The following is a 1,153,433-nucleotide window of genomic DNA, read 5'->3' as shown; positions in this document are numbered from 1 at the left end:
GGCACTGGCAGGCTAAAATGGAGAGGCTCAAAATTTGCAGACTCTGCTGCTCCCCTCAGCAAATGCAATTTACATCTCTGCCTCCCATAGACCTCTCCTTGATTCAATGGCCAGAGCCATCAAAGCACAACTGTTCCTTCCAGTGGACGCAAAATTGGGATGAGCTTCTCTTATATGGATGCTGACCAGGCACATGGATCACTGAAGATGGAAAGAGAGAAGAAGCCCGTCTCCCACTCTGCCAAGCCCCAAGGACCACCAGGCTCTCTGTCTTCCTGTAGAAAGGGGTCATTCGCCCATGCAAAGTTCCACAGTCTGCTCTAGTGGAAATTGACAGTATACATATTTCATAGGTTGCTGACAGTAAGTTGTAATAAATAAAGACGAAAAAAAGCAAAAGCCCAGTCCCCTGAGTCACTTTTGGGAAGTAGCAGATAGGCAGTAATTGGACAGCATTTAGATGGTGGAAGTAGTTGTCATCTTGGAGACCCCATAGCCCAGACCTTGTTTTAAGAATTTTACAAATTTTGGTTTTTCTTTTTATTTGAGGGCTACCCTGAATAGTACTCAGGACTAGTCCTGTCTCTGTGCTCAGAGATCACTCTTGGAAGAGTTCAGGAAATCACATGGGATGCTAGGGATTGAACCCAGGTTGGCTATGTGCAAGACAGTGTCTTTTTTTACTGTACTCTCTCTGGTCCTGAATTTGACATACTTAAATGCAAGGCACTGACAAAACCCCTGTGATTTGGATAAAGTCATTGAGGTACAAAGATAGTTTGCAATTCACCCAGAGTAATAAACTATGAAGTCTCAGAGATTGAAATCATACTATCAGGGCTAGAGAGCTAGTACAGTGAGTAAGTCAATTGCCTTGCATACGGTCAACCCAGGTTTAATCTCTAGCACCCCATATGACTCTGGAGTAATGCCAGGAGTGATAGCTGAGTAGAGTCAGGAGTAATCCCTGAGCACCATACAAATTGACACAAAAATATCACCCCCCCAAACACAGAAAGAATGATCATACTATTATTTCTCAAAAAAAATCTTCTTCAACTTATGATACAGGTGTAGCACTGCATTGTCCTCCCACTGTTCATTGATTTTACTCCAGTGGGCCCAGTAACATCTCCATTGTGAGACTTGTTGTTACTGTGTTTGGCATATTGAATACGTCACGGGGAGTTTGCCAGGCTTTGCCATGCGGGAGAGATAGGTAAAGTGCGGTAGCTTGTTGGGCTCTCCAAGAGGGATGGAAGAATCGAACCTGGATCGGCCTGGCTGGCCACGTGCAAGGCAAACGCCCTACCGCTGTGCTACAGGTGTATCTTAATGAATCTAATTTAAGTTTAAAATATCATAAGCAATAGAAAGCATAAGGAAGAAGAAATGGTCAAAGTCATCATATATGGAGGTTTTTGTCCATAGAATAGAGCTTTATGCAGGGGTGGAGGGTTGGGAGGGTCCTTGGGACATGGGTGGAGGGAAGCTGGTGATGGGTGTAGTGTTGGAATGATGTATGCATAAAAAGTATAATTAGCAGTAGGGTAAATCCCAGTACAAATGGTAAAAAAATTAAGTATCACAAGTCCAAAAAATACATTTAATGTATCTAACCTACTGAACATCATTGTTTCATATTGTGTGGCTTAAATGTGCAGAGAACACTTACATTAGACCACAGTTGGGCAAAATCATTCAACACAAGGCCAGTTTATAATAAAATGTTGAATGGTCTATGCAATTTATTGAGTATTATTGAAAGAGGAAAACAGACCAGCTGCGTGGTTTCTCACCACTAATGTCCACTTGCAAAAGTGCCTTCAGTCTAAACAATGTTTGCATAAAACTCATTGCCAGATTATGGGGATGCTACAGCCACAGAATCATCAACCTCATTCCCTCCTGATAAGCTCAAGAAAAGATGATAGAACACACTAAGCCAGAGGTCAAGAAACAATTCCAAGTATCGCTCTACTGAATACTTATTGCACCATGGTAAGGTCCAGAAACTCAGTAAATCAAGCCATCTAAGCTGGGAACCGTTTGTACAGTTAAACAATGTGTCAAAAACTGGTTTATGACACAACTTTCACTTTCTTCTACTCAAGTTCATTCCATATACAATGTTTGCAAAGAGCTTTCACAAACATCAGCGTCTTTAAACCTATACATATCACCTCAGTTAATGGCTACAGATAACAGTAATGGTCTACATTATTATTCCACTCTAAGATAAAACTGAAGGTCAGATATGGCAGAAAAGTGACTTGTCCTAGACTTACAAGTACAGCTTAGGGAGGGCAAAGCACCAGCTCAGTAATATACAGCTACCAGGTGGTCTGGGGGAGAACTGAATCCATATTTCAGACACCGAGGCCACCATCTACAGCTCTACTTCAATGGCAAAATGCACATTAAAATTTTAATGAATAAAAAAACATATTTTCCCTGAAGTTTTAGCTTTTCAGGCATGAAATTATATCATAATATTTTTTAAAGTGCCATTAACAGCTTAATAAGGCAAACTTGAAAGTTTTTAATGGTAAGACTTTCTATTAGCCAGGTTCTTTTATATTGTTGCTCTTATTCATCATAAAAAATGCCTCAATGTGGCCTTGTCCACTATACACTTAACTCCAGAAACATTCCAAAGACATTTTCCAAAGTATATTACTTGTATCCATGAAATTAGTTTTGTTTTGGTACCTTTTAAAATATATGGTATTTATTCACTTTTGCTAAGATCTTTTCAAATCAAAGTTTGGAAAATTTGTGACTTTTGCACTAACTTCTCAAAATCCCTACAGCAATCTTAGTTTCAGATTTCTGTCTGATGGGGTTCCGCCAAATTCCAGCTCTGGTGAATTCAATACCATGTGAAAATGAGCAGCAGGTAGTAGGAAGATGGACGCCATTTGTATTTTCCAAAGCTCCTTCTCCGATTTTCTTCTGGGATCTTCACTCTTGCTCTTTAGTGCTCATGCCAACCGGCTGTGGTCTGTCTTTAGGCTTGCGCTCTTCTTGCTCTACCCTAAAACTATTTCTCAACACCCGTCTATGTTTCTCCCTTTCTGTACTTCTCTTAAGTACAGCTTCTCTTTTTGTGATTATTGTAGGCCCATTACTCGAAATCTCAATGCAGACCCTTCCCCCAAACAAATAATTTATTTCTGAAGTTTTGAAGCTTATTTCAAAGCAAACAGTTAATACATCACGGCTCTCTGCTCCTGATGTCTCTACTGAAATTAAAACACACACACACACACACACACACATACACACACACACACACACACACACACACACACACCCTTGGGTATGATATCTTAATGGATTGAAACACATGCTTTGCATCCAGGAGGCCTATGTTCAATTTACCACATAGCATCATTCCCCTGAGCATTGCCTGGAGCAATCCTGGAGCACTGAATCAAAACTATCCACAGTGTACTACCAGGTGTACCCCAAAACAACCAGTTCCAAAGTCCACGTTTTGAAGACATACAGGAATTTTTCTCCTTATGATCCAATGAGCACAACTCAGAGACTTAAACATATTATCATCCACCCATATTCCTGACCTCTTCTAGTACTATCTATCACATTAGCTAAGCCATTTGATTTTGATTATTATACAAAATGTGTACCACCAATGCAAACACATACTCTCACGGTAATTACTGCCAGATGGAAAAATTTGCCAAATGGATCAGGCAACGATATATAGTCAAGGCATCATTGTTTGTGTGACACAGAGAGAGAGAGAGAGAGAGAGAGAGAGAGAGAGAGAGAGAGAGAGAGAGAGAGAGAGAGAGAGGAGAGAGAGCTGGCTCCCAAAATGACATACATTTTTGAGAGTTCTGTGAAATAAGCAATTCTATTCAAGCAACGCATTTTGCTCTGATTTGCAAAGTGACTGTCCAGATAACCCCAGTAGAGCTCTCACCACACTGCACATTAATGATTGCATCTTCCTCAATATGCTTTGAAGTCTTTCAATCCAAAAACCACCTAGAACTGAGATAACGATTTAAGATATTGGGGAAAATGAGTGACATTGGCTAGTTCCTTTAGCGACTTACCATTCTCACTGCCCATTCCATACCTGACTACTTGCTCTCACCTGACATCAACATACCCCTAGCATCTCCGTTAAATGTCGCATTTCCCCACACACTCTCCTAGGGGCATTTCTGTCCAACACATCTCTCTGGATCCTGTGGCCAAGCCATTCCACATCTCTCCTCACCCCAAACCTAAGGTTCATGAGTGGTTCAGACCTCCTTGTTCTTGCACTCAAGATGCCCCTTACTGGCTCTGGGGCTTCGTCATGCTGGATTCCAGTCTGAACTTGGGGTATCCCAAATGCTGCCATTTCCACATATCCATGCACACATTCCTCCATATCCTTTCTCCTATAGTGTTCTTCCTTCCTCCCCTCACGGTCCTCTGCACGTCTATCCTCGGAATTCACTTACAACTCCCCAGAACTTGGGTTTGAATTTGATGTAGTGCATTTCTATCACTGTTGCAAGACATATTGGTCTGTGCATCTGACTGCTCAATTAGTAAGTGGGTCTGTCCTGTGGGTCTCCACTGCCCTGAGGTGCACAACTAGCACAATGCTTCAAACATGGAAAAGGCTAAAAATAACAGAATAAAATGGAAGGGGGAATGAAGTGTGGAGAGAAGGAAGAAAGAAAAATATTATTGAATTTATAACCTGCTATCCAAGCGCCTTAAGTGGTGTTCTACAGAATTAGAACTGGAAATCAAGAGTTCTTAAGATATACATCCGGCTCACTGACTGATCTTACTAAATTCAACAAGCATACTTGACCTCCTAGTTCCATGAAAGGTATGATTACTCATATTCTCTTCATGCACAAAGTATTCAATATGCTATCAATTAGACAAAAGAGGGTGTGAAACACTGATATCCTTTACCCAACAATGTCTTATTGGCCTAAGTGATAGTACAGCAGGTAGGGTGCTTGCCTTGCATTCAGCTGCTCTGGGTTCAATCCTGGGCATCCCATACGGTCCCCAGAGTCCTCCAAAACTGACTGCAGAGCCAGGAGTAAACCCTGAGCATCTCCAGGTATGGCCCAAAATAAAAATGAAAAATAAACACAAAAACAAAATGCCTTAATTGTGGGCTCTGTGTGCAAGCCTTTTGCCCAGCCTCAATTTTCCACACCCTGCTCTGAGTTCCAGTGTGGGAAAGAGCCCTCCCTCTCCAGTTCAGCACCTGACACTCACCACCATGGATTTCTGAGACAGAGAGCAGCAGTACAAAGGGAGATGGAAGCATGTCTGAGGTGGGATGAGAGTGGGGAAGGGGAGCACAGGAGTCCGAGAGGCAACAGAAAGCTACTCCTGTCTGGAACGGGGTCCACAGACTTCCACACGGTGGACCAGGAAAATCCCAAGATGCCAGACCACTAGGTGGTTTTTCCAGAACTGCAGTGCTCGAGTCCCAACCCTGTCCCTCTGCCAATAAAATTATAAGTGAAGGTGACCCCACCAACACATAGACATAAATATCACAAATACACACACACACACACACACACACACACACATACAAGGCCTCATGTCTATGGAAAGGTTTGGGTTATTTTTCTTCTTGTTCTTCTTTTAGTGTTTGATAGAGAGCAAGGGGCTGGCCCAAAAGCATTGGACCAAAAGGAAGCAGACCAGATCAGCCTAATCCAAGCACATAAATGCTACTGACTAGCCCTGCTCATTCATAATGATCGGCTGAATGTGCTATGGCTCTTTTCCATGAGCTTACCTTCCTTTCTCCTTCCCACCCTACCTTTTCACTCCTGCTAACAAATGCAATAAATAATAAATTAGGCTGGAAAGACAGTACAGTGGGTAGGGAAATTACCTTGCATGTAGCCAACCCTGGTTCAGTCCCCAGCACGGCATATGGTACCCTGAGGAGTACCAGGACTGACCCCTGAGTATGTCCCACACTCCCCCTCCCCAGAAAAAATAATAATAAGGTAAGAATTTAAGCAAGAATGCCACCAGCAATGACAGAAATAATGAATAACTCCAGAGAGTTCATGACATGCCAAGCACAGACTCGGTCTAATAGTCTACTGCACTTAGTTCCCACACCATCTCTCAGAGCTAAGTTTTAGAACCCATCTCTTTCTCTCCACATGAGAAAATTGAGGCTTAGAAACCACTAGTTTACCACCAGTATATGACAAAGACAAGATCTGAAACTAGTTGAGGCAGAAGCAATAATCCTGCATTAAGTCCCAATGAGTTGCATGCAACAGAGCTGGGTTCAATCCTTGGCACCCCGTACGATCGTGCAAGACCCACCAGGAATGAACCCTGAGCACAGAGTCAGGATTAAATCCTAATCACATCTAAGATGTAGTCTCCAAAGCTAAGCCTCCAGAAAAGAAAAAAAACTGAACCTGGGATAGTCTGACAGCAGGCGTTCTCAATAAAGTTGTCCTAGAATTGCCCAAACTCTCTCTCTGTTTGAAAGAGCTCTTCAAATCCAGAGGAGGCTTTATACTACAGACCAAATGCCTTGTCACTGCCCCAGAGAGAGCCTGTGATATCTTTTTGAAGATTGAAATAACTCTCTGAAGCCCTTGAGGATACTTTAAATACTTTAACCAGCACAAACAAATTCATTCATTCCAGTTCTGGTTCTTGGAACCTGGGTCACCTCAGGATATTTGCTCATCCCTGGCCCCAATGAACACCTTAAGGAAGAGGTAAAATACTAGTGGGGCACCCACTGACGGAGCTGTGAGGCTGAGGCACTTGCTCTATGCTCACATGCTTCTGGAGTCCTGCATTTAGACCCTAGCACTGCTTGGTCCCTGAGGCACAAGGGGTGGCCCCCACCCCCTGCACTCGCCTGGGATTGGAGTCTCCTTCCACCAGAGGTTCACTGGGTATAGCCAGACAACATATTCAGATCTGTCTCAGAGCTCATACAGGGGGATTTATCTGCACAATGGTATAAGTTAGTTTCCATCCCTTCAAAAAATTCTATTGAATACATTAGTCTATGGAGATGCCATGGACCACAGCACTACTAAACAGACAATGAATAATCAATTCAGATCATTTCCTAAGTGAGCATCGAAGTTGAGAAGTTATAAGAAACTTTTAAATTATAGCAATATTACATAAATATAGTAAGCACAGATCTCTCCAAACATATATGGGTATATTACATATAAAAATGCAATATAAAAACTATATATACCCTTGCTCTTGATGCCTCTTCTCCTTCCTAACATCCCTTCACATACACACACAGCCTCTCACATACACAGTCACACGTTCATACACATACACTCAGTCACGCACTGTTACACACACATACACACTCATTCATACCCACACTCATACTCACACCTGACTCATAGTCACACACACTGACTCACATGTAGTCACGTACATTCACATACATTCACACACACTGACGCACACATACATATGTCCACAATTACACACATACTGACTCACATATGGTCACATTCACACACCCACTCACACACACCCGCTCACACATACTCACATACTCAGACATACACCCACTTGATATAGTTATCCACTCAACAGACACCTGTTCATACACTACTACTCACATATAGTTACACATATACACACCCACTCACACATTCACTCATACACACACTCACAAACATCCACAGGCTCATACATATGCAGTCACACACCCCACAGAATATTCTCCCTCATTCTCTGGACAAGTGTTTGACATGTATCCAACACTTGTTCAGATAATAAATATCTATTCTCTAGATAGGACATGAGGATTTCATAGAGATAGTAGCCCCAGAGAAGTGACGATGTTGGTAGCTTCTGTGTTGGGTGACAGAGGTTTCTGTGATGTGAAGGTGGAGGACGGCAGACAAAGTCTCCTCTGTGCTCACCACTTGCTCAGCCCCGAATAGGTGGAGCCCTCCTTCTAACACCGAATTTCACGTTGCTTTTTATGAGCACAGGGTCCATTTCTACATTGCACCTCTGGATTTAAAAGAGGAAATTTAAACCTCAGAATAATGTTTTCTGCTGAACAAAATGTATGCCAAACTAAGCTCTGACCAACTTCTGGTTTTCTGAGCAGCGGCCTCCAAAGTTTTCTCAAGTTTCCAGGATTGGGCTGGACTCATGGGCTGTGCCTCCTAGAATAGAGGTAGACAGGGTGGGGAAGGGTCACTTCTCAGGGGTGTGTGTGTGTGTGTGTGTGTGTGTGTGTGTGTGTGGCGGGAGGGGCGGGGAGTGAGGGGCAAAGAGCCCAACAATTGCTTCCACTCCATTCTCTGGGGCTGTTGCTGGCTCCATCAGAGTCACTAGAGGCACCCGGAAGCTTTTCTCCCTTAAGTGTTAAGAGAGACAGGAAGAAGGATTTCCAGCATGATTGGGGTAGATAATGCCTGGTTCTGCTCCCTGAGAACATTCTTTAAAATGGGTGAAGCCCCACTTTGCTCTTGCCAGGCTCTTGCTTGGACACTGTGACAACACCAGCAGTGGCCCCAAACTGAAAACTAAAATAAAAATAGAGCACTGCAGGGTCAGAGAGATAGTATAGTGGGTAGGGCACTTGCCTTGCACACAGCAGACCTGGTCCATCCAGAGAACCCCATTTGGTTCTCAGAGCCCTGCCAGGAGTGAGCCCTAAATACAGAGCCAAGTGTCAGTCCTGAGAATTGCCAGGTATGGCCCCCAAACTAAAACCAAACCAACCAAGCAGTGCAAACTCAATTGCTCGCCCTCCCCAAATTTTAGCACCAAGGTCCCACTTTCCATTGCCTCTCTGGAATCAAGGAACTGAAAAACTTTTTGTCTCCCAGCAACACCCTGACCCTCACACACACACACACACACACACACACACACACACACACACACACACCTTTTAAACAAGATCCATCACCAGCTAACACACAAGTTTTTCTTGGACCACAGCTGGTTCTGGCAACACGCTCAGGTCTATGCAGATGAGGATAAATGAGGATAAAATTATTCAGGTCTGTTTGCCGTGGCCATTACGCCCACTGTCATCCTCAAAATTCCCATAGAAATGAGCTCACTGCACCTTTGAAACATTTCTGAACTCAAAGGCTTAAAAACCAGGTCAAGTTGATTTTGAGGGGTTTTAATTCTGTAATCATTTGCCGAACCCTAAGCGATGTTCTTTCCTAACTGAAACAGTTCATGTCTTTTTTAGCATATGTTGAGGTTAGCTATTTTTTTTCTTTTTTCAACATATGTTAGGAAATAAGACACCAACTTAGACTCAGCCTTTGGTACCTTTCTACCAAAAGACTGGACCGACACCATCTAAATATTTTTAGATATTTTCTTTTTGCAAAGTCCTGACTGAGGACTATTACATACCCTTTCACTGTACATACACAAAACTAGCTCACAACTAAAGCTCCCTGCAGGTCAAATGAAATAACGGGATTTTCCTTTCATATAATGTGATTAGCAAATGTTAGCTAACTCAGCTTTGTAAAGATTCAAAGGGAAGGGGAAAAAAAAAGTAACCCAAGCAGTGACAAATATTTGAATACTGGACCATCTTTCTGTTTTCTTTGCTTTTTGGTATCTCTAGACAAAAAGCCTGTTTTTGTCTAGAGTTGCAGGCATGCACTCTGGAGTCCATTCAGCTTTGCTGTTGACCAAGGGAGACACTCCCAAGATACTCAAATGTGGGACTCTCAGTCTCTCATCTGCTAATTAAAGGAGGAACCCTCCTCAGGTTTGTCCTATGTAAAGATTAACTTCCAGCAATGCTCACCAGTTCTGAGCATCGCTGGGTGTGGCCCAAAAGACAAAAAAGAAAAAAAATAGACATACAAATACACTACATTTATAAATAAAAGACTCCAAACTAAAACCCAAAACTTTTCTCAATGGCCCTTCTAATAAAAAAAAAAAAAGCATTATTTATAACAGCAACACGAAGACAAAATAGAGCACTCCACTCAGCTTTCTTTTTTGGAGCAGCAATACGGAAAACCCAATACATTTCTGGAGGGCTCCTGGGCCATCAGAAGAGGTTCTCAGGGGACCGTGCAATGTCATCCAATGGTCTTGGAGCCCCCCACATGCAAAGAACTAGCTCAGTCCTTTGAGTTATCTCCCCATCTAAAGAATTTTATGTCTGTTCCTGCAGCCGTCTTGGTCTTCAGAAGCTGATCATCATTAATGCAAACGTTCACCTTCACTCATTTATCATTTTGCAATATTTACCTCATCTCTTGTTGTGAACATCTGGGTAGCTTAAACCCAGATGGCTTGGCTTTCACCTAAACAGAGGTGACTCCTTCACCAGCTCCATGGAGGAAGCTGACTGCATAACAATCTCTCGCTCAGGTCTTTGCGGGTTACCGTTTTCCTATATTTCCATCAGGGCTTGGGTAGGCGAAGCATTGACTCAAGGGCTGACAAAGGTGACTAACACATAACACACCCTTGGGCTTAATTTTCAACCCAGAAATTCTTATTCTTTTAACTTAACCTGCCCCATATATTACTTTGGGGATCTTATTATTAATTACTGAACTAGAATAAATCAAGACACGTTATTTTTTGAAACTGAGTAGCCACCACTAGCATTAACAATGGAGCCTATGGCCCAGTTCCTTTCTAAATTCTGCTTCCAAGTCAGAAGGCTGAAGACTGCTTCTGAGAGCGGAGTTTATAACCAGCAAAGAAATTCAAGATCACTTCTTGTTATCTTGGTTAGTCCTCACCACTGGGCCTTCCCCTCTCTTTCTCTTTCCCCTTGTCCCTGATCTTTAGACCTGAATGTCATCTCACCCATTGGATTCACATAACTGTACTTGGGAGGTGTGTGCAGTTTTGTATTGACTGATGGTAATCCTTGAGGCCTGTTCATATGATCACACTTAAGGGATTCACCTTGCCTGAACCGCGATGGACCCCACAGATCAGATGGGCAACACTCACCAAGCAGACGCACATTATACAAGGGTTGTCGGTGATAAAGGGAATCTGGAGAACTTCACCTTCATTTTCACATTTTGCGACAGAACCTGAAGTCAGGAATCAAAGTTTGAATTGAAACTTAACTCACTGGCATGATCACAAAGTTTGTTTTTGCTGACCATCCTTTCAGCAGCAATGACCCAAATTTTAGAAATACTTAATGAGCTTTAAAATTTCTAACTCACCGAGTCAAACTGCCCCCCCCCCCCAGAAAAAAAAAAGAAAATTAGGTAATTGTATTCTTAGGACTCTGATGGAGATATATTTTCTGCTCTCCAATGATTTGATGAATACTCTTCTTTTAAGAAGGTGTTTTAGTTAAACACACAACCACGCGTAAAATATTGAAGTCGGTCACTCTGGCTGATCTTAGATGAGAGTCTGAATCGGAGGTTCAGGACTGTCCTGATGAACAGGCCTCTATAGGCATGAACCTCACTTAGTGGCGGGTGGAAATCACTTTTTAAACACAAGCGTCTTTGCTCTTACGGACGGACTCAATATTTCCTTTTTGCACCAGGTGTCAGTAAAGCCTGTCCTTCAAAACAGCAGCTGAGGTCTTCACCTGCCTGACAACATATCATTATGATATCTCGCCACTATTGCCCTTTTAACATATGATAATCTATTTAAATGCTAGATCTGGAGGGCAGCCGCGGGTGCATTTTTAAAAAGCACACTCCCGGCGCGAAAGGTAGAGGAAAGAGCGAGAGAAGAGCGTGCTCCCAAAAGGATGCATTTCTTCCCCGTCAATTTGCAAGGAGGAGGCAAGATTAGAGCAAGGTTGGGGGAAGACATTAAAAATAAATCAGGGGATTTGTACAATCCAACTAGGATCTCCACATTAGTGTCTGGGGTCCCCACCGCCCGCCCGGCGCTCAATCACCACCGCGCAGCCCGCAGCCAGGATACCCGGGATACCCGGGACACTACGGACCCCCGGCCCCAGGTGCTCCCTAGCTGTGCCCCCGGCCCCGCCGCGCCTCCTCCCAGGTACCGGGGCCCGGGGAGTTGCTCCAGCCCTGCCTACCTGTCAGGAAGGAAGACGCCAGGGACACCGGCACCCCGGAGAAACTGAGCAGCAGCAGGACGCAGCAGGTCGCCGCGGTCCGAGCCCCGACGCCGCACGAGCCGCGCATCGTCGCCTGGAGGCGTCCCGGGCGCCGGCAGGTCCGCGCCGCCGCTCGCAGTCCGGGTCGGGCTCCGGGCGGGCGCGGAGACGGGGCGCGGGGGCGCGGCGGGGGCGGGCGCGGGGGCGGGGTGCGGGCCCGGAGGAGGGTCCTGAGCCCGCGCCTCCAATGCGGCTTTGCTCTCTGTCGGGAGTCGCTCGCCGCCACCAGCTGCGAGCCGGAGAAGGAAGGAGGTGTCGCCACCGCCGCGTCCCCGCCCGCTCCACCGCCTGCGGCGCGGCCGGACGCACGCGAGGGGGCGCGGGGCTGGGGACGCGGCCCCCGGCAGCGGCGGAAACGGGTGTCGGCGCTTCTCCAGGTGGCCGCGCCTGGGAAAAGCGCCTCCGGCCGGGTGCGAGGGGCACCCCAACACCCCGAGGCTCTGCTCCGCTCCCGGCGCGAGGCGGGGCGGGTAGGCGCGGGGCGCGGGGTACGGAGCGGGTGGCCGGCGGGGTGAAGCTGCTGGCGCTGCCGGGCCCGGAGCTGCGCGGCCGACTCCTCCCTCCGGCCCGGGCGGGGCGCGGCCGCACTGACCGCTCGGCCCCCGCGGCTGCGAGCCCCAGCCCCGCTGCGCCCCCGCAGTGCGCGCCCCGGCTGGCCGCACCCCGCGCCCGAGCTCCGAGGATGCGCTGCGGCGGTCGGGGACGCGGGGCAGGACTGGGCGCAGGGTAGAGACGGGGCTGGAACGGGGCGCGAGGCAAGGACCCGGGGCAGAGACCCGACGCAGAGTAGGGATGGGACTGGGATGGGGCGCGGGGCTGGGACGGGGCGCAGGGTAGGGACTGGGCTGGGACGGGCTGAGACGGAGCGCTGGGCAGGGACCCGCGAGCAAAGACAAGCTCCGAGCAGGGATGGGGCGCTGTGCGCACCGTACTGACCTAGCCGGGACACTGCAAGGACCGGGCTTGGCGGGTAACAGGCGCGGAGCGCGCAGAGGAGCCAGACGCTGGCTCGCCTGTCTTGGGACTCTCCGTGGCGCCCGCTGCCCTCTTATGGAGACGGAGTCGCTCCCCTGTCCCGCCCGAGGGGCCCGGCGGACACGGCGCGGCGGGGCGCACCTCCCGGCGTCCCAGGGCCGCGCAGGCTGTGCGCAGCGCACACCCGCAGCTTTGAGAGGCGATTCGCCTGCTCGCCCGCGTCGCATCCGTCTGTGTCCCCGCGGGTAAGGGCTCTGATAGTTTGTTTTCACTTTCATCCGGTGGCTCAGATGCTGCATTTAATTCACGCGGCATCGCCAACCTCCCTGGTCGCTTCTGGAGCTGACGGGAGCGCGTTGCTCAGACATTTAAAAAAAAAAAGAGATAGGAAAGTGGTCGGTATTCAGAGATTAAGGCGCCTGCCTTGCGTGTAGTAGACCCGGGTTCAATTCCCGGCACCACTTAGGGTCCCCTGAGCACTGTCAGGAGTGACACCTCTGCATCAATGAGTGCGCCCCAAAAATAAGTAAAAAGAGAAGAAAGATGATCGCTGAGTACTTAAGTCTCTCCTGCCGACAAAGAACAGCCGTGGCCAGAAAACTTCTTCAAAATCCGGCTCTGCTGTGTGTGACCCCTAAGGAATCACGTAGTCCGGTAAAGAGAGGACGCAGATATAGTCACCATCGCAGAAGCCTGCCTCAGTTCTCAAACCTAAAAACAACGGGGAGAGACAGCACAACCTGAGTTCAATCCCCGGCAGTACAGAGGCCCCAAGCACCGAGGGAGGGTGGCCCAAAATCCAAAGGGATATAAAAGGTAGACATCCCGACTGGCCAGGTGTGTGATTTGCGTGCAGGAGGCCTGGTCTGGTGGGAGCACTGCGTCAGGATCACCCCACCCCACCCTTGAGCACAGTGCCACTATTGCACTGATGTGGGCCCCAAACCCAAGAAACAAAATACCAGCTTTTACTGCTTGTAGGTGCAAACAGTTAAAACTGCTGTGTGCTCTATGAAATAGATGCTCACTGGTTACTTAGATATATTTTAAATGCTGTCTCTTAATTACTGAAGACAGTGACAGGGAAGGGGAAGGACTTCCGTTGCCCCAGACATGACTGGACATAGAGGACAATGAACTTCCAAGTGAGCTTGAGTAACTGTGGTATGAGGTTCCTGGCACACACCCTATAGCCTGTATTTTGCAAATGGAACCACTCATGGTGGCAGTAGCATTTCTCTGGTCAGAGGCCTGGTGCTTTGCACACTGGTTCCAGGTGTAAAGCCACATGGGAGGTGTTTCTGACTGCCTGGAAGCTTGTCAGTGAGAAAGAGGGAGGGAACCCTTGACTCTAATTGCCCTTCTTCCTCTGGGTTCCAATATACTGTTTCCAGGGCTTCCCCTTGCTACACAAACAATCCCTACCTTTCAAAGAGCACTTCACTCCAGGGCACCTTAGTGCCACAGTCCCACTTTCCCCCTTCCTCCCTTCAAGGGACAAGATATCAGCTGTCCATTGGTGGTCCGTTACTGTCTACCACAGTCAAGCTATTCTGGCACAGAGAAAAAGCAATATGCACCGAAGGCACAAAGATTTGCTTTCCACTAGTTGGTCTATTTGAGGGCCACACCTGGCAGTGCTCAGGGCTTACTCCAGGTTCTGTGTTCAGAGATCATGCACAAAGGCTTGGGTACCATTTGTGATGGGGGAAATTGGACATCGGGTTAGCTGCATGCAAGTCAAGAGCCTTATCCCCTGTACTATCTCTCTGACACCACTTTCACATTTAAAATAAGTGACAGTACCACCGAAATCCCCAGAGACACTTGATTGAAACCAGAAAGAGAACAAACTCTGTTCAGCTCTGCTTCTCACATGTGTCAGTTGGCACCTCCACTGCCACCAAAGTACACCCGCCCCTCCCCTGCTGACCTCGTGTCATTTCAAGTCCACTTGCTCCTTCCCCAGCACACAATCCTCACCACTTGGTAGCCTTCATTCTGTAATCAAAGCTAAGGATTTGTTAACATTGGATACTGCCCCATTCACTGACCTCGTTTTCTTTATATTCTACACATGAGAGAGAACATCTGGTATGTGCCACCCCCCGAACATATTTTCTTTAATATAGCCATCTCTCTCTCTCTCTCTCTCTCTCTCTCTCTCTCACACACACACACACACACACACACCACGTTGTCGCCAAAGGTCAAAGTCCATCTTTCCTTATGGCTAAGTAGTACTCCACTGTGCATATATCTCACAATTTCTTTATTCACTCATCTGTTGCTGAGCACTTGAGATTGTCCAAGCCTTATTATTGTATTATCATTGCAATGATAATTATTCCTGCAATGGTCAGTGGATATTTCTCTCCATATTAATCACAGTGTTCATGGGGTAGATGCCAAGTATCGAAATCACCGAGTCACATGGTAATTCTTACTTTATTTTTTTGAGAAGTCTCTATATTATTTTCCAGAGAAGCTGAGCCAGGTAGCATTCCACCAACAATGAATGAGGGTTTCTTTTTCATTACATTTCAGCCAACCCTGGTTGTTTCCAGTGTTTCTGATCTATGCCATTCTCACTGATATGAGGTGATATCGCCTTGAAATTTCATTTGGTCATCACCAGTGCTGAATACTTTATAAAGACCATTTATTTAACACAGTCTGTTCCATTCATAGCTAGACAAAGCACTACTTATCTTCTTTAAAGTGAAATACATAACCTGTCAGACTAACAGGCAGACAGACCTGTCGTAGGAGGAATTCTCTTCATTTCCTTGAAAAACTATGATGTTGAATCTGTGCTGGAAACCCAACTAAACATACAGGAAAATGTGGATTTTTAAGTCTCCAGGTCACCTCAAGAGAAATCATATCAAACCACCTTCGTAAAAATGTAAATAAATCAAGCCCTTCCAAACTACAGCCAAGTAAAAGGACTGTGAAACTACCCATGAGGGAGGGTTGAAAGGAGTCTATAAATTTATGAAGGTTTTGCTTTATAAAACGCACCAGACTAGGCATTTTAGACTTGATAAGGATAAGGGATGGTGCTACCAAGAAGCTGAGAAGCCAGTAACTGAGATAAAGCAAGTTTATAAATGAATGTCGTGCAAGGTTGAAAGTGAATGTCAGCGGAGTAGATAAAGTAGCTTGCCCTGCAAGCTGAAAGGCAGTAGAGATTAAGCTTCAGAAGGAGGTGGCACGGCACAAGAAGGAGCCTTGAACACAGGCAAGTTTTAGGAGGAGGAAGGGCTGTCCAGGACAGCAGGGTGACAGCAGGAGGTCACATGATTCATTAACAGCAGGGAGAAGGCATTCACTTGACTCTATCTGTTGGCTGGGCAGGAGTCGTGGGGAGGGTTGGAGATAATCGGGGATGGATGGGCTGCAATGACAGGCTCCACCCTGATGATAAAGAGGAAGGCAGCCAGAGAGGACCTTCAAAGTGTCCAGTTCTGTCAAACAGCTACACCACCTTTCTTTACCCTGGGAAACATTTCTGCAGATGTAATCTGCGGTGTGCACATGAAGTCTTTATGCGCAAATGCTAGAGAATGCCACTTCCAGTTAGATCTGTTTGAAAGGGTGATGCTGTATTTTTCATCCTCTAAGTTATGGCTGAAGACCTTCTTGGGAGAAAGTGAAAATGTTTGCATTTTTTTGTTGAATTCTTTGGTTTTGTCATCACACTGGGCAGTGCTCAGAGGTCTTTCCTGGGGGGTCACCCCAATATGATCATGCAATATCAGATTGAATCCAGCCCTTAGTATGCAAAGCATGCACTAGAGCCCATTGAGCTATCCTTCTAGCCTAAAAATCCCATTTTTAAACCATTGAAAAAATAATAATGAATGAAACTGGTGATTTTAGAGTTCATACTGATGGGTGTAGCCCCAAACCCCTTCAATAATAATAAGAAGAATAGTAATAATTCTGAGGGATAAGATGTAAATGACTTGCCCATAACCATAACCCATTTAAGTATAAGTCTTGGTCTTAGTCATAGCACTCTTTGTAACAAGTATAATCTTGTAATGAAAACCTGCCTTCTTGAGTCATAAGAATTATGGGTAACTATCACCAAATGTTTTAAATATGATACAAATTAAAGTTGCAGATTTGGCAAAATAGGTACTTATATCTAATGAACTGAACTGGCACCAATGATGTAAGTAGATATGGGGCAGAGAGATCATATAGTAGGTAAGTTAGAGCATTTCCCACTGCTGGATGTGCCCCAGGGAAACAAACAGAAAGCAGGTAGGGTACTTGCCAACCCTGGCTTGATTCCTGGCATCACATACGATCCCTTGAGCACCACCAGAGGTGAGCTGTGAGCACTGTCAGTGTGGCCCCAAAACCAAAAACCAATTTTTGTAATTTAAAAGCAACTAAAACTTTGCTCACCAAATGAACAATGAAAATTTATTTGGGTATTTCTAAGCCAAAATGCCAAAGTTCTGTACTTCTGGACTGAGCTGCTTAACTTCTGGTCTTTCAGATTGGGCTAGAGACCACTGAAGATAAAGAGGAAGTCCTAGATTCTTCCCAAGGATCCTATAGTCCTTCTAAAATAGCAGCGGCTCCAAAATGACTTTGGAGAAAATGGATAAGAAAGGAGAATGTGACGAGAAAGGCATCATTTCAATGATATTTATCTATTTTGCTTAAATAAGCACTATTAAAACTGAATTAGTGAGTCATTGCTCTCATGCCTCCTAACTTATTTTCTTTATTATTTGTAACCTTAAGGCTCTTTTCCTTACTCACTAAAAAAAGTTTGCCCATTTCCAAAACAAGACATTTCAATAAAGATGGTAGAACCAGCACCTTTTTAGATATGATTGTATCAAAATAACAAAATAATTTATTCAAAATTTGAATCAATATTAGAAAATATAACCCCCCTTTCATGCATACTCTGACCAAACCCTAGTCTCCAAGGAAATGATAATGTTATGCTATGAGTTAGGGTGTGAGGTTTACCTGATGTGCAAAACACAAGTCGAAACAACAAAGCTGGGTGCCACAAATTCTCCAGTTTACAATGGAGACACGACAGTTATTTTACAAAGATTTTTTTTTAATTCCCATCATTTGGGGTCAGAGAAATAGTGCAGTAGGTAGAACATTTGTCTTACATGTGGCTGACCTGGGTTCCATCCCTGGTACCTTAAAGGGTCCCCCTGAGCCCACCAGAAGTGATCCCTGAACCAGGAGTAAGTACTAAGGTATGTCCCCAAAACAAAACACACAAACAAAAAATTCTAATCATCTAATATATATGTTTATGTGCTGATTGATTTTCGAGGTTCACTGAATAAACAATCTCTTTATGTTGGAGTTCTCAAAATCCAATACCCATTTGGCTCCAGAGCTAAATAGGCAAGTTCACATCAGTGTTTTGATACAGGTTCCTTCTAAGTTCCATAAGAAGACACTTCCCAAACCAATCCCACAACTGCCGGGCACAGGAGATGTGCAGCCTTATCTGTCTCTCCAAAATGGGAGGTAGCTGAGAGAATGTCTCAGGGGCTGAGCATCCTCCAACCAGATCCTCCATCTTCCAGTAGGCATGCGTCACACCCACCAACTTCCCCCCAGCACCGTGTAATTCCATCAACGGCCAAGACCCAGAGATTATAAAACCCAGCTCCCAGAAGTCCATGGCTGCATTTGCAGCTGTGCAACATCTTATTATCTCATTCAATGGCGACCACAAAGCAGAGACATTGGCTAAGCTAATGCCTTATTTCTGTTATTTAGAGTCTATTAACTAGAAGACTAAGCTGGTCTCCTTCAGAGTCAGATTTGACAGAGCAGAGAAAATCACCAGCCACTCAGAGCCATCACTCACTATATCTAGAGACTTTGAGTCCTGCACTGGTTGGACTCTAAGAGGAGGAATACTTCTGAAACGCAAGTGAGTGTGGTGGAGATTCTGAGAGCCCCTTGGATACTCCCCACAACTCATTCTCCTTTTCCAGATGAGCCCATGACTGACTTTTGGTCTGAGGAATAAAAGTGGAAAGTGTCTCTGAAGCTAAGGCCATGCTCGCTTTCCCAGCAACAGCCACCATATCAAATGGAAAGACTTGGGGCAGAAAATTTCAGGGACGTGGCAGAGTCAGAGAGCAAAGTAAACTTGGGGCTGACTATCTCTGATTTTTCACAATAGAAAATGAAAAGCAGTAATCTCCCCAGTTGCAGATCTCACTGGTGTCTTTGAGTTTATTCCCCCACCCCCACCTTCCCTTCCCTCTGTTGATGTTGCAGAGACCAGAAGCGTCTGACATGCTTTACTGTGTTGCCTGTGTTCTCTGTGCCTACAAGTTAGAGCCCCACTGTCTGACTGCAATCCTGCATCTCATAGGTCTGTGAGCCCTCAGCTTGAAGCTCATATCCAGCCACAGTGCTCAGATGTGCAAACACTGCAATAAAAGCCTTAGCGAACTCTGAAATGAAAATGATGTGTGAGCACCAAGCCAGGAATGCAACCCTTGCCCAAAACACATGTGGAGCTCCCGAGACAGAGAGCAGCCCCCAATAACAACAAGGCTGTGTGTGCAAGCGCCAGAATACTTGGTGAGCACCATGGCCAGCTCTCAGAGGTTCAGAGTCCTGGTCATTGCAACAATGCCACCAACAGACGGAAGGGGAAGGTGCTGGAGAAGGTGCTTAACATGTTACCAGAAAAAAAAATATATGATTCCCTGAGTATCACCAGGAATGATTCATGAGCACAGAGCCAGGAGTAAACCCTGGAAACAGTGAGTGTGCTCCCCAAACTAATAATAATAATGAAAACAATCTAAACATTTTGGGGGTATTTTTTAGTATTTTATCCATTGTGGCAGAGCCTCCTGCCCCCGCACCTGGCTGTCCTCCCTGGAGTCCCTTGGAAGGGGGGCAGGTTGAGTTTCCCTCCCCGCCCCAAGCAGAGCCCCAGCAGAGCCCCAAACCCCTCCGGAACCAGCCACAACCATGCAGAGACCATTCTCCACATGCATGAAGATACCAGCAGAGGAACAAAGGCGTGCGGGTCCTGGGGCTGAGATCTCCAAGCCTACTCGGATAGGGGCTGAGCATCCTCCAACCAGATCCTCCATCTTCCAGTAGGCATGGGTCACACCCACCAACTTCCCCCCAGCACCGTGTAATTCCATCAACGGCCAAGACCCAGAAACTATAAAACCCAGCTCCCAGAAGTGCATGGCTGCATTTGCAGCTGTGCGACATCTTATTATCTCATTCTTGCTTTGACAACCTGGCAGGCTACCAAGTGTAGCCTGCCCACGCAGCAGAGTCTGGCATACTCCCCGTGGCATACCCAATATGCCAAATACCAGTAACAGTGATGGGTCTCATTCTCCTAATCCTGAAAGAGCCTTGAATGTGGCACTTTTTATAATCTCAGGGCTAGGACGAAGGAGACGTTACTGATGCCTGCTCGAGGCAATAGATGAACAACAGGATGATCATGATTTATCCATTGTAATGGTAATTACAATGTAATGGTTGACCCCAAAATAAGAAATATAAGTAAACAGGATAAGACATTGTTGTTTCTTATCACAGTGACTGGCTTTATACTAGGTAATTTACATAGATTACTTTTTCCTTTTCTTTTCTTTTACAAATCATTTTTGAGCAACAGGTAGAACACTTTCCTTGCACTCGGATGACCTGAGTTCGTTCCCCAGAACCCCACATGGTCCCCTAAACCCTGCTAGAGTGATCCCTCAGCACAGAGTCACAAGTAAGCCCTGAACACAGAGCCAGAAGTAACCCTGAACACTGATAGAAATAAATAAATACATAATTATTTTGAGGTCATAACTTTTAATGATTTTGACTTGGTGTATTTTAGTACAGCATTATAATCCAATATCTGTATATATTACATTGTGATCACCTACACTTGAAAACACACACACACCCCTCCTTCTCCTCTTTACATTAAATATGAGTAAAATGATAAGGTATTTATATTTATTTGTCTGGCTTATTTCATTGTACACAATACCCTCATATACATCCATTTATTCATAAAGTATATATATATATATAGTCTTATTTTCTGTTTGAACAAAATGAAATGTAAAAGTTAAGTGAATTATCCAAGCTCAGGTAATAGGTACTTTAGTAGTTTAAAACCAGAATCTAGGTAAGTGGATGACTATAGTTCTTTTATTATTAAGCTTGTGAATGACTTTGCCATTACCATTCTTTGGTGGCATCATTTGTAATAACTATATAGTATTCCATTATGAAAGTGCTATATCCTTTTAAGTAATCTCCCTTCTAAGAGTTTTTTTTTCCCTTGCGGGTGGAGTGGTCACACACCTGTTTGTGCTCAGAACTTCCTCCTGGCTCTGTACTCAGGAATCACTCCTGGTGGTGCTCAGGGAACCATATGTGGTAGCAGGAATCAAACTTGTGTTGGACACGTACAAGGTTAGAACCTTAACCTCTGTACACTCTCTCTCTCTCTCCCTCCCTCCCCCCCCACCCCCCCGCTTCTGGCCCCTTCTAAATTATCTTTAAGGCCCTCCCGTTGATCATCGATTTGCTCGAGCGGGCCCAGTAATGTCTCCATTGGAGACTTTGTTGTTACTGTGTTTGGCATATCGAATACGTCACGGGGAGCTTGCCAGGCTCTGCCGTACGGGCGAGATACTCTCAGTGGCTTGCCAGGCTCTCCAAGAGGGGCGGAGGAATCGAACTCGGGTCGGCCATGTTGGCTGCGTGCAAGGCAAACGCCCTACCGCTGTGTTAAGTTATCTTTACCTCAAAAATAAAATGCTTCAGTGAACATCCGTTTACTACTCATATCTATTTATTTAAGGACAAATTAATTCATTGGCAGAGCAAAGCATGTGCATTAAGGCTTTTGATTCACATTTCTAAAACATTCCAAGATAAATTTCCCCTTTGGTCTCAAAAACATTATTCTCAACTGATACTTGCTTAGATAGAGAGAAAGTCTTTAGGAGCTGTAAGCAATTTCTCAAAGCTCATAGATGTTTGTAAATGCAGAGAATAGACAATTAGCTTAAAAACAGCTTGTTAAAAATAAAACACATCCCACTGACTTTCTAGAATGCCTGATTATGTGGTATAAATATTTATTTAAGGAAAGCTTAAAACAAACGATAGTGACTTACTAGACCACCATTAACTTCCCAGCATATTAGCAAGTGTCAATGAACTAGAAGATAATGATCAGTCCAGGGTTTCCCTTAATCTCTTCCCAAAAGTAGTGTCTTCAGTTTGAATTCCCAGTAGCTTTTTCTTGCCCAGTCATGTTTTCTAGTGTTCCCATCAGAAAGACGGGAATTATCCATTGGGCAACTTTGTCTTGTGCCCCATCTTAGAGGGAAAGTTTTTAGTTTTTCCCCCATTGAGAATGATACTTGCTGTGGGCTTGTGGTAGATGGCGATGACTATCTTGAGGAAAGTTCCTTTAATGCCCATTTTGCAGACAGTTTTCATCATGAAAGGATTCTGTCAAATGCTTTGTCAAATGCTTTCTCTCCATATATTGATATGATCATATGATTGGTGGAGGGATGGGTGTTTGATCATTGTGTGATTGTAACCCAAACATGAAAGCTTGTAACTATCTCACAGTGATTCAATAAAATTTAAAAAAAAAAGAAAAGAAAAGAAAAAAGAAAGACGGGAATTGGGGTTGGGGAGATAGCACAGTGGTTAAGCAAGCAAGAGCCTGCTGCCCGCTAAAACCCTGTATTTCCTTGCATGTGCCAACCCATGCTGGATCCCCAACAATAACAGATGACCCCCCGAGCACTGCCAAGGTGACCCCAGAGAGAGGTGAGTATAGCCCCTGAATAGAGCTGGGGGTGAACCCAACATTTACCCCTCAAAAAGATAGGAGTTATGTTAATGAATAATCACAGCAACTCTCAAAGCCAGCAGAAGACAAAAATGAAAGTGCCCAGTACCCTAGCATGCTGCTGACCTAGGTTTGATTTTTGTCACTTTAAATGGTTTTGTGAGTCCTGTCAGAGTAAGCCCTGAGAACAGTGGGTGGCAAGTTCATTGAAACTATCTATCCCTTGTAGCCTAACATTTCTGTAGCCTGTTAGCAATGAAATTAGTTCACGGTCATGATGGCGTGAACAAAACTAATTTCATTAATGCAGTAGGGTATGCTTTGAAACAGTCAATGACATCTACCTCTTGGCATTCTATAGATGTGAGATGAGCTTTGGAAGTTTCCATTTCCTCCATTTAGAAAGGAAATAATATCACCTCTGCCTATTTGTCAGCATTGGATATGGAAACCTTTCATAATGTAACTACATTTTATTTATTTATATTTTGGTTTGGGTCCCTCCCAGCTCAAGGCTTACTCCTGGCTCTGTGTTCAGGGATCACTCCTGGTGTTGCTCAGGGGACTAAATGGAATATAGGGAATCAATCCCGGGTCTGCCACTTGGAAAGCAAGCACCCTGCTCACTGCACTGTCAATCTGGCCCAAAATACTACATTTATTCAAAGGTAAAAAAAGGTCCTCCCGTTGATCATCGATTTGCTCGAGCGGGCCCAGTAGCATCTCCATTGGAGACTTTGTTGTTACTGTGTTTGGCATATCGAATACATCACGGGGAGCTCTGCCGTGCGGGTGAGATACTCTCAGTAGCTTGCCGGACTCTCCGAGGGGGGCGGAGGAATCGAACTCGGGTTGGCCATGTTGGCTGCATGCAAGGCAAACGCCCTACCGCTGTGCTATCACTCCAGTAAAGGCCCTCCCGTTGATCATCGATTTGCTTGAGCGGGCCCAGTAACGTCTCCATTGGAGACTTTGTTGTTACTGTGTTTGGCATATCGAATACATCACAGGGAGCTTGCCAGACTCTGCCATGCGGGCTGGATTGATAGCACAGCAGTAGGGCATTTGCCTTGCATGCAGCCAACATGGCCGACCTGAGTTCGATTCCTCTGTCCCCCTCGAAGAGCCCGGCAAGCTACCGAGAGTATCTCGCCTGCACGGCAGAGCCTGGCAAGCTCCCCGTGACATATTCGATATGCCAAACACAGTAACAACAAAGTCTCCAATGGAGACGTTACTGGGCCTGCTCAAGCAACAGAAGATTAGAGAATTTCAAAAGCATCTAGTTTGACTTTGCTACCAACATTTCTTCTGAGATGCTGGTTTTTTTTTCCCCCAGAAAATCCAGCACCTTCTTTTGGAAATATTTCGCAAGCTATGTGCTTTTATTAATTTCTGTCAATCAAAATCCCATAATCCCCCCACCCACCACTTAAAGCAAACAGGGAGACCATGTGGCCCAAACAGGACCTGTTATAATTTCCCATAGCCTCTCACAACATTGATCCTGACTTCACTGAATTTTTCTCTTAGCTTGAAGCATGTCATATAAATGCCCAAAATACTTGCCAGCTAACAGAGATACTAATGACAGGAATAATATGCAAAATTGATCAAGCAACATCTTAATCATACAGCATCTGCTCAACCTAGAGGACTAAAGCTACAGGTACAGATGTTTTAAGTTTAAAAGAGTGATGACAAAGAAGGAGAGACCGGTTTTGCAGGAACCCTGAGATATCACAGCACAAAGATATCCACAGTAGATGTCACAGATACTGTCGGTCCCCCACCCCCCCACCCCCACTCTGGAGCCTCTCCTTATCTTCACGATCCTTGTCAGTCTTTGCTCAGCAAACCCCAAGGCCATTCAAAGTAGTAAATCCACAGTTATTGAAAAACATATCAGGCACTTTGTTCCCCCTGCAGTCACCATACTTAATTTCATTTTCTTCCCAAGAACGTTGTCATAAATTTCCATGACACTAATTCAAAACACTGTATTATCTGAGACTTATAAGGCAGTCATTTAAACGTATGTATTTTGTGTGTGCAAATAAGGAAGAACCCAACACCTTGACTAAACGTTTTCACTGCCGTGGAGGGGGGAAAATCAATTCTAAGTGGAGGAGAATCTAATCTTTGCATTTCTCTTCTCCAGTGAGGTTTGTGATGAAAATAACTCTGGGTGTTGGCTGTTGTCGTTTTGATAGAGGCTTTTAAGTGGACCCCAGACAAAACAAACAAGTAAATGGCCTTCTATTTGTGGGTGACTTTTTTCTTAACTGCTATAAATAGCTTCTCCTTTGGGCATTGTAATAGGTGTGTGCTCAATAGCACATGTCAATGTTTTAATTTTTGCCCTTTTCACATCTGTAGAAGGTGATAAGGGGGAGGTTAAATGAACTCTTAGGTCACGGTGAAAGAAGAAGCTGCTTGGTTTTCAGGGGGCCACAGATTCTAATGTTCCCTTCCCGGCAGTCAGTTCCCGGCTGGCAAACGTGTTAGCTTAAAAAAACTGGCAAAGTGGAAAGCTGAATTTTGACAAGGATTCCTTTATTAGTATATTTTATTACTTTTCCTTAAGGTTTGGAAAATAATTCTTACTGTACCTGAATTTGTTTTTTTCTATAGATGAAATGCCTTTAAGTTACCTTTCTAAGGATAAACATTGTATGATCCAGTCAGGGTGAAGAAATACTAAGTGCTTTAGATAAAATATATGTTTCCTCCAAACATTAGGAAACCAAAGGATATAGTTAATATGTAAGCAGTTAAGTTGCTATTTTGATCATTCGAAGGAAGTTCATGATGCTCAAGATCCCTGAAACTCAAAGTATGGTTGGTCCACCTGTATTATCTGATCTCCTTGAAGCTTGTTAGTGATGCAGAGTCCATCCCAGAATTCCTGAGTCAGAATCTACATTTTAACAAGGTCTCTGAGACCAAGAATATGTGCTGAGGTTTGAATAAGTACAAATAAGTTCACTGGGTCCAAGAAATAGTATAGCTAGTAAGGTGCTTGCCTTGAACTCAGCTGACTAGGTACCATCCAAGGCATCACATTTGGTCCCCTGAGTACCAATACAACTGATCCTTGAGTACAGAGCCAGGAGTAAGTCCTGAGCACCTCTGGGTGTTGGGAGAGAGAGACAGACAAAGAAGACAGGAAGAGAGAGAGTGAGAGATAGAGAGAGAATACCTTATTTACAAAGATCACAATAGAAAAAAGGCTCACTGAAATAAGTGAAATTTCTGCTATCGCATCTTCATTTGAGGACCCAGGTTTTCAAAATCCTAACTCAAGATAAGTAGCATTTGACATATGTAAACAAAAGCCCTCTATGACTGTTGATTATGTGTGTTTTCATACATGGTGAAGGAGAGAAATAATTTGTGGGATGCTGTGTTATGGCTTACATTAATTTTGGACGAAGCAACCGGATTACTTAATTTACTTTATAATGGAGATAATGACCCTGATGCTTCCTGCATGTGGGTTAAAGGCATTAACACCCTCAGCTTCTAACTCAACCCCTGGTGTGTATCTCCGCATTAGTGTGACGCTTGCATACTGCTGTATGGAGCTCTGTCTTGCTTTATTTCCCACTGTCAGAAATCACACTTAGTTCATACTGCAGAACTGTTATGCTTAGGAGCATCAGAAGCCTGCAGGGAAGTGGGGAGAAGCAGACCGGCACGGTCGGCGCGCTATGCCCCGCATAACCTGTAGGTGGCAGCACTGGGGCCGCGCTCAGCAATCTAGGCGCTGAACAAGGATAACTGCTTGCACCCAAATATTCCCAACTACCTGCCTCTGCTGAACTTTTCTCCACGTATCTATATTTGTGCAGCTCCTCTGACAGAGTGAGACTGAACTTAAACTCAGAAAACTAACCTTGAGTGAATTCCCTGACCCCACATATCCTGCTCTCCAGTCTGGAAAGTGTGGGTAGGCGCACACACACACACACACACACACACACACACACACACACACACACACACGCACGCACGCACACGACACACACGCCACACAAACTCACGTGTTGAAAATATGCACACTCGCACATGCATCCACACAAACACATACACAATTACCTCCTGCTAGGAGCAGATAACAGTGCTTCTAAACCCCTATGTGGAAAATGTTTTGCACAACTCTAAGAATTCAGAGCACCGTTACTCCTCAAATCTCCAGAAATAGACTCTTGTAAATAGTGTTGTCAGCAGCTTACCCAGAATCAGATTAGGGTTCAAATCCAGGCAGCCTGGTATTGTATTGTTTTTAATACCACATTGAGCTGCCACTCCAGCGAAGGCTGTACAAGACATTTTAATCTGCAAACTAAAGTTGGCACAGGAAGGCAATGGGCCTCAACCTTCTGGAAGCCTCCTTAGCTGAAGATACTAACTCTGCTCATGACTAAGCCATGGATGCGTTTTGCAGTGACTGAGTTTGCGCTTCTGCCGTCCACTAGGAAGGGAGAGAAGTGAGGGTCTGGGAGACGAGGGAGCTCATTCAAAAATGCATGGGGAGGGCTGTAGACAGAGAAAGGAAAGGCTCTTACAAGCACTGGACCGTATCCCCAGCATCACATATACATATGCCCCCGCTGCCCTCCACCCCACTAGCGTTGCCAGAAGTGGTCTCTGAGCATGGAGGGGAAGACAGAAGACAGGCACCCCCTCTAAGCAATGCCAACACCTAGCCAATGCTGATGTCTGTGTGTTCTGTGTCCTATTGCATGGACAGGAAGTCTGTCTGCCCTCCTCTAAATGGCGTCAGAGTGGGCAAAAATGCTTTCTCTTAGGCACTTTGCTTCAATGTTTTGCTGTTGTTGTCTGCGTTTTGTTCAATGCTTGAGATTTGGACTCAGGGATTCATACAGGGAAGACAAGTGCTCAAACCACTGATATACCTCCCCACCTCCCCTCTTTCAATGGGCTTTGGAATTCAGTAGACCTGGACACGTAACTTCAACAATGATAAAAGTACCTCCTTGCCTCTCTGTAGACTTACTGTGGACTCTCTTCTGTTGTGGGCTGCTGCAGGAGCGGCTGTGTGTGCAGATACTGATGGGGAAGCGTTTGCTGGCGATGCAGTAGCTCTCCCTATTCTTTCCACTTCCAGTCTTCCAGCTGGCCCACACAGAAAGATGCCACTTCCTGCCTCAGTGAAAGTATTTCTTAGCTCTACAGCAGAGCTTTGCTCACAGGTTTCACTGGATCCCGGTGACTGGTGTAGCACAGAGCTCTGCTCTGCTCACTCTTCGTACAGGCTGTGCCTGATTTCTGGTTTTCCTCGCCACACATTTGCTGCTTCTACTATCAAGGTCTGAACTGCACAATCCTTAACCACTAACCACATGTGACCATTGAAATTAAAGCTTAATCCCAAATCCTCTACTCTGCAATCTAGCCATAAGCTTGTGTTAGACTGAGATGACAGGCAGCTCTCCTCAGCACAGGAACTGTTGAATGTGAATGTTCTTTTCTGCAGGGCATGCACAAACCCTACCCATCCTCAAGGACCAACCCAAATGTCTCAGATGAGAGACTTTCGTCAACCCCCCCCACCCCCCCAGCTGCAGTTTAATGTTCTCTAAGCAGCAGAGACCCTGCTGGCCATCAACTACAGTGGGCCTCTTTGTCCCCAGCCACATACCACTCGTATAAAGCAGCTTTTTGGCCTCAGAGTCAAGTGTGGTAGCTGTGAGCCTGAAAGCTGGATCCCAGGATGGTATGATCAGTCTGTGGGATTCACATCTGCTGAGAACCTGCTGTGTGACAGGCACCCTGTGGAGATTTGACATCATCTTATGTGCCCTCTTGCTATGCACAAAGTGGATATTATTTATTATTGTCCTTATTATCACTTGGTTTGAGGTCCACACCCAGCAGTACTCAGCGCTTAACTTGTGGCTGTGCACTCAGGGGTCACTCTTAGTAGACTTGAGGGACTACTCTATGGGGTGCTGGGGAGCAAACCCAGGTTGACTACATGCCAGGTAAGCACCCTACCTGCTGTACTACTTCTCCAGTCCCAGGATAGTATTGCTATTATTAATTTTTTGGTTGGCTGCACCAATTTTTGGTGGTGCTCAGGGACCAATCTTGGCTCAGTATTCAGAGGTCACTCCTGACAGAAGGTCATTCTTGATAGTGCTCTCAGGTGCCTGGAGATGATGTTGGCTCTGTCTTAAGTATAAAAAAATGCTGAATACAGTATAGTTATGTAACTTGCCCAGGATCACCAAGTGACATTCAAATCAAATTCAGAATCCAGGAGAAAAACATTGTGCATAGTGTGTGTGAGGTCTTGTACACGCGGGGAACAGGAAAAAAAGGAACATGAAACAGTGAAAAAGCAAAAAGTCTGAGGCTGGAGAGATAGTGCAAAAGGTAAAGCTGCAGCAATTAGATTTGATCTCTGGTACCATGTCAGGTCCTCTGAGCCCCACCAAGAGTAATCCCTGAGCACAAAGCCAGGAATAAACCCTGAGCACCATCAGATGTGGGCCCCAAACCAAACCAACTAACAACCAACCAAACAACTTATTTTATTATCTTTTCAGTGGTGTCTTAAAATGTTTTGAGAGTTAAGGCAGAACAATAGGACATGATATTATTCGTAATAAAAATGATCACATACTGGCAGTTTCCTATGACTGCCTATTATTTTCACTGAAAATTCAACATTTTATTAATGTTATCCATTAATTTTATCCATTATGTTGTCAATGTTTATTCAGTAGAAACAATGGGTATTTAACATCTGTCCCAAATTTGGCAAAATTCAAGTCTCAGAGCTTTAAATGCTTCCCACCTACCCTGCCAAACATATCTGGGGTCCAAAGGTGACATTCTGAGGCTGGAGTGACAGTACAGTGTAAAGGGCATTTGCCTTGCACAAGACCCACCCTGGCACCCCATATGATCCTTCAAGCCCCACCAGGAGTCATCTCTGAGTGCAGAGCCAGGATTGAGTCTTAGCACAACAGACTGTAGCCCCAAATCAAAAACCAAAAGAAAACAAAACAGTCACATTTTGCCTGTGACTTCACCTGAACTTGGAAACAGGGTTCCAGGGAACTTGCTGGTCAGAAACTAGGAGAATTCAGAAAGATATGAGTTGAGATATAAAATTTCCTCGAGGACTTTGAGAGGCTGCCCCAGGTACCTCTTTTAAAGGGCATTAATATTTCGAAGGAGAGTCCTAGGGGATAGGGCAGGCTGGGTAGTTTAGAAGGGAGGAAGCTGAAAATGAGAGTCAGGACAGCCAGGGGGCTGCTGACAGCTGAGTCAGTCAGTCAACTGGGCTTCTTAGTCACTTGGCTTTTATTCTAGACTTTTCTGCAGGGGAGGGATTCTATAGGCGTGCTCTGCCAGCCACCATGTTCAACATGGCCCTTTTGTTAAGGTTTCACAGAGATAAAATGATTCTTACCTAAGGATTCTGCTTCTGGACCATGTCATCCTTTGCTAGACACCATCTAAGTCTGAATGTGCCATAAGCTAGAGACCCTGATACAGAAGCAGTGAGGTGTTCAGTGACCAGTGTGTTTTGTAAAGGGAGAGAATCCTGTTATGCTGGTGTGTTTATATGAATTCTTATGTCTAAGCCAGAGTCTAGTACCTCACACATTTCCCTCTGTGTTATACAGAGTCCATAGTGTAATGGATACCTTTAAACAATTTCTATATGCCTTGAAATGTTAATAGGCCCTATCACAGACAAAAATGAAAGTGAAGGAAAGTTTACCTTTATAAACATGAATGGTCTACGTGTGCTTCTGTATAAACAAGTTTCGTTTCACCCACAAAACTGACACACTTTAAGATTTCAGTGTACACAGAAATTTTAAATTAATGTCTGATATTTATTTTAGTTATCTTTACCAAAGGACTTTGAAGTCTTGTAAGAAAGAGCTCCATAGGTTCAAATCAGTTTGTTTAGAGACAAATTACCCTTGAAATGTTGAAATAATGTTTCTGGTCATTACATTTAATATTTTTAAAACCTTTGTGGCCACATTATCTCATCTTTGGAATTTTCTAAAAATCTAGAGATAACAATAGTATTTAAAGTATTTCTATTACATTTTTTTCTCGTATTCAATAGGAATATTTGTCCTTGGGTTTTTAAAATGATCACAAGCGATCCCAGAGCAGCCTTGTTCAGTCAAGCCAGACCTGTAGCCAAAGAACAGGTCATGTTGGCCTTTACATGCTGGGATGGGTCTGTAATGAAAATATCAAAGAACTCACTTCTTTAGAAAATGTGGATAAAAAGATGGCCTCACAATATAGGGAGGAGAAGGAAAGAGGTAGAATGAAGGGGAAGGGAAGAAGAGATAAATGAAAAGCAATAGGGGGCAGGAGTCAGGGGGATTCAGGCACATGGGTGGTGTTAGGACTGATAGAGCTTAATGTCTGAACTACAGAGTCAACAACACTGAAATCCCAAGACCCAAACTTTAATAACCAAAGTTAAACAGTGCCTGTCAAGATGGCAGACAGGGCCTGGGGTGGGGGGAGGAGAGGGACCCTAGACACGAATGGAGGGAGATTGATACTTGAGGTAGGAGCACAAATGGAACATTCTATGATGAAACCCCAATGATAAATAACTCTGTAACTCATGTTTAAATAAAGCAAAATTTGGGAAAAAATAAAACAAAAGTTTTAAAGAAAGAAAATGTAAATAAAGAAGACAGTAGTGTGTGTGTGTGTGTGTGTGTGTGTGTGTGTGTGTGTGTGTGTGTGATTTCTGACTCCAAATATCTTAAAATGCAAGAGAATGCTTAAAATATAGTAAATAGTTAAAAATAATATTGATGGGGGCTGGGATAAGAGAGACAAAAAAAATAACCTCTGAATTTCAGAGAGATGAAAGAAATGAATTCCAGGAGGCAGGATTTGGCTGTACAGCCTTGGCTTGACTGCCACGGCTTAAGCCTCCTGACTCCTGGGCCTGCCCCCACCCAGGGCCCTTGGGCCCTCACTTTTCTTTCAGGCTCTGACTAAGGTTGGGCCATGTTTGAAACCATTGAGCAACAAGAGATTGCTGGGAAGGTCAGGCCACAAATAAGAGTGACATGGGCCAGAAATCTTGGTGAAGCAGCCACCTCTGATACCTCCTCACATGCTTCCAATATGAGAACTTACTCCTGTGGCCAGAAGAAGATGGGGAGCCGGGAAATGAGTTTGGGGAAACGATAAAACTTAAGAAGAAATTGCCCAGCCCTGAAATAGCATGAAGACATGACAATCACTCCCCATTTGGAATGCAAATCCTAACGTCTTGGAGATGGAGAAACTGAGGCAAACCAGCCAGAGAAGGATGCACTCCCTCAGAAAAGAAGCAGCTAGGGGAGACCCAAGAAGTCATGATAAGACTATGAAAGGCAATAATAAATAATTCTGTAATTTTACAGTACTAAATTAAAGCAAATAAAATAATAATTTTAAATATGCCAATAAACATACAAACATTATTTTTTTAAAAAAAAGATTATGAGAGGACTATCAAGAGTTAACTTTAGTGTTTGCAAACTTTAGTGTTTGCAGAAACTCCAGGCTAGGAAAATTGGGAGATTGTGGGATACATCTCTCTCTCTCTCTCTCTCTCTCTCTCTCTCTCTCTCTCTCGCTCACTCTCTCACTCTCTCACTCACTCACTCACTCACTCTACTCTCTGGCTCTCACTCTTGCTTTCTCGCCCTCACATTACTCTAATTGACTTTCTTTAAATAAAACTCCTATACTTCACTGTTTGCTTCCTGAATTTTTTTCTGACTGAGCCGAGAACTGACTTTCTTTTACTACAGAACAACTCCTCACTCCAGCCTGAGTCCATGACTCCTGAGAACTGTCCTAAATGGTCATGGGAACCCCTTCCTGCACTATGCAGGTCAAATGAACTTCAAGTGCAGCTTCACAGCTACCTCATGGAGCTGGAGGGATGGATGGAAGGGCCAGTGCCCTGTAGATGCTTGGGTCAAACTGCTGCCAGCTTAGGCCCCTGGCAGGCCTTACTCCCAGGGTAGGTGGCCTTTGCAGAGGTGAAAGCACTGTTTTCTCAAGCCTACTTCCTTCGCTTCCCCACTGCTCTTCTCTTCTGCTGCAGAGGAGACTGATACCTGTTAAAGGGGGAGGGACAATCCTTTAGGAATCATTTCATCTTTCTGCTCTAAAGCTGCGGATAGAGTCTAGTGTAAAAAAGAAGGTAGCAGGGCTAGAGAGTATGAGGTTACCTTGCACGACACTTCTGCAGAAGACAGTGGTTTGTATACTGACACCCCTTGGTACTCCAGCAGTACCAGGTGTGGCTCCTGAGCACCACCTGGAATGCCCTGATTCCAGTCCAAAGGTTGACTGAATCACTTTGGGGTTACAGGGGCCAACTTCTAAGTGCCTTCTTTCTATTTGCTGCAACTGCATTCACTGTGACTATTGTGTGTATGGAATTTAGATGCAGAACCAGCAGATACAAACCTCCAGGGACTGGAGCCCAGCAGATGAATCCTTCCTGGATGCTCAAGGATAACCATGAGATGGTTAAAAGTGATGAGTGATCCCAGTATCCCTCCCAACCCCTATCCCCCCCATCCCACCCTGCCTCTGTGACAGGGCATTCCCCTTTGTGCTTTCTCTCCTTTTGGGTGTTGTGGTTTGCAAAAGAGGCATTGAGTGGCAATCATGTTTGGTCTATAGTCTACTTTCAGCATGCTTCTCCCATCCTGGGAGGATCCTCCCAACACCCTTTATTTGGTGCTCCCTTCTCTATCTGAGCTGCCTTGGGAAATGGGCACTGGTGGAGGGATGGATATTTGATCATTGTATAATTGAAACCCAAGCACAAAATTTGTAAGTCTACAACAGTACCTCATGGTGTCTCACTAATAAAAATTTAAAAAAAAACTGATGAGTGAGTTTTTGTTTGTGTCTTTGTTTGGGCGGCCACTGTCAGCTGAGCTCAGGGACTATATTTGTCTATGTGCTTTGGGATTGCTTACGGGATTGAACCTGGGCCTCCTACATGCAAAGCCTGTGCTTAGTTGAGCTTTCTGTCTGGTGCCTGTGCTTAGGTTGGGTCGGGGTGTGAGTGGAGTGGAGGGTGGGGGTATACTCAGTAGATTCAAGGGCCCCACAGCAATTCTTGGTCAACTGGGCTATTTGTTAAGAACCAAGACCTGAGGATGTGATAGCACTTGGGACTTTGTAGTGCCAGGAATACCTGGACCTCCAAAACTATGCCCAGTGACTTCAGGGTTGCACCTGGTGAAAGTGGGGGTCGAGAGGGCATGTGGTACAGGAAATTGAACCTATGACTGCAGATGCCAGGCATGTGCCCTAACCTCTCTACTGGCTCTTGGCCCCATTCTTTGAGAACTGAATGGGGACAATATCCTCAACTCTCAAGTCAGTTTTTAAAAATTAATTTTTATTGAAGCACCGTGATTTACAAAGTTGTGCATAGTAGAGTTGTTTTAGGCATATGATATTCCAACACCACCACTGTTTTTGAGCTTGCACACCAGGAGAATTTTATACGATATCAGTGTGGACAAAGTTCACAAATGAACAAACCTCCCAAGTTTTGCCTTTATTAAAGGTAAGAAGATCTATCTGCAAATGCAGATAATGACAGGGCGGGTGCCACTGGCCAGCTGTGATGTCACACAGCCCCTTCTGTCACTTAGGGAACCCCTCATGACCCTGAACACAAGTCACTGTACATATCGATCATGATCACAATCATCCTGTCGTTCGTCGATTGCCTCGAGCAGGTACCAGTAATGTCTCCTTCTTCCTAGACCTGAGATTTTAAAAGAGCCATATTCAATGCTTTTTCAGGGCTAGGAGAATGAGACCTATCATTGTTACTGATATTTAGCATATTGAGTACGACACGACACGGGGAAGTTTGCCAGACTCTGCCATGCGGGCAGGATACTTTTGCTAGCCTGCCGGGTTCTCCAAAGTAAAAACGAGATAATATAAGATGTCTTCCGGGAGCAGGGTTTTATAGTCTCCGGGTCTTGGTCGTTGATGGGACCACCTGGCGCTGGCGGCAGCTGGTGGGTATGACACCTACCTACTGGAAGATGGGGGATCTGGGTGGAGAAGGCCCAGTCCCAATCCGAACAGGCTTGGAGATCTCAGCCCCGGGACCCACATGCCTGGGTTCCTCTGCTGGTTCCTTCATGCATGAGGCTTGTCTGGACATGTGGAGAGTGGTCTCAGCATGGCTGTGGCTGGTTCTGGAGGTCTTTGGCTGATGGGGCTCTGCTCGGGGCAGGGAGGGAAACTCATATCACCTGTATATATCACCTTTAGTTATGCTCTAAATTCTGAATATTCTAGGGCTTATTTTGGAAATGAGAGTGTGTACTTGGTTCTTGGGGTCTTCCTGTGACTTTCTCCTTTTTTAAAATTTATTTTTGGATCACACCTGGCGATGCACAGGGGTCACCCCTGGCTCGTGCACTCAGGCATTAATCCTGGCGGTGCTCGGGGGACCATATAGGATGCCAGGAATCAAACCTGGGTTGGCTGCATGCAAGGCAAATGCCCTACCCACTGTGCTATCACTCCAGCCCCATGACTTTCTCCTTTAAATTTAACTAGATTATAACTCAAGACCTTAACCATTGGCATAGTCTTAATCAAGAAAAGGGTAATGCTGTGACAATGCTTTTAAAATAAAATAAGGGCAAAGAGATGGTATATGTGTAGGGAACTTACCTTGCATGGGGTCAACCTGGGTTTTATCCCTGGCACTGTGTATGGTATCCATGAGCCCCACTATGAGTGATCCCTGAGCACCGAGCCAGGAGTAAACCATTGATGGGAATGGGGATAGTACAATAGGTATTGTTTGACTCAGGCACCACAGACCATCCCTGGGATCAGCTCTCGAGAGCCCAAGTACTTTGAAGGTGACCTTCCTGGTACCACAGGGCTCAAGCAACACCATGTCCTCCTGAGTGCCCCTTGCATTAACAGGGGTAATGTCCTGTTGACTGGAAATCACAGTAAGACCCCATCCTCCCAAGAACCTCTTGGGAGAATTCCCTGCCCTCCACACAACACACACACACACACACACACACACACACACACACACAAACTATTTAATGATGCAATAAAAGCACACAGTCATCTTCATTTCATGGCATAAACCATTATAAAACATGCAAATTGTTTCTGTGTTCTGTGGTCGATCTTACACTGAGACTTTCATATGTACCAGTACATATTTGGTGCTGGAGGTAAAAAATAAGCCAAAAGAGAGAATATTTCAGCTCTTAGAGGACTTATATTGTAATTGGGAGAAATATAAATAGACACAAAGAAGTAAATTATATATATATTAAAGTGATCTACTACAAAAAATAAGGCAGATGTAAAAATAAAAAGAAGAAAAGGAGTATTTTAAGCAGGATGATGGTGAAGGAAAAGCAAGAAGAATGTACTCCAGTCAAGCTCTGAAGGAGAAAGACAGAAGTCAGCTGAAGACACACAAAGGTCAGGGCAGGAAAGGCTTGTTTGGGGAATAGCAGTAAGGGAAGAGGGAGAAAAGTGAGAAAGAAACCAAAAATATAGAAGCAGTTAAAGTTCAGGAGGAAAAGAAAAAGACAGAGATAGTAGGAATTCAGTTATGCATGAAGAGGTAGACCCCTGTCCAAACTGAGTAAGAAGGAAAGTGCCTGGGTCCGGAGAGATAGTATAGCAGGTACGGTACTTGCTTTGCATACTGCTGACCCAGTTTCAAACCCTGGACCTTATATGGTTCCCTAAGAACTGCCAGGAATGATCCCTGAATGCAGAGCCAGGAGTAAGCCCTGAGCACAGCTAGGGGTAGCCCAAAAACAGAAACAAAAAGGAAGAAAAGTGGCCCCCAAATTTGGAAACTGAACAGGATTGTTCTGGGTGCTCGAGTGAAGGCACAAAGCTTCTGGAATGAAACTGGAGACCAGAAGAAGAGTCCCAGTTCTGCAAATAGAGGTGAGCATCTCCTTGACCCATGGCTGGTAGTGGAGGTGGTGAAAAATGGCTGGAGAATAGGTTTACATGAAGAGCAGAGCTAACAAAATTTGCTTCAGGGCAACTATAAACAACAACAGGAACTCAAAAGAAATGACAGTGTCTCAACTCCTCCTATCTTTCCACTAACTCAAATGCTGTCTGTCTCCCTCACAGCTTGGGTAGAAATAATCCCCGCTGGGAGACTGGGACTGGCATTCTATAATTTGCCACTAGTAAGTGCAGGAGACATTAGTCTATGAGTGCTGAAACTTTATCAGCCTACCAGGCTGGGTAGAGTTCAGGAATAAATCCTGTTTGATTTCAGGTATTACTAAATAATAAACAACTAAAGCAAAATCTCTTAGTCTCTTGTCTTTAGTCTCTGCTTATGGGCTTAAAAGGGTTGTTAACTAAGAAAGAATGCGTTAGCACCAGGTCATCCTAATGAATTTTGTGCTGAGAAAATGAGAGATCTCCTACCAGGCACTAATATAGGAGACATTAGCTCATCTAATTCTTTGAAGAATTTTAACAACCCCTGAAATCCCAGCCAAAGTGGTTCATCTCAGCCACTTTCACAAAAAGCCCGTGGCTGCTCCTGGGGTGTGGTGAATGCAGCATGAACTGCAGAAAGGGCTCTGAAGTTGATGGGAAGTTTGGGCCCAGCGGGCAGAATAGAGTGACTAGTATCTGCCCCCAAATGGGAGTGCACCCGGGAGGCAGGAGGAGCTGTCAGCTGTAAGTGAAGGATGGAGAAGGGGCTGGCAATGGGGGATGGGGTGGCGAGAATCTAGTCAGGGTAGGTAGCCAGCAAGACTAAAATCTCTGTCATAGCCACTTCAGCCCTCAGTGTCCTGGGAATACAGCAGAGACGGCAGCCACACAGCCTGGCATGAGTGCTCAGAAGAGGACTTAGATTGTCCCCACCAGCTGATATTCCCTTCACTACAGAACAATGTACAACTTAGTGGCATAACATGACTTTATGATGCTCACAGAGCCCATGTGTCAGGAATTGTGACAGTTTAGTAGGAATCACTTGTCTTTGTTGCAAGGTGACTGGGGCTTCAGCCGAGAAGACAGAGACAAGGAGTAGGAGAGTGACTCGAAAGCTGTGGGTAGGCGTCACCGGAAAACTCTCATACACAATGAGTGCAGGTGAATCTGTTGGTTGGGACCTGATTTAGAGCTCTGTAAGAATCAGATTTTTGTGTTTTGGGGGGCCACACCTGGTGATATATAAGGGGGGGACTCCTGGCCCAGTGCTTGGAAGTGTCCAGTGCTTGGAAGTGACTCCTAGTGGTGCTGAGGGGTCCAATCTTGGGCTGCTGTGTAGATATCATGTGTTCCAGACTACTGAGCTATCTCTTAGTTGGACATCTTTTTTCCTCTTGGTTTGGGGATCATGTTGTGGGGCTATTCCCAGTGGTGCTTGGGGGAGAACATGCAGCGCCAAGGATGGGAGTCCAGGCTTCAGCACACAGTGCTCACTGTCCCTTGGAGCTATTTACGGCACTCGGGTGGAAATGGGTTCCTTACTAAGAGGACTCTGAAGGGGATCAGTTCAGCAAGCAGGCTGACAGGCGGACAGGTGGACAGGCAGACAGGTGGACAGGCAGACAGCTGGATGCTCCATCAATTTCTCCATCAGTTTTCTCACCCAGTCTTAACATTTGTGTTGGCACACTGAGGCATTGTATTGTTTATAAGCAAGTTGCAAGGTGACAACAAATGATTACTGGGTCCCATAGGATAAGTATCAAGGACTCCAAGTCTGTGTCTTTGTTTTAAACCACCCCCAACCCCGTTTTTCCAAATCCCCCTCCCTCCCCCCACAGGTATTTAAATTATCTTTCCCCTTGCTTGTCTTTGAGAGCATCTGATTTTGCTGTTGGTCCTTCCTCTTGCACCGGGCTCATTCCCCTTCCTGCTGGAGCCTTATACAGAGGGTCTTCCTCCCACCATGCCACAATGAGAATTCCAGATGACACACATTCTCAGCCACCTGACTTTGTGGCATAGCCTCTCTGTATGTCTGTTTCAGTTTCTGCATTTTTCTGTTATGAGAGGGATGTTCTCTGGCAGAGAGAAGCCCCTGAGGAAGTGTAAACTGACCTCAGTTTAACCTGTTCAGTACAAACGATTTTATTCTCTATGTGCCTTATTGTCCTGACTCCTGGTCTCATCTCAGACAAACCATAAGCTCCTTTGTGGCATTGGCAGTCCCTTCATCTCCCTCGGTTTTGTCACTTGACCGTAGCACCTATTACTGTATATATGTGACAGGAGTTTCTATCTTGCACCAGCAGACCAGGTTCTTGCGAGCGTCCATTCCCATCTCTGTCCAGTTTTTGCCTGGACTGCACTTCTCGCATTTCTTTTCTGCTCCTACTGTGGCTCACTGAAGTGAACAAACAAATTTCACTCTACTTGGAGACCCAGAACTTTCTCTCTTTAACTCCCTCTCATAGGTATCGCCCGTCATGAACTCTTCCCCAATTCTCCACTCTGAAAATTCAAAGGGCAGACCTTTTGGTGGGGCTTGTGGAGAGCTCACAGATTTTCCAAAGGTAGATGGTGAGAAGCTGTCAGCAGGAGAGCCCAGGCTAGGGGAGGGCGGGCGGCCCCAACATCCCAGCAGGGGCATTGCCTGCAGGTCTGGGTAAATACCTTCCCCAGGCCTGACTCCAGCCCCCTGGTGGGGAGGCTGACACCCGCAGGCCAGCGGGGAAAACCCCTCAGACTGCAACTGTTACTCAATTTCCAGCCTTTGTAGTGGAGGGAGCAGAGGGCTGGGGTTTGCCAAAGCCCCAAATTTTCTCACTCAGGGCCAAACTGAGCATAGCGTGACAGTAGCTGTCGGGTGTGACTTCCTCCCAAGGGTAGGGAAGTCCTCAAAAACTCTCCCCCTGGTGGGGGTTAGCCTTAAGTGATCCCAGCCGTCCCCATGGTGTCTCTGCCCAAATACCCATCTCAGCCACAAACATGCTCTTTGGCAGCCCAGCAAAAATCGTTCACCCGAGCAACTCTTAGTCACAATCCCCCCCTTACCCGTGTTTTTTTTTCAGTGGAGAGAGAAATTGCTTATTGGTGAAGAGAATCATAACTATAGTTTTGGTGTTTATGTTCTTGACCAAGAAAGACAATAACCCCTGGTAAAGACTGTTTAGAGAATAGAACGGGCTTCCTTTACTGTTCCCCTCTGCCTCCTTTCAGGACCACCATGGGCTCCAAGGGTTCTTGGTCTTTTTGTTTTGCATTTGTGATCTGTTTGGGGGACATACCCGGTGGTGCCAAATGCTGGCTTGCAGCCGTGTGCTCTGAGAATACTCCTGGAGTACTTGAGGTCAGCCACGTGCAAGGCAAGCATTTTAACCTGTGGATCATTTCTCCGGTTCCTCATGATCTTTTTCCTCACCTGACCCCTCAAGTCTGAACTAACGTAGCACTGTAGCACTGTCCTCCCCTTGTTCATCGATTTGCTTGAATGGGCACCAGTGACGTCTCCATTGTGAGACTTGTTGTTATTGTTTTGGCATATCGAATATACCACGAGGAGCTTGCCAGGCTCTGCCGTGCAGGCGGGATACTCTTGGTAGCTTGCTGGGCTCTCCGAGAGGGATGGAGGAATCAGGAACCAGGGTTGGCTGCATGGAAGGCAAACTCCCTACCTGCTGTGCTATCGCTCCAATCTGCTCATCTACCTATGCCTTCAAAAAGCACTTAATAAAGCATCTATTTTGTACTTATGTATACACACACACACATATATATATATATATATGCAGGCCTGAAAACATGAAGATAAAGCAGGAGCCTCAGGTCAGGATTTTCTTCTGTGTGTGCTTTGGTGGGAGGAGGGTGAGATGCCCAAATGTCATCATGTGTTCAAATGCTGTTGGAGTGCCAGAGTGTACAGCCACACAGAAGAACCAACAACTTCTGCTGATGCATTAGCAAAGGGCGAATGGATGTGTTCCCTGAGGGAGAGGCAGCAAGGAGCAAAGTACAAACAAGTATGATGCAACACAACCTTCTGAAGGGCCATGGATCACTGGGTGCAAGGAAGGTTCAGCTGGAAATGTAGCTCCCTCTTCCTCTAAGGCTGGAATCCAATGTGCTAAGGAATTTGGGCTTTTCTCCAATCTTCAGAAGAGCCGCTCTTCCAAATTAGAGCAGGTGGCAGTCAACTTTTTGACAGGCAGATTTGGAAGCCTGGTCTGGGATTTCCTCAGTTTCCCCTATCTACGAGATGTGAAAATGATGACTTCTCCAAGGCCTTGCGTGGCCTGGATGAACTACATACAAAGTGTAATGTGGCTTCCACCTTCCATCTGCTTTATTGGTTCAAGAGTGAAAATGTTCATTTCTTTTTATGAGACACATGGGCTTGGTGATTTTTTATTATTAAAAAATGAAATTCTTGAGGAAAATTCAAAACTTTGGTTTCACAGCTTACTACAATATTAAGTTTGGACTCTGTCTTTCAGGCGAAGCCAGAAACTGATCCTCGCTGAATGACAGGGAACTACGTGGGATTCTTTGGAAACAAAAAGGAATGAGAGCAACACTTCCCCTACTGTTCCCTAGCAAGTTCCATGAAAACACTTTGCTTCACTTGACTGTTTTTTAAGGAGTTGACAACCAAGGAATGAGCTGGCCAAATTGGTAATGTAGGACTTAGAGTGTTTGTTTCAACCTAGTATAACGGTTTGATAAATGAGAAAATGAGAAGAGAGAACATTCCTGATTTTCCGCCTCCTTCTTCTCCTGATCTTACTTTTTATCCTCAGATGCCAAAGAACTGGGCCCAACCTTAGGGTTTTGCCCACGCTGACTTGTTCTGAATTGGCCTTTGTGCTGGAAGCAAGGGGTAAGAGTAAGATTATGTATGGATGTGGTAGCAGGATCTATCCAAAGTGGAAGAAAGATGGGGCCTTGGAATGAAATGAACTCAATTGAGGGGTTGATTATGTTAGTCTTAAATTGGACTCGAAACAGCTCTTACTTCAGGAACATCTGTACTACTTGCTTACAATGGGTTATCTGAGGCTCCACCTCAGACTTACTGAGTAGAATCTTTGCCAGTATAATAAAAAATTATTTTGTTTGTTGTTTGATTCCTGGACCACATCTGGTGGTGTTCAGGAATCACCCTGGACAGTGCTCTAGGGACCATAAGTGGTAAAGAGGATCCAAGTGAGGGCTGACATATGCAAGACATGTGTATAAACCATTGTGCTATCTCTTTGGCCCATCACTCTGCATTCTTGACAAGGGCCTTTGGTAAAATGAGATCATTACGATGAGAGGACTAAGTCCCAACTCTGAGCTCAGACAACAAAAATTTCCCACTCAGGCCTTGCAACTCACTACTACAGTCTCTCTGGAATGCCTTAATTGTCTTCAGCTTGATGAGGGACTCTCAACACCTGTCTGTATCAGTAAGACATAGTTTGCTGCACTGGACAAAATTCTCTGTAATTTCTGTTATAGATGCACATCATACTCTCCCATAACCAGAATTCTGGAAAGGGCAACCCTAAGGGCAGACGGCGTATAGCACTGCATCTTTGCATTGCTCTTTACCTTTTCTCTGAGCTTGCAAATAGCAACAAAACCCAATCCACCAAATTTTCATGCTGAAGTCTCAAGAAGAAAGGAGAGGCCAGAGAAATAGTATAGAGGGCAAGTAAGGCGATGATCTTGCACACAACCAAGGTGACTTTGATTCCCGGTACCACATATGGTCTTTCAAGCCCTGCCAGGAGTGATCCCTGACCACAGGTGGGGATTCTCCCCCCACAAAAGAGAGGATGCTGGAGGTCAGGCACTTTCCCTGCATATGGCCAACCTAGGTGTGATCCCTGGTACTCTTTATCACCCCACTCCACCCCAGCTCCTTCAAGAGTAATCCCTCAGCAATGAACCACAGATAAGCCTTGAGCACTGCCAGGTGAGGGTGGGGCGGGCGGGGGGCCAAGAAACAAAATGATAAAGAAAAAAGAAGGACTTATGGTAGACTCCCCAAAGAAGACATTCTGATATTCTATACTAACTAGGGAATTCACGACCATAATAGACTTCCTTTGGGTCATTGTCACAGATCTGAATATCTTTACTACCTGAATAAACTCGGTTCAGTGATCAGAACTTGGAGGCATGACTGTGGACCAGGTATATTCTTTCTCCTGGACAAAAAAAAATCCATGTCTTTCTGTGTTATTTTGTTGTGTTCATGAAAAAGTCGTTATTTGTACTAGTCTAACACTTCTACTCCATCTATATTGCATTGCGTGTACATCATTGTTGCCATTGCTATAAGATGATTCAGACTTTCTTGAGCACAGGTAAACAGGTAACAAAGAATGAGAGGCCTGGACACTTGGATCTTCACTGAGCATGCACTCTCTGCTTGACTGGGCTAGCAGTGGGCGTGGCTTGTCTTTGTGGGAAGTGTTTTTGTCTGGGGGATAACAAGAATGAAAGTCCAAACAGTCCGGATCCAGGGAATCATTCCTCCTCATCTCTACCCGGGAAAGATGGAGCACAGACGAGAAGATCAAGGGAGTGGTTTAGTGGATAAACTGGAGAAAGAACGTTCTTGGCAGCTTTCTTGGGGAGTTAGCGAGATGCTATATAAACTGTTCGCCAACAGCTCAGAGAGAAGCCCCCAGCAAGCACAGTCCTGCCAAATGACCCAGACCTTTGCCTGGGCTTCCCAGTCATGCCACCCTGGACTTGTCAGGAAATTTGTGATAATTCTTTTTATTGACTCTCTCTATTGATTTTGTCTATGGCAAAAATATACTGCAGACACATTAAGTAGCTATTATAGGCAAATTGTCTTTTAATGAATTGTACCAACAGACTGGATTTTATATTTAACCCTGACTGGGACTGTGTGTGTGTGTGATGTTTTTTGTGTGTGTGTGTGTGTGTGTGTGTGTGTATGTTCAGTCATTGAAAGATCATAGAGGGACAGGATTATGGTAGTGAAGCCAAGCTGACATTTGGCCATGGAAATTTTCCTGGGTACTGCTGAAGTAGCCAAAGATCTACCCACACAGAAGTGGCCAATGAGTACTCATCAGAAGATGAAACAGAACATCATAAACATCACACAAATATCAGTCCTGTGACTCAAAGATGTGCAAGTTTAGCGGTTTCTCCAAACTTTCAATCATTGCCAATTAGTCTTCATATTTCAAAACACCAGCAAAAAATTGAGAATCATGTTGGATGAACTTGCTGCCTCACCCCACGCCATCAATCGAGGTTATTGTTTCTTAGACACTGGAGGAATGTAAGAAGTCATGCCTTGTTAGAGAGTGTTTCTTCCTCATTCATGTGACTATCTGGTTTTGTTTACTGAGGAAAAAAAAGTCAACTATGTGTGTGTACGCACATATGTGTACAAGTCTGTGTACAGTGCTGCATTCTGGCAAAACTCTATCCAAAAAAATTCTTTGGAAATTAAATCTAATATGCCAATTATCCACCAGCAGGAAAGTTTTCTGCTGTTGTCATATCCCTAAGGAGGGCCTGAATTGAAGGTGTCACTTTGTGGTAGGTTAGCAGATATTTAAAAGATACTCTGTTACCAGAAGAAAGACTTTGTTATTATTTTATAGTGTCATGGACAAAAGTCATAATAAAAAAATGCTAATGTTATTTTTGTTGGGAATTTTTTTGCCAGATCCTTGAAAACTGTAGTATTAACAATTTGGCAGAAAATGGCTATGTTTTTTACATTAATTAATTATGACTGCAGACAATGAATAGAAATTAATGTCCCAATTGTTCTTGAGTTTGGGTTTTAAAGCTGGTCACATGATAAACCAACTCTTTCCTTGCACAATATATGGGAAACTGACTGGTCCTTCCCATTTTCACTGCCCCACATTCCTAACTCCTTCCGGTGAAAATTCAAGTGAGGTCTCCTCAGAGGTTGCTGCTTCAACCTCATGCATCAACACAGTTAATTGTACCTTAGACTTAGAGCATTGGTTTATCTCGTTCTTCCCTTCAGACTATATGAAGTCTCTCCCTAAAACTTTAGCCTTTAGCACCAGTTTTGCAGCAACTATTATGCACAGACTCCCTGTTTTCCATCCAGTAGGGGAAGGAAAGAAGAACAGAAAATAATACTCTCCTCTTCGCATGAAAATCATTCCTGTCTGTATGTCTGAGTCAGCAGTTTTGTTCTTGCTGCATAACACTTGCAAGGAAGCATCATGGACTCATCAGTGATGTGTCTTACTAGATTCTTCTCTGTAAGTGGAGAGGATGAGAACAAGTGAACTGACAGAAGTGAGAAAGTCTACATCTGGTGAACAATCAATACTATCTGATATAATAAAAAGTGTCTGACACAGAATCTTACTCAGTGCTTGCTACAATCCTGTGAAATAAGTATAACGCTTGTTTAAAGAGAAATGCAGGCTAAGATATATTTAAAAAAAGTACCCAAGTTTATGCAGTGACTCATAGTGGAGTCTGGGTTGGAATTAAAGCATGATCAATGAAGGAAACTCAGGGCCTTCACCTTATCCCCCTATTGCCTTCTGTAGTCTAAATATTAAGGGACTGTGCTTCTAATATTTTTTCATAAACATTGATATCATTGTTGTCAGAGGAAGTAACACTATATACTAGAAATATGGCTACAATATAGGGTAAATGGTATGACTGCGACTATAAGAAATAAAGGTAAATAAGATGATAGTGATAAATTCAGTTTTTTTTTACTGCTTTCACTTATCTATTGCTGCACCTCAAGAGTTAATGGTTTTAAATAACTATTGCAATATATGTAAAGAAGTGTTTGTTATATTTATAATTAAATCCACAGCTATCTACCATATAATTCACAAAATTGTATTGACATTTCTTGCTATATGGCCAACCCACACAGTAAATAATAAATTTTTACATTCATACCTTTTACTATTGTATTTAAATTTATACTTGGAGACTGAGATTTAATAAATGATGGGTTGACCAAACCTAATGGCTAAGGTCCTATCAAACAGATAGGACTAAATGAGCAAGGACAAGGTAGCAAGAATGTAAAGGTAAGGTAAAGGCCCTCCCGTTGATCGTCGATTTGCTCGAGCGGGCCCAGTAACGTCTCCATTGGAGACTTTGTTGTTACTGTGTCTGGCATATCGAATACTCTCGGTAGCTTGCCGGGCTCTCCGAGAGGGGCGGAGGAATCGAACTCGGGTCGGCCATGTTGGTCGCTTGTAAGGCGAACGCCCTACCCGCTGTGCTATCGCTCCAGCCCTTAAGGTAAAGGCCCTCCCATCGATCGTCGATTTGCTCGAGCGGGCCCAGTAACGTCTCCATTGGAGACTTTATTGTTACTGTGTTTGGCATATCAAATACTCTCGGTAGCTTGCCGGGCTCTCCGAGAGGGGCGGAGGAATCGAACTCGGGTCGGCCATGTTGGCCGCTTGTAAGGCGAACGCCCTACCTGCTGTGCTATCGCTCCAGTGGGAGCAAGAATGTATAATAAAGAATACTTAAAATTTTTCTAAAACTTTTCCAATTTGGTGTCTGATTAAAGGATAGAAAGCAAAAGTTTGTATTCAAGACTAAGAAGTTGAATTTAGTTCTTGGGCAATATGACATAATAAAAGTCTTTGAGTAAAGGAAAGTGATTGGTAATAACCATAGTTATTTAATGTTGCTTAAACAAATTGGTGGCTTGACTAAGGAATCAGTTTAATCAATGATTTATTACAACAAATATAAATACTGGGAACACGCAGAAACCATTTTTTCTTTGTAAGGAGCTCATACATTCATTTGCTGTAAAACTTCCTAATTACAGAGTGAACTAAGTTAACTTGATTTTAAACCACTATATCATTCTATGAAAAATTTGGGGGCTCACCCAACAGTGCTCAGAGTTTGCTTTGTGCTTTGTGCTCAGGTATCACTCCTAGTAGTGCTTGGGGATATGGGATGCTAGGGTTCGAATCTGGATTGGCCACGTGAAAGGCAATCACCCTACCTTCTGTATAACCACTTCAACCCCACTATATAATTCTTTTTGATTATTTTTTCAGACTCTCTAAGACCAAAAAAGCATATAGCAGACTCTTCATCCTTGGAATCACACCATTCCCTGAATGCCACTAGAAGTAATTCCCAGCACAGAGCCATGATTAGCCTCAGAGCAATCATGAGTGCAATCCCAAACAAACAAAACAAAAGAATAAAGGAAAATATCAAGAGATATATAGTTCACATAATTCTCAGCAACAACATAACAAGTATATGACCAAATTATGCTTCATCAAGGAGCAACTATTAACAGCATACAAAAATATGTTTTAGAATCTACTCCTATAAGCCAAGGGAAGTATCAAATACAATCTTCAGACTCCTTGTCATATTGCTTTCTTTAAGGTTCCATTTGAGACAGCATAGCAATAGCTCTATCAAAGCCAGCAAGAAGGGAGAGATTGGAATAGGAAGAGAGAGAGGGAGGGAGAAAGAGAGAGAGAAAGAGAGAGAGAGAGAGAGAGAGAGGAGAGAGAGCACAAGGGAAATAAAAGTCATGTTCTTTTATTAGCTAGTCTTAGAAGTGACATCTCATACCTCATCCCACACACTCAACAGGAGGGAATTGAAAGGGTTGCTGGGAAGAGGCCTAACAACGCCTTGTATCAATTTTTGTGGGGATATCGATGAGAGCCTTTCAAATGTCACCAGCTGACAGCTCTTTTGTTTGAAACATGGGATAGACCCAGCTCCCATAGCTGCTGCCATGTTGACTCACCCACTGGCCCTGCTCTTTAGACTCATGAACTAAATCTCTGAGGAGATGCAAGCCAACCAGCTGAAGTTCATGGATACACTGAGCCCCCAGCTGAAAACTTCAGGGTGCCCTTGGGACAGGACAGGCCGAGTCCCCGCCCTGCTGAAGCCCCAGCAGCTGCACCCACACCCCACTGCTGCTGCTGCCACGCCAAGGGCCTACTCTACGGCTTCACTAAGAATCTCTGAAGATTCATCCCAGTTCTACAGATCCTGAAGTTTCTGGAGTGCATTGTACCACCAAATTCCACAGTACTGAAATTCCAGCAGAAGCACACCACATTAGATGCTAAAATAACATCGAAGCCAGCTAAACTCAACAAACAAAACCAGTAATAGAGAAAGCTCAGCTAGCTTTAAATAGCTTAGTTCATCTTCAGAGAAAGACTGAAGGGTCCAGTGGTGAGATATAACAATTTTCACAAATTTTCTTTACTGAAGTATGTTTGATATTTCCCTTAGTCATTTGATTGTAAAAAGCAGTCTACAACAAATTATTGTGTGGCTGAAAAGGGGGCAGGCTTGGGGGAGTTTGGGAAAACCGGGACAACACTGAAGGGAAGGTCAGACTGGTGATGGGATTGGTGCTGAAACATCAAAAGCCCATAACAACTGTACTATGAGCAACATTGTAAACCATGGAGTAGAAATAAATTTTTAAAAAAGGTAAAAGAAACTAACCCAAGTTGGGATTTGGAAGAAAATGAACACACTTATCCCCTTAAATCCCCATAGAAAAGTTATAAAGTTGGTTACATTCTTTTTTTTTTTTTTCCTTCTAAGTGATCAGGAAGTGCTGAGCCCTACTGGTAATTCTTGGCCAACCAGATAGCAATTTAATAATTTAATGCAAGATCCTCGGACATGATTCTGCTCAGGCTCTGTAGTACTGATGCCAGCCGGGATGCACTCAGGGGACCCTGTAGGAGTGGGAAATCAAACTCATGCCCAAACCAACCACTGCCTCTGTTGCAGACATTTTAACAGTCACTGCTGCCCTCTTTATCCAAGACCCCATACCATCTTAAAAACAGATTTTAATTGAAAGTATTTTATTTTTTAGTAAAATTTTCCTATGATCATTGAACTTTTGTTCAATTTATCCATTTTAGACACCTAAGACAGGACTTAGGAATCAACAAGCCCAACCCTTGAAAAGTTGGACATTTTTATGACTACGCAAGGGTTAAACCCTTTACAAGATGCACACAAATGTACCACACAAAGGTACCACATATTTGTCAAGGTGACCTAAGCTGCATCTGGGGAAAGAAAATTAATATTGAGGTGATTTTTTGTAAAAACTCAATGAAAATGTTTTAGTCTACCTTGTGTAGAGCAGGACAGAAAACAGCAGGGTTATTTCAGCTGAAACACACAACTTTCTATTTGGTATCAAAAAATATAAAATATAAATAGAATTTAATAAAAAGAAAAATACACTTATTTGGGATGCAGATTTTAAAATTTACCATAAAATTGATTCCTTCTCTTGTGTGGCTTGGTTAATGTAGTGATCACGTTTACATAGATGAGCTTTCACAGAAATCTCCTAGCAGCCTGTGTTAGAAAGGGTGGAAGCAGAGAGGATAATGGGCTCCTATCCCCACGCCAGATTAACTTTCTTGGAAACACAGGACATGTTGTTATCCATTGCTTTTATTCAAATATGAGTTGGATTGAAAATCGTTCTTGGGGTACACAAACCACAGAAGGCTTTTGGATGGAACACAATTTCCAAAAATTAAATGATTCCAATCTTGCAATGTTTAAATTGGATTCAGGTTCTGATAAAAGCCATTTTTCTTTAGTTTGGTAATTGCAAGTTCAAATCCAAAGTGGGCAGGGTGCAAACTCTTTCATGTAGCCACAAAGAGCCAAAGCTGAAAAATATCTTATGAATAAGACAATGTCCACTCAATTTTATTGGTAAACATATATAATGAATTTATTTGTTTATTTTTTTTGGGGGGGGTTACACCCAGAGGTGCTGAGGGCTTACTCCTGGCTCTGTGCTCAGGGATCACTCCTGCCTTGTCTCAGGCTATCACAAGCTGTGTGGGGGATTGAATTCCAGGTAAGCTGTGTGCTAGGCCAGCATGCGCTTTACCCGATGTATAAGCCCTCCATGCCCCGCCTCTGTCATTTAATTTGAACAATAACAATAACCTTGTAAAATGAAGCACAAAGAAGTTTATTCCAGTCATGTTTAGAAAAAATATCAATGTCACATAACTAGCAATTTATTGCACATTTTTATTTGTTTTGATATGATTGACAATGTTTTGGTAAATGTCAGATCAACTGTTGACTAAAAACCATGTTGGTTTTTCACATAAATAATTTTTTTTTCATTTTCTACTGATAACCTTATGAGGTCAAGGCATTCCCTGGGCTTAAAGTTTGTTCCAATGAGAAACAATGAGGCTTGTATGGAGCTATTCATTGTGAGGTATAAATAACCAGAATTCCAGATAAGAAAATTATATCTACAACTTAATTTTATTATTTTTAAATTGTCGGGTTTTTTTCCCTTTAACAAGTCAGCTAACGGTGGATTGCTGGAAATCCCTGCACATTTTATCATGCCTGGGTCAGCAAGATATTCTTGGCTTCAGAGACATCGATGTTGAAAATTGAACATCTGGCCTCTCTTCCCATTTCCTTCCCCACGTCCCACCACCAACTCCCCGCTAAGTAAAGAGCATTTTCTCCATTGCTTTTTTGGCTTGAATAATGTTCAAAACTTGAATTTTCTGTATATTGAATTATGTTATATTATGTCATGTCATATTACATTTGTTTGTAGTGCTGATTTAATAGTCTTTCCATTTCTTAAAAGTTCTAGCACTTCCATTTTGGGTTGTTCTTTTTTTGTTGGGGATCGTGTGTTAGGGTGACATACCCAGCAGTGCTCAGGAGATGCTCTAGCTCTCTGCTCAAGGTTTGCCCCCAGGACCACGCAGTGCCCTGATATGTTGAACCTAGGCTACCTACATGCAAAGAATGTGCTCAGTCCTTAGGTCTGTCTCTTTAGGCTCTGATGTTTTGGCTTTGTAAAACTCCTGAAACAAGGACAATAGTCATTTTGATGAATTGGATTAAATAATGGTGAAAATAGTTATGTTGTGACCCAACACTAGCAACCAATTTATTTTCTTTGGCTGGTCGTGGGTGTTCTTTAAGTCGACCCAATGGAAACATTGCTTTTCTGATGCTCTGGACCTTAAGTTAGGGAAGTTCTAGAACTGGATGCAACTGCAGGGTATATGTGAAATACATATTTTCCTTTCTTGCTTTTATTTCCTTTTATGCACTTTTTAGTAAAGTAAAATTATTTTTGTTAAAATAAATTTGCTTAGAAAATTGTGAGAGAAGAGAAAGGTATATATGTTCAAGAGAGAATACAGTCTTCTTTCTTATTGAAAGGAATTTAGAGAGTTGTTAGGAGAGAGCAAAAGAAAGTGAAGAAATAGATACATGTTCACATGTTTAAGAGAGAACACAGGCTTCTCCGGAGAAGACTTTTTATTGTCTTAAATCAATTTCTTAAATTATCTATAAAACTAATATTTTTAGAATTTATCTGTTAATATTTCAAGAACTATTTAAGTCCTGCAGTGCCCAGGGCTTGCTCCTTGTTTTACCGTATGTGGTGCTGGGTATCAAACCAGGTCAGCTACATGCAAGGCAAGCTCCTTACATACTGTACTATCTTTCTGGCCCAAGAACTCAGTTTCTAAACCAAGCATATAGGTGACTTCAAACAAGGACCCCAGTTCCCTTATTGCCAATTTTTATGTCACAAGACTGATGTTGCTGGGTAAAGCTGAGGAAATAAACTGGAAAACACCTCCAAAATGTGCGTGCAGATATTGTTTGACTTATATATGGTGATCCTAATTTTGTTCATTGGAAAAAAGTCTTTGTTTTCTTCATTATATTGAAAGATCATTGACAATTCTTCCCTCAAATGAAGATACCTCTGTGTTTTGTGTAATCCTCAGAGACTACTCCTGGCTCTGTATGGAGGGTCACATTCAGCAGTGACTGGGGAGGAATGTGGTGCTGAAAATTGAACCTGAATCTCCTGCATGCGAAAATGTGCTTCATCTTGTCCATTTTCTCTATTTTTTTTTATTTCCAGTGTGCCAGTCACCACCTGTTCAGCTATCTCTCTGGCCAGGAAGAAACCTTTGAAAAGCAAAACTTGAATTGTACATTGTGTCCTCATTCTCTAGCAATATACTTGTGGCAGCTGGAAAATTCCACACTGGATCTGGGGTTTTTGTGGTGAATAGTAACTGAATAGTTGATCAAGAAGCAAACTTCCTTCAGACTGTTGCAGGGTTGTAAGACATAAACAGACCCTTAGTAGAATTCATTTGTGCTGTTTCATTTTACAATAGGGATGAGAATAGAAATTATGCCTTATAAAAAGGAACTGGCCTTAAACTATAAGAAATGCTGTAGAATTTTTAAGGAACAAGGACATGTATCATGGGGCTAAGAATTCCCATGTGGTTACCAGCTTCTAAAATTTGTCTCATGATTTCTAAGTGTTTGGCATAAATTTAAGGGATTTTCTTCCATTCAATGTGTTAATGGTTAGATTGAGGTCACACTTACACACCTTCTTCATATTTATGAGCAATTAAATGATGCGCTAACAAGAAACGTGACTTTATTTACAGCACCAATAAAAAATTGGCAATATTTTAACTTTTACTATAATTTTTTTATGTTTACTAAACTAGCTTTTAAAACAAACTGTCTTTGTAGTCAAGTCAAGGTCTCTGGAACTTCTTGGTGAGTATATATTAAATATTTTACTTTTCTTTTCCTCTGATACAGCAAGAAGTTCATCCAAATAGGACCACACTTCCACTACATAAATCATTCAGAAGATCTGGTAACTTTCCATGTGATTCAGTTAAATCCTTTAAATCCCATAGGAGAATTTACTTGCTTTTGGCATATTTCACCATATTAGGAGGAAAATCAGTCTCCAGAGATATGGTGGTTAATGAGAATAGGCTAAAAGCAAATGTCCTAAAATCAGTTTTGTGAGCTTAGGCATTTTCAGATGGTGTTAAGCTTGGTAAGAGGTTCTGAGACAGTTTCCTGTCTGAGTTCTCAATACCACCTTTCTAGGCACCCCACAATGCCTTTTTGAGGACCTTTCCTTCCATGATTAAGAAGATAAGACAAATGCAGCTCCAAGGTAACACATTGAACTAAATTCATTGACACCAAGCTGAAAAACACATTTCATCTATTGGCAGTATTCATGGGTGACAAGGTGGGGGGGGGGGGTGCTGTGCAGGGAGGGAGAGAGAGAGACAGAGACAGAGAGAGCAGCGAGGAGAGACAAAGTAGAGTGTTTGGAGGGAAGAAGAAAGCAGGAATTTTCTGGGTACTGCAAAAGTTGTGGAGACAGACCGAGTGTTCCCATGTCTCGAGCACATCCCCAGTTCTCATATGCTCTCAGTGCTTACTCTGAGTGGAAGTGGAATTTCACTGTATCAAGAAGTTGGTGGTTGATATTTTAGGAGTAATGCATGCCCATCCACTGAATTTTGAGCAAAAGCCTTTTATATCTTCTGCTTCTTTAAGTTTCATTTTGAAAGCATGAGCTCCCAATACCTAGGAGTCCTGGGCCCCCAATAGGACTTCAGTATATATGCAGAGATGTTAAGTTCATCAGACACATTTTGTTTAAAGCTCTGTTTCTTGCAGTAAATGGAATGAAAAGAGAGAGGAGACAAAGTTAGAAACTGAACATCATCTGTTATAAATTCTACTCCTGCCACAATGAAAACAAGTATTTCCTCTAAAAAACATCACCAGTTCAAATCAATAAGTGATACATGATACAACTATTTCTAAATTCAATGAATTTGAGGGTAAATCAAAGAGATGGTCTTAGGATTCTCTGCTGACAGTCTAACCTCTCTACCATCTCCCTCCCCCAGCATCAGACTGCTCATTAGTCATCCCCACCACAGGATGGTTTTCAACATCTGTCTTTGTCAACTGGAGAACAGAGGATGGAAGGAAGGAAGGAAGGAAACAAAAGGGGGAATTTTCATATTGTTGCCTCTTATTCTGTCCCCACTAGTACTCTCAGTACTTTCTGACCACCTTCCCTTTATTTGTGCCAATTCCCATCATAGAAAATGTACCAGGAAAGAGCTACTGAATTAAAAATAAAATTCTACACATGTGCTTGAAATTCAATAAACCTGTCAGAGAGAAGAAAAGCACGATACTCAGTATAACCTGAAAGAAATGTGGGCTTTTAAACGCTTCCACCTAGATTAGACCTGTTCTCCCCTTCCCCAGACTTCCAATGAATTTATTTTTTTCATTAAATTTTAAAAAGATTGTCTCAAAGTCTGTATTTTAAATGTTTACTTAGATGAGAAGTGAGGTTTCTTGAGGAAGAGAGGAGTATAGAGACCAAAGAATATGATTGGACCTTCAGCTTCCATGGAAAGGATATATAGTAAAACGTAGCACAGCTCCATCTCAAATCTGATTCCAGGACTCCAAACTTAGCCAGAGTGACTCTTTCTGAAGTCAGCACTCATGTCAGCCACACCCTACACTCCAACTTCAGTGCTCACGGAACCAGGGTTAATCTTCCTCCCAGCCTCCCACTTAACATCTTTGTTGAAATTATGGTACTCAAGCAAAGATTCCCCAGCAGATCATCTCGCCCTTCATTAACTGGAAAAAATAAAGAGCCCTATAGTGAAAGAGGGGGAACTTTGCACAGAAATGTTGCAGATGCTAGGGCTAGTTTGAGATCACACGTTCCTGTACATTTTCCTTCCAGAGTCAATGGGTCACAATATACAGGGAAACCCAGAGTGCCACAGCCAGAGGTGACTCCTATGAAGTCTGTGGATGGGTACTAAAATTTGTCCCAACTGGAACATAAGAGAAACAAAGCAAGGGGTGGCAAGGCACTGGGAAGCAACAACTGGTACATTTAACACTGCCTGGAAGACAGAGCTCAGTGTGGTCATGCTGATGGTGCCACTGCCATATTCCAGTTGCTGCTTCTCTTCTCAAGGTAGTAACCAATGATGACATCTGGGCTGTCACTGCCTTTCCTATGAAACGTTAGTGTCAGTCTGCCCCCTACTTTTCTACTACCTTCTTCTTCTTGCTGCCATAGGCCGCAGGAGGAGGAGTTTACTGACATTTCCTTTCTTTTCACTTGGTTACCATGGCAACACGGGAAGCTGGCATGTGTCTTGTACTCATTTTTGGTGACTCATTTTCATGATTTTAATCATGAAGACCTAGCTTGAAGACCTAGTCACCTGTTACTTCCACCCCCGCTTAGGACTGTTCCCTCCAGGAAGGCAAAGACCAGAAAGGCAAAGGTGTGGGTTCAAAGCACTTACAGGCTGGGAAACAACCTTGGTGGGACTCAGCTCCTGACTTCTGCCACATAGGTGGGAAATCTTCTTCAGTCAGATGTACCAGAAGGAGATATTGAGCTGAAGATACAAGTTGAACTGATGTAGCACTCAAACTCCCAGGAATAAATGCAAAAATTTGTGAAGCAACCTAGAAAAGAAGCATTTAACAATCTAGGACCTAATTTCAGCAGAAGAACAGCTACATCTTTATTTCTGGGGACATGAAATTGTAAATGGCGTGCCTGAGCTTATCCAGAGGCATAAAGGCAAATAGACTATTTGTACTTAATCTCAGTTATCACTAGCTAGTGGGTCAGGAGAAAACTCTTGGCTTTCAGGCACAGACAGGCAGCTATAGTAGCCCATGGATAGCCTCTGTGTAAAAATTAATTGCACTGACAGAATTGGTGGAAAACTCTGCAACTCTAATGGGGGGACTTCAAGACTATTGTGCAACTGATAGTGAAATTAAAAATAATAAATAATAATCTCTAGCAATTAAAGACAATTGCATTTATAAACAATTGACAGCAGGACACACCAAACAGGGAGGATATGTAAGAAAAAGTAAGCAGAGAAGATGGAAGTGTCAGTTGCCATTTTATTTTTAATTTCTACAAAAATTAAAAATTTTTGTAGAAATTTTGTCTCTTCCTTCTCTGTCAGATGAAGATTCTAGTGCTTGCAGCAGAGAATGGGGTGGGTGGGGAGGGGATAAAAAAGAGCCATTGCCTGCATGGTACACAGAGTTGACCCAGAGTTAGTCTATTCAATATGCCCCATGTAGGTTTCTCTTGGCTCTATCAACCCTGGTCAACTCCACAGAACCTGAGTGTGATTATTTCTCCATTTCTAAAAACTACAAAGACCTTTATACTTGTAGGAGATACTCAGCAAATATTTGTACACTGTGAAAGTAGGAACAGCACCTCAGGGGAAGTACAACACTCCACAAAAGTCAGAATCAACATTCAATCAAGATTGGACAGAGAACTCACCGTAGCATGTCAAAAACCTAGATTTGATAATAACAGGGGCATGAGTTTTGATGTGGGGTAAAGTAATCCTTGGTATATAGTAAAAATATTGGCTAAATTACCTTTCCCAAGTTTAGGGATAGACCCCAGAAAGGATCTTCTGACTGGCATTCAGAGCATTGTACATCAAAATCTCAAACCAGTAGTCTGACTTAAGACCAGTGAAAATGAAAATGAAAATGTACAATAGGTCTAAAGCACTTTGTTGCCAGCACATCTTTACATTCTTAAATATGACTGTGGTTCTGAGAAGATAGCACAGGGACTAATTCTTGCGTGAAATGCTGACTGGTTCCTGTCATACAACCCCTGGCCCAGTTTGCCAAGACTCATGGGCATGGCACCAAGCTCCCTGAGCACCATTAGGGATACCCCTCCAAAATGAAAATTTCAATGAAAATAATTACATTTAGTCTTTAAGGAGCTTCAGTTTATGTGAGAGCTAGCTGGTAATATTAAAGACTGAGACAGAACATTCAAAAATATTCATTACTTGACTTAAACTATATATTCACAATAAGTTTTGGAAAAAGTTACACATTTTTAATAATTATTATATTTTTCTATAATAAAATAATGAGAATCTGGCATTATTTTTTACAATTGCATATTTCTTTAATGTATGCCTAATAAAATAACTGACTTCTTTCGACTTCTGCTTTCATTGCATAGTACTGTTATCTAGGTTAAGAAATGTAAAGAGGGGGGCTGGAGTGGTAGCACAGAGGGTAGGGCATTTGCCTTGTACGCGGGTTCAATTCCCAGCATCCCATATGGTTCCCTAAGCACCACCAGGAGTAATTCCTGAGTACAAAGCCAGGATATAACCCCAGTGCATTGCTGGGTGTGACTCACCCCCCCCCCCCCCGCAAAAAAAATGTAGAGTGTCTGTAGTGAGCTATAACACAGCAGGTAGGGTGTTTGCCTTGCATGCGGCTGACCTGGGTTCGATTCCCAGCATCCTATATGGTCCCCCAAGCACTGCCAGGAGTAATTCCTGAGTGCATGAGACAAGAGTAACCCCTGTGCATCACTGTGTGTAACCCAAAAAGAAAAAAATGTAAAGGAAATACAGCCTCACACAATTATGTAACAGGAAAAACAGGAAACATTTTTATAACAGTTACAGAAAATTTTAGATATTTTTATTTTCTGGCAACCAAAATTCTACAAGTGTTAGTTTTTCCTTTTGGGGGGTGGGGTGGAGTGAGGTTTGGGTCCTCACCATGTACTATTCAGGGGCTATTACTGACTATATTTACAGGAGTCACCAATGACAGTGCTAAAGGGACCATATGTGATACCCAGGATCCAATAGGAGTTGGCAGGATGCAAGGCAAATGCCTTACTTCCTGCATCTCTCCAGCCCAAGTGGTAGTTTCTCAAAGGTTTGCTTCAGTGTAGGATCTGATGTCATGTAACTGAACATTTTCTACTCTATTACATTGAATTAATGGACTAACTTGCATTTAGACCATTTCTTTTATTTGCCAATGATAGAAGTATTTTGTTGACACAGAAATTTAAATTTTGACACTTCTGATTTTTTTTTTGTTTTGGTGCCATGCTCAGTACTGCTCAGGACTAACTCCTAGATCTGTGTTCGATGGAACACTTCTGGTGGGCTTCAGGCTTACCTAAACCAGGGATAGAATCTGAGTCAATGTATGCAAGGCAAATGCCCTTACCTACCACCCTCTATACTATGGCTCCAGCCCTGTACAATATTTTTAAATTGCACTTATTTATAAACCGAATCTGATCAGAAAAATGTTGAAAAGCTCTAAAATTGAGAAAAAAATTAAAGTTTCCTGTAACTTAATTTTCAGTGGAGAGTTCAAATTTGTCTAGCTCCTCCAGTTCTTGTTCTAGTTTCACAGTCAATAACACTAGAGTGGTGTGTCCCTGACATTCCCAGGCTGGGCCAAGGACCCTCCTGCTACAGCCTTCTTTTCTGGTCCCTCAAATATACTTTCCAGGTTCTCTTTCCTTCCTTGTGTCTAATGACCCTTTGGGTACTTCAGAACAGAATTATCTTCTGTCTCTTTGTGTACAGTGCATGAAATATACACAATGCTCAATGAAGGAGAGACTGAGCAAGCTCCTAGGAGTGCTGAATGCAATGACTATGAAGTCTATCTCTCATCCTAGACAGGAGATTCAGGAGATTTTGTTTTAAGGTAAACAGAAATTCCATGTATGATTAAAAAGGTAAACAAATTAAAAGAGAATGGCTTTCATTTACACAATGGAGTACTACGTAGCTGTTAGAAAAGATGTTGTTATTGTTACCGTGTCTGGCATATTGAATACGTCATGGGGAGCTTGCCAGGCTCTGCCGTGCGGGCGAGATACTCTCAGTAGCTTGCCGGGCTCTCCGAGAGGGGCGGAGGAATCGAACTCGGGTCGGCCATGTCGGTTGCGTGCAAGGCAAACGCCCTACCGCTGTGCTATCGCTCCAGAAAAGATGAAGTCATAAAATTTACATACAAGTGGTACTACATGTAAAGTATCATGTTAAGCGAAATGAGTCAGAAAGAGAGGGATATAGAACAAATGATTGCCACCCATTGCCTCTTTTGCAAATCACAACACCCAAAAGGAGAGAGAGAGCAAAAGGGAATGCCCTGCCACAGAGGCAGGGTGGGATGGGATGGGGGGGGGATCGGGGGTGGGAGGGATACTGGGATCCGTGGTGGTGGGAAATGGGCACTGGTGGAAGGATAAGTATTTGATCATTGTATAATAGAAACCCAAGCACAAAAATTTGTAAGTCTACAACTGTACTCATGGTGTCTCACTACTAAAAATTTAAAAAAATGAAAAAATTAAAAGTAAAAAAAAGAAAGAGAGGGATAGACATAGAAAGATTGCATTCATCTGGAGAACATAAAGTAACAAAATAGGAGATTAACACCCAAAGTAGCCAAGATTAGTACCAGGAGGTTTGCTCCATGGCTTGGAGTAGCCACACATGCTAGGGGAAAAGGGAGCTCAGATAGAGAAGGGAGCACCAAATAAAGGGTGTTGGGAGGATCCTCCCAGGATGGGAGATGCATGCTGAAAGTAGTCTATAGACCAAACATGATTGCCACTCAATGCCTCTTTTGCAAACCACAACACCCAAAAGGAGTGAGAGAACAAAAGGGAATGATGAGCACATGCTTTGTTTAATACTCAGCATCACATGGTTCACCAAGTTTGCAGAGCACAGAACTAGGAGCAACCCTTGAGCGTCACATGTATGGTCCTCAAACCAAAAGAAAACGCACAGAATTCATTGGAGAAACTGCTAAAGACCCTGGGGAAAAACAAAAATTTCATTAGTTTTTTTGGTTTTGTTTTGGGGCCACACCTTGGCTTAGTGCTCTGGGGTCACTCCTGGGATGCCAGTGGGGACTATGGAGGGCTCCTGCAGGCTAAGAATGAGCTCAACCCACTGAGCTCTCTGGCCCTATTTTTAATTTCTTTACAAACATAAGCAATCGAGCAGAAATGCAGAGTTGCTGCTCTAAGAAACAGATAGTGACTAAGCTTCTTAATATTCTTTTAGAATTCCATATTTAGCACTATTTGATCACCTTTATCTTTTATGAACAATTTTAAACACTTACATAGATGCCTGTTTTATATTAGTTTATATATTTACGTGACATATTTGAAAGTATAAGTACTGAACCATATTGTGAATTTTATTCCGTAATATTTTTCATCAAACTAAATTTTCCTGAGTTCAATTATTCAGATCTAAATTGTAAAAGAAGTTATTTTTACATTGATTTATTTTAATAAAAACCAACAAGGAGCATTTTAATCTCTGGAATACTTCTAAGAAGCTCCGTATTGAGTATGGGGAAAAGTGTCAGCCACAGAGGCAGAGGGAGGGGTGTGATATCAGGGTGATACTAAAGACATTGGTGGTAGAAAATGTGCACTTGTGGTGGGATGGTTGTTTGATCATTGTATGACTAAAACTTATACATGAAAGATTTGTAATTGTATCTCACAGTGATTCAATTAATGAAAAAGAAGCACTCTTTTAAAAAAAATTTTATTAGTGAAACACCAGGAGGTACAGTTGTAGACTTACACATTTTTGTGCTTGGGTTTCGATTATACAATGATCAAATACCCATACCTCCACCAGTGCCCATTTTCCACCACCATGGATCCCAGTATCCCTCCCACCCCCAACACCCCCATCCCACCCTGCCTCTGTGGCAGGGCATTCCCATTTGTTTTCTCTCTCATTTTGAGTGTTGTGGTCTGCAAAAAGAGGCATTGAGTGGCAATCATGTTCGGTCTATAGTCTACTTTCAACATGCTTCTTTCATCCTGGGAGGATCCTCCCAACACCCTTTATTTGGTGCTCCCTTCTCTATCTGAGCTGCCCTTTCCCCTAGAATGCCCGAGCTGGCCTCTAAGCCATGGAATAATCCTCCTGGTATTGATCTCAGCTATTCTTGGGTATTAATCTCCTATTTTGTTACTTTATGTCCCTCAGATGAATGCTATCTTTTTATGTCTATTCCTCTCTATCTGACTCATTTCACTTAGAATGATACTGTCCATGTAGTACCACTTGTTTGTAAATTTCATGACTTCATCTTTTCTAACAGCTACATAGTACTCCATTGTGTAGATGTACCAAAGTTTCTTTAACCAGTTATCTGTTCTTGGGCACTCAGGCTTTTTCCAGATTCTGGCTATTGTAAAGAGTGGTGCAATGACAAACAAAAAGAAGCACTCTATTTATGGTGAATTTTTTAAATGATATTTGATACTATGACCAAGAGCTGGCTTCTCAATCAATTATATAACACTGATTTTACCTATTATCTACTGCAATGGATTATATGAGTTATAAAACAGCTTTATAGCTTGCAATATTTAGCCAAACTACAACAAAATTACTCTTAGATACTACAAGCTTATCCTACTTTGGATCAGAAAGGCCTAATACAAGATGTTAGAGTGTAGTAAAGCTTTGAAGGATAATCAAGATTTGCTATTGGGAGAAGGAATAGAGATGGCTTTTGTAGCTGCTTTGCTCTATAGTTTTGCTTTGAGGCCATTATATTAGTGCCCAGAAATTACCCCAGACTCTGCACTCAGGAATCACTCCTGAAAAGCTTAGGGTACCGTATGGGATGTCGGAGATGAGTCTGGGTTGGCTGTATGTAAGGAAAGGGACTTACCTGCTGTGCTATCTCTCTGACCCTAGTTTTGGGTTTTGTTTATATTGGGGTGGCAGAGCCTGTGGTTTTCAGACTATTCCTGATCTGTTCTTAGGAATCACCCCTGGCTAATACTTGCTGGACCTTATGTGGTGCCAGGAACAAATAAGGGTCACATTGTTAGGCAAATTCTTTTATCACCTGTATTATTTCTCTGGTCCCTGATCTGAAGTTTGACACAACCATTTAGGAAACTTGTGTGATCTTACCTTCTAGCATAGCCTAGATTTAGCCTAGTTTCATTCTAGTTTGTGATTTTTCAAAAAAATTCTTTATTTTATTTATTTATTTATTTTTTATTAGTGAAACACCATGAGGTACAGTTGTAGACTTACAGATTTTTGTGCTTGGGTTTCTGTTGTACAATGATTGAGTACCCATCTCTCCACCAGTGCCCATTTTCCACCACCACTGATCCCAGTACCCCTCCCACCCCCCTTATCCACCCATCCCACCCTGCCTCTGTGGCATGGCACTCCCTTTTGTTCTCTCTCTCCTTTTGAGTCCTGTGGCCTGCAAAATAGGCATCGAGTGGCAACATGTTCAGTCTAGAGTCCAGTCTCAGCATGCTTCTCCCATCCTAGAGGGATCCTTCCAATACCCCCCATTTGGTGCTCCCTTCTACATCTGGGCTGCCTTTACCCAGAGTGTGAAGCTGGCCTTCAAGCCATGGAGTAAACCTCCTGGTATTTTTCTCAGCTATTCTTGGGTGTTAGTCTCCTATTTTGTTACTTTATGTTCCCCAGATGAATGCAATCTTTCTATGTCTATCCCTTTCTTTCTGACTCATTTCGCTTAGCATGTTTCAAAAAAATTCTAAATATTAAAAATTTGTTTTTGGTTTGGGGGCCACACCCGGTGATGCTCAGGGGTTACTCCTGGCTCTGTACTCGGGAATTACTCCCAGTGGGACTCTGGATGCTATATGGGATGTTGGGGACGGAAACCCGGTCAGCTGTGTGCAATGCAAACGCCCTGCCCTCTGTACCAGCCACCATCTTTGTCAATATTTTAATCTGGATTTCTCTAATACAGAGAATTTTTCTCAGCTGAAAAGCAGTCTTTGAATCAAATGTCATTAAAACATTGTACTTTCATCTAATTTTGTATCACAAATTTCAAATTTTTCAATTTCAATTTAATCCTTTAGAAATATTTTTAAACCAGAGTGACTTCTTTTAAAATTAAGATTTTATGTGCCTGAGCCAGAGAGAGTAGAGTAGGTAAGGTCCTTGCTTCCAGATGGCTGACCTTGGCTCAACCCCCAGACACTGTATATGGTCCTCTGAGCACTGCCAGTGCTCATTCCCGAGCACAGAGCCAGCAATACTTTCAGTGTACTGCTGGGTGTGACCCTAACTTACCCTGACCAAAAAAATTTATAAGATTTCATGGGACATATTTTTCTTCATTTCTTTTTGAGTCCTATTCAGCAGTCTTTGGTGGCTACTCCTACTTTTCAAAAATTTATTATATTAAAGCACCATTATTTACAAACTTATTCATAATTGAATAGCAATGTTCCGGCACCCATTCAACCACCAGTCCCAACTTCCTTCATCAGATTCCCTCCCATACCCTTCTCCACAACGCCCAGGCGGCTGCACCTAGACAGGCACATATTTTAATTTGTCTGTTCTAGTTTGGATCTCACGATTTTTGTGTTGTTGATTCTGTGGTTTGGATATTTAGTTCTATCATTCCTTTGTAGCATATGCCTGAATCTCCGTGACTCCTGCCACACCCCTCATCTGCCCTTGCTCCTCTGTCTCTTCTTTCCCCAAGCCCCACTTGATTTCTTTCCTACTCTCTCATATATTCAAGGGCCAAGGGCGATCTATGATTCCCCTTAAAAACCATTTAAGCTATAATTTTTCTCTCTGCACTCAGGAATTACCCCTGGCAGTGCTCAGGGGACCATATGGGATCCTGGGAATCGAACCCAGGTCAGCTGCGTGCAATGCAAACACCCTACCAGCTGTGCTATTGCTCCAGCCCCTGTTTTACACATTTCAAATTTGAATTTCTGTGGTTTATACTACTCCTAATAATTATTTTGAATGCATATATTTCCCAACACCATTTCCATCACCAATGTACCCACCTCCCTCCCCTCAGGACTCCAATTCTCCTCTTTCTCATATCCCTACTCCACCAATTTAATTTTGTAGCTCCCCCATTGTGTTGTCTTTGGACCTTTGTTTCTAATTTGCTGTGTATCTCTTAAATTCCACGTATGTAATCATTCTCTATCCTCTTCCTTCTGACTTACTTCACTCAGCATGATATCCTCTATTTCCATCCATGTTTCTGCAAATTGCATGACTTTATTCTCTTAGAGCTGCATAATATTCCATTGTGTGTACATATGCATACATATATGCGTATATATCTATTTCATGACCCATAAATACCACTTCTGTCATCTACCCTCTACACACATAAAAAAGAATTTGAATGGGGCTGGAGCTATAGTATGGCTGGTAGGGAGTTTGCCTTGCATGCAACTGACCCAGGTTCGATTCCCAGCATCCCATATGGTTCCTCGAGCACCGCCAGGAGTAATTCCTGAATGCAAAGCCAGGAGTAACCCTGTGCATCACCGGGTGTGACCCAAAAAGAAAAAATAATTTGGCTGGAGCGATAGCACAGCGGGTAGGGCGTTCGCCTTACAAGCGGCCAACATGGCCGACCCGAGTTCGATTCCTCCGCCCCTCTCGGAGAGCCCGGCAAGCTACCGAGAGTATTCGATATGCCAGACACAGTAACAACAAAGTCTCCAATGGAGACGTTACTGGGCCCGCTCAAGCAAATCGACGATCAACGGGAGGGTCTTTATATATATGTATATATATGTATATATATAGATATATAGATATATGGATACACACACACACACCTATGCCCATCACTGCACTTAGTGCAATAGCCAAGATATGGAAAAAAGAGGTTTGCTATGTAGACCCCCTTTTATTGCAGTTGTAATGACTGGTGGTCTTATATGCTTGGCTGTAGTGTGCTGAAATGAGCACACTTTGTTGTGGTACCAGAGTCCCAAATGCTATCGCCATAGGACTACAGTCAGCATGTGTGAATTGATACAAGGATCAAACTATAAGCCTCATGTGGGCGAGGCAGGTGCTTTTTCCAGTGAGCTGTCCTTGAGCGCCTATGCCACTCATCTGTAACTGAATAGTTCCCATTATATGTTGAATACTGTCTAAGTGCTGGGAAAACACAATAAATGAGACAGTTACACATTCCTGCATCCAGGGAATTTAATATTGAATCATTAGTCAGGGTTTTGTTTTGTTATTGTCTAGAAAACACTTTTGAGTCATCATCTCTGCCTTTGTGGGCTTTATTTTTGAAACCACATTTTCTAACTGGTCCAATGTTTCTGTGTTCAGTTTTTCAGATTTATTTTTTTTAAAAGAAGACTTGCTTCTTCTGTTAGGCTTTATTTGTCTATTTATTTAATCTGTAACTTGTCATGTGCAATTTTAACTATTGACAGTTTTATTCCATGTTGAGTTTTCTGACCACGTCTAATTATTTTCTTTCACTAATTCAGGCAACATTGCTGTGGCAAGCATGGTGTGTGTGACTAGAGGCAGGTTTTCATTTACCACGTGCACCTCTAGCCATTGTCAGTGTTATTTTGCGTTGAATTTTTCTGCCTAGCCCAAAGTTTTCCAGCAACTGTGTTAAAATGCCCTTTGGGTCAAATTTGTGGGTTTAAAATTACAGAGCAGAAAATATTATTGCTGATTGAAATGATGTGGTAACAATTGCAATTCAAGACTTTATATGTTGAAAGAAACGGCATGAGAAGATATGAAAACTCTTTGTTCTTTAAACTAGAGCTTCCTACACTTGCAAGATTCTGTGAATTAATGGGGATGAGTGGAGTGGGGGATGCAGATTCACACTCAATGGGCCTAAAACCCTGCTTTTCCAAAATGTTCCCATGTGAGTATCTTATTCTTGATCCACAGGCTGAATGGCAAAAACTTTGCTTATACTTTGCTGGTCTAGTAGTCCGGGTTTGGACCTCTTGCTGTCTTCTAATCTTGCGATCACTTAATGTCTGAAACTTCTTTTAATTTGTAAATTGGGAAGCTGAGATGCTTTCTTATCTAACAGGTTTGTTGACATGATAAAGTGAAAGGAAGCAGTAAAATGTTTAGCTCGGTCCTAGATCCTGCTCTGCGTATGTTGAAGTATATGATTAGTTGATTGTAAAGCACACAGCAGGTTCCAGAAATAAGTGGGAAGTGGTCAGTATGGCAGAGACTCAGAGTATGGTGGTCCTTGGGTTGGGAATATTTGGGAGCTTCTGAAAATGTGCTATCTTTGAGTTGCTGAGTAAAGATCAGCATTTCAACAAGATCCTGGAGAACTGGGTGCATTACAATAGCACCAGCAACTCTGCTGTTTGAAGAACTTAAAGAAAGGAGGCAAGGTGCAAGTCTGGAAAGGTCTCCCGGTGATAATAAAGGGCCCCCTCACCCATGGGGCACCTCAGACCTTCATCGAAAAACTGTGTGTAGAATAATGAGTAGAATAAATTATTAATTAATAGGGGTGGACCCCTATTCTTAGCCCCAATATGCATATGCATGCTCATACACATATGCATGCATGCGTGTACACACACACACACATGCATGCACCCACACATGCACACCCACATACATGCACACACACAAATACATGCACATCAGATGCAGTGAACCAATGAGATGCCCTTTAATAGAGCCCTGGTTCATTTAGAAATTCTGTCTGCATGTTTCTTTTGGCAAGGCTTTAACAGCAGATTCAAGATCTCAGAATCGACTATTTGCTACGATGGCAAGAGATCATGCAGAGTCATTGAAGAACTTTAAAGGAAATACACAACATTGAAAGGACTCAAGAGTGCCTGGCCCCAGGTAAGCAATCAATAATTAGAAAACAGTCATTTCTACCAAGCCTAGAAGTCTCTGCCATCACTGTCTTTATGCAGTGGGTAGAGGAGAAAACTTTGGAAAAAACTCAGAAAATTATTCACACTTGCGGGTGTTATAGTGTCCTTTGTGGTATAGTCATGGTCTGTACACTGTTGCTCCTGAGCTGATTTAGTGAGGGAGGAGAAAGAGCTTCTCAGGCAAGAGTCAACAGGTTAAAAGAAATGGACAAATAATACCCTTTTGAAAGCAAACACAAGACCTTAAAGCAACTCTATGTTTGCTTTCAAGAGTACATTATTTGTTTTGCTTTTAAGGCCACCCCTGCCTGTGCTCAGGGACTACTCCTGGTTTTGTGCTCAGTGATCACTCCTGGTGGGGCTCAAAGAACCATACATAGTGCTGGGGATTGAACCTAGGTCTACCATGTTCAAGGAAAGTACCTTAGCATTATACTATCTCTGTCCCCAAGAAGTTTTTTTTTTTTAATATAGACACGTGCTTTTAGAAGAGGCGGTTTTAGGACTTGTGGACCCCAGAATTAATGAATACCTGTGGTAATATTATCACTTGGGATGATAATATCATAATGTTAATGCTGTGAGCTGGAGCACCATCTTCTCTGAAAAACCTAAACAAAGTGAAGATTAGGCTTTTGGGGAAGGCCAAGAGGAAGTTTCGCTTTTAGAGTTTGGAGGCAGGATATGGGAGGAGAACTCTTGTCTTTAACTTTGCTAAAGGAGCTTTCCTAGAGAATTGCTGCTTCCAATTTCTTTGGTTGGGTTTCAAAATAATGGGTAGAATAAATACTTTAAAAAATGTCTTAGGGAATATGGTGCAGCCAGAAGGTCAACCTATACCTGTGGGGTGAGTGCATCAGCAGCCTGATGGTGCCTTCAGGCTTCCTGATACCCCCAAACTGCCACTGTAACTTTGGCCAGGCCCCAACAACTTGGGGCCAAATATACCAAGAAATTAAATGGCCAAAAATTAGGTATGTGGGAGCCATGCCTACAAACCACCTCTGACTCAGCTATACAAGCTTATTTATTGACCTTATTTAAGAGATCCATAGATAAATCTCAAAAGAGATCAAAAGCTGCAGTTAATCTCGAACCCGCACATGGCTGAAGAGACCAGGGTAAATCGGAGGGGTGGGTTGACCTGGTGGCCTGTCCAAGCAGAGCCCCTGGCAGCCACTTGCTACCTCAATCCAAAATCGGTTCCATACCTTGGGCCTGACTCCACTGTCTCAAGACGGGCCTCACCAAGATAGAATCTGCTGAAATTTTGGATATTCAGGTTTTGTGACTGAAATCTCCAGTCTTTATCAGGGTCAGTATGGACTACCTTCTCCACCTCCCTGTACTTCTGGAAGCCTTGGCAGTCACATCCACACCCCAAAGCTGCCAACAAATTGAAAAACTACTCCAGCCTTACCTAGCACAGCCGGTAGGGCGTTTGCCTTACAAGCGGCCAACATGGCCGACCTGAGTTCGATTCCTCCGCCCCTCTCGGAGAGCCTGGCAAGCTACTGAGAGTATTCGATATGCCAGACACAGTAACAACAAAGTCTCCAATGGAGACGTTACTGGGTCCGCTCGAGCAAATCGACGATCAACAGGAGGGCCTTTACCTTTACCTTTTTCTGAACAAACACCATGACCTGTTAGCACCTGTATTGCAAACCATAATGCACAAAAGGAAAAGGAGGGAGAGATCAAGAAGGAAAGTACCTCCCACAGAGGAGGGTTGGGGTGGGGGTGGGGGGTTGGGGGATCACGGTGGAGAAATGGGGGACATTGTTGGTAGGAGATATACACTGGTGTAGGGATGGGTGCTGGACCACTGTATGACTGAAACCCATTTATAAACAGCTTTGTAATGGTCTATCTCACAGATATGCAATCAAAAAAAATTTAAAGTAATGTGAAGTTCATGCCCACTTCAATCAGCTTAATCAATGTCTGAATAAAAAGCAGTACTCCTACATTCCCGCACAGCAGAGCCTGGCAAGCTCCCCATGATGTATTCGATATGCCAAACACAGTAACAACAAAGTCTCCAATGGAGACGTTACTGGGCCCGCTTGAGCAAATCGATGAACAACGGGAGGACAGTGACAGTGACTCCTACATTATTATTATTTTTTTTCTTTGCTGGTAATATAGTAGAGGACGGAAGACACTTGCCTTCCCTTGCAGGTGGGTGGGACAGCTGCAAACATGGTGTGAATCCCCAGCACCACATACGGTCCTCCCAAGCACTCTCCAGCCCATGCTACCTTGCTAGGGGAGCAGAGTTCAGTGAGGGAGGCCTATGTGTCTTGGGGTTCTGTGTTTGCTCCCCAGGATCACAGATCATCATAAGCCCAGAGCAGAGAAGCTTTTGAAAGCTGAGAAGCAATTTTTGTCTTTATCTGGGTCTTGGCCTGGGCCCTTTTCTTAACCAAAGAAAAACCACTGTTCTCCCTTCTTATGACATAGAATAATACTCTGACTTTTCCTTCTGTTTTATCTGTTTCATTTATTTATTCTTCAGGGGTTTGGTAACTATATGCAGCACTGCTGGTGCTCAGTGGCTATATATCCGTGTCCTGAGCTCAGGGATAACTCCTGGTGGCACTCAGGGTGACCATGTCTTGCTGGAGTTAGCTAAATGCAAGGCAAGCACCTTCACTCCTGGATTCTCTCTTCAGTCCATCCTTTTTCTTGCTCTGAACTACTTTTTAAATGAACACTTTTCCTTCTCTTTGTGCTTATTGTCATGGGTTTACAGCATGGAAGTCTCAGATGGCAGAGCTGCCAGGTGGTCAGCACTGGAGTCCTGGACTCACAACTACACAAATTCCAGGCAACCCATCTACACCTCAGCTGCCTAAACTCTGGGCGACTGCCCCTATGAGATCACATGACTGAATGTGAGGGCTGCAAACATTCTGCTTTAAAACATATTTCTAATTTATTATCTTAAATCTTTATTTGGGGTGGATTGGAAGTGCTTGGGTGACTCCTGGCTCTGTGTTCCCCCTCCCTAACCTCCCCTCCCCTCTACTTCCCTGTATTCCCTTCCCCTCCCCTCCCCTCCGCTTCTGTTTCTTTCTCTCCCCTTCTCTTTCCTTTTCTTTATTTTTCAGGGTCCTTTAAAGTGGTGTTCAGGAGGTCTGGAGATCTGACTGATGATTCTCAGCTATCTGGGATGGTGGTTCAGTGAGGGACCATTGATGTTCCTACCCCTGGTGCTGAGGATGCCTGGGCGACCCATGCGATGCTTCTGGCCTCCAGGATGACACTTGGCCTTGAGGCCCCAAGTGTGATACTCAGGGGATCATGTGGTGCTGGGGATAGGATTGGGTTAGGCACAGGCTTTAATGTAGGATAATACAACTAGACAGGCACTCTAAGTGCTTCAGTTGCTCCTGGTCCCTCATTTTATGTTCTGATATCAAGTGAAAATTTCTCAGGTGAAAGAGCTTCAGAAAAATAAAAAGCTTTAAGCAGCCTTAAAGTCAAAGTTTTGCTTCATTCCTCTGGACCCAATTCAGAAAAATTTTGTTTGGGAATAAGGTACAGGTGAGAATTCATCGATGAACTCTCTACCTGAGAAACTCATCTTTTCTCTCTCTGGGACAGTGAAAATGAGGCCACCCTTCTTGTTCCATGTCTTCCCCCTTGGGGTCCCAGGTCTCCACATCAGATAAGAGTTATCTTGTGTGAACTCTTGGTCTTTTTCAGGTCTCACTTGCTTGACTCGGGAACTCACAACCTTGTAAATTCTCCAGCTATAATATTGTTTTTGGTTTGGGGGCCACAATCAGCAGTGCCCATGGCTTACAACTGGCTCTGTGCCATGAAATCACTACTGGCAGTGCTTGGAGGAACATATGCGGTGCCCGGGGTCAGGGCAAATCTCTTACCTACTGTTCTATTGCTTCGCCTCATCAAGCCAGAGATGACAGCACCTATGGGTATATGTTGTCCATGGTGAGGGCAGGGGTAGTGTAAAGCCAAAGGGAGGAGACAACCCCAGCAGAACCCATCAGACACACTCCACTGAGAGCTGAGATACTAGCAACATCCCTGGGATAGAGGCTCAACTTGGAGAGGATTAGTAGGAAGCCCGAAGGCCTGGCGCTGAAGATGATTGCTTTGCACTGGATGACCTGAGTGAACTTTTGCAATAGGAGTGCCAGACTTTTGCACATGAGGGAACTGTTGCTACATTTTCCTGGTCTTTAGCTCCAGAGCCAGGCCTGGCTCTGAAGTGTGTGTACTCCTGCTTCCAAGTGCCCAGCTCCTAAATGTAGCCCCTAGTGCTCACTGGGTGATTCAGAAACCAAACCGTTCAATCACTGCCAAGAACCTAAGTGTGTTGAGGTTTAACACTCCTCCTTAGTAAAAAGCATTTGGAATGCATTAATTTTTATTTTTATAAATACACAGAAATCTATACACTGTATCAAGCTATCCACTTCATGTACTCTCTGGTGTGATATATATAGTTGAACTGTCATCTGATTCTAGAAATATTAATGTGAAAATATTCAATATGCCATATATTGAAATACAATCAAATGTTGGTGTCTTCTTGACAGAGCAACTAGAGAGAGAAGAGGGAGTGTAGGGAACAGAGCTCTGGACTACAACATGTGACTTTGAGACAGGCAGCCATTTCACCACACTGTATGATGTATTTGCAACAGGAGACTCTTCCTTACTGTTCCTTGAACACCCATTGTAACAAAGCTCATCATTAATTTACTTTCAAAATGTGCTACCAACAGACTTTGCAGGAAAATATCGTTCAAATAATGAAGACTGAATAATGGTCATTGAAAGTTACCTTGGCTTAGGAATGGTTACTTTGGGACACAGATGTGTTTCCCAGGGTGGTAGAAAGGACTCTGGGGTGAATGGAAGGATCATGTGGGGTTCAGATGGGTCTGTAGGGAGCAACTCCCCGTGATGCCTCAGTCCTCCAGTAAGCATTTACAGAGCTCTGGGAGTGGCTTTGAGGGTCTCTGGCACAAATAGACCCCCTCTCTTGGCATGGACAACTCAATGACAGTGGGAGGAGGTGCCTGGGGACTAAGAGCACCTCACACCCCAAGGCAGTTAACACAACTGACAGTAACACGCTCTTCCCTACGCCAAGGGGGACCAAGTCTTTAGCAAGTACCGCCATCCCTGACTTAGTGCTTAGCCTTAAATGCACATCCCTCTGGCTCTGGGAGCCCTCCAGCATCTGGTCACTGGCTGTTGCTGGTTTTGGGCTGCTTTAAAACAGCGGCCCTTAAAACCATGACTGAAAATCTCCATTCAATTTTATTGTGAATGAAAATGGTTTTGTACTTGGGCATATGTAAGTCCTTCTATACAGAAAGATTTCAAATTCCTTTCCAAATGAGGGAGGCTGGACATAACCACTTCTCTCCAAGGAGAAGGTACATGAGGACTCTTATATGGCCTTGAAGCACTGGGTGCAAGCTGTCTCTGTGTTGGTGAGTTGGACATTGAAATGATATATCCTTGAAAAGCATGAGTGGGGCTGAAAGGATAGCACAGAGGGTAGGGCATTTGCCTTGCACGCAGCTGACTCTGGTTCGATTCCCAGTATCCCATATGGTCCCCCAAGCACCTCCAGGAGTAATTGCTGAGTGAAGAGCCTGAAGTAACCCCTAGGCATTGCCAGGTGTGACCCAAAAAGAAAAAAAAAGCATGAGTAACCGTATTGTAACTCATCGCATCTGAATAAAATGTGGTTTTAAAAACATTAATTATTTTAACCTTGTGTGAAAACCTTAAAATGGACAAGGGAAACAGTCATACTGACTCCTGGCAGACCTATTTTGGCCACCTTGTTGATTTTTCAGTTCAAGGGACTTTCAGACTTGGAGCCTTGCTATCTGTGAGGGATTATCCCTCTGAGGATTAGCTGATCACTAGATAGAAACAACTTGCTGTAAGCAGACTTTTCAATGCCAAACAGTCAATTCGGAATCTGTCAATACTCTCACTTATCAGGGTTCCACACTTGGACCACCCAAGGCCAGGCATCAAGCAGAGAGACACTCACACATTCCCTAAACAGATCAAACCAACTGATCTTTCTTTTCCATCCCCCATTTTGGGTCACACCTGGTTCAGAGGTTACTCCTGCTCTGCACTCAGAAATTACTGCTGGGGATGCACAGGGGACCATAGGGGATTCCAGAGATAGAATCTGGGTCAGTTGTTTGCCAGGCAAGCACCTTATCCACCATACCTGGCATACTAGTGCTCTGCCCCTCAGATCAACTGATCTTAAGTCTTGACCATGCTGTGTCCACTTGTTATGTAGAAACCTCAGTGGAAGCTCCTGCCCACAGATCTGCCCTGTCCACCTGCCTCCAAGTCAACCCTGGTGCTTCTCTACGTTACACCTCAACACCCTTTGGAGGGACATGAGCCCTCCTCTTGGGAACCCTGAGTAACAGTTTTTCAATGACAATTATCTCTCAGTCCATATCTAAAATTATTTTTAAAAAAATTTTAATTGAATCACTGTGAGCTACAGTTACAAAAATTTTTGAGTTTCAGTCATACGATGATCAAACAACCATCCCTCCACCAGTGCACATTTTCCACTACCAATCTCCCCAGTATCCCTCCCTCCCCTGTCCCACCCCTCCCCCTACCTCTGTGACAGACAATTTTCCTCCTGCTCTCTCTACGTATGAGTATTGTGGTTTGAAATACAGATAATGAGAGGCCATCCTGTTTGGTCCTTTATATACTTTATGTTCTTTCAGCACACATCTCCCATCCTGAGGAATCCCTTCAACCATCATTGACTCCTCTCTATTACAGCTGCCTTCTCCCACACGTCATAAGGTAGGCTTCCAACTAGGGAGCAAACTTCCTGGTCCTTTTCTCTACCATCCTTGGGTGTTAGTCTCATATTATAATATTTTATATTCCAAAATGAATGCAGTCATACAATGTCTGTCCCTCTTTTTTCTGACTAATTTCACTTAGCATGTCTATCTAAAATTCTTACTAAATAGGCTTTTAAAATATTTTAATACACTTATTTGCTTAGACTGGACAGTTCTGGATGCCTTCTCCAGTCTATTTTCAGTTATTTATTCTTTCATTCCTCCAGTGGCCCCATTATCTTGTTCCCCAGTTTTTGACCTCAGTGCCTTTGCCTCCCTCCACCCCACCCCATTACTCTGTCTCAGAGTTGCTGTATCTCTGTAGTTCTTGGGTCAGCCTTCTACACCTCTCAAGGGTTCCTTGGTCCTTCATTCCCTTCCTCTTTCTTCCTTCCTATCTCCTCCTTCCCTCCCTCCCTCTCTCTCTCTCTTTCTCTCTTTCTTTCTTTCTTTCTTTCTTTCTCTTTCTCTCTCTCTTTCTTTCTTTCTCTCTCTCTTTCTTTCTCTCTCCTTCCTTCTTTCTTTCTCTTTCTTTCTTTCTTTCTTTCTTTCTTTCTTTCTTTCTTTCGTTCTTTCCTTCTTCCCATATATGGTGGCACTCAGGGATTACTTACTCCTGACTCTGCACTGAGGAATCACTCCTGGAGTGCTGGGGACCATACAGGGTGCTAGTAATCAAGCCTAGTTCGACTGTGTACAAGGCAAGCACCTTACTCATTGTACGATCTTCAGTCCCCTGAAAATACCCCATTCAAGAATGCTGGTTTTACATGAATTGATAAACAAAATATTTCTCTCCTTCCTTCCCCAAACAGTCCCTTTCAGGTGGTCTCATTTCCTTGATAAAATTATCTCTGTGCCATGCAAACAAGCAAAGAGATCCTTGCCTGCTCCAGTTCAGGCTCCTTTTTTCAGGAGGATAAGCTAGGAGTTTCACACACATTTACAACTTTGTTTCAGGGCTGAGGAGTTGGCATAAAGGATGAGCATGTGCCTTGTCCAAGTAAAGCTTTGAGTTCAGATTCTGGCACTGTATGACTCCACTGGCACTATGTTGTATAACCCCAGTGACCATATCACCATTGCTCCAGAGCACTCAATTGTCACTTGTGTACTGCTGGCTTAACAGAACTGGGTAAGGCCCCAAGGCCCTGAGACAGCTGAAGAGAAACCCCCCATAAGGCCCGGGTTTCAGATTCAGTTTTATAAAAGCCAAATGTATATAGGGATCAGAAGGTTTTCTCCCAGGAAACTTGAAGTCCATAGGAAGGTGTTGATTTTTAAAATACATGCTGCTTCCTGTGTTAACACCCTCGAGAGATTATTTTCTCATTTCCTAATGCCAAGTTGTATGAGAAGACTGGTGAAAAGCTGTGGTGACATCCACACACAAAGTTCTTCTCCTCTATGTTTTTATAGCTCATGACCCACCCTCCCCCCAACATCGCTGCCATTTTCTCTATGAAACTGTATCTGAGGTAGAGGTACTGTTCAAATCATAGTACACAACCGAATCATGTACAAGAGAAAGAGAAGAAAAGAAAGAACTGGGCCAGAAAGCTAGTATAGCAGATAAGGTGCTTGTTTTGCAGGTGGTCAAGATCAATTTTATGCCTGGTACCACATATGGTTCCCTGAGCACTACCAGGAGTGATACTTGAGTACAAAGCCAGGGTTAATCCCTAAGCACAGTCAGGTATGGCCTAAAACCTAAAATAAAAATGAAATTGATAATAAAATAACATAATAGTAGACTAATACCTAAGGACAGTAGAGATAAGGGCCAGGAGGAGCATCCCATGACTTGGAAGCTGATCTTATGTGCTAGGGGAAAAGACAGCTGGGGTAGAGAAGGGACCACTAAGTAAATGATGGTTGGAGGGCTTGCTCAGGATGGTAGATGTGTGCTGATTGGAGACTACGGATCAAACACGATGGCTGCTTGGCAACTGTATTGCAAACCATAACACCAAGAAGGAGAGAAAGAGTAAGAGGGAATGTGTCTGCCACAGATGTGGCAGGGGGGAGGGGGAGGTTGGGAGGGATACTGGAAACATTGGTGATGGAGAATGGGCACAGGTGGAGGGATGGGTATTCAAACATTTTATGACCAAAAAATAATCATGCAAGTTTGTAAGTCTGTAACTTTATCTCACAGTGATTCATTAAAATAAGAGAAAGAAAGAAAGAAAGAAAGAAAGAAAGAAAGAAAGAAAGAGAAAAAGAAATAAAGATTTAAAATTCATATAGAAAACAGGAGTTAACTTCATCACTTGTTCTATCTTCTGTTGGTGAAAATTGGATATAGAGTGGAAGATTCCAGGCCCAGCTGGCATGTGTCTAATGTTTAGATTTGACATTTCTGGAAAATAATTGTGCCACTATTTCTTTGTTTCACCTTCAGTCTTAGAACCTTAGAAACCCAATACTTCAAATCATCTGCATACTCTTGTGTTCCCTCTTTCCTCAGTGCCCAGGCTCAGATTACAATCTCCCAGGGAATCGTCCATGTCTTTACTAAAAGGTGTTGCTAATGTGGTAAACCAAAAAGAAAATAGAATCAATGTCACTCATAAAGAACCCTCCAGTAGAATTGAACAAGCACTGATGCATGAGTATCACATGAATATCACAGCTTCTTTCTTGCTGAAGTAGAAAACATTCAGTCCAAGGCTGTGCTCTATGTAGGCTCCCAAGGGTCTAGGCCAGCACTAATCTTGACTGATCAAGTGGGAACTCACTTGATAATGCTTCCAGGATGCCTTCCCTTCCTTCCTTCCCTTCCTGGTTTCCTCACTCCTCTACCAGTGCTCCTTGGGATCATCCCTGGGGGATCCTTGTCTTAGACTCTCTCACAAGAGCCCAGAATAATTGTTAAGAGAGAAATTCTTTCTCTACATGCTTTTCCTTTTGGAATAAGATGTGAAGATGGATGGAGTCATTCACAAATGGAGAAGTTATGATGCATTTCCCAATAGGCCAAATATTCTGCCTATGAAACAACGCCCAGCTCATTTCTGAGTTATTCTACAACTATAGAACAGTGCAAATAATGGGAAAAACCCAAGCTCTAGAGACAGGGTGTGCCCCAGTCCTAACACCTGTAGAGGGTGCCTTTCAAAATTATTTATCATGCAAGTCTGTAAGTCTGTAACTTTATATCATGGTGATTCATTAAAAATAAAATAAAAATGTCATTTGTACTATACTTTCTAATGTTCATTGCAGCACTGTTTACAATAGCCAGAATCTAGAAAAAAATCTGAGTGTCCGAGAATAGATGACTGATTAAAGAAACTTTGGTACATCTACACAATGGAATACTATGCAGTTGTTAGAAAAAATGAAGTGTTAAAATTTGCATATAGGTGTATTAACATGGAAAGTATCATGCTAAGTGAAATGAGTCAGAGAGGGACAGACATAGAAAGATTGCACTCATCTGTTAAAAATAAAGTAACAAAATGGGAGACTGTCTCCTAAGAATAGTAGAGATAAGGACCAGGATGATTGCCTTACAGCTTAGAAGCTGGCATCACATTCTGGGGGAAGAGGCAGCTCAGATAGAGAAGGGACCACCAAGTAAAGGGTGCAAGGAGGGCCTGCTCAGGATAGGAGATGCGTGCTGAAAGCAGATTATAGACCGAACATGATGGCCACTCAATACCTCTGTTTCAAGCCACAACACCAAAAGGAGAGATAGAGCAAAAGGGAATGTCTTGCCACAGAGGCGGGGTGGGGGGGGGGGGGACGAGTTGGAGGTGGTGAGAGGGATACTGGGATCATTGGTGGTGGAGAATAGGCACTGGGGTAGGGATGGGTACTTGATCATTGTATTACTGAAATACAAGTACGAAAGTTTGTAAGTTGGTAACTGTATCTCATGGTGATTCATTAATAAAAAATCATAAATAAATAAAAGAAAAATAAATTGATAAAATTTAAATTAATAAATTTAAAATTTTGAAGATAACGTTTGTGCCTACCTTAAAGGGCTCAATGATATCATTTATGCAAAGAATTCAATACTCTGATGCAAAGCAATAAATCTCAACCCCTCTCATTGACCTTTTAGTTTCAGATTAAATAATGCTATAATAGTAAAACCTCACCTGACCTGAGATTGAGTCTCTCTTATACATTCTCACAAACCCCTGTCCCTTGCCCATCTTAACCCTGGTCACTATGTATATCAGTGACATGCAGAATGCATGTCCTCCCTGGTGAAGTGTCTATAAGCACCTCCTTGTCTGCTGTTGCATTGACACTTTACATATGTGTGTATATGAGTTTGTGTTTGTGTACATTTATATATCTACATTAGTTTCCAACAGCTACAAATCAGATCACTGAAGCATCAAAATACTTTTTCCTTACCAGTCAGAATCCAAATCAAAGTTTCAGCAGGGCCAGCAAAGGAGACTGTCCTTCCTGGTGAAGGTGGACACAGTCATGTGGGAGTAGAATCTCACAGACCAGTATGACAGTTGAATCCTCACACCACTCCTCAATGCCAACCTCCGGTCACCCTAGGAAGGAGCATTGCTATGGTGAAAGTGTTGTCCTGGGCAGGAGAGAGAGGGAGCAGACTCAAGAGGGATGTCCCTGGGATGATGGGGTGTAGAGCTTGGCCTGCTGTCACATTTCTTTCTCTTTGTTTCAGACAGAATTAAAGGACACGATGAGTACGTACCTGAGGCATGGGTGCAGACACTTTCAAGGGGGCAAGTCTCACAATGAATTTAAGGAAAGCTTTCTTCATTTTTTAAAGAAATGAACTAAGGTGACAAATATATATATACATATATATGTACACACATATATAATAGGACACAGGATCATGAGTGTGGCAGTGACAAATCATGCATTTAAGGCTACATGCTTGCACATCCATGGCATGTATCATTAGCACCTAAGTACACTGCCAAGACTTAACATTATTTTGGACTTAATGAGGAGGAAAGTGCAATTAGGCCAGGATTCCGTTTCCTGAGTATATTCCACCAACTGTCTGGAACTGGTTTTCCAAAGTCTTCTCTTCATCAGGGAGTTGGTAACCACAGGTCCATGAGTTGAGACACACAAGAACCTTTAGCTTTTCATTCGAAGTGAGATAGGCCTATTTGTTGCTTCCAGTCATTTTCTCACACTGCCTGACTTGCAACAGAAAGGCTTCTGCCCTCCTGCTTCACTCACTTCAGTCTCCCAGCAGTTGTACATGGGGACACTGCTAAAGGTGTGTGAACTGTGTGAACACTAGGACCCTACCGAGTGTAGGCACTAGTCAAACTACACCCGAGATCCGCTTGACCTGTTCAGCATGGAACTGTCCCCTCAACACCCATGTTTAGGAGAGCCATGGCCTCAGACAGGGTTGAGGGTTTTCTCTTTACAGGAAAAACAAAGTGAGTCCTGACCTTTGCCCAGGTTTCCAAGTTTGCCATCTATTTATGCAAAACGGAAGATCTGGGGAAGACAATGAGTGAAACCAAAAGTTTTATTTAAGGATGGGGTTGGAGGATTCTAAAGTAGAATACACAGCAACACAGTTTGTTTTTCAAAGCTGTTATTGTTTGTTTTCTATTCTATTCCATTCCATTCCATTCCATTCTATTCTATTCTATTCTATTCTATTCTATTCTATTCTATTCTATCCTATCCTATCCTATCCTATTCTATTCTTTGTTTTTCTATTCATAAGGGGTCTCATGCATACACCAATCTTATCCCGCTGTCTTCACCAGAGCGTCTGTTTCCTTTATCACTGTCCCAGAGTTCCTTCATCCCCTCCATCCCATGTTCTTAGTAAGCTCAGTTCTGTAGACCCATTCTCAGATTCTGTTTTCTTCGACCATTTGTCACTCTCTTACTGTGTCTCCTTATGTCCCACAGGTGTGCAAGGTCTGTCTGTATCTCAGAAGTTTTATGTATAGACTCCCCCTGGCATAAGGGTCTGCCAGGGCATTGTCCAGGTGAAAGGATTCTGAGCACTCTTGACCTTCTGCATCCAGAGTCTTATCAGGCTTCAGTTTCCCACTTGTCTCCTGAGCTGGTGCAATCACTGGCTGTGGGTTGAGTCCTTAGTCTTCCAGGTTGGCCCCTCAGGCTGGTTTAAGTCTCAGTTGGGTAGTGGAAATTCAAGAGCCTGGAACAGTGGCAGGACCAGGCAGTATTTCAGCTCATATCTTGATTTTATTTCTTCCTCAAACTCCTAGTCATGTCCCCTGAATATCTGCCTACCTCATCTACTTCCTTCTGGTACAAATCCTTCCAGAAATATCTCTGTCAGGTTCCTGCCAGCCCCCAAAATTCCCCCAGAGAGACAATGGCCCTTTTCACTTTTGAGCGAGCACAGTCTCTTTCAGAATATCAGAGCACTGAGAAGAAGTTTTCCACCATGACTTTTCTCTAAAGAAATCCTAGCTTTTGACTTGCCCCACCTTTTGTTATGAAACAGGAGGAGGTTTGGGAGTCAGATCCCTCCAGTTTCCCTTTCCTCTCTATATAATATTTATTGCAAGCTCTTTGGCCAAAAAAACGGCACTCAAGAAGATCTAAGAGTAGAATTCAACTTATTATTGCCAAAATTACCCTGGGTCACACCACCCTTGATGTCTTCACACTGTCTAGGACATAAACTGAAACTCAGCTTTGATTTCCTTACCAGCTGCTGTAGGCAGCTCCTCCAGAGATGAGGTGCAGCTTTTAAGGGATGCACCACGACTCAGAAATGTCCCTTTGACATTGCGCACTGTTTGAGTGGGGCCAGTCATCTGAAGGTCATGGAGGGGTGTGGTTCTTCCCCATCTCAGAAAAGAGGAAAGGCAAGACCAGAAAAAGCAAGGTCTGTGCCCTGGCTGCAGCCCACCTCCAAGCACACCGCCCATCACCGCCCAGCTCCAGATGGTAACTATTTTCATGTCTTCCCAGCTTGGTTTGGCACAGAACAGTGTCAGCACCCTCCCCGCCCCCAACCACTATAATTAGATTGTTTAGGGTCAGTTCCTGTCATTGGCTTCTTGTTCTGGTTCTCCAGAGGCCCGACTTTGGTGCCCTGATTTCCTGGGCTGAGAGCACACAGACTGTGCCTGCATTTTCATTGTGAAGATTTGTCTTCCTGATCACAACCATGGAGCTGGAAACATGTCCCCTACTGCATAAAAGTAAAGTAAAATCCTTCCTTATCCTACCATGCAGACAGAAATAGTTACCATTCGAGGTGACTCTCCCAGGCTTTTAAGCAACCTATTTTGAAGATATTTCCCTTTGTTCTCTCTTGATCCTTGCAATCTTAAGATAGTATGAACAATAGGTCTTGGTGACACTCCAAAAGAACTGTCGCCAGTTTGTTAAGTGGGGTTTTCTCCAGAGCCACAGTGTAATGCTTGACAAGAAAGCACCATGCTCAGCATGAGCTGGCCTCGTATGATCAGGAAGAGCATGAAGAGGTATACTTTCACAAACAGGTATGTCCACTTGCTTGGCATACCCACTCCATTGCGGTGACCTTGGGCAAGTTACAAAACTCCTTCAGCCCATAGTAGAGCACAGAATCTTTAGCCAAGAACTAAGCAAACAGTTCAAAATATGAATACTGGGGCTGGAGAGATAATACAAAGTTTTGGGCACTTGTCTTGCATGTGACCAACCCAGGTTCAGTTCGCAAACACTCCTTATGGTCTCCTGAACACCACCAGAAGTAACCCCTGAGCATCACTGGGTGTGGCATCCCCCAAATACCCAAATACCTTTAATATCTTTCTCCTCGTAATGGTGCTGGAGTGCACCTTATGACTTAAATCACATCTTCTGGTGCAGGTTTTATCACAGGGAATAAAAGTGAAATCACATGGTAATTACTGGTTATATTAGTCTACTTAGGCTATAACCACAAAAAAAACACACTGGGTGGCTTAAGTCATAGACATTGATTTCTCATAGTTTTGAAGTCTGGAGGTCTAAGATCAAGATTTTGACTGATTCCATGTCTGGTGAGAGTCTTTTCCTGGTATGTAGAGTATTTTCATTATGTCCTTCCATGACAGGAGAGGATAGAGGGAGAGCACCAGCTTGCTGCTCTTTCTTCTTTATAATTTTTTTTTTAAGTTTGGCGTGGCTCCTCCCCAGCTAGCTTGAGAGCTCTGGGGTTTGTCCGGTGACCCTGGCTGAGAAGTGTAGGCTGTCTCTTATAAGGACATAAATCACTATCAGATCCCAATCTCACCCTCATGGCATGATCAAACACCAAGAGCTGCCATGAGCACTGTCTATACATATAGTCACAAAGGGGTCTGTCTTCGACAATGGCATGGTAGTGGGGAGACAGCTCAATACAGGTACAAGCACTAACGAATGCTAGCAAAAAAAGGATGCTGAAGCCAAACCTTGCTTCTGTGGAGAAAAGTAAGATGGTAAGATGGTGTGAGGTTGGACAGAGCTGAGAAGAAAGAGTCCAGGGTGCTTGTCTCCATTGTAAGGAGGGAGGCACAGTGAGGCAGCTTCTCCAGGAACCCAAGGTCATCTCCTAGGTCCAAACTAGTGCCTTTCTGTGGCCCTGTTCAAGGCTGGAAGGGAAGGCACCCTATCTGGAGAATCCTCCTTGGACTTCTGGAATCCCCTAGTTGAGAAGCACTGTTTAGAGCAGTGTCCCACAATGGGTGATACCACCCCTGTTGGGGGACATTGGAATGAGCCTGGTGAGGGTAGTAAGGGGGGGGGGCTTCTGGGACAATGCAAGACGCCCATGGTGCTTGTTTGTTTGAATAAATCACTTAATTACTTAATCACTTAACTTCCCGTTAGTCATCGATTTGCTCGAGCGGGCGCCAGTAATGTCTCCATTTGTCCCTGTCGCGTGCTAGTGTAGCCCAATGGCATCTGTTCACTCCAGGAACATGAAGGGCCTCAAACCGATCGTTCATGATCTTGACGAAGAAGTCTGACCATCTGGTAGGTGGGCGGCCACGCGGTCTCTTGACATCCCGTGGAATCCAATCAGTAACAGCTCTAGTCCAACAGTCATCTTTAAATCTCATTACGTGACCAGCCCATCTGATTTTCGACACCTTGGCAAATGAGACAGCGTCCCTGATCCTTGATCGTCGACGGCTGTCAGAACTCCGGATTCGTTCTCTAAGAAAGATTTACAGGGAAGCAGTGAGTTTTTTTTCCTTTCCTGAAGAAGGGGAAGTAGGATAAACATTTGGGAAGTTGTACAAAGTTCAGAGGCAGAACTGATATCAACTACTTAATTTTTAAATTTTTGAAATATCCTGGCAAGGTCCCTGTGACATATTCGATATACCAAACACAGACAACAAGACTCATAATGGGGACGTTACTGGGCCCGCTCGAGCAAATCGATGAAAAATGGGAGGACATTGCTACAGTGCTACAGAAATATTTAAATATTTATTGATTGTGGTTCTGTGATTTGCAAGTTTGTTAATGATACTTTCCCTTGCCCTGCTATGAACTGTGTTCACTTTACTTGATCACTTGATATCCGTTACTCATCAATTTGCTCAAGCGGGCACCAGTAACATCTCCATTCATCCCTGTTGCATGCTAGCATAGCCCAATGGCATCTGCTCGTTCTAGGAACACAAAGAGCCTCAAACCGATTGCTCAGGATCTTGATGAAGAAGTCTGACCATCTCGTAGTTGGGCAGCCACGTGAGCTTTTGACGACCTGTGGAATCCAGTCGGTAATGGCTCTAGTCCAGTGGTCATCTCTAAATCTCATTACATGTCCAGCCTATCTGATTTTCAATGCCTTGGCAAACGAGACAGTGGCCCTGATTCTTGAGCATTGATGGAGGTCGGAACTCCCAATTCTTTATCTCATTTGAGTGAAACATGATACTCAAAGCATATCTCTTTTGATACCTCTTTGAGAGACCTGAATAGCTTTCTCATCCTGTTGTTGTAGGGCCCAGGTCTCAGAGGCATCTGTTAATGCAGGAAGAACAGTGGAATCGAAGAGATGTGCTCAGAGCTGGAGGTTCTTTATTCTCTTAGTTATTTCTTCAACGCTCTTGAAGAAGTTCCAAGCTACTCTCTTCCTCCTGTGCAACTCAGGTGCCTGGTCATTTGTCATGTTGACTTCTCGACCTAGGTACACAATAACTGTTGCATTCAGAGATGGTCATTCTGTTGAGAGCGACTGGAATGTCAGGAACAAGACTGTTTCTCATGAACATTGTCTTTGTGAGATTCAGCTGTAATCTGACCTTTACACATTCACAGTCAAAGTCGGTCAGCATTTGTGCCACTTGGCTGATGTTTGGTGTTATTAGAATGATGTCATCAGCAAAGCGGATGCCGACCATCTATCTTCACTCCCATTTCTTCCCATTCTAGTCTCGTATGATGTTCTCGAGGGTGGCACTGAAGAGTTTCGGTGAAATAGTATTACCCTGTCGAACCCTTCTCTTGACATCAATGATCATTTATTTGTAGAATGGTGAGATCCTGGTAGTGAATTCATAATATAGCTCACGGAGGATCCTGGTGTATTGAGTTTGAGTGCCCTGATTGGCTAGTGCTTCTTCAATGACCGCTTCTGTCTCAACACAATCAAGGGCTTCTTGAAATCAATGAACGTTAGACAGAGCAAAATCTTGAACTCCCAAGAAACCTCAATAAGCTTGGTTATAGTGTGGATATGGTCGATGGTGCTGAATCCTTTTTGGAACCTGGTTTGCTCACATGGTTGTCCTTCATTTAGTGTTCTGCCAATCCTATTCAGGATGACTCGAGTGAACAGCTTGTAGATGACAGACAATAGATAGGTTGGGCGATAGTTGTCAATGTCGTGGATGTCTCTCTTCTTGTATAGTAGTACAGTCCTGCTGGTTTTCCACTGGGATGGAACCTTGCATTCAGACAGGTAGTGTGTGAAGAGCCAAGCCAGTGATGGTACGTTCTTCAGGTGTTCAGATCTGACCTTGTCTGGGCCAGGTGCTTTTGGTTTCTTTACTGACAAGATGGCATGTCGGATTTCGGAAGGGAGAACATTGGGAACAAGATGAACTGTGTTAAAAAGTCAAAACACACCTCCCCTGCATCCATCTATGATATCTGAATCGATTCCTTCATCCTCATTGAGGAAGACAGGGATTCATTCTAATTTCATGGGCAAGCATAATACACCCGGAGTCATCCATTCTCTGCCCCTTACTTTTCCTTTCAAGAGGTCCAGATACATCACATCTTCCAGGGCTCATCTGCTGTTCCTTCTTCATACTGTGTTCAGGAGAGTTTAATTTCCTGAGAACTTCCCCAATGTGAAAAGAGCAGAAGTACTTGTCTCGTGGTACCTCATGCCTCGCTTAATCAGTGGTGCCTAGCTTCCAGATTCTGCAGACAAAGATGATGTCCTAAGAAACTTCTTGTTAATTTTGACCCTGCTGTCTCAGAAGTGGGGACATTGTAAGTGACAAATATAAATAGTATTATCTATTTCTCTGCTAGCATTGGAAGTCCTTTCCATGCAGAAATTTGGCAATGTTAGAATGGGGTGTAGTGAAATGTTATACTGTACTTAATCCTGGCAAGTTACCAAGAGTATCCCACCCACATGACAGAGTCTGGCAAGCTCCCCATGATGATATGCCAAAAACAGTAACAACAAGTCTCATAATGGAGATATTACTAGTGCCTGCTTGAGCAAATCGATGAACAATGGGAGGACAGTACTACAGTGCTACTTAATTTTACTTCACCTATAGGTTATAGAATGTCAGCTGGAGCCCCCATTTTTGGATTAGACTTTTGGAATCTTTGTGCTCTTCTTTTTACCCATGTCCACATTGGCTCTATTCTGCATTGTAGCTTATTTTATCACTTTACTTCCTCTTGTCTTCTTGTATCTTTTAGTGACACATTCATTGGCAACCTCTAAGAGATGAATGGGTGATAGCCAAGGAACTGTGGTCAGAGTCGGAAGACATGGTGGGATGCAGGAAGAGCGCTAGTCCGGTTTCTATGTAAACGCACCTCAAACCTTGCTTCACCTCTGGCCTGAAATAATGTATGTTGAATCAATTAACTTTACCGCATTTGTAAGTGAGAGGAGAATATGGGCTCCTTCAGGAGAGGAACAGTTCATCTTTCACCTTTATCTCCTTTGGGCCTGGCACAATGTCTGCCCCAGACATGGGCTTTGATAATTTCCTCTTGGATTTGTTAATATTGACTGCTGATATAGTTAATCACCTTGAATAAAATATCTTTTCCTTCTGATCTCAGAACTAGTTCAGGAGAAGAATGTCCAAACAATTGTGATTGGGACATGTCCCACCACCATCCCAGTTGCACATTTCTCTGTTATATTCTCAGAAATAACAAGATCCAAGGATGACAGGGCTTAGAGCAGGAGGCAGCCAAGTACCATTAAAAGAGCAAAGGTTGACCGACGCTTCCCCCCCTAATTGAGACTTCTTCCTCCTACTCTCTCTCCTGCAAGTGGACTGATTCACACAACATAAATGCATGTTCATAATAATCTCCATCTGTGGACTGACTTGTATCACAAAGTAGTGGTCATTTGGTAAACTTCTTATCTTGGCACTCTATACTATTTTAAAGTGTATACTTAAATTCAGCAAAGGAAAATAAGATAGTTTGATATTGTCAATGCAAAGAGTCACAGTAATTTCCTGAAAACCTTAGGAAATCTCAGGAAATTTGGAGGTGGAGAACTTAAAAAAAAGATAAAATATGAGATTCTGGATTCCAGAGGTATCTCTAACCAACATTCCCACTGACTCATATCCTGAAACTGGATCAACTCTTAACCTTCTTCAACCAAATCATTGAGTTGATAAAATCCAGGAGAGTTTGAGAGCTTTTGTTTTTTGAAAAGAGATATGAAAGAACAAAGATTAACCTTGCCACCTGATTTTTTTCTTACCTTCAATGCCTAACCTAAACAGTAACACCAGCTCTTACTAACTTAAAAAGAAATAAGTCGAAAGATATGTTTTGAAGAAAATTGGGAGTATTCATAAAATAAGAGGGCTGCAGAAGAACTGGGTTTGGACAATGGGAGAAGCCAAAAGTTCTCCAAAGTTCAGAATAATTTAAAACCCCAGATATGGTTAGGTGCCAGATCTGAAGAGCACATGCTTGGCCTTTAGGAGATCTACTTGACTCTTGAACGTGGTAGTGAGAAGCATAGAAGAAAAATCTGAACTTTTAATTCCATAATGTGAGGCAAAGTCTTGGAATTATTCTTATGCTAACCCCCACACAAAGGAGAATTCCCCAAAGATGGGAAGACTGGAATGCCTGTAGGAAAATCAGGAGGTTTGATCATTAGAAGCCAAAAAAAAGAAATACCGACTTGAACATCCTGTGGAATGGCAGCACTCCTCTTTTCTCTGGATCCAACGTGGTGCATGCTGTCAACTTAGTTTAAAATATGCATATTTAATTTTTTTCTGAACTTGGACAATATTTTTCAAAACCCTCTTCCTGATGAAGGACTTTGATTTAGTTTCTTAGAGACAGGCCTTTTCTTCCTTTCCAACTTGATTTTCCTTTTCACCAAATCAAGCTTTCACATTATTTTTATTATTGCTATCAAAATTAGAATTGATATCAAAAGTATGTCATAGGTAGACAATGCAGTGCAATTGGTAGGGTGATTCCTTTGCATGTGGCAGACACAAGTTCGATCCCAGGCACTTCATATGGTCCCCTGAGCAGGCCCAGAGTAATTCCCAAGCCTGGAAACAGCTTTGAGCACTATCAGATGTGGCCCAAACTACCCCCACACACACCCCAAGAAGAAATTATGTCCCTCTTAATGGCTCTTTTAATCTTTCTCATCCCCTTCTGTCATCACACATGTGAGAAAAAAATGTGTCATAGAACAACATTCCAAAAGAAAAGAGACTGGCCATTAAGGCAGCAAGAAATTTCCAGGAAAGGGTAGAAGAAGAATTACTCAAAAAGATAACAAAGAAAATAGTGTAAAATAAAAATAGGCAGTCAGACCCATTGTCCTTCTCTTTAGGAAGAGAGTATAAAATGACGCACCATAGCCATGCTGCTGAATCCCATGCCAGGTTGTTTCATTGGGGGCACCCTGGAGGGGGGAGGGGGAGGCCCTCCACGACCCAAGGGACCCAGCCCTGGCAGCTGAAAACCTCCAGAACTCAACTACTGCCATGCTCACAGCCGCTATCCACACACTCGAGGCCGAGTCTCACCCACAAGTGAACTTTGTCCTGGACCATGTGGCCGCAAACATGTTATACCTCACACCACTAATATTCCAAGAGAAGCACTCCATATTTGGTGGGGTTTTCTAGTAGAAGGCAACCAATCTTAGAGGAAAATACATTTTTACAGATCACTTGATCACTTGACTTCCCATTAATCATCGATTTGCTCGAGCGGACGCCAGTAACGTCTCCATTTCTCCCTGTCGCGTGCTAGTGTAGCCCAATGGCGTCTGTTCATTCTAGGAACACGAAGAGCCTCAAACTGATTGTTCATGGTCTTGAAGAAGTCTGACCATCTGGTAGGTGGGTGGCCACGCGGTCTTTTGACATCCCGTGGAATCCAGTCGGTAACGGCTCTAGTCCAGCGGTCATCTTTAAATCTCATTACGTGACCAGCCCATCTGATTTTTTGATGCCTTGGCAAATGAGACAGCGTCCCTGATTCTTGATTATCAACAAAGGTCAGAACTCCGGATTCTTTCTCTCATTTGAGTGAAACATGATATTCCAAGCACAGCTCTTTCAATTCCTCTTTGGGAGACCGGAATAGCGTTCTCATCGTGTTTGCATAGGGCCCAGGTCTCTGAGGCATATGTTAATGCAGGAAGAACAGTGGAATCAAAGAGCTGTGCCGGGAGCTGGAGGTTCTTTGTCTTCTTAGCTATTTCTTCGACGCTCTTGAAGGCGTTCCAAGCCTTATAAGGGTGATTAGAGGCCGCCCCAAAAGCCTGTATCCCTCTCGGAGAGCCTGGCAAGCTACCGAGAGTATTTCGCCTGCCTCGCAAGCTATCCGTTGTGTATTCGATATGCCAAAACCAGTAATTTTTACAGATATATATATGTATACTGTATACTGTATACTGTTCTCCCGTTGTTCATCGATTTGCTCGAGCTGGCCCAGTAAAGTCTCCATTGTGACAATTGTTTGGCATATCGAATATATCACAGGTAGCTTGCCAGGCTTTGCCGTGCGGGCAAAATACTTTCGGTAGCTTGCTGGGATCTCCAAGAGGGGTGGAGGAATTGAACCCAGCTCGGCCGGGTTGGCTGCATGCAAGGCAAACGCACTACTGCTGTGCAATAGCTCCAGCCCCATATATATATATATATATATATATATATATATATATAAACCCACAAGGCTTAACCTTCAACAACATGTTAGTAACCTCTTACAGAATGGCTTTTGGGTGAAATACAACAATCTTCACATGCTCCCCTAAGAAACTTTCTTGGATCACTTTCAGTGGTTTATTCATAACAAACAATACAAAATGAAATATTTTGATTCTGTTTTGGGACAGGGGTTTGGGTTTGGGATGGAAACATTCAAAATATCATGGTGGGAGGATGTAATGGTTGTGATATTGGTGTTCAAATATTAAATGTAATCAAATATTATGAACTACTTTATAAAAATAAAATAAAATAAAATGAATAGGAAGTCAGGGCTCAGAGAGTTAGAATAAGGGTAAGGCTTTTGCCTTGAATGTTGCTAACACCAGCTCAATTCCTGGAACTGTATACAAACCCTCAACATTTCCAGGAGTGATCCCAAATCACAGAGGCCGGAATAGCCCCTGAGCACTGCCAGATAAGTCCCAGACCCTGCCAAAAAAGAGATTATAGAATAGCTATATATGAATGGTAGTCTACTATATGCCAGGGATATGATGTACTTATGAAACTGTTAACACCAGATCATTAATAATACCAAACACAACCATGTTTATAGATTGAGGTGACTGAATACATGAGTGGAATGAATGAGAATGATGTTAAGCAGATTCAGAGGACAGTAATCAGATGTTTTCAGGGCCCACATGCCTGGCTGAATCTGTTGACCATGTCCCCAAACAAATTTGAAGAATATTTCACGACTTTCCTGCTCTTGTCTCTGATGCCTCCCAGAACTTGCATTGCTTTTATAAATCTTAGATAAGTTGGTTCTGTGTTTTGTGTGTGTGTGTGTGTGTGTGTGTGTGTGCGCGCGGGGGGGGGGGGGGGGGGCTGGAGTGATAGCACAGCGGATAGGGCGTTTTTGCCTTCCATGCAGTCGACCCAGTTTTGATTCCTCCAGTCTCACAATGGAGATATTACTGGTGCCTGCTTGAGAAAATCGATGAACAACAGTAGGACAGTGCTACAGTGCTATGTTTTGGGGATATGCTTTTACCCTGGAATCCAGCTAATTATTTTTTCTTTTGTTTTTTAAAAATTTTATTGAATCACCGTGAGATTCAGCTAATTATTTAAAATCACACTCTACCAGGCCATATGTGTCTCATTTGTCTCCTGAGACAGGTGCCACACCAGATAAGATTTTTCCCTTTTCCATTCCAGACGTCCAGCTGAAATATAACTTGCTTCTGTATTCACCTTGATTCCTGTGATCAACCTTATAGTATCACTAACCACAATATGCTATAGTAACTTTCCCCCCACAAAGTCATGAGCTTAGAGTTCAGAAACCAGATCACTGGCATATATGTAGTAGCAGCAAACAAATGGTCATAGACTAAAAATGAAAATGAAGCTGCAATGATGTTCTCTGGACTTTGGGTTTGGATTGTCTTCATATTGCATAAGGGCAAGTTCACAATGGAACTCTTCTGTTCTGCCTTCCTCCAGTTTTTTCAGCATTTTGTGTTTGTGGGATGCATCAAATACAATCCTATCAAGGGACAGTACAATAGGACCATGTCTTGTCTACAGCCAGAAATTTTTATAAATGTTGCTCTGAACAGGGATCTAAAAGATGCATAAGTAGCCTTAACAGTTTCTTCTTCCTAGGGCAAGGAGCTCAAGTTTCTTTGTGTGGTTAAAACACAGGTCTTTTTGTATTTCCTTCAACTTAAACAGTAATTCAGTTAACTAGAACACCTCATTCTCTGAGTATTCTGATTTATCAAGGTTTTATTGTCCCGTTCTTGGACAGAATTTCCCCTCTGACATCTGCTGCAATTTTATGATCTTCATAAAGCAGTGCACAGCTTTTATGGAGGAAACCTAATTATAATAACTTACTTTTGTATATGGTTAAAGAGGATCTTCTGACAATAATCTACAATAAGGCAATGAAGGTGCTAATATCCGTATTTTATCTATGATTAAACGAAGTCTTACATGTCTACATATGCCTAGGTTCACAAGTTTGGTATAAGATTCCCAACCATTCATTCAGCAAATATATGTCAAGCACCTCCTGAGTGCCAAGAGCAGTGCTGGATTTGGGGATGCAATTATGAACCAGATGGACACTCTCCTCCCTTTCCCAGAATGTGTCTGACTCTGTGTTTTGTGATTTTCCACATTGCTTTTTGGAACCCCACCTCACCCACACCCCTGTATCCAAAGAGACTATCTGTGCCTCTTAATCCATGTGGAGGTGGTGTGTAAGAGTCAAAAGCGAGTCTTTTGGCTTGCTGGAAACACTGCACTTATCCCCCAGATCTTGAATTGACCTTCAAGAAATCTGAAATCTGAACATCCAAAATTCAATGTGCTGAGTTTAAAAAGTTGGATATAAGATGACTCACATGCCAACCAAATCAACTATCAACATTGATTTTTAAACTAGATCTTCAAAATAGTTTCTGAAAATTTCTAAAGGAATAGCTTCTGATTTAAAATTTGGATGCTGCCAACGAATGATTCTTTGAAAAGTGTCATTCAGATCCCCAACTGACAAATTCACTTATTGGTTCAGTTCTGTAACATAATTATTTTTTCTTTAAAGTGTGAAAAATTCTAAAGAACTTTGATTTTTTAATGTCACCTAATTTTGTTTGAAGAATGTCTTAATAAATGACTTAAGCTCCAAGTAGTTACTTTTATACAGAAAGAACAGGCATGACTGCAGAGACGATACTCGTATCACAGCCCCTAGAACTATTGGGTCAGAAATTAAGAAGCAACCAAGGAATTCAAATCTTAAAAAGAGAAAGGAAGGAAGAAATTTAAAAGGTTTAGATTAAATTAGCAGTCTACCTATATGCCAGAGTCAGCCTCCCGAAAATAGAATGGGGAGTGATTTCTCTTGTTCCATCTCAAATGGCTCTATAAATTGGATTTCAAGCCTTTTGGGGGAGTGGAGAGAATGTGAATAGAGCATAGAAGATGGGAAAGAATGGGAAAAGACTTAATAGAAGAGGAAAGATTTTTTAGATAAGCCTTCAAAGAAAGTTGACTTTCAGATGGACGGAACTAGCACTGCCAGACTAAGATATCAACTTGACAAAGGACAGAAGCATAACCAGAGTTTCTACGGAGAAAGCCCACAGCTTCTGCACTTATTAAAGTTGGCTTTCTCATCTTTTGTGATCTTCTTTTCCGCAAGTGAGGCCTCAGTTCTTGGCACTGCTTCCCTTCAAATCATCTGTCTTGGTCTGTCCTCTTCAGTTCACAACCCGAGTTTCAATGGCCCTTTTAAAACCTCAGGTACCCAGAGTGCGCAGACACTCTCAGCAGCGGTCACTCTAAGCCTGGCTATGCAACCTCACCAAGTAATGGCACCATAACTCAGTGCATGTAGCTTCATCTCCTGCTGACTTAATGTGCTGACTCCATTAGAACAGCCTGTTCTCTGGGTTTCCTCATGTGTAACTATGCTGGGAAGGAGGGGGAATTATTGGCTTAGCTCCCTTTGAAATTTCTTTTCCTTCTCTCATGATATCATTTTAAGCACAGTAATTGTCCTCCTCCTGGCTGCAAGCCTTTTGTCCCCTTTCCTCCTAGTCAGAACATTCTCTTAATATCTTGCAAAACCTAACAGAATTCAAGGAACAGGAGGTTCTGACCTGCCTTCCAGGGACAACTTCACGGCCAGGACTTTTGGTTCCCTTCATCCAAAATCCATCAAGAAATGATGGTCTTAGTCCCAATGGCCGATGAGAAAATGACACCTCCATGATAGTCTTGATGACAGATGAGAGACTCAAGAAGACCAACCTAAGCTAGAGCTGGAGCTTTGAGTCACAGAAAGTGTCTGATCCTGTTTGTCATTATAGGACTGGAGCGATAGCACAGCAGGCAGGGCGCTTGCCTTGCACATGGCAGACCAGGGTTCTATTCCTTCCTCCCTTTCAAAGAGCTCAGCAAGCTACCAAGAGTATCCCGCCTGCATGGCAGAGCCTGGTAAGCTCCCCATGGCATATTCAATATGCCAAAAACAGTAACAACATGTCTCACAATGGAGACATTACTGGTGCCTTCTTGAGCAAATCGATGAACAATGGGAGGACAATGCTACAGTGTGGACCATATGCTGGTCTCTCTGCTTCTGTTAAAATGCCTCCCAGGGCTTGAAAAGATAGCACAGCACTTAGGGTACTTGTCTTGCACATAACTAATCTCAGTTCAGTTCCAAGAACCCCATATGATTTCCTGAGCTCTGCCAAAGTGATTCCTGAGATCAGAGTCAGGAGTGAGCACTGAATATCTGCTGAGTATGGCCACAAAACAAACAAGCAAAAAAACAAAAAGCCTCTGTATGGCTCAAGGCCACTTTCCACAGGCTTGGACAAGCCTCACTCATGAGGGAACCTGCAGAAAAACCCAGGTATGTGGAACTCATGAATGAAATTCCCAATCTTTCTCAGAGAGGGACTGGGCCTCCTCCCCCATCTCCCAAGTTTACCTGTAACTTGGCAGTCACACTCACAAACTGCCTCAGGCTCCATATAAACTCATCAATGACCAAGATCCAGAGACTCAGAAAAAAAAGCTCCCGGAAGAGAGTGACGTAGGCCTCACCCATGAGTGAATCTGCTGTATAATCGTATTCTAAATTTCAGAATTCCTGAAGTGACCACTCATAATCTACTCCACTGATGTACCAAGAGTAGCACATATTTATTTGGGTTTTATATACATGTTTGTAATCTCTTATACAAGGGCTTAATGGCTCAAGGATGAAATATTTGCTCTTGGCGTGGTGGGAAGTTGCATGGTTGTGTTATTGATGTTTGAATATTAAATGCTATGAATTATTGTGAACAACTTTATAAAAATAAAAAAGCCTCTCTATGAACAAAAGGGAATGCCATGCCACAGAGGCAGGGAGGGGTGGGGGATGGGGGTGGGAGGTATACTGGGACCCGTGGTGGTGGAAAATGGGCACTGGTGGAGGGATGGGTATTTGATCATTGTATAATTGAAATCAAATCACAACAACTTGTAAGTGTACAACTGTACCTCATGGTGTTTCACTAATAAAATTTTTTTAAAAAGCCCCTCTACAAATTCTCAACTTTTATTGGAAACAAAAATATTTAAGTGCATACATACAAGTTAGCCACCAATTGCATAAGCAAAGTCATTGACTCTCCTTTCTTTCAGGTTGTATAAATTTGATGAGATTTCTTGGGAAATAAGACTGCCATGTGTCTGAAGTCTCAGGATTGAAAACACAGGCAAGCGGGCAATACACTGTACACATGAGTGTGCTGCCCCATTTGTCAGATACTTCTTGTAAATAATGTCTTTAGGAGTTCGGGAAGTGTGCACTAGCTCTGTGATTTGGACAGACAAAAAGTTTCCCCCAGAATGTCGATTTTAGAATGAGTTCCAGTGACAAGTTCACTACTTTAACTAGGCTCTTCCAGAATAGTCAGTCAATGATCATGAGTCTTTAATACAGCTGCCACTCTGAAGGAGGACGACAAAGGAGAACAAATCTGAGCTTGTCACTTGGAAAGTAATTCACTTTAGTAGGTGGTCTTGAAATCTTTGAAATGCTGACTTTACAATGACCCACAGAAACGAAATGTCAATAGAATTAAGTTGCAAGAGATAGAAAGCTGTCCCCACAGCCCATAGCGTGATCAGATCAGGATTCATTTGGGAATCCAGAGCACATGCTATTCTTGGCCAAGAGGTGAGAGGTACTGAACAGGGGTTGACCTTCCTGCTAGATCTTGCTGCCTTTCTTTCCTTGGAAAGATCTCACATTGCCTCAGAAATCCAGCATTCGTACAATACACCAAACTTTAATTTTTACTTAAGGGGGCCATAGGTCAGATTTTCTGCTTAGAAACTCAAGAAGGAAGGAAAATGTTCTTACATGAACCTCAAAAGAACTCTAAAGAACCTGTTTCCCCACTAGATAGAGCATATTCACACACAGAACCCCAGACTACTGACATATACCTGCACTTCAGGTAATTATTCTCTCAGACTCCTGAGCTTCTCACCCCTTTGACTGTAAGTGTGTATGCATGAGCACATCCACAGTGAGTGTGAAAACTTCTTTCTGCATGTTCATGTACACATCAACAACTTAAGGCTTAATTTTCCAGAAACCCAATCCATGTTTCACTTGAAATTTTTTTTCTGCATGATTGTAAAAGGAGTGCATGTAACTTCACAGATAGATGCCGCACTATCCATTGGTTTGTGCATGAGAGCATGAAAAAATGATGAAAATTCCCAGGACTCAATGCCCACCTTTGATATCCAGAAGTGTTTTGTATGTGGCAGAGGGTGATTACCACACTGATGGTAAATGGGCTTATTTGAAAACTTTATGGGAAACATTTTGATTTTCCTTTTCAAGACAGAGATTTGGAAATTTAATAGCCTCCTACCTAGTAGGGAAAAAATAGCACATGTTGGCACAATTTAGTTTTAGAGAAAGGTCAAAAAAAGTCAGTAAAGGAACATATTAGCCATATATTTTTGTATCCCCAGCTTGTTCCTGAGAGAATTTATCATGGAAGAGAAGCAAAGCCACTAGGATCGCAGGAACTTTCACCTCAATCCCCTGAAGCCCAAAGAGAAAAGCCAAACTCCCACTGGGACCCACGTTTCTCCAACTTTGTCTGCACCATTCCCTAAGACTGAGCAAAAGTTCAAGGAAACCAGAAAGAAAACAAGCCCGTCAAGATTTTCTGTGTTGGAGTTAACTTTGTGTGTAGACTTGGGGACCGCCAGGCATGGAGGAACGTTTCCTAGCCCCCAAGGTCCCCTCTCTAAGGAGGCAAGTGCCAGTCTCCGCGGAGCGAGTGAGCCTTGCCCCGTGCAGAGCTTTCCACAGCACGAACCTTTGCGTCTGGCAGGAACTTCTTACAGCAGCAAAAGGGCTGAGGCTCCAAGAACTGGGTATGAGCAGAAAAGGCCGGAACCTGGGGCTACCCCAGCCAGAAGGAGTTACTCTAGTCATTAATCCGGGGCGCTCCTGGGTCCTCTGTTGCCAAGAAACACACAGGGAAACTCCAAACTAAACTCAGACCTGCCCAATTCTGCAGGGTTCCTCTGAGAGGGCCATTGCGGGCTGGCTGGCCATGCCAGGCCACTTGGCTTCATCCTTCTGAGAGCCTCTTGGCTTTGCCATCAGCGGGACTTCATGCAGTCTCAGCAATTAATTAGCAATTAATCAATTCGAGTTTGCCGCTGTCCCAGACTGAGACACTCTGTGCAGCTGGGTTCACGGGCTTTGGCCTTACCACCAGGGTTAAATTCCTCTCCAACGTGCTATTCCTGCCTTTTTTGGTTTTACTTTTCTCCCAGGGAACTTTATCCTCTACTCACGACAGGATCTTGCCCGTCTCCCTACCTGAAGCATGTGTTTTAGGAACTCAAAGAAAAGGGGAGGGAACAGAACCTTCCGTGGGATCTGTGCAAAATTCTTTTGGAAATGAGTCCGTGGAGCTGAAAGATGCTTGTTTTGATTCGCTACTTCTCTTCCAGTTATTTATGCCCTATTCTAGTTCAAAATCTTTTCGACCACCAGAGGGGCTGTAACCCATTACTGCTAAGAAAACTGGACAATTCGCAAGCAGATTTCTGTATTTTTTTAGTTAGGCATGCAAATATAACTTACTCCCTCTCTTTCTTCCCTTTCCCCCTCTCCTTATCTTGTTTCTTGGGTTTGAAGCCTTAGATTGAAGGTGCCCTCGGATATTTTTAATCAATTATTTTCTAAAATAGGGGGTCATGGTTTAAATTAGTGTTAACATTATTGTTTTAGATTATAATGCTACTATATCATCCCTAGCCCAGAGTAGGGGTAATACCCTACACCATTAGCCCAAGGACTTTTCCTTCTCTCAGTAACCAGTTCTCTTGGCAATTTTCAGAAAATATTTACTCCTGAGGACATCAACCTTTTTCTGTGAAGTTGTACTTTATAATTGGGAAGTAATAAAGTCTTTTGCTACCAGTCAACTGATGTTGGAACAGAAAAATATAGCATATGCAGTGTGAAAAAAATGCATGTGAGTGTATTTTAGTAGAATTTCATTTATAAAAATTAGGTGCAGCTAGACCTGCCCTAGGAGAAGTCCTTAAATCTAATGTTTTCCTTTACTTCTCCTTTACTCCTTCCTTCCTTTTTCCTTCCTTCCTTCCTTCCTTCCTTCCTTCCTTCCTTCCTTCCTTCCCTCCCTCCCTCCCTCCCTCCCTCCCTCCCTTCCTCTTTCTTTCTTCCTTCCTTTCTTTCTTTCTTTCTTTCTTTCTTTCTTTCTTTCTTTCTTTCTTTCTTTCTTCCTCAGTAAAGCAAAAACATCTCGTAAAAGTCACATACAAGAACATGTGGCTAAAAAATGAGGGAAATGGCAGTAAAAATTGATTTTAGACTCCCTATATAAAGCTTTTATTCTGAGAACTATATTCTATAGTGAGAATTACCTAAGATTCTAGTCTTCTGTGATTGGCTAACAACCACCAAATACCCACTGGAAAAGCATTTTTATTATTTTTGACATAAAATAGTGCTATAAATACTGGCTTCTTCAACCTTGACTGGGATTTGGTGCATTTGCTGACTTCAAGGTAGGCAGAAGCAGGTCTAGTTATAGTTTCTATGTGGATCTGTTAGTTTTAGTCTGTAGCCCCATGTTACAGACTCAAATTTGATGATAAACTTGTCATCTATTTCCCAAAATTTACTTTTGGCCATAAGAGAAGGTCAGAGGCAACTGGTAGAAACATGCACAAACCAAGCTCTACCATTGGAAAAATAACTCCATTCAAGTCATGTTGAAAAAAGTTAATTTACCCTGCTTGAGAATAGGTGAAACACTATTTGGAAGATATCACAGTGAAGCAGAAACTATCTCTCCTGTTGGATCCTTGTTGTGTTCACTAGAATAAAATTGTGTTGGACAGCACATATTTACGTAGTCCAGAAACTCGATTTTCAAACCTGGGAAACATTGAGAGTTACCCTGAGAGCCTTTGCTCAAGTTAAACACTGAGAGACCATGCAAATTTATTGTCTGTATTGGCATACTTCTACAAGTAAAATTGAGTTCTATTATTAATTTAATTAGTGCATCCTGTCCAAAAGTCTGAAAATAGCCAGACTGATGGGGTTGTGGTGAAAAAGAAGCCCTCATCCACTGTTGGTGGGAATATTCTCTGGTTCAGTCTCTATGAATATATCTCAAAAAAAAAAACAGGAAGACCATGGGTCTGGAGCTATAATACAATGGGTAAGGCACTTGCCTTGCTTGTAACTGACCTTAGTTTGATCCCAGCATCTCAAATGGTGCCCTATGTACCACCAGGAGCAATTCCTGAGTGCAGAGTCAGGAGTAAACTCTGAGAACTGTTACATATGGCCCACCAACCAAACAATAGGTATATCAGCAATACTGATTCTTGACATTTATGCCTCCCAAAACAAAAAACATTAATTTGAAAGGATATATGTACACCTATGTCTATGATCACACATTGTTCTGGATAGAAGATGTGTGCTGAAAGTAGATAAATGACCAAACATGATGGCCTCTCAGTATCTGCATTGCAAACCATAATGCCAAAACATAGAGAGAGAGAAAGAAAGAGAGAGAGAGAGAGAGAGAGAGAGAGAGAAATTGTCTGCCATCGAGGCAGGGGAGGGGAGGGGTCGGGTGGGGCGATACTGGGACATTGGTGATGGAAAATGTACACTGTTGGAGGATGAGTATTTGATCATTGTATAAGTAAAATTCAAACATGAAAGGGGTGTTTCAAGGTAATTCAATTTAAAAAATGAAATGATAGACAAGATAAAGAAAGAGGTTTTACAGAAAAGGAACTCTTATTTAACTACTTGGATTTAGAGTAAGAGCTAATATTTGGGACTCCTTTCCATGTGCCTGCCAAATGGCCAAGCACCTTACATATTCAACCCTCCCAGAAACTGGAACTGGAATTAATAGTATCCCAAATTTAATATGAGGAAGATGAAATGATGGACATAACCAAAATATGGATCAAGAAGCTGGGTATATACGAATAATAGAATACTATGCAGCACTAAGAAAGAATGAAATCACACAACTTGAATGTAACTATAGGATATATGCTAAATGAAGTCAAAAAGAAAGGGATAGACCCAGAATGACATTGGGGTTAGAGTGATAATACAATGAATAGGGAATTTGTCTTGCACATGGCCAAGAAAGTAAGAGTAATTTTGTCTTGCACATAGCCAAGAGAGTAAGCCCTGAGCACCTCCAAGTGTGGACACACACACTCACACACACACTCATACACATGCACACACAAACACACACACACACATTGATTATTCTCATATGTGGGGCTCATGGAAGGTAGCAAAAAAGCCCTCTTCCCCAAACCCAAACCTGTCAACGAGAGAATTGATCCACATAATTGAGTTTGGGAGTGTTAAGAGAGAAGGATATTGGGCATCCTCCAGAGAGGGAAGTGGCTACACTGGTGATGGGTGTGGTTAGAATTATGTGCATAATACTGTAAATACTATTAATAGTACTGTAGACCACAATATCTCAATAAATAATTTTAAATTATAGTTTTGGGGCATAATAGGAAAAGTCTGGGATGGGGTCTTAGGCCACTCAAGTTGTACAATATGATTACTGGCCCATAGATACCTAATAATTTTGTTTTCCCTTTCTTACTTTTCCCTTAAGATCATTATTTTTTAATTTTTTAATAAGATCAATATTGTTTCCCTTAAGTTCAGTATTTTTTCTGCATGTAACTATTTCCAATCACTCACTGGTCAGTGAAATCCCTTTGTCAGCTCTATATTACTTCCCCTCATGTTCCTCTCTGAATCTTGTAGAAAACCAGCACTGTGTGAAGAAAACCAAGTTCACCCTTGCCATAATCTCTTTGCCTTGCCAGCTTCCCAATGACACCACTGAGAAGGGCAGAGGGTAGCAGGGGTGCGGGCCCCAAAGGAGATGGCATTTACCATTCTTCCAGGAGCACAGGTGGTAATTCGAAACAACAGCATTTCCATTCGGTAATGGGAAATATTGTGCTGTGAATGCGACATTTATGAAAGCAGGAGAACTGAATGCCTTGGATGGGGTGGAGTGTTGGGTGGGGGTTTCTGATCAGTTCACCCTTGTACACTACATGAACTCACTTAGAAATAATAAAGCCTCTATGCTCTCTCAGGCTTGTATTTGCCTTAAATTCAGGCCCACCAAATTGTGCCAAATTATGTGTTGTTCAACTTGGACTGCTCCGAGAACACTAAACTCATTTTGCAAGTTAACTGTGCTATATTTATAAGATTTTAGTGTTACAACTGGGAGTTATCAACAGAGAAAGGGAAATAAACAGATAATGTTTTAAAAGTCAAAACTACAGTCATTTTTAACTCAAGCTTGAATCAAATTTCATTTTGAGTTCCTGTGTGACATTGACACACATGTACACATATGTGACTCACATATACTATATTAGAATATGTAAATAAACAGGACTAAAATGGAAATCATACATTGTATTTCTAAATTTTGCATCTACTTTTACTTTCAACCCATATAATCATTCTTTTTTTTAAAAAAAAAGCAATGTAATGTTTTATTTAGGTGATTTTATCTTTCTGACCATCAAAATGCTTTTTCATATATCATTCATCTCTCACTAGATATCCCTTAATGAAATCTAGCACGTAATTACATAAATTAATTTTCTTGATTCCATATAGAACCCTTTTCTGGGTTTTTGTGGGGGGGGTTACACCTGGTGATGCACAGGGGTTACTCCTGGTTCTGCACTCAGGAATTATCCCTGGCGGTGCTCAGGGGACCATATGGGATGCTGGGAATCAAACAAAAATATGGAATGCTTCACGAATTTGCGTGTCATCCTTGCGCAGGAGCCATGCTAATCTTCTCTGTATCGTTCCAATTTTAGTATATGTGCTGCCAAAGCGAGCACCATATAATCATTCTTATACATGAAAATGTAATTAAGTATTTCTATTTCGTATCAGCTATTTTATCTGGATGAATGAAAATACTAATAAAATTCTTCTAATGTGATATCTTTTCAATTAAAAAATAATTTTTTTAAAAAACCTCTTTATCCCTCTGATCTCCTCAACAATAGGCAAGAAGGCACACACACTAATTGAGGTGGTTAGGAGGAGTCTGGAGTGTAGATATAAATCCAACTCTTCCATTTCCTGCAATGTGATATTGGTGTAGTTCCTTGACCCCTTTAAGTTTCATCTTCCTCATATTAAATTTGGGATACTATTAATTCCAGCTCCAGTTTCTGGGAGGGTTGAATATGTAAGGTGCTTGGCCATTTGGCAGGCACATGGAAAGGAGTCCCAAATATTAGCTCTTACTCTAAATCCAAGTAGTTAAATAAGAGTTCCTTTTCTGTAAAACCTCTTTCTTTATCTTTTTGTGAAATAAAAAGAATAAAAATAAATAAAAATATTTATTGTCATGATTATTTATTTCCTTCCTGCATGCCTTTATTTTTACCATATATATTAATTTTTCCTCCCTTACAAATAAAAAATGTTAATTATAATTTATTACACAAAGTATAATATTTTATATCCACATATACAAAGAATAAATGTCTCCTTCTCTGTCTTCAAGAATTCTTTCCTGCAGCAAACCCATCCCTGCTACTGTGCCTTACTTGGCACTTATGAACAACCTTACTTAGCTTCACAGTCAATGTGGCAGTAATACCTTTACCAGCTACAGTGAAGACTTCTGCAAACATCTGAAATTGCACATTCTTTTAGTTTTTGACAACGAATCTTTATTATATGCTTAATAAAAACTTGACAGAATAAATCAATATAAGAAATGACATGTAGATTTTAGGAAGTCAGCATTTTGTACTCTAAAAACAAATCTCACCTTGAGGACCTTGTGATGCCTCAGTGGTAGAGCACGGCTTTGAGTCTGATTCACAGGGCCATCCTAGATGCTCCTTGTACCACTCCATATGCCAAACTTGGCAGCAGCACTGCTGTTTCGGATCTTTCAAAACCACAACTTTATATTATTACTCTTAATGGAGGGGTGGGCCACAGTCTGCAGTGTTCAGGACTTACTTCTTGACTCAACACTCAGGGATTACTCCTGGTGGGGCTTGGAGGACCATATGGGGTGCCGGGGATCAAATCTACGTAGGGCATGTGCAAGACAAATGCCCTGTCTGCTGTATTATTGTCTATCCCCGAAGTTGCAACTTAAAAATAAACAAAATTTCCATGAAGAACCACTTGTATGCAAATTTCATGACTTCATCTACATGGAAAGTATCATGCTAGGTGAAATGAGTCAGAAAGAGAGGGACAGACATAGAAAGATCACACTCATCTGGAAAATATAAAGTAAAAGAATGGGAGATGAACACCCAAGTATAGTTGAGATAAGTACCAGGAGGCCTGCTCCATGGCTTGGAAGTCAGCAGCGCATGCTGCGGGAAAAGGCAGCTCAGATCGAGCAGGGAACAAAGGTGTTTGGAGGATTTGCTAGGGATGCGAGATGCGTGCTGAAAGTAGACTATAGACCGAACATGATGGCCACTCAATACCTCTATTGCAAACTCTAAAGGAAAGAGAGAGCAAAATGGAGTGCCCTGCCACAGAGGTGGAGCAGGGTGGGTGGAGGATGGGGTGGGAGGGTGGGAGGGCTACTGAGTTCATTGGTGGTGGAGAATGGGCACTGGTGGAGGGAAGGGTACTTGATCATTGAAACCCAAGCACAAAAGTTTGTAAGTCTACAACTGTACCTCATGGTGTCTCACTAATTAAAATAAATAAATAAATAAAGTCAAAGCTATACTTTAAAAAACAAAACAAAAAACTGTCAAGCATGTCACAATCAGGTATGCAAAAAAATGTAAATACCTTAGCCTGCTGTGTACCCACCAGCAAGTCCCCATCTAAGTGAAACCTCCAGCGACCCCAATGATACATTTAAACAAGGAAAGGTAAGGGGAAATATGGGGGTATGGTGCTCCCAACAGGTCATTCTGTACCTGTGAGGCGAGTGCATCAGCAGCCTGATGGCAACGTCAGACTTTCAGATACCCCAAAATTGCTGCTGTGCCTTTGGCCAGACCCAAAAAACTTGGGGCAAAGGTATCAAGAAAGTAAATGGCCAAAAGTTAGGTATGTGGGAGACACACCCACAAACCACCTCTGGCTCAGCTATATAATTGGAGGCACGGCCTCTCTGGTTCCTGATCGAACTGCTTAATGGCCATGATCCCAGAGACTCAGAAACGAATCTCGGAACCCAAAGGCTTTTGGCAGAAATGCATCCTGTTACTGCAATAGGTTACTGGTGTTGGGCCACTCCAGGTGGGAATAGGTTTCGTGCCTTGGCCTGTTCCCCTTGACAGCCCGGTGACCACCATCCTCCAGAGGCCACTGGACAGTCAGGTTTGGGCCTGCAGTGACGAGACATGCGGGGCCTCACCAGATGGGAATGGAACCGGTCCTTTTCTCCCCATCCCAGCGAGACCCTGAGTTGCCACCTACAAATGGCTTCTCTGCTCCTGATCAAGCTGATTAACGGCCATGATCCCAGACACTCAGAAACAAATCTCGAAACTCAGAGGCTTTTGGCAGCAATGCATCTGGACTGCATACAAGGTGGCTGCCGCCTCAAAGCTTATTGGAAAGCCAGGTATGAGCCAGTGGTGACAGGGCAACTGCAGTTTCATGGGAAGGGGGGCAGTACCGGCTTGTCCTTCATGCCCTATCAAGGTCACAAGTTGCCTCCAACAAGTGGCTCTCCGGCACGGCCATGGCTCCAGAGGCAGAAGGACTTAATCCAGAGTTCAGCAGCTTTCGGCAGAGAAGTGAACGTACCATGCGTTAAACTACAGCACCATGCCTCCCTGGGAGGGATAGGGTGTTGCTCCCTTCTGCCTTCCCCACCCCCCACCCCAGCAGCAAGGTGGCCACAGCCTCAGAGCTTATAGGAAAGCCAGGTATGAGCTGGCGGTGACAGGGCAGTCTCATGGGAAGTGGGGTTGCACCAGTTCATCCTTCACGCCCTATCGAGGTCACAATTTGCCCCCCATGAGCGGCTCTCTGGCAGAGCCATAACACCAGACACACAGAAACCAATCTCGTAATTATCTGGCTCTTTGCAGAAATCCAAAATTGCGAGGCCGCTGTTGCAGCCATGTGAGATTATATGATTCTCATAACCAGCTATAGAAAACAAAGTATTTCACAATGCCTTTTCAGCAGTTCTGACTGTTGGAGGTGACCGGGAAATGCTATACAATAATGGTGCATCTTTTGTTGAAATAATGAATGTAGAAAAGAGTTAAGTGAAAATTATCTGCCTCACAGGCATTGGGAAGGGTGGGAGGGGGATTTATTGGGGTTCTTGGTGGTGAAAAATGAGTACTGGTGAAGGGAGAGGTGTTTGATCATTGTATGCCAAGACTTAAACCTGAAAGCTTTGTAACTTTTCCCACAGTGATACAATAAATAAATATAAGAAATAAAAAGGTAAGGGAAAATAAAATTTAAAAAAATAAAATAAAAATTACACACTGAATGTCAAGCACCGTCAATCACCCAATTTCACGTGCCATGCAAACAGAAGCAAAAATAAATGAAAGCTTCAAGTTAAGAAGCTCTGTACTGCAAAAGAAATGATGGCTAAATAAGAATACAAACGGAGAGAAAATATTTTCCACCACTCATCTGATGAAGGTTTAATGTCTAGCATATATAAAGCACTTATAAATCTTAGCAACAAAAGAACAAACAACCTATTAAAAAAGAAGAGTTAGACAGACTTTTTTTTTAAAAAAAAAAAGACACACAGCTAATAGATACATCAAAAAAATGCATCTTCACCTTCATCAAGTGCATTCTTATTATCAGGACATACAAATGAAGATAACAATGAGATAATCACCTCACACCAATGTGACTGGCACATAGAGGAAAAAAGAGAGCAAAACCAACCAATGTTAGCATGGATGTGGGGAAAAATGAACCCTCATTTACTATTGGTGGAAACATAAATGGGTTCAACCTTTTTTGGAAAATAATGTGGTCATTCTCAAAAAAACCCTAAGAATTGATCTTCCATACAACCAAGGAATTCCTCTTCTTGGTATCTACCCCAAGAACACAAAAATACTATTTTGAAAAGACTTTTGTGTTCCTATGTTCATTGCAACATTATTCACAATAGCCAAGATCTAGAAACAATCCAAGTACACAAGAATGGATGAGTGGGTAAAGAAACTGTGGTTATATCCACAATGAAATAATGCTAAACTTGAGATAAAAGAAGAGGAGATTAAACAATGTAATTTGTCGATGTATAAAATGCGCTGGAGGACGTCATGCTGAAAGAAGTCAGACAGAATGAGAGTGACAGATACAGAATGATCTTTCTCATATATGGGATATAAGGAAGCATGGTAATGCAACAACAAATCGCAAAAGGCAACAGAAATTGAGAATTGGTCTATGGACTGAGCTTAACTGAGGGAAAAGAGAGGGTGGGTAGGTCTGGACAGGTGCTTGGGACATTGGTAGAGAGAAGGGCAGTCTAGTGGTGGGTGTGGTGTTGGAACAGTATATATATAAAATTCTATTATTAACTGTGTCACAAACCACAATACCCCAATAAAAAAGGGAGGGAAATCATAATAAACACCAAAGGCCTTAATTTATAGTGACTTAGAGCCGGATTTTCTTTCCATTTTTGGTTTTGGGGCTCACATCTGGTAATACTCAGGAATAACTCCTTGCGGGTGGGAGGGGCATATGAGATGCAAGAAACTGAACTCAGGTCTACACATGCAGGGCGAACACCCTATCTGCTATAATATGGCTTTGGCCCCCTATAGTAGGCTTTCTTATCCTTAAAATATACAAAATGCTATTAGTCATAAAAACGATGTTGAGGGTTGGTATTAATATTTCTTTTGGCCCACTTCTTATTGAAGAATTGCTAGAGAATTTTGTTAAATCAGAAATCAATTTTTATAAAATGTTATATTTAGTTATCAGAGTAAATCAATCTCAAAGGCAGAAGACTTTGAGTTTAATCTTTCCTTTGCTAAATTTCCAAAGGATGAAGTCCATCAAACGATTTAATAGCATATACTAACCCATGAAATAAAATGTGTTAGAGATTCAAATGGATCTCCATTTTATAAATATGTATATTAAGTCATATCCTTTAAAACAGAATTTGTCACTAAGGCCAAATAATTTGCTGTGTTCATAGAGGAACTTGATAATGTCTCAGCATTGCCTGAATGTCTGAGACATATGCTACCCATCAGACCCCCCAAAATGTACAAATGCATCTGTTTTTACTCAGAACCCCTTTACATCTTTAAGGGGTGAGCATAACTGAAAAGTCACAAGGAATAAAATGATGGCTGTAATGTACACAGTGCTAATCACTTAATCCACTCTCGAGTGCCTGCACTGTCAGGGCCAAGGATGATAATGCTGACAATAACACACACTGTCTGTGGGAGCTGTCACTGCCGCCCGCATCCCTGAGTGCTATTTGTCAATACCAGAGGGATTACAGAGAGACAAATCACACAACTGAGTAACATTTGTGTCCAACATGGATCCAGTTTCCTTGTTTGTCAGTGAGTGCTGATGGATCCAGGAAGATGGTGATGACATGCATTGGGCTCTCCCCAGGCAGATGTAATGGAATTTCTATTCCAGCACAAAGTAATAGGCACACGAGGCCAGTGAGGACAGTTCAGCAGACCTGGTCTCCAGCACAGCGGGCTCACTTAACTCAAACTTTACCAGAAAAGTCCCACCATGGGTGAAATCCAGCAGTAGAAGCTTCTAAACCATGCTAATAAACCAAAAACTAAAAGCTACTGCAGTGCTATTTGGGCTACCATTCCAGGGCCTTCCTCTACTCGGCCTGACAAGCAGTTTGAGAAACACACAGGGATGGGGTGAGATTAAGGGAAGTTGTAGAGTGCTCGTTATTCCTGCAGCTTCCAGTCATCACTGGCAGGAGAGGTCGAAGCCCCGCAACTGGTTAAAGTGTTGCCGAGCTTTGGCTGCAGATATCCAGTTAGGTGTGGTGGCAAGGTTGGCTCATGTTTACTTCAAAGTTCATCATCGCAAGCACAAGTTATGCTTTCACACACCTTCACCAAAATCTCCATCCCAATTCAGTTGACATTTGAAAAGAAAATGATGGGGTTAGTTGGTCAATCTTCATTCTTCAGTGGGGGATGTATAATCATGTCTAGAATGACTGGGAGACAGTTAAAGATGATCTGGTTCATACAACCTTGGTGATTTTCTTTTCTTTTTCATTTTTGTTTTGTTTTTGGACCATACCCAGCAATGCTACAGGCTTACTTCTGGCTTTGCCCTCAGCAGTCATGCTGGCAGGCTCAGGAGCCCATACAAGATGTCAGGGGTTGAACCTGGGTTGACCGCATGCAAGGCAAACACACTACTTACTGTACCATACTTCCGATCCCATGGTGATACTATTTTTAACTTTCATATTTTCTGTTTACCTAATACTTATTCATTTATTTTAATCACAATAATTCACAATATTGTCAATGATAGTGTTTTGTGCATGCACCAGAGTGCCTGTTTCCCTGCAACATTGTCTCAGGACCCCTACTAAAGTGCTGTCCCCCCTACCAGCCTCTTTCTCTGCCATAGTAATTTCAGTTCTGTAGACCAGTTTTTAATATTCTGTTGCTTTAGGTCAGTTACAATATGTGTTTGTTTATATCCCTCACATGAGAGAGATCATTCTGCATCTGTCTCTTTCCTTCTGACAACGCTCAGCATGATACCCCCCAGTTCCATCGATTTAGACAAATTGCATGATTTTGTATTTTCTTATAGCCAATTAGTATTCTGCTGTGTATATATACCTTAGTTTCTTTATCCAGCCAACTGTTCTTGGACACTTGAGTTGTTTCCAGATTTTGGCTATTGTGAACAATGCTGCAATGAACATAGGAGCACAAATGTTGTTGCAGAATAGAGGTTTGGGCCTTGGGGCCAAGAAGTAGAATTGCTGAAGTGCATAGAAACTCAATTCTTAGCTTTCTGAGAAGTGTTTATATTGTTTTCCAAAAGGGTTGAATCAGGTGTAATTCCCGCCAGTGGTGAATGACGGTGCCTTTCCCTCACATCCGTGCCAACACTGGCTGCTTTCACTCTTTTTGATGTGTGCCAATCTCACTGGTTTGAGGTGCAATCTCATTGCTGTTTTGATCTTCATTTCCCTGATGATCAGTAGTGCAGAGCATTTTTTTTTCACACAGCTACTGGCTAATCTCACTTCCTCGAAGCTAGCATTGATGTACACATTTTCATTTCTGGTGTGATAGACAATTCCCTACCAAGCAGCACGTTTCATACTAAACACATTTCATGTGTCCCGACCTCTAAAAAACCCCCTAGCAGGTCCTACCATTTAAGTACTGGGAACAAACAGCAAGGTGGATATTCAGCCCCCTGTGCCTGAAGTCCACAGCTCGCCTCCTGCTCTCTGAAGACTGTGTTCTCCTTGCTCCAAAGTGACTGCAGAGCAGTGCCATGTGGAGAAGGATTTTAAGAAGCCAGGACCTAGAGGACATACAGAGTCCCATGTGGCCTTTTATCTTGCTGGAGTCCCTGAGAACCTTCTTGCAGACTCTGAGGGAGTGGGGAGGGGCTGGTGTGGGACAGAAGCCCTACTGGCCTCAGGTATTGTATGGGAAATGCATGCATGTTTCAACCCCAGGGCCTTTGCACATATTGTTTATGTTTCGTGGAATACCAAAATTTCTCCAGCCTTAGAATTTCTTGTTTATTCAAATCTCTGTTCATACTTAGGTTCCCTGAGAGACCCTTCCTGCACAACTTATCTCAATACCCTTCCTGAACACAGTATCTCAGTACCTTCAGAGAGCATCACTTTTAATCCTCAATTTACCCACTGTTTTCCTTCCACTGTGATTTTATAATTTCATTGTGTTTTACTTATTGTGTATTTCTCTGTCTAGCTTTAAGTTCTATGAAAGTAGAGGTCTTGTTGTGTTTATTGCTTTAGTGCTAGTTGCTACATTTATGCTTGGTACTTAGAGTTATTCCATAAATATCTGCTGAACAAATAATAGCATTCCTCCTAACATATTGTGCTGGAACTACAAGGGGCCTTTTAAACTATTAGCTCATCCTTTCATTTTTATACTTGAGATTGAGCTTTTGGAATAAGAAATAACTTACCCAAGAATACTTGACTAGAAAATAGTCAAGTGACTGGCTTGGGGAAAAAAAAACCAGGTCAAATGTGAAGTGAAATAATAGTTCTGAGAAAACAGAAAGGAAGTAAAAGAAATAAAGAGAGAGAAAGAGAGAGGAAAAGAGAGAAGGAAAGAAGGAAGTAGGAAGGGAAGGAAGGAATGAAGGAGGGGGGGTAGGATGGAGGGTAGGAAGGAAGGAAGGAAGGAAAAAAGGAAGGAAAAAAGAAGGGAAGATTTCATCCTTGGAACCCCTTTTGGTTCCCCAAACTCTGGCAGGAGTGATCCCTGAGCACTGTGGAGTGTGGCCTAAATATCAAAACAAAAAGAATGATCAGAATCCCCGAGGAACAAAACAAAAAGTATGAGAAAGAGTCATTTGTCATTAAAATCATTGAATCATTACTGAGAAGTTCTCAGAGCTAAAGAGTGCAAGCACCCAAATTCGAGTCCCAAATAGGACCAGTCAAAAGAGATCTGAGATCCAAATAACAAATGTTTTTGTGTGTGTGCCATAGCTAGAAGTACCCAGGGGCTACTCTTGCCTCTGTACTGGAGGGGAGTGGATATCATTTCTTTGGGACCTCACTACATGAGGTCTATGCAGTGCTAGGAATTGAACCTGCTCTCCAATGTTCAAAAACTATGCTCAACCGATTGAACTGTTCCTCTCATCTTCAAATCTAACTTTTTTCCATATAACAAAATGAGGTAGTAATGAGATATGATTATTTTCAATCTTTGTCATAATTTCTTATTTATCCTCATAACAACCATTGAAGTAGATACTATTGTGGGAGTTGAAAGCACTTTTAGAGTTTGTTGAAGAAAAAAACCAAGGCTTAGCCACAGAATGGGAAGTTTTAGGACAAGAGGCAGCTGAACAAACAATGATTGATTCAGATTTTTCTATTTATTCCAACAATTGCCAACACCTTCTATATGTTACCTAAGAGAGGGAATGATGTTAGACTAAGTTTTTCTGCTCCTACTCCACCACTCTGCATTCACTTTGCACACACACAGGTGAGGTGGGAACTGCTTTCTGTTGACCAATGGGTGACAAATCAGTGTCAGGATATCCGACTTTCTGCTCTAGAGTTATCGAAGGGGCATTCTGGTGCTGAGCAGGTAGCGGATTTGGAGTAGACTTTCAGCCCCATGAGCATATCACCTTGACAGTCCAAAAACAAAGCTCTGTTTTCTCCCTGGCAATGTAGGAATTGTGCTAGCTACCACAGAGAATTATTACAAGGCTCATTGAAATTGCATATGTGAAAGCATCTCCTCCCACCCAATCCTGCCACCCGGTTCTGAGCTGGCATGTAGTGAGAAACCTAAAATAAATAAAAGGTATTAGCTGTTACTACAGAGAAGCTAATCCTCAACCGACAAGGTTCACACTGTCCCTGGCAGGGACTGCAGATTTTATCGCAAACCTCTGGCAGCCGTGCCTAATATAACTCTGGCCACTCGTGTGCATTTGTTAAAGGATACTACCCAGGCCCAAAGCAGAGGCCCCACATTAAAACAGTTATTATAGTGGGTCACTGGGGTTCTTTTTTCCCTTGGCAACAATGAAACTACATTAACAAGCATTCACCAAGGCAAAGCATAGGCAAGGAACTTTAGAACTTTGCAAAAATAATAAATTCTTAAAGAGATATACTGCCTCACAGGCCCACCTTTGGGGATTCTGGCCTTTTCGCACATGCTGGGCAGCTGGAGCGTGCTGAGCAACCCTATACACATCCATCCTTGCGGTGCTGGAGGAATCGCAGATGCCTGAAGACTCTGTTAGCTAAAGATGCCTTGACTATCAATCCTCACTTCCTGCTCACTTCCTCCCTGTGTCCTCTAACTCCCTAAACTGCCTGAATCTGATATTCTGTGACCTTCTCCAGCCACACAAACTTGAAAGCCAAGCTGATAAATCAATGAACAGAGCTGACAATAAGTTCAACCCTATTCTTTGGATCACAGGATCAAACCACTCAGACAGAGAGACCATCAAGAAGAACCAAGAGGGTTATTAGCCCCAAACTCAAGCTGGAAGCAAGCAATCCTTCTAAAACACACCATGAGTTGGAGAAGCAAAGACCACAGGAATAACGATGGTGAACTGGTGGCTAATCAGTTTTACCAAGGGTATACCTTCAATATGTGATGCATTCAGAGCACATATTCTCAAAGGTCGTCCGGCCAACCCTTTCAAGTAGAAGAGTCAATCATAAAGTAATTTCATTGACTGAGTAATGAACCCTCCCAAATCAGACCACACCCTCTTTGGAATAACTGTAATACAGATAACCTTCAGAAGAAGTGGTGATTATCGGAAGGATAAACAACAACTGACCCTTGGAGGAGTATAAGTACCATGGACAAGTTCATAGCAGAAGAGATGTATTTCAGGAACCAAAAAAAGCTAACATGACTCTAATAAAGGGCAAGTGTGTAGAAGCTAGTAGATCATGCAGAGGACTTTGTTTTGATTCTCAGACAGGGGAGGGGGGCTTTTTAAGAGGGTATTGTGTGTGTGTGTGTGTGTGTGTGTGTGTGTGTATTGAACCTAATATATACATGTTCTCAGGTCTCAGCGTCTATCTATGTCCACAGGACACCCACACAATCAAACATTTGCTCCAGTCCTACTGCCTACATATAAGGCTCCACCATGAACTTAGATGTCTAACTATAACCCTGCCATTTTCCCTGATTCCATTTACCACTTATAGAATCAAGTGAAATACCATATCTCTAAAAATGGACTCTGACTTCCACAGAAAGTATATCCATACATGAAAGACAAGAGGGAAACAACAAATCAATTCTTTTTCCCCACTTGACTTGGTTACATTTGGACCCTGTGTTTCCATATGACTTTTCTGGAGATACCAGTTGATGAAGCTATGATTATTTTCTCTTTGCAAAGCTGTATTTAATCTCAAAATCACATCATCACCTCATATTTCCCCCTTCCTTTCATGGCTCACTTCTCTTCTATCTGGTTTATTGCCCCTACCTCCAGCTAAGCAGTAGAGCTTGGGTTTGGCCTCTGCTTTGTGTTCATCAGAAACTGCATGTGGAATCTGTGTTTCTGTATATCTTCTGTGGCTATGTGTGTGTACTTGGTGGACAGTGGACGTCTTTTGTGAGGGAAGGAGAGGTTGGAATCATGACAAAGTCACATTTGTGCTTTGAAAAACCTGGCTGCATGTGAGTGGAAAGGGAGCCAGAGGCTCTGGTAGCAGTTTAAACAAAGGTGATGGTTAGTTGGTGTCCTGATCATCTCTTCATTGTTAGTTGTCTTAAGACATAGAAACCACCGTTAGAGATTTACTCCTTCAGGTTAGATACTTGAACCCTGTAACTGTACAAGTGCTACAGATTTTCCTAGCATCATGTTTGCTTTCATTTGGAAAATTTAGCTTGCAAGTAGTCATCTTAAACCATGTTGCTTGTGGTAAAATGTATTAATATAGGTAAATATAGCTATCTTTAATGAGGAAAGTGAGTTTCTAGTTCTCTTCTTCCAGGCAGTTTATGTACACTAGTATAAATATAACTGAATAACCTTTACTTCTTGATTAAGCTCAAGCTCATTGAGCTGTATTACTAATTCTGTATCCAAGAAACCCCTTGCTAACTCTATTTGCATGCTAGTTGCTATTAATTTTTTTGCTTTGCTTAGCATGTTGAATCATGCTTTTGTCCTGACTGAATTACGGACAAATTGCCTTTGATTATTCCATGCTTAAGGAGCATGTTAATAGTGGGGTTCAGAAAGCAGATGGTTATGGCTCAAATCCTGGCTGATTAGGTATATGATTTAAGATTGGGTCACTCCCTTACTGTCTGTCTTTAAGTGCTACATGTGAGATATATTAAGTCTGTATCTGTTCCTCTGCTTATGATTGACAACTCAGAATGATACCCTCTAGTTCCATCCATGTCAAGGGGATTTTCAGGGTTTGTCCCTTTTCATTGCTGCATAGTATTACGTTATGTGTATGCACCAGAACTTCTTGATTCATTCACATTTAGTTTGTCATTGTGTTGTTTCCACGTCTTGGTTGACATATTAAGAACTGAAATGAAAACTTATTGCATATGTCCTTTTAAATTAATCTTTTTATGTTTGGGGAATGGATACTAAGAAGTGGTATTGCTAGACTACATAGTAATTCCAGTCCTATTTTTAAGAAATATTCATATTGATTTCCATATAGGTTTAGCCAGAAGACATTTCCCCAACAGTGAGTGAGAGTTCCTTTCTCACTACAATCTGTCAATACTGGTTTTTTCCTGACTTTTTTTTTATGATTTTTTTTCCCTTTATTTTATTTTATTTTTTTAAAGTTGTAGATTTACAATTTTTTGTGCTTTGGTTTCAATTATACAATGATCAGATACCCATCCCTCCACCAGTGCCCAATTTCCACCACCATGGATAATATCCCTCCCACCCCCATCCCCCCATCCCCCCTGTCTCTGTGGCAGGGCAATCCCCTGTGTTCTCTTACTCTCCTTTTGGGTGTTGTGGTCTGCAAAAGAGGCATTGAGTGGCAAACATGTTCAGTCCATAGTCTACTTTCGACATGCATCTCCCCTCCTGGGAGGATCCTCCAAACATACTTTATTTGGTGCTCCCTTCTCTATCTGAACTGCCCTTTCCTCTAGGATACCCGGCTGGCCTCTAAGTTATGGAGTAATCCTCCTGGTGCTGATCTCAGCTATTCTTGGGTATTAATCTCATACTTTGTTACTTTATATCCCCCAGATGAATGCAATCTTTCTATGTCTATCCCTCTCTTTCTGACTCATTTCGCTTAGCATGATACTTTCCATATTGTACCACTTGTATGTAAAGTTCATGACTTCATCTTTTCTAAGAGCTACATAGTACTCCATTGTGTAGATGTACCAAAGTTTCTTTAACCAGTCATCTGTTCTTGGGCATTCAGGTTTCTTCCAGTTTCTGGCTATTGTAAAGAGTGCTGCAATGAACAAACAAGTGCAGATGTCACTTCGACTACACATTTTTGCCTCTCTGGGATATATTCCCAGGAGTGGTATTGCTGGGTCAAATGGGAGCTCAATTTCTAATTTTTTGAGCATCGTCCATACTGTTTTCCAGAAGGGCTGAACTAGTGGACATTCCCACCAACAGTGAAGGAGTGTCCCTTTCTCGCCACATCCACGCCAGCATCGGTTGCTTTTGTTCTTTTGAATGTGGGCCAGTCTCTGAGGTGTGAGATGGTATCTCATTGTGGTTTTAATCTGCATCTCCCTGATGATTAATGATGTAGAGCATTTTCTCATGTGCTTTTTTGCCATTCGGATTTCTTCTTTGAGAAAGTTTCTGTTCATTTCATTGGCCCATTTTTGGATGGGGTTGGATGTTTTCTTCTTGTGGAGTTTAACCAGTATTTTGTATATCCTGGATATCAACCCCTTGTCAGATGTGTATTCGGTGAATATCCTTTCCCATTCTGTATACTGTCTTTGTATTTTGATCACTGTTTCTTTGGAGGTGCAGAAGCTTCTTAGTTTAAGATAGTCCCATTTATCTATCTCTGTTTTCACTTGCTCGGCCAGTGGCGTGGCATCTTTGAAGATACCATTAGCTTCAATGTCATGGAGGGTTTTGCCAACTTTATCTTCAATGTACCTTATGGTTTCTGGTCTGATGTTGAGGTCTTTAATCCATTTTGATCTTACTTTTGTACATGGTGTTAGGCAGAGTTCTGAGCCTATTTTTTTGCATGTAGCCGTCCAGTGATGCCAACACAATTTATTAAAGAGGCTTTCCTTACTCCACTTCACATTACTTGCACCTTTATCAAAGATTAGATGAGCATATGATTGAGGAGAGATGTCAGTGTATTCAACCCTGTTCCATTGGTCTGCAGTTCTGCCTTTGTTCCAGTACCATGCTGTTTTAATTATTACTGCTTTGTAGTACAGTTTGAAGTTCGGGAGGTTGATTCCTCCCATTTTCTTTTTCCCAAGAATTGCTTTAGCTATTCGTGGGGGCTTATTGTTCCATATAAATTTCAAGAGTGTTTGCTCCATTTCTTTGAAGAATGTCATGGGTATCCTTATAGGGATTGCATTGAATTTATACAATGCTTTCGGTAGTATTGCCATTTTGACAATGTTAAGTCTCCCGACCCATGAGCAGGGGATATCTTTCCATTTCCTCATGTCCTCTTTTATTTCCTGAAGTAGCGTTTTGTAGTTTTCTTTGTACAGGTCCTTTACTTCCTTAGTTAAGCTGATTCCTAGGTACTTGATTTTCTGGGGCACAATTGTGAACGGGATTGTTTTTTTCATGTTGCTTTCTTCTCTCTCACTGTTTGCGTATAGGAAAGCCATGGACTTTTGGGTATTGATTTTATAACCTGCAACTTTACTATACGAGTCTATTGTTTCTAGGAGTTTTTTGGTGGAGGTTATTGGGTTCTCTAAGTAGAGTATCATATCATCTGCGAATAGTGAGAGCTTGATTTCTTCCTTTCCTACCTGAATGCCCTTAATATCTTTTTCTTGCCTAATCGCTATTGCAAGTACTTCCAGTACTATATTGAACAGCAGTGGAGAGAGTGGGCATCCCTGTCTCGTCCCTGATTTTAGAGGGAAGGCTCTCAGTTTTTCCCCATTGAGGATGATACTTGCTGTAGGCTTGAGGTAGATGGCTTTAATTATGTTGAGGAAGGTCCCCTCTATACCCATTTTGGCTAGGGTTTTCATCATAAAGGGGTGCTGGATCTTATCAAATGCTTTCTCTGCATCTATTGATATGATCATATGCTTTTTATCTTTTCTTTTGTTGATATGGTGGATTATGTTGATTGATTTCCGAATGTTAAACCATCCTTGCATCCCTGGGATGAATCCTACTTGGTCATGGTGTATGATCTTTTTGATGAGTAGTTGGATTCTATTTGCTAGTAGTTTGTTGAGGATCTTTGCATCTGTGTTCATCAGGGATATTGGCCTGTAATTCTCTTTCTTTGTGGTATCTCTGTCTGCTTTTGGTATCAGTGTGATATTTGCTTCGTAGAAACTGTTCGGAAGTGTTTTTGATATTTCAATTTCGTGGAAAAGCTTAAAGAGCATCGGGAGTAAGTCCTCTTTAAAGATTTGGAAGAATTCATTAGTGAATCCATCCGGGCCAGGACTTTTGTGCTTGGGGAGACTTTTTATTACCATTTCAATTTCCTTGATGGTGATAGGTCTGTTCAGGTATTCCAGGTCTTCTTGATTCAGCCTTGGGAGTCTGTAGGAGTCTAGGAATTTATCCATTTCCTCGAGGTTTTGATGTTCCGTGGCATAAAGCTTCTCAAAGTACTCCCTGAGGATCCTCTGAATTTCTGTGGTTTCTGTTGTAATGACCCCCTTTTCATTTCTGATTCGGTTTATTAGGGTTTTCTCTCTCCCTTTCTTTGTGAGTTTTGCTAGAGGCTTATCGATCTTGTTAATTTTCTCAAAGAACCAGCTTTTGGTTTCATTGATCTTTCGGATTGTTTTTTGGGTTTCCATCTCGTTAATCTCTGCTCTGAGTTTTATTATTTCCTTTCTCCTGTTCGGGTTGTGCTCCTTTTTTTGGTCCTTCTCCAAGCTCTTAAGCTGTGAGGTTAGGTTACTTATGTGTGCTCGCTCCACCTTCCTGAGGAATGCTTGTAGAGCTATAAACTTTCCTCTTAACACAGCCTTTGCTGTGTCCCATAAGTTTTGGTAACTCGTGTTCTCATTTTCATTCGTTTATAGGAATCTTTTGATTTCCTCTTTGATTTCCTGTCTAATCCACTCGTTGTTCAATAGTGCACTGTTTAATTTCCAGGTGTTTGATTTAGTTTTCTGTTTTTGTGTGTGATTTACTTCTAATTTCAGCGCATTATGGTCTGAGAAGATTGTTGATACAATCTCTACCTTCTTAATTTTATGGAGGCATGTTTTGTGGCTCAGCATGTGGTCTATCTTGGAGAATGTTCCATGTACGCTTGAGAAGAATGTGCATTCAGCTTTTCGTGGATGAAGTGTCCTGTATATATCTACTAAGTCCCTTTCTTCCATTGTTTCCCTCAAATGAAGTATGTCCTTGCTAAGCTTGAGTCTGGTTGATCTATCAAGAGGTGACAAAGCAGTGTTGAAGTCTCCCACTAGTATTGTGTTGCTATTGATGTCTTTTTCCAAATCTATGAGTAGTTGTTTTAAGTACTTTGCTGGTCTCTCATTAGGTGCATATCCATTTATTTTTGTAAGTTCTTCCTGTTGTACAGATCCTCTGATCAATAAGAAATGGCCTTCACTGTCTCTTATGACCTTCCTCACTCTGAAATCGATGTGGTCTGATATTAGGATGGCTACCCCAGCTTTTTTATGGGAGCTGTTTGCCTGTAGGATTGTTTTCCAGCCTTTGACTCTGAGTCTGTGTTTGCTTTGACTATTGAGATGCGTTTCTTGCAGGCAGCAGAATGTTGGGTTCAATTTTCTAATCCATCCTGCCACTCTATGTCTTTTAATTGGTGCGTTTAGCCCATTGACATTGAGAGAGATTATTGTTATGGGATTTTGTCCCATTGTTCTGTTAAAGTTTGGTGTATTTGAGGGGCCTTTCTTGCCTTAAAGTAGCCCATTTAGTTGTTCTTGTAACCATGGTTTTGAGTCTATGAAGTTCCTGAGCTGTTGTTTGTCTGTGAAACTGTGTGTTGTTCCTTCTATTGTGAATGAGAGTCTTGCTGGGAAAAGTATTTTTGGGGAGGCATTTATTTCATTGATTTTTTTTACTATGTCCCACCACTGTTTTCGGGCCATGAGGGTTTCATCAGAAAAATCAGCTGTGAATTTTAAGGATGCTCCTTTGTAAGAGATTTCTTTCTTCGATCTTGCTGCTTTCAGAATTTTGTCTCTGTCTAAGGTTTTGGTCATTTTGATCAGAATGTGTCTTGGGGTATTTTTATTCGGATTTCTTCTAGCTGGTACCCTTCGGGCCTCCTGAATGTGGTCACAAGTTTTCTTCAACTCTGGAAATGTTGTAGCAATGATTTCTTTGACAGTTTCTTCTTCATCGAGGTTTTCTTCCTTTCCCTCTGGGACTCCAATAATTCTTATGTTACCCCTCTTGGCTTCATCACGACCTTCTCTTGCCATCTGTTCCCGAATTGTGAGTCTCTTTTCCATTTTCTGCTCTTTTCTGGATAGTCTCTGAACTTCATCTTCGAGCTCACTGATTCTGTTCTCAGCCGCTCTTACTCTGCTGCTGAGGCCTTCCACTGAGCTTTTCAATTCGCCTACGAGATTTTTCAGGTCTGACATTTCTGATTGCATTTTCCTCATTTCTGCCTTCAGATCCTCTTGTCTTTTATTGGCATTGTTTTCCATTGTTTCTTTTAATTCCCTAAGCATCCTAAGTAGCTCCCTTCTGAATTCCTTGTCAGAGAGGTTGTCTAACACTACAGTACTGTTGGTGTCATCTGGGCTAGACTCTTCAATATGAAAGTTTGGTGGGCTTTTGCGTTGCTTTACCATTGTGAGAGGTGTGGTTTAGTCCTTCACGTTCACTGTTACTATTCTGCTTGATATGCAGTGTGAGTTAAGATAGGCTTATGAGTTATTGGGTACTGTGTTTCTAGTGGCTGAGCTAAAATAGAGAAGTTTCCATCTAAGAAGTTAGCTTATGGTTCCTATGGCATATGTAGTGGGAAAATATTTTGCGGCCGCATCAGCGGCCGCGGCTCCGGAAAGAGTCCCGCGCACTGGGCGAGGAGTTGGGAAGGTCTCCTGTTTGGAATTGGAGCCGTTCAGCTTTGTTGCCCAGAGCTGGGCCTCTGTGCCCGTCCCACGCAGATCAGGGGTTGAAAACCGGCTGTCTAGGGGCTGTTTCTAGCTGCGCGTGCCCAGAAACGGACCCAGGCCCTTGGGGGTGGGCTGTACCTGTTGGAATTGGAGCCGTTCAGCTTTGTTGCCCAGAGCTGGGCCTCTGTGCCCGTCCCACGCAGATCAGGGGTTGAAAACCGGCTGTCTAGGGGCTGTTTCTAGCTGCGCGTGCCCAGAAAGGGACCCAGGCCCTTGGGGGCGGGCTGTACCTGTTGGAATTGGAGCCGTTCAGCTTTGTTGCCCAGAGCTGGGCCTCTGTGCCCGTCCCACGCAGATCAGGGGTTGAAAACCGGCTGTCTTTTTTTTTTTTATATATAATTTATCAGGGGTTGAAAACCGGCTGGGTTTTTTTTTTATATAATTTATTTCTTTATTGAATCACTGTGGGAAAAGTTACAGAGCTTTTCGTTTAGGTCTCAGTCATGTAAATATCAAACACATTTCCCTTTACCAATACTTATTTTTAACCGCGAACCCCAATAGAACCCCACCTCCCACCCCTCCCAATTCCTGTGAGGCAGATGAGTTCTAGTTAATACTCTATCTACTCTGACTAGATACATTGTTTCAATAGAAGATGCACAATTATTGTTTAGAGTTTACAACCCCCCTCCCCCCAATCAGACATGCTGAAACAGCATTGTGAAATGATTTGCTTTCTACAGCTTGGTTTAAGAATAAAATGATGTCGCGCGGCCGCAATAGCGGCCGCGCGGTTTTGAATTTCTGCTATTTTACTTATTAACCCTGGATAAAAGGTAAAGGCCCTCCCGTTGATCGTCGATTTGGTCGAGCGGGCCCAGTAACATCTCCATTGGAGACTTTGTTGTTACTGTGTCTGGCATATCGAATACTCTCGGTAGCTTGCCAGGCTCTCCGAGAGGGGCGGAGGAATTGAACTCGGGTCGGCCATGTTGGCTGCGTGCAAGGCAAACGCCCTACCCACTGTGCTATCGCTCCAGCCCATTAACCCTGGAAGAATTTATATTAAAAGTTAGATAGTTAAGAGATTGGTTTCTGTGCTCTGGAGTCGTGGTCGTGCAGGAGAGCCGCTCGTGGGGGGCAGCTGGCAACCTCGGTCGGGCGTGAAGGACAGCCCATTACGCCCCCCTTCCCATGAGGTCCCTGCCGCCCCCACCCCCGGCTCAAACCTGCTGTCCACAAGGCTCCCGTGTGGCCGCCATCTTTCTTTCCAGAGAGGATTGGGCGAATGGAGCAACACCCTTTCCCCTCCAGGCAGGCATGCTGGTGCGGTTTAACACATAGTCCATTTGCTTTTCTGCTCCAAGCAGGTGGCTCTCTGTGCTAAGTACTTGTGCCTCCGGGGCCGTGGCCGTGCCGGAGAGCCGCTCGTGGGGGGCAGCTGGCGACCTCGGTCAGGCATGAAGGATGGCGCATTACGCCCCCCTTCCCATGAGGTCCCTGCTGCCCCCACCCCCGGCTCAAACCTGCTGTCCACAAGGCTCCCGTTTGATGTGTGCCATTCTCACTGTTGTGACGATGATAGTTCATTGTTATTTTTGTTTGCATTTCCCCAATCATAATTGATGATGGGTGTTTTATCATATGACTAGTGACCATCTATATGTGCTCTTTGGGAAAGTGTGCTCATTTCTTCTCCCCATGTTTGGGTGAAGTTGGATTATTTTTGTTGTTGTTGTTGAGCTTTGTGAGTGCTTTATAGATCTTGGATATCATTCCTTCTTCTGAGGTATTCTGTGTAAATATTTTCTACCATTCATAACTGACCCATTTATTACTCACTGCAGTGAGAAATGGCAAGTAAGCAATGGTAAAGAAAAACACTGAGGCTCAGAGAGACATCTCCTACAAGGTAACTTTGCCTTCCTTAGGGCATCTCACATTGACTACCAGTTCTTGTAGGGGGAGGGTTGGCCCGGGGAAGAAAGATGAAAATTTTTAAAACTTGAATAATATTTCTAGGGAATCTTACCATTAATACACAAAAATAACACCACTTCCATTTTTACTCCCCAAAACACTCCCATATGACCTTTTTCCCATCTAGAAAAGAAAGACTGACTCAAAGAAGATAGAAATAGTTATTTGTATCCTGAACTACAATGAGCCTTCTCTTATTTTTGAGATGTCACCTGAATAACATCTACTCAGGATGATTCAAAGAAATGTTTAGGAAGGGAAAGCCCTTTTTCAATACAAGATGTCATTCATATATATAAATAAAAGTACTACAGAAGCATATGAAAAGATGCTTCTCATTAGTCACCTGGGAAATATAAATTAAGACTACAGTAGCATTCTATAAACTACCTAGCAGATGGACTAAACAAAAAAGATAGACAACGAATCAAAGTGAGGATTTAAAACAATTGGAATTCCCAAATCCATCTCTCTGAGTGCAGATTTACACAACCACTTCAGAAAACTGGCAGCAGCTCCAAATCTGATTATACGCACACTCTCAGGTCCAACAATTTTACTCCTAAGTACACACTGAACAAAAATGCTTACATATGTGTACCAAATAACAAGTGCGGGAATTTTCAAAATAGAATTATTCATAATAACTCCAAACTGGAAGCAACCCAAATGCCCATCAACAGTAGAATGGAGAAATAAAGCATATGGTGCATGATGAGATGTACTAAGTATCAGTGAAAAAAATCACTGCTACACGCAATAGCATGGCTGGATTCCCTAAGGACAAAATGGAGCAGAGGAAGCCAGATGTCAAAGACTGCACAGTTCTATTTATAACAGGTCCACCAATGATTAAAACTAGCCTTGTTTTGTTAAGAGGGATAATGATCCTCTTTTGAGATGAAAGAAAAGTGAAAACTGGTGTGGGCAAGAAGATGTTCTAGTTTTTTACCTGTGTGTGAACTAAATCACTATCGTGGACTAAATGTTGTCCCAGGAAAGAGATTCACTCAAACCTAAGAATATAATCTCATTGGGAAAAAAGAGACTGTGAAGATGTAATTCATGGAAGGGCCTAGGATTAGGTCACCCAGGATTAGATGTGTCAGAGTTCTTACAAGAGGTGGAAAAGTAGACACAGTGTGTGTCTGTAGTGATATCTTAACAGCCTGGAGCATATGCCTTGTGTGCAGGAGGCCTGGGTTTGAGTCCCAAAACATTTGGTTCCCTGAGCACCACCATTAAGCTCCAAGCTTGGAGTAGCCCCTGAGCACCAACAGTATCTTCTTGGATCTGTGGTGGTGGGAAATGTGCATTGGTGGAGGGATGGGTGTTTGATCATTGTATAATCGAAACCCAAGCACAAAAATGTGTAAGTCTACAACTGTACCTCATGGTGCCTCACTATTGAAAAATAAATAAATATAATAAAAAAATAAAGGCACAGAATGGAGGTGATTTATCTTGTTTTCAGGTTCTGGCTATCGTGATTAGCGCTTCAATAAACGTAGGAGTGCACATGCCTTTTCTGAATAGAGTTTTTGGGCCCTTGCAGAAGATGCCAGAAAGTGGAATTACTGGATCATTTGGGAGCTCAATTCCTGTTCTCTTGAAAGTGTCTGTATTCTTTTCCAAATAGACTGGAACAGTCGAAATTCCCACCAACAGTGAAATGGGGTCTCCCTTTCCCCCACATCACCACTGTTTTTGTTTCTGATGTATACAGTCTCAGCGGTGTGAGGGGATATATCATTACTGTTTCAATTTGCATTTCTCTGATGATAAGTGATATAGAGAACTTTTAAATAAACATTTTGTCCTTCTATATATCTTTTTTGAGGAAGCTTTGTCCATCTCACCCTCATCCACATGCACCTCCCACCCCCACCCCACACACATCTTTTAACAAGATGGTTGGATTTATTCTTGTAAAGTTTCATCAGTACTTTATATATCTTGGATATTAATCTTTTATCGGATGAGTAGTGAGAAATTCTTTCCCAGTCCATAGGGTATCTCTTGATTCTGATCATTGTTTCTTATACAGTGCAGTAACTTCTTAGATTAGTATAGTCCGATTTGTTTATCTTTGCTTCTGTTTTCTTGACTAATGGCATTAAATCATTGGAGATACCTCTGTACTCTATGTCGTAAAAATAAACAAAACCTTAAAGTGAACATTCAATGTACTTCTCTGGAGGAACGTGCTTTCAGAAGTGAAAAGTGATTCTTGTGATAAAGCAAAAAAGAAAATCTTGACTGAACTGAGTTCTACTGTTGGGTGAGAGATAGAATTTGTAAGCAAGCTGGATTTTTTTTGCTGAGATTTCCAAGAAGAGTTGTGAAAGATCCAACACAGTCTCAACTTCATTCCTAAAGTAAAATATGTGAAGAAAGAAGTAAATTGAGAGAGACAGCAGAGTGTTGTTGATTTTCAAGGTCCTTGGCCTAGTCTTATAGCAACAGAAGCTAGCATCAGAGAGCTAATGTAGTATGTGATGTGTGCTCATTTAATTATTATAGTGAAACTGGCACTTACAAGTCCTATGTTGTATATAAAACACCACTTTACAAGCATACTTACAAGTAGATGTTGTATGTCAAAGCTTTTAGGAGCAATTGAAACAGTTTGCAATGGAAAAATTAGAGAAGAGATAAGCAAAAATAAAATGCAAAGTTATTCATATTTGGGGATCAGGGTATAGGCTTTGCATATGTGGGGCCCTGCTTAGATTCCAGGCACAAAGTGGTCCCTGAATACTTCCCACTAACCTGATGCTTCCCAATTGCCAAGGTTGTGGCCTTGGTAGTTCCCAGCCAGCACTCAGTTCTCAAGGAGCAACACGTTCTCAGGCCTCACACTGAACTTCTGGCCAGCTGAAGAAAATCTCTGCCTTGTACAATGGATAGGATGCTCGACTTGCATGTAGTCGACCTATGTTTAATTCCCCAGCATCCCATAAAGCCCTCTGAGCACTGTCAGGAGTAATTTCTGAGTGCAGAGCCAGAAGTAACCCCTGAGTATCACCAGGTGTAGCCCAAAAACCAAAACAACAAAAAGGAAAAAAACTCCTCTTCCTGTGATTTAATTTATATGGAAATAGATTTCTATCATGTACTTTCACCAAATGCTATCTGTCACATATCCTTATCTATTGGTTTGGTTTGTTTACCTTGACACTGCTCTCATTGGCAGAAATATTTCCAATAAATATGTTTCCAAGATTGTTTTCAAGGGCTAAAAAGATGGTAATGGTAACTGACTTACTGGTTGACTCAAATAAACAGTACTATCATTATTTTTAGATGATTCTTAAAGTTCTTTATAAAGATTTTTTATTTGATCTTGTGATCATTCTAAGGGTGGGTAATGCCACAAACGACCAATAAAATAGTTCTAATTTGGTTCAAATTTGCACAGTTTAGGGAAGTGATTTCAGTTTTAAATAGTCAAAAGAGAGAAAATGTGCCAGTTTTAATAGAGCTGTCCAGGAAAGGAAGGACTAGTCGGCGCCTGTGGCAGTGCTCCCAGGCATCTGTGGTGAGACCATGGTTTATCTCCATGGCAGCCTGTGTGTGCCCAATTCCCAACACAGATCAAATGAGCGAGTCAGGAATATTCTAGGGTTATTGGCATTCAATGTGATTTTCACCTTTGTCAATGATTTCCACATCTGAATCATTCTGTGACACATGATTTTATTCCAATGTGGTGCTTTCACATCTTTCCCATGCCGTTTTGAGTTGCTATGAGCCTATCATCTGAGCTAACCCAGAGAGCTCTCAAGGTGGAAATCTTACTCTGATAACAGAGATGAGAGGGTGTTCAGGACTTGTGCTCTGGCCGTAGCCCATCACTATTAAGGGGAGACTAACACAGCAGCTGGTAGGAAGATGCTGAAGTCAGTCTTTCTCTGTTAACTTTTTAATTTCACTCTTTTCTAGTGTGTGATCTTGGCAGTGATACTTGGTCACTTGGAACTTTATTGGTCCTATCCACAAAATGATAACACCCTTTTAAAAAGATTTGTACCACAGTTTGTTGTTCAGGGGTCTCTCCAGCCATTGCTTCAGGGCGCTACAGTGTGAACCTGGGATTCTGCATGCAAAGCACGTGTTACAATCCTTTGAGCTATCACCCTGCCAGGACTGATTGTTTTTAAACTAATTATTAAATTAGACTGAGATGTGTGCTAAACTCAGAGCACATGGAGTTGGAGGGATGCTACAGCATAGGAGAGATTGTGCGGTATAGGAGAAAGTGTTTCCGTGCCCTGCATGTGCCCTACTCAGGTTGAATCCTGCGAGCCCCATTTGGTCCCCCAGATTTGTAACTGTAGCTCATGGTGATTAAATTAAAATAAATAAATAAATAAAAGAAAGAAAATTAGAAAAATGCTAAATTCATTTCAATTTATTTTTTCATCTTGGTGAGATTTTTATGGTGAGATGTATGTTAGATATATTTTGCACAAAAATATATGTATGGTGTATGATTGATGCATCACTGACATTGTCACTAATGATGGCTCTGAAACCTCTACAAATAGTGAAGAGCAACTATAAACAAGGCTATCTATCTGGTTTATCTGGAAGAATCTTTGCACCACAGCCTCTATGTATCAGGAGAAAACCCACTTGTGGGTCAGCTGTGATGTGCTCCATTATGCCAGGTCTTTCAACGATCTCACCCCCAAATAAGTCATATCATTCCTATTGCTTCTATTCCTGTGGCTGAAATAGAAACAATGGGATTTAAGGAGGTCCTGTAATTTTTCTAAGGTCAAATCAAATGGGCAAATATCTAAATCAAGGTCTGAAGCCAAAACTCTTTAACCATGCCGCAAATGAAGCTCAAGGGGGTAAAAGAAGAAATAAGATGGCTGGGATTTATAGAAAATAAATGAACCACTATAAAAACAACTACTATGACCTTTAAAGGGAGGGGAATGAGCCAGCTGAGTTAGTTAGGAGAACACTTTTACAATGAACACATTTATCCTCTTGTTTTTCAGGTTGTCGTCAAACAAGAGAACAAAGGGTCAGTCCAAGTCCATGGCAGGTATATTTAGAAGAAAAAAAAAGAATAAAGAAAACATTTCTTGCTAGCCAGCATGGAGTCATTCTAAGGAATTCCATAGCATGAAATGTTGCAGAGTCAAATATCAGAGCGATAGTTTGTAAAGGCGTTTTGGTTGATTTAATGACCAACAACAATACTGGCTCTTGACTGAGCTGAGCTTAGAATAACTAAATTGCTTGCTTCAAGCTTTAGCCAATTTCTGCAAAGGTCAAAGAGACAGTTTTATTCCTTTTCCTACTCTTGCCATCTGTCACAAAACCCCAGGATTGGGGACACTCTTGTTTTCTGGAACTCCCAAGTTCTTCACATGGCTTGTATGTCAACTGACAACTTGTCTCACAAAGCAGAAAATCTCTGCTTGCAGAAGTAGCTGATCCAGACATTGAAGGGTTACCCGGTTCAAATCCCCAGCCACAAAGTGAAAACAGAGCAGGGGCTTTGTTTATTGATTTGCCTAGGACCCTCTGACTGGCAAAGGAAGAAAAAAATAGCCCCACACAAAATAAATGTTCGATTTCTTTTATGTAAACAAGATTGAGACCTACTTGGCTGTATAAAGCAATTCTTTGCATGTAAAGCAAAAAAGAGCTTCCCTGAGAAGGAAGGAACCCAAGTTCTGCTCAACTCCCCCTCTACATCCCCTTCCCGCAGTCATTTACAGAAACCACTGCTTCTCTGACAGTGAATGTCTTATTCAGGGTCCTTGTGCAGGGTCACCACTGGCAATGAATTCACTCCTACCCAACTGCCCCATCCAGAATGTTTTCTGACCAAGATAAAGACTAGTGTCTACACTGAAAGTCAGTTACACTGCAAATTATCTCCATAGAAAAGGAAAAACGTCTATCCCCAAATCTCAGTCTCTTATTTATTTCTGTGGGGCTCATCCCAGAAACTCTTTCTTGTGAGTTTAGAAGTGGACTAAAGGGAACAAAAAGAAAACATTCTTTTTTGTCTAATACTCAGATGGTGGATGGCATTTTGAATGTGTACCACTGAACAAGGGCTTCCAACATTTAGAACACCATTAGGGACGAAGGACATTAACCTTAAGTCCTTTTCCATCTTTATTCATGTCAAACTCCTAGTGGCTTAAGCCAAACATTGACCAACGTGGGTCATATGATGCAACCTTCATTTGCCAATGTATCTATACATAGGAATATTTGAAAGAAAACAGAAATTCAACTGGAATTTTACCCAAATTCAAGGCAAAACAGAAAGGAAGACACTCCAATTTCAGAAGACTTGATTTCCTAGAGAAAAGCAAGGCTGCTCTGATTTTTATACAGGTCCTGTTTAAGGCTGCATTCAGCATAAAGTCTGGAGAAAGGGCTCTGGAATGCTTTGTCCCCATAATGGTCTAGTGATGCAAGGGGGCTGGCACCAGGTATTTGGGGCTAGAATATTTGCCCTGTGTCTAAAACTTCAAATGTTTGAACATTTTTCATAAGCTCATGAAATCCCCACATTTACTGAATTGCGCAGTGAAGGCAAGGAAACATTGTTTTTTTTTTAAAAAAGAATTCTTATACCTAACTCACTGACATATCTCCCACTGAGAACCCAAATCCCATGAGGAAGGTGCTGAGAGCATACTAGTTTCTACTGATTGATGGTGCAGACCTGGGAATGCTTTTCCTGCATTTATTTATCCAGCTTAACACAAATCCTCCCTGAGAACACCTGGAGTGTGTGTGAGAGTCAAACTGAGACCTGTTGGTTTCAGAGCCATCATTCCCTCCTGCTCACTCATGGTACTATCCCTTTTTAGAAACATCCCAGCAGTGAGAAGATCTGTTGTTATAGGGGTGGGAGAGAGGTACACATTCTCTCATTCTTATCTTGTCCTTCCCAGCATTCTTGGTGTTACAGGGAGAGCTCTCTGAGGTGGAAAGAGGTGCTAGAAAGAATGATGAGCAATATTTAAAGTCATATGTGGATTCCTGGCACCCCAAATATAAGGGTTCTAGGTCTTTAGCAAACTTGTGACCACTCAACTTCCCTATACTTCCCTGACTCACACTGTGATTATCCTAATAAAATAAACAGTTCAAGTTAATCATCAGAAATGTTCATTGCTTTCTTGCTCACAGAGCGATATTTCTTATAGCCAGCCTCATTCCACAAAGGATTTGAGGTGGAATGACTTCATACTCAGAGGCCCAGAAGACACTCCTTATTATGGTTATTATCTTGACTAAATAGAGAATCTAAAAACACATGGGACCAATGCAAGGAAGGGATCACCACTAGCATGTCAACAGGCCCCACCTACTTGGTAGAAAATGCCCTGGTGGTTAGAATGTTCTGTTTTGACATTTTTGTCCCAGTACACACTGTATCTACCACAGATGGGTACTTCCTTTCATTCACTGTCATGTCTATGTTAACCACAGGTGGCATTTATCTGCAAGACCACAGTTATTCAAGGATACCAGAGGTTAAGCATGAGGGAGCATGGACATGACAGGAGAAAGGACCACTACCAAAAGACATTTTGTATCCTCCTATTTCTTTCTTTCTTAATATATTTTTTTTAAAAGTCTCTATTGAGGTACCATCATTTACAATGCTGCTAATGAAAGTTTCCTCATACATCATTCCAACACCACATTTACCACCAGAGTGCCTCCTAGAATCTACCTATTTCTTATCAAAAATCACTAATCTCTGGGCCGAAATAAATGAAAGTGAATTAGAGTTTTAGACTCTTTAAAATAGATTTTATTTGTCAGAACATTTAAGAGATTCACAGTAAAACTGAGCACTAAGTTTCTGAGTACAGGTTTCCCCTGCACCCCCAAAGGCAGTTTTCCTCCATCAACATCCTTCTAGAGTGAAGCCTTTGCTGAACCAGTGAATGTGTGGTGACCACCAAAATCCTCCAGAGACCAGAGTTTATATTAGGGTTCATGCATGGTGTTGTACATTCCCTGTATTTTGACAAATGTATAATGATATATATTTACCATTACAGCTTCATATGGGATAATTTCACACTTTAAAAATTCCAGTTGGGGCCATGGATATAGTATAGGATTTAGGGTGTATGCCTTGCATGCAACCAACCGCAATTTGATCCCCAGCACCACATGGTCCACAAACATTTTCAGGTGCAACCCTGAAGGTCCCTGAGCTTATCAGTGTGGCCTATCCTGGCACCTCTGAGCAGCACCACAGTCTCAATCCCTGGTATTAAACCACCAGACAGGTTGGACTAAAAATCTCCAGGTCGTCCCCCTGAGTACAGCTTGTGAGCTCCTGTCCACCAGAAGCAAAAACCCAACTGCAAGCTACCTTCTTCCTCTTCCTCTCCACTAACTCCTGACAGTCTCGATCATTTTCTTGTCTCTAAAATTTTGTTTTTTTCTCAAATGTGAGATTTTAAATCACACAGGATACAGATTTTTCAGATCTGCTCCTTTCATTTAGTAAAATGCATTCATACTCCTTCATGTGTTTTCTTAACTTGATGGCGCATTTCTTTTTGGCATTGAAAAATATTCTTGTTTAGAGATGTACCTCAGTTTCTTTATCCATTCACCTACTGATGAATATATTAACTGTTTCCAAATTCTGGTATTTGCTAATACACATTTGTGTCAAGTTTTGTGAATGTGTGTGCATATGTGTGAATACATAAATGTCCAGTTTACCTGAGTAAATGCCCAGGCACGATTCCTGAATTTTTTGGTTAAGGGTGTATTTAACTTTGTGAAAAATTGCTAACCTGTCTTCCATAGTGATTGTCCCATTTTGTATTCCTGCCAGCCATGGATGAGAATTTTGGACACTTCATATGCTCACCAGAATTTAATATTTTGGGCTTTGGGTCATTCTGATGGCAAATAATGCCATTTTATTGTGATTTTAGCCTGCATCATATTACTTTTTTCCACTTCAAAGTCATCCAATGATGCAAAATCAATTAACCAAAATACATTCATAATTAATGATCAAATACATCCTCTCACCCAAGGACCATATTAATGCCATGTTAGAATAAGAAATGTCTATTCCTTATTCAGTTTCACAGCACTGTAGCCCTGCATTCATCGATTTGCTCGAGCAGGCACCAGTAATATCTCCATTGTGAGACTTGTTGTTACTGTTTTTGGCAAAACAAATATGCCACAGGGAGCTTGCCAGCTCTGCCATGCGGGTAGGATACTCTCGGTAGCTTGCTGGACTCTCTGAGAGGAAGGGAGGAATAGAACCTGGGTCGGCCATGTGCAAGCAAGTGCCCTACCCACTGTGCTATTGCTCCAGCCCCAGTTTCACAGGCCAAAACCAAAATAAAACAAATCTGAAAGTTCATCAATGTTGGTTTCTTCACTCATAGGTTCAGAGGTAAGGCCCAGGTGCCTGGTATGGAGCTGAGGAGTAAAGGATCTGCTCTGTAGGTATGAGGTTATAAATTGGATCCCCAGCAATACCCACACCACCAAGTACAATCCCAGAAGCACAACCACTGCTTCCTAGGCCCTGCTTCCTAGGCCCTTCAGAATTGTGCAATCTCCTATGCACTGGAGCTAGTGTAGGAGTATCTCAACTAAGTGTGTAACCACTGAGTTTCAAGACAATAACAGAAGCGATGGGAAGGGAAGGGAGTGGTTGTGGGAGGCAAGGCCTGAATTTGTGGTAATGCCTATCTTTCCCAAGAGCCCTACTCTGCCCACTGCCATCCCAGTGCAGAGGGAACTTGAACTCAGACTGATGGAGGGCCCACTTGGTGCTGACTAGGCCTTAGACAGTCACAGCTTTAAGTATTTCTCTCATTTAATTCTTATCCCAAAATGACACTAAAAATTATATTTCAGACCCAAAATGTGATAGAAGATAGTGAAGTTAGAAAAATGTGGTTATTCCTGTCCTTTGACATTTTGGTTGCTGGATCATGAGGAAACATCAGGAATAGCTGCTCTATGGAATGGGAAGGGTTGTTGAGAGAATGAATGTGAGCCATTGCAGGGAGCACTCTGGAAGGCACGGATTTAGAAGGTCCGAGTCTAGAAGGATTGAAGTATGTCGGCCTGTACAATCATATCAGTCAGCACCAACTGTGAGAGCCCTTGATAGTGTTTTCTGACTAATTCATGAAGTGGTGGACCAAGAAGTAAAGAATAATTTGTGTCACAGATATTGACTTGGATAGTTGGGTGGTGATGTAATTTAACAGGAAAGATTGCAAGAAAAGTGATTTGAAGGAGGACCTCAGAATTCTAGGGCCCTTCAGTTAGTACATGGTAGAATATCACTTGTCCTGCGATTTCAGAAACAGCTTGTGAGCATAAAATTGCAAAGAATTTTAAGACTTTATCCCTGGCCTCCAACCTCAATGCAGTCAAGTTATGTAGAGAATGAGAAAAAACTGAGAAGCAGAATTTGAAGGTTTTTCTAAATATCTTCATTTTCTATAGCTTTATTGACCAATTAAACAATCACAGAAATCAATACTACATTACAAATTGTGAAGCTAAAAGATCCCAATGGCAAGTATAGCCTTAGATGAAGTTAAGCTAGAATGGATAAAAATAACACATTAATTGTCCCAAAGAGGAGCGGAGGAACACGACCTTATAGTCTGCAACATCTGGTTACCCTGGTATGGTCAAAAATTAGAGGCAAGACCTTTTCTCTTGGCATCTGCTTCCCCAGCTTTTCTTAGTTTCTGTGGTAGGAAGGGAGGGAACCTGGTCTAGTGCTGTGTGTCCTAGGATTGTGGCTGTGCAGCAAACCTGAGGAGTGGCCTTGGAAAAAAATGGAACTTTATTAAATAGTGAGTCACCAGTGGTCTGTCCTTATACAGTGGTCTGTGTATGCGAGGAGGGACATATACTACAGCACAAGATTTCAACTGAAAATATAGACAAGATTAAAACAAGGGAAGTATCCTCTCTTTCAGGAGAGGACTTTAATCTCCCCAGAGTGTCTTCTGAAGAACCAGCCTGGCATTGTATAAAATGCATCATGCACATGGGCCTTAAGTGAACCCAGGAAGTTCCATCTATGTGTACAGACATAGGGTGGTAGGGAAAAGTGTTGACTATTAGAAGTGAGGTAGGAAAGGTTTTTTCTACAGAGAGAAGAGAATATTGGCTTAATTAGGGGCAAGGAATAACCTTAGAGATACTTAGAAGGAAGTACATTCGAGAGAACACTTTACGTATCTGTAATATATAGAATAGTGGATGAGGAAATGTATTGTAGTAAACGGGGGATTCCCAGATCACCTTTGACCCCAGTGTTTAGAGCAGAGAAGGACAGAGAAGAAAATAAATCAAGGGACAGAAAAAAGAGACAGAAAGTAAAGCATGGACCGGCAGCAGGGCTTCAGTTATATTGGTGATGTGGGAGAGTTGTATAGCCATATATCCAAAACACAAACTGACCAACACTGAAAATATGGAATCTAAGCTGCAACCACTAAAATTTTGTTTTTTTAAATTTTTTTTTATTTTATAAAGGTGTTCACAATGTTTGATTACATTTAATATTCAAACACCAATCCCACCACCATTACACCTTCCCAACATAATTTGGATGTTTCCATTCTGAACCCCAACCCCTGCCCCAAAGCAGAACTGAAATGATATATTTTGCTTTGTTTGTCTTATCCGCACAGCAAAGTCTGGCAAGCTACCCATGATGTATTTGATATGCCAAACACAGTAACACATCTCACAATGTTACTGGGCCCGCTCGAGCAAATTGATGAACAAGGGGAGGACAGTGTTATGAAAAAACACTGAAAATGCTCTAAAAAAGTTTCCTTAGAGCAAAGAGTGTGAAGATTGTTGTATTTCAACGAGGGGCCATTAAGTCCTTCTCCAGAAGATCACTAACAAGTTGTTAAAGGTTGAGCTTTGCATGCTTACATATATATATATATATATATATATATATATATATATATATATAAAGGTAAAAAGGCCCTCCCGTTGATCATCGATTTGCTCGAGCGGGCCCAGTAACATCTCCATTGGAGACTTTGTTGTTACTGTGTCTGGCATATCAAATACTCTCAGTAGCTTGCCAGGTTCTCCGAGAGGGGCGGAGGAATCGAATTCGGGTCGGCCATGTTGGCTGCGTGCAAGGCAAACGCCCTACCCGCTGTGCTATCGCTCCAGCCCATATATATATATATATATATATATATATATATATATATGTAAAAATAAATTTTCCTCTAAGATTGGTTGCCTCCTACTTTGAATCCCATCAAATGTGGTGTGGTACTTGGAGTATGGGTAGGGTGTGTGGTATGAAGTGTCCATGCAGTCCAGGAATAGGTTCACTCTGTGCGATGCTTAGCCCGAGCAAGTGGAGAGTGGCCGTCAGCATGGCAGTGGTTGAGTTCTGGAGGTTTTTAGCTGCTGGGGTTGTGTCCCTTGGGGCAGGGAGGGGTCTCACCAGCCCCCCTCGGTGTGCCCCAAATGAAACAGCCTGGCCCAGGGTCTGGTGGCATTGTTATGATGAGTGTAATGTTACTCTCCCAACCGTTAAAATTTTGTAATGTGCCTGTCAAGTTGACAGGGAGGGATTGCGGGGAGGGAGGGGGGGGAATCTGGGAACACTGTGGAGAGAAGCTAACACTGGTGGTGAGACTGGTGTTGAAATATTATATGCCTAAAACTCAACTATCAATCACTTAGTAAAGCATAGTTCTTTAATTAAGTTTAAAAATTATAAAAATATAATTAAAAATTTATCTTTAAGGGGGAGAGTGATAGTACAGTGGTTAGATTGTTTGCCTCACACACAGCTAGCCTGGTTTCGATCCCTGACACTCCATATGGTTCCCTGAGCTCCACCGGAAGTAATCCTTGAGCAAAGAACCTGACCAAATAAGCCTTGAGCACTGCCAAACGTGACCTAAAAACAAACAAAACAAAAAGTATCACCTTCAATGTTTTAATACTATTGCCTTACTTGCTAAATCACCTAAATGAAATAGATGCAGAATAGTCTCTCTCCATATCAGATGCTAATAAAACCACACTCTAGCCACTAGAGCTCACCTAGAGATCACTCACTCAGAAAAGCACAGACTCAGTCACATCCAGGCCTTCAATACATTCCTAAACCCATACATTAATTTGGAAGAAAGCTCTGTGCTCATCTTGTGCAAAGAAGGGTTCCTGGGCTGAGTTCTGGAGGCCAGACCAGACACAGGCAGAAGCACCTGACAGACATGCTAGCCTCCCCTGAGAGCATGCAAAGGAGGAGCACAAAGGTTGCCCTCCTAAGGGCTCAAAGCACCATGTAGCCCAGCAGGTCTTGGTACCAGTGTCCCAAGTGGCAGGTCAGGGATAGGGAATATTCTCCTGGCCCCACTCTGCAGCCAGTGTAACATCGCAACCACCTCTCCACATTCAAAATGAGTGGGGCTGGGCAGGAAACACAAAGGTGACACTCTTCTTAAAGTCACTGATCCCCCTCAGCGCTGTCCTTTGGGGTGACTGTGGGATGAGAACGCGGGTAGGTATCAGCCCTGGGAGCCCATTCTCCCGCAGGAATGGTGAGGACTTTTCAATGCTGGCTCTTGTGATTCTGGTGTTTGACCAGCACAGATAAAGACACCAACCACCCAGCTTCCTGTCAGGGACAAGAAGTCCCCCACAAAACAGGGACAGGGAGATGCAGTTCAGATTTGTCAGCACTCATGCAGGAAGGAATCATTAAAGTGTGGGTGCCAGGTCGTCTGGTTCCAATTTCAGGCTGGTTCCCACTGTACCCTGCTCCAGTGGCAGCAATACAGTCTGCAGACCCTTCTTTAAGGAGAAAATTTCCTGGCGCACCCCCTCCCCAGGCATGGGCTGTGAAGGGAAAGCTGATTTAGGTGACTCTAGGGTCCTGTGAACTCTAGCACCCCTGACACTTAAATGTGCCTTGTGAAGCAGAGAGAGCATAAAGCAGCTTTAGAGGAGAAAGCAGCTTGGATTGCCCACGTTTGGTTTATCTCTGAGTGAGCTGCCTTGGCTTTCCCATTTCCAGCAGTGGATCAGACTTACCATTTGCTGCTCTCCACGCCCCTGGGAGAATCATTTTATAACTCACTAAATATATGTGTATAAAAACAACAAAGCTTGATGATAATGCCCTGAGAAAAAGCAGAGAATCAAGTCTTTTTTGCCAAATGACCAAGGTTATCGCTTCTCTCTGAAAGTATTGCTGTGAAGTGGCTGGTCACTCACTGTAGGCTAAGCTGAAAAATTCAACCCAAGATCGGGGAGAGGCAGGGTACAGACTCCGGCAATCACCAGCACCGGGAGGCAGGATGGTGCCAGGAGGTAAAGATTCAAATTCAGTGTGGAGGCCCCTTTTAATTCATTGCAGGCAGCATGTTAGAATTTAGGAAGAAAGACCGCTAAGATATAATCCTTGACCTTAGAGCTCCTGGCTTTGTCTGGAAATCTTTGACTTTTTATCATAACACACATGACTAATGGCTTTCATATCCCTGCACACCACAGCGAGTGACCTGAGTTACATTCTGCAACACTCTTGCTCACTCTCTCCTGGTCTCTCACTTAATGTTCAAGTATGAAAAGCAGAGCCAGCCCTGAGGAGAACCTTGGCTTTCTTTAATTCATAATAAAGACAAAAATGTTAGAAAATGTTTGTACTTGGTGATTAGAAATGAGTGGCTTGCAGCCACCACCAACCAATCCACTGAGTGGCAGCACCTTGTCCGTTGCAGGATCCCAAGAGACAGGGTCTTCAGGAACTCGGCTTCAAATTCCAGATGCTACATGTCCTGCCCTATCAGCCAGGACCTGCACACTACACAGGGTGCTGTCCACCTAGTTCGCTGTGAACTTGAGGCCCCCTGCAGTTGTGTGATTCACGAGCCTGCCCACACTGTACTTTGAAACCAGCCTGGAAGCCACTAGAAACCCTCTTTGACTAGGCTAAGTTGTCTACCCACAACCTTCCCCCTAGCTAAGAGACAATGTTCTCTACACTTTGTGGCGGAAGAGATGAGAAAAGCAGGAAGGCTTTTTCATGTTTTTCCTTCCAATAGAAATTAACTAGCTCTACTCCCAAGTCTTCAGAGCCCAGGTTTTATCAAGGGGGAAATGACCAAAGAATGCAAAAATGCTCCAGTTTTAGTATATGTGCTGCCAAAAAGCAAGGGGCCGGGGCTGGAGGGATAGCACAGAAGGTAGGGCGTTTGCCCTGCATGTGGCCGACCCGGATTCAATTCCCAGCATCCCATATGGTCCCCTGAGCACCGCCAGGAGTAATTCCTGAGTGCACGAGCCAGGAGTAACCCCTGTGCATCACTGGGTGTGACCCAAAAAAGCAAAAAAAAAAAAAATCCGGGGACAGGAAGGGGCAGACAGGCAGAAGAAAAATAAGGGGACAATAGTGGTGAGAAATATGCACTGGTGAAGGGATGGATGTTTGAACATTGAATGACTGAAACTCAATCCTGAACAACTTTATAACTGTGAATCTCATAGTGATTCAATTTAAAAAGTCTTTAAAAATGCAAAGTGCTTGTAGGTGTTGGAGATCTGACGCAGGGGCAGTGCCAATGGCAATACTAGAGACACCCCAGCTCCCACTCACAGGTCTGTGCTCTTGGGACTGCAGGTCCAGTGGCAGCAGGAAGTCAAGAAGCTGAAAGGGAGGCCAATGGCTCAGCTTTGTTTGGTGGGGGTAAGCCTCTCCTTTGCCCTGCTCTAAGTCAGCATGTGAAGATCTGCATGGGCACATTGGGTCCTGGTGTGCAAATGCCTCTACATTGGTCCAGATGCTCTGGCACCTCCTTACAATCTCCTCATCAACGTTTCCAAAGGAAAAGAGTTATGAGAAATGTTCCTGCTTCCCTGAGTACACACTTCCAGCAGGCCAGATATCACGGCTGCTTCTCTTCCTCCTGCCGAGCTACTCTGGAGTTATTTCAAGATGGAAGCAAAGGAAAGATGGATTCGTTCTGTCAACAGGGAGTCCTAAAGCCCTGCCAGTCACTGAGCAAAGAAACGGTGTGCCTGCCTTGGGTGGCTGATAAGGGAAGCGCACACAGGGTAAACTTCAGCCCTGCCAGCTGATAAAGCTCCAGTGCAGTCATTGCTGCTTTCTGGAGGCAAATACTGTAGGCTTTGTTCCTTTACCAGGCGGTTACCTTCAGGCCCAGGGCTACAATTCTGAGTTGCTGCTGATGCTAGGCTCCAATGCTGAGACCAAAGGACAGCCAAAAATGTCTTCTGGGACAATTTTCTTGTTGAGTGTGAGCACTAGTTGCCACCCAAATTCAACTTTTAATGTCCCAAATGGTCTCCCATCTCCTGGCTCTCTCCCCCTGGTTACCACCTCATAAACTTCTCTTTGTTTTTCAGCCACACCCAATGGTATTCAGGGTTTACTTCTGGTTCTGTACTCAGGAATAGCTGCTGGTGGTAGAGATGCTTGGGGTACCATATTGACTGCTGGTGCTAGAATCTGGGTTGGCCATATGCAGGGCAAGTGCCTTACCCACTATACTATATCTCCAGATAACCCACTATACTATCTCTCCAGATATTAACTCTCTCATTTTGATTCTTTTTATTGTTGTTGTTTGTTTGGACTGGGTTTTTTTTGGGGGGGGGAGAGGGGAGTGCACAACAGCAGTGTTCAGGGCATACTCCTGGCACTGTGCTCAGGAATCCTGACAGGGCTCCAAGGACTATATGGGATACTGGGGGTTGAAACCAGGTCTGATGCCTACAAAGTAAGCACCTTACCCACTGCAATATCTCTCAAGCCCTTATTTTGATTCATTTTAAGGTACAGAATGTGATTAGTAAATATTGAACTCTTACTGCAGATTTCACATAAGCGGCAATACTCAAGTGTGTACTCATTTTCACATGCATCGTCTCTTTGAATCTTCACAACATTTTGGAATGACATGCATAAAATTTCATATAGGAAGAAATCGAGAGACTATGGGGTAAAGTACCCTTTTGTAGGTCACAGGTAATAGGTGGGGGCCCTGGGCTTTGTACCTAGGCCACTGGGTCTGATTTTAAAGCAGATCGTTCTGCATGCTCGTCTCCCTTCTCCCTTCATGGGCTATGGAAAGAGGCCATACTGAGAGAAGTTCATGATTTACAAAACCTTTGGAAGCTATGCTTGGATTTTAGGTCTGGAGAAGTGTAAGCTGTGTATGACAACACAATGAAATAATAATCACAACACTAATAATAATGACTCCTTTGGGAAGTTCCTTTTATCTCTGCTCATCCCCCTTCGAAACATTGTCCACTTTTCTCATTCCTCTCTTATCTTAGTTAATTGAGCCCTAGTTTACTTTTTCTGGCTCCCAGAAAGACCCCCTCAGCTAAAAAGGCCTCCCAGAGGTCTTTCTCTTCGCCATTAGCCAGTCACTGTTTCTCACTGTTGAGTTTCTGCCTGGAAGGTGAAGGAAGCAACTCCAAATGCAAGTGATTAGTTTGCGAGGAGCTTCAACCCAGTGTCTTGGTCACTTATAAAGGCAAACAGATGGCTGCTTCATGGGCAGCTCTCTGTCATTTTCCATCACTGAAAAAGTGAAAGTCTCAATAACTAGTTGCTTCTAAAGAGTGAGATGTTAACTTCTGTGGGGATATTTTGACAGATATATGAGGCCAGTTACTGAATGCCGAGAGCAGCCCAGCCAGTCTAGGAACAGTCTAACCGTGGCAACACACACACTGCTCAGTGCTGTCTTCAGAAAAATACTGACAAATCATTTAACCATGTGATGATTTACAAATGAGATGTGCCATGCCCGTGCCATTTCTTTAAGAAGCATTCCCTCTTGTTGCGAAGTAAAAGTCCAGAGGCAAAATGCGGTGCTGCACCAAACACTTTGTGAGAGCTGGTGTCAAAGACAGCAATTTTGAGTTTGATTTAATTACATTTCTCCAGTGGCCATTATTTTTAACAGGCACAAAACATTGCATTTGTATTAGTGACTGTTGATCTCCTTAGAATTTAAAAGGGCTGGAGCGATAGCACAGCGGTAGGGCGTTTGCCTTGCACGCAGCCAACATGGCCGACCCGAGTTCGATTCCTTCGCCCCTCTCGGAGAGCCCAGCAAGCTACCGAGAGTATCTCGCCCGCACGGCAGAGCCTGGCAAGCTCCCCGTGACGTATTCGATATGCCAAACACAGTAACAACAAAGTCTCCAATGGAGATGTTACTGGGCCCGCTCGAGCAAATCCACGAACAATGGGAGGGCCTTTACTTACTTACTTACTTACTTATTTATGAGTATATTCATTCAATGAACAGTTCACTGAACATCTATTGCATGCTTGCAAGACACAAAGGATTGACAAGATAATCAGAGTTTGCTGCCCCTTGGGAGTGACACACATTGTATCAGAGAGGAATGGCTAGGTTATGCACCTTTCACACACAACCCCCAGTGAGTTCAGGCCCTTGTTCATGTTACCTACTCCTTGTGGAATGGCAGGAGCCACAATGTGGTATCACAAATGTGACAAACGTCACAAATATGACTTTCAACACTGCCAGTCACCATAAAGGTAAAAGGTAAAGGCCCTCCCGTTGATCGTCGATTTGCTCGAGCGGGCCCAGTAACGTCTCCATTGGAGACTTTGTTGTTACTGTGTTTGGCATATCGAATACTCTTGGTAGCTTGCTGGGCTCTCCGATAGCTGGGGCTCTCTGATGGGCTGGTGCGATAGCACAGCGGTAGGGCGTTCGCCTTACAAGCGGCCAACATGGCTGACCCGAGTTCGATTCCTTCGCCCCTCTCGGAGAGCGGAGCGCCCCTCTCGGAGAGCCCGGCAAGCTACCGAGAGTATTCGATATGCCAAACACAGTAACAACAAAGTCTCCAATGGAGACGTTACTGGGCCTGCTCGAGCAAATCGACCATCAACGGGAGGGCCAGTCACCATATTTGAAAAAAAAAACAAGATATCTTGAGATTCTTGCACACAAAATTAAATGCTCCATACTAGAATAACACCTCTTCCTCTTTTCCTCTCTCAATTCATGTCCAGAAACAATTATTGGTCCCATTCACACATAAGGTGCATTTCCTTCAAACATAAGGAAACCAGGATGGGCAATTTTCTCTTATACTAGACAGAGAAATATCCCCCAAACATTTGGAGAATAGTTCAAATGAAGAATACCACACACATTAGTAGAAAATTGTCCTATTATGCCAATAATTATACTTGTGAGAAGTTAAGCATATAATATTAAGCAATAATTATAGAAGAGATAATGGTGGGGGGTGGGCTAGGGAATGGAGAGCCAAGAGCTCTATGCTAGAGAAAGGCATAGAGGTGGAAAGAGGGAACAACCTGCTAACAAAGCTCCTGGAGTAATTACAAAGGATTATTTTAGAGGGAGCATTGCATTTAGAAGAAGGGAGTGGTATTTTTCTAGGAAGCAAGAACAGACTCATTCTAAGACAGCTTTGCAATGGCAGAGTCCATGCAAACACCTTTCACTGGATAGGAGTTGAGGGAAAGTCCTTGTGACCAAAACCCTGAATCTGGAAAGGAGAGGTGCCTTTCTTGGAGACTCCCCTATAGATAACAGGAAGAGTAAAAGGGGTTACACTCTAGGGAAGCATTATGCAGAGGAGCGTCCAGAGTCTGTTACAAAGATGGCAGAGGGGAAACGAGGCTGGGAAACTGTAGCGGAGAGGGATCCTGTTAGGGATCTGTGGCCGTAACAGCCAAAAGAGTATCATGGCCAGACACTACCTAAGTAGAGACTTAAGTGGCCTTTCTGTGGAAGAATCATTAATTATAATTAAAAATATCAGTATTTCTAATTAAATGGGAGGTGGGAGGCTGATGATGGCAAGAAAATGTTTCAAGACCTCTTAAAAGCTGCGCGCTTATGAAACGTGGCAAATGCTGACACAAGTCTCTGAGACTGGGACAACAGCAGGAAGCAGAGGTTCTGATGAGCTCAGATTTAGTGAGTTGAATTGGGGTGCCTGTTTAGAATGAACAAGAAGACATCCTGGGAAATATGGGCCCAGGAATATAACTCTATTGCATGACACAAATTTAGGGCCCATGCCATCGATGTAGTTGATAGCTAAATCCTGTAAACACCGAATCTCATAGAGAACACTGAAAGAAAATGAAAGTAAAGAGAAACATTCTGAAGTAATCATTTTTGCCACACATAAGTGTATGTGTGTGTGTGTGTGTGTGTGTCTGTGTCTGTGTGTGTGTGTGTGTTCTGTAATAAAATTTTAGGGGCAAAAAAATTTGGAAATGTCTCCTCCATCCACATACCCTAAAACAAAGAAATATCTAATATTTTGGTTAGCATTTTACCTCCATGGAAGCAAAAAATACTTGCTTATGGAAATGTTAATAATTTAGAAACAAATGTATATTTTTCAGTCAGCACTGATTTGATGTTTAACCTGAGGAAAGAATTTTGAAGCTGAATTTTTAATGACAATTATAAGTAATCAATGCTATTTTTCAAGTGGTTAATCAAGTTTCTGAAAATTTGGGTGGCCAGCCACATGAATTTTCATTAAAGTGTTTTTTTTAAATTTTTAATTTAATTGGCCTAAGTCAGCAATCAAGGTTTCCATGTTAATATGTAATGTATAGGGCAGCGAGTACACTAGCTCTCACCAGCTCCAAAAAAGATCGTCCAGAAGGCTAGAGGGAGAAATCTGAACTCTCATTGTCAATGTTCCAAGAGATAAACAGAGCATGATAAGTCATTCTGAGGCAACGGGCTAGGGGTTTTAAATAAATCATATTAATATGTGAATAAGACAAGCATTATTCTCTTCTATGAAAATTTCATAGAGCTTTTGTTTTTGCCAAGTAGAAAGGTGACTGCTAGGCTGTGTGCCTGGGGAAAACATCCTCAACTTTCTGGTCTGCTCTCACCCATGTGCTGGGGCACATCTATTTTCTAAGCTGCTAATCCTGACTCAATGAGTTCATTTCTGATGGTTTCTGGTGGCAAGTTATTTCCTATGGTCTGGAAAAAAATTTTTCTGACATGCAGGCTATCCAAGAACTGCTAACAATCCACACGTTTACAGGAAATGAGTTAAGAAAAGACAGGTTTCTGAGAAAGTGTTTCTTTCCCTCACTCTCTTCCTTCCCTTCCTTCCTTCCTTCCTTCCTTCCTTCCTTCCTTCCTTCCTTCCTCCCTCCCTCCCTCCCTCACTCACTCCCTCCCTCTTTTCATCCCTCCCTCCCTTTCCTCCCTCAATCCCTCCCTCCCTTCCATCCCTCCCTCTTTGCCTCCCTCCCTCCTGCCTACATTCCTTCCTCCCTCCCTCCCTCTTTCTTTCTTTCTTTCTTTCTTTCTTTCTTTCTTTCTTTCTTTCTTTTCTTCTTTCTTTCCTTCTTTCCTCTTTTGGATGAGTATATTTGGGTCACATCTATTGGTGCTCAAAAACTTTTCCTGACTTCATGTTCAGGAGTCCGTATGTGGTTCCAAGGATCAAACTCAGGTCAGCCACATGCAAGGCAATGGGCTTACCTCTATAATATCTGTTCATCCATGAAACAGCTGTTTTTAAGTTTAATTTTTTGTCTAAGTCCTAAGATTGCAGAAGGATTCAAGCTAATGTTCTATTCTGCTACATGTACCTCTATTCAATGAAGTGTGTCTATCTTTGAAAAGTATGCACACACTTCTCTCTTTTTATAATTAGTGTTCTGAAAAGTAGTCATTTCAAAATTTCTGAATTTGATTCTCATTAAAAAATACATACAAAAGTTGAATAGATAGTTCAGCAGGAGGTAAGACACTTGTTTTGCACTCAACTGATCCAGGTTCAATCCCTAGCACTGCATATCATCCCTTGAGCACTTCCATGAATGACCCCTAAGTACCACTGGGGTACTTAGTGGGTAAGTGCCCCCTTCCAAAAAGAAAATATGTTCAGGGATTGGAGAGATAGTACAGCGGGTAGTGTTCTTGCCTTGCACACAGATAACCCAAATTCAGTCCCTGGCATCCCATATGATCCCCCCAAACTGACAGGATGATCTGTGAGCACAGAGCCAGAAGTAAGCCCTGACCACTGCTGGTGTGCCCCCAAACAGAAAATAAAATAAGTTTAGATATTCAAACTTTTTTCATAAAATCATATTTCCCTTACAGTTTGTTATACAAATTGCTTTATCAGTTCTACTTCGTTTAAATAAATCTTCCTGTATCTTTTTAAATAATGCATGACCCACTAACTAATTTGACCCAGTTTGACAAATACTGCTAGAGAATATCTTTCCCCAAAATATACACTAAAATATACATTAATAAAATCAAATATTGTTAATGATGCTTGATGGTCTCCATAGAAACTATTGAACCTCAAAATAGTCTGTTCATGTATATATCTCCCATTTCACATAATTGAACAGACTCTATGGAGTCCCAATTCCTTGGGAACTTCGTTGCTTTTGACTTACCTTTCATCACCAACAGGTTTATCCTTCTTGGGTTTTATCATCACAGAAAAATTTGTTTCCTTTTTTTTGACTTAATTGGAATAAGAGGTACTTGACTTGGATGACCCTAGACTAAAGCTGCCCCAAAGAACTTTTGTGTGAACGGAAAAACTCAATTTTTGATTCTCTACTGGAGGTCAGCGATCCCAAGGGCTTGTGAGTGTTTGAGATGTGTCTACTGTAGCTGAGGAACTGAATTAAAAAAAAAATAGGAGCTTTAGACAATGCTGACCTATTAGCTCAAAATTCCAAAGGTCAAAAGTTCAAAATTGGTCACACAGGGCTAAAAGTGAGGTGTCAGGGAGCTGGCTTGCCTCAGAGGCTTCAGGAGAGAATCTATTTCCTCTTTTCCAGATTCTAAAAGCTTTGACTAAAAGGCCCCTGTCCCTCACTTTATGGACCCTGGTCAGAGTTCACACCACCGCTTCTCTGGGCCTCCCTTTCTCTGTCACTTACAAGAATATTTGTGATTCCATGGATGACCACTGGGGTTATCCCAGATTATCTCCCCACTGCAAAGTCCTCAGCTCAAACATATCTGCTAAACCCCTTGACATGTCACTTATTCACACCTGCAGGGGCAGCACATAGACATGCCTGAGGCTATACGTCTGCTACCACAGCAGTCTTGCTCCTGAGCACTCAGCAGGCACAACTCCAAGTCCCCAGGCAGATGTCTTGGGACTTAAAACCTGATCTCCAGGCTTCAGGAAAGTGAAGCTCCCTTTCCATATACTCATCAACAGCAACATTACCTTTGCCTTCTTTTACTCCATGGCTTGGAGGCCAGCCACACATGCTAGGGGAAAAGGGAGCTCAGATAGAAAAGGAAACACCAAATAAAGGGTGTTGGGAGGATCCTCCCAGGATGGGAGAAGCATGCTGAAAGTAGACTATAGACCAAACATGATTGTCACCGACTGTCTCTTTTGCAAACCACAACACCCAATAAGAGAGAGAGAGAACAAAAGGGAATGCCTTGCCACAGAGGCGGGGTGGGATGGGGGAAATGGGGAGTGGGAGGGATACTGGGATTCGTGATGGTGGGAAATGGGCACTGTGGAGGGATGGGCATTTGATCATTGTATAATTGAAACCCAAGCACAAAAATTTGTAAGTCTACAACTGTACCTCATGATGTCTCCTAACAAAAATTTTAAAAAAATAATTTAAATATTCAAAAATAAACTTTCCAAAAACATTAATAAAAAACACTCACCACACTTCCTTGAATCTCTTCCATCTTTCATCCTGCCTCCCACCTAGTTTCCTTAAGCAACCTTAGTTCTGTTGTCAAAGTTCACTAGTTTATTTTTATTTTGTTTTGTTTACTCATAAATTGTATTTCTTCACATTTCACACAAGAGGAAAACACCAATACTTGTTTTTTACCCTCTGATTTCTTTTATTCACATGATACCTTCATAACTCTCTTCATTTTTCTACAAATGGAGATAATTTTTTAAAAATTCCTCTTATTAGGGGGTATGGTGCAGCCAGCAGGTCAATCTGTACCTGTGAGGCAAGTGCATCAGCAGCCTGATGGTGCCTTCAGACTTTCAGATACCCCAAAATTGCTGCTGTGCCTTTGGCCAGACCCCAAAAACTTGGGGCAAAGTTTACCAATAAAGTAAACTGCCAAAAGTTAGCTATGTGGGAAACACACCCACAAACCACCTCTGGCTCAGCTATATAATTGGAGGCATGGCCTCTATGGTCCCTGATTGAACTGCTTAATGGCCATGGTCCCAGAGACTCAAAAACAAATCTCGAAATGCAGCAGCTTTTGGCAGAAATGCATCCAGTCCCTGCAGTAGGTTACCGGTGCTGGGCCAACCCAGGTGGGAATAGGTTTTGTCCTCTCCTCCCCACCCCAAGGAGACCCCCAAGTCATCACCCACAAATGGCCTCTCTGTCTCGTGATCAAGCTGCTTAACGGCCATGATCCCAGAGACTCAGAAACAAATCTCGAAACCCAGTGGCTTTTGGCAGAAATGTGTCTGGACCACGCAGTAGGTTACTGTCACCAGGTCACCCCAGGGGGGAAAGGGTGTTGTCCCTCTCTGCCTGCTCCCCTTGGTGGCTTGGTGGCCGCCATCCTCCAGAGTCCATTGGACAATCAGGCTTGGTCCCGTAGTGATGAAACATGTTGGGCCTCACTGGATGGGGGTGGAGCCGGTCCTTTCCTCCCCACCCCAACGAGACCCCAAGTCATCACCCACGAACGGCCTTTCTGGCTCCTGATCAAGCTGCTTAACAGCCATGATCCCAGAGACTATTAGCAAATCTCGGAACCCAGCAGGTTTTGGCAGAAATCCCTCCAGATTTAAGTGTTAAAATTTCAGAATTTCAAAATTGCACAACCACTACTGCAGCCACGTGACATCAGATGTTATTCATAACCATCAATAGAAAACAAATTGTCTACTGTTGCCTTTTCAGCAGATCTGAGTGTTGGGGTAAATTCTCAAATAATGGTGGGTCTGGTGTCAAAATATTGAATGTGATCAAAGTAGAGAGAGTAATGTGGAAATCATCTGCCCCACAGCTAGGAGGAGGGTGTGGGATGGGATTATACTGGAGTTGTTGGGAGTGGAGAATGGGCACTGGTGAAGGTATAGGTGTTTCATTGTATGACCGAGACTTAGACCCAAAGGCTTTGTAACTGCTCTCATGGTGATTCAATAAATAAAATCATAAAAAATGAAAAAAAAAGTAAGGTGGAGTTGATGCACAATTCAATCAGCTAATTAGTGGCTGAATAAATAGCAGTACTCCTTCATAAAAGCAATTCCTCTTATTAGGTAATTGAGTAACCATTATGCACAGTAGGACTGAGTGATACATTATGTCTTTACACTGCATTTTCTTTACTCAGTTATTTATTGATAGATAGTTGGGTTGTGTTCACAACTGTAAAGTAAAAGGCACTCCCGTTGATCATTGATTTGCTCGAGCGGGCCCAGTAATGTCTCCATTAGAGACTTTGTTGTTACTGTGTGTGGCATATTGAATACGTCACGGGGAGCTTGCCAGGCTCTGCCGTGCAGGCGAGATACTCTCGGTAGCTTGCCGGGCTCTCCGAGAGGGGCGGAGGAATCAAACTCGGGTTGGCCATGTTGGCTGCGTGCAAGGCAAACGCCCTACCACTATCTATCGCTCCAGCCCAACATAAATTAATAATACCTCAGTAAACATTGAGATGCATATAATTTAAACTTTTTTAAGTTCATTTTTTTTGTTATTTTGGGACCATATTCAGAAATGCCCAGGATCCGCACATGGCTCTGTGTTGGGGGCCTACACCTGGTAGGCTCAGAGGACCAAACGCTGCTTCAGGAAACAAAAGAGGACACTAGGAAATGGAAAAATATCCCCTGTTCATGGATCAGGAGAATTAACATTGTCAAAATGGCAATACTTCCCAAAGCACTGTACAAATTCAATGTGATCCCTATTATGATACCCATGTCATTCTTCAAAGAAATGGAGTAAACACTCCTGAAATTTATATGGAATAATAAGCCCCCACAAATAGCTAAAGCAATTCTTGGGAAAAAGAAAATGGGAGGAATCAACCTCCCTAACTTCAAACTCTACTACAAAGCAGTAATAATTAAAACAGCATGGTACTAGAACAAAGGCAGAGCTGCAGATCTATGGAACAGGGTTGAATATACTGACATCTCCTCTCAAACGTATGATCATCTAATCTTTGATAAAGGAGCAAGAAATGTGAAGTGGAGCAAGGAAAGCCTTTTTAACAAATGGTGCTGGCAAAACTGGACAGCTACATGCAAAAAAACTGGGCTCAGATCTCTGCCTAACGTCATGTTCAAAAGTAAGATCAAAATGGATTAAAAACTTCAACATCAGACAGGAATCCATAAGGTTCATTGAAGACAAAGTTGTCAAAACCCTCCATGACATTGAAGCTAATGGTATCTTCAAAGATGTCACACCGCTGGCCAAGGAAGTGAAAACAGAGATAGACAAATGGGACTATCTTAAACTAAGAAGCTTTTGCACCTCAAAAGAAACAGTGACCAAAATACAAAGATAGTCTACAGAATGGGAAAAGATATTCTTCAAATACACATGGACAAGGGGTTGATATCAAGGATATACAAAATACTGGTTGAACTCCATAAGAAAAAAACACCCAACCCCATAAAAAATGGGGCGACAAATGAACAGAAACTTTCTCAAAGAAGAAATCAGAATAGCTAAAAGGCACATGAGAAAATGCTCTACATCATTGATCATCAGGGAGATGCAGATTAAAACAACAATGAGATATCATTTTACACCACAGAGATTGGCCCACATCCAAAAGAACAAAAGCAAACTGTGTTGGCGCAGATGTGGCGAGAAAGGGACCTTCCTTCACTGCAAGTGGTAATTCCGACTGGTTCAGCCCTTTTGGAAAACAGTAAACAGTATGGACAATTCTCCAAAAATTAGAAATTGAGCTCCCATTTGACCCAGCAATACCACTCCTGGGAATATACCCCGGAGAGGCAAAATAGTATAGTCAAAGCGACATCTACACTTGTTTGTTTATTGCAGCACTGTTTACAATAGCTAGAATCTGGAAAAAACCAGAGTGTCCGAGAACAGATGACTTGTTAAAGGAACTTTGGTACATCTACACAATGGAGTACTATGTAGCTGTTAGAAAAAAAAGAAGTCATGAAATTTACATACAAGTGGTACTACATGGAAAGTATCATGCTAAACGAAATGAGTCAGAAAGAGAGGGACAGACATAGAAAGATTGCATTTATCTGGGGAATATAAAGTAACAAAATAAGAGACTAACACCCAAGAATAACTGTGATAAATACCAGGAGGTTCACTCCATGGCTTGGAGGCCAGCCGCACACTCTATGGGTAAAGGCAGCTCAGATAGAGAAGGGAGCACCAAATAAAGGGTGCTAGGAAGATCAGCCCAGGATAGGAAATGCATGCTGAAAGTAGACTATAGACCGAACATGATTGCCACCCAACGTCTCTTCTGCAAACCACAGCACCCAACAGGAGAGAGAGAACAACAGGGAGTGCCCTGCCACAGAGACAGGGTGGGATGGGGTGATGAGGGGGGAGGGACACTGGGATTGATAGGGGTGGAGAATGGGCACTGGTGGTGAGTTGGGTACTTGATCATTGTATAACTGAAACCCAAGCACAAAAATTTGTAAGTCTACAACTGTACCTCATGGTGTTTCACTAATTAAAAAAAATAGAAATGAAAAAAAAAGTGCCGAGATTCATACCAGGATCATGGCAACAGCTGCACTCTAGGTAAGAGCTATCCTTGTTTTATCTCATAGCCTTTGTATTCTCTGTTCAGCCCCTGCAGATGATTTTTTGAATTAGTGTTTTCATAATCTTCAAAAATATACCAAGAATTTTGATAGCTGGATTAGGGAGTTAGAGTTTTGCTTCTTTTTTTTTTCTTTTTGGGTCACACCTGTTAATGCACAGGGGTTACTCCTGGCTCTGCACTCAGGAATTACTCCTGGCAGTGCTCAGGAAACCATATGGGATGCTGGGAATCGAACCTGGGTTGACTGCATGTAAGGCAAACACCCTACCCACTGTGCTATCACTCCAGCCCCAATTTTTTGTTTCTTAAGGAGGCTCCATATCAATTTATATTCTTACCAACGATCTACAGGGGATTCTTTTCTTAACATCTATGTCAATATTTGTTAGTATTCATTCAGTATAAGCCATTCTCAGCAGTGTGAGGTGCTCACACATTGTGGCCTTGATATGTATCTCCATCATAGTAAAGATTACCTTTTCATCTGTTTGCTGATCATCTAAATGTCCTCTCTGGAAAGGTGTTATTCAGGTCTATTTGCTTTGCATTTGAATATTTTTGTTCTTGTATTTTTCTTCAGTTGTGTAATGGTTTGGTATGTATGTCTTTCTTTTTTAATCTTCTTTCTTTTTGTGTGTTTTTTGCTTTTGTTTTGGGGTCACACTCAGATGTGATTAGAATTTACTCCTGACTAAGCCCTCAGGGATCACTTTTGGCAGTCCTTAGGGGACAATATAGTGTCATGGCTCAAACCCAGTTCAGATGCATGCAAAGCAAGAGCCCTATCCACTGTACTATCTCTCCAGCCCCTATTAAGTTTTTGTTATTGAAATAACTGTTGTTTCCATGACTGCATATTATAAGTGTACAATTCTATACCTCTTCAGAGTATGTTACCATAAGACAATCACCACAAGAGTAGCAATACTTTTCACCATAGCCCTCCCAGCTTCCACTCCCTTTCTCTTCCCATTGCCCCCCTTCTGGAAACCACAGCTCTGCAATAGTTCACAGATTTGTTTCCACGGTTTTTGTCTGTGCTGCACTTTGTATCCTACATTCTACTTTTGAGTGCGGTCATCCAGTGTTGGTCTTTTTCCTTCTTAGTTATTTCATTTATCATGACATCCTTCAGCTCCAACTGTGTTGCTGCAAAAGACAAGATTTCACTCTTTTTAATGATTGAGACATTTTTATCATATTTGGACATATATCCAGTATGAATGAATTTTTACTCAATTTTGCATTTTTTATTCTTCTGCTCTTGGGCACATGAGTTGTCTCCAGATCTTCACAACTATAAACATCACTACCAATAACATGCTTGTGCATATCTCTTTTTGAATGAATGTTTTGGTGTCTTAGAATAGACTTCTGAGAGTGAAATTGCTGGATGGCACAGTAGATATATTTTATATATTTTGAGTATTCTCCATAATATTTGCTTTAGAGACTGGACCAATCTATATTCCACCAACAATTTTATCTCTCCCATTGCTTGTTTTTGGTCTTTGACATAGGCAGTTCTCACAAATGTGAGTCTGTATTCATTTTCATTTCATTATCCTGACAATAAGTTGTTTTGTTTTGTTTTTCATGTGCTGTGGGCTGGAAGGTGGGTGGGGACTTGGAGAAGGATAATTTGTAAATCTTTCCTATAGTGTCTGCTCAGCTCTTTTGCTCCCCATTTTAAAAAATGAGGTTATGGTTTTCTTATTGCTGCCTTTGATTCATATATGTCTTGAGATTCATATAGTCTTGGTGTAAGCTCCCCCTATTTTTACTGTGAAAAATATGTGAATATTTTTATCCTATGCAGTAAGATGCTTTTTTTTGTTTTAATGGTAGTTTTTTATTGTAAGAAGCTTTTTAGATGTGCAAGTGAAAAAACAATTAAAATTAATAAAACAATAAAGTCATGGAGATAGAGTAAATATACAAAACTCTTTCATTTCTATATGTAAACCATGAAGTAGAGATAAATAAACAAAATTTCACTTACAATCACATTTATAAAAATCAAGTAGATATGGAAAAGTTTAACAAAGAGGTTAAAGATTGTATATTAAAAATTATGTCAGTGTATTAATTTTTTAAAAGATTTGGAAAGATACTTAATATTCACACATCAAAAATTATGTCATTGTATTGAAATAAAAAAGATGTGGGAAGATATTTCATGTTTGTTTATTTAAAGGATTAACATCACAATAATAACTGTCCTACCCAAAGCATTGAATAGATTCAGTGCAATTCCTACTAAATTCCAAATAATGTTTTTCAAGGAAATAGAACAAAATTACTGAACTTTGTCATGAGCTGTGGAAGATCACAAAAAAACAAAGTAACGTGGATAATAAATAATGGGAAGCACCGTGATACCCAGCTTCAAAATATACTACAAATATTGCAATCAAAATATTCTACAAATATTGAAACAATATTGCACTGGAATAAAAATATGGCATAGTATTTTATTGAAATAAAAATATATAGACCACAGGGATGGAGTGATAGTACAGAGAGTAGGGCACTTGCCTTGCCTTACTCTCTGTACCATGAGGTCAACCCAGGTTTGATCCCCAACATCCCATATATTCCTCCAAGCATTACTAGGAGTAATTTCCTTAGTGTATAGCCAGGAGTAACCCTGAGCATTGTTGCTGTGTGTCATATATATATATATATATATATATAATCAAATGAATGAAATTGGATTGAAAGTACAGAATTAAATCATCACATAAAGAAAGAGTTAAATTGTGATAAATCAACAGCACAAAATGGAGAAAAGAAAATTAAGTGGTGCTGGAAAACTAACCACATGCAAAAGAAAGAAACTGGATCACAATCTTACAATTTATACAGGAGTTAACTCAAAATGGATTAAGATTTGTATACTAAATCTAGAACTGTTAATATATTCTGGAAGCCTCTAAACAGAACACTCTAATATACTGACTTCTATGATTCATTCAGTGGGTTGATTTCAATGCTGTAGAAAACAAAGCAAAAACAAAACGAACCCAATTAAAAAAAAACACACGGTTATGTAAGGTTTTTAATAACTTGGATATTAATCACTTAGTGTATTTATATATATGATATGCAAATATTTTATTTTTCTCTAGCACAGAAACAAAGAGGAAAGTAACTAGCAGATAGAAAAAAAGAAACAGTGGAGCATGCAACAGAAAGGTAGAAGGATACCATAGCGTTATACAACTAATAGAAAGCAGAAAACATCAGAAAGAGAAGAGAGCTAAGAGTTCCCTCTCGATAAGATAGAATGAGAAGGTTTTGAAGGATAAACTGACTTAATCTATCAGACCACCATTGTTTGTATTTGGGGACAGAATCTAAGGAATTAAGAGGAAAGAGATGGTGACAGCAATCTAAGATTTATCCTTTGAAAATTCAGCTCTTGAGGAAAAGTGATGGCAAATTGGAAACTAGAGAGGAAGCAGGTGTAAGGAAAGGCTTCTCGAAGAGAGAACTTTAAGTAAGCTGATTTTACACATGAGTCAATAGGCTCCGGCATAAAGACATTTTCGAGATTTTGAATTGTTTATAAATTTCTGAGATGATTTTGTTGCCTCCTTTGGAACATCCACCACTACAAGGGATTAAAGGGCTGATGATTCTGGAATCTATGCACAAGTTAAATGACACATTCCTTCTAACAGCCAAAATAGTTTTCTCGACAGGGCTTTCCATAGATCTTCATACAAAAAGCGTCATATCCTTTGAATTCGAGTGTGAAAATAGTCACGACAAAGTCATTACAGTACTACTGAAGTCATTATCTGGAGTGCCTGTCTCCTCCCCACCCCCACACAGAATCTCCCTTTCTCCTAAACTGAGAAAGTTTACTCCCACACTCACCTTTCTGGGACCCAGGGTTCCAACCTACAGGAATGTGCTTCTTTTACTAGCCTTTGAACCATGAATTCATCATTTGATTACAGATGGCTTTACCTTAGAGACAAGGGAGTAGAAGTTAAAAACTTCCAGGCTTATACTATAAATCATGGATTTATGCCACTGGTTCTTAATTGGGGTATATCTATAGTGCCCCTCAAGGGACCACTTTCAGTTGTCACATTAGAGGGGGAATGTCACTGTGTCTGGTGTGTAAGGGTCAGCGACACTGATAAACTTCCTCTCATGTACCAGACAGCCTATAAGAAAGGATTGTCCAGCACCAAGTGTTAATATTCTATCCTATGTGCTCAGAGCACCTGCTGTGTTAGACAAGGTTGAATATATTAATTTGTACTAAGAACAAAACAGATATTCATTCTTGCTGATGTAAGTGATGGTCTTTCCAGTTGCAGGTATTTTGTTCTCCTGTCCCAAATCCATCCCCCTCTGCCTGTTTCCTAACTAACCCTACATGTAGTCCAGAAAACCATTTATTATAGTTCACAAAGGGTGATTAAAGTGTGGGTTTGGTGGGCATGTAAACTAGATTGTCCCTATAAAGCTAAAGGACTGAAACGTGGTACTAACAAATGTTCAACCATTATATTTTGAAGAAAAAATTATATGCATGCATATGCATGCATAATTATAGTCATATATGTGTGTACGTTTATTTGAATTTTTATTATATGGCAGATGATATATTACAATAGACAAATAAGTATAGAATATATATATTTTTGCTTTTTTATGATCACACCCAGCAATACACAGGGCTTACTCCTGGCTCATGCCCTTAGAAATTACTCCTAGCGATGCTCTGGGGATTGTAGGGGATGCTAAGAATCAAACCTGGGTTGGCTGCGTGCAAGGCAAACTCTCTACCTGCTGTGCTATCTCTCCAGCCCCACCCAGCATATAATATTTTTTAAATTTAATGGCTCACCGTGAGATGCAGTTACAGACTTACAAACTTTCATGACTGTGTTCCAGTCAAACAATGTTCAAGTACCCATCCCTCCACCAGTGCCCATTATTCACCACCAATGTTCCACTATCTCTCCCCCAACCCCCACCCCTTCACACCCCCTGCCTCTGTGGCAGACACATTCCCTCTTACTCTCTCTGTCCTTTTGGGTGTTAAGGTTTGCAATACTGGTATCAAGCGGCCATCATGTTTGGGCCACAGTCTATTTTTAGCACGCATCTACTAACCCGAGAGATTGGTCCAACCAACATTTACTTAATGCTCCTCTCTCCATCCTAACTAATTTTCTCCAGCACATGAGATTAACTTCCAAGCCGTGAGGTAACCCTCCTGACCCTTCTTTCTACTGTCCTTAGGTGTTAGTCTCCTATTATGTTACTTTATATTTCACAAATAAATGCAGTCATTCTATGTCTGACCCTCTATTTCTAACTCATTTCATTAGCAAGATACTTTCCATGTTGATCTACTTATATTAAAATTTCATTATTTTATTTTTTCTAACAGCTGCATAGTATTCCACTGTGTAGACATACCAAAGTTTCTTTAACCAGTCATCTGCTCTTGGGCACTCGAGTTATTTTCAGATTCTGATTATTGTAAATAGTGCTGCCATACATATACAAGTGTAGATGTCATTTCTACTGTACTTTTTTGCATCTCCAGAATATATTCCCAGAAGTGGCATTGCTGGGTCAAATGGGAGCTTGATTTCTATTTTTTTGAGAAACGTCCATATTGTTTTCCAAAAGAGCTGGACCAGTCGGCATTCCCACCCACATCCACTCCAGCACTGGTTATTTTTGTTCTTTTTGATGTGTACCAGTCTCTATGGTATGAGGTGATATCTCATAGTTGTTTTGATCTGAATCTCCCTGATGTTTAGTGATGTTGAGCATTTTTTTCATGTGACTTTTGGCCATTCGGATTTCTTCTTTGAGAAAGCTTCTGTTCATTTTATCACCCTATTTTCTGATGGGATTGAATGTTTTCTTCTTGTAGAGTTCAACCAGTGCCTTGTATATCCTTGATATTAACCCCTTATTGGAGGGGTATTGGGTGAATATCTTTTTCCCATTCAGCATAGAATATTTTTGATGGGAGTTCCACAGAGCTGATTGATTTTCATCAAAAACTCTTACTGGTTTTTGCTGTATTTTAATTTTATTTTATTTTGGCAGACATTCTAAGACCAGTCCAGCATTACTTGGCCCATGGGTAATTCAATATTCATGCCTGGATGAGATGCTGCTCCTCTCCTCTGGTGCTGAAAGCCATTATAGTCAAACCTAGTAATGCTGGCTAAAAGTGGGGGCAGTCAGTGCCAGACATCAAACCTGAGGTCTCTTGCACTTGACACAAGTACACTAGCTCTCTGAACTGTCTCCCTGGCTCTTGTCATTCTTCTGCTGTAGTGAGTCTATGGTTACAATTGACATTGGAGTGTAAGTTTGACTTCAATTTTGGTATCTATGTGTTTATGCTAATAAATTAATAAAGGCATACAATCAGAACTTGAGCTATTTGTCAATGATGTGAGTAACTGATCTGTTGAATAGGATATTACTGAAAGACTGTAAGTCACCAGTTTCAGAACAATGCTTCCTGAAGTTTAATCTGTTTTGCTGTGTTTTTTTTTTCACTTTCACATTACTCTCTCAAGTTTAGATTATCAAAGAACACTTGATCACATCACAACCTGATTCAAGGGTGGATTCATTCCCATAGTCCAAATAGTCATTTCCTGTCTAATTTCAAGCCATCCATGTGGGACTAGGCAGAAAAGTGAAGCAAGATACTGTTCTATTTTCTTTTGGTTTTGAGTCCACACCTGATGGCATGAAAGCATCACTTCTGGCCCTGTGCTCAGAGATCACTTCTGACAGTGCTTGGGTTATATGTGGTTCCAGGGATCAAACCCATGTCAGCTGCAATCAAAGCAAGTACCTTTACCTGTTGTACTATCTATCTCTTAAGACCGGCAGTGCAAAGTTTTATAGTATCATCATCATTATGGAAGTTTACACAAACCATGTCAAGGGAATTAATCATAGCATAAAGCTGTTAGATATCTATAGAGAAATAAGTTTTGAGTATCATTTTGCTTTTAATAGTTTCTTTTCCTCTTCTACTGGGTGTGAAAGAGCAAGCAGGGAATCTGTGATTCCCAGTGGCAGTCGTCATAACCAGGAGAAACTCTAGTCTTTGTTTGAGGTCAGTGGTAAGAAAGCAGAGGCAAAATGGACAGGAAAAAAGAACCAAGTCTTTGATGCTATTACTCGGTCATCAAACTGTGCCTGAAACTCCACCACCCATCAGCTCGTGCAAAATAGTGCCTCTTCTTGGGTAACCCATTTTAATTTAGTTGTAGTTTCATGATGTTTATAACCAAGATGATGCCAACCAGGATAGTTTTTTGGGATTATTTTGTTTTGAAGGAATTAATTGCTGAATAAAAATTATCATCTCTAGGTACAGAAATTTGTTCTGTTAAAAGTTGGGGAGAGAAGTTTTAGACAGACTCAACTTACATCTATATTCTTTATTCTTTTTCCTGCCTTTCTATCCATGCCATAGTTCTTTTGAGACTCAATTCATGGGCAGGAATATTACTGCCTAGGGTAATTTCTGAGTCTAGAGCTAGGAGTAAGCCTGAACAACAAAGGGTGTGTATCCAATACACAAACAATACAAATAATCAACAACAACAACAAAAGAATTCAATTCACTCAGCAACTGAATTGAAGAGTTTTCTGACTTCTTGATTTTTTTCCACCTTAGTATCCCACAAAAAGTAGATTTTCTTTTTTTTTTTTGGTGCCCTTGCATGTATATTAGTGCACTGTGTTGCATTTTTTAATGTGCCTATACGATTCTCTGCTCTATCATTATTTTCTATACCTCTAGTTCCCAGTACATAGAAAGTTCTCAATAAGAAGGCTATGGACACAAAATGTATATTATAGCCCTGGCCCTGAGTGTGATTACACTTGGAAATAGGACTTTTAAAGAGGTAATTAAAGTTAAAAGATCTTAAAGGTGGGGCCATAGTAAAGTTTGATTCTTTAATCAGAGAAAGAGTTAATCTTTCTGCCTTGTTAATTAGAGAAGCCATACATTTGTACAAAGGCCAATGAGGACACTGCAAGAAGGGGGCTGCTGTGTGCAGGCCACAGGAAGACCAGGAAGAAACAAACTTGCTGACACCTTGGTGCTGGATTTTCAAGCTCTAAAATTGTGAGAAATTAACCTTTAGCTTAAGACTTCCAGTCTGTAGTATTTGGCTATAGGAGCCTCAGGTTTGAATGAATAAATGTATGAATAACGAAGGGTGTCCTTTTAGAAAGATATTTCAAGGACTGGGAATATGGCTCAGGGATAGATAAAGCAAATACTTTTCACCCTTGTATATGTGAGGCTCTGAGTTCAATCCTGACATGGACGAGAGAGAGAGAGAGAGAGAGAGAGAGAGAGAGAGAGACAGAGACAGAGAGAGAGAGACAGAGAGAGAGAGACAGAGAGGCAGGGAGGGAGAGCGAGAGAGAGAAAGAAAAGGAGAGAGACAGAGAATACATATTTATTAATCTTATCTTTTGCTATTAAGCAGTATTGGCTTTCACAATGTTAAGAATATGATTTCACCCAAACTTTGACAAATTAATTTAATTTAATTTTGGCTTTAATAAATGGGGAAGAAAGAAGCAAAAGAGCATATATCTCTGCCATGGAAAACAAAAAGATATTTTCTCCATAAGCATACTGATATCTCTAATTTTTGAGGGTCTTTTTCTCCCTTTTTACATTTGGTTTAGACAGAGAATGATGAACCCAGTAGAGACCCGGGAACTATACACAAAAAGGAAATATGACCAAGGAAAGGGGTTGCTTTCATCTCCCATGAAAGCAGTGCTGTTTTTGTTGATACATATGGAAAAAATCAGACCCAATTATACATTGTTATTTGGCCCTGAGGTTGAAGCCTCACTACAGGCTTTTTCTTTTCTTTTACAGAAAGAGCACTGCAGTCCATCAGGCTCCTGTCTCTGTCCCCAGCAAAATCCATCCCTGGAGCGATGGACTGAGAGGTGTCTACATCATGGCTAGGATGGGTTTTACATGTCAAGAACATTTCCTGTCTGTTGACTCCCAGGAAAAGAACTGGACTGGTTCAGGATCCCTGTAGGCAACCATGTACTGCTCAACACAAACAGATTGGGAACATTGGCTTAGCACCTCTTCTTGACTGCAGGGAACCCCCAAATCTAAATTCTCATATCACCAGTTGCTGACATCACATGGATTTTCAGATGATCATAACCATTCCTTTTTTTCTGACTCTTGGCTTTAATTGTGGATGGTTTTTTTTTGGGAGGGGGTTGTTTTGTTTTGTTTTTCAGCTATTTTATCTTTTCTTTGCGGTCACAGAGCTGGGGAAGACACTCTTGGTTTGGGGACTTGCTGGAGATCACAGAATTGTAGTGACATCTGGGATCATGCCAGCAGTAAAGGAGCTCACACTCTGCAATGTGGGATGGTGATGGGGATTGAACTCGCAGACACACACACACACACACACACTCACACATGCACACGCACAATGGGTGGTCTGTTGGAGCCACATTTCCAGGGCAGAATATTAGGGTTGTGGATGATATTCCTTCGATCTGCTCTTGCCTAACTTTCTCTGTGATCTTGAGCAAGTTTCTGCCATTTTATTTATTTTTTTATTTTTTTCCCTTTATTTTATTTTATTTTTTTTAAAGTTGTGGATTTACAATTTTTGGTGCTTTGGTTTCAATTATACAATGATCAGATACCCATCCCTCCACCAGTGCCCATTTTCCACCACCATGGATAATATCCCTCCCACCCCCATCCCCCCATCCCCCCTGTCTCTGTGGCAGGGCAATCCCCTGTGTTCTCTCTCTCCTTTTGGGTGTTGTGGTCTGCAAAAGAGGCATTGAGTGGCAAACATGTTCAGTCCATAGTCTACTTTCGACATGCATCTCCCCTCCTGGGAGGATCCTCCAAACATCCTTTATTTGGTGCTCCCTTCTCTATCTGAACTGCCCTTTCCTCTAGGATACCCGGCTGGCCTCTAAGTTATGGAGTAATCCTCCTGGTGCTGATCTCAGCTATTCTTGGGTATTAATCTCATACTTTGTTACTTTATATCCCCCAGATGAATGCAATCTTTCTATGTCTATCCCTCTCTTTCTGACTCATTTCGCTTAGCATGATACTTTCCATATTGTACCACTTGTATGTAAAGTTCATGACTTCGTCTTTTCTAAGAGCTACATAGTACTCCATTGTGTAGATGTACCAAAGTTTCTTTAACCAGTCATCTGTTCTTGGGCATTCAGGTTTCTTCCAGTTTCTGGCTATTGTAAAGAGTGCTGCAATGAACAAACAAGTGCAGATGTCACTTCGACTATACATTTTTGCCTCTCTGGGATATATTCCCAGGAGTGGTATTGCTGGGTCAAATGGGATCTCAATTTCTAATTTTTTGAGAATCGTCCATACTGTTTTCCAGAAGGGCTGAACCAGTGGACATTCCCACCAACAGTGAAGGAGTGTCCCTTTCTCGCCACATCCACGCCAGCATCGGTTGCTTTTGTTCTTTTGAATGTGGGCCAGTCTCTGAGGTGTGAGATGGTATCTCATTGTGGTTTTGATCTGCATCTCCCTGATGATTAATGATGTAGAGCATTTTCTCATGTGCTTTTTTGCCATTCGGATTTCTTCTTTGAGAAAGTTTCTGTTCATTTCATTGCCCCATTTTTGGATGGGGTTGGATGTTTTCTTCTTGTGGAGTTTAACCAGTATTTTGTATATCCTGGATATCAACCCCTTGTCAGATGTGTATTTGGCGAATATCCTTTCCCATTCTGTAGACCGTCTTTGTATTTTGGTCACTGTTTCTTTGGAGGTGCAGAAGCTTCTTAGTTTAAGATAGTCCCATTTATCTATCTCTGTTTTCACTTGCTCGGCCAGTGGCGTGGCATCTTTGAAGATACCATTAGCTTCAATGTCATGGAGGGTTTTGCCAACTTTATCTTCAATGTACCTTATGGTTTCTGGTCTGATGTTGAGGTCTTTAATCCATTTTGATCTTACTTTTGTACATGGTGTTAGGCAGAGTTCTGAGCCTATTTTTTTGCATGTAGCCGTCCAGTGATGCCAACACAATTTATTAAAGAGGCTTTCCTTACTCCACTTCACATTACTTGCACCTTTATCAAAGATTAGATGAGCATATGATTGAGGAGAGATCTCAGTGTATTCAACCCTGTTCCATTGGTCTGCAGTTCTGCCTTTTCTGCCATTTTAAGACCCTCAGTCTTCCCATCTGTGGAACAAAGAGTTTAGGTAATGTTATATTCAAGGTCCTCTCCAGTCTAAATCAACTCCTGTGCCATCCTTTTTGTAGCACTTACTACATACGACTGTTTAAAGTAATTGAAGAAAATCTAAAATGAAGTTCCTCAGCCTCACCTGGCACACTTAAGATACTATGAAGACCACATCAGTCAGACAGCAAAAAACTGTTTCATCATTGCAGAAAGAGGCACTGATCAACTGGCACAACTGTTCCCATTTTATCTTGACTACAAAGAACTTCATAACAAAGGCTGTGTGCTGAATAGTCCCTTCGTGTGTATGTGTCTTTCAAAGCTGCATATTGAACATTGAAGCATCTAACATAAGTGAGAGCGTAATTATTGTGCTTACCTCATCAGACGAGGATCGAGATATTTGGGGGCTGGTGGGAGGGCTTGGGGCCATGCTCAGCAGTGCCTGGTGGCTACTTCCTGAACTGTATTTGGGGATCATGCTCAGGGGTGCTCAAAAGACTGTGTCCACAGGGGATTATACCAGGGTCCACAACATTTAAAACAAGAGCTGGTGGCAGTGCTGCAATCTATGTTAATAAACTGCATTCAAGAATGAACTGCTGGGGCTGGAGCAATAGCACAGCAGGTAGGGCGTTTGCCTTGCATGCAGCCAACATGGCCAACACAGGTTCTATTCCCAGCATCCCATATGGTCCCCCGAGCACCGCCAGGAGTAATTCCTGAGTGCATGAGCCAGGAGTAACCCCTGAGCATCGCTGGGTGTGACCCAAAAAGCAAAAAAAAAAAAAAAAAAATTAAAAAAAAAAGAATGAACTGCTGATGGTACATGCCCATATCAGTGCCTTTACCCCTGTAAAATATGGCCAGCATCAAGATTTAAAAGGATTATAGGATCATGATGTTAGTAACTAAATGTCATCTCCATCCCAGGGCTCACCTCCTCACATGGCAGTAAGTCACAAACACAGGTAACCCAGCAAGGCCCCACCAGCCATGGCCATGTAGGCCTGACCCATTAGGTGCTGAAGCAGAGACTCTGGGCTCGGCCTAGACATTAACTTGGCAAACCTTCGCTGTGTGGCCAGGACAAGTTATTCGGTGTCTCTAGGAAACTCCTCCCATCCTTGTCAAGTTGGGGTGATAGCAGCGTCCCAGCACCAGTGATGGGAGTGAGAGCAGATGAGAGTAGGTGCTCCCTTAGAGCTAGCCGGCCATGGCGAGCACTGCCACTGCCCGAGGTCCCAGAGCTCTCTGTCCATGCCTCTGAAAGGAAAGAGGCACCTCTTCACCTGGAGCATTCCAGGTGCCATAGCCACCTAAGCTCCAGAGGCTGTGAACGCCCCAGTGCATCACAAACTTCTTGGAACTGTTCTCACAGGTCATTGACCCTGGGCAAGTTTTGCTCTCTCGATTATTTCATCCATCTTTCATCCCAGGAACCCGCTGGGAGCCTGTTTCAAAAAGGACAGACACCAGCAGGTACCAGAGCCTGTGGGTGAGGGCTGAAAAGAGACGGGTATTCCTACCAACTGGGATCCGTCTACATTCCAAGCACTTGCTGGGAATGAAGAGCCTGCACATGCAGTTCTTCAATACCCCTTCCTCATCTCCCCCGTGGTGTTCTACAAAGAGCAGGATTTACCCCAATGGGTACAGTAATGGGGGCCAGGCTACAAAGACCAACTAAACAAGAGGATAGGGGCTACCAGGACACAGGCCTGACACCCCTGACACCCCATACCCTGCCCACCCTCTGCTGGGTCCAGCTATGCACCAAGACAGCAAGGAAGGAGCTAGTGGCCAGGTTGCATTTTTCCAGAGTAGGAAAGAAACTGGGGTCACATACTAGGGGTCTTCGTGGCAAAAAATGAGGTGCTTCTGCTACTATGCACAGCTACCAAGCTCCGTGGCACCTAAGGTGGAGTCATCAGCATTACCAAAGGATAGATTCTCTCTGTGGATTCCTCCTTAATCAGCAGTCAGAGCCTATGCACCCTCATGCTCAGACACTTGTTCCTTCCTTTACTTATTTTACTAAAAGTAAAAAGTAAAAGTAAAAGACTATTAGACTTTACTCATTAGACTTAGCTCTGGGTCTTAGGATGGATCTGAATATGCGAAATCAATCCCCTGTTCTGAGAACATCACATTAGCAGGGGGAGTGGACAGTATAAAAGGAAAATCTGGGACAGCAGGGCAGGTATTAGAACTGTATCTATGACAGTCTCAGGGGCAGCAGAGGTCCAAGGACCTGAGATGGGACTCTGTGGATAAATGAAATTTTTGTGGTGCTGAAGTAGAAAAGCTGATGTTGAAGGAAAGCCCTGTCAGGGGCTATCCTAATGTTTTTGAGGCATGTGGAGAACCATTGTAGAGTTCGAGAGATGTATGTTGCATTTAGGGAGAAGTATAAAATGACTGAACAGGTATTTTCATGAAGTCTCTCTGGCTTGTCTACTGACAAGACAGTTGAGGATGGAAACAAGGAAAGCAATTCAGGGGGAGCGATAGCACAGCGGGTAGGGCGTTCACCTTACAAGCGGTCAACATGGCCGACCCGAGTTCGATTCCTCCGCCCCTCTCGGAGAGCCCGGCAAGCTACCGAGAGTATTCAATATGCCAGACACAGTAACAACAAAGTCTCCAATGGAGACGTTACTGGGCCCGCTCGAGCAAATCGATGATCAATGGGAGGGCCTTTACCTTACCTTTACCTTATGATTATTCAAATGACCAGTGATGGAGCTTGTTAACTTACATCCCTGAAAGTTCCTGATGCACAGTGGACATGAAGTCAGGGTTAAAAGAAAGGAGACAAAGGAGACAAGGAAGTGTACCAGCAACTTGTACTCTTTAACCATATGGTCAAGCCAAATTTGCCCCCTCTTTCAGTAACTTTTGGCATTTAAGAGCTTTTCTCAGGTAATTGTCAGAGTCTGTGTGTGTGTGTGTATGTGTTAGTTTTTGGTGTACATCCAAGTGTCCTTAGGGCTTACTTATGTGCTCAGAGATTATTCCTGAAGGCTCAAGGGACCATACGGGGTGCCAGGGATTAAACATGGGTTTTCTGTGCACAAGACAAGTGTCTTACCTGCTATACTAACTCTCTGGCCCTTATATTATCTGCTCTTGCTCTAATTTCCACCTGTGTCTTCAAGTAGGATCACTAGGACCACTCAGTTTCCATCTCTTTGGATCAAATTTCCCCACTAAGTATCTTTTCCGTCTCCAAAGTGGTAAGAATCCCCTGTAATGGACTCAAAAAGACATCTCTTAGAAGGTATTGCTGGGTCAAGACCATCCTGAGCACCCAGAAAACTTAAAAAAATCCCTACAGAACAAAACTTTGTCCTGAGAATCAGGACAAGAGATGTGGAATGACAGATCATCTAAATGCCAAGTGTGGACAATAGATGCCATTCTTCCTGGAGTTCTTAGGAGACACTCTGGCCACCATGTAGAAGACCCTTTTTGTTTAATTTCTCTCCTTCCCACAGTGAGCACTGTCATTCAATGAAAGCATTTAGAGGAAACTGTCTCCACAGGCCTGATCCCTTTCTTTGAAAACATAATGACGCTCAAGAATGACAGCAATGTAAATCACCAGAATCATTAGGCAGAATCTTGATGAATTAAAATTACATCAGGTTAAGATTAGGTCAACTGCCTTGAAGGGAGCCAGATCGCCTGGGTTTGTGGACTTTCAGCCTCTCAAAAACAAATATTATCAGAGCTCACTGTCTTTGTCTTAGAAGCATGGGCAGACAGTTCCTGATAAGAGCATCCTTGTCTGGAAAGGAACAAATTACTCTGCAGCTCAGTCACAAGACTCCTTCATTAACCATCCCACAGAGACAAATCACTCTGCAAATGATGGTAGGACTGATCCTGTACATCTCTTAAGCTTGGCTGGTTCTGCTCCATTCAGCCTAGCACATGGGAAAGGAGGACACTGCCCCGGAAGTCCAACTAGCCTGTGAGAACAGCTGTATTCATTCACTAAGCAAAGCCCAGGAAAATTGAAATGCCCCCAGGGAGGGGGGAAATCCTATATATGAGATAGACCCACCATGTCTCAGGTCTAGGGAAAGCCTGAGAGATTCTGGTGCCTGAAATAAATGACAGGAAAAATATGTCAGATATGCAGTTCAGGCATAAATCATGAGCAAAAACATACACGACTACAAGATTCCAGAATAATGGGAGGAGAAGAAGGACAATCTAGATAACGATTGAATACAATATTCAAGGCTGAGAGCAAGTGGTTTGTACTCAGGTTTATTTTAGTGTGTCAGGAGTGAGTTGCTCTGAGAAACTTATGATATATGTCTTTCCTCCTCCATTGAATTTCCTCCTCCATTGAATTTCCTCCTCCCAGTACCTCCATTGAACACAAAGTCAAACTTACCTTAGGGAGATCAGAAGTTGGTTCCTTTGAGAAAAGAGGCTCAATCTCAGGTCTGAGGTCTCTGTGGGACAGAGAGCCTAGCCAAGAGGAAGAATGCTGGTTAGGCTAGGACACCCGTTGAAGTAAAAATCTCACACTCCACTTCTTCTTCCACCTTCATCATTCACAAATAGGTCTTTTTTTCATCGAAGGAATTTACAAAGTTATTCATAATTGAGTTTCAGATGTACAATGTTCCAACACCAGTCTCTTCACCAGTGTCCACTTCCTTCCACCAATGTCCCTGAATTCCCCTGAATTGCCTTCCTCTACGTATGGCACTTTGTTTTCTTTTGAGCACTGGGGTTTACAATACTGTTATTGATAAGGTTTCATGTAGTATACTTTATCCCCCCCTTGCACACTGTCCCACTGACCACTTCACCATTATCATAGTATTCTCCTCCCTGTCCAATCCTTCACCCACCCCACAACAAAATGTGTCCTACTGAAAACCAGTTCTCATGTTCTTCATTTCTATTGCTTTTAAGTATCTTTTTATTCCTCTACTATGTTTTTAATGTTTATATCTCACACAGGAAAGAGATCATTCTGTGCCTGCCCCTCTCCCTCTGACTAAATTTGAACATAATTCTCTCCAGATTCATCTATGCAGCAGCAAATTGCATGATTTAATCTTTTCTTCAGCTGAGTAGATTCCATTGTTGTATGTATCATAGCTTCTTTATCCAGTCATCTGTTCTTGGGCACTTGGGTTGTTTCCAGATTTTGACAAGTGGATCTTTTGATTTATGTGATTTGTACCTCTTGTCTTTCAGTTTCACTTTCTCTTGGGTAAATGCACAAGTTGGATGCCTGGCTCCTGGAGTCAAACCACTGAGTTTCCACTCATACCACCGCTGCCACTTATTAGTTGAATAATCTCAGGGAAGGTGCTTGGTCTGCCCATTCTCTTGTCAGTAAAACAGTAATAACAACAAAGCAAACAAGTTGACTATGAACTTCCATGTAAACGAGTTAGCTATCATGTAATATTTTCAGAATTTAATTAAGAATAATTAGAGATAAGGAGAAGAAAGTAATAAATGAGAGTTTATTTTGTATAATACACAAAACATAAGCCTAGTGAAATCCCTAGTTCTAGAGTAATCAAAAGTTGATCTAAAAAATATAACAACTACATTTCAAAGCAACCTATTTTCATTTAGGGGAAATTTCTCTACAAAATTGTTAAGACAATATGGTTTGAGGTGGGTAATGATACAAAGGATCCAGTTGACAAAGTTTCCAAAATAGAGACAAGTAATCCATGTCAAGGATGCAGAACAATCTAGATAAGGCTTATGTTCAATCTCTGGATATGGCCATTCCTTGCTGTTCTTTCTAAGGAATCCTCTTGGTCCATCATCTGGAAGATGGGACATAAGCGACAGGAATCAGCCATTTCAAAAACTGGGAGACACAGGATGCAAAGCAATTCATATACTACACAATTCTTAAAGCTCTTTAGAATCTTAATGGCTCAAGGAAGTATCCCCATGTTACAGATGGGGACTCTAGGGCTCAGAAAAGGAGGGAAAGCATGTACTCATGAAGGCAGAAAAACTGGCATCGCATCATTGGTTTTGATAAAGTGGGAGTGGAAAGGTGAGTACCAGGTGAACTAGTAAACTTAATTGGACACTTTTAATCTAGCCTGCTGAAAGGCTATCCAATCAAAATAGATATTGGGATGGCTGAGAGTGGAAGACAGCCACAGATAAAAGGAAGCCCTCTTTATTTGAGAGAGGCCATCTCTTTCTCTTTGTCCCTTCAGCTATGCCTAGATAGATGGCAGGATAGAGGGGATCTCACTCACAAGCATGTGCTCAGAGAGGACAGGGGACCACTAGGGTACAGTTCTAAAGAGCTACAGGCTACAGAGTTGCAAGCCCCAACAAGAGGACAGGGGTTCAGCTGCAGATTTCCAACTAGGAAAGTGGACACTGGATGAATGGAGCATGGATGGGTGACTAATTCAGGTAATTGTACACTGGAAGTGAGAAGACATTGAGGGACAGGACTTAGGACATAGTGCACTTGACTAGGCATTGAGGGACAGAATAAGTGATGCCATATATGGGTAAAAGGATAGACCTGGCCATTGGGGAAGGACCTGGACACATTGACTGAAGCTACACCAAGTACTAACTTCTAAAGCTTCTGTGTTTTATATACAAATCTTTCATACAATTCTCAAGAACCCAGGAGCTCAGGAATAAATCCACTTTCATGCTAACAGTCTGACTTCCGAGCATCAGAGGTCAACGGGCATACCCCCTTGGGGAGAGAGATCAGTTCATCCAAGCTGCCCATTAACAAGCCAGATGGTGATGGTGGTGAAGGGACCTTGCTCCCTCTCTCCCTGGGCCCTCCCTGCCCCCATCTGCAACCTTCCAATGCAGTCACCCTAGGGCATTTTTCTGAGAGGCAATTTGAGGTTTCAGTATCCCAGAATGTCAAGTTGCCAAGCAGGAAAGAAAGCCAGTTTTAACAATGCATCTCATTTTTCATCTAATTAGTATCAACACACTTAGGGATGTTAAGGGTGAAGTCGGACTTGTCAGCTGCTGGCAAACATAGGCCCATCAGTGGGAACCTCATCCAGGCCTAAAAGGAGGGGGAGGGGGCATTTTCCCAGATGAGGGCTGTTGTTCTTTGCTGGGTGATTGACAAAACACGATCCCTTCTCTTCTCTGTCTATGTTTCAGGGAGCATCTGGCAATGCCTAGACCAAGCCTGACCTCCAGTCCCGTGATTGTAGTGATTTCTAACACCTAAGAGGCCTGGCTCGGGGTGGGGGGGGGGGAAATGAAGCGACCCCCTTTATTTGGCTGGGGAATAGAAGCTGCATTATATCAACTGTCCACCACTATGGATTCTCCCTCCTCTATTTACAAAATGGAAACAGATGAATTCAATCAAGCCTAAGCCCCCCGAATTATGGCTTCCTTTCTACCTTGTGGTAAAGGAGTTTATACATAATTGGCACATGATTTTCTCCAGTGGTTTCAAGTTGTTCCCAAACGTAAAAAGGAACCTTTCAGTTTGGGAATGAGATGATTTTGTTTCAAGCCAATCCATCATGCCTTCCAAAGGCAGTGAGGGTGGGTCAGCTGAGTGAAACCAGGAAAGTAGCCGGCTGGGCGGATGGAGGCTGGGAATGGGTCAGTGAGGAGGGGCAGCTGTGACCCTTCTGGGGAGTGAGACTGTCACCATTGGACTGGAAACCCCAGACTCCGCTCCCTCCCCTGTCCACAGACTGCTGGATGGAGTGACCAGGCAATCCAGAAGTCAGTGCTTTCCCCCTTCCAGGTCAAGGTCAGCCAACACCCCAAGACTCCACCTTCAATAGACTGCAGATCAAAACCCCCCTCCGCCAGCAAAAGCCAATTTACATAATTGGCTGGCACCAAACAGCCACGGAGTCACCAGTCAGCTATGTTTACGCAAATCTCTAATGAAAGTCAGCACAGAAAACAAGGAAAGACCACTTTACACTTGGCTTTTAAAAGCTGGGTTTGGAGCTGAAGAGGTTTTCCTAAATTACTATTAACAAAATCAACAGGTTAATATGCTTGCAGGGCTTCATCCAAATGGGGCACCTAGATAATGATCCTATTACATTGAGGTAAACAAAAGGGGGATTGTGCTCACCCCAGGGTTAGGAGGCATCTTAAAAGCTCTTTCATATTTATTTTCCACAATTTAGCAAGCCCAAAAGGGAAACATTCAACTTCTTTTAGAGAGGATTGCTTACATGTTGTGGAAACATCAGGTCACTCCAGGTTCTCGGGGCATTAAAGATTCATTTAGGAGTATTGCCCAGATCACAGGCATTGGTGGTTCATCCTGCAAGCTCTCTGAGGAGATGGCGGATACAAATTTGGGATGAGATGTGAACCACTCAGTGAGAGAAAACATCTGTCACAACCTGTTCTGAGTTTCAATTTGGGGGTCAAGAGGCTTTGGTTATCAAGAATGTCAGATACAAGACTAAGAAACCCTAAAGGGATGATTCAGGGTGATGCAAGTTAATCAGTGATTTCCTTCCTGAATAAGGTGGAGCTAGGATCTCAGTGCAGAGAGAGAGAGAGAGAGAGAGAGAAAGAGAGAGAGAGAGAGAGAGAGAGAGAGAGAGAGAGAGAGAGAGAGAGAGAGAGAGAGAGCAGGAATCTGGAGCTAAGCGTGCTTTGTGTGCCTTTGACTATGGAAGCCAAAGGGCAAGTTCTGGATGTGCTCTAGAAAATATACAGAATATCGCCAAACCCAGAGCCGAGACCATCAACTCATTTGGAGCCACTGGAAAGGAAGTGTTGGAGGCACAACTGAGTTTAGAGACAGTGAATTGCCTCCCACAGCTCACAAAAAGTCCAGTAACAACTCTTTGTGAAACCTGTGCTAAGCAAAGGCTCTGTGTTGGCTCCCAGTAAGCCTCCCCATATCACCTTCTTTTGCAACTTCATCCCCGTGAGTATGGACTAACCCCAGTCCCCAGACTCTAGATAAGAGACTGAAAAAAAAAGCAATGGGATGTCATTTCCTAGATGAAGTTACGATAAAAGAGAATAAAACTAGAGAGAAACTAAAGCTGTAAAGTCCAGCTGGCAGTCTGGGAAAAGAAATCTTGGTGTAGAAATTAGCTTTATTTTGATACAAGTAGGTCAAGTGGAAATTTCTGGCCAAGGAGCAGATTGGCAGGTAGTAGGAAGATGGAAAATGACTACGGAACACTAGGGATGAGGGTTCAGGAGGTTCTTGCTGGAGGCAGGCCAGTGTGATAAGACAGAAAAGGTTGGGGGTGAAGGCTTTGATCAGATCAGAGTGTTTCCAGACACCAAAGGCAGGGGAATCCTGATTCAGCAGGAATATTGCTAACACTGGAATAAGCAGGCCAAGGATAGAGTCCAGAGTTAAGGCTGGAAGGATTTGGCACTAGAGTTTGCTTAAGGGGAGAATCTTTTAGCACAAAGAGATGTGACTTGTCTCACATACCCTTCCTGCTTTTTCGAATAGAATTTAGTTGCCATGTTAGAGTTGCTCTAGAAAGAGGTTCAAGGAAATAAGGAAAACTTCCAGCTGACACAAAGCAAAGGACTGAAACTTTCAGTCCAATTTGCTTCTAAGAGTAGAGTTCTGATAAGAAGCCCGTGATTGAGTTTAGGAATGGATCTTCCTTCAATCTGAAAATGAAATTATAGCCCTAAGGCATGATGACACATTAATGAGAGTTCTTGAAGCACCTGCCTAGCTGGGTCACACCCTCCCTAAAGAAACTGAGAAAATAAATTATATTTTAAGCATATAAGTTTGAGGGTTAGTTTTCTGTACAGTAAAACAAACACTAATAAAGGGCTTTTGTGGCCACATCTGGGGAGGAGGGATTAAAGGTGCTCTTAGATATTAGAACTTGAGTCCCATATTCAGTGCATGTAGGTACCAAAGACAGGGGATTCTGATTCATCAGGATTATTGCTAACACTGGAACGGTGGCTGACACTGCCTGCATTGCTTGTAGACTCTAAGGAGAAGAAGTCCTGCATTAGCTCACCATCATCAGGCATCAACAAAGCATACCAGCCACAGCAATTATCGAGCAAAAGGAACAGAAAGGAAAACCTGCCAGAACATTCTCCATTCCCTCCAGATAAAGTTTTATGACCGAAAGAACAGAATTCATGCCCAAGATAATAAGTAAATGGAAGAGATGCCTAGGGTTTACAAAGTGTTTTATATCTATGATGTCATCTAACCCCCACAAGCATCCTGAAAGTTTCTTCTTGGAACTTGGATCATTTGGAAAGTTTGGTGTAGGAGCACAACTCCTCACATTCTCAAGTCAGAAGAATGAGCTTTCTCTGTCTGAGGAGACTGTCTCTGATCAAGCGCACAGCTTTAGATGAAAAAAAGGAACCCCCTGCCTAGTCAGCCAGATGGGCTGCAAGCATTCCAGTCAATGTGCAGAAGGAAACTCTCTAAGAGGTTTACTCTGATATCTATTCTTTTAAGCAGAGGTTAACTCCAATTTGGATGAGGGTTAACTCCAATTTGGATGAGGACATTAAAATTTGCAGAGCTCCTCTGGGTTGCAGAGTTAAGGCATGGTACTTTTGAAAAATAAGACCAAGCCCTACATCATAGCCTTTGGCTTTTCCTCATCCCAAAGATTTGTCAACTCTTTAGCATTCAGGTCTAAGGTTGCCTTAAGCATTTCCTCCCAAATCTCAACAAGAAATAACCAAACTAGGAGAAAGAGAATCTCGGAAAGAGAATTTTGTTTTTGGAATTATCTCATTCCCTCTGATGTAAGTGATAAAAATGGATGAGAATGGCCCTCTTCCTTCATCCAGGTTTAGTTGAAGTCAATGTTTTCCTTTATTTTTCAATTACAGCCATCACTTGCATTCTTGATAATGGAGCAACTCTGTTTCTTTTCTCCAGTGCTGTTCATTGCCATAGTGCAAAGCAGGTGATACCCTGACTGCTTTATAGCCTAACCAGCCTTGGATTTGTGCCTTCGCCAAAGACTAAAGTTATCAAAGCCAAGATCTAGACCCGCCACTGGCTATTTTCACATCCCACAATGCCACCCCATATATTCAAGCATGAATCATTTCTTAAGTAGCATAGAAGGTCTTCTTCCAAGGATCACCTGGCTATCATTCATCTCAGCAACCTGAACTCCTACTTCTTCCTGTCTCCTAGTTTATGTTACAATGATGTTAGAAGGGTGTCTACAATGTGAGAAATGCTTTGTCACATTTAGACATGCCACCAACCCCTCTCGGTGACCTTTTCGTAAATCTTCCTTCATCTCTAAGATCTAGGCACCCCTGCTTATTCTTCTCTGCTGACCTTCCTTTTAATGCCTAGTAAAGTTGTTACTTGCTCCTGCTCCCATGATTCTCAGGGCAACTCTCCATCATCCACTGACATCATATTCTGGCATCATTATCTCTGTGTGTCTGCCTCCTACACCCACTACACTCACTGGGTTTAAATTCTGAGGGCAAAACCTATAGGAGTGACACAGTCTGAGAATGGGTTTTTCTATCCCACATTAATAACCAGGTAGTGTGCTCCCCCTCAAGATGCAAAGACAAAGGAGTGGGTTCCCAGCTTAGATAGCTCACTAGCTTTGGAGACAGACACAGACATGCTTGTTTGCTCTCACCTCAGAGCATATGGCCACACAACTATCCCCAAGTGGTGCATGTGCATGCACACACACACATGCACACACACACACCAATTTTTCTGAATTCCAACCAAGTACATTTGTGGAAGGAGTATCAGAAGCTTGGTAAGAACATCATTTTAGCAGAAATAGAGAAGTGGGTGCTTCTAGGAACATTAACACCATCTAATGATCCAGCATCAGAGGGGCAAATCACAATTGACATTCCTAGTATTTTTATTCCTTTTGAGGGAAATGAGGTCTTTTTTAGCTTTATACTTGTTTGTTTTGTTTTCATTTTGGGGCCACACCCAGTGGTTCTGAGAGTTTACTTGTGGCTCTGCTCTCAGGAATCACTCCTGGTGCTGAGGACCAGAGATCAAACCTGGCAAGCCCCATACCTGCTGTACTATCCTCCTGGCCCCTGTAATGGGGTCTTCTCACTGTCACTGTCCTCCCATTGTTCATCAATTTGCTTGAGCAGGCCCAGTAACGTCTCCATTGTCACGATTGTTACTGTGTTCAGCATATAGGATACGTCACGGGCAGCTTGCCAGGCTTTGCCATGCAGGCAAGAAAGATACTCTTGGTAGCTTTCTGAGCTCTCCGAAAGGGGTGGAGGAATTGAACTCAGGTCAGTCATGTTGGCCACTTGCAAGGTAAACACCCTACCCTCTGTGCTATTGTTCCAGCCCAGGGTCTTCTCAAGTCAAGTTAATTTGAGAAATGTCAAGTAGCAATACTCTAAAAACTCTGAACAGCATTGAAGCTTTTAAAAAGCATATCAATGCCTTTGGTCTAATATTCTCAAAATGCACTTGTTCAGACACCATTCAGCAACATGCCTCTTTCCATCCATAGTGTTCTCATTCTGAGGCTAAAGAGAGATTGCAGTTGGTAAGACTCTCACCTTGCATGTGGCCAATTGGGTTTATTTCCCTGCACCACTTATGGTCTAGCAAGCACTACAGGAGTGATCTCTGAGCACAGAGCCAAGAGTAAACCCTGATCTATCACAGGCCTTTGATAGGGTTCAAATATGGTTTGAACCATGGGAACACCTGCAAGGGTGATTAGAGGCCGCCCTAAAAGCCTCTATACCTCTCAGAGAGCCTGGCAAGGTACCAAGAATATCCAGCCCACACAGCAGAGCCTGGCAAGCTATCGGTGACATATTCCATACACAAAAACCAGTAAACACAATGGGTCTCATTTCCCTGAACCTGAAAGAGCCACCAAAATGGCAGCATTAAGAAGGATGAGGAAGGAGAGGCTGATAAAATCTCAAGGTCGAACTAGGCTGCCAAAAGGAAGAAAAACAAAAATGACTGTCTGAACTTTCAACGCATGTATGCTGGCATCAGATGCATCCATCGAGGACCTGATGGTGCAAGCGTGAAAGATAAAGTACGACATCATTGGTCTGACAGAGACAAGAAGGCATCAATCACATCATGCCATTTTCGACACTGGAGAAGAACTCCTCCTTGGAACATGCGACAAAAGAGACATCTGTGGTATCAGTGTCCTTGTCAACAAGAACTTGGCCAGGAGCATTGATTCATTCAAATGCCTAACAACACATATCAGATGATTACACTTGAATAGATGTGACTCACTGCTGGCAGTTTCTATCTACATTGTCTACACACCAACATCCAATTATGATGAAGGAGAAATTTAGAAGTTCTACATGGAGCTGGAGAAGTTCTATAAAGAAGACCATACCTTCTACAAGATCATTGTGGGTGATTTTAATGCCAAAATAGAACTGAGAAGATCAGCTGAAGAACTCCACATCAGGACCCATGGCCTAGAATTGAATGAACAGGGTGAGAGATTGTCTGAGTTCATCATGTCGACCAAGACCATCCATGGTAACTCACAGTTCCAGAAGGCTGAATCTAAACGTTGGACATGGGAGTATTCTGGTGGACAGTTCCAAAACGAAACTGACCACATCATATTCAATTGACGGTTTTGCCTGACTAATGTCACTTTTGTCCCAAAATTCCAAATGAGATCAGACCACCGTCTCCTTCATGCAAAATTCTACTTCACAAACCAGGGAGAAAGGGCTGCAAAGTTTAAGAAGAGAACTCCCAGAATGACCACCAACTGGGACCTCTTTGGCACTATTGCTGCAACATGGGAAGACGCTGTCATTGACAACATTGAGGAGGAATACGATCAACTGGTTCAGCACCTCCATGATTGTGCGAGGAACGCCAAGAGAGAGATAGCCACAAAAAAATGCCTGTCTTTGAAAACTCTTGAGCTCATTCACCAATGTGGCTTAGCATGAGCCTCAGACAACCTCAAGTGAACATCCAAGCTTGCACAGCAGTGCAGAGAAGCGATCAAGGAAGACCTCAAAGGGAGAAGTGCAGCAGTGCTGTCTGATGTGGAAGAAGCCTGGAAAAGCATTCGCAATGCTTTCCTGTCCTTCGCCAACTACAAGACCAAGATGACTGTCCTCCAACATCCTGATGGATCTATCACATCTTCCAGAAGGGCAATGGAGAAGAATATTCATGACTTTTACTCGAATGTTTTCGATAGCCATGTCCACCTGCCCACATTCCAAATTCTGCAGGATGGATATGTCGTTCCCAACGTTTTCCCTTCCGAAATCTGACACGCCATTTCATCGGTAAAGAAGCAAACAGCACCTGGCCCAGAAAAGGTCAGACCCAAACACCTGAAAAACTTGCCATCAGTACTCATCAATACACTGGCTTGGCTCTTCACACTCTACCTGTCTGAATACAAGATTCTGTCACAATGGAAAACCAGCAGGACTGTGGTTTTGTACTACTGTACAAGAAGAGAGACATCCATGACATTGGCAACTATCATCCGATCTGCTTGTTGTCTGTTGTCTACAAGCTCTTCACTTGAGTCATCCTGAATAGGATTGACAGAACACTAGATGAAGGACAACCATTAGAGCAAGCTGGGTTCCGAAAAAGATTAAGCACCATCGACCATATCCACAAGAAAACCAAGTTCATTAAGGTTTCTTGGGCGTTCAAGATGCCACTTTGTCTAAAGTTCGTTGATTTAAAGAAGGCCTTTGATTCTGTTTAGACTGAAGCGGTCATTGAAGAAGCCCTAGCCAAACAGGGCATTCAAACTCAATACGTCAGGATCCTCCATGAGCTGTTACAGATTCACTACCAGGATCTCACCATTCTACAAGGAATTGATCATCCATGTCAAGAGAGGGGTTTGGCAGGGTGAAACCATTTCAAGGAAACTCTTCAGCACCACCCTTGAGAACGTCATGCGATGACTGGAATGAGAAGGAATGTGAAGGAATGGGAGTAAGATAGATGATTGGCAACTACACCACCTCCGCTTCACTGATGAAATCGTTCTCATAACACCAAACATTAGCCAAGCAGCACAAATGCTGACCAACTTCGACTGCGAGTGTGGAAAGGTCAGACTAGAGCTGAATCTCACGAAGATAATGTTTATGAGAAAGGATCTTGTTCCTGAGGTTCCATTTGCTCTCAATGGAACGAACAACTCTGAATGCAACAGTTATGTGTACCTAAGTCGAGAAGTCAACATGATGAATGACCTGGCACCTGAGTTGTGCAGGAGTAAGAGTGCGGCTTGGAACGCCTTTAAGAGCGTTGAAGAAATAGCTAAGAGGACGAAGAACCTCCAGCTCCAGGCACATCTCTTCGAATCCACTGTTCTACCTGCATTAACATATGCCTCAGAGACCTGGGCCCTATGAAAACAGGATGAGAACGCTATTCAGGTCTCCAAAAGAGGAATCATAAGAACTATGCTTGGAGTATTCACTTCACTCAAATGAGAGGAAGAATCCAGAGTTCTAACCACCATTGACGATCAACAATCAAGGACGCTGTCTAATTTGCCAAGGCGTCAAAAATCAGTTGGGCTGGACATGTAATGAGATTTGGAGACAGCCGCTGGACAAGAGCCATTACCAACTGGATTCCACAGGATGTCAAAAGATCGTGTGGCTGCCCACCTACGAGATGGTCAGACTTTTTCATCAATACCCTGAACGATCAGTTTGAGGCTCTTCATCTTCCTAGAATGAGCAGACGCCATTGGGCTACACTAGCACGCGAGAGGGACGAATGGAGATATTACTGGCGCCCGCTCGAGCAAATTGATGAATAACGGGATGTCAAGTAATCAAGTGATCACAGCTGGTGTGTCTCTGAGACCAAAACCAATGAACTTAACAACAACAACAACAACAAAACAGTGTTGTCATCTAAGGACACTTGCAGTAAGACCAGGTTAGTGGCATTGTACATAAGTGATTGACTAAAGAACTAAGCTGGCTTGGTTTGAGTATCTGCTTTACTTTGTTCTAGCAAAGTGGCCCAACATGCTCTGAACCCAAATTTTCTCACTGTCTACCAAAATGGACAGTAATAGTCCTGATGTGACTTGTCACAGAACCAAAGAGAGATCCCCTAAATAAGCCACTTGTTACTCATTAAATACCTAACAGTCCATTAATCTCCTCCAGTTGCCATTATTACTTTATTTTTTTCTTTAGTCAAGTAAAAATATATGGCCTTAAAACCATTGTCAAAGAAGCAAATGCTAGTGACATGCTGACTTGCCATCTAAAACACCAAACTAACGGCAAGTTTTCCTTTTGATTTAGTTGCCTAAAATAATAATTTTACTGCAGGCATACCTTCAAACCATCCTGAGAAAACTGACTAATCTTTATTTTCAAATAATGTCTTCTTTTGTGTCAGGGATCTTGGAAGACCAGAACACAGATAATAAAACAGGATGTGGTGGTGCCCCTATGTCGTTCAGTTATAAATTATCTAGCCCCCATGAGAGTATTGGAACTGCTATTCAGTACACACAGTAGACACAACCTCCATTTTGTTTATCTTCCTTTAATAATAATGCATCTGATGCTTCATCTACAATAAAAATATCCGACAAGTTTTAAAAAACAAAAGTAATAATACACTTTATAGATGTGCTTAGCCATGAGATAATGGTGCTTCTCAGTTCATCAATGTCACACCCCACCTTAAGCTGGCTGTTATAATGCAAGCCTTGTTATGTGGTGGAGCCCTGAGATATTATTCAGAGGACGTTTATAATAACAAAGCATTACCATAATAAATACTGGTCACAAGAGTTTTCTATAGAAGAGACGTGGCAACTCTTGCTCACATTCCCTACTCTTTATTTAGGATTGAATTTCCCCTTTCTAAATCAAAGATTCTGAATCCTAAGTACTCTAAACCTTGAAATTGATACCCTTTTTTGGAAAGAAAAATTAGATCTGAACTGTCAGAAGGAGTTATCAAACTGACATGAAGCAAATCAGATGACTTGGGTGCAAGAGGTTTTCTTTAGTTCAGCTGTCAGGAATATATTGAAGTGTCTTATCTCCCCCCAAAGTCCCGAAGTCAGTGTCCCAGAACAGGCAAGCCAAAATTGTTTTAAGAAAAAATAAAGGCACAAAGACTTCTTAGGGCATTCACATTTAAAATGCTCCCTTAAGCCCACACCTTGAACCAGTAAGAAATAAGAATCCAGGAGGGTGGTAGGAATATGAAAGAAAAAACTATTTATCCCAAAGATCAACTCTTGTTGAAAAAGTTTCTAAAGAGACCAGGGTTGTTTAATTATTCTACCCTATTACCCTCTCAAATATTCTTTGAAAACCTGGGTTGGGATTTAGAGTCTAGAAATTTAATTATTATGCTTAATTTTTTGAGGGTCACTTGATAGAATATTATTTGATCCTCTGCTTTGATCAAACCCTTTCTCCTCTGCTTTCTATAAAACCTTTCAGGGACTAGAGAGAAAGTATAGCAGGCAGGGTTCTGGCCTTTCATGTGGCTGATCTGGGTTCAACCCCTGGCACCACATATGACCCCACACAAAGACCACCCACCAAGAATGATCCTTGTGTGCAGAGTCAGGAGTAAGCCCTGGATATCCCTGGCTGTGGTACCCAAACCAATAAATAATATAAATAAATAAATAAATAAATAAAAATCTCTTCATCACCCAGTTCTGATCATGTCTCTTGAGCCAGTTGAGAAATCACCATATGAAAGTCTTTCAGATCTTTAAAACGAGAAAAGCAGCAGACATAAGTGTGTAGTTAAATCATGTGGAAGGAAAGGGTGTTGCCCCATTCGCCCTCTCCTCTCTGGAAAGAAAGATGGCGGCCGCATGGGAGCCTTGTGGACAGCAAGTATGAGCCAGGGGTGTGGGGGCGACTAAAACCTCATGGGAAGGGGGGCGTTCCGGTCCGTCCTTCACGCCCTACTGAGGCCACCAGTGGCCCCCACGAGTGGCTCTCCAGCACGGCCACAGCCCCAGAAGCACAAGGACTTAATGCAGAACCCAGCAGCTTGGAGCAGAAAAGTGAACGGACTATGCGTTAATCCAGGCCATCATGTCTGTCCGGAAGGGGAAAGGGTGTTGCCCCATTCGCCCTCTCCTCTCTGGAAAGAAAGATGGCGGCCGCATGGGAGCCTTGTGGACAGCAGGTATGAGCCCGGGGTGTGGGGGCGACTAAAACCTCATGGGAAGGGGGGCGTTTCGGTCCGCCCTTCACGCCCTACTGAGGCCACCAGTTGCCCCCCACGAGCGGCTCTCCAGCACGGCCACGACTCCAGAACACAGAAACCAATTTCTTAACTATCTGACTTTCAGTAGAAATACTTCCAGGGTCAATAGGTAAAATAGCAGAAATCCAAAACCAACATTTAATTCTTGAACCCAGCTGTAGAAAACAAATCACTTCACAATGCTTTTTCAGCATGTCTGATTTGGGGGGGGGGTAAACTCTAAATAATAGTGGTGAATCTTTTATTGAAACAATGAATCTAATCAAAGCAGATAGAGTGTTAACTAGAATTCATCTGCCTCACAGGGACGGGGAGGGGTGGGGGGTGGGGTTTTATTGGGGTTCTTCATGGTAAAAAATAAGTATTGGTAAAGGGAAATGTGTATGATATTTGCATGACTGAGACCTAAACCTGAAAGCTTTGTAACCTTTCCCACAGTGATTCAATAAATTAAAAAAAACATAAAGTGATTAAAATAACTCTCAATTAAAAAAAATCATGTGGATTTCACTGGTGGTGACAGTTGGTGTGCTAGGAAAGTTCACTGGAACACCGTTTGACTTAACCCTTAACAACAAAATATTAGGAAGAGCTTGCACATGTGTGGCCTGAGGGCACAAGTGACAGCACACCAGCTCAATGCCTGGACTCAAGAGACCGTAAGGGCCACCTCATTGCTTATACCATCAAGTGAGCAGAAAAGAAAACTCAAGTCAAACATAGAGGACCATGGCCTGAAGCAGAGGCTCAACTCATCTAGTCCAAGCTGAACTGAAGTCAAAGTGACAAAGAGTGCAATGGTGATTTGGGAAGCTCCTAAGTTTAGAGCAGTAACTGATCCAGAAGTCCCTTGACTTTGGTGATTAAAGTCATCCTGAAAGTGCTCGGGAGTTCCAAGGGCTAAGTTTTATGGTGTTTATGGGACCATTAGATGCTGCACTTAACTCCTGAGCTACCTCCCTAGCTCCTAGCTCTCTTATCTTTTCTGAAACGGTTGAGATGTTCATGCTTAAATGCTACAACATTCAATCTCAATTACAGCCACAACACTGAAGTTCCCTGAGAGCACAGCTGGAGAAGGCTCATAGAAACTAGCCTTCAGGATGTCTGAGTACAAGAAAAGATACAAAGTTCTATGTATCAGCCTTGCCAAAACATCATCTAAACAGGAAGATAACTGTTATGCATCAGTACCTAAAATATCAATGAAGGAAAATTTCAATGAAAATTTTTGGGGAAAGAAATGCTCAGGAATTGCTGAGAACCTTTCTGTGATATGTGGAGCACCCACAAACTATCCACAGGGCCATACCCACTCCTGCAGAAGGAAGAAAAGCTGCTGAGATAGACACATAGATGCACAAAAAATGTCTTTGCGCACAGGTTTGCTTATTTTTTCCCTTTCCATGTGCATTTTTCCTTTTTTTCAGCTTCTTCAATAGTTTCTGTGTTGGGACTAGTTCCAAGGCAAGAAAAAGGAATTAAAAAGATGGGGCGAGGGTGGACGTGTTCACAGTACTATCCATGTACAAAGGTTGTTGGAGGCTTTATTGGGATTTAGACACAAGCAAAGTGCCTAGTGAGTCCAGGTGAGGGATGGGTAAGCATCAAGTCATGCAGTGACTTTTATGTTTTCTTTAAGTAAATGGCTTCACTACCAGGCAAAGGCCATCACTTTTGATTAATCACAAAAGCTCTGAGTATTAAGAAAATCACACACCAGTCACAAAGGCGCAACTGGGTTTTCCTGACTCTTGGCCTGTCTCTTTCTTAAGCAAGGAACGTTGACCACAGGTGTTTGAGATCAAAACTTCAAGAAGCATTTGTAAGTGAGCATGCATTTACAGAAGCCAGCAACTAGTCCTAGGCTCCATTTGTGAGCCAGGGAGCAGGGAACCAACAGAGCAATGTGATAGACAGGGCAGGGACTCAGAAGAAGAAAACCCAGTTTAACTTGCTCCTATGTAGACTGTATCACTCTGAGCAAACTGTCTGGCCTCTCAAGACTCTGCTCCTATCTGGGGGAGAGAGGTAATGATGCTTGACTCTCTCTTGGGAGGATTCCATATGAAAATATTTAAAGATTATCCAAGAAGTGAGAATAGAGCTTCCAGATGACCCAGCAATTCCTCTTATTCATATCAACCCCAGGATACAAAACACAGTCATTTGAAAAAAACATTTGAACATCATTATTCATTGCAGCACTTAGTACAATAGTCAGGATCTGAAAACAACCTTAATGTTCAATAACACATAAGTGGATAATATAGGTATGGTATACATGCATAGGGAAATACTATGCAGCTGCAAAGAATGGTATGATCATGTGATTTGCTGCAACTTGAATGGAACTGAAGAATATCATTTATATTAAGTGAAGTAAGTCAGAAGAAAATAAAATCTAAGGTGTCCCCACTCATTTGTGTTAGATATAGCAATTAGACAAGGAAGTGAAGGCTAGGGAAGGCATGTAATCCCTTAACCCTAGATTATAGAAATGATAAGGCCAGGGAATTAGAGAAATGGAGGGAAAAAAGAAAGTAGAGGAGAATGGGAGCTAACAGGGACAGGGAGCAGAGATCTGATACACATTGGTTGAGTAGAGGTGAGGTGTCTGTATACATCCACAGAGCCAACACTTATGTAAGCAGGGACCCAAACTACTGTCATCAACTTTAAAATGTGCCTGTTAAATTGTAGAGCTGGGGTGGTGTGTGGAAAACTGGGAATATTGCTGGAGTGAAGTTCACACTGCTGGTGAGATTGGTGTTGCAACATTGTACACTGAAACTGTTATGGACATCTTTCTAAATCAATGTGCCTGAATACATTTTTTATTAAAAAAATAAGAAAAAGGAAACAAAAACACTAGATATTTGTGTGGAAATTAGGGTTGCAAACAATGTTCTAAACGCTAGATTGTATACACACATCATCGGCTGCAGCATGTGGCAATGGGGCTACTAATTGAACAGATATTGGGTTAGTTTATCCAGGCTCAATAAACCCAACTAACTGAGTTGGTCTATACTTATCAAGAGGTGATCAGAGAAGAACCTCAGAGAAAAAGTGGGATTTTCACATCAGCGCAGGGAAATGAGAACCTAGAAAGAGAGGCTGGTCCAGGTGGTGGTTTTCCCAGTGCACCATGAGGAGGAGCAGTCTTGCCTCACACAGACGGTGGCAGCCACGTGGAGCTGTGAAGCAGGGGAGATCCCCAGCTAACTAACACGTGTTCCTTATTTCGTCTTGTCCTTCTAAACATGCAACCTGCAAGCTCAGAGAAAAGCCACTGTAGAAATTCAAGAAAGAGCCCAGATTTGTCTCCTCCCTTATTAGTTACATTCTGCACAGTGGATGACAAGGCACTGCCTGAGACCTCCTCTACCCACCAGATGCCAGCTAGACCAGGTCTGGTGGTCAGGCTATTGCATTTTTCCAGACCCCCTTCAGGTATAAGAAAATATTTTTCCACTGGGAGTCTACTAAATGCCATGATTAATTTAATCCTAAAAACATTTCCACAGGAAAAAGTCAGATGGGTAAATCTCTCTTATGCCCCAATTTCTTGCTACCCTAGCCCTTCACCCATATATCCACTCCATCTTTCTCTTTATCTCTCTCTTATTTTTTGCAAGAAAGTATAAACGGACAGGACAGCTGCTGTGAGGGCCCTCTGCTACTTACTAATTTGTTTTCTGTTCTTAGCCCTGGATTCTTTTTTCTGACCTGCTCTGGGGCAGGACAGATGGGATGGTGCCAAGGGGAGACTTATTTATCTTGAAAGCATCAATTGCCTCCAATTATCAGAATACCAATTACATCCAAGTAAGCACCTCTGTCTCTGCTTAAACATTTTTGTTTCTTGGCTGTTCATTTAAGTTTTAATGAAGTAGCAGAAGGTCAGAAAGTCAGGGAGAAATTTGGCTGTGCTGTAGATCTAAGTCCCCACCCCCCACTTCTCATCCTTCCTTCCTTGCTCTCATAGCAGGATCCTGGAATGTTGGGAAGAGACCTATGCAAGCATCTTCACTTTGGCATCAGCCCATCTCCACCTCCCACATGGGGCCCAAATCCTAAACTTTCCTGAGATGTACCTATCTTGTTTGAAACAAAAATTTTTCCAGGATCTCTTTTCATTCTTGTCATAATGATTTCAAATTTCCAACTCAAATTTACCTTTCTGTTCCTGAATCATGCTGTTTCATTCCAACCTGTGTTGCACACATGTTTCAACACATGTCAGTACATGTGTGTTTGCACATGATATTTTGCTACTTGAAAGGTAATCTTGGGCCAGGTTGATCTGTATACTATTGCTGGTCTATGATGGAACAAGGAAGCAAATTGAGAAAAAGCATCAAAAACTAGCTGGCTATTTAATATGGCCACAACACCCGAGTGTGTGAGCAGCAACCTTGTTTGCTTTCTCTTGCATGATGAATTATAAGTGGCACAAAATGTGTCTGTGTGTGTACAACACGACTAAAAAATGGAGTGGGGGAAAAAAATCAGCATTTCAGCTAAGCAATTAAGGCCAGCACAATGGTCAGTCTGAGGCTTGTTTTCTAACTCATGCATCAAAGTTTTGTGGGGCCCCTTGGTATTATGTGATGAGAATGGCTCTTGCACTCAAAGGGTCTTTCTTCAAGCATTCCATACTCCACTTTTCTGGGGAGAAAAGCACCCAGTGCTACATTCCAGTAAAAGAACATTCTACAACTTAGTTGTTTGCTATTACTATCTAGAATTCAATAAATAGTAGTAGCACCATAAACAAGAACGTTTCAAGTTTACAAGGTATACAACAATGAGATATATACTACACCTAGCACCAGAGTGTCAATGACTCTCCACCAATGCCTCAAGATCTCCACCACTTCTCTCCACCTCGATAAACTCAGGCATTCTATAAAATACTCTACCAGTGCTCCTCAAAAATATCAGGATAATCAACAATAAGACAAGCACAAGAAATTGCCATAGTCATAAGTACCTAAGAAGACATACAATTAAAAATAATGTGGCATCTGAAAGAGGGTATTGGACAGATAACACTAGGGAACAATTCAGGAAATGTAGGTAACTACAGACTTTAACTTACTCTTAAGCAAAAAAGAGTTGAAGTGTTCCTTACTGCAGATACTTAAAAATTTTCTCTACCATTCATTAACTTATATAATATTCACAAAGGCCTCAGAAAATATGGAGAGTGGGTACTATGGCTTCCACTTGATAGTTGACTTTGATGAAGAAACCAAGTAAGCAATAATTGGTGAATAAAAGAATAAGGATTCAAATCCATTTCTCTTGACGCTACTCTCTCCCTTTCTCCCTCTCTCACTCTCTCTTTCTCTTTTATATTCTTGCTTTACTAAATTGACGTGTGTTTCTATTTAACTGATCTTTCTGATTCAAATAGACATAAAATAATTAGAAACTATGTACAATAATTTAAAAGATTGCTCTTGAAAAAAATTTACCAATAATTGTTCAATCCAAGCACAGAAGAAACAATTATGAATCTTTATATTTCTTGGTTCTTTTGTTTTCTGAGGAATTACTATTTCTAAGTCTAATGGGGAAAGAGTAGATACTGAAGATTGAAGAGAGACAGAAAGAGAGAGAAGAGAGAGGGCCATTCCACAAGAGAACAGAAGATGGAACATTTCCCATTGGACCACGAGGAATGTAGTATCTTTCTAGAAAAGGAAAGAGGGAACAGAGGAAGCTTCATCTAGTTTTAATGCCATGATTGTTCATACACAACCTGAAGGTCTGTTCTGTGATGTAGGGTCTGAAACTATTTAGGGAGAGGCTGGTGGTGAAACATAACTTGGAAGAGGTGAGAGGGATGGAGAAATGGGTAGAGGGGGAGGGTTGGAATCTGTGCAGTGCAGAACCAAGACAGGGTTGCACGTCCCAGAATCAAAATCAGAAACAAAGAGGAAGAGAGAAAATATAGTAATATGATTTCTAAAGTACTAAGTATCCAACTCATGTCAAATGACATTTTCTGCTTTTGTTTGCAAAGCAGGAATACAGTCAGAGATTAGGTGGGTAAGGAATAATGTAAATTGGGACACCTGTTGTGAAAATTAAACCTAAAGAAATAAAATAAAAGCAGTTTCTAGGAAACCTGAGGTAAGAGATGCATATTTCTCAGTTCATCTCTATGACAAAGGCCACACTTGAACATATTGTGTGATCTTGGCTTCATGAGACAAAATCTTCCAGGTAATCCTGCAGTCGGCAGTCATATTCCCCAGACCTGACCCCCAAATCTTCAAAGGACCAATTTCAGTGTTCACTGAGCACAGTGACTTGCGGATACAATTTAGGAAAAAAGAAATATGTCCACAACCAGAAATATATGGTTGTGATATTACAACGAGGAATTGCATATCATAGAGAAAATCATCACATTCACTGCAGAATAGAAGAAAATCACAGTAAGACCAAAGGACTTGAAACATGGAGCAAAGCAGGACCAAGGTTGTCATGGACATGTCTAAGAGTTAGGAGAGAGAATCCTCTAGCAGTAGATTGTAGACACTTCCAATTGTCACACTGGTATGACTCTTCTATTCTTCCTTTAAAAATGGGGAGCGGGGGAAAACATATAACTAAAAGCTATTTCCAAGTTAAATGCTCAACATATAACTAAAAGCCTATTTCCAAGTTTCCTGTGCCAATATAATGGTGTGTGACATCATACAAACTATATTGGTGTTTAGCTAAAGGTTCCAGAAGAGCTCCTTAAAATGTGGCAATGGGATTGTGGGAGGAGCACAGACTCAGTCTTCTCTTGCTGTTTCATGCTGTGTCTCTTCTGACTAGAACAAGATGTCAAAGAAATGGTAGAACTGTAGGTCTGTGGTGGAGAAAACTATGAGATGGCAAGGAACCTGAATCCTGTCATGCCAAGCAGCTGTTCCATGATCTATGCTGCCAACTGATATTTATTGATTTGTTTTGGTGTCACACCTGGAGGTGCTCAGGGTTTACTCCTGGCAGGGCTAGAGGTGCCAGGGATTAAAACCCAGCTGACTATGTGCAAGGCAAACACCCTACACACTGTACTATCACTCTAGTCCCTCCTAATCTGCTCTTTATCTAAGACAAAAAGAGAGAGTAATCTGTTTAAGGCTCTGCCCTGGGGTCTTAGTTATCCCATCTGAATCTAATCTCTACCCCATACAACAGACGCTTAATTTTTATTATTAATTTAGAAACGCATAGCATGCCAGATATTTCCTTGCATTTAAGCTTCACAGAACAAAAATGTCTGGTAAGAACCAGGCCATTCTTTTTTTTTCCTTAAATTTTTATTAGTGACACACCATGAGGTACAGTTGTAGACTTACAAATTTTTGTGCTTGGGTTTCAGTTATACAATGATCGAATACCCATCCCTCCACCAGTGCCCGTTCTCCATTACCACCAGTCCCAGTATCCCTCCCACCCCCCATCCCCCAATCCCACCCTGTCTCTGTGGCACGGCATTCCCTTTTGTTATCTCTCTCCTCTCCTTTTGAGTGCTGTGGTTTGCAAAAGAAACATTGAGTGGCAATCTTTTTCAGTCTATAGTCTACTCTCATCATGCATTTCCCATCCTGAGAGGAACCTCCCAACACTCTTTATTTGGTGCTCCCTTCTCTATCTGAGCTGCCTTTTCCCCTAGCATGTGCGGCTGTCCTCCAAGCCATGGAGTAGTCCTCCTGGTCTTTATCTCAGCTATTCTTGGGTGTTAGTCTCCTATTTTATTACTTTATGTTTCCCAGATGAATGCAATCTTTCTATGCCTGTCCCTTTCTTTCTGACTCATTTCACTTAGCATGATACTTTCCATGTAGTACCACTTGTATATGAATTTCATGACTTCAACTTTTCTAACAGCTGCATAGTACTCCATTGTGTAGATGTACCAAATTTTCTTTAACCAGTCATCTTTTCTCGGGCACTCAGGTTTTTTTTTTTTACCAGATTCTAGCTATTGTAAACAGTGCTGCAATGGACAAACAAGTGCAGATGTCGCTTCGACTATACTTTTTTGCCTCTCTGGGGTATACTGTTTCTAGGAGTTTCTTGGTAGAGGTTTTAAGGTTCTCTAAGTATAGTGTCAGATCATCTGTGAATAGTGAGACCCTGATTTCTTCCTTTCCTACCTGCATGCCCTTAATATCTTTTTCTTGCCTAATCGCTAATGCAAGTACTTCCAGTAATATATTGAACAGCAGTGAGAGAATGGACATCCTTGTCTCGTCCCTGATCTTAGGGGGAAGGCTCTAAGTTTTTCCTCGTTGAGGATGATGCCTGCTGTAGGCTTGTGGGAGATGGCTTTAACTATATTGAGGAAAGTCCTCTCTATCCCCATTTTGGCGAGGGTTTTCATCATAAACTGGTGCTGGATCTTGTCAAATGCTTTCTCTGCATCTATTGATATGATCATATGATTTTTATCTTTTCTTTTGTTGATATGATGGATTATGTTGATTGATTTCCGAGGTATCTTTTGATTTCTTCCTTGACTTCGTTCCTGACCCACTCTTTGTTCAGCATTGAGTTGTTTAATTTCCAGGTGTTTGATTTGGTTCTCCGTGTCTGTGAGTGATTCACTTCTATACTCAGTGCATCGTGGTCTGAAAAGATGGTTGATACTATTTCTATCTTTCTGATTCTATTGAGGTGTGTTTTGTGGCCTAACACATGGTCTATTTTGGAAAATGTTCCGTGCACACTAGAGAAGAATGTGTATTCTTTCTTTATGGAGTGTAAAGCTCTGTATAGGTCTATAAGCCCTTTCTCTTCTATTTCTTCTTTCAAAGCCAATGTTTCCTTGTTGAGTTTCATTCTTGTTGATCTATCCACAGGTGATAAGGCGATGTTGAAGAAACTGGCTACTATTGTGTTGTTAACAATGTCCTCCTTAAAATTTGTTAGCAGTTGTTTTAAATACTTAGCTGTTACCTCATTGGGTGTGTATACATTTAAGAGTGTGATTTCTTCCTGTTGTCCCTATCCCTTGATGAATAGAAAATGGCCTTCACTGTCCTTTCTAATCTTTTTCAATCTGAAATTGATGTTGTCGGGTACTAGTATGGCCACCCCACCTTTTTTTGAGGGAGCTGTTTGCTTGCAGGATTGTTTTCCATCCTTTGACTTTGAATCTGTTTGCTCTGACTGTTGAGATGAGTTTCTTGTAGGCAGCCGAATGTTGGGTTCTGTTTCTGAATCCATTTTGCTACTCTGTGTCTCTTAATTGGTGAATTTAGACCATTGACATTGAGAAATATTATTGTTATGGGGTTTTGTGTCATCTTTCTGTAAGGGTCTGTTGTGCCTGTAAGGTTTGTCTTATCTTATAGTAGCCCCATTAGCCCTTGTTTTAGGTTTGGTTTTGAGTCTATGAAGTTCCTGAGCTGCTGCTTATCTAGAAAATAGTGCACCATTCCTTTGAGTTTAAGCGACAGTTTAGCCGGATAGAGTATTCTTGGTGAAGCATTCATTTCAGTGAGTTTTTTCACTATATCCCACCATTGCTTTCGGGCTTGCAGGGTTTCCTCTGATAGGTCTGCTGTGAATCTAAGTGGTGCTCTTTTGTTTGTGATTTCCTTCTTTGACCTTGCTGCTTGCAGTATTGTGTCTCTATCGGTGGCATCCATCATTCTAACTATGGTATGTCTTGGAGTGTTTTTGTTAGGGTCTCTTTTAGCTGGCACCCTTCAGGCTCCTTGAATCTGAATGGCTGCATTGTCGAATTCTGGGAATTTTTCAGCAATGATTTGTTTGACCATGGCTTTTTCATTGGGATTGTTTCCCTGAGCTTCTGGGATTCCTATGATTCTAATATCGTTCCTCTTGGAGTCATCTCCTAGGACTCTGATTCGCTCTTGAGCTATTTTGAGGTCTCTTGCCATTGTTTGTTGTTGCCTATTGGCTTGATGCAGCGTATCTTCCAACTCACTGATTCTTTGTTTTTCCCTTTATTTTATTTTATTTTTTTTAAAGTTGTAGATTTACAATTTTTTGTGCTTTGGTTTCAATTATACAATGATCAGATACCCATCCCTCCACCAGTGCCCATTTTCCACCACCATAGATAATATCCCTCCCACCCCCATCCCCCCATCCCCCCTGTCTCTGTGGCAGGGCAATCCCCTGTGTTCTCTCTCTCCTTTTGGGTGTTGTGGTCTGCAAAAGAGGCATTGAGTGGCAAACATGTTCAGTCCATAGTCTACTTTCGACATGCATCTCCCCTCCTGGGAGGATCCTCCAAACATCCTTTATTTGGTGCTCCCTTCTCTATCTGAACTGCCCTTTCCTCTAGGATACCCGGCTGGCCTCTAAGTTATGGAGTAATCCTCCTGGTGCTGATCTCAGCTATTCTTGGGTATTAATCTCATACTTTGTTACTTTATATCCCCCAGATGAATGCAATCTTTCTATGTCTATCCCTCTCTTTCTGACTCATTTCGCTTAGCATGATACTTTCCATATTGTACCACTTGTATGTAAAGTTCATGACTTCATCTTTTCTAACAGCTACATAGTACTCCATTGTGTAGATGTACCAAAGTTTCTTTAACCAGTCATCTGTTCTTGGGCATTCAGGTTTCTTCCAGTTTCTGGCTATTGTAAAGAGTGCTGCAATGAACAAACAAGTGCAGATGTCACTTCGACTACACATTTTTGCCTCTCTGGGATATATTCCCAGGAGTGGTATTGCTGGGTCAAATGGGAGCTCAATTTCTAATTTTTTGAGCATCGTCCATACTGTTTTCCAGAAGGGCTGAACTAGTGGACATTCCCACCAACAGTGAAGGAGTGTCCCTTTCTCGCCACATCCACGCCAGCATCGGTTGCTTTTGTTCTTTTGAATGTGGGCCAGTCTCTGAGGTGTGAGATGGTATCTCATTGTGGTTTTAATCTGCATCTCCCTGATGATTAATGATGTAGAGCATTTTCTCATGTGCTTTTTTGCCATTCGGATTTCTTCTTTGAGAAAGTTTCTGTTCATTTCATTGGCCCATTTTTGGATGGGGTTGGATGTTTTCTTCTTGTGGAGTTTAACCAGTATTTTGTATATCCTGGATATCAACCCCTTGTCAGATGTGTATTCGGTGAATATCCTTTCCCATTCTGTATACTGTCTTTGTATTTTGATCACTGTTTCTTTGGAGGTGCAGAAGCTTCTTAGTTTAAGATAGTCCCATTTATCTATCTCTGTTTTCACTTGCTCGGCCAGTGGCGTGGCATCTTTGAAGATACCATTAGCTTCAATGTCATGGAGGGTTTTGCCAACTTTATCTTCAATGTACCTTATGGTTTCTGGTCTGATGTTGAGGTCTTTAATCCATTTTGATCTTACTTTTGTACATGGTGTTAGGCAGAGTTCTGAGCCTATTTTTTTGCATGTAGCCGTCCAGTGATGCCAACACAATTTATTAAAGAGGCTTTCCTTACTCCACTTCACATTACTTGCACCTTTATCAAAGATTAGATGAGCATATGATTGAGGAGAGATGTCAGTGTATTCAACCCTGTTCCATTGGTCTGCAGTTCTGCCTTTGTTCCAGTACCATGCTGTTTCAATTATTACTGCTTTGTAGTACAGTTTGAAGTTCGGGAGGTTGATTCCTCCCATTTTCTTTTTCCCAAGAATTGCTTTAGCTATTCGTGGGGGCTTATTGTTCCATATAAATTTCAAGAGTGTTTGCTCCATTTCTTTGAAGAATGTCATGGGTATCCTTATAGGTATCGCATTGACCAACTCACTCATTCTTTCTTCAGCTGTGGTCATTCTACTTTTGAGGGCACAGACTGAGTTTTTTACTTCATCTATGGAATCTTTGATTCATGACATTTCTGTGCATAGCTTTCCAATTTCTGCTCTCATTTATTCCTGTATTTTCTCGATTGTGCGATCCATTGTTTCTTTCATGTCCTCTTTCACTTTACTGGATATCTGTCTGACTGTTTCATTGACTTCACTGAACATTCTCATGACTTCATATCTGAATTCTTTGTCAGAGAGGTCCCTTAGGTGAATAGCACCTGCTGAGCCTTCTGGACTCTTTAAATCGTCCTCTCCAAGTGGTGGGGATGTGCGTTGTTTCTTCATGTTGGTGTGTAGTCATAGGAACTGTGATGTCACACTAGATGTCTTGATATAGTAAAATACCTGCGCGCGTGAGCGTTGGCCCGCCTAAAATTAAGCCACGCCCACTTCTACCGAAGCCACGCCCCTTCCGTAGAGGTCACGCCCCTACGGGAACCAGGTTTGTGTGAGGGGTGAAAGCTGGGATGGGCAGAAGACCTGCGGAGCAGCATTGGGGGCAGGCGAGGAGGAAGGGGCTCAGATCCGCTTTTGTTCCAGGGTCCGAGAGGATGCCTGGGCCTTTGCAGGGCGAAAGCCAAGCCCCGGATTCAAATGCTGGCGGGTGGACTGACCAGGATGGGGAGGAGACTGGCGGAGCAGCATTGGGGCCAGGAGAGGAAGAAGGGGCTCAGGACCGCTTTTGTTCCAGGGTCCAAGAGGACGAGAACCAGGCCGTTCTTAAGGTGCTGGGAAATCCTTTTGTAGAATATAGTGGTGTGTTTATTTTTTCTTTTTTCTTGGGGTGGGGGTTTTGTTTTCGCTGTAAAGCAAGCTGCCCTACATGTATTATAGGCATGAAGCAGCCCAACTGGTTTTATTAGTTTTCCTAGGGCTTTGGTCTAAAAAGATTTCTTGCTGAGTTGATTTCACCCCCGATAACTTTCTTCACACTCAACTTCCTAATCAAAAAAGGCCCACATCAGGGGTAGAGAAACAGAGACTGATCCTTTCCCAACCCTCTCCTGGGACTCCTTAGCTCTTTACTGCACTGCCGGGCTGGCTTAGCAAAAGCAATTTGATGTCCAGAATTTCCTGGCAGCCTTCCACGGGTCTGTCTGCCTCATCAAAAATCTCCAATCAGTAAGTCTGTGGGTTAAAGGGAGTCTGAGCTCATCAGTGGTGTTGCCACACTTTGTTCTTTTCTCTGATATGTTCTGTATTCACAATGGTTTTGTGTTCTTTCCTAGTTCTAAAAGCTGACATGATTTTGGAAAATGTAGCATGTTGCCCTAAATTCAGGCTGTACTGCCTCTCTTGAATCTCTTCAAGTCACTTACTTGAAGACAAATCTTCTTGGAGAAGATCTTTGTGTATTGGACTCCAAGAGCTACCAGTCCTACATAGAGCTTTGTTTTAAAAGCTGTGAGTTGCAATGCAGCTTTTCTGGACTGAACTAATACTGACATAAAGTGGATCAAAACAGAACCGTCTGAAGGAAGTACAGGCAGCATAAGGGCAAGACAGGTCTGAGGAGGAGATGGACCAGGTTAACCATACTTTTCCTCTACAAGGACCCTTTGGGAAACGCTGTAGTTCCAAGGACACAGTTTGAAACACATTTTGGCATCCTGCTTCAGAATAGCAGGACGTTTTATCTTTGACCTTAAGATTATAAAAATAATGATAAGACAACTTGAATACAGAACACTCAATTCAGGACTCATCAAGGAGAAAAATAAAATGATCTAATTTCTGTTTTGTAGATAAATAAAACATAGGAATGGATATTACCAAATTTCCAATGACAAACTTTCAACTTAGATTACAAAACTGAGATTGCCAAGTGAGGGAATAATAAGCGTCATGAGGTGAACTAGAAATAATATAAATTATATTAGGTGACTGTGGAGAGTCTTTGGTGGAGGCACTTTTGTGATGGCATGGTATAGTAATTTTGTAAGATCTTTAACTTTTATAAACTGTAAAACGTGCTATTTAAACTATAATAGAAAAGGCAATAAACATAAAAGAAATAAAAATAAATGCTCTCTTCATTTCTAAATTATATTGACTTTTCAAAGGAGGGATGGTAGGGACATACCCAGCTCTACTCAGAGACCACTCCTGGTGGTACTCATGGGATTATAGGTAGTATTAAGATTCAAGCTGGGGTCTGTTGCATGCAAGACAAATATCTTAACCCTGTACAATCTCTCCAGCCCCTATATTGGTCATTTTTATATAGCTAGAATTTTGTCTAGATTTTTCCCAAAAGTGCTTTAAAAAGTTGCAAATTGTGCAAACCTTAATGGATATGGATCATTTCTATGGTTCCCTGGTATTGTCTAAAGTGTAAATAACCTGATGTTTAGGCAAATGGTCTTGTTATGTGACCCACACATAGTGGTACTGAATCAGAGACTGAAGAGAGGTAGAGTATTTGTGCTTGTGGTGCTTAGGCATGAACAGAAGGGGTTCCCTCCATTTATAAGGCCAAACTATATTTCTTGTAGGTATTCTAAGATTATGTTTTGCTCTTCTCTATTATGTGCTTGTGGTCTCAAAATGGGTACTTCCTGATCTGGATTATGTCTAACTCTCTTCACCATAAACTATAAACATTCACAAGTCAATGTTTGTAAATTTTTACCTGCAAAGGTAAAAGTCCTATGTTCAAAAAAAACTTAGTTGACCTGGCAGAAAAATGGTAAGATAATTTCAGATTTTCTCAAAGCAAACCCGGATCTTCAATGAAATAAGGTCATCTGAAAGTACTTAGCACACAACCTAGAAATTCAACTCAAGATTTAATTTTTGCTTGCTTTACCTACAAGTCTTACAGGACAAAGTGAGAGAACCTAGGTGAAAGAGATGTAAATGCTTTAGGAAAATCATGGCACACATAGGTTCAAGGTCACTGGTCAGCCCTGTGCTGGGACCATCAAGCACTGATGCTGCCCAGCTCACACACACAGCACCTCGCTTTTTCTCTCTTTGGTTTGTTTGGATTTGCTAATCAGTCTGCTAAGAGGGACCTGCACCACTTACTCATTTTCAACATCATAAAAATTACCTGAGTGAAATGTCATCATTTAGGACCTTGTTATGTGAATACACCAAAATTCCAATAGCATCTGATGAACAGCTATGAACAACTCATTTCTGACTTTGAGATGAACATCTCATTTCTGACTTTGCCCTCTAGTACCATCTTGCCTTTCAAGATTTCTAGGAAAGTTCATCTTTTATCTCTTGCCAAACCCTGGAGAAAGTAGTAGGAAGAGCACTGATTTCCTCTTTTAAGCCAGTATTGGGGTTAGATACTACAATGAATGGCATGGCTCTGTAGGTTAAGTATTATTATTGCATTTTGAAAATGAAGACTCTGAGGTTAATGATGCAATGTATATCTTTCAAATTAAGATCCCACAGTTAGAACTGTGTTTTTGGTTATTCTGGTACACAGATCACTATTATGGACATGTTGTAGGGACTCAGAGGTTCAACCAGTGAAGACCCAGGAAGATGACTAAGAATGGAGACTTGGGTCAATATTAAGCATTGGAGAGCTGAAAAGAGAGAGGGTCTGGAGAAAGGTTTTCCTCACATGGTGGGCTTTGTCTGGACTTCCTCAATAGGTGATGAGTTTACAAAGAAAACTGAAATTAGGGTGGGAGAGAACTGCGCTTGAATTACCTCTCTGTCAGCTAAGGGCAAGCTCACGTTGTGATTTTCAAATGCTCTGTTTATATTTTCACATTTCCTCTCAAACAAGTGGAAAGAACAGTATTATCACAGACTGTTTTGAGTATGGATGAGAGAACCTGTGTGAGGCACTTTAGCTTGGATCCTGGCCTAGGAAGGATGCCTTCAATGGTGGTTTCTTCCTTCCCGACCCCAAGCTCAGTCATTTTATAGGCTTTCTTCCTATACTAGATGCAGGCTTATGTTATCACAACAATCCCCAATGTTCACGGTCTCAATATCTTTATGGAATTGTAAAGTATCTAAAAATGATTATTTTTAAAATTCAGAATAATAAAACAAGAATACGATACAGTGGAATTACTGTCTTCGTTTCCCATTTCCCTCCTGTAATTGAAACCATTTTCAAGTTTTATTTAGTACAAAATTAATTTCACATTTTCATCAAGGAACTCATGTGGATCCTGGGGTGATTCAGATTTTCCGATACAGAAATTTGTAGCATTTATTACTGGTATTTTTCAAGACAAAGGAGCTTATGCAAGAGGATACCATCTCAATTCTGCTATATGAGCAAAATTACAATTTTTTACATAGCAATTCCACATTCAGGTCTAACAATTAGTGTTTTATAAGAGAGTGGTTTAAAAAAAATCTCCACAAGTTTATTAGCCTCAAATTTTTGTAGTTTTCTGAAGAAAAATATGACTTGTTTTACCTTAGAAGTGAACTGGTTTTGGGACAAGAGCAATAGTACAGCATGTAGGGCACTTGCTTTGCATGCGGATGACCTGAATTTTCTCCTGGAATCCCATATGATCCCCTAAGCCCTACTAGAGTGCAGAGCCAGGAGTTAGTCCTGAGCACTGCCAGGTGTAGTCCAAAAACAAAACAAAATCTTAAAAACTGGTTTTCTTTGCACTGAACTAAAAAAAAATTAATGCTGGATTCACTTTGTCAGGGAGATATGCCCATCATGTCAACCTGCATGGATAAAGAATCACAGAAATTAGGAACGTTGGCAACACTCCAGGTTGGCTCCCATTCTGGCACAGGCAACCTGGAGTCCCTTCCCAGGGTAGATGCAAGGTAGTTCTTTCACCTGAGGAACAGCATGGGGGTCTACTTCGGCAGTGCTTGGGGGCCATGTGGTACCAGGTATGGAAGTCAAGCTTGCCATGTGCAAAGCATGTTTGCCTTGAGAGCTATCGCCTAGCAGTTTGAGACCATGTAAATCCTTCTCTAGAAGCTAGGTGCTCTGGATTAGGGCATGGGACTCACACATTCTAGAGAGAACTCTTGCTTATGCTTCTAGAACATCCAGTAGGCAAGGAAAAATGAAAAACAGCTAAAATGGGACAAGTGAGCAGAGGCTGAGGCCACAGAAAGGAGAGTGTGTGCTCCCACGACCCTGTGTGCATGTGTCTCAGAGAAGCTTTGCTGTCCAGGGAAAGGCCATGCCTGCCTTTCCTCAGGGCTGGGATCAAACCTCCTTCTCCTTGGCTTTTCCACAGGCCCTGGAATATTTCCTAGTCTCCAGGACAAGGTCAGTTCATGCAAGGTTCTTAGTTCATGCTCCTTTTTGTTTATTTATTTTCTTATTGGAACTAAATTTGTTGACCAGATTTAAAGTATACAAACATTTTATTTTTTTCTGTTTTTTCCTCCTTTATTAAAAATTAAGTTCCATTATTTACATTGCTATTCAGAATAGAGTTTTAGGCATACAGTGTTTCAACATCAGTCCCACCCCCAGCAACTTTCCTCCATCCATGTCCATAAATTTCTTCCCATCCCTGAGATGGTCTCTTTGAAAGGCACACTTTTTTTCTCTAGCACTTTCTTTTTTTTTAATTTTTATTAGTGAAACACCATGAGGTACAGTTGTAGACTTACAAATTTTTGTGCCTGGGTTTCAGTTATACAATGATCGAATACCCATCCCTCTACCAGTGCCCATTCTCCACCACCATTGATCCTAGTTATAAAGGTAAAGGTAAAGGTAAAGGCCCTCCCGTTGATCGTCGATTTGCTCGAGCGGGCCCAGTAACGTCTCCATTGGAGACTTTGTTGTTACTGTGTCTGGCATATCGAATACTCTCGGTAGCTTGCCGGGCTCTCCGAGAGGGGCGGAGGAATCGAACTCGGGTCGGCCATGTTGGCCGCGTATAAGGCAAACTCCCTACCGCTGTGCTATCGCTCCAGCCCAGGAATCGAACTCGGGTCGGCCATGTTGGCCGCTTGTAAGGCGAACGCCCTACCGCTGTGCTATCGCTCACAATTCAGGAGCTCTTGGAAAATTCATAATGTTGTATGATCCTGAATAAACTTCTAATTCCAGAACATTCTCAGTACCCCTCCCCCCTGCAAAATAATCTTGATATTCACTAAGATGCCACATTCCTGGCTACCCTTATCTGCCTCTGCCCTATGGATTTGCCTATTTGAAACAACTGATACCCTTAAGCAGCACTTCTTCTTTTGACCAAAATTTTGTGAAAAAATGATAGAAAGATGAACCATGCTTTTCCAAGTAAAAAACAAGCCTTAAAAAAGGTAGAGTGCCTCAGACTAAATTGAGTGTAATTTTTTCAAGTAGCTTATTCCACAACATCTGCCCATGATATTGTAACAAACCTAGGCTCTTAATCTACCAGCACATGTGTCTAAGTGTGTCTTTGTATGTAGTGCTTATAACTGCACATCTATGTCCTAAGGACAGCTAAGGACAGTTCTGTGTCTAAGTGTGTCTGTGTATGTAGTGCTTGTAACTGTACATCTATGTCCTTGTATTCCACCTCATTGTCCCTGCTAAAAGGCTTTACAACTGTCAAATGAGAGAATGTATATGATGTTCATTTCTACAGAGAAAGAAGAGCTCTTAATTATACTCCGGCACACAGGAAAAATAGCACGCCTGGGATTCAGCTAAGCCACACTGCTTCTGGGTCCCATGGTCTTTATTCTCCCCTAACCTACTGTTTGTTCTTATGGACCTTCTGAAAGGGGGTGTCATACATACTCTGATTGGTCTGAGGTCTCCTGGAGACACTGGGGGAGCACAATACAGTTTTGTTGAATTATGATCAAAGGTCACCTCCACTTGTTAAGATTCTTAAGGTGTCTGTTTCATTTAAATCAAGTTTTGTGTTTGTGCATGTGTGTTGTTCGAGGGAGAATGGAATCTCCGGAGAGAATAATCCCACGTAAATTAGAAACATGTGCAGGCATTCAGTCGGTCAGCTCTGTAAAGATGTGCAATTGTATCTTATGTTTATAGGAATTTTGCTCACAGACAAGACCAGCAAATAAATTTTATGATTCTCTGGTGCCAGGTTAGCGTGTTCTCCACAACCCCAGAGTAGTTGTTTTGACAAGCAACCGACTCTTTTCTGCTCCTTCAGCTAGAGATAGTGAATAAAAGAGTATTACAACCAACAATCTAGAACTTCACTAAATAGCGCACATAGAATATTGCCACGTGGCATCATCTTCAATACCAAAAGCAAACGACACAAGGTGTGGACCACAGGACTTTAAAGTGGAGTTGACCTTTGAACATAATTCAACAAAACTGTATTGTGCTCCCCCAGTGTCACCAGAGACCTCAGACCAATCAGTATGACAACTTCTTCTGAAGGTCCATACAATCAAGCAATGGACTGAGGAGAATAAAGTTCTTGGGAACTAGAAGGGTAGTTTGGCCGAATCAAGGGGTGCTATTTTTCCTGTGTACCTCAGCATGTGCTGTTTCATTGAGGCAGCACTACTTGAACGGGGTCAAAAATATACTATTATTCACGTGATTTATGCTTTAAAAGGAAAGAGCAAAATGGAATGATATTTCAAAAGCTGTTCCCAATGATTACTACTTTCTTCCCCTACCTTCCCCAAATTACCAAAGCACGTAGACTGTTTTTGGAGGAGAGGAAAGAAGAAATAAGTAAGAACAGAAAGTTGCATTTCCCAACTTCCTTGTCTTCTGTGAATTTCTTATGGATTTGTTTCTTTTAAGAATTACATGAGGTAGATAAATTTGTCAACATTTTGCAGGTGAGAAAACTGAAATTCAGAGAGATCTGCTCACACACTGGGACTAGACTCTGGAGCTAGAATTTGACACCTGACTGGTATAACTTGAATCACAGAATAGTCAATGTCAGTGCTGGACTAGAAGCGCCCATATTCAGTGGGAAGAGCATATGGGAAGTGCTGAGACGTTCTACCCCTGAACAAAATGCTGCTACTGTCTTGGTAACATGGTAAGAGTCTTCAGAATTCCCTGCATTCCTCTCTCTCAAGGTGCCACCGAGAATGGCACTCACCTGCCCTGCTACCTCTCAGAGACAGCAGGAATAGCAGAGGACAGAGCAGCATATTAAAGTACAAAGGGGGATTCTAGTACGGGTTAGTCACGGGGTCTCAACTTCCACAAAGTAAAATGCACAGGATAGTACTCAGGAATAAGGAAGGATCAAATCTCTATCTAGTCTTATATTTCATTTTACCTTCAGAAAAGGAAGATGTACCAGCAGTAAACTTTTAAAATGTGTGTAGCTTTTTGAATAAATTCACAGATAGTAGAGATAAATAATGCCCCATATTATTTTGCAGATAGGGTACATAATCTCAAACTTTGAGGACAATGTAGGTATACCAATACACAACAGAAATTCAAATCATTGTGGTATTGTTACAGGCATATGGGCAGTGGTGGCCATGAACCTACAATGAAACTACCAAATGCATAACTCAAAGCTTCTCTAAGAATGACCAAATATTTGTTTTTAATCTGCCAGGATCCCTACGTGATAGAAAAACCAGAAAAGTCACTTTCCCTTTCTTCTGATAATGGATTATAACAATATAACTGAATCATTCATTTCTTTGTTTAAACACAATCCTCATTGGACAGTGTGAACTTTTTTTGTTATTTGTTCATTCACTCATTCATTTATTCAGTTACAATGTCAAGAATTCCATGAAGCCACTCCTCTACTCAAAAACTTCACTTAGGTTTGCTTATTAATCTATGGAGAGGTTAGAGAGATTTATGATTATCATAATTTTTGCTGCTTAAAAAATTTATTAATAGACTCATTTACACTTAAATAATATATGTTTAGTTCTGTTTCTTTTAGAGTTTCACAAAAAAGTGTGGGTTATCCTGAAACATTCTTTTTGTTCTTGTTTTTATTCAAAATTAGATTGGATGTAAAAAATTAGTATTGTTGTGGGTAGTCCTGATCACTCCATTTCATTGTTAAGTAATATTCCATTGTAAATTATAAGCTATTTAGTCACTTCCTTGAGGATGGACATTGGGATTTTCCCCAGTTTTTGCTACAAAGGGCAATACAAGCTTAATTATTCTTTTATCTCCTGAGGCTCTTATTTATCCAAAAATTTTGGAGTATATACGAAGAATGGGAGATTGTAAGGGAAAGGAAAAATTTTGCTTAACACAATAAAACAAAGCTCTTTCCAAAGTAATTGTAATAATGGATCATTTTCTAAAGTTGCTTACTATGAGTTGCCAAAAAGAAACCCAGATTTTTTAAGAAATTACTTTCTATGGGTAGTTGTGAATATTTTTTAAAATTTTAATTAAAGAATCATGATTTACAAAATTATTGATAGTTGAGTTTTAGGCATAATTCAACATCAGTCCCACTACCAGTGTCAACTTCCATCCACCAGTGTTCCCATACTGCATTCCACATTCTATGTCACTTCCACACTGCACCTAGACTGCCATCTTGACAGGCACATAGCAGAATTTGGTGATTGCAGCTTAGATCTTATGTTTTCAGTATTGTTTATCTGTTTTGGATGTATAGTCTATAACTCTCCCACATCACCAATATAACCCTGACCCCTGTCCTCCGTTACACCCTTTCTCATCTTCTTCCTTCTCCTCTTGCTTTTTATCCTTCTCTGTCTTTCTTCCTAAGCCTTGCGGTCAAGGCTGAACTAAGCATCCCCCTTTAATACATAACTTTCCTTATCCAGTTATTCTATATACCACAGATAAGTGAGATCATTCTGTATTTGTCTTTTTCTCTGCTGGCTTACTTCACTGAACATTATCTGTGAATATTAAAGAACTTAAGCAGGAAAGCCCAGCATATTTTCCAGGTAATACAAGACTTTCAATAAATTAACACCTAAATCTATTTCTCCAAATTACCTTAAAATTCTGCAGACTTCTTTTCTCACCTATAAAAAGTGAGTATAGAACTGGGGGCTCTGTACACTCACTGAAACTCTTATGAAGCGGTAAAACAAGTCCTGAGCCTCTGGCCTCTTGCTGCCTTCAGGATGGGATATGCTTTCTTTTCACCTCGCTATTATTTCCTAATCCTTAAAACACATCTTGGAATTTCTGTGATTTGAGTAACAATTGTTCTGTTCTTAGCACTAAACAGTTGAGATTACAAAGAGTACATAGGAAAACAGAGAAGGAAAGTGAAAACTGAAACATTCCCGAGCTCCTGAGCCACCCAGCAGAGCTCTCCTGCTTCTTCCCTTCCTAGTGATTGGCCTCTTTCCTCCCCAAATCACAACCATGGGTCTTGTTCAGTTCCTGGAACACACCAGGCTATTTCCTGCCTCAGGGTCGCTGCACATGCTATTTCTTCTGTGCATGTGCTTTACCTCTTCCCCACCCCCACTCTTTACAACTGGTTCTTTCTCATGCTTTAGCTCTCAGCTTAAAGTCATCTGCTCTGGAAGACATTCTGTCTCCCACTCTATGTAGTGAAGTAGTTTCACACTTACTCCAAATGTTCTCAGTTTCAGCCTTTGGGCTCTTTATGACATTTGGCTAAATTCGTAGTACGCTAAAATGTTAACTCCAAGAGGGCAACGACTATCTATCTTAATCACTCCTCTATTCCCTAGCCTCTAGCACTGTGCCAGATGTTTGTTGAATGAATGGATGTATTGATGTCTACTAGGCATCAAGTTCTGTCCAAGCCACCCTACACGTGTAACTATTTTTATTCTCTCCAACCTTGAGACATAGCCATTATTAACCCTATTTAGAAGGTAAGGAAACAGAAATACAGATGTTCTGAACATCTCTGTCAAAGGAGTAGCAGAGCTAGAATTTTTGTTTGTTTTTATTTTGGGACCACACTAAGCAGTGCTCAGAGTTTACTCCTGGCTCTGTGCTCAGGGATCAGTTCAGGTGATCCTGACAGCTTCGGTGACCCTGTGCGATTCTAAGAATTAAATCTGGGTTGGCCATATGCATATCAGGTCCCGTACCCTATTGCTTCGACTCCCAGGGCTAGAATTTGAACACAGATTTCACTTCAAAGTTCATGCACTTTCCATTAAAATAGAATGAATATATGAAAAACTATTCAGGGTCAGAGAGATAGTTCAGCAGATTAGAGCTCATGTCTTGCATGCAGGAGGCTCACTTTTGATCCTAGGCACATGATTCATCCTCTGAGTACTGCCAGGAACAATCTCTGAGCACTGAGCAGTCTCTGAGCCAGGAGTAGATCCTGAACACAGCTGGGTGTGGCCCTGAAGCAAAAGTAAAGGGTAGTTAAAGAGTCCAATGTCAGACAGTCTTTTCAAACTCCAACCTAGCTTCTCTGAAATTTTCTATCTTATTTGCCAAATCTAGGACCTGTTAATTTTGAAGTATTATATAACACACTGATGGAAAGTGTCACCTGACTATTTTATCTGCTAAGCAAACATTAAGAATAGCAATTTGGCCAAATTCATTCAATTGTTCCTTTATTTATCACACTACTGTATTACTTATCAAAGGAAAAGTATGTTCCAAAATGACACAGAAGGTCTTTAAAAGCTAAGTATGCCTGCAAATCATTCGCCTAAAAGCAACAAAGCTGACCTCTTAACACTCACATATTTAATCTGCAAATTATTTATCTTGCAACATTTCTTTTCTTGCACTGCTTAAAGAAGTCATTTGCATTTTCTTTCATATTTTCCCAAGTGAATAGAAAGTAGCTTTCCTCAGAAACACGAGCTTCATTTATACTTTCAAGTAATGAATTATAAGAATAGGTTTCCATGATCTCCTAGATGCTCTGTGTTCTCACAAAAGGGACCCAAATGCCAAAGGAAACTTGCTGAATTATAAGAAACTTTCATTTTTAAATAATAGTGATACAGTTGCTCCTCTGTGTTCCACTCTTTTGGAAAAGATGAGGGAGCCACGCACCTCTCTGCCAACCACAAATATAGTGTTATTTTTGACAAGACCCACTGAATGCTGGGTACATTAGGAGAAGTGACTTGAGTGATAGAGTACAGGCATCACAAGCGTGAAGGCCTGAGTCCCATTGCTGGCACCAAAAGGAACCTGAGCCCCACTGTATGTGACCCTGCTGATCTCAGAGCTATGTACAATCACAGCACCACCAAACTGACTCCCATATTAAAAAAATACATTGTCTCCTCCACCAGAAACTCTCCCTTTGAGTAGTCCAACTTCATGCTGTTTTTATCCTATTGTTCTCAAGACTTATATATGACACACACTACTTTATATTATATATGTCTAGGTACTTACTTCCTTATGTTTTTGCTGGCTGTTCAAAATTTTTGATGCATGAATAGATGTTCGGTCTTGTCATATTTAGATGGTAAGCATTTCAAGGACAGAGACAATTTATTCTGATTATTTTGTATCCTTTATGCACCCATATATGTATCTATTCATCCTTTTACTCCTAACTACTTTTTTAAATTTAATTATAACTTTTGGTCACACCCAGAAGTGCTCAGGGATCACTACTGACTACAATCAAGGATCATCCCTGGCTTTGCACTCAAAGATCACTACTGGCAGTGCTTGGAGGTCAAGTGGGTGAGTGCACTGCACCCAAGTAAGTTCAGGCCAAGTGGGATTCTTGGGATCAAACCTGGGTTGGCCACATGCAAAGCCAAAAAAAAAAAAAAACCCTTACTATATACAATGTACTAAATAGTACCACTGTACTATCACTCTGGCCCTCCTCCATCTGCTTATCAGATCTTTCTTCAGAGCAACTTTAAAGCTGTATAAAGGGTACTTGGCATTCCTGTGGGGAGAAAAATGAAAATGCATAAGCAAATTGAATTCAATTAAAATGAAGAGGTGCTGATCCAATGCTCATATAAAAAAAATAATGGAATCTCTGTAGTGGTGACATAAATTCATTAAGGTTTTAATTAAAGTGACAAAGTCATCATTGAACTTTCTGTATTTTCAATAATCATGTTCATTTAATATTAGGGGAAAGCTTTTTAAAGAAAACCTAAGAGTTTTCCTGAAGATTTCATGAGGCAATGAGACAAAAACTGTTTTACAGTACTGTAAAAGACATTAGTATTGAAAGGTACTTCATTTACCTCGTGAATTGGGTCTAATTTCAACTGGCCAGTGCTACAAGTCAGGTCTATTGCAGACACCTCTAAGCATATTATGGAATTAAGAGGCTCAAGGTCAATTATCCACAACAGTGGTTTAAATGTCTGTGTTTTATACACACTTACATACACCCACCCACCCCTGTAGATGTCACAGATGTCACAATTTGCTCCAGATGAGAGAATGTAAAAATATCTTGCCAATTCAAATGCCCTGACCACTGGCAATTAAGACCCAGCATTGGGGACCACAGGGTGAGTGGGTTGGCAAATCCCTCAGATTCACATTTCTTTCATCTTATTCTGGAAGAGAGTAAAATGACAAATATCTGCTCTAATTTATTTTTACAAGGCAGAGAAACTCTAGAATTCATGTTGATTTACTTTTCCTATTCATAAAAAGGTGGGGAATAGAGTTCTGTTTAGAACTAGGACAAGAAAAGAAGGGTAAACTTAAGTTTATAGAAGAAATACTTGCTTCTCTACACCAATCATGTCTCAGTTTACTACTATCTTGTATTATCTCTCTCCTAAAAACCTCCCTAATAGTTTTGTAGTTTACTGCTCCTCTTAGAAGGTTCTCCAGAGAATTTAGAGTCATACCTCCTGCCACTTATCTAACAAGGGAAATGAATCTCACAGAATATTCTGATGCATTTGAAAGTTCTATACACAAAGAAAAAAAAGTAATTTTCCAAAATTACTTAGAAAAAAAACTGGTATAAGAACTGCCAGGAAAATCACTAGGCATGACACTCCCCACCCTCAGACTTTCAACTTTCTCTCTCCTCTCCTCCACTCCCGTCCTTCTTCCTTTTCTTCTCCTCCTCCCTTTTTCTTCCCTCCCCTCCCCTTCCCTCCCCTCCCCTCCCCTCCCCTCCTCTCCTCTCCTCTCCTCTCTTCTCCTCTTTTTTTCCTGTCTGTATGTCTGTCTGTCTGTCTCTCTTCTAGCAACCATTAACCTGAATTCAAATCCAGACATTCTCTCTCTCTCTCTCTCTCTCTCTCTCTCTCTCTCTCTCTCTCTCTCTCTGCATTCATTAACATGGATTCAAATTCTGGCTTCCCTACTTACAAAGTTGGCTTCTTGATATTCCAGTTTCTTTATGCAAACAAGAGTATGTGGCTTGCAAAACTGTTACAAGGATTAAATGAGATGATTGTAAAGCATCAAACACAATGCCTGGCACATAATCAGGCTCAATAAATAACTAGTTTCTCTCTCCCCCTTCTTGGCTCACTTAGTCCTCTTCCATGCACACAGCATATGTCTTGATTGTACATTCATCACACATTCCTGGACCTCTGGCACATCCGATGTTCCAAGCAGTCAGAGGTAATAAATTGAAGAAAACCCCCAGGGCTGCGGGAAGCCTGGCTGCCCATCCCCTTCAGCAGACCACCTACTGCTGTTGAAAACAGCCAATCCAGGAAGACGGCAGCTACCAGAGCAAGCGACAGGGTCCAGGCCTCCAGTGTCACCTCCAGTCTCTGGTCTGTGCATGGAGCGCAGCAGGATCCCCGGGGAGACGCCAGGGAGGGGGCTGTGTCTCAGATAACATATCAGCCTGTGCTCCCCCACCCAGCCAGACCCGACCCAGAATCATCTCACCCTCCTATGTCACCAGCAAATGATTTTCATTCACTCCCGGGAGACTCTCAGGCATGCTTGGAACAGCACTGTTGTAATCTGGCCCAGCTCTGCAGCAAGCCTTCATTGGGCCCTGGGCTTCACATATTCCACTAATATTTCACTGACTGTCAGCCTCGGTCTGTCCATAGGAGCCAGGCTGCACATTCAGCATTCTCATGTCCCTAGACAGTTGAGGAAAAGAGAGGTGAGAGGGGGGCAGGAGAAGACTCCAAAGGAAGAAGAAAGGGAAAATGCTTAGGACCTAACATGGTGACTCGCAAAGTGTGGTCCCCAGGCCAGCAGCAGCAACATCAACTGAAAGACATGCAATTCCTTAATTCCAGCTCCAACCAGGCTGATTTAAAATCTCTGCATGGGCCAGCAATCTGACTTGTCACAAACCCTCCCATGAACCTGATACTTGTGACAATTTGAAAGCATTGAACTGGCCACAGGGTATTTAGGTAGATGAACAAAAATCTGGAGTCAAAAATAAAATGCAAGAAGCCAGAAAATCACAATGATGATAAATAAAACATCTGGATGTGTATAAGGGGGACTTAGTTTAAATTCCAGCATTTGCTAATAGGCAAATCTTAGGCAGGTTGCTTGGCCTCAGTTCCCCTTGGGTGAAATGGGGATAACTGCCCCTCCCCTGAAGATCTAGACAATGAGACGTGCTCTCTGTGGGTGATCTAGCAGGACTCTGCTGAACACTGAAGCACACAACATCCTGCTCCCTTCCAGGGCATGTTCACTGGTGCTGAGGATTCTTCCTAAGGAGATTTAGTAGCTTCCCAGTCCTCTGCTTACTGGATAGAACAATTCCAAATTATCTCCAGACACTGCAAATGTTCTCATCTAGCGAAAGTTTGGCCCTACAGTGCATTTTTGGGACCTTTGCATCAGTCAGCTAGGAAGAAGAAAAGTAAACAGCAAGCACATTAGTTAGAGCTAATATCCACATAAGACTTTCTACCAACAAGACATCAGACTTCAGTCATGCCCACTGAGCTATCTGAGCTTCTGTTTTCTCCCCTGAGGAGCTGTGATTGAAACAGCTTCACAGGAATGGGGAAGACTGAAGAGTTACCATGAGGGTCAGAGAGGTAGTTCAGTGATAAGGGACTCCCTTGTCTTCTTGCCTTGTACAAAAGTGGCCCTAATTCCATGTGATCCCTAAGCACCAAGCAGGGCAGCCCCAGTGGTTTCCCACAGGGCCTAAGTAGCACTGTATCTCAGACTGTAGCACTAACCGAAGAAGCTGCTTGGCCAAGAATCCTCAGAAGGTTCCTAGCCTTTGCCTCCTTCTGAGGACGTCCGAAAGACCCCTTCCTTCCCTTTTCTCAAAAGTTGTCATGTAAAATTCTCAACACATTTGAAATTCACAGTGAAAATATGATCTTTTTGTGCTTTATATTTGATCACTAGGAAGCAGAGGAATAGCTTGGTGGACCGGCCTTCCTTTCTTCCTTCCTTCCTTCCTTCCTTCCTTCCTTCCTTCCTTCCTTCCTTCCTTCCTTCCTTCTTTCCTTCCTTCCCTCCCTCCTTCCCTCCTCCCTCCCACCTTCTCTCCTTCCCTTCCTTTCTTCCTTTCATGAGATGGACTTTTGGTAACCTCTTTCAAATGACAAAATAAGGGAATGCTAGTAAATAGCTCAGCCAGTTGCTGGGAAATAAGAGTAGCAGGCAATATTCCACTTTTGTTTTTGATTATTTTGGGGGTCTACATCAGAGGTGCTCAGGTGTGGTATCTTAATCTCTGTACTATCTCTCCAGTCCCATCAGGCAACTTTTCTAACAAGATGTTCACCATCCAATTTCACTGAGTCCCATGCTGAATCTTAGAACATGCTGAACTATTTGAACATCATTATTCCATGTCCATTGACTTTGTGAAGTGAGAGCCAGTGGGGAAAAAAACAGGAATAGGTAAAGACTCTGATTGTCACAGACATGATTTCAAGTCCTAGGTTATACTTAATGGCATGTGAGCTTTGCCATACAACTAAAACTTCTTGAACCTCAATTTCATATCATTAAATGTGGAGACAAATCATCACCTCCTGGGGTCTTGTTGAAAAGTTATGTGCACTCATGTGTGCATAACACTTAGCACAGAGAGTGAAAGTTATTGTAGCATGACTGCATCCAAACCACAGGAACCATGGTCTTTGTAATATCATATTTTCTAAGCTAAGGACAAGGTCCATTATCTCTTAACAGTGATGACAAAAACTATACTTTTCATGACCGGTATATAGAAATGCGAAACCATTTCTGCCTTTCATTCTCCACCCTGAAAGGCCACTCAGAGTCCAGAGGCTGATCAAGCAGTAAATCTATAGTGGTCATCAAAACTTTTGGATCAAGTACAGCATGGATTCAAACGAACACTCTGGGTACTCACAGATATCCCAAAGTGCTGGTGCACATGCATGACATGCACAAGGTCCTGAATTTGATCCTCAGCACCACATGTCCCACCAAGCACTACCACATGTGTCCTTGGTAGCCCTCAACACTGCTGTACCTGAGAAGCAGGAACCTCACTCAGCCAAGTACTGACCTGCCCTGCTAGCTATGCTGACAGAATATTGCTCAGAGTAATTTCTGACTCCCTGCCACTGCTTGAGAGACCCTTCCCATTAAAAAGCACTTTTCTTAATACTCCTAGGCGTATTTACATGTGCATACATGTGTGTGGGGTGTGTGTGTGTATGTGTATGTTCATAGACACAGAGAAAAAGAATGAGAAAGAGCATCTCCTTGAACTCCATAACAGTCAGCTAGAATATCTCCTATAAGATAGAAAAAATTTCTTTGCAAAGTATCATCTAGGGATCCCTTTCATCAACATTTTTACTGTATTTCCTGTACTACTCACTTTAGACTAACAATTTCCAGGTGAATATATAGAAGCTTAAAGAACTAATTATTTCTATATCAGCTTGGGCAAACTGAGTTGGTCTAAATAACTCTCTTCCTAATTCTTAGAAATTTTCTACCAGTCTTTGAACAGCAAATCACTGTCTAATATTTTCTACAGTCAGAAAAATTCTCTTCCTCTGATTTTAGCTCAAGTTACTCTATGACCTTATTCAAAGAGGTTAGGGTGACTGACTGAAGCTGGGGTCAGGGGCTGGATTTATGGTCATCCCCAAACATCTTTAGATTTAGGGCAAACACAGACCCAGAGAAAGAAAATCTCAGAGCTGTAATTCAGTATTCCCACTTTCTGTACCAGGATGGGGCTCCCATCTGGGTTTTATATAAATGGCAGCTGGAAGACACTTATCTACTGCTCAGTGGTATGCAACACCATTCTGGAAGGTAAGACCCTCCTCTTATTTGGAAAGGTTATGAAATTTCACTCGTTCACACACCCTATTTTCTGAATTCCAATTGATCATCACTGAAATCTGTCCATTGATTTTGGGCAAATCATTAATGTCTGGACCTATTAGGTGAGATGGGGAGTCCTCAGACATAGCTGTGGTTTGAAACCCCTAAAATCTATATACTGGGAATATGAAGTAGACTTTGAGAAATCTCCTTGTTGGGTTCCTCAGTGGCTTCGTGCAAACAGACCAATAACATCTGATTGAAAGACTGATTTGAGTGATCTTTTCACATTCATCATTAAATGACAAATGGCAAATTTTTCAAAGTTTTTTAATTTTTAAGATATATTTGCACTTTAGTCTTCTCTAATTTCTTCTTTTCCTTTCCTTTCCTTTCCTTAATTTCCTTTCATTTTTGGCCACACTCAGCTGTAATTATGAGTTACTTCCAGCTCTGTGCTCAGGGATCACTCCTGGTGGGACTCAGGAACCATATAGGGAGTCAGGGATCGAGCTTGGATTGGCCACATGCATGGCAGCACCCTACCCGCTGTACTATCTCTCCAGTCCCATAATATTTTTTCTTTTCTGAAAAAAAATTTTTTATTCCATCTGCTGTGGTGGGTGGGAATCCACCTGAAACTATTTAGGGCACAGTATCTTTAACGAAGGACAGACTTGGGGTATGTGATGCAATGACTTGTAAGATTATCTTACAATACAAGAACTTGCTGGGTCTTCCACTTTTTAAAGCTTAATCTAATAAAATAATTCTTCCCACTGTCAGCAGAAGAAATAAAAACTAAGCGTATTAGTATTTGGACTCATGAATTTTTATTTCTAAAGCATATTTGTCATTGACTCGAGTTGCAGCACTCACTAGGCAGTGGAAATAATGTAGGATTAAGGGACACAGCCTTATTAATCCCCAGTCTAGTAAAACTCCAGTTCATTTTGGAACTGAACTTGTCTCCAAGGTTTTGAGCAACATTTGGTCCTTATATCTTTCCCTTTCTCAGACACATCTGGACGACTATGTTCCCAGCTATCTAACAAGAACGAAACAAAAGCTTAAGTCTTGTGGCTGAAAAATCTGTTTATTTTTATTTGAACACCTTAAAAAATTGTATCTGGGAGGAAGTGTGGTCTACTTGTTAATACTGTGAGTGATCCTGAATGTCTTGAGTTCTAGTCAAGACATTTAGCAAATAATTATCTGAACCTTTGCTGATTTAATTTAAACTGAAAGTGCCTAATTTTTTTGGTGCCTTAGGTTAGATGATTAAAGGTGTTACTCATGTTAATGACTATGCATTTATTTTACAGCAGCAACATAATCATCTGAATTTATAAAATTTCTTCCAGGCACCCAGGAATTCATGATTTAGTTTTCAAACTGGATTTGAAGTAACCTCTCTCCCAGATATCTTATAAGGCAGTAATTAACTTTGTGGTTGTTGTTGCTTTTAATATTCAACACTTAAAACAAAAAACCCAGTAGATTCTGAAAGTTTATTCTTGATGAGACTACTAGGCACCTTATCTAAAACACCATATTTCTTTGATTTTTAAGCTGGAGAAATATAACTCATCTGGTAATACTTGTCATATTCTGAGCAGAAGCTCTTACAGTCTTTGATTAATAAAGATCCAACAATAAAGTTTTATCAAAATTGAAGTTTGCTAGATTAAAGCACTCAAGGTCTGGGGCCTATGAGGAAAAAAAAATTCAAACATGTTCTCAATGTTCATTGAACTATTGGGTAGCTAGCTGGTTTGTTTTGAGGAGAACTGGAAATATGGGGAAAACAGGAAAGTGAAAAGGTCAAGTAACCAGCCTACAATTCACAAAGCTTTTATACATCAAAGGGTCATAGATGATAGCACCACCTAATGGCTGGAGTAGTTGTTGTTTTGATCATTTATTTAAGCTTCATTCAAGGTTCACTTTTTCTCCAAGTCAACTTAAGATGCAAAATATATGTTCTTTAAATAGGATGCTCTCAGTGTGAGAGATCCAGGGATTTCCAGCTCATCTTCAAGCATGTCTTGCTTCCAAGAATATGGGCCCTTGAGATGCTGATTCACCACAACTTGATAGTGTCTGGAATATCATTTGGGAGGTGGTGTTTTGTGACTGTTTCCTCCCAGTCGAAAACGGCTCCCAACATATTAACATCACATTACTGGTGGTATACATTACTAAACCCCAAGTTTATACAGACACAATTCTAACAACAGATGGACTCCTAGTAGTCTAATGAGAGGGTCAGAATATGGTCAGCCCGTGTGACCTTGTTCTTCCCATAGGACACATGCCAGACATAATTAATCAACCACAGAATCTTGCCCAATGAGAATCTTTCTCAATGCAACATTCCAGCATTACTACTAATTGACAGAACTTGGCATAAATCCTAATTGCCTACCCAGCTTTAAGACAAAGAGGTCACATAAAGTTAAGATATCACTCTTGAGAGGCAGGCAGTAAGTCATAGGAGAAAGAACATAAGTATATAGTCACTTGCCACAGTTTTCAATGGCAGCTCTATCGTTCAGCAGTGTATGCTTGGACAAGTTACTTTACCTCTCTGAGACTTGGTTTAATTTTGCTGTATTAAACAAAGGTCATAACACCCACTAAACAGGATGACTGCTAATATCAAGTGAGAACATTTCCAAACCAGGTAGCACAGTGCCTGGAGATTTTTATATGCTTAATAAATGTTAATCTCGTCTTTTGCCATTATTAATCATAAAATTTATACACATTACCTATACTTCCAAATTATTTTTCATTACTCACTACTGATCTCATCAGTGTTGGCTCTTCAGCTAGAGTGCATTAGGTACCACAGATCAGTAAAACAATAAGAAAACTAATACATCAATTCCACTGATTGATTTTAGGGATGGTCAAAAAGTTAAGCATAGACCCATATGCCATATACTCTGTTTTTGAATCAAGTTTTAACCTCTCCTACTAATAACTGTTGATAATCCTAATGTACCCAACATGAACACTAATCAGACAATTAAACCAATGAAAACATATATATGTGCAAACAAGGCAAAGTGAAGAAAAGCAGGAAAGAGGCAGAATTGACTTGATGTACCATTGCCTGGGTTATTTCTGGCCAACAGCTTCATTCCTGGTCTTGTGACTAAGAATACTTTGCTGAGGAATTCATCGTTACTCTGAGATCGTTCTCCACTCCCTGCTAGAATAAATCAGAATGTATCCCCTCATTCTCTGTGAATTGATCCTTAGTGAAGATCCTACCTCTCCCTGACTCCATGAGTGTAGGGGGGAACCCAAAGAAACAGCAGAGAGAAGGCTACTATTTTGATCTGTTTTCAAACAGCAACCCTGCTATTTTTTGATGGACAGACAGGAGCTGTGAATGTAATTGACCAACACTAAGATTAAACCCATGAATGATTTGGCCTGAGCTTTTGCATGAGATCAAAATTGTGTAGCATAGCAGTGTTTACAGGTTTATAGATTTGCCTTGGGGCATCCGACGCCCTTGACTATGATTTATTATTACAGGACAGAGATTATCTCAGACTGGGCTGGAAATGGATCTTGGCTGTGTTATTTAACTCACCGGATGCAATGTGCGAGAGTTGATGGCCTTGTTTCTCAATTTGTCAGTTGTAAAGGGAGTCCCCAAGGCTCACTTTCAGACCCAGTATTGTTTACATAGCCCAGCAATAATACATCACATGTGGCAAAATATTACAAATTCATTTTTATGCTGATGATATGGCTCATGCATAATAGCAGCTAATGCGCTGCACTTTTTAGTTGAAATTGCAGCTAAGTTTCCAAAGGCACAAAGGGCCTTTTGTGTTTTGAACCATAAAGAAGGGAGGGTATATGACAGCTTTTAGAAGGACTAATGAAGGGTTTAATCTGCCTCGACTGCCATCTGTAAAAAAAGCCCCATTATAGAAGTTACGGTCATTATAATACCAAAACCATCTGAAGATATCTGTCAGGATTTTTAATACTATTATTATTATTATTATTAGAGTTATGGAAAATGGCTTCTTCCCATTTGCTGTTTGCATTTAGGTGATGGGAAAGGAATAATTGGCACGATGATTTCCATCTGGTCCTTGATTCACAAGGCCTGCATCAACCATATGGAGATGACACCCTAGCACATACTCTATGTACCAAGGGACACACAATTGTTTAAAGCAATCTCCATATAAATCAACTCATGACTAGAGACAACATATCGCCTGTCCTTGTACTCTAAAGAAGCTTTAGCAGGAAAAAATACCAGCATATTCTAAGAAACCCCAAATGTCCAAAAGTTCTTTGAAAAGAAGCAAAGGCTATATTCAGTTTCTGGACTTAGCAAATTCTGGGCCACTTTCTCAAAAAAGACTAGCACCTCTTCAATAAGATTCTTTGCTTTTTGATCTCACAAATCAAAAGCATAAATAATTGTGATGGTAACATCATCAGGAATATGGTGTATAATAACAACGTTTATGAAAAGGAAAATTGACAAAGCCTTTTACACTTTTTAAAAGATATATTCTAAACCTAAAACTCCTCTCTTTCCCAATACTAAAAAGATAGCAAGTCTCTGCTTGGTTATGGGTAATTTGCCTTTAACTATGTTTGCTTAAACCATGCATTCCACTCCTAAACCATAAAAAAAAGAATCCTAGAAATCCCTTGAAAACTCTTGAACCTATGTTTTGTTTGCCTCCTCATGGGAAGATTCCCAGGAAAGTTTTATTGCAACCTGTGTGTTTACCTTTTGGAATTTTTCTAACATGACCCATGTGCTTAGCAGCACCTTTTTTAGAAGCACACATAGAAGATCAAAAGATGCAGATTTGGGGCTGGAGCAATAGTTCAGCTGGTAGAGTGCTTGCCTTGCAACTGGCTGACTCAGGTTTAAACCCCACCATCCCATATAGTCCTCAAAAACCACCATGAGTGATCCCTGAGTGCAGAACTAAGATTAAACCCTGAGTATGGTCAGGTACAACTCTCCTTCCCTCACCCCTCCCCAAAAGGTACAGACACAAGCTAATCTAAAAAATGATGAAGTGACATCACAGACAATGGTTAAAAGAGGCAGGAATCAGAAATAGTAGAAATGATGCCCAAGGCTTCTAGTCATATTTGCACTCAACATGGTTGTAATGACTCATTCATTTGCTGTTATAACAAACATTTTGGGTGTGTCCATTCTGTGTTTAAGAGAAAAAGATTAGTGAAGATACAAGCTTGGAGTTAGATGGATCTGAGTCTAATAAATGATTCCTTAGCTTTCTAAATCTTCTTGACCTTGAACAGATTACTCAAACCCTCTATGCTTGACAGATAGTAGTAGGTCAATGAAGGTTTGTAAGTGTAGGAGATCACTGCAGTTTTGTTTCTTTAGGTAAAATATGGCGCCCTTGCAGGATTTTGAGGATCTGGCAAGAAAATGAATAGATTAGTAGCAGTGTAGCACTGTCCTCCAGTTGTTCATTGATTTGCTTGAGCAGGCCCAGTAACGTCTCCATTGTGAAACTTGTTACTGTGCTTGGCATATCGAATATGTAGTTTGCCAGGCTTTGCCATGAGGGCAAGATACTCTCAGTAACTTGCCGGTCTCTCTGAGAGGGGCGAAGGAATCAAACCCAGGTCAAAAAAGGCAAATGTTCTACCTGCTGTGCAGAATAGTTGCAGTAGTAGGGGAAGCAATCAAAGCAGTAGTTATTATAATAGTAGAGTAGTTCCTTCACTCAGAGTCAATGGTTCTGAACCATTAGTCTCAAGGCGACTACAGAGAGCAAATTAATAATTATTTGAAGTGTGGTTGAAAACAAAGCCAAACTGGAGTGAGAGAAGCAATACATGTGAAAAGATTCAGAAAACCTATTTCAGGGAAGTCACTCGTGTGGTATATGATAAGGCAGGTAACAAGAGTCCAAATGCAGAAGGGAATTAGAGCATTCTAGTTCAAGGAGCAGAGATATACAAAAGCAGAGGCCTTAAGGGTAAGGGCAACCTAAGCAAGTTCAGGCTGCTGTACACTGCACCTTCTGGGGTGGCCATGAACTAGAAGTGCCCTGGAAGCTGTAAGCTGTCAAGGGTATCCCAGAATCTCTGAATATCACTAGGTGTGACCCACCTACTCCGCTACATCCTACATTTAAATCCATTATTGCTGACAGGGGCATTGATAGGAGAGTGACCTACAAACAGGAAACCACTTGCTGTGGACACTGTTGCCAGTGGGAAGATCCCAGTAACTATCTTTTCTGGAAACCACCAAAAAATCCTGGAAATCACCAGGAAGGCTATTAAATCCTCGCCCCCCAACATACACACTTACACACACACACACACACACACACACACACACACACACACACACACCTGGCTCTGTAGCCCAGCCCATGCACTTGGCTATAGGATTTCTGAAGATTTAAAGTTCTAATATTTTCAGTTTGGGATTTTCAGATTTGAAGTTTGAACATAACTGTTAACCCCGTATTTCTTTACAGTTTTAGCAAAATATTTTTTATCTCTTAAGTCTGTTATTATTTTACTTCTTTCATGTTTTTAACCTTTACCTATTAGTTTCAAGCCTTATCATTTATATTTAAAATCACTTATTATTGACACTTGATCACTTGACATCTTGTTACTCATAGATTTGCTCCAGTGAGCACGAGTAATGCCTCCATTCATCCTGTGGCATGCTAGTGGCCAATGGTGTCAGCTCGCTCCAGGAACACCAAGAGCCTCACACTGTTTATTCAGGGTCTTGACGAAGAAGTCTCACCATCTCATAGCTGGGCGGCCACACGATTTTTTGACATCCTGTAGAATCCAGTCAGTAACGGTTCTGGTCCAGCGGTCATCTCCAAATGGCATTACGTGTCCAACCCATCTGATTTTTGACACCTTGGCAAACAAGACAGTGTCCCTGATTCTCAATCATCAATAGAGGTCGGAACTCCAGATTCTTTCTCTCACTTGAGTGAAGCATATTACTCCAAGCATGATACTCAATTCCTCTTTGGGAGACCTGAATAGCATTCTCATCCTGTTTTCTTAGGGCCCAGGTCTCTAAGGCATAAGTTAATGTAGGACGACCGGTGAATTCAAAGAGATGTGCCCAGAGCCGAAGGTTCTTCGTCCTCTTAGCTATTACTTCAACGCTCTTTAAGACATTCCAAGATGCTCTCTTCCTCCTGCGCAACTCAGGTTCCAGGTCATTTGTCATGTTGACTTCTCGACCTAGGTACACATAGCTGCTGAATTCAGAAATGTTCATTCTGTTGAGAGCGAATGGAATGTCAGGAACAAGTTTCTTTCTCATAAACATTGTCTTCGTGAGATTCAGCTGTAATCCGACCTTTCCACACTCACAGTTGAAGTCAGCCAGCATTTGTGCTGCTTGGCTAAAGTTTGGTATTATTAGAACAATGTCATCAATGAAGCGGAGGTGGTATAGTTGCCAAACATCTATCTTCACTCCCAGTCCTTCCCATTCCAGTCATCACATGACATTATCGAGGTTGGTACTGAAGAGTTTCAGTGAAATAGTATCACACTGCTGAACTTTTGACGTTGATGATCACTTCCTTGTAGATTGGTGAGATCCTGGTAGTGAATCCGTAATACAACTCACGGAGGATCCTGCTGTATTGAGTTTGAACACCCTGTTTGGCTAGGGCTTTGATGACCACTTCAGTCTCAGCAGAGTCAAATGCCTTCTTTAAATCAATGAATGTTAGACAGAGCAGCATCTTGAACTCCCGAGAAACCTCAACGAGATTGGTTATCATGTGGATATGGTAGATCGTGCTGAATCCTTTGCAGAACCCTGCTTGCTCACATGGTTGTTCTTCATCTAGTGTTCTGCCAATCCTATTCAGGATGACTTGAGTGAACAGCTTGTAGATGGCAGACAATAAGCAGATCAGGTGATAGTTGCCAATGTTGTGGATGTTTTTCTTCTTGGACAGTAGAATAGTCCTGCTGGTTATCCATTGGTACAGAACCTTGCATTCAGACAGGTAGCATGTGAAGAGCCGAGTCAGTGTATTGATGAGTACTGATGGCAGGTTCTTCAGGTGTTTGGGTGTGACCTTGTCTGGGCCGGGTGCTGTTCTCTTCTTTACCACCAAAATGGCATGTGGATTTCGGAAGGAAGAACGTTGGGAACGACATATCCATCCTGTGGAATTTGGTACGTGGGCAGGTGGACATGGCTATCAAAGAGATCTGAGTAGAAGTCATGGATAATCTTCTCCATTGCCTTTCTGGAAGATGTGATAGATCCATTAGGACCTCTGAGGGCAGTCATCTTGGTCTTGTAGTTGGCGAAGTACAGGCTGGCATTGCGAATGCTTTTCCCGGCTCCTGCCGCATTGGCCAGCACTACTGATCTTCTCACTTTGAGGTCTTCCTTTATTGCTTCTCTGCACTACTTTGCAAACCCGAACGTTAGCTTGTGGTTGCCTGAGGCTTGCGCCAAGCCACGTTGGCAAAATGAGCTCGAGAGTTTTCTAAGACAGGCATCTTTTCGCGGCTATCTCTCTCTCTTTCAGTGTTCTTCTCACAATCATGGAGGTGCTGAACCAGTCAATTGTATTTTTCGTCAATGTTGTCAAGGACGGCATCTTCCCATGTTGCCAGAATAGTGCCAAAGAGGTCCCAGTTGGTGGTCATTCTGGGAGTTCTCTTCTTAAACTTTGCAGCCCTTTCTCCCTGCTTCATGAAGTAGAATTTTGCATGAAGGAGATGGTGGTCTGATCCCATTTAGAATTTGGGGACAACAGCGACATCTGCCAGGCAAAACCGTCAATTGAATATGATGTGGTCAATTTCATTGTGGAATCGTCTACCGGGAGACTCCCATGTCCAACATTTAGATTCGGCCTTCTGGAACTGTGAGTTACCATGGATGGTCTTGGTCGACTTGATGAACTCAGACAGTATCTCACCCTGTTCTTTCCATTCTAGGCCATGGTTTCCTATGTGGAGATCTTCGGCTAATCTTCTCGGTCCTATCTTGCCATTAAAAACACCGACAATGATCTTGTAGAAAGTGTGGTCTTCTTTATAGAACTTCACAACTCCATGTAGAACTTCTCAATTTCTTCTTCATCGAAATTGGATGTTGGTGCATAGAAAACGAAGATGGAAACTGCCAGCACTGAGCCACATCTATTCAAGTATAATCATCTGATTTGGGTTGATAGGCATTCAAATGAATCAATGGTCATGGCCAAGTACGTGTTGACAAGAACACCAACAACACCAATACTCTTTTGTCGCATGTTCCAAGGAACAATTTTTCTCCAGTGTCAAAAATGACGTGATGTGGTTGATGCTTTCTTGTCCTGGTCAAACCAATGATGTTGGACTTCATCTTTCATGGTTACACCATCAGGTCCTTGATGGATACATCCGATGCCAGCATACGTGTGTTGAAAGTATAGACGGTCATTTTAGTCCTTCGTTTGGCAGCCTAGTTCAGCCTTGAGATTTTATCAGCCTCTCCTTGCTCATCCTTCTTAACCCTGCCGTATTGGGGGCTCTTTCAGGGTCAGGGGAATGAGACCCATTGTATTTACTGTTTTTGGCATATCAGATACGCCATGATTAGCTTGCCAGGCTCTGCCGTACGGGTGGGATACTCTCGGCAGCTTGCCAGGTTCTCCGAGAGGGATAGAGGTTTGTAAGGCATCCCGTAATCACCCTTGCAGGTGTTCTCATGGTCAAACCATATTTGAATCCCATCAAATATGGTGCGGTAGTCTTGGAAGATTGATATTAAGTGTCTTATGATGGTGCAGAAAGCGGTCTGGAGCATGGCGGTGGCTGGGTAGTGGAGGTAGTGGAGGTCAGCCGATGAGGTATTAACTGGTACCGGCAGGGCTGAGCTTCTGGGTGTGATCCCTGGGTCACCAGAGTTTGGTGGAAGCTGGCAGAGGATCTCTGTTTCTGGGTCCCGTTGAGTCTGGAGTCCAAGGTCACAAAATTCTGCTTACCTGGTTCTGTGGGGTTTCACTTATGCATAAATAAATCACTTATTATCTGTTCCTTATTTTACAAAGAGTTCATTTGTTATTAACTTTTTTATTGGATCATTGTGAGATAGACCATTAAAAAGCTATTCATGACTGGGTTTCAGTCATATAATGTTCTAACATCCACCCTTTTGCCAGTGTACATTTTTTACCTCCAATGTCTCCAGTTTCTTTCCCACCCTCTACCACCACCACAACCACCCCTGACTCTATGGTAGGCACCGTTCTTCTTTCTCTCTCTCCTTTTGCGCATTTTGGGTTGCAATACAGGTACTAAGAGGTCATCAAAGATTTGTGGGTTTACGGCTGTGCCTCATGGTGTTTCACTAATAAAAAAAAAATTTTTAAAGGTATTGCTGAAGTAGTTTTTTGTTTTTTTGTTTGTTTGTTTGTCTGTTTTAACTGGGTGGCAGCTTTGAAGTGTGGATGTGACTGCCGGGGCTTCCAGAAGTACAGGGAGGTGGGGGGTAGTAGCCCATTCAGGCCCCAAGAAAGCCTGGATATTTCGGTCACAAAATCCATATACAAAAATTTTCAGCAGGTTAATATCTTGGTGCATTCTGTCTCAAGACAGTGGAGTCCAGAGAGAGCCATGGCAGTTGTTTTGGATTGTGTAGGCAAGCAGCTACGAAGGGTCCTGCTGGGTGGGCACTGGATTAACTCACCCCCCCTTTGATGTGCCCCAGTTGTTCAGCCTTGCATGGGTATGGAATTAACTGTGGCTTTTGATCTTTCTAAATTTATTTATGGGTCTCTGAAGCAAGGCCAGTAGTAAAACTTGCATGGTGACACTGGAGTTGCTTCATGGGGTGACTGGCAAGGCTTCCAGGTGTATGGGGAAATGGGGAGAGGTAACCCATCCCAACTCCAAGAAAACCTGGAACTTAGTCACAAACTCCACGTACCTGGATTTTCAGCAGGTTGATATCTATGTGAGATCTGTCCTGAGATGGTGGAGGCTGGCTGGGGGCATAGTAATGATTCTGGATTGTGGGAGCAAATGGTTGCCAGGGGCTCAGTTTGGGCAGGCACTGGGATAACCTGCCCCTCTCCAATGTGCCCTGGGTTGTTCAGCCTTGCACGGATCCTAGATTAACTACTTCTTTTGATCTCTTTGGGGATTTATTTATGAGTTTCTGAAGCAAGACCAATAAATGAGCTTGTACGGCTGAGCCAGAGTGGTTTGGGTGTGTGGCTCCTATATACCTTACTTTTGGCATTTTAACTTCGCAGAAAATTTGGTTCTGAGTTGTTGGAGTCTGTCTAGATACATAGCAGCAGTTTGGGTGTGTTTGGAAGCCTGAGAGTATCACCCTGCTGCTGATGTCCTCTCCCCGTGGGTCCAGGTTGACCTGCTGGGGGTACAGCAGCCCCAGATCCCAGTGGCTATTGCAGGAGTGACCCAAACAGGGATCTTGACTGAGCCAAAACTGCTACCATTTATAACGCGGGCACTCCAGGCAGGCCACACCACCAGTCAAGCAGTACCTGACCAGGGGCACATGACCCCATCCTCGGTCTTCAGGCAGCTGTCTCTCAGGGAGTTCATAATATGCTGAAGGTGGCACGGGCTAGTCTGGGGAAGAAATGACAATGGCAACTCACCACTGGGGCCCCATGGTGGGAACCCAGTACACCCCCACAACTCCGGGACCCACACACTATGGTGGCACCTAAGAGCCCTATTCAGTCACTTTAAAAATCTGCCGCAGCCCACAGCACTGAGAGGCCAATAACTCCACCGGCTGGTGGCCCTACCACCGGCATCCTCACGAGTCCCACTCCAGACCTGCACTCTGTGTCTGGTTTCATTTAATGGCACTCTCCCTGCATGTGAATATTCTGCGACAGAAAGGACTGCTCATATTCAGTCACACAGAAATTATATGACCCCATCAGCTGTTCAGAGTGCTGAGATCTGCCGTCCTTCCTCCAGCTCGGGCTCTTGCTGCTACATCACCAGCATCTTGACTGGAACTCTCTTACGAAGATTTCAAATTGATTTTTGAAACTACTACTCTCCCTTTCCTATTTTTTTCACCGGGCCTTATTGACAATGTATTATCCTTGCAATTTTCTAGCTGCCTTTTATTTATTCTTTTTTCTCCTCTTCATCTTCTTGTTCCTTCTCCTACTTCTCCACCTTCCTCCTCCTCCTCCTCATCCTCCTCATCCTTCTCTTTCTCTTCCTCCTCCTCTCCTCTTTCTCCTCCTCTTCCTTCTCTGCCTCCTTCTCTTCTGCTCCTCCATCTCTTTCTCTTACTATTCCTTCTCCTCTTCTTCCTCTTACATTCAGGAGTATAAACTCTGATAAGAAAGAAAAGTCGGGGGCTGGAGAGATAGCACAGCAGGTAGGGCATTTGCCTTGGATGCGGCTGACCCGGATTCGATTCCCAGCATCCCATATGGTCCCCTGAGCACCGCCAGGAGTAACTCCTGAGTGCAGAGCCAGGAGTAACCCCTGTGCATCGCCAAGTGTGACCCAAAAAGCAAAAATAAATAAATGAATGAATGAATAAAAACCTCTTTAGAAAGAAAGAAAGAAAGAAAGAAAGAAAGAAAGAAAGAAAGAAAGAAAGAAAGAAAAGTCAGCAGGAGGAAGTGAGCCAGCATCTGCAAAACCTCTTGGCCTTTGCCTCTGACACCTCTAAAATGGCGTGAATTCCCCTCCAAGGCTCTATATATCCACCACAGTCAATTCCACAGAGCCTTGTCCAGCCATAGAGAGAGAGAGAAAGACACAGAGAAGAGAGAATTAGAGAGAAAGAGCTGCAATCAATTGTCTCCCCCCCCATGCAGAAGACACATAATACACCACACACACACACACACACACACACACACACACACACACACACACACACAGAGTCTGAGGGATTATCAGCAGAGCAGATTTTACATATACACCCAAACCAGAGAGTTTAGAAAATCTAGAGTAAGATCTGAGGGTCAGAGTTTGTGTCAAATGCCCCCAGGTATTTTGTTTATGTCTTCAGGCCACACTTTGAGAAAGACTACTTACCCCAAAAGGACAAAGCTTTTGTAATTTTGCTGGATTACTCTCCTGGGTTCCCTTTACTCCATCCTGCTGAGTGGCCACCTGCTGTCTAAGGCAGCTTTACTTCAGCATGTCTGTGGCAGGGACTGTGGTGCTCTCTAGTTTGTTTGTTTGTTTGTCTGCTTATTTGTTTGTTTGTTGCGGTCTCTGGTTTTAGTTTGGTGCCAAACAGGTTCACCCCATTCTACTAGGGAAACAGTCATGTTCCACTTTTGACAGAGGAGTCTCATTTGTCCAACATTCTGCAAAACCATCTTTTTGTCAAGTCTATGTATTAACTTAGGTGGAAAATTCCGCCACAAATTACCACAGAGATGGCACTGAAGCTCTTGAAGAAAGATTACTGAAGAAAGGGTTTCCACTATTACCCAAAGAGACTATGAGTATACAGAATTTCTCCATTATTCAAAAAGAGATCCCAAATAACATAAAAATAATCAACCCTACGTCCTACTTCTTAGTTTTGAAGGGTAAGGGAAGTGGTTTGGGCCAATCTAGAGGGGCTCCTGGCTCACTCCTGGTTGTGCAGAATTCAGCCAAATTCAAGCAAGCACTTTAACTTCTGGAGTATCTCTCTAGCCCTCACCTCCCAAATCATAAAGACACTTATTTCTCAGTGTAGAAAATTTAGAAAATCAAGGGAAAAACACTAAAAGAAATTTTTAAAAAATATTTTATACTGTGTATCACTCAAAATAACACACTTGGAAGAACCACTATTTACATTTGGGAATGTGTGTGCATACATATGTGTGTTTGCTTTTTTTTTATTTAATAAAATAAAATTTTTCAGTACAAACTATAAGAAAATATGCTTTGTCTCTTTTATATTGCTATTATTATAGTTCTATGTGAAAAATAATTATCCAGAGTCAGAGAGACCCAGGTTCCTTCCCCAGCACCAGATAGTTCCTCAGCACTAGTGGAAGTAAGCATTGATTGTGTAATAGCACCAGGTATGAGTCAAAATTTAAAAAAAAATCATTTAGCAAGATTTTGTTTTTAAGTGATTTTAAAGGTGATTTTGAAATACAGCTGAACCACAATAGGTTTAAACCTATATTTAAATTTTTTTAACATCAAAACAATATCTTTATGTTTAAGTAGTAATGAATATCTTTATAGCCCTGTCTTTGGGCACACTCACAGTTATTTTCTTCAATGAATTTCCTAGAAAGAGTTTCCCTCCAGGCTATACAAATCTGGATGTGCTTCCTGCCCAAATGCCACACAATAAGTTTGCATCCATTTAGTAACATGAAAATTCTGGACTCTACACAGCCTCACAGGTAGAAGACAATATTATTCTTTTGAATTGTTCTTTCAACTCTTTGTCAACATAATAACTGGCAAGTGGCACTGCATGTTTACTTGCCTTTTGTGAATTTCAGAGAGTTCAATATTTTCTTGTAGAGATGCTTTCTTTGTCATTTTTCAAATTGTTTCCATGTCTGAACTTTGGAGAACTGTTTAAACGTGCATTGAAGAACACTATAAAGCTGCTCACACACAAAAAAATGTGAGGTTTGTTCTATTTTGTTGGGGACTAAACCTGGCTGTACTCAAGGCTTTACTTCTGGCTCTGTGCTGCTGGTGGTGTTCAGGAAACCATATTTGCTGAGAGGGCTTTGGACCCAGGTTTGCCATGTGCAAGACAAGTGCCTTACTTCCAGTAAATCTTTCTGACCACAAAATGTGTTTATTAATTAGCACTTGCCAACTTTTTTATTCATATTTATTGTTACTTCTAAAGAAAGAAAAAGCAGAGCTAATTTTTTATTATTTTAATGTAGGAGTATTGCTATTTATTCAGCCATTGATTAGGCTGATTGAATTGGGCATGAACTCCACCTTCCTTTTATTTTTCCTTTTTTATAAAGTTATTTATTGAATCACCGTGAGAGCAGTGAGAGCAATTGCAAAGCTTTTGGGTTTAAGTCTTGGTCATACAATGATGATACACCTGTTCCTTCACCAGTGCCTATTTTCCACCAACAAAAACCCCAGTATATCCCCATTACACACCCTCCCCCTACCTGTGGAGCAGATGATTTCCACATTTCTCTCTCTCTCTCTCACTCTCTCTCTCTCTCTATTTTGATTACATTCAATATTGCGACACCAGACCCACCATTATTATTTGGGATTTTACTCCAACACTCAGATCTGCTGAAAAGGTAACCATAGACTATTTGTTTTCAATTGCTCGTTATGAATAACATATGATGTTGCATGGCCTCAGCAATTCAGAATTTTTAACAATTAAATCTTGAGGGATTTCTACCAAAACCTGCTGGATTGTGAGATTTGTTCCTGAGTCTCTGGGATCATGGCCGTTAAGCAGCTTGATCAGGAGCCAGAAAGGCTGTTTGTGGGCGGTGACTCGGGGTCTCGTTGTTATGGGGAGGAAAGGGCTAGCTCCACCCCCATCCCGTGAGGCCCCACGTGTCTTGTCACTGTGGGCCCAAACCTGACTGTCCAATGGCCTCTGGAAGATGGTGGCCACCGAGCTGCCTAGGGGGAGCAGACGGAGGGACAGCACCCTTTCCCCCCTCAGATGGCTGGCGCCAGTATCCTACTGTGGGGAACAGATGCATTTCTGCCAAAAGCCGCTGTGTTTCAAGATTTGTTTCTGAGTCTCTGAGATCATGGCTGTTAAGCGGTTTAATCAGGAACCAGAAAGGCCTTGCCTCCAATTATATAACTGAGCTGGAGGTGGTTTGTGGGTGTGTCTCCCACATACCTAACTTTTGTTCATTTACTTTCTTGGTAAACTTGGCCCCAAGTTGTTGGGGTGTGGCCAAAGGCACAGCAGCAATTTTGGGGTATCGAAGTCTGAAGGCACCATCAGATTGCTGATGCACTTGCCTCAAGATTGACCTGCTGGCGGCACTATACCCCAAAGCAAAGCTAAGTTTTTCATTGCTGGCTTATTATTACTAATCACTTGGGGAAGACCATTTTTTATATTTTTGGTTTTGTTGAGCACTTTGTTTATTTTTGAGCCACACCTGGTGATGCTCAGGGCTTACTCTCAGCTCTGCACTCAAGGATCACACCTTGTATTACTCAGGAGACAGTATAAGATGCTGTGGATCGAACCCAGATCAGCTACATGCAAGGCAAGTCGCCAAACCATTGTACTATCCACCCCATTTTTGGTTTTGTTTTAAAGCAGAAGAAACTGAGGAATGACCAAATTCTGGAACAGTACATTCCAAGGGGTAGTTTTTAAAACTTAGAGGGATTAAAAAGTCAAGGAATGCACAATTAGATGAAACTGTCTGTCTTGTAGGAATTCTCATGGTCTTCATTGAAGAGTTACATGTAATCTTAGCATGGTACCTGCTCTTTTCAGTCATGAGATTTATAGCCCATTATCTTTACAGGAAAAAATTCTATACCACTGTAATTCATTTAACTTAGAGCTTCTCCTAAAACAGACCTGCCAATGATCGTGTGACCCTCAGAAGAGAACCTGGGTTGAGGCTCATGCCATGTTTCATCTTTCTGTTTCAAACCCATCAGTTTGGGCAACATTGCCACCCCGAAGCAAGAAACAGGCCCTTCCACTTCTGGGTTCCTTCTGCTTGGAACCATTAAGGCTTCATCTAAGTAGGCATAGAAAAATAATAGAAACGACAGTTTTGGATACTTCAATGGTTACTTCAATTGAAGAATTAAGATGAAGCAACTGAAGAAAGATGATGAGATTACTGTGTGGTATGAAAGAAAACAGTGAGGAAGAACAACCTAAAGTTCTCAACAGAATTAAGGAAACCAAACCAACAGGGCAAGCATTTGGAGTATGTGCTTGATAATAATCCAACAGGTTGCCATTGGGATGCACTATTGACCCAATCCCCCATAAGTAGAGTAGCAGCCAACTGCCTCATAGCCTACAAAACTTCTAAACAGTAGAGTTCAAATTCATATATATTTCTGAATGGGAGATTGTCAGGACATGCTCTGAATCCCATCCAACTGGATGTTGTAATGCTATGGTCTTCAAGCCTCCACACACTCTCCAAACTGCATCAGCTTCCCCTGCCTGAGGCTCCTCATTGCCATGTTGAAGAAGGATGACTAAAAACAAGATCACCCCAGAGACCCTTTGAAGACACACACAATAAGAATTTAAGTTCTGAGTCTCATGTGAACTGAAGAAATTGATGTCATCCATGGAAACAATCATAACTAAGTCCTAGTGGCCATCCTTTTATGGCAAACTAATGGAGCAACAAATTCTAGTTGCAGTACAGAAATAACCCAACACCTAGGATCCTGGACTGCTTCTTTTTTAGTTCTTAAGTTTTTGTCTACCTATTCTCAAAATTGTTCTCTTGGCTCTAGAACAATTTACTCTCTATTATGTTTTATCTACCATCTTTTGAGGCCCAGGAGATGATCTAAAGGTCTTGACTAAAACCCCCCTACAAAGCTGGAGAGATAGTACAGCAGGTAGAGCATTTGCCTTGCACATAGCTGACCTAGGACCAATCACCAGCATTCCATATGGTCCCCAGAACATAATCAGGAGTAATTCATGAGCAACAAGCCAAGAGTAAGCTCAGAGCATCACTGAGTATGGCCTAAAACAGAGAGAGAGAGAGAGAGAGAGAGAGAGAGAGAGAGAGAGAGTGCTCCAAAATCAGAAATCCAGGCAAAGTGGAACCACCTCCTGTTATCCACACCCTGGAACTGCAGACAGGCCTCTACAACACAGATGCAGGTGCTACATTTTATAAGTTGGGGTATTACACAGCTCTGGACTTGCTGAAGCTGATCCAATACTTGTAGAATAGGGTGGAGAAGGTCATGTCACTAGACACTTCTTTGGTTCAGCCACTTTTGGTTCACTGTATCTGCTGAGTGTGATTCATTGCTCTCTAGCACCCAATCTCCTGATGTCCACCATTTGTTTCCATTGCAATCCTTATGCCTTCATTAGACATTTAGAAATAGAGTCCATGTGTCGAACCCTACATCTGTGTTCTGAAAGCTGCCGAAGCAAGTGCTTCTGTGCATAGAATCTCAAGAATACTGCTCTTCACTTCCATTTCATTCCATTCTCCTCCCAAGAATAAGCTGTAAACTGGATTCCTACATGCTCCTTTACTTCCTCAGGACATGGCCCTCCCTGCTTCTCCCTGCTATCAACACATATTCCAGCCCTGAGTTTCAAAGCAGAGTTGTAGCCTTCCACTGTTGTCCCACCTTCTCAGGACATTGCTCCATTTTTATATCCCAGTCCACACACATTTACCTAGCAAGATGCTTGCCTGGTCCATCTATGAGAGTGCACTCTTCAAAAGCAAGGAAAGCATTTTTCTTTGTCTTTAGACTACCTGCACCTGTTCTCATTCTTCTTATCTCTCACATACTCATTAATTTCCATAGTCAAACACCACTGACTGGATTAATTCTGCAGCAATTATCATGGAAATGATGAGATATTATATTAAAGGAGCACTTTACACCTAATAAAATGCTTTGACACACAGTTTGTCATTTGGACTTCATTACCTGCAAGAACCAAGGCAAGAACAATAACAATAAAAACAACAAAAAGCACATTTGATATCTCAGGTATTGCCCTATTGTATTCTAAGTAGTCATATTACTTTCCCGTTTAGTCATTTTAATTTGCCTTTGCAATATTATTATTTTAATCTCCTTTTCTTAATTGTAATTTAAATAACATGATTGCATTAGTGTTAAGTGTTTATCATTTGGGGCCAGAGGGATAGTACAGAAGATAAGACAATTGTCTTTCAAGCTGAGTTCAATTCCCAGACCCTATATGGTCCCCAATCCCACTAGCAATAGGCTCTGAGTATCAACAGGTGTGGTCCAAAAATTAAACAAAATAGCAAAAAGAAATAGATTTCATTCCCATACATGAAAAATAACATTTATCATAAATAAGAAAAATGGGGAAATTTTGTAAAGACATTCAGTGAAAACCATTATTCAATTCTGTTATTAAAGTTTAAAGTTGAAGGGACTCTAGATTTTTTTTTCTTTTTTATTAGTGAAACAACATGAGGTACAGTTGTAGATTTACAAATTTTGTGCATGGATCTCGGTCATACCACGATCAAATACCCATCCCTCCACCAGTGCCCATTTTCCACCACCAGGATAATATCCCTCCCCCCCATCCTCCCATCCCCCCATCCCCCCCTGCCACTGTGGCAGGGCATTCCCCCCTGTTCTCTCTCTCCTCCTGGGCGCTGTGATCAGCCAAAGAGGCATTGAGTGGCGAACATGTTCAGTCCGGGACTCTAGATTTTTGATATATAGTGGCAGAGTAGATGCTAAACCTTAGACAAGAGTTCACTCTGTTTCCCCCCACAGCTCCTGTTCAGAGAACAGATCAGGAAAAGCCAGTCCACCTACTGAGATTCCCCCATGGTCCTTTTGGGTTCACAGACAAATGGTCAGCATCAAATATTCTCCAGTCCCAAATGCCAGAATTCCTAGGACCCAGGCTCAGACAATGCTCTCTAACCACTGTTCAACCCTAGAGAGAGAGCATCACACAAGGTCTTCTCTAAGTTTATCAACTAAATTCAGAACCTCACATCTTCCTGTTTATTCATAGGTGCCTGGCATTAGGCATTAGAAGAAGCCAACAACTAGGCCTGGAGCTTTCTTTACACTATGTTCCTAGCATTTCCTCCAGAATTCTAGAAATTACTGTGTTCTGAGGCTTAGACCCCAAAATCCATTCTGCTGTGTTTAATGATATCATTTTATCTGCTAGGTTATTTCAAGAAAAACAAAAGTGTAGACTTGGATGTGGAGAAATTGGAGAGCACATTGGGATAGCAAGTGGCTCTGACTTGTGAAAAACAAAATAGTGGGTCTTTGAAAATTCTGCTATTGGGGATGCACACACAAGAAATGAAAACCAGTTCTAGAAAAGATATTTCTAGAAACATGAGCATAGCAGTATTATTGAGTGTACTAAAACATAAAAATTGGAAACCACCAAAATGTCCATCAGTGGATGAAATACCATTTAGTTTAAAAAAGAATGGAATCATGATACATTTTATAATGTGAATTAACTCCAAAGACATTATGTAAAGTAAACCAGACACAAATGGATAAATAGTGTATGATTGCACTTCTATGAGAGACCTTGATGAGTCAAACTCACAAAGACAGAAAGAGAAAGAGGTTGCCAGGAACTGAGGGAGGGAGGAATGAGGAGTTATTCTTGAATGCATACAGACTTCCAGTAGGCTATTCTGGAAAAGTTCTGGAGATAGAAAATGGTGATGGTTGAACCACATTATTACTATATTTAATGGCATTGAATTTTATATCTAGAAACGGTTAAAATGTTTATTTTATGTTACTGTAGCACTGTAGCACTGTCCTCCCATTGTTCATCGATTTGCTCCAGCGGGCCTGGTAACATCTCCACTGTGAGACTTGTTACTGAGTTTGGCATATTGAATAGTCACAGGTAGCTTGCCAGGCTTTGCTGTGAGGGCGAGATACTCTTGATAACTTGCCGGACTTTCCAAGAGGGGTGAAGGAATCGAACCTGGCTCGGCTGCGCCAGCCGCATGCAAGGCAAACGCCCTACCGCTGTGCTACATATTATAAAAATTTTCAAATGAGAGCAGCAAGTTCTAGTCAGAAAAAGTCTTAAGTGTAAAGGGAAAATAAAACTCTCTCCTTACACAGAGACTGACCTGGGCAGCAGATCGTATCCTCACTATGCCAAGCATTGTTATGGAAGGAGTAACATTCCATTATCTCCAGCCATTTGAATATTTTATAAGTTTTTCCCAAAACTTGGAAAACACTTTAAGAGTTTATATACTCACTACACAAATGAAGACTTAGAATTCCAGATAAAGGAGACATAAGTGAATTTCCCAACATCACAGTAAGCTGCTTATTACAGGTTATTTTGATCCTGGTTTAGTTCTAGACCCATTAACCTGTTGGGATTGGGAGTTCCCTAGCCCTGGGAGGCACGGAGAGACCAGATAGACACAATTCCTGCAGGAGTAAAAACGGGGTTTATTTAGACCAGCATGCTGGGGCTCCACAGCATACCCCAAAGCGGGCAGTGGCTGAGAGCCCAGAGCTTCTTCAAAGGGGATCTTATATAGGCCTTCACTGGCCGTTACAGCAAGGCCCGCACATTTCATAGCCAATAGATTTGTAACAACATATACTTTCTTAACCAATCCATTTAAAAGTACCTCACTCCTTAGCCTATAGATTCAAAGATCAGCATTTACGTACATCAATTGTCAGCACAAGCAAGGTTATAGCTGGAATCATTAAGCCTTAGGTAATCTCCCTTGACCATCCACATTTTGAGTTACCCAAGTCTGCAGGGTGCTTTAGTGAGACAATACACTCCAGGAAAGGGCAATTTCCCCCAACCACCCGCATCCAGAGTTATCCTTTACCCAAATCTGCAGGGTGCTTTACTGAGACAATACATTTCAGGAACAGTAAATACACCTGAATCCTGTCACACTTGGTTTAGAAAGAAGTTATTCCCTGTTCACTTTCCAAGTCCCCTCTCCCCCAGGTGCAAAGCAGCCAAGCAGTTTTACAGAAAGCAATGTTGCAAGTTAGCTGAAGTACACAAAAATTTGATGCCCTACTATGGATTCTTTCAAACCTAGAGTTTTCCTTTAGTAACTAAGACACTGAACCCTTTTTGTTTCATGCCCATTTAAAAAAACTTTGTGGTATTAAAACAGTTTATAGACTTTATATTTCAAAGTAGTAAATTAAGAGAAAATTTGAACAAAAAGTGCAGAGAATTCCCTATTTCTCTATTATTTATCTATTATTAACATCTTGAATTAATGTGGCCCATCCGTAGGTATTGGTGATTGATGACTTTGATACAATATTAACTAGCATTTCTGTTTTTTAAATTATGGTTCCCTCTTTGGCTTATGTCACTTTGACAAATGCAGGACGAAGTATAGCCACTATTACAGAACCACTGAAAATAATGTTTGTCTTTTTCTCACCTAAATTGAGATTCTCAAAGTTCCAATCCTAGCCTGTTTCTCTTCTTGCTATCTTCTCTGTGGGAATTATCTCCATCTTCACATTTCCATTTCTGCCCCCTTTAAGTCCTGCTGGACTGCTGGACGAGTGGAAATGGCCTGCTATGCTCATCCCAGCTCCCAATCACCTATTTCTCTTAATGACAAGCCTTGCTCCTAGTTACCTCCTCACCCTGGAATCAACTTTGACTCTTCTTTCCTTATCCTTTGAGGCAGAAGTCTTGAAAGGAGGGGGGAGGGCACCCTGTGACAGGTCGGAGTCATGTTCGTGATGTGCTTAGACTCTCTGGCTACAGGAATCTGTCTTCAAGTCCTTTGACCCATGCAAGGTGAATGGCAAAAATAATGACCTGGTGAGCCAGCAGCCATTTGCACAGAAGTGCTTCTTTGTAGTCAACCTAGCAAAGACCTCTCCCTCTTCTTTTCACATCAAACAGGTCTTCCTCAGTCAACCCCACCCCCTCTTTGCCTTTGATGTCTCTCTTCTCTGATCCAGATCTTGGCACTGCTGGGAAACAAAGTCGGCTGAGACCAGCTTTGCTAATCACCAACAGAATGATGGCACTTATTTTATGTAGTCAAAGCTCAAAGAATTCATTAAAAAGCTTCTTTTAAACTGAAAGTCAACCAGTTTTGTAAAAGTTGTACTTTACCAAGACAGTATATGACCAATGTGTGCCCTCATGAAGCTCAATGAGAAACGGAGCAGAAGCCATGTAAGTGATGAACATTCGGTGTGTTGTGTGCAGTAAAAGAAATGTGACATGTTTATAAGAAGACAAAGGAGGATGTTGGTTAGATTGTGCCCAGGTGCATGTAACAAGATGCCGACAACAGCAATGTAATCAAATAAGGGTCATGTTTCTCAAGTAACAGTGAACATTTAAGTGGTTTTGGGTGGGTATTGAAGCTCCAGGAAGACTTCAAGAATAAAACTAGTTTTATCATTCCCTTCTGCCATTGTACATTTGTGACTTTCATCTTCACTTCTGCAAAAGGACTGTTTGTCCATCCAATATTAATCTGAGTTTGGAGCAGGGAAAAATAGATAATAGCAAAGGTCCAAAGGAATGGGCAATGTGAGACTGCCCCTTTCCTCCAGAAAGCTAGGAGCTATTCTAGAAGCTCTACCCAGTAGACCTGCACTTCCATTTCTGCTAGAACCAGCAGAGGTGCCAGTGAGGCTGGAAACTCAGGAGCACAAGGGGTGCACATAAGTACACTGAACAGACATTAAGATCAGGAGCAAAGCAAGATCTGGGCCCAGCCTCTGTTCGACAGGGCCTCTCCACTGAGTTCAGGAAGCATCAACGAAGTGAAGAATTGAGCTCACTAGTATGCCAACAGCCTGCACTAAAACACTCAGTAATGGATTTAAAAACAGCAGCTCCAGCCCCAGGTAAGACCTCAGTTCATCGCAACACAGCTATAACCCGATTACAGTCCCATGGTTTCATGAGATACTTTGGTCAGAATTCACTGCTCAGCCATTTTGGAGTTCTCACCCTCATGGCATTAGATCCTACATGATCATCACTTTCCAGGAGTGTGGGGTGATTTGTTCTGCACAATGTTGAACTGACAGGGAAAATATGAAAGAGGAGATGGAATATCAGCAAGACAAGGGTGACTAGAGATGTTGGACCCTCATCCTCACCACATTTTCAAGCAACTGGTCAGTAGAGGGACATGTGAGTCCTGAGAAGAGCTGTTGTACATGCAGTAGTTGTTCCTTCATAGGAGGAGGAAGCAGACCTTGGAGACAGAACAACTGGCCCCAGTTTAATCTTCCATACAAACAAGATCCCTGGGCTAGAAGCTAGCACCTGCAAAATTGAGGAAGGCTCAAGTTAGAGCAAGGCCAGTGACAAATATTTTCTCAGAGAGTAGGGAATTCTGAAGAGTTGAGTCTCAAAGGAGAGAGAGAGAGAAGCTGGAAACTCTTACAAGCATGCAGGGGTGAGTCAGGACTGCGAGCAGAGATAACTCATAAACGCATTGAGGGGGGATGCTTGAGACCAGTGAATGGTTCCTGCGATGATGGGCATGGTTCCTAACCAGAACGGGGGACTCACAGCTTAGTCTACCACTTCCTGGTGGCGGCAGAGGGGGGTTAGTTCTGGAGAGCCCACATACAGGTCTTCTGAAAACTGAATGAGCTTCCTTCATGGCATCCCAAGGACCAACCCCTCTATGCATCTGGCCATGAGTCATGTGAGGGGTATGTTTCTGCCATGGCTGGGATCATTACTGGGGTCATGCTCATCTATGGTTCTCTTTCCTTCTTGTAACCTGAAGAGCATTGAGACTGAGTTCATCTCACTGTCACTGTCACTGTCCTCCCATTGTTCATCAATTTGCTCGAGCGGGCCCAGTAACATTGTGAGACTTGTTGTTACTGTGTTTGGCATATCGAATACGTCACGAGTAGCTTGCCAGGCTTTGCCGTGAGGGCAAGATACTCTTGGTAGCTTGCCAGGCTCTCCGAGAGGGGCGGAAAAATTGAACTCAGGTTGACTGGGTTGGCCTTGTGCAAGGCAAACGCCCTACCCACTGTGCTATAGCTGAAGAGCACTGAGACTGAGTTTATCTCACATTCAGGGAAATTTTTAAGCATCCTTAGAGTTTGAATTGACACTCACTACATTTACTTGTGTCTATTGTTGAGCCTGCAAAGTGACCAACAGCAGTTCCTGGATCACTCACCTCCTGTCTGCATCCCTCGAGAAGAGTTTAACATTGTAGGACTAGGCCACAGTGAAGTACCATCTGAGGCAATGAGAAAGACAAGGCTGTGGAACCAGCCCAGAAGAAAGGAAGGTGTGACAATATTACACCAGCTCTCAGCTCCTTCCGACTCTTGGATTCATGGTGCTTTCCAACAGCAATATCTGATCTCTGCTCTTTCAGTCTCTATCCGTGTTGACACTAGGTCTTCACCCGCTAGGTCTTCATCCTTCTACATAAAAGTACAGATGTATCAGGACATGAAGTACCTGGTATCATAAAACCCTGGATAAATATTCTTGGATTATATCTTGCAGTGTACAAATCTGACATTAAGTTCTACACAGCAATACAATGGAAGACAACTACTTATTTCAGCACATCGTATTACTGTACCATGTTAAACAAAATGAACAAAAACAGAAATTTGTCACAAAGTATGGACCAAACAAAAAACTGGAGAAAGGTTCAAATGTAGTAGAACTGAACTGCCTGCCTGAAGAAGAGTTTAAGACACCACTTATAACAATGTCAAGTAAATTCAGAGGAAAGGTAACAATGCAAGATTGGTAAAAAGAACAGAGAAATATAATATCTTCAACAGAAATAATGGACTTGAAAAATACAATAATTAAGCTCAAAGTAACAATAGGGGGGCTTAAGAGGAACCAAGAAGACTTCCTCTGTAGAGTCAGTGAGTTTTAACATATGATAGTGAAATATACCCAAATAAAACAGCAAGTAGAACAAAATATAGAGAATTTGAAAATAGTGTAAGAGTCCTTTGATACTACAAGAGGGATAATATTCATATTACCCTGTGAATGTGAAAAAGATAAGAAAGAGAAAGGGTATAAACCTTATTTGAAGGACTTCCCTAATTTGGGTTTGGGGTCACAGGGGAGCAGTAAACATCTAAACAGAAGAAACCCAGAGTCCACCCTCTTACCTAAAACACAAACTCAAAGAACATACCCAAAATATATTATAACTTAAGTGTTAAAAACTGAAGATAAGAACACAATACTATACAGTATACTCGACAAGAACATACCACTAGCATCTAGGGAAAAACAAATCACATATAAGGCACCCTCCATAAGATTATTTGCAAACCTTTCCACAGAAACCATAAAGGATGAATGGAATTGGCACAAAATATTTTAAGTCCTGAAAGAAAAGGGGTTTCAATTGAGAATACATTGTTTACCAGATTATCATTTAGGATATAGACAGAATAAAGTCCTTTACAGAGAAATAAAAATTAAAGCAATTCAAAACTGCCAAACTAACCTTAAAAGAAATACTAACTGATCTCTTATAAAATAAAAAACAAACACCTCCAGAAGTAGTAAGAAGTTAAAACAATACAGTGTGGGAGGGAAGGGAAAATGTAAGATGTATCCCACTAAAATGAATGTGAAATCAAACTACTTCATATAGAAATTTACATGTAAATCTCAGAACTCCTTAAAGCCAATTTTATGAAAGAAAAACATAAAAAGCTAGAAGAGAAAAATCAAGCACTGTATAAAGTGTTAACGGACAAGAGAATAAACATGAAAATTGACAATTTTTAAAATACACCCAGAAACTAATTAAATGGCAATAGATGCTTCTATTTTAATAATGACTCCCAATATTAATGGTCTGAATTCACTAATGAAAGGTAAAGAGAGGCAGTATGGATTCTTTGAAAGGAAACTTAGTCCTATAATAAGTTTCTCCCTATGTAGTGAGTCCCTTTTCTTTTCTCTCTTATTTCCCAACAAATTTTTCTACTTTCTAAAAGAAAATCATTGGTGAACAGAAGTTGACACTGGTAATGGCATGTGTGGACAAATTGCATACCTGAAAGGACAAATTGTAAACTATGAATAACTTTGTAAATTACAGTGGCTAAATTTTAAAAATGCTATAAAATGTTAAAAAAACACAAAAATCAAATAATTTTAGTTCTATTTTTAAATTTTGGAGGAGAATGGTTACACCTCCTGGAATTTTGGGGGGGTCTTACTCCTGACTTTGTCCTCAAGGATCACACTGATGGGACTCAGGGGACCATACAGGGTGCTGGGGATCAAATCTAGGTCAGCCGCATGCAAGGCAAGCTCCGTACCTGCTGTACTATCACTCTGTTATCTCAAAACCATGTCGTGCCCTACATAAAACACAGCTCTGCTTTCAAATACAGTCCCAATATTAAAAGTTAGGGGACTGGAAAGATAGTACAGTAGGTAAAGTGCTTGCTTTGCTTGTGGCTGATCTGGTTCCGTTGCTAGCCCTGCATCTGGTCCTCATAACTCAGGAGTTGTCCCTGAGCACAGAGCCAGGAATAAGTCTTCAGCATTGCTGAGTGAAAGCCCACCTCATGCCCTCCACTCACAATTAAAGCTGGAAAGTAATCCTACAAGCAAATAGTAACTTTAAGGAACAAACATATGGTTATATCAAATAGGATGAATTTTCAGCAAAAATATGGCAATAAGAGACAAGAAAATATTTTTATAATAATTGAAAGTTTAATTTGATAATATTTTATACTTTTTAACTTAATATAACAAATGAAAAAGTACAAAAATATATCTTGTAATTATTCATAGAAAGGAAAACTGCTATTGACAGTATCATAACTATATTAGAAGATTATTACATTGACAAAGTTACTACCATCAAAGTTGCTGGTCAAAATATCAGCATACATAAATTTGTTTCAGTGGCCTGAGTGATAGTACAGCAAGTAGGGCACTTGCCTTGCATGCAACCAACCCGGATTCAGTCCCCAGCACCATACATGGCCCCACCCAGCATCACCAGAAATGACCTTGAACACAGAGCCAGGAGTGATGCCTGCACATCATAAAGTATGACCAGAAATCACCCCAAAATATTTTTGTTTTATTTCTATATGCAACTAATTAACAAGAAAAATAACTATAAACAAAATCCATTTTACAACTGTACTCCCCAAAATGAAATACCTAGGAATGAATTTAGTTGTATTTCACAAGAGATGTTAAAAACCACTGCAAAATGAAAATACCCTGTTAAAAGATCTGAAATGATACAACGAAATGAGGGAAGTACCATATACCTGAGTGGGGGTTCATTAAAGTCAAATGTCCATTCTGTGGACCAGAATACTGTCTGGGCAGAATACTAGACCAGAATACTGCCAGGGCTCAGTCTTTCACATACCAGAGCTTAGCAAGGTCCCAGCACCACATCCTCCCTAAACACATCGTTAGACAGAGCCCTCTATTAAGTGAGACAGGCCCCTCACTTAATAACTCACTGTCAGGCTGTCCCTGTTGGTCACTGGCACTGCAGGTTCTGTGCAACTTTGCATTCTTGGGCCCTAATATTGAGCTTCCAATTGCTTTGCCAAATATTGCTGGGAGTGACCCCCAGACATTTGAGCACTTCTAGGAAGAAATGTACCTCCCCAAAATGTACATTCCACTAAAACCAATATAAAAATAAATACAATCTCAATCAAAATTGCAGTGGAATTTTTAAGGAAATAAGAAAGCACTAAGATTTATATGAAAATATTAAAAAAGACTCAAAAGTAGGGGAATAACAAATGCTCAAGGGCAATGGAAACTGAGAACTGGCCTTTCATAGAAAGCTTGCTTGGGGGACGAGAGTAGAATCAGGGGAATGGAAACACTGGGAAAATGGTGAAAGAAGGTGAACACTCCAGACATGGATCTACCATTAATAGTTTTGTAAACCATCGTGTCTAAATTAAAGTTAAAAATAAAAGGAAAGTTTCTTATTACCTGATTGCCAACTTTATTGCAAATGACAATAATTAGAACTGTGTAGCATTGGATAAAAATAAAACATGGACCCATGGGTCAACAGAATAAAATTGAAAACCAGAAATTAACCTAGACCTTTCCCAGTATTTAATTTATGATAAAGGGCCATATCATGGAGAAAAAGAGAGTTTCTTCAACAAATAGTGTTAGAAAAACTGGTCTTCTCACAAATACTACATACAAAAACAAATTTGAAATGGATTAAAGGTGAAGACGTAAGGCCCCAAACCACAGAGGACATAACAGATGATATAAGATTATATAAGTGAAATATTATATATCTACAATATCATGTAGAGATGCTCTGGAGATCTGACTGTGCAGTGGAAGGAGTTCTTGGGAATTACATGAAATAAAATAACTTAGGAATAAAATGACAAATATTGGATGATTTCACCTATGTGTATAGTATAAGGATATCAAATTGATTAATGAACAATGCAGAATAAAAAGACTTGGCTAGAGAGACAGATCAATGAGTTGACCCTAGAGCATCACCAGGAATGACCCTGAGCACAGAAGAAGTGAGGGGACGAGGGCAAAATTAGGGAGAAGAGATAAAGGGAATACAGATTGGGCAGCGAGCTGAGTGGTCAAGGAGGAAGAGTTAATGCTCCTTCTGTTTTGGAGTGCAGGCAAAACTGTAAAGGAAACATACCTTAGTAAGATGCATGCTGGATCTGTGGAGCAATAGTACAGAGGGCAGGGTGTTTGCCTTGCACGCGGCCAAACAGGGTTCCATTCCCAGCATCCCATATGGTCCTCTGAGTACCGCCAGCGGTAATTCCTGAGTGCAGAGCCAGGAGTAACCCCTGTGCATTGCCAGGTGTGACCCAAAAAAAGCAAAAAAATAAAAATAAAAAAGATGCATGCCAACACATAGTCTACCAAACTGAGAATATGAGCGGTAGGCATTCTCTTCAGCCAGAAAGAATATTGCACAGCTCACTGAACCCTGTAGGGATAAGGTCTGCAAGGATCACTATTCTGTCTTTCTTCAGTTGGAGACTTGATGGGAAGAATGGGAAGAGTGGTCTTGGGTAATCAAACAATGGAAAAAGCAACACAGATGTGCAAGAGGTAGATTACATGAGATCTCAACATTCTTAGGAATCTTACGAGTAATAAGAGTCATTGTCTGTTTTGTTTTGTTTTGTTTTGTTTTAGGTGGGGGAGGCGGGCTTATCATGATCATGTTTGAATAAAGTCAGTAGCTGTAGAGATGTAGACAAATTAGATATAAAATTCCTAAATCATTTAAAGAAATATTCTCTCAGGTCAGACAAACTCAACTGACTCAGCACAAACTTTGGAGGATATCTTAGACAATTTTCCTGGGGCAAAAGCAACAGATTATTTAAAATCTCTATCCAATTACAAATAGTGATCTGGGGGGCTGCCTGGGCTCTGGACTTAGAACTGGTCTTGAATAATATCTGTTATTCAAGTGACTCCTTACTGTGGGACACTCTCTGTGTTCGACCCCCAAATGACACTGGGTGAATTCACTGGGTGAATTGCTATGTAAAGATCTGAGCAAAAATTCCTAGTGTGAGGCAGGGAAAACTAATACTCTTCTATTTATGATCTCATTTCAGCTACAAAACTGTCCATTGGGTGTGACAGATTGAACTGTGCTAGCCACTTCATAGAGGGGCAAAGGGAATGAAGATTTATGTTTGTAGCAGAAATAGAATTTGAATTTGGGTATCTCGGTTGTTACAGCGATGCAAATTACTATGTGCCAGTTAGTAATGACATCGCTATGCAATGTCACTTCTTTTTGAAAATGAAAGTTGAGAAATTTTCATGCAAATAAAATGAATAATCAATATAAGAATAATGGATTATTCACACATGACCATGAGTCTTCTCCTGCTTCCAATTTACACATCTGTCCTTCTTAATTTTATTCCCAGCTCTTATTCATAATGTGCCATAAGGCAACTAAAAGAGGATGATAGCATTTTTCTATGTATGATTTTATTTTACCATTGTAAATGTCCAGTGTGCAAAAACCAGACAGTAGTACATATGTTACATGATTTTAGTTTAGGAGAAGTGAGGATCTAGAATGTGTTGGTTATTTACTATTTAAAGATTAATTAGCTCTGCTCAGTCCAGTGGGATGTAGTATTTCTTGGGGAAGTCAGATCTCAAAAATATCCCTAGAAGAGGGTGGAAGCAATAGTACAGTGGGTGGGGCACTTGACTTAAACATGGTAAACCCGGGTTGTGTCCCTGGAACCCCATATGGTCCTCCAAGCCCTGCCTGGAGTGATCCCTGTGTGGAGAACCAGGAATAAACCCTTGGAGCCACTGGTTGTGACAAAAAAAAAATAGAATCTTTCCCTTTGGGATGCAGAGATAGTACAGCTAGTAAGACGTTTGCCTTGTACGCAGCCAACCCAGGTTCCATCCCCAGCACCTCAGATGATACCCTGAACATTGCCAGGAGTGATCCCTGAGCACAGAGCCAGGAGTAAGTCCTGAGCACTGCCTGGCATGACCCTCAAAACAAAAATTTAAACATATTCATTTGTATATATTTAAATATATAGTCTTATGATTCCAGATGATAAGCTCTACCCTAAGAGGCAACAACCCTCCATGGAAAGTATTTCCAGCAACATCAGAGCAGTGATAAGGAGGATGTGTGCACCCCAACCTCCAAGATGTAATGAGGGCACACTTGAGTGACATTTTGATGGATGAGCACAAGCCCAACAGAAAGTCATTTGAGCCAGACAAAGTTAGCCTGAGCAAGGCCCAAGGACTTAGTGAAAATGGTTTGTGAAATTTCCAGTCCTCTGGCATTGCAGGAAGGAAGGGTATGCAGGCAGAGACTGGCATAGAGTGTGGCTGGAAAGAGAGGCTGGAGGCCTCAAGGCCACCTCAGGTGGCTGGACCTGGAGCTGGTCATAAACAGCACGACCAGCAATTGGGCTCCAGGGACTCCCATTCATCTTGTCTCACAAGCTGGATTCCACAGCAGCGCCCCCAGCTCCTGCTTTCTCCCAGTGCCAGCCTCTGTGTTACTGGGAACTGAGGTCTTAGCTGAGCCACTGGCGTCTCAAGTGAGAAATAATGTGAGTAAAATACCCGATCAAGGAATGCCTAATCTGGGCCAAGAGGGTGATTTATCAAGGAAGCAGATCCACTGCCAAGAGGAGGGAGTGGCCGGCTCCTAGAGCTGATTTACACTTGCCAGGGTGCCCTCAATGCCACCCATTTCTCTGCAGCCAGACCCTGCACGCCCCACCCCCACCCCCCACCCCCAAACCCCCTGCAGCCTCCGCTCCCTGACAGGCAAGTTTGCAAGCAAACCTTCAGATCTCAGCTCTACATAAACAGCATCAACTGAGTGGAAAGGCTTCAGGGTCCATAAAAGTTGTCATGGGCCCCACCCCAGCCCAGGGAGTGATTTGCAGCCCTTGCCTCCTCCAGGAACCGATCTGAGCACTGCACAGAGATGCTGGGCACCCCTAGGATGGAAGAAATTTTCTTATTTTTTCTTTTTGGATCACACCCAGTGATGCACAAGGGTTACTTCTGGCTCTGCACTCAGGAAAGTTACTCCTGGCGGTGCTCAGGGGACCATATGGGATGCTGGGAATGGAACCCGGGTTGGCCGCATGCAAGGCAAATGCCCAACCCGCTGTGCTATCACTCTATCCCCTAGGATGGAAGAAAGTCATTAGCATCTGCCACATACAAGACTGCAGGAGGGAGGCCTAGAAACGCAAGCCTCCCGTGAACAGGGAACACTCTGCCCAAGGATTATTCTCACTTGGCACTCACTGCCTAGCGGGCAGACCCTGCGTTCTGGCTCTGGGGCATCGCGTGTCCTGTGGGAGGCAGCTCTGCCATCTCACCTCCCAGCTAGTCCTCTCAAGTGACATGGACCTCGCCAAGGCACATAGCCTCCCTCCCTGGCAAAGCCGCACCACTCCCAAGAGTAAAACACACAAGTATTTGGGGGCCAGGACCTCGTGGTGTTTTGTAACATAAGCGCCTTCCAGCCAGGGTGCATAAGTCACGCTGGGGCTGATTGTGGACTCCAACGAGTCCCTATCGCACTGTTATTGTAGCCTCCCGCTCTTCCTCCTGATTACTCCACTGCCCATAATCTACAGCGCTCAGCGATAAACCTGCTGGCGCTCAATTTATAGGCAAACAATTCCCGTCTCTTTTCAGGCACTTATCTTTTCCAGCAGTCAAAGAAAAACTATATATAGTGTCTCTCTGGCGTCTAGTTCCCCCGCTTTTTTTGACACAAGGGAGACATCAAGGTTTTATGTTGGAAAAGGAGCAGAATCCAGCTGCTCCCTGGAAATAACAAACTGCTGTGTCTTGGGGTGGGGCGGGCTGGTGAGGCATGAAAGGGAAAGAAAAGGCAAGAGAAGGTGAACAAGGTGGGAGACAGGAGCCTGGCATGTGTGATGAGCCCCAACACACAGACTCAGATGTGACAACAGCACAATCAGTATCAATAAATACCGAAGTTCTCCCCGCTTCCTGCTTCATCAAAGAGTCGTGGGCATGCAAATCCCAGGGAAATCTGCAGAGCATTAATGAAGGAGTTCAAAGCTTCCTTGCATGTCCACAGTGATCCCAAGAGGCAGATTAAGATTTAAGAGCTACTGACACTTTTATTTATTTATTTATTTATTTATTTATTTATTTTTGCTTTTTGGGTCACACTTGGTGATGCACAGTGGTTACTCCTGGCTCTGCACTCAGGAGTTACTCCTGGCGGTGCTCAGGGGACCATATGGGATGCTGGGAATCGAACCCGGGTCGGCCGCATGCAAGGCAAATGCCCTACCCGCTGTGCTATCTCTCCAGCCCTGCTACTGACACTTTTAGAAAAGAAAATAATCAGTGATCTGTAATAAGTGAAATTTTTTGTTCATTTTCTTATTTTGGGTCACACCCAGCAGAGTTCAGGGATTTATTCATGGCTCTGCTTTCAGGGATCTCTGGTGGAGCTCACGGAGCCATATGGGATGCCAGGGTTGGTGCCTGCAAGGCAATTGCCCAGCCTGCTCTATCCCTACGGTTCCATAATGACTTTTTTCCTTTTCTTTTCTCTCTCCTCTTTTGTGTGTGCGTGGGGGTGGGCACATCCAATAGTGACCCGAGGGGTACTCCTGGCACTGTACTCAAGAATCACTTCTGGTGGGGCTCGAGGGGCCAGATGGAATGCCAAGGATCAAACCCAGCTGCATGCAAGGCAAGAGCCTTATTGGCTATACCATCTCTCCAGCCAAATCAGTGAAATTTTAAGCAGTGATATCTAATCTATTTTTTCTCATTTACTGTATTCTACTTTTACCTATTATTGGCTAATCCAGTCTCTCTCTGTTTCTCTCTGTCTCTCTCTCTGTTTGTCTCTCTGTTTGTCTCTCTCTCTCTCTCTCTCTCTCTCTCACACACACACACACACACACACACACACACACACACACACACCGCTTCCTACTTATGAGTTCTCAAAAGGGACCTAGAAAAGTGATTAGTTTCTCTCTCTGACAGGACAAGGTTCTCCGCTGTCTACATTGGTTAGAGGTCTCTGTCCTCTACATAGATGCATATATTTACTACAAAGAAAATACTCTTAGCCCTTCACAAGGAAACATGAAGTTCATCAGAATTCAGAACCTTCAAATAATTTACTCTTTTATACTTGCTTCTTTTAGAGAAAAAAAATAAATAAGGTTGATAAATAGGAATTTATTTCAGTTTTGCACCCAAAAAACTCAGCCCAATTTTCAGAAAAAGGCTTTGCAGTTTATGTAAAATGGCATCAAAGTTAAAAACTAAAAGGGAGGGGCTGGAGCAATAGTACAGTGGGTAGGGCCTTTGCCTTGCACTTGGCCAACCTAGGTTCTATTCCCAGCAGCCCATATGGTCCCCTGAGCACCACCAGGAGTAACTCCTGAGTGCAGAGCCAGGACCAACCCCTGTGCATCGTCGGGCATGACCCAAAAAGAAAAAAAAACCTAAAAGGGAAATTTGCTTGTGATATAGTTTAAGAACATTTCCCCAATGTTTAGGTAATGATTGTTTTTCTTTATAGGCTATAAAGGGTTTTAAAGATATTCTCAGAACTAAATGTAAAAATCACTTACTATAAAAAGCATCTGGGGCTGGAGCAATAGCACAGTGGGTAGGGTTTTTGCCTTGGATGTGGCCAACCTGGGTTCGATTCCAATTCCCAGCATCTCATATGGTCCCCTGAGCATCACCAGGAGTATTCCTGAGTGCATGAGCCAGGAGTAACCCCTGAGCATCGCTGGTGTGGCACAAAAAGAAAAAAAAAGCACCTGCTTGTCAGTTTTAAATGACCTTTTATGTTTTTGTTGCTGACGTTTTGGCCATACTCAGCATTGCTCCTGGGTTAGTCTTAGCTTTGTGCTCAGGGTTCAAACTCAGGTCAGCCTCATGTGAAGTAAACACCTTACCTATGATACTAGGTAAGTCTCCAGTCCCTTAAATGAGTTTTTAAAAACCTATTATTTGTTTCCTATCAAATTCCTGTACCAGAAATTTATTTATTTATTAGATTTAATTTTTTAATTTTTAAAATCAAATTGCAGTGAGATACACAATTACAAAAGTGTTCGTGTATGGGATTTCAGATATATAATGTTCCAATACCCTTCACCTGTGTCCCACCACCATATCCTATCAGCAACGCATCAATGTCCCTAGTTCCCAGCCTCTCTCTCTCTCGCTCTCTCTCTTTCTCTCTCTCTCTCTCTCACTCTCCCTCTTTCTCCCTCACCCCCACCACCCTCCTTTTTTCTATTAGAAATTCTTAACACCAAAATGTTTCTTCTCCCATATCAAATCCTGCCCTATTCTAGCAAGCACTTCTGGAACAGGAGCAGAGCTAGGAAATCTCAGTAACATTGGGCCAGAGAAGAAGGGGTTCCGTATTCTGTGGAGGTAAATTCCAAATTCCAGATACTCAAAGACTCAACAAGCATTTGTCACGTGCAAGAGAATACAAGATTCAGGAGTAAGAATAAGCTGTTTTGACCCACAACAGGATGAAAGAAGTGGTTTGCATGGAGAGAGAGCTTTGATCATCAGGGAGGAGAGAAACTGAGAAGGAAGAGGGACCCTGGAGCAGGGAGCTGGGGTTCTGCTCAGACCCTGACCAGCACAGCTGTGTAGGAACAGACTAACAGTGGTCAGCACAGCACATATCCCCCAGTCCCTAGAGGCCTGAGGAGGGTGAGTCTGAGTGATGTCTGGGTAGATGTGACACCAGAGGTGACAGTGGAGCCTGAGAGATTTTTAGCAAAGCCATGGGAAGCAGCCTGAGCAACAATTACATAATCTGTTAAGGGTCTGCCTTTCCCCCAAACCAGTCCCTAGTCCTAGAAACTGTGACTGTCTCTTGATTTAGACAAAGTGTTGTTGCACAAGATCTCCAAGTAATGTCCCATGTAATATGGGAGGTCCCCAAATCCAAAGACAAGTGTCCCCAGAATAAGACAACACAGAATGGTAAGAAAGGTACCTTGTGAGTTTAGGGGCCACTGGCCAAGGAAAGCTTGGAGCCACCAGATGCTAGACAAGGCAAGGAAGGAGAGAGCCCCTGAAGGATGGGTGGGCTGTGAATACAGGTTTGGAACTCCAGCACTCATCATGGAGAGAATCAATGTCTGTTGTTTGGGAGCACCAAGTTCATAGCCCTTAACAACAACAGGCTCAGGAACCTACATAACAAACAATGTGCAAGGAAATCAAGACCCAGGCTCCTGGTCCTGAGGTCTGTTCCTTACTCTCCTGCCCTACTCTCTGGCGGTGGACTGACTGCTCTGGACCATGTACCCATTCCCATGACTTACTGCTGGAATCAGCCAGTGGTTGCACCAAGAACACTGTGGGGGTCAGGGGTGGGGGAAGGAAGCACCAGCTTATCCCCAGCTCAGTTCCATGAGGCAACACCAACAGCAGCTGTGTCTCCTCTGGGCTGACTCCAGGTTTCCCCAAGTCATCCTCACCCTCTGTTCTGAAAGTCACCATCTTTTCTAGAAGCCATGAGTCCAGAAACATCACAGCGCACAGGGCTGACCAGTGAGGTGAAGGAGAAAGGCCTAGGGCAATAGGCAGGGGCAGGTTGGGGACGGGCTCTTCCATGCATGATAGGCACCTGTGCAGCAGCAGCTCAGGGCTTTGGTCTCCTCTAACAAAGTTGACCTGCATGAGCGACGAGCTCTTCTCCTGGGCTTGACCTGGCCCTGCTGCCCACACCATTACCGTGGACGCTTCCTGACAGAAGGTCTTCCAGAACAGACATGGAGGCCTAGGAGCAGACTGCTTTTCTTTCTTTCTTTCTTTCTTTCTTTCTTTCTTTCTTTCTTTCTTTCTTTCTTTCTTTCTCTCTCTCTCTCTTTCTTTCCTTCCTTCCTTCCTTCCTTCCTTTCTTTCTTTCTTTCTTTCTTTCTGGCTTTTTGGGTCACACCCAGCAATGCTCAGGCTTCATTCCTGGCTCTGCACTCAGGTATTACTCCTGGAAGTGCTCAGGGTACCATATGGGATGCCGGGGTTCAAATCCAGGTTGGCGCATGCAAGGCAAACACTCTACCTGCAGTACTATCGCTCCGGCCTCAGCAGGCTGGTTTCTGCCAAGGCTACCCTCCTTATCTGGCCGTTCATGTCGGCCTGTCTTCTCTGTAGTGTTCACGTGGTCTCTGACATGTGCTGGTCTGTTCAAAACTTGTTTCCCTACCAAATGTCAGTCCCAGTGAATTAAGAACCACTGAGAGATGGTGGGAATTGGAGGTGGCAAAGAGGTTCTTGGGAAGGAATATGAATGCCATGCAGAGGGGGTGCCCCAGGACAAGCACCAGGTTTTAGGACAAGGCAGGGGTAGGAAGAAAGAAGCAGAAAGCCTTTGTGGGAGGTGACCAAGTGCACGATTGGACTCACTTCTCAGAGAGGTGAGGAAACCCACCAAGGATTTCCAGAAGCTGGAGCTGAGGTTCCAGTGACTGGGAAAACAAGAATTAAACCAAAATGCACTGCATCATGGGGACAGTGCATGCCAAACTGACGAAATCAGTCAGGTAAGGAGTAGGGCCATTGACGTCTCCCAAGACAGTCACCCAAACACAGTCTCAGGTGTCCTTAGAGAGGTGAAGGTATGAAATCAGGTCAGATACTGAAAAGGGAGGAAAGGGGGAGATTTGCCAAGCAAAGGGAATCCACACAAGTGCTTCCCATGTTGGGCCTGGTAAGCCCATGGCCAAGGGGTCCATATGCACGTGTGCTCCTGCAAAAGGCACGCCTGTCGCTTGATCTGCAACTCTGCGGGGTCCCCAGCAGTAAATTGCAATTCGCAAAATTTATAAACTGGGATAGCAGTACTGAGGGTCCTGTGAATTGTAATTCTCTTGAGCTGACAAATGAACTGCTCTAAGTCACCACAGCCTGGGCAGGGTGAGAGAAATAAATCAGCCGTCCGGACTGGAGTAAGAAAGCAAACAGTTTTATTGGTCTATGGATCTTGAGAAATGTTGATTAAGTCAGATCTGGAATCCCCCACACTTGTTTTACAAGCTGCTTTATCCCAAAGACCCCCCAGGCCTTCTCATATTATCACAAACTCCCAAGGAAAAAAAACGGGAAGTAAGCTATGCTGTGTTTGGAGTAGGAAACAAAAATATATATTTTATAGTCCTGGGAAAAGGTAAGCCTGGTCATTCAATGAAGCTCTGTGTTCCCCAAGTCTGAGCTAGAGAAAAAGTTGATGGGCAGCTTTTCACAGCATTGATCACCCCGAAGTCTCTCATGAGCATAAAACAGACAGGAGCTCCAATTGTGGGAGCCATGATTTGAGGAGATATTTAGAATAGTTGGGATTCACCAGAGGGTGGCCGTTGAACTGATAAAGTCTGGGTATACACAGATGAAAGTACAAAATGCTGTGGGTAATTTTTAACCATAGACATGAGAACAACCTACCTCTAATTATTTTTATGTCCTAAGAGAACCTACTTGCTCTCAAGTAACTCGTGTGCCAAAGACGGGCTGAACTGTGGAGGTGCATGCTCCCCAAACTCCCTGCTAGAAAACGGTCATATTTCAGTAAGCAGTCTCCCATCGGCAAACTAGCAATTCAAAATGCCATGTATTCCAGTCATCTTCTCTCACATTGATCCAAATTACCAGGACAGAACTATTAAATTCGAAAGCAGATTTTTTCCAAAATCAGAAAAGAAGTCAGACCAGAGAAGGGAAGGAAAGGAAAACGCGCTTTGGTTAACTATTCACAGGTGACGGTAGCATGTCAGCATCTCCTGAGACGTTATTTTGTTTTATTTTTTATTTTTTATTTTTATTAGTGAGACACCATGAGGCACAGTTGTAGACTTACAAATTTTTGTGCTTGGGTTTCAATTATACAATGATCAAATACCCATCCTTCCACCAATGCCCATTTCCCACCACCACAGATCCCAGTATTCCTCTCCCCCCCATCCCCCCCATCCCACCCTGCCTCTGTGGCAGGGCATTCCCTTTTGTTCTCTCTCTTCTTTTGGGTGTTGTGGTTTGGAAAAGAGGCAATGGGTGGCAATCATGTTTGGTCTATAGTCTACTTTCAGCATGCTTCTCCCATCCTGGGAGGATCCTCCCAACACCCTTTATTTGGTGCTCTCTTCTCGATCTGAGCTTCCTTTCCCCCCCCCTAGCATGTGTGGCTGGCCTCCAAGCCATGGAGTAAAATTCCTGGTACTAATCTCGGCCATTCTTGGGTGTTAGTCTCCTATTTTGTTCCTTTATGTTCCCCAGATGAATGCAATCTTTCTAGGTCTATCGCTTTCTTTCTGAGTCATTTCGCTTAACGTGATACTTTCCATGTAGTACCACGGGTAAATTTCATGACTTCGTCTTTTCTAACAGCTACATAGTACTCCTAAGACTTTAAGAGGTGATGATCATCTCAGTTTAGGGAGAAGACTGGTACTCAGGGAAGGCCATCAGCCGGCCATAGTCACAAAGCAATAACTGGAAATAGCAGGAATTAATGGATCTTAATTAATTAACATTAACTGGTTCATGCCCTTGTATTTAAATCAGAAACCTAAAATTTTCCCATTGAAAGCTCGGAATACTCACAGGACACCTCTTGTCTGGCTGCCTGCAGGCACGAGCCTAACTGGGCCCCGGACCTAGTACCTCTCTGCCTGACACTTGTCTGCGAGGCTGGAACAGAGAGGAGAGCTGGTGTGTGTGTGTGTGTGTGTGTGTGTGTGTGTGTGTGTGTGTGTGTGTGTGTCTGTGTGTCTGTGTGTCTGTGTGTGTGTGTGTTGGGTGGAGGGGAAAGACAATCTGTCTCACAGCTCACATGAAGCTGAGGTGAGGGCTCTGGCAGTTTCCGGTTTCAGGAGGTGACGGCCCCAAGATGACAAAAAGCAGGTCACAGCAGTGCTGGGGCAGACCCCAACAATTTGTTGCTACAGCAGGAAACTCCTGGAATGTATTTCCCAGGAGCTCTGTTCGCCCTGAGCAGCTGTGTGTTTGCAGGCTGCAGCCATCAGCCACCCTCAGCTGGCCCTGCCCACCCCCAGGCCAGGCAGAGACTTAGCCATCACAGTGAAATCAGGCTTCAACAGTGCAGTTCCTGCCGTGTCCATTTCCGAAACACCAAGTTTCTACTACGGTGCATGGTCGGTACTGAGCTCCACAATATCTGACCCCCAGATGGAGACCAGGGAGTGGAGGCGAGCCTCAGGGGTGGGTGGGAAGACCCGTCTCCACAGACTCTTCCCCTCACACATCCTCCTAACTGCTATCTCAGTCTTTGTACACATTCTCTCACCGTTTTAGAAGGATCATCCTGCCATCACACTATACCCACAGCTCCAAATCTTTCTTACTTCCTCTTACTTACCTAACTCTCACTCCCAAATTTTCCTTACTTCCTGACACACTGCTCAACTAAGGCTCCAAACCTCCTGGTTTCTTGGTAAATACAGATGGTGATTCTGTGAGTCTGGGCTGCCACTTGGGAATCTGCATTTCTTTTATTAATTATGTTATAGGGGTTACACCTAGTGGAGGTACCCAGGATGCACTGAGGTCACTTGTGGCCACCCTTAGCCAGAAGAAACAGTGTGTGGGCCACCGTGGTGATATTTGGTATATGGAGCAGCATCGAGTTCTAGGCATGGAACTCACATACCAGGCATGTATTTGGTCACTTGTGCTCTCTCCTTGGCCAGAGTCTTCTTTTCTAATCAACTCTTCAGTGACAAAAGTGCTGCTGTATGCCTTCGAGCCACATTTGATTGGCAAAGGCCAATAAGCTGATTCCCATGGGGGCTGGAGCAATAGCACAGTGGGTAGGGCTTTTGCCTTGCACGCAGCCGACCTGGATTTGATTCCTAGCATCCCATATGCTCCCCCGAGCACTGCCAGGAATAATTGAGCCAGAAGTAGCATGAGCCAGAAGTAGCCCCTGTGCAATGCCAGGTGTGACCCAAAAAGCTAATAATAAATAGATAAATAAGCTGATTCCCAGATTCTGAAAACTTGGGTTGCCCCTCCTCTACCACCTTTCTTCTCTAGCAGACATTCCCCAGTGCCTGAGCCACTGGTTCAGTTGCTCTAGACCTCCTGCATCTGTCCTGGCCCCATCAGCAAACTGATTCCTTTTCTCTGCTGTTCAGCAATTTCTTTCCACAAAGCATAGCTTTCTCATAAAAACCTTTGATTTTTAATCAGTAGGCTTTAAACTTTAATCAAGTGAGCTTAACATATTTATTTAGCTTAATTTCAATGGAAAAATCTAATCCCAAAATAAAGAATTTTACCTTGTATCCCTTTATCTCTCAATTCTTGCTAAGAGTTTCCCCTTTTGTAATTTCTTGCAATCCTGTGGTACATTTACTATAATTGATGAACCAACAATGGTTATCCACATTTGGCAATAACCAAGATATCTTTTAACTACTTAATGGATTAAAAAAATCTATGGTATATCCATGTAACAGAATATTACTCAGTGTTGAAAAGAAATGAGCTCTGAAAATGATAGAGGCACTTTTATTTATTTATTTTTATTAGTGAAACACCATGAGGTACAGTTATAGACTTACAAATTTTTGTGCTTGGGTTTCAGTTATACAATGATCAAGTACACATCCCACCACCAGTGCCCATCCTCCACCACCACAGGTCCCAGCATCCCTCCCACCCCCCCATCCCCCCCATCCCACCCTGCCTCTGTGGCAGGGCATTCCCCCTTGTTCTCTCTCTCTTCTTTTGGGTCCTGTGTTTTGCAAGAGAGGAATTGAGTGGCAATCATGTTTGGTCTATAGTCTACTTTCAGCATGCTTCTCCCACCCTGGGAGGATCCTCACAACACCCTGTATTTGGTGCTCTCTTCTCTATCTGAGCTTCCTTTTCACCTAGCACGTGTGGCTGGCCTCCAAGTCATGGAGCAAAATTCCTGGTACTAATCTCAGCCACTCCTGGGTGTTAGTCTCCCATTTTGTTGCTTTATGTTCCCCAGGTGAATGCAATCTTTCTGTGTCTATCCCGCTCTTTCTGACTCATTTCGCTTAACATGATACTTTCCATGTAGTACCACTTGTATGTAAATTTCATGACTTCATCTTTTCTAACAGCTACATAGTACTCCATTGTGTAAATGTACCAGAGTTTCTTTACCCAGTCATCTGTTCTCAGACACTCAGGTTTTTTCCAGATTCTGGCTATTAAAAAGAGTGCTGCAATGAACAAACAATTGCAGATGTCACTTCGACTATACATTTTTGCCGAGAGAGGCACTTTTAAATGCATATTTCTGAGTGAATGAAGCCAGTCTGGGAAAGTGTATACAATGTGAATACAATGTGTAATTTCAACTACATGACTTTCTGGTAAAGACAGAACTATTGAGACTTATTCACACAGAAGTGAGTACTTCTGTGATGCCAGGAGTTGTGGAGATGGAGAGAAGAATAATGTTAGAACAGAGTATTTTCAAGACACTTTTTCACGGAACTATCAAAGAATCAAATTGTACTTCCTACGAGTTCTAGCTTCCTCCTAAAAATCATCAACTTCCTAACAGACAAAGTCACATTACAGAGTCATGGCATGCAACACGGCAGGTCCTGTTTTCTCAGAAAGTGTCAAATGTCAGGTATTGTTTGGCAGTATCTGAACCACCTTTACTACAATGGGACAAAGCCCATGAGGCTGCCTGGAGGGACCATCACTGTGTAGCCAAGATCTCTCCTGCTCCCTGAAGATAGTATGGAAACATTTGAAGGTTAGCTAGGATTTAGGGACCAGAGTGCTTCCTGCATAGAGGTCCTGCATCAGAGAGAATTGAGATGGCACAAGTAGAACTGAATTTTTCTACTTCACATGAGGGAGGTCAAATACCAGCTGCTGAAAAATCTGTTTTTAGGTACTTTATATAAAAAACACTTCCCAGTGACTGATATTTACTTAGAAGATGACCTAAACTATCCTGTTTCAATTTAAATAGTCAAAAGTTCCAGTCCGGACAAAACCTCCTAATAGCCAACTGAGGAGCTCCTGAGTTTTCATTTTTTTTGTTTCCAGACTGTGAAACTCCAACCAAGGTTTTCTGGTTATAGAACCTCTTCTAATCCTGATCTCCCTAGTTACGAAAATTATTAAGAACTGGAATGAGAATTTCCACCTTATCTGCCTTCTGCTATTTTTCAGGGGAGGGTGTGGCGTTATCAGTGCACAATGGAGTGTGAGGAGATTTAGTCTCACAGAAAATTTGGTGAGTTTTCTCTTCCCCAGATTTCTGTCAGTTGTTTTGAGGGAAACGGGTAACCGGATCCTAGAATCTCTGGCTGTGATGAGATAACATTGACTATAGGCAATTCTATTTACTGAAAAATACATATATAGTTTTCAAATAGTATCCTAGTGAGTCACTTCTAAATAGTCAGAAATAGTTCCTACAATTCTTCTTTGAAATTTGAATGAATATTTTAAGAAAACTTCTCCTCTCACTCAGGTAGTTCTATTGCATACACGTAGCCATGATCTGTCTTTGTGAAGCCACTAGTAAGGACCAAAGCTTAGGTTATATTTTCTCAGAAGAAAGGTCTTCTTTTCACTTTTATCCCTGGAAACAGGACTGGCCAGTATTTCTAGAATCCCAGGATACAGACAAAAGGCAGACACCCCAATTCTTTGCTGGATGCAGCCAAAAATCTGTGAGCAGAACTTGGAAACTTAAAGAAAAATTCAAGAAACTTAGGCTCTTCTCCTGCTCTGCCACTGAGCTCTATGAAGTTGACTAAGTGCTTTTTTTAACTTTCAATAGATTTTTTAGTGCAGTGACATTAACTTGTAGCAGTATATGAATTTCAAGGTGCAAAGCATCGCCACACTTTTAAGCCAGAGAGACTTCCCTTTCCTTAACTGGAAAATAGAATTCACAGTTGTCCCATCTCCCTTTCTGAGTGGCTGTGACAGACCAATCAGATTATCCCCAAGCCAGCTCCTTCTAAAATTATGAAGGGGTGAATTCTGTGTCATTGGCAGTTAAAACCAGGTCTCGGCTGTGTTTGAAGCTCTGAAATGCAGTTCTTCTCATTGCAACCTCAAAAGTTCTCACTCCCCTGTCTGGTACCAATAGAGGTGGAAATGGGAAAAAGAGGGGGCAGAATCTCACTCAGTCTCACACTGCCTGCTGTTTGATGCAAATCTCTTCTGCATTTCTTTCATCAAGTCCCCCAATCAACCTGCTTACCCTGCTTTGTAACAGAATTGCTTCATTCAAACTTACATTGCTACCCTATCTTTTCTCCTTCCACAAGAAGCAGAGACTGTGATTGGAGATCTAGGACTTCCTGAAGGGAGATATTAATAACACTTGGTTATGGTATACAAAATTTTGGGAAGAAAGTATTAGAGGGGAAGATTTGAAAAGAACTCTATGGTTTTTCTAGGACTGGAAAGGAATGGTGATGGGTTGTCTCATGGGGCAGAGATGTTACCTCCCCTGAAAGATCCACTTTAGGGAGGTCCATGGTCTCTGGAAGAAATTACCATTATGTCAAGAGAGGACAGAATTAGCAGCGCCAGGTATGTCATCCTGTTGACTGTATGGCTGTCTTTCTGCACTTTGATATTCCTTGGTATTTGTCAGTATGCCCTATGTGAGTGCTCGGGGTGGACAAACACAGGAACTGTGAAGAAGAGGGGTGCTCTACAAAGTTCTGAGGTAGAATTTCTCAACATCCTGGGAGGAAGGCTACAATAACGTATCAGATTTAAAGTAATAAACGAAATGTGACATTTTTTGTTCCTTGTCATGTGGCATGGAATTCACGTGCCTGTTATTCTTCCTGGAACATTCTAGCAGATAATTCTGTGTTCTTTGGATGCATCAGTATGCAGGAAATGGTCCTAAAGCTCTGCATAGGCCCTTTTTGAAGTTACCTTCCACTCCCACTCAGAGAGAGTTTTCCCAGGTAAATATTCTGATACTTAAGCTATAAGAGGTCCAATTCCCTACACTTACAAGTAACTCTAGCAAATCTGTGGTGGAAAAGAATGCCTTGTCTTCCTCTCATCCAAAAAGTTACACACAACAAACACATCAAGAAGTAAATACAAAGCATTTGTCAAGAACTAAATCCAAAGCATTATGACTAGCAAGAATGAATGCTGAACTGACAAAATTCCAACAAAATTCTTCCAACAAAATTGTCAGTTGTGAAAATGGAGGCATTTATTGTCCTTGCTTGACCCCAAGGAAGCTAAGGTACAGAGGTCATGAATGATTTGTTAAAGATCTCAAGCTATTATGTGATAGAGTTAGGAATAGATCCTAGCTCTGCATTCTGTTCTCTTAGGCTACATAATTCCAATTATGTGGTAACTCGCAACAAAATACCGATGTCTCTCTCTCTTTCTATCTCCTTCCCTCTCTTTCTCTTTGTTCCCCTTTTCTCTTTCTCATTCTTTCTCCTATCTCTCTCTCTTCCTTTATCCTCTTGCTCTCTCCTCTCTTACTCTGCATGTTTGCATGTATAGATGCAATGAAGGGATCACTGATGAATAAAGAATAGAGAGCACAGATTTTCAAGTGTAACCATTGCCATATTTGTTTACCTCTGGAAAGAGGCTCTCAGACGCACATGGCCCCTGCTGAGCTCAGGCTGAAATGTGCCCATAGCAGATTTAATGTGATAATCAAGGGTTATGATGTATTGGCTGTCATTCTGCACTTTGATATTCCTTGGTATTTGTCTAAACTTCACTTCAGCACTCCAGAAAGTACTTTGGCATCATCTGTCCCACCCTGCCTGCAGGAGCAAATGGCAGGGAGTATCTGCCTGGGGAGGGAAGGTAGACACAGGTCAGAAAGTGCAGACTGGGCTGGAGAAGAGGGGGCAGCAGCCCCAGGCTCAGTCCCCACACCTTTGCTGTCCCTGACAGAAGGGCCTTTCCAGTTTCTTCTGCCTGAGCTCAGTCAAGGGTAGTCAAGAGGAAAGGCTCCATTTCTACTCTTGGAGTCGTGATGGCAGTTGGTGAGCTTCAGGCTAAGAAGGTGGGTGTAGAGATTTGCTCTTCAAGACTATATTCTGGGCTGGAGCAATAGCACAGCAGATAGGGTGTTTGCCTTGCACACGGCCAACCTGGGTTCAATTCCCAGCATCCCATAGGGAAGCACTGCCAGGAGTAATTCCTGAGTGCAGAGCTAGGAGTAACCCCTGAGCATCACCATGTATGACCCAAAAAGCAAAAAAACAAAAAAAAAGACTTTATTCTATCTAAAACATATAACTCACTGACTTGTCTCTATGTCTCTCTGTTTATTTATTTCTACCCTGGAGAAGCCTGTGTTCTCTATTGAACACATAGCCTCTTTCCCCTGTTTCTCTCCTCCTCTCACACTTTTCTAAGCAAGTTTTGTTTAATAAAACTACCTTGTTTCATGAAAAAAGAAGAAGAAGGTGGGTGCAGAATGCCAGAGCATGCAAGCTGCTCTCGCTCCCTCCAGAATGCTCTCGAGGTTGGGAGACCATCAGCACCCACACCAGAAACGTCTCCATGCCTGCTGGCTGCTGTGGTTTTGCAGAGGCAGGGTCAGGCTGGAGGCTGTGCTGATGCTCATGCTCCAGAGCCAAATGAGTCACCGCCGGGTGTGCCAGCTGGAGATGGGCGTCTGTTTCCCAAGGCTGGTCTGGGCAGCTTAAAGATTTTGGAAGACTGCTGGCACCCAGAAGCAGGACCTGCAGAGCCTTCTGGAGAGCAGCTGGTCTCTGATGAATTGCGCCATCCTGGACGGGAGGAGTGGTGATGTGTGCACAGACTCCCCAGCTGGAGGAGAGCGTGGTAGCTTCATGGGGGATCTCTTGAGGAGACTAGATCTGTCAAATCGGGGGTCAAGATGACACGACCTCTCTTGGGAAGTCAAAACCCAAGAGAATCAAGAAAAGGCATACAACTCTTTGTTTTATTATTCACTCTCCAAATATTCATTGCCCAATCTATAACATTTGTAGTGTCCTAGCCTTGGAAGTTATTCTGAGAGGTAAATCTGATGGTAGAAAATGAACATGCTTATAACACCTGGTGCATTGTAGTACTTAAGAAACGCCCATCATTATCTTTCTTCTGCCCCTTTTCCTTTCCTGGATCTGATACAATATTCTGTAAATGTCCAACTCAAGATAAACCTCAGTTTGCAATAACTAAAACATGGTAAAGGCCGTGTGATATTGCCAATCATGAAACAGGCAAAAATCAGGTTGCTACCAGGTTTGGTGTCCAGGGAAACCAGGGACCAATCCTCCAAGGTATGGGCAGAAAATGAGCTGAAGGCTCTGGTCACTACGATTTCCAGAAGCAAAGATTTTATAATATGGGGCTTGGATAGTTCCAGATGAGTTTCAGGGGAGAGCAACTGGCCCAGAGAAGCTGTTAATATTCCTCCCATTTCAACTTAAAGGAGGGGCTTTCTTTCCACCTCCAGGGAACCTTCAAGGGGCACTTCTGCCTGCAAAATAATATTTCTGATTGAGATGTGTCCTGAAGGTACACTCAGGGACCTTAACTATTGAGACACAATTCTAGAAAGGCCAGCAGACATGATGATTTGGCTCCCTGTGTGAGAAGGTGATGTCAGCCATGTAGATAAATTCCAGAGAACCTATCACCCCTCCAACAATGTTTTACTAGCTTGTAAAATGTTCCTGAGCTCTTTCCATACTGACAAGTGCTGGGGACCATCCAGGGTGTCCTGGAAAATCACAGCAAGAGGGTGTCAAGAGGGTGTCTTTCCGTTCTTCCTCATTCATAGCCTCAATTCTTTTAAATTCTGTCTAATTTCATTTCATCAGTGATTGTCAAATGGGCAATACTACTTTGAATTCTAGACAGAAAAGTGGGGAAGAGTGACCCAGCTGCAGGTTCTGATCAAATGAAGAGGCCAGAGTTGGGTGATTGAAATGATTACACAGCACTGAAATGGTTCCTTTTCCTTCATGAGTTCTTGGGATCTGTGGTCAGTGTCTGTGCACCCATTCTACAGATCAAGAAACTGAAGTAAAGATACACTAGACATAATCTGCTTATGAATATTCAACAAAACAGCTATCAGGGACCAGGGACAGAACTCAGAGGGAGGCAATACATTCTGCTCACAGATAAGACACCAGATTTGACTAAAGTTTGACCTTTCCAGCCATAGTCCTGAGGATTACTGTATCACCAGGCCTCAGCAAGATACATCACATGGCCAGAGCACCAAAAACCTTCAGGCTACCATTACTAGGCCAAGTATCACTAGGAGGAGCCCATGGAACCCCAATACACCGGGATCCCCTCTATGCCCCCCAAAATCTATCAAAGCAATCCAAAACTCATGCTACCTTGTGTCCAGACTCCTTCATTAACATTATTAATGAATAACAAGTGCAAGATGTCAATCAAAGGAAGATTCACCAGGACTAAAGCAGGGTTCTCCTTGCTCTGCCAAGCTCCCATGTCCTTGAGGGGCCTTCTGGGAGAAAAAAAAACCACAAACCCTGACATTTCCATGGAGTGGGAATTGGGGAATGTGTGGAAACCAGTCGAGTCCAAGCCAACTTTTACTAGCCGCCCAGATCACTTCATAAAGAAGGTTATCCATGCTCACAAAGAGCTTTTGAAAACATACATCTCACTTGATGCTGACAGCAGAGCAGTGAGCCCACTCGCTGGCTGCCATTTTCCAGACAAGGAAACAGAAGTCTGTAGGGTACCTAGCCCAGTGTCAGAGAGTTAATAAACAGTAAAACCAGACCACCAGCAATTTAGTCTTTCTGAATCCAAGTTCAGTGCTCTCTGCTTTCAGTTTAGAGATTCTTTCAGAGATGAGCTCACCAGAGCTTATTATTCACCAATGGAAATGCTTTTCAAAGGAATCATCACCACGTACTGGGGAACTAAAGGGTTTTTTTGTTTTGTTTTTGTTGGTTGTTTTGTTTGGATGATTTTTGATTTGGGGATCATATAAGTGGTGTTCAGAGATTGGTCCTGACTCTGTATTCAGGAATCACTCCTGGCAGAGCTTGAGGGACCATATGTGATTCATGGGATCAAAACAGTGCTGGCTGCATGCAAGACAAGAGCTTTAACGGCTACACTCCCTCTTTGGCCCTGGGAAGTTGAGTTTCAAAGTAATGTCCACTTGTAGGCTCCCCAAACATTCACGCAGAGATCACCTAAAAAGATGTTCCAAAATGCCTCTCTTTGCTCAGAAACCTCTTGGGGCTCGTATGGCTCCAAGATGAGATTCTTAAGTTTATCTTAGCCCCTCGGACCTCAGACGCTGGATGGAGTCTTAGAGGGAAGCCTGGTTATTTCAGGCCTCCTTAGCCCTGGGAAGTCTAAGAGAGCACAAATCTGGGGTCATCTCCTGATCTCATGCAAGTTTTTCAGACTTCTTCCCTCTGTCATATTCTAAACATACAGAATGGGCCTCAGGAGGTAAAGTGAGGACAGAGTATTGTGCATAGATGTCACCTCCAGCCTCAGCTAAGGCCTCGGGAATTCAGTACACAGCAAAATGACTTGCCCTGGCAAATACAGTCATAAGCAGAGGCGATCACACTCCAGGCTAAAAAGGCGGAAAACCAGTAGGCCAGGAAACCGTTTTGTCATCCAAGGACAATAAAGTTTATGTATTCCCAGATGTGGGTCCTCCCACGTAATCAAAGCTGAGGCCCATTCCAGTGAAAAGAGCTTTTCTCCAGCAAAAAGGGAAGGCAGCTTCTTCAGGGCTAATTTTAGACTTTACCCACAGGGGAAGGGCTCCAGTTCTTCGAGGCTGCCGACAGAACAAGCGAATGGTTCAGTGTCCCAGCTGGCCACAGCCAGCTCCAGAGCTGAGCCAGCGTGTGTCCGAAATGTTCCCAGCCCAGAGTGTGGGCCGCTGTCCCTAGGGCTGGGCTCTACCCTGGCTGGATCACAGCTTGGAGTGTGTTTGGCTCCGCTCACTCAGCTGGTGTGTCAGCTCAGTGCACTCATTCTGCCAAAGGGCAGCTGCTCGACACCCACCACCCCAAGACCAGGGTTCTGAGCTCTCATGCATTTCAAGTGCTAGACGTTCAAACTTGCTGTTTTAACTGCATCTTGAAAAATCTTTGTAAGTCAGGAGGCAAGTTTTGCTTAGGGAATGAATCAAGATTTTTTAAAAAAAAGTGCATCTTGAAATGTGTCCTACACTACATAGGGCTGTCCTTGAAAAGTGTCCTGTAGTACGTGGTATGGCTCCCAAGCCACCTCCTTAGGACACTGTGCGGAGAAGACCTAATCATGCTCCCTGTCTTCATCCCTGCACCCTCTGGCAGTGACTGCACTTATCCTCAGAGGGTTCATAGAGCATTAGCAGAGGCCTCCCCAAGAAATTGAGAACTACTCAGAGTAAAGGTCCTGATCGTAGTTGATTTTGAATGACCAGTTCCTACTACATAGGAGTCATTGATGGAACTCAGATGAATGAATGATTCTTAAATGTAAAAATAGGATCTTATCTAAACGTGTTGATGTCTTTTTTAATTAAAAGGGAGTTGATATAATTCAAAGGTTGGTAGAACATCTATAAAAGAGATTGTGAATCCCAGAATTTACCCAACCACCCCTCCTCAATAGAATGATAGGGCAACCACAGTCCACTCCAGAGTGAGAAAGGACTTCTCTCTCCCCTCTGTCCCCTCTCTTTCAGAGGTGGCTTTGCTAGTTCACTCTGATGCGAATTCTCAGGTTCAAAACAATCTATCAAAGCACCAGAGCACTATCAGCGGTGAAGGCCCTCCTTGACTTCCCAGCCTGACTGTCCCTGCAACAATGATAAGGCTGTAGGCACCATAGGAGAAAGGACGCACCAGATAGATTCAGGAAATCACTTTTTGGAAGGACTCACTTCACTAATCCATAATACAAAAGGCATCCCTGGGTGAAACATAAAGTATAGGTGGAAAGCTCTCACTTAAAGAGGGAAATTATTCTCAGATAAACCAATCAAACACAAGCAATCACCCACATTCTAACACCAAAGTGAAAGACACAGCTATAGAAGTATTCAAGAGGAAATTATAGCAGTGCTGTTATTCCTGGACCAAAATTTGTTGTGCATCTTGCTGGGTCAATCAAAAAGGGAGGAAGAAAATAAAAATCTTTTTTTTTCTTTAAAAAAATAATAACTTTCATGGCAATTAGATATATCTAAAGGAAGCTTACACTACACAGCAACGTACCAGATAAGAATACCTAGAGATTGTTGGGTGGAAGGCTTTCTAGGAAGAACAAATATGTTCCTTGAAAAACAAATAAAAATGAATGATTATAAACTGCCATCATTGTACTTCAACTTGATATTTAAGGACACTGGACTAAGCCAGTGGGAATTGTTGCCCTCTACTGGATGGAATGTTGAAAGAGCCTCATGATTTCATATTTGGAGAGGACCAAATGCTTCTTATGTTTCTAAAAGTGCCCATGACTTTGATGGTGATGATGATAATAATGGGGGGGGCGGAGGTAAGAGATGGGCCAGACAGGTAGTGGAGCAGGAAGGATGGTTGCCTTGCAAGCAGCTCCCCGGCATCCCATATGGCACCCTGAGCTCTGCCAGGAGTGATTCCTGAGCACTGCTGGGTGTGCCTCCCTCACCTCTTCCAAAGGGCAGGCAAAACAGAAAACAACCATGACAATGAGAAGAATCCCTTTGGTTCATATAGTACTTCAGTGTCTTGCAAAGTGTGCTCACATAAATTCTTACTTGTGCTTCCCAATAATCCTCTGAAAACATGGGCACTGAAGGGGAAAGACTTAGACAAAGAATTTAAATTTCTTGCCCACAAATTCAAAGATTGCTAGGGGAAGCACGAAGATTCTGACTTAGACTTTCTCAATCAAAGCTCTTTTTATTTCGTGTTTTTTAATTATGTATTTTTATGGAAGACCTTTTTGAAGTATCTTTTATGCACTGAGGCACCACTCAAGAATGCACATTCTGTGCTTGAGCTCCATGCTTAAGATGGAGAGATAGCAAAGAAGAAAAGAAAAGTAAGGTACTTATGGTTAATGATGTCATTAAACAAGGAAGCCACTGATTGATCTTATTAGGATTAAGATTTCATAGTGGCAGGCCTGAAGCACAAGCAGGTAGGGTGTTTGCCTTGCACAACCCAGGTTTGATTCCCAGCATCCCATATGGTTCCCTGGGCACTGCTAGGAGTAATTCTTGAGTACAGAGCCAGGAGTAACCCCTGTGCATCACTGGGTGTGACCCAAAAATAAAACAAAAAAAATCATGGTGGCAAGTGTCTGGAAGACTTTAGAACAAAGTGAACATGTACCATGGCACACAAACAAGCAAGCACATTACAGAAGACAAGTTTCAATGGATGGAATTTTTAGAGTGGTGACTTCTGGAGCAGAGGACCCACCTCAGTCTTCCCAAATGTCAATTGGAAAATCATCAGTAGATATCAGAGGGTTATTTGGGAAATGATCATTTGTACAGACTCAAAATACACAGGTAGAAAAGAAAGTCCCCAGAAATGGATATTTTTATTTTAAAAAAGATTAAGGGGAGCTAATTTCAAAAGCCATCTGAAATCTAACACGCCATTTCGTCGGTAAAGAAACAAATAGCACCCGGCCCAGACAAGGTCAGACCTGAACACCTGAAGAACCTGTACTCATCAATACACTGGCTCGGCTCTTCACTCGCTACCTGTCTGAATGCAAGGTTCCATCCCAATGGAAAACCAGCAGGACCGTACTACTGTTCAAGAAGGGAGACATCCATGACATTGGCAACTATTGCCCAATCTACCTATTGTCTGTCATCTACAAGTTGTTCACTCGAGTCATCCTAAATAAGATTGGCAGAACACTAGATGAAGGACAACCATGCGAGCAAGCCGGGTTCTGCAAAGGATTCAGCACCATCGACCATATCCACACGGTAACCAAGCTCATTGAGGTTTCTCGGGAGTTCAAGATGCCGCTCTGTTTAACGTTCATTGATTTAAAGAAGGCCTTTGATTCTGTTGAGACGGAAGCGACCATTGAAGCCCTAGCCAATCAGGGCACTCAAGCCCAATACATCAGGATCCTCCGTGAGCTGTATTGCGGATTCACTACCAGGATCTCACCATTCTACAAAGAAGTGATCATTGATGTCAAGAGAGGGGTGCGGCAGGGTGATACCATTTCACCGAAACTCTTCAGTGCCACCCTCCAGAACATCATGCGACGACTGGAATGGGAAGGAATGGGAGTGAAGATAGATGGTCGGCAACTACACCACCTCCGCTTTGCTGATGACATTGTTTTAATAACACCAAACATCAGCCAAGTGGCACAAATGCTGGCAGACTTTGACCGTGAGTGTGGAAAGGTCGGACTACAGCTGAATCTTATGAAGACAATGTTTATGAGAAACAGTCTCGTTTCTGACGCCCCATTCGCTCTCAACGGAACGACCATCTCCGAATGCAACAGCTATGTGTACCTAGGTCGAGAGGTCAACATGACAAATGACCTGGCACCCGAGCTGCGCAGGAGGAAGAGAGCGGCTTGGAACACCTTCAAGAACGTCGAAGAAATAGCTAAGAGGACGAAGAACCTCCGGCGCCGGGCACATCTCTTTGATTCCACTGTTCTTCCTGCATTAACATATGCCTCAGAGACCTGGGCCCTATGCAAACAAGATGAGAACGCTATTCAGGTCTCCCAAAGAAGAATAGAAAGAGCTATGCTTGGAATATCACGTTTCACTCAAATGAGAGAAAGAATCCGGAGTTCAGACCTCCGTCAATGATCAAGAATCAGGGACGCTGTCTCATTTGCCAAGGTGTCGAAAATCAGATGGGCTGATCACGTAATGAGATTTAAAGACGACCGCTGGACTAGAGCTGTTACCGACTGGATTCCACGGGATGTCAAAAGACCGCGTGGCCGCCCACCTACCAGATGGTCAGACTTCTTCGTCAAGATCATGAACGATCGGTTTGAGGCCCTTCATGTTCCCGGAGCGAACAGATGCCATTGGGCTACACTAGCACGCGACAGGGACAAATGGAGTCGTTACTGGCGCCCGCTCGAGCAAATCGACGGCTAACGCGAAGTTAAGTGATTAAGTGAAGTGATTAATTTCAAAAGTCTATGATGATTGTTTTGCATGTAATTTAGCCAATCACATGACTTGAGAAACTTTATATTATCCCAAGCCTGGAAACAATCCAGTGTCCTTCAATAGGTGAATGCTAATACAGGTTATGGTACATGACAGTATGAAATGTCACTTAAGAACAAAAAGGACAATTCATTGAGTAGATTCTAAGGACATCATGCCAAATAGAAAAATGACAGTCTTAAAGAAAATATATGCTGCATGAGACTGCTGATATATTTATCATTTGAAATATGTTAAAAAATTAAGAGATGGGACACAGGCAAATGGTGGCTTATAGATGACAAATAAAGGAGACCATAGTGACAAAGGGGAATATGAGTAGCTCCTCCATGATGAGCAAACAATTCTAGGACTTGATGTGGTGGTGGTGATGGGAATCTATACATGTGATAAGTTATATTATAAATATACTCAAAAATTAATAATTACATAGCAAAACTAGTGAAATATGATAAAACCATAGTCTAGTGGATGGTATTGAAGTCATGTGAGAGGGATATCAGTGAGAACAATGGATAATGGGAATATGAGACCTCGTTGGGCTGCTGTGTTGCAATTTATTTCAAAATTAAAAAAATAATTTTTAAAGGGACAATACTGAGAAAGGAGGAGGAGAAAGGAGAAAGAAGAAGAGTAAAATCAAAAGACAGATATTATTGAGATTGCCAAATTCACCTGCTACTTTACTGGGCTCTGCGCTCTTATAGAGAGCTGCCCTAGAATCCTGAACTTTGAACGATGAGAACATAATTAAATGATGAGCAAATAATAGGACAAGAAGAATTTCCTGTGAGTTATAGGAAACAAAATAAATAAAAGAAAAATTCAGGATTTAGGAGAAAGGCTAAATTTTCCATTCAAACCAGAAATTCTACATGGATAACTCATTCCATCCACATATGACCTTTCTTACTCGTGCAGTAGAGAAAAGAGAGTGAGGGTGTGGCAACATGGGCCTGGGACAGATTTACTGCCCTCTGACCTCTTCACTACTGCTCCTCTGGGAGTTTGAGGACCTAGATCTAGGGCAGCAGTCAGAGGGCCACATTGTCCAGTTTTGTGAGTTGGAACTCTAAGTGATGTCTTTGGGACATCTGTAAGGCTGTGGTGGCTTAGGATGCACTAACTCTTAGAGCTGAAGCCAAGCAGAAAGATCCTGGAGAGAGCTTGTTTGGAGGCATTTGGGGACCATGTAAGAGAGCACTTGGTGGGGGCAGGTGTAGCTGCTCTGGATTGGCTAGCTGGAAGGCTTGATGGAAATTCAATCAATTCTGAAAAATGCTTTCTTTTTTTTTAAATGGGAGTATTGGATTATATGACTCTTGGGACTCTCCTCACTCTAATATTTTGCATTTCTATGAGTCACCTAAACTAATCTTAGTCATTGTGATTCAGCAATCATTTGTGCTCTTTGCACTCAGCTTCCTGGCAGTTAAAGTGAAATCACCTACATTTTGTGCCAAGTATTTGACACTCATCACTGGCAACTGTATTATTGACTATAGTTTTGAGTATCTTGTCCCACAATTAAATTATAAGTTCCCCAAGAAATTACAATGGATTATTTGTAACCCATGTTAGAAATAAGAAAGAACTTGTGTGTCTTTTACATGCAGGGTTAATAGTAGGCCTTAATTGAATATAACTCTCTACCTAAAACAAGGAATCAGTTGAAAATATTAAGATATTTTGCCACTTGGCTGTATAAACATTTAAAGTTTTGTAGAGCAAAAATCAATACAAAGCCAAAAGAGTAACTGCAAATTAGACCACGAATTTTGCAAAACAAATGAAATAGAATTAACAGGTCAGACAATAATAAACAATTTACAGAATATAAACAACTAGCCAACATGTAATTGAAAAGATACTCAGTTTTACTACTCATTAGAGACATAAAAATGTGAGATAACAGAATGGAGAAATGGTGCCCAGGTTAAGCACTGTCTTGAACATGGCCCACCCTGGCTCAATTCCCAACATCCCATAAGGTCCCTCAAGCACCGCCAGAAGTGATGCCTGAGTCACTGAGAAGAGCCAGGAGTAACCCCTGAGCATTGCCTAGAGACACCACAAGAAAAGAAAACTGAAGGCCGATATCCCTGATGAACACGGATGCAAAGATTCTCAACAAAATACTAGTGAATAGAATTCAATAACTCATCAAAAAGATCATACAGCATGACCAAGTGGGATTCATCCCGAGTAAGCAAGGAAGGTTTAATATTCGGAAATCAAGCAACATCATATTAACAAAAGAAAGATAAAAACAATACAATCATATCAATAGATGCAGAGAAAACATTTGACAAGATCCAGCACCCGTTTATGATAAAAACCCTCCCCAAAATGGGTATAGAAGGGACTTTTCTCAATATAGTTAAAGCCATCTAAAACAAGCCATGGGCAAGCATCATCGTCAATGGGGAAATAGTTAGAGCCTTCTCTCTAAGATCAGGGATGAGACAAGGATGCCCACTCTCTCCACTTCTGTTCAATATAGCCATGGAAGTACTTGCAATAGCAGTTAGACAAAAAAAATATTAAGGGCATTCAGGTAGGAAAGGAAGAAATCAAGCTCTCACTATTTGCAGATAATATAATACTATACTTAGAGAACACTAAAATTTTCATCAAGAAACTCCTAGAAACAATAGACTTGTATAGTAAAGTTGCTGGCTATAAAATCAATACCCCAAAGTCCATGGCTTTCCTATACACAAATAATGAGAGAGAAGTGACATTAAAAACAATCCGTTGCAGGGTGAGATGGGAGGGATAGGGGTGGGAGGGATATTATCCATGGTGGTGGAAAATGGGCACTGGTGGAGGGATGGGTATTTGATCATTGTATAATCGAAACCCAAGCACAAAAAAATTGTAAATCTACAACTGTACCTCATGGTGTTTCACTAAAAATAAAAAATAAATAAAAAAAAAAACAATCCCTTTCACAATTGTGCTTCAGAAGATCAAGTAACTAGGAATCAGCTTAAATAAGGATGTAAAAGATCTGTACAAAGAAAACTACAAAACGCTACTTCAGGAAATAAAAGAGGACACCAGGAAATGGAAAGATATCCCCTGCTCATGGATTGAGAGAATTAACATTGTCAAAATGGCAATACTTCCCAAAGCACTGTACAAATTCAATGTGATCCCTATAATAATACCCATGACATTCTTCAAAGAAATGGAGCAAACACTCCTGAAATTCATATGGAAAGATAAGCCCCCACGAATAGCTAAAGCAATTCTTGGGAAAAAGAAAATGGGAGGAATCAACTTCCCTAACTTCAAACTCTACTACAAAGCAGTAATAATTAAAACAGCATGGAACTAGAACAAAGGCAGAGCTGCAGACCGATGGAAAAGGGTCAAATATACTGACATCTCCCCCCAAGCATATGATCATCTAATCTTCGATAAGGGGGTAAGAAATGTGAAGTGGAGAAAGAAAAGCCTCTTTATTGGTAGGAGCAATAGCGGATAGGGCGTTTGCCTTGCACGCAACTGACCCGGGTTCGATTCCTAGCATCCCATATGGTCTCCTGAGCACTGCCAGGAGTAATTCCTGAGTGCATGAGCCAGGAGTAACCCCTGTGCATCACCAGGTGTGACCCAAAAAGCAAAAGAAAAAAAAAGAAAGAAAAGTCTCTTTAACAAATTCTGCTGGCAAAACTGGACAGCTACATGCAAAAAAGTGGGCTCAGATCTGTCCCTAACACCAAGTACAAAAGTAAGATCAAAATGGATTAAAGACCTCAACATCAGACCGGAATACATAAGGTACATTGAAGACAAGGTTGGCAAAACCCTCCAAGACAGTGAAGCTAAAGGTATCTTCAAAGATGACATGCCACAGGCCAAGCAAGTGAAAACAGATAGACAAATGGGACTATCTTAAACTAAGAAGCTTCTGCACCTCAAAAGAAACAGTGACCAAAACACAAAGACAGTCTACAGAATGGGAAAGGATATTCACCCAATACCCATCTGATAAGGGGTTTATATCAAGGATATACAAGGTACTGGTTGAACTCCGCAAGATGAAAACATCCAACCCCATCCAAAAATGGGGTGATGAAATTAACAGAAACTTTCTCAAAGAAGAAATCCAAATGTCCAAAAGGCAATGAGGAAATGCTCTACATCATTAATCATCAGGGAGATGCAGATCAAAACAACAATGAGATATCATTTCACACCATAGAGACTGGCCCACATCCAAAAGAACAAAAGCAACCGGTGGTGGCATAGATGTGGTGAGAAAAGGATCCTCCTTCACTGCTGGTGGGAATGCCCACTGGCTCAGTCCTTTTGGAAAACAGTATGGACGACTTTTAAAAAATTAGAAATTGAGCTCCCGTTTGACCCAGAAAAACCACTCCTGGGAATATATCCTGGAAAGTTAAAAAAGTACAGTCAAAATGACATCTGCACTTCTATTTTCATTGCTGCACTGTTCACAATAGCCAAAATTTGGAAAAAACCTGAGTGCCTGAGAATAGATGATTGGTTAAAGAAACTTTGGTACATCTACACAATGGAATACTATGCAGCTGTTAGAAAAGATGAAGTCATGAAATTTACATAAAAGTGGTTCTTCATGGAAAGTTTCATGCTAAGTGATATGAGCCAGAAAGAGAGGGACAGACATAGAAAGACTGAACTCATCTGGAGAATATAAAGTAACAGAATGGGAGAACACCCAAGAATAGTTGAGATAAGTACCAGGAGGTCTGCTCCATGGCTTGGAAACTGGCAGCACATGCTGGGGGAAAAGGCAGCTCAGATAGAGAAGGCAACGCCAAGTAAAGGATGTTTGGAGGATTCGCTCAGGATGTGAGATGCGTGCTGAAAGTGGATATAGACTGAACACAACGGCCACTCAATACCTCTATTGAAAACCACAACACCCTAAATGAAAGAGAGAGAAAAAGGGAATGCCCTGCCACAAAGGCGGGGCAGGGTGGGGGGCCTGGGGTAGGGGTGGGGTGGGAGGGCTACTGGTGGTGGAGAATGGGCACTGGTGGAGGGATGGTTACTCAATCATTGTGTGACTGAAACCCAAGCACAAAAGTTTGTAAATCTACAACTGTACCTCATGGTGTTTCACTAATAAAAAAAAAAAGAAAAGAAAAGTAAAAGGCAATTCATACAAATCGATAGCTACAAAAACTATATAGAAACAAATAAGTAGAAGATAAAATATTAAAAAACAGTGATTCTACTTACAATTATAGTTTAAAATTAAGTATCCAGAAATTAATTATAAAAGAACATTTGAAGACCAATACATAAAAAGACTACGCCATTCTTATGCTAAGATGTGGAAAGATATTACATAGTGATGGGTTGGAAACAATTTAAAATTTCCTTCCTATCCAAAGTATATTGATTCAATATAAGCCCTACTCAAATCACAATGAGATTCTTTAAGGAAATAGTGAAGGTATTATGAAATTCACATGAAACCTTAAAAATATCAGGGTACTCAAAGAATCCCTGAGGCAAAAGAAGAATGGAGGTTTCACAGACCCTACATCAAACTATATTACATAGTTGTAGAAGGAAAAACAGTATGATATTGGAGGGAAGAGGTAAATATATACTTCACAAAGAAAATATGTAAGTTGTCAATAGGCACACAAAAAGCTTCTCATTATCATTATCACTTATTAACAAAGAAATGATCACTTGATCACTTGACTTCCCGTTAATCGTCGATTTTCTCGAGTGAGTGCCAGTAACATCTCCATTTGTCCCTGTCGCGTGCTAGTGTAGCCCAATGGCGTCTGTTCACTGTAGGAACATGAAGAGCCTCAAACTGATCGTTCATGATCTTGATGAAGAAGTCTGACCATCTGGTAGGTGGGCGGCCATGCGGTCTTTTGACATCCCGTGGAATCCAGTCGGTAACAGGTCTAGTCCTGCGGTCATCTCTAAATCTCATTACGTGACCAGCCCATCTGATTTTTGACACCTTGGCAAATGAGACAGCGTCCCTGATTCTTGATCGTCGACAGAGGTCGGAACTCTGGATTCTTTCTCTCATTTGAGTGAAACGTGATATTCCAAGCATAGCTCTTTCAGTTCCTCTTTGGGAGACCCAAATAGCGTCCTCATCCTGTTTGCGTAGGGCCCAGGTCTCTGAGGCATATGTTAATGCAGGAAGAACAGTGGAATCAAAGAGATGTTCCCGGAGCCAGAGGTTCTTCGTCCTCTTAGCTATTTCTTCAACGCTCTTGAAGGCGTTCCAAGCTGCTCTCTTCCTCCTGCACAGCTCGGGTGCCAGGTCATTTGTCATGTTGACTTCTCGACCTAAGTACACATAGCTGTTGCATTGTTCCGTTGAGAGTGAATGGGGTGTCAGGAATGAGGCTGTTTCTCATAAACATTGTCTTCGTAAGATTCAGCTGGAGTCCTACCTTTCCACACTCACGGTCAAAGTCTGCCAGCATTTGTGCCGCTTGGCTGATGTTTGGTGTTATTAAAACAATGTCATCAGCAAAGTGGAGGTGGTGTAGTTGCCGACCATCTATCTTCACTCCCATTCCTTCCCATTCCAGTCGTCACATGATGTTCTCGAAGGTGGCACTGAAGAGTTTCGGTGAAATGGTATCACCCTGCTGAACCCCTCTCTTGACATCAATGATTACTTCTTTGTAGAATGGTGAGATCCTAGTAGCAAATCCGTAATACAGCTCATGGAGGATCTTGATGTATTGGGCTTGAATGCCCTGATTGGCTAGGGCTTCAATGACCGCTTCCGTCTCAACAGAATCAAAGGCCTTCTTTAAATCAATGAACGTTAGACAGAGTGGCATCTTGAACTCCCGAGAAACCTCAATGAGCTTGGTTATAGTGTGGATATGGTCGATGGTGCTGAATCCTTTGCAGAACCCGGCTTGCTCGCATGGTTGTCCTTCATCTAGTGTTCTGCCAATGTTATTTAGGATGACTCGAGTGAACAACTTGTAGATGACAGACAATAGGCAGATGGGGCGATAGTTGCCAATGTCATGCATGCCATAACAAAGAAATGCAAATCAAAAAAACAAAGAGATGTCATCTGACACCTATGTAACTGAACAGGAATAAATATTGGCAGGGGTGTGGAGAAAAAGTATTCCTTATACACTCTTCAAGGAAACGCTAATTGGTCCAGTTTATACATAATTTAGTATGTTTGATAAATAAACCTATAAATGATCCAGAAATTCCACTGAAAAGATATTTGCATACCAAAGTTAATTACAGCAGTATTTACTATATTCAAGATATGGAAATAACCAAATACCCAAACAGTAGATGAATATAAAAAAATAAAAAAAATAAACTCAGGAGACTATCACATATATCTTTTCTAAGTATTTTATGGCTTGGGGTCTTATATTCATGTCATTCATCATTAGTAGTCAATGTTTGTGAAGCATATTATATAGTGAACTAGATTTAGATTTTGCATGTAGCTGTCCAGAGTTTCACATGCTCTTTGTTGAAAGAACTTTACTTTCTTCATTGTAACACCTTGACCTCTTCATTAAAAAGTGTTATGTCTGTGAGTTTTACTGTTCTGCGCTCATTCTACTTTTATTCCAAGATTAAACTTTTTATTGCTATTACTTTGTAATATAGTTTGAAGCCAGAGAGTAAAATGCATCCATCTGTTATTCTTTTCCTCATGATTTCAGTTTTCTGTCATTGTTTCTATTTCCATACAAATTAATAATTTATTTAGTTCAAAAATGTTACTTGAATTTTAGTGAGTATCACATTGCATGTTTTGGGTAATGTGGAAACATAGATAATATTAATTCCCCCAATCCATGAACATGAGATAAATTTCCATGTTTTGACATCTTCTATTTCTTTTAAGCATGATTATAGTTTTCTACATATAGGTCTTTCATCTCCTTTGTTATATGTACTCTCAGGTGTTTTACCATTTTCAATGAACTGCAAGTGGAACTGTCTCCTTAATTTCTCTTTCTTTTAACTCATTTCTGTGTATTCAATATTACGTGACATGGGCTCTCCTGCCATGTACTTTCATTCAGTGTAAGCCGCTTCTCTACCTTGACCTGCTGCTGCCACCAAAAGACATATGAAAAAGGGAACAGGGCCACCAAGCTGGTTGGTGATCAGTTTCCATGTATACCAATCTCGGTCCTGCCATTCATTCCATTCTTTCTGCACACCTATCCCAATCTCACTGAGCGCCCCATTCAGTTTCACATTGCCCTTCATTCTTATCCCCTCCTTTTCCTCATGTTCAGTTTCCCCACACTCATTCTTGTAGCCTTAGTCCAGAACTCAACATCCCCCCCAAGGGTTGAGGGTAGCAACAACAAATAGGTCAGATAGCACAACCAATATATATAAAGCCCTTCCCTTCCTTCCAGGAAAGCTCTTCTAGGACAAAGACCTCATCCTGCTAAGAGATCCTCTCAAGAGCAGAATTTCATCTAAGGATATACTTCTCCTTTCCTTAGTCTATAAACAATCATCTTAGATTTACTTCTTAATAATCTTTCTAGTCATTTTGTATGGACACAGTAAGAGCTGGCTCTCTTGGGGACATCTCAGTATAGATCCCAGACTACACTCCTCAGGCCAGATCAGTCCTTCCTAAAACCTGCAGGGTTCAAGTCCAGTCACTTCTCTTAGGGTCACGACAGAATTTGTCCATGACCATGCTCTTAACCTTATAAGTTTTATGGCAGTTGGCCTGTCCCATTTTGATGCCAGGGTGGCTTACAGCTTGCCCTGGGTTCATCCAGTCTCTTCATTGGGATCCTGCTTTTGAGGTGCTAGGAACTAAGGACAACTGAGACTTAAGTTGAGTAAATATGACAGATACCAAAAGTAAATATAATTCAAAGTCAATCAACGACCAAGTTACAAAAGCATAGCATTAACTGTCTTACTGTGTCTATACAAAAGGGACATTGATCTAAAATAAATTATGCAAAGGACATAAGGGAAAGAGAAAAGCAATATTTCAATTACAAATACAAAACTCAGAGTCCTTAGAAGGATCTGACCTTACAAATCACAGGTTCTGATTAGGAGATATAGGTGATTAACAGACAGCAGAAGCAGAGCATAGAGGAGAAGTTAAAGATAAACACAGAGGAATGGGAGTGCCTCCGGAGCACTGTGATGGGTGTAACCCAATAAACCTAAGCTCCCTGCAGCAAGGGAAAAAAGATAAACCAATTTTATCCAACAATTTCATGACAGAATTACATTAAATTTTTATACTAATTTTAGGCATTACTATATTTATTTAATAAACAAAAGTTTTCCTAGACTCCAGATTTTTATTTATATTGTCACATTATCAACAAATGATTATAGTTTTGCTTCTTCTTTATCTATTTATATTCCTTATGTATACTTTCCTTGGCTGATTGCTCTGACTATGGCTTCCAGTTTTATGTTAAATAACAGTGACCAGAGTGGACAAATTTGTCTTGATTCTAAACCTAGGGCCAAACCTTTCAATTTATTCCACTGATTGTTATTTAGCTATAAATTTTTCATATGTGACTTTTATTATGTTGAGGCATGTTCCTTTTGTTTCAAATTTATGAGGATATTTGATTACAAATTAATGTTAGTCTTATCAATCTTTCCCAGAATCTACTGATATGGTCATGTAATTCTTCCATTTGTTGATGTAGCATATTAAATCAGTTATTTGCATATATTCCAATCATGTATCCTGGAGTGAATAGCACTTGTTAGGCAGTATGATTATTTCGATGTATTGCTAGATTCAACTCACCAAGATTTTATTGTATCTCTGATCATTAGTTGTATTAGTTTATAATTTTTGTGTGTACTTTCCTTGTCTTATTTGCATCAAGGTAATGGTGGCCACATAAATTATATTAGGTATAATTTCTTTTTACACAGTTTTTTGGGAAGAGTTTGAGTAGAGTATGTATTTTATCTTCTTTAAAAGTTTGGTAGAATTTATAAGTAAAACCACCTGAACTGGACCTTTCTTTTTTTTTTTTCCTTAAATTTTAGGGCATTTGCCTTGCACGCAGCCAACATGGCCTACCCGAGTTCGATTCCTCCGCCCCTCTCGGAGAGCCCGGCAAGCTACCTAGAGGATCTCGCCCGCACGGCAGGGCCTGGCAAGCTCCCCGTGACGTATTCGATATGCCAGACACAGTAACAACAAAGTCTCCAGTGGAGATGTTACTGGGCCCGCTCCAGCAAATCGACGATCAACGGGAGGGCCTTTACCTTTACCTTTACCTTAGTGAAACACTATGAGGTACAGTTGTAGACTTATAAACTTTTGAGCATGGGTTTCAGTTATATTCTATGATCGAATACCCATCCCTCCACCAGTGCCCATTCTCTACCACCACCAGTCCCAGTATTTCTCCCACCCCCTATCTCCCATCCCACCCTAACTCTGTGGCACGGCATTCCCTTTTGTTATCTCTCTCCTTTTGAGTGCTGTGGTTTGCAAAAGAGACATTGAGTGGCAATCTTGTTCAGTCTATAGTCTACTCTCATCATGCATTTCCCATCCTGAGAGGAACCTCCCAACACCCTTTATTTGGTGCTCCCTTCTCTATCTGAGCTGCCTTTTCCCCTAGTGTGTGAGGCTGGCCTCAAAGCCATGGAGTTGTCCTTCTGGTACTTATCTCGGCTATTCTTGGGTGTTAGTCTCCTATTTTGTTACTTCATGTTCCCCAGATGAATGCAGTCTTTCTATGTCTGTCCCTCTCTTTCTGTCTCATTTTGCTTAACATGATATTTTCCATGTAGTACCACTTGTATGTAAATTTTATGACTTCATCTTTTCTAACCTCTACATATTACTCCCAGTTTAGCCAGGATAGAGTATTCTTGGGAAAGCATTCATTTCAGTGAGTTTTTTTTTTTACTGTATCCCACCATTGCTTTCGGGCTTGCAGGGTTTCCTCTGATAGGTCTGCTGTGAATCTAAGTGGTGCTCTTTTGTTTGTGATTTCCTTCTTTGACCTTGCTGCTTGCAGTATTGTGTCTCTATCGGTGGCATCCATCATTCTAACTATGGTATGTCTTGGAGTGTTTTTGTTAGGGTCTCTTTTAGCTGGCACCCTTCCTCCTTAAATCTGAATGGCTGCATTGTCAAGTTCTGGGAATTTTTCAGCAATGATTTGTTTGACCATGGCTTTTTCATTGGGATTGTTTCCCTGAGCTTCTGGGACTCCTATGATTCTAATGTTGTTCCTCTTGAAATCATCTCCTAGGACTCTGATTCGCTCTTGAGCTATTTTGAGGTCTCTTGCCATTGTTTGTTGTTGCCTGTAGGCTTGATGCAGCTGATCTTCCAGCTCACTGATTCTTTCTTCAGCAGTGGTCATTCTACTTTTGAGGGCACAGACTGAGTTTTTTATTTCATCTACAGAATCTTTGATTCGTGACATTTCTGTATGTAGCTCTCCAATTGCTGCTCTCATTTCTTCCTGTATTTTCTCGATTGTGCGATCCATTATTTCTTTCATGTCCTCTTTCACTTTACTGGATATCTGTCTGACTGTTTCATTGAGTTCATTGAACATCTTCATGACTTCATATCTGAATTCTTTGTCTGAGAGGTCCCTTAGGTGAATAGCACCTACTGAGGCTTCTGAATTCTTTACATTGTCCTCTCCATGTGGTGGGGATTTGCGTTGTTTCTTCATGTTGGTATGTAGGTATAGGAACTGTGATGTCACACTAGATGTCTTGGTATACTAAAATACCTGCGGCCAAGTCCTGGAATCGAATGCTGGTGGGCGGACTGACCTTGGTGGGGAGAAGACCCTGGTGGAGCAGCGTTGGGGGCGGGCAAGGAAGAAGAGGCTCAGGTCCACTTTTGTTCCAGGGTCCAAGAGAACACCTGGGCCTTTGCAGGGTGAAAGCCAAATCCTGGAATCGAATGCTGGAGGGCGGACTGACCTGGGTGGGGAGAAGACCGGCGGAGCAGCATTGGGGGTGGGCGAGGAGGAAGGGGCTCAGGTCCGCTTTTGTCCCAGGGTCCAAGAAGACACCTGGGCTTTTGCAGGGTGAAAGCCAAATGAACTGGACCTTTCTAAGGGAGATTTTTCATTACTGTTTCAACTCTGTAGTTGTTCATAAACATGTAATTCTTGATGATTGTTATATGATTATAATGATTTGTTCATTTTTCCAGGTTTAAATTTGTTTGCTCTGCCTAAGCTCAGTAACTGAGATTTCAGAATCTTCCTCTAGGCCAAATCCTGGGTAAATGCTCTTAGCACATCATTGGGAGATCCTTGCCTTGGTTTCTGATGGATGGGGTCAGGGCTCTTCATCTTCTAAGCAGTGCCAGTTCTCCCTCTGTGGGGTCCAAGCAACAGGGTAGGTTTATGGGATCCAAGGCTCTTGTGGAGACTTAGCCCTAATGACCCCAGGAAACCCCTTCCAAGCTATGTTTGCCAAAAATGTTTTATGTTCAGTGACCAGTCAAGTCATTCAGCTTCAACAGATTGAAAGGATTCTTCTCTTCTCAAGGTCTCTCTCTGCTCCAATAGAATGAGGGACCTCCAATTTCCTGACTTGAACCCTCTTTGGTTTTTAATTCATGCTACAACTTCAGTATTCTTTGTCTCATCAGTAGTAAGACCATCAACCTCCCCTCTGCTTTTTCCAGCACCATGGGGTTTTAACCTCCCACCTTCAAAAATTCAAATGTGGACATGAATGACAGAACAGTGGGTAGGGCACTTGCCTTGCACATGGCCAATCCGGTTGAATCCCCAGTACCCACCATGGTCCCCTGAGTCCATCAAGAGTGGTCCCTGAATGCAGAGACAGGAGTAATCCCTGAGCACCACCAGGTGTGACCAAAATACAAACAAATAAACAAAAAGCCCCAAACCCTAGAAACAAAATGCAACTGCTTGGATTGAGTAGGTACACCCTTGGTGGAAAATTGATGTAAATTGTGTGAGATAGATAGCTAGTTGTTTCTTTTCTTTTCTTTTTTAAATTTATTTTCATAAAGTTGTTCACAATAATGAATTATGTTCAGTATTTTGACACCAATCCCACCACCAAAACACCTTCCCACCATCATTATTTTGAATTTTCCCACCACCACCCAAGCCTGCTGAAAAGGCAGATGCTAGATCATTTATTTTGTATTGCTTGTTATGAATAGCACACGATGTCACACAGCCATGTGCAGCAGTGTGCTCCTGGAATTCTAAAATTTTGGATAATTAGGATCTGGAGAAATCTCTGCATTGAGCTGCTCAGTTCTGAGTTTCTTTTGTGTCTCTGAATCATGGCTGTTAAGGAGCTTAAATAGCAGCCAGAGGCAGTTTATGGGTGTGACCTCCAGGGTCCCAAGGGGGAAGAGGGTGAGAAGGACCAGCCCATCCCTTATCCCTTGAGGCCTGAAGTTTGAGGTCACTGAACCCATGTACCTGTGCTTCACAGTGGGTTCTGGAAGTTGGTGGCTGCTGAGATTCTTAGGGGGCAGGTGGAGGGATGATGTCTGCTCCTGTCTGAGGCACCAAGGTGAAATAGGCCTGGCTTAAAGTCTGGAGGCATCTCTGCAGGGAACTGCTTAGTTCTGAGATTCTTTGGTTTTTCTCTGATCATGATCCTTAAGGTTGCTCCTTCTCTTAATGGTATCTTTCCCTATAAGATCTATTCCTCTGTGCTTGTGAACCTGTCCAAGGGGGAGCAGGCGGAGGGACAACACCCTTTTCCCCCCTGGGGTGACCAGCGACAGTAATCTACTGCGGGGTCCTGCCACATTTCTGTCAAAAGCCGCTGGGTTTCGAGATTCATTTCTGAGTCTCTGGGATCAAGGCCATTGAGCAGCTTGATAAGGAGCCAGAGAGGCCGTTCGTGGGTGATGACTTGGGGTCTCGTTGGGGTGGGGAAGACAGACCCGGCGCACCCCTCATCCCAAGAGGCCCAACAAGTTTCATCACTGTGGGCCCAAGCCTGACTGTCCAATGGCCTCTGGAGGATGACGGCCACCAAGCCACCAAGGGGGAGCAGGCGGAGTGACAACACACTTTCCCACTGGGGTGGCCCGGCGACAGTAACGTACTGTGGGGTCTGGACGCATTTCTACCAAAAACCACTGGGTTTCGAGATTTGTTTCTGTGTCTCTGGGATCATGGCCGATAAACAGCTTGATCAGGAGCCAGAGAGGCCGTTTGTGGGTGATGACTTGGGGTCTCATTGGGTGGGGAGGACAGGACCAGCTCCACCCCCATCCCGTGAGGCCCTGCGTGTCTCATCACTGGGGGCCCAAACCTGACTGTCCAGTGGCCTCTGAAGGATGGTGGTCACTGGGCCGCCAGGGGAACAGGCCAAGGCACAAAACCTATTCCCACCTGGGTTGGCCCAGCACCAGTGACCTACTGCAGAGACCAGACGCATTTCTGCCAAAAGCCGTTGGGTTTCAAGATTTGTTTCTGTGTCTCTGGGATCATGGCCGTTAAGCAGTTCAATCAGAAACCAGAGAGGCCATGCCTCCAAGTATATAGCTGAGCTGGAGGTGGTTTGTGGATGTGTTTCCCACATACCTAACTTTTGGCCGTTTACTTTCTTGGTAAACTGTGCCCCAAGTTTCTGGGGGCTGGCCAAAGGCACAGCAGCAATTTTGGGGTATCTGGAAGTCTGAAGGAGCCATCAGGCTGCTGGTGCACTCACCTCACAGGTACAGATAGACCTGCTGGTGGCACCATACCCCAGAACCTGTCCATATTTGGATTTTATTTTTCTTCTGGGTCAGTTTTGGGAAATTATATTCTGCTGAAATATTTTCCTTTTTATCCTACAATCAAAGTGATTTTTTAGAATTGAATAAAACATATTTGGGAATCTTTGTTTTTAATTATTAATTTTTATTGGAGTATCAGTTTGAAGTTGTTTTATAGTTTCTTAGGATTCTTATAATTTTTCTCTTATGTTCCTTTATAATTATATACTTTTGTTCTTTCATTTAGTACAGTTCTTTTATTTAACTACAGAATAGAACATTAAAAATTTTTTTCTTTAATTTTTATTAGTGAGACATCATGAGGTATAGTTGTAGACTTAGAAATTTTTGTGTTTGGGTTTCAATTATACAATGATCTAATACCCATCCCTCCACCAGTGCCCATTTCCTACCACCACGGATCCCAGTATCCCTCCCACCCTCCATCCCCCCATCCCACCCTGCCTCTGTGGCAGGGCATTCCCTTTTGTTCTCTCTCTCTTGTTGGGTGTTGTGGTTTGAAAAAGAGGCAATGGGTGACAATCATGTTTGGTCTATAGTCTACTTTCAGCATGCTTCTCCCATCCTGGGAGGATCCTCCCAACACCCTTTATTTGGTGCTCCCTTCTCTATCTGAGCTTCCTTTTCCCCTAGCATGTGTGGTTGGACTCCAAGCCATGGAGTAAAATTCCTGGTACTAATCTCAATCACTCCTGGGTGTTAGTCTCCCATTTTGTTACTTTATGTTCCCCAGCTGAATGCAATCTTTCTATGTCTATCCCTTTCTTTCTGAGTCATTTCGCTTAACATGATGCTTTCCATGTAGTACCACTTGTATGTAAATTTCATAACTTCATCTTTTCTAACAGCTACATAGTACTCCATTGTGTAAATGTACCAAAGTTTCTTTAACCAGTCATCTAGAACATTAAAACTTTTAACATTATTATTGAATTCTAGAAACTACTAAAATTGATTGATTTTTCCACTTAAAATATATTTAATTTCTTTGCATAACAGCACTATAAGCAAAGTCAAAAGTTTGGCACAGTGGGAAATTTTTCAACTTACATATATCAAGGGTAAATATCCTTATAAACATATGAGCTATTTTAAAGAGTTTTTATAGGGTCATTAAGGTAAGTCAGTGGTCAGGGGTCTATTCTTTGGACTGCATGACACCAGAAAAATCAATGATTATAGCCCTGGAGACTTGCGTATGTCAGTGGTAAAGCCAAGGTATCCTCCAAGTACTGCTGGGGTAACCTGGTGGTCGCAGCACTATAGATCCTAAAGAGTTCCTCATCTGTAGGCAAGTGTAAAGGGAGTACTATCTGGGCCCCCTGAGCACTATTTTGGTGCCCAGTGGCGAAAAAAAATGTTTTATAAGTATAGAGGAAAAAAGACCACACAGTAATATAAAAATTACCAATAAGTTTGATTATAGGTTCAGAAACAGCAATACAGCAATACAGCAATAGCTCTCGAACATATAAGCATATGTATCCTCATTTATAAGAGAAATGAACACAAAATATCACTAAACTACAATACTGCAGGTAAGTAATGGGGAGTTTGAGTCCATGCTCTTTGTGGGGTAGGCTGGGAGAAAAGAAGTCTCATATATGGCAGATAGAAATAATATTTCATGCAAGATCTAAGGAGGAAAATTTGAGATTCTCTGTTAAATAGGAAAATGCTTTTACACAGACATTCCACCTGCAGACACATAAGCTGCATTTCTGGACTGACTGATAGCCAAATTCGACCTTTAACACCAACTCTGCTTCCAGCAAGTTCCACAAAATCTGATGGGCAGATTTCACTCACTGGAGGACAGAAGCTGCAATATACTCACTTCAAAAAAAAATCCCATTGCTTATGTTGGCCAGAGTATCTCTCACAGTTTTTTCTCTCTCTTGGGGTACCCACGTCTGTACACACTCCATCATCTGATCTCCCAGTACAACACCTCCAAGTCTTTAAAGAGTGAAAAACCACAAATGAGTTGGAGACTTTCACCACAATTGCTTTGAGTTAGATTTAAATCTCTCTCTTCATTTAAATTCAAATATTTCTACTAAATTTGTTGCCCAGGGGGTAATTAGCCCACTTTTTCTAAATTTTGTTTGACAATCTTTCTCAATTTCAAATTTTTGCTACATTTCTAGAGAAACCTTTAGTCAAAAGTATGCCCTCTCCTTATACTTACTAACCTGCTTGTGCTGTTTTCTCTGCTTTTCATCACTGTGTTTCCTGAATGGCAATATAAAAAGGGACACGCACTTCCCTTACAAAAAATGGTCATGACCCTGATATAAGATTTTTCCCCCTTTAATCTCCTTTCCCACCTCAACCCCAACACCCAACTGCCCCTCCACCTCCCCACACCCAACCACAAATGAGTACAACTCTTTCTCTGATTTTGGCAAAGGAGATAAGTGGATGTTGTGTCTGGATATTAGGGGAAAAGCAGCATTCAAAGGGTTACTCTTTCCCCCCCACAAAGTACAGTGTTTTGCTGACCCAGTGTGAGATGGGTTGGACCAAATTCAATTTAGCTGCAGTCAACAGGAAAGTAGGAAGGAAAATGGGATTTAACAAACAAACCATTAAAAAAGGGAGTCCACAGCAGGAAATAATTATTTGGGTAATTGTTCACTTTGTGAAGGGGCTGGCCTGTGTGAGTATCTACATGGACGCAATGCTAGGTCCAGGAGGTTCTCTGCAGCACCCTGTCTGGTCTAATTAGTTACAAAAGTGGTTCTCTGGGCTGAAGAAATTTGCAATTGTGTTGTATTTCAGGGGAACAAACACATATGTCATTGAAGTGGAGTCTGGCTCCAGCTTATTCTGGTGAAACCTCGAGTGGTTGGCCAGAATGGAATCAATACGAAAGGAAGCTCTGAATGCCAACAGAAGTGGTTCACACAAATAATTCGCTGACCATTCCATCTGCCTTGGATTAAGCATGTTAAATGGTTCAGTTCAAGTTAACATTTCTAACATATAGATATACATAAATAAACAAAACCACATATTTTTATCAAATATTTGCATTTGAAAACCTCTACTAATACACACGGATCTTAGACTGAGCTCTTTCATCTAACGAGTTGCTTTTTACCCTTCAAACATTTACACTAAAAACACATAGTCTGAAAGAGACCTCAGATTGTCCTGTTCGAAAAGAGTCAAGCCCCTCTGGAAAGGAAAGTGAAAATAATATTTTCAGAATAAAAATCATTCTATCTGTGCATGAAGTTTTATAGGTTCACTTCAGGGAAGTCAGCCAAAGGTTCAACTGACATGAGAACAAAGGTTCTTGCAGAACCCAGACTTAGCCAACGATGTGATTCACAGTCTCATCTTTATGCTCTGGCCAAACCAATATTCTGTCAATAGGATAAAAACACCAATTTTCATGTGAAATCCATTGAAACTATATAAAAATCACAGAAAAAAAAAGAAATGTAGGAAATCTTTCACAGATCAATAGCAGATGAAAGTGTCAACGTGTATAGAATACATACTAAGCTAAGTACTTCTCACACAATGGCTACAACCATGCTGTGAGATAAGAATTTTGTTATTATTCCTAGTTAACAGATGTGGGAACTGAAACAGAAGGGGCAAGTAACTTGTTCAAACACAGCAGAGCCAGGAAGCATAGGAACCTGGTGATCACTGCCATCTAGCTCTAGCTCATGCTCTACCTTGCTCTTGCATAGACACAGAAAAGCACTAACAGGGCCCAAAGAGGAATTATCCACAGGGAGTCTGAGACTCAGAGAGGGTTTACCTGCTTATCTAGAGGCCTTCACTTTCCCTTCTCACTCTAGCTACACTCTTGGAAATTCAAATCAGCCTCTGTGCCTTGATTGTTTTGCACTGCCAGACTCGGTTCCCAGCCTGCACAGACAGACTTGGTCCCCTGTCCCTCACCGATGGGGAGGAGAATGCAATGAGCAAGTTAAATATTCCATCGGGGACAGGAAGTTGGCAGCTTCTCCAAGAACCAAGTCCAGGGCAGAGCTTGGTTACCTTGAGCCTCTACCGCAGGTCAAGGTCAAGCTTAGAGCATAGAGCTCCTTGCGTGCACTTCTAAGCTCTAAGGGTCCTGGTCTGGTGCTCGGATCACAAAGCAGAGGACCAGAGGGAGCAGGGAAGAAAAGACGAAGGATGTGTGAGCCCCGACGTGAGCTCCTGTGCTTGCTTTAGGGAGCTCGCCTCAGCTGAACCTCACAGAAAACCCTGATGATGAGAGATGATGAGCCGACAGCTGCTCCGAGTCGCTCGGGTACGAAGAGGCAGAGCCAGATCTGAGCTCGGCTGAGACTCCACAGCCCTTCCTGGTGGTCTCCTAAAGCTTGGGGCCCCGCCGCCAGTCTCAAAGGCCACTTTGTAGGATGATATTAGAGGTGTCCCTAGGTAAAACACTTTCGAGTCACTGCATAAAATTGCTAACAATCGTTCTACACATTGGGGTGGATGGACACCCTCCCTCCAATGAGGTGGCCCTGACGCTGCGGGACAGGGTCCAACGCGCCCTCCCCCTGTGGATCTCCTTTACTGGAAATGACCCCCACAGAGCAGAGAGGTCCCCTCTGCAGAGGGCCAGCGTGAGCTCACAGGACTCCTCCGCAGGCTGAGCAAGACAGTGGAGCGTTTCCAGCACTCAAAGTAACGGGAAATGTTGCGCCGCCTCTAATATTTCCATTTACCTACTTTGTCTGTCTGAATAAGTGTCATTAATTCAAACCACGGCAAATGGGGCTTGATGATGTGTGAGAGCGGAAGCCCTCGCAGCACATCCTTGCTGACGCTATCTCTTGCTGGGAGCGATCAATTGAGCTCCAGCAAATGCGCTGTGAATATTGCAGTTACGCTGACCGCTAATGTGCCCGTGTCTGCGTGTGTGCTGCGCGTGCGTGGCAGGGTGGGGGGTCGGGGGGTGGGGGTGATTGACCAGGCCGCTCTTTTCCCAGACACATTTCCCACCCCGAAGCTCCCCTCCTTCCTAAAGCTTCCCCCACCACCTTTCACGAGAAAGCCAGAAACACTTCAAAGGAAGAAAAGACAGATGAGCCTGATTTTCTCTCTAGGAAACACCCAGCAAAGAAACTGTTTGGTTTGCTTCTTGCGGCTAATGCTTTTCCTATTGACAGCAGCCTCTCAGCAACAGCAGCCAGCCTTGATTCTACTGCAGTGTCTGCATCCAGGAGGAAAACCCATCCTCTTCCAAAATCAAGAGAAAAGTCTGAAAGCTTAGCAACCCACATCTTTAATATTTTAGTTGATAATATGCCATGGACTCAGCCTATTTTCCATTTCCTCTCTGTCCTTTTCCTAATTGAACCTTTCTCGAACCTATCAAAACCTAAATACAGTTAAATTAGGTGAACTTTTAACCTAAATGATATACTAGGAAAATGTAGGTTCCAAGTCAGTCCCGTCTTCTTCCAACAGATCCCATTCCTATATGGGGTCGGAACTTATTTCAGTGAAACCCCTTGTTCCTACTCTCCTCCAAAACACACAAATACGCACACATGTAGGTCAGACACATGCCACCTCTGTAGAGCCATACATGCTTATATGTACATATGCACACACAATGCACGTGCACATATACAAATACATACATGCACACAAATAAATTTATACTACCACTACATATACATGTATGCAAAGAGCAAATACACATGTGTATGTCTATATGTGTACATATACACAAATCCATTGTCTGCATGAGAAATCATTTTGCAATTGTGCCCAACACTCAACACATTGTTTCAAATAGTCTTCATTGGGTTATAGTATAATTTATGGGAAAAGTAATGTTACTGCGTGTCATGACCAGTGTCATAAAAATAGAGGCCTACCTTGAAGATAGTGTAGGTTCAGAACACTACCAGAAATAAAAGTGAAAATGACAATAAGTCACAAAAAAGTCTTGGTTTCCCAAGCCATATAACAGTCATATTTACACTATGCTGTAGTTTGGTAAGTGTGCATTAACATTTTGGCCAATAAATTAAGCAATGTACACTTTATATATGACACAGAAACAAGTAAGTATATGATAGGGGAAAAAATGGTATCAAGAGCTCTTCTCATGATTGCTGTAAACTATCAATTCATTAAACAAACAAGAAAAACAGAACAAAATCCTACCATGTTGTGAAATGCAATAAAACAAAAGTCCAGCAAAATGAGGTCTATCTGTGATCAACGGGGCAGAGGATCTTAAGTTCAAGAAGAGACTGCATTAGACATTGTGTTTTCCAAGTGGGCCCCGCACCCCACTGATGGGGCGCTAGAACAATCCAGGGGGCAGAAAATAGCCTGAAATGCGGGGCGGGGGGTGGGGGGAGGGCGTACTCTCTGTTTGCTTAAAGAAGGTAGATTTCCAGGAAGAATGCTGAGAGACTTTTTTCTTTTTGTAATGAAAAGGGATGGTAAACAAAATTGAACTAAAGAAGTGGATTCTCATCACATGGTTTGTGAATGTTCTCTGTAGACCACTTTGTGAATGTTCTCTGTAGCATCACTGGGAGCCTCAAAGAGCTTGCCTTCTCTCAGCAATAAAGGGAAACAAGTGGCTGCTTCACCTACCTCAGAGTGTGCCCTGAAAACCATTTACTGAAGAGACATTTCTTCAGAAGTAATTTGTGCTCTGGTATAATATCCAGAGTGCATTGAAGTTGGGCCATTCCATTTTGATGGAACAGGAGGACAGAGCCCTATATAACATCCAGTACTCAAATCCTCTGACCTCTGAGAGCCTCTGCCAGTGCCTACACAATTCACAGAGCTCAGACATATGAGGCAATTTGAAAACAAGTCTTTGTACACTGTAAAGGCTAGATAAACATGAGCTTATTCTCCCCAGAGTTGCTCTATCAGCCATAGGGCTTATCACCTTTTGTTGTCTATGGTCACTACTAGAATAATAATCATTGCAAATGACCTCTAGCAACTTACTGTTCACAAAGGGCTCCCTGTTCTCTCTAACTCTCACTACTATGTTAGGAAAGTCCCAGTGATGGCCCCCAAGATTCTTATCACTGGGCATTCAGTACAACACTAATATAAGCATGCTGGTGAAAAGATTTTGCAGGGGGAATTCAGGTTACTAATCAGTCATTTCAAATGGGAAGATTTAAAAAAGATGAAAAGCAACAGGGACAGGGGTCAAGTGTACTCAGGAACATGGATGGTGTTAAGGAATGATAGAGCTAAATATCCAAATCACAGGGACAACAACACTGACGTCACCAGACCCAGACTTAATATAATAATCAAATTTAAAAGGTGCCCTTCAAGATGGCAGGCCAAGGCTGGGTGGGAGAGAAAACCTGGTACAGGAAAGTTGACTCTGGTGCTGGGATTGGTTTGGGAACATGTATGCCATAGAAATAACTTTGAATACTTTGTAGCTCACAGTGCTTTGATAAAATAACATTTGGAGGGAAGAAAAGGGCAGAAAGTCTCAAGTAGTAGTTGACCCAAATAATACGGGTAGTTTCTAGAAACTGGTAGTGGCCATGACTGACAGGATTGTGGATTGTAGGATCTCAATCCTACAATCATGAAGCTGAATTCTTTTTTAAAAAATCTTTTAACTGAATTATTGGGAAATAGAACTTTACAAAGCTGTTATGATTGAATTTCAGTCATACCGTATTCCAACACCCATCTCTTCACCAGTGTACATTTTCCAGCACCAGTGTCCCCTCCCATCAACCCCCCCCCCCCCACCTCCTGCCTGCCTCTATGGCAAGCACTTTTCTTTCTTACCCCCTCCTCCTCCTCCTTCTCCTCCTCCTCCTCCTCCTCGTCCTCCTCCTCCTCCTCCTCCTCCTCCTCCTCCTCCTCCTCCTCCTCCTCCTTCTTCTTCTTCTTCTTCTTCTTCTTCTTCTTCTTCTTCTTCTTCTTCTCTCTCTGTCTCTCTCCTTTTAGGGTTTGCAATACAGATACTGAGAGGTTATCATGTTTGTTCCTTTACCTATTTTCAGCGCACAGTACTTATCTAGAGTGACCATTTTCAACTACCTTTATTATTCCAGCACCTGAGACTGGCTTCCAACTGTGGATCAATCATCCTGGCCCTTGTTTCTACTGTTCTTGGGTATTATTATCATATTATGTTTTATATATAATATATATAATATAATATATATAAAACATAATATGATGTATATATATATATTAAATATATAAAAGATATATATATATCTTTAAATATATAGGGGAGCTTTTAAAAACCCTTCTTTTAATTTGCACCTTAATTCAATTGCATCAAAACTTTAGGAAGGGAGTCAATGTAATCTAAACTTTCCCAGGGTATTCTAATGAAAGCCATGTTTGGGCACCACCAGTCTACTGACTAGCTAGACCTGAAGAGAGAAGAAACTTAAACTAGGAAATTTTTTGTTTATTGATAGAAGTTGTAGAAAATGTTCAGAGATTAAAAATTATGTTTAGTTAATGCTAAGTTATGCTGATCGAGCTGATGTTCATTAAGGTTCTCAGCAAAGATGTAAGGACACTCAATCTTGGAAACTTTCATATACCCCCTAAATTCAGAATTTTACAGATTTGATACACAAAATGTTTATGGATAATCTTATTTGGAGAGTTATTCTTGGTTTTATGTAGAGGAATATGGAAACATTGCAAAGTTTTCTAATGTAAGAATCAAGTGCATTTTCAATGGATAAAAGCCCTCCCCCCACTTTCGCAGAGAATAACCTCCAGAAGTATATGGAATATTTTTCTTAGAAATGAGGAGAGCATAAAGTGGAAACACAATCATAGACCTTACCTTCAGTCCAAACTGCGGGTATCAACAAGGCTATGTAATCCTTGTAGAGGAATTCTCTCAGCGGAATAACAAGGTTTGTGTCACAATAGAGCTGCTGGCTTTACAATGTGGATTAAAGATCAATCTGCCTATATTAATATAATTTCCAGACTTCAAAATATTCTGTACATTCTCAATAATTGGTCAAAAAACACAGGTAAAAGTAGAAGAGGTCTTAGACTTTGTTGAGTGGGTTTGAGGGATGTGTTCACTGGCTAATATCAACCCTTAGATATCAGGTAACTTCAGAGTACCCGTTTCCAGAATCTTTCCCACATGAGTTGCATTCTTTGACCTTCTCCCTACTCCTGAATTGGCAGTTTTATCTCATATTCTCCATTGTCTGAAGGACTTTTTCCCCCAAATTCCAACATTTGAGAATCATTACCTCTGTGTGGATTTTTCTCACAGTGGCTCAAGCTAAGTATTCTAACAGGAGATTTTCCCACAAGTAAATGTACAAGGCTTCTCTCTTGTGTGGGTTCACTTGTGGTCAGTTTACACCTGAAACTTCTCTGCAGTTAGTCCTGTGGATCTTTCAATCCCAGCAATCTGCAAACGTAAGTTATTTCATGGAAGTGTCCTACTACTTTATAAGTATGAATCTGTTTTCATTTGACTGGCTCATAGCCTCAACAAATAACTTTAGCATTGTGAGCATAGGTTGGAATAGCAAAATGTTGTTTGAACACACAAAGATTACCTTGTCAAAGGTCAAAGAAACTGAGGATAAATTTTCTCAACTTTTCTAGCTGTAAACCCTACTTTGCAGGCCCCTGACATATTCCCAATTAATAGTCAGTTAAATTAAAGGGAAAAAATGCAAACGGAGGAGACAATGTCTGAGGAGGAGCTTGAATATAAAACTTTGGTACCTAAAAAGGCTTTACAGTTAATGCAGCTCTTCTTTGATTCAAAAAGCTACCTCTAAAATCCATTTTCTCTGCATTAACTAAAAATGGATGCATCTATTGAAAGAAAGGGGGTGGAAAGAAGACAACAGCTGTTCTGTTGGGAAGTGTGTGTGTGTGTGTGTGTGTGTGTGTGTATGTGTATGTCTGTGTGTGCACGTGCATCTGGGTGCATGTGTGTGTGCACATGCATGGACCACTGAAGAAAGTGCAAAGAGAGGCAAGACTGGTAGAAAGATTGTCACAGGGTTGCTGTCAGCTATTATTTATATAGCATCATAAATGCATGGCTGTCAAAGCCAATGGTCATCTTACATAACTGCTACCTAAGTGCTGACAATGTGAGACCTTAGAAGAATGACTCTCCTATTTAATATTTAACCAGATGCTTCCATTTTTGAAAATATATTCTGCTCCTTATGGAGGAAGGAAAGAAGGCTAACTTGCAACTTCAATGATGTATGAGCTAAAGTTGGGAGTTATAGAAAAGTAACTGTATTTGTTCTAAATTCTCTGTCAATGTTTCTACTATGTCAGCAAATAGAGCATTACTGTACATGTTTGACTTATTCCCTATGTTACATTAGTTAACCTCTGACAAAATACGCCAAAAATTATTTTCTAGGATCCACAGAAGGCAATGTGAAAACTAAGACAGAAAGGGTTAATGCATAGGGTACAAGTATGCTAGCCAAGAGAACTCAGGCTTTTTAGGGTTGGATTTAATGTTACAGTGCAAAGACTATGTTATCTAGATGACTAATACTATCTAAAAATTGCCCAGATACCCAAAAAGAAACAGAATTGTCAATTCCACTTAACACAGAGCAGGTACTAGATGTAAGTGTCTGTTCCATCCTCCTATGCTTAACTAGTTTTCCACCTGTCTCCACTGACTTATCCCTCTCCTTGTTCCAAGTACATTCCTTGCATCTCAATAATTTCTTATATTTGACTTTCAGCTTTGAACCTCCTCTGAGTCCCCTAAAATTCTCTTGCAGATGTTACTGGCACCACTGACCACACATGGATCTGAATGCTCATGCATTCCATGGACTCTTCTTGAAACCACGTAAATGATAGTCAATACTAATAGGCATATAGTAATTAAAGACCAGTTGAACTACAGGTGTTCACCTGCAAAGACACCCTCTTCCTTCCTCTATGCCATAAAGAATTCATTCTTTCTTCCTTTGCTTTGCTTTTCTATCCTTGCTTTTGATAGTGTGTGTGGTAAGTCTCTTAATGATTCTGAGACTCTGCCCATGATGTGGGATGAATGTAAGTGGCAGTCGCGTGAATGGCCCTGTATTATTCCAGCACTGTTATTGTTACAGCCCAACTGTCAAGTTCTTTCTCCCATGTCTCTCACACATCATTTCCTCCCATGCCCTTATATTTTAAATGAAAAAACGTAAGGACAATAAGTCTGTCTAAAAATAAGGGAGCAGTATGCCCAAGAAGGAAGGCTGTCTGTTCTTGTTGTTGGTTCTTGGTTTACTTTAATCTCACTTTGGGGCCTCTTTAATACATCCCACCCTGCTAAAGGAAAAAAAAAGAGAGGCAGAGGAGGCTTGAACAATGAAGCATTTCTCTGCTCACTTCCCTGCTTCCCCTGCTCCACTGTCTCAGACCCCAGGACCAAGAATGAATCCCATGTTTCAAGAAATTTCAGATAATGTTGAGGGGGTGTTAGAATGACTTCACCAGCTTGTACAGACAACATCCTTATGGGTTCCTATGGGAAAGGGGATTGGACACAGAGCAGCCCCTGGTGTTAAGGCCCATATCAGAGGGTCCCATTATCTTCAGAAAGATGTGAAATTGGACCAACTCCAGCAGAGAATGCAGCAAGCCACACCATTTACATGAAATATACGGTGTTGGGCCTGCCACAAAGCCAACTGGCTTTGATCTTGGTGAACTTTTGAATCATGTGTGACTAAAGAATTCTTTACAAAGAATTATTTCAGCTTTCTAAGTTAATGAAAAGCCAGCCTGCACAATTTATGGAAGCAAGAGACCAGGCATTAGAGGGAGGGAAAGAAGTCATAAAAAAAAGCCTTAGGAGACCTTAATGTGACAGTCCTCACAGTCTGTATGGATCTCTAATGCCATATTTTTCTGTCAGATTTATTGAGTTTTATTGGATTTATTCTTCTCAGTTTATGGAGATAATCTTAGGAAGAAAAAAATGTGTCTAAAACAAATGAACTAGATTGATGAGACAAAATTAAGGGAATGGGATCCTAATTTTGGGCATGCCACACAACAAAAACCCAGAATTGCATCAGCCCTTCCATAATCCCAGGAGGAAGACAGAGGAGTCCCCACATACCTCAAATAAATTGCTTATGGCCATTGTACCCAAACTCCATAAAATCTGCCTGCTATATTATTGTGTGCAATGGTATCATCTCCTAACTTACTTCACAGTGTACAATGTATTTGCAGGAGAAAAGAAATATGGGAAGCAAGGGGGGAAGTGACCACTTAAATGCAGAGATCACATCTCTTCTGGAATAGATAATGTGTGTTGTGTTGGCCAGGAATTTGCTGCAGAGCCATCATCCAGAGAGTAAATCATTGAATATGTACAAAGAGAGAAATCAGAGCAAAGAGGTTAAGCCATGAGTCATCTCAGATGTGGGAAACCATTTCTCTCCCAAAGCTGGGCATCATTCATGTTCATTTGTCCTTTTCCAGAATTTTCTTTTAAGAAGAGATTAAATACTACTGTGTTCACTGAGAAGTCTTCCTTCTTTATGTTGAGGTAATAATAAATCTGGCCCTTTAGTCAGTAATCTCTCTCAGTGCAAGATTTTATCCATAGGCTATCCTCCAGGTAGTGAAATGGGACTAGAGAGGATTTTTTTTTCTACTACAGGGAAACATCTTTGTGTGGAGATGACTAATTTGGTCTCAGCAGCATATCCCCTTCATTGGTACCCTCTTCTGAGATAGTTCTCTCCTTTTCTTGTTGGGAACTTTGCACTTAGAGTTATTCTCTAAGTGTCATTTTTCCATGTGGTTTTAATATTAGTTTCTCTCTCCTCAGACTTCAAAAGGATCCAAAGAGAGTAGACAATAAACTTTTCATATACAAAAATCACTCGATAAATATGAAATGCCATTCTAAAACTAGGAATCTTAGAAAATAGATTATATTTAACATCATTTTCAGAATGTTTAAGACTTGCAGGGGTCAGATAGATAGTAGAGCAGATAAGATTCAAGTTTGGTCTCCAGAACCCAGCATGGTCCCCTAAGTACCACTAGGAATGATTCCTGGCACAGAACCTCAGCATCACCAGATGTGGCCCAAAAAGAAACCAAAATATTTTTTTTTGACTTACAGAGACATAATACTTGAAAAACAGAACAATTGTATTACAAATAAAATTCTTTGACTACCCAAATAGCACTTTCAATTTTACAATTTCCCACTTGCTGCATGTTGGGATATACCTGCATGTGAATATCATGCAGATACTTTGATGTATAATATCTAATTTTAATTCAGAAGAAAGACATGAAGGATAGAACCAGCTTGTAATCTTGAACAATGTTCAGTCCTGTTCTATCAGCTCAGAGTTGCTGAAGTTAACTCGCAATTAAACTCAGATCTTTCCAATCTCAAATTTAGTACTCATTCTTGACACCAGATTTGTTTTCAACTTTTCTCCTAAGAGATCATGATCAAGACTTAAATTATAGCATACATAATCTTTATCACTCTAATAGCTTCTTACATTACAAAATAAAAATTTGTATCTTAAGCTGACCCTTAGATAAATACACATGATTTTGCAAGATAAGAAAATTTAATTATATGTCTCTTTGGCAACTAATAACCGTCAAACATGAAAATGAAAACTACTGATCACTAAGAACTGAAATTCAGAGGAAAACTAAAGACAAGTCAAGCCACTGAGATGAAGATATAGAGTACTATTAAATCTTTAGAAACAGTCAATGAAAGAACCTTTTATTTGTCTTCTGAAAAATAATTCCACCAGGAAAAAAAAAACCCTTCTCTGTTTAAAAATATCCCATCAATACTTGTGAATTCTTTTCACTGCTGGTTAAAGTAAGCAAAAAGTACTAAAGAGCCTGGAGGGTTATTTTTTCCTCTTTTTCTTCCCAGACCAACATTCCACAAAATAAAAGAAAACTAATCTGCAAGTTCTCACTCTTCTCCAGTACCTTTACTGGAACAGGGAACAACAAATGCCCAAAGGCAACAGAAACTGAGAACTGGTCTTTAGGAGGAAGCATAGGGCAGTGGGGTGGGGGTTGGAGGGGTGGAGGAGCAATGGGGTTAGATGGGGATAGGATCCAGGAAACAATGGTGGAGAGAAGCTGACACCCTGGTGGAGTGTGTGATGTCATGCTGAAATTATTTATGCAATAACCCCTACCATTAACAGTATTGAAACCACAGGAGCCTAAAATAAATTTTTTATTAAAAACAAAACAAAACAGAAAAACCCAAAATGGCAAAAATCACACCCCTGCTGGATGCTACTGAATTTACAAGATCATTGATTAGCACCTCCAGGGAAAAGACTCAAGTTCGCTCCTAGAGCACGGAGGCAAGTGAGCTATTCAGACAGGGCAAAGCCACTCTTACACAGCCACAGCCCCTAGACCCAACGTCAGGGTGTCAGAAAGCTTCTCCTGGGCTGCTCTAACAAAGTGTCATAACCAAGCTGGTATCAATGACAGAAATGTGCAGCATCACACTTCCTAAATCAAGATGCTGGAACTCAGTGGACCCCTGATGATTTCAAGGTAAGGACCAATCCATGGCTCCTTCTGACTGTGCAGATAATTCTTCTCCCTGTGTCACTCCGCATGCTCTTACAACTATGAACATTATTTGAGGGTAGCAGGGAGAGCAGTGGGGCCACACCCAACAGTACTTGGAACTTACTTTTAACTCTGTTTTCAGGGATCACTCCTGGCAGTGCTTGGACGACCCTCTGTGATACCAGGGATCAAACTGGGTTTGGTCACATGCAGAGCAAGAGACTTAACTCTTTGTTCTGTCTCTGTCTCTGTCTCTCTCTCTTTCTATCTCAGTGTGTGAGTGTAAGTGTCTATATTTTATCTTCTTGTAAGGGTTAGGAACACAGCCTACCTCAGGGTTAATTACATGTAGCAGGACCCATAGAACCCTATTTCCAAATAAAGTCATATTTTGGGGTAGGGTGTTAAAAAACAAGAATTAATTAAGAATTAATTGGGGAGACATATTGTGACCCATAGTAGTTTATGGCTCTGAAATTTTGCCTGAGAAAATTGACCCTTTCCCACTAAAAAGAGGCATTGAATACCAAATTACATCATATCCATTAACATCTTGTTTAAGATCAGTTTACAACTATCAGTGGTATTTTCTCTATAATCTTGCAAAATATAGCCCAGAGAAAACAGGCTCTTGGCCAATATAGACAGGAGTTATAAAATAGCACTTGCACATTTGAGATATTTATCTTGTTTAAGTGATCTGTGAATACCTGGAACTACAAAGATAAGGGCTGGAGCGATAGCTATAGGGCTTTTGCCTTGCACGCAGCCGACAGGGGTTTGATTCCTCTGCCCCTCTCAGAGAGCCCGGCAAGGTACCAAGAGTATCTCGCCTGCATGGCAAAGCCTGGCAAGCTATCCATGAAATATTAAGTATGCCAAAAACAGTAACAATAAGTCTCACAATTTGTTGTGAGACGTTGCTGATACCCGCTCAAGAAAATCGATGAACAACGGGAGGACAGTGCTATACAGTGCTACACAAAGATAAGAAACAGGAGTGAGGACTGAATACCAGTAATGTTCAGGCTTATTCTTCTATGTGAGTGACAATGCACTAGGTAGTAAGACTGATAAAAGTTTTCCTGCAGGCAACAAAGAATCAGGGCTCATTCTATCTAGTTCATTTACAATTCAGTATTTGAGTCAGCTTTAGTGTAACCTTCTCCAGATACTTGACTCCTCCAGAAATTTGACTCTTCTCCCCACTACCAAGATGAATGTTTGGCTTTCCTCTGGCCTGCCCAGCACAGCTTAAACTTCACACTACAAAGAAGAGTAAATGCTTACTAAAGGATAGAAGCTGTTTAAGTTTGTTGAATTAAAGTGCAATGAAATAAATTCACAGATACATAGAGATTTGATTAACAATGAATGAGTCACGTTGGGGGACTTTCAGGGAGGGGGATGGCGGACAAATCCAGTGGTGCTCAGATCTTTCTCCTGGCTCTGCACGCAGGGATCACATCTGGAGGAGCTCGGAAAACTATATGAGATACCAAAGATCTATCCTTGCTGGCTGCGTGCAAAGCAAACACCCCATCAGCTACACTATCATTCTGGCCCCAGGAGCCAAGATCTTACATAGGAAAGGAGATGCGTGTCTTCACTAGATTCTGTGTTCACATGACTGAGTTGGGATGGCTACACCTTTTTCTTTTCTGGAAACCCAACAAGACAACAGCAGACAGGTGCTGCCCCCTACTCTGATTAGCTGACTGTTTCTCCTGCCAGTTGCCTAACCTCCTATGGTATACCAGGAAGTACCCATCACGGTGGCCCTCTGGTGTAGTACTGTAGCACTGTCCTCCCATTGTTCATTGGTTTGCTCCAGTGGGCACCAGTTACATCTCCCTTGTTACTGTTTTTGGCAAATTGAATATGTCGAATATGTCGTGGGTGGCTTGCCAGGCTTTGCTGTGTGGACAGGATACTCTCAGTATCTTGCCGGGTTGGTGGAGATGAAAATATTTTAAATTATTTCTTTTCTATTTTAATAAAAAGCTTTTTTAAAAAACATCTTTTATCTTCAACTATCTACTGAATCCCTGGGGAAATACATATAGATAGATAGATAGATAGATAGATAGATAGATAAATTCTTGTAAGAGTTTATCTTTTATGAGAATTTCTCTGTAGTATTTATCACCATTTTATTTAGGCATATTTGATTTCCTCTAATAGAACTATTTTAGCTGACATTAAGAAACTAGAGAGATGTGTTTACACTAAAACACTCTTGAAATGGAATTTACAAGATGGCCCACGTCTACAGAAATGATATTTTATGAATGCAACTCTGTTTTCTTTCAATTTGCTTTGCGAAACTAAATTCTTTCACAAGTTGAGGTTGGTCTGGGAAGCACTAAGCAAATTTAAATTAAGTCCTTATCAATTACAAATGATGTTAAGAGGGAAAAGTTGACTCTGGGTTCCTATCTCTGAACCAGCTCAGCATGTGGCCAGATTTCTGGCAGCACTGAGCAAATTGCCTTCCAGGTGCTGTCTTCAAGTCTCTTCTTGAGCCACCTTCTCATTTGATTCCAAGCACTCGGTGTAAAGAGTTTCAGAGACGTGTTCCAGGATCTCAAGACCATGTGCTCTGGATAAGGAATCCAAGTTAGCCTTATGAAAGTCTTCAACAGCAAAAGAAAAGAATTATCCAATATTAATGGCATTTTGATCATAAAAACACCACTTAAGAACAAACAATAGAATTTTCTTCACCTCCCATCTACTTGTTTCTGTACATGCATTGTTCTGGGGCTATGCCTTCCGGGGTTCACCCTGGGATAAGACATAGTAGCTCTTATTATTTTACACTTTGTTTTTCACAGTGCAGATAAAGTCCTTCCTGTTCCATGGAGGACAGTGTCAAAAGTAGATGTGTAGCCCCAAGTTGCGAAGGTGAACCCTTTCTTACCACCATTCTTCCCCATCTGCTCACTAACCACTAATAGCCAGTCCTAATCTTTACTCAACACTGTTGTGAGCCTTACAAATTACTTCTGATGAGCTGGATTCTGTCCAAGGAGAAGATGAGTTATTCTTCATTCTGAAGAACATTTTTGATGTTTGAAGGGAAACTATGCATGATGAAGAAACAGTAGGAAAAATGCCTCCTCTGAAGGCAATGAAAATGGCTCAGTTTCTCTACAGATTTAAATTTATATATGGATGAATGTCAGTATGAGTTTCCCTGATGACTTGGAATAGCCAGCACTTATGGATCAAGTTATGGATATGCGAAGCCAAATGCAATGTTATGGGTGAAAACTGAAAAATCTTTCAGAGGTTTTCCTTGCCTGTGGGGTATGTAAAACTCACCTTATTTTTCAACATTCTATAGGCTTAGCCATCACAACCTTATCCTTTACTCTTATACCACTCCATCCCACATGCTTTCTGCTGTCAAGTACTCTTGCTCCTCACACTGCTACTACTCTGCAATTGCTCTTAGATTTTTCTGTAAATAACTAGATTACCCTTTCCAATATTTCTTTTGAAGTTCTAGTGAACTATGTGTCATATTCTTGTCATAGCCACTTCAACAAACTCTGTTTTATTTTCTCTCTTTTTTTAAAAAAATCTTGCTCATACCAAAACGCTGATTTTTTTTCTTTTCTAACATTAAGAACTGGATTCAGTGACCTTATTGTCACCATTCTCAATTTCTTTGAAATAAAACATCTGAAACCAGTGTTTTTAAGTATTCATAGGTTTCCTCCATGAACATTGTCTCCTCCATTCCTCAGTCTAAAATTTCTCCTAAGTAAGTCCTTTGTTAAAGGCCTTTTCCATCTGCCCTAACCTTTCAAAGATAGTATGGACGGTTGGAAATACATCAGGTATAATTAAATTTGTGTGTGTGTGTGTGTGTTTTCTTTTCTTTTTTTTTTTTTAATTTTTATTAGTGAAACACCATGAGGTACAGTTGTAGATTTATAAACTTTTGTGCTTGGGTTTCGGTTATACAATGATCAAATACCCATCCCTCCACCAGTGCCCATTTTCCACCACCATGGATAACTCCCCCCACCTCCCCTCCCACCCCCCCCATCCTCTGTGGCAGGGCATTCCCTTTTGTTCTCTGTCTCCTTTTGGGTGTTGTGGTCTGCAAAAGAGGAATTGAGTGGCAAACATGTTCAGTCCATTGTCTACTTTCAACATGCATCTCCCCTCCTGGGAGGATCCTCCAAACAACCTTTATTTGGTGCTCCCCTCTCTATCTGAACTGCCCTTTCCCCTAGAATACCCGGCTGGCCTCTAACTATGGAGTAATCCTCCTGATGTTGATCTCAATTATTCTTGGGTATTAATCTCATATTTTGTTACTTTATATCCCCCAGATGAATGTAATCTTTCTATGTCTATCCCTCTCTTTCTGACTCATTTCGCTTAGCATGATACTTTCCATATTGCACCACTTGTATGTAAATTTCATGACTTCATCTTTTCTAACAGCTACATAGTACTCCATTGTATAGATGTACCGAAGTTTTTTTAACCAGTCATCTGTTCTTGGGCACTCAAGTTTCTTCCAGCTTCTGGCTAATGTAAAAAGTGCTGCAATGAACAAACAAGTGCAGATGTCACTTCGACTATACATTTTTGCCTCTCTGGGATATATTCCCAGGAGTGGTATCGCTGGGTCAAATGGGAGCTCAATTTCTAATTTTTTGAGAATCGTCCATACTGTTTTCCAGAAGGGCTGAACCAGTCACCATTCCCACCAACAGTGAAGGAGTGTCCCTTTCTCGCCACATCCTTGCCAGCATCGGTTGCTTTTGTTCTTTTGAATGTGGTCCAGTCTCTGAGGTGTGAGATGGTATCTCATTGTGGTTTTGATCTGCATCTCCCTGATGATTAATGATGTAGAGCATTTTCTCATGTGCTTTTTTGCCATTCAGATTTCTTCTTTGAGAAAGTTTCTGTTCATTTCATTGCCCTATTTTTTGATGGGGTTGAATGTTTTCTTCCTGTGGAGTTCAACCAGTAATTTGTATATCCTTGATATCAACCCCTTGTCAGATGTGTATTAGGTGAATATCCTTTCCCATTCTGTAGACTGTCTTTGTATTTTAGTCACTGTTTCTTTGGAGGTGCAGAAGTTTTTTAGTTTAAGATAGTCTCATTTATCTATCTCTGTTTTCACTTGCTCGGCCAGTGGCATGGCATCTTTGAAAATACCATTAGCCTCAATGTCATGGAGGGTTTTGCCAACTTTGTCTTCAATGTACCTTATGGTGTCTGGTCTGATGTTGAGGTCTTTAATCCATTTTGATCTTACTTTTGTACATGGTGTTAGGCAGAGTTCTGAGCCCATTTTTTTGCATGTAGCCATCCAGTGATGCCAGCACAATTTCTTAAAGAGGCTTTCCTTACTCCACTTCACATTTCTTGCACCTTTATCAAAGATTACATGATCATATGATTGAGGGGAGATGTCAGTGTATTCAACCCTGTTCCATTGGTCTGCAGCTCTGCCTTTGTTCCAGTACCATGCTGTTTTAATTATTACTGCTTTGTAGTACAGTTTGAAGTTCGGGAGGTTGATTCCTCCCATTTTTCCCCCAGAAATTGCTTTAGCTATTTGAGGAGGCTTATTGTTCCATATAAATTTCAGGAGTGTTTGCTCCATTTCTTTGAAGAATGTCATGGGTATCCTTATAGGGATTGCATTGAATTTATACAATGCTTTCGGTAGTATTGCCATTTTGACAATGTTAAGTCTCCCGACCCATGAGCAGGGGGATATCCTTCCATTTCCTCATGTCCTCTTTTATTTCCTGAAATAGCGTTTTGTAGTTTTCTTTGTACAGGTCCTTTACTTCCTTAGTTAAGCTGATTCCTAGGTACTTGATTTTCTGGGGCACAATTGTGAACGGGATTGTTTTTTTCATGTAGCTTTCCTCTCTCTCACTGTTTGCGTATAGGAAAGCCATGGACTTTGGGTATTGATTTTATAACCTGCAATTTTACTATACGAGTCTATTGTTTCTAGGAGTTTTTTGGTGGAGGTTATTGGGTTCTCTAAGTAGAGTATCATATCATCTGCGAATAGTGAGAGCTTGATTTCTTCCTTTCCTACCTGAATGCCCTTAATATCTTTTTCTTGCCTAATCGCTATTGCAAGTACTTCCAGTACTATATTGAACAGCAGTGGAGAGAGTGGGCATCCCTGTCTCGTTCCTAATCTTAGAGGGAAGGCTCTCAGTTTTTCCCCATTGAGGATGATGCTTGCTGTAGGCTTGTGGTAGATGGCTTTAACTATGTTGAGGAACGTCCCCTCTATACCCATTTTGGCTAGGGTTTTCAACATAAAGGGGTGCTGGATCTTGTCAAATGCTTTCTCTGCATCTATTGATATGATCATATGCTTTTTATCTTTTCTTTTGTTGATATGATGGATTATGTTGATTGATTTCCTAATGTTAAACCATCCTTGCATTCCTGGTATGAATAATTAAATTTTTTTAGGGTCATCAAGTGGCATTATGAACATCTGCACTGAGGGTAACAAACAGAGTTGTGATCAGAGAATTCAGAGATTTGTGGAAGTGTGAGGAAGCAAGGTCTAGCTATGTGCATAGCTGTGAACTCCATCCAGGTCAACTGTGAAAGGGAGCTAGAATCACATGGGAGGAAAAAAGTATTTTCAAAAATGCATTTTACCTAATGGTGTCTCACTAATAAAAATAAAAAAATTAAAAAAGTTATTTGAAAAAAGTAAAAGCATTTTATGTAAAAAAATCCATTCTAGACAGAGGCCCAGCTCTGGGCAACAAAGCTGAACGGCTCCAATTCCAACAGGTACAGCCCGCCCCCAAGGGCCTAGGACCCTCTCTGGGCATGCGCAGCTAGATCCAGCCCCTAGAAAGCCGGTTTTCAACCCCTGATCTGAGTGGGACGGGCACAGAGGCCCAGCTCTGGGCAACAAAGCTGAACGGCTCCAATTCCAACAGGTACAGCCCGCCCCCAAGGGCCTGGGACCCTCTCTGGGCATGCGCAGCTAGATCCAGCCCCTAGAAAGCCGGTTTTCAACCCCTGATCTGCGTGGGACGGGCACAGAGGCCCAGCTCTGGGCAACAAAGCGGAACGGCTCCAATTCCAACAGGTACAGCCCGCCCCCAAGGCCCTGGGACCCTCTCTGGGCATGTGCAGCTAGATCCAGCCCCTAGAAAGCCGGTTTTCAACCCCTGATCTGCGTGGGACGGGCACAGAGGCCCAGCTCTGGGCAACAAAGCTGAACGGCTCCAATTCCAACAGGTACAGCCCGCCCCCAAGGGCCTGGGACCCTCTCTGGGCATGCGCAGCTAGATCCAGCCCCTAGAAAGCCGGTTTTCAACCCCTGATCTGCGTGGGACGGGCACAGAGGCCCAGCTCTGGGCAACAAAGCGGAACGGCTCCAATTCCAACAGGTACAGCCCACCCCCAAGAGCCTGGGACCCTCTCTGGGCATGCGCAGCTAGATCCAGCCCCTAGAAAGCCGGTTTTCAACCCCTGATCTGCGTGGGACGGGCACAGAGGCCCAGCTCTGGGCAACAAAGCTGAACGGCTCCAATTCCAAACAGGAGACGTTCCCAATTCCTCGCCCAGCGGCAGCGAAATATTTTCCCACTACGTATGCCATACGAACCATAAGCTACCTTCTTAGATGGAAACTTCTCTATTTTAGCTCAGCCTCTAGAAACACAGTAGCCAATAACTCATAAGCCTATCTTAACTCACACTGCATATCAAGCAGAATAGTAACAGTGAATGTGAAGGACTAAACCACACCTCTCACAATGGTAAAGCAACGCAAAAGCCCACCAAACTTTCATATTGAAGAGTCTCGCCCAGATGACACCAACAGTACTGTAGTGTTAGACAACTTCTCTGACAAGGAATTCAGAAGGGAGCTACATAGGATGCTTAGGGAATTAAAAGAAACAATGGAAAGCAATGCCAATAGAAGACAAGAGGATCTGAAGGCAGAAATGAGGAAAATGCAATCAGAAATGTCAGACCTGAAAAATCTCGTAGGCGAATTGAAAAGCTCAGTGGAAGGCCTCAGCAGCAGAGTAAGAGCGGCTGAGAACAGAATCAGTGAACTCGAAGATGAAGTTCAGAGACTCTCCAGAAAAGAGCAGAAAATGGAAAAGACACTCACAATTCGGGAACAGATGGCAAGAGAAGATCAGGATGAAGCCAAGAGGGGTAACATAAGAATTATTGGAGTCCCAGAGGTACAGGAAGAAAACCTTGATGAAGAAGAAACTGTCAAAGACATCATTGCTACAACATTTCCAGAGCTGAAGAAAACTTGTGACCACATTCAGGAGGCCCGAAGGGTACCAGCTAGAAGAAATCCGAATAAAATACCCCAAGACACATTCTGATCAAAATGACCAAAACCTTAGACAGAGACAAAATTCTGAAAGCAGCAAGATCGAAGAAAGAAATCTCTTACAAAGGAGCATCCTTAAAATTCACAGCTGATTTTTCTGATGAAACCCTCATGGCCCGAAAACAGTGGTGGGACATAGTAAAAAAACTCAATGAAATAAATGCCTCCCCAAAAATACTTTTCCCAGCAAGACTCTCATTCATAATAGAAGGAACAACACACAGTTTCACAGACAAACAACAGCACAGGAACTTCATAGACTCAAAACCATGGTTACAAGAACAACTAAATGGACTACTTTAAGGCAAAAAAGGCCCCTCAAATACACGAAATTGTAACAGAACAATGGGACAAAATCCCATAACAATAATCTCTCTCAATGTCAATGGGCTAAAAGCACCAATTAAAAGACATAGAGTGGCAGGATGGATTAGAAAATTGAACCCAACATTCTGCTGCCTGCAAGAAACGCATCTCAATAGTCAAAGCAAACACAGACTCAGAGTCAAAGGCTGGAAAACAATCCTACAGGCAAACAGCTCCCATAAAAAAGCTGGGGTAACCATCCTTATATCAGACCACATCGATTTCAGAGTGAGGAAGGTCATAAGAGACAGTGAAGGCCATTTCTTATTGATCAAAGGATCTGTACAACAGGAAGAACTTACAATAATACATGTATATGCACCTAATGAGAGACCAGCAAAGTACTTAAAACAACTACTCATAGATTTGGAATAAGACATCAATAGCAACACAATACTAGTGGGAGACTTCAACACTGCTTTGTCACCTCTTGATAGATCAACCAGACTCAAGCTTAGCAAGGACATACTTCATTTGAGGGAAACAATGGAAGAAAGGGACTTAGTAGATATATATAGGACACTTCATCCACAAAAAGCTGAATACACATTCTTCTCAAGCGTACATGGAACATTCTCCAAGATAGACCACATGCTGAGCCACAAAACATGCCTCCATAAAATTAAGAAGGTAGAGATTGTATCAACAATCTTCTCAGACCATAATGCACTGAAATTAGAAGTAAATCACACACAAAAACAGAAAACTAAATCAAACACCTGGAAATTAAACAGTGCACTATTGAACAACGAGTGGATTAGACAGGAAATCAAAGAGGAAATCAAAAGATTCCTAGAAACGAATGAAAATGAGAACACGAGTTACCAAAACTTATGGGACACAGCAAAGGCTGTGTTAAGAGGAAAGTTTATAGCTCTACAAGCATTCCTCAGGAAGGAGGAGCGAACACACATAAGTAACCTAACCTCACAGCTTAAGAGCTTGGAGAAGGACCAAAAAAAGGAGCACAACCCGAACAGGAGAAAGGAAATAATAAAACTCAGAGCAGAGATTAACGAGATGGAAACCCAAAAAACAATCCGAAAGATCAATGAAACCAAAAGCTGGTTCTTTGAGAAAATTAACAAGATCGATAAGCCTCTAGCAAAACTCACAAAGAAAGGGAGAGAGAAAACCCTAATCAACCGAATCAGAAATGAAAAGGGGGTCATTACAACAGAAACCACAGAAAATCAGAGGATCCTCAGGGAGTACTTTGAGAAGCTTTATGCCACGGAACATCAAAACCTCGAGGAAATGGATAAATTCCTAGACTCCTACAGACTCCCAAGGCTGAACCAAGAAGACCTGGAATACCTGAACAGACCTATCACCATCAAGGAAATTGAAATGGTAATAAAAAGTCTCCCCAAGCACAAAAGTCCTGGCCCGGATGGATTCACTAGTGAATTCTTCCAAATCTTTAAAGAGGACTTACTCCCAATGCTCTTTAAGCTTTTCCACGAAATTGAAATATCAAAAACACTTCCGAACAGTTTCTACGAAGCAAATATTACACTGATACCAAAAGCAGACAGAGATACCACAAAGAAAGAGAATTACAGGCCGAAATCCCTGATGAACACAAATGCAAAGATCCTCAACAAACTACTAGCAAATAGAATCCAACTACTCATCAAAAAGATCATACACCATGACCAAGTAGGATTCATCCCAGGGATGCAAGGATGGTTTAACATTCGGAAATCAATCAACATAATCCATCATATCAACAAAAGAAAAGATAAAAAGCATATGATCATATCAATAGATGCAGAGAAAGCATTTGATAAGATCCAGCACCCCTTTATGATGAAAACCCTAGCCAAAATGGGAATAGAGGGGACCTTCCTCAACATAATTAAAGCCATCTACCACAAGCCTACAGCAAGCATCATCCTCAATGGGGAAAAACTGAGAGCCTTCCCTCTAAGATCAGGGATGAGACAGGGATGCCCACTCTCTCCACTGCTGTTCAATGTAGTACTGGAAGTACTTGCAATAGCGATTAGGCAAGAAAAAGATATTAAGGGCATTCAGGTAGGAAAGGAAGAAATCAAGCTCTCACTATTCGCAGATAATATGATACTCTACTTAGAGAACTCAATAACCTCCACCAAAAAACTCCTAGAAACAATAGACTCGTATAGTAAAATTGCAGGTTATAAAATCAATACCCAAAAGTCCATGGCTTTCCTATACGCGAACAGTGAGAGAGAAGAAAGCAACATGAAAAAAACAATCCCGTTCACAATTGTGCCCCAGAAAATCAAGTACCTAGGAATCAGCTTAACTAAGGAAGTAAAGGACCTGTACAAAGAAAACTACAAAACACTATTTCAGGAAATAAAAGAGGACATGAGGAAATGGAAAGATATCCCCTGCTCATGGGTCGGGAGACTTAACATTGTCAAAATGGCAATACTACCGAAAGCATTGTATAAATTCAATGCAATCCCTATAAGGATACCCATGACATTTTTCAAAGAAATGGAGCAAACACTCCTGAAATTTATATGGAACAATAAGCCCTCACGAATAGCTAAAGCAATTCTTGGGAAAAAGAAAATGGGAGGAATCAACCTCCCGAACTTCAAACTGTACTACAAAGCAGTAATAATTAAAACAGCATGGTACTGGAACAAAGGCAGAACTGCAGACCAATGGAACAGGGTTGAATACACTGACATCTCCCCTCAATGATATGCTCATCTAATCTTTGATAAAGGTGCAAGTAATGTGAAGTGGAGTAAGGAAAGCCTCTTTAATAAATTGTGTTGGCATCACTGGATAGCTACATGCAAAAAAATGGGCTCAGAACTCTGCCTAACACCATGTACAAAAGTAAGATCAAAATGGATTAAAGACCTCAACATCAGACCAGAAACCATAAGGTACATTGAAGATAAAGTTGGCAAAACCCTCCATGACATTGAAGCTAATGGTATCTTCAAAGATGCCACGCCACTGGTAGAGCAAGTGAAAACAGAGTTAGATAAATGGGACTATCTTAAACTAAGAAGCTTCTGTACCTCCAAAGAAACAGTGACCAAAATACAAAGACAGTCTACAGAATGGGAAAGGATATTCACCGAATACACATCTGACAAGGGGTTGATATCCAGGATATACAAAATACTGGTTAAACTCCACAAGAAGAAAACATCCAACCCCATCCAAAAATGGGGCAATGAAATGAACAGAAACTTTCTCAAAGAAGAAATCCGAATGGCAAAAAAGCACATGAGAAAATGCTCTACATCATTAATCATCAGGGAGATGCAGATCAAAACCACAATGAGATACCATCTCACACCTCAGAGACTGGCCCACATTCAAAAGAACAAAAGCAACCGATGCTGGTGTGGATGTGGCGAGAAAGGGACACTCCTTCACTGTTGGTGGGAATGTCCACTGGTTCAGCCCTTCTGGAAAATAGTATGGACGATTCTCAAAAAATTAGAAATTGAGCTCCCATTTGACCCAGCGATACCACTCCTGGGAATATATCCCAGAGAGGCAAAAATGTATAGTCGAAGTGACATCTGCACTTGTTTGTTCATTGCAGCACTCTTTACAACAGCCAGAAACTGGAAGAAACCTGAATGCCCAAGAACAGATGACTGGTTAAAGAAACTCTGGTACATCTACACAATGGAGTACTATGTAGCTGTTAGAAAAGATGAAGTCATGAAATTTACATACAAGTGGTACAATATGGAAAGTATCATGCTAAGCGAAATGAGTCAGAAAGAGAGGGATAGACATAGAAAGATTGCATTCATCTGGGGGATATAAAGTAACAAAGTATGAGATTAATACCCAAGATAGCTGAGATCAGCACCGGGAGGAGTACTCCATAACTTAGAGGCCAGCCAGGTATCCTAGAGGAAAGGGCAGTCCAGATAGAGAAGGGAGCACCAAATAAAGGATGTTTGGAGGATCCTCCCAGGAGGGGAGATGCATGTCGAAAGTAGACTATGGACTGAACATGTTTGCCACTCAATGCCTCTTTTGCAGACCACAACACCCAAAAGGAGAGAGAGAACACAGGGGATTGCCCTGCCACAGAGACAGGGGGGATGGGGGGATGGGGGTGGGAGGGATATTATCCATGGTGGTGGAAAATGGGCACTGGTGGAGGGATGGATATCTGATCATTGTATAATTGAAACCAAAGCACAAAAAATTGTAAATCTACAACCGTAAAAAAAAATAAAATAATATAAAGGGAAAAAAAGTTTAAAAAAAAATTCATTCTAGTCTCTTAAGGGCTGCAGCGATAGCACAGCGGGTAGGGCGTCCGCCTTACAAGCGGCCAACATGGCCGACCCGAGTTCGATTCCTCCGCCCCTCTCGGAGAGCCCGGCAAGCTACCGAGAGTATTCGATATGCCAGACACAGTAACAACAAAGTCTCCAATGGAGACGTTACTGGGCCCACTCGAGCAGTCTCTCAAGAGGACAGATATGTCTTATTCACCTTTGTATCCCTACACAGAGAAAACTCTGATATATATAGAGTCTCCTGCCCCCGTGCCTGGCTGTCCTCACCGGGGCCCCTTGGAGGGTGCGGGATGAGTTTACCTCCCTGCCCCAAGCAGAGCCCCGGCAGCCAAAGACCTCCAGAACCAGTCACAGCCATGCTGAGACCACTCTCCACACGTCTGGACAAGCCTCATGCATGAAGGAACCGGCAGAGGAACCCAGGCATGCGGTTCCCAGGGCTGAGATCTCCAAGCCTGCTCGGATCGGGACTGGGCCTTCTCCACCCAGATTCCCCATCTTCCAGTTAGTAGGCATTACACCCACCAGCTGCCACCGGTGCCAGGTGGTCCCATCAACGACCAAGACCCAGAGACTATATAACCCAGCTCCCAAAAGAGACATCTTATTATCTCGTTTTTACTTTGGAGAACCCTGCAGCAGGCTACTGAAAGTATCCTGCCCGCAGGGCAGTGTCTGGAAAACTTCCCGTATCGTACTCAATATGCCAAATACCAGTAACAATGATAGGTCTCATTCTCCTAGTCCTGAAAGAGCATTGAATATGGCTTTTTTAAAATCTCAGAGCTAGGAAGAAGGAGACGTTACTGGTGCCTGCTCGAGGCAATCGACGAACAACAGGATGATTGTGATATATACATATAAATATATATATATATTTCAGCCAGTTTTATATATATAATATATATGGCTGAATAAATTAGTGGCTAAGTATACATAGATAGATATCAGTCCTTTTTGTCTTGGTTTTAGAAGAGACCTGATCTTTATCAATCCTCTATTTATTCAAGAATTTGCGAGTAAAGGAAAATTCCATGTATAAGTTTCCTTATTACTGCTGTAACAAATTATCAAAAACTTTGTGACTTCAAATAATTCAATTTACTATGAGCTTACAATTCTGGACTTCAGAAGTCCAAAATAAATTTTTCTGTACTAAAACCAAGCTGCCAAAAGAATTGCATCTTCTCTGAAATTTTTTAGAGAGAAGCACTATCTACAGGACCTCCATTCTTTACCCCACTTTCATCCTTATTTTTCTTCAAAGTATGTCACTCTAACCTTGTTCTCATTCTTACATTTCTCCCTGACTCCAGTTCTCCTGCCACTAGAAAGAAATTGTGCTCTTATTAAGTCTACCTTTATTATCCAAGTAAACTTCCATCTCAGGAGACTTAAGTTACTCACATCAGGAAAAAATTCCCCTTTTAACCATCTACAGTAGTACAATCATAGAATTTGGAGTTTATAAAGTGGTCATCTTAGGTTTAGGTGGAAATCATTATTAAGCCTACTACACTTCATGTAATATCTAAATTTTATTCTATCACACCTCTGTGATATATTTTTCACTTGTTTCATTGCACTTTAGAGTTTAAGGACTGCTGGCATCTTTTATGATCCATCCTGCCCAGATCTCTAGAAGTTTAAAGTTGCAGTAGAAACTGTGCATTCTAAACCACAACACCCAAAAGGAGAGAGAGAACAGAGGGGAATGCCCTGCCACAGAGGCAGGGTGGAATGGGGGGGTTGGGGGGTAGAAGGGATACTGAGATCCATGGTGGTGTGAAATGGGCACTGGTGGAGGGATGGGTATTTGATCATTGTATAATTGAAACCCAAGCACAAAATTTGTAAGTCTACAACTGTACCTCATGGTGCCTCACTAATAAAAAGAAAGAAAGAAAGAAACTGCGTATTCAGTGACCAACAATCTTGAGATCTATAATACCCAAGGAGAGTTATCTGACCCATCTTTGTTTTCTTGTTTATAGTAGAAAAAAATTAACATCTATCACAGAGAGTTACTGATAAAGACTCAAAGAGATTTTTAAATATATAAGAATAGCCTTTATTTGAGTTCTTGGCACAGAAGAAAACCAATTAATGATATTCTAATAATAACTATCATAGATGTATCAAAGTCACTATTTGTCAAATAACTATTATATGGAAAACCCTTACTTGCGAGGATGTTCCAGTCACTTGGGATATGTCAAAAAACAAATCTCCATTCTTGTTGAGTTCACACTCATAGGAAATAAACAAGAAATTATTAAAGAAGTATGTACTAAACAAGTCATACACATTTTAGAAAACCTTAGAATAGTGAGGAACAGGAAGTAGAAAGGTGAGACAGGAGGTCATAATATAATTCCAAACTGGGTGAGGTTGTGGGAAAGACAGTGACAATGTCCTGTGTAGCTGCTGCATGAGCAAGGATTTAAAGGAAATGACTTCACTCGAATACTAGTCAAAGGGAAAGAAATGTGCCATTCCTTAGGACAGAGGAAGGTGATATTGAGGAGCCTCAAGAAGATCTGTGAGGACCAAAGGGAAAGGAGGAGGGCAGATCAGTCTGGATGGGGAATGGTACTTAAACCGTTAAAAAAGTTATGAGGGTCCCAGAGTCTTAAGACATAACAGGGACTTTAACTTTTACTGAATAATATGGAGACTGTGTGTTTTGAGCGTTTAACAACATGCTCTGACTTGGGTTTAAAGGCATATTACTAAAAGCTACGCTTAGAATTCACTAGAAACAAAGGAGGGCAAATGCAAGGTAATAGATGTGATCTATCACATGATGCAGAAAAGACATGCCAGGGTCACATGTGGGGATGGCCAGTAAATAACTGAGAAGTGTTCAGATTTCAGGTAGATTTTGTAAATAAAGACAATAGAATTTTTGATGATGTCCATGTGAAGTGTGAGAGTGGGGAGAAGTCAACAATATTCATAGATTAATATTTCTTAATTAACATGTTCTTAACCTATAACATATATGAAACTGGAAATTTATTTAAGTAAAAGAACCCATACACAAAAAAGATATATATTAATGATTCTATGCATATAAGAAGTCCAGAATGGACAAATCATAGCTACAGAAAGTACATAATCAGTAACCAGGGGCTTGAAGAACAGGGGGAAGTGGAGAATTATTGTTAATGGGCAAGAGGTTATTTTTTGAGGAGATCATATACTGTATAATTTGTATACTGTAGAATTTGATGTGCCTACAGATGGAATTAGACGCTGAACTGTATACTTAGAAATGGGTTAAAACTATCCATTTAAAATTCTGTAAATTTGGTCTCAATTAAAAAAATCTCTTGGGGGATGAAGAGATAATACAAAGGTTTAACATTTGCCTTGCATGTAGTTGACCTGGGCTAAATTCTCAGCATACCACGTAGTACCCTGAGTCCTACCAGGAGTGACCTGTGAGTACTGATCCAAGATTAAGACTGAGTACAGCTGAATGTGGCCCCCCAAATCCAAAACTTAAAGAATAAATAGCACATATTGCTCTGACTTGAGAACCTGAAAGAATGGAATGGTCACCGAGGGCTGGGGAGCAGGGTAAGGGCTGTCGGAGAATTCTGTGCTGAAGCTGGTTGACAGTGCCAGAGTCACAGGAGAGTGGTAAACATTGTGAGTCTGATATGTCCATGAAGAACCTACTCAGAAGTGTTAAAAGAGAATCTTGTACTCAAGTTTTTCCATGTGGAAGGATATTCAGACTCAAAGATAGCTTTCAGCTGTTGGCATAGACATGGCATGAAAAGGGTGTTATAAAATCAAGAGACTGAATGAAATCACTAATGATACAAATGTAGGTAGAGGACCAAGGACTGTGCTCAGAAATTCTCAAAAGCTTAGGGAGAAAAATAGAAACAGGCCAACAAGATGGAAACAGAGCAACTAGTGAATAGGATTATAACCAAGATCAAATTATTAGTATATTTTATCGTGCCTACAATTTTACCTCCTGGATCACAACTGAAAGGTGTGGTCATTGTTGTGGTGTGACATGTCAGAGGACACTTAAACATGTTGTTCTCTGTAGCCAGACTATGATTTCTCTTTTATCAACTGGTCACCTTCTCTCGCTTCAGCTTGAATATCACCACTTTTTTTTTTTAAATTTTTATTGGTGAAACACCATGAGGTACAGTTGTAGACTTACACATTTTTGTGCTTGGGTTTCAATTATACGATGATCAAGTACCCATCCCTCCACCAGTATGCACAAATATATTTTTTTCCTTTCTTTTTTTTTATTTATTTATTGAATCACTGTGGGAAAGGTTACAAAGCTTTCAGGTTTATGTCTCAGTCATGCAAATATCAAACACATTTCCCTTTACCAATACTTATTTTTTACCATGAAGAACCCCAATAAAACCCCACCCCCCACCCCTCCCCGTCCCTGTGAGGCAGATGAATTCTAGTTAACACTCTATCTGCTTTGATTAGATTCATTGTTTCAATAAAAGATTCACCACCATTATTTAGAGTTTACCCCCCCCCCCCCAAATCAGACATGCTGAAAAAGCATTGTGAAGTGATTTGCTTTCTACAGCTGGGTTCAAGAATTAAATGTTGGTTTTGGATTTCTGCTATTTTACCTATTGACCCTGGAAGTATTTCTACTGAAAGTCAGATAGTTAAGAAGTTGGTTTCTGTGTTCTGGAGTCGTGGCCGTGCTGGAGAGCCACTCGCGGGGGGCAACCGGTGGCCTCGGTAGGACGTGAAGGGCGGAGCGAAACGCCCCCCTTCCCATGAGGTTTTAGTCGCCCCCACACCCCCGGCTCATACCTGCTGTCCACAAGGCTCCCATGTGGCCGCCATCTTTCTTTCCAGAGAGGAGAGGGCGAATGGGGCAACACCCTTTCCCCTCCAGCAGACTTGATGAGCTGGATCAACGCATAGTCCGTTCACTTTTCTGCTCCAAGCTGCTGGGTTCTGCATTAAGTCCTTGTGCTTCTGGGGCTGTGGCCGTGCTGGAGAGCCGCTCGCGGGGGGCGACTGGTGACCTCGGTAGGGCGTGAAGGACGGACCAGAACGCCCCCCGACCCATGAGGTTTTAGTCGCCCCCACACCCCCGGCTCATACCTGCTGTCCACAAGGCTCCCATGTGGCCGCCATCTTTCTTTCCAGAGGGAGGAGGGCGGAAGGGAGCAACACCCTTTCCCCTCTGGGCAGAAATGATTGCCTGGATTAACGCATAGTCCTTTCACTTTTCTGCTCCAAGCTGCTGGGTTCTGCATTAGGTCATTGTGCTTCTGGGGCTGTGGCCGTGCTGGAGAGCCGTTCGTGGGGGCAACTGGTGGCCTCGGTAGGGCGTGAAGGGCGGACCGAAACGCCCCCCTTCCCATGAGGTTTTAGTCGCCCCCACACTCCCGGCTCATACCTGCTGTCCACAAGGCTCCCATGTGGCCGCCATCTTTCTTTCCAGAGAGGAGAGGGTGAATGGGGCAACACCCTTTCCCCTCCGGCAGACTTGATGGCCTGGATCAATGCATAGTCCGTTCACTTTTCTGCTCCAAGCTGCTGGGTTCTGCATTAAGTCCTTGTGCTTCTGGGGCCGTGGCTGTGCTGGAGAGCTGCTCGTGGGGGGGCAACTGGTGACCTCGGTAGGGCGTGAAGGACGGACCGGAACGCCCCCCTTCCCATGAGGTTTTAGTCGCCCCCACACCCCCGGCTCATACCTGCTGTCCACAAGGCTCCCATGTGGCCGCCATCTTTCTTTCCAGAGGGAGGAGAGCGGAAGGGAGCAACACCCTTTCCCCTCTGGGCAGAAATGATTGCCTGGATTAACGCATAGTCCTTTCACTTTTCTGCTCCAAGCTGCTGGGTTCTGCATTAGGTCATTGTGCTTCTAAACTCACCCTTCTGTAATTCCGTTCACCCTTCTTGAAGAATCCCTCCATTATTCTCCCACCACACCCTGTACATAATTATCCAGAGCCCTTATCAAGATGACTGGCATATACAGTTTACCTATCCACCTCTACATCCATCTTAAAAAAGGGATGTCTAATTTTAGCATCCTTAATATTTAGACCATCATTCAACAAAGGACAGATATATAAACGTGTTACCTTACTCAGTAAAAATGTTCTGAAGAAAACTGTACATCAAAGTGCTCAGGAATTTTTCATATTCATAGTCTTCTATTAAATTAATTGGGTAGGAATGCTATTAAATAAACTCTGTGGAAAAGTATTTCACAAAGCAAAGAATTCTACTGCAAAAAAAACTCTTCAAAGTAGGCTGTGATTGGAAGGTCTAATTTCTAAACATGTTGGAATTCACATTCTATTCTCTTTAAATGAATCTGAGGAGACATTTCATATCGCATTTTTACAAGTATTTTTAAATATATATGCAAGATGTTTAGCATAACATAAATATCTAAAAACAAGTGTCAGGATATCTATAAATAAGTTCTCTACCTTTAAAGTGGAGGCCTGGGACAACACACCCTTGTAAACGTCTTCTATGACTATAAACTATTGAATAATTAAATTTGTGCACAAGTATTTAATGAGAATGAAAACATCATGCTGAAATCACTGCATCTGAAACTTCAAGAACCTTTCGGGATATTTTTTATCACATGAAGAAATTCTCAACTTTACATTTTATAATCTTATTAAAGGCAACATAAACTTGACCCCTTAGTCATGTTCAGAAAAAGTAATTCCATATGTTTATTATATCAGAAGAAGCAATTCTGTCAGAGGCTAAGCACGCAGATAATAAAGATAATTTTAAGGTAAAACGATCTCATGATCAGTTTATTCCCCTTGAGAGATCTCCAGCCTTGAGAGAAGATTCTGAAGAAGTAGAGTAGGGTGCAAGGTGCTAAAGAAAAGAATGTAACTTCGCAACAGCCTTTTAAAAGTAAATAGAGGGGCTGGAGTGATAGCACAGCGAGTAGGGCGTTTGCCTTGCACGCATGGTTTGATTCCCAGCACCCAATATGGTCCCCTGAGCACCGCCATGGGTGATTCTTGAGTGCAGAGCCAGGAGTGGCCCCTGTGCATCACCAGGTGTGACCAAAAAAAATTTAAATAAATAAATAAAAAATAAAAGTAAATAGAACCATGGGAGAAGAATTGCAACATTATTTTTATTTATTTATTTATTTGATTTGCTCGAGCGGGCCCAGTAACGTCTCCATTGGAGACTTTGTTGTTACTGTGTCTGGCATATCGAATACTCTCGGTAGCTTGCCGGGCTCTCCGAGAGGGGCGGAGGAGTCGAACTCGGGTCGGCCATGTTGGCCGCTTGTAAGGCGAACGCCCTACCCGCTGTGCTATTTATTTTTAATAATTTATTTATTTAATGAATCACTGTGGGAAAAGTTACAGAGCTTTCGGGTTTAGGTCTCAGTCATGTAAATATCAAACACATTTCCCTTTACCAATACTTATTTTTAACCCCGAACCCCAATAGACCCCCACCTCCCCCCACCCCCTCCCAATTCTTGTGAGGCAGATGAGTTCTAGTTAATACTCTATCTACTTTGACTAGATAGATTGTTTCGATAGAAGATGCACAATTATTGTTTAGAGTTTACGACCCACCCCCCACAATCAGATATGCTGAAACAGCGTTGTGAAATGATTTGCTTTCTACAACTTGGTTTAAGAATAAAATGATGTTGCGCGGCCGCAGTAGCGGCCGCGCGGTTTTGAATTTCTGCTATTTTACTTATTGACCCTGAGGTCGTTTTTATTGAAACTAATTTAGGTGTGAGGGGAGAGAGAGAGAAAGAGATGGAGAGAGAGTACATGTTTGAGAAAAAACACAAGCTTCTCTGGAGTGGATAATAAGCAAGCAAAGAAATAGTGAAAAGCAAGCAAGATCTGTGTTCAAGGGAGAACACGGACTTGAAGAGGGAGCCAACAACGTTCTTTTAATCATGGCCCTCATACCTGTTATTAAAACTTCCAGCTCCGCAGGGCTTTACTGCCTGTACTCCTACTTCCACTTTTCCACCTTTAACTTCTGAGGAGTGTTTGGCAAGAGGAAAACAATTTAGCCACTCAAGGTCTTTCATCTAGATTTCGCTACAAGCAGGGTTCAGTTACAGGCAGACATGGGGAAAATTCTAGACTTCTTTCAGTCTTTTGAGATTTACCAACCATCATTCAGTGAGGAAATTGGTGAACTAAATCCAAAGCATATCATAAGAGTCTTACATTACTACATCTTTGCTTACTGAATGGGATTCAGCATAATCTCTCTCAATAAGCTTGACTTTCTGTCAGATTCTGAGAGAGAGGTTTAACAGCAACAAAAGAATGAACACCTCAAAAATCAGTCTCATCAATCCCCGTCTCCCAAACACTTACTCAGGCTCAAGGCCGGTGTACCACACACAGCAGCCGAGATACCTAATTATGCTGCCACTAGAGAAACTATTTGTACATGTCAATCACAGGACTAAACTGGCAAGAAAGCGCTGCAGGCCAACCTATTCACAAATAGGCCTGCTCTGAGCCAAAAACTTGCTCTGTGATGTAATCTTCTGAGAGTGTCTATTGTGGAAGACTTGTAAAGAATGTGAAGTTTGGATGTGTGCTGGCTTTGTGGAAGGACTGGCCTATAGACCTAAGGAGTACATGCCAGAAGATCTTTCTCCTTCACGTTGAAGTTAACCCTTCACCACCCAACATTTCTCATTTCAGATTTAAGATTTAAGGCCCCGACATCTGCCATTTTTGACATTAATGTTTTTCAGTTAATTTTCTAGTCAAACACTTTTTCACTAGAGTAAGTATACAAGCAAAATGCTTGTTAAAAACCTCGTTCTTCCAACCAGGAATGCTTCCAATGTCAATGCACTGTCAAAGTAATACAGTTCTGGTTTTAGAACTTCAGGGTCTTATACTTAATTGCTTCCGCACTACCTAAAATGCACTTTTCTGAATGCATGGTGCTTCATCCAAAAGACATGCAAACCAGATACACTGATTCCTTCAATCCACTGATACATTCACTCTTAAGAAAATACAGAGCATATCCGTGCAACAATATATTCAGCACTAAACCCAGCACCTGGCAAACTTCAGGTCTGGACTTAGTAGTTAATAAATGAATATGTCATACTAACTTAAATCAACCTTAAAAGGTTTCCCAGGATTTCAATATTCTAGGGCTTCATGCATGAGGGAGTTACAGGTATACTGCAAGCTTTTTACATGAATCTGGCAGTAACTTTAAATTGTTGAGACTGTAGTTAGAGTCTCATGTTCTTTGTAGAAGGACTTAGCCATTATATATCTTTTTTAATGCTTTCAGAGTCCAGCACTAGCTGCAACCAATTTTAGTGTTGGTCAGGAGGCAATATTTTATGTCCAAATATTATGATCAATAAGTAGATTATAAATTTTGTTGCATTTTTCTAATATGCCATTTTTCTCTGCACAAAAAAGTTATGTAAGAAACAATGGAGCCATGAAAATAATATCAATAGAAGTGGATCAGGAATTTGGAATTGTTTTTAATCTCTTTTCCCTTGGCAAATAGATTGTTGCTTCTCTATTTAAAGTCATAAAATATGTGTAAAATATGCTTTTGGGAAATTACTTTGCTGTTTCTTTCCTTTCATCTTAGTTGGTGATCTTTGCAATGAGAGGTGGGGGAAGAAAGACCACCATTAGTCCTTTTGATAACCCCACATTTGATAGCTGATATAAAGCATTGAGGCATACTGATAGACATAATATCAATTACAACTCTTATTTAAACTATGTAAAAAGGGTTTTAGTGTTTATTTTTGACTTTAAAAATAAGCACAATTTACTACTTCTGGAACAAATAGAGCAGATGACTTTCTTTCCTACTTTATTTACCCAGTAATCTCTCTCTCTCTTTTTTTAAAGGCATATCACTTAGATTCAAATATCCAATGCAAGCACATTACTATAAATTACATCTGCAGAGTAGTAATACTGTCTTTTTTAAGAAAGACAGAACTTAAATCTCCCCAGTACAACCTTGAAAGTCTTAGGAGTTGCCACAGAGGCAGGGTGGGATGGAGGGGATGGGGGATGGGAGGGATACTAGGATCCATGGTGGTGGGAAATGGGCACTGGTGGAGGGATGGGTATTTGATCATTGTATAATTGAAACCCAAGCACAAAATTTGTAAGTCTGCAACTGTGCCTCATGGGGTCTCACTAATAAAAATATAAAAAAGAAAGTCTTAGGAGAATCTTATTGTTTACTTTGTTTTCTTTGTAGAAATTGAACACTATAGAATGCTATGTGATATATAGAAAATGTATCACTGTATCACTGTCATCCTGTTGTTCATTGATTTACTCCAGCGGGTGCCAGTAATGTCTCTATTCCTGCTAGCCCTGAGATTTTAACAGCCTTTTCTTACTCATCTTTTCCCAATGATTAGAGGCTCTTTCACGGTCAGGGGAATGAGATCTGTTGTTACTGTTTTTGGCATATCAAATACGCCATGGAGCGCTTGCCAGACTCTGCCCGTGCGAGTGGGATAATCTCAGTAACTTGCCAGACTCTCCAAGAGGCATATATTTACATATTTTTCTCTATGATTTGTTGCCTACTGTCTGAACCCCATCAAATATAGAAAATTTGTAAATATTAAATATATCTAATACTATAGTATTATCATACTGTATTTATGCTTTTCCATGCCTGTCTCATTTCCACAATCCAAAGTTCATCAAAAATTTATCAATAGTAACTCTCACTGGTCGATTTTTTCCCCAGTACCTAATAAAAATAGAGCTGGAGCGATAGCACAGCAGGTAGGGCGTTTGCCTTGCACATGGCCGACCTGGCCGACCCAGGTTAAATTCCTCCGCCCCTCTTGGAGAGTCTGGCAAGCTACCAAAAGTATGCTGCCCACACGGCAAAGCCTGGCAAGCTACCCGTGACGTATTTTATATGCCCAACACAGTAACAAGTGTCACAATGGAGACGTTACTGGACCTGCTCAAGCAAATCGATGAAAAACGGGAGGACAGTGACAGGACAGTGACAGTGACAGTGACCTAATATTATTAATCAGATTAATAATAATAGGTGTTTGACAGATATCTGATGAATAAATCAACAAGGAAATAAAGAGAAAAGTGATTCAATGAATGGCTAAACTTCTTTTCAAATAGCACTGTAGCACTGTAGCACTGTCCTCCCTTTGTTCATCGATTTGCTCCAGTGGGCCCAGTAGCATCTCTATCATAAGACTTGTTGTTACTATGTTTGGTATATCGAATACGTCACAGGTAGCTTGCCAGGCTTTGCCATGTGGGTCAGATAGACTCAGTAGCTTGCCAGGCTCTCTGAGACGGGCGGAGGAAACGAACTCGGGTCGGCCGGGTTGGCCGCGTGCAAGGCAAATGCCTTACCTGCTGTGCTATCACTCCAGCCCCATTCTTAATAATATTGTTTCAAAAATAAAATACTCTGAAAATTTTTGAAGCTATTAATAACGACTTGCATTACTTTATAGTGACACCAGTGTAACTTAGAATATTCCATAAAATATTAAAAAACATAATTATGATGTTTCCACAGTGAAATTTATTCTTAAAAAATTTATTTATTTACTATTCCTCTGCTCCTCTCAGTGAGCCCAGCAAGCTACTAAGAGTATATCGCCCACACGGCAGAGCCTGGCAAGCTCCCCGTGGTGTATTTGATGTGCCAAAAACAGTAACAACAAGTCTCACAATTTGTTGTGAAACTTTACTGGTGCCTGCTTGAGCAAATCGATGAACAATGGGAGGGCAGTGCTACAGTGCTACTATTCAGTACACCATTCTTCAGGATGTAAAGGCAGCATTGATATCATAACCACTTTCCCAAGCAAATAATTATGAAGATTATAAGTTTTATCTCTATAATTTTTATCATCATTTTGTAAGTATACTATTGAAGAAAATGTTGATCAGTATTTTGAAAAAAGGCAAGCTTGACAATGACTGAATTGCTCAGTGCTTCTGATGGAAAATGTAAGCAAAGCTATGCACACTGATAGAATACCTTGTGACTTACATGTCAACTCATCTTTGATTTTAAAGGAAGGATTAAGAACATAAGGGGATTAACTCATCCCCCTGTCAATGATTGATTTAGAAAAGTCCTTGTTAATCTCAACAGTGAAGTTTTAGTTCTGAGTTAAACGTCCCCACAGACCTCAAATGAGAAAAGTATATCCTAATTCTACTGCAACCCTTGCAGGAACAAATTTTCAAGGATATTGGGAATAGGTAAAGTCTTGCTCAATCCTAAGAAAAACAATCTCCTTGTGGTATCAGACTGAGCATAAGGATTTTCATGAACTGATGGCTGTTTGCACAGAGAATTATACAGAGAGTTCATAGAGAAGTACAGCAGGGTGTAACCTAATAGACTACATTTGTATGTATTTTGTGTGTATACTTTATACATGCACATTAGATTTAGTTTTAATTTGATATTCAAAAGCAGAGGTCAAACTGAACAGCTAAGAGGAAGAAATTGACTTTCTAATGAGGTCCAGTATCACATCAGTCATAGTTAACAATGTAAAAAGTTACCTACATATCACGTGTGTGTGTGTGCGAGCGCGCGCGCGCACACACACACACACACACACACACACACACACCCTTTACTTTTCTGAATTTCTAAAAAGTGAAGGGTCTACTGGCCAGAGCTGCTTACTTCGTCATCAATTGTCCTCCCAAAATAAGTTGGTATCTTTGGTTAACATGTTAATGGTCTAAAGCAACCAAACATAGCATCGTCAATCAGCACAAGTTCAAAATCCCATGAAGAACCAACTGAATTATTGTAAAAAGAAAAAAGGTCACCTGCTTTCTTTAGCATCAAGGCACATGGCCACTGAGAACAATATTCCAAAACTGACATAGTCTATTGCAAAAGTTAACTGCAGAGTTTTCACACTAAACAGCAATAAAGACATTTCTCTTTATTTTCAAAAAAAAATTATCCCCAGACAGCAAGTAAAATGAGAAAAATAAATGCAAATACTATATCCAACTGTGTTAAGAGACATCTGTAATCTTTTGGGGAAGGAGGGGCACTCTTGTGGTAGAACTGCTGTTGCAACATTGGAAACCTGTAACAATTGTATTATGAACAACTTGCAGACTATGGTTTTTCAATAGGAAGGAAGGGAGGAAGGGAGGAAGAGAGAAAGAGAGGGAAGGAAGGAAGGAAGGAAGGAAGGAAGGAGAGAAAGAAAGAAAGAAAGAAAGAAAGAAAGAAAGAAAGAAAGAAAGAAAGAGGATAGACCTATTGGGCAACAGGAGCTCAACAGAAGCACTGCTGGATGGTGACATTGATAAGCAGAATAACTCTGAAACTGAGTATGCTCAGGCATTGAAAATACCAAGAAGATGCAGGGTGAGACAGATGATGAAGGAGGGCTGAGGACATGGTCCCTATTTGAAATCTATTTTAGAGTCAGTTATAAATCCAGGTAACATCATTATCAACTGAATCCCTCTCTCCCCTAACCCTCCCTCCACCCCACACACACACTACACAATACACACACAATTCACACAATAGGTGAACATGGTCTCCCAAGAAACTAACTAGAGAGATTCCAGAGGAATCTGATATTCAGAAAGATATCTGACTGGAAATAGAAAAGTGAAGTGAAAAATCTAACTACATAACAATGCCCCACACTCCTTTTTCCACTCATTTCTGAGCACCAGCAGTCAAACTTACAAATCTTAAGCAGGAAATCAGGGTTCTTTTCAGGGGTACTATCTTATCAAAAGACCTGTAGAGGGGCTGGAACAATAGCACAGAGGGTAGGGTGTTTGCCTTGCACTCCCCGACCTGCGTTCGATTCCCAGCATCCCATATGATCTCCTGAGCACCGCCAGGAGTAATTCCTGAGTGCAGAGCCAGGGGAACCCCTGAGCATCGCCGGGTGTGACCCAAAAAAACAAAAATAAATAAAATAAAATGCAAAAAAAATGACGTGTAGATACTGACATCTGTGACATCAGTGAAAAAGCCTTCCATTAACAAGACCAGGGCTTCTCAGACTTTCTCCCCAAAGGCAGCATCAGCAAGCACTGCAGAAACACCTCAGACTCATTATCTATTTGAGTTTGAATTAATTTTTGGGAATTGCACATTTAGGAATGTGCAATTTGACCTTTACTGTTGTTAAGTTGTTTGTGAGCCCCACATTCAGATATGCAACCACATATGAGGACACTACCCACAATTTAAGAAGTTAGTAGCAAGCCTATTTTATAGAAAGGCATCACACCTACTCACTTAGAATCTGCATTGAATAGTCCATGTTTTACATATGAAGAGACAATCAAACATCACAAGATACTTGAGGGGAAATCCTGAGATAAACACAGGAGACTCAAATAAGTAAGTAACCAAAAAGAAACAGAAATAGCAAAATCACTACAGGAGGAATATAAGTATTTCAAAGAAGTCATGAATCAAGAATGGATTATTAGCTAAAAGAAATTATCAGAGAAGATGAAAATATTCATGGGTTCAAAAGTTACATTTAAAAAATGTAATTGCTAAACATATTTAGCAATAAAAGCTAAAAAGTCAGGTCAAAGAAATCTCCTCAAAAACAAAACAAAATACTGAAAGGATATATTCAAAGAAAAAATAAAGAGATAGAGAAAATTTTCAGCAAATTCAATTTCCAGAAAGAGAAATTCCAAGAAACCAGAGAATGTGGAGATAAGATCCAAGAAATAGTATGAGAAAACTTTCTCATACTCTAAATTGTGAAGATCCACTGAGTATCTATCACAACCAGTAAAAAAAGGATCCCACAATCCCATACTATCAAGAATTTGCCACGGAACATTAGAAAAGATCTTAACACTTTCAGAAAAAAAAAAGTATACAGAATACTGGGAAACCAAATGACAACAGACTTCACTTTAAATCTTAGAAGTCACATTAGGCCTAAAAATGTTGAGTGAAAAGAATTTTGATAATACTATGTCTTGGGAACCCATAAGTCAAGTGTAAAAGAAAAATAAGATAGTTTTAAGTCTACAAGTGAACTTTTTTTTTCCTACAATTGATCCTTTTGGGCTGGAGCGATAGCACAGCGGTAGGGCGTTTGCCTTTCAAGTGGCCAACATAGCCGACCCGAGTTTGATTCCTCCGCCCTCTCGGAAAGCCCGGCAAGCTACCGAGAGTATCTCGCCCACACGGCAGAGCCTGGCAAGCACCCGTGACGTATGCCAAACACAGTAACAGCAAGTCTCATGATGGAGACGTTACTGGGCCTGCTCGAGCAAATCGATGAACAACGGGAGGACCGTGACCGTGATTGATCCTTTTAGGTTACTGAACAGTAGAAATAGGAACTGGAAAGCAAATGATTCAACAGGAGCAAGTCAGTTGGGAAACTCTTTGGAATGGGAAAAGAGATCATTACCAATTATAGGAATAACAAAAAGCTAAGAAGTAAGGGGGAAATAATGTATTACAACTTGATTCAGCTTGTGTGTATGTGTGTGTGTCATTACATAGGAATATAACCTAAATTTACAATATAGTCCCACTATTGTATAATATCACTCACTATATGTGAAATTCTCTTTTTGCCAGAAAGAACAGATTTATTAAATATGCAAACATAGGACAGGCTGAATAAAATATTAGTGGAAAAGAAAAATATTCTCCAAGAATCCTCAAATACTAAAGTTTATTTTAGCTTGTCTCACTTCTTTTTGGCAAGTTATTAAGCTTTTTTCAGCCACAAAAATATAATGATCTATTAAGCATCTCTTTTGATCCAGGTACTTAGCAAACATCTATTTCACCCTCTTTTGTCATATTTAAATGAAATATTGTAGGAAACAGATAGGAAACTGTGACTATACATGGATTGTTTTAAATTTATTGGCTGAAATAACAAATTGGACAAATGAGTAGGTGAAAATGAGTATTTGCAGACAAAGATATATTTGGTATATATTAGTTTATTTTGGTGTAGCATTGAGCAGTTTTGGCACTCTTTGTAAGTATCTTGCATGTCTTATAATGTGCATAACAGTCCAAATATTTGTGTGTGATTTAAATTTTTCCTAGGAGCTCTTCTTGGTGATTCTCAGCTAACCTGGCTGGATATTTAATGACAGGACCTGAGGATGTGGTGCTTGACGAACCTATGGATACCTGTGCCCTGGAATACATGGGTCACCCTAGCAGTGCTGAGGACCCTCCAGTGCTGCACCCAGCAATGCTCAGAAGACCATGTGGTGCTGGGGATCAACCACGGTCAGCTGCACGCAAGGCATACAGCTTAACCCCTGTACTATCTCTCCAGCCTGTTTTCACATTTTGACCATTTTCTAGATCATTTGTTTTTGAGTATTTTATTTACTTTTAGCCAGTTCTGCTTACTGTTTAACATGTTTTGCTAATCTAAAGTTTTAGGTTCAGATCTAAATGAACTAATTGACCAAAAATAAAATAATCCAGAAAATTCTTGCTTCAAATAAGTAATTTATTGCTAATTGAACCCTAGCATGATTTTTCAGATTTTTAAGAAATTGAGATAAAATTAACATAGAATATTTTATTAGTCTATGGTATTCAACATAATGATGTACTAGTTTTAAAATTTCAGACTGATCACACAATCTAATTAACCTGAATTTTAAAAATAAATTTCTTTAGAGACTTCACTCTTTGAACTAGCCAAGATTTTATTTAAAGTTTTGTTCATTTTCATAAATGACTGAAAATAAATTTGAAATATATGGAATCTCTAGAGAAAGTATTCAACTACATTAAATGTTGCTAAACCATCCTAGAAATCATGAAACAAAAATTTTCAAACATTTTCTTCAAATTCCTATAAAGTGCATTAAATTTTGTAAGTAATATTTAAAGAGAGGGAGAAAATAGCAATAATCAATCATTCAGGTTTCATCAGTGGCAATAGTTTATTTGTATTGCTTTTGTTATTGTCAGTTATCAATGAGGATGTAAAATCATGTAACTTGTCAAACGTGATATGTCAAATGTCAGGGCAGAGATGGGAGATAAGCCCAGGCCACCTGTTACAGCTCCCTTTGCTAGTTTCACTCTTCCCATCTGCCTTTTCATTCCTTGCCACCTTTATATTCTTAGTATCTGACTTTAAATGACTTGTCAAGTAAAACTGATGATCCTATTAAAATAGTACTTCATTTTAACTTTTAGTTTTACAAATAGCTTGATGTGAATGCAAACTGAAATTTGGGGTCAAAACTGAGATTTTTGAGTGGTTCTGAGGACTGAACTTTACCACTGAGCCATATCTGGCTAAAATTGAGATTTTGAGGTTCAAAATAAATTTCACATATCACTAGATCACTTGACATCCCAATACTCATCTATTTGCTCGAGCAAGTGCCAGTAACCTCTTCATTTGCCCATGTCACGTGATGGTGTAGCCCCATGGCGCCTGTTCACTCCAGGAATACAAAGAGCCTCAAACCGATCATTCATGTCTTGAGGAAGAAGTCTGACTATCTCATAGGTGGGCGGCCATGTGATTTTTTGACGTCCTGTGGAATTCAGTCAGTAATGGCTCTAGTCCAGCAGTCGTTTCCAAATCTCATTACATGTCCAGCTCATCTGATTTTCGACACCTTGGAAAACAAGACAATGTCCCTGATTCTTGATCGTCGACAAAGGTCAGAACTCTGGATTCTTTCTCTCACTTGAGTGAAGCATAATAAACCAAGTATGACACTCAATTCCTCTTTGGGAGACCCGAATAGCATCCTCATCCTGTTTTTGTAGGGACCAGGTCTCTGAGGCATATGTTAATGCAGAAAGAATGGTGGAGTCGAAGAGATGTGCCTGGAGCCGGAGGTTCTTCGTCCTTTTAGCTATTTCTTTGACACTCTTGAAGGCGTTCTAAGCCACTCTCTTCCTACTGCGCAACTCAGGTGCCAGGTCATTCATCATGTTGAGTGCTCAACCTAGGTACACATAACTGCTGCATTCGGGATGTTCATTCCATTGAGAGTGAATGGAACGTCAGGAACAAGACCGTTTCTCATAAACATTGTCTTCGTGAGATTCAGCTATAGTCTGACGTTTCCACACTCATGGTCGAAGTCGCCCAGTATTTGTGCCTCTTGGCTAATGTTTGGTATTATTAGAATGATGTCATCAGTAGGTTGGAGGTGGTGTAGTTGCCAAACATCTATCTTCACTCCCATTCCTTCCCATTCCAGTCATTGCATGACATTCTCGAGGGTGGCACTGAAGAGTTTCAGAGAAATGGTATCATCCATGCCGAAAGTGACATGGATGATCACTTTCTTGTAGAATGGTGAGATCCTGGTAGTGAATCTGTAATACAGCTCACAAAGGATCCTGCTGTATTGAGTTTGAACACCCTGTTTGGCTAGGGCTTTGATGACTGCTTCCATCGCAACAGAATCAAAGGCCTTCTTTAAATCAATGAATGTCAGACAGAGCGGCATCTTGAACTCCTTTGAAACCTCAATGAGCTTGATTATCGTGTGGATTTGGTCAATTGTGCTGAATCCTTTGTGAAACCCAGCTTGCTCACATGGTTGTCCTTCATCTAGAGTTCTGCCAATCTAATTTAGGATGACTCGAGTGAACAGCTTGTAGACGATAGACAACAGGCAGATTGGGCGATGGTTGCCAATGTTGTGGATGTCTCCCTTCTTGTACAGTAGAACAGTCCTGCTGGTTTTCCATTGGGACAGAACCTTGCATTCAGAGAGGTAGCATGTGAAGAGCTGAGCCAGTGTATTGATGAGTACTGACAGTGGGTTCTTCAGGTGTTCGGGTCTGACCTTGTCTGGGCCAGGTGCTGTTCACTTCTTTACCAACGAAATGGTGTGTCGGATTTTGGAAGGGAGATCCTCTGCCTACTCCCACCAATCTCTGGCAACCCAGGGATTAAACCCAGAAACCCCACCCTACCCTGCCCTGTCTACTTCTACCAATCTCTGGCAACCCAGGGATTACACATAGAAGACCCACCCTACTGGTAAGTAGATAAATACCTCATTGGCAGACCTCCACTACCTCCACTACCTCCACTACCCAGCTGCCGCCACACTCCAGGATGCTTTCCAACCATTTCAGCCACAATGCGACATCATAAGACATAAATACCCATCTTCCAAGATTACTGCACCATATTTGATGGGGTTCAAATATGGTTTGAACCATGAGAACACCTGAAAGGGCCATTAGAGGCTGCCCTAAAAGCCTCTAACTCTCTTGGAGAGCCTGGAAAGCTACTAAGAGTATCCCGCCTGCACGACAGAGCCTGACAAGTTATCCATGGCGTATTCGATATGCCAAAGCCAGTAAATACAATGGGTCCTATTCCCCTGACCCTGAAAGAACCACCAATAAGGCAGCATTAAGAAGGGTGAGGAAGGAGAGGCTGATAAAATCTCAAGGCCGAACTAAGTTGCCAAAATGAAGAAGGACAAAAATGACTGTCTGTACTTTCAATGCACATATGCTGGCATCAGATGCATCCATCGAGAACATAATGGTACAAGCTCGAAAGATCAAGTATGACATCATTGGCCTGACTGAGATGAGAAGGCATCAATCACATCATGCTGTTTTCAACACTGGAAAGAACTATTCCTCGGAACATGTGACAAAAGAGGCATCAGTGGTGTCGGTGTCCTTGTCAACACTAACTTGTCCAGGAGCATTGGTTCATTCAAATGCCTAACAATGCGAATTGGACAATCACACCTGAATAGATCTGACTCACTGCCGGCAGTTTCTATCTTCGTTGTCTATGCACCAACATCCAATTATGATGAAGGAGAAATTGAGAAGTTCTACATGGAGCTGGAGAAGTTCTTTAAAGAAGGCCACACCTTCCACTGGATTATTGTCGGTGATTTTAATGCCAAAATAGGACCGAGAAGAACAGCCAAAAAACTCCACATTGGGACCCATGGCCTAGAATGGAACAAACAGGGTGAGAGACTATCTGAGTTTATCATGTCCACCAAGACCATCCAAGGTAACTCACAGTTCCAGAAGGACAAATCTAAACGTTGGACATGGGAGTCTCCCAGTGGATGGTTCCACAACAAAACTGACCACATCACATTCAATCGAGAGTTTTGTCTGACCCATGTCGCTGTTGTCCCAAAATTCCAGATGGGATCAGACCACTGTCTCCTTCGTGCAAAATTCTACTTCACAGAGCGAGGAGAAAGGGCTGCAAAGTTTAAGAAGAGAATTCCCAGAACCGGGAGCTCTTTGGCACTGTTGCGGCAGCATGGGAAGATATCTCATTGACAACATTGACAAGGAATACTATCAACTGGTTCAGCACCTCCATGATTGTGCAAGGAACTCTGAGAGAGAGATAGCCAGAAAAAGACACCTGCCGTCGAAAATTATTGAACTCATTCGCTAACGTGGCTTGGTGCAAGCCTCAGGCAACCGCAAACGAACGTCTGAGCTTGCAAATCAGTGCAGAGAAGCGATCAAGGAAGATTTCAAAGAGAGAACAGCAGTGCTGGCAGATGTGACAGAAGCCAGGAAAAGCATTCGCAACTCCCGCCTGTCCTTCACCAACTACAAGACCAAGATGGCTGCTCTCAGACGTCCTAATGTATCTATCACATCTTCCAGAAGGGCATTGAAGAAGATTATCCCCAACTTCTACTCGGATCTCTTTGATAGCCACGTCCACCTACTAAATTCCACAGGATGGATATGTCATTCCCAACGTTCTCCCTTCCGAAATTTCACACATAGTTCACATATTTATTATCCAGACTCAATAAGCTTTGTGACTAGTCTGGCAAATTTGATGCCCCATCTACCCCCAAACACAAAATATCTGAACAATTCCTTTCTTTGTAGTAGGTAAAAGAGAGATAATATCTGAAGCAAGTATTTTCTTTGTACACAGTTGTTCAAAAGTGGAATAGGGGTTTCTTTGCCAAAAGTTCCTAGAATGTATTCAGGTTTGTTTCTGATCTCTCAAGTTAGGAAGAAGAGTTTTTAAAACAAGCAATGTTTTATCATCAGAACCAGTGTAGTTTTTCTAATGTTGGAGATTAAATGTTGGGAACATAAATCACAGTACACAGACTGTAGCTCAGACAGGCTTTCCAGAGAGAAAGGCCCTACTAGAGACTGGAGCTATAGTACAGTATGTAGGGCAGTTGCCTTGCACACTGCAGACCTGAATTCAATCCGCAGCACCACTTGGATTCAATCTGCTAGCACTGCCAGGAGTGGTGGATCCCTGAGTTCAAACTAATGAATAAGCTCTGAGTACCATATTCTGGGTGTGCCAATAAAAGAAAAATAAAACAAGTAACAAAAAAGATAAAGCCTCTATTAGATAGAAAAGACCATATAAATAAAGAAATAAGATCTAGAATATTTTTTTTTATTAGTGAAGCACCATGAGGTACAGTTGTAGATTTACAAATCTTTGTGCTTGGATTTCGGTCATACAATGATCAAATACCCATCCCTCCACCAGTGCCCATTTTCCACCACCATGGATAATATCCCTCCTCCCCCCCTCCCACCCTGCCTCTGTGGCAGGGCATTCCCCTTTGTTCTATCTCTCCTTTTGGGTGTTGTGGTCTGCAAAAGAGGCATTGAGTGGCAAACATGTTCAGTCCATAGTCTACTTTCAACATGCATTTCCCCTCCTGGGAGGATCCTCCAAACACCCTTTATTTGGTGCTCCCTTCTCTATCTGAACTGCCCTTTCCCTTAGAATACCCGGCTGGCCTCTAAGCTATGGAGTAATCCTCCTGGTGTTGAAGATCTAGAATATTTGTAAGGAAACTAAGTTTGATTTGTGGCTTAATTCTTTTCCATCTTGTGCTAGTAAATAGTTAGCTTCAAAATAATTCATTTGTAAATTCACATTTATTTGATTCAAAAGATGTCTCCCTACCTGGCCCCAAAAGATTATCATTTAGAAACATCTAAAATGTATGTCATAAGCCACAGGTAAGAAAGTATATCATATATGTACATTATCTCCTTTGATCCTTATTACAGTATAGAAAATGATCCTTATTCTGTTCACTTTCTAGACAGGCACAGGAAATTGAGGTTCAATAAATAAAGCAATTTGCTCACTCACACAGACAGTAAGTGAATAAGCACTAAAGCTAGGTCTATACTTCAAACCCCCATTCTCTATTTTGCTAGCAACAACGTGTCCAGAGGAGGGCAAGATTCTCAAATTCCTTATTATGTTTTCTGAAGAACAGTTATCTCAAGGGAAAACTCATGTTTCATGCCATGAATGAAGACTAAAGGTCATTTATCTCTCTTTGAATGTAGGGATCTCACCAAATGCATCTGGTCTGGTCCTGAGATGACCTCACTAAGTGGGCAAAAACCTAGGAACTAGGCCTGTTGCCCTTACTGAAAATCCATCACAGGAATAATAATTAAACGAGCTCATTTATACATGGAATTGAAAGACATAATAGCAATGCAATGCAGCACTGTCCTCCCGTTGTTCATCGATTTGCTTGAGCAGGCACCAGTAACATCTCCATTGTGAGACTTGTTGTTACTGTTTTGGCATATTGAATACTCCACGGGGAGCTTGCCAGGCTTTGCCATGCGGCGGGATACTCTCAGTAGCTTGCTGGGCTCTCCGAGAGGGATGGATGAATCGAACCCAGGTCGACCATATGCAAGGCAAACGCCCTACCCATTGTGCTATCGCTGTGCTATTCCTTAAAGACATAATAAGTAAAGGCCCTCCCGTTGATCATCGATTTGCTCGAGCAGGCCCAGTAACGTCTCCACTGGAGACTTTGTTGTTACTGTGTTTGGCATATCGAATACGTCATGGGGAGCTTGCCAGGCTCTGCCATGCGGGCGAGATACTCTCGGTAGCTTGCTGGGCTCTCCGAGAGGGGCGGAGGAATCAAACTCGGGTCGGCCATGTTGGCTGTGTGCAAGGCAAACGCCCTACCGCTGTGCTATGGCCAAAGGCACAGAACCTGAGAACTGGTCTACAGAACTGAGCTTAGCAAGGGCAGGAGAATGGGAGTGGGATAGGGTCTGCCTCAGAGGGGACACTGAGAAAGAGGCATAGGGAAGCACTCTGGGGGGTGTGGAGTGGGAACATTGTATGCATGAAACCCTCTCATGAACAGTATTATGGATCACAGTGCATCAAAAATATATAATTTAGACTATAGATTGGGTGCTGTATTACTTTTTAGTCAACTTTCCACATGCCATGTGCCACCAATCACCCCCACTCTCCATTGCCCCAAAACACACACTCTGAGTGTAGAATTTCTGGTAGCTTCCTTTTGCATGTTCCAGCAGTTTCCCTTCTCCATGTCTGATGTTCAAGGTTCAAACATTGTGAGATTTTACTCTCCATAAACCAGAGTTGGCAATTACCCCAGGGCTTCTCTTGGTGCTGCACAGTTCTCAATAGACAAGCTTGAGTCACACATTATTTCTTGTTTCTGTGCCAATGAATATACTAGGGGGAAAGATCTTGTTTACTATGTGGGAAACTTGTGAGTTGTTCTGAAGAGGAGAGTAACATGGCTAAAAGGGACAGTGATTCCACCACAATGAAAAAGAAAAGGCAATCAGGGAGGCGGGGGACCAGGATGGCTCTAGAATCTCAGAACAGAGCACCATTTCTGTTCCTCAAGTCACAGAGGTTTTCACAAATGGCAGAAACGGTCATGTGGCTGTTGTCAGAAGATGTCTCTTTGATGAGAGCATTTATAGTGCAGGTCCCTTGGCCACAGATTGCAGCAGAAGCTATTATCTCCCACAGGTACTCAGTCATCTCACTGGTCTATTACTTTGGGCACCCTTCTTTAGAACTCAAGGGTATAAACAAGATCAGTCATCCAAGTCCTTCTAACCTAGACAAGTATCTTATTCATTCAGCTTAACTGATTGTAGCACTGTAGCATCTCCTGCACGTATTTAAAGTATGAGTTTATATATGGTTCCCTTGGAAATTAGCTTTGAAACCTTTCAAAGATAGTTAACTTCGACAAGAAAAGACAAAACGTGGTGTTTCAGAATGAAGGAAAATTGCTTATTTTTCCTCTAAAATGAAATATATTATTTGATTGTGAAGAAATTCTCTGTAATTTCTGTGTGTTTTAGAATCACAGTTTCACAAGTGAAGTGCTGAGCTTACCAGACAGGAAGAGAGCCTGTCATTCATGCCCAGATATGCCAAGAGGCGCTCAGAACCCTTCTGTTTGTCTTCCCCTTGTCTTCCTCTTGCCTGTACAAGGCCTGGATATATTTCTATACTGAAGGTCCGGTCTAAGGCTAGGTTTCAAAGCGGGAGATACAGATACACAGAGAAGACCCTACTTTGTTCTAGTAATCCTTCAGACAGGATTCACAAAAACTCTGTGCCTGGCAGGAAGCATACCTAGGAAGAGCTATTTCACATAAATATGGAAGCACGACTTTACATAAGGTGAGTTTATAGGGAGCCAACCTGTTATGTGTATACCAGGTATATCATGTTCTTCTCTTCATTGATGGTCCTCCCCACTTTGAAACATCCTACATACCCTCTCTCTTATGTTGTCTTACTCCACTGGGGTCACCATTACAAAATACTATCAAATTTGTTGACTTAGAGACAGTAGAAGTATTTTTACCACAGTTATGGAGGCTGGAGGTTCAGAATCATGGCACCAACAGATGATTCTGGTGAGAGTTTTCTGGATCAATAACTGCAGGTTCCAGTGAGACTTCACATGGCAGAAGAGGCTCTTCTTAGAGCGCAGGATAAATTCCAAAGGCCTTAAGACCCACACACCTCCCTAATAGCATCACCTTTCAACAGAAGAATTTGGGAGGATTCACAAACATTCACATTATAACAGTTTTCTCTTCTTAAACAACAACCAAAGGGAATGAAAACAAGCAAATCACCAGTGAAGTGATTCTAATCCAGATTCTCCAGAATTTTCAACATTTCAAAAATCTATGGAGGACATTATAAACAAACTGAACACATTCATCATTAATCTGAAATAGACTAAATATAAGGTGGGAGAATGAAGTATTTGGATTCTGGCTGTGGTATCAAACAAGACTTTATAAAGGAGGAAATGTCCAAATGCCTGCCTCTTTTTTCCACTTCTAAAGCATAATGACATCTCTACCGCCCAGGAAACCTTTGCTATCCATCTGCCCAGCTCTTTGGAATGCTTCACTACATTTTCTAGACTGCAGTTTCCATGGAAATTAAAGGTTGGATTTTCCAAAGCTGGGGATAGAAGCTGGGAGGCCTTCACATGGAATGGTAGTTTCCTAGGGAGTCCAATTTACGAAAAGTATAAAGAAAGTTTAGAAATATCTTGGCAGTGATGAGGCCAAATAAAAACTAAATTTTGTTCCAGGGCTCAATGTTTGAGCAAAAGATCAGTGTTAGTGATTATTCCTTAAGTCTCTCGCTCCCAACAGGCTCTTCTCATCACCATATCTTATATTGTATAACCACAAAATAAGAGGCAGTGGCGGTGGTGTGGGCTCTCTCATGCCCACCATGTGTGTTTAGTAGCCATAAGCCACTTTCCCACCCCAGCTTGCAGCCACCACCAACAGAAGCATGATGGAGGAAACAGGGTCGCCAGGCTGGTTGGTGATTAGTTGCCATTTATTCCATTCTCTCCACATCCCTGTTCCAGTCTCACTAAGCACCCAATTCCAGTCTCACACTGGCCCTCATTCCCGTCTCCTCTTGTTCCCCCATGCTAGTCTCTCCATGCTCCATCTTGCAGTCTTGGTCTTGTGCCCAACCTCCAAGCATTGGAGGTAGCAACTACACTAGATCCTGCAATACAATCAACATATGAAAGCCCTTCCTTCAGAGGGAAGCTCTTCTAAGATAAGACAAAGATCTCCTGCAGCTAGGAGATCACTCAAGGGTGAAATACCATCTAAGGGTGAGGGTATGTTTCTCCTTTCCGTAGATCAACAATTATCTTAGATTATTTACTTATAAATAATCTTTCTAGTCATTTTGTATGGACACAGTAAGAGATATACTAAGCTTGTAGGGTGGCTCTCCTGGGAACATCTTGCTATAGATTCTAGACTACAGTGCTCAGGCCAGATTAACCTCTCCTAACCCTACCAGGGTCCTAATCCAGCTGTTACTGGATTGGATCATGACAGAATTTGTCTTTGATGGTGCTCTCAGCTTATAGTTAAATATTATTATGGTGCTTGGCTTGGCCCTTTTCAATGTCAGGGTAGCTCACAGTTTGCCCCGGGTCCATTCTGTCCCTTCTTTGGGACCCTGCTTTTGGGATACTAGGAACTAAGGACAACTGAGGCTTAAATTGAGAAAACATGAGAGATGTCCAGGAGTAAATATTATTCGGAGTCAGTTAACTCCCAAGTTACAAAAACATAGCTTTAACTGTCTTCCTGTGTCTATACAAAAAAGACATTGCTCTAAGGTAAACTATGCAAAGGACATAAGGAGAAGAGGAAAGCAATGTTTCACTTACAAATACAAATTCAGAGTCCTTAGAAGGATTTGACTTTACAAGTCAACAGAGTATGATTTGGGGATAAAAGTAATTGACAGGTTGGGGAAGCAGAGCACAGAAAAGAGGTTAAAGATGAACACAGATAAATGGGTGTGCCTTGGGAGCACTGTGATTGGGTGTAACCCAATAAACCTAAGCTCCCTATGGCAAGGGAGAAAGAAAAAGCCAAAGTTATCCTACATTATATGTTCTTTATTTTGTAGGGGAGGGTGATACCCAGTGATGAGAATGCCTAACCCACTCACTGTACTATCACTATGACCCCTCCTATATGTTCTTTATTTAATTTTTTTCATCATGAACTTGCGTATTAACTTTGAACTTTAAAAACTATTGTCAAAAAATTTTGATTAGCAAGTTTCCTTTTAAATATGGACCTTATGTTTTTCACCCACAGTAAATGCCTTGCTCAGTTGGGTCATATTCCTGAACTCTTTACAGAAAGTTGCTGTTTCCTGGCTAGAGCAGAGAAGATGAAAAGAATTGTCTTTGTACCAACAAAAAAAAATAAATAAATCAAGAAAGGTAATAAAAAATAAAAACGTTGTGTGAGTGTTGTCCTCAGCACAATGTTGTGGTAAAGATACTGTTGAGCCAAGTGGAAGGTTAAGAAGATCCTCCCCTCTCTCTTAGCCCCGAAGTCATCATTTAGGTCTCAGTCTTAAGAGGAAAATGTATCCGGCTTATGCAATACATGAAAACAACTTGTAAGAATTTGATAAGCTTTCAGTACAATCAAGTATGTCCCTATTAAGCACAAATACAACTCAGCCTCCATGTGGAAACCCTGTGTATTAACTCTGACAGAAGACCATAACATTCTGTTGAATTTTTAAGTTTCCAAAACCTCACTTCTCAAACTGTAGGTTGCATCCTACATAGGGCCGTGTCACTGAATATGGGGTAGTGATAGTTTTGTATTAAAATAAATTTGTCATTTGTAATCAGAAAATGTTTGATGTGCTTACCTGAGGTGGTATAAAACAACTTTTTTTCTGGTTAATAGGGCTTGTGAGTGGAAAAAGTTTTTTTTTTTCCCCTTTATTGTATTTTATTTTTTTTTAAAGTTGTAGATTTACAATTTTTTGTGCTTTGGTTTCAATTATACAATGATCAGATATCCATCCCTCCACCAGTGCCCATTTTCCACCACCATGGATAATATCCCTCCCACCCCCATCCCCCCATCCCCCCTGTCTCTGTGGCAGGGCAATCCCCTGTGTTCTCTCTCTCCTTTTGGGTGTTGTGGTCTGCAAAAGAGGCATTGAGTGGCAAACATGTTCAGTCCATAGTCTTCTTTCGACATGCATCTCCCCTCCTGGGAGGATCCTCCAAACATCCTTTATTTGGTGCTCCCTTCTCTATCTGAACTGCCCTTTCCTCTAGGATACCCGGCTGGCCTCTAAGTTATGGAGTAATCCTCCTGGTGCTGATCTCAGCTATTCTTGGGTATTAATCTCTTACTTTGTTACTTTATATCCCCCAGATGAATGCAATCTTTCTATGTCTATCCCTCTCTTTCTGACTCATTTCGCTTAGCATGATACTTTCCATATTGTACCACTTGTATGTAAATTTCATGACTTCATCTTTTCTAAGAGCTACATAGTACTCCATTGTGTAGATGTACCAAAGTTTCTTTAACCAGTCATCTGTTCTTGGGCACTCAGGTTTCTTCCAGTTTCTGGCTATTGTAAAGAGTGCTGCAATGAACAAACAAGTGCAGATGTCACTTCAACTATACATTTTTGCCTCTCTGGGATATATTCCCAGGAGTGGTATTGCTGGGTCAAATGGGAGCTCAATTTCTAATTTTTTGAGAATCGTCCATACTGTTTTCCAGAAGGGCTGAACCAGTGGACATTCCCACCAACAGTGAAGGAGTGTCCCTTTCTCGCCACATCCACGCCAGCATCGGTTGCTTTTGTTCTTTTGAATGTGGGCCAGTCTCTGAGGTGTGAGATGGTATCTCATTGTGGTTTTGATCTGCATCTCCCTGATGATTAATGATGTAGAGCATTTTCTCATGTGCTTTTTTGCCATTCGAATTTCTTCTTTGAGAAAGTTTCTGTTCATTTCATTGCCCCATTTTTGGATGGGGTTGGATGTTTTCTTCTTGTGGAGTTTAACCAGTATTTTGTATATCCTGGATATCAACCCCTTGTCAGATGTGTATTCAGCGAATATCCTTTCCCGTTCTGTAGACTGTCTTTGTATTTTGGTCACTGTTTCTTTGGAGGTGCAGAAGCTTCTTAGTTTAAGATAGTCCCATTTATCTATCTCTGTTTTCACTTGCTCGGCCAGTGGCGTGGCATCTTTGAAGATACCATTAGCTTCAATGTCATGGAGGGTTTTGCCAACTTTATCTTCAATGTACCTTATGGTTTCTGGTCTGATGTTGAGGTCTTTAATCCATTTTGATCTTACTTTTGTACATGGTGTTAGGCAGAGTTCTGAGCCTATTTTTTTGCATGTAGCCGTCCAGTGATGCCAACACAATTTATTAAAGAGGCTTTCCTTACTCCACTTCACATTACTTGCACCTTTATCAAAGATTAGATGAGCATATGATTGAGGAGAGATGTCAGTGTATTCAACCCTGTTCCATTGGTCTGCAGTTCTGCCTTTGTTCCAGTACCATGCTGTTTTAATTATTACTGCTTTGTAGTACAGTTTGAAGTTCGGGAGGTTGATTCCTCCCATTTTCTTTTTCCCAAGAATTGCTTTAGCTATTCGTGGGGGCTTATTGTTCCATATAAATTTCAGGAGTGTTTGCTCCATTTCTTTGAAGAATGTCATGGGTATCCTTATAGGGATTGCATTGAATTTATACAATGCTTTCGGTAGTATTGCCATTTTGACAATGTTAAGTCTCCCGACCCATGAGCAGGGGATATCTTTCCATTTCCTCATGTCCTCTTTTATTTCCTGAAGTAGCGTTTTGTAGTTTTCTTTGTACAGGTCCTTTACTTCCTTAGTTAAGCTGATTCCTAGGTACTTGATTTTCTGGGGCACAATTGTGAACGGGATTGTTTTTTTCATGTTGCTTTCTTCTCTCTCACTGTTTGCGTATAGGAAAGCCATGGACTTTTGGGTATTGATTTTATAACCTGCAACTTTACTATACGAGTCTATTGTTTCTAGGAGTTTTTTGGTGGAAGTTATTGGGTTCTCTAAGTAGAGTATCATATCATCTGCGAATAGTGAGAGCTTGATTTCTTCCTTTCCTACCTGAATGCCCTTAATATCTTTTTCCTGCCTAATCGCTATTGCAAGTACTTCCAGTACTATATTGAACAACAGTGGAGAGAGTGGGCATCCCTGTCTCGTCCCTGATCTTAGAGGGAAGGCTCTCAGTTTTTCCCCATTGAGGATGATGCTTGCTGTAGGCTTGTGGTAGATGGCTTGAATTATGTTGAGGAAGGTCCCCTCTATACCCATTTTGGCTAGGGTTTTCATCATAAAGGGGTGCTGGATCTTATCAAATGCTTTCTCTGCATCTATTGATATGATCATATGCTTTTTATCTTTTCTTTTGTTGATATGGTGGATTATGTTGATTGATTTCCGAATGTTAAACCATCCTTGCATCCCTGGGATGAATCCTACTTGGTCATGGTGTATGATCGTTTTGATGAGTAGTTGGATTCTATTTGCTAGTAGTTTGTTGAGGATCTTTGCATCTGTGTTCATCAGGGATATCGGCCTGTAATTCTCTTTCTTTGTGGTATCTCTGTCTGCTTTTGGTATCAGTGTGATATTTGCTTCGTAGAAACTGTTCGGAAGTGTTTTTGATATTTCAATTTCGTGGAAAAGCTTAAAGAGCATCGGGAGTAAGTCCTCTTTAAAGATTTGGAAGAATTCACTAGTGAATCCATCCGGGCCAGGACTTTTGTGCTTGGGGAGACTTTTTATTACCATTTCAATTTCCTTGATGGTGATAGGTCTGTTCAGGTATTCCAGGTCTTCTTGGTTCAGCCTTGGGAGTCTGTAGGAGTCTAGGAATTTATCCATTTCCTCGAGGTTTTGATGTTCCGTGGCATAAAGCTTTTCAAAGTACTCCCTGAGGATCCTCTGAATTTCTGTGGTTTCTGTTGTAATGACCCCCTTTTCATTTCTGATTCGGCTTATTAGGGTTTTCTCTCTCCCTTTCTTTGTGAGTTTTGCTAGAGGCTTATCGATCTTGTTAATTTTCTCGAAGAACCAGCTTTTGGTTTCATTGATCTTTCGGATTGTTTTTTGGGTTTCCATCTCGTTAATCTCTGCTCTGAGTTTTATTATTTCCTTTCTCCTGTTCGGGTTGTGCTCCTTTTTTTGGTCCTTCTCCAAGCTCTTAAGCTGTGAGGTTAGGTTACTTATGTGTGCTCGCTCCTCCTTCCTGAGGAATGCTTATAGAGCTATAAACTTTCCTCTTAACACAGCCTTTGCTGTGTCCCATAAGTTTTGGTAACTCGTGTTCTCATTTTCATTCGTTTCTAGGAATCTTTTGATTTCCTCTTTGATTTCCTGTCTAATCCGTGAGTGGAAAAAGTTTAAGAAGACAGATTCTACCAGAAATAAACCCTCAGATCTCTAAGGGTAGTTAGTCTATGACAATGATGCCTGTAGTGGAGCCAGGAGCCAGAGTGATAGTACAGCAGGTAGGGCATTTGCCTTGCACACAGACTTCCCCTGTTTGATCTCTGGCATACCATATGATCCCCTGATCCCACCAGGAGGATTTCTGAGTGTAGAGCCAGGAGTAGCATTTGAGCATCACTGGATGTGACCCAACAACAACAACAAAAATAGTGAAAATCCTCTTCAATAAGTGGTGCTGTAAAAACTGGAGAACTGCATGTAAAAAATGAAACTGAGGGCCTGAGAGAGAGACAGAGGGAACAAGGATTAAGGTACTTGCCTAGCATACAATCAATCCTGGTATGACTCCAATGCTTCATATCCTCTAAGTCTCCAGAAGTGATACCTGAGCCCAAAGCCAGAATAATCTCTGAGTACCATCAGGTGTAGCCTAAATACTTAATCTCTCACAAATGAAATTGGATTCATAACTCACACTTCACACAGAAACTTTGGTACATTTACACAATGGAGTACTATGTAGCTATTAGAAAAGATGAAGTCCTGAAATTTGCATACAAGTGGTACTACATGGAAAGTATCGTGTTAAGCGAAATGAGTCAGAAAGAGAGGGATAGACATAGAAAGATTGCATTCATCTGGGGAACATAAAGGAACAAAATAGGAGACTAACACCCAAGAATGGCCGAGATTAGTACCAGGAATTTTTCTCCAAAGCTTGAAGGCCAACCACACATGCTAGCGGAAAAGGCAGCTCAGATAGAGAAGGGAGCACCAAATAAAGGGTATTGGAGGATCCTCCCAGTATGGGAGAAGCATGCTGAAAGTAGACTATAGATCAAACATGATTGCCAATCAATGCCTCTTTTTCAAACCACAACATCCAAAAGGAGAGAGAGAACAGAAGGGAGTGCCCTGCCACAGAGGCAGGGTAGGATGGGAGGGATGAGGGGTGGGAGGGACACTGGGATCCGTGTTGGTGGGAAATGGGCACTGGTGGAGGGATGGGTATTTGGTCATTGTATAATTGAAACCAAAGAACAAAATTTGTAAGTCTACAACTGTACCTCATGGTGTCTCACTAATAAAATTTTTTTTAAAGTAGATAAAACACCTCAAAATGATACCAGAATTCATACAATACACTGATGAAAATATAATCAGAGTGTCTCAGGTTCTGGACCCCAAATGTGTTTTCAGTGATATGATTTCATTTGCAAAGATCACAATCACGATCACGACCATCCTGTTATTCGTCGATTGCCTCAAGCAGGCCCCAGTAACGTCTCCTTTGTCCTAGCCCTGAGATTTTTTAAAAAGTGCCATGTTCAAGGCTCTTTCAGAGTTAGGCGAATGAGACCCATCATTGTTACTGGTATTTGGCATATTGGGTACGCCACGGCGAGTTTGCCAGACTCTGCCGTGTGGGCAGATTACATTCAGTAGCCTGCCAGTTTGTCCAAAGTAGGAATGAGATAATAAGATGCGGCCTTGCGGTTCTGGGAGCTGGGTTTTGTCATCTCTGAGTCTTGGCCATTGATGGGATTACACGGCACCAGGGAGCCAGTTGGTGGGTGTGACTCCTGCCTAATGGAATTTGGAGGATCTGGGTGGAGGATGCTCAGCCCCGATCCGAGTAGGCTTGGAGATCTCAGTCCCTGGACTTGCATAGATTGCAAAGATAACAGAAACAAAGATAAACAACTGATTCTTCATCAAATTAAAAAGGTTTTGCATGGCAAAAGAAGCTTGAGTTAAAATTAAAAGATACCCCACTGAATGGAAGAAGATATTTGCTCACAATACATCAGACTTATGTTCAGGCTATATGAAGCTCTCACAGAGCTCAGCAAAAAAGAAATCAGTAGCCCTTTAAAAATAGGGAGACAAGATGAACAGACACTTCCCCAAAGAAGACCTATGCATGACCAATATGTTTGTGAAGAAAGTGTTAATCATCAATTGTTATCAGAGAAATACAAATCAAAATGACAATGAGGTCATGCGAGGGAGAATGGCACATATCAAAAAGAATAGAAATAACCAGTGTTGGTGGGGATGTGTTTAAAAGAAAGGACCCCTCATTCACTGATGCTGGTAATGTCAGATTTAGGCCCCATGGAAAACAGTATGAAGCTTTCTTTTTTAAATTAAGATTAGAGTTTTCATATAAATTAGAAATTCCATTTCTTGGTATATATCCTTCAAACAAAGAAAAATAATAATATGGAAATATCCATGGACACCTATGTTCATCATAGCACTTAGCATAATAGACAGGATATCAAAACAGCCCAAATGTCCAACAATAAATGAGTGGTTAATGAAGGTACAGTATATATACAGAATGGAATAGTATGCAGATAAAAGGAAGAATGGAACCATGCTGTTCTCTATAACTTAATGGAACTGGAGGATGTTCTGTTTAGCAAAGTAAGTCAGAGGGAGAAGAACAAATATAAGATGTTCTTGCTTATCTGTGGAAAAAGAGAAGCAAGGCAGGAAAACAGGAAGTATCAAATGTGGGTAATCCTTTGGCCCTGTATTACAGAAATGAAAATGCCAAGAAAGGAGAGGAGTGTGAGCAAGAGAAAGAGGTGGCAGACTGGTAATAATAGGGGCATTGGTTAGGGGTCTTGGGCACTAGTTGCTGTTGTGATGAGGTAACTGTATACATCAAAACCGTAAAAGCCAATACTATTATAAACACAGGGCTGGAGCGATAGCACAGTGGTAGGGCGTTTGCCTTACAAGCGGCCAACATGGCCAACCTGAGTTCGATTCCTCCGTCCCTCTCGGAGAGCCCGGCAAGCTACTGAGAGTATTCAATATGCCAAACACAGTAACAACAAAGTCTCCAATGGAGACGTTACTGGGCCCACTCGAGCAAATCAACGATCAACGGGAGGGCCTTTACCTTACCTTACCTTATTATAAACATGTGACCCAAACTATAATGATTTAAGTTTCTTTAAAATGATGGAGGCTGGGGAGATAGTACAGTGGAGAGGGTGCTTGCCTTGAACACTGCTGACCTGGGTTCTATGTTCAGCATCCCATATTGTTCCCCAAATACCATCAGGAGTAATTCCTGAGTGCATTGCCAGGAGTAAGTCCTGATCATCACTGGATATGACACCCCTACAAAAATAAAGAGTTAAGGAGATGGTGTGGGAATAGGAGGGAACCATGTGACATTGGTGGAAGAACACTACAGTAGTCGATTTGGAGCTTGAGCATTGTGTGTCTGAAACTATATTATTGCATTATTGACAGCATTGTGAACCAAGGTACAAAAACTTAATTTTTTTTAAGACTTGTCTGTCCAGGGGCTGGAGCAATAGCTCAGCAGGTAGGGCATTTGCCTTGCATGCAGCCAATCCAGGTTCGATTCCCAGCATCCCATATGGTCCCCTGAGCATTGCCAGGAGTAATTCCTGACTGCAGAGTCAGGAGTAACCCCTATGCATTGCCGGGTTTGACCAAAAAAGAAGGAAAAAGAATTATCTGGCTAGAGAATCTGAGACAGGGACATGCCTCTTCATCTGTTTGCTGTGTGCTGGCACTAACCTGTTGCTGAGTGAATGAATAGAAAGATGGATTAATTAATTAGCAAAACATTAAATAACACAGACTCTGTAGTCAGAGACTTTAGGCTCAAATCCCTAAGTGTATGACTTTCAAGAATTCTAAAGCTTAGTTTTCACATCTTTAAAATGAAAATGAGAACAACTACTTCACAGGGTTTAGAAAAGGATCAAATGATAAAATGTTCCTAAAAGTGTTTTATAAATAAGAACGTAATTTAACAAAAGATTGTATTGGTTTAAGTGATAGAGAGAAAAATGTTAAACGCTCTGGAGGGTGTTTTTGGAGAAGGAGAAACTCCTTGGAGCCAAAATAAAAACAGTGAGGGAAGGTCATGAATGATTAAGGGAGGTGAGTGTCTGCTACTGTCTATGGAAAACAGAAATCAAAACATAATTCCCTGAAAACAGAAAAATGAAGCTTTCAAGTATTGAAAAAATCATGGCAACAGACCATGGTTCTCATTCCTGCATAATGTGAATATGTTTCAGATTATAGATCGAGTTTACATAGGGCACAGTCAGAATCCCCCAAAGCCGTCATTTTCTATTTTGAATGCTTTACCAAATATGTAATATTCAAAATAAATGGTTAGATGCCACACACACAAAAAAAGAGAGTGCTCATGTTTTTAATAGCTTGTGAAATGCAGCCATGGGCCTGCTGGTTGGGGTTGAAAGGAAGTAGCCCATAAACAACTCCACCAAGCGTGACAGAACATGTTTGAGCTAAATTTCACACAAAGGAAATTCTTCCATAGTTTCAAGTGCCTGGGTTCCTCAGACAAGATTGCCTCCTAGGTTGAGTTGTAAGACTCTTCAAGAAAGCCACAGTGATGCCTTCCAGTCCTACTCTAATGAAGGACTGAGGGATTTGAGGTTGAAATTTTAAGAGAATGAGGGATCTAATGATTGCTCACCTCCAAAATTCTAAGACTAAACTTTAATCTCTTTTCTAATAGTCTTATCACATTCAGATTTGAGGGACAATTTCAACATATGAAAACCTAAGTCTTTTAGGGATAGTGGGGGTACAATTCTTTTGGATTCATTTATTTAGCACTTACAATTACCTCTCTCAGCAGTTTCTCTACTCAAATAAGTTACTAGATAGCCTAAGAGATCTGGTACATCGAAGTTTGTAGAAAGAACTAAAAGTATAAATACATTCTATTCTTAATTATGTGGTTACTATATGAGTATGTCTAAGTTCTTCTACATTTCTTCATCTAAGCTGTCAACTAGGATAATAGGAACCAGGTGCGTACCCTGGCTAATGTCAATTGATATTTCTTTGGTCCCCACTACATAGCTTCACCTCTGGATGCTCTTAGTCAGTCCAAAGAGACCCTGTTCAGAGACTTCAGTCTCTAACACAGTTTATCACATCTAAAATATTTTCTATCACCTAGACAGTGGGAAGGCAGTCTAGCTGGGAAGATTATTCCTAAATCTTCCTGGAAGACTATTCTGAAGAGCTATTCTTCAAGAAGGAGGAGGCAAGTATGTAGAAAAAGCAAAGACAGCAGTGTAGGAAGATGCTCAGGGAGTTGAGAGATTCTGTGTCTCCATTAAAGAATCATTTCAGCTGTCTCCCACCCTCAGAATTTAGGAAGACACTTCAACTTTGAATGTAAGCTGAGTTTAGGTTGGTTTCCCGAAGTAACACCTCAAATACCCACTTGACATATGCATTTAATATAAGCCCCCAAATTTAGTTAGGCACTACCTGTGAGGTTCACTCTTAATCTCCCACCTCTCCTTTAATGACAGTGCAAATTAGATTTAAAAATTTGAAGGCAGGTTGAGACCATACAAACCATTTGGCACTATTCCTTAAGTTACATACATAAAACCAAAGAGGTTAATTGACTTGCTGGTAACCACCTTATCTACAGTGGAAGATTCATAGCAACATTCTGTTACAACTGCAGAATAATCTTAAATTATAAAATTTTAAAGTCTTCTATTTTCTCTTCTTAATTCTTTTTTTCAAATAATTCTTGTTTCAGTGGGAGTGTGTGTGTGTGTGTGTGTGTGTGTGTGTGTGTGTTTCCAATATTTGAAACTTTTTCTACTTTTCATACTTTCATAATTATGCTTTCTTGTTTTGGCTAAATTATTAGACATAGTAGTTTAAATACACACGCCAACTTAGTTTCTTCTTTCAGGAGTCTAAGTGTCACATGATAATTCACCCATTACGAGGTTGCTTAAACCTTGCAACAGAGGTATAAAGGTATTTTAAGAACTCTAAAATATTTTTTTTAAATACTAGAAAGGAAAACCCAAATCCAAATGAGATTAAAAAAAAAAACCTTATTTAATAGGCTGAAAAAGTACCAACACTATTTTGAAAAATATTTTTGAAAAGTCTTAGTAAAACAAGTGAAAATTTTCTGAATTTAGAATACAGATATATTTCTCTTTGTTTTTCCCCCAGTGATCACAGAAATTATTTTTTTTTATTTTTTGCAAAGTTATTGATAGTTGAGTTTTAGGCATATAATACTTCAACACCAATTCTGCCACCCGTGTCAACTTACCCCTACCCGTGTTTCCATATTCCCTCCCCACCAACCCCCATTCTCCCTGCCTGTCAGCTTGACAGGCACATTACAAAGTTTGGTGGATTCACCTTAGATTTTATGTTTTCAGTGTTGTTGAGTCTGTGTTTTGGATGTATGACTATACTATGGCAGAGTGTGTATTCTAAGAAAATTTGATCTAGGAATTTCGGAGGATATGACAAAAGAACAGACACAACAAGGAGTTATTGTGCTATGGTGGGAAAATATTGGACATGAGACCACCTGAGTTCCAACCTAGCTCTGCCATTCACTGGCCAGGCAACTAGAAAATTTAGTTAGCTGACTCTTCTGAAATTCAGTTTCCTGCTGAGAACATTGGGAGAACAACATCCACCTCATAAGATGCTTGTAGAGTGAAATGAAATCCTATCTGTAAAATGCCTGGTACACCACCTCATAAAACTGTCAATGATTTTTATTAAAGCAATGTATATGTAGGAAAAGATACATCCTTTGGGGGAAAACCAGCTCAGGAGACAGAGGGAAAGGGCCTGCTCATAGATCTGTTGGTCTTACTGGTTTTACCTTATCAACAATCCCCTCTGCTGAGTCTGAAAGCAAGACAGCTGCCAGGTTGTGAAAAAGAAAACAGACTCATTAGAGATTAGGCAAAGATTAAAAAGCCACCTGTGAGCCATTCACAGCACTCCCAATAGCTCCAAACAGACATGTGTTAAGTGGGTCTTGTGCTTTGTAACTGCTCCCTCTTTCTGAATTTTACCTTCAGGTGATCAGGACACTTGCTCATTCCCTGGAGCCAAATACCTTTGTATAGATGTTCTGAATAACTCCCAATTACATCATAGCACTGATATTTTAACTATTTTAGAAATTCATTTTTCAGTGTGCCCATCCCTTCTCCTGGGGTCTTTATTTCTGATGTCAAACAAAAGCTCTAAGGCACTCCTATTCTCAGAGTCACACAGAGAAAGTAATTTAGCAAAGTGGATATTTGTTTAACTGACTGGGAGTTGATTTAAATGCTAGTGATAAATTTGTAGATCTTGCTCTAAAGGCTGTTTTTCTTGGTAATGTAATTGTCATGGATCATAACTATAAGACAAAGTACAGCTTCAGTTATCCTGCCTGTTGCAAAGGGATGGAATGTGAAGGGATGTTTTGACTATGAGCATTTCCTAGACAACAGAGAACAATAGACCCTTCTAAGTACGGGATTAAACACATATGAAAACATGTCTTTAGTTTGGTGGAAGCGTGGATCTATTAAGGTATCATCTAACTATTTCTGTCATTACACTAAATGACTTTCAATGATCTCTCCATTGCCTGCTGGAATCATTCTTTTTGACTCCTCGAACCCACCATTCTTCTGATTTCAAAGTTCAATTCCCTGTTTAATTACTTAAGTAAAACGTAACTAATTATTTTTCATCCATCCACAAGAATCCACTTAACTCTCACTTGGTAAGTTTTCCGAAGAGTCACAGGCCAGGTGAGGATCCATGCCCAATGTGTTTCTTGAGCTCCATGTTGTCAATAATGGATAGATTTATCTGCTGTCCCAGCAACTGCAAATTCCATGATACAGGATACAAGATTCAGTCATCTCTGCATGTCAGATGCTCATAGATATTGTAGACTAAATGAGTGAATAAGTTCATAAATCAATAAAGGAATCATTTTATGCCAAAAAGAAATGAAGACTATATTTCTCATAATTTACACAAACTGAATATGTTCTGCACATCTATTCAGCTGAGAGTTCCCACTAGATCTATGTAGGCCAGAACATGGTAGAAAAAAATATTCATCTATACTATTGGAAAGTCTTTGTTTTAAAAATAATATAAGGTAACAGGTAATTTTTTTCCTTGGTCTTTGAGTCATACCCAGATGCACAGGGCTTACTCCTGGCTCTGCATTCAGCGATCATTCCTGGTGGACGTTGGGGGACCATATGCGGTGCCAGGAATCAAACCCAGTCAGTTACCTACATGGAAAGCCCTACCCACTGTACTATTGCTCCAGCCCCAAAAGATCATATTTTCTACATAATCTTCTCTTGTTTCTTTTCTCCAAGTAATTTTCAGTGGGAAAAAAAAGCAGGACATAATTTGCTTAGAAATCACTTCTATCATGATCAGAATGTTTAGTTTTCAGTTGACAGACATTGAATAAAATTATAATGCCCTCCCCCCAGTGTGATATCAGATAAGTAATAAAAAATAGCATGAAGACCCTTTTTTCTATTCCTCTGTCAGACAGCAAGGAGAAAGTAGAAAACACAGAATCACTCTACTCATGCTATACATATGTATTCATAGTTTGTGAGTACATGAGCACACCCGAAAGCTTCCTCCATTAAATGCTCTAAGTATCCAGATTGATAAAATATACTATCAAAATGGAAATCTGAAATTATTTAGCTGTTGTATATGGAAATTGCTGCAATGGCCTGTAATGACCATTCTGTAATCCTGTGGCAAGCTGACAGAAGTTAGAAAGTAAATAATGTAAATAATCAGTTTTGAAAGCATCAGTCCTCCTAATGAATCCTGTAGCTTCTTCAGTTCATGAGAAGGCTTCCTGTCTCCAAGATGAACAAGACTTTATTTGTATCTGCATGTCTAGAGTAGCAAGAGATTCTTGAAAGGATTTCACACTAAGGCAGCCTTCTCTGATCACTAATGGCCTGTCAATGGGTGATTTTTGTAGTCTTTCTATTAAGCCATTCCAGAAGCTTCTAATCTAATTTTAATGGAAATCCAAATTAGTGCAGTCCTAAGTGTGTTCAGCTCCATGTTCAACATATTCCTAGTGTTGCTGCTTCCCATTTTACAGAAGAATTGGCTAGTTTTCATTTATGAAGTAACTGGATGGAGAGTATCAGATCAACAAGACCTCCAGTTGGCTGTTTTATAAAACTTCATTTGTATAGGGCATATGTGTAGGGCATTGTATAGGGCATTTGGTATTTTTCCAAAAGCCTGGTTTCATAGGACATAGACAAATAACAGAAACAGCTAAAGGGGAGGATAGGTAATATATATGTATACACACACATATATATAATATACATATATGTATGTATCTATACATATATAATATACATATATATACATACACAAGTCAGTGCATAGGAGATCAGATTAGTAGACAACTCAGGCACAAAGATATCACATAAAATGCAGACAACACAGTGTGGAGAGACATAGAGAGCAGCCAGAACAACATGCAGCCAAATAGAGGCACAGCAAGTCGCAATTGGGATAAGCATTCTGAACACAGTGGTTCCTGTGTCTGCAGCTGCTGTAGCCCAGAGTTCCTTCATGACTTGTAAAATAAAGAGCTGCTGAATAAAAGAGTTTTAACTTTAAAGACAGTCAGTGGTCAGTGTGTTAATCTTAGAGCTGTCCACAAGAATCCAGAAGCTAGGTGGGAACAAATATAACAGTCTGATTTCTGATGGAGCTAGGGTATGGGGTTGGCCAGATTAAAGCCAGACTGTGATTTTCAGGCACATTTTCTCACCTGTATGATAAGATAGCCCTCACGGTCTCTACCCTCCATCAACTAGAATACAGAAAAAAGGCAGTGTTACACTTAATTGAAAACTACTTATTTAAAAATCATTTAAATCACTCCCTTGCTCAAGGCTAAACAATTATATTGCTTTATTGTTTAATTCAGATCATATTTGAGATATTATCATCATCATTGTTTTCATTGATGCCACCAGAATTATTATGTTCTCAGACTGCACTACATACACATCGACATCAAAGACCAACATGAATATTACCTGCATCTGTGAACATTCACACTGCTAAGTGAGAAGAACTAATTTATTCAATGTTGAGTTTCCAGAAAGAAGCCAGAAATCTAATGGTATTGTACAACCCTAAAACGTTGCTGCTTCTCCTAAAACGTTGGGGCCACTCCCAGTAATTCTCAGGGGTTACGCCTTACAAGCGGCCAACATGGCCGACCCGAGTTCGATTCCTCCGCCCCTCTCGGAGAGCCCGGCAAGCTACCGAGAGTATTCCATATGCCAGACACAGTAACAACAAAGTCTCCAATGGAGACGTTACTGGGCCCGCTCGAGCAAATCGACGATCAACGGGAGGGCCTTTACCTTTACCTTTACCTTACTCCTAAGTCTGCACTCAGGAATTACTCCTGGAGGTACTCAAAGGACCACACAGGATGCTGTGAATGAACCTGGGTTAGTCATGTGCAAGGCAAGTGTCCTACCCAATATACAATTGCTCCAGCCTCCTTGACTTCTTTAAAATACTTCACACTTACTAGTTTTATCCCACTGCAGACCCCTAGAAAAGCATTTAAGGCATTCACAATAAAAGACAAGAGGCAAGAGATCTATGAAGTCATTAGAAAAGAATAAAGAAAGATTCCAGTAAAGGGCATAGAGGCATAACACCGAAACTAGAGCAGAGCTCATCATACAGCTGCACATCAATCACCTAGCCTGTGGCGTGCAGGTTAGTCTTTGCCAGAGCATCAGGAGGGGAGCTCAAGATTCTGCGCTTCTAGCCCACTACCTCATGAAGCAAAAGTTCCTGCCCAATGTACCACAATTCACATGGTTGGAAGACACTACCAATGAGAAAGCACAAAACAACTGTTTGACCTCCCAGGCAAACCTCTCTGTAAAATACAGTTTGGCTCCTAAAATGTTTCTGATATTCCTTTACTTACAGAAAATTCTAGGAATACTGGTTATGGTCCAGTAGTCCTCCTGAAAACATGTTTTCTACGGCTCTGTCACCCACTCCTCCTCTGGGCCCTTTTTGCTGACATCATGAGCAGGAAATCTGGTGTGCTCAAGAACCCTTTTTCTAAATGATTTCAAGGAAGAAGCAGAAGGCTGAAGAGATACTGGAAATGCATGATGTAACCTTTTATGTTCAGAGAAGAGGCTGTCCCTAATTCAAGTCCTATTTCTTTCTGTGAAGAAGACATATTTGCAGCTGGAAAATGTCCAAAGAAAATATTGAATTCCATATATTTATGCAAGTCCTGGCCCTTGAATTATTGTGCCCCAATAACCACCTGCGCCTGGAACCATTTTTCCTCTTTTCTCATGCTGGATTTCTCCCAATTCTAATCCTAACCAGAATGCTCAAGTGTGGCATTTATGGATGAAGAATCTATAAAATATACTTACAGGTTGTTGCGAGTTTCCAGGTTATGTGTTAAAGCTGTCATAGATTATCTCAGTTAACTCACAATGAGGACTTCACAGGTGAGGACATTCAGAAAGACGGTATATGACACAAGGTCACACAACTATTAAGCATCATAATAAGAGTTTTTCCAATTCATGATTTTTCCTCCTTAACGTCATTCTTATTTTGGGTTATTTTGAGGAGGAGAGAAATGTCCTATGCATTGTAGGATGTGTAGCTGCTTCCTTGGTCTCTACCTTACCAGAAACTATTTTCAACCTCTTTCTCGAGTTATAACAGTCAAAAGTACCTCAAGTTTTGCCAATATAGCCCCTGGTGAGACTAGTACAGCATATAGACTTATCCTTAACTAAAAAGGATATATACTGTACAAGGCCAAAAGTTATAGACATTACATGACAATTTGTCTGTCCATTCACTCCCAACTCATATGTTGAAGTCCTTATCCCAAGAAAATCGAAGTGTGACCAACTTTGGAGATGAAACCTTTAAGAATTGATTAAGTTAATTTGCTAAAGCGACCTAAATCTAACCTGAATGATGTTTTTTCGCAAGGGTGCCTCCCAAGAGGTTCTCAGGGTGCCCAGGAGCCCTCCCAGTTGATAATTCAATGTCCATGTTCCTACGCAATGCTGCTAGTGCCGTGCAGTGCCTGGGATTATTCAGATTGTAGCAGCAGTGTTCAGGGGTCCTCCATTTCTAGATCTTGCAGTGCTCAGGGGACTATGTGCAGATGCTAGGGATCACACTAGAATCAGTTGTACAAAGAGCATGAGTCTTAACCCTCATTTACTATCTCTCTAGCCCCTGACTGATGATTGTAAGAAAAGGAATTTTGGATCCACCAAGAGAAACTCACCAGAGTCATCATGTACAGAGTAAAGACCACTTATGGAGCAGCAAGATGGCAGTCATCTACAAGTTGAGAAGAGTGGCCACAGAAGAAATGGATTCTGCTAACACCTTAATCTTAGCCTTCAGCACTCGAAATGTTGAGGCTCAAATTCAATTGCTTAAGCTACCCCGCCATACATTTTTTTGTAGTAGCCTTAATAATCTTTGCAAGTTAAGAAGAGCCACACTGGGGTTGGAGTAACAGTACAATGGGTAGGGCATTTGCCTTGTATGTGTCTGACTTGGGTTCAATCCCCAGCATTCTGTATAGTCCCCAAGGCACTGCTAGGAGTAATTCCTGAGTAGAGAGCCAGGAGTAATCCCTGAGCACTGTTGGGTGTAGGGCCAAAATAAAAATTAAAAAAAAAAAACAAAAAGAGCCATAATGAGCTTTCTGCCCTTACTGTCCTATTTAAAACAAATTTGTTTTGAAAGTTCTTGGAAGATAATAATAAATTCTAACCTAGCAAAAGGAAAGGTTAACTCATGACAGTGAACTTTAAATTGTATGTTTCTTTTCATAGGCAGTGTCAGAAAATTGATTGCTTTGGACCTGGGTGTTTTGGGGACCATGCAGTGCTGGAAAGAGAACCTGGACATCGCACATGTAAAACATATGCACCAGTTCTTTGAGCTATCTTCCTCATCCTAGAAAAATATTTTTGAATATTTATTTACAGTGCATGATTATTTGCTTTAGATATTTTGTAATTGCTTCCACCTTATGCCATAAAGTCACTTCCTAAAAATTCCTTTCTTTACATACCTTTAATATGAATGTGCTTTCTAGAAATTGTGAGTGAGATGGCAACATGGTATAGTGCCAAGATAGTGAGATTCATGGGATGCCACTCCCCAGTGTGATACAGCGAACATTCTAATTATGCTCAATTTTTTCCTTATAGAAGAAAACATAAGAATACTTCTTAAATTTAGGCTCCAGGCAAGTCTAGCAGGCTAGGTTTGATGTGACTGGAGAGAAGAAACCTGTGTTATTCTAAATTTATTGCAATGTTTTCAACCCTGGCTACACACTGAAATCATCTGCAGAGTTTCCATTTAAAAAGAATAGTCAGTCTCTACTCTGCATATCTGATGACCTGACCTCAGATACACTCTGGGAATGAGAATGTGTATGTTGATGCCAAAGCACAGTCAAGACAGAATATTCAGGGGCTGAAAAGATAATACAGTGAATAGGGTATGCCTTTCATGCAGCCAGCCCAGGTTCAATTCCTGACATTCCATTTGGTCCACCAAGCACTGCCAGAAGTAATTCCTGTTGTGCAGAGCCAGGAGAAACCCCTGGACACTGCCTGGCCAAAAGCAAGCAAAAAAACAAAGACAGACTATTCAACATAGACCACACCAACTACAGGGTAAAGCACACAATTCTCTATTTCATATAACCTCAGTTATCTGATAGTAAAGAGCCACTGTAACTCTTGTCTTCTCTGTCATAGAATGCCAGTATGTTCAAATCAGATAAGTTGAAAATCATATTATTTATAAGCAAGAAACACTGACACTAATACTGCTGATACTTACTGCTTCTCTGTACCAATCCAGTGTGCATCCATAGAAAAGTGACACACCTCAACAGGCTCAGCTGACACTCAAATAAATGAGGTCAGGGTCTAAAGTTTGACCTAAAGGTCCAATATTATTCGTGCTTGTCAGGGTGTCTTAATTGGTATTACATCATGATGGCTATCCATCGATATCTAATTTTCACATCAGCCTAGAATGTTGAGGGTTTAGATTCTTCCTCTAAGTGATCAAGATGACATTAGGAATAAAATTTGAATTATGCTGTGTCACTTGGAAAATAACCTGCAATTTTGGACTAAAATACGTTAAATGTTTATTTAGTTTGTTTTGTGCTCAGTTACAATTGTGTAAATCCATTTTAAAGAAGAATCAAGATAGGCAAAGATTTATGTACAAGCATGTAATTAAAGTATCATTCAACAGAAATCACTAGGGGTGTAGGGTGCATAATATCTAACCAAAATATGTTTCAATAACTTCTGAGAGTCAAAGGACTAAGGAGTATGTATTTTTCAAAAATATTTAGTGGGGATGTGGTATTACCAGCAGGTAAATTTGTATCTGTGAGGTGAGTGCATCAGCAGCCTGATGATGCCTTCAGGCTTCCTGATACCCTCAAATTGCTGCTGTGTCTCTGGCTAGACCCCAACAACTCTGGACCAATTTTCCCAAGAAATTAAATGGCCAAAAGTTAGTTATGTGGGAGCCATGCCCACAAACCACCTCCATCTCAGCCTTACAAGCTCATTTATCGGCCTTGTTTCAGAAACCCATAAATAAATCTCAAAAGAGATCAAAAGCCACAGTTAATCTCAGACCCACGCAAGGCAGAACAGAGAGGGGTAAATCGGAGTGTGTGGGGGGTGGGGGAGTCTGGGGGAGGTGTCAGCCTAATGCTTTCCCAAGTTGAGCCTCCAGCAGCTGCTTGCTCCAAAAATCACCACCATGCCTTCAGCCAGACTCCATCATCTCAGGATTGATCTCACCAAGATATTAACCTGTTGAAAATTTGAATATGAGGGTTTTATGACTGAAATCCCAGGCTTTCTTGGAGTTGGTATGGGCTACCTCCCCAAACCTACTGTATTCCTGGAAACACTGGTAGTCACCCCCATGAACTAATTACAGTGCCACCATGTAAGCTCTTCTACCTTCCTTGCTTCAGAGACCCATAAATAAATTTTGAAAAAGATCAAAAGCTGCAGTTAATCTCAGATCCATGCAAGGCTGAACAGACAGGGATAAATTAGACAGGAGGTGGGTCAGCCTGGTGCCCACCCAAACCACTTGCTTCCACAATCCAGAATTGCCACTATGCCCCGGGCCAGACTCCACAGTCGCAGTATGGACCTCACTGAGATACAATTTGTTGAAAATTCGGGTGTTCAGTTTTTGCAACTGAAATCTGCAGGCTTTTTCTGAGTTGAGATGGGCTAACTCCCCGCATGTCCCAGTACTTCCTGATGCCTTTGAATTCACGTCCACACTCCAAAGCTGCCACCCAGTTGTAAAGGCTACTCCAGCCTTACCTTCCTGATAAAAATACTATACACCTTGAACAAACATGATAGCCTCTCAGTACCTGTATTGCAAACCATAATGTACAAAGGGAGAGAGAGTGAAAGAAGAAAAGTGCCAGCCATAGGTGTTGGGGGATGGTGGGAGAGAAATAGGGTTCATTGGTAGTGGGAAATATACACTGGTGGAGGGATGGGTGCTGGATCATTGTATGACTGAAACCCATTCATGAACAGCTTTGTCATAGTATATCTCATAGTATAAAAAATGTTTTTAATTAGGAGGTTGAAGAAATAGCACAGTGAGTAAGGTATTTGCCTTACATGCAGCCAATCCTGTTTTGATCTCCAGCATCCCACATGGTCTTTTGAGCACCACCAGGAATGATTCTTAAGTGCTCAGCCAGGAGTACTCCCTGAGTATCACCATATGTGTCCCCCACAAAAATGTAAAATTAAATAGTTACAGAGACAACATCATAAAAAAACTGATGAGATGCTGGAGCAATAGGTAGGGCATTTGCCTTGCGTCTGACCCGGATTCAATTCCCAGCATTCCATATGGTCCCCTGAGCACAACCAGGAATGATTTCTGAGTGCAGAACCAGGAGTAACCCCTGTGCAACGCTGAGTGTTACCCAAAAAGCAAAACAAAAAACCCTGATGAATGAGGAAAGAAAAATACACATATATCAAATACACAAACTCATAGACTAGGAAATGATGGAAGCGTCCCAAAATATTGAATAGTTTTAGTAATTGCAGTTTTTTTTTAAATTTTGGTGGGTGGGTGGGTGGGTGGGAGCTTGGGGTGTTTTCCTTTTGGTTTTGGGGTCACATCCAGCAATATTACTTCTGGCTCTGCACTCAGGAATTCTAGTGGTACTTGGAAGGCCATATGGGGTACCAGGGATCAAAATGGGTTGGCATACAGGCAAGCACACCACCACTCCCTATATTATCTCTCTAACCCCTAGTTGTAACTTTCAGAATGCTTCCACTTTTTTCTATTTTCATACTAGCATGAGATGCTTTTATCTTCAGGGATGGAAAAACATTATTTAAAAAGCTACAATGGGTTAAGAACATGATATTTCTTTGGGGAAACATCTGGTGCAAGAAATCCTTAAAAAATTTAATTTTCTCCCTACCCAAGGATCTCCTCATGATGCCCCAGAAGCAGGTCTTATAAAAATTAGTGAGAAAAGTGCAGAATTGAGATAAAGACTCAAAGAGAGCTGCTGGTATCTTCTGTCCTCAGCAAATCTAGAGCTTCAGATCTGCTAAGTCTTCCCCAACACTATCTGCAAAATTGACCTCTGTCTTTGAAGAAGGCAGAGGAGAGAGGAAAAGCCAACACAAAGCATTAAAGTACATTTCCAAAAGAAAACAGTGAAGCTGAAGCTTCAAACACCTATGTCAATCCCTCCAATTCCTCTCAAGATCCAGGAATGCATACCTGTGTCCCTTACTAATCCAACAATGCAAAAGGTAAACTATTTAAACTACAGTCAGTTATGACTGTGATCACTTCCAAACTGCCTTTCCTCTTCACACTGCTGCCTAGCTAAGAACCTTGCAGTAGCTGGGGTATTAGAGGGCCCATGTAGTAAGTTCTACCGACCTCAGCACTGTCAGTCTTGAGGTGGGACACTCGTTTGTGGCAGGTCCAGCAATGTGCACTGAAAGCTGTTTGGCAATATTCCTAGCCTCAACTCACTAGAGTTCTTTAGTTCAACACTCTCTTCTAGTCATGACAACCTAAACTATCTCGAGAGATACACTAAAATCCTCTGGCATGGGAGGCAGTATGCAAAATTCAATGGTCAAAAAACCAGTGAGCTAGGGAAAACCACTGACCTAGAGCTGAGAATACATTTAATTTGGGTCTAGAGAAGTTTAGTTATAAACAACTTATTCGTGGTTTTAAGGTTCTTGTCGTCCCACATGAATAGCTTCCATGAACAATATTATGGTTCCCTGTGCTTACTCAGCTCAATGTGGGGTCCAAGATCAAAGCAGAGAGGAGGAAAGAAAGCTAAATGATAAATAGTTCATGGCACTTGACACTAGAATATGTCAGTAGTGGAAAAGGAAGAATGTTTGAAATGTACAGAAACTGAAATTATTATAAAGTCATAAATTTTCTTTAAGTCAAAACTGTAAGAAGGTATTTGATTTCTTATCAGTGATCATCAAAATAAAAGTTGATATACATTTGGTTTATAAATGCACTAAATAGGGACTTTTTGTATGGGATGAATAGAAAGTACCAAAGTACAGCAAATTGTAAAATCAAAAAGCATTAAATTGTAACAAAAACATTTTCAGCTCATATAAAAATTATTCACTGCTTAAGAAGAGAGACAAATTATAATTGGAGTAATGAAGACACCTTTAGAATTTTTGATAATCCACTCACGAAGAGTAAGACATATGAACATATTAGAGAAGGATTTTCTTTCCCTTTTTTGTCTGATTTACATGGAATTATAGTTATGAGTGAATATGGCATAATACTACAATGCTTCGTTGAAATACAATTTAAATTACAAATAAGTTTGTGAATGCTGTAAATTCAAGGATATGTATTATATGTCACATAAAAAAATAAAAGGGGTCTCTTTTTCACACGATGCACAACAGTTAATTCAAATGGACTAAAGACCTCAATTCTAGATGCAAATCTATAAAATACATGGAGAAAAACACAGGCAAAACTCCCCTGTAATATTGATCTTCAGAGGTGTTTTCAATGATTCAACCCCATTGGCAAAAAAAAAACAAAAGTAAAAATATACAAATGGTACATCAGACTAAATATAAAGCTAAGTACTACCAAATAAACGACATCTAAAATAAAAATACACCCTAATCAATGGAATAAAATATTTTATACCATACAGATGATAAAGGAATAATATTCAAGATGTAGAAAGCACTCACAAAGCTCAACAAATAAAAATTTAAATAACACAAATAAAGTAATTGAGAAAGGAAATGAATAGACACGTTCTCAAAAAGACATAAGGATAGTCAAAAAGCACATAAAAATGTGTTCATTATCTCTAATTCTCAGAGAAATGCAAATCAAAATAACATATCATCTTATTTTGGTGAGAACTGCTTTTATCAATAGATCCAGAAATCACCAAGTAGAAAAGAAATTCCAATAAGCTATGCATAGGATTGTTATCTGGTTTTGCCTCTGTGGAATACAGTGTATAAAAGTCTCAAGAAATTAGAATTATAACTTCCACACAACCTTGCAATTCTTTTCTTAGGCATCTATCCCAAGAATAAAAAAAAACATTAATCCAAAAAGATATGTGTACAACAATTGTAGTGTTACTTATAATAGCCAAGGTCTGAAAACAATCCAATTGTCCAACAACACATGAGTTAATAAAGAAATTGCAAAAAAATAAAGAAATTGCAGTATATATACACAATCAAATACTACTCTATAACAAAAGAGGAAATATTGCATTTTGTTACAATTGAGGAGGAACTATAGGGTATCATGTTAAGTGAAATGAGTCAGAAGAGAGACTAATATCAGATGACAACACTCAGATGTGGACTACAAAGAAAGCAAGCAAGCATTTTACAAATTCAGAGCAATCCCTATAAAAATACCCATGGACTTTTTAAAAGACATAGATCAAATGCTGCTGAAATTTATATGGAGTAATAAACTCCATATAATAGCCAAAGTAGTCCTAGGGAAACAAAGAAGATGGGAGGCATCTCTCTCCTCAACTTCAAGCTATACTATAAAGTGATATGTAATGATCAAAATGTGGAAATGTGGTACTGGAATAAGGACAGGCCCAATCTTCAGGTATATGGTCAGTAAGAGTTGGCAAAGAGGAGAAAGTATGAAATGGAGCAAAGAAGCCCCCTTCAACAAATGGTGCAGAAAAACCTGGTTATTCACACACAATAAATAAATAAATAAATAAATAAATAAATAAGAGACCTCAAACACTTTTCCAATGCAAAAGTCAATAATTGATTAAAGACCTCGATATCAGACTGAACGCATAAGATATATTGAGGAAAACATGGGTAGAACATTTCATGACATTGAATCTAGCCCAAATCTGGAAACAACCAAAAGACCCAAGAATATGTGACTGGTTAAGAAACTATACTACATATATGTAAAATACTATATATAATTATACTATCTCTCTATATAATATATTCTATATATATGCACAATAGAATACTGCTTGACTATAAAAAAAGATAAAACCATGCGATTTGTTGCTATGTGGGCTGATTTGGAGATAATCATGCTGTGTGAAGTTAGAAAGAGAGGGATAGACAACTAAAGGACACCTGCTTTGTGTGCTTTATTCCCAGATTATCCTTGGCACCACATGGTACTCTGAACACCACCAGAAGTGATCCTCTAGGGATCTGGTTTGGCATGACCCCTAAGCCCCCAAATAGAGAATCAGCTGTATATATGGCACCATTTGTGCTCTTAGATTCGTTCTAGTAGTATAATCGGTTTGGGTTTACTGAAGTAAGAGATTTCTAGTCTTGTAGGCCATATGGGAGAAATCTACTAAATATTTTTTAAAAGTTCCATGACTATCAGGACCATGCATTAACTTTTAGAATAGGACTTGGCACCTGTAACCACTCAACACATATTCAATGAATTTATGAGATTTTACCACTCTTCTTGTATTCTGGAAGTGAGGTGAGGAGATAAGTAAATTAAAAGCTAGCTTAAATGGAGGGAAGCCCATTCTTCAGATATTGTGAGACTATAGAAATGAATACACTTATAAAGAAAGCAAAACTAGACCCTAGTGATTAATATAGACGTGTCTTAATATTACCAACAAATTCTATTAGGATCAAAGTCAGGTAAGACCTAGAAATTCCCTCACAGGGCTTTTTCTTTATCCTAAGTACTAAGTTTAATAAATTATGACTCCCATATCAAAGACCAGGCGATTCAAAGATTTAGTCTCAAGAGAGTACAGCTGATTGCAACTTATTTTTAGTTTCCATATGGTACATGCATTTTTATATATCTGAATATTAGGACTGTTTTTAAAGGCATAAGTTTGTGTTGTCCTGAAATGTATGATTTATAAAAGTTGCTTCAATATCAACACTTTTTATTACAGAGTGGGACCATTTCCTTCCTTCTGTTTTGAAAATGTATACCTCTAACCTCATGTTATACAGGAAAAAGTTTTCTACAGCCAACTTTGTAGAAATATGTATTCAAAAGAATTCTAAACGTCTACCAGAATTCTTTCTTCACCAATGACTAGTTTTATATTTATTAGACATGAATCAATATACAAAACCTCTATATTCTCTTGCTCTTTTGCCTTTTATAAATATGCATTTTGATGCTAATTTTTGTCTATTTTAAGAGGAGATGGTATGAGATAATTATGCATAAAACTGAAAACTTACTGTTTGATATCTCATGCTAACTTTTCTACTATGGTCTTTTATATTCTTTCCTGCTTGCTCATCAATAGGCACTTATGATGGAAAAATTACCACTCAAAATTGAATGATCTTCCTATTAAATTATTGAATGATTAGCCCCATCTTATAATCTATTTGTGTAGGATATATCAGATATCATTCTTTCAAATGTATTTTCCAAAATCGATAGATGATGGTGATCTACCTTTCCAAGTTAATTAAATTTAAAAGCAGACCACTGCAGGGGAAATGCAAAAGATTCCAAATGACTCAAAACAGTAGTAGTTTTGAATTATATTTTAATGACCTTCATAACAAATCCTAGTATCTATTTTGGCAGAGAAAATCTTAGAACTTAAATGAGAAAAACAAGCTCTAATTCTAAGATGTAAAATTCTAAAATGCCAAGACATTATTTTGCAAAATGTCAGACTTGTGGTTTATTTTTTGTGATTTAATAAATAAATAAATAATAGAGGCCCTCCCGTTGATCGTCGATTTGCTCGAGCGGGCCTAGTAACGTCTCCATTGGAGACTTTGTTGTTACTGTGTCTGGCATATCCAACACTCTCCGTAGCTTGCCGGGCTCTCCGAGAGGGGCGGAGGAATCGAACTCGGGTCGGCCATGTTGGCCGCTTGTAAGGCGAACGCCCTACCCGCTGTGCTATGGAAAAAATAATAATAGATCCTGGAATAACCTGAGTTTAAATTCTTCCATCTACCTACACAAGAATGTCCATAGCAGTTATATTCACATTTGCCAATATTTCAAAGAAACCAAGTTCCCTTTCAGAAGGTGAATGGGTAAATAAACTATGTACACCTAGACAACAGAACTGTACTCCAATATTAAAACAAATAGTTTTCAAGTCATGAAATGACATGGAGGCAATCTAAATGCATAATTCTAGGTAAAAGGAACCAATCTGAAAATGCTACCTACAGAGTATTGCTCCAACTACATAACATCTGATAAGTCAGAACTAATAGCAAAAAAGATCAGAGATGACCAGATATGGGTAGAGTTAAGCAAGCAGATTATATGAGCTATTTATAATATCAAAAATACTCTTTATGGTATGATATGGTGAGTAGAACATACCAGACTATGGGCTTGCAAAGATATTTATGTGTCAGTACAGGTTCATCAATTGTAATGAAAGTTCCCCTCTGGTGACAATGAAAGACATTGCATGTGTGCAGGGCAACAGGGTTGAGGGTCGTGGGGGGGATGGGAAGGATTGGTGAATACTTCTGTATTCTCCATTTTGCTGTGAATCTAAAGCCATTCTAGTGTGTGTGTGTGTGTGTGTGTGTGTGTGTGTGTGTGTGTGCATGTGTGCGTGTGTGTGTGTGTGTGTGTGTGTTCTCTTCCTGGAGAAGCTACTGTTAGAGTTGGGCTCCAAGCCAAGACATGAATGGGTGCCAGTAATTTAAGATACAGCCAAAACAACTCATCAAATTTATTCAAAGAAAATAAAATAGAAAAAAACACTGAATACATAACTAGAAAATTAACCAACTCAACAGGATGGTTAGTAATGTCTAATAATAATGACAAAAATTATTGAAGAATTTAAAATATTAGAAGACAGGTAGTCAAATTTTATCAATATCCATTCACTGACTGCTACACCATGTCAGTCTTCAGGTGGAAGATGATGGTTACCAGTAGTCCAGCTGTTTCATGTTATTTATACTGAGTTGAAAGTACCAATCTCTGATCCTTATGTGTCTCATATCCAGAGTCCCTTATGATTAGAGGAGAGCCGTGTTTAGAGCAAGACAAGTATTAAACTGACCCACAGTGTCGGCTATGTCTTTGGTTCCTAAAGCTAGCGGAGCCAACACTGAATACAAAGGACTCCCATCAAGTTCCCGGGGTCAGGGAAAACGGGAGGAGTAAAACCTGAGGATTCCTGGCTATGAGGAGGCCAAATCATGGAATGTATCTAATGCTGAGCTCAAGTCAACCTCCTGATCTGGAAACAGATACCAACCAACGAAGTCTTTCCCAAAGTACTTGATGAAGGCAGGGCAGGGGTGGGTTGGCAGGTAGGGGTTGCTGAGGGAATTAAAAAAAAAAATTTGGTGAGGGAGTCGCACCAGGCGATGTTAGTGGGTTATTTCAGGCTCTGCACTCAGGAATTACTCCTAACGGTGTTCAGGAACTATATGGGATGCGGGGGAACGAACTTGGGATGCCTGCAGAAAGGCAAACACCCTCCCCTTTCTACTATCGCTCCAACCGCCCACCCCCACACACACGCCGCTGAGGAATCTTTTTAAGGGAGCACTAAATCAAATAAATTTGGGAGTCTCTGAACTAACGTACCCCATCCCCATGGTTCAGAGTGGGAAACAAACTTGAGCACCAAATGCGGATTCCATGATCTGCACTTGACCTTGCAACGGCCATTGAATGTTTATTCCACCTTGAAAAAAAAAAACTGCTTTTATTCCTTAACCTTTTAATGACCATGATTTATGCTTTTCACGGAATCTCTACTTGTCTTTAACAGCAGTTCTTTGTTACCACTGCATTCATTTTTTTCTTCTTCTTAGCCAACCACTAAGCTTCGCATGCTTTAAAGTAAGTGCTAAAGGAGGGAGATAATGCTATTAATTGAGTCATCTAATTTCTCCCCATAAATGTTATAAAGTTGCTTGATGAAACTGATTTATTATAGAGTAAATGTAGTGGGGTGGAGATGGGACACGGTTATATTTCAGTTCCCGGGTCCTTGCTGATGAGGCCTTTGAACTCCTGCCCACACCAGCTTATGAATCAGTGCATTTACCCTGCGCATTTAGATAATTGAAATAATAGAGATGAAATGGATACAAAGGGTCTACTATTTCATGAATAACAGCTTCTTTTTATCAATGCCCTAAGTGAGGAAAATTAGGCCACCTACATTTCTGCTTCATAAAAAGCATTTTGCCCCTATATTTCTCATTTTGTTCTACACCCAGATCCTCCAAATTCCAGTAGGCGGAGGTCACACCCACCACCTGGTCCCCTGGCGCCGTGTAATCCCATCAACGGCCAAGACTCAGAGACTATAAAATCCAGCTCCCAGACGAGAACAGTGCAGTCTTCTGCCCCCACGCCTGGCTGTTCCTCGCCGGGGCCCGTTGGAGGGGAGCGGGTTGAGCTTTCCCCCCTGCCCCGACCAGGGCTCCGGCAGCCAAAGACCTCCAGGACCAGCCACCACCATGCTGAGACCACTCTCCGCACACATGAAGGTACTGGCAGAGGGACAAATCCACGCGGGTTCCAGGGCCGAGATCTCCCAGCCTACTCAGATTGGAGTCGAGCATCCTCCACCCAGATCCTCCAAATTCCTGGCCACGCGACATCTTATCAGGACATCTTTTTATGACATCTTATTATCTCATTCCTACTTTGGACAAACTTGCAGGCTATTGAGTATAGCCTGCCCACAGGGCAGAGTCTGGCAAACTCCCCGTGGCGTACCAAATATGCCAAATACCAGTAACAATGATGGGTCTCATTCTCCTAAAGAGCCTTGAATATAATCTCAGGGTTAGGATGAAAGAGACGTTACTGGGGCCTGCTCGAGGCAATCGACGAATAACAGGATGATGAAATGAAATGAAAAATGAAGCAGTTCTGCTTCATAAAAAGCATTTTGCCCCTATATTTCTCATTTTGTTCCTTTCTTTCCACCATGCTATTTTTTCCCCACCACAACCAGAAGCGTCCAGGACTTACTCTTGACTCTGTGTGTTCAAGGACCACTCCTGGCAGGCTTAAGGAGACCATTTGGAAGCCAGTTACACCTAAGGCAAGCACCTTCCTGCTGTAATCTCTCCAGTTCCCGTCCCAATTCTGCTATTTTCATTTTTTCCCTCAGAAAGTGTCAATAGGTACCTCTATCTTTATAACCATTTATTTATATGAACTGCAAATCATGATTATAATTCCAAATGGAAATATGTGGGAATTTATACTTTATAATAATATACAGAAATAAAATTAACATAGGTGCTTACGCTTTCTTTCTTCACTGTGGTTATAAAAAAAACTTAAGCATACAAAAGAGTGGAAGTTTAAAATGTAGCTTACTGTGAACTTTGAAATGCCATGCTGAAAAATATAAAATATAATATAAATATAAAACATAAAAAATGAAAATAAATAAAATATAAAAAGCCACTTAACCTGCTGTAAAGTCAGGAACAAATATCATTCTAAAAAACTAAATACCCTAAATACAGAGTCAAAAAAAGATTTCTATTTTGTGTGTATTATTTAACACATCGAATTTAAACATTGTTTTGAATGTCTCAGTCTGTCCTGGAGTCCCAGTGGTGATTACAAATCATATTCTACTTCATCTTCTAAAATGCACACAAATTTACATGTTAAAAATAAGGTCAAAATTTAAAATAACTTTTAAAATAAGGTTAAAAATTTAAAAAGCACAAATGACTTCAAAAATTTCCTCTGTGCCCCTTTCCAATTTTCAATCTAGGATTGAGCATCTTCATACTAAAATTAACCACTGACAATTTCAAATTCAAAACAAATCCATAGATAAAAAGAGCACAATTCTGGACAAAGAAGTTTTTTAAAAACAATCTCCGTACAGCAAGCATCCAGCTAATACACACATAAGTGTGACCAAAGCATGTTTCTCTTGCTTCCATTAAAAGATGATACCTCAACAAAGGTCTTCTAAAAGTGCAGTTTCCTTTCATGGCAATACCTTCCATTGTCTCATCATTCTCTCTTAAAATGACTTCCTTGGAGCCTGAGACAGTGCTAGGCACACATAAATATTTGTGAATTGCTTGATTAGCCAGTGCTCAGGCTGTGTCAAGGGTGTCTCTTCCACCTAGCTGACAAAATCAGCAGAAGGTTCATTTCTCTGAAACATTTTACTCAAATCATCTAGATATCACCTGTGCTTAACATTTATATTTATGTATTTATTGAATCACTGTGGGGAAAGTTACAAAGCTTTCAGGTTTAGGTCTTGGTCATGCAATGATCAAACACATTTCCCTTCAACAGTACATATTTTTCAACATATTTTCAACAACCCCAATATACCCCCCTTCCACCCCTCCCAATTCCTGTGAGGCAGATGAATTCTAATTAGCACTCTATCTACTTTGATTAGATTCATTGTTGGGCTTAGCCTTTAAACATGGTATTTCTTACAAAGGAGTGCTCTCTACAACTTTTTCTACAAGTGATAAGTCACTTGTAGAAAACAGAGGTAGACCTCCATTACCTTCACTACCCAGTCAAAGACACACTCCAGGATGCTTTCCGACACTCAGGCTGAGACTCACGCATGAGTGAAGCCTCACAGAGCAAGGGAAGTGGAACTCTGTGACCTCGGACTCCAGGCTCAATGGACCCAGGAACAGAGGTCCTCTTCCTGCTTCCAGCAGCCCGGCAGAGCTCCATTACCTCCACTACCACCACTACCCAGCCGCAGACACGCTCCAGGAAGCTTTCTGGACACTCACGCACGAGTGAAGCACCACAGAAATCAACAATAATATAAAAGGAAAACTCATAAAATAAGAAAATCATATACTAACTCTCATTTGTGTTTTCTACCAAACAGTTAAGCAAAACTAAAAAGATTTTCGCACATTTTCTGACCTTTTAATTCACCCCCACCCCTTTTCATATCTTAAAATGTAGTAGGTATCAGTCTTCCATGAAGGCTTGGATTTCAGCATTTAAGTTTTTTCAAGGTTTTATTAGTTTGGAAAGGTTATATAAGAGTCCAAGAACCAGACTTTGAGAATTGGAAGATCCTCTGATTCTGGGGCCTTCACAACTTTTTAAGATGTTCCAAGGGCCAGGAATATAATCCAATGGTTAGGGGATTGCGTTAGAGCCCTGATACCATATGCACCCTTAGCACCACTTGTGTTTCCACAGAGACTCTGGAGCACCACTGGGTAGTTTCTGTGATCCCCAGCATCGTAGAACCTGAGCAGCTCCACATCCTCAGGTCCTCACAGCAATATGCTGGCCTTTTTGGTCTCAATTTGTCAGTAGTGGTCCCTCATGACTCCTGAGCATTTCCTTGGAGACCCCCATACTCCCCTCAAAGGAAATTCATCCCTGGTATGTGGTTCAATGGTAGAGTATATGTATGAAATCTCCTATGTATGAGATCTGGGTTCAGTCCCAAATAGAGAATAAATAGGATCTCATGTTAAGTGAAGGAATCAGAAGAAGGACAAACACTGGATAATCTCATTTATCTGTGGTTTATAGAATAACAGGAGGAGAGAGAATGCAAGGTATCAAGGCCAGGGGAATATTATAGATTACCCTGGCCCCAAGATTGTAAAAATGAGGAGAAGGAAAGAAATTGAGGGGGAAAATAAGAAGATACGTCTGGAAAAAAGCAACAGGGACAAAAGTCCAGGGCCTCAGGCACATCAGTCGTGTTGAGATAAAGGTTGGATAGATGATAGATACCTAGATACAAATCACAGATCCAACAACACTCTAACAAGAGACCCAAACTACAACAACCAAGCCTTTCAAGGAGGCAGGCTGGGGGTAAGAAGGAAACTGGGGGCACGTTGATGGGATGTTGACCCTAGAGATGGGATTGGCATTGGAAGAAACAATGTCATAGTAAATTGATCCAAAATTTTTTTAAAGGAGAAAAGAAGATCCTCACAGATCAGGGGAGTATGGACGCTTGCAGTTTTCTGGACACAGAATTGATACCTGATTTTGCTAAATTTAAAGTTAAGTCTAATTTCATTAGGAAGAAATTTTTTTCTGAACTTAAAGTCAAGAGACAGGGAGGCAACTCAATAGATTAGAGTGTAATCTTTGTAATCTTTATTAGAGTATAATCTTTATAACTCAATAGATTAGAGTATAATCTTTATAAGCATGAGCTCCAGGTTCAATCCCCAGCATTGCATGAATCCCCTAATTGCCACTGAGATAAATTATGGAGCACTGTGCAGGGAGTAGCCCCTGAGCACCTCCAAGAGAGACCCAACCACCAAAAATATAAATAAATCAGTCAGGGACTGGTATGAGGCTTAAGTGGTAAGACACATGCCTTGCATGTGTAAAAAACTGGACTAAATTTCTGGCATGGTAAGGGATCTTGGGAGCATCAACTGTGGTCCATATACTTAAAAAAAATTAAATCTCAAACTAACAACATCCTTTGGTTCCAATGCTCTAGTTTAGAGGAATTTTTTTTAAAGATTGAGACATGCTTACAAAATTGGACTACTGATGGAGGGAAGAGAGATCCTGGGAGTAAAATAAATCTCTTGGACAAGACGAGCTGAATTCATTAGATGCATGTTCACGTAAAAAATATGAGCAAAATAATAATAATAAAAAAGACACAGTAAAACTGCATCATGCCAAGGGATTGCATGGTTTTACTTTCCTCCGGACTGTAAACTATCTGAAAGAAACAACCCCCAGAAAAGCCTGTCTGGGTTGAATTTCAGCACATTGCATGAGGAATTAATTACCTCCAATTTAAAAACTAACGTTTCTGGAGTTTGCTTTCAGTTTGGTATATTTATGACTTTGAATTATTTTTACACTGAATTAGCAGGGTTTCCCCTTTTATTATCAAGGATACAAAAGCAGCCACATTTCTCTGCTCACAGCACTGAGATCCTCATGACCTCATCATCAGTAAAAGGGGTTTCTCAGAGGCTTCCTGTGTCCCTCCACCCCAAGAAAGGTCAGTCAGGGTGATTCCCTACCTGCTACTTTTCACCTCTTCAGAGAGGGTGGAGAGCAGCCACTTCAGTTCCAGGCCAAGAAAAGTGACAGCAAGAGTTGAGCTATTTGGTAAGATACTCACTGTCAAGGTCCACCTTTCCATGCCAGCCTACACACAAATCATTTGAGAGAAGATGAGTTCAGGTCCCCATGACCATGTGTATTTGTGAGTCACTTGCCACAGTACCCAAATTTCATTTATTTAAATTGAAATTTCACCTATGTCATTCGTTGAAAGTCAGTAAAACAGTGCTCTCGCACCCAATTTACATGAGCTTTCAAGTTCCAGAGATGTGAACAGTATGTAGTAATTCAGCCCCCTGAGTTGTTTCCTGTCTTTTTCCTCTTTGAAATGCTCCCACACAATTACTGCCTTCCCAATCCACTAACTTCTACACACTCTTCAATACCTAGCTCAAACATCCCTGTAAAGGTTTCTCCGGCTTTCCACAGTAAGGGAGGGCCTTACACAGCCCCATTAGTCTTCATTGACAAATCAGTGAAGAAAGTGACCTGTCTTTCCATGTACACCTGATAATCCTGAGCATAAAGAGTTGATTCTAAAATACACAAGGTCACTACTAGGTATCCATTAAGGACAAACTGAAAACGATGGACTCCAAACAATGGACTCAACAGGAAGAGTTGAGGGGATTGAGCTGCATTAAGAGTAAAGCAAGTTGTCTCAAAGAATTTCTTTTGCAATGATTTTTGTTATATGCCATAGTAGGGTGGCAGGAGAGTTGAAAGAATGTCTGTGTGAAAGTCAAATAGTTGCTAGTTAACCAAGATACTGATGAATGCCTAATGAAGGGAGAGAATATTAGTTCCACACAACATTAGAGCTGGAGGGACAAACAGGATCTACCAAAATTCATTTGTTAACTGGTCTTCTCTGCTACATAAATATTTCAGAGGTACACATGACTTTAGATGGAAAAATGAGGCTGAGGCTGAGAGATGCAGAGTCTGATTAACTCAGGGTGGTCTGAGTGAAACTCCAATCCTTAGAGTTGGGCAAGACCCGCAGACTTCAGGATCATCTGCAGTGAATCAGAATCTGTGGGAATGTGGCTGAAGAATCAATGTTTAAAGCATGTTCTGGACTGATTCTTATGCACAAGAGTCTGAAAACCTATGTGTGAGAAGAGCATGGCCTCCTTAACACTGAATTTATTTCAAAAGATAGGTTCAGTAAAAAACAAGGGATTTGTTCACAAAGGATATTGGAGAATTTCAGATATGTGTAGGAGGAAAGGAGTATCTGGAGCTTCACCTTCAAACACACACACACACAGACAAATCAATTGCAAATGGTTTATGAACCTAAATATAAAGTATAGAACAAGAACACTTCTAGTTCTATACAGAAGAAATAATTTTTTGACTTGGAATAGGAAAAGGTTTCTGAACAGGTTACCAAAACAGCATTAAACAAATTTTTCCTTTAGGAAAAAAATGCATAAGTTGAAAGACATGAAAATCAAGAAGCAGGATCCTGGGGGGTGTTCGCAGGGCTGGAGCGAGGACTGTGCATGAGCCAAGCTTCTATTCCTGGCACGGCGAGGCCCCTCCACACTCTGCCAAGAGCAACTCCCATCATCAGTTTAGAAGTCCCCATGAACCCTCTGATGTGACCCTAAAACAAAAATTAAAAAAATGATAAAATTAAATTAGTGATCTTCTTTATATGATCTTATCTAAAGCCATTTTTAAGAACGCAAAACTAGGGCCAGGAGAGATTACAATGGTTAGGCTACGTACGTGGCACAGAGCCAATCCAGTTTCATTCTCAGCATCATATGGTTCTCAGAGCAACACTGGGTGCAGCCCTGGGGGCCCCCAGCCCCAGCACAGTGGTCCGGGTACCCCCAGCCCACAGCGCGCGAGAAACACTGCATCCTCAGGCCCTTGCTTTGAACTGTTGGTTGTTGGCCAAGAATCACTTGTGGGGCCCCGGGACCTCCTGACCAAGCTTGGAATCCAACCCCCAGCCCAACCCTGCCAACGTAAAATAGGAATGTAAAATTCAAGCCAAGAATGAATGAAGATATTTATAATATGCATATCCTCTCTGGCAAGGACTCATAACTAGAATAAATAAACCCAATAAAGCCATAAGAAAAAAGGCAACTTGACACAAGGCAAGAGACAGAGGACTTGAATGGGCACTTCACAAAGTAGAACAAACATATATTAAGTTGTCCAGCATTATTTTTTATCAGGAAAGTGAAAATTAATAAGACAATGAGGGCCGGAGTGATAGTACAGCTAAGAAGGTTCACTTGAGTTCGATCTCTAGCATGCCATATGGTTCTCCAAGCACTGTCAGAAATAAATCCAGAGTGCAGGGCCAGGAGTAACCCCTAAGCACAGCTGCAGGTGGTCCAAAAACAAACTAAAAGAAACAAAAGTAAAGTGATATGTCAATTTACATCTAATAGTATGGCTAAAACTAAAAAACAAAAGAACAAAGCACACCAATGTTGACATTGCTGTAAAACAAGCAGAGTACTTGGTAACACCTATGAGAATGGGCACAAATACCCATGCTGGAAAACTACTTGGTAAGATGCATCAAAATCAAGCACACACGTGATACTGCATTGCCCATTCTTCAGTGCAGGCTAAACACATGAACACACTGATATTCAGTGGGAGGCATTGGAAAGAATGGTCAGTAGCATTCCTTGTAATAACCAAAAATAGAAACAATACAAATGCCCTTCAATAATGGAATGGATAAATAGTGGTGTTTTGGTAAAATTAAATTAATACAATAAAATTAATACAATAACTAGAACAAAAGAATTACCACGTGAATGAATCTTGGTAACAGTTTGCTACGCAGAACTCAGATCCTAAAGAATACGTTCAGTATGATTTGATCTATATGAAGGTCAAAATCAAATGAAACTGGTCTGGAGAGATAATTAGGGGTTCAGGCACTTGCCTTGCATGTTCAATCCCCAGCACCACATATCGTCCCGGAAGTACCACCTGAGTGCCCCCTGAGCACAGAGCCAGGAGTAAGCCCTGAACATGGTCAGGAGTGACCCAAACACCAAAACAGAAAAAAATCAAGAGAAACTAATCTACAGTAATACAAACAATAACGGAAACTAAATTGTTCTATTTCTTAATTTGGTTGCTGATATTGTGGAATAGTCACAATGCTGAAATTCATCAAGCTGAACATTTAAGATCCCTATGTTGGTTTTTTAATGCGTGTTCACTTCACTAAACAGCACACTTAAACAAATTCCTTAAAGCAAGCAGCCTATCTGAATATACACTTCGGTGTTAGCATTCTAAAGCTAGTTCTCTCTTCGATCCAGAAATACTGTTAAGCTGGACTTCACCCATAAAGTCACTCTTCTGTATGATTATAATGAATTTCTGCATTTATATGGCGCCTTTCTTCTGCAGAGATCAAAGGGCTTCGACAAAATAAAAGATAGCATATCAAATGCAGCATATCAAATGCAGTTAAATCTGAGAAAATAAAAGGGAAATATTGAACTCAAGGACATATAACCTAGGAACCTTGTAGACATAAGTCATAAAAACTGTATATAAAAACAATCATAAACATCAACTATTAAGAATTCATTTGTGTGAAATAAAAGGCCTGCTTCTCTTGATTTTGCATTCTTGACACGGCAAGGACTGAGAGAAGCCTGGGCATTCAATTTAAGTCTTAGACTACTAGGCACCACATTGCAAGATTTCTCTGGAGTCAACTTGGCACCTCACCACAGCAAAATAGAACAACTAAATAAACTCCCTGTGCTGCTGTTCAAAGAGTTTTCAAATGTGCTTTAAGATGTCCATTCACTAACTTTGACAACTAATTAAACGGGCCTTTTTCATTTGTGAAATATTCTGTTGATATATCTCTCAGAGGCATGTGAAATTTTATACATTCCTTTTATGTTTCACGTTGGCATTCACCTAATGTGTTTGCCTCAAACTTCAATTCTTAATATCTCCAAGGGAAAAGGAGCACAAGGCAGATTTTTTCACCCACCTAAGATTGCTTTGGAGATCTGGATGGGTGACATTCTGACTTGGCCCCCAGGAGATGTTTCTATTAACCTAACAAAAGCTACCCTCTGCTTTGTGAATTATGAAGCAGCTGTTCAGATATCTCTCTATAGTCTCTGCACACGTGGAAGGAAGAATGGAAAAGCGTATGCCTTTAATAATTGAAGTAATCCACGTCTGGCACATGGATAACTTCAATAAAGGAAGTTAGAGAAATAAAAGCTGCGTTTTAATTTCATGTATAGATCCCTTGAGAGGGATGACAATAGTTCATGCTAATGGAAGGAGGAGGAAATCGTCTGCAAACACTTGGCAAACACCCTAAATGGATAGCCTCATTAAATTGTTCACAGCAATTCTCTTGAGCTTTTAGTTTATTCTATCCATTTCACAGCTATGAAAATTGAGCTTTCAAAATAAGAGGTTAGGGGCTGGAGAGAAAGTACAGTGGATAGGGCACTTGTCTTGCATTTGACTGACTGAATTCAATCCCTGGCATCCCATGTGGTCCACCAGAACCACCAGGCATGATTCCTGTGTACAGAGCTAGAAGTAAATCATAAATAACATCTGGTGTGGCAATAAAGGAGAAACTAACTCATTTCACTTAGCATAATACCAAGGACATAAGAGACAAGGGCCAGGAGGATTGCTCCATGGTTGGAAGCCTGCCCTATGAACTAGAGGAAAAGGCAGTTGGGATAGAGGAGGGATCACTAAGTCAATGATGGTTAGAGGTATTGCTCGGGATGGGAGATGTGTGCTGAAAGTAGATAAAGACCAAACATAATGGCCTCTCATTATCTGTATAGCAAACCATAATATCCATAAGTCGAGAGAGAGTAAGAAGGAAATTGTCTGCCATAGAGGCAGGGGGAGGGGTGTGATGAGGTGGGGAGGAGGTTTATTGGGGATATTGGTAATGGAAAATGTACACTGGTGGAGGGATTGGTGTTCAATCATTGTATGACTGAAATTCAAACATGAAAGTTTTTTAACTGTAACTCACAGTGATTCAATAAAAAATAAATTAAAAAAGCTAACAATTAGATAAACGTTTTTTTAAAAGAGGTTAATTTGCCCGATTTCATACCACACAGTATTTGATAAAGTGAAGATCCAGGCAATATGAGTCCAGAATCTGTTGTGGGGGACTGGAGTGATAGTACAGCAATTAGGGCATTTGCTTTGCAAGTGGCCAACCTGGGTTTAATTCCCGGCATCCCAGATGGTTCCCTGGGTATGGACAGAAGTAATTCCTGAGTGCAGAGCTAAAAATAACTCCTGGTCATCACTCGGTGTGGCCCCAAAACAAAAACAAAACAGAATGTGTAGTGGCTAGCACAAGAGTTTATAGTGTTGGTAGAGGGAGACTAAAATATAAGGTTTCATGTTGTTAATCTATGAGGTTCATGTTTCTTTCAGAGTCTGTCTGGCAGATATTACTGTTATACCTGTATTAAACTCCAAAGAGAGAAAATCAGATATGGACCTGAAGTTCCAAGCTTTTGAAGAAACTGTCAAAATGTGCCTCAAAAATCAAGCACATCCCAAACAATCCCTCTTTAAAATCCCACTCAATAAATTGAAAACATCACAAATTAATCCATAATAAAAGTCCCTCCCCCCACCCCACTCTCTCAGATATCAGACTGTCGTTGTGTTCATTAGCCGAACAGCATTTACAAAAGATTCCCTGGAAAGTAAATTCATATTCCTTAGAAGCCCTACAGAATAATTCTGATCTCCTCTATAGGCAGCAGCAATGATTCATTCGTAACAAGAGTGTTGCTAACTTGTTCAACAGGGGACCAGTCTTCAGGGGTAAAAAACAACAGCTAGGAAATTTTCATCTGGACAGGAGGTCACTTTAAAATTCAATTTAGTGACACCCTTGTGGGTTTTCCCTGGCACCTAGAATATACGGACTAATAATTGGGAACAGCTGCTTGTCTTGACTGGAACCACTCTAACTAGCTCCAAGATTACACCCTTGGCCTCTGCGTCTTTATATACTTTGGAAATAAACTACTGTGGATGCCCAAATGTATTCAGACAATGGAAGAAATGATTTATGGAGACTGACCACATCCAGAGCTACAAGCCTCATTCATTTCCCTGGTTCAGTCATCACCACCCATGCAATGGGAAGAGAACCAACTGACAAGGTCACATGGCTACTAATACCAGGAGTCACCTGAAGAAAAGTCACCCTCAGATGGAAACTCTTTTTCATGACCTTCACTCTAAAACACAGTTGTTGCATTTGACTTCACCACACATCTACTACCAAATGTATTTCGTCTGACTTTCTCTAGGTGCTTACTTCTGGTGTGCTTTAAGTAAAGTCCTAACAGTTAATAAAACTTCTGTAGAATATAAAATTTACATATTTTAACCATGAATGGGTACTTCAGTTTTCTTTACATTTAGGCTGTTTTATCCTGCTTTAATATTCTTTTGAATTACTGTTTCTGTAAAGACTTTATGCAAGCATAGTCTAGGCCAAGTGCTCATCTCTCAAAATAGCCAGAGCTAAATTTATTAATACCAAACACACTGTAACCTTTCATTTCCAAAGTAAATATCAAATAATAAAAAGTAATGATATATAAAATGACGCATCCACTTGGCAAAATAGTATGGACTTATTCACAAATAATGAAAGCATCTATAGGATTAGGAAAGAACTGGGGATTAGTAAAATTAGTAAAATTAAAAAGAAGCCCATTAAATATAACCATGATAACAATTAAATATGCACATAGAAGAGGTGGGAAAATCAACATGAATCAACAATCTATATTATGAATCTTCATTTTTATTTTATTTAATAAAACCATATAGAAATATAAGACAAGCAATTTAAACCACCATTCAGAATTTAGGCCTATAACATACCTACTAGATAAATAATACTATGTTATGCCCCAAAAGATCATGTCATCTGCATATAGTGATAGCTTGACTTCTTGCCTAACTATTATGGCAAGAACTTTCAGTACTATATTGAATATGAATGGTGAGAGTGGGCAACCTTGTCTTGTCCCAGATCTTAGAGGGAAGGCTTTTAGTTTCTCCCCATTGGGAATAACACTTGCTGTGGGCTTGTAGTAGATGGTTTTGACTAAACTGAGGAAAGCTCCTTCAATTCCCATTTTATTGAAAGTTTTTTTTTAATCATGAACATGCTGGATCTTGTCAAACACTTTCTCTTCATCTATTAATATGATTGTATGGTTTTTATCTTTTCTTTTATTGATATGTTATATTATGCTGATTGACTTGCTAGTGTTAAACCATCCTTGCATCCCCGGGATGAATCCTACTTGGTCATGGTGTATGATCTTTTTGATGAGTTGCTGGCTTTTGTTTGCTAAGATTTCGCTGAGGATCTCTGCAATTTTTTCATTTGGGATATTGGCCTATAATTCTTTTTCTTTGCTAACACAGATATTTTAAAATTTGAAATATAGACGGCTAAAAATAAGAATCACTTCATAGTGACAAAATAGTAGCAATTTCAAGAAAAGATAGATAAAAGAAAAGACATAAAAGAAATTAAGACAAAATGTGGGAAAATAGCAAAAGGCATTAAAAGAATCAGAACAATTATTGTTGAGGTAGAGATTATTTTATTGATGAACCATTGGACCCAAACTATGTGCGTTTTAGTGAGGCTGTTTCACTTCAGAAAATGCTATGTTTTGGGGGTTGGAGCAATAGCACAGCGGGTAGGGCATTTGCCTTGCACATGGCCTACTCGGGTTCGATTTCCAGCATTCCATATGGTTCCCCAGAGCACCACCAGCAGTAATTCCTGAGTGCATGAGCCAGGAGTAACCCCTTTGCAATGCTGGGTATGACCAAAAAGAAAAAAAAAATGCTACACCTTTTCAATAAATACTTTGTGAATTAATTAACTCCATATGTTAGTGTTGCAGATGGATCCTGATAGTAAATATTCTTTTAAAATCCAAGGGCCAGAGAGATAGTATAGAGGCTAAAGTATTTGCCTTACATGTGTCTTACCCAGGTTTGATCCCAACATCACATATGGTTCCCTGAACACCATCAAGGAGTCATCCCTAAATGCAGAGCTCCAAGCAGAAGTAGGTGTGGTCACTAAACAAAAAAAATTAAAAAATAATAGAATCCTGGGTATTCATAATATTAATTTAACTTACGCTTCAGTTGCCCTAAGATTGTTTTTAGTTTCTAACACCCTAAAATACAGATCCCTTCCATAGAACTGAATGGACCCAGGGAAAATGCCATGCAGTATACCCTGGATTCAACATGGAAAGGCTGGGGTGCCCATAAGTAATCAAGAACACTGTTATGGGACAGATTCTAACCCAGGGGAAGAATGAAGTAATTGATGGGTTAGGAAAATCTGAAACAAACTTTTCTGAGGCCTATAGTCTGGGGAAATGACAAGATGTCCCCAGAAAAAGCACCCCACCTTTTACTCTTGAACCCAGAAGGGCCGTTTAAACGAGATCTAAAGTATAGACAAAAAGAAACTGTATATTTCCTTACTGTGTTTATGCTAATGACTGGCAATATTTAGCAGAAGTAAACAACCCATTACTATGATTATTTAGTAGATTACCAGTAAAAGCGAAGAGAAGACAATGTTTGAGTAACTTTCCTTTCTGTATAAATTAGAGCTACAGAAATGAATGAACAAATGTCTTCTGCAGGTATATTTAAAAGTAATGCCAGTGGGTAATTCAAATAACTGATGATAACAGCCTCTTTTAGGAGAGGAAGCAGGAGGCCAGCAGATATGCAGCAGTCTCTGGCCTGGCTAATGTGGATCTGCCAGCTATCAGTAGTTCAGCATGCAGTCAAAGCCAATCCTAACCCAACTAACCCCCTCCAGCTGATTTTCAGGAAAGAGCCTCGAAAGCCCCTTCAAGTTCAATATCACCCTGCCACCTTGTTCTGACCACTGGAAACTGGTCAGTCAAGACACAGTGGAGATGGGGTCTGGAGCACAGCGGGTAGGGTGTTTGCCTTGCACGCAGCCAACCTGAGTTCGATTTCCTGCATCCTATATGGTCCCCTGAGCACCACCAGGGGTAATTCCTGAGTGCAGAGCCAGGAGTAACCTCTGTGCATCACGCGGTGTGACCCAAAAAGAAAAAAAAAGACACAGTGGAAGATTGTGGAGCACACAAAAGACCCGAGAAGCCCAGTTATCCAATTCCACCAAGCCTGAGTCTATCTTTATGAGTCTGAACGTGGTCTCTGATCTGGTTCAGTCTCTCCAACAATGCTGGACTTGGTGTACGAACAATGTTCCTTTAGGGAGAACAAACATAGCTCTCCTCCTGGCACTATAAAACTACTGAAACTGGGGAATCTGTCTGACTATGCAAGCACCTCGCTATGTTTTCAACATCTGAGATCCTGGTCAACCTGGACAAAAAGTTCTTGGTACTGAGTTTGTGATAGGCCAACTCCATTGATGACCCATCTGCTGGGACTCCTTTCTGTGATAATGATGATATATATATTTTTTTGCACCCTCTCTACACAACATATTTAACAGTACCCACCCGAAGGTTATTAAGTTCCAGCTTCTAGACTGACCTCTAGGTGACACTTAAGAGAATTGATGCCGTGGGCCCTATAGAGAAAGGGCATCAAAATGGGGGAAATAATAATGAAAAGAGTCCCTTGCCCATATTTAAAACAGGCTAACATCAAGCAGACTAACACCAAGGGGCAGCTGAGTTTGAAAGACATAACATAACCTTAGAGTACATTTGGGATGTCCTTGAGATAGTCAGTCTCACTTTATAAGCGTAGTAACTCAGGGAAATATGCCAAGCATGTTCATGTTCTTCAAGCTGTCCACTCTCTGCATTGCATGCCCTGAATACTGTCAGATGTAGGCCCCCCAAAATAACAACAAAAAAGAATTGCCAAGATCTCTATTCAGAAGCTGTCACTTCTCTTTTCTTCTAAGTTTTTGTACAACTATTTTTCTTGCCTAATTCTGTTTCAAATTAATATTTGTAGACTACTATGAGATAAAACTTTGATTTCATTTTTCTGCATGCAGTCAGAGAAATGCTTCTGCATGGATCAGATTTCTGGAGGGCTCCTGCCAGGTGGCATTCATGAAACTGGGTGATTTCTGGTCAATCAGGCTGGTGGTTCAATGCAAGAACCCAAGGACACCGTGCTGCTCAGGTCTTGCAAGTCCAAGAATCACCCAGGCCAACAGAATAATGCAGCCTTGGGATCTGCATATAAATATGCTTGGGAGACCATATCGTGTCAGGGATTAAATCAAGGTCAGCAGCAGGCACGGCATCCACCCGAATCCCCTGAACTATCTCCCTGTGACTCTACAGTTCTTATACATCTATTTTGGAAGATACTCTCCTTCCTACCACTGGGTCTTCCTGGCTCCCTTCTCTAACTAGATTTGCTGGCTTCAAGAACAATGTTGCAAATGTTGCCTCCCATTCAGCTTTTTGGAAAAGCCTGCAAAGGACTGGAATTAATTTTTCTTCATTCTTTTACAGAATTAGTCTGTGAAGTCATCTGGTCCTGAAATTTTCTGTATTGGGATATTTTTGACTACTCATTTAATCTCCTTACTCATTATTGCTCTATTCTAACTTGCTATTTCTTCTGGTTCAGTTTTGGAAGGTTGTAGGATTATAGGAAATTATCTATTTATTCTACTTTGTCAAATTTGTTGGCATATAAACATTTATACAAGTCTTTTTGATCCTTATTTTTATATAGTTCTGAGATGTCAGCTATTATTTCTCCACTGTCATTTCTACTTTCAGTTTTTTGAGTCTTTTTTCCCCCCAAGGTCTTGCTTGAGAGTTTGCCAATCTTAATTTTCAGAAAAATAGGTCTTACTCTTATTATCTTTTTTCTAATCTCCACTTTAATTTATTTCTATTCACATCTTTATTACTTCAATTATTCTATTTTAAATTTGGTTTTTTTCCACATAGTAGCTTGTATAAAGCTAGTTTGTTTGCAATCATTCTTGTATCTTAAAATATACATTAGTCATAAAATGCTTTTGCCTCATACCTGCTTTTGCAATGTCTAGTGTTACATAAACTTTTTAAGATATGCCTTGATTTCATTTTCATTTCTTCTGTAATCCATTAGTTGTTCAAGAGTGTGCTATTTATTTTCTACATATTTGTATTTATTCTAGTTTTTCTCATGTTGCTTATTTCTATTTTCATATTATTGAAGTTTGAAAAATATTTGAAATTATTTCACCCTCTTACACTTGCTCTGGGCCTGGATCGATAGCACAGAGGTAGCGCGTTTGTGTGCAGCCAATTCGGCTGACCTGGGTTCGATTCCTCCTGGCAGAGAGCCTGGCAAGCTACCGAGATTATCTCTCCCACACGGCAAAGCCTGGCAAGCTACCCATGACGTATTTGATATGCATCACAGTAACAACAAGTCTCACAATGGAGACGCTACTGGACCCGCTCAAGCAAATCAATGAACAACGGGAGGACAGTGCTACAGTGCTACGCTTGCTCTGACTTGCACTGTGCCAATCATATTATCTGTCCTTCAGAATATTCTATTGACATTTTAGAAGAATGTGTGTTCTCTTATGGTCAGCTAGTATATTCTCAAGATGTCCATTTTGTTTATTTAATGTATGTTTCAAGTCCATTATTGATATTTTTTGTTTGAATAACCTATCCAGTTTTGAAAGTGTGTTATTGTAATAATCTTCTATTACTGTCAGTTTCCCCCTTCACATCAGTTATTATTTGCTTAATATATATAGCTACTCATATGTTAGGTGCATCTATTTTACAATTAATATATCATGTGGATAGACTAACCCTTTATCATTATATAATGCTCTAGATTGTATTATTTGTTATCATTTTGAGCTTAAGTCCTATTTTGTCTGCTATAGGTATGACTATCTACTTTCTTCGATATCCACTAACATAGAATATCTTTTTTCCATTCCTTTATTTTGAATCAATGTGTATCTCTTTTTTTTTTTTTTTTGGCTTTTTGGGTCACACCTGGCCATGCACAGGAGTTACTCCTGGCTCTGCATTCAGGAATTATCCCTGGTGGTGCTCAGGGGACCGTATGGGATGCTTGGAATCGAACCTGGGTTGGCCACATGCAAAGCAAATGCCCTACCCACTGTGCTATTGCTCCAGCCCCCAATGTGTATCTTTAAATAAAATGTAAAAAAAAAAGTTTACTTGTGACTATATTACCAGAGCCAAAGAAAAACTATTGTTGCTGTGGTTGGGCCACACCTAGTGTGCTTAGGGCTTACTCCTAGCTCTGTACTCAGGGATCACTTCTGGAGGTGCTCAGGGGACTATATGTGGTGCCACATATCAAAACTTGGTCAGTCACAGCCCTGAGATTTTAGCAGCCTCTCCTTACTTGTCTTTCTCAACACTGCCATGCTGGAGACTCTTTCAGGGTTAGGGGGGAATGAGACCCGTTACTGTTACTGTTTTTGGCATATTGAATATGCCACAGGTAGCTTGCCAGACTCTGCCATGCGGGCAGAATACTCTCAGTAGTTTGCTGGGCTCATATATATATATATATATATATATATATATATATATATATATATATATTTCCCTCTGTTATTTGTTGCCTACTGTCTGAACCCCATCAAATATGGTGTGGAAATTATGGAAAATGGGTAGGGAGTGTCTTATGATGTGTCTAGGAATATGTTCACTCATGCTTGAGGCTCAACCCCAAGCATGTGGAAAGCAGCCTGGAGCATGGCAGCAGTTGGGTAATGGAGGTCGGATGCTAGGGCATGGTTCCTTGGGGTGGGGAGGGCTCTCTGGGATGCTCTGAGTGAAAACAGCCTAGTGCAGAGTCTGGTGGCATGGTTATGGGGGCCTCATTTTATGCTCCCTTCCAGAAGAAACAGCCGTGAGTTCTAGAGGGTGGATGATGAGGATATTATCTGGTACCTGCAGGATGTGGCTATGGGTGTGACCCCTAGGTCACTGGAGACTGGGGGATGCAGGCAGAGGATCTCTGTTCCTGGGTCCCGTTGAGCCCACCCTAATGCTTAGCACTCAGATTGCACTAAATGATGAAGCAGCAGGATTGACTTGGGCAATGAATGAAGATAAAGTCCCAGGAAATTTCTCAGGTACACAGGAGCTCTCTAAAATTCCTGATGAAGATTTCAAGATGACAATGATAAGGATGATTACTGTATAGGTTAAAACAGGCTGAAGATACATGATTGACCCAGATTTGATTCCTAGCAACACATATGGTCCCATGATCTTCACCAGGAGTAATCCCTGATGACAGAGCCAGGAGTAAACCCTGAGCACCACCTGGTGTGGCCCTCAAACAAGCAATAAAACTAAATTAGTGTATTTTACTTTGTTCTATGACTTGCTTATTCTTCTAGATTATTGACTTCTCAAGGTTTTGGGTTTTCTGTTTGTTTGTAGGCCACACCCAGCTGTGCTCAGGGATTACTCCTGGTTCCATGCTCAGAAATCATATGAGGTCTCAGGGAACCATGGGGTACCCAGGATCAAACACCTGTTGGCTGTGTGCAAGACAAGTGCCTCAACATGGTACTATTGCTCTGGCCCCACATATGTATTCCCAAGATTTAACTTTAAAAAAAGAAATGGACAGATTGAGGTAAAAGTGGAAAATTCTTAATCAAGGTAGAAGGAATCACAAACGTTTTCTTCTTAAATTTTTATTAGTGAAACACCATGAAGTACAGTTGTAGACTTACAAATTTTTGTGCTTGGGTTTCAGTTATACAATGATCGAATACCCATCCCTCCACCAGTGCCCATTCTCCACCACCACCAGTCCCAGGGTCCCTCCCACCCCCTTCCCCCCATCCCACCCTACCTCTGTGGCAGGGCATTCCCTTTTGTTATCTCTCTCCTTTTGAGTGCTGTGGTTTGCAAAAGAGACATTGAGTAGCAATCATGTTCGGTCTATAGTCTACTCTCATCACACATCTCTCATCCTGAGAGGAACCTCCCAACACCCTTTATTTGGTGCTCTCTTCTCTATCTGAGCTGCCTTTTCCCCTAGCATGTGCGGCTAGCCTCAAAGCCATTCTTCGTGGTACTTATCTAGGCTATTCTTGGGTGTTAGTCTCCTATTTTGTTACTTTATGTTCCCCAGATAAATGCAATCTTTCTATGTCTGACCCTCTCTTTCTGACTCATTTTGCTTAGTATGATACTTTCCATGTAGTACCACTTGTGTATGAATTTCATGACTTCATCTTTTCTAACAGCTGCATAGTACTCCATTGTGTAGATGTACCAAAGTTTCTTTAACCAGTCACCTGTTCTCAGGAACTCAGGTTTTTTCCAGATTCTAGCTTTTGTAAAGAGTGCTGCGATGAACAAACAAGTGCAGATGTCACTTCGACTACAGTTTTTTGCCTCTCTGGGATATATTCCCAGGAGTGGTATTGCTGGGTCAAATGGGAGCTCAATTTCTTATTTTTTGAGGATTGTCCATACTGTTTTCCAAAAGGGCTGAACCAGTCGGCATTTCCATCAGCAGGGAATCACAAAAATTTTAAGTCACCATTTTTTATTCTATATTGTAATCATTAATTGAGGCAAATATCACTGAATACTAAAATTATCAAGTAAAACTTTAGGAGGGAACATGATCATCAAAACCCTCCCAAAATATAATTCTACAGAATGTTTATTAAATATTAAGGGAAGGAAACTTTCATGATGAACACATCTGACAGGCAATTATTTAACTAGAGGAAGAATCACTAGATTAGATGAAGGCAAAGCTACCTATATAGGTTGAGGCAGAAGGAAACACTGTGCTTTCTTTTTGAACCTCATTGTTCGTCACTTAAAGAAAATGAATGGAGCTATAAATCCATAATTTAACTGTACTGAATACTATTCAAGATGAACTGAGAAGTAGTATTTTGAGCAGAGAGATACTACAAGAGTAACGTGCTTGGCTTGCATGCAACTGACTTCAGTTCAATTGCCTGCATGGCAGATGGTCCCCTGAGCACCAGCAGAAGTGACCCCTGAAACAGAGCAAGAAATGACTGCTGAAGAACCACTGAGTGTGACCCCCAAAAAACAAAAATTATTTAGAAATTTTTTAATCTTTAAGACAACATGATTTATGAAGTTGTCAATAAAGGCTGGAGAGGTTAAGTTTAGTACAAGATTTAAGGAGCTTGCCTTGCAAGCTACTGACCCCTGTTCTATCCCTAGCATGACACATGGTCCCCTGAGCACCACGAGGAGTAATCCCTGAGCAGAGACAAGAAAAAACCCCAAGAACCACTGTTCATGGCACCCAAACAGACCAAAAATGATTCTGCCAATAATGAATTTCTGACAGACTATGCTCTACTTCCAATCCCACTGCTAGTATCAGCATTCCTCCACCAGTGTTCACAGGTTGTCTCCCACTCCTGGCCTCCTCCTTAATAGACACATTCCTAAGACACATTTCTATAAATTATTATAGTTTGAGTTCCATCCTTGCAGTCATTAGGCTGCAGAGACTTTATTATTCAATTTACATTCATTTCAGTATTTTTCCAAATTTTTCAGTTATTAACTAAAAATAAAACATTTTCAAGTTTATAAATAAATGTTTAAGCTTCAGTTATCTTTTCCTCTCCAAGGATGAACAAGAATTAGGAAAGTCTAAAGTATAATAAAGCACTTCACTTAAGTATCTTAATACTTAAGACTGATTCAGGAATGTATTAAAATGTGCACTTGTGAAATGTAGTTACCTTATTTATATACCTTGTGTCTTAGTCTATTGGGGGTATTGTAAGATAATACCACACACTAGAGAGCCTAGAAATAACAGCAACAACAACAACAACAAAAAACATTTCTCACTATTCTGGAGACTGGAGGAACATGGGAATTTTAGTTCCTAATGAGAATTTGGTTTCTAATTTATAAATGGCATCGTTTTTGCGCTTTCCTCACATGAAAGAAGAGCCAAGCAAACTTTCTCAGAACCATTTTATCAGAGAACTAATACCTATGATCTCATTACCTCTGAAAGTCCCCACCTCCTATTCCTATTATCTTGACATTAGGTTTTCAATGTAGGAATTTATGAGGCCACAAGCATCCATGAGTCTAGAGCAGCTGTGGTAACTAAGGAAGTTTGCATACTAAATATTTCCCTTTGGAGATAAGTGACCATTATTTTATGATGGTTTAACAATGGCTTATTAAAAATTAGATTGCTTGACTGACAGAGCAAGTAAGCATTACAAAGAAATAAAAATAATTCAAGTTAGAAAAATAGAACTAAAATTATCACTATTTACAGATGACCTGGTAATATATCTAGAAAACTCTTAACAACTCTACTGAAAAAAAAAGTTATTCAAAACAAGTCAGTATAATAAAGTGATAGATTATGAAATCAATGGTCACAGTCATGGTCACGGTCCTCCCGTTGTTCATCAACTTGCTCGAGCTGGCCCAGTAACGTCTCCATCATGAGACTTCTTGTTACTGTGTTTGACATATTGAATATGTCACAGGTAGCTATTTTTCCCTCTAAACAATTAATAAACTAAAAAGAAGTAAATCAAGTAAACTTTCCCATACACATGAAAAAAAATTAAGTGTTGGCATGGGACATGGATCAAAAGAACCATGGTTCAAAAGAACCATAGAACATATGCCTGGCCCTGTGAGACCCTGAGTTGAATTTCTAGTTCGGCATAAACCTGACTACTTCCAAGTATGGCCTGATGGCTGCCAGCAGCATTGGTCCTTGAAAACTACAATACTGTCTTAAACACTGAGCCCACAAGCCTCTATGGCAAGGCCAAATACTATCAAGAGTGACCCCCCCACCCCCGTGTCCGTAAATACCATAGGTGTCACCCCTGCACTGCACTGCACTGCACTGTCCTCCCATTGTTCATCGATTTGCTTGAGCAGGCACCAGTAATGTCTCACAACAAATTGTGAGACTTGTTTTTGGCATATCGAATACATCACAGGTAGCTTACCAGGCTTTGCTGTGCAGGCGAGATACTCTCAGTAGCTTGCCAGGCTCTCCGAAAGGGGCAGAGGAATCGAACTCGGTCAGCCACATGCAAGGCAAACACCCTACCCGCTGTACTACTGCTCCAGATGGCCGAGCGGTCTAAAGTGTCACCCCTATAAATTAAAATAAGTACCAAGGAATAAACGTAACTGTGTTGTCTCTAAGTGGCTAGGAATCCCTCTGCTCTCTCTTGCAGCCTGCATTTGGTGATCTTGTGCCCCTTCCTCACTTGGGACAGCCAATGACATTGGCAGATGAAGGAGGAAATGGTAATCTGTCACTGTCACTGTCCTCCCATTGTTCATCGATTTACTCTAGCAGGCCCAGTAATGTCCCCATTGTGAGACTTGTAGTTACTGTGTTTAGCATATCGAATACATCATGGGTAGCTTGCCAGGTTGGTAACCAGTTACCATTTATTCCATTCTCCCCATGTGCCTGTTCCTAAGCCCCTCATTCCCATCTCCTCCTGTCTCACTCGCTTGTCTCTCCGAACTCTGACTCACCGCCTTGGTCTTTTCCTCATTTCTCAAAACTCCCAGCATTGGGGGTAGGGGTAGCAACCAAACCCAGGTCCAGTAGGACAATCAACATAAAATCAACATAAAAGTCCTTCCTGATCACCTGCAGCTGGGAGATCCCAACTCAAGGGTGAAACACCCTAGGGGATTTTCTCCTTTCTCCAATAACTTAACATCTTAATTCTCCTTCTTAATATTAGTTATTTTGTGTGGACACAACACAGTAAGAGATATATTAAATGTGTAGGGTGTCTCTCCCAGGGACATCTCGCTATAGATCCCTGACTACAGTGCTCAGGCCAGATTAGTCTTTCCTAACCCTAGCAGGGTCCTAATCTAGTTGTTACTGTTTCGATCATGACAGAATTTGTCCATGATCATGCTCTTAATTTATAGTTAAGTATTATGGTGCTTTTCTCTGGCCCATTTCAATCCAAGGCAGCTCACAGCTTGCCCGGGGTCCATCCAGTCCCTCATCAGGTCCCTGCTTTGGAGGTGCTAGGAAGTAATGGCAACTGAGGTTTAAGTCAAGAGAAAAGATGCCTAGGAGTGAATATTATTCAAAGTCAATTAACTCCTAAGTTACAAAAGCATAGCATTAACTGTCTTCCTGTGTCTATACAAAAAGTACTTTGCTCTGAATTAACCATGCAAAGGACTTAAAGAGAAGAAAAAAGCAATATTTACAAGTTAACAGAGTTTGAGTAGGAGATAAAAGTGATTGACTGGTTGGGGAAGCAGAACACAAAGAAAGGGGTTATAGATAAACACAAAGGCATGGGAGTGCCTCAGGAGCACTGTGAATGGGTGCAACCCAATAAACCTAAGATCCCTTTGGCAACACAGAAATGAGCACTGTGAATGGGTGCAACCCAATAAACCTGAGATCCCTTTGGCAAGGCAGAAATGACAAACCACTGTTACCCTACTTAACCAAAAGCTAATATACCTGACAACAAATATTATCAGGGCACTGTTAAAAGAAACAAAAGATATAAATTAATAGAAAACATTTCATGTACATAGGTTACAAATGAAATGGATTACAAAAGCATTGTTATAATGGCCATCACAACCAAAGCTATATACAAATTTAATGCAGTATTAAAGGACCAGCCACCACCATGCTGAAACCACTCTCTGCACACATGACGGTACTGGCAGAGGGACAAATCCACGCGGGTTCCGGGGCCGAGATCTCCCGGCCTACTCGGATTGGAGTCGAGCATCCTCCACCCAGATCCTCCAAATTCCAGTAGGCGGGGGTCACACCCACCACCTGGCCCCCTGGCGCCGTGTAATCCCATCAACGGCCAAGACTCAGAGACTATAAAATCCAGCTCCTGGATGAGAACAGTGCAGTCTTCTGCCCCCACGCCTGGCTGTTCCTCGCTGGCCTACTCGGATTGGAGTCGAGCATCCTCCACCCAGATCCTCCAAATTCCTGGCCACGCGACATCTTATCAGGACATCTTTTTATGACATCTTATTATCTCATTCCTACTTTGGACAAACTTGCAGGCTATCGAATGTAGCCTGCCCACAGGGCAGAGTCTGGCAAACTCCCCGTGGCGTACCAAATATGCCAAATACCAGTAACAATGATGAGTCTCATTCTCCTAAAGAGCCTTGAATATAATCTCAGGGTTAGGATGAAAGAGACGTTACTGGGGCCTGCTCGAGGCAATTGACGAATAACAGGATGATGAAATGAAAATGAAATGAAATGCAATATTTATAAAAAAAATGATCTAATGAAACCTCCGTGAGCTGTATTACAGATTCACTACCAGGATCTTACCATTCTACAAGGAAGTGATCATTGATGTAAAGAGAGGGGTTTGGCAGGGTGATAACATTTCACCAAAACTCTTCAGTGCCACCTCGAGAATGTCATGCGATGACTGAAATGGGAAGGTATGGGAGTGAAGATAGATGGTCGGCAACTACACCATCTCCGCTTTGCTGATGACATCATTCTAATAACACCAAACATTAGCCAAGCGGCACAAATGCTGGCCGACTTGGACCATGAGTGTGGAAAGGTCGGACTGCAGCTGAATCTCACGAAGACAATGTTCACGAGAAATGGACTCGTTCCTGATGTTCCAGTCGCTCTCAATGGAATTTAACATCTCCAAATGCAGCAGTTATGTGTATCTAGGTCAAGAACTCAACATGACCTGGCACCTGAGCTGTGCAGGAGGAAGAGAGCAGCGTGGAACGCCTTCAAGAGTGTCAGAGAAGTTGTTAAGAGGACAAAGAACCTCCGGCTCTGGGCACATCTCTTCAACTCCCCTGTTCTCCTGCATTAATATATGCCTCAGAAATCTGGGCCTATGAAAACAGGATGAGAATGCTATTCGGGTCTCCCAAAGAGGAATCTAAACAGCTATACTTGGAGTATCATGCTTCACTTAAGTGAGAGAAAGAATCCAGAGTTCCGACCTCTGTGGATGATCAAACAGGGACACTGTCTCATTTGCCAAGGTGTCGAAAATCAGGTGGGCTGCACACGTAATGAGATTTAGAGATGACCGCTGTACTAGAGCCATTACCGACTGGATTCCATGGGACATCAAAAAATCGCATGGCTGCCCACCTATGAGATGGTCAGACTTCTTCGTCAAGACCCTGAATGAATGGTTTGAGCCTCCTCCTGTTCCTGGGGCAAGCAGACACCATTGGGCTACACTATCACGCGACAGAGACAAATGGAGATGTTACTGGCACCTGCTCGAGCAAAATCAATGAGTAATAGGATGTGAAGTGATCAAGTGATCAATGAAACCATGAAAGGAGAAATGAAAATAAAAACAGAATGAAAAAAAAGAAACTCGCAACAGAAACAATGAAATAGAAATCCCTAAATTATAGAATATCCAATGAAATTGAAAACTGTTGTTTTTAAAAGAATAAACAAAAATTGATAAACTACTGACTAGGGTTCCCAAGCAAAGCCAGAAAATTACTGTGAAAATAATAAGAAATAGAAATATTGAACTTGAAACTGATACTTCACAAATTTAAAAGGAAATCAACAACTATTTTGAATATGTATATAGTTATTGTTTTCTACATGTATGTAGTAATTTTTTTCTAGGACAACCTATAAGAAAGAACAGTTTTGGAATCACATGATCTTCCAAAACTGAAGAAGGAATGAATTGTTTGAAAAGATTAACCTCATGTATAGAAATGAAATCAATAATCAGTCTCCCTCAGATATAAAGCTAAAACTAAAACCAGACGGCAACACTAGTGACTTCTACAAAACTTTCATAGAATAATACTCACCCCCACCAAATTCTCCCCCCAAAATTGAAGGAGGTAAAACATTCCTAAACACATTATACATGCCCAATATTACTCTAAATCCTAAACCTGAAAATTCAACTACATGCAGATTATTTCTAACTCAGAGGCAAAAATCTTCAAAAAAAATCTTGCCAAGTCAAATCCAACCACACATCAAGGAAATCATTAATCATGACCAGGTACAATTTATAAACTGAATGCAAGAATAATTCAACATACCAAGTCAATTTGTATAACATATCATATGTACCAAAGAGAATAAAATGATATGATCATATCAATAGATATTAAAAAGCATTTTACAAGATTCATGACTTATAGTAAAAAAAATCTCAAATTGTGAGTCAAAGTAACAAACCCAGTGTTAATACCACTTATAATAATACCCAATTATTAAAAACTAAAAATATTTACCTTAAACTCAGGAATAAGAGATGAATGTCTTCATCACTACACATTTTCAGCAGAGTTTTGAAAATACAAACCAGAAAAATTTAACAAGAAAAGAGTATTAAAGGAATTTAAATTGGTAAAGAAATAAAATTATCACCACTTGCAGATGACATAGAAAATCCTAAAGACTCCACGAAAAAATCCACTAGAAACAACTAGTTCTGTCAAGTCCCAGGATACAAAATCATTATACACAAATCTGGGTGCTGGAGCGATATTATAGTGGGACGCATACTTGTCTTACATTACTAATACTTGTAAGGTTTGCTCAGGATCAAATGGCTACCACTGATGAGATAGCGACATTCTCAGAATCAAAGATCACCGTAAACCCCCACCCCCCATGCAGAAGACAGGACTTATGGTCCATCTGGAGCCAGGAAGATAAATTCCACCAAGCTGCATTCCACACTTCCTCACATCCAGCCCCTACAGACAACAGAATGCCAGACCAAGCACACTGGTCCCACAGGTCTCTGTTCCCTTTTCCCACCCAAGGCAACTTAAGATCCTAGTTAGCCTTTCCCAGGGTGCAGCTCTACCCCAACCTCACCAGAGGTCGATAGGGTCTGCCTGGGAGCACACATCAATACACTTCTCCTATTTCTTCACTTTACTCATCTCTGTCCCTCTGTCTGCGCCAGGTAAGGTCCTAGACCTATCAACATAGGTATTATTTCCCAGAACCCCATATAGTATCCCAAGACTGCCAGGCGTGATCTCTGAGTGCAAAGCCAGGAGTAAGCCCTGAGCTTACTCAGGTTGCTGGGTGTAAAGAACAAAAACACCAAAAGCCTTACACAAATTTGTATATATTATATTTCTGTGCATAAATGGTGAGTTGGAGGAAAGCAAAATTAAGAAAGCAATCCCATTAAAGATTGCACAAAAAAATCTAAATACTTAGGAGTAAACCTAACAAAGGATATGAAAGACCGCACACTGAAAATTTTAAGAAATTAAAAAGAATTCAAAGAAAACACATGAAATATAAAACCACCCCATGTTGACGATTGTAAGAAAAATTATTATCTTACCAAAGCAATTTATAATCCATATGAAAATGTCGGTGTCATTTTTCAAGTAATAGAATAGACAATTGGCTAGGGCTTCCATGACCGCTTCCGTCTCAACAGAATCAAAGGCCTAGCCAATCAGGGCGTACAAACTCAATACATCAGGATCCTTCGTGAGCTCTATTGCGGATTCACTACCAAGATCTCACCATTCTACAAAGAAGTAATCATCCATATCAAGAGAGGGGTTCGGCAGGGTGATACCATTTCACCAAAACTCTTCAGTGCCACCCTCGAGAACATCATGCAACGATTGGAATGGGAAAACATGGGAGTGAAGATAGATGGTCGGCAACTACACCACCTCCGCTTTGCTGATGACATCGTTCTAATAACACCAAACATCAACCAAGCGGCACAAATGCTGAACGACTTTGACCGTGAATGTGGAAAGGTCGGACTACAGCTGAATCTTACGAAGACAATGTTTATGAGAAACAGCCTTGTTCCTGATGCTCCATTCGCTCTCAACGGAACCACCATCTCCGAATGCAACAGTTATATATACCTAGGTCGAGAAATCAACATGATGAATGACCTGGCACCTGAGTTGCGCAGGAGGAAGAGAGCGGCTTGGAATGCCTTCAAGAGCATTGAAGAAATAACTAAAAGGACAAAGAACCTCCAGCTACGAGCACATCTCTTTGATTCCACTATTCTTCCTGCATTAACATATGCCTCAGAGACCTGGACCCTACGAAAACAGGATGAGAACACTATTCGGGTCTCTCAAAGAGGAATCGAAAGAACTATGCTTGGAATATCACAATTCACTCAAATGAGAGATAGAATCCGGAGTTCTGATCTTCGTCAATGCTCAAGAATCAGGGACGCTGTCTCATTTGCCAAGACATCAAAAATCAGATGGGCTGGACACGTAATGAGGTTTACAGACAACCGCTGGACTAGAGCCATTACTGATTGGATTCCACGAGACATCAAAAGATCACGTGGACGCCCACCTATAAGATGGTCAGACTTCTTCGTCAAGACCCTAAATGATCGGTTTGAGGCTCTACATGTTCCTAAAACGAACAGATACCATTGGGCTACGCTAGCACGCAACCGGGATGAATGGAGACGTTACTGGCACCCGCTCGAATAAATCGATGAATAACGGGGATTAAGTGATAAGTGATAAGAATAGACAACTCTAAATTTTGTTTAGGAAAGCAATAAAGCCTGAATACAGTAGCCAAAAGCAATCTGAAGTGGAAAAAAATAGGGAAAAAAGGAAACATATTGTTCCCTGGCTTCAAACTATATTATATGGCAATAGTGATTAAAACAATAAGTTATTGGAACAAAAGCAAACACATAGACCAATGGAGTAGAATAGATTCCAGTAATAAATCCAAATATATGTGTGTGTATTGGTACACATAGGCAGTAAGTTCATAAAATAAAGAAAAATAGCCTGTTCAAGAAATAATCTGGGGGAAACCAGTCAGCCACATACACACCCAGAAAAAGGGAGAGAGCCCTAACACAACCATTTAACACAATATATTAAAAACAAAAACTAACTCAAAATGAACAAAAGACTTCAATATTAGACTCAAAATTTAAATACATGAAAACATAGGAGTTACATTCCAGTGCCTCAATATCTGAGTTGAATTGGGAGAGTCAACTTCAAGGGTAAGGGAAACAGAAGTAAGAATAAACAAATGGGACTACATCAAATTTAAAAACATTTATACAGGGGGAAAAATAACACCAAAAAAAACACAACCTAGCAAGTGGAAGAAGATATTTTCATCTCTTACATCTAAAAGCATATCAAAAATACCTTAACACAATTCAATAATAATAACAACTAAAAGCCAACCCAGTCAGAAAACAGGCAGAATACCCTACTAGAAATTTCTCCAAAGAAAATATGCAAATGGTTCACAGACATGAAAAATGTACATTACTTATCACTAGTTTAGGAAAGCAATAAAGCCTGAATACAGTAGCCAGTGGAAAAAAAAATAGGGAAAAAAGGAAACATCGTGTTCCCTGGCTTCAAACTGGCAAATCAAAAGCATAATGAAGTTTTAGTTCACACCTGTGATGATGGTCATTCTAAAAAAGATCAGCTACAAATGTTGGAGAGAATGTGGGAAAAAAAGGAATACATGCACTATTGATGGAGGTGTAGGCAGGAAGTAGGGGCTGGTAACTTATGTGGGGGGTGGGGGGGATAGTCTCTGAAAACTGATTCAGCCTGAAGGCATGGAGACCCAACTCAGGATCCCAGAAAGACTTGGAGATTCAGAATTCCAGGCCAAGTGCAAAAAGGCTTCCTGAGAGGAGAGGGATCTGGAGCCCCTGGGAGGAGACCCTCCAGCGAGGGAACAAAGTCCAGGCAACTGCTTGGGAGCTCTTCCCCTTGGCAACCGTGCTAGCAACAGACTGGGGGGGGGGGGGGGGCGAGGGGGTGGAAGGGGTGCAGGGAAGCAGAGTGCAGTCTGAGAAAAGTGTCTAGTTTATAGTTAGTTACAGAGGCAGTGGGCATGTATGCCACCAGAGTCCGTGTTGCCCCCAGGCATGCTGTCCACATCTCCCCTCTTGAGATGTGAACTTTCATACTTAATGTTGAGATGTGTAATGGCTCTGTGCCCTCTGCCAAAGCCTGTATTCTCTCATGTACATATAGAGACAAAGATATACCCCAAGATTACCGTAAAGTTTATGTATTTATTTATTTTAGAGAAGAAGGATAGATGTGAAAGCAAAGCATGAAGGGACCATATGAGGTACCAGGGACCAAACCTTGGTCAGACTCATGCAACACAAGCACCCTACCCACTGCACTGTCTCTCAGCCCCCTCCCAAATATTCTTCTTGTTAAAAATCTTCCAAGGGCTGGGGAAATGATATAGGAGTTGGTGAAGGGATGTTGGTATCTTGTACACGGGCATGATGAAGAGAGGAAAATTGGGACTCCTAAAATATATACAATATTGGGAATCAAATCAACACAGAAAAGAAATATTTGGAGTCACAAGATAGCTCTGGTGGTAGAGAACACGTCTGACCTGTGCTATGCTCTGAGTTTGATCTGCAGCTGCATGGCCTTGAGTACCATCAGGCGAGATGATGTCGCTCCAAGCACTGCCCAGACAGAGTCTCAGTCAGTCAGGTCTCGTCTGCTGTACTCAGCATCAGACACAGCCCTGCAAGCCCCAGCACTGCTGGGTATTCTTCATTTTATTTATTTTGGGGGATCCCAAGTTCTGCTCAGGGTGGAGTGGTGGAGGGGAGCACTCCTGGGGATTCACATTCAGTCAGTACTACAGGGCCTCAAGGATGTTTTAGATATGCTTAGGCCCAGGAGTGCAATGGACCACTGAGGCTACCCAGTCAGTGACTGGGAGCCTCCCAGGCTAGACCAAGCGACGCTTGTATGAATGCAGGAGGCACCATATGGTTCTGAGGATTGATTGGCTTTAGGTGGCTCATGATCCCAACTCATTTTCTCATTTCCCCAGCCCTTGGAAGATTTTTAACAAGAAGATTATTTGGGAGGGGGCGGAGAGACAGTGCAGTTGGTAGGGTGCTTCTGTCCCATGTGTCTAACCTAGATTTGGTCCCTGAGCCTGCCAGGAGAGATCCCTGAACACAGGGTCATTAGTAAGCCATGAGTACTGCCAGATGTGGACCCAAAACAAAAACAAACAAACAAAAGAATATTTGGCTGAAGCAATTGCTGCACATGAGCATATGTTTCTTTATAAGCTCTTTAATAAGTTCCCTGACTAGTAACAATTTGCCACACCCAGGAATCATCAGACATAAAACAGTGAGGTTAGCACTGGCATTTAGACCAGCTAGGCCCTGTTCCAAATTTGGGGCAAGACACTTACAACGTTTATTTATTTATGATTACATCTGAGAAATGAAATATGTTCTTTTCCTTATGTTCACTCTTTGCAGATTCACATTTTCATGTATCTGTAAGGATAAAGGGAAAGAAATTGGAAATAAAAAAACCCAAAACCAGTATTTATCTACTAGCAGGTTCTGTGCTGCTGGTGTGGACCCAAACAAAAGATTGTCGTTTTTTTCATGAGACCAGTTGTAATTACTGGTTTTGGCATATCGAATACACAACGGATAGCTTGCCAGGCTCTTCCGTGCGGGCGGAATACTCTCGGCAGCTTGCCAGTCTTTCCGAGAGGGATAGAGGCTTTTGGGGCGACCTCTAATCGCCCTCGTAGGTGTTACCATATTTGAACCCTATCAAATATGGTACGGCAATTCCGGAAGATGCGTATTTAGTGTCTTATGATGAGTCGTGCCGCCGCTTTGCGGCCGCGCGGGTCCAGAAAGCATCCTGGAGTGTGGCGGTGGCTGGCTAGTGGAGGTAGTGTCGGTAGTGGAGTTCTGCCAGTGGGGTATTTATCCGGTCCTGGTAGGGGTAGGGTGGGTCTTCTGTATGCAATCCGATTCCTGGGTCTCTAGTGGTTGGTAGGAGCAGAAGGGCAGGGTAGGGTGGGGTTCCTGATTAGAATCCCTTTGTAACCCGTGGTTGGTGGGAGCAAGCAGAGTATCTCTCTCCCTGGATCCGTTGAGCCTGGAGTCCAAGGTCTCAGAGAGTTCCGCTTATCTTGTTCTGTGGGTCTCCAGTCGTGCGTGAGTCTCAGCCACGCGGGTCCGGAAAGCGTCCTGGAGTGTGGCGGTGGCTGGGTAGTGGAGGTAGTTTTTTTCATAAAGGGTAAAAAATCAACTTTAGAAAAAAGGATTTCAACCTACACTTTCACTTACTTTCACTTAACTGATTTGATATGGGAAGAAACAGTCCAAGTACTTCTAAAATAGATACAATGAGGAGGGAAATGGAATCTGTGGCGTTGGAATACTGTATACATGAAATGCTATCACTAGCAATATAGTAAATCACAGTGTTTAATACAAAAATGCTTTAAAAAATTTAAAAAATTAAAATAACAAATTTAAAACAAAACAGTCAGAGACAAGAGGATTCTCAATATCCTCCCAGGTTCCCAACTGTGCTTACTTCTCTGAATGCATTTTTGTACAATGACTAATTTACCTATTTTCTAAACTTGATTAAATTAAGAGCATTTTAATCTTTTTTGGAGTGAAACAAAAAAAAACCATTAAGAGGATAATTTGTTTGTTAATGGATGCAATCTAAAACCTTGGCAGTCTCTTTGCATGTGAGCATTCCTGTGCTCTGAGCTCAGTGGGCCTGGAGGTAAAGAAGAGGGAAGACTTCAGAGAGAAAGCAGGTCTTCTCTGCAGGAGTCCACATCATCTCAGATCTTGGTAGAGGACTAGAAGTATTCTATTTCAAGCAGTACTAAAACTGGACCGTGTCTTAGTCTATAGTCTTGTGTGAATGAGTCCCAAACCATTTCAAGCAAGTCACTGGTAGCCTGTTGGTTTCTGATTCTCCAGATGCTGGAGGGTAAAACAGGAGAGAACAGTGTTGAAGACATGGGAAGGGAAGGTTCCAAAATTCATTGGATGAAGGATACCAGTTGGAAAAATTATTTCAGTGTTTGGCTCTGCCCATCTGAGAGAGATTAGTACATTCACAGGCAAAGATTTCATCTCTGGTACTGCCTCTCCTACCTCCAAGAAATGAAGGTAATGTAGAAGCTGCCTCTTCATTTCAATAAAATATCATTTCCTTTAAAAGATCATTGTGCTGATCTTCCCATGAAAATTGATGGAAATCCTCAGTCAAACTTAGGGAAGGAAAGGAAACTATTGAAAACTTTATTCTGTCCATTTTTTGCCTTGGGTGAAGATCAAACTAAAGTCATCTCCCAGTTAGCACTTTTAGCTTTCATTTTCAAACATCCACAAAAGGAATGGGATTTCAACTTACCACAGAATTCTAGCAACAGTGGTATCTTTCTCTTTCAATGCAGTTTTTTTCAGGTTCTTTATAGGAATGGAGAACATTTCTTATAACATTCCATCATTCATTCTTCATACATTGGAGTTAATACATCCCTACTCAGTTGAGACTTCTTCAGATTTGGTAATCTTTTCTGTGGAGGGTCACACCCCACGATGCACAGGGGTTACCCCTGGAGACCATATGGGATGATGGGAATCTAACCCTGGTCGGCCGCGTGCAAATTAAATGCCCTACCTTCTGTGCTATCACTCAGGCCCCCAGATTTGGTCATCTTTAGTCTTCATTTTTCCTCACATACATTGTAACATACAGTGTATCAACCATGCATTTGCAATACATAGCAGTGGTATAGTTCATATGCCAAGCAAAATTAATTCAGAAAAATCTGTCACCTACTTAGGAGTTAGAAAGTTAGTTACCCATAGAGGATAAGTGGTTGGTAGGAATATAAGATGCTGATATGATTTCTTGACCTGAGAACTGGTTATGAGTAAAATACTCTTCATGAGATTCATCAACCCAGGCACTGTGACTTTGTGAACAGCTCTATATGCATGTTACCACAGTGCATGAACTGTCCATAAATTGTGTTGAAAATACCAACTAAACAAATCATGTCACCTATTGACGAGTAGATAAACATTCACAGTCACATAAGTTTTACCCTCTCTTATCTCTCAAGGTTATTATGAAAAAGATGAGAATAATGTTATTCCAACGAGTTTTGTGGAGGATATATATAAATGGAGGCACTGTTGTCAGTAGCATTCCTATGGATGATGAGCTTCTCAAGGGCTGTGTTCACAATTTCATAGGACCAGCCTATACTGAGATTATACTTACAGCTGTAGATGTGGACAGAGCAGCAGGAATATATGATTTACACATTGTTGTACCACAGTTGCAACTCTATTGCCCAACCCTTTTCTAGCCCACAGTCCCAAGATAGATTATTTTGCAACTAATTACTTGCAGATGTGAAGTCATTTTGAGTGTTATGAAAACAGCAGAATGGATCCCGGAATGGGCAGCGCTTGGATGAAGTGGGCCACATAACGAAATCTTTGTTGTTCTCGGCTGGGGATTCATTCTGTGGCTCTCAGCTGTGTCTCTGCCTGGTGTTCAACCAGGGAGGAAGTTGAGACTATCTCATTAAAACAGACCCAGATTCTACTTTGCTTTTTAAGATTACTCAAAATTCTTAACTGCAAAATCTAACTTTAGACTCCACATTGTTCTCAAATGCTTCAGGAAAGGAACTTCAGCCATTTTGAGATAACAAAGTGAGAAAAGTGAGACAGGAGGGGCATTAAGTTGCTTTAAAATAGAAGGAATCCAAAATAAATTCATGGAGCAATTTTACAACTAGAGGGGCAAGGGGAAAACTCTAATGGAGGGACTGATGGCACAGGGATTTTATCTCTCTCCATCTCTCATTCAACAAAAATATTTAGCCAATGTTATCAGCATCTAGAACATAAAGTCACTACTATTGCTTTAAGCAATATTAAGAAAGAACAGGGGGCTGGAGCAACAGCATAGAGGGTAGGGCATTTGCCTTGCACACGGCCTACCCAAGTTCAATTCCCAGCATCCCATATGTTGCCCCGAGCACCCCCAGGAGTAATTCCTGAGTGTGTGAGCCAGGAGTAACCCCTGTGCATCACCGGGTGTGACCCAAAAAGAAAAAGAAAAAAAAAGAACAACATATTTTTCTTCTGAGTTTCAAGACTGGAAGGAAGGAGTTAAAAAGTAGTCATCTTCAGAACAAAGAAGAAAAATGTTTGTTAGAGAAACAAAGAGAATGGAGCTCTCTCCAGGTACAAACTCTGACAAAAACCTAAAATTTAGAGGGACCAGCACTTAGTGAGAGGAAAAACTGATAGAACACCAATCCCCTTGAATGTCAATTAATTCATGTCTCAGTTGACTGACGCACATCTACAAGTAAACATTTGAAAACCAGATGAATGGATACTATAAATTTCAGAGCTCCAGCTACCGGTGCACATCACTCCATTGTTTAAGTATATGACAAACAACTCTGCCAGAAATGAATTATTGGCTAGTCGAAAACAAAACAAGCTAAAGAGTTTACTTAGGGTGAAAGAAGTTAGTCCAGGTGGAAGAAGAGGAAAAAACAACAGGTCTTAATTCCAAAATCAAGAAGGAAGAATTGTTTTAAACTGGAATTCAATTGACAGACAAAATATTAGTCACTGAAAATTTATCAATTGAAAATTCTTTCTAAAAGAATCATTGTAGGTGGGGCTGGGGAGATACTCAGCAATCAGGGCACGTAACTTTCATGTTCCAGAACCGAAGTTTGAACCCTAGCATCACAAATTGTGACGCCTAAGGGTATCACCTTGATGACCCCTGAGCACTGAAAGTACCAAACATCCATTGGCATTACCTGCAGTGTCCTCAAAGTTCTCTGAGGATTGAGTGGGAGACCCTCCCCCACAGAAAGGAATCATTAGAAGATGTCTTCTAGAAGATTAAACAAAATCCAGCCCAAATCCAAGAAAATAAAGGATGTGAAGGAAAGTAATATATGAATGAATCATAAAAACTCATTGGTGAGCCGGTTTTCAACCCCTGATCCGCGTGGGACGGGCACAGAGGCCCAGCTCTGGGCAACAAAGCTGAACGGCTCCAATTCCAACAGGTACAGCCCGCCCCCAAGGGCTCGGGTCCCTCTCTGGGCACGCGCAGCTAGAAACAGCCCCTAGACAACCGGTTTTCAACCCCTGATCTGCGTGGGACGGGCACAGAGGCCCAGCTCTGGGCAACAAAGCTGAACGGCTCCAATTCCAACAGGTACAGTCCGCCCCCAAGGGCTCGGGTCCCTCTCTGGGCACGCGCAGCTAGAAACAGCCCCTAGACAGCCGGTTTTCAACCCCTGATCCGCGTGGGACGGGCACAGAGGCCCAGCTCTGGGCAACAAAGCTGAACGGCTCCAATTCTAACAGGTACAGCCCGCCCCCAAGGGCTCGGGTCCCTCTCTGGGCACGCGCAGCTAGAAACAGCCCCTAGACAGCCGGTTTTCAACCCCTGATCTGCGTGGGACGGGCACAGAGGCCCAGCTCTGGGCAACAAAGCTGAACGGCTCCAATTCCAACAGGTACAGTCCGCCCCCAAGGGCTCGGGTCCCTCTCTGGGAACGCGCAGCTAGAAACAGCCCCTAGACAGCCGGTTTTCAACCCCTGATCCGCGTGGGACGGGCACAGAGGCCCAGCTCTGGGCAACAAAGCTGAACGGCTCCAATTCCAACAGGTACAGTCCGCCCCCAAGGGCTCGGGTCCCTCTCTGGGCACGCGCAGCTAGAAACAGCCCCTAGACAGCCGGTTTTCAACCCCTGATCCGCGTGGGACGGGCACAGAGGCCCAGCTCTGGGCAACAAAGCTGAACGGCTCCAATTCTAACAGGTACAGCCCGCCCCCAAGGGCTCGGGTCCCTCTCTGGGCACGCGCAGCTAGAAACAGCCCCTAGACAGCCGGTTTTCAACCCCTGATCCGCGTGGGACGGGCACAGAGGCCCAGCTCTGGGCAACAAAGCTGAACGGCTCCAATTCCAACAGGTACAGTCCGCCCCCAAGGGCTCGGGTCCCTCTCTGGGCACGCGCAGCTAGAAACAGCCCCTAGACAGCCGGTTTTCAACCCCTGATCCGCGTGGGACGGGCACAGAGGCCCAGCTCTGGGCAACAAAGCTGAACGGCTCCAATTCCAACAGGTACAGTCCGCCCCCAAGGGCTCGGGTCCCTCTCTGGGCACGCGCAGCTAGAAACAGCCCCTAGACAGCCGGTTTTCAACCCCTGATCCGCGTGGGACGGGCACAGAGGCCCAGCTCTGGGCAACAAAGCTGAACGGCTCCAATTCCAACAGGTACAGCCCGCCCCCAAGGGCTCGGGTCCCTCTCTGGGCACGCACAGCTAGAAACAGCCCCTAGACAGCCGGTTTTCAACCCCTGATCTGCGTGGGACGGGCACAGAGGCCCAGCTCTGGGCAACAAAGCTGAACGGCTCCAATTCCAACAGGTACAGCCCGCCCCCAAGGGCTCGGGTCCCTCTCTGGGCACGCGCAGCTAGAAACAGCCCCTAGACAGCCGGTTTTCAACCCCTGATCCGCGTGGGACGGGCACAGAGGCCCAGCTCTGGGCAACAAAGCTGAACGGCTCCAATTCCAAACAGGAGACTTTCCCAACTCCTCGCCTAGTGCCAGGGACTCTTTCCGGAGCCGCGGCCGCTGACACGGCCGCGAAATATTTTCCCACTACATATGCCATAGGAACCATAAGCTAACTTCTTAGATGGAAACTTCTCCATTTTAGCTCAGCCACTAGAAACACAGTAGCCAATAACTCATAAGCCTATCTTAACTCACACTGCATATCAAAGCAGAATAGTAACAGTGAACGTGAAGGACTAAACCACACCTCTCACAATGGTAAAGCAACGCAAAAGCCCACCAAACTTTCATATTGAAGAGTCTAGCCCAGATGACACCAACAGTAATGCAGTGTTAGACAACCTCTCTGACAAGCAATTCAGAAGGGAGCTACTTAGGATGCTTAGGGAATTAAAAGAAACAATGGAAAGCAATGCCAATAGAAGACAAGAGGATCTGAAGGCAGAAATGAGGAAAATGCAATCAGAAATGTCAGACCTGAAAAATCTCGTAGGCGAATTGAAAAGCTCAGTGGAAGGCCTCAGCAGCAGAGTAACATCTGCTGAGAACAGAATCAGTGAGCTCGAAGATGAAGTTCAGAGACTCTCCAGAAAAGAGCAGAAAATGGAAAAGAGACTCACAATTCGGGAACAGATGGCAAGAGAAGATCGTGATGAAGCCAAGAGGGGTAACATAAGAATTATTGGAGTCCCAGAGGGACAGGAAGAAAACCTCGATGAAGAAGAAACTGTCAAAGAAATCATTGCTACAACATTTCCAGAGCTGAAGAAAACTTGTGACCACATTCAGGAGGCCCGAAGGGTACCAGCTAGAAGAAATCCGAATAAAAATACCCCAAGACACATTCTGATCAAAATGACCAAAACCTTAGACAGAGACAAAATTCTGAAAGCAGCAAGATCGAAGAAAGAAATCTCTTACAAAGGAGCATCCTTAAAATTCACAGCTGATTTTTCTGATGAAACCCTCATGGCCCGAAAACAGTGGTGGGACATAGTAAAAAAACTCAATGAAATAAATGCCTCCCCCAAAATACTTTTCCCAGCAAGACTCTCATTCATAATAGAAGGAACAACACACAGTTTCACAGACAAACAACAGCTCAGAAACTTCATAGACTCAAAACCATGGTTACAAGAACAACTAAATGGGCTACTTTAAGGCAAGAAAGGCCCCTCAAATACACCAAATTTTAACAGAACAATGGGACAAAATCCCATAACAATAATCTCTCTCAATGTCAATGGGCTAAACGCACCAATTAAAAGACATAGAGTGGCAGGATGGATTAGAAAATTGAACCCAACATTCTGCTGCCTGCAAGAAACGCATCTCAATAGTCAAAGCAAACACAGACTCAGAGTCAAAGGCTGGAAAACAATCCTACAGGCAAACAGCTCCCATAAAAAAGCTGGGGTAGCCATCCTTATATCAGACCACATCGATTTTAGAGTGAGGAAGGTCATAAGAGACATTGAAGGCCATTTCTTATTGATCAAAGGATCTGTACAACAGGAAGAACTTACAATAATAAATGTATATGCACCTAATGAGAGACCAGCAAAGTACTTAAAACAACTACTCATAGATTTGGAAAAAGACATCAATAGCAACACAATACTAGTGGGAGACTTCAACACTGCTTTGTCACCTCTTGATAGATCAACCAGACTCAAGCTTAGCAAGGACATACTTCATTTGAGGGAAACAATGGAAGAAAGGGACTTAGTAGATATATACAGGACACTTCATCCACAAAAAGCTGAATGCACATTCTTCTCAAGCGTCCATGGAACATTCTCCAAGATAGACCACATGCTGAGCCACAAAACATGCCTCCATAAAATTAAGAAGGTAGAGATTGTATCAACAATCTTCTCAGACCATAATGCGCTGAAATTAGAAGTAAATCACACACAAAAACAGAAAACTAAATCAAACACCTGGAAATTAAACAGTGCACTATTGAACAACGAGTGGATTAGACAGGAAATCAAAGAGGAAATCAAAAGATTCCTAGAAACGAATGAAAATGAGAACACGAGTTACCAAAACTTATGGGACACAGCAAAGGCTGTGTTAAGAGGAAAGTTTATAGCTCTACAAGCATTCCTCAGGAAGGAGGAGCGAGCACACATAAGTAACCTAACCTCACAGCTTAAGAGCTTGGAGAAGGACCAAAAAAAGGAGCACAACCCTAACAGGAGGAAGGAAATAATAAAACTCAGAGCAGAGATTAACGAGATGGAAACCCAAAAAACAATCCGAAAGATCAATGAAACCAAAAGCTGGTTCTTCGAGAAAATTAACAAGATCGATAAGCCTCTAGCAAAACTCACAAAGAAAGGGAGAGAGAAAACCCTAATCAACCGAATCAGAAATGAAAAGGGGGTCATTACAACAGAAACCACAGAAATTCAGAGGATCCTCAGGGAGTACTTTGAAAAGCTTTATGCCACGGAACATCAAAACCTCGAGGAAATGGATAAATTCCTAGACTCCTACAGACTCCCAAGGCTGAACCAAGAAGACCTGGAATACCTGAGCAGACCTATCACCATCAAGGAAATTGAAATGGTAATAAAAAGTCTCCCCAAGCACAAAAGTCCTGGCCCGGATGGATTCACGAGTGAATTCTTCCAAATCTTTAAAGAGGACTTACTCCCGTTGCTCTTTAAGCTTTTCCACGAAATTGAAATATCAAAAACACTTCCGAACAGTTTCTACGAAGCAAATATCACACTGATACCAAAAGCAGACAGAGATACTACAAAGAAAGAGAATTACAGGCCGATATCCCTGATGAACACAGATGCAAAGATCCTCAACAAACTACTAGCAAATAGAATCCAACTACTCATCAAAAAGATCATACACCATGACCAAGTAGGATTCATCCCAGGGATGCAAGGATGGTTTAACATTCGGAAATCAATCAACATAATCCACCATATCAACAAAAGAAAAGATAAAAAGCATATGATCATATCAATAGATGCAGAGAAAGCATTTGATAAGATCCAGCACCCCTTTATGATGAAAACCCTAGCCAAAATGGGTATAGAGGGGACCTTCCTCAACATAATTAAAGCCATCTACCACAAGCCTACAGCAAGCATCATCCTCAATGGGGAAAAACTGAGAGCCTTCCCTCTAAGATCAGAGACGAGACAGGGATGCCCACTCTCTCCACTGCTGTTCAATATAGTACTGGAAGTACTTGCAATAGCGATTAGGCAGGAAAAAGATATTAAGGGCATTCAGGTAGGAAAGGAAGAAATCAAGCTCTCACTATTCGCAGATGATATGATACTCTACTTAGAGAACCCAATAACTTCCACCAAAAAACTCCTAGAAACAATAGACTCGTATAGTAAAGTTGCAGGTTATAAAATCAATACCCAAAAGTCCATGGCTTTCCTATACGCAAACAGTGAGAGAGAAGAAAGCAACATGAAAAAAACAATCCCGTTCACAATTGTGCCCAGAAAATCAAGTACCTAGGAATCAGCTTAACTAAGGAAGTAAAGGACCTGTACAAAGAAAACTACAAAACGCTACTTCAGGAAATAAAAGAGGACATGAGGAAATAGAAAGATATCCCCTGCTCATGGGTCGGGAGACTTAACATTGTCAAAATGGCAATACTACCAAAAGCATTGTATAAATTCAATGCAATCCCTATAAGGATACCCATGACATTCTTCAAAGAAATGGAGCAAACACTCCTGAAATTTATATGGAACAATAAGCCCCCACGAATAGCTAAAGCAATTCTTGGGAAAAAGAAAATGGGAGGAATCAACCTCCCGAACTTCAAACTGTACTACAAAGCAGTAATAATTAAAACAGCATGGTACTGGAACAAAGGCAGAACTGCAGACCAATGGAACAGGGTTGAATACACTGACATCTCTCCTCAATCATATGCTCATCTAATCTTTGATAAAGGTGCAAGTAATGTGAAGTGGAGTAAAGAAAGCCTCTTTAATAAATTGTGTTGGCATCACTGGACGGCTACATGCAAAAAAATAGGCTCAGAACTCTGCCTAACACCATGTACAAAAGTAAGATCAAAATGGATTAAAGACCTCAACATCAGACCAGAAACCATAAGGTACATTGAAGGTAAAGTTGGCAAAACCCTCCATGACATTGAAGCTAATGGTATCTTCAAAGATGCCACGCCACTGGCCGAGCAAGTGAAAACAGAGATAGATAAATGGGACTATCTTAAACTAAGAAGCTTCTGCACCTCCAAAGAAACAGTGACTAAAATACAAAGACAGTCTACAGAATGGGAAAGGATATTCACCGAATACACATCTGACAAGGGGTTGATATCCAGGATATACAAAATACTGGTTAAACTCCACAAGAAGAAAACATCCAACCCCATCCAAAAATGGGGCAATGAAATGAACAGAAACTTTCTCAAAGAAGAAATCCGAATGGCAAAAAAACACATGAGAAAATGCTCTACATCATTAATCATCAGGGAGATGCAGATCAAAACCACAATGAGATACCATCTCACACCTCAGAGACTAGCCCACATTCAAAAGAACAAAAGCAACCAATGCTGGCGTGGATGTGGCGAGAAAGGGACACTCCTTCACTGTTGGTGGGAATGTCCACTGGTTCAGCCCTTCTGGAAAACAGTATGGACGATTCTCAAAAAATTAGAAATTGAGCTCCCATTTGACCCAGCAATACCACTCCTGGGAATATATCCTAGAGAGGCAAAAATGTATAGTCGAAGTGACATCTGCACTTGTTTGTTCATTGCAGCACTCTTTACAATAGCCAGAAACTGGAAGAAACCTGAATGCCCAAGAACAGATGACTGGTTAAAGAAATTTTGGTACATCTACACAATGGAGTACTATGTAGCTCTTAGAAAAGATGAAGTCATGAAATTTACATACAAGTGGTACAATATGGAAAGTATCATGCTAAGCGAAATGAGTCAGAAAGAGAGGGATAGACATAGAAAGATTGCATTCATCTGGGGGATATAAAGTAACAAAGTAAGAGATTAATACCCAAGAATAGCTGAGATCAGCACCAGGTGGATTACTCCATAACTTAGAGGCCAGCCGGGTATCCTAGAGGAAAGGGCAGTTCAGATAGAGAAGGGAGCACCAAATTAAGGATGTTTGGAGGATCCTCCCAGGAGGGGAGATGCATGTCGAAAGTAGACTATGGACTGAACATGTTTGCCACTCAATGCCTCTTTTGCAGACCACAACACCCAAAAGGAGAGAGAGAACACAGGGGATTGCCCTGCCACAGAGACAGGGGGGATGGGGGGATGGGGGTGGGAGGGATATTATCCATGGTGGTGGAAAATGGGCACTGGTGGAGGGATGGGTATCTGATCATTGTATAATTGAAACCAAAGCACAAAAAATTGTAAATCTACAACTTTAAAAAAAAAATAAAATACAATAAAGGGAAAAAAAAAACTCATTGGTAGTCAGAAAATGTATTTTCTGACATTATTCAAAAAATTATTCATTATTCAGACATTATTCAAAAAATTGTGCCTAACTTAAGGCATACTACTAAAAAAACATTTAATATCAGCATCTACTTTCTAAAAAAACTTTATCTGGATTATTCACAACTGGAAAATAAATCTGCTATATTTTCCTCCAAATATTTTTTTAAAAAATTTCTTTAGAATATAATATAAATTGATAAGAATTATTTTAAAACAAAATATATTTCTCCTTTATTGTGTATACTTGAACTTTTAGAATTAGAAAAATGAATGTATTACAAAATAAAATATAACACATTTCTTCCTGTTTAGTATAATAGACTAGGTCACATATTTTAATATAACTTGATGCTTTAAAAAATACACTAAAAAGGGTTATACAGAAATGTTAACAATAAAGAGATGGACAGTAATATACTAAATAAATGCATTTAAGAAAAAACTAGATATAAGTATGACAAAATTTTAACACAACATACAATTAAACATGACAAAGGGAATCTGCATTTCATAAAATATTGAAATATTTTAATGAATCTAATAATCTAACATGCATTTAGATAATAATAGATCAAGTAAAATTTGATATCTGAAAAGTGGTATATTAACATAGCTGGAGTTATATCAGAAAAGTGTGGCCTAAACAGTAGATTATGTGAGGCAATTATTAGCAAAAATCTATAGATTTTTAACAATACAATGAGGATATAATGTTCTTCAAGAAGAAAATATCTAAATTTTCTAAAAACCCATAAGAACTCATTCTCTACTCACATGGCAATAAACCAGACAGTAACAATTTAGCAATAATCTCCAAATACCCTTCACTTAGAAAATATTTTAATTTTTCCCTCAACTAGTTTGGATGTAGAGGAAGTCAAACTTAAAATCTCAGACTATTTTTAGAGTAGCCATTTCAAAATTTTTGGATGCAGCCAAATTGGTACAGAAAGAAAATAACTTAATGACTTGAACTAGAAAATAAACACTGGCCACGAGGGAACTAACCCTTCAGTCAGCAGTAAAAAGAAAAGGAACAAAATAAGTATAAATGAAAAAATTATATAAATTTTATTATCTCATCATCTCTAATTTCACTCTCATTTTTAAAAAAAGTTTCATTTCTAACACCATGTCTGTTTTAAACCTACACTTGGAGCCTTAGCATCTTTTTTTTTTAGCATCTTTCATAATGTCCATTCCCAGCAGAGCTTGGGCAGAAGAGCTTGAACAGGTGAGGGGCGGGGCCAGCAAGGCCACACCCAATCATTCTGCTGAGGTGAGGCATGTGGTGCCAGAGACCTAACTCAGGGTCTTGCGCATGTGAATCATATGCACCCCCAACAGGAAGACTTAATATACATTCCACTGTAGTTTCTGAAAGAATTTTTTAGGTAATTGTTACTGCATTTCCCTCTTTTTTAATTGCCTACTTTGTAATTGTTTTGTTATTTGTTTTTTTGTTTGTTTGTTTGTTTTTGGTTAATGTTCTATCTTCTACAGGAAGAGTTATATAAACTCATAATTTGCAGTGACGCTATCTAAATACCCAACAATGCATCAACCTTCCTTCTGCTTTCTGACCCATTGAATTCTGATCAAGTCAGCCTCAAAGCTGATACAAATATCTTGCTGTTCAATTTCACATAACTACTGGGTACTCATCAACTATGGCTCTGTTGAGACATGATTTACTCCCTCTGCCACTGAATCTTAATGAGAGTGGGAAATGTTTGAGCCCAGGGTAGCATCCGAATGTACTCCTGTGCCCAAGGCAAACACCGTCAGTAAATAATTGTAACTGACTCATTCAAAGTCACATTCAACTTCTATCTGAATATAATTCCCAAGGAAACTTCACTCTTTGTCTTCAATTGTTACACAAGGTGTTACCTATTCTTCTACTCTGCTCCAAATCAATGGATCAGATACACACTACAAAATCCTATTTCTCCTTTTTTGCCCTACTCATGATCCTGACCAGGGTGCCGGCATGGTTATCACCCTTGATCTGGCTTCCCCAGACTCCTCCCTTTAGAAAAATGATCTTCTCTCCCAATTCAGTAAGTATATAGCTCAGAGGTAAAGATAGCTTGTTGAATTAAAAATAATGATCATCTTACAGGTGGGCTGGAGCGATAGCACAGCGGGTAGGGCATTTGCCTTGCAAGCGGCCAACGTGCCCGACCCAAGTTCGATTCCTCCGCCCCTCTTGGAGAGCCTGGCAAGCTACTAAGAGTATCTCGCCCTCATGGCAAAACCTGGCAAGCTACCCGTGACGTATTCAATATGCCAAACACAGTAAGAATTGTCACAATGGAGACGTTACTGGGCCCTCTTGAGTAAATCGATGAACAGCGGGAGGACAGTGACAGTGACATCTTACAGGTCTTTGGATAGATACCTCCAGTAAGCCTAACTTGTCATAACCTAAAGACACAACCAAGTAATTCTCATTTAATTACTGGCAAATTTCTCATTAACTGTATGTTGATTCAAACTTAGCCTTGAATGATCTGAAGTGAAATTACCTTTGTTTTTGCCTTTTCAAAACTAAACTGTCTTTATTATAGCCATTCATAACCTATTCCCTGAGCCTTTTAGACCACTTAAAGTATATAAGAACTAATAATCTTACAATCAATTTAATTTTCTACTGATTTCCTCAGTGTCATTAAAGTTGATTGTTTAAAGAAAGATAATGCATAGACTCAACATTGTTTGGATACTTCACAGTGAATTTAAAAAATCCAGTCAGAGAATGGGAGTTGATAATACAAAAAAAATTTTCTCCAGAGAGAAGGTAAAATAAATACATTGACCAGCAGGTACTGTAACTGAGACCTCTCTCCCCCCCGCCCCCCAGTTGGGTCCAACCCTTTACATCTTTATAGCATACAAAGTTTCTTCACACTTAGTAAAAAGATCCAGCATTTCAACTGACAAACCAAAAGCAAAAGTCCCTTCATCATTAGCTCATCCCAGGAAAAATTCTGACTGATCTCTGTCAGCTGGAGACACTGGCCACAGGAGACAGGATGAGGTCATCTGAGCATCCAAGCCTGTGTCCTCTGTACAAGCTTGGGGATTTGTTAGTGGCCAGAGAGGAGTAGTGTGGGAATGAAGGCCTGCAGGGAATGAAAATCCACAGGTCCACTGCCCAGTACAATATGTGCAATAGTGAATAGAGAGAAAGGGAAAGACACTGGGTATCTGAAGCTTTAGAAGAGCATGACCAAAATGGGGAAGGAGCAATGATGAGGCCAAGGTACAAAAGGAGAATGTTACTCTTCCAGGGTTTCCTTGCCCTCTAATTCCCTCTGAGGGTATGAACCATGGATTATTTACACCTGGACCCTGGAATACGCAAGATGTTACCCAGGCCGTCACTGACCCAGCACTCAGAACTGAAGCTGTGACTGCACTGCCTTTTCTTAATGTCAGTCATCACTAGGCTGGATGTGAAACTTGTTGAATCTAACAGTTTTCTTTTAGTTTGTTACTTTGGTTTGATTTGGAGAGCACATGTGGCTGTGCTGAGGATGTACTTCTGGTTGTGTGCTCAGGGATCACTCCTGGCAGTGCTCAGGAGATCATAAGTTGTGCTGGAAATTGAACGGTGGTCAGCCACAAGCAAGGCATGCTTACCCACTGTACTATCTCTCTAGCATTATTTGAAATGCTTCAAGTTCAGATAGATTATTTTATTTCTCGACCTGTTTTAAAACACTTCGCCTGGCTCAGAAACACATGTACCATGTCCTTGTACATTACTAAAATGATGCTTTTATTGAAATGTAGGAAAATTTTTTGTTTTAGTTGTGGCCTCCATGAGCACTGAATCCGTTGAATCACAACACCTTGGACTACATGGAGACTAGATACTGAGCTAAGCGGGTCCAGTGTATGATTGCTGAGGACAAAAGCAGCAACAAATGTCAGGGGAAAGTTCTGAGACTAACTTCTATGTTTCCTACCACAGAAAATAGGTATTTGGTTGCCCACCTGACTAAACTTCAACCTCACAACAACCTTGTGAGGAAATAGTATCTGTCGCACAGATGAGAAAGGTTAATTAACAGAGGAGGAAGTCTACTAAGTTACCTTCAGAGAGGTTCAGTGTGTGAGTGCTGAGATGTAATCCAGTCCCCATACTGTCCCACATAGTCCTCCCAAGATTATCACTTGTCTCTCACTCCTCTCCCATGACATGACCAATAGGCCCTGCAGAACATTTCCCCGCTTCTGGACAGAGCACTTTAGATATACTGAGCCCTGCATAAAGATCCACCTTCCCCCTGAAACACAGGCACTTCTAGGCCCAGGGGCATTGGGTGAGCTGGGAGCCTGCAGACTTTCCTTCATGGCTCCACATTGTGAGGAAGGTGTGTGCGTAACTTCCCAGTGTCCAGATGCCTGGGGAAGGCTGCTGTTGAATCCAAAACAGTCCTGTGGACTCCATGTTGAGTGGTTCTGGGGGGAGTGGTTCTTTTCCCCAAGTTCAGAGGACTCTGGGAGGCAGGGTTGGCAGGGTGTGGCACAGATGAAAACAGCCCAAGGTTTCCACATTCTATGCCCAAGTGAGAACTCCAACTCTCAAAAAAAAGATAGTCCACAGAAGTCTTCCTTTTATGGTTTTTAAAACCACATTTCTCAAGATAATTATAAGAGCTCAGTTTCTCCTCAGAACCACACACTACAGTTGTTCAGTGTATACAAAGGAACAACACCATAGTACTCCTTTATTACTTTAGATGAAGTACTTTCAAAAATTAGGGAAAGTACTCAGAAAACCATATAAGTAAAACTGAAAGTCAAAAAGCATAAGGCTTGTATATAAATTTCACGACTTCATCTTTTCTAACAGCTACATAGTACTTCATTTGTGTAATTGTACCAAAGTTTTTTTAACCAGTCATCTGTTGTTGGGAGGATCCTCCCAGGATGGGAGAAGTATGCTGAAAGTAGACTATAGACCAAACATGATTGCCACTCATTGCCTCTTTTACAAACCACAACACCAAAAAAGGAGAGAGAGAACAAAAGGGAATGCACTGCCACAGAGGCAGGGTGGGATGGGGAGCACGGGGGGTGGGAGGGATACTGGGATCCGTGGTGGTGGGAAATGGGCAATGGTGGAGGGATGGGTATTTGATCATTGTATAATTGAAATCCAAGCACAAAAATTTGTAAGTCTACAACTGTACCTCATGGTGTCTCACTAATAAAAACTTAAAAAAAAAAAAGCATAAGGCTGAAGAGATAGTAGTGCAGGTAACATACCCGTCTTGCACACAGTCAACCCATGTTTGATCCCCCTCACTCTGAGCACAGAGTCCAGAGTAAGCCCTGATCACTGCCAGAATCAAAACAAGTCAGCAAAAAAAGCCAAAAAGCAGTAAACTTGCCATCTTCACCAAGCAAAACAATTGCTCATGTCCATGAGCTAGCTTTCCAACTCTTGTCAGTTTTGAACTATGCTTTTTTCTGAAAAACATTTCCCAAATGCTCTGCTACCCACCCCACCTTACACACACACACACACACACACACACACACACACGTTATTGGCAGTTTCATGAAAAAAATGCAAACTTTTTTGTGTTTTATTTGTTGTTGTTGTGGGGAGGAGCTTAAATTCCTTTTCAAAATAAAAGCAAACCATATCAAACTCTTCTAGTAAAATCAGTGACTACTTTTGTACTTTGTTCTTTTATGGTGGGTAGGGTGGGGGTGGGGAGTGGAAGCAAATCAAAAGTAGCAGGTGACAACAAGGAATTTCATGTAAGGACAAGGCCTTCACAACAGCACGCCCCTGCAAGTGAGTTTTTCAGGGATTAAGTATTCCGGGAATAGTTTCCCCCTGTAAAGTGCCTTAATTCACTGGCCTTGTTGGGTTTGGTTAATCCGATTCTGAGCCCCCCTAACAGGGTCACACAAATGCTTTAGCCTGCGACCAATCTCCCAGATGAATGGTCTCAATGATGGCTTGACACAAGCCAAAGAAATTCTTCCTTGATGCTAAAATGAAAACGTTGCCTCAACAGCCTCCAGGCATCCTACCTCATTCAAATTCACCCCCAAAGAAACCACAAATCAGTTCAATGCTTTTATTGACATCTGTCTATTTCCACTGTGTATTTTAATAAAGGGCACTTGAGTCTGGCCTTTTCATAAGCTGCATATCTTAAAGCCAACACACAAAGAACCCTAAATAATTACTTCCTTTGGTTGGCTTGGAATGATGGGAGAGGGATGGGAGAGGAGGTGCTGTGCCAGAGTCCTGGGCTGGCAAACACTTCAGTTCAATTGAGTCCTGGGTTGGGGGAAAATCTGGCTACACAAATCTACAGAGTTCATGGGCCTAAGAATGAACAAGTCACAGGGTCAAGTCGAAAGAAGGGTAATGGCCAATCTAGACAGAAAGGGTCACCTCTGGGGATTTAGAGGGGCAAGAAAAATGAGGATTTGGGGGCCAGTCAGCGAGGAGGATGTTTGCTTTGCTCGTGGCCTATCTGGGGTTTGATCAGCAGCATGCCATATGAGCACTGCTAGGAGGAATTCCTCAGTGCTGAGCCAGGAGTGACTCCTGAGCTTCACTGGGTGTGACCCTCAAAGACTAAATAAATACATGAAAAAAGAAAAGATAAAAAAATGATAATTTGTTGGGAAAAGAGTCACACAGCAGAGTCTAGTACTACATTTTATATTGCCTCCCTTGCCAATCCTTGACAAACAAACAAAATAACAAACACTCAGGTTAGAATTCTGAACTTTAGGGGAATCCAGTTTCCCTGTCTTCCCCAGAGTCAGAAGCTTAAGACATGAACAATCAAGTCTCTGGAGAGATGCTGCTGCTTTGGAATAATTGCCAGTGAAGAATTTAATAATCACCTTCAGGAAGAGTGTCGGGTGGGAGCTGAGAAATAACAATGACAGGAGGGACTCAACCCTCTCGAGACAGCAAGGGAAACATTAGAGAAAACCCCTGCTCAGAACACATACCCCTTCTCCTCTGTCATGTCTCATTACAGTCCCGGAACACCAGTTTGGCCGGCACATCATTTCTTCTCTTCAGTTTCCAGGCTAATTTGTAGGCAAATCTCCCCTTTCCCTCAACATGAAATACAATACCCTTCTGTGATGAGAGGGAATTTGTTCCATCTCTTCACCAATTAGTGGCTGTGATTTCTCATCCTGGTTCCCCTGTTGTTCACTGGAACTTTCCCAAGAAGGAAGAGTCTCTTTCCAGGATCTCGTTAATAACCCCCACCCTCAAATGCGAGACGGGGAAAGCTGATGAGAATCGGGATGGCACCCGGTGTGTGGAGCAAGTCATGGTTGAGTTTTTCTGTGCAAACCACATGCTTCCACCTCACATCCAGCGTTTCCTTACCATCTGAAATTACATCAAGCTGAGATTTGGTTTGAATTGAAATGGAGGGGTCTCTGCGAGGGAAGGGTCCCTGAATTCTTCCCAGAAGAGTTAGGACTACCCGCTGGGAGATCCTCCAAAAATTGGGCTTCAACAACCAAGTGGCTTCTCTCCATGATTAGTGGGCAGAGTAGTCCCGGAAATGCCTCTGGTCCTTTGTAGCAGAGTCTGTGAGGGGAGCTGATGGTGCAAAGGTCTGCAGGCTATTGTTCTGAAGGAGGAAATTTCTCCCTTTCAATACTCCAGGGCTGTCCAATCTCACAGAAAAGGAAGCACTTGGTCTGACTCTCAAGAGATGAAGGTGATGGGAGACCAGTCTCCAAAGAAGTAAAGAGTTGCAGAATGAGCAGCTAATGGGATCCATGTCTTAGTCTTGAGTGAGGCTGAGGCTAGCATGGGGTCTATGTATGGGTCTCCCTTGGAGTCTGGCTTCATCTTGCTTTCCTTATTCCTGTAGATCCACCATTTTCCTGTTTCCTCCTTCCCGGCATGAGTTCCCATTCCTCTTGTGGCTGACATGTAACTGCCCTTCTTTCTTTTGTCAGGTCCCTGGTCACTTCCTGACTTTCCAACTCAATCAGGTTCCCTCTTTCACTGGGCCAAGTACCATCTGAGTGCTTGGTGTCTTCATCCCATGCAGAACCTTCCTTTGATCATTTCCTGTAGAACTCTTCAGTGAAGATTCTTAAGTGGCCACAAGCCTGAGGTCAACCACTGACTGAGACACACCAAGACAGGACAGATACTTCAAGGTTTTATTCACACACTAAACACATGCTACAGGGGACTCTGCACTGAGGGTTCACAAGATGGGACCTCACCCTGGGCTTGGAACTCCAAGCACTAGAGACTCAGCCCTGAGTGTCTGTAAGCCTAAGACACTTGGAACCTTGAACACTCTACCAGAGAGGTTTTTAAGCCCTGTTCCCTTTTGCCTATGTATCTTGGTGCATGCCTGCTTGTCTAGGCAGCGTCTGCCAAGTGCAATCTTGAGCAAACAAGCTGAGGGTAGAGAAATGAGAAAGACATCTTTACATTGACTTGAATCATTCCTGTTATCTGTGGTCAGATGTCTGGGCATTTAGGTCAATGCCTTGGGATCTGGCATGCTTTTCTTACTAGGTTGTAAACTCATGACCCTGAGTCTCAAAATGCAGTCTGACTTTCCAAAATGGAGTTACAGTGGTTCTTTCAAAGGTTTGTTTCCTTCCCCTGACCATACCTCCTCGAGAACAGGACTGGCAGTTCTCTCTGAGTATCCATTGCTTCACCACCACCAGGCATGGTAGCCATCAGTATTTGTCAGGTACATGGCTACATTGCTGAAAAGATGGAGAAATGGAAGAGAGGGGACCCACATGTCTAGGAAAGTGTGAGAACAGCATGACGAAGAGAGGGGAACTGTGGCAGGGATGGAATAGCTGAAGGAAGTCAGAGAATAAGGTGAAGGAACTTGGGTCCACTGAAGCTGTGAATTTGAATTTGATACTAGGAGTTCTGGGGATCTTCTGGAAAAGAGGAGGGGGTGGGGTGACTGCCTGGGAGATGGAGCACACATTTGGGTCTCAACCAAGCAATGAGGAGAGTTTGATCTCCAACGCAGAGATGGGAAACATTGCGGTTTAGTAATCCAATTGAGTTTGCTCAACAGGCAGTAAATGCAATTTGCTGTGAGCCATAATTATATATGAGTTTTATATTTTTACTCCAAAATTTCTCTCAGAAGCATCAATTATGCTCTGATTGTAAAAAAGGGGGGGAGGGGACAGTGGTTAAATTTGCATACTTTACAGTTTCCTTTTCTACCTTTCTCACCTTATTCATCTTTTGTCATCTTTCAGTTGGAATTAAATCCTCTACAAATGTACAAATTAAGCGTGTTTACTTTCACTACATAGCTTGAAGTTGCTTTCATGTAGATATGTCTTGCTTTGCTTGTGTCTCAACCATACTGCTCCTTTGTTTTAATCATCATTTGGCAATGGATTTCCACATGTAATTAAAAGCAGCTAATCACATGAGAAATTTAGATGGAAAGTTTTAAAAATCTCTGGCACAATACAAAAAATGTAAATAGTATCAATATGAGAACTGAGGTAGGTTTCTCAAATGAGAATACAAGCTGTACAAAAGGTCTTGAAATATAAACTGTTGAACAGGGAAGGCCCAAAACTGAAATTAGCCTTTTAAAGTCTTCTAAATATTTACACAGCAATAAAATACAGAGGAATTTTAGAGGAACTCTGAGGTAACCACAGTAGCAAGTATAATTGTTGAAGTTTAATCTACTGATAATGTAAGAAAGATTACATTTATCTAAGGGAGATTCCATTGAACACATGGTTTTCCAGAAATGTAATTTTAACATTAAATAAAATATGCCACTATGATAGCGTAATGTGTGTGGTTGACACACCTTATTTCTGATAAAGTTTAAAGACAATGACTTACAATGTGTGAAAGGGAAAGAAGCAAAAAAGCGTTGAGTTCCTACTGTGCAGCAAGTATCACACCAAACAGCTCTGCTTTTTAACTCTGTCTACTACATGCAACCAGCTAAAATAGGTGTTTTCTACTCTTTTTACAGAGACTCGGAACAGAGGCATACATTATTTGAGGTCACAAAGTAAGTGTGAGAGTGAGGAAAAATTAACACAGGAAACAAAGATTAACTTCAGAATTATTTCCTAAGTGAGAGTGTCTATATGAGTCTCTGAGCCAGCAGGGACAGGAATCCCATGCTGGGCAGATCAGAGAGTAATTATGCAAATGACCGACTTTGACTTTGTATGCCACCTCCCCAATTCACAAAAAATATCCATTCTCCAGGTCTGCGCTTTGGTCCCCATCTCCCTTTCTCCACTGAGAAGTCAGTGTTCCTTTTGCTTTTTTTGTGTACAGACTCTCCACAGGCAACCAAGAATTGGCTGAAGATGAAAACTCAATCAAACTGGACTTCATTTCTGCTTTCCTTAGACAACTCTTTAGCTCCGCCCTGAAAGAGTTATGAGCCCCTCTCCTGCAAGCTCACTTATCTCAGCCCACCTTCAAATATTATATCACTTTATATTTAATGTAAGAATTGTACTTACATCCTCTATTCTTGAAACTACTGTACACTTGAAACTATTTGCCTGTGCATTAAATATTAATATATTATTTTTGCTACAAACGCCCAATTTAATTTTAAGTACAAGATGAGAGAGAAATTGTATATATCTGTCCACATTTTCCACTTATGACATTCATTATTCCTCTGTACACTTCTGAGTTTCCATCTGGAATCATTTTCCTTGAACCTAGAGAACATTTAATATACATATTGAAATTGAGATCTGCTGGTAATAATCTAATGGGCTCTCTTGAGTTATTGGTCTGGAAATGTTTTTACCTTCTTTGTTTTGTGGGATATTCTCATTGTGTATAAAATTTTCAGTTGACAGTTTTATTCTTTCAGTGAATTAAAAATGCTGCTTTGTGGGGATGGAGTGATAGTAAAACTGATAGAACATTTGCACGTTTGCCTTGCATGCAGCTGACTGTGGGCAACCTGAATCCACCAGGAGCAGTGATCACTGAGCACAGACAAAGTCAGAAGTAAGCTCTGAGCACCATCAGATATAGCCCAAAGCCAAATCTGGAAAAGAAAAAAAATTGCTGTTTTGACTTCCAATTCACGTTGTAAGTTCTAGTAAGAAGTCATCTGTTCTCCTATCTTTGTTGTCCAGTATAAAATGTGTGTTTTTCACTGACTCCTCCCCTCTTTATCACTAACTTAGAACAAATGTATTGTGCTATGACTTGGTATGATCTTTATACTTGCTTGAAACTCAATGAACTTCTTGAGTTGTAGAATTACAGTTTTTGTCCAATCCAAAAAAAAAAATTTAAACCTTTGATTGCTTCAAATATCTCCCAATATATACTCTAACCTTCTTCTAAGACCCATAATAATATTTTATAGAGACCCTGATATGTTCATATGACCTATATGCTTTTGCTCCATTTTCAGATTTCTCTCTAATTTGTGGTTTGGGTAGAATCTATCGCTGTGATCTTATGTCTATTAATCTTCTTTTTGTAGTATTTTTAAAAAGTTTTTGGGCCACATTTGGCAAGGTTCAGTTGTTACTCCTGGTCCTACACTCAGGAATTACTCCTTGTGGTACTCGGGGAATCGTATGGGATGTGAGGGATGGAACCTGGATTAACTACATACAAGGCCAGTGCCTACCTACTGTACTATCTCTCCAGGCCCCCTTTTCAGTGTCTAATTTACTATTTAAGCCTACTTAGGTGTTTTCTTTATCATATGTATTTGTCTCTAGAAGTTCCATTTTTTACATATTCCCTTTCTTTAATTTTCTTTTAAATTATTTAAAAGAATTAAATTAATTTCTTTTAAATTCTTTAAAGTTTTCTTTTTAAATTCTTGCATTTACATAACGCTCATTTAAAGCCTTGTTTACTACTTCTTTGTTATTTGGGATCATTTTTCTATTTACTATTTTTCTCCTAATTTTGGAATACAAATTTTCTGCCTCTTTACAATTACATTTTTAATTCAGTGCTTGCTATTGTCAATAGTACTATGCGAAGTAGATAAGAGTGCCACATTTTGCAACATATGAACTAAGTAAACTAATGAAAAGTCATAGGACTAAAAATGAGAGTGCTGGGATTTGTTTCAGCATTCAGTTAAATTACATGAACATCTGAACTACATCATTTTAAAGCTTATTTTCTGTTTTAGGAGAGGGGTTAGGGAGGGAGGGCATTGCCTTTGGGCCACACCTGATTCTATGCAGGGGTTAGTCCTGACTGCACTCAGGGGCCACTTTTGGTGATGTTCAAGATACTGTGTGAGGTGCTGGGGGGCAAACCCAGATCTGTTGCATGCCAGGAAAGTTCCCTACCCACTGTACTATTTCCTGACCCCACTGAGACATGTTTCAAGTTTTCTTAGAGTTGGTATGGCATAGCCTTTTTTTCTGGGGCAAGGTAAGTTGGTTCACTAAAATGTAATCTTTTGTAGTTCTTTTTCGAATTCTCCAGGTGTTCAAAATAGTTTTCTGACTCTGGCTTGTTGTACTGTGAGGACTCCTATTAATTTTTATTTGAGTTCAGAGAATTTTTTAGCTTGCATCTCCCTGGTAGTTATTTTATCTTCAATAGTTGCTCTTCTGCTGACATTTTGGGGTTTCAAACATAAGAGGTAGAGTTCAATAATTGGACATCTTTGTGAGAAATTATGGTTGTTTTTTAAGGCTGCATTCTCTCTAGAATTCTGCCTGAAAATTCCACCCATTTCTGGCCTCCTCAGATTCTCATCTGTGTCACTTCACTTGAGGACACTAGTACTTTTTTTTGGGGGGGGGTCTCTTTCCCTGTACTGAAAAGGCCTTCAGAAAGAACACTGGGGACAATTATGTGACCAAAATAATTTTCCCCCGTAACTAAGGAATCACAGTGCTCTATTATTACTGTTGAATGTTACAAGATAGTTGTTCAATGTTGTTTGCAAAGCTTCTTAATGTTGACAGTGAGAAAGAGGTCTGTTCCTCTGTTCTCACTACAAATAGGAGTCCCACAACATGTTTTTTTAACTCTCTACCTCAAGCACCTAATTGGTATGGAACAATGGTTTGTTCAATAAATAATGACAACCTTGATAGTATAGGAAAAACTAGTTCACAGGTAACAATTTATAATCATCTAGCTTATTCTCCCTGGTCCACATGTAGTTAAGTGGAATTATCAGGTAATTTGCAAATGAACATGACAGGTTGATGAAAAAGAAAATCAGGCATAGAATTAGTATAGTATTTTCTTATTAATCACTCATACTCCAAAATAGAAGTATTCAATAAACTGCACTACCTTCTAAAGTCTGGATGAATCTGAGAGTAAACTGAATGGCTCTTCTTGACTATAACTTAACTTCAAATGGTCTTCAGGGTCAGGTTAACCATCTCAAAGCAATTTCTATAGGAAGATAGAAACAGTATTTTTAATTTGTTTTTGTTTTTGTTATAGTTTTTAGGGTACACCAGACAATGCTCAGGGCTTATTCTTGGCTATGCACTCAAGAATCATTTCTGGCAGTGCTCTGGAAACCACAGAGGATGCTGGAGAAGGAACCCAAGTTGGCTGCATGCAAGGCAAATTCCCTACCCACTGTACTATCACTTCAGCTCATAAAAAATATCTTGTGATTTGATATTAGTCCTCTGGAAGTATCTTCACAAACAAGTTCTTAAATAAAACAGCTATCTGCTCTTATTCTTTAGGAACTATCTAAATGAATATAAAACATTGTTCACAGAAGTTTACTAGCATAGCTCCTCTACTCACACTTATTTTTATAGGATATATTACATGTTTCCATTAAGATCTAACACTTATCAAATACTTACTATGTGCAATGGTTCAAAGTATTTCATGTTTGGATTTCTTTACTGTTTATATTATTCTTACTTTAAAGATGAGAAAATCCAAGCTCTAAAGTAAGTAACTTGACCAAAGTCACTCAAGTATTAACTGTAATAGCAGAACTTGGACCCTGTGTCAAAAGCCTTTTCTATCGATCAATAAACTGCTCTATCTTCCTAACTTCCTACTCACACTGGAAGCTGATTAAGAGATAAAGTATATGTCTGAGTCTATCTTCTTAAGCATACTTCCAAAGTAAATGTATATTAATAAGTAGTTAGAACTTATGAATATACATTTATTATTTTTTATTTTTAATATATCCTTTTATTTTTCAGACATACATATAATTTAATCTAATAATTTAAAAATTCTGTAAGCTCTAACTAAAATTAATTAATATATAATTATCCTGATTGCTAATATAAATAACTACTAACCCTAAAGAGAACAGTGCAGTCTCCTGCCCCTGCCCCTGGCTGTCCTCGCTGGGGCCCCTTGGAGGGGAGCGGGTTGAGCTTTCCTCCCCGCCCCGACCAGGGCTCCGGCAGCCAAAGACCTCCAGGACCAGCCACCACCATGCTGAGACCACTCTCCACACACATGAAGGTACTGGCAGAGGGACAAAATCACGCAGGTTCCGGGGCCGAGATCTCCAAGCCTACTCGGATTTGGGTTGAGCATCCTCCACCCAGATCCTCCAAATTCCAGTAGGCGGGGGTCACACCCACCAACTGGCCCCCTGGTGCCATGTAATCCCATCAACAGCCAAGACTCAAAGACTATAAAAACCAGCTCCTGGAACCGCGTGGCCGCATTTGCGGCTGTGCGACATCTTATTATGACATTTTATTATCTCATTCCTACTTTGGACAAACTGGCAGGCTACCGAATGTAGCCTGCCCACACGGCAGAGTCTGGCAAACTCCCCGTGGCATACCCAATATGCCAAATACCAGTAACAATGATGGGTCTCATTCTCCTATAGAGCCTTGAATATAATCTCAGGGCTAGGATGAAGGAGACGTTGCTGGGGCCTGCTCGAGGCAATCGACGAATAACAGGATAAACTCTAAATTGTAATTAAGGAACTAAGTGCATCTTATGCATGCATTTTGAACAATTTGAAATATCATTTCTATATAAGAAAAAATTGTTTTGATTTGTTCCATTGACAACAGATTTCACAATGATTGGAAATTAAACCATGGGAAGGTGCTTCCTAAAATCAACTTAATTGTAATAGTTGTATAGTGGAAATCAAAATACTACCTTGTGACTGTCTAAAGTAAACATGATTCCTATATTAGTAATAGCATAACTGGAAATATAATAATAAAAGAAAAACTCAGAGGCAGCAGGCATTAGTGACAGATGAGACTTGAGTCAGACATACCTGCATTAATACTCTTAATTCTGACACTTATTATTCAACCTCAGTCAAATCCCTTAATATTATCCTCATCATTAAAAAGAAATACTATAATACACCTTAAATGAAGATAAATTGTCCATTTAAATATTTTAATTAAACTTAATTTATCATCACTTGATCACTTGATATCCCGTTGCTCATCGATTTGCTCGAATGGGCGCCAGTAATATCTCCATTCATCCCTGTTGCATGCTAGCGTAGCCCAATGGCATCTGCTCGTTCTAGGAACACGAAGAGCCTCAAACTGATCGTTCAGGGTCTTTACGAAGAAGTCTGACCATCTCGTAGGTGGGCGGTCATGCAATCTTTTGATGTCCCATGGAATCCAGTAGGTAATGGCTCTAGTCCAGCAGTCGTCTCCAAATCTCATTACGTGTCCAGCCCATCTGATTTTCGATGCCTTGGCAAACGAGACAGCACCCCTGATTCTTGAGCATTGACAGAGGTCGGAACCTACGGATTCTTTCTTTCATTTGAGTGATGCATTGTTACTTTTCACTGGAGTGATACTCCAAGCATAGCTCTTTCGATTCCTGTTTGAGAGAACTGAATAGCATTCTCATCCTGATATCATATGATTTGATAAAAATCAATATGAAATTTTGGACTCCCCATGCAGTGCTCAGGGAATGTGGGAGCGACTGTTGGTGAAATTCGGTCATCAGGGCAGCACAATCCAATGCTTGGGTTTAGCAATGCAATGACAGTTAGATGCAGTAGTTCTGGGGGGTCATCAGGGTCACAATGTAGTTTTCAGGGATCTTTAATCCTTGGGGGAGACCATGCAGTACCAGGAATTGGACTTGAGATCTCAAGCATGCAAGGCATCAGTTCCAGCCTTCTGAGCTATCTTCCTGGCCCTAATATGAATGCTAAGTACTATAATATAGTAGAACTCAGTATGTGGAACACAGTAGGAATTTAACAAAAACTCATTTTAATTATCTATAACTACTTGGAGGCCATTACAAATAATTCCCATCTCAGCACCAAAAATAATGTGTATTTTCCTTATTTGTTGGACATGAGGGGGACATCCTGGGTGTTTCTTAGGCTTATTCCTGGCTCTGTGCTCAGCGATTACTACTACTGGAGATGTTTGAGGACAATATATGGTGCTGGGGATTGAACCTGGGTAGACCACATGCAAAGCAAGTGCCTTACCCACTGTGCTACCTCTCCTGCCCTTGTATTCTCCTTTTATATTAAATTTTCTGCCTGAATTGTGAGTCCACATAGAATGGGACACAAGGCACTATATTTTGTGTTATGTAAGATGATAATCTAACTTCTTAAAATGATCCCAAAATGCAGTCTTTATCTCAGGTAGATAACAGCTAGATATTTGTTGCTTTGTGTTGGTTGCTGAGAATGCTCATTTTCATTGGACATGTACCCACTTTGTCAGAACAGTGAAGTTTAGCAGACATATCTGCCAAGAGTTTTGATTAAACGGGATATAATTGTAATAATACTGTATAAGTACATATGTAGGCACATTTCTTAATAAAGAATTGTTTCTGTTGATGGTGTTTAAGTTGTCAAAACAGAACCTACCAGGTCAGATTTGTCTTCAGCTGGATGCTCATGCAGCTAGTTTTGTCTATAGTCAAGACCTTCCACCTCAAGACCTTCCACCCCCTTTTCCCCAGGACTCTTTTGCTCTGTGCGTGTTTTCCCAGTCTAATCGTTAACAGTGTCCCCTTTCATTCCACAAAGTGTTCCAGGTCAGATAATCAATTACATGGTCACTCTATCTATGATTGTCCTTTACTAGCTATATCCTGCAGCTCATTTGGTAGCTGTCATAGGGCTATTGTGCTATTGTTAAAGATGATCAGGGGTTAAGAGGTATGTGAACATCTGGAATGTGAGAAATACCACCTGAAGAGACAAATTACTCTAAGGCGAAATTCCTGGTGAATGTAGAAAAAACACATTGCGAGTTAATTAGAAAATGAAAGAGGAGCCTGAGATCTCAATAGTGCTGCCAAGTAGAATGTTTATAGGATGAGGAGCTACAGATGGGATTGCTTGATCAGAAAGTTAATATTTGCAAAATGTTCTGTCCACTAGCAATGCTTGGCTTCCAGTGGTGGCTACTGTATGGTATTTCTCAAAGACTGAGAATGGCAATAGAGGAGATGTAGATAGTGGGTGGAGAAGAAACCAGATCTAAACAGAAGACAGGTGTATTTAGTTAGAAACGGCAAAATATAGTATAATACATAATTTGACTTTCAGAATACAGAACTGCACATTGTTTTCTTAAACCAAGAAAAGTCAAGGCTGATATAAACCTCTGTTGTGAGGGTAAATAAAATTTTGCAAAACTGGGCACATGTCTCAAGTGTTAAATTTTATCAGAATCAAGTGAACCATAGGGTTGTTTATATTCAAAATGTTTTATGGTTAAATAAATTATACGACCAAGAAATTGTACAAAACATGTTGTTGTTCTTTTCTTTTTAATCAAATGAGTAAAATATCCTCCTAGTAATTGGTTGCAAAAATAAAACAGGCCTTCTGGTAGCGCTCCCCAGTGATACTCTGTCCCTCCTTGACTTTCAAAAGGTGACCATGGTACCAAAACTTTATTAATCTTTGACTAATAGTCTGTCATAAGCTATTTACTTCAGTAGTGCTTAGCCTGATTTAGCTCTGTGCTTAGCCTGATTTCAAACTTTGTATAAACAGTTTCATTTTCAGGTTGTCCTTATGTGCTCATTCTAAGGTTTTCCTTTATTGTTCAAAAATGTTCTTTAATATTCTTCCAGATTAATTTGAAAATATTGTGCCTTATAGATGAAATGGATTGAATTTAGGATAACGTTGCTAATAAATAAGTAAGGAAGTAGCACTGTAGCACTGTCCTCCCGTTGTTCCTCGATTTGCTCAAGTGGGCCCAGTAAGGTCTCCATTGTGAGACTTGTTGTTAGTGTGTTTGGCATATTGAATATGCCACGGGCAGCTTGCCGGGCTTTGTCGTGTGAGCGAGATACTCTCAGTAGCTTGCCGGGCTCTCCGAGAGGGGTGGAGGACTCGAACTCAGGTCGGCCACATGCAAGGCAAACGCCCTATCACTGTGCTATCACTCCTAACAGATAATTATTATATAGTTTTAATGATATGTAAAACATAAATAAAACAAATGAACTGGCAAAAACAACAATAAACCTAACTTCTAGACTCAGTGAAAACTGTTATCAAAGGAAAGGGGTAGGGGATGAGACGAATGAATAGAGAGATCTTTTGATGGTATGATAGTACTAGATTTTGGTGATGATAGCAGTGAGAATTACATTCATGTAGAAGTACAAGGTTAAACCCCTAAAACTCTACCTATTGTAAACAAATTATAAACCAAAATTTTAATTAAATAGGCCAAAAGATCATTTTATTCTTAGTATTTTGGATTTTTAGTAATAGTTTGAATTTTTATGTATTGCATATTTACCTCATATGATATTCATTACAAAATTTTAACTGCTAAATACATTTAATTACTTTTATCAGTTTTATAATTTTAACTAATCTGTAATTTTAACTTCCCTTGGAGGGGAGCGGGTTGAGTTTCCCTCCCCGCACCGACCAGGGCTCCGGCAGCCGAAGACCTCCAGAACCAGCCACCACCATGCTGAGACCACTCTCCGCACACATGAAGGTACTGGCAGAGGAACAAAGGCATGCGGGTCCCGGGGCTGAGATCTCCAAGCCTACTTGGATCGGGGCTGAGCATCCTCCACCCAGATCCTCCAAATTCCAGTAGGCGGGGGTCCCCACCAACTGGCCCCCTGGCGCCGTGTAATCCCATCAATGGCCAAGACTGAGAGACTATAAAACCCAGCTCCCGGAAGGAATGAATTATCTCATTCCTACTTACTTTGGACAAACTGGCAGGCTACTGAATGTAACCTGCCCACACGGCAGAGTCTGGCAAACTCCCCATGGCGTACTCAATATGCCAAATACCAGTAACAATGATGGGTCTCATTCTCCTAACCCTGAAAGAGCCTTGAATATGGCACTATTTAAAAAATCTCAGGGCTAGGACAAAGGAGATGTTACTGGGGCCTGCTCCAGGCAATCGACAAATAACAGGATGGTCGTGATTGTGATCCTGAACTAATCTACATACTTGAAGTAAAAAGAATTTGAATTGATATACTGCTGCATTGTTTGCAAGTATTTTGTTTACTTTTGTATATAATTATGATTTGACATATTGTGTATACATGACTGCTATTAATACTGGTAGATTATTTTTGATGTTCCATAAGAATTTATGTAAAATTTGGATTACTTAGGTTTTTCTAATTTTACTAATGTTCAACATGTCCAGGAAGCAGTCTCACTTTATTTGGTATATGAAGTACCAGGATAATTTTGGCTTGTGTGGTAGAATCTCAACATAGTCTAATCACTTAATCACTTAATCACTTAATCCCCGTTATTCATCGATTTATTCGAGCGGGTGCCAGTAATGTCTCCATTCATCCCGGTTGCGTGCTACCGTAGCCCAATGGTATCTGTTCGTTTTAGGAACATGTAGAGCCTCAAACCGATCATTTAGGGTCTTGACGAAGAAGTCTGACCATCCTATAGGTGGGTGTCCACGTGATCTTTTGATGTCTCGTGGAATCCAATCAGTAATGGCTCTAGTCCAGCGGTTGTCTGTAAACTTCATTACGTGTCCAGCCCATCTGATTTTTGATGTCTTGGCAAATGAGACAGCGTCCCTGATTCTTGAGCATTGACGAAGATCAGAACTCCGGATTCTATCTCTCATTTGAGTGAATCGTGATATTCCAAGCATAGTTCTTTCGATTCCTCTTTGAGAGACCCGAATAGTGTTCTCATCCTGTTTTCGTAGGGTCCAGGTCTCTGAGGCATATGTTAATGCAGGAAGAATAGTGGAATCAAAGAGATGTGCTCGTAGCTGGAGGTTCTTTGTCCTTTTAGTTATTTCTTCAATGCTCTTGAAGGCATTCCAAGCCGCTCTCTTTCTCCTGTGCAACTCAGGTGCCAGGTCATTCATCATGTTGATTTCTCGACCTAGGTATATATAACTGTTGCATTCGGAGATGGTGGTTTCATTGAGAGCGAATGGAGCGTCAGGAACAAGGCTGTTTCTCATAAACATTGTCTTCGTAAGATTCAGCTGTAGTCCGACCTTTCCACATTCACGGTCAAAGTCGTTCAGCATTTGTGCCGCTTGATTGATGTTTGGTGTTATTAGAATGATGTCATCAGCAAAGCGGAGGTGGTGTAGTTGCCGACCATCTGTCTTCACTCCCATGTTTTCCCATTCCAGTCGTCGCATGATGTTCTCGAGGGTGGCACTGAAGAGTTTTGGTGAAATGGTATCACCCTGCCAAACCCCTCTCTTGATATGGATGATTACTTCTTTGTAGAATGGTGAGATCTTGGTAGTGAATCCGCAATAGACCTCAAAAAGGATCCTGATGTATTGAGTTTGTACGCCCTGATTGGCTAGGGCTTCCATGACCGCTTCCGTCTCAACAGAATCAAAGGCCTTCTTTAAATCAATGAACGTTAGACAGAGTGGCATCTTGAACTCCCGAGAAACCTCAATGAGCTTAGTAATCGTGTGGATATGGTCGATGGTACTGAATCCTTTTCGGAATCCAGCTTGTTCACATGGTTGTCCTTCATCTAGTGTTCTGCTAATCCTATTCAGGATGACTCGAGTGAATAGTTTGTAGATGACAGACAATAGGCAGATTGGGCGATGGTTGCCAATGTCGTGGATGTCTCCTTTCTTGTATAGTAGTACAGTCCTGCTGGTTTTCCATTGGGATGGAACCTTGCATTCAGACAGGTAGCGTGTGAAGAGTCGAGCCAATGTATTGATGAGTACTGATGGTAAGTTCTTCAGGTGTTTAGGTCTGATCTTGTCTGGGCCAGGTGCTCTTTGTTTTTTTACCGACGAGATGGCATGTTGGATTTCGGAAGGGAGAACATTGGGAACGACATATCCATCATGTGGTATGTGGTATGTGGGCAAGTGGATGTGGCTATTAAAGAGATCTGAGTAGAAGTTATGAATAATCTTCTCCATTGCCCTTCTGGAAGATGTGATAGATCCATCATGATGTCGGAGGGCAGTCATCTTGGTTTTGTAGTTGGTGAAGGACAGGCGGGCATTACGAATGTTTTTCCCAGCTTCTGCTGCATCTACCAGTACTGTTGCTCTCCTGTTTTTGAGGTCATCCTTGATGGCTTCTCTGCATTGTTTTGCCAGTTCGGATGTTCGCTTGTGTTTGCCTGAGGTACGTGCCAAGCCACGTTGGCGAATAAGTTCAAGAGTGTTCGAAGAAAGACGGTTTTTTGTAGTTATCTCTCTCTTGGCATTCCTTGCACAATCATGGAGGTGCTGAATCATTCGATCGTATTCCTCATCAATGTTGTCAATGACAGCATCTTCCCATGTTGCCTCAATAGAGCCAAAGAGCTCCCAATTGGTGGTTGTTCTGGGAGTCCTCTTCTTAAACCTTGCATTCTTTTCTCCTCGTTCTGTGAGGTAGAATTTTGCACGAAGAAGACGGTGGCCTGATCCCGTTTGGAATTTTGGGACAACAGCAACATCGGTTAGGCAAAACCGCCGATTGAATATGATGTGGTCTATTTCATTGTGGAACCGTCCATCGGGAGACTCCCATGTCCAACGTTTAGATTCAGCCTTTTGGAATTGTGAGTTACCATGGAAGGTTTTGGTTGACATGATGAACTCAGACAGTCTGTCACCCTGTTCGTTCTATTCCAGGCCATGGGTTCCGATGTGGAGTTCATCGACTGATCTTCTTGGTCCTATCTTGGCATTAAAATCACTGACAATGATCTTGTAGAAGTTGTGATCTTCTTTTTAGAACTTCTCCAGCTCCATGTAGAATTTCTCAGTTTCTCTTTGACCATAACTGGATGTTGGTGCATAGACAACAAAGATAGAAACTGCCGGTAGTGAGCCACATTTATTCAAGTGTAATCGTCCGATTCGGGTTGTTAGGCATTCAAATGAATCAATGCTCGTGACTAAGTTTGTGTTGACAAGGATACCGACACCACTGACGCCTCTTTTATCACATGTTCCAAGGAACAGTTCTTCTCCAGTGTCGAAAACAGCATGATGGGATTGATGTCTTCTCGTTTCGGTCAGACCAATGATGTCGTACTTGATCTTTAGTGCTTGTACCATAAGGTCTTCAATGGATGCAGCAGATGCCAGCGTACGAGCATTAAAAGTACAGACAATCATTTTTGTTTTTGTGCGTTTTGGCAGCCTATGTCTGCCTTGGTGTTTTATTAGCCTTTCCTTCCATATCCTTCTCGACTCTGCATATTCAGGGTTAGGGAAATGAGATCCATTTATTACTGGTTGATAGTTGATAGTTGATAGTCTAATATCCAACATATATATTTTACAATATTTTATGTTATACTGACAAGTATTAGAATTACCTTAAAACTACTTAAATAAAAATGCTCCAGTGAATATGAGAGGAATGAAGAAATAGAAAAGTTAACAACAAAAGTAATCATAAAACAGAATTTTTAAATAGGAAATTAAACAAAGTGATAGGTTACATAGAAGAAGGACCCATTGGCCACTGGTACATTTTCTTTGGAAAAAGTGACTATTCAGATGCTCTGCTGAATCATTTAGCTTCACATTTTTTTCGATTGACGAGCTATTTGTGAAAAGTTTTTTTGTTTCATGTGTTCCCACATGTTTATTTTGTATTTATTACCTTTGCTTTTAGAGTCATATTCCCAAAAAATTATAACTAAGACCAATAATAAGGAACTTACTACATATGTTTTTGTCTAGGAATTTTATTATTTTAGGCCTACATTTTCGTTTCATGCATTTTGAGTTAATTTGTTCAAATGGTATAAGACAGAGATCCTGTTTCATTTTTCGCATGTGACTATTTAACTTTCCTAGCACAATTTATTGATGAGATTGTTCTCTCTCCATCTTCCATCTCTCTCCATCTTTTATTCTTGGGTATTTAAAATTTGTCTAAACTAAATTCTATCATCTATCATCTTGTAGGCTACAACCCCATACAGGGTCATTTAACTGAATGTGAGGATCATTTTTAAATAAATCCCTTTATGATTTATTATGTGTTTGACTGTTTATCTTTTTCATATACCTATACACCTGGAATCATAAACAATTCTTAGGTAAAAGGGGGTTGCAAGTGGAAGAGGTTTAAGATGCCCCAAATTAAATGACTATATGTGTGTGGGTTTATTCCTGGGATCTCTAGTCTGTTTTATCGATATGTATCTGTTTTTACATCACTTGACATATTTGGGGAGATCTAGAATGTAAAGGGAATTTTTAAATAATTATTTTTACAGACACATACTTGTCTCATATACTTTTTGGAAAATTGAAAAACAAAGTGAAATATATATAAAAAAAATAACTTTTTCAAACAGCAATGGAGCTGGATTTTGTGATGTTAATGAGGCTTCAACTTTCGGGCACCCAGCTACATGGTTCCATGCTTTCATAAGATTTGAAAAAGACATTTTGTGATTTGTAAAGGCTGCCATCTCTTCCACTCTTCCTGCCCCCCACCCTTGCTTCAGGCACTGGAGCAGCTGTGAACTAGGGGATCTAGCTAAAGGGAAGCAAAGTTGGGAGACAACTAATTTGGGTTAATGGGACAGATTAACTTGCAGTCAACTATGAAAATGGTTCAATTATTGCTAGCTGTTCTGCTGCAGGAATGGATTCCAGGAATGCCACTCCTGCCTACTGCTTTCTTCACCCCTTGCCCTGAACCAGAGAGGCTTCAGTACTAGAAGAATCAGGGGTGTATGTGTGGTAGAAACAATGCACTGAAATGTAATGTTCTAAAACCAAACAAGTAAAAGTTCAGTTTCATGGACACCAAATCAAATCAGAAGTTCTTTTTTGTTTTGTTTTTTGTTTTGGGGCCACACCTGATGATTCTTACGAGTTACTCCTGGAGGTGCTAGGGGGACCATATGAGATGCCATGTAGGATAACACTGTTTTGTCCTTCCTCAGGTAGCTTAGGTTTATTGGGTCACACCCATCTAAGGACACTTAACTTGTATTGTAAGCAATGTCCTTTCTGTGTGGACACAGGAAGACAGTTAATATTATGCTTTGTAGTCTGGGAGTTGATTGATTCCGAATAATATTTACCTGGGCATCTGATTTCTTGACTCAGTGGCCCTTAGTTCCTAGCACCCCAAAAGCAGGGTCCCGACGAGGGACTGAATGGACCTAGGGCAAGCTGTGAGCTACCCTGACATCGAAGTGGGCCAGGCCAATGTGCCACGATACTCAACTATAAGTTGAGGGCATTATCATAGACAAATGCTGTCATGATCCAAAAGTAAGTAACGACGAGACTAGGACCCTGCTGGAGCTAGGAAGATTAACCTGGCCTGAGGACCCCGGAATGTATAGTGAGATGTTCTCAGGAAGAACCAAACTAAGTTTATATCTCTTACTGTGCTCATACAGAATGACATTGCTAGAAATGTTAGAAGTAGATTTATTACAACTATTTAAGTAGATTACTAACTGAGGGAAGAACACACCCTTGTTGGGATCCCACCCTTGAGCGGATCTCCTAGTAATCTGGAGCAATCTCTTTAGATGAGATTTTATCCTTGAGTTAATCTCCTGGAGGAGTGATCTTACCTCTCTTTGTTGATTTGTCAATACTCAACCCACCTTTATGTCACCGCCTTACGTGATTGCTATATAAACTAAGACTGTAAGCTTGGGGAATGGAGAGTCAGAGCGAGAGGGGCTCAAGCTTGAGAGAAAGAACAGCCGTCCTGATCCAGGCCACACACAGGGCTCAAGAGCACCGAACGCAGGCGGTGAGAGCACACAACCTTCGGCGTGATAAGATTTTACAATGCCAGGAACTCAACTCAGGTCTGTGGCATGCAAGGCTAGTTAGTGCGTTACCCACTATACTATCTCTCCAGCCCCAAGATAGAAGTTCTTGACTGTCAGGAATACACCCGATAATTCAGTCTATTATTACAAGCCCCATGACACCATACCATTCTATATAAAATAAAAAATGAATAATTTTTAATGCAATATGAACAAGAAACTTAGAATGAAACATTTTCAGATAACATCAAGATTAACCATAAGATGGAATGACACATTTCAGGCACAAATAATAAATGGGCTCTTGAATTGCCTAATAATCCAGCTAATGAAGAAGAGTTACTCATTTGAACACACTGGAAAAATATTTAATGTTTTTCTGATTTGACATAAAAACATGATGACAATATTGACTTCATTGAGGACATCAATGACAAACTAGGTAGAAAGAGTTGTTAGTTCAATGACTATTTAAAGAACAGAACAATTAAACTTGAAATGCGCTGAACCCTTTCAAGACAGGTATGAAATAGTCCTAGTAAATGTTCCAAGACATGAGAGTAATCTTAAAAGCCTACACATACCAATAATAAATTGTCAAGTATAAACTTCTGCAAACTATCAGTAATGTTTTAGAGAGTTTGACCAGGCAGGGAAGGCAGCTCCATGACAGAACACAAGCTTCACATACACGAGGCCTGGGTTCAAAGCACCACCCCAAAACAAACATATTCATACAAAATAAATGTTTCACCAACATTTTTAGATAAAAAATGGATTTATCAATTCACCTTATAGAAAATAAAACTATGATTACTGATCAGTGATGATGTAAATAGACAATCAACAGCCCTAAAATATAGAAATATAAAGAATTTGGTAGGTAGAAACACAAAAATTTTAAAATATTTTGTGGGATTTCTGATTCTTATAAATGTAAAATTTGTAATATTCTTTTCTGAATATACATAAACATTCACTTTTGTACCTAATGTCATACTAGGATGTTATTATTTTTCTTGAAAAGTATTCTGAGAAGGGCTAGAGAGATAGTACAGTGGGTCAGGCTGTAGCCTTCCATGTGGCTGACCCCAGTTTGATCCCCAGCACCACAGATGGTCCCCTGAGAACCACCAGGATTGATCCCTGAGCACAGAACCAGGAGTAAGCCCTAAGCACAGCTGGATGTGAACAAAAACCCCAAAACAAAATTGTTCCAAAACTGTGTAAGTTCTAGATAAAACCTGAAACTTGTGTCCAAATCAATGTCAGCTAACTACTTGAAATATCAGATATCTAAGAATCCTACTTATCTTCAAAGCAAAATTTAAGTAAATGGTGGGTGGGTGTGTCACATAAACTTTCTCTAAACACAATTTACAAAAATATTAAGCTAATTCCACAGCCAACATATATAAATCCCGTGTCTTTATCATTTATCTTTCTTTCAGGAGCTATTGACTAAACAGTTATTTCCTAAATGTGTCTAAAAGATTTAAAAATCAATGTTGAAATTCCCTGAACCCTGAAACGATAGGTAGGGAATAAACCATGGGAGAAAAGTCAGATTTCTGAGCTACATTGAAGAATGAGGGCTGGATCTAGGTTTTTGAAACCGAAAACCCTGACTACTACCCACAGGCTTTAGGAAAATGTCAGGGATAACAACATTGATTTATAACCTGCTCATTACAGAAGTGACATAGGCGCTAGAACCTATTATTAAAGCTACAACTATCTGACCTCCAGGAAGTGCTGTACACCTGCATGCAGAGATCCTACACTAAAAGCTGGAGTAAAAGAAGATTGTTGGAAAAAGTCAGGGGCTCAAAGGTGTATTCTTGCACGCTTTCTTCATGTGTTCTAAGTGGGCTTCAAATAGAGGTCTGGGTGTATGAAGATCATTTATTCAGACCAAGTCCCGAGGGAGTCTTGGGGTCCTGAATTGAGTGTAATTCAAATGGAATGCTAAAAAACCGGAGGGCTATTGCTAATTTCCACCCATCTGCCAGCACAGAAGAGCCCTTCCCGCTGGCCCAGGCATGGAGTGTCAGGGATGTGCACGCCTAACAGCATCTCATTGATTAGGCCCTGGATGCTGTGCTCAACAATAGAAGTAAAACCTTTAAAATCAACAGAACCCTTAACACAGTTTACTACCATCGAATTTAGCTGCAAAACCAGCGAGATCACACCTGGTAATCGAACACTAGAGATATAAAAAGCTAGGGAAGGAGGCTGCTGATACAATATAAAGCACCTGAAATTATCCTTTCTGAATCTAGTGTTTTTTATCTCAACTGATCCTTTTTTTTTTGCATGAAAAGATGTGAAATAAAAAGAAAAATGTTAAGTTTTAACATAATTTGCATACATATTTCTATTGCAAATCATAATTATGTTGTTATGATGTTATACATGACTCAGGATTACCAGAGCACAATCTCCAAGTAGATTACTCTCTAATAATCATGTATGTCATGTATATCATGTCAACTAAATGCTAAGCAACAAAAGTATATTACTAATTATTATACAGCAGGTAATATTAAGTATTATATAGCAGATATTATACAGCAGATAATCCTGACATGCAAAGGTGGGATGTGACCTCTTATTTACTCTTTGGAGAGTGGCAGTTTTGGCCATACCCGAAGTTGCTCAGGGTCAGGGTTTACTGTGAGTTCTGAGCGTGGGGGTTGCTCCTGGAGGTGCTCTGGGGAACATTTGCAGTGCTGGGGATTGAATCCGGATCAGCTGTGGGCAAGGCAAGCACCTTGACCCCTGTGCTATCTCTAATAGGGCCTAAGTTCTCTTAATTTAAGAACACTACCTATTCATTACAATAAAGACAGATAAGCAGAAGGAAGAAAAATAAAGATACTAGGGGCTGGAGTAATAGCACAGCAAGTAGGGCGTTTGCCTTGCACGCGGCTGACCTGGGTTCGATTCCCAGCATCCCATATGGTCCCCTGAGCACAGAGTAATTCCTGAATGCAGAGTCAGGAGTAGCCCCTGTGCATTGCTGGGTGTGACCCAAAAAGCAAAAAAAAAAATAAAACAAAAAATAAAAATATCAATGTATAATTGAGAGTGAAAAGCACCAGTCTGGTTCTTTCTCTGCCAACCCTGTCCCCACCAGCTCCCTGGCTTATAGGCACACTCTATGTCTCTGAATGGGATGACACCTGTAGGAAGACAGGGGATCTGAGAGCTGGCCACTGACTGCCCGCGGATAGTGGGCATGTAGCAGCTGAAGAATTACTCACATTCTTCTTTTTGACTCTTCATTCACATTTTGATATGACAGGCACATTGACATACAGATGATCAACTGGTTAAAAAAACAAACAAAAAAACCAAAACAAAACAGCAGGAGATTTTGGAAGAAAACTGTTGGATTTTTTATTGCTGCTCTTCTTTTGTTTTAGTTAAGGAAATGATAGCCAAGCTGTTCATGTTGAGGAACAAGATGTTTCACAGCAAAAGGTAAGTCTTGTGACTCCAGGTTAATTGACCTCAGGAAGTACTTCCCCTTTTCAAAAGCCAGTTCCTTGAGAGGCGAGAGGATTTAAAGGACTGGGGTACTGAGGACCTGGGGCGCTGGGGAACTCTCTGGCCCCAGTTTCCAGTGCAACCAGCCAGCACCTAACTGAGTTCACATGGGCTGGGACCGTGTCTGGCCGTGAAGAGCTGGTGTGGCAGTGGGTAAAGCGAGTTCCAGGCACATTTCTGAGAGGAGCACAAACACAGAAGGGTGCAGGAGTCTAAAATCTGGGTCATGTCTGTGATTTGGGTCATTTCCCGGGAATGAGGAACTTGGAGATGCTCATGTAAAACTCTGAGATATGCGAGCAGAGGAGGAGACAGGGAATGACTTCTCTAAGCCAGGGTCTGAGTATGGGGGACACAGTGAAGCACATGGTAGCACAGACACAGCAGCCCGAGCAGGACACGGAACACCATGGAGAAGCAATCAGATCACAGAGGCCACAGGCACAAAACATGAAAAGGGAGCCCTGCTTGATGAGTCCACCACTTGCAATTAATGCTTCACCACTTACAACTGAAGAGGCTTCTATTCAAAAAAGAACCCAGGAACCAAGTTTAAAGTGCCACATTGAGAACAAAGTTTATATAATATTCAATCACTAAAGTTAGTATAAGTTTACATTAAATGATATTTTAAAGCTATAAGAAGATCATTATCACTACCAAGTCAGTCCCATAAAGAGGAAAAGAACATGAGCAGATAATTATCTATCTATCTATCTATCTATCTATCTATCTATCTATCTATTATCTATCTATCTATCTATCTATCATCTATCATCTAACTACACTGGAAGTCAAAGAAATATTGCTAGCTTTAATTTTAGACCATGGAAAATCAGAGAAAGAATCAAATGGTGAAATGAAAGAATTAGAAAAGAAGGGGAGCAACAGATGGAGACGGGTTAAGGTAAATTAATATGGAACCATGAGAGAAAAGGAATCGCAAAGAAAGACAGAAGAATATATACAAACATGCAATAACATAAAGGTGAGCAAAGATGAGTCCAAGGATAGTATTAGAACAACCATAGGAATCAAATAACAACAAGAAGAAAGGAATACAGAAATTCACTTGTAAGGAATAAATACACATTGCATGTGATCTTTCTTAAACAGAGCTGAAGTGATCAGATGATCAGAAGTATTGTGTTTTTGCAACTAAAGTACCAGTGTGTGCTATGGCAATTTTTACTGGTTGCTACATACAGGCTGGCTGAAATTAACCCAGTGGTTTGCTTTGGCTCAAAGTATACTTTCATGCCTGACCATGAAAATTATTGATCTTCTGCTACATCTTCTAAGAAAATAGCACGTGAATAATAGCTCCTCCTCTGCAGTCTGACATTTCTCTCACGTAGAGAAACCACGAATCATTTACCCATTTGTACTAAATTTAGTATAAGAGATATTTCCAAATCTTGCACAGGCTTGCCAGTCTTGCAGCTGTAATTTTAACTCAAAACTAGAAAAATATCTTATTTCAAAAGTTTCAAAAGTTAACCTTCTTATTGTAATATAGTGTGAGTACTTTCATTTGCTCGAGCAGGCCCAGTAACGTCTCCATTGGAGACTTTGTTGTTACTGTGTCTGGCATATCGAATACGTCACGGGGAGCTAGTTATCACTCACTGGGGCAGTGAAAAGAGGGTCCTGGAGTACTAATTTACTTAAATATTTATTTAAACATTTCATACAACACTAGAAAACTTTCGTACTTCCACTTTCTGCCTAATGGAGTAAATCATGTAAAAGTTCTAAAAATCCATATGCATGTATGGAACTATATATATATATACATACCTATATATTATATATTTTAAAATTTATTAAGACACATTTGAGTCTTAAGAAGTAGGAAAATTTTTAGTTCAAGAAATAATATAGAGAAATCACCTAGGTAACCAAATCAAATTCAAGATTTTTTTTGTTTGACAATGAGATGCTTTATTAAACTGGATGCATTTACTCTATAAGAATTTTGTGCGGGAAAATGGGGTATCAAATAATTTTGGGTCTAGGACTTTCAATGATAAAGTCTGTCCCAAAATGATGTCATTTCACTATATCCTGAAATTGTAGCTGCAATCAGACAGATGACCAAGAAAGCAGTAATTTCCTTTCCTGGAGGACAAGTTGAAATTGCTTTTCCTGGTGTTATAAGTCCTCTTCACAAAATTAAAAGTCCAGATCCTCCTCTCTGTAATGTGTCTTCTCCAGGTGGGTGAGCTGGATAAACAGGACTCTCTTTGCATTTGGCATGAGGTTTACACAGGATCAGCACTGGGAAGCCCTCTTGCTTTTGATCAGACAACTCTGTTTAAACTTTATTCTCCTTGGAGGGGTGAGACTTCTGGAAAGAGAAAAAGAACAAGAGAGACATAGAAGTTCTGAATTGCGAAAAGAATGCATAAATGATCACATTCAGAAGCACACACGCTGAGGGGAAGAGGGAAGGGGCTGCTCTGCAAATGGTCTCTGGTATGACAAAGGCAGCCCAGAGGGGTCACTGTTGCTCACAAGTCATCTGTCATCTGTGAAGGCCACCCAGCCTCTTACCAGGTGTGGATGGGTCTGCCATGAGGTGTTTGTGGTTGGTAAACAGTTCGGGGGCATCTTGTTCTATTGCTCTTTCCTCTAGCTCTGATTCTGGGATCGTAGTGCAGCCACCTAGTTGAGAAATAAAGTCAATATTTTCAGAAGCCTGTAGGAAAATTCGCCACTCCACAAGATAACCACCACTTAGGCATACACTAACCACAAAGTAAGGAATGATGTGATGACAATCTTCATGAGTAAACCATAGAGACTCATCTCAAGTGTCTTTCTTGGGTGAAAATCCTGGGAATGAATTATTCCACAAAGACATGATTGCTTAGCAAGAGCGGCAAAGGGAATATAGTTCTTAACTTTATCCTCTCTAAACTCTCTAGCAAGTCATACTATTATGACTATTATGACACTCACAGGAATCCTCTTTAAAGCCAGAGCACCAGAAAGTAAAGAAAATGCAGAGCACAGGGTCCCTGTTGAGCAAAGGTGAAGGCTTGCTGGTACTCTGAGATGGTGACTATGATGGCGGTTCTCTGCAATTCAATTCTGTCCCTGAATCCCAATGCATATACTTCAGCATTCAACAGTGAAGCTATGAACTGCATTGTGAGAGTTTTCAATTGCAACTCAATTCTAAAGTCCTTTAGGATGAACACCTACTACTAGATAAAATGCTGACCACTAGTGACTTGATTTTATCAGTAAAATCATGAGTTGGATACAAAAATCTGCAACTTGATGCAACTCATCTGCTACAATTTCCTAGAAAGTTACTAACATGGCCTATATTGTACATATTTTTTTTTTCCCAGCCGGTCTATTTGTTAATGGTTGTAAATTCCCCTCCCCACCTTTTTCTGAGGCTTTTCACACAGAATCCAAAGACTCAATACTTATGTGTGAAGGGGTTACTGACAAAAGAGAGGGCATCAGCAGCACTGATCTGTAAACCACATCATTCAAATGAGATGGAAGTGGCATGACTCCAGAGCTGAAGGAAAACACACCTTCCATTCGCCCTCTGCATCAATTCCAGAAAATAAATTGATGGTGAAGGAGACTCAAGTAAAACTATTTCCATACTCATAAAATTAGAATTAGAGGCAGCCTCGGGGATTTCCCCGAAATAGGAAGTGTTAGAATTAGCCATCAATGAATCAGAACTTGCGCGGCCACAACTAAAAACTGGGAAGGTTCCCATTCAGAAGAACTGGTCTTCTCCTTCTTTCTTTCTTCCCTCCCTCCCTCCCTCCCTTCCTTCCTTCCTTCCTTCCTTCCTTCCTTCCTTCCTTCCTTCCTTCCTTCCTTCCTTCCTTCCTTCCTTCCGTGCTTGTGTTTTGGTTTCTGGGGCACGTAGAGCTGTGCTCAGGGCTTACTCCTGTCTCAGTGCTCAGTAGACCATATGTGGTGGCAGGGATCAAACATAGGTTGGCTACAAGCATGGCAAGCATCCTTCCCACTGTACTATCTTTCCCGTTCATGGGCTTAATTTTATTTATTTTTAAAATTTTTTTTCTTTTTACCGCCAAATCAATTTTTATTAAGCAAATTTAAAACACCTGTTAATGGGGCCTGTTTTTCAAAACTGCTTCCATTTGTAGCAAACTGATATCTCCATTCAAGAAAGTGACTGTGCGATTGCATTGGAAAGCCGCATCCTGATATTTATTATGTTTTCTCTGTTGGCTGCAGTGCGAGCAGGTAAGATTTTATGCAAATGAGGGTGGTAACGAGTCTTTCATGTCTGACAGGCCTGACTGTGAATGCAGTCGTGGTCTTGAGACAGCCCCACTAACCTCTGCCACCTGAGGCTCAACCAATGCCTTTCTTCTAATCAAGAGAATCTGGCAGAAGCAGTGACACACTCACTTCTGCGATAACATGACATATAATTATAGCCTCCTCTTACTAGCTGACTCTATTGCCTCTTTAACCTGTAAGCTGGATGAAGGAAGAGACCACTGGAGATGTTTGTGTGGCCTGGAACAGAGTATGACCTTCAGCAATCATCCAGCTAGGAATGGAGGCCTTAACCCATCAGGCTTCATAAAGCTGCCTCCCAAGGACCAGGCGTGATTAGAAAGTAGATTCAACCTCGCTGGACCTTTGAGACAAGTCCCCCGCCTTGACCAGCAGCACCCTGATTACAGCAGAGCCTCAAGCAGAAGCGCCAGCTACAATGGGTCTGGATTTTTTTTATGTAGGAATACCGCTATTCATTCAGCCACTGATCAACTGATTGAATTGGCATGGGCTTAATTTTAAACTCTTTCCAAAGTTTGTAGATGGCACAAATGATGATTTTCATTATAGTTTTCTATGAGCTAGAAACTCTGCATATACTATCTCACTTAATTTCTACCAGCAATAGCATAAAATGGAGGGTATTACAAGTGAATTCACAGGTAAGAACAGTGACATCACAGAAGACTCAGTAACCACCACAAGGTCACCACTGAAAGGAGGAAGACACAACTCAACCCAACCTCACACTCCTGAGCCCAGGTTCACATGAGAGCTCCACTCTGGTTCCCATGCAGCATTAGGCAGAGAGACACCATGGCTATGAGGGGGTCCGTGGGCTTCATTATACCTGATGACCCACTGTGGCTCCTGGGAGCACTGCTTAGAGAATTATGGGGCCCAGAGCAGGCTCCAGATGCTGGGGCTTCTGAAAACTGCATCCCTTTCTTCTGAAAAAATCTGTCCACTAGAAAAAATGGATGGGGGCATGTGAGGTGGGGATGCACCTCTGTTAGATAAATGACAGGGAAAAGCAGAAAGAAAGGGTACCAAGAGAAAGCCAAAGGATGTCTTTGTGTCTCGTCCCAGACCCACAAATCAAACCACACCATTCTTCCATCCCTGAGGCAAGAGAAGTAGGGGACAGGACAAGGCAGGAATGTGGTACTCATGAAGCCACCTTCCCACCCATCCATGGAAACTTCCAGAACATAGAAGAGTATAATGATCAGTTAGCAGTATCTCCCAAGTGCCTCGGGAGGTGGGCTTACCACTGCTTCATTAGTGGAAGCTCTGATGCCATTTGACTCAACATTGGCCTTAGACTGAAAGAGGAAGATTTCAAAAGTATTTTCTACTTATAAATCTCACAGGTCCAGGAGTCATTTGTTACAGATTATCAACTACTTAGTCATCTTCTCTCTTCTTGCCACAAATGCCTTTATCCTGTCCTGAGTACAGATAAAGGGGGACATGTCTCAATCCCACAGCAGGCCTGGCTAGTCATTTGCCCTGGGAATACTGTCCTCTTTAACTGGGTACTTGGTGAAGCCAGACTGGCCAACCAGAGTTTCTGCCACTTCCAGCACCTGTTGGAAGTGCAAACAGGGGGAGATATCTGGCACCCTGAACGGAGGCTAAACTCACCTATTTCCTTGTCTCTTCCCTCCCTCCTTCACTAACACTAACCCCCCCCCCCCAAATTTGCCAAATAAATCACTAGCACTTCTTTATTTATTTATTTTGAACTAAGCATGGAGCTATTACTTCACTTCACTTAATCACTTAATCACTTAATCCCCGTTATTCATCGATTTATTCGAGCGGGTGCCAGTAATGTCTCCATTCATCCCGGTTGCGTGCTACCGTAGCCCAATGGTATCTGTTCGTTTTAGGAACATGTAGAGCCTCAAACCGATCATTTAGGGTCTTGACGAAGAAGTCTGACCATCTTATAGGTGGGCGTCCACGTGATCTTTTGATGTCTCGTGGAATCCAATCAGTAATGGCTCTAGTCCAGCGGTTGTCTGTAAACCTCATTACGTGTCCAGCCCATCTGATATTTGATGTCTTGGCAAATGAGACAGCGTCCCTGATTCTTGAGCGTTGACGAAGATCAGAACTCCGGATTCTATCTCTCATTTGAGTGAATCGTGATATTCCAAGCATAGTTCTTTCGATTCCTCTTTGAGAGACCCGAATAGTGTTCTCATCCTGTTTTCGTAGGGTCCAGGTCTCTGAGGCATATGTTAATGCAGGAAGAATAGTGGAATCAAAGAGATGTGCTCGTAGCTGGAGGTTCTTTGTCCTTTTAGTTATTTCTTCAATGCTCTTGAAGGCATTCCAAGCCGCTCTCTTCCTCCTGCGCAACTCAGGTGCCAGGTCATTCATCATGTTGATTTCTCGACCTAGGTATATATAACTGTTGCATTCGGAGATGGTGGTTCCGTTGAGAGCGAATGGAGTGTCAGGAACAAGGCTGTTTCTCATAAACATTGTCTTCGCAAGATTCAGCTGTAGTCTGACCTTTCCACATTCACGGTCAAAGTCGTTCAGCATTTGTGCCGCTTGGTTGATGTTTGGTGTTATTAGAACGATGTCATCAGCAAAGCGGAGGTGGTGTAGTTGCCGACCATCTGTCTTCACTCCCATGTTTTCCCATTCCAGCCGTCGCATGATGTTCTCGAGGGTGGCACTGAAGAGTTTTGGTGAAATGGTATCACCCTGCCGAACCCCTCTCTTGATATGGATGATTACTTCTTTGTAGAATGGTGAGATCTTGGTAGTGAATCCACAATAGAGCTCACGAAGGATCCTTATGTATTGAGTTTGTATGCCCTGATTGGCTAGGGCTTCTATGACCGCTTCTGTCTCAACAGAATCAAAGGCCTTCTTTAAATCAATGAACGTTAGACAGAGTGGCATCTTGAACTCCCGAGATACCTCAATGAGCTTGGTTACTGTGTGGATATGGTCAATGGTACTGAATCCTTTTCGGAATCCAGCTTGTTCATATGGTTGTCCTTCATCTAGTGTTCTGCTAATCCTATTCAGGATGACTCGAGTGAATAGTTTGTAGATGACAGACAATAGGCAGATTGGGCGATAGTTGCCAATGTCGTGGATGTCTCTTTCTTGTATAGTAGTACAGTCTTGCTGGTTTTCCATTGGGATGGAACCTTGCATTCAGACAGGTAGCGTGTGAAGAGTCGAGCCAATGTATTGATGAGTACTGATGGTAAGTTCTTCAGGTGTTCAGGTCTGATCTTGTCTGGGCCAGGTGCTCTTTGTTTTTTTACCGACGAGATGGCATGTTGGATTTCGGAAGGGAGAACATTGGGAACGACATATCCATCATGTGGTATGTGGTATGTGGGCAAGTGGATGTGGCTATTAAAGAGATCTGAGTAGAAGTCATGAATAATCTTCTCCATTGCCCTTCTGGAAGATGTGATAGATCCATCATGATGTCAGAGGGCAGTCATCTTGGTTTTGTAGTTGGTGAAGGACAGGCGGGCATTACGAATGTTTTTTTCAGCTTCTGCTGCATCTACCAGTACTGCTGCTCTCCTGTTTTTGAGGTCATCCTTGATGGCTTCTCTGCACTGTTTTGCCAGTTCGGACGTTTGCTTGTGGTTGCCTGAGGCACGTGCCAAGCCACGTTGGCGAATAAGTTCAAGAGTGTTCGAAGAAAGACGGTTTTTTGTGGTTATCTCTCTCTTGGCATTCCTTGCACAATCATGGAGGTACTGAATCATTCGATCGTATTCCTCATCAATGTTGTCAATGACAGCATCTTCCCATGTTGCCTCAATAGAGCCAAAGAGCTCCCAATTGGTGGTTGTTCTGGGAGTCCTCTTCTTAAACCTTGCATTCTTTTCTCCTCGTTCTGTGAGGTAGAATTTTGCACGAAGAAGACGGTGGTCTGATCCCGTTTGGAATTTTGGGACAACAGCAACATCGGTTAGGCAAAACCGCCGATTGAATATGATGTGGTCTATTTCATTGTGGAACCGTCCATCGGGAGACTCCCATGTCCAACGTTTAGATTCAGCCTTTTGGAATTGTGAGTTACCATGGAAGGTTTTGGTTGACATGATGAACTCAGACAGTCTGTCACCCTGTTCGTTCTATTCCAGGCCATGGGTTCCGATGTGGAGTTCATCGACTGATCTTCTTGGTCCTATCTTGGCATTAAAATCACCGACAATGATCTTGTAGAAGGTGTGATCTTCTTTATAGAATTTCTCCAGCTCCATGTAGAATTTCTCAGTTTCTCTTTCACCATAACTGGATGTTGGTGCATAGACAACAAAGATAGAAACTGCCGGTAGTGAGCCACATTTATTCAAGTGTAATCGTCCGATTCGGGTTGTTAGGCATTCAAATGAATCAATGCTCGTGACTAAGTTTGTGTTGACAAGGATACCGACACCACTGACGCCTCTTTTATCACATGTTCCAAGAAACAGTTCTTCTCCAGTGTCGAAAACAGCATGATGGAATTGATGTCTTCTCGTTTCGGTCAGACCAATGATGTCGTACTTGATCTTTCGTGCTTGTACCATAAGGTCTTCAATGGATGCAGCAGATGCCAGGGTACGAGCATTAAAAGTACAGACAATCATTTTTGTTTTTCTGCGTTTTGGTAGCCTATGTCTGCCTCGGTGTTTTATCAGCCTCTCCTTCCATATCCTTCTCGACTCTGCATATTCAGGGTTACGGAAATGAGATCCATTTATTACTGGATAATAATAATTATTTATTATCATATTATATTATATATATTATATTATAAAAAATAATTAATTATTTGCAATATAAGTGGAGAATATTGTTGACATGTCTCCTATTTATTTTTAATTTTTTATTAGTGACTACTGTTATAACCATGAGGTACAGTTACAGACTTACAAACTTTCATGCTTGTGTTCAGTCATACAATGGTTGAGTACCCATCCCTCCACCAGTGCCTATTTTCTACCACCAATGGTCCCAGCATCCCTCCCACCACCCCCATCCCATCCTCATCCAACTCACCCCACCTCTGTGGCAGGGCATTTCCTTTTGCTCTCTCTCTCCTTTTGGATGTTGTGGTTTGCAGTAGAGGTATTAAGTGGCCATCATGTTTGGTCTATAGTCTACTTTCAGCCCACATCTCCCATCCCAAGCGGGCCCTCCTAACACCCTTTACTTGAAGGTCCCTTCTCTATCTGAGCTTCCTTTTCTCCCAGCATGCAAAGCTGCTTTCTGAGCTGTGGAGTAATCCTCCTGGTACTTATCTCTATTGTTCTTGGGTGTTAGTCTCCCATTCTGTTACTTTATATTCCACAAATGAGTGCAATCTTTCTATATCTGTCCCTCTCTTTCTGACTCATTTCACTTAACAGAGACTTTCCATGTTGATCCACCTGTATGCAAATTTCATGACTTCATCTTTTCTAGCAGCTGCATAGTATTTCATTGACTATCACTTCTTTAATCCTTATCCCAGGCTGTTTCACTGCAAAAGGTCACTGATAACTCATTCTAATGAGCGGGTCCTCCAGATGGGCTTTGGGTCACATTGTGTGCCATCTGTAGAAAACACTGGGCCCTGTTACACAGTGATAACATCATGCCCACAGTGATCCGGTTGATGTGTACGTAGAGGCCTAGACCAGAAGACCAAATAGTGGTGGCATGGAAATGCTGAAAATTCTAGGATCACAGGCTACTTTCTGTGTCCAGAGGCCTTTACAGGAGGAAACAGAAGTGTAATACAATTGATGAGCAATAGAAACCTAGAAAGTCAGAAGCCTTTTCAGTCTTGCTGGTTTACTAAGTGAGAGGATTTTCCCTCCAGAAATATCAGTTGGGAGCTTGTAGATAGCAAATCTAGCTGTCCGCCCCCACCCCCACCCCGCCCCCCACACACCCTAATACATTAGTAAATTACAATCTGCCAAACACAAATGTGTATATCTGGTAAGATTTTTCCAAGGTTGGTGGAAAGGGGGAGATTCATATGTTACAAACTAAAGAATGAGAAAAATAAAAGAAACAAAATATTAAAATGTAAAACCTCCAAACAGAGAAGCTCTGAAGCTGGCTGTGGTAGTGGCCTGGGTGTAGGGACATCAGGTAAAGTTCCCTTGGCTTGGAGTCTGTCATCAAAGGGGAAAGGGAGGAAGAAACACAGTGGAGCAAAATCATCTGAGCACAGATCTTGTGTGTGACACTCATGAGCCAACAGGGCAAGGCTAGCTTGAACAGGAACGTCCTGAGATGAAAAGCACAGCACCACAAACTGACTATGTGCTCAGGAAAAAGTGCTGTGGACCTACTTTTTCAAACATTACAGCAACTAGACCTACTATTGGGCTGGAGCAATAGCACAGCGGGTAGGGCGTCTGCCTTGCACGGGGCCGACCCGGGTTTGATTCCTCCGCCCCTCTCGGAGAGGCCGGCAAGCTACCGAGAGTATCTCGCCTGCACGGCAAAGCCTGGCAAGCTACCGGTGGCGTATTCAATATGCCAAAAACAGTATCAACAAGTCTCACAATTTCTTGTAAGATGTTACTGGTGCCCGCTTGAGCAAATGATGAACAATGGGAGGACAGTGACAGTAACAGTGACAGACCTACTATTGCTTGAAAAGTACTGCACTGTGAGCTACTGTGGATTTGTTCATGTTGGCCCTCACTTTCCTCATGGTAAATTTTCCGGGGTGGAGGTTGCATCTTGTGTCACTTGCTGGGAAAACCTGTGATGAGTACAGATTAAAAACAGCATGGAAACACCTTCCTTTATAACCTTGATTTCTCATAGCCAAAGATCCCGAGGAACTGGGATTGCATGTATGGGCGGTATGGCAGGCAGCTCTTCAGGGAGAGTGAGGACCAGAGGTACCCAGGGACAATGCAGGGGCATAACACTGGGACACAGGGATGTGTGCACACTAAGAACTGACTCTGAACTTCCCACCATCCTGCTAATTTAGTGAGGAAACAAAGAAAGGGAAGCACCAGGGAGCAGGGGTCAAAGGGCTTTGAGTTCGTCAGTGGTACAGAGGAGTGGGATAGCTAAACGCCAAAACACAGGGTCAACCACACTGAAAACAAGAGGTCCAAATTTCAACAACAAAACTTTTAAAGGTGCCTGTCAAGGTGGTGGGATGTTGGGGGGCTTGATGGGAGGGAATGTGTGATGGAGGGAAGAAGACACTGGGGGTGGGATTGGTGTTGGAACCTAGTATGTCTAAAACCCAACTATAAATAAACTTTGTAAGTCATGGTGCTTTAATAATTTTTTTTTAAATCTGACTTTTTTTCCATCCCTGACTGAAAGTCTCAGTTTACTAAATGCAAAGCAAGAGATCATGTTGTTTGCCAAAGCTCTCACCACAAGGCACTCTGAGCCACTACCCGGCCCCACCCTATAGCAGCCCTTCTCAGAAGGAGCAGCTTTGCGAATGGCCCATACAGTACCTTAATAAAATGTTGCTCAAATGAATAAAATGAATAACTAGGAACAAATAAAAGGAACATACCAGCCCTTACCTATTCATGGTAGATTTCATCAGTTGTAAAAACACCCAGATAACTGCTACACATTTCTGAATTTCTCTCAGCTTAAGTAGAGACAGAGATTCACATCAATAGGTGACTGTAGTCTCTGGGCCACATTCTGCAGAGCACTGACTTGAGAGTAAGGTCGAGTTGGATTGTGAGTTGCAGAACTGGGGTGAAAATCACAGTGCTACAAACTCCTCACAATCTGGAGCTCAAACAGCCACGAGATAGGAGGTTCTTCACAGCTTTCCTCACTTCAGGGCCTGGAATAGCCCCCCTCTCCCACCTTGCAGTGGCATGCTGGTAAAAGTGTAACCAGCTAGACTTCAAGGGGCAAGAGGGGAATAAAATACTAATTTAAAAAATTTCCCTTTCCCATAATATAAACACACCATAATGGTCAATTTCAAGCAACCAAGATGGCATCACCAAATGTGGAGCTTGGAAGAACAGAAAGGTACACAAAGTATCTTTACCATATGGATTTTCAGACAGAAATAACCTCAAGCACACAGATAACAGTAAGTCATTGTAATATATAATTAGTGAAGATATCAGGCCTTTTTATGAATACAATTTATTTGATTACAAGTTTACATATTTTGATTTAAACTAATGGCTGCATTTAGAAAATGGCTCAAAGAATCCCTAAAACTTGAATGAGCCCTCAAAGAACATAAGCCAAACTCCCACACTAAAGGCAGGTATAGTGAAGGGGGTTTAAAGTTAGGCCTGGGCATTTGCAAGCCAAACAACCCACCTGAACAAATTATTTCACTTAAATGAGTTGTTTCCCCACCTGAAAAGAGACTGCACACACCTGCTTCATAGAGGACAAATTGAGGCACACTAGAAAACTGCCTGGCTGGCACAGAGCACAGTGCTAATGTCTGGCTCCATCACAGCACCTCATGGTCCCTAGAGTTGCCAGAGGTAGCCCTGGAGGGCCCTGGGGTATGGCCCTATGGCCCCCAACACTGCAGGGTTGAATTAGCAGATTCCAATAATTCTTGGACCCTCAGACCACTGGTTGCAAAGTCCTCCTCGTCAAGGAAAAAAAATACATTGCTAAGATTATTTTTGGGACAAAGTTGTAGATAATAACAACAATAAGAAGAGAGCAGAATAAGACTTACTCTTCAAGTCTGCTCTCCTTTGAACACAAATCTCTCTTGTTGCTTTGTCTCTTTGCTTTCTTCCATTCTAGAAAAATCCCATGTTTTCTCTCTTGAACATGTATTTAGTTTTTCTCTCCCCTCAAGTCTATGGAAGTTTTATTCAATAAAAATTATCTTGCTTCTCCCTGCAACCCCCCTCACCCCCCGCCCCCAAAAAGGAGCAGAGTGGCCTAAGGTGAAAATTGCTAGAGGTGGGATGTGAAGGGTTAGGATTCATGCATGGTGACACACACATGGACCAAAGACACAGCCCTCAGCTCTGCCACAAAGACAGCACTTAGAGCCTCAGATGTGGCCCCCTGGGAGGTGAGGGCCATCTTTCACAATGGCCTTGCTGATCACCTTCACATAACTCAAAACTCTGAGTTGTAATATTGAATTCTACGTGAGGTGACTCTAATATCTAATTCTGTACTAGTCATCCAGAAGCAAACTTATTTCATGAACTACTTTCCACCTCATAAAGCCTCAACTCGGTACTGTCAGATAGTTAACATTTTTTTTTAATCTCTAAAGGCTATCTGGAATTGGTTTAGCTGCTGGAGTGTGAAAGCATCAAACAGACAATTGAATAGGTTATGTGCAAATAAAATATTAAAGCAGGTGGTAGGCCAGATCTTAGCTTGCCAAGTCCTGGCCTGATCCAAGGTATCCTAATTTTAAGGGCTTCTAGAGGCATTTGACACTCTAAGATCATCTTATTATATTACTGCCAGTAACCATTAGTTTAAAAGCATACTGGATACCATACTGCTATGAAAGCTCTTTTTGTTTGCATCATGATAAATTTTTTTTGAGAGACCTCACTCTGTGGAACAGACTTAGATGTGTAGAGAATTCCCATAGAGTCTCTCACACTTAAATTAACTCTTGCATGTACACAGAACATTTTTTTACAATCAGTAAAGCAATTCTGACACATTCTAAAGGATGAAAATCCAAAGTAACTTCTGATTTCCTGTGTCAATTCAGTTTTAGGGTCCCACTCAGATATCATGGCATCGTCATTTTGTTTTGGGGGTAACACAAAGAAACTCTCAGAGAATCTCATCATATTGGGAATCAAATATGGGCCTCTGGCATGTAAAATATATATACTAGCCAGCCCTTTGAGCTAACTCTCACGACAGACCTTTTAGACCCCAAATACCTCATACCTTTCCATTATATCTACCTATTTTCCTTTCAGCGGTCAGTTCTGAGGGCTATTGGTCCACTATATTACAGGATGCCCATCTACTAGAATTTTCCCATTATTTTTGTGCTTAAACAGGGAAATTTGAAAAATGCACTTGGGCTCTTTCCTGCTTTCTAATGAATGCTTGCATTGCTAAAACTTGCCCCTAAACACCACTTTTGTTTGGTCCTGTCTATTCTGATAACACATATCTTCACTTTTGTTTGTTTCGAATAATTTTTAGACTTCCTCTCTGATTGCCTTTTTGGTCCACTGGACGCTCAAGGGGAAGTTTTGTTAGTTTGTGTTTTGGGATAAAGGTAAAGGCCCTCCCGTTGATCGTCGATTTGCTCGAGCGGGCCCAGTAACGTCTCCATTGGAGACTTTGTTGTTACTGTGTCTGGCATATCGAATACTCTCGGTAGCTTGCCGGGCTCTCCGAGAGGGGCGGAGGAATCGAACTCGGGTCGGCCATGTTGGCTGCGTGCAAGGCAGACGCCCTACCCGCTGTGCTATCGCTCCAGCCCTATGGCGCTCAGGGTTATCTTCTGGCTCTGAGTTCATGGTCACGCCTGGCAGTATCAGGGTGTCTGGAATTGAACCTGGGGTGGCCATGTGCACGGCAAAGGTCCTACCTATTGTATTATCTCTCCTGCTCCATAAGAAAATTTTTAAAAGATTTTTTTCCATAAATTCTTCATATTTTCAAATTGTCTCCAGATGTTTATCATTCCCTCTATTAATGCAAAATCTATGTGGGTGGTGAGTAGAGAGGCCACTAATGGGGAAGGCCATCAACAGGGAGGCCCAACTGAGGCTGAAGTTGGTAGCAGTGGAGCAGGCTTGGTCCGTCCAGTTGCTAAACTTGGGGTAGGTTTTTCTATCGGTCAAAAGAGAAAAGATCATGAGCTTACACAAGCAAGGCCCAGGTATGGAGTTCTAGAACTAAATTTCCAAGCCACATGGAGGCAGCGGAGCTGGGCTGTCCCTCCTCAGCCCACCCCTCCTCCGCTCCTGATGCCAGATGTCATGCCCACAACCCGCCTCCCGCACCAATAGCCTGGACCCAGAGACACAAAAGCAGCGAGTCCTGGATGGCTCCCCAGCTCTGGAGATTTCTCTGGGCTCCACACGGAGCTGATAGCACCGGGTCACCCCAGATAGAGCAAATGCAGTCTCCCTGCCTACTCCTAATGGAATCCCGGTGACCATGAGCTTCCACAAGCAAGGCCCAAGGGTTCCAGAACTAAATTTTCAAGCCACAAGGCAACAGCGGCTCCCTGTCCACTCCTGACGCCAGATGTCATGCCCACAACCCGCCTCCAGATGCCATTGTGGAGCACCAACAGCCCAGGCCCAGAAACTCCCAACTGAATCCCAAAATGATTAGCTCCCTACAGAGATGTCTCTGGAACCCAACTATTTACAATCTTAGAATTTCAGAAGCATGTGGCGGCACGACCTCTCATGATATGTAAAATGAGCAATGGAAAACAAATGATCTAGCATCTGTCCCTGGAAGATAGGCTTGAATGGTGGTGGGAAAATTAGAGCAAAATATAATGCCCAAATTTAGAGAAAGAGTATCTGAGAAATTGTCTGTCATAGAGGCAGGGTGAGGACTGGGATGGGGTGGGGGTGGCGGGATAATCGGGACATTGGTGGTGGAAAGTTTGCACTGGTGAAGGGATGAGTGTTCGGTCATTGTATGGCTGAATCTCAAACATGAAAGCTTTGTAACTGTATCTCATGGTGGGTCAATAAAATAGCGAGAGAGAGAGAGAGAGAGAGAGACAGAGACAGAGAGAGAGACAGAGACAGAGACAGAGAGAGAGAGAACTGTCCTGAAGACTAAATAAAATTCTGTACAGTTAGCTCATGGCTCAGCACACTCAGTATATTTCATCACCTCTCCTTTCTGTCAGCTTTCATGGCAAGGATGCACTTGTACCATTTTAGTCGAATCAAAGAACATTAGCTGTTTTTCAACTACCTTCTTTGGTCCCTATCAAATCAGAAGCAAAGAGAATGCAGTTGAGTCCTTTATTGTCCCAGAACTGGTTCTAGTGCTGTTGCTTCTAAAACCACTGGAGCTTACTTAAGATCCCTTCTTTTTCCAGAATGATCTCAATAGATTTGCTTGAGGGTTGGCTGTTCTAGTGAGGACTTCCTTTCAATGATACAGAAAAATGAAAATGGTTGGAAAGATATTCCTTGGGTATATTTCAGGACTTGATGGTTTATTTTCTTGCAAAGGTGACCTTTGCAATCAATTAGGTTATGGATGAGAATGTTCCAGTCATTAATGGAGGTGAGAATCTTTTCTTCTTCTTTTTCATATATTTATGAGGATTCAAACAAGGAGACACTTTGAGAATCACAAATGACCACAGACCCTGCTCTGAATTGCCAGCCAAAGAATCCTGTGTCCACATGGCCCGAATTGCCACTTGGAATTAAAAACAGCAGAAACCTCAAAATATACACCAGTGACATTTTTCTTTTAATCAAGATTTACTTGATGGATAAAGTGTTTTTTGAGGTTAACATTCAGATTTCATTTCAAAGGTTTATAATTCATGTGAAGTGTGGGAATGGGTGCTTAGAAAAGAATATTTCAGTCTCTTAAATATGAAGAGTTTCCCAAAGAATCTATGAGTAGTTTAAAACTTCTTGCTATATCTGACCATTGGGAATAATTTTATTGTTTATCATATTTCATTCTCCATTTCTTTATTTAGAGGTCGGCATAAGCATATATATGAACAGAAAATAAAGGAGTTTTCCCGGTAATTCTCTTTTCTGGTGATTTTTCTCATTTATTTTTTTTTCTAGAACAGTAAAAGGTAAAGGTAAAGGTAAAGGCCCTCCCGTTGTTCATCGATTTGCTCAAGCGGGCCCAGTAATGTCTCCATTGGAGATTTTGTTGTTACTGTGTTTGGCGTATCGAATACATCACGGGCGGCTTGCCAGGCTCTGCCGTGGGGGCGAGATACTCTCAGTAGCTTGCCGGGCTCTCCGAGAGGGGCGGAGGAATCGAACTCCGGTCGGCCATGTTGGCTGCGTGCAAGGCAAACGCCCTACCACTGTGCTGAATACTACAGAAAGCCAAGTATCATATGTTGTGCTTGTGCAGCAAATTTAGCAGAGTATTTAGAAATGTTTTGGCAAAACAGATAAAAGGAAAGGAGGGCAGTAGACACAGATGATAGAAAAAGAATAATAATTCCTTGGTATAAGATATTTGGTGTGATCGATTAAAGATATAGATGGTGGAATATTTAAGACATAAACACACATGAGCAGTTAGAGAAGTGTAAGCCAGGTTAGGAAGTATAGTAGGTAAGACCTGCTGGTAAAACACATGTACAGACTCAACAAGGGTAGAAGGCTGACAAAAAAGCATATAAATGCTTGAAATCATTCCTTCTCTGATCTTTCCTTTTTAAAACTGGACCTCAGATCAAAGTTCTCAATCTATCCCATTCTTGGACTTAATATTTCCTTCATACTATACCACACATGTGTGTATCCTTTCCTCTCCCAAGGACCCTAATGCCCTTCTCTCCACGGACCCCAATGCCCTTCCCTCCCAGCACTCCCCCCCCCCTCCAACTCAATTATGTACATTAGTCCTCCCATTATGTTACTTTTGGACCTTTGCTGCTTCTTTGAAGTCCCCCTTTGAGAGATCATTCCGTAACTCTCCCTTTCCTTCTGTCTGACTTCACTCAGCATGATATCCTCTGGTTCCATTCACACTGGTGTAAATGGCATGGTCTTATTCTTTCTGAGAGCTGGATAATATTTCAATGTGTATATATAGCACAGTGTCTCAGTCTCTTCATCTGTAATGGTGTGTGTGGGTTGTTTCCACAATTTGGATATTGTACTAGGTGTGGTGGTGAACATAGCTGTGCATATATCCCTTCAAATAATGTTTTTTTGTGCTGTGGGAGTTGTGCAGGTGTTTTTTTCTTTTAAAAAATCTATAAGGTAATTGCTAGCAAATAAACTCTCACCCGTGTGATATCTTCATTCTTTCCATAGCATGGTAAGAATATGATATCATGGGATGGTGCTAATACCCTAGAGAAGGAACTGAAGGACACATGTTTCTCCTCTCCATTTCTCTTTTACTTTGCCCTACAGTGGAGACACAACACCCTTAACCTGGTACAACTGAACAATTTCAACACTCAGCAAAGCCACAAAAAATGCAAAGAAAATTCTTTTCTCTAAAGTCTTAGCTTTCCAGTTTTAATAAATGGCAGCTGTTTTTTTCTACACTTCTCTTAAATCCATCCTACAACTTGTTTCTCTTGATATCTGTATGACCACACTGACAGTAGGTCCTTCACTTACAACAGGGAAAGTGATGGTTAACCAAGCAGAGATGTGGGTGAGGGTCACTGCAATGTGTGCCCAGCATGACACCTTACAGTGCTTTGGAGAATGAATTCCACAAACAAATGACAAACTCTGATCACTCCCTACCCCCAACCACAGCCCCACCCACTCACACACAAAGTGAGAACCCAAACTATGCTCAACACCATACATGTACTGATGTACTGACGTTTGGAAATATTTGGAAATATTTCCACTTCACACCTCACAGCAGAGACCATATGTGTGAATAAAAGGGAGTCTAATACATTTTCAGAGGTCTAGTGTGTGTCCCAACAAGTTTTAAAACTCCAATAAAGGCTGAACACTAAGTCCCTTGGGGCACAAGGGCTCTAGTCAAGAGTTTGAATTTAAGAGAGCAGGGTGCTCCTGCATCTAAATGTTGCCACAACTTGAATAAAGGTGTCCACATGTTCTTAGCTAGATCGCCCTAAGAATTTAGGTAAGCTTGACACTGAGGACTCAGAAATGCAGGAACATAGCCATTTTCATCCATTGATAATTATGTAAACAGAACATACCAAGTAGAAAAAGAGTCCTATTTACAAAAAAGCAAGCACAGTCCATAAATCCTACAGATTGGAATGGATCCAGGTTAAGAATTTCTCCAGATGTCAGTCTATAAACAGGGCTTCACAAAGTGAATTCTCCAATTAATTGTTGGCAAGAGCGATCTCTCTACTCTGTCAGTACATTGTGACCCCCAACCATATGTAGAATTGTTGTCTGGTCCTCTATTATCCTGACTCAGTTCTGATACAACAGAAATCAGGGGACCATCTGCATAGCTTCTTGTGATTACTGCATGGGAACCTGAAGTTTTGTTCACTGAAGGAAATGAGAACTCCCCTATTTATTTGTGTTACATCTATTTTTCTAACACATTTAGTCCTTAACCTGGAGCACTTGGAAAGACACACATCAAGTAAGAACATAAACATGGAATATTAAAAAAAAAAGGCAACGATAATCTACCCACTGTTTTGTTAAAAGTCTCCAATCATAATATTTTTTCACATACTAACAAGGCTACTAAGTTCTCCAAGCAGGAATACAAAAGTATTCCCCAGCTATTGTAAGAAGGTGTGGAAGAAGAGAAAGGTAATACTCTCTTTTCTTTGCTAGTTGATCAAATGTCTGGACACTTTAAAATAAAATCAAGATCTGTACTCTTTCAACTGAATCCTTTCTTTGTTGGTAAATATAGTGCTTCCTAGTTCAAGAAGTTGGTGATTAATTTCTATTTTGTTTCTAAATCCTAAGGAAACCCAAATGGAAAGACACAGAACTTTAAGAGACATTTCCATTTCTAATACTTTCCTCTCCTAACTCCCTCTTCAGAGATCAACTCTCTCTCTCAAAAGTACACACATGCATAAATAAAACATCATAGCTACAGTTGAGAAAGAAAGGACGCCAATAGTTCTGCAATAACAATTTCATTTTACAAAGTGAAATGGAATAGGAAGAACATAACTCTCCTCTGCCCGGACACCACATAATAAGAGTCAGTGTTCTTCATATCTTCTCTCCACTATCAAGTGGCTATTAATTCCCCAATGACGCTGGCAACTTTTCTCCAACTTGGGTTTCTTCCACAGCCCAATTAAAAGCTAAAATCTTGACCAACTTGTGTTGTTTTTGAATAATGCTAAAATCTAGGTGGTGATTATGAAACCGAGAGTTCAGCTGGGTTACTCTGGCCATAAACAGGTTGAGGAAAAAGAGAAAACACAAAGACTCCAGAGAATGCCTATTTCATCATTTTCCTTTGCATATGATGGGAAATGTGATAAACACTTGGGACTCACTCCAAAGAAAGTCTATTATCTAGTGATATATTTCCAGAATAGCCCATGAAACTTTTTCAGAGAAGTAAAATGAACAATCACAGGACAATCAACGAGCCTAATAATCATGGGAAGGATCTCGAGAGGGTCTGAGCAAGAGCCTCCTGGGTCTCAGCCTTAGTTCCCTTTCTTATAAAAGGCAGAAAATGATACTATTTACTTTATGATTGATGAAGATTACATTGTTAATGTTTGTAATATGGGAATCACCAAACCTGGCACAGAATGGGCCACCAATAAATGCTGGCTATTATTTTCAGCACCACCCCATCTCCCGCCCAATGTATATTAATCATTATAGTTGTAGGCAATCACAAATAAAGCTACAAGCCACCAAGACACCATGAATTTATATTTGACTTTTTGTAAAGTGCTCAGGTAAAAACTGATGATAGGGTATATAAGTCAGTGTTGGAATAGCTTCAGTTTGATCCAGTGTGCAAGTCAAAATTGTCAATAAGACACGAAAAGAACTCATGTGAAAATAGGACACATATTCTTTTTAGGATAAAATCATAGATACCAACTCTTCTGAGATCATAATGATTTGAGTGGCCTCAAATTGTGAAGGTGGTGGTGCTGATGAAGATGATGGTGATAATCAGGGTGCACAATCACATTTATTGTTTGCTATTTACCAGCAGTGCCATTACTACTGAGAAATGCAAACTCACAGGAAAAAATGACATAAATAGATGAAACATTAAGATAAGAGGGTAACACAGTGGTAAGTTTGCTTTCTCATGGGAAACTGAAATGGCCAGCAGATGAACCTTAGAAGAAGTCTGCTGACCTACAGTTACTAAACACTGGAGGCAGCCAGAGAGCAGAGGAATAAAGCAATGTATTTAAACGTATGCCTGGAAGGAAGAAAACACCAATTATTTTTATATGACTTTAATTCTCCCAGTGAATTCTTTATGGGTGTTGGCAAGACCTTCTGGAAAAGGAAGGGATTATTAATGAAGGGTTCAGTGGCAACTGCTCTACAGTATGGTTAGAAAGAACGTTCAACAAAGAGTCATTTAGTTCACACCTCATCTCTGAAGATACAGGCATTTTAAGGAGTCTTAAAATAGTAAAGTCATATGTTCATATATATAGTCCTTCCTATTTTAGTTTCCAGACAGTTCTATAGCCTGTGTGATAAACAAATAAGATTCCCACAGGAAAATAAACACAGAGGGGTAGGAGTTAATTTTTTTTATCTTATGAAAAGAATAGGTGCTTTATATGTAGTTGTTGAACTTGAGGAAATAGTCTTTTTGTGTTGTTGATAAAGTTATCTTTAAAGAATATTCTATCACATTATTTTAGGGCTGTGGGTGGGTGACAGTTAACTAGTACAAGCTAGTAAATCAGAGGGAAATCCCAGTTGATTAATTATTCTATCTCATTATTCTATCTCAAAGAACTTAGCTCATTCACTCTAGCAAATTCTCAGAGTATATAAAATAAAATATTTTCTTAAAATTCTACAATTGCTTTTGAAGAAATTTTGTTATACACGTACTAAAAAGGTAGAGTAGAAATGGGAGGGAAACTGGAGACATTGGTGGAGGGAGTCACATTGGTTGTGGGATTGTTACTGGAATGTTATATGCCTGAAACAACTGCATTATGAATAAATTTGTAAACCATGGTGTTTTACTAAAAAATTAACAGATAGAAATTTAAAATTCTACTATTGCTTTGAGATTGGGCCTTGGAATTTGACTATTAGAATTTTGACCTCAGTTCGACCATTAATAGATATTTTAAATAAAAAATAACTTAATTTGAGGGCTGGAGGATAGCACTGTGTGTAGGGCATTTGCCTTGCATGCGGCCGACCCAGGTTTGATTCCTTTGTCTCTCTCGGAGAGCATGGCAAACTCCCTGTGGCTTATTCGATATGCCAAAAAACAGTAACAAGTCTCACAATGGAGACATTACTGGTGCTCACTTGAGCAACTCGATGAGCAAAGGGAGGACAGTGCTACAGTGCTAATTTAATTTGGGGCTGGAGAGATAAAACACATGGCTTGCATGCAGCTGACCCTGGTTCAAATGTGCCCCCATGCACTGGCAGGAGTGACCCCTGAGAACAGAGTCAGGCGTAAGTCCCGAGCATAGCCAGGTATGGCCCAAATTTTTTTTTAAAGCCACCTAATTTCCTTATTTGTAAAACAAAGAGTAACTGCACATAGCTCACAGAGTTATTTGATAATTTATATATAGCACTTCAAATACTAAATGATATGTTAAGATTTACTAATATTATCATCATCTTTGACATCACTTGATCACTTGATACCCCGTTACTCATCGATTTACTTGAGTGGGTGCCAGTAACGTCTCCATTCATCCCTGTTGACTGCTAGCGTAGCCCACTGGCATCTGCTCATTCTAGGAACATGCAGAGCCTCAAAGCGATCATTCAGGGTCTTGATGAAGAAGTTTGACCATCTTGCAGGTAGGCATCCACGCGATCTTTTGACGTCCTGTGGAATCCAGTCAGTAATGGCCCTAGTACAGCGGTCATCTCTAAACCTCATTACGTGTCCAGCCCATCTGATTTTTGATGCCTTGGCAAATGAGACAGCGTCCCTGATTCTTGAGTGTTGACAGAGATTGGAACTCCAGATTCTATCTCTCATTTGAATGAAGCGTGATACTTCAAGCATAGCTCTTTCAATTCCTCTTTGAGAGACCCGAATAAAGTTCTCATCCTGTTCTCGTAGGGCCCAGGTCTCTAGGCATATGTTAATGCAGGAAGAACAGTGGAATTGAAGAGATATGCTTGGAGCTGGAGGTTCTTTGTCCTCTTAGTTATTTCATCAATGCTCTTGAAGGCATTCCAAACCACTCTCTTCCTCCTGCGTAACTCAGGTGCCAGGTCATTCATCATGTTGATTTCTCGACCTAGGTATATATAAGTGTTGCATTCGGAGATGGTGGTTCTGTTGAGAGTGAATGGATCATCAAGAACAAAAGTGTTTCTCATGAACACTGTCTTTGTGAGATTCAGTTGTAATTCGACCTTTCTACACTCACGGTCGAAGTCAGTTAGCATTTGTGCCACTTGGCTGATATTTGGTGTTATGAGAACGTTGTCATCAGCAAAGCGGATATATTTGACATATTGCCAAAATTTCCTTAACTAAACCAATGTTTTAAAAGCAGTGAATTTGAAGAAGACACTTATGACCTACAGGGAAATAATAATTAGCTATCAAAGTAATAGGCGGGGGTCACACCTACCAACTGGCCCCCTGGTGCCGTGTAATCCCATCAGCGGCCAAGACTCAGAGACAATAAAAACCAGTTCCCAGAAGAGAACAGTGCAGTCTCCTGCCCCCCGCGCCTGGCTGTCCTCTCCGGGGCCCGTTGGAGGGGAGTGGGTTGAGCTTTCCTCCCCGCCCCGACCAGGGATCCAGCAGCCAAAGACCTCCAGGACCAGCCACCACCATGCTGAGACCACTCTCCACACACATGAAGGTACTGGCAGAGGGACAAAGCCACGTGGGTTCCGGGACCGAGATCTCCAAGCCTACTCGGGTTGGGGCTGAGCATCCTCCACCCAGATCCTCCAAATTCCAGTAGGCGGGGGTCACACCCACCAACTGGTCCCCTGGCGCCGTGTAATCCCATCAGCGGCCAAGACTCAGAGGCTATAAAAACCAGCTCCTGGAACCGTGCGGCCGCATTTGCGGCCGCGCGACATCTTATTATAACATCTTATTATCTCATTCCTACTTTGGACAAACTGGCAGGCTACCGAATGTAGCCTGCCCACATGGCAGAGTCTGGCAAAATCCCCGTGGCATACCCAGTATGCCAAATACCAGTAACAATGATGGGTCTCATTCTCCTAAAGAGCCTTGAATATAATCTCAGGGCTAGGATGAAGGAGACATTACTGGGGCCTGCTCAAGGCAATCGACGAATAACAGGATGATTTGTGATTTGTGATTGTGATATCAAAGTAAAACCTGAATTAATGAATTGGTTGGATCAAACAATAGCTAGCAAGAAATAACAGCTTGTAATAAAGAACAAAATTGGGAGTCATAAAATAATAAAGGGCCACAAATAAACACAAAATAAGAAATAATTTGTCATCAGCAAAGCAGAGGTGGTGTAGTTGCTGACCATCTATCTTCACTCCCATTCCTTCCCATTCCAGTCATCACATGACGTTCTCGAGGGTGGCAATGAAGAGTTTTGGTGAAATGGTATCACCCTGCTGAACCCTTCTCTTGACATGGATGATCACTTCCTTGTAGAATGGTAAGATGTTGATAGTGAATCTGTAATACAGCTCGCGGAGAATCCTGCTGTATTGAGTTTGAATGCCCTGTTTGGCTATGGCTTCTATGACCGCTTCAGTCTCAACAGAATCAAAGACCTTCTTTCAATCAATGAATGTTAGACAGAGTGGCATTTTGAACTCCCGAGAAACCTAAATGAGCTTGGTCACCATGTGGATATGGTTGATCGTGATGATTCCTTTTTGAAACCCAGCTTGCTCGTATGGTTGTCTTTTATCTAGTGTTCTGCCAATCCTATTCAGAATGACTTGAGTGAACAACTTGTAGATGACAGACAACAGGCAGATTGGGCGATAGTTGCCAATGTCATGGATTTGTCTCTTCTTGTACAGTAGAACAGTCCTGCTGGTTTTCCATTGGGATGGAACCTTGCATTCAGAAAGGTAGTATGTGAATCGCTGAGCCAGTGTATTGATGAGTACTGACGGCAGGTTCTTCAGGTGTTCGGGTCTAACCTCGTCTGGGCCAGTTGCTGTTTGCTTCTTTACTGACGAGATGGCGTGTTGGATTTCAGAAGGGAGAATGTTGGGAACAACATATCCGTTCTGTGGAATTTGGTATGTGGGCAGGTGGACGTGGCTATCTAAGAGATCCAAGTAGAAGTCATGAATAATTTTCTCCACTGCCTTTCTGGAAGATGTGATAGATCTATCAGGATGTCGGAGGGCAGTCACCTTGGTCTTGTAGTTGGCAAAGGACAGGCAGGTGTTGCAAATGCTTTTCCTGGCTTCTGCCGCATCTGCCAGCACTGCTGCTCTTCTCTCTTTGAGGTCTTCCTTAATCACTTCTCTGCACTGCTTTGCAAGCTTGGACGTTTGCTTGCGGTTGCCTGAGGCTTGCACCAAGCCACAGTGGCAAATGAGCTCGAGAGTTTTCGAAGACAGGCATCTGTTTGTGGCTATCTCTCTCTTGACGTTCCTCGCACAATCATGGAGGTGCTGAACTAGTCAATCGTATTCCTTGATCATATTCCTTTTCAATGTTGTCAATGACAGCATATTCCCATGTTGCCACAATAGTGCCAAAGAGCTCCCAGTTGGTGGTCATTCTGGGAGTTCTCGTCTTAAACTTTGCAGTCCTTTCTCTCTGCTCCATGAAGTAGAATTTTGCATGAAGGAGACAGTGGTCCAATCCCATTTGGAATTTTGGGACAACAGTGACATTGGTCAGGCAAAACCATTGATTGAATATGATGTGGTCAATTTCACTGTTGAACCATCCACCGACAGACTTCCATGTCAAACGTTTAAATTTGGCCTTCTGGAACAGTGAGTTACCATGGATGGTCTTGGTCGACATGATGAACTCAGACAGTCTCTCACCCTGTTCGTTCCATTCTAGGCCATGGGTCCTGATGTGGAGTTCTTCGGTTGATCTTCTCGGTCTTATCTTGGCATTAAAATCACCGACAATGATCTTGTAGAAGGTGTGGTCTTCTTTATAGAACTTCTCCAGCTCCATGTAGAACTTCTCAATTTCTCCTTCATCATAATTGGATGTTGGTGCATAGACAACAAAGAGAGAACGAAGTCAACATGACGAATGACCTGGCACCTGAATTGAGCAGGAGGAAGAGAGTGGTTTGGAATGCCTTCAAGAGTGTTGAAGAAATATCTAAGAGGATAAAGAGCCTCTGTCTCTGGACACATCTCTTCGATTCCCCTTTTCTTCCTGCATTTACACATTCCTCAGAGACCTGGGCCCTATAAAAACAGGATGAGAACACTATTCGGGTCTCCCAAAGAGGAACTGAAAGAGCTATGCTTGGAGTATCATGCTTTACTCAAATGAGAAAAAGAATTCGGAGTTCTGACCTCTGTTGATAATCAAGAATCAGGGACACTGTCTTGTTTGCCAAGGCATCGAAAATCAGATGGGCTGGACATGTAATGAGATTTGGAGATGACCGCTGGACTAGAGCCATTATTGATTGGATTCCATGAGATGTCAAAAGATCACATGGCTGCCCACCTACGAGACTTCTTTGTCAAGACCCTGAACGATTGGTTTGAGGTTCCTTGTGTTCCTAGAACGAGCAGACGCCATTGGGCTACACTACATGCAACAGGGACGAATGGATATGTTACTTGTGCCTGCTTGAGTAAGTTGATGAGTTATGGGATGGCAAGTGATCAAGTGAAGGAATGATTTATCATCTCCTGATCCTACTTTCCTATTAGTATTTTCTCTGTTTCTTTGTTCCTCTTGGCAGGAAACATTTCCAAAGTATTGTCTGTATTTGCTGTTTTTTTCAATTCTTCCATTCAATCATCCTTGTTTTGCCTTTGCTTCTAACCCTCCACACACATTGCTTGATTGCTACAGGCATCCCGGGTGCTAAATGTGCTGAACAATTTTCAGTCTACAAGTCACTTAACTGCCAGCAATGCTTGATCCCACTAATCATGACATTTTTCACAGTCACTCTCAGCCTGACTTCTGGGACACCACATTTTACTCATTTTCCTCTTACCTCACACTCTTCTCAGTATCTTTTGTAAATTCTCTCTCTTATCCCCAACCTAAATCTATTACTCAGTCTTTGATCCTTATCACTTATCTAAAATCATTCCTTGGTCCCTTTCTCAACATAACTCCACCAACACTAGCTATTTCCAGACTGTTTTTTTCTGGGTCTGTGCAATTCTCATAGGCATGAGATGATATCTCAGTGTTTCTTCCCTAATCACGAGTGACTATGAGCACTTTTTCATATGCCAATTGATCACCTCATGCCTTTTTTGGGAAAACGTTTGTACATCTCACCCCATTTTTGTGAGAGGGTCACAGGATTAATTTGTTGTTGAGTTTTGTGAATGCTGCTTTAAAGATCTTGGATATTAGTCCTTTGCCTGATATATTAAAGGTAAAAGGTAAAGGCCCTCCCGTTGATCGTCGATTTGCTCGAGCGGGCCCAGTAACGTCTCCATTGGAGACTTTGTTGTTACTGTGTCTGGCATATCCAATACTCTTGGTAGCTTGCCAGGCTCTCCGAGAGGGGCGGAGGAATCGAACTTGGGTCGGCCATGTTGGCCGCTTGTAAGGCAAACGCCCTACCCGCTGTGCTATCGCTCCAGCCTGATATATTATGTACAAATATTTTTAACTCTCATACAGAGATTTAAAGAAACATGGCAAGGTAGGAACAAAGGCACAAAGGCAACACAGGAAAACTGATAGACAAAACTGAGTACATGGAAGGCTGAGGGAGGAAGGGAAGGAGGTACATTGGTGATGGGTGTGGTGTTAGAATTATGTACACTGGAAAACATCATTAATAATATTGTAAATAATTAATAATATTGTAAATCATAGTGGAGATTTTTCAATTTTTGTCCCATATACCCAACGATTCAATCCATCTACTTGGATAGCTAATGTTATTTTAATATGCCCCAAACTGTATTCCTGATCTAACCCATAGACCTGACCTATCATACAGCTGTACTCACTTTTTTTTTCTGAGTCACACTCAGTGATAGTCAGGGGTTACTCCTGGATCTGCACTCAAGAATTACTCCTGGTAATTCTCAGGGAACCATATGGAATGCTCGGGATCGAACCTGGAACACTTGCTCTTTAATCTCTGGGTGGATAAACCCATTACTTTCTTTCTTTCTCAAAAATTTTTTATTTTTAATGAATCACCATGAAGTATAGTTACAAACTTACAAACTTTTGTGCTTAAGTTTCATTCATACAATGATCGAGTACCCATCCCTCCACCAGTGCCTGTTCTCCACCACCAATGTTCCCAGTATTCCTCCCTTCTCCCCACATCCCGCCACCCCACCATCTGCCTCTGTGGCAGGCGCATTCCCTTCTACTCTCTCTCTCCCGTCACTTCCAGAGCTGCCAGTGGGAGGAGATGTGAGGGGTCAGGAAAGGGATCACTATGACAGTGACAGTAGTCATTGTGCAAAATGGTCACTTTGGACCAGATCTGGGTGGCTGAAATGATGTAAGTGACATGCATGATACCTTATTATTAATAGTACTGGAACCCCCCCCCCATTTCAGTGGAACATTTCCAAGTTATTGCTTCCATTATTAGCTTCCATATTTATTTATTTATTTATTTTAACGCTGGGTCTACCCCAGCTGTTCTCAGGATTTACTCTTAGCTCTGTGATGAGGGATTATTCCTGAAGGTGCTTAGGAGACCACATACAGTGTCAGAAATTGAACCAGGTTGGTTGTGTGCATCATAAGCTATCTACCCCCTCTACTATCTCTTTGGTCCCAGCTTCTAATTTTTGAATTTTGTCTGTTGAATGAAATTTTAAAAAAATTTAGTACCAGTAGTTTTGTCAGGGCTGGAGCAATAGCACAGGAGGTAGGGCATATGCCTTGCATGCAGCTGACCTGGGTTTGATTCTTCTGTCCCTCTCAAAGAGTCCGGCAAGGTACCGAGAGTATCCCGCCCACACAGCGGAGTCTGGCAAGCTCCCCGTGGAGTATTCGATATGCTAAAATCAGTAACAGCAAGTCTCACAATTTGTTGTGAGACGTTACTGGTGCCCGCTTGAGCAAATCAATGAACAACGGGAGGACAGTGCTACAGTGCAGTGCTACTACTGCAGACCACAGTGCTGAAAAGGACAAAAGCAAGTGTTGTGTCACAGAGGTCACAGAGGAGGCTGGAGGGTGGGAGGGAAACCGGGAACATAGGTGGAGGGAAGTGGGCATTGGTGAAGGGATTGGTGTTGGAACACTGCATCCCTGAAATCTGAACATAAATAACTTTGTAATTTTTTAATTCATGGTTATTCAATTAAAAGTTCATTTTTTACAAGTCAATTAAAAGTTCTTATTAACATTTTTTTACTCTACAAAGCTGTCCTGAATACCGAATTTTAAATTATAATCCTGTAACTTTCCCTATCCAATATTTCTTTTAAAAAATGTATATAGTAGTATCATCTTTTGAAACCTATTCTTTTATAGCATGTAATACTGGAGTGATAGTACAGCGTAGGGCGCACGGCCTTGTGCACAGCCAGCCCAGCCGAGCCAGGTTCGATTCCTCTGCCCCTCTTGGAGAGCCCGGCAAGCTACCGAAAGTATCTCGCCCGCACGGCAGAGCCTGGCAAGCTCCCCGTGACGTATTCAATATGCCAGACACAGTAACAACAAGTCTCAAAAACGGAGACTTTACTGGGCCCACCGGAGCAAATCGGTGAACAATGGGAGGACAGTTACAGTTACAATACTATTTACTTATGTATTGTGCTTACTCTTTGGGAGTCTTTCCCTGATGTAATAAGAGTCTCAATGTGGAAGGGATATTCGTTGCTTGCTACTGCATGCCAAACCCTAGCATACTGCCTGGAATTCAGTAATGACTTGTTGATTGCAATGAATCATTTTAGGCTGAAGCAGAAAGTAATGGAAACTCAAATCCATTCAAATGTTCATATAGTATCCTCTGCCTTTTCACTAGTGGTTAGAAAATAATCACAACAAACTGTGGTATAGAACCTCTTATTACTTCCTACTTACTCCTCAGCACACCCCAAAAATATTTCTGAAAGCATGATTTAACTTAGTCAACACATATATTTAGCATATAAAGTTAACATGGAAAACCTGAGGAACTGAGTAGGTATAACAATGGAATGTCAAAACCAAAGCAGCAAAATCTCACTACTAATTTCTGTAGGAGCTAAAGTTAAAAATAATTAACGGAGAACTTGTAATTCTAGTTCTTGATATTTATGGATGAAGGAATTTCAAAGAAATGTACAAAGACATCTATTGCATGGGGAACTTCTCAAAATGAATGGAAAAAGATCCATCTTATTTTCACTGAGGCATCGAGTTATGGCCTTGAACAGTTTATTTTTCTCAAGCTACTTCAAATCTAAATGTGTTTTTAAAAGCAAGCCCAATGAAAGATTAGATAAACAACTGGACAATATTTTTGACACTCTGGTAACATAAACATTTCAAATTCCTCCTTCTTTACTTATATAAATCTCTGATTCCAGAGAAGGTGAAATATCCTCAAAGTTTAAACATTACTTTGAATTATTCACATTTACCTCCATTTTCATCTTATATTTTCTTGGCAACAAAAAGCCAGATTTTATCCAACTAGGGTACTACAACTCTCTTCCATTTGTAAAACAACTTGGACTAACCCCAACTCTACTTCCTTTGAAGACAGAATATACAGCAGCTCTGGTCAAAGCTGCTTCTGCTTCCTCCTCTTTCTCCTCCATCTCCTCCTCCTCCTCCCCCTCCTTCTCTTCCTCTCCTTCTCCCTCTTCCTCCTCCTCCTCTTCTTCTCCTTCTCCTTCTTCTCTCCTATACATTCTGCATTGCCCCTTTAAAATGTAATCTTAATAGGTATGGGGGAATGGGGAGCTGTCTGCTTGCAATAAAGCTATGGACATTATTCTAAAATAATATCTAATACAAAAGAGACATTAATAGAGTTGAAAAATCAAGAAAATCCTGGGAGAGGAAAGTTCTCCCGGACTGACTGAAGCTGGGGGACATCAAGTAAGACATTTACAGAGCTGCCAAGGAGAAGAGGAAGGCAGGGCAAGGATGAAGGTAAACAGGGCATGGAAACAGTAAAAGAGAATTACACTCTCACAGTACAACTCACACATCAGGGGGTTTACCAACAACAGTGAAAACTTTAGGATAATAGAGCTTTTTTTTTTTACTTTATTTGTAACATATTCCACCATCAAACAATCCACTTGATGACCCTGACCCTTGCAACAAGACTATAAAATATAGCTCAGTGAATAAGAATTCTACGTTGGCATGGATAAGAACAAGACAGCTATCTCACATCCTGAACACCAAGCCAACCCTCTACAATCAAAAGAAAATAAAAAGGTCTAGGAAAATGAGTTAAGTTTTATAGCAGTGATAGGGAAATCAGAAGAGAAGTTACTTAAAGAGTCACTAGTATAGACATAACCTTAGACCATTTAAAAAGATCCTTCACTGCTTGTCAGGGGAATGCCTGCCACAGGGGTGGGATGGGATGGGGGGGTGGGGTGGGAGGGATGCTGGGAGCATTGGAGGTGAGGAATGGGCACCCGTGGAGGGATGGGTACTCAATAACTGTATGACTGAAACCCAAGCACAAAAATTTACAAGTCTACAACTGTACCTCATGGTGTTTCACTAATAAAAATTTTAAAAAATAAAATCAAAATACAAATAAAATATAAGAAATTGATCATTGTGTTAACAATTTTAAATACAGAGTGTTCTTCTAATTTTTAAGCAGCCAAGAGGAAACCTTCCCTTCTGGAGGGTCTGAAGATCACTTTGCAGTTCTACAAAACTGGTGAAACTAGTCTGAAAACAAGGTTAATATCTGTTCCCACTGAACAGGTCCTGAATTCTCGAAACAGTGCAGAGGTACGAGAGTAGCTGCCTCAGCAAAGCATATAAACAGGGAGGGCTGCAGAAGCGGCCTCTCTACTTAGTCCTTCTCCACAGAGCCTACTCCAAAGGAGGCACCTGGGCAGCTGGCGGGAGAGGTGCTCCAGGCACACTAAGCAAAAGGACACAGCACCAGGTCAGTCCTAGCCAGTCAACCAAGCAGGGAAGGACAGTAAGGATGTATGTGAAATTTCAATTCAGGAAAGTCTTTAATCATCCAAATCTCCATGTTCTGTTTAAGTCCGTGTGAGTATACAATGTGCCAAATCAGCTCCTAAAGACTTCAAGATATTAAGTGTTTACTGAATTGAACAAAGTGAAAAATAAGCAGCATGTTGGGTGAACAGGAATACAGACCCAAGGAACCCAGATGTCCAGATTCCCTGACCAAATGTATCATGTCAAACTCCTTCATTACCAAAAACATCGGTTTCTGTAGAGATAAGGTGAAGAGTGAAGGGATCACTCAATCACACCATGCTTTCACTAACAAGCCTGCAGTGAGCCCACATCAGCTTTGTAGGGTATAAAGGCTGATGTCCTCACAACCTGGTCTCACCTGGCCTTCCCACTACCCCGCAGCTGCCCCTCAAGGGCACCCCCTCTCTGGAGAGCAGATGTGATCTATGCAGGTCTCCGGGATGAATCCCTGCACCTCCATGCCTTTATGGTTCCTCCCCTTGGCCAACCCCCTAATTGTTCTTCCCAATCTGCTCAGACATCTGAAAGACTTCCCCTGACTCCTGACCCGGAATCTGCTTGACTCAGAGACTTTGGATCAATATTCTGCAACTGAAAACAGTTTAGGTGGTGCATGGGGTTGCTGAACAGAAAAAAAACAAAATAAGATGTCATCATTTCACATCAACTCTTATGAAAAAAAAAGAGGAAATAATGACAGTAATCAGCACAGACTCTGGGAGACTCAGAGATGCCTGCATTTCTATAAAATAGTTGGGGATAAAACTGTCCAGAGAATAACAGAAAAGAGGTGAAATGTGAAAAAAAAATGAGTGAGACATGGGTAATATTTCTGAAAGTTGTAATTTTAAATACATGGGCATGAAAAACACATAGAAACAAATGTTATGAGATATATATATATATATACATACATATATATATATATATACACAGTTACGGTCCTCCCGTTGTTCATCGATTTGCTCGAGCAGGCCCAGTAACGTCTCCATCGTGAGACTTATTGTTACTGTGTTTGGCATATTGAATACATCACGGGGAGCTTGCCAGGCTCTACCTGTGGGCGAGATACTCTCGGTAGCTTGCTGGGCTCTCCGAGAGGGACAGAGGAATCGAACTCGGGTCGGCCATGTTGGCTGCGTGCAAGGCAACGCCCTACCTGCTGTGCTATCGCTCCAGCCCATATATATATATATACACACATACAATATATATGTGTGTGTAAGTATACATACACATACATGCAATGGCTTTCATTTCCTGAAAACCCCTTTCAGGAGGGGCCCAGAAGATGATCCTTCGCCAAGGCTGCCCATGTGTGCCAAGCACAGTCCTGATAGCATTACTGCTGGACCCTGGCAGCTCTGCTACCTGCCATTTCACCATCCCTGGTACCATGTGTGATTCTGGCTACAGTGCAGAGCCTGGAGAGTGTGAGCACCACCACAAAGTAGGGTAGCCTTAAGTTGTGCCGAACTGTAGGAAATATAAGCACTGCAACCAGAACTGTGGCCCCTAGCAAGCACATGTGTGTATCACGATTACATGGAGTATCATCTCTAGCATGACAACCACATGTGGGCACAAATTTCCAGACAGCACAACAAAAACAAAGGGAAGGGAGGTGGAAGAACAAGGTAGAAGGAGATCAAATGAATAAGGGGAGAGGTCATGACATCAGATAAATGTTAGTGACTGTCATCGTTCTGGAACTAGTTATAAGCTTTCGTCCTAAAATGCGAAGAACCATCCTCATGGAAGGTGATCCTCCTCTTTCAGGAAAATGAAACCAGCCATTATTAGCTGGTTGGTTTGTTACTGTAGAGGGTAGCTCAGGTAAACAGATTTAGCCAAAATCTCTGTGCAAATTATAACAATTGGTCCTTTATCTGGTCTTATTTTTCAAGCAGAGATACAGCTAGACAGATCATAAAACAAACCTCTGTTTTTACAGGAACAAGTCAAGGCTTAGATAAAGTGCCTTTTATGTACATGAAAATGGGCTAATGTGTCAGGGTCGTGCTAGTTGTAGAAATAAATTAAAGGCTGAGGACATGCAGTGACTTGCCACTCTGTCAGTGAGGGGAACTTACTCTACTATCATTTAATTCTACCACAAGATAATTTATTTTTGAAACCAAGGGGCTTTATCACTTTTAATCACCCCTCAACTTTGCCTCTCAAACACAAATGAAAGGGCTTGGTTCAAAATGGTATTTTAGAACTGAAGAAATAGTTGCCTCCGACACACAACTTTCGTGAGTGGCAGACAGGCAAACATCCATGAAGGCTGTGGGCAAGGACTTGGTTCCTAAAACAATGTATGTGGCTATTTTGAAACACTAAAATACAATTTCACCTTTCCCCAGTAAACAACACCCTTAAAAATACTGGGTCACAGTGGCCTGGGAACTGAATCTCTCCTACTCCAAGTTACTACACCATGGGTCTGTGATATTCCTGAGAATCCTCACTTATAAATGAAAAAAGTCCAAAATTATCTTAGTACCTTGGCTGAATCCATCTCCCTGTATAGGTCTGAACTGTAGAGAATAGTTTGGACTGCAGCTCTTTCAGCTACTTCTAAGAGAGGCAACTGAGTAACTCCCCGCATGCCAGTTTTAAATGTAAAAATTTCTCTCCAAGAAATTATCCCTCAACAACTTCTGGAACTAATCTCCAGTGGTTCCGTGTCTTGTAGGATTCTTGGATGTCTTCTCTGGCCTCTGAGGAGCAGGAAAGTGTGATGCTCTTGGAATGAACTGAATAGTAGTCATTTTGCATACAGAGGAGCAATGGCATTCTATGACTGCGCCCCTGATCCAGAATGCCTAGAATTGTCTGCTGGTAGGGACACATATGAACAAACTGTCCATTTACCCCACTGTCTTGGTGGACAAAGTCACACAATCAACTTCCTGTTCTCGGTGATTATCCATTTGCTCTAGCATTCACCTGACCGCATTACTTGGGTGAACTGAGTTTCCAACCAGAAAACCTAATGTCCAAATAAAAGCAGACAGACAGATGGACAGCTGCAACATCAGCTCTGGCTGCACAGCGACAAGGCCTTGGACAAGTAATCTAACCAGTGGGAGCCAGCTTAGTCTTTAGAAAGTAGGATAACACGGATGATAGTATAGATCCTTGAAAAACATCCACACAGGCAGACAAAAATGTCAGTAAATGTGAATGACTGCTAGTACTGTTATTTCATGTCAGTCATAAACTAGTTTGCTGCAGGTTGACTTTAGGTTGACCTTGCGACCACTCACTACTTTCGGGCTGGAGGGATAGCACAGCAGGTAAGGCGTTTGCCTTGCAAGCGGCCAATATGGCCAACCTGAGTTCGATTCCTCCGCCCCTCTCGGAGAGCCCAGCAAGCTAATGAGAGTATCTCGCCCGCACGGCAAAGCCTGGCAAGCTACCCGTGAAGTATTCAATATGCCAAACACAGTAACAACAAGTCTCACAATGGAGATGTTACTGGGCCCGCTCGAGCAAATCGATGAGCAATGGGAGGACCTTGACTGTGACCATAAACTAGTTAAAAATAGATGATAAGCAAATCAAGTTTTGGGGTGCGTTGCTAACGTTCCAAATTTGAATACTGACACAAAAAGGAATGCTCTTCATTAAGAACATACCAGTTCTGAAACAAACACCATGGACTACCTTTTTTCATGGCTGCTTTGTCCCAAATAAGTGAAATTCATTTCAGGTCAGCACAAACTGCTAGTTCTGAAGTTTTAAACCAACATTTGCCTTAGACTTAGAGGAAGAAGTTGAAGGAATTGGGTAATTCTCTAATCTTTCTTGAAAAACTTGGCTGACATTTTATTTTATTTTATTTTACCACCATCCAGGGTACTGGGCAGCTCACTAACACTCTATTGAAATGGATTCTAAAGTCTGGTTGTTTTCCAGGTCATCTCATAATTCAAGCTGTCTTCATCCAATCATTAAGATGACAGGTAATATCCCAGTCACTGTTGAAACTCTTTTATGTTGGAGGCTCAAACTGATGGAAAACAAACCTCAATGCCTCAGGACAAGGCTGTGATACATGCTGGGGCCAAATCTTCCAATGAGTTTAATAAATATATTATTCAAACGCTTAACAGTTTAGAAAATAAATTTCTCTTGCATAACACAAATAAATAAGACCTCCTTGAGATGTCCAATGGCTCGGTGACCCGAAGACCCAGCACTAGTGGGAACAAGACAAACACACTGTCTTGTTGCATCTCAGAATAGGGTCCTTTGTCCTGGCTTCCTTTCAGCTCATAATGAAGTGTTTCAGAGGATGAAGTGGTTAGTCTTTGCAGGCCCCTGAAGGAGAGGATGAGTTCCAAGCTAAACACTGCAAGAGGATGGCCCCTCAAAAATTTCCCACTTTTATTAGGGATTGCAAATAAGAGCACCCAACGTTAAGATTTTCAAGCTGTTAGGACTTAAGGGCAAACAAGGGTGAGCATGGAGACACACCAAGTCTGCAGACTGGTGGGAAAGCAGAGCCGGGAAGGCGGCAGCGTGGAGAGGGGCCGCATTCCCTTCTTGGAGCACCAAGAGTTTCCATGAACTTTCAGCGCTGCCTTTCTCCACCCTGGACTGCAATCTTCATTCTAGTTCTTGCATATGCTTTTCCTTTGCTAAATGTCAGTTGAATCGAGAGGAAGATGACACATTGCCCCTCTGTCCCAGATGCAGGGAATACAAAAACTGACATGCTGAGATGGCACAGACCTTAACTGCTCAGAAATCTCACATGAGTTGTGAGTCCTTCCTGAAAGGCACTGGAACATAAAAACACACACTCCGACCCCAAACCCTGGCAATGCTTTTGCTATAAGTTGTAGGACAAAGATAAGTGGTACTGTACTTTAACTTCTATGGCAGGTATTTCTGGCATCTCCCAAAACTTGCCCAAACGAGGCTTCAGCTGTCTAGCAGAGTTTTCTCTTGACCCAATAAAGGGTGACATAGGGACAGGCAAATGCAGAAGGCTGAGGACCCCTAAAGAAAGCAACAGAGTTCTGGCACCAACTTGTAACCCCACAGATTGTAGCAGAAAGGTTGCCTCAGTCTGAGGTCTGGGAGTCATCTCTCTGGGACTGCCCTGCAATGGGTGGGAATAAGAACCAGAGCAGGCCCTCTGCTTGTCCGGTCCACTGCTGTCTCTGCACCCCAACCTCATTGCTACACTGTCTACAGTGGTGGGAAGATGGTCTAATGTGAAATGTACACACCGCAAGCAGTAAAGGCTCCATTATAACACAAAGTCGACTAGATAAAATAGTGATGCTGGAAAATCAAGCAATAGGAGGAAGACAGGTCAGGACCAAGGTTTAGGCTTCCTTGGAAAGTGGACATTTTGGGGCTGGGGAGATAGGACAGTGGGTAAGCCACTTGACTTGCACACTGCCGATCCAGGGTTTTGATCCCTGTTATCCCATATGGTCTTCCAAGCCCCACCAGGAGTAATTCCTGAGTGCAGAGCCAGGAGTAACCTCTGAGTATTGCTAGGTGTGACCAAAAACCTGAGAAAGAAAGAAAAAAAGAAAGAAAGAAGGAAGGAAGGAAGGAAGGAAGGAAGGAAGGAAGGAAGGAAGGAGAAGGGAAGGGAAGGGAAGAAGGAAGAAAAGAAAGAAAGAATGAAAGAAAGAAAGAGAAAGGAAGGAAGGAAGGAAGGAAGGAAGGAAGGAAGGAAGGAGAAGGAAGGAAGAGAAGGGAAGGAAGAAAAAGAAAAGAAAAGAAAAGAAAGAAAGAAAGAAAGAAAGAAAGAAAGAAAGAAAGAAAGAAAGAAATTTCTCTATGGCTTTCCACACATCTTACATCTGGTGATGCAAAGGCAATCGGATCCAGGAGCAAGTCGTCTTCAAAAACGAGGCACAGTGAGCCAAGAGAGAGCATGGAGCAACAATTTTCCTTTTTCCCCCTCTTTTCTTGGGAAAGACTGGAATATATATTCTTTAATCACTTTGCATTTTTGAACTTTTTTTGTGTTTGAGGGCCACAGCTATGGGTTATCAGGGGTTACTCCTGGCTTATTTATAGCTCTGTGCTCAGGGATTACTCCTGGCAGTTCTTGGGGAACAATATGGAGTACTGGTTATTGAAACCTGGGCATGAAAATCAAGAGCCTCACCTGCTGTACTATGCCTCTGGCTCCTCACCTCATATTTTTTAAAATTTTTTATTAGTGAAACACCGTGATGTACAGTTGTAGACTTACGAATTTTTGTGCTTGGGTTTCAGTTATACAATGATCCAGTATCCATCCCTCCACCAGTGCCCATTCTCCATCATTTACATTTTTTAAAAAATTTTTGTTAGCGAAATACCATGAGGTACAGTTGTAGATTTACAAATTTTTGTGCTTGGCTTTCAATTGTACAATGATCAAACATACATCCCTTCACCACCAGTGCTCATTTTCCACCACCATGGGTCCCAGTATTCCTCCCACCCCTCACCTCATTTTTTTTTCAGTTTCTCCAATTTTCTTTTCTTTTTTTTTTTAAAGGTAAATGTTTAGCAGTTTGAAGTCTTGGAGTTCAGAGGAACTAATCAGCCTCTCACTATACCTGTTCAAGTGAGATCAGGTTATGTAACAAGAGGACCTCCCTAAACACTCCACTCCTGAACAGAGAGATAATTTCTTTTTATTTTCCATTACTGAAGCTGTAAAGGCAAAGAATGCAGTTTTCATAGCAGGGGAATAACAATTGGCCAAGGACAATGGAGCACGAGAACTGTCTAAACTGAATTTAACACAGTAGAGGATAGGGGAGGAAGGTTCAGTGTGTATGTGTGTGTGTGTGTGGGGGGGACACTGGTGGTGGATGTCCTGCTGGAACATTCTATGCATGAAACCCTATCATTAACAGTATTGTAAATCACAGTGCCTAAAATAAAAATGAAAGACAAAACAAAAAAGCTATTTTAAGTCTGCATACTGTAAATGAAAAAATAATTGTCAAAACAGAAACAAAACAAAACCAGGGTTTAAAAGGATTTTCCCCAAATTTCTTTTTAACTTTTACCTACTCCTAATGTAGCCCCCTTCAGCTACATATTTCCTAATAGTCCTAGCATAGTAGGTGAATTCCTCTTCCCCCCTGTGCAGTCCCGGGGACCTTATCATGCACTCAGTAAACACATTTTTGAATAAGTATGTAAGGCTGAAATTATAACCTCACTGGAATGGGTCTCAGTTTCCTCCTCTGACGCTGCAGCTTCCTCACTGTATGGTTGAAAAGAATAAATATTTGAATACAAGTAACGTGTTGAGACACTCGCTAGCACACAGTAAGCACTACAGAGGTATCTGCTGCATGCCCCAGCTCAGGGTTGCTAAGAAGTACAGGGCAAGGGCTGTAACCAAAAGTGAGAAGCTCAAATTCAGAATTCAAAAATGGGAGCTTCAAGGTTAAATTAAAAATTTTTTTTAGCTTTTTATAATCATATTTAAAAGGCTTTTTTCCAATTTCATGCCAGAATTTTATGTTTGCAAAGGAAAAGGCTTGGTGGGAAGTGAATGTGACTCAGTGATAATGTGTGAGCCTTGAACGCATGAGATCTGGGTTCAATCCCTGGCAATGGGGAAAACAAAACAATACCCATCTATTTAATTTACTACTCTGCAGTCACCCACTCCCCAACCTGGGTGTGTAGTTCCTTCCTTTGAATCCATGTCATTTTCTTTTCTCTCTCTCTCATCTTCCCTCTCATATTTCCTAAAAAATAATTATTTTACTTAGAAAGGAAGAATAAGAGAAAGAAAGAAAGAAAGAAAGAGAGAGAGAGAGAAAGAAAGAAAGAAAGAAAGAAAGAAAGAAAGAAAGAAAGAAAGAAAGAAAAAGAATATCAGAGGAAGAGCATATGGTCAGGTTCTGGAGACTTTAGTTTCTTTTTTTTTATAATGTTTTATTAGTGAATCACCACGAGGTACAGTTATAGACTTGCAAACTTTCATGCTTGTGTTTCAGTCATACAATGATCAAATACCCATCCCTCCACTCGTGCCCATTTTCCACCAACAGTCCCAGCATCCTTCCCACTATCATTACCCTGTCCCCTCCACCCCATCCCGCCTCTGTGGCAGGGCATTCCCTTTTGTGGAGACTTTGGTTTCTAATTACCAAGAAAATATAAATCTAAATGACAAGCTGTCTTAGTGAGAAAGGGCTTCACTGGTTGGTAGGAATAGCTTCTTGACATTTACTTGCCTTTACTCAAGAACAACTGTTTCTTCAGTGAGTTCTGGTTCTTAATTTTTGCTGCTCAACTTTAACATTTTTATACATATTTTTGTTTTGTAGAGATGATTAACTTTAGTATAAAATCTCTTGCATTTGATGTGCTTTAAATCCTGAGAAAACTTTTTCACAAATAGCACAACAATTACCTACAGGGAAAGGAAGAAAGGTGGCATATAAATCTCCCTTTAAAAAAGATTAGCATCTATGTGCATTATCAGTCCTCTTCCTTTGATTAGAGATGATAATTTGAAACCAAAATATGGACACTAGGTATGCTCACTCAGGCTAGATACATTTGACTCGAGGCTCTTTCATTAGACAGAATAAGGGAATGTTATATATACTAAGTATGAGTGTATACACACACACACACACACACACACACATACACACCCATACCCCTAGTTTATTTGTGCATGTAGGTATCAGTAAACATGTGTGTGTATACCCAGAGAAATATATAAAAAACCCACAAATTCATACCATCACCCATATTTTTAGCTTTACACTACAGGATATCCCATTTACAATTCTAAGCTCTCTGCTAAATGTTAGCACACACATAAAGCAATTTCAGAATTGAAAATCCACAACTCTGTGAGAAGCAGATTTACTAGCTCAAGTACAGTATTTGTGTACAGTCTCTTTTGCCCTCAGCTTTCCCAAACTTTGATGTTAGTAATTTTTTTCCCCACTTCTTTCAGTGTGGATATGCTCTTAATTCACAGTAGCTTTGGGTTGAAAAATTTGTTATATTTCTTAAGGACATTTTAAACATCTTTGCTTCATTTGCCTACTCTTATTTTGGAGGGAGTAAGCAAAAATATGTGGTTCTAGGAATCAAAGCAATATATAAAGGAAATTTTTAAAGAAAATAATTGTTCCTTCTTCTTCCCTACAATCCAATTCCATGCCTCCCTCTTCTCTCCACCCTTTTCACATTCACTTCCTGTGGGTAAATAAGTTCTTTAGTTTCCAATTTATCCTTCCAGTATTTCCTTTGCACAACTGAGTAAGTATGTGTATTTTTTTTTACATTCCCTTTTTCATACCTGAAGGAAAGACTGCCATAATACCACTCTGTATTTAACTTCCCACTAAGCAGTATACACCCTTTCAATATATTCTGAAAGTAAGTTACTGATGAAATTAGGAACAGTTCCGAAACTGATAGAAAATGTGGTATGTGCTAACAACAGCAAAACCATCATAAAAACAGCCAGGAACAATTATGCAAATTTATTGATACACTCCATTCGAGACATACTTTGAAGCGTACACTATACTTCATGTATGAACACATTTCGACATATTTAACCTTAAGAAACTTACTATCTGAGGAGGAAGTTGAGAGTAAAAGGAAGATTCGAATGCATCAACAGAGATGAAATCTAAGTATATGAGGAGGAACACAAGTTCTTGATTTGGTGAATGGGAGGAATGAAGCGGGGGTATCAGCAAGAACCTCTGGAGTAGAGGTCTGAGAGGCAGGATCAACGAGGAACCAGTAGGAGGAGGGAGGCAGGAAGAGGTAAGTGCAGGAGTTGAGAGCAATGATGAGATCATGAAAGGCCTGAAGCATGGCCAGGAATTGGAACTTTATCCTAAAAACAATAGGCTAGTGAAGTTCAGGCTGAAATCAAGGGAGTTCTTCCTGAAGCACAGAAAATGCACTGAAGAAGAAAGACAGAAAAAATATTAACCAGGTTAGATCAACAAGGCTCCAAGAAATACTAGAAATGGCCTGGAGTAAGTAAGTGGTAATGGGGATCAAAATGCTTTAGAACAAGAGTTATTCTTGTATATTAAAATGTTTCCAGCTTAGGCAACTTGAGGTCTGACTGAAGGGCAAAAGGAAATCGAGGAAAGAGTCAAGCAAGATAAAGAGATGATGACTTTAATTTCAGAACATGTTGAGCCTTGTCCATCAAGTAGAGAAAGGCAGTCAATGGCTGGCTTGGGAGAGAAGTGGCAAAGATAAAAATATGGCTAACAGACAGAAAATGATCATGGCAGAATTTAAAAATCTCTTCTGAAGGAAGAAGAGAACTGAGGGGGGAAAAAACCTAAACAAATATCAAATATCAACTCTTATAGTTGAGTTATAGTAGAGGGCTGGAGCGATAGCACAGCGGGTAGGGCGTTCGCCTTACAAGCGGCCAACATGGCCGACCCGAGTTCGATTCCTCTGCCCCTCTCGGAGAGCCCGGCAAGCTACCAAGAGTATTCGATATGCCAGACACAGTAACAACAAAGTCTCCAATGGAGATGTTACTGGGCCCGCTCGAGCAAATCGACGATCAACGGGAGGGCCTTTACCTTTACCTTATAGTAGAGACAAGGACCAGGAGGTTTGCTCCACGGCTTGAAAGCCAGCCTCAAGTACTGGGGGAAAAGGCAGCTCAGATAGAGAAGGAAGGGAACACCAAGTACAGGGTGTTTGGAGGACCCGCTCAGGTTGGGAGATGCATGCCAAATGTAGACTATAGATCGAACACAATGGCCACTCAATGCCTCCTCTATTGCAAACTACAACAACCAAAAGGAAAGAGAGAACAAAAGGGAATGCCCTGCCACAGAGGTGAGGTGGGATTGTGGGGGAGGAATGGGGGGCTGAGAGGGCTACTGGGATCCTTGGTGGTGGAGAATGGGCACTGGTGGAGCGATGGGTACTCGAGCATTGTATGATTGAAACACAAGCACGAAAGTTTGTAAGTATGCAACTGTACCTCATGGTGATTCACTAATAAAAACAAATAAGAAATTTAAAGATTAAAAAAAAAAAGAAATATCAACTCTTTAGGCTAATCAGAGGAGAAGCACAAAGCAGTGGAGGCCAATGAGATGAGACAACCAGGAAAGAACAGTGTGATGGAAAATCTCTTCGAAGAGGAGGGAATCACCAACAGCAGCAAAGGCTTAGATGCAAGGCTCAAGGTAAAGAGCGGATCATTCCAGACAGGCTTTGCTCTAAAAGAACACAGAAATGGCAACAGATACTGAGATGTCTGTGTTCTGGAGAAATCCATGTATTTTTTATTTATTTATTTATTTTTGCTTTTTGGGTCACACCTGGTGATGCACAGGAGTTACTCCTGGTTCATGCATGCAGAAATTACTCCTGGTGGTGCTCGGGGGACCATATGGGAATTGAACCCGGGTCGGCTGCGTGCAAGCCAAATGTCCTAACCGCTGTGCTATTGCTCCAGCCCCCTCCATGTACTTTAAATGTGCATATAACTCGGCTGAGTTCAAATACTGTTGGAAAAAGTAATAAATTGATGTGTTTCATTTTAAATAAAGAGTATCTATCATCAGAAGGAAAGCAAAAGTATAAAGATAGGGCCTCAGATAAGCTCACCTTACATATTTAATCGAGACCCAACTGGATCACAGTTCAGGATCCCCTAAGTAATTTACTTCTAGTTAAATCTACTACAACATGACATTAGATTTCCTCTCTTATGAAGACCTGAGTACCCGTCTTGTCTTCTTTTCCTTTCATACGTCTTAATATCCCACAGAATCACCATTTGGACAGAACTTAAAACCTGGGGAAATTTAGTTCCTCCTATGGTTATTTTTCTTATATAGCTGTTTGTACTCTTAACAAAAAGGATCTAGTATTTGTTCTATTACTTGAGGAAAATATGTCTCTAATTTGTCAAATATACATTCTTCTTCAATGAAATTTTAAGCCAATTTAGAATCTTTCATTTGAAAGTTTTGTCTTCTTATTAATAACATATGCACTTTGTAACATTTTTGGAAAAAATACACTGCATATATATATATAATAGTGACCCAGCAATTTTTATCATTAAAAAAGAGACAATACACAATATATTGAAAATAATTAGAGCTACAAAAATTGCAAATGAGCACTTAAGTTTGAAATCTACTAGTCCTTTTATCTCTCCCTTTCACATACTAGATACTACTTTGAAACAGACACAAAAATACAGAGAAAAACCTCATGAAATTTTAGGGCTGAAGATCCTGCTTATGGATATTTAATTCTCTTAATTAAATGGGAACTTTCAAGCTGTTGTTAGTTTTAAAATTGACTTCCTTGCAGGAAATAACTTATCAGAATTATATAAAAAATTAAATATTATAGATGTGTTTTATATTGTATAAATATTAAATACATATATAGGTGCACATATAAATGACATACTTCAAAAATAGCAAAAATGAAGACATCTTTTAAAGAAAGTTATAGCTTTTATTATTTTTAAGTGTTTACTAAATTGTCATTGGCTTACAGTATAATATACAGTATACTATATACTGGAATATACTATAATATTTTTAGAAATGTGGTTTTCTAGTTCTGTAGGTTATATAATACTCATCAATCCACCATCAGAGTTCTGGTCTTATCCCATGGCCAAAGGACTCTTCAATCTTGCACACTGACTTCCCTTTCTAGATCATCACAATCTAGCAGAGTAGAACCATTTAACAACAGCAAGAACCAATCTTTCTCACTGGTATAGCTTGATATTATTCCTATAGAGAATACAGGAAGTACAAAGTGGAGTCGGTGACCCACACAGCAGCTATCAGCAGAATCTATGTCTCAGAGAAATAAACAATAAACCTACAGAGACATTCAGAGATAAAACTGGGTCAGATGCTATCTGCACACCACACTTCCTCTGCCTTTCTCCAATAATAAGGATTCCAAATAAGATCCTGAGACACAGGCCCTCCACTTCCCACTCTGTACCTGTATAAATAAATACTTGATTACAGCTGGTTTAATAAGTAGCACTGTACTCCTGTTGTTCATTGATTTTGCTCGAGGGGGCACCAGTAACATGACAACAAATTGTGAGACTTGTTGTTGCTGTATTTGGCATATCAAATATGACATGGGTAGCTTGCCAGGCTTTGCCATGAAGGCGAGATACTCTCGGTAGCTTGCCAGGCTCTCTGAGAGGGGCGGGGGGATCAAACCCGGGTCGGCCGCATGCAAGGCAAACATACTACCCGCTGTGGTTTAATAAGGAACTTCATTTATTTATAGGGCTATTTTAGAATCACGCTGGTAACACACACCTCATCTGAGGTTTGGTATGGATGTGGCTCTGCTCTGCTCTCCTCTCTTTTCCCCTTCTCTCTCTCCTTGTCCCCTCTCTGCTCCTTCCCTTTCCTCCCCTTCCTCTACTTTCCCCGCCTTCCCCTCAACTCCCCTGCCCTTTCCCTCCCCTTTCTATTCTTTCTCTTTCCTTCCTCTCCCCCTCCTCTTTCCTTTCCCCTTTCCTATTCTTCCCTTCCCCACGCAGCCCCTGCCCCCCCAGTAACCCGACTCAGGAAGTGAATTCTTTTGTTGAAGACAAAAATTTAAAATTATAGGGGCTGGAGCTATAGCACAGCAGGTAGGGCATTTGTCTTGCAAGTGGCCCAACTCGAGTTCAATTCTCAGCATCTCATATTGTCCCCCAAGGGCCAGGAGTAATTCCTGAGTGCATGAACCAGGAGTAATACTCCTGTAAAAAAGCAAACAAAATTGAAATTATAGTTTAGGTAATGAATACAGTTGTGTTAAAGTTTATGGAGTCTTACAACACCCAAAAGGAGAGAGAGAACACAGGGGATTGCCCTGCCACAGAGACAGGGGGGATGGGGGGATGGGGGTGGGAGGGATATTATCCATGGTGGTGGAAAATGGGCACTGGTGGAGGGATGGGTATCTGATCATTGTATAATTGAAACCAAAGCACAAAAAATTGTAAATCTACAACTTTAAAAAAAATAAAATAAAATAAAGGGAAAAAAAAAGAAATTTGAAAAAAAAAAGTTTATGGAGTGTTTTTTTTTTTGGCTTTTTGGGTCATGCACAGGGGTTACTCCAGGCTCTGCACTCAGGAATTACCCCTGGCAGTGCTCAGGGGACCATATGGAATGCTGGGAATTGAACCCAGGTTGGCCACGTGCAAGGCAAATGCCCTACCTGCTGTGCTATTGCTCCAGCCCCCATTTGTGGATTTTTTATTTTAATTTTTATTAAGATGCTGTGATTTACTAAGTTTTTCATAATAGAGCTGCTCGGTGTACAACACCAACAATGCCCCCTTGCCTCCACTCACGTCATGGATGTACAGTTACTGAACTTTCACCATGCGCAAGGTATCCATGACTCTCTACCACTGTGTGTGGATCATCTCTAGTCTGCTTCTTCATTCTCCTGCTCTCCCAATTCTTGGTTGTCTGATTTGTAATCCAAGACTAAGGGTTTGTCCTCGTCTGATGCTACCTATTCCTTTGTTTTGCTTCTCTGTGGACCACAGATTAATGAGATCTTGTGTTTGTTGTTTCCCCTCTGACTTATGCTACTTATCATGATCTCCTTCAGTTCCATCACATTATAGCAAACTGCAAGGTTTCATCTTTTTCTTGTGCTGTGCTCTGCTTTTGGTCCTACTGGGATGCTGACTGCTATAAAAGTCTCCCTGAAATCAACCTGAAGATGGACTGGTAAGACTTCAGTGATTTTCAGTGTTTATTTTTCTCTGTTGCTGGCAAGGGAATACCTGGCAAGTGGAAGCTAAACAGACAATGGAAACAATTTCTGCTCTCTCCATGGGCTGTGGGGGTATGGGGAGAAGGAGGAAGAGGGGAACAAGAAAACGAAGAGAATAAACTATTGCACAAGATATTTTACTGTCTGTGATAGACATTCAGAAAGGAAGATGTCATTAGCTGGCACCCAGGAATTTTCTGCTAGCTCACAAATGTTTTAGTTGTTAAATAGGTAATGCCTTATTTCTTTTTAAAATCATATTTTCCTGAAGTAGATAGATGGTCGGCAATTACACCACCTCCGCTTTGCTGATGACATTGTTTTAATAACACCAAACATCAGCCAAGCGGCACAAATGCTGGCCGACTTTGACCGTGAGTGTGGAAAGGTAGGACTACAGCTGAATCTTACGAAGACAATGTTTATGAGAAACAGCCTCGTTCCTGACGCCCCATTCGCTCTCAACGGAACGACCATCTCCGAATGCAACAGCTATGTGTACCTAGGTCGAGAGGTCAACATGACAAATGACCTGGCACCCGAGCTGCGCAGGAGGAAGAGAGCGGCTTGGAACGCCTTCAAGAACGTCGAAGAAATAGCTAAGAGGACGAAGAACCTCCGGCTCCGGGCACATCTCTTTGATTCCACTGTTCTTCCTGCATTAACATATGCCTCAGAGACCTGGGCCCTACGCAAACAAGATGAGAATGCTATTCAGGTCTCCCAAAGAAGAATAGGAAGAGCTATGCTTGGAATATCACGTTTCACTCAAATGAGAGAACGAATCCGGAGTTCTGACATCCATCGACAATCAAGAATCAGGGATGCTGTCTCATTTGCCAAGGTGTCGAAAATCAGATGGGCTGGTCACGTAATGAGATTTAAAGACGACCGCTGGACTAGAGCTGTTACCGACTGGATTCCACGGGATGTCAAAAGACCGCGTGGCCGCCCACCTACCAGATGGTCAGACTTCTTTGTCAAGATCATGAACGATCGGTTGGAGGCCCTTCATGTTCCCGGAGCGAACAGATGCCATTGGGCTACACTGGCACGCGACAGGGACAAATGGAGACGTTACTGGCGCCCGCTAGAGCAAATCGACGACTAACGGGAAGTTAAGTGATTAAGTGATTAAGTGATTAAGTGATTTTCCTGAAACTCTGCTAGGCGACTTATGGGACAAGACCAGGTAGTCTTTGTGAAGAGGAAAAAACACAGAAATACGTCAGTAATGAGGACTCAAGCCAGGGAGCCTACAAAACATCTTAAGTCATGAGAAGAGGCAGTTTATCTAGAAACACCTCAAACGCTTGGAAAGTACAGAGAATGAGAATATTTGCTAAGCAACTACCATAATCAGATATTAGATTAAGTTACTTGATAAATATTATTTTTTAATATTCCAGTATCTGTGTGAATTACGTCTTGCAAATATCATATCCAAATGACAATGGAGTAAATAAAAAAATAATAAAAACTCCAGTAGAATCTGGAGTCAAAAAGGATTTCAGACTCTGCCTTTTGCCAGCTCTTAAGCTATTTCTGCTTTCCCATGTAATCTCGCCCATCATAGTATACAAATATTCCCTTCTAGTGTTGTATCTCAGCTGTAGTTCTACAGCCAAAGAGTCTTAAGAGTGGGTTCCAAAAACATTAGTGCAAATAATTCTATACCTCAAAAAGATTATCTCCCAGAAATGAGTTCAGTTTGGTTAGAAACGAGCTGTATCTGCGCTCAATCTCAAATGTCTGGTCAGGCAACAAGGAAATATTTGCACAATTGTTATTCTCATCAAAGAATGAGCACATACTACATTTTCACCTCTTTTACAGAAGAAATTGATCAGAACTTTAAAGCCACAGCCAAGAATTTTTCATGTAATCCTCCATGGCAGTTTTAGAACTTCTGATGCAAAAAAAGAATAAATCTTTTTCAACTCTAATAATCATAATAAAAAAAAAGGTAAGCTAAGTATTGAGCATCTCCCATGGGCCTGGCCCTGAGCTATTCTTCACACATTATCTCCATGAGTCCTCGCAATGCCATTATTATCTCAGGCGGAAAGAGAGACTCAGTAAGAGTTAAATTACTTGCTCAAAACGATATCAGATGGCAAGAAAGTGGTACAGTAGAATATAAATCTATGTCAACATACATCATGTATCAGCTCAGAAAAAACAACACATTGTCTCCAACTGACTTCTGTGCTACCTGTCTTAAATTCAAATGCTTTCCAATGTTAAAGTATAAGAGGTATTACAGTTGAGTAGAAAAACAATAAAATGAGAGCGGGGCATAAGGCAAATAGTATAGGATAAGAGATCAACAGATAAGCCATAGCAGATATCAAGGCAGAAAATTAATGTTATAATTTCAACAAACACAAGTGAGAGAAGATCTTTTCTCTCCCCTCCTCTGTTTGCTAATACAGAAGAAAGGAAAAGCTAACTTAAAAGAAGACAACCTTCATCTTTAAAGCAAGACACAGTTAACATAATGAAATATATTTTTAAATTGATGAATTCCAGGCCAGAATTTTTAAAACCCTTTCAAAACTAAAATGAATAAAGCATAAGTTCCAGTAAGTATTTGATCTCCCTGGCAGCAGCATCATGAGATGGGATGCTTTCAGCTCACTTCTTTCTCAGATGCTCACACAATAAGGCTCACTGTACACATTCTCTGAAGAGGCTGATGACTGCATGAACACTGGAACACACACCCATTGCATACCTATTCAGACATTCCTTTCCTTCCCCGTCACTGACAATGTGCACGATGGCTAATGGACCTAATGAGCAACTCACCAAGCACAGAGGATTGAGTTATTCAAAGGAGAATCAATTTTACACTAAACTAAAATTTAAAAAGTTGTCTTTAGGGGCTGGAGTGATAGTACAGTGGGTAGGGTGTTTGGCTTGCATGCGGTCGATCCGGGTTCAATTGCCAGCATCCCATATGGGCCCCCTGAGCACCGCCAGGAGCAATTCCTGAGACCAAAGCCAGGCGTAACCCCTGTGAATAACTGGGTGTGACCCAAAAAGCCAAAAAAGAAAAAGTTGTCTTTACAGTACCTTATAAGAGGCCGAAAACATACAATCATTTCTTTGGCACTAAAGCACCTGGGTAGCTGTAGAATGAGCCATACAAGAAGCTATCAATATTCAATTTCCTAACAAATATCTTGCTTTCAGATCAGGATAATGCCAGAAGTGGCTCAAATAGAACAATTCTTTCCTTGTCGACTTGACCTCCTGGGTTTTTGCAGGTATTTCAAATTCTTTTCAAAGAAGTCTCACGGGAAAATGAGACTCGGGTAACACACAATTGCCATGAATCCTAATGATAAACTCAAGATCTCAGGGTCCAGTGGTTGGGATCTTGTTGTACAATCAAAATGGAATATGCAGAAGGCTTAAAGTCTGGGAGCCAAGTGGCTGAAGTGGTAGAGTGAATGAATGCATGTGTCAGACCTTGAGTTTTATCGCTGGCAGTGCACTGCGTGCCTCTCCCCCCAGCACTGACTGGTGTCCCCTGGAACCACTGACCTAAGCTGTACCACATCACTGGACTGGAGCAATGAACATCAGGCCCACACTCCTGGATCGAGCATCACTGGGGTGGCTCCAAACCCCACTGAGCACTGCTAAGGAGACCTCGCCCTAATACCTAGGAGCTTAAATCTAGGTGTGTACCTGATAAATCCACCCAAAATAGGTATGTGATCATTTATCTGAATATGCCATTTTGAAATTATAAATGACCCACACATGGGTAGTACTTCTCTGATTCTGTCCCTCACTTAAACTACTAAAACCCATTGTAATTACCAAGGTCTTCACTGTGTAATAAACACACTCCAAATATTTATACTTTGCTCAAGCTCTCCATTGCATCAAAATGACAGAAAGTCATCAAAATGGAGTTTTTTGGGGGAAGGACTTGTGTCAAAAGTATTAAGGATATTTCCTTTGTATCTCCTATGCCAACAATCACTAAGTTCTAAGGCATTAAGTTATAGGTTCCAAGTTTAATTTATCTATGGCTTATAATATGGCACAATTTGATTTAGTGGAAGCCCATTTTGCTTTGGGGGGAAGATGCCATTCTGTCCTATCTATAGATTTGAAAATTAGTCAAATTTTGCAGAGGAGAGAAATAAATTTTTTGTTTTCTTTTGAGTAACTATCTTGAGTAGAACTTGGAAACACAAGCATATTTAAAAAGAAGTCTCTCTTTAAGCTGCTCTTCACCTCTCAAAGTGATGAATTACTAATAATGTTCGCTATCCTCTGTTAGATACTCAAGTCTATCAACATGCACGCATCTTTAATTTTCCAGGAAAAAGGGCCAGTGAGATGCTCTTTGAAACGCTCTGTGTGGCATGGCTATTTCAAAAGACCAAGCCTCATTAACATAAGCTTCAATTAATAGAAAAGCATAATACTTCTTATATTCCTTTTCTATAACACACACACACACACACACACACACTTCTAGGAAGTAAAGAATTATTCCTGAAAGGCCAGATTACTTGGACCTGTTAGAGTCAACTTAATCAAGTCTATCTTTCAACAAAGCATAGATAATTTCTTGGTAACATGATGAATAGGGGTAGGGTTGGGTTTTTTTAAAAAAAAATTTGGGTCACGTCTGGTGATGCTCCGGGGTTATTCTTGGCTCTGTACTCAGGAATTACTTCTGAGGTACTCAGGGGACCTTATGGGATGCCAGGGGTCGAACTGGGGGCAGCCGTGTACAAAACAAATGCAATTACCTGCTGTACTATCACTTCAGCCCTAACACGCTGAAGAGGATTCATTGAATTATTACACATCAGAGCCATCAATAGAAAATCCTGTGTTTATATTATAAAGTCAGGCTACTTTTAGGGGTTGGGGGCTCTCCAAGCAGTACTGGGGACCTGGGGGGCCATTCCCTTCATTGGTAATTCTGGCTACACAGACCGGGTCATTCAGGACCTCAGTGGGAGGTACAGGGGGAGTGCTCAGGGGAGTGTTCAGATGTGCTGAGCAGAATCATGCTTAGAGGTTGAGTAAGACTCAAGCATTGCTACCCAGCCCGAGTCACTGCTCTTATTCTATACCTGAAATTTTTTTTATTATAACCACAATAGCACTGTAGCACTGTCCTCCCGTTGTTCATTGATTTGCTCGAGTGGGCACCAGTAACGTCTCACAACAAATTGTGAGACTTGTTGTTACTGTTTTTGGCATATCGAATACGTCACGGGTAGCTTGCCAGGCTTTGCCATACCATAACAGTTTCCCTACTTGTTGATTACTCTTAAAACTTTCTCTTCTTCCTACCTGATGACATCTTTGTTTTCTTCCTGCTATTCCTTCTTCTCTTTCATCTTTCTGATTAAATCAACTTCCTTCTCAATCACATCTATCATGCTCTCCTCTCCCATTTTTAGGAAAAAGTTCCTATTTCAGGCTATACACACAATTATATATTTACTTTCTAATACATCCTTTTAAACATATTATTCCCATTATTATGTTAAATTCTCCAAATGACCATTGCTCTATAAGCTGGGAATCTGTAGCTTCTGCCAACTCTGGGGGCTCTGATCTATAAGATCTGGGGAAGTTAAGAGGAAAAACAGGACTGTCCCCGTTCTTTCTCCTTCACTCCCTTGAGCTATCTTAGCAGACAGGCAGCCGTAGGAATCAGAAAGCCTTTCATTGTGGCTACATGAATCTTACATACTAGAAGCAAGTCAGGAAAAGCATTTCACTGTTACACATGGAATTGGGGGAACAGCAGAGTACTAGACAATGGTAGGAGATTGCTCAGAGAGAATAATTCCACATTCGAAGGCACTTTAGAATAATGTCCATTGATTCTTTCTTAGCATGTTAAGTGGCTTACTGAGGTTTTACAGATTGGTAGACTGGAAATAAAAAGATGCCAGGTTAAAACAACAGAACTAATATATACTCTCTCTGGTGCTTTTTGAAATAAGAGTGGTGAAAATGTTTGAAGCATGAGTCTCCAAGAAAAGGTACCAGAGAAAAAAGTGAAACAGGTCCATTTAGTCTGAGAGGGAGCATGTTTCCTGCAGGAAGTCAGACGTCAGCAATTACAAGCAAGGATGCTGGGTCTGGTGAGTCATTTGCTTTTTATTTCCACTGAAGCTAGGACTATAGGAGACAGGCTTAAATAACAACTGAAGGGATTAAAGTAGAACATTATGATGGTTGGGGTTGGGGTGGGGTGAAGCATCCAGTTGAGAAGGCTGGTGAGATGATGCAACACTTAATTGACAGGGCCCTGGAAGCCTATCCCTAGGGATGCTCAAGAATAAACTACTCTCCTTCATCGGGGGTTTTAGATACAGAAAAACTGGAGTATTAGATAGGAGACAGTCTTCTCTTCCAGTCCTAACATACTTTTGCTTGATTTATGGAGGTAGCATAACCACTGAAGCTCCCACAGATGACAAAGGGGGGATCTAGTAGCAGCACTCTCTTCTTTTGACCTTGCTTGGATAAAAGCAGTTCTCAGAGCACCTGAACCAAAATCTATACCCAGGTGTAGCTAATCTTATAATAGTTAATGAATGAGTCTCATGAGGCTTTTATAGAGTTATGGCAAGTCTGGACCATGCGCCTTCATTAAGCAAAGAGATTGTAAAAATGTCTTTATGGAAAAAGGAAACAGTTAAATTGTTTGTAATATGATGAGACGACCAAAGTTTGATTACTTTAAAATTATCAAAAATAATCCAGGATAATCCCTAAACTAGTATCGAGAACAGTTGTTGAATCAGTCATTTAGGGTCAACAAAGAGACATGCCATATTCACGAATACACCCAGCATCAAATATCTATCAAGGATAGACATGGTTCTAGTGGTTATGGAGTCTGAGGGTAACAAACACAATCTCTATCTTTAAAAGGCTCACAGTCGGGGCTGGAGTGATAGCACTGTGGGTTTGCCTTGCACGCGACCGACCCAGGTTCAATTCCCAGCATCCCATATGGTTCCCCGAGCACTGCCAGGAGTAATTAATTCCTGAGTGCATGGTCCAGGAGTAACCCCTGTGCATCGCCAGGTGTGACCCAAAAAGAAAAAAAAAGGATCACAGTAGGATCGGATGAGGGGCTCCTGACCTCTGCAATCCCAAGTAGGTAAGCAGGGGTAGAGGTATAGCTATAGCTCAGGCAGAAAAGGACATTAAGTCTTGGAAGAGAGGCAGCACTAGCCTCAGACAATCCTGTGTGGTAAAGGACCACAGTACTAAGCCAGATGGAAGAGGCAAAACGGAAACCCTAGGCAGGCCAGTTACATGCTGGAGGACAAAGGAGACCCAAGGAAAGGAAGAGCATGATTTCTTCTGGAACCCCCAGAGTTCAGGGTCCAGCGAGGCTGCTGGTGCAGAGCACAAAGTGGTTAGAAACACAAAGGTCAAACTCATCAGCTTTGGCATATAACTGGGAGCCATGGTGAGGACAATCAAGGATTTCAGCTCTCTCTGAACAGGATAACATTATAGGTGTCCACATGAATTGCATAAGATAACTAAACCCCGCTGGTAGCATACTAGGCTGACATTTCTCAGTAACTGGAGAGTGCGTGGGTCAGGTGAACATTCATGTAATTACCAGGCTGGTAAATCTCCTATGTTCAAGCCACAATTCTATTTTTATTGGATTACACTGCTATCAAAAGGTTTCAGCCAAGCAAGCCTGCTGCTCATCTTGCTTCTAAGCCTGGCAGCTAAGTGATGAGGTCGTAACACTGCCAGCAACTTTAGGCATATATATTTTTTAAAGGAATAAACCCTCATGGTTGGCTAAACACATCTTTAAAGAGCAGCGTATATCACTTGTTACCCTCCTGACACCAGGAATGAGAGAAGAAAATGTCAAGAGCTAGCAAGTAGTTCTACTTTATCATCATCAAATATCCTGCGGTTCCAGGGCAATTATCCTGGTGCTTTACCCATCAGCTGTACAATGTTTATTCCTGGTCTCCTATAGACACAAACATGTTTAGGAAATCAGCTACAGAGATAAGTATGGCCATTGGGGACAATTCTCTTGCTGACGATCATTTTCACCAAAAGCAGTGAGCAGGGTTATGAATCATCTGTGACCACTTATGCTTAAGCTGAATACATTAAAATTTAATGACTTCAACACAAGAAGCCAGTTGTAAGTCTGCACATCAAGGCACTAATGTGTTGGGCCTAATTGTACTTAGATGAAGTGAGTCAGGACTGCATGACAGACAACTATATTTTGCTGTAAAACGAAAGTTATGAATCTCTAATCTCAAGAGAGGATTCTTTTTTTTTACAATTAATTATTCATGATTTCTTTCATTCTAAATTATTCATTTTCTCAAATGTTATTGCTTTAGCCTTTTAAACTTTCCCACTACTCTGCTCTCAAGTGATAAATGTCTGAAAACTGAGAAGGTTCAGGGCTTTGAATGCAATAAAGTGCTTTTTCAACATGCTGTTGGCCTCTGCTTACAACTATTCCATACCATAAATACAGGATGACTATACAAGGGTAGGAGTGTCACCTTTTATTTGGGGTCAGAGATAACAGATCCACACACAAGAATTTTCAAGAATTTTCATTTAAAAAAAACCCCTAAGTATAGAAAAAAGGGCCTTCTCTATGATCGGCCACTTTTACCTTTACAACCCAACTTCTGTTATTCCCAGTTTCCCAGTCACCATGGCCTTTTTCACTATAAAAACTTCGGGTTTTCTGCTCCCTCTCTGGTATGGTTACTGCTCTCCTTACCTTCAGCCCCACGTGTGTCTCCATAAACTTTCTCCTGCTCATCTCATACCCATCTTTCCAGGTAATGTGTCCTCAGAAAAGCAGCCCTAAGCAGATTCTCTATGAGGGACTCTCTGTAACCCTCCCGGCATGTTTCCATCACACTTTGTAATTATCTTTCTAATTATTTGTGTACTGTCTTCCTCTCCCACCAGATGGAGGTTTATAAGGCCAGAGTTGTGCCACTTTTGTTCACCACAATATGTCCAGACTCAAACCGGGCCGAGTCAGGGCAAAAGGATCATAGTAGCTACTCAAGGAAGATGCATGCAATATATGAATTTTAAGATTTATGAACTAATAATTAAAATATATTTTAACATGAAATTGATTCTTAAGTAACTACAATCTGTCCCAAATTATGCTCACAAATTTTGATGAAATGACTTCATGATCCAACTTAGGGCTCTACCCCAGGTATAGGAACACGACCATTGAACACAGCCCAGAACATGGGACTATTATGGGTAGGAAGATGCATTAGAGATTCACTGAGAGAAGGATCCTGAAATGCAAAGAGTCAGAGGGAAAAAAGCCAGTTGAGAAAAATCCACTGAAAAACCATCTGTCAGTATTTAAGCATCCTGCACTCCATGGAAGCTATCTCCTGCCAACTCTAGGATCATAGGAAAGAAGAGAGTTTGCAAGCATCCCAGGGTAATAGCTTGGATTGGATCCTCAGAAATGCTGAAAAGCCATGGGCACATGTGCAACTTAGTTTTTCAGACTGAAACCTGCTCTTGGGAGAGAAAGAGGACAGTTTTTGCCAAGGATCATTCCTCATCAGCTGTCATGGTCCACCATCACAATGACACTGGTTAGTCACCTCAGATCACAAACCATTAACCAGAATGCTCTGTGTAAAAGGCTGATGCAAGATGCGGGGGGCGGGGGGGGGGGAGGGAGAAAAAAGGTTCTGTTAATTAGAGCATGGCTGTGACTTATTGAAACAAATTTTCACAATAAAAATCAAAGTCTAACTGGTACCTTTGAGCATTTTATGCTTTTTCAAATTAAGTGATGTTTCTGGCTAGCAAACAATGTGTTCCTACAATAAGGAAACCTTAGATTCAGATATTAAATATGAGTTAATGATTATGGCCTTTTAAGTAATTCAAAAAATGACTTAAATGGAAAGTGAGTGTATAATTACTACACATTCTTGGCAAATGCAGACCAAAAAAGTAAAAGATGTTCAGATAAGCAGGCCAATGAAGAACCTTGGGATTATTGGGAGATGATTCTATGGTATTCAAGACAGGGTTACCATGATATTTTTCTTCTGTAGTACTAATAAGTTTTTCACAACACTTCTTGAAATATTATTATTGGCATCTGTAAAAGATCTAAAGCCAGAGAAAGTAGAGGTACTGGTCTTGTTATAAAATGTATGCCTAAAATGATAAAGATTCATGGAAGGGGACTTGGGTAATATTTCCTAAAATACTAATGAAACAGATAAAAACTAATGAAACAGAAAATTTTAATTTTCAATTCCCAGTCCTATATACAACACTTCAGAATAAACTGTTTTTTTTTTTAGGCAGGTTGTAATTTCTCATTTATTGAAATGAGATCTTGGAGTGCTGGCTCATCATTCAAGTTGCCCTTTTATACCTTAGGTGGCTAATGTGGCAATATAATTTACAGAGGATATATTATGTTAGATCTTACAATGATTCTGTGATGTTCTCAGATGCCCACCAAGAACTCCAGCAAATTGACACCTCTAAAGTCATTTTCCTGGCATCTTGAGATGAATTTAGTGCCAGGTCTTCAAATGTGAATAGCTCATATGTCATCCCATTATGCCACCTGGCATGGGACCAGCACACCTTTAAAGTAGATTTATTTAGGCTATAAACTTAGAGGACAGTGCCTCTGTCTTCAAATATATTACATTTAAACAGCTGGGAAAATAAAATTCCAACCTTCGAACAGTGAAATCTCTAGGTCAACATGAAGTATAAAAAGAGCTATCGAATTCTATTAAAGATGCAAATCCAGATAATGTTTTGTAATATATTGAAGAAAAAAATCACAACAGGTAAAATTTAAGACTGAAACAACTCCTGAGGGTTCCATGTTACTTGAAGTCAGGTTAAACTCTATTCAGTACAGAAAGGAAGAATTTTATGATTTTAATTAGAAAGTAGGTAAAATATTTCACTAGTATTTCCAGATAGGTAAAATATTTCACTAGTATGTTATAATATATAATTCACTTATTTTATTTTTTAAAAAAGTCACTCATTTCCACTATTCTAAAAGATACCTGTTATCTAACAACTCTTTTTAGGTTATTGATTGACCCATAAGAAATTAGACTGTCTCTTAAAGAAAGTCACCAGAAACATTTGAATCCAAATATGTACTCTACATAACATCACACTCTACTAAGTGTTGCCAGTTGTATAAACAAAAACAGTAATCATGTATGCTACAGTGTCCACAGGGATTTTTGTGTTCTAACTAAGAATCTACCTACAAACAATTAAAGAACTTGACCCTGACATAAAGTGTCAAGGGAAAATATTGCCAGCATGAAACCAGGTATATGAAATGACTAACATTATTTAACAACTAATATTATTTAATCTGTTGATGTTATAATAATTACACAAAGTGAAATATTTAGGGAAAGCTTCCTGCAGGGAGGGCTAACATGAGATGAACATTCAAATACAATATAGACAGAACCAAACTCAAGATGTGTCTCTCTCAAGTCTTGTTCCTTCCCCAGTAGATATAAGGGCCAGGAAGATTTGCTCCACAGTTGGAAGTCTGGCTAATAAGCCGGGGGGGGGGGGGGACGGTGAGAGGCAGCTGGAAAAGAGAAGGAATCACTAAGAAAACAAGGGTTGGAGGAATCGTTTGGGATGGGAGATGTGTGCTGAAAGTAGATAAAGGAACAAACATGATAGCCTCTCAGTATCTGTGTTGCAAACCATAATGCCCCAAAGTAGAGAGAGAGTATGGGAAATATTGTCTGCCATGGAGGGAGGGGGATGGTGGGAAAGTGGGGGTATACCGGGGATATTGGTGGTGGGGAATGTGCACTGGTAGAGGGATGGGTGTTTGATCATTGTGTGATTATAGTTCAAACATGAAAGCTTGTAACTATATCTCATGGTGATTCAATAAAATAAAATTTAAAAAAAAGTCTTGTCCTTCCCAAGATGCTCCCTCAAGGAATAGTGTATCAACCGACTAAAAACAGCCACCCATGAAGAGTCCTTGAATGCTTTTATTCCCCTCACTCTCAAACCTTATCTCCAAAAATTATCAAAACCTCTTGGATTTCCCTCCTGAAAAAGTTCTTATATATATGGTCCTCTTATTGCTAATTCACAAAAATGTGCATTCATCATCTCTTGTCTTCCCAACATTTACCCCGGGTAACCGGGTGCATGACTCGTTCACAAATTAACAACATGGGCTCCGTTATGGTAGAAACCAAGACTTTTGCTCACCATTATTTTTCTACTGCCTACTACACTGTCTAAAACTAAGCATTCAGGATTTTTTTTTTAAAAAGGCACAGGAGAATAAAGGCTGGTTAAGTCAAATTATGAAGGGCCCAGAGGCAAAATAAGAAATTTTGTATTGTTTTAATTAGGAATGTGATTAATATTGTGTCCCTCTTTTTAAAAATGATGGGGAGGAACTACTAATTTGTTTAATACCACACTTAGAGTCACTATTTCTATAGACTTTGGAGGGAAACGGTTCGGAAGACATATAAAACTTTATGTCCAACAAAGATAAGGAACGTATATATAAAAGAAGGAATACAGCAAGTTTATGAGATCCTTGGGTAAAGGCATGCCAACTCCCATCACTGCCCTCACTTGCTCCATCTCAGCAGCCGATGACAATGCTGTCCTTGAAAATCCTCCTCTCTTTTGGCTTCCATGGAGCTACTTTCTCACAGTTTTCCTCTTACTCATTGCTTGGCTGCTGCTTCTCAGTTTCCAATGTTGGTGCTTGTCCTTCTTTCTGACCTCTGGATGCTGGAAGGCCTTGAAGTTTACATGAAGCACCTCTCTTTCTCCTTTCTCCATGTACGTAAACCCAGTCAGATTTAAATGCCACAGAGAGGCCGCTGTCTCCCTACTGTCTCTCTGCCACCTAAGCTCTTTTCAGCTCCAGACCACTTGACATTTACAGTGAGGTGTCAGCTAGGCCTCTCAAATCCCAATTGAGCCTTTTATTCTGTCCTACCCTCCCGCATAAGTACATACACTGATCTGACCTCAGATTTCCTCATTTCATCAACAGCACTGCTGTCTACTTCAGTCCTACAGTCAATCCTCAAGACTCATCTTTGCTTCCAACCTCATCTCACTCCTTTGCATGAAATCCACCACCAAGTTCTTTCTCTCTATCCCAACTTCTGGAATATGCTGACATCTCCCAAATTCGCACTCTGCTGCCACACAACCATTGTCTCTCACCTAAATTTCCACAATAGACTTTTGAACTTTCTTCTGTTCCCATCCCAACTGTTTTCCAAATCATTTATCAACGCAATGAAAGAAATTCTTAAAATATATCACTTTCCTCCTTAAACCACTTGATGGCTTCCCCACTACACTTTGGGGGGTATCTAGCTTCCTCCCCAGAGAAAGTTAGGGAGACAACATGATTTGACATTCCCTGCCACAGTCTTCCTTACAACACAGTGAGGTTATGCATTCACCAGATACTCAAACCCTTTCCCCCTTCTGGGTCCTTAAATTTATTTTTACTTTGTCTTACTAATGTAAAGTTGACGAAACTGTAAGAGACCTTTTTTTTTTCTTTTTGGGTCACACCTAGCAATGCTCAGGGGTTACTCCTGGCTCTGCACTCAGGAATTACTCCTGGCAGTGCTTAAGGGACCCACATGAGATGCCAGGGATTGAACCCGGGTCTGCTGCGTGCAAGGTGTAAGATTTAAAGTGTAAAATGTAAAGATTTGATCTGTGAATTTGGAAAGGATTTGTAAAGAATTGTTGCTTCAGAGACAATTAGTATTCTCTTCAGATATTGACTGAAGAGAGCGAGAGAAGGAGGTAGGGAGGGAGAACATTAAAGTTACAGAATTCTGCGCCTGGAGCAATAGGACAGGTAGTAGGGTATTTGCCTTGCATGTGGCTGATCCCTGCATCCCACATGGTCCCCAAAACACTGCCAGGAGAGACCCTTGAGCACAGAGCCAGGAGTAAGCCCTGAGCACAGCAAAATATGGTCCCAAAACCAAAATGTTTTTAAAAAGTTACAAAAATCTTTTTTCCTAGTTTCTGATTTTTAATCTTTGATCTCATAAAAGCCAATTCTAAGCACTTGGCTACAGTAGCCTCTACCCTTAACTATCAACTCCTGTTTATTCCGCTGTACTTAATATAGCATGTAATTCACTACTTTTCTATGGCAATGCTTCTGGTATTACATGGCTTTTCTCCACAAGAAAGTAAGCTCCGTGAAGGTAGAAATGCTGTCTCTCTCGTTATCTGGTATGAATGCTCTGTACAGTGCCTGAAACATACTTGAAAAAAAATTGGATTAAATGAGAAAAAAAAATTTCTATTTCCTTAATAAAACTCCATTCTTCCTTTTAAGAAATCTACTTCTATCAATTACTTTCTTCAGATTGTTCTTTAGGCCAAAAGATGAATTGTTTACAGATGGTGCTATTTAGATTCATCCCAAATTTATATTTAAGAGACCACAGTATAATTGGTATAATTTATAAGTCTGGAGGGGAAGAGAAAGAAGACAGTCAATACAACAAAACAGAAAATTTAGCAAAGTGTAGAAATCAGAAGGAGATATTAAAAAAAAAGTAGAGATTTCAAGTGGAATGAAGACAAGGCTGTAAAGCCCCACAGGGGACAAGAAAAGAAAACAGAATAGGATGCAATTACTCCATCAGCTGTCTTTGGGAAACCCATTACATGAGCTGGGTAGCAAATATCACAAACAAGACAACGTCTCTCTTCTGATGAACTTACGTGTAGTGGGGAAATATAAAACAAGTTCACAATGAATACGGAGTCAGGATCTGTGCTTCATGCTAGGAAAAAGATGCCCATGAGTTCCTGAGCAAGAACAGTAGAATCAGAGAAGACCTCTTCAGAAAAGTGACTGGAAGCTGAGGTGGAAGGATGAATACAACAAACCGGTGATAGAGTGGAAGTATATCAGGGGTATCTTTAGGAGTGAACAGAGGAGAGATGGAATGATGACTATAACAAGCTGGTGATCCAGTGTGTGCGTATGTGTGGTGGGGAAATGTTTTGGGTGAATAAATATGAATATTCTAGGTAACAGAAACAAAATATGCAAAGACCAGACATGAAAAAAAGCTAGATGAATATGAAACCGAATGACAAGTGCTTACAGGAAAAAAAGAGGGTGAGGGGACTCAGGAAAAAATTTCTTTGGGTGGGGAGTAAAGGGATGAAATGAGAGAAGATACAGGGTTCTGGCCACCAAGGGAAAAATCTGCATTTGATCTTAAGACCAATTGTATCTTCTTTTGAGAAAGAATAGTATGACCAAGGATGCTTTAAATCGCAGAGACATTTTGAAAAGGCCAACATACATCAGGGCTGCTGCGTAGGGCAAGATGCACAGGGTTTCACAAGGCAGAGAGGAAGGAATGAAGAGGCACATGGTCTGGGGTGGGCGTGGTGGAAAGTTAGGGTGAAGAGTAGAAAACAGAGTGATGTAAAACTGAGTGGGAGAAATGATCAGTAAACATAATCAATTGAAATCAATTCCACGGAATACGCTGAGCACCTTTGTGTTTCAATTGTGTTAGATGTTAGGAGGTAGCAATGAGTGAATTCAATGACTCCCAGATGTCATACTGTGGTAAGTCATTAACAGAGGAGACTGCTAATGCCAGATGGAATATTGAGGGTAAAGACATGATGGAAATAATCCGAAGTTTGTTTTTTTTGGTATAAATGTTGTAATGATCACTCCTGATAGTTTATCAAATTTATTATGAAAATGTCTCAAGAATGACTTTGGCTTCTCTTCAGAAAATCAAAAGACACTTTCCCCCCTGAGAAAACAGAAAACCATAGTGTGCAAATAATATCAATACTATATACCCTGATAGAAGTGTTTTAACTAGTCTCGTGAAAAATCTGTCTCAAGAGTAACAAAACATGCCACCTTCTCATTTATTTGACTCAGTGAGAGAAAAGAGGAAGAGACTGGGACTGTGATCACGAGGCTCAAGCACAGATGGTTTAAGCTGGGTACTCTTTCCTTGCATCTGAACTTCTTCCTCTGCCACACACTTATGGTTGAAATTCATTGTCTTTTTTGTTTGTTTTAATCTTGGGTTTTTTTCAAAGAGCCCCACCCAGTGGTGCTCAGGGGTTACTCCTGGCTTTGTACTTAGGAATCACTCCTAGTGGGCTCAGGAGACTATTGGATGGTGAAGGTTGAATCTGGGTCAGCTGCATGTAAGGCAAGCACCTTATCTGGCTCTCCCCCTAACTTTTGATGGCCTACTTCCAGGGATTGCACCCCATGAGGACTGGTGGTTTTGAGCTAGGAACTCTGTGTGTTTTTGTTTTGGGGTACACACAAAAAAGTAAAGCTCAGGGCTTACAAGAGGCTCATGAATCACTCCTGATGGGTGAAACTTAGAGGACCATATAGGGTGCTAAGGACTGAACCCGAACTGGACATGTGCAAATGGCTAGTTTCTTGTTCTGGTTTGGTTTGGTTATGGAGCCACACCTGCTGATGCTCAAGACTTATTCCTTACTACTCGCTCAGGATTTACTCCTGGCAGGCACGGGGAACTACATGGGGTGCCAGGGACTGAACCCAGGTCAGCCACATACAAGGCAACACTGTACTATCTCTCCAGCTCCAGTTGCTAGCTGGTTAATCATCTGCTCCTAAAACCTAGAACAGTGTCTGGAACATAGCAAACAACAAACAAATTTCAGCTGTGGTCACAAATCTTGGCTTGATGTACAATGGAAATAATGTTTTAAAAGTATATCATTTTAAATTTAAGCATGTAAATTATTATGATTCCCATGAGTTAACCTAAATGTGAAAAACTGTCCAATTCTGTTTTATTATCTAGTTAAAAGGAAAGTTTTAAAAAATCCTTAAAAACAACAAAAGCAGGAGTGATAGCGGGAAAGGCACTTGGCTTGCATGCTGCCAACACATTTGATCCACGGCATCCCATATGGTCCCCGAAGAACCTCCAGGAGTAATTCTGAGTGCAGAGCCAGGAGTAACCCTTGAGCAGTATTGGGTGTGGCCCCCAAACAATAACAAAATACAACCCCCCAAACCAAAGTAAGCAGATAACATTTCATTTACTTTTTTTGCATAAGTACATGATCACCTAGACTGACTTGGTGCCCGGGTGCCAAGTCACTTATTTTTGTGGCTGCAATCACTTCTAAGTCTATTTCTCAACAAATGCCAAAATCTCTTTCAGCAACCAACTTGTACAAAACAAAAACCAAGCTATCAGCATTAGCATGAATCACAGTTTTTGAAAGTGAGATTTACTTCACTTAATTTCTTGGTAATATTCTCCACATGCCACTGTAGTATGCCTCAGAGGACAAATCTGAAAGAAACAGAGACACTCTAGCTAACCCAAACATTTATTTTTAAATAAAAAATCAAATATTTAAAAACCTAAAAGATACATTTTTATAAAACATACAGAAGGATGTAATATCCTGTCCTGAGGAATACAACCAAGGATGTTTTACTTTTTCAAATCAGATGGTCTGAAAAATATCAGAGAGATGAAAACAGATTTTTCTCTTTCTCTTTCTTTCTTTCTTTCTTTCTTTCTTTCTTTCTTTCTTTCTTTCTTTCTTTCTTCTTTCTTTTCCTTTCTTTTTTTTTTTGACAGGGGGAGAGCAGTTGGGTGGAACACACCTGAGAGTGCTCAGGGCTTTCTCCTATCTTCCTCCTAACTCAGGGATCAATTCTGGGGATGCTCAGGGATTGAAACCAGGTTCACTGCATGCAAGGCAAGTGTCTCACCCCTGTACTATCTATCTGGCTTTGATTTTCATTTTTCATTTTTCCTTAAAAATCAATTAAACTTACAAATAAATTAAAAGAGGCTGACTATCCCAATAATTGATTTGAATAAACACCCAAGATTTAAAAAAAAAAACATCTGATCTGAAAAAAACTACTTTGTTTTATTTTATTTTTGGCTCTTTTTGGGAGATGGAAAAGGTGGCCCACATCGGGTCATGCTCAGGACTCACACCTGGCTCTATGCTCAGAGATCAGTCCTGGATCATTCATTCCTGGTGGGCTCAAGGGACCACATGTGGTACTGGAATTGAACATAGGTCAGTTGTGTGCAAGGCAAGCGCTTTACCTGCTATACTATCTCTGGCCCCTGTAAAGACTATTTTAAAGGTGGTAGCATGTAATTGTCATCATTCAGAATGACAGTGAAAAACTGGAAGAAAGTATTCTTGCCTTATTGAAGCAGTGCAGCATCTGAAGCAATGTCATTCCTGCTTTAGACCATGTTTGTTAGTCAGAACTGAAAACAGTTAAAAAAAATGGGCCTGAGAGATAGTACACGGATAAGGCACTTGCCTTGCACATAGCTGACCTGGGCTTTCCTAGCATCACATATGATCCCCTGAGCACTCCAAGAGTGATCCCTGAGCACAGAGCTCAGAGTAAGCCCTAAGTACAGCCAGGGATGTACCACAAAAAAAAAAAACCAACCCAAAACCACAAAAACAAAAATGACTAAGCCATACAAACTGGCCAAATTGTTGAGTCTATCCATCTGTTGATGGATACTCATTTTGTAGTTTACTTTTTAAAAATGAAAATAATATGTTTGACTGAGATTTTCACATAATTTAACTTACTGTTAAATTGCTTTTAAGCAATTAAACTACTTTATCCAATCACCAAAGTCTAACATATATTATAAGCAAATAAACCTTTAATCATGAATTTACACCAAAAGCAAATAAATTTCTTATTGTTGAAGATTAAATTGCAGACATTGGTAATACTGGAATTAAAAGTGAAAGGGGAAGAAAAATAAGAAGTGAGTAAGGACGTTGAAAATTATAAAGCTGGAGTTCCCACTGTAATATTTCATATGTGAATAGCCCAAAGGAAAAATAGCTAACGTTTACAGCTGGGTGAGGGTGAAAATGAGCACTTTATAGATTTATCCATAAGACACAATGAAAAAAAAAAGCAGGAATACTGATGTCCTTAAAAAGTTAATTTATTTCCTTGCTTTCAGGCAGGTTTTTCCTAAATTAGACTGTTGAGTATTCGAATTAAACATCTGCTGGGAAGGAAATTCCTCAAACTCCCCTGGTATTCTATTCCTGTATTCACAACCTTACTTCCAAGAAACTCAGCCTTGGTCATCACATTGTAATTAGTTACCAGCCAACTTGTCTATCAACAAGTATTTGCTAAGTACACACAGGGAGAATGTTATTCTATTAAGTCTTTGATGGCAGACTTCCCCCGTTAGTTACTCTAATTGCTTCTCCTGTCAAATCCAGCTCTAATCCTGGGTTTAAAGACTACTCCTTTAACCTTCCCATTCATTTCATTATGGAATCCCTGTTACAATGGTTAAGAATGAGCTGCCTGATGGTAATGGAATGGTTTCTTTCCTTAAACTACAGAACTTAATTTTCAGGACAATTTTGATTAGGAATACTCTAGAAGTATATATCACTTAATAGTAATATAAAATATCGATAAAAGTAAATAAATGTATTGCTCATCCAAGAAATTAGAAAAAACTACAAAGAATTTGTTGTTCCAAACAAGGAGGTGATATCATAATTTTCCAAACAGGAACAATAGCTCTAAAGGAATAAATGGTCACACAATAGCTAACAGGTCAGAGCAGTAATTGTCTTTCCCAGTGCAACTATTGCAAATCAACTCTAATTTGCAGCCTCCCCATTCACCCCCTTGGCTCATTCATTTTATTTCTCTAAAGCTCGTAGTGCTGGACTATGAGCAACTTTCTCTTTTTCCTTATCTCAATAGACTGTCAACTTACTGCAAAATATAGATTCTCAATTTTATCTTCTCAAATACTAGCTCCATTCATTTCCCTTCTATTTCAAAGCATCACTTTTTAAAAAAAATTTTATTAGTGAAACACCATGAGGTACAATTGTAGACTCACAAATTTTTGTCACTTTTAACACAAATGTTTGCTTTTAGCATTTTATCTTGCCACCAACACTGCCTGATCTCTAAAGCTTCTCAAAACACCTTTCAGAAAAATCCCGACAAAAGCTTGTTAGTTCACCCACAGCAAAATCCACTTACCAGTTTAACAATCTTCATCAACGGCAAAATTTTAAAAAAACTTGAATTCATAAGTACTTCAAGACAAAAAGTCTTAAAATATATAATAGGTATCAACTACATAACTCAGGCATAAGCGGGGTCCTGCAATTACAAAGAATATAAGACATCTTCAGTCCTCCATGCTGGGGGCATTGTTTCCTCTAATGCCCAAATTCATGGTTGACTCCAAGCTCCCGTGTATTTATACTTGGAGATGCAGTCTTTTAAGAAGTAATATATTAAAGGCTATGTGAGGTTATAAGGGTGAGACCCAGTTCAACAATACTGGTATTCTCATAAAGGGAAGAAGACATCCAGAGCCTACTCAGAGAAAAAGACCATACAAGAACAGAGAGAAGGTGCCATGTAAGAAGAGAGAGAAAGTGCCACCTGCAAACTAAAGAGAGAGGAACCTGACTGCCAGCATCTTGACAGCAGATTCTGAGACTCCAAGGCTGTGAAAAATATATATATATATATTTCTGAACCTAAAACTACCCAGACTATGATGGTTTTATCATAGCAGCACTAGAAGACAAATACAAGGGTGAGGGATGTAATAAAGATATAAAATAATGGCCTACTGTGATAAGTGCAATAAGAGCAATGTACTCACACATCTGGATGAGGGAAATGAAAAGGAAGAGTGACTGGTGGTTTGTTATAAGAGGACCAAGGGACTGCTTTTGTGGAAAGACATTTCAGCCAGGTTTTCAGAAGTTAGTGATAACTTTACTATCTAAGACCATTCCTTAGCAGGAAGCTATTTTAAAAAAAATGAAGTTTGTAAAGCAAAGCATCTTTGGAAAATATTAAATAATTAAATACCAGTGCAGGAGATGATTAGAAAACAGTAGGACTATTTAATAAAGAACACTACATTTAAGGCTTCGGGTGTTTGAAGTATGTCATAGGTAGTAGGAAGCTGTACAATCTTTCCAAACAGGAAGGAAACAGGTCAGATCTCTATAGATATTTTAGAGGAGGGGCAATGGTATGTGCCACACCCAGCTGTACTCAGGGATTAGTCCTGGAGGAGCTTATTGCTCATTGAACCTACCTGGTGCTTGAAGATCAAATGGAGGTCAGTAGTGTGCAAGGAAAGTACTGATTTCTGTACTATCTCTAAGAACCCTTTTTTTTTTAAAAGAAACTCATACTCAAGTATAAATTTATCAAAGATATATTCAGATTTAGTTACAGAAACATTCACTCAACAACTCTCAAAATCAAATCATATATAGTTTGTCTAGTTGACAAAAGGGAACTAATTGAGTATGTCATTATTACCATGGGCTGGAGCAATAGCACAGCATGTAGGGCGTTTGCCTTGCATGCAGCCAACATGGCGGACCCGAGTTCTATTCCTCTGCCTCTCTCGGAGAGCCCGGCAAGCTACCAAGAGTTTCTCACCCGCACGGCAAAGCCTGGCAAGCTACCCATGACGTATTCACTATGCCAAACACAGTGACAACAAAGTCTCAAAATGGAGACGTTACTGGGCCCACTCGAGCAAATCGATGAACAATGGGAGGACAGTGACAGTGACTATTACCATAATGCATAATACTTAATAATAACAGTGTACAGAAATTAAAAATGGACCCTGGCAATGGCCAGTCAGAGTAGGTCTGCAGAACCAAGCTTGACAAGGGGATGTGGGGACATGGGAGCAGGGACACTGACATTGGTGGTGGGTGTGCAGCTGGAACACACCATGCCTGAAACATTACTTTATAAATCATGGACCTAAACAAAAAATATAAAAGGAAACATAAAATCTTTTTTTCACTTGTAATAAGTGCTTTTAAAATGGATTATAAGCAAGGATAAATAGATTCAACTTTCTAAAAACACAAGTATATGTATCCAAAGAGGAAAGACTAGAAACAGACAGAACCTCAATACACAATACATATAGGCACACACAGAGACAAAAATTTCAATAGTTGCAATTCTGAAGATATAATTATTACATATATGTCACATTTTTAAATGTTTTATTCAGGGACCAGGCATGTGGATCAGCAACAGAAAAATGGATTTGCATTTTTGAGGCCCTGAGTTCAACTCCTAGTAATGTTTCTATTAGACTATTAGATAGGAAAACAGATAAGATAGAAAATCAGATTGATAAAGCAGGTCTTACTGTATTCACCAAGGTGTGAAACCACCATAGTCACCTAATTTTCGGACTTTTTTTTACCCCAAACTTTACATGTATCAGCTATCACTGCCTTCCCCCCCCACACCCACCCAAGCCCTAGAAAGTCACTGATATCTTTCTCGTTTCTATAGAACATGACTATTACTGAACTCTACATTAATAACATTATACCTATAATTTTTTTCTTTTTCTTTTTTTTTGATTTTTTAAGGTCACACCCAGCGATGCTTAGGGTTTACTCTTGGCTTTGCACTCAGGAATAACTCCTGGCAGTGCTGGAGGACCATATGGGATTCCGGGGATCGAACCCAGGTCTGCCACATACAACACAAACGCCCTAAACGCTGTACTATTGCTCTGGCCCCGGTATACCTGTAATTTCTGATAGAATGCTCCGTGGCTTTTTTTTTCATTTAGCATAATGTTTTAAAGGTTCAAACCTTGAAATAATGTTTTTCAAGGTCCAAACATGTACTTCTCTCGGTGGTGGAGAGATAGCAGAGCTGCTTTGCAGGCGGTCAGCCCACACTCTATTCCTGGCACCCTATATAGTCCCTCAGCCTCACTAGGAGTGATCCCTGAGCAAAGAGCTGAAAGTAAGCCCTGAACACCACCAAGGGTATCCCAAAAATTAGTAAGTAAAGTAAGTAAAGGCCCTCCCATTGATCATCGATTTGCTCAAGCGGGCCCAGTAACGTCTCCATTGGAGACTTTGTTGTTACTGTGTCTGGCATATCGAATACTCTCGGTAGCTTGCCGGGCTCTCCGAGAGTGGCGGAGGAATCGAACTCGGGTCGGCTATGTTGGCTGCGTGCAAGGCAGACGCCCTACCCGCTGTGCTATCGCTCCAGCCCATCCCAAAAATTGAAGAAGAAAAAAAAACATGTATTTTTCCTTGCTAAAGAATATTTCATTTCATGAATATACATTTATTGATCCATTCATCAGCTGATGAATGTTTGAATTGCTTCTACTTTTTGGAAAATGCTGCTGTGACCATCCATAAGTTAGGTGCTTTTATGGTAGCACTGAAACTGTGACCATCCACAAGTTAGTTGCTTTTGTGATATTACTAAAAATAAAATTAATACTAACAGAGAGAGACTATTGGTATTTGGGAGGGGAAGCCACCAGCAAATCTGGTGACTGACAATGTAGAGAATAAAATGAATGGCATTAAAAGTGTTTCTAAGATCTGGGCCCTGTGAGAAATCATCAAGTATGCCATATAGGAGGAGGAGATTTTCACCAAGCAGGAGGAATTAGAGAGGTCTATAGGATACTGATAAAAGATGTGAAGTTGGAAGAGTGAAAGAGACAAAGACAAAAACTTGAAATTCAGGGAGTGGAGTGATAGCCCAGTGGGTAGGGCATTTGCCTTGCACACGGCTGACCCAGGTTGGATTTTCAGCATCCCATATGGTCCCTTGAGTACCGTCAGGAGTAATTTCTGAGTGCAGGGCCAGGAGTAGCCCCTGTGATCGCTGGGTGTGACCCAAAAAGAAAAAAAAATACTTGGAATTCAAAGATAAAACTTGGATCACATGGAATTCAGGTGGTCCAGAAGAACAGTAAGATGAGATGTCAATAATAGTCAAGAGACAGAGAGGCAAGTAAGAGTTCACCAAAGAGAGTAAAAGACAGGACGATGGGTGACAGGCACAAACAGTTTACAAGAGTGAAAATGAGAAACTGAAGAATCAGTACATTTTAATACAAAAATACACCAAATAAAGAGTGTTGGGAGGATCCTCCCAGGATGGAAGAAGCATGCTGAAAGTAGACTACAGACCAAACATGATTGCCACTCAATGCCTCTTTTGCAAACCACAACACTCAAAAGGAAAGAAAGAAGAAAAGGGAATGCCCTGCCACAGAGGCATGGGGGGTGGGGGGTGGGGTGGGAGGGGTACTGGGATCCCTGGTGGTGGAAAATGGGCACTGGTGGAGGGATGGGTATTTGGTCATTGTATAATTGAAACCCAAGCACAAAAATTTGTAAGTCTACAACTGTACCTCATGGTGTCTCCCTAATAAATTAAAAAATAAAAAATAAATGGTTTCACAGTAAAATAGTACAGAGAAGCCAAGTGGATGGTCAGCCAATTGTTCGCCATATTTAGCAACTTACAACGTCATTCATAAAAAGGTAAAGAAACTATTTGAGATCAATAACTTAGGGGATTTGACAAGCTTCCAGAAAATACAGGATGAGATGGGAAGGAGGCAGGATCTTTAAACGAGCTGTGCACATTTACACAAAGAGTTCCGTGAAGGACTTGGGTTTGTTTATCAGAACTGAAATACAAACAAAGCCCCAGAAACACATGGCCATTACCCTCGAATAACTTATTTCCTTTCAGGGATAACGAGCCAGTAGTTTTCCTGATGTGTAAAACTTGTCCATGTGTTTTCCTAGCCACCATTTCTGGTATAATTAAGTTGATTTCCTCATTAGTGCTTCTATCACACTCCCTTCGAACAAAAAATTATGTGAATGTGCAAGATACATGGAGGATAAAGGGAAGTGATTTCAGACATGACTTGTAACTCGGCTACTCATGATAACTACATTAACACACAGCGTGGTTTGTTTTGCCACTGGAACTATTGAAGACATACATGGCTGAAGCCCACTCTCTGCCTTCAGCCTTTTGTTGATGCAGTAAGAAAGCACTATCCTGTCTCTCTATCTATGCACCCAAATTCATTTTCTCTGTATTTTGTGAGTTTTTCAAAATTTAAATCTCGGGGCTGGAGTGATAATGAAGCAGGTAGGGCATTTGCCTTGCACGTGGCCAATCCAGGTTTGATTCCCAGCATCCCGCATGGTCCCCCAAAATCCGCCAGGAGTAATTCCTGAGCGTAGAACCAGGAGTAATCCCTGAGCATCATTGGGTGTGACCCTTCCCCCCAAAATTTAAATCTCATCCATTTAAAAGGCATCATGGCACATAGCATGAGCTAGGGAACTTATTTTCTTTCTCCAAGTAGTCAGTTCCCAGCACCAATTTTAAATTAATCTTGTTCACGCTGTATTGCTTTGGACTGCCATAGCAGCACATGAGGTGCAGGTGTCTTTGCATATTCTAGATTCTTACACAGACAACTAATCAAACACATGTGGATACTCCAACCTGCATAAGTTCTATTTATCCTAACTGTAGCCCTAGAAATGCAAGAGTAACACAACAATTTTCACTCAAATATTAACTGACCAGTTACAAAATCGGTCTGGACTCAAATATCCTTCCTCATTTAACACTGAGAAATCTCTGCATTTTACCAACTTTCCATGCATGGGTTCATCTCTCACTAACTGCTGGAGACTATTGAGTCTGTGGTACAAATTGGCTGCCAGAAGAAACCACGAACACTGTCACAGAGGCAGCATTTCACAGAGCTGAAGTGTTATGGAGAGCTGCTCTTCCTGTGTCAAAGGACAGCCACCAGGCCCTGGTCTCACACACGGTCCATTCACACTGAAGAGAAGGGACATGGTGAATGTTTCTGAAGAAAATTTTTATTTGTCAAGGGATTAAGAAAGACCTCTAGAAAAAAACAGAATGAAGCTTCGAATCATTTTTCCTAAAAAGGGCCCTCTCAAAAGTGAAGCTTGAAGATTCAAATCAGAGCACGGCTTACTCACCATGTAATTCTGTAATGATTTTCTTGAAGGCTTAGAACCACAGCAGTAAGGATAATGTCAAGACAGCAAGATGGCGCCACCTCGGAACTTTTTGGAAAGCCAGGTATGAGCTGGAGGTGATAGGGCAACTTAAACCTCATAGGAAGGGGGGAGTTCCTGGCTCGGCCTTCACACCCTACCGAGGTCACAGGTTGCCCCCCACAGGCGGCTTGCCAGCATGGTCATGGCTCCAGAAGCACAAGGACTTAATGCAGAGCCGGCAGCTTATGGCAGAAAAGTGAATGGCCTATGCATTAATCCACGGCACCATGCCTGCCCTGGAGGGAAAGGGTATTGTTCCTTTCCGTCTTTTCCCCCCTGGACAGCAAGATGGCGGCCACCTAGGGCTTTTTGGCAAACCAGGTATGAGCCAGAGGTGATGGGGCAACTGAAACCTCATGGGAATGGGGGGCGTTCTCAGCTCGTTCTTCACACCCTACTGATGTCACAGGTTGCCCCCCACGAGTGCCTCTCCGGCACGGCCATGGCTCCAGAGCCACAGAAACCAATCTCATAATTATCTGGCTCTCGGCAGAAATACTTCCAGGCTTAATAAATAAAATATCAGAAATCCAAAATCATTATCATTTGGTTCTTGTAACCAGCTGTAGAAAACAAATTACTGCACAATACCTTTTCAGCAGGTCTGATCTAGGGGTGTAAACTCTAAACAATAATGGTGCATCTTTTGTCGAAACAATGAAGCTAATCAAAGTAGATCAAGTGTTAATTAGACTTCATCTGCCTCACAGGCATTGGGAGGGGTGGGAGGGGGAGTATATTGGGGTTCTTGGTAGTGAAAAATAAGTACTGGTGAAGGGAAATGTGTTTGACGATTGCATGACCAAGACTTAAACCTTAAAGCTTTGTAACTTTTCCCACAGGGATTCAATAAAAAAAAAAGTATAATGTCAAGGGAGCTAGAGCAATAGCACAGCAGGTAGGGCATTTGCCTTGCATGCGGCTGACCCTGGCTCAATTCCCAGCATCCCATATGGTCCCCCAAACACTGCCAGGAGTAATTCCTGAGTGCAGAGCCAGGAGTAAAACCTGTGAATCACTGGGTGTGACCCAAAATGCAAAAAAAAAAAAAGAATAATGTCAGTTTTGGAAAAGATATGACAAAACAACTTAATTTTTAATTCTACTTATTTTTCAAACAAACATTTCATATTTCCAATGAGAACAAGGTAATTTTTATTAATCTTTTTATGATACTAATCTCAAATAATCTGTAGTTTCCTCAGCTCTGAACTGTCTATTGTAATGCATCATCCTCTCTTTGTAATTCCAATACTGCTCTTTATTATTAAGCTACCCACGACGTATTCAATATGACAAACACAGTAACAACGAGTCTCACAGTGAAGAGGTTACTGGGCCCACTCGAGCAAATCGATGAACAATGGGAGGACAGTGCAGTGCAGTGCTATTTACTATTACTTTATAACGAATATTCAGAAAATTTTACATGTTTCATTTCCTGCCTGGTTTCAGTACTATTTTTGTAACACTAAAATGCTGTTGAGAAATTATCACAAGTACCTTTGAGATTTTTGCATTAGCATTGGTATGTTTAGTATACTTGCTAGTAATAAGCATTGTTTTTTCAAGCACTAATTCTATACTAATATGACTATTTAAGTTGATATCAGAAAAAAAGGATGAGAAGTAGACAGGTAAGAAACTTGTTCTATAGTATACAGTTGGTAAAGATAGCAAGTCAGTCCTAAAACTCATGTAATTCTGATAATAAATGGTACTTCTTAATTCACAATAGTATTTTAAACCTTATAATTCACTGCCTTAAAAGTATACAGAGGTCTATTCAGAAACTCCAGGTCTTCTTGATTCAGCTTTGGGAGATTATAGGAGTCCAGGAATTTGTCCATTTCTCCTAGGTTCTCTTGTTTCATGGCATACAGACTTTCAAAGTAGTCTCTGATGATCTTTTGGATTTCTTTGGTTTCTGTTGTGATATCCCCCTTCTCATGTCTGATTCGGTTTATTAGGGTTCTCTCTCTCTGTTTCTTTGTGAGTGTTGCGAGTGGTTTATCTATCTTGTTTATTCTCTCGAAGAACCAGCTCTTGGTTTCATTGATCTTTTGGATTGTTTCTTTGGTTTCCATGTCACTGATTTCCACTCTAAGCTTTATGATCTCTTTCCTTCTGCCTGATTTAGGCTCTTTCTGTTGATCCTTTTCTAAGGACTTGAGCTGTGAGGTCAAGTTGTTTATGTGCACCATTTCTACAGACCTAAGATATGCTTGCAGAGCTATAAATTTTCCCCTTAATACAGCTTTTGCTGCATCTCATAGGTTCTGGTAGCTCGTGTCTTCATTCTCATTTGTTTCCAAGTATCTTTTGATTTCGTCCTTTGCTTCGTTCCTGACCCACTCGTTCAGCATCGAGTTGTTTAATTTCCAGGTGTTTGATTTGGTTCTCCGTGTCTGTGTGTGATTCACTTCTATCCTCAGTGCATCATGGTCTGAAAAGATGGCGGATACTATTTCTATCTTCCTTATTCTGTTAAGGTATGTTTTGTGTCCTAGCACATGGTCTATTTTGGAAAATGTTCCGTGTGCACTGGAGAAGAATGTGTATTCTTTCTTTTTGGGGTGTAAAGCCCTGTATAGGTCTATAAGCCCTCTCTCTTCTATTTCTTCTTTCAAAGCCAAAAAAATGGGCTCAGATCTCTGCCTAACTTCATGTACAAAAGTAAGATCCAAGTGGATTAAAGACCTCAACATCAGACTGGAATCTATAAGATACATTGAGGAAAATGTTGGCAAAACCCTTCATGACATAGAAGCTAATGGTGTCTTCAAAGATGTCACACCGCTGGCCAAGCAAGTGAAAACAGAGATAGACAAATGGGACTATCTTAAACTAAGAAGCTTCTGCACCTCAAAAGAAACAGTTACCAAAATACAAAGACAGTCTACAGAATGGGAAATGATATTTGCCAACTACACATCTGATAAGGGGTTAATTTCAAGGATATACAAAATGCTGGTTCAACTCCACAAAAAGAAAACATTCAATCCCATCAAAAAATGGGGAGATGAAATGAATAGAAACTTTGACAAAGAAGAAATCCGAATGGCTAAAAGACACATGAGAAAATGCTCCACATCATTAATCATCAGGGAGATGCAGATCAAAACCACAATGAGATATCACTTCACACCACAGAGACTGGCCCATATCCACAAGAACAAAAGCAACTGGTGCTGGCGCAGATGCGGCGAGAAAGGGACACTCCTTCACTGTTGGTGGGAATGCCGACTGGTTCAGCCCTTTTGGAAAACAGTATGGATGATTCTCAAAAAATTAGAAATTGAGCTCCCATTTGACCCAGCAATACCACTCCTGGGAATATATCCCAGAGAGGCAAAAAAGTATAGCCGAAGTGACATCTGCAATTGTCTGTTTATTGCAGCACTCTTTACAATAGCCAGAATCTGGAAAAAACCTGAGTGCCTGAGAACAGATGACTGGTTAAAGAAACTTTGGTACATTTACACAATGGAGTACTATGTAACTGTTAGAAAAGACGAAGTCATGAAATTTACATACAAATGGTACTACATGGAAAGTATCATGTTAAGCGAAATGACTCAGAAAGAAAGGGATAGACATAGAAAGATTGCATTCATCTGGGGAACATAAAGTAACAAAATAGGAAACTAACACCCAAGAATGGCAGAGATTAGTACCAGGAATTTTACTCAGTGACCTGGAGGCCAACCACACATGTTAGGGGAAAAGGGAGCTCAGAAAGAGAAGGGAACATCAAACAAAGGGTGTTGGGAGGATCCTCCCAGGATGGGAGAAGCATGCTGAAAGTAGACTATTGACCAAACATGATTGCCACTCAGTGCCTCTTTTGCAAACCACAACACCAAAAAAGGAGAGAGAGGGAAATGCCCTGCCACAGAGGCGGGGTGGGATGGGGGCAGGGGGGTGGGAGGGATACTGGGATCCGGGGTGGTGGGAAATGCGCACTGGTGGAGGGATGGGTGTTTGATCATTGTATAATTGAAACCCAAGCACAAAAATGTGTAAGTCTGCAACTGTACCTTATGATGTCTCACTATTATAAAAAAATAAAGGAATAAATAAAAAAAGTATATAGAGGGCTAGAGAGAACAGTAATTAAGGTGCTTTCCTTGCATGTGGCTGACCCCCACTTGACCCCTGGCACTGCATATGGTCCTGAGCACCGTCAGGAGTGATCCCTCTGTACAAAGCCAGGAGTAAACCCCAAGAATAGGCAGATATATCTAGAAACCAGGGGAAATTTTCATAATAATAACATTTAAATTATATTTTATATACAATTTATTACAAAGTATTATATTCTCTGAAAGAGCCTCTAATTGTTGGGAAAGACAAGTAAGGAGAGGCTGCTAAAATCTCAGGGCTGGGATGAATTGAGACGTTACTGGTGCTCGCTCGAGTAAATGGATGAACAATAGGATGACAGTGATAGAGTGATACAGTGATACAGTGAAATTCCATTAAGGGCACACAAAATTAGATGGGAAAGTAACATAGGAGCTAACTAAACTCAACAAATAAAAGAAATAACACAGAAGGATCAACTAGAAACAGCTTAAAAAATTCTTAGACAAGGACTTAAAACACTCTGTTCAAAAATAAAAACTTTCGTGTAAAATTCATTTTTAGACTTATTAATTTCCATCATGAGGGCTGGAGTGATAGCACAGCGGGTAGGGCGTTTGCCTTGCACAAGGCCAACCTGAGTTCTATTCCTTCATCCCTCTAGAGGAGCCCAGCAAGCTACCGAGAGTATCCCGCCCACACTGAAAAGCCTGGCAAGCTACCTGTGATGTATTCAATATGCCAAAAACAGTAACAAGTCTCACAATGGAGAGTTACTGGTGCCTGCTCGAGCAAATCGATGAACAACAGAAAGACAGTGCAGTGCACTGTCTGGAGGAAAAATAGGTAAGAAGCAATTTACAACAACAAAATAAAAATTAAAAAAATGAAAAGGTAAGCTTCTGAAGAAAGAAAATAGTTACAAATAATATATATTATAAAGTGTTAAGATGCAAAGTCCATATAAAATGTACACATATGAACTATATAAATAACTCATAAACTCTAGCAAAGAAACAATCTCATAAAAAATGGGTAGAAGCAACAAAAGAAAGCAAAGAGGGATAGAGCAATAAATAGTAAAGTGGCTTGTCTTCCATGCTTCAAATCTGGGTTCTATCCCTGACACGACATATGTTCCCCTGAGCAATGCTAATAATTGTGGTCTCTGAGCACAGAGTCAGGAGTAAGCTCTGAGCTCCGCCAGGGCTTAATGAGTGTTACGGTAACACTCATTATAAATCCATAATGAGTGTTACCTCACACCCACCACTCCCAAGAGGATGCAGTGATCAAAAAGACCAAGATCTGGTAAGTGTATGGAGAAAAGGGGGCCCCCAGGCACTGCTGGCAAGAATGTAAACTGGCACCCCCAGTGGGAAACAGTATGAAGGTTCCTTAAAACATTAAATACAGTAGTACTAAGATATGATCTAACAATTCCACTTCTTGGTATTAATTTGAAGAGAAGGAAAAACAATATGGCTGGAACAAATATATACCCTTTTAACTACAGAATCATAATTAACCATAATCATAAGTAACCAAGACAAGGAAACAATCTTATGTGCCCCTCAGTAGATGAGTGAAGAAAAAGAAGTGACATATATGTGTACTAATGCACATATAAGGAAATATTATACAGCCATAAAAAGAATAAAATCTTGTCATTTACAACAACATAGATGGATCCTGGGAACATTAATTGAAAAAAGTCAGAGAGGGGCTGGAACGATAGTACAGAGTGTAGTGCGTTTGCCTTGCATGCGACTGACCCGGGTTCTATTCCCAGCATCCCATATGGTCCCTTGAGCACCGCCAGGAGTAATTCCTGAGTGCATGAGCCAAGAGTAACCCTGTGCATCACCGGATGTGACACAAAAAGAAAAAAAAAAAGAAGGAAAAAGAAAAGAAAAAAGTCAGAGAAAAGCAACATATGCTCTCATCACACATAAAATTTTTATGGAGATGTTAAACTATAGCCCTTAATCCTATAATGCTATAGACCAATGATAAATCAATGAAATAAAGAAGATCAAAACCAGATAACAAAAAAGGAAAAGCTTATAGATACAGGGAACAGACTAGTAGTCCTTAAAGGTGGGATGAGACTTTGTTGTTACTGTATTTGGCATATCGAATACGTCACGGGTAGCTTGCCAGGCTTTGCCGTGCGGGCGAGATACTCTCAGCAGCTTGCCGGGCTCTCCGAGAGGGGTGGAGGAATTGAACTCGGGTCGGCCATGTTGGCTGCTTGCAAGGCAAACACCCTACCCGCTGTGCTATCGCTCCAGCCCAAAGGTGGGATGGGAGGTTTAAAAAGATTTTTTTTTTAAAGAGAAGAATCTTTTTCCCATAGTCTTTCCTATACGGAGTTTGTCTAAATCCCCTTAAAGAAAGACTTCAAACTAACAAAAATTCAATGAAGTATAAAACAAATAGGAAATTCACACTGGTAATATGAAAGTTTGTGCCAAAGTTCTTATCAAGCATCTAAGTAAAACCTCTGAGAGCTAAATTTAGATTCTGCTGAAATGGGAAGTAGCCTCAAAACAACATCAAACCCTTAAGGAGAAGAGATAATAACTCGGGTTTAAATACTGAAAAGTTGGAGCTTTAAATTAACTACCAGAAAGATAGAATAAATCCCTTATTCTGATTAGGCTCTACCCACTTAATAAAGTAAAAGAAACACAATATTAACTCCTGGGTGGTCCACACAACATTAAAATTTTTTTTTCTGATCCATATCTGTGAAAAGGTTCATCTTATTTCTCTTCTTTGCATCCTTTTCTTACCCACTTTTGGCTTCCTTTTGGCCAAGGATTCTGGTAATTGCCAAAGAAAATACAGCTGAAGTGATGGCTCACTGCAGCTTCTGACTCATCCACTCACATTAAGAGCCTGTTTCAGTTGAGGCACTTGGTCAGCGTGGACTGTCTCTAGTCCTTTTTTTTCCACCCAGCTTGCTCTGCCAGCCCTGCTGTGGGGCCCACACCATTTGCCCCCCAAGTGTCCCTCTAATGAGCTCTGAACCAATTCCACTAGGTGGACAAAATATGCCTTAGATGACATTAAGTTTAAAGTTCATATTACATGAAGTTCACAAAGAAGTGATAAAAATTTGAGTTTTGAGGAGATTCATGGTGACTAGTGTCCAAATATCATAGGGTAGGCCCACCCACATATGAATTAAATTTTGCATATGTGTTTGTAAGAGTCCATGCTGAGCAGTAATTAAGGGCCACTGGAAAAATTGTTCTGGACTTTGAGGTCATAAAAGGAAGCCTCTGGCAATCTAAGGAAAATCTTTCAGACTGCAACACTGGCAGAAAGGAAGCAAGTAACCAAAATGTCTGAAAAAGCCAGATAGACCACAAAAAGCATTCACATTAAAAAAAAAAAAACTCTACCTTGGTGGCCCTCTGCAAGTCTTGCTCTAAAGGGAAACACAGACAGCTGGATTAGAAAACAGACATCAAGTGAACATGGATTCCTTACATACAATATTCCCCGGCAGGAAGATGAGAATAACAGAGCTATAGAGAAGAGAAATGTTTAAGTTCGATGGTTCTGTACGCAGACTTACATGGGGAAAATAGGCTAAGACATGATGGCCTGGCAGAACGCTCCTACAGGCCAGAGCAGGAGACATGGGAGCGGAAGAAACCCATAAGGTAATTCCCAGTGGGAAGGACCTTCAAAGTCTGGATGCCAGGGAGCATGGTGTCATCATACCCTTTACTGCAGCACAAGAAAGGGCACATCCAAGGTGCCGAGCTCAAAAGTCACAAGGCTAGAAAAGACCATGAATTTTTATTCTGAGATGTTTATCCATCTGCATTTTAATAAGGAATATGGTAAAATTACATACACGTCTGCCTTTTAATACCAACCTCTAAGTTGGTATTAACCTCTTCAGAGGCCTCAGTTACCTCCGCTGTGAGGGAGCTGGTGAAGCAGATGATTTCTAGGTTCCTGCCAGTGTGTGAGGGAAGATCGTGTCTATGAAAAACACTCGCTGGCTATAAGTTCAGATATCTACGTCTTCCTGGGATGCCACTTGACCTCTGCCTACTCTGAGACTATCACTGTAGCATGCCAACAGTGAGCCATTTGTGGCATGAAGCAGAAAGAACAAACACTATTTCTTTTCTTTTTTTCTTTTTTTATTTATTTATTTTTTTGCTTTTTTGGTCACCCAGTGATGCTCAGGGGTTACTCCTGGCTCTGCACTCAGGAATTACTCCTGGCACTGCTCAGGGGACCATATGGGATGCTGGGAATCAAACTCGGGTCAGCTGTGTGCAAGGCAAACACTCTACCCAGTGTGATATTGCTCCAGACCCCAAACACTATTTTTTTTTCATTTTTTTTGGTCACACCCAGCAATGCACAGGGATTACTCCTGGCTCATTCGCTCAGAAATTACTCCTGGTGGTGCTCGGGTGACCATATGGGATGCTGGGAGTCAACCTGGGTCAGCTGCATGCAAGGGCAAACGCCCTACCAACTGTGCTATCATTCCAGCCCCACAAACACTGTTCCTTAACGTCTCTTCAAAATGGTATTGTGTCAACTTAGGAGATAATAAAAATCAGGCACAAAATGAAAAAAAGATAAAACTTTCTATGGTTCCTCCTAGTAAGAGAAAGAGGCCACTGGAGACTATTCTTGCCCTGTTGTCACATGCTTCTAGACTGACTTAAGTGGAAGGAGAGGCAGCTGCAGAACAGCATCCCCAGGAAGCTCTGGCTGGAAATGGAGCTGCTCCTGTGTGGCCTGGGTAACCCTGGGAGGCTCAATGAGCTAGAAGATTCAGACTGGAGAGCTAGCTCTTCCGGTTACCAGGTGTCTCTGGGCAGGACACTTGGCCCCTTCTCAACACAGCTCTCTATTTTTAAAGTAGCAGTAATTCTACATATTTCTTCTACCCCCAAAATATCAAATCACTGAACATGTTTATTTAAAAAGTCAAGCTCTGGGAAGGAATGGCATAGGCAATTACGAAGTGAGTTCAATGATGAAGAGCACAGATTTAACAGCTTAAAAAAATCAGCATATGTCCTTTCAGATGAATGTATTTTTTGCTTTGGAGATAGAAGCACACCAATGTTCACTGCTGCTCTTAGTACAATACCCAAGATATGGAAATAACCCAAATGCCCAACCATGGATGAATGGATCAAGAAGATGTGGTATAAATACACAATGGACAATGCAGCTCTAAGGAAAAACAAAATCATGCCATTTGCAGCAAGCTGGATAGAACTAAAGGATCTCGTGTTGAGTGAGGTCGGTCACAAGGGAAGGAGCAGATACAGAATAGTCCCTCTCACAAGTGGGACTTAAAGATACATAACAAGGAAGCAGTAAAGAGCCACAAGCAACACAATGAGAGAAGGAATGTACACAATTTAGTGGGGTGAGGGGAGAGAGGGAGGGGTGCTGGGGTTTCTGGGGGAGGGAAATGAGAACACTGGTGATGGGTGTGGTGATGGAATTACGAACATGAGACAGCACTATTAATAGTACTGTGAACCATAAATCTCTTTATTTTTTAAGAGACAATCAGCATCATGATTAGATCATGGCAAGTGGGAGGGAGAGTCTTACAGCCAGACTGACAAAGTGGGTCATCGGAAGGGCCAGGGACTCTGGATGCCAGGCATGCCCAAAGGACAGTTGCCATCCGCCCAGTGCAATGAGCTCAGCTCAGCAAGTATAAGAAGTGGAAACTGACTCCGATTGACGGTGGGAACCCGGTTTCGGTCTTCCTTCGTTTCTTCTTCACTTTCTGTTCTCCCACCCTGGCTCTGCCTCCTCTTCTTTCCGTACAGTTAGATTTCTTGCATTTTGGCTTAGACAGATACAGCCTTCACATCTAGCTTTCAAATCCAACTATTTAAACTAAGTACTAAGGATGAGGGAATCAATTGGTGTGACCAAGTGAATATGTCTTCACACTGGCAGGCCAGGTACTCGCTCACAGCATAGCTTCTGAACACAAGCAGCTGTTTCCAAAGCTTCGACCACAGAGAGATGTGGAACGGGAGGTGGGGCTGCTGTGTGTGAACTGACAGATAGAACAGCCAATCGGGGGTCTCTCTGTCTCTTTTCAAACTTCCCTTTTATGTACTGATCCTCCCTCAAGCCTCCTTAGTTTTTCCAACTGACAAAAGAGCCATATACTGAGTGTAAATTACAATGTATGTTTTTCCTTTGCTATCTTATTACACCTAAATATTTATTCCTTAGAAATATAATCCGGCAACAGTGGATTTGTCAGAAAACTGACAAGTACAGGCTGAAGGATTTATTACGGAGGTGTTAACAAGGACAAGATGAAGAGGACCGAATTTAAGACAAACAATATTAAAAATGTTATTATGTAGGAAAGGACTTTCTTTTACAAAATGCTGTGTTAGAAATATCCTCTTGCAATTCAAGACAGGTTCTTTCTGAGTATGATTAAGGTTAAAAAAATGTTTAAACATTACAAGAGAGAACCATGACCCCAAACTAGCTATTTTCCCATAAACAATTTAGAAACTAACTTAGACACACATCTAGAGGGTGGTAATTATTATATTTGAATGCTTTGAGTGTACCTCTATTCCAAGCAATTTTTTCTTTAGGTGCTTTACAGACATCCATAGACCTTGGAACAAGGGAGCATTATTTACCCACTTTCAAAAAGTAAGAAAACTGCGAAGTTAAGTAATATTCCCAAGGTCATATATGCAGTAGAGGATAAAGGCAGGCCCCAAACATTGATCTGTCTGTCTCCAGAGTCTGTGCTTATTAAATTACAGTAGGCTGGCTCTACAGTTAACTTTTTAAAAGTCTTTGCTTGCATTTCTTTTCACTTCTAAGACTGCTGATTGAGGGGGAATGGGAGCAATAGAAAGAGCATCAGCATGAGATGTTCAAAGACAGGAGAGAAGGAAAAAGGGAACACCACCTCACTTCCCATGCTTAGGTCCTGATTTAAGAGCAAACTAATGCAACAAGGGCCGCATTTCACAAGTTCATCTACCATATGGCCTTACTGTTGGCAGAGGGAGAAATGGTCAGAGTGTGAGGCCAGGAATGCCTCACCCCACTTCGATGTTGCAAAGCGGGGACCCGTCTACCCTGAAGGAGCAAGCAGGATCTCAATCCCGAAATCTGCTGACATCGCCTGTCCTGGTCTTTTCTTTGTCTCTTCCTCTTATTCTGAGGACCACAATGCGAGCAAACAGCAGAAGAGACAGGAATCATCTGGATCATATTAGCTGCTTGCATGATGCTATTTACATTTGTGAAATATGGTATCGCGAGATCACATTTAGTACAACTTTTCTTTAAAAATAGTTTTATTCGTGAATCCATTTTTATTGGTTAGAAGAAAAAAACAAAATGGATCATATACTTAAAAGCAGAGGGGAGGAGGGAAAAGAAAAAGACATACCATTCTAGAAATGTCTAGCAAGCAAATACCCCAAGAATATTTATCCAAGTGGTTACCCTGGGATATCTGAGGGGAAACGTGAAAGCAATTTTCTTGGCTATCATCACTTTAATATGAAATGTAAACCCCAAATGCAACCACAGGCACATTCCTTTAATTTGGGGGAAGCAGAGTTGTGTCTAGGGAGTGCAAAGGTTCTTACCTGGCATGACCATGGTCTGTGGAGCAGCAGCGTCGGTACTGAGACAGAGACGTCCGCCTTTGGCCAACCTGTCGCAGAACAAGGTGATGTGTTTCTTCAGCCGGCTGGTGTCTTTGGGGATGCCCAGGTGGCTGCTGAGGTTCAGAGCCTGCTCCTTTGAGCTCTTCGACAGACAGGTTTTTAGAAGGTGAGAAATGGCAGCGTCCACTGTTTCTTCCCATCCCTAGATGTGAAAACCAACGTTCAATTGGAACAGATGCCAAATGAGCCAAATCAGTATTGACTATTCATCAGTAAAATTATACAGCTTATGACTGTTTATGTCCAAGTGTGAGGGATTTGGGAAGGGTTTGATGTCTGGAACATTCCAGATGAGTCTGGTTCTGAATTTTATCCTGTCAGCTGTTTGACCTTGAGTAAGGTATGCCATTCTTTTTAGTATCAGCCTTGCCTATAAATGGGAATAGTTTGTACCTCCAAGGATTGGAGTGAATAAATGAGGCGGTATATAATAGTAGTCAGTCCTGAGCCAGACATAAATAATAAAATAGCAACAATTATTTTCTCAGATGCAGGTCAGTTCATGATGCAAGGTAAACTGAACCTGCTTTTTGCCTCATCAGTCTGCTGAATAAGAGTTGACCAGGACAAGGAGGATCTTCATGTTTCTCGGGGAGAGTCTTTCATAACTATTGGCAACACAGCTGTTAGGTGTGCAGATAGAAACTGGCTGAGTTAATCTTAGGAGTCATTGTGTACGATACATGAGTAGATCAAGTCCCAGTTCCAGGAGACAAAAAAATGTGACTGCTGCCCAGGAGACAAAAAAAAAAATCTGACCCAAATAAAGAAGTGGGCTATCTACCCCTACTTCTGTTGGGGGTGTGCAGCAAGGTCCTCAAGTGCAGTGACAGCTTAGCACTGTGAACCTCCCAAATTGATGACTAAGGATGTTGAGCAGGGGCCCTGTCATTGTTATAGGAAGCACTAGGACCAGCAGGCCTGGGACAAAGAGATATGTCCCTCAGGCCATAAGAGGACTAGAAGCTAACCAAGTCTGTTTATAATCTAGCACAACCATTTCTGGGGAGTCCCTAAGATGACTAGTTAGATTCTGGGGGCATCTGGAGATGCTGAACAGCACATCGTGGATGTGCTAACGAGGTCTGTTTTATATACATCTATACATACAGAAATGCTGTTTCTATGTTATCTAACAATAACAATGTTATTGTCCAGGTGTCCATTGGACTCAGAGACAACGAAGACCGAGACGGCATGTGCTTAGAAATCTGGTAAAATAGGAAAGGAGACAACAAATGAATTCATTATCATTGACTCCTGCAGAGAAGAGGTGAAAGACTGCAGACAGGAGAAGGAGTTTCTGGATACTTGGCAGTTACAACCACTCCATCCCAACTTTATCAGCTGCACCTCCTGCCAGATATGAAAACAGGATCAGGTTACTCCTACACTTCAACCGCTCACCTACACACCCAGCTTACAATAGACAGAAGGTGCACTCTGTTTGTCTGAGATTTCCAGACCTTTTCTCTTCCGATCCACCTTCACCCATGCTTTCACCCAGGTATCCACAAACACGTGGCTCTCCCGCTGCATATGCCTCATATGATTCATTGGGGGAGAGGGGGGGCAATGTCCACATATGATTCAGCTAATATTGAGCCCTGATCATGCATGGATTAAATTTGTGGATCTCTTCTGGGACTCTGAGAAATCATGCACCCTATCCCCTCACAGCATGTCTTGCCCTGCACAAATTATTACTGTTTCTACCGTTAGCACTTGTGCTTGGTAAGTAGAGGGGTGAGAGAAAAAATGCATTGGCTATACTGAGAGATACAGAATCAGCATCTTAAAGTTGGGAGTGATCATATAAAGTTGGGGTTTTCACAGGGCCTTTAATACAAGAGCAGCTGTTTACCTAGGTTGGTCATGACTACCTTCAATCTCAAGGTAGCTACCTTGCAGGTCTCTCCTTTCAGGCACACGTATCACCAGCAGAATGCCTTTCCAGTGCTTCCTTCCTTGGCCCTTCCTCTGCCTACCACCAACCCGGGCCATGCAGAATCAATCAAACCTCTCTCCTACATGACAGCCTTGGAGATCTGAGAAGACATCATTTCTGTAACCCTCTCCTCCAGAATAAACATCCACTGTTCCTCCAGCTCTTCCTTGTATAAACATGGTTTCAAGTTTTCTCTTCATTCTGACCACTTAGCTTTGAATACTCTCCAGTTTTACACACTTAAAAATTTACACAGCAAAGAAGAGAACCCCAAACTGAACCCAAGGACCCCTGGCAGGGGCTGGAAGTATAGGACAACACAAAGCAACTGCAAAGCAACTGAAGTCTGAGCAGAACTGTCCAACTCGATTGGCGCCCATGAGTGAATCTCATAATACCACAGATCAGTGGGTGCAGTTTCCAGAGGCTGAATAATGGAATAATGTTTTACAAAGAAATGTCTCATGACATAATACAGAAGGCAGAATAGCCTTCCTTCAGAAAGCATCACCTACCCTGGAATTAACCCAGAGCAGAAATGGCAAGACAAGCTTATACCCCACATCAGAGGCCATCAAGGAACTGCACATTAAACCAGAAATGAGTTTCCTGCTGTGCTCCTATTGGGATGATTGAAACCTGAAGCACTAAGCACCAAATATTGGTGATGATGAGGAGCACAAGGGATTTTCCCTCACTGCTAGTGGGAATACCAAATGACAGTCACTTTGTTTACATGCCAGGCAAGCACCCTATACACTAGACTATCTCTCCAGCCCTGATCTCTCCAGTCACTCTAGAAAACAGTTTGGTAGTTTCTTATTAAGTTAAACTATTCATAGCCTATGTTCTAGCAATGCTGCACTTTAGTATTTATCTGAAAATGTTAAAAAAAAATCTCATCTACTCAAAAATCTGCACATAGATGTTGAATAACAGTTATAATAACAAAACTGAAGCAACTGTCTGTCCTGCAACAGATGAGTTGAGAAATAACTGTGGTACATCCAAACCATGGGATTTTATTGAAGAAAAAAAGAAACCCACTATCAAGCCAGGTAAGGACACAGAAGGACAGAAGTTCAGAAGACAATATGGCGAGGTTGTATCACATGTCACTGAACTTTGTGGCACATCTGGACAGGACCAAACTGTAGAGGCAGGCTTGAATAAGGAGTTCAAGGACTTCTAGAGAGTAAGGGTTGAATGGCTGGAGCACAGGGGATTTGGGGGGGCAGTGAATCTATTCTGTACAATAATATAATGGTGGATGCCTTTGTCAAAACCCATGGAACTATGGACATAAAGAATAAGCCTCAAATGTAAACCAAGAACTTTGGTTAATAATAATGTATCTCGGAACTGGAGTGATAGCACAGCACGTAGGGAGTTTGCCTTGCACGCGGCCGACCCGGGTTCAGTTCCCAGCATCCCATATGGTCCCCCGAGCATCGCCAGGAGTAATTCCTGAGTGCAGAGCCAGGCGTAACCCCTGTGCATCGCCGGGTGTGACCCAAAAAGCAAAAAATAAAAAAAATAATAATAATTTATCTGCTTTGGTTCACTAGTGTGAACAAAGAAATTTCACTAATGCAAGATGTTATTAACAGGGAGAACAGGATAGGCAAAGAGACAGACAACAGGCAGGAACTTGCTATAGTTCTTGCTTAATTTGTACATAAACCTAAAACTACTTTTAAAAAGATCGTTAGGATACACACACACGCACACAAACACACAACCCCTCACCACCACTACTACCATCATCATTATCTCTACCACCAGCATCAGCAGAAAACTAAAGAATAAATAACTAACTAAAGAATGATAACCTTCCAGAGATATAGTCATCAAAATCACAATAAAAAAAGAACTAAAATATAATTGCATCTGAACAAGAGTGGGAAGAGTAAATTAAGACCAAATGATTTGTCATTGGAGAAGGCATATTTTAAAGTTACTTTTGGTGCCATTAATAAAGACATGTAAAGTATACATTGGAAAGATTCTTTGTATATAATTTGGCATTTGTGTGTTATTTCAGCACTACAGTTCCTATTATTTATAGACCATATTCATCTAAACAAACTTTTTTCCTCAAATAGGTTACAGTAGCATACAAGATAATTGTAAGTTGATATGGCACTTAGTTAATATAAAGGTTCTACAGAATTTCCTATCCAATTGCCAACTTACAGATCAAGTCCTAACCACGTCATGTTTAGGTATTTTGCATGGATATTTCTTTAACACAATGAGGAATAATGCCAGTACTTTACAGAAAGATTGTTACTAAAATAAGGGTTATTATTTCTAAGGCCTGAACTGCTACATAAATTCAAGTATGCTAATAAAAAAGTGATATTTATGAGGGAATAAAAACTTTGAAATAAGTTTCACTTATTAGAAAGTGAATGTTATCATTCACTGATCAAACATGTTTCATACTTACCTGATGAAATATACAAGAGATCCATGTGGGAGTCAACTCTCTAAAATGAGAAGAACTTTAAAGTTTTTTTGGAGACGAGAGTGATAGTATAAGAGGTAGGGAGCACACCTTGCATGCAGCTGACCCAGATTCAATCCCCAACACCCCATATGGTCCCTGGAGTCTACCAGAAGTTGTCAAGTTATTCCTGAGTGCAGAGTCAAAGTAAACTCTGAACACTGCTGGGTGTGGCCCCCAAACAAAGATAAGTTATTTTAACCACCTATTTGGTGTTTGAATCCACAACTTTTAGTTTCAGTTCTTAAATTTATAAGTATACTACTAAGTTTTAATGTCTCAACACTTTCCCTCTCTCTCTCTCTCTCTCTCTCTCTCTCTCTCACACACACACACACACACACACACACACACACACACATCCATACATGTATACACACACACCACATACCTAAATTTTTGTCCTTTAAAATGAAATGTCAAACTAATATTTTGCTTCTTCTAATTGTCAATGAGCAAAATTAATTTTGGGAAAATGAGGAAGACCAAGAAATAGCCAACAGGCACATGAAAAAATATTAACGATCATTTATTTGGGAAATCTAAATCAAAGCAACAATAAGATACTATCTCACACTAGTGATAACTGTATATCAAAAATAATGAGAACAATTTGTGTTGGTGGGGATGTGGTGGAAAGAAACTCTCATCCACTGCTGGTGGGTGTGTTGTCTGGTTCATTTCCTATGGGAAACAGTATGGAGGATTCCTCAGTAAACTTAGAATTGACCTACCTGGTTATCTACCCCTAGGACAGAAAGGACACATGCACACCATTATTCATGCAGTACTCAGTACAATAGCCAAGGTCTGCAATCAACCTAGATGTCCAATAACATGGACATCTGTATGATCTGTATCAGAGGATATATATATATATGTATATATATATACATATATATTGGAATACTACACAGCTGTAGAGAATTATGGAATCATGCAATTTGCTGCAATATGGATTGAACTACAAAATAACATGTTAAATGAAGTAAACCAGAAAAAGGACAAACACAGGCTGATGTCATTTCTATGTTGTATTTAGGGAACTGGATGAGGAAATACAATGGTTCAAAGGGAGGATGCTTAGATCGCCCTTAGCTCCAGATTACAGGGAAGAGAAAGAAACAGAGTAAAGGGAAAGGGGAGAAGAGATAGATGAGAAGCAACAGAGACAGGGGTCAAGAGGATTCAAGTACATCAGTGGTGTTAAGGAATGATAGAGCTAAATATCCAAACCGCAGAGTCAACAACACTGACATCACGAGACCCAAACTTTAATAAACAAAGTTAAAAGCTCAGATAGAGAAGAGAGCACCAAATAAAGGGTGTTGGGAGGATCCTCCCAGGGTGGGAGAAGCATGCTGAAAGTAGACTATAGACCAAACATGGTTGCCACTCAATGCCTCTCTTGCAAACCACAGGACCCAAAAGGAGAGAGAGAGAACAAAGGGAATGCCCTGCCACAGAGGCAAGGTGGGATGGGGGAATGGGGGATGGGAGGGATGCTGGGACCCGTGGTGGTGGAGGATGGGCACTGGTGGAGGGATGGGTACTTGATCATTGTATAATTGAAACCCAAGCACAAAAATTTGTAAGTCTATAACTGTACCTCATGGTGTTTCACTAATAAAAAAAAAAAACTAATATGTTGGAGCAAAAAAAAAAAAGATGTCTGTCAAGATGGCAGCTTGGGGTGGAGGGTGGAGGGTGGAGGGTGGTAGGAGAGGGAACCTGGGAACACTGGTGGAGGGAAGTTTACACTGGTGGCAGAATCAGTGATGTAACATTATATGTCAAAAAGCCAACTATGAATAACTTTATAACTCACGGTGGTTAAATAAAATAAATTTTGGGAAAAAAATAAAATGAAGTTTGGAATGAACGCAACTACTAACCATGAATTCTGCAGTAGAAACCAACTTGACTTTAGCTCTCAATTCCTCAATCTCACTCTTAAAGTCTTAGGTTGACCTACAAAGGACTTTAGGAAGTCACAGCAGTTGTGTAGTTAAATAACTTCAGCTGTCATAGGAGCAACAGGAAAAGGGAAATGTTACTACTGGTCTAACTTCTTTCAGTCCTTGTCAGCTTTGGGGACGAATGTATGTGTTTGCTGATTTTGTTTGTATGTGTACTTGTTTCTCTAACCAAGTAAGGGCTCACAACTTTAACCACTCCCCCAACTCTTCTGCAGAAAGGATTATCTTTCAATGATACAAGTTGCCTTACTCTTGAAATATCCTCTCTAGGAAACTGGACCTGTTGGTTGAGGTCCTTCTGCCTCTCCTCCAGTGGTTCATCTCTCTAGGTGGCTTCTCTGTTTCTCTTCCTGTGGAGTGACTCCTGCACCCACGCAGGTCCCAGTTCCTCTCTATATCCCTGTCATATCTCAAGTCAATTTTTTTTAATTGCAGCTCTCACCTCTCCGATGCTTCCCCCCACCCCCCCACTACTGATTAAAGGGAACTGATTTATGTTTTTTATTATATAGAGAGCAGAGAGTCTGAGAAGTTTCTGACTTTGTTGCTCTAATAGTCCTGGTGAATTGGTCACTGTGGTGCCAGATTTCCAGTACAAGCAAGTAGCTTATCAAGAAGAGTCAGAAGCAAAATGTTTGATCAGGTTCCTAAAGTCAGTTGCCTAGGGTATCAAAGGAACTAAAATATAAATAAAGAGTATACTTCTGCCAACTAAGAATGAAAATTGAGAGGAAGAAAGCTTCTGAGTTCTGATTTAACCTCAGATGCTTCTTTATTTTTTCACTTTGGATAAATCACTTCATCTCTATAAAGTGTAGCCAAGGCCTCCATACAGGAATAATCATTTGCCATGCCATTCTTATTTGAATGAAAGTGTACTCTGAAGTCTTATGTAGAAGATATATGGAATAAGGAAAAATACTGCTTTTTCAAAATTCAGAAAATATAAATAGACTGTTGAAATTCAATGTGCAAAGTAACATCTTTAAACCGGTATTTGAAACAAATTATAACCTCTTGCAAACTTATGTTTATAATAGAAACACTACCACATCCTTGACTATAATAGTTTAAGAAAAAACCACAAAATGCCATGGTAGCAAACATTTATTACTGGATAAGTACACAGTCAACTGAGAGAGAAACAGAGAAAGAGAGAGAGAGAGAGAGAGAGAGAGAGAGAGAGAGAGAGAGAGAGAGAGGGAGAAAGGAGAGAGAAAAGGTAAAAGGAAATTCCTCTAAAGAAACCACAGGCAAGGGTAGGGGGTGACAATAGGCAAGGTTTTAGGTAAAGAAAACTTTGGCACATATCTTTTTATATAAAATGAAACTATATCAAGAAAAATTAATTTCCTCTTGATAGTTGCTAAATATTCACAATAGAAAATGTGGTATTTATAACCACCTGTGTAGTCTTATAGTTATTATTACTTTGAACTATAAGATATATACATATATCTATATATATCTTTATTTTTATATCTATATATATCTTTGGTTTGGGGGCCGGAGCTGGAGATTCTCAGGGGTTACACCTGGCTCTGCATTCAGGAATTACTCTGGTGGTGCTCAGGGGATGATATAGAATACTGGAGATTGAACCCAGGTTGTCCACATGCAAGGCAAATGCCCTAGGCGCTGTACTATTGCTCCAGCCCCCATCACAGCATATTATACTCAGCCAAGATATATGAAAAATGACTATATAAAGGGGGCTGCAGTGATAGCACAGCAGGTAGGGTATTTGCCTTGCACGCAGCCAACATGGCCAACCCGAGTTCGATTGTTCCGCCCCTCTCGGAGAGCCCGGCAAGCTACCGAGAGTATCTTGCTCCCACAGCAAAGCCTGGCAAGCTACCCATGACGTATTCGATATGCCAAACACAGTAACAAGTTTCACAATGTTACTGGGCCTGCTCGAGCAAATCGATGAACAACGGGAGGATAGTGATAGTGATAGTGACTACATAAAAGAGGGTCATTAAAGATAAAATAACTTTGGCACATATCTTTTTTATATAAAATGAAACTATATCAAGAAAAATTATCTTTAAAGACAAATAAAACTTACCAATTAAATAGTTCGGCAGATAAAGTATTTTTTTTCCAGAATTTATCTAGGTTTAGTATATTTCCAAAAGAAGATAAGCATTCAAAGAAGGTTCAAAATCTTATGCTGGTTACCTTTGAAACTAAAAACAACTCTCTGGAGTTGTTTTTACATCCCATGTAATTAATGTAATTAATTAACTTACAAAATTACATTAAAAATTAATAAAACCAAATTATATGTCCTATACAGCATCTTTATAAATTTAAGATTACATTAAACAGTTTTTAATTATGTACTAAAAGTTTTAATTAAGTACCATAAAGTCCAGCTTAATTTTTTTCACCTTTGCCTAACTACAAAGAACTCTGTTTTCTTTTTTTTTTAATATATCTTAAACTGAAAGTTGCTTAGTGAACACACAGAATTTCTGTCTTTATCATATTCAAAAATCTGCAAAAATTGAGTTCAGGTTTCAACCAAAAGTACAACGGGTTACAACAAGCAAATTGTCTCCTACTGCTGAAAATCGAAAGCTTCTTATAGAGAATAGAGCAGTAATCTATGCAGAAAGCACAACCTTCAATCCTACCTACACTGATCCATTTTAAAGCATTTTTTTGTGGGTGTGGGGAGGCGTGTAGAGAAATTTGTACCTGACCACTACTCCCATCCTGACCTCAGAGCTTTTAGAGAGGAGCAGAAGTGGGTAATCTGAACTATCATGAAACTATCTTCTGAATAGTCATAGTTGTAAGACAAAACATTAGTTGTCCCTTTTACTAAACATTAGTGTTTGCTTCAAGGAAAAGGTTTCTAGTCTGATGTACTATTAAGAAGCAACTTACGAAAAAAGCTGACTGGAAAAATTGATAATGAAGACTTTAGGAAAAATCTGCTTCTGGGGTTGTAGGTTAGACCATTTTGACCAATTATTCCACTGAGAATAACACACACAAACACACACACACACACACACACAAAATCACATATGCACAAACATATAAATATGTGTGCATGTGTGCATATGTGTGTGAGTGTGTATTATATGTGCATGTAAAATATACATTTGAAGATATAGAAAATTTAACAAAATAGTGGTTAATGACCCAAGATACAGGAGAAAATGGGAGCTCAGGAAGTAACTTTTGAGCTGGGGGGTTGCTTTTCTACCTGAGGTCATTAGCTACCTGGCCCTCCATATAGCATTGATTCTACCTGTGTTCACCATTCCACACTGTGACCCATGCTTGTTCATATATTTCTTTGTCAGGGGCAGCATGGGCCATGAAAAGTGCATGCATGAGAAGACTCGGCTCAATTCCCAGTACTTCTCTGGGAAAATTATTTTAGCTGTGTCTTGGTCTTATACTCAGTAATTTTCCTTGACAGGTGCTTGTAGACTTAATGAAGTAGATTTGGCAATTGCAGGTACTTAACTACAAGCTATTATTCTTACTTGTGAGTCTTGTCTATAAAAGTTTATCTTTTCTGGATTGGTTCCCATGAATAATAGCAGCAGAAACAACAATCACATGAGTCAAAACTATTTAGGCACTCTTGCTTCTAGCAAATCATGCTAAGAATTTTATAATTTTTATTTTGGTGGATTCTAACCATTATCTACCAGATATATATTTTAAGACCAATTAAGGCTCTAGATGTAAGGTATTTGACTCAATTATTAAAAGTGGAGGATTCAGTGTAGTAGAATCCCAGATTATCTAGCTCTAAAGCCCTCGTTGTGACCACTCTACTCCGCTACAGAGCAGTTATGTCCCAGTTCATTATGTGCCTTTCAACCTAGTTTTAGCAGATTATCCTTTTATTAGAACATGGAACATTATAAAATATCACATGATCTCTTCTCTCAAGAAAAACTGTATGGTCACAATGAACATAATCAAAATTTATATTTTGATTCACAGAATCAAAATTTAAGTCAGCTTCTTTATCTAATTGCACAATCCTCAGAAGAATAAATGAAATTTTACCACATATATTTTTAAAAACATATGATCCCTGCCAGTTTGGACAGTTTGAGAAGAAAACTCAGCAAAGCTTTTAGCACCCTACTAAAACAATATCCAAAAAAGAAAAAAAAGGAAAAACAAAACAATATCCAAGAATGACTCTGTTCCCCAAATAAAGCCATGGTCAGAACTGACTCCAGAGAGTCAGGATTATAAAGGGGGATTTCAGGGACTTGTGATTGAGGATGCTTGGACCAGTCACTCTGTTAATGGAGGCATAAGACATAAGGGAGGGCTAGAATAAAAGCTCATCAGGCTGAGTGTATCTTCCCATTGGGAAGTCCTGGGCTCAATTCTTGGCACTGCAGTCACCCAAGCAATGCTGGGTACAATCCTTGAGTACAGAGCAGCAAATAGCTCCAGAGCACCAGCCCCAGAATAAGGGGAAAAAGACCTATGGGATCAAGACTCAGACTCTCAAAGGACCAAGTATATCTTAAAGAAATTGGGGAAACTACTGAGGTTGAAATGAGAGAAGAACCATGGGCATTAGCTAAATGCATTGACACATTCCGGCAACACTATGTTCTTAACAATCTCAAAAAATAAGGAATGACAAAATTCAGAGGACTATGTCCAAAAATACATGAAACCACCAATTTAAGTATAAGGCAGTATAAAATCCTGTTCTTTCAGTTTCTCTCTCCTTCCTTTAATTAGTTTAGAGCTTTCAGGACCACCCAGAAACTGGACTATTTTAAGATGCACTGACCTTCTTTCTTAGTTGGGGTGACCAATGACGCACCAACAGTGACAGAAAGGTATGCACACAAAATTTCCATTTCTATTTCCTTTTCAGTAGAATTAAAATCTGGAGAAAAATCATTGAAAAATGGTACCCAGCATGACTGGGCTGTACACTACTCAGTGTTGGTAACAGTCTTCATGGTGGTGAAGCCAGAAGAGCGGTTTGCAGAGCATCACACACATCAAAGCTAAACACCATGAGGTGGTCTGTATATTGGATGCTGATTCAAGTTTCAAGTATCTTTGTCCACACAGTGAAGGACTAGTTGGAGTGTCTACAGTCAAATCCATGGTATTTGTATTTTATGGGTATTTACCCAGTGTGCTCAGGGCCACAGGATACCCCAGCGATACTCAGCCTGGCAGTGTGGGCCCAGCAGCTCCTTGCTCGGGTCCAGGGTGTTGAGGCCTTTGGAGCCATCCCAGACAGTGTTTCAGTTTCAGGGCCACTAGGATATTATACCCGGAAGTGCTCAGGGGGTCATGTGGTGTCAAGGATCAAACTCAGAGCCTCACACACGCAAGGTCTGTACTCCATTCCTTTGAGGTATGTTTCCTGGTCCTAATTTATTAATTTTATTACAATAAAAATTCTTTAGGGTTCAAATTGCACCAAGTACTGTGACTCTAAAAAGAGATAAGAGATTTAAGAATCAAGCATGGGGCCTACTGTCTCAAGTAGCTTGCACTTGGATGGTAATATCAGAATGTATAAAAATAATCAATGGTGTAAAAATTAAAATGCATAAACAGATAAGTACAGGCAAAAAGTGCTGTTGGGATTTCTCCTATATTCTGATTCAAATATCCTATATGTTGATTCAAATACATTTTGATCAAAACAATTCGACTGATTCATTTTATTCCTCTTCCTAGAATAACATGGAAACTATCTGTGAATTAATAAACGTTATCTGAGACTGTGGGCAGGATACTCTTGGTAGCTTGCTGGGCTCTCCGAGAGGCATATATTCATATATTTTTCTCTATTATTTGTTGCCTACTGTCTGAACCCCATCAGATATGGTGTAGTAATAGAGGAAAACAGGTAGTAAGTGTCTTATAATATGTCACGTGGCTGTGAAGTGGCAGAAAGCTGCCTGGAGTGTGGGGGTAGTTGGGTGGTGGAGGTAAGCTGCTGGGGATGGGTCCCTTGGGATGGGGAGGCCTCTCACCCACCCCACAGCCTGGCGCGGAGGTCAGCAGCATGGTTCTGGGAACCTCAATTTATACTCCCGTCTGGGAGGAGCATCCTGAGTTCTGGAGGCTGGCTGATGAGGAGATTATCTGGTGCTGGCAGGGTGTGGCTTCTGGGTGCGATCCCTGAGTCACCGGGGGAAGCAGGCAGAGGATCTCTGTTCCAGAGTCCAGGGGAAGCAGGCAGAGGATCTCTGTTCCAGAGTCCCATTGAGTCCAGAGTCCAAGGTCATGAAGTTCCACATTATCTGGATTCCATGGGACTTCATTCATGCATGAGGCTCGGCCTGAGTGTCTGGGAAGCTGCTGGGAGTGTGGCAGTGGTTGGGTAGCAGAGGTCGGCTGCCAGGATGGGTCATTTATACCTATACTGACAAAATCAGTATAGGTATAAATGACAATAATTTCATTTACATATGATTATTACATATGACATATGACATATGTAATAATACAATTACATATTACATATGACAATGATTTCATTTACATACACCCAGAACTGGTAAGATTAAAATTTTTGTACTTACTGATTTTAACTGCAGGATATGCAAATAAATACATATGTGTGTACCATGGTGATCTAGCCATTAGCCCAACTATATTTCTAATAATTTGTACAGATAAAATTTTGTTCCTACAGATACCCATATTTGTGATTACTTGCAAAAAAAGGGGAGTCTGTTATTGTTGGAGACTCTGTAATGGGGCGAATATTATTAAAATAAATGGAGCATCAGGCAAACATAGATACTGATATCCAACTATAAGCTTAATTGCATTCATTCTGTGGAGATTTAGAATAATCTGTCCCACTCTTAATTAGAATACGAGACAAACACCAAGATCATTTTAGAGCGTATAATGAGTGCTAAATTACATTGTACCTCCAAGTGAAATTTGCAAGAGCCTGAAAGCCAAAGTAAATAAGAAGGAAATGAAAATTGATCTTCCTCTTCAAGACGGTGGATGGTGGATGGAGGAGTAAACAGAGGACACTATTTTAGGTGAAGAAAAAAAAAGTAACACAAGCCCAGGCTAGAAGGAGAGAAGGTTGCATACACAGAAGGCCAGCTTTTTAGACAAAAGAAGAGTCGCCTCTTTGAAGTCATGGTGCATAAGATTTAGAAAGGACACACAGTGCGACCAAGAGACTCGTGTCTGTAGTGGAGCTGATCTGAGGCAGGGATGCAAGAACCATGGAAGGGAACAAATGTGAACATGTGACAGATTAAGGTGGGCTTACAAGCACATGCAAGGCACAAAAATCCAGAGACGTGGGCCATCAAGCTGCTCTATGGAAAGCCAGCTAGAATAATGAAGAGGTAGTACAGCAATAATAAGGGGCTTTCAGAAACATCTGCAAAGAAATACGAGCAGGACAGAGTATCTGACAGCACTGATGGCTACAGAGCCACATGTGGCCACAGCACAGAGGAAATACTGGTTTTAAATAGGGAGATGCCAGTACCCACGCATACACTCCCCAAGAAAGGCAATGTCCAGAAACGTCTAATTCCTTTGAATCACCACAACCAAACTTTTAGAAGTGCTTGTCAAAGAGGCACACTCAGGGTGGAAGGATCCTGGGGACACGGGCAGAGGAAAGTTGACACTGATGGTGGGACTGATGCTGGAACATAGTAGTCCTAAAACTCAACTGTGAGTAACTTTGCAAATCATGGTATCTTAATAAAAAAGAAGTGAAAAAATCCTATCTGTCATTAGCAGACCCAAGCTAGGTGTGGTAAAGGCATTTTCAGGAACTGAATTTATATTCTTTCAGGTCAGGATCAAAGTGGCAAGCACGATGAAGATATGACACACTTTATTCTCATCATCATTGTGACTGCTTGAATTTTATTCATTTAGTAAATTCTTTATGTCACTATTTTTTTTCACAAAAGTGTCATGCAGCGAGAGTGAAGTACAACTTAATAAATTCTTGTTCATTTCTTTAGCCTCTATATTAAATTTCATATAAATAATATTGAGTATGTCTATTGAAGACATGTTTCAAATTTGAAATTCATAAATTAAAAAAAATTACACATCACCACTTCCATACTTTCTTCTATTTGGCATATATGCTGATATATTTCCATTTTTTTTAAGTAGCAAGAAGTAATACAAAATGTTCTGAGATTCCTTCTATTCAAGTCTGGTAAGGAAGAATACCGCACAATTATATAATGTCAGCTGAATCTAACTGGCAACAACAGAGCATGCGGCCATTATGAACATGAAACTAATTCTTTCATGTTTATCTTGTTGGCTAAGATCATGGGAATCGCCAAAATATTTACTTTCTGCGCAATGTTCCCATAGACAGTTATAATTATGATGATACTTTAACAGTCCTAAAGGCAGGCTTGATACTGCACGAGACTTCCTCCTCTTGTTTGCCTTTTGAGAAGAAGTCGTTAATAACAGTAATGATTAGCATCTCGGTCATCACTCAGCCCAGACAGAGGCACAATGGCCCTCGAATGAGATGTGACCTGTGACGCACAAGTCCTTAGGCCTTGCAACTGAGCCTTGATAATCCCTCTACACAATGGAGTTTCCTATTGTGAACATCTGTTTTCTCACATGAGCCACGCTGAACATGTTAAAAATAAGCTTCTCTTTCCCTATCAGTTTGTAAAAGAAATAATCAATCAAAAATTAAGGCAAAAAGTCTAAATATCCTTCTCCAGTGGATGTAAATTTCCATCATAACTTTCCCAGGGGGACTGAAAGTTGAGCATGAGGGAAGGGAACTCAGAAACAATACCAAAAAATTTAAAAAAAAAGATATACATGATAACCTTTCAGTACTTATACCGCAACCATAATATCCAAAAGAGGCTGGGGGAGGGTGGAAGAGGGAGAGAGTGTGTGTGTGAGGAGCGAGGGAGAGAGGGAGGGAGGGAGGGATGAAGGGGGAGAGAGAGAGAGAGAGAGAGAGAGAGAGAGAGAGAGAGAGAGAGAGAAAACGGCCTGCCATAAAGGCAGACTGGAGGTGTGCAGTGGAAAGAGGGTAACTGGGGATATTGGTGGTAGAAGATGTACACTGGTGAAGGGAAAGGTGTTAGAACATTGTATGATCAAAACCCAATCATGAACAACTATGTAACTAGTATCTCACAGTGTTTCAATTAAAATACGTTAAAAAATAAATAATGCAAGTCAAATAAACACAAAAAGTACCCCAAAAAAGCTTCCTTTTTTAAAAAAATTTTTCAGGTAAGACCTGACATCTACTAAGGGCTATTTAATTAAATGCACTTAGAAAGAAAAGGGAAGTTAAGAGATGATTCTACATAATGTGCCAGTACTCCTTCAAACTCCATAACCGAGGGTCTTCAGGCCCCCAGATTACTGCCCTGTTTTTCCGGAACTGAGAGACCCTATGGGCTCAGTGGGAACACACATGGACCTGCAGAGCATTAGTCTGAGACAGTCTACTGGAAATACAAAACTGCTCCTTGCCATCCACTGCATTTTATGATAAAGAGTCTGAATCAGTAGATATTGGGCACATTGGTGGTGGAGAATGGGCTCTGGTGGAGGGATGGGTACTCGATCATTGTATGACTGAAACGTAATTATGAAAGTTTGTAAGTCTGTATCTGTATCTCACAGTGATTTATTAAAAAATTAAAAATTAAGAAGAAAAGAATCTAAACCATTCTGGTTGCTCACTAGGAAAATGAGCAGATTTTTTTTTAAACAGAGCTCAAGAAGGGAAAAGAGAGCTCAACTGCACACCTATTTCAGGTGATATTAGAAGCCTTTGTTGAAAAGGGCTCTGAGACTATATTTTAGCTCTACAGGAAAGAACTCACAATGATTCCAATGTTCACCAAAGCTCTGAAGTGGGAAGAGCAACATGTATACCAGCGTCTTCCTCCTCTCTACAGAGATGCTTCAATCACCCCAGGGACACTCTTGTTCCTGAGAGAAGATCTTCAGAGTGATTATCACACACAAGATTTGCTCAGGCCACAACAGGAAAAATAAACACCCTGAAGTGGCTTAATGTGAGCGTCCAGTTTGATTTCCATTCATTTGATAAAGTGTGCAAGAGTTGTTAACCTAATGGACAAAATCCTCTTAATGATGGCTGGTCTAATGTAGCAGCAGTTTCTTCAGAGACGAAAACGTTCTGAATCTGCACTGTCCTGTGGCTACTGAACAAAAGAAATACAGAGAATGAGACTGAGGGAGCAAAAGTTTAATATTGTTTCAGTTCACCATTTAAACTATAATTTAGCTACACATGGCAAGAGGGTGCCAAGACAAGTCAGTAAGTTTATGGCTGAGTAGAGTATGTTTGCTTGTAATGCTGAAGGCAATCCATACAGGAGTATGTGCTAAGATATGTTACAAGCATGGAATATGATTCCTGAGTCAGTAGGTGCTCATCAAATATTCAATAAACCAACAAACGATTGAATAGAAGACCTGGCTATGCACAGTTTTGCAGCTTTTGGCCTTTGAACAGCCTCACAGAAGAGAAAGCATGCAAGTCAACTCAAGCACTCCCTCTCTCAGACTCAAACCAGAAACACTTTAGCTCCTTAGGGTTCTTAAGCCCCTCACAGACCTGAGCAGAAGTAGCATTTCCCATAGAAATCAAGCATATCAAGGAAGGTAATTTTAATACTGCATTGGAAATTCAATGACTCTGATCAAATGCTTTATTTATTTAATTTTGCTGGCTTTTAACTTTGTGTTTTTTTAATTGAATCACCATGAGTTACACTTACAAAGCTTTCATGTTTGAGTTTCAGTCATACAATGATCAAACACCTATCCCTCCACCAGTGCACATTTTCCACCACCAATGTCCCCAGTATCCCCCACCCCCATCTCAACCCTCCTCCTGCCTCTATGGCAGACAATTGGCCCTATACTCTCTCTCTACTTTTGGGCATTATGGTTTGCAATACAGATAGTGAGAGGCTATCACATTTGATCCTTTATCTACTTTTAGCACGTGTCTACCATCCCAAACTATCCCTCCAACCATAATTGATTTAGTGATCCCTTCTCCATTCCATCTGCCTTCTCCCCTCAGTTTGTGAGACAGGCTTCCAACTATGGAACAATATTCCTGGCCCTTGGGTCTACTGTCCTTGGGTGTCAGTCTCATATTATGTTATTTTATATTCCACAAATGAGTGCATTCTATATCCGTCCCTCTCTTTCTGACTCACTTCACTTAGCATGATATTCTCCACTTACAAGAAAATCATGATCATCCACTTACAAGAAAATTTCATGACTTCATCTTTTCTAACAGCTGCATAGTATTCCAGTGTGTAGATGTACCAAGTTTCTTCAACCAGTCATCTCTTCTCAGGCACTCGTGTTGTATCCAGATTCTGGTTGTTGTGAACAGACAGAATGAACATACAGGTACAGATGTCGTTTCTACCATGCTCTTTTGCACCCTTGGGATATATTCCCAGAAATGGTATTGCGGGGTTACATGGAAGCTCAATTTCTAGTTTCTGAAGGACTGTCCATATTGTTTTCCAAAAAGGCTGGACCAGTCAGCATTCCCGCCAATAGTTAAGGACCGTCCCTTTCTTCCCACGTCTGTACCAGCATTAGTTGTTCTTGTTCTTTTTTGTTGTGTGCCAGTCTCTGTGGTGTGAGATGATATCTCATTGTTGTTTTGATTTGCATCTCCCTCATGATTAGCAATGTAGAGTATTTTTTCCTGTGCGTTTTGGCCATTTGAATTTCTTTTTTTGAGGAAGTTTCTGTTCATTTCTTCTCCCCATTTTTGATAGGGTTGGAGGTTTCTTTCTTGTAAAATTCTACTAGTGTCTTGTATATCCTGGCTATTAACTCCTATCAGATGGATACTGGGTAATATTCTTTACCGTTCTGGGCTCTCTCTATATTTTGGTTACTGTTTATTTTGAGGTGCATAAGCGTCTTAGTTTAATGTAGTTCATTTGTTTAAGTTTGTTTCCATTTGCTTGGTCAGTTGTGTTTCATCCTTAAAAATGCTTTTAGCTTCAATGTCATGGAGGGTTCTGCCTACATTTTCCTCCATGAAGCTTATGAATTCAGATCTGATATTGAGTTCTTTCATCCACTTTAATATGACTTTTGTGGCTGCCTTTAGAGGTCTGAGTTCATTTTTTTTTCAAGTAGCTGTCCAGTTTTCCCAGAACCATTGCTGAAGGGACTTTCTTGCTTCACTTCATGTTTCTTTCTTTTTTATCAAAGATTAAGTGATCATATATTTGAGAATCCGTGACAGAATATTCAACTCTGTTCCATTGGTCTGTGGGTCTGTTTCTAGTCCAATACCACGCTGTTTTAATTACTACTGTTTTGTAGTAAATTTTGACGTTGGGGAAGGTAATGCCACCCATCTTCTTTTTCCCAAGGATTGCTTTAGCTATTTGTGGGGGGTTTATTGTTCCATATGAGTTTCAGGATTGTTTTGTCTATTTCTTTGAAAAGTATCATGGGTATCCTGATGGGGACTGCATTAAATCTGTATAGTGCTTTGGAGAGTATTGCCATTTTGATAATGTTTATCCTCCCTATCCATGAACAGGGGATGTGTCTCCATTTCTTAGTGTCCTCTTTTATTTCTTGAAGTAGTATTTTGTAATTTTCTTTGTATAAGTCCTTCACCTCTTTATTTAAGCTGATTCTGAGATACTTGATTTTCTGAGGTACTACTGTGAATGGAATTTTTAAAAAATATCACTCTCTTCTCTTTCATTATTTGTATACAGGAAATCCATGGACTTTTGGGTATTGATTTTGTAGCCTTGCACTTTCCTATACAATCCTGTGTTTTCTAGGAGCTTTTTTGTAGAGTCTTTAGGATTTTCTAAGTATAGTATCATATTGTCTGCAAATAGTGATAGCTTGACCTCTTTTTTTCCTATCTGGATGACCTTGATATATTTTTCTTGCCTAACTTCTATGGCCAGAACTTCCAGTACTATACTGAATAGAAGTGGCGAGAGTAGGCAACCTTGTCTTGCACACATTCTTCTCAAGTGTGCATGGGACATTCACCAAGATAGACCACATGCTGGGCCACAAAACATACCTCCATAAAATTAAGAAAATAGAGATTGTATCAATGATCTTCTCAGACCATGATGTACTGATAATAGAAGTGAATTACACACCAAACAAAATCAAATCAAACATCTGGAAATTAAACAGCTCATTACTGAACAAGTGGCTTAGAAAGGAAATCAAAGAGGAAATCAAAAGATTCTTGGAAACAAACAAAAATGAAGACATGAGTTACCAGAACTTATGGGACATGAAAAAAGCTGTATTAAGAGGAAAGTTTATAGCTCTACAAGCATTCCTCAGGAAGGAAGAGAGAGTCCACATAAGTAACCTAAAGTCACAGCTTAAGAGGTTGGAGAACGACCAACAAAAGGAGTCCAACCAAGACAAGAGGAAGCATATAATAAAATGTAGGATAGAAGTTAATGAGATGGAAGCCCAAAAAACAATCCCAAAGATCAATGAAACAAGAGTTGGTTCTCTGAGATAAAAACAAGATCATTAAACCTCTAGCAAGACTCAAAGAAAGGGAGAGAGAAAACCCTAACAAGCTGAATCAGAAACGAAAAGGGGGACATACAACAGAAACTACAGAAATTTAAAGGATCTTCAGAGATTACCTTGAGAAGCTTTGTGCCACGAAACAAGAAAAATTTGAGGAAATGGATAAATTCATGTATTCCTATTGCCTCCCAAGGCTGAACCAAAAAGACCTGGAGTACCTGAACAGATCTATTACCATCAAGGAAATTAAAATGGTAATAAAAAGTCTCCTCAAGCACAAAAGTCCTAGCCCAAATGGATTCACTAGTGAATTCTTCCAAATCTTTACTGCCAATCCTCTTTAAGCTGTTTCAGGAAACTGAAGAATTAGAAACACTTCAAAACAGTTTCTATGAAGCAAATATCACCCTGATTCCAAAAGCAGACAGAGATACCACAAAGAAAGAGAATTATAGACCAATATCCCTATGAACACACAGATGCAAAGATCCTCAACAAAATCCTAGCAAACTGAATCCAACGACTCATCAAAAGATCATATACCATGACCAAGTAGGATTCATCCCAGAGATCCAAGAATGGTTTAGCATTTGCAAGTCAATCAACATAATCCTTCGTATCAATAAAAGAAAAGATAAAAACCATATGACCATATCAATAGATGCAGAGAAAGCATTTGACAAGATCCAGCACCCTTTTATGATGAAAACTCTCAGAAAAATGGGCATTGAAGGAACTTTCCTCAATATAGTCAAAACCATCTACCACAAACCAACAGCATGCATCATTCTCAATGGGGATAAACTAAAAGTGTTCCCTCTATAATCAAATATTTTACACAAGCTTCTCTATCATCAGAATGCAAAGGTCAGAACAATACTACATTATCAAAATCCACTGGTGGGAGTGAGTTTAAGTGCCCTTTTTGGAGAGGCCAAATAGAACATTTAATGTTTTTCTTAAAGTAAAAGGAAATATCCCTAAAAAATGCATTGAGCATATATGACTTCAGGCACCTTAAATTGTCAAATATAATAGTTCACAATAGCATCATTTACTTGCCTCAAAATAGTTTTAAGAAGTAGTAAAACTGAAAATAAAATTACCAAAGAGACATCTGACACCTGCCACCATAATGATTTCTGCTTAATGGGATGGTATTTTTGTTTGTTTGGCTTGGGTTTTTTGAGCCACACCTAGAAGTGCTCAGGGCTTATTTGAGGATCTGTTTTCAGGGATCACACCTAGTGGGCTTGGAAATCCATTTTCAATGCTGTAGATCAAACCTAGATTGGCCGCATTTAAGGCAAGCCCCTACCCACTGTATTATTTCTCCAGTCCAGTTACTGGTATTAAAAAAAAACAGTGAAAAAAATATTACTTTTGTGAAAAGTAATACTAATATAATAAAGGTAAAGGTAAATATAATAAAGTTATAAATATTTTTGCTTTGAGAACTTGTTGCCATGAAGAAAAATAAAATATTCTAGCACTGAAAATGGCATTCAGCATGCCTTTGACACATGCACACTAACAATCTAATCAACCATGATGCATGGCCGTTTGCAATGTAAGTAAAAATCTGCATAAAAACTCACTATCTCTGATACTTGTGGGAACATCTGACCTTGCATTGAGATTCTCCTCTGAAAATATTGTCCACATGTCTAAAGTTCTCCCCCTCACACATGTACTTTACCATCCACCCTTAACCAAACCATTTAAATTACATTCAGATTTTTGTGGTATTATAATAACTTCAATATGGGATGTATTTTCTATGCTCTGGTCAGAGACTCTTTTCTTCCCGGCCTCACCCTCCTTCCAAGTTATTTCAGGTTCGCGTATTTCATTTTCACATCTCAGTGGGATACCCATCACATAACATTTATTTGTGAGGTCTAAAGCATAATGTGGGGGATTGTGAACTAGCATGTCAAAACCACATACTGCATGCGTACGTCTTAAAGAATGAAAAAGGATTCCTTTCTTCTCAAGATACATAAGCTGTCTCAACAGCATAAGTCCAAAGTGAATACCACAACCTAATTAAAGATGAAGAGCATAACATGCTGTATTAAAATGTCTTTATTTATTCATTCTTCTCCAAGTTATGTTTTTGTCAAATGTCTTGTTTCATTAATGACTTCAGTAGACACAAGTACACACACCTTCTAATCACACCACATTAAGAGAGCCAAAAGAATTTTGGGAGGTGTTTTGGGAGGTATGATGACAAAGAAAGCTGAGGAAGACTAGAAAGGGACTTTTGAGATGTTAAGGTCCATCGGCCTGCCCATATGAATGAACATACTTATATATTTCCAGCAAAATCAGCTGCTTCTTAATATCCCAAGTTGAAATATCATGATCTCGCCAGAACTCAGATGCTATCCTGGAGAATCTCCACTTCTAAGAAGTATCTTCCTTTGGGTCTGACCATGCTCAGAGACAGCTTGAGGAGACCAAAAGGCATGTGGTCGAACAGGGACCTGCCTTTGCTCTGCAGGTTTGTTCTGGCCATTTTAGTTGCTTGGTAACCATACCTTTGCATTTACTTCCTGTAGATGAAGGCCCCCAGAAAAGAAAAGAGTGCTTGTAAGAAGGAACAATGTAGCTTCCCTCCTTTCTGCCCCATGCACCGCAACTCCACAAGCTCAGGAAGCCCATGTTCCAGGAGCTCAGACTCAACCACAGAGAAGAAATTTTATACTTAGACTGACTCACTGGCACTGACAGCCCAAAGTGGCTTTCCATTTAAACCAGCATTTGTTCTGAGTGAAGAGAGATTTGTAGACTCAAAAAAACATGAATAAGGAAGTCCACCAGGACCTTCTTACTCCTGTTCTTTCCCCACCTTGCTCAACTACTTCTGCTGAAAATAGAGAAGGAAAAGGAAAGACAAGAGAGACACAGAGCTCTTTCTCTTTTCCATTCTTCTTTCCTGATCAGTGAGCCAAAGCTAGAGAGTGTTGGGAGGTGTTTACATTATCAAGAAATGAAATAAAGAGAGTTAAGTCCTCTGAAGCCAGTCCACAGTTCTTTCTTGAGAAAGGAACACAAAGATATGCATAAGCTGTCAGTCACAAAAGGCATCATTTTGGTGATTCCACATATGAGTTAATGTTCAAATTTATATTAAGGCTAGGTTAACAAATTGTAAGGATGAATAGTAAAATCCATGTTAACAACTAGACATTTTTGATTTTTCTATGTAACAATATAGAAAACAAAATAAAAGGTTTTATTTTGGGTGATTGCTTTAATAGTATGTTGGCACTACTTTTTTGGAACAAGGTACCTGCATTTTTATTTTGCAGTGGGCCCTATATAAGAGATGGCTGGCCATGCCCTGCTTCTTTATATTCCAGATATCGACTACCCCATTCTGCCAAGTCACCTCCTCTTGCATTCTTTTACTGTTCATTCACTGAACAAACACTGATAAACTATGGCCAGGCTCCTGCCCGTTTCTGAGAATGAGGAAGATGTAATCCCTACCTTCAAGTGCAGCGGAGGAGACAGAGTAACACTATGAATAACACTTATTTCCCATAGAAATTAAGCATATGCAAGGTGAGTATGGGGTATTTTTAATTCTGCATTGAAAACTAAATTACTCTGGTCAAAAATCACCTGGTGTGATTTTAGTCAGGACCATAAATAACTTAAAAGGTACACTTCAAATAATGATTACTAACCTTCAGTTCTCTGTTATCTTATCTCATCCTTATTACAACTTACTGAGTTGGTCTGATTATTTCCATTTTACATATATGAGTAGATTTTAAGAAGAGTTAAAAAAATCACCAAAGGGACTTTGTCATTAATGGTGGAACCAACCGATGACAAATAATACAATAAGCTAGAGATATTCTAAGCTATTTAGTTGTCGTTGCTAGTTTGGGGGTCACACCCTGAGGTGCTCAAGACTTACTCCTGGCTCTGCACTCAAGAATCCCTCCTAGTTGGACTTGGAAGACCATATGTGGTGCCAGGGGTGGAACTCAAAATGCACAGGGGCAAATGTTTTCGTCTGTATTCTGAATTTGATGCAATTAGAAGGTATGTCTATTCATTATGTCTATTTAAGTCATTAATGAAATAAGACAGGTAGAACTGTATGCAATACAAGCACCTTAGCCCTGGACCTCTCTCTCAAGCTTCTCACACTCTTTCAGTACTGAATCTTAGTTCCAAAGAATTGAAATGATCGCCATCATTCTTTAATGATATCATTTTCTATTAATACAGTGGCTCTGTTTTGTTTGAGCTTTTGGTTTTTCTTGTATTTTTGTTTTTTCTTTTGGGGTCTGGGGGCTCAAGCAGAGCTCCATGGTCTGGAGCCACGATCAGTGATACTTGGCTCACCGGGCCAGACAGTTCAGTACTGAGTCCAGTGACACTCTCTGCTTTGTGCAGGAGCTTTCCTCAAAGTTACAGCTGCAGGCCCACACAATGTCAAGGTTTGAACTCAGGTACCCTGTAATGCAAAGCATGCATCCCTGCTGAACTATCTTTACAACTCTCCATTTCAAGCTTTTGAAAGATCAACTTTGTATACATTTTCAACCAAAGAAAAATGTATACTTTAGAGATAAAGATAGCACAGGGGTTAAGGTGCTTGCTTCACATGTAGTGGGCCCCAGTCTGACACTCAGTACCCCATGATCTCCAGAAGTGGCCCCGGAGGCTTCCAGTATCAACAGGTGTGACCCGGGCGTCCTCAACACTGCATGGCCCAAGCAGCCTCACATCCTTGCCACTTTGCTTCTGACAGTTCACTTAGAAGAGAACTGCACAGAGGTCCCTGGATTTCCTAAGCACTGTTTGGGAGGACTCCTCTCATCTCCACAAAAAGTTTTTTTGGGGGCCTATTTGTTAGTTACAATCTTGTTCAGGAGAGAGCACATGATTTGTTTTTTTTTTTCAAAATTGAAAATCCATTGACTAAACTGTAGAAAATTAGATTTAATGGACTGTCACTGTCACTATCCTCCCATTGTTCATTGATTTGCTAGAGTGGGCACCAGTAACATCTCACAACAAATTGTGAAACTTGTTGGTACTGTTTTTGGCATATTGAATATGTCATGTCATGCTTGCCAGGCTTTGTCGTGCGAGCGAGATACTCTCGGTAGTTTGCTGGGCTCTCTGAGAGGGGCAGAGGAATTGAACCCAGGTCAACTGCATGCAAGGCAGATGCCCTACCCGCTGTGCTATCACTCCAACCCTTAATGGACATAACTTGTAATTTATCTAATCCTGTCCCAGATTTTATTTACTGAAATACACTGTATTGGTGAACAACACATACCTTAGAAGTTAAAAAACCTGAATCCAAAACCTGGCTCTAGTACATGGCTTCCAGAAAAGCACTTTACTCAGAATCTCTCTCCCACATGCAAAATGAAGATGAAACTTTGTTTTAATGACTGCAGAGTGTAATTTTTATGTTTAAATCAGATAATCCGGTGAAATGCTTCATATAGTTCCTTGCACCTCACCTAGAACTAAAACTAACCAAAACTGTTAGTTCTATTCTTTTTGTACCATGTTCAAAAATGATTTTGAGCTGACTTTTTTCTTGTACAAACAGTAAGTTCAAGTTTCTCTAATTTCCAAGAATGTTATTTCTATGTAAATAAAAACATAAAATGTTCCTCAAAATGGTACTTGGAGATTTTATACACCTCTACAATTTAAGGGATCTAAGATGTTTTTATTTCAATAATTAAATTAAAAACTCAATCACCAATTCTCATTTTCTCTTTCTGTTCTGAGTTACCCATTCAAAAGGTTGAGAGGAAAAGTTTATAAACAAAATATATCAAATCCTAAACATAAGCCAAAATATCCTATAGCAAAGCAGGCTCTATAACTCTTGATGTGAATCTTAAATTTAAGAATGCAGAGAAAATAAAAATGGCTAAGCTGTTTTCTCTGGTGGAAAAGGTAAGTATTTGCTAATCTGAAAGCACACAGCCATCATTTGGACTTTCAAATGGCTATTTCCCTGGCTTCTATGTGATTGGAGAGCCCATTAAAAAGACAGAGATCATGGACTATGTACCTATTTTTAAAATACCTCTAAAAATAAGACTTTATTGGACAACTTTATAGTAGTTTAAAGAAATGAAAACAAGGTGTGTGTGTGTGTGTTTTTTTTTAAGCAACCAAAACCACCCTCTCTTTATGCCTCAGAAACAACGATACCAAGTATTTTTTTTTCTTTTTGGGTCACAACTGGCAAAGCACAGGGGCAACTCCTGGCTCTGTACTGAGGAATTACTCCTGGCAGTGCTCAGGGGACCATATGGGATGCTGGGACTCGAACCTGGGTTGGCCACATGCAAAGCAAACAGCCTCCCTGCTGTGCTATCGCTCTAGCCCCACGATAGCAAGTTTTTATCTCCCTAACACCACCATCTTTTTCCACAGCACTGGCACATCACCAACCACAGCAGGCTGGTGGGGTCTTACCAGCTCTTGGGAGTCCTGCTGCAAGGGTAGCAATGCTGCCTCCAGAATAGCAACCTGGTCGGCACTGAGCTTCTGCCACAGCCCGATGAGCAGGACCATCAAATGGGTGGCACTCTTCAAGCAGCTGAATGACTGCAACAGATTTTCTTGGTTCTCCTCGACGGCATCTGCTAGAGCAATTACCTGCAGAAATGACAAACTTCGGTTAGGGATAATTTCACAATTCTCGAGCCCTCAACAAATTACATTTGGCACGCTCTTGTTTTTCTTTGAAATAACTTGATGGACTTTGTCTTCCACAAACACAGGCTATGCTGAGTAATCAAAGAGTTATCATTCATCTGTTCACTTCCTTATTTAAAAAAAGGCCCCAAATAATTCCAATTCCATATGGCCAGAAGATGAAAATAGCCACAAAGATCAACTTAATAGGGACATTGTTCTGTGTCTACTTCATCCTGGAGTGACCGTCTAAACATATGATGATCCAAGTGACCTCTAACAATTATTACAGTCTTACAAAATTCTTAACAAAATAAGTGCATTGGGCATGAAAGTAAAAATAATAACTTTGTTACACCCTTTTCAGAAAAATACTGTCTTTCTTTGTTTATGACTATTTGCATGTGATATGGCAGAGGTATGGATACCATTCACTAATATTCCACAGGTAACACTCAAACATTGGGTCAGTGAAATAACTGGACTTGAAGATAGGCATCAGTCCATAGGAATCTGAAGGAAGAAGGGAAAAAAGCTCAGGTCCTTTTAACTTTGCAAATCCATTTAAGGTAAAACTGGCAGGAGTGTGGCGAACTTTTTATTTTCCATTCTCTTGAATAACTTTGGCAGGGGGGAGGGGGGAAGCTAAAGCAACAATTGAATGGAACATCCAAGACTGACCATTGGTGTTTTATTTTATTTCAATATCTTGGCCAAGTTTGTGCTCATTAAAAGTAACAAACTGACTGGCCCAGAGGCTCCACTTGTCTGATAGTTCCCCAGAAAGGAACAGCAAAGGCCAGGCAGCGTGAGAGTTGTCCTGCTGGTCATGGTCAGCTTGGGGCCCTAGAACTCAGATAAGAGTCAGCAGTTCCTGCAGATAATTCACTGTGATGAATTTAGTGTCCTAATGACACCAGCCCAAATGGCTTGCTCAATAAATAAATAAATAAATAAATAATCTTCATCCCGGCACCGGCCGTGTAATCCCATCAACGACCAAGACCCAGATACTATAAAACCCTGCTCCCAGAAGAGAACAGAATAGAATGTCCTGCCTCCACGCCTGGCTGTCCTCACCGGGGCCCCTTGGAGGAGGGTGGGTTGAGTTTCCCTCCCCACCCCGAGCAGAGCCCCGGCAGCTGAAGACCTTCAGTTCCAGCCATAGCCATGCTTAAGAGCACTCTCCACACGTTTGGACAAGCCTCATACATGAAAGAACCGGCAGAGGAACCCAGGTGTGCAGGATCTGGGGTGTAGACCTTCAAACCTGCTCGGATTGGAACTGGGGCCTCCTCCACCCAGATCCCCCATCTTCCAGGCAATACACCCACCAACTGCCAACTGCCGCTGGTGCCATGTAATCCCATCAACGGCCAAGACCCAGAGGCTATAAAACCCTGCTCCCAGAAGTGCGTGGCCGCATTTCCAGCCGCGTGGCGTCTTATTATAGGTCTTACTATGGAGAACTTGGCAGGCTACCAAAAGTATCCTGCCCACACGGCAGTATGGCAAACTCCCCGTGGCGTAATCAATATGCCAAAAAGCAGTAACAATGATGGGTCTCATTCTCCTAACCCTGAAAGAGCCTTGAATGTAGAACTTTTTAAAATATCAGGGCTAGGACGAAGGAGACGTTACTGGGGCCTGTTCGAGGCAATTGATGACTTACAGGATGACAGTGATACAGTGATACAGTGAATCTTCACTCAGACAAGGAGTATCCAGATACATGGTCTCAAATTCCACACAAGGAGAGGGACTATACAGGGACTCAGTCCTGGAGTGTCTGGAAATGATGGGATGAGAAATGTATGTTAGGGAAAGAGAAAACAGCAGAAGTTCCTTGGTTGGCAGCACCAAAAAAGGAATCTCAGCTGCTTGGTGAGAGGGCTTGCAGGAGTTACTAAGAGGGAACCAGAATCCAGCTGGTCACGGAGCTCCGGGAGCTTGGACCAAAGACTGGAATCGAGAAAGTGCATTGTTTATCATGTGTCTCATACCATGTGTCACTTATGGTCCAGAGAAGTAAGTGACATCAAATAACCATGAGGAGCTTATAATTTGGTGGACAAGAAACACACATGCACAACAAATTAGTGGAAAGAAACATTACTTCAATAATGCCCTAATTGTGTAGAACAGAAAGTAAGTGTGAAAGAAGTTAGCAAAGGAATAGATTACTATGGGCCTGAGTTAATATCCCTGGGGCCTCTTTCAATCAAATGAGGGTTGGAACTCATCCCCTTCCCGTTACTTCTGAAGCATCCTCAAAGAGACAGAGAGAGGCCACTTTACTTAAAGCAAACCACCTGGACTCATCCGCTCCCCCACCCCATCACGATTACAACTGACTCCTGTAAAGTCTACATTTATATTCTTTTTCTTCCTGTGAATGGTCCCAATTAAGCCTCGCTGTGGGGACAATCATATTAGAACACAGATGGTTATTGTCAGAAAGTCCAGTACTCACAAAGATCAAGGTCATAAACACCTACTGTGGTGCTAGGTATGTGCAAGAATTTGCAGGAAGCAGCAGAGGGAATTCAATGGACAGACTGAATCCTGACCTTCAGAGAACCCAGAATGGAGAAAGGAAAACAGGTCAAGGAGGTGGATTTTGACAATGCAGGAAAGACCCCAACGGACCATAAAGGAGAGGCCATTAACATGACTAGGGTTTTTTTTTTTAAAGAGCCAACATGGTTCCCAAAATCTTTAGTATTTATGCTTTAGACATACAATGTTACTGTACCACACTCACTACCAAAGTGCCTATGTGCTATTAATAATAATCCCTCCAATTAATTGATCACAGATTGCATACCTAGCATACCTCTCCATGCCATCCAGGTATTTGTGCCCTCAATCCTCACATTTTCACTGTGACTTACTTGGCATGATCTCTATTTCACAGTCAAGGCCTCGGAGACGAAGTGAATGTAAGACAGTGGCTCCATCCTGAGCACAGGCTCCCAACTGTCCGGGTAGAGGTGTTTTCCTTGACTGCTCTAATGCCCTGTGTCTCTCTGGACTTTTTTTTTCTTTTTAAAATCATTTTATTTTTAAACTTGAGTTTGTAAGTGAAGTGAAAGTGGGTAATGGAGCATGCACATGTACAGACGAAAATGCTCATTAGCTCATGAGTTAGAAATTCTTCTATTTGCATTGAAAACCAGCAACGCACAGTGATCAAATTCATGCTGGCAATTTCAAGTTTTAATTTTTTCTCACTTAGAATGACATTACATCAAAAACAAGGAGCACCACTGGAAGACGCTAGGTGTGAAAGAAAGACCAGTGAGAAAAGAAAAAAGCTTTACATTTTAGTAGCTACTTTTAATAGCACCTCCTTCCTGCCTTTTAATAAGGACTCACATTTTCATTTCACACTGGGACTTGCAAACTAAGTAGTGAGCTGACCATAACCTAGTAAATGAGAGACCAGAATTCAAGCTTTGGCATCTCACCCCACCGTCTGCATAGAGGCCTTCTGGGCCTACCTACTACTGAGTGTTGAGGGCTGTTAGAATGAGGTCCAGGAAGAAAGAATGGTGAGTTGGAACTGACTCTGCATGCTCTTGCCTGCCTAGGAGAAACAACCAATTATGCAATTTTCAGGAATTCTGTGAGCCAACTATCAAATACGGCCATTACTAAAAATTAAGCCACATAAAAAAATTAATTACAATTAAAACAATGGTAATGAACACTCCAAACTCATTACATCCTACCCATTATACTATTATCTAACCCCTTGAAGTTATTCATATTTATTATGTCAGTATGTTGGAAGTTCTCTGAAATGGTATGCTATTATTTATATTCTCCCAATTCTTCATCCAGTGGCCTTATCTTGGTAGCTTGAAATCAGTCCTCTTGGATTTACAGCACTGAAACCACCAAGTCAGGCTTCCCATCCACTCAGCTGTCCACTCAGAGAGCTAGCTGACCAAGATATACCAGCACATCACTGAGAGGTACCTGATATTTCTACTCAAGAAAAAAATATTATTAAGAGAATAAACTTATGATAAACTGGAGAAAATACACTTAAGAAAAGTAGAGGCTGCTTATCTAAGAAGGGTAAATATTACAGTTTTGAAGGAGCATTTAATGAGACAAAAATACAAGTAAGCTGGGTATTACTTTTGGACCAGAATGCCCAAGTCAACAACTTGCACTTAATACTCTGCATAGCGGAGGCCAGAGAATGTGTGCTCTGAGTGTGGGTATGATCTGATGAGCTATAGGGTCACAGTCAGCATCTGAGTCATTGCTGAGACTTCAGGATAGGCTTGATGCTTGTTCATCAATATAAAGGGAAAACTCTCACTGAGCATAGTAGTAAGTCAGCTTTTGAACCCATCCAAATTGAACACAGCTGCAGTGGAAGAACAATTTCCCAGTGACATGGCAGCCCATGCCACAGGATCTTTCCTGAGCAGGGCCCCAGATCCATCAGCCCAGGAGAAGCCTTGTTGCTCTAAGTTCCAATCTCACTGGACAGATTTCTGTGCCATTACGGAAAGTGTCTGCTATTCCCAAATGGTCAGAGCAATTGGAAACAAAAGGGATAAACAATTCCTTATGTAAATTGCCCCCAAGGAAAATCTTCCTGACCTACTGGCCAGCATGAAATCCTAAACAGAGCTCCATGTTCTCAATTTAGTCTTACACATAACAGCCAAGTTTTTAACTTTGTTCTCCACAAGAGTCTAATGAATTTAGCACAATTAGCATAGTTTAAAAGGGTTGGGGAAAATATTAAAAAAAAAACCTAGACCCATTAAGATCCAGATCTGTCTGACCAAGTCCTTACAGGATCTCACAGCTCACCTGGAACTGAGAACTAAGGGCGACAGCTGCGAGGACTGAAATCCGAGGGAGAGTGATGCCCCAGTGTACACCACTGGCAACGGGAGCAGTGTGTACCCTGGCATTCAATAAGGCAACCAGGATAGGGCATGGCGGGGGGGGGGAGGGAAGAAAACAATAAAGAGAATGATTTCAAGCACAATGTGTTGATGGCCTATGTTTTTCTTTTTCAAATTGAAGGTTTCCAAATAAAATAAAGACTCCAGAGGACATCTCTGTCCAACTGCCGTATCAGCTGATGCCAAAGTAATGAGGCTGAGGCCCAGGGAGCTGCTTGCAGGAAAGCGCTCAGCTCATAAAGTGAGTGTGAAATTAATCCCAAATACTTCCAGCTGCCAAGACAGGCTCTAAAATTGGTTACAGGAAAGCAGCAGCAGCAACGGCAGAGCAGACATGAATCATGCTATATGAGCACGAACATGTCCAGCTTCTTCACCTAAACTTAGGATGGAGTCTGTCTCTCAGCCTCATGTGTGGCACATGAGAACACCATGGCCTACAGCTGGCTGGCTGTCACTGAGCTGGCCTAACCTGGGGCCAGGCACTGGGCTGCCGCTCCTGGATTTTATCATTTGGCCCTCCTGCTCAACATCTGGGGTGGAGTGTGCTGATCCCTTGATGATGAAATGAAGGTCGAGAGCTCTGATAAGCTTCGTGCTGGGATGAGTGTCCCGTCCACAGCCACACACTAGGAACGCTCCCCAGGGAAAGCCAGGAAGGGAACCTTGCCTTCTGGGTCCTATTTGAACACGAACAGCACAGTTGGCCCCTTAAAACAATCCAGTAGGTTTTCACCTTAGAAATCAAGTAAAGACACTAAGGAAAAATGATTATCAGTATATTGTAGTCATCATAGGTACATTGATTTTAGTTGCATTTTCCCAGTATTGGGGAATTTGGTTGTTTTGTTTTGGTCTTTGGGCCACAACCAGCAGTACTAAGGGATCACTCCTGGCAGGCTGAGGGGTCCAGATGGGCTGCCGAGGATCAAGCCCAGGTTGGTCGCGTGTAAAGCAGATGCCCTATCCTCTGTACTATCACTTCGGCCCAGTACTGCAGCTTTTAACCTGAGGTCCTTCAGAGTTGAAATTTACGGACTGCTTTGTGTCCAAAGAAGCAATATGAATTACTCCTGGCATTGCTCAGGGGACCATATGGGATGCTGGGAATTGAACCTGGGTCGGACGCATGCAAGGCAGACACCCTATGTTCTGTGCTATCACTCCAGCCCTTTTTCCCTTCTTAACAAAGTGAATTTTATTATGTTCCACATAGCTCAAAATTATGAAGTCCAAAAGAAACAGCTATTTCCCAAATCTACTCCTTTAGTGAAAGAACTTTTAAAATGGTAGTGATTCATCACTGTATCACTGTCCTCCCGTTGTTCATTGATTTGCTCGAGCAGGCCCAATAACATCTCCATTGTGAGACTTGTTATTACTGTGTTTGGCACATCGAATACATCATGGGTAGCTTGCCAGGCTTTGCTGTGCGGGCAAGATACTCTCGGTAGCTTGCCGGGCTCTCCAAAAGGGGTGGAGGAATCTAACCTGGCTTGGCCAGGCCAGCCATACATTTTCTATTAAAATATACAATTACATTTTTAATGGTCTGGACCAACTAATGTACTGTAATAATAATTGTCAACATTTACTGAGGATCAAACAGTGCTAACCCCTTTACAGGGATTATCTCATTTCATTCTCAAAACAGTTCTGTGAGGTAGATACTAGTATTGCCCCAATTAAAAATAAACCAAGGAGCCAGAGGGTAGAGTGCTTGCTTTGCATGCAGTCAAATGATCTTCAGCATCCCATATGGTCCCCAATCCTGCCAAAAGTAATTCCTGGGTGCAGAGCCAGGAGTAACCCCTGAATATCACTGAGGGTAGCCCCGGAACACTGTCACTATCACTGTCCTCCCATTGTTCATCAATTTTCTGGTGTGGGCCCAGTAACATTGTGAGACTTGTTACTGTGTTTGGCATATCAAATACATCATGCGTAGCCTGCCAGGCTTTGACGTGCGGGCGAGATACTCTCAGTAGCTTGCCAGGCTCTCCGAGAGGGGCGGAGGAATTGAAGGTGAATTGAACTCGGGTCATCCGGGTGGACCACATTCAAGGCAAACACCCTACCCACTGTTATATCACTCCAGCCCACCCCAAAACAAACAAACAAAAAAAATAAGTTAAATAAATGGAAAACTGAACAGAAAGGGTCTAGCAAGTTGGTAGGTAGGCTTCAGAGCCGGAATCCATACCAAAGCCAGCTCAGTTGAGTAACAATCTCAGGAAGTAACACTGCCTGCATTAATTTTCTGTGCATGTTGTTTACGTCAGTGATGATGTATGGAACCAATTTTGTCAGAAGCTTCCTTATGGTAGGTTTTAGCTTTGCTAGCCTTACTACCCCAAGTTAAGATAGGTTTGTTTTAATAGAAGGTTAGCGTGGATGAAGGAGTTAAGAAAATGTAGTTCTTATGATATGGATGAGTTTACATATCCCCTAGGGCAGACTGTTGGATCGGGCAGTGGCCTTGGAGCCAGGAGACAGAGCTTCCGGCCTTGGCTTCACCACCAAGCACTTTTATGTCAGTGTTCAATTTACTTCCCCTTTTCTGGGTTCTAGTTTCATCACCTTTAAAACATCAGAGTGGGAAATACGATCTCCCTAACATCCACCATAGTTTAAATGGCAGATTCCAACATTTTTAAACTATTTTTGGATGATTTGCTATTTCGAACAATCCAAGCCACTTCTTCCATTCTAGGCCTCTCATTTAATGTTGACTTGAAGTTTTATCTATAAAATAAACAATTCTCATTTCCTTTGGTCAATGAGAATTAAATGAGAGTAATAAGAAGAGCGACAATACCAAACACTGGCGAGGATGTGGAGAAATTGGAACCCACTGGCAGTTTGGAACTCTGCTAGTGGGAATTTAATGTGGCACCGTCACTTCGGAAGACAATTTGGCAGTTCCTCTAAGAGTAAAAAATTGAGTTACCATATGACCCAGGCAATTCTACTTCTAGGTGATTCCCAAGAGAAATGAAAACATATGTCCACTCGAAAACTAGTTCTCAAATGTTTACAATGGTTTTATTTATAACAATTCCAAAGTAGAACCAATTCAAATGTTCATCAACTGATGAATGGCTAAATGTGGCATAGTCACATGAGGGAATATTATTTAATCATAAAAAGAAATGGAGTAAATAACACATGCTGTAACATGGCTAAAACTTAAGGATATTATTCTTAATGAAAGAATTCAGACACAAAGTGTCACTTATGATAAATAAGTAAGGGGCTTGGAGTGATAGTACAACAAATAAAGCATTTTTCTTGCAGATATCTAACCCGTAGGGTCCCATGAGCACAGCCATGAATGATCCCTGAGCGCAAAGCCAGGAGTAAATTCTGAACATTGCTAAGTGTGGCTCAAAAAAAAAAAACCAGTAATAATAATAATAAATATAAAAAATAAGCATACCTGTAATTGCTTACATTTGGAGGGTGGGTGATGATAGGAGGGAAAGGGAAGTGATTACCAAAGGGTGGAGGAACTAAAATGGTCTCTAGTTATATTATAGTGATGGTTGCACAACCCTACAGATATGGTGGAAATCATTAAATCATATATTTGTAAATAAAATGTAAGCATGTAAGTTATACTTTTAAAATGTTGTTAAAAATAGTAAGTTAAAAAGTACTGTAAGAGCATGATTCACAGGACTAGAGAACAGTACAATAGCACTGATTCTTGCCTCACATGTAGCCTACCCAGGTTCAATCCGTGGAACCATATATGGTTCCCCAAACACCACCAGGGGTGATACTTAAGCACAGAGCCAGGAGTAAGCCCCGAGCCCAGCTAAGCATGGTCCTAAAACAAAACAAAACAAAACAAAACAAAACAAAACAAAGAAGCATAATTCACATAAGGTAAATCAATTAAATTAACACAAATTAAGATAGCTTCCCTTTGTTTTCTAACTTGTAAAATAATATTCAATAAAAGCTATATTCATCCCTAATATCATCCTTATATTCATTCCTAATTTGCTTAGTTCTTACAGATACTCACTTTGGATAGGATTCATTTCAACGCAGTCCCATGTAATAAATTTTTTTTTCCTAAAAAATTAACAATGATCTTGGAAAAGAAGGACCTTTTCCTAGTACTTCAGATGTATCAACCACCCCCAAGACAATGCAGGACAAGTCATGGCTCTGTTTGCACCCTGTTCCTCTCTGTACAGTCACTCAGTGAAACAGAGCTCACTCTGGAGCCATTTTAATCAAGTTTCAGAGTAAAATATCATGAAGGGCTGAAGATGACACTCATCAGCAGAGCAGTTTCTCTGCATGTGTGAGGCCCTGGGTTTGAGTTCTGGCATATGTGCGTGGACATGCACACACACACACACACACACACACACACACACACACACACACACAGAGAGAGAGAGAATAAAAGATCGTGAGAACTAGTGTCAGATATGTAACTAAAGTGATAGGAATTACATCTATTGGGTTCCCCATTAAACTCGTTAGTGGTTCTGTTGAAATGCACACAGAGATGCTGCTCTGCCTGGTACGATTTGCTCTCTAGAAATCCCCTGAAGCCTACCACTCAGAAAGCTAGGTGTTGCTTTCCTTTTCTAATTTATTGAAAATGCTAGAAATTTTGATGGTCTGTGCAATATGTTTATTAAGTGCACTCTGAGGAGGCAGAGGGACAACAAAACTCATCCTGGGCCCAGAAAATTCAGAGTCAAAGGAGTCATTAAAAAGTGTCTGATATGCCCTCAATCACTCAATACTGGGAACACAGTGACTGCCCCATAAATGTGCACTGAAAAGAAAAATCTCAAAATTCATCTGCTGAAACCTCCAGCTCAGTTAGGAGCCATACTAAATTGCCTCTTAAATACTAGACACACTCAATCAGGCACTGTCAGGATTCAAATTTGAATGGAACCCAAGTGATGTCACCTGGAAACAACAGACCTACCTTAATATATCTGTCATCTACTTTAAAAAAAACTTGCTCCAATTCCCCTTTAGCCAGAGTGGCTGTCTATGAAGCTACAGACAGTTCTAATGACAACTCAAATAAATTTATTCTTCATGTGACAGCCCTCTAGCTAGAAAGGCATGGTTAGGAGATATTTGGAAGCAGGTAAGAATTAGAGCACACTTCCCAATGTTATCTGTGATGGCACTTGCTACCGACTCCAATATAGCAGAGGTATTGCTTAAGAAAGAAGAAAAAGTTTACTAGGGTTTGACTTTTATTTTGGTTGAAATGCTACAATTTATATCCAAGAGAACAGTTCTTTAACCAAAAACAAGAAAAACAATTTTCAAAATGAAAAGGGAAAGGGCCTGGCAATGATTTAAATGCCAGACAAGCATTAAGAAGTGTTTCGCTGAACTAAATTAAAAATAGCAGGGCCAGGAAGATAGGACAGGGGGACAAGTCTGAGCAATGCAAGGAGTGGTCCAGAAAACAATCCAAAAGAGAAGAAACCTGATCATGTGATTCTTTAAAAAAAATAAAATTCAACAGCTAAAAAAAAAAAAAAGCAAACGAAAAAACGAAAAGAAGTGTTTCATTATCTATATGTAGAACCTAGGTGTTTTAACTTTGAAGGTTTACCAAGGCTAATCCTTAACCACTTTTGCTACCATGTTATTTCATATAAAAAGGATAGGATACCGGATTTTATTCTCTGCCCTTCACATGAGAAGAAAATACAAAATCCACCTATGTTATGTATTTAGCTTTAATTTCTAAACCAAACCTGGGATTAGAAAATGTTTTGAACCATGGTACTATTTTGGGAACCTATTAAAAGCTGAAAAGTATAGCCATTTAGCAAAAATTCTGTCACTTATGCAAGTCAATTCATACCAGTGTCTTCATAAAAAAGAGACCAGCTAATTGGCCAATTCACCTGATTCTTTGAAAACACAAAGAATCCGCTTGTGACTTCTAGAGACCCTGATGATTTTTCTAGTCTAGGGTTATAATTTTCCTTGACACAATCTATACTTGCCAGATGCCTTTAAGAATTCATATAAAAGTGGTTTTAGAAAAACAAATTCATACTGAGAAATTTCTTTGTACTATATTTGGTAGAACCCTTTCTTTTCTTTTTAATGCCCTGCCCAGAAGAATATAAGAGGTAGGCAGAGCTGTAATATGGTCTTTGGCTCGGACTTTAAAAATATATACTAACATTAAAACATAAAAATTTTGAATGAAAAAGAAAATAAATCATTTACAAGTGACAGACAAAGTTTGCTATTTCTGCAAAATTTATTCACTAAATATACATGTAATTTAATCAGCTGAAAGGAAACTAACCCCAATATTTGGCTAATCTAATGCTAAAAATATAAATGATCCCAAACCTGATTACTATTTTTATCACCCCACCCAGTTGACCAAAACCTTATCCCTTTCCATAAAATCATCTATCTAAAGCCAAGTGAAATCCCAATTAAAAGTAATAATTAATAGAATCAAGTTGTAAAAAGAAGAATAAAATGAAAGCTCTGGACCGTGGTTACTCATTGAACAGATCGCTGTTAAATCTGGAATCTCTGGTTGGCAATGTCAAAGCTCGTTTTACAAACCCTGTAGAATGCCACAGCTATCACTGTCCAAAAACAACACCCAAAAGGTCTGATCAGAATATTTTTTAAGTTTAAAATATTTCAGGCCCCATACCTACATGCAGACATGCAGGCAATTACACAGCCACCCACACAGCCTTGAGTGCCATCTCCAACGAAGAGAAATGATGGATAGCGGGGCATCTGGAAGGTGTCCTAAAAACATTTCTTTGGTGAAGACAGTGAATACCAAGACTCATGACTACATGAGATCAATTAAAGCATGCTGATAATCTACCCACAAAGGTACACCAGAAGTAAGACTGGAAATAACAAAATGTTCATGTTATTCTCAATCATTTCCTTGACTCCAGAGTTTAAGAAGTGAACATAACAGTTTCATGATAAAGATAAATATTGATTTTTGTTCTGTGAATTTTTTAAAAAAATATATCATTTCTTTGGAGAGTCTATTACTTTTGCATACCCTTAGCTCACTCTCTTTTCTTCTCTTGCTTTCTTTCTCTTCTGCCCTCTCTCTTCCTTTCTCTTTCTTCCTTTCTTTCATAAAATGAATAATTATACCACTTTTACCTTTACTACTTTGACAAACCAAACACAGAACTATTTTGCTCAGGTCACATGAAAATAGACCAAAAACAATGAGTGGTGCTGATTGGTTTCCCATGAAAACTATGGGTATTTCTATGACTGCAGGTTGCTAGAACACAGGCCTTTGAGGTAGCTACAGTGGGTCTTGTGGAACCAGACACTCCTCCAAGTCAAGAGTTTTATTGCTTGCTGCATCCTTCCCATTGTTTCTAACCCACAGCATTAATGCAAATATCAATGTATAGTACCACTGTCTTCCCGTTGTTCATCGATTTGCTCGAGCAGGAATCAGTAATGTCTCCATTGTGAAACTTGTTACTGTGTTTGGCATATTGAATATGTCACAGGTAGCTTGCCAGGCTTTGCCGTGTCAGCGGGACACTCTCGGTAGCTTGCCGGGCTCTCCAACAGGGGCGGAGGAATCAAACCCAGGTCAGCTGCATGCAAGGCAAAGGTCCTACCAGCTGAGCTATCACTCCAACCCATCAATGTATAGTGCTTATACTAAAATCTTCTAAGAAGCTCAAAGACTCAGTAGCATACAGTGTTTCCATCTCCAAGCCCATCAATCCCTGCTCTCAGCATGCCAGCACTTACTTCAGATTCCCAGCATCGCTCCTTGACAGTTATTTTTATAAATTTAATTGTTAAGGCTGGGGTCTCATGTTTATGATACTGTTGTTGCTAGGGGTTTAGATATATACAGATAATTCACCTCTTCAACTGTACAAGAGTCCAATATCCCTAACCCTAAGTCCTATTTACTTACAAGGCCTACCTTTTTTTTTTAAAAAAAAGAAGTTTATGGTCTATATTTGCTCGAGCGGGCCCAGTAACGTCTCCATTGGAGACTTTGTTGTTACTGTGTCTGGCATATCGAATACTCTCGGTAGCTTGCCGGGCTCTCCGAGAGGGGCGGAGGAATCGAACTCAGGTCGGCCATGTTGGCCGCTTGTAAGGCAAACGCCCTACCCGCTGTGCTATCGCTCCAGCCCTATATTATTTATTTGCTACACTATAGTTAGTAAGTAAATATTATTTATTTGCTACACTATAGTTAGTAAGTAAATATTATTTATTTGCTACACTATAGTTAGTAAGTAAGCTCTAAGTTCATACTTTCCACATGTACTACATTATGATGAATCCCTAAATTTGCACAAGTCTTTAACACTAAGGGAACGTGGTTAAAAAGTCTGCAGTTCAACTTTACAACACATCATCATTCACTAGGCCAGCTGATGTGAGCATGTGAATCCATTTAAGTTATGCTTGAGAATGAAAGTTCTCAACCTCCTCATTAACTAAAATTGGGGCCAGATACTTCGTTGCTATGGGCAACTGTCCAGGGCACTGTTGAGACTCCTTAGACTCTAAATTTTAGATCCCAATAACATAAAGCACCCCCAGTCCACTGCAAGTTGTGACTACAAAAGATGTCTCCAGATGAATATCTTCTTGGAGGCAAAATTATCCTGGTTGAGAAGTAATGTTCTAGATTCTGAGTTTCTGCTAAAAGCAGACTTCCTTCTATCCCAGAAAACTCATATGCCAAAGAGTCTACCATAGGCGCTTAGGCAATTAGTGTCTGGTGTCTCAGGAATACAGTCCAAGTTCTATATCCAAGTTCTATTCCCACGATGTACAGACTTCCTAATGAACAAAATGGTCCTGGATACTTCCAGAACAGATATTTCACGTTTTAACTATATAATACAGACAACAAATTAGTTGTATGTCAATATTATTTTCAAGAGCCAACAAAAGTTTATAAACATAGCATTAGTATTGCACTCAGTAGATATAGGTTTGATTCCTGGTACCCGATATGGTCCCTGACGCCCTGCCAGGCATGATTCCAGAGCACCAAGCCAGGACTAAATGCTGAGAACTGCAAGGCATGACCCCCAAACAAACAAACAAACAAAACCAACAACAAACACCAACCACTACTGAATGTACATCCAATAGGTACCAGGCACAGTACTGAAAACAATGTAGATTATTTCCAAATGTTTCAGCAATCCCTTGATATAATTACTGTTTTTGAATAATGAAGAAAATAAGATTCAGAGAAGTGAAGCAAGATTTAGAGAGGTGTAACAAGTTGTTTAAAAATCACACAGCATGGTTTAGATTTGATTTACTTTGAGATCCTTCTAAAACAATGCATTCTCTTTCTTGTTTCTAAGTAATTGAAGTAGAATATATGAGAAAGACAGTACTGCTGAGAAAGGTATAGGTTACAGGTAGGTTTAAAACTAACTCACTTTCTAGCTTACTTAATTAAATCAAACTGGTGTCACTGTTGAAATCAGAATCCTTCAATACAGTCTATTTAGCAGAACAATGTATCCCATTTTTAGGGTCTAACAAAAGAAAAAAATCATTATATCAGTAACAGATTTACATAGCCACTTTTGCTTTAAATTATTGGTATTGATATCCCAAGAAAAGGTGAAAGTGAGCTGGATTTGGATAAAAGAACAGGACTCACACTAACCAACCAGGGAAAAAAATTTAAATCTGAGGATATGGTTCCCTCTTGCCACTTCAAACCTGAAGGAATGGTGAAAGAAATTATGGCTTACTTATGAAGTGACAGGTTCACCTAAGAATACCTTAGAAAAATGATTTAGCAGTCTTCAAGGACATTGTGATTTTATAGTGGAAAAAAAACAGTATTATAAAGTATTCAACAGAATATTGAGGAAACCGCTTATCACACACATCGAGGCTATCTCAGATCTGTTCTGGCAATAACGGGGGGATGATAAAATTGCTAGTTATAATTCAGCTTACCTGTGCCGACAGTACCTATGCTGTACCTCTAATATTGTAACAGATACTGCATGAGCAGAGATAGGAGAAAAAAAGGTCTTGGACCTCCAAGTACATGATGACATGCTAAATATTTGAGTTTTCCTTATACTTACTGAAGAAAAACTCAGATTTGATTCCAACAACAGAAACAGATTTGTTTTCAAAGGTAAGTGGGCAAAGGAGCCAAATCTCTAACAATTTTCTGACAGCTGACTATCTCAAACAAATGTATTTCTTAGTTTAATTTAATTTAATTTAATTTTTTTATTAGTGAAACACCACGAGTTACAAGTTGTAGACTTACAAACTTAAGTGCTTGGGTTTCAGTTATACAATGATCAAGTACCCATCCCTACACCAGCGCCCATTCCCCACCACCAATGATCCCAGTAGCCCTCCCACGCACCCCCAACACCCCCCACCCCGCCTTTGTGGCAGGGAATTCCCTTTTACTCTCTCCTTCCTTTAGGGTGCTGTGGTTTTCAACAGAAGTATTAAGTAGCAATCATGTTCGGTCTATAGTCTACTTTCAGCACACATATCGCATCCTGAGCGAATCCTCCAGACCTCCTTTACTTGGTGTTCCCTTCTCTATCTGAGCTGCCTTTTCCCCCAGCATGTGCTGCCAGCTTCCAAGCCGTGGAGCAGACCATCTGGTACTTATCTCACCTATTCTTGGGTGTTCATCTCCCATTCTGTTATTTTATATTCCCCAGATGAGTTCAGTCTTTCTATGTCTGTCCCTCTCTTTCTGGCTCATTTCACTTAGCATGATATTTTTCATAGAGAACTACTTGTATGTAAATTTCATGACGTCATCTTTTCTAAAAGCTGCATAGTATTCCATTGTGTAGATGTACCACAGTTTCTTTAGCCAGTCATCTGTTCTCAGGCACATGGGTTTTTTCCAAATTTTGGCTATTGTGAACAGTGCAGCAATGAACATACAGGTACAGATGTCATTTCGACTGTACTTTTTTGCCTCTCCAGGATATATTCCCAGGAGTAGTATTGCTGGGTCAAATGGGAGCTCAATTTCTAATTTTTTGAGAATCGTCCATACTGTTTTCCAAAAGGTCTGAACCAGTCGGCATTCCCACCAGCAGTGAAGAAGGGTCCCTTTCTTGCCACATCCGCACCAGCACTGGTTGCTTTTGTTCTTTTGAATGTGGGCCACTCTCTGTTCTGTGAGATGGTATCTCATTGTTGTTTTGATCTGCATCTCCCTGATGATTAGTGATGTAGAGGATTTCCTCATGTGCCTTTTAGCCATTCGGATTTCTTCTTTGAGAAAGTTTCTGCTCATTTTGCCACCCCATTTTTTGATGTGATTGGATTGTTTTCTTCTTGTGGAGTTCAAACAGTCCTTTGTATATCCTTGATATCAACCACTTATCAGATGGGTACTGGGTGAATATCCTTTCCCATTCTGTAGAATGTCTTTGTATTTTGGTCATTGTTTCTTTTGAAGTGCAGAACTTTCTTAGTTTAAGATAGTTCCATTTGTCTATCTCTGTTTTCACTTGCTTGACCAGTGGCGTGTCATCTTTGAAGATATTGTTAACTTCAATTTCATGAAGAGTTTTGCCAAGCTTGTCTTCAAAGTACCTTATGGATTCTGGTATGATGTTGAGGTCTTTAATACATTTTGATCTTACTTTTGTACATGGTGGTAGGTAGAGATCTGAGCCCATTTTTTGCATGTAGCTGTCCAGTTTTTCCAGCACAATTTGTTAAAGAGCTTTCCTTGCTCCACTTCACATGTCTTGCTCCCTTATCAAAGAACAGTTGATCATATATTTGTGGGAAGGAGGTGTGTCAGTATATTGAACCCTGTTCCATTTTTCAGAGGCTCTGCCTTTGTTCCAGTACCATACTGTTTTAATTATTACCACTTTGTAGTAGAGTTTGAGGTTGGGGAGGTTGATTCCTCCTATTTTCTTTTTCTCAAGAATTGCTTTAGTTATTCATGGGGGCTTATTGTTCCATATGAATTTCAGGAGGATTTGCTCCATTTCTTTGAAAAATGTCATGGGTATCTTTATAGGGATCACATTGAATTTGTACAATACTTTGGGGAGTATTGCCATTTTAACAATGTTAATTCTCCTGATCCATGAACAGGGGATATCTTTCCATTTCCTCATATCCTCTTTTAGTTCCTGAAGTAGCATTTTGTACTTTTCTTTGTACAGTTCTTTTACATCTTTAGTTAAGCTGATTCCTAGGTACTTGATTTTCTGAAGAACGATTGTGAAAGTGATTGTTTTCTTTATGTCACTTTCTTCTCTCTCATTATTTGCATAAAGGAAAGCCATGGACTTTGGGGTATTGATTTTATAGCCTGCAACTTTACTACATAAGCCTATTGTTTCCAGGAGTTTCTTGGTAGAGATTTTAGGGTTCTCTAAGTATAGTATCATATCGTCTGCAAATAGTGAAAGTGTGATTTTTTCCTTTCCTACCTGAATACCCTAAACATCTTTTTTCTTGCATAACTGCTATAACAAGTAATTCCAGTACTATATTGAACAGCAGTGGAGAGAGTGGGCATCCTTGTCTCGTCCCTAATCTTAGAGGGAGGATCTTAGTTTTCCCCCCATTGAGTATGATGCTTGCCATAGGCTTGTGGTAGATGGATTTAACTATATTGAGGAAAGCCCCTTCTATACACATTTTGGTGAGAGTTTTCATCATAAACGGGTGGTGGATCTTGTCAAATGCTTTCTCTGCATCTATTGATATGATCATATGGTTTTTATCTTTTCTTTTGTTGATATGATGAATTATGTTGATTGATTTCCGAATGTTGAACCATCCTTGCATCCCTAGGATGTATCCCTCTTGGTCGTGGTGTATGATCTTTCTGATGAGTAACACTGAATTCTATTCCCTAGTATTTTGTTGAGAATCTTCATATCCGTGTTCATCAGAGATATCGGCCTGTAGCTTTCTTTTCTTGTGGTATCTTTGTTTCCTTTTCATATTAGAGTGATATGAGTCTCATAGAAACTGTTTGGGAGAGTTCTTTTTCTTCAAATTTCTGGAAAAGATTGAGAAGAACTGGGAATAAATCCTCTTTAAATGTTTGGAAAAATTCGCTAGTGGACCTAGTGTTTGGAAAAATTCGCTAGTGGTCCAGACCTAGCACCATCTGGACCTGGGCTTTTGTTTTTGGAAGACTTTTGATTACAGTTTCAATTTCCTTGATGTTAATAGGTCTATTCAGGTATTTCAGATCTTCTTGGTTCAACTTTGGGAGATTATAGGACTCCAGGAATTTATCCATTTCTTCTAGCTTCTCTTGTTTTGTGGCATACAGACTTTCAAAGTAGTCTCTGATGATCTTCTGAATTTCTTTGGTTTCCGTTGTGATGTCTCCCTTTTCATTTCTGATTAGGTTTATTAGAGTTTGTTCTCTCTTTCTTTGTGAGTTTCGCTATTGGTTTATCAATTTTATTTTCTCGAAGAACCAGCTCTTGATTTCATTGATCTTTTGGATTATTTTTTGGGTTTCCATGTCGTTAATTTCTGCTCTAAGTTTTATGACCTCTTTCCTTCTGCCTGGTTTGGGCTCCTTTTGTTGGTCCTTTTCTGGGATCTTTAGCTGTGAAGTCAAGTTGTTTATGTGGGCCCTTTCTTCTTTCCTGAGAAATGCTTGCAGAGCTATAAATTTTCCTCTTAACATGTCTTTAGCTATGTCTCACAGGTTCTGGTAGCTTGTTTCTTCATTCTCATTTGTTTCCAGGTATCTTTTGATTTCTTCCTGATTGCTTTCCTCACCCACTCATTGTTCAACATTGAGTTGAATTTCCAAGTGTTTGATTTGGTTTTCTCTCTGAACATGTTTAACTTCTATCTTCAGTGCTTCATGGTCTGAAAAGATAGTTGATACAATGTCTATCTGCCTGAATCTGTTGAGGTATGCTTTGTGGCCCAGCACCTGGTCTATTCTAGAAAATGTACCATGTACACTGGAAAAGAATGTGTATTCTTTTTTGGGGGATATAAAGTCCTGCATAGATCTATTAGCCTTCTTTATTTTATTTTTTCCTTCAGAGCCATTATTTTCTTGCTGAGTTTTAAACTTCTTCATCTATCCAGAGGTAATAAGGCAGGGCAATAAGTCTCCAAGTACTATTGTGATGCTCTCAATGTCCTTCTTAAGGTCTGTTAGTAGATGTTGTAGAAATTTGGCTGGTCCCTCATTGGGTGCCTATACATATAGGGGTATGATTTCCTCACGCTGTACATATCCCTTGATTAATAAAAAATGGCCTACACTGTCCCTTCTAATCTTTCGCAACCTGAAATCTATGTTGTTCGATACTAGTAAGGCCACCCCAGCTTTTTTGGGAGGATTGTTTGTTTGCAGGATAGTTTTCCATCCTTTGACTTTTAGTTTGTTTGTTCTGACTGTTCCGATGTGTTTCTTGTAGGCAGAAGAATGCTGGGTTCTTTTTCTGAATCCATTTTGCCACTCTTTATCTCTTAATTGGTGAATTTAGACCATTGATGTTGAGAGAGATTATTGTTATGGGGTTTTGTGTCATCTTTCTGTGAGGGTTTGTTGTTCTCGTAGGGGGTTGTCTTGTCTTACAGTAGCCCCTTTGGCTCTTCTTTTAGGTTTGGTTTTGAGTCTAAGAAGTTCCTGAGCTGTTGTTTATCCACAAAATAGTGTTCCTTCGAGTTTGAGTGAGAGTGTAGCCGGATAAGTATTCTTGATGAAGCATTCATTTCATCAAGTTTTTTCACTATATCCCCACCATTGCCTTTGGGCTTTGAGGGTTTCCTCTAACAGATCTTCTGTGAATCTAAGGGGTGCTCCTTTATATTTTATTTCCTTCTTTGTGGTCAACCTTTGCTACTTGCAAGGCTGTATCTCTCTCCGTGGCATCCATCATTCTAACTATGATATGTCTTGGAGTGTTTTTGTTAGGGTCTCTTTTAGCTGGCACCCTTCAGGCTCCTTGAATCTGGATGCCTTAGTTCTCCAGCTCTGGGAACTTTTCAGCAATTATTTCTTTAACTGTGGCTTTTTCATTGGGATTGCTTCCCTGACCTTCTGGTACTCCAATGATTCTAATGTTGTTCCTCTTGAAATAATCCCCTAGGACTCTGATTCGCTCTAGAGCTATTTTGAGGTTTCTTCCCAGGATTTCTTATTGCCTGTAGGCTCATCTTCCAGCTCACTGATTCTGTCTTCGGCTGCAGCCATTCTACTGTTGAGGACACACTCTGTGTTTTTTATTTCATCTACCTAATCCTTTATTCATGAAATTTCCGTGTGTAGCTTTTCAATTTCTGCTCTCATTTCTTCCTGTAATTTCTGGATTCTCCGATCCATTGTTTCTTCCATGTCTTCCTTTAATTTACTGGATATCTGTCCCACTTTTCTTTGAGTTCACTGAAGATCTTCAATAGTTCATTTCTGAGTTCTTTATTGGAGAGCTCACATTTGTGAGTAAGGCCTGTTGAAGCTTCTGGATTCTTTTCATCGTCCTCTCCTTGTGGTGGGGATTTGTGCTGTTTCTTCTTGTTGGTGTAGTGTTATGGAGACTAGATGTGACAGGAGATTTCTGGGTGTGGGTATTTTACCTGTGGTGGCCTCAATATAGGCAAGGCCCACTTCTGAGAGGTCATGTTCCCCTGTGGGTGCCTGGGAAGGGGAGAAAAGCGGCCAACACATTGGGGAAGAACAGGAAGGCGCTGGGGAGGTTAGGCGGCCCAGAGTCCGAAAGGGCGCCTGGGGCCTGGGCGTGGTGAAGGTGGCATCCCGGGTTGATATTTCACTGAACTGGGAGGGGGGAAAAATGGCTGCAGCATTGGGGACGAACAGCACAAATGTATTTCTTTAAGGTATAATTATTCTGGGTTTTGTTTTTTTGTTTGAGGGCAGCACTTTGTAATCCTTGTGGTTTATGCCTGGCTCTGAGCTCAGGGGCCATTCCTGGTGAAGCTCAGGCGATCATATGCAGTGCCTGGAATTAAACTCAGGTTGGATGCATGCAAAGCAAGTGGCTTCCCTGCTATACTATCTCTCCTGCCCAAATAGCAGAATCTTAGGAAATATCCACCAACAAGTTTTTTTTGTTGTTGTTTTTCATAATGCTTCAGAACAATATTGTTTACAATAGTTTGTCAGTTTGGGAACTCCAGGCATTATTTGATTGAAAGAAGCCTATTCAAAACTTTTTCTGGTGTGTCAGGTAAGTCCACCACTCGTATATTCTGCCAAAGATCAAGGAGACTGGGCTGGTGAAGTAATACAAGAAGTAAGGCACTTGCCTTGCACGTGATCAATTTGGGTTGGATCCCTAGCACTTATGGTTAACCAAGCACTACCAGGAGTGACCCCTGAGCAGTCAGGAGTAAGCCCTGTGCACTGCCAGGTATGATCCAAAAACAAGAACAATATAAAATAAAAGAGAAGATGCAATCTCCATTTCCCATTATAAAAATTACTCAGCTTGAGATCTTGTAAAATACCTTTTCTTTGAAGAAAAATAAACTAAAAATTAGTGATATTGAGGTACATGAGTTTTGGAGAATATATCAGTGGTAGAGTGAATGTGGCACCATAAATAAATAATAAATAAATAAACAAACAAACATTGAGACTGAGAGAATACTTAAGCAATCCAAAATCAGAAGCACGAAGTTTGATATTAAGATTCAACACAGTATACTCAACTAACTTATTTACAGCTCCTTACATTCTCTACATCACATACACTCTGAAAACAAGAATTATGCCCTTAGTTACAGTAGTCAATATATTCATCTGATATCAGTGGAATTCCAAAAAGCCTCAAATCATCTAGTTTAAGCCCTTTTATTTTATGTGCATGTAATACACATACACACACACACATATCACTATCATCCCGTTGTTCATTTATTTGCTTGAGTGGGCGCCAGTAACGTCTCCATTTGTCCCTGTCATGTGCTAGTGTAGTCCAATGGCATTGGGAATTCTTTCAGGGTCAGGGGAATGAGGACCTTCATTGTTACTGTTTTTGGCATATCGAGAATGCCATGGGTAGCTTGCCAGGCTCTGCCGTGCAGGCAGGATACTCTCAGTAGCTTGCCAGGCTCTCTGAGAGGATGGAGGCTTTTGGGGAAGCCTCTAATCACTTTTACAGGTGTTCCAAGTCAGGCATATATGCGGGCAGGATGCTCTCAGTAGCCTGCCAGGTTCTCTGAGAGCGAGAACTAGAGAATAAGAGGTTGCGCAGCTACAAATGCCAAAGCGTGCTTCCGGGAGCTTGGTTTTATAGTCTCTGGATCCTGGCTGTTGATGGGTTTACACAGCAGTTGGTGAGTGTAACTGTCTAGCTACTGGAAGATGGGGGATCTGGGTGGAGGAGGCCCAGTCCCAAATTGAGCGGGCTTGGAGATCTCAGTCCCAGGTCCTGCACACTTGGGTTCCTCTGTCGGTTCCTTCATGCATGAGGCTCGTCCAAGCATGTGGAGAGTGGTCTCAGCATGGCTGTGGCTGGGTCCCGGACGTCTTCAGCTGCCAGGGCTCTGCTCGGGGCGGAGAGGGAAACTCAACCCGCCCTCCTCCAAGGGGCCCTGGTGAGAACAGCAAGGCACGGGAGTCTAAAATAATATGTATTTTAGTACACACACATATATTTAATATATAGACATATATATAGACATATATATATATATGTATACTAAAATACTAAGGTCCCAAGAGGTTCAGTGACTTGTCTAAAATTACCTAAGATGTTAATTCCAGAACTAGGACATTCCACATCACACTTGAAAATTTTCTTTGTAACTTAGGGCCAAGGAGATAGTACATGAATAATGACACATGCTTTGAATGCAGCTAACACTGTGTCCCCCCTACTCCACTCCCCTCTCTCTCACATACAAATATACCAGAGCCTCTCAGTGTGAAATTTTATCTATCCTGTCTTATTATATATTCACATTAACTGTGAATCAAGCTGCTGAGCACCTGTCATCCATATGATGAGAAAATAATTCCAAGTGCCAAGGTCGTATGGCAATTCTGAAAGAGCATAAATCTCAGAATTCCAGGCTTGAGCTTGGTAAAGTCCAAGCTCCAATGAGTTCATACAGAAAAGAGGACTTAAAACACAGACCACTGCTTACTGCACACCTGAGTCAGGAAGAGGAAGTGGTTCGGGTGTTAAGGAAGATGGGGTGGAGAGAAACAGAAATAAAGAGAGGCTGCACAAAATAAAATCAATATGGGGCACAACTTGAAGCTGATTATCACCTGAAATGGAATGATGGTCTGACTTTGTTATGAGTTTCCATTTTATTTTCTCAGAAACTTAGTATTTTCTTCACTGTCACAGTATTATAACTTGATAATCTGTGCTACTGCTCCAGCCTAAGGATATATTTAATAAACTAAATTTTTTACTAAAATGTTAGTTTTCTTGCCCCCTCACAACAAAAAACAATACAACTGTTTTCTTTAATACTGAAGCTGAATTCAACCATTAAAGCATTTAGTTATTGAACTGGACATGCACACAGGGAAGACCTGGGATCAGACATGATCCAACAACAGAACCTTGAATTGTGGTCAATGTAGGGCATTTGTGGTTAAGACCATGAAACATGTTTTCTTTACGGAGGAGGAGGAAGAGGAGGAGGAGGAGGAGGAAGAGGAGGAGGAGGAGGAAGAGGAGGAGGAGGAGGTGTTCAGTTGCTCCTGACCCTTAGGCTGTGGTGGTGGTCCTCTCAGTTCAATGTCTTAAAGACTGCTCAGTACTGGCACTGAGTAGATTGGTAATGCAAGTCTCAAGAAGAGAAAGAGCTGGGCTGAGAGGCCTAGGAGCAGTGCTGGGGTGAGACAAGCACATTGGCGGTGGGTGAGGGATGGCACCAGCACCCTCCCCCAAAGTCACACACACACACACACACACACACACACACACACACACACACTGACACATCTCAATTCTTTTTTTTTAAAAAAAGGAAGTAAAACAGGAGATGAAAATTTTTGACAAATAAACAGGACGAAGTCTTAAGGGGGAAAAAAAAACTTGACATGCAAATTAGGCAAGAATCTCTGAATATGTGAAAACATGAAATGCCACCACCTAAAGGTTTTATTCACTTTGCAGAACAGTTCTTAGTAGAATCCCCTTCCTGGGCAGCATGCCCTGAGTTTATTTACAAAAAACACTGACTGGATGACTCTTTCCTCAGGCGCACACAGCGACAGTGGCCATAGGAGATTCTCTATGTCCAGCACACCCTTCCCCGGTGAGGTGCTCCAGGCTGCCACTGACTCAGATACCTCTGGGGAGACCACTTAGAGCCCACTGGAATATTATAAGTGTGAAGTGCCATGACAGCACCTTTTTTCCGAGATTGCTCACAACTGTAAACTGAAAAATAATCCGGCCTAGTTGATTGAGACTCAGAGGTATAGGGAAGAAACTTTTCCCAGACTACAGATTGGCAGAGTGATGAATAGAAAGGCTGAAGTCTGCCCCTGTTCTGGACAGGACAGAGGCCTCTATGGTTGTTTTCCTCACAACACACCCTCAGAACAGAAAATGAGGAAAGGATTTCCAGTTAGGAAATCAGGCTTCAACCAACTATTGTGTGGTCATAAGGGTTTCACCCAACTACTCATGAGTCATCAGAACTGGATTCAATCAGGGAATGAATTAATCTTTTTTCCAATGTCTATCTCCACCATGGCAAGGAACTGGTAAAAATGAACAATTTAGGTAAAGTGAGCCAATGACCTTCTTAAGGTTCACACTTAATCAACTATTTGATTCCGGATTTGAATGTGCCAAGTAATTTGAAAATATCACTCCCTTCTTGTCAAAGTTCTTATTCATTGCATGTCTATCTTATAAAAACCTAGGAGAAATATTCCTCTCAGACTTCAGCATAATGAATGAATAGGAAAGCCAATACACCTCTGAAAAATCCAACAGTAACAAAAAAATAAGCAACCAAGGACAAAATGAAAATAAGAAAAAAAGCATCATCTGTCTCTTTAAAACATGAATAACCTTCTAAAGGGCTTCAGTCTTTTGGGGCTGAAGCGATAGCACAGCGGGTAGGGCGTTTGCCTTGCACGAGGCTGACCCAGGTTTGATTCCCAGCAAACCATACCATATGGTTCCCTAAGCACCACCAGGAGTAATTCCTGAGTGCAAAGCCAGGAGTAATTTTACCCCTGTCCATCACCAGGTGTGATCCAAAAAGCAAAATAAATTTAAAAAATGGCTTCAGTCTCAACTTCGAATTGACCAGAGGGAAGGTGAATTGGTGGGCGATGCCTAACAATGTAGGAACAGATACTTGACAGATACTTCCATCCAGACTACCAAGGGTCACTGAGAAAGTACTTTTCTCCACATTTCCCCCAGAACTACCAGGTTGAATCTTCTCATCAACAAAGATGGCCCCTTGCTGAACTTGATGTAAGTGGCTGAAGGCAGGCTGAACTCAAAAAATGTCTCTCAATTCATTTCAAATAACACAAGCACATATTTAGCACTCAGTCCAGTAACACCCTTTCATAAGTTTTCCTCCACATCACTTTAATACCAATGCCAATACTTCATGGCAATTGTGTCAGATGCCTTGTCTTAAAAAGAAGAAGGTTCTATGTTTGCCACTCAATGCCTCTTTTGCAGACCACAACACCCAAAAGGAGAGAGAGAACAAAAGGGAATGCCCTGCCACAGAGGCAGGGTGGGATGGGGGGGAAGGGGGGAGGGATGTTATCCATGGGGGTGGAAAATGGACACTGGTGGAGGGATGGGTATTTGATCATTGTATAACCGAAACCCAAGCACAAAACTTTGTAAATCTACAACTGTACCTCATGGTGTTTCACTAATAAAAAAAAAAAAAAAAAGAAGGTTCTCACCTTTAGAGCCTTATGTAGATGACAAAAGTTTGTTGAGATCAACTAACATCTATAAAATAAGTAAAATATAATGTGGTACTGAATTCAGTGGCAAACTTCAAAGTATTTCTGACAAAAGGCCTTGATAAGGCTAAATTAAAAATAAATAAATAAAATAAACAACTTACTTCTAAACAATTCCAGAAAGCTGGAATTACTAAGACTGTTGGATTTTGATAAACCAATTTAGTTCTGTCCAACTGGAGGTGATTCCCGGCAAGCTCATTTACTGGTTGTCTTTCGTTTTGTTTGTTTGTTTCTTTTTTTTATTAGTGAAACACCATGAGGTACAGTTGTAGACTTACAAACTTTTGTACTTGGGTTTCAGTAATACAATGATCGCGTGCCCATTCCTCCACCAGTGCCCATTCTCCACCACCAATGATCCCAGTAGCCCTCCCACCCCCCCACCTCTGTGGCAGGGCACTCCATTTTATTTGTTAATAGACTAATGACACCAGATTTTCAAAGTGAATGATGAAATCCATGTCAAAAAAAAAAGTTACAAGTTAGAAAATTTGGGGAAATTTAAGTATGGAAGGCCATAAAGATTTGAGTGTCCTAAGTCCAAGGCTGAAGAAGCTTACCTAATCTTTCCATTTTGTGCCAAGTCTATGTGGAGGATAACTACATCTCTATTTAATAGAGTGTAAGGATCCTCTACTCAAAGACACAGACCAAATTATTTTAAAACAGGCTACCAAGTTTAAACCATTTCCCAGAAATTAAAGGTGTTTATTCTTTATTCGGAAATCATGACAGACTTAATCTATAAGATTCAAACCTAAAACTGCCCCTTTTCTTGATTTCAATCCAGAATCTGGCTATCATTCCCTTAAAAATAGAGATAAATAACACACTTTTAGCCAATGAAATTTAATAAAGTCTACATCCCAGGACAATCTAGAAACAGAAATGGCTAAGTGGCCAAATGAGAGGCTATAACCTCTAAAAGCTATGGAAGCATTAATGCTTTAAATCCTAGCATTTCTGTCAAAGTCTATAGAACCTGGAAAGACACAGGTTTGATACTATATAATTTCAACTGAATTGGAAATAATGTGGTCTCTAATATAGTTTCAACAGACAAATTTAAGGCTGTCTAACTCTTAAATTGAAAGAAACGTTTTCTAAAATTAGTAATTAGGGAAGGGAAAAGACCAGTATAATTAAAAGCTCTAAAACTTACTCCTAAACATAATATTATTTCCAGGATATCCCTTTTTGTCTCAATTATACAACTGTATTTTCTATTTTGAGCCATTCTTCATGGCATCTCATCTATGTTATTAGTTAAACCTAAAAAATAGGTCACACAGCTATTGGAAACTACCCTTTTCCATCTGGATTTGAGAAGAAGACTCACAGAACCAATCTTGAAGGGGTACATGAGTATTAGTGAGAGACTTTTTCTCCTCCTCAAGGTGGGAGTCAACCAACAGGAATATTCTCCTTCTACCACTCAATAAGCACCTGAAACTTTTGGTTAAAAGTTTCTCCACTCACCTCTTACTTTCTCAATTTCTAAAATGAGGACAGCTCAAAATTGTACCCTGTGTTCAATGATACATGAGAATAGTGAGGATACACTTTTTAAAAAGAATGTTTATGTAAGATTTGCACCCCATGTCCATTGCAATTTTATTTACAACAGTCAAGTTATGAAAACAACCTCCCGGGTCCCCTAATAGACTAATGGGAAAGAAATATGATTGATAAATAATACTTGTACATACATGTTATACATATATAACATGTACACATAAAGATACATTTACAATGCAATATTATTCAGTTACTGAAAGGATATAATCTTGCCATTTGTGACAAGATGGATAGTCCCTGAAGGCATTCAGCTAACTGAAATAAATAAAAAAAAGTTAAGTACCATATGATCTTACTTATATGTGAGGACTGAAAACTAACCAACTGCGCTCACAGATAAAGAGAACAGATTGGTAGCTGCCAGAGACAGGGTGGGAGTAGGAAAATTGAGTCAAAGGGTTTAAAGGTACAAATTTTCATTATAAAAATAAGTAAGTCATAGGGCTGGAGAGATACTACAGGGGTTAAAGTGCTTATCTTGCATGTGGCCAGCCTTGATTCAATCCCGGAACCACATCCGGCTCCCCAAGCACCACCAGGAATGATTCCTGAGAATAGAGTTTAGGAGAGCCATGAGCACCACTGGGTGTGGCCCCCAAATACAAAACTAATAAATATATCACAACAAATAAGTCATGGGGATATAATGTACTACAGGATTGTGACTACACTTAATACTATACTGCATATTTGTAAATTGCCAAGAGAAATTCTTAAAAGTACTTATCACAAGATAAAGGCTTTGTAACTTGTGTTTGCTGACAGATGCTAACTGGACTTACTGTGATAATCATTTCATAGTACACACAAATATTAACTCAGAGATTATACACCTGAACCTACTCTAAAATTTTATGTCAATTTTGTTTCAATAGAAATATTTAATGCTTTGACAGAAAATTGTGTACCAGCCTCGTCTTACTCCAATCTCTGCTTTATCTAATCTAGCTCACTAGGAGCTGCTACTCCAGTTACTGCTTCACGTATTTACAGAATAGTTTGAGATATTGGCATTAACAAGCCACGTTTCCATGATAAGTGTCTCAAACTTCACCGTATACATTTATCTCAGTGCTGTGAATAAGATATATGTGAACAAAACCTCAGCATCCCACTTAACTCACAACTTTTTCTTCGCCTTTATCAAGGAAGATTCTAAGTATTTACAAGTACCAAGAAAGGCAACTAATGCTGGGGCTCTCTCCAGCGTTAGTTGGGAAAGTGTGTGTGGAGGGGAGGAGGGGAGGACAGGCTGAGGGGTGGGGGTGCTCTTTTACTAATACTCAGTCTGCCCATGCAAACCTAACAGTTCAGTGCTTAGCTTGGAAAAAGTGGTGCTGTTTAGGCAGTATGTTCTGGGGACCACCAGAGCCACCTCACCAGTGCCCAAGGGACGTAGGCAGTGCCAGGGGTCAAACTAAAGACCTCACAAATGTAAGGCAAGTGCTCTCATCCCTCGAGTGATCTCCCTAGCCCTGTTTATATTTATTTCATGTAGATAATTATCCATCATTCGTTGTGATATGTATCTGTGCACCGTATTATATATTAAACATTCTAGTTACCATATAATAAATTTAATAACTTGAATAAAACAATATTCTATAAAAATAAAAACCAAATGTGATTTGATGAACATTATATACATGATAGAACCTAAGTGGTACCCATCCGATTCAACAACCACACCCTAGGCAAGGATATGTACTGTCTGTCACATATTACATCTCAAAACTTTAGTCTACATGTTCCTGCGGCAGGAGCAGGTTTGAATGGGTAATGCACCTTTGGATATGTCTGTCTTTCCCCTCCATTTCAATGAATAAGATCTTTGTAAATAAAGAACTTCCTCATTTGCTTTCCAAGTTAGTAGAGAGCCTTTGCACAAAGCAATAGTGTATAGTTATGACGGTGGTGGCTGCTGACACTAACAAAAAAGAATTTGGTTATGACTAATAACAGCATGTTTTGTTACGGATTTAGAAGTATCATAATAACTTAGAGTTATTTAGTACTACACTGATCTAGAGTTTAGAGAGTTAACTCTATACCAAAACTTTCCTGTGAGTATTATTTAAGGAAAATAACACTGCAGTTCTTCCAAATAAGTTCAACCAGGTAAGGCTAGAAGTCACTAAGTGTGACATACCCACAGTCAGTTCTTCATAAAGACAGAATTATTTGCAGGATTCCATAGCCACAACCTAAATATAAGATGACTGCTTTACAGAGGAAGAGGTGGAAGAGGGGAATGGAAGAGAAGAGTAGGAGGGGGAAGAAGGAAGAGGAAGATAAAAAGAAGATCAGCTTTTCTTGCCGACTTGGAAAAACAATCTATAAGAAAAGGACTGTTTTCAGACAAGCAAATACTATCTAAAAGAGGGTTTACAAATGTTCAGAAATCAAACTGGCAGAAATTATGAATTATGTTTTGATTTATGCATAAGAAGCATAAAACAAAAACAAATTTAAAAACCTTTAATATCCATCCTTCATCAAGAACATAAAATTACAAAGACATTACCAAGAAATCTTCCCAGTGGCTTTTAGGTCAAAACTTCTATGAGAAGCTAAAATAAAATTACATTTAATGTACTTGAAGAATATTTCAAATTCTTGCTCATTCTAAATTAAACAGTCCTAAACCAATTGGGGCTTGTGCCAGCTACTGTAGTTTATAGAAGCAGAATTCTACAGGTATTCTTTAAGTATGTACTAATCATGACGCCCTTGCCAAAGTACAATCAGAAAACTACAGTCGCTTCCAATTGCTTCCCAAAAGAATAATAAAATTATAGACCCTGGCATCTTCCAATCCCACTAACTTTTCATCTAGACCAGAGGTTTAGAACCTGATTCCAAGAATGGGGCTTCAGGCAGGGGTCAGTAAATCCCCAAGAGCTAAAAGCAACGTTTTGGGTGTTTTCATGTATTTTTTCTGGAGAAAAGAGCCCAAAGCTTTCAGAATCCCACTGCAGTCTCTGACCTCAAAAAGGTTCACAAGTATAATTTTAATATTCCCCTTTCATCACCTCCATCATATTTAATGGCCTGCATCAATTATTATTTCACAGATCTGGAATTTCTAGCCGAGTCAAGAAAATCTACCTGCTGCCTTGAAGCAAAAGACATATGATTTCCTTCACTCTAAATGTCTCAGCCCTCACAAAGCTGTCTTTGATACTCCCTCCTCCACACTCATCCCACCAGGCTTCACTGACCCAACTCACCCTGATGTTTCAGAGTTAGCAATTTTCAACTGCTGACAGGTGGCACAGCTCACTAACCAGTCTATGGACGCCAGACCAGTCCACTGAAACACCGTGGCTGATCTGCACTGCATTCCCCAGGCGACTATGCTACAAGGACTTTTCCCAGACAAGTGTTGAAATGAAGCAAATGACTTCGATGATAAAAGCTGTAAGCATCTGAAGCTGAAATAACAGGGTACTTTAAGGCAGGTAGGGTTTTACCTCATCCCTCAGGTCACACCAAGTCGAATTCAGCTCCAGTCTCTCTGAGATGGTCTTCAGAGTTGAAAGGAATCTAACAGCAATCTATCCCTCTACATTTACACAATATTAATGTTAAAAACTTCATAGAGAGTAAGTGTGATCTTAAGGAAATCAAGTAAATGTTATCTTTGTCCCTTTGTTATAATTTCAATTTTACTTTGAGAAAAGTTACTTAAGAAATCTAACAGGACAGGCAAACAAATTTTAGGAACATAGCAGAGCACAAGTGGCAAATCAAACAAGCTTCATGCCTCACACAGCTTCTTAAATCAGGTCTAAGAAATTTAGGACAAGTGAAGGAATGAACAGTCACTTGACCTCCAGAAGTCAAAACATTAACTAGATAATCTATTCCTTTCTAATGTAGGAGTTAAAAAAAAAAAGTCAAGGTTAATATTCCCTGCTCCTTTCTTTCCCATTTCTCTCAAGAGATTTCTCTTCAATAAACAAGCAATGTCCCTCCCCTCACCACCGCAAAATAGACACCTTGTACAGGTTTCAGTGAACGTTTTATCTTAAAGAGATGTTTGGGAGCACCAGATAATCCTGTCCCCGTGCCAGGCTGCTTCATCTGAGGCACCCTGGATGGGGGCGGGTGAGACCCCTCCTTGCCCCAAGGGACCCGCTAGTCGAAAACCTCCAGAACTCAACCGATGCCATGCTCACAGCTGTTTTCAACATACTCGGGCTGAGCCTCACCCACAAGTGAACCTATTCCTGGACCGCAAAGCCACACTGGTGACTGCGCAACACTTCATACCTCACACCACCCATACTCCAAGAGTACTAATATGATGGGGCTTAAAGTAGGAGGCAACAAATCTTAGAGGGAAATATTTTTTACAGATATCTATATAGTTTATATATATTTTTACAGATATATATGTGCATATATATATTAACACACACGGCTCAACCTTTAACAACATTTTAATGACCTCTTATAGAAGGGCTGACTGGCCCCTGGGTAAAATACAACAATCTTCACATTTTGTAACACCTTCAGCAGTTTTTCATAACAAATTATACAAATTAAACTATTTCAGTTCTGCTTTGGGGCATGGATTGGGGTTCAGGATGAAAATATCCAAAATATGGTGGTAGAAAGACATAATGGTGGTGGAATTGGTGTTCAATTATTAAATGCAATCAAATATCGTGAACCACTTTATAAAATAAAAAAATTAAAATTATAAAACTAAAAATTGAAAAAAGAGATGTTCGCACACGTTGTATCTATCACATAAACTTCAATGAATCAGCAAATGCTCTTCTAGAAGTTCACCACTTACCTTCATCCCATAGTCAATTCTCTGTCCAATGTGAATCTGATGCTGCATAGTCAATTCTCTGTCTAGTGTGATCTGATACTACATTTGCTTAGTTGCAGTGTTTCAGGATACTGAATGACATGACTGGCATGCTGGCTGAGCGAGGATCTGCCTCTTGTCAATTCAAACACACCCATGTTACCGAGAGAATTGTTCTTTGGAGGTAGGGATGCCAGAAATCAAAGCCAGAGGCTCAGCATGTAAGACATGCACTCTGCTGCTGAGCCCTAGCCCCAGTCCTAAAGGACTTCTTTTTTTAATATTAAAATTAAAGTCCTGGGGCCAGAGCGATAGTACAGTAGGTAGGCCATTTGCCGTGCATGCGGCAGACCCAGGTTGGATCCCCAGCACCCCATATGGTTCCCCAGCACCGCCAGGAGTAATATCTAAGTGCAGAACCAGGAGTAACCCCTGAGAATCACTGGGTGTGACTCACAAAGCAAAAATAAATACATAAGTAAAATTAAAGTCCTGACATTCACAAGAGCCCTAGGAGGTAAACTGTATTATAAAATATTGAGAAGGGGTGTGTATGTATAAATAAGTTAAAGCATTCAGATTCATGGTAAATAAGTGAGAATAAAAAAAGAGGTATTTTGGAGAACATACATCCAAAGAAGTCTTTCCCTTAATTATAATTTTCATCCTTATTCTATGAATAAACTTTTTTGAGGGCCTACAGATATTTTTCATAGGGGCAAGCTGACTCACTCAGTTATGATTAGGGTGAAGTCTCCCGATGATGATGATGGCTATTATTTATTGGGTGCTTATGATATATCCAAGCACTTCTCAGAGTGTTTTCACTGTGTTACTCATCTAATCTTCCCAAAGGCATCTTTGAAACCTAATAGGTACCATTATGAGCAACAATTTATGGATGAGAAAAGTGAGGTACTGAGATCTCAATCATTTGCTTGAAAACACAATGCTATATGGAGAATCCAATTGAAACTGGGAAGCTCTACTTCAGAGGTGGTGTTCTTTGGGTTCCATTGTGAAATACATTATCAACATTTAAACTTTCCAGATTCATAAGAATCTGAAAGTAAGACTGGATTAATAGTATCGCAGGCAGGATGCTTGCCTTGCACATGGCTGACCTGTGTTCTCTTCCCAGCACAGATGGTCCTCCAAGCCTCATTAGGAGTGATCTCTGATTACACAGACAAAGTGTAAACCCTGAGTACCACCAGTAGTAGCCTAACCCACAAAAAAATCTAAAATTAGGGTTCAGTAAGATGGTGTAGCAGACAGGAGCCCTAGCTTGCCTGGCACTGGGGTTTAAATTAAATTAGCATGTGGCCCATCCAACCCCAGCACCTACAAAAGATGTGGCCCAGGCGATCTGGGCACTGCAGCAGGGGCAGGCAGTTCCACATCCTGAAGCCCTGCCATTGAACAGTTCACCCTTTGGCCATATATTATGGCAGCGGCCTCCAGGCTCCCAGGGCCTGCTTGGGCATGCTCCTTCTTCCCTCAATAATAAGGATCAGATAATGGCAGCAATCAAGAAGATGCATAAGGAAGGCTATCATTGACAACGCTGGTGGATACTCATATTTTTTGAAGGTAAAAATTCCACAATGAGATATACATTTTTTAAGATTTAAGTGGTAAGAGAGTTGACCTTGGGCTCTAATCACTATGGGTTCAATCAAGAAAACCAAAACGGGGAGGGAAGAAGTGGGGACGAAGAAGACCAAAGTAGAAGAAATGGAAGGGCAGTGGGGGAGGATCCTGGGTGCCTTGGTGGTAGTGAGGTGCAGTAAGTCTGTACATCAATACCATGTACTTAACATAGGGCATAACACAGCTGTAATGCCCTAAAACAAATTAAAGTAAGTGTTTTGACAAGCAAACGTAAAGACAACCAAAACAAAATTGTGTATTTACAGTCTGGGGTGTGTGTGTGTGGGTAGGTCAGGGGGTTGTGTGGGGTTTTATGGGCTTGTAGATTCTGAGGAGAGAGGCTGGAGGTAGTGGTAATGGAAACTAGTCAGCAGTGACAGGAGAGAGCCAGGAAGTGACCACCACCTTACAGGTTGGAGGTCAAAAGGGAGAAGAGTTTAGGCCTAGGATCACAGGACAAATGTGACAGCTGGCTCAGAGGGTGGTAGTGCCCTGGAGGAAGTACAGCCCCTAAGGAGTCACTGCTAGAAGCGGAAGAGGAACAGTGAAGGAAACTAACATCAAAACTCCTGTGGCCTCAGTTTTCTGCACAGGATTCCAGCTCTCCCATATCCTGAGGAGCTGAGGAATCACTGAGCAACCCCAAGGCTTCACTTCCTAGGAAAATAGTCCATGATCTATTTCTAAATAGTCCCTAAGATGTAAAGACTTCCTAACAAGCAAAATGGCCCTGGATACCCCTAGAACAAATTTTTCACAATTTAACCATATAAAATAGACAACAAATTAGTTTCCTGTTAATGTTCTTTTGGAAAGGCCAATGAAATTTTATAAACATAACACTATTTTATGGACTTTGTGTGAAAAACATCCTTTAAAAACCAAATATAGACGTCACCTTTAGTGGTGGCTTTCCTCAGTGGAATGTTTTACTTATTACTTACCTGCCTACCCTTCTATTTATTGCCAGACTGTAAAGTTTCTTCAATTATGCAACTGAATTCTAGGCTCAAGAAATCTCTTAGAACATGCAGATTCTTGTTTCATTTTCTGGAATATGTCACAAGGAAAGACTTCTTACTCAGAAGTCAGGGCATGGCTGGAAGTAGACACTGCTCATCACCTCTCCAGCAGCAAATCCTTCTCTCTTCACAGGATGGTGAATTTGGAGACCCTTCCTCCCCCTCAAAGCAAGCCTATCTCCAGGTCCAGGTGAAAAAACTGAAAAGTCCGAGAGGCAGGGAGAAAAATCAGTGATTTTCTGTTCCTGAGGGAATTCCTAAGGAACAATGTTTCAGATATTTCTTTTTACATAAAACTAGAGGATGGGCTAGAGGCTACAATCTCTGGTGAGCAGAGGCCAGAGATGCTGCTCAAGATGCATCAAGATAATCCCTAGAACAAAGAAACATCCCAAAGTGCTAATCTATTAGTTCCAAAATTTCTATTTCCTTTGTTGTCACCTCAGTGACCAGAGCTTGCACCCTCTGGACCACAGCACTGGCGGGTAATCATGCTCACGCCACCTGACTGTGATGCACAGGACACCACAGAGCCTCCCCAAAGGCTGTGCTGAGAGGGACTGCGTTTGATAGTTTGATACGTGTGACCTAGGGTCAGGATGAAAGCCAACCTCATGCCTGCAAGGCAGGTGCTTTGCCTCCGAGTTACAGTAGGAGTCCATTAAAGTGAAATTCTTAAGTCAGCAGCCTAAGTGTCAACTAGGAACTTGTTAAAAATGCAAATTCAATTGAATGAGGAAAAGTACTGTAGCAAAAGGGGGATACCTAGATCACCCCTGAGCCCCATGTTTAGAGAGGAGATGGGCAGAGAAGGAAAGAAATCAAGTGGGGAAGAGGAGAATGAGAAGTAATGGGTGAACAGGCACCGGGCTTCAGTCATGCCAGTGATACTAGTGAGGGGATACAGCCTTATACCCAAAGCACAGACTCAACAGAACTGAAAACACGAGATCTCAGCAGCAACAACTGAAACTTTGTAATGTGCCTATCAAGTTGACAAGTGGCAGTGGAGTTGGGGTTGGGGTGAAGAGGCAATCTGGGAACACTGGTGGAAGAAAGTTGACACTGGTGGAAGAACTAGTGTTGAATATAATATATGCCCAAAGCATAACTAGCAGTAACTTTGTAAACCATGGCTCTTTAATGAAATTTTTAAAAAAAGAAAAAAGAAATTCAGATTCACTGACTATATGCCAAAACGTTATGGAATCAAAAACTTGGTGTGAGACCTTATACCTGAACTTAAGAAACAGCTGATGGATACACACTGGTATCTCAGAAGTCACGTATCTAAGCTGAAAGAGACTTAGGCTCCCATGGGCCTGCCAACTTTTCCTGTAAACGAAGTTCTATTTTTATTACTTATTTTTATTTTATTTTATTATTATATTATTGGGCTGGAGCAAAGCACAGCAGGTAGGGCATTTGCCTTGTCGACCCGGATTCGATTCCTCCATCCCTCTCGGAGAGCCCAGCAAGCTACCGAGAATATCCCACCCGCATGGAAGAGCCTGGCAAGCTCCCCAAGGCGTATTCAATATGCAGAAACAGTAACAGCAAGTCTCAGAATGGAGATGTTACTAGTGCCCACTGGAGCAAATCAATGAACAACAGGAGGGCAGTAACAGTGACAGTGAAGTTCTATTGAAATCCAGACATGCAGATTTACTTGTTTTTTAATCTACTGTTGCTGCATCAGAAGGATTACAAAGGCCTTCAAATCCTTCTCTGAAGTATTACATATTTACTATCGAGAACTTCATGGAAAAGTCTACCAACCCCTGAAATCAAGCATGGTCATTTTATTCCACTCACCAGTTATTGGGCTAAAATTGGCTGCTTGGGAAGCTATAAGACCAATAGGAGTAACAGAAGAGAAGAGAAATGTTAACCCGACATGAAAGTAGAGCCTCATGTTGAGCAGAGATAGAAAAGGAATGTCCTCTTTCATCTTCTGGGTACTACTGAGTGGACTTGATAGTAAGGCCCACCAGCAGCCATCATGGTACCATGAGGAAAGTCAGGCTAAGGGCAAAAATCAATCATTAAAGTTGTCTTGGGAAGTGAGATACAAAATGGTCTTGATTTCTACATGGAAAAAATGATTTTTCACAGTGAGAATGTATGAGAGTCAAAAGCAACAAAAATAACATGAAGAGGCAAAAAGACTGGATAAGAAGCCAAGAGAGAAAAGTTTAACCCAAATAACCACAGGCGTTTTTAATTACCTGAAGCCTATGTTTTCGTGTATGTATGTTTGGAGCATACATAATCCACACAAATTCTGAAGTAAAACAATTCTGGTTTGAAGCAAATTTAATTTTCCCCCAACAATAGTGTAGAGTAACTATTTCCTTTTTCATTGTAACCAGAGCAATTTAAATTAACAGGCCGCATTCGCAGAAATATAATCAAAGGTTTACCACAGAAAGCACACAGCATAGCTCATCGACTTAGATTTTCTCCAAGGAATCAACAGCAACTAAAGGACCACAGCCTGCATTTTAACCAACCTGGATTGGTGATATACCAAATCAATACTGAAACTCATCTAGGTAGAAAGAATTTCATTTTTTTTACAATATAATATAGTCCTGCACAAATCAACATAATATACAACATAATCAGCACTGTGATGGGTCCTAGAGACACAAAAGCAAAAAGTCATGCTCTGTTGCCTTCATGTAGTTTTCTGTATTGTGAGGGAAATAATACAGATTCTCAAAGCATGACCAGACAAATATTCAGAGTGTAGTAGATGACAGTGTTATGAAAATTCAGAGCAGGCCCTGGTATCTAAACCATGAATGAGAAAATATATTTTGGAAACTGTCATTTACCATACAAATACAAGTTTTAGGAATTTCTTGGGAAATTCTATTTCTCAATGATGCTCACTGTAAGACTCAAGTCTCAGATGAATTTGAATGTATGTATGTTTGAACTATGCAAATTACAATGAGTTGCATGCTACATTTTTTTTGTTTTGGGGTCACACCCAGCGATGCACAGGGGCTACTCCTGGCTCGGCACTCAGGAATTACTCCTGATGGTGCTCAGGGGACCATATGGGATGCTGGGAATCGAATCTGGGTCAGCCGCGTGCAAGGCAAATGCCCTACCCACTGTGCTATCTCTCAAAACCCTGCATGCTATATTTTTGACTTGCATGCAAAACATCCTTCCAAACCCTGTGCTGGTTAATTGGCTCTTCACTAAGTTCCCCACATGCACCTGGCAATGAAGGCATGAGCCAATACCGTCACAGGATGGTGCTGATATTATGAATGACAAAGTCCTCTCAAGAAGGCGGGTCAATGCCAGAACTAGAGTTGAACGAGACCAGGTACCTACACCAAACTGGAGTTTAAGAATGCAAAACCACACGGAACAAGATCCACCTAGACAAGTCCCTTGGAAGAAGCAAAGATCTGGGACAAGTCATTTCACAACATTTGACCAAATGGCAAAGCAATCTGTGTGGCACTGGTGCTGCTGACAATGTTGATCATGTGGTGAGTCCCACAAACAATAAAGTTTAGGTTAAATGCTCACCCAAAGAGAATGCCAGGGTGTTTAAGAGGATTGGTTGGGGCTAATGCTATTGTAAGTTACTTCCCAAAGAATCACAAGTTGAAAAAAGGCTGCTTGGCCCAAACAGTTCCTACAGTGAACTTCACTATCAACTTTAAGCTATAAACTCTGTGTGTCAATGTACCCTACAATAGTATCTTTTCTTTTCTAAAGAATCTCTCAAGCAGTTAACTAACTCCAGACCTGCTTAGGACAGTCTGTCCATAAATACTAGCTAACCACCAAGTTATTTAACATCATGCCCTCATCTATTAGATCTGCGAGGTCACCCGGCTTCAAGCTTACTTATTACATTTGGCCCATTTACAAGAATTAGATCCAGAATCTTCTCCGAGAGATATTTTCTCAAGTATTACATAAGAAATAAGTGCTACATTTTTTCTGAAAAATGATCCTCCTTATGAATTTTGCTTTGATATTATCCACTCTAAATATCAAAAAATAAATAAAATCCTCCATTATCAAGGTCTAGGCCTTCATCCAAGATTCTCATCTGCTCCTCATCTATTTCTTTTCTCTCAAAACTTAATAAACTCACCTGGACATCTCTGCTTAAGATATGCGTCTTGTCTCTGAAGAAACGCAAGTATCATTTCTTTGTACAGGCATTATGTACATCGAACAAATCTTCCTAAATGTACTTACTAACTTCATAATTCTTGTTCAGCGCCTATAGAGAGGTGGATGAAAGTATCTCTGAGAGTTGCTCTGTGCATCAAAAGGCCCTTGATGGAAAATGGGCCTTTGCTGTGGAAAATAACTAAAGAAAAATTCCTGGGAGTGAGTGGGTTTAGGCACTTGTGGTAAGAGGCAATTCAGTCTGACAGAAGTTCTCAGCTTGAGCCACCATTACCAGCATGCTGGACCAGCTCTACAGAACCCTGACTCCCCATAAAATCAACTTCACTGACCCAATGGCAGTTCATGGTTTTGAAAATTCCATTTTAACTGGAAAATTTCTAAAATGGTTCTGTAGCTCTGGCTGCTGACAACCAATATTTACAAATCTGGCGAGAAAACCCAGCTGCCTCCGATTTCCTGTCCCTGGGCTGTCTCTGGCGTGGCTGCTGGGCCCTACACAGACGACACCGCCATTGGCTCTGGCTGTGTCAATGGTGGTAAAGTGTGGTGGGAAGCTCATGGGCAGGTAAGCGGCTTGGAACCAGTCCTATTCAAATCCCAGTAGGAACACACTAACATTCCTTGGACCATGGGTTCTGCAATTCTAAACTTCTCTCTGGCTCTAGTTAGTCAATTCATGCACAGTGAATGACCCACCTTGTGTGATGCATATCAGGGCATATCACAAAATCAATCCACACGAGTTCATAGTATAATGACCATTGATCTATGCATAGCCAAACTATCATTTATCCTAAAAATAGAAATGCTGCTATATCACTTTTTGACATATATCCCCAAACACAAAAACATCAATATGAAAGGATATAATCACACCTATGTTCATCCCTGCACTTAACACAAATAGACAAGATATGGAAACAACCCGAATGCTTCATTACAGATGAATGGAGCAAGAAGTTGTGGTATATATACACAATGGGATACTATGCAGCTCTATGAAAGAAAAAAATCACTCTATTGGCAACAACACAGATGGAACTAAAGGATATGAAGCTGAGTGAAGTCAGTCAGAAGAAAAGGGGCAGATACAGAATGATCTTTGTCATGTGTGGGACTTAAAGATACACAGCAAGGGAGCAACAAAGATCCAAAGTCCACCATATTAAGTGATCCACACAATTGAGTTTGGAGGTGGTGAGAGGGAGGTAGGTCTGAGTTTCTTGCTGGAGGGAGATGGGTACACTGGTGATGGGTGTGGTGTGGGAATTATATCTATCAGAAACCATTATTAGTAGAGCCACTGCCACTGTCACTGTCCTCCTATTGTTCATCGATTTGCTCGAGCGGGCCCAGTAATATTGTGAGACTTGTTACTGTGTTTGGCATATCAAATATGTCACAGGTAGCTTGCCAAACTATGCCGTGTGGGCGAGATACTCTCGGTAGCTTGCCAGCCTCTCCAAGAGGGTCGGAAGAATCAAACTAGGGTTGGCCATGCCAGTCGCATGCAAGGCAAATGCCCTTCCCGCTGTGCTATTGCTCCAGCCAAAATCCAAAAATGTTTAAAAAGCAAAGAACTGTCCACTGTCTGTCCTCCCACCGTTCATCGATTTGCTTGAGCGGGCCCAGTAACGTCTCCATTTTGAGACTTGTTACTGTGTTTGGCATATTGAATACGTCACGGGTAGCTTGCCAGGCTTTGCCATGCGGGCAAGAGATTCTCGGTAGCTTTCCGGGCTCTCTGGGAGGGGTGGAGGAATCGAACCCAGTTCGGCCAGGCTGGCTGTGCACAAGGCAAATGCCCTACCACTGTGCTATTTAATTAAAATGTTGCAATGAGGCCAGAATCAATAAATATCCCATCTTGGTCAACTTTTCCACAACTTCTCCATCAATTTCTATATAACTACAGAACTAATTTAGAACAAATAAAAGACAGCCACTTCCATCTATGTTCTTGTGTCTCTCCAGGCATCTTCATTGAAAAATCAAATAAAAAGAGAATAAAATAACAACACAAGTTGAAAGTAGTCAACAGTTAAATAACTTGCCTCGAAAGCACAAAAACTTGCCTTACTTAAGCTAAAGAAAAACAAACTTTTTGGTGCTAGCAACTAAAAGAATCTCATGTGAAGATGTCATACTGAACACCGATTAATGAATAATGCACATGATGACAAGTGACATGCTGACATTATAGAATCTTCCAAGAACCTTCACCTTACACTTTTTTAGTTGTTTCCTCATTTGCTCTTTTAGGACCTCTACCATAATTCACCACTACCCCATCTCTGTGGTCCTTTTCTGTCCACTGAACTGCCCAGAAGCCACAGGAACACAGTGGCTCCAAATACTATTTTGCATACTTCATGCATTTTTTTGTGAGCTTGTGTGTGATTTCCAAGGCACATTTTAAAATCTTCAGAGGCTCTACTTTATCATAACCTTTGATGAAGCCTACCCTGGTTTCACATCCATCTTCCCAGACTTTTGATACCAAGAGAGAAGCCCCGCATCACTTTGAAAAAAGGAAATTCACCACTGTGTATTGGTATCAGTCATATCAGTAGAGGGAAAAAAGATGTTATTTTCATGGAAAATTCAAGATGATGTACAAAGAGCAATATAGAAGGATAAAAAAGCAAAGGATAAGACATGAAATATACTTGAAAAACTAAGTGAGAGGACCTGAATAATAAGAAGAAAGATGCATCTTTTGGATAATTAAAAACCAGAGAAACAACAGGTCACGTGACCTTTACTAAATCATTCATCAAAGGAAAAAGAATCTGGTATTCACTTTCTACAAAAATGTAGGAAGCTAATACTAAAATAACGTGAAATTATGGAGGGGTGAAATATCATGTAATTCTATATTGTTATGAAAAAGCAAAGCAATGCCACAGTTGGAGTTTAGCAAAACAGCTTTCCTTGCAAGGCCGGCCATGGCTCCAGGCAGTGGTCTAGGGCCTCGGTTCCAAGGATGAACAAGCCGTGGCCTCTACCCTCGAGGAGCTTACATTCTAGTTCCAAGCACAACAAAGGCTTTCTCAGAACGAATTTGATTTAACACACCGACATCTGCGAGTTACGGTAATTAAAACAAAGACGCCTTAAATAAATTCCCAAGTATATACACTTGACAAAAAGAAGATATTATTGTAAGAGAACCAAGACAACAGAGCCAGCTGGTGGTTCCAGGGCACAATGGGGGAAAGTAAAAGCAAAGAGAAAGCCGGAGGGGGACTGATTTATGAAGCGGGGTTACAGGCCTCCTGGAACCACCGCGGACCAAACAGCTTGGTTTTTTGGTTTTTTTCTATTTATTCTTTTTAACAGCTGGGAAAGTTATGGGATAAGGTGCCTGATCCAAAAAAGTATTCTTTTGGCTTCGCTTAGTTTTACAAAAATAAAAAGGGTTTCAAATAGACTTCAAAGTTTTGTAGTTCATTTAATCCCAGATATTTTCCCACTTTGTCAACCACTTCATTTTGCATCTTATTTGAACCCAACAGCTTTCGCCATCTTATAAATTTCTCTATTGTCTCCCATTTTAATTTGGGTAATGGTATCCCTCATGTCTGGAAGAAGATAAACTGTGCTACAGGAAATCTGAAAAATATCTAGCCAAACAAAATCTAAGTTGACTTTAAGATGAAGTCGAAGATCTTGTTATCCAAAACTGCAGAGCTAAAAGCACATGCACAGTTGCTACTAACCACTCCTTGTGCCTCTTATTTCCCGCAAGGGGAAGAGAACAATGTGAACTAAACAGGCGGCAGTAACAGGGCCAAGGATGCCTTTGTGTCTCTCTCCTTCCAGTGCATTTGACACAGAAGGATAAACTACTTGCCAGTTCTGTGCTTTGAAAAGAGTGTACTTCCTGGTCTCTCTATCTGCCTCCAAGTGTCCGCCAATGAGTTCTTGAAAGAGGCCGATGACCAGTCTAACACTACTTAGCATTACACAACCTCTTTTTTCACTGTAATAAGTGCTTATTATTACAACCTCCAAAAGAATAGTCTCTGAATTCCAATTTGAATGGAGATCAGAACTGAAGAATTCAAGTGTTTATCTCTGATGGGCTCAGACTTAACTATGAATAGTGACAAAGCTCTATTACAACAGATTTCAAAAGGACTGAAAAGACCAGGGATGCAGCTCAGTGGTAGAGCACTTACCCTGCAGGTGTGAGGCCCTGGGTTTAATACCAGGCACTGCCAATTAAAAAAAAAATCAGCTTGAACAACTAGAACAACTTTGAGAGTTAGCTCTCTAAGTCCACAGTGCCCTCATTAATGTTAGGAGAGCCTTTTTTCTCCCTGCTTTAATTAGTCTTTTTATGTACTCCCTGCTCTCCCTCTTTTCATCTTCTTCCTCCAACTATTTTCTATAACATCAGAAGGAAATAACATACATGTCTTCCTGTGGTTACGTTTTCCCATTAAAAAAAAAGAATATTTAGATGACAAAGCAAGACGCCTAAGGTTTGAGGAATTATGAGCAAAGTAATGGAATAAAATCTTCTAGGTGGTCATGGACTAGATTGACTTTAGTCAAGTAAACAACAAGCTTAGATTTGCCTCAGAATTTATTTTTTCTCTTAAAAATCTTATTCTCCCCCTTCTAATTCCAACAACAGAAGCTGTCACATTTTCTCTTTATCATCATTTTTCCTAAGTAAAATGATCCCCCAAATCTGTTAGATTGTCTGCACATTATAAGATTCACATTATTTCTTACCATTCAGTACAAGAAATTCATATTATTTATGATCAGTTCAGGTTTTCAATTTAATTTCTAACACTGAAGGATTAAATATACACTGCTATGTGCAATATATGTTCTGCTACTTGTTTGTATATATCCAAGAGAACCCCAAATCAAAGTCTAAGTTAATATTCTCAACAGACTAAACATCTCTTGGATTTTATTCAATTGTCTGAATCATCCTCTGTTGCTAAAATACTGGACAACAGAATACGTTTCTCAGCAACAGGGTCTTAGTTTGTCAGAGTTAAAAGGTGCAGATAGGAAGAGAGTGTGGGGAGTTCCAGTTCAGGGCCTAATTTTCAGTGTAATTAAAACAAATTTTAAAATCACAACAGTGGTTCAGAATAGGAGAAAGCTGTGTTAGCATAAAGTCACAGATTGTTCTCTGTCAACGAAAGTCAGAAATCTCAAAGTGGTTAAAGATACATAAAAGTCTTATAGGCATAGCACTGAAGCAATGTGAAGCACATAAGATGGCAATGTCTGTTCATGGATTCTAAAATCCATGCTACCTGTAATAAGTCACAAAGAAATGGGTAAACTGTCTCTAGCAAGTAAAAAATAGGGTAAATATCTGAACAGAAATGAAGGCACAAAAGGGAGAACTATACCTAAAGGAAAAGACAAAAAGGGAGGTCGGGGAATAATGGAATAATAAATTCTGAATGAGGAATTTCGCTCTTTATACCATTATTCTAACAACAATCTTTCATTTACATAGGAACGTTTTGTGACAAAATCTCAGTTTGGACAGATGATTAACACATTCTGTCAAGAGAGCAATTAGAAGATGATTACAATAGTGGAGGTGGATGCGGGTGTTCTACAGAAAAACTGGGTCAGTGATAAAGGAGAACATTTGTACAGAAAAAGGCCACACAAATGGGTCAAAGTGCAAAATCTTTCCAGAGGAACAGGTAGATTTATCTGTATGATCTAGGAACTGGGAAGTAAAACTAATTAAAGTTAATGAACTTGTCCAGAAGAGGCTCACAGAAGATACAAAGAAAATAGGAAATGTAATATAGGACCTGGGCACACAAATTACTTCTAAATAGAACTGAAAGATAATACTAAGAGAACACAGCATATCATTTAGGGTCTAGCAAACACTCTAAAATGAAAGGAGGTGTTTTGCTGATATAAATAACTAAGCAAGCAGACAATCTGGAGAGAGCACATGGAATGCTTTCTGGAAAACCATCTTATCAAAGTAATACCCTTACTCCCTATCCAGACCCTTCCTCACACTACACACTCTCTCTCTCTCTCTCTCTCCCTCTCTGCATGCATGAAGCAAATGTCTTTGGGCCACCTTCAATAATAGCCTCCACTCCCACTGAAAAGGTTAGCCCAGTCACCAGACATGAATGCTTTCATTCAAGGGTTTTCATAATGAAGAGTTCAACTGGCAGAGAGAGAGAGAGAAAGAGAGAAAGAGAGAAAGAGAGAGAGAGAGACTACAATTAGTAGGCTGGAAATATTCTTTTACATATAAGGATCGCAAATGTGATATCATGATTCTCACTACTCAGTAATCAATGTCTTTCAAAACTACAACTATAGGAACTAGAGCAATCGTACAGTGGGTAGGGCATTTGCCTTGCCTGGGTTTAGTCTGCATTCAATCCCAAGCACCCGCTTTGGTCCTTGGAGCCCTGCCAGGAGTGACCCCTGACCAGGTGCCAGGAATAAGCCCTGAGCACTTATGGGTGTGGTCCAAAAATAAATAAAAAGCTATTATTCCTACGTAAAAGATCTTTCCTGATTTATACTATTTCTTCATTTATTTTTTATTTCATCAAGTATACTAAAATATTAAACCACTATTATCATAAGGGTAAAAGGGGACATTTGCTCCTCTAGCTACTACTCCATTTATCTGTGAGCAACAGCATCAACAAGACCATAATAATAGTGATAATAGCTAAATTTATTGAGTAAATACCATGTGCCATGCAGTTATATAAGCCTTATGCATACCCGCAAAATTAACTCTTACAACAATCTTAAGAGGTAACGCTATTATCCCACTTTACCTCTGAGGAAGGGCTGGAGTGACAGCACAGCGGATAGGGTGTTTGCCTTTCATGCGGCCAGGCCAACCCGGCCTACCCGGGTTTGATTCTTCTGCCCCCCTCGGAGAGCCTGGCAAGCTACTGAGAGTATCTCACCCACTGCCAATCACAGTAACAACAAGTTTCACAATGGAGACCTTACTGGGCCCATTCGAGCAAATCGATGAACAATGGGAGGACAGTCTACCTATGAGAAACCTAAGATACAGAGCGTAATATGCCCAAGAACATAAAGCGAGTAAGAGTCAGGGTTCAAACTCAAATCCCAAAAAGATATTTATAATTTTAAAAGATCACTTTGGATGCAAATGGATATCTCGAAATTAACATTCACAGGGCATCTATTCTGTCCTTTCTACCTAAGAGATGGAAAGCTTTACCACTGGAAGGGTAACAGCTCCTGTTTCCCCTGCTATTCTTCAGTAAGTGCTTAATCTACAGTCTTTCCCCTGTTCCCCTAATTGCATTGGGAAGTATTTTCATAAGGACTGTAACATGTAATAACTAAAGCCTCAAGGAAGCATTAATGGGGGGAGTAAGAACAAAGAATCAGAATTATTTTTTCCAAACAAACTCAACCTTTCTGCTACCAAAATTGATAACACTGATAAACAATGAATAGCAATGACCACAGTTCTCCTTGCCCGGAGAAAGTTGCCATCAAATTACTGTGAGAAAAACACTGAAATTCTATCTCCTATGGACATGCTGGCTCTTGCTAATTCAAAAAATACAGACTTAACAAATAAAAATGTCTGCTGACTAACATATACCATCGGGGTTACCTGGGATTGGCAGAGAAAGCAATGAATGAGTCTCTAAGTATCTGTATCCTCATGTATAAAAATAGGACAATAACTAAGTAATGGTCTCACTGTGAAAGCTAAATTAAGAACTGGTAGATGTTTTTTGAAATATCAATTACCTAAAGATATAAAACAATAAAAATTACTAGTACACTGGTAGTTTACTAACTCCCAGAACAATCTGAAAACTCTGCACACATCTTCCTGCATTCAATACTATGGAAAAACTATCAAAGAGATGCTCTCATTACTTTGTATCATCTAAATCAGGGAGCAGAAAACTTTTTTTTCTCAGGAGTCACTGGATATTTAGAACTTACTTAGGGAATCTTACAACAAGGCAGTCAATGTACATGTACCTGTCCCTTCCTGTACCAGGGCCAGAATATGTTAATTCAGGGACTTACATGGCCAGCACATGAGCTGTGCATTCCCCAGCCAGACAAACGGAGACCTTAAAGGTTCGAGAGAAAAATTAAAATTCAAAGGAAAAAATTTTCTTGCTTAGCACCCCCACTAAAAGAACCCCCAAAGGTCTTTACATAACATAATTTTCAAGTTTTATACTCATTACATATTTATTGTTCTGATCCCATCAACTATGATGGGATAAAATAAATCTCCAATTTTGTGACCCTTATCTGTTTCATGTCTATATTACCCAGACTACCTAAAAATTTACCCTTGTTTTCTTGAAGCTGATTTTTGTTTCATATTGAGGTTTGCTTTCCTAGTAAATATGCTTCCCTCATAGTTAAAGAGCTCATCATGCTTTTAAGTATTTAAATCTTCTAGCGATAGCACAGCGGGTAGGGCGTTCGCCTTACAAGCGGCCAACATGGCCGACCCGAGTTCGATTCCTCCGCCCCTCTCGGAGAGCCCGGCAAGCTACCGAGAGTATTCGATATGCCAAACACAGTAACAACAAAGTCTCCAATGGAGACGTTACTGGGCCCGCTCGAGCAAATCGACGAACAACGGGAGGGCCTTTACCTTTACCTTAACCAGTTCTTATTAGCCAAAGAGTGTAGTCAAATTTATAGAATAAGTCCCTCAAAAAAATTAAACAAATTTGTTTTGATGGAATATAATTTTTATTAAAGTTATTTTAAAATATGAAACATTTTAAGAGAGAAAAATGTAAAAATATCTCAGGATATTCTACCATAAGATTTGTCAACATGAAGGGCTGGAGAGAGTACAGCAGATAGGGCACTTGCCTTGCATACAGCCAGCCCAGGTTCAATCCCCGGCATCATATATGGCGCCCAAAGCACCATCAGGAATAATTCCTGAGTGCAGAGCCAGGAGGAACCCCTGAGCACAACCCTGGGTATTACCCAAAAACAAACAAAAAAGATTTGTCAGGCTTATTGAAGCACAAGCAATATGTATATCTAGAAAATTACATTAGCACTGTAGCACTGTCTTCCCATTGTTCATCATTTGCTCGAGCAGGCACCAGTAAAGTCTCCATTGTCAGACTTGTTGTTACTGTTTTTGGCATATTGAATACGCCACAGGGAGCTTGCCAGGCTCTGCTGTGTGGGCAGAATACTCTCGGAAGCTTGCCGGGCTTTCTGAAAGGGACAGAGGAATCAAACCCGAGTTGGCTACGTGCAAGGCAAATGCCCTACCTGCTGTGTAACTGCTCCAGCCCAGAAAATTATGTTAAAGTAACAAGTTTTGTGTGCTTGCATAAAATCTGGATGTCAACTCGGAATTCTAGAGAGTACTGAGAGTAGGAGATTAAATTTTTATCTTGAGTTTCTTTATAAGTGACTTTAGCATCTTCACACATGCATATATTTTTATGTTCATAACCGTATAATATAGACTCTTCTGCTTTGGCATACGGAAATACTTATAAGCCTAAAATATTTGAAAAACATCACATTATCTTCTTTTACAACTATTTGCTATAGCCCCATTTTATTTTAAACAAGAATAAAAGATTAAGGGAAAAGTGAAGAGCTCATCGTAGCTCCAATGATATAACAGAAACTCCTAGTTGAGAATCTTGGAAATGTTAAAACTAGAAAGGATCACGGTAACAAGGAAATACTTTAAAACAACACAGCTTTATTTTCCCTTTCACAGGGTCCCTATCTAAACGTGTATTACTCCTTATGAAGACCCTCCAGGTTCTCCAGGCCTCAGTTTGGTCCATGCCTCCTGTTTCACTCATCACACACAATCACATACCCTTCTCTCATCCATTTCTTCCTGGATTGCCCTGCAGTCCCAAATCTTAAAAAGTTTCACGTGCAAAATGGCTAAACAATTGATCTGCTCATTCAGACTTTACAAAGTTATTCAGAGTTATGTAAACTCAAAAAAGGGGCACTGCACACAGCGGCAGTGGCTCTATCTCTCCCGCCGCCCGCGTTCGGTAGTCTCAGGCTGTTTCCCCACCTCGGGGAGGTTGATGGCGATGGGCAGGCAAGGGAAGGAATGAGGGCCAGGCTGGTTGGTCTTAGTCGCAGTTTATTCCAATCACTCCAGTCTCCTTTCTCTGCCTCTGCCTCCCCTGCTTCTTCCTCCTCCATGCTACTTCATTCTCCTTCTCCATGCCCTTTCATCCTACTTCTCTGGAGTCTGGATTCTGATCCTGATCTCCTTTCTCCTCCTTCTACTCCCCCAGCCCACTCTTACAGTACAGTTAAATCCCAAAGCATGAAGGGTTGGGGTAATAATGACACATAGGTGTGGTCACAATCAATAGGGGTAGAACTCTTTCCCTCAGGGAAAGCTGCTCCTAGGACAGATCCTCTCTCAGCAGGACGACCCACCCTAGAGCAGAATCCCATGGGTGTGTTTCTCCTCTCTTTGTCCGACAAACATATAAACATATATAATATAAATCATTTTGTATGGATACAGTAAGAAATATCTTAAACTTATAGAATTGTTCTCCTAGGGCCATCTCGATCCCAGACTACAGTGCTCAGGCCAGATAGTCTTTCCCACTCCTAGCAGGATCCTAGTCTCGTCATTACTTTTGGATCATGACAGCATTTGTCTATGATCAAACTCTTAACCTATAGTTAAGAATCGTGGCACTTTGGCCTGGCCGATTTCGATGCCAGGGTAGCTCACTGCTTGCCCTGGGTCCATTCAGTTCCTCGTTGGGACCCTGCTTTTGGGGTGTTAGGAACTAAGGGCTACTGAGGCTTAAGTCGAGAAAGCAGATGCCCGGAGTGAATAATATTCAAAGCCAATTAAATCCTATGTTACAAAGCATAATATTAACAGTTTTCCTGTATCTATTCAAAAAGGGCATTGCTTTAAAGTAAACTGTTCATAAGACATAAGGAGTGGAGATAGGCAATATTTCACTCATACATATAAAATCATAGATTTCTGAGGAGTCTAACCTTACAAGTTAACAGAGTTTGATTAGGGGGAAAGCTGATTAACTGGTTGGGGAGGAGAGCATAGGGAAAAACATTTACAGATAAACACAATGGAATGGAAGTGCCTCAGGAACACTGTAATGGGTGTAACCAGATAAACCTAAGCTCCTTGTGGAGGAAGGACAAAGCAATGTCATCCTACACTTATGAAGACCCTACAGGTTCTCCAGGCCTCAGTTTGGTCCATGCCTCCTGTTTCACTCAACATACACAACCTTCTCTCATCCATTTCTTCCTGGATTGCCCTAACAGTCCCAAATCTTAAAAAGTTTCACATGCAAAAAGGCTAAACAATTGATCTGCTCATTCAGACTTTACAAAGTTATTCAAGTTGAGTTGTAGACATACTATGTTCCAGCACCAGCCTCCCCCCTCCACACTAGTGTCATCTTCCTCCCACCAGGGTCCCCAGGTTCCCCATCCCAGTCTACCTCCCTGACAGGTAGGAAGATTGAAGTTTGGTTTTTGGGGTTTGGGTATCCTGATTTCGATGCTCTTGACTCTGGTACCCAAGACCCTTGATCCCAGTCCCATGATTTCTTTCCCTCGCTGTCCTTCTTCCATAGCAGTCAGAGTTTCTTTAAATACTTCCTTAAACAAGTCATCTCTTGTAAATAAACAGAGCATGTGCTTCCTGGGTGTTCAGCAAAACAAATCCTGGAAAGCAACTTCATTGTGCAGTAAAAGCCATTCTCCATGTACTCTTTCACATTTCCTGGGCAACCTCATTTGGAATGGTTCTGAGAAATATCTTCATTTAAAGAACTCCTCATAAATTATCCAATATTTTTCCACAAATTTGTGCCTAGGAACTTTTTTTAAAATTTAGTTAAAGCCAAGTAAAACTTTTTTGTCTCTGCCAGAAATAGTGTGAACAATTCAAGCTAGCTTTCACAGTTTCACATTGAACTACTGTGTATTTCCGTGTCAATTTACTGTAATAATCTTTAGAGTCAGCCTATATTGTCTCCAGATAAGTGCAGCTATCCATAGGAGAATATTTATGGTATTGATTAATTATTGCAATTTCAAGTTACTATGTATCGTCTTCCAGTGTGCCAAGTCAAGAAGTAAACTATATGACTTCACATCCTATTATGGCATATTTCTTGTCAAAAAGCTTTCCATGTTTCCGTAATAAAGGAAGTGATTGCAAGAAAAGCTTCAATTGACTTCAAATGTAAATGTAAATCACATTTGGCATATAAAACATAGCTATGATTACGGATACAAATTTTGAGTATTTTACATATTTAATAAAATGGAAACTTTTTAAAATAGGAGAGGCACTCAAATAACCATGAAATATCACAACAAAATGTTCTTGTGTAATCAAAGTTTAGGTTTTAAATTTAAAGTTGTCTTATTTTTTAACAATTATCCTAGCTTCCATACCTTAAAGAAAACCTATATCTTTACATATGAATATCATAAATATACCAAAGAAGTGAAATTTAAATGATTTTTAAAATGGGAAGAATTACCTTCAGAAGACTGTCCTTCAAGAGCTCTAGAGAAATATTTGTGTGGGACATTTGAATTCATTTGTTCATTCATTCCACAAACATTTTTATGTAAAACTGGCAGTATGAGAGGCTGGAGATATTCCCATGATCACAAATACACACTTCTTGCATTCATGAATCCCTGCCTGGAGAATTACCTTGAATTCAAGTGAACAAGAATTTATCATGCTTCTAGAAAGCTGATGCTCTGCTACCTCATTTGAGGACACAAGACAGGTAATGAGGGATCCCCCAACGTCCTTTCTGTGTTTTTGGAAATAAAAATGTCACATAAATGAAGGGCATAGAAAACAGTACAGCTATGGGGTAATCCTCCTGGCCCTTGTATCTACTGTCCTTTGGTGTCAGCCTCATATTATGTTATTCTATACTCCACAAATGAGTGCAGTTCTTCTATGTCTGTCCCACTCTTTCTGACTCATTTCACTTAGCATGCTACTCTCCATGTCTATCCACTTATAAGCAAATTTCATGACTTCATCTCTCCTAAAAGAAGCCTGCCTCATGAGCAGAGAAGAGAAGGCAGATGGAATAGAGAATGGATCAGTAAGAAAATGATGGCTGGAGGAATCAGTCGGGATGGGAGATGTGTGCCGAAAATAGGTAATGTACCAAACATTATGACCTCTCAGTGTCTGTATTGCAAGTCATAATGCCTAATAGTAGAGAGAGAGAGTATGGGGACTATTGTCTGCCATGGAGGTGGGGGGGAGGGTGAGGAGGAGGGGCATACTGGGGAGATTGGTGGTGGGGAATGTGCACTGGTAGAGGGATGAGTGTTTGATCATTGTGTGATTGTAACCCAAACATGAATGCTTGTAACTCTCTCACGGTGATTCAATAAAATTAAAAAACAGAAAAAAGGAAAAAAAAGAAAACAGTACAAACTACGACTTGCTATCAATACCGCAGAATGCACACAGTATTTGTGGATCCACTTAGCAATGACACATGCTGCATGAAGTTATGAGTGCAATCCAAAAGAGTATCTTTCTAGCTAAACCTTAAAACTCTGACCACATAACAAAGATGGAAAAAAATTAGCATTCTATTTCATGAGCACATCTTAAGATGCTGATCACTATTTTTCACATTCAGAGTAAACAAAATATTTATTATCTTCTTAAAAACATAAAAGTTACTGAAGTACTTGGTATAATTTTTTGTTTTCCTTTTATGGCTTTTCATCAAGTCATATGGAAAGAAGATTCTGTGTCTGAACATTTAAATTGGCTTATGCTAAGCTCCAGAGAGAGAGCTAGCTAATTGTCTTAGAGGGAAAGAATAGAAATTAAAAGCCTTGAATATCTTTCCAAGAGCCTTACAAATTCTCCTGAGAGGAACATGGAAATTATCCAAAGATGTTTTTCTAGTAGCTTTGGAAAAAGCAGTGAATGTGTTAAAGAATAATCCATGTTTTAGTAGTAAAATCAATGCACTGAAGAAAGTAAGCTTCCAAATTGAGAATTCTGATTTAAATAACAGGCACCAAGTTAGAACACTTTAAAAAAATTGTTCCACTGCTGTGGAAGAGTTTGAGATTCCCCATTAAGTTAAACATAAAATTAGGCAGTCCTAGGTGTAAGTAAAAACAAAATGAAGATGGACACTCATACAACGTGCATATACACATGTTAATAGCACTATTTGCTTTATCAACAAGGTAGAAACAGCCCCAATATCCACCAACAGATGAGTTGAAAAACGAATTGTGGCATATCCATATAACAGAGTATCACTTGGCTACAAAAAGCAAGGAAGCATTAACATAGGTCATATTGTACGTGAATCTTTGAAACACTCCATGAAATGAGGAGGACACAGAAGAGCACATCTAAGAAATGCCATTCATCTAAAAGAGACAGAATAGACCCATTCACAGACAAAAGTTGAACTGATGGTTGCAGGTGTTAGAGGAAAGAGGACAGGAGGAAAATATGATGGGTAAGGTATGGTAAGGTATCTTCCTTTGGAGAGATGAAAAAGGTTTGGAAATAAATAGAGGTGGTGAACACAAAATATTGCATAAAAGGTCAGTTCTTACAAATTTTGCCTCAATAAAGTGTATAAATTTTATCTCAATAAATTGTTTGTAAGCCGTGCTATGTCACCAAAACTTCTGCTGACAGAGGGCAGAACTGTTTAGAAAAATACATATTTTGACAATCTTAGGATGGAAGGTGATTCCTGAGCAGCAGGGGTGGCTCAAGGTAGAGAGCACACACCAACAGGGGTGCGAGCCTGGGCTTGGTCTCACACACCCACCCTCACCCCTCCATCCCCCAGTGTGAAGTGCAAGAACACAACAACAGAAGTATGATTCCAAACAGACCCTGAGTGTGAACACATTTTAAGAACATCTTTATTTTTTAACAGTTTTCATGGTATGCATATGCAACAATGGTGAGTTATAAAACTAAACAAGTCTCAACAAATGAATGCAATCATTCAATGTCGGTCATTCTGACTCATTTCACTCAGCATGATATTCTCCATGTCCATCAATTTATAAGCAAATTTCATAACTTAAAAAAAACATAATATGAGACTAATACCCAAGGACAATAGAAACAAGGGCAAAGAAGGTTAGTCAATGATTGGGGAAGAAGGAAATTAATTGGGGATAGAGAAGGGACCATTATGACAAAGATAGCTGGAAATGATCACTCTGGATAGAAACTGCATGTTGAAAGTAGGTAAAGAAATAAAGAAGATAACCTCTCAGGATCTATGTTCTGGACCATAGTGCCCAGCAGGTTAAAGAGAGAGAGGGAGGGAGGGAGGGGGAGAGAGAGAGAGGGAGGGAGGGAGGGAGAGAGAGAGAGGGAGAGAAAGAGAAAGAAACAGAAAGAGAGGGAGGGAGGATGAGAGGGAGGGAGAGAAGGAAAGGGCCTGTCAGAGAGCCATAAAGACAGGCTGGGGGAAGGGGGTGTGTCGATAGGGAAACTGAGGTTATTTGATGGTGGTAAATGGGCACTGGTGGAGGGATGGGTGTTGAAACATTGTATGACTGAAACTTGATCATGAACAGCTTTGCAACTGTGTATCTCAGTGACTCAATTTAAAAAATAAAAAATAAAAATAAACAAATCTTAAAGCATCCTATCAATACATACAAAATAGAACGATAAATATGAAAAATCATTGCTCTCTGCTTTGAAAACAAATTTATTTCCAGTTAGACTTGAAATGGTTTAAAAGTTCATGATGTGGAAACATAGTACAGCAGGTAAGGCATTTGCCTTGCATGCAGTCAACCCCAGTTCGATTCCTGACATCCTATATGGTCCCACAAACATCAGTAGGATGCTTGAATACAGAGTAATTCTTGAATACAGAGCCAGGAGTAACCCCTGAGCATTGCCAGGTGTGTCCCTAAATCCAAACAATAACAGTAACAACAACAATAATAAAAGAAAATAAAAGTCAGTGATGCTACTTTAAAATAAAGCCCTAACGACAGACTATAATAGCTCATGAGCATGTTTTGAAATAAACAAAGCAGTTATAGGAAAAAAACAGGAATTGTAAGTTTAAGTATTATACAGAAATGTGAGCGTTGGCTAAGGAAAGACTATCAAATAAAGCTCATCACAATAGAATTCCTACAGTTTGTGCCACTATTATGCAGACTTTCAGAGCAGGATGAAGCACTTTCTCTCAGATAGAAGCCCAGGAAATAAAACTCAATAAAACTACATGTGACAAAAGTGTTCAATAGCAAGAATTAACTAAAAAGCAAGAGATGTTTCAAAAGTGTCAGTAAGCTATAAAACAAAAATATCTTTTTCAAATTATCTTTTTTTGTGAGATCTGATTGAGAACAACATCATTAAAAGACATAAAATTTGCATAGGCCTGCCAAAAAGCAAACATAAGCGCAAACAGCAGGAAAGCTTCTGGAGGTGCCTTAAAGCTGTGCCCCCCAGTGCCTAGATCTCCTCCCTGCAGGTCTCAGCCAACCAGGCGGTAGGATCAGTGCAGGGGTTCAAGGACAGGTGTGTCGAGGCTCTGCCCCTTCAGGGGAGGGTCACCTGGGGTTCTTGGAGATTCTGGGGGATCCATGTGGTGTCAGGATATAGATGTGACCAGATGTACACATGTGGCTTTACCTGTCCTCAGGAAAGTACAGTTAAACAACAATGAGAGAGAGAGAGAAAGAGAAAGGGGGTAGGGGAGAAGGAAATAGTCTGCCATAGGGGAGGCTGAGGAGGCAGGCTGAGGAGAGGGGGTGTGGCAATAGGGAAAACTGGGGTTATTGGTGGGAGGGAGGGAGGGAGAGAGAAGGAAAGAGCCTCAATAGGGCCATAAAGGCAGGCTGGAGATAGGAGGTGTGGCAATAGGAAAAACTGGGTTTATTAGAGGGAGGGAGGGAAGGAGGGAGGGAGAGAAAGGTAGATAATAGTGATAGATAATAATCTTTAAATATAGATGTGTTAAAGGCTGACATCTTATAACTGATTTTAACTTTAAAAATTGTGTGTACTGGGGCTGGAGAGATAGCACAGCGGGTAGGGCCTTGCACGTGGCCAACCCGGGTTTGATTCCCAGCACCCCATATGGTTCCCTGAGCCCCGCCAGGAGTAACTCCTGAGTGAAGGGCCAGGAATATCCCCTGTGTATCGAGAGGTGTGACACCCCCCCAAAAAAAAACCCTAAAAATTATGTTTACATTATAAAGTTTAAATATGTGGTGCAAACAAGCATCTAGACCTTGGTTTCTCATAGGAATCTCTAACAGAAAGAACCAAAGCTCCTGGGAGAAGCATCCAATTCTGGGGCTATGGCAGGAAATGCAAGTTGAACCAAAGCATCGCAAAGGGCCAGAAAGGGAAGTAGGACTCACGAGACACAAAATCAGAAACCGCCCAGTGTTTTTACTCCCTGGAGCACAAAACTGTGAATATCTGCCTGCATAAATCGCTGAGACTGGCCAGGCCATACTAAGAAGGGTCTTGGGATTTCTTCAGGCAACTCCCATGTCGGTCAGCATTAGGGTTCTTGACATCCAGACCCAGTGCTGGGGGTGCAGGTGAACTGTCCTGAACATGGTGGGAAATTGAGCATTGTCCCTGAGCCTATCAAACAAGATTTGGGGTGGGGTCCGTGGGTTTCACCTCGTGTGGCCCTGGAGACTCCTGGCTTCTAAGGTAGCTCAGAAGGTCCCAGTATCACGTCCTCCGTAAACCACTAAGCCACAACCATCCTCACTAACCTGGCTGGGATATGTGTCAAGTCTCATGAGTACCACTTGGGATATGCCCTCGAAAAAGAAAGGAGAAAAGAAAAAAGAAAGGAAGAGAAGAGGAAAAGTAAAGGGGGAAAAGTATCAAATTTGATGCCAATAACAGCCTCCAAAGAGAATTACTGCTCCAGAATGATGAACTAAATAAAACATATCAGTTAAGCAAACCAACTTAACCTGTAGGCAATGCTCCAAGGTTCTGGCTGGTGTCAAGCAAGGATCAAGCTGGTGAAAGGAAGAGGATCTCCAGCACGAAGCAGCTGGTTTTGTCTTGCTGATCCTCCTCTATCCTTCCCTCCCCTGCGAGCAGGAACTAGGCCTTCTGAATAGTGGTTGCTTTACTTAGCAGTATCACCCACATCTCCTCACCTCATCCTGGCTGCAGTCTAAAGGCTTCCTGGCAGAAAAGAGAAAGCCCTAGCACTTGACACACTGCACAGAGGCTCTATCTCAAAGATACTGAGAGCTAGGACAGCTGAATTACAGGCCTGGGCAGTGGTCTTCCAGTTAAACTGAAACAACCAGGAGGGCGCCCTCATTTTTGGAATGCATTCTTTTCCACCACCAGCAAAAGCAACCTGGATTCAGAGCGACTCAAGGAATTTCCAATATGTCTGTCTCAGGTTAAGAATCGAGGATACATTTGCCTGCTCCAGCGATGGCCCTTCCACAGCATCTGTGAAGCAGGGTTACCAGAGTCCCCTGGGCACACACCTGTCCACAGATAGACCCATCACCAGCAGTGACTCTTTCTCTTACACCTTGTGCCAAATTCACAGTGACTCACTGAACCTCTTTCAGGAATGGATTTCTAATCTGGTGCTTCATGAGCTCCAAGACTTAGCTTCATGTTAAAATAAGTTGGATTTTTCACAAAGAGAAATGGGTCTAGAAGAGGCCGTGTAAACCCTCTCTTTATAATTATAATTATCTTTTTTTTTTCTTTTTTGCTCAACAAAGCAAGTTCACAGATGTGTTCTTGTCACCCTTTCCTCAGCTGAGTTTTGCATTTTTTTCTCCACCACGCGAGTGGCATAAACAGTTCAGTGGAAACCAGACATTTTCTACAAGTACTATGTTTTTACAGTATAGATTCATTCAGACCAGACAACTGTCTCTTTCACCAAGAGCACCTGGAGGCTCCATTTAGATCGTCCCAGGCTGAACTCCCTTGACAAAGAGTTAATTTGACTTTGACTCCTGGGCAGGAGTCAAAGACTAGAAATGTAAAAGCTTCAAATCTTCTTCCGATTCTGCCACTTTCTATGTTCTTTTGACTGGTTACTTAACCTCTTTGGACTTTCCTTCATCTATAAAGGGTAACTATTTGGCAAATAATAGGGTGTTCAAGAAAAGGGAACTTCAACCAATTGCCAGAGAATTGGCTAAAAGTTGTTGGAGTCCAATTGTATGGTTCAATTCCTAATAAACAAACGCAGTGGCGTCTTTAAATAACATTTCTCACTGTGGAGTGAAAGTTCCTGAATTTCACTTAAGTTTTTCCACAGTCAGATCCATTATGCTTCATTGTGACTTTAAAAATTATCAGTGAGAGATGGAAAATTAAAAAAAAATTATTTAGCCTAAAACAAATGCTTTCTGTATATATTGTGAAAATACTGTAAGAAAAAGAATTTCTCTTTTCTTTACAAAGTTTAGAAGTATGATCTCTTAATGTAGAGAAATGGGTTTGATGACATTCAGTTGATTAACTAGAGTGGAAGTGCTTATTAAAATAGTAACATTAGTTAAGACTGATGAATTTATTTGAGAAAGCCTTAAAATCTTGTCCTCAGGGCAAGTGGAAGAAAGGTACCCAAATCTGCCTCATCCCATTAGTCTCAAAGAGACTAATTTTGTAAAGGTAAACAATTCCTTTGAGGAAGCAAAAGCTAATGTAGGTCATTCTTGAAGTTCCTCTTGTATCTTAAGAAAATGTGTGGCTTCCTGCCCAATTACCTTCAGTATTACAAGGCTAATCACTTCTGTGCCTCACTAATCAGAGTGTCCCATGAATTTTCCAGAAAAATAACCCTCTGAGTCAAGAAGGCCTAAAAAGGCCCACGGAAGCCAGAGATGAGGGCAAAGGGATAAACCCTAATCTGTCTCCTAAAGGATGAGCTTCAAAACTGCTCTGGACTGTAGCTCCGTCTCCCTCCCTGCAGCAAGCCATGGAAAGCACGTCTTGTGCCTGCGAACAAGTCATCCCACTCATGGGCAGCATGACTCACCTGTTCCACAAACACATATGAAGGAGAATCATCACATCAGAGTCATTCTGACAAGGATAATTGTTAATCCTTCCACTTTCTATTCTGGTTTATGTGGGGTTTTTGTTGTTTGTTTTGTTGGCCCACACCCAGTGATGCTCAGGGGTTACTCTGGGTTATTTCTGACACTGCATTCAGGAATCACTCCTGATAGTGCTGGGAGACCAATGAGGTGCTGGGGATCGAATCTGGGTTGACTTCATGCAAGGCAGGTGTCTTATCTGTTAAACTATCACTCTGGCCCTCAGGTCTATGTGTTCTATATAAATAATTGACATGAACAATTATCATCTCATACCAGAGAGATTGGCACACATCACAAAGATCTAACACATGCAGTGTTGGAGGGCATATGGTGAAGAATGAGACCCTCATTCACTTCTGGTGAGAATATCAATAGCTTCAGCCTATTGGGTAAACAATATAGACCAAAAAAAAAAACACAACCCAAAGGAATTAAGTTTCCATATGGCCCAACAATTACATTTTTTGGCATCTGCCCAAAGGTCTCAAATGCTCTATTCAGGAAAAGACATGTGTAGCCTTATGTTCATTACAGTACTGCTCACAAGAGCCAAAATTTGGAAACAACCCAAGTTTCCAAGGATAGATGACTGAATATAGAAACATTGATATACATACACAGTAGAATACTACTCAGCTATGAGAAAATCACGGAACTGTGAAGTTTGTTGCTCTGTGGATGGGTCTGGAGAACACTGTGCTGAGTAAAGTGAGTCATAAGGAGAGGGACAGAATGATCTCTCATACATGGGATACAAAGAAACACAGTAAGGGAATCGCAAAAGCCCGAAGGCAAGAGAGATGAGAACTTGTCTTCAGCTCACCAGCAGGGAGAAGGGGTGTGGGTGGGGGGGTCTCTGGGACACCAGTGGAGGGAAGCAGAGAGTTTGGTGGAGGGTGCAGTGCTAGAAGTTTAATGAATAAAATCCTACATTAACATTTTTCTAAGACATGGTGCTTAAAATGAACTATCTAACTAAACTCTTGAACCATTTGGGTGCTATTACATCTTGATGCTTTTCTATCACAATTCATCTGCCATGGCAGAGAGATACTCTTTAGCAGGACCCCGCATTCATAGTTCATCTATGCCAGCAATTCAAACTTCATGGTTTTTATCTAAAGGTAAAGGTAAAGGTAAAGGCCCTCCCGTTGATCGTCGATTTGCTCGAGCGGGCCCAGTAACGTCTCCATTGGAGACTTTGTTGTTACTGTGTCTGGCATATCCAATACTCTTGGTAGCTTGCCGGGCTCTCTGAGAGGGGCGGAGGAATCGAACTCGGGTCGGCCATGTTGGCCGCTTGTAAGGCGAGCGCCCTACCCGCTGTGCTATCGCTCCAGAAAACAAATGCTCCATAAAATAGGGATGAAAACCAAACAAAAATTGGTTTTTGTTTCAATTTTGCTTTTTATTTTTTTTGGGGGGAGGGGGTTATGGGTGAATTCTTGGTAGTTCTTAGAAGCCACCAAAGCTATACCAGGGAGTGAACCCAAATACTGAGCTTGAGAGACATCCCTGATTCTTATCTATCTTTCCCTTCACAAAAATACTGCAACAAAACAAACTGAGTCAAGTAAGCTAGTCACTAGTATAGCGCTGTTTTTAAAACAGAATTCAGAATGGACTGATCAGGATGTACAAGATCCTAAGTTTGATCCTAAGTTTATAGTAATTCAGTTGCCACTATCAAAGGGCTTCTCAATTAAATGCACAGTTTCCCCTTGAATGGAATTAATTCCAGGACCTACGTTCAAATTCAAAGTGGGAAATTTAAAGTTGCAAAATAGTTTAAAAGATTTAAACTTAGAACTTGAATTTTTTAAGACTGACAACCCCTAAATAAATTCATTTCCTTCTACTACTAAAACTATTCGTCTTTTTCTGATTAAAAGACGACCAGAAAATACTAATATTGCACAAATTCACATCTTAAACTAATGGGTATGCATGCACTGGGGCCCACACTCCAGCTTGAATGGTGCATTACTCCCCAGCACGACAACTCACTATCTTAAACATGCCAAATAGTTCTGAAACTGCTTGTTATCAAATATAAAAAGGTGGATATATTCATTTTATCAAGATATCTAATTAAATAGGCGATTTTTTAAAAATACTGCAACAAAACACATTGAGTCAAGTCAGTTAGTCACTAGTACAGCGCTGTTTTTAAAATAGAATTCAGAATGGACTGGTCAGGATGTACAAGATCCCAAGTTTGATCCCTGGCACCTACATCTCCGTGACCACCACCAGGTAAATCCTGGTGGCCCTGGGGGTCCACCACCACTGGGTCTCAGCCGAGTCACCAGCAATAACCACAAAGCCAAAGCATGGTATTAATCTGGCCCAGGGGCAGAGTATTGCTGAGAAAGGCCCAGATCCCCTGAGCACTGCTTGGGAGACACCCGAGTTCATTAACTGCCCAGTTAATTAGTTAAAATACAACATCAGAGAGGCCAACGCAGAGTCTTCTCACAATCTTCTGGGGTTCTGGTCTTATTCTAGCTGGAACTCCAGGTCAGACCTGGTCTCTTTGAAGCAGCCAGCACCCCAGTCACCAGGCCCCCTGGGGGTGAGTGCACTGTAGACCTCTTTCTACACTTTCTGCCACAGCTGCCTGTTAATTATCACTGGGGGGATGATTGTGTGGAAGGAAAGTCCAGAGAAAACAAGACTGAATTTGTCAGACTGCTCTGGTTAGAGGTGGGACATGAAGGCAACACCTTGAAGCAGCGGAAAAGAAAGGAACAGAAATTCCCTCTGGCTAAGCAACTGGTCTCTCTTGAAGTATGAAGAAATGACCTGGTTATTCCTCAACTCTGACATTCCAGTAGGAGCAAACCAAATTAGATGGGAAAGTAACAAAGGCGCCCTCTACATTCAGCAAAAACAGCAACACAGAAGGCTCAACTAGCAGTGAACGGTGGAGTAAATTCTTAGGCAAGGACTTAATAACCCCATGACCAGATATAGCAATTTTCACATTTACAACTGATTGTTCTTATACCTATTGATTCTTGGCAGCTTTGTTATCTAATCAATTCCAGAACTGTGCCAACAGTTGTGGCTTTCGCTTACATTAAAATAAATGTAAAACTTAAAAAAGAAAGAAAGAAAAAAAGAAAGAGAAAGGAAAAAGAAAGGAAAGGAAAGAAAGAAAGAAAGAGAAGAAAGAAAGAAAGAAAGAAAGAAAGAAAGAAAGAAAGAAAGAAAGAAAGAAATGACTGTACCTGGAAAGTTTCACCTGGAAACTATGATGGTACTGAGTGACGACACCCGGAAAACCCAGGCTTCCTTCTCTCCCATCACTAAGGCGTCCTGGGGCACAGCTGGGTTCACATTATTGCTTTATGTTCAGGTGCCACTGGGCCACACCTGGCCACAGACTACCCATATCCCTCTGCCCTCCCCACCCCTCGCACCACCCTCACTACACACCCACACCTCAATTCTGTCGACTGTAACTCAGGGGTGAACACAGGAATCCTGAAAGCCCGGGCAGCTCCAGAGATTGTGCAGTATCTGCTGTGGCCTCACTCGACCCCCACTTGCCCGAGATGACCCCATCTGCAGAACAAGAACAAGAACAAGAACAACCCACATATGCATGCCTGGTGCACAAGAGCTGACACAGGTACTAACGACGCTGGCACTGAGCACTCGGCGTGTCTCCTTGCACTGAGCACTCGCAATCAGCTTGCTGGCTAGTTCCGTGCAGTGAGCCATCCTAATGTCATAGCTTCTCAGAACGGGCCTCATACCTGAAAGATGAATCTTTGCCAAAACCTGAGTTGGAGTGAGATCTCTGTCTCAATCCTTCCCCTGGGCACAACCATCTGTGAGACCAAGGGGGTTGTGCCAAGTGAGAGGCAGACACGCTCCTTCTAGGATATGCCACTCATTCAGATCCCTCTCTCCACTGCCCACCTGTGGGGCTTCTGTGAATCTCTTCTCCAAATCACTCCCCACACCCTATCCCCTGGGTGGCAGCAGAGCTGGTGCCACACGTCCACATGCCCAAGCACAGGGTGCAGCCTCGGGGTGGGGCAGTTCAACTGTGGACAGGCCAAGGACTGCAGACTACACTATCCTTTCACAAGGGAAACCTAACTTTAAGAAACGATGCTGGAGCTAGAGCAATAGCACAGCAGGTAGGGCATTTGCCTTGCATTCTGCCAACCCAGGTTCGATTCCCTGCATCCAATATGGTCCACCGAGCAACGCCAGGAGTAATTCCTGAGTGCCTGAGTGCAGAGCCAGGAGTAACCCCTGAGCATAACTGGGTGTGATCCAAAAAGCAAAGAAATGATTCTGTGACTGAAGGTCGGTAAGCCCCCATTTGCTCTCTCCCTCCAGTCTTCCCAGGGTTCCACTAAGGGTCTGTCATCATTTGCTAGCAGAAAAAACCCTGAGGAGCAGAAGGAGTGTGACTGCCCCTCGAGAGAACAGGGCTGTCCCCTTTAGCTATTCACCCACAGCACAGTCGCTCCCCAGAGCCTGGATGTTTTGGTTCCAGCTCTACAGTCAGTCCTGATTTGTCTAAACCAATCATGAAAGACCGTGGGAAGCTGCCTCTGAGATGAAGTCCCAGGGAGGGGAGATCCAGCCTGACTACCAGTCCTCAGGATGAAACCAGAGCCCAGAGGAAGGCAAAAATCAGGTGAGCTACAGGACACCCAGATGGAGGCCACCAGGCACAACCCTAAACCCTCCGACACCCACTGAGGCCCACACAGCCCCTTACTGCAGCTGGTCTGAGGGAGGGTTTCCATTACCAACAGCCCGAGCAACCCTCTCTGGGAGAGCTCAAAACTCAGGCTCTCGGCTACTCTCCAACTCGGCCTCCAACGCAGGTCAAGGAAGGGGCAAGGGGCAGCCTGGACTCCCGTGAAGGGGCTCGGAAGGCTCAGTGCCAGGCTAACCTGGAGTTCCTGCCAGCTCACAGCACTGCAGGCCTCTTGCTTTGGCTCAGCGACCGAGTGGGGTCAGAGAGTGTGAGACCTCCAGCCACAGCAGTAGGGTCTGCTTAATGACATAACTGCAATCGGCCCAACACTGCAGTCCAGGTCAGCCTGTTTTCCAGCACTTGAAAATGTCAGACCTAAGGAACAGCCGGGAGTTTCAGACAAGCCAAGGGTTTGTAAAGCCGTGAGTGAAAGGGGCACTGTTTGGAAGGAAACTGCTGCTAAACCCTCTGTCTTCTTAAATGCAGTGCACCTCACATAACTGAATCTTTGCCCGATGACTCAGAGAAGTCAACATGAGGAGCATCAATTGCTATATTAGTCTCTAAACCTATTCAGCTGCAAGAAATTACAGAGAGGTGGAAAGTGCCTTTGATCCTAAACTACATGCCTGTATTACTGTGCTCATAACTACATACCTATAACTATGGTTGTACTTCAGTTTCTTAATTTTTGCTGATCACACAATCACGAGTCACTTCTCACCATTATTAGTCTCCCCACAATAACCCTATTAACAGTTAAGTTTACTCCATTTACTCCACTGAGTTTGATGGAACACATGAAACAGTAAGAATGCATATTTTAACAAGATTTAATAATGCCGTTTACTGAGCACTTAGCATCTTCCATAAATTGTTTTCAAGCTTGTGTCCATTATTTCATTACACACTCAATTTCATGAGATATGTTACCTCCCAACTAAAGAAATGAGAGTAATGAATTGCCAGTAAACTGGGGTTATGCACACCCAAGAATAGCCAAGATAAGTACCAGGAAGTTTACTCCATGGCTTGGAGACCAGCCACACATGCTAGGGGAAAAGGCAGCTCAGATAGAGAAGGGAGCACCAAATAAAGGGTGTTGGGAGGATCCTCCCAGGATCGGAGAAGCATGCTGAAAGTAGACTATAGACCAAACATGATTGCCACTCAATGCCTCTCTTGCAAACCACAGCATCCAAACGGAGAGAGAGAACAAAAGGGAATGCCCTGCCACAGAGGCAGGGTAGGATGGGGGGATGGGGATGGGAGGGATACTGGGATTAGTGGTGGTGGAGAATGGGCACTGGTGGAGGGATGGGTACTCGATCATTTTATAACTGAAACCCAAGCACAAAAATTTGTAAGTCTACAACTGTATCTCATGGAGTTTCTCTAATAAAAATTTTAAAAAAAAAACTGGGATTCTGCAGCTTACACTGGCCAAGCTGGAAAAGAGGGAGTACAGATAAGTTAAGATGTGCAGGGCTCCAGATGACAGGGGTTTTGGCTAGCATGATTTTTATTGTGCAAAGCATTCTGGTTCCTGCTACAGAAAAGAAGAGTCAAATTTCCAAAAGATGGTGTGTTACTCTGTAAGAAGAAAGTGGGAAATAAACTCAATTCCATAGAGTTTGAGGAACAGGGCTTCTATTATTGACCTAACATGATAGAATTCATCTCCTTGGTTCCTCTATTAAAATGGAGACATTCATAAATATGTAATTGGAACGGTTTGCTTACTTCTTTTTATACACTTTACTTCCAAATTCTATGTGAAGAAGTATGCCCTTATAATTGTCTTTGCACTCTAATTGCTACACAATGTCCTTCTCCAATCAGATAAATAATACATTGAGCTATAAGATGTTCTCAAAAATAGCAGATTTCTCAAAAAAAGAATAAAGTTGGAGGCCATTTTAAAGCACCTGATTTCCATAACTGAGGAAGTTACAGAAGGCTTTCTCCTCCTAGTCCCCAAAACCTTTCAGGGTACTAAGCCCTAGAATTATTGCAGTTAACTCTACAGGGAAACTTAGGCATTACCGTGAATTACAGTTACAAAAATACTCACGATTGAGTTTCAGGTGTAGAATGTTTCAACATTAATCACTTCACCAGTGTTCACTTCCTTCCACCAATGTCCCCAGTTTGCCTTCTGCACTACCCCCAGTCTACCTCTATGGCAGTCAGTCACTTTTTGCCTTCTTCTTCCTCTCTCTCTCTCTCTCTCTTTCTCTCTCTCTCTCTCTCTCTCTCTCTCTCTCTCTCTCTCTCTCTCGGCACTGTGGTTTACAATACTGTTGCCGATAGGGTATGGTGAAATACACTTTCTATTTTTTTAACGAATCACCATTAGGCACAATTACAGACGTACAACCTTTCGTACTTAGGTTTCAGTCATACAATGATCGAGTACCCATCCCTCCACCAGTGCCCATTTTCCACCATCAATGGTCCCAGCAGCCCTCCCATCACCCCCACCCCATCCCCCCCACCTCACCCCACCTATTTGGCAGGGCATTCCTGTCTGTTCTCTCTCCTTTTGGGTGTTGTGGTTTGCAATAGAGGTATTAAATGGCCATCATGTTCAGTCTACAATCTAATTTCAGCACACATCTCCCATCCCGAGTGGGCCCTCCAAGCATCCTTTACTTAGTGATCCCTTCTCTACCTGAGCTGCCTTTTCCCCCAGCGTGTGAGGCCGGCTTCCAAGCCATGGGGCAATCCTCCCAGGAAATGACACATTTTAGAATCAATCTGCCCATAAATGGGGAAACTGCCTGGGACCAGCACCATTTTGTTAGTATGGTGGGCGGATGGACCCCCTCCATCGCTGAGGACTCTACAGTCTTGGTGACTACAACAGGACTGATGCTTTCTGCTAACGTGTCTTTGACAAAGCAGAGGCAATACCCAGTTCTAGAGTATAACCACCTCAGTTGATCTCAAACGCAGAGTCAAACAGGGCGTCATCCCTTCCCCGACACCCTTCTCTCATTAAGTCAATAAATATTTATTTGGATGGGAACGGAAGTGTAGAAGCCCAGATTATTGGCATTCTGCTTGACCCATTGAAATATATGACTTAGGCTACTTAAGTAAATTTGGGGGCTTGAGTTTATCTCAAAAATGGGACAATGATAAAAATAACACTCACTCCATTGTTCTTTGAAAGGAAGTGTGTAGAGCACTTTGGACAGGCTGATACAAAATAAGGGCTCACTAAATGTTGACTATTTTCCTTCTCATTCTGTGCCAGGCCCTATGTCCGATGCTAGGGAGATGGTCATGAATGGGTCTGACGTGATTCCTGACTTCATGGAGCTTTTGGACTGAGATTTGGCAGCAGTTCCATGACTGATCTAACAGTCTCAGATTTTTACTCTTTAGAAGGCAGAAAAATAGGTCTCTTCAAAGACTGCTGCTGTTGATTTACATAATAATCCTATCAAATCATCTCAGTTCAATGAGTGCATAAGGCGATGGTGTTACACATATGACCTCATTTACTCCCTGCAACAGTAACTCGAGACAGAGACTATCATTTTCATTTTAAAGCTCAGGAAACGGAGAATAACCCCAAGACTCAAATATCAGTTGGTCCGATTCTCGTTGTTCCAGGCCACTACCGCATGCAGCTTTCCTAACAGCAATGGGGGCGGCTTCAAGCAAGAGCTGTCAAAACAGAAAACTGTCAAAGCAGACGAAGGCCAGCCGGGCCCCCGCCTATACATGCAGGGCAGCAGAACTCGCCCACACTAGAGAAATACCCGAAGAGCTCAGAGGACGCTGAGACCAGGCTGGCAGGGATGACTGTTAGGGCCCATCCTGGTGGCTCAGTCCAGCCCCAACATCCATGAGCCCTAACTGATGAGGAGAGACCCAGGCACCAGCACAGTCCCACAGAGGCAAGTCCCCACTTTCCCAATGCTACAACTCTGCAGCTACCGGGTCCTCGCAGGTGGGAGTCTGGCCTGGGGGAATCACAGTGATGGAACATGAGAGCGCATGTCTCCCAATGCCATCACGTGAGCCAGGACTGTGCAATCTGTCCACTCTGAATTCAAAGAGGTCCAAGAAATTGCGTGTGTGTGTGTGTGTGTGTGTGTGTGTGTGTGTGTGTGTGTGTAACTAAGAACCAATAAACTGTGCCCACTCTTACCCCAATCACAAATAAAACTAGAGTTCTACGAGTAAGAAAAGTAATGTCTCACATCGTGCAAATTTAAGGCTCTGAACAACATACATACACCTTTCCTTCATCTTTAAAATCAGACATCACTCTTTCAATTTTAGCAGAAACTCCCCTGAAATAATGAACCTGTTCTACCTAGGACAAAAGCTATCCAGAGTCATCACTGATTTAAAACCTCTCCCAGCAGTCACGTGATCCAGCCAGCTGAAAGATTCACTTTCAGGATCTTTCAACATAAAAAGAAAATAAATATTTTCAATGGCAAATCTCTGCAAAACAACAATGAATATATGCAGCAGCAAATTAAGCAAAGTATTGACGAGGAGAGTCTTTTTAGAAACATCTGAACAAATATTTCTCCCAACAAGCCTTCAAATCAGATCTAAATTTTCTATGTGTAAACTTTTTAAAATGTCAGGGCAAGGAACCAGACTGAGAATACAGTGGGTAGGGTACTTACCTTGCAGGCAGCCAACCCAGGTTTGATCTCCAGTACCCCATATGGTCCCCCAACTGCAGCAGGGGAGATCTCTGAGCACAGAGCCAGCTAACTGTGAGCACCTCTGGCCAACAAACAAACCAAAGAAGAGCCAACTTAAATACCAGGGCAATTCTCAAAAGGCAGCCCAAATCATTACTGCTAAAAATATAGATTCTTTAATAGGGGCAATATTCCTCAGTGCTGGTGGCCACCAGGATTACACCAGCAGGTAACTAACGGTCACTACTCAGGAAGCCGGGGCTGGAACACAGGACCCTGGACATGTGGGCATGTGGGCATGCATGTGCTCTATGGGTATGCGTGTGCCCACAACTATTGCTTTTCTACGGCTTCAGTAATTAATTACGGCCCTCAGGCTTCTCATCACAGTATCAGAGTGTGGCCATCTGGCCTAGAAGTGAGGACATGACTGCCAACTAGGAACACAGCTCAGTATTCTGGCTTTGCTCCTTTTGCACATCTCTAGCAATCTTTGTTTTTCTGTGTTTTCCTCCATGATAATGTGTAAGGAACACAATTTCTTAGATTTCTTTCTAAAAATACTTGCACTGCCTTTGTAGGGAGGCTTCCAGGGCTTGACCCTGGCCTTTGTTAATGTGACATGTTCCTTTGCTGATCTTAGGAATTCATTAGTTTCTTTACTGCCCACATTAGGCTCTTGCCACAAACTCTTCAGCAACCTTCACTTAGTAGCAAGACTTGCCACCTTTGGCCTAATCTAGGGTGAAATGAGCCTCACAGTCAACTCAGACTAAATCTGTTCTCCACATGTTCAGGCCTTGTCCAGATGCCAGCTGGAAGATCTCTGCAGTACTCAACAGCGAATTCAATCTTGGGGGTGGTGTGTTTCCCAGCAAAGTAATGGAAAGACAAGCACTCGCAGTCCCTCGCTGGTGATGCTCAGCACTCACCCTAACAGCATGGGAGGAAGGAACTGCTCTCGGAAAATGTGGATTGTCTTTTCGATGGAACATGAACAAATGCACACAAGACGATGAAGGCAGAAATTAATCCACTTTCTTATTCAATCACTGTCTGCCTTTTCTTGGCCAAGCACCAGGTTTCCGACTTTAAATAAAGTTCAAATGAAGACCTTATATTTTAGAGAGGCTATTTGTCAAATTTGATCTGAGTAGCTACCCTGCTGCTACTTACTATTTATCTGGTTTTAGATCTGTGATGAGGATCACCAGAACACTTTGTTAGGAAACTATAAAAGAATCTCATGCTCTTTCAAATAAAAAACCTTTAATTTTATTTGTTTGTTTATCAATGAACAAATCATGTATTGAAATATCAAGACACTATCTGGCAATGCTGTGAACTCACAATGGTAAGCTAATGTCAGATAGAGAAATATAGAACTTTTTTTTTCTTTTTCTTTGGGATGGGCTGGGTACTTTCAAGCAAAGCACACAAGGCCTGTGGGGTCCCAAAAATTCTTCGCCAATAATGGCAGTAGATACAGTGCTACTTGGCACTTGTGGTGCTGGGGATCACCTGGGCCACCCCAGCACTGTTCAGGGGACCCTGTAGTACCCCAGATGTAACCAGGGTCTGTCATGAGCAAGGCATGAGCTTTAATTCCTGTATTACTTCTCTTGATCCAGAATTCAGGGTCTTTTACATCATGTAGTTATTCCCTTGCTCACAAAAATGCATTTTGGGGTGGGGGGAGAGGAAAAGGAGAGAAGAAAAGTGCCTACCATAGAGGCAGGCTGTGGGGGCCAAGTGGGGGTGGGGTGGGGAACTGGGGACACTGGTGGCTGGGAAACATGCCCTGGTGAAGGGACGGGTGTCGGAACATTGTATGACTGAAAATCATGAATCACTTAGTAACTGTGTATCTCACAGTGATTCAAATATCCTAAGAATCTCCCCACACATCAAATAAATTTATAATTGAGTTTAATATCTTAGTATAATATTAGTACTATATAGAAGGATTTACAACAGTTTAAACAGAGGGAGAAATGATTTCAGTTACACAGTAACAGAAGCTTTGTCTGCTCCACCTGGCGGTGTGGTCAGAGAGATCTTATTTCCAAACCTAACCTGGTACACCAACAGTCAAGCGATTTACCAAATATATACTTCCCATGGGCTGGAGCGATAGCACAGTGGGTAGGGCGTTTGCCTCGCACGCAGCCAACATGGCCGACACAAGTTCGATTCATTCACCCCTCTCGGAGAGCCCGGCAAGCCACCAAGAGTATCTCGCCCGTACAGCAAAGCCTGGCAAGCAGCCCATGACGTATTGGATATGCCAAACATGGTAACAAGAAGTCTCACAATGGAGACATTACTGGTCCTGCTCGAGCAAATCGATGAACAACGGGAGGACAGTGGACAGATACTTCCCATGGCACACCCGCATTTCTGATCTAAACACAATTAGTGTGCTTATGCAGAACTTTCCATCCTGTAAACGTGTCTGCTGCTAGCTTTTGAAAGAAACAGGATTAGGCCAGAAAGATAGGACAAAGGAGTATGAGTGCATGTCCTGGACACTTAGGTACAGAGTTTGATCTCTGCATCGCACTCTGCCCTCCCCAAGCACAGCCCCACTGGGCATGAGCAGCACGGAGCTGGGCACAGACCTATTGCTCTGGGAGGCCTGCTCTGCTGGGCTAAGTGGTATCTGGAGTGGTTCCTTGGGTCCCCAAGAACACAGGGAAGTACTATAAAATTATAGATACATATATGTGTGTTTTGTATGTATTATGTATGTGTATAAATATATGTGTTTTATATGTCTATGTATGTGTATATGCATATATACTTATATATGTATAATAAATCACTGTCACTGTCACTGTCCTCCCTTGATTATGGATTTGCTCAAGTGGGCCCAGTAACATCTACATTGTGACATTTGTTACTGTGTTTTGGCATATCGAATAGGTCACAGGTAGCTTACCAGGCTTTGCCGTGCGGGGGAGATACTCTTGGTAGCTTGCCAGACTGTCCAAGAGGGGTGGAGGAATCGAACTCAGGTCGGTCTGGTTGACTGCCTGCAAGGCAAACACCCTAGCCACTGTGCTACTGCTCCAGCTGATGTGTAATAAATAATTTTTACTTATATAAATGAAATGTCAGGGACAAGTTTTTTTTTTTTTTATGAACATTGTCTTCATGAGATTCAGCTGCAGTCTGACCTTTCCACACTCACAGTCAAAATTGGCCAGCATCTGTGCCACTTGGCTAATGTTTGGTGTTAGAACTATGTCATCAGTGAAGTGGAGGTGGTGTAGTTGCCAGACTGTCTATCTTCACTCCCATTGCAGTCCTCGCATGATATTCTCGAGGGCGGCACTGAAGAGTTTCGGTAAAATGGTATCACCCTGCCAAGCCCCTCTCTTTACATTGATGATCATTTCCTTGTAGAATGGTGAGATAGTGGTGGTGAATTCGTAATACAGCTCACAGAGGATCCTGATGTACTGAGTTTGAACGCTCTGTTTGGTGAGAACTTCGATGACCACTTCAGTCTCAACAGAATCAAAGGTCTTCTTTAGATCGATGAACATTAGACAGAGAGGCACCTTGAACTTTCACAAAACCCTCTGCTCTCAATGGAACAACTCCGAATGCAGCAGCTATGTGTACCTGGGTTGAGAACTCAACATGAGGAATGACTTGGCGCCAGAACTGCGCAGGAGGAAGAGAGTGGCATGGAACACCTTCAAGAGCACTGAAGAAGTTGTTAAGAGGACAAAAAACCTCCAGCTCTGGGAACATTTTTCAATGCCACCATTAATCCTGCAATAACATACGCTTCAGAGAACTGGGCCCTACGAAACAGCACGTGAACGCTATTTGGGTTTCCCAAAGAGGAATCGAAAGAGCTATACTTGGAATGTCACATTTCATTGATAAGACACTAAATACCCATCTTCCGAAATTGTCATATCCTATCAAATTGTCATCCCTATCAAATATGGTAACACTTACGAGGGCGATTAGAGGTCGCCCCAAAAGCCTCTATCCCTCTCGGAAAGACTGGCAAGCTACCGAGAGTATTCTGTCCACATGGAAGAGCCTGGCAAGCTATCCGTTGTGTATTCGATATGCCAAAGCCAGTAACTACAACTGGTCTCATTCACCTGACTCTGAAGGCTTCACCGATATGGCAGCACTGAGAAGGATGAGAAAGGAGAGGCCAATAAAATCTCAAGGCCGAACTAGGCTGCCATAACGAAGGAAGACAAAAATGATCGTCTGTACTTTCAGTGCACGTACGCTAGCATCAGATGCATCCATCGAGGACCTGATGGTACAAGCGCGAATGATCAAGTACGATATCATTGGTCTGACCGAGACAAGAAGGCACGAATCTCACCATGCCGTTTTCAACACTGGAGAAGAATTGTTCCTCAGAACATGCGATAAAAGAGGTGTCGGAGGCGTCGGTGTCCTTGTCAACACACACTTGGCCATGAGCACTGATTCATTCGAATGCCTAACAACCCGAATCGGACATTTACATTTGAATAGATGTGGCTCACTGCCAGCAGTTTCTATCTTCGGTGTCTACGCACCAACATCTCATTATGATGAAAGAGAAATTGAGAAGTTCTACATGGAGCTGGAGAAGTTCTATAAAGACCACACCTTCTACAAGATCATTATGGGTGATTTTAATGCCAAGATAGGACCGAGAAGATCAGCTGAAGAACTTCACATCGGGACCCATGGCCTAGAATGGAACGAACAGGGTGAGAGACTGTCTGAGTTCATCATGTCGACCAAGACCATCCATGGTAACTCACAGTTCCAGAAGGCAGAATCTAAACGTTGGACATGGGAGTCTCCCGGTGGACAACTCCACAACGAAATAAACCACATCATATTCAATCGACGGTTTTGCCTGACCTATGTCGCTGTTGTCCCAAAATTCCGAACGGGATCGGACCACCGTCTCCTTCGTGCAAAATTCTACTACACAGAGCGGGGAGAAAGGGCTGCAAAGTTTAAAAAGAGAACTCCCAGAACGACCACCAACTGGGAGCTCTTTGGCACTGTTGCGGCAACATGGGAAGATGCCATTGTTGACAACATTGATACAATCGACTGGTACAGCACCTCCATGAATGTGCAAGGAACGCCAAGAGAGAGATAGCCACAAAAAATCGCCTGTCTTCGAAAACTCTTGAGCTTATTCACCAGCATGGTTTGGCGCATGCCTCAGGCAACCACAAGCTAACATCCGAGCTCACAAAGCAGTGCAGAGATGCCATCAAGGAAGACCTCAAAGAGAGAAGAGCAGAAGTGCTGGTAGATGCGGCAGAAGCCCGGAAAAGCATTTGTAACACCCGCCTGTCCTTTGCCAACTACAAGACCAAGATGACTGCCCTCCGACGTCCTGATGGATCCATCACATCCTCCAGAACGGCAGTGGAGAAGATTATCCATGACTTCTACTCAAATCTCTTCGATAGCCATGTCCACTTGCCGACATAACAAATTCCACAGGATGGATATGTTGTTCCCAACGTTCTCCCTTCCAAAATCCGACACGCCATTTCGTTGGTAAAGAAACAAACAGCACCCGGCCCAGACAAGGTCAGACCTGAACACCTGAAGAACCTGCCATCAGTACTCATCAATACACTGGCTCGGCTCTTCACACGCTGCCTGTCTGAATGCAAGGTTCCGTCCCAATGGAAAATCAGCAGGACCGTACTACTGTTCAAGAAGGGAGACATCCATGACATTGGCAACTATTGCCCGATCTGCCTATTGTCTGTCATCTACAAGCTGTTCACTCGAGTCATCCTAAATAGGATTGGCAGAACACTAGATGAAGGACAACCATGCGAGCAAGCCAGGTTCCGCAAAGGATTCAGCACCATCGACCATATCCACATGATAACCAAGCTCATTGAGGTTTCTCGGGAGTTCAAGATGCCGCTCTGTTTAACGTTCATTGATTTAAAGAAGGCCTTTGATTCTGTTGAGACGGAAGCGGTCATTGAAGCCCTAACCAATCAGGGCATTTAAGCCCAATACATCAAGATCCTCCGTGAGCTGTATTGTGGATTCACTACCAGGATCTCACCATTCTACAAAGAAGTAATCATTGATGTCAAGAGAGGGGTTCGGCAGGGTGATACCATTTCACCGAAACTCTTCAGTGCCACCCTCGAGAACATCATGTGACGACTGGAATGGGAAGGAATGGGAGTGAAGATAGATGGTCGGCAACTACACCACCACCGCTTTGCTGATGACATTGTTTTAATAACACCAAAATTCAGCCAAGCGGCACAAATGCTGGCCGACTTTGACCATGAGTGTGGAAAGGTAGGACTACAGCTGAATCTTACGAAGACAATGTTTATGAGAAACAGCCTCGTTCCTGATGCCCCATTCGCTCTCAACGGAATGACCATCTCCGAATGCAACAGCTATGTGTACCTAGGTCGAGAAGTCAACATGGCAAATGACCTGGCACCCGAGCTGTGCAGGAGGAAGAGAGCGGCTTGGAACGCCTTCAAGAACGTCAAAGAAATAGCTAAGAGGACGAAGAACCTCCGGCTCTGGGCACATCTCTTTGATTCCACTGTTCTTCCTGCATTAACATATGCCTCAGAGACCTGGGCCCTACGCACACAGGATGAGAACGCTATTCAGGTCTCCCAAAGAAGAATTGAAAGAGCTATACTTGGAATATCACGTTTCACTCAAATGAGAGAAAGAATCCGGAGTTCCGACATCCACCGATGATCAAGAATCAGGGACGCTGTCTCATTTGCCAAGGTGTCAAAAATCAGATGAGCTGGTCACGTAATGAGATTTAAAGACGACTGCTGGACTAGAGCTGTTATGGACTAGATTCCATGGGATGTCAAAAGACCGCGTGGCCGCCCACCTACCAGATGGTCAGACTTCATCATCAAGATCATGAACGATCGGTTTGAGGCTCTTCATGTTCCCAGAGCGAACAGATGCCATTGGGCTACACTAGCACGCGACAGGGACAAATGGAGACGTTACTGGTGCCCGCTCGAGCAAATCGACGACTAACGGGAAGTTAAGTGATTAAGTGATAGTAATGGGTCGGAGGTGTATCTGGTACAGGGATGAAACCTAGGGCTTCACATAGGCAAAGCATGGGCTGGACCACTTGAACTACATCCCCAGGCACTCCTGATGTTTTATGTTTTATCGCACATCATGTTATAAAGATGCACTGTACAGTTTCAAGTTCACATGATAACCAATGATTATAATCATGGACATAAAGATACAGCAGGTCTTGAAGCAAATAAACCACTATTACCCCTAAAGTTTTGCAGAATGTTCTGTTAAGGTCTTCTTGTACTGGAAAGGTCATGTCTTTAGTTTCGAGAGAATTTAAAGCATGTTGTAAGAGAAGAGACTTTACTGGCCTCTGATCTCGACCAACAACAGACTCCAAAACATGGATTGAGATCCTGTCATAAAAAAGCAGTCAGCCTGACTCCCAACATGTGAGTTCTGGACTCTTACTTGAAGATCACTAAGTCTTGCCTTAGTGGATAAATTCAAGCCAATGCTCATTTAACACACAGGCTCTTGAAGCCAAGACATCTGTGTATTATAATGACATGCATGCTACAAAGCAGTGTTTATATCTCACTTAAGGAGAATATGAATATTTAGCTGTTTCAAATCAGCTTTATGTAGTAATAGCTCTTACTTAAACAGATTTATTGTATTTCCAATTAAACTATACAGCAATGTACAACAAATTTCTATGACCTGTTTAAGCTCTTTATTTCTGCAACTCCAGAAATGCTATGAGGAGAAGACAGTAGCAAAACATATTTAAAAGCAGGAGATAGTTTGAAATCATCTGTATTATGCAAAATAAATATATTAGATTGGACTGCTTTCAAATGATATTTCACTTTGAACTCCTTAAATTTAAAAAAGTTATCTCCAAAACTGACAATGAAGAAAACAGCTTGAGGGAAAGACAGAACAATCCTCCAACTATTATAACTAGTTTGGGTTCGGAGCTCACCTCCCTAAACCCCCACTGGTGGACACAACCATTCGGTGGTTCTAGTGAAATACGCATGTGCGGGGCCATGCACTGACCTAGTACACTGAACTACAGTGTCACCCTTCAAAAACCTGGCTGAAATTCTGGCCAGAGCTACTTTAAGAAAAAAGGAGAGCAATTATTCTTCAAACCTTATGAGGTCATGAGAAAGGTCACTGCAGAGGTCAGGGGGTCCATTCAAACAGCTCACCAATTCAAACACCTTCTCTAATTTTTTAACTACCTTTTCTTATGGTAAGCACAGTGTGAACATAGCTTTTGTAACTCATAAACCTCTACTGATGACTTCTCTTCTCAGGCATTTACTTTATTGCCCAAAACTTGTCCCAAGTAAAGCTGCTTTTAAAAAGCTATAATCCATGTTCCCACAAAAGAAGTCTGATGTCACCTGCACCGTATTCTGACTTGATTACAGGTCAATACTCGTTAACAGGACTGGAAGTAAATGCCTCCAACATGAATTCTTGAGTCAAAATAGTGACATTTTATTTTCCAACAAATTATTTTCAATATATACCTTTAAATGATAGGAAGTACATATTAGTGTACATTATGGATTCCAAAGTGAAGCAAAAGGTCAGCTCTCTTTATAACAATATGGACTGTTTCACACAGATCAGAAAGTTTTATATGTAGTTTCATGTGGTACCAATAAAAATATGTTTTTAATGAAATAGAATCCTTGAGAGATAGAAAATATTTAAATCACTGAATTCACAGGGAAGATCAATTCCGAGAATGGGAAAAAGGGACATGAGATACAGAATTTAAAATAATCTGAAGAATTTAAGATAATTTTAGATAATCCCAGAGACAAAATTAACCCTCCATTAGCTTTGCTTCATACATGGAGGGATGAAGTTTTCCATAATGCTTTCTGGTTAGCACTCATCAGCCACAGTAACAATCAAATCTCCTTTCCCATATTCATTTTTTTCTCAAATGTAAACTTATTAATTCTAGTAAACATTACAGATTGAAAATTTTGAAACAAAGTTCATTTTAATCAAATCCAATCTTTGATTGATAAATTCTTGGTAAGAGTGCCAGTTCTATTATGTATAAAAAGAAGTTATAATTTTCACAGAAAGGAGGACATAATCAATTCATTTACTCCTATTCTATGTGTGACAGTAGAATAATGAGACCAATTACATGGATTGGCTGCATGCATGGCAAGCACAACTAATTTCTCATATGTGGCATATAAGACGTTAAAAAATACTTTATGCTTCCAATCGACTTCCTTAGTTTTCAAAGTCATTTCTTAGGAACATGTTTTCTGTCTATATATTTACACAGTGTGAAAGCTGGAAAAAGACCAAACCAGGTGAACAAAGTTTTTAACTAAAAAAATCTGACACTAGGAAAGCTAACAAGAAAAAAAAATGTGATCAATTCATATCTAATGTATACTTTGTTCATAGGGCACTCTCTTCAGATTTAATATGTGTTTATAGTAAGTGTCCCAGCGCTGCAGATTTTCAAAGTACTAATTACCTTTTCCTTCCCCCCTCCTGAAAAAAAACTTGTAATCATTTTGTTTGTTTTTGGTTCACAGCCAGTGATGCTCATGTTCAGGGGTTACTCCTGGCTGTGCATGTAAGAATTTCTCCTGGCGGTGCTCCGGAGACCATATGGGATGCCTGGGATCGAATCTGGATTGGCTGCATGCATGGCAAGCACGCTGCCCACTTTACTGTTGCTCTGGCCCCCAAAAGTAACAACTTTGTTAATTTAAAAAAAAACCTGACCTCTATTTTAATCAACTGTAATACTTTAGATAATTTTAACTATTTAAAACATTAATTTTTATCCCTTCAAATTCACTATAAATTCAATAAATTGTTGAAATTATGAAACAAAATGTTTCTAAGTCCTTCAAATACATGAATGATACTTTTCCTAAGAACATTTTAATTCTAAAAAGTTCATACTTGTTTTCTACATATATAACTGACACACCACAAACCACACTATTATTTTTCTGTAGTTTATATTACAGTCTGAATTACACAAGCTGCTGTTATCTTAATCTCTTTCCTGTTCTTTGACGAACATAATACAATAATTACTATCAGTGGCTTTTAGTCTAAGAGTTCATGGATTCAACTGTCAAGCTAACTGAATGTGGCAATTTCTTAGAAGTACATGCCAAGGATGGTTGAAAACATTCCTGTATCTGGTGGGAAACCTTTATAGGCTGAGTTGAAATAGCCTGTAAAATAAGTCTTTAGGGGCCAGAAAGATAGTACACTAGGTAGGGTGCTTGCTAGACCTGGGTTCGATTCCTGGTACCACATGTGGCCCCCAAGCGCCACCAGAAGTAACTCTTGACTGCAGCACCAGCAGTAAACCTGAGCATACCAAGTGTACTACAAAACAATTTTTAATTAAAAAAATTAACACATCTTAAACGTTCTAAGTACCACAAAAAAAAATCCAAATCATAATGGATTCTTATAAAATGAAACAAATCTAAAAGATAATGAGATAAAGCAAAAGTCTTCAAAGAGAAGTCTAGTTCCAAATTGAATAAAATAGTAGGTATGTGAATGGCCTCCTAACATAATGGAGAAATTGGATATATAATGCCCCCCCAAGTAACTGTTCAAGCTCTAAGCTTTCCTAGTGAGAATGCTCAAGAACTCACAAAAAAAAAAAACAGTCTAAAGAAATAAGTATGTATATAGAGTAATAATCCCAAATATCATTAGATTATTAAGTTTCCACAAGCCATTGTTTGAATGCTTGTTTTACGATCAAAACAACATTAAACCTTAAATTCTTTGAAAAGTCAATCTACTGTCCCACCTTGGTTTGTACCTTGCTCCTTCTAAGTTCTATACCTCTTTGTGTGTCAAGTACTGAAAGTGAATCTACGGCTCAAACTTGCCTCAAATTCCATTTTAAGAACTCAAAAACTCAACTCAGGGGCATTCCTGGATTAACTCCACTGTAGGCTATTTTGAGAATTTTTTACTCTCTTCCATTACAATCAGAAGCTCTGTTTGCATTATGATGATCTGTATTCACTTGGGTTTTCATTTTTTACCTAGAAATTTTTTTCCACGTAAGCATTTTCTTCCTTTTTGTTTTTATTGAACACATTTTATGTATGCAGTTATACACCTACTGACAAATGTATACACCTGTAGTACCAACACCTACTTAAAATAAAGAATGCTTCCATCACGTAAAAAGTACCCTCATTCTGTTTTCCAGTTAGCCCCTCTTTGTTACCCAAAACAACCATTCTTTTGACTTCTAATCCCCTAAGTATAGATCATATCCATTTGCTAAATTATGTCACATATGTTGGTGCCAAAGATGCTTACAACATATTTTTATTGTTAAAAAATCATCTACATAGCTGGCTTCCATACTTTATCCTTTAGAGTCAAATCAGATTGCTGATTTCTGGGTTAACAAAGAACGTATTTCAACAAAAGACGTGTCACACAAAAGGCCACAGTTCTTGATTGGGTAACATAGGTAATGTGGTCTTTGTAAACACCAATGAACATTCTAAACTATGCCAATAATTTAGAACTAGGACTTTAACCCTTATCTTTCCATAGCAAATAACATACATTCTTTCAATGTCCAATAGCCTTCAGCGTAAGTAGACACAAATGGTATTCTCAATTTTTAAGTGAGGAGAGACTGAAATTGTAAGTGACCTCTTCAAAATCACTTTACAAGTTAGCTGGCACCAGCATTAGATTTGTTTTTTTCTCATTTCACTCTCTTGAGCTGTATGTGCATGAAGAAAGAGCTGACTTGTGATCCAAACTTGCCTCTTCATTTCTTGAAGCATTTTGCTTCCATCTTCAGCGTATGCTGAGCACCACTGTAGCCCAAAGGCACCATTGGGTCCAAAGTTGCCTGCTTCTTTTACATCTGTAGCCAGACAGGAAAATACTAGACTGCCAGATGTCAATGGTTTGACTTCACTGTATTTATCTTTGAAATATCTTGAGTTCACGACACCCAAAAGGAGAGAGAGAGAACAGGGGGGAATGCCCTGCCACAGTGGCAGGGTGGGATGGGGGAGATGGGGGGGAGGGATATTATCCATGGTGGCGGAAAATGGGCACTGGTGGAGGGGTGGGTATTTGATCAGTGTATAAACAAAACCCAAGCACAGAAATTTGTAAATCTACAACTGTACCTCATGGTGTTTCACTAATAAATAAATAAATAAATAAATAAAAAATAAAAAAAAGAAACACATTCCTTTTGGAAATACAAAAAAAAAAAAAAAAGAAATATCTTGAGTTCATGTGGGAATGAACCCAACCAAATATCTGAGGTTCTCACATGAACCCAAAATACTTGATTCTTATATCCTAACTTACCGGATGGCATGTTAATGAAGCCTGGAACTTACCAATATTCAAGAATGTCTGTATTTATTGACTAGCATACTTTCTAATTTAGTGGGTGTTTTAAGTTCTTAATAAAAGACAACTTTTGGAAGAAAATAATGACACTCTCACAGCATCTCTTTATTCTTCCCAAATCCTTGAGCATGGCATTCAGATTGAGAAGGGTCACAAACCAAGCACGTAGCACATAGTAGCAGCAACACCACACTTAGTAACGCTGACATTACAAGGAATGTCCCCACCTGCAATTCATCTCTGAATAAATGATCTACTTTTTAAAACTGAATAGCATTGATTTACAACCCTATGTAATTTACCATTGTAATCTACTTTTTCTTTATAAAAGGAAGGCCACCAAGGAAATGGATGGAAATTACTTTATTCTGAGCTATGACCACACTGACATCGTGTATTAATGAGATGGAAAAAAGATCAAAAGAATGCTAAGCAATATGAAATGGCTTATTAATTGCAGCCGCATCTCAGATGTGTATGATGCTTTAAGCCATGGCCTGTCTCCAAATTATGTTACTTCCATCCTTTAATAAAGAAAACCATGGCTTAGAGAAAGTACATATTTTTTACCAAGAATAGAGATTTAGAAAAACTGCCAACCCCAAACGCTAATCCATTTTTGTACCACACCACCAGAAAATATTTTCTCACTTCACATCAAATTTCCTCTGAGATAGCATATACTCCTCTAGAAAAGCAACTGATGCAAAACCTAAGTACTAAGGAGGATCTCATCAACTGCCTACTTCACCGCCACTCTTTGTGCCCTGCTCTAGCTATCAGAGAAGACAAGAGAGGAATAAAAATCATGAGAAACAGGGAAAATAGGTATGGGCACAGTTCTTAGGGAGACAAGAGTGACTTCAACCGGCATGGTGAAGGCTGGCAAGAAAAATGCAGTAATCTATGAAATCATGAGGGGCAGGGAAAAGGTAACAGCAACCTCTTCCCAAACTTAAGGTAATAAAAGGCATTTTTTGACTCAGAAAAGAAAAGTCTTATGTTAGAAATACAGTAAGAGCTTAGAGAGGCAAGTTACAGGGCTAGAAAAGTAGCACAGCTTGCCTCATAAGCAGCTGACCTAGGTTCGATCCCTGTGACACCATTTGGTACCCCAAGCACTGCCAGAAGTGATTCCTGAGAGCAGAGCCAAGAGTAAACCCTGAGCACTAATAGATGTGGCTCAAAAACAAAACACACAAAAACTTCACACAGAGATAACAAACTGCATACAGGCCCCTGAATACAAAGATGCCATTTCAAAATCCCATGCATTCCGACACATTGCACCACATTCCCAAATCTTAAACAGAAGCCTAAAGGTCTTTTATTCCAGACAATTTTCCCTGCATAAACTTCCCTCAAGGAATCAATTCTCCAGGTGTGTTTTCTCCATTCCTTTGAGCATGATATAGTTTTAAAAAAAAAGATAAGTATATAATACAGCACGGTCTGGAGTGATGTTCCAACAAGTAGGGTACTAGCATTGCACGCAGTCAACCTGGGTTCGATCCCAGGCTCCACACAGGGTGTCTCAAGGAGTTATTCTTGAGCACAGAGCTCAGAGTAAACCCTGAGCATCACTGGGTGTGGCCCAATAAGCAAAATGAAAAGATAATAACAGTCAAGAACCTGACCTTTGCAAGTCTTAAGTATCCTGTAGGAGCCACAGATGTTAAGAAAGTAAATATTTTATATTAAGGCTCCTCTGACACCCCATCCCCTCTCCTCTTCCTGGAAGTAAGCCACATCCGGAATAGCTTGTTTTTATACTTTGATTCCATTTGTATCCCCAAACAATATGCACAATTGTTCTGCATATTGAATTATGTCACACCATAGGTATTCTCTGCAGTCTTATTTTCAGCATTCATTGTGTTCTTCAGATCATTTTAAATGTGACATATAAGCTCCAGTTTATTCATTTTAACTGCTTCCAAATACTCTACCAATATCTACTCCCACTAGCAATGTACGGGAAGTTCTCAAGGGTGCGTATTCTTGCCAGCACTTCATCCTATCAGACCTTTTAATTTTTGTTTTCAGTTGTGATATGTGTGAAATGGAATTTCACTGTGGTTTTCAGGAACATTTCATGATTACTACCAGGACTGAGCATCTTTTCATATGCTTTTTGGCCACCTACATTTCCTCTGTTGGAATTTTCTTCACATAATCACTAACCATTTCCTACTGGACAAGTTTTTCTTATTTATATGTAGTTCTTTATGCATTCCCATGTTGATTAAGATTTCACAGAAAAAGTCTCTTAACTTTGCTTCTGCTTTCTGTTGTACAAAAGATTTGTCATTTCTTGTTAGGGGGGAGGACTGGGGTGCTTGGGCCACACCTGGTGGTGCTCAGGGCTGACTCCTGACTCTGTACTCAGGGATCACTTCTGATGGTGCTGGGGGACCATAAGTGGTACTGAAGGTTGAACAGGTCGGCTACATACAAGACAAGTGCCTTACCTCCTGTACTCTCTCACTGGTCCCCAGAAGGTTTCTCTTCTAGTGGAGTCAAAGATATCCACCTTTTCTTTGGATGTGGATACGTATGCTTTTTATAGTATTTTTAGGAAATCTTTCTGACTCTGAAGTTACAATCTTCATATTTAGGTATTTAATTCACTTAGAATTCATTTCACCTACAGTTTGTTGAGGTGAGTATTCAACTACATATGTTTACTTATGAAAAGACAACTGGTTTTGTTTTACTGCCAAAGGATTAGAATTGCTAAAGGAGAGAATCTGCTCCTTTCCTTCCATATTTTAGAATATATATTTTACTTATATATTGGAGTCTGCTCATTCAAGTATACTGTTATCAACACCAAAAGTCAGCTTAATGAAACTCCATCACAATTCCAAATCAAAATAAATTACAAGTCAAGCTACAAAAAAACAATTTGGGGCCACTAATATATTGTAACATGGTATTTCATAGAGCATACCATATTTAACTCACCAAGATCATTTGAAAAAATAGGGACTCCTATTAGCTAAGATATCATTGAAAAAGATAGAATCCCTCTCCTTAAACAGCTCACAGTTCAGTTAACAGAACAGATGTGACCAAATGATTGCAATGCAATGTCATAATACTATGCTGAGACAGATCTAGAAAGTACTGTGATAAAAAGTTGACAGTCGACAGTAAGTTAAAGTCTCAGTAAATGTATCTTAAATAATTTTAGTGGCTCTAATGCCTTTGGTTTAAACTTTTAAAAGAGATTCCTTTTATTTATTAATTATTGTATGAAAGTTTAAGTTCATCAATTATATAATTAAAATACAAGTGTATAATATCAAAGAAGCTAACTTTTTAAAAAACAATCTTGTTAGATGTCAGATTATTCCAAATTAATATGTGACCAAAGGGAGACTGCACCAATCACTAATAATAACAACGTAAAAATTTAGCCAATGAATACCTTTCTACAAGTACACCATGGCATGCAAAATGATGATGGAAGTTTACATCAATTGTGATAGCAGTGGCCATAACTTTCTCCTTACAGGATTCCACCGTTTCAGGAATCAAGAAAGAGTAAAGTAGCAAGAAAGAGTCGAATGGCAACACTGGAACTTTATAAGGTGCCTGTTAAATTGACAAATGAGGGTGGGGGACACCGACAGAGGGAAGATGACACTGGTGGAGGGATTCATGTTCAATAATTGTATGACTAAAATTCAACTATCAGCCTTGTAAATCATGGCACTTTAATTTAAAAAAATTTTTTTAAAGAAAAAGAGTAGATGTTGGCAAACCAACAATTTTGCTGAAATATCAGCAAACCCAAATTGCAGTGGTACCTTGTTCAATGTAGCTCTGGAGAAATCTTGATGGGGCACTTGTAAGGCATTTTCTATCAAAGACTGCAAATACATTGCTTCTTTGTACCAAAGAAGTAGGGAAGGCTGCTGAAGGCAGAACCAAAGAGCCACCTCATTCAGGTACATGGCTGGGGCCACCTCTGCATCAAAGAACACCCTGGTAACTCTTCCCAGGACCTCTTTCTCACTGTGATGACCGTGAATCATTCTGATAACTTTAGTTTTCACGCAGCAGAGACATAGATGGACCAAACTCTAAGCAAATAAGACACACACCAGATTCTCCTGGAGGCAATTTAAGTACTTTTGTAGAAACGATGTCTCCACAATGAAACATGCACTGTGATTTTGTTGAATAGCACGTTTATAATTATGATTCCTACAAATAGGGCAAAAGTGGCGCAAAAGCTGCAGACACAAGATGATGGTGTCAATCCACAAACTCAGATTGGTACTTGCTTCAGTAGTGATTGGTGCACCTATATTGCAGAGAAAGAATTAAGTTCTAAAAGGATGACTTTTCTGAGTGTGGCATAGTGCTCATTTTACAGTTCCGCTTCCAGTCTCCCAGTGATTCTGCATGCAGAAGGTGGGAACAAATGTTCACTTTGGAGCTTCTACCCATGATACATTTCACTCATAATTCTACTCAGTCTGTGAGATAATGTTAGATGAGAAAACTAATATCTTAAAAGGATCGAGAACTTACAAAGTTACAAAGAGACTTTTTAAAAATATGGGGGCTGGGATTATTCAGTTATAATGCCATCATGTGCCATCGAACTGGCCTCAAGCCCATGAGGAAAGAAACTCTGTTTTTGACCTAACTCTGCCGATGTCTTCTTTTGTTGCAATGCTTAGGGTTTCCCCTGGTTCAATGCTCAGGGATAACTCCTGGCTCTTGGGACTGTGCATAGTGCTGGAGAGCAGGCTGGATCAGCACACACAAGTTCTTCCTGCTGACTCTGCTCATAAGTCACTCAAGGCAGGGCTCAGGAGAACATATGCAGTGCAGGGGATGGAACCCAGGTTGGCAGCACGCAAAAAGGGCTTCACCACTTCAAAGGGTCTATACCACCCCTCCAGGCAGGTCAATTGTAATCAAAATGACAAAAATCAAAGATAGAGACAGAATATTGAAAGTGGCAAACTCAGAAAAGAAACTTACATACAAAAGAAAGCCTGTAAGAGTGACAAGAGATCTTTCAAATGAAACCTGAGCCCAGAGAAAATAGAGAGATGTGGTACAAAAACTCAGTGAACAGAAGACATCACCAAGAATCCTCCATCCAACTAGTTTATCATTCAGACTGGAAGGAACAATACTGAGCTTCAAGGACAGGCTTCAAGGACAGGGTTAGGGAATCTCGAAACCAGTCTTGCAAGGAGCATTAAAAGAGTTTTCTTAAAGGCAAAAGAAACTCCTCAGCACTTGGCACTGAGTATGGTGTAAATTCATGGCACCGATGGTTGCCCTTTACTAGACTGAGAAAGGTTAATTTACTCCTACCCTACTAAGGAATTTTATACATGCCCATAATTAGCATTTCATTTATAGCAAATTTGTATAATCTAAGCAGGTGTTTTTTTTAACATCCATAGAGATTTTTATTACAATGCTTGACTTATTAATGCAAGCATTTAGGCAATACCTACAAGATAATATTTTCTAATATAAAGCCAATATTCCCTTTATTAGGATAAAACACAATGTTATATTCCTTAGTACTATTCATATTCTCCTTAAACTTTTCTTAACTCTCTTCACTCTAACTAAATTTTACATTTGTAGGATTTGTATATTTCATGTAAATATTAAAATGTACAAGCACAAAATTATTTCATCAATTTTTAATAATATACCTGTAAAATACATATATATAATTTTTGAAAAAATAACTATCATTTTATCACTGATTTAAAATTTTGCATAATTCTGGGAGTTTGCTCTAGTCATCGATTTGTTTAGGTGTCACCCCCTGCACAATAATAAAATTTTAAAAAGAGAGAACTCTGTCCCAAACATGAGATTGAAAAAGGGAATCATAGCAATAAAACAACAAATAGTCAAAGTCATTAGAACTGAAGATTTTGTCTACAGAAATGAGCTTACATTGGGACAGGTGGAAGTAAGGGATGGGTGTATTCTTGAAAAGCATGAGTAACAGTACTGTAAATCCCTGTGCCTCAATTAAAATGGCTAAAAAATATGCATAAGGGCCTAAGCAATAATACAGTGGATATGGCGTTTTCCCTGGCATTTGGCTGACCTTGCTTCAATCTCCAGCTTCCCCGAATCCCACCAGGAGTGATCTTTGAGTGCAGAGACAGGAGTAAGCCCTGAGCACTACCTAGTGTGGCCCTCAAACAAAAATCATTGTCACTGTCCTCCTGTTGTTCATCAATTTGCTTGAGAGGGCCCAGTAACACTGTGAGACTTGTTACTGTGTTTAGCATATCAAATACATCACGGGTAGTTTACCAGGCTTTGCAGTGTGGGTGAGATACTCTCCGTAGCTTGCCGAGCTCTCAGAGAGGGGCAGAGGAATCGAACTTGGGTTGGCCGTGTCGGCCATGTGCAAGGCAAACATCCTACCCACTGTGCTATTGCTCCAGCCCAACAAAAATAAAATAATAAAAATAATAAATAATTCTCTATGTCCTGACGACTCCTAATTCCACTGCTTCCATCCTTTCTCTAACAATAAGCAGCTATCCTAAGGAGATAACTTCAAGTAAAATTTTTACAGAGCACCAAATTAGACTGTTTCCCCAGAATTAAGTATCTAAAGTTTACCCAAATTTTAACCTCAAAGAACAAACAGTGGTTCCATGTGCTTACTCAGTAAAATAGAAATTATTCTTCATTTTACATAGCCACAGTAAGACTTCACAATATTTCTTAAAATGGCTTATGACAGAAGGTTAAAAGAAAGCAAAAGAGAGTAAGCAATTTAATTAAAACATTTCCTTTGAGCTGAGTATTCTCTCTTTTATGAGGTCAAAGTAACAATATCAGTTTAGATTCAGATATAATATAGCACAGCGGGTAGGGCGTTCGCCTTACAAGCGGCCAACATGGCCGACCCGAGTTCGATTCCTCCGCTCCTCTCGGAGAGCCCGGCAAGCTACCGAGAGTATTCGATATGCCAGACACAGTAACAACAAAATCTCCAATGGAGACGTTACTGGGCCCGCTCGAGCAAATCGACGATCAACGGGAGGGCCTTTACCTTTACCTTTTATCAGGACATCTCAGCACTAATTTGTAGCCCATTAGTCAAGATACAATAAGTCAGTGAGTGAGCCTGTTAAGTATAACCTGTTTTAATAGTTACTGCACACATATGTGTGTTTCTCTTACATCTATTAATTCTGACATCTTGATAAATAAAAAGCAAGGTCATAAATGATTCTGTGAACTAGGTAAAAACACAGCTGAAATGGAAAAAAAGGACTCATTTCAATGAGTCTGGTCTAATAATCTCACTTTTAGAAATTTTTTGTAAGGAATAACTAAAGATATAATCAAAAATTTATGAAGAAGGGTGTGAATTACTATTGATTAAAATAAAACCATGGAAAAACATAAATGTTTAAAAATTAACACTTATGAATGATTATAATACAAAAAATTTAAGTTTTCCAAAATGTTGTTTTGATACTAAAGAAAGATCAGTATTCAAAATTGTATATACTACAAAAACTTTATTTTTTCTAATGGTGAGGAAAAATTAATATAAGGCAATATAGTAGGTCAATATGAGAATAAGGTAATAAAATCACCAATGATTTCATTTTATTCTGTGCACCTTTCCAATTTTTAAAATTATAGTACAAGGATTATAAACTCAAAAAATTATTTAGAGGGCTGGAGCAATAGCACAGTGGGTAGGGCATTTGCCTTGCACACAGCTGACCTAGGTTCAATTCCCTGCATCCCATATGGTCCCCTGAGTACTGCCAGGTGTAATTCCTGAGTGCATGAACCAGGAATAACCCCTGTGCACCACCAGGTGTGACCCAAAAAGCAAAAAAAAAAAAAAAGTAGGTGGCTACTTTTACATCAGCCTCATATTAGCTTCTTATGTCAATCCAACTGGTAGCAACAAAATAAAGGGACATAATACATAAAAGACTCTACTTCTATATATGTGAAACAGAACATAGAGCTCAGGATATAACTGTATCTCTTTTGACAGAATATTAATGCTGATAGCACTAATGGAATGAAACCAGAATGACATGAATAAAACGTTATTTTCCTCAATCAATGTTACAATATTATAGTTATAAGATGATGGAAAATAAATACTCAGTGTGAAAACAGAGGAAGAGCTTTTCAAACAAGCACAGTATAGCAATGCATCCAATTTCACTTCTAGAACAGAGTATGGGTGAACTGCTGCAATGCTGCTGAAATAAGCAAAATCGACAGCAACTGTTGCTTTCTCACTGCCAAATCATATTCTGCCAATGGTGTCTCTGAGGACAGAAATTCTACAAATGACTGTCACTGAAGGTAAATTGTTGGTTAACAGACATGTTTTCATGGAACTACGTGTACACATCAACATAACACTTGCCTTGATACGAGGAAATGCTAAATCTTAATTTCCCATCTCTGCAATTAGCATAAAATCATATGCCATGTGTTTTTAAAATAAAAGAAACAGAAAAAGAATGTCTATGAAAGAGTTAACAGTAGCACACATTGTGCATATACCTAGGCCAAAGGTCTTCTAACTGTAGCCCTGGAGGAAATGATTCACAGTTTCAGCCTCTAAAGTGGCTGGGTGACTGATAGAATATGCCTCAAAGAATACATAAGCCCACTCATATTCATGTACATGTCCATTTCAGTGGAGAATCTGAATTATAGAAGAGATCAATGCCTTAGGAGAGAGTGAAGTAAATAAAGGACCTAGCATGTAAATGGCTCCTTTACTCTAAAGTCCTACAGGGGAAACTCTTAAGGCATTAAGTTCTACATATGATACAAATGGCAAGAAATGCATTAGGAAAAAAATGTATGTCATAGAATGTACTTAAAGGATCCAGAGTAATTGTACAGTGGCTAAAATGGCTTGCCTTACAGATAGCCTACTGGGGTTCGACCCCCAGTATCCCATATGGTCCCTGAGCCTGGCAGGAGCGATCCCTGGGCACAGAACTGGGAATTAACCCTGAGCACTGCCAGATATGACCAAAAAAAAAAAAAAGAACTTGTTTATAAATTTAAAATAACTCCCTCATGTTTCTAATAAAAATGATACAGATTTTATTTGAACTCATCATTAATTTCAAAATAAAATAGACAAATTTATTTTCCAATGTTGAGCAGGGTGACAGGCACTGGAGCAGGAAAAAAACGACCTTGCAAAACGGCCCTCAGGTGAAGAGGAAATAACTGGGCAAAGATCGCAAAACAGGGCGCCTGCATCATGTGTCCGGCCTTGAGCCTCACTCAATCCCCTAGTCACTACACCTAAAATGCAGAAACCACCACCTACGCCTTTAGTAAGTCATCCTAACAGCAACATATAGCCATGAAGTGGACTGGACAGGGGGCATAGCAGAATAGAAAGATGATAGGCCAATAGTGTTAAGCTCTATGTGATCGGACCTCCTGAAACCCAAGACCCTCTATAAAAATGTGTGTATTCGGCAATAAATGAGCTGCTCTCCATATACTGCTCTCAGAGAAGTTTCTCTGCATGCTTGTCCTCCTCTGCGCCTCGGCTAGGCCCCCGCTGGGACTCAGTGCACAACATGTCTGTGCTTGTTGGGGATAACTCTTCCCAAACATCCCAAGGACATTTTCCTATTAATTCTTTCTTTAAAGTAAGAAAGTGGAAAAAAAATACACCTGTGATAATACTTCAGTACAGTGACCAAAAAGAATATTTTGAATTTCATGGACCCCTTTAGGTTTTGCAACAACAAACAGAAGCTTTATAAAATCACATCGTGATGAAATTATACTGCAAAATAAAGAGTTCTGGGAATTTTGTTCTGGGAATTTTTTTCTCAATCCTAACACCAGTGCTGCAAAACTCAAATGAGTCCCTTGAGAGTAGTAGAAAATACTTTTCTTTGGTGGTCTCTACAAGAACAAATGCAGGAGCTTTCTCACTGACAATGGTGGCTAAGTTATGTCCTCTTGCCTCCTGTTTCCATATGGATATCCTTCCTGAACACACACGAAAAGAGCAGTGGCAAAGCAGCACAAAATAAGACTATTTCCTGCATTAGAAGTAATTTCCTCTAAACCTGAGGCTCTGTTTCTCAAAAGGAAAGCCAGGTTAAGCAGAGAGAGTTAGACCTTCAAAAACGATTTCCACCAAAATCTTGATCTATCCTGGGCGCATAGAGACCCAGCTATGTGATGTTTTAACAAACAAATGTTCTGGTCAGCATTAAAACCACTAAGTATTAGAAGTGAATGTTTCTAAATCTTGCTATTTGACAAAGAATCATTCTCCTAAACAGCTCCTGTACAATTACCATGCCAAAGTGAAATTAAAAGTGCAATTACAAAGCATTTGAAAAAAAATTTTTTTAAACACAGGCACATATTGGTCAAAAATCTACTTTCTGCATGCTGCATTACATACACTACAGACAAAATTTAGTTGCATATATTTAAACTGGAAAAACAACATATGTCTAGACCTGCTTTACAATAGCAGAGACCGAGGCCCATGTGATGAATGAGAGAGAGGACACTAACAAAGATCGGACTCACCCAAGCCAGTGCTTATTTGCCCAAGCCATACTGCATTAGAAGTAATTCTAATTCTGCTTAAATATGAATTAGTAACTCCCTAATACTATACTCCTGTATTTATTAGTATTAGTATTAGTATAAGTAACTCCCATTCTGCTTAAATATGTATGTTGTAAAGCTGTACAAATTCAAAGTCTCTGAATGTTCAAAAGGAATAAAAAGATGTGATCTGTGGCTCAGTGATGGCCAGGAAAGCTGGGGGATGTTTCGAACACAGACTCTGAATGGAGGCTACACGGCCCTAATACCTGGCCTAACCCAGAGGTGGGCGAGGTTTTCAGAGCAGCCACCTTTTGATCTCCCCTGCCATATCCCATAAGACCCACAAATTGGTCTCTTATTCAGAATTCTCACCAGGGCAGCATGGTTACCCCCAACTATATTAGGCCAATATCCATTAGCCCCTACTCTCATCAGCATATCCCCCAAACTTACAAAATTAACAGGGAATGCTAGAAACAGTACAACTCTGATCAAAAAGTAACAGTAAGTTCAGGCAACAGAACACATTATCTGAATTAACACAAGAGGCTCCATACAAATATACAGGGGCATCACATTGGAAGGGAATATCCTGACAGGGAAAGAAGAGACCACCATCTATCAGGCTCCCCAAGAGTCCCACTGCAGTGAAGGAGGGGGGTACTGAGAATGTATTAAAAAGATCCACCTCCAGACTACCACAGTTACTCTGGGGAAACAGTGCAGAACCCCAGCACAAGAAGTGGATAAAGTTAGGAGCCCTGCAGCCTCAACAAGAAATATCCATATACATAATCTCTCTGATAAAGAATTCAGTAATAGGGAGGATGTTTAAGGTAAGGTAAGGCCCTCCCGTTGATCGTCGATTTGCTCGAGCGGGCCCAGTAACGTCTCCATTGGAGACTTTGTTGTTACTGTGTCTGGCATATCGAATACTCTCGGTAGCTTTCCGGGCTCTCCAAGAGGGGCGGAGGAATTGAACTCGGGTCGGCCATGTTGGCCGCTTGTAAGGCGAACGCCCTACCTCTACATGACAAAATTGATGAGCTTGAAGATGAGATGCAGAAAACCTGAAGGCAACAGCAAAAGATGGGAAAAGACCTCAAAATAACTTAAGGGCAGATAAGAGAATATGGGATGAATTCAAAAGAAAGAACATAAGCATCATTAGAGTCCCAGAGGGACAAGGAAGCAAATCCAATGAAGTAGTAATAGTTAAAGACATCATTGCTGAAAAGTTCATAGAGCTGGAGAACACAGGCATCCAATCCAAGAAGCCCGAAGGGTACCAGCTAAAAGAGACCCTAATAAAGACTCCAAGACATATCCTAACCAGAATAACAAACACCATAGATAAGAGATACAATACTGAAAGCAGCAAGATCAAAGAAGGAAATTACATACAAACAGGTTCTTCAGGTTTACAGCAGATCTATCAAAGAAGTCTTCTAGGCCTAAAGATAATGGTGGAATATAGTTAAAAAAATAAATAAAAACAAAAACCTTAATAAAATGGAGGCTTCACCAGGAATACTTTATCAACCTAAACTCTCATATAGATTTGAAGGATGAGATACAAATTCATGGAGAAACAACAGCTCAGGAACTTCACAAACTCAAAACCAGTTTTGAAAGAAACACAACAGGCAAAACAAGCCTCACAAAAACACAACAGTCTTCTGAAGAAAGATGATACAAAACCCCATGACAATAATTTCTCTCTGTGTCAATGGTCTAAATGCACCAACTAAGAGGCATGGGGCATGGGGTGGCAAAATGGATTTAAAAATGAATCCAACATTCTGCTGCCTCCAAGAAACACATTTGAACAATCAGAACAAATGAAAATTCAAAGTCAAAGACAAGAAAACAATTCATTAAGCAAACAACTCTTTTAAAAAGGCTGGGGTGGTCATACTAGTATCAGACAATATAGATTTTTGGCTAAAAAAGGTTAGAAGAGACAGCAAAGGCCATTTCTTAGTAATCAAGGGACACGTACATCAGGAAGAAATTACACTCCTAAACATATATGCACCCAATGAGGAACAGCAAAATACTAACAATTAACAACTGCTAATAGACGTCAAGGAGGATATTGGTAGCAAATACAGTAGTAGTTGGAGACTTCAGCACTGCTTTGGCAACCCTTGATAGATCAATGGGACTAAAACTCAGCAAGGAAATACTGGCTATGAAGGATGAAATGGAAGAGAGGGGACTAATAAATAGATACAGGGCTTTTCATCTCTCAAAAGCCAAACACACATTCTTCTCCAGTGCGCATGGGATATTCTCCAAGACAGACCACATGCTGAGCCACAAAACATACCTCCATAAAATTAAGAGAATAGAGAATAGAAATCAACTATCTTTTCAAACCAGGAGGCACTGAAAATGGAAGTTAATCACACAGAGAAATGGAGAGTCAAATCGAACACCTGGAAATTGAACAGCTCACTACAGAAACAACCAGTGGGTTAGAGAGAAAATCAAAGAGGAAGTCAAAGGATTCCTGGAAAGAAATGAGTGTGAGGACACGAGCTACCAGAACTTGTGGGATACAGCAAAAGCCGTGTTAAAAGAAAAGTTTATATAGCTCTGCAAGCATACATCTGGAAGGAAGAAAGGGCCCACACAAATAACTTGATTTCACAGCTTAAGATCTTGGAAAGTGACCAATGAAAGGAGCCCAAGCCAGGCAGGAGGAAGGAAATAATAAAACTTAGAGCAGAAATTAATGAGTTGGAATCCCCCAAAACAATCCAAAACATCAATGAAATCAAGAGCTGGTTCTCTGAAAAAATAAACAAGATCGATAAACCACTAGCAAGACTCACAAAGAGAAAGAACCCTAATAAACAGTATCAGAAATGAAAAAGGGACATCACAACAGAAATCATAGAAATTCAAAGGGTCATCAAAGATTACTTTGAGAATCTTCATGCCATGAAACAAATGAACCTAGAAGAAATAGATAAATTCCTGGATTCCTATAACATCCCATGGCTGAAATAAATAAAAGAACAAAAATAAGTGATTCAAGCATTATTGTGGAACATTTGAAAATGTAACAAAGCAAATCACAATAAGTGGAAAAAGAGAGATGAAGGTTCAAAGAATGAAGACTTGTACCTGAGGTGGGACTCAGCTATAAAGTGCACAGTCAGCAGAACCTGGGACAGGTGAAGCCCTAGGTCTGGCGGCCAGCACCATACATTGTAATGCATTAGAGTACATTTGAGAAATAAAGAATCATTCAGAATGATTAAGTTTCCAAGGAAAAAACTACTTTTTGAAAATGTTAAGAAAATGAAAGCAAAACAAAATCAAGAAAGAAAAGGAGATATAACAACAAATAAGGGTAGCATTTTTTTAAAGGAGACAAGCATATGTCAGAGAACTTCAATGTATGTCTCCAGTGACCCAGGGAAAGCTAACAGAAGCAGATGAAGTCACACACAGAAAGAGTATTCAATGTCTAAATTTTGAAGATGGTTATCTATATCAAGTAAACAAGTTACATCCAGCATTTTGCCTAGCCTTTCACATAGCAATGTGGACTACTGATTTCAAGACATTATTTAATGGTGAGGTATCATTTCACAGAATAGGAAAACAAATTCCCCATGGGAAAATGCACAAAACATAATCACAAAGCTACTCAAGTCTTCTACCAAACAGTGAAAAGTAAAAAAAAAAAAAAGTCTAACAATTAGTGTAATCATGAAAAACCACTATGGTGGTCTACAGAGATGAATTAAACAACCAAGTATAAACCACAACAAGAAAACTATCATAACTATTATGGATTTGCATGTGAAGTATTGTTCTCTTTTTCTTTTAACTCCCACTGATGTCAAGAGAATCCAGGTTTAAGTATTTTATCCTTTGTCAGTGGACATTGAGAGGACAAGACAGTGTTGCAATTTTCCACCCTCAGCTGGGTTTCATTTAGATGAAAAATGTGGACCTTATAAAGCCAAGTCAATCAAATGTCTTGGTTTGAGTGGGTGGAGGAAGAGAGAAGAGAGGAATTCTCCTGAGTTTTGCTTTCTAAATGCCATAGATATTCTCTCTACTTTGAGCTGCAGTAAATTCTGGAAATCCATAAAACACTGAGGTGTGAGAAAAGGAAATGCAGTAATCCATTTTATCTATATTGGAACTGTCAATAGGGGTGGGTGTATCAGGACCATAAAACACGTTTAAAAGCAGAATCAAGTATTTAAAACTACTTGAATGCGAAGTATTGACTCATTAGAAGATAATGTCCTAGAACCTCAACTGTCAGAAATCGAGAGAGCAAATTGTACTGTGATGTATCCTGATGCTTACTGTGAATTGTATCTGGCCATACAACCCGTGTTGCCAAAAAAGTCAGGATTTATACCTGCTGTACTGAGACCATTAGTAATATTGTTCTTCTTTCCTCTCCAAAATATTTAGTTTGGACTAGAATTAAATAGCCACCCAAAACTCACAGCAAATAAAATATTATTTTCATAAAACCTCACGTTTCAGGAGAAGAGGAAACTTGTATTAAAATCATATGTACATAAAAACATACATGTACATACAAACAAGTGTACATCCATAGTGTATTCTAGTCATAGCTCTGAAAATTGTGTGACCTGGGTCTAATCACTTCCTGGCTGTTCCTGTTTCTTCATGTATAGAGGATAGTAACACTAGCCATTTCAGAATCATATTAAGGATGAAATAAGAAAATAAATATCTTCTGCCCATTAGCCAAGTGATTGTTTGCATGCTAGCAATGAGTATATACCAATGAGCACCTCAGAGCCCAAGTTTCTTCAGATACAAATTGAGTATAAGAATGATGTAGATGATAGTGATAATAATACCACCAAATTTCCCAGTCACATAGCAGATCCCATTAGAAAATCCATGGAATCTGCCTCATAAATATTCATAAATATCTACTATGCCTGGTACAAAAAAATCCTGTTCAGTAAAAGTATGTTTCTTTCTTTCATTAACTCTGCCCGCACTGTGGTACTAATGAGCCTGAGCCACCGTGGTTTTCATCTTATAAAGAGAAATTCTACACCTGCAGAAATGAAGCACAGGAAAGAACAGCAGTGAATCATCAGCCACGACTGGCTAGAAAATAATCCCTGAAAGGAAAACAACAGACAGTGAAATTAACTGTCTCAGAGGAGCAAAACTGTAAAGAGCTTCAATATTTCAGAATGCCTGGGAGGTGCATGAGTTTTGAGATGTGAATTGCTGTACTCTCCTGTTTTCTCTTATATTCATAATTTTCCCCAGCTATGCCACTAAACCCCAACCTAGTCAGCTAGAGGTATCTAGATCAGCCCTGAAACAAGGATCCATTAGTTATAAAGATATATTTCAATATTTCCTAACCTCAAGTGCTGTGAAATGCCTACGGTTTTTAACCTATGTAGAAGCTGACAAGGGTCTTTGCCATGGACAAGCCTCCTGGATGAGAGAACGCAGAGGACTGGGTCTCACTCGGGGCAACGGCAGGTTGTGACCTGCCCAAGCTCAGGTCCCCAGAGTTGATGGGAAATGCATCAGTGGCATCTACGCCAGCAAATACAGAGCTGAGAGAACTCAAGTCATTTTTGTTCAGGCACAACCAATGGTTCTCAGGACTTATTCCTGCCTTAGTGCTCGGGAATCACTCCTGGAGGTCTCAGGGGCACCATCTGGGTTGCTGGGAACCGAAAACCGGGTCAGCCGCATACAAGGCAAGCATCCTGCCCTCAGTCCTGTTGCTCCAGGCCCTGGTGAACACTGATGCCTAAAATACTCTTCCTTTGCCCTAGGGGGAACACCCGTTACTCAGCTAGCTCCAGCTTAGAAAATGTTCTTATAGTTGGAAATGATCTCCCTGGACAAAAACTGAGTATTGAAAGTAGATCATGAAATATACAATGTAACTCTTCAGTATTTGCATTGCAAACCATAAAGCCCAAAATGTAAGAGAGAGAGCAAGTGAGCGAGAAAGAGAAAGAGAGAGAGAGAGAGAGAGAGAGAGAGAGAGAGAGAGAGAGAGAGAGGAAAAGTGCCTACCATGGAGATGGGGGGATTGCAGACAATGGTGATGGCAAACGTACACTGGTGAAGGGACAGGTGTTGAAACATGATATGACTGAAATCCAATAATGAACAACTTTGTAACTGTGTATCTCATTGTGATTCAATTAAAAAAAATTTAAAAGTTTTGAAAAAGAAAAGAAAATGTCATTGAAAGAACAGTCCTGAGCAAAGGTAGTGACCTGCCCTCCCCCACACCCCAACATCAATGCAATGCCTTCCACCCCCTGTTCTGCATCTTGATCAGTTAGGGAAATATTAAGCACAGGGATGGGGCTTTTAAAAAGTTACTTTAGAGCAGAACTTAGAGCCTTTTAATAACCCAGTGTGGCTTAGTGAATGTCTACCAGGAGGATATAGATTGCAGTGTTTCTAAACCCATTTTTCACGAAACACCTACTAACCTCACCCAGGGGAATATCCTTGGATCTCAGTCTGGGAAATCAGGACCATTTCTAGCATGTGCCCCAAATCATCATTCTTTCTTGTACAAGGTTAGGTAATATTTTCCCATTTATTTCCTAAAATCCCAAATCTGCAGGGAAGTGTTTACATAAAGAAGTGCTTTTTCAAAGTATTAAGTTGTTGAAAGCAAAAAACTGTCGAGTTCCTCTGTGCAAAAGAACCCTTAAAAATAATTGAGATAATGTAGGTAAAGTACTTAGCACTAGTTGGCACGCAGTAAATGCTCAAAAAATAAAAAAAAAACTAGCAGCTATTCTAAGTCTGAGCCGTTTTTATCACGGGGCACTCACAGACCCCTCTTTGTTGTAACACACTGAATTCTTATTATAAGTAAGCTGGTGTGGCCATAGTAACATCAGGCCATGACTAGTGATTTTTCCTTCTACCACTGTACATTTTCCTACATGCCATGTTTCCATTCTCCTCATGCCAATAGTTTGTTCCACAAACTGGACCTTATAAGCCTCGACGTTTATTTTAGTCTAAATTTGATCAATGTTGCTCAAAGCCAGTCCTCCTCTTTGTTGTCTTCGAACACAAAATATTAGATACCTATTTTCTGAGAAGAGACCACTCAAAGCTTCCAGATGTGCTGGTCCATCTCTGCCCCCTCCCCAGGGATGTCACTAAGACCCCATGTTGGATCTGTAATGCAAGATCTGAATGACAAGGCTGGTTCCTGCAGCTCCACATCGGAAGGAGGGTGAGTCCTCCTTAACATTTCCCAGTAAAGGAACATCAGGTCAGCTGGAGTCCAGCTCAGAGAGCTCTTAATTCTCTGCCTCTTCCAGCTGCTTGAGCAACACTGCGTTATCTTAGGAGCCTTTCCAGGAGGGAGCCCTGGAAGGCAGGCTGGCACCAGGTCCAATGAAACATTTACCATCATAACAACTTTCTTAAATTGCACCTCTGGGTGTCATCATCAGCCTTGGAACTGATTTGCCACTGGACAATGGGTTGGAGGAAGAAGGCTTAATGTCTTCATTAAGATTAATTAATGTCTTCATTAAGGATCAGTAGCAATGTCTAAGTTTAGATGAGAAGTAGGGAAGGGAGAACTTCTCCAATTTTACCAGCATGGCAGATCACAAAAGGCAAAGAGCAAGAAAGTAGTCTGGTGTTCCTCTGTTTGCCTTTCAAAGGTCTGCATGTTCTTAGGTAAGTGCTCTGCCTCCTCACTGCTCAGTTTCTTGTCTATAAACTAAATGTCATTTCCATTATTTCATACCTTAGAGGAGTAATTCATAAATTTTAGAAATATTCATTTATATCCAATCATAGAGGGTTTTTATTCTTACCATAACATGGTGGTGACTATCAGCAAACAGGGGCTAGGAGGACTGATCAGTGGTTGGAATCAACCACAAGTGTGTGTGGGGAAGAGGGTAGGTAAGATAAAGAAGGGACCAGTAGGACAATAATAGCTGGAAATGACCACACTGGACAAGAACTGAGGGTTAAAAGTAGGTAAAAAGATGTAACTGATAACCTTTCAGTGTCTGTATTGCAAACCACAATGACCAAAAGGGAGAGAGAGAGAGAAAGGAAGGAGAGAGAGGAGAGAAAGAGAGAGAGAGAAGAAAAGCACCTGCCACTGAGGCAGGCAAGGAGAGGGGGGTGATTGGAGGGAAACTGGGGACTGATGCTAGGAAATATACATGGGTGATGGAACACTGTGTGACTGAAAACTAAACATGAACAGCTTTATAAAGGTCTCTCTCATAGTGATTCTGTATCACTGTCATCCTGTTGTTCATCAATTTCCTCGAGCAGGTGCCAGTAACGTCTCCTTCATCCTAACCCTGAGATTTTAGAAAGTGCCACATTCGAGGCTCTTTCAGGGTCAGGAGAATGAGACCCATCATTGTTACTGGTTTTTGGCATACTGAATACTCCACAGGGAGTTTGCCAAACTGTGCTGTGCGGGCAGGATACTTTCAGTAGCCTGCCAGATTCTCCAGAGTAAGAACTAGATAATAGGCCATTGATGGGATTACACAGCGCCGGGGGCAGTTGGTGGGTGTAACACTTACATACTAGAAGATGGGGGATCTGGGTGGAGGAGGCCCAGTCCTGATTCTGAGCAGGTTTGAAGATCTAAGACCCGGGTCCCGCACACCTGGGTTCTTCTGCCGGTTCCTTCATGCATGAGGCTCGTCCGAACGTGTGGAGCGTGGTCTTAAGCATGGCTATGGCTGGAACCGGAGGTCTTCAGCTGCCAAGGCTCTGCTCGGGACAGGGAAGGAAACTCAACCCACCCTCCTCCAAGGGGCCCCAGTGAGGATAGTGATTAAAACATTTAATACAAAAACAAAAAGAAATATAAAATAACTTGTATTACTTCAGCGTTCTAGACCTTTCTTGCATAGCAGCTAAGCAAGAAAACACTCTCTTAAAAAAAAAAAACACTTTCTCTGTTTCTAAAATTTTAAATACAAATTTCTATAAATATTTCACATGAGGAAGAAACAGATAAATAAGAATTCTCACCAAAATTGTACCAAACTGTACCAAAAATCCCTGCTTAAAATATGATATAGTCGAGAGGGTAGGAGAGCAAGTAGGGTGCTTGTTCGGCATGTGGCTGACACAGATTCAATCCCTGCCATCAATATGGTCCCTTGAGCCCACCAGGAGTAAGTCCTGAGCACCACCGGGTGTGACGCCAACCCCCTCCCCCAATATTATTATATTTAGTATCTGCAAATACTTTGGAATATCATTTCTAATCAAACCTTTTTAAGAGTTAGTTCTGATTAACTCCCTTAATGGTAGAGTTCTCTTCAGTTACAAGAAAGGGGCCACACAGTTTTCCAAGCCTTGCATCAGACTCACCCGGGAAAAATCATTCAATACTTCTCTTCTCCCCTGACATTCAGTGAAACTCCCAGGATGGGATTGAGGAAGCTGCATTTTTATAGGCTTTCTTCTGGGGTTCAGCCCAATGCAAGCTTTAGAGCGACTCAAGGACTGAGTGCAGACAATTCGAACACTCTGGCCAGGAATTGAGAGCAATCTCAAGTCATTCTCTCAAAATGACAAGCACACTTATCCTGTTACTTCCTGTAACCATTTCTTCAGATACAGAATCAAAAAGCACAGAAAAACAAATGTGCCACATAGACAAGGTGTCCGCATGCATTGTGCTAGCTACCTGGTGATGGGAAACATGGAGGCATCCAGCAGCTGAAGAGAAAGTCAGTGCTGAGAGCTGAAGGCAAAATGACACAGAGGGGCAGAGAAGGCCAAGAGTGTGTCCTTTCAAACAAGTCAGGAAATTAATCGGACGTTTTGACCTTTCTTTTTTATCTTTTTTTAATCATTTTTCCCCCAATTTATTTAAGCATCGTGGTTTACAAAGTTGTTCATGGTGATTTGTTCCAGGCGTTCAATATTCCAACCCCAACCCAACCACCACTATCACCTTCCCTCCACCATTGTCTCCATTTTCCCAACCACCTCTAAAGACTGCACCCATAACAGATCCACAATACTTTTTATTTTTGTGAAGAAATTCTAGAAAATGGGAGAGAAAGAGTAACATGTTTAAGACAGAAACAAGCTTCTCCAGAAGAGACAGCCTCATAAAGCAAAAGAAAAGAATTATATACTATGAGTGGGGAAGTGGCGAATGCCCGAAAATGGAATGCCTACTTTCTTTTATTTTATTTGCTTTAGTTGAAAAGGGAACAAAAATATCCCTTTGACTTTGGCTTCTCCATTTAAGAGAACACTAGACTGCTCAGATGTGTTAGTTTAATGAAGTCCTGGCTGTCTGGTGGCAGTTTACCCCAATTACAAGACTTTTCTTTTTTTAGACTAAAACAAGTCTTGAGAAGTTCTGTCTTTGATATAAAAACAGAAATTAAGATCAGAGAGATAGTACAGTGGAGACTGCACTAGACTGCATGTGGCACCACATATGGTCCCCTGAGCCACACTAGAACTGATTCCTGAAGACTAAGTCAGGAGTAAGACCGGAGCACCATTGGGTGGTCCACCCCCACCCACCCCAACACCCCACCCCCACCCTCCACCAAAAGAGAGAGAGAGAGAGAGAGAGAGAGAGAGAGAGAGAGAGAGAGAGAGAGAAAACAAAATAAAAACAGAAAAGAAAATTGTTTCCTAAATATCCCTGTATGCTCCTTCTTATCTCTTGGGGCATTTACAAATTTCAAATTCTACAAACAGAATTGTGTTGCTAAAATAAGCAAGTTATTTATAAGGGGTTTTGTTTGTTTTCTCTGTGTATTCTTGACACAACTCTAAAACAGCTCCATCAGAGCTCCTACCAAGCCTCAGGATCAGCATAGAGCAGCTCACCCAAATGCCTGACTCTGCACCCTCCCTGGGGCACCCTCAGCCACAGGGGAAAGAGGGGCAAAGGTTCTTGCCATGTTCTCTGCGACAGAACAGGAAACAAGCAAGTCTAGTTTCCACATGGTCTCTGCTATAGAATAGGCCAAGGCGAGTCTAGTTTTCACAGGGTCTGCTACAGAACAGGCCCCAGCGAGCATCTGAAGGGGTCTCAGAGCTTGTCACAGTCATTGCCCCTTCTATTCCCTCTGACCTGACTAGTTTCCTGCCTTGCTGACGACAACCTTACTCTCAAATCAGCAAGAGTCTGATTGTGCTCACAGGGCTCACAGTGAACACTGCTCCGGCTGTGTGGGAAGGGCCACTTGCCTCTGGTGACACAGACCTAGTGACAGAGAACAGGCCACACTATTCTCTCCCAGCAGGATTTCTTCCAGAGTGCTCATGACCGACAAAATTGAAATATATGTCTCTTCATATACAAAGCAAACAGTATTATTAATCACACATTTAAAAATCTTGATACTTCTGCTTTTCTTTCTAGAAAGAGAAGCTCTTTCCTCTTTATAGAAAGCCGTGTATAATCATTAGGGCTCTATTCATAAACTTTCATGTGAGCAGAAGGTCATCGTTATTTTTTCTTTTCTAAATAACAAAAATCCACCATGCACTTTATTTATTTTTGTTTTGTTTGGGGATGGAGCGATAGCAGGGCTGGAGTGATAGCACAGCGGTAGGGCGTTTGCCTTGCACGCAGCCAACATGGCCGACCGGAGTTCGATTCCTCCGCCCCTCTCGGAGAGCCCGGCAAGCTACCGAGAGTATCTCGCCCCCACGGCAGAGCCTGGCAAGCTCCCCGTGACCTATTCGATATGCCAAACACAGTAACAACAAAGTCTCCAATGGAGACGTTACTGGGCCCACTCGAGCAAATCAATGATCAACAGGAGGGCCTTTACTTTACTTACTTACTTTTGTTTGGGGTAGTGCTCAGGGCTTACTCCAGGGTCTCTCATGGCATTCTGTCTCTACAGCCCCTGTTTTACTATTCTTTTAAGGAAGAAATTAAGGTAGGAAAATCAAAAGTAACAACATTTTGTTAGAGAGCAAGACTGGGCTTCTGACCAACACAAAATAATCACCAAGTTTATGATACTATTACTTCTATAATCATATTCTGATATAAAATATTCAGTCCCTCTGAAAACGAGCTAGAAGTGAGAGAACTTTCTTAAAGTAAATCACCAACAGAAAGAACAATCAACTAATCTGCAACAGTAAATATTTACTCTTTGTGGTACACATCAAATATACAGTGGTCTGCATCAGAATAATATTTATTCACAAAGTGAAATGAATTACTTACATGTTACTATGAAGCAGTATACCACATTTTCCCCCAAAGAAAGAAACATACTATGTGAATGTTATTGGAACCAGCAGCTAGAGTAACTTCTAGTAAACTGTATTTATTAAAAGCTCTAGTAGCTGTGAGTGTGTATACACACACACACACACACACGAAATATGCTAGAGATTTAATTTCACAATAAAAAAAACCTCGATAAACCATACAGTCCCATTTTTTAAAAATGTCTATTTTTTATATTTTCATGTAATATACTCACAAATCTGGGAGTGTGTACTATCTACATATATATTAATTTCTAACTTAATTTTTCTGTATAGTGAGATTGTGATAATTTTTATTTCCTTCTTTTCATATTTTCTGCCAGAATTCTATTGCTTAGTACTTTTAGAAGTTATACTTAAAAATGAGGAAAATAACTATGCCCTGTCCTAACTTTGGAGTGGGATCCTGGCAACCGACCAGATTTTCTCCAAGACAGGTCTGTGTTGCTGAGTAGATCAGCAAAAACCTTTCCCTGTCGGTATGGGGCACACACAGAACACTATTCCAGGATCTTTATTGTTGTCTTCCAGGATCTTTATTGTTGTCTTCATCATCTTTTTAAATCTGAAATCCCTCTATGTCTTCACATTCCAGAATGACTAAGGAAAGACAAGAGTATATTTTTGCAATAACTGGATTTTGCTGCACTCTGCTGGAATATTCTCTGGTATTCCATACAAGTGATCCTTGCTACATCCAGCTAAAATGTTCACATGGAGGTCTGCACATTTGTACTAAATAAAAGTATTCTTTATCCAATAAAATGGATATAGTTTACAAACATTACACCAAGGATCACCATGCTCCCATACTAATAAAGGGCTTCTTACAGTATGTGCTTTTAATATTTATTTTGTACCCTCTCAAAGATCTATTGTTCCTTATTTCTTCAAAACAAACTCAAATTAGCTATCTTAGCCCTTGTAAAGGCTCCTGTAAATTTCCTAGATGTACCTAACAAGCTACAGAGTATCCCGCCCATACGGCAGAGCCTGGCAAGTTCTCCGTGGCGTATTAGATATGCCCAAAACAGTAACGAGTCTTAAAATGGAGATGTTAGTGGTGCCCGCTCGAGCAAACTGATGAACAATGGGAGGACAGTGCTACAGTGCTACCTAACAAGACTTATTTTATAGACATTACAATCATTCTTTACCCTTACAAAATTAAGGCAGTTTTGCAGCTTCCTGGGAAATGGTCAAATGACTGACATTCGCTTTGTCCTAACCACCAGCTTCCCCATTATCATTTTTGTCCCTTTCCCCCGAAAAACCCCTGCAGTTAGCACCAAGCATGAAGCTCTTGTGGTAAAAAGTAAATTCATTTGTGTTGGTCCAAGATTCCACAAAACAGTATCCAGAGAGGCCTCAGTAACTCAGATGCAATGGAGAAGAATCGTGGCCAGCTTGCTACAAATATCTCCGAGGGCACTGTAGCACTGTCCTCCCATTGTTCATTGATTTGCTGGAGCTGGCACCAGTAACGTTTCCATTGTGAGACTTGTTACTGTTTTTGGTATATCGAATATGCCACAGGGAGCTTGCCAGGCTCTGCCGTGCAGGCAGGATACTCTCGGTAGCTTGCTGGGCTCTCCGAGAGGGATGGAGAAATCGAACCGGGGTCAGCTGCAGGCAAGGCAAATGCCCTACCTGCTATGCTATCACTCCAGCCCCATCTCTGAGGGCAGTGAGGAAAAATCTTTACCTAAGCCCTGTCTTGAGAATTGCAAATACAGACACTGGCAAGAGTCCCAGCATCCACAAAATGCTCTATTTGTACTAATGCCTGCTAAAATGATGCTTTGGTCTCTTTGCCTGGAAAGAGAAGTCTGGGATCACCTCATCTTTGGATTTGAGAATCTGCGTAAATTGCTTAAAGAGGGCACACAAGGCAAGTTTCCATGGAACATTTTTCATGTGCAAAGGCAAAAGCAAGGGGCTCCACAGCATCTCCCTCTCTACAGAGAGTAAGTGTGGCACAGTCTGAAAGAATATTGGAGCAAACCTCCCCCCCCTACACTCCCAGGAGCATGCAAAGCACCCACGTAACAGCTAAATGCAGACCTCATGGCTGAAACTGAGAGGTTTCACAGGGCATCAGTAACAAGTCATGAGGTCAGGACAGGGAGGCACTGTCCTGGCCAGGGAAAAGAGAGAGAGAGCCTAGGCCCAACCCTTCAACTTCATTCCATCCTAGAATCACCCAACAGAAAATCATCCTCCTTTCAGGAAAGTGGGAGCCGAGAGGCAGAGAGCATCAGCCACTCAGGACTGACTACCACAGGTGGAAAACTGTGAAGTCAATAGCTCTGTCCAGCCCCAAAACCCCTTCAGATTCCACAATTTTTTAAAGCCCACTTCAGCTACTTCGTTTGGGTAGCTAGTGAATCTCTAGGGATGCTTCCCATTCATTACAAAATGAGGGAACAAAACCTTATTTCCAAGACTTCTCCATACTCCCCAAGTGTGCAAACATGCCAAATTCATTGTTCACAGGATCTGCTCATATCTTCTGCTGCCTCATCTGTCTTTTTATCCCCCGATGTGACATAAGAATGTAAACTCTCCAGGGCTAAAAAAAAATGAGTAAATCAGTCAACCAAGGGACCCCTAAGACTTCTAAGTCAGATTGCTGAGCTTAGTTTATAATTGTCAATAATGTTCCTTCTGAACATGCTGATGTATAATGGTGTAGACTAGCTACTGAATAAAATCACGTCAAACCAATATGAAAATATGTAACATGATCTCAGAAAAATTTTCCCTACAGCTACTCTCATTTAAGTGTGCAAACATGCCAAAAAAAGATCTAATATTCTAATTATTTTTTACTGTTTTAATCGAATCACTGTTACAAAGCTTTTGTGATTGAGCTTCAGTCATACAACGATCAAACACCCTTTCCTCCCCAGTGTACATTTTCCACCACCAATATCTATAGTATCCCTCCTGCCACCCCCATCCACCCCCTGCCTCTATGGCAGGCACTTTCCTTCTTACTCTTTCTCTCTCTCTCTCTCTCTCTCTCTCTCTCTCTCTCTGCATGTAATATATTTTAATCAAATAACTAAAGGTGCTTTTTTGCTATATCACTACTCTTAGGACCTCATTTCACAACATTTTATTATTGTCTCATAATCTCTGTGCATATTTATATAAGGTGAAACTGAATTAAGTGGAAAATCATTACATTTAAAAAGCAAGTATTTTCAGATTTTTACAATGAAAATAAGTTACCTATTTCCAGTTGTCTAATCAATTGTTTGGCCTTAATCAAAGCAAGGCTATTTTGGAAAGAAAGAAATCAACACTTTAAGATCTATTTTCCTCAATAAAAGATATATCTTACTTCATTAACCACGTGTAATTTAAATTCAAGCTCCAAGAACACATCGTGTTTTTTAAAAGACAGGTATTTTCGATTACTACAAAGTGTTAACCCAATGCTACAAGCCTCCCGAAATAACGTGTGATGAAGAATAATTAAGGTAGCAAGGGCAAAAGGTTACTTAAGACTTTACTACAGTGTGAGCTAAATTATAGGTTTTAAACAAGATGTAAGGGCCAATGCACATAAAAAGTGCAATTTTAATGGAATGCAGAACAAATTAACTTTTTAACATTTAATACTACCCAATTGCATAATGGGATTTTGCTGAGTGTTACAGGGAGCAGAAAATAAAAGTAACACTGCACGGTATGCATGTTAACTACTTTAAGCTATGGCGTTATTGGCCTGCTAAATGCTGTACTAAATAGGCACACTGTGACATGAAAGGTCCTGGACTCTGCCATCTGATGGGTGTGTTTTGTTTGTTGGTTCTTTTTGAAAGAGGGGAAAGATCAAATGCCTTCAAGGAGTGTTGTCAGCGAGCTTCCTAAAGGTCTTCTCAACTCTTCCCTAGGCTGGGAAAATCTCCCGCCCTGGGTTCCCTTCTCCCCGGTGAAGTCACCCAGAAAGAGGGCGATGAGCTGCCTTTCCCCAGCTCTCTCCTCAGGGCACAGCCACCCTAGAATTCCCCTCCTGCCCCTCAGAGCCTGAAGTTCCATCCATGCCTCATTTTCCCCCCACTTTATGTGCAGTTCCATCCGTGCCTCATTTTCCCCCCACTTTATGTAAAGACTATTTTTTCATTTTATTTTTACTTAAACACCGTGATTTACAAAGTTGTTCAGAACACAGCTGTTTTAGGCATACAATGTTCCAACACCAATTCAATGCCAGTGTGACTTCTTGATTATAAAGCAATAATCACAGGGTTTGGGACCTGACTCTCTCCTCATCATAATTGAGTGAAAATAGTTTCCAATGTAGAAAGACTCCCCCCACATCACATCACCCCACTGCCTATCTCTAGAATCAGAAAATAAAGAAATGAAACACAACCTTGAAGACACAGTCCCAAACACATACAAAATCTCCCAGGAAAAGGGGCTCGTGACACAGTTAGTTCATATTCTTCAAGATAAAGGAGAAAATGCATCTATCATTCTTCTCCAAGCACATCTGTCATATGGGGGAAAAATATGTTTTCTCATTCAGGCCAGGAGGATCGCTCCATGGCTTGGAAACCAATCTCATTTGCTGTGCGGAAAGGCAGCTGGGATAGGGAAGGGACCACTAAGTAAATAATGGTTGGAAGGCTTGCTCAAGATAGTAGATGCGTGCTAAAAGTATGAATCAAACATGATAGCCTCTTAGTATCTGTATTGCAAACTATAACACCAAGAAGGAGAGAGAGAGAGAGAGAGAGAGAGAGAGAGAGAGAGAGAAAGAGAGAGAGAGAGTAAGAGGGAATATGCCTACCTCAGAGGCAGGGAGAGGAGTAAGGTGGGGGTGACAGGAGGGATACTGGAAACATTGGTAGAGGAGAATGGGCACAGGTGGATGGATGGGTATTTGCACATTGTAAAACTGAAACATAATCATGCAAGTTTGTAAGTCTGTAACTGTATCTCGCAGTGATTCATTAAAATTTAAAAAAAATTTAAATCTGCTTCCACATTCAAAAGAACCAATAAGCACATTAATTTTACACGTGCTAAGCCTCCAAAGATGCCTGTAGGATAACACTCTTTTGTCCTTCCTCAGGTAGCTTAGGTTTGTCAGGTCACACCCATCTAAGGACACTGAACTTGTATTGTAAGCAATGTTCTTTCTGTGTGGACACAGGAAGACAGTTAATATTATGCTTTGTAACTTGGGAGTTGATTGACTCCGAATAATATTTACTCCTGGGCATCTGATTTCTTGACTCAGTTGCCCTTAGTTCCTAGCACCCCAAAAGCAGGGTCCCGACGAGGGACTGAATGGACCCAGGGCAAGCAGTGAGCTACCCTGGCATCGAAATGGGCCAGGCCAAAGAGCCACGATACTCAACTATAAGTTGAGGGCATGATCATAGACAAATGCTGTCATGATCCAAAAGTAAGTAACGATGAGACTAGGACCCTGCTGGAGCTAGGAAGATTAACCTGGCCTGAGGACTGCGGAATGTATAGTGAGATGCTCTCAGGAAGAACCAAACTAGGTTTATATCTCTTACTGTGCTCATACAGAATGACATTGCTAGAAATATTAGAAGTAGATTTATTACAACTATTTAAGTAGATTACTAACTGAGGGAAGAACACACCCTTGTTGGGATCCCACCATTGAGCGGATCTCCTAGTAATGTGAAGTAATCTCTGTAGATGAGATTTTATCCTTGAGTTAATCTCCTGGAGGAGTGGTCTTACCTCTCTTTGTTGATTTGTCAGTATTCAACCCACCTTTATGTCACCACCTTACATGACTGCTATATAAACTAAGAAGTAAGCTCGGAGAGGAAAGTCAGAAGTGAGAGAGCTCGGGCTCCAGAGATCCAGAGTCAGAGCCAGAAGGAGAGAGGTTCCAAGATTGGGGCTCAGGAGAGAAGGAGGCAGAGAAAGACAGGAGTGAAGAGGATTGGAATAAACTACTATTGATATAGACCGGCCTGGCCCTCGTTTCTTCTTCTGTCTGCCCTTGGCCAACAGCCGTTCTGATCTAGGCCACACACAGTGGCTCAAGAGCACTGAACGCAGGCGGTGAGACAGTGCCATCCAGTGAGCCCGTGAACATACAACCTTCGGCGAGATAAGATTTTACAGATGCCAGGGGGTTCACTTTCTCATTCATTCATTCATTCTTTCATTCATTCATTCATTCAGAACACTTTTGAGGAATCTTCCATGTGTCAGGCAATGGACTTGACAAAGTGACCAAGGGAAAGTAGACGATAGGTCATCCAAAGCCACTAGCAACCCTAGGGACCCAGCAACAAAGTATCCCAGGGGCAAATGGAAAGCTCCCCAATTCAAAAAGTCAAAGAAGCAGGTCTTTAGAAACAGTTTCTATCACTCATTAATGTGCTGTAATCTGTTGGGTGACATTCCTCAGAACAGGACTAAGTGGAAGATTGGCCATGAGAGGGAGAAAATGATAGGGAGACTTGTGTTTCCAAAGGTTAAGGGTAAACACTCATTCTGAGTAGCCAGGAAATCTCCTTTTTCAAAGTCAGTCAGGCATATACTGCAACACTCTTAATTCCCAGGCCCTAGTCAGACTCTAGCCTTTGCTTTAAAATTTAGGATAGAACCTCAGAACCACTCTCCAGTCAGTCTTTTTGTCAACTGCCACCAACTGCTCAGAAATGACAGGGGGAGAAAATGACTTCCCAAGGCAATCAAAATAAAGTGTTCCTGCACCTACCAGAAGACTGGGCTAGACAACAAAGGGCAAGGGCCACAAGGAGAATCTAAGAATGTGGAATTCCAAGACAAAATCATCCAGCATAAATTAACTCCAGCATTCCAAAAGCATGCTTAGTAGTACAGTATTTAAACCCATAGAAGAAATTTCCCCACTGAGACAATACTGTAAATTGTGTTTATTTCACAAATCAGTCCAAAAAAACCACTCTTTTAGCCCATTATGTGCCCAAATGGAACTAAACTAGTATATATTTTTAATTAAAAAAAGAAACTAGAAGGAAATCAAATAGACTTATGGAGGATTGGTATACTATTCACACTCAAAGTTTAAAAGAGCTTTGTGGACCAGATTCAGAGCTAATAAATACACAAACTGGGAAAAAATGTGTCTATTACAAATATTGGAATGCTAATATCAGCTCCCCAAATAGTCTTGAAACTATTTGAGAACAACCATTTAGACACATTTGCATACTTCCCCAATTCCTATGACCTTATAGACATTAAATAAACCTCTACGGAGCAGTGTAGATACATGGCAGCTTTCCTCAGAAGGGAGCCTAGGAGCACCCGAGAAGCAGATGGCCAGCCCCTTCACCATCACATAAAAGGAAAAGAGAGAACGGGTCAGTGGAGGTATTTTTTTCCCTGAAAGGAAAGAACTGTTACCTCCTCCACTGAATGGGCATTTATGTTTGAAAGAACAGCATTTGGGATAATATTTAGAATAATGTGCAAAATCACATTCGAGTGTAAACCCAATCATGCAGGGGATGGAGCTGTCTTTTGCATTGCTGAGGCCCAAATGACTGTACATAGCATAGATGTTGCTCAAATAATATGAGCTGGATGAATGAACAAATGAATGAATGGCTATAGTGTCCAGGCAACAGCACTCAACAGGCCTGCTGGGATCAGCACTGATCCCACAGTGATCTGAACTCTGAAATATATGCTCAGTCTTCACTCATTTTCCACTTCTTAGAAATGTGAGTAAATAATTTCTCTTTCTACCTTTATAATATGAAAAAAGCAGCAAAAAATGATATAAAGTGACCGATGGCCAATACAGGAGTTTAGGTGCTTGTCTTTTACACAGTCTACCCAGGTTCAATCCCCAGCACCTCAGAAAGTCACCAGACACTGTCAAGAGTGCTCTCTGAGCACAGAGCCAGAGTAGGCCGAGAGAACCGCTCAGTGAATTGTCTTCCCCCACGCTTATCCCCCAAGAAAGGTGACTGACCTTGGATCAGTGTCAGGAGACATTGTCATTGGTGCAGACTACAGGCTCACACAAGGGGGACGTTTCATGGACATTTTGGGCAGAAGCAAGCCCAGTGGTGTCTAGGCTGCTGATATTTCAGGACAAATGAAAAATCAAATATGTACATGTAAAGTCTCCTGGTTTCTTAACTAAGCAACTAATACGCATTTGGATAAAACCACTGTTAGCAAATTCTAATGCCTGAACAAGGAGATGGTGCAGGACAGGGACGGGGTTCAGTGTTAGAGTGCATGCGCCAGGTTTGAGGCCCTGGGCTTGAACCTGGATTGATTAATGGAAAGGAAGTTAATTAAGTAATTAAGAAAAGAAGATGAAAGCAAACAGGAAAAGGGGAAATGAGAGGGGAGTCAGGGGGAAACAGAGAGGAGAAAGGAGGAGCGAGGGGAGGAAGAGGAGGAGATTAATTTCTATGCTGTTCCTAAATGCCAAGGAGAGGAGAGTGCTCAGCTTCCTGGAGTGTCCAAGCAGAACAAGGAGGCTGAAAATCACAAATACCACATGCCGGTGTCCGAACACACAGCCTCGGAAAGCGTGTCCTAACTTGAAAGAGTTGCAATAACCATACCAGTGGAACCAAACTCGGCTGAAGTTGGAATCTCTGTTGACAGAGATGCCAAGAAGAAGATTTTTTGGGGGCCAGAAAGATAGTAATTGCAGGCCAGGCATTAACCAATCCGGGTTCAGTCCCTGGCACCATATGGTCCCCCAAGCCCACCAGGAGTGATCCCTGAGCACACAGGATCAGCCCTGAACTCTGCTGAATATGCTCCCCCGCCAAAAAACAAAGTTGACTTTCCAATCAACTTTGACTTTCCAGTCAACTTTGACTCGAGCAACCAGTAGAAAGAGAATAAACTGAAATAGTTTTTGTAAGAAAAATTATGTATTTAATAGTCTTTACAACAATTCCACCTGTGGAAATTAATTCAATGAAAAAGTCACAAAAGTACCAGGTTTTCCCTCAATAATATGATCACTGCAACATTATTTACAGCAATAGTGTTATCCAATCAACCAAATTATTCAACACTAGAAAATTGGTTGAATTGATTTTGATACTCCCACATATATTATATTGTACTATATAAGAGGCCCTAATAATATTTGACTTAAAAAAATACCTCCCAAGATAAAACTGTTGAAAAATTTGAATTATAAGCACATCTTTTAAATAATCCCATTTTATTTATTTTAGTTTTGGAGTCATATGCAGGGCATACTCATGATTCTTCACTCAGGAACCATTGCTGATGTGGCTTATGAGACCGTATGGCTACAGGATCAAACCTGAGTCATTTTCCTGCAAGGAAAGTACTCTACCTGCTGTACTATCTCTCTGGTCCCTAGATATCCCATTTTTAAAAATAATGCATAAGCATAAACATATAAAAACGAAGAAAGTTAACAAGGAATTACAAATAATTTTTGTAATAATAATCATTTTTGATTTTACAAGTGTTCGATTTATACAAATTTTCTACCATATCATAATTTCAGAATATTTTTCAAAATATCAATTAGAAATAAGTATTTCTTTCCTCAGGTTTGTGTTTGTGTGAGCCTTTCCGATCCACCCTCCCCGCCCCAACCACCTTCTCGGACCCAGACCATCTCAGCACCCCCAACCCCTACAGCTGCACTAGTGGGTAGTGGGCCAATCCTCAGCACCATTGCCGTTTTGTTCCCCACCCAAGTATGTGTGACCCTTCCTCATCCCAGTTTCCAGATAAGTGCTGCTGGGGGCGTGGCCTCTGCCACAGGGGGTGTGGCCTCTGTGAGCGTGGCCTGTTTGGACCAGTGACAACAGTTATTTTACCCATACCCAGCAATCTGGTGTCACATCTTGGTCTCCATACCACCACCACAACATGAAGGCCCTCCCGTTGATCGTCGATTTGCTCGAGTGGGCCCAGTAACGTCTCCATTGGAGACTTTGTTGTTACTGTGTCTGGCATATCAAATACTCTCGGTAGCTTGCCGGGCTCTCCGAGAGGGGCGGAGGAATCGAACTCGGGTCGGCCATGTTGACCGCTTGTAAGGCGAACGCCCTACCGCTGTGCTATCGCTCCAGCCCCGACATGAGAAGAGATCAATATAAAGAGTCCAGAAGCCTCAATAGGTGTTACTCATAAATATGAGCTCTCCAATAAAGAATTCAGAGATGAACTATTAAAGATGTTCAATAAACTCAAAGAAACAGTGGGACAGATATCCAGTAAATTAAAGGAGGACATGAAAGAAACAATGGATCCGACAATCAAGAAATCACAGGAAAAAACGAGAGCAGAAATTGAAAACATATGCACAGAAGTGTCATGAATAAAGGATTCGGTATTTGAAATAAAAAAACTCAGTGTCTTCCCTCAACAGTAGAAGAGCTAAAGCAGAAGACAGAATCAGTGAGCTTGAAGATGAGCTGCAGGAAGCCTACAGGCAAGAAGAAACAATGGGAAGAGAGTTCAAAAGAGCTCTAGGGTGAACCAGAGTCCTAGGCAATGATTTTAAGAGGAACAATATAAGAGTAGTTGGAGTACCAAAAGGACAGGAAAGCAATCCCAATGAAAAAGCCACAGTTAAAGAAATCATTGCTGGAAAGTTCCTAGAGCTGGAGAATGCAGGCATCCAGATTCTAGGAGCCTGAAGGGTGCCAGGTAAAGAGACTCTAACAGAAACATTTCAAGACATATCATAGTTAGAATGATGGATGCCACAGATAGAGACATAACATTGTAAGCAGCAAAGTTAAAGAAGGAAATCACATATAATTGATCACCTCTTAGATTCACAGCAGACCTATCAGAGGAAACCCTACAAGTCTGAAGGCAATGGTGAGATATAGTAAAAAAAAACTCAATGAAATGAATGCTTCAACAAGAATACTTTAACTGGCTAAACACTCACTCAAACTCGAAACAACGGTACACTATTTTGTGGATAAACAACAGCTCAGTAACTTCATAGACTCAAAACCAAACCTAAAAGAAGGGCAAAAGGAGCTACTGTAATATAAGACAAACCCCTACAAACACAACAAACTCTTACAGAAAGATGACACAAAGCCCATAACAATAATCTCTCTCAATGTCAACAGTCTAAATTCACCAATTAAGAGACACACGAATTAAGTGGCAAAAAGGATTCAGAGACTGAACCCAACATTTTGTTGCTTACAAGAAACACATCCGAACAGTCAGAACAAACACAGACACAAAGTAAAAGGATGGAAAACAATCCTGCAAACAAACAACTCCCTCAAAAAAGCTGGGATGGCCTTACTGGTATCAAACAACATAGATTTTAGGTTTAACAAGATTAGTAGGGACAGTGAAGGCCATTTTTTATTAATTAAGAGCAGGAAAAAAATCACAATCCTAAACGTATATGCACCCACTGAGGGACCAGCCAAATACCTACAACAACTGCTAGCAGACCTTAAGAATGTCATTGCAAGCAACACAATAGTAGTTGGAGACTTCAACACTGCCTTACCAGCTCTGGATAGATCAAGAAAATTAAAACTCAGAAAGGAAACAATGACTCTGAAGAAAGAAATAGAAGAAAGTGGGCTAACAGATCTATAAAGGACATTACATCCCCCCAAAAACAGAGTGCACATTCTTTCCCAGTGCACATGGAAGATTTTCCAGTATAGACCATATGCTGGGCCACAAAGCATACCTCAAAAGAATCAGGAAGATAGACATAGCATCAACTATCTTTTCAGACCACGATGCACTGAAGATAGAAGTTAACCATGTGCAGATGCAGAAAACCAAATCAAACACCTGAAAATTAAACAAATCAATGTTAAACAAAGAGTGGGTCAGAAAAGAAATCAAGGACGAAATAAGATACCTGGAAACAAATGAGAATGAAGAAATGAGCTACCAGAACAAGTGGGATGTAGCTAAAGCTGTGTAAATGGGAAAATTTATAGCTCAGCAAGCATTTCTTTTTGTTTTTTTTGCTTTTTTTGGGGGGGCGTAGGGTCACACCCGGTGATGCACAGGGGTTTCTCCTGGCTCTGTATTCATGAATTACCCCTGGCGGTGCTCAGGGGACCATATAGGATGCTGAGAATCGAACCCGGGTCAACCTCATGCAAAGCAAATGCCCTACCCGCTGTGCTATTGCTCCAGCCCCTCTGCAAGCATTTCTGAGGAAGGAAGAAAGGGCCCACATAAACAAAGATATTTCACAGTTCAAGATCTTAGAAAAGGACCAACAAAAGGAGCCCAAACAAGGCAGAAATAAAGAGATCATAAAACACAGAGCAGAAATCAACGACATGGAGACCCAAAAAGAATCCAAAAGATCAATGAAACCAAGAGCTGGTTTTTTGAGAAAATAAACAAGATTGAAAAACCACCAGCAAGACTTACGAAGAAAGAGAGAGAGAACCTTAATGAAGCAAATCAAAAATGAAAAAAGGGATATCACAACAGAAACCAAAGAAATTAAAAAGATCATCAGAGGCTACTTTGAAAGTCTCTATGCCATGAAACAAGAGAACCTAGAAGAAATGGATAAATTCCTGGATTCCTATAATCTCCCAAGGCTGAATCAAGAAGATCAAGAATACCCGAATAGTCCTATTAATATCAAGGAAATTGAAACTGTAATCGAAAGTATTCCCCAAAGCAAAATCCCAGGTCCAGATGTAGTCACTAGCAAATTTTTCTAAACATTTAAAAGGACTTATTCCCAGTTCTTCTCAAGCTTTTCTAGGAAATTGAAGAAACAGTAATACTCTCAAACAGTTTCTATGAGGCTCATACCTCCCTAATACCAAAAGGAAACAAAGACACTACAAGAAAACAAAAGTACAGGCCAATATCCCTGATGAACATGGATGCGAAGATTCTCAACAAAATACTAGCAAACAGAATTCAACAACTCATCAAAAAGATCATACACCATGACCACGTGGGATTTATCGTGGGGATGCAAGGATGGTTCAACATTCGGAAATCAATCAACATAATTCTTCTTATCAAAAAAATAGATAAAAACCATATGATCATATCAATAGATGCAAAGAAAGCATTTTACAATATCCAGCACACGTTTATGATAATACTCTTGCCAAAATGGGTATAGAAGGGACTTTCCTCAAAACAGTCAAATCCATCTACCACAAGCCTATGGCAAGCATCATCTCAATGGGGAAAAACTTAGAGCCTTCCCTGTAAGATCGGGGATGAGACAAGGATGCCTACTCTCTCCACTTCTGTTCAAGACAGTACTGGAAGTACTTGCAATACCAGTTAGACAAGAAATAGATATTAAGGGCATCCAGGTAGGAAAGGAAGAAATCAAGCTCTCACTATTCGCAGATGATATGATATTATACTTAGAGAACCCTATAACCTCCACCAAGAAACTCCCCAAAACAATAGACTTATATAGTAAAGTTGCAGTCTATAAAATTAATAACCAAAAGTTCATGGCTTTCCTATATGCAAATGATAAGAGAGAAGAAAGTGACATGAAAAAAGCAATTCTGTTCACAAACGTGCCTAAGAAAATCAAGTACCTAGGAATCAGCTTAATTAAGGAAGTAAAAGACCTGTACAAAGAAAACTACAACTACTTCAGGAACTAAAAGAGGACATGTTGAAATGAAAAGATATCCACTGCTCCCCTGCTCATGGATTGAGAAAATTAACATTGTCAAAATGACAATACTCCCCAAATCATTGTACAAATTCAATGCGATCCCTATAAGGATACCCATGACATTCTTCAAAGAAATGGAGCAAACACTCCTGAAATTCATATGGAACAATAAGCCCCCACTTATAGCTAAAGCAATTCTTGGGGAAAAACAAAATGGAAGGAATCAACCTCCCCAAACTCAAACTCTACTCCAAAATAGTAATAATTAAAATGGCATGGTACTAGAACAAAGGCAGAGCCACAGAACAAGGGAACAGAGCTGAATATACTGAACCCCCCCCCCCCAAATATATGATCAGCTAATCTTTGGTAAGGGAGCAAGAAATGTGAAGTGGAGCAAGGAAAGCCTCTTTAACAAATTGTGCTGGTAATACTGGACAGCTACATGCAAAAAAAAAAAAAAATGAGCTCAGACCTCTACCTCACACCATGTACAAAAGTAAGATCAAAATGGATTAAAGAGGTCAACATCAGACCAGAATCGATAAGGTACATTGAAGACAAGGTTGGCAAAACCCCCACGATATTGAAGCTAACAGTATTTTCAAAGATGACACGCTGCTGGCCAAGCAAGTGAAAACAGAGATAAACAAATGGGACTATCTTAAACTAAGAAGCTTCTGCAACTCAAAAGAAACAGTGACCAAAATACAAAGACAGTCTACAGAACGGAAAAGGATATTCACCCAATGCCCATTCGATAAGGGGTTGATATCAAGAATATACAAAGCAATGGTGAACTTCACAAGAAGAAAACATCCAACTCCATCAAAAAATGGGGAGACGAAATGAACAGAAACTTTCTCAAAGAAGAAATCCTAATGGCTAAAAGGCACATGAAAAAATGCTCTACATTATTAATCATCAGGGAGATGCAGATCAAAACAACAATGAGATATCATCTCACACCACAGAGACGTGCCCACATCCAAAAGAACAAAAGCAACCAGTATTGGTGTGGATGTGGGGAGAAAGGGACACTCCTTCACTGCTGGTGGGAATGCCGACTGGTTCAGCCCTTTTGGAAAACAGTATGGACGATTCTCAACAAATTAGAAATTGAGCTCCCACTTGACCCAGCAATACCACTCCTGGGAATATATCCCGGAGAGGCAAAAAAGTACAGTCAAAATGACATCTGCACTTCTACGTTCATTGCTACACTATTCACAATAGCCAAAATCTGGAAAAAAAAACCCGAGTGCCTGAGAAGAGATGATTGGTTAAAGAAACTTTGGTACATCTATACAATGGAATACTACGCAGCTGTTAAAAAAGATGAAGTCATGAAATTTGCATACAAGTGAATCTACATGCAAAGTATCATGCTAAGTGATATGAGTCAGAAAGAAAGGGACAGACATAGAAAGACTGCACTCATCTGGGGAATATTAAGTAACAGAATGGGAGACAAACACCCAAGAATACTTGAGATAAGTACCAGGAGGTCTGCTCCACGGCTTGGAAACTGGCAGCATATGCTGGGGGAAAAGACAGCTCAGGAGGGAACACCAAGTAAAGGGTGTTTGGAGGATTTTCTCGCAACGTGAGATGTGTGCTGAAGGTAGACTATAGACCGAACACAATGGCCTCTCAGTACCTATACTGCAAACCATAACACCCTAAAGGAAAGAGAAAGCAAAGGGCGACAGAGGCAGGGTGGCATAGGGGTGGGTGTATGGGGTGAGGGGTTGGGAGGGCTACTTGGATCATTGGTGTTGGAGAATGGGTGGAGAATGGGCACTGGTGGAGGGGTGGGTACTCGATCATTGTATAACTGAAGCCGAAGCACAAGCACAAAAGTTTGTAAGTCTACAACTGTACCCCATGGTGTTTCACTAAATCAAAAAAAAAAGCATTTCTTCCTTAGTTTTTTAAAGAGGCCTTAGTAAAACTTTTCTTTGTGGGCATAATTTAAACTCTCTTTTGTTATATCATTCAATCAAAAATTAATCAATGCTTTTAGGTATTTCTCCCTTCCCTCTCTGTCTCCCCTAGCATTTGCAGGCCTGATATGGTTAGGGAAATTGCTACTAATTGATCTAAATCTCCAAGATAAGACACACTGGTACTCATATGCTGATTCTTCATTCTACTCTGGGAAACATTTTTTTTGGGGAATGGGGGTCTAATTTAGTTTGGTTTCTTTTTATAGTTGAGATAATAGGGTTCGTATTTACGTTTCTGTCTACTTCACCTCTGTCCTGATGTCACTTCTGTACCTCATCCTTCCTCCACCCACGACCTCTACCACTTGGTAACCTCAGTTCTGGTTCAGAGTTTGTTGTCACTGGATACCATCCAACCCCAGGCTTTGTTTGGAAAGCTGTGTTTTTGTTGGTTTGGCTTTAAATTTGCCATAAGTAAGTGCTATGGCTGGCTCCTGTCTTTAACTACACAAGTCGACGTCCTCTAAAGGTTTCCACATGCATGTCTTTGCTTTCTCCAACTGCTCTGGGTGGTCTTCTAAGACAGGACTACGAAGACCCATTACTTGGCGAATTCTTTGTAAGGTGTTGCATAAAGTCTAATATTGATGTATGTCTGGTGGAAATATTGTGAAACAGTAATTTAAGAATCACCTCCAAACTTTCTGTGCTTCTGAATTTTATCAATTCACAAAATTTGGAAAATGTAGATTAGAGTCTAAAAATGTTCCTATGCCTTGATCTTGTAATTACTATTATAGTAATGGGGGTGTTTTATTTAGAAAAGCATATGGATGTTCAAGTAAAAATTAAGATTAATCTGAGTGTTAAGAAGAAAACAGTTAAACTATCATTCATAGATAGCCCCTGTTGGATTATCATTTAAAACATTTTAGGTTTAGCATTGGTTTTTTCCTTTCTCTTCTGTAGCAAAGAGCTTAGGTTTACTGAGTAATACCAATCACAATGCTCCAGATGCACTCAGTATTCATCTTTAATTCTTCTTTGTGCTCTGCTTCCCCTGTCTGTTAATAATTTATTTCCCCTTATCAGAACCTGTGGCTTATAAATTCAGATTCTTCAGACTTTGTACTTATAGGTGAAATACTGCTTTTCTCTTTCCCTTATGTCCTTTGCATAGTTTATCTTAGAGCAATGTCCTTTCTGTATAGACACAGGAAGACAGTTAATGCTATGCTTTTGTAAGTTGAGTTAACTGACTCCAAATAATATTTACTCCTGGGCATCTGTCATATTTACTTGACTTAAGCCTCAGTTGCTCTTAGTTCCTAGCACCCCCCAAAGCAGGGTCCCAGCAAAGGGACTTGGATGGACTCATAGTAAGCTGAGCTATCCTAGCATTGAAACGGGACAGCCAAACGTCGTAAACCTTATAATAAATTAAGAGCACAGTCATGGACAAATTCTGTCCTGCCCCAAAGAGAAGTGACTGGACAAGGATCCTGCTGGGGTTAGGAAGGACTAATCTGGCCTGAGGACTATAGTCTGGGATCTACAGTGAGATGTCCCGAGGAGAGCCACCCTTTAAGCTTAATATATCTCTTACTGTGTCTATACAAAATAACTAGAAAGATTATTAAAAAGTAAATTTAAGATAATTATTTATTGACTAAGGAAAGGAGACATAAGCCCTAAAATGAAATTTTGCCCTTAAGGAATGAGATCTTTGTCTTAGAAAAGCTTCCTTGGAAGGAAGGGCTGTCACATGTTGATTGTGCTACCTCACCAACAATTCTAATTACTACCCTCAAACATTGGTGATTGTTCCCTATAACTAAGGCTGTGAGAATGGGCTGGAGGAGAAGGAATATATATGGGCAATGAGAGACTGGAAGGAGGCAGAGAGAGACGATATTAGAATAAACGGCAACTGACCACCAACAAGCCTGGCCTGTTTTCTCCTTCTTTCATCCATCACTGTCAGGCATCAGGGTGGGAGAGTGGCCTGACCACTGAATGCTCGCAGTGAGCACTTCCACATGGTGAGCACACCCAGCCCCACAGGTAAACTCTGAATTCTATGACCTGAGAACAGAAGTGAGTCTATAAGCTTCCTCAGTCACCAAGAACTGCAGAAATGGCTGATTTTCCTACCTTTGTTGATGAAACATATTTTATCAGAAATTCAATTCATCGTCTAGTTTAACTAAGAGTACAAAAAAGTTAACTCATAGTAAAAAAAAGTACTGATTTTTTAACTTAGCCTTGGTCATCCAATTAGTCTGTATCAAGCTTTGCAGTCATTGACTTTAAGAAATGTATGGAAATACTTTAAGAATAAAAGTCTGACTCAAGAACTATCAAACTAGACATAAGAAGTACCATAACATCTGGTGATTCCCACACATGGAAATACATACATATATATGTCTGTGTGTGTATATACATATATATATGTATTATGTGTGGGAATATGTATATATAATCATAAGAGAGAGAGAGACCACACAGACCTTTCATACTTTTGCCACTTAACCCCAGAAAGACACTGTCACTCTCATTGTCACTGTCCTTCCATTGTTCATCGATTTGCTCAAGCGGGCCCAATAATGTTTCCATTGTGACATTTGTTACTGTGTTTGGCATATTGAATATGTCACAAGTAGCTTACCAGGCTTTGCCATGCTGGCAAGATACTCTCGGTAGCTTGCCAGGCTCCCCAGAAAGACAAAGGAACATATTTGTGTTCTATTATTACAATTTCTTTTAAGCAGAAAGGAATCATAAAATATCCATTGTGACACAAGAGGGCTCTGAAACAACACAACAGTCCCAAGAGAACCATAGAAAAGGAGGGGAGAGCATTATTCCTCACTATCACCACAACTGCCAAGCTCCAGGGGCACAATGACATACACAGACTCAAAGCAGAAAACTACAAAGTGCCTATCTCACTAGCAAAATAATAGCGGTCAAGAGGAAATCACTAGTAAAGCAAAAGACATGCAGTCAGGAGCTACGTCAGCCAGCCCTGAGACAATATCAGAGAGTTCAATAATATGCCTCCGCACAGTAAAAACAATTAGGTCAGGGAGTTCATCAACACTAAAGACAGGCTAAAAACAAACTGAGAATTCATTTCAACAAAAATTTACAGCTAAAACGTACTTAAGCACTAAGTAGGCTGGTCTTGGAGGAAAAATTACATGGAAGTACAATTATATTTTTTCTTTTTTGATGAGCACAAAACTTTGATGAGTACAAAAACTTTATTAGGGTAATCTCCTGTTAAGCTATATGGTCTCTATTAGTCACCAGCAATATCAATTTTAAATTTGATATGACATTTTAACTTCAAAACTATGCAATTATTCATATGTTATTTAGGGGGCAGCATTTTATATTTCTAAACATTTCAGTGATTATCCTCATCAGATCAAGATTAAATTATGAGGAAATAAACCACATCATAAACACCTTTACATACCTCTTCCAATCACAAGTACCCTTAAATCCACTAGTTGCTCAGTAAATTATAAAGAGCAATCCTTTGACTCTTAATCCCTCAAGTTCAATAATCAAATATGCTATCATTTCCAGTAAATTTTTAAAAAACTATTCACAAATCTTTTGACACATCACGATAAATGTTTCTAGATTAATCTTTTAAAACTCAGAAATTATAAGATATATTTCGAAGGCCAGATCTAAAGAATTTAAGTTAAGCACAAATATAAATTTGTATGAAAAGCAGTAAAACATGTCATTTTGGGGGTATTTCTTGAAAACTAGTCAAAGTCTGTGTTTAAACTTAAATTGGGTGGGGAAAAGAATAAATTTATTTATTCCAAAGAGACAGTTCTGTTAAGTTGTAAAACTAGTTCTACAGAACATGAAGTTTCAGCTGTCATTAGTGAACCTGACAATAAGGTTTGTGGACAAGCAACAGTGTTGAAACCTCGTCAAGAAATATTTTAAATATTGAAAAACTATGTCAATCCTTGTTCTGCTCATAACTAAGCCTGATACAATCAAGAAAAATTAGTTTCGGATGTGGTATACTTTGGGGATTTGAAGTAGTTTGCTAAATAGGAAGCTAAATCCAATTACTTTTTCTGAAGATTTGGCCTCTTCAACTGAAAACCAATATTCCAATTAACATTAGACAAATATCCAAGCTTATCCACATGTTCCAAGCATCCTTTCTGGCTAACGAGTAGGCTTCATTTCTGTATTTAATCATTCCCTTAAGTATCCAGAAGGCCCACATTATGCTTGAGGTACACAGGATAAAAGAAAAAAAAGAGAGAGAATAAATTCTCCTGAAGTCCTGTTCTGCATGTGCACATTCAAATTTGCCCTCTTTTAAAATATTACCTTCTTTTCTAAATTCAAATGTCAACTTATTTTTGTTTTTTTTAATATATGATGCTTCAAGATATCTAGAAGGTATTCATGTTAAAGATGTGTTCTAAGTTGAGACTCTACCCCCAAATTACAAACAAACAGCCTCACTAACAAAAATTTCCCTCAGCTTGCCTTAGATATATTCTGAGACATTCATACACAGGACTCCTTTAATTTCAGAGAAAACTTTCCGAGCAAGAGTGGCTTTAAGGAGAAAAGATTCCATTCTTTGTCAATCATGAGAAGCTCTTCACAAATGTAAAATCTCTAAGCATATATAACTTGGTGAGTGCAGCTAACACAAATCTGTGGCTCTGGGCTGTCACAGCTGAATTCATCTTGCACAGTCTATTGAATCAAAGGTCAATTTTATATTAATACTGCATTATTTAACATAGTACCTAATTCTTTTCTGACTAGAGAATTATCAAAGCATTGTGACGACAACACCCAAAAGGAGAGAGAGAACAGAAGGGAATGCCTTGCCACAGAGGCAGGGTGAGTGGGGGGATGGGGGGTGGGAGGGATACTGAGATCCGTGGTGGTGGGAAATGGGCACTGGTGGAGGGATGGGTATTTGATCAATGTATAATTGAAACCCAAGCACAAAATTTGTAAGTCTACAACTGTACCTCATGGTGTCTCAATAATAAAAATTTTAAAAACAAATTTAAAAAAGCATTGTGATGAGAATGGTGCTTATGAACTAATTTGTTATCTGTCTATTTGACACATGACAAGACCAATCTTCTGGAGAGATAGTACAGTAGGTAAAGCCACCCTGCAGGTGGCTGGCACCATATGTGGTCCCCAGAGTAAGGCCAGGAATGACCCCTGAGCACAGAACCAGGAGTAATAAGCCCTGAGGACAGTCAGGTATGCCCCAACCCACCCCAAAACTAAATTCTTATTAAGACACATTGTGTGAATGTAGAAAAGAAGAAAGGGTTGCATCCAGAAAAGAAATAAAAAATAATAATAATTTCAGAAAGCAGATATATTCTGAGAGAGAATTCAGCATGGATCACAGGACCCCGGCAAGCTACCGAGAGTATTTTGCCCGCATGGCAGAGCCTGGCAAGCTCCCTGTGACGTATTCGATATGCCAAACACAGTAAAACAAAGTCTCCAATGGAGACGTTACTGGGCCCGCTCGAGCAAATTTTAAAATAATATGTGGAAACACTCCAATTGTCCAACAATGAATTAGTGAGTGGATAAAAAATGTATATAATATATACACCATGGAAAACTACAGTTACTGGACAAGATGAAATCCTGACTTCTGCTACAAAGAGTGTTATACTAAGAGAAATTAGTCAGACAGAGAGACAAATACCAAACGAGCTCACTCAGATGTAATATATAAAGGAAAAAAAAACAAGTATAGAGAAGTCATCCAATTCAAACAAATCTACATTCTGACCAAGGAACTGAAAATAAAGGGATGGGCAGGGATTGGGCTGAACAGGTGGGCAGTCAGAGGCTGAGAGTATTTGCATTTTGAAGGTAGACATGGGATAGTAAACACTGAACCCCTAAAGCATGTAAACATTTGCACACTTATAAATCAATGATGTCTCAATAGTACTGTCCTCCTGTTGTTCATCGATTTGCTCAAGTGGGCACACCAGTCATATCTCCATTATCAGACTTGTTACTGTTTTTGGAATATCAAATATGCCATGGGGAGACTACACAGCATATCAAATATGCTGTGTAGACTCTGCTCTTGGTAGATTGCCGGGCTCTAAAAAAGGGACGGAGTAATCGAACCCGGGTTGGCCGCATGCAAGCCAAATGCCCTATCCGCTGTGGTATCTCAATAAGAATTTAAATTTTATATATTTATGAAAATCAGAGCAAAAGACCAATAAAATAATACATAGAAGCTGGGAGGTTATAACTGCCAAGTGAAGGGGAAATCTTTGAAGAGAACTAAACATCCTCTGAGACAAGAAGACAGGAAAACCGATGTAGATGAGTTTCTAGAGGACTTGGTGAGAGTGAGAAGGGCACACTTGATGGTTTCAACATTCCTGACGAAATACAGTGTAAGGTCTTCTGGGAGGGATAAGGACTATGCAAGTAGTGGGCTTGGGGAGAATGTTCACTGGAAAGAAAGATAGGGGCTGGAGTGATAGCAGAGTGGGTAGTGCATTTGCCTTGCATGTGGCTGACCCGGGTTTAATTCCCAGCATCCTATATGGTCCCCTGAGTACCACCAGGAGTAATTCCTGAGTGCAGAGCCGGGAATAAGCCCTATGCATTGCCGGGTGTGACCCAAAAAGAAAAAAAGATAATGGAGAGTTGAGCAAAGAAGGCTAAAACTAACATTTTATATGAAGGAGTCTGAAGGCATAAATTTCAAATTGTGATAGAAACAAAGATAGTGTCTGGTAAGGCTGACATCCAAAAGGAAGGCAAAGTCAAGGGCTAGGACTCTAAGTATAGCAGAAAGGAATTGAGATGAACAGTACTGAAGTCTCTACCCTCAACAGAGTAAGGAACATGAAAACAAACTGGAAAACAGCACTCCCGAAGTGAGGCAGAATATATGTGCCTACAGTTTAGATAGTCTTATGAAACTCAGTCCAGAGTTTGGCTGCCTTTTGGACTCATCAATGAAACCTCCCTTCTCCAAAGTCCTTACGAACCTTCTTAGCATCTCTGAGGAAAACAGAAATGGAATGCTTTTTCCCGTGGGCCACTGCTCTGCTTAACTGTGAAACAGTAGCATTATTCACGCATTAATCAAATGATAAAAAAAAGTGTTATATCTATAGCATGAGATACTATTTAATAATAAAAAGGAACAAATTGGCACATATTACATCACAGATGAACCTCATAAACATTCATTAGATAAAAGAACCCAAATGTAAAGGGCGATTTATTATCTGACTATATACAATCTCTAGAAAAGTCTAAGTTACAGAGCTAAAAAGCACACAACCACTTTGTTGTTGTTAGAAGTTAGAGGAGGAATCATGTATAATTGGGCTCAAAGGTGCTTATGAGAGTAATGGCAATATTCTAAAACTGGACTTGATTGCAGCTGTGCATCTTAATATTAAAAATAACTCAAAGTACAAATATATTGAGTAAATTCTGCAATGCGCACGTTATATATCTAAAACCTTTTTAAATTCTTTTACTTTTACAAAGGCCACACATAGATTTGGTAGGGAACCTTGGGCCCATTAAATATTCAGAGTCCTGGCATCACTTGGCTCTGAAGTTGGGTGTTTAGGCTGAATGGCTCTCACCAGACCACACCCAGGGGTGCTGAGTGGCAAAAGCATATACTATTGGGGACTGAATTGGGTCTCACCATGGTAAGCATATACCCTATCTCCCTAGGCCGAGTAAAATAACTTTCAAAGAGAATAGAGTGCCTTGACTGTCATGTACATTTAACCAAAACAGGTGTAAAAATTAGAGATTACAAAAATTTTCCATTTTTAAGATGCCATAATGAGAAGTCTTAACTTAATCTAAGAACAACAGATAGTCTTATATGGGATATGACAAAAACAAGCAAATGAAGTCCCAGATAAATGTATAATTGTGTTTAGAAGACTATTGTGTTTAGAAGACTAGTCTTTTTGGTTGGGGTTTTTTTTTTTTTGGACAGGGAGGGGGCTTGGGGCCACATCTACTTGTGTTCCTGGCTTAACTCCTGGCTCTGTGCTCAGGTATCACCCTTGGTGTTAATTGCCTAGGAGACCGTACATGGTGCCTGGAATCGAACTCAGGTCAGTCACATTTAAGAAAAGTGTCCTGCTGCTGTATATCTCCCCAAATCCAGATCAGTCTTCTATAATGTGTCAAACAGTAAACAAATTAGTCCATATGATCCAAGCCCTTTGGGTTTCCTTGAGTTCATAAACTCAACATAGCAAGGGCTAATCCTCTTACACACATTTTCACCTTGAATCACAAAGGGATGAGTAATGGTAGGAGACAGTTGTATGAAAATCTATCACTTCTGGTGGGGGTGGGGTGGTGGGGAGTTGGGAGGTAGAAATCTCTTAAAAAGTGGCTTTTGAGTCCATCATTCTAACTGTATAATCAACTAAACAAGTCTAAAAAAATACAGGAGAGAAGCCATTCTTAGACATCTAATGTGCTGTTACAGGAGACATGAAATTCATATAGAAGGAATGTTACAAACAACATAGGCTGTTTTATCATGGAGCATTGTAAAGTTGTACAGCAGCTGGTCCTATTCTTTTTTTTTAATTTTTATTAGTAAAACACCATGAGGTACAGTTGTAGACTTACAATTTTTTGTGCTTGGGTTTTAGTTACACAATGATTGAGTACCCATCCCTCCACCAGTGCCCATTCTCCACCTCCAATGATCCCAGTATTCCCCCCAATCCCCATCCCGCCCAACCTATCCCACCTCTGTGGCAGGGCATTCCCTTTTGTTTTCTCTCTCCTTTTGGGTGCTGTGGTTTGCAAAAGAGAAACTGAGTGGCAATCATGTTCAGTCTATAGTCTACTTTCAGCATGAATCTCTCATCCTGGAAGGATCCTCCCAACACCCTTTATTTGGTGCTCCCTTCTCTATCTGAGCTGCCTTTACCCCTACCATTTGCAGCTGGCCTCCAAGCCATGGAGTGAAACTTTGGCACTTATCTCGGCTATTCTTGGGTATTAATCTCCTATTTTGTTACATTAAATTCCCCAGATGAATGCAATCTTTCTATGTCTATCCCTTTTTTTCTGACTCATTTCGTTTAGCATGATACTTTCCATATAGTACCACTTGTATGTAAATTTCATGACTTCATCTTTTCTACAACTGCATAGTACTCCATTGTGTAGATGTACCAAAGTTTCTTCAACCAGTCATCTGTTCTCGGGCACTCAGGTTTTTTCCAGATTTTGACTATTGTGAATAGTGCAGCAATGAACATAGAAGTGTAGATGTCATTTTGACTGTGCTTTTTTGCCTCTCCGGAATATATTCCCAGGAGTGGTATTGCTGGGTCAAATGCAAGCTCAATTTCTAATTTTTTGAGAATCGTCCATACTGTTTTCCAGAAGTGCTGAACCACTCAGCACTTCCACCAGCAGTGAAGGAGAGTTATTTTCTCCCCACATCCATGCTATCACTGGTTGCTTTTGTTCTTTGGATGTGGGTCTGTCTCTGTGGTGTGAGATGATATCTCATTGTTGTTTTGATCTGCATCTCCCTGATGATTAGTGATGTAGAGCATTTTCTCATGTGCCTTTTAGCCATTCGGATTTCTTCTTTAAGAAAGTTTCTGTTCATTCGTCTCCCCACTTTTTTTTTTGATGGGGTTGGATGTTTTTTTCTTGTGAAGTTCAACCAGTGCTTTGTATATCCTTGATATCAACCCCCTATCGGATGGGCATTGGGTAAATATCCTTTCCCATTCTGTAGATTGTCTTTGTATTCTGATCACTGTATCTCTTGAGGTGCAAACGCTTCTTAATGTAAGATAGTCCCATTTGTTTATCTCTGTTTCCACTTGGTTGGTCAATGGAGTGTCATCTTTGAAGATGCCGTTAGCCTCAATATCGTGGAGGGTTTGCAGCTGGTCCTATTCTATTGTGTGACCACAATACATGTAGCACTGTAGCACTGTAGCACTGTCCTCCTGTTGTTCATCGATTTGCTCAAGCTAGCACCAGTAACGTCTCCATTGTGAGATTTGTTGTTACAGGTTTTGTATATCAAATATGCCTCTCTGCCTTGTAGGTGGGATACTCTCGGTAGCTTGACGGGCTCTCCGAGAGGGATGGAGGAATCAAACCCATGTTGGCCGTGTGCAAGGCAAATGTCCTACCTCCTGTGCTATTGCTCCAGCCCATAATACATGTAAATGCATCTGAAGTCTGACTTTCAAGATTCACTTCATTACTTTAAATTTCTTTTTACGCATTAGTATCTTGATCCCGAACATACAACTCGGTCAAACAGAAAGATCTTTCAAATTTGTATCACCTCAATATACCTTGCCTGCATTTGATGCATTCAAGCCTCCTCAGGGCCCTTGTGTGGCTCTGTGAGTGTAGAGGGAGAAGAACATGGCAGTACTGACAGTGACAGAAATGCCCTTCACAGGGATTCTTAACAAGAGAGTACATAGTTTGATTTTGTTAGGAAAGGTTATGAAGTAATTTCTCCAGGAAAGTGGCTTTGTTTCCCCTTATTTAAGAAAAGAATAGGAGAAGAGGGAAGGACCAGGGAGACGAGGCTATGAGGTTCTGATCTTTGTTAATGCACAATTCAAACTATTCATTTCTCCATTTAGAAAACATTAATACAAAAGGAATAATTGTGCCAGATGGGATTAAACAGGAAGACAGATAACAAAAATGAAAGAAAACCTCATACAATTACAGATAATTATGGACCACTTATATATTTTTCTCTCATCACTGACACAAAAAGATAAGGTTTTCATTTCCTTATAATGGGTCCATTAATAGTTTTATTGTAATATTAGAAACATCTTCCTTCTGAGTATATCTAAAAGGACTACTTTTTTTAAGATTAAACAAGAAACAGAATGAAATGTTAGCAAGAAGGTACCTCCTAAATATCTTTGGTTTAGAATATTCTCTATCAGCTTGCATTTCTAAATCGGATAACACTAGCCAAAATCAAACCCTAATATTAAATTTACAATCTAGGCAGTTGTTTAAACTAACACTAGCAAACAGAAAACACAAATATTGACTAAAGAACAAGTAGATTTAAAAAAGTATGCATGCAATTTATAAAAAACACACATGCCCCCAGGAAGTAAAACATACCAGATGGATATTAAAAGTAGAAGGTTTATAATACATTAGTAGGTCTGTTTTCCCCTGGATTTATGCACTCACTCCATTAATGTCAATTAGTGCACATACCTAAACTCAGGGAAGCATAACTCCAAAGTAACAATAATACTTTGCATGGATTATTTTAAAACGAATTCAGTCTTGTAAATCCCTGTAAAGTTAGATCACTATCATTAGAGTTCACCAAGTAAATGCTAACCTGTCAACAACTATTTTACAGTCTACTAACCAGAACAAGCTAACCCCAAAAGCCCCATATCTTTCCCAAATCCTGAACTGGTGGATTTTTAAGACTTTGTTCTAAGTTCCCTGCTCTAAACATTAGACAGAAAAAATACACATCTGTGGAAATTTTTGCTAGAAAAAAAGTGTCATGCTGGATACTGCTCAAATAGGTTCTAAGGGAGAGAGTGAGGAGAGGAAAATGAAGAAACTGAGGCTTAGATAGATTAAGTAACACACCAGATAGAGCTGCACCTAGGACTCACATCCCTTGACACAACAGGATGCTTTCCCATGTGAAACAATACCTGAGGCATGGTTTACACCAGCTAAGGCTCCCAGAAATTGGCAGATCATCTCTAGCTCAACTGATAGACTACAAGAGCTCCAAGTGGGACAGACCAATGCCCATCTTTATCCATATACTCATTCACTAGCACAAGCTGACCCCAGAGTGCTAGATATCCAGTTATTCTTTTGAATGGCTGAAATTAAGAAATCAACTCAAGCAGATATTATAAATCTCTATATTCTGAGAGTAGAAGAGTGTAGTGTTAAATATAATCACATCATCATAATATAGATATAGATATTGATAACCTACATATTCTGAGAGTAGAAGTTAGTAGTGTTAAATATGCTTACATATAAAAACATTTTCCGCGCTTATCAAATTACTACTTATAAACTTACACAATAATGTAAAATTAAATCACTTAAGAATCTAAAGTTATCTAAAACAAATAAATGTACACCCTTTTCAGTTTTTCATCCTCCTTTCAAATTTTTGTATACTCAGCTACTAAAGATATACCTATTTTATTATCATTATATACTAATTACAAACTAATTTGTTCTATAAAATTGCTTGAAATTCTTTCTATTATTCCAGTTTTTAAAATAATGAAGTAAAATAAATGGCATAATAAAAAATCAATTCAGACAGTAGTATAATCAGACACATGCTTATTTTCAACCATGAAGATCTGGTTTAAAATTTTTCCAAAGGTGGGGCTGGAGCAATAGCACAGCAGGTAGGGTGTTTGCCTTGCACGCGGCCAACCCAGGTTCGATTCCCAGCATCCCATATGGTCCCCTGAGCACTGCCAGGGGTGATTTCTGAGTGCAGAGCCAGGAGTAACCCCTGTGCATAGCCGGGTGTGACCCAAAAAGAAAAAAAAATAAAATTTTTCCTAAGGTGATAAATATTATGAATAAACAAAATAAATGTATTATTTTCTTTATAAATAAATCTTTTTTGTTTAAATCTTCATTGAGGTATTAAGGTAAGGTAAGGTAAAGGCCCTCCTGTTGATCGTCGATTTGCTCGAGCAGGCCCAGTAACGTCTCCATTGGAGACTTTGTTGTTACTGTGTCTGGCATATCGAATACTCTCGGTAGCTTGCCGGGCTCTCCGAGAGGGGCGGAGGAATCGAACTCGGGTCGGCCATGTTGGCCGCTTGTAAGGCGAACGCCCTACCCGCTGTGCTATCGCTCCAGAATACTGTTAATGATGGTTTTATGCATGCACCCTTCCAACAACACCACATTCACCACCAGAGTGCTCTCTTCCCTCCACCAAAGTCCCAAAAGTTCAACCATTAACCCCTCCCTCCAACTGCCCATAAACTCTGTGGACTAAATATCTATATCTGTTGCCTTTGTCACTAGTTGCTTCCTTGTTGTATATCTCTATATCCCACATATTAGAGATGTCATTCTCTATGTCTCTTTCTTAACTGACTTTAGTCATGACATGACTTCACTCAGTCCCATCCATGTAGCAGCAAATTGCATGATTCTATTCTTTATTAGAGCTTCATAGTATTTCATTGTGTACGTAGTATTACACTGTATACATTTTCATTGTACACCAAAACTTACTCATTCATTTATCCATAGCCAGACATTTGGGTTGTTTCTATATCTTGGCTATTGCATTAAGAACTACAATTAACATAGGTGTGCATATGTCCTTTTGAATTAATGGTTTTTGTGTTTTGGGGTAGATGCCAAGAAGTGGTACCACTGGGTCCTGTGAACACTCTATTCTGACTTTTTTTTAATTTCCATAGACCTTTCCATAAAGGTTAAACCAGACAACACTCCCACCAACAGCAGATGAGGGTTCTTTTCATACCACAGCCCCGCCACCAATGTCTGTTTCTAGATATTTGGAATATGCCATTCTCACTGGCATAAGATATCTCAGTGTTTTGATTTGCATTTCCCTGATAATAAGTGATGATGAGCACTTTTTCCTGTCTACAAGCCACATGTATGTCATTGGGGTGAAGTGTCTATTCATCTCCTCTCTGCACTTTCAGATGGATTCAACAATCCCTTTGCTGGATTTTTTGTAGCTTAACTTTGCCTGTATTCTTTGTGAATAATTTTTTTAGTTAAATGACTCAGGAGTAAAATGATGGAATAAAACTATACAAACCCCCCCAATTTTTGCTGCTTCACCACACTTTCAAAATAATTAATCATTTACCCCCAAACAAACATTTGTGTCTGCCTTTCTTATTTAAAAAAATTTTTTTTCACAACACCCAGCAGTACTCAGGGTTTATTCTTCACTCTGCGCACAGGGATACTCCTGGAGGCGCTTGGAGTACCATATGTGGTGCAAGGATAGAACCCACATCTGCTGCATGCAAGGCAAGTGCCTTACCTGCAGTACTGTCCTTCCTGCCCTTTAACCTATTCCTTGAGAGGAGAAATAACTTATTTTAGCCTTTAAGTGGTCTAAGGAAAACAAGCTCAGAAACATCACCACATTCTTGATACCTCCTTCTTTATCGTGTGTGTCTGTGTGTGTACCTGAGTGTGTGTGTGTCTGTTTGGGCCATACCTGAAGGTGTTAAAGGATTTCTCCATACACTACATTCAAGTATTAATTCTTGCAGTGCTCCAGAGACCATATGGGGTGGGAGAAATTTAACGTGGGCCAGCTGCATGTACGGCAAACTCCCTGCCCAGAGTACCAGCACTCTGGCACTTATCAGTACATTTTTCACTTGCCCACGGCAATGAGGAAAGGAGGTCTCTCTATGTTTCTACCACATGTCCCTTTGTGTTATCAGTCTGAATCACACTCTTCTCAAAAATCATGGACTAAAAAGCTATTAGACTTCTGCGTGACTGGAAATGGTATTTGTATATCACTACTTCACAATAAACAGAGTGGAAGGAAGTTCTGAGCACAGGAAAAGTAACAAATAGAAACTTCAAACCACAGATCTCTGTTTAAAATTATATTTAATACAGTCTCTGTTTTCAGAAGAATAAAATCAGCCAAGTCCCTTTCTAGAACATTAATGACAATCAGTCGTTACATCACATATGTTATTCGACATAATTAAACTTTAGATTAGTAAATATTTTCCCTGTGCTATAACAGAGAGTTAATGTTCAAGTGAGGGAAAAATTGCAGCACACAGGAAAACACCGAAACACAAGCCAAACTGTCGGGTAATTCTAAATCCCTCTTATTTCAATTTACTTCACCAATCAGTCTGAACAGACTAACAAATGTAGATGAAAATTTTATAACATGAAAGAGAACTTATTTTTCAAAGCTTTTCTGCCTAAAGTAATAACCATTAACATTTCATGGGAAAGAAATTGTATTTTAAAATACGATAACAATGCAACAAAGTTTTTCTTCCTCTGATACATGAGTTCTAGGTATAATGAATACTTCAAAGAATTCCCCAGAAAATGTTGTTACCTTTCTGATAAACATATACACAATACATATTAGATTATCATAAATAAATGCATGCACCCCCAGTATAAGTACAGTTTGCCTGAGTCTTCTTTTTCTATAATGTGACTATGGTTTAGTTAGAGAAAATCTAAAATGTCTATGCCCAAATAAAAATATTAAATTTAAAATGTCATATGCAATCCTAAAGCACTATTTTGAAATAGACTGCTTTTAATATATGTAACACTTTAAACAAAATCATTAACTTAGTTCATTGTCCACAAACGGAATAATGACACTCTATCAGGTAAATAAAGAGATAAAATTTACCTGAACCCATGCTTAATAAACATGAATTTCACTTCTCTTCATTACTTCCTTTCTTAGGTTCTCAGAAATATATTTGGGTGGTTGACAAAGTACTATTCCAATTATTAAAAACATAAATTTAGCTTTCTAACTGCCTAAAAACATCCTCTACACCGTTATTCTAAAGCTAGACGTAAACTTAAAAGTTTCCTCAAAACAATTTTTTTAATTCTAGGACGTGTGAAAATACTGTGGACTACTGGGGTGTCTTCATTTTCTAAATGCTTACTCTTTCCCATGTCAGAAATACGAAATGCTTTACCCTCATTGTTTCAGACAGAGCTGAACTCAGAAATAGATGCTAGGTGGATGCTACAGGAGAGTATGCTGGAAGGTGAGTAGAGGAAATGCTTGTAGAAAGAAAATAAAACATTAATGTGGGGATATAGATTTAGCACTCCTCTCCAAAGACATGCGATATGGATGAATACTGATGAGAACAAAAGAAGAGTGGTTGGCTAACCCCTCCACCCACAGACCTCCATGCACAATTTCTCTCCCGGTGCACCCAAAAACAGAACAACTGCTGTTGCTGCTTGGAGCCAGAGGTCCACTTGCTGGAAATAAAGAGTCTTCCAGCCACACACTGCTCAAGACAACTGCAGAAGACTGTTTCTAGATGAGATCAACCTGGTCGTTTCATCATCAAGATGTCTGTCCCAGAAAGCTGTCTCTGGAGACCCTTTTTTCAATTGTGGAAAAACTTAGGTGGATGGTGGCTCTGGGGGAATAGGAATGAAGCCATTCTATCTTTGAACTCTTTCATGCATTTGAACTCATTATTATTCTCAGGAGAGAGCAGCTAATATCCTACATATGCTATTGGAGGGGCCCAAAGCTACATAAAAAGAGAGGGCTTTGTTAAAATATGCTAAGAATTTCAAGATGGCTACCACAGCGTTAAGTGAAACAAGACTCTGTGTGACTACTCAGGCCACATGGCCCCAGTGTCTGTCCTGCACAAAACAATGACGTGGAGCCAAGGAACAACTGATTCCATCCTCAGAATGACTGAGCAGGGCCAGAGTCATAATACAGAAGGTAGGGTGCTAGTCTTGCACTTATCTTACCACTGTTCAATTCCCAGAACATACAGCTCCCAAGAACCACCAGGAATGATTCCTGAGCACAGAACCAGGAGTAAGCCTGAGCAAAACTGGATGTGTGCCAAAACCAAAAAAATAAAACAACATAACTTACCATGACCATGGGCTAGAGCAATAGCACAGCGGGTAGGGTGTTTGCTGAGCTGGGTTCGATTCCTCCACCCCTCTCGGAGAGCCCAGCAAGCTACCGAGAGTATCTCGCCCACACGGCAAAGCCTGGCAACCTACCCTTGATGTATTCGAAATGCCAAACACAGTAATAACAAAGTCTCACCATGGAGACATTACTGGGCCCGCTCGAGCAAATCAATGAACAACGGGAGAACAGTGACAGTGACCATGACCATAGCTAAGTACAGTCTTGGCCACTGAAATGTTGTTTTAGGCATGAAACTAACATTAACAATATTGTAAATCAGAGTACTTTAAATAAAAATAAATTAATATTTTGGAAAAGCACAGATGCTCTATTTGTTTTAAACTATGCTTAAAATTTTAATTACAAATTAATATCTTAGGAGTCCATTAACTACAACTGATCATCAACTAAATAGATTTTAATGCAACAAAAATTTTATTTGAAGGTCAAAATTACATAAGTAAATATAGCAATAAATACATAAAATCTAAGTTTAAGGATTAGAGGCATAAAAAATATCTTAATGTGTTTTTAATTTAGTATATTTAAATTGTTTTTATTTCACTTTGTTCTATTTCTGGTTCTGTGCTCAGCGATCATATTTAGTGGTTGGTGGATGATATATGGTGCCAGGATGAAATCAGGATAGGCAACATGCAAGGCAGTACCTTAACCTACAAACTATCTCTCTGGCCCTGATCTATTATATTTTAAAGTAAGTCTAAATGTCTCTAATTCTCCCTTCTTCTAATAAGTGGCAGAGTTATTTCCCACATGACTTTGAGCTGGAGTGGGTGAACCAATGAGAAATTAGAGACGTGAGAATAGAGACTTTAGAACCTTCGGGCTTAATGAGCACATGGGCTCTGTGGCCCATAACCATCATGTGGACAGGTATGAGCCAGTGTGCTGAAACGGGAGAGACACGTGACCTGATCACCCCACCATTCTGTGCGCCAACTTGCCAGGCCTCTGAGTAAGTCTCTCCAGGCAGTGCACTCCCTGGCAGAGACGCCTGAGTAGGAGCAGCCAAGATCACCCCAGGAGAGCCCAGATCAACAGAGCTGCTTGGCTGATCCCAAGATTCACAAACAACAAACTGCCGTTGTTTAAAACTGCTAAGGGATGATTTTCTTTCATTTAAAAATTAATTTTTAATTTTTTTAAATTTTATTAAAGCACTGGATTTACAAAGTTACTTCATAGCTGAGTTTTGGACATACAATGTTCTGGGCACCAGTCCTGCCATCAGTGTCTACCTCCCCTCACTAGTGTCTACCTCAAGTGTAGGTTCCTTATACTTCCCCCAGTCTGCCACCTTGCAGGTACCTATTTAAGCCTGGTTTTGTTGTTTGGGTCTCCTACTTTCAATGTTATTGACCCTACAATTCAGATATATAACTATACCACTATACACCACTGAAAAGCCCAAGGCCCTTAATCCCTGTCCCTATCTGCTTCCTATCTGCCTCTTACTTCCTCCCCCAATTTCTCTCCTTTTTTGACCTTCAACTCCCTACACTCATGCCCCCTTTAATACATTGCATTCCTCATCCAATTATTCAATATATTACAAATAGCTGAGATTACCCTGTGTTTGTTTTTTTTTCTTATCAGACTCACTTAACATTCTTTCTTCCAGTTTCATCCACGCTGCAGTAAACTGCATAATTTCATCCATCATTACTTGCAGTTGCATAATATTCCATTGTGTCTACATACTAAATTTTCATAATCCATTCACTTATCAATGGACACCTAGGTTCCATATCTTATCTACTTTACTAACTGCTACACTGAATAATAGTGTGTATACATCCTTTCAGATGAATGTTTTTGTATCCTGGGGGGCAGATACTCAGATGTGGGATTTCTGAGTCATATGACAGCTCAATTTTTAGTATACTGAGAAATCTTCATACTGTTTTCCATAGAGGGTGAACCAGACAACATTCCCACCAGCAGTAGATGACAGTTTAAGAGATAATTTTCTATTACCCGAGTTCGATTCCTTCGCCCCTCTCGGAGAGCCCGCACGGCAGAGCCTGGCAAGCTCCCCATGACGTATTCAATATGCCAGACACAATAACAACAAAGTCTCCAAAGGAGACGTTACTGGGCCCGCTCGAGCAAATCGATGATCAACGGGAGGGCCTTTACTTTACTTTACTTTACCTTTTAAAATATACTGGTGATATTTTTTTCTCAGTCTCTGGGTCTTAGCCGTTGATGGGATTACGTGGTGCCGGGTGCAGTTGGTGGGTGTAAGGCCTGAAAGATGGGGGATCTGGGTGGAGGGGACCCCAGTCCCAATCGTGAGGCTTGTCCAAACGTGTGGAGAGTGATCTTAAGCACAGCTGTGGCTGGGACTGGAGGTCTTCAGCTGCTGGGGCTCTGCTCGGGGAGGGAAGCTCAACCCACCCTCCTCCAAGGGACCCTGTGAGGACAGCCAGGCATGGAGGCAGGAGACTCTGCGCTGTTCTCTTGCCTTTGTCTTAACCTTTGTCCTATTTCTCCTGCCCCCAGTGCAAGTGGTCACGCACTTTCGGGAGCAGGGTTTTATAGTCTCTGGGTCTTGGCTATTGAGAGACACCCACCAACTGCCCCCGGCGCCGTGTAATCCCATCCCAGAGAACAGCACAGAGTCTGCTGCCTCCACGCCTGGCTGTCCTCACCAAGGCCCCTTGGAGGAGGGTGGGTTGAGCTTCCCTCCCCAACCTGAGCAGAGCCCCGGCAGCTGAAGACCTCCAGTTCCAGCCACAGCCATGCTTAAGACCACTCTCCACACGTTTGGACGAGCCTCACGCACGAAGGAACCAGCAGAGGAACCCAGGTGTGCAGCACCTAGGGCATATATCTACAAGCCTGCTCGGATTGGGACTGGGGCCTCCACCACCCAGATCCCTCATCTTCCAGGCGTTACACCCACCAACTGCCCCCAGCGCTGTGTAATCCCATCAATGGCCAAGACCCAGAGACTATAAAACCCTGCTCCCAGAAGTGCGTGACCACTAATGCGGCCACGCTACATCTTATTATCTAGGTCTTACTCTGGAGAAACTGGCAGGCTATCAAAAGTATCCTACCCACAAAGCAGAGTCTGACAAACTCCCTGTGGCGTATTCAATGTGCCAAAACCCAGTAACAATGATGGGTCTCATTCTCCTGACCCTGATAGAGCCTCGAATGTGGCACTTTTTAAAATACCAGGGCTAGGATGAAGGAGACATTACTGGGGCCTGCTCGAGGAAATCGATGAAAAACACGATGACGGTGATACAGAGATTTTTTTCTCAGGAGGAGAAAATAGATTATGCAATAGTAGAGACTAAGAACAACTTAACAACCTAAAATTCACCAGTTTAGGTAGTGATATTAGATTTTTGCTTAAATTGCATAACATATTCCAGATGAGTTTCTAAAGTATATATAAAAATGATTGCATAAAACTGTTAGAATAAATTATAGGTCTATATTCTGTATTTTGGCATGTGTAATTCTTTTAACAAGGTAAAGAAACCTAAAGGGAAAAGATAGACCTTACTATGTAAATACTTTTTAAATTTTTACATGTCAAAAAAACATTATAAATAAAAATAAAAGGCAAATGACAAATTGGTGCAACTATTTTATATATAAAGAGAAATTATATCCTTTACACACAAAAAAATTTTTATACATAACAAAGGTAAAAGGTCACCATTCCAACTATAACCAAAATTGAAAACTGTAACTACCTAACAGACCATTAATCAATTAGTATTCATGTTATTAAAAAGGGCAACTAGGCTATTAACATTTTTAAATGCTCAATGTTATTGGTAAAACAGCAAACGATCTTTTCAGTCAAAAACTAAAGATTGGGGGGCAGAAGAAATAGGACAAAGGTTAAGCCATTTTCCCTTTGTAGACCACAGACTCAGTTTGATTGCCAGCACTACAGGGTATGGCCCAAACACCTCCCCAATTCCCAGAAGAAACCTAAAGATTAAGGGCCAGAAACATGGCTCAGCGTAAAGCATGAATCCCACATGCATGAGATCTGGACAAATCCCAGCATTATAAAATACATACAAACAAAAAAAGATTAAAAAAAAAGATTAAAACAAGAAGTATAACCTACAAAGTTTCATATATGTGTGTGTGTGTGTGTGTTTGTTGGCGCACACACGTAGCAATTTTTTGACTGACATATTTTCTTTTTGAAAATATATTCCCATAAAACAATAAGGTCTAGATTCACAAGACTACCAGATATCAGTGCTTCAAATAGTAAATTATTATAACATGTGCTGTCTAATCAGTGAATAAGTACTACATCTGAGATGTCATAACTGATTAGTAAATAAAGATAAAGAATATTTATGCAAATTATAGCTAACATTTAAAATATACCGACTAGGGGCTGAGAAATAGTATAGCGGGTTGGGTGCTTGCCTTCCATGTGACCGACCTGGGTTCGATCCCTGGAATCCCAGATGGTCCCCAAAACCCACCAGGGATAATCCCTGAGCTCAGAGCCAGGATTAAGCCCTGAACATCACTGGGTGTGGCCCAAAAACAGTAAAGAAAATAAACTTATTACGAGGCACTATTCTGAACATTTAATGTGTTTACACATTTCAATTCTTATGGGAATCTCAAGAAAGAAGCACCACTCTACAATGGGGAAAATGGTACTGTAGGTAAAGTACAGGGAGGTATTCTCTTTGTTCAGATAATTTCTTCAAGGTCACAGAATCAGGACTGGGATACTGGTAAGTTGATTCTAGAAAGAGTCTATAAAAAATCAACTCTTTTAATTAAAATAATAATGTTATATAAGATTTGGGTGTGCATTGCTGAATGTTCAAATGAACGGACATTGCATTAAGTTTACCACAAATCACCTCTCACCACACAGTTGTTGCTTTGTCCTGATTTACCCATTCCCTTTCCCCTTTCCCTCTGGTAACCATTAATTGGAGACACAGAGTTGTTAATTGTTATACTACAGTATATCAGAAATGCTACTTCAGCCTAGAGTATTTATTAGCAGGAATTTAAAGGCAACAAAGTTGGATATGTTGCTACAACCTTAGAAGAAATAATTCTCTAAAACTTTCCTTAATGGACTCTAGCAGGAACAGAATCAAAGACACCTAAACCCCAAGATATTTAAAGACTACAAATACCCTTCACTGCCTTGCTGTGTGAGCTCGCAGGACCCAGAGCACTTGTCAGGGGCAGGAACAACAACCCTCCATCTCTCACCCTAGCCTTTCCTACCTCTGTGACGTGACATTTTCACTGCCTAGATAACTGACTGTGGGCCGGAGTGATAGCACAGTGGTAGGGCGTTTGCCTTGCACGCTAGCCAGCCTGGCCAAGCCGGGTTCGATTCCTCTGCCCCTCTCGGAGAGCCTGGCAAGCTACTGAGAGTATTCAATATGCCAAACACAGTAACAGGAAGTCTCACAATGGAGACGTCACTGGGCCTGCTCAAGCAAATTGATGAACAATGGGAGGACAGGCTATACTTACAGATAACTGACTGTAGAAATCTGCAAGGCCTCTAGTGCAAACTACAACACCCAAAAGGAAAGAGAGAACAAAAGAGAATGCCCTGCCTCAGAGGCAGGGTGGGATGGGGGGGATTGGGGGTGGGAAGGACACTGGGATCATTGGTGGTGGAGAATGGGCACTGGTAGAGGGATGGGTACTCACTGTATGACTGAAACTCAAGTACGAAAGTTTGTAGGTCTGCAACTGTACCCCATGGTAATTCACTAATAAAAAATTGGAAAAAAAAAAGAAAAGACTGTAACACTTGAAAACTGATACACAAAATACTATTATACATAATGGTTGTATTCCTTTCTCTCTTTGTTTCTTTGTTTCATTTTGGGGCCACACCAGTCATGCTCAATCAAGAGTTACTCCTGGCTCTGCACTCAGGAATCACTCCTGGAGGCTTAGTCCCTGAGCACCAACGGGTATGGCCCAGACCATGCGGGATGCTGAGATCAAACCTGAGTCAACTGCGAGCAACACAAGCGCCTTAGCCTCTGAGCTAGCTCTCCAGTCCCAATAGTGGTTTTTATTTCTGCCTTAGTGGTCCTCAAAATAGTTCTATTTTCACTGGCCCTGTGGTACAAAAAATGTTGAAAACCACTGCATATTAAAATGACTACACCATACCAATCATCTCAAATTAACTACCAATTACCAATGCCTAATCATTCAAATGTGGAGAGCTGTGGGCTTCACTTTGACTGTCCAATGATATTACTGGAATCCAGAGCAGTTCCATCAAGCACCCAGAAAACTCTCAAATTCCTACACTTCTACATTTCTGTAGCCTATTTATGCAGAGGTTTACTGTTTGTTTAAATCTGCTTATTTATTGTTTATTTGAGAGCCATACCTGGCAGTGCTCAAAGCTTACTCCTGGTTCTGTGTTCGGGTATCACTTCTGGTGGGGCTCAGGAGAACAATAATACGTGGTGCCTGGAATTAAACCGCGGTCAAACGGGTACAAGGCAAGCACCTTGGCCTTGTACGGTAAGGTGCCTTGGCTATGGTTATTTTTGTTCTTGTTGTTGCTGCTGTTCTTTTTATTTCCCAACAGACAGACAGCACCAGCAGTAAACCTACAGGGTTCCCCCATAGACTGTACGTTCATGAGTCAGCATGAGCTTAACTAGGAGGAAGGCTTCTCTGTAACAGCATCCACTCATGTAGACGGATGTTAAACTGTGTTCACCAATAATTCCAGAATGAAAGGCACAATTTGGCAATAAAGGGTTTCTTTTTGTTTTCTTTCTTCCTTTTTCTTTTTTTTTTTTTGGGGGGGGAGAGGGAATGAAAGAAATATCTTCCAAGAAGAACTCAAGAATCATTAAATTAGGAAAGAAAGATAATCAAGGTTTTCATGCTCCTGGACATTGTGACAAGTTCAATACTAAGAATACGATGCCATTCAACTTCAAAATGTCACATCTGAAACAAATCTCAGAATCCAGCGGCTTTTGGCAGAAATACGTCCAGACTCCGCATTAGGTTAGCAGGCCAGGGCCACCACAGGTGAAAAAATGTGCCGACCCACCACCTATTCCCCTTGGTGGCTCGAGGTCCGCCATCTTCCAGAAGCCAAGGGACAGTCAGGTAGGGGCAAGCAGTGTCGAGACACGCAGGGCCTCATGGGATGGGGTGGAGCCTGCCCTTTTCTTTCTCCCGCCCCCAACGGGATCCCCAGTTGCCTCCCACAAATGGGCCCTCTGGCTACTCAACAAGCTGCTTAAGCCATGATCCCAGAGACACACAAGCGAAACTTGGAAACCAGCAGCTCTTGGCAGAAAAACCTCCAAATTTAATTATTAAAACTTCAGAATTCCAAAATCGCACAGCCACGACATCATAATCAGCAACAGAAAACAAATTGTCTAATGTTGCCTTTTCGGCAGATCTGAGTGTTGGGGTAAAATTCCAAATTTTGGGTGGGTCTGGTGTCAAAATATTGACTGTAATCAAAGCAGAGAGAGAGTAATGTGGAAATCATCTGCCCCACAGGTAGGGGAGAGTGTGGGATGGGGGGGCATACTAGGGTATTGGGTGGTGGAGAATGTGCACTGGTGAAGGAACAGGTGTCCAATCACTGTATGACTGAGACTTAAACCGAATACTTTGTAACTGCTCTCAAGGTGATTCAATTAATAAATTCATATTTTAAAAAGTCACATCTGTGGGGCTGGAGATACAGCTTGATGAACTCAAACGCATGCTTGGTCTGCCGCAGGTCTAAGTGCGATCCCTGGCACCACATCAGACCCCAAAGCACAGCCACACGCAGTCCCTGAGCACTACTGGGTGTGGCCCAGACACAAACTCCTCCATGTAGAATGATCTTAACAAGATGATTCCCACATAATTAACTTCAGTCCACACATACAATCAAGAACAAAAATTAAGCTATCAGCCAAAAATTTGCTACTGCATAACTTTTTTAGGACAGTCACTTAAAGTCATCCAATCAGAATTAGGGAGAAGAGGGCTGCTATTTTAACTGGCTTTTGACGATTTTAGAATAAATCACCCCAATGATTCATGAGTCTGAATCCATTCTAAGCTCTTTTCTCTTTGAGTTGAATGGTACTCTAACCAAAGACATATCACTTAATCACTTAATCCCCGTTATTCATCGATTTATTCGAGCGGGTGCCAGTAACGTCTCCATTCATCCCGGTTGCGTGCTAGCGTAGCCCAATGGTATCTGTTCGTTTTAGGAATATGTAGAGCCTCAAACCGATCATTTAGGGTCTTGACGAAGAAGTCTGACCATCTTATAGGTGGGCGTCCACGTGATCTTTTGATGTCTCGTGGAATCCAATCAGTAATGGCTCTAGTCCAGCGGTTGTCTGTAAACCTCATTACATGCCCAGCCCATCTGATTTTTGATGTCTTGGCAAATGAGACAGCGACTCTGATTCTTGAGCGTTGACGAAGATCAGAACTCCGGATTCTATCTCTCATTTGAGTGAATCGTGATATTCCAAGCATAGTTCTTTCGATTCCTCTTTGAGAGACCCGAATAGTGTTCTCATCCTGTTTTCGTAGGGTCCAGGTCTCTGAGGCATATGTTAATGCAGGAAGAATAGTGGAATCAAAGAGATGTGCTCGTAGTTGGAGGTTCTTTGTCCTTTTAGTTATTTCTTCAATGCTCTTGAAGGCATTCCAAGCCGCTCTCTTCCTCCTGCGTAACTCAGGTGCCAGGTCATTCATCATGTTGATTTCTCGACCTAAGTATATATAACTGTTGCATTCGGAGATGGTGGTTCCGTTGAGAGCGAATGGAGCATCAGGAACAAGGCTGTTTCTCATAAACATTGTCTTCGTAAGATTCAGCTGTAGTCCAACCTTTCCACACTCACGGTCAAAGTCCGCAAGCATTTGTGCCGCTTGGCTGATGTTTGGTGTTATTAGAACGATGTCATCAGCAAAGCGGAGGTGGTGTAGTTGCCGACCATCTATCTTCACTCCCATGTTTTCCCATTCTAGTCGTCGCATGATGTTCTCGAGGGTGGCACTGAAGAGTTTTGGTGAAATGGTATCACCCTGCCGAACCCCTCTCTTGATATGGATGATTACTTCTTTGTAGAATGGTGAGATCTTGGTAGTGAATCCGCAATATAGCTCACGAAGGATCCTGATGTATTGAGTTTGTACGCCCTGATTGACTAGGGCTTCCATGACCGCTTCCGTCTCAACAGAATCAAAGGCCTTCTTTAAATCAATGAACGTTAGACAGAGCGGCATCTTGAACTCCCGAGATACCTCAATGAGCTTGGTTATTGTGTGGATATGGTCGATGGTACTGAATCCTTTTCGGAATCCAGCTTGTTCACATGGTTGTCCTTCATCTAGTGTTCTGCTAATCCTATTCAGGATGACTCGAGTGAATAGTTTGTAGATGACAGACAATAGGCAGATTGGGCGATAGTTGCCAATGTCGTGGATGTCTCCTTTCTTGTATAGTAGTACAGTCTTGCTGGTTTTCCATTGGGATGGAACCTTGCATTCAGACAGGTAGCGTGTGAAGAGTCGAGCTAATGTATTGATGAGTACTGATGGTAAGTTCTTCAGGTGTTCAGGTCTGATTTTGTCTGGGCCAGGTGCTTTTTGTTTCTTTACCGACGAGATGGCATGTTGGATTTCGGAAGGGAGAACATTGGGAACGACATATCCATCATGTGGTATGTGGTATGTGGGCAAGTGGATGTGGCTATTAAAGAGATCTGAGTAGAATTCATGAATAATCTTCTCCATTGCCCTTCTGGAAGATGTGATAGATCCATCATGATGTCGGAGGGCAGTCATCTTGGTTTTGTAGTTGGTGAAGGACAGGCGGGCATTACGAATGTTTTTCCCAGCTTCTGCTGCATCTACCAGTACTGCTGCTCTCCTGTTTTTGAGGTCATCCTTGATGGCTTTTCTGCACTGTTTTGCCAGTTCGGACGTTTGCTTGTGGTTGCCTGAGGCACGTGCCACGCCACGTTGGCGAATAAGTTCAAGAGTGTTCGAAGAAAGACGGTTTTTTGTGGTTATCTCTCTCTTGGCATTCCTTGCACAATCATGGAGGTGCTGAATCATTCGATCGTATTCCTCATCAATGTTGTCAATGACGGCATCTTCCCATGTTGCTGCAACAGAGCCAAAGAGTTCCCAGTTGGTGGTTGTTCTGGGAGTCTTCTTCTTAAACCTTGCATTCTTTTCTCCTCGTTCTGTGAGGTAGAATTTTGCACGAAGAAGACGGTGGTCTGATCCCGTTTGGAATTTTGGGACAACAGCAACATCGGTTAGGCAAAACCGCCGATTGAATATGATGTGGTCTATTTCATTGTGGAACCGTCCATCGGGAGACTCCCATGTCCAACGTTTAGATTCAGCCTTTTGGAATTGTGAGTTACCATGGAAGGTTTTGGTTGACATGATGAACTCAGACAGTCTGTCACCTTGTTCGTTCCATTCCAGGCCATGGGTTCCAATGTGGAGTTCATCGACTGATCTTCTTGGTCCTATCTTGGCATTAAAATCACCGACAATGATCTTGTAGAAGGTGTGATCTTCTTTATAGAATTTCTCCAGCTCCATGTAGAATTTCTCAGTTTCTTTTTCACCATAACTGGATATTGGTGCGTAGACAACAAAGATAGAAACTGCCGGTAGTGAGCCACATTTATTCAAGTGTAATCGTCCGATTCGGGTTGTTAGGCATTCAAATGAATCAATGCTTGTGACTAAGTTTGTGTTGACAAGGATACCGACACCACCGACGCCTCTTTTATCACATGTTCCAAGGAACAGTTCTTCTCCAGTGTCGAAAACAGCATGATGGAATTGATGTCTTCTCGTTTTGGTCAGACCAATGATGTCGTACTTGATCTTTCGTGCTTGTACCATAAGGTCTTCAATGGATGCAGCAGATGCCAGCGTACGAGCATTAAAAGTACAGACAATCATTTTTGTTTTTCTGCGTTTTGGCAGCCCATGTCTGCCTTGGTGTTTTATCAGCTTCTCCTTCCATATCCTTCTCGACTCTGCATAATCAGGGCTAGGGGAATGAGATCCATTTATTACTGGATTTGGCATATCAATTTGGTCTATTTGGCATAGATCACGGATAGCTTGCCAGGCTCTGCCGTGTGGGTTGGATATTTAAGGATATTTAAGGTATCCTGAAAATTATTAAATAAATTATTATTAAATATTAAATAAAATTATTAAATAAACAAGTCCCAGGAGCTTGTTGTGATAATCTTTGGATCCTGGCCTTTGTTGGGGTTACACGGCAGTTGGAGGGTGTAACTGTTTAGCTACTGACAGGTCCAGTCCCAAACCGTGCAGGCTTAGAGATCTCAGTCCCGGGTCCCACACACCTGGGTTCCTCTGCCAGTTCGGTTATGTCTGAGGCTTATCCAAGTGTGTGGAGAGTGGCTCCAGTAAGGCCTTGGTTGGGGCCTGGAAGTCTTCAGCTGTTGGGCCCTGGCGAGGATAGTCAGACACAGGGTAGGAGACTCTGCCTTGTGCTCTCCCGGGAGCTTGTTGTGATAATCTTTGGATCCTGGCCTTTGTTGGGGTTACACGGCAGTTGGAGGGTGTAACTGTTTAGCTACTGACAGGTCCAGTCCCAAACCGTGCAGGCTTAAAGATCTCAGTCCCGGGTCCCACACACCTGGGTTCCTCTGCCAGTTCGGTTATGTCTGAGGCTTATCCAAGTGTGTGGAGAGTGGCTCCAGTAAGGCCTTGGTTGGGGCCTGGAAGTCTTCAGCTGTTGGGCCCTGGCGAGGATAGTCAGACACAGGGTAGGAGACTCTGCCTTGTGCTCTCCCGGGAGCTTGTTGTGATAATCAAATAAAAATAAACCAAAGACATATAATTTTAAGAAATTATCCTAGCAGAAATAATGCATTTACTCATAGAACAAAAAATGCAGTACATAATGTTAGAAGAAAAGGAAAAAAAGAGAGAGATTGAACATAAATTGTGATTGATTAATTTTATTCACACAAACAGTATTTGATTTCATTTTTAAATGCAAAATAAATGTTTGGAAAGACATAAAAACATAAGAATGAACATATTTCTGAAGAGACTTTTAAAAAGGATAAAAAGTGAGATTTAGTATTATGTACAGTGCTGCAATTTTCTTTGGAAAATTATATTACATATTAACTCTGCTATTTAAAATTAACTAAAAAGAATTTAAATAGAGAACAAAAATGGTAACGGAAATGTATATAATAAAATTGAATAGTAAATCATATTAAAACTAAGCCAAATTCTTTATAGCATTCATTCATATTTTCCATCAAAGGCTTACATTCTCTTTTTTAATATGAAAGTAACAAGGACTTAAAAGTACATATCCAAGTGAAAACCAACAATTTTCATCATCTTGTCTTTAATATTGTAACTCTTGGAAAATACCAACCCTAAGGTGAAGCAGAAATAAAAATAACACCATCACTTAAATTTACAAAAGTCAAGTAAGTCTTACATATAGAAAATATAAAAGGTATGGGGGAGCGATAGCACACCTGGGAGGCTGTTGCTTTGCATGTGGCTGACCAGGGTTCGATCCTCATCACCCGTGAGAACTTGAGCCTCACCTGGAGTGATCCCTGAGGGCAGATCCAGGAGTAAACACTGAGCACAGTCAGATGTAACCAAAAATATAGACGCCCCCCCCAATTTTTTTTTATATATAAAGTATTAGCACTGTAGCACTGTCCTTCCGTTGTTCATCAATTTGCTCGAGGGGGAAGAGTAACATCTCCATTGTGAGACTTGTTGTTACTGTGTTTGGCATATCGAATACGTCATGGGGAGCTTGCCAGGCTTTGCCCTGCAAGCGAGATACTCTCGGTAGCTTGCCGGGCTCTCCGAGAGGGGTGGAAAAATCAAACTCGGCCATGTTGGCTGCGTGCAAGGCAAATGCCCTACCCGCTGTGCTATCGCTCCAGCCCTTGCCACACACACACACACACACACACACACACACACACACACACATAAATATATCAAGATTTTCCTCCCTGCATCTCCCTGCTTTTCTGGAACCCTGGCAGTCAGACCCACAATCCCGCCCCTGGCACCAAATAAGCTCTTTCACCAACAACGATCCAGAAACTCATAAATGAATCTCGAAAGAGATCAACAAGTTGCAGAGATGCTTCCAGACCCCATGCCAGGCTGAGTCTATCTGAGGCACCCCGGAGCGGGGCTGATAAGTCCACCATCCACCCAATCAGAGCCCCAACAGCCAAAAACTTCCACATTCCATTTGCCACCATGCTCGCACTCCATAGCCTCAGGACAAGCCTCAGACAGGAATTAATCTGTTGAAAAACACAAGTATGCAGGTTCTGTGACCAAAATTTCCAGGCTCTCATGGAGTGAGGATGGGCTACCTCCCTGCATCTCCCTGTGCTTCCAGGAGGCTGGTGGTCACACCCACAAACTGCCTCTGACACCAAATAAACTCATAAACCAGTTATGACTAGCATCCAGTTAAAATTTTAACTTCAGCTGTATCACGCCATTGAAAATTTTAGAATTCCTGTAGTGCATGGCTGCATTCATGACTGCACAACATCTCAAACAAACTCCACATCACTGCTAAACTAAAAGTAGCACAACACATTACATGAGATGTAAATGAGAAGGCAGCCAATCTCGATTAAGAAAATATCAAGACACAAGGGTTGACCCATAATAACATGGTTGTAATCTCTTACACAGGGGATTAATAGCTCCAGGGTAAGATACAACAATCTTCACACATTTTCCTTTAAGAAAGCCTTTCAGATCATTTTTAGTGAATTATTCATAACAAGTAACATAAAATAAATTATTTAGGGCCTGCTATTGGTGCAGGCTTGGTGGTGGTTGGGAAAATTGGAAATAATGGTGGTGGGAAGGCGCAATGGTGGTGGGATTAGTATTGGAATACTAAATGTAATAAATCATCATGGACAACTTTATGAAAAAAAGAATTGTTATAAATGGAGACTATAAAGATAAGGGCTATATCTTCAGTCCCCAAGTAAGGCAAGTAGAGCAAGGGACCTAGAATGAAACAGACAAGTAATTAAGGCAATAGAAAGGAAGAGGAGGGAAAAAGTGAAAAAAAAAAAAAAACAAAATTATGTACTACAAGGGTCAATTCCCAGCACCACATACTCACAGGACGTAGTTCCTGAGTGATAGCCCAGAGTAATCCCTGAGCACTCCCAGATATGTGCCCCACCAACACAGTGTATTAAAAAAAGAATAATAGTATAAAACAGAAAGAGCATCAGTAGTTACTGAAGCAAAAGTCACAAATTACTCTAGCACAAAAAAAGAAAAACTGGTAGTCTGGATTTGTAGGACAATTTACCATACCTTTCCATGTACATTATGGAATACAAATGTGTAATACAGTGAATATTGAACTGATGTGATGGGGGGGGGGGAGTTCTCAGAAGCCAAGGCAACTGCCCAAATTCATACAACAAATCAGTGGTGAAACTGGGGTCTTTGAACTCCAAGCTCAATGTTCTTCCCAATACCTTTGCCGAAGTATCTTTGCAATACTTTGGAGGGATGCTAGAGAGCATCCCTCAAATTGCCACTTCAAGAAAAACTGCCACTTAGAGAAGCAAATCACCATTTCAAGGTGCAAATAGGATCAATATAAACAGAGAAATGTTTTTCTTCTCGGAAAACTACTCTGACAAAAAAATCTAATTTGTCATTTCAAAACCACTTGTAGAGGCCAGAAAGAGGGGGCAGTGGGGTTGGGGATGGTAACAGAAGAGCAACATGGTGGCATCTGGTGGCAATGGAGCTGTTGAGCATCTCAAATCTGATAGTGGACATGGTGGATAGTGAACACATGTGATGACATTGCAGAGAACTGCACACACACACACACACACACATACACACACACACGCACAGAAAGGAATACAAGTGCAACTTGGGATGTGAATAAAATCTATATATTTTATCAATATTTATATCCTCTCTGAGAAGATACTGAACTTAGAACTTTGCAAACTGGCACCCTAAAAGGAAAATGAGTAGGGGATATATGAGATACACTTTCTATTATAACGTTATGTGAATTGACATAACTCTCAATAAAAAAACTTCAATTAAAAAACAATAGACTATCATGCCATCTGCATTGACTTTGAAATGGATTATTTACCGTACAGACATATGAGAAGAGATACTGTAGTCGCTGAAAGCCACTCACTAAGGGACGTGAGAAAAGGAATTAGCTCTAAAATTATGACAGATGTAATATCTTTGAATACTTTTTGAAAACATAACACTTCAGGAATGAGAGCCACATCACCCTGCCATGCAAATGATAAACCACAGGGAAGGAAGAACGAAGAAGAGGAAGGGCAAAAGTCTCTCTGAAATAGAACAAAGGGCTAAGAATTCCATTTTAAAACATGAACTGATAGGAAGTATAAGCCAGTTGCTCAATAAGACAATCAGCTAATTATGGTAATAATTATGTGATGCACAGAGAAATATCTAGTAATAACACTAATCACTGGGAGAACACTAATATATGATTTAACAGAAACACACAGTGTGCCTGGCGCAGGGCTGGTTGCCTCACATAAATAATCAAAATTCCCAACAACAATGCTGAGTGGTAAAATGATAACTCACCTGAGGTCACATAGTTAGAAAGTGGCAAAATCCAACTTTGAACCTGGAGATTTGCGACTAAAAAAGCTTGTGTGCTGCTCATTGTCCCATATTGTAAAGAGACAAAGCTTCTGTGGGTGCTCTGGCACATACTAGAGAGTGAGCAGAAAGGTGATGTCCAATGGGAAACTCTCACTGACATTTGACTTACCTGCTTGTAAGTTCCATCGAGCAAGGTGTCCAAGTGCTGGAGAGGGGCGGGTGTTTTATCTTTGAATCTTGTTAACAGTCGACGCTGGATAGCCCGAAACTGCACAGCTCTTTCCGATAAAAGTTCTTCTAATCTTTCACCATTTATCCGAAGCTAAAATAAAAAATTCCTTGAATTCAGATTCAATGTGAACAACAAAACATGCTTAAAGTAAGAATACAGAGAATAGTGCCAACCGTTTGAGGAAGAATAATGAAAAACTTCAAGTGTCAGTTTAGAGAACTAAAAGATGTATTTCACGCATGAATACATAAGAGCAGAAAAGGTCAAAATGGAATTCAGTAAGGATGATATAGCCTCACAAGGAAAAGATAAATAAATGTTTTGTGCTGATTAAATAACTGGAGGAACTAGGAATTTGTCCCCAGTTTCTATGGTAAAGTCAGTTACATTACTAGAAAATACTAGGAAAAACTAGGATTTTTTTTTAATAATCTCAACATGGAAAAGTTCCTTATTAGCATAAGTCAAAAAAGCCAAAGCCACACATAAACACAAAACTGGCAAATTACTAACTAAAAAATTGTAATTCTTCATGGTTAATAAAAAAGTGATTATTGTAAGTGATAATAATCACTTACAAACATCATACTGCCAAAATTAACAGCAATAACCAGAGACAAAAAACCATGCCCAGTATATTGAGAAAACATCTATCACTAATGGGAAAGGGATCAGAGCCTAAATTAGTGGAAGAAAACAATATGATAGGAAAATGAATAGAACACAGAAAATGTAACACAAATAACTCTTAAAAATATAGCTTTCTACCTAATAATCCTATACTACCACACAGAGAATATTAAGGAATTGTTTATTTCATTGCTGATAGAGTAGCATAATACTAATCAAAATTCTCATCAAAGGGGGCTAGCTAGTGGATAAAAACAACTACTTTGTAAGTACTACTTGGTACAGATATTCATTCAGTCTTCCCAAAGGTACATTAAATGGAACAAAGCAAACAAAAATAATAAACAGTATGCATAATAGACTACCATTTTTTGACCCCGTTGTATTTATTTATGTATTCTGAACACAAGAATAAAGTGTAGAACAACAAAGGTATTCAAGAGGCAATTACCAAAATAGAAAAGATGAGGAAGGAAGCCTAAAAGAGAAGCATATGTTAAAAAAAATGCAAACTATAATTTATAGAGGTTTTCTCTAGAAAAAAAAGTACTCATCGATATGTTATTTCCCCACCTTTACTGGTGATTTAATAAATTATTATAGGAATAGATTATGTTTAACAAAATTATTTTGCAGAAGCACGGTAGCACGGTAGCACTGTCCTGTTGTTCATCAGTTTGCTAAAGTGGGGTCAGTAATGTCTCCATTGTGAGACTTGTTGTTACCTATGTCATGGGTAGCTTGCCAGGCTTTGCCTGCAGGGGAGATACTCTCGGTAACTTGCTGAGCTCTCCAAGAGGGGCTGAAGAATCAAACCCGGGTCAGCTGCGTGCAAGGCACACCCTACCCAGCTATGCTATCTCTCAAGCCCAACGCAGAAGCACGGTAAAAATTATAAATAATTTTTGTGATTTATAAAGTTGTTCATAATAGAGTTGTTTCAGGGATACAAAAAATCATGCTTTAAAAAATAAGAATCATATATATATACATATATATATTAACAAAGGTGTGACTGTAGACAGTATTTCTAAATACAAAAAGATAGCAAACACACATACACACATACACACAAACACACACTATCCAAAGTCTCTAAAGGTAAAAGTGGCTGACGGATGGGAATTCAAATGACTCTCTCCTGTAATTTTTCCTATAACTGTTTCATTTAATCTCATTAAAATAAAAGAAAGCTAGTCAAAGTCCAGGACAGTGGAAATACTTCATGAAATCAGATCATGTGAACTCCAAGTTTAATTTTACAGAAAAGTTATAAAACAGTTCTGGAATAAAGTCATATCCAAAATGTTCACAGTCAAACATCTTGAAACTTTACATTCCTGTTATTGAACTAAATTTCCAGATACATGATGAAATGCAAACAGGCGCAGAAGTACAGCAGTAGGGCACTTGCCTTGCATGCGGTCAACCTGGGTTTGCTCCCAGACATCTGGGTCCCTAGTCCACCAAAGTGATCCCTGTGCAGAGAGCCAGGAGTAAGCCCTGGACACCACCAGTGGCCCAACAACTGTTTAAAACTGTTTAAAAATTTGTAAGTCTACAACTGTACCTCATGATGCCTCACTAATAAAAATTTAAAAAATAAAAATATAAAAAAATAAATAATAAATAAATAAATAAAACAACAAAAAAGAAAACTGAAATTAATTATTTATTAATTAAGTAATTATTAAGGGCTGGAGTGATAGCACAGCGGGTAGGGCGTTTGCCTTGCATGCAGCCAACATGGCTGACCCGAGTTCGATTCCTCCGCCCCTCTCAGAGAGCCCGGCAAGTTACCCAGAGTATCTCGCCCGCACAGCAAAGCCTGGCAAGAACCCGTGATGTATTCGATATGTCAAATGCAGTAACAAGTGTCACAATGGAGACGTTACTGGGCCCATTCGAGCAAATCGATGAGCGACAGGAGGACAGTGACAGTGACAGTGAATTTACTTTAATCCCAATTATAGAAATACTGAGCAACTAATAAAAACAAAGAATATTTTGTTGTTGTTTTTTAAGGGGTAACTTTCATTATAAACAGTGGAAAGATAAATGTTTCAAATACCAAAATTTGGTTTGGGAGAAATTTTAACTGGTTTAGCAATCAATAATTCACTCTTTTAATTTTATACTTTTCTGATATATTATTTTCTTTCCTGAATTTATGAAACACATAAAAATATCAGTCCTATGACATAGCCCACATGATAAGTCCTTTGAATGTGTAAACAAAGGCAGTGACTGAAATGTTTTCATGTGTCAGCATTTCAAGTATATATACTGATCTCAGAATCAAAGTCCATTCTAAGCAATAGGAATTATAAGCATGAATAAAACAGACACTGCCTTCATGGAGTTTGTACAAAGCAATGTTTGCATTCCAACAATCATCTTAAATTAAAGTTTTAGATATTTTCATTTTGGTCTGGGTAGATAGTACAGAGGTTAAAGTGCTTGCCTTGCAGCCTTGCATGCAGTTGACACTGGTTCTAATCACCACCTATGTTGTCCTGACCACCAGCAGGAGTGATCCTTGAGCACAGAGCTTGGAGTAGGTCCTGAACAACACTAGGTATGCAACCCACACCAAAAATTAAAATTAGAAAGTTTAATGCTAAAGGCTAAAAGCAGAGAGTGGAGGCAAGAAGCAAAGAAAGCACAACCTCATCCCCTTGAGTATGTAACAAATGAAGAGCCTGTCGTTCACCAAGTCCTTCAAGTCCCCCCAGAAAGGAGGTACCCTGATTTAGGAACTCCAGAGATTTCCCAGTCAACAATTAAGGAGATAAAACTGTGACAAATTCAGTACTCAGAACATATTATTTTCTGTAAAATATTATAGAAACATAATTAGTTTTTCTATGAGTCCTGTCCTCCCGTTGTTCATTGATTTTGCTTGAGCGGGCCCAGTAACATCTCCATTTTGAGACTTGTTGTTACTGTGGCATATCGAATACGTCATGGGTAGCTTGCCAAGCTTTGATGTGAGGGCAAGATACTCTCAGTAGATACTCTCCAAGGGGGCGGAGGAATTGAACTCAGCTAGGCCGGGCTGGCTGTGTGCAAGGCAAACACCCTACCACTGTGCTGTTGCTCCAGCCCTCATTCTATGAGTAAAATTATAAATTGCTAGATTCCAGTTTTGTAGTGAAACAGGAACTCCTTTTTATTTCCCAAACTTTTTAATAGAATTTTCTATATTTACTTGAAGTACTGTGATTTAGGACACAACACTGCTAGTAATAAGGGGTCGTGCATACATGAATGCAACACCATACCCTCCACCAGTGTCCACTTCCCTCTGCCATTGTGTGAAGGACTCCCCAGGCTTGCCTCCACCCCATCCAGCCCACCAGTCCCCATGTAAACTCCATTTTTGTAGGCCAACTCTTTGGTTCTGTTGAAACAAAAACTTCTCAAAGTTTCTAGAAAATTATAAAGTTTCTTGAATTTTAAAATGTCTTAATATATTTTCCAAACTGTCAATTTAGGTGTTATGATTTGATGCAAAGTGTAGTGTCATATAAAATATTATCAGTATAGACCAGGGAAAATCCAAATAAATTCTATTTTTGAATGACATGTTTGTAACAAATTGCATGCACTAAAATGTATGTAATTGTTAATACCAAAAGAAATTTGTAATAGGTCAGTGCTCTTAGAATGTTGTAGGAGCTTCCTGAACGACCATGATCCCAAAGGCACACAAACCAATCTCAGAAACTGCCAGCTTTTGGCAGAAATGCATCTGGAATGTGCATTAAACTATGGCACCATGTCACCCCAGGAGGGGAAGGGTTTTTGTCCCTTTGGCTTTTGCCCCTGGCGGTGGTGGCATAGTAGCCACCATCTTTCAGAGCCTAATGGACAGCCAGTTATGAGACTGCAGTGACGAGGCATGCAGGACCTCATGGATGGGGGGTGGAACCGCCCTTCTCCCCGCCCGGACAAAGCCCCGAGTTGCCACACACGAACGACTCCTCTGGCTCCTGAATTACCATGATTCAGAGGCATACAGTCCTATCTCAGAACCCAGCAGCTTTTGGCAGGAATCCCTCCAGACTTATTACTAGAATATCTGAAATCCAAAATCGTATCATGGCTATGTGACATCATATGCTCTCCATAATCAGCAATAGAAAATATATTATCTAATGATGTCTTTTCGGCAGGTCTGATTGTTGGGGGAAATTCCAAATAATAATAAAGGTAAAGGTAAAGGCCCTCCCGTTGATCGTCGATTTGCTCGAGCGGGCCCAGTAACGTCTCCATTGGAGACTTTGTTGTTACTGTGTCTGGCATATCGAATACTCTCGGTAGCTTGCCGGGCTCTCCGAGAGGGGCGGAGGAATCGAACTCGGGTCGGCCATGTTGGCCGCTTGTAAGGTGAACGCCCTACCGCTGTGCTATCGCTCCAGCCCTAAAATGGGAAATGTTCAGATTCCATTTACTTTATTTATTTATTTTTGCTTTTTGGGTCACACCCGGCGATCCTCCGGGGTTCCTCCTGGCTCTGCACGCAGGAATTACTCCTGGCAGTGCTCGGGGGACCATATGGGATGCTGGGAATCGAACTCGGGTCGGCTGCATGCAAGGCAAATGCCCTGCCCGCTGTGCTATCGCTCCAGCCCTTGGCGGGTCTTTTGTCGTAATATTTAATGTGATCAATGTAGAGAGAGAGTAAAGCAGAAATCTGCCACACAGGCCGGGGGGAACGGTGGGGGTATACTGGGGTTCTTGGTGGTGAAAAATGTACACTGGTGAAGGGATGGATGTTTGATCACTGTATGACTGACCAAGACTTAAACTGAAAGGCTTTGTGGCTATTCTCACGGTGATTCAATATATAAAAAATTTTTTTAAAAATAATAATAATTGGGGCTGGAGCGATAGCACAGCGGGTAGGGCATTTGCCTTGCATGCAGCCAACATGGCTGGTACAGGTTCGATTCCCAGCATCCCATATGGTCCCCCAAGCACCGCTAGGAGTGATTCCTGAGTGCCTGAGCCAGAAGTAACCCCTGAGCATCACCGGGTGTAACCCAAAAAGCAAAAATAAATAAATAATAATAATAATGTCGTAGGAACTAAACATTATGTAGAATGTTGGACTGACTACAAGAGTGATAGTATGCACACTCACTCACATACACACAAACACACACACATACATACACACCACACCACAGCACACACCATAGTTTTTAAACCTTTTAATTGCTAAAAATTAGCCACTCTAGAGAACTAATATTCCTCTTAATAATGTTGAGACTTTTTAAAAATTCTCCTTCATAATAGCTTTAAAGATTCTATTTAAAGACAGTTGAGTAGTGCCTTTTAAGAAGCAAGACATTTAATTCAATGACATTGTCCAATTCATTCACATAACATAATTCTTGAATATTTCAAAATATCAAATCAGTCATAAAATGGGCACTGGTGGAGGGATGGGTACTTTATCATTGTATAACTAAAACCCAAGCACAAAAATTTATAAGTCTATAACTGTACCTCATGGTGTTTAACTAAAAACAAACAAACAAACGAAAAAGAGTGAAGAGTTGACACCATTAAAATACTCAAAAGGGGGGCTGGAGAGATAGCACAGAGGGTAGGGTGTCTGCCTTGCACGTGGCCGACCCAGGTTCGATTCCCAGCATCCCATATGGTTCCCCTGAGCACTGCCAGGAGTAACTCCTGAGTACAGAGCCAGGAATAACCCCTGTGCATTGCTGGGTGTGGCCCAAAAAGCAATAAATAAATAAATAAATAAATAAACAGGTTCTGAAGCCACCTTCAATATAGAATCGTAAGGACTGGAGAAGTGCCTAGAGTGCTAGCATTACACAAGGCCAGCCCCTTTGGGTCCTCTGCACCATGAGTGATTCCAGTACACAGAGCTGGGGATAAGCTCTGAGCACTGTGGCCCCCAAAACAAAGATAACATAGAGTACAAAAATATTCATATGAAAAAATCACTGTCAGATCTCATTTATTTTAGATATTTAATCATTCCATATTTACTAAGTATCCATTGTAATTATGTTAGTAATTTATACTGGAGAATATTTAGGTATCCTTGCTCAGATGCAGAAGTTCTTCTGTTCTTGCTTTTAAAAAAAAAAGGGAAAATCACTTTATTTTACAATCACACCTCATTTATGGCTTGCTAGAATTAGTTAGCCAAATGGCTGCCGATAAGCAAAAATAGTTTTAACACAGGGTTATTGGGGTCAAAGGTTAAGTTCCCTTGAGGGAGAATTAAATCAGCTCTGTTCCAAGGCCAGACCACATGCTTAGCTCCAGGCAGCCACTTTTTAAATGTCTGCAACTGATCACAAATGGAGCAGGAGGGCAGAAACAGTGTCACAAAATCTACCAAGAAGAAAAACAGCTCTAAGTACAAAACCTAATTATATGCATAGTAGAATTCTTACCTCTACAGCACCTCTCTCTTATATACTGAGCAGTTCTAAATGATATGGGTTATGTTCATACATACCTCAAAATGATGATCAATCAACTCAAAATATTCTTGAAGGGGCATTGATCCAGAAAAAGAACACGCAAAATCTTTGACTCCCTGCTTCTCAAAATGTTCGTGAAGGCGGATAATAAGCTCATTTGTTATGAGCCAGAGGTCTTCAAACTGTTCACTCTGAATGCGGTATCGTTCTACAATAGAAAAAAATTTAAGGGAAAATGATTACTAACATAATTACTAGTATCACATGAAGCATCGCCAATTCTGATATAAATGCCAAAAATAAAAGGGACAGAGATCTCTTTCTTGAATACAGGTGTCATTTCTACATGCTTGGTAAAAATGATTTGCTCTATTGCAGCTCTCTGCCTCAACCACTGACCATTTTCAAATTTCACTCAAAATATATGTGGTCATAAGAGAGAACTGCAAAGTGTGGTCCTTGAGATTATGTCTTCTGAAGGTCTCAGTACAAGAAAAACACTCATATTTAGGCCTTTATAAAATAAACTCACTTGGAAGATAAGAAAATCGGCATTATACAAGCATTATCTGATATAAAAATTTCAGTATACTGATGTAAAATAGAGTGGAATCTAAAGCAAATCCCACAACCTGACACGATGGTCAATTTAAACACTGCAAATCATAATTAAAGTTTTGTATTTTAATAGCTCTTTTATTTGGAAAAAAAACCTTTTTTAATATTTTTAATTTTTTTAAATGAAAAAAATCTGGTTCCCAAGTTCATTCAGGAGTAATTCCTGCAAAATAGAAGTAAGCCCTGAGCACAATGGTGTAGCCCAAAAGCCAAAATTGGGGGTAAAAGGTATTCATAAAAGTATAAACTCAAGAACCAGAGGAGCGTTACTTCCAAGACAAGCTACTTAGTAACAAACAGAGGGCACACTGGGAGACAGAGAGTGCATGCTATGACAGCACTCCTGCTCTCAGACAGACTCCTAGACTATACAGACATAGAAATGGGGTGAATTAGTCCGAGACTGAAAAATCATAGGGTTCCAGAGAAGAGGGAGATTTTTTGAACGGTGATTTCTATGAGTCAAAGCATCACCCAAACTCTAACCATATTTTGGTCTCTTCTAGACAGTTGCCCTGGCAATTGAAAACTGTCCTGGCACACGTGGCTGAGATTTTTAGAATGTGAATATTTTCACCTTTGTTGACCAGCATTTGTAACTCATTAACTCTGCTGGCAAAGACATACTGTGCATCCAAGGCTTTGTGTGTGGGCTTGTGAAAAAATCCTGGTCAATGATGGGGACTGACCAAAGATGCAGAGGGGGGTGATGTTGGCCTGTTACAGACAGAGTACAATAGTCACTAGTTCTTGGATAAGCACACTGATGTTTGCTTAAAGGATTAACAAAACGTTGTGGATGTTAAGCTTTGCAGGATCTGCACAAGGGAAGATTGTCCACAAGCAGCAGAGAACTCTGATTCCTGCCCTATCTAAGTTGGTTGTGAACATTTACACATGTTCACATGTGTAATGTTCACATGTGTCAGGAACCCAGTCTCTGCCAGGGAAATACTGTTCTCCCCATTTCACAGAAGAATAAATCCACTGGCAGAAGGATTTAAATAATCTACAAAATCACCTAGTCAGTAATAGACAGGGACTGGAACTTCAAATATGAGTTATTAAAGCTCAGTAGATCAGGGAAGACAGTGTGATGGAAAAGTGATGAGACTTGGGGGCCAACATGAAGGTTAACAGAAGCCCAGATTCCCTCCGCAGGGGAAAGATCACCATTCCCGAATAAGTGGAGGTCGAGCACACAGCAGAACTAAATAGCAAAGATGCCTCAAAGAGCAAATGAAAACAATATTATCTTGGCAGAGTCAGTTGCTTTAAAATGTAGACAGCAACCATGCTCCATGGGAAATAGTAAAGGTTGAACTTCTTGATCTTTGGGGCTTTCTTGAAAGCCTTCTTGGGAGCTATAAAACCCAGTGGGAAGAAACATGAATCACCTTCCCAGGTCGAGACCTGTCTGCTTCTCTCTCTGTTCTGGGAAAAATATTTGGTGCCAACCCAGCACTGCTTCTAGGTTCTGGTCTTGGTTCCTCTTGGACAGATGTTTAGACATGTGGGCTCTGGCTCCAGGCTGACTGCAAGGTCCATCTTTCTGTATGTCTGTTCATCCTGGTGTCAGGTTTGCTCCTGCCCAGCCAATACCCTATGCCTTTCAGGACTAAAGCTGAGTCGGGACAACTAAATCTCATTCTGCAGACTGTAGCCTCCCAGGACAGGAACTGATATCCTACTGCTGCATGTAGCAGAAAGAGGTCAGAAAGTTGTACCATACAGAGATAAAAGAACAGTGAGAGGTAATGACGGCTATCCAAATCACAGCCAGATGTGGAGAGCAAGCCTGGGAAGACAGCTTGGCACTTCTGCCCTCTCCATGTATGCAGTACTCACAGAGCCACGGGCTTGATGGTTGAGTGTAAGAGCCCACATCAACAGAGTTCTCCATCCTGAGCTGCTCCTTCAGGGCTAAGGCCCTTCATGCCAATCTCAATGGAGTTACATGTTAAAGCATTAGAGAAGAGATCCTTTCAAAATGCCTATGGCTGGACAAGATCTTCTGCCATAACCCCGTTCTGAAAGTGAAGACACACTTTCCTAATGACCCTCACTGTATCCAGATATCTGAACCTTTCTAGAAGGCAGAGGAAGTGGCACCTGCCTGGGGCATACGGAGCATTCAGATGATGCCATCATTGTTATCATTATTTCCTCTAGGATATTTGTAAAGTAAAAGGGAGGACTTTATCATGAATTTCTTATGAAACTGAATAATAGCAGCTAAGAAACTGAATAATAAATGGCAGTAGTCCCCAGACCATTATAGAGATTCAATGCAGTCCCTATGCACTCCTGAAAAGTATATGGAACAATAAACCTCCATGAATAGCCAAAGCAACTCTAGGGAAAAAGAAGATGGGAGGCATTACTCCCCCAACATTAACATTAACTGTACTATGAAGCAGTAGTCATTAAAACAGCATGTTTTAATGTACTAACAAAACAGACCACCAAAACAAGGGAATAGAACTGAATATCTTTAAACAGACCTTCAAATATATGATCATCTAATCTTGGATTCAGGAAGCAAAAAGTATTAAATGGAGCAAGGAAAGCCTCTTTAACAAGTGGTGCTGGGGAAACTGGGCAGCTATATGTAAAAAAGTGAACTCAGACCTCTTTCTAATGCAATGCACAAAAGTCAGGTCAAAATGAATTAAACATCAGACCTGAGCCCACAAGTTACCTGGAAGAAAATGTAGGCAAAACCCTCTACAACAACAGCACACAGCAACAAAGAAGAAAAGTGGCTGGAGGGCGCCACAGCTCCCAGAGAATACTGCAGGTCCCAAACAGAGCTGATATCACCGGGAGGTCCCACATGGGGTAGGTCCTGCATCCCGCTTTCTCCAGATGGAACCCTAGTGACCATGAGCTCCTACAAGCATAGCTCTGGCATACGGGTACCAGGACATTTTTTTCTGAACTGTGCGGCCGCATAAGCAGCCATGCGACATCTCTTTATATACAAGTGATTAATGGATAGTAAATCATCCAACATTTCTCCCTGAAAATCAGGCTTAACTCTTTTGCAAACCTCAACACCCAAAAGGAGAGAGAGAACAAAGGGGAATACCCTGCCACAGAGACAGGGTGGGATGAGAGGGATGGGAGGGTGAGAGGGATACTGGGATCCGTGGTGGTAGGAAATGGGCACTGGTGGAGGAATGGGTAATATAAATAAATAAATAAATAAATAACCCTCCACAACATTGAAGTTAAAGGCATCTTCAAAGATGAGATACCACTAACCAAGTAAGTGGAAGCAAAGATAAGCAAATGGGACTACATGAAACTAAGAAGCTTATGTACCTCAAAATAAATAGTGTCTAAGTTACAAAGAGTCCACATAATAGGAAAAATTATTTACCCAATACCCATCTGATAAAGGGTTAATATCAAAGCTATATAGGAAACTGGTAGAACTTTACAAGAAATAAACATTCAACTACAACAAAAAATGGGGAGAGGAAATGAACAGAAACTTCCTTAAAGAAAAAATAAAAATGGTCAAAACTCACATGAAAAAATACATCACTAATCATCATGGAGATGAAAATCAAAACAACAAGGAGATATCATCTCACACTACAGAGACTGGCACACAACCAACAGAATAAGAACAGCCAGTGCTGGTGCGGATGTGGGGAGAAAGGAACTCTCCTTCACTGTTAGTAGAAATGTTGACTGGCCCAGGCTTTTTAGAAAACAATATGAATATTCCACAAATAAACTAGAAATTGAGCTCCCATTTGATCCAGCAATACCGCTCCTGGGAATATACCCTGGGAGCCCAAAAATACATAACAGAAATGCCATCTGCATTCCCATGTTCATTGCCACACAATAACCAGACACTGGAAAGAACCCAAGTGCCTGAGAACAGATGACTGGTTAAAGAAACTAAGGTACATCTACACACTGAAATACTATGCAGCTGTTAGGAACAATGAAGTCATAAAATTTGCTTATAAATGGATGGAACTGGAGAGTATCATGCTGAGTAAAATGAGTCAGAAGGAGCGGGACAGGTATAGAATGACTAAAATCCAAGGCAAGGTTAAACAGAGGTCAGAAGGACAGGTCAGTGGTTGAAAGCTTGCCACAGTAGTGAGAGGGAGGGGCAAAAGGCCAGTTAGGATAGAGAATGACAATAATAGTCGGAAATGATCATTTTAGACAGACACTGAGTGTTGAAAGTTGGTAAAGGGATATACCTGATAACTTTTCATTATCTATATTGCAAACCATAAATCTCAAAAAGAAGAGAGAGAGAGAGAGAGAGAGAGAGAGAGAGAGAGAAGAGAGAGAGAATAAAAGAAAAATACCTGCCATAGTGTCAGGCATAGGGAGGCATAGGGGCAGATATCAGGAGGGAAACAAGGATCATTGGTGGTGAAGGAATGGGTGTTAGAACATAATATGACTGAATTTCGATCATGAAAAACTTTGTAAATGTGTTTATCACTGTGACTCAATAAAAAAATAAATAAATAAATAAAAATGATCAGAAAAGAAAGACAAAAGAGACTGAATAAACTAAATGGCAGATTATTTTTCAAGTGCCTTTAATAAAATGTGCCCTGATTAAAAGAGAATCTATTTCAATATTTGCATCTAGGAAAGCCATGGATTTTTGGGTATTGATTTTATAGCTTGCCACTTTACTATACAAGCCTATTGTTTCTAGGAGTTTCTTGGTAGAGGTTTTAGGGTTCTCTAAATATAGTATCATATTATCTGTGAATAGTGAGAGCTTAATTTCTTCTTTCCCTATCTGGATGCCCTTAATATCTTTTTTTTTTTGCCTAATCGCTATTGCAAGTACTTCCAGTACTACATTGAACAGTAATGGAGAGAGTGGGCATCCTTGTCTCATCCCTGACCTTAGGGGGAAGGCTCTCAGTTTTTGCCCATTGAGGATGATGTTTGCTGTAGGTTTGTGGTAGATGGCTTTAACTATATTGAGGAAAGTCTCTCTATCTCCCATTTGACCCAGCTATAGCACTACTGGGAATATATCCCAGAGAGGCAAAAAGGTATAGTCGAAGTGACATCTGCAATTGTTTGTTCATTGCAGCACTCTTTACAATAGCCAGAATCTGGAAAAAACCTGAGTGCCCGAGATCAAATGACTGGTTAAAGAAACTTTGGTACATTTACACAATGGAGTACTATGTAGCTGTTAGAAAAGATGAAGTTATGAAATTTACATACAAGTGGTACTACATGGAAAGTATCATGTTAAGCGAAATGAGTCAGAAAGAGCGGGATAGACACAGAAAGATTGCATTCATCTGAGGAACATAAAGCAACAAAACGGGAGACTAACACCCAGGAATGGCTGAGATTAGTACCAGGAATTTTGCTCCATGACTTGAAGGCCAGCCACATGTGCTAGGTGAAAAGGAAGCTCAGATAGAGAAGAGAGCACCAAATAAAGGGTGTTGTGAAGACCGTCCCAGGGTGGGAGAGACATGCTAAAAGTAGTTTATAGACCAAACATGATTGCCACTCAATGCCTCTCTGGCAAAACACAGTACCCAAAAGAAGAGAGAGAGAACAAGGGGGAATGCCCTGCCACAGAGGCAGGGTGGGACGGGGGAGGGGGGGGGGGGAGGGATACTGGGACCCGTGGTGGTGGAGGATGGGCACTGGTGGAGGGATGGGTACTTAATCATTGTATAACTGAAACCCAAGCACAAAAATTTATAGGTCTATAACTGTACTTCATGGTGTTTCACTAATAAAAAAAATAAAAAATAAAAGAGAATCTGTTGTCATTTTAGATAGAGCTATACATTTTATGTAACTATTACAGTACAGCTTTTCAAAGGAACTTCAAGTCATTTTGGTTCTAGAAAATGCTTGAATAAGCATTCAAAGCAGGTAGAAAACAATAAGGTATAACCTAAATATATGTAAAGATATATTTTCTTAGAAACTAAAATAAACTGTAGTGAGGAAATTATTTCACTCAACCACAATTATCTCATACAAACAAGTCACAGGTTAGATATCTTCAAAAATGTGCATGCAGCTGGAATTACCACAATATACTTAAAAGAATTTCATCATCTGGTCCATCAATGATACACTTCCAGGGACCGTGAGGTGAAGGAGAAAGCCAGGGCAATCTATGGGGACATGCCAAGTCAAGGGACAGAATGCAAAGACAGGAACATGCCCCAGGTGCACCACAAAAGTCAAGGGGCTGGTGCCAAGGGAGTACTGTACACAGCACTAGAGTCAGGCAGCATACTAATACCTGCACTTTGTGGGCAAAAGGCGACAGGGCATATTTAAATGTGGCCTAGCAAGTCTGCCCAGCAAAAGTCAGTGTGAAACCTGGTTAGAATTTACTGGTGAGACAAACATGAGCAGGAACTTTGACAGAATGCCAATAGAATCTCCAGAAAGGGCCTAAGGGAATGCAGGTGTGGAAAGACATATCCAATTAGCACCTAGCAAATGCCTTCCAAGAAGTACTGGGCTTAGTCCTCACTCCCAGATTCTGCTGGATATGGGTGCTGTTTACTGAGGAAGCCAGGAGAATTTTCCAAGAGGTAGGATGCCCCAAACTCTTCTCCAAAGATGTGAGGTGCCTGGTCTGCTCTTCAGCTATGTAGCAAATTTCCCAACTGAAAACAAAGCCCCTGTTCATCGTTTAGGAATAGAGATAGAATTTACTGGGGGTGCTTCGGGGAGAGGCCAGGGGTAGAAATGCCTGTCTTTGCCCCCCAAATATCACCTGGGAGAGCCCTAAAGTTCCCGGAGCACCATCAGCATCACAGGTCCCACCAGTGGGACTGGATGAATTTCCTAGGAGTGGCTGCCAGGTCCTCTGTGCATTACTTGAGAGGCAAAACAAACAAACAAACAAACAAAAACAGTGGAGAGAGAGAGAGAGAGAGAGAGAGAGAGAGAGAGAGAGAGAGAGAGAGAGAGAGAGAGAGGTGCGATGGGGAGAGAAAGATCCTTTCCCTTTAATCAATATTCAAATGATCGGAACAGCAGCGTACAAACTCTGAGGTCCATACTGATTTCCTGTACTGAAAAAAAATACTTGCTCTCTAAAGTAGCAGAAAACTCATGTCCACAGACTCAAAGGAAAGATAAGTCAGAGAAATGAAATGCAATTAGTTTTATGAAACAGTCATAATTATGAGGGAATCCAGAGTCTCTCTCTCCACCTCAGACAGGACAATGCTGAGGCTGAATACCTCTCCCATTTTATTATTTCTTTAATAGGCATAGAGTCTTTCCAAAGTCTATCAGATTTAGTTTACGCCACTAATATTTAAACTACCAATTTGAGTCTAAATTCTCATTTCTAATTATTTTATATATAAAGCTTACCCCTGATGGGAAAAACAGTACACGGAAAAGGGATACTTGTTCAAGTCAGACCTGTACAAGGAAAGGCAAGAAAGTCAGGGCAAAGACCAGAGTGCTCTAAGTGACGTGAATGTTAGACTAGGGCTAGAACATAAAGGGAAGCCAATCGGGCTAAGGAAAGAGTTTTAAATATTACTATAGTTATGCACAAAGAATTATAAACTAGAAAATGGCATGATATGATTTGTGACAGGTTAGTCTGTATTTGAGCAGCCAAGTAGAAATGAATTTGGAAGAGACAAAACCATCCTTATAATTAGGACATTATAAATATGGTCCAGGTAGTGGCATATGTAGCAAGTAAATGCATTGTGTTAGGAAGGCAATTCTTATTTCTTAGGTAGTCTCCTGTGAGTAAACTATGCAATGAATGAAAGTTTTTAACCTGTGACTTTAATCTCTGAAAAAGTAAATTATCTAGTCTTCCATTCCTTCATCGACACGAAGGGAAAAACAAAATATACTGCACGTAACTGCTATAAAGACCATAAAACTACAATGGAAGGGAAAAAACCAATACAAGCACAAATTACCTTTGTATTAAAACATTTTTATCAACAAAAAATAGGTGTTAAAAAAAGGTTGAATTCAACCACTAAGACACTGTAATGTGCCTGTCAAGTTGACAGGCAGAGGATTAAGTGGGAACTGGGACATGGGGAAAATATGGGAAGAACGGTGGAGGAAAACTGACACAGGTGGTGGGATTGGTGTTGAAATATTATATGCCTAAAACGCAATTATCAATAACTTTTTAAATCACGGTTCTTTTTAAAAAAATTTAAGTTGAAAATGTTTAAAATTACTTGATACTAAAAATGTGGAGTGAAAAAAACAGATTTAAAACTCAAACACCCAAATATAAACAAAATTATGTACGCCCAGTAAGTACTCGCAGTAGAACTTCTTGTATATGTTCCACCAAATCCATATAAGTAAAAAAGTAAGTAAAGGACCTCCCGTTGATCTTCAATTTGCTCGAGCGGGCCCAGTAACGTCTCCATTGGAGACTTTGTTGTTACTGTGTTTGGCATATCGAATACGTCACAGGGAGCTTGCCAGGCTCTGCCGTGCGGGCGAGATACTTTCGGTAGCTTACCGGGCTCTCTGAGAGGGGTGGAGGAATCGAACTCGGGTCGGCCATGTTGGCTGTGTGCAAGGCAAATGCCCTACCGCTGTGCTATTGCTCTAGCCACCAAATCCATATATAATATCCTAATAGAGTGTGATGTTATTTGGGGACAATAAGTAATCTGGGTGGTGTACTCATGACCAGGATTAGTGTCCCTTGCAGAGTCCCTAGGGAATGCCTTTCCCCACTGACTTTCAACCACAAGCAAGCACAGAACAAAGAGGCCTGGGAAATAGAAAATAAGCTCTCACCGGTCACTGAGACGGCCAAGGCTGTGACTGACTGTCTAGCCACCAGACAGTGAGAAACACATTTCTCTCATGGAAAAGGCCGAGTTGGCAGAACCCTCCATAGCACTGAAGCTAAAAGCATATTTAAGGATGAAACACCACTGATCAAGTAAGTGGAAACAAATAAAAACAAATGAAACTACATTAAACTAAGACGCTCCTGCACCACAAAGGAAAACAGTGACCAAAATACAGAGAGAGAGTCCATGGAATGGGAAAGAATATTTACCCAAAATGCATCTGATAAGGAGTTGACATCCAGGAGATACGAGACACTAGTAGAATTGTACAAGAAAAAAATACTCCAGCCCCATCAAAAAAATGGGGAAAGAAATGAATAGAACCCCCCTCAAAAAAGAAATACAGGAGCCGGAGTGATAGTACAGTGGGTAAGGCATTTGTCTTGCACACAGCCGACATGGGTTCAATCCCTGGCATCCCATAGGGTCTCCCAAGCACCGCACCACCAGGAGTAATTCCTGAGTGCAGAGCCAGGAGGAACCCCTGGGCATTGCTGGGTGTGACCCAAAAAGAAAAAAAAATACAAATGAACAAAAGGCACATGAAAAAATGCTCTACATCACTAATCATCACGGAGATGCAAATCAAAACAACAATGAGATATCATCTCACACCATAAGACTGGCACACATCAAAACAAACAAGAATAACCAGTGCTGGCGTGGATATGGAAAGAAAGGGATGCTTCTTCACTGTTGTTGGGAATGCTGAATGGTCCAGACTTTTTAGAAAACAATATGGGCATTCCTTCAAAAACTAGAACCTGAGCTTCCATATAACCCCACAATAGTACTTCTAAAAATATATCCCAAAGGTGCAAAAACAGCACAGTAGAAATGACATCTGCACTTGTATGTTCACTGCAACACTGTTCACAATAGCCAAAATCTGGAAACAACCCAGGTGCCCAAGAACAGACGACTAGTTAAAGAAACTTTGGTACATCTATGCAATGGAATACTATGCAGCTGTTAGGTACATGTTTGGTACATCTATGCAGCTGTTAGGAAAGATGTCAATGTCACTGAACTTCCGTTGTTCATCGATTTGCTCAAGTGGGCCCAGTAACATTGTGAGACTTGTTACTGTGTTTGACATATCGAAAACATCATAGGTAGCTTGCCAGGCTTTGCCATGTGGGCGAGATACTCTTGGTAGCTTGCTGGGCTCTCAGAGACGGGCAGAGGAATTGAACTCGGGTCGGCCATGTTGGCTGCAGTGCAGGGCAAATGCCCTACCGGCTGTGCTATCGCTCCAGCCCAGGAAAGATCAGACACGGTCACGGTCCTCCCGTTGTTCATCAATTTGCTCGAGCGGGCCCAGTAATGTCTCCATCATGAGACTTGTTGTTACTGTGTTTGGCATATCGAATACGTCACGGGTAGCTTGCCAGGCTCTGCCATGCGAGCGAGATACTCTCGGTAGCTTGCCAGGCTCTCCAAGAGGATTAGCGGAATCGAACTCGGGTCAGCCATGTTGGCCGCTTGTAAGGCAAACGCCCTACCGCTGCGCGATCTGTCACCCCATTGATCGCCAGGGTTGATTCGGCTGATCTGGCTGGCTAGGCGGGTATCCCCTTCCTCCCTCACCGCTCCATGTGCGTCCCTCCTGAAGCTGCATGCTCGGTCGAAGAGGACAGCCTTCCCCAAATAGAGACAGACTGGTCTTTGGTAGAGGGTATACGAGTAGCTGCGCTCCCCTGCTAGAACCTCCAAACAAGCTCTCAAGGTCCCAGGAAAGATGAAGTCATGAAATTTGCTTATAAATGGATGGTCATGGAGAGTATCATGCTAAGTGAAACGAGTCAGAAAGAGAGAAACAGACATAGAATGACTGCATACATTTGTGGAATATAAAACAATGTAATATGAGACTGACACCCAAGGACAGTAGAAACAAGGCCAGAAACATTGCACCATATTTGGTAGCCTGTCTCATGAGCTGGGGGAGAAGGCAGCTGGAATAGCCTTTCAGTAACTGAATTGCAAACCATAATGCCCAAACGAAAAGAGAGAGTTTGGGGGAAATTGTCTGCCATAGAGATGAGAGGGACAGGGGAGAAGAGAGGGAAATACTGGAGATTTTGGTGGTGGAAAATGTGCACTGGTGGAGGGATGGGTGTTTGATCATTGTATGACTGAAACTCAAATGTGAAAGCTTTGTAACTATATCTCACAGTGATTCAATTAAAAAAAAAGGAATGGGCTTGTTTATAATATTTTGGTATTGCACTCAGAATAGCCTAAGATAGTACTCAGCAGTTACCAATGCACTAATGTAGAAAAATTTAATAATCATCACAAAAATTTAAATAGCCTCGCTATTTCTGAGCTAGTATCATTTCAATTATTTTCTAACTTTCATCTAATCATACAGGAATAAGAAAAACTAAATTATTTTGTAATAAAAAATTCACCATTAGACTTGAGATTTAGAAAATAAACACAGTATTTTTAAGTTTCTTTTTTTTTCAAAGTACCAAAATCAACAACAATCAATGAACTGAAGATTTATAAGGCATTATTTTGATTATTAGACATTTTCTCAGTATTAGTAATCCAATATGGCTAGCATTGCCATGGAAGCTTTCCAGAGTATACATTTCATGGAAAGGAGAAATGAAAATTTCTATTTATAATATAACATGAAAGAAAAAAGTTGTGTTTTAAAATATACCCTTACAATATTGGTAATTAAAATAGCTGCCAAAATGAACATTCGATTTATTTTTTATCTCTCTTCCTTTGCATCTTATAATAGTTCAATGGAAATTACCATTTCAGATTCCAAATGAAATAAATTTGAATGATTGGAACTCAGTCAATTGCCATTTCACCCTACTACAAATGCAGAAAAAAATACATTTAAGTAGGGCACAGAAATGCATCACATCAGTCTTCAGAAAACATCTGAAGTTCATCAATATAAATAATGTTTGTATCATATTGTAAATAAAGCATCAAAATAATTTATGCTATTTGGAAGTTTTTTAATCTGAAATGGAAAAGCAGATGAATGCTTTTTAAGCCACAAAATTGGGAAAGATAACATAAACAATTTCAGTTGATATTAGTACAATATTCTAAATATACAATCTCTGCAATCTTAGTAGAAACTAAGGGTGGTTTCTCTAAATTTACTGTTCAAAGGCTTTTTTTTCATAATGGATTTATAAAAAACTTTCATGCCCCTTGATAATATTGCTAAGAAAGTCTAAGATCATCAAAGTAATATAATATTGATGAGGTGGGCATCAGATGAATTTAGAGATGATTATAACACTTATCCCTAAATATTTCTTTTCACAAGGAAAAGGAAAATCATCACAAAAGCGCTATAAAAGCCAGGGTATTTTCTGATGTTGAAAAACACTGTGCTTTATCAAGAGACCCTTCTCTGCAATGCCCTTCACCTAATAACCTATTCATTCCTCATGATCCTTCACTAACAAAATACTTTATCTTAGCTTCATTCCTTTGGGATCCAATAGCATCTACAGTGCACTTCTAGTAGCACCGCAAGTCTTCAATTCTCAATTGCCTTCCTGTTTCTTTTCCATTAGCCTGTAATAGTCTTTGCACTAATATGTTGCTGAAGCAGAGGGACAGAGAAAAGCCCAAGGCCATGGTCTACACAGATGACTCAACCATTTTCACATCTACAATTAGAATTCTTTTATTATACTGAATGCAAAATAATCAAAATAATCAAAGGAATTGTTTTTAGTGAAGCTAACAATTTTGTTTTGTTAAGGCTTTAAGTTTGGGGCCACACGCAGCCTGCTCAGGGCTTACAACCAACTCTGCACTTAGGGATCACTCAGGGGACCATATGTGTCATTGGGGATTGAACCCAGGATGGCTGAATGCAAGGCAAGTGCCCTATCCTCTGTACTATCATCTCTCTGTTCCCTGGACAAAAAAATTTTTCTTTTAATTTTACGTAGAGATAGCAAAGGAATTTTTCAATTTGACTTTATTTAATGCAATCACTCTCCTTTCTTAACATGGTTAAAAAAAATCTTTCCAGGATAGTGAAACATTCACTGTACTGCTTACATTTTCTATTTCCAAGGTATACCTGGAATTTCATAAACTTGCTATAAACAACTGCTTAGCCATTCTTGTGACACTGAGCCTCTCTTAATAGCACAGCATTTACTGCCAGTAACCTCTTTGACAGACTAGACTTCTAGTTAAAAATCTTTCCGCTGGGGCTGGATTGATAGTACAGCAAGTATGGCATTTGCCTTGCACGCGGCCAACCCAGGTTTGATTCCCAGCATCCCATATGGTCCCCTGAGCAACGCCAAGAGGAATTCCTGAGTGCAGAGCCAGGAGTAACCCCTGAGCATCACCAGATGCGACCCAAAAAAGAAAAAAAAAATCTTTCCCCCACATTTTGGAGAGCGACAATGTTCCATTGTTGTCAAGTATGCTATGACTTTCACGAAAACTTAAACACCCTCTATGATCATGTTCCTTAAATTGCTTGTTTATCCTTTTTCAATCTTTAAAGATATACTCCTGAGCCTTGGTGCTCTAAATTTTCAGAATAATGTTTAAATGTGCTACTCTTAGCAAAGCAGGTAGGGCATTTGCCTTGAGACAGCAGACCCGGGTTCGATTCCTCCGCCTCTTTTGGAGAGCCTGGCAAGCTACCAGGAGTATCTCGCCTGCATGGCAAAGCCTGGCAAGCTCCCCATGACATATTTGATATGCCACAAACAGTAACAAGTCTCACAATTTGTTGTGAGACATTACTGGTAACCCGCTCGAGCAAATCGATAAAAAACAGGAGGACTGTGCTACAGTGCTACTCTTAATTGCCACAATAGCATCAAGCAGGTTCTCTGACTACCCACAATGACATCGCATTTCCCTGAAATCTACATCTCCATTAGTCACTAATTAGTCACTAGTTCCATTCTCACACTTCCTTCAGCAAGCTTTCTGTTATCACAGCTATAGTCCCTCTAAGCTCTTGACATCAATTTTTGACCCAATCTGTCATCATCATCTTTAGTTTTTCTATTTCACGTCAACTTTATCATACTGGAGATCCATTGAACCCATTACTTTTTCACTATGTATCAATTTTTTTCTCTTTTTTTTTTTTGAAGCACCATGATTTACAATACTGTTAATGGCAGGTTTCAGCAATACACTGTTCCAACACCACCCTCAACTATAGTGTCTGCTTCCCTCCATTACTGTCTCAGGACCCCCCTCTGTACCCAACTCTCAACACCCCCACTCCTACCCCACTCCTGAGTATACACTGTTCTGTATTCCAGTTCTCACTTTTAGCTGCCTTTGACCATCTATTGTTCCTTTACATATGTTTCTTTACATCCCACACATAAGAGAGATCATTCTGTATCTATCACTCTCATGGTGGATTTCAGCAGCAAGATACTCTCCAGTTCCATCCACATACCAGAAAACTGCATCTTTTCTTATAGCCAAGTAGTATTTTTATCTTTTGGAGACACACACCTAGCTGTGCTCAGGGCTTACTGTTAGCCCTATGCTCAGGATCACTCCTAGCTATACTTGGGGGAACATATGGGATGCCAGGGTTCGGACCCACGTTGCTCAAATGAAAGGCAATGCCCTGCCTATTATACTATCAACCTGGCTCTGAGTAGGATTTCACTGTGTACTTACACCAGTTTATCTAGGTATAATCCTGGACACTCAGATTGTTTCCACTTTCAGTTTATATTATTCAATTACCTATTTACGGGCTGGAGTGATAGCATGACAGGCAGGGCATTTGCCTTGCATGTAGCCGGGTCGGCCGACCCACGTTCGATACCTCTGCCCCTCTCAGAGAACCCAGCAAGCTACCGAGAGTATCTCGCCCGCATGGCAAAGCCTGGCAAGCTACCCATGCCATATTCGATATGCCAAACACAGTAACAAGTGTCACAATGGAGACATTACTGGACCCGCTCAAGCAAATTGATGAACAACGGGAGGACAGTGACAGTGACAGTGACTTATTTACAGTGACCCGTCCTAGTCCATTAGTTTACCTGCCCACACTGAACTGTAAAGGCACTGCCATTCTCAGATGAACATGAATAAGTCAGTTTAATATGTTTGGTAAAAATTTAGATATGGTAATGTAATCATGAACAAGAGTAATAGTCTAAGAGGTACTTTATCTAAAATTAAATAAATAAATAGAATTCATCAGGAATTAAATATCCCCATTTCCACAAAGAATAACTTTTATCTTTTCTAATGATCTCAATTGCCAAATCATTATACAGCAAACAGATGTGTATAATTTCCTCAAGAACTGTTGGCAAGAATTTTTTAGTTTTTAAAAAGAATAGTTTTACTAAGAAAAAAGTACCAAAATCATTTCATCATCCAACGGAAGATTAAAGCTAATCAGAACAAAATGGTACCAATGCAAAGACTACAATCATACTGAATCACAGGGACCATAAAACATAAAACCCTCTTATTCTTCCCAGAATTGCCTTTTATATTTCTGTGCCTTATTCTAGAACGTTTAGCTGGATCCAAATGTACTTTATCACTCAGCCGTCCATTTATTCCAGAAGCTGCTGTTATACTAGCAATAGAAACGCCATTATAATTCTAGGATAGGGAAGTACATGATCCTCCTTATTGCACCGTTATTTTTCAAAAAGGATTATGTCTTTATTTGACTATGTTTCATGATTATAAAGAAAAGGAAATGACCAAATAAAACTTTATGTGCAAAAAGTTGAAAGTAACATACATAAAATAAGCTAGAATTTTTTAAAATGGAAATATATTCAATTAGACTTTCATAAAATTTACATACAATATGGATTATATATACACATTATTTCTTTTCCAGTATTCTTAGTGTTAGTAACACATTCTCTCTTTATCTTAAAAATATTTTTTGTTATAGGTTAGGCAATGTGGTTTTAATTGTGTTGAAGTTTATGGTACTGACTAGAAAGTTATTGCATCACATCGCCACCAAAGTGTCCTATAACTGTCCTTGAGAGTCACTTCTGGGAACAAACCTGGCTGGCGGGCACCACAACACCTGGAGAATTCTCTGGGCCCCATACCAAACCGATATCGCCGGGAGGTCCCAGATGGGGCAGGTGCAGTCTCCACTCCTTCTCCAGATGGAATCCTAGTGACCATGAGCTTCTACAAGCATGGCTTCTGTATGTGGGCACCAGCACTAATCTTCCAAACCGCATGGGGGCGCTGGACCAGGCAGTTCCATCCCGGTTCCCAGACAGTCCCTGATCCTGGAAGTCATGCCCTCAACCAGCCCCCAGCACCATCTTGCCACACACAGCAGTGAAGAAACCTGGCCAACAAGCAGCACACCACCAGGAGAATTCTCCAGGTCCCACACCTTTCCTGATATGCAAAGTGAACAATGGAAAGTAAATAATCTAGCGTCTGTCCCTGGAAGGCAGGCTTGAATGGTGGTGGGAAAATTCGAGCAAAATATAATGCCCAACAGAAATGCATCTGGACTGTGCATTAAACTATGGCACCGTACAACCCCGGGAGGGGAAGGGTGTTTGTCCCTTCGCCTTTTGCCCCTAGTGGCGGTGGCATGGTGGCCACCATCTTTCAGAGCCTAATGGACAGCCAAGTTGAGACTGCAATGACAAGGCATGTGGGACCTCATGGGATGGGGGTGGAACCAGCCCTTCTCCCCACCCTGACAAGGCCCCAAGTTGCCACCCACGAATGTCTCCTCCGGTTCCTGAATGACCATGGTCCCAGAGGCAAACAATCCAATCTCAGAACCCAGCAGCTTTTGGCAGGAATCCCTCCAGACTTATTACTAGAATATCTGAAATCCAAAATCGTATCATGGCTATGTGACATCATATGCTCTTCATAATCAGCAATAGAAAACAAATTATCTAATCATGTCTTTTTGGCAGGTCGGATTGTTGGGGGAAATTCCAAATAATAATGGTGGGTCTTTTGTCATAATATTGAATGTGATCAACGTAGAGAGAGACTAAAGTGGAAATCTGCCACACAGGCCGGGGGAGAGGTGGGAGGGAGGTATACTGGGGTTCTAGGTGGTGGAAAATGTGCACTGGTGAAGGGATAGGTGTTTGATCATTGTATGACCAACTGAGACTTAAACTGAAAGGCTTTGTGACTGTTCTCACAGTGATTCAATAAATAAAAAATTTAAAAAAAAAGAGTGACTTCTGATCCAATCTTCTTCCCCCAGACCCGACCCCCGCCCCTTCTATTTGTTAGTCAGTTTTGTAATCCACGTCAAGGGTTTGTCACTGTTCAATGCTGTTAATTCCTTTGTTTTGTCTCTCAATATTCCACAGAAAAGTGAAATAAGAACCACATTATTCCATTTATTTATAAACATTTCCTTTCCTAACTTCCTTTCCGCAAGGCATGCCTAAGTCAATGAGCTTAACTTTAGTGTCCCACAATAAAGAAATTATTTTTCTAGCTTTCAACTATGAGTCTCATACAAAATAACCAAGTCAATAAAATATATTTATATCTGAAATTTAAATTTCACTCTCTAATTAGTACTTCTCATTCTACTGGAGCTAGTCTCAGCAAATGTCATTTACTCACAAACCTTTTTCTTCCCAGTATCCATGGAATGTAAACACACACACAAAAATTAATCCCAGTCTCTAGTATTTTCTAAAACCAATGTCACCATAATTTAAACTCAAAGACACTTGTCAATTCTTTAAATTCCTCTCCAAAACTCCTCATTTCCAAAGCTATAATTGCATATCTTTAATAAAACAGAATGTCATTTTCATAATTTTTATGGCCTAAATACTCAAATATTACAAGTTTCAGTTTTCAGCACCTTTGAGTTGATAATGACCTGTGATGTGGTGTCTTCAAAAAAATTAAAAATATCCTGGTTTTACTTACGAGAGGTTTTAGAAGCAAGAAGAGTAACTCGGGAACCTCCTAAGAAACGAAAACCCATTACATTCACCTGATCATCTTCTGATTGATTTGCAAAGCCTATCAAAAAAAGAAAAGAAGAAATCACCAATATGAGAATAGGATAAAAAAAAAAAACACTTGATTTTTCAGGGGTTGGGGTTAAGCGCAGTGGATAAGACACTTGCCTTACAAGCAGCCAACCAGACTCACTCCCTAGTACCCATATGGTACCTCAAGTTTAGCCACAAATTCATGAGAGATTCCTGAGTGCAGAGCCAAAAGTAAGCCCTGAGCACTGCTACAAAAACCCTGGTTTTAGTGTCCCCAAAACCAATTTTTTTTGGCTTTTGGGTCACACCGGCAATGCACAGGGGTTACTCCTAGCTCTGCACTCAGGAATTACCACTGGCGGTGCTCAAGGGACCATATGGGATGCTGGGAATCAAACCCGGGTCAGCCGCATACAAGGCAAATGCATGCAAGGCTGTGCTATTGCTACAGCCCCACCAATTTTTTTTTAATGTTCAATTTATAATACTTCAGTTATGCTCCAAGAAAGTTATTTCTTTATAAAAAAAACAGTAGAGGGGAAAAAAAGACATACTGAATCTGTGTCTGAGAATTAGATAATGCATTAAAATGCACAGGAAGAAGGTCTGGAGACACAGGGCAGAGCCCAAGGTATGTGCATTGCATATGGCTGATCCCAGTTTGATCCTGTAGGACATGGTTCTCTGAACAGCATGAGTGAAGCCCTGGAGGCCGAGATCCTCGCCTGGGGGGCTCAGGAAATCCCTAGCTGGGCAGAGCTGAGCAGCTCTATCCCCTGGGACCCTCACATTGAAACTCCAAAACCTCCTAATAATGCCGGGAGATTATGTCCCTAAGAAAGTATCAGAAGAAAACATAAAGTAAGTAAGTAAAAGTAAAGGCCCTCCCGTTGATCGTCGATTTGCTCGAGCGGGCCCAGTAACGTCTCCATTGGAGACTTTGTTGTTACTGTGTCTGGCATATCGAATACTCTCGGTAGCTTGCCAGGCTCTCCGAGAGGGGCGGAGGAATCGAACTCGGGTCAGCCATGTTGGCCGCTTGTAAGGCGAACGCCCTACCCGCTGTGCTATCGAATCTTAAAATGTAATCTTAAAAGAGATTCCTCTAAACATAATGAAAACTTGAAACTGTAATCATTTAATAAAATTAAATTGTATAATAAATGTTATTTAAAAGTATAAACATGATTAGAAATAGAGTAGCTAATAGAGATTATAAAATGTGTGTCTTGACATAAAATCGATAACTGCAAATTTTCTTAAGATATGTCATAAAATTTTTTTTCTAACCATGTGAACATTTTTAGATTTAACAAATCTCTTTGCTACCCTGAGTATGAATACTAGTGCTGGACATGTAACTGATATCATTATACTAGAAGGAAATTTGGCATTTGGATAAAGATCTCAAATAATTGTCCTCTTAAATGCAGGCATTTTATCTTCAAGTAAGTTCTTCAAAGAGAAAAAGAAGTCCAAAACCCTGTATGTACAAAAAAAAAAACTTCCAATGACAGCAATAAATAGCATCGTATATCAAAGCTGCTCTAAGTACTAGACATTAGTTTATAGATCATCATCAAATAAATGGTAACAAACTTGAAATATTGTTATAATATATTTACAATATTAATAACTGAAAATAACATCAATGTCAAAAACATAATATTGGTTAAGTAATTTTATAGTATGGGTTTGTCACAGAAAATTATACAACTAATTATAAGTATAGTCATTATTTTAAGGTTAATACATTAGATGATGTGTCCAAAAGTAAATGCAAAGCAAAATATTTTAACGGATTGTTCAGGAAAAAAACATTTATGTTTGAAAATATAATTGCTAGATGACAAAATCACCAGTAACTTTCACTTTCTTTTTTTAGGTTATCCATTTCTAAATTTCACATTTTTATGTTAAAAAGCTAAGTTATTTTCAGTCACAGTCACAGTCCTCCCGTTGTTCATCGATTGGCTCGAGTGGGCCCAGTAACATCTCCATCATGAGACTTGTTGTTACTGTGTTTGGCATATCGAATATGTCACGGGGAGCTTGCCAGGCTCTGCCATGCAGGCAAGATACTCTCAGTAGCTTGCCAGGCTCTCTGAGAGGGGCAGAGGAATCGAACTCGGGTTGGCCATGTTGGCCGCTTGTAAGGCAAACGTCCTACCACTGTGCTATCGCTCCAGCAAGTTATTTTAAACATGCCTATATAATTCACAAAAAGTAACTGAAATAAATTGGAAAGGATATGGATAAAAAGTACTTTAATTTCTTCTTTATGAAACACACTTATTTTATTTTTATTTTTAAAAATATTAGCAATAGCAACTTTATCTGATATCAACATATATAAGTCATATAGATACTAAAAGTAAAAATAAGTACTTAAATAAAACAGTAAAAATGTTCAAGAACTTATTTCAAATAATTATGATTCCACATAATCAATAGGATCAGAAACCTATGAAATCCAAGAGACAACATACTATATCACATACATGTTGGGGAAATTTTTCACTGAGTCCCATTTCCAAAGTGATTAAGAAGTTTATATATGTGAATGAGCATAGGTACCTGTGAAATCAAAATAACTGAAGCCAAAAAAGGCAGAAAATGGGGGAAAGAGCGAGCTACACATTCTTTGGCGTATGTGTCTTATGCAGTATGCCATAAAGATTACCTCTCTGGACAAAAACATTCATTTTTACTCAATCTTTGTAGGAGTTACACTTATATAGTAGAAAGTTCAATTCCACAGTTAAGGTCTTTAAGATTTTTTTAAAAGATACTAATAAATTTGGGGTTCAACACATAATTATAATTTCCAATTTTATTCCCTAATAGCATAGGAAACTCCAAGAAAGTGCTGCATTTGTGGAAAATATTATAAACATACCAACTCCTGCCTTTTCATATTTGCTATAAGAAACAGAAAAGGGAAGGAAAGGCATGAGAAAGAAAGGGGAGGGGAGAAGAAGAAACGGGAAGTGAGGAGAGGGGGCTTTATATATTTATATCCACTGTCCATCGTCCTCCCATTGTTCATTGATTTTCTAGAGTGGGCACCAATAACATCTCCATTGTGAGACTTGTTACTGTTTTTTGGCATATCGAATACGCCAAGGGGAGCTTGCTAGGCTTTGCCATGTGGGCAGGATACTCATAGTAGCTTGCTGTGCTCTCCGAGAGGGACGGAGGAATCAAACTCGGGTCAACTGCATGCAAGGCAAATGCCCTACCCATTGTGCTATCTGTATATATTATATACACTTATATATGTACACATATACACATGTATAAATTATATTGTATATACTATATATTTGCATATATGTGTAAAGATATGTAAATAAAGTATAGGCTATATGTTGTATCAAATGTACACATAAGTGTAAATATATAATATATACTATGTACTGTAAATACTATGTGTGCAATATAGTATATGTACAAATATACATATACATACATATTTGTATATGTAGCACTGTAGCACCGTCCTCCTGTTGTTCATCAATTTGCTCGAGCAGGCCCAGTAACGTCTTCATTGTGAGACTTGTTACTGTGTTTGGCATATCAAATACGTCACAGGTAGCTTGCCAGGCTTTGCTGTGCTGGCAAGATACTCCTGGTAGCTTGCTGGACTCTCCAAGAGGGGCAGAAGTATCGAACCCGGTTGGCTAAGTTTGCCACATGCAAGGCAAACACCCTACCGCTGTAATATCGCTCCAGGCCATATTTGTATATATGTTATATATACCTAAGCTCAATACAAACTAAAGAACAGATTTATTACAATCAAAATATTTCATTTGGGAGATTTTTCACAGACTTCATCGAAGACTTCAAATAAATAAAAAATAAATTTCAAGTACACTCTATAGTTAGTAACACAAAAGTTAACTTACCATAAATTTCTAAACCACATGGGAAATACTCTTTGTACTCTAAATCCTATCCACTAAAACAAGGGTGAGGATGTGTCTCACAGCCAACAGTGTCTATTCTTAATGAGAGATTTAAAACGGCTGATTTAATTCCCACATTTTCTTTTTAATTCCGCCCATCACCAAGAAAGTTAATACATGTGACATATTAGAAATTCTGGTTACTAAAGATGCTTTATCCAATCAACACCTCTATTTTCTAAGCTACTCAGAAAGAAAAACTGACACTTGGCATAAGTCACACCCTCACAAATTACCCCCAATATGCCCTGTGATACGTAAGGTTTAAATACAAGTTCCTTCTAAAAGGATCAGAGACAGAGAAAGAATATTCAACCTCTCCAGCTGCTAGAGAGAGTAGAATTGCAAAGAACATCTACTTATGAGATTAATTTCCAGGACTATAAGAATATACCTTAGTAAAACCCTGCAATAAAAATGAATATTTATATTCTTAGAAAAGGAATATATCCAAAAACCTACAATAAAGATGAATAATAAATATTTACATTCCAAACCCAAAATTCCAGTCTAAAAAGAAACATTTGATGTTCCCATTTCTGAATACTGAAGCAAAATAATCATTATAATGATTTTAATCAAACTTAAAAGGTACACCTTATTACCTTGTTGATAAGTTCTTCGACTTTGAACAGATAAACAAGAGAGGAAAATCCTTGAGGCATTTTTATCATCTTACTTAACAATTATCTGATAATTACCCTATCATTACCTACTGATGAAGGATTCCATTCTAAATTCTTAACATTTCTGATGTTAGTGACATGCAACTTCAAAAGTCTTACCTGGAAAGAGACTGAGAAGGCTGACTGGAGGTCTGTTTGTGTCAATAGTCAGCTTATGGCTTGCTGTTTTGGAAGGCTGACCTGGTAAGCATATTAACTTCAAGGGAAGTCTAAATTTACATTGGATAACTCGAGAAATGCCTAAAATAAAGATATATATAGAGATATTGTATTGACAATAATTTGACCCCAAAAAATGTGATGCTAGTAGTTTAAAGATAAACTCTATTTAAAAGGTTGTTTCCTGCCGGTTCTGATCAACATAAGTGAAATAACTACAAAGCATTATCATTATTTACATTTTAATATTAGTGCCAAAAGTGGAAGTCAAAAGGCCAGAGTAGAGTGAGTAAGGCACTTGCCTTACATGAGCCCGACCCAGGTTCAATTCCCCGGCATTCCACACAGTACCCTGAGTCCTTCCAGGAATGATCCCTGAGCACAGAGCTAGGAGTAATCCCTGAGCACCACCAGGTACGGCCCAAAGACAAAAAAAGGTGCAAGTCAAAATGAAATCTTAAGAACACAGGCATGAGAAACATGAAGTCTCTCCTTAATAGTAATACCATATTCTAAAATCAGCAGAGTTGAGTATTACATAAAACATTACTTATAGTTACATTCAATTCCTGGACTAAATCTTTTAATTAAGACCTTTAGAGCTCTCATCTCAATTTAAGACTACAAAAATGAGCAAAATAATACGAAATTGATAGTAACAGCACTCTCTCTGATCATTTCTAACCATTTCTCTACCCTCTCACCAAGTTTTAACTTTTAGGATCTTTTTTCTTCTTAAAAATTCAAACTAGATGAATACATTTCAATAAATTTTGTGCATGAGAACAGAATTAGTTCTACTGAAGTTCTTGTCAATTGTAGACGTCAATATTAATGAATATTAATGTCATATAAATTAAATATCTCCTAAGTCATCAAACTTTACATATCACCTTTATGTGCTATTTTGAAACTCTTACATAATCAGTTGTTAAGTTTTATAAATGTACATAGATTAACCGAAATATGTAACCGAATAAATAAATAACAAGGAAGAATTTTATTTCAGAAATAAAATATTTTAATGATACCATTAAATTTTTATAATAAAACTAAGAACAATTAGGCTCTCAACTCATAAATCTAGGTAAATAACTCTACCGCTTTGGTTTCCTCTATTGTTGTATCATTCATTTTGAATGAAATAAGGTGATACTGTAAAGGATGAAGTACAAAAACCTGTATCATGGTAGGCTACTATATAGAAACAGAAAACTTAGAAAGTTCTAGTCAATTTGAAGGGTCCAGCATGATAATTGCATCATTTCTTTACAGGGGAGTGAGTGGGTATCTTGAATATAACAAAAGCAAAAGTTCTTGAAAGTATGGGGGTATGAGAACCCAGGGTAAGATCAAATAATAAGCTCTACATTTTGTTTATGTCCACTGAAATTGTGTGGCTAATTACACATCCACTTTGGGAATACAATTCTCAGTACTACTTCTCCCTAGGTCCATGAGAGATCCTCAGAATGGCAAGCGCATTGATATATTAGGGCAATTAAATACTTTTTTCAGAACACGAGGAGCATACTTGCCATTCTCATCAACATAATCTATTATCCATCAAATTTTAGCTCACTTTTTGCTCATAACCCAACAGATGTTAATTCACTTCTCTTGGAATCCTAGATGCAAATTATAACTGGTGCCTCTTTTCTAAGTCCCAGGGTATTATTTTCTGACATTCTGTGAGTTCTCAGAGGCATGTGTATTTGTACTTTACAATGATGAGATATTTTGGCTCAAATATTATGGCAACATAATCTAAGCTACTGCTCAATCCACAACTATCAATATTGCAACATGAAAATTTACAAAGCATTATGCTTTCCAAATTCAAGGAAATTTCCCTATATTCCATATATCCTCCAAAATTACTGAAATATACCTACTAAATGTGTTTCCTCTATAACATATAAATTGCAGCTTCAATTGACAGATACAGTCTGGAAATAACAAGGAAAAGGAAACCAATTTTCATTTATTTCACATTTAATGAAAGATGAAAAATGCTTCATTTTCTGTCCATTCTGCATATGTACAGAGAAGCCATGTTCCCTATACTTTCAACAAAGACTGAACTAATTGCTCAGACAAAATTCAGCTGTAAATGTTCTTCTATGATCATACTGCTATAACTGTGATATATACTTCCCTTGGACCAGATACTGGACTGAATTTGTAGTTAAAAATATTAATAGTGTTTTGGTGCCAAAGCAATAGTACAATGGGTAGCATGTGGCCGACCTGGGTTTGATCCACAGCATCCCATATAGTTCCCTGAGCACTACCAGGAGTCAGCCCTGAGCAGATACAGAGTCAGCCGTGAGCACCACTAGGTGTGACCTCAAAACCAAAACCAAAAACAAAAACAAAAGCAAAAACTTAACAGTAATCAACAACAGTGAATTTCTGTTATTAAAAATTATGTTTAAAAAGTATTGTTCAAAATCTTCAAGAATCCAGAATTAAAGAAACTGTTGGTGTATACATGTTTTGGCAAATGGGAACAAATGTATTGCAAGCATTAGTAAACCCAAGAAAAGAAATACTCAAAGTTCAATCAGACCAGTTAATGGAAATCTCACACTCGAGAGCAGTGGTTGGCCATTGCTAAGATTTGTAGACCTCCTCCAGAATTTCTTTTCTCTCCAGGAATTATAAAGCCACTACAGAAGACATTTGGAAAACATTACTTTGAAAAATGGTGACACTGATACTTAATAAAATGATTATGGCCATTTTTTAAATGATGGCAGCTTGAAAAGTTTTACCATCGGGTGTGGGGAGGGAAGTGAAAATATCTTTCAGAAACCAGTTAAGGGAAGTTTATCTTTGAAAAGAAAAATTACAATGTATTTTTTATTACTTCCCATCAAATTAAACCCAAGCTTTTAAAAATACAGTCTCTGGTGTTTAAATGTGAGTTTGTCAGTGGCACACTTCAACACTGATATACTTTTGAGAAAAATGGGAAATTTTTATTTTGCTACCAATTACTTCTCAGGATATGACTGTGTCTACCAGCCTAAATCCAGAGAAAAGGGGGGGGTGAGGGGTGTCATATAAGATTATCTGCAAAAAGTAAGGGACAAATTATAAGTAAACATTTTCCAAAGCTGCTCATAGGATATCTTCCAACTTAATAGAAAAAACCTAAATGATCCTAACTTTGCCTAATAACCATCAACAATATTTTCTTGAGGCATCTGGCAAAATAGTTTCTAAATCTAGTTCATTAAATTTTCAGAAAAATAGAATTTAGTGATTTAAAATACTCAGATATTGCCCGACCCAGTCATCAGACTATACCAAGTATAGTATATACCAAGTATAGTCACCTCTCCTGCAAATATTCCCTTCCTAGCTTAGCACAGAAAAAAATGAATAGTTGCAACTACTATGGTGCAATTAATCATAAAAATCACTTAACACTTAGAAAATCTGCACAGAAATCCCTCATGACAATTTTTTTGCAGAAAGACAATCCTAACTATTACTGGCCACACCCAAGAGCCCTGTATTACAGTCAAGAGAAAAGCTAACACGTACTTTTAAAAGAAACGGATGAAGCAAGCGGAAATCCAGGTCAGAGTAGAATAAGTCTACTCTATATTACATATCTATGTAATGCCTTTACATCTCTTTCCAGGGGCCTGCTAGAGTCATTTCATAGTGAAAACAAGGAACCCCAAAGCAGTAGCAATGTCTGGTAACCAGAACTTCCTTGATCCCTTCCTGTTATGTCTGGCTACGTACTGTGCTCCATCTGCAGTCATGTTTTACACTGCCATGTCATGTAACTTTAATGCAAAAATAATGGAGACTAACTCTTATGGGACAACATAAAACCTCATGTGCTTCTCTTTTTCCACATGTAAAGCAGGACTGCTTATCTGTAATATAGCCCGTACAGATCAGACCCATAAAATGGAACAGCCTTTGAAATTTGAAGACCTGGGTGTAAGTAAAGTCTAAGTGGCACCGTATTTGTTTTTTGCCTACCTGGTGATGCTGAATATTTCAGTGCTACTCCCTAAAGCTTAATTATAATTTTTAATGTCTCATAAGATGTTATCAAAACCAGCTTTTACTTTATATTGAAATACTTAAATGGCCATTTCTATGTAAGGAGGTGGATTATTGCGTAGGCTGAATTTATACTTTTGAGGGAATACGGTTTTTTACAATAACCTTTACTGACTTTCCCTTAACTTACAACAAATAATTTAAGTAATGCTATGGAATTTTAACAATAGTGAAATCTTATCAGTTATGTAAGCAATCACACAAACTAAAACGTAAATATTCATGATCAACAATAGTCTATTTGTCATAACTATAATTGTCATTTGATGTTTTTTCTTTGTTATCTAGCAAAATACTTCCATATATTAAAAAACTGACCATAGGAATATATTTTCACTTTCTAGCAGCATTTACCACATTGCCTTTCTAGGACAAAAACAGAATGCAAATGGAATAAGGTTAAGGCCAGTCAAAGACACTGTAAACTGTTTTCAAAAGAAAAAATCATATTACTTCTTTTATTGTCTACAATTCTATTAATAATGATTTTTGTGGACGTAATTCCAACATCACACCCTCCAACAGTATAAACTTCTTTCTCCCCTAAAGACCTCAAATTTCTCCCCTAAAGACCTCATCGCTGCACTTAGTACAAGAGCCAAGATATAAAAGCAACCCAGATATCATACTAGAGGGGAATGATCAATAAGTTATGGTTTACAGGAACAATAGAATATTATGCAGCTCTAAAAAATAACAAAAGCAGGGCCAGAGCGATAGTACAGAGGGTAGGGCGTTTGCCTTGCACACGGCCGACCTGGGTTCGATCCCCGGCATCCTATATGGTACCCCAAGCACTGCCAGGAGTAATTCCTGAGTGCAGAGCCAGGAATAACCCCTGAGCACCACTGGGTATGACCCAAAAAGGAAATAAAAAAATAAAAATAAAAATAAAAAACTCTTTAATAAATAAATAAAAAATAACAAAAGCACACAATTTTCAGCAATGTGGATGGAACTAGAGGAGCTTCATTCTTCTGCACAATTCTAAAACAATTATTAATAAATGATAAGTCCCTATGAAAAGAAACATCTAGCCACTATCTTTTCCAAAGCAAGATCAATACACTGAATCACTAAAAAAATAAAGATTTGTTTCTACAGTTAAACAGCAGTCCATATAAGGAATAATTTCATAGTATAACACCAATTCATTGTCCAAATTTTAGTTCTGAAACTCATTTTCTTCTAAGTTATATTTTTGCTTACCTTCAGGGTTTCGATCTATCCATCAAGTGCAATGAGAAAAGGGGCCAAGAAAAAGAATAAAACAAATTATCAGTGGCAGAATTATAATACACACTTAATGTACATATACTTAAACTTAAGGACCAAGAAGAAGCCCAAGGGGTTGAACGGAGCACAAGCTTTACATGTGGTTGGCCCAAGTTCAATCCCCAGCCCCACAAGGTCCTGACAGTCACTTGGGGGGGAGGGTCCTCTGTTGGTCCACAACTGGACCCCTGCAACATCACATCAGTGGAAACAAGCACTGAACTATCATGATCTGTCCCAGAATATTCAGGAATAGCCTTTGGGTCCCCTGAGTGTACAAAGTTTCAACTCCTTACTCTCTACCAGAGTCTGCCTCCCTCCAAAACCATCTCAGCGTCCCCCATCCTACACCACCACACATACCCCCGCACTGTGGTAAGCTCAGTTCTGTGCATCAACTCTAATTTTCCGTTGCCTGTGGACTTTTTTTTAAAAAAGTAATCATTCATTCTTCTTATTCTATAAATCAACTGACTGCTAAAATACACCACCTAGGCATGTTGGGAGTGGAGGGGCTGAGGTGGGGGGTTGGGACATAAAAATGAATCAGAGTAAACTGAAACTTAAATGAATCTCAACTGGATGATTTTCTTTATCTACAAAATTTGTCAAAAATATAGATCGGGGGCTGGAGCGATAGCACAGCAGGTAGGGCATTTGTCTTAAATGCAGCCGACCCAGGTTTGATTCCCAGCATCCCATATGGTCCCCCGAGCACCGCCAGGAGAAATTCCTGAGTGCATGAGCCAGGAGTAACCCCTGCGCATCGCCGGGTGTGACCCAAAAAGCAAATAGATAGATAGATAGATAGATAGATAGATAGATAGATCAAATTTGGTAGAAAATTTGTTATTAATTGAAAAGATAGAATCAAATATGTGAGAATCATATAAATATAACTAATTTCTCATAAGAAGTTGAACAGAAATACAATTTATTACTAAAAAAAACTTTTAATTTAATAACATTTGTCAATGTATCCCCTATCTTAAACAATTAATCTTAACAACTTCACAGGGGTCATTAGGTCTATAAATCTGTGACCAAGTGCACATTTACCTGTTGGTCTGGAATAAGAAACAACCGCATTTCCTTCCAACTCAGATGGCATATAATTTCCTTTCAGGTACACAGAAAAGACTGCTGTTTTAGACATCTCTGGTGCTATAACCAATAATAAAATACTGTGTTATATTTTTACTCACTTATTTTTAGAAAATGTCAAAATTAAGTATTCAGTGCCCGCTAGCTGTGGACTATACACTGGACATGGATTGGCTCATTTAATTTTGTAACATTCGTATGAGGTGGGCCCCTTTTTGGTGGCTGAAGAATATGGTTATGGAGAAATCAAGGCACTTGCCCAAAGCCACATGGTTAACAGAGGGGGACGCTAACTACAGAACAAAAATTCCCAAAACCTTGCAGAAACCCTACTTCTCTTGATTCAGATGAACAGAGAAAAAGTACACAAGTAGGTGAGAGAATGGGCAGGGAGGTAACAGTCATTAGTGATTGGAGAGGAGAAGGAGAGGGCAGTCTGGATATGAACATAACTACAAAAGCAGCAGTTTGCCAGAGTGTGCAGTCTCCTATATTCATGTATTTGATTTTCACCATAGAGGTTTTTAACTGGTACAAGTAATTGTTAGAAACATCCTTTACAAGACAAAATGAAAATAAGAGAAAATTTGAAAATAAAATAGTTAGGTAACACCTATAAGGTTACTTCAACTGTTCATTTTTATTCATTCAGTGATTATTAAATTCGCACATTGCCAAGCACTCAGTCAAGTGTTAGTTATATAAAGAAGAGAGAGGGGTGAGGTAGAGAGAGAGATAGGGGAGGGAGAGAGAGGTGTTCTTGTGTTCATAAATAAGTAATCTCAACAGGGCAGTTATAATAAACAAAAAAAGACATGAAATATCAGCACAATGAATGACAACACGGAGCTCAGTAGCAGGAGATGAGAGATTCTACACAATGAAGTCTTAGTAAGAGTTGCCTTTTAGACATAGTCACAATTTTAGACATAATCTCTCACAGATATCTCATAGAGATTTGGTTTCTAATCAAACTTCAAAACGGTCCCCATAAGACTGTTATCATTAGCTCTTTTTTGCAGATTAAAAAAATTGAGGCTTCAAAGTAAAGACTAAAGTAGCCTGTCCAAGGTTATATATCAAATTAGTGCCAGAGCCAAGATTCAAATTCAGGCCAGACTCCAAAGCCAATATTCTTTCCTCAGACATGACTGACTCAATAAATAGGTCACTAGAGAAACACCAATAAAGAACACCTCCCAAATTATAGTATTTAAGTACAATTACAGGTCCAACTAGTTAAGGAACACACTTGGCAATCTGTAATTACTCCAACTCAAAAGCCATTCCCTGAACGTCCTTCCTTTATGGTGGAAGGGGAAACTTAAGCAAAACACCACCATCATCGATTTCAATAAAATACCTGTCTCACTATTCAGACAAGAAATATAGCCATGAACTAAACACAATATAAAATATTTAAAAATAACCTCATACTGTGGTAGACAAAACAAAATACCTACCAGTAAGTTCAAAGGTGAACTGATCACAAGTTAATACCAATGGTGAATACACATAGACTGACAATTTGACTTTCTGCAATGCCACTCGATTCTGCAGGGTGATCTAAAGAAATAGAAATTGTTATTAACAGATGTATATTATTCTAATTTACAGAATATCACAACTACTTTAATATCCATTTGCAAATAATTAGGAAACACCATCTGAGGAAAAAAATGAGCAGTCACATACCACATATAACATAAGTAGTCGATTAAAACATTCTACCCAGTAGAAAATGGGCAGAGAAGTAAAACAAACTACTCAAAAAAAAGATAACAGAATGACAACAAGCAATGAGGAAAATTCTTGATATCTTCAATCACTATATAATAAAAATTAAAACCACAATGTGATGCCACTACACATCCACTAAAATGCTAGAATCAAAAGAAAAGACAAAACTGGGTGTCTGGAAGCCAGAGAGTCAATACAGGGGAGTGGGGGTAAAGAACTTGTCTTTCATGTGGCCAAGCCACCATCAGGAGTTACCCCTGAGCACAGAGGGAGTAAAAATCCCTGAGCACTGCCAGGTGTAACCCAAACTTCCTTTCTTCCCAAAAAGAATGGGTGTTTGCAAGAATGTGGAGAAACTATGATACTCACAAATTGCTGGTAGGAATATACTTAAGGAAATAAATGGTTTTCTTTTCTTAAAAATTAAACATAAATTCACTATACAGAGAACTTCACAACTCCATGTCTAGAGAAATTAAACATATGTATACACAAACACCTGCGCACAAATGCTCGTAACAGCACTGCTCATAACGCCCAATGCAGAAAGAATCCTAATGTCTATCAGTCATGTTTCAATAAACTGTGCTAGAGTCAAAAGATGAAATAGGACCAGTGAGAAAAATGAGTGCTCACATGCTATAACATCCACAAACCTTGAATATATTATTCGAAGTGAAAGAAGCCAGTAACATATAGAGAGATAAATATATATATATATATACATATATGTGTGTGTGTGTGTGGTATGACAAATTTATATGACATGTCCAAAATAGGCAAACATAGAGAAAGGAAATGGGTTAATAGCAGTTTAAGAATGTAAGTCAGGGTCTGGGGCAAGAAGGAACTCACCCAGGACACTTGGGTTGTCATTATAGTTTGGCTATTGTAAATAACATTGTAGTGAACATGGTGATGCATGGACAGGACGGCAGACACTGAACGACCTCAGCAGCTATAATGACAATAGCTCCTTGGACTTTGTACAGTCAAATGTGGTTACCCAGGATGGGGATGAGGAAGAGTCTAACCAGAAGTGACCCCAGGACAGTGGTTGGGGGGTCTTGGGCATGTTGGTTGTGGTAGAGGAGGAGCAGCTATGTTACAATATGCACAAACATAAACATTCCCCTAACCATGTTACCATGTTACCTCAATGATAATATATCCATGAAATGGCATAACTAATTCCAGACAATATCAAAGTATGGCAGTACTACTGACTGTACAGTTCCAGGCTGGCCACCCACATTTTCCACCTGGTGCTCTTGTGTTGTGGGTCTTAGGAAACCTCCCCTGCTCCAGTAGGAACTGAGAGCTGCAAATGCTGAGGGAAGAATTTGCCCAGGAAATGGAACTGATATGGCTCGAAAGCAACAAAATGACTCACATTCCCGCTGGGGTGAAGTAACAATAAAAACGATCAGCTCCAAGGATGTTAGCACCACAGTGCTAACAGACACAATTTCCACAATTTGGCATCAAAACAAAAACCTGATTAAAAATTGAGCTTTTAATGAGAATTGACCACAGTTGATTAAGAACATGGGCTGAGCATGTTCTTTGTTTGGATTTTGACAACAAAGACCCACCCTCCTTGAAAAGACTCCTTTGGAGGGTTCCTCCACATACCAAGTTTAGGAAACTGATTCCCCACAGTCCCCTGCCCCCTGAGGGTGCTGAACAACTGGATTATGAATCTCTGGGGAAGATCTGGGTGTTGGTATTTCTAATAGTTCCCATACAATTTCTTAGGTAGAGTCTTTAGTGGGAACCATTCTTTGTTCTGGTATCTTCGCAATGGGGCAGTTCATTCTAGTTACCAGACATGAGTCTGAGAAAGAAATGTTTCATTATTAACTGATCTAGGGAATGGATATCAATCTTTCTATAGCAGCAACTTTCTGTATTGATGTAATCACACTAACTAACTGTCTACATGATCTCACTTTATCTTTACTTTATGATATGGTGCCATCTCAATACACTATTTTACAGATGAGAAAGGGTGCCTTGGGGACACTAAGTAACCCAAATTAGGTGGCCCAAATCTTCTAATTACAAGTGGGAGAACCACAATTTAACTTCCTTCTGCCAGAATCCAGAGCCCATGTTCTTAATCAACTGTGGTCAATTATCAAAATAAGTCTGCGGATGAAAAGGCAGCCTCAGTACATATTTTAAAAATAGAGGTCGAGAGATGCCAGATAACTACTCAAGACCATAGAATCAAGAGAACTTAAAAACAAGGAACAGGAACATCTCATGAGAGCTCAGTTTTACAACTAAAAAATGAAAAATTCTTAAAGTAGTAATAAGCCACTCATAAGAGAGCAGACATTCTGACTCTGGTTGGACATGGGCAAGAACTGCACAATTTTACATTGTTACAAGAAGAGTTCGCATTTGGTTTAGATGCATGATCATGATAGCACTCACACTCAGATTTATTGAACCCCAACAAGGGTTAGGCACATCCAAACTGGAATCAAGGAGATGTGTAACGAAAATAACTACAGTAACAAAGAAGAGTTGTGTTGGAGCCAAAAAAAAGAGTTAAAGACTTGGCTAGGTCCTAAACCTCATATTTTAAGAGAAAAATAATTATAGAATATTAAGGGGAAAATATAAAATGTTAATATGAAAATTTTCCATGCTATTTTCTGCTTCTAACAAAATGAAATATGATCCCTAGGAAATATAATACCAGCTTTTTATCCTAGATACATAAATATGACTCCAATGAATGGTACGAACGAGCGCTCTGCCTCAGCTGCCCGCAGTAGATGGTCACGCATCATACTCACATACTCAGGGTAGCCACATCTTCATTCACTTGGAACGGATGGAAAAATTTTCTCAATTAACAGGATTTATTATGATGGAAACTTGCATGGCTATATATCTTGGCTGCCGTTATTATAAAGGACTATAAGGAAAGATTTATAGCAGACATTTGTATAGAAACTGTCAGGTAGAAGCAGGAAGTCACTGTGTCTGCTGGTGAGGCCAGCTGATTGTGTGCGATCTCCTGCTCTTGGAATGGCCACTGGGAGGAGAACTGCAACTTCGTCATTCTCCAACAGTGAACCCTGCTCAGGAAGGGGGGTTTTCCAGTAGTGTTGAGCCATAATTTTAAGGTGCAATTCCACATGAAAGACTAAGAACCACATAGGTGGGAAGGTGTGTGGACTTCAAGCAAGAACTAGAAGTTGGAATAGGGAAGAATAAGCAGGAGCAATTGCATCTGGTTTAGGTACAGGACTTTTTTTTTTCTCCTGCAGTTTATAGTGTGCTCCTGAATTATTACGTGTATGTGTCTGAACAATATCAGTAGGCAGAAATAAAAGAGGTTTCCCTACACAAAAGTCTATAGATCATTCCTGGAACTCGGCAGGTTTTTTTTTCCCCCCTTAAGTGTTTGATTCCTTGCCACTAATGCTTTTCCAGACTCCAAGGTATTAATGAGATAGAGCCTTTGATTGGTTGGTGCGGAGAAAGACTGGGGAAAGACCACCCTTGTTTTCAGTGGCAGGTATCCAAAAAAATTAGCTTAGGAAACTGTTACAAGATTGGGCTCCCTTCAACTTTTACCAAAGATCCCCACACTTGGGCCACCCGCTGGGTCCAGTATAAGCGAACACAATTGGTGAAGCTGAGTGCCCTGTCAAGCTCCTCCAAGGATATCAACCCATAATCTATGAAAATATAAAGCCTTGTCCAAGTTTTGACTAAGTGAATCGCCAAAATCCACAAGTTTCCCTGGCTCCAAGTTCTGGGCAGTGATAAATATTTTCAGCTTAATAATGTGCTGACTGATTACCACACTTTAATCTAAATGCCTTAAGAGGGCTCTACATTTGAGTTCTAGTTCTAATATTCTACAATGACAGGACTAAAACTCTCAACCAAAACCACATCCTTCTTATTGTGTTTGTTTAGGACCATCAATTTGTCAGTACTCTACTTTGTGGCTTCTTCATTTAATATTTCCTTGCTATGAATACATACATTTAAAACTAATGTTATGGCAGATTGACGAGTAGGAATCCTTTTTAAACACACAGACATAATTATACATAAAAATATATTATCAAAATTTATGTGATTCATATATTTATATGTGTATATAATATTACAATCAACTGGTTGATCTTTTATGAGTAGTGATGACACACTTCACTTAGCATATTTAAAATGTTAATTTTTGTCTGTACAAAAAAGACACTGGATCATGCCACACCTTTCCTTCCCTTTTTTTTCCCCAGTGGTTGGGGAGCAAAACCAGGTCTTGTGCATGCAAAGACTGTGCTTTGCAGCTGAGCCAAACTTCAGCCTCTACTACACATTTTAACAGAGGAAGACATTATTGTTTTTATTATAAGAACAATAATAAAAGTTGTGTGCTAAGAACACAACTATCAGTTTTATACAAATAGGTAACAATGAAGGTTATCTATTCCCTACCCAACACTGAGTAAAGCAAAAATTTCAGGTGGTTTTTTCACATCTTGTAGTTTCCTTAGAAGATCACAATGAAAGTAGTAATGAAGGTATATTACTGTTTGAACATCACACTGAAGCACAATACCTTCACTGTGACAGAAGGGACGAGGTCAGGTCCTGCATCAGCATCAGTAGCCTGCAGCAAACAGAGGAGGAGAAAAAGGATGGGTTCAGCACTACATACCTACTAGCACAATATACACTCTCTTCCACCTTTAGAGAGACTGTTAAGAGTCATCGAAAATAACAGCAAGAATCAGGAAACTGTGTGAACATCTTCATCTGCAAGGTCATGAGCTTATATTCAAAACCCTACGTCCCTCTCACCCCAAAGTAGAAAAATCCCACTTCATTGCCACATTTCCTTAAGTGTTGAAACTCATTCTATTAATTCATTCTTTACATATAGAAGAGCTTCTTATATAAGAAGCCAAATAAACATTATTTTAGGTACTGGTATTTTCTATTTCCTAAAGGTGTATTTTATTCTGATTAGTAATACGTATCAAGGACATATACCTTCACAACTATATAAAGTGACACACTTAGAGAATAAAATAAAACTGAATATACACTCACATACACACTCAGTAACGTTGGGTATCAGTCTGGTTACCTCGTCCTTATCTCTTAAGGAATTCCAAATATGAGAATAAACATTTCCTTGTAATTTATACCTTATTTTTAGACTGGTAAAATAAGAGGGAACGTGCTCATACTATAAGAGAATATGGCAAAAGGTTAACATATTTTCAAATAATACCCATATGAGTTCTTGGTATTATTTGATACTAAAATAATTAAGATAATAGAATCTCTATCAAACCAATGAATAGACCCACTGAGCTTTTAAGTTAATCAATTAGACATTTTTACTAAGAAAACTAAGCCACTTCTAAGCAATGGGAGACACTATGATGTAATGAGTATCAACGTAATTAAAAATTGAAAAGTTCATTTTCTATATATGGCCATATGGAACCATATAAGAACTCTGAGCCAATTTCCCAAACAAGAAGAGTCTTAATGACGGTCTCTTCTGTATTTTGATATTTCTGGATGATTTTTTATAATAATGCATAAAAACAAATTACTAATCCAGAGTTCTTGGATTCTACCTAAATGCCTAATTACCTAATTTTACCTAAATGCCAAGGAATGTGTTGTTTACATTTTGCTGTCTGCAAATCTAGAAGAGAAACCAATATCTCCTGTCCCCTGCTCTTTTCAATTCATGTCTAAACACCAAGTTACTACAAGGATAGCAATATTTTGGGACCATAAAATTATAACCAGAGAGAAACAGCTATACAAAGAAACTATCACACCACAACTACATAAATTGGTGAGCTAACAATTTCCAATGGAAAGAATATGATATTCTCAATAATTTCTTAACAAGGAAAATTAATAAGAGATGGAAAATGAAGCTGAAGAGACACCTAGCTAAACTGAAACAGCACTCTGCTAACCAATAAGGAGGTATATGTTACAAAATGGCGCTATTACATAAGGCCTTTTCCTAAAAAGATCAAAAGTGCTAAAGGACAGAAAGGGAATTCCTCACTCCAAAGAGCCTATATTTAAGAGAACCTAGAAGAAATTATGTAAGTTTCCCAAAGGGAAAAAGAGAATCATTTCCAAGGAAAGAAAATGTGTGTACATTTGTCAGCTAACTAAGCAGAAATGTTCCATTCAAACTATACCCCTTCAGGTAGAGTGAGAAATGGTGTGTGCTGTATGCCCAAAGTTTAAAACAGTCCCTCTACTATGTGATTCAGCTGATGAATGTTTCTTTCATATGTAGTTCTTTTTTTTTTTTGGTATACCTAACTTACTATCCTATGGCAATCTTATACTATGATTTTTATCACAACTTGGATGGATTCACTCTTTTTACTGAGATTAATCTTGAAAACTTATTACAACTAATAATTATCTTAAGCTTGAATACCTAAATATAAAGGCATTTTTGAGGCAAAATTATATAGCATGAATTACAAATACAGTAAATTCATTGAATTTATTCTCTGAAATTGATCAACTTTTGCCACAAACACAGATAAACTTCACTGACTTTGCCCAAACTGAAGAAAGCAGAACAAATCAGTAATAATCTGACAAGTACACACAGTAGAGTAAACAAAGATGCAACAGTGATCTGACCAAGGACAACCCTTCTTTGATCCTTGTTATTTCTCAACTTTACTCTTTCATTCATAAGCCAACTATATATACTGAAATGTCGTTAGGTGACAGACACTAAGGATATGGCAGTGAATAGCAACGACAGTAATAAATAGTAGGTTATAATTATGACAAAGATGAAAGGACTAAAATATAACTTTAGTAGGATGATAATGGCTAATTATCCTAACAAGTCAAAAAATTTCCATTTAAGAAGAAATTTGAGACTAATAAAACTTGCTGGCCCTAGTCATACAGATAAAAACAAGGATAAAGATTCCTGATGCAAGGGCCAAGGTACTTGCTATGTATGCAGCCAATATATGTGTCACCATATATGTGTCACCAGGAGTAGTCCCTGAGTGTAGAGACAACAGTATGCCCAGAGCAATGCCGGGGTGACCTCAAAACTAAACAATACAAAAATTCCTGGGTATGGAGCAATAGCACTGCGGGTAGGGCGTTTGCCTTGCACGCAGCTGACCCGAGTTCAATTCCCAGCATCCCATATGGTACCCCGAGCACCGCCAGGAGTGATTTCTGAGTACAAAGCCAGGAGTAACCCCTGAGCACCACCAGGTGTGACCCAAAAAGCAAAAAAATAAAAATACAGAAATTCCTGATCAATGGTCTACTTTAAAAACAAGCCCTACCTCGCCAGAATGTACTTAAAATTACAAACATTATCTTATGAAATATTATCTATAAAAAGTCAGAATGGGGTTGGTGCAATAGTACAGCAGGTAAGATATCTGCCTTGCACACAGCCAAGCTGGGTTCGATCCTCAGCACCCCATATGGTCTCCCAAGCCCACCAGGAGTGATCACTGAGCACAGAGCCAGGAGTAAGCCCTGCCAGGTTTGGCCCAAACTCACCTCTATTCCCTAAAAAGTCATCATTATCCATCTGGATTAGAATTCACTCAGGGCTAGAGCGATAGCACAGCGGTAGGGCGTTCGCCTTACAAGCGGCCAACATGGCCGACCCGAGTTCGATTCCTCCGCCCCTCTTGGAGAGCCTGGCAAGCTACCGAGAGTATCTCGCCCGCACGGCAGAGCCTGGCAAGCTCCCCGTGATGTATTCGATATGCCAAACACAGTAACAACAAAGTCTCCAATGGAGACGTTACTGGGCCCACTCGAGTAAATCGACGATCAACGGGAGGGCCTTTACCTTACCTTACCTTACCAGTACTCCACCATTCAGATTTGGCTTTCTTTTGTTCTTTAATGCTATGAGGATGGATGCTGGCACTGTGGTGATGTAACACTGAACCCCCAAAGCATGAAAACATTGCACTATTGCAAACTGAAGCTATGTCAACATGATAAAGGCTTAACACAAAACTGCACCATAAGAAAGACAGAGAAAGATTCAGGACAAGAGCAAAACCCCTTTCTGGTCTCCTCTCTTCCCACGCCTCCTTTCAAAGATAGAGAAATTCCTTTCTGCCTCTAGGGCTAGAAGCATTTTTTTCTAGAAAGGAAGAGGGCCTAAAATTTGTTATTCTTAGAGGTGCAGAACTTAAACTAATTTTGACCCTATAAATAAGTGCCCACCACTATGATAAGCCCTTTGAAAATCCATGAATGCACCTACAGGCACTGAATCACAATTAGGAGAAACCACGGCAGACACTTTCAAGTCATCTTCCCTCTCAGTCATGGGCCAAACACCTGTAAAGTTACAAAAAAAAAAAAGAAAAATTAGTCTTAAATTCAATCCTGCCATAACATTGTAAGAAATATAAGGATTTTTTTTTCAAACAATATACAGTATTGCAGTTCTGAAGCTTGATGCACTTCTTTGCTTTTACAGTAACATAAAGAAAAATTCTCTCTTCCAAGTAGTAGCTGAGAAGTAACCTACTGACACACCAGTGCCAGTAATTTCCCTTCCCTTTCCAATCAGGATAATCGGTTTGAAGGTAAGTTGGTTATGACTATCACATTATAAAATGGACACATCCTGGGATGTAGCAATTCTATTACTAAACATTTAAACATAAGAGATGAAGTTCTCTGCTACTGAGAGAAAGAAGAAAGGGGGCAGGGGAAGAGAGAAAAACAGAGCTGAACAGAACAGTGAGCAAGGAAACCTGAATTTTCATATTTATATCAGCAGGAAAAATGCTTAACTAAATAATGCTCTATCCATACTGCACAATAGTCCAGACTTATAAATTATGCACTTTCCATTTTTGTACACAATAGGGAAAAAAAAAACCTCTAAGATTTTCCTATTATTAAGAAAAATCAGAACGCAGTATTAGATATCTAATATGTATGTACAGGCATTAAAACCGATTCTAAAAATATGAAAATATCTGTGAAGAACACACACAAAGCCCCTTGATAAAAGGTTGCCTAAAGTTAAATACTAAGACTTGGAGTTGACACTTTCAGTAGTTTCAATTCTCTTCAACACAGACACATTATCTTAACACGGCAACACTCCACAATGTAAGCAACACTTCCGTTGTGTTGTAAGGTATGAGCAGAAGGGCAGGCACGTGTGAACGGGGAGCGTTCTCTCTCTCTCTCTCTCTCTCTCTCTCTCTCTCTCTCTCTCTCTCTCTCTCTCTCTCTCTGTGTCTCTCTCTGTCTCTGTCTGTCTCTCGGTCTCTCTCTCTCTCTCTCGCTCTTTCCTCTCTCTCCGCATACGTACACAAGCACAAGTGGCAGAGGGTCGGCCGCCCACCCACGCCCACTCTTCCCTCTGCCTTCTTGATCCCAGAGCCCTCATTCTGATGCAGCATTCACCTTCACCGGAAAAATCCCCTCTCCTGGGCCCCAGAGTGAAATCCAATCCTGGTGACCCCAGCCCTCCTGCCATCTGTTATTTTAGGCATAAAAGCAGAAGGTCAATCCTGGCTGTCCAAAGGTAAAGAGGTTGGGAGTGAGGCAAATGCTTCTGGGAAAAAAACAATCACCCCAATAAGAGGGAGACAGGAAGTCATGTCTCATCCCTAAATTCCCCTTACCCACAAGGCCTGTGACCCTGAGAAACCTCCCCCACACTGGTGATGGCTGGCTCGAATTTGGGAAGAACTGCGGCAACGGTGTCACCAAAATTAGCTGCCTCCCAAACGAGTAAGGGCCGCCAGCTAGCCACAGACATCTCCACCATGCTCACTCTTTGGAACAGAAACTTCTACGAGTCACTAAGCTGAACGTCCAAAACGGCTGCTCCAGATCCATTCTCCAGTTCTTCGTGAAGAGATGTCTGACTTGTATCCTAAGCAGGAAAGTGCTTGGCTGAAACACTCCATTTTCCCCGTCTCTTCTGCAGCGTTGAGAGGCCTCTGAGATGTGTGTGAGCAGACGCTGCTCGGGGTGTGGCTTCCAGGAAAGAGTCCAGAGGGGCTGACTCAGCTGCAGCTGTGAGGACAGGGTTCCAGAAGCCTCCTGGACCAAGAGATGATTCCTGGGAGAGAAGGAACTAGGGTCCCTGGTGACAGTGGAATTGCCAAACCAACCCCGAATTGCCCATTGCTGGTTTTTTCTTTCATGGGAAAGAAACAAAATTCAATGTTGCTTAAATTGCTTTATTGGGGTGTTCATCACTGAGACTTACTTAAGTTAGTTTTGTTTTGTGAGTCATACAAAATTCTAAACAATACCTCTTGCAATAAGGGCACCAAGTACAGGTTTCCATTACTAAGTCACAAGAGGTGATTTATTTATCTTAAGCATATTTAAAATAGGAAGCAGAATGATTGTTTTGTTTGAGTTGGGGGTCACATCTGGTGGTGCTCAGCAATCACTCCTGACAAAGTCAGGGGACCAATGGGGGCCAGGGATGGAACCCGGGTTGACTGCGTGCAAGGCAAGTGTACTATCCACAGGACTATTGCTCCAGTCCCAGAGTTATTTTTTTTAATTTCTGTTTTTTCTTTAATTAAGGAATTGTGACTTACAGAGTTGTTCATGACACCACTTCAAACATACAAAATTCCAACACCAACCCCACCAGCAGTGTCAACTCCCCTCCACCAGTATCCATAGGTTCCTTCATCACCCCCCACCTGGCTCCTTGACTAGTTTCTTTGTCTGGGGGTGACACCAGGCTGTGTTCAGGGCTCATTCCTGGCACTGACTGTGCTTGGGGGACCTATGGGGAGCTGGGGATGGAACCCGAGTCAGCTGTGGAAAAGTCCAGTGGCCTACCCACTGTACTATGACTCTGGCCCCAGTCCAGCACACTTTTTTAAAAAAAAATTAATTGCGTATATTTCCAGATAATTCTACTTTACATGCTTTTTTAAAAAAAAATTGAAATTGAATCACAGCAATATATACACAGTTACAAAGTTGTTCACCATTGGGTTTCATTCATTTCAACACACTTCCCTTCACCCGTGTACATTTCCTACCACCAGTGTTCCCAGTTTTTTCCTGCCACTGCCACCCTCATAGCCTGCCTCTGTGGCCGACACTTTTCTTCTTCCTCTCTCTCTCTCTCCTCTCTTCCCTTCTGGGCACTGAGGTTCATAATGAAAGAATAACATGTTTATCTCTTTACCCCCTTTCAGCACTCAGTTCTTGTTCAGAGCAGTAATTTACAGCTATCACTGGTTTTTTGTTTTGTTTTGTTTTTGTTTTTTGGGTCACACCCAAAGATGCACAGGGGTTACTCCTGGCTCATGTACTCAGGAATTACTCCTGGCCGTGCTCAAGAGACCATATGGGATGCTGGGAATCGAACCCGGGTCGGGCTGCGTGCAACACAAACCCCTACCCACTGTGCTATCACTCCAGCCTCTCCAGCTATCACTGTGTTTGTGGACTTCTTTAGCCTTGCTGTTTCCCCCACTCTCCTGGCCTGTTTTTCTACTGTCCTTGGGTATTAGTCTCCTACGGTTTTTTTTTTTACTTTTTGGGTCACATCTGGTGATGCACCAAGGTTACTCCTGGCTCTACACTCAGGAATTACCCCTGGCGGTGCTCAGGGGACCATATGGGATGCCAGGAATTAAACCCGGGTGGCCGCATGCAAGGCAAACACCCTATCCACTGTGCTATTGCTCCAGCCCCCGTTGTTGTTTTTATATGCCATAAATAAGTGCAATCATTCTATGTCTGTCCCTCTCCTTCTCACTTCATGCCCATTTTTAAGATCGCTTGTTGTAGGTTGAATCTCATGTTTTCAGTGTTGCTGGAGCTGTGGCTAAGATGCTGACACAGAGCACACAGCTAGACCACAGCTCCCCCTGGGTTTCTTTCCTTTCCTGTTCTCATTTCAGCACTCTAGGTCCAGGCCATTCTAGGTACTCCCCTCTTCGACACCTTGCATTCCCTCATCCTAATTATTCTATATATCGCAGATAAGGGAGATAATCCAGTATTTGACCTCCTCTGACTTACTTCACTTAACATTGATGACCTCTGGAATGCCTTTGAAGCATCCCTACCTCGATGTTTTCTCTGTCTTCCTAAGGATACAGCCTGTGGAAATGTGAGCCCACATTATACCCATTCCTTGATGCCCACCACAGGGAGTGAGCGTGACCAACTGTTTAAATCACAGGAGACCCAATACGGTAAGTGCCCACAGACAAGACGCTGTTCACTGCTGGGAATAGGATTCACACTAGGCGGGATTCACACTAATGAGCTGGATATGAAAAGCTTCAAAATCCATGAACCATAATCCATGAACCATACAGAAATTATTACTATAATTTCATGCTTCCATCAAACATTCCTCATATAACTTACACACATAAAATCAGCTTCAAAAACACTTTTATTACAGTAGATAATATACACCATGTGTACAACAAAATGTACTTTTAAACTGCCTTTAAATATTGCTGCAACTCTTTCTTTGAAGAAACAAGTTTTTTAAAAAGCCTTTAGTACTGACCATAACCCACAAGACTGAACATTTTTTAACTTAAGCCACTACGCTAAAAGAAGTGGCACTTAAATCAATAATAAGGTCACCAAAAGGTTCGGTTTCATGCACTGCTGTGATAAAAATGAGTTAGTGCTTTTCTGTAATTATAGATATTTTAGCAAACAGACATACCACCACTTTATAGGGGCATAGAATACTATTTTTTATATCTCAGAAAAAAATATTTTTAAAGTCTTTTTTGAAGTTTCCCTCTGTTTCTTTTTTAGGAATCAAACTAAGTGAGAGTGGCACAAGAGAGGCAGGGAGTGTCAAATATTAACTTCAATTCAAGGTTATGCAAATAATGAACTTTGCACTGAAAGCTCTGGGCACATCTCTAGCCTAATTAGTAGTTATTTCAAAATACACAGAAGATGAAGGTAGTGACAAGTAAAACAGCCTAACCCTTCTCACCCAAGCCATCAATGTGGGCACCGAAAAATAATTTTTAGCTGTAAGGAATTTTTCTGAGAAATGTTATACACAATTAAGCATTAATCAAAATAGAATGAACACACTGTTTATGGAAAGGGCAAAATCTCCAGTTTAAAATTTGGAGTCAAAGTCACATTAAATTTTGAACAAGCACTGGGAACTCCATGCTTTATACAAATGTCACTCTTCCCCAATTACACTTTGAAATGATAGGATGAGCATTATAATTCCATTACTACCAAAAACATCGGTATTGGAAGTAGGAAAGACTGCATGTTGCAATGAGACACATCCCATTTCAACCTTTCTCTGTTTTGGTATGGTCATGCTAACAATGAGTATGTCCTTAAGTAACTGAGGCACTTAACAGACCTAAGGTTCATTGGTCTACTGTCAAAACTTTCTAAGAGAATGTATGAAAGCAAGAATAAAAGTTTTAGTTTCAAGTCAGAGCAACAGTACAGCAGATCAGGCATTTGCCTTTAATGCAGCTGGCCCCGGTTCGATCCCTAGTATCCCATAATGGTCGGCTGGCCCAGGTTCGATCCCTAGCATCTCATATGGTCCCCCATGTCCATCATTATTGGTCCCTAAGCACAGAGGTAACACATTAAGCACTGCTGGTGTACCCCGCAAAAATTAACAAAAGACAAATTTAGTTTAGCATTAGTTTAAAATATAGTATTTAAATTTCCCTGAATCTGTCTTAGTAATAGGATCAAAAATACCTAAGTCTAGTAAAGTGATTGAAACAGAATTTAGATTGGCTCTGCTGTTTTGGTTGGCATTTGATACTCTGGTTCTTTCATTATCCCTACTTGTTTTAACATTTCTTTTATGTGAAAATAGGACATATTTTTTCTCATTAAAAGAAATACTTTTACCTGACCCCAAAAAAGGAACTTGAAGTAATGCCTTTCACATGCCCAACTCAAACTGCAGGTTTGGTGTTTTGTTTCTCATTTTAATTTATAATAAAGTCATACACGTAGGAATCCCAAAGTAAGATAATATTGAGTTATTCAAAATTTAGTAACTGAAAATATCATCAGTACCCTGAGTCCTCAGAAGTCAGCATGCCATGGGCTACACTCCATTTTAACGGGTAATTAACTAAAAATATAAATTATATTACTAAGCTGCAAATGACTACATTTTTAGTAACAAAATGGTAACTCATGTAATATTAGGGTTTCTTTTCAAAGAAGAAACTAAATTTCTCAAGGACATCAGAAGCTAATAAATGACCACTTCAAATGAAAATGCTCTTTTCAAGGCCTCAGAAGCACTTATTCCATTTGTAGTTTAAAAGGGAAAAAATGATAGAACAGTCTTTGAAACTCATTAACAGAAACACTAGCTTAAATTGGACTTAAGTTTTCAGAGGCTATGAAACAAATTAAGGATAAAGACTTTGTGTGCTGAAGAGCAACACTATTTTTAATATATAATATTTATTATGCTTGGAGGAAGAGAAAATTAACTATTATATACACAATGCTATGCATAAAGTTAAGCTTCACATTGCATGTTAAGATCAAAAAATAAAAAGTGCCCAGTGAGATACCTTGTGATCTGTTAACATCTTTGATGATTTTCTGAAGTTCTTTCAACTCTACATCCAGTTCATCGTAGTTCAGTTCTCTAGCTTCAACCTTGGGAGCCTGGAACAGAGAAGGATCTGTCCCCAGGTAGGAACACTGCAAGTGACCATCGTCGCTCAGAGTGACTATCACTCCCTTTAAATCACTACAATGAGAGAATTAAAACAAAAAGATAATGAAAATTTTCAGTGCATTTAATCATGACTATCTATTTTTTGTTATTTATTTGGCTTAAACATACCATTAGGAAAATAACTATATATCTATTGCTAAACTCTTACATCAAAGAGTCATTTCAAGGATTTTGAACATGATTTATATTTACAGAGATGTACTCTCACTGGAATAATTCATTACAGAGAAAAAAACAATTATTTTAATAACTGTCACATTTTGGGATTTAACTAAGCAGCAAATCCTGCTCTAAGGGCTTTTCAAAGACAGATCATTTAATCCTCATGCAGCAACCATTTGATGGCGCTTGGGGGACTACTTGGGGTGCCAGAAATGGAACCCGTGCAAGGCAAGCACTATCCCCTTTATACTGTACTCTCTCTCCAGCCCCACCTGACATGGCAAATTCTCACTGATCACCTGGACAGCATTTGTGGAGGTACAATGGCTCAGGAGACTGGCTGCTGGTTGGTGGAAAACCAAAATGAGGAATAGGAACAAAGAGGAAAACTCAAGAGAACGGGGAAGAAAGCTATCTTTTCTAGGCCTTGAGAAGAAAGATGCTTCCTGCTCTTCCCTCCTACTTTTCTCTATTTTTGGGACTCACCTGCCCTCCCATGCCTCACCTCCTTCATACACCCTGTGCTCAAGCAGGTCTCTCTGTGCTCTCTCTTCGACAAACTGTCCCCACTTCTCATCTTCCTCCTCATCCTGAATGATCTGAGTTTCCTCTCCATACTGTCTTTCCCTGTCCACACTCTGAGGCTGCCTTATATCTGCTCTACTCTAGAAACGTGCCATAGGACATATGGTTTTATACATGCAGTGACTGTCAATGATATGCATTTAAAATGTATACTGCTGCTGTGTTATTTCAATTTTGAGAATAAAAATTTTGAAAATTAAAATCCAAAGGGTGAAGAGATGGCTCAGGGGTCTGGGACACATGCCAGGCACATGCTACACTGAGCCCAACCCTCAGCACCTCATAGAACCAAGAGCACCACCCAATGGTACCATTCCATGGCCGCTCCAGAGCACAGGACAGTCAGTTCTATGGAGCTGGGCTAGTACCTCGTGGGGTAGCTGATGGCTCCTAATTAGGAGCCCTTATGTTCTCCCAAAATAGGAATGAGAGGAGCTAGACAGATCAGAGACGGCTGGAGCACATGTCTGGTATTTGTGAGGCTCTTCACCAACACTTTATCAGCCCCTGAGAATGGCCAAGTGTTACCCTATAGCCAGGGACCACAAGGACCAAGAGCAATCTGTCACCTGTCTGAACCTAAGGGTCTGAGTCACACTGAGGGTCAGAGCACACTGAGGGTCTCAGTCACACTCAGGGTCTGAGTCGCACTGATGATCTGAGTTGCACTGAGCGTCATAGTCACACTGAAGGTCTGAGTCACACTGAGGGTTTTAGTCACACTGAGGGTCTCAGTCACACTGAGGGTTCTTAGTCACACCGAGGGAATTGAATCACCCTGAGGGACTGAGTCACTCTGAGGGTCTCAGTGACACTGAGAGTCTGAGTCACACTGGGGGTCTCAGTCACTCTGAGGGTCTGAGTCACACTGAGGGTTTGAGTCACACCGAGGAATTGAGTCACACCAAGGGAACTGAATCACATTGAGGGATTGAATCACTCTATCACTCTGAGGGTCTGAGTCACACTGGGGGTCTGAGTCACACCGAGGGTCTAAGTCACAGTGAGGATCTCAGTCAGACTGAGGGTCTGAATCACACTGAGGGTTTCAGTCTCACTGAGGGTCTGAGTCACACTGAGGGTTCCAGTCACACTGGAGGTCTGGGTGACACTGAGGGTCTGGGTCACACTGAGTGTCTGAGTCACACTGAGGGATTGAGTTATACCGAGGATCTGACTCACTCTGAGGGTAAGTCACACTGAGGGTCTCAGTCACACTGAAGGTCTGAGAATGGCCAAGTGTTATCCTATAGCCAGGGATCACAAGGACCAAGAGCAATGTGTCACCTGTCTGAACCTCAGGGTCAGAGCACACTGAGAGTCTCAGTCACACTCAGGGTCTGAGTTGCACTGATGATCTGAGTTGCACTCAGGGTCTCAGTCACACTGATGGTTTGAATCGCACTGAGGGTCTCAGTTACACTAAGGGTTTCAGTCACACTGAGGGTCTGAGTCGCATTGAGGGACTGAGTCACACTGAGGGATTGAGTCACACTGAGGGTCTGAGTCATACCAAGGGTCTGAGTCACACTTAGGGTGTCTGTCTCACAGAGCACATACAGGTTACCTAGTATCAGTAAGAGTGGCCCAGCACCCAATGAGCACTGCCTGGGAGTCACTCTTTCCCCCACACTAAAAAACAAAACAGAGAAAGGAGAAAAACAAATACACATTGTAAATGACTTACAATATCATTTCCAATTTAAAGTGAAGTTTTCAGGACTTACAGAGATAGTAGAAGAGTTAAAACACTTTCCTTGCAATGCAACTAACTCCAGTTCAATCAGATGGAGTTTCTCAAGCACCGCCAGGTACTCCTGAGCACAGAGCCAGGAGGGAGTCCTGAGCACTGCCAGGTGTGGTTCTGCGCAAAAATAAATACCTAAATAAAATCTAAGTTTTGGGGACATGCTGTAAAAAAATAGTTTGTAGGAAAAGTATCTCTAGTCAGGGAGATAGCACAGAAAGTCAGAGCTCACCCCAGTTTTATACCTAGTACCACAGGGCTCCCTGTACATCTTCAGGTATCCCTGGATGTCTCTGAGCAAGCTGGGTGGCCCTGAACCACACTGCATGTTCTGTCCCCAGCACTGACCTATTTGGCTGATAATCCCCAGGAGTGACTAGGGTCAGCACCCTGACCACAACTTGGAGGTCCGTAAAAAAAACAAAGTGAGAGTCGAATTTGTCACAGTCATTTAGAACTGCTGTATAACAAATATCATTGTTAAATTTTTGTTTGCCTTCAGTGGCCTTTAATTTTGTCTTTTTTTTAAATGCTAAAGTTGTTTTAATGACAGAGTATTTAAAAGAGAAAAGAACTTAGAAAGTGTTGCTGTCATCTGAACAATGTGAGGTTAGAGGAACAGGCAGGCCTCGCTGGGAGCGAGTAAGAGGCCCAATTGCTCCCCTGCTCTGGATCTTGGACAGGTGATCAGTTCATTCATATAAAAAAATTAACTTGGTTGATGGGCCAAGTGGATAAGGCATTTGTCTTGCACAAGGTTAACCCGGGTTCAATCCCCAGCATCCCATATGGTCCCCGAGCACCACTAGGAGTAATTCTTGAGTGCAGAGCCAGGAGTAACCCCTGAGCCTCACTGAGTGTGTCCATCACAACCCAAATAAATAAACAACTCAACTAGTTGGGAGTAGTTATCTCCCTGTTCAGTCAATCCCTCCTATACGGTGGTCACCAACACCTACAATACCACTTGACTGCAACACAAAGTTTGTACACACACTTTCTTCAGGCATAGGCATAGCTGTTGCCACCTAATCCAGTGGTAGGACTTCACCACCAGATTTCTTTCTTTATTGCATTGCTAGCACTGATTCAACAGTGAAAGTACAAGAGAATGAAAGATACTTGAGCCTTAGCTGCAACTTGGGTGCTATCACACTGAGTCAATTTGGAAGTCTTCCAAAAAGAAGGGGGGGGGGGGGGGGGGGAGAAGGTAATAATAGAAATAAAGTTTAATTTGAAAATAAAATAAAGCAATGCTAGATGATCCTCAAAGCTTTCTGAGTTTTTATGAATTGGCTCTGTCAATCGAGCCCAGGAAAGGAATCCTTTCTATATGAAATTAATCACTTTGATTAAACTGAGAAGCAGCCACTTAGTACCTCTGGGTTTCCCCTTTCTTTGTAGACATCTGAACCCACCTAGTGGCCATGGGAACCCTGCCTTCCAGCTCTGAGGCGATTTGTCCCCTTTAGATCCAAGTTATCAATTGCCCAGTCATTTCATTCAGCCCCACTAATGTCTGAGAGCCTAATCAACGAATCCTCAGGAATTGGGGTTCGTACAGTACAAGAAGTGCAGCACAATCCAAATCTATTGACCCAAATCTATTGGGTCCTCATTATCCAAATTTATTTGGTCTTCGAGTTTAAGGGCTTATTACTGAATACATTTCATTTCACTGTTAGAGTCGAAAAACATTTAGACACAAAGAACTTATCAAAAATTTTATCTGAACAGATTAAGTTTCTAGTTTCAGGCAGGTGAGAATTTGAAAAACAGCAGGCACATGTTTTGTTTTTGGTTTGTTTGTTTTTTTCCAGAGTCTGGAGAAAGTTCAATGGAGCTTAAGCTTCTATCTCAAATAGAAAAGGGAAGATTCAAGGGCTTCCCTCACTGAAGACCTTAGCCAAAGGCACACGAATGTCCTCATACAAAATAACAAAATATAAGCAACTGTTCTTTGCTTATCAATGTCAGTCACACTGATTGAGAACAAATGCAGAAATTTAAATTACAAGTGAAATTATTCAACACTACATGATTTATCCCACAAAAACACTAAGACAAGAGTTAGGACGGGCCAGTATGGGGGTTAGATACGAGCCTCCCATGCCCTGGAACCCACGTGGTCCCCAGCTCACCGAATGACCCTGATGGTCCCTTGAGCACTGGCTGGTATAGCACTTGTGTTCTCTGAGCTCCAAGCATCCTACTGACACTGGCATCACACATCCCAGGCATCACATTGTTAAGCTCTCTAACTGAACCACCAGCCCAGTTAGCCAGGAATCATGCTTAAGAAGACCCCTGCCCTTCGCCCGTTGAAAACATTAAGGCAAGTTTGAAAGAGCAGAAAAAAGTCAATGGAATTTCTGCCTAAAGATTATGATAGTACTAACATGTACAATTTGATTCTGTCTTAAAGCATGATTTCTAATAAAAAAGTAATATCATCACTTAATATTTTAATCCAAAGCCAATATATTTTTTAAAAATATATCTCAAGTTAAGCCCAATTCTAAGCATAAAGGGGAAGAGAAAAACCATTTTTAAAACATTCACTATTTAAAGAACATTCTACTTATTAATTTGTCTATGTAGGTTAATGTATATGGTTCTGTAAAAGACAGAGTTTTATGCTGGAGAAGTCATCAAGTATACACTATTATTAAATACTCAGGATTTGTATCTTTACAGTAGACAGGTTTACAAAAATTAAGGTCTCTAATGGCAGCTCAGATAGAGAGGGGAGCACCAAGTAAAGGGTGTTGGGAGGACCTCCCAGGATGAGAGATGCATGTTGAAAATCGACTATAGACCGAACATGATAGCCACTCAATGCCTCTTTTGTAAACCACAGCACCCAAAAGGAGAGAGAGATCAAAAGGGAATGCCTTGCCACAGGGGTGGGGTGGGATGGAGGGGTGGGAGGGATGCTGGGAGCACTGGAGGTGGGGAATGGGCACCGGTGGAGGGATGGGTACTCAATCATTGTATAACTGAAACCCAAGCACAAAAATTTGCAAGTCTACAACTGTACCTCATGGTGTTTCACTAATAAAAATTTAAAAGTAAAAAAGTAGAATGCAACCAATATGGGGGAGGGGGGAATACATTTATTTATTCATCCATTTATTTATTTATATAAGCACACAAGGCTCAACCTTTAACAACATGTTAGTAATCTCTTATAGAAGGGCTTAAGGCTCCAGGGTGAAATACAACAAGTGGGATTGGTGTTAAAATATTAAATGTAATGAATTATTGTGAACAAGTTTATAAAAATAAATAAAAGGATAATAGTAAAGCAAGCCTGGCTTAGCATTCTACTTCATAAACTAAGGCAAGATGCGTGCTCAAAGTAGACTATAGACTGAACATGATGGACACTCAATGCCTCTATCGTAAACCACAAAACCCAAAAGGAGAGAGAGAGCAAAAGGGAATGCCCTGCCACAGAGGTGGGGTGAGGTGAGGGGGATGGGGTGGGGGTGGTGGGAGGGATACTGGGATCATTGGTGGTGGAGACTGGGCACTGGTAGAGGGATGGGTACTCGATCACTGTATGACTGAAATGTAAGCACAAAAGTTTGTAAGTCTGTAGTTGTACCTCACAGTGATTCATTTAAAAAATAATAAAAAAAATAAAAATAAATAAGTAAAATTAAGGTTTCTAGATTATTATTGATCCTTGAAGAACATCAGATAACCCAAGACAGCAGGGCAATGTATCTTACTGAGAATCAAACCCAAAAGATTATACTCCAAGAATACATACTTTTTTGTGATTTTAGCAGTAGAGCATGAAATTACACAATAGTATTTGCTCAGGAATCTGAAAGTAATTGTTTTGTCACTGAGTAAATAGATTCCCCACTTAACAATACATTAAAACAAAATTACAGGTGGATTTTATTTATTTATTTTTAGGGTTTTAGGGTCACACTCAGGAGTAACCTGGCTCTACACTCAGGGATCACCCCGGGTGGGCTCAGGGAACCACATCAAGTGCTTAGGATGGAGCCTGGATCAACCACGGGCAAAGCAAGTGCCCTATTCACTCTACTATCACTCTGGCCCAACCAGATGAATTTTAAAAATGATATTTAAAATATAAAACTGTAAAATATTTTCCTGCCCTTGAAATGGAAAAAACTTTGTAAGAAAGCAACAAAGAAAACAATAAAGAGAAGGAGCTCGAAAACCAAAGTGTTAACCTGTCGGGTGTTTTTTAAAAAAATACCAGACAGTAAGAAAGAACAGAAGTCAAATTAGAAAAGACATTAAGAACCAGGGCAGCAGAGATAATACAAGAGTTGCCTTAAGTGAGGCCAACCCAGTTTCAATCCCCAGCACCAGGAGCACTCCCTGAGCACAGAGCAGGAGTAAACCCTGTGTACTCTATATGTCGCCCCAAAACAAAAACTAAGAAAAAGTCTCTTTATTGCACCCATTTTTACTCTGCCTCAGTAAGGCACACATGATTGAGGGCATATCCCTTTAGAGCAGACAAGGAATTCTGTGGTAACAAACAACATAATGTAAATTATTATGGACCTGCTCCAGCAGCAGGCTTAAGGGGTGGTTGGGAAAACAGGGACAGTGGTGATGGGAAGGTAATGGTGGTGGTGAGACTGGTGTTGGAATATTGAATGCCTGTAAGAAATCACCATGAACAATGGCCCCAGAGGCACATGGACCTAACTCGGAGCCCAGCAGCTTTTGGCAGAAATGTGAATGGACTGTGCATTGAACTATGGTGCTGTGCTACCCCCCGGGGGGGGGGGGGGAGGGTGTCTGTCTCTTCCGCCTTCCCCTCCACCCCGCCTCAGAGCTTATTGGACAGCCAGGTATGAGCCGGAGGTGACGGAGCAACTGCGGCCTCATGGAATGGGGGGCGGAACCACCACATCCTTCCCACCCCATTGAGGGCGAGAGTTGCCCCCCACAAGTGGCTCTCTGGCACAGCCCTGGCCCAAGAGACACATAAACCAATCTCATAACTATGCAGCTTTTGGCAGAAATCCCTCCAGACTTAATTAGTAAAATACCAGAAATCCAAAATCCTGCCCCTTTATCCTCAGGTTTTTATCCTCAGGTTTTCAAACATTTCTGAGTGGGACCATGTTCCTGTTTCCAGCCAGGCCTCATCCCCTAAACCCAGCCTCTACAAAAAGAGACCTATTGAGATAACTTCCCTCAGAAGACACCTACCAAGATATCTTCCCTAGGAAGAGACATACCAAGATATCTTCCCTTGGAAGAGACCTACTGAGACACCTTCCCTCTGAAGAGACCTACTGAGACACCTTCCCTCTGAAGAGACCTACTAAGATACCTTCCCTTGGAAGAGACCTACTGAGATATCTTCCCTCAGAAGAGACGTATTGAGATACCTCCCCTCGGAAATGGCCTACTGAGATATCTTTCCTCAGAAGCACAATAGACATCCCAACCCCAGCATGGCTACCCCCACGCATCTCCTTCCTGCCAACTCAAACCTGCCTTCTCCAAAGAAAGAAGATATGTTAAATTTCAGTGATCCAAAGAGTGCTCGAAAGAACACTGAGGTAGATTAGGTCTGGATGAGGTCAGTCAGAAAAAAAGGGTTACAGAACCATCACTCTCAGGTGTGGGGCTTAAAATATACAATAAGGTAGCAACAAGATATCACAATTGAGAACACAATTGAGTTAATAGGGGATGGGAGGGTGACAGGGAGGGGTGCTGGAGTCCTTGGAGGAAGGGTAGTTTCTCTGCAGTACTTCATTCTTTTATCAAATAATTTCAAATACCTGCCCATATTTCACTACATAACTGTCACGTGTTCTTTCTTTGGTCCAAAAATTATATCTATGATCTTTCATCACATAATTATAGATAATTCAGTAATAACAGAAATTCCCCCGCCAAAATCTGCAATAATTATGCCATGAAAAATTAAATAATATATATAAGGTATCATCTAAAATGCTATACAACATACACTAATTATAAATGACAATAAAAAAATTAGCCCAAGGAGATTGCAACTGGGTAAGAATAACATATACATCTTTTAAGAGTAACATAATATGAAGTCAGGGCCAGAAAGATAGAAAAGGTAGGGCATTTGACTTGAAAGGGCAGGCAGGGATTTGATCCCTGGCAATACATGTATTCCTTCCATGTCCCTTGAACCAAAAGTAAGCCCCGAACATGGTCAGATGTGACCCAAAGACATCAAAAACAGAAAAGAATAACGTGGGGTAGAAAAATATGTGTCAAAATGAGAGCAGAAGTAAGAAAACTACAAACTACAAACAAAAATTACTATAATTAAAGTTCAGTAGATGAAATGAGAAAACACAATAGGTGCCCTTAACAGTAGAGTAACAACAGCTGAAGACAGAATCAGTGAACTTGAAGATGAGATGCAAGAAACCGCTAGGGAACAGCAAAGGATGGAAAACATCCTCAAAATAATTCAAGGGCAGACAAGAGAACTATGGGATGAATTCAAGAGGACCATAAGAATCATCAGAGTTCCAAAGGGACAGGGAGGCAACCCCAATAAGATAGTAACAGTTAAAGACTAAAGTGCTAAAAAATTCCCAAAGCTGGAGAACAAAGGCATCCTATCCATGCAGCCTGGAAGGGTACCAGCTAAAAGAGACCCTAATAAAGACTCCAAGGCATATCCTAATCAGAATAACAAACACCATAGATAGAGATACAATATACAATACTGAAAGCAGCAAGATCAAAGAAGGAAATTACATACAAAGGAGTGTCCCTTAGATTTGCAGCAGATCTATCAAAAAACCCTCTAGGCCCAAGACCAATTGTGGGATATAGTTTTAAAACCTAATGAAATGGAGGCTGTACTAAGAATATTTTACCAGCTAGATTCTCATTCAGTTTGAAGGAATAATATACAAATGGAGAAGCAACAGCTCAGGAACTTCAGAGACTCAAAATCAATTTTGAAAGAAAAACACAAGGGACTAATGTAAGGCAAGACTAACCCCACACACACAACAATCCTCTAAAGTAAGATGGCACAAAACCCCACGACAATATAATTTAAGGCAAGACTAACCCCACAAACACAACAGTCCTCTAAAGAAACCCCATGACAATAATCGCTCTCAATGTTAATGGTCTAAACACACCAATTAAAAGACACAGGTTTGCAAAATGGAATTAAAAAACTGAACCCAACATTGTGCTGCCTACAAGAAACACATCTGAATAGTCAGAACAAATACAGACTCAAAGTAAAAGGCCGTGAAACAATTCTTCAAGCAAACAACTACTTCAAAAAAGCAGGGGTGGCCATACTAGAAACCAAATAATAGATTTTAGCTAAAAAATGTTACAAGAGACAGTGAAGATCATTTCTTAATAATAAAGAGACATAGACATCAGGAAATGATTACACTGCTGAATGTATATGCAGCCAATGAGGGAACAGCAAAATACTTAAAACAACTGCAAAAAGATTTAAGGAGGACATTGGTAGTAATACAATAGTAGTTTGTCACCCCTTGATAGATCAATGAGAATAATACTCAGCACAGAAATATACTGGCTCTGAAGGATGAAATCGAAGAGAGGAAGCTAACAGATCTGAACAGGATACTTCATCCCCAAGAAACAAATATATATGCTTCTCCAGTGCACATGGAACATTCTCTAATATAGACCACATGCTGGGCCACAAAACATAATTCCATATATCAACTATCTTTTCACACCCTGAGACACTGAAAACAATTAGTCACACATAGGAACCTAAAACCTTCCCTCTAAGATCAGGCACAAGACAAGGATGCCCACTCTCACCATTCCTATTCAATACAGTACTAAAAGTACCTGCCATAGGAGTTAGACAAGAAAAGATCTCAACTGCATCCAGATAACAAAGGAAGAAGTCAAACTTTCACTATTTACAAATGACATATTATACTTAGAAAATGCTAAACACTCTGTAAAAAACCACCTAGAAATAATAGATTTATATAGTAAAGTTGCAGGTTACAAAATTAATACCCAAAAGTCCATGGCTTTGCTATATACAAATAATGAAAGAGAAGTGATAATAATGATTTAAAAAAACCATTCACAATTGTGCCTCAGAAAATCAAGTACCTCAGAATCGGCCTAACTAAGGAGGTAAAGGAACTGTATAAAGAAAACTACAAAGAGCTACTTCAAGAAATAAAGGAGGACAGGAGAAAATGGACACATATGCCCTACTCATGGATTGGGAGAATTAAGATTATCAAAGTGGCAGTACTCACCAAAGCATTATACAGATTCGATGTGAACAGGGGTCGGGGGAGCACAATAAAGGGTAGTTAGGATAGAGAAGAGACCCAGTATGACAATAATAGTCAGAAATGATCACTCTGGAAAGGACTACGTGTTGAAAGTAAAGGGATATATGTGATAATTTTTCAGTATCTGTATTGCAAACCATAATTCCCAAAAGTAAAAGAGGGGAGAGGGGAGAGAGAAAGAGAAAGAGAGACAGACAGAGAGAGAGAGAGAGAGAGAGAGAGAGAGAGAGAGAGATGGAAAGTACCTGCCATAGAAGCATGCAGCGAGTGGGGATGGGAGGGAAACTAGGGACATTGTTGGTGTGAAATGTATACTGGTGAAGGGATGGGTGTTGGAACATTATATAGCTGAAACCCAATCTTGAACAACCTTGTAACTGTATCTCACTGTGAGTCAATTAAAAAATTAAAAATTAAATAAAATTAAGTTAAAAAAAGAAAATATGTCCAACACAAGTATAAAGTATTCATAAGTAGGGATGCCATTGCTAATTAGGGAAATGAGGGAAATCTTAACAGTGTAAATAAAAGCTAAATCTGACACTGAAATGTAGTTTGTTCTTCAAAGAATGTTTCTGAAATCAGAATTAATTAGTATGTGATTCATAGCAGGGAAATTATGTCAAAAGTACTTTGAAGTTGCTTCATACTCGACTTTTCCCATTACCTGAATATTTTGAACTTCCACATAATTGCAGGAAAAAGTAGCACATGACTGTATGCAATGCATTATTATTATCCTCTATTTATGGCTTTGTCTGCACATGTGTCCTGGATTGAAAGCACTTCTTACTCGGATTTCATGACAAGTAATGTTTTGCTCCTGTTTCTGCAATTATTCCTTTAAGCTACATTACCACTTGTACTAAAAGTAAAGTCCTAGGCTACGTTGTAGCTCAGTGCTACAGCACTTGCCTTGCATGTGAGACCCTGGGTTGAAACCCAATACTTTTTAATTACATAGATAAAAGTAAGATCCTTTTTTGAGTTTTTTTTCCTTTTCTTGAGGCGGGTGGGGGTTTCACACCTGGTGATGCTCTGGGCTTACTCCTGGCTCTGCACTCCTGGCAGGCTCAGGGGACTACACAGGGTGTCAGGAATCAAACCTGGGTCAGTCACATGCAAGACAAATGCCCTATCTGCTGTATTATCACTCCAGACCCAAAAGGTCCTTTGTTCTTTACTGAGGATTAAAATTAAAATACAGTTAAAATGATGGATTGACGCATCCCTTCCTCCAACACCACGCCCACCACAAGCCAACCCACTTTCCTCTACCAAGGTTCCAAAAGTTCCTCCCATCCCGCTTCCCTCCACCTCACCCTCTACAAGCTAAACTCTGTGGACTACTCCAGGTCTACTGCCTGTGGCCATTTGTTGCTCCCTCACTGTGGATCTTAAAATGGCATATATGAGAGACATCATTCTGTAACTATTCCTTTCCTTCTGACTGACTTCGCCCAGTGTGATACCCTCTAGTTCCATTCATGTCCTGACTAATTGCAAGATTTTGTCTTTTCCTTTCATAATTTTTATTTTACTTTAGGTGCCATGGTTTAAAATATTGGTTAATGATAGGTTTTAGGCATAAAACATTACAGCACCATAACATCCACCAGAGTCTACTATAATGGTAGAAGAAAGTGGGGTGTGTCTCTGTGTGTGTGTACACACGTGCACACATATGCATTCATGCATGCTTCCTTAATTTCTGGGTTTGTTTTACATATCTTTTGCTGTTCTGATTACAAAGGTGTTAATCAATTTGATTGAACTGGATGGACCTGATTAATTCTTTCTCAATCTTTCTAGTGTTAGTTCATACTTTATCACATTATAATGAATGCAATAAATTAAATATAAACATAATAACATCAGATTGTAAGATGTATTTGTTACATTAAAACACAAATATTTGTAATAATGAATCTTAGAAATTTAGAGAGGAAGTATGTGGAACATTCAGAATGAAGGATATGAGGGGAAAATGCATGAAGGAATGAAAATTTAGATAATGCATGAGAAAGAACAAGCAATCTAATAACTCATTTGGGGGGATTATTTAAATGGGAAAGAAAAAGTAAGAGACTATAAAGAACAAAGTCAGCTCAAAATATTAAACTTTAGTATAAACCAGTATACTGAGCTATTGAGTGATAAGAGGATAAACAAGTTTTAAAAACATGAAATATATGATGTTGCTAAAAATGCTGATTCTTATCCAAATGATGTATTGATATAAAACAAATCGAATAAGCAATACTGTAACATTGGGCCCAAAGCCTCTTCACTGGAAGGATAGGCCATGAATCTCAAAACACTCCCTGGGAGGTCCCTCTAAAAAACTTCATGTGGGATGAATCTCTGATCCAAAAGTAAGAGTAAGACCTTTGAAGCTTCCTCAAGAAAACTTAACAGTGTAGCAAGACTGTGGATGAAAGAAATCCTGGTACAGAGCTGACAGGACTGTAAATAGCTACACACTTCAAGGAAAAAAGTGTGGACATTTCTTTGAGGGGGAAAAAAAAGTGCCGTATGATTCAGCAATATTTCTCCTAGGTACTTATCCAAGAATACAAACACGCTAATTAAAACTATAATGTGAACCTCAATTTTTATAGCAGCATTAATCACATAACATGAGTCAACCTTCATGCCCATTAGCAGATAACTAGCTAGAGTAGTCATGGCACATATATTTAATGGAATACAACTCTGCCATTAAAAAGATTAAACTGCATCTTCTAAGACAACATTGATGAATCCTGAGTGACTGTGCTAATTCAAATAAGGACGTAAAAGTCAAGTACAGGGTGTTTTTTATCATCTGTAGACGATGAATAACCAAGCAACCAAGCTGGCAATAAACTACCAAACTAACTCAGGGAAAACTGTGGATTACCAAAAGGAAAGAGGAGAGGGTATGGGAGAAGTGAAATGTCTTTTTGATGGATGATGCCCAAGGAATTTTGGTATTGGGATTATACATGTACAGAAAATAAAGTATATACATCAATACATAAGTAAAGGTAAAGGTAAAGGCCCTCCCGTTGATCGTCGATTTGCTCGAGCGGGCCCAGTAATGTCTCCATTGGAGACTTTGTTGTTACTGTGTCTGGCATATCGAATACTCTCGGTAGCTTGCCGGGCTCTCCGAGAGGGGCGGAGGAATCGAACTCCGGTCCGGCCATGTTGGCCGCATGTAAGGCGAACGCCCTACACGCTGTGCTATCGCTCATAAGTACATACATAAAAAAAAAACACCAAGGTTCGACTACAGAGATGGTATACAAAAACTACTCTGACAGCATTTCAGGCCAGTCTAACATCTTTGCATTACACTATGTCACAATTGTCCTTTGCCCTTCTTCCATTCCCCACCCTGCCCATTCTCTTTGTGTGGCTGACTACAAATATGGACAGAATGTTCTCCTCCTATGCAGCTCCTGTGCTTGCAATGGGACCTCTCAACTGCTGTCAGTAAGGGCTGAAGTCTATTCCCTGACACCTTGAGTCTGTACCAGTCTGTACCCTACTTTTGCTCAGAGATTATCCTGCATTAGGGCAGACTATAGACCCAATGATGTGTCCTGGTATAAGACAAAAAAAGCATAGAAAAACATAGAGAAGGCCAGCTCAAGATGCAGGCCAATCGAGTGATGTACCCACAAGTCAAAACAAGATTGCCAGGAGTACCAGAAGCCCACAAAGACAGGCTGTGTAGACAGCCTCCAGGGGCAATCACACCATGCCCTTTATGTCCATCCTCTAGAACTATGAAGGAATAAATTCCTGTTGTTCAACAGTATCCAGTCTATAGTTGCATAGCCCAAGAAAACCAAGAAGCCAATCAAGAGCAGAGGACCGATCAGTTAAACCAGAAACTGATAATCCACAGAATCCTAACAAATAAAAGCTGATTTTTGAGGATTTTTTTATAGAAGCTTCAATCAATCTTGAAAATATCCATTCCTCTTTTAAATTATTTCTCCAATAGCCCATACTGTCACCTACAAATAACATGGACCCTCTTGGGACAGCAGAAATAGAACAGAGTGTGAGGCGCTTGCCTTCCAAGCAGCCAAGCTGGGTTCTATCCCCAGCATCATGTATACTCCCCAAGAACAGGCATGATCCCTGAGCGCAGTCAGGAATAATTCCCGAACACCTCAGGATCTGGTTGAGAAAACCTGAGTTCGATTCCTCCGCCCCTCTTGGAGAGCCCGGCAAGCTACCGAGAGTATTCGATATGCCAGACACAGTAACAACAAAGTCTCCAAAGGAGATGTTACTGGGCCCGCTCGAGCAAACAAAAAACTAACAAATAAAAAAACACCTCACAACACCCACTCAGCATACCAACTAAAGAGTGCGTAACTGCACCTATAAAATGTTACAGCCTTTTAAAAATTCATGTCTCTTACCTCTGACCAAGCTATAAACTCCCTCAGGGTAGAGATTATGTGAGACTAAATATGAACCTCTGAATTTCAGATATAATAACTTCAACTACATGAAAATTTCCAAATAACTTACTCTACATCTATCTTTATCTTTAATAGTCATAAGCAAAAACAAAAACACCACATACTTCACACACCAATCAATAATAGCAGACTAACAAGCAAATGTAGACTAGTAATTCTCTATAATATTTCAAAAGGAATCCTTGACATCAATAAAGAAAACACCAAACTTTAATTACATTTATCTAATATCCTCTTATTATTCCTTCTAATCACCAGAAAACAAAGTAAAGCTAAATGTGGTGGAAAGATCACTCAGTAGCTCCAACCAGGCTCTCAGTCTTGAATGTATGAGTGCTGAGAAAAATAGTATGTAAATATATTTTTTCCTTATTTCCTTATCCTAAGGAAAATAAGAACACTGAACTTTTCGACTTTGTTTTTGTTTTTTTAGGCCACACCCACCGGTGCTCAGGGATCTGAGCTCAGGTGCTCCTGAGCAGAACTCAAAGTTTTGGGGGGTGAATGGGACGGACCCAACAGGATGCCAGGGATAAACCCAGGTGAGGTACATGCAAGGCAAATATGCCCTACCTACTATACTATCACTATGGTCCTGAACAATGAATGTTCCAAAATAAAAGTTCAAAGCAAGGAATCTTTCATAAGTAAAAGGGAAAGCTGCGGAGCTTCCCTGGTTCAATAAAAAAGACACCATTCTGTGCCATAAATCTCTAACATAATAGGACTTTACTGGGAAAATGCAGTAAGCAAATTTCTTGTGTATATTTAGTACATATATATTAAAATTTTATTTTTGCAATTTTTTTTTTTATTTTGGGCCATTCCAGTGGTGTTTAGAGTTCTCTCCTGACTCTGAGCTCAGGGGATCATGTGTGGTGCCAGGATCAAACAGGCCAAGTGTCTTAACCCCTAAATTATCTCTCTGGTACCAATTTTTTAAAAAATCATTACTTGTCAGTCCTTAGTCACACAGCTTATACTGAACACAGAAATCTGGGAACCAGAAAGAATGAAGCATAGAATCTAGGTTTCCTGATTCTCAGTCAGTTATTTTTTGCATACTGTATGTTCCATGTTGACTTCTCAAGAATGGAAAATTCACAATTTTTTAAGGTATAATTTGAGGTTTGTATAAATGGTTTTCAGCTATTATTTCTATCTACAATTAGCCTTGATAATCAAGAACTGAATTATTCAATGAGAGAGACACGGATATTAGAATACCTAAGAAAAGGGCAGATAAAACGGGGCAGCGAAGGCCAGCTTCCAAAGATATCAGTCACAAGTGCTCCACCCAAAGAAGCAGTCACAGAAAATTTCAGGAATCACAGTGGTTATAGGAGGGATAATGGACAAAATACCTTTTGTAGCACAGAAATTTCTAAATGAGAGTTTAGCATGTTCTTTCAAAACTGAGGCCAATTAGACCTACTAGAAAGTTAACAGAACTAACAATTAGGGTCACAGATCGAACAAGCTAAGTTGCGGAGCAGGAAAAAATAAGTTACCTTACTTGTAAATGTGCCTATTTTAATTTGTGAGCAAAATATGTTTATAAGTATTCAACTATAACTACTTCAGTTGTTAAGAAAAAAAATCACTTAGCACCTACCCCTACGGTGTTTAGGTACCTGTCCTACTGTTAAAGATAAATAGCTGAAATTGGTAATTTTCCTCAAAGAAATTCAAGTGTAGCAAATTGTACAGATACGTAAATCAAACAAGATATGTAAACCAAACATGTATGAAACATGTTCTCTAGGAAGATGGACCATGGGAGTCAAAAGGAGTAATTTAAAAGAAGGTCTAAATCAAAGAGTGAGAGAAGAAATCTTTCCTAAGACAGAACTGACTTATGAGTGACAGGTGTACAACATAATGATTTGACATTTGTTTATATAACACCATGGTCATTGTTAGCTAGCAATCCATCACTACACAGTTACAACTTTCTTTCACCTAGTGATAGTAACTTTTAGGATCTAGTCCCTCAGCAACTCAAACACAATCAGGATATGAAATACAACTGCTGTGTACTGCTTTGTATGCCAGCACTTATTTTATAAGTGAGAGTTTGTATCTTTTGACCCCCTTCACCCACTCTGCCCACTGCCCCTCACAAGAAACCTTTCCCCTTTTTTTATTTTTGTCCTTAAGAGTTAAGGGAAATATGCAAATATTTTGGCCACATTTTATTGTCAAACTTTAAAATAGTTTTTAATATGCCCCTTGGTGGGGAGGGGGAGGCTATATTACTTTTTCTTTCTTATAAGGCACCATATCGACACACAGTAACAACAAAGTCTCCAATGGAGACATTACTGGGCCTGATGATCAACGGGAGGGCCTTTACTTACTTTACTATAAGGCACCATGATTTACAAAGTTATTCATGGTTAAGTTTCAGGAATACAATGTTCCAACACCAATCTTGTCATCAGTGTCCACATGCCTCAACCAGTGTCCCCAGCCTCTTTCCCAGCCCCAGGAAATGGAATGGGATCAAAAGAGGGATACCAAGATTAACCTAGACCTGAAATTATAGAAATGAAAACAGGAAAGACAAGCTCCGTGTGACGTATTTGATATGCCAAAAACAGTAACAACAAGTCTCACAATGGAGAGAGTGCCTGCTCCAGCAAAATCAGTAAATATAGAAAGCTAAAGAATTCCTTTTCAGAGGTCCTCCCACATGTTGTATAATATTTAACATCATCCTGAGCTAATGAGCATTGAATACCAGCAGTGACCGTGGCTCCTCCAGTTATAACCATCAACAACATCTCCTGGCATTGCCCTATCTCTGAATGGCCGGGAGCAGTAATTACTCCACGATGAGAACCACTGAGCTCAGAGTGGTCTGCAGAGCCCCTGTTTAGATCCCAGTAAAAACATTACCAGCACTTTCTTTCACCCCCAGTTTGGATGTCCTCTACATGTGGATGTATCTTCAATGGGTTTATTGGCACAAATGAAGTGAATAATTATCGTGATCGCAGTTTCGCTTCTAAAATCACACAACTATTAACGTTAACATAATTTCTGAGAAATACGCTGCTAAAAAAAAAACTTATCTTTGTAATGGACTTTGTTATTAGTAGAAATAATAAAGTAACAATGAAAATAAGAAATCCAGCAGAAATGAAAAAATAAGCAGAAATAAAACATGGAGATCAATTGTGGGGAAAGAGTGAAAAAAGGAAGCAAAGAAGTTTTAGCATTGGAGAGCTGGGTATAAAGTTATTTATCAAGGAAAGAGATGCAGAAGGAAGAGGCCAGAGCAACAGTACAATGGATAGGGCATGTAGGTTGCATCCAGCCAACCCGAATTATATGCCTGGCACTCCATATGGTCTCCAGAATGACCAGGAGTGATCTGTGTGCTTAAAGCTAGAAGGAGGCCCTGAGCACAGCCAGGTCTGGCCCAGAAACCAATTTTCTTTTTTTATTTAAAACTGTACATGCCCTTTTTTTTTTAACTTTTTTATTGAATCACTGTGAGATAGACCATTACAGAACTGTTCATGATTGGATTTCAGTCATACAGTATTCCAATACCCAACCCTCCACCAGTGTACATTTCCCAGCACCAGTGTCCCCAGGTCCCTCCCATCAGCCCCCACCCCCACCTAAATTTTGAGAGTCCCTGTGTACAACTCAAAGCTCTTTTCCACTGTTAATGCTGAAAGCTCAATGCCTATTGGTTATTAGCTCTGTGCTGACAACTGTCAGCCTTACACATCAAATACTTCTCAAATATCAGGTGACCAGATCATTTTAGAGTGTTTCCACTTAAACCACATTAACTTACATGTATACAGGTCTTTCCAGTTTAATGTTTTTTTCAATACATTTCCATGCAATGTACCTCTGTCAGCTTGAAGTCTAAGACCTCTTTGTCACTTTTACTCTGCAGATGAAGAAACTCGGGCTCAGAGAAGTGATCAAAAATTCAACATTAAATTGAATTTTGTAAATGAACCAATTTCTCTGATTCCAAAACTCTGATTCTTTTCAGTTATACCTGGAAATCTTTTTTTCTGGTTTTTTTTTTTCTCTTTATTGCGGCACCAGAGATGGAACCAAGGCTCTCACACATGCACGGCACGAGGTGCTGTACACTCCAAAAGCAGCTGTTTTTTACCTACAACCTATGTGGGTATGGCTGGTGTTCCTGAGAGGGCTGTCCATGGGTCAGAGCTGGACTTCTCTACTTCCCTTGTGAAAACATGTCAGAATGAGGACACAGACGTAACAAATCTATTATACAAACATCTTTCATAAAACAGTGGGTTAAGATTCCCAAAATGCCAAGAAGAGTTCTATTCATCACACAAAAACACTACAGGTTAGGAAAACTGTCAACTGAGAAGGAAAATCAATATAGCATGAAGCTCAGGAGAAAAGAACGACTTCTGAGTTCAGATTTAAGTTAGATATTTTTTTTAATTTTATTTTTATAAAGTTGTTCACAATAATTTATTACATTCACTATTTCAACACCAATCCATTATACATTCCCACCACCATTATTTCAAATTTTCCCACTATCACTCAAGCCTGCCTCAAAGGCAGATGCTAAATAATTTATTTTGTATTGCCTGTTATGAATAATCCACTAAAAATTATCCAAAAAGATTTCCTTAGAGGAAAGTGTGTGAAAATTGTTGCATCTCACTTGGAACCATTAAGCCCCTGTATAAGCAATCACTAACATGTTGTTACATGTTGAGCCTTTGTGAGTGTGTGTGTGTGCGCATGTGTACGCATATTTATATATGTATATACACACACATATATATATATAAAACTCTTGGTATATGGGTGGCATAAAGTATACAATGTCGCTCCAGAAATTCTAAAATTTTAAATAGAATGCTAGAACTGGAGTTAAGTTTTTAATTGAATGGTAGTTTTGGGGTCCTGAGGCATCTCTGCAACATGTTGCTCTCTTCCAAGATTTACCTGTGAGTCTCTGTATCATGGCCGTTAATAAGCTCATATCGCCCCCAGAAGCAGTTTGTGGGCACGACTGCCAGGCACCAGGAAGCACAGGGAGATGGGGGCGATGGGGGTCATTCCCAATTCCATGTGAGCCTGGAGGTTTCAGTCACAAAACCCCGCATACCTGGGTTTTTCAGTGGATTCATTATCATGTGTGAGGGCTGTGAAAACTGGTTGGGAGTATGGCCGTGCATTGGTTCTGGAGTTGGCAGTTGTCAGGGTTCTGTTGAGACAGTGGAGGGACTCACCCGCCCCCCTCGGAGGTATACCCTGATGAAGTCAGGCTGGCATGGGATGAGGAGGCATCTCTGCAGCATGCTGCTCTCTTCTGAGATTTATTTGTAAGTCTTTAGATGATATTTTTCTTAATTAGATAAATTCAAGTTACCAACGTTTCGGTACTTTTGTGAATGATCGTATCTTATGGCTAGACATCTTCACAATAGCAATTTTTATTGTTAGTTTAAGTTTACAAAAGTGTTAGCATTTATAGTTTTGCTATTAAAAAAAAGACTGCACATAATCACAACCAAAGTGCCCACGACCTTCCACCACCATCAAGATGTCATTTCTAGCCCCTCTCTTCATTAACCCTCACAATCTCCCCTTAATGTTTGAACATGAGTTTTGTATTCTAAGCCAAGGGGTTGTCATTGTTTGACACTGTTGATTCCCTTCTCTTGTTTCTCCATGTGCCACAGATGAGTGAGATAATGTGGTATCTGTCCTTCTTCCTTTGCCTTATGAGAGTTCAATACATGTTCCAGAGAAGTACAAGATTCCATCTTTTCCCTTAAGCTGCATCCAACTACACTATGTATACAGCCCATAACTTCTTTATTAGCTCACCTGTTGAGGAGGACACTTGGGTTATATCCATACCACAGCCATTGTTCTAAACACTGCTAAAAACGTATTTATTTTTTTGAAAAATTTCCATACTGTTTCCCACAGAAGGCTGAACCAGATAACATTCCCACAAGCAGTGAATGAAGATTAATGATTCACCAAAGCTAAGCCAAACCTAGGTTCCTCAGCATTTTTGATTATGTGCCATTCTTACTGGCATGAGATCATGATCTCACTGGCATGATCTCACTGATCATGATCTTGATCACTGATCATGATCACTGGCATGATCTTACTGGCATGATCTCACTGATATTTTGATCTGTATTTCCTTGTCCAATGGAGACATTACTGGGCCTGCTCGAGTAAATCGATGAACAACGGGAAGGCCTTTACCTTTACCTTACTTCCGTGTAATAAGTGACAATAAACACCTTTTCATATACTGTCTGGCTGTTCATATGTCCTCTTCAGGGAAGTATCTGTTCATCTTTTCTTCCTATTTCTAGTTTCTGACTTCCTAGTTGTTGAACCTTGTTATATATTAGCCCCATTATCTGATGTACTGTGTGCAAATATTTTATCCCATTTAGTAAGGTACCTAATGATCTTTTTATGTCTGCCTGATATTTTTTGTTTTGTTTTTGCATTGCAAAAAAAATATTTAAATTAGATGCAGTTACATTGATTTATTTTTAAGGAACTTTCACTAGAGTTGGCAATTAAATTCAATCTATGAAGAGACCTCTGAGGTCTCTGAGACACATATCCTGGAGATTTACCTATATTTACCTCGATGCATTTTATGAAATCTGGACTAATCTCAAGGTCTTTAGTCTACTCTGAATTAACATTCCTGTGTAATGTGAGATATAGACCAAGTATCTATTTTTTTTGCATGTGACCATCCATTTGTGCAAACATATTTTATTGAAGAAACTTTACTTGCTCCATTTCATGTTACTAGCTACTTTATCATAGATTAACTGTCCTCAATTTAGAGGGTTTATCTCTGGGTTCTCTGCTCTATTCAATTGGTCTGAAGAACTACCATTATTCTACTACCATACAGTTTTGATTAATAGAATTTCACAGTACAATTTAAAATCAGGAAATGCAGTACCTCCCATCTTCATTTTTCTCAAAATGACTGCTGAGGGAATTTAATGCTTCCACATAAATTTCAATATATTTTGTTCTAAGTCATTGAAATGAATATCATCAGAAGCTTGATGAAATTACATTGAATTCACATGATACTTTGCAGATGGGCTGAAGTTATAGCACAGCAGGTAGGGCTTTTGCCTTGCACGCAGCCAACATGGCCAACCCGAGTTCGATTCCTCCGCCTCTCTCAGAGAGCCTGGGAAGCTACCGAGAGTATCTCGCCCACATGGCAAAGCCTGGCAAGCTATCCGTGACATAATCGATATGCCAAACACAGTAACAAGTGTCACAATGGAGACGTTACTGGGCCTGCTCAAGCAAATCAATGAACAACGGGAAGACAGTGACAGTGACTTTGCAGATGATGGTGATTTGACGATATTAATTCTTCCAGTTCATAAGAATAAAATATTTTTCTATTTCCTGGTGTCCTCTTCCTTTACTTTCAATAACAACTTGTATTCAATGTCTGTCTTTCATATTATTTGTTGAAGTGATTACTAAAGATTTTATACTCTTATACACTTTTAACTTTTAATGGGGTTTTCTTTTATCTTCTAGTCTATTGCATGCATGCAAAAATGCAGTGGATTTTCAGGTAATAATTTTGTATCCCACTACTTTACTATATGGATTTATTGATATTAAAAGTTTTAATGGGATCTGTAAAGCCATCTATCTGTATTATATCATCTGCAAATGACCACTTGATCACTTGACATCCCATTACTCATTGATTTGCTCGAGCGGGCGTCAGTAATATCTCCATTCGTCCCTGTCACGTGCTAGTGTGGCCAATGGTGTCTGCTCATTCTAGGAACACGAAGAGCCTCAAACTAATCGTTCAGGGTCTTGAAAAAGTTGGGAACTACACCGCCTCCACTTTACTGATGACATTGTTCTAATAACACCAAACATTAGTCAATGCTGGCCAACTTCCACCGTGAATGTAGAAAGTTTGGACAGCAGCTGAAATTCACCAATACAATGTTCATGAAAAATGAACTAGTCCCTGACGTTCCATTTGCTCTCAATGGAATGAACATCTCTGAATGCAGCAGCTATGTGTATCTGGGTCAAGAACTCAACATGAATAATGACTTGGCGCCAGAACTGCGCAGAAGGAAGAGAGTGGCGTGGAACGCCTTCAAGAGCATCAAAGAAGTTGTTAAGAGGACAAAGAACCTCCGGCTCCGGGCACATCTTTTCGACTCCACCATTCTTCCTGCATTAACATACACCTCAGAAACCTGTGGCCTATGAAGACAGGACGAGAACGCTATTAGGGTATACCAAAGAGGGATGGAAAGAGCTATGCTTGGAGCATCACGCTTCACTCAAGTGAGAGAAGGAATCCGGAGTTCCGACCTTTGTTGACGATCAAGAATCAGGGACACTGTCTCGTTTGCCTAGGCATCAAAAATCAGATAGGTCGGATATGTAATACAATTTAGAGAGGACCGCTGGACTAGAACTGTTACTGACTGGAATCCAAGGGATGTCAAAAGGATGCATGGCTGCCCACCTACAAGATGGTCAGACTTCTTTATCAAAACCCTGAACAAATGGTTGGAGAATCTTCGTGTTCCTGGAGTGAGCAGATGCCACTGGGCTACACTAGCACATGACAGGGATGAATGGGGACGTTACAGGCACCCACTCAAGGATATCAAAGATCAATGGGATGACAAGTGATACAAGTGATGTAAGTGATACGTTTCTAAATGTGCATCCATATCTTACAGATTCTCCAGCTTAGTGGCAGAAAGTTGTATATAGTAACATAATCTTTTATATTTCTTGAGAGAGATGAGACTGCCACTGGTGCTTAGGAGGCCTGGGAGCCCCACACCACCAATTATCAGCCAATCAAGGTCCAAGGATGCAGTGTTGCTCAGACTCTACAGTGCCAGAGTGATCCAGGACAGCCCTGGTGGTGCTCAGAGGACTATGTGATGCCAGGGATTAAACCTAGAACATGCAAGCCATGTGCATTACCTCTTATCTCTCTCACCCTAGACCTTTTGGATTTCTGAAGCATCAGATATGATTATTCCTTTTCATCTCTAATCCTATTTATTTGGTTTTTCTCTCTTTTTTCCCTCATGAATAAGTGTATATCCATCTTGTTTACTGTGTTTTCTTAATAGATCCTGGTTTGATCTACCCTTTCATTGAACTGTGTTTTGTTTTCCTCTATCACTGATTTCTGTTTTAATTTTTATTATTTTCTTCCTTCTACTTACTTTCAGAATCATTTGTTGTCCTTTTTTTCTAATTTCCTAAACTCTGAGGTAAGTCACTAATTTGAGCATTTCCTGATGTAAGCCTGCACTGTTATGAACATTCCCTACATGCTGCTTTTTCTGTGTCCTATAGATTCTGAAAGCTTGTACCTACATACTAATTCATTTGAAGAAATCTTTTTCTTTCTTCTTTAATTTCCTCTTTCACACAATGGTTGTTTAACACTATGTTGTTCAATTTCCAAATTTTAGAGCTTTTCCTGGCTTTCTTCTTATAGCTAATTTCTGCCTTTATGGTACTATGGTCTAAAAATATACTTGAGGAAGAGAAGGACAACATGGAGGGCGGGATCCACAGATCCCGAAGGGGAAAAAAAAAAGCAGGTTCCAAAAAGAGCCGAGATCATCGGGAAGCCCCAGATAGGGTAGGTACCGCATCCCGCCTCCCCCAGATGGAACCCCGGTGACCAGAAGCCTCTACAACCACAGCTCGAGTATGCGGGAACTAGGACTTTTCCTCAAAACCGCGCGGCCGACATCTCTCTATATACAAAGTGATCCATGGGAAGTAAACCACCCAACGTTTCTCTCTGAAAATCATAGTTAAGTTTGGAGCACGGCCACAGCCCCAGAAACACAAGGACTTAATGCAGAACCCAGCAGCTTGGAGCAGAAAAGTGAACGGGCTATGCGTTAATCCAGGCCATCATGACTGTCCGGAGGGGAAAGGGTGTTGCCCCATTCGCCCTCTCCTCTCTGGAAAGAAAGATGGCAGCCACATGGAGCCTTGTGGACAGCAGGCATGAGCCGGGGGAGTGGGGGGCGACTAAAACCTCATGGGAAGGGGGGCGTTCCGGTCCGTCCTTCACGCCCTACCGAGGTCACCAGTTGCCCCCCACGAGCGGCTCTCCAGCACGGCCACAGCCCCAGAAGCACAAGGACTTAATGCAGAACCCAGCAGCTTGGAGCAGAAAAGTGAAAGGACTATGCGTTAATCCAAGCCATCAAGTCTGCCAGAGGGGAAAGGGTGTTGCCCCATTCGCCCTCTCTTCTCTGGAAAGAAGGATGGCGGCCACATGGGAGCCTTGTGGACAGCAGGTATGAGCCAGGGGTGTGGGGGCAACTAAAACCTCATGGGAAGGGGGGCGTTCCGGTCCGTCCTTCACGCCCTACCGAGGTCACCAGTTGCTCCCCGCGAGTGGCTCTCCAGCACGGCCACGGCCCCAGAAGCACAAGGACTTAATGCAGAACCCAGCAGCTTGGAGCAGAAAAGTGAATGGACTATGCGTTAATCCAGGCCATCATGTCTGCCCGGAGGGGAAAGGGTGTTGGTCCCTTCCGCCCTCCTCCCTCTGGAAAGAAAGATGGCGGCCACATGGGAGCCTTGTGGACAGCAGGTATGAGCCGGGGGTGTGGGGGCAACTAAAACCTCATGGGAAGGGGGGCGTTTCGGTCCGCCCTTCACGCCCTACCGAGGCCACCAGTTGCCCCCCGCGAGCGGCTCTCCAGCACGGCCACGGCCTCTGAAGCACAAGGACTTAATGCAGAACCCGACAGCTTGGAGCAGAAAAGTGAACGGACTATGCGTTAATCCAGGCCATCAGGTCTGTCCGGAGGGGAAAGGTTGTTGCCCCAGTCGCCTTCTCCTCTCTGGAAAGAAAGATGGCGGCCGCATGGGAGCCTTGTGGACAGCAGGTATGAGCCGGGGGTGTGGGGGCGACTAAAACCTCATGGGAAGGGGGGCATTTCGGTCCGCCCTTCACGCCCTACCGAGGCCACCAGTTGCCCCCCACGAGCGGCTCTCCAGCACGGCCACGTCTCCAGAGCACAGAAACCAATTTCTTAGCTATCTGACTTTCAGTAGAAATACTCCCAGCGTCAATAAGTAAAATAGCAGAAATCCAAAACCAACATTTAATTCTTGAACCCAGCTGTAGAAAGCAAATCACTTCACAATGCTTTTTCAGCATGTCTGATTTGGGGGGTGGCGGGTAAACTCTAAATAATAGTGGTGAATCTTTTATTGAAACAATGAATCTAATCAAAGCAGATAGAGTGTTAACTAGAATTCATCTGCCCCACAGGGACTGGGAGCGGTGGGGGGTGGGGTTTTATTGGGGTTCTTCATGGTAAAAAATAAGTTTTGGTAAAGGGAAATGTGTTTGATATTTGCATGACTGAGACCTAAACCTGAAAGCTTTGTAACCTTTCCCACGGTGATTCAATAAATAAATAAATAAATAAAATTTTTTAAAAAATAAAAATATACTTGATATTTTCATGACTCCATAGACACTCAAATTATTACACAGCAAGTGGTCTATCCTGCAGAATGTTCCAAGTACACGGGAGATAGGTGTGTATTCAGCATTTGCCCTACAAATGCCTATTAATCCCAGTACTAATTCCTCATTTAGGGTTCGAATTTCCTTGTTGATGTTCTGTCTGACTGATCTGTTTGTTAAAGTCCCCCACCACAGTGTTACTTCCAGTGTATGTCCTTGAGTCTATTAAATGTTACTCTATATCCTAGAGGAAAGGGCAGTTCAGATAGAGAAGGGAGCACCAAATAAAGGGTGTTTGGAGGATCCTCCCAGGAGGGGAGATGCATGTCGAAAGTAGACTATGGACTGAACATGTTTGCCACTCAATGCCTCTTTTGCAGACCACAACACCCAAAAGGAGAGAGAGAACACAGGGGATTGCCCTGCCACAGAGGCAGGGGGGGATGGGGGGACGGGGTGGGGGGATATTATCCATGATGGTGGAAAATGGGCACTGGTGGAGGGATGGGTATCTGATCATTGTATAATCGAAACCCAAGCACAAAAAATTGTAAATCTACAACTGTAAAAAAAAAAAGAAACAAAAAAAAATTAAAAAAGAAAAAATTTAGTAGCACTCGGATGGGGGAGATGGGGGGTGGGAGGGATACTGGGATCCGTGGTGGTGGGAAATGGGTACTGGTGGAGGGATGGGTACTTGATCATTGTGTGGTTGAAACCCAAGCACAAGGATGTGTCAGTCTGCAACTGTGCCTCATGATGTCTCACTATTAAAAAAAAATTTTTTAATAAAAATAAATAAATAAATAAAAAGTTACTCTATATATGCTTGAGTCTATTAAAAGTTATTCTATATATGCAAGAATATCATTATTGCAGCACTCTTTACAATAGCCAGAATCTGGAAAAAACCTGAGTGCCCGAGAACAGATGACAGGTTAAAGAAACTTTGGTACATTTACACAATGGAGTACTATGTAGCTGTTAGAAAAGATGAAGTCATGAAATTTACATACAAGTGGTACTACATGGAAAGTATCATGTTAAGCAAAATGAGTCAGAAAGAGAGGGATAGACATAGAAAAATTGCATACATCTGGGGAACATAAAGTAACAAAATAGGAGACTAACAACCAAGAGTGGCCGAGATTAGTACCAGGAATTTTGCTCCATGGCTTGGGGGCCAGCCACACACTCTAGGGGAAAAGGGAGCTCAGATAGAGAAAGGAGCATCAAATAAAGGGTGTTGGGAGGAACCTCCCAGGATGAAAGAAGCATGCTGAAAGTAGACTACAGACCAAACATGATTGTCACCCATTGCCTCTTTTGCAAACCACAACACCCAAAAGGAGAGAGAGAATAAAAGGGAATACCCTGACACAGAGGCAGGGTAGGACAGGGGGATGGGGGGTGGGAGGGATACTGGGACCCGTGGTGATGGAGAATGGGCACTGGTGGAGGGATGGGTGTTTGATCATTGTACAATTGAAACCCAAGCACAAAAATTTGTAAGTCTAAAACTGTACCTCATGGTGTTTCACTAATAAAAATTTTTTTAAAAAAAGACTATCATTACTCTTTATGACTGTTTTTCAACCTTTCACTCTGAGAATGTTGAAAGTTCAAGTGTGTCTCACGGAAGCAGCAGAAAGTTGAATTTTGTCACAATCCACTCTGCTTTTACATGAGTTCTATTCATTGACATCTAATGAAATTATTGACATGAAAGAATCTGCTGCAATTTCTTCATGGGGATTATAGTTTCTTTTGCCATTGGCCTTTGTTTTTAATATAAGGCCATGCAATATTCCTACCAGAGTTGATTTAGATGTCCAAGAATGTTTTTTTCACTCTTCAAATATGAGTTGCAATCTGCAGGATACAACTTTCTTATAGTTTCCTCTCATTCAATACATTGGATATATAAGTCCATTATCTTCTTACTTGTAGAGTTTCATTTTAAAATCCCAATATGAATTTAATGCTTTTTCTTTTGAGCCATTGCTTCTCTCCTGCCACATTTTTTGTATGTTTGTTTGTTAATTTTTTTTAAGAATCATCATGAGATTTGTAAGTTACAGACTTACAAACTTTGGTGCTTACATTTCAGTCATACAATCATCAAGTACCCATCCCTCCACCAGTGCCCATTCTCCACCAACAATGTACCCAGTGTCCTTCCCTCCCCCAACCTCTGCTGCAGGCACATTCCCTTTAACTCTCTCCTTTGGGGTGTTATGGTTTGCCATACAGGTAGTAAGTGGCCATAATGTTTGCTTTAGTCTACTTTCTGCATGCATCTCCCATCCTGAGCGGGCCCTCCAGGCATTATTTACTCGGTGGTCCCTTCTCTATCTCAGCTGCCTTTCCCCCAGTATGTGAGGCCTGCTTCCAAGCCATGTAGCTATCTTCCTGGGTTTATCTTAATTATCCTTGGGTGTTAGTCTCCCATTGTGTTACTTTACATTCCACAAATGAGTGTGATCATTCCATGTCTGTCCCTTTCTTTCTGACTCATTTCACTTAGCAAGATACTCTCCATGTTGATCCACTTATATGTAAATTTCTTGCACGCAGCCAGCCCGGTTGAGCCTGGTCTTATTCCTCCAACCCTCTCAGAGAGCCCGGCAAGCTACCGAGAGTATCTTGCCCACACGGCAAAGCCTGGCAAGCTACCCGTGACGTATTCGATATGCCAAACACAGTAACAACAAGTCTCAAAATGGAGATGTTACTGGCCCTGCTTGAGCAAATCGATGAACAATGTGAGGGCAGTGACAATGACATCTTTTCTAATATCTGCATAGTATTCCCTTGTGTATATGTACCAAAGTTTCTTTAATCAGTCATCTGTTCTTGGGCACTTGGGTTTTTTCCAGATTCTGGCTATTTTAAAAGTGGTGCAATAAATATATAAATGCAGATGTTATTTCTACTGTAATTTTTTGTGTCTCTAGGATATATTCCCAGAAGTGGTATTCCTGGGTCAAATGGAAGCTTAATTACTAGAATTTTGAGAAACGTCCATATTGTTTTCCAAAAAGGCTGAACCAGTTGGCATTCCCACCAGCAGTGAAGGAGAGTTCCCTTTTCCCTACATCCACGCCAACACTAGTTGCTTTTCTCCTTTTGGATATGTGCCAGTCTCTGTGGTGTGAGATGATATCTCACTGTTGTTTTGATCTGCATCTCCCTGGTAATTAGTGATGAAGAGCATTTTTTCATATGCCTTTTGGCTACTCAGATTTCTTCTTTGAGAAAGTTTCTGTTCATTTCATCTCCCCACTTTTTTATGAGATTGAATGTTCTCTTCTTGTCGAGTTCAACCAGTGCTTTATATATCCTTGATACTAATCCCTTATCAGAAGGGTATTGGGTGAATATTCTTTCCCATTCTGTAGATTATCTTTGTATTCTGGTCACTGTTCATTTTGAGGTGCAGAATCTTCTCAGTTCTCCTGCCACTTTAAGGAAGCTATTGATGTCTTTTGCTTGTCATTTTAATAACATTTTATCTAGGTGTTGTTGTCTGGGCTTACTTTGCACTCTCCTTTGGGCTCCTGCACCAGGGCACCAGTCTCCCATTTCAGAAGTTCCGAGATAGTAGTCCTTCAGTTGGCCACTTCCCCCTTTCCCTCTTTCCTCTCCTCCTGAAATCCACTTGATTCTGAGATTTCCTCCAAAGCAATTATAGAATGAATCTCTCATTCTACAAAACTACAATCTCTCTTAAATTCTCCTCAGTTTTTTCCTAGATACCTTTTCATCTACTTCTTTAATGGTGGAATTGTGGGACTTTTCTTCAGGGTTTTTTTTTAATTATTTAATTTGATTTCCAGGATCACCCATTCTGTTCTGAGATTTGCTACTACATCCTTTTGCTCTTCTATTTCTATTTGAATGAGTTTCTTCATTTTTCCCAAGAGAGTCTCTTTAAGCATACTGATCTTATGTTCAAGTGATACTTTCATTTCATTGAACATCAAGAGGACTGTTGTTCTAGAGTCTTTCGGGCAGCTTAGGAAGATCTGCAATAGCTGGTAGACCTTTCTGGATTTCTCTCTCCATCAGTGATGGGGCGGTATTCCTTCCCTTCATTGTTTCTAGTGCTCTGTGGGAGCTTCTGCCTGCAGGGTGGAGTGCAAGTGTCCCCTGTCTCAGGTGCAGACACTCCTCTCCAGGCTGGTCGAGGCTAACCCTTAGGAGTCACGGCAGCAGGAAGACCCACCAGGTCTGCTTGCAGGTCAGGCTGAGGAGGCACCTCTGGGTTCAGGGGCATTAGTCCACTAATAATAATAATTCTTTGGCACCAGCCAGTTTTAAAAATAAAATGTAGACAATCAGTGAGGTGTACTTCCCTACCTACTTTACCCCTACTGAGCATTCAGGCTAAAATTGACAAATGTACCTTTAAAGGTGCTTTCACAAAATGGCTTTAGCAGCTTTCTGCATAACTCTGACATTCATTTCTAAGAAGACAGAAGGCTCTGATAAACTGTCCTTTGTCTACTTTCCAATGCCAGTCCTTTCTAGCTTGGTGCTGTTTCTTAATGGAGGCTGCACATGGTCATTTTGGTCTTCAAGGTCCTTGTATACTTCGGAGTACAAGAGCAAACAGAAAAAAAAAATCCAGAGCTGGAGCAATAGTACAACAGGTAGAGCATTTGCCTTGCATGCGGTCAACCCAGGTTCGGTTCCCAGCATCCCATATGGTTTCCTGAGCACCACCAGGGGTAATTCCTGAGTGCAAAGACAGGAGTAACCCCTGTGCATTGCCAGGTGTGACCCAAAAAGAAAAAAAAATACTATCTCCTTTTTCCAGTCAGAAATAATATTTATCATAATATGAGACTAACACTCAAGGACAGTACAGACAAGGGCCAGGAAGATTGCTCCATAAATGGAAGCCTGCCTCATGAGCTGGGAAAGAAGGTAGCTGGAATAGAGAAGGGCTGACTAAATAAATGATGGTTAGAGGGATTACTCAGAATAGGAGATGTGTACTGAAAGTAGACTAGGACCAAACATGATGGCCTCTACATATCTGTATTGCAAATCATAATGCTCACAAGTGGAGAGAGAGTAAGAGGGAAATTGTCTAGCACAGAGGCAAGGCGTTAGGATGGGGTGGCGGAAGAGATACTGGGGACATCAGTGGTAGAAAATGGTACACTGTTGGAGGGATGGGTGTTCATTGTATGACTGAAACTCAAATATGAAAGTTTTGTAACTATAGTTCATGATGATTCAATTAAAAAATGATATTTATTCACTTGTACATCTCATTCCCATTCATCTAGAGACATATGCAAAATCATGTGCCACTGCTTATTTTTACTTTTTATTCATTCCATGATTACCATTTTTCAAACCTGTATATAACTCTAATAATTGGTTTGTTTTAAACCTCCATTGTGTAGGGTATAAAAATAATATTGAGTTGAAGTAAAATATATTTTGAACATCAAATAGTTTCTATATATATTTGGAACATCAAATAGTTTCAAGGAAGGGTAAATCTGTCTCCTTTTATGTAGTTCTACAGAACTTACTTATCTACCATCACAGTTAATAATAAACAACTCATTCAAAGCTACTGAAATGCTGCCCCAAATTAGTGACATCATTTACTGTGAAACAAATTATTTTTTAAAGTTTATCAGCTTCTATAACTGAGGAATCCAAAGTAATAAATATTGAACAATTTTTAAAATGCAGTTCACTGCCAGTAAAGAAATTCTTTAAAATTCTGATGGCCTATGACATCCCACCAATAGAAACCAACACAGAAGTCTATATCCTGCTAAAAGTAGTCCATTGAATGGCTTTCTTCACTGCTGGTAATTGTTCCTGCTACTACAGATTACTACAATTTTGACAGACAATAGGACTGAAATCACTTTAAAAATTTGCCACCACCTAAAGTCCAATAAAAACTAACTATAAGAAGAAAAAAATCCTAATTTTGTTACTGCACATACACAGATAAGTAAACTGTAATACATAGGCAACTACATATAAAATAAAGTAAACATACATTATAAATTGAAAGCTTAAAAGTATACTATGTTGTAGTCGCCCATTAAGTGCTCGTCATTCAAGCAAGTTGTTTGTGTTCTTACTCATTTCAATTATGTAACTTAATGACAGAAGTCTTGAATTTAGTGGCCTTTTGGGTATTTGATAGCTTTTTTACAGAAACTGCACTCTCAGAACGTCCCTGCAAATATCATTATTTTATTCAATAGATAGCCCAAAGAATTTGCTATTTCAATTACTTGATAAAATCTTTTACTCTGGGTGATTTCTATTATATATCATACTAAAGTCACAAGAATGCTAAATGTTAAGGGACAATTTTGATGCTGAAAATATAAACCAAATTTTCTATCTAAAATATCACCACTGTGAAAGTAACTCCTACACACATGTGGTAACAATTTGCAATAGCTATCTTCTACTGAATTCTAGGTAATAACAATGGCATATGTTTTTTGTATGTCTACTCTTACAAAACAAATTTTTCACAACATAACCTTTCAAGGAATCAAATGCTTCAGATACTTTCCATCATGCAATATCAATCTAATAATTCAACTGGTTTACAGGATTTAGTATACAACTTTTTTCATATGACCATCAAAGGAAAGCATTTCATTATTTTTTATTCCAGCAGAGTTAAGGATAATAAAAAAAAACCTTTAAGCTTTAAATCATAAAATACCTTTGCTTTTGTTTTTCTACACTGTTTGTTCTGCATAACAGGACTAATTATCAGAGACTTCATTGGTTAATGTAAAATGAATTTCAGTAGATGAAAGAAAAAAGTTTAAACTGCATATTAGCCTTCATCATGGACTGATAAATTTACATACCAGTGGTACTACATGGAAAGCATCATGTTAAGCGAAATGAGTCAGAAAGAGTGGGATAGACACAGAAAGATTGCATTCATCTGGGGAACATAAAGCAACAAAAAGGGAGACTAACACCCAGGAATGGCTGAGATTAGTACCAGGAATTTTGCTCCATGACTTGAAGGCCAGCCACACGTGCTAGGTGAAAAGGAAGCTCAGATAGAGAAGACAGCACCAAATAAAGGGTCTTGTGAGGACCCTCCCAGGGTGGGAGAAGCAAGCTAAAACATGATTGCTAGACCAAACATGATTGCTACTCAACGCCTCTCTTGCAAAACACAGTACCCAAAAGAAGAGAGAGAGAACAAGGGGGAATGCCCTGCCACAGAGGCAGGGTGGGATGGGGGATATGGGGGATGGGGGGGATGCTGGGACCCGTGGTGGTGGAGGATGGGCACTGGTGGAGGGATGGGTACTTGATCATTGTATAACTGAAACCCAAACACAAAAATTTATAAGTCTATAACTGTACCTCATGGTGTTTCACTAATAAAAAAATTTGAAAAAAAAAAGAACAATAAGAAAAATAAAAAGAATACTCTGCCCACTTAGATCATCATTCAGATTTGAAGGAACTATACAGAGCTTCCGGGACAGGTAATACCTTATGGAATTCAAGGACTTGAAATTAGTCTTACAAGAATGATTAAAGGTGCTGGAGCGATAGCACAGTGGGTAGGGCGTTTGCCTTGCACGCAGCCAACATGGCCGACCCGAGTTCGATTCCTCTGCCCCTCTCGGAGAGCCCGGCAAGCTACCGAGAGTATTCGATATGCCAGACACAGTAACAACAAAGTCTCCAATGGAGACGTTACTGGGCCCGCTCGAGCAAATCGATGATCAACGGGAGGGCCTTTACTTTACTTTACTTTACTTTACTTTACTTTACTTTACTTTACTTTACTTTAAAAGGCAAGACAAACTTCTAAGCATTTGGCATTGAGTATAACATTCATTTACAGAGTTTTTGGTTGTCATCTAATAAATAAAGGAAGTTTGTTTACTCCTACTCTGCTAAGGGATTGTATACATTTGCAGTAATGAATTAACATTTTATTGATACTAATTATATATATATACATATATATAACAGATCAGATGTCTTTTTACACTACAGAGATTCTTATTATAACCTTACCTTATTGATGCAGATACATGAGCAGTATCTATAATATTTTCTAACATAAAGCCAATATTCCCTTTCTTAGGATAAAGTATACTTTTTTACTTCTGTAGGCCTCTTAAGATTCTACCCTCAACCTGTGACTGAGCTCTCCAAGACCACTTGTATCAGGACTGGGACTCCTCCCTCCAGCCCTGCTCCCCAGTTTTCCAGTCACACCCACAAACTGCCACCCCCCCGCCCCGGCGCCATGTAACCACATAAACAGCCAAGACTCAGATACTATAAACTAAAGCTCCCAGAAGAGAACCACACAGAGTTTTCTGGACATTATATTCTATCCATAAGAAGCAATACAAGACAAATTGTCTAGCATTGCCTTTTCAGCAGGTTTTGAGTGGTGGTGGGACTGGTGTCGAAAGATCGAATGTAACCAAAGTAGAGAGAGAGTATGGGGGAAATTGTCTGCCACACAGGCAGGGGAAGGATTGGAACGGGAGGGGGCGGGGGTGGGGAGGATACTGGGGATTTTGGTGGTGGAAAATGTGCACTGGTGAAGGGATGGGTGTTTGAGAACTGTAAGACTGAAGCTCAAACATGAAACCTTTGTAACTGAAAACAAAAAAAAAGATTCTCCCCTTATATTTCCCTTAACTTTCTTTCCTCTTACTATATTTAACACTTCTACAATTTATCTATTTCATGTAAATCTTGAAATGCATTAGCACAATTCATAATACTTTTTCAAGCTCTTATACCCGTAAAAAATTATGTAATTTTTGAAAAAAGTCTGCCCATTCATTCTCCTACTTTTCTGTCATTATATAAAGCAAAGAGGGAACCTTGTTCTACTCGATTGAACTTGCTGACTTTCCCCGCTAACATCAATCTTCTGCTAAGAAGCATGCATTAACACACACAAGCACATACATACACATACACTCACACACTTACACAAATGGTTGCTATGTAGAGAAATAAAATTATGAAGAAATAAGATTGTGTGAATCACTCCACAATGCATACATTTAACAAACCATTAAGTGTGCACCAAATTTCACTGAAATTATTCCTCAATAAAAGAAACAATGTTGAAAATGAAAAGACGAAAGTATCTAAAAATGAATGGCTACTAGATTAACCTTCATTATCTGATTTATCTTATTAGTTTTCTTTCCAAAATGAGTTAATTAGCCACCTTACTTTGGGGGTGTTCCTTAATTAGGTGCTCTTGAAAGAAGTAACTTGTAGATAAATTCACAACATTGTCTATCAAAGTAAATTTCTGAAAACCAAGGAGAAAATAATCTCAAAAGTAGCTAGAATATGAAAGAGCAAACATGATAACCTCTCTGTATCTTCACTGCAAACTACAATGCCCAAAAGAAGGGTCGTGGGGAGAGAGAGAGAGAGAGAGAGAGAGAGAGAGAGAGAGAGAGAGAGAGAGAGAGAGAGAGAGATGGAAAAAAGAAAGTGCCTGCCATAGAGACAGGCTGGGTATGTGAAGTTAATCGGAGGAAAATGGGAACGCTGGTGTTAAAAAATGTACACTGGTGGAAGGATGGGTGTTGAAACACTGTATGACTGAAGCCAAATCATAAACAGCCTTTTAACTGTATCTCACAGTGATTTAATTTATTTTTTAAAAAAAATTGTAGCCAGAATGGGGCTGGAGCAACAGTACGGTGGGAAGGGTGTTTGCCTTGCACGTGACCAACCCGGGTTCCATTCCTCCACCCCTCTCGGAGAGCCCGGCAAGCTACCAAGAATATCCCACCCGCATGGTAAAGCTGGGCAAGCTACCCATGACGTATTAGACATGCCAAAAACCGTAACAAAACGTCTCACATTGGAGACTGGGGGCCACTCAATCAAATCAATGAACAACAGGAGGACAGTGCAGTGCTACAGTAGCCAGAATAGGATAGAATGTCTCCAAAGAAGTAATAATTAAAATAACATATCTAACTTGTCACTGCAGAAGCCAAATGCCTAGTGGGCTGATACTTTTACAATGGTAAAAGAAAATAACTAATAATCTGAAATTCTACACCCATCATCTTGGCTCTGTGCTTCCAGGATCACTATCTGTTGTCTTCAGGGGACCAGAGATCAGACCTGGGTCCACCACGTCCAAGGCAAGTGCCCTAGCCACTGTACTACCTTTCTGGCCCTGAAATAAATGTAATTTTAGACCGAAAAAAGAAAAAAATTGAAAGATACACTTATTACTAGACTATATTAAAAGAAATAGAAAAGTATATTTTGGGCATACAGGGGAAATCATCTCTGATAATAATCTGAAAAGACAGGACAGAGAATGTAAAGATGTAAAATGTAAATGTGACTACATGTTATTTGACGTCCTTGGTTGAGTATGACTTTATGACCCCTATTATATCTATGTTATAAAAAAAAGAGAAAATCTTGGCATTTTTATTAATATTTTACAAAGAAGTGGCATAGCCAAAGGCCCTAAAGGTAACCCTGACATTTGCAAGGGAAGAATCTGGTCTACATTCTTTCTGTCAACACATGATCGTTCTGATATCTGTAATTAAGGAACAAAATGAAAAAGAAAAACTGAAAATAAAAATAGCCAGGTCAAATGATTAGAGGCAGAAGTAGAAAATCTTGGCTCCACTGAAGTTTTGACATTTAAAAAAAATATATTTTCTTGGTAGTGAATCCATAAACTGGCTATTTTCCATTTACCCTGCAAACTTTCCATCTGTTTCTAATCTGCTCTGTGCCAAAAGAAGCTGACCACTGCATCAAAGGATCCCTTTCCTCTGGCTTTCATTGAGTTTGGCCAGTGAAGTATCACTGGCAAAGGCTAGAGAAAAGGAGAAAAGTGAGGTCGGGGTATTTATTTGCTCAGCTCCGTACCTGCTGGGTCATCAATGTCCACTCTGTCCTTCAACCTAGGTGATATAACTACATCTTCAACATCCAGCAACCATTCCTGCTCTCATTCTTCATTGGGGATGGTAACAGTCGCCATGGTTTAGCTTCATCATCTTATGTTACTCTCTCTCCCTTTCTCTCACCCTTTCTTCCTCTCTCCTTTTCTCTCTTCCCTTTCTCTCTCCCTTTTTTCCTCTCTCCTTCTCTCCCTTTCTTCCTCTCTCCTTCCCTCCCTCTCCCTCACCCTCTCCCTTCCTCACTGTCTCTCACTCTCTCTCTCTTCTCTCTCACTCTGATGTAAAATAAGTTTACTGGGAAAATAAAGGGAAGGAAGGAGAAAGGTAGATTTAGTTATGTGCTCCTATTCTTGTTTGCAGCTACTCTCTCAATTACCATTTGAGTTTACCATCTATTTGTTGCCAAAATCCAGATCTATAACTCTGCAAGCCAATTTATAACACGGAAGAAAATAAAACTAGAACAGACCCTAACAACTCAGATTCTAAAGTCAGAAATAACTGAAGCTGGATCCCTAGTACAAAACTGTGTTTGGAATCGTAACAAGAGTTTGTCAATATCTCTAAGCCACAATTAACTCATCTGTAAAACAAAATAATAACACTAGGACCTGTCTCAAAACTTGTTCAGTAAGGGCCAGAGCAATAGCATAACAGATAGGGCATTTGCCTTGCATGCATTCAACCAAGTTCAATCTCTCTCTGGCATCCTATGTGGCCCCCTGAGCACCACCAGGAGTGACCCCTGAGTGCAGAACTAGGAGTAAGCCCTGCGTACAACTGGGTGTTGCCCCAAAATAAAACAACAAGTTTTCAGTATAAAGTTTACACCAATGTCTGGTGATAACTTAGTAGTTAATAAATATTAAATGATCATTCTCATTATTCTTACTGATTACTATTTGCTCCAAGAGTGTGGTACAAAGTTAATCACATCACAACCCAAGCCAGTTTTTTGTTTTGATTAAAATTTAATAAATCAAGTTTCATACCAGAAAACCATGTCAAAAAAGTAAACTGTGCCTTTTACAATATTCTGTATTTTTTCCACAAGATTAAATACAACTAGTATATATAATTTCTCTATGGAAATAAGCATCTGTACATTTTAGAATAGAGCTTTAGCACAATAAGTGATCCTGCTCCAGCTCAACATTACTGGAAAAAATAGTGGCATAAATTATCTCAATCTTATTTCAGCTGGCTCAGGGCTAAAGTAAATTCTAATCGGGTCAAGTCAAAGCAAATCATTTCAGTACATCATATACTTATATAACTGCCCTGAATCTCCCACACCACTTTCTAAATGACAGATTAGAAATAATTGAATGTATACTTGAGATCCAAATATCCAGCGAAATAGCAGTGATTCAAGAATTAAAACAAAGAACAGATGAAGTAGGAGGCAAAAGATGATCAAAATACAGAACCCATCCTTCAGTTCTAATATTGCAACTGAAAAGTGTTAGTATGCATGCAACTGTGAGCAAAAAGATACAGCCAGCAATACTTAAGCAGGGTGCAGGATAGCTAGCCTGGTTGCATGTCCTTCGGAAAACAACCACAGCTGCTGCCTGCGGGGTCTGCATACTAACAATATATTTGGCAGCGCTGAACAGATAATCATCTTCCAAATTTTCTCTAAGTGAAAAACAGGATCAACAACAATGAAAGGCTGCTGAATGCTATTTAAACCATGAGCCAAAATATTTTTTCCAGGATGGTTATGGTACTGGTTTAGTCGGTAGGAAAGAAAAGTATTACTTGTTCTTTCTACTGCATCAAGGTACCAGCTGGATGTTGCTTCCTTGTGGACCACAGTCCAGTCCTTTATGTAAGAGTTCATAAAAAAAATGGGCTTTCTAAATAAAAAAAAAAATCCCCCTAAGAAACACAATTTCCAAAGTCCTCTCACTTGAACTGTTTGAACTTGATGCACTTGAGCAAGCAGGAGAGGTTAAAACAAAATTCTACATTTATGGGCTGATTTAAGATTGCTGACTAAGAGACAAAACTGACTAAGAGATAAGGTTGCTGACTAAGAGACACAATCCATAGGAACTTCCTGAAAATGACCTGCCAGAAAGCTTCTAATGCTGGGTCTAACATCGTAAGAGAGAGGATTTAGAGGCAATCATATTCCTTCAAGGAATTAAATTTAGTAAGCATGGTTATAGGTACTCAGTACTCAGGTTATAGGTACTCAGTAGAATAACTGTGAAATGAGAAAAATGACAAATGTAGCAAACCAAAGAAGAAATGTTGACTAAAATATACAGACTACAACTGCTAGTCTTCAATCCTTACAACCACATGAGATAAGTCCTACTATTTGCTGCATTTTATTAAAAGGGGGCTGAGGCACAGAGAATTTCAAAAGCTTTTTCAAGTTCCCAGAGCTGTGAGTAAGTTAGTGAGCAGTCAAGAGTTCTCAATGGGCCAGAGCAATAGTATAATAGGTAGGGAGTTTGCCTTGTGTGCAGCCAACCAGGCATCTCCCAGAGTAATTCCTTAGTGCAGAGACAGGAATAACCTGTGAGCAACACTGGGTGTGACCCAAAAGCAAAACAAAAGAAGAATCCCCTACTTTATTTTTTTTTAATGAGAATCCTCTACTTTAACCATCAAGATATCTCAACAGCCAAAACTTGATTATTTTTCAACATTCCTGAACTGCTTGACAGTGTTCTTAAGCTCTTGTCTCTCCTATCACTATATTCACTAGGGAAAGCTAAATTTACTAGGAAAAGTCTAGATTTACAAGTAAGAGAAAGCAACACATTTTTTTAATTTATTTAATCACCATGGGAAAGTTACAAAGCTTTCATGATTGAGTTTCAGTCTTCCAATGATCAAACACCCATTCCAAAGGAACATATTCCTACTGAAAGAGAAGGCTATGTGGCAAATAGACACTCTTTTGACAAAGATTTACATGGCAAGGTACCCAATTATTTAAAAAGTTTTCAATATCATGATAGTATTCCTACCTAATGAAGTCCATTAAACTCTATGTTTAATGCTTATTTTTTATTCTTTATTGACATTATTGCATTGTAATTTGTAATCTGGAATGAACTATTAAAAAGCAACCTTTATATACCACAGTATGTGTAAAAAGCATCTTATTTATTTTATCAAATAAACTCATAACTTATGAAACTATATCATTAAATGTCTGTTTTCATTTTCTTCTGTACTAGCAATGCAGCTGGTCCCTAATAAGTTCTAGTAGTATTGGTAGTATTATGAAATACATCGTCTATTGCCCACTATATTTTGCAAGATAGTGGAAAGTATGTGCCAAAGAAATATCTACTATGGCTTTCCACTTCTTAATTTCTCTATCACTTCAAGATATCTATATATGATGCCAAAAGCACCTAACTGTTATTGGCAAAATGAATGCCCAGGCTGGAAATTCTAAATTCAATAATCCAAATCTCCAACTACTAATGATCAATTAATACAATACATTACAGAAAAGCTTTCTTACATTCACTTAGTAATACTGAACCTATTTTAATCTTTATAATACATACAATACACTGTGTTCTATACAAAACCATTTTATGTATTCAGCACAGCAGTATTTGTTACAGTGATTTTTTTCACTCTAAAACAAAGTCGATGGACACTCAATAAGGTAAGTTCATAGAAGCAAGGGCATAGAAGAAAACATCTGAGATATCAACTGAATTTTGAAGTAACTCACAACAGGTCATCTCTTAGAGTCATAAGTTTTTCATTTCTACATGTTCTTTTATTCTGGCTCATTTTCCAAGGCTTAAATCCCAGAAAATCACAATGTTTTCCCTTTTATCAGAGGCAGAAATAGAGTTCCATTGAAATTTTCTTTTTTACTCTGCAACTCTTGAAGATAACCAGGCACAGAGAGACAAAAACCATTCTTTGAAGAGTAAATGTTACTGGCACTGATTTTCTTTATTTTGGGGTTGTTTGTAACTAAAGTACCAGCCCTATGAATCAAGATACACTATTGAATTCTCTCTGGTTTCCTATCATAAACAAACCACAACTGGAAGTGCCAAATTAACTCAAAACAAATTAGCTCTGGGTACCTGCAGAGACTAGGGATCTTTGATCTTCCCAGGAACCAGAGTGTTCACTCACCTCTGTTGGAAAGAAACAGGTCTGGGGAGACAAAAGTTAGCCAAGGAGGGTGGAGAAGTTGGGGAGTAAGTAGTGGGGATGGAAGTAGAGAATGGGCAGAACCTCTCAAGTTGAGAAATAATGAACCCTCTAAGTATTGTCGCTGGCAAGCTAAGAACTGTAAGTTTGGGTCAGAGGTCTAATTTAAGGAAGCATCTTATCTTTTTCTTTCAGATGATCACATTCTCAACAAAATTGATATCCTTAAAAATTAAGAGAATTCTGAATTACCAAATCAAAGTGAATAAATGCCAAATAACCCATTTTTAAATTAACTTTTAAAAATCATTTAAATTTCCTTAAAACTGATTTGAGTCTCAAGTTTGTTCACAATATCAACAAAATTTTCCCAAAATGTGATCAATTACCATCTATTCACAAATCAAATTCTAAAAATATGTAAATTTATATAAATTATACAAAAATGAACATATTGATATATTATACATGAGTAAAATATTAATACATTTGACACAACTTATAACTTGACCATACTAACCAATTCCAACACAAGGCAAAAAACTACCAAAAGTCACTGATAAGGTAAATTCAATAATAATATTCTGGATACTTTGTTAATACTTTGTTAATAATTTGAGTTACATAACAGTAATTAAAACATACTAAAATGCTTTTCCAGATAATTTTACTTAATCATCCTGACTACTAAAGCTGTGTTTTAAACTCTCTGAATTTTTTTTCAGTCCCTACATTCTGAAATAGAAAGTCACTCCATTCCAACATAATTGAGGGCCATTTCTTAAAATTCCATAAAGCAAACATATAATAGTCTATTTTTTTAAGTTTAGAGATGGCAAGAAACTACAGAAATTCAAAATGGTAAGGAAAAAATCTATAAATTTAATTGGGAAGTAAAAGAAAAACTGAGGCTTAAATTTTAGATATCAGAATGTCTCCTTATGTCCTTACATCTACAACTATCTTTCACATACCCAGTTTGCGCAGTCAGGCAGTACCAACTAAGAGCTCCTGAGGGCTGGAGAGATAGAGATAGAGACTGCTTCATGCAGTCAACCTGGGTACAATCCCCAGCACCCTATATGGTCTCCCTTTTCAAAAGTGACCCCTGAGCACAAAGAGCCAGGAGCAATCCCTGAGCACAAAGAAGGGAGGAAGAGGAGACAAGGAGACAGTGGATGGGAAGAAGTGGTGGTGAAAAAGGAGGAGGTGGGAAAGGAAGAGGAAAAAGAGGAGGAAGAAGTCAAGAAAGGAGGAAGAGGAAGAGGAAGAGGAAGAGGAGGAGGAGGAGGAGGAGGAAGAGGTGGAGGAAGAAGTGGAGAAGGAGGAGGAGGAGAACGAAGAAGAGTAGGAGGAGGAGGAAGAGGAAAGGGAGGAGCGGGAGGAGGAAGAGGAGGATTTTTCTTAAAAACTAAGTAAAAGATTTTATTGATCTCATTGTAATAACAAAAACAAAATTTAAGTTACTTTCATCTAGAGCACAGAAGAAGAAGAAAGAAGAAGAGGAAGAGGAATACAGAGGAGAAAGAGAAGAAGGAGAGGGAGAAGATTTTTACAATACTAAGTAAAAGATTATACTATCTCATTGCAACAATAAAAATTGAAGTTACTCCCAACTAAAGCATATTTCCACTTAAGAAGAGATGATTTCAAAAAGCATTAGACAGAATGAATTTGCCATTAACAAAACTCTTTGCAATGAAGCACACAGGATCACAGTGCAGGTTTTCTAGCTGTCATTTCACATGAATGCCCACTAAAAGCAACCACTTGACTTTCTACATGAATTGATTATTACCTAGAAAATCAGATTTGGCTTCATGAATATAAATTAATTTTTAATGTTTATCATGTTTAGAATTTATGAAATACAAGCATGACTATGACTGCATAAAAGCTTCTAAATGTGATTTATTCACTAAGAACATGACTTTATGATATCACGCTGAAGTCGCCACATACAGCTTGAGTATCCATCAGCTAAAAGGGTCAGTTGCATTATCAAAAGTAAAAGAGCAGATGCTACCTATTAAAAATGTTTATGCTTCAAATTAATGGCAGCTTCCAGAAATTCACCAACATTATATCAACTGTGAATGGGAGGAAAACTTTCTGAAAGTTGCATTAAAGCCACATAAAAAAAAATCTTTTTCCAGGGGCTAGAAAGATAGTACAGTGGGTAAGGTACTTGCCTTGTACATAACTGAAGCAGAGTCAATTCCTGGAATGACATACAGAACCACAGTCCCAAGTCCCTCCAGGTATAAATGGTTTGCATGACAAAGGTAATCCCTAAGCACCACCAGAAACTATCTCTGAGCACCAAAACAGGAGTAGTCTCCAAATACCACCACAGATGTAACCCAAAGATTACATCTGATTATATTCAGATCTCTTATTATAAGTAAAACATGTCCTTGAACTTTGCATATAAGTGGATCAACATGGCAAGTATCATGCTAAGTGAAATGAGTCAAAAAGGGAGAGACAGACATAGAAAGATTACACTTATCTGTGGAATATAAAGTAACAGAATGGGAGACTAACACCCAAGAATAGTAGAGATAAATACCAGAAGGTTCGCTCCATGGCTTGGAAGCTGGCCTCACATGCTGGAGGAAAAGGCACCTCAGATGGAGAAGGGAACACCAAGTAAAGTGTGTTTGGAGGACCTGCTTGGGATGGGAGGTGCGTACTGAAAATAGACTATAGATTGAACATGATGGCCACTTAATACCTCTATTGCAAACCAAAACACCCAAAAGGAGAGAGGAAAAAAGGGAATGCCCTGCCACAGAGACGGAATGGGTTGGGGGGTGAGGTAGGGGATAAGAGAGATACTGGGATCATCAGTGGTGGAGAATGGGCACTGGTCGAGGGATGGATACTCAAGCATTGTATGACTGAACAGAAGCACAAAAGTTTGTAAATCTGTAACTGTACTTCACGGTGATTCGTTAATAAAAAATTTTTTAAAAAATGTAAAACAAGTCTTCCAGAAGCATAAAGAGATACAGATAATAGAAATTTTAAAGATATTGGGAGAAATAAAGTATACTATTTATTACTAATCACAGAAATTAAAAGTATATATATATATATATATATATATCAGTAGGAATATAGTTCAGCCATAAGGCACATGCTTTGTACATATAAGACCTTAAATTCAATCCTTGACATCACAAAGACAAACCAATATGAAAACTAAGATTGAGTCTCACTGAATCACTAAGACACAACACTCTGCAGACACAGATTCTCCTTTATTGATTAAACAGGACACAATCTTATTTAGGCACACAGAGAAGGGAAGAGGAAATAATGCAGAGCTAATATAACACTGGAGCTGGAGCGATAGCACAGCGGGTAGGGCGTTCGCCTTACAAGCGGCCAACATGGCCGACTTGAGTTCGATTCCTCCGCCCCTCTCGGAGAGCCCGGCAAGCTACCAAGAGTATTCGATATGCCAGACACAGTAACAACAAAGTCTCCAATGGAGACGTTACTGGGCCCGCTCGAGCAAATCGACGATCAACGGGAGGGCCTTTACCTTTACCTTAATATAACACACTCAATCTTAACCATCCTAAAACTTTGAAAATACTTAACTTTTATTGTCAGTTAAGAGTTTTCCTTTTGTTCTGTTAGTTCATTTGTTTTATCTTCCACACATGATTGAAATCATGCAGACTTCTGCTATCTGGCTTACTGTACAATGCCCGCTAAATCCATTCATGTTATTGCAAACAGAAAATATCCATAATTTCTATAGCCAATCATCATTCAATTATGTATAGATAGCACACCATATCTATTCATCAGTTGATGGGAATTTAGGTTGTTTCTATATCGTGGTTATTGAAAATACAGAGTGATAAATACAGACAACACCTCTGCATTTATTTCTAAATAACGCTATTTATATTTATATTGTATTTATAAATAACACTATTTCTCTTAGAAACAGCATTTTCATATTCTTTAGGTGAATACGCATGAGAGAAAAAGAGTTTGTTTCTATTGTTCTCCACAGAGTCACACCAGCTGCAATTCCTACAGGAATATATAAGATCCCTTACTCTCCATACGGACTCTTGTTCTGGGCTTTCTGATAACTAGCTTTGCTTTAATCACCTCTTCCTGGGTGATATCATATAACCTTTTATTTAAAAAGTTCTCTTATTAGAATAAAAGTTCGTGTTAGAAAGCATGATGCTGCTCAATGCCCAGATAGAAATCTCTACATATCCTAAGCTGTAACGATTCTTTCACTTATCTCCTGAGAAGATTGTTTGGTCCTTGCCTGTGGGTGCACAGTTCATCCTCTTTATCATCAGAACCCTGCAGTTTCTACCAAAGAGCATCAGGGTATTCTGAATTTCTGCTAATCGATTTTTGGTTTTGCTCTAACCTCTTCTTGCTTTCATTTTCTTGTTATTATACATTTCAAGTGGCCAGTATTATATGCGGGTAAATTACAAATATTTTTCTATAAAATATATAATTATATGGAACTCATATGCTAGAGGTGTCTGTAGAGGTACTTGTAGAAATCTGCTCTCTACAAAATAATCTGAGACATTTTGTACATTAAAAAACTTGAACTCAAGACACTGAAATAAAATAGTCAATACCAACAAAAACATTTTGTTTGTTTTGGGGCCATATCGAGCAATATTCCCAGCTATCCTTGGTCTCACATGATCCTCAATTCTCTGCTCACTGCTGCCCATGTCCTCTGAAGCTGCTGAAAAAGCTCCTCCATCTATTAGAAAATTAGTACAGCAGGAAACCCGACTGACCTAATCTACCCTAATGCAGATTTACCATGAGAAGCCATGACCCACTTCTCCTTCAGAGCTGCCTGAACACAGAACTCAGGGACCTTTAAGAATCAGATTATTGGGGCCGGAGCAATAGCACAGCAGGTAGGGCGTTTGCCTTGCACGCGGCCGAACCAGGTACGATTCCCAGCATCCCATATGGTCCCCTGAGCACTGCCAGGAGAGATTCCTGAATGCATGAACCAGGAGTAACTCCTGTACATCGCCAGGTGTGACCCTCGCCCCCCAAAAAAACAAACAAACAACAACAAAAATAGAATCTAGGAGCCAAGAAAGGTCTGCAAATATACCAGAAACTTCAGTATTGGCCCAAGAAAGGCATCAAATCAATAGTATTATTGATAATCAATAAAATGGGGAGAAAATTTAGTGGAACAGACCATCAATAAGCTCAGAGAATTTTTTAAAAATTATGAAAAGCTTGTCCAGACAGAAATGAAGGAGCTAAAGTACAGGAGTTAAGCCTTTAAAAAAATAAACATTAGCAGAACTCTGCAGAACATGAAAGAAGAAAGTACTCCAATCACTGGTGAGTGAGCACAAGGCCGAAGTCCAGGACATCAAGTATGAGGAGAAATAAGGGCTCTGATCTAAAAAAAAAAGCACAACTCCAAACACCTCATAATCAGAATGGCAAGAACTAGAAAGTTAATATAAGTGGTACTACATGGAAAGTATCATGCTAAGCAAAATGAATCAGAAAGAGAGGGAAAGACCTAGAAAGATTGCATTCAACCGGGGAACATAAAGTAACAAAATAGGAGACTAACACCCAAGGATAGCCAAGATTAGTACCAGGAGGTTTACTCCATCGCTTGGAGGCCAGCCGCACATGCTAGGGAAAAAGGCAGCGCAGATAGAGAAGGGAGCACCAAATAAAGGGTTTTGGGAGGATCCTCCCAGGATGGGAGAAGCATGCTGAAAGGAGACTATAGACCGAACATGACTGCTACTCAGTGCCTCTTTTGCGGACCACAACGCCCAAAAGGAGAGAGAGAATAAAAGGGAATGCCCTGCCACGGAGGCAGGGTGGGATGGGGAGATAGGAGGGGTGGGAGGGATACGGGGATTAGTGGTGGTGGAGAATGGGCACTAGTGGAGGGATGAGTACTCGATCATTGTATAAATGAAACCCAAGCACAAAAATTTGTAAGTCTACAACTGTACCTCATGGTGTTTCATAATAAAAATTAAAAAAAAAAAGAAAATCTGATCCTCAATGATCCTAGGGAGTATGACTTTGTCAATTTAAAGTAAGAATTCCATGCTAGCAAAAACAGTTCTAAAAGTGCTCAACAACAACAAATACAAAAGTTGTGCCTTAACAGTGACCAAAATACAGGGAAAGCCCACAGAATGGGAAAGAATATTTACCCAATACCCATCTGATAAGGGATTAATATCCAGGATATACAAGACACTAGTAGAATTGTACAAGAAAAAAACCTCCAAACCCATCAAAAAATGAGGAGAAGAAATGAACATAAGCCTCCTCAAAAAAGAAATACAAATGCCCAAAAGGCACGTGAAAAAATGGTCCACATCGCTAATCATCAGGGAGATGCAAATCAAAACAATGAGGAATCATCTCACAGCACTGAGACTGGCATACATCAAAAAGAACAAGAACAACCAGTGATGGTATGGAAGTGGAGAGAGAGGGATACTCTCTCACTGTTGGTGGAAATGCGACTGGTCCAGCCTTTTGGGAAAACAATATGGACATTCCTTCAAAAACTAGAAAGTGACCCGCCCGCTCCTCTCTGGAAAGAAAGATGGCGGCCGCACGGGAGCCTTGTGGACAGCAGGTTTGAGCCGGGGCTGGCGGGAGCGGCAGGGACCTCATGGGAAGGGGGGCTTTGTGGGCCGTCCCCCACGCACCACCGAGGTCGCCAGCTGCCCCCCACGAGCGGCTCTCCGGCACGGCCACGACTCCAGGGCACAGAAACCAATCTCTTAACTAGCTAACTTTTAATAGAAATTCTTCCAGGGTCAATAAGTAAAATAGCAGAAATTCAAAACCTCGCGGCCGCTATTGCGGCCGCGCGACATCATTTTATTCTTAAACCAAGTTGTAGAAAGCAAATCATTTTACAACGCTGTTTCAGCATGTCTGATTGTGGGGGGTGGGTCGTAAACTCTAAACAATAATTGTGCATCTTCTATCGAAATAATCTATCTAGTCAAAGTAGATAGAGTATTAACTAGAACTCATCTGCCTCACAAGAATTGGGAGGGGTGGGACGTGGGGGTCTATTGGGGTTCGGGGTTAAAAATAAGTATTGGTAAAGGGAAATGTGTTTGATATCTACATGACTGAGACCTAAACCCGAAAACTCTGTAACTTTTCCCACAGTGATTCAATAAATAAATAAATTATAAAAAAAAAAAACTAGAAAGTGAACTTCCGTATGTCCCCACAATACCACATCTGGGAGAATCCCAAGAATGTGAAACAGCACAGTAGAAATGACAACTGCACCTGTATGTTCACTGCAGCACTGTTCATAATAGCCAGAATCTGGAAACAACCCGAGTGCCTGAGAACAGACGACTGGTTAAAGAAACTTTAGTACATCTACACAATGGAATACTATGCAGCTGTTAGGAGAGATCAACTCATGAAATTTTCTTATATGTGGATGGACATGGAGAGTATCAGGCTAAGTGAAATGAGTCAGAAAGAGAGGGACAGACATAGAATGACTGCACTCATTTGTAGAAGATAGCATTGTAGCACTGTCCTCCCATTGTTCATCAATTTGCTCAAGTAACAATTTGCAACAGTAACGTCTCCACTGTGAGACTTGTTGTTACTGTTTTGGGCATATAAAATATGTCATGGGTAGCTTGCCAGGATTTGCCGTGCGGGCAGAATACTCTTGGTAGCTTGCTAGGCTCTGCGAGAGAGGTGGATATAAAATAACATAATATGAGACTGACACCCAAGAACAGTAGATACAAGGACCAGGAATATTGCTTCACACTTAGAAGCCTGTCCCATAAGCTGGGGGAGAAAGCAGCTGAAATAAAGAAGGGATCACTAAGACAATGATGGTTGGAGGAATCGTTAGGGATAGGAGATGTGTACTGAAAACAAACGGGATAACTTCTCAGTATTTGTATTGCAAACCATAATGTTCAAAAGTACAGAGAGAAAATGGGGGAAATTGTCTGCCATGAAAGCAGGGGGAGAGTTGTAAAGGGGGGAGGTATACTAGAGACATTGTGGTGGAGAATGTGCACTGGTGGAGGGATGGGTGTTGGATCATTTCAAGACTGAAAGTGGAAAATGAAAGCTTTGTAACTGTATCTCACGGAGAAACATAGAAAGAGAGAAAGAAAGAGAGAAAGAAAGAAAGAAAGAAAGAAAGAAAGAAAGAAAGAAAGAGGGAGGGGAGAGAAAGGAAAGAAAGAGAAAGGGAAGGAAGGAAGGAAGGAAGGAAGGAAGGAAGGAAGGAAGGAAGGAAGGAAGGAAGGAAGGAAGGAAGGAAGGGAAAGAAAGAAAGAAAGAAAGAAAGAAAGAAAGAAAGAAAGAAAGAAAGAAAAAAAGAAAGAAAGAAAGAAAGAAAGAAAGAGAAATAAAGAGAGAGAGAAATAAAGAGAGAGAGAGACAGTGTACTCAATTTCTTTGAATGGCAGCTCCCAAACTTCTCTCTCAAACCAGCTCTTCCAACTCCTCCTTTAAGGCTATTATTCCATTACTTTTTCTTCTGATTGATCTATCCAGTGGTGAGAGGACAGTATTAAAACCCTTACTATAATTGTATTTGTTGATATTTTTATTCAGGTCTGTAAATAACTATTACATACTTTTGATGCTTCTTCAATTGATGCACAGGTGTTCATGAATTTTCTATCTTCTTGATATATTGGTCCCTTAATCAGTATATGATGTCCAGCTCTGACTCTTACTACCTTTTTTCTTAAGTCTATTTTGTCTGATATAAATATTGATGCCTGTGCTTTTCTTTAGACTACCATGTGTCAGCAAGATTATTTTTCAACCTTTCACATGGAGCCTGTGTTTATCATAAAAAGTGTAATATCTGTCTCTTTTCTTTTTGGAGGGGGGAGTTTGTTGCGGGGGGTTTATACCCAGCAACACTCAGGGGTAATTCCTGACTCCACACTCCTGGCAGTACTTGGAGGACCATAGAAAATGCCAAGGTCAAAAACCAGGTCATCTGTGTGCAAGGCAAGTGCCCTACTCCCTAAACTATCTCTCCCATCCCCAGTTTGTCTCAAACCCTTCCTGACTCTAGACTCCCCTCAGCCAGGGGTGAGCAGCTGCTCAGCCCTCATGAGGAAGGGCAGGAATTGTCTCTACATGTTTTCTGGTTCCAGGCAGACACCAGAGTGAGAGATGGTGTCTCCCTAGAGCAAGAGGACAATGAATCATAAGATCTGACCCGATTCTCTTGCTCATTATCTTCTTGTCTCCTCATCAGATTTTCTAAGATTTTTTTTAATAGTTTGGGTAATACCCTTCCAAAGGTGTTCAAGTTTCTGCTACTGATGTAGAAAGTTACTGCCCACCCCTGCCACCAATTCCATGTCCCTCCCCCTTTATTCCAGACATTCTGTTCTGACTTTCCTTCAACCCCGTCCATGGCCCCATTATTTGTTAACTGATATTGGGATATTCTTCTCAGACTTGGGTGCCTTGTTTTGGTTCTCCTTCCCTACTTTCCAAGGCTAGATTTCAGGTCTTAGCAGACTCTGCTTTGCACCCAGTCTTTCCCTGGACAATTCTGAGCTCCGGAGATATTTTAGTCCCTGCCAGTATTCATTATTCCATGGTGTCACTCCACTGGAAACCAGGGTCAAATTCTCCAGTTAACTTTTTGTTAACGCAGTCACTCCTATACTTTCATCCTTTTCATATGTCTACATCTCTCTCTGGGTTTTGTTTGTTTTGCTGCCCTGTGCTTTACAATATTGTTAACGGAAGAGTTTCGTGCATTCCTTTTCCAAGAACATCCCTCCACCTGCTGAGGCCCAGTGCAAGATTTGGTATTTAATTCAGTTTTTCATACAGTGTTGTCTGTGGTGCCAGGAGAGTGCCTTGGATCCCTCCCTATAAGGCCATTGGCCCCTGTCAATTCCACCTAAACGATTTTAGGTTTAAATGAAAAGGTCTTCGAAGCATCACCATTTTTCCACACTGGAGTTGACTTTTGGAATACTGGAGACATTCTAAAAGATATTATTTAAAGAACATTCTAGATCCTTTAACCCCCCTCAGCCCCATATTTCAAAAGTAATCCCTTTGTCTTAATGTCCCATTATCTAGTTTTCAGGCCTCTGCTGTTATAATTTTAAGTAATATGCTTCTTAGTTATACTAAATATTGGGTGCAAGAAACCTGAAAGGAAAGTAGATGTTTGGAAATAGAAAGAGTATGAGAGGTTTCAAGAGAAACACAGATTTTGTACTTCTAATTATATGTGAACTAAATCCGCTGAAAGATGCTGCTTATCTTCATTATAACATGAACTCTCTTTCACTTTAGTTATTTACTTGCTTAATTCTGAGCCCAGGCACAAAATTTATTTTTTCTATGCCTCTGTTTCAACATTTAAAAAATAGGAATGGTACTGATAACATCTGCCTGCAACAACAATAGTGACTAGGGCAGTGGGAAGGGCGCTCACCTTGTATGCAGCCAGCCTGGGTTTGATCCCCAGTACCCCATATGATCCCCTGAACCCTGCCAGCAGTCATCTTCCTGCCAGGAGCACGGAGCCAGGAGCAAGACCTGAGCACAGCCAGGTGTGGTCCCAAAACCAAACAATAAAAATAATAACAAAGGGGAAAGGGGTAACGTTTCTTTCTGCACTAAGTAAAGTTTATATCTAGCTAAACCTAACAAAGGTTTAAAATAAGTTCAAATTTTAGGCTCTACTATTTGGGGGGGGGGGGGTGTCACACCCAGGGATGCACAGAGGTTACTCCTGGCTCTGCACTCAGGAATTACTCCTGGCGGTGCTCAGGGGACCATATGGGATGCTGGGAAGCGAACCCAGGTCAGCCACGTGCAAGGCAAACGTCCTACCTGCTGTGCTATTACTCCAGCCCCTAGGCTCTACATTTAATGATTAAATGTTAAATATTGACATTTTGTTATTGTCTCTTCATTGATAAAACACCTTATTCAGGTATGGGGGTTTCGTGACTAAAAACTCCGGGTTTTCTCCTATTGGGATGGGCTATCTCCCTCTTCCCTAAAACCGGCAGTCACACCCATGAACCAACCCCCATGCCACCATGTAAGCTCTACTACTGGCCTTGCCTCAGGGACCCATACATAAACCTCAAAAGAGATCAAAAGCTGCAGCTAATCTCAGACCCGCACAAAACTGTAGAGACTGGGTACATAGAAGGAGGGCGGGTTTGCCAGTGAATACCCAAGCAGAGTCTCTCCGGCAGCCAATTGCTTCTCTCTGGCAGCCAATTGCTTCCACAATCCAAAATCACCACCATGCCCCTGGCTGAACTCCATGGTCTCAGAACAGATCTCACCAAGATATTAATCTGCTGAAAATTCTGGTTTGTGGGTTTTGTGACTGAAATGTCCAGGCTCTCTCAAGGTCAGGATGGGCTACCTCCCCCACCCCCCATCTCCCTGCACTTCTGGAAGTACTGTCAATCAGATTCACCTCCCAACCTCACCACCCAGTTGCAAACCATAATGCACAAAAGGAGAGAGAGAGAGAGAGAGAGAGAGAGAGAGAGAGAGAGAGAGAGAGAGAAGAGCACACACACAAAAGAAGGTACCTGCCACAGAGGCAAAACGGGGGGAGGGCAGGAAAATGGGAATACTGGTGGTGCGAAATGTACACTGTTCTGAGGGATGGGTCTTGTAACATTGTATGACTGAAACCCAATCATGAATAGCTTTGTGATGGTCTATCTCACAGCGATTCAATTAAAAAAAAAATTCCTCAGTGGAGAGGGGGAAATAACATCTTTACTTTGAATTAGTGTAGATTTTCTCTATGGCTTTAAATGTTTCATAAAACAAATTACATCGACATCATCATATTTTTTACTTTATATTAATAAAACAAAAATCAATTCCTTTTCATTTACACGTATTTTATCGGGGTGGGGGAGGGGAGTTGGGCTACACCCAGGGGTGTTCAGGGGCTACTCCGAACTCTGTGCTCAGGGAACCACTCCGAGAAGGACTCAGGGACCATATGGGGTCCTAGGGATTAAAGCAGGGTCAGCTCTGTGGAGACAAGCACTTTACCTGCTGTCTATCCCTTCGGCCCCAAAACCTTCATTTTAAGAGAAATTCACAGCCTCAATAATAATTAATTTACATGGAAACGCACAGTAATAATAAGAATTTTTCTACTAAAGCATTTAATTTCTAAAACAGAAAAATATAAACCAACTAGCATTCTAATTGCAACTCCTTATTCTTGGCTATAGAGTGTTGCTAAAGCCTCTGGCAGTCAAATTAAGTAGATTTATTACGGAATAAAACAAAATCAAAGAATCTGGAACTATAATTACTTTTAAAGTTTTCATTAGAATAGAGGATCCTGTGTTTATTACATGAAAAATAAAATGACTGAGGTTGGAGTGATAGTTCTGCAGGTAAGGACACTTGCATAAAGGCAGCAGACCTAGGTTTGATCTTCAAAATCCCATATGCTCCCCTAAGCACCGTCAAGAATGACCCCTGGGTACAGAGCCAGGAGTAAGCCCTAAGAAACACCAGGTATAAATAAGCTTACCCACCCCCAAAAAAGGGATCTGAACCACTCAGGGAAAAAATAATAAAGAAAACAGCAATGACACACAAATTAAAGCATAGAAAATTGAGCTAAATTAACTTAAAATTAATCACAATGCCAAAAGCATGAGTTACAGCAAAAATAAGTTTAAAAAACATAAGTTTTAAAAAATCATCAAAATAGTATAAATACCGTATTATGAAGTGAAAGGAAAGTTAAGAAAATAATCACATTGATGTCAAAATGCTCTATGTCAAATTTTGTCAACTTATGAAAATTATTTCATTGAACTAGAATTTAGCTATAATGAATGCTGCTTAAAGTAATATATTAGCTACATGAGGAGGAAACTGGTAAGTCCAATTACTGGAATCTAATATTTGTCTGGAAAACTAAGGGTTTAGATACCATTCACAATCCATATCTTTCTTAAAAGGTCGACATTTTATTTTACACACACACACACACACACACACACACACACTCACTCACATACAAAATTACTCTGTCTAGCTTTAACAGAAATTATTTTTAATTAAAAAATATGGGGGAAAAGTCAATTTCTTCAGCTAAATTCTTAAATTTGCAAGTATTCAATTCAATTCTTCTATCAATTTGTCCCTGCAATTCAATAACATGATCCTAAGCCTCTTCAGAAATGTTTAATCTGATAAGTCAACTGTGCTTTATTGTAAGCTCTGCATCTGCTAATTAAAATAGCCAGGGGGAAACTAGAGACAAAAGCAGGTACAGGAATCACTGGGAAAGGGAGATAAGGGAGGAGAAAGAAAGGATATTAAGTCCATGATTTGTAAATTCAGAAGACTCTCAGGTGGGGGGGAGAGGGGGAATTAGAGACTGTTTAAGCTCAAACAAATCCTTTAAAGGCTGTTTGACTCAAACCCTTTCATAGACAATCACTTGAACACAGGTAGAAAGACATTTTAGTTTTCTTTTTTTCTTTCTTAATATTTACCCCTGCCTTATCGTGATTCAGAAATTCAGGTTCCACTGAGCTGTGAGACAACACAGAAAGGCTTTACTACTCAAATCTAACTTAAGAATGACTTACAACTCAAACCTGACTGTTTTCATCCTCAGTTGCCTGAGTCTTTTTTACCTCCATAGCTGCTACACTACCTACCCACACCCCCAAACACAAACAACAGCTGATTTGAGAGAAAGCAAAGACATGAAAGGACAGAAATTAGCAACACAGAGAACTGAAGAGTAGTATGGTACACGCTCAGAGAAAATGCCCGACATAAAACAAAATACATGTCTGGGTAAGACAAGCCTGGGGCAAGTGGGGCATGAGAACCAGAGTTTGCCATGGACTATATGGGTGAAAGAGATGGGAAGCATGTGGGAAGGGAAAGACAACACATATCTCCATAATCTTTTTTCTTAAATCTGTAATGGTACATATAGAAATGAGCAATAACAATGATATGGATAGCAAAAATCAGACATTCCCCCAGGTAATGGTGGGAAATGGTGCAAAAATGAAAGTGATGAGAAAAATAGAAAATACAGGGAACAGAAATAAGTAGCCAACTCAATCGCACTCCTTTTCCTGAAGAATGCACTCCACTGTTCAGCAACCAAAGAGATGACTGGAATAGACTGCATTTACTACATTCCCAATAAAATAAAGGGGAAAAAAAAAGAATATCATAAGTATATGGTAGGCAATATCGTATTTCCAGAGAAAAGAAAAACATTCTATTAGCAACCAAACAGAACGAGCTGGTTAAAGCAAAACTCAAATTGTCCACAGATCTCTAACCTATGAAAACAAATATTAATTGATAATAAATAAATAAATAATAACTTCAAAGATAACCCAAAAGTAACAAAATGCCCAAAATACCTCAAAAGTAACCAGAAACAAACACCACAAAAAAAAGAAAAAAAAAACCCTCCTCGATAACAGCTACAAAAACACTCCCCCAAAATGAAGAGCTGGAATAATAGCACAGTGGATAGGGTTTTTGCCTTGCACGCAGCCAACCTGGGTTCAATTCTCAGCATTCCATAGGGTTCCCTGATCACCACCAGGAGTAATCCCTGAGTGCAGAGCCAGGAGTAACCCCCGTACATCGCCAGGTGTGACCCAAAAAGCACTGTAGCAGGTTGTTCATGGATTTGCTCGAGCAGGTCCAGTAAAGTCTCCATCGTGAGACTTTGTTATTACTGTGTTTGGCATACTGAATACACCACGGGTAGCTTGCCAGGCTTTGCCGTGTGAGCGAGATACTCTCGGTAGCTTGCCGGGCTCTCCAAGAGGGGCAGAAAAATAGAACCCGGGTCGGCTGGGTCGGCCGAGTTGGCCGCATTCAAGGCAAACGCCTTACCTGCTGTGCTATCGTTCCAGCCCAAAAAGAAAAAAAAAAGTTCATGAGGAAATGATTACATGAACAAACCAAGACACTTGTTTTTCTGCCAAAATAGATCAATTTCTGTTAAGGCTCCAAGAGCTGGTACATGCACCTCAGATACATGGAATCAGGTCCTAGGCTAGAGGAATGAAATCTAAGGTCAGAGATGGCATGCAGATAGATGTAACATCCGAAAATCACCGGGAAAGTGAAAAATGCGTCTATCAGTCAATTAGTTTCCTATCAAAAATCACCAGGAAAGTGAAAAATGCATCTATCAGTCAATTAATTTCCTATCCAATGAATACCAGAGAACAAGCAGCAATCATAGATTCTTAAGACAAGGATGTGCACTTGGGGATAGAACTTCCTTTAGATACACTATTCTCTAAAACCCTGGAAATAGAAGAGATGAGATCCAGACCAAAAGTGAAAATGAATGCAGAACTATCATTTTCTTAGTGATCCCTTCACTATTCCATATTCCTTCTCCCCCAGCTCACAGGCAGGCTTCCAACTATAGAGCAATCTCCCTGGCCCTTGTATCTACTGTCCTTGGGTGAATCAGTCGGGACGGGAGACGTGCACTAAAAGTAGGTAACAGACAAATATGATAACCTCTCAGTATCTGTATCGCAAACCATAATGCCCAGAAATAGAGAGAGAGTATAGGGAATATTTTCTGTTACGGAGGCAGGAGGAAGGTGGAAAAGGGGTGGGGGGGTCTAGCAGGGACATTGGTGGTGGGGAATGTGCACTGGTGGAGGGAAGGGTGTTTGATCATTGTGTGATTGTAACTCAAACGTGAAAGCTTGTAACTATCTCATAGTGATTCAATAGAAAAATTTTTTAAATTTAAAAAAAAAAGAAAATGAAAGCAAAAAGTTGATCCAAGTGTAATACTCTCTCTCTCCTATAACTTCCCACATTAACATAGTGGGAAGTTTTTTTAACTGAGGTTAAAATGAGCAGCAACTGGTAATTAACAGAGAACCTAGGCATAAAGCTGCAAATAAAACAAAACGAAGTGATAATGAGGGAAACAAGAACATAAATAAAAGGTAGAACGTACCCAGTGCAAGAATAATTCCACAAGAATACAAATCTGACAGTTGCCATTGGACCAATGAATAAAGAAAACATTTTTGTTTGTTAGAAAAGATCAAGAAAAAGCTATAGTGAAGCAACGACAAATAAGTAAGTGGAAAACATGGTTGAGAGTAAAACAAAAAATTACACAAATTGAAATAGAAAAAATACATATGAGTAAGAGGAGTTGCTAGCTTATAAAACAATGCGGAGCTAACATTTATAATAATAATACTTGTCAAGAAAATGAAAGAGTAGAGTAGAACCAATATTTAAAGGAATGATGATTTTATACCAAAATAAATAAAAACTTGATGTTATGAAATATTACCTTCTCCCGGGTATAAAATGGGACCAGGAATAAAATGCATCAACTATTAGATAGTGATATAGAATTCACAGTCCTTTAAGGACTGAATACAACTATCCAAGCAGAAAAAGTAATTAACTCAATAAGAAGAGTGGTTTTTTTTTTTTGATAGCTGGTTTCAGATATTTCCACAATGATTATAAACACCAAAATGAAAGTCTAAAAATTACAAGGAAATCTAAGGTGAACCCAAAACATGGAGTACAAACAAAACAGAACAGTTTCTGTGCAGAGACCCAGGAACAACCCCAAAACACAGCCAGGTCTCATACACACACACACACACACACACACACACACACACACACACATACACACACACACACACACAGGAATAGTGAATGGATGAAATGTATGAGCTCTGAGTTTATTTACATAGAGAAATAAGATACAAGGGCTGTGAAAATTATAATTACTAAAAATAGGCCAAAATGTCCTTAAGGTTTATAGGTTGTTTTGGGGTTTTTTCTTCAATTTTTTAATTTTTTTTTTTTTTTTTTTTGTATTTGGGGCACGCCAGGCAGTACACAGAGCTTACTCCTTGCTCTCTGCTCAAAGATCACTCTGGCAGGCTCGGGGGACCATATAGGGTACCAAGAATCAAACCTGGGTTGGTTTAGTTCTCAATTGTTGAAAAAGGTCTTTTGGCTAAAAGATCCTCTAAGATCTTTCTAGCAACTTCTCCTCAGACAGCTGCAGATCACAGTGATTCACATGGAGTAACAGTATACAGAGTTTGTCCAACTTTCAGGTTGATTACATCAATGCACGGATGTAGAAAAAATTCTACATCAAAAGAGTGGCTGACCCAGTTGAGGAGTCAGGAAAATCTACCAGCAGATGTCAATAAAACAAAATTATAGAAAGTCTGACAAGAAGGAGACCAGGGTGAAAAGGGAGAAAAGATTTATTTATGTGATTCAGGTAAAATTTGTAAATAAATATAAAGATTCAGAAAAGGAGTAAGAGGAAACATTCTGACGAAGGCTATCCTATCAATAAAAGACAAAAACAAAAATACTAAACTTCAAAAGTTATTGTAGGGTCAGAGAGAGCAGAGAGCAGAGAGCTATTGCTCTGCATCCAGCCATGTAGGAGACCCCAGCGCCACTTATCATTCTACGAGCCCCACCAGTAGTGATCCCTGAGCACAGCCAGATGTGATCCCCTCAATTTTTAAACAAAATTGCTACAGTTGATAAAGCTCAGAAAGAAAATGCGGACACTACTGTTTACAATAGCTAGAATCTGCAAACAACCTGAGTGCCCAAGAGCAGATAACTGGTTAAAGAAACTTTGGTACATCTACAAAACGGAGTACCTTTGTTAAAAAGGATGAAGAAATGAAATTGACATACAAGTGGTACTACATGGAAAGTATCATGTTAAGCAAAATGAGTCAGAAACAAAGGGACAGACATAGAAAGACTGCATTCTTCCGGGGAACATAAAGTAACAAAATAGAGACTAACACCAAAGAATAGCCGAGATAAATACCAGGAGGTTTACTCCAGGGCTTGGAGGACAGCCACACACTCTAGGGGTAAAGGCAGCTCAGACAGAGAAGGGAGTACCAAATAAAGGGTGTTGGGAAGATCTGCCCAGGATGGGAGATGCATGCTGAAAGTAGACTATAGACCGAACATGATTGCCACTCAATGCCTCTTTTGCAAACCACAGCACCCAAAAGGAGAGAGAGAACAAATGGGAGTGCCCTGCCACGGAGGCAGGGTGGGATGGGGGGATAGGGGGTGGGAGGGATACTGGGATTAGTGGTGGTGGAGAATGGGCACTGGTGGAGGGATGGGTACTCGATCATTGCATAACTGAAACCCAAGCACAAAAATTTGTAAGTCTACAACTGTACCTCATGGTGTTTCACTAATAAAAATTTTAAAAAAAAGTAAAGTAAGTAAAATAAAGGCCCTCCCGTTGATCATCGATTTGCTCAAGCGGGCCCAGTAACGTCTCCATTGGAGACTTTGTTGTTACTGTGTCTGGCATATCGAATACTCTCGGTAGCTTGCCGGGCTCTCCGAGAGGGGTGGAGGAATCGAACTCGGGTCGGCCATGTTGGCTGCGTGCAAGGCAAACGCCCTACCCGCTGTGCTATCGGCGCATCTGCCACCATGTGGCATGGAGATTTAGTCCTGGAACCCGCATACCTGGACCTTGGCTGCGGAAGGTCTTGGTTGCTGGGATTGCATCTGGGAGTAGGCAGGGAGATAGCACCTACTCCATCTGGGGTACCCCAGTAAAAAAAAAAAAAAGAAAAAAAATGTGGACACTAAACTTGCTCAGAAGTGAGCACCTGGGCCCAGAAACATGGGTCAGGAGTCAGCGGCACGTGACTTGAATGCACAAGGCCCCAGGTTAGATCACTGCATGAGGTATCTCACCAGGTATGATGCTGGAGGCACCTCCGGCGGCCCCCAGCAGCACTGCACCTGGAAGAGCTGCACCAGCAAAGCCTTGGGAGGACTCTCCGCCCCCCAACAAGTGAGCTGCAAGAAAATTTTCAATCACTGTGGCAGTGGGCTGCCAGCAGTTTGGAGAGGTTCTTGCCACTTCAAATGTTCACAGATTTCGACCTTCAGTTTTAGGTGCTTTTCATTGATAGTGCTAGAGACTGTCATTACTGATAAATGATGGTCTTTATTTGCCATTTGGGAAAGTAAGCTGCTTGGCCAGGCCTCCATAGCGACTAGGTGCAATGAGAGGGAAATAATAATAGTGAAGAACTGAAAGAACATTCTTACAGTCAAGCTCTTAGGATTCTAACCTGTACTTTACATTCTCTGAGCGGAACCCACCAAACTTAAATAATTAAGCTGAAGGAAATACAGACAAATTTATAATGGCTATAATTAACGAGGCAGCAAGCACTACAACTGCCAAGTAGGTGGAGTAGGAAATAATGCTTCTGAGTTTCAGAGCAAAATGCTGTCATTAAATATAACTGCATCAACTTGATCTAAATCCAATATTCTCATTCAGTTAAAAGAAACATTAGAATAACAGCAGTTTCCTTTATAAGTAAGCAATTCCATTACAAAAGCTTCTACCATAAAAGTTAACCCTAGAAACAAAAAACAAGGAGGAGCAAAATTATTCTGTTGCGTTTAATTTCAACTAGTAACTTGTACATATGCAACTTAGTATTAATTGCTTTTAAATTCTGTTTAACATCTCCATAAAATTCTTTCTGTCTAATCATGTCTTTATGCTAAAGTATATAAAAACTTTTAAAATCTTCTACTGAGGGGCCGGAGCAATAATACAACAGGTTTGTACTATATTTGCTTTGCACGTGCCTGACCTAGGCTCAATCCACAGCATCCATATGGTCTCCTGAGCCTGCCAAGAGTGACTCCTGAGTGCAGAGTTAGAAATAAGCCATGAGCAATGCTGAGTATGGCCCAAAAGCTAAAAATAAATAAATAAATAAAATCTTCCAATGAATAACCAGACTATAATGCTATATTTTAACAACAGAAAATATTAAGGGCAATCTGCATTTAATTAATCTTCAAAAAAAAAGTAAGGAATAAAGTTCCTCAAAGAAGAAATACAAATGGTCAAAAGCCACATAAAAAAGTGCTTGACATCACTAACTAATAGAGAGCTACAAATCAAAACAATGATACGTCATCATCTCACATCACAGAGACTGGCACACGTCAAAAGAACAACCAGTGCTAACATGGATGCAAAGAGAAAGAAACCCTCATTCACTGCTGGTGGGAATGCAAATGATTCAGCCTTTCTGGAAAACAATAAGGACATTCCTAAAAAACAAAAAAAAAACCTAGAAATTGAGCTTCCGTACCATCCAGCAATACCACTCCCTGGAATATACCCTAGGGCCCCAAAATCACAATGCAAAAAAGCCATCTGCACGTCTATGCTCATAGCAATACTTCACAATAGCCAGAATCTGGAAATAACCCAAGTGTCTGAGAAAAGATGAATGGATAAGGAAACTTTGGTACATCTACACAGTGGAACATTATGCAGCTATTCGGAAAATTGAAATTATGAAATTTGGTTATACATGGATGGGCATGGAGAGTGTCATGCTGTCATGTTGCGTCAAATGAGTCAGAGAGAAAGGGACAAACATAGGATTTTTGTATTTATCTGTGGGATATTTAAAAAAAAAGTTCATGAATAATACCCAAGGAAATTAGAAATGAAGGCCAAGAGGACTGATCCACTATAGGAGGCTTGCCACAAAAGAGAAGGGGGAGAACAGTTAGGACAGAGAAGGGATCACTATGACAACAACAGATGGGAAATGATCACTCTGGACAAAAACTGAGTGCTGAAAGGAGGGAAAGTGATATGCATAAGAACCTTTCAAGAACATTACTGCAAATCACAGAATTTAAAAGGAGAGAGAGAGAGAGAGAGAGAGAGAGAGAGAGAGAGAGAGAGAGAGAGACTGAAGGAGGAGGAGGAGGAGGAGAAGGAGGAGGAGGAGAAGATGAATGAGGAGGAGGAGGAGGAGGAGGAGAAGAAGATGATGATGATGATGATGAAGAAGAAGAAGAAGAAGAAGGAGGAGGAGGAGGAAGAGGAAGATAAAGAAGGAAGAGGAAGAAGAAGAAGGGGAGGAGGAGGAGGGGGAAGAGGAGGAGAAGGAGGAGGAGGAGGAGGAGGAGGAGGAGGAGGGGTCTGCCATGGAGGCAGGCTGTAGGGCAGGACAGGAGGTGGGTAGGAGGGAAACTGGGAACATTGGTGGTAGGAAATGAACACTGGTGAAGGGATGAGTGTTGGAATATTGTATGACTGAACATGAACAACTTTGTAACTGTATATCTCAGGTGGTTCAACTTAAAAAATTAAATAAAAATAACAATAAGGAAACCACTCACAAGTACCAAAATTTACATGTATCCATCTTTTCTACAAGCATTTTGGTGCATAATATATGGAAGTTTGGTAGGTTACTCATTTTAGTTTTGTATTATTAAATAAAAATGCTTATTGAACCATATTTAAAAGCTGCATCGGGACCAAAAGTGATAAATTCAGCATAAATTTATGAGAAGAAGCCATGTCGTTGACCTTCCCTAAGTAGAGTAACTTGAAATAGGCCCGTGCCTTATAAATAATACAAATTGAAATACTCTTGCCCTCAAAAAAGATCTTGCTATGTGGCACTCCCCCACACCCCCACAGACAATGAGTTCTTTAGTCTATGAAGACCCTGACTCGGGAGGGCAGTGAGATCGTGGGCCAAAGTGAGCCACACCTGCCAACACCAATCTGGGTTCTCACACCTCGACCATTGTAGGCAAAGGAGCAGGGTAAAAGAGAACAGTTCTTGGAAGGGAATATGGACTTCTGCGAGAATTACTCTCCCAGAAGTGAAATACTTGACACTGCCCTGCTGGCAAGATGTTTTTCCTGCTTTAAATCCTCCTAAGTAAATCTGATGAAAAAGGCAGGTGAACTTCAAAGACCATCTGGCAGACACTGCGAAGGCCAATCTCAACAAATTTTTCTTCAGTTACAAAATAAGCTTTGGGTAAAGGTGCATACTATATTAATTATATGCAAGTGTAGCTAATAACATATGAGAAAGCAACTACTTTTTTGAAAGATAATTCTTAAAAATCTATTGCCATTAGTGATAGATCTAAAGCTAACTGATCTAATCATTATTAGGTAAATGATTTATTGTAATAAGTAAGACTTTTTAGTACCGATTATTTTTATTTTTCCAGCAGATATTACATTTTAAGTTATTTTTATTGTTGGTATTCGCACTACAAGATCATTAGTCATTTTTAGTAAAAGTATGTGCTATTTGTTTTATAAAACTCTTAGGGAAGTTTCTTGACAAGAAAAAAAAAAGACTCTTTCCTTGGGCTGGGATGTACAGCCCACAGTGTCCAATGTTCAGTGTTCAAACTATTAAAAAATTAGCAACCCCATTGAAAAAAAGGGAGAGAGATGAACAGATGCTTCCCCCAAAGAAGACATACAGATGGCCAATGGATGTGCAAATCATCATTTATTACCAGGGAAATTTAAACAAAACAACAATGGGATATCACCTCACATCAGGGAGAATGGCCTATATTCAAAAGACAAATCAACCAGAGTTGGCAGGGTCAAAAAGGGGTCCTCATTCACTGTGGACAGAAATGTTTTCTGATGGGAATATTGCACAGAGCCAGCAAAAAGCCCCAAGCTTACTGCCAGTGTAGCCCAAAACACAAAACAAAAAGAACAGACTGGTACCATGACCCAGTGATTTCACTTCTGGTATCTACACCAAAGCACAAAAAAAAATTTTTAAAAATTACACACAACACCTAATTAGAATGGTCAGAACAGGCAAACAATCTAAATTTCCCACTACAGATGGATGAATAAACACTGTGGTATATCTACACAATGGAATATGAAGCAACTGTAAGAAAAAATAAAATCATGCAATTCACTACATTAAACTCTATATTAAATTTAAAATGTTGGCCACTAATTAGAGTTTCTAAGTGCTTTTTTAAACCTTGTATTAGGAGCTTGAAGCTAAAAAATAATATTTTATTATTTTAAACTTTATATGTTTAATTTTTACACCCAATTTTTAAAAAATACTGTAGATATGCCACAGTCTATATCTATCCATCTGCAGTGGGTATTTTGGGTGATTTACATATCTTTTTTTTTTTTTGGTTTTTGGATCATACCCAGTGATGCACAGGGGTAAATCCTGGCTCATGCACTCAAGAATTACTCCTGGCGGTGCTCGGGGGACCATATGGGATGCTGGCAATAGAATCCGGGTTGGCTGCATGCAAGGCAAACAGTGGGTAGGGCATTTGCCTTGCACAAGGCCAACCCGCTCCCCCTGGCATATTCGATAAGCCAAAAACAGTAACAAGTCTCACAATGGAGAAGTTACTGGTGCCTGCTCGAGCAAATCGATGAACAACGAAAGGACAGTGCTCCCCTACATATCCTGACCATTCTAACTTAAGTGTTGTGTGTAAACTTTTTTTTTCTTTTTTTCTTTTTTAAAATTTTTTTTCTTTTTTTTTTTATTAGTGAAACACCATGAGGTACAGTTATAAACTTAAAAATTTTTGTGCTTGGGTTTCAGATATACAATGATCTGAAAGTAGACTATAGACCAAACATGATTGCCACTCAATGCCTCTCTTCCAAGCCACAGGACCCAAAAGGAGAGAGAGAAAACAAAAGGGAATGCCCTGCCACAGAGGAAGGGTGGGATGGGGGGACAGTGGGTGGGAGGGATGCTGGGATGGGTGTGTAAACTTTTTAATGCTTCTAGTTTTTTTACATCCAATTAAAAGGGTATAAAAGAGAGGCATCAGGTTAAATAAAATAAGTCAGAGAGAGAACAAATATCAGATGATCTCACACATCTTAGGAATAGACAGAGACAAAACAAGGGAATAGACAGGACTGTGTACAGTGCTAAATCTTGGCTATAATATGAAACTGATTAATAGAGAGGAGAGAAGTGGAGAGAGGGGAGTTTAGCAGAGGAGACCAGAGGGAACATAGCAGTGGGCACCTTGGTAGAGGTAGAGTGTGGTAACTTTGTACATTAATGTCATAAACTAACACTCTTGTAACCATATTATACAAAGGATAATAAAAATATAAAAAAATAAATTAGACTAAATCACTTACTGTAAAGATCCTACTCTTACTGCGACAGGATTGTGAGGAAGCTGAGAGGCCCACTTCAGTGTCACATCCTGGTAAATATGCAGCATGCTGTTATGGTTTCCAATCAGAGTATTTATTGTTCCTTCAGAAACTACAGATTGAAGACGGGGGAAAAAAAGATAATAATAAAAGAGTCACTTGAACCAACATATTATCCTTTTTAGGCAGTGGAAGATATAATCATACAAAGATCTGAATACATAAAGACTTTTGGGGCCAGAACGATAGTACAGCAGGGAGGGTATTAGCCTTACAACTGGCTGACCCAGGTTCAATCACCAGCACCCCTTATTGTACCCCAACCCACTAGAAATGATCCCTGGAGGCAAAACCAGGAGTAACCCCTGAAAAGCACCAGATGTGGCCCAAACAGCAAAAAAATAATTAAACACATAAATATTTTAAATAATAAAACATTATTTTTCAGCTTCAAGCTACTAATATGAGATTTTTAAAAGCACTTTATGAACTTAGAAACTCTAACTAGTGGCCAACATTTTTATATTTAATCTAGAAAGCATGAACTTAAACAACATTTAATACATTTATTAGGCATTTACTAGAAGTAAGTCATTATATTATACATTGCTGTGTTTCAATCTGCTTATAATGAAAGAGTCTAATATTCTCATCGTAGTGTCTTGAGCAGTCACAGTTTGGAAGGAAAAATGAATATAAACTGGAAGTTGAATCTAACTTTGAACAAAGTAACATAACTAACAAAACCAAATGTGCTTTATTAAAAAATTCTACTCAACCTTTAAAAATCTAAATTCCTGGTAGCCTATAAGGCCATGTGAGCAAGAGTGACAGCAAACTGGGAGGCCCCTCTCTGGCCAAGTTGCCCAAATGAGTATGCAGGCAAAAGGGGTTACCTGGGGTTTCAGAAGTGCACCGGAAGTCAAACTATAACCCAAAATCTGCACCAACGCAAAGAGGTCACCAGTTAATTTCCCCTTTCATAATGCAACAAACTCATATCTCAGCCTCCATTACCTAAGTCTTACCAGGGCAGCCTAGCTACCCCAACCACATTAGGCCAAGAGTCTACTCACCTATCTAAACCAAAATACTCCCAAAACTCACCAAAATAATGATGAACATAAGAATCTGCACAAACCTAATCTAAAAGAACATCTCCCCTGAAGCTGAACTTAAGGACCCCCATAAGTCACACGCGAGCACCAAAAAGGAAGGTAATATCTTTGACGGGGAAAGAGGAGACCACCATTGACCGAGCTTGTCCAGAGTCCTCCCTGGCAGTGAGCGGGGGGATACTGATAGTAAACTGGAGGGATCCACCTCCATACTAATACAGCATCATGGGGAAACAGCGCAGATCGCACCATGAGGAGAGGATGGGGGAAAAAGCCCTGAAGTCTCAGCAGGGAATACCCACATCCACAATCTCTCTGATAAGGAATTCAGAGATGAAATGATAAGGATATTCAATGAGCTCAAAGAAATAGTGGAACAGACATCCAATAAAATATAGGAGGCTATGAAAGAAACAGTGGTATGGACAGCCAATAAAATACAGGAAGAAATGAGAGCAGAAATAAGAAAACTACAAACAGAAGTGTCACTAATAAAAAATTCAGGAGATTAAATTAAAACTCAGTGGGTGCCCTCAACAATAGAATGATAAGAGCTGAAGACAGCCTCAATGAGCTTGAAGATGAGCTGCAGAAAGCATACAAGCCACAATAGAATATGGAAAAGGACCTTAAAATAGCTCAAGGGCGAGGAAAAGACATAAGAGATGAATTCAAGAGGAACAACATAAGAATCACTGGAGTACCAGAAGGACAGGGAGGCAACTCACATGAGGTAGAAACAGTTAAAGATAACATTGCTGAAAGAAATTCCCAGAGCTGGAGAATGCAGGCACCTACTGGGGATGAAAATCCTGAAGGATACTAGCTAAAAGAAACTCTAATAAAAAGATTCCAAGACATATAATCAGAACAATAAATACCATAGATAGAGGCACTATTGCAAGCAGCAAGGTGAAAGATGGAAATCACATACAAAGAAGCATGCCTTAGATTTTTACAGCAGATTTATCAGAGGAAACCATCTGATACCAAAGACAGTGGTGGGATACAGTGAAAAAGCAAAATGAAATGAACGCCTCACCAAGAATACTTTATCTGGCTAGACTCTCATTCAGATTTGAAGGAACTATACACTATTTCATGGATAAACACCAGCTCCAGAACTTCACAGACTCAACACCAACCTTGAAAGAAGGACTGAAGGGGCTACTGTAAGACAAGACAAACCCCACAAGCATAACAAACTGCTACAGAAAGATGGTATAAAACCCCATGACAATAATCTCTCTCAATGTCAATGGTCTAAATGAGAGAAAAATTAAGAGACCAATTAAGAGACACGGAGTAGAAAAATGGATTTAAAAAACTGAACCCAACATTCTGCTGCCTATAAGAAATACATTCGAACAGTTGGAGCAAACACAGACTCAAAGTCAAGGGATGGAAAACAATCCTTCAAACAAACAGCTCCCTCAAAAAGTTGGGGTGGCCATACTAATATCTGACAACATAGATTTTAGGCTGATAAAGATTATAAGGGACAGTGAAGGCCACTTTTTAATAATCAATGTACCTCAGGAAGAAATCACACTCCTAATCATATACACACCCAATGAGGGGCCAATACTTAAAACAAGGAGGACACTGGCAGCAGCACAACAATAGTTGGAGACTTCAACACCACTTATCACCTCTTGATAGATCAATGAGAATAAAACTCAGCAAGGAAGTACTGGCCCTGAAGGAAGAAATAGAAGATAGAGGGCTAATGTATACAAGGCTTTATACAAAAAGCCAAATACACATTCTCTTCAGTACATATGGGAACATTTTCCAAGATAGACCACATCCTGGGTCACAAAACATATCTCAATAGAATAAGGAAGATAAAAATTGTATCAACTATCTTTTCACAGCACAATGCACTGAAGATGGAAATTAACCAAACAGAGAAATGGAAAATCAACTCAAACATGTAGAAATTAAACAGCTCAATGCTGAATAACTAGTGGGTTAGAGAGGAAACAATGATGATATCAAAAGATTCCTGGAAACAAATGAGACTGAGGACATGAGCTACCAGAACTTGTGTGACACACCTAAAGCAGTGTTAAGGGGAAAGTTTATAGCTCTGCAAGGGTTTATCAGGAAGGCAGAAAAGGGCTCACATAAATAACTTGACGTCACAGCTTAAGATATTAGAAAGTGACCAGCAAAAGGAGTCCAAACCAGGCAGGAGTAGGGAAATAATAAACTTAAGAGCAGAAATCAATAAAAGAAAATTCAAAACAATGAAACCAAGAGCTGGTTCTTTGAGAAAATAAACAAGATTGATAAACCACTAGTAAGACTCACAAAGAGAGAGCACAAAAACCTTAAGAAACCAAATCAGAAATGAAAAGAGAAACCTCAAAGAGAAACCACAGAAATTCAAAAGATCGTCAGAGATTAATTTGAGAGTCTGTATACCATAAAACAAAAGAACCTAGAAGAAATGGATAAATTCCTGGATTCCTATAACCTCCCAAGGCTGAATCAAGAAGATTTGGAATACCTGAATAGACCTATCATTATCAAGGAAATTGAAATGGTAATCAAAAGTCTTCCCAAATACAAAAGCCCAGGTCGAGAAGGATTCACTAGTGAATTCTTCCAAACTTTTAAAGAGAAACTATTGCCAGTCATTTTCAAGCTTTTCCAGGAAATTGAATAAACAGAAACACTCCCAAACAGTTTCTATGAGGCACATATCACCCTGATACCAAAAGCAGACAGAGACACCACAAAAAAGAAAATTATAGGCCAATATCCCTGATGAATATGAATGCAAAGATCCTCAACAAATTTTAGCAATTAGAAACCAACGACTCATCACAAATATCATATACCATGCCAAGTAGGATTCATCCCAAGGATGCAAGGATGGTTTAACATTTACAAGTTATCCAACGTAATCCATCATATCAATATAAGAACAGATAAAAACCATATGATCTTATCAATAGAGACAGAGAAAGCATTTGACAAGATACAGCACCCTTTTATGATGAAAACTCTCAGTAAAATGGGAATTGAAGGAACTTTCCTCAATACAGTCAAAGCCATCTACCACAAGCCCATAGCAAGTATTTTTCTCAGTGGGGGAAATCTAAAAGCCTTCCCTCTAAGATCAGAGACAAGACAACCACTCTCACCAATTCTATTCAATATAGTACTGGAAGTACTTGCCATAGCAGATAGGGAAGAAAACGATATTAAGGGCATCCTGATAGGAAAGGAAGAAATCAAGCTGTCACTATTTGCAGATAACCTGATACTATACTTAAAGAACCTTTAAGCCTCTACCAAGAAGCTCTTAGAAATGATAGATTTGTATAGTAAAAAGGCAGGTTACAAAATCAATACCCAAAAGTCCTTGACTTTCCTATATGCAAATAAAGAAAGAGAACAAAGTGATATTTTAAAAAAAATCCCTTTAACAATCATGCCTCAAAAAATCAAGTACCTCAGAATCAATCTAACTAAGGAGGTAAAGGACCTGTACAAAGAAAATGATAAAACACTACCTAAAGAAACAAAAGAGGACATGAAAAAAATGGATACACAACCCATGCTCACGGATTTGGAGATTAACATTGTCAAAATGGCAATACTCCCCAAAGCATTGTATAGATTCAATAAGATCCTTATAAAGATACCCATGACATTTTTCAAAGAAATTGATCAAACATTCCTGAAATTTATATGGAGCAATAAATCCCCATGAACAGCTAAAGCAATTCCTGGAAAAAATAAGATGGGAGGTATCACATTCCCCAACTTCAAACTGCACTACAAAGCAGTAGTAGGTAAAACAGCATGGTACTGGAATAAAGACAGACCCGCAAACCAATGGAATAGGGTTAAATATCCTACACAGACCCTCAAATATATGTTAATTTAATCTTTGATAAGGGATCAATAAATATGAAGTGGAGAAGGAAACTCTTTTAACAAGTGATGCTGGCAAAACTGTACAGCTACATAAAAAAAAATGGGCTCAGACATCTACCTAACGCCATGCACAAAAGTCACATCAAAACGAATTAAATACCTAAACATCTGACCAGAATACCAGAATGCATAAGGCACATAGAAAAATGTAGGCTAACATCATTAATCATCAGGGAGATGCAGATCAAAACAACAATGAGATATCATTTCACACCACATAGACTGACCCACATCCAAAAGAACAAAAGCAATCGGTGCTGGCACGGATGTGGCGAGAAAGGGATCCTCCTTCACTGCTGGTGGGAATGCCGACTGGTTCAGCCCTTTTGGAAAACAGTATGGACTATTCTCAAAAAATTAGAAATCGAGTTCCCATTTGACCCAGAAATACCACTCCTGGGAATATATCCCAGAGAGGCAAAAAAGTATAGTCGAAGTGACATCTGCACTTGTTTGTTCATTGAAGCACTCTTTACAATAGCCAGAATCTGGAAAAACACCTGAGTGCCCGAGAACAGATGACTGGTTAAAGGAACTTTGGTACATCTACACAATGGAGTACTATGTAGCTGTTAGAAAAGATGAAGTCATGAAATTTACATACAAGTGGTACTACATGGAAAGTATCATGCTAAGTGAAATGAGTCAGAAAAAAAGGGATAGACATAGAAAGATTGCATTCATCTGGGGAACATAAAGTAACAAAATAGGAGACTAACACCCAAGAATGGCCGAGATTAGTACCAGGAGTTTTGCTCCATGGCTTGGAGGCCAGCCACACACGCTAGGAGAAAAGGTAGCTCTGATAAAGGAGCACCAAATTAAGTGTGTTGGAAGGAACCTCCCAGGATGGGAGAAGCATGCTGAAAGTAGACTACAGACCAAACATTATTGCCACTCAATGCCTCTTTTGCAAACCACAACACCCAAAAGGGGAGAGAGAACAAGAGGGAATACCCTGCCACAGAGGCAGGGTGGAACAGGGGGATGGGGGTGGGAGGGATACTGGGACCTGTGGTGGTGGAAAATGGGCACTGGTGGAGGGATGGGTGTTTCATCATTGTACAATTGAAACCCAAGCACCAAAATTTGTAAATCTACAACTGTACCTCATGATGTTTCACTAACAAAAATTTTTTAAAAAATGATAGAGAATGGGCACTGGTGGAGGGATGGGTACTGGATCACTGTATAACTGAAACCCAAGCACAAAAATTTGTAAGTCTACAACTGTATCTCATGGTAATAAATAAATAAATAATAAATAATAATTTTTAAATAAAAATTCTAAAAAAATTAAAAGTTTTAACTGAATATAAAAACAGGAAAATGTAGGCTAAACCCTTCATAATATTGAAGCTAAAAGTATCTTTAAAGATGAAACACCAATGACCAAGAAAGTGGAAGCAAAGATAAACAAACAGGACTACTTCAAACTTCTTTAATCTTATTCACCTCAAAAGAAATAAGGTAAATAGTAAAGGTAAAGGCCATCCCGTTGTTCATCGATTTGCTTGAGCGGGCCCAGTAACGTCTCCATTGGAGATTTTGTTGTTACTGTGTTTGGCATATCGAATACGTCACGGGGAGCTTGCCAGGCTCTGCCGTGCGGGCGAGATCCTCTCGGTAACTTGGCGGGCTCTCGGAGAGGGGCAGAGGAATCAAACTCGGGTCAGCCATGTTGGCTGCGTGCAAGGCGAATGCCCTACCGCTGTGCTGGGGCTGGGGCGATAGCACAGCGGGGAGGGCGTTTGTCTGGCACGCGGCCGACCCGGGTTTGATCCCCAGCATCCCAGTTGGTCCCCTGAGCACCGCCAGGAGTCTTTCCTGAGTGCAGAGCCAGGAGGAACCCCTGTGCATCACCAGGTGTGACCCAAAAAGCCAAAAAAAAAAAAGAAGACCTCTTTAGTCTACGGCCATACCACCCTGAACGCGCCCGATCTCAAAATAAATAGTGACCAATATTTAAAGACAGCCTATGGAACAGAAAAGGTTATTTACTCAATACCCTTCTGATTAAGGGTTTATAATACCAAATATATACAAGGTACTGGTTGAACCCTACAGGAAAAAAATCCAACCCCATCAAAAAATAGGGCAATGAAATAAACAGACATTTTCTCAAAGAAGAAATTAAAATGGTCAAAAGACACATGAAAAAATGCTCTTCATCACTAGTCATCAGGGAGATGCAGATAAAAACAACAATGAGATATCATCTCACACCACTGAGACTGGCACAAATCCAACAGAACAATAGCAACTAGTGTTGGCATAGATGTGGGGAAAAGGGGAATCTCCTTCACTGTTAGTGGGAATATGGACTGGTCCAACCAACCTTTTTGGAAAACAAAATGGGCAATCCACAAAAAACTAGAAATTGAGCTCCCATTTGACCCAGCAATATCACATTTGAAAATATACCCTAGTGTCCCAAAAACACACAGCAGAAACACCAACTGCACTCCTATGTTCATTGCAGCACTCTTCACAATAGCCAGAATCTGAAACAACTTCAGTGCCTGAGAACAGATGACTGGATAAAGAAACAATGGTGCATCTACACAATGGAATATTATGCACCTGTTAGGAAAAATAAAGTCATGAAATTTGTCTTTAAATATGGACATGGAAAAGATCATACTGAGTGAAATCAGTCAGAAGAAAAGGGACAGATAGCTGGAGCGATAGCACAGCGGGTAGGGCGTTCGCCTTACAAGCGGCCAACATGGCCGACCCGAGTTCGATTCCTCCGCCCCTCTCGGAGAGCCCGGCAAGCTACCGAGAGTATTCGATATGCCAGACACAGTAACAACAAAGTCTCCAATGGAGACGTTACTGGGCCCGCTCGAGCAAATCGACGATCAACGGGAGGGCCTTTACCTTTACCTTACATTCATTTGTGATATATACATTTGTGATATATATGTATATGTGGAGCGATAGCACAGCGGTAGGGGATTTGCCTTACAAGCGGCCAACATGGCTGACCCGAGTTCTATTCCTCCGCCCCTCTCAGAGAGCCTGGCAAGCTACTGAGAGTCTCTCGCCCACACAGCAGAGCCTGGCAAGCTACCAGTGACGTATTCGATATGCCAAACACAGCAACAACAAGTCTTATGATGGAGATGTTACTGGGCCCGCTCGAGCAAATCGATGAACAATGGGAGGACTGTGACCGTGATGTATATGTGTGTGTTGTGTGTGTATGTGTGTGTGTGTGTGTGTGAAGACTAATATCTATGGTCAGGGAAAGCAGGGACTAGGAGGACTGGTCAATATTTGAAAACAACTACAAGTGTATGGGGAGCAGAATATAGGTAAGATAGAGAAGAGAGAAGGGAACAGTATAACTTTAATAGCTGGAAATGATTACGCTGGACAAGAACCAAGATTTAAATGTAGGTAAAGAAATATTCCTGATAATCTTTCAGTATCTGTATTGCAAACCAAAATGCCCAAAAAGGAGAGAGAGAGACAGACAGAGAGAGACACAGAGAGAAAGAGACAAAGAAAGAGACAGAGAGAGAAGAGAGAGACAGAGAGAGATAGAGAGAGAGAGAGAGAGAGAGAGAGAGAGAGAGAGGAGGCAGGCTAAGGGGGTGGAGGGGGGGTGGGGGGCAAGGTGATGGGAGGAGAACCAGGGACACTGGTGCTGGGAAATGTACACTTGTGGAGGGATGGGTGTTGGAACACTATATGACTGAAACATAATCATGGACAGCTTTGGAAGGGCTTATCTCATAGTGATTCAATTTAAAAAAGAAAAAAATCTTTTTAAATATAAATCTCTATGTCAAAAAAATGAGCAAAGGCTGGAATATACACATTGCATCCTGGGGACCTGGGCTGATCCCTGGCACTGCACAGCCCAGTGAGCTGCGTCAGGAGCAGGCCCTAAGCACAGAACTGAAAGGCAGAGACCTGAATACTACTGCAAGTGGTCACCACCCCCAAATTTTTTAAATTTCTATTGTATACTTAGCATAAAATGATTTACTTATATGTCTAAACATATGTGTATAAGGATGGCTTTTTCTTCCATACAAAAAAAATATATCAGAAAATTTTTGTACATACCTGAGCAATATGGGAGAAAACAGCTCGGACTACAATCAAGTTTCTTCATGAATCGAATTTGTCCATTTTCCTTAAGGCAAAAAAAGTTTCTCTCACCAAGCACAAAAACGGAAGATACTGACTGATTGAAAGAAACAATACAGATATCAAGGGCTTGCTCCCCAATGTTTAGAGTCCAATCCACCTAAAAAGAAAGCCCAAGAAAGATTTAGTTGCTAACAGTTAGATTCATATCACCTAAGAAACAGCTTAGTAAAAAGCTGATGTAACAGCTCATCTTTGTTCACTTAGTTTTTTGTTATATTTCTCTCTATCTTATAGACTCTATTACATTTGGTCCAATCTTTTACCATATGAGAGTAGTTATAAAGTTGTTTTAAAATATCTATAATCAAGTAGCTAAAAGACCAAACATTGAAAAGTATAAAACATTGATTTAAAAAACTAAAGAAAGTACCAATAAACAGATAAATTGAGATGACAGTAAGATGATTATTATAATAATATTAATCATCTTATTTTTTTAGGCTGGAGCGATAGCACAGCAGGTAAGGTGTTTGCCTTGCACGCGGCCAACCTGGGTTCGATTCCCAGCATCCCATATAGTCCCCTGAGCACCTCCAGGAGTAATTCCTGAGTGCAGAACCAGGAGTAACCCCTGTGCATCGCCAGGTGTGACCCAAAGGGAAAAAAAAATATATATATATACATATTTAAGAACTCTAAAGAAAGCACCAATAAAAGAGGAAACATGAAATAAGACATTGAAAAAATCAAATAACCAAATGAATTAAACTTGCTCATACCAAAAAGTCATATGAAATGAACATGGTCTTCAAAATCCAATTAACTGTAAGAACATAACACATCAGCTAAAACTGCCAGACTCACCAATATGCTGCTTACAAGAACACTTTTAAGTATTAAAAAAGGCTCTTGATTTAACCAATAAAAAAAACTTTTTAATTGGAGGGCTTAATTGGCCACCTGGACTGGCGTTCTCTGGATGTGGGAGTCCCAGGTTTAACTGCCCCCGCCCCCAAGAACCGTGCCAGAAGTAACCCCCTGAGCAATGCCAGGTATGGCCCCAAAATCTACGTAATAAATTAAAACAATGGAAAAGATATATCAGAATACCAATTAAAAAATTGAGGGCTATATTAGTAACTTAATAAGTGGGTTTCAGAGCAGAACAATCTTAAATTTTTATATACTTAATACCAAAATTTGGTAAAGGCCTTTACCTTTACCAAAATTGTAAAACTCACAAAAGTTTAAAAGAAAATGCAAGGAAAAACAGAAAACCCACAACTATAGAGAGAGACTTCAATATCCTTATCTCAAAAATTAGTATGATTAAAAAAAATTGTACAGTGTTACCATCCAACAATACCTCATCAACTTAAAACAGTTCACCCAGGAACAGAAAAAAAAAAAAAAGGTGGCCATTGTGCCTGGGTTCATAGTGATAGATCTTATTCTTCACTAAAGACAAATCTCAAGAATATCTCAAGAAGTCTAACAACACGGAAAATTTCTCTTACCATAAATGAATTAGAAATCAACAAATAGATAACAGGTAACTCAAAATAACATAGGTAGCTATTAATTGCCTTACTAGCATTATGATCTTTAAATACATTCCACAGGCTAAATGCTGCTTCACTACAATATTGAACGACATTCCATGATATCACAATCCTGCCAAATGACCACGGTGTGGGAAAAGGCAGTGTTTCTGCTATTTCTCACTCTCTTCATTAACTACTTAGAATGGAAAAAGTACCCAATTGTAATCGCCTTCAGAGTATATATCATCAGTGTATGGCATAACAATAGTAGTAGCCTGTAGAAATATGTGAAGGCTACACCAGATGAAGGCAAGCCACAGCCAGAAACACGAAGTCAAGAAAAGACATCAGACAACTGGAACAATGAGAATCCCCAGGTACAACATACTCCTCAAAGACACTATTGAGGAGGATGGGGCTGGAACAATGGTACAGCGGATAGGGTGTGTACCTTGCACAAAAGCAACCCGTTTGTTCCTGGAATCCCATATGATGCCCTAATCACCCCAGAACATATGGTCCCCCTATCACACTGACAGGAGTGATCCCTGAGCACAGAGCTAGGAGTGGGACCTGGGTATCACTGGGTAGCACTGTAGCACTGTTCATCAATTTGCTTGAGTGGGCACCCGTAACGTCTCCATTGCGAGACTTGTTGTTACTGTTTTTGGCATATCGAATACACCATGGGGAGCTCGCCAGGCTCTGCCGTGCAGGCAGGATACTCTCGGTAGCTTGCCAGGCTCTCCGAGAAGAACGGAGGAATGGAACCTGGCTCAGCCGCATGCAAGGCAAATGCCCTATCAGCTATGCTATGGCACCAGCCACAGGGTGTGGCACAAAATAAAAACAGGAAAAAGAAATACTACTGAGGAGATCAAGGAAAGTTAAAGACCATTGTCACTGGCATCTCCATGATCCAGATATTTTATTAAGAAATGCATATATTTCTAATGATATTATCACCATTTTGCAACTGAGAGAACTAAGACTTAGCAGGGTTAACACCCAGGTTCAACTTGCTCAAAGTGAAAATACAGCTCTCAAACTCTGACCCCAGTCTCTACACTTCAGTTGCTTTCAGATTTTGTGCAGTTACATCTTATTTATATTTATTGTACTCTCTCATTTTTACTCCTGATGATAAAATGTGTTATCTCATTCTTCACTCTTTTCAAATTAACCTCCATTTCAAAATATCCCACTTAAGTTTGGTTTCCTATTACAGAAAATTACTCCTCTTTGATATTCCTTTTTTTGTGGAATTTTACATTTCACATTATTGCTTCATCTTTCTTTTGCATGTGTCTCAAATTCACTTGACGCTTTCCATCTGATTTCAGTATTAACTACTTTTTTGTCTTCCTGTTGATAGAGTTATCAGAATAAGAAGAGTTCACCATCATCTAGTTCTTGAATCCCAGAGAATTCATCCTTTATCATTTTCTTCATATTGTTTTCAATTAGAAATCCCCCTTTGAGCAGATTTTATCTATTTTTTTCACCTGTTTTTGTTTGGGAAGACACACCCAGCTCTTCTCAGGACTTAATCCTGGCTCTGTGCTCAGGGATCACTCCTGGCAGTGCTCGGGGGAACATATGTGGTGCCTGGGAATGAATCCTGGGTGGCTGCCTGCAAGGTGTCCTATCTCTCCATGCTTTAAGCTAATTTTATCTTAGTAGGGTTTGTGATTTTTCTCTGTTAAATGCCTTAGTCAAATGCCTATGGGTAGTAACTTTCCCTTTAAAGGTAGAGGGGGGGAAGGAGGGTCATCTATTTTGTTTTATTACTTTATAATCACTTCAATTAAAAGTGACCCTTCCCCCAGAAATCTGTTAATTCTAGTGTTTCAACCCTATAATCTGATATGTTATGACTATGACCAGGCAGGAGTTTCCATTGCTCAATAAAAGTCAACTACATTGTTTAATCATCGAAGCATAGATGTGGCTTGTGCTAAAGCACATGCCTTTATATCTGAGACTTTGAGTTCAATACCCAGCACCGCAAAAAAAAAAAAAATTTTTTTTTCAATTCTTAGACCTTTGATAATACCATGCCAGAAAGGAGAAAAGTCTGAAATATATTGTTCAGCAATTATAATTCAATGCAAACATTTATGAAAGCTATAAAATTACTGCAATTTATGTTTTTTTAAAGGCTTACAACTAGTCTTTTTCCAGAACCAAGTTTTTGCTGTTCAGTCTCCTGTTTTTTATCTGCATCCGTTGCAAAAGCAAGTACTTGGTACCTATTTGGAAGATACAAAATAACTGTAAGTAACTTTGTAGCTAAAAGATCTAAATTATTTTAAACTTTAAAAGGACATAATTTCAATAAAATGAAAATACAAACAAAAGCACATATTGAAAAACCTTATGAACCATAAACCTTAAGAATCATTTTTTCCTTGGTTTAAAAACTAAAATCTAAGATTGGATTTACATTAATGATACAGTGACATAAAATTTTATTAAAACTGTATGATAAAGGGGCTGGAGCGATAGCACAGCGGGTAGGGCATTTGCCTTGCAAGTGGTCGACCCACGTTCGAATCCCAGCATCCCATATGGTCCCCTGAGCACCACCAGGAGTAATTCCTGAGTGCAGAGCGCCACGAGTAACTTCTGTGCATCGCCAGATGTGACCCCAAAAAGCAATAAATAAATAAATAATTTTTTTAAACTGTATCATTAAAAACTTATAATCATTTAAGATTCAATATTGGATAAATATTTCTGTCACCAAAGTATTCTATTATAATTTTTATGTGACAAATATCAACACTCAAGAAATATCTAACACCAAAATATCAATAGAAAACTTTATAAATGATACAAAGCAGCCAGATAGTAAGAAAAGAAAATGCTAATTATATACTATGGAACACAGAGGCTTTGGTTTAATTCTCAGGTAAATAACTACACAAGTCTGTTTTGAAATTAATCACATTGCCTTATCTTTTCCATCTACAATAACAATAATCTCTAACTCAAACACTGTTTAAAAACTTTTTGAATAATTTAGTACCTAGTAAATTATCTATTATCTATTAGGTACTCAATTATTGACTGAAAGTTTGAACAGGCAGATGCATACTTTATATGCAACTAGTGGTTTGCCTGGCATGTAATAAGTTCTCAATAATGAATAATGTGGACCTTGTGACTTTTCTAACTATATTACAGGTTTTATTTCAGTAAGAACACTTAGCTCAAGTTTTTCTCAAAAATAAGTTTTAAGTATCACTCAATCCAGAAATAATTTTGTCAATAGTTTAAATGTCCTTATTTCCCATTAATAAACAGCAAATTGTTAGAGAAATAATACTGCTGGAAATGAAGAAACAAAAATCACATGGATTCCTTTCCCTCCTAATAAATCGAAATTCCTTATACTGTTCCACAGCTAAAAGTGAAATAGCATATTGATAGAATCAGACATCATGTCTAAAAGAAAGACAAACAACAAAGGTCTTGATGAATAAAGTCAATGCAGAAGATCTTTTTAAGCCTTGAATGTACACTCGTATGCAAATATCTATCTCAATCAGAAATAAACGCCTCCAATTTCACTTGAGAAAAAAAATTACACATTTTGAATAACAAATTTTTCTTCTTCATGATTTTACATCATGAAAATCAGTTTTATGTAAGCTTATCTAATGTGAGAGCTTAATGTATATCAACTTCATTCATGAACATATAGTTAAATTTTATATTAGTAGTAACAATGGAACAAAACCATGTTTATATCCATCAAGATCCCTCAAAACAGTTATGGAAATTCATATGCAGAAAAATCCACGTTACATACTCAGATTGCCCTCGCGCCATTAGAAGTACACACGTTGCACCCAGAGAACATAGAGGCAAAACAAGTAACCAAGTGGTAAAGAACTCAGGCAGAGAAAGCTGGGTGTAACAGAATGAGTGAAAACCCATGACAATGGTAAAGAGGTAGAAGGTATTACAGCAAAGCAAACAATGCATGAAAAGGCATGCCATCAGACGAGACACGAAAGACATGGCAGGAGGTTAAGAGCAATGCAGAGTGGGGAGGAATGAGTCACAGGATATCAGACCAAAAAGGGTGGGAAGGTGAAGATGGTGGTCTTGTAAAACCATGCTGGAAAAATTCCACACACTGCTGAAACATGTCATCATACCAGCTGAGTCTTCCTTTCAAGATCCCTAAGTCCACCAAAAAACAAAATTAGACTTCACATTCCAACTTCCAAAGGATTGTTGACTCTTCCTAGTTCGTGGTAATAGAACTAGTATACCCTGGTGACTAGAACATCAGCCATAGCTAGCCCATTAAGATCTAACTTAGCAGACACCATGCTACTGGAAGAAATATATAGACATTAATGAGTTTGTTGCCAAAACTCCAAAGCATTATCAGCAAAGAGCTGTTATTTCATTTGAAGAGTGAGCCCCTCAAGAGCCCTCATTAACCTGGGAACAGCAGGAAGAGGCATGGACAAACCTGACTCGTGATTTCCAAATCCAAACCATTTCTCTTCCTGGAAGACAACTCAGAAGCATATTTTATTACTAACTGTAACTGGCAGTAAATGGAGATAATGACATACATACACATGAGCATCTATTTTATGGTTCATCCTAAATCCTCTTAACTATAACCGATAACATACATGGAAATCTATTTCCAAAATCAAGCATTCCAAGCCAACATAGAAATAGTACAATTTTTTCTTAATTGAATTCTCTTTTCTCACTATTTAAGTATTCGGTGATATAAGCTAAAAAATAAAATACCCTGCTTGGGCTGCTGAAAGAATAATAATGATTATTTTTTCAATGTACTAAGATTCCAAGAGAGTGTTACATACATGTTTCTCAGAAAAGAAAAGGTACTAATGACAAATACAGCCGGCCTTGGGTGAGTAGGAGCACTTCTTGACCCACAAATGTTTCACAGGTCCTATGGGCACCAATGACAAACTCAACCACGTAATTTAGTACCCCTCCTACCTATCACATCATTAAAAAAAAGCAGCAGAGAAAGTAAAATAGGGACTCGTGTCACAGAGCACCAAAGCAAACCCTCCAAAACAACTTCTTTTAAGAATGAAACAAAGTTGGCATCTCTAAGGGGATCCTTGTGGAATATTACAGTCCCATGGGGCTCTATGAGCAATGGAAGATGAGGGTCTGGAGTACAAACAGGCTCATCTCAGCTATAGCTAACTAAGAAGAGTCACTTCCATGGAGATACTGATAACAAAAGAAAAGCCTTCCTGACATACTCTTCACTCTTCCCTCCAGGTCCTGTGAAACATCTACTTTCAGGACACTACTACACCAGGCACTTCTAGAGAGACAAAATCTCTGCCATCCAGGAGCATTTAGCCAGTGTAAGGAACAAAACAATCAACTACGTCATATCTACTAAAGTATGATGGAAGTCCAGATAAGCTACTGAGAAATGAAAAAGAGGCAACGAAAGAGGAAGTCAGGTCGGGAAAGACTTCAGGGAGAGCAGAGAATGCCAGGCATAATTTTTACATGCAGAGAGGAAGAAAAAACAGTTTGTACATAATGAGCAGAAGAGAAGAAAAAAATTTAAAAACTCAACATTCATGGAAAACATTGAACATTTCAATATGGCAACAGCCTAAGACTAAGGAAGAACACGCTCTTTTTCAAAAATACTGCCAAAGTAGAAGGAACAGTACAGTGGGTAAGGTGCTTGCCTTCCATGAGGAAGACCAAAGTTCAATCCCCAGCACCCAGAGTGATCCCTGAGCACAGAACCTAGAAAAATCCCTAAGCACAGTCAATTCTGGACCCAAAACAAAAATAAACAAATACACATATAGTGTAACTCAACAAATAAACTTTAAGGTTTATTCAAAGCATATGCGCACCTTAGCAAAGTTATCTGAAGCATCTGTAAGGATATGGGAGAATGCTTGCTTAGAGCAAAGAGAAGAAAAGAAAATAAAGCTCATGGCAAGTGCATTTCTGCAGGTGGCCTCCCTACTTTCAACCATCATTCTTTTTTAAAAAGAAGAAAGGTTATAATTTACTGATTACATTAACTTTTCCAGGTAAAAGAAGAGTCAATTAAAGATGATCCAAAGTTTGGATAAACATGACCAAGAAAATGTTGTTATCTAAACTCCTTAAAGGAAGGAAGGAAGGCAGGAAAGAGAGGGGGAGGAAGGGAGGAAGGAAGGAAGGAAGGAAGGAAGGAAGGAAGGAAGGAAGGAAGGAAGGAAATTTTCTTGCTCCAAAAGAAACTCAATGTTCAAACTCTAGGGCACTGGAGAATAGGACTCTAAAAACAAGCATTTCACAGTGGGTTAGCCAGGTGATCTTTATACACACCCAAGTTAGAGACCCAGAGATTTTCCCAGTTCCTATTTGAATAAAATGAGCTAGTTTAAATATACTTAAATATTGTTATAAAAATGAAAATGAATTGTATCTTATTTTCTATTAATGGATTGCTTTCTATTAAGTGGGCATAAATAATTTTATTAAAACCTCAAATGAACAAATGTAGCTTTCATGCTTTCTTCCACCCTAAAATGTGCCAGTGATTATCATTTATTAGATTTCAAAGTGCCTACAAATAAAATATTTAACACAAACCACCTTGATTTTCATCATTTCACTACAGTCACATACCACACACATTTTTACCACTGTAAAAGAGTCATATAATAGATAAAGCATGTGTTTTTAGTCCTTGATAGAGATGAAGTTAATAGATTGATGGAAAATTGCCACAGTTAAAAGTGCAAGCTTCCATCAAATTAAACACACAGAGAGGGAGTGCTGAGTTGCCAGCAGATCAACCAGTACCCAGGGCAAGTGCATAAGCAGCTTGATGATGCCTTCAGGCTTTCTGATACCCCAAATTGCTCCTCTGCCTCTGGCTGGACCCCAACAACTCAGAACCAAGTTTCCTGAGAAATTAAACAGCCAAAAGGTAGGTATGTGGGAGCCACGGCCACAAACCAGCTCCGGCTCAGCTACACAAGCTCATTTACCAGCCTTGCTTTAGAGACCCATAAATAAATCTCAAAAGAGATCAAAAGCTACAGTTAATTTCAGACCCATGCAAGGCTGAACAGACCAGGGTAAATTGGAGTAGGGTGGGCCAACCAAGCAGAGATCCCAGCATCCACTTGCTTTCACAATCCAAAACCACCACTATGCACCCAGTCAGACTCCACCATCTCAGAACAGACCTCACCGAGATATAATCTGCTGAAAATTCTTGTATTGCAGGTTCTGTAACTAAAATCTCCAAGCCTTCTTAGGGTCAGGATGGGCTAACTCCCCACACCTCCCTGCACTTTCAGAATCCTCAGCAGTCATGTCTACACCCTAAGTGGCCACACAGTTTAAAAAGCTACTCCCAAGATCAGACAAATGGGTAAAGAAACCATGGCACATCTACACAATGGAATACTATACAGATGTTAGGAAAAATCAAGTCATGAAATTTGCCTTTAAGTGGATGGACTCAGAGGGTATCATGCTAAATGACATGAGTCAGAAGGAGAGACATAGATATAAAATAATTGCATCTGTGGTATCACTTGATCACTTGACTTCCTGTTAATCGTCGATTTGCTCAAGTGGGCACCAGTAACATCTCCAATTATCCCTGACGCATGCTAGTGTACCCCAATGGCGTCTATTCATTCTAGGAACATGAAGAGCCTCAAACCGATCATTCAGGATCTTGATAAAGAAGTCTGACCATCTGGTAGGTGGGCAGCCATGCGGTCTTTTGACGTCCCATGGAATCCAGTCGGTAACGGCTCTAGTCCAGCAGTCATCTCCAAATCTCATTACGTGTCCAGCCCATCTGATTTTTGACGACTTGGCAAATGAGACAGCATCCCTGATTCTTGATCGTCGACAGAGGACGGAGCTCTGGATTCTTTCTCTCATTTGAGTGAAACGTGATACTCCAAGCATAGCTCTTTCAATTCCTCTTTGGGAGACCCGAATAGCGTTCTCATCCTGTTGGCATAGGGCCCAGGTCTCTGAGGCGTATGTTAATGCAGGAAGAACAGTATGTTAATGCAGGAATCGAAGAAATGTGCCCAGAGCCGGAGGTTCTTTGTCCTCTTAGCTATTTCTTCAACACTCCTGAAGGCGTTCCAAGCCGCTCTCTTCCTCCTGCGCAACTCAGGTGCCAGGTCATTCATCATGTTGACTTCTCGACCTACGTACACATAACTGTTGAATTCAGAGGTGGTCGTTCCATTGAGAGTGAATGGAGCATTAGGAACGAGGCTGTTTCTCATAAACATTGTCTTCGTAAGATTCAGCTGTAGTCCGACCTTTCCACTCATGGTTGAAGTTGGCCAGCATGTGTGCTGCTTGGCTAATGTTTGGTATTATTAGGACAATGTCATCAGCAAAACAGATGTGGCGTAGTTGCCGACCATCTATCTTCACTCCCATTCCTTTCCATTCCAGTCGTTGCATGATGTTCTTGAGGGTGGCACTGAAGAGTATTGGTGAAATGGTATCACCCTGCCAAAGTCCTCTCTTGACATCGATGATCACTTCTTTGTAGAATGGTGAGATCCTGGTAGTGAATCCATAACACAGTTCACAGAGGATCCTCATGTATTGAGTGTGAATGCCCTGATTGGCTAGGTCTTCAATGACCGCTTCCATCTCAACAGAATCAAAGGCCTTCTTTAAATCAATGAACGTTAGACAGAGTGGCATCTTGAACTCCTGAGAAACCCCAGTGAGCTTGGTTATCGTGTGGATATGGTCGATGGTGCTGAATCCTTTGTCGAACCTGGCTTGCTCGCATGGTTGTCCTTCATCTAGTGTTCTGCAAATCCTATTCAGGATGACTCAAGTGAATAGCTTGTAGATGACAGACAATAGGCAGATTGGGCGATAGCTGCCAATGTCGTGGACGTCTCCCTTCTTGTACAGTACTACAGTCCTGCTGGTTTTCCATTGGGACAGAACCTTGCATTCAGACAGGTAGTGTGTGAAGAGCTGAGCCAACGTATTGATGAGTACTGACGGCAGGTTCTTCAGGTGTTCAGGACGTCGGAGGTCTTGTAGTTGGCAAAGGACAGGCGGGTGTTATGAATACTTTTCCTGGCTTCTGCCGCAATTACCAGCCCTTCTGCTCTTCTCTCTTTGAGGTCTTCCTTGATCGCATCTCTGCACTGCTTTGCAAGCTCGGACATTCACTTGCGGTTGCCTGAGGCATGCACCAAACCACATTGGCGAATAAGCTCAAGAGTTTTCAAAGACAGGCGGTTTTTTGTGGCTATCTCTCTCTTAACATTCCTCGCACAATCATGGAGGTGCTGAACCAGTTGATGGTATTCCTCGTCAATGTTGTCAACAATGGCATCTTCCCAGGTTGCAGCAATAGTGCCAAAGAGCTCCCAGTTGATGATCGTTCTGGGAGTTCTCTTCTTAAACTTTGCAGCCCTTTCTCCCCACTCTGTGAATAAGAACTTTGCACAAAGGAGACGGTAGTCCGATCCCGTTTAGAATTTTGGGACAACAGCAACATCGGTCAAGCAAAACTGCCGATTGAATATGATGTGGTCTATTTTGTTGTGGAACCGTCCACTGGGAGACTCCCATGTCCAACATTTAGATTCGGCCTTGTGGAACTGTGAGTTACAATGGATGGTCTTGGTCGACATGATGAACTCAGACAGTCTCTCACCCTGTTCGTTCCATTCTAGGCCATGGGTCCCGATGTGGAGTTCTTTGGCTGATCTACTTTGTCCTATCTTGGCATTAAAATCACTGACAATGATCTTGTAGAAGGTATGATCTTCTTTATAGAACTTCTCTAGCTCCATGTAGAACTTCTCAATTTCTCCTTCATCATAATTGGATGTTGATGCATAGATAATGAAGATAGAAACTGCTGGCAGTAAGCCACATCTATTCAAGTGTGATTGTCCAATTCGTGTTGTTAGGCATTCGAATGAATAAATGCTCATGGCCAAGTTTGTGTTGACAAGGACACCAATGCCTCCGATGCCTCTTTTATCACATGTTCTGAGAAACAATTCTTGTCCAGTGTCGAAAACAGCGTGATGTGATTGATGCCTTCTTGTCTCGGTCAGACCAATGATGTCGTATTTGATCTTTCGCGCTTGTACCATCAGGTCCTCGATGGATGCATCCGATGCTAGCGTATGTGCATTGAAAGTACAGACAATCATTTTTGTCTTCCTTTGTTTTGGCAGCCTAGTTGGGCCTTGAGATTTTATCAGCCTCTCCTTCCTCATCCTTCTCAACGCTGACATATTGGTGCCGCCTTCAGGTCAGGGGAATGAGACCCATTGTAATTACTGGTTTTGGCATATTGAATACACAATGGATAGCTTGCGAGGCACTGCTGTGCGGGCGGAATACTCTTGGTAGCTTGCCAGGCTCTCCAAGAGGGATAGAGGCTTTTAGGGTGGCCTCTAATCGCCCTTTGTAGGTGTTCCCATGGTTCAAACCATATTCTAACCCTATCAAATATGGTATGGCAATTCTGGAAGATGGATATTAAGTGTCTTAAAATGTATCACGCAGCCACAAATTGGCCGTGCAGCCTGGAAAGCATCCTGGAGCATGGCGGTGGCTGGGTAGTGGATATAAAAATATATATATAAATATATATATGTAAATGTAATAAAATAAATAAAAAATATGTAAATATATATAAAATATATAAAAACATATGGTATATTGTGGTATATAAAAATATATATGGTAGAAGACTAATATCCATGCCCAGGGAAAACAGGGACTAGGAGGACTGGTCAATAGTTGGAATCAACCAAAAGTGTGTGGGGGGCAGAGGGTAGGTAAAATAGAGAATGTAACAGTATGACAATAATAGCTGGGAATGATCATGTTGGACAAGATCTGAGTGTTAAAAGTAGGTCAAGGACGAATGGGCCCTCTGGCTACTCAACAAGCTGCTTAAGCCACGATCCCAGAGACTCAGAAACAAATCTCGGAACCCAGTGGCAGAAATGCATCTGGACTCTGCATTAGGCTACCAGCCCTGGACCTCCCCAGATGGGAAAAGGTGCTGATCCACGGCCTGTTCCCCCTGGTGTCTCGGGGTCTGCCATCTTCCAGAAGCCAATGGGCAGCCAGATAGGGGCCCCCACAGTGATGAGACACAGGAGGCCTCATGGGACAGGGCTGGAGAAGGCCCTTTCCTCCCCCACCCCAATAGCACCCCAAGTCACTGCCTACAAACAGGCCCTCTGGCTATTCAACAACCTGCTTAAGCCATAATCCCAGAGACTCAGAAACAAATCTCGGAACCCAGTGGCTTTTGGCAGAAATCCCTTCAGATTTAATTATTAAGATTTCAGAATCCCAAAATCATATGCTATTCATAATCAGCAATAGAAAACAATAGAAAATTGTCTAATGTTGCCTTTTCGGCAGATGTGAGTGTTGGGGTAAAATCCCAAATAATAATGGTGACTCTGGTGTTGAAATATTGGAATGTAATCAAAGTAGAGAGAGAGAGAAATGTGGAAATCATCTGCCCCACAGGTAGGGGGAGGGTGTGGGATGGGGGGTATACTGGGGTTTTTGGTGGTGGAAAATGTGCACTGGTGAAGGGACGGGTGTTTCATTATTGTATGACTAAGACTTAAACCCGAAGGTGCTGTCACAGTGATTCAATAAGCACATTTGCAAAAATTAAATAAATAGAATATAAATTATTTAAATTTTTACAAAAGTAGGTAAAGGGATATTCCTGATAACCTTTCAGCGTCTGTACTGCAAACCAAAATGCCCAAAGAAGAGAGAGAGAGAGAAAGAGAGAGAGAGAGAGAGAGAGAGAAGGAAAGAAGAATGTGTCTGCAATAGAGGCAGGATGGGGGGGTGAAGATTGGGGATGATTATGGTAGGGAAACTAAGGATACTGGTGCTAGAAAATATACAGTAGTGGAAGGATGGGTGTTGAAACACTGTATGACTGAAACCTAATCACGAAGAGATTTGTAAGGTTCTATCTCAACAATGACTCAATTAAAAAAAAAAAATTTTAAGCTACTCCAGCCTTACCTTCACAATAATAATGAATGCCCTGAACAAAAACAAAACAAAACAAAAACCCACATAGAAACCCACATATTGTTTGTTCCTTATCCACTCACTAGCTTTTTATAAGATTAATTCCTAGGAGTATACTTCAAAGTCATGGGACATTCAGATCTTTGCACTGTGACCTCAATGCACACAGCAGTGACAATTATCACTACTTGGGAACAGTTGAGGCACTGGTCAAGTGGAAAGTTGAAAAGCAAGTAACCTTCACATTATCTAAATTTGAGCAAGTTTGAATGAATTACACAAATAATTTTCTCACCTCAGAAAACAGACACAATATTTTATATCTGTATCAATGTAGCTCAATTTTCTCCTTTGGACAAGAGTCACAGAAGTTATGTAAAGAGTAGGAAATTAAACAGCTCTATCAGTTAATTTCTGCTCCGTCACAAACATTTACCTATTTTCAGAGTTTGGTATCCTACACACTGTGACAATAATTCATAGATAGCAAATTGACACTTAGAGAGTGAAAACTGCATTAACATCCTGCCAAAATTGAAGCTGAGATAAAATTTTTCAGCTATTTCCCTATGAATGTTGTTTTCTTCCTGCCTTGGAAAAAAATCACCTAGCCAAAAATAATACTTGAAAATCTCTAATGATATGCTGCTTAGATGTTTAAAGTTCTAAATATTTCTCTCAGGTAACAACAATAAAATCATTATATTGTAAATTTCCTATTTTCTAAGTTTCGTCTAAAACATAATAATTCCCGGGGTGGGATCAGGGGTTAAACTGTTTTCATTATATGAGTCTTTTTCATAATTCACTTGTACAGTTCACTGTTCCTTTAAAAAATTATTAGCATTCAGTTGGCTGGTTCACACTTTTTGGACAACAAAATAGACGCTCCTCAAAAAGCTTCCATATGACCCAGCAATCCCACATCTGGGCATCTATACTCTTTTCCAAAAAGACATCTGCACTCCTATATTCATTGTTGCACCATTCACAACAGCCAAAATCTGGAAACAACCCGAGTGTCCAAGAACAAATAACTGGATAAAGAAACTATGGTTTCTCTTTGAAACGATGCAATACTACTTGGCTATAAGAAAAGATGAAATCATGCAACATGTCACTCTGTGGATGAAATGGGAGGGTTATCAACCTGAGTGAAGTCAGTCAGAAAGAGAGGAACAGACCAGAGAATGATCTTTCTCATGTTCGAGATAAAAAGCATAGTCAGGGAACAGCAAAAGGCCAAAGGCAGAGACCTGAGACTTGGCCTAAGAACTGAGCTTCTGTAGACCACACCTACAGGGAGACAGCAGGAGCAGGGAGGGAAGTTGTGGGTGAGACAGCGGTGGAAGGAAACAGACACTCTGGCAGAGGGTATGGGGTTGGAACAGCGAATGCATGAAATTCTATCATTAACAGGACTGGAAACCATGGCAGCCAAAATGAAACTCTTAAAAAAATATTAGCATTCAAAAATTAGGCAGTTCTTGCCAGTATTCTTCCTATATTTTGGATATAGAATCATGTATTTAAATACACCTTTCTTTGTGGATTTTTTTACTTCCACTCTTGTAATTTACAATTCAAAGAAGAGACAATAATTACTACACATTTTCCCAGGAGTCACAATTTGATATGCATTTAATTCTCTTTGTCAAGAAAGAGTTATTATTAGTACCCTCCTAATGGCTGAATAACAAAACTGGTCATCAAATACCTGTGAGCAGAGACAATAGGGCTCCAATCCAGTGCTACTCCTCCCCTTCTCTCAAATGTTTATTTTCAAAGAGTCTTTAGAATATTTTACAATACATAAATGATAGCCTCAAAGTGCACAGTGACATCCACAGGCACATTTTATAAAAGCGGGCAGTCTCTCATGTGGAAGAGTCCATCAGTAATAAAAACCCCAATTGTAATTCTGAAGATGAAGCATCCAGACTTACTTGTAACTTTCCACTTGTCGGCAAGAAGAAACAGTAATGAAAGAATCTGTCCGGGAACTGTAAGCAAGAGGTCCAGGGAGAAGAGAGCCGGGGAGGAACCTCCCGAAAGCATAGCTTTCCTGCTCAAACACCATCAGCATGCCGTCCATTGACTGGATACAAATTAAGTCTCGACCTAAAGGAGAATTAGAGGACATCCGATGAACTATTCTTCTAAATACCTTGATTTTTGACCTTATACAACGAAAATTATGTTATATTTCATTTCCCTAAAGGGCAAAATGAGTGCTTTGATTTTTAAATTACATAACTGATCAGACAATTTTATATATGTAAACAAATATTTCCTAAGTTTTATATTACAAGAGATGTCTCCAATCATATTTCTTTCCACTTACAATATGCTAATCTCTAAATCAAGAAAATTCCTGAGAAAGATCATAGTTCTCCATGAGATGTCAGTTTTGTCAAATTCAGAGCGATAGCACAGCAGTAGGGCATTTGCCTTGCACGCAGCCGGCCCAGCCGAACAGGGTTCAATTCCTCCGCCCCTCTCAGAGAACCCGGCAAGCTACCGAGAGTATCTTGCCGGCATGGCAAAGCCTGGCAAGCTACCCGTGACATATTCAATATGCTCACAATGGAGACGTTACTGGGCCCGCTCAAGCAAATCGATGAACAATGGGAGGACTGTGACCATGATCAGAAACGTACTGAAAATTGCTCAGCAGGAAGCTGCTTCTCTCTTTTTACACAGTACAAACTCTAAATATCAGCCTTAGATTTTCTGGCTGGCATACCTTAGATGCCAGCCGAGCACATAAGACCAATATCATCAGCACACATGGGGCATAAATTTATGTAAATAATCCTGTTAAGCACTTTGCGAAGTTAATGGGGTGAGGAAATGAACAGAAACTTTCGCAAAGAAGAAATTTGATTGGCAAAAAGGCACATGAGAAAATGCTCTACATCACTAATCATCAGAGAGATGCAGATTAAAACCACAATGAGATATCATTTCACACCACAGAGACGGGCCCACATCCATAAGAACAAAAGCAACCAATGCTGGTGCGGATGTGGCGAGAAAGGGACCCTCCTTCACTGCTGGTGGGAATGCCGGCTGGTCCAACCCTTTTGTAAAACAGTATGGACAATTCTCAAAAAATTAGAATTTGATCTGCCATTTGACCCAGCTATAGCACTCCTGGGAATATATCCCAGAGAGGCAAAAAGGTATAGTCGAAGTGACATCTGCAATTGTTTGTTCATTGCAGCACTCTTTACAATAGCCAGAATCTGGAAAAAACCTGAGTGCCCAAGAGCAGATGACTGGTTAAAGAAACTTTGGCACATTTACACAATGGAGTACTATGTAGCTGTTAGAAAAGATGAAGTTATGAAATTTACATACAAGTGGTACTACATGGAAAGTATCATGTTAAGTGAAATGAGTCAGAAAGAGCGGGATAGACACAGAAAGATTGCATCCATCTGGGGAACATAAAGCAACAAAAAGGGAGACTAACACCCAGGAATGGCTGAGATTAGTACCAGAAATTTTGCTCCATGAATGGAAGGCCAGCCACACGTTCTAGGTGAAAAGGAAGCTCAGATAGAGAAGAGAGCACCAAATGAAGGGTGTTGTGAGGACCCTCCCAGGGTGGGAGAAGCATGCTAAAAGTAGTCTATAGACCAAACATGATTGCCACTCAATGCCTTTCTTGCAAAACACAGTACCCGAAAGAAGAGAGAGAGAACAAGGGGGAATACCCTGCCACAGAGGCAGGATGGGACGGGGGGATGGGGGGTGGGGGGGGGGATGCTGGGACCCGTGGTGGTGGATGACGGGCACTGGTGGAGGGATGGGCACTTGATCATTGTATAACTGAAACCCAAGCACAAAATTTGTAAGCCTATAACCGTACCTCATGGTGTTTCACTAATAAAAAAAGAAAAAAAATATTAAAGTTGAGAAACACTAATCAGTATATGGCCAAAGCTATACTGATGTTAAGCCCCTTCTACTGTTAATATTTAATTATTAACTCAAATTCTGTGCTTGACGCATACTAAGATGATATAGTGATGGTGATTTCCAGGCTACAGTAAAGTATCCCTACTTTGAAAAAGACTAATAGTTGAGCTAGAACTTTTTAGAACTTTCTAGTGTAACCTATAATATATTATAGCCAAAAAACCCTCTGTCAGAGAAAACTTAAGCTGAATTTTTAAATGTCATTAAGAAAAATTTGTTTAAATGTCCATCCTCTACTTTGTCATCTTGAGCCATATCTAACATATACATTCAACCCTAAGTCACTATTTCATAGTAGCTGAACATCAGTGTCAGGAAATAGATTTGAAATTTGAAATATAATGAATACTTTGCTCCAAATCACTAAATTGTAGAAAAATAGAATATATTCACAAGGGTCATCATTTTACAATCCTCAGAGAGCTAGAGGGAGAGTACGGGGACTGTCACTTGGACTGCATGAAAATGATCATTGTTCCACCATGGCTTGATCACTGGCACTTTCCATGATCCCCACACACTGCCAAGAGAGAGTCCTGAGCAGAGTCAGGAGTAAGCCCTGACCACTAGTGGGTTTGGCCCCAAAACACAAAAATAAAAATAAAATAAATAATAAATAAAATTTAAGAAATAATAAAAATAAATTTAAAAATAATAAATAAATGAGTGCTCCAGATTGACTTAACAATTGCCTTAGCTCTGAATGCTCATAAACAGAAATAAGGGACTGGAAAGAGAGCTCAGAGGCTGAGCACATGCTTTGCATTCAGGAAGCCTGGGTTTGATGCCTACCCTTAGCACAGAGCTGGAAGGAAATCCCAAGGGCTAACAGGTGGAGTTCCAAAACAAAAAACTAAGTAGAACCCAGGAGCCCCCTAGCAGAGATACTAACTCTTCTCCCTAGTAGCCATTCTTTCCATGGTACCTGATCATGGAAGTTCAAATACAGCCAACATTTCCAGGTCTCCATTACAGACACATCATACAATTAGGTGCTTGACAGTAGGAGCTGAGGTGATGGGAAGAGAGCCTTGTTCTTAGAGCACTGAGCATGAGTCCACCCCTTGCTCTTCCACACTATGGAACATTTCTCCTGGTCTCCGAGAGGGAAGGTAGCACTGTAGCACTGTCCTCCTGTTGTTCATCGATTTGCTCGAGTGGGCACCAGTAACATCTCCATTGTGAGACTTGTTGTTACTGTTTTTGGCACATCAAATATGCCACTGGGAGCTTGCCAGGCTCTGCCATGTGGGCAGAATACTCTCTGCAGCTTGCCAAGTTCTCCGAGAGGGAGCGAGGAATTGAACCTGAGTCAGCTGCATGTAAGGCAAATGCTTACCTGCTGTGCTATCGCTCATACTGCAAACCACAGAAACCCTACAATGCAGGGAGCACTTGACCACTATGTGGCCAAATATGGCAGATAAGCATCTTCTGTATTTAAGTAGGGTGTTTCCCTTTTTTGGCAGTTTTGGGAGCACACCCAATGGTGCTTGAGATTTGTTCCTGGACCTGTGCTCAGGGGTTCCTTCCTGGTGATCTCAGGGACCAAATGTGGTGCCAGGATCTAACCTAGGTTAGCCATGTGCAAAGCAAATGCCCTACCTGTTATACTATCCCTTTAGGGTGATTAGGATGATTCTTAAAGCAATCAAAACTTAACACAAAATTTAACTGAGATGCAAGACCCCATCCAATATTGCTACCTCTTAAAATTTAACTTCACTTGACTGGATTCTGATACCAGCCAACCACCAACACAGAAGACATTGGAAAATCCCAGGAATGGGAAAATGATTTTCATGTCAGACATTTAAGAATGACTGTTAATTTTCTCTAAGAGGGATCACAGTATTGTGATAGGAGAAGTGCTCGTTGGGAGATATATTCTGAAGTAGTAATGAATGAAGAGGTACAAGACATGAAAAACTCCTTCAAATGGCTCATTAAAAATAAATACGAGTCCGTGTATATTCATCGGCAGCTCTTGACTCTCAAATTGTGGAAAGAGTGGAATGGACGTTATTGTTACTTCTTCTGATATGCAAAATGCTCATGATATTTTAAGTATATAAAATTAAATTACATATAAGTTATATATCTCTGGCACATCTTTCACCTTGGAGATTTACCCATATTTCTACCTGAATGAACTCTGGAAAAGTTTGCGTTTCTTTTTCTTTCTCTTTCCTCTCTTCTGTCTCATTTCTTTTCTCTCTTTTCTCTCTATCCCATATTCCTCAAAATAAGTTTCTCTAAATAAGACCATTTTACTTCACAAGAAAATTAATATATCTTTGTATACAAGTACACTTTTACAACAAGGGAGAAACCAAGTATTAGTTAATTCAATAGAACTAGGATCTGAGAGGAGAGCAAAAGATTTAAATCAATGAAGAATTAGAGAAACAGAAGAAATTCAATGAAACTTTTATGCAATGACTCTGATGTATGGGGAAGGATAGTACTCTAACCAAAACATACTTTCCTTAGTACTCTTAATGCCTTTATTAAGAAAGAATGTAAGGTCCCCTGACATGTGTAGACCATAGCAGAAGTACCAAGGAAAATTGTGTATCGTTCCATCACAAACTTTCAGTCTCCCAAAGCCTTTCAGAAGTGTCACTCCAACAACACCAATATCAGAATAACCTAGTAGCTTTACAAAATGCAAAATCTGAGGCTTATTTAGTAGACTCACTGAATAAGAAACTATCCTTAGGATTCAGATAGTCTAGCTTTTTTGTTTGGTTTTGAACCTGCAAAGCAGTTGCTCAGGAGCTCTGGAGACCCACAGATGATTCATGATCACTCAGGTCTGTGGTTCAAGTCAAGAGCCCAAACATGTGGGACTGCTCAGACCCTGCAGTGCTTGAAATCACCCAGCCAGGTGGTGCAGGGGGCCACTGGAGCCTCATCCATGATGCTCCTCAGTGCTCATGGGACCATGGGGTGCCAGGAATCAAACCTGCTGTGCTATCTCCCAGCCCCTCAAGTCTTGTAGGTTTTTAACTTAGCCTAGAGGCTGTGATGCAGCTTAAGTTTGCTAACCACTTAGCACAATGTAATGATGAGTTAGAGCTTGAGGCCCAAAGAAAACCCAGCTCTTTTACATGGTACACCCCTACTGTTATCCTTCTGAAAAATCCTTTCACTTTTTTCTTCACTGGTCTTATGAACACTTGCTGGCTACTTTCTGAATATCCTCCTTTATCCTTCACCCTTCCACTTTAGCCACAACGTTTGAATGAAATCAACTTCATTTTATGCTTGAGACTTATGTGAATTAATGAGCATAAATTGGTCACAGTGAAATAAGTACAAGGTATAGCAAGACAGAGCTATGAAAATCCCTAACTTAACCTGAAAAAAAGAAAAAGGTAACTACTTTCCTCAGGGAAGAAATGTGTGAAAAGAATAAGGTCTAGAATAACAAAGGTCACTGAACACATGAAAAGGGCACAGTTAAGGGGGCCACAGGATGCCCAGGGAGATAGCTTTTAAAAACTCTGGGTTTGGGGCTGGAGCGATAGCTCAGCGGATAGGGTGTTTGCCTTACACACGGCCTACCCGAATTTGATTCCCAGCATCCCATATGGTCTCCTGAGCACCGCCAGGAGTGGTTCCTGGATGCAGAGTCAGGAGTAACCCCTGTGCATTGCCAGGTGTGGCCCAAAAAACAAAAAACAAAACAGAACAAAAAACGCTGGGTTGCATACTTTGCAAACAGGAGCCAAGGCTCAATCCTGACTCTACATGGTCCTGCAGGCACTACCAGAAATGAGCCACCTCAAACAGTGTGGAGAGTGATCACTCAGCACCACCAGGTGCGACCTCTCCCAAAGAAAGAGCAACAACGGAAGACAGTGTTCAGCTCAGTATACTGAGCCTCACTTGCAGCCAAAAATATTTATGCATTTTGTGAACAGTAAATCCCCATAAATTCTGAGACCACATTGAGCTGGACTGCTGTCCTCTGAGAGATATCACAGGCTGAGGCACGTCTTCCCAAAAGTCTCTTTCCCCGGCAACCAGCTTCCATCCACCCTCCACCCATGTGTGATCCCACAGTCCCTGCCTACTTCCACCTGCCAACTCACCCGTGATTGAAATGATCTCTTCTTGAGTCTTTCATTCACCCTGGACTCAGAATCATATATTACATATCTTTGTGAATCCTACCACTATAAAAACATCTGGTGCTTAAGAGATACACTAATAAATGTCTGTTAAGCTGGTTTAAGTAAGGCAATATAATTTATTCGTCTTCAGCCTGGATTGAATGAGATTTTATTTTACATGTTTCATATACTGCATCTGAAGTACTTTAAAAATGCTTTATTTATAACAATCCTGGCTGCTGACACTTAGAAAAATGCAGAGATCAATCCAAAGCATTACTCAAAAATAAATAAATAAATCCTTCAAATCACTGTTTTGGAAGCCACTTCAGAATGCATACCAAAGGTTCCCCTTACAAATAATGGGAACAGAAAGAACAGATCAGAAGACGTCATAAAAGTTGCGTTGTTCTGATACAACAGAGCCAACGGAAAGCTTTCATAAAAGGAATGGGATTTCGGAAGCTATGTAAATGACCCAGCCATGAACCATTCTCAGAGTCTTTACCATATGCTCATTATTGTACTGAGAGGTCTAAGAAATACAGAATAGCAAAGATGAACAGTACTGCCACTTACCTGTTATACGTCCATCTGTATGCTCATCACTTCACCAACATATAGCAACAATCTTTAATAATGAAAATGTGAACAATGCTTCCATTTTATATACATGAAGAGTATACAAACTGTAGAACTTTACGAATTTGTTTAGTGTCAAAGCTGCAGAAAGTGAGAGCGCTAGCTCTCAAATTTATCTGGCTCCTTCACAGGGCAGATACTCCTTTGGAGGCTCCACTACACTAGAGGAACCATTCACTAAAAGAGGAGCTGGAGCAATAATACAGTGGGCAGACCATTTGCCTTGCACGCAGACAAGCCAGGTTCAATCTTCAACATCTTATATGGTCCCCTGAGCACCACCAGGAATGATCTCTGGATGAAGAGCCAGGAGTAAGGCCTGAGCATCACCAAGCATGATCCAAAAACCAAAATAATGATAATAATAATGATGTTTATCATATATAACCTAAAAGGTGTGAAAAGTTTAATTACTGAATTAAAAAAGCAAAGAGTTTCATTGCACTGAATTTCCTAAGAAAGGTTTCATCACAGAAGCAGGAGGTCTTCCAGCCTGAAAAAACGGGCAGAATGAATGAAGCACAAAGGTAGAAAGCAAAGGTAACTTATGTGAGACAAAGAGACACAGACAGTCAGAGAGCCATTACAATCGGTTATGTTTTACAATGAGAATGGAACATAAAAGCAAGATATTGAAAAGATAACAATACCCTAACTATGAGTCCTTTTAAAAAATATGCCTAAACTATACAGAGAAAAAAGTATCTTAAAGGTTGACTGATTTCATCACAATCTAAAACATAAATGTTTATCCCATTGATCCTAATCATGATGAAAGAAAAATAACCTCTGTGACTTGCAAGATCTGTGACTTGCAACAAACTGAGAAAGGACGTTTTGAAAGAATTTTGGAAATCAATGTTTTTCATTTTCAAAGGCAAAGAAAAAAATTTGTGCCTGTGGGGTAGGAAGGTGGCACATACATTTCATCGGTAGCCTTGAGAAATGACTGCTTATTAATTAGTGCGTCTCACTCCCGGTGTTAAAGTATACAATGAACAAACTGGTAATCAATTTACATGCTGAATAAGACTGCTAGGTTAAGAGTTTTCTCTCCTAAATTATTTAGTCCGTTCACTGAAATAATGTGTAGGAGAGACAGAGAGAGAGAGAGAAAGAGAAAGAGTGAGAGAGAGTCTGTGTGTGTATGTGTGTGTGTGTGTGTGTGTGTGTCCCCGTCCAAAAATTCTTTAATTCTTGCATGACCCAGAGCATTTTCCATCATTCACTATGGCAACAAGGTCCCACTGGGCAGTCATGAATACAGTTTCCTCCATTTCTCTGCTGTCTTCTGCTTCCTCTGGAATCTATGCGGCAGAGTAAGTGGTGGCATACATGAAAGCAAACTACCATTACTCAGCATGCTACATGTTTTCTGAATCTCTCTGTGCTCATATTTCTTTTGCATATTGAGTGAAAATACAAGTGAAGAAATGCAAACATGACCTGTGGCCAAGCATATATTGCAGTTCGGCGTGCAGCTGTCAAAAGTACTTGGTCTTTCTCCAAGTCTGAGAACACACATGAAAAACAGCTGTATAGGTAGTCAAAAAGGCAGACAGGAAACATCAAGAGGCTGATACATAAGAACAGAAGAGTCCAAAAGTCTGTGCAACTTCCTCAGAGGAGGAGGGAAAACCGTTGTTGTTGTTACATAAAAACTAAAATACTAACTCATTAATCTTTATTGCAAACTAAACTCAAAAATGATACAACATGTTTGCTATGAGCAAGGATATAAAAATGTTCAGAGTAGGATTACAACAAATACTGCCTTAAAAAAAACAAGTGGTAGGTAGATTTCTAGGGCTTTCGGGATTGAAATTTTGTCCCTGACTATAGTTTTTATACTTTTTCATTCATATCCTACAAATAAAACTATCACCATTCTCTTAACATATACACTTCTATCTCTTTATTATAACTGGTAATTAACTGAATAAAAGAATGGGGTTTTTTGTATACTCCTCGCTCAAATGCCTTTTTATTTGTATATTCAAAAAGTAATTGATGACTGTTATGAAACAATACTCAACTCAGTTCTAGGTTTTTAAGCTTATATATAAGTAAGTAAAATTTATAATCCCAAACAGGGGAAATTAACAAACAATACATTTGTTTAGCTAAATAGGTAATATTTTTAAATATGTATGGGAAAAATCACACAAATTCTCAACTATTACTCAAGTGTTTTCCCAATAAATAATTTAATGGAACTAATTGTTTTAAGACTGAAGAAAATTAAAATTGAATCTACATCTTATTTTTTTTACATCTTAATATTCCTCATTTTAATAGGAACTTTAATTGTCTTACAAATACAACTAGCATATGTCTGCCAACCTATTTATGACAATTCTTTTCCTAAACAGTGAACAAGGTTAATAACATTAGAAAGAAATTACCACCATTAATTAAATTAACATTATATGTGATGGGTTCAATATGAATGCAATATTAGAGCTTAAATAAAGACTCTGAACATTATATTGTCACTTATATACACGAAATAGTTGGTAAATGACCTTGTTGGGTATAATGATCAAAAGGTTTGCTACTATCCTCTGGAACTCACATTCAACAATTCTCACTACCATTCACTGCACACATAGTACATCGAGGACAGCCAGCCACTGCCTTCAAAAAGTTCAGTGAATTTGGGAGTTAAGCCATTCAGTCTCGCAGCACTGAAAGAACAGAGGCATATTAAGATAATCCAAAAGACTACTGTTATATAATTATTAGAGCATTAAATAAAGAAGAAAAGTTTCAGAACAGAGATAACTCTTGCATCTTTATCTTTGCAGACTGAGCAAGAATTTTCCAGGCAAGGAGTAAAACCAAAGCAAAAGCCAACCCAAACAATGAGTGTTCTGGAGAACAGTGAAAGCAAGGGACCTGGAGGAACATGCACCTCATGAAGCTCGTGGAACTGACTCCTACAGTCACGAAATGAGGCCACCTCAGCTGTGTCCTGTGAGTTCTCTCAGTCCCTCTGTCCAGCAAGCACTGCCGTGAAGAATTAACTGCTGCTGTCAAAAAGTGAACCCCACTGACAATACACCTCACCTGCTACCTGCGAAGAGCCCAATGAATGGTGGGTCACTGGTGGCACCGCAGGACCCATTTCTTACCAAAAATATTGAATGAAAACCTTAAAGGAGGGGGAGGAAAACTTTTCAGAGCAAAAAAATGGGATGAAGCTTAACATGAAAAAGGACACTACACATACTCAGGAATTTCTCAAAGGACTTTTAAGACTTTAAGAACTATAGGAAATATCCCAAAACTCAGGTCTCTGTGAATTGTTATCGGTTCAAAATAATTTTTTGTAAGTTTGCTTTCCTCAAAAACCATGATTCTTCTGACATGATGACTAGTGAATCTGTAGAGAAGGGCAGTGAGTGCCCCAGAAACACATGCTCGGGAGGGAACTGTCTGTGCTCCTACAGCACTGTAGCACTGTCCTCCCATTGCTCATTGATTTGTTCGAGTGGGCACCAGTAACATCTCTATTGTGAGACTTACTGTTACTGTTTGTGGCATATTGAATACACTATGGGGAGCTTGCCAGGCTCTGCCATGAAAGCGGGATACTCTCAGTAGCTTGCCGGGCTCTCAGAGAGGGACGGGAATGGAACCCGGGTCAGCCACATACAAGGCAAATGTCCTACCTGCTGTGCTATATATAACTGGCCCCAAATCACCCACATGTGTAGTCTTCCCCATTCCCACCCACCACCCTTTATTGAGATTACTTGGGATATGAAGTACATCCAGCAATGCTCAGGAGTTACTTCTGGCTTGGCTCAGAGATCACTCCTGGCAGTGCTCAGAGAACCATATGGGGTATCAGGAATCAAATCCAGGTTAGCGACATGCAAAGCAAGCACCTTACCCAGTGTGCGATCACTCTGAACCCTTATTGAGATTTTTTGCAGGATGACCTGAGTGACATAAAGTATCACAGGCAAAGTTACAAAGAAAAGCACATGTATTTTTCCATTTCTTTCTTTTTTTTCCATCCAAAAGAAAAATTCTTTTTTTTTTTTTACAGTTTTTTTTTCCCTTTATTTTATTTTATTTTTTTTAAAGTTGTAGATTTACAATTTTTTGTGCTTTGGTTTCAATTATACAATGATCAGATACCCATCCCTCCACCAGTGCCCATTTTCCACCACCATGGATAATATCCCTCCCACCCTCATCCCCCCATCCCCCCTGTCTCTGTGGCAGGGCAATCCCCTGTGTTCTCTCTCTCCTTTTGGGTGTTGTGGTCTGCAAAAGAGGCATTGAGTGGCAAACATGTTCAGTCCATAGTCTACTTTCTACATGCATCTCCCCTCCTGGGAGGATCCTCCAAACATCCTTTATTTGGTGCTCCCTTCTCTATCTGAACAGCCCTTTCCTCTAGGATACCCGGCTGGCCTCTAAGTTATGGAGTAATCCTCCTGGTGCTGATCTCAGCTATTCTTGGGTATTAATCTCATACTTTGTTACTTTATATCCCCCAGATGAATGCAATCTTTCTATGTCTATCCCTCTCTTTCTGACTCATTTCGCTTAGCATGATACCCAAAAGAAAAATTCTTAAGGGTAAGTATAATGGAAGCAATATTTTTTTCTAAAAATAACCAACAGCTTCAAAGTGAAGTAAATTGTTCAAGGTAATGACATATCATGGTAAGAAACCCAGAAAAATAAAAATATATATTAAATACCTTTTCACTTTGTACAAAACTTTCTGACTGGCAATATTATCAGTCATATAAAGTAGTGACTCCAAAAGTTTAAATGCTGCTTTTGATAATTATTTTAATTCTGAAATGATCAGAGTACTAAAAGAAAGGACTAAAAAATACTATCTCTTACACTATACTCACCATAACCAATTAAATTAAGTCATAGAAAAAAAAACTCCAGGAAACCCTCACAACTGAGGTTCAACTTCATCTTAATTCATCAATTTTAAAAGGGAGATCAAAATGAATTAGGAATAATGGCAATGCTAACTTTAAATTTCCTGAACTGTCAATTCTTATTATAAAGTTCAATATTCCACTTAACTATTGTTTTGTCTATTAACTTTCCTTGGGTTTTTCTGGAAGGAGCAATTAAAATACCAGACCTCTAATAAAAATAGTAAAAACCAATATTCCAAAGTAATTGTCCTAAACAGACACAACCATGTTATCAGCATCCTCAAAAACTTCAAAGGCGCATCGGAGTCTCCAGAAACAAACATAAACTCAGAAGCAGGCTATAGAACGATGTGAAGTATCTGTCACACAAATTCTGACTTCTCCCTCTCATTCAGTCCTTACCACCAGGGTCTTCTAAATACACCACACTGACATGAGCAGCCCTTGTCACTGTTAGTCTAGTCTGATTCACCTCTGGTGCCATTCCCTGGTGACAACCTCACCAAATCCTTCCTCAACCTCCTGGATCCAAACCTAGTACTTCCATGAAGTCTCTCCAAGTCTCTGCACATATAAATAACCCTTTCTGTTCTTTCTTAGTACATTACACTTTGCTTCCAATTAGAACTGAAAGTATTGAAAAGAACTGAAAATTGAGCTTCCTTGCCATTTCTCCTGGCAATGAGGCTAAATCTGGCATATTGTTTTTCTTCCCCTGCTCCCATAAATGAATCATAAAATTCTCTAAGATGTTCATTATAAAATTTCATTGGTTGGTTCTGATTCATAGCACTGACCACAGTCCTCTAGATGTTGGTGCTCCAAAATCATCCATCCAAACAAAACCTAACGAGAGTAAGAAACCACCTCAATTACAGTGAAGAGAAGAACTGATCAATAGCTTCGTGAGTAGCACTGTAGCACTGTTCATTGATTTGTTCGAGTGGGCACCAGTAACATTTCACAACAAATTGTGAGACCTGTTGTAATTGTGTTTAGCATATCTAATACGTCACAGGGAGCTTGCCAGGCTTTGCCATGCAGGCAAGATACTCTTGATAGCTTGCCGGCTTCTCCAAGAGGGGCGGAGGAATTGAACCCAGGTCAGTCACGTGCAAGGCAAACACCCTACCCGATGTGCTATCACTCCAGCCCATGAGTATTTCATAAAATTCTAACTTTAAAGACATACTAACTAAACTTTAAAGCTTTAGTCAATATTACAGTCCTTGATACAAAGTCCTTGATACTAAGCCTTTTCCTGTATTTTTCTGGACAACACAATACAAGGCATTATTACCAGCAGGGAAAGTTATCCAAAAGACACAGATTAATAAACTATCCTGAAGGGTCAGAGCAGTAGTACAGTGGGTAGGGGCTTTGTCTTGCACATGACCAACCCAGGTTCAATTCCCGGCATCCCATGCGGTTCCTGGGCACCGCAGGAGTAATTCCTGATTACAGAGCCAGGAGGAACCCTTGAGCATTGTCTGGTGTAAACCAAAAACAAAAACAAACAAACAAAAAAAAAAATGAGACAACTTTCCTGATTGTCTCATTCCTAGAACGGGTAGTATTCCATAAAAGAAAAAATAAAGCAAATATGAGGAAAGTACCAAATGCAATTAAAGTATCAACATGTTTTTTTAAAGGACAGCGATTTGGAAAGACAAACTAATATGGTTTTGAGTGCTTGTTCTGACACAGCCTCAGCATGTGACTCGGGTAGCTGGATTAATTATACTGTCTGTATCTTCCCATGCTAGATAAACCAGATACTCGATACTAGATTGGTTTGCTGTAAAAATTAAAGGAAGCGCATAAAACACTATCAAGTTTAGTCACTGGAACACGCCAATCTCAGTCCATTTCTAGCATTCTTTTAAAAAATGATACAAACCAACTTTCCCTAGCCCATTTATTGATATCCTGGATTTCAGACAGTTTCAATTTCACTCCCTAGGCATAAAAAGATAAAAAAGTATCTTGGGAAACTTAGAACAAAAGGTAATCAGGAGGTTGGAATTGGTTCAGCTCAGAAATTCTAGTCTTTATTGCTAAAGTCATACTAAAGTAGTGCTTCCTTAGTCTCTTGAATTTCATTGATGTGCTAAAGTTCAACAGGGAAAAAATAAGTTGTTTTCCAGAAACTACTGAGGAACAACTTAGATTTGTCAATCTTGTGAACTGCCCAATCATGAATTTTTTTATTATTATTATTTTATTTTAGGGGGGTCAGGGGACTTGGACCACGCCATGCTGTACTCAGGGTTTACCCTAGGCTCTGAGCTCAGGGATCAACCCTGGTGGGGCTCGAGGGATCATATGTGACGCCAGGGACTGAATCAGGCTTGGTCATGTGCAAGGCAAGCATCTTAAGCGTTAAGATAGTATACTATCTTTCTGGTAGTGCAGAAGTTATTTATTTTAAAACACAGATACTATATCATCAACTTTTTCTACAAATACAATATAATACAAAAAAGAAGTAGAAAATGCCAGAAGTAACTAGGGTTTTTTACCTAAATGAAACTCTGCGCTTATAGCTATTTTTTTTTTACTTCCTTGAGACCATTCAAAACTAGCCTTTGAGAACAACTATTTTATCCCAATTTTGAGGAATCCCCAATAACAAAGAAAACAAGCACAAGATGTTCTTTCTTTACAGAAACAAAGGAACAGAGGAAAATCTTGTTCCAGAACTTACGCATGTCCAGGTACAGAAAGCAGCACTTTCCATAAACATGCTGATTCTTTACAAACATCAGTGGCAGACTTCTGAGTCAAAAAGTGAGACAAGGGCTCCCTCTACTGCCAAGCAGATAATACGACCCTATCAAGAGGGTGTAAGTAACTTGTAAAAGACTGAGAATCTTCTCAAAGCTGGTTAAATATTATATGTTTTTACTGGTGTCTAACAATGATAGGGTTTTTTTCACTTTATACCTTAAAATACCGGCATTGGGGGCTGGAGAGATACACAGAGGGAAGGGTGTTTGCCTTGCACACAGCCCACCAGGGTTCAATTTCCCGGCATCCCTCTGGTTGCCCAAGCATCACTAGGAATATTTCCTAAGTGCAAAGCCAGGAGTAATCCCTAGGCATCATCGGCTGTGACCCAAAAAGCGAAAAAGAAAGAAAAAAAATTATGGGCATTGGTGTCATACAATATAAATGTATAAGGAATGTAAGTGGACTACACTCCTTGTATATTCCAATCAATTCTCTGGAACCAGCTTGCAAATACTTTGGTTTCTTCTCTATAATCTAAAGGTTAACTGAGCTCTATTGTCATACAAAGAAAAAATTTTAAAAGGTAGACTAAAGAACTGAGATGGGGTTTTAAGAGATTATGTGAAACAAAGTTAAGCAATCCGTGAATATATGAACAACCTTTTCTTGTAGAAGTCAAGTGAAAAAAAATAGAAGTAAATTAAATACTTCAAAACTAACAATAACAGTTTACAAGCACTAGTTCACCCATTATTAAGCACAATCAATTCCTGTCTATTTTGTGAAAAGGAATGTTGCCCTTACTTGACTTTACAGTGGGCTAAGTCTCAGAAAATTTGGTCATTTGATAAAGATACAACACAGAAATAGAACTTCAGAACTCAAATCTAAATACCATCTTTTGCCCCCTTTGCTTTTCTAACTCAGTATTATTCACAAATGATTCCCTCCTGACTTAATATCTAGCTCCCTGGCTGAAACCAAACTTCCTATGGCCAATCATTATACCCACACTTTGCACGGGTATAGATAGGCGATAGCAAAACGGTTGGGCATTTGTCTTGCACGCGGCCAGCCAGGCCGGCCAGAGTTCGATTCCTCCGCTCCTCTTGGAGAGCCCAGCAAGCTACCGTGAGTATCTCGCCCACACAGCAGAGCCTGGCAAGCTACCCGTGATGTATTCAGTATGCCAAACACAAGAACAACAAGTCTCACAATGACGGAGACTTACTGGGCCCACTCGAGAAAATCAATGAACAAAGGGAGGACAGTGCTATTAAATTTTACTTTAGCACACAAAACTTGAAATACATGCTTGTTTGATGTCCTTGTTGTAGTTTATTAGTTTCCTTTTTATTTTTGGTTTTAGGGTCACACCCGACAGTACTCAGGGAACATGTGTGGTACTGGGGACCAAACCCAGGTGGGCATCATGTAAAGCAAACATGATAGTAAATAGTAAAGTGGGGAAGCCCACTGCACTATCCCTCTAGCTCCTGTTTATTTAAAAGGTAAAGGTAAAGGCCCTCCCGTTGATCATCGATTTGCTCGAGCGGGCCCAGTAACGTCTCCATTGGAGACTTTGTTGTTACTGTGTCTGGCATATCGAATAGGTCACGGGGAGCTTGCCAGGCTCTGCCGTGTGGGCGAGATACTCTCGGTAGCTTGCCGGGTTCTCCGAGAGGGGCGGAGGAATTGAACGCGGGTCGACCATGTTGGCTGCGTGCAAGGCAAACGCCCTACCGCTGTGCTATCGCTCCAGCCCTGTTTATTTATTCTTGTATTATTTCCAAAAGGATTTCTTGCAAAGAAAAATAAAACTCTCCAAATATAAAACAAATGGATGAAGAAAAATAGCAGCTAAAACTGATTCTCCCACTAAAAAATATCGCATTAATATCAATAAAAACAGCATTTTAAATACATTTAAAAAAACTGAGAAAAGAGTAAGTAAATAAAATTCAAAAGCAAAACTCCGAATTAGTTTTGTGGTAATGGGAACAAACAAAGGTTAAAAAAAAAAAGAACCATGGGACATTAAATCGGATCACCCCAGCTTCAGTCTTTGGGCTCTCAAAAGATATTTTATAACAGAGAAAAGCTGTGGGGGCCGCACTATATGGGAAATCTAATTGATCCTGAATATTCTCCCCTTATAAAAACACAAAGGTCTCTACCCATAGCGTAAGAAGGATTTAGAAAAACCACTCCCCTCAAACCTAAGAGAAAGTAAAATAATGAGCACATCTCAAAATTTGGAAACAGATGAAGGAAAAACATCTCTTGGAAGACTTCATAAACCCCAAGCTGATCTCAGTGTGGGTCTGGAGATCAAATGATTTATACTGGCTTGCCCAAGAAATTTCAAACTGTAAATTTAGCATAAAGTGATATTAAGTGATACCTGACAAAAGAAATTCCAAATCTTTGAAGAAACACCCCAATCATTTGGACGGATAGGAACCGGAGCAATAGTAAAGTGGGAGAGAGCATTTTTCTTGCACAGGGCTGACCTGGATGGTCCCCTGAGCCCATCAGAAATGATCCTCTAGCTCAGAGCCAGAAGTCAGCCCTGAGACCTGCCAAAGGTAGTCCCAAAATAACAAAAACAAAAATAAATTCCATGAACGGAGCTGCAATTATATTACCTCAGTGACTAAATCACAATGTATAAGAAATTGAGGGAAGTAGGATAAAGCCAGCAAACATACTAGAGCAGAATTAGAACCTCAGAGATTTGACATATTAAAATTTATCAACAAAGAATACACAGATAAGACGTTTTGTAAGTTTAAAGAAATAACGATAGATGGTCTTGGGTGGTGGGGTGTAGTAACTTGTGCATTAATAGCATTGATAATGACACTAGTGTAATATCTTATCTAAACTATTGTTAAATATCACTGAGTCTATCACTGTCCTCCTGTTGTTCAGAGATTTGCTCGAGAGGGCCCAGTAACACTGTGAGACTTGTTACTGTGTTTGACATATCGAATACGTCACAGGTAGCTTGCCAGACTTGGCCCTGCGGGCGAGATACTCTGGGTAGCTTTCTGGGCTCTCCGAGAGGGGCGGATGAATCAAACTCGGGTCGGCCATGTCGGCTGCATGCAAGGCAAACGCCCTACCCGCTGTGAAAGGAATATGATGAAATATTTTTAAAATAATGGAGAACTTATCAATGACCAAGCAGATTTTTGTAAGGAGAAGGGGCAAGTGGGCCACACGTAAAGTACTCAGGACTTAATCCTAGCTCTGCTCAGGAATCACTCCTGGCGAAGCTCAGGAACCTGATGTGGTGCTAGGGATTGAATCAGAAAGTGCCTTAACACCTAAATTATCTCTCTACTATCTCCCTACATTTTTAAATGACCAAATAAACTTTGAGAAATTAAAAGTATGTCCATTAGGCTTTTAAAAAGTTGACCAGATGGCAGAATCTCCCAACCCCGCCAGGCTGTCTTCACCAGGGCACCTCAGAGGAGGGCGGGTTGAGTTTCCCTCCCTACCTCAAGCAGAGCTCCGGCAGCTGAAAACCTCCAGAACCCAGCCACAGCCAAGTTCAAGGCCACTCTCCACACTTCTGGACAAGCCTCACCCATAAAGAAAACAACAGGAACCCAGGTATGTGGGACCCGTGGCTGAGATCTCCAAGCCTGCTCCAATCGGAATTAGGCCTCCTCCACCCAGATCCCCAGTTTTCCAGTAGCTTGGCAGTCACACCCATAAACTGCCCCCAGCGCCATGTAATCTCATCAACAGCCAATATCCAGAGACTATAAGATAAAGCTCCCAGAAGAGCGCAATGCAGTATTTGCAGCTGCACGACCTCTTATACTCTAGCCCACTGATGTACCTAAAATAGTACACGTATGTTTGGTTTTAACATGCTTGTATTCGTGTATATACGTGCTTGAATGGCCCCAGAATGAAATACAACAACCTTCACACACTTCCCTCTGATTGTGGTGGGAAGATGCTCGCTGGTTGGGTGGATGTTTGAATATTATAACTACTTTATGAAAATAAAATGTATAAAAATCATTAAAAGGGTTGACCAAGCTCCTAGAGTAATTTCAATGGAGCAGTAAATAGCAGTAATCGCTAAATAGCAGTAAGTTTCAGAAACAGTAAGTAAATCTTAAAAAATTAACTAAAATGTATAAGAAAAACGGAGAGTAAAAAAATAAAAGGAAAGGAGAGATACACAAATGAATCTCGGAATCAAGCGGCTCTTGGCAGAAATGCCTCTGGACTTTGCATTAGGCCACATTCGCCAGGCCACTCCAGACGGGAGCAGGTGCCATCCCTCCCCTTTGCCCTGGGAATCCCGGCAGCCACCATCTTCCATAAATCATTGGAAAGTCCAGGTGACAGCACATGCCAGGTTTCACGGGATACGGAAGGAGCCGGCCCTTCTCTTCCCCCACCCTGACAGGGCCCTGAGATGATGCCCTTGAACTACCCCTGGCTACTTATTAAGGTCCTTAACGGCCATGATCCCAGAGACACACAAACAAACCTTGGAACCGAGAGGCTCTTGGTAGACATCTCTCTAGACCCTAATTATTAAAATTTTAGAATTCCAAGACAGTGCAGCTCCGATGGGGATTGGGCCTCCTCCACCCAGCTCCCCAGTTTTCCAGTAGCTTGGCAGTCACACCCATAAAATGCCCCCAGCGCCATGTAATCTCATCAACAGCCAAGATCCAGAGACTGTAAGATAAAGCTCTCCCAGCCACGCATCCTCATCACTTGATCACTTGACATCCCGTTACTCATCGATTTGCTTGAGCGGGCGCCAGTAACGTCTCCATTCGTCCCTGTCGCGTGCTCGTTTTGGCAGCCAAGTTTGGCCTTGAGATTTTATCAGCCTCTCCTTCCACATTCTTCTCAATGCTGCCATATTGGTGGCTCCTTCAGGGTCAGGGGAATGAGACCCATTGTATTTACTGGTTTTGGCATATCAAATATGCCAAGAATAGCTTGCCAGGCTCTGCCGTCCGGGCAGGATACTCTCGGTAGCTTGCCAAGCTCTCCGAGAGGGATAGAGACTTTTGGGGCAGCCTCTAATCACCCTTGTGGGTATACCTTGTAGGTATTCCCATTGTTCAAACCATATTTGAACACTATCAAATATGGTGCAGCAATCCTACGTGCAACATCATATGCTATTGATAACCAGCAATAGAAAACAAATTGTTTAACATTGCCTTTTGGCAGGTCTGAATGTTGAGGGAAAATTCCAAATAATAATGGTGGGTCTGGTGTCGAAATATTGAATGTAATCAAAGTAGAGAGAGAGTAATGTGGAAATTATCTGCCACACATGCAGGGGTAGGGTTGGAATTGGGGGGGTGTATACTGGGGTTTTTGTGGTGGAATACGTGCACTGTTGGAGGGACGAGTTTTTGATCATCGTATTACTGAAACTCAAACATGAAAGCATTGTAATTGTATCTCACGGTAATTCAATTTAAAAAAATACAAGAAAAGTTGAGATATAAACTGAAGGGCAAGATAGTCTGCATAGATTTTCACTGCAAGATGATGGAAAGGAAATGGCAACATTCACAAAATTATGGCTGAAAATTTCCAAGAACTATTGAAAGGCACAGATTCTAAAACTCAGTCTTAAGTCAAATAAATTCCTAGTAATATAAATACAAAGAAATTCTCCCTAATGTACCCAATAGAGAAACACAGAGAAACATTTATAAGTCTATCTGGCACAAATTTGGAAAAAAGAAAGGAAGGAAGAGAAAGAGCTTTAAGTAATTCCTATCAAAACGCCAATGGAATTCTTTAGTGGGAGTGACCACAGAGAGATGCTCAGGGATCACTGCTGGGTCTGTGCTAAGAAGTCACCTGTGGGGTCTGAGGACACTTGGTGATGTGAAGGAGACTTTATGTGCTTCAAGGATAGAATCAGGGTTGACTGCAGGCAAGTCAAGTGCCTTAATCTCCTACTATCTCTCAGGCTCCCTAAAGGAATATTTTAAGAAAACAGAAGAAGCAATTCTAAAATTTGCAAAGAACTACAAATGGTACAGAATAGTGAACTTGGTCCTAAGCAAAACAAAAATGGAGGTGTCATGCTCCAAGACTCAAAGCATATTACCAAAACAGTAATGAAAACAATATGGTATTGAAATAAAAACAGCCATACAGATGAAACTAACAGAATTAAGAATTCATAAACTTCTAGTTAATTTATGACACAGGAGTCAGCACCATACAATGGAGAAAGGAAAGCCTCTTCAACAAATGATGCTGACAACCAGAACAAGCATATAACCAAAAAGAAAAAAAAAGAAGAATAAGAAAAAAAGAAAGAAAGAGGGGGAAAAAGAAACTAGATCCTTATTAACTTAATATATAAAATATTAACTCAAAATGGAATAAATACTAAGATATGATACCCAAAACTATAAAATGCATACAGGAAAAGACAGTCTGAATATCTACAGAAGAGAACTTTTGGGAGCTCAACTGAGATGCAAGGAAACAGAAGCAAACAAATCAATGGGACTATGGCAAACTGAAAAGAACTATAGACTCCTAGAGTTCTTCTAATTCCCAGACCATTAGGCTAAAACCATGCCCAAGCTGCAACAAAGAAGAGAGCTAAAAGCCAAAGCCAAAAGAATATATTTTTGAAAAAAGCCTATCACTTTAAGTCTAAGCTAGTCTCCTGCTCACCAGAAAGAATTTAGAAGTATTTTCCATCGTTCCATCTCATTTCTATCAGGAAGAACTTAACAGTCTAAAAGAAGAGTTCTGAATTTTGGAAGGTGAATGGTGCGAACTCCAGAAAACCCTTAAGACCATCCTGGAAAATTCTCCCTGGACAAATCGTGGTCAAATGTGACATATGAATAGTAAATTTACAGATGTGCCTGCAGTGCTGGAACTCAACGTGGAGAATCCCAAACTTTTCTTCCCTCTTCTCTGACAGCCTCAGACCATGTAGTTCCACCCCCACCTCCTTCGCTGCCTCTTCCTCCACCACCAAGGCAGCTTTACTGCTCAGAAAACCAGGTTACACAATTAGAAAAAGATGCACCCACGCAGCAACAGTTAAAGATCTACGAACTGTGAAATTAAAGACTCAGAGTTTTGGTGAAAGAAAGAGGTTTGTAACATCACAGAAGGCACAGACTCCACTAGTTACTGGTTCTGACCCAGCAGCGTGTTGTTCTGAAACCATCCAAAGTGTTCGCAACTCTAGTTACAAACGTCTTAATTATTACTGGCAAAAGCCAAATAGATCTGCTCAGTCTATTAGAAAAGTGGGATGTGGAGGGGGCCGAAATAGTACCGCCGGTAGGGCACTTGCCTTGCACACAGTCGCCTGGGTTCGGTCCCAGGTATCCCATATGCCCCCCAAGCACGGCCAGGATTGATCCCGAGTGCAGAGGCAGGAGTCTCCCGTGAGCACTGTCGGTTCATTCTGGACCTCAATGTGGCAGCCAATTCTAGCCCCAGCCCAGCCCACCCCCAATTCCATGGTAAGTGCTTGGACTGTAACGCAGCTGCTGCTCTAGCTCCTCCCTTTAACAGGGCAGCAATCAATAAAACTGAAGGGAGAAGTTATTTTCATATCCCAGCCATCCACGTGGCTTCTCCGTCACATCCTCTCTAACACTCATTTCGTCCCTGGCAGGTTCTCCCAAACAGTGCTCCAGAGGCCCCAGGGATCCCACTAGCGATTCTCGTCCGAATTACCCAGCAGTTCAGTGTCAAGGGCTTGAGCACGTGATGCTCGTGTGGCTGCACGCTGCACACCCAGGGGTGCTCCACAGTCTCCAGGGCTGCAGCTGGCAATGCGTGGGTGTGGAGTTGGCTGTTGTGTGCAAGTGGACCAGAGGCACTGGAATCCAGCCTTGCTTGCATACGTCCTAGGTGTGCCCCTAACCACCATGTTACCCCTCCCCCACAGCCTTCTGTCTCTATATCAGCTTTCCAGAATGTGGGAGGGTTTCATTTGCATTTCTCTAATGTTGAGAGGTGCAGAACTTCAACATGAACTTCTTAGCCTCTATGTCTTTGATGGAAAAATGCCCACCTAGGTCCTCAACCCATTTTATAAACAGATTGTCTGATTTATTTTCTATTGAGCTTTAAGGGTTCTTTAGATATTTTTGGATCTTAAGATTCGAGTCTTTTTCTCTCATTCTGTAAGTTACCTTTTCATTTTGTTTATGGTTTTCTCTGGTGTACAAAAGCCTTTTAGTTTGATGCAGTCCCACTTTGATTTTTTTAAAACCTGGTTACAGTAGTGATAACTTTCGTGGTTTTGGTGTACAAGATCACTACACTTTCACTCCACTAAGGTGCCTCCACCGCTGTCCCCTCCTCCAGTTCCAGATTGCCTCTTCTGTCAGCCCCCACCCTCCCACTACTTTATAATCTCAGTTTTGTGCTCAAGAGGCATGGATTTCTGATCCATCAGTACCATACACTCCCTTTATTTTGTTTCACTGTATACCAAAGATGAGTGAGATGAGCCAGTACTTGCCCTTCTTGCTGATTTATTTTGTTTACTCCAATTTAATCGAAGTTGCAGCAAATTGCAAGATTTCATCTTTTCGCGGCTGGAGCAATAGATAGCACAGTGGGTAGAGCCTTTGCCTTGTACACAGCCGACCCTGGTTTGATTCCCATCATCCCATAAGGTCCCCCGAGCACCACCAGGAGTAATTCCTGAGTGCAGAGCCAGGAATAACCCCTGTGCATCACCGGGTGTAATGCAAATATATATATATGAGCTAGAGCAATAGCACAGTGGGTAGGGCATTTGCCTTGCAAGCGGCCAACATGGCCGATCCGAGTTCGATTCCTCCGCCCCTCTCGGAGAGCCCAGCAAGCTACTGAGAGTATCTCGCCCACATGGCAAAGCCTGGCAAGCTACCCGTGACATATTCGATATGCCAAACACAGTAACAATTGTCACAATGGAGACGTTACTGGGCCCGCTCGGGCAAATCGATGAACAACAGGAGGACAGTGACAGTGACAGTAATATATATATATATATATATATAAAATATATAATTTTGTCTTTTCTTATAGCTGCATAATATTTTATTGTGTGCATATACCACAATTTTTCCCTTTCTTATTGATATCCTGTGATATGCAGTACTGTTATTGGTTGTTTTATGCATACATCACTCCAATACCACACACATTGCCAGAGTGCCAACTTCCTTCACCTACGTCCCAGGAACGAACCCTTTGGAAACCAAGTTTCCCATTCTGTCACCGTGATTTACAATTTTACAATCCTGTCACTGGTATGGTTTCATGAATACAGCAGTCAAACTCCACACCCCACAGCAATGTCCTATTTCCTCCACCGTTGTCTCAGGTCCCCTCATCATCACCATCGCCCTCCCTGTGTCTCACTGAAACCACAACTTCCTTATCCATTTATTTGCCACTGGGTATTGGGTTGCTTCCGTACCCAGTCTACAGTACTTAGTGTTGCCATAAAAGTAGGTGTACATATGGGCCAGACAGATAGTACAGCGGGTGGTCATACATTAATTAATGCTTGCCTTGAACATGGCTGACCCAGAATTGAATACTGGCACCCCATCTGGAGTGATTCCGGATCTCAGAAGCCGGAATAAGTGTTAAGCGCCAGGTATTTCCCAAATAAGCAGCAACAAAATTTTTTGTATTAAAAACAGAAAACAGGTACACACATATCTTTCGGAGTTAATGTCTTTGTGTTCTTGGAGTAGATGTCTGGAAATGGAATCACGAATCACTTGGAAGCTCTAGTCTTAGATTTTTGAGAGGTCTATATACTGGTACCCACAGAGGCCGAAACAAAGAACATGTCCCCCAAGAATGAGTGAGGGTTCCTTCTGCATCACTTCCCTGCCACCACTGATTGATGCCAGACTTCTGGATATCGGCCATTCTCAGGGGTGAGATGGCTTCTAAATGTTATTTTTATTTGCATTTCCCTGATAATAGGCAATGAAGAATACTTTGCCATATATCTAAGACCCATCTCTGTGTCTTTTTCAAAGAAGTGTCTTCATCTCTCCCCATCTCTCTTTTTTTGTCTGGTTTGGTTTTAATTTTGACTTGGGGGGGAGGGGGGGTCACACCAGGCAATGTTCAGGTGTTACTCCTAGCTCTGAACTCAGGAATCACTCCTGACACTGCTCTCGTAACCCTATGGGATATTGGGGATCGAACCCAAGTTGGTCACATGCAAGGCAAATGCTCTACCCACTGTAGTATTGCTCTGACCTCTCCCTATTACTTTATGATCAAGTTACTGGTTTTTTGTTGCTGAGCTTTATGAATGCCTTATACATGTTGAATATAGGTTGATGTCTGGTGTGCAAATATTTTCTCCCATTCAGTAAGATGTCTTTCCTTTGGCATGCAAAAACTTAGTTTGATGTAGTCCTATTTGTATATTTTTGTTTTTGTTTTCTTTGCCAGTGGAATTAAATCACTGAAGACACCTATGAGGCCCATATCCAGAATAATTTTGCCTTTTTTCCTCATTTTATGATTCTAGTTTCATCTCAAGGTCTTTAATTTAACTTGAGTCAACTTCTGTGTATAGTGTAAGATACAGATCCAGTTTCTTTTCTTCCTTTCTTTTTTTGATTGTTGCTGCCTGTGGTTTCCCATTAACATTTGTTGAAGAGGTTTTCATACTCCACTTCATGTACCCACATTTTTTTGGTCATACATTAATTGTCCATATATCTGAGGTTCTCAATTCTATTACATTGGTCTGACAGTTGGTCTTTATTCCAGTACCATAAACTCTTTTTTTCCACTTTATTAAAGGGTTATTTATTTATTTATTTATATACCTCTGAAATCACAGTTGCTCCTCTCATGAACAACCCTAGTCATTATTTTAATAATTGCTATTGCTCTTTTTTTCCTTTTTTTTTTAATTAGTGAAATACAATGAGGTACATTGTAGACTTACAAACTTTCGTGCTTGGGTTTCAGTTATACAATGATCAAGTACCCATCCCTTCACCAGTATCCATTCTCCACCACCAAAGATCCCAGTAGGCCTCCCATCCCCCCAACCCACCCCCCCACCCACCCCCACCTTTGTGGCACCCTTTTGCTCTCTCTTTCCTTTAGGGTGTTGTGGTTTGCAATAGAGGCATTGAGTGGCCATCGTGTTCGGTCTATAGCCTACTTTCAGCACACATTTCACATGCCGAGCGAGTCCTCCAAACATCCTTTACTTGGTATTTCCTTCTCTATCTGAGCTTCCTATTCCTGCAGCATGTGCTGCCGGCTTCCAAGCCATGGCGCAGACCTCCTGATGCAATACAACAAACTTGATTACTATAGCTTTGGGCTGGAGTGATAGTACAGCCGGTAGGGTGTTTGCCTTGTATGTGGCCGACCAGGCCGACCAGAGTTCAATTCCTCTACCTTCGATTCCTATGCCCCTCTCAGAGAGCCCAGCAAACTACCGAGAGTATCTCACCGCATGGCAAGCTACCCATGACATAGTCAATATGCCAAACACAGTAACAACAAGTCTCACAATGTTACTGGGCCCACTCAAACAAATCAATGAACAATGGGAGGACAGTGACAGTGACAGTGACCATAGCTTTAGGGTATAATTTCAAGTATTTAAATTTGCAGGTCACCTCATGAATAACATTTTTGTTGTGATACTTTTAATGCTACAAAGAAAAGGTATCCCTTTGACTAAGCCCAACTTTAATGGTGGAGTTGTATAGCTTCGAGTCTTAAATTGTAGTCTTTAGTACACTTGGAGTTCATCATGAAGTGTGATAGAGGATCAGTGTCTGGTTCCATTATTCCGGATGTGGCAATCCACTTTTCCTATGCCATTCATTAAAGAGATTATTACACTGCATAGTACATCTGTACTCCTTGTCATAAACTAGTTAATCATATATGTGTGGGTTTATTTCTGGGCTCTCTTCTCTGGTCTTCTTATTTACATCTCTGTAACTATGACCTGCTATGTTGTTCTGATTATTATCAGTTTCTAATAGAGTTTGAAATCATAAAATATTATATTTCCATCTTTGTTCTTCTCAAGATTGTTGTAGTTATTTGGGAGTATTTTGTGGTTTCATACAAATTTAATGATGGCCATAATATTTTGAAAAGCAAATTATTAGAAACAATTCCACTAACAAGAATATATCATAGAATTATCTATAATCAAATTATATTATAGTAGAATACTTATTAATTTAGCAAAATTGTTAAATGATGAAAGTTATTGAATATCCTTCATTAACAAAATTGTAAATCATGATGCCTAAAATAAAATTTTAAAAAATTAAAAGAATAAATAAAATTAATCCAGTTTTATGGCATATAAATTATGAGCTAAAAAAACTAAAATGGTCACAAAGATAAGTTAGCTCTCTGTGGTATGAATAGTAATCATATTATTTCCTTCCTCATGTAACCTTACCCAAAGTTTTCTATAATTAACATGTTTCCTTTTGTGGAGGAGGGGGGTGTTGATCACACCCAGTGGTGTTCTGGGGTTACTCCTATGTCTTCACTCAGGGATTATCCTAGAGGTGCTTCAGGAACCAGATGAGCTACCAGAGATTGATCCCAGGTCAGTAGTATGCAAGACAAATTCCCTACCCACTATACTATAGCTCCAGCCCCTGTAATTAACATATTTCTTCAATTAAAAATATAATAAACATTGAAGATGAAGCAAGGATCATCCAAATCCTCTACAATTCTTAAAGCTCAGGCCCCATCAATAACTTGCTCTGCCATCGAGTATGAAGAGCAAAATTCAGGAAAACACTTTCTTAGGTTACTTGTCAAATTTATAAGCTAAACCTTGGCAAGAATGCAAATAAGTTAGAAGATTTTCTATAACAAGATAACCTTGCGAGGAGTGTAACTGCGTTTCAGAGCTCATGCTTCAGATTAATGAGGCTCTAGGTTTAACAACCAGCACAGAGGGACAAATGCTGACCTAAATTTGAAAACAGCTAACTCTCCTTTCCAGAATTAAGTAGAAAATAAGCAGCTGTCCCTGAAAATATCCTTCTTATTTCATGAATAAAACAATGTGCTCTATAAAAGCTATTTATTGATTTTTGTTTTCAAGTCACACCCAGCAATGCTCAGGGATTACACCTGGCTCTGCATATAGGAATAACTCCTATCAGTGTTCTGGGGACCATATGGGGTCCCGGCAGGCCGCATGCAAGGCAAGTGCCCTACCCACTGTACTATCTCTCCAGCCCCTATCTCTCTATTCTTAAGTAGTGGGAGGACGGAAGAAAAGCAAGGAGAAAACAGAAAGTAGAAAAGACATTCACATCATCATCAGGAGAAGCTGATAGTTATTTCCCTTTAAATTTTTATTAAGGCACCAGAGGTTTACAATGCTATTAATGCTAGAATTTCAGGCATACAATGTAACAACACCACACTCCACATCAGAACGCCAGTATCCTCCACCAGTGTCCCCAGGTCCTCTACAATACCCCACTCTACCACCTAGGCAAACTCACTTCTACAAATCTACCCTCAGGGGCTATCAATATTGGCCATTTTTAATTCCCAGAATACGTATTTTTCTATCACAAATATGAGAGACATTCCGTGTTTGTCACTCTCTTCTAACTTCATGCAACATCATATTCTCTAGTTCCATCCAAATAGCAGTGAATTACAGGATCCTTTTTCTTATAGCTGAATAGTATTCCATTCATAGATATACCGGTTCCATTTTCCACTCATTCATTATTGGGCAATTGGGCTTTACCAGATCTTAAATACAGTGAATTGTGCTGTAATGAGCTCAAGAGTGCAAATATCTTTTTGAAACGCCATTTTTGGGTAGGTGCCAAAGGTGGAATCACTGCTCAAATGGAAACTCAATTCTTACTTTTTTTGAGATGTATCCATACTGTTTCCCACAGATGTATACTGTTTCCATACTGTTCATACTGTTTCCCATACTGGGAAACAGTTCATACTGTTTCCCATATTGGGAAACAGATCCATACTGTTTCCCAATAAAGATGTATCCATACTTTTTTCCCAAACTAGAACCTCATTCACAGTTCAAAGGAATGTTGTAAGGTTCAACTTCTGTGAAAAACAGTATTGAAACTTCAATAACTTTAAAATATAACTACTATTTGACCCAGTGATTTCATTTCCTATTGTCTATGTCATTAACACAAAAAGGATTAATTTGTAAAGATTTATGCTCACCTATATTCTCTGAAGCTACTTATAATAACCAAGACCTGGAAACAACACAAAATAGATCTTGATGAATTGATAAATAATTTATTTTTTAGTTTTTGAGCCACATCCAACAAAGCTCAGGGGTTACTCTGGGCTCTGGCTCTGCACTCAGGGATCACTCCTAGTAGTGCTTGGGGAACCATATGGAATGCTGGGGGATCAAACCAGGGTAAGACACATGCAAGGCAAGAGCATTATCCACTGTACTATCTCTCCAGCTCCAATAAAGAAATTTACATTTACACATACACAAACAAATGCATGCATGCGCACATCCACAATGTGCAGTGGAATACTATTCAACTATTTAAAAAAAGAGAAAGAAGTCGTGCATATTGCTACAACTTAGAACTGGAGGCTGTCAAGCTAAGTGCAGTGAATCAGGAGAAGAAAGACAAATATCAGAAAATCATTTTGGAAAAAAAAAGGCAAGGGTCTAGACAATGGCACTGAAAACAAACTCTAAGATATTGATCTGACATTATTTAAACATATGGTTTACAAAGTTGTTCATGATAACTTGCTGCAGCATTCAATATCCCAACACCAATCCTACCACCACTGTCACCTTCCCTCCACCACTGTCTCCATTTTCAGTCACCCATCAAGCCTGCCCCTGACTCAATAATTTATTTTATATTGCTTTTTAACCACTGAACGGCTAATGGAATGATCCAAAAATATTTCCATAAAAGAAAATTTATGGAAATGTTTGTATCCAACCATGGGGACATTAAGCCCTTGTCTGAGAGTTTACTAAACTTATTGTTGCAAGTTAAGCCTTCTGTGTTGTTTTGTTAGTTGAGGTTGGTTGGCTTCTACATTACATTCCCATTCAATCTTGTGCACTACTACTGGGATGTCAGTATTGTAGACTTTGGAGATTTCGCTCCAGAAAATCCAGAATTTTTTTAAACTTTATTTTATTTTTATAAAATAAAATTTAATAATTTTATTTTAAATTTTAAATGGCAGAGCCTGGCAAACTACCCGTGGTGTATTAGATATGCCAAAAACAGTAACAATGATGGTCCTCATTCCCGTGACCCTGACAGAGCCCCAATATGTCATCAAGCTACAGTAGCATGTGACAGGGATGAATGGAGTTACTGGCACCCGCTCAAGCAAACCGATGAACAACGAGATGATAGTGATAGTGATAGTGATTTTATTTTTATAAAGTTGTTCACAATCATTTATTACATTTAATATTCCAACACCAATCCCACCACCATTACACCTTCCATCACCATATTTTGAATGTTTCCACCCTGACCCCAAAACCCTGCACCCAAAGAAGGACCTAAATCATTTTTTATTGCTTGTTATGAATAATCTGCTAAAAATGGTCCAGTAAAGTTTCCTTAGAGGAAAGTGTGTGAAGATAGTTGTATTTCACCCTGGAGTCATTAAGCCCTTGTACAAGAGATTACTAACATGTCGTCACAGGTTGAGCCTTTTGTGCTTATAAAAATATTTTTTTCTCCCCAAGATTGGCTGCCTTCTACTTTATACCACATCAAATGTGGTGTGCTACTCTTGGTACATCAGTGGTGTACAGTATGAGATGATGCTCTGGGAATTCTAAAATTTTAAATATGGTTATACAGCTGAGGGTAATTTAATATTTTTTAACTGGATGGTGACTTAGGGGACTGGAGACAGACATCTCTGTGGCGTGTCACTCTGTGTTGCTTTTTCCAAGAATCTCTGTATCATGGCCATTAATGAATTTATATGGTGTTAGAGGCAGTTCTTAGGTGTGACTGCCAGGCTACAGAAGCACAGGGAGATGGGGGGAGGTTGCCCATCCCCGTCTCCATGTGAGCCCAGAAAATCCAGAATATTTAACTGGGCAGTCCAGCCAAAGGTATGACAGAGGTTTTGGTGTGTGAATGTGGCTGCTGGGGCTTTGCTAGTGGAAGCCAGTCCCCTTCCCAAGATGTTAATGTTCTCAGTTGTAAAGTTCTCAGCTGGGAACAACAAACCCTGGGAACAACTAGCCCTGAGATATTACGAACAGAACTGACCTATAACCGAGGCTGCCAAAGACAGGGTGGGAGTTTAGAAGGGGGTGGAAGGATACTAGGGACAGTGGTGAAGGGGTATTGGCACTCTGAGAATGAGTGTGGAACAGTAGCTTTGCCATTACAAAACATTAATGTTAATACTATTGCAAATCAAGATAGCTCAAGATATTTATTAAAGAAATTACTAAGTCACAAATACTACACAGATTTTTGTATATTAGTCTCATCTTCCAACCACATGTGGAAAGTCACCTATGGAACAAAAAGCAAGCACCAAAAACAATTTGTCTGTCTGAATCTTGTTAGTTTTTATACTTGCTAATTTGTTATGGTTGTCTCTAGCAAGTTTTCTGGAACTTTTCCATTACTCAAATGGAGTTTTAATGAGAAGACCAATTAAGATGATTATTAAAGAATGTGCTAGATGGATTTTGTATCTTAAGTGAGCAATCTCTTATACTTGGTTAATTTGATCCAACTGTCTGTAAACTTTCTAGAATATTTATTCAGTTGCCTCTATTCTCTCCCATTATATAAACAAATAAAATTGTATTTCTTAGGAGACAAATTGTAAATGGTAAAAGTAAATGCCAAAGGGGTGTGACAGTCACCTTTGACAGTCATTCTAAATCTATATAGCAAAGCAGAACAAGTTGGTACTAAAAGAGATCACCTCCACAATGAATTCTGGGAGAACGGTGGGAGAACGCTCTGATCACATACATGATGGGCTATTCATATGTAGAACTCTACACAGACAAAGACTGAGGGAAGTGCATGTGGTTGGACACAGAAAGATATCTATGAAAAGTATACTGAGGAATTACAGGCTAGTACAAAGTTATCCCACTTATCTGAAACAAAATATGCTTCCAAATGAGTTCAATGATATGTGCAAGTGTGAGTTCACTCAACAAACCATTTACTTTGGGAAAAGAATGAAACATCAGAGACAATAAGGAAATAAAAGGAGGCTCTTAGTCTTTATTTGTTTTATTCCAAAGAAAATAGTTATTTTTTAACAAATATAAACTAAATTAAAATCTACACTAAAAATATTAATATATATATATTTATCAATTGATTAGTCATAGTATAGGGGTCTGGGAATATTTCAGGGTAGAACACCTGCTTTGCAAGCATGAGGCCCTGAGTCCAAAGCCCAGCCCCACCCTGTATGTGATGTATTTATTCACATGGAAAGAGAGTGACAATTTATAAAGCAAAGAAAGTCCAGGAATGGATAGTGTAATTATGCATTTCCCATAAAATCTAATGGGAACCACCACTCGCGTGATTGTTTTTCACTTATTTGATAATATTTGCTAGTTTGAAAAAGTAGTTGATAAAATAAAGAAAAATACTTTTTAAAGCACTTTTGATTACACAAAAATTGCTATATGTCTAAAGTTCCTGAATAAATAATTGTTAATACAGTATTGAATTACAAAAAGTAAAATCTGAAAACAAAAGAAATTGCATACCATCACGGGAAAGTGAGAAAAGTCAAGTGTTTCTAGCAAAGGTTATTAGGAGTTGAAATTGCTCCAGTTGGGGGAGAAGGCAACTGGGATAGACAAGAGACCATTATGATAAAGGTAAATTGGAAATGATCACTCTGTATAGGAACTGCATGCTGAAAGTAGGTAAAGGAAAAAACATAATAACCTCTCAGTATCTGTGTTGAAGACCACAGTGCCAAGAAGGAAAGAGACAGAGAGAGAGAGAGAGAGAGAGAGAGAGAAACAGAGAGAGAGAGAGAGAGAGAGAGAGAGAGAGAGAGAGAGAGAGAAAGTGCCTGACATAGAGTCATAGACAGACTGAGGGGTGGGGGAGAGGATGGCAGGAAAACTGCAGACACTGGTGGTGGGAAATGGACACTGGTGAAGGGATGGGTGCTGGAGTATTGTATGACTGAAACCCAATCATGAGAAGCTTTGTAACAGTATATCTCACGGTGATGCAATTAAAAAAATTAAAATTAAAAAAAAGGAACTACTCCAGTTGAAATTCCTCTGCTTTCTCACTTCCTCACGAACACATACAATCTCATTAACTCTATATCTATCAGTGCACATGTCTATCTTCACTCCTGTCTATAACTTTCAAAGTCCAATCGATTGTGTCAAAGACAAAAATGCCAGTAAAGCCAGCACCTTAATTTAACATCCATCAGAACCTGCTGCCTCTTACTTAGCCTTCATGAAATCCATAAAACAGGCATTATAACGCAAGAGATTGGCACAAAACTATTAGGATGATGACTTTTAACCTTTTTTAGTGCACAATAGGCAGTCTAGAGCTTATTTAATCCTGAAGACCAAATGCATAAAAAGGATTGTAAGACAAATCTCCATTCCCAACCTCAAAAAATCTCTTTACTTAACATAATAGAAATTCCCTTAAAAAAACACTGGGCTCTGGCTTTAATTAGAGTAAACGCAGTAAGATTGCCACCTCCTGCAGAAAAGAAAGTCAATTCTCTCGGGACTTACTGCGAGTGTATTCTGAAGATTTCAGCCATGAATGCTGTCTTCAAGTGGAGAGAGAAACAGAAAGACATCGAGTCTCATATGGAAAGAAAATAAGGCCACTTTATACAACTCTGCAAAAGTCCCCATTCCCCAAAAATACAAAACACACCCCACCTTGTGTCCATGCTCTAAGATAACCAGCCAAATTCTTTACTTGATAGTAACTGGCACAGTACCACAGAACTCTAATAAAACTTAACATATACTTGCACCTGTCAAGTTCAAAACCAAAATGTGGCAGCAACAACTAATTCAAGGAGAAAAATTCAATGATAAGAATCGTGACTTTTTTCCAAGGCAGGGCTTCCCAAGTGCTGAGGCCTTTCCTCAGCCTGCTGAGCCTGAGAGTGAGTAGACAAGGCCTCAAGGATGCAGGCGCTGCCCGGCCCTCCTCGGGCGGGAGTCACCCAGTCACTCCTTCAGGGCCACACAGACAGGTCGCAGGGTTTCCAGGGCTGCAGCCCCATGCTGCTCCGAGCATGAGGGATGGAGTCCGGGTCACTACTAGCACTTTGTTTGAGGAAGGGGTAGCATACCTAGTGGTGCTCAGGGCTTACTCCTTGCTCTGTGCTCGGGGGCATACCTGCCTGGGATACAATCGGGTCAATCACATGCAAGGCAAGTATTTTATTTTCTCTATCTCTTGACAATTTTACATCTTGTCACATGTGCATGTTTTCCTATGTGTACACACACAAATATACATAGATGATTAGAATTCTGAGTGGCAATTTCCTTATCTGCAGGCTGTGGATAATAATACATACTTTGCAGACTGTTGTAAGAATTAAGTGGAAACACATGATAGAAACTGGCACAGTACCATATAACCTACAGTACCATAAAACCTACAGTTTTCTATTGTCTAAAAAGACAATAAAATTTCAAATTTAGTATTTTCCTTTAGAGACATACTTCACATAAGAAAAATAACATCCACAATTATCCTTTTTATCCTCCTCATGTCAAATACAACACTATTTTATTTTTACTGAGCTCACATTTTGGGGATGCCATTTAGAGACTACCAGTCACTTTCAAAAGAATAAAAAAAGATATTTTGAATATACAAAATGTTGAAATAAGTGAATTCATAATTCATAAATATATAAATGATATATAAATGAATATACAGAACACTTCCTCCTTATAGGTCCATTTCCTTTAATGTCATAAAATAAAAATCAATCATTAGCAAATCATTATTGACTCACTAATCAATAAGTCTCTAATGACTCAAAAAACTAAACAAAAAAAATTAACAATAAAAAGGCACCTTTGCCAGGCAAAATAAGATTCAGAACAGATTCCCTGAGTTCTATAAAAGTGTATTTGCAACTCTGACAATATGTTATCAGTCAAAATTTATAAGGAAATTTACAATCTAAGACAAAAACTAAAATAATTTAACATTTCAACATCATCAATAGTTACCTAAAATTTTTCAATGCCATGATTCAGAATTTTTCAATGCCATGATTCAGAATTAATCTATAAGATTACTTTTGTTTTCTAGATAGTATCTCTTTCTCAAGCCCTTTATTTCGTGAACAGACACTATCTATCTCATTCTGGGAAATTTCTAATTGAGCTAAAAGTTTAAGTCAATGAACAAATGCTTCTCATTACAAAATTAAATAACTGTAATAGAATTAGGAATTTAACATGTAAAGTTCTGAAAGCATGTTCTAAACAGACGAATTGTTTGAGAGTTACTGCTTTCCACAGGTTTGCCTACACAGAAACACATGTTTTTTCAATTACAGAGCAAAGACTATGACTTCTGTTCAAACCTAGATTTTATTGTTTATAAAATTAGAAACAGATATATATGCATATGTATAGGCACATATACATACACATATATGCCAAGACTATATATTATATATAGCAACAGTTGAAAGGCCTAATGTGTTATGCCAGAAGGTACTAATAAATATATGAGGAAAGGTAAATGCTGATGTCTCCAACAGCTAATGCATTCATGAACAAGCCTTTTCTAATCTCACAGATACCGTCCCCCCAGCACCATCTGGAATAAGCCCTGAGCACAGAGTCAAAAGTGGACCTTGAGCATGCTTGAGCATCATTCTCAGTTTTCAACCTCTGTTCTTATCCTCTCACACTTTTAAAATGTAAAGTCAAATTAACAGACCTACAAGGTATAAAGGAAGTGGCCAGGGAGAAAGCGAGGGCAGGCATGGTATGCACAGGCTCTAAGTTAGATCCCTGGCACTTCATTGGTCCACAGGAGTATCTGATGTTGCCCTGGTGGTCCCCTCAACTGCCAGACCCAGAAGTAGGGCATCCTGGCTAAGCATCAAACCACAGTTATCTCACTTTTTTTCATGAGTGTGTTCTGGAAAGAGAAAAGCAAAAAAAATTCTGGATCCGGAATAAAGATCACTGAGTCCAACTGTTAGAATATTTACTATGAATTAATAGGTATTTCAATTTTTGATTGATTCAACTAAATAAAGATTAGCTTTAATGGCTTAAAAACAAACTATACATTGTGTGATGATTATAGCTTTCTATTTTACCCATACCTCCTCTTGGAGGAGTGGATGTTATGTTTGTGTGGTGTGTGTGTGTGTGTGTCAGTGTGCTTAATAAATATGCATAACAAAAAATTTACTAAGTTGGCTATTTTAAAAGTACAATATGCATAGAATGACTGTACTCATTTGTGTCACTGTCACTGTGGCTGTCCTCCCGTTGTTCATCGATTAACTTGAGCAGGCCCAGTAACATCTCCATCATGAGACTTGTTACTGTGTTTGGCATATTGAATACATCACAGGTAGCTTGTCAGGCTTTGCCCTGCGGGTGAGATACTCTTAGTAGTTTGCCAGGCTCTCCGAGAGGGACGGAGGAATCAAACCTGGCTCGGCCGGGCCAGTTGTGCACAAGGCAAACACCCTACCACTGTGCTATCGCTCCAGCCCACTCATTTTGTATATAAAAGAGAGACAGAGAGAGAGAGAGAGAGACAGAGAGAGAGAGAGAGAGAGAGAGAGAGAAACAAAACATAGTAAGATTAGCACCCAAGGACAGTAGAAACAGGGTTCAGAACAAATGTCCCATGGCTGGAAGCCTGCCTCAAGGATTGTGTGAGAAGGTAGGGACAGAGAAGGAACCACTATGGCAGTAATGGCTAGAAGGGATCACTCAGATTGTAGATGTGTGCTTAAAGTGGGCAAATGACGAAACAATATGGCCTCCCAGGATCAGTATTGCAAACGATAATCACCAAAAGGGGAGAGAGAGAGAGAGAGAGAGAGAGAGAGAGAGAGAGAGAGAGAGAGAAGTGCCTGCCATAGAGGCAAGCTGGGGGGCAGGGGGAAGGAGGGGGAGGAGAGATAGGGGGGATAATGGTCGTGGGAAATGTATACTGGTGGAGGGATGGGTATTGGAACACTGTATGACTGAAACTCAATCATGAAAGCTTTGTAACTATCTCACGGTGACACAGTGATTCAATAAAAATTTTTTAAAAAATTTTAAGTATAGTCTGTGGCACTAGATGTATTCCCATCATTATGCAATCTTCACCCCCTGCAATCTCCTAAACTAAGTTTTGGTTCTCTGTTCACACATGTACCACTGAACGCAAACTTCCTATTCCCTCTTCCAGCCCTGGAAACTTCCTTGTTATGTCTATGTAGTGTCCTAACACATGAATATACCATATTTTGTTTGTCCTCTCCTCTGCCACAAAACAGGTTGCTTCCACTCTTTGGCTATTATAAATCGGCTAATATGAATGTTGGGACACAACTATCCAAGTCCCTTCTCTCACACGCCATGGCTATATACTCAGAAGTGGAATTACTGGGTCATATGGAAATTCTATTTAGTTGTTTTGGTTTTTGGGGTGGATGGTGTGTCCCAAACTATACTCAGGAGGCCTGGGGGCTCACCATCAAGCCTCATTTAACTATACCAAGAACTCTATGCAAGGGACTACAAATGCAATGCTGCATTTGTCACTAATCCTGTATCACTGAAGGGAACGTGCAATTCCTTTGGACTGGTTAAGAAAGTAGGATACTGTTTCCCAAAATGGTCTGGCAAATTTACTTGTACTTACATGTGTGTATGTAGAGGATTAATGAGGGTAAGTAAAATTAACATTCCTTTAAATATGCACTAAGTTATCAATAGGAACCATGATATTTTTAATCTTTATGAATTACTTATATGCATTTTCTAGCATTATCCACCAAAATAGCCCAAAAGCTATAGCCTACCAATAGCATGATCACCACTACCACCAATCTCCAAATTCCATCCACACAAAAATGAACTAAGCTCCTTTTTTAAAAAGGATTAATTTCAATTCTGGAAGAAGAAATAGACAAGATGAGGCTGGAACATCTGATAACAGAGCAAAACATAGACAGAAACAACTGGATATCTGTCCAAACATCTCAAGAGTAAACTCGAACAAGCCCCCTTAACAAAAGCCGGGGTGCTTTTTAGCATAAATAAAAATAACGACTTTATGTGGGATTAAAAGAAACATAATAAAGGAGAAATGGCAAAAGTCACTAAAGATTTTTGTTTGTAGAACTAGATTCTCCTTATAGTGCTTATAGGTGTGTTGGGGTAAGGAAGGGGCCCTGGGGATGCTGGTGGAAGGAAGTGGACACCCTGGTGATGGAGGTGGTGCTCGAACAGTGTATGATCAAAAGCGTAACAGTATTGTAAATCCTCAATAAATATGTTTTTATAATTTAAATAATGACTAATAAATTAAAGCACATTAAATCTATGAGTTCGTAATAATGTACAAATAACAAAAACAACTATCTTCAACTATCTTGTCCTTTTTGGAGGATGCTAGGAAACCTGTATGTTGACTTCTTCTTTGTTTGATTTTAGTTTGGTTTAAGCCCCGAGCTGTGCTCAGGGTTTACTTCTGGCTCTGTGTTCAGGAATCACTCCTGGGGACTTAGGGAATCATATGTGGTGCTGGGGATCAAACCCAGGTCAGTCACATACAAGGCAAATATCCTACCCACTTTACTATCTCTCCAGCCCTCAAAACTGCATTTTGAAAACAAAGAGAAAAAACTAAACATTTATACTGTCTTCCCTATAAGAAGTATACCTCTGCATAACCAAGCAGTTGATAATTTATCAAAGATATTTCTTTTAGCTGTTTAAGCCAATACATAATAAAGGAAGAACAAAAATCAAATTATAATCAGTAGAATTCCCAATAGAGTTCCCAATAAAGTAACAATCTAGGCAAAGCTCACCAGTGACTACTGACAAAGCAAAAACGACAACCAAATATCACAAACCTCATTTTGAGAATACGCCAATTGCGATAGTTTACCTTGAAGCAATAAAACTACGTATATAATCACACCAGAGGGAGAAACACATATCCAAGAAACTCTGATAATGTAATTAGAAAAATCCACACCATGGGAATTACTGAGAAGAAGCAATTCAATTTAAAAAACAAATAAGTCACGGGGGGGAGGGAGGGGAAGAGGCAAGATAACCAAATTTTAACTCACTAACATCTTTAAGGAATTAAAGAACTTGCATGCATTATTTGCCACTGTATTTTCAATAAAGGAAAACTAAAACATGTTATAAAAATGTGTTTTAACACTTGAACTTACAACTTTGAAAATATTTGCAATTGCTGTCATTAAAGGTACTGGAGAAAAGTAATAGGTAAGATCTATGCAGGTCTAGAGCATACAGCCAAAGAGAAAGGCCACATGGAGGGCGGGATCCACAGCTCCCGGAGAAAAAAAAAAAAACAGGTTCCAAAAAGAGCCGAGATCATCGGGAAGTCCCAGATGGGGTAGGTACCGCATCCCGCCTCCCCCAGATGGAACCCCAGTGACCAGAAGCCTCTACAAGCACAGCTCGATTATGCGGGAACTAGGACTTTTCCTCAAAACCAAATAGACATCTCTCTATATACAAAGTGATCAATGGGAAGCAAATCACCCAACGTTTCTCCCTGAAAATCAGAGTTAAGTTTGGAGCACGGCCACAGCCCCAGAAACACAAGGACTTAATGCAGAACCCAGCAGCTTGGAGCAGAAAAGTGAACGGACTACGCGTTAATCCAGGCCATCATGTCTGCCCGGAGGGGAAAGGGTGTTGCCCCAGTCGCCTTCTCTTCTCTGGAAAGAAGGATGGCAGCCGCATGGGAGCCTTGTGGACAGCAGGTATGAGCCGGGGGTGTGGGGACGACTAAAACCTCATGGGAAGGGGGCCGTTCCGGTCCGTCCTTCACACCCTACCGAGGTCACCAGTTGCCCCCCACGAGCGGCTCTCCAGCACGGCCACAGCCTCAGAAGCACAAGGACTTAATGCAGAACCCAGCAGCTTGGAGCAGAAAAGTGAATGGACTATGCGTTAATCCAGGCCATCATGTCTGCCCAGAGGGGAAAGGGTGTTGCCCCATTCGCCTTCTCTTCTCTGGAAAGAAAGATGGCGGCCACATGGGAGCCTTGTGGACAGCAGGTATGAGCTGGGGGTGTGGGGGCGACTAAAACCTCATGGGAAGGGGGGCATTCTGGTCCGTCCTTCACGCCCTACCGAGGCCACCAGTTGCCCCCCACGAGCGGCTCTCCAGCACGGCCACAGCCCCAGAAGCACAAGAACGTAAAGCAGAACCCAGCAGCTTGGAGCAGAAAAGTGAAAGGACTATGCGTTAATCCAGGCCATCATGTCTGCCCAGAGGGGAAAGGGTGTTGCCCCATTCGCCCTCTCCTCTCTGGAAAGAAAGATGGCGGCCACATGGGAGCCTTGTGGACAGCAAGTATGAGCCGGGGGGTGTGGGGGCGACTAAAACCTCATGGGAAGGGGGCCGTTCCGGTCCGTCCTTCACGCCCGAGGTCACCAGTTGCCCCCCACAAGCGGATCTCCAGCACAGCCACAGCCCCAGAAGCACAAGGACTTAATGCAGTACCCAGCAGCTTGGAGCAGAAAAATGAAAGGACTATGCGTTAATCCAGGCCATCATGTCTGTCCGGAGGGGAAAGGGTGTTGCCCCATTCGCCTTCTCTTCTCTGGAAAGAAAGATGGCGACCGCATGGGAGCCTTGTGGACAGCAGGTATGAGCCGGGGGTGTGGGGGTGACTAAAACCTCATGGGAAGGGGGGCGTTCCGGTCCGTCCTTCACGCCCTACCGAGGCCACCAGTTGCCCCCCGCGAGCGGCTCTCCGGCACAGCCACAACTCCAGAGCACAGAAACCAATTTCTTAACTATCTGACTTTCAGTAGAAATACTTCCAGGGTCAATAAGTAAAATAGCAGAAATCCAAAATCAACATTTAATTCTTGAACCCAGCTGTAGAAAGCAAATCACTTCACAATGCTTTTTCAGCATGTCTGATTTTGGGGGCGGGGGGTAAACTCTAAATAATAGAGGTGAATCTTTTATTGAAACAATGAATCTAATCAAAGCAGATAGAGTGTTAACTAGAATTCATCTGCCTCACAGGGACTGGGAGGGGTGGGGGGTGGGGGGTGGGGTTTTATTGGGGTTCTTCATGGTAAAAAATAAGTATTGGTAAAGGGAAATGTGTTTGATATTTGCATGACTGAGACCTAAACCTGAAAGCTTTGTAACCTTTCCCACAGTGATTCAATAAATAAATAAATAAATAAATAAATAATTCAAAAGATCTATGCAGGTCTAAACTTCAGCTCTGCACTTAGTAGTTATAAACTTAAGCAAAGAACTTTATTTTTATAAGTTCCCCCATCAACAAAATGAAGTCAATCATCAGTGAATATGATAGTTTAGGAAACTGGATAAGATAACATATACAAAATTCAGCACAGAGTCACTCATATATGCCAAATAAATTTGGCTACTGTTAACAATATTAAAAATAATAAATCACTTAGAATTTTTAGAACACAAACCAGGGGTCCAGGGATGTGACTCAGCTATAATTCTATAATTATAGAATTTATAGAATTCTAAACAAACAGAACACATGTCTTGCATATATGAGGCCTTGAGTTCAATTCCCAGCACCACAAAAAAATGAATGAATAATATAAATACATATCCAAACAAATACAACTCGCATTTAAAAGTAAATGCCACCATTATCCTACTTACACATCTATGACTCATTTAAGAATACATCAACAAAAGGGGAAAAAATAATTTTTAAACGTTGCTTAGTTGTCCCAGAATACACCACAGAGCCAGAGATCTCTCTGGGCCCCATACCGAGCCAATTTCACTGAGGCACCCCTGATGGGGCAGGCGCAGTCTCCCACCTAACCCAGAAGGAATCCCGGTGACCAAGAGCTTCCACAAGCAGGGGCCAGGTATGCAGGTTCCAGGACTAAATCTCCATGCCACATGGAGGCAGAGGAACCAGGTTGTCCCTCCCCAACTCTGCCCACTCGCTGACCTGGCTGTCACCCCCACAATGTGCCTCCAGGCGCCATCTGGAGGGCACCAACAGCCCTGGTCCAGAGATGCCCAATTGAATCCCAAAATGGATTAGTGCCCTACAGAGATGTCTCTGGAACCCAACCATTTACAGTCTAGGATTCCAGAAGTGCTCAGCCATGGCACCCATGATATTCAAAATGAGCAATGGACAATAAATGATCTAGCATCTACCCCTGGCAGCCAGGCTTGAATGGTGGTGGGAAAATTCGAGCAAAACATAATACCCAAAAGTAGAGAAAGAGTATGGGGGAAATTGCCTCTCATGGAGGCAGGGTGAGGACTGGGATGGGGGGTGAGGAGGATATACTGGGGACACTGGTGGTGGGAAGTGTACACTGGTGGAGGGATGGGTGTTCGATCATTATATGGCTGAATCTTGAACATGAAAGCTTTATGACTGTAACTCACGGTGATTCAATTAAAAAAAAAAGAAATGTGGAGTTCATGCCCAATTCAATCAGCTTAATCAATGGTTGAATAAATAGCAGTATTCCTACATTAAAAAATAATAACAACATTGCTCAGTCAAAAATTCTGTTAATAGACAAAAGCAAACATTAATTATAAAGAATTCTAAAAATCAAATTAACTAATTGTAACTACTTGGTTTACTAATAAGTAGAACTGCCCTTTGAGTTAGCAGCTACCTGAAAAGAGGACTCAAATAAAAAAAAAAACATTAAATAATACATTAAGGGCCAAAGAGACAGGACAGTGGGGAGGCTGTTTGCCTTGCACATGGCTGACCTGGGTTCGATCCCTAGCATCCCATATGGCAGGAGTAATTCCTGATTGCAGAGCCTGTGACCTCTGACATCACCCAAAACCAATAAGTAAATAATCAATACCTTGATTTTTATAGAATTCTAAACAAACACAAGTATGTCAGGTATCATAATAGAAAAGGGAATCAGTCTATTAAAATTTAAACAAAGAAAAAAATTAATAAAATAAAATTTAGACAAACAGGGATGAAGACACAATACAGAGATTAAGAAGCTTGCTTTGCATGCTGCTAACTTTAGATTCCCAACACCCCCTTGCACTGCCAGAAGTGATTCCTGAGCACAGAAGCAGGAGAAAGCCCTAAGCACAGGCAGGTGTGGCTCCAAAACAAAAACAAAAAAGTGAAAAAAGGATAAAAATATCAAGAGACAGTATCCCAGTATCCTAGAAATCTGCAAAAGGTCTTGTAATTTCATACAAAAGGCTTTCTTGTGACTAAAGAATGTAAAAGAAGATAGTTCTGGATCTCGGAGTCCAGATCTCAGAGTCTCCTCCCACCAAAAAAAAAAGTAAAGTCTGAATTAAATTAACTAGTCAAATGAAAAACTGAGGAAAAGTATATTTTGGTGTCTAAGTAAAATTGTGAGAATGTACTGTTTCCAGCTGAAGTCATGAATAAAATTACATAGTCTTAATATTTATTACCACAAATAATAGAGACAGAAGCAATTGTAAGCAGGACAAAGATATGACCTGGTGTTCACTTTGAAAGATAACTCTAAGGCACAGGAATGGAGCACTGAAGAAAAGAACATGAGGGACATGCAGGGAGCAAGACTACCATAAAACATCCTCCAAAAGGGAGAAGGGCAGGAGCAGCTACTAAAAAACAGAGGCAGCTGAAAGTAGAGAGTGACGCTGAAGATGGTGATGAGGCATCATATACTGCCACTTTTCTGTCTTTAGAATTGCTGGGAGGCCTACAGATCCGCAAAGAAATCAATGGCAATTACCCTGGTGCTTCTGCTCCCAAGTCAAGTAAAAATTTCACCCGAGTCCATTCATTATGCTAGTCTAGAAACTACACACCAAACTTTTTCTTTCTTAAGGTCCAGTACCACAACCACTTTGAGGCTTCCAGTATTGGGAGGATCCTCCCAGGATGGGAGAAGCATGCTGAATGTAGAGCATAGACCAAACCTGATTCTCATCCATTGCCTCTTTTGCAAACCACAACACCCAATAAGAGAGAGAGAACAAAAGGGAATGCCCTGCCACAGAGGCAGGGTGGGATGGGGGGGGTGGGGGAGATGGGGGCTGGGAGGGATGCTGGGATCCATGGTGGTGGGAAATGGGCACTGGTGGAGGGATGAGTATTTCATCATTGTATAATTGAAACCCAAGCACAAAACTTTGTAAGTCTACAACTGTACCTCATGGTGTCTCACTAATAAAAATAAAAATAAAAAAAAAGAAAGGGAAAATCATTTTAAAGGCAAAACTCACTATAATCGCTACCATTTCTCTCAACAAATGATCAGATGAAAGAGTCTACCTTCTTGGAAACATAACATATATACATGTTAACAGGAAATAAGAAAAAAAATTTTGAAAAAGACTATTGAAAAAATTTTTCAATAGTTTCTGCTATACAGATAAGAGAAAAAATACAACAACTCATCAAAAAGATCATACATCATGACCAAGTAGGATTCATCCCAGGGATGCAAGGATGGTTCAACATTCGGAAATCAATCAACATAATCCATCATATCAACAAAAGAAAAGATAAAAATCATATGATCATATCAATAGATGCAGAGAAAGCATTTGACAAGATCCAGCACCCATTCATGATACAGATGTATAAATATTAATGGCTGTTTCCATTTCTGCCACTTCCAAGTTCCTCAAGCGTAATTGTAATTCCCTTCTCAAAAAGTCCTTATGTAAAGTTTAAACACTTCCCAATTCAAACCTGCCACATAACTCAATGAAGAACAGCAACTCTGGCAAGGCTTATACAGCTGTTTAAAAATATATATATGATTATAAGCAATTAAAAATTCACTCTAGTATATGAACAGTACAAAACCTTTATCACTGGTTACATGTGTAGCCTGAAGCACTCTAGATTTATTCCGAAATTACAATGCACTACAATTTCTGTCCAGCAACAAAGTGGGTAATTTAAAAGCATGAGAATTATTTAATCAAGGACATAATCTCCCACTAAGGAAAGCATTTCCCCTATTTTTTTTCCTTCTTGTTAAAATAAAATACCCAAAAGAAAAGACACTTTAATTCCAAACCTCATGGTATTTTTGCATCGAACTCCCTGTACTTGATGATTTCATCTTACACACTATTTTTTTAATCAAAATAAAATTAACATATTCATTCATTCCAGACATTGATTCTTTGCAGTCTGTCTGGAACTGGGCTATGTACTAGAGATTAAAAACATGAATAAAATATGGTCCTTGATCTCAAGCAAGAAATACTGGGATCAAGAACTACTAAAATCATTATAACATATAAAATATATGGAATAATTAAAAGCATTGTATAAACAATTGCTGTAGAAGTTAAGCAGCAGAAACAATCAAACCAGCAGAGCTGATAAAGAGGGTTTCCGTGGGGGAAAAAGAAATGGCAGGGGAGCTGGGCTTTGGGGAGGTTCTAGAAGCTATTCAAAGCCATCATTTGGTAACTTCGACCATTCAGTAATTGCCATCATCACAGGAGAAACTGCTAAACCTCAAGAACGGCGTTAGCATTTTTCTCTCACACTTAGGAACAGATACATGGCTTTAATTTTGTGGTTGTAAAACAAACTTCTTAGTCTAAATCAAAACCATAAAACCTGATTTCATTCCCCTTCGAACTTGGATTTTAAAGTTGAGCTTCATTCTGTTGTTATTATTCCATACTCATTTCAGAATTAAGAAGAGAGTTGGCATTTGTTTAGCTCTAGCTGGTAAAAAATTAAACGCAAGCTGGTAAACACCTGAAGTAGATAAGTTCTAATAGGTAAATCATGTATAAAAAAGGGTATCACATAAAATTCATTTCCTTTCTAATAAAATCATAGGGTGCCTAAGAACTGAATCTCTTCAGACTTCATACACTTTATTGTGCTCAAAACCGTTTAGCTCTATCCTCAATTTTTATGAACACAATTGCATTCAAAGTACTCATACATATAAAAGACATCACCAGATTGGAGACAATCTAAGCACAGTATGAATTTGGAAAGGTCAAGTCATAACCCAAACACAGGATGCATTTGGAAATAACTCCAAGGCCCCAAACCCAGAGAACTGTTCACATTTCGCTATAGCGTGGATCAAAAAGTATTCATGACACTGACTTTGATCATTCCACAATATGGAAACATGCTCCCGTTTTCTAGCCATCTTATGACACCCAACTTTCAGACTCCCATTTCCCAAGAAGATGAATTTCCCTCAAGTATAAAGCAGTACAAACATAAATGTGCTTGTTGAGCTTATCAGCTACCTGCCCTACAAACACAATTTTAAAGCCTTAGCTTCCCTATCATAAGATAAATGGGGTTAGCAAAAGGTTTAGCAAAATATTCTATCTGACCTTCAACTGACAGAGATAATCATATGAGATCTGCCAAAACACTGCAAAATAACTCAGCACAAATTCCTGTTGGTGTCTTATACTGGTTCCCGCCACCCCCACCAACCCCCCGCCTTTCTTAAGACTGGCACATAAGGATGTGCCTTTTTTATCTGTAACAGTATCAAACAAAGAGCCCCCACAAAAGCAGTGAACCCTGAGTAAATGAAAAAAAGATTTGTGCAACTACTTCTAAATAAATGCTCACCCACTGCCCAATGCCACATATGGGTCATAAACCTAACTTCACCAGTTCAATTACAGCACACTATAAAAATAATGTCCTGAATTGACAAAAATGGCTTTCTTACCAGGAGCTTAAGCCACTTCTAAATAACAGTTCATTGCTGACAATAAGGAGACCAGGCAAACACAGAGTCCAATTCTGAGGGAAGCCCAAGGCTAAAATGAGTGAAGGTTTTTATACCAACCAAGTCAGTCAGGGCTCAAACTCAGTCATTGCTACCTAGAGTTGAAAGCTTGTCCAACTGTGACTGCACTTCCTCTGAGGAAAAAGTACACGGATTCTCATTCATTTTCCACCTTCCACTCAATAAGTATGCATTCTATTTAGAGTTGTAATCAAATGTTTATGAAAAGCACGGGGACTGGAGCAACAGCACAGTAGGCAGGGCATCTGCCTTTCATGCCATCAATCCAGGTTCTGTCTTTGGCACCTGATATGCTCCCCAAGTCAGCCAGGAGCGATCCCCGAGCAGAGTCAGAAGAAAGCCCTGAGCACCGCCGGGCAAGACCCAAAAACAAAAATTAAAAATACATAAAACGTGCCCAAATATTTTCTTAACTTCTCTATAGTGTCTGAGGTTTATTCTAAATTTTTAAGGAGATGGGCCTATTATATTAAGCATTATTATTTTTAAACTTGCTACAAATAGAATTTTGTACACAAAATTCATACTATAAGCTTTTTATTTCACTGTCACTGTCCTCCCGTTGTTCATCGATTTGCTCGATTGGGCCCAGTAACGTCTCCATTGGAGACTTTGCTGTTACTGTGTTTGGCACATCGAATACGCCACGGGGAGCTTGCCAGGATTTTCTGTTAGGACAGGATACTCTCGGTAGTTTGCCGGACTCTCTGAGAGGGACAGAGGAATCAACCCTGGGACGGCCGCATGCAAGGCAAATGTCTTACCCTGTTGTGCTATGGCTCCAGCTCATAAAGAGTAAACTAAGGTGAAATAAAATCTGAACTTAATATCACGGTCCTCCCATTGTTCATCAATTTGCTCAAGCGGGCCCAGTAACATTGTGAGACTTGTTACTGTGTTTGGCATATCGAATACGTCACGGGGAGCTTGCCAGGCTTTGCCGTGCGGGTGAGATACTCTCGGTAGCTTGCCGGGCTCTCCAAGAGGGACGGAGGAATCGAACTCGGGTCGGCCATGTTGGCTGCGTGCAAGGCAAACGCCCTACCCACTGTGCTATCGCTCCAGCCCTTTTTATTTTGTTTGGCCATTAGCTTTCCATGTGAACCAGTGACTAGTGTATTTTATGCCTCACTTTTTAAAATACAGTCCTCCAGGAGCCAAAGCAATAAGTACAGCAGGTGAGATGGTTGCCTTGCATGCGGCCAAACTGGGTTTGATCCCAGTTACCCTATGTGCCCCCCGCCAAGCCTGCCAGAAGTGATCACCGAGCACAGAGCCAGGTGCAAGCCCTGAGCACAACCAGGTATGGCCAAAAGACATTATTTTAATTTTAATAAAATGGAGTCTTGCAAAGCTTCAGACAAAAATGTCCATTTCAAAAGATCACTCCAGGCAGTCGGCTTTGTCAGTGACATGTGCAGCCTGAAAATGCAACCCATAATGATTTTCTGCAGAACAGATGGAATCATTTAGCAGACTCTACATGGTTTCCAGTCCGTGCCTCAAGAGCCATTCCTTCAGCTAGCAAGCATGCCTTTCCAACATTAGACCAGCTACTGTTGCCTGTACATTAGAAGTATCTTAGCTAAGCAGTACACATGTGCATTCTGGAAATGATGAAGGCAGATCTGCCTCAAATATAACTGTAATATATTTGCATAATAAACATTGCACGGAGTCTATGTAAAATTTAATAGGCAGGTAGTGTTTGAGGGAAAAAAAACATTTTAACTTTAACCATTCACTGTCTTCAAACTTCTGTAAACTCAAAACAAACTCCCCACAGATATAATAAGGGCTCACGTAAGAACTCATTCATAATGACAACTGTCCAAAAGGTGCAGCTTTGGTGCTAAAAAAATGGAAATAAAAATAATCTAATGTATTCTCTCTGGTCACACAGCAAATGTCTAGTAGTACCCAAGCTTTTACTAAGAAACAACCATAAAATCACATATTGTGAGAAATCTTCCATTTTTCAATGAAGTACCTAATATCACCAAGTGTTTTGTTTTTCCAAGAATTATACTTAATTGTCCAAAAAAAAAGGGCAATCACAATTGCACAAACTAATAAAACAAAAACCAACCTAGTCCATTCTTCATACCATAACAATAAGTTATATTTAGAAAGAAAATATTCTTAATAAATGCAGAAACCCTTGGCCTTGGATTATAAAATGTAGTAGTGAATAGTGAGAGCAGCAAAAGGAGGGATGAAGATGGGTCAAGAGGTGACAGAGGGGGCCAGAGCAATAGTACAGTGGGTCAGGTACTTGCCATACATGTGGCCAACACGGCTCAATACCCAGCATCCGATGTTATCCCCCATTCACTGCCAGGGGTAATTCCTGAGCACCACTGCTGTAACCCAAAAATATACAAACAAGAGGTGACAGAAGAACAGAGGTGGTGGGTCATGGAAACTTGGAGTGTGGAGGTGTACAATAACTTCACACATCAATACTATACATTTATTGCAACCATATTACCTAAAGCATAATATGGTTACAATATTGTAAATATCTTATGTAGTTATAATGAAAACGTAAAATCACTATGGCCATGTAGCCATAAAAATAAGAGCAGAAATGTAAATATCATTAAACTAGGTCAATAATATATATATATATTTTTTTTAATTTTTATTAGTGAGAGACCATGAGGTACAGTTGTAGACTGACAAATTTTTGTGCTTGGGTTTCAATTATACAATGATCAAATATCCATCCCTCCACCAGTGCCCATTTCCCACCACTACGGATCCCAGTATCCCTCCCACCCCCCCATTCCCTCCATCCCACCCTGCCTCTGTGGCAGGGAATTCCCTTTTGTTCTCTCTCTCTTATTGGGTGCTGTGGTTTGCAAAAGAGGCAATGGGTGACAATCATGTTTGGTTGCATAGTTTACTTTCAGCAGGCTTCTCCCATCCTGGGAGGATCCTCCCAACACCCTTTATTTGGTGCTCCCTTCTCTATCTGAGCTGCCTTTTCCCCTAGCACTTGCAGCTGGCCTCCAAGCCATGGAGTAAAATTCCTGGTACTAATCTCGGCCATTCTTGGGTGTTAGTCTCCTATTTTGTTACTTTATGTTCCCCAGATGAACGCAATCTTTCTATATCTATCCCTTTCTTTCTGAGTCATTTCGCAGAGTCAAATTTTTATGCTCCCTCTTATGTTGGTTTTCTAAAACAACATTTCTAAGAATAAAATTCAAGAAAAAAGGAACAGAATGCAAAGAGAAAACAGCATAATCTACATTCACATACATGTAATCTAATGATAAAATGCTTCTGGAATTCATGCAAAATTACCTGGATAGAAAAGTGATTTATTAAGCTTAATAAAGAGAAGGAATTTTATCATGTAATTCTGATTCTTTGTTGGGAGTCACACTTAGTGGTGCCTGATGTATGCTGCTGGCTCTGTACTCAGAGGTCACTCAGCCATGCCTGAGTGACTGTTGTGCCAGGTATTTATTCATTTAGTGTTTCTACTTTTTTGGTATGAGAAGCAGAGACTATCAGAGGTCTAAATAAAAGTTCAACCATGTTCTATTTTTTCTTCTTTCTTCTAAGGAAAAACTCCATTGAGTTAAACTGAAAATGCAAACACATGCTTACCTATGTATATAGTCCATAAAAATAGATCACTGACCAAGATCAAAGGCCCAAGTTTGGGGCTAAAGAGACAGTACAGCATAAGATACTTGCCTTGCATGCAGTTGACCCAGATTCAATTTCTGGCACCACATACGGTCCCCTGAAACTGGCAGGAGTGACCTCTGAGCACAAAGCCAGATGTAACACTCCCAAATATATAAATATATATAATATTATATATATATATATCTCCTTTTTGAGGAGAATATTAATTTTTTATTTCACATTTCCAAAGATGTCAGGAAGTACTGTCTAAAGGAGCATTTTATCTTTATAATATTTTTGTAGACATAGTATTATAGAGATAGATGCTACCAACTAGCTCCCCTTCCATCAGAAAAATGACCCTCTGGTGTGCTCCAGACATTGCAAGTAAGAATTCAAAAGACATCTTTTCCTAGAAACCATATTGCATATGATATGAATAAAACAGCTTCAATAAAAAGTAATCCCCATTAATAACATTATAGCAGATTTAAGAACTGCTAAGTAACCAGATCAACAAAATACTTTCCAGATTTAAATGATGATAAATGTCTACTATGACGCATTATAGATTCGTCCCTCAACTGGACATTCTTTAGGAATCTCTGTTTTAAACAAAGCAATTGAAATCAAGAGTCTGAGAAATCATTCCTTCACCCAAAAATCAGGTATGACATTTGCAAAACAACTGTAGTGGGAAGATCTAATACCCCAGTCTCACCAATGGACTGATCAGCCAGACAGAAAATTAACAAGGAAACAAGCCAAACAAAAATTTGAACCAGATGGACCAAACAGACAGTACTCTCTACAAAAAAAAAATAATCCAAAGTGCACAAAAAAAAACAGTATCAAGGTTAAACCATATTTTGGGACAAAAATGACTGTCAATAAATTCAGGAAGATTGAAACTGTATGGGAAAGTATCAATTTCAATTACACAAAACAACTGTGGGAAACAAATACATGGACACTTAACGAACAAACTTCTCAATAGCTACTGGACTAATGAGGAAATCAAAAGGAAAGAAAATTCCTGGGAGCAAATGAAAATGAAAACACAGCTACCAGAACACTTGAAATACATCAAAAGTATTCAAAGGAAAGTTTACTGAAGTATGGGTTTACATTAGGGAAGAAAATAAAATCTCAAACAACTTAAACTCTTACCTAAAGAAGTCAGAAAAAGAACAAACGAAATCTTAAGTCAACAGATGTAACGAAATAATAAAAAATTAAAGTGGAAATAAGTAACAGAAATAAATAATACAAACAATCAATAAAATAAAAAGTTAGCACATTGAATAAACAAGGTTTGACATTTAAGAATAGGGCTGAGATGTGGCCCAAATAGGGCTCTCTGGGTACCAAAAACCTCCGGAAACCAATCACCACAGCAGATCTCCAAAGGCTTGGGACAAGCCTCATCCATGAGTGAATCTGTTCAAAAACTCAGGTATGCAGGTTTTGTAACCAAAATCTCCAGGGTCTCATGGAGTCAGGAATAGGCGACCTCCCCCCATCTCCCTGTTCTTCCAGTAGCCTGACAGTCATGCCCACGACCATATAAGCTCATTAAGGGCCATGATTCAAAGAGTCACAAATAGATCTTGGAAGAGACCTACAAGCTGCAGAGATGCCTCCAGACCCCAAAGTAACCATCAAGTAAAATATTTAACTCAAGCTGCATCACCCTATTTAAAATTTTAGAACCCCTAGAATGCATGGCCACATTTGCAGTCACACAAATCTCATACTTTAACCACTAATATACCAGGAGTAGGAAAGCACATTGATTAGATGTAAAGTAGAAGACAACCAATCTCGATCAAAAAATATATATATTAGCACACAAGGTTTAACCTTTAACCACATGTCAACAATCTCTTATACAAAGGTTTAATGGCTCCAGGTTGAGATACAACAATATTCACACACTTCTTCTAAGGAAACATTTTTGATTATTTTTAGCGGATTATTCATAACAAGCAATACAAAATAAGTTATTTAGGACCTGCTATTGAGTGTGGTTGGGAAAATTAAAAAATACTGGTGGTGGGAAGGTGTAATGGTGGTGGGATTAGTGTTGGAGTATTAAATGTAATAAATTATTATGAACAATTTATAAAAATAAAGAAAAAACAAAAGAAAATTTGTGAAAAAATATTCTATCTCACAATGGGGTCATGAATATCCTTGTTGATTTAAAAGAAAAAATAAAGTAGGGCTCTTGTGTTTATTTCCATAATCACTAAATTGTTCTACTGGCTATTTTTTCCCCATTGCTTCCAAGCCTTTTCTTTTTTTTATTGAATCACAGTGAAATACATAGTTACAAAGTTGTTCATCATAAGGTCAAATCATGTTCCAATACCTATCGCTACAGATATTAGAATTTATCATAATATGAACAATAGAAGTGAACAAGCAGGGCTAGAGCAATAGCACAGTGGGTAGGATGTTTGCCTTGCATGTGGCCGACCCAGGTTTGATTCCCAGCATCCCATATGGTCCCCCGAGCACCGCCAGGAATGATTCGTGAGTGCAAAGCCAGGAATAACCCCTGAGCATCGCCGGGTGTGACCCAAAAAGTAAAAAAAAAAAAAGTGAACAAACAGAATTTCTTCCAGACCCCACACCAGGCTAAGTCTGTTGTTTCGCGGTTAATACATCTCTTCTGTTCTTGTTAATCATTTCTTTACGTATTTTGATTACTCTTGACTTCGTACATATATGTTAATGCATGTTAAGTCCTCTGAATGATTGACTTCTTAATGATTACATAATATTCATCCCTGTCTCATTGCTTTTTTTAGGCTTGAAATCTATTTAACCTGATAAGTATGACTGTCCCTGCTGGTTTTTTGTATGGCATTTCCTAGCCTTTTACTTTATGTTTGTTTATCTGTGCAGCCCAGGTGGTCTCCTGAAGGCAGCAGGAGTTGAATTTTATTTTCTGATTCATTCATCTCACCATTCTGTGCTCTTTAATTCTAGTCATTGACATACAGTGAAATTATTGATGAAAAAATTGATAGCTTCTATATAGTTTTGCATTGTTTTTGTAGTTTTCTTTTCTTGTCTGTTGTCATGCTTCAAGAACTGTCTTCTGTGTAATGATAGGTTCTGTCTGAAGACTGCAATTTTATCAAGAAAAGGAATTTCTTCATGAGTCTTGGGCTTGGTTTTCCTTTCTATTTTTTTTCTTTTTTGGTTGTTTTTGTGCCGCACCTGGCAGTGCTCTGGACTTACTCCTGGCTCCTGGCTCCATGCATAGGGATCATTCCTGGTGGGCTCAGAGGACCATGTAAAGTGCTCACCAAGTGAACCCAGGTGAGTTTCATGCAAGCTTCCTGCCCACTGAACTGTCTCTCTGGGCCTCAGTCAAGGCTCAGTCATCCATGGTATCCAGGAGGTGGGCAGGTGAGCCCACCACCCATACAAACTAAGCCCAGGCAGTCGAAAACCTTCACACTCCACACTCCACACTCCATGTTCATGGCCGTCTGTCATCTGCTCAACCAGAAACTAATCTGTTGAAACACTCAGGTGTGCGGTTTGTGTCTGAAATCTCCAGCTTTCACAGCGTCAGGATGGGCTATTCCCACCCCTCCCCCATCTTTCTTTTTAAAAGCCCTAGCAGTCACACACACCCCAAAGCCCCCAGTCAGTTAAAATTTTAACTCCCGCTGTATCACCCTCCAAAATTTTGGACAGCCTGGAACATGCGGCCACAAGACATCTCAGAATCTGTAACACCAATAAACCAGGAGTAGCACACCAGGTTGGACAGGACATTAATGTAGGAGGTAACCAATCTCTATTAACAAAATACAAACACAAAAGCCTTAACCTGTAACATCTTAGTAATTAAGCCCTTAGTAAGGGCTTAATGGTGGCAAAATACAACAATCTAACTTTCTTCTAAGGAAATTTTTTTGATAAGTCTTTTAGAAAATTATTTCTAATAAGCAATGTAAAATAAACTATTGAGGATTTGCCCTTAAGGGGTGGTTGGGAAAATTGTAAATAATGGTAATGAGAAGTTGCAATGGTGGTGGGATTGGTGCTGGAATACTGAATGTCTCTAACTAAACTGAGTTAGAGTTATAATTTAAAAAAAAAAAAAAAAGAACTGACTAGAGTGACTGAGCATGCGGCTCTGTGTTAAAGTGCCTACTTTGCATGCAGGAGACCTGGATTCAGTCCCCAGCACCAATAAAAGGAGAGCTCATGGAAGCAATGAATATGAAGTGAAAATTGTACAAAGTTAAAAACTGACAGAAAGAATCAAGTATTTTTAGATGGAATTTTGATCTCTGGAATATAATCTGGGAAAATCAGACTTGGTAGAAAAGAGATCAAAGCTCTAGTCAAAGTAACACAAGCCATAATAAAGTATATCTATATTTTACATAGGAAAATTGATTAACTTATTTTTCTAGTCAATATTTAATGAAAAATTACTGATCTCAGTAAAGATAAGTTAATTAAAATAAAAATGGAAAAAAGTTAGATACAACTTAATTGTTCCATCATCAATAAATTAAAGTGGTCAGTGGAATTTTCCTCAGAGGGGCAAATTGCCTTGAAAATTCATGGATTTTGACATATTTCTAAATAAAATGTTTCATAAAGATATGAAAAAATGATCATTTAGCTGAATTGGCATTTGCCCTGTTTAATAATTAATTTTAAAAAAAGCAGGGCTCAGGATTCATATGAATAAAGCCCTGGGCTTGATCCCAGCACAGCAAAAATAATGATAACGATTATAATAATCAAGGAGCTGGAGAGATAGTACAGTGGATGGAGCACTTGCGCTGCATCATATGGTCCACTCTGAGCCAAGTCAGAAGTCTTCTCTAGGTGCAGAGCCTGAGGACAACCAGGTTTGGCTCAAAAACCAAATAATAACAATAATATAACCCAATACTTCCACTTCTAGGTATCTATGTGAAGAACACAAAAATATCAATTAAGAAAAAAAGAAAGAAATGCATACTTAAGTTCATTTCAGTGCTATGTGCAATAGCCGAGACAACCCAAACATCCAAAAAAAGATGAAAACATGAAGATGTGGTATATATGGAATATCAATCAGCTATAAGAATAGGTGAGATCTTGCCATCTGTAACAACATAGGTGGAACTGAAATGGATCATGCTAAGCAAAATAAGTCAGAAGAGAAAGACCAATAGTCTTTAATTTCACTTGTCTATAGGACATAAAGAAACAAAGCAAGGGAACAGATAAAATCAAACAAAAACAAACCCTTTTAATCCAAAGTATACAATTCATAAAGTGGGGGTAGGGAAGGGTGAAAGAGAGGAAAGGGTCCAAAAATCTGTGATGAGAGGATATTGGCAGTTTGGTGATGGGCATGGTTTGGTAACACACAATAATGCATTCTTGTAAACACAATTATCCCAACTTAAATAAACTATTACTATAAATAAATAAGCTGCCATCCATGAACCTGCTAGAATATGCCATCTCCTCAGTAAGCCTTTGCTCTCAAGGTGGGCCAGACCTCATATCACACCTAGAAGTTCCTGAGGTTACAACCCCAGAGCAAGTCATTACCTAAAAGGAAATTCTCTGCAAAAGATTGCCAGAATTCTAATACTCTGAGCAACAAAAGATTTCAAATTATTATCTTCCATCATTGCCAAAATGACAGAATGCCTGTAAGAAGGATATTTGTGACTATCAAAGAGTTGGATTAAACACCAAACAGGGTAATAAGAGTCTATGACATCAACTTATGGCTCTAGAGAGCTATCCACAGGCATATCCTGTTACTAATATATTGTACTTATAGTAGTTTTATAAATTGTATTTATATTAGTTAAAAGATAAAATAAAACCATTACTGTATCCAATGTTCCCCTGAAAGACTGTGATTGCTCTCCATCTTCTATTTACAAAAAGAAACTCCCTCATACATATATTTTGCTTAATAATTGGGATCTTCTCCCAGGTCATTAATTTGATTTCCATTAGCCATAGAAGTGACTAAGGATAATACTGATTTTCTGTATATTCCTCTTGCACCTGACCTTCTCATGATATCTTCGTCTAGAATGCAATTTTCACGACACTTAAAAATATTGTTAGGCTCATAGGCCAGAGTGATAGTACAGTGGGTAGGGCCTTTGCCTTGCATACAACCAAACCAGGTTTGATACCCAGCATCCCATATGATTCCTGGAGACCATCAGGAGTGATCCCTGATCCAGAAGCAAGCCCTGAGCACTGCTTGATGTGGCTCAAAAACAAAAGAAAAGAAAAGAAAATATTCTTAGGCTCTGATACAATCACAGCACACAACAGAGACTATGAGAGATGTTTAATTATGTTACTGTCACTGTCCTCCCGTTGTTCATCGATTTGCTCGAGCAGGCCCAGTAACGTCTCCATTGGAGACTTTGTTGTTACTGTGTTTGGCATATTGAATACATCACAGGTAGCTTGCCAGGCCCTGCCGTGCGGGTAGCTTGCCGGGTTCTCCGAGAGGGGTGGAGGAATCGAACTCGGGTTGACCTTGTTGGCTGCATGCAAGGCAAACGCCCTACCCACTGTGCTATCGCTCCAGCCCATGGTTAATTAATGAATTGACATATTCTGGGTTACTGTTTACAATGACTCACTCTCCACTGTCACTCCTTTTACTAAATAAATATTCTCACTCACTGTCATGAGACATGCCAGTAAATCTATGGGGGAAATAAATAAATTCAAATTATTTATTCTGAGTGTGGTCATCTTTGACTAAGGGAATGTGAGCCACTATGATGTTACATATCTGAATACAAACTTTAGAAGGCATCACAAGTTTCTGCCAACTCTATAGCTCTTTCCCTCTGCCAAAAGAAAGAACATGTGATGGGGGTATGGTGCCGCCAGCAGGTCAATATGTACCTGTGAGGCGAGTGCATCAGCAGCCTGATGGCGCCTTCAGACTTCCAGATACCCCAAAATTGCTGCTGTGCCTTTGGCCAGACGCCAAAAACTTGGGGCAAAGTTTACCAAGAAAGGAAATGATCAAAAGATAGGTATGTGGGAGACACACCCAAAAACCACCTCAGGCTCAGCTACATAATTGGAGGCATGGCCTCTCTGGCTACTGATTGAAATGCTTAACAGACATGATCCCAGAGACTCAGAAACAAGCCTCAAAATCCAACAGCTTTTGGCAGAAATGCATCTGGTCCCTGCAGAGGTTACCAGCACTGGGCCAACCCAGGTGGGAATAGGTTTCGTGCCGTGGCCTGTTCCCTCTGGCAGCCCAGTGGCCGCCATCCTCCAGAGGCCACTAGACAGTCAGGTTTGGGCCTGCAGTGACGAGACAGGTGGGGCCTCATGGGATGGGGGAGGAGCCGGCCCTTTCTTCCCCACCCCAACTAGACCCCAAGTTGCCACCCATGAACGGCCTCTCTGGTTCCTGATCAAGCTGCTTAATGGCCATGATCCCAGAGACTCAGCAACAAATCTCGAAACCCAATGGCTTCTGGCAGAAATGTGTCTGGTCCCTGCAATAGGTTACTGGTGCTGTGCCAACCCAGGTGGGAATAGATTTCATGCCTTAGCCTGTTCCCCTTGGCAGCCTAGTGGCCGCCATCCTCCAGAGGCCACTGGACAATCAGGTTTGGGCCCGCAGTGACGATGCACGTGGGGCCTCACGAAATGGGGGATGGATCCGGCCCTTCCCCCCCACCCCAATGAGACCCCAAGTCGCCGCCCACGAACAGCCTCTCTGGCTCCTATCAAGCTGCTTAACAGCCATGATTCCAAAGACTCAGAAACAAATCTCGGAACCCAGTGGCTTTTGGCAGATATACGTCCAGACCCCGCAGTAGGTTACTGTTGCCAGTCCACCTCAGGGGGGAAAGGGTATTGTCCCTCCACCTGCTCTTTCTAGGCAGCTCAGTGGCCGCCATCCTCCAGAGGCCACTAGACAGTCAGGTTTCGGCCCTCAGTGACGAGACACATGGGGTCTCACAGGCTGAGGGTGGAGCCAGCCCTTTCCTCCCCATCTCAACAAGACCCCAAGTCACCACCCATTAACAGCTTTTTTGGCGCCTTATCAAGCTGCTAAACGGCCATAATCCAAGAGACTCAGGAACAAATCTCGGAACCCAGCAGGTTTTGGCAGAAATCCCTCCAGATTTAATTGTTAAAATTTCAGTATTTCAAAATCACGGGGCCACTATTGCAGCCATGAGACATGTTATTCATAACCAGCAATAGGAACAAATTGTCTACTGTTGCCTTTTCAGCAGATCTGAGTGTTGGGGTAAAAGTTAAAGGCCCTCCCGTTGTTCATCGATTTGCTCGAGCGGGCCCAGTAACGTCTCCATTGGAGACTTTGTTGTTACTGTGTCTGGCATATCGAATATGTCACCGGGAGCTTGCCAGGCTCTGCCGTGCAGGTGAGATACTCTCGGTAGCTTGCCGGGCTCTCCGAGAGGGGCGGAGGAATCTAACTCAGGTCAGTCATGTTGGCTGCGTGCAAGGCAAACGCCCTACCGCTGTGCTATCGCTCCAGTGTTGGGGTAAAATCCCAAATAATAATGGTGGGTCTAGTGTCAAAATACTGACTGTGATCAAAGTAGAGAGAGAGTAATGTGGAAATCATCTGCCTCACAGGTAGGGGGAGGGTGTGGGATGGGAGTATACTGGAGTTTTTGGTGGAGAAGGTACAGGTTTTTGGTGAAGGTACAGATGTTTCATAGTATGACCTAGACTTAAACCCGAAAGCTAATCTGTACCTGTGAGGCGAGTGCATCAGCAGCCACATGGCGCCTTCAGACTTCCAGATACCCCAAAATTGCTGCTGTGCCTTTGGTCAAACCCCAAAAACTTGGGGCAAAGTTTACCAAGAAAGTAAACGGCCAAAAGTTAGGTATGTGGGAAACACACCCACAAACCACCTCCGGCTCAGCTATATAATTGGAGGCAAGGCCTCTTTGGTTCCTGATTGAACTGCTTAATGGACATGATCCCAGAGACTCAGAAATGAATCTCAGAACCTAGTGGCTTTAGGTAGAAATGCGTCTGGTCTCTGCAGTAGGTTACCGGTGCTGGGCCAACCCAGGTGGGAATAGGCTTCGTGCCTTGGCCTGTTCCCCCGGGCGGCCCAGTGGCTGCCATCCATCTAAGGCCACTGGATAGTCACATTTGGGCCCCCAGTGATGACACACACAGGGCCTCACGAGATGGGGGTGGAGCCGGGCTTGTCCTCCCAACCCCAATGAGACCCCAAGTCATCGCCCACGAATGGCCTCTCTGGTTCCTGATCAAGCTGCTTAACGGCCATGATCCCAGAGACTCAGAAACAAATCTCGAAACCCAGTGGCTTTTGGCAGAAATGCATCCGGACTCCACAGTACGTTACTATTGTACTGCCGGGCCACCCCAGAGAGGAAAGGGTGTTGTCCCTCCGCCTGCTCCCTCTTGGCGACTTGGTGGCTGTCATCCTCCAGAGGCCATTGGATAGTCAGGCTTGGGCCCGCAGTGACGAAACTTGCTGGGCCTCACGGGATGGGGGGGGGGGGGGGGGTGGAGCCGGGCCTGTCCTCCCCACCCCAACAAGACCCCAAGTTATCACCCATAAACGGCCTCTCTGGCTCCTCATCAAGCTGCTCAATGGCCTTGATCCCAGAGACACAGAAACAAATCTCAAAACCCAGCGGCTTTTGGCAGAAATGTGTCCAGACCCCGCAGTAGGTTACTGTCGCCGGGCCACCCCAGGGGGGAATGGGTGCTGTCCCTCCGCCTGCTCCCTCTTGGCGACTTGGTGGCTGTCATCCTCCAGAGGCCATTGGACAGTCAGGCTTGGGCCCACAGTGACGAAACTTGTTGGGCCTCATGGGATTGGGGTGGGGGGGAGCCGGGCCTGTCCTCCCCATCCCAACAAGACCCCAAGTCATCACCCATGAATGGCCTCTCTGGCTCCTCATCAAGCTGCTCAACGGCCATGATCCCAGAGACTCAGGAGCAAATCTCTAAACCCAGTGGCTTTTGGCAGAAATCCCTCCAGATTTAAGTGTTAAAATTTCAGAATTTCAAAACCACATGGCCCTACTGCAGCCACATGACATCATATGTTATTCATAACCAGCAATAGAACACAAATTGTCTATTGTTGCCTTTTCAGCATATCTGAGTGTTGGGGTAAAATCTCAAATAATGTGGGTCTGGTGTCGAAATAGTGAACATGATCAAAGTAGAGAGAGAGTAATGTGGAAATCATCTGCCCCACAGGCAGGGGGAGGGTGTGGGATGGGGGCATACTGGGATTTTTGGTGGTGGAGAATGGGCACTGGTAAAGGTATGGGTGTTTCATTGTATGACTGAGACTTAGACCCAAAAGCTTTGTAACTGCTCTCACGGTGATTCAATAAATAAAATTATAAAAAATGGGGAAAAAAAGTAAGGTGGAATTCATGCACAATTCAATCAGCTAAACAGTGGCTGAATAAATAGCAGTACTCCTACAAAAAAAAAAAAAAAACCAAAAGCTTTGTAACTGCTCTCACGGTGATTCAACAAATAAAATTATAAAAAATGGAAAAAAAAAGTAAGGTGAAGTTCATGCCCAATTCAATCAGCTAATCAGTGCCTGAATAAATAGCAGTACTCCTACAAGTAAGAAGAAGAAGAAGAAGAAGAAGAAGAAGAAGAAGAAGAAGAAGAAGAAGAAGAAGAAGAAGAAGAAGAAGAAGAAGAAGAAGAAGAAGAAGAAGAAGAAGAAGAAGAAGAAGAAGAAGAAGAAGAAGAAGAAGAAGAAGAAGAAGAAGAAGAAGAAGAAGAAGAAGGAAAAAAAAAGAAAGAACATGTGCTCATATGGGCTGCAGGATACTGGGAAAGAGAAAACATCTGTGGCACCTACAGCTCATGAGATACTTCGGTTCAAAGCAGTTTTTCTCAGGCAGGGACATATGGCCCACTTTGAGATCTCAGGGTTTCTTAATGGGGACAATGGGGGACACAGGTGACAACCAGTGTAAGACGAGGGGTCATCTGGTAGGTAAAGGGACCACAGGAAGAAACTAGCTGGAAGGAAACCTCTGGGAGAAGGCTGGGAAATGCTGGTCTGAAGCCTAGGCAGGACATACTGCCCTGTGACAGCATCCCCCAGGACCCAGAAAACAGGCTCTGGCCTCTCAGCATCCAGGTGCCTCAAAGGCTCCAGCCCCCATCCTGCCCCATGAATCCTGCACCATCTGCAACCTCTTCCTGAGTCCTCCTAACTGAGGAAGCCCTTACCAAACCCCTCTCAAACCCAAAACTGTGTGGACACTAACATGTCTGAGCAACAATACCACCCTTCCATCCCCATCTATTCCAGGGCGCCTTGGATCTTATATATTTGCTCAGATTTGTCAATTTTAATGATTCTATACAAATGAAAATATCAGACACGGAACTGCATGACCAGTGAAGTAACAGCCTAAAGGCACAAGCACTGTTAAACTAATAGATTATGAAGAGTACTGCTTGCTGAAAAATAGCAAATTAGATCAGATCTCAGGTATCTGAGAATCTGGAACTCAAATCATAGCACCCACAAATCTTCAGAAACAATAGTGGAACAAACAATTTAACCAGCTCTGGAAAACAGGGACAAATCATTGAGGTATAACAAATTATCAAGCTCAAACATGATTAAGTTAAAGACAGTAGATGATTCTGGATTTTCTAATCCAGAAATATGTATTTCCTTTTACTTCTATCTGCTTTAATTTCTTTCACAATGTTTTATAAGCATCAATGTATAAGTTGTAACATAATGTTTGGCGCTCAAGCGGGCCCAGTAACATCTCCATCGTGAGACTTGTTGTTACTGTGTTTGGCACATTGAATATGTCACGGGTAGCTTGCCAGGCTCTGCTGTGCGGGCAAGACACTCTCGGCAGCTCGCCAGGCTCTCCGAGAGGGGCGGAGGAATCGAACTCGGGTCGGCCATATCGGCTACACACAAGGCAAACGCCCCACCGCTGTGCTATCGCTCCAGCCCCAACGTTTCTACTAATAGGGCAGAAATGTTTCCATTTCTCAACGTCTTTGCCAATACTGTGCTTTTTCTTTTGTCTTTTACCTCCTACAATAGGAATCCTAATGGCTGCAAAATAATATTTCATCGAGGCTTTGATTTTGATTTCCCTAATTAGTGATTTTATGTGCTTATAGGACATTATGTGTATATATATAGTATATAATATGTAGTTGAATATATAATACATATTTTGACCATTTTTGAATTTATTTATTTTTGAGAAAACTCAACTTCTAAAGGTCTTATGACATAAGTCAGGCCCATTGGGATAATCTCCCATTTTCAGAACCAATTGACCATCTAATGCAACCTAATCCCACAGGAGTGAGTTATTGTGTTCAGAGTCCTGGGATTATGCCATGAGCATGTGTGCATGGGCATGTGTATGCTTTGGGCATCCTCAGAACTTGTCGCACCACATTTAGAATTGAGTGTAAAGTTTCCACAATGACCTATAAGACTTTTCATGTTCTAACCTCCTGACAACCTGTATCCCCAGACACTTACTCGTGCTTTTCTTATACAAAGACTGGCTCTTTTATTTTTAAAGATTTTAGGGTTTGGGGGCTGGAGCAAAAGCACAGTGGGTAGGGTGTTTGCTTTGCATACGGCTGACCCAGGTTCGATTCCCAGCATCCCATATGGTCCCCCGAGCACCGCCAGGAGTGATTCCTGAGTGCAAAGCCAGGAGTAACCCCTGAGCATGGCCTGGTGTGACCCAAAAAGCAAAAAAAAAAAAAAATTTTTAGGTTTGAAGCTAATTTTTTATTTCCTTGATAGTGGGGTCAAACGCAAGGCCTGGTACATGTGACACATTACTGTATCATTTTTTTTAAGTTTCATTTTCCATTTGTTTCTAGCACATATGAATACAATTGGATTTTTGTGTGATGATCATTTCTGTAATCTTGCTAAATTTACTCATCCATCCTATGTAGGAGCATGTGTGAGCAAGAATAAAAAGGGAGTGAGAAGTGAGGAGGTAGGGAAGACAGAGAGAAAGAGAGAGCAAGAAACAGACAGACTGGCAGACAGACAGAGAGTTCTTTCAGTAATTTTCTAAATTTACCCCCATCTTTTGTCAAGAATATCAACTTTGAACTTTCATTTCTAATGTGTATGTTTTTATTTCTTTCTTTTGGCTTATTGCAGGGACAGTGCCTCAGAATAAAATTGTTGACTGTGTATATACCTGCTTCACCACTTTTTACAGAGACAGCATTCAATATTTCACATTAAATATAGTAGCTGTAGGTAGGTACTATAGATGTAATGCATAAGGTCGAAAATACTGCATTCCATTTCTAGTTTATCAATAGTTCTCCTCATAAAGGATGAAAATTACACAAAATGCTTGTCTCATTCTGTCGAGATGATCTGGCTTTTCTTCTTGATTTTATATTCATTTATTTTCAAATGCTAAAGCAATCTTGCATTCCTGGGATAAATTCCACTTGGAATTTATTTGACAAATAATCCATTCATATATGCATAGATTCTATTTGTTATTTTAATATTTTTATAACTGTACGTGACTGGCTTTAATTCTCTCTTCCTGAAATATCAGTCATATCAAAATCATATAGGCCTCTTTCAGAATGTATATTGCAAACAATAATGCCCAAAAGGAGTGGGGGGAGAGAGACAGAGAGAGAGACAGAGAGAGAGAGAGAGAGAGAGAGAGAGAGAGAGAGAGAAATAGTACAAATGGAAGCGTAAGACCTAGGGGAGGCAGAGACAAAGTGTACCCAGGAGGAAAGTTAAGCAACACATGCAAAAATACTCAATATGTACAGAGGCAGGAATGTTCATAGTTGTGACTACAGGAAGGAACATAAATGTGTGCAGGGTGGGAAAGAACAAGCTCAGAGAAGGACTTTGAACAGCAATTACAAAGACTGCTACTGGTTTGGGCACAACGAAAAGGCCTAGAAGCTCTAGCTCCCAAAATACGGTGTTGGTAGAGAAACCAGACACTTCCTCTAGTATCCCCTTGAAAGGGATAGCATAAACATAGAAAAAGCAAATACACAAACCTCCGAGGGCCCACGAATCCTGGAGAACACCAAATGCCATAAGGGGATTAGAGCATTCCTGGGATAAATGAAATCGTGACCCAGATTTCTTGCAGTAAGTCTAACAGGTGTATGAGCCTGTCCTTCCATAACTTTTGCATTTTGTTTAACACACAGCTCATGAGACATGTTCATGAACTCCTACACTACCTTTCTGTCAGATAAGAAGTGTTTGGAGACCATTAATAGGAAGAGCTATCTGAAATCCCTTGGACCTTCCCCCAACCCACCAAAACAGCACGTTTCAAAATCTTTACTCATCCCTAAGGAAATTATGGAGATTAGCGCCACCATCAAAGAATTGGAAAATACAATGGTGCCTCCTCAAGCAATATCCTGTTTGGCCTGTGAGCGTGCCAAATGGATCGTGTAATGACTACAGATTAGTGTAAATTTATGTAGAAAGAATCCAACTACAGGTACTACTCAAATATAGGAAGTACTTAGTGGAAAAGGTCAACAAAAGCCACAAAATGTGACATAATCGATTAACCTGATGATTCATTTCTTTTATTTTATTTTATTTTTATAAAGTTGTTCACAATGTCCTATTATCTCATTCTTACTTTGGACAAAATGGCAGGCTACCGAATGTAACCTGCCCCCACGGCAGAGTCTGGCAAACTCCCCGTGGTGTGCCCAATATGCCAAATACCAGTAACAAAGATGGGTCTCATTCTCCTAACCCTGAAAGAGCCTTGAATATAGCACTTTTTAAAAAATCTCAGGGCTAGAACGAAGGAGATGTTACTGGAGCCTGCTCGAGGCAATCGACAAACAACAGGATGGTCGTGATCATGATCGTACACAATAATTCATTACATTTAATATCCAAACTCCAATCTCACCACCATTGCACCTTCCCACCACCACATTTCCAATGTTCCCACCCCAAACCCCAAACCGTACCCCTCGAAGCATAACTGAAACAATTTAGTATTGCTTATTATGAATAATCTGTTAAAAATGGTTCAGTAAAGTTTCCTTAGAGGAAAGTTGTATTTCATCCTGGAGCGACTAAGCACTTGTATAGGAGATTTATAGGAGATTACAAACGTGTGTTTTAAAGCCCCATCAAATGTTGTGTGCTACTCTTAATATATCAGTGGTGTAGAGTGTAAGACGTTGCTCCAGGAATTCTAAAATTTAGAATATGATTATATGATTATACAGTACATTCACTCATAGGTGAGGCTATGTCTCTCTCTTCCAGGAGCTTTATTTCTGAGTCTCTGGATCTTGGCCGTCAATGAGATTACATGGAACCAGGAGAAGATTGTGGGTGCTACTGCCAAGCTACTGGTAAACTTGGGAGATGAGGGGAGAAGGCCAAGATCCTCTCCGAGTGAGCTTGGAGATCTCAGTCACGGGTCCTTCATACCTGAGTTTTCCTGCCAATTCACTCATGGATGAGGCTCATCTGAGCCTGTGGAGAGTGGCCGTGAGTATGACAGCAATAGAGTTCTGGAGGCTATTGGCTGCCAGAGTTCTGTTGGGACAGGGAGAGAAACTCAACCCATGTCTCTCCAAGTAGCCCCAGTGATTTATTTTTTTTTAACCCAAATTAATGAAGCTAATGCAAAGTGGTTCTCTCTGCCTATTCAGGGTAACTATAATAGATGTCTCACAGTCAATCACTCCTTGGGTTTGGTATAAAACAGGTTTATACTCAGCTTCCCCACAGTGTCTGCTGCCCCATGGTGAATTTTAAGAGTTCCCTTCCTTGAGAAACTTCTCAGTGATTCAGTCCCTAAAGACAGCGACAAGTACGCGAGATTGTGAACTTCCAAGGGATTATCTGTATCTTCAGTGTGAAGTCAAAAGACGAGAAGTGTCACAGGGCTCAGTATTCCAGCAGTGGCGACAAGAGCTACGTCCACTCACCTTGGGGTCTTTGTTAGTTGGCCGGCTTGGAGAAGACTCTGGGAAGAGGCAGCAGGTTGGCAAGTCAGCCAGCAACTGGAGCGCCTCAGGGACAGGCGCTGGGCAGGGCTTTTAGGTTGAGGTCCTGTGTCCAGAGACCCAGGCTTCTCTATAGGACAACCATCCAGGTGGGGCACTCACCTGTTTATTGGCTGGGCTGGAGAAAACACTAGAAAGCAGCAGGCAGGCCAGCCATCAATAGTCCGAGCATTTTTTTTTTTTTTTTTGCTTTTTGGATCACACTCAGCAATGCACTGGGGTTACTCCTGGCTCTGAACTCAGAAATTACTCCTGGCAGTGCTCGAGGGACCATATGAGATGCCGGGGATTGAACCCAGGTCAACCATGTGCAAGGGAAACTCCCTACCTGCTGTATTATTGCTCTTGCCCCTAGTCTGGGCATTTTAATGCTTTCATAGGACAAGTCTTTAAAGTAAAGCTCAAGACACAGTCTTGTGAAAAACATGCGCTAGTTCCTATATGTTTTATAGTTAGCTGCTTATATAGTTCACTTTTTGGAAAATAGCAAATTCAGCTTTGTTGTACAAACCTATACCATAACCAAATTTCTTTTCTTCTTATCTCACATCTTAAAAATATAATGTATTGGGGCTGGAGCAATAGCACAGCAGGTAGGGTGTTTGCCTTGCAAGTGGCTGACCCGGGTTCGATTCCCAGCACCTCATATGGTCCCCCGAGCACCGCCAGGAGTGATTCCTGAGTGCAAAGCCAGGAGTAACCCCTGAGCATTGCCGGGTGTGACCCAAAAAGCAAAAAAAAAAAATGTATAATGTATTATACTGCCGGTTTTCCTGTGCCCTTCAGTGTATGCAACTACGCCAACCAACACTGGAATTTTCATTCTTAGACAGTTTCATACATGCACGCACATGCTTGCGCATGCACACATGCACACATAAGGCACAGGCAGCCCCATGGAGCTCTGGGGGCCCAGGAGCCACTTGTGGTGATATTCAGCCAGAAGTCCAGGCCTCACCGTTCAGTTCTGGGAACTGGTGCTCTAGTGCTCAGGGAAATCATGCAGTGCTTGGATGGAGTTCAGGGTCTCTAGTCATGAATTGGGCTGAGAGAGAGCTCAAAGGTTTGGAGCACACGTCTGATGTACATGAAGCTCTGAGTTTTATCCCTGGTCCCACAGCAGTGCTTGTGACCAGCAAGCACTGCATCACCAGCAGATGTAAGCACTACAGCCATCAGGCACCCCACACAGTGTATCTCCAAAGAAGTGATCTTACGCCTCCCAGAACACCACTGGGGAGTTCCCTGACTCCCACCCCCAAGCAAAGCATTTTTATCCTTTCTTTTGAAAGAGATAAGTAGGGTTTCTCTTTCTCTGAAGCTTCTTGGAGATTAGGGGCTTTATCTATAAAAGTTATTTGCAACCTGCATGAAATAGCAGGCTGACTCAAAATTGCTCTTCCCCACTCTGGGTTAGAATAATGATCATTAGCTTAATAATTTGGTATGCTTTTAGTTTCTCTTAAAATTACTAGCCAACAAAAATCAAGAAAATATTATATGTTATTATTTGGCATACTTGTAATCATTTAAAAGTAAAGAACCTTGGTCATGAAAAAATTGGCATTAGACGTTTTACTCTCTTACTTCAGGGTTATTTTATTTCATTGACTTCAGGGTATTTCTGTCTTCAGTAGTCCTGATTTTCATGATACCTCAAGTTTTTTACTTAGAATAGTGTAGGTAAATAGTAAGTAAGGTAAACAATTTTAAAGCATCAAATATCACTAAAGAAGCACAATATAAATAAAGATAGTCATTATTGATTTCTAAAAAGGTAAATAATAACAAACAAGGTCAAATATAAATGTCTAGAAAAAAATTTGTTGATCGCCCTTAAATTTCTAATTCTATGAAAACTGGAATTCCTTTGAACCAAAGAAACTAATGTGAGGCAGCATCTGAAAATGAAAATATTATTTTAAAGCCCACATATAGGCATAGTTATATGTCTACACCTCAACAGGAAATGCAAAGTCCAATCTCTGGACAAGTTCAAGTAAGTTCAGATGGAGGGACACAGAAAATACGGTAATAGGAAAAACACTGAAAATGCAAGCATGAAGTCCAAAGTCTACAACTTCATGGTCATTCTCTGATCCCACCACCAAACTCAGAGCCAGAAGCTAAAGAAATCTCTGCAGAAAGAAAACCACCGCAGGAGGAAACACATGACTACCAATATATGATTCCCAACATGTTAACCAGGGAGCCCCTAACCCCTGATGCCAAGCCCATCAGTGGAAAAGCTCTGTTCCCTAGCCCCAGGAACACAGAGTCTGCAGACTAGCTTTACTGTTGGACTTGAATATAAATGAGAGACCAATATGCACAGGGGAAGATGGTCCTATCACCAACCACCAGATAAATGCAGATCAGAAGCACAGTAACTATGTGTTAATTGTTGTTGGTATGGCTGGAGGGGGGAAAAACACACATTATTATAATTACATGAGTGTTCTTGGCAAATTACTTGAGAAGAATGCTACTTTAGGGAAGCAGATGCAATAGCTCTTCTATAACACATTTAAAGATAGCTCCAAGGACTGGAGTTCATGCTTTAAAGGCTACCCTAGTTCCATTCCTGGCACTGCAACATGCTCCAAGCACCACTGTGTGATCCCAAGCACCAACCCAAGGCAGGAGTAGCCCCTGAGCACTGCTGGACATGGTCCATAAACAAAAACAAAACAATACAAAATGATACATCCAGACAATGGAATATTCCTGAATTATTTACTCAGCTCTGAAAAGAAATGAACTGCTGAGCCATAGGAAGCTCAAAGGAACCTTACATGTTTATCAGTCATTGAACTCACCAACCCTGCACACTTATGTACCGTATGATTCAATTCTGCTGATATTCTCGAAAAGGCGAACCTGTGCTGAGAAAATTAGTCACTGCCCAATTGGGTTTGGAAGGGGACATGAGGACTATTACATCAGTAGAAATAGTCTGCAAGACACCATAATGATGCTTCTATGACATATATTTTACCCTTGTGCAGAACAGACTGTACAACACTAGTGATATAACAAAGGACTTTAACTATGATTTATGTCAAAGTAAGTGCATCTATCGTATGCAACGCAACACTTGGTAAGGAATGTTCCTAAGAGAGAAGCTACGCGTGAATGGAGGTGGTGGTTTATGGAAACGGCTGAGAGAAAGAAAAAGAGACCATACCCTTAATTTTGTTGGGAAGCAAAAACCACTCTCGCAAAAACAGTCTTCATTTTAAATGCCTTTTAATAGATTAAGTTTAAAATTTCCAAGAAAAACAAAACAAAAATAATAAAATTTACTCCAGAACAAAGTGGGATGATTCTAAAAGTAGAAAATTATATGGATAAAATCTCACGCCTCCAGCATTAAAGGAATGTCCCCGGGAACCAGAGAAAATTGAGAGCTTTAAAGTATGACTTGAACGTTTAGAAGGCCTTGAGAAAATAGCTATGTAAATAAACAATGTTTTAGGTTGTTGTTTATGTTGTTTTTAACTACCACCATTGCTGTTAACTAAGACTGTGGCTGTCCTGGGCCCTCGAGAAAGTAGGAAAATCCAGAGACTGCCGAGAGCCAGAGCCCATGTCAATGAGACCCTGGAATGTGCGCTGCTCAAATTAAAAAATGTTAGCTTCCCATCCCACCCGCCAATAAAGAATTAGCCTTACACTCACCCACCCCTGGTTTAATTCCAGGCACCACCTGGTTCCCCAACCACTGGATAAAATGACCTCCAAATTTAGAGGCAAGAGTAGCCCCAAACACCATTAGATTTTGCCCTAAAGCCCCAAAACCACTACAAAAAAAAAAAAGGAACTCAAAAAAGGCCTTAAAGATAGCTCAATGGGCTGACTGCATACAGAGAATATGCTTACATTCAGGAAGCCCAGGGTCAATCCACAGCAATGCATAGTCCCCAAGTACCACCAAGAGCAACCCTTGAGCAAAGACCTAGGAGTGGTACCCAAGCACTGCCAGGGCTGCTCCACCCTCCAAAAAATAAGGAAAATAGAAAAAAGACAGCAGGACAGTAGGAACATTTTTCTTTGAGTACAAGAGAGCATTGTACCCAACAATTGAAAAATAGTTACAAAACTCAGAGTATTAAAACCTTTAAGGATAATTGATAGAGAACTAATATAAGATGTGGTTACAATTATAAATGTGTAAGAAAAATGAATCTGATAAATCAATAATAAAAGAGCTTACAGAAGTCAAAATATTTAAGGTGTGGAGAAAGAATTGGAAAAAACTCATTCTACAAAACACAAAAGAAAAGTATTGCAACTGCTGGAACAAGAAATAGATACTAGTGTAATGGTGCCAAGTTCGACCTCGATGAAAAACAGTATGAAGACTTCTCCAAAAAAGTAAGACTATGGTGCTCGCTTCGGCAGCACATATACTAAAATTGGAACGATACAGAGAAGATTAGCATGGCCCCTGCGCAAGGATGACACGCAAATTCGTGAAGCGTTCCATATTTTTACCTGTACAACAGGAAGAACTTACAATAATAAATGTATATGCACCTAATGAGAGACTAGCAAAGTACTTAAAACAACTACTCATAGATTTGGAAAAAGACATCAATAGCAACACAATACTAGTGGGAGACTTCAACACCGCTTTGTCACCTCTTGATAGATCAACCAGACTCAAGCTTAGCAAGGACATACTTCATCTGAGGAAAACAATGGAAGAAAGGGACTTAGTAGATATACAGGACACTTCATCCTCAAAAAGCTGAATACACATTCTTCTCAAGCGTACATGGAACATTCTCCAAGACAAACCACATGCTGAGCCACAAAACATACCTCCATAAAATTAAGAAGATAGAGATTGTATCAACAATCTTCTCAGACCATAATGCGCTGAAATTAGAAGTAAATCACACACAAAAACAGAAAACTAAATCAAACACCTGGAAATTAAACAGTGCTCTATTGAACAACGAGTGGCTTAGACAGGAAATCAAAGAGGAAATCAAAAGATTCCTAGAAACGAATGAAAATGAGAACACGAGTTACCAAAACTTATGGGACACAGCAAAAGCTGTTTGAAGAGGAAAGTTTATAGCTCTACAAGCATTCCTCAGGAAGGAGGAGCGAGCACACATAAGTAACCTAACCTCACAGCTTAAGAGCTGGGGGAAGCACCAAAAAAAGGAACACAACCCGAACAGGAGAAAGGAAATAATAAAACTCAGAACAGAGATTAACGAGATGGAAACCCAAAAAACAATCCGAAAGATCAATGAAACCAAGAGCTGGTTCTTCGAGAAAATTAACAAGATTGATAAGCCTCTAGCAAAACTCACAAAGAAAGGGAGAGAGAAAACCCTAATAAACCGAATCAGAAATGAAAAGGGGGTCATAACAACAGAAACTACAGAAATTCAAAGGATCCTCAGGGAGTACGTTGAGAAACTTTATGCCACGGAACATCAAAACTTCGAGGAAATGGATAAATTCCTAGACTCCTACAGACTCCCAAGGCTGAACCAAGAAGACCTGGAATACCTGAACAGACCTATCACCATCAAGGAAATTGAAATGGTAATAAAAAGTCTCCCCAAGCACAAAAGTCCTGGCCCGGATGGATTCACTAGTGAATTCTTCCAAATCTTTAAAGAGGACTTACTCCCAATCCTCTTTAAGCTTTTCCACGAAATTGAAATATCAAAAACACTTCTGAACAGTTTCTACGAAGAAAATATCACACTGATACCAAAAGCAGACAGAGATACCACGAAGAAAGAGAATTACAGACCGATATCCCTGATGAACACAGATGCAAAGATCATCAACAAACTACTAGCAAATAGAATCCAACTACTCATCAAAAACATCATACACCATGACCAAGTAGGATTCATCCCAGGGATGCAAGGATGGTTTAACGTTCGGAAATCAATCAACATAACCCATCATATCAACAAAAGAAAAGATAAAAAGCATATGATTATATCAATAGATGCAGAGAAAGCATATGACAAGATCCAGCACCCCTTTATGATGAAAACCCTAGCCAAAATGGGTATAGAGGGGACCTTCCTCAACATAATTAAAGCCATCTACCACAAGCCTACAGCAAGCATCATCCTCAATGGGGAAAAACTGAGAGTCTTCCCTCTAAGATCGGGGACGAGACAAGGATGCCCACTATCTCCACTGCTATTCAATATAGTACTGGAAGTACTTGCAATAGCGATTAGGCAAGAATAAGATATTAAGGGCATTCAGGTAGGAAAGGAAGAAATCAAGCTCTCACTATTTGCAGATGATATGATACTCTACTAAGAGAACCCAATAACCTCCACCAAAAAACTCCTAGAAACAATAGACTCGTATAGTAAAGTTGCAGGCTATAAAATCAATACCCAAAAGTCCATGGCTTTCCTATACGCAAACAGTGAGAGAGAAGAAAGCAACATGAAAAAAACAATCCCGTTCACAATTGTGCCCCAGAAAATCAAGTACCTGGGAATCACCTTAACTAAGGAAGTAAAGGACCTGTACAAAGAAAACTACAAAACGCTACTTCAGGAAATAAAAGAGGACATGAGGAAATGGAAAGCTATCCCCTGCTCATGGGTCGGGAGACTTAACATTGTCAAAATGGCAATACTACCGAAAGCATTGTATAAATTCAATGCAATCCCTATAAGGATACCCATGACATTCTTCAAAGAAATGGAGCAAACACTCCTGAAATTTATATGGAACAATAAGCCCCCACGAATAGCTAAAGCAATTCTTGGGAAAAAGAAAATGGGAGGAATCAACCTCCCGAACTTCAAACTGTACTACAAAGCAGTAATAATTAAAACAGCATGGTACTGGAACAAAGGCAGAACTGCAGACCAATGGAACAGGGTTGAATACACTGACATCTCCCCTCAATCATATGATCATCTAATCTATGATAAAGGAGCAAGTAATGTGAAGTGGAGTAAGGAAAGCCTCTTTAACAAATTGTGCTGGCATCACTGGACGGCTACTTGCAAAAAAATGGGCTCAGAACTCTGCCTAACACCATGTACAAAAGTAAGATCAAAATGGATTAAAGACCTCAACATCAGATAAGAAACCATAAGGTACATTGAAGACAAAGTTGGCAAAACCCTCCATGACATTGAAGCTAATGGTATCTTCAAAGATGCCATGCCACTGGCCGAGCAAGTGAAAACAGAGATAGATAAATCGGACTATCTGAAACTAAGAAGCTTCTGCACCTCCAAAGAAACAGTGACCAAAATACAAAGACAGTCTACAGAATGGGAAAGGATATTCGCCGAATACACATCTGACAAGGGGTTGATATCCAAGATATACAAAATACTGGTTGAACTCCACAAGAAGAAAACATCCAACCCCATCCAAAAATGGGGCAATGAAATGAACAGAAACTTTCTCAAAGAAGAAATCCAAATGGCAAAAAAGCACATGAGAAAATGCACTACATCATTAATCATCAGGGAGATGCAGATCAAAACCACAATGAGATACCATCTCACACCTCAGAGACTGGCCCACATTCAAAAGAACAAAAGCAACCGATGCTGGCGTGGATGTGGCGAAAAAGGGACACTCCTTCACTGTTGGTGGGAATGTCAACGGGTTCAGCCCTTCTGGAAAACAGTATGGATGATGCTCAAAAAATTAGAAATTGAGCTCCCATTTGACCCAGCAATACCACTCCTGGGAATAAATATATCCCGGAGAGGCAAAAATGTATAGTCGAAGTGACATCTGCACTTGTTTGTTCATTGCAGCACTCTTTACAATAGCCAGAAACTGGAAGAAACCTGAATGCCCAAGAACAGATGACTGGTTAAAGAAACTTTGGTACATCTACACAATGGAGTACTATGTAGCTGTTAGAAAAGATGAAGTCATGAAATTTACATACAAGTGGTACAACATGGAAAGTATCATGCTAAGCGAAATGAGTCAGAAAGAGAGGGATAGACATAGAAAGATTGCATTCATCTGGGGGATATAAAGTAACAAAATATGAGATTAATACCCAGGAATAGCTGAGATCAGCACCAGGAGGATTACTCCATAGCTCAGTGGCCAGTCGGGCATTCTAGAGGAAAGGGCAGCTCAGATAGAGAAGGGAACACCAAATAAAGGGTTTTGGAGGATCCTCCCAGGAGGGGAGATGCATGTCGAAAGTACACTATGGACTGAACATGTTTGCCACTCAATGCCTCTTTTGCAGACCACAACACCCAAAAGGAGAGAGAGAACACAGGGGATTGCCCTGCCACAGAGGCAGGGTGGGATGGGAGGATGGGGGTGGGAGGGATATTATCCATGGTGGTGGAAAATGGGCACTGGTAGAGGGATGGATATCTGATCATTGTATAATCAAACCCAAGCACAAAAAATTGTAAATCTACAACTGTACCTCATGGTGTTTCACTAATAATAAAAAAAAAAGTAAGACTATGAGGCCAAGGAGATAGTACAGCAGGGAAGGCACCAGCCTTGCATGCGGCCAACCAGATTCAATACCAATACCCAATATGGTCCCCCGAGCCCATCAGAAATGATCTCTGAGTGCAGAGCGCCCAGAGTAAGAGTCCTGAGTACACCCAAATATGCCTGACCCCCCCAACACACACACACACACACACACACACACACACACACACACACACACACCACAGGTAAAACTTCATATGACACCATATTTCCACTTTCCACCTACTCCCAAAACACACAAAAAAACATTAATTCAGAAAGATACACACACCTATGTTAATGACTATACTTAGTACAATAGCCAGGATGTGGAAACAATCCAAATATCCAATGAAAGAAGAATGAATAAAGAAGCTGTATTCAGACACACAATGAAATACTATGCAGCTATGAGAAAAGATGGAATACTGCAGTTCACTGCAACTTGAATAGAACTGGAGGGCATAACATTACTCAAATTAACTCAGAAGAAGAAAGACAATATTGGATGAGATTACTCATCTGTGGCAACTGGAAAAACAAAGCAAGGAACACACAGAATTGAACGAAGATAAACCCTTGTCCTTAGATTACAAGACTTGGATTACCAGGAAGTGGAGGGAGAAGATGTGGGGGACTGAAGAGCTTGAACTATAAGTAACATATGCTTAGTGGTGGGGAGTCTTCGGTACTTTGGTGGTGGTAAGGTACAGCAACTTTGCACATCAAAACCATAAATGTGGGGTCAGAGAGATAGTATAATAGAAGGGTACTTGCTCTGCACACAACCAACCTGGGTTCGATCTTCAGCAACCCTATTTTAATGACTATACCATAATAGTTTAGTTAACATAGTTTCCCCCGAGTCCCACCAGGAGTGATCCCTAAGCAAAGAGCCAGGAATAAGTCCAGAGCAAAACCAGGTGTGGCCAAATACAAAGAAACAACAACTTTAAAAAGCATTACCACTATTGTAATCATGTCATCTGAATTACAATTTTAAAATAATTATCATAAGTACATATCTTTTAAAGAAGGAAATAGATGCTTAAGTATCCTGCTTGAAACTTCAAAGGAAATTGCAGATATGCCTCCAGATCCCATGGTAGACGGAGTCACCCTGGGCACCCCTGGAACGGGGCAGGTGAGCCCACCACCCACCAAACAGAGTGTCAGCAGCTGAGAAACCTCCACAATCCACAATTGCCACCAAGGAAACTGCCAGATTCCACTGCTCAGGACAAGACTTATCCAGAAACTGATCTGTTGGAAACCCAGGTTTGCAGGTTTTGTGACTGAAATCTCTAGGCTCTCACAGAGGTAGGGATGGGCGACCTCCCCACCCACCACCCACCCCATCTCCCTATTCTTACAGAAGTCTCGGCAGTCATACCCGTTCTGATGCAAATAAGCTCATTAACCGGCCATGATCCAAAGACATAAATAAATCTCCAAAAAGATAAACAAGGTGCAGAGATGCTTCCAGACCCCAGGCCAAGTTGAGTCATCCGGGGAATCCAAAGTCACCATCAAGTTAAAAATTTAACTCTAGCCATACTACCCCATTCAAAATTTTTGAGTTTCTGGAGCACTGACTGAATGCTCTCAACTTTACGTCTTGAACTCAACATCACTGATAAATCAGGAGTAGCACACCACAATGGATGGAATGTAAAGTAGAAGGCAACTAATCTCGATTAACGAAATATAAACACAAAAGATTTAACCTATAAAAACATGTTGGTAATCTTTTATACAAGGCCTTAATGACTCCATGCTGAGATACAACAATCTTCACACACTTTCTACTAAGGAAACATTTTTGATCATTTTTAGTGAATTATTTATAGCAAGCAATATAAAATAAATAATGTAGGGCCTGATATAGGAGCAGTCGTAAGGGGTGGTTGGGAAATTTGGAAATAATGGTGGTGGAAAGGTACAATAGTGGTGGGATTTGTGTTGGAATATTGAATGTAACAAATCATCATGAACAACTTTATAAAAAAATGTTTAAATTCAAAAAATTTTTTTAAAAAGAGAGAAGGAAACTGCAAAGGAGACTAGCAACAGAAATGAGAATAGTAATATAACAGAAAGAAGGACTAAGAAAAAGTAATTTACCAATAAGCAAACCTTTTTTCACTGTGCATCACCACATAGACAAAATCTAAATATAACAAATCTAAAAATAGCAGTGTGGTAATATTATTTAGATGAATTATCTAAATAGTTATAGTATTCTGATAGAGTTAACTATCGTTTGAAAAAAGAAACAAAGACAGAAATTAATGATATGGGAGCATAGGGAGAGTTAGATAATGCCTTCATAAGCTTGTCTGTACTGTTTGACATTTTATTTCTACCAAACCAACTGCACATAGTTAGAAATTACCCTGAATACGTCTGTGATCTTGAAAGGATTAAAGTAAATAGGTTATTTTTAAAGATGTGATTAATATTTCTTGCTAACACACTTCTAACATCTCTCCCCTGCACCTAAGAATTTTATCCCTGATTTTCTAATAGCCCTACAGTGAACTGAACCACATTAAAAGAGCATCATTAAATTCACTACCTTTATTTAAAATAATACATAAAACACGGGTGGCATATAGTCAATTTAAGCAGAAAAGGTAGGAAGGGAGAATGAGTTTAGGTTTGATATTTTTTAAAACAGATTAATGAAAAGCCAAAAGTTAAAACTCTGACTTCTACATTTCATCTAGCTCACTTCAACAAGGTTGATAAATACGGAGTTTGACTATTCTAAAAGAAGCACTATATAAAATCCAAAAACTCTACCATAATATACACTAGCCTTTAAAAGCCGGAAAAACTTTGCCAAATAGCTTTGCCAGTTAATCTAAAAGGGGGCGGGGGGAGAAATTTGCGAGAAACATACCTCAAACACATTAGAGCCCCTAATTTTAGTGTCCTCATTAACTGGACAGTCTATTACGCCCAAGGCCCCTATCATGCCATTTGTCAAGCTTACATTTATTTCCAAATAATAAAGACAGATAATCTATTCTACACACTCACATCAAAAACAATATAGTTTTTAGGAAGCTGAGCAGGAATGGCAAAGAAAGCGCGATGGAGTCAAGTTTCCAAGTTTCAAGAGAATTTTGTCACCATCTTTCAAAAAGAAAAGAACCATTGATTGGACTCCCAAATTATGGTATGTGTTGATCAATTCAAGAACAACCTAACACTGCCATGAAAACCACAAAATAGCAGACTTTTGAATAATCTTCCATTGAAAGGTAAAAGTTAAAAGATCATATTCTTTAAGAAAACGAGCACTACTAGTAGACATTAATAGCGCTAGGACTGCCCCTAATATATCAGGACCCACATTAAAACCACTGCAAAATTCTAGAAACGTCATAACAAATCTCTCAAACTTACAGCATAAAAGTCAGTTGATAATTTCTTTGTCTAACACCTAATAAAACTCATTCTTCCAAAATTATGGAAAAGCTAAGCACAGTCCTCCCTTATTATAAAGTTTCCTGTTACCAAGCTACATGGTTTACACACATGGTATACTTTATTATTGAGGGGGAAAAAAGGGCCTCCTTATAACACCCTCTTTGTTGTAAAACTCAACATACTTTGCCTCCAGGCTAGATATATAATGAAAGCAAAATGAATACAGACAGATTGTTGAGGGAAAAGCTAGTTTCTTTTTAGCAGTCTTTTAAAAGTCTTTCCTGTAGTTTTTCATCATCTCAACGTTTGGTCCCCTCTAAACATTTTCTTTTCTTTTCCGCACATTTCCTTCGGTAAATCAAAGATGATAGATTATGAAAACCAGCTTGTACTACATTGAGAAGAAGCACTTCTGTTGTAGAATTTCTGCCTTCCAAAACCTTGTGCAAATCGCACCTTCAGGACAATGAATTGTATAGGACTTAATCAACCAGCTACAAAAAAAAAAAAAACCATATGAAATCTTAATTTTCCACTCACACTTTTTATGTGCATAGTTCCCAAAATTTGTGAAATACAAATTTCCAAATTAGATTCAGTAATACTTCTCAGTTATTGTTTCCATATTTAAAAGTATTCTCTTATTTTTGCAAAAATCCAGGATGCCACTTTTAAAAGGTTCTTATTCACAAATCCCAATGTAAGGAATTTGATTTTTTTAAGTGTTCACCTTCTATTTTTTTCCCTGTAACAATGCCCAGGTTAATTTTTTTAATTGAATCAGCATGAGAAACCTGATTTTTAAATGTTCCTTATTTTTAACTTATGCAGAAATAATTCAAATATTAACAGAATGGGAGACTAGATATGCCACACTCAAGCATCTCTGATATTCTAAATTAGCCACTTCATGCCACTAATAACTCCACTTTCAATATCCGTAATGTCTAAAAGTTTCAAATGGGAATGACTACGAAAAAAATAGAAATATAATTTTTAAAATCATTCTACATTTACAGTCTACTTGACACTTTCCTTTTTGTACTTTATGCATATAAGTTAATAAAGATACAGTGAAAACTGTTGCTCTCAGCCAAAAGCTTAAAATCACCCAAATCTATATAATATACATATGTGTGTCACTGTCACTGTCACTGTCCTCCCGTTGTTCATCAATTTGCTCGAGTGGGCCCAGTAACATCTCCAATGGAGACTTTGTTGTTACTGTATTTAGCATATCGAATACATCACAGGTAGCTTGCCAGGCTCTGCCATGAGGGCGAGATACTCTAGGTAGCTTGCCGGGCTCTCCGAGAGGGGCGAAGGAATCGAACTCGGGTCGGCCATGTTGGCTGCGTGCAAGGCAAATGCCCTAGCGCTGTGCTATCACTGTATAAATATAAATATATACATATACATATGTATATATGTATATAAAAATGCTCCTCTTTAGGGGTGAGAATGTCTGGTTCCAGGCCATATAAGATCCACCATCAATGTGGTCCAGCCTGGTACATTAAGGGACAGACAAGCCTCTTATCCGGTGCCCACAGCCTGTCTGCCTGTGCTGTCCAACCCTGAGTAACATTATAAATACCAAATGGCCTTTGAAAATAATTCCCCACCCCTGATCTACCTAGAGTACAACTAACATACTTAAAATACCAAAGGGCTGCGGGAGAGTTGGGGTAGAGTGGAGAGAGAGTATAATGGGGAAGGTGTTTGCCTTGCACAAGGCTGACCTGGGTTCAGTGCCCAACACCACATTATGGGTTCCGAGCCAGGCATGATTCCTGAGCACTGAATCAGGAGTAATCTGTGAGCACCACCAAGTTACGGTCCCAAAAAACAAACAAACAAAAATAACTCTAAGGGTAGAGAGGACACAAACCTTTGTTTTAAGTATCTCTCTCTTGTATGTTAGCATTTCACCTGCAGGCAAGAGTATCCATCCAGGGGCCACAGAGATAGGACAGCAGCTAGGACACGCAGCCAGCCCAGCTTCTATCCTGGACACAGCATATGGTTCTCCCAAGCCTTTCCAAGAGTGATCCCTGAGCACACAGCCAGGAGTAAGCCCTGAGCACCACCAAGTGTGGCCAAAAAACGAAGTTTCCAAATACCATGGAAAAGAGTTGCTGAATCAACTAAAAAAAAATTGGGGGGGCTTTTTGGGGCGCACCTGGTGATGCACTGGGGTTACTCCTGGCTCTCCTGACTCAGGAATTACCACTGGCAGTGCTCAGGGGACCATATGGGATGCTGGGAATCGAACCGGGGTTGGCTGTGTTCAACGCAAATGCCCTGCCCACTGTGCTATTGCTCCAGTCCATGATCATGATCACAATCACGATCATCCCGTTGTTCGTCGATTGCCTCGAGCAGGCACCAGTAACATCTCCTTTGTCCTAGCCCTGAGATTTTAAAAAGTGCCATATTTAGAAAATGGGAGGAATCAACCTCCCGAACTTCAAACTGTACTACAAAGCAGTAATAATTAAAACAGCATGGTACTGGAACAAAGGCAGAACTGCAGACCAGTGGAATAGGGTTGAATACACTGACATCTCCCCTCAATCATATGATCATCTAATCTTTGATAAAGGTGCAAGTAATGTGAAATGGAGTAAGGAAAGCCTCTTTAACAAATTGTGCTGGCATCACTGGACAGCTACATGCAAAAAAATGGGCTCAGAACTCTGCCTAACACCATGTACAAAAGTAAGATCAAAATGGATTAAAGACCTCAACATCAAACCAGAAACCATAAGGTACATTGAAGACAAAGTTGGCAAAATCCTCCATGACATTGAAGCCTGTCACACCACTGGCCAAGCAAGTGAAAACAGAGATAGATAAATGGGACTATCTTAAACTAAGAAGTTTCTGCACCTCCAAAGAAACAGTGACCAAAATACAAAGACAGTCTACAGAATGGGAAAGGATATTCGCCGAATACACATCTGACAAGGGGTTGATATCCAGGATATACAAAATACTGGTTGAACTCCACAAGAAGAAAACATCCAACCCCATCCAAAAATGGGGCAATGAAATGAACAGAAACTTTCTCAAAGAAGAAATCCAAATGGCAAAAAAGCACATGAGAAAATGCTCTACATCATTAATCATCAGGGAGATGCAGATCAAAACTACAGTGAGATACCATCTCACACCTCAGAGACTGGCCCACATTCAAAAGAAAAAAAGCAACCCATGCTGGCGCGGATGGGGCGAGAAAGGGACACTCCTTCACTGTTGGTGGGAATGTCGACTGGCTCAGCCCTTCTGGAAAACAGTATGGATGATGCTCAAAAAATTAGAAATTGAGCTCCCATTTGACCCAGCAATACCACTCCTGGGAATATATCCCAGAGAGGCAAAAATGTATAGTCGAAGTGACATCTGCACTTGTTTGTTCATTGCAGCACTCTTTACAATAGCCAGAAACTGGAAGAAACCCGAATGCCCAAGAACAGATGACTGGTTAAAGAAACTTTGGTACATCTATACAATGGAGTACTATGTAGCTGTTAGAAAAGATGAAGTCATGAAATTTACATACAAGTGGTACAACATGGAAAGTATCATGCTAAGCGAAATGAGTCAGAAAGAGAGGGATAGACATAGAAAGATTGCATTCATCTGGGGAATATAAAGTAACAAAATATGAGATTAATACCCAGGAATAGCTGAGATCAGCACCAGGAGGATTACTCCATAGCTTAGTGGCCAGTCGGGCAGTCTAGAGGAAAGGGCAGCTCAGATAGAGAAGGGAACACCAAATAAAGGATGTTTGGAGGATCCTCCCAGGAGGGGAGATGCATGTTGAAAGTAGACTATGGACTTAACATGTTTGCCACTCAAAGCCTCTTTTGCAGACCACAACACCCAAAAGGAGAGATAGAACACAAGGGATCGCCCTGCCACAGAGGCAGGGTGGGATGGGAGGGATGGGGGTGGGAGGGATATTATCCATGGTGGTGGAAAATGGGCGTTGGTGGAGGGAAGGGTATTTGATCATTGTATAATCAAAACCCAAGCACAAAAAATTGTAAATCTACAACTGTACCTCATGGTGTTTCACTAATAATAATAAAAAAAAATTTTTTTAAAGTGCTATATTCAAAGCTCTTTCAGGGATAGGAGAATGAGACCCATCACTGTTACTGGTATTTGGCACATTGGGTACGCCACGGGGAGTTTTCCAGACTCTGCCGTGTGGGCAGGTTACATTCGGTAGCCTGCCAGGTTGTCCAAAGTAAGAATGAGATAATGAGATGCAGCTGCACGCTTCCGGGAGCTGGTTTTTATAGTCTCTGGGTCTTGGCCGTTGATGGGATTACACGGTGCCAGGGGTCAGGTGGTAGGTGTGACCCCTGCCTACTGGAAGATGGAGGATCTGGGTGGAGAATGCTTAGCCCTGATCCAAGCAGGCTTGGAGATCTCAGCCCCGGGACCCGCATGCCTTTGTTCCTCTGCTGGTACCTTCATTGGTGGTCTTCGGCTGCCGGAGCTCTGCTCGGGGCGGGGAGGGAAACTCAACCTGTCCCCCTTGCAAGGGGCCCAGGTGAGGACAGCCAGGCGCGGGGGCAGGAGACTCATGAATCAATTAAATTTAAGAGAAAGGGAAGGTTGCTCACTTCCCAAGGCAGTGTATTTGGTAGATAAATTTCTGGAACTGGCCCACATCCAAAAGAACAAAAGCAACCGTGTTGGGTGGATGGGGCGAGAAAGGGACACTCCTTCACTGCTGGTGGGAATGCCAATTGGTTCAGCCCTTTTGAAGGAAAACAGTATGGACGATTCTCAAAAAATTAGAAATTGTGCTCCCATTTGACCCAGCGATACAACTCCTGGGAATATATCCTGGAGAGGCAAAAAAGTATAGTCGAAGCGACATCTGCACTTGTTTGTCCATTGCTGCACTGCTGGGGGAGAAGGCAGCTCAGATAGAGAGAGGAGCACCAAATAAAGGGTGTTGGGAGGATCCTCCCAGGATGAGAGAAGCATGCTGAAAGTAGACTATAGACAACATGATTGCCACTCAACGCCTCTTTTGCAAACCACAGCACCCAAAAGGAGAGAGAGAACAAAAGGGAATGCCCTAGCACAGGGGTGGAGTGGGATGGGGGGTGGGGGGTGGGGGTGGGAGGGATGCTGGGATATTGGAGGTGGAGAATGGGCACTGGTGGAGGGATGGGTATTTGATCATTGTATAACTGAAACCCAAGCACAAAAATTTGTAAGTCTACAACTGTACCTCATGGTGTTTCGCTAATAAAAATTTTTTAAAAAATGGTGGTTAAATCCTATCAGGACTCCTGTCAAAGGCCATGGTGACACAGAGGTCCCTGTAATAGTCTTCGCATCCAAACACCAGGGGAAGCACTACTATTTTCAAAACACCCAACATCTTCAGATATTATTTTCAGTCTTTCTCTCTTGGCAATCGTAGGTCTTGAGACGTTTTAACTACTGAATGTCTATCATGCATATATAAAAGGAATCAGAACTCACCTTTTAAGAAAAATAACTTTAAATGATCATATCAAAAATGAACATACAGACTCTAGCGAATACTCTTTATAGCCTGCCCCCAGGAACTGAAGCTTTTATACAGCATAATATTCAGGAAGGCACTATTTGAAACAATACTGTTTTATGGGTCCTGGATCAGAGATTTTACAAAGTAGAACCATACAGATAAGAAAAATCCAGCACAGGATGAGGACAAATCCTATTATCCCCTTGATCATCCAGCTTCTCACTGAAGATCCATAAAGAATCTTAAGATCAAATGAGAGCAGCTCTGCGCTGTTGCAAACCACCTCCGCTTGACTGCGCTGCTCCGGGGCCTTAGCTCACGCTACTCTGTAACACCTCAGCCACCACCAGGCTCGGCAGTGAGACAGTGTTACCCATTGATTGCCCTAAGGAAAGCAGGATTAATCTCGTGGTAACACTTTCATCGGAACACACCAGAAGGCGCAGTCCTATTCAGGCAATCGCTCAGCCCTGGTGAGCATTATCAGCTCACTCCCTGGACCACAACCAGAGAACCTGGGGGTTAGGGAAGCGCTGCCTCTCCACAGCTTGTGGTCACTAACCCAGGTCTGCAGCGGGCAGAAAAGGGCTCCAGCTTAAAAGGCGAGAAGTTACTCCTCAGCCTGGGGATGTGTTTGTGCAGCGGTGTTTTGAGATTAGGCGAGAGGCAGCCTCCTTAGCCTTCAGCTCCTTGTTTTCTTTGGCAGGCTTTTCATTCTAAAGAATTCGTGAATTTTTATTTATGTGACAGTATAATCTTATACATGCTTGCAGAAGTCATTCTACAATTTAAAAAATGTTCAGCCATGCTCATATATATTATTAGTAATACCTATTCTCCTCCTTTTATGACAATTTTATTCCAAACATACTGAACCCTTTATATATAGTGTTTTCTTTCAAACATGGGACTACTGTGCTGTCAGAGCTTTATAATCTACACCATGCCCACATTATGTCTAAGTTCTAACTTTTTTCCCCCCAGCCCCTCTAAGGTTTTTTTAACTTGCTTAAAATCCTGCTTTCTTTGAAGTACAATTTGACTAAAAAAAAAATGCAAGTAAAATAAATGAATTGGAATAGCTTAAAGAAAAATGAGGCTTTCAAAGCTGCAGAAAGAAGAGATAAAAGAGTTAAAATAATTTTCTACTAAATATTTTTAAGTTTAAATTATTTGGGGGTTGGAGAGATAGTACAGCAGTTAGGGCACTTACCTTGCATATGGCCATCCCAAATTCAATCCCTGGCACCACAGATGGTCCCCCGAGCAATGCCAGGAGTAATTCCTGAATGCAGACTCAGGGAGTAACCCCTGAGCACTGAATTTAATCATTCAGAGAGATAGTATAGCTGGCAAGACATTTTGCTTGCACACAGCTGATCCCGGTTCAATCCCCAGTACCACATACGGTCTCCTAAGCCCCACCAATAGTGATCCTGAGCAGACAGGAGTAGCCCCTGAGCACTACCAGTCATAACCCAAAAACAAGGAAAAAGAAAAAAATCATTGGCCATTGGCACTAGAGCTCAACTTCTACCCCTCTCTCTCCACTTTAGGATGGAATGTGTAGGGACTGCGCATTCCAGCCCTCTACTACAGAGTTCATTCTTTAGGACACCATTACCCATCGTTATTTTTATAAAGTTGTTTACAATAATATATTACATTAAATATTACAATGCCAATTCCACCACCATTACACCTTTCCATCACCGTTATTTTGAATTTTCTCACTACCACCCAAGCCTGCCCCAGCAGCAGATCCTAAATAATTTATTTTGTAAAGGTAAAGGTAAAGGCCCTCCCGTTGATCGTCGATTTGCTCAAGCGGGCCCAGTAACGTCTCCATTGGAGACTTTGTTGTTACTGTGTCTGGCATATCGAATACTCTCGGTAGCTTGCCGGGCTCTCCGAGAGGGGCGGAGGAATCGAACTCGGGTCGGCCATGTTGGCCGCTTGCAAGGCGAACGCCCTACCCGCTGTGCTATAAGAATAAACACTAAAAAAAGATTCCAAAAAAAGTTTCCTTAGAGGAAAGTGTGTGAAGATTGTCGTATCTCAAAATGGAGCCATTAAGGCCTTGTATAAGAGATTACTAACATGTTGTTAAAGGTTGAGCCTTGTATGGTTTCCTTTTTTTTTTAAATCAAGATAAGTTGTCTTCTACTTTACACCCCATGAAATGTGGTGTGCTACGTTTGGTACATCTATGACACAGAGTATGAGATGTCACTCCAGGAATTCTAAAATTTTAAATAGGGTGACAGCTTGAGTTACATTTTTAACTGGATGGTGACTTTGGGGTCAAGAGGCATCTCAGCAACTAATCTCTTTTGAGATTTATTTGTCTGGCTCTGGATCATGGCCCTTAATGAGCTGACCTGGCACCAAAGGCAGCTCATGGGCGTGACTGCACGCTAGTTCTGGAGGTTTCCGGCTGCCGGGGGCTCTATTGGCTTACAGGCTCGCCATCCCTACCCCTGGGTGCCCTACACGAGACTCAGCCTGGCGTGGGGTCTGGAGGCATCTCTGAAGCTTGTAGCTCTCTTCTGAGATTCATTTGTGAATCTGCCATTATCCATCTTTAGATGCTTTATGAAAGTTAGCTTCATCAACTATGACATGAAACCATTTGAGAGAAGATTAATATCCAAGATATATAAAATACTAGTTAAAAAAGTCCCTAAGTGTTTTATCACAACGCTTAGGAAACTTAAAGGCTTTGGGAAGAGGTGAATCAAAAGCTAATGAATGGATAAAGAGAAAATATGCCTGCGAAATATATTTTCCATCTTCTGGATGAACAAAATATATAGTTCTTATTAATCCCAGTGCACTGGTTTCCTGAAAGCCTGATGTACACAACAATAGTCCTGCCACTCACATGGCTATTTTGGCTCCTTTACCCAACAAATAATTTTTTTAGCACCTACTGAGGCAGAAAGACAAATTCACTTGGACTCGTCCTCAATCAAGAAGTCCAACACTGGGCTGGAGCAATAGCACAGCGGGTAGGGTATTTGTCTTGCATGCAGCTAACCCACATTCGATTCCCAGCATCCCATATGGTCTCCCAGCACTGCCAGGAGTAATTCCTGAGTGCAGAGCCAGGAGTAACCCCTGTGCATCACCAGGTGTGACCCAAAAAAGAAAAAAAAAGTCCAACTTCCATGGAGACCTTGTCTTATATATGGAGTTACAGAATTCTATAAATAGCCAATAAAATCCTAGGGAAAAAAGAAAATGAGAGGCTTACCTTTCTCCAAGTTTAAATTATTTTATGAAGGCTATCATAATCAAGACCATATTGTATAGAATAAGGACAATCTCTTAGACCAATGAAATAGAATTGAAAGCCCAAAGACAGATCTTCAAGTATATGCACAACTAATCTTCAGCAAAGAAGTACAGCAAGAAAAAGCCTCTTCAACACATACTGCTGAAAAAAACTGATCAATTACAAGTAAAAAAGAGAAATTAGCTGAAACTCCTTTCTAACACCACATACAAAATTCAATTCAAATGGATTAAAGACCTTGATATGAACCTGAGTCCATAAATTATATTGTAAAAAATAAAGGCAAATGCTTCATAATAATGAAATTATTATAATAATAACCCTTCATGATAATGAAATTAGAGGCATCACTAATGATTCAATATTATTGACCAAGAAATTTTAAAAAAAGATGAATTAATGGCACTACATTAAATTTAGAAGCTTTTCTCCTACGAAATAAATAAGGATCAGAATGAAGAGATAACCCCAAAGACTGGGAGAAAAATATTTGCTCACCACCCACTTTTTTTTTTTCTAGTTGACTTTTTTTTTTCCTTTTTTTATTAGTGAAAAACCATGAGGTACAGTTATAGGCTTACAAATTTTGTGCTTGGGTTTCAGTTATACAATGATCAAGTACCCATCCCTCCACCAGTGCCCGTCATCCATCCCCATGGGTCCCAGCATCCCCCCCACCCTCATCCCCCCCCCCCGTCCCATCCTGCCTCTGTGGCAGGGTATTCCCCCTTGTTCTCTCTCTCTTCTTTTGGGTACTGTGCTCACCACCCACTTTGAGAAATGGATTTAATATCCAAGATATATAAAACAGTGGTAAAACTCAACAAGAAATAAACTAACCAACTCTGTTAAAAATGGGGAGAAGAGATGAACAGAAACTTCCTCAAAGAAGATAGATGGCCAATAAGTATATGAAAAAAAATCAGGTAAGAGGGATAGGTCAGTGGACAGGGTGCTTGCATTGTACAACGCTGAGCTGGGTTTGATCCACTGCACCACAAATGGTCCACTGAGCACTGTAAAGAGTGATCCCTGTGCACAGAACCAGGAATAAGCCCTCAGCAAAGAGCCAAGAATAAGACCTGGATACTGCCAGGTGTATCCCAAAAAAATCACACTGTAGCACTGTCCTCCTGTTGTTCATCGATTTGCTCGAGCAGGCACCAGTAATGTATTCATTGTGTGACTTATTACTGTGTTTGGAATATCGAATATGCCACAGGGAGCTTGCCAGGCTCTGCTGTGCGGGCAGGATACTCTCGGTGGCTTGCCAGGCTCTGAGAAAAAAATGCTCTACATGACTGGTCATCAGGGAAATGCAAGTCAACACAAGAATGCAATATGATACCATACCGTGATACTGGCACACATGAAAAAAAAAATGAAACCAGTGGTGGCATGGATGTGGGGATAAGGAATCCTCATTCATGGTTAGTGTGGATATTGACGTTCAGGAAAATGATATGAACATTACTCAAAACATTAGACTGGGAACTGGAAAGATAGTACAGCAGGCAGGTGCTTACTTTGCACACACCTGACCCAGGTTTGATCTCCAGTACCCCATATGGTTCCCTGAGGACCACCAGGAATGACCCCTGAGCACAGACCCATGAGTAAACCCTGAGCATCACCAGGCATGGCCCTAATAATTGAGCTGATATATGACTAAGCAATACCATTTCTGGTATAGGGTACAAAGACCCAAAAATCCTATTCAGAAAGACACTTGTAGTCCTATACTCATTGTGTTTTTTTGTGGCTATCTCACTCTTGGCACTCCTCGCACAATCACGGAGGTGCTAAACCAGTCGATCATATTCCTCGTCAATGTTGTCAACAACGGCATCTTCCCAGGTTGCCACACTAGTGCCAAAGAGCTCCCAGTTGGTGGTCGTTCTGGGAGTTCTCTTTTTAAACTTTTCAGCCCTTTCTCCCCGTTCTGTGAAGTAGAATTTTGCACGAAGGAGATGGTGGTCCGATCCCATTTGGAATTTTGGGACAACAGCAACATGAGTCAGGCAAAACCGTTGATTGAATATGATGTGGTCAATTTCATTGTGGAACCATCCATCGGGAGACTCCCATGTCCAACATTTAGATTCGGCCTTCTGGAACGTGGAATTACCATCGATGGTCTTGGTCGACATGATGAACTCAGACAGTCTCTCACCCTGTTCGTTCCATTGTAGGCAATGGGTCCCGATGTGGAGTTCTTCAGTTGATCTTCTCGGTCCTATCTGGGCATTAAAATCACCAACAATGATCTTGTAGAAGGTGTGGTCTTCTTTATAGAACTTCTCCAGCTCCAAGTAGAACTTCTCAATATCTCCTTCATCAGAACTGGATGTTGGTGCATAGACAACGAAGAGAGAAACTGCTGGCAGGGAGTCACAGCTATTCAAGTGTAATTGTCTGATTTGGGTTGTTAGGCATTCGAATGAATCAATGCTCATGGCCAAGATTGTGTTGACAAGGACACCAACAGCTTCGATGCCTCTTTTGTCGCATGTTCCAAGTAACACGTGCAAGCCACAGGCAACCGCAAGCAAACATCTGAGCTCGCAAAGCAGTGCAGAGAAGCGATCAAGGAAGACCACAAAGAGAGAAGAGCAGCAGTGCTGGTAGATGCAGCAGAAGCCAGGAAAAGCATTCGCAACGCCCGCCTGTCCTTCGCCAACTATAAGACCAAGATGGGGACCGGAGCAATAGCACAGCGGGTAGGGCGTTTGCCTTGCACACAGCTGACCCAGGTTCGATCCATCGATGGTCAAGAATCAGGGACACTGTCTCGTTTGCCAAGGCGTCAAAAATCAGATGGACTGGACATGTAATAAAATTTGGAGACAACCGCTGAACTAGAGCCATTATCGACTGGATTCCACGGGACATCAAAAGACTGTATGGCCGCCCCCCTATGAGATGGTCAGACTTCTTCATCAAGACCCTGAATGATCAGTTTGAGGCTCCTCATGTTCCTAGAACGAGCAGACACCATTGGGCTACACTAGCATGCAACAGGGACAAATGGAGACGTTACTGGTGCCCGCTCGAGCAAATCGATGAATAACAGGATGTCAAGTGATCAAGTGATATTCATTGCAGCACTATTCACAATAGGCAAAATCTTGAAATCACCCAAATGTTTCAAGAATAGGTGAGTAGATCATGAAACTGTGGTACATACACACACTGGAAAACTACTCAGCTATAAGAAAAGATGAAATCATGTAATTTGCTACTGTGTACTGAGAACTGAAGAATACCATGCTGAGTAAGGTCAGCCAGAAAGAGAGGGGCACACAGAAAACCATCTTGTTCACATGTGAGACACAGAGAAGCAATGGCAAGGGAATGACAAAAGACCAAAAGCAACAGAATTTAAGAACTGCTCTGCAAAATGGAGCTGACCAGAGCAGTGAGATGTGCGGAGAGGCAGAGGGAAGTACTAGGGCAGGAGTGGGAACCAAGGGGAAGGGATTTCTGGGGCATTGGTGGAGGGAAGTGGACACTCTTGCTGGGAGGTGTGGTCTTGGCATGCCATGGGCATGAAACTCTACGATTACCAGAACCATTATCAATGTGAAGCACGGAGATTAAAATTTAAAAATCTTTTATAATAAAAAAATTTTAATCTATAAACAAATCATGTAAAGCCACCCAGACTCCAAATTTCACAGAGCAACCTAATCAAGGCTTCCTAGGAATGCAAAGAATCCTCCTCGGCAATAGAAAGGGGATTCTGAGCCCTGTGACAGTATTAAACTTCCCACCCCCTGTATGACCATTCCAGGGTGGCAGTCATGACCATCTCTGACATCTGAGGTCACGTGCAAGCGATCACCATGAAGCACGCGGCTCTGGAGTGCCCTGTGCCACAGCACACCCAACTGGGCATATGCAGACTACTGGGCCCCTCAGAGATTTTCGAAAGGGATTGAGGACTGGCAAGAGTGGAAGGATGCTTTCAAATCCCACTCAACACACCTTGACGCTTAAAAGGCCTTAGCAGACTCCTCCAGGCACTCCGAAGACTGCAGTCTCCCTTGCACTCAGGTACGATCCCCTCCACCCTACAGTCCACATACTCCCTCTCCCATAAAACCTTGTCTGGGAAAGACTGTTCTCACCTCTTGTGAATTTCTACTTCTCAAGAGCAAAAGAACCTGGGAATGTGCGGCAAGGCCTCAAGTAAGCCTTGTGCATCTGGACACGAACCAAAGATCCAGTCTCTGTCCTCACCAAACTTCCAGAAATGCCTCCTCTCCTTCCTCTTGAAATTCACATAAACCCTCTAACAAGCAAGAGGCATTACCTTAGGATATGGGTTTGGGAATCAAACAGATCTAGATTTAAGTCCTTCCATGCCTGGGTATGATTCAGAACAAGACCCTTATCCTCTCCATGCACGTTTCCCAATCTTGGATAGTGGCTAAGTTCTCCCACAGGATTAAATGCAACAGCAGAACAATGAGCAGACAATAAACATAAGCTCCCTTTCCACAGTCTTGTCTATAAGTAAATATAAAAATTCCTAATAGAAACACTTGGTGACAGAAACAGAAATATCAAAATTGTACAGGAGGCAACTCTCTATGCTCAGAAAAAAACAGAATAAAGTATATACAAAATGAACGATTTGGCCACATTGAAATAAACAGATATAACTTAAAAGATAAGAACAATCTGGCAAAAAGTTCACACCAACTAAAGAAATTAATCTGTAAGTAAACAGCTCATAAAATGGACTAAAAGATTGCCTTTCCAAGAGTCTACCAGAACAACTGAAAAGTTGAACTACTGAATCCATGAGAATTTTTATGATGAACATTCATTCTTCAAATCTGGTAGCTCAGAGACTGCTTTCCAAAAAAAGCTTTTCAAAATGTAATATTGTAGATTAAATAAATAAATAAATAATAGTAAACATCTGTCAGCATCAATAAAAGGAGAGGCTATTTCATGACATGATCTTTGAAAAATAAGCAAAATCTGAGATAGTTTCCAAGAACCTTCAGGCTAGACTCCATGTTCCTCGAGAAGGTGAAAACTCCAGATGTCACACAAGGTAAAGGAGTGATAAGGCTGTGAATAAAGGCCCTCCTGTTGATCATCGATTTGCTTGAGCGGGCCCAGTAACGTCTCCATTGGAGATTTTGTTGTTACTGTGTCTGGCATATCGAAGGCTGTGAATAAACAAAACTTAAAGAATCTTGTTGAAACTGAAATTTAGAGGAAGACAGATCTAAAGGGGATGAAGAGCGTGAGGAAATGGAAATGCCCAGAATAACAGAACTTCTACCTTCACCACATTTCCTCTCTATAAGACAGGAAAAATAAAATTTTACAGTTTTGTTTTGGAGGAGGGAAAAAGAGGAAGGAGGAGGAAGAAGAAGAAGGAGGAGGAGGGGGAAGAGGAAGAAGGGAAAGGAGGAGAAAGAGGAGGTGGAGGATAACAGGAGAAGGAGGTGGAGAAGGAATAAGAGGAGGAGGAGAGGAGGAGGAAGAGGGGAAGGAAGGAAGGAAGGAAGGAAGGAAGGAAGGAAGGAAGGAAGGAAGGAAGGAAGGAAGGAAGGGAAGGGAGAAGATAAGGAAAGGGGAGGGAAAAGAGGAGGGGAGGGGAGGGGAGGGGAGGGAAGGAAAGGGAAGGGAAGGGAAGGGAAGGGAAGGGAAGGGAAGGGAAGGGAAGGGAAGGGAAGGGAAGGGAAGGGAAGGGAAGGGAAGGGAAGGAGGGAGGGAGGGAGGGAGGGAGGGAGGGAGGGAGGGAGGGAGGGAGGGCGGGCAAGTGGAAAGTACTATGAAAATATTTGCCAGTATTGAGCATTTTAATAAAACTCTGAAACAAAACAAGGACCAGTAGCAGGGTGATAACAAAGGCTGCAGATTTTTTTTGGTTTGGAGATTAAACACAAATAATATGTTGTAAGTGTGTGTGTTTGCTAATAAATCATGTTATCAAAGGATAAAAAATAAGCAATACATAATAAATTTAACTGACTTCAAGATATATTCAAGGAGTTTTCTAAAACAAACGTTATATATATTTTATATATTGCCATCCATTGCTAATATCCACATTATACATCACCACACTTTACAGGATAAACCTACTTTTTCAATAGATGTGTCCTAGTGATGGTGAGATAGCTAAATTTCAGAAATATTAAGTTGTTCAGGTTGAACTCAAGTGGAACATGTTAGATTACACTGCATTAAAGACCATTTGGAAGATGGAACTATTTTTTTTCAAATAGCCAAATTCAGAAAATATTTTATTTAAAGGAGGGTAGAGGAAGGGACAGCAAGCAGGAAAGCTCCAAGATTATGGGAGGGGTTCCTGAAGGATTTCAGAGAAAGGCAAATACCTTTATTTTATACCTTTTAACTGAGGAGGGTGAGCATTGGATAACACAGGGTTGTCCTTGCTCCTCCCACAGGAAGCTTAGGTTTATTTGAGCCACTCCCACAACAGTGTCCCTGAAGCACACTCACTTCCATCAGGTATTTTTAATAATGCCATATTACTTTTCTCTTTCCTTTATGTCATTTGCATGGTTTATTTAGCAATGTCCTTTTTGCATAGACACAGGAAGACAGTTCATGCTATGCTTTGTAATATGGGAGTTAGCTAACTCCAAATTAATATTTACTCCTGGGCATCCATATTTACTTGACTTAAGCCTCAGTTGCCCTTAGTTCCTAGCCCTCCAAAGGTAGGATCCCAACAAAGAGACTGGATGGACTCAGGGCAAGCTGTAAGCCATCCCAGCATCAAAAGGAGACAAGTTAAGCACCATAAGTATAACAGGTTAAAAGTATGGTCATGGAACAAACTCTGTCGTGACCCAAAAAGAAATAACTGAGTAAGAACCTTGCTGAGGTCAGGAAACACTAACCTGGCCTGAGGACTGAAGTCTGAGATGTCCCCAGGAAGAGACAACCTTTAAACTTAATGTATCTCTTATTGTGTTCATACAAAATGACTAGAAATATTATAAGAAGTAAATTTACTATGATTGCTTAAATGAATTAGCTGAGGAAATGAAAAAGTGATACACCCTGGTCGGATCTCCTAGTAATATGGAGTGCTGAACCCTCAGATGAGATTTTGTCCTTGACTCAATCTCCTGAAGGAGTGGCTTTACATCTGTTTGTTGTTATGATAATGTTCAACCTCACTTTTGTGTATCTCCACCCTTCATGATTTTTATATAACTATGCTGTAAGGAGTGCGATGACTAGAAGGAGAATGAGAACTGAGACTTTGAAGAGTTGGGACTTTGGGAATAGAAGCAAGACTAGAGGATGAGGATGACTGGAAGTAGAGGAATTTGAGGTCTACAAGGAGACTAGGATGGTGGAACTATGATGACTGAGACTCGACCAAAACTACAATACGACTGAGCCCGAAGGGGAGAGACTGGACTACGCTGGAAGGAGAGAGATAACCTGTTTACTGACCAGCCTCGGGTCCAGTTCATGTTTCTCTGTTCCTCTGGTCCTTAGTCTGTCCATCACCTGGGGAGGTGGCTCTCAGCCACCAAATGGCTGCATGCCCACAAGGCCCCCCTGCACCTTTTTCTCTTGGAAACTCACAGGTGAAAATGAGCATTTCTTTTATTATTAATTTTATTAAGTTTTATTATTTTTATTGAGTATTGATTGAGTATGGTTTATGAATCTATAAATGCAACTTAGAAGACTTGAAGATAAAATCTGAAGGGAAGTATTTGTTTTTAATTTTGGGGGGGAGGGGTCACACCTGACGATGAACAGGGGTTACTCCTGGCACTGCACTCAGGAATTACTCCTGGCGGTGCTCAGGGGATCATATGGGTTGCTGGGGATTGAACCCAGGTTGCCCACACACAAGGAAAACGCCCTACCTGCTGTACTGGTGTGCCAGCCCCAAGCATTTCTTTAAGGTGCTAAATTATTAACTTTCTTCTACTCATGAATCCAATATTTAAAATATTATTTCTATAAAAGAAAGCATTATACTCCTCATCAGTTGGCACAGAGTATGACATTCACATATGGTGCTTACGATGGACTACTATAGAGCAAGAAGGCCTTGTTTATTCCTGCCCTGCTAAAGAATTTTATACATTTTGTAACTGGCAATAATGAATTAACATTCATTTATAGCAGATGTTATATATTGAATCTAGTGTTTTTATTTTTACATCCAAAAATATTTTATTAGAATCCTTTACTGAATATAAACATTTAAGCGGTATTTATAATATTTCTAACATCACTGTCACTGTCCTCCCATTGCCCATTGATTATCTCGAGCAGGCCCAGTAATGTCTTCATTGTGAGACTTTGTTGTTACTGTGTTTGGCATATCGAATACGTCACGGGCAGCTTGCCAGGCTTTGCTGTGTGGGGAGATACTCTCAGTAGCTTGCCAGGCTCTCCAAGAGGGGCAGAGGAATCGAACTCGGGCTGGCCATGCTGGCTGCATGCAAGGCAAACGCCCTACCTGCTGTGCTATCACTCCAGCCCATTTCTAACATAAAGCCAATATTCCCTTTTTTAGAATAAAATATATATATGTATACTTCCATAGTTCTATTCAAATTTTCCCCTTAAAATTTTCTGAACTCTCTTCACTCTTACTAATCTTATATTTATAGGATTTATCTATTTCATGTAACTCTGAAAATGTATCCGCACATAATTATTCATAATATTAACTTTTTAGTTTATACACATGTTTAAAAATATACATCTGGTAAAGTCATGAAATTTACATACAAGTGGTACAATATGGAAAGTATCATGCTAAGCGAAATGAGTCAGAAAGAGAGGGATAGACATAGAAAGATTGCATTCATCTGGGGGATATAAAGTAACAAAGTATGAGATTAATACCCAAGAATAGCTGAGATCAGCACCAGGAGGATTACTCCGTAACTTAGAGGCCAGCCGGGTATCCTAGAGGAAAGGGCAGTTCAGATAGAGAAGGGAGCACCAAATAAAGGATGTTTGGAGGATCCTCCCAGGAGGGGAGATGCATGTCGAAAGTAGACTATGGACTGAACATGTTTGCCACTCAATGCCTCTTTTGCAGACCACAACACCCAAAAGGAGAGAGAGAACACAGGGGATTGTCCTGCCACAGAGGCAGGGGGGGATGGGGGATGGGGGTGGGAGGGATATTATCCATGGTGGTGAAAAACGGGCACTGGTGGAGGGATGGGTATCTGATCATTGTATAATTGAAACCCAAGCACAAAAAAATTGTAAATCTACAACTGTAAAAAAATAAATAAAAAAAATAAAAATAAAATAAAATAAAAAAATATATATACATCTGGGAGGGGAATATTTTATGAATTTATCACTGACTTACTATTTTGTGGAATTCAGGTGTTTAGCTGGAATAAACTCACCTACATACATATTTACCTACATACATAGCACAGCTGGCTGGAGCGACAGCACAGTGGGTAGGGCATCTGCTTTACACACGGCCGACCCAGGTTCGATTCCTCCGCCCCTCTCGGAGAGCCTGGCAAGCTACCGAGAGTATCTCACCCACACAGCAGAGCGTGGCAAGCTCCCCGTGGTGTATTCAATTTGCCAAAAACAGTAACAACAAGTCTCACAATGGAGACATTACTGGTGTCTGCTTGAGCAAATCAGTTAACAATGGGAGGACAGTGCTACAGTGCTACATACATATTTAGGTGAAATGTGCGTGTGTGTGTCACCACATCCACAATAAAAAAGAAAACGGAAATTCCCCCTCCCCCATATATGAGATAAGCCATAAACACAGTAAGAGAACAACAAATAGTCAAAATCATCAGAAGTGAAGATCTAGTCTACAGAACTGAACTTCCTTAGAAGGGGTTGACGGGACCCTTGGGACACTGGTGGAGGGAACTACGCTCTCTGGGGAAGGGTGGGGTGTTGGAATGTTATATCCATGAAAAGAATGAATAACAATATCATGAATCCCAAGACCTAAATTTTTTAAAAAACAGTTTTTTTTTATCATGTTCTACACCCACCAACTGGCCCCCTGGCGCCGTGTAATCCCATCAACGGCCAAGACTCAGAGACTATAAAACCCAGTTCCCGAAAGCACACAGCCGCATTCGCAGCTGCGCAACATCTTATCATCTCATTCCTACTTTGGACAAACTGGCAGGCTACTGAATGTGAACTGCCTACACGGCAGAGTCTGGCAAACTCCCCGTAGCGTACCCAATATCCCAAATACCAGTAACAATGAAGGGTCTCATTCTCCTAATTCTGAAAGAGCCTTGAATATGGCACTTTCTTTAAAAAGTCTCAGGGCTAGGAGGAAGGAGACGTTACTGGGGCCTGCTCGAGGCAATCCACGAATAACAGGATGGTTGTGATTGACTGTGATTGTTCTACATTAATTCAAGTTTCAATTGCTCCATAAACAATGTGGATCCTGTTCCCCAGTTTAAAACACTGGTACAAACCAAGACATATTATGCCTTTGCAAAGATTTTGATAAAAATGAATTGCAACTGACTTTAGAAATCGGAACAATGCCCCCAACATACCAGGTAGCCAGAATAAGAGTGCATGAGGCACAAAGCAGAGCTGCCTGCCCACGACTTAGTCCCTGCCTGTCCCAGCCAGACCCCAAGAAACGCCAGTGGAGAAGGAGAGATCAAAAGCAAGATGGGCATTTACACTCACTCGTCCCAGGCCTAGTTCACTCCTTCACTGACACCAAGAAATGGGGTGGAGGTGGACCTTGCATCGTGGCCCATTCTGCAAGTTCTCCAGAGCATGTAAACTGATGTGGAGCTCCAACTGGAACCTTTCTACCTCAATTGCTAGAAATGTTGCCTGAATTTTCATACTTTTTCAGCTGTCCAGAGCAGACATGTCTTGCACACCCAGGCAAACACCACCAAACACCTGAGTCTGATGAGAAAACCAAGCTGGGACTGAGAGAGTCGCTGCCCCCACCTCTACAAGAGCAGCTCTGCCTGCTACAGGAACACCACGAGGCACTCACCATGCCGAGAAACAGCCAGGCCTCCTCCACTTCGGTGGCCACCTCTGACACGATCCAGAAGGGCCTCTGAGGTGCAAGGCAACCTCTGGTAAACAGTCCCAGCAGAGCACCGTCCCCAAAGCCCACCGTGAGTGAGCACTGCCATCTCACAGGCCACCATTGCAGCTTATTTGAGAGCATTATCCCGATGACCCAGCCCTCACCAGCCCTCGTCAGGGCAGGTCCAAGACAATCCACTTCCACCTGGGACAGCAACTAGGTCACAGTCTAACTCCAATGACCAAGCTGGAAAACCACCTTGGCCAAATTGGGAGGCAGGACCGAAGGTCCACTGTCACATAACCAGAATCTGAGGAGTAAGACATAGCACTGCCCCAGCCACCTTGTAATCAGCCAGGAGGCAAGAGCCCGTCCAAAGAAACAGAAGCAAAAGATGCAAAGAAAGAAACCAGATCCGGGAATACTGGAAGCCCCAGTGATAATCAGCTGGAAAATCTGTTATTGCTGCCTCGGTGACCTGTCAGCTGCAGTCAAAGGAACGCTCGGCTAAGCCAAATGCCGGGTTGGAAAGAAAACAGAAGTTAACCACTGGGGAAACAGAACTGTGACCTGCACAGAAAACTAGAGTCATGAGGTTTCAATGGCAGCAAGTCTTTAAGCTCTGAGATGTCTGCTACCAGGTTAAGTTTAAAATATAAATATCACTCCCAGCACAAAACCTTACAACCCCGAACACCAATATTAAGAATTAGACTTAGGAGGGGTGAGGGCAGATGCCTTGCAAGCAGCTGACAATAGTTCCATGCCAGCACCATGCTGTGACCTGAGCATGCCCAAATGTGCTCCCAGAGACCCCCTGAGCACCGTCGAGTGACCTGGGGACCCCGGCATGGCAGAACCCAGCCTGCCAATCAAGGCATGGAGAATCACCAGGAGGGACCTCTGGACGCCCAAGCACTGTACTGCTACATTGGATCCTTTCAGTTTCTTCAGCATACAGCGCATGTTTAGGACTCCTACTACAGTAAAATTGTATAAAATACATAAAGACATAAGCAAGTAGGTAAACAAATGTATTAGCTACATTTTTAAAAAATAATGAGGGCAAAAAATGTTGGAGAAAGGTAAAATGGAAGGAAGAGCCAGACAGTGGTGATAATATCAAATGAAATTTTAAAATCAAATGACATTTTAAAGAGTCTTTTCTCCACTAAAAATGAGGACACGAGTCACCAGAAGTTATGGGACACGGCAAAAGCTGTGTGAAGAGGAAAGTTTATAGCTCTATAAGCATTCCTCAGGAAGGAAGAGCAAGCCCACATATGTAACCTAACCTCACAGCTTAAGAGCTTGGAGAATGACCAACAAAAGGAACTCAACCCGGTCAGCAGAAAAGAAATAATAAAACTTAGAGCAGAAACTAATGAGATGTAAGCCCAAAAAACAATCCAAAAAATCAATAAACCAAGAGCTGGTTCTGTGAGAAAATAAACAAGATCGATAAACCTCTAGCAAGACTCACAAAGGGAGAGAGAAAACCTTAATAAGTCGAATCAGAAACGAAAAGGGGGATATCACAACATAAACTACAGAAGTTCAAAGGATCCTCAGAGATTACTTTAAGAATCTTTATGCCACAAAACACAGAAACCTCGAGGAAATGGATAAATTCCTGGATTCCTATAGCCTCCCAAGGCTAACCAAGAAGACCTGGAATACCTGAACAGACCTACCACCATCAAGGAAATTGAAATGGTAATAAAAATTCTCCCCACCCCCTTTATGATGAAAACCCTAGCCAAAATGGGTATAGAGGGGACCTTCCTCAACATAATTAAAGCCATCTACCACAAGCCTACAGCAAGCATCATCCTCAATGGGGAAAAACTGAGAGCCTTCCCTCTAAGATCAGGGACGAGACAAGGATGCCCACTATCTCCACTGCTGTTCAATATAGTACTGGAAGTACTTGCAATAGCGATTAGGCAAGAAAAAGATATTAAGAAAAAGATATTAAGGGAATTCAGGTAGGAAAGGAAGAAATCAAGCTCTCACTATTTGCAGATGATATGATACTCTACTTAGAGAACACAATAACCTCCACCAAAAAACTCCTAGAAACAATAGACTCGTATAGTAAAGTTGCAGGCTAAAAAATCAATACCTAAAAGTCCATGGCTTTCCTATACGCAAACAGTGAGAGAGAAGAAAGCAACATGAAAAAAAAACAATCCCGTTCACAATTGTGCCCCAGAAAATCAAGTACCTAGGAATCAGCTTAACTAAGGAAGTAAAGGACCTGTACAAAGAAAACTACAAAACACTACTTCAGGAAATAAAAGAGGACATGAGGAAATGGAAAGATGTCCCCTGCTCATGGGTCGGGAGACTTAACATTGTCAAAATGGCAATACTACCAAAAGCATTGTATAAATTCAATGCAATCCCTATAAGGATACCCATGACATTCTTCAAAGAAATGGAGCAAACACTCCTGAAATTTATATGGAAAAATAAGCCCCCACGAATAGCTAAAGCAATTCTTGGGAAAAAGAAAATGGGAGGAATCAACCTACCAAACTTCAAACTGTACTACAAAGCAGTAATAATTAAAACAGCATGGTACTGGAACAAAGGCAGAACTGCAGACCAATGGAACAGGGTTGAATGCACTGACATCTCCCCTCAATCATATGATCATCTAATCTTTGATAAAGGAGCAAGTAATGTGAAGTGGAGTAAGGAAAGCCTCTTTAACAAATTGTGCTGGCATCACTGGACAGCTACATGCAAAAAAATGGGCTTAGAACTCTGCCTAACACAATGTACAAAGGTAAGATCAAAATGGATTAAAGACCTCAACATCAGACCAGAAACCATAAGGTACATTGAAGACAAAGTTGGCAAAACCCTCCATGACATTGAAGCTAATGGTATCTTCAAAGATGCCATGCCACTGGCCGAGCAAGTGAAAACAGAGATAGATAAATGGGACTATCTTAAACTAAGAAGCTTCTGCACCTCCAAAGAAACAGTGACCAAAATACAAAGACAGTCTACAGAATGGGAAAGGATATTCGCCGAATACACATCTGACAAGGGGTTGATATCCAGGATATACAAAATACTGGTCAAACTCCACAAGAAGAAAACATCCAACCCCATCCAAAAATGGGGCAATGAAATGAACAGAAACTTTCTCAAAGAAGAAATCCGAATGGCAAAAAAGCACATGAGAAAATGCTCTACATCATTAATCATCAGGGAGATGCAGATCAAAACCACAATGAGATACCATCTCACACCTCAGAGACTGGCCCACATTCAAAAGAAAAAAAGCAACCGATGCTGGCGCGGATGTGGCAAGAAAGGGACACTCCTTTACTGTTGGTGGGAATGTCAACTGGTTCAGCCCTTCTGGAAAACAGTATGGACGATTCTCAAAAAATTAGAAATTGAGCTCCCATTTGACCCAGCAATACCACTCCTGGGAATATATCCCAGAGAGGCAAAAATGTATAGTCGAAGTGACATCTGCACTTGTTTGTTCATTGCAGCACTCTTTACAATAGCCAGAAACTGGAAGAAACCTGAATGCCCAACAACAGATGACTGGTTAAAGAAACTTTGGTACATCTACACAATGGAGTACTATGTAGCTCTTAGAAAAGATGAAGTCATGAAATTTACATACAAGTGGTACAATATGGAAAGTATCATGCTAAGCGAAATGAGTCAGAAAGAGAGGGATAGACATAGAAAGATTGCATTCATCTGGGGGATATAAAGTAACAAAGTATGAGATTAATACCCAAGAATAGCTGAGATCAGCACCAGGAGGATTACTCCATAACTTAGAGGTCAGCCGTGTATTCTAGGGGAAAGGGCAGTTCAGATAGAGAAGGGAGCACCAAATAAAGGGTGTTTGGAGGATCCTCCCAGGAGGGGAGATGCATGTCGAAAGTAGACTGTGGACTGAACATGTTTGCCACTCAATGCCTCTTTTGCAGACCACAACATCCAAAAGGAGAGAGAGAACACAGGGGATTGCCCTGCCACAGAGGCAGGGGGGATGGGGGATGGGGGTGGGGGAGATATTATCCATGGTGGTGGAAAATGGGCACTGGTGGAGGGATGGGTATCTGATCATTGTATAATCGAAACCCAAGCACAAAAAATAGTAAATCTACAACTGTACCTCATGGTGTTTCACTAATAAAAAAATAAAAAATTTTTTTAAAAAAGTCTCCCCACACACAAAAGTCCTGGCCCAGATGGATTCACTAGTGAATTTTTCCAAATCTTTATAGAGGACTTACTCCCAATCCTCTTTAAGCTTTTCCACGAAATTAAAGTATCAAAAAACACTTCCAAACAGTTTCTATGAAGCAAATATTACCCTGATATCAAAAGCAGACAGAGATACCAAGAAGAAAGAGAATTACAGGTTGATATCCCTGATGAACACAGACATGAAGATCCTCAACAAAATCCTAGCAAATAGAATCTAATGACTCATCAAAAAGATCAGACACCATGACCAAGTAGGATTCATCCTAGGGATGCAAGGATGGTTTAACATTTACAAGTCAATCAACATAATTCATCATATCAATAAAAGAAATAATAAAAACCATACAATCATATCAATAGATGCAAAGAAAGCATTTGACAAGATCCAGCACCCGTTTATGATGAAAACTCTCAGCAAAATGGGCATCGAAGAGACTTTCCTTAATATAGTCAAAGTCATCTACCACAAGTACATATGGCAAGCATCATTTTCAATGGGGAGAAACTAAAAGCCTTCCCTCTAAGAACAGGCACAAGACAAGGATGTCCACTCTCACCACGCCTACTCAATATAGTACCAGAAGTTCTGGCCATAGCAGTTAGGCAATAAAAAGATCCAGGGCATCCCGATAGGAAAGGAAGAGGTCAAGTTATCACTATTTGCGGATGATATACTATACTTAGAAAATCTTAAAGACTCTACAGAAAAGCTCCTAGAGACAATAGGTTTGTGTAGTAAAGTGGCAGGCTACAAAATCAACACCCAAAAGTCCATGGCTTTCCTATATACAAACAATGAAAGAGACATTAAAAAAAAATCCCGAGGGCTGGAGTGATAGCACAGCAGGTAGGGCGTTTGCCTTGTATGCGGCCAACCTAGGTTCGATTCCCAGCATCCCATATGGTCCCCTGAGCACCGCCAGGGGTAACTCCTGAGTGCAGAGCCAGGAGTAACTCCTGTGAATCGCCAGGTGTGACCCAAAAAGCAAAAAAAAAAATCCCATTCATAATAGTGAAAACCATTATTTCAGAAAACCAAGTACCTTGGAATCAGCTTGACTAACGAGGTGAAGGATCTATACAAGGAAAAATTACAAAACACTACTTAAAGAAATAAAAGAGGACACTAGGAAATGGAGACACATCCCTTCCTCATGGATACGGAGAATTAAAATTATCAAAAAGACAATATTCCCCAAAGCACTATACAGATTTAATGGGGTCCCTATCAGGATACCCAGGACACTTTTCAAAGAAATAGACAAAACACTCCTGAAACTCAAATGGAACAATAAACCCCCATGAATAGCCAAAGCAATCCTTGGGGAAAAGAAGATGGGTAGCATCATCTTCCCCAACTTCAAAGTGTACTACAAAGCAGTAGTAATTAAAAGAGCATGGTATTGGACTAGAAACAGATCTACAGACCAATGGAACAGAGTTGAATATTCTGTCACAGACTCTCAAATTTATGATCACTTAATCCTTGACAAAGGAGCAAGAAATATGAAGTAGAACAAAAAAAGTCTCTTCAACATGTGGTGTTAGGAAAACTGGATATCTACCTGCAAAAAAATAAACTCTGACCTCTGTCTAATGCCAGGTACAAAAGTCAGATCAAAGTGGATTAGAGACCTCAATATCAGACATGAATCCATAAGATACATGGAGGAAAACGTAGGCAGTACCCTCCATGATCCTGAAACTAAAAGCATCTTTAAGGATGAAATACCATTGACCAAGCAAGTGAAAACAAACATAAACAAATAGGACTACATCAAACTAAGAAGTTTCTGCACCTCAAAAGAAACAGTGACCAAAATACAAAGAGAGCCCACAGAATGGGAAAGGGTATTTACCCATCTGCTAAGGGATTAATATCCAGAATATACAAGACACTAGTAGAATTGTACAAGAAAAAAACCTCCAACTCCATGAAAAAATAGGGAGGAGAAATGAACAGAAACTTCCTCAAAAAAGAAATACAAATATCCAAAAGGCTCATGAAAAAATGCTCCACATTATTAATCATCAGGGAGATGCAAATCAAAACAACAATGAGATATCATCTCACACCACAGAGACTGGCATACATTCAAAAGAACAAAAGCAACCAGTGCTGACGTGGATGTGGGCAAAAAGAGACACTCTTTCACTGTTGGATGGGAAATGAGACTGGTCAAGCCTTTCTGGAAAACAATATGGACAGTCCTTCAAAAACTAGAAACTGACCTTCCATATGACCACACAAGACCACTTCTGGGAAAATATACCGAGGGTACAAAAAAGCACAGTAGAAATTACATCTGCAACTATATGTTCCTATATGTTCATTGCATCACTCTTCACAATAGCCAGAATCTGGAAACAACCCAAGAGCTCAAGAACAGATGACTGTTTAAAGAAATTTTGGTACATGGACATGGAGAGTATCATGCCAAGTGAAATGACTCCAAAAGAGAGGGACAGATATAGCAGAACTGCACTCATTTTTGAAATACAAAATAACATAATATGAGACTGACATCCAAGGACAGTAAACAAAAGGGCCAGGAAGATTGCCCCATACTTTGAAACCTGTCTTAGGAGCTGAGGGAGAAGGCAGCCGGAATAGAGAAGAGATCACTAAGAAGACAATGGTTGTGGTGGTGGAAAATGGGCACTGGTGGAGGGATGGGTATCTGATCATTGTATAATTGAAACCAAAGCACAAAAAATTGTAAATCTACAACTTTAAAAAAAATAAAATAAAATAAAGGGAAAAAAAATCCATAGATGAAAAAAAAATTGCCACTGTTCACTGTGCTATCTTTGAAAGCAATTGTGGAAAAGTAGAAATAATATAAAATGCCATTTTTCCCCTTAGAGTTATATATTTTCAAATAGCCAGTGGACACAATACTAATCCTTAGTGGACATTTTAAAAGTGGAAAATTCTTCTTGAAATAGGACTGAGATGTACTGTTTAAATATGAACACCTTATAAATAAATACCTTGGAAAGCATTTGGGAAAAAAAAAAAAAAAAGAAGACAATGGTTGGAGGAATCAGTCAGGATGGGAGATGTGTGCTGAAAGTAGATAAAGGACCAAACATGATAACCTCTCAGTATCTGTATTGCAAACTATAATTCCCAAAAGTAGAGAGAGCATATAGGAGAAATTGTCTGCCACAGAGGCCGGGCAAGAGTTGGAAAGGGGGTGGTATACTGGGGACACTGGTGGTGGAGAATGTGCACTGGGTGTTTGATCATTGTATGACTGAAACTCAAACATAAAAGCTTGTAACTGTATCTCATGGTGAATCAATAAAAAATAAAAATAATAATCAAAAATAAAGTAAAAAACAAAGTCTTCTCCATAAACCATAAATTCATTCTGGAATGACATAAAATCCTACACAGCTATAAAGTACACATTATGTAATGAGAAATGAAAGTAAGAATCAAAACTGTAGGGCCAGAGCAATAGTGCAATGGATAAGATGTTTGTTTTACATGTGGCCAACCCAAGTTCTATCCACAGCATCCCATATGGTATTCCAAGCCCTGCCATGTGCAATTCCTGAGAGCAGAGCCAAGAGTAAGCCCTGAGCACTTCCAGCTGTGGCCCAAAAACAAAACAAAATAATAATACAAACTGTATTATTTGTATGTGTTTTGGGGCCACACCTGGCTCTGCACTTCAGGATCACACATATGGGGTTCTAGGGATTGAAACTGGCAGCCAGTGGCAAGCAAGTGCCCTGCCCACTATACTATCACTTGGGACCTTAAACTGCATAAATTTTTAAAGACATACAATCAAGTTAAGATTTTCAATAAAGGGGCTAGAGCGATAGCACAGTGGGTAGGGCGTTTGCCTTGCACGGGTCCGACCCGGATTCAATTCCCAGCATCCCACAAGGTCCCCTGAGCAGTGCCAGGAGTAATTCCTGAGTGTATGAACCAGGAGAAACCCCTGTGCACCACCGGATGTGACCTAAAAAGCCAAAAAAAAATCAATAAAATGTTCTAAAAGGCATCTTGCTCCTCTGACCAACATTTCATTCTGTGTATTCATTGCCTCCTGAGAAACTTCTTGCCCTCAGCTGTGGCTTTTCTCCTCCTGTTACTCTTCATGGCCAAATCTTTGCACTCCACAGCGTTCCTCTGGGATTTCCCGTTCTGTTATGTTAATTCCTCATCTGGGTCAACTAGACCAGTGCCAGAGGATGCAGTTACAGCTTCTCAACCAGTGGCTAGAGAGACAGTGCAGGATTAAATTATGTGTCTGGCTCCAGTTCAATCCCGGCACCACATACAGTCGCACAGCACCGCCAGGAGTGACCCCTGAGCACGAGCCAGGAGTGAGTCCAGTGCACTATCAGGCATAGCCTGAAAATAAAAATAAAACACCCGTGATCACTGATGACCTCTGAATGTCAGGGTTGCTCTGGGTGCTCCCCACATCAGCGAGCTCGCCTATCTCTTCCCTCCCCTGCACGGCACCAGGCACCCCGGCTCTCCATTTCTATCTCTCCATCTCCTGTGTCAGCTCCTCTTCCTGCCCTACCCCAACATTTGTTATTCGCGACAGACGCAGTCTCAGTACTCATCTACTTCAATCTTTCTCCATGAGACAGATGAGCTAGTAGCTATCGAAGATAGCACTGCTTCACTAAGGGCTTCACACCAAAGGTAAAGAGGTCAATTTGGTAACCTAAAGACACCAAAGTTTTTGAAAGCAAAGCAACTTTGAGTGTTGCCAAGTCTGAAAACATGATCTTCTCAAGTGGAACAAATCACCTCAGAAAGAATCTGAAAGAACAGCTCATCCTATGCAATGAAAGCTTTACAATAAAGACCAAGAAATTGGGATGAAAGGACACCACAAGTTGTCGTGATAGGATGTAACAAAGGTGGCCAGAAGTGGACACTCTGGTGAAGGATGTGGTGTGATATGCAGTGAAACGTGATATGCATGAAACTCTGTAACAGAATTTTAAACCACAGTGCCTAAAATAATTTTTTAATTGTCCATTTATAGGAAACTAGGATTAGTATTTTTTTTGTGTGTTTAAATCTTTGTTGTTTTTATTTATTTTTTTTCTTTTTTTGTAGGAGTACTGCTATTTATTCAGCCACTGATTAGCTGATTGAATTGTGCATGAACTCCCACCTTACTTTTTTTTTCTTTTTCCATTTTTTATAATTTTATTTAATGAATCGCCGTGAGAACAGTTACAAAGCTTTTGGGTCTAAATCTCAGTCATATAATGAAACACCCGTAACCTTCACCAGTGCCCATTCTCCACCACCAAAAATCCCAGTATACCCCCATCCCACACCCTCCCCCGCCTGTGGGGCAGATGATTTCTACATTACTCTCTCTCTACTTTGATCACATTCACTATTTCGACACCAGACCCACCATTATTTGAGATTTTACCCCAACACTCAGATATGCTGAAAAGGCAACAATAGACAATTTGTGTTCTATTGCTGGTTATGAATAACTTATGATGTTGTATGGCTGCAGTAGGGCCATGTGGTTTTGAAATTCTGAAATTTTAACACTTAAATCTGGAGGGATTTCTGCCAAAAGCCACTGGGTTTAGAGATTTGCTCCTGAGTCTCTGGGATCATGGCCATTGAGCAGCTTGATGAGGAGCCAAAGAGGCTGTTCGTGGGCGATGACTTGGGGTCTCGTTAGGGTGGCGAGGACAGGCCCGGCTCCACCTCCCCCGCCATCCCGTGAGACCCAACAAGTTTCGTCACTGTGGGCCCAAGCCTGACTGTCCAATGGCCTCTGGAGGATGACAGCCACCAAGTCGCCAAGAGGGAGCAGGCAGAGGGACAGCACCCATTCCCCCCTGGGGTGGCCCGGCGACAGTAACCTACTGCGGGGTCCGGACACATTTCTGACAAAAGCCACTGGGTTTAGAGATTTGTTTCTGAGTCTCTGGGATCAAGGCCGTTGAGCAGCTTGATGAGGAGCCAGAGAGGCCGTTTGTGGGCGATGACTTGGGGTCTCGTTAGGGTGGGGAGGACAGGCCCGGCTCCACCTCCCCCCCCCCATAGGATTAGTATTAAGCTCTGAACTAAAGCAAACTAAAATGGAAGTCTCAACTAACGATGGTTGCAGCATACTTGCCCACTGAGCTTCCTACCATGGACCATTACTCCTGGCCCCTTCTACTATCTATTATTCATATATATATACATATATATATATATTTAATATCCTGCAAATAAATGCAGTCATTCTATGTTTGTCCCTTTCCCTCTGACTCATTTCATTCAGCATGATACTCTCCATGTCCATCCACATATAAGCAAATTTCATGACTTCATTTAAGAATTTATTGTTTTAATGTGAACAATTACATCTACTTAGTTTGGTAAACTAAGACATTTTATGTTGCGTATTTAATGTGTCTTACTACCATCATGATAGGGAGTGCAATTAAGACAAAGAGCAGATCACTACGACAATGATAGTTGGAAATGATTGCTCTAGACAAAAACTGAGTGCTGAAAAGAGGTAAAATGATATGCATGAAACCCCTTCAGTAACAGTACTGCAAACCACAGTGCCTAAAAGGAAAAGAGAGAGACAGAGAGAGAGACTGAAGTGTCTACCATAGAGGGGTGGGGCGGAAGTGGGGGTACAAGGAAATACTTGGGGGCATTGGTGGGCTGGAAAAGTACTCTGGTAGAAGGGATGGTGTTGGAATATTGTGTGACTGAACCTCAATCATGGACAACTTTTTAACTGTATCTCATGGTGATTCAATAAAATAATAAAATTTAAAAATAATTAAAAAACGCAATAAATTCTTTCTTCACTCCAATATTAGCCTTCTGCCCATCAACATTAATGTCCATCCTTCTCCAAATATTATTTTGAAATAGCAAACTGATTTTAACTAGGTAAAGTACCATATCAACCAGCACTGGAAGCTGTAGGGACACAATGAAATAAAACAGAAAAATCTGGCAGAAATAGTGTTTATTCCTTTTTTAAAACAAGTAGAGTTCAAATTACCAAGCCAAATGAATTCCACCAATTCCACCAATGTTACTGACCTTTTTAAAACAACTCAAACCTACCTTTTCAAATTTTAGTGTTTCCAAATTATAACTTGACTGTTCATGCTTATACCAATCACTAATTTTTCCAAGCATTAAAGTGTTGATATTATAAAAGCAAAGATAAACTAATATTGCTAGAAAATACCAGTCATATATTTCTTTTTTTAAAAAAAGACATTCAAATCCAAGAAACTACTAACAATTTTTAATTTTCAGCACATAGCCACATACCCACTATGTAAAAAAAAGGGGGGGGGGGCATTAATGTGTCCCTAAGGAACCATCACACATTGCACAGTTGAGTCATTTCCCTCTAAAACATAATATGAAAATCATTTGAATTTAAGCTCTAGAAAAATTAGTATAAAGAATGGAAACTGTGGTTTGTAACTTAATTCCTAGGTATTAAATGAGTATTCTTCAATTAGCTTATAGAACTAGATTTTCTACTTCTTCATTTTCGTGTCAGTACAACACAAATAGTCTGAGATAAAAATCAAACCTACTGAAACTGTTAGAAAAGATGAAGTCATGAAATTTACATACAAGTGGTACTACATGGAAAGTATCATGTTAAGCGAAATGACTCAGAAAGAAAGGAATAGACATAAAAATATTGCATTCATCTGGGGAACATAAAGTAACAGAATAGGAGACTAACACCCAAGAATGGCTGAGATTAGTACCAGGAATTTTACTCCATGGCTTGGAGGCCAACCACGCATGCTAGGGGAAAAGGGAGCTCAGATAGAGAAGGGAATACCAAGTAAAGGGTGTTGGGAGGATCCTCCCAGGATGGGAGAAGCATGCTAAAAGTAGACTATAGACCAAACATGACTGTCACTCATTGCCTCTTTTGCAAACCACAACACCCAATAAGAGAGAGAGAACAAAAGGGAATGCCCTGCCACAGAGGCAGGGCGGGATGGGGGGATGGGAGGTGGGAGGGATACTGGGATCCGTGATGGTGGGAAATGGGCACTAGTGGAGGGATGGGTACTTGATCACTGTATAATTGAAAACCAAGCACAAAAATTTGTAAGTCTACAACTGTACCTCATGATGTCCCACTAATAAAAATTTAAATAAATAAATAAATAAAATTTTTAAAAAATCAAACCTACTGAATCAAACAAATGTAGCTGTAGTTTTTGTAAATGAAGAAAAGTAATTTTTAAAAAATTTTCTTATCAAGCAATCAAAAGGTTTCTTAGATGGTAATAACCTTTTGCTAATTTCAAAAGTTACATATTTTATTCCCACATATAATCTCTGATCTTTTTACTTTTCTTATAAATCCAAGGGCTGAAGCAATAGCACAGCGGGTAGCGCATTTGCCTTGCACGCAGCCGACCCGAGTTCAATTCCTCTGTCCCTCTTGGAGAGCCCGGCAAGCTACCTAGAGTATCCCGCCAGCACGGCAGAGCTTGGCAAGCTCCCTGTGGTGTATTCAATATGCCAAAAACAGTAACAAGTCTCACAATGGAGACATTACTGGTGCCCGCTCGACCAAATCGATGAACAATGGGAGGACAATGCTACAGTGCAGTGCTATAAACCCAAAACGCCACAAAAATAGTAATAATAATAATTAAGCTGAAAAAAATTCTGACCCTCAAGTTCTCAGCACATGGCCTGGAGAATAGCACAGTGGGTAGGGCGCTTGCCTTGCATGCAGCCAACCTGGGTTCAGGTTCGATCCCTGGCATCCCCAGAGCACTGCCAGGAGAAATTCCTGAGTGCAGAGCCAGGAGTGACCCCTGAGCATGACCCTAAAAAAGTTCTCAACATGTATTCTATAATCAATGAAGAAAAAGAATCAAACTTATGCACAAACTTTGGCCAAATCCAAACCTTGTCAATCTAAACCCACCCTTCTCTGATGAGATTATCTGCTGACAGCCCAGAAAAGGAAGCAGTTTAGTACTGTGCCCACCTCAAGCTCCTGGACACAGAGCCGGGTGGAGTTTCTCCCCAGGTCTGCCTGGGCAAGTCCCTCGGACTGTGAAGAGTTTAGAGCTTACTCCAGCTGGCCAGAATGGCACTGAGTAGGCAGATGCAGACAGGAATCCCAACCACTAGGTCTCTGCAACCCAGCAGCACACGGGACAGCATCGGAAACTCATCAGATCCTCCAGAACCTACACGTTTTTATCATCATCCCACCATGATCTGAACAATCTAAAGTTTGAGGCGAACAACTAGAAAAAGTTCTCCCTTATTCTGAGATGTTAAAGTTGTGATTAATTTTTAAAGGGCATCCATTACTCTCTGACGATTTGAAGACATTGCTTTATATTTAATAAAAGGTAACGCTTCGGGGGATCAAAATCCTCCAGCCATGATTTTTTAAGCCCTTTCATGTAAAGGCAGCGCCAAGGCACAAGGTTGTAGAGGACTGCCATCTAGTGGGGCTTCCCGCACTCACACAGGACACAAACGGCCGCCTCGAGAAAGCATCAGAGGCCTGGAGGGGTCTGGCCAGGGCGCAGGAGTTCTAGGCCTAATGGGGCTGGAGAGATAGCACAGCGGGTAGGGCGTTTGCCTTGCACCTGGCCGACCGGGTTCGATTCCCAGCATCCCATATAGTCCCCTCAGCACCGCCAGGAGTGACTTCTCAGTGCAGAGCCAGGAGTAACCCCTGTGCATCGCCAGGTGTGACCAAAAAAGAAAAAAAAAAAAGAGTTCTAGGCCTAAGCTTTCCACAGGGGCTAACCCAGATGCCCTGCCCGCCAACAGTAGGTGAGGCTCCTCTCTCGTCATAACCCGCCAGCACAGGCTCTTTTCAGACTGGCTGTGCCATGCTCACAGGCCTGTTGCCTCACGGGCCTCTTGGTCTGTCTGCATTACTGCCCTGACCACCAGTGGCCATGCCCCCTTCTGCACGTGCCCACTGAACATCTGTATGTCTTCACTGGGAATGCGTCTGTTCAGCTCCCCACCCCATTGTTGGATTTTTGGCGTGGTGCTGGCAATGCATTGCGTCTGCAGGAAACCATCATTAAACAACGCTGTAAATAACAGTCACTCCATCGACAGAAAAAGAAATGAAAAATTTTTAAAAATAAAACGGTGTCAGTGGTTAATAGAAATGTGATCTGGGGGTTCTGGCGGGGGGAGGGGAAGTGAGAGGGAAGGGACCCTGAGATCATGTTGTGGGGGCTTGAGATAGTCGGGGGCCTTGAGATGGTGGTGGAAGGGCCCTGGAAATTCTAGTGGAGAGCCTGGGGTAGCAGAGCTACAAGGATAAGACAGTTAACATGGCTACTGTCATAAAATATAAATACATTTATTTTAGCAGTGCACTGTAGCACTGTCCTCCTGTTGTTCATCAATTTGCTCGAGTGGGCACAAGTAACGTCTCCATTGTGAGACTTGTTGTTACTGTGTTTGGCATATTGAATACGTCACGGGGAGCCTGCCAGGCTTTGCCGTGCGAGCAGGATACTCTCAGTAGCTTGCCAGGCTCTCTGAGAAGAACAGAGGAACATTTATTTAGTAAATAAATTTATTTAAGTTAAGTTAAAAAAAGACTTGACCAAAGCAAAAAAGAGCCACATTTTTAGGTGCTGCAGAGGGAAATGAGGGGCAGCCCAAAGGAAAGAGAACTTTCTGAGAAGGAAGAGCACCTCCAACAGCAAAGGGAGCAAAAAAGCTGAAATGCTTCAAGAGGTCAGGAGAGCTCAGTGGTTCCTGGAATCTGAAGACATAGTGTCCGACACATAATTGAGTTAGGTCCCGTCTCACCATTTTATCTCCAGCTTACTGGGAACTATTTTTCATATGTAATGGAAATTAAGGGCATAAGGAGAAATGGGAAATACAGAATCCCCTCTGTGGCTTGACTTAAAGTAAAGCATTATCTCCAGATTCATCTCCAAAAAGCCATGTCAATGCAAGTTAACTAAGTGGAGAGAAAGTTCTACTAATGAGACACGAATAAAACCAGCCCTTAATGCACCATGGAAATGAAATATGCTGACGCTGACGTTGTACATTTATCTGAGCGTGTCTGTTAGCTAACTACAATCTTCACTCTGGTTGTACTGAAATCACCACAAATCATGTGCTGATACGATGCATATGACCTAGTTCTCAGAAAGCATTAAACTACAGACGACTCTTTAAAATAAGAGAACAATAGGGTCAGAGCAACAGTACAGTGGGTAGGGCTTTTTCCTTACACACGGCCGACCTATGTTCAATCCCCAACATCCCATATGGTCCCCCGGGGACCCGCCGGGATAGATTTCTGAGTGTAGAGCCAGGAGTAAGCCCTGAGCATTGCTGGGTGTCACCCAAAAAACAAAATAACAATACTAATAATAAGGGCCAGAGATACGGGACAAGGGCTCACCCACAGGCCCCAGATGCAGCAGGGCTGCTGACCCAGCACCTCATGGTCCCTGAGCATCCCGAGGAGCAGCCTTGGAGGCCGGCCCAAACCCTCAGGCCCCCCACAATTACATCCCCAAACCAGTCAGCTGAGAATCACCAAGAAAGGGTCCCAGGCCTTGTAAGCACCTCATGAGAAGCCCAAGCTAAAATGAATCATCATAATCATAATCATAATAAATATTCCCAGGCTTCCTTTTACGCTTTATTCCTTTCTTGAGGATTACTGACATGACTTCAACTCCCACAAGAAGGGATCTTATATATACAGGAAGGAAGAGAGAGGGGAAGGATTTTCTGAAGTTTTCTATTCAAAGCTCTGATCCAGCCTAGGGAAGTTTTCCAATTAAAAGCCTGACCTTCTCAGTCCTGCAAAGGTCAGTCTTGCAACAGATACACTCTAGAAACACGTGCATCTTGGAGTGACTTTCACTTACCTCTTCGTAAGTTCTGTACTTTTTGGCATTTATTAATCAGGAACTCATGTGTAGAATGGAAGCTGCTTTCAGACTGAGAGGAAATAGTATTTTTTAAACATTCTGACTCAGTAACTCTATTTCTACAACTCTATCCTATGGAAATCTTTAGAATCACAGATAAAGATTTACATTCAAAGATGTTCTTTTCAGAAAACAAGATTTAACTTTAGTCATATGATACCCACTGAACCTATGCATTAAAACTGACTTGGCCCTTCTTCTTAATTACTCATTTATTTCTATTTTTCTTAGTTTGGAACATACGATATATACAAAAGAAAGCAAAGGAGAAGAGAAAAAGAAATTAAATAAATGACAGCTGGATATGGCCTTTCCTCTTCCCATCAGTCACATTTCAAGAACATTTTCACAATTCTCAGCACAACTGACCTGCTTTATTATAAGAGCACCAAATTGTTTTACACAAACAATGTAAGGGTGCCCGGATTGGCCTGGCATCAGATTTTATTCCATGGTTAGTTTCTAACAGTTTTATAAAGATACAATTTACATACCCCTTTAAAGTTTACAACTCAACAATATTTCACATATTTACTGAGTATAGTTCACATATTTATGTAACAATTACCATAATCTAATTTGCAAGCACTCTCACATCCCAGAAAAAACCCTTGTGCCCCTGAGCAGTGACCACTTCTCCTGCCCAGCCAACCCTCCCCCACGCCAACTTTTATTCATCTACCACCCAACTACTTTCCCCTCTTTTCTTGTAGCAACCTTGATGATATTACATAAGTGTTTCAAAGCCATGAAATGGAGTAATTCCCTCTGCCGCTCAAATACTTCTGTTTCAAATTGTGGAATATTCTGCTTAACCGCAAGAAGGTAAAATATGTCAGAATATCCTCTTGCTTTTCAAACAGTACTTCTTAATGTCAGATATAACTGAAAATAATTAAGAGAAGATATATAAGCACAAAGTCAACTGTTCTTTTCCAAACGAGAAGCAATGATCATCACTTTGGAAATCCATTGCTAAATCCAGCAAAATGTTATAAGAAAGTAAGACAGCTTACTTACTTAAAATGTTATTTTAGTTACCTTGATCTGAAAAGTTAAAGTACCATCCTCATGCTATCAAAAAAAAACCCCACTTTTATTTACCCAAACCACTTTTTTCTCATATCACAATTTTTAGGATCCAGATGCACAGAATTCAATAATTTGCCTATGGGGAATTTAGTAAAGAACTGAATAGTTCACTAAATAAGGAAGAACTAGGTCCCACATTCACATCATGTACTTTTATATTAAAGGTCAATGAAAATTAGGGTCAGGGAGTTGGTTCAATAAAAAGCACATACCATGTATCTGTGATGGTAAGGGTTCAAGCGAAAGAAAGAAAGAAAGAAAGAAAGAAAGAAAGAAAGAAAGAAAGAAAGAAAGAAAGAGAGGGGGAGGGCGGGAGGGAGGGAGGAAGGAAGGGAGGGAAGAATTAGAATCAGTTCTGACCTCAGTGGCCAGAGGGACACAAGCAGATAGAAGGGGACCTCAGATCCAACTATTGCTCTTCTCTTCCTCTTTGCCTTTCATCTAACTCTTAACACCTCTCCTATTCCTCAAATAATTGAAACTTTCCTCCCACTCACTCCTGCAATTCAATTAAGTCTTTTGTTACATACATCACCCAAAGTATTCCTGGATGCTAAGGAATATTTCAAGCTCAAATTCACTGAGTTCACAGTGATGAATGACACCTCTCAAGCAAAGGAGTTTTTCCCCTATCACTAAAAATGTCTAACAGAGGCAGCCTAGTGGCAATCACACAACAAACTCAACCACCTGAGCCAAAAAGAAGGGCTACAATTCCTAGCTAAAAGCTCTGCAAGTGCCCCGGATGCCCACAGCGAATCCCCCTCCCCCATCCCCACCCCAGCTCAGTCCCCAGTCCTGCACTGGCAGCGCCCATGGTCCGGGACTGTGGCTAAGGGAGAGGTGAGCTGTAAGAAAGCCCTGCCCTACACCAGAGTGGGGACAGCCAGCTCTGAGCTGAGGCTGGCACACTGCACACGGCTCTCGAGAGAATTAGAAAACGCCTCTAAGGAAGAAGAAACCCTGCCTCAAGGGGTCAGTGGAGCAGGCAGAACCCACAGAAGCCAGCCCTTGCTCCCCATTCTTGGGAAGGGTCATTCCAGTCATCACCCAGGGACCAATGCACAGAGTTGGTCAAACACCGCCTGCACAAACATCAACATAGGTCCTGGAGATGGATGGGATGCAAAAGGCATGCAGGGAAGAACGTGAGGACCCCTTCTTCAATGGACAGAGGCAGGAGCACAGTCCCACCACCGAGAGCTCAGCTTCAGGCAGGAAGGACCCAGCTCCAGTCAGCTCACATACATGAGAAAAGACCAGAAAACTTTCACTACAGTTATACTTTTAAAACTGCTGGTTAAGAGACTCATAATAAATCTTGAAAGAGATCACCTAGTCACAAAACTTTCTCAGACTGCCAAGTTAAATTTTCTGGATTTTCTGGAGTGTGCAGCAGCATTTATGACCAAATGCCATCTCCAAACTCTACAACCTCCCAAATTCTAGCACCCAGATTGGATGGGATATAACATAAAAGCCAACCAATCTCCACTACCAAAACCACACAAAGGCTTAACTTGCAACAACAGCTTAGCAAACCCTCAGACAAGGTCTTAATGTTCTCATGGTGAGAAACAACAATTTTCACAAACTTTCTTCCATGGAAATATTTTTTGATCACTTTGTTACTCATTTAATGGAAACACACAGTATAAAATAAACTACTGTGGGCCTGCTACAGGGGCAAGCATGAGAGATGGTTGAGAAAATGGAGACAATGGTGGATGGAAAGTGACAGTGGTGGCGGAACTGGTGTTGGAATACAGGATACCCCTAACAAATCTTAGTAAACCATGGTGTTTAAATAAAGTGAGAGGAAAAATAAATAATTGTTAATTAAAATTTAAAAATGTCTTAAGGACCTCCCCCCCAAAAAAAATTAAAGTGCTGGTTATACGGAAATCAAACACATTCTGAGTTTAACGTTTCTTTTTTTATTTTTCTTGGGTATTTGAACACAAAGATATCTGTAAACTATACTTAATTCTCTCTGACAGTCCTATCACAAAAGCCTTCCATTTTTATGTGGCCAGATGTTCTAAAATTGATACTTGAAATAACATGCTAGGATTAAACGCAAATTACCTTTGACACCACCAAATGGTCCATAAGTCATGTTGTACGCTGTTCTCTGAAGATTGTGTTCATACATCAGTTTGATCTGATATTGGTTACCATGTTCCACGTTACCCAAGGTACCTAAAGAAAAAATAAATAAATGCTTTATGCTTGTTTATATTTAATAAATATTCATTTCTTCTTCTCATCATCTATACCAGCTCTGAGTACTTGGATCTCAGTGAGATCCAAAACAGCAAAGCTCAAAAGAAAAAAAGAGAACGGCAAAGCTCTAACTAGGACATTATGTAGCAAGAATGATTATCACCCTAATGCCATAGAATGCAAGCCCCAGTTAACAGTCTTTAACTGTCTAAGTGCCTTACATTTAAAAACACTAATAGAGAAAAGAAATGACCATAAGCATCTAAGGAAAAAATTCTCCACACCTTTTTCAAGTAATTCAATGTTCTGTCCAAACTCTCAAAATATTCAAACCTCAAATACATTATACTGTAGTCCAGAAAGATACAGGACACTACACTTAGAAAGTAAACAGGACAATGTTTAGTTGAATCTTCCAAGAAGAGTCTCTTGGGCTGGGGGGGAGGGGGGAGGTTGGGGGGAGATCTTTCTCTACATTTAACAGATCATATTTCTTACAAATGCTAAAAGAATCTCTATCTGTAATCAGGAAATGTAATGCTAAGTTTTCTAAAGAACTTAGAATTGGAGCTAAGAAAAGGAATGCAGAATGCAACCTTTTCAAAAAAGAAGTTTCCTTTCATTCATTCCAACTTGTAAAAACTAAAGAAAAACTGAAATACCGTAAGATAAATGAAATCATCTCCAAACGAGAGTTTGAGCATTAAAACAATTCTTGTGTATGTATGTATGTATATGCATATGTATATATTTACAAGTGAACATTCACTACTTTTTGTCCTGCAGGATCTACCAATGTCGCTGAAGTTTAAGAACAGAAATAGCTTTTTGTCTCATTTAGAACCATGGTACTATTAAGTTTAAAAAAAAAAAAAACCTTTGAAGAAACGTCTCCCCCAATCATACAGCTGGTACACACAGTTCTCAAACTAGCTCCTTATATCTCGTGCTGTATATCCTGACTCTGTCATTTAAAACTTCCAAGGAATGGGTTCGATCCCCGGCATCCCATATGGTCCCCCAAGCACTGCCAGGAATAATTCTTGAGTGCAGAGCCAGGAATAACCCCTGAGCATCGCTGGGTGGGACCCAAAAAAGCAAAAATAAATAAATAAATAAATAAAAATAAAATTTCCAAGGAATTTGTGTGGGAGGCGGTTCCCTTAACAAAAACCCAAGCCCAAAGTCAGGAGAGTTTCCTGGGAGAAACAACTTAAGTCTAAGAATATAAATGGGCAACAAAAATGCACCCAAAAAGAATAACACAGCTTAGGGTCTTTGAGATGGAGAAGGCAGTGTGGACACAAACAGAAGAGAACTGTGAGGACCTTGCTGCCTGGCTACATGAACCCCAGTCTCTGCTCTTGAAACATCTACCAGATTCCGATGCTCTTAATAAGTGTCCTTACTATCTGTCAACCTAAACAGTGATTCACCTGCTGGGAACCTGAGTGGGGAATGATGTTATAGTGACTGTGGGCTTACTCAGGGCTGCCCAGGAGAGCTTGAGGCTTGGACAGTTCATGGGTGTTTGTCTGTCTCATTCTCTGGGACCAACACCCTCTGGACAGAGTTCAAAGGGGCCAATCAAATCAGCTTCAGACAATTTGTTCAGACAATGAAATTTTCCGAAAGAAAATGCAACAAGTATGTTATTTCCATCTCCATCATTCTCAGTCTGGCCCTTCCTTCTCCTGCATTTTGAAACAGGGGGCTGGAGCGATAGCACAGTGGGTAGGGCATTTGCCTTGCACGCAGCTGACCCGGGTTCGATTCCCAGCATCCCATATGGTCCCCCGAGCACCGCCAGGAGTAATTTCTGAGTGCATGAGCCAGGAGTAACCCCTGTGTGTTGCCGGGTGTGACCCCCAAAAGAAGAAAGAAAAATTGAAAAAATTTCTTGGAGGAGAATCGTGTCTCCTCCCAGACTCTTCTCCAGAAGATTTGATTCTGGAGCACGCCCCTGAAAATGGTCACAACAAATCTCACAGACTAGTAAAATAAAAGCCAAAAGAAAAGACTCAAATTGGCCAACTAATCCTGATAAGACAGGAAAGCTTTCCAGGATCTCAATGACAGTAAAATCAGTGCGCCCAGAGAAACAAGAGTCATCAACCAAACCAGCCTAATCAGTTAGGAGCTGAGTAAGTAACTTCACACTAATCTAAAAGAGCCTCAAGATACAAGTTCAAAAATTTAGTTTGTCCCTATAGAAATGGCAAACCTCATTTGGAGAATAAACCAGATCAGACCCTCTGAGTAAGTTACATACTTGTATAGGCCACATCAGGAGCTCAGATCAGCGAATGCAGGAGTCAGCTGTCACTATCTATATGTGTGCATGTGCGTGTGTGTGTGTGTGTGAGAGAGAGAGAGAGAGAGAGTATGTATAATTGCAAGTTGCTCAAATTTATTAATTCATTCAACATTAAGTCAAGTTTATTATATACCTATGATATACAGAGCTGTGTGCTAAGGGGTTTTGGCATTTTGTTTTTAATTTTCTTAATATTAAAAAAATTATTGGGGGTTGGAGCAATAGTACAGCGGGTAAGACATTTGCCTTGCATGAGGCCAACCCATGTTTAATTCCCAGAATCCCATATGATCCCCTGAGCACCGCCAGGTGTAATTATTGAGCACAAAGCCAGGAGTAACCCCTATGCATAGCCGGGTGTGACCCAAAATGCAAAAAAAAAAAAAATTAAAGCACCATGATTTACAAAACTATTCATACTTGAGTTTTAGACATACAGTATTGCACCACTGACCCCACCACCAGTGTCCACTTCCCTCCACCTAGAGCTTCCAGGTTCCCTCCATATCCCCCCTCCAGCCTGCCCTCTCCACAGGCACCTTTCTAAGTTTGGTTGTTAAAGTTTGGGTCTCTTGATCTCAGAGTCTTGATCTCAGAGTAGTGGACTCTGTAGTTTGGACATTTGGCTCTATCTTTCCTTAACACCACCTCTGTACCTACTCTCCCAACCTGGTTCCCATTACTTCTCATCTGTCTCTCCCCCTCTGCCCCTCCAGTCTTTCTCTACTTCTCCTCCCCATACTCTGGGACAAGGTCGATCTGGGCATCCCCTCTTTAAAACACTACATTTCCTCATCCAGTTTATTCTAAATACCACACACAAATTATGTCATCCTGTGTTTATCTTTCCTCTGGCTTACTTCCCTTAATACAACGCTTTCCAGTTCCATCCACATAGCTATCACTATTTTTAACAATCTTGGCATGAAATGATACAAGTCTAGATGTTCTGCAAAATGCACTGGTAAATTTTATATTTCAAGGACAGGACTTGAAAACCTCAAGAAGAAGAAAAAAATTCTTCTTTCTTCTTTGAAATTACCTTTAAATAAAGGTAGTCCCTGAGAAGTGAACATTGCTAACCATTTTTCCCCAGAGACGGAGCAGCAATCCAAGTCTAAAATGACTCGACGCTGAGAAGATAAAGGGGCTGAAGCGCATGCTCTGCACGCCCGATCACAAGTTCAGTCCCCAGAACCACGCTGCCCCAAGCACCAAAGAGACCCAGCAGCACAGCGTCACCTGCCCGAGTATTGACCCCTTTGGCTGAAATATCACCCAAAACTGGCTTCAAGACCCACTGAGCACTGTTGGAGAGGACAAAACAAAAAATTACATAGCTTTTTCCCTTGGATATATAGAATGAAAGGAATGAAAGCTTGCTTGTATTATATTCTGGATATAGGGAAAGCTAATATAGTTTTACCAAATAAAACATAAATGTATAATAGAACACTAATGCCACTGAACCTATTTAAATGAGACCTGGGCAAAACTTTGTTTTTTTGTCATTTTTAGTAAAGTACTGGACTCGAGCGATAGCACAGTGAGTAGGGCGTTTGCCTTGCACGCGGCCATCCTGGGTTCAATTCCTCTGTTCCTCTCGAAGAGCCCAGCAAGCTCCCAAGTATATCCAGCCCACAGGGCAGAGCCTGGCAAGCACCCCGTGGTGTATTTGATATGCCAAAAACAGTAACAACAAATCTCACAATAGAGACGTTACTGGTGCCTGCTCCAGCAAATCAAAGAACAAGGGGAAGACAGTGCTACATTAAAGTACTAGGGTTTACAATACTGTTAATTATCCTTCCCTGCATCCATCTATCCAACACCAGAAAGGTTGCTTTTTTCAACCAGTGTCCCCAGGGACTCTACCAGCCACCAGCTCCCAACCCCCACCCCAGATTCAGCTCTACAGGTAAAACTACAGTTCTGATGACTTTGGCCACTTGTTGTTCCTTTACTGTGTTTCTTTGTATCCCCTATGCAATAGATTATTTATTTATTTATTTATTTATTATGGAGGTGGTGATACCTACACATCGGTCACTGTCACTGTCCTCCCGCTGTTCATCGATTTGCTCGAGAGGGCCCAGTAACGTCTCCATTGTCATAACTGTTACTGTGTTTGGCATATCGAATACGTCACGAAGAGCTTGCCAGGCTTTGCCATGCGGAGAGATACTCTCGGTAGCTTGCCGGGCTCTCCGAGAGAGGCGGAGGAATTGAACTCGGGTCGACCATGTTGGCTGCTTGCAAGGCAAACGCCCTACTGCTGGGCTATTGCTCCAGCCCACCTACACATCAATAGTTGAATAAAGTTAAACTCCTGAAATTCCACTATATTGCTGACCATTGAGAAGCAGGAAAAAAATCTTGGGACTGGAGAGATAATACAGCAAGAAGGGCACTTGCCTTGCACAATGACCACCAAGTTCTATCCCCAGCACCACATACTGTCCCCCAAGGACTGTCAGGAGGGATCCCCAAGCACAGAGCCAGGAGTAAACGCTGAGCACTCCCGGGTGTGGCAAAAAAAAAAAGGAAAACAACCTTATCTGATTAGATTTTTTTTTAGTTCTCTGGAAAATCAAAGTTCACCTTGTCAACAGTTTTTTGTACATATAGAAAATCTACTGCCCAATCTAAGAATGTTAAATAAAATCAAGACCATTACAGACTTCATGAAAAGACCCATTGTGTTAAAGAGCCAAATTAGATTCTATCAGCCTATCAAAAGTAAAGAACCACATCTTTCTGCCCTCTCTCAGCAAACATTAAAAATCTATAAATATGTCAGATACTTAAAAAAATGTTTGTGGAGAAGCACACAACTATTGGAAACAAATATTTCAGGGAGCATGATCTGAAATATGGCTTAAGCTCACACATCTGCAAACCATTTACTCGCAACTAGAGCCCTCGGAAAGCAATGTGAGATGCTTTCCCAGAGCCTGATAAGGTGGGCAAAATTCAGGTCAGCAGGCGCTGCTCTTTCTCCACACCAAGCCTGTGTCTGAGGACATCCCAGTCAGCAAAAGAAAGTCAGTACTGCAGCCTCAGACTAGCAAGGGCTACCTGGTGTGCCCGTAAGACTGACTTTGGATAGACCTTTCTAGCTTGCCTCCACTATCTTTCAAAGCACACAGTATGCAAAAGAAAACTAAATATTGGGGGGCTTGGGGAGAGGGGCAGCAGTGGAGAGCAAGAGCAAGCCCAGTGACCACTCTCCTCTGCTCACACCAGCCGTTTGACTTCAATTAGAAAAAGTTTCTGCTTCCCCTGTTACAGTAAAAGCTAGGTAAAAGTTCAATCCGGAACCTCAAGAAACATTTTCAAGAGAACAAAAACATTAACTTCTCAGACCTCTCTTCTTAAGCCACGCCAGGAAAAATACGCAAATTATCAGCCTACAAATGTCATGAGATACTCAAGAAATGAGAGACAGGAAGGGAAGTGAGGTGGGACGTCAGGGAATGTGGTCAGGACCCCTCCTCACCCCCGAAGAATACAGAGCTCTCAAGTGATACCATCGCCACTCCCGTGACAAATAACTTCCATTTTCAACACTAATTTGAAGGAGCACACCAATGTCCTATAAACAAGTCATAACCAAACTTGCCGTTTCCTTTCAGTAGGCTTTTTTGATAAATATAATTTTATCCCTCATCTGTGCGCCAGTGGAACTCCACAAGCTTGTTTTTTTCTGGGCCGCTGTTCAAACATGACCAAGAAAGGCAAAGATTCTAACCTGACATTTAGCTTCTGTGACACAGCCCACTCCTGCCCTCTTGGAACCCTTCGAAGCCCCCAATACTATCCAGGTAACCAAGAAATATTCAGGAGTTACTTTCAGTTACTGCTGTTCTCTTCCTCCAGGGATTGTATGCACCAGTAAATAAAGCATCACTCACAGCTACCGGAAATGAGAGGAACAACAACTTCCATGAACAACTACAACTGCACAGTAAACTAGAGCAGTATTGCTCACCACAAACTGAGAAAGACAAAGTGTGGTACTGCTGCAAGTCCATGACATTCACAGAATGGAAATAGAATAAAGAGTAGTAAGAGAAGGAAGGAAAATAAGGCCACCAGCAATGCGACAGTTCCACCTAAGACTGGTCCATCCATTCATTGGAGAATGTCCATCCTGTGCCATGTCAGGTCACTAAGCCCAATCTGGACAATCTAACAGCTCTTCAAGCTCCTCCCCACCCCACCCCATGCCACCAATTCAATGACAGTAAACATGAATTAATACTAGCAACAGAAAGCAATATACGAAGAAAGCCCAAATCATTGAGAGAAATCCAAACTCTATTCTAGCTGCAAACTTCAAACAAGAGTATCTTTTACTTACCCCTACCTTTCCTGTATCCATAAAACATTTCCCTGTAGTGCCATTCATTAAAAAGTTAATTCTCAATTTGGACTAAAAATGATCTAAGAACTGAAACAAAGATTAATAAATTTCACAAAAACTGGTGAAATCAAGCCCACAATGAACTACCATACTTGGACCCAAAGAACTGTTAGGGAATAAAATCTGATTAAAAATAGAATTATGGTGATCTGCGCGGGATGGGCACGGAGGCACAGCTCTGGGCAACAAAGCTGAACGGCTCCAAATCCAACCAGGTACAGCCCGCCCCCAAGGGCCTGGGACCCTCTCTGGGCATGCGCAGCTAGCTCCATCTCCCAGAAAGCGGTTTTCTCCCCTGATCTGCGCGGGACAGGCATGGAGGCCCAGCTCTGGGCAACAAAGCTGAACGGCTCCAATTCCAACCAGGTACAGCCCGCCCCCAAGGGCCTGCGACCCTCTCTGGACATGCGCAGCTAGCTCCATCTCCTAGAAAGCCGGTTTTCTCCCCTGATCTGCGCGGGACGGGCACGGAGGCCCAGCTCTGGGCAACAAAGCTGAACGGCTCCAATTCCAACCAGGTACAGCCCGCCCCCAAGGGCCTGGGACCCTCTCTGGGCATGCGCAACTAGCTCCATCTCGTGGAAAGCCGGTTTTCTCCCCCGATCTGCGCGGGACGGGCACGGAGGCCCAGCTCTGGGCAACAAAGCTGAACGGCTCCAATTCCAACCAGGTACAGCCTGCCCCCAAGGGCCTGGGACCCTCTCTGGGCATACGCAGCTAGCTCCATCTCCTAGAAAGCCGGTTATCTCCCCTGATCTGCGCGGGACGGGCACAGAGGCCCAGCTCTGGGCAACAAAGCTGAAAGGCTCTCATTCCAACCAGGAGACGTTCCCAACTCCTCGCCAGTGCCAGGGACTCTTTCCGAAACCACAGCCGCATTAGCGGCCACGAAATATTCTCCCACTACATATATCATAGGAACCATATGCTACCTTCTTTGATGGAAACTTCTCTAGTTTAGCTCAGTCACTAGAAACACAGTAGCCAATAACTCATACGCCTATCTTAACTCACACTGCATATCAAGCAGAATAGTAACAGTGAACGTGAAGGACTAAACCACACTTCTCACAATGGTAAAGCAACGCAAAAGCCCACCAAACTTTCTTATTGAAGAGTCTAGCCCAGATGACACCAACAGTACTGTAGTGTTAGACAAACTCTCTGACAAGGAATTCAGAAGGGAGCTACTTAGGATGCTTAGGGAACTAAAAGAAACAATGGAAAGCAATGCCAATAGAAGACAAGAGGATTTGAAGGCAGAAATGAGGAAAATGCAATCGGAAATGTCAGACCTGAAAAATCTCGTAGGCGAATTGAAAAACTCAGTGGAAGGCCTTAGCAGCAGAGTAAGAGCTGCTGAGAACAGAATCAGTGAGCTCGAAGATGAAGTTCAGAGACTCTCCAGAAAAGAGCAGAAAATGGAAAAGAGACTCACAATTCGGGAACAGATGGCAAGAGAAGATCGTGATGAAGCCAAGAGGGGTAACATAAGAATTATTGGAATCCCAGAGGGACAGGAAGAAAACCTTGATGAAGAAGAAACTGTCAAAGACACCATTGCTACAACGTTTCCAGAGCTGAAGAAAACTTGTGACCACATTCAGGAGGCCTGAAGGGTACCAGCTAGAAAAAATCCGAATAAAAATACCCCAAGACACATTCTGATCAAAATGACCAAAACCTTAGACAGAGACAAAATTCTGAAAGCAGCAAGATCAAAGACAGAAATCTCTTACAACGGAGCATCCTTAAAATTCACAGCTGATTTTTCTGATGAAACCTTCATGGCCCGAAAACAGTGGTGGGACATAGTGAAAAAACTCAATGAAATAAATGCCTCCCCAAAAATACTTTACCCAGCTAGACTCTCATTCATAACAGAAGGAACAACACACAGTTTCACAGACAAACAACAGCCCAGGAACTTCATAGACTCAAAACCATGGTTACAAGAACAACTAAATGGGCAACTTTAAGGCAAGAAAGGCCCCTCAAACACACCAAATTTCAACAGAACAATGGGACAAAATGCCATAACAATAATCTCTCTAAATGTCAATGGGCTAAACGCACCAATTAAAAGACATAGAGTGGCAGGATGGATTAGAAAATTGAACCCAACATTCTGCTGCCTGCAAGAAACGCATCTCAATAGTCAAAGCAAACACAGACTCAGAGTCAAAGGCTGGAAAACAATCCTACAGGCAAACAGCTCCCATAAAAAAGCTGGGGTAGCCATCCTTATATCAGACCACATCGATTTCAGAGTGAGGAAGGTCATAAGAGACAGTGAAGGCCATTTCTTATTGATCAAAGGATCTGTACAACAGGAAGAACTTACAATAATAAATGTATATGCACCTAATGAGAAACCAGCAAAGTACTTAAAACAACTACTCATAGATTTGGAAAAAGACATCAATAGCAACACAATACTAGTGGGAGACTTCAACACCGCTTTGTCACCTCTTGATAGATCAACCAGACTCAAGCTTAGCAAGGACATACTTCATCTGAGGGAAAAAATGGAAGAAAGGGACTTAGTAGATATATACAGGACACTTCATCCACAAAAAGCTGAATACACATTCTTCTCAAGCGTACATGGAACATTCTCCAAGATAGACCACATGCTGAGCCACAAAACATGCCTCCATAAAATTAAGAAGATAGAGATTGTATCAACAATCTTCTCAGACCATAATGCGCTGAAATTAGAAGTAAATCACACACAAAAAAAGAGAACTAAATCAAACACCTGGAAATTAAACAGTGCGCTATTGAACAACGAGTGGATTAGACAGGAAATCAGAGGAAATAAAAAGATTCCTAGAAACGAATGAAAATGAGAACACGAGTTACCAAAACTTATGGAACACAGCAAAAGCTGTGTTAAGAGGAAAGTTTATAGCTCTACAAGCATTCCTCAGGAAGTAGGAGCGAGCACACATAAGTAACCTAACCTGACAGCTTAAGAGCTTGGAGAAGGACCAAAAAAAGGAGCACAACCCGAACAGGAGAAAGGAAATAATAAAACTCAGAGCAGAGATTAACGAGATGGAAACCCAAAAAACAATCCGAAAGATGAAACCAAGAGCTGGTTCTTCGAGAAAATTAACAAGATTGATAAGCCTCTAACAAAACTCACAAAGAAAGGAAGAGAGAAAACCCTAATAAACCGAATCAGAAATGAAAAGGGGGTCATTACAACAAGAACTACAGAAATTCAAAGGATCCTCAGGAAGTACTTTGAGAAGCTTTATGCCACGGAACATCAAAACCTCGAGGAAATGGATAAATTCCTAGACTCCTACAGACTCCCAAGGCTGAACCAAGAAGACCTGGAATACCTGAACAGACCTATCACCATCAAGGAAATTGAAATGGTAATAAAAAGTCTCCCCAAGCACAAAAGTCCTGGCCCGGATGGATTCACTAGTGAATTCTTCCAAATCTTTAAAGAGGACTTACTCCCAATGCTCTTTAAGCTTTTCCACGAAATTGAAATATCAAAAACACTTCCGAACAATTTCTACGAAGCAAGTATCACACTGATACCAAAAGTAGACAGAGATACCACAAAGAAAGAGAATTACAGGCCGATATCCCTGATGAACACAGATGCAAAGATCCTCAACAAACTACTAGCAAATAGAATCCAACTACTCATCAAGAAGATCATACACCATGACCAAGTAGGATTCATCCCAGGGATGCAAGGATGGTTTAACATTCGGAAATCAATCAACATAATCCACCATATCAACAAAAGAAAAGATAAAAAGCATATGATCATATCAATAGATGCAGAGAAAGCATTTGACAAGATCCAGCACCCCTTTATGATGAAAACCCTAGCCAAAATGGGTATAGAGGGGACCTTCCTCAACATAATTCAAGCCATCTACCACAAGCCTACAGCAAGCATCATCCTCAATGGGGAAAAACTGAGAGCCTTCCCTCTAAGATCAGGGACGAGACAGGGATGCCCACTCTCTCCACTGCTGTTCAATATAGTACTGGAAGTACTTGCAATAGCGATTAGGCAGGAAAAAGATATTAAGGGCATTCAGGTAGGAAAGGAAGAAATCAAGCTCTCTCTATTCGCAGATGATATGATACTCTACTTAGAGAACCCAATAACCTCCACCAAAAAACTCCTAGAAACAATAGACTCGTATAGTAAAGCTGCAGGCTATAAAATCAATACCCAAAAGTCCATGGCTTTCCTATACGCAAACAGTGAGAGAGAAGAAAGCAACATGAAAAAAAAATCCCTTTTGCAATTGTGCCCCAGAAAATCAAGTACCTAGGAATCACCTTAACTAAGGAAGTAAAGGACCTGTACAAAGAAAACTACAAAACGCTACTTCAGGAAATAAAAGAGGACATGAGGAAATGGAAAGATATCCCCTGCTCATGGGTCGGGAGACTTAACATTGTCAAAATGGCAATACTGCCGAAAGCATTGTATAAATTCAATGCAATCCCTATAAGGATACCCATGACATTCTTCAAAGAAATGGAGCAAACACCCCTGAAATTTATATGGAACAATAAACCCCCACTAATAGCTAAAGCAATTCTTGGGAAAAAGAAAATGGGAGGAATCAACCTCCCGAACTTCAAACTGTACTACAAAGCAGTAATAATTAAAACAGCATGGTACTGGAACAAAGGCAGAACTGCAAACCAATGGAACAGGGTTGAATACACTGACATCTCCCCTCAATCATCTGATCATCTAATCTTTGATAAAGGTGCAAGTAATGTGAAGTGGAGTAAGGAAAGCCTCTTTAACAAATTGTGCTGGCATCACTGGACGGCTACTTGCAAAAAAATGGGCTCAGAACTCTGCCTAACACCATGTACAAAAGTAAGATCAAAATGGATTAAAGACCTCAACATCAGACCAGAAACCATAAGGTACATTGAAGATAAAGTTGGCAAAACCCTCCATGACATTGAAGCTAATGGTATCTTCAAAGATGCCACGCCACTGGCCGAGCAAGTGAAAACAGAGATAGATAAATGGGACTATCTTAAACTAAGAAGCTTCTGCACCTCCAAAGAAACAGTGACCAAAATACAAAGACAGTCTACAGAATGGGAAAGGATATTCTCCGAATACACATCTGACAAGGGGTTGATATCCAGGATATACAAATTACTGGTTAAACTCCACAAGAAGAAAACATCCAACCCCATCCAAAAATGGTGCAATGAAATGAACAGAAACTTTCTCAAAGAAGAAATCCGAATGGCAAAAAAGCACATGAGAAAATGCTCTACATCATTAATCATAAGGGAGATGCAGATCAAAACCACAATGAGATACCATCTCACACCTCAGAGACTGGCCCACATCCAAAAGAACAAAAGCAACCGATGCTGGCGCAGATGTGGCGAGAAAGGGACACTCCTTCACTGTTAGTGGGAATGTCGACTGGTTCAGCCCTTCTGGAAAACAGTATGGACGATTCTCAAAAAATTAGAAATTGAAGTCCCATTTGACCCAGCAATACCACTCCTGGGAATATATCCCAGAGAGGCAAAAATGTATAGTCGAAGTGACGTCTTCACTTGTTTGTTCATTGCAGCACTCTTTACAATAGCCAGAAACTGGAAGAAACCTGAATGCCCAAGAACAGATGACTGGTTAAAGAAACTTTGGTACATCTACACAATGGAGTACTATGAAGCTATTAGAAAAGATGAAGTCATGAAATTTACATACAAGTGGTACAACATGGAAAGTATCATGCTAAGCGAAATGAGTCAGAAAGAGAGGGATAGACATAGAAAGATTGCATTCATCTGGGGGATATAAAGTAACAAAATATGAGATTAATACCCAAGAATAGCTGAGATCAGCACCAGGAGGATTACTCCATAGCTTAGTGGCCAGTCGGGCATTCTAGAGGAAAGGGCAGCTCAGATAGAGAAGGAGCACCAAATAAAGGGTGTTTGGAGGATCCTCCCAGGAGGGGAGATGCATGTCGAAAGTAGACTATGGACTGAACATGTTTGCCACCCAATGCCTCTTTTGCAGACCACAACACCCAAAAGGAGAGAGAGAACACAGGGGATTGCCCTGCCACAGAGACAGGGGGGATGGGGGAATGGGGGTGGGGGGGATATTATCCATGGTGGTGGAAAATGGGCACTGGTGGAGGGATGGGTATCTGATCATTGTATAATTGAAACCCAAGCACAAAAAATTGTAAATCTACAACTGTACCTCATGGTGTTTCACTAATAAAAAAAATAGGATTATGGGGTCTGGAGAGATAGCACAGCGGGTAGGGTGTTTGCCTTGCACGCAGCCAATCCGATTTCGATTCCCAGCATCCCATATGGTCCCCCAAGCACCGCCAGGAGTAATTCCTGAGTGCATGAGCCAGGAGTAACCCCTGTGCATTGCCCAGTGTGACCCAAAAATAAAACAAAACAAAACAAAAATAGAATTATGGGGTTGGGTCGATAGTACAACGGGTAGGGTGTTTGCCTTACACGGGGCCAACCCGGGTTCAATCCCCAGCATCCCATATGGTGCCCCAAGCACTGCCAGGAGTAATTCCTGAGTGCAGAGCCAGGAGTACCCACTGGACATCACCAGGTGTGACCCAAAAAGTAAAAAGAAAAAAAGAAAACTAGCTGCCATACTGTCTGCCATAGAGGCAGGAGGTGCATGTGGGTAGGGGGCAAGAGGGAAACAGGGGACATTTTCCCCTGAGGTTCCGGTAGTCTGTCAGCTAGCCTGTCATGCCCACAAACTGCCTCTGGCGCCATATAAGCTCATTAACAACCACAATCTAGAGTCTCACAAATAAATCTCTCAGAAAAGAGCAACACAAAAGCAACATGCTATACAGATGGATCCAAAGTCACCATCCAGTTTTTAAAAAAGAATTTAATTAACCTCAGCTATATCACCATATTTAAAATTTTAGAATTCCCAGAGGGACATTTTATTCTCTGCACCACTGATGTACCAAGGGTAGCACACCCCACTTGATGGGGTGTAAAGTAGATAGCAACCAATCTCAGGGAGAAAAAAAAATTTTTTATAACTACACAAGTCTCAACCTGTAACAACATCTTATACAAGGGCTCCAGATTGAGATACAATAATCTTCACACACTTTCCTCTAAGAAAACTTTTTGGGATCATTTTTAGTGAATTGTTCATAAGCAATATAAAATAAATTATTTAGAATCTGCTTTTGGGGCAGGCTTGGGTGGTGATGGGAAAATTTGAAATAACAGCGGTGGAATATTTAATGTAATAAATTATTGTGAACAACTTTATAAAAATAAAATAAAACAGCAAGATAGGCATCTAATGAATTCTGTTGTTGCTATTGAATATTTCTTAAGATTCAAGTGCCCTAAGTCCCCAGAAGTGACCTCTCTCAGTCACAATAAACCCTCCACATAATTGTTGGAGAAATTAAGAGGGACCATCCCCTGGACATTTAAATATGAACAAAACTATATGAAGTAAATCAGAAAGAGAAGACAAATACTTAATGATTCCACCCATTGGTGGAACATAAAAAAATAAAGCAGGAGATCAGACAAAACCAAACCTATCTGTGGCATTGGGTTCAGGGCCCAGGACTGAGATTGTCACGGGGGTGAGGAGAGAGTAAGGGCCCAAAGGACAAAGGTACCCAACAGACAATGACGAGGAATCCCAGTACTGCAGTGACGGGTATAGTACAACAAACTTCTTTTGAAGAGGAGCCGAAAAGCAGTCCTGACACACAGGAGACAAAAACCACACTACCTTGGAGCTGAAACGATAGAACAGTGGGTAGGGCATTTGCCTTGCACGCAACTGACCCGGGTTCGATTCCCAGCATCCCATATGGTCCCCTGCACACCTTCAGGAGTAATTCCTGAGTGCAAAGCCAGGAGGTAACCCCTATGCATCGTCGGGTGTGACCCAAAAAAGAAAAAAATAAATAAATAAAGGAAACCATGCTACCTGACATCAAAATACAGGAGATACAGGAGCACATACAGACACTGGCATGAAAACAGCACACCAAGAAGCTGAAAGAGTAAATGAACAATGGAGCTGAAAGGGTCTGGGTGTATGCTGAGGACCCCAGGTGGGCACCATTCGGCTTTCAGACCACAGCCTGGAGCTCCCGTAAGACCACTCAGCTGGGGACACAAACACAAAAGAAAAGAATAAGTGAACAGCGGGACTCAATTTGGTCCTCCAAGCCGCCCCCCCCCCCTCGCCCCCGAGGAGTGCAGAGCTAGAAGAAAGCCCAAAGAAGACGAAGAAAGCATGAAGAAGATGAAGAAAGCATGAAGAAGACGAAGAAAGCATGAAGAAGATGAAGAAAGAATAAAGGAGGAGGAAGAAGAGGTGGAGGAGAAGGAGGAGGAAGGGGAAGGTGAGAGGGGAGGAGGAGAAAGAGGAAGGGGAGGAGAAGGAAAAGAGGAAGAGGAAGAAGAATTATCAACCCCATGTGATATAAAATATATACATATATATTATAATGTATGAGACTAATATCCAAGGTGAGGATAAACAGGGGCCAGGAGGACAGGTCAATGGTTGGAAGCTTACACAAGAGTGTGTAGGGGGTGAAGGGCACAGGTAAAGGGATATACCTGGTAACCTTTCATTATCTGTATTGCAACCCATAAGGGCCAAAAGGAAAGAGAGGGGAGGGGGGCTATAGCAATAGTACAGCAGGTAGGGCATTTGCCTTGCATACAGCTGACCCGGTTTCGATTCCCAGCATTCCCTATGGTCCCTCGAGCACCAAGAGGAGTAATTCCTGAGTGCAAAGCCAGGAGTAACCCCTGTGCATCGCCAGGTATGACCCAAAAAGAAAAAAAAAAGAGAGAGAGAGAGAGAAAGAGAAAGAGAAGAAAAGTGCCTGCCATAGTGTCAGGCAGTGGGACAGTGGGCATGGGGGCAGGGGAACTAGGACCATTGGTGATGGGAAAAGCACACTGGTGAACAGATGGGTAATAGAACATTCACAGTCATGGTCACGGTCCTCCCGTTCTTCATCGATTTGCTCAAGCAGGCCCAGTAACGTCTCCATCATGAGACTTGTTGTTACTGTGTTTGGCATATTTAATACGTCATGGGTAGCTTGCCAGGCTTTGCCATGTGGCGAGATACTCTCGGTAGCTTGCTGGGCTCTCCGAGAGGGGTGGAGGAATCAAACTCCAGTCGGTCATGTTGGCTGCGTGCAAGGCAAACGCCCTACCCGCTGTGCTATCACTCCAGCCCAATAGAATATTATATGACTGAAATCCAATCATAAATAACTTCGCAAATGTATATATCACTGTGATTCAATTAAAAAAATAAATGGGAAAAAAAGAAATACAGGACACATAGCAAGTGGAAAAACAGTTAAGACTCAACTCCATGTTTTATTGTTTTGAAGTGGGACGTGGGGCACTCCCTGTGACACAGAGGCCACCCAGGCCAGTGGTTCAGAGCAGGGCCCAAGGGCAGCCACCAGGTCTGTACCCAGCAGGACAGGGGCTCAGACGGGGTTTTAGCTTCCCAGCCCCAAGAAAAACAAAGTTTAATGTGTTTTACATCAGAAAAAAAAAAAGAAAAAGGAAAAACTCATTTCTTACCTGAGACAAAGTAGACACAGAGCTTCCTAGAATGCAGCACAGCCAAATGAAGCAATTCAGTACCTCTGGGGAAAGGGGAACAGTTTTAGGTTAATCTTAGTTTTGGAGGTAACAAAAAACTATGCAAAACCATTTAAAGAAACTTTGAACTGCAAGACATCATGAGGAAACAGTTCACTAGATAACATCCTAAAATGAAAGATAAACGTCATCTGAAACAATGTGACCATCCTGGAGAGTCTGCCTGTCAGGCAGAAGCCAATGGGACTTCCCTGGAGAGTGAGTCCGGGAGCCTCTGGCACTCTGCTAGCACCCTCTGTGACCCCTGATTTTTGACTAATGAATCTGTAAGGCAGTCTCCTGCCCCCGCGCCTGGCTGTCCTTGCCGGGGCCCGTTGGAGGGGAGCGGGTTGAACTTTCCTCCCTGCCCCGACCAGGGCTCCGGCAGCCGAAGACCTCCAGGACCAGCCACCACCATGCTGAGACCACTCTCCGCACACATGAAGGTACTGGCAGAGAGACAAAGCCACGCGGGTTCCGGGGCCGAGATCTCCAAGCCTACTCGGATTTGGGCTGAGCATCCTCCACCCACATCCCCCAAATTCCAGTAGGCGGGGGGTCACACCCACCACCTGGCCCCCTGGCGCCGTGTAATCCCATCAGCAGCCAAGACTCAGAGACTATAAAAACCAGCTCCAGGAACCGCACGGCTGCATTCGCGGCCGCGCGACATCTTATTATGACATCTTATTATCTCATTCCTACTTTGGACAAACTGGCAGGCTACCGAATTTAGCCTGTCCACACGGCAGAGTCTGGCAAACTCCTCGTGGCGTACCCAATATGCCAAATACCACTAAAAAGCGTTGAATATAATCTCAGGGCTAGGATGAAGGAGACGTTACTGGGGCCTGCTCGAGGCAATCGACGAATAACAGGATGATTTGTGATTGATTGTAAATCTGTAAACTTTGACAAATATGCAAATATCTGCACCTGATTTTCTCTATGGGAAACAAAAGCTTCCCATTAGATTTTTTTTAGACTTGTAAAAGTGCCAAGTTAGGGTCAAAATGCCACAGAATAACAATCATTAGTAGAAACCACACCATTCATTCATTCCACCTCTGAAACAGGGCCAGGGACAGGGAAAGCTGGCCACACCTGGCTGTGCACAGAGCTTACTCCTGCCTCTGTGCTCAGACACTGAGTTGGGCTTGCGGGACCAGATGTGGTCCAAGGATTGAAGCCAGGTGGACGGTGTGGAGCAAGTCCCTTCAGGCTCTCCGGCCCCTCCAGTGCCTGCTCTGAAATTTTCACAACGCTACCGAAACATTTCATGGTGGGCCATAGTTTCAAGTAGAAATAAAGTGCCACTGTCACGACACTTCCAGGTTCCTCCCAAATGGTCTCCTGAGTAGGACACAGCCTAGAAATCAGACCAGCGACATCTTCAAGGATCACACCCGGGGTGTAGACAAGGACAGGGTGAAATGACTGAGACCAGGAAGAGGCCTGGCCCCAGGGACCAGGCTACCCGAGGTGAACAGGGCTCAGCTCTGAGCCACAGAGTCACACTCGCCAGGAAAAGCCAGAAAGCAGGAAGGTCTCCTGGTTCACATATGTTGCCTACTCATATCTGAAATGCATCAGTAGCCAATCTCTGGGATGGTTGTGTACCATCTCTGGTCCTCTAATACACACTCTGTTGTAAGGAACAACCTCTCAAGTCTGAACGCCAAGAATGAGGTCCTGGGACTGGAGCTATAGCACAGCAGGTAGGGCATTTGCCTCGCACTTGGCCAACCCAGGTTCGATTCCCAGCATCCCATATGGTCCCCGGAGCACCTCCAGGAGTAATACCTGAGTACATGAGTGCATGAGCCAGGAGTAACCCCTGTGCATCACCAGGTGTGACCCAAAAAGCAAAAAAAAAAAAAAGAGATCCTGACATTTGAGCCTTGATATTTATATTATCATTTTATTTTTTGGTTGGTTGGTTTTGGGTCACACCCAGCAATGCTCTGCACTCAAGAATTACTCCTCGAAGTGTATAGGGACCAAATGGAAGACATACGAAGCAGCTGCCCTATCTGCTATACTATTGCTCCAACCTGATCATTTTACTTTGAGTGTTAGATTCTATTTACAAAAGAAGAATTGTAATAGATAATACCTGTAAAACAGTGTTAGAAAGTGTATAAATATTCACCACTCCCTCTATCAGCATAAAATGCAAATATGCATAACTGTCCTGCACTATTACCTACAAAATCCTTTTCAATGGTTCCTGAACTCTGAAACCAACTTCACATCATGCACAGGTAAAAAGCATGATGTGGGGCTGGAGCGATAGCACAGCGGGTAGGGCATTTGCCCTACATGCGACCAACCCAGGTTCGATTCCCAGCATCCCATATGGCCCCCTGAGCACCACCAGGAGTAATTCCTGAGTGCAGAGCCAGGAGCAACCCCTGTGCATTGCCGGGTGTGACCCAAAAAGCAAAAAAAAAAAAAAAAGCATGATGTCAGAGAAAGCGAGTAAAGTGTGGATTCAAACAGGCCTGACTCTCAATCCTGCCTGTGTGACCGTGAGCCCTGAGTGCTGCTTCGTTTCCTGATTTCTAAGTGCAGATCACCTCTGGGACCTGGAGAGATGGTTCAGCAGGTAAGGCACTTGCTTTGTGTGCACCCAACCTGGGTTCCATCACAGCACCATCCTGAGTCCCTACAGAAGCCCTAACCACCACACAGTGGCCCCAAAATCAAAACATGTGATAAATAAATGCATATCACACCTTACAGATGAGATCAACGAGAGATCCCTAGCTCACACTTGTACGACTCTGCAAACTCCAACTTTGCAATAAATATCCAAATTGATCATCATCTCACATAGACAACTGTACAGACAACCAGGACAGCATTTTGTTTGTTTCATTTTGTCTTGGGGCCACACCTGGCAGTGTTCAGGGTTTACTCCTGGCTCTGCACTTAGGGATCACTCTTGGCAAGCTTGGGGGGGCATATGTGATGACAAGGATTGAACCCAGATCGGTGACATGCGAGCCAAGCGCCCTTCCCACTGTACTGGCTCTCGTACCCAGAATAAGCATTTCACATCATTAAAAAATAAAAAAGCAAAACTGGTTTTTAGAACCAAGAATTTTTTCTCCTTTGTAAATCCATCATGTTTAATATATCATCATCTAATATCATCATCTAATTATCCTCAGTTTTAAGCTAGAGTAGCTATTTACCACATGAGATCTGCCTAATTAGCCCTGTGACTATGCATGAATGTCCCATCTGACTTTTAGCGTCCTCGATGCAGCAACGCCTAGAATGAAGCATGCCACTAAAAGGGAATCCACGCCTAGACGCGATGGTTCGCGTCTTCCCAGCAGCACTGTCCTGCATGAGCAGCGCCTGAGGTCAACAGACCACACTGAGCAAACGGAGTGAGCCAAGTCTAGAGCTCAAAGCATTCTCCCCAAGGAAGGCAACAAGAACCCAGAAGGTTGAAAATGGGCGGAGGAAGCAAGAGCTCCCTTTGCTCTTCCACAGTACTAGCTTTTATCTTTTTGCTTGGGGGCCACACTGGCAGTGCTCAGGGCTCACTCCTGGCTCTGCTCTCAGGGGGTCATCCCTTGTCTCCTTATGGGTTGGGGGACCAAACTCACGCTGGCCATATGCAAGACAAGCGCCCTACCTGTTACACTATAGTTCCAGCCGCGACCAATGCATTGTTCAAAATAAACTTCTCTGAAACAAAGATTTTAAAGGGAGAAGACTTACTTCGTGGGGTGAGCTGGCTTCTTTCAAGAAGCCAAGGACACCTTCACCCCAAACCAGTCATTCCTTTTTCATTTTTGAAGGAAAGGGGCTGGGAGAAAGTTCAGGAGTGCAGGGGGCATGTAAGGCATGTGTGAGTTTCATACTGGCACGGCCTGGCCCCCAAGCATGCCCAGCACTACCACTGCTGGGCAAAGCAGCGTGGTCCCACTGGGTCTGAGGTGCCCAAGCACTGAGCATGTCATCCGGCCCAACAGGTGAAATATTGCAGGGGTGGCCCCAGGTCTCCCTCAGCACATCCTGGTGGTGGAGGGAGGCAATAATCAACTGATCAAACAAGCTGTGATGGAAAATTAGTGGTATACACCTATGCCAATAGCAGCGATGCTGCCCTGCCCCTCTGTGTGATCACTCCCATATGCACTCAGAAATCTAGACTTATGGCTTGGGGAGAAGTGCTATAAGGGAATACTTTCTTTGTTTATCTTAATTTTATTGAATCACCATGAGATCATTACAAGCTTTCATGTTTGGTTTACAATCACACAATGATCAAACACCCATCCCTGCACCAGTACACATTCCCCACCACCAATATCTCCACCAGTATACATTCCCCACCACCAATATCCCCGGTATACCCCGCTTTCCAACCCTCCCCCCACCTCCATGGCAGACAATATTCCCCATACTCTCTCTCCACTTTTGGGCATTATGGTTTGCAATACAAACACTGAGAGGTTATCATGTTTGGTCCTTAATCTACTTTCTGCACACATCTCCTCCCGACCAGTTCCTCAAGCCATCATTTTCTTAGTGATCCCTTCTCTATTCCAGCTGCCTTCTCCCCTTTGCTCATGAGGCAGGCGTCCAGTTATGGAGTAATCTACCTGTCCCGTGTATCTACTATCCTTAGGTGTCAGCCTCACGTTATGTTGTTTTATACTCCACAAATGAGTGTAGTCCTTCTATGTCTGTCTCTCTTTCTGACTCATTTCACTTAGCATGATACTCTCCATGTCTATCCATTTATAAGCAAAGTTCATGACTTCATCTCTCCTGACAGCAGCATAGTATTCCATTATGTAGATGTACCAAAGTTTCTTTAACCTGCCATCTGTTCTAGGGCACTTGGGTTGTTTCCAGATTTTGGCTATTGTAAACAGTACCACAATGAACATATAGGTACAGATGTCATTTCTACTGTGGGTTTTTTTTTTTTGCATCCTCGGGATATATTCCAAGAAGTGGTATTGCAGGGTCATATGGAAGCTCAATTTCTAGTTTTTGAAGGACTGTCCATATTGATTTCCAGAAAGGCTGGGCTAGTGGGCATTCTGTAAGGGAATACTTTCTATTTCCTTATTTGGTTACCAATTCTCTAACCTGTGTTTCGCTTTAAGCATCTATCATTGGGCACTGTAGATCTGTACCTATAAAAAGAAGTCCTTAATCACTTTATTGCAAATACAGAAGTATGTAAAAAAGTGCTTAAGGAATGTCTAGGTAATGATACCCTGAAACTATACTGAATTCAAGACTAGCATAGGAATACTATTTTTCTTTGAAGAATCCATAAGTGACATCCTGACAGACTGGCATAATCCAAATAAGGTGAAATGCCAAAACCAGTGAATCATACTTACGAGACAAACTTGCCTACTTCCACCTGCAGGATAGGGCTCTGCAGCTGTACTTCTAGAAGCAGATCTTCAGCATGGGCTCCATCTCCAATTTTCACAGGATGGGGGTTGAAGATTCTTAGATACCCCATAAAGCTACCCACAATGATTTTATCTGCAGAGAGATTTTTTTTAAATAAAAGTTAGAGGAAGAAGCAAACAAGAGAAGCAAAATTTCTTTGAAAACATCTTTCTCGTGTCTAAACGGGAAATCTGAAACAAAAATAATCAAGTCCTATTTCATACACAAAGTTCATTCTACCAAAAGACGTCATTAAGACGAACTTACTTGAATAACATACAGCTTTTCAAAAATAGCTTTATATCACCAATTTTCATAAGCATTACCACAGTACATTTTTTCCTCAATCAAGCAATATTTCCAAAGGACTAATATTATAAACCTGTAAACTGATTTCATCATAGAAAATCAACTCTGCAGCTGGTATTTTTAATAAAAACACTGTATTAGAATTCTGAGGCTGTGATCAACCACGTCTAGTCTGGGTGCAGGCAAGTGGAGGGCAACAGAAGAGTTATGAACTGAATGTGTCCCTCTAAAACAAAAATATGTGATCGTAGCCCCATGCCTGTGCCATTCTTTGAAAACAGAGGTTTAGTTTTGTCTTTTTGGTACTGGGACTACATCTGATGGTGTGTAGGACTTACTCCTGCTCTGTGCTCAGGGATCACTCCTGGCAGGCTCTAGGTACCATCTGGGGTGTTGGGGACTGAACCCAGATCATGAAAGGCAAGCACCCTCTCTACTGCACCATCACGCTACCCTCTACTGTCTTTGAAAGATTAAACAAGTTCGGGCCATAGTGAATGCGGCCAATCCAGGTACCATCCCCGGCATCCCATATGATCCCCCCGAGCACTCCCAGGAGTAATTCCTGAGTGCAGAGCCAGAAGTAACCCCTGAGTATCACTGGGTGTGGCCCAAAAAAGCAAAATAAATAAATATATATATTTAATATTAAACAAGTTAAGGTGAGTCCCAGCTGGTAGATGATGGAACTCTTCCTATGTAAGAAGGGAAAAGAGAGCAGGAGAGAGGGGTGTCAGATAAGGACAGAGACATAGGAGTCAGAGACTACAGTGAAACTCTACAGAAATTCTACAAAAGTCAAATAATGTATAGGGTCACCGGAAGCTGGACATAGTGAATGACTCTAACGGGTCCATAGGTAGCGTGGGCCTGCCAGCCCCTGACCAGGAGAGGACGGAGTTCTCTGGCTGGTGGATTCAAAATTAAAATTGCAAACAAGTGTTCCTCAGGGCACACAATTTTTCTTTACAGGTGTTCTCTCTCTCTCCCTCTCTCCCTCTTCTCTCTCCCTCTCTCCCTCTCTTTCTCCCTCTCTCCCTCTCTCTCTCCCTCTCTCCCTCTCTCTCTCTTCCCTCCCCCATTCTTCTTTCTCTCCTTTCTCATATTTCCAAATCAAAACATTTACTTCAAAACTAATACTAATAATAGCATAAAATACCTTATAAAATTTTTCTGAGTTCTTACAAATAATATTTGCTCGAGCGGGCCCAGTAACGTCTCCATTGGAGACTTTTGTTGTTACTGTGTCTGGCATATCGAATACTCTCGGTAGCTTGCCGGGCTCTCCGAGAGGGGCGGAGGAATCGAACTCGGGTCGGCCATGTTGGCCGCTTGTAAGGCGAACGCCCTACCCGCTGTGCTATCGCTCCAGCCCAAATAATATGAAAATTTTTCCCACTACATATGCCATAGGAACCATAAGCTAACTTCTTAGATGGAAACTTCTCTAGTTTAGCTCACCCACTAGAAACACAGTAGCCAATAACTCATAAGCCTATCCTAACTCACACTGCATATCAAGCAGAACAGTAACAGTGAACGTGAAGGACTAAACCACACCTCTCACAATGGTAAAGCAACGCAAAAGCCCACCAAACTTTCATATTGAAGAGTCTAGCCCAGATGACACCAACAGTATTGTAGTGTTAGACAACCTCTCTGACAAGGAATTCAGAAGGGAGCTACTTGGGATGCTTAGGGAACTAAAAGAAACAATGGAAAGCAATGCCAATAGAAGACAAGAGGATCTGAAGGCAGAAATGAGGAAAATGCAATCGGAAATGTCAGACCTGAAAAATCTCGTAGGCGAATTGAAAAGCTCAGTGGAAGGCCTCAGCAGCAGAGTAAGAGCGGCTGAGAACAGAATCAGTGAGCTCGAAGATGAAGTTCAGAGACTCTCCAGAAAAGAGCAGAAAATGGAAAAGAGACTCACAATTCAGGAACAGATGGCAAGAGAAGATCGTGATGAAGCCAAGAGGGGTAACATAAGAATTATTGGAGTCCCAGAGGGACAGGAAGAAAACCACGATGAAGAAGAAACTGTCAAAGAAATCATTGCTACAACATTTCCAGAGCTGAAGAAAACTTGTGACCACATTCAGGAGGCCCGAAGGGTACCAGCTAGAAGAAATCCGAATAAAAATACCCCAAGACTCATTCTGATCAAAATGACCAAAACCTTAGACAGAGACAAAATTCTGAAAGCAGCAAGATCGTAGAAAGAAATCTCTTACAAAGGAGCATCCTTAAAATTCACAGCTGATTTTTCTGATGAAACCTTCATGGCCCGAAAACAGTGGTGGGACATAGTAAAAAAACTCAATGAAATAAATGCCTCCCCAAAAATACTTTTCCCAGCAAGACTCTCATTCATAATAGAAGGAACAACACACAGTTTCACAGACAAACAACAGCTCAGGAACTTCATAGACTCAAAACCATGGTTACAAGAACAACTAAATGGGCTACTTTAAGGCAAGAAAGGCCCCTCAAATACACCAAATTTTAACAGAACAATGGGACAAAATCCCATAACAATAATCTCTCTCAATGTCAATGGGCTAAACGCACCAATTAAAAGACATAGAGTGGCAGGATGGATTAGAAAATTGAACCCAACATTCTGCTGCCTGCAAGAAACGCATCTCAATAGTCAAAGCAAACACAGACTCAGAGTCAAAGGCTGGAAAACAATCCTACAGGCAAACAGCTCCCATAAAAAAGCTGGGGTAGCCATCCTTATATCAGACCACATCGATTTCAGAGTGAGGAAGGTCATAAGAGACAGTGAAGGCCATTTCTTATTGATCAAAGGATCTGTACAACAGGAAGAACTTACAATAATAAATGTATATGCACCTAATGAGAGACCAGCAAAGTACTTAAAACAACTACTCATAGATTTGGAAAAAGACATCAATAGCAACACAATACTAGTGGGAGACTTCAACACTGCTTTGTCACCTCTTGATAGATCAACCAGACTCAAGCTTAGCAAGGACATACTTCATTTGAGGGAAACAATGGAAGAAAGGGACTTAGTAGATATATACAGGACACTTCATCCACAAAAAGCTGAATACACATTCTTCTCAAGCGTACATGGAACATTCTCCAAGATAGACCACATGCTGAGCCACAAAACATGCCTCCATAAAATTAAGAAGGTAGAGATTGTATCAACAATCTTCTCAGACCATAATGCGCTGAAATTAGAAGTAAATCACACACAAAAACAGAAAACTAAATCAAACACCTGGAAATTAAACAGTGCACTATTGAACAACGAGTGGATTAGACAGGAAATCAAAGAGGAAATCAAAAGATTCCTAGAAACGAATGAAAATGAGAACACGAGTTACCAAAACTTATGGGACACAGCAAAGGCTGTGTTAAGAGGAAAGTTTATAGCTCTACAAGCATTCCTCAGGAAGGAGGAGCGAGCACACATAAGTAACCTAACCTCACAGCTTAAGAGCTTGGAGAAGGACCAAAAAAAGGAGCACAACCCGAACAGGAGAAAGGAAATAATAAAACTCAGAACAGAGATTAATGAGATGGAAACCCAAAAAACAATCCGAAAGATCAATGAAACCAAAAGCTGGTTCTTCGAGAAAATTAACAAGATCGATAAGCCTCTAGCAAAACTCACAAAGAAAGGGAGAGAGAAAACCCTAATAAACCGAATCAGAAATGAAAAGGGGGTCATTACAACAGAAACCACAGAAATTCAGAGGATCCTCAGGGAGTACTTTGAGAAGCTTTATGCCACGGAACATCAAAACCTCGAGGAAATGGATAAATTCCTAGACTCCTACAGACTCCCAAGGCTGAACCAAGAAGACCTGGAATACCTGAACAGACCTATCACCATCAAGGAAATTGAAATGGTAATAAAAAGTCTCCCCAAGCACAAAAGTCCTGGCCCGGATGGATTCACTAGTGAATTCTTCCAAATCTTTAAAGAGGACTTACTCCCGATGCTCTTTAAGCTTTTCCACGAAATTGAAATATCAAAAACACTTCCGAACAGTTTCTACGAAGCAAATATCACACTGATACCAAAAGCAGACAGAGATACCACAAAGAAAGAGAATTACAGGCCGATATCCCTGATGAACACAGATGCAAAGATCCTCAACAAACTACTAGCAAATAGAATCCAACTACTCATCAAGAAGATCATACACCATGACCAAGTAGGATTCATCCCAGGGATGCAAGGATGGTTTAACATTCGGAAATCAATCAACATAATCCACCATATCAACAAAAGAAAAGATAAAAAGCATATGATCATATCAATAGATGCAGAGAAAGCATTTGATAAGATCCAGCACCCCTTTATGATGAAAACCCTAGCCAAAATGGGTATAGAGGGGACCTTCCTCAACATAATTCAAGCCATCTACCACAAGCCTACAGCAAGCATCATCCTCAATGGGGAAAAACTGAGAGCCTTCCCTCTAAGATCAGGGACGAGACAGGGATGCCCACTCTCTCCACTGCTGTTCAATATAGTACTGGAAGTACTTGCAATAGCGATTAGGCAGGAAAAAGATATTAAGGGCATTCAGGTAGGAAAGGAAGAAATCAAGCTCTCACTATTCGCAGATGATATGATACTTTACTTAGAGAACCCAATAACTTCCACCAAAAACTCCTAGAAACAATAGACTCGTATAGTAAAGTTGCAGGCTATAAAATCAATACCCAAAAGTCCATGGCTTTCCTATACGCAAACAGTGAGAGAGAAGAAAGCAACATGAAAAAAACAATCCCATTCACAATTGTGCCCCAGAAAATCAAGTACCTAGGAATCACCTTAACTAAGGAAGTAAAGGACCTGTACAAAGAAAACTACAAAACGCTACTTCAGGAAATAAAAGAGGACATGAGGAAATGGAAAGATATCCCCTGCTCATGGGTCGGGAGACTTAACATTGTCAAAATGGCAATACTGCCGAAAGCATTGTATAAATTCAATGCAATCCCTATAAGGATACCCATGACATTCTTCAAAGAAATGGAGCAAACACCCCTGAAATTTATATGGAACAATAAACCCCCACTAATAGCTAAAGCAATTCTTGGGAAAAAGAAAATGGGAGGAATCAACCTCCCGAACTTCAAACTGTACTACAAAGCAGTAATAATTAAAACAGCATGGTACTGGAACAAAGGCAGAACTGCAGACCAATGGAACAGGGTTGAATACACTGACATCTCCCCTCAATCATATGCTCATCTAATCTTTGATAAAGGTGCAAGTAATGTGAAGTGGAATAAGGAAAGCCACTTTAATAAATTGTGTTGGCATCACTGGACGGCTACATGCAAAAAAATAGGCTCAGAACTCTGCCTAACACCATGTACAAAAGTAAGATCAAAATGGATTAAAGACCTCAACATCAGACCAGAAACCATAAGGTACATTGAAGATAAAGTTGGCAAAACCCTCCATGACATTGAAGCTAATGGTATCTTCAAAGATGCCACGCCACTGGCCGAGCAAGTGAAAACAGAGATAGATAAATGGGACTATCTTAAACTAAGAAGCTTCTGCACCTCCAAAGAAACAGTGACCAAAATACAAAGACAGTCTACAGAATGGGAAAGGATATTCACTGAATACACATCTGACAAGGGGTTGATATCCAGGATATACAAAATACTGGTTAAACTCCACAAGAAGAAAACATCCAACCCCATCCAAAAATGGGGCAATGAAATGAACAGAAACTTTCTCAAAGAAGAAATCCGAATGGCAAAAAAGCACATGAGAAAATGCTCTACATCATTAATCATCAGGGAGATGCAGATCAAAACCACAATGAGATACCATCTCACACCTCAGAGACTGGCCCACATTCAAAAGAACAAAAGCAACCGATGCTGGCGTGGATGTGGCGAGAAAGGGACACTCCTTCACTGTTGGTGGGAATGTCCACTGGTTCAGCCCTTCTGGAAAACAGTATGGACGATTCTCAAAAAATTAGAAATTGAGCTCCCATTTGACCCAGCAATACCACTCCTGGGAATATATCCCAGAGAGGCAAAAATGTATAGTCGAAGTGACATCTGCACTTTGTTGTTCATTGCAGCACTCTTTACAATAGCCAGAAACTGGAAGAAACCTGAATGCCCAAGAACAGATGACTGGTTAAAGAAACTTTGGTACATCTACACAATGGAGTACTATGTAGCTCTTAGAAAAGATGAAGTCATGAAATTTACATACAAGTGGTACAATATGGAAAGTATCATGCTAAGCGAAATGAGTCAGAAAGAGAGGGATAGACATAGAAAGATTGCATTCATCTGGGGGATATAAAGTAACAAAGTATGAGATTAATACCCAAGAATAGCTGAGATCAGCACCAGGAGGATTACTCCATAACTTAGAGGCCAGCCGGGTATCCTAGAGGAAAGGGCTGTCCAGATAGAGAAGGGAGCACCAAATATAGGATGTTTGGAGGATCCTCCCAGGAGGGGAGATGCATGTCGAAAGTAGACTATGGACTGAACATGTTTGCCACTCAATGCCTCTTTTGCAGACCACAACACCCAAAAGGAGAGAGAGAACACAGGGGATTGCCCTGCCACAGAGACAGGGGGGATGGGGGGATGGGGGTGGGAGGGATATTATCCATGGTGGTGGAAAATGGGCACTGGTGGAGGGATGGGTATCTGATCATTGTATAATTGAAACCAAGGCACAAAAAATTGTAAATCTACAACTTTAAAAAAAATAAAATAAAATAAAGGGGAAAAAAAAAAAAAAAAAAGAAAGTAGACTATGGACTGAACATGTTTGCCACTCAATGCCTCTTTTGCAGACCACAACACCCAAAAGGAGAGAGAGAACACAGGGGATTGCCCTGCCACAGAGACAGGGGGGATGGGGGGATGGGGGTGGGAGGGATATTATCTATGGTGGTGGAAAATGGGCACTGGTGGAGGGATGGGTATCTGATCATTGTATAATTGAAACCAAAGCACAAAAAATTGTAAATCTACAACTTTAAAAAAAAATAAAATAAAATAAAGGAAAAAAAAAAGAAATCAAAAAAAAAAAAAAAAAGAAAATTACCTGCAAAACTAGGGCATAATTATGACAGTTCATCAAGTTTTCCAAACTATACATTTTTTGTTAATTTACTTTGTACTGATAGAGGCCCTGTGGCTTATAATACTGTTAAGGTGCATTCCTGTGCACACTTTTAGAGTATGCTTATTATTTGGGTGGGGACACGCCAGGTCACAGTGTTACACAGGGGCCCATGTGGTACAGGGAGAGAGCCTGGGAATTCTGTGGGCAAAGCACCCCTTCCAGTCCTCTGAGCATCTCTCTGGCCCAGCAAAATCTTCCATGCCATCTGGGAAGCCAGTCTCCATCGGGCCGTACAAGCTTACCTTGGCCACTCCCCGTATTGTCCACATCAGCCAAACACAAACAGCCTTGATCAAATTCTTCTTTTTCTCCCAGAATAGTAGACCACCAATCACGGGCTTTAAATAAGGACATTTTTGTTCACTCTAGAAAAGAAAGCATCTGTTGTAATAAAACTCCAATTCACACACACATACACACACACAGAGACACACACCAAAAAAAACTCACACAATGGATTATTACGCTAATTATTAATTTACTTCGGTTTTGGTTTGGTTTGAGATAGCACAGCTGGTAGGGCATTCGCCTTGCACGTAGCTGATCCGGGATCTGGGTTCAATTCCTCTGCCCCACAGCAGAGCCTGGCAAGCTACCCGAGATGTATTCAATATGCCAAACACAGTAACAACAAGGCTCACAATGGAGACATTCGAGCAAATCAATAAATAATGGGAGGACAGTGCTACAGTGGTTTGGTTTGATGGTGCTCAGGGCTTACTCCTTCCTCTGTACTCAGGGATCACTCGAGGTGATACTTGGGGGATACAGTGCTAGAGATCAAATCCACATCAGCAGCTAACAAGGCAAGCGTCCTTCTATCTCTCCAGTGTACTATCTCTCCAGTCCAAATATTATTTCCTTTTGGGGTGGGGGCAGTGCTTTTTGGACCACACTCAGCAGTGCTCAGGAGTTACTTCTGATTCGGTACTCAGGGATCACTCCTGGTGGTGCTGGAGGGACCATATGGGATGCCAGGGATCATTTACCCGTAGGTTGGTTGCATGCAAGCAAGTGCCCTACGCACTGTACTATCTCTCTGGCCCCATCCATGATTCAAATTTTAACAGGGCTACTTAGTACGTAATTCTTTAGCAAAAGTTTGAACTTCCTCTCAGTTTGGTCTCTCTCCCATCACTAAGAAGTTGCAAAGAAATCCGATAGAAGGTGTCAAATGGCTGTCACTGGAATAGGGACATTAGAGACATTCAAAAAAAGCATCCCCGCCCTTCACACACACACACACACACACACACACACACACACACACACACATTCCAGTCACTGAAAGGCACAAGCCTTTGGCACAAAGGCACCCAGGAAGTCCACAACCAACAAGATGAAGGAGAACTGGGTGGGCTGTGGGCACGGCCCTACCACACTTTCTGGCCACCTGCATTAGTTGGGATGGGGGTGTGGGGCGGGCCCTCAGATTTCTCAGCCAGAACAAGGTCAGCATCCACCTACCCCAGAGCATCAAAGCATACGTCCCCCTGGCCTTCTGGGTAACACACCCGAGGGCTCTCGGAGAGTGCGAAGACGTCAAAGAATAAGGGTTTCCTTCCTGCTACTCTAATTGGGACCATGCAGAATGCGCCCAATTCTGCCCATGCCCAAAAGGTAAGCTCTGGGAGGTAGCAGCAAACATTTAATTAGGAAAAACTCAACCGCTGCTCACGGGGGAAATCAGAGGGGAGGCTCCTGAGAGACTCCAGTTACGTGTTCGTCAACCAGTCAATAGATGACTTTAGTTCTTATGTTGTTAAGTTGTTATGTCTTTAGTTCTTTAGTTGTTATGTTGGTTAAAAATATTTTGCAGAAACCACAGCACCCAAAAGGAGAGAACAAAAGGGAGTGCCCTGCGACAGAGGCAGGATGGAATGGGGGATGGGGGGGTGGGAGGGATACTGGGACTGGTAGGGGTGGAGAATGGGCACTGGTGGTGGGAGGGGTACTCGATCATTGTATAACTGAAACCCAAGCACAAAAACTTACATCTCATGGTGTTTCACTAATAAAAAAAATATATTTTGCAGAGCCGGAGAGGTGGCACAGCAATTTAACCGGTCAACCCAGGCTCAATCCCCCACATCCCATATGGTCCCCGCAGCATTGCTGGGAGTGATTCCTGAGTGCAGAACCAGGAGTAAGAAAGCCCTGAGCACCACCAGTGTGACCCCACAAAACACCTAAATAAATAAATAAAAATGCTTTCTTTGTGGCCAGAGAGATAGGACGGGTAGTGCATGTAGACACTGGTGTTGCCCGTGGCCAACCTAACCCAAAATAAAGAGAGTCCATTTCATATGACTTTAACTCACGAACACTGACACCAGCAGCCAGCAGCCAGCAGCCCTCACACTCACCCTGGAACAGTTTGCCTGGTGTGTGCATGTTCTCCACAGCCACACCCGGTGACCTGGAGCTTAGGAATGTGGGGCAGCACCTTAGCAATGTATCTGGGACTGGACTTCAGGGTGGGCACCTCCAACCAGTACGCAGGGTCATGCACAGTGACACGCGCAAACCAGCTGGCAGTTCCACACGGTGCTACTCAGCCCTGCGGTGCCAGGGACCATCAGGACAACCTCCTGGGTGCGAGAGCACCTCCAGACTACACCCTGACATGCCCCAGGCACCACATGGTACTGGGATCAAGCCCAGGTTGGGCACCTGAACCCTGCACTATCTTCCAGGCACTGGAGACTACTTTTGTTTTTTCGTTGTTGTTGTTTTGTTTTGTTTTGTTTTTTCACTGACTTACAAACTTCCATGATTACGTTTCAGTCATACAATGATGGAGTACCCATCCCTCCACCAGCCCATTCTTCACCACGGATGTTCCCAGAATCACTCCCGCCACTCCCACTCCCATTCCTCCCCTGACTCTGGCAGGTACATTCTCTCTCTCCTTTTGGGTGTTATGGTTTGCAATACAGGTACTAAGTGGTCATCATGCCGGGTTCATAGTCTACTTTCATCATGCATCTCCCATCCTGAGCAAGCCCTGGGGACTATTTTAAAAGGAAAGTCACAAATATATAAAAAAAAATCTTTTCTTTCTCTTTTGGTTTTGGTTTCTAGATCACACTCAGCAGTGCTCAATTCTTACTCCTAGCTCTATGCTCAGAGATTACTCCTGGTGGGCTCAGGGGACCACACATGATGCTGGGGATTGAGCCCGGGTCGACCGTGTGCAAGGAAAGCACCCTACCCGTTGTACTATAGCTCCAGCCCCAACATGAAAACAAATTTTTTTAAAGAACAAAGACATACTTCAGGGCAAATGCCACATTAAGCATGGAAAGGACAGTCTGTAGTGCAGGAACTGAGACAAGCAAACAGAATGGCTGTGCCAACAGCTGGGTACCCAAAAGCACTATGAGTATTGATCCACAGTCAAAAATACATTTTTAATTAGAGGACAAATGCACAGAGATGGAGTATATCTGTAAATAACTGTGGCAATCTAATAATCTAACGTTAGATTATTAGATTAGATTATTAGATTGCTACAGTTATTTGCAGATACTCCATCTCTGTGCATTTGCCCTCTTATTAAAAATGAGCAATAGCACAAAAATTTGTAAATCTACAACTGTACCTCATGGTGTTTCACTAATAAAAATCTAAAATAAATAAATAAATAAAAATGAGCGAGAGCACAGTGGTAGGGCATTTGCCTTGCATGCAGCCAGCCCAGCCGAGCAGGGTTCGATTCTTCTGCCCCTCTCGGAGAGCCCAGCAGGCTACTGAGAGTATCGCGCCCCCACGGCAAAGCCTGGCAAGCTACCCGTGACATATTCGATATGCCAAACACAGTAACAAGTCTCACGATGGAGACATTACTGGGCCCGCTCGAGCAAATCGACGAACAACGGGAGGCCAGTGACAGTGACAGTGACTATGGATCAATACTCATAGTGCTTTTGGAACAATGGGAAGACAGTGACAGTGACAGTATCACTACTGTGATTTTGATCCTGTGTAGGGATCTTGTGTGTGTGTGTGTGTTTTATTTTGTTTGGGGGCACACCCAGCAATGTTTAGGGGTTACTTGCAGCTTTGCATTCAGGAATTCTTCTTCAGAGTACTGGGGTACCATCTGGGATGCTGGGGATTGCAAGGCAAATGCCCTACACACGTACTATCTCTCCAACCCCTTCTAGGGTTCTCTTAAAGAAGAATACTTTCTACAGTGGCTGGACTGATAGCACAGCGGATAGGGCGTTTGCCTTGCACAAAGCCAACATGGCCGATCCGAGTTTGATTCTTCCGCCCCTCTCGGAGAGCCCGGCAAGCTGCCGAGAGTATCTCGCCCGCACGGCAGAGCCTGGCAAGCTACCCGTGACATACTCAATATGCCAAACACAGTAACAACAAGTCTCACGATAGAGACGGTACTGGGCCCGCTCGAGCAAATCGATGAACAACGGGAGGACCATGACTGTGACAGTGACTTCCTATGGTGAATTCCTCTTTCCTCCATTTGTCCTTTCTCCATGAAGGACAAAAGCAAATGCCCTTCAATGTGGAAACTTAAACAACTAGTGGACAACAAACTGAACCAAATTCAGTGTTTTTAAAAAATGAAATATAGCAACTAGAATAAATCTCAAGGACATTATGCTAAATGAAGAAGGGGGAACTCAACCCCAAAATGTCACAAATTTTTTTCTACCACATTTCAAAATGACACAACTATGCTGAAAAGAACAGATCAGGACTAGCACGGGTAAAAGACTTAAGGGCTACAAGAACAGATGACTGGTTAAAGAAACTTTGGTACATCTACACAATGGAATATTATGCAGCTGTTAGAAAAGATGAAGTCATAAAATTTGCTTGTAGGCAGATGGACATGGAGAGTATTATGCTAAATGAAATTAGTCAGAGAGGGACAGACATAGAATGACTGCACTCATTAGTGGAATATAAAATAACATAAGATGAGACGAACACCTAAGGACAGAAGAGATAAAAGCCAGGAGGATAGCTCCACAGTTTGGAAGTCTGCCTCATGTGCTGGGGGAAAAGGCAGTTGGGATGGAGAAGGGACCATTAAGTAAATAATAGTTGGAGGGATTGCTCGGGAGGGAAAGTGCATGCTAAAAGTAGAGTAAGGACCAAACATGATGGCCTCTCAGTATCTGTATTGCAAACCATAATGCCCAAAAGTAGAGAGAAAACAGGAAGATGCCTGCCACAGAGGCAGGGAGGTGGGATGGAGTGGGGATGGTGGGAGGGACACTGGGGACATGGGTGGTGGAAAATGAGCAAGGGTGGAGGGATGAGTGCTCAATCATTGTGTGACTGAAATTTAATCATGAAAGTCTGTAACTATCTCACACTGATTCAATAAAAATATAAAAAGACTTAAGGGCTAGTGACTACAAGGAAATTTCTGTGGAATGACTAAAAAGCAATACAATCTAACTTTGGTGGTAGTTTTATGAAAAAAATTTTAGTTCCTTAGAATTATACTCCAAGAAGAAAAAAAGATTATAACTTAAAACAGGTGAACTAAAATAACACCATTAGGCTAACGCAAACGTAATAGTTTTGATCATTGTACTATCATCACTGGGAAACCATTATTTTTCCGACCTTTATGTGAGTATATAATTATTTCAAAATGACAAGTTTAGAGAAACAAATTTAAAACTCCATCCAAAGTCCTCTTTAATATTAAAAAAAAAATAGATAAAGGCAATGATGAAAGGAAAAGGAAAAAAATCTTGGCAGGTGATTTTTTTAATTTTTCTGTTTGTTTTGGTTCGGGGGTCACACCTGGCAATGCTCAGGGCTATGCCAGGTGTGACCCCTACTAGGTCTGTGCTCAGGGATTACTCTTAGCAAGGCTTGGGGGACTATATGGGATGCTGGGGATAAAATCCTAGCTGGCTATATATGCTGGTTGGCCATGTACCCATATGGGGTGCTGGGGATCAAATCCCGGTTGGTCATGTACTGGGCTGGCCATGAATACAACCCTACCTGCCGTACTATACTATCACTCCACACCCCCTTTATTTGAACTTTTAAAAGGTGTAGAGCAAATACTTACTTTATCAATTTTCCAAGAGTTTTTTTCATGGAATCATTGTGAGATAGACCCTTACAAAGCTGTTAATGATTAGGCTTCAGTCATACAGTGTTCCAACACCATCCTTCCACCAGTGCACATTTCCCAGTACCAGTGTCCCCAGGTTCCCTCCCAACCCCAGCCCCCAGCCTGCCTCTATGGCAGGCACTTTTCTTCTCCCTCTGTCTCTGTCTGACTCTTTCTCTCTGTCTCTCTCTTTTGCCTCTCTCTCTCTCTCTCTCTCTCTCTGCTTGTTTTAAACCTATAGCCAACAAAGGGTTCTCCTTTTTAGACCACAGCTACTTTAATTACTTAAACCAACTGACCTTCATATTAATTCTTCCCTTTCTCCTGGAACAACAGCCTACTTATAATAGAGCCTAATTATAAAGTAATACTTAAAGTATTTTTTTTTCAAATTCATTCATTTTCAAATTCAGAAAGACAGAGGCCTTGTCTTTGAGATACTAAAATCAGCAGCTGGTGAGGAGACATACTTATAGAGAGGTCCCTTATAACGCCTGGTTTTGTTTTGTTGTTTTGACTCTCTCTCCCACTCTCGCTCTCGCTCTCTCTGTGTATGTCTCTGAATCTCTCTGTCTCTGTCTCTCTGTCTTTCTCTCTGTGTCTCTCTGTCTCTCTCTCTCTCTCTCTCTCTCTCTCTCTCTCTGTGTGTGTGTGTTTTGTGGCCACACCCAGGGTCCTCAGGGCTTTCTCCTGGCTTTGCATTCAGGAATTACTCCTGGCAGTGCTCAGGGGATCATATGGGATTCTGGGGATTGAAAATAACTTAATAAGTACAAGGCAAAATGCCCTACCCGCTGTACTATTGCTCTGGTTCCAAGCCTGGATTTTCTGAAAAAGAAAAAAAAAATTGTTGCAAAGTCAAAAATATTAGCAGGTTATTTCAAATAACAGAGATTAAATAACTACAAATTGACCTACTTGATTCACTTACTCCTAGATGAAATCTGGGGTGCCCGTCATGGAGATAACAGAGGGTTCAATCTCCAACATTGCAAAGCCTCCTGAACTTCACCAGCTGTGCCCCTGGGGGATTCTGAGCAACAAAAGCACGTGCAAGAGCGATGGTTCCATGAGCTAAGGCTTATCAGGCAACACAGTTCCTGGCACTATACATTCCCCTAAGCACTGCAGAGAGAATCATCGGGTGTGTCCAAAAACCAAAGAAGAAAGAAACAGGTGCAAGGAGGTAGGTCAGGATCACAGGGGTCAGAGGCAGGTCCCTTGTACATGCAAGGGGCCAAGCTGGGCCCTCCACCACTAATACCATACCACCATTAAATCAAGCAGTGCCGCACCCCCAGCCTGCTGGGACAGCCAAGGAATGCCAGGAATGGCCCCAGAATACTGCATGGAAGGTCTCCCAATATTTTTTACTCAAAAAAATGTTTTTTCTGAATGGGGGTCCAGAGTTCAGCAAGGGAGAGTCCAGTGAGTAGGACGCTTGCCAAGAGCTCAATCCCTGGCATTCTGCATGATTCCCAGATCACTTCCAAGAGTGACTCCTGAAGAGTAGGCCCTGAGCACCACCAAGTGTGGCAGCAAAACAAAACAAAACAAAAAAATTAAAAATCAGAATTACGGAACTAACTCAGAGGCCTGGAGCACACGCTGTTCATGCAGGAGGAAACCCAAGAATACACATATATTTAATCTTGTTTCTGGTTCTTTTTCAGTGAGTCTTCTTTCACTTGAAGCACCATGATTTACAACACTGTTGATGACAGGTTCCGTCCATACCATGTTCCAACATCAAACCTGCCACCAAAGTGTCTACCTCCCCCACCACTGTCTCAGGGTCTCGACCACCACCACCCCCCCCACAAATGGCACTGCTGTCACTGTTGCTTTTGTTGTTGTCTGGTTGGTTATTATTCTTGGTGGCCACTCTGGGCAGTTCTTAGGACTTACTCTGTATTCACCGATCACTCCTGTAGTGCTTGGGGAACCATATATGGCACCAGGGATGAACCAAGGCTGGCCATATGCAAAGCAAGTGCCCTAAAACCCTTTACTATCTCTTTGTTCCTTCAGTAATTCTCTTCATGAAAAATAACAACCAAGACTATGCTGAAAAGTAGAAAAGTCACCACCCTCTCCTCGTGCCAGATTTTAGAGTAAAAGTTTTCAGCTTTTCGTCATTGACCAGGATGTCAGTTGTGAAATAGGAAAATAAAAGATAAATAAAAAATAAAAAATACATATATACACATATATGTGCTCAATGACTCAATTAACATTGTTAAAAAGACCAACCTACACAACACACTATCGACTCAATGAAAACCTATCAAAATTCCAATGCCCTTTTTCAAGGACTATAACAACACCACCCACTAATGCAATCCTTAAGAAAGAAAGAAAGAAAGAAAGAAAGAAAGAAAGAAAGAAAGAAAGAAAACTCATGTTCCCTGACTATAAACTAGGCTGTAAAGCTACAATAGCCAAATCAGTGTGGCAATGGGATGAAGGAAGAAAAACTAATGAAATAGAACTATTAAGAGCCAAAATTAAAACTTCAGATATATGGACACTGAACTTATAATTAAAGGAACCAGGAGCATAAAGTGACACCCAAGAATAGCTGAGATAAGTACCAGGAGGTTTACTCCATGGCTTGGAGGCCAGCCGCACATGCTAGGAGGAAAGGCAGCTCAGATAGAGAAGGGAGCACCAAGTAAAGGGTGTTGGGAGGATCCTCCCAGGATGGGAGAAGCATGCTAAAAGTAGACTTTAGACCAAACATGATTGCCACTTAATGCCTCTTCTGCAAACCACAGCACCCAAAATGAGAGAGAGAACAAAAGGGAATGCCCTGCCACAAAGGCAGGGTGGGATGAGGGGATGGAGGTGGGAGGGATACTGGGATTAGTGGTGGTGGAGAATGGGCACTGGTGGAGGGATGGGTACTCGATCATTGTATAACTGAAACCCAAGCACCAAAATTTGTAAGTCTACAATTCTGCCTCATGGTGTTTCACTAATAAAAATTAAAAAAGCATAAAGTGAGAAAACAAAGCTTCTTCAACAAATGTTGCTGGGAAAAGCCATGAAAGAGGAAGCCTTAGTTTCCCTCTGCCAGCTGCTGCAAACAACTTTATTTTAGCTGTCCCCATCATGTATTTTAAACATTCCTGCAAATTCCTGGGTTCTTTCTGAGATGGGGAAGTTTACCATTTCCTAAGACCATAAATTCTTCCCCCGACCTTGAGTTCACAGGAGACTAAGAGATAATAGGGCAATACCTGGGCATATGATGAAATATATAACATAAAAGGTCTTAAATAAATAGACCATCCCTCCAGCATAAGTGGGAATGAGAGATGCTCATCTTAACAACACAGACAGGCCTAAACTGACAAGAGATCTCTGGGAAACTAATGGGAATGCTCTGATACTCTGATAAAGTAACACAAAGACCCAGTTTTCCTATAAAAACCCACAAAATGAGCAATACTACTTAACTCAGTCCTATACTAACCTCCTCCCCTGCTCGGGAGTTTCTCTTCTACTTTCCAACAAACTCTTCCATATACTACTCTGAGTTTAGGCATTACTTTATTACTCAGTATTTTCATCCCTGAAAATACTGAAGAACCTGGAAACTGTAGATAAACACAGAGACCTGCCCTCAACACTCCTGCATCAGCCATGAGCAAAAAAATGCTGAATTTAATTTGCTACCTCACACCACACATGATGGTTAATTCAAAATGGAATAAAGATCATGGAGAATAGATGAGAAATAAATGATAAATAACAAACCCCTATTTATTGTAAATAGCAATGTCATTCATTATTTATTAAAAAATCAGAATTTATTATTTATAAAAACTAAACCAAAAATCATCTCTATCTTCATCTAAAAGTAAAATAAGTAGCTAATATTTAATAACCATTTACCAAATCTCAGGCAGTGTTCTAAGTGATTTGCAATATTCTATGCATAACAGAATTAGAAATCAAAATTGTAGGGGGTTGATGAGATAGTACACCAGGCTGGGCATCTGCTTACATATGGCCAACCAGGATTGATCCCCAGCATCTTATATGGTCCCCTGGGCACCACAGGGGCAGTTCATGAGTACAGAGCCAGGAGTAACTCCTGAGCATCACCAGGTATAACCCCACACACGCCCCAAAATGAAAGAAGTTAGAATTGTAGATCCTATTATTCCAGTATCCCTAAACACAAGTTAAGGCACCTACCCAATTAAAGGTGGAAGTAATACCCAAACCCACATTATCTACTCCAGATTCCAAAAAATGTTCAGTTATCCCACAAAAATATCAAAAGCTGTAGTATCGCTTTGTTAATATTAATCCTCATCCTGACAAATTCAAACTACAGCAATTATGAATTTTACTCATTTAATTCAGTGTTTAAAAAATAAACAGTTGGGGCTGGAGTGATAGCATAGAGGGCAGGGCGTTTGTCTTACATGCAACCGACCCAGGTTCGATTCCCAGCACCCTATATGGTCCCCTAAGCACCACCAGGAGTAATTCCTTAGTGCAGAGCCAGGAGGAATCCCTGAGTATCGCCGGGTGTGACCCAAAAAGCCAAAAATAAATAAATAAATAAATAAATAATAAACAGAAAGCAAGAAGCCTCATTTTCATAGCTGCATACCTATAGTCACAAAAGATTCATTTATACGCTTTATTGGCTATAATTGGTTTATACCCTAGGCTTAAGAAATTCTCTTCTTCGTGTGTCACCTGACGTCAGTTTTCACTTTTGTGCTGACTTCTGGATAGGCTCTCTTCCACACCTACTCATACCAGGGGTTCATGCAGGGTGTAGATGCTGGCAGATTCTACAAGAGAAAGGATATCTGAAGCAGTTCGTGCCATAAGGAACTGGTCCTCCATAGGAGGATTTGCATCTGGAAGCAGATTTGGAATTTCCATCCCTGAAGATGCCATTACTCAGATCTGCAGCTTCACCTTCCTGTCACGAGAAGGCAATGTCTAATTCTGGAAAACGGAAATAAGGCCCCCCACTCCAAGGAAGATGACAAATGGAGGTAAGGTTGGATAAACCCTGTTCTGGAAGACAGTCATGTAAGACTCAGTGTGGGAGCTTTCTGTAGAAGTGGCACCCGGCCAAAGAAAGAGCACAAGACCTCCCCCCAGAAATGTGACCTGATGAGGGTCCCTTACCAGTGTCCCAGCTGTTGGGGGTCAGGAAGAATTAAAATGAGCTAATCCTGGAGGATCGGAGAGACAGAATAGAAGTTAAAGCACTTGCTTGCATGCCACCCACCCAGGCTCAATTCATGGAATCATTACCTAGGCAAAACAGTCTAGGTCTTTTATTTTATTTTGATTTGGGGATCATATCTGACAGTAGGGTTTATTCCTGACAGCGATCAGGGATCACTCCTAGCTGGGCTCAGGGGACACTATGGGGTTCCAGGGATTGAACCCAGGTTGGCTGCATGCAAGGCAAGTGCCCTACCTGCTGTACTCCCTGTATTATCTCTCCGGCCCCAGGGTTTTCTCAAATATAATCCAGGCAAGCAAAAATGCACTCAAAAAAGAATGGGGCATATTACAGAGCAAATAAAAAATGTGGTCATGAAAGAATAGAATGAAAAAGGTCTTCTCGATGGAAAGGGCAAGATGGGCAAAACTAGAATAGGAAGTTGTCATACCTTTCTCTTTTAAGGGTGCCCTCTGATGGGCTATAAACTAGCCCAGCCTCGCTCCTCAGCACCCATGGAATACTGACATGCTCACTGACAGGCCTTAATATCTGTCAACTTAAAACAGCTCACGTGGTGGGAGCCAGAGTGAGGTGATGATATTGTACTGAATAAATGGTAAGCCTGTGACTGGTCACTCAGGCTACCCAGCAGACCCCAAAGTTTGGACATGTCTATAGGTTTGTCTCCTCTGTCTGTCTCAGTCTGCAACTGAGGTCCGCTGGATGGAGCTGAAGGTGCCATTCCAACTGGCATTAGACCCACAGCACTGCATGTGTCCCAGAGCACCCTCAGGAGTGACTCCTGAGCACAGAGCCAGAAACAGCCCCGGAACACAGTAAGGTGCAGCCCAAAATCCTAACTAGATAATCAACAATAAAGTGAGCTAACATTTGAAAATGCTTCGTGCCCCACCCTTGGGGAGTCCTCAGTCAATACCAGCAGTAAGCAATGGGGGGCGCTAGAAGGAGCAGTGAGGGGGATGTTCTGAGTAAGACAGCAGTCACAGATAATAAACTACGCTCTCAACCTCTGCTTTAGAGATTTCAAAAAGATATTTAAATGGCTGATAGAAATTTTCATTAGGGGCTGGAACGATAGCACAGTGGGTAGGGCGTTTGCCTTGCACACAGCCGACCCAGGTTCCATGCTCAGCATCCCATATGGTACCCGGAGCACCACCAGGAGTAATTCCTGAGTGCAGAGCCTGGAGTAACCCCTGAGCATTGCTGGGTGTGACCCAAAAAGAGCAAAACAAAAAAAATTAATTAGCAATATTTATTAGCAACAGCAATATTTATTAGCACATTTTCCCCTTATTAGCAACATTTCACTCCTTCTTGTTAGCAATATTCACCCCTCATGCCTTCAAATTTCCAACTTTGTTGTTGTTGTTGTTGCTGTTGTTTGGGCCACACCCAGCAATGCTCAGGGCTTACTCCTGGTTTTGTCTTCAGTAATCATTCCTGGCGGTGCTTGGAGGGACCATATGGGATGCCAGGGATCACTCACCCAGGTTGGTTGCATGCAAGGTAAAAGCCCTACCCGTTGTAATATCATTCTATACCATCATTTTTTTAATATTTGAAAACTCTTATTCTGAGAGATCAGAATTTCAACTTAAATCAAAGGACTCAGGGTCCTTGACACCCCTCAAAGAGACAGACACAAGCATGAATGAGGTCCCCAGCACCCATGGCCCCTAGCACCACAAGGACAGCCCTCGTGACCCCTGAGAACAGCCAGATACAGTCCTAGTGACCCCCACAGATACCAGCCTCCCTTCGAAATAAGATGTGAAACTTTTAAAATTATTATACACTCTAGACAATGCATTCTTTGCAATGAATATTTTTGCCAAGAAGCTGTGCTATGAACATGTGAGCAGTCCTAATTTAAAGATAATCACGTAGTGTCACAAAAGAAAAAATTCCTTACAGATCTCAAAAATAACTTGTAATGATTTGCAAAATGGTTTTCTTTGTCCGTTCGCTAAAAAAAAAAGGATCAATCTGTTCACCAAAAGACAAAATCTCAGCGATTACTCACGTCACATATTTCTAACAAAGCTTGGCAAGCGGCAGATGAGGACTATAGTTTTCCTCCAACACATCCAAATTGCATATTGCATATTTGTTCTATGAAAGATGTGTATGAGAGACAGAGAGATTGAGAATGAGAGAGAGAGAGAGAGAGAGAGAGAGAGAGAGAACAATGAAAAAAACAAAATCCTGAACTTCCCCCAGGGAACTGGAGCCAAGGGTAGGACCTGAGTGGGGAAGGGGGACCGATAGAATTAGCTAAATTCCTCTGAACTGCTGCGGTCCACAAAGTGAAGTGGGAGCAGAACTAATCCTCCTACAAGAAGGAATTAGGGCCACCCGTCCTCCATCCGCCAGGCAGACCTGTTGAAGCCACAGGAGGATGCTCTGAGCACACGTGACTCTCCGAAAGGAAGCTTTCCCATTCTCACCCTTTCTGGAAAACGTGCGTGCACAACGCTCGCAGTTGCTTCTGCTAGGGGAGTTGTTTTACTCGTTTGTTTACTCTGTTTCGGTTTGGTTGTGAATGCAAACATCCTTCCTAAGAAACCAATCACCTCATCCCCAAAACCATTACAAGGCATCAGTCTTGCCCAGGAAATAAAGCAGAGAAGGGGCATCCGTGCCCCCACTACGCTTAGTTCCAAAGAGGCTTTCTTACCTGGCGTCCCCTTTTCTTAGACTCTTTGCGCGGATTTCCCTCGAAGAACGCCTGCCGGGGTGCCCAGGGGAGCAGGAAAGCAGGATGCAGAGAAAAGAGCTCCGGGGCAAGACCAGAGCCGGAGCGGGGGACGCAGCCCGGCTGCACCGCGCTGCCCCGGGCAATGGGGGGGTCTCTCTCCCTAGGTAGCACCTCTAGCTGCAGAGAGCTGGGGCGATCCCCCTGAGGAGCGCCCCTGCATGGCTTCCCGGTGAGCTCTGGACACGAGCAGGGCAAAGCATTAGTCCCCGGGACGGAACCGGAGCGGCACGGACAACGGCAAGTTCTACAGCTCACAAAGGCGGCGGCGGGCTGGGGCGCAGCAGAAAGGGGACAGCGGCGGCGGAAGGGACTCCTCCCCACACTGCCTAACTCCAAGCCATCTTCGCTCTGTTGTCATAGCACTTTGCAACGAACGCCAGCGCGCAGCTCGCAGCAGCGCGGCCCCGCGGCGCCCGCTGGGGCTTGTAGTCCACGAGTCCTGAGTCCAGGGCCACCTTGCAAATGGAGTCGGGTCTTAGTGGGCGGGGCGGGTGACTTGCCGCGGTCCTACTTTGACGAGAGACTGCAACTCCTTTCCCTGTCTTAGAACAGGCGCCTGGACCGACCATGCCAGCAAGACCCGCTCCCGCGTTGGGGTGGACGCAGGCCGCGCCCGCCTGCTCTAGACAGTCCCTGTCCCTGGGGCTGGCACGGGCGGGGCGGGGCTTGCGGTGAGAGGGGCGGGGCTTGCCGCGGGGATGTCTCTTGAGGGGCGGGGCTTAATGATTAAGGGTGGGGTTTGTTCTTTGTGGGCGGGGCTTCATGCGGGATGCGCGGTTTTGTCGTTGGTGGGCGGGACTTTCCGCTGTTGGGGCGGAACTTGAAGCAAGAGAGGCGGGGATTGCCGCCGTGGGCGGGGTTGCCGTCGTGGGCGGGGCTTCACGCGGGAGTCTCGGGACTTGGTGCTGGTGGGGCGGGGCTTACCGCGGCGGGACAGGGGCTGGAGGCGCGCAGGCCCCTAAGCGACGTCCTTCCTTTCGGATCAGGAGGCGCACAGGCCCGATGGTGACTGAATGACCATGCCGAGGGTGGGCGCTGGGCGAGCGCCAGCGTTTATGAGTTGGTGGCTGGGATGCGGCTGGCCTGGAACATCTTCATCTCACAGAGAAAGGGGTGAAGGGAATCAGCCTCATGGAAATGTTGGGGCATTTGAACGGTGCACATACGTTTATTATTTCCTAGTACCACGCTGCTGCTATAAAATTACTGATACAAATCTGGTCACACGCACTAAATATTCTCGCCGGTGTAATGGGGAAGTGCACAAATGTTCGATTTTTGATAACAAGCCATTCCCAAAGGCGAACTACCCATCAGGGTCATGTCACTTCCTGAAATTCACTAGAGGACGACACCCATCTTCCAGATTATTTCCTTACTGTGCCGAGTGCTTAAAGAATACACTGCGACCCGGGCAGTATGTTGGCCCAGATATAGTGCTATCATATCCGCGGTCATGTATCTATCATGTTCCTAACGATGATGTCATATTAGGTCATGCAATCATATGACAACAGTGTCATCTAAATATCCCTAATATCCTAATATTTAATATCCACTGATAGCATACATCTAAGTATGCCTAACATGCTAATATATATGTGTGTGTGATAGCTACATGATAGCATACCTAGATGTGTGCTATCATATAGCTATAAGATACATATTAGCGTGTTAGGCCCTTTAATTTCCAAAACATCTTAATCCTTTTTGCCTCTAAAAAAAGAAGAAATACAAACTGCAGCGTGAAGTGCTGTCTTCGCAAGTGGGCGAGCCCTGTCCGGGTCGGCGCTCCAGGCCCGCCGCGCCTCCCGCCGCCGCCGCCAGGGGGCGCGCTGGACCCCGCGGCCGGGCTCGGCGCCGAGGCCCGACGCTCGCGCGCGGCGGGGCGTGCGGGGCGGCCTGGCTGAGGGAGGCCGGCGGCTGCGTGTCCCCTGCCGCCGGCCGCGATGTCGTCGGAGCCGGGGCGCCAGGGCTCGCGGCGGCCGCGGGAGCCGCCCGAGCAGGAGCTGCAGCGGCGGCGGGAGCGGAAGCGGCGGCGGCACGACGCGCAGCAGCTGCAGCAGCTCAAGCACCTGGAGTCCTTGTGAGTCGGCCCGGGGCAGGCCGGAGGGCCGGGGCCGGCGCGGGGAGGGCCAGGCCGGCGGCCGTTTGCGGCCTCGTGCGGCGTCGCGGCGGCGGCGGGGCTCGGGGAGGCGGGAGCCGCCAGCCTGGGACCCGGGGGAGGCCGCGGGGCGGCCGAAGCCCCGGGGAAGGAGGGGAGCTGCGAGCGCCGGGCTCGGACCCGGGGCGGCTCCTCCGCACCTGCGGCCGGCTCTGGGGCAGGCGGCGGGACGGTGCGGGCCGGGACTGGGGGCTGGGCCGCTGCCCCACCTGCTCCCCCAGCCCCCCCAGGCAGGCGCCTCCCGGGAGCCGGGGTCGAACCCGGGCGGCTGGGCAGCGCGGTGCCCACGCAAGGGCGAGGATGTGCTGGGACAGTGCAGGGACAGGGTCCGTGCTTGGACAGTGCAGGGGACAGGGTCCGTGCTGAGACAGTGCATGGACAGGGTCCGTGCTGGGACAGTGCAGGGACAGGGTCTGTGCTGGGACAGTGTAGGGACAGGGTCCGTGCTGGGACAGTGCAGGGACAGGGTCCGTGCTGGGACAGTGCAGGGACAGGGTCCGTGCTGGGACAGTGCATGGACAGGGTCTGTGCTGGGACAGTGTAGGGACAGGGTCTGTGAGGACAGTGCAGGGACAGGGTCCGTGCTGGGACAGTGCAGGAGACAGGGTCTGTGAAGTTAGTGCAGGGACAGGGTCTGTGCTGGGATGGTGCCGGACAGGTCCTGTGGCTGCCGTGCGGGAGGCTGATTGATCGTGCATACATTCTGTGCCTCCCGAGCACAGGGCTTGGAAGAAACGCCCACCCAGGCTCTAGCTAGGCCAGACCCCAGCCCTTCTGGAGGAGCAAACTAAAAGTGGATTCGGTTCCCAGCAGAAAGATCCAGTGTTAGCGATTTAAACTTTCAGACTTTAGTGACTTGTCTTGCTTGGAGTGGTTGAGAATATTCTTTGCTGCCTTTTGGGTTTTTTGTTTCATTTTTGGGTCCCACCCAGTGGTGCTCAGGGATTCCTCCTGACTCTTGCTCCATGATCTGTCCTCGTGCTACACAGGGAACCGTTATATGGGGTCATACCAGGGTTCCCCACAATCAGGCCTCTATACTCTCTCCAACCCTATTTCTTTGCTTTTAAACCAAGGTTTTATTTCCAGGGCCACATTTCTGCATAATTTAAGCATGCGGTAATAAGCACTAAGAGCCTGGCTTCAGAAAACGTTTCTTTGCACCAACCTTGCTTCTCCGCGGCCCACTTACTTCCTGCACCTCCCCATAGAGCCTTCCATGAGGAACTTGGAAGCTTTCCTTCTAGGTCTATCCTTATTTCTAAATGATAGTCTGATGTTGGGCTGGAGCGATAGCACAGTGGTAAGGTGTTTGCCCTGCACACAGCCGACATGGCCAACCCGAGTTCAATTCCTCCGCCCCTCTCGGAGAGCCCAGCAAGCTACTGAGAGTATCTTGCCCCCACGGCAAATCCTGGCAAGCTACCCCTGACGTATTCGATATGCCAAACACAGTAAAAACAAGTCTCACGATGGAGACGTTACTGGGCCTGCTCGAACAAATCGATGAACAACGGGAGGATAGTGACAGTCTCATGTTTTCTGGTCTGGTGTGTTTGTGACCAGGGGGGCGGGGGGGACACATTTGCTGGTTCCAGGCCATATCCCCGGCCCTTATTGGTTTCCTGTTTTGTTTTTTTGGCTTAGGGCCACCCATGGTGCTCCTGGTTCTGCGCTCAGGAGACCCTGCAGTGGCAGGGATGGCCAAGGTTGGCCACACAGCAGGGAAGGAAGCACCTTCCCGCCATCCCTTCTCCAGCCAGTGAGAAGGCTTGGCGATTGCAGCTAAGCTTTGCCTATGTCATGGTGAATGAACTTAGTTTTTCCCCTCCAAATTTCCTGTCTTTGCCTATTAGCGCTTCCATTAAATCAGTGGTTCCTGCTAGCGTTACCATTACTTCGGACTTCAAGCCAGAGAATCAATGAGTGTTTCTGCCGGTACGCTCCCTCCTGCCATCTTGAGTGTGAGGGTAGTTTGAGTCTCTGGGATCCAGTGACAATCAGTGACTTTCCCAGAGGACTCACCCTGCTCCCTGCCCAAGGGTGAGAGTAAATAATCATTTGGCTGGGAGCGGGAGAAGGAAAACTCTGGACTCCAGCCCCTTCGTCCACTGCTGACACCTCACTTCCATTCTCCCACCCTCCATCACCTTTCTAGATATATCTATCAGGGGCTGAAGCAGTAGTGCACCGGGTAAGGCACTGGCCTTGCACACAGCCAACCCAAGTTCGCTCCCCAGCATCCCATATGGTCCCTTGAGCACCGCCAGGAGTAATTCCTGAGTGCTGAGCCAGGAGTAACCCCTAAATATCACTTGCTGTGGCCCAAATGGAAAAAACAAAATGCAGAATTATCTTGAAATTATCCCCAGTTCATTCCTCCTCAAGATTCTTTGTGGCTGGGGCCAGAGAGAAATTGTACAGCAGGGAGAGCATTTACCTGGCATACTGCTGACCAGGGTTTGCTCCCCAGACCCCAAAGTTCCCTGAGCAACACCATATCTGATATCTGAACAAAACCTGAACACCATCATGTGTGGACAAAAAAAAAAAAATTTCTTTGTGGCTTTTGATTCCTTTTCTGTCATCTTCAGAGTCTGGGAAAAGGGACTGAAGAAGTTAGTTCTTTGAAATATTGGGGGTTTGGGGTTTTTTGAAAAACTAAAAATATTGTATTTCGGTTTGGGGACCACCGGCGATGCTCAGGGGATCTTCCTGGCTCTGCACTCAGGAATCACTCCTGGCAGGGCTCAGGGGACCATAGGGGGTGTGAGGGGACACACCCCAAGTCAGCTGTGTGCTAGCCCAGTGCCTTCCCCGCGATCTTATTGTGCTGACCCTGGCAAGCCTTTCTTCATGTCTTCTCACATGCTGGTCATTTTGAACTTGACCTTCACACTTTTTTGTTGTTGTATTGTTTTATTAAACTAAGTATCTCTCTGCAGGGCCCTGGCCCGACCACCTCAGGCATTGCCCGGGTCCAGTTCTGTTGTCAGTCCTGTGGGCTGTGAGTCCTTGTGTATCTGACACTTTCCTGGGGCCCACACAGAGTGCTGAGACAGGCTGCGCTTAGCAAAGCCCTACCCGCAGGAACCCGACCTGGGAACTGGAAACAGCATTTGTTCCTTTAAATGGGGACGGGGTGGGAGGTGGGGCCATACCTGGTAGTGCTCAGGAGTGCTACTGGCTGTGCTGGGAATCAAACTAGACTTGGCCGCCTGCGAGACCAAGATCTTGCCCCTTACACTCTCTCCCTGGTTCCCAAGAAACAACGTTTTTTAGTACTTGGCAGAATAACGGTTTCTCTCTCCATGGACGCTTTGGACAATAACTTTTCCTCATCTAAATTTAGTCTTCATATTTCAGAGCAGTTGAAGTATATGATTTAGGCTTTGCAGCTGTAGAGAACGGTGCTCTTCCAACATTTTTGTTTGGTTTGGGTAGGTATTTTATTGGGGGGGTTCATATTTTGCGACCACACCCAGCAATGCTCAGGGGTTGCCCGTGGCTCTGCACTCAGTGATCACTCCTGCCAGGCCCAGGGGACCTTATGGGAGGCATCAAACCCAGGTCAGCCATTTGCAAGGCAAATGTCCTACTCCTGTACTATCACTCCCGCCCCCAACATTTTTTTAATACTGAGAATTAACTACAAAGATTGAGCCAAGGAGACAACTGAAGAACTGGTGTCCCCAAGCATGCGGGAGGACTGTCCCTGGGAGTAGAGGCCCTGCCCACGCCCCAGAGCAGCCCCGATGCCCAGCCCCCACAAAAGGAAAGAATGAACTGCAAAGATAAATGGGATATTTGGGGGCTCTCACTGCGCATACACATACTCCCGGCCCCGGGTGTTGGATCTAATAGTGAATTACCTGTGGAGATCATGACCGTTTTCCTTACCATTCCCACGAGGAAAAGCTATCCAGCACCATCCTGCCCTCGGGGAGACACGGCTTAGGGGGAGAGATACCATCCCTAAACACAGATTCCCCGACGCGTGCTCCCCTCACACGCCTTCCATCTTGGCAGCGGTAGTAACAGACTTTTCAGGAATTTGGATCTCGGTTTGCTGGGCCGTCTGTTGTTGCTGCAACTCCGGCGGCTCCCAGACCAGCTGGTCAGACTCTGGGGCTGAGCCAGTGCTGCCGGCCTCCTCGCATCTCTCCCCGTGGCTGCAGGCGGGCCTCAAGGTGGCAGGATAGGTCCCTGCATCCCCCTGGGAAATGGTTGAAGTCTTGGCTCCAGAAATGCCACAGCCCAAAAGTAAATTCTGCTGAAGCCCAGTTTTGTGCTGGGCAGGACTAAGCTGAGGGTGGATGCGCTATCCTTACTCAGGATGTCCAGAGGTGACGTCCAGGCCCTCACTCTCTCCGCTCTGTCGTCAGCTGTAAGAGAATTGTCCCATGTCCCCGCTCTGCTCTCTGCTGCACTCACCGCTCCATTCTGTTCTCCAGGACAGGGGGCACAGGGTGGGTAGAGTTATGTACAGTGGCCACAGCCCCTGTCTTGCTCTCAGCCAGCCTGCATTTGATCCCCAGCACCCCATATGTTCCCTCAGCCCCATCAGGAGTGATCTCTCAGCACAGAGCCAGGAGTAAGTCCTGAGCACCACCAGGAATGCCTTCCCCAACCCCAGCACACCCCACCCCCAAAAAATAAAAACTGGGAAAGCTGATTTGGGTTGAAAGACAGACCATTCAGTTGGGTCAAGATCTTGACTTCGGGGCGTGTTGGCACTCACGCCTTCTTTTTGTTTTCTCTCTCCTTCCCTTCGTTTTATTCCTTGCCGGAGTTGCAGCAACAAGGGGTCACACACACTTGGATGCAGAACTCACACATTTCATTGTTGCCCGTGTTCCCACTTCTAACTGTGTGCAGAGGCGTGGGGGACAGGTAGAGTGGTCTCAGTTGTCAGTGACAAGATTGCACTAACCAAGGAAGGGAGGGCATCATGGACAGACTCACAGTCTCTTGCCTGCAAGGCGGGTGCTCCAGCGTCTGCGTCCAGTCCTCAGCCCCACCGTCCCCTCCCCTCTCCCCCCCCCCCCCCCCCCCAGAGCTGAGGGCACCAGATCACTGGAAACAGGAGAGAAGTCAGCCCATGCAGCCCATGTATTTATTGTAAAGCAGAGCAAAGCCCACAACAGTGGTATAGAACTAGAGAATGTTTGGCTGAACGTGGCAGGAGGAAGGAAGGAAGGAAGGAAGGAAGGAAGGAAGGAAGGAGGGAGGGAGGGAGGGAGGGAGGGAGGGAGAAAGAAAGAAAGAAAGAAAGAAAGAAAGAAAGAAAGAAAGAAAGAAAGAAAGAAAGAGAAAGAAGGAAAGAAAGAAGGAAACATTGAGTTCTAGGGTAGGGGTGGTGGTTCCAGGGCATCAACCCTGTGGTAGGTAGGTGCAGGTACTCGCCCACCAGAGCCGCACCTCCAGAATAAACATGTAGCCTGTAAAGTCCTGTAGCAATCATGAGCTCCCGCTGGCACGTTTTGGCCCTTTTTTCTGACTAAAAACTCTGTTCCGTTTGGTTGGACTGTACAGACGTATTAGTCTGGCTTGGAGCCGCGTTGGTGTCAGAAGGGCTGCACTCATTTCACTTCCGTTTGTAACTAAAGGCTGGTGTCCTCCTGCACGTAGATAGCCATGGACCAGGAAGTCTGCTCCCTTGGTTTCCTCTGGACCTCTGTCTGGACATGGATTGAGCTCATTGCTCTGACTTCTGGGAAGTTCGTCCACACACTTAAGTGGGGTCTGTCCTCCAGCACCCCACAGGGATCCTGCACCCCAGTTCAGCAAGGTCAGAGAGTCCAGGACCGCGATCTGGCGCCATCCGCAGGCAGGGAGGTGCATTGGGAGCCGCAGGTTAAGGGAGCAGAGACCTGAGACGGTTCACCTCAGCCCCCTCCTCCCCTCACTGTCCCCAGCTCCCACTTGAGTCCCCTCCCCATCATATCTCCTCCCTTGCACCTCTTCAGCATTGAGAGTGAGTCATGCTAAGAACCTGATACCATGAATCACTGGGTCTTTGTACCTCACGTTTTCCTTGCCTTCCCTTCGAAAATAAGTGTTTAATTATTATTTCAGTGACCTGAGGTTGTAGATCTCAGCAAAATGTGGTACAGTTTCAGTCTGATTCTCTGACTGCCAACTGTTGGTCGGACCTCCAGGGTTTCAGATACAGAGCAGTGTTTTGTTTGTTTTGGTTTGGTTTAATTTGGGGGCCACACCCAGCAATACTCGGGGTTTATTCCTGGTTCTGCGCTCAGGAATTACTCCTAGCAGTGCTCAGGGGACCACATGGCGTGCTGAGGATCGAATCTGGGTTGGCCGCGTGCAAGGCAAGTGCCCTACCTCTGTGCCTTCTCTCAGGGCCTAGCAATACCCGTTTTAACCTCAGTAGCTTTTGCTCTTGAGTGTCTTTTGCCCTGTTGCTGATGGATTTCTTTTCCCTTCCTTTCTAGTTATGAGAAGCCTCCTCCGGGCCTCATCAAGGTCAGTATGAAGTCTCTTCTGGGGATCGTCCTCTAGATATTTTTGACTCAGAGCTCAGAAAGGAACAGTTGCACAGGGATTTGAACCACCCTTTCGGACAAGGTTGTTTCTCCCTCCATCCCAAGCCTGTGCCTTTGTAAAGCCACAAGCAGCCCTGCCCTGTTCCCAGGTGCACCACAGCCGTCAGCCCCGCCTCAATGCCTGCCCCCTCCCCCGGCTCTGCCACAGGTTCCTGCTCTCTCCCCGGACTGCTGCCCCTCTCGACACTGGGGACAACAGTGCACTCCTACGCGCCATAGGCCACCTTCCCACCACTGTGTCTGTCTCTGAGAGTGAGTCACAGACAGAGAGAGGGCAAACAGTTTGGTCCCTTTGACAACTTTATATAATATAGATTGGCTTTGGTTTTGGTCTTGGTTTGTGGGGGGGTTGTTTTGTTTTGTTCTTGATTTTTTTGTCTTTGGGCTTAGGATTGACGCTACACCTCGCAACGCTCAGGGCTTACTCCTGTCTCTGCACTCAGGAATGACTCCTGGCAGTGCCCAGAGGACCATATGGGATGCCAGGGATCAAACCTGGGTCAGCTAAGTGCAAGGCAGGCCCCCTACCTGCTGTACTGTCACTCCAGCCCACATAGTTTGAGTTTTTGTGGTTGTTTTGGTTTTGGGCCTCACTCAGTGATGCCCAGGGGTTATTCCTGGCCCTGCACTGAGGGATCACTCCTGGAGGTGCTCGAGGGAATATAATGGGGTGCTGAGTATCAAACCTGGGTGAGCCCCGTGCAAGGCAAGCACCTTACCCACTGTACTATTGCTCCAGCCCCAACTTTTTATATCTGTTTAAGTTTAGGAAATAATTTAAAGTTTAAGAAAGATTGAATGTTATGGAAATTCGCAGAGACTCTGATTGACCACTGTCTGTAGCACTGTCCTCCCGTTGTTCATCAATTTGCTTGAGCGGGCACCAGTAACGTCTCACAACAAATGTGAGACTTGTTACTGTGTTTGGCATATCACATATGTCACAGGTAGCTTGCCAGGCTTTGCTGTACGGGCGAGATACTCTCGGTAGCTTGCCGGGCTCTCCAAGAGGGGCAGAAGAATCGAACCCGGGTGGCCATGTCAGCCTCGTGCAAGGCAAATGCCTTACCTGCTGTGCTAAGATAGGGTAGATTGTAATAAAGTGAAAACGCGTGTTTCATTTAAATCTATTAAATGACAATGGTTTTCTGAACTATAATTTAGCAGTAAGAGGCACTTGATTATCTAGTAGATAGTGGTGAAAATGCCAAAGACTGTATCAAGTATGTAATGTTTTGAACATTTCTTTTTCTTCGGCGGGGGGGAGGGGATGGTGAAGGGCACACCTGGCGATGCTCAGGGGTTACTCCTGGCTCTGCACTCCAGAAATCACCCCTGGTGATGCTAGAGGGACCATATGGGATGCCAGAAATTGAACCTGGGTTGGCTGTGTGCAAGGCAAAAAGACCTACCCAATTTATTATCGCTCCATCCTCCTGAAAATTTCTAGTTGAGCTCTGGATGTTGGCATGAAAAACAAGTGACTGGATAATTTCCCCTCGACATATAAAGGTTAACTGAATTCAGAGGTCTTTTTTCTTAAAGAGCCCTGATATCATTCACAAATATTATTGGAGTGAAAAATGGAGAATTCAAAGACAACTTCATGAATAGCTAACTTAGATGCATCCCTTAGAGAAGTAGTAAATTTTTTTGTTTTGGGGTCACACCCACTGGTGCTCAGGGGACCATGTGGGGTTCTGGAGATCAAACTTGGGTCAGCCACATGCAAGGCAAACGCCCTCCCCTCTGTCCTGTGCTCCATCCTCTAGTGATTAAAGTGTAATCAATCAATGTAAGTAACTTCAGTTGCTTAACCACCTCCTTGGAAAAGACAAGTGGGAAGGTCAGTTTCTTGGGACCTATTTCCCACTCCCCTCAGACTCACTCTGCTCTCTGCCCAAAGTAATTCCAGAGAAGCGGTTTTGATGTTTTCAAGACAAAACAGACACCCCCACAGAGATGGGTATTTTTGTTTCTTGATCAATTAGGGGTTTATCCCTTCCACCCAGGAAAATTTCCCAGCTATTTTTCAACATAAGACTATTCATGCCAAACAGAGACAAAACAATATCAGAATTTCTCTTTTGCGAGAAAAAAAAAATTGAATTCATTTATTTTGTACTGCATACAGATTTAAGAGGTCAGTTCCCAAAGTTGATAGAAACTAGAGTGAACCCCCAAAGAAGAATCATTTGGTGATTGTGTTCTTGGCTTTGAAAAGTATTGTTTTTGTTGTTTCGCATCAGAAGAGATCAGGAGAACTAAGTTTATTTTGTGGGCGGCCACACCCAGCAGTGATTACTCCTGGCAGGCTCAGGGATTGAACCTGGGTCAGCCACATATAAAGCAAAGGCCCTCCCTGCTATACTTAGGCCAGAAGATGGAGTTTTGTGCATGAACCCGGTAAAGGGGCTGAGGAAGGCAGCTTGACTTGCTTTCAGTGTTGAAGGTCTGTCTTAGGCCAGACACACAAAAAGGCCTTGTGATTTGTACTTGGCACAGTCAAGCTCTCAGAGGTTGGGGTTACACATAGAGGTTTGAGTTCAAGGTCTTGCTGATAACAGAGAAATAAGGTCTAATAATTAAGAGTATAGGCACTGATGTCTCACAGACATGGGCCCAGATTGTTGCTTCGCCACTTGGTGGATGTGTCAGGATAGGTTAGGTTTTGTGCTTCTCAAACTGTTTCCTGCTTTGAAAGTTTTCTATTTTTTGTCCATTGTTGACTAATATTGCAAGATGCAAAGTACTTTTTCTTGGTTTTGGGGTTACACCTGGTGACAGTCAGGGGTTGCTCCTGGCTCTGCCCTCAGGAATCAATCCTGGCAGTGCGGGGGCCACCATATGCGATGCTGAGGATAGAACCCTGGTCTGCCACAAGCCAAGCAAAGGCCCTACCTGCTACACTATTGTTCCAGCACAGTACTTCTATTTTTATTAGTACAAGATGAAATAAAAGGAACATACTGCCCCATTATGTTACAGAAGTAGGAATGAAGAATTTTCTCGTAAAAGAGAAATTCTGATATTGCTGATTGACCAAAGCATGTTAGATATACAATACAGTTGTTTATTGGTCAAAGTGTCCTTCACCTTTTCAGCATGGATCAGACCCCACAAGGTCATCTGTTTTGTGACATGTTTTTCTTTTGTTGTTGTTCCCAGAGGAAATCCTGCTTATTTAGTTCTACACTTTGCTTCAATCTAAGAAGAAGACTGACTGGAGCAATAGCACAGCGAGTAGGGCTTTTGCCTTGCACACAGCCCACCTGGGTTGGATTCCTCCGCCCCTCTCAGAGAGCCTGGCAAGCTACTGAGAGTATCCCACCCACACGGCAAAGCCTGGCAAGCTCCCCGTGGCATATTCAATATACCAAAAACAGTCACAAGTTCACTATGGAGATGTTACTGGTGCCCACTTGAGCAAATCCATGAACAACAGAAGGACAGTGCTACGGTGCTACACTTTGCTTCATTCCACAAAACTTCGAAGTTAGCACCATATGTGATCCTAGACTCTTGTGACCCTCATCAGAATTTGGAGCCCAGATGTCTTTGCTGTGTGAATGACACTAAGTAATTTGGCTCTAATAACAGCTGTTTCACTTTTCATGATACAATTATGATACAGTCACAGTGTGTGTGTGAGTGGGAGAGGGGGTATACAGGATGTAATTTGTCTTTCCTCTGGTTCTTGAGAGGGAAATGGAGAATGACATTAGGATCTCCAGCCTATGAATGAGAAAGCCAGACAGTGCTGTGTTCTCAAGCTGGAGGAAGGGGACGCCAGTGCCACTAGCCACCTTATTTATGCGGTTTCCCTTGTTAGGAAGACGAGACAAAGCCGGAAGACTGTATTCCAGATGTGCCAGGCAATGAACACGCCAGGGAGTTCCTGGCTCATGCGCCCACGAAAGGACTGTGGATGCCCCTGGGGAAGGAAGTCAAAGTTATGCAATGTGAGTATGAAAGTGACCGTCCGCTCCCGGTCCCCAGCCACCAGCGAGCACCACTTACTCAGCATGCTCCTTCTCCACTTGCTATCCTCTTGGCGTTGTCTCTGTTTTATGATTAAGGAAGCCACCTTGCGCATTCTGGTAAGTGATTCAGAGGAGCAGGTGGAGTAAAGGACTTCTGCCTCTGAGCGCCATAGCCATGCTGCCACAGCTGCCTTTGGGGCATACGTCTCAGTAATAGTCCTGCAGCAAAAGTGATGGTCCGTACCGGAGGGCAGGTGCCTCTGCACCTGGCCTGTCAGCCACCTGCCACCAGCACAGTGTTGATGCTTGGTCCAAGTGGCCGGCCACAAGCCCTGGACCACAGAGGGTTGGTGTGAGACGGTCACAGCCCCTGTGCACAGCCAGAGCTGCAGCACCTTGATCCGGGCTGCGTGGTCTTTTAAAGACTTTTTGACTGCTCCAGTGTTCTTCATGCCCACGATTGAAAGAGCAGTTTCTAGTTCCTGTCTCCATACCGCCCCAAAGGTGATCATCACTTGAGCTCCTTTAGGAAGGCACTTTGGAACTTGCTTGTTTCGGGTTTTCTCTGGGGGCCACACCCGGCTGTACTCGGGGCTTGCCCCTGACTCTGCACTCAAGGATTACTCCTGGCAGTGCTCGGGGGAACCATATGGGATGCTGGGATTGAACCCAGGTCATCCGCATTGCACAGCAAATGCCATGTATTATTGCTCCAGCCCCTATTTTGAGCATTTATCTCTGTATATGTCTGGGCCTCCTTCAGAGGCCTGTAGAACAGTAATTTCAACCTTTCCTCACCTCTGCCCTGATGCTTGGAAACCACTGCTAGAGAAACAAACACTTTTTTTTTCCTATCCCCAACCCACCTCTTAATACACCCTTCCTCCTCCCCATTTTCCCGAGTAGTTATGCTATAAATAAATCTTTTGTGTTCATTTGACTACAGCTATTTTCAGAGCCTAATCACGCACTGAAGCTGATGCTTCTCTGTGCACGCAGCCAACATATTTTCATTTTCCATGCAGTTCACAATTGTCTTTTTGTCATTTGTCATTTTTGCTTCATTTTCTATGTGCGGCTCATGAATCGGGACCATCAGGCATGTGTGGCACTCTGCACTTCCCCTTTCTGGAGATAGTGGCTTGCATGCAGGCAGAGGTGGCCTGCTTCACCCCCTGGGATTTCCTTACCCTGTATCCCGAGCTGGATCTCTCTTTCCTGGGTCTCGAGGCTTCTTTCAACAGCTCATCTTGGTTGAAGGAAAAACAGAATCTCCAGGGGCTGAGAAATGGATTTGTGGAAGTTAACCAGACTTTATATCTATTTTAAAAAAATCTTTTTTAAAAAATTTTTATTTTTAGGTTTGCTGCACTATAGAATTCACAGTTAAAAATCAGCTTCCTTAAGAAAATTGAAGGAGGCTGGAGTGATAGTACAGTGGATAGAGCATAGGCCTTGCATGACCCTGAGCACCATTGGTGTGACCCAAAAACAAATAAATAGTTTTGAAAATGGGAATCCACTGACTTCTTATGTAAGGCATTGCTGCTGAAAAGGCTAAAGATTCCAAAACTAAACACTGATATGACGTGCTTTTGAGTTTTGGGTTTTGGATTTTTGTTTGGGGACCATACCCAGAGGTGCTCAGGACTTACTCTTGACTCTGTGCTCTAGGAGCACTCCTGTTGGAGCTCAGGGACCCATTTGGGGTTCCCTGGAATCAAATCTGGGCCTGTTTGCAAGATAAGGTGCTGTTTGCAAGATAAGCACCTTACCCACTGGAGTATCTCTCTGGAGTAACATGTTTTATATTACCTTTTTATTTTTTTTTCCTTCTCCTTCCTGGAAGTTTATAGTCATCATATCTCCAGCGTTCTGAAATTCTGAAATTTCCCAAACTGAATTTCCCAAACATTCTATATTGGGTATTATTGTGTTTGCAATTCGCTCATTCAGATAGCGGCCCTGCAGATGAACTTTCTGGCTTCTGATCTTTTCTCTCCTATTTTTACTTTCTGCCTCCAAGACTGTTTCATCCCATATCTTCTAATTCCTCGGTTAAGTTTTTCATTTTGCCTCCACACTTTTCAGTTCCACATGCTCTTTTTTAGTTCTTTTTGGTTTACTCTGTTCCCAGTCTACTGTCACAGCGTGTCAGATTTCTAAGAATTTAATTTTTTTTCTCTGCTATGTGTCTGCAAGTTGATTTTTCTTCTTTCCCCTCCCCATTAATATTTTGTTCATTAGGAGGGTTTCAGATATCTCCTGATCTGTGACTGGCGTGTTACTAATCACCAGTGACATGGATCCTTCTTGATATTTACATATTAATTCATGCATCAAGCATTTCTCTAACTTTGTCATAAGTTACCGAAGCCATAGCATAGCAGATTTATTCTGAACATATTTGCTTTTGAAAATTTGGATTTTATGAAGAATGTCCTTATTATGATCTACCGATTCTTTATCTTGACTGAGTCAAGAACACTGTCTTACAGAAGACATCCTTATCGTTTGCTTTTAGGTTGGCGTTGTAAACGGTATGGTCACCGGACAGGCGACAAAGAGTGTCCTTTCTTTATCAAAGGCAACCAGAAGTTGGAACAGTTCAGAGTAGTAAGTAAAGCCCGGGAGTGTCACTTTGCCTTTACCACAGATAGTGATTCTGTGTGTCTGTGAATCAGGCGTCACCAGTGAGCTGGAGGTTGGCATCTACTACATGTCCAGAAGTCATTTGGTAGAAATGTGTGATGTTAACTGCATGTGTGTTAGATTAATTGTAAATTTAAAATTAACTTCTTATCAAAGTGTTATTTGCCTTGCTAACACTATTTTAGTGAAGCTGACATTGTTATCAGTGATACTTTTAGTTTATATTTTCTAACAAAAAATCAAGTTTCATAACTATCAAAGTTATATACATCTAAGCCTTTGCTAAAGGTTAGCTATCTTTATGTCATAATCTCAAAGTGTGTATATAAATTACATAGTATCCTTTGATAATAGTCGATTAGGTTATCATTTTCTCACTTTCACACAACCTTCTTTATAGACAGTACTTTAAATATTAAGCTTTAATAAGCGGTAAAGGGCTGGAGTGATAATAGAGGGGGTAGGTCTCTTGCCTTTTATTCACCCAATCTGGTTTTGATCCCCAGTACCACATAAGGTCCCCCAAGCCCGCCAGGAGTGATCCCTCAGCGCATAGCCAGGAGTAAGCCCTGATCACAGCCAGGTGTGGTCCCAAAACCAAAATTAATAATAACAATAATAATCTATACAAAATATCCAGAACAAATTATCTCTCAAATACACCCATTTTTGTAACTCATAACATAACTTGGTGTTAAACCTAAGAAAACTTAGACATAATCACATTCTTTTTTTTTCTTTTTCCTTTTTTTTGGGGGGATCACACCTGGTGATGCATAGGGGTTACTCCTGGCTCAGCACTCAGGAATTACAGGGGACCATATGGTATGCTGGGAATCAAACCCAGGTCGGCCATGTGCAAGGCAAACACCCTACCCGCTGTGCTATGGCTCCCATAATCATATTCTTGTAACTCAACCAAATTCTCGGGATTTATCCTAAGCTATAATAGAATATCAATACACACAAATTTTTTTAAATATATAACATAATTCCCAGAATAATTCATATGGGAAAATTGAAATCACAGTAAAACTAGGAAACAGCTTTAATAGCCCACGTATAACAAACTGCTATAATACAGAAATCACACCTTTTAAGGGGTCGTAGAGATGGAACCAGCATCCCATATGGTCCCCCAAACACCAGGAGTCAGAGCTCAGAGCCAGGAGTAGCCACTGAGCACTGCCAAGTGTGACCCAAAAACAAAAATTAAAAAATACTTTTAAAAATTGTGATTTTAAAATGTGTAGTATCATGGGAAGGTGTTCATAAAGACAAGGCAAAAGTAGAGGTATGTATATAATATTATGATAATTTTTCCTGAATTATGAATATTAACTGGGAAAAGCACACTAAAACATTCACATTGTATACTCCTGAGTGTTGAGATAATATATCTTCTCCTTAAACTTGTACTTTTGCAGCAAACATTTTAAAGATCATTTACATACCACAGAATTTATTCTACATCTATTCATATTTTAAGTAATCTAAGTGATTCTAAATGGTGCAAATATTACATGAGTATATTTGCTTTATTTTAACAAAATGAAAACATTACTAAACATTGATTTTCCAAGTCAAATTTTGCCTCTCATCAGAGAAGCTTGGGAGTCAGCCACTCTTGGTGGAGGTATTCCAGACTGCTCTGACATGTTCCTCCGATTTTTGTCAGCTACCCATCAACAGGTCAGGAGAAGGGCCCACGCCATCACTACATTGCAGGCGACACATCCCGGCCCTCGAGCCACAGCTCACACAGGCCTGGCCAGGCTTTTGACCCGCTGAGCCATCTCGTCCTTGTCCTCTACATTATTTTTCTTTCTGCACCTGTAAGTGAGTCATTCTTGCAAGTCATTTCCGACTCACTTAGTTTTCCTAACTCAGCTGTGATCAGACCAGTGATTTGCTTTAATGTCTTATTTCCTCAGAACGGCTATTGAAACTATAGTCTGTCTTTGGGGAACCATTTTTGTAGCCCCCCCTTGCATTTCAGACCATGATGACCCTTCAGGTTTTGAACAGGTTAAATATAAATTACACCAAGCAGGGGAAAAAATGACTTGCTTCAATGAGAGTGGCACTTATATTTAATTTAGCAGGTCTGTGAAGCCTAACTACACCTTCTCTAACTCCAGGCTCATGAAGACCCCATGTATGATATCATCCGAGAGAATAAGAGACATGAGAAGGACATAAGGTGAGGCCTTATGTAACTGTGATGCAGTGTAGGGAAGAGCTGGTCAGTGTTAGAGAGTGTCTTAGATAGTGTCACCTTCAATGCGGAAATATCCAGAGTAACTGCAGAAAAGGCAAGGGAGGGGTCGGGGACAGTGGGGACCCAGAGGCCAGCCATGTTCTTTTTGGCCCAGGGTTTCAGCCCACTGGTAACTGATGTCGTCAGCTCTGACTGTGGTCAGTTCCTTATCTGTAATCGTCTGTGCTTGCAGTTTTGTCAAGTCAACCAAGGTTAAGTGTATATTAAGAAATCCTGAGAGAGACCATATTCACATAAATTCTATTACTGTACATGATGACAATCATTCTGTTTTATCATTATTGATGTTGGCACTCTCTGTCTCATTTATAAATTAAACTTTATCATAGGTTTGAAAAAATAAGAAAAATAGTACAAACAAGGTTCAATTTTATCTGTGGTTCAAGGTATTCACTGAGGGCCTTGGAAAACACTTTGCAGAGACAGATAAGGAGGAACTATTTTTCTTCTCCAGTGTCTTTAAAGATCTGTGTTTTTTGCAAATTCTTTGGCTGATGATAAGGTAATGAACAAAGCAAGAGGTTTTTTATTTTTCTCAAATTGAAGGCATTGAGCTGTAATCATTGAGGTGCGTAGCACTGGTGGTAGGATGTAGGGACGTGCATTAATTACATGTTCTCCTTGTAAGGATGGCAGAAATGTGCAGAAATACTTAGGACAATAAAAGAATACAAAATGGCAAGGACACTAGTTACCGAAAATATACACAGCAATGGACAAGAAAGGAAGAAAACATGCAAAAATTTAAAAGTAGCTCTGTCTTTAATACAGTGGTTGTTTGAGAAATATTTTTGCCCTCACTCCTGTGATCTGAACAAGGTTTCTGTGCTAAGTGAGGTCCCTGTCCACTCTTGCACATTCAGGATACAACAGCTAAAACAGCTCCTGGAGGATTCTACCTCAGATGAAGATTCGAGCAGCAGCAGTTCCTCAGAGGATAAAGAGAAACACAAGAAAAGGAAGAAGAAGGAAAAGCAGAAGAAAAAGAAGAAAGAAAAGAAAAAGAAGAAAAAACGAAAACATAAATCTTCCAAGTCCAACGAGAGCTCCGACTCGGAATGACCAGAACCCGTTCCCCTTGTTGGTCTCAGAGTCAGGGGCTGTGGCCGAGGACACTGGACTGTGGGGTGCGTGGTGCCACTGTGACGCTCACCCTCAGAGAGAGGGGACCCGGCCCTCGTCCCCCACCTTCTCGCCTGGACAGCTCCAGGCAGGAGCCTGCGTCCAGGATCCCCACCCCTTGCTCTTCGCAGGGGTCGGGAGCCCCGTGCAAGGCCTCTGCAGAAGCCCCTCCAGTGCTGCCAGCCTCCCTACTCCGTAGGGGGCTCTGTAACTCCCAGACTGCCAGCCTGATTTCTCTCTGTTGTGAGGACAGTAAAAGCTCATTATTTATTTTTAAAATGCATTGTCTTTTTTTATTTCCCAATGACACGCGCGTATGCTGCAAATTTAAAAGGGGCAGTTAGGCTTCGGGTGAACTGCTTCTCGTCCCGTCTCCCATTTACCCTTTATTCCCTGATAACTACCCATTTTACCAGTTTCTTGTTAAAGTCTTTCAGAAATATTTTGTGTATTAGAATTATAGGAATTTTCTTACATAAATGCTATATACATCAGTTTGCACTTTTTGTGTTTTGTCTGGTGTGGGGTCACACCCACAAGTGCTCAGGGCTTAGTCCTGGCTCTGCTTTCAGGAATCACTCCTGATGGTGCCCAAGGGACCATATGGGATATTAGGGATTAAACCTGGGTGAGCCACGTGCAAGGCAATCACCCCACCTGCTGTACTGTCACTCCACCTCTCATTTTTTTTAACCCAACAGTATAAAACTGATTTGTGTGTGTGTGTGTGTGTGTGTATGTGTGTGTGTGTCTGTGTGTGTGTGGTAGGGGTCACACTGGCAATACACAGACTAAAGCCATGCAGTGTCAGGGGTCAAACTTGAGGCCTCACTCTTACTGGGCATGTGCTCCACCACCCAGGCCATCTCCCTGGCCTGAAAAGATTTTAAGACCAAGTACATACAACTTTGATACATGTGAGAAGCAGGGATTGTCACACATGACAACAGCCCACATCTGCCTCCGGGCCCGACTTCAAATCCATCCATGGGCCCCCCTCTAGCACAGCTGGCTGCATCCTCGCATCAAGCCCCCCAACCTGGCCCGGTTGACTTACATCAGGAGTGGCCCCAGGTCCCTGGAGCACTGTTTGAGAGCTCCAACCTGAGAAAATGAGGCAGTTCACTGTTGGTGTGATTTGCATTTTCTTGACATTAATGAGGCTTACTTTGACTCTCATTCATTTTTTTTCCCCATAGTCTCAAGAGTGCTGCAAATACACAGTGTGACAAAACAAAGCAAATACAGGAACATTCATTTAATGTCAGACACTGGGAAGACGAAGTCAGGACAGGCCTTAAGGACCATGGAATCTGGAAATGCACTATTCCACTCTGAAAATCTAGAGAGTGAAGACATCAGCACCTGTCCCCAGCCACACTCAGGCAGTCACAGGCATCCTAACACTGTCCTCCACACCAGCTGGCAGCTAGTGACTGCCAGTTCTTCCCAGTACATCCCCAGGATTCACCACCAAAGGAACAGTGACAAAATACCTAAACTGAGTGTCAACCCTACATGGGGTCATGTGACTTCTTAAAACTTTGTTTAATGAATCAATTGTTTTTTAGTTTGGGGCCACACCAGCAGTACTCAGGGCTTACTCATGACACTGTGCTCAAAGATCACTTCTGGTAGGCTCTGGAGACCATATGGGGTATGGGGGTCAAACCCAGGTCAGCTGCATGCAAGGCAAATAACCTACTCTCTATCATTCTGGCTTCCTGTATCAATTTTTAAATGATTTATTATCAGTAAATATTTTATATGCATACCTTTTTTTCTATTGAATCACTGTGATAGAGAATTACAAAATTTTTAGTCACAATGTTCCAACACTGATACCTTACCAGTGTAATTTCCCAGAACCAGTGTCCCAGTTTCCTTTCCACCCCTTCAAGCCACCCCCCACCCCAGTCTGCCTCTATGGCAGGCACTTCTCTCTCTCTCTCTCTCTCTCTCTCTCTCTCTCTCTCTCTCTCTCTCTCTCTCTCTCACATACACACACACACACACACACTTTATTTTGGACATTATGGTTTGCAATACAGATACTAATTTGTATACCTATTTTATACACGTACATATCTTGAGTAATGTGATAAAGGATCAAAGTGGGAAAGCTTAAAGTCTCTGGCCTAGGTGCCGGAAAGATAGTACAAGGGTTTTAAGGTGCTTGTCTTGCATGTGGCCTCCCCAGGTTCAATCCCCTCAGTACCTCATGGGCCCAGCACCCCCAGGAGTGATCCCTGAGCACAGTCAGGAACAAGTCCTGAACACCGAGGGATGTGAGCAGACACAAACACACACGTATACACACACACATACATACACACACACACACACACACACACACACAATAAAGCCCTGGTCTTAAGTGCAGTGGCCCTCAAAATCCTTCAGCATTTCAGTCCGCATCTCTTCTGAATGGTACGTGGGCTGCTCAGCATATAGTGACGCTGAGTAGTAATAATTTTAAAAATAGACCAAGCAGCCGCTAATCTATTCAAGACAGCCATGACTTCAGAGTGGAATTCAGGTCATGCTTGCAGAGTACAAGGGAACAGAAATCTTTTGAATATGAAAGCTTATTTAACTCTTATTTACACATCTTTCTCCATTTCCACTTTTCAGGAGTAAAACTTACACAATTGACAAGTTCCAGAAGATAAAAGTTCGAGGCCCAGGAGGTGGCCTCAGCGTTAGGATACTTGTCTTATATCTGTGAAGTACTGGCATCAATCCCTGGCACTTAAAAAATAAAAAGTGACCTGGAGCAATATGTATTGAGGGGAGAGCACTTGCTTTGCATGCTGCTGACCCGGGTTCAATCCCCGGCATTCCATATGGTCCCCCAGACCTGCAAGGAGTAATTCCTGAGTGCTGCCAGGTATGGCTCAAAAAAAAAATTCTATTAAGCGTAGGAAAAAATAATAGAAGCAACAGTTGTATTAAAATCAGTGTTGATGAGGGTAGGGCTCCAAGGATGGGTACATGGCTAAAGTAACTGCCGTGCAAAGTTGAGCCCATGAGTATAAGTTTGACCCTGGAAGCTGTTCACCTGTCCTGAGCACAGTCCTGATGGCTCTGCTACTTGGACCCCCGTCACTATAGCAAAAGTGTAAACCGCAGCCAGGTGTCTGGAAGCACAACTAGTTCTGTGACAAGGGAACAAGGAGTGCAAGAGCCCTGAGCACGTGTGCACAAAATACAACCCCTGGCAAGCACTACAGCCAGAGGGCACAGGAGCACCCCCACAGAAACCAGTGCCACCCCAGCAAGCACCATGATGAAGCATGTATGCCCCCTCCATAACAGCAGCAAAGGGTGGGGCCAGGGATGTCAAAAAAAAACCAGAGACTCATGAGAGACCTGACTTAGAAGGGTGATTTTGTTGTTGTTTTGTTTTAGGACCACACCAGGCTGTGCTCAGGGGTTGCTCCTGGTTCTGTGCTCAGGGATTATTCCTGGAAGCCTGGGGGAATCATATGGGGTGCCCCCTAGGATCAAACCCGGGTCTGCCATGTGCAAGGCAAATACCCTATCCACTGTGCTGTCACTCCAACCCCAAGAAGAAGAAGAAACCTTACAAGCATTTGTCTTTTTTCCTCCTTTATTGAAATAAAGGAGAAAGAAGTATTAGCTTGTAATTCAACATCATCCAAAATGGTTAGAAGCCAAAAGAATGAGCTTCATGTAACTAGACAGAAAAATTCACCCAATAAAGTCCACAGTGCAACTTGTACTATGTAAAACAGAAAGACAAAATACCTTGGAAGCGGATTCCTGCATGGATCCACTCCATGCATAAAAGCTTATGGAATCACCACCAAATAACAGCTGTGTTTACCTCCATTCCCAGAAAAATCTGGTCAAGAAACGTTCTAATAAGTGCCTTGATTTCCTCCTACGAGGCTCAGGAAGCTGGGTGGGAGGAGTCCTTTGCTTATTTTCCCACAACATGTGAAGAGGTAATCCACATGTAAGGTTTACTCAGACCAAATGGCGATCAGCTAATGAGATCTCCCCAAATCAGAGATCACCGAGGTCTCCAGTTCCAAGGAAAGGTCTATGGCCCACCTGGCAACAGGAAACTGCCAGGCTGTATTCCATGCTTCCTCACATTGACCCCCTACAGACAACAGAAAACCAGACCAAACTGCACTGGTCCCACTGGTCCTTGTTCCCTTTTCCCTCCCAACACCCAGAAGGCTGCATCTGCATCTAGGAGCTGGGGACAAGGCCCCCTGCAAAGGCATGCCCCGTGCACTGGGGCAAGAATGCCATGTGTGGGGGGGGGGGGGGGGCTGGAGTGATTGCACAGCGGGTAGGGCGTTTGTGTTGCACACAGCCAACCCAGTTTCATTTCCCAGCGTCCCATATGGTCTCCTGAGCACCGCCAGAAGTGATTCCTGAGTGCAGAGCCAGGAGTAACCCCTGTGCAATGCCAGGTGTGATGCAAAAATAAAAAAATTTAAAAAAAAAAGAATGCCACGGGCAAGGAGCTGCCTATTGGGACTTATATCTCTGTTTAAAAAATAATCTGAGCCAGTCTCAGTCTCAGATCGAAGGACATTTTGTCCCTCAGAAGTTATTTGAATGATTCCTCATTAAATGATCAGGTCCAGCCCCACAAGCGGCTCTCCAGCACGGCCATGACCCCAGAGGCATACAGACCTAATTTGGAACCCAGCGGCTTTTGGCAGAAATGTGAATGGACTATGCATTAAGCTATGGTGCCATGCCCCCCCGGGAGGGAAAGGGTGTCTGTATCTTCCACCTTCCCCCCACACCCCGGCAGCATGGTGACCGCCACCTCAGAGCTTATTGGACAGCCAAGTATGTGCTAGCGGTGACAGGGCAACTGCAGCTTCATGGGATGGGGGGCAGAACCAGCACGTCCTTCTTGCCCTGCCGAGACCACAAGTTGCCCCTCCCACAAGCAGCTCTCCAGCATGGCCATGGACCCAGAGGCACACAAACCAATCTCGGAACTATGCAGCTTTTGGTAGAAATCCCTCCAGACTTAATTAGTAAAATATCAGAAATCCAAAATCATCATATGGTCTTCATAACCAGCAACAGAAAACAAATTATTTCATGATGCCTTTTCAGCAGGTTTGATTGTTAGGAGAAAATTCCAAATAATAATGGTGCATCTTTTGTCGAAATAATGAAAATAATCAATGTAGAGAGAGAGTTAAGTGGAAATCACCTGCCTCACAGGCATCGGGAGGGGTGGGATGGGCGGGTACATTGGGGTTCTTGGTGATGGAAAATATGCATTGGTGAAGGGATGGGTGTTTGGTCATTGTATGACCGAGACTTTAACCTGAAGGCTTTGTAACTGTTCTCACAGAGATTCAATAAATAAATTTTTTAATTAAATAAATAAATAAATAATCAGGTCCAAAGGAAATCATCCAGAGGAAATCTGGGAATGTGCTCAGTGATGAATATTCTTCCCTTCCCCAGTGAGGCCCTGATCAGCCTCAGCCTCACTGCACCAATGAATTCCGTCTTGAAACACTGCTGTTGTGACCCCTGGTGCCACAACCAAGGGTACGAGTACCACAGCTAAAGTATGCAGCCCCTGTGAACCCACAACCAAGCATGCGGACACCAGGTATATATATGAAACCCAGTCATTGCAGCAGCAAGAACCAAGGAAACTGTAAACCGGCCACCAGCACCTCCCATGGTTTACTACAGCTTTGAGCTCACCTGCTACGTTGACCTCACCTACAGAACGACTCTGCCTTGGCCAGGAGGGTCAGGCTGGTTAATACACAGTGTCACCATGGTATCTGATAGCTTCCGGGCTATTCCTCTCACTTCCTATTGGATTATCCAAAACTAGTATGAATCATCTTCGACGCACTTATATTCAACATCTTTTCAATGATCTATATTCATTCTAGCTTCTTTTGATAACAAGTCCTTTGAAGCTTCTTTGAAGAAGGAAGAGAATGCATGTCTTTCTCCAAACACTATATGCTCTATAAGCTCAGCCCACCTTCAACAAGTTGCACATAATTTTCAGTCTTTTTTTTTCTTTTTAGGTCACAACTGGCGTTGCACAGGGGTTACTCCTGACTCATGCACTCAGGAATCACTCCTGGCAGTGCTCGGGGGACCATATGGGATGCTGGAAATCAAACCTGGGTTGGCGGCTTGCAAGGCAAACGCCCTACCTGCTGTGCTATCATTCCAGCCCCTGATTTTCTTCATGAGCATATCTTCACTGGTATGGTGACTAAAAGAGAAAGATCAAGTAACAAGGCAAACTAAGATAGTAAGTCTGTTGAATCATTGGAAAATAAATCTCTCTTCTGGAGCCAGAGAGATAGTATAGCAGATAGGGCACTTGCCTTGCACATGGCTGACCCGGTTTCGATTCCCAACACTTCGTAAGGTCCTCTGAGCTTTTCCAGGAGTGAGCCCTGAGCCCAGAGCCAGGAGAATGTCCTGAGCATTGCCGGCCGTGGCACAAAAGTCAAAGGGAAAAAAATCTCTCTTGAACAGAACAGAGGGAGGATTCTGATGTTTCAGCACAAGCCAGGGCATGTACAAAAAAAAAAGTGGGATATAAAAAAGAACATAGTATGAGACTGTTACTCATGGACAGTTGGCCCTGACTGTTGTTACTCAGGGCCAGGAGGACTGGTCCATGGTTGGAAGCTTGCCACAGTGCAGGGGGAGGGAGGCGTAGTTAGGATAGAGAAGGGACCATTATGACATTGATAGTTGGAAATGATCATTCTGGACAAGAATTGAGTGCTGAAAGGATGTAAAGGGATGTACGTGATAACCTTTCAGTACCTGTATTGCAAACCATAATGCCCAAGAGGAAAGAGAGGGAAAGGACAATCAAGATAGAGAAGAAAAAGTCCCTGCCATAGAGGCCAACCAGTGGTGGGGGCATGAGGCAAACTGGGGACTTGGATAGTCGGAAATACACACTGGTGAAGGATGGGTGTTGAAACATTGTATGACTGAAACCCAATCATGATCAACTTTGTAACTTGGTGGTTTACGTCACAGTTATTTAATTGAAAGAAAAACAATTTTTAAGTGGGGTGTGGGGATGATGAAGTCTGGCATCACTGCTTTCAAAATAAGCATTGTTTCCTGAAGAGGAATTCGCTGCCTCAGGCGAAAATATGTTCATAATTAGGAACTTGATCCACTCAATCTCATAATATTCTAAATAGGTAGAGAAGTCTGCCAGTGCAGAACACCAATCCTGGATGGAAGATCCCTTCTGGAATCTTCCAGCTAGCTTGAGGTCGGACCCAGAAGACCACATCTGCATCTAGGAGCTGGCAGCCAAGGCACCCTGCAAAGACAGTCTCCGTGCACTGTGCCAAGAATGTTGGGACTTACATCTCCCTTCTGCATGTCTTCAGGAAGTGGGATCTGTTCCCCTGTTCTCTAACTGTCCCCCCCCCCGCCCCCCGCTTCAGTAGGCTAAGAGGCCGCTACTCTGAGCTCCTGCTGTCCTCCCTCCCTGGACCTGAGGCTGCCAGGCTCTTGCGGGGAGAGATGTGGCCAAGGTGGCCCCAGCATGGACAGGACAGCCTGAGAGGAGGAAGATATTGCCTGGAATGGACTCACTCATGCCTGCTCCAAGCCAGGACAGTGATGGACCCAGGGAAGAGGCTAGCGGGGGACAATTGGTTGGAACAAAACCAGAGATGTTGAGAGTATTGTCTGAGTGACATCAGTCAGAGCAAAGTGATAGACAAAGAATGGTTGCACTTGTTTGCAGAAAATAGAAATAAAATAGTATGTAAATAATGGACTGGAGCAATAGCACAGCGGGTAGGGCGTTTGCCTTGCGCGAAGCCAGCCCGGCCGAGCCGAGTTCAATTTCTCCACCCCTCTCGGAGAGCCCGGCAAGCTACCGAGAGTATCTCATCCACACGGTAAAGCCTGGCAAGCTACCCATGACATATTCAATATGCCAAACACAGTAACAGCAAGTCTCAAATAAATGGAGACGTTACTGGGCCCACTCGAGCCAATTGATGAACAACGGGAGGACAGTGACAGACAGTATAAATAATACCCAAAGACAGTAGAAACAAGGGCCCAGAGGACTGTCCATGGTAGGTAGGAAGCTCACCACAAAGGGTGAGGGGGAGTCCATTTAGGACAGAGAAGGGAGCACTATGACAGTGATAGCTGGAAATAATCATTCTAGACACAAACTGAGTGTGGAAGTCTAAGTGATATGCACAATACCCTTTCAGTAACAATACTGCAAACCACAGTGCCTAAAAGGAAAAGAGAAGAGAGAGGGAGGGACAGGGAGGGAGGGAGGGAGGGAAGGAGGGAGGGAGAGAGAGAGAGAGAAGTAAAGAGTCTGCCATACAGATAGGCTCTGAGGGCATGGAGGTGGGAGTAGGGACTGAAGGAAAACCGGGGACATTGGAGGTGGAAAATGTGCTCTAGTGAAGGGATAGGTGTTGGAACCTTGTATGACTGGAACTCAATCATGAAGAGTTTTATAGCTGTATATTTCATGGTGATTTAAGATTAAAACTCATTTTAATTAAAAAATTATGTTCTTAAAAAAGGAAGGGAGGTTCTGCCTTTCCCCCCCCGGCAGCAAGGTAGCCACCATCTCAGAGCTTATTGGAAAGCCAGGTATGAGCCGGCGGTGACGGGGCAACTGCCGTCTCATGGGAAGGAGGGTGGTACCGGCTCGTCCTTCACGCCCTACCAAGGTCATGAGTTGCCTCCCACAAGCAGCTCTCTGGCATGGCCATGGCTCCAGAGGCAAAAGGACTTAGTCCAGAGCCCAGCAGCTTGCAGAAGAAAAGTGAATGGACCATGCATTAAACTACGGCACCATGCCTCCCCAGGAGGGAAAGGGTGTTGCTCCCTTCCGCTTTTTCCCCCCTGGCAGCAAGGTGGCCGCCGCCTCAGAGCTTATAGGAAAGCCAGGTACAAGCCGACGGTGACGGGGCAACTGCAGTCTCATGGGAAGGGGGGCGGTACTGCCACGTCCTTCACGCCCTACCGAGGTCACGAGTTACGGCCATAACACCAGACACACAGAAACCAATCTCGTAATTATCTGGCTCTTTGCAGAAATCCAAAATCGTGGCCATTTGACATTATATGATTCTCATAACCAGCTGTAGAAAACAAAATATTTCACAATGCCTTTTCAGCAACTCTGATTGTTTGGGGGGAAGGTAAAGGTAAAGGCCCTCCCGTTGATCGTCGATTTGCTCGAGCGGGCCCAGTAACGTCTCCATTGGAGACTTTGTTGTTACTGTGTCTGGCATATCGAATACGTCACGGGTAGCTTGCCAGGCTCTGTACCGATACTCTCAGTAGCTTGCCGGGCTCTCCGAGAGGGGCAGAGGAATCAAACTCGGGTCGACCATGTTGGCTGCATGAAAGGCAAACGCCCTACCCGCTGTGCTATCGCTCCAGCCCCAGTAAAGGCCCTATCGATAACACAGTGGTAGGGCGTTTGCCTTGCACGCAGTTAACATGGCCGACCCGAGTTCGATTCCTACACCCCTCTCGGAGAGCCCGGCAAGCTACCGAGAGTATCTCGCCCGCACGGCAGAGCCTGGCAAGCTCCCCGTGACGTATTCGATATGCCAGACACAGTAACAACAAAGTCTCCAATGGAGACGTTACTGGGCCCACTCAAGTTTGGGGGGAAATTCTAAACAATAATGGTGCATCTTTTGTAGAAATAATGAGTGTAATCAATGTAGAGAAGAGTTAAGTAGAAATCATCTGCCTCACAGGCATTTGGAGGGGTGGGAGGAGGGGTATACTGGGGTTCTTGGTGGTGAAAAATTAGTACTGGTGAAGGGAAGGGTGTTTGATCATTGTATGACTGAGACTTAAACCTGAAAGCTTAGTAACTTTTCTCACAGTGATTATGCACTGCACTGCCCTCCCGTTGTTCATCGATTTGCTTGAGCAGGCCCAGTAACATCTCCATTGTGAGACTTCTCGTTACTGTATTTGGCATACTGAATACTCTCGGTAGCTTGCCAGGGTCTCCAAGAGGGGTGGAGGAATCGAACCTGGCTCAGCTGGGCTGGCTGCGCGCAAGGCAAACGCCCCACCGCTGTGCTATCACTCCAGCCCCACAGTGATTCAATAAATAAATACAAAAATAAAAAAAAATTAAGGTGGAGTTCATGTCCAATTCAATCAGCTAAACAGTGGCTGAATAAATAGCAGTACTCCTACAAAAAAAAAAAAAGAAGGGAGGAAGGAAGGAAGGAAGGAAGGAAGGAAGGAAGGAAGGAAGGAAGGAAAGAAAACCAGAAATGTACCAGACCAAAGACTCTGCTTGGCTTGGATTCTAAAGAAAGATGAAACAAGACGAAACAAGCACACAAGCTTTAGAGTCCCTGGACACCCATGGGAGCACGCGCAGGCCAGCCAGTCATTCAGTACAATATGGCTTCCCACCATGTTTCCCAATGCACAAGCCGTTGTTTCCATTGACAGCAACATTAAGACATCTATGCACACGTTCAACGGGTACATGAGCGGCAGGGGCTGCATACTTCCCATAGCCAGTCAGTGCACGCCCTTCACATCAAATGTCAGGACAGTTTCTTATTCAATGTTTCCCCATCTTACCTCTATATCTAAAAGACCCCAAACTTTTATTCTATTCTTGCCTGGGAGTGTGACTTTGCTGCCTTGTTATATGCTAAAAGGCCTTAAATGTGTTTTACCTACAAGACTATCGTGACCCTTGGGTTTTGTTATGATTTCCCAAAGGAGCTGTAACTGGGGAACACACAGGATGATGAATTACAGGTGTGGTCCAAAGGATGGAGGAGAGGGGCACATCGGGACAGCAGGGGGTGGGGGTAGCTGCTCTGAGAGAGCCAGTGATGGTGAGAGGGAACAGGAGCCCACAGTTCTCATGGCTTCCCATTGGCCGTGCTCCCGCGGCATAGATCTGACTTACAGCTCTGAAGAGAAAGCCTTGCTGATTGGTACGTGTGGGGCATGGAAACACTAGATTGAAGACAGAGGGGCTGGAGTGATAGCACAGCAGGTAGGGCGTTTGCCTTGCATGTGGCGAACCCAGGTTCGATTCCCAGCATCCCATATGGTCCCCCGAGAACAGCCAGGAGTGATTCTTGAGTGCATGAGCCAGGAGTAACCCCTGGGCATTGCCGGGTGTGACCCCCTCCCCCCACAAAAAAAAAAAGATTGAAGACAGAGTCCGAAAAGTACCAGGGTTGCAGCACATGACTTGCAGATGCCCATTCCCCACTGACTCCCCAACCCCACCATTGCTGGCTGGAGTCGTGCAAGCACTGAGTACCACTAATTGTGGCCCTGGTGGCCCATGCTACTGCAAGAACCAAGCAGTTTTGAGCTCTGAGCCACCAGCACTCATTTGTCCTGCCTGGTCAGCCATGAATCACTACAAGTGGCCCCTGGGCGTCTGAGTACCCCTTGGGAGGTCCCGTCCCCCTGCCCCAGAGAATGACCGTGAGTGGTGACATGTGAGAGGCCTCTTCATAGGCCTTCCCACCTCCCGTTGTACTTTTCCTCACTTCATTTGCACAAGTTTGGTCACGAGGCGCTGCCTCTGAAACAAGAAAGTCTAGAGATAGAAGGGAATGAAGCCCTGAAGGCAGTCACGTCAGCGCAGTAGCCTCTGATGAGCTCCTTGTGGTTATTTCTGACAAGAGGGGCTGGAAGAGAGGAAGTACCAGGAGTTTGGAGTGTCTGAGTGGAGTGTGGGGGTCAAAATTGTGTGTGATCTGAAAGTGCAGTTTGTGAAACCAGGCACATGGCATTCCTTCAGTCCAGTACTGATGGCATGTTCCAGAGGCTTCTCTCATGGCTTCTAGATTTCACAAAGGACCCAACTCTCTCCATCCTGTATTATCTTGTTCAGATTCACTGTTGAACAAGATTCCTGTTCCATGCTGAAAGGAGAAAAGTTGGAAAGAGTTGAAAAGGAGAGAGAGAGAGAAAGCACAAAGATTTCTACTAGTGAGTGGTCTTCCTATGGAGCTTTACTTAGAAAACCAATTTTATGTCCAGCATGATCATTTCTAACTGTCATTGTCATAGTGGTCCCTTCTCTATCCTAATCAGCTTCCTCCCTCACCCTTCCACTTGTGGCAAGCTTCTATACACGGACCTATCTTCCTGGCCCTTGTTTCTACTGCCTGTGGGTATTAGTCTCATATTACAGTTTTTTATATGTCTATACATAAAACTCATTTCACTAAGCATGATTCTCTTCATGCCCATCCATTTATAAGCAAATTTCATGACTTTGTTTTTCCTGATGGCTGCATAGTATTCCATTGTGGAATACTTCTATTGCAGGCTGTGGGTTGGAGAGGGGGCAGGCAGGGAGGGTAGCAGGAGAGAAACTGGGGACATTGGTGGTGGGAAATGTACACTGGTGAAGGGATGGGTGTTGGGTCATTCTATGACTGAAACCTAATCATGAACAACTTTGTAACTGTATATCTCATAGTGATTCAATTTTTAAAATAATTGATTTAAAAAAAGAAAGAAAACTAATTTTAGTTTCTATTCCCATTGATTATCCAAAGTTGAAAGATTGTGTTGGGAATTCTGAGTTTGGGCCTGGGCTTGTTGTCACCGGAAATAAACTGGGATGCTGAGGGGGCTAGAGCCATAGTACAGCCGGGAGGGCATTTGCCTTGCACATGACCCACCTGGGTTTGATCCCCAATATCCCATACGGTCCCCTGATCCCCACTAGTTCTGATCCCTGAGCACAGACCCAGGAGTAATCCCTGAGCACTGCCAGGTGTGCCTTCCCCCAATAAAACTGGGATGCTGTGATTCTTGAAGGGGGAAGAACAGTTATGAATTGGGCAGGCAGCGAACAGTGTTTGGCTCTGCTGTTTCAGGCAGCAAAAGGGACTAATTTCCCAACGCCCTGAATGTTATTCCCACTCTTCATTTGGAAGCCATAAATACCCAGGCTTCTCCTACTTCTTCACTCACTGCAAATTTAGACTTTGTTACTACAGTGCCCACTCATCCACCCTTGCCAAAGATGTTAATGAGCCACTTGCTGTTAAATGGCATGGAAACTTCTCACTGAACATCACCTCTCAGTTCCCATACCTCCCGGGTTTACCTGCTTCTTGATTTACCCTTCTTAAAGTCTTCTACTGGTTTCATTCCCCAATTTTTTTTTTTTTGCTTTGTTGGATTACTCCTGGCTCTGCACTCAAGAATTACTTCTGGCAGTGCTCAGAGGGACCATATGTGATGCCGGGGATCAGACTCTGGTCAGCCAGGTGCAAGGCAAACACCCTCCCTGCTCTCCTATAGCTCCAGCACCCCCAAATTTCTAATGTTCTGCATTGTAGCACTGTCCTGCCATTGTTTATCAATTTGCTCGAGCAGGCCCAGTAACATCTCCATCATGAGACTTGTTGTTACTGTGTTTGGCATATTGAATATGTCATGGATAGCTTGCCAGGCGTTGCCGTGCGGGCAAGATATTAATGTTCATATTCTCTAAATTATGGTCATGAGTCAAACATCTGCCTAGCATCTAGAGAACTTGGAATCAATCCTTGGCATTGTGCATCTCTCCAAGTACTGCCAGGCACTATCTTATTAAAAAAATAAGAAATAACATTTAAATTCTATCGGTCTGATTTATCTGTCACCTATATCTTCAGCAAACTACTTAACTTCCCTTTTGTTTTGTTTTTTGGGTCACACCTGGCAGTGCTCAGGGCTTACACTTGGCTGCTTGGGTCACTGGGGAATGAACTTGGGTTGACAGCATGCAAGACAAGCACCATGCCCCTTGTACCATCACTCCAACCCATAGCTTTAACTTTGGAATGACTTATTTTTCTCTGTCTTTTGGAACTGCTGAAATCAAATATGTCAGCTAGCTAGCTCTGAAATGGTATACCACAAGTACTGAAAAAATGTCCATTTCTTCTCCCAGTCTAAAGTGAAAAAAGCTACATCATAAATCCTGCCATATATGAGGTTATCTAATATTATGGCACAATGAAAGTTTATCTTTGATTTTGTATATTGTTCATAGCACAGAGCTTCTAAAACTCTTGAAATTTCCTGAGTGATAGAAAACCCCTACATTTAATAATAAGACCCCATTTTTTTAGAGGCAGTTGGGTCAGACCCGATGATGCTCAGGGCTTACTCCTGGCTCTATGCTCAAGTATCACTTCTGGCAGTGCTCGGGGGGCCATATGGGGTCCTAGGTATCAAACCCAGGTGCATGTGTGCAAGGTGAGCACCCTGCCAGCTGTACTACTGCTCTGCACTCCCACACCCTACTTCTTTTATTTTTTAAAACTACATCTGAGTTTAAGCTAATGGGAGACTCAAGGTGAGGTTTCTAGATAACTCCAGGGCGGAGGCCAGTCTCAAGAATGGCCACACAAGATTAGAGGGTTTGGACACTCAGTGCCCCTGGCTCCACCTCTCTAGATGGAACTGTGTTAGGATTGATTTTAACAGAAACTTAAACAAGAGCATCAGGAGAACTTCCACACGGATGAATGTCTTTTCCCACCGATTCTCCAGTTGTTATAATAATCCAAAGAAATAAGACAAAGAAAAAAATAATTATTTGTGTATTCCCAGGTGTGATGGGAAAGTGGTACTCAAGGAGGGCATGAAGCTTTGTGCCCTCCTTCAGCCCCACCGATCTCTCTTTAGGTGTCTCTTCCTTTGGGTCGTGCTCTTGAGAATAAAGGGGTAAGAAAGAGAAAGGCACACTCCAGGTTCTGTGGTTGATTCTAGGAAGTTAGCAAAACTGAAGAGGAGCTATGGAACCCCAACAATGGTACTCAGCTAGGTGGTTGTTTAGTGATTTGGGGACTCCATCTGAAGCCAGCTTCTGCTGCGGGACAGTCTTGCAGGACTAAACCCAAGCTAACCAAAGACGTCTGTATGAGCTCTGGGTGGTGTGTAAATTGAATTTTTGAAGATTTAGTTGTTGGAGAATCAGTGACTGTTTGCAAAAGACATGCTTGCTTTTAGAAAATATAGGATTCCCTAGAACTTCCCTAGCTCAGGTCAGTTTAGGGTTTGGGAACAGAATGGATGAAAAGGAGCATCAGGATGATAAGGAATATTTGGTTACTGATTGACTGTGTAAACATCAGTGTAAATACATTTAAGTGAGGTCAAGAGTCCAGAGGAGGTTTACACATGTGCAGCCAGCAAACTTCATTTCAGATGGGGAATGGTGTTTCTTGGATACCCTCCCAGAAAGAAGAAGCACACATCATTTGGGACCCAAGGACAGCTTAATATTTTTTAAGGTGGGGATGGGAGGAGTATAGCTGGTAGGGTCTTGTCTTACACACGACTGACCCCAGCTTGATTCCTGACACCCCCTAAGATACCCCAAGCACCACCTGGAGTGATTTCTGAGTGCAGTTATGAGTAAGCCCTGAGTAGTGCTGGGTGTGGCCCCAAAACCCACTTCAAAAGAAAGAGAGAAGGAGGAGGGGAAGGGAGAGAGAGAGATGTTAGTGGTGGGAAGAGCTTTCTCACTTTAAGGAAAATGGCTCTTCCTCTTGTCTACTTAATGACTTAATTGTGATGCCAGTTATCACACCAGAGCAAAGTATAAGGTCAAACATAATTAGCAAAAATGAATAAATTTCATCACCTAAAAAACCTGCATAGTTTTCTGTTTCCTTCTCTCCCTAGTGAGAGCATATATCATTATGAATATTGGTTACTGAAAATAAAGTTTTACACACTTAAAAAATTCAAAACAGTAAGATCAACCATATGAGTCAGTGGGAAACATGTGAGGTGCTTCCCAATTCTGCCAAAGTCTTCAAAGGTTAAAAACCACAACGTAATATTTACTGAAGGCCTCCATTTCATTAATTTCTTTTATTTATTTATTTCTTGCCTGCACTCAGAAATTACTCCTGGAGGTGCTCAGGGGACCATATGGGATGCTGGGAATTGAACTCAGGTGGGCCGCATGCAAGGCAAACGCCCTACCTGCTGTGCTACGGCTCCAGCTCCTCATTAATTTCTTTTTCTTAAAAAAATTATAATTCTACCTGAGTGCCCGAGAACAGATGACTGGTTAAAAAAACTTTAGTACATCTGCACAATGGAGTACTATGTAGCTGTTAGAAAGGATGAAATCATGAAATTTACATACAAGTGGTACTACATGGAAAGTATCATGCTAAGCGAAATGAGTCAGAAAGAGAGGGACAGACATAGAAAGATTGCATTCATCTGGGGAACATAAAGTAACAAAATGGGAGACTAACACCCAAGAGTGGCTGAGATTAGTACCAGAAGATTCACTCCATGGCTTGGAGGCCAGCCTCACACTCTAGGGGTAAGGGCAGCTCAGATAGAAAAGGGAGCACCAAATAAAGGGTGCTGGGAAGATCCGCTCAGGTTGGAAGGTGCATGCTGAAAGTAGACTATAGACCGAACATGATTGCCACTCAATTCCTCTTTTGCAAATGACAGCACCCAAAAGGAGGGAAAGAACAAAAGGGAATACCCTGCCAGAAAGGCAGAGTGGGATGGGGAAATGGGGGGTGGGAGGGATACTGGGATTAGTGGTGGTGAATGGGCACTGGTGGAGGGATGGGTACTTGATCACTGTATAACTGAAACCCAAGCACAAAAATTTGTAAGTCTACAACTGTACCTCATGATGTTTCACTAGTAAAAATTTAATAAAAAAAAACATATAGCAAAATTAAAAAAATTATATTTTTTAAATGGCAACTTCAATTTCCATTTGGCTTCAAGACTTGATATTATGCTGAACAAACTCATTTACGGTTTCTGAATATCCTTGTCTTCCACAGACTTAATAATGAGCATTTGTTTCAAAGCCAACACACATAAAATTCTTTATATAGAGCAGTTGTTCTAATAACCGGTTAATGTACAATTCATTTTTTCCTAATCTCATTTTATTTTCTTAAGAAGATGTCTTAAAATGATCTTTTGTAATTTCATCTCTGCTAAATTAATCTAATGACTGTGATGAGCACAGTAAAAAGGGCAATTGAAGCAGTAATCTTTTCGTAAGAAGAATTTAAGAAGTTTCTTATTCCACAGAGGCTGGGGGCGGGTAGGGGGTGGCAGAAGGGATACTGAGAACATTGGTGGTGGAGAATAGGCACTGGTGGAGGGATGCGTACTCAATCATTGTATGACTAAAACGTAATCACAAAAGTTTGTAAGTCTGTAACTGTTTCTCACGGTGATTCGTTTAAAAAAATTTTTTTTTCCAAAAAAGAAGTTTCTTATTGGAAGAAGAAATTAAGAAGTACAAGGCTGAAATTGCTGTGCCCTTACCCAGAATTCGTAAGAAATTCTTCTTACGAAAAGATTACTTACCCAGAGACCTGTTGATTTTTTCGTGGTGGGGTTGCTACACCCAGCAACGATCAAAGATTATTTCTTGAAGGCTCAGGGGACCAAATGGGGTCCCTAGGAGTTAACCCAGATTGTCTGTGTGCAAAGTATTCCCCTTCTGACTGTCCCATCAAGAATGACTCTAGGAGATTTAGAGAGCTATACTGCAGGGAAGGCACTTGCCTTGCACATAGCTGACCCATGTTCAAATCCCCATACCTCATATGGTCTTTGAGTCCTGCCAGGAGTGATCCCTGAGCACAGAGCTAGGAGTCAGCTCTGAGCACCGCTGGACATGGCCCAAGAAATCAAGTAAGCATTTTTTAATGAAAAGGAAAGACTGTAAGGAGGGTTCCAGTTATAAAGCAGGAATGGTGGTTCAGAGCAAAGTCCTGGATTTACTGACCCCTCTGTTATAAGCTCGAGCGGGCCCAGTAACGTCTCCATTGGAGACTTTGTTGTTACTGTGTCTGGCATATCGAATACTCTCGGTAGCTTGCCGGGCTCTCACAGCGGGTAGGGCGTCTGCCTTGCACACAGCCAACATGGCCGACCCGAGTTCGATTCCTCCGCCCCTCTCGGAGAGCCCGGCAAGCTACCGAGAGTATTCGATATGCCAGACACAGTAACAACAAGGTCTCCAATGGAGACGTTACTGGGTCCGCTCGAGCAAATCGATGATCAACGGGAGGGCCTGTTATAAGCACCTTGTTCCACACCCTGGGTAAGGAGAACATCCCCAAGCAGCACCACTGACCTCACAGAATTAATACAGCTCTACCATAACCTTAAAATACGGTGACATTGTAAATTTGCGATTGACCTATTTGATATCACAATTTGGGTTTTTTTTGTTTGCTTGTTTGGGGCCACACCTGGTGGTGCTGAGGGCTTACTCCTGGCTCTGTGCTCAGAAATCACTCCTGACAGGCTCAAGGGACCATATGAGGTGCCTGGGATCAAATTCTAGAAGGCTGCATGCAAGGTGGGCACCCTTCTGACTGTGCTATTGCTCATGCCCTCTGTTATCACAGTTTTAAAAAGTGCCCTATGACAACAGAGTGAAGATCAGCTGCGGTCTTCTCTATAAAAGAACATCAGATGATGACTGGGCTGGAGCGATAGCACGGCAGGTAGGGCGTTTGCCTTGCAAGTGGCCAACATGGCCAACCCAAGTTCTATTCCTCCGCCCCTCTCGGAGAGCCCAGCAAGTTACCGAGAGTATCTCACCCGCACGGCAAAGCCTGGCAAGCTCCCCATGACGTATTCAATATGCCAAACACAGTAACAACAAAGTCTCACAATGCAGGGTTACTGGGCCTGCTCGAGCAAATCAATGAACAACGGGAGGACAGTGACAGTGACAGATGATGACCAGTCTTGCTGCCCAGGAAGGGAGGCAGAGCAAGGGTTCCAGGGAAAGGGACACCTCACCTTAGGGCAGGAGCCACAGAGCAACAAACCGGTAAGGGGCTTGGGTCCATCCAGTTCCATCCCTGGCATTCCATATGGTCTGCCAAGCTCCATCCCTGAGCGCAGCCAGGTGTGTCCCAAAAACCAAAAAAGGAAAAAGAAAAAGGGACGACACCCATTCCTCACCTGGAGCCAACTCAAAGTCATCCTCTCCCTACTGTCGTAGTATTTGTCTATGTGCGATACAGAACACGACAAAATCACCTGTGTGACATTCCGAGTCTGTACTACAGTCATACTAACTATACATATACAGTTTTGCAACATATGTCTAGGACAGTTCCAGCCTGCAAAACTGAAATACAAAATGCAGCTAAGTCTTGCTTTTCCCATCCCCCGGTTCTATCCCAACAGTTGCACGGCCTCATCTAAATGGAATAATGCAATCTCATTGGAACAGACTTATTTCACTTAGTTTAGCATAATATCATTTAGATTCATACATGTTGCCAAATAGTTCAGAATTTTCTTTTCATTTGGTTTATTTTCTAAAGCAGTGCACAGACCGTGCAGAGTCCCTCACTGTGATTGTCTGCTAAGTGGCTCATTGGTACCAGCCATCATCTGGGCCCACTCAGGACTGCTTCGAGGACATCCTCTGCTTTGAGGGCATCCTCGCCGACCCTGAGGTGCCAGGGATGAACGGGGCCCAAGAACAGTGCCTTGCTCCCTGCAGTGTCTCCCAGACTCCCAGAAAATGCTTCCTTTTTGAATTTTTTACATTGGGGTGGGGATGGGTGTAGGGAGCCTTTGGGCCACACCAGGTGATGCTCAGGGGTTACTCCTGGATCGGCACTCAGGAATTACTCCTGGTGGAGCTCCGGAGACCATGTGGGAAGCTGGCGGTGGAACCAGGTCAGCCTCGTGACAGGCAAATGCCCCACCCACTGTACTGTTGTCCCGGTTCCACATGCTACTCTTTAAAGACGACATGACACCTCGCTGGCACAGAGAGCACTGTCCCTCCACTGACGGTCTTAGACGAGAACCGTCTCAGGCACCCGATGATGGGCTTAAACATGCAGTTTCGTGCCCCCAACGAGTTGACAGACGGGGATAACACACATATCCCGGGCTGTACGCGCTGTCACGGTGGCAGTCAGTGGCGGTCTGGTCTAGACTCATGCACCCACGCACCCCAGGGTGCTGTGCACTTGTTCCAGGATTTTCCTTCACGTCACATCACAGAGTCCAGTCTCTGCACTGCCTTGCTGTCGCTCGGTATTTCTAGGCGGTGTTCTCTTGCTTCTGTGCGGTGGTCGCCCTCGAGTATGTGGGGTGACAACTCACGGTTCGCGAGGTCTCTGCCACACCTGAGGGCTTCTTAGATGTTCTTTCCACGTTGCCCGGACCACGTGGGCATGCATGCAGGGCCTCACCTGGCTAAGGCCCCGGCTCTATCACTTGAGCCACATCTCTGGCCCCCTGGATCGCTTGTTTTGCTCCTGCAGCTCTTCGCGTGTTCTGAACACTCATTTCTTAGCAAGTACTGGGCGCAGCGGTGCCTTCCCACGCACAGGACACCTTCCCCGGGGGCTCCCCCGCGCTCCGCAACCGGGTGTCAGGGCGCCCAAGGGTTCTACTGCGCATGTCCGAGTCTGGGCCCCACGGCATGCTGGGAATTGTAGTCCAAAGTGACTGGAGGGCGCCGCAGAGGACGCTTTCGGAGTGCGCAGGGCTGGAATCAAGGTTTCTAGTGGACGGAGCTGGCTCTCCTTGCCGAAGAGAGAATCCATGTCTCTAAGTTTTCTATTTTTCGGGCCACTTTCCTTTCCGGGATTTGAGGAACGCCTGACAAACCTTCCGATTTAGGCGTAAGCCCCGCCCCGCCCCGCCCCGCCCACCAGCGGCCCCGCCCCGCAGGCGTGGCCGCCAGGGGGCGGGGCGTCCGGCGCGGGTCGGCGGCTCGGGGAGGCCCGATCGCGCTCGGCTTTCCGGCGCCGGGAGCGAGGCCGCAGCATGGACCGCGCGGCGGTGGCGCGGGTGGGCGCCGTGGCGAGCGCCAGCGTGTGCGCCTTGGTGGCGGGCATCGTGCTGGCCCAGTACATCTTCACCTTGAAGAGGAAGACGGGCCGAAAGACCAAGATCATCGAGATGGTGAGTGCGGCGCGGGCACGCGGGCGCGGGGCGGCGAGTCGCCCCTCGGACCCGCAGCCCGTGGCCTCGCTGCATCCCGGGGAGAGCGGCGAGGCGGGCCGGGATGCCTCGCGAGCCCACCACCTCCTGCTGCAGGTTCCGCTTCTCCGGAGCGCCCGCGACCTGCAGCCCGCGGCCCGGGGGGGCGTGCGCGAGCCGAGCCCGTGCCGCCAGTGCGTGCCCGGGGGTTTGGATTTGAATGTCACGCCGCCCGAAGGGACCCGCGTCTCCCTGCCTTCGTTTTGTTCTCCTTCCAGACCGCTTGCCTGATTTTATTTTTTAAAAAGCTTGTATTTCAGTTATGCTGTGTTTCTAGAATTCCGGTGGAACTGCATTATAAGCAGTGATGTGCCCCGGAGTTGGAGCCGCCGATTTTGAATGTGAGAGCCACTCAGCAAGACTAGCCACTCACAGATGTATTGACTGGATGCCTAATCCCGCCCGTGATGCCCCTGGGGCGGTGCTCCCCGTGCCTGAGTGGCTGGGGTCGAATTTCCATGACAGGTCACAGTCAGTTCACTGCCGGACTTGCCGCTCTGGGTTGTAGGTTCTGAAGATTATTCAGAGAAACTCTGTGTTGTTGGCTGTCATTGGCTCCAAGTTGAATACAGAAGTGTTTTTCAGGGGACCGGAGTGGCTCAAGTGACAGAGCACGCAAGTGAGGAGGCCCCTGGTAGATCCCCAGCAGCGGGACCCTTGCAGGGTGTGGCCCTGCCTGGTGGCTAGGACACTCCTGGGTGTGGCCTCTTAACAATTTTTTCCATAACTAAAAAAAGAAATTTTAAAAATTGATTCATGTATTCCCACATATCTCTTCATTTTGATTACGTTAGAATTTAGTAACTTGGGGCCGTTGATAATAGTACTTTCCCCACCTCTGTGTCTGTAGTTGTCAATGGTGTCCCTGATGCTTAGACTTCGGTAACTTGTTTTGTCCCAACCCCAACTTTTATATTACCCACATATAAAGAAGTGAACTAATTTTCATATCATATAATAGGTGCTTAAGCTTAAAGCCAGAAAATAAATGCTTTCACAGGAATCCCACGATCATAGCATCATGGGAACATTTTGTCACCTTTGGGAAAAATAATGATGCCCACCAGCTTTCATTCATTGTACCCTAAAAGTCAGTGCTTACATATATGTATGTATACATAATAATGTACTGATTCATACAGTTGTAAGTGAATTCTGGGAGTAGTTTTTAGTAGAAAAACTTAGAAGAGGGCTCAGAGTTTATGGCTTCCAAATTGAGCAGGTTACTTCTTCAAGTGGATAAGCATTGATTCGGAGTCTGAAGACCTGCATGCAGACCCCGGTTTCATCTCTTTGGATCGCTGTGTTTTAGATGCACACACTGTCCACCCTCAATATGTAGGGAATCAGGAATATGTCATCCAATGGACATAGCTCAGACTGACCGTGGTTGGACCCATTGGTTACTGGCTGTGTAAGGTGAACATCTCCCTAGCTGGTTTGGACCCAGTGGTAACTAAGTAAGGTGGACCTACCCATGGCTAGTTTGGAAAAAACAAATGACTCCTGATTAAAATGATGGGTTGCTTGAAGTGTTTGTCATTAAGGTACACAAGGAAGTCGCCCGTATACTGTGCGGGCTCAAAGACCTGGAGTGAATACTTTGCTTGTGGTACATTTGGGTTCCATCCCCAGCACCAGTTTGTCCCCAAACACCAGTGAGCATGACCTGCTCCCAGGCACCCCCGGGTGTGGTCCCAAAGGGGGGAAATGGAAGGGAAAAAAAAAAGAGCTGCAAGATAAGGAAACCAGTGAGAAGACTGGAGATGTTCAGAGCTCCGTGATAAGAGGAAGGAGTTCATGAAGTTGCTGTTTCTTGTTTTTGTTGGTTTTTTTTTTTGGGGGGGGTCACACCCGGCGGTGCACAGGGGTTACTCCTGGCTCTGCACTCAGGAGTTACTCCTAGTGGTGCTCGGGGAACCATATGAGATGCTGGGAATTGAACTCAGGTCAGCCGTGTGCAAGGCAAATGCCCCACCCGCTGTGCTATAACTTCAGCCCCAGAAATTGCTGTTTCTTCCCAACCTAATTCATCCTTTGTGTTCCCGGAGACTGTTGTAACCAGCCCTATCTCTGAACAACCAATTTCAGATTTTTCTCCCGAAATCTCTTTAAGATTACTAATTAGTTTATCTTATTCAGTATGTTCTTTTAAAATAATCTCAGAACAAGGGAGACTGAGAGCAAAATCTGCACATAAGGATATCTGCGCCTACCCTCCCCAACCAGCTTTCCCTGTGATAAATCTCTTCCACGGTACATTTTTTGCAGTTGATTAACAGAATTCCACATTTTTTTTTCCTTTTGGGTCACACCCGGTGATGCACAGGGGTCACTCCTGGCTCTGCACTCAGGAATTATCCCTGGCGGTGCTCATGGGACCATATGGGATGCTGGGAATCAAACCTGCGTGCAAGGCAAATGCCCTACCTGCTATGCTATCACTCCAGCCCCCAAAGTTCCACATTTTAACTGTTTATACTTGTTTCAGATTTCCGCTGTTTTACTATTGCCATTCTCTGTCCAGGATCTCTGCTTGAACACCTCCTTACATTGAGTCCCAACGTCTCTTTGATTTATGCACATAGACAGTTTCTTCTTGCTTTTATATCCATGATAAAATAGGAAATACAGATTTGGTCTTCTCTTTGGGCCGGTACTTGGCGCTTGACTCCTGAACCACTTGGACCCTGATGTTTGTTAGACTTTTTTTTTGGTCTTTTTATCAGGAAGACCCAGGAAGGTTCTGTATGGGACCTGGCTGCTAACTTCTGGGCATGATGAGAGGATGGGACGTTCAGCCGTCTGAGGAGGTGGGAAGGTCTGGAGTTCAGTAAACCACATCTGGCCAGTGATTCAGTCCATCTTACCCGCACAGCCTCCATGACCCCCCACCCCCAATGGAAAACATCCCGATGGTATGTAGTGATGGAGAGCACTGGAAGCTGAGAGCCCCTTCCACGGTCCTCCCAACACCTCCCTTCCATTTGGCTGTTCTGGGTTGTGTCTTCTTATAAACTTCTAATAGTACGGAGAGTGTTTTCCTGAACTCTGAGAATTGTCTGAGCAAGTGATGGGGCATGTGGGAGCCCCCAGATATGTGTGTAACTGGTCAGTCACAAGCGTGGCTGGCACCTGAGACTTAGGACTGGCATCAGCTGTGCGGGTAGGCTTGTGAGACTGATGTGGGGGACTCAGTGTCAACGCATAGTCTTGAGTCTCGATGCTAATAAACAGTTCAGAGAGGTGGGGAATTGGTTGTTTAAAAAGAGACAGTTCAGTGTAAGGCCTTCAGTAATACCTAGTCCCTAATAACTACTTAATAAGTATCTGTAATGTTATACCAAGGAACAGGCTTCTGACTCCCCACACATGCTAATAGTTGTTTCTTTGGTGGGGCAACAGAGGTGGGGAGCTTAGAACTGGTGGTGCTCAAGACTTACTCCTTGACTCTGTGCTCAAGGATTACTCCTGCAGGGGCTCAGAGGACCATATGTGGTGCTGGGGATTGAACTTGGGTGGGCCACGTGCAAGGCAAGCCTCTTACCTTCTGTACTACCTCTCCACCCCAGTGGGATTTTTTTTTTCTTTTTGAGTCACACCCAGCAATGCACAGAGCTCTGCACTCAGTAATTACCCCGGGCAGTGCTCAGTTGACCATATGGGATGCTGGGAATCGAACCCGGATCATCCTCATGCTAGGCAAATGCCCTACCCGCTGTGCTATTGCTCCAGCCCCCCACCCCCTCCCCGTGGGATTTATTTCTGAATTTCATTAAATTTTGCACTTGGCTATACCCAAATCTATTCTAATTTCTTTATAAAATAGCATAGAATTTGGTGTCCCATTGTGTTTATTCCAGAGAGGAATGCATAAAATTTAATGTTCATATAGAACAGAGAATATAATGCCTTTATATACTGATAGCAAATTAAAAGTCTTCTACAATGATTTCAATTGTAAATCATACTTAATGTTTGTCTTTTAAATTGTTTTAGAAGGCAGAGAAAAACCCTTAAAAACTTTAAAAATCCAAGGTACTAAAAAGATCTGAAACTCATTTTTACATTTATTGGGGCTGGGGATGTAGCTCAAGTGGTAGAGCACACACTAGCATGTGTGAGACCCTTAGTTTGATCCTGGCACCGCATGCGTGGCCCCAACACTATTGGGTGTAGCCATGGTGACCCCCAAATACCGTCTCTCAGAACATACATGGGTTTGGCCTCAGTACAAATAAGAAGAGGATGCATCTATTTTGTTTGGATTTGTGTGTGTGTGTGTGTGTGGTTGTTTGGTTTTGTGGCAACACCTGGCAGTGCTCAGAGGTCACCCCTGGGAGTGCTCGGGGCACTATATGGGGTGCCAAGAATTGAACCAGGATAACCAGTCTGTAAGCACCTTAACCTCTCAGCTATCTCTCCTACCTGCTTCTATTTGCTTGAAAGTATGTTAGACACAGACCTTTTCCTGTAAGAATTTTGAAGCTAAAAAAAAACAAGGGATCCCGGACTAAGTTAAGTTACAGTCACAGAAAGAATGACCATATTTTCTTTGACTTTTCAGTAAACAGCTGATGGGAGCAGAATTTCCAGCTGTGCATATTTACTGAGAGAAACAGAATCACTGTCTTCAAACTAGAGCAAGATGAAAGGTTTTATTAGGGACGGGGGAGTTGGCCATACCTGGCAGTGCTCAGTACTTATTCCTGATGGTACTCAGGTACCCATATGTGGTGCTGGGGATTTAATCTGGGTTGGCTGTGTGCAAGCACCTTACCTGCTGTCCTATCTCTGGCCCTAAATATCTTAATTCTTATTTAATTAAAAATTTTTGTTTTGTTTGTGTTTTGGACCATACGCGGCAGTGTTCAGGGTTTACTCCTGGCTCTGCACTCAGGGATCACTCCTGGCGGTGCTCAGGGGACCATAGGGGATGCCAGGGATCAAACCTGGGCCAGCTATGTGCAAGGCAAGTGCCCTACCTGCTGTACTGTATCTCTGACCTGGAGGTCTTATTTACAGATGGGAGTTGAATGTCCTCCAAGACCTTCCTTCTGAGGGTGTGATCAGAGTGTAGACAGGGCATGATGTAAGGGACATCAAGCACCCAGCATCTTTCTCTCTGGCCCCTTGAAAGTATATTCGGTGGAGCTTTCTGTTTTTCTCACCTGATGAAGCTCCACTTAGCACAGGCCATGCTTGCTTGCTTTGGGTTGAAAAGACCTTCAGCGCTATCATTGGTTTCAGGGATAGTATGGATCGGTTTTATGGGAGAAGTACCCGGTCTCTGCTGATGACCTCAGTATTGGAACAGAGCTCCCCAGTCCTCTCCCCATTCCCCTTGCAGAAAAGCAGGTGCCCCATTGCCTGTCCCTTCTGCTGGGGTCACCTAGGAGCACGTGCAAGATGGAGATGGCAGAGTTACCCAGCTCCTGATGACCTGTGAGGACCTGGAGGAGCGCTGCACTGAGTCGGGCTGTGCTGTGAATGGAAAAGAAACTGTGCTGAGGAACCAAGGTGTTTGCGTTGTCGCCCGCCCATCAGCGGGCCTGCCTTTTAGGGCGTTTCCGCCGTCCAGAGTGCCGGCCCTCCCCACTGCGCCTCCTTCCCTCCAGTCGCACTTGGGCTTGGGTTAGGCTAGATTAAGGAAGAGCTGGGAGCTGTCCCCTGACTTCACCTGCCGGTGTACTCTGAGCCTGTGTTTCAACCCCACTGTCTTTTTGTTCCTTTTTTTTCCAACATTTTATTTTCATAAAGTAGTTCACAATAGTTCATTACAGATAATATTCAAACACCCACCTAAGCAGCAAGCATCTTACCACCACAGTAAGCAGGAAGTGTGTCATAAAGGTTGTTGATTTCATCCTGCGTCCCTTTAAGCCCATATATAAGAGAATACAAGCAAGCATGTTAGAACCAAACACATGTGTGCTGCTTTAGGTACATCAGTGGGCTAGAATATAAGAGGTCGCATAGCCGCAAATGCGGCCGCGCACTCCAGAAAATGCTGCATTGCTCTCTCCCAGGAGCTTTGTTTTATAATCTCTGAGCGTGTGGAGAGTGGTCTTGAGCATGGCTGTGGCTGGGTTCTGGAGGTTTTCGGCTGCCGGGGCTCTGTTTGGGGCAGGGAGGGAGACTCAACCAGCCCCCCCCCCACCTCAGGGGCCCCCAGTGAAGACTGGACTGTCTTCAGTGTCTCTTTCACCCAGCCACACTCAAACACTGGGCAGTATGCGCCCTTGAGCAGGGCCCATGCTCATCTCTCTCTGCCCCAGTGTTGCATGACCCCCCCCCCCTTCCGTGTCCACGCTGCCTGGCAAGCACATTTCCCTCCTGCTGTGAGCACCGACTCTCCCCGCCTCCCCCACCTCCACCCCCCAGCTCTGCCCTGGCGTCTCCATGTGACTCCACAAGCAGTTTCCTGCTCCCCTGGTGAGAAGGTAGCACCACACCCCACCACACCCCTCTTTGCAGGCAGAGGACAGATTTCACAGTTACTCTCTTCCTTTTTGTGTCCGTTTTCACTTGGGGGACAGGGGCAGGGCGGGCAAAGAGGTGCCTCCCCAGCAGTACTCTGGGCCATTCCTGTCAACTATGCGCCAACCAGGAGGCTTCACCTCCAGGCCCCGGTGATGTGACATTGCCGGGGGCCACCAGGTGGCACTCTGGGGCCAGTTTCTGGCAGTGCTGGGGAGAGTGGAGGGAGGGGCGGCATGCCCTGCTAGGATGGAAATTGGCCTTCCTCTTGGAGCCCTGAGCCTCGGCTCTGGCCCCTGTGTTTGTGGTTTAGTGGATGAGATTAGTCGTGACACTGACTTTCCCCACTCCTCCTCAAGCATGGTCCCTGTTACACTGACCCCTGAATGGAACCCAGACAAGGAGCAGGCTAGTTTGACATCCTGTTACCTAGATTTAACATGCTACGAAAAGCAAGTCTGTGCCCCCAATGATTCAGGCTGAATTGTGTCCCCATAAATTCCTGTATTGAAATCTCAAGCCAGTACCTCGGGGAGGGATCCAGTTCCAGCATGGAATTTCGGGAGAACTCTGGTCCAGTCTGACTGAGGTCCCTAATAGACAGATAGGGGCCACAGGAACGAGCACAGAACCAAGACTTGTGGGAGAGGCAGCAAGAGGCTCTCACGGGACGGTCAGGGCAGAGCCAGCAGAGGACGCTGGCTGCAGCACCGTCCTTCTGAGCCTCTCAGACTCTGCTGGCTAGCAGCTATTTCAGTCACCAGGGTGATATTTTGCTACGGCAGCCCTGGCAAACCAGCGTTCCTCTGGCTGTGTGTGTGTGCAGTGTTTGGGTTTGGAGGTCATACCTACAGTGCTCAGGAATCACTTGGGATGAGTGCTTAGGGATCACTCCTGGCAGACTCGGGGGGATCAATAAGGTTGCCTGAAACTGATGGAACCCGAGCGGGCTGCGTGTCAGGCAAATGCCTTAACCACTGAGCTCTCTGTCCCTACTATGGCTCTGGTCCAAGTGTTCCTTTCTTATTGCTTGTTTGGAGAAGCTCACAAATAATGCCTTTGGTTTCATTTTCCTTTGTTTTTGTTTGATAAACATATTTATCTTTCATTAGCCTGATCAGTTTTTGCCCAGAGCCATGTTTACCACTTTAATAGAAAGAAAATCAGCCTTGCTTGAAAAATTAGATGTGTTTTGTGTGTCATAAGAAATTAGGGCACTGGGACTGGAGCAATAGTACTGCGGTTAGGGCGTTTGCCTTGCACGTGGCCAACCCGGGTTCAATTCCCAACATCCTGTGTGGTCCCCGAGCTTCACCATGAGTAATTTCTGAGTGCAGAGCCAGGAGCCCCTGTGCATCGCCGGGTGTGACCCAAAAAGCCGCCAAAAAAAAATAGAAATTGGGGCACTGGCTCAAAAATGAAAGATAAAGTATTATCCTTTCTGCAAATCCTCCCAGATTTGTGCAAAATCATTTGAGAAACCTATTTAAAACTTATATCCGGGATGAATCCCACGTGGTTGTGCTGTTGTGATCTTTTTTTTTTTTTTTTGCTTTTTTTTGGGGGGTAACACCCGGCAATGCACAGGGGTTACTCCTGGCTCTGCACTCAGGAATTACTCCTGGCAGTGCTTAGGGGACCATATGGGATGCTGGGAATCGAGCCCCGGTCGACCGCGTGCAAGGCAAATGTCCTACCAGCTGTGCTATCGCTCCAGCCCCTGTTGTGATCTTTTTGATAGGCAGTTAAGATTTGGTTTGCTAAGATCTTGGTGAGAATTTTTGTGTCCATGTTTATCAGGGAGATTGGTCTGAAAAAAAATTTTTCTAGTAGTATCTATCCGCTCTGGTATTCTTGTATAATGTTGGCTTCATAAAAGCTGTTAGAAAAATTGCTGTTTCTTCAGTAGTTTGGAAGACCTTAATGAGTAAAGTAGTAATCGCTGAAGGCTGGATGAAACTCACCAATGAACCCGCCTGGACCAGGATTTTTGTTCTTGGTGAACAAAAATACATAAAAACAGCAATTCTTAATTGCTGTTTTTATTTTCATGCTCATGACTGGCCTGTTGAGATTTTCTATTTCTTCCTCATTCAGTTTTAGGAAATTGCATGATTCTAAGGATCTGTACATTTATTCTAGTTTCTCCAGCTTAACAGCATAGTAACTCCTTATGGTATCTTTAATTTCTAAGGGATCTATTGTAATTTCTCCCCTTCCTTCTTTTTCTGATCAGATTTATTTGGGCATTTTCTCTTTTTTCCTATGAATCTAGCTAAAGGTTTATCATCTTGTTTATTCCTTTGAAGAATCAACTCATGGTTTCATTGATTGTTTCACTTTCTTGGTTTGTGTATTATTGACCTATTCACCCACTTTTTTTATTATTTCTTTCCTCACTCTACTTTTTGGGTTTGTTTGTTGTTCTTTCTCTAGATACTTGACATATGCGGTTAGGTCATTTTTTTCTAGTCTTGTCTTGTCTAATCTAGTCTTGTCTTGCTAGAAATTTTCCCCTTGGTTTGGCTTTTGCTGTAGCCCATAGAGTCTGATATCTTCTTTCTTCATTCTCATTAGTTTCAAGGAATCTTTTTTTTCTTCCTTGATTTCTTCTTTGATCCAGTTGTGACTTAGCAGTGTTTTGCTCAGCTTCCAAGTCTTGGAAGTTTTCCCCCATCTTCTTATGGTTAATTTCTACTTCCGTGGCCTTGTCTGAGAGGATGCTTCTTACGATTTCTCTATCTGTAAATTTATGTACATTTTAGTTATACTCTATTATGCAATCTGTCCTGGAGAATGTTCCGTTGTACCAAAGAAGAATGTGTTTCTGGCTTCTTGTATATGTCTATTAATCCCAGTTCTCCAGACTCCTCATTTAGGGCTCTTGTCTCTTTTCTAATACTCTGTCTAGTTGATTTGTTTTGTGTAAAGGTGAAGTGTTGAAGTCTCCCATCACTGTGTGTTCCTGTCAGTGTATTTCTTCTTTTTTTAATTTAATTTTATTTTTATAAAGTTATTCACAATAGTTCATTACAGATAATATTCAAACACTAATCCCATCACCGTACACCTTCCCACCACCATAAGAGGAAAGTGTGTGAAGATTGTTGTATTTCTTTAGGTTTGTGAGCTGAAGGTTTATTAACTTAACTGACTCTTCATTTGCTGTATATAAGTTGATGACAGTACTTCTTGATCTTTTATTTCCTTGATCAATAAGTAGTATCCATCCCTGTATCTAATTACTTGCTGTAGATTGAAGGCTTTTTGGTCTGATATGTGTGGCTGTTTCACTTTTTTCTGTCTACCATTGGCTTGTGTGATTGTTTTCCATCCTTTTACTCGAAGCCTGTATTTATGCTGTGAATTTAGGTGTGTTTCCTGTGAGCAGCAAATAGATTGATTTCCCTCCCCCCCCAACCCATCCAGCTACTCTATGCCTTTTAATAGAGGAGTTTTAGTCCATTGACATTCAGAGATATTATTGATATAATTGCTATGTTGGGGTGTGTGTGTGTGTGTGTGTGTGTGTGTGTGTGTGTGTATGTGTAGTTATTTTTGCAATTGGCCACTTGCTTTTTATAGATAGGCTTTCAGTAATTCTTGTAGGTGGTTTAGCTGAACCCCTGGCACCACCAGAAAACTAACAGCTTTCCTGTTTATCACAGCATTGTAAGCAGGACAGGACAGTGTAGACCTGGTACATACTCCCCCTGTACCTCCTTGTTGCCTGGTCTCAGTTCTTTCTGTTCTGCTGAATTCCCTGGAGGTATTTGATGATAGGAGAGCAAAGAAGAAGGGGTTTCCAAATCTACTCTGGGCCACGGAGCCAAGAGAAACCCGTGGTCCTCTGTGCATCATCATTCATTTCTCTGGCCTGACTTTTCTCTGCGCCTCTGACAACTGATCAATCACAACATTAATGTGTATACTTTTTTTTCTTTTAGCACAGCGGTAGGGTGTTTGCCTTGCACGCAGCCGGCCCGTCCGAGCCGGGTTTGATTCTGCTACCCCTCTCGGAGAGCCCGGCAAGCTCCCAAGACTATCTCGCTCTCACGGCAAAGCCTGGCAAGCTCCCCATGATGTATTCAATATGACAAACACAGTAACAACAAGTCTCATGATGGAGACGTTACTGGGCCCGCTCGAGCAAATCAATAAACAACAGGAGGGACGTCTCCTGGTGCTGTAGCTTTTCTGTTGCTCAAGCTGTTGGCATCGAGCACATCCCAACTACCAAAATCTAAGTGTCACTTCTACATTGTTTATGGTCAGTCAGTAAAGAGAAAAGTCCAAGGGTGGTAAAGAGCTAGCTTGACCACATTGTTAGCCACGATTGAAAAGGGGGTTTAAAGAGCAGCCAGGACTCAGGCAATGAGGAGCGGTCAGTTCACTTTGTCTTACTAAATTTGAATCGCTCCGGTGTTGACCAGTCGAAATGTCCCCGATTTGGTTCACATTAGTAGGGTGCTTACCAAAGCCCTTGGTGGCCGTGAGTCCACGTATTGGCCAATTCAGGTACAAGGTCTGTTCCTTGCAACTGAAAATACGGCTGGAGCTCAGGAAGCTCAGTTAGGGCTGGGAATAGTGCTTTGCCCACGTGTGCTCACGACAGTAACCGGACAGCCGGATGTGATTTCCACAGGCTCAGAGCAGGAGGAACAAGGGGACCGTGGGGATGCTGATCTCTCGGGTGGCTGGTCGGGAAGGCAGCTGTCAGGGGCCGGCTGGCAGCCGGTGTTTCTAAAAGTAGGGGTGAGATTGGCAGCGCCTGTCCTGAGAGGTCACGGGCAGCCTCCTGCGGGAACGAGCGCAAAGAAGTCCTGGCTGGTGACAGACCCGCACGTAGCGCCTTTGAGTTTGTATCTGAATGATTGGTACATGGAGGTGGGGGCGGGGGGCAGAGGAGCTGAGAAAAACAAGCGAGTGAGAGAAGAGGGAATGAAGTCGATGCGCAGATGCCTTCAAACTTTAAATAAAATTCAGAGGGTTGAGGTTGTCACATCCTGCTCTACTCAGCAGGGCTGTGTGAGCCGGACTGTCCTGGGCCAGCCTGGGTCATGCTGGGCCCCCTGGGTAATGCGGGCTTTGCCTGGTGAGCTCCAGGGTCCCAACCCCTCAGACCTGTGGTCCAGCCCCTTCAGCTTCCAGCCCTGCAAGTGCCTTGTCAAAGAAATATGCAGCATCCCATCTTCTTTTTTTGCTTTTTGGTTCACACCCAGCAGTGCTCAGGGGGTACTCCTGGTGGTGCTCAGGGGACCATATGGGATGCTGAGAATTGAACCCGGGTCAGCCACATGCAAGGCAAACACCCTGCCCGCTGTGCTTCCCGCCGCGCCCCCCCCCCCCCATCTTCTGAAGAAGCGTATTACCTCCTTAGAGCATGTTTCTGCACATTTAGTTTCAGCCGTACATTAAGTACCTTTTGCAACCTCATTCTGTTTCTGTTTTTGTTTTTTGGCTTTCGGGCCACACCTGGCAGTGCTCAGGGCTGACGCCCGACTCTGTGCTCAGAGGTCACTCCTGGTAGGGCTCAGAGGATCCTATGGGATGCTGGGATTGACCCCGAATCAGCTGTGTGCAAGGCAAGCACCCCAGCTGCTGTACTATCTCTCCAGCCTCTTAATTCTATTTTATTTTTATTTAATTTTTTTAACAACCTAAAAAGCACGTATATATATGTACATATAGTGTGCTATATATATATCTTAGCATCACACCTGGCTATGCACAGGGGTTACTCCTGGCTCTTCACTCCGGAATTACTCTTGGCGGTACTTGGGGAACCATATGGGATGCTTGGAATCGAACCCTGGTCGGCTGCATGCAAGGCAAATGCCCTACCCACTGTGCTATTACTCCAGTCCCACACTGATGTATTTTGATGGGGTGGGGGTGGGGGGACTCATTCTGTATTTTAGCTGCTCTTCTTTTTCCTGTCAGGGCATCTCTTTGCATTTCTCTGCCAGCTGATTTCCTTATACCTCCTGCATTCCTGAAGTATAGTCTCATTCTAGTCTTACAAACAGATGGCTTATTTTTCTCTAATAAAAAAACAGTTTTTGGAGATGACATATTTTCGTCTCATTCAGTTTTCATATCTTTATTTAGTTCTCCCAAAGTGTCTGTCCAATGAACCATTTTATCAAATGAATGTCCGTGCAAAACCAGAACAAGTATGCTGTCTTCACATTATCCCCTGAAGAGTGACACGCAGGGAAGAATTGTTTGGACAGCAAGATAGAAGAGATGGAGGGGCCAGAGCAGTAGCACAGGGGAGAGCGCTTGCCTGGAACTTGGCCCACCCAGGTTTATTCCCTGCATCCCCTCTGGTCCCCCAAGCCAGTCAGGAGTGATCCCTAAGCACAGAACCAGGAGTAATTCCGGGCACTCGCAAGTGTGCTAACCTCCCCTCCCTTCCAGAAAAGATAAGAGGAGGTGGAACTTTCGTTAAAAATTCCCCAACCGGTTAAAATTGTTATTTTTGATTCATGTATATTTAAGCCATTTATGACTTCCTTGCAAACTTCTGCTATTACTTCCTCAAACACAACTGAAACTGGACTTTAATGTTTCCATTGTGGAGATAAGCCTCCAACAAAAACTCCTCCCTAAGGCATATGCAGTGACTTATGTGAGTGACTTCTCAATGACACTGCAGTAGGGTGTGTGTGGTGGGGGGGGGGGGGGGGTCGACACTTCCTTCTATTTTAGGATGATGTCACATGTTCTCTGGTTGCTGGACCAGGTGGGAAGCCCACAATGGTCTAAGTTTAGAAAATAGAGGTGGAGCCACTTAAGTGGCTGCTTTAGGGGCTCATCACTACCCCCCAGGCTTTCTACTTTAATTGAGAATCTCTAGGACCAGTGTTGAGTTCTTTGTTTTGATTTTTGGTTTTTGGGTCACCCATTCAACGATGTTCAGGGCTTACTCCTGGTTCTGTTCTCAAGAATCCCTCCTCTGCAGTGCTCTGGGAACCACATGTAGTGCCAGGGGTAGAACTTTGGTTGACCTCGTACTGTACTGTCTTTTCTTTTCTTTTCTTTTCTTTTCTTTTCTTTTCTTTTCTTTTCTTTTCATAATGTAGGAGTTTGCTATTTGTTCAGCCATTGTTTAAGCTGATTGAATTGGGCATGAACTCCACATTACTTTTTTATTTTATTGTATCACCGTGAGATAGCGTTGCAAAGCTTTCATGTTTGAGATTCAGCCATACATAATGATGAAATACCCATCCCTCCAACAGTGCACATGTTCCACCACCATTGTCCCAAGTATCACCCCCACACACACACATACATACACATTACGGTCCTCTATGGCAGACAATTTCCCCAATACTCTCTAATTTGGGGCATTAATTTTGCTCGAATTTTTCCACCACCATTCAAGCCTACCTGCCAGAGGCAGACACTAGATAATATATTTTTCATAGCTCATTTCGAGAGCTCACGCACGTTTGTAAATGTAAATTTCTAGACTGTAAATGGTTGGGTTCCAGAGACATCTCTGCATGGCGCTAATCCATTTAGGGATTCAATTGGGAGCCTCTGGGCCAGGATGTTGGTGCACTAAGATGGCATCCAGAGGCAAATTGTGGGTGTGACAGCCAGTCTTCTGGGTAGGTGGTGACCCGGGGAGGGACAGCCCGGGTCCTCTGCCACAATGCGGCCTGTAGATTTAGTCCTGAACCCACATACCTGAGCCTTGCTTGTGAAAGCTCTTGTCACCGGGATTTCATCAGGAGTAGGTGGGGAGACTGCACCTGCTCCATCTGGGGTATCCTGGTGATATTGGCTTGGTATGGGGCCTGGAGAGATCTCCAGCGCTGTGGTGTCATCTGGGACTTGCTGCTGTGATCTGGGCCAGGGCTGTTGGTACGCTAAGATGGTGCCTGGAGGCTAATTGTGGAGATGACAGCCAGTCTTCTGGGTGCGTGGGGACCCGAGGAGGGACAGCACAGGTCCTCAGCCACCATGCAGCCTGAAGATGTAGTCCTGGAACCCGCATACCTGGGCCTTGCTTGTGGAAGCTCTTGGTCACCAGTATTCCATCTGGAGTAAGTAGGTGGGGAGAATGCATCTGCTCCGTCTGGGGTGCCCCAGTGATATTGGCTCGGTATGGGGCCCGGAGAGATCTCCGGCGCTGTGGTGTCTTCCAGGACTTGCTGCTATATCTCTGAGCCAGGGCTGTTGGTGCACTAAGATCCACATTACAAAAGTTTCAGCAAATTATATCTTGGTGAGGTCCATCCTGAGATGGTGGAGTCAGGCTTGGGGTATGGCGGCAGTTTTGGATTGTGGAAGCAAGTGGCTGCTGGGGACTCTGCTTAGGCGGGCACAGGCAAACCCGTCCGCTCCAATGTATTCCGGATTGTTCAGCCATGTGTGGGTCTGAGCTTAACTGAAGCTTTTGATCTCTTTCAAGATTTATTTAGGGGTCTCTGAGGCAAGGCCAATAGTAGAGCTTACAGGGTGGCGCTGGAGTTGGTTCATGGGGGTGACTGCCAGTTCTTCCATGTGTATTGGGAAGTGGGGGAGGTAGCCCATCCTAACTCTGAGTGAGCTTGTATAGCTGAGCAGGAGGTGGTTTGTGGGTATGACTTCCACATACCTAACTTTTGGCCGTTTAATTTCTTGGTAAACTTGTTCCCAAGTTGTTGGGGTCTGGCCAAAGGCACAGTGACAATTTTGGGGTATCAGGAAGCCCAAAAGCAACATCAGGCTGCTGATGCACTCACCCCACAGGTACAGGTTGACCTGTTGGCTGCACCATACCCCAGTGTACTGTCTTTTCAGCCCCCAATATTGTCCTTTTTTGTTTTGTTTGGGGACTTTTTGTTTTGTTTTGTTCTCAAGAATCACTCCTGGCATTGCTCTAGGGACCCTATGTGATGCCAGGGATTGAACCTGGGTTGACTATGCGCAAGGCAAGTGCCTTACCTGCTGGACTTATCTCTCTGACTCCCAGTGTTGAATTCTTGATTTGTTTTGTGAAGCATGTTCCTTGAACTCTCATGATATTTCCTTGTGACTTCTCAGTTTAGCAGCTGATACATATGTCTTGCATTGCTATTATATGTATTTTTTAAGGGTTTGGATTGGTACATGTTCCTTTGCCTTATTTATTTATATTGTTGTTGTTGTTTTTGCATCACACCTGGCAGTGCTCAGGGGACCGTACGGGATGTTGGGGATCAAACACAGGTCAGCCACATGCCAGACAAATGCCGGACCCGCTGTTCTATCGCTCTGTCTCTCTTTGCCTTTTTAAGTTAATTGTACTTGGTTAAGAGAAGCAGGCTCCAATAATCAATGCTTATTTTACATTTCTTATGAAACAAGAAGTTTGGAGGCAAACAGTTGCCAGTCTTAAGGCCACAAGACTATCGAGGCAGACATTGTTGAAATTTCTTTGGCCTTTTCATGGTCACGAAGTAACTGGCAACTTCTGGTCAATTTGCCCATCACTGGGTAGCAGAAAGGAAGAAGGGAAGGGTATTTAATTTAATTCAGTAAAGCAGAAGTTCCTGCCCCTGGCTACCTGCCCCTGGCTAGTGCACACCCTGCATAATAATCTGTGGCCAACAGGTGGTAACTGATCTCTCTGGGAACAAAGACTTAGTCATTCACCCCTGACTTGTTCATATCCTGAGGTTCTGAGGCACAGCCCAGGGCCTTTGAATGTGCTAATGAGATTTAGAAGCTAGTCTCCTAAATTATGACTCAAACCTGGTTGAAAGCTAGATGCCTAGCAATGCTTCAAGAATGTGTAAATATGAATGGAATGTGTGTGTGTGTGTGTGTGTGAGAGAGAGAGAAAGAGAGAGAGAGACACACACACAGAGAGAGAGAGACACACAGAGAGACACAGAGACAGAGACAGAGAGAGATGGGGGAGGGGGTTATCACAAGCCTAGGTGGAACTCCGAAGCAATGGAAAGTGACATAAAGATATTGCTTGGCTGATAGGGTGGAATAATGTTTGCTGGATACGGTGATATAACAATCAGCATTGGTCTAGTTTGACTAAAAGAGACTCTAGATGAAGAAAATACATGAGATTCCTCGCATTGGCAATGATAAAATGTTCGATGGATATAGTGGCAGAACAGTTATGATTGTTCCAGTTTGATTAAAATATATTGTAAAATAGGGAAGTAATTAAGCTCCCAATATTGGCCAGGATGATATCTAAGATCACTTGAACTCCCTGATTTCCAAGTATGGAAATGTACTAGGCATATAACTTTGTCCTTCTAAATGACAATGGTCACATTTCCTGTGTATTATCCTCATGCAACAAGTTGACCACATTGTTAAATTTAATTTAAAAAAAAAACCCTCTTGGTGATCTATTTTTGTGTTGGCTAGAATACTTCCTAAAACAGTTTTACCCCTTTTTTCCCAGTATTCCTTTGTTGTGAATTTATTTACATGGTCACGATCAGGCTCACAGTCCTCCCGTTGTTCATCAATTTGCTCAAGCGGGCCCAATAACATCTCCATCGTGAGACTTGTTGTTACTGTTTTTGGCATATCGAATACATCACGGGGAGCTTGCCAGGCTTTACCTTGTGGGTGAGATAGTCTCGGGAGCTTGCCGGGCTCTCCTAGAGGGGTGGAGGAATCGAACCCAGCTCGGCCGGGCTGGCTGCACTCAAGGCAAACCACCCTACCGCTGTGCAGTCGCTCCAGCCCATCTACATGGTATTTTAATTTATCCAATTATTACTTTTTCTAGCCAAAAGTTATCTTATCAGTCTTATCAGTAGAAGAGCTGGCTTTAATGGGACATGACTAATAGAGACAAGGCTTATTTTATGAAGTACACTTTACCCTTGAACAACTGGGGTTTGTTTTTTTCTCAGTAGGATATAGGCTGTAAATACCTTTTGCTTCCCACTGGTTTTAAAACTGCCTTGTCTTTTTTCTCTAGCATACTTGATTGTGAGAATAGAGCATGTCCTGTACAGAATACGATTCCTAGCCTCTATGCTTTGGTCAGGCTCCTGGACCTGGGGTGCAGGGTCAGCTCAGTGTTCAGCCGGTGTGGGACAGGATGTTCACATGCCCAGCGCCTCTGCCCAGCTCACCGTGGAGTGCCCGGTCTGCAGGATCTAAACCAAGTGTCTACGAGCACCCCCACTTCTGAAGCGTGTGAACCCAGGGGTAGCACAGCCACCTGCAACCGAACATTGACGCCCACAGGCCAGCCCATGTATGAGCACCGATGCCCACGATAGCTGGTCCGTGCACAAGCACCGACACTCAGGAGCCTGGCCTGAGCACGAGCGCTAACATGTGAGCTCAGCTTGTGAACGGGCACCAACGTGTTAACGCAGACAGTGCATAAGCACTGATGAATGAGCGCTGACAAGTCAGCCCCGACGGTGCACGAGTATTGACGAGTGAGCCCAGGATATGCACAAGCACTGACAAGTGAGCCTAGATGGTGCATGAGCAGTAATGAGTGAGCCTAGGCTACGCATGAGCTCTGATGAGTGAGCCCAGGCAGTGCACGAGCAGTGATGAGTGAGCTCAGGCAATTCACAAGCGCTGATGAGCCAGCCCCAATGGTGCACTAGCACTGATGAGTGATCCCAGGCTATGCATGAGCCTTCATTTTTCATAGCAAATTGGTTATGTCCTATAATCTATGGATATGCCAAAAACAATAACACAAATGGGCCTCATTCCCCTGACCTTGGAAGAGCCCCCAGTACGAGATGGTCAGACTTCTTCATCAAAACCCTGAACAAACGGTTTGAGGCTCTTCATGTTCCTGGAGAACAATATGAAGAATCTTAAATCCTATTTTTATTTATTTATTTATTTATTTATTTATTTACTTTTGCTTTTTGGGTCACACCTGGCATTGCACAGGGCTTACTCCCGGCTCATGCACTCAGGAATTACTCCTGGCGGTGCTCAGGGGACCATATGGGATGCTGGGAATCGAACCAGAGTCAGTCGCGTGCAAGGCAAACGCCCTACCCGCTGCGCTATCGCTGCAGCCCCTTAAATCCTATTTTTACCCTATACAGAATCAGAGTGAGTGTTTTATTATCTTCAGTGTATCTGCTAGTTTGTTCTCTCCCTTTAAAACCGTAGAGGATGGGTGCAATTTCCCTTTGCTGTCAGCAGGTGGCAGACAACCCCCTGCACTTTCTAAAGTTCCTTGTCCTGTTTATGTATTTTTATGTTTACTCTCTCAGTGTTGCTTAAACCTTAAGAGGAGCAGAATATTCCATTCCGAAATATGCCACTTGGGCATGTGGATTGCGAATTCTTTTGAGCTGAGGAAGTCAAGATCCAACCAACTCAGGGAAAAGCTTCTTACTTTTCTGTCAATTGCTTACAAGAATGTAGAAAGAAAATCTACAACACTGACACACCGGATTGGATGGGATATACCATAGAAACCAACCAATCTCGACTAACAAAAACAACAACAGCTTAGTAAACCCTCAGACAAGGACTTAATGTCCCCATGGTGAGATCCAACACTTTGCACAAATTTTCTTTTACTGAAATATTTTTTAAATTTAATTTAATTTTTATAAAGTTGTTTACAATAATTCATTGCATTTAATATTCAAACACCAATCTTACCGCCATTGCACCTTCCCACCATCATATTTCAAATGTTTCCACTCCAAATCCCAAAACATCCCCCCCGAAGCAGAACCAAAATCATTAATTTTGTATTGCTTATTATGAATAATCCACTATAAATGGCCCGATAAAGTTTCCTTAGAGGAAAGTGTGTGAATATTGTTGTATTTCATCCTGGAGCCATTAAGCCCTTGTGTAAGAGATTACTAACATGTTTCTTAAAGCCAGTCCAATGTTGTGTGCTACTCTTGGTCAAATGTGACAAATGCAGCCGTGCGCTCCAGGAATTCTAAAATTTAGAATACTTAACTGAAATACTTTTTGATTATTCCACTAGCCATTTACTGGTAACAAGCAGTATAAAATAAATTATTGTGAGGGGCTGGAGCGATAGTTCCAGCCGGTAGGGCATTTGCCTTGCACGCAGCCAACCCAGGTTCGATTCCCAGCATCCCATATGGTCCCCCTAGCACCGCCAGGAGTAATTCCTGAGTGCTGAGCCAGGAGTAACCCCTGAGCATCACCGGGCATGACCCAAAAAGCAAAAAAAAAGCACAGCGGGTAGGGCGTCTGCCTTGCACACAGCCAACATGGCCAACCCGAGTTCGATTCCTCCGCCCCTCTCGGAGAGCCCGGCAAGCTACCGAGAGTATTGGATATGCCAGACACAGTAACAACAAAGTCTCCAATGGAGACGTTACTGGGCCCGCTTGAGCAAATCAATGATCAACGGGAGGGCCTTTACTTTACTTTACTATTGTGGGCCTGCTGTTGGGGAGTAGTCTTGAGGGGTGGTTGGGAACATGGAGACATTGGTGGAGGGAAGGTGACAGTGGTGGTGGGATTGATGCCTATATCAAAACATCATGAACAACTTTGTAAACCTTTATAAACCATGGTGTTTAAATAAAGTGGGGGGGGGGGGGGGGAGAGCAGTGTCGCAAGATTGTAGGAAGGGACCCTGGCTAAGAGCAGAGCGAGGGACCCGTCTATATGTTTGTTCACCAGTTGCTCTTCTAGTTTTCCTGTGAATTGCCTTCCCTCCTTTGAAATCTCAACCCCCTACTCTGTCCCTTAGCTCAGGGTGATGTACAGGCCCCAATATTGCCTCACTGCCTCTGGGGTATTTTATCTTTGTGGGAGTCCGGCACAGAGGAAACTAAATTTGTTTTTTACTAGAGAGGAAGGCATGTCTCAGCTAAGAACCTAGAACAGATAGAGGGAAATGCTTTTTCTTGCCTTCCAAGCCAGTAATCTTTAAAATTTATACCAAGTATGACTGCCTTCTGACATTATCAAAGTCAGTGCTGTTTGTCTCTCTTTATTTTTAAACCTAGATAGATAGTTTGGGTTTTTTTTTTCAATCTTAATATTCAAGGTGCTTACTGATTACAGTGTTGTTTAGCAGTTGATTAGAGAATTGCTTAATTTGTTGGGCAAGTTCCTGCTTGTCAGTGGGTGGAACTCAACAGTCAATTTTAACATGCTGTGGCTTCCTGTGAGAGCCTTCGTATCCCCATTCTTGTCCTCTGGAACTATGCCCTGGGCCGGCCCTGGCCTTGCATGAGCTCACCTGTCCATTCAGGGCCTAGGTACAGGATGCTGTCGTCAGAGCATCTCCTGTCCTGCCCAAGCCTGTCAGTTTTCCATCATTTCTCTGTCTCAGCGAGCCTCTCAGTCAAATTTGATGACAGGGGTAACTTAGAAGCATGGCAACAGAGAGAAGAGCTCCAAGGATGGCAGAAACAATGGCCAGGAGGACCCGGTGCAGTTGGAAGCTTGCCTCGGGTATATCCAGTGCTAGATAAAGCTTATCGGATCCACCGGATCCACACCACACCGTTACTTAAATGTTCTTTCGTTTTCTCTTTTTGATAGTAAACCCATTGTTCTCTGCCCAGTTTCCTTTTAGACTTGATGTTTTCCTATAATTAAAGTAATGCATTTAGGGGCTGGAGCAATAGCACAACGGGTAAGGCATTTACCTTGTGTGCGGCCAACCCGGATTCGATTCCCAGCATCCTATATGGTCCCCTGAGCACCGCCAGGAGTAACTCCTGAGTGCATGAGCCAGGAGTAACCCCTGTATATCGCCGGGTGTGACCCACAAAATAAAACAAAAAAAAAGTGATGCATTTAGAAAGGATACCTAAATGGTGCCCTGTTTGAGTTCTACAATTTGGGGAAAAAGCAAGAAAGCCAGTTTCATATGGCTCTTATTTTTGTGGGGAGAGCGGAGGGAGGTTGGGCCACACCCAGCCATGCTCATGCCTTAGAACTGGCACTGGGCGCCGGGATCACTCCTGACAGTGCTCGGGACTGTATGTGGTGCTGGAGGTCAGCTTCAGGTTGGCTGCATGCAAGACAAGCATATCAGATAGGCCTTTAAAGTTTAAAATATTGAGGTGGGGTGGCGCCCATTGTTATGGTAGATTTTGAGCAGCAGTTTTGGGTTGGTTTGCTTTGGGGCCACACCCAGCGGTACTAGGGCTGACTCCTGGCGGTGCTTGGGGGACTCTCTGGCAGGTCAGGGATTGGGCCTGGTTTGGCCTCATTCATGCCAAGTAAGTGCCTTCCCTGCTGTACTATCACTCCGCTAATGAGTTTTTAATGGAACCTAACAGAGCCTGCCTCCTGCATGCCCGCCTGCTGCATTGTTGATGGTTAAACTGACAGGACGGCCTTGGGGACCTGGCACCCACCTCCAACATTTAGTCACTACAGTTCAGTGTCACTGTCACTGTCCTCCCGTTGTTCATTGATTTGCTCGAGTGGGCCCAGTAACATTGTGAGACTTGTTATTGGCATATCGAATACGTCACGGGTAGCTTGCCAGGCTTTGCCGTGCAGGCGAGAGAGATACTCTTAGTAGCTTGCCAGGCTCTTCAAGAGGGGCGGAGGAATCGAACTCCGGCCAGCCCACTTGGCCGCATGCAAGGCAAATGTCCTACCCCCTGTGCTATCACTCCAGTTCAGTTTCCCTAAAATCACATGAGGGCCCTGGGTTGGTATCCAGGATAAGACTTCTATAAGCACTCTCTTTTGTTGTTTTTATCTTGTTATTTTAGGGTTTTGTTGTTGTTTGGGGGGTGTGTGTGTGTGTGTGTGTGTGTGTGTGTGTGTGTGTGTGTGTGTAACTTACTTTTGGTCCCTGTCTGAGGCCTCTCAATTATATTAGTACTTACCAATCTGTCCCAGTAAATACAAATCATGTATTCCACTTTAGCTTTCAAAAAATAAACTTCAGAAAAGAGCTCATGAGGTCTCCTTGTAGAGATTTCCAATTGTAGGACCCAGCTTTTTATAAGCCCATTTCAGTAGGCAAAGGGATATATCCATGGTAACCTTTCAGTACCTGTGTTGCAAACCATAATGCCCAGAAGAAAAGAGACATTGAGAGAGAGAGAGCCAGAATGAGAGAGAGAGAGAGAGAGAGAGAGAGAGAGAGAGAGAGAGAGAGAGAGAGAGAGAAGAGAGAGAGAGAGAGAGAGAGAGAGAGAGAAGAAAATTGTCTGCCCTAGAGGCAAGCCTTGGAGGTGGCGGGAGGGAAACTGGGGACACTGGTGGTGGGAAGTGGACAGTGGTGAATGGAAGGGTGTTGTGTGTTGAACATCATGTGACTGAAACTCAATCATGGATAAATTTGTAACTGTGCCTCTGACAGTGATTCAATAAAATAGTAATAATAAATTCACTTCATGTAAAAACGAAGCTCCATTTCCCTTTTTTCTTATACGATTCATACTGCTGATATAAAAGTTTTATCTAGATATGCAAACGGAATCTATGTACTATCTCATCATCTAAGAAAACCTCATGCTTTAGCAGTTATTCCTTTTTTACTATGCTTTTCAATATATTGCTTTTCCCAGTGTTCATCTACTACAGTTTATTTTCATTGGGTGTTGGGGGGGGTTGTTTTGTTCTGTGTCCCCTAAGAAGTGTTCAGGGGCCACTCCTGAAGGTCCTTGAGCAGCCCAGTTAGACCTTGGATGTGAAGCTCTGTCAAGACGTGAGGATGTGGGGCTGCCCGAATCTTGCAGCTCTGGGACCCAGGGCCACTGCTGACACAGTGTTTGTGGGTCTGTGTAGTGCTGGGGACTGAACTTTGGGGCCCACACATGCTAAGCATCTCTTTGGACCCTACGACCATGGTTTGTTTGTTTTTTTTTAACCAGAATAGTCACTTCCTCCTTTATTTCTTACTAGTAAAACTATACTTTGATGATTTGTAGAATTACTTGATGTTATTATGTCACTTGTGGAAATCATAATTCAGGTTAAAGTGCTTCAGGGTTGAGCATGCATTCAACCTGTTCAAGTAGGCAGTTTCCTGTTATTCATTCAACTTTTTCAAATGAATGAACATTCATTCAACCTACTCAAATAGGCGGTTGCACAGCGGGTAGGGCGTTTGCCTTGCACGCAGCCAACATGGCCGACCCGAGTTCGATTCCTCCGCCCCTCTCGGAGAGCCCGGCAAGCTACCGAGAGTATTCGATATGCCAGACACAGTAACAACAAAGTCTCCAGTGGAGACGTTACTGGGCCCGCTCGAGCAAATCGATGATCAACGGGAGGGCCTTTACTTTACTTTACTATAAATAATGAATCTGGGGCCGGAGGGATAGCACAGCAGGTAGGGCGTTTGCCTTGCATGTGGCTACACTGGGTTCGATTCCCAGCGTCCCATACGGTCCCCCGAGCACCGCCAGGAGTGATTCTGGAGCACAGAGCTAGGAGTAATCCCTAAGCATCACTGAATATGGCTGGGTATGGCCTCATAACAAATAAATAAATAAATAATGGATGGGTGAATATTCCTAAACCCGTGTGCATGTCCCAGGTTGTCTACTTAGGTGGAGCTGAAGAGTCACATGGCGGGGCACAGATCTAAGGATTTGATGGGGACGGGTGGGGCACCCAGAAATGCTTAAGGCTTACTCCAGTTTCTGAGCTCAGGGATATTCCTGGTGAAGCTCGAGAGACCATATTTGGTGCTGTATGTTGAACCCTGGTCAGCTGGGAGCAAGTCGTGCCCTGTGACCTGCGTGCTTTCCCTCAGGCCCTGAGATCTGAGGGTTTTGAATATGCTCCCAGGTTACCCTCTGAAAGCATCACACCAGTTTACATTTCCACAGCCAGTATATTTAGGTACCTGAGCCCTCCTATCCTGGGGATAGGGATCATTTTTTTCTCACATCATTTGCCAGATGATTGTTTTTGTTCTGTTTCACTTTGCATGGGTGGGGTCAGGGTGTGGTACACAGCACACGGCAAATGCTTGAGTTACCTGTTAAGTATTTTTATTACTTTTAAGGGGTAGGGCGTTTGCCTTGCACGCGGCCAACCCATGTTTGATTCCTCCCTCCCTCTTAGAGAGCCTGGCAAGCTACCCAGAGTGTCCCGCCCACAGGGCAGGGCCTGGCCAGCTCCCGGTGGCATATTCGATATGCCAAAAACAGTAACAACAAGTCTCACAGTGGAGATGTTACTGGTGCCCGCTTGAGCAAATTGATGAACAACAGGAGGATAGAGCTACAGTGCTATTGCTTTTAAAGTTGTGCTTTGAAAAATAGCCGGCTCAGGTCGGGCGAGGGTTCAAGTGGTGGTGCACGTACTTAGCATATTTGAGACCCTGAGTGGACAGCCAGCACCGCTTGTCCCATGGACACTGCTCGTGTAGCCACAGTGGCCCCAAGAACCGTCAGGTCCACACTGCTGCCCAGGCCAGACATTCCGGGAGGGGGTTTTGGGGCCCCAAGACCCTGCGAGGGAGACACCTTAAAAAAATAACTGGCAGTTTGTGGGTTGTTTTGTTTTGTCTTTTTTCCCCTGCATCATCTATTTTTCTCGATTTACAAGGGCTCTTTATAATTAATCGACTTGAACAAGGAGAGTATGTGAAACGTCTTGTTTTTCCAACTCTTTTGGTTTTCGTTTAATTTCTTAGCAATCCGAAGGTGGTGATCCTTCTTTCCCCACTCTGAAGTAGCTCTAGACCTGTGTATAATTCTTCAGGTATCATCCTGACTCCACTGGCACACAACTCTGCATTAATACATTAGGACTTCATTCCATCTCCAGTCTGGGAGAATGGGGCATATTGCTCAAGTGGGCTGTGCATCTTACCCATGGCTTACCTGCCCAGCCAGAGAATGAGGGCAGCAAGTACTGGAAAAATAGTGCGGTATGATTTTGCCCTCATGGTGAATTTCATTTGCCCTTCATAAGCATGACGTAACATATCTTGTGTCTGTTTCTTCTAAAGATGGTGCTGCGGTCTTCATACTTTCATTCTCTTATCTTTTTGGAACATGTAACTTAAAAGTCGGTCTGTTTGCCCTCGGGTATCAGCTTAATATGAGTTATAGAAAAATTTGAATATATCAGAGTTTGAAGACGAAAATACAAATCATCAGTGATTCTGTCATTGCTCCGTGATGACTGCTAGTGGGTTCCTGGTGTATCTCTGATTCAGTCATACTAGACGGTTGTTTGTGCTGTTAAATTCAGCTGCTCGTTTATTATTTAAGACTTGTGTCTCTATGTTTCTATATGAAGGTAGGTGTGTTTTCTTGTTTGTGTGCTACTTTCGGCCGGCTTTAATCTCAGGGTTTTATATTCGTTCACTTCATAAATAGAATTGCATAGTTTAACTTCATTATAGCTTTGCTCTGGTACTACACCTGGCGGTGCCTGGGGCTTACTCCTGACTCTGCTCAGGGAGCAATTCTGGCTGCACTCAGGGAACCGTAAGGGGTTCCTGGGATCGAACCCAGGTCAGCCATGAACAAGGCAAATGCCTTGCTCACTGTACTAACTCTCCAGCCCCTAGCTTCTTTTTATGTGTTTTAAACAGTTTAATATGAGAGACATCTGTTCTTTACAAGTTTGAATAAGTTTACCAAAATTAAATAAAATGTTACCATAAAACTTTTCTGAAGTTCGTTCTCTAATAATGTCATTTTAATAAGTTCTGTTCTGATAAGCATATAGTCCATTACTGAAGATTATATGTGTTACCAAATTTATCTAAGGGTAAATTAAATACTTTGGCACAAGGAAATTTTGAAAGGGCTTTATTTTGTGGTTCCTTATATTTTTGTATTTTAAAATTCAAGTTATACCAGTTGATCTTCCATATAATCTCAGCTAATTATCTGCTATAAGTTAATAGTTTATAAACTTGGATCTCTTTCCAAAGATTTAACGATTGCTTCATTTTTCTCTACCTTTTTTTTTCTCTTTTTTGAGTTATACCCGGCCATGCACAAGGGGTCACTCCTGGCTCTGCACTCAGGAATTACCCTTGGCGGTGCTCAGGGGACCATATGGGATGCTGGGAATTGAACCCAGGTCGGCCACATGCAAGGCAAACGCCCTACCCGCTGTACTATTGCTCCAGCCCCAGTTTCTCTACCATTTTTTATCACTAGTTTTATACAGCAAAAAGAAGGTTAATAAGTTTAGTCTTTGCTCTCTGCATTTAGATTTAATAGTTGCAATATACCAGTAGTAGGATAAAAGCTTAAATTGATAAATAATTCTTTTTGGAAGTGCTCAGGGTTTCCTCCTAGCTCTGTGCTCAGAAATCATTCCTTGATGGTACTCGGGGGACTGAATGTGGTGCTGGGGAATGAACAAAGTCTGCCATGTGCAGGGAAAGTGTCTTAATTGCTGCATTCTTTAGTCCAAGTTTCAGTCTTAAGTATCTTGAGGTGATAGAATGTGGAGAATTTGAAAGGAGAGCTAGAAATGACTCCAACAGGGGCTGGAGTGATAGCACAGCAGGTAGGGCATTTGCCTTGCACGCGGCCGACCCAGATTTGATACCCAGCATCCCATATGGTCCCCCAAGCACCACCAGGAGTAATTCCTGAGTGCATAAGCCAGGAGTAACCTCTGTGCATCGCTGGGTGTGACTCAAAAAGAAAAAAAAAAAGAAAGAAAAGAAATGACTCCAGCAATGATACTGCCTTACAGTCCAGTTTCCTTGAACTTGACTTATTGCAAAGTAAGCCATTTCCTTTAAAGGATTTTGAACTACAGAATTTACTAATTTTTAAATACAAAAGATAGAGACTGTTCAAGAACTTTATTTGAGTTTCTGAAAATTAAATTAGTCGAAACTAGATTTTCACATAGTTTTTAAGAATGATCAATTACAACCACTTCTGACACCTTATTGCAACCTTTTCTGGAACAACCACTGTGTTGAGATCACTGATATTTGCACATTCATAAAAATCATCTTGCTATATGGATCATGCAGGAGTAAACAGAAGAAGTCTTGTGAGGGTGCATATAAATTATTGCATCTCACCTCCAACTGAATTGTCTTCATAAATGCCTTTATTGTTTTGTTTGGAATAACTTCCTTGGGTGTAAGCCAAATTCAGATTGAACTTTAAAAATACATTCCATGCTAATCAGTGGCTGAATAAATAGCAGTACTCCTACATTAAAAAAAATACATTCCATGACTATGTGATAATCATTAAGTGTCAATTGGTGATTAAACCTGAGATTATTGAGAAACACCTATGGTTGTGACAGGTTTTATATGTGATTACAAGGTGATTTCTTTCACGGAAAGTTATTAACTAGTTCTATTATTTCCTTCCTTACCGAAGGTTAAAGACCAAATGAGTCCATTAGTAAATTATTAAGGTTTAAATGGGTAGATGTGGTTTTCTGTGGACTTTTTTGTTTGCATCATTGTTTGAAAATTTTGAGATGCTTTTTGATGGCAAATAGGACATGCTAGTTTCACCTTTTCAAGCTAACTGACCCATGTGTGTGAAAGTTCCAGCCAGAAGTGCAAATGAAGAGCCTTTCCTCACAGACCAGGAGTCAAATGTCTGTTCAAAGGGAAGAACTACCTCCTGGAGAGTTTACTCCCGAGGGACCTGCTTGCTCCGGCTGGCAACATACCAGTTTCAGGTCTGAGTTTGCTTTGGGGGTGTAGGGTGTTTTCGTTTCCATGTCAGTGAGTAAAGACACCCCAGGGCAACAGTCTTGTCGGTGTGCAGAGATGAAAGTCCACTGTGGTGTCAGCAGCCTGCCCGCTGTTTGGCTCTGCTAAACCCTTCGTATACCTTCCCCACACAAACCCAAACACAGACCTAAAACTGCTGTGAGCAAAACTCATTTGCTTTTATTCGGTGCTTCACTCGTGACCCCGTACCTTTTCTGTGTCCGTTTCAAAACATTGTTCTTATTCATAACCCTCCCTGAAAGCGTTCTGTGTATGCCTGTTACGTAGAAACCAGGTGCTGCAATAAAAGAATGTTCCAGTTCCTGCACATAAATCATATAAGTAACGAATGACTCAGCTTCTCCAGTGTTAGTTCCTTATTGAAGAAATAAAGAGGGAGAGAGTATGATTCTTCTTTTTCTTTCCTTAATTATTTTTTTTTAGTTTGGGGGGCCCACACCCCATGGTACTCAGCGCTTTACTCCTCGCTCTGTGCTCAGGAGTCACTCCTGGCGGAACTCAGAGGACCATGTGGCATGCTAGGGATTGCAAGGCGAGTGCCTGACCCGCTGTCTTCAGGCTCCGGCCAGGAAGTGAGATTTTTCTCAAGGTTATACAGATAAACTACATTAGACCGCATGGAGCCGGACACTGCACACACCTAGGCTCGGACGCATGGGGTTGGATAGTGCTAAGAAATGGTAGCTCTCCTGGGAGGAAGAAGGGCTGGTTGTAAAACAGAAAACCATAGGGGACCAGATGCAGTTGAAGGGGACTGAACCGGGGTCAGCTGTGCCTGAGGCAGGCACCCTGACCCTGAGCTATCTCTCTGCTTCCCATACTGCCAGGGAGCTACTCACTCCTGCTTATGTCGTGTTCAGCCCACTGTGTATGTCAGTTGGTCTTGCAGGAAGATTGGACGACCTCACTCATCCAGGGTGTAGAGAGAAACAAAATAATGAACAATATCTAAGGAGGACAAACTCGCCCTGTAAGGGGGTGGACTAGAAGTGACACGGGATCAGTGGTTGAGGGTTTAAAGCATGTTGGTGGGGGTGAAGGTCAGTCCCATTGTTCATCAGAATCATGCAAGCTGACACTACTACTGGAATCATTTTCCTAAACAACAATTATGTATGTATGTGTGCACGTGTGCACGTGTGTACATACATATATATGTGTGCATGTGTGTGTGTATATGTGTGTGTAAATTATTGATCTCACAGACTCGTACTGTTATTAACTTACAGTATTGTGTCTAAGTCTCTGAAAGGAAACCTGAATTATCCCATAAGAGGAGGAATGTCAAGTGCTCAGAAGTATTTAGTATATAAAAAATGCACAGTGGGGGCTGGAGTGATAGCACAGCGGGTAGGGCATTTGCCTTGCATGTGGCCAGCTCGGGTTCAATTCCCAGCATCCCTTAGAGTCCCCTGAGCACTGCCAGGAGTAATTCCTGAGTGCATGAGCCAGGCATAACCACTATGCATTGCCAGGTGTGACGCAGGCAGGCAGGCAGGAAGGAAGGAAGGAAGGAAGGAAGGAAGGAAGGAAGGAAGGAAGGAAGGAAGGAAGGAAATGCACAGTGAATTTTAACTATAATCATTCTTTGGAGTGATTCAGCTTATGATATTTGGTGTATATTACACACACACACACACACACACTTAGGGAGTTTAGGGTTCCCAGTATTATAAATAAGTCTGTGATGTGTTTTCTTGCAACCAAGCCTTTGTGTACTGCCAGTTCCCTCAGGATTGATTACTCGGCATAAAATAGGAACGTGAAGGGGAAGTATATATTTCAAATCTTTTAATAGGCTGCCAAATCAGTTGGGAAACTCTTAACTCCGTCATCCTTTGTTGTTTAAAATTCACCTTGAGTCATCATCAAAACAATGTATTTAAAATTCTTGGCATTGTTAGATGTCTTAATATGTTATGGGACAGTTGTCTTGTTCATTCATCACACAGAAAGATGTTCAAAATGGATTGCCTAGTTGCTGTGACCCTCCCTTACTAGAATAAAAAAGAGTTTCCTATTAGTGGAATATTTTATTAAGAATTTTCTCATTTTATTAAAATAAGGAAGCAGGACCAGAACTTTTAACAACTGATAGTCAGTGCATTCGTATGACTTAGTTTAGAAAGTTAGTGATCTCTTTTCAAAAGAGAATTTAAAATTCCATGTTGTTTTTAATACTATTTCCCAAAATTTCATTATTAAATATGTGAGGTTTGGGTCCAGAGAGACAGTACAGCAGGTAGGGCACTTGCCTGGCACACGGCCGACCTGGCTTGGATCTCTGGCATCCCATGTGGTCCCCTCATTGACAAGGAGTCATTCCCGTGCTCAAAGCCGGGAGTAAGCCCTAAGCACAGTCAGGTTTGACTTAAAAACAAACAAACAAAAGTAAATATATGAGGTTCAGTTTCCATTGTGGATAGAAGAGAGAGGCAGATATAAAATTTCATTTACACAGGGTAGCTTAGTGCCTAGATAAAGTTTCCCAGTGTTCCTATTATAACTTATCTATCATGTCCTGACACATGTTTTTAGGTGTTGCATTCCAGCTACTCAGGTTGAAAGCCACACTGATTCTTTTAAAGTACACACACACACACACACACACACACACACGTACAAACATACACACACACGCACAAACATACACACACACAGAGTGCAGTCCCTCCACTTTTATTTTCAGAATAAAAAAAATTATTTCAATTTCCTAATAATAAAAATAAGTTTTCGTTGCCTACAGATTATACAGCAGGTCCACTCCAGGGTGTTATTAAAACGTCTGTAGTACAGGGAAAGATAAGGAGAAAAGTGGACTTCACGCAGCGCCCTGCAGCTGAGACGGATCCCTCTAAGACCGCTCATGGTGTCTGCGTCTGAAATGAGCTAATCTGGTGAAAGTTGTTGCAAAAGACACACCACAAAATTCGCTGTTTTCATGTTACATCTTATATCTTAGTGGCCATAAGTTATAAAATCAGTTTGGTTCGTTTGAAATGGTGTGAGTGAGTGTGTGTGTGTGTGTGTGTGTGTGTGTGTGTGTGTGTGTGTTGAGAATCAGGTGCATTTAGATCACTATGCAGCCACTAACACCATCCCTTTCCAGGACCTTTTCATCTTCCACATTAAATTTTGTGCCCACTGAGCAGTTGCACCCCCAGACCCCACTCCCCCTATTTTCCGGGCAACCACAGCGTAATCTTCACTTTTGGTTGTAATGCAACATTCGCACAGCAGAGATCTCATCCCACAAGTAAGTTCTTGGAGGAAGAGAGTATTTTGCATACTAATATCAAGGTTCCTTTTATGGGCAGCTCACCGCGCTGTGAGGGTGCAGGTTTATCTTCTCTTGACTGTCACATAACTGCAGCTGCTCATGTCGAGGGGCCTGGTGACTGCACGGCACTGCAGGCCTGTCCCCAGCATAAAGAAGCCCTGTGCGGTGTGTCACGGGACTGGTTTTGCATACTGCTTGGCCAGGCCTGTGGCACCGCCCTCGGGTGTACCCTGTGCTATATTAGTCCTTCTCAAACAGGAAGAATTTTCTTTTGCTCCAGCAGCTCCTCCGATTACCTTCAGGGTAAGTGTGTGTAGTTCATATCCACAAATGAACTTCTCTTGTTTATCTGCTTCTTAAGTCGCTGTCTCAGGGAAATTTCAGGCCTTTGCAGGAGAGAGACTTAGGAAAGAAAGGTAAAACAGCAGATCCAGGAGAAAATGTAAAACTTCCGTGTCGTTTGCAAAGCTGCGCCTACATCTTTGCACACCTTAGGTATGGAAAATTACATTTTAGAGGATTTAATTTTAAGAGCTTCTTGTTTGACAGCAAGATGTTAAGCAGCAGCAATCCGTCCAATAATCTCTCCCCCCGGGGAAAGAAGCACGCTGAGACCCAATCGTGTTACTCATTTAGTTGCATGTGACTCATTTTCCTGGGAGCCACTTGCTTTTCATGTGCCTGGGTTTGGGAGCAGTGTGTTGTGGTGACTAAGAACAGTCATGAACTTTTATTTTATGTCTGTGAGTTCTGTGCAGGGTATCATAGAATGAAATTATGCTGGGTATCTTAGGAATTGGTAAAAGCTGGATTTCTGTCCCAAAGGCTTATAGTAAAGAACGTATTAAAAACTAAGACTCAAACTTATTTGTATAGAAATCTAAAGTGTTATGGCTAAGTTATGTTGATATAATTGAATGTATTTTTACTGGATTTCTTAGACCGGAAGTACGAGTAGATAATGCAGTAGACGCTAAGCTGTCCCCTGGGTTTTCGCTGGCATTGTAGACCTAGCCTGGCATCTTTGGCTGTTCCTCACTTCCTCTGCTGTTGTAGGACGCATTCAAGGACAGAGGGACTCCGAGTGCCTTGGTCTGTTACTTAATTTTCATGTGCCTAAGTTGACTCATCTTGACAAATGCTATTAGCTATTAGGGTTGGGGGGGATAGGTGAATAAATTTTAAGTCTTGAGATTGTGTATGTTTCTAAGTATTCAAATAAGGTTTTTAGGAAAATGTAAAAATGATGATAGAGGAGCCAAGTTTTACAGTTTAAGGAATTTCATATAAAGTCACAAACCTTTGAAATCTATTTGTCTTCTCTCTCTGCCTCTTTTACTTCCTCTCCCACCTTTTGCGGTTTAGTTTCATTTCAGATCTCTAGTGAGAAAGTTTCACTTCCAGCTGTTTTGCTTTTGCCTGATGATTGAACATCTAATTAGAATTATAGTTGATGAAAATTGATTTCTGATGCTACCAATAGCCAGTTTGTAGTGCTTCCCAAATGTGCCAGTCACTTTAGCCCTTAAGAAGGTAGCATTTTAAAAACAAACAACCCCCTAGGACAGCTGGAGTAGGTCACTGGAAAGCTACAGTGAAGATGAATTCACCTGGGGTGGTTGAGGATGGCTGTCATGTTGGGGATACCCGTCCCTATTATAGCAGTGCATGAAGTAATGTGTGCCCTCCTGACATTATGGTGTTTGCTATTTGCTATTCATATTCTTATTACCTTATTGGTACATAGTTTTGATACCTTTGGAGGTATCAGACGTGAACCAGAATCACAACTTTTGGAGCCTAGTAATGAATTTATTTTCCCATAAGAGAGTCAAGAAGACTTTTTAAAAAAGAACTCGATTTGCATTCAGGTATTTTTAAAACTTGGGTAAAGGCAATTGACGCTTTCCTCGAAATGTTCGATCCTTGATTTGTAAACTTTATTTTTGAAGTTCATCATCCCGCGATGAAATACTATGAAAGCAAATATTTTCAGTCCTCAGATTTGTTCTCATTAAGTGGGTTCTTGCCTTGCTTCAGCTTTCAGCCTCAATGGAAAACTTTGCCCTCTCCCAAAAGTACACAAAGTAATTATTTTTCCAGTTTCCAAATGTCTCAGTCCCCATTTGAAGATTGTGAGATTTAAACGTGCTTTTGAAGAAAGTTCATAGTGCAAGGGTGATTTTTTTTCTGGATTTGTCCCTATCTTCTTCACTGGCTGTTTTTTCCAAAACACATATATGCTTTCCCTTGAAGCATCCGTAGCAGATGACTGCTGGCAACATACAGAGAACTTTATATATCCAGTATAGGTTTACAGGCTTATTTGTTTAAAAATACTCTGCCCTGGTTTTCTGTAGGATAGTGCCAGAACGCTGACATTTATGCCTGAGTCGTCACACTGTCACAGTGATAGAGAGAGACCTGTGGCTGGTTTTGTGTTAAAATTGCAGTCCCCCCCTGTGAGATTATGCATGTATATTAATATATAGATTTTAGATTATGAGAGAGTCTTTGTTTTTACGGCATACATTTTAATTATAGACAACACATATTCTGCCCAGCTTCTTTCTACACAGAGGTCTTCAGGAAAGTCAGATTAATTGCATATTTATTATACAGCTTTACTTAAATAAAATACAACACATTGACAAGCTAAAATAAGTAACCCCCATATGTACTACTACATATATTATATACGTATATATATAACTTAAAATGTTTTTTTTTAACTGCTGCTTTCGGTTTAAACAAATAGATAACATGTTAATTTCAGTCAGCACCGTAAAATGGTCATTCACTTACCAGCACTGCGACATCATTGTTATTTGGCAGGCACTTTGCTAGGTCTAGTACAACTCAGATCTTAGTCACAAAATTTTTAATGTTTAAATGCCACAAAATCAAATATTTAATTTTGTAAAATTAAGCATTTTAATATGAAAAGTTGAATACATTTGACTTAATGTATTTCTGGTATATTGTATTTCTGTATATATTATTTCTTCTATATATTATTATTTCTTCATGAATTTAGTAGTAATAATCATTTGCCTATGAAGAAACTCATTCTTACATGTAAAGAAAATGTTGGAAAAATGTTTTCTCAGTGCAAGCAGTTTCTTGCAAATATATACAGCATTTTTAATTCCTTATTCACATATTAAGAAAAGTTTTAAATTCTTAAAGAACTACAGGCTATTTCACCAAAAATTTTAACTCCATACTTTGTGAGAGAGAGCAGGACCATTACTGAGCTTCACAGGCAAAAGAAAGATGCCTTTAGTAGTTTACCATTTATTTATTTATTTCTGGGTTTTGAGCCATGCACAGGAGTTACTCCTGGCTCTGCACTCAGGAATTACTCCTGGTGGTGCTCGGGGGACCATGTGGGATGCCAGGGATTGAACCTGGGTCGGCCACGTGCAAGGCAAGCACCCTATCCGCTGTACTGTTGCTCTGTCCCCCTACCTTAGCATTTAAATCAAACCCAAATACCACCTTATTCTGTCATTAACAACAGGAAGAGCCTTAAGTGTATGTATGTCACGTGTACCTTTTTTCTCTCTCTTTTACTGTGACATCACCTGGGAAAATCCAGAAGATTGGATAACCAAGAAATGCCTACTCAAGATTCTGCTGTACTTGCAAATATGGTGGGTATTCGAACATTTCCAGTTCAGTGTATTAAATGGTGACTCATCACCACTTTTACCTGTCTCTAACCAGTTGATTAATTATGGAACTTAAGCTTATGTAGATTTTTCTTCATACCAGTAGAACATCAAATATTTGTTGAATAGAATCCCAACTTACCTTAGAAAACTATTTTCTTAGCGTATCATATGCCTCGAAGCACTTTTCAGGATGTAAGATTGTTATTCCATTGCTTCTCCCCACCCGGCACCCATGTGCTAGATTTTCCTTCCTCGGCACAATACACGTCGTAATTTATTTTAGGTTTCTAAATTAAAATGACAAGTGTTTACATTTTTTTTAATGTCCTCCATAACCATATAGTTATTGCATTCTGGGATGAGTTAGGAAAAACACGAGATTTGGGGGAAGAACTGGGTTTTACATCTGACTTCTTTTTTGCTGTTGTTTGTTTTGGGACACACTCAGCTGTGCTCAGGACTTACTCCTTGGTTTTGTGCTCGGGGATCAGTCCTGGTGGACTTGAGGAGCCCTGTGTGGTGCCAGGGCTTAAACCCAGGTCAGCCTTATGGAATGCAAACACCCTACCCACTGTATTATCTGTCTGGCCCTTAATTCTTAACAAGCTGTGATATTCTTGCTCAAGAGACTCATCAAATCTTTAAGAAATAAGTATGGGCCAGAGAAATTGTGCATGCCAGAAATTGCCTGGCATGCAGCTGACCCCAGAGGATCCCTGGGGTCTGTCTAGTCGTCTGAGCACAGGGCCTGGAACACTCCTGCTGGGATTGACCCTTACGTCCCATGCAGAGTAGCCCCAGACTGTTGTCAGGCATAGCGCAAAAATGAAAACAAAGCAAATAGAAAAAAAAAAATATGATACTACCACCTTTATACTGTACAGGAGTATACTAAACCTGTCATCGTGTTGTACATTGCATCCTCAAATCTTAAAACCGAAATTTTCTTCTTGCTGTTTAAATGAATATATGTGAAGTACCTCATAGCATCTGGTAAGGAAGCACTCACTGAATTTTAATCTCCTGTGCTATGTTAGTGTTGTAACTTGTAAGTAGGGTTCTTTAACTTGTGGGGAAAATTACAGTCATCTTCACAATGATAGAATAATCCCTAAAAATCAGGCTTTTTTTTCTTTTAAAAAGAACTAACCCACCATCTTCTCATTTTTTTTCTTTCTGTTTTTTTTTTTTAATCCTCTTCCTAGCTTTCTTTTTCTTTGTTGTTGTTATTTGTTTGTTTGTTTTATTTGGGGGCCACACCCTGTGGTACTCAGGGCTTACTCCTGGCTCTGTGCTCAGGATCACTCATGGTGGTGTTTGGTGTGACCATATGTGGTGCCAGGGATCGAACCCAGGTTGGCTGCATGCAAGGCGAGCGCCTTACCCACTGTGCTCTTTTTCCAGCTCCTCTTTTTTCTGGTTTAAGCATATGAAACCTAACAATTTTACATCCAGAGGGCTTTGCGAGACAGTGATTCTCTTGCCATCTCTCCTGGCTCGGTGTGTAAGGGCAGGTGGAAGCTAACTCAGAGTGCTGATTAAGTTCACTGAAGTCAGTATTGCTGCGAAGGTGAAGCATCTGAAGTAACTGATTTTATATGTAAAATTTAACCCAGTATTGTCAATGTATATGATTCATCCTAATACTTGACATGATGAGCGTGAAACCATGGGGGTTGCACATGACCTTGACTGTGTAGATCTAAACTAGCACAAGCAGCTCTTGTGTGTGGCCCAGGTCTGAGATCCTGGCCTCGACTGTGATGTCAGTCACATCCCCAGCCATGACAGGGTTTTAATATTTTGGGGGGGATGAGGAGGGGCACTCCCAGATGTTGCTTATGGATTAGGGGGCCTCCAGGTGATTCTCAGCCAGCCCAGTAGGTGGTTCTGGTGATCTAGGTGGTGACCTAGATCTAGATCCGGTGGGTCTAGGGTCTCAGGGAGTGGTGCTGCTTCCACCCTCAGTGCCAGGGATTTACCTCAGCCACCACAGCGGGAGGGTCCCCTGCAGTGCTTCAGGGTCTCTGAGATGCTGGGGATAAGCCGATGGAAGGCCTGCGGCCTCACTGCTGTGTGCTCTCTCTCCTTCCCAGTTTTATTTTTAACCAAAATGGAATATAAGGGATATAGAAATATCCTACCATATAATTGCTATATGGGTCCCAGAACCCTCTAAGTATGTCTCTCAGAGAAGAAAATAGCAAATGCTGCCAACCCGCAAAAGAAGAAAAACAAGCCAAATGATGATTCACTGTTTGATTTTTCTGAAACAATCGAGACATCTTTCAGACAGTCTCTCCCCTCGTCTACTTCCTTCCTCCCTCCAGCTACAAACTGCTGTTTCCCCCCATCTCCCTAGTAGAAGCCATCTCCTCCTCTGATCTTGGCTTGTACCCGGTCATTATTCAGATCCCCGTGTCCTGCCCACATTAGTGTCTGTTCACCTGTGTGCATGATGTGAGCCTCAGTCAGAATATTGTATTTCTTAGAGGTGCTTTACTCTTCCCCTTTTCTTGGTCACTCTGTGATGAATGAATTGAATAAAAACTGTCCTGTCCTGCCATTCTGTGGAACAGGTCAGACAAGAGGTCGGCAGGGAGATTGCATCACCCACACCCACTGTTCCACTGAATCGGTGACGTAAAGCCTGTGTAGGTGCCTCAGTTGTCATATGAAGCTAGAAGTCTTTACCTTGAATGTTCTGAGCCCAGGCAAGTTTCCCTAGGGGCTTCCAGAAGATTCTTTCCCACACAGTTATGGGGGATGAGGGGATCACCTCAACAGTGCTAGGGATGAGTCCCGAGATGGCAACTCTGCAGGTGTGCTGTAGACCCATTGGGCCACATTCCCTGCCCCAGTGGAGATTCTTAAGGAATTTCAATCAATTTTTATGCAGGCTATTTTCAGAAAGAAAAAAAAAAAACGAGAAAACACTGTGATTTACAATACTGTCTACGATAGGGATTCTCGAGTAACTTATTTCAGCATCACACTTCCCTCATCATTTTTCAGTATTCCCCACCCTACCAGCATACACTCCGTCACACACACCTGAGCTCACTACTGAAGACCATTTCTCAGGTTCTGTTTGGACCTTTGTTGCTCTCCGAGTCCTGTGTCTTTATATCCCAGATCCAAGAGAGAGCATTCTGCGTCTGTCCCTCTCTTGACTCACTTCCCTCAGTGTGGTACTCTCTGGTTCATCCATGGAATAGCAGATTGCATGGTTATGTCTTTTCTTACAGCTGAGTGGTACTCGATTGAAAAGAAACCATAATTGCTTTACCCAGTTATTTGGTCTTTGATACTTGGGTTGTTGATAGAGTTTGGTGTTTGTTAATGGTGATACAATAAACATAGAAGTGCAAATGGCTTTTCTGAAGAGAGTTTTTGGGCTCTTGGGGTAGATGCCAAGAAATGGAATTGCTGGGTGCAATGAGAGCTCAATTCCTAGTTTTCTGGGCTGTCCATATCGCTTTCCAGAAAGGCCGGACAAATCAACATTTACTTCCACCAACAGTGAATGAGGGTCCCTTCATCCCTGAATTCATGACAACACTTGTTTTGTTCCTTGTGATGGGTGTTAGTCTTCTGGTGTGCGATGCCTCACTGTTGTTCAGATTTACATTTTCCTAACAATAACAGATGCCTTGTGCCTGAACTGATTATTACTATGTTAATTGACAAAAATTCTGTCATATATTTCTACAATTATGTAACACAAAGGGAAAATTTCCCTAGAGTTGTGTTGGTTTCATGTTGCTGATTTTGGTTTTTGCTCTGTTTTTTCAGATGCTTACTGGTGTTTCAGAATTATTATATTTATATTCCTTTGCTTAACACATGGAATGATTTGAACTGAAGAAACAAAATCAATTATGCTTTCACTTGAAAATTTGGGAATCTTAGTGATGTTGAGGATTTTACCACCAACTTTGATGTTTTATTTTTCGTTAATAAAAACTAAAGGCCACCATTAAAAAAAAATACTGAGAAAAATCCCTAGGGCAAAAGTAAAAATGAATTCAAAAAGTAAAAAAAAATGACGTGAAAAGTTAAAATGAAATTGAAAAATTTATGCCATTGCATATTCACCTAGAATAAAAGTATGAATGATGGTGTCTCTTGTTGAAATATGCATCACGCTTTCAGTACACTGAATTCCACGGTCACTCCACTTATTTTGCGTTTTGTTCTCAGTTGAGGACAAGCGCCTTGTGTAGGTTTATCCTCAGGCACCGCATGGGGCAGCTGAGGAGTGTCCTGAGCTCATGGACAGCGCACCTCTCGCTGGGGCCCACACAGAAGCCTAACAGCATCCCATCAGAAAAAGGATGCATTTGTTTAGTTCTTCATATCTGTCTTTCTCAATGGAAACTTAACACTTTTACTATGATTCATTTGACAGTGTTTCAGGTTTTCGCAATCTCTTTGATAATCCTGGGAATTAGGAATATCAGAGGCTCTGCCTGCACCCCGCAGAAACGTCTCAGTATAACTGTATAACTATGCAGGTTACTATTGAGTAATCCTATCCTGCGATAGGGTTCTGAGGACATAGTTTTGACATCAGCTTCATGGGGTTTTTGGTCGATCGGTCGGTTGGTTGGTTAGTTGGTTGGTTGGTTGGTTGGTTTTGGGGCCACACTCACCAGTGCTCAGAAATTAGTCCTGGGAATGCTCAGGGGACCTCATGTGGTGCTGGGATTCAAACCTGGGTCAAGACGCGTGCATGGCAAGCACCTACCCGCTTTCTGTCGCTCCAGCCCTGATACCAACTTTTTAAGAACTCACTGTTGTTTAAGTTCAGTAGCCTGCAAATATAATACATGAAAGATCAGTCAAAATAAACATATTTTGCTTAGTCATCTTTCTATAGATTCTTACTCCACACCCAAAAGAACGTAATTCTTGTCAGCAAGATTCTGCTCCTTCCCCAACATTTTACACCGTGTACTTATGACTGTGTTTTCTTTTGTTTGCAATGATGGAAAGATTTAACTCCTTATTTATCTTCCATCAAATTGCATCAGAGAGATGGTACAGTGGGTCAGGCTTGCCCTGCAAGGGGCTAGCCCAGCTCAATCCTCAGCACCCCACATGTGGCCCCCAAACAAACAAAAAAATTACATCATAATCAATTGGAAAATCTTTTCGCCTGTTTGTTTCAGGGGCCATGTTCGTTGCTCAGGCTTGCTCCTGGCTCTGCTCAGAGGTCACTCCTGGCAGGCTCCAGGTACCATATGTAGTGCCAAAGGTTGAACCCAGGTCTGCTGCATGCAAAACAAACGCCCTGCCCACTGGACTATCACTCTGAGCCTGGAAAGCCGTAAAATGATTCAAATTCTGTGCTTTTCATATCTGAATTTTTTTTTTTTTGCCTTTTTGGGTCATACCCGACGATGCTCAGGGGTTACTCCTGGCTCTGCACTCAGGAATTAACTCCTGGTGGTGCTCAGGGTACCATGTGGGATGTTGGGAATCAAACCCAGGTTGGTCATGTGCAAGGCAAACGCCCTACCCACTGTACTATCACTCCAGCCCCTCACATCTGAATTATTATTTGGGACAGAGGACACTTCCCTTGGTGCCCAGGGCACCACCTGGAACATGCCTGGCAGAGCTTTTCGGGGGAGGGTACTGTATGATGCTGGGTTCAAATCTAACATTTAAACCTGGCACATTCAGGCATGCTCTGGCGCTTGCTACTCCGCCTGACCCGAGAGGCATCATTTTATGTGCCACCTAGGAGCCACCTCTTTGTCCAGGAGGAACGTGGAGAAAGGGCTCTGAGGAGGCGGCAGCGAGCAGGATGGGCGATGAGATGCGAGATGCACGCTCCTGTCTGCACTTGTGACTGCTTGTGTCACTGGGTCTGAGGTCCTGACCCCACACATGCAAAGCCTCATCTCTTCTGCCAGGCTATGGCCCAGCCCCGGGGGTGCTTTTTAATTGTATCTACTTTTACGTATTTTTATTTTGGAGTTTGGGAGCTACGCCTGGCAGAGCTCGGGGTTTACTCTTGGCTCTGCACTCAGGGATCACTCCCGGTGGGCTCAGGGGACACTACGGGGTGCCAGGGACCAAACCCAGCACAGCCTCCGGTTTCAGGCAGGTCTGATTAGGCAGGTCTGATTTATAATCTTGGCATATCCTGCGCGTGTTCTCTGGAGAGAGAAGCTGCGTGCCGCGTCTGTTTGCAGAGACTCCCCCACTCCTGCCGTTTGGCCCCTCTCCACTAATCAGCCAGACAGGACTGGCCGTGTGCTGTGCTGGGGTGCAGGTGGGAAACCCTTGATTCTGCCCCTGGCATGGTGAAGAAACCAGTCTTGGAGTTGCACTCACCTTGCGTTCAGCCCCGAAAGGTGTTTTGATTTGGGTGGGGGGTGTTCATTCGCCCCTTTGGGTGCCGACTCTGAGCTGCGCCGCTAGCCCAGTTGGTCTTGATGTATTTCTGGCCAGTGTCTGAAACCTGAGGGCTTGGTTTGCTTTAGGCATGACATCTTCCTCCCTGTGGACACACTTGTTTCATGTTTTTGGAAGGAAATATGGTGGATGATGCACTCAATATTTTGCTTTCAAGAACAGGTTAGTTTGTTTTGTTTTTGCACACCCAACAGTATTCAGGGCTTACTCCTGGCTCTGTGCTCAGGGAGCACTCTTGACAGGGTTCGGAGGACCATATGGGATGCCAGAGATCGGACCCGAGTCAGCTGTGTGCAAGGCAAGTGCCCTGCCAACTGTACTCTTTCTCCACTTCTATTTATCTTTTCTTTTCAATATTTTTCCTGTTGTTTCTATATAGTATGCATTATTTTTACGAGTAGAAAAAAAAATCACACTTTCAAGTAATGTGTTAACATACAGGTTTTTTTTTTTTATCTTGCAATTAGAAACAACTGACAGGGTTGCTATTTTTGTGTGGATGACTGGTAATTGAATATAGTGGTTTGTCTTTTAAAAAAATAATGCTGGTTCTGGGCTGGAGCGATAGCACAGCGGGTAGGGCGTTCGCCTTACAAGCGGCCAACATGGCCGACCCGAGTTCGATTCCTCCGCCCCTCTCGGGGAGCCCGGCAAGCTACCGAGAGTATTCGATATGCCAGACACAGTAACAACAAAGTCTCCAATGGAGACGTTACTGGGCCCGCTCGAGCAAATCGACGATCAACGGGAGGGCCTTTACTTTACTTTACTTTACTCTGGGGAGATAGCACTGTCTCCCCCGTTCCCAACCCCCCACCCCCCCCCCCAAAAAAAGGCTCAGCTGTTTGTTCTTAAAGTAATAAAACTTCTGCTTGATCTCAAAGAAATGTGGGCAAAGAGGAATTAAAACTAACTCATTTCCCTTTTTTTTTTTTTTTTTTAGATGCCAGAATTTCAGAGAAATTCAGTTCGCATCAAGAACCCGACAAGAGTGGAAGAAATTCTCTGTGGTCTTATTAAAGGAGGGGCTGCTAAACTTCAGGTGTGTTGAGAAGCGTCGTCATCTAATAAGCCTTTATTTTCAGTGTTCAGCAGATTCACTCATCTTGTGTTCTGGGAAAATGCGGTTGGATGACGTTGGGGTGGATACATGGCCCTCCCTTTGGAATGGAAAGTCTAAGTGATGCAGCTGTAGAGTTGGTCTGAAATAATGAGAATAGCTTTGTGGAAAGTATCGGGGGCCTGGAAGCAAGATTAATTCAGCCAGGTGGCCGCACGTGATGCTGTGCCGTTCCTGTGCCCTGAGCGGGGTCCCGGGACTCTGCGATCTGGCACCACAAGAGCCTTCAAACTTGGTGCACGGCAAGGTGCGTGCAAGTACCTGAGAGATGTGTGAGCACCCTGGCTGGAGCACTGCCCCCTGATGGGCAGCCAATGTAGCAGAAAAGAGCAACAGCCAGAGGCAAGGGGGTGGGGGATTGGGGGGGGAGAGCCTCCTGGCTCATGCACTCAGGAATTACTCCTGGCGGGGCTCAGGGGACCATATGGGATGCTGGGAATTGAATCTGGGTTGGCTGCGTGCAAGGCAAACACCCTACCTGCTGTGCTATTGCTCCAGCCGCACTTTAGATTGTCTTAAGAATGTTGTGAATATTCTTGAAAATGTTGTAGTTTCAAGTTGCTGTTCCATCTTGAAAATAGGATGTGGGACTGGAGCCATAGTATAGCTGGGAGGGTCCTGACCTTGCACACAGCCAACCCAGGCTCTATCCCCAACACCCTATATGGTCCCCAGAGTCCCACCAGGAGTGATCCCTGAGCGCAGAGCCAGGAGAAAGCCCTGAGTGCTGTGGGTGTGACCCAGCAGGAAAAAGAAATAAAATATAAATTCAACAGGTGATAGCTGGTCTTTCAAATCTTCACCTTTTTTTTTTTTTTTTTGGCCACATCCTTCGATGCTGAGGGGTTACTCCTGGCTCTGCATTCAGGAATTATTCCTGGTGGTGCTTGGGGGACCTTGTGGAATGCCAGGGATCAAACCCTGGTTGGCCACGTGTAAAGCTAGTGCCCTACCCACTGTACTATCACTCTGGCCCCTCAAGTCTTCACTTTTAAAGAAATACTTGAAATGAAAATTAGCAGGCTGGACATTCAGTTAAAAATTACTTTTTTAGGGGGGTGGGAGTAGAGGAAACCGGGGGGCCCACAACAGCAATGCTCAGGGCTTACTCCTGTCTCTGCATTCAAAAATTACTCTCGGCAGTGCTCAGGGGACTATATGGGGTGCCAGGGATGAGACCTGTGTTGGCCGTGTGCAAGGCAAATGCCCTACCCACTGTCAGTCATTCTGGCCCCTTTTAAAAGTATTTTAAGCTGTGACCCAACCTCCTAGCTGTCAGGAACTGGCAGCTTGTCACCACGTGTCATTCCCGGTGTAACTTTCTTGGGTAAGTCGAAGCCACATGCTGTGACCGAATGTCAACACCTGCTGTGGTTTCACTGCATCATCTGCATTCTCTTTATTGATCAGCATTATTTTATGTGTCACCTGCAACTGCAGATTCATCTAGTGAGTTCCAGAATTGCCTTTTTTCTGGTAGTGGTTGGTCCATTAGGGCTTTCTGTAGGAACTCCCATGAAGGCGAGAGAGAGACTGACTTCAGTGGCTGGGCTGAGCATCGTCCCAGGCTCCCAGGAAGCGGCAGATCCTTGCTGGGTTCTCACAGATCTCCCCTTTTCTTACAGATAATAACAGACTTTGATATGACACTGAGTAGATTTTCCCACGAAGGGAGAAGATGCCCAACATGTCATAGTAAGTGCATTACTCATGAATAAACGCATAGATACTGCCACCCTTTTCTCTGTGTACTGTCCAAGACTGACTTTTTCTTCCCCTTCCTTTTGCTCATTGAAAGAGAGACTTGCAGGGCTGGAGCGATAGCACAGCGGGTAGGGTGTTTGTCTTGCATGCAGTCGACCCAGGTTCAATTCCCAACATCCTATATGGTCCCCCGAGCACTGCCAGGACTAACCCCTGTGCATTGCCGGATGTGACCCAAGAAGCAAACAAAAAAGAAAAAAAGAAAGTGAGACTTGCTTTTTATCTTTTATTTTGGGAAATTTGCTTTTTCCCATGATAACAGCAGCATTGGTCAAATACTCTCCTTTCTCAACATGTTGTTCTGTGTTTATATTGTTAATATATGAATTAAGTAGGAGAATAAGTTATTTCATACATCTCAAAATGTGTGGCTAAGATAATTATACTTTTCTTGTTTTTCACTGACTTTTGGTACGTAATTTGAGAAAGTATTTTGGTAATTTGTACAAAAATTGCCTGAAAATCTTATCCATTGGTCCCATGATTCCTGTTTGAAGACTTTTTTAATCAACTAATCTTCACATTAGGAACAAAAATGTTTTTATTCACAAAAATAGCAGTAGCTAAGTTCAGCATTTAAGTTACAAAAAGCAAAAGCTTGGAAGTAAACTAGAAATGTTAACACTGTGGAAATGTTCACAACGATGATAGTACCTATAAAACAGAAAACATGCAGCTATTGTGAACAACGTTTACAGAGAACTTTTAGTTATGTGAAAAAATACAGAGTACAATGTGAAATGAAAAATCAGCAGAGTTCAAAATTATCGATCTTGTTTCATCTCTTCATTTAATTGATGCCACATAAAAAAATTAAGACTGAAATGATATAGACCAAAGTATATTGTTGATATAACACTAATTTTTATTTTCTTTACAAACTTGTTTTTTTCATATCATACTATTTGTTATCAAGAAAGAAGTATATTTCAAAAATGAATTCCATGTTTCTTTCAAATTAAAAAGGAAAGAAAAGGGGGTAAGGGTAAGAAGACTAAATTTTTAAGCCCAGTAGTAGAATGAAACTGTCATTAATCTTGGTTTGAAAACCAGTAGATTTGGTGCTATCGAGATCAAAAACCATAATGATTGTGCTGATTGTGATTGACGTGGCATTTTTAAACTTCCAAGAAGAAAACATTATTATGGATGGTTATTTCTGTTCATTCCTATTTTGCTTTTCTCTTTAGATGTAATTGACAACTGTAAGCTGGTTTCAGATGAATGTCGAAAAAAGGTAAACACTAACCCAGAGTTAGATAAACAGTAGCCTGGATGTTAGTCAGAGACCCACTGTTCTTTTTGCCTGGGGATTTCTATAGTTCATTCACAGAAACATGTCTGGCAGCAAAGTGATTATATTTATACTTGGCACACAGAAAATACTGAACAAAACTAAGGTCTATTACATGGATCATATAACTCTCAGCATGGTTTGGTGGGGGGTGTTTTCTCTCTTTATTGTTTATTTCTTTATTTATTTGGGCCACACCCTGGGTGCTCAGGGCTTACTCTGGGCCCAGTTCTCAGGGATTACTTTTGGAGGGGCTCAGGGAACCACATGGGGCTGGTCCTGCTGGGAATGGAATTGGGGGTCAACCATGTGCAAGGCAAGCACCTTACACCCTGTGCTGTCCCTCTGTCTGTATTTTATTTTATTTTATTTATTTATTTTGGCCTTTTGGCTCACACTCGGTGATGCACAGGGGTTACTCCTGACTTTGCTTGGGAGACCATATGGAATGTAGGGGATTGAACCCAGGTCAGCTGCGTGCAAGGCAAATGCCCTATCCACTGTGCTATCGATACTCCAGCCCCAAGTTCGTTCTTTTGGACTGTCCCCTCCTTCTCTGCTTTGTTGGCAGCATCTCAGGGTTTTCGTTGGGCATTGTCTTACTTTGCTTCTTTATTCACTGGAAACAACATCATCCAATATTTGTCTCTCCTGACTCACTTCACTTAGCACGAGGCCCTCCGGGTTCTGAGTTGAACTGAAACGTGAGATTTTGAGAGTTGGGGGAAAGATCAGTTGTGCCACACCGCAGCCCAGGTCAGGGCTTACTCCTGGCGGTGCTCAGGGGACCACATGTAATGCTGGGGACTGAACCCAGCTTGGAAGGCAAATGCCCTGCCCGCTGTACTCCAGCCCCTATTTTGTTGTTGTTGTTTTTCTGTCACACTTGGCTATGCTCAGGGCTTACTCCTGGCATTACTCAGGCATTACTCTTGGTGGTGCTTGGGGAACCATATGAGATGCTGGGGCTCGAACCCCGGGCAGCCCCATGCAAGGCAAACGCCCTACCTGCTGTACTATTGTTCTGGCCCTGCATCTCTGGAATCGTCGTGACTGTGTTCTGTGTTTATTTCTAGCTGTTAGAACTAAAAGAAAAATATTATTCAATTGAAATTGATCCTTACCTAACCATAGACCAGAAGTGTCCTCACATAGTTGAATGGTAAGTGTGTCAAAGGTAATGGGAAGGCTTATATTATAATGAGATAAATTATATTTACCTCTCAGGTTTATTTCTCTTCTAAACTATATTTAAATATTTATGAATAATTATGCAGTAATTAAATACAATAAAATTACATTTTATTCTCTAATCACTCTGGAGTTTGTTTGTTTCACTTTTTCTTTCTTTTTTGGGGGGAACCACACCCGGCTATGCTCAGAGCTTATTACTGACTGCTTATTCCTCACTCTCTGGTGGGGCTTGGGGGGAGTGTGGGAATGCCAAGGATTGAACCTACTGTGCCTGCTGTGTTATTGCTTTGCCTGTTTTGGGGTTTTTTGTTTGTTTGTTTGTTTTTGTTTTAAGATGAAGGTCAGGGGCTGGAGAGATAGCATGGTGGGTAGGGCACTTGGTTTGCATGCAGCCCATCCAGTTTCCATCCCTGGCATCTCATATGGTCCCCTGAGCACCTCCAGGAATGATTACTGAGTGCAGAGCCAGGAGTAGCCCCTGAGCATCGCTAGATGTGGCCAAAAATACATAAATAAAAAGATGAAGATCAGTAGGAATAAATTTAAAATCCTAAACATACATCTTAAAAACAAATTTAGTTTTGGTTTTGAAACACACCTGGCAATGCTGAGGGCTTACTCTTGCCTCTGTGCTCAGGGATCATTCCTGGTAAGCTCAGGGGAACATACTGGGTGCTGGGGATCAAAAAACCTGGTCGGTGTCTCGCAAGACAAGTGCCCTGACACTGGACTATCTCTGTGGCCCCTAAAAACAGCAAAAAAAAAAGTCAGTTATTTGATCAGGATGCGTATGAATATATAAAGAAAAAGAATTATAATTTAAATTGAGTCCAGACTCATTTGGAGCCAGCAGGTGACAGAGTCACTGAGAATTAAATTTCTGGTGGTGGTTATGCGAAGGGAAATGCAGCGTTGCAGGGCAGGGTGCTTGCCCTGATGCAGCTGATCTAGATCTGATCCCTGGCACCCTATCTGGAACCCTGCCAGGAGTGATTCCTGAGCACAGAGCCAGAAGTAAGCCCTACACACTTCTGGGTACAACCCCAAAACAACTACAGCAAAAACATATATTTAAAAGGCATCATTGCAACAGACCTTTGAAAGCCTTGAGTCGACTCAGTGATGACGCTGTTTCAGAGAAATGTCGACGGACACTCTGAGTCAGCCAGAGCAGCCTGTCCCAGGGGAATGGTTTGACTCCTGACTCGGCCCCTAGTTGGGTACTGCAGGAAAGACTTGCAAACAAGACTCTAGACATTTATGATATTCTGATTTATCAAAACGTTTAAATGGATGTTGAGATGCCTCCCCAGTGTCCAGTCCCTGGTTTCAGAATATTAAGAGACCAGGAATGATGATATTTTTCTTCATTATCCTATAACCTGGGCTGGAGTGATAGCACAGCGGTAGGGTGTTTGCCTTGCGCACAGCCAGTCTGGCCGAGCCGGTTCGATTCCTCCGCCCTTCTCAGAGAGCCCAGCAAGCTACTGAGAGTATCACACCCGCACGGCAAAGCCTGGCAAGCTCCCCGTGACGTATTCGATATGCCAAAAACACAGTAACAACAGGTCTCAAAATGGAGACGTTACTGGGCCCGCTCGAGCAAATCACTGAACAAAGGGAGGACAGTGACAGTGATCCTATAATCTGACAGAGTACTTTGTACAGTCAGTGATTATGGGATGAAATGTTGCAAAAAAGATTTGACTCGTTCTCCATGCCTGTAAAAGTGGAAGTGGACTTAGATACAGAAGGACTCTCTAGCAAAGAGAATCTTTTTGCAATGGAATAAGCATGCTAGGAAAATGTATTGCTCCTGTTAGGAACACCAGCCAGGCGGTAGGATTCACTTAGGAATATTGTCCAGGAAAGTCTTACACAAAAAGGCTTTTATATTAAAATGCTGTGTTTATGGGTGAATTATAAAGCACCAATATGTAAACTTTTCCATGACAAGGATTTTCCCTAATACTCTCATACTAGGCAGCATTTTCTGTACTGTTGTGTTCCATGAGAGTTCAGAATGCAAACATGTGAAAGAAAAAAATTTTGCTTTAATTTTACTGCAGTAATAAAAATGTTTATGCTTTCTTAGGTTGACCTCAGTTCTTCAGTGTAGATTGAAGAAAGTTTTATTATACCATTAGCACATTTGCACAAAGCCAGAGATGGGCTTGACCTAGACAACATATAAGAATATGTAGATCCCACTTTGAGACTCCTGGGGGAATATATTCTCTAGTGATCAATTTAAATCTCTAAAACCAAAAGCTAAAATATGATGGATGAAATTCTGCTTTGCTTAATTTGAAGAACAGGGATGGAAGTTTTCATTTTCTGTAATTGATATTTTCTTTTTCTTGCTCGTATTTCCAGGTATACTAAATCACATAGCTTGCTGGTTGAACAAGCTATACCAAAAGATAAACTTAGAGAAATTGTGGCAGAATCTGACATTATGCTCAAGTAAGTTTCTTGGGTGTTTTTATTGTCAACTGTCTATAGACTTGAACTTGTTGTGGCTGTGTTCGCATTTGTGTTTTATTAAAATAACTTGTAACATAAAAGCATAAACAAAATATACCACCTATCTCTCACAAGACACTAGTGAAATAAGGATGTGAGAACCTAGGTGAAACCATGGTATACAAAGTTGTATTTTCTTTCTTCAGATTAGAAATTTCAGGAAAGTACAAATTGGGGCCAGAGCAATAGTACTGCAGGTAGGCACTTGCCTTGCAGGTGGCCGACCCAGTTTGATCTCTGGCATCCCTTAGGGTCTCCCAAGCACCACCAGGAGTGATTCCTGAGTACAGCGCCAGGAGTAAGCCCTCGGCAATGCCAATGTGGCCCGCAAACAAAAAACTGTTTCAAATGTATGGAACTAAAAGCATTTTGGATTTCCTTTGCAATTCCATTGCCGTGTACACGGGGTAGGGGGTGGGAAGGTGTGGGGGACACAGGCCACTCTATATGCTTGAGCCCAGAAATACAGCGGTGCCTGGCGCAAGTGTGCTGACAGTTTCCAGGGTTAGAGCCCTGCACTCCGGGGAGAACATGCAAATTTGGGAGTTGCACTTGAAGCCTTTTGAGTGCCAGGCGCAAGCTCCCAGGAAGAATCAAAGGAAGAACAGATTTTCAGAGCAAAACATGAACTGCAGCTGCCAGGTCTTAGGTAAGAGAGGTGCCGACTGGTTTGTAGCAGGGTAGGGAAGGAGCAGGGCTGCAGCTTGCCCTTGGGTTTTCCAGTGTACGGTTTAATCCTTTACTACTAAGCAGTATACATTTGGAATAGTCTCTGCAGCATATCAATATAATAGCATCCCAATTCTTATTTATTTATTTATTTTGCTTTTTGGGTCACATCCGGAATTGCTCAGGGGTTACTTCTGACTCATGCACTCAGGAATTACTCCTGGTGGTGCTCGGAGGACGATATGGGATGCTAGGAATTGAACCCAGGTCGGCTATGTTGGCTGCGTGCAAGGCAAACGCCCTACCCGCTGTGCTATCGCTCCAGCCCCAGCCTATTCTTATTTATATGATTAGAATTTATTAAAAGGCCAAAAATCATCATATTTATACTATTACTGTATAAATGATGTATAAACAGTAACAATGTGTAACTGGACCAGTAACTATATAAACAATAACAATGATGGTCCTCATTCCCCTGATCCTGAAAGAGCCCTCCATATGCCATCGGGCTACACTAGCACGACTGGGACAAGTGGAAACGTTACTGGTGCCCACTCGAGCAAATCGGTGAACAACAGGATGACAGTGAGACAGTGATACAGTGATTTATACTATTAGCACTTATTAGAAGGAAAGTAAAATATCACCTGTTGTTTGAAAATACTGTTCTAGTTCTAATGTCACAGGTATCAGTAAGAGCCCTATTGGGCACTGTTTGGAAATGCGCGTGTCAAGTAAGCCTCTGGGGCATTTAGCTTCTGTACTTTCAGGTTAACAGTTTCTGACTCTTTGCAGGGAAGGCTATGAGACTTTCTTTGATAAGCTCCATCAACACAATGTCCCTATGTTCATCTTTTCGGCTGGAATTGGTGATGTACTAGAGGAAGTTATCCGGCAAGCTGGTGTTTATCATCCAAATGTCAAAGTAGTGTCCAATTTTATGGATTTTGATGATGCTGTAAGTACATACTTTCAAGATGTGAAAATATTTTAATCATGTAGCTGCATTTCATTCTTTTTTTTTTTCCTTTTTGAGTCACACCCGGCGATGCTCAGGGATTACTCCTGGCTCTGCACTCAGGAATTACTCCTGGTGGTGCTTGGAGGACCATATGGGATGCCGGGGAACAAACCTGGGTTGGCTATGTGCAAGGCAAACGCTCTCCCCTCTGTACTATCACTCCAACCCCTGCTATTTCTATTTTTTAAAACATATGCCCTCCATCTTTTATTCCCCAAGTTCTGGACTCATACTAAAATTATTAGAACTTCCTTTAAAGCCATTTGATGTAGTGGCTTCACAGACTTAACATCTTCTTCTGGAAAGAAAGAAGTGAATTAGAACCGACATTATTTGAAAAGTTCTTTCATCAAACAATGTATTACGATATACATAAAATGTACTTTTCAGAGAGAAACCAGTGGAAAAGTAAAAAGTTGATTTTTTTTTTTTTTTTTTTTTTTTTGCTTTTTGGGTCACACTCGGCGATGCACAGGGGTTACTCCTGGCAGTGCTCAGGGGACCAACCATATGGGATACTGGGAATCGAACCCAGGTCAGCCGCGTGCAAGGCAAACGCCCTACCCGCTGTGCTATCTCTCCAGCCCTGAAAGTTGAATTTTTAAGCTGTTGTGTTCAATGCTAAGTCATTTCTAGTAAGCAGTTTCTGCTTAGAACCCTTTGTGTCTGTTACGATTTTGCAAAATCAAAGTGTGTATTTGAGACAATTTCTGTTTTTAATAGGGAGTGCTCAAAGGATTTAAAGGAGAACTGATTCATGTATTTAACAAACATGATGGTGCCTTGAAGAACACAGAATATTTCACTCAGCTAAAAGACAATAGCAACATAATTCTCCTGGGTGACTCCCAAGGAGATTTGAGAATGGCAGATGGAGTACCCAATGTTGAATATGTCCTCAAAATCGGATATCTCAATGACAGAGTAAGTATTACAGACCTGTCCTTTCACTTTGAGAAAAAAAAAAAAATGAAGATGAAATCATGTTTACTGGCAGGTTTTTTGTTTTTTGTTTTTGTTTTTTTTTTTTCCCTTTTTGGGCCACAAGGATGAAATTGTCTGGCAGATTGTTCCCAGAGGTACTTTCGAACAGAGTTAGAGACATTTTGAGTGCTTCTAATTTCGTGATGATTAGGACTTGTCTTGCCATATAACGGGGGTAGGTACTGGAGGAAAGCAGGCTCCGTACTCAGGAGGCTTCTCATGTTTCCTGAAGACCCTGGAGTACAAATTCCCCATTTGGGAGCCACTCACTGCATTAGAGAGAAATCATTTTAGCAGAAAAGCCATAATGTAGGAGAGTCTGTCATGAGTCAGAAAAGTTATTGCTTCTGCGTTTCAAAGTTTTAAGGAGGGGCCAGATAGCACAAAGGTTAAGACACTTGCTTAGTGCACAGTTGCAGCCGGGATCCTGGTTCGTATTCTGATGCTGCATGTGAGCCTCCGAGCACTGCTAGGTGCTCCCTGAGCACTGCCCTTGTGTCCCACCTCCACCCTAAATGGGTTCTATGAAAGTGAATTTAAATGTAGTGCACTTTGCAGTAGATCTAACAGAACAATGAGATGCGTATTGAAATTTTCTTCTCCCTGCACCCATCTAATTGGTGTGTGTTTCTCTTGCTGTTGATTAGGTGGACGAGCTCCTGGACAAGTACATGGACTCTTATGACATTGTTTTAGTCAAGGATGAGTCATTGGAGGTAGCCAACTCTATCTTGCAGAAGATTCTGTAAGGACGTGTTTTTCAAGAAGGACTCCTTCCTTCAGGTGCAATTTATGCAAGAGCTGTTCATCTTGCCGACTCTTGTTTTAGATATGCTCCAGCTCTTCAGTTTCTCCTTTACATTACTGACACTCCTTCAGACAAGTGACTCCATCGACCGGAAGTCCAACCTCACTCGACACTCCTTACCATATTTGCAGTAGATGAAAAGAAAAGTCCTAAAGCCAAAGTTTGAAAACAATAACCCCATGTCTCCAGAGTGAATTTCGTAGTTTAATGTTATCAGAAAGTTTCTGACAAGACTTTTTTGCACTGAGAAACTTATAGAAGTTTTAAAAGTTTTATGAAATGCTGAAACATACATGACTTAAAAATATTGCCCTTTTTTAAAACTGAGGAGACTTGTGCTAATAATAATCACCCTTTGAAATGTGTGTTATTTTGGGTATGCTGTTTGGTGTGAAATCGATACCAGAAAATATTGCTACTTGATGTTTGAAAAAATACTGGTGTCTACACATCACTAATTATTATAAAATGTTCTGTACCTGAGGCACTGGTAATAAACATGAAATGGAAAAGTCTTTGTAATTCTATTGTCAGGACTATTATTTTTCATTTCTTCAACAGACATTTATTAAGTATTTGCCATGTTTTTATTGTATATGTGGATGCTATCTTAATAACCTATTGCAGTGTCTATAAAAACAACTTATTTTTAATATTATATATAGAGCCAGGAGTTTACATTATATTATATATGTTATAGACAGAGCCAGGAGTAAGCTGTGAGTTCTGCTGGATATGGCTCCCCCAAAACCACAAAAACAAAATACAGAGATCAGATAAGGTTCAAGGACCCAAGCCACTAGGCTTTGAAATCAGTCAAACCCTGACTGGAAATGAATCTGATACTACCCGGGAGCTCAAGTAAATTTCTAACTGGAAGTCTTGGTTTCCTTATCTGTATTAACTCCAGAAGGAAAAATCCAATTCATTCAACAAATGACATTTATTTATTATTGAATCACTGTGAGATGCAGTTACAAAGCTTTCATGTTTGAGTTTCAATGATCGAATACCCATCCCTCCACCAGTGCACATTTTCCACCACCAATATCCCCAGTATTCCCACCTCCACCATCCCAACCCTCCCCCTGCCTCTATGACAGACAATTTTCCCCATACTCTCTCTCTACTTTTGGGCATATGGTTTGCAATATAGATACTGAGAGGCTATCACGTTTGGTCCTTTATCTACTATCAGCACACATCTCCCATCTCGTACGATCCCTCCAATCATCATTGACTTAGTGATCCCTTCTCTTTTCCAGCTGCCTTCTCCCCCTGCTCTTATGGCAGGCTTCCAACTATGGAGCAGTATTCCTGGCCCTTGTGTCTACTGTCCTTGAGTATCAGTCTCATATTATGTTATTTCATATTCCACAAATGAGTACAGTCACTCTATATCTGTCCCTTTCTGACTCATTTCACTTGGCATGATACTCTCCATGACCATCTACTTAAAAGCAAATTTCATGACTTCATCTTTCCTAACTGCGTAGTATTCCATTGTGTAGATGTACCATTGTTTCTTTAACCAGTAGTCTGTTCTCTGGTACTCGGGTTGTTTCCAGATTCTGGTTATTGTGTACAGTCCTGCAATGAACATACAGGTGCATTTGAACATGCAGATGTCATTTCTACTGTGCTTTTTTGCACCCTTGGGATATATTCCCAGAAGTGGTTTGTGGGGTCATATGGAAGCTCAGTTTCTAGTTTTTTAAGGAATGCCCATATTGTTTTCCAAAAAGGCTGGACCAGTTGGCATTCCCATCAACAATTAAAGAGCGTCCCTTTCTCCCACATCCATGCCAGCACTGGTTGTTCTTATTCTTTTTATGGGTGCCAGTCTCTGTGGTGTGAGGTGATATCTATTATTGTTTTGATTTGTATCTCCCTGATGATTAGCGATGTAGAGCATTTTTCCATGTGCCTTTTGGTCATTTCTATTTATTTATTTATTTATTTTGGCTTTTTGGGTCACATCTGGCGATGCACAGGGGTTACTCCTGGCTCTGCACTCAGCAATTACCCCTGGTGGTGCTCAGGGGACATTATGGGATGCTGGGGATCGAACCCGGGTCAGCCACGTGCAAGGCAAATGCCCTACCCGCTATTGCTATTGCTCCAGCCCCTCTATTTATTTTTTGAGGAAGCTTCTGTTCATTTCTTCTCCCCATTTTTTGATGGGGTTGGGGGTTTTTTCTTGTACAATTCTACTAATGTCTTGTATATCCTGGATATTAACCCCTTATCGTATTCTTTCCCATTCCATGGACTTTCTCTGTCTGGACAACTACCTGCAAAAAAATGAATTCTGACCTCTGTGTAATGCCAGGCACAAAAGTCAGATCAAAGTGGATTAAAGACCTTAATATCAGACCTGAATCCATAAGGTACATGGAGGAAAATGTAGGCAGAATCCTCCATGACATTGAACTTAAAGCATCTTTAAGGATGAAACACCACTGACCAAGCAGCTGGAAACAAACATAAACAAATGGGACTATATTAAACTAAGAAGCTTCTGCACCTCAACAAATGACATTCAAATCCTTCTATGTATAGGTTGCTAAAAAGGGAGAAGCAGGGAGCATTGGGTGGACAGTACAGGAGGTAAGACACTTGCCTTGCATGTAGCAGCAGCATTCACGATATTGGTTTGAATCCCCAACACCACATGTGATCCCCTGAGCACCACCAGGTGTGGCCCAGCCCCCAACAAAAAAGGTTTTACAATATAATGAGATGAAACCTCATCAACAGATATGAGAAAAGCTATAGGAGAGGGCTGGAGCAATAACACAGCGGGTAGGGTGTTTGCCTTGCATGCGGCTGACCCGCGTTCAATTCCCAGCATCCCAAATGGTCCCCTGAGCACCACCAGGAGTAATTTCTAGTGCATGAGCTAGGAGTAATCCCTGTGCATCAGCGGGTGTGACCCAAAAAGCAAAATAAATAAATAAAAAGAATAGCTCTAGGAAATGGGGGTGGAGGGGAAGGAGGAGAATGAGAGGCAAAGATGAAGAATAAGCAGACCAGCTCAAGTTGGCCAGATCTTGGTAAGCAGTTTGAGAGTAGACAAGATTAAGTGAAGAACGTTGGCTAAATCAGGCAAGTCAGCACATCAGACAACCCAAGTGAAATGCTTACGGCCCAGGAGGAGGGAGGGAGCTACTCTTACAGGACCAGTGTGGCATAGAGAACAGCTCATCACTCACTACACAAAAGGGTCATCAGAGAGAAGGTTCCTGGTGCTGTCGAATCCAGAAACTACAGGATGAGACAGAGCTGCCATCTTCATGCACTGAGGGAGAAGCATTCTGAGGAGAGAATGGCACAATCAATGGAGTTCGAAGAACTGAGACCTGGTTTCCCATTGTGAGCAAAAGGGAAGAAAAATGGCCTCAGCCAGACAGGAAGTAGGTGGTGCAGGTGACACAGCTCCTGACAAACCTGGTTTCCCCCTCCTGCGGGCCATGCTGTGCTCAGAACTGCTGAGGTGGAGTGGACAGGTAGAGGTGTGGACAGACGTAGGCAAGCCAGTCAGGGGCCGCCACCATAGGCCACACTGGATAGGGTGAGTTGTCCACACAGTATGGAGCTGCAAAAAAGTAGATCATCTTCAGTAATAAAGATGAAGAACTAGGACTGGAGAGATAGTCCAGAGGGTAGGGTGCTTGCCTTGCATGCAGCAGACCCAGAATTGTTCCTGAACACCACCAGGAGTGACCCCTGAATGCAGAGCCAGGAGTAAGCCCTGGGCACTGCTGGGTGCGGCCCCCAAAACAAAACAACAAATACATATAAACCGTCAGGATTCACTTCGGATTAGAGGTCTAGCATGAGAGAACAGGAGAGTTTGCAGATGTCCTGTGTGAGCAGATGGTCCAAGGGTGGAAGATACTTGGACGGACTGTCGGGAAGGATTCTCCCCAAATATATTCTGTTCTGGAATATTCTATTCTGGATGCACAGTCTCTGAGGTGCTGGGATATATAAAAGTGACACCATATAGGCAGAAGGAGAAAGTTTGGCAGGAACAGTGATGTTGGGCATTGTACTTAAGTGAACATCCAATTGGCCAGCATAATTTGGAATGAATCCCAACATTAAGAAAATTTTGACATTTTGGACAAAGATCACATAGCCAAACTACAAGCACCCGCGTTCTATTCAAACCAGCAATAAACTGGGAACAGTATTTTTTTTACTTTACAAAGAGCATAACACTCCTCTAATGCATGTTGCCTCCATTAAAAAATAATCTCCAAGAGAGAACAAGGGAAAATGATGTGGAGAAAGAAGCGTTGCTCTAGGAACCATATGTAAGTATTAAAGAATTTATGTCTAACGTCTTGCAGATAAGCTGATTTTTCTGCCAAAATAATTTTGATTTTTTTGTCATTTTTGTTTTGTCTTACAAGAAACATTTTTAAAAAAAATTTTTTTAATGAATCATCATGAGATACAGTTACAGACTTACAAACTTTCGTGCTTACGTTTCAATCATACAGTGATCAAGTACCCACCAGTGCCCTCCACCAGTGCCCATTCTCCACCACCAATGTTCCCAGTATCCCTCCCCCATCTCCCCCATCCCCCCGCCCCCGCCCGCCTCTGTATCAGGCAGATTCCCTTTTACTCTCTCTCCTTTAGGGTGTTGTGGTCTGCAATGCAGGTGTTAAGTGGCCATCATGTTCGGCCTCTAGTCTACTTTTAGTACACCTCTCCCATCCTGAGTGGGTCCTTCAAGCATCCTTTACTTGGTGGTCCCTTCTCTATCTGAGCTGCCTTTTCCCCCAGCATGTGAGGTCAGCCCCCAAGCCATGGAACAATCCTCCTGTTCCTTGTCTCTACTATCTTTGGGTGTTAGTTTCCCATTTTGTTACTTTATATTCCACAAATGAGTGCAATACAAGAAACATTTTGAAAGGCCTTATATATTCCTAAGTAGTCAGACCTTAATCCACACAAGTGATTCCAGAACAGTGCAGCTCGCTTCCATAGCAGGGTGTGGACTAGGCCCTTGTGTGAAGTCAAGGGTCATGGTCTTATAAATGATCCCCTCCAGGCATCAATGACCTCATCTCTGGGGCCCAGAGTTCATTTCTTACCTCTTAGACATGGCTGATCCCACGGAAGCTTATGAATGAATGTCACTTAGGTCCAGGCTGACCCTCTCAGCACCACAGAAACTGCCAACAAATACTTCAGAAAATTCACATGTGGGGGCCAGAGTCATAGTACTGCAGGTTGAGTCTTTGCTTTGCACTCAGCCCACCCAGGTTCGATCCCCAGCACTCCCTACGGTCCCCCTGCACTGCCGGGAGTGACCCCTGAGCACCACTGAATGTGCCCCCCGCAGCTCCAAATGCCATGGGGCATCTCTGTTCTGTGTCTGATCCCCTGATTAGCACTCCGCTCATCCCATGACTGCCATGTGAAGCCTTCCGCTCATCCCATGACTGCCATGTGAACATGGGCAGTTGGTTAGCGGCCACAGTGAGGCCAGCCAGGCTGCTTAGGAGATAAAGGCCCCGCATGCATGGCCAGCTGAGGTCATGGCCAGCAACACCCTTCAGCACTACAAAACAGACTACGAACACTGACTTACTTGTAGAATACCTGTCACTGTAGCACTGTCCTCCCGTTGTTCATCAATTTGCTCGAGGGGGCCCAGTAACGTCTTCATTTTGAGACTTATTGTTACTGTGTTTGGCATATCAAATAATACATCACGGGTAGCTTGCCAGGCTTTGCCGTGCAGGCGAGATACTCTCGGTAGCTTGTCGGGCTCTCCAAGAGGGGCGGAGGAATCGAACTCGGGTCGGCCATGTTGGCCGCTTGTAAGGCGAACACCCTACCCGCTGTGCTATCGCTCCAGCCCTTGTAGAATATAAAAATAAATAAATAAATCTAATTCATGGATAATGGAGAAAAGTGCTGGTAAAAACCTCTGTTTGGGGGCCAGAGAGCTAGTCTAGTGGGTAGGTTGGTTGACATCCTGTATGGTCCCCAGAGCAGCTCCAGGAGTGATCCCTGAATGCAGAGCCAGGGGTAACCCCTGAGCACCACTAGGTGTGGCCCCCAAATAAATTAAAACCTTACATACGTAAGGTGAATATTGTATAACTAAGACATTAAAATAGAACTTTCATAAAAGCCCGGGAGAGCTCACAGAGCTGGGACACAGGCTTGGCCTGTGGGGGGTCCAGGTTTGAGCCTCAGAACCACACGGTCCCCTGTGCACTGCACAGGAGTAATGCCCAGGACCACTAGGTGTGATCTCAACATAAAAAGGGGTGAGACCGGAACTCAAGCACCACCATGTTCATGGCCGCTCTCCACACGCTTGGGCCAAGCCTCACCCATGAGGGAAGCTGCAGAAAACCCAGGCATGCGGGATTTTGTGACTGAAAATTCTGGGTTCAACGGAACCAGGCACAGGTGTCTTCCACCCATCTCCCCGTTTCCAGCAACTCAGCAGTCAATTATCAGCTGGCGCCAGATAATCTCGTCATCCACCACGATCCAAAGTCGCATGTCTTTCTCTCCCAGAAGGGAGCATAACATGACACACGCTATAGCCATGCTGCCGCACCCAGCACCATGCTGTTCCATTCGGGGCTCTCCGGAGGGGGGCGGGTGAGACCCCTCCCCGCCCCAAGGGACCCAGCCTCAGCAGCCAAAAACCTCCAGAACTCAACCTCCTCCCTGCTCATGGCTGCTCTCCACACGCTCGGGCCAAGCCTTACCCACGAGTGAACCTATTCCTGGAATGCGCAGCCCCGAATGCCTCATAACTCATACCACCCATACTCCAAGAGTAGCACACTACATTTGATGGGGTTTAAAGTAGAAGGCAACCAATCTTAGAGGTAAATATATATTTTTTTACATATATGCATATACATAAAAAGGGGCATAAAAGCACACAAGTCTTAACCTTTAATGACATGTTAGTGATCTCTTATAGAAGGGTTTAATGGCCCCAGGGTGAGATACAACAATCTTCAAACTCTTTCCTCTAAGAAAACTATTTTTGGAGCATTTTCAGGGGTTTTTCATAACAAACTACACAAAATAATTTCGGTTCTGCTTTGGGGCATGGGTTGGTGTTCAGGATAGAAACGTCCGAATTATGGTGGTGGGAAGGTGTAACGGTGGTGGGGTTGGTGTTCAAATATTAAATGTAATCAAATATTGTGAACTACTTTATAAAATTTTTAAAAAATGGAAAATTTTTTAAAAAGGGGGGAGAAATACATAAGTTTTGGGGTGTGTTGACTTGATAAAGGGGTTTTTTCACAGCATGCAGTCATATAAACTCAGTATATTTTAAATATACAATTTTGGGGGCTGGAGTGATAGTACAGTGGGTAGGGCGTTTGCCTTGCACACGGCCAACCCGGGTTCGATTCCCAGCATCCCATATGGTCCCCTGAACACTGCCAGGGGTAATTCCTGAGTGCAGAGCCAGGAGTAACCCCTGTGCATCACCAGGTGTGACCTGAAAAGGAAAAAAATAGATATATATATGTACAATTTTGTTTGTGCAGAGCCAGAGATAGTACAAAGTTAGGGCACTTGCTTGAATGTGGCAGTGAGTGTTGCAAACCCCCCAGTACCCAATATGGTCCCCCAAACTCACCAGTGATTCCTGAGCACCACCAGCCCCCAAACTAAACCAAAATTATCATGTGTTGATATCGTGAGAGAGAACCCATATTCACATCTTTCATTGCAACCTGTTGGCAAAAATGCTCTATTAGTGTTCACTGTTCTCTTCCTGTGCCTAAATTATATAAGTTGTTTTAGGTTTTTATGTGGTACCACAGACCAAGGGTGCTAGGAGTGATAGCACAGTGGGCAGGGCGTTCGCCTTGCACATAGCTGACCCAGGTTCAATTCCTCCATCCTTCTCAGAGAGCTGGGCAAGCTACTAACAGTATCCATCTGCACGGCAAAGTCTGGCAAGCTCCTCGTGGTGTATTCGATGTGCCAAAAACAGTAACAATAAGTCTCATAATGGAGATGTTACAGGTGCCCACTTAAGCAAATCGATGAACAACGGGAGGACAGTGCTACAGTGCGACAGTGCCACAGACCAAATCCAGGACCTCAGATATGCAAGGCAATGCCTGTCTCCTGAGTTACACTCCTGGTTTGTACCCAAAACCATCAATCAAACTCTGCCCCAGGTCATCACGTGCAGGAAGAAGACGTACTGAACACCAGGTTTCATACAGCCACAGGCTGTCCTGGAACAAAACGCCCAGAGGAGGGGACGAACGTCTCCAGCAGAGTCAGAGATCAGAAAACACCGATGCTGCAGCTGACAGACAAGTTTAAAACAAAATCAAAGGTCAGAGAGATGGCTCAGGGTCAGGGCAACTGCCCCGCATACGCAAGGTCCTGAGTCCACCCCAGCAACCACGTGGCCCCCAGCATCACTAGGTGGGGCCCTGGTGGCTGGTCCCCGAGCACCAGGTGAAGCTCCTAGGGCTCCTAGCTTAGAAAAACAAAGGGGGGGGTGAGGCTGGAATGTAGGTCAGTGGTCAGACTCAGATTCTCTGACCCTAAACTCAACTCTTCATTTCCACCAGGAAGTCTTTTCTATCAATCAGCCTGTTCTATAAGCTTAGAAAACAGTCAGTGAAGAATGCAAACCCAACAAGGCTGGAGTGAAGGGCAGCAAGCAGGTGAAATCTGCAGGAGTGATTCCCTGAGTGCAGAGCTAGGAGAAAGCCCTGAGCACCACTGGGTGAAGCTCAAAAGCAAAAAAAAAAAAAAAAAAAAAAGCAAGCAAGCACAGAGCCAACAATCTAGCACAGAGATAAAGTAATGGTGTTATCTGCATGCAGACACGGGTCGTGGAGCGAATGCGGTGTTAGAAGTCAAGGACATTTTGGTCTAGCAAAGGACTGACAGGAAACTGACAGAGAGGCAGGCTGGGACACACTTGACCACAGCAGCTGCGGCCAAAAACTCTAGGTATCTCTTTTTGTCTCCACAAAGCACATGGAGTCCCCGAAGCAGCTTCTGCTGTTGCTTCGTGAACAATAAATGCACATACATAATCACATTTGGGGCGGGGGGCCCATACCCAGCAGTGCTCAGGTGTATCCTGGGTCTATGCTCAGGAATCACTCCAGCAGACCTAAGGGGCCACATGGGGTGCCGGGAACTGAACCCAGCTCAGCTGCCTGGAAGGCCACGTTCTCCCCATTGTGCTATGGCTCTGGCCCTATAGGATACCAAGTGGCTATGCTCCCTTTGCTTCCCCAACACTGGCCTCAGTTCCGCACACCCGCGGCTGAACTCCAACAGTCGCTCTTCACCCCCTCCCCGGGATCCGGGCTGGTTTCCACTGACGGAGTCAGCGGGCGCTGCTTCAGGCTGTGTGGCCAATATTCCGGCTGTGGCTTTCACTGTCCAGGAATTCCAGCCACTGCCCTACCAGGGCACCCGAGAGCCCCTTCTGCTTCCTTTGAAAACCTTCAAGCTCTGGGGTGGAATAGTCTCCTCTCTGGGGTCAGGGGCTCTGGAGAAGACCTTGAGTGTTTCTGCAGGACCTCTGATCACAGCCCACAACAGCAGGGAGCTCCCTTCACCCTTCCACCAGCTTCTCTCCAGAAGCCCCCCAGGAGAGCCTGTCACCCTGGACGGGGTCACACTCCCCACCCACTCTCAGATGATGCAGCCCACGGGGAGCCTCCCCCGGGGGCCGCAGACTGGGTGGCACATTGCAGGGGCCTTCAGCCTTCAGATGAACAGCTGCCGGCACTCAGCCCCCAGCAGCCCCCACCCACCAGGGTGGCCTATAAACACCTTTCAGAGCAACAAAAGATAGCACGAAACCAGATGATGACATTCAACCATTTTATATACTAAAAAATCAGTTTCCCAACATTCGTTTCATGGAATGAGTGCACGGCATTTTCAGGAACTACCTCAGGGCTGTGTCAGTACAAAACAGTTTAAATTAGTAGAACAGAGCCATTTCCAGAGGGGAATCGTTGATCACTGCAGCAAGTGTCTCCACTTGGGAAAGGGGCCATGGAAGAAGGGGCCACAGAGGCCTTGCATCCATCTCTGCACACAGGCCCCATCTGAACACAGAGGGGCCGCACGAGAAGGTCACCTTGTTTCTGCGCATTGTGGAGAAGACGCTTTCCTGTCCGGAGCCCAGCCTGGCCAGTCGCCAGGTGCCTGGACCACGCAGGGGGCAGGAGGATACTTTAGGGGACAGTGTCGGGAAGAAGAAAGGACAAAGCGAACACACAAGCCAGCTCTCTGCCCATGGTCTGAGGTACCCTGGCTTTGATCCAGGGCTTTCTTCTCCACTTCCAATTTAATAGGCACAACTGCAGAATCACAAGGTGGGCGTGGGACTGATTAAAAACGTATGCGTGTGCGTGTGCTGTGTGCACGGGTGCCTATTGTGCATGTGTGCACATGGGTCATGTGTCTGTTCATGCGTGTATGTGTGTGTGTGTGTACACGCACGTGCGCAGAGGAAGGTGGAGACCAGCTAAGCCTATCCCGGCTTCCACTTTCTGAGAAGACATGCCCCAACCCTCTGAGGAAGCCCCCGTGTATTTCTTGCTTATCTGGAGAATACTCTTTAAACACCAGCAAGGAAAAAAAAATGAATCCTCTTATGTAGAAGTCCTGGACACTTTTTCTTCTGATCCCTTCCAAACAGTTGTAGCTTCTGTAAGACACTATTTCCTTTTAGTAACAAAAACTACTCAAAGGCTCACATAGACTTTTCAGTACTCTACAGATCCCGTGCTAAGACCCTCATACTATCTTGGTTCCTGTCCTGGAAGTTGACCTAAAACTTTCACCATGCAATGGACCCGAGTTTGGGCTCCAGACACACATGACCATCTGTGTGGACCTCCTGGAGCCCTGCTCCCCACCCCCGTGCCCACTCTGCTGGGACAGGGGCAGGTATCACACAAGTGGCTGGTGTCGGGGTCAGAGTTCATCATGCTTGGCCTCCTGGTCCTTGAGTTTGAATTCCGCAGCCGTGACCTTCCCATCTCCGTTCCGGTCTTGGTTGGTGAACATGTTCTTCACAATCATCTCAGCATCAAAACCAGGCGCGAGCTTGCCCTTGCCACTTGCTACCTGGGCATGGATATACTCGGAGAACTGGAGAAGGGAAAGGGCAGAGGGTGAGAGCAGAACCAGACGCAGCCCTGGGCATGGGCAGAGATGCGGGGCCAGGAGCTGGACCCTGTGTGCAAGCTAGCAAAGCAAATAAAAGTCTTTGGAAATGGGTTTTCTCTTGATGCAGATTACACAGTCCTGACTACAGAACTCCTGAGTCCTTAAGTTCCGGCCACTAGGGAGATCTCTTCTCACCTTACCTCACACTGCTGAATGCATCCATTCATTCAAACAACAAAGACTTAGTAACTGCATCCTGGTATTGAGCGGCAGCCTAGGCCCTAGTGAAACCGCATTTATTTGATTTTTCTTTTCTTTTTGTTTTTTGGCTGGGGGGTGTCTTTGGGTCATGCTTGGTGGTGCTTAGGCCTTATTCTTGACTTTGCACTTAGGGGTCATTCCTGGCAATGCTTGGGGGCCATCTGTAGTGCCAGGGATCACATGTATAGCTAGTACCCTTCCCACTATACTATCACTCTGGCCACAAGACATCTCATTTAAACAACATCTCACCCTTGTAACTAGCATCTTCTGGTATAAAAGATAAGCCAGGAAAAGCAAGCATAAAAAGATCTTATTTATGTCTTAGGTCAGAAAGTTGAACTTTCTAGAAAAAAGGAAACGTTAAGCCAAGTAAAGATGCGTTAGAGTCCAGGAGGAACGAACGGGGAGATGGCTCACAGAGGCACAGTGAGGGGCGAGGCCCTGAGTCCACATGGCACATGTGCCCCTGATCCCCATGGGCCATACCTCAGAGTACCACGGGGAGGAAGCGAAAATGGGGGCCAGAGAGGCAGGATGGGTGAAGCGCCTGCCCTGCACAGTCCACCTGGGCTCCATCCCTGGGCGCACTGAAGCTCCTGAGCATCGTGGAGCAGAGCCAGGAATGGGCCCTGAGAACCGTAGGGAAATAAAAAGAGAAAAAGGCAAAGAGTCAGGTAGGAGAGCAGGTTGAAAGGCTCAACATGCGAGTGAGCATTAAAAAGAGAAAGAAAGGCCTGGCAAAGGCTTAAGGGACGCGAGAGGCGAAGCGAGGAGCAGCCTGGAGAACGTCTTCAGAGCCGCGAGTGGGCCAGCGTGGGCAGGAGAGCAGGCAGCAGGCAGGCCACTATCCGGCCTCTGGCCAGAGGGCATGTGAGGGGCTGCAAGAGGCCCCTCGCCGCTGTGCACATAGACAGGCTGCACGGGGTCAGCAGGAGCTCAGACGGGTGGGGCTGGCGAGCAGAGCCCACACTGCACGTCCTTTCAAGAGAGCTGGACCATCTCCTGCCCTGGGATTCATTCTGGGCAGCTCAAGGAGCTGGCAGACGATGAAGTCTGGGGAGCAGAGGGTCCATGGGAGGGATGAAGTAGAAGCAGAGCCTCAGCAGGGTGTGGACGGCAAAGCCATGGGTGGGGTGGCACCCAGGAGCAAAGCAAAGGTCAGCTCAGCGTAAAGGGTCTAGACAGGGACCCGGGGTCAGCAGGATGTTGGGGGCCCCGAGGGGCCTGCACAGGAGTCACCTGTGTACAGCAAGCACTGACCCAAGGGTGAGTCCCCGAGGACCTAGCTCACTGGCCCTAGGGACAAAGGTCACGGGAGAGGCTGGAAGGACAAGGAGGACCAGAGGCAGGGCACAGACAACTCTCATTTGTGTCTCACTGGCTTCCTCGCTTCCAGTCCCGTTTATACCGCGGTCACTTACAATACCGATCTGTCTCATGGATGCACCGTCCCAGCACCACTCTGACTACCGGGGTGTCCACTTCCCTCCACCAGCGTCCCAGGCACCCTCCCACGTCCACCCACGACCAGAACTCTCCTACGTGGACATAAAGAAGCACAGTGAGGTCAAATGGCCAAAGGCAACCGAACAATGATTCTCTTAAGGTTTTGTCATAAAAGGGTGCAAAGGAAGGGAAAAAATAGAAAGAGACGCCATGAGATAGGAAAATCAGAATAACAGCCCAGTAAGCAGTGGAATGCTGACGATGCAGGCAGAGGGCAGGAACCAGATCCTTGGAAAACAGATGTGGAATAATCCGGAATTCAATTGTGATGTGGCAGGAAGCAAAGATGTGGTGCAGGAAAAATGACAAGCATCTAGATGATCGGGATCTGGGTGTTTGTCTCACACACAGCCGACCCAGGCTGGGTCCCCAGCACCCCACAGGATCTCCTGAGCAGGAGTAGGAGTGATCCCTGATCGCAGAGCAAGGAGTCAGCCCTGAGCACAGCAGGTGTGACCCCAAAAGCAAACCCTTCCCCCAAAAGCAACACAAAAAAAGTGCTTGTATAATATCATGATTTATAAGAAGTTATTTATTTATACACTGTCACTGTCCTCCTGTTGTTCATCGATTTGCTCGAGCGGGCCCAGTAACGTCTCCTTTGCGAGACTTGTTGTTACTGTGTCTGGCATATCGAATACGTCACGGGTAACTTGCCAGGCTTTGCCGTGCCGGCGAGATACTCTCAGTAGCTTGCCAGGCTCTCCGACAGGGGCAGAGGAATTGAACACGGGTCGGCTGGGTTGGCTGCGTGCAAGGCAAATGCCCTACCCGCTGTGCTATGATATATGGTAGCTCAGACCAAAATATATCTCTCATAGATCTCATAGATCCATATTTCTTGGTTTTTTTTTGTTTGTTTTCATTTTGGAGCCACACCTGACAGTGCTCAGGGCTTACTCCTGGCTCTGCGCTCAGGGACCACTCTTGGTGGGCTCGGGGAACCCTATGGGATACCAGGAACAGAACCCGGGCTGACCACGCACAAGGCAAGCAGCTCACCCGCTATATTATCGCTCCTGCCCCCATTCGTCCACACTTCCTGGCTCACAGTTCACCAAGCCCTGAGAATTCCATGAGTGTTAGGAATGATAATAATGCCTGTTGGTATATTATTCAGGCGAGCTGCAGCAGCACCTAAGGACAAGGGATGGTTGTCAAGGGAACCAGCTCTGCAATCAGAGAATGAGGGCTGCCAGGGCTCAGGTGGGCAGAGGCTGGAGGCTGAGTTCAGCAGCTAGTGACATCATCAGTAATGCTTCAGCTACTGCACCTCATAAAAAGTCAGGACAGGGCGTGGAGTGAGAGTACAGCAGAGAGGGCATTTGTCTTGCATGTGAGGGTTGATTCTCATCACATGCCATCGGCACTGTGGCCTCCGCCACAGTTACACTTAGAAGGGTCCCGAACTGATGGACCAGGAGGCTGTGGTATAAATATATATATATAATATATATATATATTATATATGTATGTGAGCGTATATATATATATATATATATATATATAATGAAATACTATGCAGCTCTAAGAAAGGACAAAATCATGCCATTTGCAACAGCATGGACGGACCTAGAGGAGATTGTGCAAAGTCAGTCAGAAGGAAAGAGTCAGAGAAAGAATGACCTCTCTCCTGGATGGGACTTGAAGATACACAATAGAGGAGCAACAAAGGGACAAAGGCAACAATGGAACTAACACACTCAACTGAGTTGGTGGGGTGAGGGTGTGAGAGGTAGAGGCATGAGGCTCCTGGGGTGGCCGGTGAGGACCCTGGCAACAGCGGTGGTGTTGGTGCATGCCCAGAAACCACCAAGCAGTGCACCTCACAGAACTCCAATCAATAAAAATGAACCCTAAACAAACAAAAGTGCCCTGAGCCAGTGTGGCTCTAAGCTCCTGTCCCTGCATCCCCCAAAGACCCCTTACCTCTTCCAGAAGAACCTGTCCATCGCCATCCTTGTCGATCTCTTCAAAGAGGTTGGGGGACACCTCGTCGTTCCATACAAACATGTAGCCCTCAGGCAGGCCTGCCACCAGCTCCAGCAGCTCGATGTCAAACACCAGCACGGCACTGCCGGGGACCTCGCCCTCTGCTCACCAACAGAAGGGCCAGAGTTAGGATCCTGCCCACTGGCCCCAGCCACACACACACACACACACACACACACACACACAAGCTTCCCTACCCAAGCAACTCCCCGGGCTGTAGCTGGGCACCATCGCTGAGTCTGAGGCAGGTTCAGAGGGTGCTGACCAGCAGTTTTTTGTTTGTTTGTTTGTTTTTAATTTAAGGAACAGGGGTCAGAAGAGATTGTACAGTGGGTAGGGCCTTAGCCTTGAATATGGCTACCCAGGATTTAATCCCCTGCATCCCACAGGGTCCCCTGAGCACCACCAGGAGTGGCTCCTGAGTACAGAGCCAGGAGTAAGCCCTGACCACCACCAGATGTGGCTCAAAAAAAACAAAATAAAATAATTAACATTAAGGAACAGAATAAAATCGATGTGGATCAGTCCATTGCCAATAGAGAGAATAACTTTATGAAATAAGCTTTGATTTTCTATTTGACATAACATGTATTTGTTTAAGTCATGTTTATGTAGAAACAGAATGGGAAAGAAAAAAGAATTACATAGTCTGTATCTTGGTTAAAAAAAGTTGGATAGGCACTAGCAGAGATGACAATGGTAGAAACCTTGGATAGAATGAAGAGAAGATTTTCCTTTAAGTGGGGCCATCCCAGGGAAGCATCCTGGACCATCAGCAGGGCTAGGCCTGGTGGAGCTCAGGGCCCATTACACTGGGTCAGCACTCGGGTTTGTGCTGTCCACATGCCCTCCCTGCTTCCCACAGCAGAATATCAGAAGAAACATGCAAAGCCTTAAAATTATGATGTGGGGGCCAGAAAGACAGCATAGTGGTTAGCACAGTTGCCTTGCATGCAGCCAACCCAGGTCTGATACCGGCATCCCATATGTTCCCCCAAGCACAGCCAGGAATGGATTCCTGAGTACAGAATCAGGAGTAAGCCCTGAGCATCACTGGGTGTGACCCAAAAACCAAAAAACAACACAATAAATAAAAATCATGATAAGGGAATAAGACTGCAAATAACACATAGAACATAGGCCAAAAAAAGTTCTATAAGTGTATGAGTGTGTGTGTATATAGATACATTTTTAAATGTATGTGTATATATGTACAAGTAATATAAAATAATTAAAATTATATAATTACTTATAATATGTCTCACAGGTATGTTACTTATAACATATTACTTATAATATGTGCGATAGCAGGGGCTGGAGCGATAGCACAGCCACAGCGGTAGGGCATTTGCCTTGCACGCAGCCAACATGGCCAACCCGAGTTCGATTCCTCCGTCCCTCTCGGAGAGCCCGGCAAGCTACCGAGAGTATCTCGCCCACACGGCAGAGCCTGGCAAGCTCCCCATGACGTATTCGATATGCCAGACACAGTAACAACAAAGTCTCCAATGGAGACGTTACTGGGCCCACTCGAGCAAATCGACGAACAACGGGAGGGTCTTTACCTTTACCTTTTTATGTCTCACATACATAGGGTATGCAACATTTTAAAACATTTCAGATTGCTGGGAGTAACAGAATATTGTTTCTAAACCTTATTTCCAAAATAAATAAAATAAAAATTCTGAAAAAGAGAAGATCATTCTGAGGAACTTAATCCCTTCAACAAATGAGTGTTCCCCATTCCCACCTACGGATGACAGAAAGTCAAACATGGAGAAAGCAGGGCTCCCGGATTTCCCAGGCGGAGGACTCATTCTGGCCAAAACCTTACCTGAAAGGGGGAGCTCACACCTACATTACAGACCTTGAAACTAATCTCTCCCAAAGGGAATCTGCCCAGATAGACAGCAAGTTCAGGAGACGTGAGGGCAGAGAGGCCAGCCACCTTCCAACATCCCAGGACACTGTGGAGCAAGAAGCTCAGGGCCTCTCCTCAGAGGAAGTGCCCCAAACGCTTTTCTGGGTGTCCCCATATGAAATCTGACATCCAAGGGCTATTTCCCTATAACACAGCACTCACGATGGATCCATTGGGGTCTTTACACAAAAAAAGCTAAATGTGGGGGCCAGAGAGCGTAGTGGGTAACACAGTTGCCTTGCACTACGCTAAGAAACAGCAGCAGCGTTCTGTGGGGTTTAGATGGAAAAGATACTGTGGTTGTAAAGCCCCCCCCAAAAGCACAAAATGCAGTGACTGGCTATAGCCAAGCACCTGGAACACTGCCACATACTCACCCACGCCAGCCTCCCCATAGCCAAGGTGCGGGGGGATGATCACCGTCCGCTTCTCGCCAACACACATCTCTCGGAGACCCATGTCCATCCCCAGGACCACCTGCCCGGACCCCAGCACGATGTTGTAGGTTTTGCCTAGATTCCACCTGGAAAAGAAAAGCACCGAGGAGGCCCGGGTTAGATCATGGGCGCTGATGGAACACACTGCACTTCCTCAGAAACTCAGAACTCGTCTCATCAGGAGAGAACATCAACTCAAACTCAGCAAATGATCACCCAGGATCCTCAAGAGTTGCTGAGAAAATCAAGGTGAGACTATGAAGGACGGTCTCAGGATACCTGGGAGAGGAACTTTTTCACTTTTTTTATTTTTATTTTTTTAATTTTTAATGAATCACCTGAGATACAGTTGCAGACTTACAAACTTTCGTGCTTACATTTCAGTCATACAATGATCGAGTACCCATCCCTCTACCAGTGCCCATTCTCCACCACCAATGATCCCAGTATCCCTCCCATCTCCCCCCATTCCCCATTCCCCGTCTCTGTGGCAGGCACATTCCCTTTTACTCTCTCTCTCCTTTAGGGTGTTGTGGTCTGCAATGCAAGTATTGAATGGCCATCATGTTCGGTCTACAGTCTACTTTTGGAACACAGGGAGAGGGAATTTTAACAATGAGAGTATTTGGCAAAATGTTGTGGGGTCTTAGGGTCAAAGGTAGTAGGAGTTAGGCAGAGTACTCAGGTGGGAGCCCCTGCCGAGCACTTGGGGGGCCTGAGTTTGATCCCCGGCGCAGAACTGCAGAGCCCACAAAGCACCAAGAGGAACGCACACTAGAAACACCAGGCAGTAATATTTCAGTGTAATATAAAACTTAGTTTCAATGTATGTCATGGAAGCAAGCGTCTATTCCCATAGGTTCCCAAATCTATTGCTCCTTTACAGAAAATAAATCGGCTGCCCTCTCGCCCCCAATTTGCCTTCTTCAAGTCAACACACAGAAAACAACCCCCAATCACACCCAAGGTTGCTACCATCCAGTGCTGCCCCAGAATGGGATGGGTGGGGCAGTATCCCCCACTTTGAGAAAGACTGGTTCTATGAAATGCACACTAAACAATGAGGGGTGACATCAGAATATCAGGGTAGCACCACACTTGCCAACAACTGAAACGGGAAGGACTTGGATTTGGAATTGTATTGAAATGGAATGTCTGAAGTTTCCTTGTCTGCCTGGAGACCATGGCAGCTGCCTCCAGGGATGTTCTGAACAGAGAATACCACAAATGATGTATCATGCTCGCTCTGTGCAGCCCAAAGGGCTCCAGAAAGGCATGTTTTGTGGGCTTAAGTGCTGGGGTCTGCTTTTTGTTTGGGAGCCACACCCTACAGTGCTTGGGCTTATCCTGGCTCTACACTCAGGGATCACTCCTGGCAGGGCTCAGGGGACCATATGAGGTATTGAGAATCAAACCTGAGTCAGCCAGCTTCAAGGCCAGTGGCCTAACCACTGTACTATCTCTCTGGCCCCTGAAGTGCTAGCGTCTGTCACAAACCAACTCTTGAAAGTAACAGAGTTGAACGAGGGACATGACTCAAGTATCCTGGATGCCTGAGGAAACCCAGGGAAATGAAAGCGCCATCATCTCAGTCATGACTGAAACCTGTTTCCTAATTTCCATCATTCCTCTCACTTCCTCAAGGCCAGAGAAGAAAAGCTCCCGCCTCCGGTGTCCCCTTGGTCCCTCTTCACATTGACCCCAGAGCCAGGCTGGTTTTCTGGAAACAGCAAACCAAAACAGGGCTTGCTCTTGTGGTACCTGAGTTGAAGGAAAGAAAAGCAGCCAACTCTGGGCAAGACACCCCAGCCCGAGGCCTCGGCACCCCCCAGCCGCCCCACAATTGCTCCTTTGTCAGCCGCACACAGACCGCCTCTCACCGCCTGCCTCCGAGGCCCCTCAGAAGAGCCAGGCGCCCATGGAGCCACCACATAACAAATGTTTGTTCTTTCTGTCTGAAGGCAGATGGAACCCACACGAAGTGAATGTTCCCAACAAACACTGTTTTCCTGAGTCATCCTGACAACACCCTCCCTCCCCGCCCCCTGCCCGCTTCCTTCTCCTCAGGCCAGAGCTGCTCTCACACATCCTCCTTCACAGCTTGTGTGAAGAGATCCAGGAAGTGTCCACCTCCGCATCCTGCCCTCTACTGTCCCTGTTGTCCCCTCCGAGGCATGCGGGTACCACAGCACCACTTTGCCCTCACTGGGCGACCCGGCAGGCGCTCCCCTCCACCCCATTCCTGTCATCCCAGGTGTCTGGGGTGTCTCAGCCAGCAGAGTCAGCCCCCACTGCCCTTCCACGTAGGTCTCTGTGAGGAGGTAGCACTGGACAGGACAGGACTCAGCCTAGAGCCTTCGCTGGGCTTGTGTGAGGCCCCAGGGCTCCATCCCTGATGCACCCCCAGCCCCGCAGAAAAGGGAAGATCGGGTGAGTCCCGGGCCTCTGGGCAAATCTACCAAACACATGTGAAAGGACCAGAAGCCTGAGCCTGATACGAGAGGAACATCCCAAACACGCAGGGAAGGCCCCTTTGTTCCTCTGCCACCCCCACTTCCCCTCCTATTCCCTCTCGGCCTCAGGAAGCGGCAGCTGAGACCGTGAATGTGAGACCTAATGATACCGTGAATGTGAGCTGAAGCAGTGACAACAGGCCAAGGACCTGACAGAGGGTCTGGCCCTGAGGGTCGCAAACAGCGGTTCCCTCCGTCCGCAGACATCGGCAGCCCATGCTCCTGCCTGCTGCCCTCAGCCCTGAGGCCTCTGCTGGAAACCAGGTCCCTGAGAATCTGGGTGTCAGGGGGTGTCAGGGGTCAGTGTAGCTTGTGGGTTATATAATACACAACTGACCTTGTCTTGTATTCAGACCTCTCTGATCAGGATACTCTTTTAAATGGACAGAACAGGCAGCATTTGGGGCAGTGTGTCCAGTGGGTCTCTCTCTCTCTCTCTCTCTCTCTCTGTGTGTGTGTGTGTGTGTGTGTCTCTGTCTCTCTCTGTCTCTCTCTCTCTCTGTGCTTTCCCCATCACACTCTGTCACTTGAAGCTACAAGGCAGAAGGACAGGTAGACAAGAGAGAGGTCTTCCCCTAGTGAATGCAAAGACTGAGTAGGAGTGATAGTATACCCGGGAGGGTACTTACCCTGAATGCAGCCAACCCAGATTTCATCCCTGGCACCCCATATGGTCCTCTGAGCCTGACAGGAGTTATCCCTGTGTACAGAACTAGGAGTAAACCCTGAGCACCACCAAAATAAAAATACTTTATGGGGCCAGAGAAACAGTACAGCAGGCATGCAGCCAACCAAGGTTCTTCCCCTAGCACCCCATAGGGTCCCCTAATCTCAAAGGGGACCCTATAGGGTGATCTCTGAGCACAGAGTCAGGATTAAGCCCTGAGCACCACAAAACAAAATATCTAATTTTATTTAAGCTACCGAGAGTATCTTGCCCGCATGGAAAAGCCTGGCAAACTACCCGTGACGTATTCAATATGTCAAACACAGTAATAACAAGTCTCACAATGGAGATGTTACTGGGCCTGCTCGAGCAAATTGATGAACAATGGGAGACAGTGCTACAGTGCTATATATTTATTTATTTTTGCTTTTTGGGTCACACCTGATGATACACAGGGATTACTCCTGGCTCTGCACTCAGGAATTACACCTGGCGGTGCTCAGGGGACCATATGGGATACTGGGAATCGAACCCAGGTCGGCTCTATGCAAGGCAAACACCCTACCTGCTGTACTATCATTCTAGTCCCCAAAATATTTAACTTTTATGATGCTATGTCAGGAGCACAAAAGGGATGTATGGTGTAGATGTATTTTAAAAAACACCAAAAAGTGCTCATGATCAATTATCACACCAAAAATGAGGCTATTTTTTTTTCTTTTTGGATAACACCTGGTGATGCTCAGGGGTTACTCCTGGCTCTGCACTCAAGAATCACTCCTGGCGGTGCTCGGGGGACCATATGGGATGCTGGGAATCGAACCCGGGTCAGCCGCATGCAAGGCAAACGCCCTACCCGCTATGCTACTGCTCCAGCCCCCAAATGAGGCTATTATAATACCTGACTCATCACCCAAAGATCCAGCTGGACACACGGTAAATGCCTTTCACCTCTCTCATACTAATTTGTGCTATAGGGTCTACTCGTGTATTTTCAGATTCCTGTCAACCAGCTGATGTTTATGAAAAAACGTTCTCCTAGTGTTAGGCTCTGGACCAAGAGTTAAATATGGATCGACTCTGTTGGGGTTCCTAGAGGTGTTCTAACCTGCTACTTTACTTCCAGGGGCAGAATCAAAAATGAATAAATACAAGGCAGCAATGCATCAAAAGGAGCTGCCCACAGGAGCTACGGCAGGTGATTCTGCCAGGAATCAAGGAAAGATCTGAAGAAAACAGGGGCCAGAGCAATAGTATGGAGGGTGAGGTGCAGGCCTTGTACGCGGCCAAACCGGGTTCAATTCCCCAACATCCCATATGGTCTCCTGAGCACAACCAGGAATGATTCCTGAGCCAGGAGTAACCCTGAGCATCACCGGGTGTGTCCCAAAACAAAAAATAAAATGAAATAAAAGAAAAAAGAAAAAAGACAAACCAAGTTCAGGGCAGGAAAGGCCGCAGCCCTCGAGGCAAGGCAGGCCACAGGATGGTGGGGCAAGCCCGTGGGGCTGCCTCGCGGGGGGGGGGGGGGGGGGGTTAAGTTTTCACTCTACCCATAAAGAGAGTGTCACAGGAGCAAGGCAAGTGACAGGGGACACCCACCAATGAGTGGGAGTAAAAGCAGTTGGTCAACATGACCCACAGGTGAGGATGGGGTCACATGGCACCGCTGGGGCCCCTCCCTTACGTGGAATCCAGCAGAGTCCCGTCCAGTAGCGAGGCATTGTAGTGGTACTTGAGGAAATCCCCCTTCTTAGTCAGCACTGAGCAGTCGGGGGGCTTGTAGCGGGAGGTAATGCTGATGGAGTCAGACGGGTTGTGGAAGTCAATCACGTGGACGTCAAACACCAGTACCGCTGAGCCAGGGATGTTCCCTGCAGGGAAAGCGACAGACACCACGGGGTTAGCGGGCCCCAAGGTGCCAGGTGTGGGCGCCCACCCGCCTGCAATCTAGAGAACAAGGCTGGAAGCCATTCGAAGCACCCAAACCCACACTTTACACATGGGGAAACTGAGGCACTGTGTTCTACAGGGTCCTACTGTCACTTGGCCTCATTTGGGCCAGAACCCAGAACAATGGACTGCTGCCCCAGGAAGGGTTAAACCCGAAGACAGACAGTGAGTCCCTTAGAGATGAGAAAAACAAAGCACCATCAAATGAAGGCCCAGACCACGCCAAGGGGTGAGCTGAGAACAAGAGCGGAAGAGGCTGTACAGTGGGCAGCGTGCTTGCCCTGCATTCTGTCAGCCAGGTGCAACTCCCCATCCAGTCCCCCGACCCCCCGAGGCCACCAGGAGTGACCCCTGGTAGCAGAACGAGGAGGAGTAAGCCCTGAGCACCAACTGGCATGGACAAAAAATCACTCCAGTTTCCCAGGAAGGAGGAAGAGGGCAAAGGGCCAGTCCTGGGGAGAGGAGAGAGCTGGACAGACGGCAGCTCTCTACCTTCAAGGCCAAGAGCATCAGGGTTCATGGAGGCCTTCCAAGCAAGCCGACTTGTTTCAACAAAGTTATTATACACGCTTCATCGCCTCACCTTGGAGAGCACTACTCCACACCAGACCCATGTCTCCAGTGTACAAAACCACATTTCCCCGTATGTGACCTCAGGAAATCCCGCAGTGATCTGTAAGCAGGTGCCGCTGTGAGTCCAGGCCATCACACCTGACGAAACTCCACGCCAGCCCCTTGGGGGTGCAGCACAGAGGGTGAATGCTGCCGTTGGCTTCCGTTGTTCAACAGCCCCCAGATGATTTCAGGAAAGTTTGGAGGTAGAAATGCTATCAGTAGCACTCCTCATAGGAAGAGCAGTCTAATATCTAACCAGCATTTTATGAGGAAGAAAATGGAGGAAGCCTCAGTCACTCACACCCTGCCTTGTCCCCCACTGCCCCCGCTATGCATTTTTCTGTTTCTTTGCAGAGAGAGAGAGAGAGACAGACAGACAGACAGACAGACAGACAGACACACACACACACACACACACCACACACCACAGGTCCGGACACTCAATAAGTGATTTATAAGAACTACTTTATTTAGTAATTTTAACCCCACGTTCTCAATCTGCAGAAGAGTAAATTGAGGCACAGATTTGGGGGCTTGTCGAAATGACAACACAGGCTGCCTCTAGCACAGTCCACTGGAGTCCTGTGTTCCAGCTGCTGATGTAGTGGTGACAGGCAGGAATGTCCCTGTGGGAACAGGTACTGACCCAGAAAGTGGCTCAGAGCCAGCGCTGAGGCCAGCACTGAGACAGGGGGGCAGTGGGGCCAGCACACAGCTTACTCAGGCTCCGCTGCCCATTAAAGTCAACAGGGGATCGAGTGAGAGCAATAGTACGGGGGGGGGGGGGGGGAGGGCATCAGCCTTGCACTTGGCTGACCAGGGTTCGATCCCCGGCATCCCGTAGGGTCCCCCGAGCACTGCCAAGAGTACTTCCTGAGTGCAGAGCCAGGAGTAATCCCTAAGCATCGCTTAGGGATGCTGACTATGATGCAAAAACAAACGAACAAAAAGCTTCAATGAGAACAGTCTGGGTACGACTGAGGACGTGATGCTAAGTCAGAGAGACAACAGCAAGCACTGTCTCCTATCACTTCTATGTAGAATCTGAACCCGTCAAAGCCACAAGGAAAGGAGGGATACTTTGGGGTTTTTTTTGTTTTCTTTTGTTTTTTTTCTTTTTGAGTCACACCTGGCAATGCTCAGGGGTTACTCCTGGCTCTGCAGTGAGGACTGACTCCTGGCGGTGCTCGGGGGACCATATGGGATGCCAGGAATCAAACCCGGGCCGGCCTCGTGCAAGGCAAACACCCTACCCGCTGTGCTTTTGCTCTGGCCCCAAGAAGGGATTACTTGAGGTGGGAGTGGGGGTGGGGAACTGGAGAGGTTAAGGGTGGAAAATGGCAACTGGAAGATAAATAAGCCCTAGAGATATCACACGCAGTACAGTAAGACAGTTAGCAACACTGCATTATCAACATTAAACATACCAACAGACATCAATTATTCCCACCACAAAGAAGAAATGGCATACGACCAGGCTCTCGCCAACACAATGGTGGCATTCCGAGTGCAATTCATAAATGCATAAGGTCAGCCTGGGTGCACCTTGAATTAACAGTGCTTGTCAAATGTATTTCAATAAAAATTTGTTTTGGGGGTGGCAGGGCAGGGATAAATAGGTTTGAACTCACGCCCTGAGATCTCAAAGGAGCTAGGACAACGTGGGACGAGAGGACTTTGCCATGCTGGTCTTAGTGACTTTAAGATGCTGGTTTGGCTATGTTTAGGCAAAGCTAAGAATCCATGAAGGAACGGGCAGGGAAGGGACTGAAAACAAGATTTCACCCTGAAGCAGAAAAAAACCAGTCTGTGGCTGTGGCAGCAGCTGAGCAGTCCCCAGGCACAAAAAAACCCAGATGCTGAGGGCAGCGGGGCTGAGAGGAGCGAGGGCTGAGGGCAGCGGGGCTGAGAGGAGCGAGGGCTGAGGGCAGCGGAGCTGAGGGCAGCAAGGCTGAGGGCAGCAGGGCTGAGGGCAGCGGGGCTCAGGGGAGCAGGGCTGAGGGCAGCAAGGCTGAGGGCAGCAGGGCTAAGGGGAGCGGGGCTGAGGGCAGCGGGGCTGAGCGCAGTGGGGCTGAGGGCAGCAGGGCTGAGGGCAGCGGGGCTGAGGGCAGCAAGGCTGAGGGCAGCAGGGCTAAGGGGAGCGGGGCTGAAGGCAGCGGGGCTTAGTGCAGTGGGGCTGAGGGCAGCAGGGCTGAGGGGAGTGAGGCTGAGGGGAATGAGACTGAGGGCAGCAGGGATGAGGGGAGCAGGGCTGAGGGCAGCAGGGCTGAGGGCAGCAGGACTGAGGGCAGCAGGGCTGAGGGCAGTGGGGTTGAGGGCAGCAGGGCTGAGGGCAGCAGGGCTGAGGGCAGCAGGGCTGAGGGCAGCGGGGCTGAGGGCAGCAAGGCTGAGGGCAGCAGGGCTAAGGGGAGCGGGGCTGAAGGCAGCGGGGCTTAGTGCAGTGGGGCTGAGGGCAGCAGGGCTGAGGGCAGCAGGGCTGAGGGCAGCGGGGCTGAGGGCAGCAAGGCTGAGGGCAGCAGGGCTAAGGGGAGCGGGGCTGAAGGCAGCGGGGCTTAGTGCAGTGGGGCTGAGGGCAGCAGGGCTGAGGGGAGTGAGGCTGAGGGGAATGAGACTGAGGGCAGCAGGGATGAGGGGAGCAGGGCTGAGGGCAGCAGGGCTGAGGGCAGCAGGACTGAGGGCAGCAGGGCTGAGGGCAGTGGGGCTGAGGGCAGCAGGGCTGAGGGCAGCAGGGCTAAGGGGAGCAGGGCTGAGGGCAGTGGGGCTGAGGGCAGCGGGGCTGAGGGCAGTGGGGCTGAGGGCTGAGGGGAGTGAGGCTGAGGGCAGTGAGGCTGAGGGCAGCAGGGCTGAGGGAAGCGAGGCTGAGGGCAGCAGGGCAAGGCTGAGGGCAGCAAGGCTGAAGGCAGCAGGGCTGAGAGCAGTGAGGCTGAGGGCAGCGAGGCTGAAGGGAGCAGGGCTGAGGGGAGCAGGGCTGAGGGGAGCGGTGCTGAGGGCAGCAGGTCTGAGGGGAGCAGGGCTGAGGGGAGTGAGGCTGAGGGCAGCAAGGACTGAAGACAGCAGGACCAAGGGAAGTAAGGCTGAGGAGAATGAGGCCAAGGGCAGTGAGCACTAAGCACAGAGCAGCTTATCTGAGCCATCCATGTTCCACAGACTTCTGACAAAGGAACCAACAATAGGCCTATTTCAAAGACCATATTCACTGGTCCTTAGACTTACAAGGGTCACTAGGTTCAATGGTCCACGAGTGAGCAGAAGAGGCTGAGGAAACACGTCACCATGAAGGCGACCGGGTGAAGGCCAAGGCTGTGAATGAAGCCCTCGGGGATGCCCAGCACAAGGACCCACAGGCATCGGGTGGATCAGACACCGAGCCTCACACACACACTGGGATGCAGTCCTTGCCTGGTGCTGAGGGGATGCTCCCACCCGAGCCTACCACTTTGCCAGCTCTCACACCAGCCGGCAGGCACCTGAGAGCTGTCTGCTCCCAGGCGCAGGGCTCTGTGTAGGAGACCAGAACTTGCGCCAATTAGCAAGAGCGTCCAGGAAGCCACTGAGCAGCCAGTGTTTGTCTGAGCGGGAAGTGGCATACACCAATGAAGGCATCAACCAGGACGTAAGCTACTGCGGTCTGGGAGTTTTGTGTCTTTTCTCTCTCCCAAATACCGATCTAGCTGACTCACGAAGGCACTCAAGTGAGTCTCAGACAAAAACATGCAGTTTCAGGAGCAGTTTCAGGACTGCAGGTAGGGCATTTGCCTTGCATGCAGTTGACCCGGGTTCAGTTCCCGGCACCCCAATCTGGTCCCGAGCCCGCAAGGACTGATACCTGAGTATCACAAGGAGTGAGCTCAAGGCAAGCTCTGAGCACCACAAGGTGTGGCCTCAAAACTGAAAAAAGAAAAGAAAATATGCAGTTCTCTGGACCTTTAAATATGAAGACCAAACCTTGAGCCCAGCTGCCCCGGCCACTATCCCCTCCCAGTCAATTCATGCTCTGCCTTCCACAAAGAACTGAGAGTGTGGGAGTAAGTGTTGGCCAGCAAACGGGTGAAGTATAATGCAACCGTGCATAGTGGCCCCAACACCAGGCTCCTGCCTGAATAAACCCTGATTAATGCAGTCACAGTCAGACCATTTCCTCCACCACAATGTATCCTCGGGAAGAGATTCCAATGACAATTAATAAAGGCTGCCCCCGGGTTTCTGGGCATTGTGGCTGGTGCCCTCAGTTCTCCATACATGGGCATCAAGAGTCCAGCTGAACAGAAATTCCATCTTCTCGTCTAAGGCACAGGAGGACGGCAAAGGTCTGGGTCTAATTCCGGCTCCATCATGGGTTCTTCACGGTGGTCTCGGGCCAAAGACTCAACATCTCGGGCCTGATCTGAACTAAGAATGCTTTCAAGGTTCCAATCACCTAGGGAAGTTTCTGGCCTAGTGGGATAAAAAGGAGCTATCTTCCTCACTTTGCTCCTTGCTAAGAGAACCTGGAAAGTAATTTGAAACTGGGGAACAGAAAACCATACAGGACACAATAGTCTCCTCAACCCAAGAGCAGACATTCTCTACCCAGCCAGCAGAACACAGCAGACAGCAGAGCCCAGCCAGAAGGGCCCCACCTGGCCTCCACCAACCACTCAGAGGATGGTGCTACAGGAAAGCGCCACTCACTGAGGCCTCAGAAGCCACCACCAGCCACATTCCACTCCTCTCCCACAATGACCTCTGCTCTGTGAGTGTGGGGGAAGGCAACAGACCTCCCCAGAGTGCCAACACCCGCTGAGGTCGGAGCCTCGGTGATCACTGTTCTGGCCCAGGCAATTCCCTAAGATTCAAGGCTCGGGACCGGACAATAGGACAGCAGGGAGGGCATTTGTCTTGCACATAGCTGACCCAAGTTCGATCCCTGGCTTTCCATACAGTCCCCGGAGCACTGCCAGGAGTGATCCCTGAGTGCAGAGCCAGGAGTCAGACCTGAACACTGCCAGATATAGCACTGTAGCACTGTTCTCCCATTGTTCATCGATTTGCTCAAGTGGGCACCAGTAACGTCTCCATTGTGAGACTTGTTGTTATTGTTTTTGGCATATCAAATACACCACAAGGAGTTTGCCAGACTCTGTCGTGCGGGCGGGATACTCTCAGTAGTTTGCCAGGCTCTCCGAGAGGGACGGAGGAATCGAACCCCGGTACATCGCTGGATATGGCCCAAAAAACAAAAGGCTCAGCAGCAAGGAGCCTGTCTCTCCCTGCAGCACATCTGATTCATGAGGCAGCCTCATGCCCAGAAAATTTATGAGCCCTCAGACACTTCCTAGAGCCTTCTTTAATTCTTCACAGACTCTGTCTCATACTTGATAGAAAGCCAAAAGAAGGGAAGACTTTAAGCAAATGTTTTTCATCAATATAATCTTTTCAGAGAAAGGAACTCTTAGTCCCAAGGGATCATCAACAGGAATTTCTCAGAAAGTATGTGTCTATTTCTGTATGTATTTGGCCAAGAGTAGAGATTTACATGCTACACAAACAACAGCGCCTCACATGCTGGATAAACAGGACATGAACCATGTGACTCAACGGGCCTTAAGTGTGATCTATGACATTTTAAATCATGGGGAAAATAATATCATTCCATGGTGCACACAAATCCCAGTCAACCTGATGTTTCTTAGATTATCTGGAGTAACCTTACCTGGAAAATTCCATGAGATCCATCAGGAGAAGTCGTAAAAAGGCTGACCTAATGAATGTATTCAGGCAGAACTCCATGATCAAAAAGAATGTAAAAGCCAAATAAAAAGTGCCATTAGATATTCTTAAGCAAGCTCATAAAAAAAAAATGAGAAAAAATTATGAAAATATGATTTGGGATACTATGTAGCTTTAAAACTATCTACTGTCATATACGTTGTCCATAACAAATCAGGTAAAAGAGAAATTGTCACTTGTCATTTGTCATCCCATTGATCGATTTGCACAACCGGTGCCAGTAATGATTCCATTCATCCCTGTTGTGTGCTAGCATAGCCCAATGGTGTATTGGAAGCTCTTTCAGGGTGAGGGGAATGAGGCCCGTTATTGTTACTGTTTTTGGCATATCAACTATGCCACGGAGATGATCCCAATTTTGCCAGTGAGTGTGGGTAGATAAGTATTTTCTTTTATTTATACAGAATCACATATTTACTCAAAAGTATAGAGGGGAGGGCACTTGCCTCCATGTAGCTCACCCAGGTTCGATCCCCAGCACCTCACATGATCCCCTGAGCCCTACCATGTGTGATCCCTGAGTGCACAGTCAGGAAAAGCTCTGAGCTTTGCCAGGTGTGGCCCACAATTATTTTTTTTCCTTTTTGAGTCACACCCGACGATGCACAGGGCTTACTCCTGGCTTTGCACTCAGAAATTACTCCTGGCAGTGCTCGGGGAACCATATAGGATGCTGGGAATCAAACACGGGTTGGCCGCATATAAGGCAAACACCCTATCCACTGTGCTATCGCTCCAGCCCTGGCCCACAATTTTTTTTTTTTATGTTTTTATATATATATTTTTTTTTGGCCCACAATTTTTTAAAAAATAAACAGAAGCCCAGAAGAATAGTCACCCCATGGTTCTCTTAGTTTCATATTTCTGCTACCAAAAATGACCAAAACATGGGGGCTCAAAAGACCCCACAGTCTTGGAGGAGGTGGCAGCAGGACTATGTTCCTCCTGGACTCTGTAGAGAGACCGTCCCTGGCCTTCCTGTCCTGAGATGGCCTTCACTCTCTGCCTCCACCTTCTCAGCCAGCAACTTGAAATCTTCCTGCTCGAACCTCCTGCTTGGCCTCCACTAAGACTCTATAGGACAGCAGAACCCAGGGACGAGCCAGATGATCTCCCAGGTGAGAGGCCTCACCTGAGCCACATCTGCAACCCCCTCGACCACGTGACCCATATCACAGTGCTGGGAAGAGATGGACCTCTTTGGGGCCACTCTCTACCCTTCCTGTTAGCTGTGTCCCTCCTGGGTGGTGGGCCTTACGGTTTTTGCTTATATGCACTTTCTTTCTCTCAAGTCAACACGTATTATCTGTCATTTTTTAAAGGAACATGGCTATTAAGACAAGGTTGAGGACAGAGCAGAGGGAGAAGGCCTTGCATGCACCCTGGCCCTGGTTCAATACGCCAGCAACACAGAATCCCTCAAGAACCCCCAGGCAAGCCCTGAAGGCCCTGAGTGACCCTGGGGTGGGCCTGCTGGCCCCCGGCACCACAAAGACCAAGCAGCAGTGCACTCTCCAACCTGCACCAAACTCTGCAGCCTTGTGGTCAAGAATCACCATGGGTGACCCTGAGCCCTGAGATCTCAGGAGGCCCACCACTATAAATAAATACAACTAAAGGAAATTTGCTAAAAGATTCTGCATTGAGTAATTTTAAATGAGTATATATTAGGCCCGGAGCAACAGTACAGCAAGTAGGTGCTTGTCTTGCATACAGTTAACCTGAGTTTGATTGCCGGCATCCCATATGGTCCCCTGAACTCCACCAGGAATAATTTCGAGTGCAGAGCCAGGAGTAACCCCTGAATATTGCCGGGTATGATCCAAAAACACAAAACAAGGTAAATTTTATGGTATGTAAATTATAACCCAATGAAACTGCCATTTAAAAAGCAAAACAGGCTGGAGAGATGGGTTGAAGGGATGGAGCACACACCTGGCTTGGATAGGGCCTGGTTTGGCCTCCAGCATGGCCCCCCCGAGGACCACTGGGTTTAGGCCTGGTAGTCGCAAACACCTCCGAGAAGGCCCCCTTAACAGCAAAAACAAGGGGCAGAGAGAGAATACAGAGAGTAGTTGTTTGCCTAGCATACGGCTGACCCGGGTTTGATCCCCAGCATCCCATATGGTCCCCTGAGCACTGCCAGGAGTGATCCCTAAGTGCAGAGCCAGGAGTCACCCCTGAGCACTACCAGTGTGGCCCCCCAAACAAACAGCAATAGAAAAACAAAAAGGATGATATATGTTCTTGAAAACGGCCTACCCAAAAAAGGGGCAGTAACAGAAAACAACCAGACACCAAAAACTGGTGGATTGTGGAGCTCATTTGACTCTACACAGATCTAAAATTTTTGAAAGGAAAACAAAAATGTCCCCAGTGTGTTGTGTGTGTGTTTGTGTGGTGTGTGTGTGTGTGGGGGGGGGGATTGGAGCGATAGTAGATCGGGTAGGGCATTTGCCTTGCACAAGGCCGAGCTGGGTTCAATCCCCAGCATCCGATATGGTCCTCCAAGGCCTCCAAGAATCATTTCTGAGTGCAGAGCCGGAAGTAACCCCTGTGCATCACCAGGTGTGGCCCCCAAACCAAAACAAAACAAACAAAATATGGTTCCAGGAAGACCAGGAGAAATGAGAGCCCCTGAGAAACTAAGGCTCTCTGGGAGTTGCGTCCTGGAGCAAGACTCAGTTTTTACTCCTGTGTCTCCCTAAAGATGCCCATGGGGCTCACCTTGGGGCTGTTGGCACTCTGTCCCCCTATAGACGCACGCGGGGCTCACTCACCTCTGCCTTCCTCCCCGTAGCCCAGGTGCGGGGGCACCACGATCCTGCGCTTCTCTCCAATGCAAACCCCGAGCAAGCCTTCATCCATGCCAGCAATCACATAGCCCTGCCCGATGTAGGTGTCATAGGTGCGGTTCCGGGAGTAGCTGGGAAAGAAGAAAGAGGTCAGGGGCACGGCCAGCATAGGCCGGGGGCATGCAGCGTCTGCTCCATGAGAGGGCCATGACTGGGACACGGGCACCACAACAGCTGAGCAAGCTGGTAGTGGCCACCTGCAGACACGCCCAGTGGAGAGCCCCCAGCCCTCGGGGGCCTGCAACGAGGAAACAACTCTGGGCAAGAGTGACCGTACAGCGGGGATGGCATCTGCCTGGCTGCAGCCAAACTAGGCTCGATCCCTAGTACAGGGGCTGCAGCCAGCCCACAGGTCCATCTGCCTGGCACCAGGCCCAGCTGACAGGACCCAGAGCAGGGGGTGTCGGCTGGAAAGTGAGGATAAGTCACACCTATAGGCTCTCAAGAGGAGAGCTCATGCCCACGTGGACAGAAATACATGAGGGGCCGAAAAAGAACACATGTGCTGAGACTGCCAGTCCTGCCCAGGCCTGGACAGATGCTCCCTGCCCAATCTCTGACCACCATGGACCTCTGGCAGGAGTGTGGATTTCCCCCTGTGCCACCACAGGGAGGCACAAACGTTCTGCTCTGCAGAGGACCCCTGAGACTGCCACAAAGGCAGTGGCTACGGGGAGAGCAGCGATCCATTCCCTGGAACCCGAACGCTCCACCTTGAAACCATCCAACTGCATCTCCAGACATGCCGGGAGCCGCCACCACCCAGAGCACAGACAGAAAGCTGGTGTGGAAAGAGCCACGCAGGCCTGCCGCGGCCAAGGAATGACCGCCTGGGGGAAATGCCAGCGGGGAAGGGGGGCTCAGTCCCATCCGAGAGCGCAGAGTGCAGAGAAATGATGCTCCAAGGATGCTCCACCCCCAGGAGGTGGGCATGGCCTGGCTGTGAAGAAGTGGCCCTTTCCCCAGGCCCGGAAGACAGCTCACAGGGCTGGCGCATGCTCGAGCCTGGTCTGCCTGAGGTGCTGCCCCAGCACTTCCCCACTCGGCCCCAGGGGCCACCAAGCACCTCCCAGAACATTAATACAAAACAGAAGAGGTTCTGGGTAGGGAGCGCTAGTGTGGCAGTGATGGCATTTGCCTTGACCACAGCCAACCCAGGCTTGATCCCCAGCATCCCACAGGGCCCCCTGAGCACCTCCAGGAGAGATTCCTGAGCACCGCAGGGTGTGCCCCAAAATGCAAACAACAACAACAAAAACAACAATAACAAATCACTGGAAAAAGAACAAGAATGGTGACAGGGGAGGATACAGCAAGCTCTCATTCCTGTACTAAAACTCAGTGGGGGACATTGTTTATGAATTTCATCATACGTGTATGGAAGACCAACAAAATTAGCAACACTGGTTCCCTGCGGAAGGAGGAGCTGGGTACTGAAGGACGAAGAGAAGGCAAATCTTCCACATATACCCGTTTGTGTGTACGCATTGGGGGCGGGGTGGTGGGGTGTGTGTGTGTGGGGGGGTGTTTGCTGGGCCACACCCAGCAATTCTGCGGGATCACTCCAGATGTGCTTGGGGATGGAGCCCAGACAGGCTGCAGGCAAGGCGGGCATCTTACCCACTGGCCCCATCATTAGATTCCTTTTAACACTTTTTACTTTTTTTTAAAAAAAAACACTTTTTATACCATGCCAATAAGCAGGGGGAGAAATGAGACTAAATGGGGGTGTGTGTGGAAGGGGGCAGGGGGGAATTATGTTTAAAAAAGAAACGGAAAGGCCAGAGGAATAAGTAGAGCAGGGAGGGAGGGCGTTAGCCTTGCACACCACTGCCCCGGGTTCTATTCCCATCATCCCACATGGTCCCCACCAGGAATGACTCCTGAGTGCAGAGCCAGAAGTAACCCCTGAACACAGCCCATGTGGCCCATAAAAACATAAGCCAAACAGAAAAAGAAAAGAGGAGCTAGAGAGATGCTTAAGGGGCTGAATCCTATTAAAAAATCCCTCCCTCCCACTTAAGCCTCCTAAAAAGCCTTGCATGGTTTAGTCCTGAGTTTAGTCACCAGAACCCTATGGTCCTCCCAGCCTTGGAGCACCGGTAGCCCTGGGCCCCCAGCACCATGAGGCCCGGCTGTGAACTATCTGACCCAGCTGGCCAAGCTCTTCAGAGAGTAGCCCAAAACACCGGAAGACCCAAAAAATAAGTGCACGGGAAAAACTAGTTCCTACTATGTAAATAAAACAGCTATAATAGCTAAAGGGGTGACACTGGCCAAGAGTAGCTAGATTAAGGGGGGAGATTCTGGGTAACCCCCAGGCCCAGACAGTTGGACGCTGAGTGTGGCCAGGGACCCTAAGCCTGAGCTGCAGCACACCACAGACGAAGCTCTGTCAGGAAGCTGCAGGGGCCTCAGCACTGCTGGCTGTGGTCCCACAAAAATATTCCAGAGAGGCTGGAGCGATAGCACAGCGGGTAGGGCGTTTGCCTTGCATGCGGCCGCCCCGGGTTCGATTCCCAGCATCCCATATGGTCCCCTGAGCACAGCCAGCGGTAATTCCTGAGTGCAGAGCCAGGAGTAACCCTTCTGCATCGCCAGGTGTGACCCAAAAAGAAAAAAAAAATTTTCGGACATAGACTCAAATGTATATAAAGAATCTCTCCAGGCCAGAGAGGCATCACAGCAGATAAAGTCCTTGCCTTTCACACTGCCAACCAGGTTCAATCCCCAGCACCCCATATGGTCCCTGAGTTATTCCTGAGTGCAGGGCCAGGAGAAAGGGCTGAGCATCACTGGATGTGGCTCAAAAACCAGAAAAAAAATAGAATTTGGGATATAACAAAAATTATATATCAGATGAGTAAGGAAAGGAGAGGTATTCAATAAGGGGTGTTTATTGGAAACACTAGCTTAGCCATCTGGTAAAAAATTAAGTTAGATGCTTACTATTACACTGAAGAGCACAGCAACATCCAGATGGATTAAAGATTTAAACCATTTATGAGCATACAGAGAAGCTGGAAGCTTTGCCTCGAGTTGGTGAAAGTGAGAGAAATAAATGGAAAATCATTACATTTCATTTACAGTCCTGCATTGATTCATTTGTACAATGAGAACAAAATACTTTTCTAAACACTCTAATAAAGAAAAAGTAATTCTAATAAAGAAAAAGAAAAACATTCTAATTTAAAAAAAAGTCAAACCATTCAAAAAAGCATAAGGTAAATATGCTCAAATATCTAGGAAGAGTTTTTATTAGCCAGTCATCAAAGAGAATATACAAGTATTTACATTAGAGTAAAGGAAATCAAAAAAGAGAAGAGAGACGTGTTTAACCACATAAAAAGTTTACATTGAATACATCTAAAATCATAACCATAAAAGTTAAAAGTGAATATGCTTCCAAAATATAGAATTCATCATGAGTTAATATCTTTAGTACAGAGCTATCTTCAAAGCATCCAAGACAAATACCGTCACCTTCCTGTATGGAACAGGAAGGTTCACTCTGCAAGTCTGGGTCCCCCTTGAACACATCTCTCACTTACTTGTCTGTTTCCTCACTTGCTTATTTCCACTCTGAAGAAGACTGTGTTCGCACTCGAACTTGTACTTCACTTTTTGTCTTCCCTCACATCTTTCTAAATAAATTTCAACTAAAACTTTCTTACTTCACAAAAAAAAAAAAATCCAAACGAAAACAGTATGGATGATCCCCAAAAAATAAGAAATTGAGGAGCGGCTCTCTGGCACAGCCACAGCCCCAGAGGTACATGGACCTAATTCAAAACCCAGCAGCTTCTGGCAGAAAGGTATGAGCCAGCAGTGACGGGGCAACTGCGGCCTCATGGGATGGGGGGCCTTCTTGCCCTGCTGAGACCACGAGTTGCCCCCCCCCACCCACGAGCAGCTCTCCAGCACAGCCATGGTCCCAGAGACACACAGACCTAATTCGACAACCAGCAGCTTCTGGCAGAAAGGTGAATGGACTATGAATTAAGCTATGGCGCCGTGCCCTACCCTCAGGAGGGAAAGGGTGTCTACCTCTTCCGCCTTCCCCCCCACCTCCTGCAGCATGGTGGCCACCACCTCAGAGCTTATTGGACAGCCAGGTATGAGCTGGCAGTGACGGGACAACTGCGGCCTCATGGGATGGGGGGGGGGGGGAACCGGCATGTCCTTCTTGCCCTGCTGAGACCAAGAGTTGCCCCCCACGAGCGGCTTTCCGGCATGGCCATGGACCCAGAGGCACACAAACCAATCTCGGAACTATTCGGCTTTTGGCAGAAATCCCTCCAGACTTAATCAGTAAAATATCAGAAATCCAAAATCATATGGTCTGCATAACCAGCAATAGAAAACAAATTATTTCACGATGCCTTTTCAGCAGGTTTGATTGTTGGGGGGAACTTCCAGATAATAATGGTGCATCTTTTGTCAAAATAATGAATGTAATCAAAGTAAAGAGAGAATTAAGTGGAAATTATCTGCCTCACAGGCACGGGGAGGGGTGGCATGGGGGGTATATTGGGGTTCTTGGTGGTGGAAAATATGCACTGGTGAAAGGATGGGTGTTTGATCACTGTATGACCGAGACTAAAACCTGAAAGCTTTGTAGCTGTTCTCACGATGATTCAATAAATAAATTTAAAAAAATAAAATACAAAAAAAATTAGAGTAAATAAATTAAAAAAATAAAATACAAAAAATCCCGTTTGACCCAGCAATACCACTCCTGGGAATATATCACAGAGATGCAAAAAAGTAGAAATTATATCTGCACTCGTATGTTCATTGCAGCACTGTTTACAATAGCCAGAATCTGGAAAAAACTCTAGTGCCCAAGAACAGATGACTGGTTAAAGAAACTTTGGTACATCTACACAATGGAATACTATACAGCTATTAGAAAAGATGAAGTCATGAATTTTTCATATAAGTGGATCAACATGGAAAGTATCATACTAAGTGAAATGAGTAAAAAAGAGAGAGACAGACATAGAAAGATTGCACTCTTCTGTGGAATATAAAGTAACAGAATGAGAGACTAGCACCCAAGAATAGTAGAGAGATAAGTACCAGGAGGTTTGCTCCACAGCTTGGAAGCTGGCCTCACATGCTGGAGGAAAAGGCAGCTCAGATACAGATGGAAACACCAAGTAAAGTGTGGTTGGAGGACCCGCTTGGGAAGGGAGATGTGTACTGAAAATAGACTATAGATTGAACATGATGGCCACTCAATATCTCTATTGCAAACCACAACACCCAAAAGGAGAGAGAGAACAAAAGGGAATGCCCTGCCACAGAGGCGGGTGGGGGTGGGGGGACAATGGAGTGGGGGTGGGAGGGATACTGGGAGCAGTGGAGGTGGAAAATGGGCACTGGTGGAGGGATGGGTACTCGAGCATTGTATGACTGAAACACAAGCACGAAATTTTGTAAGTCTGTAACTGTACCTCATGGTGATTCACTAATTAAAAAAAAAAAAAGGATTTTCACACAAGAATTAATTTATAATTTTTTTTTCTTTTTGGGTCACACTGGTGATGCATAGGGATTACTCCTGGTTCTGCATTCAGGAATTACTCCTGGGGGTTGTTCAGGGGACCATATGGGATGCTGGGAATCGAACCCGGGTTGGCGACATCAAGGCAAACACCCTACCCGCTGTGCTATTGCTCCAGCCCTAATTTATAATTCTTGTGTGAAAATCTTTGAAAAAAATTCAGCACTGAAAAAAACTTCAGCACTGACAGTTTCCAGGTCACGCATGGCCCCACCAGTGGCTGAGCACACGTAATCAAATGCAGATGTTCTCAGAAGTGAAGGCCAAAGTCTTTTTCCTACCTGGAGTCAAAGAAGGTGCCATCCAGGAGTGTCCCGTTGTAATGGTACCTGAGAAAGTCCCCGGTCTGACTGCGCCGCTCACAGTCCCCGGGTACCACCTTATTCTCAACAGAGATGCCATCCTTGGGGTTGTGCAGGTCCAGCAAGGCCACATCGAACACCAGCGAGGCCTGCCCAGGAATGTCTTTCCCTAGAGAGGAACCGAGGAAGGAGATGGAACCAGGAACAGGGGGAGAAACTCAGCCCACCCCGTGCTGGGGTGACCCAACCCTTGAAATCGTCCAGCCAGAGACACATATGTTCCTTCATGTCCTGGGCAGACAGTCCTCATCTCACCAGGGTTTCCTACATGAGCTCAGAGGGTTAATTTGAAGTCTGAACTTCTTCAGAAAAAAGCAAGAAACCAAACTAATGACTGGAGAGATGGCAGTGGTTGTGTCTTCAATGCCTGGGCTGGCGAATCCAGACCCTCGTGGGTGGCTGTGAGTCCCATGACACCCAGTCAATGTCGACCTGTGTGCAAATCAGACACTTCAAGGCTCACCCCCCAAAGCTAGGTCAGCTTCTGGTGAACACCCATCCTTTAAAGCCAATTTGAAGATGAAAAATGCAAATTTTTTTAAAAAAATTTTAATGAATCATTGTGAGGTACGGTTACAGACTTACAAACTTTCATGTTTACGTTTCAGTCAAGATGCAAATTTTAAGGTTTCATGTATACCCAAAATTAAGATACAAATAAAACCAAAGTTAACTGAGATGCTAAGTTTATCTATTTATTTATTTTACTTTTTTATTAAATCACTGTGATAGACCCTTACAAAGCTGTTCATTATGGATTTCAGTCATACAGTGTTCCAACACCCATCCTTCCACCAGTGCACATTTCCCAGCACCAGTGTCCCAAGGTTCCCTCTGATCACCCCCAACCCCTGCCTGCCTCTGTGGCAAGTGCTTTTCTTCCCTCTCTTTCTTCCTCACTTTAGGCATTGTAGTTTGCAATATTGATGTTAAAAAGTTATCAAGACTATCCCTTTACCTACTTTTAACCCTCAGATCTTGTCCAGCATGATCATTCCGAGCTATTATTGTCATACTGATGATCTCTTCTCTATCTTACCTACCCTCAGCCCCCCACACAATTTTAGTTAGGAGATGCTAAGTTTAAAGGCACCCACACACAATCCAAAGTAAAAACAGTCTCCAAATCATTTCATTTCTCTTGTTTCTTTGTTATTGCTGCTCTTACCATTCTTTTTTTGGGGGGGAGGGGGAGTGAGAGGGAGCGCTTTTGGGGTCACACTCAGCAATGCTCAGGGATAACTCCTGGCGCTGCAATCAGAAATTACTCCTCACAGCACTCGGGGGACAATATGGGATGCCAGAGATCGAACCCAGGAAGCCTCATCCAAGACAAATGCCATACCCCCTATACTATCACTCCAGCCCTCTTATTTTCTTTAAAACAGGACTACATCCAGCAGCACTTGGCAGCCCACAGGGTACCACGTTGAAACCCAGACTCCCCTCCCCACCCATGCCTTGAGTTACCTCCCTGGCGTTCCATCTGATTTCTAGATATTACTTCTCCTGGATGTTCCTAAAAGTGAAAATCTATCAATAATTCTTCTGAAGATTTTTGGGCACTCATTCTACAATGACCAATATCAACCCATCAACTTAGGTACACTACTTTGGTGTCAAAGAACTTAACTGAGAAACTACCTATTTTAATGCTCTTTTTTGCCATTTGTTGTACCATGAGAAAGCCAGAGTAAGTGAGCCAGAGGGAAGGCCTCCACTGGCTACTCACACTGGCTCACCGGCAGAGCCCACACTCTGTCTCTGTCCCCTTGAGGGATGGTGAAAATACGGCAAGTGGGGAAGTGGGCTCTTTAAAGTAAGGTGTGATCCTTTAGAGAACTGTGTGCATGCGTGCGTGCGTGCGTGCGTGCGTGCGTGTGTGTGTGTGTGTGTGTGTAGAACAATGACCTTTATACTTCCTATCTTTGACACACACAACACACACACACACACACACACAAATCCTTAAAAGTAACTTCAGTGTCTGTATTTTCTAGCATTATCAATCAAAGACTTGGTTTTATTTGAAAAAAAATTTTTGGGGGGGGGGGCAGAGCTATAATATAGTGCATAGGGCATTTGCCTTGCATGTGTCTAGTCTGGGTTCCATCCCCGGTATTCCATATGGTTCCCAGAGCATGCCCCCCAGGAGTGATTCCTGAGTGCAGAGCCAGAAGTAACCCCTAAGCATGTGAACCAGGAGTAACCCCTGAGCATGCAGGTCTGGCTCCAAAATAAAAAAAAATGAGGGAGGGTCTCCCCAGTAATGCAATGCTAAGGGGTTTAGGACCATGCTCAGTGCTTCTCAGCCCAATGCTTGATCCAGTGGTGCTGGAGGAGGCCACCTAGGCCACACCTTAGGGGCATCAAGATGAACTCCTCTCAGCCATCAAATCGGGCCTTTAAGAGCTGTACTGACCCATAACTCCACAGTACACTACTCAGCTAGCTGCAGTTACACTGGGGGGTCAAAGCCAGTTCAGAGATTCAGGTGTCTACCTTGCACATACCCAACCCTGGCTCGATCCCTGGCACCACACACAGTCCCTCAAACACACATTGGGGCCATTCCTGAGCACAGAGCCAGGAGAAAGCCCCAAGTACTGTCGGGAGTGGCCCAAACACCAAGACCAGAACCAGAGTGCACGTTCAATTCCTGGCACCAGGCAGTCCCCTGGGCACTGCCAGAAAGTGGCACCTCCCCCAAAGATGAGAGATGGACTATGATTAAGTCTCGATGTCTGCAACTCAGTTACCAGCGAGCGAATGTTGGGAACAGTGCTTCAATCCAGCCTTCTTGGGGCCCAATGGAATCCACCAGGGGCAATCCTGAGAACATGGTTCTATAGAAATGCTCGCTGTCTGTGGTCAGGCCAAGCAGCCTCAGCAGTGCCTGTGGCCCTAGAGACACTGAGGGTGGCAATGGGAGAGAATCTACCATGGGAGAGAATCTACAATTTTCTTTCAATTTTGGTTATATGCCAATCGCTTCAGAGGGGGAGGCAGCGGCGGATAACCTGGACAGCGCCATTCTAGACCCAAGGCTGCTGAGTTTCACGGGGCAAGGAGAATTGGGCCCTGTAAGAAAGGGCATTCCTGGGGGCTGGAGCAGTAGCACAGCGGGTCAGGCGTTTGCCTTGCACAAGGCCGACCTGGGTTCGATTCCCAGTATCCCACATGGTCCCCTGAGCACCGCCAGGAGTAATTCCTGAGTGCAGAGGCAGGACTAACCCCTGAGCATTGCCGGGTGTGACCCAAAAAGCAAAAAGAAAAACCAAAAAATGAAAAAAAAAGGAAAGGGCACTCTTGGGGACATTGGTGCTGGGAAATGTACACTGGTGGAGGGATGCGTGATGGAATATCGTGTGACTGAAACCTAATCATGAACAGCTTCGTAAGGGTCTACCTCACAGCGATTCCATAACAAAAACAAAAAAAATTAAAAAAATAAAAGAAGAAGAAGAAAGGGAACTCACCATCCCCGTCTTCGCCGTAGGCCAGGAACGGAGGGATAGTGATGAGGCGCTTCTCTCCCACACACATGCCCAGCAGCCCTTTATCCATGCCGGGGATCAGCCAGCCGATTCCCACGTAGGTGTCATATGTTTTCATGCGATTGTGGCTGCAAACCAGTGAGAAAGGGGACAGGCCTAGAGTCGACATGTGTTTGGTTCATCCCTCAGTAGAGCTCTGTTAGCCAATCCTCAGCTAAGCAACGAGCAGTACCCTCCATGGGGACAGGTCGCTCTGCATCTTCACCCCCAAACATGAAGCACAAGCCTCAGGTTGCTGAAAGGCCGCCTCCCAATGCCAGGGAGACACAGGACAGGCTGCTGAGGGGAGAAGAAAGTCCAAGAACTCACACGCCCCTGCCTGCACCTCACCTGACTCTACCCTGCACCTATATTCACTTCCCATCCTTCTTTCACGGGACCACTGCAGAAATGAATCCCAAATGCAGGAGCCTGGGGCCAGGACGGCAGAACTGGCTCAGATGTACACATCCTGCAACCCAGACCCCCAGTTCGGTCCCCGGCTACCACATGGCCTCCCCTGGCACCGCCGAGGTGGCCCTCATGGTCCCAGATATGACAAGGCCCAAGCAGCACCCTATTCTCAGGCCTTGGCAAAATACCACCAGGACTGACCCCAGAACACTGCTTGCGAGACCCCCTCACAGACACAGAAAAATGCACAAGCGGGGCTGGAGCGACAAGCACAGCAGGTAGGGCATTTGCCTTGCATGCGGCCGACCCAGGTTCGATTCCCAGCATCCCATATGGTCCCCTGAGCACCGCCAGGAGTGATTCCAGAGTGCAGAGCCAGGAGTAACCCCTGTGCATCGCCAAGTGTGACCCAAAAAGCTAAAATAAATAAATAAATAAAATCATAAACTTATTTGAAAATAGGGTCCTTTACTTAGTAATGAGGTCTTGAATACTATTCATGGACATAATGCTGCTCTTAGATTTCTTTCTTTCTTTCTTTCTTTCTTTCTTCCTTTCTTTCTTTCTATTTTTTTGCTTCTGAAAGCCACACCCAGCAATGCACAAGGCTGACTCCTGGCTCTGCACTCAGGAATTACTCCTTGGCAGTGCTCAGGGGACCATATGGGATGCCGGGATCAAACCTAAGTCTGCCAAGTATAACGTAAGTACCCTACCTGCTGTACTATCTCTCCAGCCTCACTTAGGTTGTTTCCTAAGAGGCAGTGATTATTCGACTCTGATACTCTGATGCATGAAACACGAACCAAAAGCCAGACGTGAGGGTAGAAGAGCCCTTTCCTGGTTGCCCCACAGGCATGAGAGGCAGGTGAGCCAGAGGTCACTGGATGCCCCACGGCCACCACTCTGAACTCCTACCTTGAGTCAAACAGAGTTCCATCCAAGAAGGTGCCATTGTAGTGGTACCGGACAAAATCCGACACCTGGATGCTCCGAGGGCAGCTGGGAGGCTTGAAGTACGTGTGAACCTGGACTTGGTCTTCAGCGTTCCAAATATCCATCAGAAGGACGTCAAAATGCAGCACTGAATTCGGGGGGATCACGCCAGCTAGAGAGGAAAGAGAAGTCCCAGCCGGAAGCCACTGCCATCCCCGCCACACACGTCAGCCCCGAGGACTCAAAGGGGACCACTGACTTGTAATTCCAAAATGTGAGTCCAAAACTTAAAGAAATCAATTTCCCTCTACACAGCGTTCAATATTTAATACACCTGTGCTCACCGCACCTTCTTTTTTATTGGGAAAAATAAACAAGATGAAATTTGATCGCTCTGTCTGTCTGTCTCTCTCTACCCCTGGCCCTCCCTGTCCAGTGCTTCTCATTTTCCCTAAGTTAAGGCTTCAGAAAATTCCCTGGCGCCTCACTGAACAGCCTGGCAAGGCTGCAGTGGTGTCTGCAAGTGGGTTAGCAGGCCGGGCGAGACACTTACAGACACCGTCACTTCCGTAGGCAAGCTTCGGTGGGATGGTCACAAACCGTCTCTCGTTCACACACATCCCCACCAGGGCTTGGTCCATCCCAGCGATCAGCTGGCCTTTTCCCACAAATACATTGAAAGTGGAGTCTCTGTCATAGCTGAAGATCAATAAAAGAGAAAAGGGGGGGGAGAAAAGGCATAAAAAATTCTTCCCTTAGTGAAATCAACCTGTGAAAATGCATTCTGGGGTATAGTGAGGTCGCTGCAAAGACAAAGGCCACCACAGAGCAGTTACAGATACAGGAATGTCTTTGCTGGGCACCCAGGTTTGGCACTACATGGCAGGCACCATAACCATGAGTAGTGCCAACAGTATCAGCTAAGCTGATCATCTCTCCCAGCTAAGCATCCGTATGACTCTGTAGAAGGAAGTATGTTCTCTTCTCAGAAGAGTCAACAATTCTTTCCCTAAAACATTTCATTCATTTCCAAATGTTGGTACCTAAAAGCAACATGAACGATACTAAGGCCCAAGTAAACCTTTTTTTCTTTTTTCTTTTAATGGGGCCTCTTGCATGTGGAACACGCACTCTGCCACTGACCCTACGTCCTTGGCCCATCACACGTAAAACTCGGAATTACTTAACTCAGAACTATGTGCATGAAACTTGTAACTAAAGTATTACTGAATCATGGTACCTCAAATAATTTTTCAAAATATCAAAAATGAAAGATAAGTTAAACAGTTTGGTATAGCATGGAAGGTAACCTCCCAACCTCAGTTTCTCCCACTGCAAAATTGGAGTCATCATAATTGCCATTCCAATACCTGTATGATAACATGTGAGCAGAACTCAGGAAATTCTGAGTAATGCGCTCTGCCAACATTCCTATCACCATGGCAGTAATGGAAGGAAAGCCTGGTGCAGACTGAAAATCATTAAGATATGAGTCGATGGCCTCAGGTCGATAACCTTCCGGTCACTCAGGAATTATGACTACGACCCGACCGTATTCTTGTCAATGTCAAGCGCAACAACTAACTCGCACGCAGGGTGTGATCTGTGGAAGACTGTGCTAGGTGCCCTGGAGGATATAAAAGAAGTTCAAGGTTGGGGCTGCCATGATAGGGGCTTGCCTTGGCTTGCCTTGCTCCTGGCCAACCCAGGTTCTCCTGTACCACAGAGTCCCCCAAGCCCCACCAGGAGTGACCCTGGGCACAGAGTCAAGAGTAAGCCTGAGCACCGCAAGGTGTGGCCCAACGTGCACCCACTCCCAAAAAAGTCCAAGGTATGGACTTTGTCTGCAAATACCTTTTAGACTGGCAGGGATGCGCCCATGACTGTCAGGGCTTTCGTTTTTATAAAAACGAAACACAGAAAGAGTTGAGACGTTCAACGGCCCTGAGTGCTGTCCAATAAAGGTGTACCATAAACTGCTTGTTGGCTCATGAGAAATACCAGCTTCCAGTGCTGAGGGAGAAGGCAGTTGGGATAGAGAAGGGGGCACCACGACAAAGATAGTTGAAAATGATCATTCTGAATAAGAACTGTGAGGAAAGGTAAAGGAACAAACATGATAATCTCAGTACATGTACTGCAAACCATAATGCCCAAGAGGGTTCGGGAAGAGGAGCTTGCCGGGCTCTCTGAGAGGGACGAAGGAATCGAACCTGGGTTGGCCACATGTAAGGCAAACGCCCTACCCACTGTGCTATCACTCCAGTCCCAAGAAAATATCACCGATGTTAGTCAATGGGCAGGGGATTTCTGGTCAGTTGTTTTTTTCTTTTATTCTGACTTTTCAAGCTGAAGATGTCCTTCTTCTGGAATCAAACATCAGGGTTTCCTTGCTTGTCCTGCCACCCTGCACCCAGCACCTCACTTCCACGTGGTCCCCAATTCCCTCCAACCGGCTCGGCAGGCAGCTCTGTCCCCCACCCTTCTCCTCCTTTCTGGCCCGAGGTTTAGAGTTCTGCTCTATAACACCCCACTTTATTGTCTTGTTTTATTTTTTGTTTTGGGGTCACACCAGTGGAGCTGCAGGGTCACTCCTGGCTCTGTGTTCAGGGGTTACTGCTGGCAGGGCTCTGGGAATGGTCTGAAGTGCTGGAAATCGAACCCGGGGCCCCACCCGCTACCCTGTGGATCCTGGCCCCTGCAAGCCACTTTACAAGTCCTCCTTTCTCTCAAGGTCAGCGAATGGAAAAGGATTCCGAACTGAGGCCAAGAGCAGAGAGTAGAGACACATGGTCAGTTTTGCGTCCAGGACAGCCTCACACCTCCACCCTCACCATCCGGGCCAGTCCCCACACCCTGGAATACCAGCTCGAGTTTCACTGACCCAGTAGCAGGCCAAGACTCGGCTTCTGAGAGCACCAGTGAGTGCAGGTTCTTTCCATACAGAACTTGACTTCAGTTCACAACTTTAACAGTTTTTGTTCGTGTGCTTTTGATTTGGGGGGACCATACCCAGCAGTGCTCAGGACTTACTCCCAGCTCACCACTCAGGGGTCACTCCTGGCAGTACTCAGGAGACTATATGGAGGGCTGGAGGTGGAACCCGTGTCAGCCACATGTAAGACCAATGCCCCACCCACTGTAATGTCACTCTGATCCCTAACAAGTTCTTAGAAAATAATAAACTGCTACCTAGAGAGTGTTTATTCTATCCAGCATGGTAGAAATTGGAGCTTTTCCAACTATCAGCATATACCAATTCTCATATTACACTTTGAGGTAGAATGTTATGTGGATGCTCCTTGCAGGTGAACATTTCCCCAAAACACCCCAAGGTTTGCAGAGTGGGAAAAATCATCTAGACCTGTCCACACCAAGAGTTCTGAATCTGGGGTCGGAGTGAAAGCACAACAGGTAGGGTGTTTGTCTTGCATGCGGTGGATACGGGTTCAATCCCCAGTATCCCATACGGTCCTCCGAGTACCACTAGGAGGAATTCCTGAGTGCAGAGCCAGGAGTGGCTCCTGAGCACTGCCCAGGGTGACCCAAAAAGCACTGTCACTGTCACAGTCCTCCCGTTGTTCATCAATTTGCTCGAGCGGGCCCAGTAAAGTCTCCATTTTGAGACTTGTTAATGTGTTTGGCATATTGAATACATCACGGGTAGCTTGCCAGGCTTTGCCGTATGTGCCAAATACTCTCGGTAGCTTGCTGGGCTCTCCGAGATAGGTGGAGGAATCGAACCCGGCTCGGCCAGGCTGGCTGTGCGCAAGGCAAACACCCTACCGCTGTGCTATCGCTCCAAAGGAAAAAAAAAAAAAAGAAAAAAGAAAAAAAGAAAACTGAGTCTGACCCTCCACACTCAGGGCCCACTCTCTACGCCTCCACTCGACCACTCTCGAAGTACAGGGCTGAAAACCACCATTTTTAAAAGAAAATATGTCTTTTTTCTTATAACCCACAAGAGCCAAGCCTTATCGACTTTAAACTTGAACCATCTGGAAAAGTAAAATCTTTCTCAGCAAACCTGTGCTCATCGGCCCAGCTGGCACACGCTGTATGCCACGTCCAGCCCAGACCTGGACTGTAAGTCCAGGTCAGTAAGCACTTCCACAGCCCATGCTGGTATCTGGTTCATCCGCAGCTTCTGTAGATGTTCCAGGCCCAGCAGGGGAAACAAGGGCACAGCCAGCAAGGCAGCTCCAGGAGAGCTGGGCAGAGGCCTGTGTGTAAAGGTGTGGCGCAGGGGCGGAGGGACACGAGGGACAGGGGCTGGGGGGGAGGGGGAGGGCTGTGTCTCACCAGCCAGAAGGACCTGAAAGCCAGGGGCAGCTCAGGGCACCTGACAGAAGCTTGCATAGAGGAAATCTGGCCAACACCCCCTTGTCAGAAAATAAATCATCTAGGGGCTGGAGCGATAGCACAGCAGGTATGGTATTTGCCTTGCATGTGGCCAACCCAAGTTCAATTCCCAGCATCCCATATGGTCCCCCAAGCACTGCAACGAGTAATTCCTGAGTGCAAAGCCAGGAGTAACCCCTGTGCATCGCCGGGTATGACCCCAAAAGTAAAAAAAAAGAAAAGAAAAAAAAAAGAAAAGAAATTATTCCATGTCCCCCAAGTTCAACCACCCCCAGCATTGTTCCAGCTCGTCCGCCCCAGCCAGGGAGCGGCGTCACCCACCCTGGGGAACGCTGGGCCAGACAGTGGGGCCACAGTCTGCGGGAAGCCACAGACAGAGGGTGAGAGCCAGGGGGCCAATGTCCCCTCACTCTCCTCCCCCTTCTAACCTGCGGATGGCTGATGCGACAGTAAGATGCTCCCTGAGCCGTGTCAGACCCTTGCACAAAGCAAAAGGCACAGGGCGGGGGGATCTGGAGCAGCAAATGGAAACCACGCAGCCAACTCAGCACCGCCTCCCCTCCACTGCCTACTCCTCTCGCCTCCACATCCCTCACTTGGCTCCAGCCATGACTGCCTCTGGCATAACCAACTGCCCTTGCCTCCAGGGATGGTCTTCAAGATGACCATCTCGGGACGGAGGGAGCTTGCCTTGCACATGGCTGACCCAGATTCAGCAGCACATATGGCCTTCTGAGTCCCACCAGGAGTGAGTCCTGAGCACTGCACGGGGAAGGGGGCGTGGGGACTGTGACTCAAGGGATGAGCCACTTAAGTACAACAGAAGCAATAAGAATAACAGGTGAGTGACTGAGTGACGTGGGGTTCGTGTTCAGCCCACCCCATCTGGGTCACTGAGCTGCCCACACACAAGCACAACCCCACTCAGGCTCAAGGACCACCTGCAGGGACATGTTCTCGAAACTGCACAAGCACTGCAGCTCTATTTCACTGTGAAGTGAAGACAGACTTTTCAGGACTCTGACAAATGGCCGTTGCTCCCTCCAAGACCCCAACGCCCATTCCTGCCCCCAAGCACCTATATGCACTCAGGAAACTCAAGCACAGACCAATGCTTTCAACTGATGAGAACGTTCTAGAAGACAGAGGGAATGAAGGAGGAGGAACTCACCCAGAAGGCAAGAGACAGGACATAGGTGTCGATAAATGGGGACCCAGCTAGGAGGCCTCGGGGGCAGGAGGCCTGGAGTTCAGAAGGGCGCTGGTTACAAGCCTTAGTTCAGGGCCAGATAGTACAGTGGGTAGGGCCCGTGTCTTGCTCACAACCAACCTGGGTTTGCTCCCTGGCACCACATATGGTCTGTCAGGCCGCCAGGAGTGATCCCTGAGCACACCGTCAGGAGTAAGCCCTGAGCACACCAGGTGTGAACCAAAATCCTAAATAAATAAAAAATGAGAGCTCCCAGGTTGGACCAACAGCACAGTGGGTAGGGTGTTTGCCTTGCACACGGCCGACCCAGGTTCAATTCCCATATGGTCCCCCGAGCACCACCAGGAGTAATTCCTAAGTGTAGAGCCAGGAGTAACCCCTGTGCACTGCCAGTTGTGACCCAAAAAGGAAAAAGAGAGAGAAAGAGAAAGAGAGAGAGAGAGAGAGAGAGAGAGAGAGAGAGAGAGAGAGAGAGTACTCCCTGCCACTGGGACCAGCGAGACAGCAGAGTGGGCAGGGCAATTGCCTTGGGTGTGATGCACCCAGAGTTCAGTCCCCGGCACTCTACATGATCTCCTGACTGCTGCAGGAGTAAGTCTGAGAGGGGCTGGTGTGGCCCCAAAATCGAAATAAAATAAAAGCTCCACGTCAAGGGGCCGAGGGGACAGTGCAGGGGCTAAAGCAAAAGACTTCCAGGAGGCCAATCTGGTTTGGAACCCTGGCACCAGCAGGCATGACTCTGCACATACCAGCCCACTGGGAATGCTGAGGGGCCCTCAGGCACCGCGAGCCCCACCTACAGGAGCATATCCTGCTCTGCCAGTGCTTCTGTCCCCACTGACCCCATCCAGAGCTGCTTCTGTCTAAGAATCACAGAAGGGGGCGGCCAGGACACCCTTTCAGTGACATTGGCAGCACCCACCAGTGTGCGTCCGTGTCCCAAAGGGAACAAAGATTCTATCCTGGAAGTGAGCCAGCGCTGCTGGACACGGGAGGGGTCCTCAGCTCTCCCTCTGCAGGGAGCACAAAGGACTCTGCAGCCTGGAAATGCGCTCAAGCCCCCAAGTCCCGGTGCCAACCTCAGAAAGAATCAGACCCTGTCCAGAGATTCTTCCTGTTCCTGCCAGTTGGGATGGGTTTCTTTCTCCCACTCCAAGTTGAGCACAAAAAATCCTACAATTGAATATAAAGTAACAGAATGGGAGACTTACACCTAAGAATAGTAGAGATGAATACCAGAAGGATCACTCCACAGCTTGGAAGCGGGAGTCACGTGCTAGGGGAAAAGGCAGCTCAGACAGAGAAGGGACCACCAAGTATGGGGTGCTTGGAGGGCCCGCTCGGGATGGGAGATTCATGCTGAAAGTACACTACAGACCGAATGATGGCTATTCAATACCTCTATTGCAAACCACAACACCCATAAAAAGAGAGAGTGAGCAAAGAGGAATGCCCTGCCACAGAGGTGGGGTGGGGTGAGGGGCATGGGGTGGGGGTAGTGGGAGGGATACCGGGATCATTGGTGGTGGAGAATGGGCATTTGGTGGAGGGATGGGTACTCAATCATTGTATGACTGAAACGTAAGCACAAAAGTTTGTAAGTCTGTAAGTGTATCCCATGGCGGTTCATTTAAAAAAAATTTTTTGAAAAAAAAAAAAGGCCACAATTTTAGAATTAGAGTCAATCCCATGAAAGGTTCAGAGATTTCCCGCAGGCACAGCTCTGCCGCAGGGAAGGGCGTCCCCCACACCCCATTCTCCAGCTATCAACATCCTCCACCAGAGTGCACAGCTGAGGCGACCAGTGGCCGGACCTGACCAGCAGTGGAGGTTAGGGGTCACTGTTGGCACTTGCACCCAGGGTCTGAACAAACGTCTGAGGAAACAATGAAGTGGTTTCACTGGAAGGCAGGGGCTTATCTGTTATATTTTTTACCATGTTCCAACACCAGGAAAAGTGGGTACTCAATAAATATCTGTGGACTGAATAAACAAACAAATGACTGTGTCAAACAAAGCTGATGTGGGTTAATTAAGTATGATCCTTCCAGAGCAAAGATTCCCAATATGTGGTCTCTGGACCAGATAGATGCACCTGATACCTTCAGTAATGCAAATTACCGACCTGCTTGCTCAGGAAGAGGGTGTAATAAAAAAATTTTTTAAAAAATTTTTTTAAAAAAAGCTTGAGAACGGTACTATAGTACTATATAGTACTATTACCAACAGTACTATCACTATTACCAACATCACTATAGTACCAATTCCAACAGCACTATAGTACCATCACCAACACTATTGCTGTCAGTACTGTTACTGACAGCACTGTAATACTACTGACAATACTCTAGTACTGTGTCGGAGCATCCTGCCAGCATGCTGAAGCACAATAATATTACTGAGTATCAGCAGACAGGCCTGGAGGCTGAAAGAACTGAGCAGGGGCTTGTTTTGTCAGATAAAGATAACAGGAAAACATGTTACACATCAATCCCCATAAGGAAATTAGAGCAAAGAGATCATCCCTCCTTCTCCTTGCTAAGAAAGCCGAGGAGTTTCTAACGGGAAGTCACGAGAGGTGTGCCAGCAGCTTTCCAGGGCCAAAGGGGGTTGGGAGGCACCCCAAGTGAAGCTGGGGTCCATGTGCTGGGGTTCATGTGCTGGGGTCTGTGTGCTGGGGTCCGTGTGCTGGGGTCCATGTGCTGGGGTCTGTGTGCTGGGGTCTATGTGCTGGTACCTGTGTGCTAGGGTCCGTGTGCTGGGGTCCTTGTGCTGGGGTCTGTGTGCTAGGGGTCTGTGTGCTAGGGTCTGTGTGCTGAGGTCCATGTGCTGGGATCCATGTGCTGAGGCCTATGTGCTGGCACCTGTGTGCTAGGGTCCATGTGCTGGGGTCCGTGAGCTGGGGTCCATGTGCTGGGGTCCGTGTGCTGGGGTCTATGTGCTGGCACCTGTGTGCTAGGGTCCGTGTGCTGGGGTCCATGTGCTGGGGTCCGTGTGCTGGGGTCCATGTGCTGGGGTCCGTGTGCTGGGGTCCGTGTGCTGGGGTCTGTGTGCCGGGGTCTGTGAGCTGGGGTCTATGTATTAGAACCTATGTGCTGGGGTCTCTGTGCCGGGGTCCGAGTGCTGGGGTCCGTGTGCTGGGGTCTGTGTGCTGGGGTCCGTGTTTGGGGTCTATGCTGGGGTCTGCGGCGGCAGCTCCAGGCACACTGCAATAAACAAGTACGCAGAGAAGGCCTTCAGGAAAGGATCCCAGCTAGCGGCCCATGGGTTGAAGGGCAAACGCCCAGAAGCTGAAGACAAACCAAGTGCCCACAGAAGCCAAACAGAGAAACAGGAGGACAGCTCAGCTCCATGCAGAAAAGGCCCTCTGAGGTTTACGACTCCGCAGGGTAGCACTTGCTCCCTCTGGCCAGACCTCCAAGTCAGCAGACAGGTCCGGAGCCTAAGATTGCATCCCCGGCTCTCTCTGCCAGAATGACAAAGACCTGCCCGTCCTCCCTCTAACTTCCCCAGGGAATGGAGGCCGAGGGGAAACTCCTCCGTGGGCTGCCCTCTCTCTATGTCTGTCTCTCTCTTCATCACCTCTGGGCAGTGTCTGATCCCACCCTCAGCCTTGAATCCTCTTCAGGACCCCCCCCCCCCGCCCTAATGTCCCCACACAGGCTCCAGATGTGGCAGGAAGAGACCAGCGCTCAGCAACTGCGCTGTGGACATGGGAGGCGACAGCTAGAACCTGCAGCAGGTGTGACAATGCGCTCCTGAAACTCAGCCCATACCCGGACCCCAACACCAGCCCAGTTGCCCCTGCCCCAGGCCTCAGCAGACGCAGCCCATCAACCACAGTCCTGCAGCCCCAGCACCAGCCTCACGTCCCCTGGTAAAATTTGAACCTATCCAAATCCAATCAAGGTGGGCGACTCAGGCCACGACACACAGTTGGGCTTTCTGGAACCTTCCGCAGACCCTGGCGTTGCCCCAGCATACACATGGGGGGACTGTGGGCACAGCTGCTGCTGGTGCCAAACACCCTGGGCCAAAACACCTCTCCACCACTAACTAGCACTGTCTAGCACTATCCTCCCGTTGTTCATCGATTTGCTCAAGTGGGCACCAGTAACGTCTTCATTTGTGAGACTTGCTGTTACTGCTTTTGGCATATTGAATACACTACGAGGAGATTGCTAGGCTTGCCGTGCGGGCAGGATACTCTCGGTAGCTTGCCAGGCTCTCTGAGAGGGGCAGAGGAATCGAACCCGGGTTGGCCGTGTGCAAGGCAAACGCTCTACCCACTGCTCTATCGCTCCAGCCCCCACCACTAACAGCAAGGGAAAAGTATTGGAACAGTGTGCACCTTGGTTTCTTCCCTCAGAATAAAGTACCTTCCTTGCTGCATTGTGAAGTAAAGTGAATTCATTAGAGATGAAGTAAATCACCATAAGTAACAGCATGTGGTAAGAACTAGGTGTGCACTCTAAGAGAGACAAGAGTACATACAGCTCATATCAGATAGACAGCATAATATAGTAATACCATACGCGTAATACGGTATGGCACTATGTGGTAAGAGCAGAAAGAAGAATATTCTGTATTCCGCAATCGTCTGGACACTAAGTAGTCAGGAAGGACAGAGGACAACCTCATCAGGAACAGACACCCCATACATATTTGCTAAAGGGATAGGAACCCCTCTATACTCTCCAATGCCTCATTATTGCCTCACTGCGGTCATGCAAGAGGCGTAGCAGTATCAGCAAACAGTGTTGAAGAGGATTATTACCATGGGCAGGGGACAGAGCTCAGGGAGCTGGACACATGCCTTTCACGTATAAGACCCTGGGTTCAATCCCCAGCACCAGATAAAGGCCCCCAAATAAAACAGATACTATTTTAATATTTTATTTTAAACAAGTACTCATTACTATCAGTCTAAACAGACAATTCTGAGGCTGGAGCGATAGCACAGCGAATAAGGTGTTTGCCTTGCACGTGGCCAACCCGGGTTCAATTCCCAGCATCCCATATGGTTCCCTGAGCACCACTAGGGGTAATTCCTGAATGCAGAGCCAGGAGTAACCCCTGTGTATCACCGGGTGTGACCCAAAAAGCAAAAAATAAATAAATAAACAGACAATTCTCCTCCACTTTCCTGACAAAGAAGCAAGTGAGGGGCTAGAGTGATAGCACAACGGATAGAGAGTTTGCCTTGCACATGGCTGACCCGGCTTTGATTCCCAGCATCCCATATGGTCCCCGGAGCACTGCCAGAAGTGATTCCTGAGTGCATGAGCCAGAGTAACCCCTGTGCATTGCCGGGTGTGACCCCCCCCCAAAAAAAAGCAGCAAGTGAAAGAATCTATACAAGAGGCCAAAAAGTGCGTGAAACGATGCTCAGCATCATTAACAATGATGGAAATGCAAATAAAAACCGTGACGAATTACTTGGACACAGCCACAAAAGACAGTAACAAGTGTCAGGAGAATGTCAGAGAATGCTATGAGGGACCAGTGGAATAGAACAGCAGGCACGGTGCTTGCCTTGCAGACAACTGACCAAGGTTCAATCATTGGCACCCCATATGGTCCCCTGAGCACCACTAGGAGTGGTCCCTGAGTGCAGAGCCAGGAGTAAGTCCTGAACACCAGCAGGTATGTGATAGCACAGCGGTAGGGCGCTCGCCTTACAAGCGGCCAACATGGCCGACCCGAGTTCGATTCCTCCGCCCCTCTCGGAAAGCCCGGCAAGCTACCGAGAGTATTCGATATGCCAGACACAGTAACAACAAAGTCTCCAATGGAGACGTTACTGGGCCCGCTCGAGCTCAAAAATAAACAAACAAAAACATAGATCCATGCAAAACCTGGCATATGAATATCTATAATCTCATTAACCAAACTAGCCAAAAGATGCAAAAACCTAAATGTTGATCAACTGATGAACAGATCAACTGATGAACAATTCCACTGATGAACAAATAAAATATGGTAATTCATATAGTTGAACATTATACAGCCAGGAAAAGGAATGAACTATGGATGTAACATGGATAAACCTTTAAAACATTGACATTAAAGCACAACTAATAGTATTTCTTAAAATATAAGAGTGGACAAAAATATCAATGGTTCATATTCCATTTTAGGAATGATGGAAATACTCTGATATAGATTACCATAATGGTTCTGGGATTCTAAAACAGTGACTTGGCACTGCACATGAGTGAATGTATAATACATGAATGATGACTATACTACACTTGATCTTAGCCAAAAGGCTGAGAAGCGATATGGTATGTGAATGCTATTTTGTAAACTGTATGATATTCATCAAAGAGAAGCAGGAGCCAGGATATGACTCAAAGGACAGGATATCGCCCAGGCCTTGTGGACATGCGCACAGAGGTCACTCTTGCAGAACAAGGTTGGGGGCGGGGAGAGCACTCTGCTGGCGACCAGCATCCAAGTGGCCAAGCACCAAAAAATCAATTAGTCCCACACGACCAGGCTGAGTATGCAGAAACTGATTTCTGGATCCCTTGAAATAGAAGGAGCTGTAGAACCAGCTCACGGTGGTGGACTTCAGGCACTGGCAACTTGGCACAGTGACACACAGCAAAGCTGAATATTCAAACTACTGTGGGGTGCTGCTGGAGCCGACCCAGGGTCCCAGCTAGGGAGGCCCCACAAAAATAAATAAAAGCAACTGAAGCAACAGTAAGAAATCTCTCTCTGTCTCTCTCTGTCTCTGTCTCTCTGTCTCTGTCTCTCTCTGTCTCTCTCTCTCTGTCTGTCTGTCTGTCTCTCTCTCTCTCTCTCTCTCTCTCTCTCTCTCTCTCTCTCTCTCTCTCTTTGGTTGTTAGGGAGCATTTAGTATTGAAACACTTTCTGTGTATTTCCTCATCACCTGGACTTCAGCAAAGGCAGGAGGACTTGTAAAAAGTTTGCTAGGAATGAGCCGAGGCAAGCTACCCACACAGAAGCTGCAGTGATATAGTACAGAGGGTCGGGTGCTTGCCATGCATGCAGCCCACCCGTGTTCGATTCCCAGCATCCTATATCGTCCACTAAGCACCGCCAGGAGTAATTCCTGAGTGCAGAGCCTGGAGTAACCTCTTAGCACCGCGGGAGTGGCCCGAAACAGAAACAAAACCTCCAGCAGACAGCAGAGGCTCATCTGCCTGTGTGTCCTGATTCACTGTGGAGTAACAGAGCAGTGCATTATTACTGATGGGCACAGACCTGAGTCTGTAGCACGGCTCGGGGGTAAAACTGCAGAGAAGATGGGAGACAAGACGTGTGGGCCCAGGCACTGGGGACGAGGGGGTGGCTCGCTCTGGTCCTCACTCAGGGAAAAGCACCCCCTCTTCCCCCCCCCCCCCTCCCGCGCTGATGCCCTGGTCTGGCCTGCGCGGCTCCATCCCGGCTCCATCCCGCTGGTGAAGTTCAAAAACCAAGTTAGTTCAGCCCATGGGACTGCCTATAAGGACCCTCAGCTTCAGGGCCGTCCACCCTTATTTTGTGCATAATCACTTCCTGATAGATGCTCCGGGAGAGGCCATCCACATCTCTAGACATAGGACCGGGGAGGCTGGAGCGGGGCTGGGGCACAGGGGCGCACTTTCAGGGGGAGGAGGTTGCACCTGGGCAGGGCCCAAAGCAAAGGGGGAGCAACGTCTCTGGGGTGGGGCCAGCTGGCTAGAGTTGAGTGGTCACTCGAACACGCACTGGGCGTGTGGGCTCCGAGATCCACCCAGAACTCGCGGTCACCAGGGTCGCAGGGAATATGCTGGGAAGCACAGCACGTGGGCAACACGGGTGTGTGGACAGGGCCGAGGAGGAGGTGCCTCGGGCGCGCGGGCAAGGAGGGAGGAGGAGGAGGAGGAGGAGGAGGAGGAGGAGGAGGAGGAGGAGGAGGAGGAGGAGGAGGAGGAGGAGGAGGAGGAGGAGGAGGAGGAGGAGGAGGAGGAGGAGGAGGAGGAGGAGGAGGAGGAGGAGGAGGAGGAGGAGCCCCGGGGGCGCAGGCAGGAAGGAGAAGGAGGAGGAGCCTCGGGCAAGCGGGCAGGGGCTGGGAGGAGCCCCGGGTGCCCCGACCCGAGGAAGGAGGAGGAGAAGGAGGAGCCCCGGGAGCAAGAGCAGAAGGGAGGAGAAGCCCCAGGGCGCGGGGGCTGGAGGGAGTGGAGAGGAGGAGGAAAAGGCGGCGGAGAAGCCCTGGGCGCGCGGGGAAGAGGACGGAGGATGAGCCTCGGGCGCGCGGGCAGGACCTGGGAGGAGCGGGCAGGAGTTGGAAAGGAGTCCCTGGCGCGCAGGCAGGAGGAAGAAGAACCCTGGGGAGGAATCCCGGGTGCGCGGGGCGGAGGGAGGAGGAGGAGGACGAGGAGGAGCCCTGGGGAGGAGTCCCGGGCGCACGGGGCGGAGCCGGGGGGTGGTCCGCCGGGAGGGAAAGGCCCGCGAGGAGGGAGGGCAGCGTGTGTGCCGCGGGCGCTGCCGCTCGGGGCGCGGTACCTGGAGTCGAACTTCTGCCCGTCGGGGAAGGTGCCCACGTAGTGGTAGCGCACGAAGTCGCCGCTGCGCACGCTGCGCGGGCACTCGTCGGGCACGAAGCGCCGCTCGATCTTCAGCTCGGGGTCGAGGGCCAGCCCCGCCACGGGCGCCGCCTGGCCGGTCACCCAGAGCAGCAGCAGGAGCAGCGGCGGCGGCGAGCGCCAGCCCCAGGCTCCCGTGTCCATCGCGGCGGAGGGCGCGGACCGGCGGCACCCTCGGCCTGCGCGCGCGGCTTGTGCAAACGTGGAAAGGGCTCCCGGCACTCCCGGCCGCCGCCGCCGCCCCCTCGCCCGCCCCCCGGGCCACATCCGATCCGGGGAGGAGCCGGGGCGGGTCCAGGGCCCGGCGGGGGGGCAGGCCCCGCGCGAGACTGAGTGGCCTGCGCCAGGCCCAAGCGCGTTGAAAAACGCTTTTGCAGCCCGGGTGCATCCCCCCCACCAAGTCCCCAGACGCCCGGGATTCCGCCCTGCAGGCGCCTACGTGGCGCCGGGTCCCGTTACCCCCGCTGCCTTGCGGAGGGAACTTCGATCTTTAGATCAGTTTTTACCTTTTAGGATAAACTCTTATCTTTGCGAGCGAAACCGGCCTTTGGGGGGTCTTGCCAAGTTTCCTTTGCGTGCTCAGGGGACCCCGGAAGCCTGTGCTCCTTGCGGAGGCGCTTCGGCCATGGAAACTCACCCGCCAAGTGGCTCTGCGGAGCAGAGACCCGCAGGGAATTGTGTCACTTTCCTACCGAAACTCAGTAAATCAGGGAGGACTTTCTCAGTTCAGTTTGGGCAGCAACCCTGATCCAAAACCTTGTCGAAGACAGGCAGAGAAAGAAAACACTTTCATGTATAGATACGTACACAAACGTATCGAGTCAAACATCAGCAAAGAGAATTCAACACATTTATCAAGTTAAAAAATCGTACTGCGAAGCTAGACTTCATGTCCTCTGTAAGATGAAGAGAAAATAATACAAGATTTGCGTAAGATCTCATGAGAAAAGGCATGCAGCATTTAAGAACTGTTTGATGCTGTGGATGTGGTTTAAGTTTAGAATTCAATCCCTAGTACCCGAAAAACTCTGGAACACCGACCTGGTCCAGTCACCCAGCCATCAGGCCTGCTCTGCTGGTAAGTGGCCCTTATTTTAAGAAAGAATATGCAGGCCCAGAGATGGCACAGCAGGTAAGCATCCTCGGATGGCCACCTGAACTTAAGCACATAGAAAATTACTGAGGGAAATGAATGCACTTATAAGGCTAAGCATGACTAAAAAACAAGCATGAGCAAACTGATCATTATTAAATCCGAGAAGATAATTAAATCCTTATATGTTAAAAAAAGTCACACATTTAAAAATAAAATGGCATGCTTTGGAAAACATCTGCAAATCTATAACAAATGCATAAGTATAAAAATAAACAGTATCTCTGTAACAGAGGGAAAACAAGGCTAACCCCCCCTCCCCCCCTTAGAAGTGGAGTCTAGGGACTGGAGCATTAGCATAGCCGTAGGGCCTTTACCTTGCACGTGGCCTACCCGGGTTTGATTCCGAGCATCCCATATGGTCCCCCAAGCACCGCCAGAAGTTATTCCTGAGTGCATGAGCCAGGGGTAACCCCTGTGCATCGCCGGGTGTAACCCAAAAAGCAAAAAAAATAAAGTGGATAGTGTTTTTTTATTTGGGGAGGGCCACACTCCGCAATGCTCAGGGGTTACTTCTGGCTCTATACCCAGAGATCACTCCTGATGGTATTCTGGGCACCATATGGGATGCTGGGGACAGGACCCAGGTCGGTTGTATGCAAAGCAAGCACTCTACCCACTGTGCTATCACTCCAATTCAAAAGTGGATAGTCTTGCCTCAGCAATATCATTTTTACCAACTTATGCCTAGAAAATAATTAAGATTGCATGCAAAGAGTCATCTATAAAAATATGCACTACAATATTATTAGTAATAGAGAAAAATAATCCAGTAATTGGGGACTGCTTTAATTATAATTCACACAACCATTAATAGTGTTTGCAAATATATTGATATGGAAAAGTTCTACCTTTCTACTTTTTTAACAATTTTTTTTTATTACATATCCATGACATAGACCATTACAAAGCTGTTCATCATTGGGTTTTAGTCATACAATGATCCAAAACCCATCCCTCCACCAGTGTATACTTCCCACCACCAATGTACCACCTTTGTTCAGGGCGTTAAGTATTTTTATTGGGAAGGTAAGGCTGGAGTAGTTTGGCAGCTTTGGGGTGTGGACATGACTGCCGAGGCTTCCAGAAGTACAGGGAGGTGGGGGGAGGTAGCCCATCCTGACCCGAGAAAGCCTGGAAATTTTACTCACAAAATTAGCAAACCCAATTTTCAGCAGATTATATCCCGGTGAGGTCCATCCCGAGACTGTGGACTCCAGCAGGGGCCATGGTGGTTATTTTGGATTGTAGAAGCAAGTGGCTGCTGGGGGTTCTGGTTGGGCAGGCACCAGACTGGTAAGCCCCGCTCCAATTTACCTCAGTCTGTTCAGCCTTTCGCAGGTCTGAAATTAATTGGTAGTGCTGGAGTTAGTTTGGGGGTGACTGCCAGTGCTTCCAGGAGTGTAGGGAAGTGGGGGGAGGTAGCCCATACCAACTCCTAGAAAGCCTGGAGATTTCAGTCACAAAACCCCACATATCAAAATTTTCAACAGGTTAATATTTCTGTGAGATCCATCCTGAGGTGGTGAACTCTGACTGGGAGTCAGGTCACAATTTGGATTGTGGGAGCAAGTGACTGACAGGGGCTCTGCTTGGGTGGGCACCAGGCTGACCCACCCTCGCCCCTTCCAATTTACCCTGGTCTGTTCAGCCTTGCTCCATCCAAGATTAATTGCAGCATTTGATCTCTTTCAAGAT

At 41.9% G+C, this 1,153,433-nt stretch overlaps 5 protein-coding genes, 2 non-coding genes and 1 pseudogene across 10 annotated transcripts in view; 3 read left to right on the top strand and 5 right to left on the bottom strand.

Annotated features, from left to right (window-relative positions):
• Positions 1-12,413, bottom strand: part of BMPER (BMP binding endothelial regulator) — a 320,091-nt gene extending 307,678 nt beyond the window's left edge. The window contains exons 1-2 of the mRNA XM_056118140.1: positions 12,068-12,413; positions 10,999-11,084 (exon numbers count right to left, since the gene is read on the bottom strand). Of these exons, the coding sequence (XP_055974115.1) occupies positions 10,999-11,084; positions 12,068-12,176 (195 nt within the window). The 5' untranslated portion in view covers positions 12,177-12,413. The remainder of the gene's footprint in view (positions 1-10,998; positions 11,085-12,067) is intronic.
• Positions 12,414-100,718: 88,305 nt separating this feature from the next.
• On the bottom strand, positions 100,719-100,825 carry LOC130027957 (U6 spliceosomal RNA). Its single transcript, XR_008793141.1, has one exon. It is a non-coding gene; the product is annotated as a U6 spliceosomal RNA (small nuclear RNA).
• A 332,733-nt stretch (positions 100,826-433,558) lies between these two features.
• On the bottom strand, positions 433,559-1,001,187 carry BBS9 (Bardet-Biedl syndrome 9). The gene is made up of 22 exons (XM_056118050.1): positions 1,001,168-1,001,187; positions 987,388-987,510; positions 979,605-979,755; positions 974,164-974,228; positions 957,653-957,766; positions 840,143-840,317; positions 828,277-828,361; positions 824,539-824,722; positions 815,369-815,498; positions 749,112-749,293; positions 742,808-742,884; positions 739,106-739,156; positions 734,235-734,337; positions 732,712-732,831; positions 726,241-726,381; positions 721,417-721,512; positions 703,060-703,232; positions 695,859-696,011; positions 543,274-543,456; positions 516,696-516,918; positions 434,236-434,346; positions 433,559-434,029 (listed from the first exon to the last, which is right to left on the bottom strand). The coding sequence occupies exons 2-22, from the start codon at positions 987,497-987,499 to the stop codon at positions 434,004-434,006; spliced, it is 2,655 nt and encodes an 884-aa protein (XP_055974025.1). The 5' UTR covers positions 987,500-987,510; positions 1,001,168-1,001,187; the 3' UTR covers positions 433,559-434,003.
• On the top strand, positions 910,813-910,919 carry LOC130027950 (U6 spliceosomal RNA). Its single transcript, XR_008793134.1, has one exon. It is a non-coding gene; the product is annotated as a U6 spliceosomal RNA (small nuclear RNA).
• A 1,971-nt stretch (positions 1,001,188-1,003,158) lies between the features above and the next one.
• RP9 (RP9 pre-mRNA splicing factor) lies at positions 1,003,159-1,020,280 on the top strand. The gene is made up of 6 exons (XM_056118508.1): positions 1,003,159-1,003,334; positions 1,009,868-1,009,898; positions 1,013,811-1,013,940; positions 1,016,486-1,016,577; positions 1,018,755-1,018,816; positions 1,019,758-1,020,280. Exons 1-6 carry the CDS (start codon positions 1,003,198-1,003,200, stop codon positions 1,019,954-1,019,956), a joined length of 651 nt encoding a protein of 216 aa, XP_055974483.1. The 5' UTR covers positions 1,003,159-1,003,197; the 3' UTR covers positions 1,019,957-1,020,280.
• A 20,549-nt stretch (positions 1,020,281-1,040,829) lies between these two features.
• On the top strand, positions 1,040,830-1,094,455 carry NT5C3A (5'-nucleotidase, cytosolic IIIA). 4 transcript variants are annotated; one of them, XM_056118242.1, is made up of 10 exons: positions 1,040,859-1,040,998; positions 1,076,057-1,076,111; positions 1,083,505-1,083,603; positions 1,085,307-1,085,376; positions 1,086,636-1,086,682; positions 1,087,816-1,087,901; positions 1,090,310-1,090,399; positions 1,091,927-1,092,089; positions 1,092,876-1,093,076; positions 1,093,784-1,094,455. In XM_056118242.1, the coding sequence occupies exons 2-10, from the start codon at positions 1,076,076-1,076,078 to the stop codon at positions 1,093,883-1,093,885; spliced, it is 894 nt and encodes a 297-aa protein (XP_055974217.1). In that variant the 5' UTR covers positions 1,040,859-1,040,998; positions 1,076,057-1,076,075; the 3' UTR covers positions 1,093,886-1,094,455. The 4 variants fall into 4 exon arrangements, with proteins under 4 accessions (XP_055974215.1, XP_055974217.1, XP_055974219.1 ...); XM_056118244.1 differs by having other exon boundaries at positions 1,040,914-1,040,998; positions 1,076,060-1,076,111; XM_056118241.1 differs by lacking the exon at positions 1,040,859-1,040,998 and adding an exon at positions 1,072,592-1,072,758.
• Positions 1,094,456-1,103,809: 9,354 nt separating this feature from the next.
• On the bottom strand, positions 1,103,810-1,150,827 carry FKBP9 (FKBP prolyl isomerase 9). Its single transcript, XM_056118123.1, has 10 exons — positions 1,150,503-1,150,827; positions 1,136,985-1,137,130; positions 1,136,414-1,136,603; positions 1,135,025-1,135,170; positions 1,131,465-1,131,654; positions 1,125,540-1,125,685; positions 1,116,110-1,116,296; positions 1,111,183-1,111,328; positions 1,108,822-1,108,985; positions 1,103,810-1,105,104 (listed from the first exon to the last, which is right to left on the bottom strand). The coding sequence occupies exons 1-10, from the start codon at positions 1,150,724-1,150,726 to the stop codon at positions 1,104,928-1,104,930; spliced, it is 1,716 nt and encodes a 571-aa protein (XP_055974098.1). The 5' UTR covers positions 1,150,727-1,150,827; the 3' UTR covers positions 1,103,810-1,104,927.
• On the bottom strand, positions 1,148,127-1,148,287 carry LOC130027938 (uncharacterized; annotated as a pseudogene).
• Positions 1,150,828-1,153,433: the final 2,606 nt, after the last annotated feature.

The sequence above is a fragment of the Sorex fumeus genome, unplaced genomic scaffold, assembly GCF_029834395.1.
Source record: "Sorex fumeus unplaced genomic scaffold, SorFum_2.1 ptg000037l, whole genome shotgun sequence".
NCBI classification, from domain to species: Eukaryota; Metazoa; Chordata; class Mammalia; order Eulipotyphla; family Soricidae; genus Sorex; species Sorex fumeus.
The sequence above is the reverse complement of the archived record's forward strand: the minus strand, read 5'-3'. Positions and strand labels throughout refer to the sequence as shown.

Coding starts and splice junctions, on each gene's coding strand:
- RP9 (XM_056118508.1), top strand. CDS start 1,003,198: ATGTCGTCGGAGCCGGGGCGCCAGGGCTCGCGGCGGCCGCGGGAGCCG. Junction 1,003,335..1,009,867: donor CTCAAGCACCTGGAGTCCTT/GTGAGTCGGCCC, acceptor CTTCCTTTCTAG/TTATGAGAAGCCTCCTCCGG. Junction 1,018,817..1,019,757: donor AGACATGAGAAGGACATAAG/GTGAGGCCTTAT, acceptor TTGCACATTCAG/GATACAACAGCTAAAACAGC.
- BBS9 (XM_056118050.1), bottom strand. CDS start 987,499: ATGTCCTTATTTAAAGCCCGTGATTGGTGGTCTACTATTCTGGGAGAA. Junction 696,012..703,059: donor TGATTGATCATCATTTTGAG/GTATGTATGAAC, acceptor TTTTTATTTTAG/CTTCGGATAAATGGTGAAAG. Junction 543,457..695,858: donor TCGATGGAACTTACAAGCAG/GTAAGTCAAATG, acceptor TCATTTCTGCAG/GTAATTGCTCTAGCAGATGC.
- NT5C3A (XM_056118240.1), top strand. CDS start 1,040,861: ATGGACCGCGCGGCGGTGGCGCGGGTGGGCGCCGTGGCGAGCGCCAGC. Junction 1,083,604..1,085,306: donor GAGGGGCTGCTAAACTTCAG/GTGTGTTGAGAA, acceptor CTTTTCTTACAG/ATAATAACAGACTTTGATAT. Junction 1,087,902..1,090,309: donor TGTCCTCACATAGTTGAATG/GTAAGTGTGTCA, acceptor TCGTATTTCCAG/GTATACTAAATCACATAGCT.
- FKBP9 (XM_056118123.1), bottom strand. CDS start 1,150,726: ATGGACACGGGAGCCTGGGGCTGGCGCTCGCCGCCGCCGCTGCTCCTG. Junction 1,136,604..1,136,984: donor CTACGGAAGTGACGGTGTCT/GTAAGTGTCTCG, acceptor TTTCCTCTCTAG/CTGGCGTGATCCCCCCGAAT. Junction 1,116,297..1,125,539: donor CTACGGGGAGGAAGGCAGAG/GTGAGTGAGCCC, acceptor CTTTCCCTGCAG/GGAACATCCCTGGCTCAGCG.